This window comes from Crocodylus siamensis, chromosome 5 (genome assembly GCF_052110815.1).
Source record: "Crocodylus siamensis isolate JL-2025a chromosome 5, ASM5211081v1, whole genome shotgun sequence".
Lineage (NCBI taxonomy): Eukaryota > Metazoa > Chordata > Crocodylia > Crocodylidae > Crocodylus > Crocodylus siamensis.
In genome coordinates this window covers 149,990,589-151,092,896 of record NC_143399.1, presented here as the reverse complement: position 1 = coordinate 151,092,896, position 1,102,308 = coordinate 149,990,589, and the positions used below count along the sequence as shown (strand labels likewise).

At 43.3% G+C, this 1,102,308-nt stretch overlaps 16 protein-coding genes, 5 long non-coding RNA genes and 1 pseudogene across 42 annotated transcripts; 9 read left to right on the top strand and 13 right to left on the bottom strand.

Moving 5' to 3' along the window:
- Positions 1-131,584: 131,584 nt before the first annotated feature.
- Positions 131,585-134,250, bottom strand: HOXA1 (homeobox A1). Of its 2 annotated transcripts, XM_090046687.1 has the most exons (3): positions 133,593-134,250; positions 133,346-133,429; positions 131,585-133,132 (listed from the first exon to the last, which is right to left on the bottom strand). In XM_090046687.1, exons 1-3 carry the CDS (start codon positions 134,239-134,241, stop codon positions 132,777-132,779), a joined length of 1,089 nt encoding a protein of 362 aa, XP_089902813.1. In that variant the 5' UTR covers positions 134,242-134,250; the 3' UTR covers positions 131,585-132,776. The 2 variants fall into 2 exon arrangements, with proteins under 2 accessions (XP_089902813.1, XP_089902814.1); XM_090046688.1 differs by lacking the exon at positions 133,346-133,429.
- A 267-nt stretch (positions 134,251-134,517) lies between these two features.
- Positions 134,518-137,895, top strand: LOC149864758 (uncharacterized). The gene is made up of 2 exons (XR_016442269.1): positions 134,518-134,654; positions 137,441-137,895. It is a non-coding gene; the product is annotated as an uncharacterized LOC149864758 (long non-coding RNA).
- A 71-nt stretch (positions 137,896-137,966) lies between these two features.
- Positions 137,967-144,270, bottom strand: HOXA2 (homeobox A2). The gene is made up of 2 exons (XM_090046685.1): positions 139,698-144,270; positions 137,967-139,136 (listed from the first exon to the last, which is right to left on the bottom strand). The coding sequence occupies exons 1-2, from the start codon at positions 140,077-140,079 to the stop codon at positions 138,397-138,399; spliced, it is 1,122 nt and encodes a 373-aa protein (XP_089902811.1). The 5' UTR covers positions 140,080-144,270; the 3' UTR covers positions 137,967-138,396.
- A 123-nt stretch (positions 144,271-144,393) lies between these two features.
- Positions 144,394-188,186, bottom strand: HOXA3 (homeobox A3). Of its 5 annotated transcripts, XM_090046680.1 has the most exons (6): positions 188,047-188,186; positions 176,412-176,515; positions 162,782-162,961; positions 158,835-158,915; positions 147,578-148,160; positions 144,394-146,038 (listed from the first exon to the last, which is right to left on the bottom strand). In XM_090046680.1, exons 5-6 carry the CDS (start codon positions 148,041-148,043, stop codon positions 145,269-145,271), a joined length of 1,236 nt encoding a protein of 411 aa, XP_089902806.1. In that variant the 5' UTR covers positions 148,044-148,160; positions 158,835-158,915; positions 162,782-162,961; positions 176,412-176,515; positions 188,047-188,186; the 3' UTR covers positions 144,394-145,268. The 5 variants fall into 5 exon arrangements, with proteins under 5 accessions (XP_089902806.1, XP_089902808.1, XP_089902810.1 ...); XM_090046682.1 differs by lacking the exons at positions 158,835-158,915; positions 162,782-162,961; XM_090046684.1 differs by lacking the exons at positions 158,835-158,915; positions 162,782-162,961; positions 176,412-176,515 and having other exon boundaries at positions 188,047-188,183.
- On the top strand, positions 150,808-157,223 carry LOC149864756 (uncharacterized). 2 transcript variants are annotated; one of them, XR_016442268.1, is made up of 3 exons: positions 150,808-150,948; positions 155,233-155,400; positions 157,086-157,223. It is a non-coding gene; the product is annotated as an uncharacterized LOC149864756 (long non-coding RNA). The 2 variants fall into 2 exon arrangements; XR_016442267.1 differs by having other exon boundaries at positions 150,809-150,948; positions 152,141-155,400.
- On the bottom strand, positions 163,522-166,768 carry HOXA4 (homeobox A4). Its single transcript, XM_090046705.1, has 2 exons — positions 166,112-166,768; positions 163,522-165,729 (listed from the first exon to the last, which is right to left on the bottom strand). Exons 1-2 carry the CDS (start codon positions 166,680-166,682, stop codon positions 165,404-165,406), a joined length of 897 nt encoding a protein of 298 aa, XP_089902831.1. The 5' UTR covers positions 166,683-166,768; the 3' UTR covers positions 163,522-165,403.
- Positions 177,834-180,649, bottom strand: HOXA5 (homeobox A5). Its single transcript, XM_090046692.1, has 2 exons — positions 179,235-180,649; positions 177,834-178,403 (listed from the first exon to the last, which is right to left on the bottom strand). Exons 1-2 carry the CDS (start codon positions 179,794-179,796, stop codon positions 178,153-178,155), a joined length of 813 nt encoding a protein of 270 aa, XP_089902818.1. The 5' UTR covers positions 179,797-180,649; the 3' UTR covers positions 177,834-178,152.
- Positions 180,805-188,185, bottom strand: HOXA6 (homeobox A6). Its single transcript, XM_090046698.1, has 3 exons — positions 188,047-188,185; positions 183,602-185,730; positions 180,805-182,311 (listed from the first exon to the last, which is right to left on the bottom strand). Exons 2-3 carry the CDS (start codon positions 184,035-184,037, stop codon positions 182,052-182,054), a joined length of 696 nt encoding a protein of 231 aa, XP_089902824.1. The 5' UTR covers positions 184,038-185,730; positions 188,047-188,185; the 3' UTR covers positions 180,805-182,051.
- Positions 185,737-189,893, top strand: LOC149864751 (uncharacterized). The gene is made up of 2 exons (XR_016442266.1): positions 185,737-187,618; positions 188,053-189,893. It is a non-coding gene; the product is annotated as an uncharacterized LOC149864751 (long non-coding RNA).
- Positions 189,400-216,188, bottom strand: HOXA7 (homeobox A7). 5 transcript variants are annotated; one of them, XM_090046701.1, is made up of 4 exons: positions 216,053-216,184; positions 196,493-196,934; positions 192,061-192,645; positions 189,400-191,045 (listed from the first exon to the last, which is right to left on the bottom strand). In XM_090046701.1, exons 3-4 carry the CDS (start codon positions 192,434-192,436, stop codon positions 190,762-190,764), a joined length of 660 nt encoding a protein of 219 aa, XP_089902827.1. In that variant the 5' UTR covers positions 192,437-192,645; positions 196,493-196,934; positions 216,053-216,184; the 3' UTR covers positions 189,400-190,761. The 5 variants fall into 5 exon arrangements, with proteins under 5 accessions (XP_089902827.1, XP_089902828.1, XP_089902830.1 ...); XM_090046702.1 differs by lacking the exon at positions 196,493-196,934 and having other exon boundaries at positions 192,061-192,363; positions 216,053-216,188; XM_090046704.1 differs by lacking the exon at positions 216,053-216,184 and having other exon boundaries at positions 192,061-192,363; positions 196,493-196,916.
- HOXA9 (homeobox A9) lies at positions 198,457-216,192 on the bottom strand. 5 transcript variants are annotated; one of them, XM_090046697.1, is made up of 3 exons: positions 216,053-216,192; positions 200,618-200,707; positions 198,457-199,852 (listed from the first exon to the last, which is right to left on the bottom strand). In XM_090046697.1, exons 1-3 carry the CDS (start codon positions 216,060-216,062, stop codon positions 199,614-199,616), a joined length of 339 nt encoding a protein of 112 aa, XP_089902823.1. In that variant the 5' UTR covers positions 216,063-216,192; the 3' UTR covers positions 198,457-199,613. The 5 variants fall into 5 exon arrangements, with proteins under 5 accessions (XP_089902823.1, XP_089902821.1, XP_089902820.1 ...); XM_090046695.1 differs by lacking the exon at positions 216,053-216,192 and adding an exon at positions 206,178-206,459 and having other exon boundaries at positions 200,618-203,825; XM_090046694.1 differs by lacking the exon at positions 216,053-216,192 and adding an exon at positions 205,301-205,919 and having other exon boundaries at positions 200,618-203,825.
- HOXA10 (homeobox A10) lies at positions 206,621-210,229 on the bottom strand. Its single transcript, XM_090046686.1, has 2 exons — positions 209,274-210,229; positions 206,621-208,075 (listed from the first exon to the last, which is right to left on the bottom strand). Exons 1-2 carry the CDS (start codon positions 210,103-210,105, stop codon positions 207,801-207,803), a joined length of 1,107 nt encoding a protein of 368 aa, XP_089902812.1. The 5' UTR covers positions 210,106-210,229; the 3' UTR covers positions 206,621-207,800.
- A 1,408-nt stretch (positions 216,193-217,600) lies between the features above and the next one.
- HOXA11 (homeobox A11) lies at positions 217,601-223,356 on the bottom strand. 3 transcript variants are annotated; one of them, XM_090046691.1, is made up of 2 exons: positions 220,949-223,356; positions 217,601-219,531 (listed from the first exon to the last, which is right to left on the bottom strand). In XM_090046691.1, exons 1-2 carry the CDS (start codon positions 221,628-221,630, stop codon positions 219,299-219,301), a joined length of 915 nt encoding a protein of 304 aa, XP_089902817.1. In that variant the 5' UTR covers positions 221,631-223,356; the 3' UTR covers positions 217,601-219,298. The 3 variants fall into 3 exon arrangements, 1 of the variants encoding a protein (XP_089902817.1); XR_016442263.1 differs by lacking the exon at positions 220,949-223,356 and adding an exon at positions 219,673-220,006 and having other exon boundaries at positions 219,393-219,531; XR_016442264.1 differs by lacking the exon at positions 220,949-223,356 and adding an exon at positions 220,013-220,942 and having other exon boundaries at positions 219,395-219,531.
- A 4,444-nt stretch (positions 223,357-227,800) lies between these two features.
- Positions 227,801-230,833, top strand: LOC149864746 (uncharacterized). The gene is made up of 2 exons (XR_016442265.1): positions 227,801-229,014; positions 230,419-230,833. It is a non-coding gene; the product is annotated as an uncharacterized LOC149864746 (long non-coding RNA).
- Positions 230,834-234,679: 3,846 nt separating this feature from the next.
- On the bottom strand, positions 234,680-237,640 carry HOXA13 (homeobox A13). The gene is made up of 2 exons (XM_090046689.1): positions 236,819-237,640; positions 234,680-236,190 (listed from the first exon to the last, which is right to left on the bottom strand). Exons 1-2 carry the CDS (start codon positions 237,489-237,491, stop codon positions 235,946-235,948), a joined length of 918 nt encoding a protein of 305 aa, XP_089902815.1. The 5' UTR covers positions 237,492-237,640; the 3' UTR covers positions 234,680-235,945.
- Positions 237,641-273,303: 35,663 nt separating this feature from the next.
- EVX1 (even-skipped homeobox 1) lies at positions 273,304-277,025 on the top strand. Of its 4 annotated transcripts, none has more exons than XM_090046679.1 (3): positions 273,304-273,614; positions 275,460-275,710; positions 276,260-277,025. In XM_090046679.1, the coding sequence occupies exons 2-3, from the start codon at positions 275,573-275,575 to the stop codon at positions 276,788-276,790; spliced, it is 669 nt and encodes a 222-aa protein (XP_089902805.1). In that variant the 5' UTR covers positions 273,304-273,614; positions 275,460-275,572; the 3' UTR covers positions 276,791-277,025. The 4 variants fall into 4 exon arrangements, with proteins under 4 accessions (XP_089902805.1, XP_089902802.1, XP_089902804.1 ...); XM_090046676.1 differs by having other exon boundaries at positions 273,304-274,514; XM_090046678.1 differs by lacking the exon at positions 273,304-273,614 and adding an exon at positions 274,326-274,456.
- A 9,295-nt stretch (positions 277,026-286,320) lies between these two features.
- LOC149864743 (uncharacterized) lies at positions 286,321-289,455 on the top strand. Its single transcript, XR_016442517.1, has 3 exons — positions 286,321-286,438; positions 287,590-287,721; positions 289,245-289,455. It is a non-coding gene; the product is annotated as an uncharacterized LOC149864743 (long non-coding RNA).
- A 111,933-nt stretch (positions 289,456-401,388) lies between these two features.
- LOC149864742 (paraneoplastic antigen Ma1 homolog) lies at positions 401,389-402,153 on the top strand. Its single transcript, XM_090049801.1, has one exon. It carries the CDS (start codon positions 401,389-401,391, stop codon positions 402,151-402,153), a length of 765 nt encoding a protein of 254 aa, XP_089905927.1.
- Positions 402,154-463,707: 61,554 nt separating this feature from the next.
- HIBADH (3-hydroxyisobutyrate dehydrogenase) lies at positions 463,708-591,113 on the bottom strand. Of its 2 annotated transcripts, XR_016442262.1 has the most exons (9): positions 590,934-591,113; positions 583,763-583,923; positions 575,312-575,421; positions 570,339-570,460; positions 489,088-489,221; positions 488,449-488,525; positions 481,516-481,672; positions 466,251-466,315; positions 464,593-464,715 (listed from the first exon to the last, which is right to left on the bottom strand). XR_016442262.1 is itself a non-coding variant. In XM_090046674.1 (8 exons), exons 1-8 carry the CDS (start codon positions 591,013-591,015, stop codon positions 464,557-464,559), a joined length of 1,002 nt encoding a protein of 333 aa, XP_089902800.1. In that variant the 5' UTR covers positions 591,016-591,111; the 3' UTR covers positions 463,708-464,556. The 2 variants fall into 2 exon arrangements, 1 of the variants encoding a protein (XP_089902800.1); XM_090046674.1 differs by lacking the exon at positions 466,251-466,315 and having other exon boundaries at positions 463,708-464,715; positions 590,934-591,111.
- Positions 547,606-549,201, top strand: LOC149864741 (uncharacterized; annotated as a pseudogene).
- A 25,446-nt stretch (positions 591,114-616,559) lies between the features above and the next one.
- Positions 616,560-710,092, top strand: TAX1BP1 (Tax1 binding protein 1). 2 transcript variants are annotated; one of them, XM_090046667.1, is made up of 19 exons: positions 616,560-616,716; positions 618,651-618,766; positions 619,431-619,614; positions 640,458-640,560; positions 652,128-652,315; positions 654,131-654,289; positions 673,349-673,497; positions 673,618-673,708; positions 674,424-674,609; positions 678,300-678,527; positions 679,735-679,881; positions 681,889-681,982; positions 682,539-682,657; positions 683,722-683,847; positions 687,118-687,189; positions 694,122-694,293; positions 694,688-694,839; positions 708,229-708,314; positions 708,931-710,092. In XM_090046667.1, exons 3-19 carry the CDS (start codon positions 619,438-619,440, stop codon positions 709,130-709,132), a joined length of 2,451 nt encoding a protein of 816 aa, XP_089902793.1. In that variant the 5' UTR covers positions 616,560-616,716; positions 618,651-618,766; positions 619,431-619,437; the 3' UTR covers positions 709,133-710,092. The 2 variants fall into 2 exon arrangements, with proteins under 2 accessions (XP_089902793.1, XP_089902794.1); XM_090046668.1 differs by lacking the exon at positions 687,118-687,189.
- A 1,396-nt stretch (positions 710,093-711,488) lies between these two features.
- Positions 711,489-1,050,770, bottom strand: JAZF1 (JAZF zinc finger 1). The gene is made up of 5 exons (XM_090046666.1): positions 1,050,520-1,050,770; positions 873,234-873,306; positions 763,654-763,850; positions 727,783-727,952; positions 711,489-713,598 (listed from the first exon to the last, which is right to left on the bottom strand). The coding sequence occupies exons 1-5, from the start codon at positions 1,050,632-1,050,634 to the stop codon at positions 713,422-713,424; spliced, it is 732 nt and encodes a 243-aa protein (XP_089902792.1). The 5' UTR covers positions 1,050,635-1,050,770; the 3' UTR covers positions 711,489-713,421.
- Between the last annotated feature and the right edge of the window lie 51,538 nt (positions 1,050,771-1,102,308).

Below are 1,102,308 nucleotides of genomic sequence, written 5' to 3'. Positions count from 1 at the left end.
CAGCGGAGGTGGTTCAAGCACCTACATTGAACACCTTCAAGAGTAAATTGGATGCTTATCTTGCTGGGATCCTATGACCCCAGCTGACTTCCTGCCCTTTGGGCAGGGGGCTGGACTCGATGATCTCCCGAGGTCCCTTCCAGCCCTAATGTCTATGAAATCTATGAAGATTACTTCTGGAAAAAGCCTGGTGTTTACATGTTCTAAAATACTGTGTAGGAGGATTGTGTTCAGTAGATCAAAATGTTGTTCATTGAACACTATAGGTATTATATGGGAAACATTTTTCTTAGGATTTTTTTTTTACCAATCATGCATTTGTTTGAATAAGTTTATGCCTATGATTTTAAAATATATGTGTATTCACCACAAGCTTGACAGAGTTTAGGTAAAAAATATAGTGCATTTCATAAAGTTCAAGCACAGTCCATTTTAAAATAAATCTTATACAAAAAGGTTCATATCAGATGCACAATCCAGAGTTTCAGTTCTCCTGTTTTGAAATTTAATTAGCGTAACCCAGAAACTAAGATGAAGATGAAATCCCAGGATGTGTTCAGATGAGCGAGCATACGCTTGTTGTGGCATCTCAAAACAGTTTGAGACACTACAAGAGGCATGCTAGGAACAAAAAAAAGTTCCCTGTGGTGCATATTTTCAGTGCAGACTCTAATTTTGATACTGGGAAATCCCACTAAAAAAAAAACATTCCAGAAAAAAGTGGTGCAGAAAAAAGAGGACTCAAAGGCTGGGTCCTCCACAGAGATGCTTTAGCACCCGCCAGAGCGTCTCTATGGCTGCCACATGTCCCTGCTGCTCCAGCACACTGCCTCAGTATACTGGAGCAAATTAGAGTGGGTCAAGGCTGCAGCAGTGAATCAGACCCAGGCTCTGTCCCAAGTAAGTAGGAACGTAGGGGTGGGGAGACTGTGTAGGTGTGGGTGGGGGGACTGTAGGTGGAGGGACTGTGTGGGGGTGGGGAGTATTGTGTGTGTGTGGGTGGAGGGAGACTGTGGGGGCAGGGGGGACTGCTTGGGAGGGGTGAGTCCCCTGCCTGCCCCCAGCTCAGCCTCTGGGAGGGGTGAGGCCCCCCACCCCCCGACAGCAGCAGTGGCCGTCGGGGCGCTCATAACCCACTACTGGCAGAGCTCTGCAGCGGTGTTGCATGGTCCCGGCTGCCCGGGACTCAACACCGCCTGTGCCACATGCACCCTTGGGCAGAAGCAGTCTGCTCTTGCTGTTACGTGAGGCCCAGAACTGCACACAGAAGCTACATGTCCTCGGGCCGGGCCAGGTCCTGCCTCCGTGTGCCCCACACACCAGTGAGCCAGCCCTGCTCCATGGAGGCAGGACCCAGTCTGGGTCTTCTTCATGCAGTGCCAGGACCCCAGGTGACAGCACGAGTGGCCAGGTTTAGACTGAGGGTGCACGCTGGGCTGGGCCAGGCAGGTTCCATGTGGCACAGGTAGCTTCAGGTCTCAGGCAGCCAGGGCTCTGCCTGTAGTGGGCTGTGAGTGCCCCAATGGCCACTGCTGCTGCTGTGGGGGGCTGTGCACCATGCCAGGGGGACCCACCCCTTTGAACAGTCCCCCCTACTCCCACAGTCTCCCCCAAACCCACATAGTCCCTCCACACCGACAACCTCTCGCACTCCTTAACCAACCTCCAACAATCCCTCCACCCACATTCCCAGCCAAAGACCCCGCACTCACAAACCCCATACCCCCAAGCCCCCACACAAGCCCCATACCCCCACAAAATTCACCCCTAAAAACCCTACACACACCCACAAACCCCACCCCACACACTCCTCCTCCCCCACAAATCTCACACTCTGTACGTCCAGCTGCCAAACAGGATGGGATGGGACCAGCTGCCAGGAACTATGGCTGCAGGGGCAACTACCACACTGCAGCCCTGCCCTGTGCCCACACCAGTGCTGGGACATGGCTGCAGCCACTTGGGTGTGTGATGAGCTGGGGAGAGGGGTGGAGGTGGCAGCAGGGGTGTGTGTGTGTGTGTGTGAGAGAGAGAGAGAGAGAGAGAGATGGATGTAGGGAAGCGCTCCAGGTAGGAGAGGCCACCAGAGCCGGGCTTAGAGCCCCCCTGCCCCCCTAGAGCAGCCTGTACAGGGGGAGGCCAGCCTGGAAGGGAAGGGGCTTGTCCAGCCCAGTCCCTGAGCCCCAGTTGAGGGCTTCTCAGGAACAGCATAGGGAACACTGTGGCCTGGGCACAGGTGCAGGGAGCAGAACAGCAAGGGCTGGCACTGCTCAGAGCCACAAAGCAGCAGGTGAAAGAGCTGCAGCTGGACTCATGTCCTGGTGCTATGACAGAGCTGCTGGGAGGGAGCTAGTGGGGGCAGGCTGGAGCTGCAGGTCAGAAGTGAGAGACTCTGGGGGTCTGTGGGTTGGGAGTGAGGGGCAAGGGCAGGGGCAGGGCACCAGCATATCAGTGCTGCTTAGCACCCCACATCTTGGTGAAGGAAGGGGGCAGGGGCAGCGGCAGCTCTGATTTTTCTGTGACAAAAAACCAAAAGCAAATGTCAAAATGGATATTTAGAATTAATTTTATTATGATGATAAATTGTAAATATATCAATAAAACATTGCCCAACTGATCTGTCTATATATAGTGGCATTTCATTTTAATCATGGAAGAACACAGATTTTGGGTATTTTACTGAGAGAATTTAGGTTTCTTATCAGAGAATTTGCCATTTTTATAAACAGGGAACACCAGGATCTCTGCTGGTGAGGCAAGTGTCGAGACCTAGGCAGAGAAGCTTGCCTAGAGCCAGCATCAGGGACCCAGCTGGAGGGCAGATGAGGTGGCTGACCTGGCCATTTGGGGCCAAGAGGACACGCTTTGACCCTGCCAAAGTTCAAAGTGGGCCACCACAATGAGCACACCTTCTGGGCGATAGCTGCCCAGATGGCAGAACTGGGGTACCAGAAGACATGACGGCAATTCCACAAGAAGGCCAACTATGCAGACATGGCCCACTAGCAACTGGCCCAAAAGTGCAGGAGGCTCTGCTGAAGTGTACATACCACAGCTCAGGTGGCTGTGCGGTCTATATCTGGGTCTAAGGCATGCAGCCATGGGGCTGCAGGTCCAATGTGGCAGATGCTGTCACAGGTGGCAGCAGGTCACAGCCAGGCAGCAGCCCCCGCTGCCAGACTGCTGATAGAGGGTGCAGAGGCCACACTAAGTTAGGGCTGCTTCAGCAATCCAGCTGGCACAAGGGCCTAGTGTCCCCAAGATACCAACTGGCTGGACCTCAGAATCTCCTGAGGACAAGTAGTCCTGAGATACACTCTAGGGCAGTTTTCTATACTTCTGGGGCCAGCACATATGCTGGCCCCAGCTTCTAGCTCCCTGTCATGGAGTGGGGCCTAGGAGCAGCTGTGATTTCTCTAGTGCCCCCTGCCGTTCCAAGTAGATGGTCCAGCACCCTCTTACTCACCCGCCATGTCTTGTTGGTATATGGTTCTAGGAGGGAGGCTGCCTCTTGTCGCCCTGGACACTGTGCTATGCTTACACTGTCCCCTGTTCCGTATAGAGTGACCTGGTGCACCCCAGCCTTATGGGCTATGCGTGCCTCCGACCTCCCCTTTAGCATGCCCCAAGCCTCACAGATGTACCGGACATTATCTGGTCAGTTTCCTGTATGCGCCCTTCACTGGCACTCCTGGGATTGTCACGCAACCGGTGCCCCTGGGCTTGTCACGCAACCGGCACTCCTCTACCCACTAGCCCTCTTGGGCCTACTAATTATATCTGTCCCCCTCCTGGGGTCCGCTCAATATACTCGCCCCTCCTGGGGCCTCTCCATGCACAGATGGTGCCCCCGCACTGGGGCCTGTCCCTCCATGCCCTCGCCCTCTCCGGGCTCTCTATAATCGCGGACTCGCCCTCTCGCCCTCTCTGGGCTTGTCTCTATAGTAGCACCCTACCCTGGGGTTCTCTTCCCGTGTTCCCCCCTTTGGGCCTAACACGAGCCCCTCGGGCTTCTCCCTGGTGCTCTTTGCAGGTGGGACTCAGGTGGCCTTAGCTGTGCCTGTCCCCCAAGATCCTCTTTGTCCCTTCTCAGGGTTGGGGTATTACACCCCGAACTACAGTGCCCTCACCGGCACTGTGCACCTTGTCAGGGCTGGCAAGCACATGTGCCTACATATGTGGATGCGCCCCCACTCAGTTGCTAGATTTGGCACAGGTAAAAACACTTTGAGCATTTTATCTGGCTAAAGACTACACAATCAAGCCAAAAGTAACTTACCAAAAAGGCCTACCCTGCTCATGTTTTTCATTCAAGTAGTTCTATTAAAAGACAGAGTTAATCATATAATTAAGAGGTGCAAGATTTGGTTCTTAATAAGTCTAGCTGTTCCTACTTGTGTCTACTCTATAACCGCATTAAACGTGACCCACCAAAGAAAGTAAAAGTATGCCTATGTTCATTTTCTTTGTGGTGTATAAACATGGCCCAATGTGTTTATGTTTTTAGGGGGAGAATGGCTCAAAGTTCTCTTTGGCTTTTCCCACTTTGTTCAATAAGTCATTGTTCCATGGAAACTTTTTTTTCTTTTACCATCTCTACAACTTCAACATCCAATTAATATTTTGGAATTGGGAAGATATACACCATCTTCATGGTCTATGAACACAAAGCATTTCATTACATTCTCTGGATAAAAAGCATGGAAAATTAGCTTTGAAATAACAGATTCTTCAAAATACATAACAAAGAAAATCTAGGTAATCTCTAATACATGTTTTATGTTGTTTTAGTATGTATACCTTTATATGAAATACAACTTTTCAATTAAAAAATCAAGGTACCTCAAGATAATAAGATATAAATACCTATATTTATATAATGAATTATATACTTAATCATAAATGCCTGGATCACAAGCCTTGAGGCAGTTCTAACTTTACATATTTCTCTCTGCTAACTTCTTGTACTTTGCAAAGAAAGCAGAGCAATCTCCTTTTTTAAAGTTGCCTCACTACCAAATTGCACAAGAACCAGTTGCTGTACATACACAGGAGACAGTGTTTCCAGAATTGCAAAATGATTCTTGTCTAATGCTGTAAGTGTCTCATTTCAGGGAAGAGAGGACTGACACTTTGGATTTAAAGTGGAACACACCAGAATCAGGAGCAAAATTAAGTAATGGCCAAAAAAATAGAACTCTTGCAACCAACCTTCTTCCAGCCATATGGATGTATCTTATATCAGCTTAGTTTCCTCGGACCTACATTTCATCTGCCAGCATTCAAACTGCAGATGTTTCTTCCATGGTAGGGCAGCTTTAGGGCAGAATTTTGAGGAAGTTCTGGGAGGGAACCTAGCAAGGCTTTTCCCCAGTGACAGTATTTCTGCAGGAGACAACTGGACCCTACAGAGGGACGTTTTCAATTTCAACTCTTTTGATTGAAAGATAAACACTAACAGTTTCCTTTTTTCAATACATGGTGTCTTCGAGAATGCTTACACTGGATTCTGAAAACCAAATAAGTTGTTAATAAATTATCTGAGACCCTTTTACTAAATAATAGTAGAGTCAAGATTTCAGAATTCAAAATCTCACAAAGAGACTGGGTTGTCATTTTTGTTTAAGTACACCCTAAATAAGAATGTTTCCATCAGGAAGTAAAATAAAGACCTGACAGCTTATCATATTGATTCCACTGTCCTGGCTACCACACATACAAACTACATTTTCTTAGTATTTTGAATCCCACTCCTGATGAACTTTCATCTAAGTAATCTCCAAACCTGCATTTTTCAGTGCTTTATTATCCTTTTTTTTTTTTTTTTTGATTTGCTGTACTAGCTTGATCGCCATAAGGAGCAACAAATCAGGAAAACATCATAAAATTCAAATGAAGCATCCACTCTTGCTGAGTTCAACATTGTTACTGGGAAACATAAATGAAAGTCCACTTCAAACCCACATACAGAGAATTCTGATTGATGTGAGGCAAATGTATATGTTTGTTTCTTAAAGTGCAAACTCCCTTCCTGTACAATAGAAACATCATCAATTACTATGTTTTAAGTGATACATGGTTATATAAAATATCATGCTAAGTAAGAGGCATTTGTTGTTTCCTGCAGAAATTGTATCTGCTCCCATTTTATTAAAGTGCTATATAGATAAACTTCACCTCTGTGCATTCAGTTTAAGCTGTGAATTATTACTTTGTAAAAATAGGGAACCTTGGAAAACTCTTGATGCAAATACCGTTTATTTATAAAGTGTCTTCTGGGATGTCACGTGGTTTACAGTAAGACTACTCAATTAATAAAAAAGCTTTTCTCAGCAAGTATTTCTAGTTTAATGTCCATAAACTATATCATGCAAGGCTAACAGTATTCAAAGACATTCATGGCAATATACTAAGGGAGAGCAAACAGATGCCAAAATCAACATAGTGTCACTTTTTCGTAGCTTTAATTTAACAAAAAGCTCTGAGCACAGACTGACACATTTTCAAGTTACTATTCATGATCCTTATCTTGCCCCTTTACCAGCATCAGAATACCTCACTATATTTATTTAGTTTATTTTCACAATGCCTGTGTGAGATAGGGAAGGGCTATTACTCCTACTTTGCAGAGGAGGAACTGGGGCATAAGAGGTGAGATCAGGATACAGTTTGGTTCACTGGATATTAATATGGGACTGGGATGGAATCTAGATGCCCAAGTTCCAAAAAAGATTTGTGTTGGCTCTATGCCAACAGCCACAATACACATTTTGTGGCTGAATTCAGAGAATAATTCCATTTAAGACTGCAAATTTTTTCTAGGCATCAACATTGTTGCTGGCTCTACTTGGCCCCACCAATTCTTGTGCATCTTTCTGCATGGTGGTGCAGCTTCAGTAGAAGAGGTGGAAGCCCATTCTATACCCAGATTGTTAGGGTCCTATCCTAGGAAGTGGGAGACATGGGTTTAAATTTCCTGAAGGTGAGGGTGGATTTCTCAATTTGTGAGTGAGAAGTTTGTCCATTAGTCTATTGGGCAAAAGGTGTGCACAGCCATGTGACTATTTTCAGAAACCGCTGGGCAGCTATCCTCAGAAGTGAGACTATATTATGCACCTATGGCACTAAATGATCGCTAAAGCATAATGCACCCAGAGTGAACACGGAATATGCCTCACACTATTCAAATTAACTAAAATCTAACTTTATTAATACATTAAATTTTATCTTAGTAATTTAGAGAGAGAGAAAAAACATGTAGTCCAGTAGTTTCATCCAATCCCAGATGTTACTCCACTTACAAAAAAAAGATGGCAAATCAGTTACAGTAAATGAAGGGCGGTCATCTGTGGGAAGTCTTTTGACTATTGTTTTCAGTCCAGATATTATTGGATGACAACACACCTAACTTCCTTGTTGCCCCCCCATATGCTTTTTCTTTAACTTCAGTCCTCTGGTGATGCTTCATTTCTGGGTACCATTGATTGGCTTCCCTGTGATCATCATACTGTTCATGCTTTTATTCTGTCATCATATTCCTTTGTTCAAACAAACCCATCACATACACACATCTCAGTTTGATCTTTTACTGGTGCGAGATAGTGCTTATACTAAGCAAGGCCTAGCATTAACAACAATGCACTAAAACTCCCACAATGCTTCAAGGAGGTTGAGGGGTCAGCGATTGACATTCTGGTAATCACCTTCTGACCCTTAGATGAAAAGGGTCATCTGACAATGATAAAAATTGCAAGCAAGCAGCTTATATTGTTAAAACAGGAAACCACATGGCTAAACTGCAATGATGAAAAATAACCCTATATTATGTAAGCCTTGACCTTTTAACCCTGCTAAAGACAGCAAAACATATAGATGAATAATGTATTTAGATTATTAAGAATTAACATAAGAAACATAAAGGTCATTAAGAATTAACATAAGCAGCGTAAAAATTATAATACAGAGCATATCACCTGATATTATGATATAGATAAGTTAACTAATAACCAATAGAAGTAAAAATTAGAAATACATATGTATACGTGTTATCATATATAAGTAATAGTAAAGTTATATTAGATGCCTCACTGTCAGAGTGGGGACAGTTTTGTATCTTTTGCCTAAAAAAAGATAAGGGAGTCCTTTTAAATGAGCAGTTGACCAGTTCTGAGACTACTGAATCAGGCAGCCGCACCTAGCCTTTGGGTTAGAAAGCAAGGGCCTGATTTGGGAACCTCGTGAACCAACAGACCTCCTTAGTTTATGACTTTGTGAAACAACAGAAGTTTTAAATTAAACATCCAGGTCTGAGCCTGTGCTTAATTCAGTCCTTACATAATTCGGCACAAACTCACACAACCGGTGTCTTAATTTGGGCATGCTCCAGACTCCTAATTTGGTCTGTCCATCAAAACTAGAAATTCCAAGGGCTCTGCAGTTGGGCATTGTCCAGCTTGTCCCCTTTTATCACCTTTCATTAACATATCCAATCATTTCATCCCTCTGATTCAGTCAGTTAGTGTCAAGTTCAGTTAATTTGAGCTAAAGCAGGGCTCACATTCTACATGCCTATGTTGATAATGATAGAACACAAGCTGCCTTATTACATTAATAAAAAAGAAAAGAAAAACTAGGGGTACACCAATCAAGATTTTTTGGGCCAATAGCAATGGCCAATTATTAACTAGCCATATTGGCCAATACTTATCTGATTGCCAATATGCAGCCTGGCAGCTTGGAGAGCAGTGTCTGGTTGCTAAGTCTGTTGGGAGAAGGTGCATGGGAAAGGGAAGGGTAGTGGGGGGGGAAGATTGACACCCCCAAGGAGAGGGAGGGAGTGGAGCTGGGACAGGGGCAGGCACTGCACAGCTGGGGTGGGGTGGGACACAGGATGGAGCCATGGGCAGCTCATCTGGAGAGCATGGGGAGGAAGGGTGGCTCCCACCAATGTGTGCACCCCCAAGAGAGGAATGAGGGGCATGGGCCCCCTGGATCTGTGCATGGGGTGAGGGTGGGCCCCAACCCCAACCCCACTCCCTCACCACCAGGGCCTTGATCTGCACCCCCATGCCTCTCCCCTCCCTCAATGCCTCTTTCCCCCCACAGACTTACAGCCCAGACACTACCCTCCAAGCTGCACGCTACATTCCTGGCTGCATACATGCTATGGCTGAACATATACATGTGGCATTTATTGGTGACATTATTGGCCACATCAGCCCAAAAAAGCTGATTGCCAATAATGTAGATTTTCCTTTTATCAGTGCCAATACGATATGGACCAACATATCAGTGCACCTCTGGGAAAAACAAAAAGTGAAAGTAAACTCAAGGCTAATAGCTGACAGTGCAGATACAAAATACAAAAGAAAAGTTGAAATAATACTGTAATTCACCATTGAAGCAGATGCAAATAAAGCTAAATGTGACAAGATATCCTAACAACTAGGCATAGTGAGTCACAAGCCTTTTCTTGTGAATTGAGCACTAATTTTTGTCCCTGCATACCAGGAAAATGCATTGCTGCTAGATTGCCAGGACCAACTCCTTTGCTGCTAGAGGTGCAACTATAAAAATTTTCTTGGCCAATACCAATAGCCAATGATTAATCAACCATGTTAACCAATGCCAATCCAATAACTGATATTTAGTAATAGTGCAAGTAATTTTAAACTAATGACATAAATAAACCTTTTTTCGTTTTGCATTTATAACTTATACACACACCCCTCCTGCCTGCTCCAGCCCTCAATGAGAAGGGCAGTGACCACCTTATTCCCCCACATCACCATCTCACCTATGGCTCCTCCTCACTCCCTGAACAGCCTGTGCTGCTGTCCTGGGTGGGCAGGGCAGACTCTCATGCAGACAGTGGCACCTGGTGCATTTGGGCCCCCAGAGCATGCCACTGCCTCAGAACTGGTGGGCCCCATGCAGCCAAGCTCCCACAGCCACTAGGGAGAAGCCGCTTTTGCAAGGCTCCCAGTGCCTGGAAAAATGGAATGTCCCTTGGCAGTGCCTTATCCCACCTGCACACAGCCCAACATCCCTACAGCAGCCCCATCACTCAGGCCCATGCTGCACATATGACATTACCTTGGCAGTGGCAGCAGCAACAGGAGCCAGTAACAGTCCCTTTGTTGCTGAGCATGATGTCCTCTGACTGCTCCCTGGTGCCCCCTCCCACAGCTTGCTGGTACCTAGAGTCTGCTGTGGACTCAGGCCAGTGATGCTGAGTGATGGGGTGCAGGGATCGGACTATACTCACCAGGGTGCTCTGAGCACACAGCCGTAATTATCAGCTATAACATCTGAAAAAAAGCCGGTAGCTGATAATATCATTTATCCTTTTATCAGTGCTGATCTGATAGCCAACTGATATATCAGTGCACCCTTAATTGCTATTTCTGTCACGTGCATTTTAAAATATGAATTTCATTATAAGAAAATTCAGGGCATGACAGCCTGGATTCCTCTATCTAGCCACAAAGCAGGTTCAGTTTAAGCAACATCAGTACTCAGTTTCCCTATCAATGAACAACCTCCTCAAACCTTAAGTTTATCATCTCCTACAGCAGGATATCAAACTCATCAGGCCCCACAGGACAGATGAGGGGAGAAGTCTCAATCTGCAGGCCAGTTTGAGCCTACAAACCAGCCCTGTACATTGGATCCAGTGTGCAGGAGCAGTCCAGAGTAGGTACCACATGCAGCATGCACTCCAAACTGGCCCCACACACTATGTGCAGTGTGCACCCAAGACCAGACCTGTATGTTGTTGCATACAGGTCACCAGGCCAGGCCAGTGCACAAGGCATGCACGTCCGGCCCCAGGCCCACAGGCAGCATCAAGACCAGATGATAGGGCTCTGTGAGTTGGCCCATGGGCTGAATCTCTGACACCCCTGAACTACAGGGTTAAGAAGATAACTCAGTCTTCTTTCCTTTCAATCTTTGGCATTCCTGATGTGACTGCTAACAAGGAAGCCATCTGTAAAATATGTAGCTTCTACTGACATAAAAGCCTAACATAGGAATCTACTGTGTTTTCTGCTCTGCATCAGTAAGTTTTGATTCAACACAGGGTGGGCCAAAAAAGGGAAAGGGTCTGGGGCCTGGAATGCATAACAAACTTCATAACGAAGTTTTTGAAACCTTTATTTTGCCTAATCCACTGATTCATCTCATTCTTTGCTGCTTAAAAGTTGATCATTCCAATTATTCCTAATGCAAGTATTAAGTGTAGTGCCAAACCCATGAGCTAGAGGGCTGATTTTTTTTAATTACCTACAAAGTAAATTAATGCAAATGAAAATCTAGTGCCATAAAACCAGATTCTGTTCTAATTGAAGGCAACAACAAAACTGTCATTGACCTCTGTGGCAGCAGGTTCAGGCCCATAACTTTCATATATTGTTCATTAAGTGACATAATCAGAAATATCATCTTACTCTATTAAAATGATATATATGTGGTGTGACAGCTAGCAGCATGGGAACTAGTCTGATGGGCATTATTAGAGGTTTTTAATGGTAGTTTGGGTATTTTTAATATCCAATTCTCAATGTTTGTTATGCTATCAGATTCTATTCAGGATCTTTACCCATGGCATAGCTGAACTTGGAGGGAGACAAATATATACAATATTTCAAATTCCACAGCTTTGCTGACATAGCATCTTGTGAGGCATGCACCATGTGGGGAACCAACACACTATAAGCAAGATGTTTTCCTCTGAGATTTGTCAGTGATTTAAAACATTTAACACTTTCCTCTTCTGCTGGCTTATAGAAATAATGCAGATTTTTATTTTGATTTACAGAACTGTGCAATTATTATAATAGATAACCTTTAATTATTGCAGGGGAGTTTAGGCATTGAACCAATTCCATGTATTAGTTGAAAACAAATCCATTAACTGATTAACTGTGTTATCTGAAAAAAGTTTATTTTCCATATATTTATGCATTATGAAACCAAATCAAACTACATTTTACAAAATACTAATTTGAAGTTTAAAACATCTTACAGAAAATGGTTGAGTTAGGCAGTGATGAAATATCTTAAAGAATAATACATGCTTTAAAAATAGAAAATACTACAAAAGCATAAAAACAATATAAAAAATAACCCAAGGCACCACTAATTGAGTATGATTCAGTGCTTCCAGTAAATTCATGGCAGCTACAAGCAACAGAAAAACAGAGCTCTCTACCCTGAAGCACTGCCAATTTACTGTAGGAAATTGATCCAAAGGGTTTGAACATCTCATGGTTATAAGATTACCAACAATCACTCCCTCTTGGGGTTTCTTTCCTCTCCCAGAGTCATGGGCAGCTCCTTCAAAAAGTCATCACTTTGCCTGATATATTAAGATTTAGAAATTATTCTATGAGCTGATGCGTTTCTTTTCTTGACATTAGTCTTAGGAGTGCAGTTTGATCAGGAAGCCTGGGGCTAAATAACCCAGCATTCATAAACTATTCCAGCGTCTCTTGGAAACACCTGCACCTTGCAATTATTTCACTTGCTTCAAAATGTGTCAGAACGTTGTTTATTCGCACCATATTGATATCATGGCATATGACTTCATTGATACATTCGTTGCCTGATGGAACATGGCTCTGCATATAAAAACAGACCTATTTGAATCCTGTGTGACAAGTGAGCTACTTGATGCTTTTTCACTTTATTTCATAAGTCTCTGCTGACCTGTACTATTTCACACTGGGGCCTGGGCATGTCTACATGAGACATTTACTACAGAGCTGCCTAATAAGCTCCACAGCAATCTCAATGACTACACATGCAGCCCTATTGGACTGCGAGAAACTAATTAACTCCACCACAGGATAGTACTTGTAAATACAGGTACTATCCTGTAGCGAGGTTCTTTAGTACACAGAAACACACGTGTAGATACTGACGGGGCTGGCTGAGGCATGAGGTGCTTCAGTGCGGGGTCTGCCTGCTAGCCAGTCCTGCACTGGAGAACCCTTGTGCCCCAGCCAGCCCATCTGCAACACGTTGAGCCAGGTTGGAGCAGCTCTGGGCTGGCAGACTGATCCCTTGGGCTCCCTGCCAGCTGTGGCTGCTCTGACCCAACCCAGTGTGCTGTGGTCCTTGGCACATGTTTAAACTCAGCGCGTGGGAGCAATTAACTGCAGCATGATAAGCACAGGAGTTTATTGCTCTGTGCATATAGCATGCGTAGATGAGATAACATCTGTTATCCAAGGATCTGAGCACATTTACATGCATTACATAATTAATTCTAATGCACCTTTGTGAGATGTTATCCACAGATGGATAAAGTGTAGCACAGTGAGTTTATGTGTATTTTCAGGATAAAACAGCAAGTCAGTAGCAGAACTGAAAACAGAACTGCAAGGGAGAATTTAGCCCACTTTTTGGGACAGAACAAACTTCCTTCTGTATGCTTTCATGTAAAGGTCTAGACTCCAATAAAATAAAGATTGCAGCTAAATAATCTATTGCATTTAAATTAAGAGAGGAACCCATTAGGTGAGAAGGATAAACAATAGTATCAAAATGATACTTGGTAGCTTGGTAGTTCTTGGTTTCCTTAATCTAAAAAGAAAGTTAAAGAAGCAAAACAACAGTTAGCTTTCACAAGGAAGAAAACACAGATACAAGGCTGCTCTTATCTCTGAATGAGTACTCATTTACTGGGCAGAACTGATGATCCTGCTGGCTCAATGACCTGTTTCAGAGTGCCATGGAGTGGCTAACTGAAACACAAACCAACAACTGGGGAAAGGAAGGAAGGGGTTTATGGGTCTTCTTTTATCTTATTATTTTTATATAGTTCCATGTTACCTAAAAAAATGCAAGATCCCTGGAGAGACTCAAAGGCTCTTGCATGCAGGAAATAGTAATCCATTTGCTAGTTCTAGAAGTTGAATTTATTATCCCTAATTATAATAAAGTTGGTACCTGCTTTTTCTCAAATCTACTGTCTGTCCAGATTCGAATGTGCCCACGGCAAGGAAAATATTGTTTCCATTCCAATTGGTATAATGAGAAAATGTGTTTAACGTGTTGGCTGCAGCACAGTATTTATCAGAGGATTATCCTATGAAATTGTCAGTATATGGCATGATAATTAGATTTGTAACCTACAACCTGTCAAGTAAAAAGCAGCTTACTCCAACAAATGTATTTCTTTGCACTTCACAGGTGGAGCTTAATAAAGTGAACTACTTTAAAAAGTATTGAAGTAATAACCTGGTTGGCATTTCCATAAAGGGAAATGGAGATCTGATTTCTACAACTTGCTCAGCAATATTTTACTGTAGTTAAGGTTTTTTTCAGAAGTAGAGTTGACCACCTTCTCTTTCTCTTTTTTCTTTAAGAAAGAAAAAGCAGAGGGCCAAATTCAGTAGTGATGAAAACAGTGGTGTATGTGGTAGCATACCTTGCACCAACAGCAACCTTTCATTCCTAAGCACCTTCAGGCATCCCACACTGCAAAATCCACAGAGATTGTACCTGTTAAAGGATTTGCCCCAGATCAGCTGAGCAAATGCAATGCTGAGAGGCTGTGGTAAGCTACAGGATATGAGCCCGACTTGGGACCAGGTCAATATCTCACCAAAGATATGTTTAAGTATGTGGCAAAGTAACTCATTTTAAGAATATTAAACAAAGCAAAATAAATTAAGACACAAGGGGTGTGTCTACACAAAACACTTTACTGAGCAGTAAAGCTAATTACTGCTCAGTAAGCATCACTGTCTACGTGTGCTCACGCTTACTGCACATGAATTTGTTCTACTCGGCTGTTAGTTTGCTACCTGCAAATTAACTGCTGAGTAATTACTGTACAGTATGGCACACATAAACAGTCAATCAGGAGCAAATTTGCTGCCTGGCAGCTGGGCAGCAGGGGGTGGGAGATTGCTCCCTACCCCAGGGAGCTGCCTGCAATCATGGGGCTGGGAGCTTCTTGCATGGGGAGAGTTCCCTGCCCAGCCTAGAGCTAGCTGAGACCTGCACATGACCAGGCAGTCCCCTATCGCCTCCGTACTGCACAGGTCAGGGGTAGGTCCCAGCCCCACAGATTTTTCCCAGCACTGTACTCCGATCAGGTGATCGAGGCATGGGACTTGGAAAGAGCTGTGGAGGGAGAGCAGGCCCCATCCCCCTGTCCTGATTCGCCAGTGGGCAGCTAGCAGCAAGCGGGCGCTCACTGCTAGCTGCCTCACTGGCAATAGGGGCAGAGGGCTAGGACCTACCCCTCCCCTGCAGCTCTTTCCAAGCCTCCTGCCCCAAGCTGGGGAACCAGGGCCAGGAGCTCCCTGCTGCCAGGGCAGGAGGATACTGTCCCTACCTGGGCTCTGCCAACAGAGCCCACCCTGGCAGCAGGCTACTCCCGGGGGGAGGAAGCAATCTCCCAGCCCTAGCCAGGAAACATCTGTCTCCTGGCCCTGTGCTCCTTGCCAGCCCATGGATTTAGCACCCAGGGGAGGCCTAGAGTTTCTCCTGGCTGCTGCAGGGGGATGGTGCAGGACCAGAGAGGGCCAGGAGCAGCAAATCTCCTGAATCTCCACACATGTAGACGCATGTCCAGGGTGGGTTTACTCTAAAATAAATTACTGGGGGCAGGGGGCTGTAAATTACTCTAAAGTAAACACATCCCTAAGCATTTGCATGCAACCAAGGCTTAGCTAAATATCAAGTAAATACTGAACTTGATGGAAGTAGGTCTCACATACATTCAAGTGTTAAAGATGGTTTGTCTCAAAGTACCATCGGCCAATTCTGTTCTAATTCAGTTCCCAGGAGAGAACCAATCTGAACTGAAATTTAAACAGCAAGATAAACATTGGGTAATAATAGGGAAAACATTTTTTATTTACCACATTAAATATGGGTAAGAAGGTCAGGGTTCAAGTAACTAGCAACAGAAAGATGCGTATTGGACATGAGTTTGACTAATCCCTTCTATCAGTCCAAGGCATGGGAATGATGGTAAGGCTGGGGCATTGGAAAGGTTAATCTGAAGTATTTAGAGGAGGTTATAACCAGGGATCCTGGATTTCTCTGTTTAAAAATTATAAATTCTCTCATTAAAAATCCTGCAAATTCTCTGATTAAAAACCCCCAAATCCATGAACAAAATTAAATGCCACTATATATGGTACCAGTTGAACATAATGTTTTATTGATATATTTACAATTTTAAAGCTATTTGGAAGCCTACCAGTGCCTCAGTCACTATAGTAAAATACATTCTAAATTCATGGAAAATCAGAGCTCTCCCTGCCCGCTTCAGTCACCAGGACAAGGGTCCAGCTGTGGCTGTCTCCCTGCCTCCCTCCCACCCCGCCACCCCCACTGCTTTGTGGCACTGGGTAGCCCTTATATGCTGCTGCCTTGCCCCTACAATTGCCACTCAGTCTCCACCCACAGCCCCCTGGCCCTGCCAGTGCCCCTCATACCCCACCTACAGCCCCCACAGCCCTGCTGGCTCCCCTCACTCAAATGGGGAGCCAACCCTCCTGTAACAGGTTGTTACCCCCAGCAGCATTCTAGCAACCTGTGACAGGCACTCTTGAGGTCAATACATTGCTCCTGTATTTTGTCCTGTAGCCCACCTTTACTCACCTGCCATGTCTTAATGTAAATATTGTTCAGTTGTTCTTACAAGTGGGAGACTGCCTATTGTATGCCCTGACTAGGGCTGTCCTTGCATGCTCTGACCACTCCTATACATGCCTCATGCCTCGTAGATGTTTTTCGTATTTCTATGTTGGGGTTCTCAGCCATCACGGGCTTTTTGCCCCCATCTTTCTCTAGCTAGGCCTACCAGCCTAAATCCACCAGGTAATGTTTGACTCTGAGGATCTAGCTCCTTAATACTTTCTGGGCCCATGGCCCTCCCTTTGTGCTCACTACAACACCAGGCTTCTGGTCCCCTTTCACACCGCGCCCCTGGGCGCTGAGTTGTTGGGTTTTCTGCCTCCTCAGGCTTGACCCCTTCCTTATAGCCTGGGCTACTAACCTAGACCCACCCACTAGGACCCAGCTTCAAAGTCCTATTTTCCTGCAGCCAGCTCTGGGCCTCTGGCCCTGTACAGCTGTACCCACTAGTGCACTGGGCCCTTTGGCCTTTTATGACTAATGAGGCCTCCTCCCCTACAGCCTCAACCACAAAACACTGTAGTACCAATCAAACAAAAACAGTAAGCCCCTGGGCTATAACCAGGGGACTGCATGCTTAGGGGCAACCAACACGGGTTCATCAGTGGCTGGTCCTGTCAGATCAACCTGGTGGCCTTTAACAATCAGATCACCAGATCATTAGATGCAGGAGTAGCAGTGGATATAGTCTTCCTGGACTTCCGGAAGGCTTTCGACACTGTCTCTCACCCCGTTCTCATTAAGAAACTGGGGGGCTGTGGCGTAGACACCCACACAGTCAAATGGGTCACCAACTGGATGGAGGGCCGCACCCAGAGGGTGGTGGTGGATGGGTCCTTCTCAGCCTGGAAGGACGTGGGCAGTGGGGTTCCGCAGGGCTCGGTCCTTGGGCCCGCGCTGTTCAACTTCTTCATCAGTGATTTGGACGAGGGGGTAAAAAGCACCCTGTTCAAATTTGCTGATGACACTAAGATGTGGGGGGACGTGGGCACACTGGAAGGATGCAACAGGCTACAATCAGACCTAGACAGGTTACTAGGGTGGGCGGTCGAGTATAGGATGGGTTTCAACACAGACAAGTGCAAGGTGATGCACCTCGGGAAGAACAACCGGCACCATACCTACCGGTTGGGCAACTCCCCTCTTGTCAGCACGGAGGCGGAAAAGGATCTGGAGGTCATCATTGACTCCAAGATGAACATGGACCGGCAGTGTGGGGGGGCAGTTAGGAAGCCCAACCGCACCTTGTCATGCATCCACAGATGCATCTTGAGCAGGTCCAAAGAGGTGATCCTCCCCCTCTATGCGGCACTGGTCAGGGCGCAGTTGGAGTACTGCATCCAGTTCTGGGCACCACACTTCAAGAGGGATGTCGACAGCATGGAGAGGGTCCAGAGGAGGGCCACTCGTATGATCAGGGGACAACAAGGCAGGCCCTACGAGGAGAGGCTACGGGACCTGAACCTGTTCAGCCTCCAAAAGAGAAGGCTGAGGGGGGATCTTGTGGCCTGTTATAAACTAGTCAGGGGGGATCAGCAGGCATTGGGGGAGTCTGTTCCCCTGAGCACCACCAGGAGTGACCAGGAATAACGGTCACAAGCTGGCAGAGGGTAGGTTTAGGTTAGATACGAGGAGGCGCTACTTCACGGTCAGGGCGGCTAGGGTCTGGAACCAACTTCCAAGAGAAGTTGTGCAGGCTTCTACTCTGGGGGTGTTTAAGAGGAGGTTAGAGGAACATCTTGCTGGGGTCGTTTGACCCCACTTTCTTTCCTGCCATGGCAGGGGGTTGGCCTAGATGATCTGCTCAGGTCCCTTCCGACCCTAGAAACTATGAAACTATGAAAATAAAGTTAAGGAAGGCAGTCTGCCAGCTCGCGTTTTCCACAGCTCTGTGCTTCTGCTTCCCACTGTAGGCTGTGCTTCTTCTTGTGGGGCTGCTGCAGCATCTCTGGGAGTCGTCAGGAGTCCACCCTCTCTGTAGCCAAGCCCCCATATCCAGCTCAGCTCAGGGTTTTTATAGTTTTGGCCTACCCTCTTCTGGCCACCTAACTAGCTGGCAAGGCTCAGTTTTTAACCCCTACCTACCCTGCCAGCAGACTGTGCCCAGAAAGTTCTGGTCCCAAAGGGGCCAGCCTGCTTTCTGGTAACAGGGCTAGGGCTGTTATGACCCCCACCCCCCAGAAAAGCCACCTGCAGCCCCATTCAACTCTCTGCTTGGGTCCCAGGGCCACACATGGCCCTGGGCCCCAAGGCCCATGCACCTCCCAGGCTGGGCAGCAGCCCCAGCCCCAACCCTGCCCAACTCCCTCCCTCCCTCCCTCCCTACGAGGGCCTCAATTTCCCTGCCCCCCTCGCCCCTCAGCCCAGACTTACCTGCAGGAGCTGATCTCCAGAGCCAGGCTGACTGGCAGCCATGTGCATGGCACCTTCTGCCTCCTCCTGTTCCCCCCAACCCCTTGCAGCCTGGAACTCTGCCAGCCTGCAAGGGGAAACCCTCCTTAACCCACATTTTTCTCCTTTAAAGGAGTAAATCTGGGTTTTTCTCCTTACAATGAGAAAATCTGGGTTTTAAAATGTTTTTCTGTCACAAACAGAAAACCAGGACCCATGGTTTTAACATTCTACTGATATATTGGTGTTGTTATGCTGCAAATTAGTTACTTGTGCTTGATATCTATTTTCAAATGTGTCTCGTACAGACAGTACAAGAAGATTACACAGTAATGGAGCTTCTAAGGAAGAATATTTCCTGTTTCTCCTTTTGTCAAAGAAGAAATTAAATATATCTGAAACAAAACAGATATCAATTTGCATACATAATGCAAGGTCCTTGGCTCTGACTGAGATACCCTCAGAGCAGTTGAAGATGCTGTCCTTGGGCTCTTCTGATGCTGAAGCCAGCTACATGCTGGGACAGGACCAGGAATTAAAGAAACCTTGAAATTTCTCTAATTTATACCAGCTGCCTATGACCCTAAAAAAAAAAATCCATGAAGTTTAAGAGCATCAGACCATAAGGACACTACTGCAAATCCTTTTCTCCTGGGAATATCCCTCTAAAGAAGGAAGACAAGTGGGGCACAGACTGATCAAGGGGGCATAGCTTTACAAGAAGGATCCTGTTTTCTTGTACCATTAGTGTTGCAAGGCTGCTAGTGAAGACACACAAAGCAGGAAGAAAATTGTTTAAATAAAGAATTTCTATATTTTCAAATTCCAAAAATTGACAGCTCTCTTCCTTACATCCCCTCCCAGTGCCTGTCCTAGCACACATTAAAGTCTTTTCATTAAAATGATATGGCTCTTAGGTAGAAGTGTCCTCTTTTATCCTTCTAAAAACTAAAAAGAAAAGTACATTCTGATTATTATTTTCTGTTACACAAATCACTTCTTTAAGGCACTGCTCTATAATTGAGAGATGCATTCTATGCTCATTCCCATATCTGAGAGATACTATTTGGTGAAACAATAAGGCAGCTAAGGAACTGCAGACTACTGGAAAAAATCCACCTCAACCCTTTGGGCCTTGGCCCAGAGTTTGAAGATACCGGATCTTGGGCAAACAGAAATATTCTATCACAATATTCTATTTTGTTTTATCCGTTTCATTCTTGTCTAGATAATTATATCATCCTGTCAAAGAACACTAAATTTTTTAATATACCAAACTATTTAGAACTGTATTTGTAAGACATATTACAAAATATGCAGCAAACATTACTGATGGATAAATGTTGTTATATTTTCTTTCCTTTTCTTTTTGCTGACCAAAGGAAACACCACAAGCCAGTGTCATGGTGCTATCACTGTAGAATTACAAGGGCAGTAAATGGCCCTCCCTGGTAGATTTAAGAATGTATAGATTCCTACACCAGTGGTTCTCAATCTTTTTAAACTTAAGGCACCCCTACTTAGACTCAAGGTCTCCCATCAGAAAATGCAAGCTCTTAGTTAACCTTCACTTGTTCCTGGACTACGGAAAAATAATAGAGCAATTCTTCTGTTGCAAAAAATTCATAAAGACCACAAGTCAGAAATGTTTTTAATACTGAATTTCTGTTTGAAACATATGAATCACGTTTGCACAGCTAACAGTACTAACATTGGGAGAAGTGTGAAGACCTGGGAAACTATAGACCAATTAGCTTAACTTCTATTCCAGGGAAAATTCTAGAAACATTCATCAAAGAGGCTGTATGTGACAAACTTGCAGAAGGCATGATACTGAATGACAGCCAGCATGGGTTCATCATGGACAGGCCTTGTCTGACCAACCTCATTTCTTTCTATGATCAGGTGACTCATCACCTGGATAAGAGAAAAGCCGTTGACGTCATATAGCTCGACTTCCAGAAAGTCTTTAACCTAGTATCTCACAGGGTACTGATCATAAAAACTGGAAGATATCAGGCTCAACTGTGGGACCGTCAAGTGGGTGCGAAACTGGTTCCAGGGTAGGACACAGAGAGTCCAAATGAATGGATCAGTGTCATCCTGGTGAGATGTGGGCAGCCGTATACCCCAGGGGTTAGTACTTGGCCCAGTGCTGTTCAATATCTTCATCAGTGACCTGGATGAGGGAGTGAAAAGCCCATTGGCCAAGTTCATGGACAACACCAAGATATGGGGTTGCACAGACACACCTGTAAATAGGCTGCAGATACAAGGAGACCTAGACAGGCTGGCATGTTGGGCAGAATGGAACCAGATGAAGTTCAACATAGAGAAATGCAAAGTGCTGCATCTGGAAAGGAAGAACCCCCAGCACACCTACAGGCTGGGTATCATTAACCTAACCAGCACTACAGATGAAAGAGATCTGGGGGTAACAATAGACCCCAGCATGAATATGAGCCAGCAATGTGACACAGTAGCTGCTAGGGCCAATAAAACTCTGGCATGTATCAATCGATGCATCTCCAGTAAATCCAAAGAAGTGATTCTCCTGCTTTACATTGGTGCAGCCGCAGCTGGAGTATTGAGTCCAGTTCTGGGCATTGCACTTCAACAGGGACGTGCTAAAGCTAGAGAGGGTCCACCCATTTGATCAGGGACTTGCATGGCAAGCCATACAAGGAGAGTCTGAGGGATCTCGGACTCTTCAGCATAAAGAAGAGAAGGCTGAGAGGGGACCTGATTGTGGCTTACTGCTATATCAGAGGTGTACATCAGGGGCTCAGTGAACAACACCTTCACCAGGGTGCCCTGGGGGGAAACTAGAAACAACGGCTACAAACTCCTGGAAGATAGTTTTGGGATGAACATTAGGAAAAACTTCTTTACAACTAGCATGTCTAGACTATGAAACAAGCTCCCCACAGAGGTCGTACAATCATCTACCCTAGAGGTCTTCAAGAGAAGACTGGACAGTCACCTGGCTGGGTTCATCTGACCCCAGATGTCTTTCCTGCTCACGCAGGGGGCTGGACCCGATGATCATTCAGGGTCCTTTCCAGCCCTGTGATTCTATGCTTCTATGATTGGGTGGTACCCTGCAGCACCCTTGAAAGGGTCTCAAGGCACCCTGGTTCAAAATCACTGGCATAGACTCAAGGTAAATATTCTCTTCTAAATACGGTTCCATTGCTCAGGCTCAAATTACATTACTGTGTCATTTTTGTGGATTTCTGTGGCATCAATGTTCGGAAGGGAAAATGTTTGTAGAAAAGATGCTTTTAAAACGAGTATCAAACTCATTTGACTCCATGGGCCAGATGATGGGCACAGGGCCAGTCTGTCAGCCAGCCCCACGTGCCAGATCCAGCCCATAGGACTGGTCTGGTACAGGCACTGCATGCAGTGTATGCCCTTTCAGTGCACATACCAATTCCAGCCCTGCACATGGTATGCACATGGCGTGTGGACTGGTCCATGGCAGGTTACACACAGCACACAGGGCTCGTCTGGGGCGTGCACTGCATATGATCCCTGTGCTGGACTGATCTTGCGTGCTGGATCCAGTATGTGGGGCCAGTCAGTGGGCCTGATCTGGACCAGCCCACGATCCAGCATACAGGGCCAGTCCAGTGTAGGTACCACATATATTATGAGTCGCAAACTAGCCCCATGCCACATGCAACCAGCATCAGATGGACTCCATGCACTGCATGAAGTACAAAGGGCTAGGGGCAGTGTGTCCTGCATTCAGCTGGCAGCACCGCAGGCTGTATGATATGGCTCTGCAGGCTGCATTCAGCCTGCAGGCAGTATCTTTGATGCCCCTGCTCTAAAATATCAAACCAAGTATAAACCTTTATCTTTATGGTAAACCCTCATCCATCTACAAATACACTAAGGCCAACACATCTGAATCTTGGTGCTGTTTCTCTTGAAATTGAAGGGACCTAGAGGTGCTCTGCATCTGCAATTAAGCATATAATTTTGGAGGCAAAACATTGATCAAGATGCTCATGTTTCAAAAGTCTGTCTTGTATCAGAATTCAAAATGTTGCCCATGTTCACTTTTATTTTGGGATATTTTTTGTATTTCCTACTGGAATGATAAATTGCTATATAAAATGAACACCTAATGAGTTGTTCTAATGACAAAAACTAGATCATTATTTCCATATGTTTTTTCCTTTGTGAGTAATCAACAAACTTCTGCGGGAAGACAGGATTGGCTTCACTAGCTCAGACCACAATCACAAATCAAATCCAGAATCCTGTTTTCTCTAGCAGTACCAACTATTTTGTACATCAGAGAAAGAAGATAACTCTAACCTACCTAGCTGATTAAGTGAGACTGTACACTGGTCATCTTAGGCCTTATTTCACCGAACACAGTTACAAATTATAGTAAAATTATCTAGCCTAGCTTAAAATTCAATAGCATATTTAAAATAACCATAATAATCATGCAAGATGTAAATCAGTCTTTTTCCTTCTACTTTCTTTTGATAGATTAAAGATCAGATATCCAGATATAACTGATATTGAATATAATATCTTGATTTTTATGTAATGCCTTTTTACCTGGCTTTTTAACAGGTTTATTTGTTGCTCCTCAGCATTAAAAGGCCAAGATGATTCAAACAGATAAAACCAAGTTCCAGAAGTGACTTAGTCATGCTCAGTGACTTGTTGACTTTGTGTGGGGCATAGGCTCCAAAGTACTTGAAGGCATATATATGCTACTGTAGCAGCAGTGCATTCGGGATTGGGTATTTCCAAGCATATCCCACCCATCCATTCTTTTACATATGCTCTCCACACCCAGAAATATGTGGGTGACGCTGTTCCCCAGTAGTCACTCTGAAGCTTGTTGCAGACCAAAGTCTTGAGAGCTGTCACAGGAGGATGTCCCATGGCATTTTCACCAGTGTATTCCCAGGTTTGCTGCATGCACACACAAGCAGGTGACTGCATCATACTCAGGGACATCCCAGCTAGCAGAGTGCAGACATACTGTAAGTCGCATTTGAAAATGGAACTTAAACCTTGCAGCACTGAATTGACCAGGCCTGAAATGCCTTTAAAAATCTGGGCCAAAATCTCAAGTCACTGCCTGAGTGAACATCCCGGGATCTGGCTCGTAAACTAAATTATGAGAAATTTGTCCTGAAAAACTTCAAAGGTTTTGCCTAGCTAATATGCCCAAAGGTGTGTCTGGAGTCATTAGGGAACAAAGACCTGTCTGGGAAACATTATTAAGATTAATAACAGTGCATTCAAGATTGGAAGGAGGCAACCAGAGGGCATATTGCTTATTGCCCATATCTACTGGGGACTGAGATGAAAAATAAATCAAAGACAGACTGTTTTGGAAGAGGTTTTCAGGGAAATAAAGAACTGGTGTTTTTTTTCCTATTACAGATACACACACTCCTCCTTCCATCTGTGAGGATAGATTGAAAGGACACAGAGGTAGAAATAAGAGGTGGCCTTTGAACTGTGAGCTAAGTCAAGGAGTAACATTTTCATACATGCCTAAGTGACACTGGAGTTATTCTTAAACTCTTTCAAAAGTAATTTAGGAATTTAGGAGCCTGAATAAATAGAGTTTAGGTGACTAGGTCATAAGGAAATTTTACTTGAGGATTTAGGTACATAAGGAAATTTTAGTTAAGGATATTTCTGTAATCCCACATGCAAAATATTCATACTGGGGAACCTGAGCTTATTGCTTGTGTGGGAAGCAATAATAATATTATTTTAAGATTTGCCTGCATTTAACTGTTCTTTATTTTATGATTTTTCTCTTCATTTTTTATCTTGTGCCAAATAACCTTTGCTTTTGCATAAGGAAGTTGGATTTGCATTTGATGACTTGGAAAAAGCAATCCAAGCAGAGTATTTGATAAAGAATGAAATTACCCTCTGACTGTAATTAAGTATGCATAAATTTAGCATGGAAGAAGGATGTGAAGTAGCAGAGGCCCCGAGCAAAATCCTGTCAGAGGGCAAAGGAGTAGGGACAGGGACACAGGGGTGGGGGCATGGTATTACCTGTTCTGGGGACTCAAAGACCCTAACTGCAGGTGCAGCAGCTGCTACAGCAGCATGGTGTGCCAGCATGGCTGCTGAGGCACAGACTCCCCATTCTGGAGTCCCCTCTAAACTGGCTCTTGAGCCTGGTGCCCCACTCACCCACCCCTAGTTGTGCTACTATGCTAAGTCTGGCTAAATCAACCTAAACCAGTGGTGATGAACGCCATGGTGGATATGACAGGGGATGGAATACATAGACTAGACACACCCTGTACATATACTCTCCTTCTGAACTATCATCTACTAGCTACTGTCTGTGACAGGCCCCAGTATGGCACTTCTTATGTTTCATGTTCCAAAACATATTTCTTTTCACATATATAAGATGGCTAATTTATTTCCCTTGAAGGTTAGCCCCAGGGGAGGTGTATAACAGAAATTTTGGAATGGAAAAGAAACAGAGAGAAATGTATGACTATAACATCAGACTCATGGATTCCAATTACTCAGCTTGAATTCCTTAAAATTGCTAGTCAGAGGTAACAAGATAAAGGGAAATTGATTCAATCAGTTTTAAAGCAGTTTTCCTGAGCTACTGTAACTAGCATTTGACTGCTTTTATCCCTTTTGTTAGGAACAACTGAAAGAAAGAGATTTGCACTTGACTGGTCTTATTCTTTAGGCTAAAAGGTGCCTGTAGAAGTATATCCGGAGTGTATACTAATATAATTAGCAGAAAAGGAAAATGGCTCGTGCATGCGTGCATGCATGCATGCGTGTGTGTGACAGAGAGTTTTGAAATGTGTGAATTTAACCAATAAGGGCCACTTTTTGCCTACTGCAGGATTAATCAGGATAGCATACCTCTGCAGAATTAGGGTCTGGCTGAAAACAGCCAAGTAATTAGGCATTAGGTTTGTTGATAGACTGATTTTTTTCAAAAAATGTTTATTCACACGACTAAATTCACTTTGGCTAGTGGAGGGAAGTGGAAATAGCACCTGCATGCACTAATGAAGTCTGCTGTGCTCAGACAGTTTTCATCAGCTTTGCATGGAGGATTTGCCAGGAGTAAGAAGATTTACTACTCACCAAGGACTCTGTGGGACCCCCATATGCAGACACAGTAGTGAAGATGTGCTTTCTTCCTTGCCATGTCTTTGTTGTGAATCTGCAGAATTTGAAGCTTCATTGGAACCTGACAGAGCCACACAGTGTGCATGTCTACACATGCCACCACATCCCCATAGCAATGCACTATGGCGACGTAGCCCATTCCTACAATGAAGTAGCATCAAAAGGCGCAAACTGTAACGCCAACGCTACGTCACCATAGCAATGAGCTACCTCCCTACATCACATCATTACAGCAATGTATCTGTCAAAAATTACTGAAATGACAGCACAGTAACAACTGTGCTTCAGGGGGCATGTGTAGACATTCCCACTAAATACTTCTGCTGGGCTGTCAACCCTGCACCTTCATGCCCAGGTCACCCCAGTCCCCTAAAGATATGCTGAATTAAATGTATCCCTTGATATTGACATAATGCTCCCTTGCCATGATAGCCAATGGGATGGGTCTAGTTTTCCAGCAGTGAGACCGATTCATTTGAAAGGTTAGTGCCAGATGTTTTACAGAGCTAGGGCAAATGATGTTTCATGATGGTTAGATATTCTCAGAAGGAAAAAAAAAACAATTTTCCTGACTCCCCTCAAATTGTCCCTTATACAGTATTTTTCTATCTTCTTTCCTGTCAGAGCTAAGAACCTGGATCAAGGACCCAGTTTAAAACATTCAAACTGTTCAATCTAATCATGCTATTCAATCTTCAGGTATACGTGGCTCCTGGTCTTCTCAGAGTTTCACACTCTCCAAGATTTGAGCTACTGACAAGTTCTGCTACCCCTTCTTCACAGCTGTTCATTTTTCCTTCTATGTATTTTTATCATCCCCTCTCTCCAGGTGGTTTGTCCAAAATACGCAGGAATGGACACAGTGTTTAGCACAACAATATTCAAGTCATCCTACATGACCAGCAATAGAAATGTTATTACTGCTCAGCTTTCTTCCAAGTGATTGTGCTTTTACTGCCAAATGCAAATTGCAAGTACTTTTCCTCTTAATCACTCCCCATTCTGAAACACATTTGCAGCCACCTCATTTTAAAAGTCCAACAGTGATGACAAAAATAGTATAAATATAGGAAGTATGCTACATTCTAGGCTAGTCTTTTGAAATGCTTCTATGCTATTCTTGGACATGAAAAACTTTGTAATGCAGCATGCAATATGTCAAAGAGGATATATTCATAAATTTCCTTCAACAGAATGCTACAGTGAATTGTAGTATTATACAGAAGCACAGCTGCTGTGTAATACAGTCTTGCAGTTAAAAAACACTGTATAGTAGAAATCCTTTCAACATATAAACATTTCACTGGCACCATTCTCAAAATACTGGACATTTTCAGTGCACAGATTCCTAAAGTATAAACTGGTAAGCTGTATTAATGTGGCAGTAAAATGTACTAATCTGAAAACCACATTTGTAAAATATTTATGAATTCACATGGCTGTCACTAGAAAAAAACTGCACTGTCAGCTCAACCTCCCTTCTCAATCCCTTTTCCTTTCTGCCCTCTATCCACTGTTTGTATTCCATGAAATTCACAGCATGAGCATAAGAATATTATTTTGGAAATATAACAGTGGAAGATGGTTCATTTAAAAAAGAAAATACAGCTGCTGCTATCATATTTTGACACAGTCATTTGAATCATGGTACCCGTCACTCATTGATTTGGAAGTTGATTTGGTTTCCTTAATCGCTTCATTTGGGAAAAAAACCCCATATAAATACATGTCCTGTTTTTCTTTTCTTTCTTTTCAAATTATAAAGCAAACTGTCCAAATCTTACCCATGTAACTAGATAGCTAAGGCACGTGTCTCTCTGGCATAACTATGGGTAAAGTTTGGCCAGCTGTTAACATTGTTCCAAATCTGTGCTGTATAGAAATTATCTTTAATGAAATAGGTGTGAAATAAATGAACTGATATATAGGAGGGATATAGGTTGTAGCTGTGTTAGTCTAGAGGCAAAGGCATCCAAAACTGTTGAGGAAGAGGTGATATCTTTTATTAAACCAACTAGATTGGTCTAAAGATATCGCCTCTTCCTCAAGGGTTTTGGGTGCCTGATATATAGGAGGAATAGTGAACAACTTGCATTTCATGAGAAATATTTTTAAAAGTCAGATAGTCCCGTATAAACACATAGCATGTTAAGCCAGAGACAAGGAACAAACATGTTTGCATATGTCTGTGACACACAAACTTTTCAAATTAATGAGGGCATGGCTCACAAAAAATATTAAAGTAGTGCTTCTAAAGCATTTTCTTTAAAGGGACATCTGGGGTGAATTAGGCTGTTATTCAGACTGTAGCATTGCTACAGATGTTAAGGTGTAAATGTGTTTTGCAGGAACTGTAGATTATGTGCTCAGATGTATACTGCTTTTATTAGGAGCTCAAGCACCACATTTCGAGAAATATGAAGAATGACAGAAAAGAAAAGAAAATGCCTTTAGAGCTTAAATTACAACCACATCTAATGAACTCAGAGGTGTTTTCACTTACTTTGGTATTACTTTTCAACTCCTGCAGCTTAAATGAACCTAGTGATCATAACAGTAAATATGGGCTCAAAAGATATCCCAAGAGGTGTCATTAGTCACATATTACATACTTTTCTAATTTGTACACTTACCATGTTGCAGGATTTCACAGGACTGCTGAAACCTCCAGAATTTCATGTTTCCCTCAGCAGTCTACAATAACCCTTAGTCTGAATGACATGTATTATTTCCTCAATGAACATGTGATGTAGGGAGGTTTGTAAAAGATTTATCATAAGTAAAACTAGGTGTTTTATTTCCAATCTAATTGAATACATTATTATGCTGTGTTTAAAAATGCCGTGTTGATGTATTACACCTCGGTACTACTACACACACATGCCATCTGCAGCCAGAAAGTTTATTAGACTACAAATCAGAATACAGATGTTGGTAGGAAGGCTAGGTGCGTTAAGTTACATATATGTTACTGAACAGTTTTAATACATAAGTCCCAGTGAGAAAATAAATAAAAACGTGATGAAATTGTTAAACAATTTGGTCTTCTTACCTGATGAAAATGAAGGTACTGACAGAAGTGAAATTCACTTTGCTCTATGGGTGATAAAGGGACTATAATGTTATTTTCCTATAGACTAAATGGCAGTAGATGCCACTAGATCCAGTAAGAGTTAACCATAGGATATAACTTCAAAGATCACCCTAGGGTAAAAGGTCAGCACCAAGTCATATGCATTGCTTAAATTCCACAAGAAGGGTGAAATTCACTCCACCTGCCTAAAGCCTAAATATTTGGACCCTCTGCAGGTGAAGTGCAGAGCTGTTGGGGGATGAGAACTCAACCCTTTGCTCAACCCATGCCCAGCATATAGGACTACTGTGAAACTCAACTCTGCAGTTGCTTTTTCAGCCTCTACAATTACACAGGGTATTAGGTTCCTTAGATCCATGTAAATTAATATAAATCTGGACTCTGTTTTTTGACCTGTCCTCAGCTCAGACATCCAGTCATAGAATCAGAGAAAAGGAGAAACAAAAGAGGCCCCAGGAGATCACCTAATCTAGCCCCCTCCTCAAGGCAGGATTTCATAGATTTCATAGACATTAGGGCTGGAAGGGACCTCGGGAGATCATCGAGTCCAGCCCCCTGCCCAAAGGGCAGGAAGTCAGCTGGGGTCATAGGATCCCAGCAAGATAAGCATCCAATTTACTCTTGAAGGTGTTCAATGTAGGTGCTTGAACCACCTCCGCTGGCAGACTGTTCCAGACCTTGGGGGCTCGGACAGTAAAGAAATTCTTCCTTATGTCCAGCCTGAAACGGTCTTGCAGGAGTTTGTGACCGTTCGACCTCGTCATCCCTTGGGGCCCTCTGGTGAACAGACGTTCCCCCAGATCCTGGTGGTCACCCCTGATAAACTTATAGGTGGCCATCAGATCACCCCTGAGCCTGCGCTTTTCCAGGCTAAAGAGTCCCATGGCTCTCAGCCTGTCATCGTAAGATCTGTTTTCCTGACCTCTGATCATGCGCGTGGCTCTCCTCTGGACTCTCTCAAGCTTCGCCACATCCTTTTTGAATTGTGGAGCCCAAAACTGGACGCAGTACTCCAGCTGCGGCCTCACCAAGGCCGAGTACAAGGGGAGAATGACATCCCGGGATTTGCTCGAGAAGCATCTATGGATGCACGCCAGAATTTTGGTCACTTTACTAGCCGCAGCATCGCATTGCAGGCTCATGTTCATCTTGTGGTCAATGATGACCCCCAAGTCTTTTTCTTCTGTAGTGCTAACCAACGTAGCACTGCCGAGCCTATAAGGGTGCAGCAGGTTTTTCCTCCCAAGGTGGAGAACCTTGCATTTTTCGGTGTTAAACACCATGAGGTTCTCGTCTGCCCATTTGCTGAGCTTGTCCAGGTCAGCCTGGATCACCCGCCTATCTTCTGGCGTGGATGCTTTGCCCCAAAGTTTGGTGTCATCGGCGAACTTGGCCAGTCCACTCCTGACTCCAATGTCCACATCGTTAATGAAGATGTTGAACAGTATGGGTCCCAGGACAGAGCCTTGAGGGATCCCACTGGTCACAGGGCACCATGATGAGTGACTGCCATCAATCACAACCCTCTGGGTCCGACCACGAAGCCAATTTCCCAGCCAGCGGATCGTGGTGGAGCCAAGGCCACAACTGGCCGTTTGGCCAAGAGGTGATCATGGGATACCAGATCAAAAGCTTTTTTGAAGTCAAGATATATGACATCAATCTCTTCTCCCTTGTCCAGGTGATAGGTCACCTGGTCATAGAAGGAAATGAGATTGGTCAAACAAGACCTACCAGCAACAAACCCGTGCTGGCTGTCCCTTAGAATGTTAGCCTGGGCCAGTCCCTCAAGGATGGCCTCCTTAATAAACTTTTCTAAGATCTTCCCCAGGATAGAAGTCAGGCTAATGGGCCTGTAGTTAGCCGGATCCACTCTCCTCCCTTTCTTGAAGATCGGCACCACATTGGCCTTCTTCCAGTCTTCGGGCACTACACCAGAGCACCAGGAGTTTTCAAAGATCCGTGCCAGGGGCTGGGCTATGACGCTCGCCAGCTCCTTGAGTACCCTGGGGTGCAGACTGTCAGGGCCAGCTGACTTGAAGGTATCCAGCTTTTCAAGGTGTTCCTTCACGAGGTCAGCATTGATGGAGGGTAGGGGATCCCCCTCACCCAGATTTCCCTGTCCCATAGCAGGCATGGGCATCCCGTGTGACTGATGAAAGACTGACGCAAAGTACCTATTTAATAGGTTGGCTTTTTCCTGGGCGTCAGTTGCCCCATCTGGTTTAGCAGGGGTCCAGCATTGCCCTTGCTTTTCCTTCGGCTCCCCACATATCTGAAAAAGGACTTTTTGTTGTCCTTGATGCCTGAAGCTAGTTGGAGTTCAGTTGCAGCCTTGGCTTTCCTGGTTTGCTCCCTGCAGGACCGGACCAGCGCGGAGTAATCCTCCTTGGAGGTGAATCCCATCCTCCATCCTTTGTAGGCTTTCCTTTTTAGCCACAGTAGGTCCGCTAGGTCTCTGGAGAGCCAGGGGGGCTGCTGTGCCTTCTTGCTGCCTTTCCTCCATGTTGGAATAGATTTAGCTTGTGCACTGAGGATCGCTTCCTTGAGAAGCAACCACTCTTCTTGAACTCCCATCTCCCTGGGGTCATGGTCCCTGAGGGCCTGACCGATTAGCCTCTTGAGCTTGTCAAAGTCAGCTTTTCTGAAGTCAAGGACTTCTGTGTTGCTGACTGACTTGCCAGCTTTACGGCGGATGGTGAAGGTGATCAGCTCGTGGTCACTGTCACCCAACTTCCCATCAATCACTATGTCACCGATTAGGTCGTCCCCCGTAGCCAGTACCAGGTCAAGCAGCACTTTGCCTCTCGTTGGCCCATAGACTTCTTGAGTCAGGTAGAGGTCATCCACGCACGAGAGAAAGCTTTGCGCCCGCTCAGATTTAGCTGAGTGATCTTCCCACGAGATGTCCGGATAATTGAAGTCACCCATGACAACCAAGGTCCTGGAGCAAGTGGCCTCAGTCAGTTCCCGGGCGAACTCCTGGTCAAGCTCGGGACTTTGAGTGGGAGGTCTGTAGTAGACTCCCACCGTTGTGTCCCCTGTGCCGAATTCCCCACGAATTTTTACCCAGAGGGTCTCTAACTGTCCATGCCGGTCACCAACATCAGCTTGCAGGGACATGTAGCTTTCCTTCGCGTAGAGAGCTACACCCCCGCCCCTTTTGTCAACATGATCCCTCCTGTATAGGGTATAGCCCTCTATACCCGTGGTCCAGTCATGGGTGGAGTGCCACCAGGTCTCCGTTATCCCAATGACATCATATTTCTTTGCACTGAGCAGGAGGACGAGCTCGTCCTGCTTGTTGCCCAGGCTCCTGGCATTAGTGTACAGGCAGGCAAGTGTGCCCTTGGGGGCTCTTGCCTTGCCCACAGATTGTACCAGGGCTGGGGCAGGGGTGGGCTCCCTTAAGTGCCCCCTTAAGTGCCTTGGTCCGCTGGCTTTGCAAGGGCCATTCAGCGGGCCAGCAGGGGCAGTAGTCCCCCCATCCCGCAGTGGGCTTAGTTTAAAGCCTGGTGGAGCAGGTCAGCCAGCCTGGCTGAGAAGAGCCTCCTCCCCAGGGGAGAGAGGTGGAGGCCATCTCTTCCCAGCAGCTTGCTGCCTCTCTCTCCAAAGAGCAGGCTGTGGTCATGGAAGCCAAAGCCTTCCTGATAACACCAGTGCCGCAGTCTTTGGTTCACCGCGTGGATTCTCCTCTCCCTCCTCAGCCCATAGCCCGAGACTGGGAGGATCAATGAAAACACCACCTGAGCTCCCAGACCCCTAAGCCCCACTCCCAACTCCCTGTAGCGCCTCATGTCCTGGCTGGGGGTGCTCCGAGCCATGTCATTCGTGCCCACGTGAATAAGGAGCATGGGGTAGTGGTCTGTGGGCCGGAGGAGCTGTGGGATCCTCTCCGCAATGTCTCGGATGCGGGCCCCCGGGAAGCAGCAGACTTCCCGGGCTAAGGGGTCGGGGTGGCAGATTGCCCCCTCAGTGCCCCGCAGGATGGAGTCTCCCACAACAAACACCTTACGCTTTGTCTTGGGGAGAGCGGGGCCAGTAGCTGCGGTCGAGCCTGGGTTGCCTGCGGGTGCTGGCAACTGCGTGGGCTCTGCTGGGGCTGCAAGAGGTGTGAACCTGTTGCTAAGCTCCGGCGGGGCAGGGGCCTTGGTGCGGCGGGCCTTGGGTCCCTTGACCACCTTGGTCCATGCCCCTGACTGGGCAGAGCGGGAGGTCCCAGAGTCCTCCTTAGTCGCGGAGGGAGACGGAGAAGGATCATCCTTATCTAAACCATCCCAGCCAAGTGTTGTCTAAACTATTCTTAAAACTGCACAAACAAACATCTAGCACAGGGGTTTTCAACCTTTTTTAATAAGTATACCCCCAGCAACTCCCCTTTTAGTAAGTGTACTGCCTGGGGGGAAGGAGGGGGTGGTAAGCGGCTGGATGCCGAGTGGGGATGTTGCAAGTGGCAAAGCGGCGGCAGCACAGTATCTGTGCAGCCCTGCTCTTGCCCTGCCCCCAACCTGCTCCTGTGAGGCAGCAGCGTGGGGTGGTGGCACTCCATCCCTGCACACCCCCACGTGCCCCTTGGGACTTTTCAAAGTACCCCTAGGGGTACATGTACCCTTGGTTGACAACCCCTGATCTAGCACAATTTCCTAGTACACTGCCTGAAAACATCAAAAACACCTGAATTTCTTACAGGTAAAGCATCCAACGCCCTCACTGGAGACCAAGTATTCCCCTTTCTGTCTTTCTATCCCCTCCATCAGCTTGTCCCTAACTCTTTCACTATTTCATCTTGTTTCATAACCAAGCCAGGCTGAAGCTCTGCTTCATTCTTCTGCTGTTGGGCATGATCCTCTCCAATTACCACCTGCTCTGGACTGCAAAGCTTTTCTTTTGATCTCTAAGCAATGCATGTCTGGCTGAGCTTCCAACTGTTGCTCTTTATAGCTCACTTGAGCCATAGTTACTCCAGGCCTTCCCTGACCAATACTTACCAATCTCTTCTGGAAAACCTCCATTGAAAGACATGCTACAGCTTCTGTAAACAGTCTGTTCCACTGCCTCACTGTTCACACTGAAAGAGTTTTTCTTGTTATCCAGTCTAAACTGACTTTGGTGCAGTTTCAAGCTACTATCAGTCCTACTTTCTGCAACAAGAGAAGGTGCACCCCCTCTTCTTTGTGTCAGCCATTCAGATATTTGAAGACTAACACCATGCCCCTTCCTCTGCAAGCTTAACATACATATTTCTCTCAGTCTCTCTTTATATGGCTTGCCTTTCAACACCTTTAGTATTTTTGCTACCTGCCTTTCGACCCTCTCTAACTTCTCCATGTCTTTAAAACAGGGAGTGCAGGGCTACACACAATACTCTATGAAGCCTAACCATTTGAGTGATTTGAGTGGCACCTAATACTCCTGCTGATGCAGTCTGAAAACACATCTACATTTTTTAAGCTGGATCACTTTGCTGACTCACACTGAGTTCCACCAAGACCCCAAGATCTTTCTCCCCAGTGTTTCTGTCCAGCCAGTTGTCATCCATTTTGTATTTATGATTTGGACTGTTCTTCCCTAAGTGTAGCACCTTACATTTGTCAGCATTAGACTTCATCCTGATGTTGTTAACCTAGCTTTCCAATCTATCAAGGTACTTATTAATTTTACTCCTGTCCCCAAGTGTGTTTGCAGTCCTTCCCAGCTTTGTATCATCTGCAGATTTCCTTAGGAAGCTCTCTATTAATGATTTGGATACTGGAATACAGTTCTCTGTGGTTTTCTGAAGCTGAGTATGTGGGATTAGCAGTGACATCCCTTCCACAGCACATAAATTGCTCCACCAGCAGAATATCCATGCAGTTCCTTCTTGGGACTTACATATTGGGTAAGAATCTTGTGCTTGCCCTTCATATTACAGAAAAATTCATTAACATCTATAAAAATAAAATGAAGTGTATGTCTGTATGTTTGCTTATAACTCGAGAATGGCTCTACTCTAAACCTGCCAAAATCACTGAATACCACTCAAGAAAAATTATAGGCGGGTTATTTTTCACTTTACCCTTTTTGAGGCTTCCAGTGACTGGGTTTACTTCACTTCTCAGATAGCAAACTGGCACCACTCCATTTTTGGATGCAGCGAATTTAGTTTAACTGTCATTATTATAAAATGAAGTGTATGTCTGTCTGTCTGTATGCACACTTATAACTTGAGAATGGCTGGTCCTATTTACTCTAAACCTTTCAAAATCACTGAATACCACCTGAAGAAAATTATAGGTGGGTTATTTTTCACTTGATCATTTTCGGGACTTCCAGTGACTATTTAAGGGAACAACGCTTTTCACGTGGACAGTTATATGTGGCTTGCTCCAGAGTTGGTAATCAAAGAGGGTTGTATATACTGGCACCAACAAGAAACACTGCAAACATTATTTACAAAGAAGTTCTACAATAAAGATCATTCATTTGGATGTCATTTGAAATGTCAATCCACATTAAATATTAAATGTTAAATATGTTGTACTACATTCTTTAAAAATAAACAATAATTTTGATCTAAATATGTTGTACTGAGTTCTTTGAAAATAAAAAAACCCCCACTGTAATTACAAAAATAAGGACCAGGGTGAAGAATGGGTCCTTCTGCCAGTTTCTGTATAAGAAGCATAAGTGGTTCAGGCTTTATGCCCTTGATTTGTTTTTCTTCTACAGATACTTGCTTAGAAATAGCTATAAAAATCCATTATTTTGGAATAGGATTTAAAAATAATGTTGATAGTCATTATGTCATGCATTCTGAGGCAAGGACCATGTCTATAACATGTGCAGCAGGCTACACAGTTGTTACTGCCCAGTCATTTAGTACTTGCATACTGGCATTACTGCACAGTAGCATCCCTACAGTTTTTTTCAGACACTACTGCACAGTAGCAATGAACTTAAGAAGCATAAACTTGGGACCTACAACAGGACTTTTGCATAAATAGGACTTTCATCCAAAGGAAAGCCATAAATGGAGGGTATGAAAGGGTTAATCTAGCCTATCACTTTTACATTGTTACTAATACCAGAAATATATAGGGCCAAGTCCTAGTCTTGTGGTCAAAAGTCTGAGCTATATGAGCGACATTGCATTGCTTGATATACCTCTTTTTAACCTTGTTTCATATTTGTAGGTAATTCTTACAGAAGACTGTGATTTTTTGCCACACTTTTGAAGGTGCACAGATGGGCCAGTCTTGTAAAATTAACGTGTCTCATTAAAATAAGGGGAAATAAATTCTCAGTGGTCCCTACCCATCTAGCTCTACCAGAAAGCCCTAGTTCCTAACCTGTCACTAATTAGCCAACAGGAACGTTTCAGACTTATAGGCCTTCTGCTACTCACACCTCCTTGTCTTTCTGGGGCTAAGTACAGACAGTTAAAAAGCCCAAGGCTGAATCAATTCAGTCTTTGCAAGTTAGTCTAAGATGCACAGATTAATTTGAAAAAGAAATGATAGACATTTACATTTGATTCAGGAAATTCTGTCACATGCCTGCAGTGGCTTAGGCCAGAAGCCAGGGGGAGCTAGAGCATAGTTCTCTGGCTGTGTGTTCACTTCCTCTTCCTGCTGCCCCCCAGGTCTACATCAGTAGACCCAGATTTGCAGCCCAGAGTTACATTAGTAGGACTCTGCAGGGTTGCTCATCACTTTCTCTTCTGGCTACCTCTGGGATTTGTAGTCCACAGTCACAGCCAGCAGTAAGTTTGAGTGGGGTAAAGGATGTTTAACTCTCCTCCCTGGCGCAGACCCCAGCCAGGGTTTGTCTGGGTGGAAGGGGTAGTCCCTCCCTGTAGACTGGGCTGTATCTCCAGCTGGGCTCCCCACCCCCCACCAGCACCTTGTCAGCCAGCCCTTGCTGCTCCAGCTAGGGAGCAGAGGGGTGGGGCCAGCCCTGCTCTCTGAAGCAGTCAGCACAGTACAGCCTAGGGCTGGAAAGCATGTTGGGATGCTGGGGGACTATGATTCCACTTGAACCAGGAAGGGGTCTGGGACAGAAGTTTCATAAGCAGGTTTGACCCAAATCAGTTAAGTCTGATACTACATTCAACTGGCTTTATCATAAACCAGTTTCAGCCATCTTGAAATTGGTTTATGTACACGGAGCTTCCGTTCTGTTACAAGTTTAAGTCAGTTTCTGATCACTTAAACTGGTTTATGTGTAACTTCTGTCCCTAGCCCAGAAGGAGTTACATCATGGGTGACCAACCTGCGACTCACATGCCACAAGTGGCATGGGCAGCCTCTGTGTATGGCATATGGCAGACTGGGGAGGAGGCAGGCAGCACAGTGGCAGACAAGGCAACAAGCAGAAAACAGAGCAACAGATGGGGCAGGAAGCAGAAAGCAAGGCAGAAGATCAAACCAAAGGAGATTGGAGTGGTACTTGGGAAAGCTGTCTAGCTAATTTGTGGTGCCTGTGACAAAAGGGTTGGACCCCACTGAATTATATCATACTTCCCCTTAAACTAGAAGGTGTCTTATCATTCTACAGTCCACCCAGAAACCCTTTGCCTAAGAGGGATGTAGGTATCGGTCTGTTAGTATCATCTCTGTAGAACCAGTCCTGCTCTGTGTGCCTCCACACTATCATTATGGAAGCACAGTATGATCCCATCATAAATTGGAACACTTGGAATTTTGAAGTTTAACATTATTTAAACTCAATCATTGCCATAAGGTCTTTTTTCAGATCAGTTTTGAAGACTGTTTCATTGTTTTGTTTTTCTGCCCAACACCACAGTTTAATTTTCACAGATCAAAGACAAAGCCCAGTACCTTTTCCTCTTGAAGCACTGAGATTCTGAACTCTACTCAATGTGTTGTTTTGAAAAAATAATCCTTCGTCTAAAATGGAAAAACTAGATAATCCTTCTTTTAAATCATCAGTAGAATGAAATTACTATGAAAAAATATAGTGAGCCACCACTACAACCCTGAAAACTAAAGGGAGGAGTTTTACACCATTAAGCACTCCCAAGCAAGGTTTTGTAACTGGGATTGCCACCCATATGGATTTGGAATGCATTTGTAGACCCATGATTTAGCAATTCAATTTACAAGGTGTTGCTAAATAGCAATACCATTGTACGATCAGCAAATGTTTGCAATGCAGTTGCAAATCTAGAGATGTTTCATTGCTCCTCACATTTCAATAGGAAAAAAGTTATTAGCAGAATACTATAATTTTTACAGCTTACTCATTAGAAATGAGAATTGTTTTGACAAAAGAGATTTTCTGACTAGATACAGTCAGGGCTGGCAAAGGCAGGCTTTTCAATGAAGGAAAAAATTGGAACAAATCAACTACCTAAATCTAAATTAGGAAGTATTTGTCTGAAATTGTTTGTCAGTTAATTACTTTAATGTTTGTGTGTGTGCGTGTGCATGTGTACACACACACACACACACACGCACTATAGATCTCTGTGTGTGTGTGTGTGTTTTTCCCTTTAGAACAAAAACTCCCTTTTAAATTCTTCTCAGTCAAGTTTCACTGACAAACTTGTTTGATGGGCATCAGGGACCTGAAGCAAGCTTCAAGGGAAAAAGTAACCATCACTCATGCTTCATTGGATTTCTATGACAGAATGATCAAATTCTGTAGAACCTGGCATAAGCACATCATTATCAAGCCCTGCTTTAGCATTTCTTAACTGATCACGATGCTGAGGTCCTTGGTGACTCCTGTTTTCTGGCACTGTTTGTAGTTATTTGACCTTTTCTCAGTGGATAATCCACACAAAAAGCCCTAATTACTTCCCCAGCTTTGAGCGGTCCAGCAGTGTGAATAATCAATGACGCTGATTTAGGTATTGCACAATCAGATGCTTATGGTGTTTAAAGAACATTTTTCCATTGACCTGACACAGCTGTAGGACAATACCAAGCATTAAAGTTGCTGCTGTAATCACAAGTTGACCAAGTGACCTTGGGGGTCTGAAGTTGATTACTGGGGCCTTGATTAGACAGTGTCAGGATACACACCATATCTTTAGTAAGAGTTCATCAGGTGTTAACAAAGCAGATTAAGTGCACAAAACACAAGATCTTAGTATGCAAAGCAACATTTACAAATAATACTAGCTGGACACTTCCAATGTGTAATTATCTCGGTTTTTATTTTAGCTGTGCAGAGAATATAGGATAGCTTTCTACCAAATTTGAGGTTGAAAGGATCTAACTGCAACAATTTAAAGGACTCTTCACTTTATAGCTACTGCAGAGAATCATATTTGTTTGCGTCTCATATTCACACTACATGAAGATGCATTTCATCAATGTGGATTATTTGGCTTAATATTATTATCTGCCCAATTTTTCACTGTTTTTTTTAAGCTTGTGCAGTTTTCTGTAAGGAACTTTGCCATTTCCAGGAATGAGCACTCTAAAAGGACAACTGACATTTGACTTGTGGATGGCCTTAAAACAAAACAAATAGGATGATTTTTTGGAAAAAAATAGGGAAAAGTGACATGAAGATAGCCTGAGTGTCTACACGTTGCCATACAGCAACATTGCTATGGCACCATGCTTTAGTATTTCCTTTTGGTAGTAAGTACTAAAGCACAGTCCAGTAACCACCCATACTGCTCTGTGCACATGGCACATGGGTGGATTTCACCGCTACTTTGCTGTAGCGGCACACTAGAACAGGGGAGCGTGCCACTATGGCGAAGTAGCTGCTGATCACGTATAGACTCATGTGATCACTATACCACTGCAGTGCACCATGCAGTAACATAGCATGTCACTACAGCAACATAGGGTGACGTGTAGACACACCCTGTATATCAATATTAAAAATGCCTATTGCATAGGAGTGTGGTTGTGGCTGGGACCTCCTGAAAAGAAATGATTACCTCACTTGCTAATTACCTCACCCCACATGCTGTCCTAAAGCATTTTTAGAATTTCCCTCTGATGGCTTTTCTCTCGTGGTCAGCTCCCTTTCTTAAGTGTTGTCTATCAATCAGCTTGTCTTGACTAACTCACCTCTCCCCCTCCAGTGGGCAGGAGCATTTACTATAAGAGATTTGTTTTATTTCTGTTTTGTATACTTTGTTTCTCTCCTGGTAGTTGCTCAGCTTTGAAAAGGATACTCAATATAATCAATTCCCTGATGGGCTTCAGCTCCAATATTGTTCAAGATCCATCCCCAGCAGCCAAGACTTCCTAATAACAAAAGGTGGACGTTGATTAAGCAAGACCCAGGCAGCCGACACCTTCTTCTTTAGAAGTAAAGGACAGGAAGGTCTTTTGTGCCTGGACTTTAAATTTAATTTATCTAGTGATTAACAAAGAATGCCTTGAAGATGCTGGAGTTAGAGAGCAGGATGGCTAACAAGGTCGACTTCAAGAGGAAAGAAATCACTCAAAAATACAACAGCTGCAACTAAGCACCCAGCTGTTCTCAGGCTACAGATCGCGCCTTGGAGGAAGCTGTAAAAGTCTCTTTGCCTGTGGGGCGAGAGACAATTGTTTCCACAGCTAAAAGCCCCACTTCGGTTGGGGCTTTCTGGACTCTGGTGGCTAAGATCAAGTGCAAGAAACAAAGCTTGTCTGTCCTTATTGACTGTGCTGTTGTGTCAATCCTGAAGTGTAAGATCCCCTTCTTTTGGTAATAGGAGGGCCCACAAACTGGGTCTCACAATATCAGGTAAGTACCCTAAATGCTAGGCAGTCAGGCTATATAGGCAGGTATGCTCTGCTCCTCAGAGAGAGCTACGTAGTTCTCTGGATGGATTAAAATTAGTAAAAACTACCCATTCCCAGGAGAGTGGTATGTCTCCTGAGGTGAGATGTGTTTGTCATGCTAGCTGTGGGAAGACCAAGACATAAAATAGGATTTAGGGTATACAGTCTAAACAACAAATGCGATATGTAGTCCAGGCAAACAAGCAGGCAGATATGAAGGGGATTAGGTAACAAACGTAACAGGATCGTCGGTGGCTGTGACAAGAATGCTTCTTCTGCCAGGTTGTACTTTATGGTGCGATTCTGGAACAGATAATGTTTTGAGAAGGACTTGAAGGTTTGGTGAGGGGTTTATGAATTTTAACTGGGAAATTACCTCCTACTCAGAAACAGCAGTGCAGAAGGAAGTGTTTATCAAGAATCGCAGAATCATGAAACTGAGGCTGCTGTCATTGGAGTCAACTTTGCAATAAGCAAAGAGGTTGGATAGGCAGAATGAAGTAAAGCTATGGAAGTCTTTAAAGGTAGAAAGCTAGAATTCTACTGCATTATATCCTTTTGCATAGCTCACAGTGGCCTGCTTTGGGGTACACACCTTTTGGAAACCTATCTACTCTTGTTCCGATTTTCTTCCCTTTGCTATATTTTATCCACAAAAGAGGATGCAACACCCTTGGCCTTATGGCAATGAGACTTGCCATGACACATAGCAAAACTGTCAAGCTTCCCTCTACTTTGATCTTCTTTAACACCAGTCAGAAGTTCTTAAATTCCACCTCTGTTCATCATGTGGTAAATAAGTGACAATACCATCCCATGTGCAATTGAAACTGAACTAATACATGATAGTCAGAAAAGTTATTGCAGAATGAGGAAAAAGGGACAGAACAGTGCATATCAAGTGAAGAAGGCAGACCCTTGAAAGAAACATTTAGCAAGTATACTGAAAAACTCAGAATGCAAGGTATGGATGTCCCCAGGCACTTCTAGTTTGTATACCTAGAATGCAGGAGGCAAAAAATCCAACTTTCTATAAAATTTTACTGACATTATAATATAATATTTTTGGAAGGATGAACTTAGTAGGAACATTGGGCGTATCCCCATGAGCATCCACATGCATTTCCCAGTCGACAAACAGCAGTGACACATAGTTGTGCCATTGCTACTTGTCCCTGAGGAATGCCCCTGCACACATGCTATGACATGCAGCAAATTGCCCTGGGTAGGTATAATGGGTGCCACCAGTATGAGTTGTGTTGTATACTGTGGGTGCCTCCCCTCCAGGGAAACCATCCCTTGAGCCCAGACAACTTGGCACCCAGCATGGCTTACTTATATTCTAACTGAAGTATACTCTGCATGAAGGCAACATTTGGGGCTCTGCCTCCCCTTTTATTCCTTCCACACGCCAGCCAGTTCGCCATAGCAGCAATGTATTTCAGGCCTGTGAGCTGTATCCTCTGGCCACTGCAGGTAACACTCAGTCCTGAGTTGCAACTTTCAGTGCCTTCATACAAACAGCAGCACCATTCGGCAGCTTGGATGTTAGCTTTCTGTAAAATAAAGACTTTAAATCAAATTCCGCCCTGGCCCCCAGTATAACTAATGGCCAACCCAGTCCTTGGTCTTTAAGTGAACTTTTCTTTAGTTCTCTCTCCCCTCAACCTGGGTCACAGTTGCCCAGTTATGTGCATTCACTTGGCAATGTCCCTGCTACCACTCAGAGTTCATCCCTCCAAGAAAGGTAAGTCCAATAACTTCACTCATGTGTCCCAAAGCAAGGTTAGTTCTTTGTTTCTCTGTGTGTTGTAGGCATTGTGCAGAGAGACTCAGGGCTCCTTTCCCCTTCTGGATCCTGGAGTTCCTCCTAGGCTTTGCCACCTTCACTGCTGATCCAGGCATGCAGGCTTCCAGCGTCCTGGGCAGATCTGGCACCGGCACCAGCAGACATGGTAGAAACAGCCACGGCAGCAGTGGCTGTAACAGCCGCGGAGGCAGCAGGGAGCCCCTGACCCTGGGAAGCCAGACGGGGACCAAGGTTGCCAGCGGAGAGGCCAGCAGAGGCAGCGGCAGCAGCGTCCGGAGCAGTGGGAGCGGCAGGAGATCCCCGAGCTGAGGCTCAGTGAGGATTGGAGACGCCGGCAAGGAGGCCAGCAGGAAAACTGGCAGTGGTGACCGCAGCGACAGTGGCAGGAGCAGCGGGGAGCCCCAAGCCAGAGAAGCCTGGTGAGACCCAAAGGAGACAACGAAGGAGACTGTGGTAACCCTGGGGCAGAACAGGGGCCAAGCCTATCTGCAGGCATCGGGGATGTAAGCCCGAGTGGAAGCAAGACCCGGAGAGGGGAAGAGAGGGGTCACAGCTGGGGATATGGCACGGGTCCCAACCCTTGGAGTGCCCTAGACTTAGGGCACCAAGGGTGCTAAGGGATACGGAGCGTGATGGGTGCTTCTTGGGTCCTTCCATCTTTTCCTTTTGCTCTTTAATTCACTTTTCTTCCTTGGGCTACACCTCACCAGTAGACACAGTGGAGGGTTTGTTCAGTCGGGGTCACAACGGGTGTTTTAGGGAAGTGGGACGAAGCTCTCAGAGTTAGGCAAGGGTGGCCTGGACCTCAGGGAAGAGAGAGAGAGAGAGAGAAGACAGGCCTGAGGACCAAAGATCTCCAGGCCCACCCACTGGAGTCTGACCAGAGGTCCAGGGTGACCATCATCGTGAGGTGACGTGGAGGCCCAAGAAGACATCTGAGGGGCTGGCCACGAACAAAATCAAGAGGCCAAACTCAAAAGGGTGGCAACGTGGCTGGGGTGTAGAGGAGGTTGGAGCCCCATGAGTGCACGCCAAGTTGCGTGACAACCCTGGAGGCAACTCAAAAGGGGACCCTGTCCACTAAAAAGTCATCCAAAGTCGTGGCAGGCAAGTTAGGGGGTCTCCCAGAAAACGACCGGCGTATCCTCTGGGGTCTGCATGTGGGACCAAGGCAGACAAGATCGATTGCCTGGGCGAAGGCAGCGGTGGAATGGACTGTAGAGGAGAGGCAGGTACACTGGGATTTCCCAGTATCTAATTTTGGCTACAAGAACCTTTTCATATGTGCTACATGCATTTTGTGGTACCTGAAAAGCCTTTGAGGCACAGCAAAGTACACACTCCCACTTCATAGTTTCATAGTAGTTAGGGGTCAGAAGGGACCTGAATAGATAATCTAGTCTAACCCCCGCCACTGGCTGGAGCACACGCTGGGATCACATGACCCCAGACAGGTGCTCATCCAACTTCTTTTTGAATTTACCCAAGGTAGAAGCAAGGACCACTTCCCTAAGAAGCTGGTTCCAGATCCTAGCTACCCTAACAGTGAAATAGTGCCTCCTAATCTCTAATCTGAACATATTCTCCAGCAGCTTCTGGCCATTGTTCCTCATCACCCCAGGTGCTGCTGGGAGGAATAGGACCCTTCCTATTTGCTGCTGATCTCCCCTAATGAGTTTGTAGGCAGCCACCAAATCCTCCCCCAGCCTCCGCTTGCTGACGCTGAACGGGTTCAGGTCCCTCAGTCTCTCCTCATAGGCCCTGCCCTGTTGCCCTCCAACCAAGTGGGTGGCCCTCCTCTGAACCCTCTCCAGGCCGGCCACATCCTTCTTAAAGCGTGGTGCCCAGAACTGGATGCAGTACTCCAATTCAAGCCTGACCAAAGTCACGTAGAGGGGGAGTATCACCTCTCTGGACCAGCTTGAGATGCATCTTTGGATGCATGACAAGGTGTAGTTGGCTTTGCTGGCTGCGGTCTGGCATTGGCGTCTCATGTTCATCTTGGAGTCAATAATGACTCCAAGATTCCTTTCCACCTCTGTGCTCACAAGGGGGGGAGCTCCCCAGCTTGTATGTATGCTGTGGATTCCTTCTCCCAAGGTGCAGCACCCTGCATTTATCTACATTGAAGCCCATCCTATTCTCATCTACCCACTTCTGTAGTCTGTCTAAATCTAATTGCAGCCTCTCTCTTTCCCTTTGAGCGTACCTACCTCTCCCCACATCTTGGTGTCATCGGCAAATGTGGACAATGTGTTTTCTACCCCCTCGTCCAAGTCGCCAATGAAAATGTTGAACAGTGTAGGCCCCAGGACCGAGCCTTGGAGGACCCCACCATTCACATTCTGCCAGGTAGAGTATGACCCATCCACCACCACTCTCTGGGTGCGCCCCATCAGCCAATTTTTGACCCATCCAACTGTGTAGGCATCAATGCCACAGTCGCTCAATTTATTAATGAGAATGGGGTGAGAGAGAGTGTCAAAGGTCATCTTAAAGTCCAGAAAGACTCTACGTCCACAGCAACACCATCATCCAATGATTTAGTTACCTGGTCATAAAAGGCCATCAGGTTGGTCTGGCAGGACCTGTCTTTGATGAACCCATGTCGATTTTCCCTGGGCATGTTGGCCCCTCACAGGTGTGATCCTTGATAATTTTTTCAAGGATTTTCCCCAAGACCAATGTGAGGCTTATGGGCCTATAGTTTCCCACTTCCTCCCTTCTCCCTTTCTTATAAATGGGGACCACATTAGCTAGTTTCCAATCTCTCAGCACCTGGTCTATGGACCATGATTGCTCATACAGCCGGGCCAAGGGCACAGCAATGACCCCTGCCAGCTCCCTCAACACCCTTGGGTGGAGGGTATCAGGGCCTGCAGATTTAAAAACATCCAGCCCTTCCACAAGATCCCTAACTACCTCTGCACAGACCCAAGGCCTAGCAGTGTTATCCCCAAGATTGCCCCTTCCTGTGGTGGGAAAGCTGTCCTGGTCCCTGTCCAAGAAAACAGAGGCAAAGAACTTGTTAAAAATTTCGGCTTTCTCATCTGGTGTAGCCACAAGATTACCATTTGAGTCTAACAAGGGCCCTACATTACCCAGTGCCTTCTTCTTACTCCCAATGTATTTGAAGAAGGACTTTTTGTTGTCCTTAATCCTGGTCGCTAGCCTGAGCTCCACCCCTGCCTTGGCCTTCCTAATGGCCCTCCAACACTCATGGGCCAAGGAGGAATATTCCTCCTTGGTAAGTATTCCTCCTTGGTGATAGCCCGTCTCTTCCACCAGGTGTACACTTCCTTTTTGGCCCTCAAGCATTCTTGAATGCCTTTGCTGAGTCATGGGGGTTTCAGAGCACTTTTACCCGCCTCCTTTCTCTCGGGGGCTGTCACACTCTGAGCCTGGAAGATGGTCCCCTTAAGGTACGACCATCCCTCATGGATTCCTATATCCTCTACCTTTTGGGCCATCAGTGCCTCCCACACTAATCTCCTAAGTTCGTTGAAGTTGGCCCTTCTGAAGTCAGGGGCTTTAGTCTTGGTATAAGCCCTCAACACCCTGTGCTGGATGGTGAATTGTGGGGACAGAGCCATTGTCTCCAATATACTGGATATAAGTATGCTGTTCTTTAAATATATGTGACTGGGCTTTTCTACCCATGCATTTGATCTGGGCTTAGTTTACTCTGGTGTAAACTACTGTGGATTAAGTGCTGCTGGGCAGGTGTCTACACATGCTGGGACTAGGGAGTAGATTTACTGCTCTCAGACCCAAACTTCCTGCAGCCCTGCAGTGGGCTCCTGCTGCCACCAGGGGGAGCTCTAAGTTCCAGCTCCAGCTGGCAGCAGCTGACGGCCATCTTTAAAGGCACCCCCACCCTCTGCTCCCTGGCCAGCCACTTCCCTGCCCAGGCACAGTGTGCCCAGAGTGGGGGCAGCATGTGGCAGCTGTCTCCTTGTCCACCCTGCCTCCCATTGCTATGGCTGCTCCAGCCCCTACCCTGGCAGTGACAACCAGCACACTGTGCTCCTGCTGGCTGCTGTGATGACCCTGCTGGCCTACCAACACCAACTACCACATTGCCCATGGCTGTCTCACTCCTTCTGGCTCTGCCATGCCCAGCAAACACCTGCCTGCCCACAGTGCTTCATCCTAGGGCCACTACTGTACAGCTGCCACCTCCAAGGGCAGTGACAAGGGACTTCTGAATGCCACTGCCAGGGCCACCATCACCCTCCTGGTCTTCCAGCCCCACCACCTCTGGGCTCACCACGCCAGCCAGGATTGGTGGCTGTACATTGTCCAGCAGACCTGGGACAATGAGCAGTTGCTGGACACATTCCAACTGACCTGAGCCACCTTCCAGGACTTCCTCCAGCAGCTCCAGCCCTACCTGGAGTGGCAGCACATTGGTATGCTCCTGGCCCTCCCCACAGATACCCCGCTGGTCCTTGCCCTCCTAGCCAGCCACACCACCAGCCTCTGGTATGTCAGACACCTGTTTGGTGTGGGCAAGGCCACCACTGGGGAGGCCATTCTGGTGGTGTATGGGGCCCTTCAGGACATGCTGGGGCCCACCATATTCTGTGTCCATGAGCCCCAGTCAGCGGTGGCAGGGTTCTGTGCTCTGGGCTTCCCCCAGTGTATCCAGGCCATGGACAGGACCCATATCCCCATCACCTGCCCACCCCATGTAGACCAGCCCTACTACAGCCATAGGGGATTTCATTCCATGGTCTTGTCATGGACCACCATGGCACATTCACACACGTGAGGTCTGGTTGGGTGGGAAGCTGCCATGATGCCTGTGTGTTTTGAAACTCTGGCCTGCTGGGGATGGTGGAGAGTGGGCACTTTGCATCATGGGTGCTGGACCTGCAGATGGGCACTATTGTGGTCCCATACCTGCTTATCAGGGAGTCTGCCTACCTACTCCTGCCCTACCTCATACTGTTCTGCACCAGGCACCTGGACCCCCATGAGGCCCACTTGAACTGCTTCCTGTGCTGGACCTGCGGCCTTGTGGAATGTACCTTCAGCCATCTCAAGGGCCACTGGCTCACCCTCACTGCCCACCTTGGGTTCGCAAAGGAGAACCTCCTCCAAGTCATCATTACAGCCTGCATGCTACATCAAATCTGGGAGGCCTGGGGGAGCTGTTCTGGGAGGCCTAGACAGAGGAGCCATGGTAGACAGAGGATCCCTGGCAGTGAGAGCACCACCTGTCATGGTAGCAACAACAGCAGACCCCTCCACCAAGGCACCAGGAGAGCTGCGCACCCACCAGTAGGCCAGGGAACCAGGTGAAGGAGGCTCTAGCTGACCACCTCCTCCAGCACTCCCTGCTCTAGCCAGCCTGTGCTGCCGCCCATAGACCTCCCCCACCCCCACCCCCACCCCCAGTACCATGCTCACTACAGACATGTGTCAAAAGAACAAGTTTTTATTTCCCTCACATCAACTAGACCCCCCTAGCCCCTCCTTCCCCAACAAACAGATCCTCTCCACCACCTACCCCACTCACCACCAATAAAAAACCCTCTTCCCTGTGCAAACTATGTACAAAGTGCTTTTTGTGTTGCCCAGAAGTGGGGGATGTGGGATGGGGGCACACATGGGCAGAGCCTCTGGTCCTTCTCCCATAGGTGTGGATATCATAGCAAGTGTGGCAGGTGGGGGCCTCGCCCAGGGTTGATGGTGGCTGGTGGTCCCACAGTGGCTCACCCTCTGGCAGCTGGTGGCCAGGGCCAGCAGAACCAGCATGTGGTCCTGACCCCACTGCAGGCAGCTTTGGCTCTGTGCCCATGTGGAATCAGAGTGAGCAGTGGGCCTCAGCCCAGGTTGGGAGGCTGGGTACCAGGTCACCCAGGTCAGGGGCAGGCTTGGTGTTCCTGGCGGCTATAGGCAATGCAGGACATCCTCCCAGGCCCAGGTGCAGGCCTGCTGCCAGGTGGGGCTAAGGTGACGGACTGAGCAGTGGGTGGCACAGAGGTAACTGCCAGGGCCAGAATCGTATCCACCATCCAGTGGCCATTATCCATGGCCTGCACAGCCCTGCCCAAAATGGCGTTCTGCTCCCTGACCAAGTCCAGCTGTTCAGACTCCAGGGCCAATAGCTGTGAAAGAACTCCCTGTTGTCCCAGTCCCACACGTACTTGCCAGCAACATCCTCCACCCGCCAGGCCTAAGAGTCCTCCAGATGGTCCTCCAACACCACCACCTGCCACTGCGGAGGACAGTGTGTCTGCCTCTGATGGATGGGTACATCCACAGCACCCCGGCTGTGGGCGGGCGGCAGTGACCCTAAGGCCACATCCCCACTGCTAAGTGTGACTTCTCCCCTGTGTCCAGCTGCAGGACCTACAGAGCCATGAAACAGAAGCTTTTTGTGACCGTTTGCAACATTTCAGAGATATGATACTCTGTACCAGGGGCTGTATGCTGCCCGGCCTCAGATTGGGAGTTAGCCATTTATGGGTGCCAAGGGACCATAGTAAGTCAAGCAAGCAGGCCTGGGCCCAGGCAGCTGCTAGCTGAGCCCCTCATCCCCATGTGTTCCCTTGGGGCTAGCAGGGCGCTGGGTGCTGGCCACAGGCAGTCTGCCTCCCCCACCCCATTCCCAGGCCAGGACAGGCAGGGGTTTTGGCAGTACCTCTTGCCATGACTCCTGACTTCACTGCCCACCCTCTCCTCCTGCAGGCCAACCACTCTGCTGTACTGCCAACCAGCCCGCAACACCCAGGCTTGGGGGCACAGGGCTCCCAGATGACTGGGACAAGGAGCTACCTGTGCTCCCACCTCACCCACAGGGAGCTTCTCTGGGGATGCACCCCAGGGCCAGACTTCTGCCAAGCTGCCGCTGCACCCTGAGCATACCCCTGCTGTGCATGCCCCAGGAAGTGCACAATGAGCTATTTTCATGGATCAAAGGGTGCCCAACCCACTACACCCTGCTGCTGCTGATCCTCATGGTGCCCTGGCTGTGCACCTGGTATGGGACCATGAGCTACAACAGCACAGAAGGCAAGCCTGGGCTGCCCGGCAACCCTGCAACCTCCACCACTGCCTGGAGGGCTACACATCTCTGCCCCCCTGCTGAGGAGGACATTGCTGCTGGCATCAACACATTCCTTGGCACGTGAGAGGCCTATGCCTGCCTAAATGCAGAGGCATGGGCTGCTCAATAAGGTTTTTCACTGCCTCCCATATCCCTGCGTGCTGAGGGTGTATGGGTAGGCTGGGTGGGGAGGAGCTAGGCTAGGGGAGTATGAGTAGGCTGGGTGGGGAGGAGGGGCAGGGCTAGGGGCCAGGGTAGAGGCTGAGGTGGCGTGGACCCTCCCCCTAGTGCAAGAAAGGTAATTCCTCCCCCTAGTGCAAGAAAGGTAATTCCAGTAACCTTTCAGTTCTTTCCATGTTGCCAGGGCTGACATGGCTGGTGGCTCCACATGGTTCTACCTATCAGCGATGGCATGTACCTCCAGTCGGTATCCTTGGATGGGGGGTGTGGCATCCAGACACCTGGCCAAGGGCTCTCCCAGGGGAGGAGCTAGTACTGCCAGTGGCCAGGGGTGTCATGGCAGGCTGCGCCTCATGGCTGGCCCTGAAGCTGTGGAGCTGGCAAGGCAGGTGCTGGCCATGGTTCCCCAAGCTGCTGGTGGAGACTGAAGTTGGGGAGCTGGATGGGACAAGCTGCTGGATAGCTGAGGGGCTCCCCCAGTGATGTGTCACCGGGGATGCCAGGCCTGGATGGGGGCTCGGGCAGGCCACCTGTGCTGCTGTATACAGCATGGCTGTGCCTCAGGGCACAAGGATGGGTGCCAGCTGCCGCATAAAGGGCATGGACTTACAGACATTGCTGGACCAAAGATTGTGGTAGGTCACAGGGCTTTAACCTTTATGCAGAACTGCTGCACCAATCAGTTGTGCCCATGCTCCTGCATCTGGCCTGACAGGACCTCATAGATGTGCACATTGGAGAAGCCACCCTGGTCAAACTAGCACTTCTGCCTTGCCCCACAGTGCCATGACGTCACCGGTCTCTTCCTTGGTCCCATTGAGGCCCTAGGTGGCTGGCACAGGAGTGGGCATGTGACCATCATGGGTCCCGCACTGGCTCTTTGGGCCCCTGCATGGCTGTCCCTGAGCTGCCAGGCCTAGACAGCTGCCTGCTGTGTCCAGTTCAAAATCAAGGCAGAGGACAGGCAGCACACAGTACAGTCAATGCCTCACAGCACCTGCAGACTCCAGGCAGGCTGCTGGGGGTATGCTGCAGGCAGATGGAGCTGGCTCTGCTGACCAGGAGCTGCCTGCAGCAGGCCTTAGGGGCTGGCCTTGGGGACTTAGGCCTGGCTGGAGGGATGCAGAAGTCTGCTGCACCCTACAGCACCCTGAGACCTCAGGTGGGGTGGTCCTACCAGATGTGTAGCAGTGTGGAGGCAGTGGCTCTGGGGTACAGGCAGGCTGGTACAGATAAGCTGTGGCCTGCCCAGGGGACACAGGGCCTGGAGTGCCTTCAGGCTCCCTATATGTGTGCCCCAGGGTTCAAAATATCTGCAGGCTTTTAAAGCCAGATATAGGGGCTGCCACAGAGACAGCTCAGTCCTAGGGCAGGAGAGGCTCCCAGCCTGGAGCCCTGGGGCTAGCTTCAGGCCAGTCCCCTAATGATTGGGCTGACTGGGGAGAAACCTTGCTGGGTGGTGAACACCATTCTGGCCCTGGCAGTCACCTCCATGCTGCCCAGTGCTTGGCCCTTGACCTTAGCCCCATCTGTCCCCTAAACAGCCACCCACCACACAGCAGAAAGCCTGCATCTGGGCCTGGAAGGAGGTCCTGAGCTGCCTCTAGCCACCAGGAGCACCTGGCCAGGCCCCTGCCCCAGGTGATCCACCATGCAGCCCCTGCACCGGGGCCAAGGCCCACCCACCACTCACCCTGGCTCCACACGGGTGCAGAGCTGAAGCTGCCTGCAGTGGGGCCAGGACTGCATGCTGGCTCTGCTGGCCCTGGCCACCAGCTGCCGGAGGGCGAGCCTCCCAGGTCGTATGTGCATGTTCGTTACTGTGCAGTAACTAATTAAACTTAAATTTGCCACCTACATTTGTAGGTAGCAAATTTACATGTGATTAAGGGTTTTAACTGTGCAGTAACTGTGCAGACATGTAGATGCATGCGCTTACTGCACAGCAAACTAGGCTACTGTGCAGTAAAGCATCATGTGTAGACATGCCCACTATTTCACAACTATTTTCTAGATGAATTATATTTATTGTCAATGATATTTTGTTTTTGGGGTGTTACTTTCACTTTCACTGCATAAAATTATCAGTTAAAAAATGTAGAAGTGGGCAGTGGAGTATTCCAAGCAAGTTAGCTAAATAAAACCTTGCAGTTAATCAAAAGACAAAAATAGACTTTCTGCTCAGCTGGATTTTCTAGTATTAAATTGATTTAAATTGAAAATGGGTACAGTGAGGCAAACTCAAAGTTTCATTGTTTTTTCTGCCTTTCTATCAAGTGGATTATACAATACTGGATTTTTTTTCCCTAATAAAAGTACAATTTAAGCTCTTTTTAAACTCAGCTTCTTTGCACCATCTGGACATATCAACATTCTGAATTGAAAATGAGTTATCAGTATCATTTTTAGGTCCCAAAGTGTTCTTTCCTACCAACACACAAAACATTTACTAATAAAAAAAATCTGAATTTTTTAAGAAATGGCTTGTTTCTATTGTGTTACTGAGTGTGTGCAACAGTTAAAAAAAACCTACTTAAACTTTTGTGGTTAATGAACAGACAAGATTGCCTTTCATCTGGGCTGAGTTCACTAGTATTAATTGACCTGAGTTGAAATTAAGTTGAAGCAATCATTTCTTCCCTTTCCCAAGATTTTTACTGACTGCCCTGAACAGATTACAATAAGAATGAGGCAGTTAGCATTGTTTTCCTAAAAGTAAAAAATTCTCTAGTAGATTTCTAGTCTTTTAATGACATTGACTATCCCATACTTCCATATAACTTAAGATGCAACAAAAATCACTAACAGTTTTTAAGGGCGTTTTAAAGGTGTTGAATTGAAGCTCTACATACAAAAAATTCCAGCATATGGATGCAAAGCTGGTTTCTCTGGAAAGGATTTTCAAGAAAGGGTGTGGTTGTTATAAAAAAAGGAACAATCCATATCTTACTTATCCTATAGAAGGCAGGGTAGATTTGCACCTTATAGACTAAACAAAGTGTGCGTGCATGCATGCATGTGTAGCACGAGCTTTTGTGAGCTGAAGCTGAAGCTGATGTGATCTACTCGTGTGTAAGTATCTACTATTTACCTTGGTTAGTCTATTAGGTGCAAATCTACCCTGCCTTCTACTGGACTTCAGACTAACACTATGTCTCTTATTTTTCCTATATCAGTGCAGTGTGGCAAGAAGTGGATTGTCCTGTCATTGTACATCACAACTGAGAAAATGGTATCTAAATACCAGGCACTTCAGAATCACATACAGGGTAACTACTTAAGAGATAAAAAGGAAGGGTGTTTACATAATGTTGCAAACAGTGATAAGCCTGTTGATTCTTATATCAATGATCATGTTAAGCAGTACATCAAATGATTAACATGTTTGCAGTTCATTGATCCCAGTCAAATAAAGGATGTATGGCTCCTAATGGAAATATAAGCATAGCTGCACATCACTGACATTTAGCTTGGCCTTGATCCACCTCCTGTTCAAGTGTGTAGAAGTCTTAAATTTAGATTGGGCTTACTGGGAGCATCTATATGTGCTATTAATAAGAGAGAGACTTACTGTGCAGTAAAATACTGTGCAGTAAGCCTTCCCTGGGAGCACCCTGGCACAGGGCTGCTCCTGTCCTATTCTATCCCCCTGCAGCAGCCAGGGGGAGCTCCATGCTCCCCTGAGGTGCTAACCCTGGGGCTGGCAGGGAGCATGGGGGACCATCCTGATGTCCGTGGGTCCAGGAGAGCTCTACTGGCTGCAGCAGGGCCAAGAGAGCTTTGCTAGAAGCCGAGCAGTGCCAGGACTGAGGAGCTCTCTGCTTCTCTGCCCAGCCGGGGGCTCCCAGCAGCTATCCCACAAGTGGAACAGCTGCCTGAGCAGGGAAACAGTGCTGATTGGCTTCCAGCTCCTGTTGGGAGCCAGGAGCTTAGCAGCACCAGCATGGGGGACAGAGAACTCCCCTATCCTCTGTGGCCCCTCATGGTGGAGCAAATTTGCTCCTGGTCAGGGTTTACATGAGCGGTACTGCACAGTAACTAATATGCAATTAGTCTACTACCTGTATTTAAAGCTAGTAGAAAACCATGCATTTGCCTAATTTACTGTGCAGTAGCTGCTGCACACAGTCCCATGGCGACACCTTACTGTACAGTAATTTGTTTATTCTGCAGTAAAGGGCCTCATATAGATATGCCCACTGCTTAGCGTATGAATTAAACAAAGCCTTACACTGTATAAAATATGGTATAGCTTAAATACACTGAGGGCTTCTGTGCCTGGAGGCTTACACTTCTGTTCAGAAGAAACTTGTCAGAAGAAAAAGAATCAGTTATGTTACCAAGAGCATATAAAATCTTTCATACACCTCCAGGTCTCCAGGCATCTGGTGCTCAGCTTTACATGCCTGTGTGTCTCAGTGGGGAGCAGGACATGACTTATGTCTGATGACACAGATGCAGCAGTAATATTCCTTTAGCTTCTGAAAAATGCCTTAAAATTGCACTTCTCTGTTTTACATTTAGTTTACTTATCGATAAAATGCTTTTGTATTTCTTTAGGAAATAAATTCCTAGAAGTAGAAATACATATTTCCTAAATACAATATCATGCTTTTTTTCAAAGTATAAGGGTCATGGCTCATTCATATGACTGCAATGTATAAAATTACTTGTAAAGCTACTTCAGTATATAAAACTGTATGTTTTACTATATTAAAGAATAACATACTTGTTTACTCCTTTGGCCTATGGATATTTTGCATTAATTTGATTTTTCAATCAAGAAATCTTCTCTCTCATATTTTCTCCCCAAATATTTAATTTTTGCAAAAAATATTGTCCACAGATAATCCTCTCTTTACAAATTTGTCTACCTGCTACATACTCAGAAGGATTAATCCTGATATTGACTTCATAATAATCTTCAGGTTTATAATCCCATTAGTATATATTTAAGTACAGAAACAAAGAAGGTAAATGGCCGTCTTATGTTTTAAAAAGTAAGCTATAGTGAAATAATACATTGGCTTGATTTGTTTAGCATTATCTTCAAGTCTGAATTTTTGTTTTCAGGTTTTCTTAGGAAAAAGTCCAACATTGTAGAGGTGTCCATTTCTGTGTTTTTAATCATTAGGCAAAAGGCTATTTATAGAAGCATTTACCACATCCTATGGGAAGGAAAAACAGGATGGTGTGTGAATCACCTCAGTTAAATCCAGTGTATTGTAATCTCTGGTATCATGGAACTTCATGCTCAAAGTGGTCTACTGGGAGTATTTCCTGCCACCAGCAATGGGTATCAGTCAGAATGGATAGGAATGTCCAACTGAGATTTTAAATCAGGGTAGGACACTGCCTAGTAAGAACTCAGTAATAAAACAAGGTAAACATACAGAGAAAGAAACTACTGCGATTTGGGTCCTGATTGTGCCTCCTTTCCTCACACTGGGTGTGTCTACACATGCAATGAATGTGTAGAAAGTGTACCGTACAGTAAAATACAGCATGTCTACATGTGCACCCGTTGGGAGCAAATTTACTCCCAGTGGGAGCAGTTAAGGGTAGAGCTACTCCTGCCATGCTTAAGTAAAGGGAAGGGCTGCGGAAGACGGGCCCCAGTAGTACGGAACGACCTGGTGGGAAACGTGGGGGAAGACATGGTGAGAGGGACCACCAAGGGTCCAGTGAATTCATGGGCTGGGCGAAGACTGGAGGAGTGAACGTAGTAGCCAGCAGTCCAATATGGACCCAGTTCAGGGCCAGCTAGGGGCTTTAGGGGCCGGGGCCTGTTGGGGTAGAGCAGGCTGTGGGAGCAGGTGATAAGGGGGTAGAAGGCCTCTCCTAAGCAGCATATTTATTTCTCTGTTGTTGGTGTTTTTTTCTTTTGTTTTTCTTTTGGTTTCCCACTTTTGGAGGGGTTGCAAGGCATAGCATAGAGAGCCTGAGTGTTGGCTAAACCGAAAAGGGGTGAGCAGTCTCTAGGGAAGCTAGACAGTGGTGAGACCCGGTAGGGAGAGTGAGGGTTTGGTCCAGCCGACCCATAGCCCATCGCCGCAAGAGGACACAGGGCATCAATAGTCGGGGATCGGGCCAAAGGTCATCAGGAACCCGTCAAGGCAGGGTGCAAGGCGAGGTATAGGGGAGGTGGAGCCTCCCAGAAGATCGACGTCCAGCAGTCCCGTATGCACGAGAACCCTAGTAGTCAGAACTCCAACACTGAATTAAGATATGAAGTCGTGGCAAGTGAGACTGGGGGAGAGACTACCCAGGGGAGGGACATCTATGTGGCAGGACCCTAGAAACGGATAAGTGGCCAACTCTAAACATTCAGAGCCGCATGGCACATGACCAGATGTTTGAGGCCAGACAGGCGTAACATGAACTGGTTGAAGCAGGTTGTTGGGAACCCATAAATGACGTGTAAGGGGGTCACAGAGGGGCACATGTCCCCCCGAGATGGGCCGCTGCCAAAGCCACCACCAGCTTCTGTGGGCAGTCATTACCGTTCCCCCTTGCGGCTGATGTGGCCACTGGGAGCTGCAGGCAGTCCCTGCTCACCACTCACCACCACCAACAACATGGAGAGAGGCTGTGGATGGTCCCCACTCACCACCCACCACAGACAGTGTGGATGGCACTACAGGTGCTCCCCACTCGCTGCCATGGTGCCCCCCCTGGGTCACGGGAGGCGCCAGTTGTTCATGTGGGGACCTGTGCTGTTTAGTCAGGTGTCTGTACAGCACCACCTCCCTTGACATCAGCCTGACCCCTGTCACCTCTTCATGGAGCCATTTTACCTTTTTCTACACCCCCTGGGCTATGGAGGTGGTTGATGGTCTCTGTTGCTCCTTGGCAGATTTCCCTAGGACAGCTGAGTCAAGTCCCTTGCCCCTCTCTGCATCTTCACACCCTCACTGGGCGTGTGAAGTTCATCTATTAGCCAGTTCAAGTCTCTGTGGTCCTTTCATAGGTCCTTGTGAAAGGTCCACTCCAATACAGCCTGGCAGTCTTCATCAGGGAGCAGCTCCATGATTGATAGCATATCTCTAGCTCTGACCACCTTCTGTATCTTCCTGTGGTTGGACACAGTCACTGGGCTTTCATTCTGTAGCCCATACTCACTCTGGAACTCATTCAGGACCAGGGATGTTCCATGGTCCATGGTCTCCCATTGGTTGGTGTGTACACCCCACACCATCTCAGGAGATGCCCTGCAAAATACTTGGCAGGGTAGGCTGTTTTGGTCTCTGCATTGGTCACCAGCTTGCAGATCTGCCTTGTGTACCTTGCCTGCAGGAACAGGTAGATGTCTGGCATCACCCTGCCCCCAGTCTATTTCTTTTTGTATAAGGTCTTTCTTGCCACCTTCTCTCCTCTGGATCCCCAGAAGATGCACATGGCTCTCTGGATTCTGTGGCTGACATGCTTTGGAGGAAGGAAGACTAGTGCAATGTACATAAGCACTGATAGCAAAACCACCTTCATGAGCACCATGTGCCCCGCATGGAGAGGTGATATGCATGCCACAGCCCCAGCCTCTGTTTCACCTTGGCCTCCTTTTTCTCCCAGGCCAACCTTCAACTCAGCTTGGGGTTGAACTCCACTCTGAGGATCTTGACCCCCTTGCAGGGAACCAAGACCCCTAGGGACTCTGGGTCCCCAAGGTCTCCCACAGCCAGACAGGTGCTCTTGCTCACATTGAGCTTGGTCCCCACCGCTGGCTCATAGACCTGTGTGTGCCATAGAGCTCTTTCTACTGAACTCTTATTCTGGCACAAGATGTTCAGGTCATCCATGTAGGCCAGGACTCTGGTCTCTTCCCTGCTTTTGCAGGGGATCTGGACTCTGCTCATCATGGGGTCTTGCCTGGTGTGCTGGGCCAGGGGTTCAATGGCACAGATGAACAGGATCTGGGAGAACAAGCAGCCCTGGTGGACTCCTGACTCTGTTGCAGTCCATGTGCTCAAGAACCCATTGACCAGTCAGCTGCCTGCTGCTCAACCCCAGTTCTGAGATAGGAGTGGGGGCTGGGACTTGTCCTCTTCCACTGCAGCTGTCTGCTTCCAGGCCCCAGCTTCAAGATCAGAGCCAGGGTTGGGACACTGGAGCTGGCCCCAGGCAGGTGCCTGCTACTGGGGCTGGCTCCAATCTCAGAGATGGGGCTTGAGACAATTTTCCCTAACCCTGCAGCAGGCAGCTGCCAGCACTGGCTCTGAAACCTCTGAGTTACTGAGGGAAAGGCTCAAATCTTGTAGCCAGGGCTGGCATCTGCCTCCTGAGGAGACAATGAACATTATCCCAAGCCCCAGCTACAAGATTGGAGTTGGGGCCAGGCAGCTGCATGCTGTGGGGGTGGGGGACACTGTCCCAGCCCTACTCTGATCAGCCAATCAGCTTCCCAGAGGAGGGTATAGTTCTCCTGCCCCAACCTGTCTGAGTTAACTAGGAGCAATTTTCTCCTGGTCAGCTATGTAACTGTGCTACTGAACATTAGCTAATGGACAGTAAATCAAACAGTATTTACAGGTTTTAGAAAACTGTGCATTAGCCTATTTTAATGCACCATAGCTGCTGAGCACAGTTATATAGTGATGTTTTACTGTGCAGTAGATTAGTCTACTGCACAGTAAAGCACCTCATGTATACACACCCGGTAAGTGGTACTTTTGCCACAAACAGTTGCACTCAGATCAATAAGGCTAATTGCATAATACTATATAGGTGAAGTTCAGTCCTGTGTAGAGCTCTCAAACAGGCCTACCATAAGTCACTGAAGTCCTTGTGCCACCTTTCTGAACAGACACGCATTCCATCCAACAAAGGGTAGTAAACTGTGGTAAACTAGGCAAAGATTTCAAATAGGATCCTGTCTGAGAGACCTGGGGAGAAGAATTTTTCCATAAAGAAAGAGACAAAACATTACATTTTTATATCTACAACTCACTCCAACACTACCAAAATGTTTATCAGTAATTCCATTCCATAGTCACAGTCACAATTAAAAACCTAGCCTGCTTCCTCAGGTCAGGGACTGGTATAAGTGATCAGAAACTGATCTACACCTGTAACAGGACAGAAGTTCAGCACACAAAACCAGTCTATACCTGTAACACAATAGAAGTTTCACAGATTTCATAGACATTAGGGCTGGAAAGGACCTCGGAAGATTATTGAGTCCAGCCCCCTACCCCAGGGGCAGGAAGTCAGCTGGGGTCACAGGATCCCAGCAAGATAAACATCCAAATGTCTCTTGAAGGCATTCAAAGCTTGAACCACCTCCGGCGGCAGTCTAGTCCAGACCTTGGGGGCTCAGACAGTAAAGAAGTTCTTCCTTATGTCCAGCCTGAAATGATCATGAAGGAGTTTGTGACCGTCCGACCTTGTCATCCCTTGGGGCGCTGTGGTGAACAGACATTCCCCCAGATCCTGGTGAACACCCCGATAAACTTATAGGTGGCCATCAGGTCACCCCTGAACCTGCATTTTTCCAGGCTGAAGAGTCCCATGGTTCTCAGACTCTCGTCATAAGGTCTGTTTTCCTGACCTCTGATCATGCGCGTGGCTCTCCTCTGCACCCTCTCAAACTTCTCCACATCCTTTTTGAATTGTGGAGCCCAAAATTGGATGCAGTACTCCAACTGTGGCCTCACCAAGGCTGAGTACAACGGGAGAATGACATCTTGGGATTTGCTTGAGAAGCATTTATGGATGCAAGTCAGCGTTTTGCTTGCTTTAGTAGCTGCAGCATCACACTGAAGGTTCATGTTCATCTTGTGGTCACTCATGACCCCCAAGTCCCTTTTGCCCATAGTGCTAGTCAACGTAGCACTGCCAAGCCTATAAGCATGCTGCAGGTTTTTCTTCCCATGGTGGAGATCCTTGCATTTTTCGGTGTTAAGCACCATCAGGTTCTCATCCGCCTATTTCCTGAGCCTGTCAAGGTCAGCCCAGATCACCCTCCTGTCCTCAGGTGTGGATGCTTTACCCCAGAGTTTGGTGTCATCAGTGAACTTGGCCAGTCTGCTTCTGACACCAATGTCCACATCATTAATGAAGATGTTGAATAGTATAGGCCCAAGGACAGAGCCTTGTGGGACCCCACTGGTCACAGCGCATCATGACAATTGACTTCCATCAACCACCACCCTCTGGTTCCTACCATGGAGCCAATTCCCCAGCCAGTGGATCGTGAGGAGGCCGAGGCTGCAGTTAGCCAGTTTTGCTAAGAGATGATCATGGGATACCAGATAAAAGTCTTTTTTAAAGTCAAGATATATTACATCAATCTCTTCTCCCTTGTTTAGGTGATAGGTCACCTGGTTGTAAAAGGAAATAAGATTGGTCAAGCAAGACCTACCTGCAACAAACCCATGCTGGCTATCCCTCAGGATGTTGCCATTAGCCAGTCTGTTAAGAATGGCTTCTGTAATAATCTTTTCTAAGACCTTCCCTGGGATAGAGGTCAGGTTGATGGGCCTGTAGTTTGCCGGATCCACTTTCCTCTCTTTCTTGAAGATAGGCACCACATTGGCCTTCTTCCAATTTTTGGGCACTTCACCAGAGCACCAGGAGCTCTCGAAGATCTGTGTCAGGGGCTGAGCTATGATGCTAGCCAGCTCCTTGAGTATTCTGAGGTGTAAACTATCAGAACCGGCTGACTTGAAGGTATCCAGCCTCCCAAGGTGTTCCTTCACAAGGTCAGCATTGATGGAGGGTAAGGAATCTCCCTCACCCAGGCCTCCCTGTCCAATAATGGGCAGGGGTGTCCCATGGGACTGGTGAAAGACCGATGCAAAGTACCCATTTAGCAAGTTGGCTTTTCCTGGGCGTCAGTTGTCAGTTGTCCCATCTGGTTTAGTAGGGGTCCAGTGTTGCACTTGCTTTTCCTCTGGCTCCCCACATATGTAAAAAAGGACTTTTTATTGTCTTTGATACGTATAGCTAGTTGGAGTTCCATCATAGCCTTGGCTTTCCTGGTTTGCTCCCTGCAGGTCTGGACCAGTGCAGAATATTCCTCCTTGGAGGTGGATTCAGTCCTCCATGCTTTTTACATGCAGGAGGTCCATTAGTTCCCTGGAGAGCCAAGGGGGCTGCTGTTCCCTTTTGCTGCCTTTCCTCCGAGATGAAATAGACTTTGCTTGTGCATCCAGGATCACTCCTTTGAGGATCAACCACTCGTCCTGAACTCCCCTCCCCTTTGGGTTGTGACCCTTTAAGGCCTCACTGACAAGCCTCCTGAGCTTGCCAAAGTCAGCTTTCCTGAAGTCAAGGACTTCTGTATTGCTGCCTGACTTGCCAGCTTTACAGCAAATGGTGAAGGTGATCAGTTCGTGGTCACTGTCATCCAGCTTCCCTTCGATTGTTACGTCACTGATTAGGTCATCCCCTGTTGCCAGAACCAGGTTGAGCAGAGCTTTACCTTTTGTCGGCCGTAGACTTCTTGAATCAGATAGAGCTCATCCATGCACGAGAGAAAGCTTTGTGACCACTTGGATTTGGCTGAGCTCTCTTCCCACGTGATGTCTGGGTAGTTGAAGTCTCCCATGACAACCATGTACTGGGAGCATGCAGCCTCAGCCAATTCCCTGGTGAACTATCAGTGCCGGCTGACTTGAAGGTATCCAGCCTTTCAAGGTGTTCCCTCACAAGGTCAGCATTGATGGAGGGTAAGGAATCTCCCTCACCTGGGCCTCCCTGTCCCATAATGGGTGGGGGCGTCCCATGGGACTGGTGAAAGACCAATGCAAAGTACCCATTTAGCAAGTTGGCTTTTCCTGGTCAAGCTCTTGATCCTGGGTAGGAGGTCTATAGTAGACTCCCACCATTGTGTCCCCTGTGCCTTGTTCTCCACGGATTTTAACCCAGAGGGTCTCCAGTCGTCCACCCTGGGTGCCAATGTCAGGGACGCATAGCTTTCCTTGACATAGAGAGCTACACCCCTGCCCCTTTGTCCACTCGATCCCTCCTGTTCAGGGTATAGCCGTCTATACCTGTGGTCCAGTCATGGGTGGAGTCCCACCAGGTCTCTGTTATTCCTATGAAATCATAGTTATTTGCATTAAGCAGGAGGACAAGTTCCACCTGTTTATTCCCTAAGCTCCTGGAATTTGTGTACAAGCACACAAGTGTCCCTTTGGGGGCCCTTGCCTTGCCTACAGCTCGCTCCAGGGCTGGGGCAGGGGTGGGCTCCCTTAAGTGCCTTGGCCTGCTGGCTTTGCAAGCCAGCACACAGACTGGTTTGTGGCACACACAGACTGGTTTAAAAATAGCAGAACCCAGTCTAAGTTTTGCTTCTTCCCACCCCAACCAAAGGGCGAATGTATGCTCTGTTTGCTATGGATCTAAAGTACACCTCTTACAGAAAATCATGCAATTTAGATTGATCCCACCTCAGGCTTTTAGAATGTATGTACCTAGCCCTAGAGTCTATTTTTCATGACAAACACAAATGATCAGAGCTTTCAGCCTTGTTTAAAGGCATGTGTCTGGTGAAGCAGCCAGTTTGCAATATTATATCATCATAGGTTTCCTTTAAGTGCGTGAACAAGCACTTGGACAGCCCTGCTCAGATTTAAGCAGCTTAGTGTAAAGCCACCTAAACATGAGTCAAGACTGCTGCATGCAAGCTTTTGCCACTTGCTAGGTGGCAAAGGCAGTCAGAGGCAAAGAAGTTAGGGGGCAGGGGGCCATTGGCAGGTCCAGGGGGGCTGGCTGGTTCACAGGGAAGCCTAGTCAGATGGGGGGCATGTAGAAAGAGCCTGTCAGGGTTGGGGTGTGTGAGAACAGCCCAGCACTCCAGCTATAAAAAGTGGATGGGCTTTCGCAGCTGCAGGGCTGTGCTAGGAGTGTATGCAAGTGTTTGTTAGGTTGGGTTAATCCATGCCAATCTAAAAATGGTTCTCATTTGATAAGAACTAACCTTAGATCAGGTATGCCATTGTTAGGGTGACCTAAACCCTGTGAACACTTGCACACCCAGCCATTTAGATCACCCTAAGCTTGGTTAGTGCAATCTAAATGCAACACTTGTACATATCCTAAGAAAGCTAAGGGATAATTCTCCGATTCTACCTACTTAAGCTATTTATAATTATAATGTAATAGGCAGAGATCTCCGTGTTTTATTACAGTTTTCTATTGGGAGATTTTATTCCAAAATGTCTTATTTTATAAACACAAACTAATTAAAATATTTTTCAATGAGGATAGGGACAGCTTTACTCAAATCAACAAATCATCAGAAAATGTCTAGTTTGTAATCACTTTGGTATGCACCTGTATTCCCAGATCTTTGTTACACTGGCCAGACTTGATACCACAGGAAGCTCATTTAATTTGGAATATATTGCAGGGCATTTTTGTGATATCTTTAATTGGACCAAATATGGTGATATATAATTAGGTTTGAAATTTGGAGACAGATAAATTCTAGGATTTGTTCCTCTTTTTGCTTTTTTTTCCAATTCTGGTTTGTTATGTGGGTGTGGTTAAGTTAGGTTTAAAGTGTCTTGCCACAACTCTAGTTGAAGCCCTGTTCTGAATGCATGCCAAAAGTTCACTGCTGCTTGCTATAAATGGGCACCTGGTCATTTGTGCTGAGGAGTCAAAGGCATCTGGATGTGATGCTTGTGATATGACTCTCTTGTGTGCCACGGACTACAAAAACTGGTGGGCCAATGGGTCATTAAGCTTGGCGGGCCAATGAGTCATTAAGCTTAGAGGGATCTTTTGACCATGTTTTTTTCTTTTTATAGTAGCTGGGGGGAGAGAACAATAATGAATGCATAACAGAGGAGCAAAGGGAGGAGAGAACAGGAGCTTCACAGAAATAAGAGAGTTACTTAAAAATGAAGGGAGAAAAACAGCTTCAGGAAGTGATCTTCACTATATATGATGCTATCTGCTAAACATTATAGAGTTAGATACTCCCAGGTCCTTTTATACCATTCCAGCAGCATAAGGAAATCTAATCAAAGGAAGTGAAGATTTGCCTGTCTTGAGATCCATGCTGCTGTGGCTAGATTGTCACTGGCACCTAAACTAACTAGTTTTAAAACTAGTGTGAATATCATTACATTACACTGCACAGGCACTTCTGTGCTGCATACCCTACATTGAATTAGTAGGAGGTGTGAAGGGCCCTCAGACTGTTGTCTGATGGAGCATATCCTTCATATATTCTGTATTCATCAAGATAAAAGCTAATTCTAAGAGACTTAGGTCTGTGCCACTGCAGCCACAACATTTCAAAACAATTGTGATGGACAAAGTTACAGAGGAAAGCAGCAAAAATAGTGACATTAAAAAACACAGCATTTAGAACAGAACCCCAGTACAGTCCCTTTTATTCTTACTAGTTAAGAACATTGTCAGTCATACCCTTAGCTGCCTTCCCTGGAATTGCGTCAAACTACATCAAATGAAGATCTGGTCAGCATACATGCATACTCGTCATAGTACAGTTTCAAAAACAGTCCCTCTTTAAGTGTTTTCAGTCTAAGGGCCAGACTGTGAAGACTTGAAGAAGGAAGAGGTTATTGTGAGTTAATTCTCTTCCTCTCCCTTATGCATAGGCACAGTCTTTGCCCTGCACCAAACCCAATGTCTATTCAAGGTTAATGGTGCTACTGATGCTAAGGGGAAAACATGAAAGGCATGAAAAATATCCTGAAACTTCTAACTATATTTCTTGTAGTTTTTCAGAAGCAAATAAAAGCAAGTGCTATAAATGGTCTAGATATTCATTGTATGTATAATAGGGCACAAAAATAGTGGTGGGAAGTACATACTGTTTTTAACCATGCAACAGACTCACACTTGATGGTAAAATCAACGGGGAGGGAGTAAGTGGCTAAAGTTGATGCACCCTGGATATCTGTAGTGGCCAACCACAGTGAGGTTTCAGATAAACTTGTTATCTTGACAGCAAAAAGCAGCACTTGAAAGGCTTTGCACTCCAAGGGGCTTCTAATAGCTGATATGTAGGATATGGCCACCTTTTGAGAACTGGGAATGTACCACTTCCTGTGATTTCTCCATACTCAGCTTGAACATCTCTCCCCCTCATTAAATTAAGGATGGTCTACCACGATTTCTGTACTGGTTTATAGAGTTATATTGATTTAGTTTCATAGTGTTATATATAAAGATACACTGACATAATCACCATTTTATTTTTTCACTGAAACAATTATACTACTATCCGTAATGAGGATGCAGCTAAATTAGCTTAAGATGCCTGCCTTTATATCAGTATAATACCAGCACAGACATGTTTATACCATGATAACAGCATCAGTTCTTGGGGTTTGTACTACTTTTGCCATCTTGTTATCCCAGTATAGTTAAAGTGTACAGCTTTATGTTAAGATAAACCCTGCATGTATTTATACCGCTATATCAGTGTAACCACATTTACATTAGAGTTGCACTAGTTTAATTCTAACAACTAATCAGTACCAAATCTTTTTTCTATACAACCTCTCAGTTTATACCCTTGAAACTCCATCGCTAGGGGAGTTTCAACTATGACTAATAAAACACTTATATGCCAACACAGATGCTTAGTCCTGTTCACAAATGCCAGTGTAGTATAAATGACTATTTAGCAGTCACCTATTTTAATTTTACTTTAAACTTCCTAGGTAACTTAGTGTTATTTGTATGATTTTAACAGGGTCTCTATAATGAAAGATCACCTCAGCCTTTCTTTTTACATTTTAGAGAATTTTTATAATGAGACTGAAACACATTCTGGGTTTCCCATACAGAAACATTCTCAGTGGAGTGTTAAATTGGTTGGCAGTGTTTGAGAGAAGCTACTGAGTTAGCTTTTCAAGCTTTTTCTTGTGGAGTTCTTAATTACATCAGTTTCTGTATTTCAGTCCCTACCACAGCTCAGCCCACGTAGTTATTCATAGTTGCGGAATTTGAAAATTGTATATGGGACTCTTCTTCCACCCCAGCTGCCAAGAGTCACTGCCAGATGTAAATGTGATGATGTGTCTGTACATGTCACCGTTGCTAAACTGTAAGCAGAGGGAGAGAAAAGGCTGATTTAGAAAATAAACCTAAGGTACTTGATGAGTGAAATGTCAAGTAGATTCATGTCTGGCAAAGGATTCTTCCTTGTCCATCATCATCCAATCAATGACACTTGAACCTGGGTTGACCAGGTCATCACACCACACCTGCTCAAAGCTGAGGGAAATTAATAGGTCACTGTTTAGAATGACAATCAGTACACGAAGATATGCTAATCTAGTAGCCTTTCAAAGTGTTATTGTTTTACCCTGCAAAAGTCTCTGTGTATTACACACAGCAGAGTACCTGCTCTCTGTTCTTTACAAGAAGAGAAACAAAAGACCTTTAGGAAACTATCTCCCTGGTGGTTTCTGTCCGATTAGAAAGTCCTTGGGGGCTTAGTAGTATGAATTTCACAGCTTCCTCCCCAACACACACATGCATCAAGGTTAGAAGGATGTGCTTAGATCAAATCAGAAGGAGATTAAAGGAAAAGCGACCTCTGAGCAGTGTTCTTTTGCATATGAATGAATGTTTGTCATCAATGGTCCTTTACCATTTATTTTACATATCCTTCATTTTTGGGGAAACAAAGTTCAGATGTTGCCACAAGACAGTAATGTCTTATACTCCCATTTTAGATTAGTGATATCATTTACAGTTAATTTGTTATACTTGTACATATTTGTTGTTGCATGTAATCCTTCAATTTGCTCAAGAGATTTCAGCAAGTCCCCAAGAAGATCAAAAGCTTTAAAGGTTTTGTTTGCATTTCCATGTAGGACTTACTACTTTCTCACTGAAAAATGGCCTAGAGAGCATTCTTTAAACCAGTGTTAACTGCCAACCAACAAAGCCTGCAGGGGAAGTCTTTGAGGTGTGCATGATCAAACAGAAATAAATTTTGACTTTTTTTTTACAAGAAAACCCCCCTCTAACTTCCTATTGAACTCTGTCCTTATTGTCGGTTAAATATAAACTTTAAAAAAACTCTTCCTTAAAGGAGTAAATGGTACAGACTGTTTTCCCTAGCAGGGAGCTGTAAGAATCAGTGTGGTATTAAAAATAAAGATAGGAAAATTACCATTTTAAGGCACATTAATTTAAATCAGCATCTGATCCAGAATGCTTGTAATAACAGCTGTTCCTGTGCTTGGATCATCTTGCTCTGGCTGATGAATTAATTGAGGCAATCAATGAACTCGTTACAGGGGAAAAAAATCCTACTGAATTCTACAGTTTGTCAAGGCTGGGACTGAAGGATGGATCAGGATGCAAAAATGACTGTGGACCAAATTTTTCTTCCATTCACATGTGTATAATGCTTTGTCTCTGACTAGCTGCAACTGAAAGCAGAAATCAGTCCAGTATATTTTTAGCTAACATTAATAGTTGATAGAAAGGTAAAACAGAAATACAAACCTCAGTATCCAAGTTGGAGCTAGATTTTCAATAGGACTCAGCTCTCAACTGGACACTGAAATGCTGTGTACCAGGACTCTTATAGTGTCCATTTCACCATAGAATGAATCAAGTAACAAAGGAAATAATCTTGAAATATGATATGCAATCAATAATGCACTGGTTTACTACAAATTTTCGACTTTTGAAAACTTAAAGTGATGCATCTAATTGAATAAGTTGATTTTCAGAAGTGCTAAGCATTCAGTCCAGTAAAACAGTAAAGAGCTGAGTATGCAATATTTACAATGACAGAAGTAGTTAGCCATGTTAGTCTGAAGTCAGGCAGAAGGTAAAGTAGAGATGCACTTTATATACCAACTAAATGAGGGATGGAAAAGCTTTTGAGCAGGGCCAAATTAACCCTTTAGTGGGCCCTAGGCAAACAAACTTGTGGGCCCCCAGCTGAAAATGGAATTATTTTTATATTACTTTTTTCACTCAAAAAATATAGTATGTAAAATAAGCACAACTAGGCCCTTTCTTCACTTAGGGCCTTAGGCACATACCTAGTTTGCCTATGAGTTAATCTGGCCCTGCTTTTGTGAGCTCAAGTTCACTTCCCCAGACACTGAAAATGTCTTTTCACGGCATCTGATGAAGTGACCTCCGGTTCATGAAATCTTATGCATTTCTGATTTTCTTAGTCTATAAAGTACAACTCTACCCCACCTTCAGTATTTAAAGTACCAGCTTATGTGCCATTCCTGAAAACATTTAAGATTATGGAGCTACATATTCTATTATAACCACATCAATAACATGGCTTACAGCTGGCAGTCAGGGCAAATCAGAAATACTTCAGACTAAGTGCAGTCAATGCTGATTGGTACATTTTTTTAAGCTGTGTATCTCAGTATTTCAAAGATGCAGACAATGGCCAATTTTTCTTGCTTATATTTGTGCAAGGCACATTCATTTGGTTTATCTTATGATTGATTGATTTTTTTTGTACTATTTTTGTTTATTTGGGTTTTGTTAGGCTTATTTCCTTCTTGACACTGATTTCTTTCTGGAAATAATAGCAGTTTAATGCCAACCATTGATAGCAGCTTGAAACAACTTATGCTTCTAATTTCTGCACATAACACCTGGATATTGGTCAAACAGACACTATATAAATCTTGAAATTAAATAAATAATCACTGTACCAATGAACTATGTTAATGTAGTACTGAAAGAGTATCTAGAATAGATTCACCTTGGAAATCACTATATAGCATAAGGAGGCAAGGTTCTTTAAGTAGATGTGATATCTTTTATTAGACTAACTGAGTAGCTGGAAAAAAAGTTCTTGGCAAGCTATTGGGCTTCTTCAGGCATAGGGAGTCTCTGCTTGTTTGGGACTCCAAGTAATTTGATTCAGGCACTAATTTAACACAGACTTCAGTAGAAGCAAACCCTCTCACTTCCTTTGGCCCCACTTGGCTCTGCTGGATGCATGTTCCCAATGGTGCTCGATGCTAGGTGCCTGTGGGGGAATCTCTGCCAAGGAGAGGTCAGCTTGAAGTTCTGTGTGCAGAGTTTATATTAGGGATGAGGGAAATGGCAATGGGATGAGAGTGAACAGCAGGAGAATTAATTCCAGCAACGATTATTAAAGAGGATTTAGGCTATAAAGACATCACTAAATCTAGAAGAAAAGCACAAGAGCAGAATAATATCAAATGGAGATGTTAAATCCAGAGTACAGTTCATTTCCTCCCAGGAATATTATGACTTTAGTTGCCTCTTCTATTTTCTGTAGGTTTTCATTCCACACTCATGACTGCCATATCCAAGTACGTTCCAGTACTTCATTAAGCAATGAAACTAACATCTGTCACCTATTTGTTCTCTCTTCCTCTCCACACACAGTGGGACAAAGATAGGCAGTAGAGTACCTTCTTTTGGATGGTGCACATTTTTTAAGCATATGCATTTACTAAAGATTACATTACATAAGGTAAGATCTCTGGAGTGCACCTTGCTTTTGTAGCAGAAGATGGTGAGGACTCTTATTTCCAGAGTGAGTTCATTTCACTGGGTCAGATCAGGCCCCTCCCAAACCCTTGCTTCTTGCATGTTTCCCAGATTGTCACAGCTACAAGAACACTCCACTCCAGTATTTCGATCTCCCTTCCAGCCAAGCTTTCCCCTTATTACAGAGACTTCTATTATGCCTATAATTTGTATCTTCTTTACCATTTTACTACCAATAAGCTCTTACTGCCAATAAGCTCTAAAGCAGATAATAGGTCCTTACCACATCATCTGATGATCGAATTAATACACCATCAACTGTAATAAATGGTTTTTTTCTGGCTTAAGTGGTCATTAAATCAAGCCCTGTAAGTTCACAGGCCCTGTCTGCTCCTTTTTGTTTTTAAACTTTATGGCCAATATCACAGCAAGTTCTATGGGGTTTTTTTAATCCTTTATGCGTCCTTAGCTTTGTTACTTTATATTTCTTTACATTCAATTGCTTAATTCACTAACTGCTCACCACACTTTACTTAGGTTAAATGATTGTTATTCTAAATTTTATTGCCCCACTTCCTTACCCCAAGTTTATTTACCCTGTTTATTTCCTCACTTTACTAGTACATTCTTTCCCCTGATTTATGGCATGAATAAAATTTGATGTTTATGATTCTTTACTGCTACTCTTCCTTCACTTTGAACAGTTAGCAGTCAACAAGAACTGTCAGACTTTCATTAATCACACCACTACTTTACCTTCCTGATATAGTAATATTTACCCTCCTTTCAAATTAGTCGTTCTATCTTCCTATAGTAAAATAATTTCTAAAGTTTGGGCATTTTACATCCAGTGAAAGAAACAGTATATTCCTTACTCAGGCTTCCAAGGCTCAAATTTAAGAGAGTCATCAGCCTTTTGCAAATGCATGACAAAGATCCAAAGGAAACATTCAACAAAAATAGAAAATGACTCATGTAATGCTGTGAGGATTCCTTTCTTTAAGGGACTATTTTGTATATCCTTGGTTTCAAGATCTCACATTTCTGATGTTAATTTATTGTAACAAACAATAAGGGAACAGTGGGGTGTTTAATAGAACAGTAGGAAATTCAGATCTATGAGTGATGCCTTGTAATGGAGAACAGTTTAAAGGAGTTCTGAAACTGCCACTTTCTTAGCATTCACTCAAAACAGAAGTTGGCATTGGAAAGGTGGTGAAATATTCCTTGCATAAAATTCAGCCTCCATCTACATCTTTGAAATTAAACTTTTATGGCTGGTTCTGTGCTTAGTGGCAAGCTCAGTTTGCATTCCAAGGCAATCAGACCCTTGCTGATATCTTGACTAAGAGTTCAATCCCCACTGAAGGAATCTCACTAAACCATCAATGTGAGCTTTTACATGCATCCTTTTTCCTGTTGACCTCCTCTTTTGGGGTTAGCATTGAGTAGCTAGGCTTCAGCTGCTGAGTGGAGATGTGTTGAGTGTCTGATATGTCTTGTCATCATAAGCCCATGAGTTACAATTACACATGTTGTCCTTGGGTATTTCTATATGTTTTCTGATAAGTTGTTGAAGATGCAGATACTGCTCTAAACTCCTTTAGGAGTTACAAAATATGTGAGTATAGTATTTAAAAAAAGCAACAGGTAGCCTTTCCCTGTTTGTTTTTTACTTTAAGATATTTAACTTCTCAAAACTAGTTTTCCAGCTTTGTTATTTCAATTTTCTTAATAAAGCAGGGCTTAATGTTACCATTTACAAAATATGCTAAAGACTGCATAGTATTACTGAACTTGAAAATTGCATTATTTTGATGTCAGTGGTCAAGTAAAAAGTATTTTTTACTTTTTAAACTTGTTTTATACTTGTTGATACTGTAAAATGACCCAGAATCAGAAATGACCCAGAAATGACTTAAAAGTATTACTTAGTTGCACCCAAAGCCCTAGCTAGCATTATGCTATGTGGACAAAACTCAGTCCTTGCCTTGAAGCATTCACAGTTTATATTGACAAGTCAGAAAGTATGAAAGAGAAAGAGAGAGGACAAACAACAATGCCTGATGTAAAACTCGTATCATAGTGCAAGAGGACTGGTGTCACAGCTCTCAGGAAATATATTAAGAGACAACACAATGATAGTGATAAAATGGCAGGAGACTGGCTAAGGAGATATTAGTTTTATGCTTTCCCTGAGTTAGGGTCCTTTTAGAAACTTAAGTGCTTAGCAGGTTGAGTAAACAGCATTTATCGTACCCAAAAGTAATATGTGCTGCACAGTCTGAATACTAAATAAAGTTGTAACAGCTTTGTGGCATGTGCCTGAATCCTTCAAGCTAGCTATTTTAAAAAGATTTCTTGGTATATACAGAAAGGAAATTAACCACCCAGTTCCTATTTAAAAATCAGTAAGAATTTGGTGCCTAACCCCCTTGGGCCACTTAAAAAATCCTAGTCATTAAGAACATTTGTAAAATGTTAAAGTGCAGTCATTCAAAGAAGGAGGAATGCAAAGAGAAGGACATGAAGGTCATCAATGCTGTATTGTACTGCCATTTTCTTCATAGCTGAGATCTTTTTCACATTCTGTCTGCAGCTATGAAATTGCATTTAGACTTGGACCATCTCCTAGTTCAGATCCTGAAGAAACCTTGTGTCCTTGTTTTACTCAGATCAGGTCTTCTAGCTCTTTCTTAGCCTACCCAAATCTTGGCTACTGGTCAGAACTCATTCTCTATTTCTTTATCTCCCAATGAAAGTAAGCGAGGAGAAGATGGAGAGGAACAGAGAGTGAACAGGAAGACTGTATGAGATGCTGCAACTTACTTCCCAGCAAGGGAAGAAAGAAAGAATGATGGGGCAGACAGTTTTGACACCAAAGAACCATGTATCAAGAGCTATTCCTAAGGACAGAATCAAGCCACAAGCTTCAGGATACACATGACAATCTCCTAGTAATTACAAATAAAATTTCTAATTCTGGGATCTACTCCATCTGACATCTGTCTGGACTCAGGCATTATGATGCAAATTGGATCAGTTTTGGCTTTCCTCTAACTAGGATGATTTACAATATTTCTGAAATTGTATCACTAAAACCTGAGGCTCAAATGAAGAGTTGTTCCAATCCTTAATTATTTAACTGAAATAGCAAGTGTTCATATCCCATGATTAAGCTTAAAAAGTTATCATACTTTTTACCACGAGTGCCTGCAATTTCTTAGCTGCTTTAAGAGAAGTAAATTTCCTTAGCATCTAAACAAAGAGGTTTAGAGACAGAAAAAAAGGATTGTTAGTTTTTGTGATAATTTTCCTGTAACGGTATAAGAAGATGTGAGGGGAGAGGGAGAAAGACAAACTAAAAACAGAGATTACATCTCTAAGGAGAGGGCATATGCTCCTGGTTTGTGCACCAATGCAAGGCAAGGTGCAGAACTTTTGAGGGCCAAAGGCACTATTCCTGGTTGATGCTATATTTCATATGAAGCTCTTGAACAGATGAGGTAAAGAGAAGGGAGTTGAAAGCAGAGGTGCTGTGCATGGAGGGAAACTCATATTGCACCTCCTGGAGCCTCAGTGCATGCCTACAAAAATGTACTATATGTAGGAATGACAAAGGAGGGCTCACCACATCAAAAATAACTTTGGTGATTGGTGAAAACAATGAAGATGTGTTCAGTGCAGGTAATCCTGATGAACCCTCAACACAGATAAAAGCACAATCAAGAAAAAAATGGAGTGTGTCTGAGAAAGAACAGAAGACACTGCAGTGGTAAAAATCCACATCTGGAATTCAGATTTCTCTAACAGGTCCTGTATGAAGACATCACTTGTGTTAAACCATCTCCCCTTAAACAAAACGGGAATCAATATGTTGGGACTAAAAACTGGGAGAGCTTGTTAAACAGACTTTAAAGTGGCAAAGGTTGGTTGAACTAAGCTGGGTTAATCTTGTTTGCCCGGTTAACACACTGTCAAGAAGAAACTATTCTTAAGGGAGCACAGCATTTCCTGGGAGATGCCAAACAGCCTTGACTATCATTAGGCCCAGTTCTTTTCTTGTTTAGACTGGTTTTCCACTAGCGTAACCTCCCTGACACCAGGTGAGTAATGGTGGACATCTATAACATTGAATATGCCTCATTAATTTCAGTAGAAACTAAAGTTCAACCTTGCACTATCAAGTGCTTCATAAGGAACATCCTACAATTGGAACCTCTAGGGAAGCAGTGCTCCACTGACTTCACCCCCACACTTTGAAAGCCACAATTAAAAATTAACACTAAAAACTAATGGAGGTTAGTACTAGGTGCATCTATACTTGAAATTACCCTGACACAATAGTCATGTGCTCCCAGGCACAGTGTTTACACAGGAGCCCAAAACTGCAGTGATTTGAGCTGGGGTGGAGCAACCCAGTCTGGCAGGAGGTTCAAGGGAACATTTGAAAGAACTTTAAAATTCAATTTGAAAGAACTTTCTTCTTATAACTCCAAAGGAAAGTTCTACTCATCCCAGGGTGCATCTACACATGACACTACATTGCCATAGTGATGTGCTATGGTGATACAGAGTCCATGGATATCTACACATGATCAGTAGCTACTTGGCCGTAGTGGCATGCTCCCACATTATAGTGTGCTGCTACAGTGAAGTAGCTGCTAAAAATAACTGTGCACTGCACATACGGCACAGTTACGGGTGGTTATTGCATCGTGCTTTAGTACGTCCAAAAGGAAGTATTAAAGCACGGTTCAGTAACATCATCAATTTAGGGCAACATGTAGATGTGCCCCCAGAGTAGAAAAAAAGAGATGCACATATGAACACACATTGTTGTTTGCAGACATGTTAAATCTTCCTTCAGATCTAAACAGAAGTAGTTCAGTTTTCCTTTTTCCACTTGTCTTAACAACCTGTGATTGGTCTGTTGTACAAGTTAATCAGAAAAAAGAGTTCTAGCAGATATTTTATGAGGGTATCAACTGTAAATAGCAAAAATGGAAAGGGAATTTCTCCTTGGAGCTTGCCAGATAATTTTGATGGATGACAGATGAATCTCTCATTACTCCTCCAAGTTCTAAAATAGCCTTCTAATCTTTTAAATATGGAGCTACCTATATCTCTTTTGTAATTTTAATCATTAAGGACATCTGAGTATGAGTTTCCTTCTACCCTGGAACAAGAACACTTCCAGAAAGAAGCCTGAAGGTTTGGGATTTTAAGGAAAATCTAAGAGTATTCACAATTATGTATCAGCTTGTATGCCAAAACCAAACCTGGTATAAACAGTACAAATCCATTGAGGTCAGTACTGTGCATTTGTTTATATCATGGCTGAGTTGAGCCATTCACCTTCAATGATTTCTGGATGCACACCAGCAGGTTCACAAAATTATTATCTTTGGTACTCAAGAGCACAGCATAGCTGACCTGCTGTAACAGGATTTAACCTTTTAAAACTTGCCAATCAAAAAATGTTCTACCTATCCAACTTGGCTATGGTAATATAGATGGAATTCACATAATTTTTGTCCCATGTTTGCACAGACTCTAAAACAATGGGGTCCATAACTAGGGACTTGTCTATGTTACCTTCAATTCTGACCACAGGACCACTGCTGAGAAGCACACACCATGCTCTCATTCTCATTCCAGGTTCACCATGTCTTAGAAATGAGGCACTGAAACTGCTTCAAAGCCATCCAATAGAAGTAGGAGTTTCCCTTATCTGTCTATAGCTACTCACTCCAGAAAAGCATTTGTGTAGAATTTTCTAAGGCCAGCATAAATGTATTAGAGATGCTCATACTTTTAAGATATATCTTCATGGAGAGAGTGTATGTTTTTCTAAATATTCACCTGCAAGCTGAAGAGGATTAATATCTTTAAACTGGCATGTTTACTAGTCCTCTAATCTGTTACATTTTTTTCCAACAAACATGTTTAGAGTCTAATCCAGGGATGGGCAATTATTTTGGGTGGAGGGCTGCTTAATGAGTTTTGGGAAGCCTTCAAGGGCCGCATGACAGGCAGCCAGGGGCAGATAAATATTAATTTTCTACATTTTTTCAGGGCCCCGCGGGCTGGATAGAATGGCCTGGCAGGCCACATACGGCCCATGAACCACATTTTGCCCACCTCTGGTCTAATCTAAGATGCCTACTGCACATTATACTGGGGACTAAATTCAGTCTTGGTATACGTGGGTACAATTCCATCAACTTCTGTGAAGTTACCTTTTTTTGTGTCAGGACTAACTGTTGTCCTTTTATTGTATTGTTTGTGCATACACAGTATCTTTTAAAATGATGTGTGTTATTCCATTTAGAAGAACGTTTAGGTCTTACATGGGAACTAAAGGAGGGTTCGTCAAGTGCCTGCTACTGACTGGGTCATCTTTCAACAAAACACAAATCTAAAAATGTGTACCAAACTTCCTGATGTTATAACAGTTTCAAGGAGGAGTACAGAAAGGACAATTAAGTGGCAAAAGGACAATTAAATGGCAACTATGAATACTCATCAAATGTCCCCAAGTATTTCTTTCAGGCTATCAAATTATGGCAGAGATGTTTATTTATTTCTAAGTAACCCAACATTATATCAACTAGGTATCTGATCCAATAGGACATGAACATAAAAATTCTGCTGTTACCCAGTATTTGGGTACAATTAAGAGATAGAAAATAAGTTTCTGATGGGACAGAAGTTTCATAAGTTATAGGAAGGTTATTTCTTCCTTCTCAACACTCCTTTCAGAGTCATTGTTACATTTTTGTTAATTTATTCATTTTAACGTAAGTCCACACAACTCTAATATCTATCTATCTATCTATCTAATATTATTCAAAATGAATTTAGTTTTCATAATATAGTACTTTTAATTAATGTTAACTGTGATTTATGATCTGATTTTAATTAGCATGTATTTAGTCATTTTACAGTGTTTCTTGCTTAAAGTAATAGCAAGGGTTTTTTTTTATTGATTAACCTACTTGCAAATTCATCACACAGGGACAGACAGTACCGTTATGCCCTAAAGAAAAGCCTTGGAGTAGTAGGATTATATTATGCAAATGGTTTTAAAATATTTTTAAACAGGCATTAGTTCAGCATTTAGATATTGGCTAAAGCACTTTAATATGCAAGACAGGATGTTAGATGGTTAGCTGATCCAAATGCCAGTCTATAGATTTGAAAGACTAAAGATCACATCACTGGGAGGTTGACAGAAGTGACACTTTGCAAAGTGCCAATGATTTATGCCAATGTCTTGCTTGATGATACCGTTATAGACAGCACTGTCATTACAAAGTCCCTAACGACTTCAGTCTACATTTATGGTGCACAAATTATAGGTGAGCCCAAAGATCGAAACCTCCCTGACTTTTAGATTTCAATGACCAAGTAATTCTCACTAGGCTCGGTTGTTTCATGCACCCTTATTTCCATACAATTCTTTAGCCCAGTACTAGAATTAAAATGTATCAAACAAATATATATATATATATATATATATATATAATATACTATTTATCAAATGGTATTGAGTGTTGCTGCTTCTGCATACTTCTTACGGATTCAGAGAATAAAATACACTGTAAGCACATATTCTACCAACTATTTTTTCATTTCAAACAGTATTTATGGCCTAGGCTTGTTGTTATGCAGGGACAGACAAATACAGGAACCAATTCCGCAAGGTACAGAGTTAGCTTTCCATGAGACACTTAGCTACTTCAGCTCCCCTTCATGTCACTGCTGTGGGACATCCAAACATCACAAGTCAGCCCACTTTCTAAAGAGCACCTTTTGAAACAAGGCTCCAGCGTAAGCTGTCACTTTTATTATGGATCGACCTTCTCTGATGTGTATAATATTCTAATGTTGTGCAACACTTACTAATTCCTGAAGTGATTGGTAATACTGAAGCAAATTACATTTTTCTTCTCTTTAGTATATTCCCCAGTTCTTAAGGTTATGTTTTGAAATCAAGTAAGTAATTATATGAAAATACTATGAGAATGTTTCACTTCTTGGTACTTAATATATATTCTACTATGTAAAGAATTGAAAGGAAGGTCTATAAAAAGGGCTAATCACTGCAGTTTGACCTCTGGAAGGCTAAAAGAACTGCAACAATATTGCAGTTTTAGTGAATGTCCTTAGTTGAGTTCAGAATCAGTTGTAAAGGATGCAGAAGATAAGGTCTAACTAATATATAGTTGGTTAAATCCTAAAGATTCCTTTGTAGGTTTTACTATTTGTTCAGGCAAAACACCCATTGGGTGCATCCCGATGAGTGTGCATGTGCAGGGGTGCACATTTCCTGTGCCACTGCTATTTGTCCCCAGGCACACCCCTTCATACATGCTCTGGCACACAACATATTAACGTGGAGGTGGTAGCGAGGCTGGGGCCAGCACCCCTGCCGGCCCCAACAGTCTTACCTGGGGTCTTGGGGGCCTCCCAGGGCAACAGCAGTGCCAAGCTGGCCACTCAGAGCCTGGCCAGCAGGCAGAGAATGGCTCTGACCATGTAGGCCCTGTTTCTGGCAGCGCATGCTGCTGCCATGTGAGCTACGCCACTTTTTTTAATGGTGTGTTTTTCTAACAGTGGGATCTCCTGGTGTCAAAAAAACTGCTGCACTGCAAATTAGCAGCACAGCAAAACAATGCACATGTACTGTCTGAGGTTTGTGGTGCCTCAAATGGATCTGAAACGCTACAAACTTTACATGTCTGCTCTTCAGGGTGTGCTCAATTACTTCAAAGGAAGTTTCTCTTAAATCAGAACTCACTGAAAACTAAAAATGTACCTGGGCTTTGTGTGTATCTGCACTATTAAACAGTACTAAAAATCCACAAGTGAAACAAACTTTTCAGTTCTGGAACTTTTTAAATCCTGCATCCAGATTTATTCACCAACCTAAAAATTGCTTTTTTTATTTCCAGCTTTGTTCAGTGGAGAAGAAAGGTTGGATCTGTGTGATCTTGGTGCTAGAAGTATTACCAGGTTTCAGGACATGTGTCTACATATTCATTAATGCACTTTTGGCAATGCACATTAAATTTAGTATCTCCATTGTGAGTTACTAGAAAAAAGCACATTATCCTATTTTAATGCACATTACTGAAAGCACACTTTTTATGATGCTTTAACGAGCATTAAAATAAGCTAATGCACATTAAAGCACACATGTAGACACACCCAGTGGTTGGCACTCACTGGCACAATATAGTGAAGTTGTCTTTTTTAGGGTAATGTGTAGGAGAGTAGGTGATGTTAACCCTCAGTTTCACCTGGGGTGACTCGCCTGCCATGACTTTATGATGGGAGAAAAGAAGAATTAATACCCACCCACCCCTGACAAAATATATGACAAATAGTTAAGTTTTAGCCAATCACGTGGATTTAGTTTATTGGACAACTCCCTTGTCTGTTAACTGAAATAAGTGCCTGTCACTTTAAGTGGTGAACTGCCACTTTTCCTGAGCCCAGGAACCTGTCTCTGAACCCTGCTCTCTCACCTTCTAGGGGTTCTCGATCCAGTTTCCCTATCAGTGTCCCAGTGATTATCCTGACCCGGGAAATAGGAATTCTTTCTCACCTTCTTTGGTGTTGGGATCCAGCTGTGGTCTGCATACCTGGCTATAATCCATTCTGGGTTTCTCTGTCCAACCATCCTGTCTGGTCTCTTGTCCTCGTCATGCCCCCAGGGGCGGTTACTCATTCTGAGTAGCCACCTTTTATTCCCCCGCTTCAGGTTTGCCCATGAAAGCCAGGCATTTGCCCGCGAAAATCAAAGTAATTAACTACCGGTGTCAGCTTTCTTCTCAGCCACACCAGCATTTTTCCCATGCTTGCCCCATTCCTGACCCCGCAGGATTACTCCTGGTCACTTCAGTAACAGGGTTGCCATGTCATGCTGTTAAATAACGTATCCAGTATTTTTTTGTTTTATTTATGTCTTTGGACATTTTCAAAATTTAACCCAGAGTCATCTATTCATATATTCATCGATTCACAGATTATTAGGGGCTGGAAGGGACCTTGTAGATCATCAGGTCCTGTCCGCCTGCACTAGGCAGGAAAAGACAACTGCAAGGTGACTGACCAGTCTCCTTTTGAAGATTTCCAGGGTAGGTGACTTCACCACCACTAGAGGGAGTTTATTCCACAGTCTGGACACCCTAACTGTGAAGGAGTTTTTCCTGGAATTGAGCCTGAAGCAGCCTTCCAGAAGTTTTTATCCATTGCTCATGGTCTTCCCCAGGGATGCCCTGGTGAACAGCTGCTCATGGAGTTCTTGAGGTACTCCCCAATGTAACAGTAAGGCGCTACCAAGTCCCCTCTCAGCCTTCTCTTCTGTAGGCTGAAGCGGTCCAAGTCCCTCAGCTTCTCCTAGTATGGCTTGTCTTGTAAGTTCCTGATCATACGGGTGGCTCTTCTCTGGACACTCTCAAGTTTTTTCACATCCTTGTTGACGTGTGGTGCCCAGAACTAGACACAGTACTCCAGCTGAGGTTCCACCAGTGCGGAATACAGTGGGACTATCACTTCCTTAGTTTTGCATGAGATGTAACAGTTAATGCATGCCAGTGTGTTGTTTGCCCTGCTGGTCACAGCATTGCACTGCCAGCTCATGTTCATGCGATGGTCGATCACTCCCCCAGGTCGCTTTCAGCCGTGGTGCAAGTCAGATTAAAATTAATATCAATAGTAATATTACTATCACTTCAATATTAATATCACTTCCCCTACCCTGCCATGCTGCCACCTCAGGGTAGAACAGAATAGCTGTGGAACAGTTCACAGTAATGCAACTCAACAATTTAATATAGCTTTAACACTCAACAGTTTAATACTAAAGGCTGGGCACACAGTACCACAGATGTTGGTTTAAAAGTCACATTAATCATTGCATATAATCAGGGATGTGATATACCTCCTTTTTTGAAGCTAGTAAATATCACATACTAACTTTGAGCTTTTCTTTACATTGCAATGAAAATATCACTTGGGTTTCATTCTGGCCTTCCAGCAAAATTCAAAATTTTGAAAGCTGAAGTTTCTCAACCAGCTCTACTAGCTTCCTTTTCCTAAATAGCCAGCCATCTCATCCACACATTACCTACTATATAACAAGCTCCTCTCACATTTTATGCCCAATGCACTGCAGGATGCTTCCTTCCAGCAAGGAGCAGATCACGAGAGTATAGGAGGCAACTCAGCCACTTGGAATGATTGTAAGATTTGCCTTTCTGAACAAACCTGCTAATATCTGCAGATTACTAAACCTTTCCTAAAGATGCATTCGCCATCATATGGCAATTTTACCACAGGCTTCTGGTCCCCCTAGAGCAGGGGTGGGTAAAATACAGCCCACAGTGTGCCCCTCAGTCCTACCTGGCCCAGGTGCCTTCCAGCCCGTGGCACATCCTGCTGCCCCCTGGGCACACAGTGGAGCTGGGGTGGCTCCACAGCTGAACTGCCTTTCTAAGCAGCCCAGGCAGTGGTGACTCTTGGCTGCCACCACTCCTGGCCCCAGCCCCATGGTACAGGCGGGGACCCATGTGCACAGCCCCAACACTGACTTGTCCCATGCCCACTCCAGACTTGGCCTGGCAGAACAGATCAGCTCCAGATCAACCAGAACCCATGTGCACAGCCCCAACCCCGGCCCACCCCATGCCTGTTCCAGACTCACTCACCCACACTGAGCAGCAACAGCCAGGCAGAAGCTGCTGCTTGGCGCATGGGAAAAGCAGCCCCTCCCCTTCACCGCTGCCAGGCCCTTCTTGCTGTAGCTCCCCAGAGCCCACACCTGGGCTGTCCTGTGGCTCCTCTGCATTGCCACCACTGCCCTACTGGGTGGCCAGGAGGCAGCAGTAATAGTGGTGGAGAGGAGACACAGGGCAGCCAGGGCACGGGCTCCAGGTGGCTGGATCAAGAAGGGCCCAGCAGTGGCGAGGGGGAGGGGCTGCTTTTCCCCCATGCCCAGCAGCAGCTTCTGCCTAGCCAGTGCCAGTGCCAGTGCTCAGTGTGGGTGGACAGTCTGGAGTAGGCGTGGGGCAAGCTGGCTTTGGGCTCTGATCACAGGTTCTGGCTGGTCCGCTCTGGCTGGGATGAGTCAGAGCGGGTGTGGGGCAGGCCAGGGTTAGGGACGGGGCTACTCACTGTTGGAGATAGCAGGGAAGAGCCACAGGGCATGCAGAATCTGAGCTGTTGTGGGGGGTGGGGGGTGGGGGGAGTAGGTGCTGACTGGCCCACAGCAACTCTCCAGAACCACCTATGTGGCCACAGGACCAAATAATTGCTCACCCCTGCCCTAGAGAAACTGACACAGGAGGTGAAAACCTACAGAGAACAGGACTACTTGTCCTCTAGAATTCATTTATACATACCGTTAATGTAAGGGAAACCAGGAGTAATTGGGACCTAACAGTGGGACTGAAAAGGATAGAAAGCTAAGACCAAGAAGAGGATGGTTCAAGAATAGGAATTAGATTTCTTTTCCATTAGTGTTGGCTGTCTTTCTTCATGAGTGTCCACTTAGATTTATTAATTGTGATCATTTCTCCCCAAAAGATTCAGGAGCAAAGAAAAGGAATAGGCATGAAATTCCTTCTGCTCTGCCCCCTCCCAATAAACCTAAACCAATAATTTTAAAAAGGGGAAACCCTCAAAGATCTGAAGACTCCTCCATATTGAGTCCCTTCATTCAAAGTATTCGCATTTCAGCTGAGTATATGGCATGCCTTACACTTCACACATGCAAAATAAGTGGCTAAAAGAGAGAAGTCTTCCAGGACTTTCAGTAATTTAAAGTCCATAGTCTCTCAATGGCCAGGAGCTGTTAAGGGTCACATCCTTCAGGATCCTTCATTTTTTTAATTCATCTTCTTTGGTCCTAAATTTGCTGTCAGGCGGTTCTAAACATTCACATGAAAATTCCTTGAATTCTACCACAAAAATGAAGTTCTCTCTACTAGTCATCTTTTTAGAAACAAAATTTTCACCCAAGAATAAAAAAAAAAATTAATCTTTGAGGAGAAATTCTAGGGATTATTATAAAACAGGTGAGAAATGTCCCACTTTCCCCCCATGTTAGTCTTTTGAGTGTCTATGACCTGAGCAGGAGTCCACATGTTCCACTCTGCATAATTCAATAAAAACACAAACTATGGAAGGATCATTCACTTTTGTTTTGTGCTTTGGCGTCATTATGTCTCCTCAAGAAAAAAATACAGCCTTCTATTTTAGCAGGTATGCTTTATACCAGAACTAGTGCTTTCTGCATTTTTCCTTGTAATCACGGTTAATTCCCACTGGAAGTGAATCCATTAACACAACACACAAAGCCACTCAAGCAAACACACAGATTCTGTTCAGGGGATGAATGTCAGGATAGGAACAGTGTCCTTTTCTGTGAATTACTATACAGCAGTTGGCTGTGTTCTGGAAGTCATCCTCTCAAAGCACATTCTTCCCAAGGTCAGCTTTGTAATTTACCTCCAAGTCTACCTCTCAAAAAAGCTTTTCATTTTCAGTTCATGCCCACAGAACTTTCACTAATATCAGCAGAATGGTGAACAAGATTTTATCCCATTTTAGGGCTTTTCTAAGACATTTTATCCAGTCTCAGGAGAAGGATCAGTCCAGCAGATGGGATCCTCATGCAGTGTAAAAAATTATGGTGGTTCCCTTGGGGTCCAGTACAGGCACATAGCCAGAGACAGTGGCTGGTTACCAGGGAAAGGGAAAAATATGTCCTTAGGGCTATTAGCATTTGATACAAGAAGGCTACTCCAGTTTGTCCTGGGAGACAGGTAAATTTTTACAAATGCTCCTGTTGTGCAGTCATTCCCTATGCAGAGCTCCTGTTGACTTACGAGAAGAGTTTTATGTGATATATGCTTGTAGAATCTGTCACAATTGCAATTAATGTCATAATTTATATGAGAATAAGCATGTGAATTAAAAGTTATTTCTTGTTACCTATTTTTTGATATTATAGTTATGACTAGAAACATTTTAAGTCATCACCACTTTGTGATATGCGTACTACAGGCAATTAGAAAAATGCTGGGAAAACTGAATTTATCAGGAATTCCTAGTTCTCATATTCAGCTAACTTCATGAAAGGAAGTTCTAGGCAGTTAAGTTAATCTTTGCAAGACTAAAAGCTTAAAAGAAGGCTGAAAAGACCATTGAAGGTCAGAATTTACATATTGATCAAACTGTAAGTTTATACTCTTGCAAACATGTAATTAACTTTGCTGTTATTGAATTTTGGTTCACAACCAATTTTATTAGTCATAGTATCACCAGTAATTCCACTGGACTGAAGCATGAGTGACAGATGTTTGTAACAATATAGAGTGCATACTAATATGTTGTGATTACATGTAGATTGAAACCACTTGAAACATTTGTTGGTTTGAAGGAAATGTTTTTATAACACTGTCACTCCTGTCAGTAAAATGAAAAATGGAATCTGTATGATAATCAATTTTCAAAGTTCCAAACCATTGTATCCGTCACCCAGTAATAAATAAACCCACTTAAAAACAGCTCATAGGTTAATCAAATACGTAAGTACATTTGAAACAGCCTTTATTTGCACATCAGTTTTATGGCTCTGATTCCTCATCCCAAACATAATTCATGAATCCAAAGAAAATCTTCACATTTTATTGTGACCTGGAAAGAGTGGCAACTATGAGGAAGTATGTGCTGATGGGAAGAAATAAAAAAGCCAGCATGGGTCAAAACCTATTTCAAATTCACACACCTAAGTGGCCCTTGTGTGGCCACATAAGTACTATTTCAGACACTTTTGTGGCTTTAGATTGTATTTCTACCTGTGACAGACTAGGACTGCTCAGGTATGTGTATCACTGCCTGGAGGAGGACCCTCCTATCTGCTAATCCAGTAGTCACTTACTTACCCAAGGAATGGGAGACCCAGATGCTCACTCCACACCCTCACACTACAAGTTTTTGGAATGTGCACCTCCTATTCCCCAGAAAAGCAGCTCAATTGTCAGCCCATGGGCAAGTCCAGGGTCATCCAACCTCTATGTTCCTAGGGGACTACATGCCTTGGGGGCCATGGGCCACACCAAGCAAGGCACAGGCTACTGGGCTGCATGCTGTGCAGATATATTCTCCCCTGCACCCATCTGCTCCACACATCCATGCAGGCATCCTTGCCCACCACTGCACTGCATTCCACCCTCCCCCCACCCTCACCAATTGCTGCATTGCACAGGCACAAATCCCCCCATGTGTGCAGCCCCAGATTCATTCTCAGCTCTTTGCTCAGCACACTACAGTGCTCTGCCCTCTGGGGCAGAGGCAGAAAGTGGCAACTGGAAGAGGAAGGGGAAACCCAGAGGCTCCATTGCTGCTGGAGCAGTGGAGGGGGAAAGGCAGTCAGGTAAGAGTCCAGGGGCCATAAGTTAAACCCATGCAGGCTACATGCAGTCTGCAGGCCACCAGTTGGATATCCTTGAGCTACTCATTGTCCAGAGCACCCTCCAGAACTCCATTTGAGGCTGGCCAACTGGGCAACCAAGAAGGAAAGATATGTGGGGCCAGGAGGAAAAGAAACAAGTCAAAGGGAGGATGAGTCATATGCTGCTCTGGAAAGGAGGGGATACCAGATCCAGCCACTACCCCAAATGGCTTTTCCACATCTTACATCCCATACTCATCGGATAGAAAAGATAGACAACAGTGAAATGGTTTCTATGCCATTGGGGTATGGTCTACCCCCTTCTCCTTTGTTCTTCTGCAACTTAGATTTTTGGGCACTGACACAGTGTTAAATGCATACCCAGGTAGATCTATTCTGTCCCACAGCCTACACAAACAGCACAGATCCTTCTGAGCATGCTATGAATCCAAACTCTGTGCAAGTCCCAAGTATCTCTTTGGCACATAAAGGTGAAATAGAAGGTATTTCACCTTCTGCATTTCAGGATCCCAAGCCTTGAATAAAGTGAAGCAAAGAGTGTTAACCAGGGATCCGGATTTTCCATTTGTCATGGAAAAATGCGGAAAAACCCAGATTTTCTCACTTTCAAGAGAAAAACATGGATTTTCTCCTTGAAAGGAGAAAAACATGGGAAATGGTGGGTTTCCCCTTGCAGGCTGGCAGAATTCCAGCCTGCAAGGGGCTGTGGGGGTTGGGGAGCAGGAGGAGGGCAATCAGGCAGGGGGTGCCATGTGCATGTGAGCACATACACATTTACATGGCAGCCAGGCAGCTGGAGAGCAGGGTCGGAAGCTGAGGATCCCATGGTGAGTGAGGGAGTGAGTTGGGCAGGGCTGCTACCCAGCTGAGGTGTGGGGCTTGAGGCCCAATGCCATGTGTGGCTGCAGAGCCTGGGCAAGGAGCAGGATGGAGCCACAAGTAGCTTGTCTGGAGGGTGGAGGGGAGCTGGGTCCCCGCTGCTGTGCACACCCCTGGGGGAAATATGAGGGCATATGCCACCCAGATCTGTGCATGGCGTGGGAGCAATGCAGGCTGCCCGCTGTGGGCTTGGGGTTTGGGGCTCCCTGCCTTGCTGCCCTCCCCCTCAGGCCTCCATGGCCCTGCAAGCAAAACCCAGTACAGCTGGGCAGAGTGGGGCAGGGAAGCTTGGTGCTGCTACCAGGAGCCCCGCGCCACCATGGCAAGGCACCCCCTGCCCACCCAGCAGCACAGAGCTGTACCCCCTGCTGCTGCCAGGCGGGCATGAATGGCAGCATGGGCCTTGCAGCAGTAGCATCAGGATTCTCCACCCAGACCTGCTCTGGCCTGCTGTGCCGGGTCTCACCCACTGGGCCATGGAGGCCCTAAGGGGAAGGCAGCAGTGTGAAGAGCCTGAGCCTGCAGCAGGCAGCCCATGCCTTCCCCCCTCCCCCCAGGCTCTGTTTCAGCTGTGCCTATATGGAAGGGGAAACCAGGCTCCAGGCTCTGTTCTGCCACAGCAGTCAGTGCCACCAACATGGGGCAGCCAGGGCTTGGGTCCTACTGCAGGGGCAGGGGGCTGTGGACCCAGGTCCTTGGCTCCATAGCTGTGGCAGCTGGGGGCTCCCTCCAGCAAGCTGGGTGAGCTGGAGGGCTGTGGGTGAAAAGTAAGGGGTACCAGCAGGGGTGGGCAGGCTGTGGGTGGGGACTAAGGGGCACCATCAGGGCCAGTGGGTTGTGGCTGGGGGGTGAGAGGCAATGACATGGGCAGGGCTCCTCAGCACCACAAAGCCGTGGCAGGCAGGAGGACTGCTGCAGCTGGACCCATATCCTGGTGAGCTAAGGGGGCAGGGGGAGCTCTTATTTTCCAAGAAGAAAACCCTAATTCAAACGCAAACATTTATAGGTATTTAGAATTTATTTTATTATAGTGAGTAGGCTTCCAAACTGCTTTAAAATTGTAAATATATCAATAAAACATTGTGTTCAAATGATACCTATATGCATAGTGGCGTTTCATTTTAATCAAGTAAAAATGCAGATTTGGGGGGTATTAATCAGAGAATTTGAAATGTTTTATATAAGAGAGAACCAGGATCCCTGGCAATAACCAGTCAGGCAGCACTAAAGAGCCCAGGCTATAGTTTAAAGTGATGCAGGTATTCCCACTTTGCTAAATTACAGATCCACCCTCAAACAATAAAAAAAGTGAGCTGGATTCTGTGCTGGCTCATGCATCATCAAGAGTCTCATTGACAAGTTCCAATTATGTTATGAAGTTCACAACAACTCTCAGATGTTATATAAAAGATATACAAGAACTAGTCCATGTGCAGTCTTGGCCCAATACAAATAGAGAGCATAATACAAATGAAGGTAAATTCTTCACATCCTTAAAGCTAATACTAATGAATAGTAATAATAATAACTAAAACTCCTGATTCTCAGTAAATTTTTGCCTGGGTAAGGAATGAGAACAGAGAACAGAATTTGTTTTAAGGCACTGTGCTACATTGAGGACCACATGGGCTAAGGACAGAAGTTACACATAGACAGGTTTAAGACCACAAACTGGTTTAAACCTGAAACAGAACAGAATCTCAGTGCACATAAATCAGCTTCAAAATGACTGAAGCTAACTTAAGGTAAACCTGGTTGAATGTAGTATCAGACTTAACTGATCTGGGTCAAACCTGTTTATGAAACTTCTGTCCCAGACCCCTCCCTGATTCAAGTTAAATCACTGTCCTCCAGCATGCTTTGCAGCCCTGGGCTTGGCTGTACTGTCTGCTCCAGAAAGCAGGGCTGTCCCCGTCCCTCTGCTATCTAGCTGGAGCAATGAGGGCTGGCTGAAAAGGGGAAATGGGTGGCAAGCCTGGCTGAAGATGTAGCCTAGTCTGCAGGGAGGGGGGTGGAACTGCCCCCCTCCAGGAAAACCCCAGCTGAGGTCTGGGACCAGAGAGGGGAGTTAAATACCCTTTCCCCTGCTCAAACTTACTGCTGGCTGCAACTGTGGACTACAAACCCTGGAAGCATGTAGAAGCAGGAAGAGGAAGTGATGGGCAACCCTTTAGAGTCCTGCTGCTGTGAGTCTGGGCTGAAAATTGCAGGGACCTCAGGGGCAGCAGGAAGAGGAAGCAAACACACAGCCTGTGCTGGCTAGGTGCCAGAGAGATGTGGTCTAGCACCCACCCCCACAACATTTCTGGCTTGAGCCACTGCAGGCATGTGCCTGCATTTCCTAAATCAAAGGTAAATGTCTGTTCACTTATGTTTCATTTTAATCTCTGCAGTTTAGACTAGCCTACGAAGACTAAATCAATTCAGCCTTAGGCTTTCTGACTGTCTGTACTTAGCCATAGAGTAATGCTGCCTCATTAGAATGTGTATGGCATTATACCCCAGGCAGATACAATAATACAACCTAATGTTTTCTAGCATAATGCAGCAATTGCCCCAACCCTCAAGAAAGGAAGAAGCTGCTTTTCTCAGTGACCAGCTAGCCCCACCAAGGCCCTGCCTTCTCCCCTCCCCGTTTGGAAAGGCTAACACGCATAGTGGCACTACTCTCACATATCTCTTGCCCGAATGTATGGAATACCCTTGTGCATTCCCAACCTGTTCATCCTCACAAGGACTGATAGCAGCCAGATCTTGAGTTAGGGATCTAAACAATACATTTCTATTGTCAAAAGATATAAAAAGGTAAAATAGAGCAAACAGGAACTTGCTAATGAACTGAATGAAACACACTGACTGAAAGGGGGGTTGCAGTCTTTCCATGCTCACAAGCCACCATGTCCAATGACAGAACTCTCTACACAAGACTGATTAATAAGTGATCAGAATATAGCTCATTACAAAATGTTTGCTCTTTTTTTGCTCTGTTCAAAATGTGCTCCCCTTTCAGCAGAGAAGCCCCTTTTATTACTATAGGCAATTTCATAGATTTCATAGACATCAGGGCTGGAAGGGACCTCGGGAGATCATCGAGTCCAGCCCCCTGCCCAAAGGGCAGGAAGTCAGCTGGGGTCATAGGATCCCAACAAGATAAGCATCCAATGTACCCTTTGACCCAGAAGTGACCTTTTAAAACTATGTTACCTATTGCTCAAGGGTTTCATTGCTAGACAGACAGGACAGTGAAAACCAAAAGACTATCACAAAGGTATCCAAGATAGTTATCACCACCTCAGCAGACTGTCATGCCATCAGAACACAATGCTGTCAGCCATCATCTCCAGATCAATACGGCCATCAGTGACAGAAGCTCCCCATCCACTCAGGTCAATCCTAATTCACTAGGTATGATAGGACCTGAAAGCACTATATCATGCTGTGCTCTTTAGGAAGAGCAACATGACTATTAAAGGTGGAAGCAAAGTAATGTTATGTCAGGCCTCAGACTGTAGCCAGTTGAAATTTGCTTGGAAATATTAAAAACAGCATTGATTCTCCATATGTCATAATTAAGTTTCCATTCTAAGAGAATGTATCATGGAACAGGAAAGGGCTTTCTGAAAAAGATTTTCTTTTAAAGAATTGTCATATGCCATTTGTAGTGTAGCTAGTTGGAAATGGTACCATTGCTAGAAATTCATCTGGCCAAATATTTTAGAGATGGAGAAAGAAAATGGATTTGGTCACATTTCAATGCTGAAAAGTGAACTGTTCCATTTTGCATCTAATTTGAATAAATTACTATATCTGCAATCAACTACCAATGAGTCTCCTTAACAATTTGTTATTAAAAAAACAATACATCAACCACTATGTGTCTGAAATCACTAGATCCAAGCCTAAGCCCAGACAGGAACCTTTTATCTGGAATTTCCCCATCTCCTAAATTCAGGGGAAATGTCAGCAAAGGAAGGAGGCATGTCAGAGCTCCACCATCCTGCACAGCTGTTTAGGTTATGTAGGATTCCTTAGGGACCATGTTCCACTGAGCTGATTTAAGCAGCCTGGGGCTTTTCCATCTTATGCCGGAGCCTTATGCAAAGCATAAGAAAACTTCAGATACCTGGAGAATCTGACCCAAAGATCCTTCCTTAAGGAAAAGGATGAAAGAGCTACTTCTCATATCACCCTGGAGCTTGCAGGCTCTTTATCTACCTACCTCAGGCAATAACGATACCAGGGTGATAGGTTTTATATTCTCACATTGTAGTTGTAAGAGTTTTCCCGTAAACACCAGAACAGGACACCTGCTTTCTGATAATCTGTTTGAGTTAGGGGCAGAATCAGAGAAGGAGGGTACCCTCTCTTCTCCATGACTGAGCCCGTGTATTCTTTTTTTTGACGTTGTTCATTATCTGATTTTTCAGTAAGTGAGGGCCAAGTTACAGACCAGTCAAAACTGAAAATTAAGCAACTGCTAAGGGTTTCTAAATATTGTTTACAAGAATCTAATACCTCAAGGGAAAATTCAGACTTGTTTTAAAATGCAGAAAGTATACAAACACTATAGACAAGCTATCTTCAAACCTAATACTGGAATTGCTCCTTTTTCAAGTGGTTTTCTTAATTATGCGAGAGCAATAGACTTTTGCTCAGTTGCATTCTTCTTATTTTAAATAATTAGAATTCTACTTCGGTAGCTACATCAGATGAATGGAAACCTCTCTAGGATCCAAATTCAGAGGAGAATCTATACCTTACAGACTCCTTTACCAAGAAAGTTACATCACTTCAACATCTTGAATTTGGCCCGTAGAATTTTAAGGGATCCATGTCGACAATTGGTTATAAAAGAGAAAGAGATCTAGCAGCATGTCTGAAGTGAGCAACTAAAGGGCCAATATTAAGCTTGTACCTTCCTCCTTATCATGTACGTTATGGCTTAGACTCCTCCATATTCACCCTAGGTCAAACACAACTTGTCAGACACTGACTCACATTTGGGAGTTGTGTGGAGCTGCACAACAGCTGGGGTGCTCTAGCAGGCAAACTTCCCTCAGCAGCAACCTAGCCTACAGGGGGAAAGTACATGCTATAGCATTATTGAGATGGTAGGGCTTGCTTCCTCCATGCCCCCGCAGGCTAACAATGGGGGCCTGGCCTTGCCTTTTCACACCTGCAACTCTTGAAGTGAGCTGCACCCCTGAGGGTGCTAGAAAGAATCCTTCCCTTCACTTGCCTGAACAAAAAGATTGTGTCAGGGCCTTGCACAGGGTGTCTGAGCATGGGGGTAGGCTTCCTTAGCTTTTAACTCACCTTCATGAGCCTTTGCACTGTAACCATGCACAATCCACCCCTTTTTCTCCAGACATTTGTTATGATAAATTATGGGCAGCTTGGGACAAAGGATATGTTTTTATTTAAGAAGCCATGAACCTGAGAGATCCAGTATTTTATACTTTGCTTATACCAAACAGACTAACTTCTGACTTCAGTAACATTCACGTAACCACAATGAAGACAGCAAGTGTATCCGAGAACAAATCTGGCCCTCGGTCATTAAAATATGATTTCAATGAACATGAATAGAAACAAAGGCGAAAAAGAATCTCTACTTCCATATCAATGTTCCAGATATTTTGCATTCATACAGAACAGGGTTCATGAACTCTTTCTAACCATGTTAACAATCCACTGAGTTTCTAAAGAAGCAGCAGGGGTTGGAATTAGAAGTCTCCCCCATATACATCAATAACACCATTCTTGACACACTGATGGGATTTCCAGGGTGTTCTTTGCAGAAGGTTTAGCAGCCCCAGTAAGCAACACTCAGCAGTGGTATCTCAATATGCCTTGCAGGAAGAAAAAAAAATCCAGAGTTGGTAGTTCAAAATTGAACGTGAGACTATTTACATGTGATTTCTTGTGCAAAACAAGTCATAGCTCAGGACTATTTTAAAAGCATTCTTCTTACTGACCGCTGTAAATCTGATTGCATTAAATAGATATTACTACAGAAGCTGATAACTGTAGTTTTAATATGGCCATTTTTAATTCACAAGGTAGATGCGGAAAAAAAATGCAAATTAATCAATGATACTAGAAAAGTGCTGATGCCTCACTCACAAAGGAAGATTGCATGGCTAGCAAGGACATGCAGCCCATGTACTTTTAGTTCCAAGTCACTGGCAAGGAGGTGCAGAGAGGGCAGAACCTCAGCTGAAGGGAGCCAGTTGTATCTGATGGAGAACTGCCCCAAGAAAAGTGTAAAGAAATACATCAAAGTTATTTCTGTTTTGCAGGGTTTGAAAGCAGCCCACACTTCAATTTTTCAACATTTCTCAGAAGTTTAAAATTGAAAGAGTCTTTTCATTTACTGAAAACCAGGATTTTTTTTGTTGGGGGAAGTATTCAATAATGATTTTAGTAACTTCTTGAAAAAAAGAAGAATGAGTCTATTTTGTACCATGGGAAATGGAAACAATTTTGAAGCTTTGGGGTTTTAGAAAGTGTCAGCCAGCCCTAATGTTTTGTAAATGGTTATTTCACATATGTTAAATCAGTTTGATATAAAAGGAAGTATTTGAAAATACAAACTGTAGCTTGTACAGTATGCAAGTACAGTGTGCCTCAAAACTACATATGTAGAGCTTATCTCTCCTTACAACACTTTTCGAGACAGCACTGTACAGATTTCAGTTTGATTCAGGAGCACAAAACCTATTAATCCAGTGCAAGATTTTTATAACTAACTATATTCAATCAAGGTTTCTTTGTGGTATTTTTATAGCTCAAAAAACCTCCTATTAGACTGCATGGAAAACAATTTGGATAGTGTTAACCCATTTCTGATTGTTGCCAATCTCTTTCTGACTTAGCAAAAATACAAACCATATGTGTGGTAGTTGTGGAAATTTTCACAGGAGAGATACTTACGGTGTCCCACTTTCCTAAAAGGGAATCTATGGCATATTGCTGAACACGCTAGCCTTGGTACTCCACCCAGGTTAATAAAACCCCACTGAGGAACACTGAGCTGTTACATCTATGCTGCTTCCAATCCAGTGCTTAGTTTATTCAGACTGTAGCTTTGAGTATCTCTGCACAGAACTGCATTATGTGATGTAGGTAGACTTACCCTTTATCACTTAGCAGATTTCATGCATGTGGCAAAAATACATGAACATTACGGTCTGTGGAGAGGTGGAGAATGTTGAGGAAGTGGGAGATTCAGATTATAAAGAGGATTTAGATTAAGAGGGAGGAAAAAACCCTCTGCATTTCTCCTAGTTCTCCTGTTAATAGTTACTTCACAAGCCTTGAAGTCTAAAGTCTTGATCTTAGAAGAGATATTTTATTCCAATACAAAGACTCTTATGAGCACACAGAGGCCCAAGGGCTTGTGTGTGGTACTGTTCAGGTATGTGCCTTCTTGCCTGGAGCACTTTGTAATATCAGGGACAAATACTAGCCTGTTCTCATTACCAATAGTTTCACCCTTCCTCACTTCTAAAAATATGCACGTGACATATTCAGAGATTTTTCACAATATCTGGATTTCCATTTCCATTGTCCCAGCATTAGGGGAGATCTTAAATGTGATTCTCTGATCTAGAAAAGTCCAAAGTCTGAGGCTCAACATGCTGTTCGTCAAAGTCTAAGATTACCGCTGTTTTTATCTGGCAATGTGCCTGAGTAAAACCAAGTACAATCATTAACGTTTGGCTGATATCTTAAAAAGACTAGAATAGTAGTACCTAAGTATCAATTAATTTATCTAGCACAAAAAATGTGCTGTAGGGTAATTATTTGTTGTGCTGTTTAGCATGATACGTATCTGGCAAAATTCACCCGAAGTTTTCAAGGTACATGACAAATGTATTTACCTGTGATGCGCAAAATCCTTCAGTTCTGATAGCGTGACTGGAAGCAATAAGAGGCACTGGCACCTTGGGGAAGGTGTGATACGTGCACTTTAGTGTGCTGCACTGCATCATCAAGAAATGAGTATAGAAACCTGGTTAAAACCCATTTGTAATGACTGTACTATTTTGGTATACACACATCCTAACAAAGTTGTGTAAGGCATCCCTTCCGTTTTTAGTCTAAGTAGTTTCTGGAAAGCTCAGAGGAGGGTTTGGGGTGGGGGGAAAGAGTTGTTTTGTTTCTAAGGAATAATCTGAATGACAACAAGAAAGAACCCTTTTAAAACAAAAACAGAAAGGTCATTCCATACACACTGAAAGCACAAAGAAAAGAAAGGCAATAGGAACTGGATAAGAAAGTTGTCAGTGAATCAGAAAGGTGTCAAATGCAACAGGAGATAATGGGGTGAGGTATATGGTTTATGTATTCATGCTTTATTACATTTGATAAATAAAACATACACAAAAATACCTGAATATGCAATAATCATCCTCCCTAGATCAAGTAAATATTCCTTATTATTTGGAAGAAGGATAACTGAACAGAGTGCTCGTGACAGGCAGTATTTGCTGAAACTGCCCTGATGAAAAGTGAAATAGAATGGGTAAACTTTCAATTACCCTAACACAAGCTAGGTAGCACAGCCCAGAGGTAACCTTCACCAGCAGTGGCATAACTTTGACATGCTCAGAGGGCACTTAGCACAAGTTAATAAGCTTTAAATGTGTGGACACTTGCATTATAAGTGCTGTTAGTATGGCTTAAGTGTAATGTGTAGCATCACCCTAAATTAGCAGAAAGAAAGAATTAATTTCCCATCATGGAAGCTCAGCATGTCAGTCCTCAGGATGTGCCCAGGCCAGACTGGAATCCCCAAAATCACATCATTACTAGTAGATTCAATCAGTATTACACAAGTTGTTGAAACCTACGAAACAGACTGCTGGAATACTACTAAAATAGTTTTAGAAATGTTCCTGTGTGGGCTTGGAATGGTTTCCACAAGATAATGTTATATTATTCTGGCATGCAACAGGATTGGCAGTTCCCTGGAACTTTATGGGACCTCCGGCTCCACTTTTGAGCGGCATGTGCTGCCTATGAATGCACTACTCCGCTTTTTCTTCCCAGGATTTTTTTTACCCCTGGGGGCATAAAAAAAACCTGCAGGAAAAAATGTGGAGCAGTGCATGCACAGGCAACAACTCCCTTGCAGCGCGTAGAGCATCTGAATGTGCGGTGTGTGGCACCACAGACATGAGCCACACTCATCTGGATGCAACCATAATGAGTAACCATAAAAACAGGACATGTAAAATACGACAAAAAAGAGGCTATGGAGTTTAATTTCCACAGGAATGGAGGATAAAAATTAGCTGTAAAAGGTGACGTTAAAATAATTAAAAGTCAGCATTCCTCTGCTCCAGGAAAAAACATGAAGTTATAAAATCTACATTTAAGAAGGAACAACTCCCCCACACCGCCATCCTGCCTTAAGAATCAAAAGCTTGATTTGTGAACTGAAGGTCCTGTCTGTCTTTCTCCTCAGGCCCACATGCCTCTGAGGTATTATACAGATGTCTTTAAAAAGTACTTTGTAGTTTTGCTAATATTAAGAGCTGCAAATACTTGCAGTAATATGAGTATTTGCCTCATGTTTCCCCTAATTTTAAAGTACAATGAAGAATGCCAGAAGTTTTGAGATTTCTACTGAGACTTACTGGGTATAAAGCATATAGCAAGAGTTAACACATTTTAGATTAATGAAAGAGGTTTTGTATGCAATGTAATATGTTTTTCCTAAAAAAGAAAAAATGCAGTGAAAGGAAGGAAGGAATTCCACTATCCAGGACTTCCATGGTTTCCAGAGAACTGAAAGTAGCGTGTGTAAATTTCATAACCTGGATTATTTGGTTATATATACCACATGCACACCTTGTTTCAAGCATCTTAGGTGCATGGCTGGATTAAAACATAGGCAAACTAGGCACATGCCTAGAAGAAGGGGCCCAGTTGTGCTTATTTTACTTATTATAATTACTGAGTGAAAAGTCAGGGGCAGTGGCAATGCATAGGGGATGCACAGGGGTGCACGTGCACCCCCTGAAAGTGCTGGTGCACCCCCTGACCAGGTGTGCCCCCCACTTAGGCGATGGGCAGCGGAGGCAGGTGGGAGTGCCAGTGCTCCCTGCTGTGAGCACTGACTAGGGAGTGGGAGCTCCGGATGTAACGCCACAGCCGGCTCCGGGAGTGCCATGGCCACTTCCTGGTCTGTGAGTTTTGCCATGTGGGGGACCACCCCCAGTTGCTGACTGGTCACTGGGGGGGGAGGCACATGTCCCCCCCCAACTAAGTGGCACCAGTAGCTCATGATAGGGAGCCATGAGTTTGTTTGCCTAGGGCCCACTAAAGGATTAATCCAGCCCTGCTTAGGTGCTCTATGGCAGAAAGCCATTTTGTGATGTATTTGAATTGCAAGAGTGGAGCTCTTCTTACTTCTGGAAGGCAAGGTCCCAGTTCCAGAAACATGAGGTGTATAGATATTTCCCATATCTTTCTAAACTTCCTCCACAGCTGTCGGGAGACCACTGCTGAAAAATAAGCTCCACCAACTCATTTCCACTTCACATGCACCACTTGCTGGCCTCATGAGGTCCCCACTGGGATGGTGCTGTGCACACCTATAACCACACTCAGGACCATGCCTGAAACCACCATCCCTTGAATATCCTGGAACATATTCCAAAGCGAGACTGCACAATGTTTTGTTGCAGGCAGTGGGTGGGGATTGTTTCTCTGCAACCATGTTGGGATTGTTGCAGGAAAGGTACAGACATACCCATGAGGGACATAAGACAGGGAATCAGAATGGAAGCCACTATTCAGCCTTAGCTAAAACAAGGTGCAACTTCAGCCTGCAGTAATACATAGCCCTAGTTATGATAAACTAATTGTACCTGTGTCTGTCAAACAAATACTTGATAGTTTCTGTATCCCCAGAGTGAACAATAATTGTTTCTGAAAGGTGTTGCCTTTCCCACATGAAGAAATGTGAAATGTAATCCTCTGTGGGCCTCTAAAACTACTGTATATGCCAGCACCAGAGGTAAGGGTTTTCATAGATAAAAGAGACACCAAACTGTATCAGAGCTGAAGCAGTATTTTAGCCCTTCTTTTTTCAAAGGTATCTTTGAAAGTGTAACTAGATGTAATTAGATCCAAAGGCAGAAAATGTATATCATTGGTCTTTTTCCCCCACAAAAAATCACACTGTTCTTTTGTCTCCATCCAACATATAGAGCCTGTGAGAGAAATAAGGGTCAGAAGAATAGCTCTTCTGTCTCCAGCCTTCCCACTGATTTCTCTTGATGCCTCTTTTTCCCCATCTCCACTTTTGCCACTTTTGTCTATTTACACTACAAACTCTTTGGACAGGGACTGCCTTATTATCTTGTGGCCTCCCAGCATGAAAAACAATGGGCTCCTGATTTATCATGATAACTTGTGTAGGTGTTTGCTATTATTTGGGGATCTAAGAACAGACAGAAATATTCATACAGCAAGGGACTGGGGTGGTACCCAAAGACTTTCCACAAGCAGGACTAAAGAATCATCTCACCTGCCCTTCTCAAGATCATCAGGAACAGCGGTATGATGATTATAGAGTGGAGCTGGTTATGCCAGGCTGTGTATGAACAAAAACATTGATTTCTAGATCCATCAAGCACACTGGGGTCAGCTCAGATTTAGAAACTTTTGTATAAAGCTCTTTATATCCTGCAGGATTTCAAGCTACATGGTGTGCAATCAAGCCTAGTAATGAAACTGATTGTTGTAGAGTTGTCAAAAGTATCTATTTTTGGAATTGCCAGACATCACACGTTTATTAGTTCTATTTTTCTTTTACATTGAAGACTTTAATCTTTTGCTAGAGTTTCTTATTGGACACCTGCCCAGGGACAAAGAATGATATTTTTTTTGATAGTGTCAGAGCTTCTCTTAGAGATTTAGAAGAACTACTGCTGAACTACTGTTTCCTTCTCCCCTCACCACCTCCAAAAAAATGTATGGGAATTAGTGGAAGTATGTTGAAATAACTTTACCTTGGGATAACAGCCTTTTGCTTATCTCCTATCTATCTGTCACACTGTCTAACTTCTGTATTATTATCTACCTTTGGGCAGCTCACACGCTACAAAAGCTGTCAATCTGTCCTCACTCCTGGGTATTTAGTGTAAACCAAACAAAGGTATGTTGAAGGTATACCAAGAAAGAAAGTCATTTTCTACTTCCCTCCCTAACAAAGTCAGAGGTAACTAAACGAGTGGCCCTGCAGCACTCCAGATGTGAAATAGTAGCACAACACACAGAACAAACACTTTTTGCCTCGGGGATCTGTTAGTAATTTTGACAGCAGAAGCACTCTAAACCCATATTTTAAAAAATGATAGTGAGATAAGTTAGCATCCCATGCATTCACAAAGGTAAACCCTGGCAAGGAACTATGGACTACAGTTGTCTCATTTGTATTTTAAGTTTTCACACTACACCAGTGATAGCAGCACTACTGACTATCTCTCTCTGTAGGATACATGGGGTTGGAGAGAGAAACAGAGATGAGAGATGGAAATTAGCCAGAAGTGTCTGTTTTACTTTTCCCAAATTTAAAATGGTAGGGGTCCAAGAGCAACAATCAGTGCTGTGGGGGTTGCTGCACCCCCTGCACCCAGCCTTTCCAGAGGGGCAAACTGCACCTTAAAGGCACCAGCTGGAGACTTCTTTTTTAAGTCCCCAGAGCACATAAAAATCCCTCTCTCTTCTTCTCAGCAGCAGCTCCTCTCCTCTCCCACATGCTCCTCATCCTCTCTGCATATATCTTGGGACTCAAGAAGCCCCCTGCCCTTGGAGCAACCAGGGACAGCAGTAGCGAGGGGGAGAAGAGGGCCTACTGGGAGTGCGGGGAATTCTTACTTGCTTTACCGTAACCTAAAAAATAAGTCCCCATCTGCTGCTCCTGCAGTATGGTTGGAAAGGGGGGAGCAATCGTATCACTGTATTCCTTTTGGATCTGCCCCTCATAGCACCCAAACTACCTTGGTCTCACTGTACAAACCACTATAGAATTATAAGGAGAGCCCCTTCCTTGAAGAACCTACTATCCAAGAAGTAGATATAACCATAAAGGGGTGGGGGAGGGGGGAGAAGAGAGAGAGGGAGGCACAAAGTACAGTGAGACAGTTATGATCAATGTGATAAACAGAAGTCACAGCACCTCAGTTACTAATTGTCACCACATTTCTGTTGTCAGTGCTATTCTGAAATTTCGCATTATGCCAAAAGGTTAAATCCGGACCCTTGCTTCCTCTCTCCATCTATCCAAAATTACCACTACATTGACATATACTTTCTTTTCTCTGCCATTCCTGTTTTAAGTTTCCACTATTTTTCTTGTCACATTTTTCCCTTCCCTCCCCCATGTTTCTTCTTCTATTGTGCAGGAGCTCCTGTCTCTCCATTTTTTGTGTCCCAGCCTCTGTCCTCTTGACTCCCACTCTGCACTACTTCCAATTTTTTCCTCTCATCTTCACCTCTGATGCATATATTTTTCCCCCATCCTTCTCACACTTTCCTTCCCATCTCTTTGGCAGGTGTATTTATATCTAAATACAAGCTATAGAGAAAGATGGCTCCACATCTGCAAAAAACTAGGTTGGCATAGGAATACGTCACACATGCATATATGGTTTATTTCCTCAATGCCTCTCCTTCCACATCCTAGTCTTCTGCCTTTGTCCATTTTAAACTCTGCTAACATCATGATCCATTTTTTACTTTATTTTTTCACTCCGTTCCCTCCCCTTCTCTTTGTTCCCAATTTTTACAAGCTGCCTTAAGATGAACATGAACCTAGTAATATTTAAGACAGTTTCAAATTCTGATATATTTAACCATGTTGATAATCAGGAAACATTGATCCTTGATTGGGATGGGTAGATCAGAGGTGTGATTATGAGAAGTATAGTAGAATTTCCATGGAGGCTAACTAACAGAATCATAGAAAATTAGGGTTGAAGGGACCTCAGAAGGCCATCTAGTCCAGCTCCTGCTCAAAGCAGGACCATCCCCAACTAGATCATTCCAGCCAGGGCTGTGTTGAGCCAGGCCTTAAAAACCTTCAAGAGTGGAGATTCCACAACTTTTCTAGGTAACCCATTCCAATGCTTCACCATCCTCCTAGTGAGAAAGGTTTTCCTAATATCTAACCTAAACTTCCTTTGCTGCAACTTGAGACCACTGCTCCTTGTTCTGTCATCTGCCACCACTGAGAACAGTCTAGCTTCATCCTCTTTGGAACCACCCTTCAGGTAATTAAAGGCTGCTACCGAATCCCCCCCACCCCCATCTTCTCTTCTGCAGACTAAATAAGCCGAGTTCCCTCAGCCTCTCCTCAGATGTTGTGTGCCCCAGCCAGCTAGCCATTTTTGTTGCTTTCCATTGGACACTCTACAACTTGTCCACATCCTTGCTATAGTGGGGGCCCCAAAACTGGACCCGTTATTCCAGATGTGGCCTTACAGTGTAAAATACAGTGGAATAATTACTTCTCTTGATCTCCTGGCAAAGCTCCTACTAATGCAGCCCAGTATGCTGTTAGCCTTCTTGGCAACAAAGGCACACTGTTGACTCATATCCAGCTTATTGTCCATGGTAACCCCCAGGTCTTTTTCTGCAGAGCTGCTGCTTAGCCAGTTGGTCCACAGCCTGTACTCGTGCATGGGATTGTTGGTGGCAGTACTGGTGTACTGGTGCATGGGATTGCTGCTGGTTTAAGTTAAATCAGACTCCCCCAGCATCCTGGCATGCTCTCTGGGCTAGGCTGGACTTTCTGATCTACAGCAGGGCTGACCCTCTCCTCTGCTCCCTGGCTCCAGTAGAGATTGCTGATAATGTTCCTCTGTTGTTTTCTTAACTCAGCATTGAGTTAGGGGTGATGAACACTGTATTAGCAATTCCCTGCTGGGCTGGTCAGGAGTTGGGGGGAACCCCTCTCTAACCAGAGTGTCCCACCAGGGCAAGGCCATGCCCCCGCCTCAGCTCAGCACTGAGGAAGGGACAGGAGGGCTTCTCTGGTGTCCCCCAGCTTCTAGCCTGAGCTACTGCAGGCATGTGCCTGCATTTTTTCAGTCCAGAGAGGATGTCTTTACAGTTACAAACTTCATAGTTTCATAGTTGGTTTACCCTAGCTAGGTTAGACTAACCTGCAAAGATTGAATCAATTCAGGCTCAGGTTTTTTGAATGTCTGTCCCTACCCCTTGAGATTTCTCTTGGCCAGATCCAAAGAGGAGTTCCAGAGGAATATTCCAGAGGAGAATGGCTGGACTAATTTAGGATGTAGGATCCTTACAGCTTCCAGTCTCCCCAACCTCCACATATTTGATTTATTTGGAGACTTTTGAGGGCTATAATTACCCCCGGTGTAGCACTACTGCCCAGAATGGGAGCAAAGCTAGCTCTTCAGTCATAGGCGACATGAAGGAGGGAATGGGACAGGGAGGGTAAGGGATGTGCCCCCGAGACTGGCCACTGCCAAAGCCACTGCCGGCTTTTGCAGGCAGTTGCCACTCATACCGCCCAGCCACCCCCACTGCTAAAGTGGCCAGCAGCATTTGTGGGCAGTTGCCACTTGCTGCTTACCACCACCTCCTCCACCGACACCATGGGTGGTGGCTGCAGGTAGTCCCAACTCACTGACACCACGGGCAGTAGCTGTGGGCAGTCTCTGCTCACTACCATGATGCCCCCCCAGTCGTGGGAGGCACCAGTCATTCATGTCTTCAGTTCCCATTTACCACTTCCAGCAGAAGTTGGAAAGAACCTTTCTGAAAGATTCAGTGCAGCAGAGTACTGTGCAGTCCATTTGCTCCTGTTAGTGACATGAGATGATATGGATGTGCGCTAGGGCTTTATGAAGCTTTGGGTGCTGATTCAATTCAGAGAAGATTCGGCCTGATCTGGCGGCCGAATCTCCAAATCTGAATCAAATCAGGAGACCAATAAAAAGGTCTGAATCAATTCAAAGCTTTCCAAATCAATTCAGAAAAGATTCGGAGAGCTTCAGAGATTCAGGCACGGAGATTCAGGCAGTCCTGACTCGCCTCCACAGGGAGTTAGACTCAGACTCTGTGCCGCTAAATAGGAGGCGGGGGCGGGGGGGGGAGGCTGGAGAAGGCAGGGGAACATGGGGCAACCCCCGCCAGGCCACATCCCCTGTCTGCTCCCCCAGCCCCTCTGAGCACCTCCCAACCCCTGCCTGCTCTCCCAGCCCTGTCAATGGCTGCCCCACAGCACCAACATCCCAGCTCTTTAAAACAAAAGAAGCCCCACACACACCGGCTCCTGCCGCCCACTGTCCTACATTGCATGGGGGGCTCTGCCACAAGTCCCCTTCACTCACCAGCTCTCCCAGCCTTGTCAATAGCTGCCCCGCCTGGCCCCAGCTCCTGGTTCTTTAAGAAAAAAAAAAAAAAAACGAGCCCCCACTCACCGGGTGCTGCAGCAGCCATCAGGGCTTCTGGGGCCTTGTGGCACAGCCCCCCACACAGCAGGGGTCAGTGGGGGGCAGCGGAGATCACCCCCCGACCTGGCAGGAGCCGGTGAGTGTGGTGTCTTTTTTTTTTTTTTTTAAAGAACCAGTACTGGAGCCAAGCGGAGCAGCCATGGTGGACGGAGTATGGGGGCTCATGGCAGAGCCCCCCTATGCAGCATGGGGCAGTGGGGGAGCCACAGGGATTGCTCCTCCCACCTGACAGGAGCCAGTGAACACAAGGCTTTTTTGTTGTCTTTTTTTTAAAGAGCCAGGATGCTGGGGCTGGGCAGGGCAGCCATTGACGGGGTTGGGACAGCAGGCAGGGGATGGGGCCTGCTTGATTCAGAGATTCAGCTGATTCGGCAGCAACCACATCTCTGAATCAGATCCAGCCGAATTGATTCGGGACAGTGATTCAAATCACCAAATCAAATCACTGTCCCCCAAATCAGCCGAATCCAAAGTGAATCCTAGCCGCTTCGCACAGGTCTAACGTGCACAGAAAGGCAGGCTCAGCACCAAACAGATATCAGAGTGTTTTGCCTTAGAGTGTGAGAAAAAGTGAGAGAACCACAACCAACAGGGAACTACCCTGAGGCAGTTCAACTTATTAGCAGAGAGAATGGAGCAGCCCTGAAACAGATGTGGCCCACACCCTCAATCAGTAATCAGTGTTTAGTTCACATATGAGGATCTCAATTGCTGTCAACATTCAAACTATGAGAAAATAAAAAGAGTATGGCAAGCCTCCAAGCATAGCTTGGCTTGATTGTCTAGTGCATCAGTTTTACATGAGAGACTAAGTTTGATTCCAGGTATTGATCTCAGTTCCATGCTTGGCTAGACTGGGAGTTTTTGAGAGGCATTATATGCAGCCTCTGGGGAAGAAGAATTCTTGTATCATTTCATGGTAACCTGTAGATCAGGGGTAGCCACCCCTGGCATGGGTGCCAGACCATGGCATGCAAAGGCATTTTACTTGGCACATGCGCCTTGGGGTGGATAGCAGGGAAGGAGCTAGAGCTGCACTGCCACAACAAGGATCAGGCACCTCACAGCCCTCCTGTCATCTGCCCCGGCACACTAACTTACAAGTCGAGGTTGTGTGTTTATGGCACTTTGCCCAAAAATGTTGCTAACCCCTGCTGTAGGTATATTAAATAGTGAACAATGAAAGGCTTTCCAGGGATTTCGAGTTCATCTTTTCATCCACCAACTGCAGCACAGGCTTTTAGAAAAGAAGGATAAGCAGGACCTCCTCACTTGTGACTCCGGGGTGAGGAAGATGAGAGATGGAAAAAAAGTTTTTTAACTATCAATTGTTTGATTCTGCAAGGAGTAAGAGACCCAATTCCTATATGGAAGTGCTGACAATACTGGAGTGTACACTTACGGATAGTTTTCTTCGGAAGATTCTGTTCAAGATTACAATCTAAATTTACAGTCACGGAAACACAAAATCTAATGCCACTTGTGTGCTACTTAATTACAAAAGAGTTGAAGAGAGTTTTACAATGGAACTGCCAATAGTTTTGAAGGGAGAGGGGTTCTCATACCATTGACATTTTCCTTAATTGTTAAAATAAGTTATATTTACTCACCAGAAAATTAAGTACTAAATTCAAGCACTTAAAAGGTTTGCTAGTTCACCAGTTCTCAATAAGAAAAGTCTGTTAGAGGTCTGTGCACCATTTAGAAGTGTGACAGTTTTACACATGGCTGCTTTTATAAAATACTTTCCCACACTGAACCATTTCAGTTTAAAGGATTTAATATTTCAGATTTTTCTCCAGTGTTGTCAGAATGAAGCATTTTAGCATATGCTGTTACTCAATTTCTACAAGAACACTACTCCTTTCAAGACTCTGCAATATGTCCAATTAACATTCCAATTTCATTGTATATACCCGGGTCTGAAGAGAACTAGCTACCAGCTGCAGCATAAGTTATCTGCCTTCAGCAAAATGAACAGCTGAAAGGTATACAGTACCTGACCATGCTTGTTAGGTTATTTGCTTTTTTAGTCACATACTGTATTAGTGAAAGCCTGCTATTCAATTACCTGAAGAAACTTCAACATGTAGTTAGCCAATAAGACGTGACAAGGCAAACCTTATTGTGTAATGGTCATCTGATCCTAGAGGCGCCTAATTATGTCCCTCAGTGACTGGCTACAATTAAGTTAAACATTTTTGTCACCATCTCAAATATTTCTGTTAAATATTTTCCTTGTGGAGCTATCGTCCAACTCAAAGAGCAGCCATAGGAAAAAGAATCAATACGTCTCACTTAGAAAGGCCCTATGGGCCTGACCCCAACCCAAGTGGAGTGCTTGTACTTCTTTCTGGAATTTGTATGTGGGATTTGGATCAGACATAGTATTTTGTATTGCTGCATTAATGGATTCATCATGAGCTCAGTTAGGTTCTGGACATACATGGATTACAGCACCCAAAGAACAGACTGTGTGGGTTAGTGCACAAGGCTGAAATCAGTAACTTCCACATTACCTGACCTTTGCCAATCATTTAACCTATTGGCTTGAGTCTCTCTGACCTACTGGAGTTAAGAAGATGCACAAAATGGACAGATTCTGATCAGAAGTAGCAAATGGAGACTTCACCTTGCAGCAGGGAGCTCCCTTCCGGCAAACAGCCATTAGAGGTGGCCCACATGGCTTCTGGGTCAGCTGCTGCCTGTTCCATCCCCCACAATATGAGGGGGTATGAACTGATGGCTTCATTGTGCTCCATTGTGGCAGGTTACCAAAGAGGAAGGTCTATCAACTCCTCCAGCGTTCTAAACCAGGGTGAGACCACTGTTACCTTGCAATCTCCCAGCACTCTCTATACCAATTAAAACACTGATAAAGGAGGGAATAGACTTTGATCTTTATCTTTAAAGACTAAACTCCCATACCTCAATGCAGTGTTACAAGACTTTCAGACAAAGTTCACAAAGAGCAAATTAGTGTTAGCCAGAGTGAAGCAGCTGGCTCACTCTCATTTTCAGTATAGCAGTGCACTCTTAAGAGGCAATACAGAAATATAGAAACAAAAAACACGCTGTCAGTATACACCTTTTCCATTACGCGTGTTCAGAATGTGGCTCATCATTTTGAGTTGTGACAAGCTGACAATTTGAATCATTGCTAGAGGAAAAAAATGACTATTTTTTCTATTGTAGTAGAGTGAAACCTATTTCAATAAAACCCTGATTAAGACACAAAGCTGTTAACTTGATCCAGAACACGGAAATCTGAAAATTACTTACTACATGCTGGTAAATTACCGTTTTATTTAAAAAAGGCAATGCTTTTTCTCTGAACTAAGAACATGTAATATGTACACAAGGTCACTTTGTGTTAATTTAATGTAAAATGGCCCAAAGTAATTGTGCTGGACTCCATTTCTAATGAAAGTATGTTATTAGCCTCTGGTTATGTTAAGTCAATGAAGGTGCACCCTAAAAAAAACCCTAGTTGACCAGGTAAATATGACATGCAAAATAATTTTTGTGGGGTTCCCATATTATATGTTATCCACCCCTTAGGAAATGAGCAGTGCCACCTTAAAATGGCCTACCTCGCTCTGTTCTCTTCTTGGGCTGAATCAAAGAGGTTAAGAAAATGTAATGGTTGGCAGAATGAATTCAGAACCCAGTAAATCATTTCTATTTACATATCATTCTTTTCTTTCTGAATTACAAAGAGCCCATCATATAAATCTTGTATGTGGCTTACAAAAGCATATTAGATGCATTTGAAGAGAGCTTCCAATAATGAACAATTTCGTAGAGATGAGTGAACAGTCACTGCAGATAACTTGACAAATTTAGACCCATTTTCTGTTTGTAGAATATCTGTTAGATTAGTTCTCTCATATTTCTTACTTGCACTTTGAAAAAAGATTCATTGAGTGTTTGTTCTGTTCTGTTGCCAGATTGTGAATACTCTAAATTCAAACCATGTCACTTTGTTGTGATAGGGTAGATTGTTTCTGTTTCCTGCCTGCAAACGCCTGCAAGCAATTCTGGCACAAAAATTAAAGAGTACTTCTCACAGACTATGGTATCATGAATTTGGAGCACTAGTGCATCTATGGTACATGAATACATCCATGACTGAAGCAAATTCATTTAGCTGTTTGAATTATTTGTTCAGTCTGTTTGCATCATTTTCCCAGCCCTGTTTGAAAGAAATGTTTCATCTGGGATCCACCAGCATAGCTGTGGTTGAGTTAGAGACCTATGCTATTTGCATGAGTTGAAACTCTCACCCATATCAGCAAGTGTGTCTAACTATGGTAGACTGTCATGGGATAATTTTAAAACAATACTCTGTATATAATGTGATTGAAAATAGTAGTATATCGATCAACTATTATAGCTGTAACATCTATCTTCAGTATCCACATGAAATCTTAATGGAATTGATTTTAAGAGTGATCTATATTTTTCACAGGGATGGAGCAGACAACAGAAATAAATTCAATCTTTTTTAAAAAAAAGTAAGTCACTCATAGATAGTTTAGCCTTTTTGAGCTGCCACTTGTGAAACTGACCTCTGGCCTTCTTTGCCAATGGTCCCCAGGATTGCAGAGCGTACCAATATCAGCTACCTTCAAAGAGGGCCAGGTTTAAAGAACCCATGTGTTGCTCAGGTCCAATAGCCCTTTTCCCTCTGGTATCAGAGAGCTACCCTCACTTTAGCAATCCCTGTATACCTCAGCTCCACCCAGTGCTCTGCACTTAAGACTGAGATACAGAACAGAAATCAGGCTTGTTAGCAGAGACCAGGAAGAGCCTTCATACTTAGACTGCTGGACTTTTCAGCAGCTTTATATCCGACTGTTCAAACAGTGCCAATCCCATGCCTATGAAACCCAAAGAGGTAAGTCAGGCATTGAGTTTGTATCAAAAATCTTAACGGAATGAAAAACTGCATGTCCTCACTATCATGAGTAGCCTGCTCTTCATTAACATGTGTGTATGTGTGAGACTATGTGGAAAGAACGCAACATGCTATTAACTCAGTGCCCTCAGTACATAGACAACCTGCCCCAGCACCAAAATCTCCGTCTTCCCAGAAGAGATAAGCAGATAGACAAATAGCAGAAGGCTCACAGTTGATCCAGGAAAGAGATGAAATGTAGAAATACTTACTCACCATCAGCTGAAAATATCAATTCTGAGACATGGCATGGCAGTGAAAACTCCCAGATCCTGCAAGACTCCTGAACCCAGTAGTGAGGAACATCTTTTTAGACTGGCCAGACTGAGATCTTTATTCTTACAATAACTACTGGACTTTTGGTGGGGCAATGCAGCTGTATATCACTCCTGTAAAGGGCTCTGCATATGTGGCACACTTGAAGCCCATATTATAATAATAAAGCATTGCACATTACTGTTTTCCATTAGAGATTTTTTTTGTGGAATGTTTTTAAGATGTTGGTTAACCATGACATCTAAAATGAGTGTTAGTGCAAATATATTTTACTGAAAACTGTAACAACATACCAAAGATAATAGTGGGATTGACAGCTCTGATATCTCTTTAGTAATCTAGTGAGTTTTGGAAGAGAAAATAATACTTCACCAAACAATAATATTACATAGATACATAATACTATAATGATAGGGTAGACAACCACAGTATAGTGTACTACTAGTGACTTTACCATCTCATTTTCTGCATGAAATACACAGCATGTCTCCATTTTCAAAAGAAAGTTCAACTCCAACTTTATCACAGCTCTGGCACATTCATTAATATCAATGATAAATTCTTGCATGGGTTCTGCTTTTCATGAGTACAAGACAGTAATGATATAATAAAGATTAATTACAGTAAGTTATAGCATCTAAAATGTGTACCTTCAAGCTGTTAAATGTGTAGATGGAGATCCATTATGACAACAATGGGCATATTACTCTCAATAGAAATTATTGCTATTTGCCCGTATGAAATGTTCACACTCATTATTAAGACAAAACCACTGAAAAGGATTCTGTTTTAAACATAGCTAAAATAATTCCTTTGGCGTACCCAGCATGGTAGGCCATGATTTCGCAACAACTATTAGATATTAATTCCAGTATTATTTCACATCATCAGAGATTTTATGGGGCATTTTCCCTATAATATAACAAAAGAACAGCAGCATACATGTTGATATTTTTCAGATGAAAAACCCTGTGATTTACAAAGAAGGCTAGAATAAGCATTATGGCCCCAAGCTGTCCATCTATAGCATTTATCTGTTAAAAGTGCTTAAATTAAATTAAGTTTTAAAAAAACCTCACAGCTGACAATGCATTTAAAATCATAGAAACTGAAGTACAACAGTAAAATATTTGCTGTAGCCTTTTATTTAAAACAGTACAATATGTACTTCTATAATTGATTTTTTTTAAATGCAAAAATGAACACCATTTCAGTAGATAAATTCAGTTAAAAAAGCTGATCTTTTTTAACTGAAAAATCTGCTTTAGCTAATAATCAGAAGAACTAGGTACGTACAGTGTAGGCAAATTAATATTACTTTGAGATCTATGTATTTGTGTAAAATGTCCAAGATATCCTGGGGATTCGCAGGTCTTTAACCAGGACCCACGGTCACATCTATCACAGAAACCACAGTTTTTTCCAGCTTCTATATGAAAGGATGGGGCTTATTCAGCAATCTTTGCTGAATCCCTTCCAAGTGTTTTTTTTAATACGTTTAGAAATAGTTTCTCAGACACTTCTAATTCCATATATTTCCCAAGACATAGGATCTAACCCTGCAAAGCCGGTTTCATGGCACTCTTGATGAAGTCTGCAGGAGTCCAGCAGAGGGGCCTTGAGCTAACCAGCTAGTCTTCATGGAGGAAGATGTTAATGCAAAGTTCAGATAGCTTTTCTTTCAAGCATTTTTTATTTGTTATCTGGAAAGTGTTTGTTTTCTCACTCTTCCTTAACTGGAGTTTCTTCAAGTTTTCAGAAATAAAATGCATGACCTCTGAGAGGATAAACACAGAATCTTTCAGCCCCAAAAGAAGCTTTAGGGAAGTTTTTATTCCTCGACTGCAAGTGCTCATCACAGATATGTCAAAATGGCTTACCTCATGTAGGCAAAAAAGAATGGCTGCCTTATTCCCTGTGTAGTTTAACCTTCTGCTTTAATCAAACATCAACAAGAGTCCAGCAACAGCATCAGCCAAAGCCATATATTCCTCAGTTTCTGTCCTGCCTGCTGGCTTTTTGCTGTTGTCTTCATCCATCTCCCACCAGGGAAAGAAGTATGGGGACTTAGAATTCCCTAAAACGTAAGTGAATGCTTGTACTAGGCTTCAACCACACACTTCCCTCTTTATCCCCAGACCATTTATTTTGCATTATTCCAAGTCCCTTCCCCTGGGGTTCCATATAAAATCTGGTCAGTCTATGTTCTGCTAAAAAGTAAGTCCAAATCAGCCCTTCTATAGGACCCCCCAAAATTCTGCCCCTACATTTTTCTTGTTGTCTTAGTCTTACTGGCCTTCAGCAGAGACAAGGTACGTCAGATTTGCACCTGATAGACTAACTAAACCAGAGATGCATACGCGTTTGTAAACAAGAGCTTACTTCATCTTACGCTATCTACCCTTTCCACAGCTCTTCCTAGTCTGATGAAAGAGCTGCTGCTTATAGCTCTTATCCTCTTTCCCAGGATGCCTTGCTCTCTGTAGTGGAGTTCCCATCCTCCCACTAACTGAAGTAATCAAAATAGTCCTGTGCTGGTGAAAAGCCTTCCTTAAAGGGCCAGCACACAAACAATTATAGGATGCCTAAAAATAAGCATAATTATTAGTACATAATTACAAAAGCATCTGCCAGATTTAGAATAACATTAAGTCTGCATTAGTACACCAGCAAAAGCCAGGGAGTTTGATATTATGATCTGATCAACAAAGAGTTCAGTATGCTAGCAAGCAGAGCTCAGGCTTTTACATTATGTTACTTTACTTCAGATGCATGTATTTCAGAAAGCTTGGAAAGCATTCTGGGCACTGACAAGGGAATAATCAAATTATCAGTCTAAGGTACTTGTATGGTTCCTATTACAGTACCATCTGAGTACTGCACAGTCTTTAATTAACCTTTCTTTAATCACATGATACCTATGGGACTAAATATTTCTCCCCATTTTGCAGAAAGGGTACTGAGGCAGAGCGAAACTAGGCCCAGAAGCTTGTAGATAGCTAAGCCCCTAAATCCCATGGCTTTTAATGAAGCTAGGCATGTAAATACCTCTAACCGCACAATACTATGGATTTGCCCAAGATCATACAGTAAACCTGTGTCAGAGCTGGAAAATGAACCCAGGTCTTATGTGTCCCATGCTGCATCCCAACAGACCATGCTCCCTCTCTTACTGCAGGGCCTCTGAACTCCTTCCATAAGTTCCATGCGTAGCATTCTCCTAACAAGTAGGTTTGGAAAAGAGTAAGAGTGTGCCCAGATCACGTGCAAATGAATGTATATTACATCAAACACTTAAGTCATTGTGCTTTCTACCACCACTACAAATGATATAGAAAAGATTTCATTTACACGGGTTTTTTGTTTACTTTTCAATCATTTTCCTAGATGGTCTTTCCAAAAAAATATGGCAGCAAACAGGTTTTCTTCTTAACCAGTACATTTGCTTAAAACGTACATTATTTACCTAAAAACTCAACATGCTCCTCTAGACGCATCACAGTCCTTTTAGGGGTGGTATTTAATTTTTGTTGTTGTTGTTTGTTTGTTTTATATTTGTTTAAGCACCTATTCTCCTATAAATCATAGTGCCTCAAAGTTAAATAGCATGTTGATCTCTCTCAGAAACAGAGCCAAGAGCCAAACTCATCCCTAGGCAACTAAACTAACTACTGAGCCGTGGTGTCTGGAAGTGTACTGAGTAAGCAAACGATCTAAATATGAAAACTGAGCATAGCCCAAATCCTGGAATGACCATCAGATGGACGGAGTCCCCAGTTTCTTCATGTGGTGTCATATGGGCACAGAGGTCTACTTCTACAAAGCCTACTGAGGTTCTGACGTAAAAAAACCAGCTTACATTTTTCATTTAAGAGGCCTACACTGTTGCTGTAATGATGCATCTAGACTGGGGCAGGCGGAGGGCCGCTTACTCAGTTTTGGCAAACCATCGAGGGCCGCACAACAGGCAGCCAGGGCAGATAAATATTAATTTTCTAAATTTTTAGGGGCCCTGTGGGCCAGATAGAATGGCCTGGTGGGGCACAGCCGGCCCGCAAGCCGCATTTTTCCCACTCCTGATCTAGACTGAAAAACTGGGCTTCCTGCAGGGAACTACATAGTAGTGAAGGAGCAGAATCCATTCCCTAGCCCTTAAGCAGCCCTCAAAGGCTGCTATTCTAGCAGGGTGCCTTGGGTCTCTAGAAAAAGCATTCCTTGTCACTGGATCTATATAGTTATCAGTCTTGCCACCTCTAACTGCACTCTGATTTGTAGCCAGCAGGGATCTTTCATAAAACCCTTGGGATATCGAGATCTTCCCCCCACAATCCTTCCATATCTGGCCACTCGCCTGGCCCTCTGTCCTTCCTATTGATGGGCTCAGCTGCTACATCACGTCTTCAGGGCCCTGGAACAGTGGAATGAATGTTCATAGTTGGGCCCTGACCATGCACACACTGACTGAGGCATGTGCCCAGCCTTACATGCTTGGGTAGTCCCAAGTCTTTGCCTCTTTGGAAGCTAAATCATTAAATTATATGAGGTAGGGCGTAGAAAATTGCTTACCATAGCTACCCAATCCTCATGGAAGAAAGGAAATTAACTGTAAAAAAACTAAAGTTAATAGACTACTAAGTGAGATCAAATATGCAGTTTTAAGACATGAAAAAAATCTTAAGGTTTCTAATCAACATTGGATATAAGGCTATTCTCATCAAATAGTGTATCTGATGCACACTTTACATTTATCACAGAGAAGGCTATATATACTATATATAATATATCATATATAATAAATAAATATTTTTATGTATGTGTATATGTATCTATGCACACAGAGAGACAGATAGGTAGATAGATAGATAGACAGCCTTCTCTGTTGTAAATGTAAAGTTTGCGAGAACTGTACTCTTTGGTAAGACAAGCCTTTAGCCACTCTTCAAACAATTTAAGCCTTAGAGCAAGGCTCCAAAGTTTCCTCGTACTCCTGTGTGCCAGGGAAAAAGGCCTTGCTTAATCCTGCCCCATGGAAGTTACTGAGAACTTCAGTAGGTGTCAGATGAAAACCTAAGACAAGATAAGGCTTGTTTCAACAGCAGTGTCATGTAATATATGATTGTTTGGGCTGAATGGCCTAGAAGCCGCCACTGTTCCACCCTTGGAGCCCAACAGGCAGCTGTGTATGACACGTGGCACAATACAACAGACATTGCCTGGGTTTTAGAGGAATGAATTTCATTCCTGTCATCCTCTCCCCGACCCTGAGGCAGATCCTGCTGAAAGCCCAATTATTTAGGCTGCCTGTAAAGGTCTGAGGGGTCTTGTTTCACTAAAATACTATTAAGGAGTCAGCCCTGAAGTCTTCATGAGGGTAAAAATCACAGTGGAATCAAGACAATCCTGTCCTCAGTGACAACATGGAATCACAAAATATGCAGAATAAGTATTGTGGCCAAGGGAAGATTGCCTTACCATAATTATTTCCAGGCATTTGGATGAACTCAGTTATACCCCAGTTAGGAGGGCCATTGTGTGAAGAGGAGCACTGGGCTGCTCCCAGGTTCCAGAGCCCTGCTCTCAATGCTGACTATGTATTTTATTCATAGATTTATTTCATAGATTTCATAGACATTAGGGCTGGAAGGGACCTCGGGAGATCATCGAGTCCAGCCCCCTGCCCAAAGGGCAGGAAGTCAGCTGGGGTCATAGGATCCCAGCAAGATAAGCATCCAATTTACTCTTGAAGGTGTTCAATGTAGGTGCTTGAACCACCTCCGCTGGCAGACCGTTCCAGACCTTGGGGGCTCAGACAGTAAAGAAATTCTTCCTTATGTCCAGCCTGAAACGGTCTTGCAGGAGTTCGTGACCGTTCGACCTCGTCATCCCATGGGGCGCTCTGGTGAAAAGATGTTCCCCCAGATCCTGGTGGTCACCCCTGATAAACTTATAGGTGGCCATCAGATCACCCCTGAGCCTGCGCTTTTCCAGGCTAAAGAGTCCCATGGCTCTCAGCCTGTCATCGTAAGATCTGTTTTCCTGACCTCTGATTATGCGCGTGGCTCTCCTCTGGACTCTCTCAAGCTTCTCCACATCCTTTTTGAATTGTGGAGCCCAAAACTGGATGCAGTACTCCAGCTGCGGCCTCACTAAGGCCGAGTACAAGGGGAGAATGACGTCCCGGGATTTGCTCGAGAAGCATCTATGGATGCACGCCAGCATTTTGGTCGCTTTACTAGCCGCAGCATCGCATTGCAGGCTCATGTTCATCTTGTGGTCAATGATGACCCCCAAGTCTCTTTCTTCTGTAGTGCTAACCAACGTAGCACTGCCGAGCCTATAAGGGTGCTGCAGGTTTTTCCTCCCAAGGTGGAGAACCTTGCATTTATTGGTGTTAAACACCATGAGGTTCTCGTCTGCCCATTTGCTGAGCTTGTCCAGGTCAGCCTGGATCACCTGCCTATCTTCTGGCGTGGATGCTTTGCCCCAAAGTTTGGTGTCATCAGCGAACTTGGCCAGTCCACTCCTGACTCCAATGCCCACATCGTTAATGAAGATGTTGAACAGTATGGGTCCCAGGACAGAGCCTTGAGGGACCCCACTGGTCACAGGGCACCACGATGAGTGACTGCCATCAATCACAACCCTCTGGGTCCGACCACGAAGCCAATTTCCCAGCCAGCGGATCGTGGTGGAGCCAAAGCCACAACTGGCCATTTGGCCAAGAGGTGATCATGGGATACCAGATCAAAAGCTTTTTTTGAAGTCAAGATATATGACATCAATCTCTTCTCCCTTGTCCAGGTGATAGGTCACCTGGTCATAGAAGGAAATGAGATTGGTCAAACAAGACCTACCCGCAACAAACCCATGCTGGCTGTCCCTTAGGATGTTAGCCTGGGCCAGTCCCTCAAGTATGGCCTCCTTAATAAACTTTTCTAAGATCTTCCCCAGGATAGAAGTCAGGCTAATGGGCCTGTAGTTAGCCGGATCCACTCTCCTCCCTTTCTTGAAAATCGGCACTACATCGGCCTTCTTCCAGTCTTCAGGCACTACACCAGAGCGCCAAGAGTTTTCAAAGATCCGTGCCAGGGGCTGGGCTATGACGCTCGCCAACTCCTTGAGTACCCTGGGGTACAGGTTGTCAGGGCCAGCTGACTTGAAGGTATCCAGCTTCTCAAGGTGTTCCTTCACGAGGTCAGCATTGATGGAGGGTAGGGGATCCCCCTCACCCAGATTTCCCTGTCCCATAGCAGGCATGGGCATCCCATGTGACTGATGAAAGACTGACACAAAGTACCTATTTAATAGGTTGGCTTTTTCCTGGGCGTCAGTTGTCAGTTGCCCCATCTGGTTTAGCAGGGGTCCAACATTGCCCTTGCTTTTCCTCTGGCTCCCCACATATCTGAAAAAGGACTTTTTGTTGTCCTTGATGCCTGAAGCTAGTTGGAGTTCAGTTGCAGCCTTGGCTTTCCTGGTTTGCTCCCTGCAGGACCGGACCAGCGCAGAGTAATCCTCCTTGGAGGTGAATCCCGTCCTCCATCCTTTTTAGGCTTTCCTTTTTAGCCACAGTAGGTCTGCTAGGTCTCTGGAGAGCCAGGGGGGCTGCTGTGCCTTCTTGCTGCCTTTCCTCCGTGTTGGAATAGATGCAATCACTTCTTAAGGAAAAATGTGTAGGCAACCTTACGGCTCCTTTCCTCCCAGGGCAGTGTCACCTTCACGGAGCTACAGGGTGATGCACCTTCTTGTTTACTGTTCTTCTGGCTCATAAATCGGACACTTGCTGCTACCCAATAGACTTGCTTTAATGGAAGGGCTGGAGGGTACTCTTAACTTAAGCCAGTCCAACTTTCCTGGGTTAGGAGAGATGAATTCAAGCTCCTCGGACTGAGGAGGGCCTAGAACTCAAGTCTCTTTTTTGTGCAAGTACCCTAAGTACCAGGCTAGTGGGCAAAGGTGGTGACACCCAACTCCTTCTTTCTTTATTAAATATACCCTAGGTATATTGAACTGGACCTCCCAGGGTACAGACAGATATAACACTTATATAGGCCTAAATTGTTATGGTGTAACTGGTATATCCATGTGCTCTATAGCAGGAGTATCAAAGATACAGACCGTAAGCGAAATCTGACTTGTGGAGCCATGGCATCTGCCCTGCAGGGTTCCTGGAGGAGTCAGGAATTTCAAGATGGGGTGAGTTGGGGTGGAGCCCATTACTAAAGTATGGAGCCCCACTGGGGGTACATTTTAGCCGTAGCAGAGCAAGCAAAAGCTTCATTAATCCCCTGACCTCCCTGAGCTGGCACAGTGCTGTTCAGCCCACCATCTCTGCTTGCCCCACTGCCAGAGGTGGGTCCAGATCCAGCCCAAGAGGACAAACAAGTTTGGTATCTCTGCCCTATAGCTGTAAGTGGATCAAAATGGTTGTAACTTTAACCCTGTTTCACTTAGCATTTTGTTGTAACAGCTGATGCATGCTCCCCAGTAGCAGTTCCCTCTCCCCTTTTAAAAAGGTTGGAAGTTACATTTGTCCACAGCCTCAAGGGACTTAAGGCCAAGGATGCCTCACTGGTAAATCCCAAATAGTCTTAGACAGGATTCATATACTAATATGCAGATCTCATTCAAAGTGATGGACTTACCAAGCATTCACAATAATTATGTTTCCAAATGCCTAGGTCCTTTCTTACCAAAACACATAGATCCATGATGAAGAACTAAGGACTTGACATACACATAAACACTGAACCAGGGCTTTTCAAATTGTACATTAGAGAAAAGGAACATAAATTCTGACTAAAAGGTAATTAATGTGCATAAATCACTTTTTGGATCCAGGGCTACATGAAAAGTCAAGCCAACAACAAGTGCATGTGAAAAGCTTGCCATGCTATTATGTTCTCTCTGCCTTTTCTCCATCCTTCTCCTGTTCTTTTTCTTCACTCATGAGTTTCCAAAAAAAAAGTATCTGGTTGAATACTGACATACTCCATGTCCACGTAAAGTATAATAATCTACATATTTTTATAAAATATATTCATGTATGCATTGTATTGATTATATTTTTTAGAGGACTGGGGATATGATGAGATAATGTTCTGTCTTTTAATCCACTCATCACCTCAACTCTGTAATTCATTATTTATCATCTTAAACCTTTGAATCCTGAAAAATTGTGAATTCATCTTAGTGTCTAGTACCAGATGGGGGATGTGCTTTACTTCTCTGGCAAAGCAGTGAGTGCTATATTGGAGAAAAATATAACAGAAGTGAGTGTTTTGATAAATAGGATACTCTGCAGAATTATTTTGATAAGGAAAATCAACTGAATTAAAACCATTTGGATAATGTTATAGATAAATTATGAGACAAATTGTGACATACAAAAAAGATTTAGGATACTGAATCTGGCAATTTGTTTAAAATTTCATGCAAGTCAAGATGACAAACAGATGGCACAGTTAGGAAAATCTAGAAAGCAAAATATAACCCCCATGCCACCTTAATGATGCCCCTGCTTATCTTAAGCTATATTTTAGATCAACGTATAAAGTATTTTTCTAAATCATAAAACTCTCTTGAGCTCTATTTCCTAAAGACAAACTGGTCTGTAAAGATGCATCAGTCAAGCCGCAGATAAATTCCTGTTGTACAAAGTTGTTGTTTTTGGCACAGAAGTCAATATTTATAAGACAGAAAGCAGCTGTAGTACGCAAGTTAGCATAGTGCATAAATCTTTGCAGCAGGTTATAGCAAGATTATGATACTATCCACAGGTAATATGATAGAAGCATTGCCACAACAGAGCCTTCCTAATGGTGGTCATCCATTTAACAGTGTGAGCCAAGTTAATGAGGTCACACTGATTCACTTCTTGTCATTTTCCCTTTGGAAGCAATCAGACCAAATATAAAAAAGTAATATATTAAAAGAGGTCACAAAGCACAGTAGTTCTGTAAAGAGCTGTTTGTATAAGACTGTGAGCCAGATTCAAGCTTGCCTAAAGCTATACAATGCATGCCTACTTAGCATAGGCCCTGAAAAGCTGATTAAAACCCCATCACCTACTAAAGCAATTTTAGCAAAATAATCTTTGGCACTCTTGCAAAATTCCAAATAGGCTCACCAAGGCACAGTGGTTGCCATGAGGGAGAGGGTGGATTTATTTATTTAATTTAGCAGAGTTCTCGCATTCGCTTTAGCTAGACCTTTTGGCACCACTTGATATCATATCATCAAGGGTATCCAAAGGAATGAGGCAAAAAACTCCAGCAAAGGTTAATACTGCCACAGCCCTCACTAACTCACAGCAGGGCCTGCCTCCCTTAGAGCTAGTGACAGGCAGCCCTGCCTGCAAAAGAACACTTTATTCCAATTGCCATTCCACCCCACAACTCCTCTCTTTCACACCACACCACCTGCAACCCAACTAGTGGGGGAAGGGAAGCCCTTTACAGTATTATCAACTATGCTGTGCTTTTGACAGATGACAGGGCCCAAAGTCACTGGGAGTTTTTCCATTGATTTCAATGGGCTTTGCATTAGAGACTGAATTGTTGGGGCTTTTGAATATACATATTGCTTGATCACCGATCAGAGTCCTAGTTACATCAGCACCTCAGTCAGCAACAGCTGCCATGGGTCACCTTAGCTTTAAGCACACCCCCCCATGGGACTGTGGTATATATACTATTGGGATCAATGATAGAAGCATTCCACTTCCCTTTTTTCAAAAAGCTACTGTAGACAGCACTATCAGGGCTTAAGTTGCTAGAAGGCTACTGGACTAGAAGTCAGGAAACTAGAGTACTGTTCTTAGCTCTGACACTGATCTACTTTGTGACTGTGGGCACTTCAGTTTCCCCATTTGCAATATGAGGACAGTGAAAGTTACCTTCATCTATGTATGTAAGTGAAAAGAAATATACAGTCTAACTGGTATTCAAAATCATATGGACTACCATTCCTCCCATTCAAGATCAGGCTTTTCCCCATGTTGAAACTAAAATTATTGGTAGGGCTGACGGCAGAATCATCCTGGTGGTATATATTATCCCTGGAACTACAAGTAGCAGATCTGACATACCAAGCTGCAGTGATCATTTTTCCCCAGTTCCACACCTTCCTGTATAATTATTTCACAAAAAGTTCAATGTACTCAATTTCCTGACACTATTCATCTGAGTAAAATTACTCACATGATAAAGTGTAGGCAGGATCAGGTCCTTAGTTCTTACTTCAATCGCTATTGCCAGTGTCAAGATGTCACTTTTATTCTGACATTCACAGCTGTGCTTGACAAAATTATGTACATGGTTTTAGGCAACCACATTTGAAATCTGCTAGATGTGGATCAAGCTCACACAGGAAAAGGAAACAAAAGTAAAATAAGCTTTCTGATTTTATTAACCTATCACCATGCATTTCACTTGCTTTATAAATCCACTGGCATGTTCATTTGTTTGATTCCTAGAGCACGAAAAGCTAACAAATGTGAATTTCTTAAAATGGGGGGATAAAAGAGTGCCACTTGAAATAAACAAAAAAGTTAAAATGCAATTCTCTTGGCAAGATTTGCTTGTATTGTTCATCAAATAAATGTACATTTTGTCTTGCGCTGTTACTCAGCTGTGATCTTATAATGTGCTTTCTGCATCCTGCCAGACATATGATCCTTTGTCCCATAATAGACCCAACTATCTCACAACCAGCTGAGCTCAGGGTCATTCCAGGGTCATGCTGGTTAAAGATGGCTGTCAGTTCCCTGCCTGATGCACAAATGCACTTTAAATCACCTTCATCTTACTTAGGCAGATGCTTTCCTCTGTTCACTATAAACATAACTATAACATCCATATACAATTTAGGGAAATGCTTCCTAAAACTACTGAAAACTTATTCTCTGACATGTTTGTGTAAAGTCTTAGGCATATATTGAATTTAAAATGCAATGTGGTAAATTACATAAAATAAAAACCATTTCAAATAATCTTTCCATAAGGTAAATAAATTACTATGATTCTCATCTGTCTCACAAATATAAAAGCAAATTTAAAGGGTGGGATCTAGACTTTAAAATTGTCATGGTGATTATTATTCAGTCAAAAATATGCAATGAAAAGAGTAATTACATAAGAAGACATAATCTGCGAAATGTATCACCTGGTCTTTTTATTGTGACAAATACCTCCCTTCAGATTCATGTGCCTATACAACTTCTTAATGTTTGTCACAAGTCTCTGTGGTATGGTGGAAAGACAGGCCTTAATTGTAAATTTACACATGCTTTATTGCCAGTGCAATGGCATGAACACATTTAACAGGATTGTCATTCCAGTTAATTACGCTGATTTTGACATGTACCTATCGCACATAAAATTGATAGTGTCTTTAGACTAGTTAGTACCATTACAATATATTGCATCTTTCTTTCTCAGGCTAAGAATATCAAGGGGGTGGAGAATGTCAAGAGACAGAATGGCCTCAGACTGATTGAGCATTACTTTTAAATAGCAACGTCGCATTTTAGCAGAAACTTAGATAACTTAAAAGACAGTAAATTTACTCCATTTCTTCTTTGTGTTTTCCAGTCCTATGCCAACCCCTAAGCAAAGACAGGGATTTACAGTAGGCCTAACAGTGGATAAAACAGGCTTGGACTTTTTAAAAATCTTGAGCTGGTTTAGCACATGTACACCTAGGTATTGAGGCAAATGGTAGCACTTACTGAAGATAAGGAAAGGAAACAGAGTGAGGGAAGTATTAGAGGAATCCTTTCTGACAAGGTAAACTACTAGCTTTTAGGTCTTCCCTGGAGCAAAAATCTGAGTCTGTAAAATCTAGAGTGAATGATATGGGCAAAATGAATGAGCTGGAAAAAACAGCAACTCCATATTAAAAAAGTACAAGCTCACTCCTTGCTCTTCATGGCTATCAGTACTCAGATCAAAGCTGAAGTTAAAAACAATCCCATGCTGGAAAGGCAGATGGAAGTACATAGGAAACCGAATGCATTCTCCCAGTATAAATATTTGGGTGTTTCAGTGGGGAAGTGGAAAGATGTTCTGTATCTTCCCATCAGATGCATGCCTGATTCACAACCATGACAAGAAATTATTAGGCTGTTTGATTTGAGTTTTAAAAAAATCCCAATGTACTTGTATCCAAAAGAAAGAAACAAACAAGCCTCAAGCCTCCATTTCTGTCTCCTGGAGTGACCCAGATACCTTTTAAAGAAAAACAGCCTTTAATCATGTACGGTTACACACAAAAGGCAAAAGCATAGAGCAAAGTTTGGAAGAGATTTGAGCTAGTAGTAAGCAAAGAAGTATTTTAAAGTGACAGCACAAGAGGCTGGATGCATCAGAAAAGAAATGTTAATCAGAACTAGGGAAAATAGATTGATATAGAAATGGTTGGTGAAGAAGAGTTATTGCCATCACAATGATTTCAAATTTTAATTAATTGCTAGGAAAAAAAATCCTATTTTTTTTTCAATGGAAGTTTTCAAGTATGATGGTAGATTGGAGATCTTAAGTTGATATGGTCCCACAAAGAGAATACTGATTATTGCAACAAATAAGTCCTTAAGAGATTAACTCAAAGATGGGCATGAGGATTTATTAATTCTGGACAACATCTGAAGACTGTGTAAACGTGTTTATTTTATTAAAGAAGCATTATGGTTATAAAAAAGTTGTCTTCCCCCCCGCCGGCTTTCTCCTACAATGGAAATCACAATATTTTCAATTTTGAGCCCTTAGACCTATGGATACAATTCACCTTGGTAAAATTAAAGAAAAAAGTAATGTTTGCAATACCAGCATTATTTCAGAATACAAACATAATTGAATGACTAATTATAGTTATTCCTACTTACTTACATGGTTAAACTGAACCTCTTATTTGAAGTATAATAGGAATTGCCCCCCATCACATGGTACAGGCTTGTGGGCACACTGAGAGACGTTGCTTTCCTTTGGACATGAAGTATCTATTCAAATCAAGGAGGTGTATTCCAAGACATGGACAGAGGGACAGATTAACACATAGGCAAACTAGGCACATATTGTCTAGGGCCCTAGGCTGCAGGGGGGCCCTGTCCTTCCCCCTGCGATGGTGGCACAAATGATCCCATCGGCCTCCCTTCCCTTCCCTTCCCTTCCCCTCCAGTCCACCAGCCTTGCTGCCATGGCAGCTGCTTCCTAGCAGTGGCTCCCAGGCCCGCTCTCCACGGGCAGCAGCACCAGGGTGGGAAAGGGGTCTCGACTGGCCCAGGGCCCACTAGTTTGTGTGCATAAGGTCCACTAAAGAGTTAATCTGGCCCTGCATGGACATGGCTGAACTTCAGCCTTTTCTCCTTTTTTGTGTTTGAGCTCAGATTTTCTTTGTCTCCGTGACTTTGGACCTTTCATCTTATACCCTTTTTTTTTACTAACTTCCCAGTGAAATAAACAGGATGTTTATCTGAATATGCAAGATTTGACCTTTTGTGAGTAAAGGTTTTCTTTTAAAGTTACTGAAGTCCTTTATATTAGATATTAGACAATATGGGGAACCGTATGATACATTTAAGTTGAAAATTTAATACATTTTATCACTTACAGTAGTCTTCACAGATACTCAGTTCAAAGGGCTATATATTTTTATTTAATTCTGTAAAGTGAGACTATATGAATAAACAGTGTCTTTATTAATAGGGTTAAATGCCTACCACAAATAGCATTCACTATAACTCAGATCTCCTATTCTTTTATTAATGATTTTACAGGCAACATAAAAAAAAGAGTTTTGTGAAATAAAGGCCTATAGGCTAAAAAGTAGGGGAAGTTTTCAACCACCGTGACTTATGCAAAAGGTCTACACTACACTTACAAGTGCATGAAAATTCCTATCTAGAATGGGAAAGAGGCCTAATCCTGCTCCCATTCAAGTACCTAGCACATACAGAGATACCCTCCAGACAAAAAAAGAAAGAACAAAAAAACCCCAACAAACAAAACAAAAATCTGGAAACAGGTTGCAATGTTTGAACATGCCTGTGTATTTACTGAGGTTTTTTTCTATATGCAGTGCAAACCGACATTGTTGTTAAGAAAGCAAAAGCGCTTCTCCTTTTGCACTCTCTGAAAGCTTTCAACAGCTTCATTAAAACCCTCTTTTTTACTGAAAATTGTGGTCTGAAATATTGCTCAAAGCATTTCATTCTGTTATTAATCATATTAAATCTACTTTACTGCAACCAAACTGCTCTGTTATGTACGTTAGGCAAAGATCATTTTTGCCTTTTGGTTAGAACTCATTTTTAATATGACAACAGGGGGGATATAGCATCAGTGCTTTAAAATCAATACAACTATAAATTACATGTAAAAGGAAACATTGGGCTCTTAGCCTGAAACACTAGATTTATTATTGAAGTAGGTAGCTTCGTATCGATAGAGTACATTAGTTTTATAAAGAAAGAAAGAAGGAGACAGAGGGAGAGAAATCAATGATAACATGGGCTCACTGTTGCTTTTAATGCTGCATTTATAGTAACTACTTCTCACCTATTATTTTAACTTGTAAAATGTCACATTGAAAAATAGATAACAGCTACTGAATGCATACCTGCTGTTTTTCTCAGGCAAAATATCCACTGATTCATGTGTATAAACTGCAGCACAGAGATCCATATTCTTTTTTTTTAATGTATTCATTTTAATTAATGCAAAATTCCTCCTCTCCAGTTTGCAGTATGAATTTCTATCATCTATTCTTCATATTTGGTAGGCAGCACTCCACAGTAAATATGGTATAACAGACACCTTGGATCCAATTCTGTTCTCACTAAGGCCAGCAGCACAGCTCCCATTGCTTTCAATTAGAAATACCCTCCTTTCACTGCAGATCACAGTATATTGATCCAAAACCCACTGAGATCAATAGGGCTCGTTCTGCAGACTTCTGCTGGATCATGTCTTTCTGTGATTCTTTAAGAGACTAATTCCACTCCCAAATAAGTTTTGCCGTTGACCTCAACAGAAATAGGATCAAACCTTATGATCCTATTCCATGGATTAGATGCATAAGTGAACTTAGGCACCTATACCACCCTACTTGAGTCTGGAAAACAGTTAACATCAAAGGTGGATAGGTCCACCTTCTGGTCTCTGACTTTGTTTTAAGGCTAAGAGAGGTGTTAACATTTTTCAGGAACTAGAGCAGGATTGAATAGGATCACACTCAGGCACCTAAGTCTGTATGGACATCTAACAGGTGGACTAGGATCTGGCCGTCTGTTTCCACAAAAATTGGATGCCCTAACATATTGATCTCCAATCTTTAAATGCATCTGCATGTTCAAAGACACGTGACTCCTGCATAGATTGGAGTAGAACATTTTCCATCATTAATATTTTGTAAGATTTGATATCTTTGCTAGGTAAACATAGGATTCAGCAGAAGATACAGAGCAGATGAATGTTTTCATTCAGCTTTCTTCGTGAACAGTATTTCAACAAGCTTTACGTGGAAAGTCACACTAATGAGAAGAAAAAGGTGTGATTTAAAGCAAGGAAATTGCCCTCCTTGACAAGCTATTAGTCTTGGTGTCATCCTCTGATTTGCAGTTCCATAGTCCACAGGCAAGCCACCTGTAATAGGAGGTTGGCTGGCTTAGCTCCGATGGGAGCTAAGTCTGAGTTTGATCCAGAGTGGTTGGTGCCCTGGAACAAAGGTGTAGGCATCACTGGACTTTTTAAATCTGTGAGTTAAACTGATGTAAGCAAGGCTTATACTGCTTAAGGCACAAGTGCAATAGGGATGTCATTTATTTAGATTAAGATCTAGCTAAAATGATGCCTCCTTCTAGAACAGAAGTGGTCTTAGGTGCTGTGTTCACCACTCTAGTCCAGTCCTAAAGGCCGGGACTGTCAGCCCCTTTTAGCGCTGATGCTACTTCAGAATCATTGTGCTGACTGAAATACAAATATAAACTAGGAAAAATATATAAAAAATAAAATGCAAAACTACACGCGTTGCCCACAGGGGACACTATTTACCTGCAACATCCACTTCCGTGTTGGAGAATATTGTTCATGCTAATGTTGCTTTGCCAGAAGGAATTTCTCCAAGCTGACTTTTCTGCACAATGAAATATACATGCATATTTTATGACATGCAGTTTCATTTCCAGTCACTGTTATTTTTTACACTGTGCTATGACAGCCTGAGGAACTGCCTTAACCTACTTATTTTGTTTACAGCCCATCTTCCCCCTGATCTATTGGTGATACCTGAATTTGCTGGCAAGTCTGCAGGGTTGTTACTCATACACATTTTTATCAGGACCAACCAATGTGGCAAAAGAATTGGTTTGCTCCTGTAAGTGTAGTTGACAACTATTCTAAGAAACTAAAGTAGGTCTGGATCTTATTCCCATTAAAATCAATGGGAACTTTGAAGGCTTTGCTGGAAACAGGAGCAGGCTGTCGAACAAACAGCTCTGATTTGGGAGAATTTTTAGCTTTCATATTTCTGATTTCCAATTATAACTATTTAGGAATTCCTGCTTCTGAAACCCTCCACCATACTAAATGAAGGTAGCAAAAATCCCTTTGAGTCTTCTCAGAAGTAAGTGAGGAGCATTTGCAAATCTGTTTTTACTGATTCTTTCTATTTATTTAACCTGCTTTTTCTATATTTGTTGTGGATTTACATAAATGTACTTTCCAAACGGAAGCCTGCTGATGCCCAGTGGGAAATAAGCCCTCAACCTCTCAGTCTCTTTAAGAAGAACCTGGTCTCTTGTGTTTTCTCTGCTCTTTATTCCATGTCACCATAACTGAGTGACTACTGAAGATGAGAAAAGGTGAAGAGTCTGAAGAGGAAAGCTTCTTCCTTTGGTCTTGGCTTGACTGGGAATGATGAAAAACATATGGGCCATGAAAAAGTCCAGTCCAACTTTGTGTTTACTAAGCTCTCTGTAAGCTTCAACATCTGTCACCAAGTAAGCCCAAAAGGGGTGCCCATTGCAGGACCCTGATGGCACATCCAATCCCTCTTCTCCCGTGTACACTGCTGACTAGAATAGTGTTGACAGAGAGAAAGGGAGGGTTATCCGGTATTCAGTGATGGGTTTATTAATAGACAAAGGAGACCATAAGTAATAGCTCTTCACTAATCTACCTTGAGCTTTGTAGCTACCATTTGGGGAAAGCAGGGTTTCTAGGCAAATCATAATCCTGAACCAAATAGGAAAGGACCTAAGGACGTTGATGAGAATCCTGTCCCCGTCTCTGCCTGTCCCTCATGGTAGCGTCGCCAGTAAAGCATGGCTTTTCTTCAATCCCATTCTCTTTGAGCTCGGATCATTCAGTGAAATCTCAGCCAGGGAGCCCGAGCCCGATCAGGCTGAAATCTATAGCTAAATTCCCGGTGGTTTCAACAGCAGCAAGATCTGGCCGCCAGTGTTGAGACGAGTCCCACACCTCTTCTCATCGGTTCAAGAAAGTGCTGGAGCCTAGGAGGAAACAGCTAGTGAGAAGAGCCGTCTGAAGGCCGCCAGGAAGGGGGTTAAGGTCTAAAGGTAGAACCAGAGAGACTAGATCTTGAACCTTTGTGCACTGGGAGGGGGCGGGGGGAGACCCAGAGCCCATATCCCATGGACAACGGGCTTTGAAAGCTGGCTTGGAGACCCACTTTCGTGTACTGCTCACCCTGCATGCAGAGGAATTGTCCTTTGAGCAATGGATTGCGGGGCTGAGGACGGGATCCCATGGGCTCCCTGAGTAATGGCTCCAGGATCTGCGCCCGGAAAACAGGCTTGGACTTCTTCATTGTATCTGCAATAAGAATCTACCACGGCGTGAGCATAACCCCCGGTTGGCCAAGGCTTGTCCCAGGCAGCGACCCCGGCACAGCGCTGTCCGCCGCCGAGGGGACGGGGTCCTCAGCAGAGCGCTCTGGAGCAGCTGGGGTGCGGGGGGGAGGGGCAGCCCCGCCCCTCCCCCCAGAGAATGGCGGAGAAGTGCCACGGATGTCAGATGGAGCAGGATCGGCCCCTTTGGGCGGCTCTGCTTCTCCACTGACAACCGATGCGACTCCACATCGCCAGCGGGTCCGGGGAAGCGACCTCCGCCCGCGACCTGTTGGCTGCAGGCAATCCGCTTGTTAGATCCCCGGGGTCGTATTCCCAGGAAACAGGGCGCAGGTTTAGACCCCTAGCCCAGTCTTGCCTTTGCGGGCTGCTCTTAAACCTGCCTGGAGACAAGGGGCTGTAGTTCAATACACTTGAAAGGTGAAAAATAGCCCTGCGGAGGGAGATTGAGGCTTCTCGTTGTTTTCAGTCAAAATGTATCGTGTCCTGTATTTAAAAAAAAAAAATCCCATGTTGAAATCCCGACAGCACAAAAATAGCCACGCGGGAGACACAACACGGTCAAAAGAGGTCGTTACAAATATTTGAAATGTGCCCTATTTTCTGTTAATATACACGGTGTGACTAGTTGGGACTTCCAACGCTGCTGAATATTTATTGGTTTATTTACACAGAGAGAAGCGGCCTTAGAGCAGTACTTTACTCTGAGCTCTGCGGAAACATCTCGAGTTCACCCGCGATTCTGTTGCAAGGGAAATTCCTCTTGGCTGCAAAGCGCGGAGCCCGCTGTCCTCTCGCCCAGCCCTGCAGCACTTGTTGGTATTTATTATGACGATTCACAAAACGAAATTTCGTTAGTCTCCTCATTTTCGCCCGCTCCAAATCGAAGCCAGCGGTAAGGTTCATCGCTCTCTTCCAAATATTAACATATATCACGATTTTGCTTTGTGCTTTTAAATATATAGTTAGACTATCTTTAAATATCTTTCCCCCCCAAAAAAAAAATAATAGCTGTATTACTGTCCGGATTTTCTCTGAGTAGGCGATGCATTATGAATGGCCTAGCAAGCTGAAGTTCGGGTTATGACTTTAAAAAAAAATTAAATCAAGCCACAGCTAAAGAAAGAAATCACAGCCCAGACTGCTGAAGAAGCCCGAGCTGCTCGGAGCCCTAAAAACAGCGGGCACGGGGTCCCCCTCGCCTTCTGCGGACCTAGCACGTCTTTGCAAACACAAGGTTGCCTCCTCCTATGATTTTTCTAGCACCCAAACTGGACTGTAACTCTAATGATCCACAGGCAATAGGTAAACCAGTATGCTACAGGGATTTCCCTTAGGCTGATTGTTTGCTATTTGTCTCGGGGTGTTAGGGTTTGTTTGTTTTTAACTTTCTTGAATTGGGCAGCTTTACGCACTCTATCAATTTCATATCTTTTAATTGAACTGGAGCAAAGGAAATCTCCCCATATCCTGGCATCTGATCGCATTTGAGGTTGTTCGCCAGCCCTTTCTTTCTTTCTAATAATCAATAATTGTGATTCCCGCCACAGGATCAGATATGGCTCTGGAGACAACCCGAAACTGTTGTAAAATACGAGCTGAAACACACAGCATGTGGGTTTGCAGCAAATGGCTGGAAGGGATCAGTAACCTATAAAAATACCGCAGATGCTTTATCCGGACCAAACCCCGCTCAGATTACTCAGACCCTTTGAAGTTATCGGGCAGACTGGACTATTCACGTGATCAACATACACCCTGTTTGCCCCCAAATTCTCCAAGATGAGATGACACTTTTTTTTCGCACCCCCCCCCCAAGCTCCATTGATTTCAGCGGCCGTTCTGCGTTTGAAACCAGCGCAGCTCTGATCCGCAATATTTTATGGTACATCCGCTATAAAAGAAGATTCTTAGTGAAAGAGAGCCAAGAGCCATGGCTGGAGAGATGGGATGTTTGCTTTGGAAAGGGAGAAAGCAGGAAAACATATATCGTCGCAAAGATTTATCATCGCTTTAATTTTAACATGCTATGATATAGCTATTATTAATTTAATTATTTCCGTATGCTGTTTATGGATATATTATTTTATTTCCGGTCTAACTGAGCCAATCACTAAGTCAATGCAATAAAGTCCCCCCCCCCTCAAATTAATGTCCAAACTATTATGAATACGGTTGTTTTTCTTTAATCGAGTTAATGATGTGCTCCGATTCTCACCCGCAATCTCTGTCTGTCTGTTCGTCTGGCTGTCTCCGACCCCTACTGCTATCATTTCTTGTACCGCCTGCACCAAGTGTTACCTTTCGCTTCGTGCCCGCTCTCTCTAGTCTAAATATATTACTACTGTAACAGAAATATAGGACCTGCCGCAGATCTCCAAAGAAATCAAAATGCAAATGTCCAGAGTTTATGGGTGATAATTCCTGAGAACCAACATCAGAGGGAAACCGCTCCCAAGCCTATACCCAAAACGTGAGCTGCCATTAGAAAAGGGCTAATAAATTCCTAGTCAGTATGCATTTATGCAGTGATTACGTGAACTTTGACCCCTGGAGAGTTGCCGCAATTAGCTGCAACGTCCACTACTTTTCCAGATCTACATTGCTTGGACTCCTTATTTGTGCAAACGGTGGATCAGGAGGAAATCAAAACACACGCTACTGAGCTGCTTCCACCATTCCCTCCTGCTTGGTTTCCCATAGGTAGATTCAGAATTTAGGACTGTCACTGAAGCCTAAAGAGCTCTTCCATTAGCTCTTGTCCAGCACTGTCCTTGAAAGATATGCTGCAAAAGACCGCTTTAAAATTCATGATCTCTTCCTGAAGGGTTTATTTCGAGAATTCATGCCAATCTATGTTAATTGGTGTTTCATCCAACATTAATTGACAGCGTGAAAACCTGGGGTGGGAGGCGGGGAGCTCTGCCTCTGCAGAAGAGAAGAAAGTGTTTCAAGTTTTTAGTAAACATGGCTTAGCAGAAGAATAATAGGAAAGTTGGAGCTCGCGTAGGGAGGGATGAGGCTGTGATTGTTGCCTTTACCAGAGCCCTGAGATAAACCACTGAGACTCATTCTAAAGTGACCCATCACTGAATTCATTCCTGCTTGAACTTTCGGTGAACCTAAGATTAAACAGGGGTGAGCAGCTAAGCAGTTTGTTGTTAGCTGCCTTTTCAACAAGCCTTTCAGACTGAGTAAATATTGATCGGCTTCAATCTGATTGCCCCAGAGGAAAACACTAAAGCATCTCAATAGCCTCCAAAAGTAAACTTTAAAGGTGAACAGCAGAACCGGCTTAAGTAGGGGAGGAAGATGCTAAACTTCGTTTGCCATGTGGATGCATTGAAGCTCGGGAGCGACAACAGCGTAAAAACAAAGGCATAGGAAGAGATCAATTTAAAAGAGCCTTGTCAAATCATGTTTTGACCCTTCACGATTTTTTTTGGCTGGCTCTCCCTCGCAGAGCAATCGCGCCCGGAAAATCGGTAGAATTTTTTTTTATTCCTCATCCCCTTATTATTGGTTTATCGAACCCAAATTCTAAGTAAATGCGAGTGTTTGAATTTCCTTGGATTTCATCGATTAGGGCGACAACAAGATAAGCGAGGCTTTCCTTTTGGAAAAGCAGAGGGTTCTTCTCAAATAAATCGCTCGCCAACAGCTTGGCACCGTGACAGCGGGGGCTGAAACATTTAGGGGCTTACTCATTGCTCCTCTTTCTGATACATTAAACCATCAGCGAGAGGATCCAGGTTACACACTCAAATTCCAGCACGTTCAGATACGGTTTTCGATGTTGCAATCGCTTCCCTGGCATGCATGTACCACTTGAAGTCAGGCAGGGCTCTGGAAGAGAGCCATCTGTTCTGCTTTGTAGCCTTACACTAATAAACAAAAGGTACAGCATAAGCCAGGCGGGAAAATGAAAGAAATATCTGCCTCTGCTTTGAAGTGCCCCTGCATTCACAAGAACCCTTTGGTCAGCCCTGTGCTATTGCAAGGTCTCTCAGCTCTTGATATGGCCGACGCGGCTGCAAATCACCACTTGTTTCTTTTGACACTGAAGTGAAGAAAATGCCGTTGATGCTCCATAGAGCCCCCAAGAAGCATCGAGAGGTTTATCTGCAGCTCAGGCTTTGGAGGGGGAGGAAGGAGGGGGGATGCCCAGCAGATGTGCAAGATGTTATTTGTTCGGGCTGAAACTCAAATGACACCAGGAGTCTTACACGACATCACACGTGTCTTTCCTAACATGTCTCTACTTAGCTTGGTGACAGTGCAGGAAAGGGCGTGGGACATGTTTCATTGAGTTAAAAGCACTAACTTAAATCGAAAACTCTGAGAATTTCCTGAAATTACTTTCAGGGACTAGTTTTTTATTGTTATTGTTACTACTATTCTTCCTATTATTATTAGTGTTGTCGTTGTTTGGAAGAGGACGTGACCACTTGGGTCGGTGGAAGGTCCTGGGCTGTTTTGGCAAGAGCACACTACCAAGACACCTGGAGATGGGAGATCTCTGAAATAAGAGGGGGAAAGGAGTAAAAGGTAGCGCGAGGGTCACCTTTCAAGACACACCAATCACCCAACTTGCCAGGTCTTAATAAAGTGGTGTCCCTGGCAATTTCGAGGGAAGGAGAATGCAGTTCTTGAGTCACCTTTGTCCAAGGGCTAATGAAATGTGAATCTCTCGCATCTTGGCCTGGGATGTGAAGAAAGACTGGTTGAAGACGGTTTCTGCGTTTGAAGCGGGCTGTGTTTATATATGTCAACATGCAGTTGGAGGTGAAAAGGTTAGCACTTGACCCAGGAAGTTCTCGCATTTGTGTTTCAAAAATAGATCTGGTTCAGAAATGCCCTCCTGCTGTAAGAGAGGCGGTTTTCCTATATGTTGGAAGGAAACGTTGTTAATATTGTCATCATAGAGCGCGCGCACGCACGCGCGCGCGTACACACACACACACACACACACACACCAAACAGGCTGATGCGATACCGCATACTGGGCACTGTGGAAAGGACACACAGGAGTCCTGGCCTCCGCAAAACAATGGGTAGGAGAAAGGTCTTTTATTGAATAGCATCTCGAAGGCCACGCCAGGAGAATAAGGAAGCTAACTAAGTAGGTGATCAATGACGTCACACATGCACTAAAACAACGTGTACCTGAAACTTGAATATATTTATTACAGACATTTTAGGACCCGTAAATTCTGCTCTGGATTCCATCACTCACAGAACCGCAGAACCTTCAATGATTGTACAGGAAATCAGAAAGATAGTTAGCTCACAAATGACAACTGATAGAACTCAGTGCACCTTCAGTACAGCAAAGCATTGTGCATCATGCAAAGTTCCATACACGAATCACAAAAAATATACATTCATTTGGCCAGTCATCACATTTACGATTAGGCTGTAAAGACACCGAGTCGAAGGAAGGATTACTTTGAAAATAGGAATAGGTGAGGTATTTGGGGGGAGATAAAATACCGTTTTAGGTCCAATATAATCCAGCGCAGATTTCTGAAGGGGGGAGGAGAGGGGGAGCACACCAGTAAGGTTTACAAAACCTAGTGCAATTGAAGCCTTCTTCTGTCCCATAAAAAAAAATGGTGCTACAATTCGAGGTATCTGATTGCAAATTTAACTGATATCATCAGGTTTACCATTATAAAATTGGATCCAGTTTTGAGAATGTACCCACCCTGCTTAATCTAAACATCATTTCTAGAAAATCTGTAAAAAGATAAAGCTCTTGGACAAAGTATTTACAACCAACAAACGCATACACATGAAAAAAGAGAACGCATTAAATTAATGGATGAAAGTTCTATAACTCGTGTAAACACTTTCAATAGTGCATCTCATCATGAGGTCATGTACTCTGATAGCTTTGTGTTTCTGTAGGGGAAAAAATATAGAAACATCCTTGCAATTTGGCTCTCCTGAAACAGGGAGACCCTTATAAATGTGCTAAGGAGACAAAAAAGAAAGCACAACTCCTGCTGGAATGTAAGGAATGAATGTAGGACTAGTTAATTAAGTGGTCATCAAAAACTGACTTTAGAACCCGTGGTGTTTAGCTCTGCATAAAATAAACAGCCAAGGGAATTTCTAAACCCAAATGCTCACGGAACAAGTTATTTGAACGTCAGGATGACCCGAATATTTAAAAAAATATATTTACTTTAAATCAATGAGGGTATGCTAAAGATGTAGCTATAGGGTGGGGCCCAGGGATATCTCAGTTTGAGGTAGTAAGGACGTCTGAGGTAGAGGAGGCCGGTGAAGGGGTGCACGGGGATGAACTGGACTTTTCTGATGACTCTTCTGCTTTCTCCTCGCACCCCGTGGGGGTAGCAGGGGAAATGGGTAGCAAGCCCTCCTTCTCCCTTTTCTTCTGCTTCATCCTACGGTTCTGAAACCAGATCTTCACCTGCGTCTCGTTAAGTTGCAGCGAAGCAGCGATCTCCACCCTCCTGGCCCTGGTCAGGTACTTGTTGAAGTGGAACTCCTTCTCCAGCTCCGTGAGCTGCTTCGTGGTGAAATTGGTCCTCACCGTGTTGGGCTGCCCCACGTAGCCGTACTCTCCCGCCTTCCCTGTGAAAAGCATAGGGCAAGTTTAAGCAAGTGCGGTGATTTAGAGGTGACATAATCAATGTGTACACACGAGCAGAGCGATATGGAGCAGGAACTCCTCGGGATGCGGGGGAGCCCGGCAGTGAGTGATGGAGTGGGTCGTGCTAAGCCGGAGCCAGCCACTAGTGTCAAAGGAAGCCCGATGAGTGGGCTATGAGTCGCAAGACATATTACCACGGGGGCGGAAATAAGAGCCTGGACTGTCATGATGGCAGGGGGGTGAACCTGTCCGCGCTGCCTTGCCGGAGATCTCCTTACCTGTAAAAAAAAAAAAAAAAAAAAATCCAGATAAACAGGAGGCCAGGGGGAAGCACAGGTTGGGGGGGGGAGGGGCGCTCTGCCTTGTGTCGGCTGCTCCAAAACAGAGAGAAAGAGGAGAGAATCCCCCCCCCAAAAAAACCAAACTTTGATTGCGACTGACCTGTTTTAGGTGGGTTTCTTTTCACTTTCATCCAGTCAAAGGTCTGCGCTGGAGGCGAGGTCTCTGCGGAGGGGGAGCGCGCGGTGTCCGGGTGGGTGGCGTGCAGAGGGGACAGGGGGTGGCTGTACCCGGCCAGGGGCAGGCTCTGCTGCTCGGCTCCGTAGGAGGGGTGCATGTACGGGGCGGGCCCCGCCGAGCCCGCGGCGTAGCTGTGCTGGGCGGGGTGCTGCTGGCCCGCGGGAGGGGAGATGTTGCCCGAGTACAGCGCGGGCGCGCACTGGGGGTACCCGCCGCTGCCATCTGCGTCCTGGCCGAGGGAGTAGGGGCTGTACCCCGCGCTGAAGTTCTGGCTGCCATATCCCGGGCCGCAGCTAGGGTGCGAGTAGGACATGCCCAGGCTGCCGGGGTGCTGGTAGGCGCCCGCCTGGGGGTGGTGCGGGTGCGGGTGCGGGTGGGGGGGGCTGATCTGGACCCCCCTGCCCACCAGGAAGCGCTCGTCCCCCGGGCTGCAGCCATTGGCACTGACCGCGCAGGACTGGAAAGTTGTAATCCCGTGCTCGGGGTGGTGGTAGGCGCGGGCGGAGCAGGTCCCAGCCTCCCCGCTCAGGAGGGGATACTCGAGGAAGGAGCTCATCCTCGCCGTGTCCATCTGTCACGGAGTGACCGGGTCTTCCGCGCCCCGGGTGCCCGTGCCAACTTTCTCACCTCCTCCATGGGGCCAGGAGAAAAGCGAGATGGATGCACAGGGAGCTGGGGACACGTGAGGGCCGCAGCCAATGGCTGCGCCTCCTGCTAAACTTTCCCAGCTCCTGCTGGTGATGGATCACCGTTTCAGTGGCATTTAAATCCCGAGCGCTCCTCCATCAAGGTGACGCGCAGCCACCACCACCTCCCTCCCCCGCCCGCCCGCCGCCCGCCCCCCCACGCCGTGCATTGGGGCTTCCGAGCCGGGGCCGGAGAGACAGTGCGCGCCCAGGCGCTCAGCCCGCAGCAGCCTCCGGAGGGGGCACGGGGGGGCTGCTCCTGCCTGGATTTACAGGGCTGGAGGACGCCGCCTGCCAGGTAAGCCGGGGCCGCAGCCGGGCGCGGGGCGGTGCGGGGCTGCTATTGTTGGCGCTGTCAGTGCAGCCAGCCCTCTCCCCCCCCCCCCCCAATCCTGCGGCTGCCTCCGCGGGGCCCAGCTGGCTGGGGCAGGGGCTGCGCGCAGGGCAGGGCAGGGCGGCGGCGGGGGGGGGAGTGTCCCCGCGCTGCGCCGCCAAGAGTTAAAGGGGTTGCGCAGCCCGCGGACATTAGCATGGCAATGAGGCGCCTGGGTCATCGCCCGCCATTGTGCTGCGGGCGGTGCCTGGCAGCCCGCGGGGCTCCGTGTGCCCGGGCAGCCGCCAGCTCCCGCCGCGGCCGGGCCGGGCTGTGCCACGCTCAGCCCCGCGCGCGTGCACACGCACGCCCCAGCCGGCCGCCGGGGCAGCTCCGCGGCGCAGACAGACGCAAGCCCCGGATGACACGGCGGGGCGGAGGGGAAGGGGAAGGGGAGGGGGGAGCGGGGCCCCTGCCCGCCTGCGAGCCGCTTTGTCATGGGGCGGGAGCGGAGGGAGCCAGCAGATGGTCAGTGGCGGAGGCTCCCGGGGGACGCCCCCCAAGATGGGCTCAAACTTTCCCTCTGTCCAGCTAGGGAAAGCCGGGTCCGTGTGCGGGGGTGGGGATGGGGGTTGGTGTGTGCGCGCGCTACCACGGGCACATGCAGACAGGCAGGGCCCAGGTGCCGTGGGTCCACGCGTGGTGTGGATACCGCCCCTGCCTGTGCCTGCTCAGATGCACACGCGGGGAGAGGACCCCTCGCCCGGGCGCAGCCCCAGGGAGATGCATAGAGAGAGATGTGCCCTGGGGGATGCTGCAGCTGCCTTTCTGCCAAGTCTGCCTCGGGGGGGAGGTGCTGGGGGGAGGGGGGCATGCAGGTGCACTTCAGCCCTGCCTTATTTTGCCTTGGCCCCCTGCCCGATTGTTGGTTTCACTCTCAAAGGCTCCTGCCCCCTGGCTCTCCCCCGCACCCACTACCCCCCCACCGCCGGGATGGGCTTTCCACAGCCATCAGTGCCCCTGTGCGGCCACCCCCGCGCGCCCCCCGCACCCCCAGCCCCGCTCTTGCCACTGGGAAGCGGGGGGATGTCTCCCTTCCACCCGCCAGGCACAAAAGAGCCGCCCTCCTCCCCCCGGGCTGCTCTCCCGCACCGCCGTGAACGGGCCAGGGCGGCTTGGAGCCATTGAGTTACTCAGACCTTTGGCTTGGGGGGGGAAGGGGGGGATTCCCTGAGATGCACGAGGCGGCCTGCACTCCGCCTCTGTGGCTGCAGAAGGGGCTGGAGGGGCACGTCTTCCTTTGCCTGCCCCAGCTGGGTGGAGATCAGGGCAGAGGCAAGCCACTTGGGCCGCTTACGAGAGAGCTGGCTCCCCCTACCACCCCAGGCATTACCCCGCTTTTCATCACTTGCTCCCCCCAAGTCCCTCTCTCAGCCGGACACCCCCGCCGCAGCCCGGCTGCCTTGCACTCGCTTTCCTCGCCACGGTGGGGAAGAAATCCGGCCCTTTTGTTACATTGTCTCTGCTCCAGAGCCGCACAATGAGGTGGGGGAGGCAGAGCAGGGGCAAATGGAGACCAGCCTGCAGAGCAGGGCTCTATGCCAGCTCTCTTCCCCCTCCCGCCGCCCCCAGCCTCACCCTAGATCTCAGGAGGTCTCGAGGGGGGCATCTCCAAGGCACTGCTGCCCTCCCGGTGCCCTAGGCGCCACTCTGAGGCTCTCCCCATTTCAAGTCTCTCCCCCCAGTCTTTTGCCCCCAGCGCCCAGACAAGTTTCGGGGCTTCCCCGGGAGACAAGCGCTCCGCCGAGATGTATTGATTTGCAAAGCGATCGGGGAAGAGGGTTCAGGGCGGCCGATCTCTCCCTAGGACGTGGCCACCTCCGGGCCCGGGGTGCCTGCAGGGCAGCGCTCCAGCGGGATCTGAACGAGTCCAGCTAAACAGGAGTTAAAATCCCCCCCAGGCGGGGGAGCGAGCCCCTTTTCGGCCGAGAGAGCCGGAGCAGGGAGAGGGAGCAGGAGCAGGCCGGAGAGGTGTGCCGCACCCGCAGCCCAGCCAAGCTGTTGTTTTAAAAGAGCAATAAAAATGAATTATGACTAAACGCCTTCTAACTTAATGGTTTTAGACGGGGATCCCCAGCCCCGGCACATACGTAAGAGGGTTTTTATTTGTGCATGTGTTCCTGCAATTGATCTCTTTGATGACATTCTCATTCAGAGAGAGAGTTTGATTTATGAGGCTAGGAAGGATCGCGGCCAGCCCTTCTAGGCATTACCCACGCGGCCCAGCTCCACAACGTGTTGCAGAGCGGGGAAACCACCCTCCTCGCAGCGAGAGGACATCAAGTGCCCCGCGCAACTGGACGCCTCGCCGGCCAGCTCTCCCCGCGCACAGACGCAACACACGGGGATCCCCGCCATCGCCGGGCTCTGGGAACCGCGGCGCTCCCTGCCACCATCTGTTGCTTGATTTTTGGCCCTGGCACTCTCGGCTGGGTTAAAATAGCGACGGGTCTTCCAATGCAATCCTCCGTGGGGGTTTTATACCGCGCCACGAACGGGGCAGCGGGCCGCCGAGCGGGCTCCACTGAAATTTAAACGAATGAAGCAAGAGTTTGGCAACCGCGAAGAGGTTTAGGGAGAAAAAGCCTCCGCAGAGCCCCGGGAGGAATCGCGTTAGCACAGTCTGCAGCCTTCCGAAACTCAGCCCTATTCCTCCCCCCCCCCCAATAATAACACTTGTAATTTTTTTTATTTCTTTTTTTTTTTTGTAGGTTTGTTTTCTCGGACGCGTTGAGCACATGGGAGCTAAGCAATCGCGCACTGCGCTTGTATTTTTAAAGAAGTTTTCCTTAAAACGAATTGTTGGACGCACGGAGGTTTAGCTTGGCGATTTCTAACCAGCCTTTTCCTCCAGCAAGAGGCCAGTGTCTCTAGCCAAGCATTCCTGCCATTTCCTTTGGATTATATTTGGTCTGTAACGGAGAAAGCTGCACGTTTGTTTGGTTGGTTGGGGGTTTGGGGTTGGTTTTTTGTTTTTGGTTTTGGTTTTGGTTTTTGTTCTGTTACAGTTTAGAAAACCCGAAATTTGTATTCACACGCAGATAATAGAAGCTCTTCGATATATGCCCAGGTTAAAAGGAGGAAATCGTGTAAGCTTTGAGCGCAGGCTTTATACTAATAATTATTATTGCTTGTAAGAATCCTTTCAATAAAGAATTGGAATGTGCTTTTTTCTCTCTAATAAATATGTCACGTTACCAAAAGGAGAGAGGTTGTGAGCGGATTGTTTAATTTTATTTCCGAAGTTAAATTAGGAGAGGGAGGAGGAAAAAAAGCAGCAGCAGCAGACCCGTTAGATTACCAGTGGGGAGGGAGAGAGAGGGTGGAAGAAAAAGAGAAAGCTACTTGTAGCAAACAAGAATTTATTCTACCAAAAATACTTATGACAACGCATCCTAATGCAATACAAAAATAAAAAGAAAGTGACGATACAATTCTATATGATCACTTTCTTACAGGCCTCAGATATTGCTTTCATAGAAGGACCTAGGATGTGGCTAGGTTAAACTGAACACAACTAAAACTCCGTAAGAAACGGTAAAATGGCTCTCCGACACAGCAAAGGGAATTAAGAAACAGAAAATACTGACCAGGAAAAAGGAAAATAAAATTAAGTCATTTCAAAAAGGAAGGCAGAACCCTTGGCGAGAGGAGGTCTTGACTTTTCTCAGTAATTCAGGTGCTGCAAGTCAATTGTGGTGAGTGTGTCTGTAAAAAAGTCAAAACTGTCAGCAGAGATATCTACAGGACTGTCCAGAGATCCTGGCAAACTGGGGGAAACTGCATCTGAAAGCTGTAGGCAGGAATCTGTGGAGAAAACGTTAAAGTCCTGTAAAGAAGGGACATCCAGGGCCTCAGGACTGTCATTGTTCAGGCCAGCTGCACAGTTCTGGGCCATTGTTGATAGGCAGTTCTGAACAGTGGGTGACTGATGCTGAAAATGTTTCAGATTTTTCTCATTGCTTGTTAAAGGCGAAACTGGGAAACTTTGGGACTCTCCATTGTGTACATTCTGAGCCTGCTGTTGAGATAGTGCATTTTGCTGAAAAGTGTAACCTTCCCTTTCCAAAAGAGCCCCTGAGACATTATTGAGGGCTTGTTCAAAGAGGGATTTCTCCTCTTCCTCTTCTGCTTTCTCGGTGTCCTCTAAACTCTTAAATTTCCCCTCACTGTTTTGGTTCTCCTTACACTGGGTCTGTCTCTTGTGCTTCATCCTCCTGTTCTGGAACCAGACTTTGACTTGTCTCTCAGTCAAATCCAGCAAGGCTGCAATCTCGACTCTCCTCGGTCTGCAGAGATACTTGTTGAAATGAAATTCTTTTTCCAGCTCCAAGAGCTGGGTGTTGGTGTAAGCCGTTCTCAGCCTCCTGGAGCCACCGTTCCCACTATCGGGGATTTCAAGGGAGTCTGCAAAAAGCAAAGCACACAGGCAAACAAACAACGCCAGATAAATGCACGGGCTGGATCGCAACCCCCAGGCGCCCTCCACTCCGCGAGGGGGGAAATATATAGGTATATATAGCATAAAATATCAACTGCAACAAAATGGCCGCCCTTGGATGCAGTAAACCCATTGTGTTGCTCTCCTGTGCGCCCGGTGCTGTGGATCCCTTTCCCCTTCAATAAAATCATCGCACCTCGCTCCCAGACCTCCCCACACCAGAGCAAACTTTATATTAGCCATACTACAATTTATAATTAATGCATCAGCTGCTTAGCTGAGCAAGAGCAATCTATCACTCTTCATTACTGTCAAATATCCTAACTCTAGGACAGCAAGACAAGGGGAGGTCAGCTCCAACTCAAATAAATCATCCCGCATTACACAAGTTGGGGAAAGTTGGGGGGCTTCAGAGCACGGTGGAGCCCGCCAGCGCCTTCCCTCCTCCTCCGCCAACCCATTTCCAGTGCCTCCCAGTTCAGCTGGGGAAAATCCAGCAGATCCAGAGGGAAAGTCTTTGAACTGACCTTTGTGGCTCAGGCAGGCTGGTCCAGTGGCGGAGGCTGAGGCCGTGGCGAGCGGGAGGGCAGTTTTCTTGGAGGCTTTTTTCTCTTTCATCCAGGGGTACTCCGGAGGCTGCAGGGCGCCCGTTGGCACCGGGCTGCTGCTGCTGCCATTGGGGCTCTGCCTGGGGCGGCTGCTGCTGCCGTGGCGAGGGTGGCTGCCTGGGTTCAGGCTGGGGATGGTCTGCTCAAAAGGAGGAGGAATCAGTGTCGAGTGTGAAAGCGTCGAGTTCTTGATTGATGAACTTTGAAATGTATCACCGACAGGGGGAAAAGATGTCAGGCACTCAGCAAGCGATGGCTGACTATTGATAAAACCAATCTCTCGCTCAAATTCGAAATTCATGGCCTTCAACTCGCAGCCCCCTTGGAGAAAAAGTTCCCTCTGATTTCGGGGGCTGTTGGGGGGGAAGGCCCGGGCGAAAGGAGAGAGAGAAGAAAAAATAGATCATAGAAGATCGCTGGTGGGGTGTTTTTTTTCTAATTCACTGATTACAGCCGTATGGGGACCGTGCTACTATTAAACTATTGAATTCATGGAGACAAGGTTGAAATTGGACCGAATTGGCTGTCACATGATTGCCTCTGCCCAATGACAATTTGGGCTTTAATCAAAAGAAGCCACTGTCTGTTTGATTGATCCAAAAAAGTCGGGAAGGAACGCCTCATTGGGGGCCAGAAAGGCTTTATTTACACTTTTTTAGGGGGGAAATCCTAGACCTGGAGTGCTCCCCTTGGCGTCCCCGAGCGAAGGGCTCGGCGTGGGGTGCGCGGGTTGGTGTGTGCCGGTGGCTTGTCCTGCAGACTGCCGTGTGCCCCCCCCCCCCCGCCTCCTCCCGCACACTCCTTCTCATTGTTTGGGACTGTCAGGAAAACGCTTTGCACCTCACAAATCATTTAAGCACCTCAATCTGACGCCTTGAGTCATTAACAAAGTAATCCATTAATCTTCAAAGTTTTGACACCGCCGGGCCCCCACATAAGAAGTTGCACCCAGGCAGGACTCGCAGGCAGAGAGCCCTCCTTTTTTCCTGGGGAATAGCACTTCCTCGAAACTAGTGTCTTGCTCCCGAGTTGGCCTCTTTTCTCGTCTTTTTTTTTTTTTTTAATTGGCTGTACAGTATGGAGAACAATTGACCGCCGATCTCCGATCCCATTGTTTAGCTGGATTTTTCCTTTGCAGCCTCGCTCCTTATGGGAAGACTAAGCTAGAAAGGAGCTTTCTGGTTCCTGCCTTCCCACTGCAGTTGACTTCACAGGAGTGGACCGTAAAAAACAAAATACAGATTATATAAATACACAGAAGTATATGCGCTGTGAATTATTTTTTTTTTCCCACAAACTCCAGGGCATTAGCTAGATTCGCGACCGCTGACCTATTTTGCTTAATAACCGTAGTAAACTGGGTCTGGTGAGTATTTTCGATTCCAAGGAAATGTACTGGAGACGAGTGTCTGAATGTCTTTTTTTTTTTTTTTTTTTAATGTGGTAGGCAAGGAAAAAAAATGCTAGCAGGATTGTAATGTGAATAACTGTACACGCTCCGGGAGCATTGGCTCTGTTCGCAGTCGTTTCAATGTGCCACTTACTGGACTGATTACATGCTCTGGTCTGGCACAAGCTTTTTTTTCTCAAGCAAATCCAGAAGAGCGATGAAAATGATTACGAGAAGAGAGCGGATAATAATAATTAGGATGATGATGATGATGATGATGATGATAGCACTGCATTGGACACGTCTGAAGTTCTCCTTTGCTCAGAGCCCAAGCCAGGGACTGCGTTTCCTGTCGTTATTTGTATTCAAGATGAAAACTGGAAGATCTGTGCCTTGTAAAAAATATATGTATGTGTGTATGTGTGTGTGTGTGTGTGTGTGTGTGTGTATTCTTATGTAGCCCACAGAGCACGGCGGGGGCTTGGGCTTGCCTTTACTGTTCCAGCCATCACGAGAATCTTTGTAAGTGGCTAAAATAATAAACCGATCAGTAGAGCTCCAGTCTGTACAATGTTGATCCAAAATCCTAGGTTTTCGCTTAATAAACCCACAAGCTGGAAGGGACTGGGAGGGGGGAGGGGTTGGGATATTGTTAAGTCGTTCTTTTTTTTTCCCTGGGTTGCTTGTTTAAATAAAATATAGATCGAGACTTGTCATTTAATCCCTAAAAAGGGGCTGCCTTACAAATATAGATGCTGTTGGAAAATGCAAGGGGTTTAATTTTCTTGCTTTTACTCCAAACAAAGCTCTGGTGATGCCTGCGCGCGATCAATCTTGTCCGCCAAAAGGTTTGACAGCTACTGGCCCTTATGACCACATTTAAAGCTTCTTGCTCTTTCCAAGATCAAATGTGGCCGAGAAAAGCGGGAGAGCAAGAAACGCAAGTAAACAGGGAAAAGGGCTGCTTGTAAAATGTGCTTTCACAGGCTTCTCAGGGCTGTGCGACCAGTGCAACCCGGTTTTACCTTAATGGTGCCAACTTTGGATCTACTTTCACTTGAAAACGTTGCGATTCCCAGTAGGAGGATAATATTGGGATTAACAGTAGGCTGAAAGGGAGAGGCTTGGAGTGTAACAAGGCTTTGTGAGTAAAACCTGTGTGGGTGGACGTATTCTGCACATTTTTCCTGGTGGCCGATCTAATACAAAAACCACCTGGAAGAGACCTTTCTATGGACGGGAAACGCCGAAATCTTGTAAAAACCAACTGCTATGCTTGTAGCAATGGGTTTTAGCCGGCAGCAGTCTTTTAAACTCCAGAACGTTGTTTGCAATGGAGAGATTTAAAAATTGCATCCTATCTTTGCTGGAAAGCTGGGGAAAATCACTGAACTTCCGAAAGAGTGGAAGGGGAATGGGAAATCCTCTCTCTTTTTTTAGCATGAACTTAGTTTTCTGTGCTGAAGCAGCGACACGTTAAGATTTCTATCATTTCCTTTGATTTTATTTAACCGGTTTACAACAAGGGGTGGGGGAGGGCGCTGGTTTTAAACGAGGAAAATGTCGCCTATAATCTTTTATCAGTTGCCAAAAGATTCTTTTTTCCTGTGTCAAAATTAATAGTCAGTCGTTGGTCTGTATTAATCATTAATTGCAATTCAATCACCGATATCAGACGGTAGCCAGCCTCTTTCCGTTTGAAGTATCTCCGTGTACAAAATAAATCTGTATAATATACAAAATCCCTTTCTGTGGCTCCCAGTGTTATATGTATTTATGCAGAAGAGCTCTATGCAGATGCATGGCTGCATTAGAGTCGTTTCAGCATCAAGCAAGGATGGATCTCGGAACAAGATAAAGACTAAAGATTCATAATATTTCTGAGAGACCAAAATGGCGACATTTTTTTGCTGTGCACTAAAAGATACAGATGGTGAACAGCGTAGGTTACTATCTCTGCGGTATATGAGTATGTCTTTGTACACATACATATACCCATATTTCACCCTCGTCTATTAGGGTCCATTCTAGTTTCAGCTCTCAAACTTGAAATTAAAAACTGTGGACGTTTGGGAGGTTTGCAAAAAAAAATACCTGATTTGAATACGTGAAGTCTCTTCTCTGGGTTGTACTTTATAGAGATCCCCTTCGGATTGTCCTTGCAGTGGGAGCTATTTTTGGAAAGGCTGTTGTCCAAAGCCATTCGGAAAGCAAATATTCTGAAACATTGCTTTCTTTTCTTTTATTATTGGAAAGCTAGCGAGCTCCCTCATCCCCTCCCCCATCGGGTCCAGAAAGGGGAGGAGGTAGAGCGGAGAAGGAAGTCAGAATAGCAAAAATGGGGGAAAAAATACAAAAATCAGGTCATTTTAGTAAAGAAGGAGAGGGGACTATACGAGACGGATGTGTTCATTTTAAATATTCCCAGCCACATTTGGGATCTTGATGACGGGCCTGGGCTACCAGGGTTGCTCCCAAGTCAGTGTAAACAAGCCGCAGTAGCTCTTTGAGGGCTGCTTCTCCAGGGCTGGGGTGATTGATGGTGCTCCGCACCGTCCCCCTCTCCCTTCCGAATTCGTGCCAGCCAATTATAATGGCACATTATTTTATTCTCGGCTCTGTTTGTCTTCACTTGGTCCCCTCCCTCTTCCCCGCACAAAGTAACAGTCCCCGGCTTGTCTCTTTCCAGCGTGGGAGGAAAAAGTGTGGGAGTAGAAAGCTCCCTGCTTTGCCCAGGCCCCCAGTGCAGAGGCGGAAGGGGCCTTTCCATGGGAAGGCTGGGGAAGAGTGGGCTCCCTCGGGGGGAAGGAAAAACCGAGAGTCCAACATGGCGAGAGGCGAGAGAGCAGGGAGCAGGCTCCCGAGCCCAGCCGCAGCCCGGGCACCTGAGCGCTGTGCGGGGCATTGCTGCTGGCTTTGTTTCTGCCCGGCTCAGACACGAGTCACCCCGCCGCCGCCGCGCAGCTCAGCACCTACTGCTGCGGACACAAAAGGCGGATCGCTGCCATCCGTGATATTTTCAACGCCGGAGCTGTCACAGCTCATAAGACACATTGGGATTTACCGCTACACAGCAGGTTTTAAACCCTGATAAGCAAAATCGCAGAAGCTAGAGGGTCCTTGGGCTGGGCTATGGGAATCTCGTGTATGTAGAGACCCGGTGGCTTCCTCGTCACATGATGTGCGGCTTTTTTTTTTTTTAAGCAAATAATATTTTCTTAACTCTTTGTTATTCAGAATAAAAACTTTATTTTTTTCAGAACGTGAGCAGCAAGGAATGTATAACTTTCAAAACAAATCTAGTGTTTTCAGGTTTACACATTTGCCGTTTTGCTGGATGTTACAAAGCATTAATTATTCAAATTGTGATCTATGTCTCTTTTTTTTCCTCCCAGATCTTATTGCATCATTATATTTACTTTTTCATAAAGGACTTAGAGTTTCCTTCCAAACGATATTTCCTACGTGTGCCAATATGCCATCTAACATACGGCCTCCTGAATATTCAGGGTACAGAATTTTTTTAATATATATATAAATATGAACAGATGGGGATAAATAAAATTTTAAACACTTAGATTATTCAATGTTTGCAAAAAAAATATAAATAAATCTGAATGTTCACCAGCATACACACATTGAAAGACTTACACGTATTAATAATTGTCCAGGGAATCCCTGTTCAAGCGCCTTTGATGTCTTTCTCGCTATTTAAAAGAAGTGCAATAAAAAAAATTGCTTCCCCGCGGGATCAATCATGTACGAACAAATTCACATTTCAGAATCATTTGTATAGAAAATTTGTTCATATACCCTGTTTTGATAAAAGTGTAGAAGGTAAAGTATAAAGCCTATGTATACTCCCAAAGCGAGACACAAGGCTACAGTTCAAGAAGATAAATATTCACTATTGAAACTATAGAGCAATTCAAGCAACAAATATTGCTACGTCACAGAAACTAGAAAACGCTTTTACCAAAGGAAACAAAACAAACCCAAACAAAAAACCAAAACAAAACAAAAGGGGGAGGGCCTGGAGGGACGGAAAGTACTTTAAAAAAGTTGGGGGACTCCACGTTTCACTCAGTAACTCCTGTCTATTACAGATGCGTGAGTTTGGGCGCTTCCTGAATTCTTCCCTGAGAAGGATGGTGAGAAGTAAGGTCTGTGTATGTTGGGTGTGGATCACAAGGTCCATGGTGGTGATTGTTGGTCATTGGGCCAGCCCCACTGTAGTCCATGTTGGCAGAGGAAGGATGAGGGAGATGAGTTAGACCAAAGATGGAAGGGCCAGTATTTGTCATGGTCTCCACATAGTTGCCCCCCACATAGACGGGGCTTCCCTGTATATGTGGATTCCCATAACCGTTGCCTTGAAGAGGATGAGTATCATATTCAGGAGTAACCGCTGCTGTCCCCGTGTATCTCTTTTGAGGAGGCGGGCAATTATTGAGAGGAGTCGGATATGATGCAGGGATGCCATAGGTGTTTTGATGAGGCTTGTTAAATGATGGAGGCGACTGGGGCTCGTAGGGAACACTGTTTACTAAAGAATGCATAGAGTTTAGATACCCCCCAGCAGCGGGAGGTACAGGACTTCTGCTTGGGGACTGTCCTCCTGAAGAGGTCATCATGCCCTTTCCCTTTTGATCCTTTTTGTATTTCATTCTGCGGTTTTGAAACCATATTTTGATCTGTCTCTCTGTGAGATTGAGCAAATTAGCCATCTCTACCCTTCGTGGCCTGCACAGATATCTATTGAAGTGGAACTCCTTTTCCAGTTCTACCAGCTGGGCACTTGTGTAAGCTGTGCGTGCTCTTTTAGAGGAGGCTTGCCCTGGAGGGCTTTTATCACCAGCGCAACTCTCACCTATGTAAATCACACAAAGAATACAATAAGCATGGTGGAACCTGAACACAGCGACCAGAAACAATGCCTGTCCAGACACCATGGCTAGGAGTGGTGTCTGAAGATTCCGGCTAGCTGGCCTAAGAATATCCCGGTCGAATAAATCATTCTAGAGCTAAAACATACGGAAATACAAGCCTTAACTATCTCACGATGATTTCCCTTCACCATGGAAGTGGCACTCCATGACTATAGCTGCCTCCATTAACAACAACAGCAAATACCATAATTTCCCTGAAATAACATTTATACAAGACAAGAAGATGCAAAAAAAGCGAGTAGCAGGAATTCTTCATGCACACATCTGGCTGTTCTTTACATAAGGCACGTACTGGTTTCAAAACAGGCGAGGGGATTTAGATACTTTCCTTTCTTGGAAAATAGGGGCCCAAATCCCCTGGATTGCTTTGAGAACCTGAACATACAAACAGGGACCTTATACGTACGCATGCATATATCATGTATGCAATATATACAACAAGTATAAGATCAAAATGCTATAGCATATATGGTATATATATACACAGACCTTCATATATGTGAATATGTATGTATGCATATACATTAATATATGCACCTTATATACAAACTATGTACACATATATGTGTATATGTGTGCACATATGCACACACACATATCTACCTAGTTTGTATATACATACACACATAAACATATTGCTTTTTTAAATCATACATGATTTAAAACAGTAAAATGTAAGATTTTACATGTAAGTGCCAAATAGTAAAATGTAAGATTATCCAAGTTTAGGAAATACATTAAAGATTACATGCCAAAGTGTTTGGAATCCATTTCTAGGGGACACTAAAAAGGGAGGAAGCAGTTAATATAAATAGAATGCCTAGGGATTGCCCCTCACACTCCTATCATCTATTTGTCTTCCCTTACATAATAACAGTGTTGAGATACATGATTATCCCTCAAATAATATTTGATGGACCTGACTTTATTGTACTCGGAACTGATCTTTGTTTACCAGACTTGTAACTTTGCCAACCCATCTGCTAAAATAAGACTGGGTTCTGAATATAAGTAAAGCATTGATCCTGACTGGAGATGATTATGAGCTATTTTTTATTCGTATTACACTTCAGCAGGGATAGGTCAGTGTCTTATTAATATAATAACACTGTGCCAACAAAATACTCAGGACCTGCCTCTGGCTAAAGGCCTGGGCCTCTGTATATTGACATAATCTAATGGAAGGGAGGCACTACTGATGGAATATTATAGACTTCAGAAGTGTGTAGCTCCCTCAGACACCAGGAAGAAGGGCTTGGAAAAGAAGCTGGAATTCATTTGCAGGGCTGAGTTCACTGCTTTTCAAGCTCACTTTAAAGCAATTCAATACGTTTTCTAGAAGACACCCAGTTAGGAAGTTATATTGGAAATAAGATTATAAACAAAATGGAAAAAAAATGACGCTACAATTTACCTTGCCAGCATAAGCCAGTCACTCATAATGTAAGCGCATTTCATACCTGAACTGGAACTGCTGTTTTTCTGCTTTGTATTTTGCCGAGACTCTTTCATCCATGGGAATATCTGTTTGGACATGGTGGGCGAGTTAATGATCGGGCTCTTGGAAGTATTGGCTGGGGCAGAATTGCTGCTGGCATTTTGAGGTGGTGAGACAGAGGGCGGAGGTGGTGGCGGTGCTTGTTGGGCTGCAGGCTGCTGCTGCTGCTGCTCTGAAATAACTGGGGGCTGAATGGGCTGGCTGGTGATGGTCCTCATACAACTCTCATTGATTTCATTGGCCTTATGGTGGGACACAGTACTGCCAGGTGACTGCAAAGAGCAGGCAGGTCGATGGTATTCAGTTTCCACAAGTGATGAAGACGGAGGATATTGCTGCTGACTAGCATTATAAGTGAAACCATTTGCTCCTTGGTAGGGGTAGCCACCATAGATTGCAGAGCTGTCGTAGTAGGTCGCTTTTTGCATTTCGTTGTTTCCCAATATTTATTTCACAAACTGACAGGGTCTTGACACCCTTAAAGAATAACATTGGCACCCCTCTGTCACGTGACGTTCTTCCTCCAATGGCCTCTCCGGGTAGACCTAGGGTGTATGGAAAGCACACTAGAGTGAAGAAATAGTACAAATCCATCTTACTTTCAATAGCTAAGTGACATGAAAGCCATAAAAGAAAAAGTGGTCAGCAATATTTAGCAGCATGACTTGGCCTTAGGCGGAGAGAATTTCGATAGAAAGGCTGCCTAGATTTCTTGGCAGCTACAAATATGTGGTTTGCTGCACCAGGAGAGGGGCTTTCTAGGGTTTCTTCTTTTGTTATTTATTTATTTTAAACACCGCGGATTGTTTTATCGTTTTATCACCCGAGGAACCAGAGAGGTTATTTAAATACAGCGCTTCGAGATAAGGCGGATCAAGGGAAAGGTGCAGGTTACAACAGGGGGTGGGTTCCCTCCTTCCAGTTCACGGCTGTGGGAATCCTCTCCCCAGGACCCGGGGGGAGTGGGGGGAGTTATTTGTAGTATTTCTATTACGGTTCATCTGAGCAATGAGGCCCTTTTGCTTTCAGAGTGCAGTCCCCTTGGTCACAGAGGGAAAACAGTGATCCAAGCAGTGTCATTTGAGGAGCTTAACATAGCACACCGAGTCCGAGGGACACCCGGTGCGTGTGCACAGAACGCGTGGTACCAACAAAGCGAGCGGACACACGTTCGCTCGAAGCACATTGCGGGTTAAGCAGCTACCAATGAGATGTTGATATTCGGATGTTAACACCGGCCCACCTCACCCATATAAACCAGTTTTTAACTGTAGCGGATTTACTCTGGGATTAAAGCTGCTAAATTAGCACACGGCATAATTTGGAAACTGGGATCTGGCTGGTCCTAAAGGGGGATTATTCTCCAGCGAGGGGGTGCTCGCTCTTCTGGAATTTCTATCCCTATGTTACTTCCACCTCGAAACAGTCCAGACACGGTCTGTTTTTCTCTAGGAACCAAGAAATATAAGAAAGAGCTCATCAAATCCAGAAAGGGATCGAGAGACTCTTTCTGGTTGTTTTTAAGGTGTTACTTTTTCACAGAAACTACCAAATTCTACCAGTTAAAACAGGGCAGATTTGAGGGGGACGAGACGGGGACCCACTAGGAACCAGAAAAAAACAGTGTTCATCTCCATGACCACGGCTTGAACTTTCCTTCCAACTTAGCGATAATAGGTTCTGTCTTTGCAACTGCTATGTAATTTGATGTATGGGGGTCATTTGGCTGGGGAGAGAAGATGGACACACAAACCACAGAATGCTCCTACAGACCGGGCGAATCGGTTTTTCTTAACTCACACTGTTTACCTGTCTGAAAATAACCAGTTAAAGATGTGTCCTCAGTAAGAAGAGAGGAGAGCTGAATGTTATCTCCAATCTAGGACTTCGAGCACACATTGTTCTCCGAAATTACAGTCCCTTCCCCACCCTCTCTTGCCCCACTGCTGACAAACAGCTTCGTCTACCCAGGTCAAAACAGTTCCCCTTAATGTCTCTTACTCCTGTGCGGCCTGCTATTTTCTTTCTCAAGGCATCTAGCAATCTCAGACGCCTGTGGGAACGTTCCCCAGTACATCCCACAGAAATACACTACAAGTTTTACAAGTTTCTTAGAAAACAATGGCCCGGCCCTTCGTTACAGTTAAAGCAAATGAAAGAAATAACTTTCCAGGCAGAGCGGTTCCATTTCTATTGTTAGCAATCAAACCCTCTGGATCCGTTTGAACTAATAAACTAGTGGAGACCTGTAAAACATGCACAATTAATTCCCATAGCCTGCCTCCGCTCTTCTTAGGCCCTGGCGTATTTTTCATTGCGTTTCCTGGAGATCCAGAGGACTGGACATCGCAAGAGGAGAGAAAGAGCCCGGGGATGAAGAAGTAACAGGGACTGCACTTCCCACCCTCCCAGCAAGGGTCACCGCAGACGTCCCCCAGGCTCTTGGGCAAGTTAAAGTTTGTTGCAGTCACTTGGCTGCCACGGGCGGGTTCTGCTGAGGGGAAAACCAGGTTGCGGCCGAGGCAACCGCACCCCAGGAGCTAAAAGAAAAGACAACTTGAGTTGGGGGTACCCGCGGTGCAAAGCAAGGGAGGAGAGGCCAGGCCGTGCTGCGGCCGGGGGCGGCGTGGCCCGTGTTTTCAAGAAAAGCCCGGGGCAGGAGGGGGGAGAAGTTTGCAGCAGACCCGGTGCCCTGCCAGCGCTGCCCTCTTCCCCACGGAAGACAAAGGGCTGCCCCAACCTGGATGGGACGCACCTGGGGGTGCAAAATCCGCCCCCCAATTTGCGCAGGGCCAACATTGCTCCTTCCCCCGGAGCCGTGCGAACATCCCCGGAGGGACAGGGGGCAGGAAGGAGAGGCGCCTCCTCGGGCAGCCCCCCCTGCTCCCCATCGCCCCCCTCGCCCCAGGGAGCTGATCCCCCCCAGCCCCCGGCCCCTCGGCGGCAGGCAGAGGCAGGCGGCCCCCCTCGAGATGGCCCGCCAGATAAAGCAGAGCTGAGGGCAGGGGGAGCGGCTGCCTGGGCTCGCGGGGCGAGGGGATCCGTCACTGCCTGGGAGGAAGCTCGGGCGTGTGAACTCTTCTTGAACCGAGATTGAAGTCCGCGGTCATAAATCACCGGGACGCGCAGCCTGGCGGGCGGGGAGCGGCGCGGCGCGGCCGGGGCCTGCTAGCCTTACCTTAGCGGCCGGCGGCCGGGGCGGGCAGCATGCTCCGGTGCGGCGCGACCCCAGCCCGGTCCCTTCGGCTCCGCAGCGGCTCAAGGCATCCGCCCGGCTCCCCCGGCCGGGGCAGCGCTGGCAGGGCGTCCCTCGCGCAGTGCCGCGCAGCCCGGGTATGTTTCTTATGCCTACTGCACGCGGCTGGGGGGAGAAAGGCGGGCGGCGGGCGCGGGCAGCGGGGCAGGGCGGGGGGAGCGCAGGCAGTGCGGGAGGAGGGAGCGAGGGAGGGAGGGAGAGGGAGCGCCCCCCTCCCCCCAGCCCGCCCGGCACTGAAGTCCGGGGAAATTATGCTAATGAAGACAAACGGCGCTCACAAAGGGTCAGGGCGGCCTCCCCGCGCCGGGGGACGGGGTGCCCGGGGGAGAGCCGGCCCCGGCCCCGGCCCCGGCCCGCTGCCGGCAGCTCCCGGGCGCCGAAAAGTTGTGGGAGCGAGTCCGCCCCGAGCCCAGCCCAGCCTGGGGCCGCAGCCTCCGCCGGCCCCCCGCGCGCGGCTCCGGGGGGAAGGATGGGAATGATTACAGGGGCTAATGATTAACTGGTGCGCGCGTGAGTACACGCGCGCGGGGAGAGGTGCACACGCACGCATGGACACACACAGGCGGAGATGTAGAAAGAGACACACAGAGGTGTGCAACCTCCCCTCCACCATGCACACACACACACACACACACACACAGAGATGCACGCACCGAGCAAGGTACACACGTCCACACAGATGTGTCCCCACGCACACATGTGGACACACACACGGATGTACACGCAGAGAAATGCCCCCCCACACACAGTTGCACACCGTCCCGTGCCCGCGTACAGAGCAGCTCAGAGTCACCTCTCCCCTTCGCGTGTGTACACCCCCCCCTCGGAGATGCACCCTGCACGTGCGTGCGCGGGTGTGTACTCACATATGCAGCCTGCACGCAGCTTGTGCCTGAGTCAGTGGGTTTGGTTTTGTTTTGTCTTGTTTTTAATTACCCAAGTGTCCCAGCAGTAAAATGTGACCCCCGCCACACCGGCAAACCTTTCGCTTCCACCCCCCCGCGCTTCGAGTTGAAGCCTGTACCGCAGCCGGAGGTAGCCGGCGAGGGCGAAACACGTTAAATGGAGATTTAGAATAATTACCGGGCGTAAATTTGTCGTTACTTCGTTAATTAAGGCATAAAAAAAATATAGAACTAGTGCGTGGAAGCCGCCAGGGAGCAGGGTGTCACCTTAAAGCACGAACAAAGCCAGGGAGAAGTGAGAATAAGAAGCAGGCTAAGGCCAGGGTGGCCTCTTCTGCATACCAATGGTTTTTGTCATTTATAGCTATACAAGATTTATGACTTCATGCACCCGAGCTGTAAACAGAGCGCTGCTACAGAAAACACTTGCTCCGTGTGGCACAACCGATGGCACCACATGAAAGGGGAAGCCGGGCAGCGTAGGAGGGGAGAAGAGGCAGAAATTCCCTCGTAGGCATTTTGCTCCCAGCCGCCCCTCCGAGGGTGCGGGGGAAGAAAAGCCTCTCTAGTCAATAATCAACCCCGCACTTCCTTCGGAAACTGCTGATTTGACTTTCTCCCCGCGGCCGCCTAAAATAGCAAGAGGCAACCCCAGAGCCCCCCTGGAGCAAGCGGGGGGACTGGGGAGATGGCAGAGGTCTGCGGGCTCGGGCGTCGGTGCCGCTTTTGGATCACTAGACTCTCCGCTCAGCGTCTCTCGGCCGTTCAGATGGGGGCATGCCGAGCTCGGACTCGAGAGATACAGAGAGGCTGGAACTTTTTTTTTGGAGGGGAAAGGGAGAGGAAGAGGGGGCAGATACTGGCTTTAAGCCGCAGATTTTGCAAGGTATTTCAATTCGCACATTGGGTCCCTTGGAATTACTGAGCTATTTTCCTCGATGCCTTTGACCTCGCCAGAAAAGCCCTCGCTAATCGCCTCGCACGACGCCTCTTGTTCTCACTACCCAACTCTGTCATTTGAAAATACGGCGGCGATTTATTCTTATTTTGCCCCCCCGGCCGGGTGTCATTCGATGCATCCTATAAAGGCGCAGCTCCTTCCACCGCCGCGTCCACGCAAAGAGAAACTGATGCAGCTCTCCCGAGGAGAGGGCCGGCTCCTCTCTGCGGTAAGAGCCGAGCAAACTGCTCGGAGTCGGACCCGGGACGCATTTGCCCTGCGTCCTGCGACGAGGACGTGGCTGCTTTCTCCGGAGGGCTCGGGCTGGAGTGGGGCGCCCCGACCAGCGCGAACGTCGTCAGTCGGGGCGGAAGAGAGACCAGCTAGATCTTTATCGGGCTTGCTCTGAACCAGAAGCTCCCAGGATATCTAATGTATTAACACTTCGGGGCTAGTGGAGCACATTCTGCCTCCTCTAGAGGAGGAAGAAATTCCCAAAGAAGTGTACCCCAAAGTCCTGGCCGGGCTGACCGGGGGCGTTAGCCGCCCTCCACGGAGTGCCCCGGCAGATCTTGCGGACACACCTGTTTCAAATGTGTGCCGGGGTGTATATTATCGAGCGCCATAAAGTCACAGCTGACACTTCATTGTGTGTTTACTCGACATCTGGGGGGTTTACACAGGCATAAAGCGGCTCGGAATAGCCCTGCTCCACTCAGCTCTCCGCGCCCCCGCAGCCTTTGCGGCGGGACTGGTTTATTTATGAGTGTTTTAACTGGGTCAAAATGCGCCCGAACTGGGTCATAAATCATAAGAAACGATGACAAGTAATTGAGCTGCAATTAAAGCTTACATTTTATTTGCACGGCGCGTTTTGGCCCATTTAAAACACGGGAAGGCAGTTTTTAGCTTTTAAACACGCTGTGGGGAGCGAAAGAGCTCTCCTTTCAGCATCTCCCATAAAGAAGGCCGTGTTTCATGGTGGAAGGGGAGAGAAAAACGGCATTTCTTTGGGCCAGCTCTGAGCTAAGGATATACATTGGCAGCTAAACAGAAAAAAAAAACAGGGAAAAAAAAGGAAGAAAAAACCCCCTCCGTTTCCGTTTGCTCGGAGTGGATGGAAGTTTTAAACCGGCCTTTCTGGTTCAAGTAAAGAACGTTTTGTTTCTAAAGGGCTGATTTTTTTATTTTTTTATTTTTTGCCCCTGACCCGCTCATAAATTGAGTAATTACAAGTGCTCAGCAATCTGGGACAAAATGGGACAGCAACATCGAGACAATCCCGCTGCCCCAGCTCACTAGAAACATAAATCACAGCTCCGCACTCTGACCTTTCCCAAAGCTGGAACCCACTGGTGGGTGTAATTTCCTCCCAACACATGCACCCCTCTATAACACAAGTAGCCCTTTAATTTTTCGTAATTTAAGGCGCATTTCGACCCGATCTCTGTAGAGCAGGTTAGGACATGGTGGTGGGGAGAAGAATTTAGGGAGAGTGGTACTGCTCCTACAAGAGATACCCCCTTCCCTTCCCCCCCCCCCCCACTTCTGGCTTTCCAAGAGCCCCGCTCAGAGGGAAGCACATTTCCAGAAGCTGATTTATGGGCATAAAGCATTTGTTCCTAGGCAGATCATTGTCGGGTGCATCCGGGTTCGGTCAGACTAAGGGAATCGCCAAGCAGCGCGAGTCCCAGCCCGCCTGGCAGGATAAACAAAGTAGCACTAAGCATCATAAATAAAATGGCAGCACAATTGCATACTCATCGATTTCCAGCGCCGGCATCGGCAAAACAATCGCCCAGAAAACCAGATAGCCACAGCCCCGGCCCCAGGCGAGGAGGGTTTCTCAAAGCCGCTCCAATCATTACAGTATAAAAGAATAATCAAAATAAAGCCTCCTCCGTGCCGCTGTTTGATCATAAAGGACCAAGAGAATAGCAGCATACAGAGGCTTTAGCAGGGGCTCAGGCCAGCCAAGACACACGACATCTCTACGGGACAAAAACCAAACCCCAATAATCAGAAACTCTCTGCTGTGTTGGCTGCCATGAGATACTTCTGTATTTTCCGCTGCAAATTGAAACAAAGGGGGGAAGGCAGCTTGATTTCAGCGCGCGCGCGCGCACACACATACACACACACACACACACCCTTCAGCCTTTTCTCCTGACCTTTGCCTTGACCAGCAATAACTCACCACATAAATGAACAATCAACGGAAATACCTTAAAATAAAATCCATCCTTTCTAACGAAGCATCGCGTCCTATCAGCTCGCCAAGAATCTTTCCATAAGGACCCAAGGCTGCAAACCGAAATGGCAGGCTCTTGCAAGGGAGGAAGGGGGTGGTGGGAGGGGGGGGAATAATAGAAAGCAGTTCTTGCTCTGAACAGAAACTGGAAAAGCGTAATCACAGACGAAGCCAGCCCGGGTCTCCACTCCAAATGCCACAATAATGCGCTGTATTATGTGCTCACGTGGTCATACGTCAACTTAAATCCTTTTATTTGAAATAGGGAATCGGTGAAGGAACAACATTTCTAAGCGCAATCCTCTGATTTTGAAAGCCTCCACCAAACCCATTAAAGAAGAGTTTTAAGAGAAAAAATATGTATCAGGCGATGGAGCTGATTGCATTTGTTTTCTCCCACACTAATAGTTCTTTACACAAAATCACAGGCAAGGTAAGAGGAATTGTTTCCATATTATGGGGTTACATTGCACTTTTCTATTAACCCTAATTAACTGACTTTTCCTTAAATTGACCTGCAACACTGAACCACATCTAACAGCGGTGAGCTTTGCAGTCCAGTAAGAAAGTCAAATCTTCATACCATTCTTTCAATAAGGAACTCCTTAATGACTAACAGTCTTTCCCACCGCCTTCTCTATACTGCTATTGTATGGGTCTTGCTTAACACCCACACTTTACATCAGGGCATCTGTAGAAACTTAAAAGAGCTATAATTACCTGACAAAGGCAAAAAAGAGTCTCTTCTAATACTATAGTTGATTTTTGTGCTTGTAACACACTATGCAGAATGCGTCTTCTTTCACTGGGGTGGATCCGAATTTTGCAACATCTTTTGGGACTTTCCTGTTAAACCTGCGCTTACGCATTGCCTATACAACTGCTTGAGTGATGCACAAAATTATAGGTTTCTGAAGATGAAAACAAATTGGAAAGAAATGATCTGACTCTCCAGGAAAAAAGAATCACCCTCACACCTCCCCCAAGTCAACTTGCAAAATGAACTGCTAATGTGAACACATACACTTCCTCCTAAGGCTGATCAGTTTTTAATATTTACACAGTACTTTAGATAACAAAAGAGACCTGGATTTCACAGAACTTTGTTGAAGACAGTTAAGGAAAAAATATGTCACTGTTCCAGGTTGGTGAATGAAGATTGGGAAGTTCTTGTCATAATTTTGCATTACAATATATGGATTCATTTAAATATTTCCAAGCCCCGCTCTAGAATTTTGAAGAAACTTTCAGGCTCTCCTTCTGTTGCCATTTTGCATCTTCGCCTCTACTTTAATGGATAGAAAGATAATTTTTGTGCAATTAATTTTATCACCTACGGACCTCATGGACAAACTGTAGATAATCTGATTTTGATTGCAAAGTGGAACCTAAGAGGCAGATGGAAGTTAAAGCCATCAATAATATTAGTAGACTTTACAACAGAATCAGCGTGACATTAAAACAGAAGGAGAATTTGCAATTTTTCAAATGGAAGTGACTTCCATAGTTATAGGGGCCCGCCAAGAACCTGAATGAAGAAATATCTGAGAAAACACAGCACGTTAGCCACACACAACATCTACACCTCTATAGCTCTTAAAGCTATCTTTAACCCTACTAAATTTAAAGCAAGGGTGAAATATGCAAAGAAGAATTTTTAGCTGATTTCAATAAAGTGCTTTTAGGTCTCATAAAAGACACATGCACACACACATGCACAAAGGGTTGGGTTTTTTTTGTCAATAATGCAATTGAAATTAATGCATAATGAAGCAGAAGCTAAAAAAGCATAGTAAGTCTTCCGTGGGTCTCTTGTAAAAAGTTATCGACTGCTTTGACTCAAAAGCAGGAAGATAGCTTTAGAACTTGCAGTCCTGAGCAGATAGAAACTACAAAAGCAATAAATCACAATCATAAGTCAGGGGTTCAGCTTCAGCTTAAATGCCTTAACGCTAGCTCTGGCCATTGGTTTAAAAAAACTATTTCTATGAGCATCCTTATTTATATTAATGATCAAGTTAATGATAAAACTACTTTTTAACAATTAACTTAGTGTATGCAGTGGAAAAATTAATTCCTAGGAAAAGTAACTTCCTGATATATTAATTCCTTCTTTAGGGTGTGCGTTAGAAGAACGGAAAGAAAGTCTTTCAAACTTTACGGGGTCTTGGATCGCAGCTGAAAATGATTCCCTTTCATCGGTTCTGGAATTCATTTTCTTTGGTCAAGTATCAGGATTACGAGTTTTCAAAGATAAATTCAAAAGGACTTGAAAGCATCACCAGCCAATAGAATACAATGCTCCTGGAGATTCAGTATTATGTTTTACTAGCTCTACCAAATGCAGACCTGAAAACTTTCCTTTTTTATTTTTTAAAAGCTGAAAATATGCAGTTTCTCGGAAGGTTGATACTCTTTTTTTTTTCACGTGGCTTTGAGCTGAGACTCCAAGCAGCGATAACTGCAGAAGCGAAGTTTTAATCTGTGTGAATGAAGTGAGCCTCTTCGTGATAGATTTGATTTCAAATATTAGCATTGTAAGTAACCCTACACCTCTGATGTAAATAGATTCCAAAATACTTTTGCTCCCTCTCTTTCATGTTCATGCTTATTTCATTAGTTTAAAGGTAAGGCTAGCACTTCAGGGGAAGGTGGAGTTGGAAACACTAGTTCATAGAGATGTTTTAGTATTTCCTCTTTGCCTGGAACACTTGATAATTTGTACGGGCGTAAAGCTGTTTACTTGCATCCATGCACTGGATACGGATGAAGTTGGCTCCATTCGATTTTGTTAATTTTAAATCGGATTAAAAAAAAAACAAACCCTAAAAATCGAATGAAGCTATTTAAAGGCAACTTTACTGAGCCTCAGTGGACCTCGTGAATATTGGATTAATATTCAGAATCTGAAAATATTTCCGGACAAATGTTATAGGTATGTGAATCATGCTTGAAAATGCTTATTCTTCCCCCCCATAAAATGAGAATGAATAGACATTTTCAGTGTTTCCTTGTAAGAAAGGTTTCAGCAGCCTATTAAATCAACACAACAAGCCCTTGTAGCCCTGTAATTTATGGCTGCTTTTAAAAGGTAGTAATCCACAGTAATTGTACATCAGCATCCCAAAATAAGCAGGAATTTGAAATAACCGTATAACCCTCTCTCTCCTTTCATTGACAAAGAACACTAGCACTTTGAAAAGCATTACATTTCTATTACAGCCACGCATACACACACGTACACACATCCCCATACATACATTCATACATACACCTTCCAATAATGATTCTAACAACTGAATCATGAAACTAACTTAGACCCAACTGAATTCAGAAAAGGCCAGGATATATAAAATACCTGAAACTTATTTCGGATCCATTCTGGTGCACATATAGTCAAACAAAAGCCAGGTTTTCTAAAATAAGAGCAAATGAGTGACTCACACAGGAGTCACTACAAAACTACTCAAGTGAATCAAAAACAGCAAGCCACGGAAGCAACCCAGCATTATAATTGCTCCAACTACCCATCTCTTGCTCTGAGACTTTGATTTGGGAACCAAGAATGGCCAAAGAAATGATCAACCTCTTTCAATTACTTTTCACCCTTCCTGTCCCCAATGCCTTTAGAAGGCTGGCTATTACTAGGGGTTCCTATATTTCTTTGTCTGTCCGGACACACGCATTCACCAGCCCTAGAAGATGAATCGACTGAATCCAGAAAATTCCAACTAGGTTAAATATTTATCACAGCAGAGTCTCATTCTAACAGGTTATTTCTCTATGCAAGCACTAAGCAAATGACTTCTCGCCTATGGGTAAATTAAATCTTCCAGAAAGTATCCGCAAGTAGATTATCGTTCTTACCTCCCACAATTTCAGACCGTGGACTAAATTGTTCCCAGCTTCTATCATTCAGGGGATCGTCTTTTTCGGTGCCCAGGACTTCTGTAAACACGCAACAAGCAATACCTACATGAGAATGGTAAAGCAAGCTGTTTGTCCACTCAAAGACAGTGCTTGGTTTGCTTAAGACTTTTGAAAGGCTGCAATCGTGGAAGTGCAGAGAGTAACTAAAGGGACTCCATTGATCACTGTAACATGTAAAATGTTATTTGCTACAACAATAAAGAGCACTGAGAAATATCTGAGAAACAAAAGCATGCTCTTCTTCGCAGACAACTATGTTTTCTGTCTCCAAGTGTTTGGAAATCTTGTCATTTCAAACTCTCCTTACATGAATGTATGCTCTATTTTCCTCTGGGAAACTTTTGTTTAGGCTCATTTAATCATGAAGAGGCATTAAACACAACAAGTGGTATTCATTTTTGTTGAATAAAACAATTTTAATGTAGGACGTATTATATTAGCAATTTCTATTCAAATACTTAAGAATTCGGGCCCGAGTCTGTTCCCATTGAATTCAATGAAAAGTTTACAATGGATTTCAATGGGAGTGAACGGGCCCTCCAACTGTTTGCTGAGAACTATTTTGGGAGAAGAAAAAATCTAGAGCAGTGAGCACTTCCACGCTAGGGTTTTGGGGGGTTTTTTTAATTATTTTATTTTGTTTTATTTTATTTTTTAGTTAATAAGCTTATCCGCCCTGAAACCTCTCTGCTCAGATATTCCTTAAATATTTGTATTGCTTCGCATTTACATAGTATTTCTCGCATATTACCGTATACCTCCTGCACTCATTCTTCTTGATATGATCCCACCTAGTGCGACCTAAGAGTCTCAGTAAAAGTAAACGCTAATAATTAAATAACGCAGTTTCTTGGAAGGATGTCATCTGAGCCTTGGCAAACATTAAGCCTGCCTTGGGAGAGGTTTTCGAGAAAGGACGTTAGCAGTTCCATAATTACTATAATAATTTTAAATTTTGTGTTGAACTGCAGTCGACATAAAGTAATGCAATAATCGCTTACTAGGCTGTTTATTGCCTTCTCATAAATTTCCTGCGCTGACTGCTAAAATCCACTCCCGCACGATCAGGACGTGGGAAGTGCCATTCGCTGGAGAGTGATCTCCAGGGCTGGGCGCTGTTACTCTTAGCTCTGCTTTTCATCCCATTCCCCGAAATCCAGGGGCCAGAGAGGGAACCTCGTCCTACAGCTCACTCCTAACCAACTGCCCCGTGACAAACTGCAAGAAAGAATTGATCCTCCCGTCTCGACTGGATCCCCTTCTCCCCTTAAAAATGGAATGTGTATCTCAAAATGGTGCCAGCGACTTCTGGCTATTTATTTTGGAGCTATTAAGCCACGCCAGGTTATTTTATACTGCCCCAATCCACAACTATACTTCTTCTTGAAAGAGTTGCTAAGTAGCAATAAAGCACTTTACTAACGCTATGACTTTTTAAAAAAAAATTTTGCTGTTATCCCAAACTCTAATATTCATTGCGACACTTTAACTTCGTACATAAATCGTTCAGACTAATGAGTCAGAGAGAAATTTGCCCATGACTTTCCTTTTACAATGCTCGCTGCCTTTCCATTGCTTTTTTGGCCCTGCATTAGGAGCCAGTGATTTATTAGCGCCAGGAAAATTGAACAAAGCAGTGCTCCTTCACTGTGGTATCCAGCCTTCCACAGTGTGAATTAGAACATTATCGAATGTGTTTGCCTGGGCAACACTTAATCACAAACAGCCATAATGTGACCACAAGGCAGCTAAAACAAAGATTTAACATTTCTAAATATTAAACTTGCTAAGTAAATGCGCGGCAGCCCTCCACAAAGCAAGCACAAGCAATTAAAGCAATCAAGCTAGAAAGGCACACTAGATACTCACCAACACAGTCCCTACTGCTTTCTTAGGGAGTCTAGAATCTTTCAAGATAAATCAGTTTTTTAAACTCAAATAAAAGGAAGTTGAGTTTCACTTCTGAGAGAATCACTCCTAGTGAGAACTGACGGCCACAGATCCATTGCTGACTATCTGCATTAATTATTTAATGAGTCACGTGACCCAAAGGATTAAAATTTCAATATCTACACAAGAACAGACGCAACACCTTTATCTACTAGTGCAGGGTTTCTCTTTTGCTTATTTAGGTCCCATAATCTCGCTTGGTTTTGACAGCTTTCCAGTTTCTTGGGAGATCATTTGGACATTAATAGTGCTGTGCTTGTCCTGCTGTAGCAAGATCAGGCAGGTCCTCAGTCCTAGCTTTAAATTAGTCATTTGAACCTGGGTTTTTATTGTCTGCAGTAGACTGTGTTAACATGCGTAATTACAATCCATCCTTCTCGTAATTCTTAATATTACACACCGTAGTGTGATGGCAAGACTGGTAGTCTCTAATTTTGCCCCTATAATGCTCTTAAAAGTGACAAAAGAACCAGCTCCTCACAGTTGCTGAATACGGGTCTGGTATTATCCGCGTCTGGAAAGAATTTTTCTACATTGCCATTTACACCTCGTATGGGAGAGCATGAAAGAGCTTTCCTATCTGTATTTAGGAAGTGTGCTGAGAAGCACCCTCAGCCTACCTCCCCGGCCTTCAGCTTAGGGATGAATTTGAACCAGTGGGCCTCATTCCCATCTCTGACACCAGTGACTCCAGAGAGGTCAATAGGACCAGGACAGAGGTCAGACCCAGTCCCACTGTGTTTCCAAAAGCTCAGGGGAGAGTAAAACCAGTTCTGCCCATTCTGTGGGCCTTGGATGGGTTGTGATAGAGCAAGCAGGCATCAGGGTCCCCGTAGGACAGCCCTGGCTGCAAAAGGTAGAGATCCTATCAGGTGCTCATGGGGTTAGCAAACCCCGCAAACCCAGGACCAGGGGAGAATGTGTTTTTGAAAGGCCTTGCAGGCTGTGTGCTGCAAAAGTCGTGGAGAGGGCCCCCAGCTCGCCATGTTTATTGCTCTTCGTGGAGATTGCTGTCACGGCTGTCACAGGATGCAGCCGAGAGGAGAGAACAATCTCTCCTCGATATTTTCATCCTGGTGAAAGGGAGGTGCTGGCGCAGCCCGATCCCCTCCCGCTGGCCCAGCGATCCCCAGTAGCAGGAACCAGTTCTTCTGGCCCCGCCACAAGGCTGGCAGGGGCAGGAGAAGAGATCATGTGGGGCAAAAAAAAAAAGGGAGTTTGGTGCCAACCCTGTGGAAACCTCCATCCGCGGGGGTTTCGCCCCTATTTCCCATGCCCAAAAGCAGCTAGCTCTTGGGGGGCAGCGCCCCTGCACTGTCCCAGCAGTGGGCAAGGTCCCAGCGCAGAAAGGTGCTAGCTAGTCCACACTGCAAGGCTCTCACAGCTCAGCTCCTGGTGTAATAAAACACTGGGCAGATCTGGCAGGGAGGGCTTGAAAAAGACCATTTTTCTCCCTGGAGGGGCGGGGGTTAGCGGCTGGGCTCGACCGGTGACAATCCAAGTGACTCGGACCTGATTTTGCCTTTATGTGAAATATGGACAAGCTTCCACCTCCAGCATTTTGCGCCGCTCTCCTTTGTGGCGAAAGCAGCTTCAATGCGCGAGAGGGACCCGGGGAAAGCAAGCCAGCGAGACATTTAGGTCCAAGTGCTGGATTAAAAAGAATACTGTCTTTAAAGGTCAAGGGTTTGCAGGGTCAGTCTGCTCCTCTAAAAAAAACAATTAATGGGATAGAAAATTTGTCCTTTCTGTGAACTCTCGGGGTTGCCCTAGCAAAGGGAGGACAATGAGAGAGCTTAAATCCGACGATGTAATTTTCCAAGTTGTTGTAATAGAGCTTATATATCAAACCAGAATCAGAGTCACACTCGCAGATCAGCCACCGTGCAGCTTAAAAATAAAGGGAAGGGAGGAGGGTAAAAACGAAAATGTACCTTAAATGATGATAATCTGCCATGTGATATTTTGCTGTCCGGGACTGAAACTCCACCAAGAAAGTATAATTTTTTTTAGCAGACAGCCAGGATGCTGTGTCTTTACACATGGCCACATTTTTTCCAGGAAAATCCTTTGCGTCTTCACAGACTTTTCCAAGAGAATGCCTTTCAGAACCGCTGTTGAATTACAAAGAAGTATTTATTGTAGGAGGTGATTAATGGTTCTCAGTAAAATTGCTATTTTCAGCGTGATTTAATTTTGTTTTACAACGGGAAAAATAGGTTTTTAAGCACAATCCTCAGAAATAAAGCGTATCTTTTCTGGTCCCTTAAAAATGTTAGGACTGGGATTTTTCATCATTCTGTACTAATTCTGTTTAAAATACAGTGGAGAGGAAATTCTATGCCATAAAGCAAACAAAGAGCCAGGGGTGGAAGAGAGGGAGATAGCAGTAGTAACCTCACTTTCAAATCTGTTCTGTTTCCTATATAATGAGGCATCTGACATGGGTAAACATTTTAAGCTTTAGTAAACAGCAATATGTTAAGGGAAACATACTATTCAGGCCTGTTTGTTGTTCAGTTTAAAGGCAACACTGTTTGCTAAATGTATTTGCAACCGCCACAGCTTTGAATTGGACCATACTCTTCCAGTGACATGTTAAATTTTTCATTTAAATGATACCTATCCTTGGACAGGCAGCGATGCTTACAATATTGTGTTTTCTTACAGAGAGAACTGTGGCGTGTTGCAGTCCTGGAACCAATTCGTGCTGGCCTCACTCCCTTCAGCATCATTGATTCGAATTTAGTATATGCTGCTGTGAGCGTGGAGAAAAAACATTGGCCCTCAATTCTCCTCTAGGAGGAATACAGCGATGGACGACCCGCTGGCAAGTTTTCCTGCTTAGTTGCAATAGGCCTAGCCAGTTCTTGAGAAAGTTTTATGAATATCCTTATGAATTAAAACGTTAGACAAATCATTTCCTCTTACTGATTGCCTCTCTGATACCGTATTTCTTAACTATGCAGGACAGTGAAAAGGTTCATCTGTATGCGACACACCTGAATAACCTTTTCCATAAATATTTCGACCAGATTTATCAATTAAAACTCTGGCTTGGCCAGAATTTCATTAAGTTCTTACAGCGTTCTCCAGGCATTTCAAAATACGCATCTTCAACACAGGCAGGCAAGGAAACTAAGGAAACTTCTGTCATCACTCATATATTTTCCCTTACAACGTGCTGCTCAGTTGAAAAGGCACAATAAATGCCAAATGAACGAATAAGTAATGACTAGCTACTTATCATGGATGGCTTTGTTATCATGGCTAACTGTGTACCTTTACTACAGCAGAACAGCTCACATCAGTCCATTGGCTCATGTATGAGTTCCATTTCTCTGTACACAGAGGGGGAGATGGCTAAAGGTTTATACATGAATAGACAGACTCTGAGGTTGTTGCTGAAGGGTACAGCTCACCAACTCACCTAGGCAATACATAACACCTTTCCTTGTTTCATAGTGCCCTGGGATTCTTTTGTTGTTGTTGTTCCAACATGGCCGCAGGACTTAAGCATGTGCTTAGCTAAGCTTGAAACGCAACAGTATGAACAAGATCAATTCAGTTCAAACGTACTAAGCTCTTACTTTTTCAGTAATGGCGGCAATCTCAGTAAAGCAGAAAGTGTAGGAAACGGAACTACAGGAATTTGTGTTTGAAGCCTTTAATTATTTTGTACAGAACATTTTGTTTATTACCAGCATTGGGCACTATATACATTACACCAAAATCCACAAATTGTACACGGACCCAAACGATTTAGAGGGTGCCAGATATGAAGACAGCAACAGCCTTTATAGCAATATATATATATGTATATATATGTGTGTAAGTGTATATATATATATATATACATATATATATATATATGTATATATATATGTATATAAATAAATGCAATAAGGGATATGGGGGACACTAGTATATCACAACTACCGCAAGGGGCTATACTTAAAACAGTTAAATTACTCTGGATACATCAAACATTTCCCCTCAGACTGTAGGGGGACAGCTTTCATAAGAGCTTTTAAAACCTCCATGAAATAAGATCTGCTTTCTTGCGTGTGCGTGTGTGCGTGTGTGTACATGAGAATCCACGAACATTCCACGAAACAACACAATTCAAGTCACTGTCTTACACAAGTGTCTCACAAATTCGTAGTTTTGTTTGTTAACCGCATTTTATTTGGAAGTGGTATATACAAAAAGAGTCCTTCTTAGGTACAGAATCAATCCATTACTACTTCCAGCCCTCTGCAATACTGAGGCTACAGAGGATTTCCATAAATAGAAAAAAAATGAAGGTAATGGGATCATTAGCTGTATACAATGTAGACTTTTTTTTGTCCAGGTTTTGGTTTCAACACGTGCCCTTGTACAGAGCACGTTCCTTCTTCTGACTTTTTGTTCTGGATTTTTTGTTCCTTTTTTTGTTTCTTGTTTTTACACAGTTGTTTGGTCCGAATGGTCAACCACCAGCAACAAAAATAGGCAGCTGGGGAAAAAAAACACAAACAAACATATATTTCTCTCTCTCTCTGTATCAAAAATAATTATAGCGCTGAGGAGTTTGGTGTGGAGCCATCCAGCTGATGGTGGCCCGCTGTCTGTGCTTTGGATGGCTGACTAAGGGTGGAGGAGTTGGAGGAGCGCATCTTGGTGTTAGGCAGTTTGTGGTCTTTCTTCCACTTCATCCTCCTGTTCTGGAACCAGATCTTGACCTGGCGCTCGGACAGGCAGAGCGTGTGCGCGATCTCAATGCGTCGCCTCCGGGTCAGGTACCGGTTAAAATGGAACTCCTTCTCCAGCTCCAGGACCTGCTGCCTGGTGTAGGCAGTGCGAGACCTTTTGGGCTCCCCTCCGGTGTAATTGGGATTGACTGGGCGCAAGAAAGCAAGGGAACAGAATCATTACAGCATAACTCCACACCCGGCTCCAATCAGATCCAGAACTGCGAAAGGAGGGGAAGGGGGGGGGAGGGAAGGGAGCAAAACCCTTTTCACGGGCTGTTGACAATAGGAAACAATCGAGGAGCAATAAAAAATGCTGATGGGCATTTGGGCGAGAGAACAGCTTCAAAGTCGCGCGGCCCAGAGCCGCTGCCAGGGCGCCTCAATTTATGGGGGCTCTAATTGCTGCCCGAGCAGCCGGGCGGCTCGTAAATCTCTGCCTAAAGGGCCCCGGCTACAAAGGGCGTCTCGCCTGAGGCCGGCAAGTGGGGATCGGCCCTGCCCGGCCCGGCCGGCCTCCCCGGGACTCACCCGTGCTCACATGGATCTTCTTCATCCAGGGGTACACCACAGGCTCCTTGCCCTTGGCGCCACCCAGGCTCTTGTCGGGCAGCAGGGCGCAGCCGGGGCCGGCCGCGGCCGGGGCCGCTTCGCAGTGGCGCTGCAGGACGTGGCCGGGGAGCAGGGGCTGGGGCTGGCCGCGGGGGCCCTTGGCGGCGGGAGGAGGCGGAGGCGGAGGAGGAGGCGGAGGAGGAGGCGAGGCGCCCGGGGGCGGCTGCTCCTGGCCCGGGGTGCCGTAGCTGTAGGGCGCCTCGGGGTAGCTGCGGGGCTGCGCGAGGTAGAGCGCCTCGGGCGGAGGCGGAGGAGGCGGAGGCGGCGGAGGCGGAGGCGGCTGGTACGCGGGCTCCCGGCTCGGCCGCGGGTAGTAGTCGGGCAGCGGCGGGCCCGGGCTGGCGGGCGGCGGGCGCAGGTGCGGCTGGTGCGGGTGGTGCAGGCGGTAGCCGCCGCCGCCGCCGCCGCCGCCGTGCTGCGAGTACTCCTCGCAGGGCGGGAACTTGGGCTCGATGTAGTTGGAGTTTATCAAAAACGAACTCATGGTCATTAATTTGGGAAGTGCAAAAATACTAATTTTTCTCGCGTTGTCGTTTTTCTGGGCTCGGCGAGGCCCCTCCCCTGCCTCCCTCCCCCCCGCCGCCCGCCCCCGCCCGCCGCTGTCAAGTGCCCGCCGCCGCCAAAGTTTGGGCCTCCCACCCCCACCCCCCCGCGCCAGACACACACACACACACGCACACACACGTGCGCCCCCGCGCCCGCCACCACCTGACCGGCCGGGCCAATGGCTGCGCCGCCCGCGGACCCCGGATCAGGAAATGCAACGCGGAGCAGCGCTGGGGAGGAGGGGGGGCTGCACCTCCCCCCCCGCTGTGTGTGCGGGCTGGGGGGGACTCACGCGCAAGGAGCCCCAGACACCGCCCAGAGACCCTCCACCACCCCCCCAGCAACAACCCCGCCTGCAAGGGGTGCCCTGTGCCTCTTGGGGAGCCCCCAGACTCCGAGAAGTGCCACTGACTGCCCTTCATTTGCTCATTAGTCCCCCCTCCTTCCACCCCGGAGAGCCCAACTCCAGGATCAGCTGGAGGGGCACCCCAGATTTGACCCCTGCAGCATGTTAGGGTTGGAAGGCAGGAGACATACCCGAGAGCCCCCAGTGCTCTCCGCAGGAGGACAGACCCCTGGCACTGCCCAGGAGGTTTTAAAGCCTCCCCTTTCCAAACCACCCGGTGGGCGGTGGGGCAGCCCTTCCCTCCAGGTGGAAGTGAAAGCGATGAGGCTGCAAGAACCTCCGCCTTGTGCAGGCCAGGTCGCCTTGGTTTCTTCCCCGATCTGTCCCTAGAGCTTGCCAACGTTGCTATTTTATGGTAATTTAATTACTTAAAAATCTTGCGTCCCTTTGCACATTTGGAGCTGTGATAAGGTATAATTAGATTCAAATGTTAGTAAAGACGGAGGGAAGAGAGTCAAAGGGAGTCTTTAGCGGTGTTGTGTATTAATAGAAATATTCTTGGGGGGGAGGGACCAAACATGCTGAAATAAAATACTTCGTATAAAGGATAAGACCATCTAGGAATATTTCAGTCAGAGGAAGAGCCTTTCCCCACCTACGAATTTCCCCGTTGTTTGTTTGCTGTTTTTATTTTTTACCATAAGAGAAATCCCTGACAGCTCTCGAGAAGTAGCTCGCAATATCGAAGCTAGATGTGGAGACTACTCTCTGACTGGTAAATTGCTAAAATGAGTCTGTTAACAATATTTGCAGCTCAGGAAGGAAAAGAGGCAACCGCTTGACCTTAGATAATTGAAATTTGATAGTTAAACTAATTGCGCCATTATTTTAAAATAATAAATTACTTATTAATCCCATCTCCAGTTGTACGCTGGCGGTTAGGACTGAACTTTTCCGATTTTACTCCGCGCTGCTTCTCTTCTTCTCTTTTGCAGACAAGCACGCATACAAATATTTACAGACCTCTTCGGGCGCGGAGCTGCTGATTAGCTAGCCTCACCTTCTAACACAGCAACATGCACCTCACGCATCAAGGAAGAATTATGGTCCTTTTTAGATTGTTTCTAAAGATAGTTCTCATATCCTGCTTTATGTGCAGACTGTTGTTTCGCAGCCTCATAGATCATATATCATACGTAATAATGAAAGTATATTTAAATGAGTGTTATATCTAACCGGTAATACAGACAGTGTATCGATTTCTATTATGTATGTACATATTCAGATTGCAAACAATTTGTAAGATGGTCGAACATTTCCAACGCTTGGTAATACTGGGATACCTATCTAAACAAGCACTCATTTGCTGGTCGTAGCAAATGTCTAAGGCATAAACAAAAAGTTAAAGCACAGTGCCTGACTGATTTCCCACAAAATACCTAGGCAACCCGGAGTGGTGCAGTAGGTAAGTTACCCTGTTTGCAGAAGAAAGCAGGGTCACACACAATCACCCCTCGCGGGCACCACAACTACTCAACAAAACCAATTCTGACAGAGGAAGGACAAGGTTGTTTGCCTGTAGGGTGTGTATGTGTCCAGCACCTCAAGTCTATTTAAAGAGACCAACGCTAGGGACTTACACTGCAATGAGAAGAAAAGCTTGTCAGAGACCAACAGCAGAGAGGTTTTCGGCGCGCAGATAGGCATGCACACACAGCTACGTACGTCCAAACACAGGCTGGCGAGCGCGACCCCAATCTACTATGTTACCATAACTATTATCCTCCTCCTAAGGCAGCTCCTGGTATATTCTGGTTACAATACTACCGGAAACTGTCGTGCTTGCAACCCTCAGTACAATCCAACGAAAGCAGGTTTCCTTATTTTGTTTGCAAGACTAGTTATATTCGGAGATCTGGCCAGGTTTTGTGTTATTTACCAGGGTGAGATCTCCAAGTATACTTGTTTAACTGGGCTTCTTTCTTTTATCATGTATTTATGGTGCTCAGTTACACGAGAAGGCTACAATTGGGATCCGACTGTAAATCTACAAGGTGACCCGAGCTGCTCAGCTGAAGTCTGTTTTTCATGTGGTTCTAGCAGGCTGTGAAGACGTGCTTATGCAGGATCTCCAAAGGCCTGTTCCTTGTCTTTGTGGTTTTGTTATCATAAACAAGAACCCAGCCAAGACCACCAAGTGTTATCTCGCACACGGCCATTTCGACATTTTACTGCAAGATTTATGGCTGCAATAAACAATCTCCGAACCTTTTCCCCGATACTTCCTTTTAAGCAAGCTCGTAGCATCATCCCACGTACACATAATAATAAAGGAAGAACTTTATTTTTATAAGAAATAAGGTACCCTATTTCCCTGGTGAAGAACAATTATTCAATTAATAAATTACTGAAAGTTTACCAGCTGGATCTTGCCATGGAAGAGTTTGAGCATTCACTGAAATGAAGTTGATAGGGAGATAGCTAATCTTCATGCACCAAGAGGATCCAATCTCATGCATACCCAAACAGTTTTTGGGTGTGTGTGGTTTTTGGTTTTTTGTTTTTTAAATAAAGATTATCCCCGTTTCTTGTGAAATATGCAAGTCCCACGTGCGCGGCTAAAATATATTTACAGCAGCAAACGATTAAAAAGAAAAGAGGGAGGGGGGAAAAATCAATTCAGCCTTTCAGCTCGCCCAGTGCACCACGGAGGGTGGACGAGGAGAAAGAAACGCGCTCCAGCAGCCTGGTTTGAATCTGATTTGAACCATTTTGAATATATTTAGCCCCAGCTTTCCCTCTTGAATGCAAGCCTGTCCCAAGTTTCAAAGTGACCGAAAAGTGACACCGTGTGCATTTTGTTTCTTATTAATCTTACACATTGACAGTCTTTGTTAAATAACAAGGCGTGCCCTTCACCAGGCGACATTTTCATATTTGTTAGACGCGGTGACCTGAAGTTCACCTCGGCCTTGGACTTAGTTTTTCTAAAAGGTCTATAACAGTGTCTTTTAGATAGCAGGGTGCTTCGCTCAGGTCACTACTTCTAAGGGAAAATTAAGAAAAAAATCGCGGGAAAATGTAAACGTTATGGAATGTATCAACTGTATCTGTCCTTTGTTCTTTGGCAATCATAAAGCCCGCAAGACAGCTCCTCAGCTTAACGTTTGTTAGCTCTCGGGCGAACAGGCTAAAAGATTTGCTTTCAGTGGTCGAGATTGGGGCGAGGGCTGATTTTTTTTCTCTCCCCCCCTTCCATTTTTTCATAAAGCGATGACTTCACCGGCACTGTATATGTTCTAACAACTGCATGTTTGGCGTGATTTGCTTGTTCTATGTTGGCATGGTTAAATAAGCACACATAAAATGTGATTTGTGGTAGAATTGTAAATGAATGGTCTTTTGAGCAGTCCTTCTGCAGCAGAGACCAGTGGGCGCTGCAGTCAGGGAATGAAAGGGGAGAAGGAGTTGGTCTCAGATTCATAACTGTTCTGTTTTCTTTCTTTTTTTTCAGTCAAAAAAGGGAATCATTTAAACAACAATTGAGAAAAGTCAATATTTATTGAAGCTGGCACTTAAACCACTTCGGAAATATTCTTCTTGGTATTTTTATTCTGCACTGGACTGAAAATAGAGGATTTCAATAAATAATTGTTTTGGTAAGAAAGCCAACAGATTTCAGTACTTCACTTGAGGAACCTGATTGTAAAAACAGCTTTTCGGCCGGGGAGTGTCAGTGATGCAGCATGAATCTTGCAGTGTCCTTTCACAAACCAGATATTGGCTACAGATTTTAGGCTGCTGCCAGATTTTGTGCTTTACCAAACATGCAAGTTATCAGAACAAGCGTCTATAATCTCTCACTTGAGGAAAACCTTCTATTTAACCCCTTAAAAACGCATCATGGATCGCTTGCAGTATCATTCTTTTTGTGAACGAGTAATAAACGCATTTGCAAATACATTTATAACATTTCACCACTGTAGTCACATAGGAGGATTTGGGCATAATCGCCAACAGTTCCCCGCGTTGATTACAGGCTAAACAGGTCGTCTATGTATTTTCAAGAATTCCTGTTTTCCACAATGATCCACCAGTTCCACTGTCCACCAATTCAGCTGTATCTAAATCCCGTATGGCTTCTTGTCTTTTCGGTTCTAAAGGTGACTAACAGATAATGATGGAGTACATTTTTCCATCTGACTTCCTGTCCCCTCCTCCACACCTTTCACATCTGTCCATGAGTATTTTGGACTAAACTTTCCCTCCATACCGCAGCATTGTTCCAATATCATTTCAACTGGCGTTCGTGCATTACACAGTGGGTTTGGTGTATAATGACCACTCCAACGGGAATTCTCTGTGTAACACTTTGCGTGGCTTTGTTATTGCCCTACGTAACCTAAGAGCCAAATTCCTCACCGCTGCTCCAGTACTGGAAACAAGAAAAATTCTCAGCCACAGAGCCTAATTCTCAGGGAATTAGGCTCTAAACAAATAAAGTCCGCTATAAAAATGGTCTGAGACGCGGTTAGCTATGAATTGCTATCTCAGAGCAATTCCAGCAAGCTTTACCACCCCTCCAAAGGATGGGACGCTGCAATCCGGTCAGTTTTTCAGCTGGAATCTCCATTGGTAATACAAGATGGCCCCATCGCTTTGAATAGGAAACGAGCCCTCTCGGACTAAACATATAACTTGAAAGCATGATCTCCAATATGTCCTGTTTAAGCACAGTTTAGTGGTCACTGTAGAAATTAGAGTGAAAACAAAGACGCTACGAGGATCAATACCCATGTTAATAGGTTGGCTGCTATCTTATCTCCCTGCCATTTTGCACAGCGAGAAGACTTAACGTTAAAACTCGTGAGCAGGCACTTATAATAATAAACGAGCAGGAAAGCTTTTGTTACCTGCTTGCGGTATATAAGAGCATAGCTATCAACAGAAGCTTGGGGGGGGGAGGCATGCATGTTTACCTGGTGCAGCTGAGGCAGAGATCCTCAGACACAAAAGTGGCCGATAATTCAAGATGAAATACAACGTGTATTAGTCTTGAAAAGAGGAATTTTCTATCCTTTCCTCGGTAATTGAGGTCATTCAACCACTAGAGTTCACCTGGAGTCCATACTGTGATACACACGTAACTCAAAGCTACTTTATCTTTTGTGCTGATAGTCAAGATCTCGGCTATAACATTGACATCAAACTCTGTCTGGGCGGATGACTAAGAGCGGTGCAAAACGTAAACTTTTGACCCTCAACTTTTTGACCTGCAGTTGTAACGCCCTTAACCACAAAGATATACAAAAGCTATGCAGCTTCTTTTAGGAGTAAGAGGTTGCACAGTTTGTTCCAATGCTTCTGCCGGTTTCCCTAGCTTTCTAAGGGTCTTTTTATTTTAAGAAATCGGGATTTTTTTTTCTTTTTACTCTCTCATCTTTGTAAAGTGGTTTTAAATCAGTTTGCAAACTCCTTCGCCAGCGTTGGAGGGACTAGATTAACTCCAGGGCGCTATATGGTTACAATTGCAGGTGAAAAGCTGGTAAGTTGTGGACGTGAAGGTGGAAAAAATGTAATGTAGAGCGTCGGGGCGAAGGAAATATAGCTGTCTACTGCTCAGGACTTAGTCATTTCTCCTTTATTTAAAAATAAAGAATCAACTCTAATTGTTTGTGAAGCCTTGTCTAGGCAAACGAGTTGACTGTGAACTTGGTCTAAAGCGAGCTCTGCTGGTGATTCCTAGGGTGTGCAGATTTATCTTTTCTGCATTTACTTAACCTGGCAGTGAACTGCAAGGGCTGCCATTTGTTATCCAGAGACAGACTTCACCTCAAGCAAGGACTGTTTCACAAAATTGCAATAATTACCCAATAACCTTCATAACAAATATTATTATTGAAAAGTCATTTTTTTGGATATGGGACAGATTCCTTATGCGCACTATAAAGCGAAAGCCTTGCAAATCTTACCCGTGCTCTGTGGCAGATGGTATGGCTTGTATATGTGGCTACGTGTACATCTGAGTAAGACGGTCCAGGAGATTTTTGCCTTCCTCAGAGGCATTAGTGAGGGGGCTTTAGTTGATAAGGAAGAATATTTTCAAATATAAACTACCTGCTGGCGGAGTTACAGCTTTGTCCTATGAATAGTAACTCGAACAATGAAAGAGTAGCTAAAGCCTAGGAGTGAGAGGGACAAGGGGGGAAAGGGGATTCTTCACTTGCTCAGGAGGTTTATTAATGAACTATTTCATGTATGTAAACGGTATGCTCTGGGTGGGGGAAATACTTTGCTCCAATGCATATGGCTCCAGATCGAAACCTCATGATCTGCCCATATGAATCTACTCCCTTCAATTTCCCATGGAGCAAAGAGCAAACACTTGCCTTGTCACCCCTCTCCAGACACACACATTTGCTAAATGGAAGGAATTGGGAGAATAATACTCCCACCCCCACCCCCACCCCCGATTTGGCAATGAATATGTTTGCAGGGCACCCGACTTCCAGTTACGGGTAAAGCTCCATCGAATTGTTGTATATCTAGTTCAGGGAAAGGTCTGACTGGTAGAAGTCGCTGGTTATATACACAAAAGGGAGAGCTAACCTTTAATCGCCATTACGTTTAGCCATGCCACGCTACACTAAAGTATGTCTTTCAGAGGATTAAGCAAACTGCATTTGAGTGCGGAGAATGCCACTTGCGAGGGTTTGAGTAAAATAAACTCACGTGCACCAATTCGCAAAACACTGAACAAAATTAATGGGCACAGATAAACTAAGTTTGGCTTTCAAGCGATCCCTCTGTCTGACCGACACTTACTCATTTTTAATCAGGACACAACTAAGGCGTATGTAAGGGTGGCGAGTTTGGGAGTTGGACCTGTTCTAATCAGCAGGAATTATAGCATCTGAATGTACTTTTGGTCTTAAAGGATTCGAGCTGCCTGGACTTTGACAGGGGGAGGCAAGCCTAGAAATGCTTAAAAAGTTGTAGTAATTTCCAGTCGAGACGACCGTGTCTTGTGGTTGCGTGCAATATGTGCGTGTTTCTCTCCCTGTGGATTTTGTGCAACTTGCTCTTGTTCACAAGTCTCAAACGTTTGCATACTCTGTGTTATGTACAGTATGTTTGAGAAACAAAAATCCAAATATCTTAGGTCAGTTGCAAATTATTTTACAGCTGGCTCTGAAAATTCACAATCTCAGCTGACAGAAAGGTCACTTAAAATACAGGGCGAGTTCATGTTTTTTTTCCCTGACAATGGAATATCCTCTTATACAATGGGACTAGAAATTAAGATAATGTAAACTATTTTGCTTCAGGTTTACTCTGTGCAATAGGCGAGATAGGTGATTTACCTTCAGAAAACAACCGGTCTGTTAGACACCAAAACTTTTTTTTAAGGGTGTGTACAGTTTTTTTTGCCACACATACTACCTTAGTTTATGATACATAATTTAACGTACTACTATTAAATATACGTTTCCTGCTTTCCTGTTATTGAAGCGATGATACTATGTGTACCATGTACCAGCCAGCTGTTCCTAAGCTAATTGTATCGTGTACTTCTGGAGATCAAGTGCAATAAAAATGCACCTTTCAAATCTACTTCTTAACCCTGTTATCAAAGAAGTACATGCGATTTTTTTCCTTAATGCAGTGTTCACAGAAAGGCATGAAAAGACAGCATTTTCTAAAACGCTTAAACTTCTGCTGTGAATTAACTCAAAATATCAGAAGTTTGTAAAGCAAATACGTCCTCTAAATAAGCTAACAGTTTAAATATAAAATCGTGTTTTATCAATGCATACCCTCCATTAGCTGGAAAAAAAAATAAAACAAAGACACAATGAGTGTGCCATACCATTCTTGGACATTGAACAGGTACCACCTTTATAAAGTGGTAAACTATCCAGTTATTGTCCTTGAATTCTAACGCCTTTCTACCATACTGACATTTGCTTGAGCTGCCACTTCTAAGGCAAATTGCAATGCTGAAAGGAATCTAGAAAAATTAAGCCAGAAGCCTAACGATCAACATATCAAGAAAACATAATTGCACAGCACCATTTGAAAAACCGTGCCATACCCCAAACTGTCCAAACCTTAGTTCCGAAGCAGATAGATAGATAGATAGATAGATAGATAGATAGATAGATAGATAGATAGATAATCAATGTCTGCCTGTATTTCAGGACTGCAGGCCTAATCCAGAAAACCCATCCTCATCACCCGCATAGTCCTACAATGCTCAGTGTGACTATTGTCCTGAGCCAGGATCCTGGGAGTAAGGGTCTGCAGGATCAGGCCCAGATTCTACAGAGAAAAAAGACAAGAGTCCCTTTCACCTTTTTACTCAGCCCTAGAAATTCAAAGACTGAAGTTAAATCCGGCCATAAAGTTTATTGCTGAGTAATCACACTCTCGTGAGAACAGTCTACTTAAATAAAAAGAATGTTGAAGCAAACCTGCAGCTGGGCCTACCCGCAATCGCCAGCCAGCGAGAGAAAGAGAGAGAGAGAAAGAGAGAGAGAAATAGCCATGGGGCTATTTACAACCTTCGGGAAACTGAGTCTGTATTTCATAATTTGCAGCACTCTGATGACCTGGAATAGCTCGTAGGAGCATCATAAGTTACAATCAATTTTGTTCTCTTAGAAAAACAGTGAAAATAAAAACAAACAAACAAAAACCCTGGAAAAAGGTACCACCACGAAACTGCTACTGAGCCTATCTGCTGGCCACACCACACTACACATATGGCTATATCCAGAGAAATGAAGCTTCTTAGAGAACCTAGAACAGTAAAGAAGACTCCGAGCCAGTAAAATACAGTCTATGCCATTTTTATGCCAGCTGTGGCATGCAAAATATTTTTCTAATCCAAAAATGCACCAGCCCTCTTCCAACACTAGCATGTCTCCAGAAGACACTGCTCAGATAACATCAAGCCATATATATATGTTTCCTTTTTAAAAAATCGCCTGCAGTAACTGCTCCTTGCTAAACAAAATCTTTCCAAACTGGAAAGTCTATGGAGCAAAGGAAGTAATTATCTTCTGCGGTAGTCAGAGTAATTAAAGTTAGGCCTCAGAATCCATCTCTGCCAAAGACTTATTGTGGTTTTCTTGGATTTGATTGTTAAAATATAGAACTAGGGTTAGAATTAGAGAGGGAAAAGTTTTCAATGAAACCTGTAACATTAGTAGATTTTTCTACCCTTTCCAATTCAGGGTGACAGTCCTGAAAGGATGGAGCCGGAGAGAGAGTCGAGTTTCCAACTGTACAAATAAACTTTAAGGAACTTGTGCACAAACTTACCTTGCCTTGTAAGGAGCCATTTTTCATAGAGTACTGAGAACTTGTGGTTTGGATACTTCTGTATCTAAACCTGACAATTTGAATGACCAGGAGGCACACGTAGCCTGCAAAAGAGTCAAATGAAGTCCAGCGTCAGTGAGATTATATGTTATGTGGTATATAATGTTGGATGTCAACTCCCCAAAACCATAAAACTTACTTTAATGGCACCACGTGACTTTTTATAGCCAGTGAGCCTATCTGTCTGTGCTATGGATGATTTTACGATCTAATTCATACACAAAACCCTATTCATTTGGCACCCAAATGTCATATAGCCGGAACTGGGGCTTATAAAGTTTACTGTTTTATAACTTTTAAGGGAAGGCATCAATGTAACCAGTCAGTAAATGTGCAAATCTTTAGTTGCTCTTAGAAGCTCAGAAGAGTTAACCTTTCAAGCTGTGATGGGGTAAGTAACATTGCATTTCTAGAAAACTAATTGTAGCGAAAAAGCCAAAAATCTGGAAAGGGTGAAAAGTGGGAAGGTGGCTCTAGGATGTTGCTTATAGACGTCTCTGATATGGCTGTCCTGCAAATATACTTAATTAAACCACGGGAGTAATTCTATATGGCGAGGCAAACACGCCTTGGAGCTGGGAGTGGATTTTAACAAAGCACATGTTTTTCAACAATCAGCAAACAGATAACAGTTGATTCACCCTCCAAGGGTGTTGGTTGTGGGTCTGCAATGCAGCTTTCCACCTAACGAGAAACCACTAAGGAGGAACTTATGTTCAAAGTTGCAATTTAAAAGCTTGGTATCGGACAATTGCACTTGTATCAGATGCAACGTGTAGCATTAGGTCTTAGCCAGGTAAAATATTGCAAACTCTGCACTGATATGTTTCTTTCAGAAGCGAATTAGGAAGTACAACTCCTTGTTTTGCACAAATTAAATCACGAAAGCTTACAATAGAAAGTTTATTTTTTGTTGTTGTTTCCAGTCAGGGTATTTTTTTTGTAAAAACAAATACAAAAAAATTGGGGGGAAAAAAAAAAGAAAAAAAGCTGATCACAGTTTGCTCAAACAGCCAGACTTTGACTATATTTGTAACTTTGTTCACAAAAAACATACATCACTGAAGCTGCGCTTAATAAGAGCCACTTCTAGGAGGTCGTGCAAAAAGTCATACAAAGGCACAGCAAGGACATACTGTTTGGAATCACAGTTTTCGTCACAGATTCACTATTCACTACACGTAGGACAAGTTCAGTTGTATTTCATCATTTCACCTCTACAACAGCATTAATTACACAGGAATTATATAGGTAGTTTGAATAAAAATATTTTTAACAGCTTGGAGCTATACAGACATTAACACTTGAACACACATGCACAGTTAAGCAAATTGAGTGCAACACATAACATTGGTACTAAACGAGGGGGTTTCTTTCTCTCGTGTTTGTTTGTTTTTTTACAGTTACTTCAAGTAACACAGCTCGCTTCATATAAATAAGTTAAAACATCTATATTTCCAAGACAAAGCCATTCAAGACAAAGAAATGTACGGAAAGCAGATCTACTTATACACGCGATATCATGGGAATGAACAGGCTCATGATTAAAAGATGACTTAGGGCGACAAGAACAGGGTTTCTTCACAGAAGTAACACAAGGAAGTTTTAGAAAGTCAACTTAGTACTGACATTCTACGCAGGGTCAGCTAATACTGCTCAGTACTTTTAATGGATCAAATTCTTAAGGGCGGAATGCCCCTCCTGCAGCTGCCATGCTCATGCTTTTCAGCTTATTATCCTTTTTCCATTTCATTCTCCTGTTTTGGAACCAGATCTTTATTTGTCTCTCTGAGAGGCAAAGAGCATGTGCTATTTCAATCCTTCTTCTGCGGGTCAGGTATCTATTGAAGTGAAATTCTTTTTCCAGCTCCAGGGTCTGATACCGGGTGTAAGCAGTCCGAGCCCTTTTTCCTTCGGGTCCCCCTATATTGTCTGCAACAGAAAAGTGAATGATTTAGCCTCTCAGCAGCGACCAGCTCCTTTATTTCTAAAGCAGCCACGAGCATCCAAGGACCGTTATTCTCGGTCCTGGCTTTCTTTCGGGGAAATGCTCAACAAGTTCTTCCCCCCACCCCCCTCGTCCCCTTTTTTGTGTGTGTCTGTGGAGGGTTTTAGAGGAGCCAAGCGCCCGTCCCCCCACAGCTGAGCTGCTGGATGGGCTTACTGAGGCAGGCAGGCAAGCCGGGGCACTGGGTTCTTTCCCACGACTTCGCGGTGGAGGTTAGCTTTGTAACTCCCCAAACCAGCCCTGGCTCCGAAGGAGACCGCCAGGTAATCATTCCTCCAAGTTACAGGGCAGAGACACCCCGAGCCTTCCCATGCCCCCAGCCCTCGCCCTCCGCTCCTTTTTTTTTTAATCCTCCCTGACTTCCTCCCAGGGAAAACTCCCATCCTCACGATTTGCTAAACTCTCGCTTGTCCTTGCCCAGAATTAGTAACGCTGGTTTCACGGGGTACTTCTCCCCATAAATTACTGCACGGTGACAACCCCTATTCACAATTCCCCCCATTTAAAATGCACCCCTGCCCCTCCAGTTGGGGAGACTTGGTGGAGTTGGAGCGGGCTGGCGAACGTGCCCGATTGCTCCCTGCCTGGGAAAGGACATTTTCTCAGTGCAATCCCAGGGATTGGGGTCGTTTTTCGTCCCCTTTCCCCCACCCCCCAGCTCCAGCTCCACGCACCCCCACCGCCCAGCCGCCCCCCACGCTCCCGCCGGCTCAAGCAAATCCTCCTTTAAAAAAGAAAACAGGGTAGCGCTTTACCATGACTTATGTGCAGTTTTCGCATCCAGGGGTAGATCTGGGGCTGGGAAGGCTGAGCTGTGCTTTGGTCGGTCTGGGCACTTGCCTGCTCGCTGCTTGCTGGGGTGTCGTCCTCAGTCCCAGACGACGTGCCAACCCCCTCTCTGCTTATGTGAGTGCTGCTGCTGGAAGTGGACGAAGTGCTGCTAGAGTTAGCTATGGAGTTTTTCACCCCGTGATGACTCTCGCTGACAGGCGAAGTAGCCACGGCGGTGCAGGGCAGAGGGTCAGGTGGAGGCGAATGAGAAGACGTTGCAGGTTGGTTATACCTGGGCTCTGTCGAGGCAGAGGTGGAATTGGACGGGTAATTGCGAGATCTCTCATTGGCACCAAAGTGGCTGGAAGCTGAGCGCCCAACGCTGAGATCCATGCCATTGTAGCCGTACCCGTACCTGCTGGAATGCATGCTGGCGGAATCCCGGTATTGCTCACTCACGGCACTATGATCTCCATAATTATGTAACTGGTAGTCCGGGCCATTTGGATAGCGACCGCAAAATGAGTTTACAAAATAAGAGCTCATTTGTTTTTTGATATGTGTGCTTGATTTGTGGCTCTTGGTCGTTTTGTGCGTCTATAGCACCCTTGCACAATTTATGATGAATTATGGAAATGACTGGGACATGTACTTGGTTCCCTCCTACGTAGGCACCCAAATATGGGGTACGGCTTCAAATCACGTGCTTTTGTTGTCCAGTCGTAAATCCTGCCTGATGACCTCTAGAGGTAAACTCGTGCACTAATGGGGGAGCTGGGTGGATGCTGGAGGCTTGGCGGGCTCTCGCCGCCAGCGCCTGGCTGTCAGTCGGACTCGTGCGCCACCCTCTGGAGACAAGTCAGATCTTCCCGCTTCCAGCCAGGGGCCGCGGGGCTGGGGTCGACTCGAGGTTACAGCCCATTACGGCAAAATGATGGCATTTCTCGCACACTTCCATTAGTACGTCCCAATTGCACGGGGCTCTCGCAAGCCCGGCGGTCGTGCAGCAGGTCGGGGACAAGCTTGCTCTGCATGTGCAGTGGCTCCCTTTCATTCCCTGCCCGCCTTCCCTCGCTCTTATTCCTCTCCTTATTATTCTCCCTGTTCTGCTATAGCTCTCTCTCGCTCTCTCTTTCTTTTTTCTGCTTTTTTTTTTTTACCTGCAAAAAGAACCTGGCTTTTCTGTAGGGTGACTGATTTAAACCAAGTGCAAAACAAGCAGACCGAAATAAAATAAAATTAAATCAGCTAGAATAAAATCAACCCCTAGGATAAATCCTTGCATGCAAACAGCAATTACAACCCTGGGTGTCTGACTTTATTGTATGGATGTCTGTATGGATGTATGTAGGTAGTTATTTAGTTTTGCAAGCGCTTCACAAAATAACAAAATTAAAAGCTGTCGTGCCGATCTGAAATGGCAGGTACTTAATAAGGATAAATAGTGTGTGAGGTTTAAGTGTGTGTGTATACATACATATATATGTGTATATATATATACACACACATATATACATACATATATATATACACACATACATATATGTATGTATGTATTTTATTTCTTCTTCACAGCTGGGGTCAAAATCCATCCAGCTTTATGCTCGGCATCACTTTTTGCCCTTTTTCAGACAAATGCAAACGTCGTGGTAGCCATTTTACATCACGGTTTTCGCGATTTGGCTCTTCAACTATTCGGAGCGGTAGCCTAACATGCCTCGCCTTTCCGAACAAAAGGGGCTTTGACGCATTCACTTGTATATTTGGCCACCTTCTCCCACTACATCCGTATAGCGCAGGGAGCATTTCCCCCGCACGGATCGTCTTCAGTGCAAAAGAGCCCTCAAGAGGAATCATTTCCCAGCAGTGTTTCTATGTCTGGTGTAGTCCTTTTTCAGGGTGAGGGATCGAAAAGCTGGACATCACAGAAGGGGGCGAAACGCCCCCCGATTTACCAGGACAGACCCTTGAATTTTAATGCTTTTCAAAATAAATGACTAGGCATGGATCCCATCATTGCAATTCCCCTCCGTGTTGGCTGAGAGCTGCCTTCACCCTTTGCCCAACTGGCCCACAGAAATTTCCCCGCGTGGAAGACTCTTCTGCCCCCCGGACCAAAGTTTAAGGTGGAGTTTTTACTTCAATACAAGTGCTGGTTGGAGGCAGGTTCCCGGCATTTTAACACCCGCCGTCGGCTCGTCCTCGTTTTGAAGGGCAGAGGATGGCCAGGTTTAGTACATCGATTAGTTGTAAACCCCCGAAGTCTTTGTCCTCTTTGCGCTAGTGAATTATTTCCTACACGGGGAAGATTTCTGTTTGTAGAGACCATCAAATCCCAAGCCCTGCGGAACAAGCCGGCCCGACCTAGCGGGGATTAGGACACAAAAACAAGGTCTTCTAATATCTCGGCTCCACGATATCTAATATCCACGACCCGATCGCTTCCCGTGACAAACACCTACCCCCTTATCTGTTGCCTGCAGCCGGACAGTCAGATCAGAGACAGTTGCCCAGAGATGCTCACTTTCCAATATTTAAAAACCTGGGGCATTTCTGGACTACCCTAAAGCAACGCCACTTACGCTTTGCAGACGTGACTATATACACTACCTAGCTCTAAATCAAGCACTTCTATTTTTTTTTAAAGAAATTCACAGTTGATTGCAAATGTATATATTTTAATCAAGCCTTTGGAAATCAACAGCCTGTGAAAACCTATAGGATTTTTAGTAGCAGAAGGATCACAAGGGGAAATAAAACGCTAACAAGGAAAGGCCTGGAAACTTTTATTAAATATTATTCTACTCCCCTGACTTTTCCTCTGTTTCTTCGCTGCTGGGCTGTGTGGAATTTATGAGTTTGTTTTCCTTTTTCCATTTCATTCGCCTGTTTTGAAACCATATTTTAATCTGTCGTTCAGTAAGGCAGAGGGCGTTTGCAATCTCAATGCGTCGTCTTCTGGTTAAGTATCTGTTAAAATGAAATTCCTTTTCTAACTCTAGCGTTTGGTATCTGGTGTATGTTTGCCTCCCCCGTCTCCCATGTGTTCCATATACTGTACCTGCAGAAGTAAAGACAAAATGATCGCATTGGACAGGGCCCAGTGATTTCAGTTCAGAAATAGTGGTTAGTATACCCTGCCTCCTCTTGCAGACACGGCCCCAGAAGGGGTGGCTACCCTGGCTTTCAAAAGTTTCCCTGATTAAACCTTTCTAAGTGGAGAAGAACATCATTATCAGGTTCAGTGGCACAATTCTGATATACAAAGGCGGTGACTATACCCATTTAAAGTGAAATTTCCCCAACTTTGTACGTATGTATATATGTTCGTATAGACACACGTATACAGTTCAACAAATCTATGTGGGTGCGGGTGCATAGGCGTGGAGAGGCAGGCATACGTGTACGTGTGTGTAAGCATACAAACATCCACACACATACGAATGTGCGCGATTTATATACATATAAATCGCCCGCAAGGATGTGTGCACGTAGGTTTGTGTGTGCATGGGAGCGTGTATATACATAGCTGTTACAGTTAGAATAGCAGTGGAACAACTGTCATTTAAGCATAATCGTAAACGTCAGCAGAATTTCATAGAATAGCCCCTTCCCCTTGCTTCTCTATAATTGCCATCAGATGCCAAAGGATCCTCCAAAATACTAACTACCTTTGAAAGTGAAACTTTTACAAATAAGTCCAAGGTTTTATCATCTCTCTGCTCAAAAACCTGGGGGAGGGGAGAGGCTTTTTGATCACAGCTGGAGTGAATAAGTTTATGTGCTTATTAAAAACAAGTAACATCCCCCACCCCCACCCCCACCCCCGACCAGAGAGCCCTGGCACGTAAAATCCACTTTAAGGGGGAGACAATTCGAGGCGATTTGCGAGTGTGCACACGTTACCAGAAAACGTGCTTTCAATGACCAATACTCATATACTAATGAATGGGGCTGATGGGTGCGTGGGGGGAGGGGGGCTCTGTCTCACAAATGCATTGGCTAGTCAATACAGGGGGCATCTTCCTTGCATCACTCTTGGACACTGGAGGAGCGAAGAAGAGGGTTCTCTGTGGAGGGATCTTAAAAAATAATCAGTCCCTAAAGGCACCGTGTCCAGAGAGCTAGTCTTTCACCATCACTCAGCAACTTCTCCAAGGAACCCAGGCTGCTCCTAACTGCTCGAGGGTGGCCATGGTGCCAGGTCGAAAGCAACCTGGGGAGGTCTCAGGTTACAGCTTGCTGGTCGCAGCCATTCCTCTGGATGCGCTTTTTATAAAAGTCTTACTCAAAAAAAACTTCACCCCCCCACTCCTCCTTTGCCCCCCTTGATGGCATTCAAATGACTTACCAGCGCAGGAGTTCATCCGCTGCATCCAGGGATAAACAGGGCTCGAGTACTTCCGGTCGCTGCCTTCGTCATGTAGAATTTTGCCTTGCACGCTGTCGGATTTGTATTGTTGCTCGGGAGAGAAGTGCAGATAGTCCCCGTGGCCCCTCTGCTTGCCACTGCCGGAGGGAGAGGCGCTACTTAGGTCCTTGTCTGAATAGAAACAAGAGGCTCCATACTCATAGGATGCCCGATTGCAAGCAATGACCGTGTTGGACTGCTGGTAGAAACAAGGTGAGGTGTAAGCCTTGTCCTGGAGGTTTGCTGCCCCATAAGAAGCTGGGAAATGCCTCAGAGCATCATAGCCAGCTGGGTAGAGGGGGATCTGCCCGAGGAAAGACTCCTGCCCATTAGGCAAGCTCCCAGGGAAAGTGGGATTCACAAAATAGGAACTCATTTGCTCTCCCCTCTCCAGGACTGTGATTTGTTGTGTATTAGTACATCTGGCTATAACTATTAGTAGTCATCGAACTGGTTTGTTTCTGGATGGCCGAGCGCCAAAAGCGACAGCAGCAAATAGCACCAGCTGACGGCCGGGCGGCCAATGGGAGCGCGCCGTGGAGCCCGCTCCCCTGGGACCCGCAGCGACCGAGCCAGCAAAGTTCCCACCAAGCCCGAGCCCGGGCGGGCGGGCCGCGGCTCCCGGCAGGAGCGGGCACCGGCGGGCGCGGGGGCGGGCACGGATCGGGGGCAGGGGGAGCCTCCCCCCTCCCCGGCCAAGCATGAAGGAGAGCGGCGGCTGCGAGCGCCCCGGGGGCAGTGCCCGGGGCGACTGGGCTGGCAAAAGTTAGGATCTGCAGCGTGGGAGTCAGGGAAATGCCCAAAGTGCGGGGTGAAGAGGGCAGCAGCCCTTGGCATCAGTCCGTAGCACAGGTAGCCGGTGATCTTGGCCGGGACTGGAAACTTTGGAGCAATTAAAAGACGCGACAGGACGGGGATCCTCCAGTGGGGCAGAGCAGGCAGGGCCCGGTCTGCCCGGGGTGGCTCGCTTTCTCCTCTCTCACCCGGGGGCAGCTAGAGAGCCTGATCCCCTCCCCCTAAAGAAATCTTGCCCTTCAGATTTGGAGGAGCCCATCTCTCCGCCCCGGCTCGGAGTCCAGCCTTTGTATACGTGGCTCAACTGAGCCCCGTTGTCCGAGGCGAGCTGAGGAGCTCTCCCCTACCCCTGCCCTCTGCTCATCGAAGTGGAGACTGCGGGGCGGACAGGAAATGGGGGCCTGCAGGAGAGAGATTTTGCAGTGTTTCCAGCGGACTCATTAGCAAGGGCTTGGAGCAGGTTTCCGCGTCCAGATAAAGTTGCACGTGCTTCTTCCCCTAAAACCCCATCCTCCTGGAGGTACAAGCCCCCCGGTGCGAGAGCCCTGCCAAGCCGGAGAACCTGAAGCCTGGCCTCTTTCGTTGCTGCTTTACATCATTTAGTGAAGCCGGGGGTTAGCTCAGATATTTAAATAGATATATAGCTATATAGGTAGCTATAGATAGATCGGTATAGCTATAGATATGTTACGTTAAACACGGGTCTTGGGCTTAATTATTCCGCCTGGCAGCTACCCCACAGCGGAATTCTAATTCTTGGCCCAGCGCAGGAGCCGCAGCAAGGCTGCTGAAACTCGCTGAGCTGGCTGGTAATTCAGTCCAGGCTGCAGTTGCTGTGTTTACTCATCAGACGTGGCTCTTCCCCCGGCTCACAGAGCCTAATTTTAAGCCAGCTCCGCTTTGAAGTGCCATGGGCGCCCGCTCCTTTCCGAGAGAGCCCTCAATGCGGGAGTTTTGTTGTCGTGGGAAGATTGTTTGTCTCATTTCCGGAGGATGATTACGATACCTATAAAACCGGAGTAAGTTAAAACCTCCCTCCACAATAGTTGGTATTGTTACTGTCCTCAGTCGCACATTCCCATTGAGATGTTGATTGCACTCATGCGTTCCCTTTAAAAAAAAAACTTTCCCAATCGAGATTCATCTCTCCAAGCACACCTGGAAGAATAAAAATACCAGTGTACTGGCAATGCGAGGAAAAAATCCTGTTTATTTTCTGAAAGCCACTCTCCCCCAGCAAAGTTTTCGGGCTGTGCAAGATAAGCATAATCCATCTGGGGAACAAAAAGAGTCGTTTGGAGGTTTGTCTTTTTTTAAAAAAAAAAACAAATGGATATTTTTCAAGGCAGGTTAGAACGAAAATGTACCGGGGAAATTAAGATTCAGTGCACCCAAAACATGCAGCGTCCACACTACTTACGAAAAGTTATGCTCAGCCGGTCTTTTGTTTGAACAGACATTGCATTCGTCACAAAAACAGAGAGGGGTATCTCTGTTTACAGGACATGAGCCCGGGTGCCTGCTATTTGTATCTTTTTGAGGCGAGAAGAACTGGCCAGTGGGAATCTGAAGTTATTGTTCTCGACAAAGTCTAAATCTCGGATGTCTCCGCACAATAAATGGAAACATTTCGCAGTTGCTTCCGTAGAGAAATGAAAGTACAGGTTTGCCAGGGGGAAGCGTGTACTAGAGTTGTTATAGCGACAGCTGAACAATCTGCTTTGCAATCGTGTTTTATTTCCGCCAAAATAAATAAAAAAATACATAAATCTGCAAAAAGAAAGCTTTCCCAGTGAGGCTGCCCAGGCAGGGCTAGCAGCTCTGCTCCCACCCTTAGCGCTGGGAAGCTGAAAGCCACCCAACCTTCGGGCAGTGGAGCCAAGTGAGCTGCAGCCGTGCGAGTCCTATTTTTTCAACTTCCGAAAGATCAAGCCCCCGTGCAAGAAATCTGGGCAGCGCCGTGTAGCGCGGCGAGGGGGGTTTCTGGCGCCTGAGCCCATCGAGCCAATGAGTCAAAGCCCACCATCGGTGTACAGGTGCGGGGGCAGTTACCCTCTTAAGCTTAAAAGGCTCCTTCTCGGAGAGTATCAGGCCACTTACAAGCCCTTCTCATGTTCAGACGTGCGAGGGAAAGCAGTAATAGCCTCTAATCCAAACACTGTTTGCCGTCTAAAGCATTTGTTTAGACTGAAGTATTAGCAACCTCACTGGGCAGCCTCCAGCCCCTCCTGGCAGAGCAGATCCCAGGGTGAGATCCGACAGCCGACACCCAGCCGGGCACCGAGCCCCAGCCCCGGGGCGAGCGGGGGCGCGGGGCAGCGGGCACGGCGCCCCGAGGTAGGCCGGCTTTTCGGGTTTCTCCAGGAGGACTGCAGCCCTCCAGGCTTTGCACTTCGCAGCAGCCTGTGCGTCCTCTCCCCTCTCCTACCTACTTCCGCCACACCGTGGCAGCACTGAGACCCCCTCGCCCCGCAATAAATAATCCGGCGCTCACTGCAGTTGCAGTCAAGCAGATACTGCAATGCAATGCAATGCAAATGTAATTCTTTATCGGCCCTGAGAACACAAACAACACCGGTGCTAACATTTAAAGCACTCCCAGCAGCTCATTCTTAATGACTGTCAGGGTTGGCGAGATAGAGCAGGAGCAGACCCCGCCGCCGAAGCCGCGGTTTCCAGCCCACCGGCGCAGGCAGGCAGCCCAGATCCGTGCAACACACGCCAGTGCCCTGAGTGCTCACACACCCGGGGCCGGGGCTCTGCCCTCCCCCCTCCGGCAGCCGGTATTCACAATCCGGACTCAATTGGCACATGCCCCTCTCCAATCCTTCCAGCCCCACGCGAGAAGCAGCGGGGGGGGGGGGGGGGAAGAAAAGAAAAGAAAAGATAAAAAAGCTCCTTTCCCAGAGCTGACATCGCTGTAACACCGAGTCCGCTATACAAATAATCCATAAACCACCTCTGCAGAAACAAGTCAAGGATCCGGTTCAACACAGTTACGTGACACAGTTATTTTGCATGCAATGATTCATCTGATAAAAAAAACGAAGCCCCATCTTGCCTGCCTTTCCTCTATCCCTGTCCTTCCAGAAATAGCCTCTTCCTTTGAAAACATGCAATGGAATGAGGCGATGCTATGCTGGTTGGTCTCTTGCTGAAATTGTGAGTGTTTTCTTTTTTATTAATATTATTAGTTAAAGTCTTCAGGGTCAGCTAGCTCCATTGCACTTCATATTCTGTTGTTAAAGCTGTGGAATAAAAAAATGAACGTGTTTCGGGGTTTTTTTCCTCGTGCAAAAAAAAAAGTAATCTCCTTAATGTGATGTCATAAACCTGCATTCTGAAAAAAAAATCGCAATGTTCCAGCATATCTATAAGAATTAAAAATAACTTTTATTAAAATGACACGGCAGCCTCGCTAAAGAGCAAGCGTTTGTATTTTTGCATGCAAGCGGTTCAGTATAAACAAGCGCGGGTTTTGATTGATAATGCTTCAATTGAAATAAATTCACATGTCTGCTATGCATCTCTCTAAAAAAAAGGTATTGCACAGTTTCCCTGCTTACTGTAGTGTTATATACATTTCTCACCTTTAGGTTCTGGCTAGCAGGAGCCCCTGCTACTTTGACAGCTGTCGTTTTGGCTGCACAGGAGACGAATCGCCCTCCTTTTGGTGCCAGAAGAAGCAGGAAATTAGCCAGGTTGCAAGTTGAAAATCTGCCACTCCAGTGCTTTGAATCCAATATGCCACACCTTCCAGCGGAGGAATTGGAAATTGCCATCCAGGATCTGTGTTCTAGGCGGCTGCTTATGCTGAACCTCCATACACTTTGTTCACTATTGCCTTACAAAGAACAAATGAAATGGGGGATTGAAAGCCAGAGAGATCCGAAGCAGGACAGAGCTGAGCAAAAGAATGCAGCTCTATTCTCGCAAGGGAAATTATAAAAAAGTTCATGTTCACGGTTACTATCCACATGACCGACAACGACCAATGGAAAAACCGAACAACTCATAAAGTTGTATTGCAAAGTTGTAAATTTTCATAAACAACAACGGATTTATGGCCTTTTCCTCATCACTAAGAAGAGGCAGGTCTTAGAGAGGCGCCATCTTACCAGAGAGGCAGCCCTAGAGTTTTAAAGGACCTAGAGTTTGTACTAATTTTATTAAAATTGCAATTAACACATTGACCAGCCACTGCACACAGCCGAGCGAGGGAACTTCTCTGCAGATGCCAGTGTCATTCTCCCTCTGTTTGTCTTGCCCTCTATAGAGCTTCGCCTGCCTGATTTTTTACATTTCTTTTACAAAATACTGGATCTGCCGGACTTTTTTGCTATATTTTCCAGGGACAATTAATATTTTATTTATCTAAAAAAATACCTTCCCATCCCCTGTGGCTCGCTCTCACCCTAGGCACAGACCGCTCCCACTTGGAAGTTTCGCATTGCGCCTTGGGTTCATTACCAAATTTTATTTCTCTAATGCGGATTTCCGCGTGGCCATGTAGGCGCATTTCAGCTCTGTTGTGATTTAAAGAGTAGCGCACGCAGGAGCTCTTTTAAAGGATGGTTTGTGCTTAATTAATCAACTCAACTGAAAAATTATAAGCTCGAGATCGAGAAAGTGACTGATTCCTCTCAATCCATCACGTATGAATTCCCCCCCCCCCGCGTCTGATTGCGGATGAAAATGATTTATTTGATCTAATTTCTTTATTTGTGTAAATTATTTTTATTGTGCTTCCTTTGCGCTGTTCACTAATAAAGAAACGCCATTCGTTGTCAACAAGCATATTTATTTTCTGTGTAACATAAAACACATTTATCGTGGGAGATACTTGAACACGGAATCACTTCCAAAGAGAGTTCACACACATTTTTTCCACTTCCAATACTTACACGGCATATCCAAATGTTCACAATGAACACAGCGAAACACATTGTAACATACAATTTTATGAATAAACTTTAGCCAAACCTTCAAGACGGATTTATACAGAGTTCTTAACAATACGTCATGCTACAAAGTTTCCAAATTAATTACATACTTCTCAATTTATGACATGATCTTACACATGAGGTCTATGACAATAGAAATGATTTAAAAAAATGGTTCAAATATACAGCATTTGTAGGATTATAGGAAAATTCACGGTATTACATATTAACACATTCTAATAACCAGGATAAAAAGGACTGTTGAGAGGCGGTAACATGGTCATTTGAATTCACTTTTTAAGCAACATTTTCAGTTATATTAAGTGAGAGGAGCCTAGAAAAGAAAACGCCCTTTATCAGTGTAATTCAAAGGTAGACGCCAACGCAAGATATTAAACCGCTTTGTACAACATTGGCATGTGTTTGCTTCTTCTCTCAGAATAGTAAAGAATAGAGAAGAAATATATGGTGCAGCATATGGTTTCCGTTTATAATTGCTTTGGAATAAATATATTATTTTTAAATTTAAATATAGTCAGCATTTTCGGTACCAAATTATATACCAAAGCTATTGATGCGTGCTTTTCAAAGGACTACACGTAGGTTTCTAAAAGCATTCTGCGATTCACATTAGTATGTTATCTTCTCTTGATTATTAAAATACAGTATACTTTAGAAGATAGGTAGGCGGAGCAAGATATAGGTAGTCTGGTAAATAGGTAGTACAACTCATTGCATTAGGCTGTAGTGGTTTCTGCTTCATTATTGGTACAGGATTTTTCTTCCCTTGCTTTTTAAACCTTTTTTTGTTGGTGTTAGCTATGAGCTCTAAAAAGGGGGGGAGGAAGAAACCGGAAGTGCAGAGCTAGTTGCTCAAAATTAGGTAGTTTTTTGTTTGTTTGTTTGTTTGTTTTCTGGTGAGCCTAATGCACTTACCCTTTAACCACTGATTGGAACGAGTTGAGTCAGGTAGTTATTCTGGATCTTAACGCTTGTCTATATGTGCAAGTAGCAGTTCTCCCCCTCAAATGTACCCCCTTAAAAAAAAAAGAAGAAGAGAAAAGAAAAACAAAGCCACCAAGGCTTGGGCAAACGAAAACAACCCGATCGGGATGGTTTTAGGATGATCTGATGAGACATTTTGAATGGGTTAGACAGGAAATGGGGCTGGGCTGGGGCGGGGGGCTGGCGGGATCACTCGGGGAGCCCTTTCATGTCTGCAGACGCTCGCTTTCAAGATGCTCATTAAAAGGGGACTGATTTCTAAAATGAAAGAGTGAGTCTTTTTTTTTTTTTGAAGGGAGCTTTTACAACTGTCACGTGCGTGCAGAATACTTGGGATTGCTTCATGGGATGGGACTTTTATTCCTCCTCTTCTTCCTCCTCTTCCACTTTCTCCACAGACGCTGCCGCTGACGTGGTGTCGTTGGGCGCCGGGGTGCTGGAGCTCTCCTCCTTGTGCTCCTTCTTCCACTTCATGCGCCGGTTCTGGAACCAGATCTTGATCTGCCTCTCCGTCAGGCACAGGGCATGGGCGATCTCTATCCTCCGCCGGCGGGTCAGGTAGCGGTTGAAGTGGAATTCCTTCTCCAGCTCCAGGGTCTGGTAGCGGGTGTACGTCTGCCGACCCCGCTTCCTATCGGGACCTGAAAGCAGGCAGAGAAGTTAGCCGGGAGACCGAGGACGGGCGCGTAGATGGGAACTTCGGTATTTACAGCCAGGCAGCAGCCGCCAGGAGCGACCCCTCGTCCTTCCCCCCACACAAAGGCATTTCTGCTGGCCGACATGTCCAGCTCAGGCAGGACAAACCCAGGCGTCTGAAACAGACCCAAGCCGGGGGGCAAATCTGGGGGGGAGGAGGGAGAACTTGCTTTCTCCAGGATGCACTCCCCTCGCCTCGGGCTCCCCGCACTGCCCAGCCTTCCCCTTGCACACAGGCAGGCACGACCTCTGGAGCCCACCGCCTGCCGGGGTGGGTAGGACGCTCAGGAGCCCATTCCCCATCCCACAGCAACTTTGTCTCCGCTCAGAAACAAACCGTTGCAGAGAAGACCCCCCCCCGCACACACACACACACACACACACACACACAGACACACACACAGACACACACACACACGCGCGCGCGCACACACACGCGCGCACACGCACAGGCACCCCCCGGGCCCCGAAAGTGCAGACCCTGAGCTGCCTGGAAAAGGGGGAAAAAAAGACACATCTCACACTAGCCTGGGCTAGTACAGTCCTGTGCCCCCGAGCCAGGCGGTCCTCCGGTCCTGAGCGCCCCTCTCCTCTGCCTCTCCCACCAAAAGAGGATGATGATGATGATGATGGTTATTTTAGTCCAGCTTCTCTGGGGGGGACCCTCTCCCCTCGTGGGCTGGCAGGGTACACAACCAGCCCTCGGTATTTCTCTCTCCAACAGCACAAATACACTCAATGCTAACATTCCATAGCAAATGGAGTTAAATAAATTTACGAGGCTAGAACCCATTAATTGGGCAATAAAAAGTTTTATGATACTCATTTACATACAATGCCACGGGCTTTCTACGCAATGGCGCCTCTGCTATAATTAAAACCATAAAGGCTGTGCTGACAGTCATTTTGGCTACATATTCGCCTGGCTGCCGTCGCTCTTGCCCTCTCCGTTCCCCATACCTGAAGACCTCATCCAGGGGTATATCCGGAAATTAGCCTCTGCCTGGTTGTGCAGGTTGCTTTCCTCCGCTTTCTCACAGCTGGATTTGGTTAGATCATTGCAGAGGACGGGAATGTTCTGATCAAAAGAGGAACAATGCAGGTTGTAGGCGTCAGAGCCCAGGCTGTATCCGGAAGAGAACGGGTTTTGATATATGGTACTGTTCACATTGTACAAGCCAGGCATGGAGGAGGTGAAAGCACTAGCGCCTGGTCCATAGCCGCTTCTCTGAGAGTTGCTTGCAAAGGAGCAAGAAGTAGGCTCTGCATTTTGGAAAAGAGAAGCCCCCGTCGTATATTTGCTAAAAAGAGCATTCACATAATACGAAGAACTCATAATTTTGACCTGTGATTTGTTGTCCGGTAGGCTTCAGTGTCGGTTTTACGAGGTAGCGTGATATATGATAACATTACACCCCCAGATTTACACCAAACCCCATTTTCTTTTGGACTGAGCTGCCTCCAGCACGTGACCAGTCATATGACCCCGTCCTCCAATCTCCGCCTGCATCACAGGTGGTATAGATCAGCGTGTCTCACAGTATCCTATAATGGAAGGGGAAGAGGATCTAATATATGTCTAACAAATTAAAGACAAGGGGGCTTTTTTTGGTTAAGGCTGGCACATGGTAGACGGTATTTTGTAAGATCCCAATAAAGTACGGGAAGTAAATAAACAGAGATTTATTTGGGTCTACAGTGAAATTTAAGCCGAGTGTTGTGCTATGTAAATCTCCCTATTCCAGGGCTGTATTGATGTAGACAAGCTAGATATGGCTAGGCATATATTTCGCCTGCCTTTCAACTTATTTTTTATTTTCTATCCCCCCACACACACACTTTTTTTTTTCTCTGCTTAAAAAGCCACCGCCAAGTCGGACTTGCATAGTAGCCCCGTGCACCAGCTCTGACTTCCTAATGAACACAAGTCAGAGTCCTGGGCTGCTCCATATTCCGTATATTTTGGGGGAAGAAAGCACATCTTGCACATTAAAAAAAAAGTCTCTGCAGTAAACTGAAACCATGTGGCTAATATAAAAAAATGTTGAAATGATTCTGTTAATCATGCATGGATTTTTTTTTTTCCTCGAGGAAAGCAAGTTGTGAAATAATTATGTACTGGGCTTCCTAATTTGCGAATAGATTTATTAAGATATTGACACGCTAAGTTCTGCTAATCGCTTTCGGCTAGATGGATCAGGATGGGGTGGCTGAAGAAATGCTTTTCTGTCTTTTTTTCCTTCTTTTTTCCCCCCAAATCAGGATGTGTCAGAAGAAGCTAACAGTTCTGGAAGAATATCGATACCCTTTGGCTCTGCTAAGAGTACCCCGCACCCGCTGCCAAACCATGCCCGTCCAATACAGCCCACTCCCCGTATTTCAAAGGCGAATTAATAATCGATCGGGCTTTTTATTTATAATCACCCAGTCGCTGATTTTCTAAAGTTAAGGCTGCGGTTATGACGGGTTCACTGTGCTTAATAGGAGAATAATTCAACCCCCGTCCCCTTTCAGTAGCAAAAAAAAGGACATCTCTCTTTGAACACCTTTTTTAAAAACCGGGAAGTCCTGGAGCCACCACATCCGTAGGGCTTCAGACCTATTGCTTTACCTCTCTGCGGACCTACCTTCCCGTCCTAAGCTGGAGATGGCAAGGCTACACTGAGATCACCGATAAGGTTCCTGATTTTCTAAACCCCCAGCCTCCCAACAATAAGAATGACTTTCCATTGAGGATGTTGCACCGTACCCTTCCTTTAAACGGATCGTAAAAAGAGTTTCCTTCCCTCAGACAGGGAGTCCTGGTAAAGACAGCTTTTACTGCCCTGCTATATTGCACATCATAAACTGGAAGGAGCACAATGGAATTGCCCCGGAAATTCTCCTTTAAATTATAGAGTTTGGTGCCCTGTGTACAAAGACCTTCTCACCAGTTAAAACTGTTCTTGGCTATATTTCGCACGGACCCTAAAGTTCACGTTTTGAAAATAGAAAGGGGGGTGGGGGCTCGGAGGGACACTGTTTACGTGGGAGTATTGCAGCCCTCTGAATACAGGGCACGGAGAGAAGTGAAATTGCCTAAACCGAAATCATTTAGATATTTGCGGTAAAGACTATGCAAATGCTGCGGCTACCTCGAGGCATTTGCCAGGGACGAAACATGTATAGACACTGCTGTTGTTCGCAGTCCCGAACCGGCGGCTGAGTAAACAGCTTCCCCTTCATTTTTGGCTCGGGAATATCAGACATATCTACTGCAGTAGTCGCAAAAACAGAGAGACAAAATCCCAGAAGAAAAAGCATTCCTGAAAGAACTGAAGGCCCAAGAAGCTAAACGAATGCACGACGACTAAGAAGATCAAAGAGGCTGAATTCGATGGCATTAGACCAATAAATTGCTCCTCTGGTGACAACAGACCAAGATGCAAGAAGAAAGAAACAGCAAACATAACCAATGTCTAGACGGGGGTATTGATAATGCAATGTCCTAGCTGGGTCTCCAGTGCTCATTGCAGTGGTCGCCCACACTTCTATGCCGCGCTGAAAAATAGATATTTAAAAACAATAATAATCCGGGCAGTAATATCGAAGCCCCACTTTATGATTATTTCCCCTGCGCCTTTGGCTGTCATGCCTGGTAAATAATATTCATATTCCGCAGGAAGTTGCAGTGAATAAAACTCACTAGGGGCCCGAAGAAAGGTTAGCTTTCCTCCTTCCTCCCACCTCCCCCCGCCCCCAGAGATTCGGCTGAACACCATTAAACCAGCACCCCTGGACTGGACACCAGAGCGGGCCACTGGGCTGCATCCGTGCAAGCGCTTTCTGGAAAAGCAACTTTCCCATTGCAATGAAGTCCTGTCTTCCAGCACAACCGGGCCGCGCGCGTCGGAATGTCACTTTTCCGACGTCCCCCCTTGTTTACAAAGTGCCTTAGGAGGGATCCCTGGGTTTGTATACGAAGAAAGCGGGAGGATTTCTTATTGCATTGAGAGCTTTGCCAGGATGCAGAAGGTAGAGGCAAAACCGTCCTCAGAAGTTATAAGCAATCTGGGGGCACTGCTTATCGCTTGTGGTTGCAGTAATATCTTGATGTAACTGTGATACTGAAGGCAACTGATGTTTCCAAATCTGTTGTCGCTCTACTGGGATAGATCTAAACAAAGGAATCGGAGTAGTGTCATGCATATGCCGGGGCCAGGTATCGCTTGCTATGGGAGTGCATGGGCATATTTTCATTTCGACATAATGTTACTATCCGAGGAAGAAAAATAACAATTCTCGAGCCCTGGTCGCCACTGCTAAAGCAGACAGAGGTCCAGCAGGGCTGCCCCTAGTAGAGTGACTCCCAGAAAAAAATCCGATTGACTCCTAGAAAGAAAAATAGATTTAAAATGACTTGGGGGGGGGGAGGGAAATTACAAGGAGCTCTCCTTCCTCGTTGCTCCTGAAGTTTGGCTGGAAGAAATGGCATTCGGTTTAAAGAAATATAAATCAAAGATACACTAAGTGGTTAAATCCTATGGCGCGAATGATTTACTTGGTTTGCTTTAACTGGAGAGATGTAACATTAATATTTCAGACCGCGTTCTGTGTTTTCTTTTCCCTCCTTATTATTTTCTTTCCGATTGTAATTTCTCTCGCTTTGACCACCGGTTCCGAAAAGCATCACCCTCCTCCGCTCGGTCAGGGCGAAGCAGGAAAGCAACAAAAACACAACGGAAAAATAGGGGGAAAAAGCCAGGGGGGGATCGAAATAAGAGATAGGGGGGGATTTCAGAAGGATGTTTTAGAGCCATCTCAAGCTCGCGGTGTCTGCATGCAGATCAGCATTTCTGTAATATAATGACACCGTGTCCCACAGACCTGGAAACGGAGGGGGGGCACAAGCCGTGCTTTTCTTTTTGCATCTACTTTTGCAACAAAGGCTGCCATTGAAGAATCGCAGTTGTCGGTAAATACCGTCATTTTCAAATGAAGGTATGGACCACCGCCGCCTCCTGAAGGGACCTTCCCCGCGGCCGTGTCTGCTGGGAAAGCAAGCAGAGGCTCCCTGGGAATGATCTGACTCAGTGTCCTCTCCCCATACAAAGGCCACAGCAAATCGCAAAATGGACAGACCCTCCCTGTGAAACGGTAGATAATATTGTGGTAACTCCCGCTTCTCCAAATATCAGATAAAATCATCTAGCAAAGTCCCGACCGAGATCAAAACACTCGGTTTATAGGCTTAACTGTATGATGCTTAATATATGCAACAAAAAAAAAAAAATTAAAGGGGAAGGTGACATGCGAATGTAGTAGTGCATCAGGGCTTCACCAGCTTCTGCTAACTAAGCGGCTTTGGAAGTGAGAAATAAACAGCACATTAAACACTGAGAGTAAAGTTTACCTTTCCAGTGACTGTACTTAAGCTGGGTCACAAGGCCACTCTGATACTAGCTGTATTCTTTTTCACCGGGGCATCACTCATGCCGTGCCCTGCGCATAATCTATTGGCCCTTTTTAAGATCAAATTAGTTGTTTCAAATCCAGTTATGCTCCTATAAAGTCGACATTTTAGAAGCTTTCAGGGGTCTGGCAGGGCCCTTCATGGCGGGTCGGCGGCTGTTTTCATGGAATCATACTGCCATCTGCTGCTCCGCTCGGGACATTGCAAATCATGAACGATACGGGGCCAGTGAAGTTTGCAGCCGGCGCTGCTCGGCGAAGCAGCCGTAATTACACAAAACGTTCCCCTTGCAAATCCATTAAAGATAAACGTTCACCTTCGAGCCTAGATTTCAGAAGAGGAAGGCCAATAAAAGGTAGCTATTTCCGCTCACCCGCTTTATCTGAAACAGCCAGACAAAACAAATGAAAAGGCTTTTGTAGAAAATCTTAATTGTGGCTGGACAGTTGTAAACTCATTAAGAGTCGAATTCCAGACAGTTTGCAGACCCGTCATTTATTACACACTCTTAATGCTGATTCTTTGAAGTTTCCTCTGTCTGCAACAACAGAGGGCGTCCGAACATCCCCAACCCCTGGAACAGGGATCAATTAGGGGCTTTGGGGAGTGTGTGGGCACCAGAACTATTTCCCTTTTACTAATTCTAACACATCCAAACTTACCAGGGATTTCTTTAACAAGAAATAAAAAGGTGAAGCTGAAGGATGCCCCTTCCCTCCCCGCGCTTTTGCACATCCGTAAACTTCTTGCGAGCTCCCTAAGTTTTGTCTTGAGCCCTGTAGCGTTTTACACCCCATAAACGGTTATAGCGGTCATTTTCTTTTATTGCACTGTATGGCTCTGAATTTTCCTAACAACATCGTATGCCAAGACTTGTGACTATAAGTGTCCTGTCTTTTTTATTTTTTATTTTGTCTTTCTGAAATATATATCTATTCCCAAACAAGGCATTTCTTCTTCGTGTTTGCAGATATTGGTTTGGAGGAGAAGGGCATTGTATGCCTCGTATTTTGGAGGCTAGCCTCTAAGCGGCAAAATGTCCGCCCAAAACAGGGATAACCAAACGCAGCTCACAGACTTCGCTTTTTTCTTGGATTACTCAGCTCTGGGTTGGAAGGGGGGGAGGTCTTTCACCCAAAATAAATGTTCTCCCCTCTTTTTAAAAAATGAATTTCCTGGGGCACTCTGCTTAGCAGCCTATCTCCTCCACTGGACGAAACCGGCGACCAGCAGTGATCTAATAAATTATAATTATCCTTAAGCTTTTTTTCCCCTCTCAATCTTAGGAGACAATAAAAGGCAACGTGTTATTTTTACTTGGCATAAGGCATTTTAGAGAACAAAATTGCCAATCCAATATAGGACAAGGGATAAAAAAAATGCTTGAAAGGCTTTTTTTTTTTCAAAAGGACAGGTTTTGCATGTTATATTATTTCTGGAATTTAAAATGGATCTATTGGTGAAGGCAAAGTAATATGGTACATTTTATAGTGGGTTAATTAACAGGGCCGGCTAAAATTAGACTGTCTAATCCATTTACATTATTGTCCCTGGAAAATACCTTCAGGATTTTAGTCCTGCTCTTTTAAAATCTTCATTGAAACGTGTTAACTGCAGACCATGGCCCCTCACTATTGGAGATGGCTTATTTCCTATGTTTTCTAAGCACTGGGTTCCATAAAAATATCTGGGTGCTTTTTTTTGCCTGCGGTCTCTCGGTTAAGCAAAGAGAAGATCTTCCTTCGTTTGCATAGGTTTGGGTCTGCTATAGCTGTGCCTAATTTTACCCCAGAGCAGATAAAGAGCCTATCCCCCACTACAGCTCTCCTAACCGCCCCATTCAAACGGGGCTATATAGTCTGGCTACTAGCACCACCTCAATGATCTTAAAACATCACAAAATATAAAAGAATCAATATATTTTATTTGGCAAAAAGTTAAATATCATTTCAACACAACAATTTGGTCAGTAGGCCATGAGGTAACTATTGCAAAATATACAGTGTATGTTCTGCATAAACATAACTTCCCAAATTTTTTATCATCGATACAAATCTACAATAACCCAATGTAGGTTTTTATTGTGTATAATTTATTATCAATAAAATTAAACTCCATTACAATAAGCATCAAATTATTTGATTAAAATTAAAACGTAAACCATAGGTAGTTACCCTTTTCACATATATGTATAGCTCCGATATCTGATAACTGCTCACTGGTGCAAAAACAATATTTAAGCTAGTCCGTTTATTTACTTTTTTCTTTAATATATAGATTATATATACAACTGACAAAGACAGTACTATATATATATCAACTGTGCATACTAAAATGACTTGCTTGGAACGAGTTTGAGAACCGTAATTCCTAGACATCCCGGGCAGACTTTTTTTTCTTCTTTTTTGTGTTTAAATTGGGATATATATATATTTTGCTTACAATCAAAGGTTAACTGTCTAATTATACATAAAAGACTTATTACACTACAGAGCTATACTCTATGCAACTTTTTTTTTATCATAAACAACCTGAGTTCAAATTGAATTCTAGCTTACACAATCACATCTGGTACAGCACCCAAGCACATAAATTGAGTCACAAACATAATTACCACAATAAAACACAGTGTTCAAGTATCATAGCAGACCTCTCTCTGCCGCGCAAAGAGCAAATAAAATTAACTACGTAGACTAAACTATACAGTCCGTAAATAGTTGTGCATTATGAAAAGGTAGTTTTTTAGTTTTTTGATTTTTTTTCGTACGTGAAGAAACAGGTAGATTTATACAAGCCAACCAACAGCCTTCCGCAGTAATGCCCTTTTTTTTTTCTTTTTTTTTCCTTGTTTTTGCTTTCCTATTATAAAATGAAAAAGTGTTACAGTACCTCCTGAATAGCACTGGCAAAGCGACATCTCCATGCTACTGTTACAAGGTACACTAAGGATCAGAAATTGCCATAACAAACATGAGGCCCAAACAGTCGCATTGGGTAGTGGGGATCGAGGGGAGGATTCCCCCCCCACCCCGCCCTTCAGTGAACCTGGGTGTCATCCTCATCATTCATCCTTTGCTCGGTCTTTGTTGATTTTCTTCATTTTCATCCTCCTGTTCTGAAACCAGATTTTCACTTGTCTCTCAGTTAAATTGAGCAGCCTCGCCACTTCGTATCTGCGGTCCCTAGTGAGATACATATTGAACAAAAACTCCTTCTCCAGTTCCAGCGTTTGGTGCTTGGTGTAAGGACATCGCTTTTTTCGGGTGGATCTCGCGTGGAGCCAGTTCGCAGCGGGGTTATCTGCACAGAAACATAGCAGGCACAACTTTAGGGTGGGCAGGCTGGGGGGGAGGCTGACTTTACAAGCGGAGGTAGCCTGATATTAGAGTTTACGACATTCCTTTCCTTTCAGCAGACATACAGGACGCTTCGACACAATAGAATCAAAATCCAGACACAGGCAGAGGTCACCTAGCCCCGCACGCGCGGCGCTGCCCCCGCCTCCTCGCTCCTTCTTATTGTTTATTGAATGTAATTTTAAATCGGACCTTCCCTCCTACCCCACTCCTCCCACCCCCACCGCTCGCCACACGTCCCAGCCCAGCCCCGTCCCAGCCCGGGCAGCACCAAGCGCAGGAGCGTGACATGGGAAAAGCTTCCCGCGGGCTCCTGCCACCCCGGGTTTGGGAGCTGGGAGCCGGCTGCTGAGAGGTGAGCGCTGGGAGCCGCTCTTCCCAGCCTTGCTTTCAGCGCCGATGGCTCGAGGAGCCAGCGCTTCCCACCCCGCAGATCCAGGGCTCGGGGAGCTCTCTGCCTCCCTGCCCACCGCGAGCCCGGGGCACGGCAGAGCAGCTCAGCTCAGCTTCCCGGGGATTTGCCTCCGCTCTGTGCCCGGGGGGGATGACAGGAGTTTTACCTGGAAACCCCCTCCCCCAGCCCCTCCCAGCCCCAGCTCCTCAGCCAGGGGCTCAGCCGCGCACCAAGTGCAGCGCCGGCCAGAGGAGCAGCCCGGCTGGCCACCTCCCCGCGGCCAGCCCGGAGCCCTGCAGCCCAGGGCGCACTTACTAGGATCCAGCTGGGGTTTCTCTCCGCTGGGCTCGCTTTCTCCGTTGCTTTCCGAGAACGCACCTTCGTGGCTTTGCTTATCCCTATCAGCTGGAGGAGAACCACAAGCATAGTCAGACAGAGACAGAGTGTGAGTGTCAAACGTGGTACAGTCACCCCTTCTGGCCGCCAGCGGTTCAGGTTTAATGCCGTAATGCCTGCTGGAAGGTAACCCGGGGAAGGACAGCGAGGCCGGCATGGGCTCCAGCCACGACCGCATGTACCTGCCGTCAGGCGCTGCCATTGGTGCCTGGTGATGCACATACGGGTGGTACACAGTGGGCACGTTCCCGGCGCTCGGCGGGTGCACGGGGCTCCAGGACGTGCTAAAGACTGAAGTTTTGGATTGAAAACTGCAGGGGGCGAATTCGGGGTGCTCGCTCAGGGCGGGCTGTCGCGGTGGCTGGGCCAGTGGAGCAGAGGCATATCTGGACGGCACCAGGTCTTCGCTCTCGTGAATGAGGAACGAGTCCACGTAATAATTGCTGAGGGTCCCTGACGTCGACATGGCCATACGACACACACGGAGCGGCACCGGCCGAAATTATGAAACTGCAGATTTCATGTAACAACTTGGTCCTTGCGAAGAAGTACAGTCACCTAATAAGTTGTAGGCTGCCTGGCCGCCCATTGGCTGCCGCAGTCACGTGCCCGGGCAGCAGAACAATAAAGTATAAATCAGTCCGCAGGCTATTAATGGGTCAGTGTTTTCCAGTCATAATTTTTATAGCGCGGCCATATGTTTTTATGCAAAGGGGTATTGGAGAGGTACGATAAAGTTTGTTTTAATTGTGGCCAGCGGAGATTAAAAGATCGGATTCGGTAGGACTCCCCCTTTTTAAGCGGACTATTTTATATCACAATTAATCATCCCATCAGTGGGGCGCGTTCCCTGCGAAATCCCGGTGATCGGAGACCTTCACATAAAATTATACAATAATTGAAGCCATAAAGAAAGCAAAATAGCAGTGGCTGCGTACTGTATTTAAATCTATATTTATTATATTTCATAAGGAGTTATTGTTGCAGGAGCCACGGGGTTGTTATTAAGTCAGTAACTACGAGCGTGTTCATTTGCATCGCTGTGTTTCACAGCAGTAAAAATTTACGAGTGCTTCCAAAGGTTAAATTATACTATTGTGTTTAGTTTGGGAAGTGACTGTAAATAAGACGGTTCCGCTGAGTTCAGAGCTGAAGCCGGGCTGGCAGCGAGAAGTCACATCCAGCAGATCCCCTTCCCGAGACGGCTCTCCGTGGCGTGTCCTCCCCACGCGGGCCCGCGCCGCGCCGACACGCATTTTGAATCGGTATTGCCATTGCGTGCGTATAGACACCAGCGAGTCTCGCATCTCGGACTTTGCCCAGCCACCGCTTCTCCCCCAGCACCGCAGAGCGCCCTCCAGCCCCCGGGCCGCCCCGTGGAAAGCCCCGGCGAGAACCTCTCTGCCTCCAGAAAAAAATCAAATCAAGTCCTCCTCCTCATCTGAGCTGATCCACGGGTGAATGAATGGCTGGCTGCGTATGGCCGATGCTGGGAGCACTTGGGCGGGACGAGCAGCTCCGGGGACCGGAGCTGGGGAGAGAGGAAAGGAGCCACCGGACGCACTCCTGGAGCACTGTCAATGCCAGTGCTATTAAAACCCTCGGAGCACAAAAATATCCCGGACTGTGCATAATTAAAGGGAGAGAAGTCGCATTGACTTGGGCAGAGCCGCGCCAGTGCTGGCTTGGCTGGGCACATTGCTCGAAAGCTCTTTGGATCCGCGTCCAGGACTCCCGAGTCCACTCGCCTCCCGGTCCACCCAGGACGCGACAGCCAGGTGCTACCCGCGGCATTATGCGTGGCTAAAACGCGAGCAGAGCCGGAGCGGGAGAGGAGAAGGGAAGCGCGGGTCGGGGAGATCCGTTCTCGGACAGGCAGCCAAGCCGCTGTGCCCCTGGCTGCCGGAGGCGCCCGGCTGCCCTCGCACACGGGCCCACCTTTGCAAGAGTCCGAGCCGGAGGTGCAAATATAGTTATTTAGACGCCGGCAGGAGCCGTGGCTGGGCAAGCGCCGACCCGGAGCGGAGGGTTACAGCCCTCAAGCACAAAAGTGCTACGGCACGCCCAGATCAAGTCCAGTGCTAGGAATTAAACTTCTGGCCCAACATTGCGAGAGAGGGGGGAAAAAATGACAATTGGCTTCATCATTTGCTCCGCTGACTCGGCGGGCTCCGGGCAACGAAGGGGGAAGGGGTATTAAAAAAAAATCAACACCAAGGATCTCCGGAAACCTCTCAACTGCTCTGAAAACCCTTATTCCAACTACAGCCTAGCAAAGCGTGTAATAATTAAAATCACGTGCATGCAAAAGTGTGTTTCTCATTAGCTTTACGTTCCTATTTGCTCTCCCCCCATTCTGCCTCCCTCTCTTCTTTTTTCCTTTTCATGTCTTCCCAACAGCTTCCTCCGAAATCTCACAGAGCCTTTTTTTTTTTTTTTTTTTTGCAACATTGCCTCTCCCGATCGGAGATTACAAGAACCAGTCGCAACTCTGGTTCCAGACCCTGCAGTTAGGATTTGAAAAAAAAAAAATCCCAAATCAAACACCCACAGACATACCAGGCGAAGGGCGGTCCGTTATGCTCCATCCAGTTTATTTTATTTATTTAAAAAATACAAATAAAGCTGTGTGCCAGCTAGTCGGTGGCCTTCGCACTGACATGCAGTCACAGAAAAATATCATTGTATTTCTTTCCTGGAAAGACGGAACTCGACGTCACTCGTATGTATTAGTAAGAGTCAGCTGTGGCGAAGCGGGGCTCCCGGGCTGCGGGAGTCCTGGCTGTTTGCGTTAGGCTTTGGGTTCGCAACGCGCTTCATTTCCCATTTTTTGGGTCGCTTACCAAAACTAACAGTCCTCCTGTTCATAACTATAACGCTAGCATTTAAACGAAGGGAGCTGATTTCCATGCACCCCGAGCCCCCCACCCCAAATGCCAAGATTCAAGCGGCGTGGGGGGGTGTAAAGCCATCTGGAATTAAAAATAAGGCAAATAAATAGCATTATTGTCCAGCGATCAGGAATGCTCGTACTCAATATGTGCCTCTCGCTTGTTTTCCTTCCACGGCGAGTTTTTCCATAATCCGTTTGCAATTCGTCAAATTAGGCGATGGAGATTATTATTTACTGCAAGAGAGTTTGCAACATTTAAGAACCACGCTCGTTTACCGGCCTGGGCTCGAAACACCACAAATACGCATGTGTGTGTGTTATAAAAAAAAATTGGAGTATTTTATCGGGCTATCTAAGCAGGAAGATTTGTTTTTCTTTTTTATTTGCAGCCATGAAAAAGAAAATGGTTCCACCCACCAGGCCGGGACTATCACAACAGGCAAGTGCCAGGGAGCAATAAGATTGTGCACCCAGGAAGCGTGTTGCTATTTGTAATTGAAGGCAAAAGCAAAGGCAGCTGCCCTCCAAATACACTGCTGAGCAGGGGTGTGGGGCTGGGAGTCTGTAGGGGAGCAGGAGTCTCAGTGAGCTGGGACTCAGGATCGCGTGGGCCAGGACTCCTTGCAGACCCTGATTGTGAACTCAGCCGTTCCAGGTATTAAATAATAATAATTAGGACAAAGAAAAAAAAAGAGAGAGACTCCAGGAGAAGGCGGGATAAAGGGTCAACAATTGGAATGACACGCTCCGCACCGAAATACAGCACAGGCAGACCTGGAGAGCCGGATTCTCCATGCGTACACCCACGGGTACACACATACCCATCGCCAGACACACGGTGAAACAACCATGACCACACACACACACACACACACTCACTCACACTCACTCACACACACAGAGCAGCCTGCCGTGCCAGAGCAGGGTTTGACTCTGGTCCCCTCGGATAAGGAACCAGTTAGAGCACGTCCAGATTAGCAGTGAAAATGCAGTTCCCAAACGAGTTTTATTCACTGCCGCGCATGGGAGCTCGGAGAAGTGTCCCACAACGAGTGAGCCCAGCAGGACCAAGCTAATGAAAGGCTATTCCGTTCCCCAGCCCTCCCCGGGTCCTTCCAGCCAGGAGGGCTCTTGCTCACTTATGCTAGCGATAAGTATGGGGCACATGAGCTAGCCCGGGCTGCAGGCTCCCCTGCCTGTTGGGTCTGGGCACACAAAAGGCAGCTCTGGCTTCCCTGCTCAAGACCCAGAGAGGTCGCTGTTGCTCGTGCAGCCTCAAAGGAATGTCGGCACACTGCAATAATGATCGTAACCGAGGCCTTGTGAGCTGGAGGCGACCCGCGGGGGCTTCGCCTATTTTAAATCACCTCTGGGTCCCCCCCCACACCTCTGGCGAGCTCCGCGGGGGCCGGGGCGCGGGGGCCGGAGAAGCGGCCGGGGGTCTAGGGGGGACCCGGAGCGGGGCCGGAGCCGCAGAGCCCCGAAAGCAAGGCTCCGATTACCCACCCCCCCCGTCCCCCTCCCCGTCCAAAATCAGGTCCGAGCAAAGCCCGTGCCTGCGGCCGATCGCAGCCTCCGGGGGCTTCCGCGGGGCAAGGAGCCAGTTCAGGAGGGTTGCACGCATGTCACTAGCAGGCATTCAGCATCTCCCTCCAGCCCCATAGCGAGGTCCCCGGGCCCCCGGGGGCACCGGGCAGAGCGCACCTGACCTTGAATGGAGCCTCGGCGAGATAGGCGAGCCCCCTAGGCCGGCAGCCCGGCCTCCGAGCCGGCTAACCTTGACGAGCCGGCCACCACGTCCCCTGGTCTGCGCGGCGCGCTCGCGGGAGAGGCCCGGGCTCCTCCGCGGCAGAAGGACACACAATGGCTTTGGGACTTGACGCCTACCGAGCGCTCGAGCCTTAGGGTTTCTTCGGGAAGAAGCCACCCCGCACTAGCATACCTGGTGACGATTTCAACTGAAGTAATTAAGGCAGTTTCGTGCTGTAGAGAGAAAGGTGGAGCCCCAACAACATGAAACTACCTAAACCACACAGCAGTTCTCGGCGCTCTGAGCACGGCGCTCCCCGCAGCCGGCTCTGCAGGCAGGGATCCCGCTACAAAGATAAAACCAGAGACGTGACCGCAGCCCCCGCCGCCCCGCACCCGCCCGGCACTAGCACACAGCGCTGCTCCAGCCGGGGGGGGGGTGTCTCCTGTGAGTCTGGCTCCTTCTCTCCCCCCGGAGAAGGGCTCCATGCAAATGAAAAAGGGAAGAAAGGCCGTGCGCGGTAATGGTACCTCATAAAAAACTAAAGACTCGCCATAAGCCCGGGTTCAAAGTCTATTCCCCCCCCGGCCCCTTCCCCCCCGCCCTCCCCCAAGGAAGCGTTAGCCGGAGCCCTTATCCGAGCCCTAGATTTTGTGTCGCTTTTGTGCAAGAGTCCCTTAGCCGCGCATGCAGCAGGGAGGCAGAGAGCGGTTCGCAAACAAGCCCGTTCACATGCAGCCAGGTATCGAGGGGAGAGCGCCCGAGTGGGCAAACACGGCTAGAAGCTGTCGGAGAAGAAAAACAAGACCTCCAGCCCCTCATTTCCATGTGCTCACCTTTACGATTTCTTCCGAGCCCTTGGAAAGCTAGAGTTTTTTTCCCCCACAGTGTTCCGCAGTTAAAAGATCTCAGCCCGGTGAAAGGTGTTTGATTAAAAAAAAAAAATCAATCCCCTACTCTCAAGAAATAGTCATTTGCTTCCTCTGTCTGTGCAGCTCCTCACTCAACTGAAACCACTCGTCCAAGACAGCAACAATCCAGATATACTAGCAAGTCATAAAACTGAACAAAAGCCGACAAACCTTACAGCACCATTGCTATATGGCCCAGACAAATTACGACCGTCTAGGTAATATTTAAATAGATTCCTAAAGTAATTGCAGGGGGGTAAGGCAACTATGCCTGTTGTAAAAAGTTCTCGAAGACATAAAGTAGAACCTGAGGATAAACAGTCACAAAAAGAGGTAAAATTAAAAGGATTCATTCCACGTCTTTTATTCTTCTATGAGAACATAAACATCGTCTTTTCACGCACAGCAGCATTACAATATTAATTTATTCCGATTTAAGGTAAGAACTAGATATAGCTAGAACTAACATTTATAATAACGATAGAATGCATTTGCTTAAAACAGTTTCGGCATTTTAATAATAGACATTTATACATATCTGTATTTATAGTTTTTTCCCCTCCTTTTTTTCTTTGCACCTCCACGTTTGACCCTTTTAATGCATGTAGCTTCACAGTATAAAGGAAAGACGACATATTTTCCCTCCCTACCTTCAACTCTGGCTCAGAAAGTCCTTCTGATGTTCGCCTTAGACACTTCTCGATGAACTTAGTGAGAAAAAGTGACTATTTTTTCTCAAGACAGGGCAAATTGTTGTGTGCTTGTCACGCGTTACCAACGGTAACGTACCTCATAGACAAAAATTCATTAATCCCACAAATTTAAGCAAAACTACATTAAGTAAATATCTACAACCAGAAAGAGAGAGAGAAATTCAGAGGTAAGTGTAATAATTTAGTCCAGAAGTAACACGAGACCTTTTGTATCCTTAAAGAGAAGAGGTTTCATTTTCCTGGCCAATTTTAAAGCTGTAATATTGATTTTTTTTTTTAGAAAAGAAGAAGACAGAAAGGGAGGAAAAGGGAAAAGAAAAGAAAATCGCTTTTCATCCCAGTCCCCACGAAGCCCTCCGTTTTAAAACATGCCTGTGTTTCATTACTGCAAGCCCTGATTTTTTTTTTTTTTTGCAAGAAAAGCTAAGCTTCTCTTATGGAGAAGATTGCCAAGGCTTCAATTATGCATTATTCAGCTAAATACGACCGAGACATCCCTTCTATCATTGAACATTGTATTGTGCCTTTAACTGGGATTGTTTACATTTTGGGGAGAGAAGAGGGGGGAAAAAACTATTTGCAGCTCTCGAAATAATATTTCTGTCTTTCAAGAACTAAAGGAACAATAAGAGCGAGGAAGCTGTAGTGGACCGAGGGCGGTACATACATGGCATTTTGTGCACGGTTTTATGGCTCTTTCCCCCAGAAATACCTATAAAGAGGTTATGGACATATTGAGAATGTATAAAATCCTTAATCCATACAGGTGCGGATTACTAAAGCCTAGGAAAATGATACTGGCTCTTTAAACCGTAAAAACGTGTTTATGGGTTCATCAAGAAAAATTAAAGTTGGCTGTGAGCTCCCGAATCCTATTCTCTCTGTTCATTTTCTTCAGTTTCATTCTGCGGTTCTGAAACCAGATTTTAACTTGTCTGTCTGTGAGGTGGACTGTACGGCTGATCTCTAGGCGACGCTCACGAGTCAGGTACATATTGAACAGAAACTCCTTTTCCAGCTCGAGAGTTTGATGCTTGGTATAAGGGCACCGCTTCTTTCTGCCGCTTTTTGCGGTCAGCCAGTTTGCTGCATTTTCTCCTTTTGCATTGCCTAGTTTCAAGAGAGCAAAAGAGGGACGTTACGAGCTGAGGCGAGGCCAAGCAGCCGGGCTCCTCCGCCGGCGCCCCCGGGTCGCGGTGCAGGGTCGGGGCTGGGAGGGAGCCCCGCAGGGCACCCCGACCCCTGCGCTGGGGCGCCAGCCTCGGCCGCCCGGCGAGCTCGGCTCTCTCCTTCCACCTTCCTCCTGCGCACAATGGCAGCGGGGCCGCGCCCTGCTCAGCTAATCCAAGGAAAGTGCCTTCTCATCGGCCTCTCCGACGCTGCTCCTACCCTTTTAGCTGCTTTTTTCCTTGCGCATTTGCTTTTCCTTTTGCTTTTGCAAGCACCTGCTCCAGCCAGCTCACCGCGGGGCCACCCTTTGCCAGGGGACTTTGGAGAGCGGAGAAACAGGGCGACCTGCAGCTCTGGCCCCTGCCTTGCCTTCCTCCGCCTTCCCAGCACGCTTCTCCCCAGCTTCCTCTCATGACTATTTTCTAAGCGAGTTAAAATTTCCTGCAGGCGGCTTGCTGACAGGGCTGAGCCGGGCTGGCAATGAGGCAGCATTGATTTGGTAGTGGTATCTATCTAAAAAAATTTTTCAATGGGGCAACTTAATGGCTATATCTTTTTTAAAAAGCAAAGAAAAGGCAAGAGACGAGCCACTGGGAAAGTCTAACAGCCTGGCCCACCAGGGTTTTATTTTTGCCTCGGGGGTCAGAATCAAAAATAAATAACCAGCCTGTTATCTGCTGGAGACGTGGCGGGCTAGTGGTAGTGCATTCATCAGTCTAATTTGATAGCAGTTCATAGAAGGAACATTTCAACGCGCCTGTTATTTCGAAAAGCATTCTGGATCGTAAAATACAACTTACCGCGTTAATAGGTTTATTTATTGGCACTGCCTATTGCTTATTTTGGATGCTTTACAAACATCTCTGTTATCTGGTAGGCACCTTCGCATCACTAGGGCAGACTGAGCGGGGTTTTCTATAGGTTTAAGCCGCATGCAGGCTAGGGTTGCCCAGAGCGGAGCCATCAAGGATTTTAAACTATAGGATGGACATTAATTTTTACTACATCCCCACGCCCAAATATTACAGAGTTCACAAGGTCGGTCTAAGCGGCGCTTCTTGCCAGCTCTGCAGGCTGCTCGCATCCTCCTTTGCATTCGTGATGCAATGATCATCCTCATTGCTTTTTATTTGCTTACCTACGGTTTCTTTCTCAGGAGAGGCTTTGCTGCTGTCTGACGGAGCTGGGGAGAGCTCTTCTGCAGTCGAAGACGAAGCCTGCGCCTCTTCCTCCCTCTGGGAGACGCAAGCCAAGGTAGTGGGGGAAGCCTCTCCGCTCTCTTTCCTCCCCGCTTCTGCTGGGACTGAAGGCAAAGATGGAGGCGTATCAAAACGAACTTGGGGCTGCGGTGTGAACTGGGAAGCACCAACTTGCCCAGCATTGTAGCTCTTGGAAGTGCCATAGGCTTGAGACAAGCGGAAGTAGCCTGGGACAGGAACCCCACTCACGTTGTTCATGGAGCTAACCTCAGCGCTTAGCCTTGGGAAAGTAGATAGATCTGTGGCAGTTGCCCCCTTAGGACATTTGTCTGAGTCATAGAGGCAGTAGGAGTTCTCCTCCTTAATGTTTTGAGCAAAGGAGCAGGAGGTAGCCTGCTGGCTCTCAGGCTCTTCCATGCGACAAGACCTTGGGGGATCTAGCCAGACCTCCATCCCTGACATGTAGGGATGAGACGTGGGGACCATGCTTTGAGAAGTACCTTCATTGCGTTTGCTCAAAACTGGAAAAAGTCCGCAGCTTTGCAGCCCATAGGACAGATCGGGCGCTTGTGGCAGGTAGACACTACTGTTGGGATAGTAGCCGCCTCCGCCGCCGCCTCCTCCTCCTCCTCCTCCTCCTCCTCCTGTTTCCCCTCTGCCTGAGCTGATCAAGGAGTCTACCAAAAAAGAGTTTGCAGCCGGGCTCTCTGAGCATGACATTGTTGTGGAATAATTTGGCGAAGGGAGTAGATAGCCCTTTCTGGCTGACATTTCTTGTGCAAAACATGCTGAATATGATTAGAGATACCCCCGCACCACGGCAAATGCTTGCAGCCAATGGAAACCCAGGCCTTAACACCAACCCCTCCCAGTTTGGTTTCGTATGCACAGAGCTGGTCTCAGGTCGACCTCTGAATTTAGAATATATATGTATATTAATGTGTGATATATATTTCTACATAACACACCTACATAGGCTGTATGTGTGTGTGTGTAAAGGGGGGGGGAGAGAGTTTACACGCTGGGAGGGGAAAAAAAAGTCCCTGACTTCAGCCTTGCCATAACTTATGCTCTTCTATTATCACATGCACTACTATAAAATAGCCGAGCAATCTGATGTTTATTGTACCTAGGATGAAGCGGTTTATAAACGAACCTTTTATTGTCGCTTCTTTCCCCCCGGTTGGGCTTCCCGGAAGTAATGCGTGTTCCCTTCACTGCACGGTCTCTGTCTGTGATGAAATTAATAAAGCCCCGACCCCCGCCCCTGCTCTTCACGGTTCAGCTCCGTGCCATTGTACTCGGTTGCCTACTTGAACCAAAAATCAAATTTGTTATTGTTTATCGCGGGCCATTTGGAGCTGCCTACGGATCTGGCGTGGGTAGCGTTAAAGTATCCGGGAACGAGCTCTTTCCGGAGTACTATCGCAGCCAGAAAGCATCAGTTATTATTGTAAGCGAGTCTGCAATTTCCTCGAGATTGCTAGAGAGGGGTGGTGGTGGTGGTGGTGGGGCGGGAGGGGGGGCGTAATGCCACGATGGGAGACCTGGCGCTGTGATTACCTCTTCCCAGACTTTAGTTAATGCCGGGCCCTTCCTGATTAACATTTAAAAGATGTTCATTTAAAATAAATGGATGTCACAGAAAGAAGCCAAACCTGGGTTCAAATGGATTGTCTCCCGGTGCCAAAGCCCCCCCGCTTATGCCTCTGTTTATATTTGGGTAATTGTTTTTTTAATTTTCCCATTAGGGAAATAATTTTCCCTTTTAATCTGTTCAAGCGGACCGGCTCTTTCATCAGCGAGGCACCGACTGTACAGCGAGGCACAGACAGCGCGGTACAGTCAAGGCGGAACTGCGTCGGGCAGGGCAGACACACAGCAGACAGACAGCCAGGCACGCAGACAGAGGGAGAGATGGATTTTGTAATGAATGGCTGAAGGGTGGCTCACGTTGCCATCCTCTCTGGACTCTGCTACTTCGGAGCCATGGCGCTAGCCCGAAGAAAGGCTGGCCTTTTTTTTTTTTTATTTAATGCACAAAGTCTGGGGCTGCTTGGGATTTCTCCAGGTTTTTGCAAGGGAGATGGCTCCTCTGTTTATTGCAGAAGTCATCGCTTGGGATATACACCCGAAGCAGCTCCCCTCCCAAGACTAACACCCGGCTCCCCCAGGCAGCCCAGCCCTGTCCTGCTCTGCCCTGCCAGGCCAAGGAGCAGTGTGTCCAACCACCCGCCGCCTTCCCCTCTGCCTAAGGCGGATCGCTGAGCCTCCGCTCTGCAGCCGCTTACCCTTGGCTTTCAAAGCAGCCAGCAGCACAGGGCAAGAATAACAGCGTCAACAGAGCTCCGGCCATTTCCCCTCCAACCTATTGATCTGTCAGGCCTCACGTGGGTTAATCCCGGCGTGTTTGCCCACGCGGAGGGGACCCTCTTCCCTACTCTGACAAGTTATTTTGCAATGGACACGAGACAGCGGGACACCAGTGGTGCCTGCCATAGGCAGGCGAGGCAGACGGGGCCTCCCAAGGTTTCCCCTTGTCAGCTGGAGACGCCGTGTAGCCTGGTAGAGGTTGTTACAACTTCGCAGTGCCCATAAAACCTTTATGGAAAGGCTTCCTTTTCCCCCAATGTTATGGCAGGAGCTCCATCCCACCGCACACTCCTGCCTGCTAAGCGGGGCTTAATGCTAAGGGGGTAGATCCAGCAGCCCAGAGAGATTTCCCCCCACTGTTCCCCCTGGAATACTGTTTGCGCTCCCCCAGGTCGACAGAGCCCACAATGTGTTAATGTGTGATGGACAAACCCTTATCAGATTCCTAGGAGAGCCGTATCATGCTAACAAAATTAATACCATATAAGGAACCATTTTATTGGCCGGTATACAGGAAGGCTATTATCAATAGGCTTAACATTATAAATACAGATCTAAATAAAATGAAACGTGACTCCGCGCTCCACGTTCCAAATACATTTCTCTGCACAAATCAGGTATAAAAATTACTCCGGGGAAGTCCGCTCTTGCGGCGTGTTTGTTTTGCATTTGCCAAATTAAATAGAAAGTGCTTGCAAACCTAAAAGCCTTACGGAATAGAAGAGAAGCGGTGGAAACCTTTCCAAAACTGTTTTGTAAAATAACCACCGCCCTTCGAAAAAAATTGATTAAGGTGGGGGGGGGGAGAAAATAAAAAGGAGCATAAAAAGATGTGCAATCCTGGTCAGCCTTAATAATGCGAGCACAAACGCAGGGTTTCGTTTCTTTAATTACTACCGCCAAGAAATCAGGGCGAAAAAAAATAATGAGAGTGGGGACTAATGGGAGGAATAAAGCGTGTTTTAACCTTTGCCTTTTGTAGCAAAAGATCTCCCGAGCAGGGATTGGATTTTAGAGTTTGTCAGGCTGCCTGATTTCAGGCGAAGGCAAGTTTCTTAGTCTCGTATAACTTGCCATTGGAGCCCAGTTCTCTGCCCTTCCCTGTTTTGTTTATACGAATGAGCAGTGGTGCTTTGATGGTCAAAGCACTCAGTCTAGATCATGAACTCAGCTCGGCTGTGTATTATCTGTGCTTTCTTTAATCGCTAACAAGGCCAAGGCAAATAGTAACTAGCATCATCAAACCCAGTGGAGTAAAACTAATAATGTTCACTTGATTCTTAACTATAAAAGATAATGGTCAATTTTGGATAAACTGAACTAATTTGGCATGCATCGTGTGTCGCTACTACATTGCAAACCCTCAGCAACATCGCCTGAAGATTAACCCTGCCTTTTTTTGTTTTGTTAAGAAATGCTAAAAAATACTGTTTATGCCAGACGAGGAAAAATAGTATCTTCTTCTTTCTTCTCATATAAGCAAACCCCATCTGGGGGTATATAAAAACAAGCAAATAAAGTTTAATAAATATCAAAGCAAGTAAAAAGGTGATTTCGTGGGGAATCTAAATTCAGGGCATACACAGAGCACTATCAAAATAAAACTTTATTGATCTAAGAAAAATATAATGGATGCATTAATAGAGTCGTTAAGCTGGTTTATTGGTTAGGCTAAAAATTAAAAACTAAAAAGAAATAAATAAAAACGACAGCTCAGCCCCAGCAAACTCTGGCTTGAAAATTTTAAACACATCGTGTTAAATAATGATTTATCCCTTTTATTATTTCCTGGGTAAAGCGAAAGGTACAACATTGTTACTCAGCGGATGCTATTCTGTATGCTAATTAAAATGTGCTTTTTATTTCTGACATTGGCAAATTGCAATTTGCGAAAATGTAAATCGCGGCGCAGGCTGTCACGGGAGCGTGTGCGCCATCGGGGTGCACGCTTGGAGATTACCTTTTATACAGCTCAAAAAAAATGAATGCGATCGCTGCGGAGTTATTTAATATTAGAACTGTCAGTTGTCAAGCCCGGGTGTGTGTGTGCCAGGGTGCTTTTCTTCCTGGATTTGTTCCAAGGTAGACGGCTTTCAATCAGGAGGGGTAGGAGCAGCGTCTATGCCAAGGAAGGTGACGAATGACTAGCTCACTCATTTTATCTTTACTAGAAATTCTTTCGCGCCGGACGGGGAAAGAAGGATCTCGGTCTCTGACAGTGGATTATCCCTTATAACATTTTGGATGAGATTTAATTTTGATCCTAACCCTAAAGGCCTGATCCTCGGAATCTCCTTTGTGTCCTGGGCGCTGCTTTGCTAATTCGGATTAGAACCGTATTTTGCTGAGGGGTTCCGGAGCAGGAGATGCAGCAGGACAAAAGACACCCCAGCCGGTTCTCAAGGATTTACTCCATGCGGTCCAGAGGAAGAAGGCTGCTTTAGGATGCTCTGTAACCTTCCTACTGCGCTTAATCCAGGAGAGCAGCAACAACAATAGGGCGCTAAAGATATCAATACAATATTAAATATATCGATCTACCTTTTAGTGCACCCTTTTTACCAAGATATATAGGGTGGGCAGGAATATTAAACATTTAAACCGAGCTATGTATTGTCCTTAGTGCAGCAAGCTTTTCTTTAAGTACGGGTTTGATGCAAAATATAAATATCCTCTCTAGCCTGACACATCTATCTGTATGGATTGGCCTCCAGTTGCAGGTTTAGAGCATTTAATCAAAAGGATGTAACCAAAAACAAATAAATAAATAACGCCCAGGAGAGAAGCTGAGGAAAAGCCCTCCCTTGTACTGAGATGTGGGATCCGGTCTCGACCTGCCCCCAGGATCCAACAGCACGGTGTAAACACTGAGCTGCTTGGGGCTCGTCCCTCCCAAACACGCTCAGCCCGGGCATGTGAAATCATAAACAGTTACTGGAAGAAACCAGGTTGTTTTTGAGATGTCCTCTGAGCAAGGCCGCCAGTAAACAGTCTGTAACCAGAGGGCGCTTTAACGGCTGCTGGGGTCCCCTTGATTTATTCAGATGAGTATTGACTGGGGCAGGGGAACAACAAGGAAAAATAAATGTTGTATCCAATACGCCGAACCCCAGCTGAGTGGTGTGCGGAGGAAGGGGCCAAAGGGGCGCCGGGACAGGCGGTTTTGCAATGGCTGGGTCTCCGCGGGCAGGTTCATGGAGAGCAGGATTCTGGCCCTGGGACTGCAGCATCGGGGATGCAAACCCTGGGTCCCCAGGTCCGCTCTGGGAGGCTCCCTCCGGGCCTCTCCCCTAGTCTCTCCAGGCTGCTCTCAGCACACCCTCCCAAGCACTGCAGGAAACTCTAATCCTCCTCTTTCTAGGTTTCCCTGTACGGAGGAGAATGATATTTCAACAGAGCCTATTTGATTTCGAGATTTAAACTTCCTGTGCTCACCTTGCAGCAACGTGTGCGCTAAAGCATGCAGCTAAACCTAGTGCCACACTTTTTTATTTTCATATGGGGATTATAAAAACAAAAAGACCTGTGGAACGCCAAGAACAAGAGAAACAACCTGAAAAATCTCCTGAACTACCCCTGGGACATGCTTATAGCGAGGGGAGACTGGAATAGATAGATTTATGGCGAGGATAGAAGTGAGATGGTTTGACCAATTTTCAGCCAGAACACGTGCCCTGCACAGAGGGGAAGGGGCATACCGAGAGATGGAGAAGGAGGAGATCTGAGGAATATTTTAAAGTTAGCCTTACCCAAACACTGACTTAATATGCAATTAAATAACCAAACGATTACAAAATTAGTTCTTTGTACAAACGACTTAAACTCCGTTCACCACTCTGTACATCCAGCTGCAAATAAGAAAACCACCGCTGAAAGTTACCAAGCGCCTATAACTATACCACAGTTCAAGTCCAATAAGAACATCAAAATTATCTGTCATTTCCAGTGTAAGTTGCAGTAGATCTATTTGATTGAAGACACCTACTGTTTCCACACATAAATGTCAAGTTTCATAATATTTCCAGGGCTAGGATTTTTATAATGGGAAGAACTCTTCAGGATTCTCTGAAAAAATGTTTCCACATAACGTGGGTTTTTCCATACCGCTCGCCAAAACTTTATTGGGATTAAAAAAAAAATCAGCTGAAATCTAGCAAGCACCTTTAAATACTATGTCACGTATCAACTTTAATCACCAACTTGTTCAAACGCTTTCTCTCCCCTCTGGCCGCTTCCCAAATGCTTAATTGAAACACAATATAAGGTCACCCAAACTTTCCAAGAACTACTTTGATAGCAGCACATTCCGCTCATTTCCAAATGTAGGGCAGATAGAAGCGCTTACCTCCACGCATTTTCTCAACCAAAGCTAAGCAGGGTCCAACTTCTCAGGGAGGCGTTGGAAATGAGTCATTTGATTTCACAATAAGCTATCGGCTGGAGCTACTTTTGCAGACCTCAACCTAGAAAGTGAAATTATTTAACGTGCTGCTCCTAGAATGTAAAGTGAACAAAGGCCAAGATTTTTCCAGGGGTTCCCTTCTCCCACTGCGGCTTTGACATTGATCTGAAGAACGCCATCTTGTGGCAAAGGAGCTTCTAAGGAAGAGTGACTGACTCTCGGATTTAAATTCACTGTTATAATAAAAGGGATGCTAGAGACTGTGTCCAGACAATTGCTTTTCAGATCTAATTTCTACAGCTACGAAATTGCAGCAGAACCTCAGCTAAGTTTATAGCGGTGCATTCCATATATGCAAATGGACAAGTCATGGACACTTTTACGACCACATTGTCACAGCAGCACAGAGGATGTGCTTTTATTAGGTTAGAAAAGCAAACCCCAACCAGAGAAACTCCATGGCTGAACTGTCTCCAGGACTGGCCATGAATACCAGTTAATTTTTAACCAGGAAAGGAAGCTCCTTGCTTCACGCTCATTGCCATTCATCTGTTCCCCTTTCTCTTTCTCTCTGCCTTTCTGCATCCACCTCTCCTTCCATCTCTCTCTCTCTCTTTTCAAGCATCCATTGTAGCATGCTAGACAAACAAACAAACAAACAAACCCCCTTTTTCTCATTTCCCCCATTTCCTTTGACGACACGGTGTCTGCCTGGGTGGGGATTGTCAACAAAAGGTCCAGAGCCATTTAGCCCTTCACCTCAAGGTTATGTGTGATGTCCAAAGCAATACAGAAGTTCAAAGCCAGTAAACAATAGGAAAACAGTATGTACTTTCTTTTCCTTATTATGATTAGGAAAAACATGAGAGATGCAAAGGCCATTCCCTAGGCCACATTCTCAACTAAGGCAGCCTTCCCCTCCTCAACTTCCCCCCCCCCTTGGCGAAGCAGGAGACTTTCCCCCAGCCCTGTTCCACCAGACTCCTGTGCGGAATGTTTTTCAAAGCACACACTTTTCTTAAGGCTCTCACTCTTTCAACCGCCGGGACCTTCGCTGCTACTTAACCATCGGTTCAGTGCTGTGCTGAAAAACTCTGTCCCAACAGGAGGGATTCTAAAAATAATTCAGAACCAGTTTGTCCAGACCCCTGTGGTCTGAAATAAGTAAGAATATAATATTCATCTCCAGGAGATGAGAAGCACGTCAGTCTTGTACAGCTGAGAACAAAGGAGAAATCCTTGCAGTGAGTTACTAAAAAGTATCATTTTCCCTTCCCCCCTTGTAATCCAATGACATTTAGACCTAAATTAGCTTCGGTATGCATATTTTATTCAAAAGTACCCATCTTTTGCTTTGGATGAGAGTAAAGGGAGGTGGTGGTGAATGTAATGTACCTTGGCCAGCTGGACTAGAGAATTGGGGGTGTCTGCCTATTCCAACACTTAGATGAGACCAAAAAATATACAGTAACTAATGCCAGAATAAAAATATAAATTTTCCATTTTTTTTTATTTTCCTTGTGCGCTGTTCCATTGTATACATGCAACCAAGTACTTTCGCATATTAAAAGGAAACGGTATATACACATAATGATACATATTGAAAACAGTGATGGAATATAAAGATATTGCATTGTGTGAACCGTGTAAAAGAAATTACATCCATTTGGTACGCTGATTGTTCAGAAAACACTTTTATCACCAATTTGTTGCTCATTGAAAAAAAAAAAAACGACACCCTTTAACCCCCCAAAGGAAAAAAAAATGTTCAAAAAGTTTTCAAACAAAATAGGCCGTGGGTTCTTTTTTATTTACAAGTCTTGTAAAACACTGTTCCTGTATGAAATATACATTCAGATATTCTTAACAGCAAATTACCTTAAGATAAAACACCGTATCTTTTGTAAACTGTTATAGAATTTTAAATATTTTAATTGCATTTTTTTTCTCGCTTTGGTTCCTGCAGGGAAATATATCTATTTATATATATATTTAAAATAACTCCAGACAACTCTCCATTCTTTGCATACGCCAACTGAGCGACAGAATACAGCTCGTGACATTTAAAGTAGACAACAACAAAATTACCATATGTACATTGTTTGGCTTCTGAATACGTGTCTCGCTAGTAACCTTCTAAAGAAACACGACTTTCCCTCCTTTAATGACCCAATCTCAGTGCATTGCACAAATCCAAGTTTCAATTAAGTGTTGTGTGGTATTTGCCAAACTGTCGTTCTCCACAGGTATTTCCTGAGGAAAGTTTGTGAGCCAGAAGCCAGAAGGTTAGTTTCCTTTATTTATTTATTTTTCTTTTGAAAACTTTTAAATTCACTCTTTCTTGGTCATTTTATGCTGAACATTTAAATATGGGCATGGTGATTTGTCTCAAAAGGATGGCAGCCTCGCGATAGTTGGTCGATAAATAAAAACCAGCTAATTAAAATGGCTAACTATTTACCCTTTCAGTGATTGTTTCTTTAGCTATATGGCAAAAAACATATACCTGACTATTTTTAAAGGGAATAATCAAGTCTTTCAGATCCTCTCCCGCCCCCACCCCCCAAATCCAACACGATTATATCCATCACTACTGCTGTGTGACAACTGTCATGGTTGGCCTTGTGAAATGTGTCCCAATTTCTCTATATTGAAATCAGTCGGTGGTGGAGCTCTGCTCTAAGCCAAGGGATTCCCATCCGAAGAACAAAAGGTTGGTTTTCAAAGTTTTACTTCGCAGTGGTCCTCATCACTTAAGCTCGCCAAGTCCTCTCTCCACACGCATGTTCCACAGTGAGCCCAGGGAACAAGAGCAACACCGGTTAGAAAATGAACCGAGTCAGGGGTTTCTGTCCCCATTGCAACTAGGGGAAGCCGGATCAGAATGAACCGCAGTGTCCGGGAAGGTGAGAGGTCTGGATTCTGCGCTCAGAGCAAAGAGGAGGCTTGCACGTTGGAAATGGATGCCATGTGGGTCAAAATCAAACCGATTCCAGTTGACGTGTAAATAGAGCAAGAACCCTCCTCCCCCCCCCCCCCCCCAAGTCCGGAGTGGATTTACATGTATGTAAAATCTCAGGTCTCCCAGTCTCGTCAGCTACACACCTCTTCCTTCCACGTAACCCTGTGGCTTGACCTTGTCAAGGGCGAAATCTGAACGGAATCTCCTCTTGAAACCCGCGCCGAGTTTTAAAGTAGTGGATTAGCCGAGTAATATTGTAATCGGTCCCTGTTAATTTTTTTTTCTTTCATTCTCCTGTTCTGAAACCAAATCTTGACTTGCCGGTCGGTCAGGTTGAGCATTCGCGAGAGCTGCAGGCGCTTCTCTTTGTTGATGTAGACGCTGAAGAAGAATTCCCTTTCTAATTCCCGGATCTGGTATTTGGTGTAGGGGCATCTCTTTTTCCGGGTGCGTTGTCCACCTGTGGAGCGAAGCAAGGCAGAAGCCACTGAGACTTGCAGCGGATGGGAGCGAGAGAAACCCTCGGGCCGGGAGCAGTAATGAGCGACATCTGCCTGCTCCCTGGCTCCTGCGGGCGAGCCCCCTCCACGCGGCTCCTTACCTTGTGGCGGAGCCTCCGGAGCAGAGCCCGGGCAGCGGGCACGACCGCTGCGAGCACCGCGCCTCGGCGCAGGGACCCGGGCGGGACCCGCAGCCAAGCCCGGCCCCGGACTCCGGGCTCAGCCCGCAGCTCCCAGCCCACGGGAAGTGCTCGCTGCCCCGGCGGGACTGATCACTAAACAACAGCTGCGCAGAGACATTTCAGCCTTCCTCACCTGGATCCCTTCAGCCAGACCTTACGGGATCCAGAGCCGGGAGCACATTTGCAAGCCCAGTCTACTCCCATGGAGGTTTTATTCTGCGCACACAGCCCGGCTTCACACCCCCACCGCTGCATTTACCTCTTCTCTTTCAATCAGAGGCAAAGCCCCTGCGCCCAAGCCTGCTAGGAAATCACTGCATTCCTCCTGGCTCCGCTATTTCCAACCTCTCTGTCCACGCCAGCACGTTATTCCTTTCCCCCTTTCGCCCCTCTCGGTTTAAAGTTCATTAAGCAGAGTAGAAAGGTTTTCAAGGTTCAAAAGCTTTTTACATTACATATTGCTGCTATCCCTTTAAAAACTTCCTTTTCTGGTACAGTTCATTGTCGAGGTATATTTTCCCGAGCTGTACACTAGCTTTGCCTTTTAAAAAGAACACATAAAAAATCAGACTTTGACATATTGAATAACAATTGTAAGTAACAAACTGTTGGACAGAAGGCAACACGTAATTGCCACAGTGCCTTAGTAAAATGGCTTCCTTTAGACAAAAAGGCCAGCTTTAGGTTAATTTGTTTCTTTTAATATATTGCTACAGTTCAGGCGGCTACTTTATCTGTTAAACACTATTCTAGTGCAGTCGTTAAAATAGGGATGGCTTTGAATTCAGCCCCTAACTAGACTGCTGGTGCAACACATGGCTTTTATAAAATCACTGGATTACATTGATATCAAAGGAGGCAGGATCCCTTTTTGGTGAATTTACAGGCACCAAACGTACGTTATTATATTTTCGAGACTTGACCACAGAGCTCCTTTTTTATTATAATTTAGAAAAAAAAGGAAAGGAGAAAGATTTTTTTTTAAGGCATCCATTGGCCGGTGGGTATTTCACGGCCAATTTCAGCACTAAGCACGTGATCTTGCCTTTTATAACAAAGTTTTGTTGGGGGAAATCTAAAGGCCCTTCATAAACCTTATATGCTTATAAAACAGCATATAAAATTTTAACAGCGGTGGTGCGCTAGATTTCAAACTCCCTTTCATAAAGCGCTTGGGCGCTGGCTTTATACGTACTGGAGCTGCTGGATTTCTCCTCATTGTTGCCGGAAGATGACTCTGGGCTGCTGCTGCTCTCTGCCCTCCTCCGCCTCTCCTTCTCCTCTGCTGCTGGGGCTCCTGCCTCCCTGCTGCAGCCTCCCTCCGAACTTGAAGTTGCAGCAGCTGCCGGAGGCATTTTCTCGCCATTCTTGTCTACGGAATAGTCCGAGGAGGACAGGTTTTCCGTGGTGCCATAAGCCGTCTCGAAAAACTGGTCGAAAGCCTGGGGCAGGACCCCGTTCCGCCCCACCGTGCTATAGAAATTGGAGGAGACGTTGGTGGTGGGGTGGTAGACGTTTGCTGTGTTTTTGCCGAACATCTCGCCCATGCTAGCTGTGTTGGTGGCAGGCAGGCAGTCTCTGTGCATGATCTCCTCTGCTGAGTAGCAGTGGGGCAGATTGCTCCTGGCGTGCCACTTACTGGAGGGATCAATGGCATACTCTCGGAAGGTCACTTCTCTCACAGGTTGGACCTGGGGTAGGTTGGAAGAGTAGGAGTATGTCATAGGGCGAGAAGACGGGGTCTGGGGCAGAAAAGAAGGGAGGCTGGAGAAATCAGGAGCCGAGACGTAGTAAGTACAACTTGGCAAATACATGTTAGAGGAACAAGGAACACGCTCATCAAAATCCATCATTAGGCTACCTCGGGTTCTCCGCATTAGCTGAGCTTAACATGATTCTCTAATGCAGCTGCCTCTTTGAAGCAGATCCGTGAAGTAAGAAATTTGGAGACGTAAGCTGACGTGGAAATCTATCCCCATCCTTAGCAGGGAGGTGCTGGTCATGTGACCAAATGTTGAAATTGACAAGCTGCAAGTATGGGCCCTTTCTTCTTTGTAGCCATCTCAAGGGAAGCAACAGATCGTCACTTTGGTTTTCTCACTAAAAGCACGTAATCTCAAATGTAACTCAGGTTTGCCTTGTGTACCCTTAGAGGACAGAAAGGCGCATGACAGACACTTCCCCGTACTTATCAGCCTGGCCAATTGCACCCAGTGGCTGTGGAGTAGAAAGAATTAGAAATACCCACAGGGCTAGGTGAGACCTTCTTTGTTTGTTTGCGTGATTGTTTGTAAATCTGAAAAAAAAAATGTAAAAAGACAATTAAAAAAAAAAAGAAAAGAAAGAAAGAACGGCGCTGAAGTGCTCGTTTCTCTCCTCAGGCTGCTTTCTAGCAGGCGGTGCTCTTAAAGCAATCTCTCTGTTCCTGCAGAAGATACTCGCCCTGCAGGGTTTTTTGCTGGAGACATGGCTGGGAAGAATGTGCCAGGGTCAAGTCTGTACTGATTTTCATGGTGAATAGATTACATGCTTGCATTCATGTTCACTTCCGAAGCGCTTAGTGTCTTCCTTCCCTTTCTTACATATTAACCTCAAATACCCTGTGAGGCTTCAGCCGAGCTTTGCGAGAGGTATTTAACAATGTTTTACTCCCACAGTGCAGGTTCGCTCCGTGCCTCCCCTCCAAACCTTTCTCTATTTGCAATGCCAGAAACCCTTTAGCCTGCAGACCACTGAGTAAAGAGTGTTTGCTGATCTTTTTGCCTCAACAGTGCTGCTAAATACTTGGGAAACCAATGGACTCTGGGTTATCCGGGTTTGACAAATATTCCAAGTTTAATTGCCAGAAACTTAGTTAAAATTATTTGCCTTAGTATTAACCCGTGCTAACAAACTTGCAGTACCCAGGTCCTCTCCCTTTTGCTTCAAACCGTCGGTGCAGGTTGAGACCCAGGGAGACCTATTTGCAAAACGTGGTAAAGATTTTACTATTGTTGCATGAAAGGGATGATATAGAAAGCGGATTGTACAGGGCAGAGACTAAAAAGTAGTTCTCTGCCAATAAAAATGCACACCCCACCGAATAAGCAGTGCCAAAGAAAACAGAGAAATGCGCCAAAAACTACAGCACCTTTTGAGGCATGGACATCCTTAGGCTGTTGAAAAAAACATATTTTTTGCTATTCTGATGCTCGATTTCAGAAGAGAAATATTTAGGTTCCGGCTGGATTTATTCCAAACAGAAAAACAGAACTCTTCCACGGCCACAGACGACTCTGGGGATGGTGGTGTCACTGCGAAATGAGACAGAGTTCAAGATGTGTGTTCCTGTGGATTTGAGCGCGCGCTGGGAGGAAAAGTGCAAATTTCAAGAAAGCCCCATTGTGATTTTTTTTTGAACCTCCGCAATGTTGGAGACGTATTTATACATCCGGGGAAAGTTCTATTGTAAATTTCGGAGATCTTCGGTATTTAAATGTCAACATCGATTTGTTTATTTATTGCCTGGCTTATTGTAACTGACTCAATAACAAATCTAATCATGTTGTGCACTGAAAAAAATATTCTCATTATGTATTTTCGCTAAATTATAGTTAACTATTACAGTTGGATTCAAGCTGTAAATATCAATATTATCAAGTAATTACTTTGCAGTGGAGTAAACTAATTTATTAGCATTAGTGTTTATATGCCTTTTTTTATTATTTTACAAGGGTTACCAATCGCAAATCAAATGCTTCGGACATATCCCTTTAATGAACTCTTTCTTTGGGTTTGCTGCAAGAACTTTTATGCTTTCTCAGTGTTTGTGAGCTGAACTTGGAATTATTAATTAATCTTCCAGGGTGACATGTTTGCTAGAAAGTGGATGGAAAGAAGAGATATGCATGCCATCAAAGTGCTATCGGAAGATTGCATTGTCGTTTGGGGATTGTAAATTCCGCCACCCCCCCCTTTTTTTTTTTTAAAGACCGTGGTAGAAATTTTCAGCATCTCAGCCGGGCTTATTCTTTAATTCTACACTATTGCTCTTTACTTGTTTTTTCCTCCCTTTAAGACCCCCTTTAAAAAGGGAGGGGGGGTTTCTTCGTATCTGACTAGTGCTCATTTTCCCTTCCTTTCAATTCTTTACATGATAATGTATTTCTCCCCCCCCCCCATATCCCTTCCCGACAAAAAGGAATGTATAGAGGATTTCAGTGACTTTGAGATAACAAAGGCGCCACCATTGCAGAGACTTGCCCCGCCTCTGTGTGATGGCAAACAAATTCTTGCACTTGTATTAGGGCTTTTAAAGGCCATAATTGAACGCGGCGCGTCTAGGGGAACCGAAAACAGTTCTAGACTGACCTGCGGTTTTATTGCACTTTTGGCAGTCAACTTCAGCTTGTGTCAGAGCAGACATGACAGAGCTGACCAACGGTTAATCGGGAGACGCCACCTACTTGGAATCACTGCCGTCCCCTCCGCATTAAATAAATCCCAGAGCTGGGGGCTGAATTGGGGTGCAGTGCTGAGCAAGGTTTGTATGGGGCTCTTTCCTGCGCCTCTTTCCATTGCATTTCTGCCGGGGTAGGTCCAGACTCTGACTTAGGGTGCTTGGGGCGGGGGGTCTTTCTGAAACAAAGGAAAATCCAGGAAAACAGGCGAGAAGGCGAATCATAATGCCAGCCCAGTGCCTCTTCCATTAGAATAGCCTGCGCCAGTACAACCCTGTGGCTGGGTAGTAGGGCTGGACACACGTCTTTCTGGCTGGGCTGGGGAGGTGCTTGCCCAAACAAGCAGGAGACTTGGCTCACTAAAGCAGGGTGGAATGGGGGAGAAAATAAAATGCACCCTGACAGACGGTTGCATTGGGGGAACAGTTAGAGAAGATTATGGCAAAGGCTGCCGCGGGCAACTAGGCAGCAGAATTAGCAAGCACCCAGGACACCGTTCCTTCCCCGCTTAATCTGCTGTAAAGTGAAAACAGATAATGCTCGCTTGCAGCCCCGGACCGGTTTGGTAAATGCAGGGAGCCTGGTGGGATGTTGTTGCTTTCAACACAATCCAAAGGTAGATTATTTTGTCTCATTTGAAATCGGGGCTTCTGCGTTTGGGAAGCGAAAAATGGAAAGAAAAGAAAAATCCACCCCCATGCCTTTGGCTGCTAATCTCCGAGAAAACAACGTCAACGAAAGGAGGCATTTCACTGTGCAAAGCAGAAATGCAATCGTTCCTCCTTGGCGTTGTCTGGTCTGGCTGCGAGAGGCGGACGTGGGTAATACTACCGTTATGTATTTTGCAGGACAGTATAGGTGTACTTTTCCCCCCTGGCCAAATCAAGCTAAGAGTGGAGTAGATTTGGGGAGCAGGTTTGCTCAGAGCTACCTAGGCAAAGCGAGCAAAAAAAAAAATCCCTATGTATCTATTTATATACATTTAGCCTAGTAAGGGATCTGGCACCCCTCGGACGCCAGCGTTTGTCTGCTCGGCTCGCGGGGGAACTGTTTCAAATCTTATCGTGGTTCTTTAAAAGGTCAAGTTCTGTCTCATGCGAAGTGTTGACTTTTGTGTTGCATTTCCAGTTATTAATCCAGCAGAGATCAGGGTCGCTCTAGCCTTCAGATTTGGTTGAGTATTTTTTTTTTTAGTTTTATTTTTTGCATTACACAGGAACAGCAGGTAGTAAATGCGAATGACTGAAAATGACAGTGGCGTGAAAAAGAGCTGCTCCAAATATTGCATTTGAGCTGCTTTTGAAAAGCAAAAAAATAATGGATTTTCAGTAGGGCTGTCTTTTAGGTTGGCGGGAGCGCCGCAAAGGCAAACCGTGTCAGGCTCATCTAGCCAGTACCTCTACTTGCACTTCTTAGAAAAGGGGAAGATGGAGAAATATGCAACATTGCTTTGCCCCTGAAACCCTCCCTGTTTGCTAAATGAAAAAAGAGCATCTTTGAGGTTGCAACACAACGCAGCGTTTGATGGAAGCGTCTCAACCTCCCCGAATTTAAAAATCGTGCCCTGTGTTTGGATTAAAAATTATTCCAGATTTACAGGTTCTCTAATTAGCTCTGGTTCTCTTTTCTGGGTGCCTTTCTGACCGTCGTGCTAATGAGCTCTATAGAGTACTAATCAAAATAGTTTGCCACCTAAACACATCTCCTTAACACGTTCGTAAAAAGAATTGCTCCGATATTTTGAGAAAGGCTTACGAGTGGGGCTGCCCCTCGGGTTGGAACCCGCGGCAGATTTCTCCGCGCAGCAGAGCGCCTTGGCAGTGGTTGGATGGGGAGGCTCAGGGCTGGCTCCCAGCTTCTGCCCTGCTTCTGCCCAGAGGTGCCCATTTGTGTAGAGGAGCAGGAGCAAATGTAAACAGCGTTCATCTCTTTTGCCCTCTCGCAGCTCCGTATATCTGAATAGCTTCAGAGGATGGTGGAAATCGCTTTGCTTATAAGCATGAACTAAATACCCCCAGTAAAGGCAAGGAATCTGGGGGTTGTGTCTTGTTTTCAAAGTAACAGAGGATGGCATATACTGGGGTGGATTGTGTGTGCGGGTTGGATTATTTTCTTAATTTAATCCCGTTGCAGGGATTGCACCAGGGGTTTTCCTTCACCTGGATCAATTTTAGGGTTTGATCAAATCTCAGCACCCCTCCCACGATCGCGAGAGCTCAGCATTTAATTCTCATTATTTTAAAACTTCCTCTAGAAGAGCGGTATCATAGAGCTGCTGGGAAAGGGAGGGTGTATTCACCCCACCCCACCCAAGGTAAACACCGAGCTCCTTTCTTAAACAGGAAACTTATTCGAGTAAACAGAGTTTTCCTTTCAAATGTTTTTTTTCCCCTGTCCTTTGTAAGCAAAATGTCGGGTTTTCTCCGCCCCGCGCCGCAAGCACCTTTACACGCGATGCGTGTGCATGTGCGTGTGTCTCAAGGTCGTGTGCCTGGGACCCAGAGCCCACGCTTCTTGCCAACGCCTCAGGATTTTTGCCAACACTGAGGAAGAAAATGGAGGCAAAGTCAGGAATAAGGTGGACAGAAGGAGTCTGGGTTTGGATGTCCAAGGGTTTCTGCAATTGATTGACTGTCCATGACCGTCCCCCGCCCCCCTTGTCTGCTCAGCTCCACTTCCCCGACACTTGAAAACGCACATTAACCGGTTTCTTTCCACGGACGCAGATGCAGGTGCAAGAGCCTACTGGCAACTGTGGGGAGCAGGGAGCGGGTGTCTGGACCAGTTGGCCTGCTCTAAAACGTCTGCGAAAGCAACACCAGCCCCGCTTCTAATCCCTTGATATAGAAACCGCGTCTCTATTAACCAACGTCCACCCATATTCATATCCACAGATGCCTGGGTCGTTAACGTCAGTTGTAGTAAACAGGTTGCGAGCAAGTGTGAGCTGTGGAAATCCCCACAGCGGTTTAGCGGGGACCTCCAGCATTTATTTCCAGAAACCGCGATATAAAACAATGCGAGTAGCTATCCAGCGGAGCTCACCGCCCCGAGAAAAAGCCTCACGCCAAACCCCAAGAACAGAGATTTCAGCCACGACCATATTCGATCACAAATGTCTTCCTTGCCTGCAAGGAGCCACACACCCAACAGCCAAGACATCCCCAGCAAGGCATTCCAGCGCCGACAGATATTTAAAAGTATTGCTACAAGTGATGCCTTGAACTTGACCTTACATTTGTTAATCAAGGAAATAAATACGTCGAAAATCAGAAATCGCATTGCCTTGCCTCCCACAGACAACGATTGTGTTATAAACGAATGGAGGGTGCAAACAACGAGGACCAGTTGCTGCGACCTAGATAATCTGCTCTTAGCATTAAGGTTTTAAAGTTATGCCCAATAAAATAGCTCTATGGCGAGACCAACTCGTGGTGTTGCGATTATTCGTGGGGAGCGATGACGGCGCTTTGCTGGGCTCAGGGCAAAATTTCGGTCGTTGTAATCGATTTGGGTTCTCAGATAATTTGGTTTATAGTGTGAGATGGTTAACCCGGACGCGTGCTGAATTTTAACAGTGAACCTTACCAGTAGGGTTTTTAAATATATCTGTATACATCATACATATCCATCTATACATGGAAAATATGTATGTGTTTTGCCCAAGTCTCCTGGAAAACCCCTCGGATTTGCTCGGTAGCACATTGCTAACTTTATAGGAGAGCCCTGCTCATGGATCGTGAAACACACCGCGCGGTTCTTCATCAAGGATTGTTTCAGGGGGTGGATACAGGAAGTATCACTATACCGAGACTGTCAAAGCAACGACTTCAAAGCGCTAAGAACTGCATTGTAATACGGCTAGCTGAGCTCCTGCACCTTTACAACGATGTAGTTGTATAACACCAACTTAAACCCACTTTTCCAACGCTCTGGTCCTGCAACACACTTGTGATTCTGGGCTGGGAGGGTGACTTTCTCCTGCGCGTTTGCTGCTTCGCGTGTCATATAAGGATTCCCTTATAAGTCTCCTTCTTCCACAACTCCTCCTAGGGCTGCTCCTGGCTATCCTCAGTTCAAAATGCCCCTTGCAGTGTTATTCCACGACGGCTGGAATAGCCGTGAGGACACACAAGGAGCTAGGAAGGTGGCTAGGGCAGCGCAACAGAGAGCTGGGACCTCTTCACAAAACCCAGCCAATGCTGCGGGGCTGAGCGAGGGATGTCGAGCCCTTTCTTTTAATTTCGGGTTCAGTTTCCCTTCAATCAGGTACTTTGCATTTGGTTAGAGCTGCAGCTATTTAGAAAGCTGACAGCAACCCAAGGTGTCTCTGTGTTTAAACCCATTAATTTTGTGCCCCCCCGCTTCCCCCCACCAAGCTAAGCCTGGTCTAACATCCCAGATATTCCCAGCGCAGGCTGGGCAGGGGCTGACCTAGGTGGTGGAGATGAACTTCAGCTTCAGTTCAAGGGGCAGGTTACAAAACCCTGCGGTAATTTGTTTGCAGACAGGGCTGGAAGCAGACAGGTTAAAGAGCCGCTCTGAGGAAGTAGTCAGGAAATTCAGCCATATATGGTGGGTGCTGGGGAGGAGGGAGAAACCCCCTAACTCTCATCAGGAATGAAACAGCAACGCACGGGCCACTGGTTAGAGCACAATCCAGGGAGAAAATCAGCCGATTGGTTTTCAGTTTGATCTGACCCGGTTTGGAAGGGAAGCAGCCACCCCCACCCCCCATCAGCCTTTATAGAGGCTCCCTGGACCCCGGCTCTGCCTCTGCCCCTCTGAGCCTCCGGCGAGGCCACAGCATCTCGCTGGAAAGGTGGAGCCGGGGGGCGCGGGCAGGAGTCCCGCTCCCGTGGGCGTCACCACCACCACTGCCCCCTGCCAGCCCCAGAATCGGGTCCTCCCGCTGATGCCAGGGGCAGGATAAGGGCTGGGAAGGGGGCGCCGGGGGCAGTGAAGGAGGAAACAACACCCTGCAAAGGCCCAAATCGCAAGCCGTGCGCGGGGGTCAGAGCCACAGCAACACGGGGGAGGGAAACATGCAGCCCCGGGCAGTAAGAGCGAGAAAATCTTACCCCAGCCTCCGGGAGCCTCCCGCCTGGTGCAAAACATCCCGGCGCAGAGCGGCAGCGGGCAGCCCGCGCCTGGCCCAGCCTCGCCGCGGTCACGAGTGGTCCCCAGCCCCCGCCGGGCTGGACCCGCGCCGCTGGGGGCCGCGGCCTGGACCCGGCCGCCAGGGCCGGGGCTCCCTCCTGCCGCCCGGCCCCTCTGGGCCTGGCAGCGGGGCGGGGGGTGGTGCTCGGGCAGAGATGGTGAGTCCCCAGGTGACTGCCACGGCCCCCGCGCCCGGCCGGCGCAGTGCGAGCCGCGGAGCCTCCCTCCCCGGCACAGCCCGGGCCACCGCACAGCAATGACCGTGGATCCTGCGTTGTAGGACTTGACCTTTACTGCGGAGAGGAGGGCGCTTTCCTCCGCGCTGAAGGGGGAGCGGGGGGAAGGGAAGATGCTCTCGTGGGGGATCTCGGGGCAGAGGCAGCTCTGGGAGCTGCGGAAGGCTGCGCGCCTGGAGGAGCGGCGGGCGGCCGGGGAGGCGAGGGGCAATTCCCAGGGAAGGGAGAATAGGAGGCTCCTAAGAAAAGAAACAACTTGCCGGGCCAGCGCAGGTTGGGACCCGGCTCGCCAGCGGGCGGCTGTGCTGGCAGGCCCGGCCTCCGCGTTGTCCTAGCCGCAAAGGCATGAGGACATCTCCGCGACGCGCCCGCAAACCCGCTGCGGGCCCCGATCGCCCGCCTGCCTGCCCGGCCGCGCCGGCATCTGCGTCTCTGAAACGCTGTCGTGGTTTTATTGCTAGGGTGGCCCGCAGAGGGACTGACGGGGTGGGGGCAGACAGGGCAATATTTTTGAAACCTGAATTTATGGTGTGGAGGCCCCGTTCTCACTCGTCGGGCACACGGGGACATCTAAAGCCATTTCCTCACCAGCGTGACATCATTTTTGTATTGCAGTCACTACCATTGCAAGCACCTCGATTATTACTATTATTGCTATTATTACTATTATCACTACAATTACTCCTCCTCCTCCTCTTCTTCTTCTGTTTCCCACCAAAGCAAGCTAGTATTTTCAGCTGGAAGTCCCTCTCCCGCCCGCCCTCAGCCCTTTCTGAAATAGACCTGGCTTTGCAGGTATACTTATAATTCTTCTTCTTTTTTTTTTAAAGGAAATATGCTGCTGTCAAATTTTATTTCCCGTTGCAAACTGCCTCTGTTCCTGCCAAGAGTTCAAGGCGGAGATGGATTAAATATGGGATTATTTTCTTGCCGTGGAAAAAATACAGAACATTTGTTTCCTCCTTCCCTCGCATCAAGTGGCCTGAAACCTTTTTAGTCCGTGGGAATTGTACAACGCGAGCTTCTAAGGACACGAGGAATTAAGGCCATATAAATCAATGCATTCAGACGTTTGGAATTAAACTTTAGGCCGTTGAATTTTGCGCGAATTACAAAGAAGGAGGCTGGGCTAATCTTTTTATCTTTAATTATGTCTTGCATTGAGACAGAAATATTAGCCTGACATTAATGTTTCAATAAATACTCCGGCAGGAGAAAAAAAAAAGGACGATATTATTAACGCGCTTTCATGTCTTTCTCTTCTTTCTTTTGCTCTTAGGTTGCATTTTTTTAATAGGGTGCGGAGAGGAAAGTCAAGTTACAAGCTCCGTCTTATTTTTGTGCCTTTGTGCGTGATTAAACCCCCCCCCCAGCTATTGGTGCTTCTTTCGTCTGAAGAAATGATGTGTGCAAATAACATGGGGAATGTCTTAGACCTCCATCAAACATCAGGGGCACAGAAAGCCCTTCCACCGCCATTTTAACACGTTTGTAGTAAGATTGGGAATAAAACGGACATGTGTGTGTGTGTGTGTGTATATATGTATGTGTGTATATATATATGTGTATATATGTATATGTATGTATGTATATATATATTATATATATCTATGTATATATATGTGTGTATATATATATAGCGAGAGAGATACATATATATATATATATATATATATATATATATATATTCCTTTCTATTCCCAGCCTTACTACACACACACACAGGCACACGCACACGCGCGCGCGCACACACACACACACGCACACACACATATATATACATATATCAAAAACCAGGGGCATGGCAGAGCTTTGGGAAGTAATGGATCGCGTTGCCTAATTATTTTCGTTGGTGATATATTTACTTATAAAACACATATTAGGGATATATTTTAGACGGCTGGCGGCAGATTGGTGAGAGGGGACTATGTCATACAACAGCAATTTGTACTTGAAAATGTATGTGCCAACAGCTTTTGGAGGGTAAATGAAGGCAATAAATAACAGGCACACACACCTACACACGCGCGCACGCACATACGTGCCCTGCGCAGGGGGATGGGTGGAGGCACGGACTGGCAGAGGTAGATAGGGAGCCAGAGGGAGGCTCGAAAAGAAAGCAGGCGTTTATACTGTCACAGCTGCGGGGAAAGTGCGATCACTTGCGCGCCTTCGAGTCCCGGCGAGCAGCTCCCCCGGGCGTTCAGGATCTCCCTCTCCCGACTTGTCGGGTGAGGGGGCTGTCAAAGAAATCTCGCCCCCCGCCAGGCCTCAGCGCCCCCCGCCCCCGGGATGCAGCCGGCCGGCGCAGGGGGAGCACTGCCCAAGCGCTTGACTCAGTCCCTGCGGCGGGCCGGTGGCGGGCCCGATCCTGGCTGCACGTGCGTTGACAGCAATGGGAGCGAGCCCTTGGATCCACTCACCTGCCAGAGCACAACCACCTCGGAGAAGCCGCATGCAACGCTGGGGCCTAAAAGCAGGGAGGCAGCGATGGTGGGAAGAGGGCGGCTGTGGACCCGAGAAATAAAAAGTGCCCGGCGCGGGGCTGAACCCTGCCCCCCCCCCTCCGGGCCTGGAGGACTGGGCGGAGGAGCAGATGCCGGCTCCAACGAGCTTCAGACTCGTGTGACTCGGCCACGATCCTGCCCCGGATTAGCTCGGTGGGATTTTCCCATTGGCGTTAATGGGAGCAGGCCGGGGGCCCTTTGGTGAGGAAACACGACCCTCCCCTGCGTCCATGAAATCCGTGGGAAATCTGCTATCGGTCTCAGTTGTGACCGGGGCCGCTGCAAAAATGCAGTTATCCTGGAGCAACATCTAGCCTGGCACATTCCTGCCCGGCCCCGCGCCCGGCGGGGGGAAGCCCAGACAGCAGACAAGGGGCCAGAATCCAGCCAGAGACACGGAGCCGGCAGTGGAAAAGAAAAGTGGCCGGTCATTAGCCAGAAGAAACAGCTCCCAGCAGTCGTCTCACACGGCCTTTCATTGCAGTCTCCCTACGCGGTGCTGGGATGTTGGAAACCCAGGAATCGTGGAGCAGATTGCCCCGTCCTGCTTAGGCCCGCCCGGGTGAAGCAGGGCGGCAGAAGCGAAGTGCTAATTAGGCAGGACTTCCACTGTGCGGCCACTTAATTGGTGCAGGCGACCTGCAGCTCGCAGCGTGCGCGGGGCGCTGAGCACCTGGCGCGCGGCCCATCCCGCACAACACCCGTGTGCGCGCAGAGTCAATGGGCGGCCAACTGCGCCGGCATTAGTATTTCTCCAAACAAGTTAATGGGGCTCATGCAGGGGTAGGATGCCAGCCAGCCACCAGGTTGCGCAGACCCTCGCTGTGCCCTGGCGGTCTGTGCATCCAGCTTTGGCTAACCACAGGTTGAGCTTCCGGGGTGAATGGGCCAGATGTGTCGAGCTCCCTGCCAGGCCTGATGCCCCCAACAGCGGGTTTTGCATTCCCTTGTAACCTGCACCTTCAGAGCCTGCAGAAAGAAAGGGTGATGCCTGGCTTCAACATGTGGCTGATCTTGGCCCCCTCCTGCAGGCACGACCCAAGCTGACAGCCCCGGGGGCACCCCGCCAAGAGAGGCTCAGCTCATTGCCTGGTGGGCGCTGGGGCCACTGCCTCCCCCGCCAACAACCTTGGGGGCCCTTCCCTTCAGCCTGCTCCAGCCTCCCATGGCTTGGAGCAGGATACATTACAGAGCTCTAGTAAAATAACTCTCAACCCCTCAGGCTGGAGAAGACGTCCTCAGTGAAGTCTTGTATATTTTTCTCCCTATAACTTCGCTGTAGAAGAACACAGCTGCCCCCCCCCCAACAGCAGTTGACCTTTGCACAAATACAAGTGAGGGCAGCGCTTATTATTTTCCTTAGGGGTGGGGGTGTAACTTTGCTTGCTGCCACTTGAGACAGGCAAGCCTACGTTCCCCTGCACGCCCTGGGGACCCACAAACTCACCCCCTAACCTCCTGCCTGCTGCCCGACTACCACGCTGCATTCAGAGGGCATCGTCTGCTCTGCCAAAACATTACAGCTGCTCCCAGATAGTCAGGGCCTGCGGGGGTAGCTCAGGTACTTCCCCAAGGAAGGCATCAAAGTCAGATCTGTGGGCCTGAGCTCCAGACAGGCCTCTGTGCTGACCCACGAGGAGGTAGGTCCCTTTGAATTTCTGGAGTGTAATTCTAGAAGTCTAGAGTCAGCCGGGGTATCTGAGACACTTTATTTGCCGTAAAGATTTCCCAATAACTCTAATTAGGGGAGCAGACCACCTTGGGAGGCAGCAGGGGAAGTCGCCGAAGTCAAATTTTCTTTGACTGCTCGAGCTCGTCCTCTTAGAAACCAGTTACCAGAATCAAAAGCAGGTAAAGGGACTTTCTGAAACAAACGGAGGCTGAGCGCGGATTGCAAAGGCAGTCTCGAGAAATAGAGACATGAGATAATATGATATACACCATACCATGGTGTGCATTGTAATCATCACAGAGAGAGAGAGAGAGAGACTTGGCCTGTCTTGGGCAAAAGGGAATGAGACTCGAGATCCCAAGGCCAGGTAAGCAGCATGTTTCTTACAGCTCTCTAGCTACACACATAAAGTGGGACCGCGAGGTGGCGCACTTGATCTACTAATCCTGGAGATGACTATTCATGAGCTGTCAAAAGTCAAGGTCACAAATTGTCTTTTTTCGTCAAGGTCAAGGTTTAAGGCCTTCCTAGTCCTGTCATTTCAACAAATACCAAAACCTTCCCGCGTAGACATACCCGGTCCCAGCAGTAAACTTTAGATACTGCAATCTCGGCCTTTGCAAGTCTAACAACTGGTTTTCATTTTCCAGCAGGGGCTTGGGCACTCCATTTCTATCATCTCTTTCCTTCCCCCCTCCCCCCACACCTTTCAAAATACCTGACTCTTTAACCTTACTGAAACATTTATAGTTTAGGAAAGCTAGTTATCAAGCTGGCCCTCCCCCAGCTAAATATTTTACAGGAAAAATTATGGACCGCGTAAGTAATTGAAGACAACATTATTACGATTACAAGAGAGAGTCTGGTTTGTTTTGCTTTGCCTTGCTTTTTACAAAATTCATGTAAATGTGGAAAAATAAAGAATATTTCTTTCAGGTTGTATTACAGTGACTATTTTATTAACAGTATGAAGACTACTATACCTATCTACACGTCTTCGGGTTTTCAGTTTCAGTAGAAATATAAAAAAATGAGGGTGCACAAATACATTTTCACAGTGCGCTGATTTTTTTTTTTTATTTACAAGATAGCTTCTTATAGTGAATAAAAACAAAATAATGTGCTGGTTGAAATAACTGATTGGGTTAAAAGGTGCTGTAAAAAGAATCCCTAAACTTTCTAATGCGGCCTCATAACAGACGATAAACAAGGATAAACGACTAATTACTGATAGATCAAAATATAGATTATATAATTCGAAATATTTCTGGGAAAAATGTATTTTCAGTTCGACATTCTCTGAGATTTTTTTTTTCCAAGAAAGGGCTTTTATTATAACAAAAAAATGCCAATGTTCATGTGTTTGTATCCACTCAGAGGCAAACGTGTTCAACTTTCCTAGGATTTACAGTATTTAATAATTCTTGGATGAAGTTTAAAATATGGTGAATCCTTTTATAAAAAAATATCTATTGTACAGTCTGCAGAAAATACAGTTCGGATGCCAAGAAATAGCTATTGGAAAACAACTCAAAGAAAGATACTTCCAAGCAAATGTTTGCCTTTCAATCCCCAATACTTTGCGTTGCTTTAAAATTTGCTATCAAGATTAATCCTCCACAGAGCTTCCTTCATTACTGGTGTCTCTGCAATCCTTAGCCAGTACCTTCTTTTTTAGACATAAAATGCATTAAACAGACAGCTATTGTACATTTTTTTTACCACTATGGTTTACCTGAGCGGTCATTCAACATGCAGTTTGGATTGCAATGGAAGAAAAAGAGCTTATGTTTTTACATCGACCTTCTTATTTTAACCAGCTTTCAGTTTATAACCGTTAGAAATGTTCTACAAGCCTAAAGTCACCGAAGTACTTACAAGACTTTCAGAAAACTGTGGCTCTGAACTGAGAGTGAGAATCTCAAGGCTGGGCAGTTGGGTCCTACACAGTTTGTCACTTAGGAACTGTCTGGTCTGGATTTGAGGGAGAACTGTCACTTTTAACCATTTCCTACAGCAATATTTTCAAAAAAGGCTATAATTCCAAAGATACAGATCTCTTGTTCTGAACGAAGAAGTCCACTGTCTTTTCTTTTAATTATTATTAATATTTATTTTAATCTGGGCACCAAAAAGAGTTCTCAAACTTTTGAGTCGCTGCTTCTCCATGTTAATCCATTAACTGGTAGTCTTCAATTTGTTGATGACTTTTTTCTCTTTGACCCGTCTGTTTTGGAACCAAATTGTAACCTGTCTCTCTGACAGATTTGTGGTGGCCGATATCCTCCTCCGTTTGTCCTTGGTAATGAATTTATTTGTTGCATATTCCCTTTCGAGTTCTTTTAACTGAACCTTTGTGTAAGGCACTCGCTTCTTCCTCCCACGTCTGTACGAGTTTGCATCCGAGGGATGCGAAACCACGTCTGGAACAGAAGGAAAAAAACAACCCAACAACCCCATGGAAGCAGGCATTAGAAATCGGTTCCCACTGCTCAGGGCACCTACAGCCCTGCACCGAGGTTCAAGCACGCTCCCCCGCGCCCCTGCTCAGCAGACTTGCACGGGGCAGGACAGGACCCTTCGGAATATGGGATCCCTGTGCATATACTATGAATATGGGGGAGATGCATTTTTCCCCCCTACAGGAAGCAGCGTTTAGGGGCTTGATTCACTCAGGCACAAATGCCCTGACAGGCATCTCGGGAAAACCTCACACAGTTGCAGTAATTTATGGAGTGTGCAGGCTGGAGTATTTATGGAAAATTCTTGCTAAGAGCGAATACTTAATACCTTTCCGCAGCCTTTTTCAGCTGCCTCTCTCCCCCCCTCCGACTCACTCGCTCATGCGAGCGAGCTCATCTGCTCTCCTTGCCTGGAGTGCCCACTCCCGGGCGCCTGGGCACGGGCAGGACTGCCCTGAGAGCCTGCGTGTGCGGGTGGGAGGTGGGAAGCGGGGGCAGGTTGCAGGGGAGCTCCGAGGCGAGCCAGCCGAGCGGGCAGGGCAGAGGGGAGCGGGGCAAGGAGCACGGGGGGAGCATGCAGGTGCATTACCCGGCAGCGTGGACTTCCAGAGGTGGGGGGGCTGGGCTTGCTCCTTGGGGCAGTACACTTGCCCGTTCCAGCCATTGGGGATGGCCCAGGGCTGGTAGCTCTCCATGGGGAGCAGGGGCTCGTGCCGGGGCTCGCCGGGCCCGCCGATGGTGGGCACCACGGGCATATCCAGGTAGCCCGGCACGGGCTGGTAGGGGCCGGCGGCGTAGCCCTGGTAGAAGGCGAACTCCTTGGCCCGGGACGTGAAGTCCTCGCCGGAGACCGACGTGTCCATGTACTTGTCGGCGAAGGTGGAGGCGGGCTGGGCGCAGGACTTGATGGCGTTGTGGTGGGTCATGCGGCAGGGGTAGTAGCCGCTGCCAAAGTAGCCGTAGGGCAGCGCGGCCCCGGACGAGCTTTGCACGGCGGCCGAGCAGGGGCTGCACTGCTTGACAGCTGGCTCGGCCATGCCGGAGGCGGGCGCCTCGCTCGACGTGTAGGCGGCGGCGCTGGGGGCCGGCAGGGATGCGGGATGAGCCATCAGATTCCGGCACTGGTTGGCCGCCGCGGCCGCCGCGAAGTTGCTGCCTGCGTGAAACCCTTCCATGTTCTTATTGATCTCATCCAGGCTGTTGTCGTAGAGGAACATGACGGGCTCGATCCAGCGGGGATGGAGGAGCACGGAGGCTGTCATAGCCCGCTCCGCATTGAGACTAGTGGCTCTTTTTTAAAAGCCCCAAAGACTGAAAAAAGAGATACTAAATCTCCCAGACTTGACCAGGGCTGACGCGCCAGTGTCGCGCCAGGAGGAAGCCCATTGGCCCGCCCGGCCCCACGTGATATGCAAAGCAGCTGATAAACATCTGAGGAATAAAGTGCAGATAATTAAATAATGCAATAATCGCGCAGGGGCTGGAATTCCAGCAGCGGACAGCACAGACCCAGCCTGCCCCCACCACTCACACGCTTGCATGATCAGGGGGGAATAAAAGCTTGGCCCAAGCAAGAAACCAGGTATATATCTGTTTTGGCCCAGGGCCTGATCTGGGTATTTCCCCCCCCACCTTCTTGTGGGGCTTGCACGGAAGAGAATTTGCTGCGACAACTCCAACGTGCACGCCACGTTGCTTTCCAGCTCCCTGAAATCCAAGCCTCTCAGCTCTTATTTACCGATCAGCCTGGGGGAGGACGGGGAGAGGGGTCCTGAAAAAAGAGAGAGAGAGAGAGAGAGAGAGAGGAAACAATCTGCCAGTCCCTGGCTCTGAATGCGCCCCTAGGTGTGCTGGACGGTGGCGGTGACAGCAGACTGGTGCCTAAATCTTCCAGGGAATAGAAGGTGGAGGGTGCCACGCTCCCTTTGCAAAGGCATCAGGACAGCTGACATAGGGAGCTGGTGTCACACTTTTTTCCTGGACGTCGAAACTCGGCAGCACTTTTAAAAAGACATCGCTGTATATGCGTATGGTTTCAGGTCGGGTTTTCCTTTGCCATAAGCATCAGCAGTGGGATTAGCCGGAGAGATAGGGGAATACAGGGTCGCTATGATGGGTGCTGGGTGGTTGGCTGGATCGCGGTGTTAGCCGCACGGGGCGGTTTGTTGTTGCGGTGATGCAACCTGGGCCTGCACGTTAGCTCGCATCTCCTCTGACCGTGAAATACCCCGTCGGATCAGGATCCACGCTGCTTGTTCCGCGGGGGTGGGCAAGGCTGCCCTTGCCTAACACGGTTTTCCGCTGTACCGATGTGTTAAGCAAGCCACGCGTGGAAAGAAGAGGTGGCTCAGCTATTTTAATGAGAAATCTCTTTGATGGTTTTAAAAAAAAAGTCCTGCAACGGTGCATTTCCTTACACGTTGTTAATGCTGCCGCACACAGTTGTACTTTATTACAATAGGCACCTCGCTCTACGGTGAGCGTGGATGTGTGCCTCCCTTTACTCCAGTTCCTTCGTTCATGGAGGCACCGAGCTAGATATTAGCTGTTGCCTCAACCCCAGGGCGTTCATCTCCAAATATGATGCCTCCAGTTTTACGTGGGTGGACGAAAATCCCCCCCGATCCCCCCGGATTGAGCACAGAACGTGTAGCTGCGTGCTTTTTTATTGTGAGCCTGACAGCTCCATGTATTTATGAACCATTGTGCTAACCATTGACGTTGCAGCATTGTTTGCACCGCACTGCTACAAGCGCAGAGTTAGGAGCCTTACATTGTTTGGGAGCTGCCTTTTCATTGTATAAGGCGAAGAGCAGAGCTGCCAGCTATTTTAACCACCAGCATGGTGCTCGTGTGTTTTCAGAGGCAAGCACACGGGTCCGAAGGCGGTGTTTGCATGCGAAGGGATGCCGGGCTTGCCAATTTTTATTTCTTCTTCTTTTTTTTGTGGCTACTGAACAAAATTTTGGCGATTTCCTTCCACTACAGCCAAGGAGCAGTTCCCATTTTACGTTTGGTGTGTTCTTTTCCGCATTCCTCCTGATGACCAAATGTAAATATTTATTCCCAGCATATTTTCCTTTCTTTCAGGCTACAGTTTTATAACCTGTGGACTCCTCCAAGCCCATGCTCAGCTGGGATTATCTGGGGAGTTGGGATTCCCCTGATTTTCTCGACCTCTTTCTCAAAACGCATTGCGGGGCAGCAAAAAAAAAAAAAAGCCAGCTATATGGGCAGTGCTGTTTTATATACGGGTTGGACACGGCTAGAGGCCAAGGTCAAGTTGAAAGTTGCAGGCTAGCCAATGTGAGAACTGTCATTCAAGGCTTGAGGACCCGGTCTGATTTGTTAGAAAGAAGCCATGAAAACACTCATCTGCTTAACTGTCCTCTGCCTCTGCCCCTTCCCCTCCTCCTCCTGGCTTTGCTCAGCTGCGGCGCTTTGCCGCTGGCTGCTCTGGTTTTCAAGCCTTTCTACATTTAGGGTGAAGCCTTGTGAAATCGCAGCTTTGAGGCGCGGCGCAGAGTGTGCAGGGGCCCGTTTTCTTGGCCCACTTGGGCTTGTTCCAACTCAGTGCAAAAATGAGGGGAAGAGATGAGATTAAATTAAACTGTCCTTTTCCTCCCCCAGCCCGGAAAGATGTAAGGTGGGAAGGAGAGCGCATCTATCTGTGCTGATGAGATCAGGGGTCGAGCACCTCCCTCTGAATCGCTGCAGCTAGGTGAAAGGACCAGATTTCAAAGCAGCCCAAGTGGCACCCGAGCAGGGGAAGGCCAGGCTAGGAAAAAAAGACGCGCTTTTGGCAGATCAAAAGGCAATGGGTATGTTTGTTTTGGTTTCCTGGTTCTGCTCGGAGTCAGGTTTAACGAGTCCGTGACACTGAGCAAGGAGAAAAATATCAACAATTTTCAGTTAATTTCCCCCCGAACCATTCCCAGCCCCAGCGATAGGAATAGGGGTCCTCTTTGAAGACCTGCCATCAAATATTCACATGATCTAGAGAGCCTGAAGGAATCGAGCACAGCCATTATTGTTCCCAAATCCTGGAGTCTCTCATGAACCCCGGGGTGTAATGCAGGCTTGAGTTTGCCTCAGCCTTACCTATAAACTACTCGCCACATTGCTCGGGCTTTCCCACTACGATGTTCCGGAGATATAAACACGTTCAGGCAGTGAAGGAACTGAAGACTTGAATCAGTTGATTTAATTCAAGCTTTCCTACAACAAAACGTCTTGGAAAGTGAATTGGATCATTAATTCACTACTGTTTACGCAGGAGGGAAGTTTAGTCACAAGATGAATAAAGTTGTGTTCCTTTATCAGGACGCATGAAAGCCTAAGAAAATTACAACCGTATGATAAAGCATCAGCATTTTCCTGAGAAGTGATGGGAAGCCTCTGAAGCCTTTGTAATTATACAGTACGAAAATATACTTTGGAAAGCAATAAAGGTGTGAAACCGTTTCCTTGAAAAACGAGGATTAACTCCTTAGAAGGAAAGAGGAGGTGCATTGTACTCCCTGATAGGACTTTATAGTGGGCTCAGCTCTTTCAGTCCCATACAGTTCAGAAGTGATCACAAGTGGGGTTCAGCCCTAGAGGTCTGCCCTTCCAGTTCAGATGTGCAGCATGCCCCTGTTCTTCTCTCCCCTATACCAGTGTAAAGCGGATTAGTCTCACACAACTCCCAAGTGTCCACGAACGCAGAATCAGGCCCTTAGTTATAACCAGCCAGGGTCAAACCCTCCACACCCGCAGCAATCAAAACTTCTACTGAAGTCAACGGGATTTTGCCTGAGTAAGGGCTGCCAGGAATGTGGCCTCAAACCTGTAAATATTAATAATCTGTAAATCTCCCAATAGGACGGAAATATGGCCACCTTTTTTTTTTAAGAAGCTTTATAGCTTCTCTCTTTTTAAAGTACATTCAACTAAATATCTAGTTTTGCAAAGTCTGAGTCGGTAGAGGCAGAATTTCTAGCAATCTAACGGTAAAGGTTGGGGAAGCTGCTTAGAGGAGCTCTTTGTGTGATAACAACCTCCCCCCCAACACACACATGCACACAATGCACGCATACACACATACCAACAGCTCTTCAGATACGGTGATTTTCAACCACATTTATTTCTTCTAATACAATGTAAGCGGAAGAATCTCTTCACAAATAATACAAAGCTATAGATACTCACAGGTAATCCATAAATATTTCCTCTCTCCTCCTTTAATAGAATCAATTAATAATCCCTAAAAAGACATAAAAAGTCTTATGGGTCTTAACTCAAAATATATGTTAGTCATAGTCAAATCCTCCTAACCCCGCTAAAAGGACTTTGTGGGCGGAGGGTAATTTTCGTTACTAATAAGTCATCTCGTTCCTTAAAAGTCCATAAGATTTGGAAGACAGAGAGTAAAATGAGAGCAGGGAGAGTTCTTTAATCGAATTTGATTTTCATGAGCAAATGAAATTTACCTGCCATAACACTAATTTGGAGGGAGTCTGTCAACGCTGGTTTCTTCCATAATTTCTTCTCATCCAGTATTGAGATAAACATTCCTTGCTACGTTTTAAAGACACTTTGTATTTCAGGATATTCATGTGTTTCTAATGTAACTCAGCAGCTTTACGAGCCGAGTTTGCAGGACATCTTAACTCTCTCCCTCCCACTGCGTTCTGGGGCGCTCTAAGATAATTGCAAAATAAGAAGAATTTTTAAAAGCCAAGGCAGAGACGGGCGCACCCCGTGGAGATTCCTGGTGACAGTAATGCTCCCAAGTGAGCCTCTCCTAAACACGAAGACGACGAAAAAAATTTCGACGAATATATTAACATATATGCATATTTCAGTCTATACTTGCTTTAAAATCACCAGCTCATATAAATAAGATGCATTCAGAACTCCTTTCTTTTCTCTGCAACGTGTTTCATGGCTACTATATACCGGCAGGGTGATCCGAATGATCACTTCATTTTGGTTCATTTTTCAAGTTAAAAAGAAGGAAGTTTAGACACCCAGGCAGAAAATCGACAAATAATTAACGTGAGGATGGAGCTGGCCCAGTGGGTTTGTCTGGGTGAATGGCGTCCTCCTGATGGCCACTTTCTCATTTTACTGTAATATTCTCACGCACACAGCTCCAGAGAGATACGGATTATCCCCTCTTCCCATATTTGGCGGATTAAATCAACAGAAGTCTTTTGTTAGATGATGGCTGGTAGGAGAAATTCAGGGTAATGTAAATACACTGATAAACAGAAACATACGCTGGAAAGCTTTCTGCAAGCAGCGCTCAGGACTGCTGGAATGCAATGATAAAATCCCACCTCCAATTTTAATTAATTTTGCCCCGCCAAGCAAACTAAAACACTCCCCCCCCCGTTGAACCCGGGTTCACAAAGATAACGAAGTTATATGTTTTTAAGTAAATAATAATCAATAAATATCCCAGAACGTGTTTATGATAGCGGTTCATCTTCCTGTTCAAAAGTCCTAGTAGAACTTGTAGCTGGAAGACAATCTCTTCTGCTAATCTCTTTTGATATCCTATTACCTATTGGCCTTCTCGAGCTAACATTTCAGGTTTAAGTCACTTTTTACCTTTATCTGCTAGTTGGCCACAATTAAAAAAGAAAGAAAGAAACCCAGTGTACAGTGAGCTCCAGTTGCTTATTCTTTCCACTTCTGCTGGGAGCTGATATTAATTGCTACCACATGATCACAAGCTACATTGTTGCAATTAAACTTATCCCTCAGCCCTTTTCATTCCGAGTTCTTCCTGATCCGCAGGCCCTATCCTGCCGTCGATTTCGATTTTAAAAGGAGGCGGGACGCTGAAATCTAGGTTTGCAACAATTCAGGAGAAATAGTTTTCACAAAGCCTTTATCACCATAACATTCATTTAATAGTAGCATTTACATAGCGTCCCATTAGGATCGCTCAGTAACAGGAGGGGACTTTACTGCTGTCCTGACAGAAAAGGAGTTTCTTTACTTTTGGACGCTGATTCTGAAACCAAATCTTCACCTACGGAAACAATGAGACATTTAGTGCCGGGGGAGAGTGTGCTGTGTACAGGGTTTACAGGGGGGAAACGGGGGAAAAATCTTACAGGAAATATTGGACATGTTCGCCTTCCCAGCAAGACAGCTGTTTGAACACCCACGCCCCTCCATAAAAACAATAAAAAAACCCCAACCCCCCCCCACCCTATTTTGTTCTAGTTCAGAGGTGATTTAAATCTTCAGAGTATTTGGGTAGATGATTAGATTCTACCTAGCGGTTTGTATCTGTCCCACTGAGCTCCTTCCCTCTGCCTTTTCCAGTCCTATCCCTGTCCATACGCGGGGTGCACTGCGCTCTTTGAGAGCACGCTCAAAGAAATATGTATCGCTACCCTGTAAAGTGTCTTACCTTCCCTTCAAAATACTGATACGAGCTACCTAAGACAATGATGAGATCTAGGGGCTGTAGGGGGTTCCTGAAGCCCGCTCTCCCTAGCAGTCCAACTCAAGGGTTTGGGAAACTGGAACAAAAGTGACAGTCCTTTTCCTTCTTCGCTAGCAAGGGGCATCACCAAGCAATAATCTCAGCATATACTCTGTCCTCAAGCAGTCTGAGTTTATACATAACCTTTGATCTGGGGACTTCGAGAGCTGTGTACAATTCATTTCCCGGTCAGACCCGTGTCTTATTTACTGACGTGCCCTGTATGTTGCCACAGTTCCCAAACGCAGAGCGGAGATGGCTGAATCATGCTCATTCCCCTGAGCTGTGCGTGCCTGAGTAACCAGCAGCTGGTCTGGGGGCACGGATGTCTACGTGGAGTCCATCCTTCTCCTGTCTAAACCGATGGGCGTTTTACCTCTTACTTCACTGGCAGCGGCAGGCCACTGAATGAAAGCAGTGGGCTGGCAAATCCTCCACTGAAAGCCAGGTACCTGAGGGCAGAGCCGGGCCCGTTCTCTCTGTCCGCTGCGTGCCAGTAACCTTGGCTCGCCCCACCAAGGCTGGCAGTGGTACCCTGCTGCAGCGATGGGCATTGCCTGTGGTGACACCTGTAGCACCCGAGGGCGCGCCGGCCCATCCGATCGCCCCTGTCCCTCGGGGACTCCACCTTTAGCAGCGACATAGTCTCGGGGTCAGAAGGTGGCTCTTGTCAGAGGCTCCTGCCCGCTCCTCGCTGTGCGGCTTAGCGCGAAGAGCCTTCTTTCTTCACGACTGCTCTGCTCTGCAGCTTTTCCCGAGCAGCCCAAGCCGAGTGAAAACCTACGGGTGTCACTAAAGACAAAATAATCTCAGATTAGTTTTTACTGGCAGTTACTATGAAGCATCCGCATGTTCAATAGCAGCGCCACGAAGCCTGAACTCCATCGGGAAGTCCACACATACAGACACAATATGCATAACGGCCCCCCGCCCTCTCTCCCTCCCAGACAGGAGTATTCTCTGTGAAGGGGGCATCAAAACATGCTACTGATTTGAGCTGTTTCTTCCACCAGCACCTGATCTCTGACCCAGTAGATACAGTTATTTTCAACCATTAAGAGACGTTTGCTCCAAGAAGACGACTAATGGGCAGCTGCAAGAGGATCTGCAAGGGAAGGCTCTGCTCTCACGGAAATCCCATGGTTTATTTCTGATGCGTGAGCTGCTGGTAATCTTGTACCCCAGGATCCTGGGAGAACAGCGAGGCGCGATGGTTTGGAGAGTCCTGTTATCCGCCTCCCCAATCCTAGTGTCGGGATCAGGACGATAAATACATTGGGAGCTTCTCTGTAACTGGTCCAGACATTTATCTATCCTTCTTTATTCACCGTGGGCCTGTGGCTAGGACCACATACCAGCCACCTCCCGGTATACGATTGAGTTATGCCTCGATATTAAAATTCATACTTTATAATTTTATAGCTCACCATATGCACGTATATACAGACGTTAATATACTTAGTCGGCAGGGCAAGATCAGGCCCAAAATACATTTACTATAACCCGTTTCACACTTAAGGGAAACATGTTCTGCTGTCATTAAACACCGGAGACCTTTGCAATTTGCCAGGAGACGCAATAACTGAGTTCTTTATGGTCACGCTGATATACAGTGAATACATTTTCTAAAGTAAAATAATATGTTCTTGCAGCATAATATAACACAAACCGAATTCATAGTATTTTCCGACGGACATCTGTGTGGGAAAGTGTCGCTCCCTATTGTTTTGCGTGGACTCTCGTGTTTTTTCGGAATTGAGTGGTGTATTCTAAATATCTTTGAAGCGCTCAGTTCCGTATCTGGCGTTGTGGACATTAAATGATAACCCCTAACCCAAATACACCATAGCTCTATCCAGCAGCCTGTGCAAGAAGGTTTTTACCCATTTAGTTGGGGGCGTAAGTAGCTTCTTAAGCTACATCTGAGAGTGGTCAGTGTTTTTCAATGAATCCAATAGCACAGTCAGAACTTAATAATCAAGCTTGTGAAAGGATGCAGCGATTTCCATTGGGTCCCTTCAGTATTATTTTGTTGCCTTCCGTCCTTAGTTAGACAGTATGCACTCTGGGGTAGGGACCTGGTCACCTTAGGTTAGTGATTCTCACCCTGGACACCTGCAGTGCCTTGAGATCCTTTCAGGAGTGTCACGGGGGTGCCACACAACGTTAGCCCTGTTAAGTGTGCAAGCGGGATTCACAAAAGAAACCCAGAGGTTTCAAAAAGAACTCCATCCCCACGGTCTTTCTGAATTCTTTGCAACAGAAAAAAACTGCTTTATTATTTTTCTGTCGGCAATACATAAATAAATAAATAAATAAATAAATAAATAAATAAGGGCTGGTATTTTCCGAGGGCACCTCGGGTTTATCCAGACATGCCTCGACTCCAAGAAGGTTGAGAACCACTGCCTTAGGTGCTTGTACACATTGAGTCCCTTCTTCGCAGTGGTATCTGAGAACTGGCAGCACAGAAATAAACATCCCTGTGTCATCCCTCCATCCCTGGTAACCTAGAGGCTATTTGCCCTGAGTGCAGAGGCAGAACCTGCCCACCGGGTCGGGTCCTGCTCCCACTCCCCAAACATGCATGGACTTCAGCAGGAGGATGGTGAAGCACACGCTGAAATGGCTACAGACTAGCAAGCCTAACCTGTGCTCCTGCTCAGTTGGAGGACGACAAGCCGCCTGTGCACCAGGCTATGGGGCTGATTGAGGGTTGTGGCCGGTGCTGAGAAGGGAGAGGAAGGTACATGCTGCGGTCCCTATGCTAGGAAGGCAATTCGGAAGGTCCAGTTGTCCAAGATCCCATTTCTCGGGGGAGTGATGCAAAGAAAGGGTTTTTATGCCAATACTGAGGGCAGCTTTTCGTAGCAGTCTGTGCAAGATAAGAGTCCAAATAAATAGTCCACAGTTACACCCACTCAGGTGACTTAGTACACATACTGCAAGCAGAAAGTTCCCCGGTCACCATGTCCCGAGGGGAAAGCCTCTTCTTGTAGATTTAAGTGAGGCTGGGCTACTCGCTGAATATCCGCCACATTTCTAGCTCTGGAGTAGCCCCTGGGTGCCTGCTAGCAATGACCTGCTTTCATCCACTTTTCAAAAGCCACATTTCTTTAAAATCCCTGCGGGGTTACGTGAGGTCAGGTGTCATCGCCTGGTGCAAAGGTAATTGGATGTCCCTGAAGGCGACGATTCGCATGTCACCCTGCATAGGAAACCTGCGGTCCAAGCTCTTCGTCCTCCTCTCGGGTCAGACGCACACGGTCAACGGATCTTAGCCTGGCTCAGACGGCAAACCCGGATGGATATTTCGAGGGGAAAAAGTGCCGGTCAGGTGGTAGGCACACTCACACTCCTGCTTTTAGCAAATAAAAGAGGGGGGAGCCTCTCCTGGAGCGGCAGCACAGAGCAGGGGTAATGCGAAAGCCTGACCTGCTGCCCAGCGGGGCTCAAGGTCCCAGCTGCCGCGGGCGAGCGCGCGCTCTGCGCTGCATGCCATAAATCTCGGGGAAGCCTCAGCCAGGAGGGCTACTTCGTGCGCCAGGTGACGAAGGCATCAACTGCAATGATCGCTTTGGTGACAAGGACCGAAGTATGGCTGACGTTTGCCGACTAAATGAACGTGAACTTGGCTGTCTAGTCAGTTGCGGCTGGGTGCGGGGGAAGGATGTTTCCGGATCTGTAGCTACCCAAGGGTTTTTCTGAAAGACATGTCAGAGGTGTGTGCGGCTATCCAGCTAGTCCGCAGTCCTTGCTTCATTATCCCGTGGTCTATCTTCCCCGCCACCCCCTTCCCCCGTGGAGCAATCATGGAGGAGGGGAAAATGATGTTAGACGGGAAAGAGACAACGTTTGGGCGAATTTCCTGTCCACTGCATCGTGAGTGTGAGAGGGGTTTAAAAAAAAATCCCAGGAGGATTGGCTACAGTTTATATGACCGCCCATGCACCCGCACATGTGTGTGTACACACAGTCCCAGATAATCCAGCAGCTGGGACACATCTCAAAGTTGTTTAGCCAGTGGGGCTGTGGCATGGACACGACCTAGCTGTAACTCCCGCTCGGCAATCCCTGCTCCACACCTGCAGTATTAAGCAAGCAGGAAGGGCTCCCCCAGAAATGTGTGTGCCGGGCATAAGGGTGAGAGGAGCAGCGACGTGGCAGAGACAGGGAGGCCTAGAGAAAGGTCTCAAGGAACAAAAATATCAGACGTCTGCCCATTTTGCTTTCCCAGGAGGGTGTCTGCGGTAGGACTTGTCCCTGCGTCTATGGGCACCTCGATATAGCGGGTCTGCTTTCCGAGGTGATGAGCATCCATACGCCCCAGCGAAGCCACCGGGGCAGCAGGTGCCCGCAGCTAGAAAAAGCAGCTCGGTTTTACTCAGGTTCAACCCCCCTGGAGTTGGGGCCGTAATTGTCGGCCGCCGGGTTTGAAACCTTTGACCCCAAATTAAGCGATAGACCGAACAGGACTGGTCGGAGCAAGGTCAGTGGGAGAGGGGAGAGAAACTGCTGGTCAGAGGTGTGGGCGTGCAGAGAGACCCTTGGCAGGTGAAGCCAGGTCCCTAGAGGTCAGCCCGAGCTCAGCTTCGTTGTTAGAGGCAAAGACGAAGATGGAAGCGAGCTGAATGCGACAGGGAACGAAAAAAGAAACCCACCCACCCACAGAGGAGAACACGCTTCATCTAGGCACCAACCCTGGAAAAGAAACCACCCAGCAACCGCGAGCGGTTCCAGCCCCACCGGCTCTCGCTGGGAAATCCCCCGGTGTTTCTGAACAGACCACCTGTCAGATGTGTTGCTGCCACACATCACAAGATGGTCATTAGCTCCGGTGGCGATGCGTGCTCCCAGGCTCAGGGCCACAGCCCTCCCATCAGATGTCTCCAGCTCCCCATAAACACCAGGCTAATGAGACACTGAATTTGGTGCTCATGAGATGGAAAGAGACGAATGCCCCGAGAGGCAGCCAGCAGATCCTTGGAAGCGTCTCCCGCGTGATTCAGAGCGCTCCCCTTTGCCAAGCGAGTTAAAAGACAGAACTAGTATAAAACGAGCAGAGCGATTCAAGGCATCTGGGCTCCGGCCGCTTCCAGCTGGACAGGCGGGCTCCCCCTCGGCACCGCCTCGCCTTGCCTGGGGTCAGACAGACCATGGCTGCACACACAGAGCCAGAGGCCGGGGCGAGCCCTCCCCACTGAGCCAGAGCGCCCGGAGCGGGGTGCTTACAACCCCCCCCCCGGCCTGGGGGCTCCACTGTCCGGTTGATCTGGGCCAGGGGCGGGGGGGTGGGCCACTGGGATTTGGCACCTCCAAGAGGGCTGTGCTGGGCTCGACTGGCATCTTGGGCTGCCAATGGGGCAGAGCGGGATGCAGTCCCAGGGACAAGCTGGTGGTCTCCAGCCTGCAGCTGGCACTGCCGGGCACTGCAGGCGGCCGGCGGCTGCCGGGAGGCAGAGCTCCGTCCCGCGGCGTGGGGCGGGCGAGCCCGGACCTGGAGGCGGCGGGAGGCCGGGGTCGCACATGCGAAGTCGCGGGGCAAGATCGCTGCCGGCCGAGGAACCAGCCCGGGCTGCAGTTGCAAGAAATTCCCACTAGATGTCTTCGCAGCTAATGATAATGGCGAGGCTCTGTCTCGATCTCCAGAGAGTCCGATCCCGCCGAGCCTTTGAAGTCTGCCATCCCGGCTTGAAATGAAATACTTTTCTCTTCTCTTTGTTTCCCCAGTTTCTATAAAGAGAGCCCCGGAGCTTAGGCTAGAATAAAGCACGGATTTCTGCGCAGCCGGGCTCTGGGCTGCGCGGGGTCGGGCACTGAGGATCCTTGTATTACCTTTGATGTGTTTAAATAACGCAGGGAAGCGGTGCACGCACCTCGGATTAAACTGTAATCGTCCGAAGTCAAGGCCATCCAGGTGGTAAATTAGTTTACTTTGACATTTCTACTTTAGAGCAATATACGGTCCCGGGCTCGGGTTAGACAGACAGACACATCGTGTCTTGCAGCTAGAAAGGAGCAAATACATCTTTACCTACAGACAGTGGGAATGTGACAACCTCGACAGGGAAAAGAAGGTCTCGAGAATTATGTTATGTTATGTCATGTTATGTTGTAGCGTTATTATATTCTAGCATTATTATATCATACTATTATTATGCTATGTTATGTTATAGAAGTATTATGTTGTATTATAGTACATGATATTATATTATCAATTTCTTCCGGACTGATTGCGAATGTTTTTCCTACTGTTAAATCTCTCTCTCCTATTTATTTCAGTGCCTAGAGACTGAAGTGAGCATGTAAGGAGAAAGATTGATATATAGCTATATCTATAAACATTATATTGTTATATAAATCTATTCATAAACATTTAAAAAACCCCAAACGAACATACTCGGTGCGTCCCCTTTGAACTCAGCAAATGATTTAGGGATGTTTGAAAAGCTAATCTTTAATTATCTCCTTAATATTCCTTTCACTTTCAAAATATATTTGATTTAGGCATTGGGGACAACACTGGCCACTCTCAGGGCAGGGCTGTGAGTTCACAAACAGCCCTTTACAAACGCAGAACAAAACCTACCAAATAATAATGAAAGCACGTTAAAGAGAAAGCTGGGACTATTCACTTATTACAGTGCTAGCACCTGGTTTCAAATTAGACATTTTTTTGGTTAACACTTGCAAGGGACTGAGATCTGTGGGTCCTTTTACTGCCAATCAAGTCGTGACGCCTAATTTTTCCTTTCTTTTACCGACGGATACAGTAAAAGCTTGGCTCGCGTTTTTCTTATAGGTTTGGGAACCTAGGGAGCTAAAGCCATTAGTTTCGCATGGAGTTTTAGGCACTGGACTTAGGCAGAGAAAGGGCCTAACCATCTCCATTCCTGTCTCACGTTTTCTCTTGCCTTCTTCCCCGGTCCGACCCCACTTCGGCTTTCCAGAATAACTAACACAAGCGGCTGAAAAGGGCTCGGGCTCTGCCGGGTCCGGGCAGGGACTGGAGAGTGCCCTGCCAGCGCGGCGGGAGGGCGAATCCCAAGTCCCTCCATGTGCCTTCTCCTCTGTGCGGGGGAGAAGTGTAATACACTGGGAAACCCCTCCACACAGAGCAAGGAGCCTGTCTGGGACGAAAGATGGTGATCGTGAAGGTGGGAGCGCCAGTGAAGCAGGGCCATTTGTCCCTGAGGCTCGCAATCCGGGGCCTATGGAAGACAAGGGCACAACTCCCATTGATTTCAGAGGGGGAGATGCCAGGCCCTTCTGGAGCCTGGACTGTAGTATAATCACTCTGCACGTATCCCCTGTAAGCCGAGATAAAAATAAAACCTATGCAAAATGACCGACAGGCAGTTCAAAGTACATCGCCTTCTCCAATAGTGGGATAAAGGGCAGGTCCAGATGCCAAAGGGAAGACAAACACGTACCAAACAAAATATAAGAAAAATGTGATAGCATTAAAATTAAAGTTGTTTTTTCCTAATGTAAACATCTCCATGTTATGCCTGTTCGTGGATTAGACACGGTACTCATGATTTTATCATACTAAAATACTCGTTCGATTTATACATAATGTAATAGTTGCATACGCCTAACGTATGTAGCGCGTATATGTCTTCTGTACATGGAGTATGTGCATCCAGAAATCAATTATCTATGAAGTAATTACAACCATCCTGGAGATGGGCTGGGATTTCCACTGGGAGTCCTGATCAGAGCAACTGCATCCAGCGAGCTCTGGGCAGACAAAACGTGGTCATTTATTCCGTGCATCTTCCCCAAAAATCTGCCTCAAATCTCAAGCGCTGCGGTGTCACCATCCAAAGCTTTCTGCCGCTTGGCAGTAGGAAGTTTCCATTTTGAAAATACAAGAGCTGTTTTACACCGGGACAAAACCTTTACTTGTGAAACTCACTTCTAAAAAAAAATAAATCTGGAAATAATTAACTCATACAGTTGAGAACATTATGTCGCCTATACTGTAAACGTGTCCGTGCACCTTTACAAGACGTTACAGCGGACTGACTCAACAAATTGAAACGGTTATATAGCGGCGTTATGGATTCAACATACTCGTCACATTTCGTCTTTATAGACTTAGGCTTTTATTCCTTTAACAGTCTTGCGATTTTTCAGTAGTCAGTTAATGTGCAGGGAATGGGAGATACTTGAATGGCCGGGAAGCACGTGCAGAGGTGCCCCCCCCCCAGTTTTTTTATTCCTTCAATAACAGGGTCAGAGGGGAGCAAGTGGACGTGGGAAAGGGGGGGCTGAAAAGCAGCTGAGAAATCCCATAGGCAGCAGAGCCAAACTGCTGTGTGCGGAGAAGGCAGGGGGACAATCCCGAGCGCGGAAAGGTTAATTATTAATCAAGGTACCAAGGGAAATGAGGGACAGTTTATTTCGGGGAGGGGGGGAATTGGGAGGCTGCATCAACATGAGATGGGAAAAGGGAGCAAAAAAACCCCGAGGCTGGAAACAGAGCCTGGATCCTGCGGCGGAATGGCGACCGGCAGAACTGAGTGCAGGGCAGCCGCGGCTCAGGGAAAAGACTGCTGCTGTGTTGTAGTAATCACAAAGAAAGGATGGAAGGAGGCTGCCCCAGCCCCGGAGCTGTGGGATGATGCACAGCAGCTGCTCGGAGGGGGGGAGTCGCGGACTGCTCGCCCGTGGGTGACAGGCTGCGTGGGGCGTGGATGGCCGCGGTCCTCCGTGTGAAGGTACCTCTGAAAGGAGGGCTTCTTCTGAGGGATTTTTTCCCAGCTCAGCAGCCACCCTCCAGCGCAAGACTCTGCCAGTTCATCCTTCACACAGCCCCCCGCCCCCGCAATCTATCGTCATGACCCTCTCCTGCCATTCATTGCCAATCCCCCACCAAGGCAATATGAACTTTGGCTTCTCAGATAATTTGCTGCCTATGCTGAAATTAAAAAGACCACAATGAACTGGTTTAACTTCTCACCACAAACCGGTTTGCCTTCAGGACCTGCTGATGACTTTTGTTCATTTAGAAATGACTGGCATTCCCAGACTCGCACAAATGCCTAATTCACACTGAAGCGGGAACAAGTACCAGGCTGTGGGTTGCACTGTAGACTCGAATTTATGCTGAAGACACAATCGTGCAATTATTTTTTTTTTAAATATAGCTTTACGTGTGCAGGAGCAACTCCAGACGAGCAACATTATCCCCATTGGAGATCCCACGCAGTCACCGAGCATTTACCAAAATCTGACTGTGGCATTTAGATTCCAAAACCGAGCTGAAAGGCCAGGAGATAAACCCCACTTTATTCTCCAGCACAGTATTTTCTTGTAGGGATTTTATACCTCATTGTTTTAAATATGTACCTCATGCAGAGGTTATTTTGGTGAGCTGGGCAGGGATATGGGGGGATCAGTCAGGTGGTTTCATAGCTTAAATAGGATTTTATCGTTTAAACCTGAGAGAATATTTGAAGTTTGACTTTTCACCCCCGAAGGAATGTATACAAACTTTCTTGATGCATATTGTTACAGGAAATAACAGCTCCCGGCCTCAGGCTTCACCCTTCCTGGGCTCTGTGCAACTCCCTGGTACTGTTTATATACTTCCAAGGCCGGATTCACGTGAGAAATGCCCTGGTGCTATCTTGTGTTTAGCCTGCTGAAGTTAGTGTGGGATTAGGTAGGAGGTGATAGATAGTACAGCAGAGTAGTGGGGGGAGCAAGATCCTGGCACTTCAAATGAAACATGCTCAATGTGTATAACATAGCTTGTTGGCAAATGGATCAACTCCTCCAAGCAGCTGTAAGGAAATTCAAGAGGAAAGCTGGGGAAATTATGTGAAAACTAGATTCAACGCTAAGGGACTCCGGCCTGTGTCTCCTAGACAAAGCCTCCTGCTGGCATCGCAAAAATAAAATAAAATGAAATGAAAAGGTAAGATTGAGCCTAAAATGACATAAGGTCAAATGATGCCATGAGTGTCTCTCCTGTAAAACTAGCTTTGCCACTGAGGGCAGCTCCTGAGCCTGGGCTCTGAGCTTTGGGAGATGTGGGTGTGCCTGCTTGCCATAAGCAATGGGAGAAGGCAGTGTAGCCACGCACATTTATAGACTAACTAAATAAGATATATAGAGAGCATAAGTTTTCATGAACCCAAGTTCACTTCATTAGATGCTGAACTCGGGTTCAGGAAAGCTTATATTCTCTGTACAATATATTTTATTTAGTTAATCTATATGGGTTCATCTCTCCCCGCCCTTCTGACTGACTTGACTAGCAAGGCTCACTTCCTCTGCAGAAGGAACGGCACCCGGGTGCCTCTCTCTGTCTGTCCCGGCTTTCTAAACCTCCAGGGGCAAAAGAGTGCTGTCACCTACCTCGGTGCAAATCTGATTTCAGAGCACAGCAGCATTTGACTCCTCAGGTGAGCCGGGGAAAGGCTACATCAAACCAAAGTGATTTCCAACTGTGTGGCGCTCAACTTATTTCAAGAAAACAAGTTTAGCCCCCAGCACCCTGCCATGGCACACTGGCCCCTGCCCCGCGTTATGGACCCACCTGGTGGTTTATTAAAGAAATGAGATTAGCAAATCTCACTGACAGGGAGACTATTTCTGCGGGTCTTTCAGTGGTGTCCGTACAAGAAGGGAACTGGGCTGTCTCCCGTGGAAATCTGTAGCATTTGGGAGCGGTTAGAGCTGGGCCTGCTCCAGACTTCTCAGCTGAGCAGCTGATTTAAAAAACAAAGCAGTCAGGGCTCCCCAAATGTCTCCCCTGGCTCGGTGACATGAGGACTGGCATCCTTCTCAGAGGTGTGGCAGGGTGGCTCACACTGCTTGGAAACGTTACCCCAAATTCCCCCCCCGGGGGGTGGGACTCAGAGAAAAATGTGCCTCGCCAGATCTGGAGACTAGGGAGGGCTTTACTAAAGGGACTGAGTGGGGGCTGGAGGGGGGAGAGCCCTACTTGGGGCAGCGGGATCTTCTCGGTGCGCCAAGCCCCGCACGCGCTATCGCTCCAGTGCTCACAGCCCAGGGTCCCAACAGCGTGGGAAAGGGCCTAGTGGAAGGCCACCCTGCTCCGTCCCCAGGGTTAAGCTTTCTCAGCAGGGTGAAGGGAGCACACGGACTTTCCAGGCCTTCATGGAGAAATGACGCCAGAAATAAGCCTCCCAGCCCTAAAAACGCATTTCGGAAATTCAGTTTCTGGATGGATTCGCTGGACTTTGAGTTGATCACCAAATGGCAGCCCTGTGTGCAAGTCCAGCCTGAGAGGCACACGCAGAGGAGTCGTACTCAGGGAGGGCCGGCAGCAAAGTCCCTCTGAACACCGCAGTCCTTTGGAAAAGTGCGTGTTTTCTGCCGTTTCAGCTGGAAGCAGATTTCGTTTCTTGCCTCCGCAGCGTCGATGAAAAGTTTTGCAGGAGAGTCAGTGCCCAGGGCTAGGTCTCTTGGATACAGGCTTAGGGGACAGTCCGCGGGTTTCTGCTCCAGGATCCGAGCCTGTTTTCTCGAGTGAAATCCACGAAGGGTATTTGTGCACCCGAGGTTTAGGTTTAAGTTTAGGTGCCTGGGTTTTTGTTTGTTTGTTTTTATTTAATCTATACTAATGCTTAAAAAGAACAGGAGGGCATGTTAATTAGTGAAAAAATGACCAGTCCCAGGCTCTACTGTTAATGAACAGAAATCATTTCACTTTGATCTGGCTCCTAACAAATATTTTTACCTAAAAAACATTGGCTCCTAATTGGATTGTGCAGGGGCCTTTAATCTCCAACACAACATTTGCAACCTCACCAGACTGCATTAAAATACGGCCGATAAACAGGAGGTAAACATGGCTTCACAGTAAAACGGGTTTTATGATCACAGCTTGGGTGCCACCTCGGGGGAAACCATACGCATTTAGAGCATGAAGAATACAACTTTTCCAAATCCACTTCCACTCTTCTTGATCTGTTTTTAATCAGAAATATTAGACATATATTCAGGGGATGTAAATCTTGCGCTAACAAGCCGTAGATTTAATACAGAATGGAAATTTTATTTTATTTTATTTTTTATTTTGGACAGTGGCAATGGCTACACTTCAGGGTCAAATTTGTGTGCAGCTTTTTAGGAAACGGATTATGGAGATTATCATTCCGTCATCAGAAAGAGGCTCCTTTTTGAAGTGTAGAAAGCAGTAGAAAAATTAACTCCCCCCACCCCCTTTTCTATTTCCGTGCTAGTGAAGCACATGCAGCAGGGAATGTGTTTCTTCCTGCGCGTGTATGCACATGAGGTTTGCAACGCGGGGCTGCAGATTTTTCAAATGTATACAGACAATCGGGGCGGGGGGGGGAGAGGATTAGGAAAAAGAAAGCCTTGCTTTCATTGCAGTTCGGTGAATTCAAGGCAAGAAAAAGTGCCAGAACATGATAATGACTCCCATAAATCCGAATTTATACGGCTTATAGTGGAGAGCTAGACACTTGCATTGAACACCTAGGACTAAGGGACTCTGCGGATTGTGCCCCCGGTGACTTCATTTCAGGGAGGAGCTGGCTTGTTTGTTTGTTTGCTTGCTTTATTTATAGACATTTCTATGGAGCTTATAGCCAGAAGATCCGAGCACCTACTGGGGTGGGATTTGCTTTCCTAAACGCGTCTGGACGCGAGAATTTCTCCCTAATCCAGCAGCAGCAGCAGAGACTTGTGCAAACATTCACCGGAGGCAGATTTAAGCAGATCCTTCGCGTGAGCAGCATTCACAGGAGAGCAGAGTGGGTGGCGGGGGAGAGTGTACTTACAAGCAGGGACACAAAAGCAATGAAACCAGTCTGAAAGCCACCGCGAAGCGGCAAAGCAGCCAGCAGGACAGTGTTTGTCAAAGGCTTTGAGAAAACAGGTGAAGAATTAAGATAGTGCACGGCACTGTGGTTATCACATGCAAATGGAAGGTTTAATCTGCTCTTTTATCTCTCCCATGGACCCGAACACCTCCAAAAGTCCTTTGAACAAATATTTAGTTTCCAAGCAATAAACGTGTGTTATGCAAAGAGAGAGCTCTTAGCCGCTCCAGTTCCAACTCGTTCTTACCGCTCCTGGGACGCGCTGAGGATGATCAAAGCGGTCACTTTACCTTTCCCAGCAGTGCCCGTTCAGACTATGAATGGCATTCAACCCGGATTTGGGTTTGGGGATGCACTTCCAAACACCGAACTTGGCCGTGACATTCACTTGCAGTTTCTGAACCTATCCGAAAGCAGCTCTTGTCCAGCCCTGACTGTAGCATTGTAAAAGTTCATAATAATTAGCACAAAAAATACTCGTTGGAAGTTAAAGTATCTGGGGCCTTCCCAAGTTATAAAGAAGAGCTGTTTCTAGTGAGGAGGCAGTTGCTACCACATTCGCAGCTGAGACCCAGACTAGGGGAAGGTGGAAATGATGCCTTTGAAACACTGCAATAGGGAAGGGGTTTCCTCCACTTATAAGGAAGAGAAAGCCAGCTGCTGTGACACAGAGTTGCTGGATTTTGACAACCAGATGAAGGGGCCCCTTTCTCAGCCACAGCTTTAGGGAGGGGAGGGGAGGGGGAGCAGGAGGTTTTTCTGGCTGCCCTAGCAGCATGCCACCGTCAGCTGGTATGGATGGAATAAAGCAAAACACTGGGCAGGACTCCCTGAAGGAAAGAAACCTTTCAGTGGAGTCATCAACCTGTCACCACTGTAATAAAGGTGTGACACACAGGAGTGCTGCTAAGGGCTGATCTTTATTTCCTGGCATCTGTCACATAACATGGGTCAGGGTTAGCAAAGGTTAACCCCCCAATATGGAAAGGGGGCAGTATCTATCCCTGCCAGCAGCTATTTTTTACGCCTGAGCTTTTGTGGTGTGATTAGTTTAAATAATAATAATAATACAAAGCATATCAGCCAGACACAACCACAGGCAAATATAGCCACTGAATAGCAACAAGATTGATCTAGGCTGGAAGTCAAGCTGGAGGCCCTGAGCCCCTTCCTTCCCTGTGAAGGGACTGCTCTGTCCTTTATTGTCTAAAAGCTTCAGTGCCTTTTCAGTTGCAGGCCATTTGCCGTTTTCAGCACTATTTCTTCTGCAGGGGCCTATTTGTCTACTGACAAGAATCTGCCACCTGGAACAAATACTTGTTGCTCCTGATCTTTTCATTGGCATGTTTTTCATGAACAAGTGCAGAGATAATGTTTGAGACATTCAGGATGTCCCCAAGATACAGAGACCATGTCCCTGGTCATCCCTTTGCCCCAAGAAAAAAGCATCATCTAATGAGTCCAGTGAGATCTATTACAGCAAGTGCAAGTGGGCACAGTTGTGGCCATAAGAGAAAACGAATGGAGTAAAGGAAACAGAATGTAAGTAATCAGAGACTACAGGACTAAGGCAGAGCTGTTTTTGCTGTGGTTTGTTTCAGCCAAACATTTATCAGATAGGATCCTGTTCTATCCAAGATGTAGTCAGCCTTTGTGCAATGTAGGTTAATAGGTTTCTATGAATCCATGCAGCAAAATGGCAAAAGTTCTTGGATTTTGGAGTTTTAAGGTACTAAGGGGGTTCTTTTCAATGTTGTTAGTGCATATGTAACTAAATGGTGATAGACAGGCAGAATATATTTGCAGCTTCTACAGAGCAGAAATGCAGGACAAATTCTTGGCCCACCTGAGCTTTGCTCATTGGATAGGCAAAGAAGTCAAGGTGCACATGTAATCTTGGGGGTTTATCCTGATGCCCACAACAGATTGGAACAGTTTTAATGCTGTTTTAATCTAGGACAGTGGCTGAAGGCCTTTAGCTTTTGTCCCAGAGCCTAGGAATTGTTAAGGACTAAGGATGCCTCAACCATAGCTTCAATTCTTTATTTGTACTACTAATGAACCAGGGATTGTGCTAGGTACTGTACAAATGCATGGTGAGAAGATAGGTCTGTCCCAGAGCTCTTACAATCTAAATATAAGATGAGATGGTACAGGCAAATTGGGCAGCACAAAAAATGCAGTAAAAACTTAAGAAGTGCCATACTACGTCAGACCAATGGAGTCCACCAGGCTGCAGCCCCTTCACAACCTCTTCCAGAACCTGTTGGGGTGGTTCTGCCTGCACTATCCTCCTCACCTGTTTTTTATGCCTGTGCCTCCCAACTTCAGGTCCCAAATCAGGGTTGTGGGGGGTCCACCACTCACTCCATCCTTCCTGCCTGCAGGGCTCTCCCGCACACAGTCTGGATGGCTTTTGCTCCATTGCTCCCCATGATCCTGGCCCAGCCCAGGCTCTGCTGGCACCACCAGCCATGAGTGAGGCAGTGGTGGGGGCAGGGGTGGGGGTCACAATCTGGATTTAGGTTCTCAGCAAAAAAGGGTTGGGAGTCACTGATTTATGCATTCTCCATCTGCAGCCCCACTAAGTCCTGGGGCCTCCTGGTTAACTTCCTCCTGACCCTAGCCAAGCTAGCCATCTATCTCACCAGGAAGGAAGTTCTGACTGAAAGAACTTCCACAGACCTTGGGGACACTCTCCTGTCCCTGGTCCGATCCCTTCTCTGGGCAGAGTTTCACTGGACAGTGTTCACTGACTCCTTGGACTCATTCAAGGGCCAGTGGGCACTGTTTGGTGTGCTCTGCTCAGTATCTCCTCTTGGTGTACTCATTTTAAATATACAATGTCACTCCAGTCCCTGTTATATTTTTAGTTGTCCAAAGGACTCAGTTGTTGCTTACTCAGCAGTGGCCTCCCTTCTAAAGGAAACATTGCATTTCTTAGTGCGTATTGTCCCTAAAGCAACAAACAGGCCTATCTCTGACAGTGGTAAGACTACATGTTTTAGAAGAAGAGCGCTGAACTGGGTACACCTAGAGTAATTTATCCCTCGCTCATTCATTACCTTCCCTGGCAGCCACTATCATTGGTTTAAAGATGTCAGAGAAAACATCTCTGACTGGTCTGTTTAATAGCTATGAATAAATCTATTGTCCATGAATTTGTCTTATCTCTTTTTTAAACTTGGCTATCCTATTTGCTTCTACAATGAGACAGCATCAGGCAGCTTGACTGGCGGTGGTTTTACTTTTTTCATAAAGTTTGTAGGGCATGAAGACAAGAGTCCCTGATGAAGAATTTAAGAGAGGGCTCCTCAGGATGCTTTTCAGGGGGTCAGCAGGGAAGTTTAGGAGGCAAGGGCATGACATGACAGCTGATTAAAAAGTAATAGTTCTTTTTCATTTAAAATGTCAAACTAAAACAAATTTTACCATTTCTAACTCTATTTTTGGGATTTTCCCCTGCTCTTTATGAGCAAATGTGAAAAAAGAAAGAAGGGAATCAGAGGCAAAGTGGGAGGAAATGTGAATTTAGAAAGACATACAAAATTGTTGAACATCTATTTTTGGAAATTTTTCAATTTAAAATATTTTCTAATAAAAACCAGGGCAACTGCTTCTACGTCAGGACAATCTGTGGATGCTTTTTGGTAGATGGGAGAACATGTAGAGAAAGGATCTGATGCTTAATGGCAGGCTGTATGACCAGTATAAAATGGCCCTAACAGATCAGAGAATGGGACTATTATTTTTTATCTTACTACTCCTATAAATTTTAAGAATCCCTGTATATAAATAGAATTACATCTTCAAAATGTTTTAGAAATATTAATGCTAATGCTTAAGGCATAAATAGCACAAAATATTCACTAGTTGATGCTCCCAGCAGCAGTACCCCACCACCAATTATCCCTACTTTTAAAGAGAAGGAAATGGAATCAGAAAGGTTATGACACGCTCAAGGCCATACATTGAGTCAGCACTCAAACCAGGAATAGAAGTCAGGATTTCCTGACTCCCAGCCTTCTCCTAAAGCCACTAAGACCACACTTTGGCTACTTCCAAACTGTGCTTCTAAGATGAACAATTTCTTTCTATGTAGTTAGAATGTTTTATACACTTGTACAACATGCTTGAATCAAGGGCAGCTGGAAATTAACTTCACGATTTTGGTAGTTTATTTGCATTTCAACTAGCACAGTGGGACTGTAGTAGCTACTTACTTAAATTCCAATACTATGTCTGACCTGCATAAGAGAATGACTTACATCCTACACCTAGGAAAGAAACAGTTTAGCCAGGATAGCTAAAGAGGGTGAGAGTGTGAACAAGACACCAAGCAAGGAGGAGTGAGACTGCTAGAATTTGTCTACGCCCCCACAATTTTGAATCAGTTTAACTATATAATTTGAGGCCTAGAAAGAAAATTGTACCTGACTAAGTAAGGGCTTGTCCACACACAAAATTACCTTGATTTAACATAAAGTTTAGTTTAAACTTTAGTTGAGAACTGTCTTTTTTCAGTTTTAAAAAAGCTTTACTTCCTTTTAGATCAGGTCACTTCCTTGTAAATGACTGATAAGGACCTGCTTACTTGCAAAGTTTAAGGCATGATTTTAAGTTATTTGTCTGAACTGATGTATGGAAACAGTCTGTGTGGAGACTGTTACTTGGTTTTAATTAGGCTTAGTTATTTCAGTTTAGTTTATATTCACTGAGAACAGATTTAAGCAAAACCAAAATGTGACACTCACTATGCAGTATGAGACTGCACAAAGGGATTGTCACTTTCTTAATGTTTGCACTCCAACAATTCACTTTGGCATATACTTAAAAAGTTCATGGAGTTGGATATAAATTAAAGCAGGGTAACTGTTCCTTAATAATTTCATGTGTGGATACCTATGGTAAGCCTTGTTTGCAGTTTAACTCTTACTCTGGAATTGTGGTTTACTACAAGGAAATCCATGTGAGTAAAGGTAGGGTGTGGGTTTAAAGGGAAGAACCATTCCTCATAACACATTCCCTGCATGGAAATTCTTAAACATCTCTCCAAGTGTTTACATGGGGAAGAGTCAATGAGGAACATCTTATTGGCTGGGCAAACTAATCTGGTGCTATTTTTTTCTAGACAGACAGTCTGTGAGTTAGAGCCAACTTCTGTGGTGTGTTGTTAGCATTTGGATGTAAGTTGCATCCAACACACTGAATTAGACTTAATAGCCCCAAAACAGATGGTTTTCCACACCCCCACCATGAACAGGAGGCCCTAACCAGGAGACTGGACTGTTTGCTGTGAACTCAATAGAAAAAGGGTGCAAGGTCTTGCTGGAGAAAGGTGTGAGTTCTCCCAGAGCAGACTAAAATGAAGGAGATGAGCTGCAATTATTCACATCAAAAAATAAACCCCAGGGGAGCTTGCATATGTGTGATGAGCTCCAGAGATGGTAACTGGGTGATAGACCTTTCTCTTATAGTGTTCTGGTAGTTTATGCCTACTGGGATGAGGCATGCTGGAGCGAACAGGTCAGGTACCTGTATTTGTCTCTGACTTTCTCCTGTCTCCAGTAGAGATACTCTTTCAGTTCCATTGGCTGTTCATTGTTGAGCTGTTCTGGCCTTGCTCTGCATTGCCAACAATAACATCAGTAAAAGTGCCAGGGAGGAACTGACAAGTGGGTAGGATTCACATGAAGATATGGTACAAGGACAATGTTGTTAACCCCCATATATTCATCCCATCCATGCACTCTGGTCTCACAGCTCCATGGTATGGTTGTCACTGTTCTCATTATCTGACTCTGTACCAGAGAGCTCTTGAGTGGATATGAATAACCTTTTAGAGAAGCAGAGCATTGACTGCCCTAGTTATGGGTCTTCACTAGTGGCAGGTTATGTCTTGTCTTGTGTTGTGGCAGGGTTGAAGGTAGTGTTATGAAGAGTTTAAGATTCTGGATGGTTTGGCTGCCTCAGGCAGAGGGTTGGACTAGATGTGGCCTCCGCAGGCCCCTTCCAGCCCCACTTCTCTATGTCCCACTGCACTCCAGCTGATCCGGATCTGAGCCCATCGCTCCAGGTCTGTTGTGCACCCGGCTCCTCCGCATTTTGTGGTCTTAGGCGAATACATGAGAGACACGGCGCTGGTGTCAGGCAAGGCGGTGGAATTGTATCCCTGAATGGGAGATAAGCTGCTAGTTCCCCTCGGGAGGGGGCAGGACAGGGGTGGGGGAGTCTGTGGCCGCCTCCAGCTCAGACCTGAACCTTTGGCAACCCCAGCCTTTTACCGACCAAGCAGCTGCTCTTGCACTTCCCGATTTCCACGCCGATGCAGCCATTTGATTTCGCCCTAATCCGTACACAAGTTCGGATTTCCCGGGGCTGGGAGAGTTTCGTCCCAGCAGGCACCAGAGCGGGGATTACATGCACCTGCCACGCCGAGATGTGGTCCCGGCGATTGGGTTTTCACAGCGCGCCCCGTATCAGTTTCTAACCCCGGGCTGCCCGGGAGCCCCGCAGCCCGGGGGCAGGCGGGCACGGCCGCGGGAGCCAGGCCAGCCTTTCCTGGGCACGCCTGTGTCAGGGACCCGGAGCCCCAGAGCTGCTCAGGCCTGGGGGAGCTGTGAAACCCCCGCGGGTTGGAAGACCCCCAGCTCTGCGCGGTGCAGCGTACAGAAACGGCCCCGCTCCCTGCAGCCCCCTGGCCCCGGGCCCGTGCCACACAGGGGCAGAGAGGGCTGGGTGCTGACAGCCAGAGTGACCTGGCGTGTGCCTGTGCGTCACACACATCAATTCAGATTTCTTTTGTGTGCAAATATCTAGCTGGTCTAATTAAAGATATCACCTCTGCCACGAGTTGTGATTCCTGGGGTTTGCCACTCCCCCGCAGCCTCCAGCACTGAAGGTCTCCTTCCGAGGCTGTGCCCCAGATGCCCGTGCTCGAGTGATGCCCTGTTCCTCCAAGACTGTGGGCAGCGCCTTTCGGGAGCTGCCCTTTCCCTGCGCATGGCGCCGCACGGGGGAGTCGCTTCCGACGGTGTGACATTGCCAGTCCCTGCCCCCCCCAGTATAAACCTCCAACAAGGTGGCTTGCGAGGGCAGGAGTTTTTCCCGGGTCATGATGTCGTAAGACAAGCCCTTTCGGGGCAGTAGAAAGACAAGCAGGAGCGCACCGCATCCACCCAGGTGAGCCCCCTTCCTCTGAGCGCAGCCGGCGGCAGGAACTGAGCGGAGAACCGGGATCAGCATGGCCCGTGACGTAACAGTGCAAGCAGTGAGCTCACGCCACGAGACAGATCGCCCCTGCAGGGGGAGAAGCATGACGTCATGCGAGCTGCAGCCAGCCTGCCATAAAAAGAGAGAATGACGCTGTGTTGCGAAGACAACCTGTCACCTTTGTGTCACTGTTTGCTGCTGGGGCCGCTCCCGCCCGTTGCGGGGTAAGCCCAGAGCCCCTCTCACGCCCCCTGGGGACTGCAGCCCCCCGGGAGATGTCCCCGAGGGCGGGGAGCCGCAGGGTGACCCCGCGGCCGCCGCTCCTAGCCCCCGGCCCAAGAGTGAAATGGCGCTTTCCAGCTGCCAAGCGCCTTGCAAGCCGGAGAGGAAACCAGGTGCTGCGGGAGCCCGTCGGCTCAGCACGTCTCCCTCTTGCTCCAGACCCCGGCTCAGCCCTGCCGCCTGGGGCCGGCCGGCTGCGTGCAGCTGCCCCCCCGCGCCCGAAGGGACACATTCACAGCCTGAGCTTCTTCCGAGGAAAACAACCCTATTCTGTACGGCGCGGGCCCGTCTCCCACCCAGAAGCTGCTGCATTTCAGTCACCCTCAAATGTGCGGAGGCTTGGAGCCCTCTCCAGAGGCGAGGTGCTCAATGCACACACAGCTAAGCACCCAGACACAACGCTCGCTCGTGTCCACTGCTCCCAGCACAGCCGCAGCCTGCCTGTCTGCTCCCCCCCCGCACATCCATCCGGCATTTTTGGCCAAGATCAAGCGAGACTGGGGCCATCTGAACCCCAAGAGCCACGCAGCCTCGACGACTGAGTTCTGCTTGAACGTGACTAGTGAGCTTTGCCCGCTTCCATTTGGAACTGGTTTGCCCTTGAGAAAGAAAAAGGTTAAAGAACTGAATCCATGCAGCCGAATCCTAGTCTAAGGACCCGCGCGATTTCCTCCCCTCCTGGTGAACTAGCAGAAAGCATCCTCTTTCGCTTCGCACTAGCGAGGGCCTTTCCAATGTCCCTGTCACTAACACTGAGGTGCAGTGGGACAGGGCTGGACTCTGGCTCCTGTCCCATGGAGCTTCCCGCCCCTCTGTAAGAGACGTTTATAGCACAGACGTGCTTTCCCAGAGAGGATCCAGCCCGCCCGGAGGGACTGGGGGCGGGGGAGCGGCTTATTTGCAATGTGGGAGGAGAAGGGGGAGAGCATGACAAGGTCAGGGAGGCGAGCTCTGTTTTCCTTTCCAGTCAGGGTGGCGCTTGTTGAACCCGCAGAGGACCGGGTTTCAGGCCCCACCAGCCTGCTCCCGCACCCAAAGGAATTAGAAATGATGCCCAAACTTGTGCGAGGAGGCGGGGAACAGACCTTGGCCCCGGGCAGAGAAGGGGCCACACGTGTCCGGCGGCCCTGGGACGCCAGGGGCAAGGCGGGGTCTCCTGGAGCTTCCCCGCCCTGCCCTGCCCGCTGCCCCCGGGGGCCTCCCTCGGTTTAGGATCCAAATGCGGTCTAACGAGCTGAGGCCAGAATGGCGTCGCCCTGTGGGCGGGGGACGGGCCTGAGGAGCTTTAAGTCCGCGGAGAAATGGCAATGGAAAGCACTGGGAAGGATTATAGACTCCAGTGCCCCCCGCCTCTTGCTCCTGCTGATGTCGCATGAATCCTGTCTGCCAGGAGCAGGCCTGACTGCTCCCCAGAGGCCCGCAGGCCGGCTCGAGAGCCCAGGGCCGGCCAGGGATCCGCTCCAGCACGATCGGCATGTTTATCATCGCCGTGGACGACGAGAGGAACAACACGAGACAGAATGAGTCATCCTGCAATGAAAGCCCCTCTGCGCCTCGCACAGCCTGTGCTGCCTGTGTAGGCAGTGGGGGTGAATCTGCCCGCCTAGCCAAGCACTGGTGGGTCTGGGAGCAATTTTAAGACAGGGATTTTCAAACAACCTTGGCTTTGACATCACTCAAGATTATGCGTGCGTTTGTCACGCTAAACAGCCAGCCGACAAACAGATACCTACCCACCTACATTCTGACAGACCGACTACAACTACCCATACATACATACAAAGCCAAGCCCTTGACTCTAGGAAAGTGGGTACGTATGTATTTGTACTGACGGACTGACAGATACATACATACATACATACATACTTGCTTACATACATACATATTTTGGCATTATTAAGACAGGGATTTCGAAATGCCCTCGGTTTTGACATCGCTCAAGGGTGTGTGTGTGTGAGTGTGTGTTGTGTTTTTGTCACGCTAGATAGATAGGCCCAGAGAGGAACAGATGGATGGATAGATGGATGGGTAGGCTACAAACGTACAAACATACATTCACATTTTCAAGGGAGGGATTTCCAAATACCCTTGGTATCCCACAAGATAATGTTTGTGTGGAACTATCGCATCACATAGATAGACAACTAGATAGACAGACACGCATATATTTACCGTGTGCACATACATACACCTCATACATGACTGCGAATATATCACAGAAAGTTGCATGATCTCGCGCGCACACACGCACAGATTAGGGGTCAGAGGGCGGTGAATCAGGGGGGCTGAAATTAAATAAAATGTTGCTTTCTTTATTTCTATGTACTAAGGATGCGCCCCTGTCCCCCCGGGTGTGCGCAGGACAAGTGAATTGAAGCAGCCGCCCCGCCGGCGCCGGGGCCAGCACAGAGCCCGGGCCCCGCGCCCACGCGCCCCACGCGCCTGCGGTGCGGCAGGGAGGCCGGCGGGGTGGGATGGGGGGATGGTCCTTCTTTCTGCTCCTTCGTGCTCCGACTAGTTTGAATTCAGAGCCTTTCAAGTCTCCTGGGCTCCGAGCTCCCGGGAAGAAGAAGGAGCAGCGGCTGATCGCCGCTTGCGGCCAAACCGGAGCATCCTCGGGCACCCGGCGGCACCGGGCAGCCTCCGAGGCCAGCCGGGCTGTGCGGGAGCGGGGGCGCCCCTTGCCCAGGCCTGGGAAGGCGGCGCAGGCGAAGCCGCCCCTGGTCCCCTCCTCAAGGGCTGCCTGTGTGGCCGGCGGCTCCTGCAGCGCGCTCGCGGCCCGGAGCGGAGCGGAGCGGGCTCCGGGGCTCCTTTCATCTCTGCGGCCCATCAGCAGTGGGGGGCGCAAGAAGACAGCAGTTTGGGCCAGGCTCTGTGATGAGGGGAAGGGCCGGCTGGCCGGGAGCAGGGAAGGAGGCTCTGCCAGGAAGGCGAGGCTGGGGGTGGGGGACACAGAGCCGGCCATGCGCAATCCTGGCACGCAGGAAAATGGTGATCGGAGCCTGCCCAGCCCTCCCCCTGCTCCTGCCAGCTCCTGCCAGCTTCGCAGGGGCACTGAGCGGGGAGGCTTTCATCTGTCTCCCGGATCCTCCCTGCCTCCTTTGTTGGTGCCGGACCCGCACTGGGGCGTCTGCAGGGGCATCGCCTCCAAGGCGATTGCATTGAAACCCCTTCCAGTTCCTAGCTCTGCTACTGCTAGTCCCTACAGTGTGCGGGGGACAGACTCCGGGCAACGGGGAGAGAAAACCTAAATAAGCAGAACCTCACGATAGACAGATAGCTGGCTAGCTAGATAGCTAGAGAGAGAAAGAGAGAGATCATACATACATACATACATACATACATACATACGGAGATAGATGGGCAGACAGACAGACAGACAGCGGCTTGGACCAGGCGCTGAAACCCCCTCAGTGCTGCCTGAGCCCGGGCAGTCGGGTCTTTCTGTAAAGACTCAGACCTGCTTCAGGCTCCCTGGGAAGACAGACGCTTGTTCTGTGCTTTCCTTCCTGAAAAGCAACCTCTGCACTCCTCTTGCTGGCCATTTCCGGGAATAGGTTGCCTTAGCATTTCCTCTTTTATCAGTAGAAATTACTTGAGGAGCACACTTCGGTGCTGTTTTTTTGCCATTTTCTACCATCCATTGTGAGACCACAATTAAAAGAATTTACTCGGGCCTTTCTGAAACGAAGGTGTGAATTTCTGAATGAAGTAAATGCCATTTCCTACTTATATTTGTTCCGTTTATGGGTGTCTTTTCGTGACCTGGGAATCCACGCTGTGATCTCCACTGTTCTGTGCTGATCTCACACAAACTTATTAGAGCCGGTGTGTCAGCCCTGGTCTGGAGGGGAGCCAGTTCCTCAGCGACCAGAATAATGAGTCAGGAAAACAATACTTTGCTGAGCAGGGGGGGACAAGCAGAAACAGAGCTTGACTTTCTCTGGACGTCTATTTTGCTCCCATTTTATTTGCTCAATCTGGGAAACGTACACGTGGAAAAAAAGGCCCTGTATGAAATCTTTGCAAAGGCAAAATGCTCACGGTAGTAGGACTGGGACAGGCCTGGCTGTCTGAAGGCCCGGGGAGTTGCTAGAGAGCAACGTATGGCTCCTGGGAACTCCACGACCTGCTCGTGCTGCAGCTTCTCATTCTTTTTAACGAGATGCAAATCCTCTCCAATGTTTCTCTCCGCTCCGTTTCCTCTCCGCGCTGTGGACGTTGTGCCTAACGCGCAATACCGATTTTAAGCATTTATAGGGCTGCAGTAAAAATCAGAGCCTTACAAGAGACTCTCTCCTGCAGCCTCTGACCTGCTGTAACTTGCCGAAGAAGTGTGAACTGCAGGGTGGAAAGAAAGGCAGCCAGGTTGCAGCCTGACACCCGGCATCGCCATCACGTGTGGCCGAAGCTCTGAACTTCTGCTGAGCAACTATTGTTCCCACCCTAGCTACTTTGTCCCCTCGCTACTGACGGCCTAAGAAACCGAGTAATAATAAAATTAATCTAATTTTGCTCAGCAAATCAGTGTGAATTAACCGGCATCTAAAGGTCATGCCTTTTTGCCTGAAGCCCCCGGGAGGTCGTTGGGACGCTTTCCTTGGTAAAGACTAATTCACAGTGTCAGGAAACGATTTGCTCGGTCCGGGTCCCAGAGGGCAGCAGGATGCTTTCTCTTCCCTGCTCACCCGGAGCTACCTGCCTGCTGCGGGCGTGGCTGGTGACCCGCGCTTTGGGTACTAGGGCACCCCTTGTCTGCAGGGGAGGGTGGAAGGAGCTGTAGCTCTCCCTTCCGCTGCAGGCACCAGCTTCCCAGCTGAAGACCGGCTTCTTCCCAGTCCCGCCCCGCTCCGCCCCCCGCAGCCGCTTGCCCAGCCCCGCGCTGCTTTACAGAGACAGACAGGTAGCGTCGGAAATGTCAGACATGGGGAGGGTAGGAGGGCTTTCTTCCCTCCCCGCCCCACACTCTGCAGAGGGATAGGGTGGCAGGAACACCCCCAGCTCTGTATTAGGAAGAATCGGACTGCAGAAAAGCTACTCAGAGAAACTACGGTGTAAATGCAAACCGTGTCAGCACCGTGACTGGATACCCAGGACGTTCAAGGCGCCCTGGGCTCAGAACTGCCCGGAGTCCTCTCCGCAGGTTTAGGGATGGGGTCGCTCTGGGCCAGTTCTTTAGGAGCCATCACTTTTGGGGGATGGGCATCGCAATCCCTCTAATGGCTGGAGGGTTTTCTGGGGACAGGGTCACCGGGTGAAACGAGGCGTTGCACGCTCAAGCCATTCATTGCACTTCCCCGAGAGACACAAGCTGCCCCGTGTGGGGCACAAGCCGCTGGTAGGGGGCCACGGCCCTCCTGGAACGGGCAGGGACCAGTCAGCCTCAGGACGCGGGGCAGGGGGGGCTGTGGGTGAGTGTTAATGGAAATACGCGCCCACGGAAGCTAGAAGCAGCAAGTCAGCTGATGGGCGGCCAGGTGTTTTGTTTCCCGTCTTCCGCCTACAACGAGATCAGCTCGCTCTCCACACCGACCTCTTGATCCCACTCCCCACATTTCACCCGATGGGAAAATGCTCCCCTGGGGTCCTCCTCTTTCTGAGCAGTCCTTAGAGTTTCAGGACACGAGGGTAAAAATACAAGCGTAATTACTTTCCCTATCCGAAAGCATGGTCGTGACCTAGTTGTTCCCTTTCGGCAGGAGGTGGGAATTCAGAGGAAAGAGCAGGTTGACACTCGACGTAACTGAACCCATAAAATCCTCGCTGCAGCCTTTTAAGTGACCCCTCCCCAACCCCAGCAGAAGGCAGAGACTCCGGATTAACGAGTATCCTTCAAGTCCTGTGCTAGTTTGACTGAACTGTCCTAAGCAAAGCCATCTTCAGGCAGACGGACAGACGCAGTAAGTGTGTGTGTGTGGGAAGCCCCTCCCCTCCTCCTTATTCTCCGTTTGTTTCATGAAATACATGGCCCTTCTCTAGGTGAGCATGCCACCTGTAGAGAGTTAAAATGCATAGGTCCTTCGCCACAAGAGCTGTGAATCACAAGCTCCGGTGTCCCTGGTTGCCCTGATGGCAAGCCCATGCGAGAATAAAAAGAGATCGAGGAACTTGTCTTCTGCCGAGGCCCAAAGCCTGGTTTGTGTCCCTTTTCCGGAATCAATTCACCCTCCTTGAAAGGGGCTCCTCGGACATGTGCTGTTCTTACCACCCCTTTTAGTGTGCAAGGAAGAAGAGAAGCTGTGTGGATATCAGCGACTCTGCCCCCTGGCCCGATCCTGCACTCCACTGAGGAAAGGCCCCGATCCAGCCTGAATTTCATGGGCGCAAGATCGGGATCAGCTGTATGGTCTGGTCTCCGGTCCTTGACAGGTGCAGAGAAGGGCCAGGCGGATCCCGGCAATGCTGGCCGAGAGGTGGCCGGGCACACGGAGCTTGCACTGACACCCTCGCACCCTTCACCCCTGCCCTCTTCGCCACTTCCCTGGGCCACCTGTTCTCAAGGCACCAACTTGTCCTCCCCTCCCTCCGGAATAATGCGCCGAAGATTTCCTTCTCTCCGAAGCATTCATCTCTAACCATGTCGTAAAAGAAACAGTCTTAATAAACCAGAGAAAATCATGCCAGTAGCTTTAACATCACCCATCACAATTCCTGAACTAGATTCTCTTTGCCTGTGTCTCCTGTGTGCCCGCCTTTTCCGGGACTGCTGGTCTGGAAAGCAGTCCATTTTGTTTTAAGCAAGTGGGGAGAAGAGGACTTGGATCCCGGGCTTGGTAAGAGTCGTGGCAAGATCCCCCCCAAAATGAGTCTCTACCTTGCTGCCCGGGAACTAAGTGGCCATCTCCAGTTGCTGCTACATAGAAAGCGGGTTATTCAGGCACCCTGTCCCGGACTGACCGGTCTGAAGGGAGCGATCTGGTTTCCAGCTCCGCTGCGACAGTCTACGCTTCCCGCTTCCGCACGAGCACACAGGGACAGCGCCATACCCGCCCTGCGCAGCGCCGATGGCTCCACGAGCACACGGCCCTTGGAAGGGCATCCCTGTCTCTCCAGCCCCGTGGCAGCCAGGGGGCCGTGCGATAAAGCAGGGGGCAGTTTGGGGGCGCTCTGAGTTATGATGCGGTGGCGGTGAGCTCCGTCTTAAAGCCTGAAGGCTCCGTCGGTGCATGCACTTTCCAAACAGCCCGGAACAGCCTCCCCGGTGGTAAACTCAGCCCCGGCTTGCAGTCCTGGAGCATCGTTTCTGCGGGAGTCCGGGTGCTGCCAAGCACCGGGCATGGAGCACGGCCGGGGGGAGCTCACTTCAGGGAAGATCCCTGACAGCCCAGCCCAGAGCACACAGAGGAGAGGAGCCTGTAAGGAGGGCCTGATCCCATGTAAGGGACTAGACTAGAGGACGCCCTTTGCCTTCAGCAGATGCAAAGCTCTTACCTCGGGCATGCGGTGCGTGTCCCACTTCTGAGACAGGGGCCAGGCCCCTTTGACAGACCAGCGCACAGGAAGGAGACTGGATATTTTGGGGCGGTGAGGGTGTAGGGACAGAGGGAAGATGAGGAGGAAAGGCAACGCCCACCAGGTAAAGGCTTGGTTCTGAAACCATCCCAGCCTGAGGACCGCAGGGCACATCTACCCGGCACCGGTCCTTCCCAGATCCGACCTCTCCAGAAGGTTATCTTCCAAGCCGCCCAGGTGTGATTGTCTTCATAGGACCTGGAAACATTTCTCAACATCGTGGATTAAAGCTACTACTACTACTATTATTATTATTATTATTATTATTGTCTTTGCAAACGAAGGATCTGGTATCTCCTTAGCGATCTTACCCAGGAGGGACACTCGTCCCCCCCGGGCACAAACACGCACACACTCCAATGCGGTTACCTGTTTGAGTTAACTGTGTTGGACTTGAATCGCTGTCTAGCAAGTGGGGCAGCTTGGTCTCTCCCCGAGGAAGGCTAAGCAATCGGCTCGGGGGACTCAGAGCAACTCTCCATTGGCCAGTCAGTTTGCCAAGGAGCCATGACCTATTCCCCCCTCCCGCCCCCAGGTCCTGAGCTGCCTTGCTCAGAGTCGGTTTGTTCAAGCCGCTTGAACCCCGGCTGCACTCTCCCCCGGCCTCCGCTCTGCGAGAAGAGCCAGCGGTAACTCGCTTTCACCCGGTTTGCAAGGAGGCAGGCTGGAGCTGTGTCAGCCTCCGGTCTTTCTCCTTTCACAATTCATTGGTTGCTTTCTTAATCAACTAGGGGACTAGATCATTCATGGACTTCCGTCTCCACTGCTTCTGCGCCCCCCAGCTGAGATCCCCTGCCCTCACTTTCCAGATGGTCCCCTTCTGCAAACAGCTGAAAAAAAAGAGGCAAGAAAATCCCAACCACCAGAATGCTGTAGTGTGTAGGTCACATTGCTGGGGAAGAGAGGGTCCCACTTCCCACTGGGCTTGAACTGCGATTCCTTTGTCCAGGATGAGGAGGGGCTCGGGTCTAGGAGCTGAGGCTAAAATCTGAAGGAAGATAACAGAACATGACATTTTTAGTGACAAGGTCCCACAGGCTCAGAGAGTAGTCAGGCTACAGTGCTGTGACTCGGACGTGGCTGGTGAATTTCGCAAATGAGGATAATGCTTAGAAGCTCGGAGGGTGGCTGTGTCACTGTCGCCCCATCAAAGCAGCTATTTTATTTGCCATAAAATAATATGCCTCTGTTTGGAAGCATTCTAGTTTAATCGATTTCCTGACAAGACGGTAAATCCTGGTTTCTTTTTGCCCGTGATCATCTTTCGAAGTCTTCGTCACGTGGCTGTAAAGAAAACATGTAAAGTGCTCCTCTCCTTCTGTGTTTCGGAGGTTTGTGCCCTTCCAAAACAACGTCACCTCAAATATGCCAGTAAATTCCTTCCCAGATTGGAAACCTAATTGGTTGAACGTTTTCTGTAACCCGACTAGCCAATAACTCTCTTTGAGAGTATAGGACAATCTCGTTACAACAGATGGTGAAAATTACTTTCCTCTCCATGTGTGAGTAAACATTAAAAAAGAGATGAGATGCTTCCCATGCTCGTTATAAATATCAAAATACACTGAAGAGACTACATATGCTACTGGATTGATTGTATTTTTATAGGGCCCCTTATTTTAGATAAGCACGGTACAAATGGTTGTCCTTGTCACTTATTGTTTACGACATCTGCTGTTTTGCATAAGAAGTGGATTTCATAACTTCTGTTTTGCTGAGCCTGCCCGGCTCTCGGCGCTGGGTCTTCAGCGGGTTTTTCTTCCTGCAAAAGACAAGAGTGTTAGGCAGATGGGTCTGACGCCGAGGTGGGGGGTGGGAAGCCTTCGCAACCCAGCGCCGACCCCGCAAAACGAACCGAGATAAGCAGATTGGACCAGGACACGGTACAGCAGAAGCCCAGGAGGCTAGCTACGACTAGGAACAAAATGACCTGAAGTTTCAAAACGCGGCGGTTCTGGTACCGGCGGGGCTGGAAGGGAAAGCAAGCACTGCACGCGGGTGGCTCGGGAGCGATGACAAGGCGCTGCCCGGGAAGCGAGCGGCTGCCCGCGGCCAGCGCCGCGCAGGTACGAGCGTGCGCCCTTCTGCCGGAGGAGCGGATCCGCGCCTCCTCGCCCCGGCAGCGCCGCTGCGGATCTCCCGGGCACGGGTCTGCACCTTGCCCCGCTCGCCGGCTCCTCGGCTGCATTCCAGCTCCCACTCCCCAGCCCCAGCTCCTCACACCTGGTGCATCCCCGGGAGCCATTTAGCGCCGGCTCTTCCTTTCATCTTCCCCGTGGCAGCCGGGGCTATTTATCCCCCAGCAATCGCGGCGTGGCGTCACCAGTGGTACTGTAATGACGATTGCACCATTAAGGATGACAGCTTAGAAAGAAGAGGGCCATGGTGATCCCTCCCAGAGCTAGCGCTGCGCGGTGTAGTGTTCGCATCACAAGGTCACCCTAGCTCACCGCTGGCTCCTCGGCACCGGCGGAGGCTGCGGCGCTGCTCGGGGCCGGGGCAAAGGGCTGGCGGGGGGGCGCTGGATCTGCTTTCCCAGCCGCGCACCATGGAAGGCAGGAAGGACATGGTGATGTTCCTGGAAGGAGGGCAGCTGGGCACGCTGGTTGGCAAGAGGGTGCCCGGCTTGGCCGAAGCGGTGGGAAGCCCCGCTCCGGACCCGCAGGACAAGATGATGCACCGGAGCTGCCTGAGCCCCCGCGCCGGGCCGCCCCTGGCGCCCCGGGAAAGGGCCGCGGGAGAGGACGAGGAGGTAGAGGTGCTCCCGGGGGCAGGCACGGGCCCGGAGGGGCGCTCCGCGGCCGCGGCGCTGCTCTCGGCCGGCCAGCCAGCGGCCCCGGAGCCCCTGGCCGCCAAAGGGCAGCAGAGCAGCTCGGACACCGAGTCGGATTTCTATGAGGAAATCGAGGTGAGCTGCACCCCGGACTGCGCCGCGGGGAGCGCCGCCGAGTACCAGCACAGCAAAGGTACCGCCCGCCGGGCCCGGCGCCGGGGGAGGGGGGTCCGCGCCCCTTTCGGCCCCGCGACGGGGGGCGGCCGCACCCGGCGCGCAGGGCACCCCGCGATCGCAGCCCCTGCGCGCAGGGCACCCGTAGGGGGCACAGCTCCCTGCCCCGCCAGTCCTCGGCCCCCGCCCCGCCGCCCGGGGGCATTGTCTGTTGTGTTGCAAGGCGGCCTGGCCTGGCCGAGATCAAACGGGCCGAGCCGTGGCTGGGGGGCAGCCCCGGGGCCTGTTCGCACGGGGGCTGCAAAGGGCCGAATTGCCTTGTCACTTCCCTGGCTCGGTGGCGCCAGCTCGGAAATGGTCCCAATGGCTTAATTGCCTTTGGTCTCGGGCACAGTGAGGGGCTGGATGCATTTGAAAGCGGGCGGGCCTCCCCCCACCTCCCTGCCAGCCCGCCGGGAGAGAGAGCGGGGAGCGCGCCTCGCTTTTGCCCGGGCGCGGCGTGGGGACGGGGAAGAGCATAACTGCCCCCCCCACCGCACACACACACACACACACACCCCACCACCGCCACCACCGCCACCACCACCACTGCCAGAGGACCTCCTCGCACCCTTTGGGCTCTGCCCCTCGTGCCAGCCACTTGCCACTGCTGTGCTGCGGGAGGGCAGGGGAGCTCTGGCCATCGCTCGGGCTGGAGCCTGTGACCTGGGGGTGGGAGGGGGAAATGCCCCGGTGGGGGGATCTGCCGCAGACCCAGCTCCCCACCGAGCCCTGCGGAGCGGGCAGCCCTACGGGGCCGGGCCGGGGGGCACAGCTCTGCCCCGCGCGCAGGGAGAGCCAGGGCCGCCGGCGGCGCCCCCTCCCCGCGCCGGGGTCAGCCGGGCCGGGCCGGGCCGGGGGGCGGAGGAGAGCCCTGGCCGGCCCCGCGGGTGTGTCACGCCTGTGTCTCTGCTCCCCCGTGCAGGGCAGTGCTCCGAGGCGCTGGCGGGCAGCCCGAGCGGCGGGGCGGAGCACCCCAAGGGCAGCGGCGGCAGCGGCGGGGCGCAGGGCTCCCTGGCCTGCAGCGCCAGCGACCAGATGCGCCGCTACCGCACGGCCTTCACCCGCGAGCAGATCGCCCGGCTGGAGAAGGAGTTTTACCGCGAGAACTACGTGTCCCGGCCCCGGCGCTGCGAGCTGGCAGCTGCTTTAAATCTGCCAGAAACCACCATCAAGGTACAGGCAGCCCGGACATGGTTTCAATTAGCACAATATAAATCTCAATGGCCAAACTTCCCTGCAAAACGCTGGGACGCCTCTCCCCGCCCGGGCCCTGCAGCGAAGCACAAAGGCAGCGCCCGGCTGGAAGCGGGGAAGAGCCGGGGCTCCTCCTTTGCCCTGCGGGCTGGGGGTGCAAGACTGACCCCCCGCACCGTGCACGAAGCAGCCCCTCTCCCCTGGCGCCGGGCAGGCTCCTGCTGGGGGGCAGTAGGTCCACTAGCGGGGGGGGGGCAGGGGGCAACTGAGTGCCCCGAGAGGGGTGATCATGCGGAAAGAAACAAGTGGCTGCTGAAGCCACAACTCCCGGCAGGTTTGGAGCGGCTTTGCCATGGGCCCCTGCCCCGGGCAACTCCCAGGCGAGCGGGGCAGCTGGGCCCGGGCCGGTGCCCGGCAAAGCCGGGGCAGGGGTTGCAGCTCGGGACCTTCCCGGCCGAAGCAGCGGCCAGGCCCCGTGCACGGGCCGGGCCGGGCTCAGAGCCTGTCTGTCTGCTCTGTCTCCCCCAGGTGTGGTTCCAGAACCGCCGCATGAAGGACAAGAGGCAGCGCTTGGCTATGACCTGGCCTCACCCCGCAGACCCGGCGTTTTATACCTACATGATGAGTCACGCGGCGGCCACGGGCAACCTCCCCTACCCCTTCCCGTCCCACCTGCCCCTGCCCTACTACTCCCACATGGGCATCGGAGCCACCTCGGCCTCTGCTGCCGCCCCGTTCAGCACCCCGCTGAGACCGCTGGACACCTTCCGGGTCCTCTCCCACCCCTACCCCAGACCAGAACTGCTGTGCGCCTTCAGACACCCCTCCCTGTACCCTGCCCCGACCCATGGACTCGGCAGCGCGGGGGGCGGCCCCTGCTCATGCCTGGCTTGTCACAGCAGCCAGTCCAACGGACTGGCCCAGAGACCTTCCGGATCAGACTTTACCTGCTCAGCCACAACCAGGACTGACTCTTTCCTCACTTTCACGCCCTCCGTGCTGAGCAAAGCCACCTCCGTACCCATGGACCAGCGGGAAGAAGTACCTTTAACGAGATAGAGGGTCATCTCAGGTTTATAAATACGGTGCCCTGCGAGTTAACGTGCTTACAGCCAAGGTTTATTTAATCGCGTTGTCTCCCATAAGTGGACATCTTTGGGGGGGGGGGAAGACTAAAAATAGCTCAGTCTTTGAAGGATTTACATTTCAAGAGAAAACACAGAAGAGCAAAAAAACCAAAACAAACAAACCCCGAATGATTTCTGTGTAAAGGTTCAGGAGGCAAAAACAAACCCTGACATTCACTACGGTACCCCATAGACATGAGCTAGGACTGCATTTTCCATGGACAGATCCTTGCCAAGGGACAGGACTATCTCTAAACCGCCACCACCACCGGCCCACCTCCTTCTGCACAATCCTATCTGACTGAGAAGCAGAATTTGAAATACTTGAACGAAAAATGTCGTTTGCTAACAAGAGGTCTCCCGTGGGCAGAGGGAGGAAAGATTGTTCACCCACCACCGAGCAGGGTTTCCGGATTGCAGCCTAGCAGTATCAGCCAGCTCTTTCTGGAAGGGGTGGGAGATGCTTTCCCGTACCGAAATTACTTTCCGGGTTTAACTGCATTCTTTACCTCTCCTGCCCCTGTCTCAGCCTGGGTTTGGAAGCAGAAAGCCAGTATTTCGTCTCCCTGTTCTCCCAACTTTTATGTTTATGAGACAGACTAAAATTGGCAAGGAAAAAAATAAGCTGCCAGTTGGTGGGTCAGAGCTATTTGTCCTTTAGCTCGACAATGTCCTATTATCAGTTGCTGAAATGTGCACACACTGAGGAAATTAGCAAGTGATGTATATGGAAGGGGGCTTTTTGAATGTCGAATGTATAATATTCTCTGAACAGAGACCCTGTGCCAAACGTTAACAAGCCGCCAAGGGAAGAGATTAGGTGACAGGGAGAAGAACTCCTTCAGACAATCTGCAAATTAGAGCACGGGCGATTTGCCTTCCTTTGTACTTTCTTCTCCCTTTGGCTTCTTTTTTTCCCCTTTTCCTTTGCTGCATTTGGGGTTCAGATTCCAGCCTTGGGGTTGTGCTTCGTTTCCTCGCTCCCGACCCCGATCTTTGCATGTGTTCGTGTGTTTCACACACGCCATTCGTGTGCAAAGTCTGTTTTCTTTCCTTTCTGTCTCTCTCCTCTTCGCTCCTTGGATGTTGCGGTGGAAGGTAGCGGCCGTGGCTCTGTTTGGATTTTTGCCCGAGTGGAGTGGAGCTGTCAACCTCGAAATTGAAATCCCCCCTCTCTGGACTGGGCTAAGAGTTTCTTCCAAAATGAAATTGTCTATTTGAGTCTCTTTTTCAATAGCCCAAAGACTTCACTGTTCCGATTTGTTACCATGTCGCAATAATAAAAAAAAAAAAGACCCATTCTAACACTGCATCACAAATATTTTTAGCGTGCCTGTTTAAGACAAAAAGTGAGGCTATCGCTTAGGGCCATCTCACCTTCTCGCAGTTCCTAATAGCTGCAGCTGGACAGCCAGGAAAATAAACGTTGAAGCGAAACAAAAGGCGTTTAGACCTCCCCGCTCTCTCATTCAGGTGCAATTGCTGAGGAATGGCTGATATCTATATGCACAGCATTTCTCTCGGATGCTGGAGTGAGTCACATCGCTCCGTGTAGGGACTGCTCGGCGGAGGGCGAGGGAGCACACGGAGAGCTCCAAGTGTTGTGTACAACACGGGCTGTCTGATCTGTTCAGACGTGCGAAAGGGAGACAGGAAAGGCAAGGGTCTTCGCTGGGCACTAACTCCGATCCCCCTTTGGAAGACCAAAGATTACTTAGATTATTTCGCTCTGTACCAACGACCAGAATAATTGTGGAGGGACTTAAAAACCCAGAGCCAAATCTAGGGCTCAGGAGTAAGAAGTGTTTCTCTAGCCTTCCCTGAGCCTCTCGCCACAGAGCCCCGAAAAGGATCCCTCTAATAAGCACCAGCGGCTGGATGAGAGGCGGGCAGAACAAGGACGGAGGAGAGGGGTGTCGTGGCAGAGAGGTGTCCAGTGTGCACAGCGCCCGGGAGACGGGTCCGCTTTAGGGCATCCCCCAGCCGCGGGCGGTGGGAACTGGCCCGTGCCAAGTGCTGAGAGCGCGGTGCCCGCCGCCAGCGGGGCCAGCAGGCAGGCCGCCCAGGGACTCCGCTGGGGGGGCCGCCTGCGCGAGGACTGCAGGACCAGGAGGGCGGCAGTGGCACGCTCGGGCTGGCACCGGGCTCCTCCAGCGGCCACCTCTGTACATCTCTAGGCAAACCCATCCGTATGGGAGAAACGGGGAGGTGATGGCATTTGTGGGGGCAAGCAGCCGGGCTGCCCAAGCTACACGGGCTCTCACTCGCACCCCCCTCCAGCCCCACCCGCTCCAGGACCTCTCCCACAGGCGCTCTTGTCATCCACACGGGGCTTCTCGGCGGCTCCTGTCGCAAGGATGATTGCGAATTTCTCTGTTGCTCGGTCATAGGGCAGAGATTGCCTGCGACAGGTAAATAGGCTGCGGGTCGCGGTAATGCCAGGCGTATTTTCAGTTAATAGGGAGGCAAAATGAGGTGTCTGCAGCGATATTGGAAAGTACAAGATCGATGATCCGTCCTCGTGTCCAATCAGCAGCCTTTAATTGACTGTATTTTCTAGGTAATTGAGCCACTCTGCCTGTAAATTGAAGTTGAAGATATAACAATACATCTTGCTGGGAGGAATTACTCATTACTTCCTAATGAAATTTTCCTTTTGCTCTGTTGGGTGGTTTCTTTTAACACGTTCCCAGCCAATCCCGGCCGCGAGCTTGGGAACTTCTCCTTACAGCACGGGCTCCGAAATCGGGGGCTGAAACTTTGCTGGGAGGCGAAGTCTACCCAGGCTCCGAGCCAGAGCCCGGGGAACTGATCCGAGCCTCTGCCTTGGCCTCAGTGGGCTCTGCATCGGGCGCCTAGGTGCAATGGGAAAAGGTGGGCCCTGGCGCTAGAGCAGGCTCCCCTCGGGCTCGGAGCAGGGGCTTGGGGCACTGGCACTGGCACCGCCCGGGAGAAGCCGCTGGCTGCGGCGCTGTCAGCACCGAGCTGGGCTTGTCTTGGGCACCTCATGTGCCACGGAAGGTTCCAGTTTCCCTGCAGCCCAGGCGAGCTCCAGAGGCTGTCCCCGCCTTGTTAGCATTTGATTGATTGCCTTATTAAAGCGTGTTCTTGTAAGTGTGACCAAACTGATTGCATTGCATATGTTTGGAATAATGCTCATTTTAAACAAGTGAATAAAAGGAGATGAGCTCTGGAGGACGGCGTAGGACTAAACGATCCCAGTGAGCAGTTTCGTAACTCGGGCATTAAATTGCTCGGTTACTAGCAAATCACTCAGCCCTTTTCATCGCTCCTCTGGCCATCTTTGTTGTGCTGTGCGTCTGCCTCTCTTCGCCAGGAGCCAGATATCACTTTTCCCCAGCAGGACTCTCCGTTTTTATTAAGGTTGCATGATTAAACTGGATCGGATCTGCTTTCCCCAGCACTATTCCCTGCTCCAGTGTTCAGATCATTAAGGAAAGTCTCTCTCCATCTTTCATGCTTTCTGCTAGATTGTTAGCTTGCTCCCCAGCACCTGCAGAAAGACACGTGAGTCCATTAGCTCTTTGCTCGTGTTTGGATGCTTTTGTTTTCAATTATTCTCCTGCTCGGCTGGTTACATTATTTTACAACTGAGTTTAGCCCTTGGAAACACCCGCCACCATATGTCAACCCAGGCCCCATATCCTGCCAGCTACAACAGTGTCATCCTGGGGTAAAATTTATGTCAAGATGAGTTGGGTTCTCAGCAACCAAAATGGCTTAATCTGCTCTTACAGTTTCAGTTATTGGGTATTACTATGTGTAGGGAGCAATTTTTTCCACCTAATTTCGCCCTCCTCTCTTAAGTCATTTGCTGTCTCCATAACTCAGCACTTTTTTGCAGAATACTGTTTAAAAAAAAAAGCAGAAGTAGGCAGTGCGAGGGAGCAGAGCAAGTGCGCGAGGAAGATAAATTAATAAGCTAGACCTTCAATAAAAAATAAACCCTAGCTGCATATGAAGGCTGCTTTATACAAGAGAATGCTAACACATAGACAGATACTAATAAGTGACAGTGAGTTCAGGGTCCTTTAATAACAAAATGTATCTCAAATGGAAACAGTTACCATCTGATTCCAACACCTCTGTTTCCTGGAAAAGCCCTAATTTCACCTCCAGTCGCTGTGTCTATTGAAAGCCTTGGGGGAAAAAAATCTACTATGCCAGGGTTCAACTAACCGACACGTGGCCATCAGTATAGGAACAGCGCCAACATTTACACAACCCAGTGGAAATCGGTAGGGGTATATTTCTACCTACAAACCCAGGAAAAACAGTAAGCAGTTCTCCTCATCTGCCCTTCGAGTCAGAAAGTGCTTGTGACTTGAGAGGTTGCCCCTTAAAGAAGTAACATGAAAGTACTAAGTAATTGTTTAGAACAAGGCTGTTTAGAAAAATATTTGTATTTATTGCAGCTGCTCGACTGGCCTCGTAAAGTTGGAGAGCATTTAAATCGTGTTACGATCTCATTTAAATCCCGCTTTGTTCCAGCAGGCTGAAGAGCCTGAATAGACCAATCACTCCATAATGATGATGAATGAGAAATTAATTCAGATACAAGCAAGACAATTTAGGCCTTCATCTGTTTAAATAGCCTTCCAAGATTATTCGCAATTGCAGGTCACAGATTTAATCAATTGTCCAATCTTGTGAAAGTCATATCCTTGCATCTTCATCGAGATTATTTATAGCGCAGTGAAGACTAGGGAAAGGGATAGACTTTTAACAGGGACAATTACTTAAAGAGAAGCCTTTGCAAAATGAAAAACAAATGCATCTATGAACAAGCATTTTTCTGTATATCTTGCTTGGTAGCCTCTGGATTTCGGGGAAACAAAGCTATGGCTGCAGATCAAAAGGAAGCAACTGTCCAAGGCCAGTCTGACCACATCAGACTGTCAGACTCTTTTTTTTCTGATCATCAGGGGAAGTTCTTGCTCCTGTGCAGGTGACAGTGAGGAGCCCAACGCAGATTTTCTCCTCAACACAGACTCGACAGCGCTTCGCCATGCTGGCAAAGCCAAAAGAGTGATCTCGGGTAAACAGTGCCAGCAGAGATCAAACATCTAAGTACGGGTAATAATAATGAAACTACTGCAGCTTGGTTTCTCTTTGCAAAGCAGTGGCGGGGGTTATGAAGGGAGACAGGGGTAAGGAAGGGCTGGGCAAGTATTGGCAACTACTGCAGGCTCCCGGCATCCCGAAGGGAGCCGCAGAGAAGTGGCTTCTTGGCTGGTTGATGGGGGAGATCCAATCCATTCCTTCCCTCAAGCGGGCACCGTAGTGCCCTTAGCTAAGTGCCCTGAGCTGGGGAGAGGCCATAAGGAGGCGATACACCCATTAGACTTCAAGCTCCCAGCGAGCTGTTGTCCTCCAGTCCACGCACAAACGGATTCCCCCGCTGAACGGTGACAAACCGACATGGGGTAAATCTCGAGTACAGAGGAGTGTCGTCCGGGTCCTTCGCTGAGCCCTAGTTTGGCTTTTTACAAAGGCAGGAGCTGAGGGCAGTGCCCCAGGCACCTGCTGTCCCGGGAGCGTAGCAGAGACAGCCCTTAGCACCTTGCGGGCCATGTGCGGTGCGTGAGCCGCTTTCCTTGCAACTCGCTGCAGTGCCGGGGTAGAGCTACTGAGGACACGCACAATGACGTTTGTGGCTTGGCTGCATTACGCAGACACCAGCATTATGACGCAAACATTTTGGAACCTTGTTCCTTTCCGGGGCCGGAGGACACCAGTCCTTTAGCAGCACCGGCTCGGGCCCCTCTATCCAAGTCCTTTAAGGGTAGATCTGATTAGCTGGCAGAGAAAAGACGATCACTGACAGTGGCTTGCAGGTTTTCCTGCTACAGGGGTGATCCATGTTCACCTGCTCAGATAGAGTAGCTCCAAGTAGCAGTTCTATTTTTACAAAAAAGAGGAGACCAGGGGAAAGCCTCAGTGTTTCTGGTTGTCATCCAGCGCTCTTCTCCGAGTTACATTTGCAAGGTCCTCGCCTATCTCCTTGTAGACGTAGAAGGCATGTTAGCCTGCTGCCTTTCGGATGCAGGCTTGGTCCAGCTGTAACTGGAGCTAAGCGTTTCATCCCACGGGGCAGATTTTGAACGTGCACAAAAGATTTAAATCTCTGCTGCTGGGCAGGGGAATGAGAGCACCACGCTGACCTGGCTCCCGGTCTGCAGAGCTGCCTCCCCCCTAGTTCAGCAGCCTGTTTTGCATGGAAATACTGTGCAATAGTTAAAACAAAAGCCTAACTCAAGGATTCCTGAGGCTCCAAGGAGACATTCTCAGGAGCGGACTTTGATGTATTGCTGTCCAATTAGTGCCTTTAATTGGCGTCCTTCGGGACCCGCAGATCTGGAGCTGGGACAGGGAGCTTTCTACTGGCAAATTCTACAAGCTCGCAAGGTAAAAGAAACAAAACAAAACAAAACACCCACAGCCCTTAGTAGCACGCAGCGCGCCTCCTGCATGGAGACATGGGGTCCTTTGCAGACGAATTCACCGCTGCCATGGGCCAGCTGGACCTGCCCCGGCCCTACACCTCGGGGTGAGCACAGTGCGGTGCCTCTTCCTCCTGCCCCCGCACCCCGGACCAACTTTCCACCTCCTTTTTTAAGCTGTCTCTCTCAATACTGAGCCGTCTACAAGAAAGCGACCTTGTATTTAAGAAAGACCGCCTGTCCCTGTCCGTTTGACTAATGAAGGGCGTTTGTTAAGCACCATTTTAGAGGTTAAATGATGCTGACGAGACATTAAATGTGGGTGAGAAAATTGTGCTTAAGTGACACGGACTGTATAGAGAACAGGACACCTGCCTGAATTCACAGGGACCTTAGGAATGGGGGGGGGGGAGATCACAGTAATTTATTCCGACCTGAAAAGTGCTTGGTGGAAAGAGAAATCGATGGGCTCATCTATGAATTGTGTAAAATACCTTCCTGAGAACAGAAGTCATCCTCCAAAGTTTTGACTGAGCTTTCCGGAAAAGATCCCCAAAGGTGTGTGCTGGGGGGGGGGGTTGTCATTAAACGGGAAGTCTCACTTTAAAATCATCTTGCCGTATTTTTCTCCTCTCTCCAAATTGTTTCAAGACAAATGCATCGAGCAGGGAGACGAGGTTTCTTCTTTTTTTGATGAATTGGAAATTAAACTTGACAAAAACGGAAACGGATCTTGATTCTTCAGTAGCGATTTTAATGTAAAAAAATCTATGGGGAGCGTTAGCTGTAGTTACGTTTCTGAAGCGGGGGGGAGCAACGCCCGTACTTGCCGAGATACTTGGCTACTGGACTGAAAGCAAGAGGGACACGATCAATATTTGTAAGTCAAGCTGTTTAAATTCTGTCACTTAGTCGCAGGCGCGGCATCACCGGTCAAGATCTCACCAGATCCTTACCGACCACAAAAGCAAGCCAGCGGAGGTGACAGTCGTGCACACCTCCCCAAAGACGCCGGGATGCAGCTGTGTGGCCGCGTGTCATGCAGAGCATCGGGGCGGCTTTTGATCCCATTGCCTGTCCTTACGAGGCGATATTTGCATCCAGGTGAATACATTTATCCATTCCTGAAAGAGGAATGGCGCCGAGGCTTTGTTCGGTCGGCTCGATCGCTGGGCTACATCTGAATAAAGCGTCTCACGCTTGGGTGTTAAGGGACCGGACCCACCATGTCCTCCCTGGTGAAGGAACAAAACACAAAGCGAAACAACGCACCGCACAGCACAGACCGCCCCCCCCCCCCAGGAGCTATGCCGGCAGGATCACATCCAAGAGGAAGCGATAAAACCGGTACTATCCCGACATTGTACAAAGAAATACGCGGCCTGGGATGTCCGCGGCCCAGGAATCAGTCCTGGGACCCCTTTAGACTGACGCACGTGCAGGAGAGAAACCAGGTACTCCCAGCCTCGATCCGAAATCACAAGGTTCAAAATCCGCCCCCGACCCAGTGATGTGACCCGAAGCAAAATGTGAACCTGGATACGAGGTTGTCAGTGGCTCCCAAGACACAGACCTGGCTCCTAACATACTGAGCTTGATAAGAAACCTATACCGCACCCTCATCTGTCCTTTCCGAGCTCCCCTGCGGTCCAAAGAAGTTGCGCCAGTGCTGTAACCTACTCAATTACCTGCTTGATCCATGCATTTTCCTGTTCCTTTTTACCCTCATGGTACCACTAATAAATTCTCAACTCGGTGGAAATGTGCATTTCAGCGCCTCTAGCAGCCAAAAGATCTCAACACTTTAGGTAACTTATTCCCACTTCCAAGCAATGCTGGAGCCCATTGGTGTTTGCTCGCAAGATACAAGGGAATAGAGAGCTCCCATATAATTCTTCCCGATGTGGCATCCAGACTTTGTTACCTGAAGAGACAGCATGCCATTTGGGTCAGAAAGTCAGAGAACAACAGAAAAACTAAACAGCACAGAGAAAAAAGGATCATCACTAGCAGTAGGGGATTTGCACCAGTGATGAATTTAGCCCCCAGGTGTAATTTAACTTCAGGCCATTGGTATCATATCATCCAAGCAGGAAGATGATAACTTCACTAAGCACAATTTATTGCCATTGAGCCAGCAAGTCTGTAACTGCAATCAAAAGACTGAGCAGTTCTGATGGGCAAGTAGCCCCCAGAGGTGTCAATCAGGGTCCCTTGCTGTTTGTACACCAATCAGATCAAGAGAGGTCCCTGGTCCAAATAAGGTGGGAGCCAATCAGACAAGTTAAAAGGCAAAAAAAGAAAAGAAAGTCACCTCTGTTTTATAGGAGGTATTTACATTTAGGTATCAACAGAACGCATGCCTATTCTTGTAGGACCCTGGGTGCCTCGGTTTCTGTCTTTGGTACAGTGCAAACACCTACAGTCTGAGAAGCGGATTGACCAGGCACTTCTTTCTTATCTAAGCCCTGGACGGATTCACAAAGCAGACATTCCCTCCCTTCCCTTTCTGGGGAGAAGAGGGGGTGAGGCTGGTCTGGTTCACTAGCTGTTTCTAAGCCACATCTAATATGTACTCTTTCACACACATAAAAATCCCTGACACCAATAGTGCACTGGTTGGAGCAGTCCCCTTTGGTGAGGGGCTTAAGATACTCACTGGAGCTTCAACCCCAGTCCCTAAAACAGGAATCAAGCTAAGGGGTTGTTCTCACTAGGCCTGTTTTTCTGACTCAACTAATACTGAATGTTTTCCATGTAAGGAGAAAAGCTGCTTTAACAACAGAACTGAGAAAACATTTACCATATTTGGGGAGCTAGGAGAAGCTAGAGCTCTTATGAAGCTATGAAAACTCCCTCTGCAAGAACATTTATTTACCTGAGGGCTAAGGAATCAGTCCTTTGGTCCCAGTGCCCAAATGGCTCCTGCTGCATACATTAAGATTACCACATGGTTGCTTTTGCACCTATTGCCTCTTAGGCAGCTCTAAAAGTGAGCTCTGTCTTTCCAGACTTTTCTGCTGGTGGGTGGAAGAAGGAAGATGTGGCTACTGCAGCATGTGAGACTGCTTTCACTGTTTCCATGGTTTTGAAAAGGGATGGTCATCCTCTGAAAGGTAAGAGTGCTCAGAGGAGATTTAGCTTTCACTTGACTAATTGATATTTCTATCACATGGCGGCAGCATCACTGACTGCCAGCCCTTATTACTACATAGTCCCTTTAAAAAACGGGACATGAATGTAAAACAATACCAAATACTGAATTGTTGCACGTGTTGTGATACACTCTACCAGGATATATGGATGTCCTGAATCTACCACAACTCTAAAAAAAGTCAGTTCTTTGCTGTCCAGATGGACTTTTTTGCTAACCCCTTTGACTTCATAGAGGTTTAAGTGGGTTGCTTGAACTTAAAACATATCAAAGACATCATTGAAATGAGCCATTCATGAGTTGTATGCTTTTATTTGTTATTAGCTCATCAGGAATCCCATAACATATACTCTACAATTTCAATTGTTATTCAATGTACTGTAGAATAGTTTGATTTCACATGAGTAGTAAGCTCAGGAATCTGAGGTCATATTTCCCATGCAATTCAAATATCTCTGTGTTAACCTGAGGTCAAGGGTGATCAGGAACCATACAGTTTTATTGGGTCTTTGATGTGCTGTTTTCTGTTTAATGCAGTTTTCATACTTGCATATTTCAGCTTCAATACCAGAATTAATGTGATCACAAAAGACACCTTGAGCTCAAAAGTGTATCTCATTTCTGATTAAATATATCTGACTTCACCTTCCATCCCCTAGTTCATACTATTCCTTTCTCTGATGAATTAAAGACCCCTTCATTACCAGTATTTTCTCCCTCTGTAGATACTTGTATACTATAATTAACCAGCTTTCAGTCTTTTTAAGATAAGCAGACTTAACTAAGTTTCATGTTATAGTATAAGGGCTGTTGGTTGTAGCCATGTTGGTCTAAGGACATAGGCAGACAAAGTTCTTTGGGTAGCTGTGATACATTTTATTAGACCAACTAAATAGTTGGAAAAATGTTTTTTTACAAGCTTTTGAGCACAACTAAACCTTCTGGCCTGAAGAAGGGTGTTTGACTGAAAGCTTGCAAAGAACCACTTTCTTCAGCTATTTCATTGGGCTAATAAAAGATACTGCATCTACCCAAAGAACCTTCTCATGCTATAGTATAAGGCATTTTCTTAAGCTCTCAAATAATTGTTGTCTCTTTTCTGCATTCTTTCAGCATTCTTCATTGAAATGTCAACACCAGAAATGTATGCAGTAACCTCCATACATTCACTCACAATATCTCATTTATAATATGCAAAGACATTGCAAGAGCCCTTCTTGCCACAGCACCGCAGTGGGTGATCAGGTATTCCTGTTTAGTTGTTTGTTCACTATGACTCTTAAATCTTTCAGATGGCAGGGTAGATAAGCAACTTTATAGGCTAACTAAATAAGATCTATATATAGAGAGAATGCAAGCTTTCCTGAACCCAAGTTCATGTCACTTTAAGAAACCAGAGTATCTTTTCCAGTCACTGCTTAACTGAAAACAATTCCCCATTCTGTAATTATGGACAGCATTCCCTGTTCCTAAATACATAACTTTGCTTGCCAGCTTGTTCCCATTAAAATATATATAGTTTTTATTAAAGCTCAATGCAACCTAAATAACTCACTACCTTGCTTACATCATTTGATATATTGCCAGTTTCTCTGGCATCCACAATTTTTTAGTGGTTGTTTCATATTTACCCCTGGACCATTAATGAAAAGTGTGAATTGGGCCTTGTACAAATTATTGTGGAACCCTACTAGACACATTCTTATTTTATCATCTGGTTCCACTGACATTTTGCTTTATAAGAGCTGTCAATTTGCCAAGTCGTAATTCATTTTGTGTGTGCTTCACTGATATTGTACAGTTCTAATGGTTTAATCAGAATAACAAACAGTATTACTTTGCAAAGGTCTGGATTAGTTATGCAACAGTTTTATTTATGAAACAAACCTATGCTCACAACAAAATAAGGTTGGTTTAAAAATATTTTATATAAAACCAGTTTGTTTGCCACAAAATATTCTAATCCTTTAATTCATTATCACTTTTATTATTTATTATTATCTATTTTTCTACTGCTCTGTCCAGTATCTGTGTCAGGTTAACCAGTTTACAGCTAGTGCCAAAAGCCCTTTGTCAAAACTGGCATATTTGTACTCTTCCAGTCTTCTGGAATTTCCGCACGGTTCCAAGACTTACCTGCATTACAAATTCAGATTCCATTAGGATTCTCTGCAATGTCATACAGTTCGGTCCTGTAGAGACTGTTTAATATATTCCTTAGTTACTAATGAACTGGAAAATACTTTGCTTTCACTATGTGACATGAAAATAGCATCTTCTTTGCAAATACCAAATAAATACCTAAGTATACCCCCCAAAATACTAAATATACTTGTGCCTTTTTGACATCATCATTAACAATGTTCCTGTTTCCACCTAGAAGTGAACTTATTCTATTGTTTGCATTGTTTTCATTCTAATATGCTTAAAAAACTTATTCTTATTGAACTTAGGCCTGCCAACCCAGGAATCCCTTCCCCGAATTCTTTAGCTTCCCTTATCAGGTTTCTATAATGCATAACAGTTTATATGGATTACTACCCATTTTATGTTTTCCTAATTTATTATATGTAGCTTTTTACTTCTTATTGCTGTCTCCATTTTGCCACTAAACCAGGGTTGTTTTTTAGCCAAAACTGACCCTTTGTGTTTTGTTTCTTGCACTGTAACAACTCTTCCTAATGAACTCCCAGTTTTTGTTCCTATTTTTTTGGCCTGTTTTCCCCCCCAACTATATCTTTATTCATAATTTTTCTCATCAATTCTAGGAAATTAGTTGCCAAAAGAGGATTTCGACTGTCATCTCATTACCTGTGCTGGTTGGACTGTCATCTCTGCAATCAGGTCATAATTACTTGCCCCAAGCAAACCACCTACTTCCAGTACTACAATTAATTAATCTTTACCCATTGTATTTTGAGTTAGAAAATTGTCACCTACCATTTTTAGAAAGTACCAGGGCTGTTTGCAACCTCCAGCCTATTTCTTCCAAATAGAAGTATTAAATAACAATACGTTTTCCCTTTATATATTACAGATGAGTGTTTGAGGAGTAATTTATCCCATATTCTGGTTTTCACCCAGTAGTCTGTAACAGACTTCACCCCCCCACAACCAATATCCCATCTTGGGTTGTTAGCCTGTGCGTCAGTCCGAAGGCATTCAGTGATTCTGAGTTATTAATAATTCTAAAAATTGGTGTGGCTCTCTTTGACGGAGAGCAGTGGTCCCCAACCTCTTAAAAGTAAAGATCACTTTTTGAAGAAAAGGGCAACCCAGTATCTACAGCTCCCGCCCGCTCCCCCTCCCCCTCACCTAGCAGGTCAGTCCGGGGGGAGGGAGGGGCAGAGGTAGGTAAGGTATACTGGGGCTCTGGGCAAGCACAAAATTGGAGGCCCCCTCCCCCCATGGGAGCTGGGATGCAGGAGGGGGAGAGGGGCCCCTTCCCCTTCTAGTGCTGGTGGGGAGGCTGGGTGGATCCTGCCAGGCTGAGGGGCAGATGCCCACCTCTTCTCCCTGGTCCCTGCCCTGACCGCTGCTATGGCCCAATGTGCACACACATAGGCACGAACAGACACAGACGCACACGTTCTACTCTCACTCTCTGCACGTGGACAGAGACACACATAGACACACACACTCTCCTCACAGAGCCTCCCCCACTCTCAATTACATGGAGGTAACCCTCTGCCACCTCCCCCTCACCCCTACAAGCCACCTGTGGCTCAGCCTTGCTCCCAACCCAGCCCCCATTACATTTACCTGCAGGGTGCTGCTGCCCACCTGTCCTGTGCAGCCAGGCAGATGCAGAGGTCTGAGCTGGGCTGGGCCAGGAGCACCATGCTGTGTCTCTTCAGGCAGGCGGTGGCACTAGGAGGGTTGGCTGCAGGGGGGCTAAGATGAATTTGGGGGAGCTACAGCCCTCAAGACCCTCCCAGGGCCACTGCCAATGGTGGTCCTGGCCTGGCCGGCCCTGCCTGGCCCAGCCCCACCTGCCTGCCCACCGGGTGGGGCATGGCTCTCCCAGTCCCGCTCAGCCCCTTCCTTCCCAGGCAGAGCGCCACCCAGCCCGTCCCCCTCCCCCAGGCACAGTGTGGCTCTCCCAGCCCAACCCCAGTCCTGCCCCCCCTCCCCCATCCCCACTGGTGGAGTGGCCCCACTTTCAGCTACCAGGGAAGCAAATGTGAAAGCCACAGTTTTAAACCTGGCACCAAAAATGGGTGCCGAGTTTAAAACTGTGGCTTTTCACTTCCCTGCTGATGAGGATTCCAGGGCCTCAAATTGGTAGAGGCCCCTAGACTTGTGCCCAGCTTGCCCATTCATTAATTCACCTATTGTGGGGGGCAAAAATCAAGGCCCTTGGGGTGAGGAAGGGAGTGGGGCAGGGGTGAGTGGAGCCCCAGCCAGGCTGGGGGGAGAATCGGAGCCTGGGTGGCTTGTCCAGGCACGGAGGGGTTCCCACTGGTGCATGCACCCTGGTGGAGGCCCATAGGGAATGTGCTTTCCAAATTTGTGCACGGGGCAAGGCAGCTGTGGCTGCATGCTGGGCTTTGCGCCCAAAGCTCTGCTGCAGCCATGTGCAGCAGCAGCTACTTCACCTGGCACACAGATGGGGGGGACATGCTCCTTGGGCCTCTGCTGGGGTGCATGCAACAGTGGGATCCCACCCACACGCCTCACCCAGTGGCAGAGGGTAAGGAGGGGGATTGTCCCTCTCCCCCAGCCTGGCCCCAGGGGCAGGGGGTGCAGCTCAGCCCAGCCATGTGCATCCTGCTGCTCCCCATGTGTGTCCCACTGCTCCTGATTGTGGAGCCTCTGACAGTCGATTTCAGTTTGGGGGAGGGTCCATCAAATTCTGTGACTAAATTTAGTATCCTGTTCTGTATAGAAGTTATATACTGAGTTATATACTGAATTTGGTAGTGTTGAGATGATATTTTTACCATGACAGTCCAGAAGATTTCTCAGCCCAGACTAAGATTGACTGTCAGAAGCTCCTGGATTGACCAGTTGATCGTGATTGATCGGTTAATGACCACTGATGTACAGCATGCCTCTGCCTCTCTTGCCCTCATTGTCCTTTCCAAACAGGACTATAACCAAATATTAACATTCAAGTCACATGAATCATCCCACTAGGTGTCAATAATGACAATTACATTACCTTTCTTCTCATCAATGAGAATTTCCAATTTCTCTTGCTTATTACTCAGAACTGGCACAGAGACAATTGAAAAAAATCCTTTCCTTCCCGTTTTTTGTCACTTTGGTTCAATTTGTTCATGACACAATGTGTTTGAATTGTATTTGCCTCTTTACTATTGAGCCTCCTTACTATTATAATAGTCCCCTCCTAGCTGCACCAACAAAGAGACTTAGTAACGTATGCATACGTGAGAAGCAGGACAGAAATCTCTCACAGGCTCCCTAGTGCCAAGGAGGACACAAGGTAGAATTACACTTCCATTAACTTATACACCCAACAATTGAGCTAGCTCTTTTAGCCACCACATCATACTGAGTGTTTATGATCAGTTCAGTATGTGCCTTTAAAGTCCCACTCAGCATTCCTGCTTTGAGGATTAGATCCTGTCCCTACCCCCTATCTATACTTCAAGCATTATTGCAATCTTTGTTCTTAAATTACTGATCTCATATTTGGCTATATTATTACACACTAGTCAATGAGGCTTCTTACCATAGGCTCCAAATAACTTGGTAATAACCTCTCATTATTAACCAGTTCATCAATTTTAATGTCATCTGCACACTTTTCCAACAATTGGTCATTAATTGAGTTACTTAAGAAAACTGGCCCAAGAGGACATTCCTGTTTGATTTCACCTGTATCATTCCCCATGTAGAATTACTTTCTGAGATCAGTTAGCCCATTTGTGACAGTTAATATGTGCTACATTAACAATTAATACTAAATAGAACCAAGCCAAATGTCATAATGGAGTCAGTGAAATACCTTACAACATTGGTACATACCTTACCGCATGTACAGCTACCTTGTCAACGAAATACATAATTTCATTAAAAATCTACATCAAGTTTGTTTGAGAGAACCTATTTTTCACAAAACGACCTTAACTGACATTAATGGTGTTGACATCCTCCAATTCACTACTGGTTGTACCTCATATCAGCCTTCCTAGGATTTTGCCAAAGATCAATGTCAAGTTATCCAGAGAGTAGTTACTCAGATCATCCCATTTACCAATTTTAAGACTGGTACATTTTCTTTTTTCTAACCCTTTGAAACTTCCTCACTTCCCTAGGATTTCCAAAGTATTCTACACTTCTCCATCAAATTCTGAGACTAAATTTAGTATCCTGTTCTATATAGAAGTTATATACTGAGTTATATACTGAATTTGGTAGTGTTGAGATGATGTTTTTGCCATGACAGCCCAGAAGATTTGCGGACTCTTTGCAAGAATTCTGAGTACTGAATTTGATCATCTTAATTTTTGGACTAGATTTCCAATCCAGCATATGGGGACTTCCTATTCTATTATTTCAAACTCTTCCGTCCTTTTGCAGAGGTGCCAGCATAGCTGTGCCAAATGGCCTCATTTTGAGCTAGTGACATGAAACAAGTGAAATTACAGCTTTAATGCTAGATACAGTACTTGCTATTACTCTATTTCACTCAGCTCCAGTGTCTATTCTAACATTATTTTTTTTACTCATTTATTTCTGGTGTTGGTAAACAATCTATTATAGAATCTTTCTTTGTAACTTAACTGGGAGACCCAGCATAATTTTGTCTGTCTCATCATTGGAACTTTGTCCTTCAGCTATACATTCACAAGATCATTTTGCTAATTCACGTTTGGCCAAACACCTTTGAACTCTGTTGATTGTATCTATGTTTTATTGAAACTAATCTGATCTCTTCTATGTGATTATCATTATATTTTGTTTTTTGGGTCTTGGTATATATTTGTTATCAGATGCACTTCTGTTTTTCCCCTGTTTATTAACACTTTCATGGGGTAAGCATGCTAGCTTTTCAAATAGTGGCCTTGCAACATTAAATTCATTTCTTGCTTTAACATTACTGTGAGCTGGTCATGGGTAACAATACCTCAAATTCTTCAGGCTGTTTCCTCTGTTTATTAATCATATGTCAAAATTCACATGATTTAGCTTTACTAACTAGGTTAATACATTGATAGTTAATTGATTCTCTTAGCAAGTAGTTTATTCTCAAGGATTTACTTTCTCTATGCTTTTATTTTATATATTTCTATCATAACCCATCTTATTTCCTTCACTTTGAAAGGTTAAGTATCTCTTAAAAATTTGGATACAGACAAGCTAACACATAGTGATTTAGAAGGGGATGATGACATACTGTACATCAGCTGTTCCTCAGTAACCACCCATGTGCTTTTTCTTGGGCTTCGACAATAAAAGGGGGCATACCTACTCTTTCAAATCTTTACATCTCTCTAATGATTTTTCAACCATGCTTTGCATTTGCATTATTATGTAGCTGTATTCCTTCCTCTTGCCTTCCACATAACATTCTATCTCCTGCAAAGCTCTTCCCTTCACTAAACTTGTTTCCCCACTGTTCTTCTGGTTATCCTTATGGTATATACTTTTCTCAAGCCTTTCCTTGTTGGTACTTTATTTGTCATCCTTGTACCTTCTATTCACTTCCTTATGCCTGGAACACCATCTCATTATAATTCTTGCTTATAATTCCCTTCTTCCACAGATGTTTTCAGTGATGAATCACTGAAACGATACGCACAAAACGGCACCTAGTATTTTCCCTACATGTTAAATATAGTTTTTGGATTGTAAGCTCCTTGGAGTAGGAACTGTGAGCTACCAGAAATGGGATTTAAGGGAAATTTAGGCACTGAACATATCACAGTCCTGAAAATCCCAGCTCAGCATTTCATCCAATGCCATATCATGTGAAATCTGTAAGTAGTACTTGGATCAGGAGCTGGAACCCTCCCAGGGAAGTTCCCTAACCATTAGGTTAGAGTCACGTTCAGTTTGCTCTGTCTCTTTTCCCCCAAATAATCTTGACCTCTGTCCTGCACAGTGGCACAACTTCAGGGGACCAATGGAGAGGTCCTCCCTGTCAAAAAGCTTATACCTAGGGTTAAACGCATTGTTTAGAGATGAGGATTTGAATCATTGTAGTCTTAGGAAGATAATTGATTCCAGGTCTCCCACATCATGGCAAATGCTTTAAATGCTAGACAATCAAATAAATGATAGGTACTAGCTCTTCCTTTGACTATATTTTAAAAGAAAATGCCTAGCTTTGCCCAAGCACTGCATGGGGAGGGTGAGCATTTAATAGGGGTCCTGGATTCTGCTCTAGAAGTAAGGGTCCCAACACCTTTTAGGTCTAGTCCTATGTTTTTGTAAATATTTGAATGAACTGTCAGCAAATAATAAAGTATCAAATACTCAGGTGCTCTCACATATAGCAGTCTCCTTCCTATGTTTAGAGCAGGCTTCATCAGATATATTTGAGCCAGTGTTTAACAACATAGCAAGGTGGTATGTACTACCTCAACCAATCTTTGGTTGTTCTAGGTAAAGATCTACTTTATAACTTGGTCATGATTCTTTCATTCTACTTATATCCAATTTTTTTGCAATGTTCATTGATCTCCCCTGAAAAATATGTTAAGTTGGTAGACTGAATTGCTGGAAGAACTTTTAGCTCTGTTTAAACATTTGTGCATCAGAGAGCTTGCTTTCAATATCCTTTTTGTAACCCTAAGCAGTAAACATCAACAACAACCAACGTTTAAGTTGTATCAATGAACTAACTGTATTTTGGGTCACCCCTGATGCTTGTATGAGGAATGGCAACTACATGCAATTTGGAAACCAACTTCAGGTAAGCAACACATTGTTATAAATACCACAACTCCCTCTCCCTCTGAGAAGGGAAATTAATGAATATTGCAACCAGCAGGATCAAATTTATAAAAAAGGAACTTGCTTAGGACAATCAGGAGGAAATAAGATAAATAATCAACGGAAACAATAAATATCAGTTGTGACATAATTGAAGAACAAAAATCAAGGACTTGAGAAGTACAATACTACCCTCTCCATTAATCAAAGTTAATGCAATATTTCAGATGGTACTTACTCAGAGCTTTTTTTCTTCTGTGTACTGTGTCAGTAAGAGCAAATGCTAAATCGAGTATGCATATTTTTCTTGCTGCTTTTCCTTGGCATGTAGAATGTGCTTTTTTGCTTATTTACTGCAGCATTTATAGGATTTTTAAGTCTGTGAAAAAGTTACTATTAAAGTATTCAGTAGCTTCTGTTGAATACAATCTCTTTTAAGATTTGAAGTAGAAAGGTTAAAAATATGTACCCAGGACTTCCCAGAAAAGATAAACTAAGTTAGAAATGATTACATTTAGTATATTCATCTTGTGGTGCTCTCTCCAGAGAAGGTGAGGCAGCTTGCTGGGATGATATGTGCAAGTGCTACAATCCAGTTTAGAGATGCAAGTTCAGAGTAATGCTTCTGTCCATAGTATTAAGAGATTATAATCACAGGACACATCACCCTTTCCTGCATTCAATGTAGTTCTTCAGAGGTATTTGTTTAGCAAAGGCACATTTGGATTTTTACTGATAGTACTTGGTTTTAGGTCTGCACAGCTGCTTTCTAGTTTGCTACCACTGTCACTGATAGACTTTCCCAGCCCTACCCCAACCAGAAAAATGGTTGGCATAGAAAACTATCACCCTTTCTCTCATCTGTCCTGGATCCAGAAACTGGGTGCTGCTGTTTCTCCTTTTCTTCCCCCGGAGACAAAAGGGAGTAGGAGTCGCCATCCACCTCCAGAAGGAGCTTAGCATGCAATGAACAAAAGTGCATTAAGGTAGGTGATTGTTAAGGGCCTTGAGCTTGTCCTGCTTCTCCCCGGTTCTTTCTGCAGAGAAGCAGTCTCTTGGGTGGCCACATACTTCAACTCAAAAAACCTGTTACACTACTACCAGCTAGAACCAAGATATGGTGGTAGCAGAAAAGCTAGGTCCTGATTTTTTGCACATTGCACCATGTCCATACCAATGGAAAAGGCAAGCCTCTGTCACCAGACCAGTCAGAATTCCTATAAAGATGTTACGAAGCCCACATCCTCTAAAAGGCTGTTGTTAAGGTGCCAGTAAGATGGCCTTACTTGCTGAGGTGTTCACATATCCATCACAGACACTAGAGGGAGGTTCATGAAACAGGCCTACCTGATGTTCGAGAAGCAGACCTGCAAGGTGTTCGGCTGTGAGACATAAATGTGGTCCAGCCAGGAATGGTACAACTGAGCCCTTGTCCTGGGCATGAGTGAAGCAGGTGTCATGCTGGTGATAATCATTCCAGATGTACACTAGGGAAGAGATGGTCAACTGAGGATATCTGCAGTGGTCTCTGATATGAGTCTGCCCCTCCAGGGTGGTATTATAGTCTTTATCTGGGACTAGGCACTTGCCATGATCCAAGTTACTGGGGAAGGCAGATGTTAGCATATCAACATGCACTTGCATATCTCATTAATACAGATTAAATTCAGTACTACTCCTTCTTCATGATACAACTTCAACCACTCCCAGAGCCAAGACATAGGTGTGAGGAAAACAAGGTCACCCACCTGAAGACAAGATCCAAGTTCCCTCAGTAACTGAGAGCAAGTCCCAACAGTGGAGGGACAGGGGGTGGAGATAGGCAGACAAGAGCAAAAGTTCATGGCTTCAGGTAGCAGAGGTGCAATAACAAGGGAAGAAGAAGGATCTCCCCAAAATGGATCCTCTCTGTTCACCCACTGAGCATCCCACATCATCACTGTTGACAGCAAGGCTTCCCAGGTCAGTCCAGCCAGGAGGAGAGGCCCATCCCAACACCCAATGGGACCAGTAGGTGGCACAAGACAGAAGAGCCACCCCTGAGAAACAAGAGTAGGATACATGTGAGGACCCTTCATTTACCTAGGTACTTCAGATGCTCCCATTGCCAATATCCCCTGGGCCTTCAACACCTGAAAGTAAACAGCCTTCCTGCACACCTTTGAGGCTGTTGCTATACCCAAAAGCCCCAACACCTATGTAGAAACCTACATACTAGTCTTGGGGTTGAGTGAGGGGACCACCAGAGGAAAATTGATGTCTTGCTTGTAGGTCAGGATGGGGAAAGAGATCCTGATCACGGTAGGTAGGAAAGGGGGAGGCTGGACTGTGATTGGTGATAGCATGGCAGCAAATATGTTTATGGCCACTTGGCCATATTCTCTGGGAAGTGGAGGAGTGGGGGTCCCTGAGGTAATGGAAGGGGTGGCAGACAGATGAGGAATCAAAAGAGTCAGCATCCAAGAAGTTCAATTCCTCTGATCACTTTTGAAAGCTAATCCATTACGACATTTTCTGGTGCAGTCTGGATACAATAAGTATTTGAACTTTGTAAAAAGTTTTACAATCAGCTTGTCTCATCTAATGTTAAAGGTATGAACATATTTGTTGAGTGAGAGGGACTGAAAACCATTTTGAAAAACAGGTATACTCTAATCTTTATGTGCAGGAATTTCAATAAATACTTCCAGGAAAGGTACAAGTTCCCAGCATACCCCATTGCATATGAAAGCAAAAATGAACTGGGATATATCTTTGACTTAGGGAATGAAAAACTGAAGTTTTACTTCTAGGATGTAATAGGATAGGCATCTCTAAATTAATAAATATTGCAAAAGAGGATATAAAGAGAACCAGAGTCATGCAAGAAGGACAGTTTATAGTAGCTAGAACTAAATTAAAAACACAGTTCCAAACTTTTATTAGTTACTACTTGAGAGCCAAATCCTGAGGTCCTTCCAGTCTTCATTGGACAAGGGATAGGAGTAATGTTCCTGGCATATTTTTGACTTTCACTACTATGAAGTCTTTCATTTACTGTTGTAGTAAAGGAAAGTAAAAGGGATGATAAGGCTTATAACCATAAAAGATCATGACATAGTCTTATTACTTAATATGGCATATTAACATTCATATATAACATCTAAAATTAATACCAATGGATGAAGGAGCAAAAGGAGTTGAATTTGAAGAAGACAGAGGTTGAGAGAAAGACATATGTGATCTGAAAAAATGTGGGAGAAAACAAAATCCACTTTCATGAAGTGACAAAAGATCTGATCCAGCACCCATTGAACTTAGTGGGAAGTTCACTGTTGATTTCTAGGGGCAGTAGCCTAGGCCCAAAAGGCACCATCCTGTGACAGCACCATTTGCAAAAGAGGGAATAGAAGAAGACAGAAGGTGGGGGTACAGTTGTAATAAGCCTTGATATTTCAGGAAAGGTTTGATTGTTCATATGAGTATATGCAAGATAAGCATATTTTCCTAGAATGTTTTCAACTTATTTATGTACAGAGGTATGGGTGTATATCTTCTCTATTCACCTATGACAAGTGTTTGCTTTCAAATAGAAGCACACTGAATTTCTTTCTGGCTTTTGCAGATAATGGAGTTGACTAGGAGTATAACAGCAAGAATTAGACATATCTGTGCAGAAAGAGACAGGCATTTGACTACAAAGTGATGATGCAGATATTTTAGTGATGATTATTTAATTAAACAGAGGAGTTGAGGGTGTTAAAAGACTACCTGTAATTTATCAAGAGTCAGCATAGAAGGAAGTGTTTTCTGAATCACCCATGTGATAATTATCACTGACATTTCCCAAAGGGAACCACATTCAAAAATTTTAAAAAATATAATCACCCATTTACAAGGAAGTCTAAAAGTACATTTCTGGAGATAGAAATGGTGAATCTGCAACAACTTTGTGGTAAGAAGTTGTTGGGTACATTTGAACAACTATGTCATTGCAAAAGTTAACTGAAATATCAGCTACTGTAATCTAATTTCTGCAAATACATTTAATAAGGATTTATGAGCCAAATCCTGTACCTGATGTATTTGTAGTACAATGGCCAATCCCAGTTATGCAACCCAACCAGTTCCTTGCCACAGAGCATAGACTAATACATAACCTTTTCAACCTGGCTGCAACACACCCCTACCTGTCAACTCTACCTCATATAAAATTTAACCCCCATGCATCTTGTAGATGACCACATGGTGGGAGCCTCTTAGCCTGAAGTCTGTTGTCTTAGACTTCACTATTGGAGGAGTTTCCTTTTTTGCTGACTGACATTTAAGATAAGATACCATAAAAAGATGACCCCAGATGACAACTCCAAAATAATCAGTCACTCACAAATAATTTTAGAAGATTTACATAGGAGATCATCATAACAAACTGACACCATTTCACAACTCTCTTAGGGCAAAAAGCCTTGCTTTCAAATGCATGCCCTTTATTTCTCATGTAGCCAATAGACACTTGTTTGTGACAACCCTGCTAGAAGGACAACAGGTGATCTTTAGTGAGGATGTTAACTTTTCATATGTAAAGATGAGGTGTGACCAAGTGAAATAAGCTTAACAGATACTTCATCTTGTTAAGCAATATGGACATTATCTGAGACAGTGCTGGCTATCAGTTACAGACACCTAACTTGTCATATTCACAGTTAGTAGACAGGTCCAAGCCAGGCATAAGAAGCTCTTTTAGCCTTTAATATGGAGCATGAGTTATAGAATGTTGTACTATGCCTATTTAAAAGCTTTGATTTAGTTATTAAAAAAATGACCAGTAATCGAGAACAATTTCTTTATAAGCAATCTGTCTAGTTTAAGATTGCATTCTCTGCAATTACAGAACAATTACTTGGCTAAAAGCTATTTGATCTTACTATTTTCCATTAAAGACCTGTTTCTTCTCCAGTTGTGATTCAGTTCTGGGTGAGCAGACACAACTTAGTGACATCAACAGTTATGCCTACGTAGCTAGGCTGAAATTGTCTCAGTATCATAACATTTTATCCCATTTATGGATAAAAATCAACTGGGATATTTCAGTAGATAAGGAGCAAAGTAGGGGAGAGAAATTAAAATCATATCATCTTCTTTAATTAGTTAAGAGGGAATGTATATTTTAAAGAGCTGTATGGAGTTTAGAATACTGCAGTTAATCCTCTTGGCAGGGGGCCTGATTTGCTCTGGCTGCTCCCTTCAGCCCTGGGCCCACTCAGTCCAGCCTCAGTTCTCCAGTAACAGCAGCACAGCTGGGAATTAAGCACCACAGTAGAGATCAGCAAAACTCACGCCCCCTTCTGGAGTTACATACAGCATCCATTTGGGACTTCTCTCCCTCTGGCAGGGACTATGCTGTCCTCTCCATGATAGGGCTCCACTGCCCCTCTAGTCTAAGGGCAAGCCTATTTACCCCCTGAGACCTAACCTTTCCAGCCAGCTTGGTATATTAGCTGGCCTCAGCACATGGGATACCAGTTAATTCCAGACCTGCCAGTTGCCTTTGCCCAGGCCACAAAAACCCTTCCCTTAAAGTGCCCTCACCAGTTCTGTTGGCTTCATAGCTCTCTCCCATTAACAGGAAAAGTGTTTCCTGTTACACAGGCCATATTGTCATATTTTCATAAAAATGCATGTGAATTTATAAAGGCATAAATGTGGCCACAAGTGACAAGCTATCACAATAATTACACTGCAGATGACCCATTGGACATTTAATGGATTTTGCATATGCTTCCGTGTGTGTGCATCATCTTGGAAACTGCATACATGCTTCAGGAGTCAGATTCTATTCCATTTAAGTGGACTTGGGCATCTAATGTGATTCTATTCCATTATGCAAAAGATGGGTTGGTCCTCCTTGCTACTTTTATGTGAGTCAGTCTTATGGGGAAGGTAATGGTGAGTTACAGAAGTAGAAGTATTCCTTGATCAAGATCCTAAAGAAAGGAAGAAAAGAGAACAGCACAATAAAAACACTGCATTTGAGAAGTGTCCAGGGGACTGGCAGCCAGGATTCCAATGGAGGCAAGATAAAGGTGGGAAAAGTTGTCCAGGACAGCTGCTTCTAAAAAGGCCATATTATGGGCATAAGAGCAGGGTATCTTGATGCAAAGAAAGGATAGAAAATACAGCAAGAGACCTAGCCTGGCTAATCAACTCTTCAGTAAGTTACAACTCAAACTGGAATCTTACAAAAAGTGGAAACTTGTCCATGTTACTAGGATGAATATAGAAGTATCACATGGGCATGAAGGGAAAAAATCAGGAAGGCTAAGGCACCAATTTAGATACAAATAGCAAGAGATGTAAAAGATTCAAGGGCAATTCCTACTTCATCAGCCTGATTTCCTTCTGTGACAAGGTGACAGATGTGGGGGGAGAGCAACAGATGTGATATATTTCAACTTTAGCAAGGCTTTAAACACTGTCTGCCATGATATTTTCATTTGTAAGTTAAATAAATACAACCAAGATGTGGACTGAGGGATGAATCCAGCCTGTGGAGCTATCTAATCCAGCAGTGGCATAACACAGCAAGGCGACCAAGGCACCAGCCTGGGGTGCCGACCCCAGGAAGTGGGCAGGGACATGAAAAGATAGAAGCATCTGTGTTGTCATTTGCCCACCCCTGTAACCTGTCCAGGTTCAGCTGTATCCTGTCCCTCCCTTCTAGCATGCCCACCTCACCCCAAACCTTGGTGTTGTTCGCAAATTTAAACAGGGTGCTTTTCACCCCCTTGTCCAAGTTGCTAATAAAGAATTGAACAGTGCGGACCCAAGGACTGAGTCATGGGGGACTCCACTACTCACATCCCTCCAGGTCGAATATGACCCGTCCACCACCACTCTCTGAGTGCGGCCCCTCAGCCAATTTCCTATCCATCTGACTGTGTAGGCATCAATGCCACAGTCACCTAGCTTCTTAATGAGAATGGGGTGGGAGACAGTCTCAAAGGCTTTCTTGAAGTCCAGAAAGACTACTTCTACTGCGACACCCATGTCCAGTGATTTTGTGACCTGATTGTAGAAGGCAATCAAGTTGGTTTGACAGGACCTGCCCCTAATGAAACCATGCTGGTTGCCCCTGAGCATTATCCCTGCTGCTGGCCCATCACAGATGTGCTCCTTGATAATCTTCTCAAAGAGCTTCCCCAGAATCAAAGTAAAACCCCTCCTCCCTTTTTTGAAGATGGGGACCACATTCGCCCGCTTCCAGTTGTCTGCCACCACGAATACGCGTAAAGCTGTGCCAGGGGCCCCGCAATGATCCCTGCCAATTCCCTCAATACCCTGGGGTGGAGAGCATCTGGACCTGCTGATTTGAACACATCCAGTCCCTCCAGAAGTTCTCTAACTCGGTTCTCCATGACCCTAGGCCTGGTGAAGTCTCTCCTGAGTCCATCCTGAATCTCAGTGGGGGAATCTTGGTCCCTGCACAAAAAAATGGAAGCAAAGAAATTGTCCTGCAGGGGCCCCACATTACCCGATGCCTTTTTCATACTCCCTATGTATTTAAAGAAGGACTTTTTGTTGTCCTTGATGCTAGCCCTAGTTCCATATCTGCCTTAGCTTTCCTAACAGCACCCCTACAGACCCGAGTGATGGAGGCATACTCCTCTTTAGTGATAGCCCGTCCCTTCCACTGGGTGTATGCCTCCTTTTTGGTAATCAGGCATTCCTGCATGCCAGGATTGAGCCGGGGGGCTTTTGAGCACTCTTGCCCCCTTTGATTCTCGTTGGTATTGTCACCCCTTGGGCTCTGAGTATCGTCTTCTTAAGGAACAACCACTCATCTTGGGCACCCAGTTCCCCTACTCTCCAGAACCCCAGTGCCCCTCCTACCAATCTCCTCAACTCATTTAAGCTGTCCCTCTTGAAGTCAAGGGCTACTGCCTTGCTGCAGGCCCTTGGCACCCTGCGCTGGATGGTGAATTCCAGCAAGTGATTTCATAGATTTCATAGACATTAGGGCTGGAAGGGACCTCGGGAGATCATCAAGTCCAGCCCCCTGCCCAAAGGGCAGGAAGTCAGCTGGGGTCATAGGATCCCAGCAAGATAAGCATCCAATTTACTCTTGAAGGTGTTCAATGTAGGTGCTTGAATCTCCTCCGCTGGCAGACTGTTCCAGACCTTGGGGGCTCAGACAGTAAAGAAATTATTCCTTATGTCCAGCCTGAAACGGTCTTGCAGGAGTTTGTGACTGTTCGACCTAGTCATCCCTTGGGGTGCTCTGGTGAACAAACGTTCCCCCAGATCCTGGTGGTCACCCTTGATAAATTTATAGGTGGCCATCAGATCACCCCTGAGCCTACGCTTTTCCAGGCTAAAGAGTCCCATGGCTCTCAGCCTGTCATCGTAAGATCTGTTTTCCTGACCTCTGATCATGTGCGTGGCTCTCCTCTGGAATCTCTCAAGCTTCTCCGCATCCTTTTTGAATTGTGGAGCCCAAAACTGGACGCAGTACTCCAGCTGCGGCCTCACCAAGGCCGAGTACAAGGGGAGAATGACGTCCCGGGATTTGCTTGAGAAGCATCTATGGATGCAAGCCAGCGTTTTGGTCGCTTTACTAGCTGCAGCATCGCATTGCAGGCTCATGTTCATCTTGTGGTCAATGATGACCCCCAAGTCTCTTTCTTCTGTAGTGCTAACCAACGTAGCACTGACGAGCCTATAAGGGTGCTGCAGGTTTTTCCTCCCAAGGTGGAGAACCTTGCATTTTTCGGTGTTAAACACCATGAGGTTCTCATCTGCCCATTTGCTGAGCTTGTCCAGGTCAGCCTGGATCACCCGCCTGTCCTCTGGCGTGGATGCTTTACCCCAAAGTTTGGTGTCATCAGCGAACTTGGCCAGTCCACTCCTGACTCCAATGTCCACATCGTTAATGAAGATGTTGAACAGGATGGGTCCCAGGACAGAGCCTTGAGGGACCCCACTGGTCACAGGGCACCTCAATGAGTGACTGCCATCAATCACAACCCTCTGGGTCTGACCACGGAGCCAGTTTCCCAGCCAGCAGATCGTGGTGGAGCCAAGGCCACGAGGTGATCATGGGATACCAGATCAAAAGCTTTTTTGAAGTCAAGATATATGACATCAATCTCTTCTCCCTTGTCCAGGTGATAGGTCACCTGGTCATAGAAGGAAATGAGATTGGTGAAACAAGACCTACCCGCAACAAACCCGTGCTGGCTATCCCTTAGGATGTTAGCCTGGGCCAGTCCATCAAGGATGGCCTCCTTAATAAACTTTTCTAGGATCTTCCCCAGGATAGAAGTCAGGCTAATGGACCTGTAGTTAGCCAGATCCACTCTCCTCCCTTTCTTGAAGATCGGCACCACATTGGCCTTCTTCCAGTCTTCGGGCACTACACCAGAGCGCCAGGAGTTTTCAAAGATCCGTGCCAGGGGCTGGGCTATGACGCTCGCCAGCTCCTTGAGTACCCTGGGGTGCAGATTGTCAGGGCCAGCTGACTTGAAGGTATCCAGCTTCTCAAGGTGTTCCTTCATGAGGTCAGCATTGATGGAGGGTAGGGGATCCCCCTCACCCAGATTTCCCTGTCCCATAGCAGGCATGGGCATCCCATGTGACTGATGAAAGACTGCCGCAAAGTACCTATTTAATAGGTTGGCTTTTTCCTGGGCGTCAGTTGTCAGTTGCCCCATCTGGTTTAGCAGGGGTCCAACATTGCCCTTGCTTTTCCTCCGGCTCCCCACATATCTGAAAAAGGACTTTTTGTTGTCCTTGATGCCTGAAGCTAGTTGAAATTCAGTTGCAGCCTTGGCTTTCCTGGTTTGCTCCCTGCAGGACCGGACCAGCGCAGAGTAATCTTCCTTGGAGGTGAATCCCGTCCTCCATCCTTTGTAGGCTTTCCTTTTTAGCCACAGGAGGTCCGCTAGGTCCCTGGAGAGCCAGGGGGGCTGCTGTGCCTTCTTGCTGCCTTTCGTCCGTGTTGGATCACTGTCACCCGGTGGTCAAGAACCTGGAGTCCCCTCACCAGGTCATTGCCTGTGGCCAGGACCAGGTCCAGCAGGGCATTTCCCTGGTGTGACTGTGCACCTCCTGGGTTAAGAGGAGGTCCTGTATCTCAGCAAGGAACGTTTGTGAGCATTCTGACCTGGCTGACTGCTCTTCCCAGCAGATGTCTGGGAAATTTAGATCACCCATGACAACTATATCCCTTGCCTTATGTGCTTCACAAGCTGACCAGAGAATTCGCAGTCCAGCTCTTCCCCTTGCTTGGGAGGTCTGTAGTAGACCCCCACCATTAAGTCCCTTTCCCCACAACCCCCCTGTATTCTGTAGTGTCATGTTTCTCAGGTGTCATGTTACACCTCTGTTGTCCAGGCTGTGGGGCTTTCCATTTATTCAGTTGGTGGATGAATTAGAAAGAGGTCAGTGGAGGGAGAAAAAATGATTAGTGGGTTAAGAAACATGACATGACAAAATATTGGAAAAACTTGCCTTATTTATTTTGGAGAGGAGAAAACTGATGGTGGATTTGATAACTGCCTTCCAATACCTGAAGAAGAATTATAAAGAGGGTGGTTGTATACTATTCTTTGTGGCCTCAGGGAACAGGACAAGAAGGAATGGTCTTAAAATACAGAAAGAGAAATTTAGATTGGAATTTAGAAGAACTTTCTCATTATAAGGCTAGTTAAACATTGTAACAGATTACCTACAGAAGTTGTGGAATGTCCATTCTTGGACGTTTTAAAGAGTGAGTTAGACAAACTCTTGTTTGGAATGGTTTTGACAGGGAAGTTTTTGCACTGAACAGGCCATTGGACTAGATGACCTCCTAAGTCCCTTGCAACCCCATTTTTTATGATTCTATGGTTTTGTGATACTATCTGAGGCCAGGAAGCTCTCCTAATCATCCACTCACAGTAGTATCAGAGCTGAAAGATAGGTCGTCACTAGCTTCTTCCATTTAAATGAGCACTGGTCACACTTTGACCTTCTGCAAAACTGTACAGTATCTAATATGGAATAAAATATTATCTAGACATTTTCTTTTAAATTATTGCAGATAATTATTTTTATGGTGACAAGTAGCTGTTAATATAATTTTGAAAGAAATTACATGCTGAAATATTTGGCAGAAACTTACCTACATCAGACTTGAGATAGCTGCCAACTTTTAACATCCCCCGTACTGGATACCTAAGGTCTTGTTTCAAGTGGAAAAGTTTTAGAGCTGTGAGATCATGCTCTTAAGTGGGAAAAGAAAAAGACTTCACGCAGTCTTTATGATGTCAGCTGACCTGGTCATTGACACTCGACTTGATTTGACACATCAGAGTGGTGTGATATATAAGCTGAAAGATAGGAGAAACTTTTAGGACTTTGTCCCCATTTATGATATGACATCAGCTTCTTCAGAGCTAAACTAAGGTATATATCCCATTTTCTAAAGAACCATCACCTGTTGGTTATGCTGTTAATATTTCTTAGTAAGATTCTGGTTTGCTTAAAATTAAGATGTCTTTTTCTCTTAGAATTATAACATTTGTCTCTCATAAGAGAAGATAAGTTCCCCTTAGATGAGACATGAGAAAGATTTGTGCGATCTAAGAGATGTGAAGGGGATGCTCCAGTCCATCATCCAGCCTACCGATTATTACCCCATGGTCCTTGTCCATGTGGGTACTAACGATGCAGCCAGGAGAGCCCCTGATCGCCTGATGGAGGACTACCATGCTCTGGGAGGCGTGCTGAGGGAGATGGGCGCACAGGCGGTCTTCTCTTCCATCCTGCCAGTGAGCGGTCGAGGCAGACGCCACGAGATGTGCATAGCGGAGACCAACTGGAGGCTGCAGGAATGGTGCTTCGAGGAGGGCTTTGGCTTCCTCAGCCATGACCGGCACATCGTGATGAGAGACATGCTGGGATGGGATGGGCTCCACCTTTCCCCTAAAGGTAAGCGTGTGTTCTCTTCCAGGTTGGTGAACCTCCTTCGGCGGGCTTTAAACTAGGCTCGTCGGGGGGAGGGGGAAGATGAGGGTGGAGGAGACGATGAACTACCAGGCCCAGCAACAGCCAGCGAGCCCAGACCAATGGTCAAAAGGGAGAAACAGGTAAGTGATGGGGGACGGGGCATTGCTGAGACTAGGGGGTCAGTGGGCACAACCGTTGGAGGCCTCAAATGCCTCTACACGAATGCTCGAAGTATGGGGAAGAAGCAGGAGGAACTTGCCCTCCTCCTAGCTGTCACCAGCCCTGACATAATGGGGATCACAGAAACGTGGTGGGACTCATCGCATGACTGGGCGGTGAGTGTCAAGGGCTATAGGCTATACAGGAGGGACAGGATAGGAAGGAAAGGTGGAGGAGTAGCACTCTACATCAAGGAGGAATATACTTCCTCAGCAATTAGCAAGGGGGTAGAGGGGGGACACTCTGAGGTGCTCTGGGTTAGAGTAAAAGGCAGTCCAGGGGATAGAGACTTAACGGTGGGAGTCTACTATAGACCTCCCAACCAGGGAGAAGAGCTCGACCAGGAATTCTTAGGTCAGCTCACAGAGGTAGTGAGGGCTAAGGATGTGGTCATCATGGGGGACCTGAACTTCCCAGACATCTGCTGGGAAGAGCAGTCAGCTAAGTCTGATCGCTCACGTCGGTTCTTAGCCAGAGTGCAGGACCTCCATCTAACCCAGGAGGTGCACAGCCCCACCAGGGGAGACGCCTTGTTGGACCTGGTGCTGGCCACGGGTGATGACCTGGTGAGGGGGCTGCAGGTGATGGGCCACCTGGGAGACAGTGATCATCGCTTGCTGGAATTCACCATCCAGCGTAAGGTGGCAAAGGGCTGCAGCAAGGCAACAGCCCTAGACTTTAGGAGGGCTGACTTCAACAAGCTAAGGAGGATCGTTGGGGAAGCGCTGAGGACCCAGAGGGGAAGGGAGCCACATGTCCAAGGTGAGTGGTTGCTCCTTAAGGAGACGATCCTCCATGCCCAAAGGGAGGTAATCCCAACAAGGGTCAAAGGGAGCAGGAGGGCACATAAACCCCCATGGCTCACTAGGAGCATCCGGGAATGTCTCCTTGCTAAAAGGGAGGCATACACCCAATGGAGGGATGGGGTCATCACCAAGAAGGACTATGTTACAGTCGCCTGAGGATGTAGGGGGGCAGTCAGGAACGCAAAGGCAGAGATGGAGATAGGACTAGCTTCCCGGATTAAGGACAATAAGAAGTCCTTCTTCAAATACATAGGGGGTAAAAAGAGGGTCCCGGGTAATGTGGGGCCGCTGCAGGACACGATGGGCAACTTAGTCGTCATGCCAGATGACAAAGCTAACATATTTAACGATTTCTTTGCCTCTGTCTTCCTAAGTAGGGACCAGTTCAGCCACCTCCCTGCTGGGCCCCCCTCGGGCCCCGGGAGAGACACGCCTGGGCCAGGGGTTAGCGAGGAGTTAGTTAGGATACTTCTGGAGAGGCTGGACGTGTTCAAGTCCGCTGGTCCGGACGATCTTCACCCTAGGGTTCTACAGGAACTGGCCGAGGTCATTGCGGGACCCCTGGCGCGGCTCTATGAGCACTCGTGGTGCTCTGGTGAGGTGCCGGAGGACTGGAAGAGGGCCAATGTAGTCCCTATCTTCAAAAAGGGAAAAAAAGAGGACCCGGGAAATTACAGGCCAGTTAGTCTTACCTCAATCCCGGGTAAGCTCTTTGAAAAAATCATCCTGGCACACATCCAGGAGGGCCCTGCGGGGGAATGCATGCTCAGGGGCAACCAACATGGGTTCATCAGTGGCAGGTCTTGTCAGACCAACCTGGTGGCCTTTTACGATCAGGTCACCAAATCATTAGACGCAGGGGTTGCTGTGGATGTAGTCTTTCTGGACTTCCGGAAGGCTTTCGACACTGTCTCCCACCCTGTCCTCATCAAAAAGCTGGGAGACTGTGGTGTCGATGCCCACACGGTCAAATGGGTCGCCAACTGGTTAGAGGGCCGCACCCAGAGGGTGGTAGTGGATGGGTTCTTCTCGACCTGGAAGGACGTGGGCAGTGGGGTTCCGCAGGGCTCGGTCCTCGGGCCCGCACTGTTCAACATCTTCATCAGTGACTTGGATGAGGGGGTAGAAAGCACCCTGTTCAAGTTTGCTGATGACACTAAGATGTGGGGGGATGTGGGTGCACTAGAAGGGTGCAATAGGCTACAAGCTGACCTTGACAGGTTGCAACGGTGGGCAGATGAGAATAGGATGGGGTTTAACACTGATAAGTGCAAGGTGTTGCACATGGGGAGGAAGAACCGGCACCACACTTACAGGTTGGGGAACTCCCCTCTTGCCAGCACGGAGACGGAAAAGGATCTTGGAGTCGTCATTGACTCCACGATGAACATGGGCCAGCAGTGTGGGGAGGCGGTCAAGAAGGCCAACCGTACCCTGTCATGCATCCACAGATGCATCTCGAGCAGGTCCAGGGAGGTGATCCTCCCCCTCTATGCGGCACTGGTCAGGCCGCAGCTGGAGTACTGCGTCCAGTTCTGGGCGCCACGCTTCAAGAGGGACGTGGACGATATGGAAAGAGTCCAGAGGAGGGCCACTCGTATGATCAGGGGTCAGCAGGGCAAGCCTTATGAGGAGAGGCTACGGGACCTGAACCTGTTTAGCCTCCACAAGAGAAGGTTAAGGGGGGACCTTGTGGCCTGCTACAAACTGGTCAGGGGGGATCAGCAGGTATTGGGGGAGTCCCTGTTCCCCTGTGCGCTGCCAGGAGTGACCAGGAATAACGGTCACAAGCTGGCGGAGGGTAAGTTTAGATTAGATATTAGGAGGCGCTACTTCACAGTCAGGGCGGCTAGGGCCTGGAACCGGCTTCCAGGGGAAGTGGTGCAGGCTTCTAGCCTGGGGATTTTTAAAAGGAAGTTAGATGAGCACCTTGCCAGGGTCATCTGACCCCGGTGCTCTTTCCTGCCAAGGCAGGGGGTCGGACTAGATGATCTTCCTAGGTCCCTTCCGACTCTAGCTACTATGAAACTATGAAACTATGAAACTTGCATAGGAAAAACATGACAGATATTTCTTTCATAATAGAAAGATCCTGAGAAAGAGCATTCTTTAGAATACAGATGAGTTTGCTACATAGGCAGATGTTCAACTTTAAATAAAAATGTGCTTTTAAAAGCTCCTCTGAAGTGGCAAAATTAATGCTATTATTAAAAGGTATTTTGATATATGTTATTCCAGTTGTTAAAATTTCCCTCAGCAATAGGTTCTGAAAGAGCTGCTTTAGCTGCAACACATGAATTCAGGTTCTTCCTTTTAGACATTGCAATTAAAATATTTCTTGAATACCTTGTGGAATTTTAAACATTTTCAAGAAATGAATTCAATCCAAGACAGTTTGTGTGCAGTTCTGCAACCATGTCTCTCAGATGTGCAATAAATTGCTGGTGGAAACAATTAGTGTAGAGTAATTTGTTAGGAAGGAACCAAAAATGTAGCTAGAAATGCCAGTACTAAATGTGCTGACAATTAAGAGCAAATTACTTGGCAAAGATGCCATGTGTTCATATGTTGCTTCAGCTAATTTTCTATGATTCTATAGAAAAATGATGTCTAACACCACATTTTATTTAAAAAGTAATTGCCCATTTTGATCAAAGCAGTATCTTTCCTGAAATATGGTGTTACAATGCCATCAGTTTTTAGGCCAAACTCACTCAACAATTTCCATTATCACAATATCTCTTTTTCCAGGGAAAAATATATTTTGGAATTAAACATGATGTATGCAATAATTGTTCACTGGTTTTATTTCTCTTGTCCCTCAGAGAGTTCTAGAGGGACATCAGGAGAAACCAGTACAATTTCTTACAGGAGAAGTTTCTATTTCATACAATTGGTCAGGAATGTTCAAAGGATAAGGACCATACTTCAGGTATAGTCCTGCATTGATGTACAGCTATTTGGAGCATTAAAGGGAACGTGTTCAATGACTGAAAGAACAGACATTTAAGCAAGGCAATAATCCATGATGCATAGAATTTAGATCCAGAGCATTTTCAGACCAAATTTATTTTCCCAGAAAATATAAACGTTTTTGCTATATTCAGAAGAATATCTTTCAGTGATCTAAGGGATTTCTTTTAATGTTGATATTGTTTAGGAACAGATTTAAAGTTTTCAGAAATAACTAAGTGGCCACAAACTGGACGCCTATTCCCTGTTGGGGAATTCTTTAGCATAAACCAGATAAGGAGCATGAAGGGCTGGTATAACAGGATCCTAAACCACTCTTGCTGCCACTCCCTGAACAAGGCCAAGGGAGAGGTATGGGTTTAACAACATTGTTTACTGAGCTTTTGCCTGGTTTTGTATACATCAGGGCTGAATGATTTTTTTTAGGTGGAAATCAAGTGAAATGCAGTGTTTTGCTTGTTTTAGCTTGGAGATTTGGAATTTTTTGAAGCTGAAATTTGAAGTGAAATTCAGAAGCATACGGCAAGAAAAAAAATGTACAACCCCTTATCATAAAGCCAATCCAAAAGCCCAAAGCTACAACTTAGTTTTCCAAAGAGCTTTAAGTGCATCACAAATATGTGGTTTGAATCAAAGGAGCCATATTGTAACCAGAAAACCTCAAAATCTATTCCTATACTTACATTTCTATAGTTCTATTTCATTTGGTTTTAATTATCTCCTTCTAAGTATGTTTTTGATAAGTATAAATGAAAACAATTGTGCAGGCACAGCAGAATCAAAGAGCATCACACGTTAGTAGTGTATTCTACACAGCAAGCCCTAGTCAGGAGGGTATATGTGGAAACTCAGTAGCATAACTAGGATGGGGTGAGCAGGGTATAAGCGCTGGGTGCTGACTTAGAGGGGGTGCCAGTATGGCTCCTTCCAACCAGGAGCCTCCCCACAGTATGCACAGCCCTGTGCAGCCTGGCCACAGTGAGCTGGGCAAGGGCAGTGCCATGCCCAGCAGTGTACGTGGGGGAGGGAGGTATGGAAAGGGGATAGAATGATGCCCTTTCCCCACAAGGGGCTTTGTCATGGGAGGCTTATTCCTGTGCCATGGGATGGGGGGTAAAAAGTTTACTAGGAGCCTGTGGGGAGTCTGTTCTGCTGCCTGTTCCTTAGCAGCAGCAGCCCAGTCTACCATGTTAGAACAGCAGCAGGAACAGCTGCCACTTAAATAAGAACAGCCTGGGCAGGTATGACTCCTCTCCTTCTTCCCCTTCCACTCCACTCCAGTGGTCACTATACTTCCTTTCCTCATTCCAGGAACTGAAAAAGCCTCTGCCATACATGTGCAAGGAATAACATGCCTGATCTGCTCAGGCAAACTGTCTCTCCTCTTCCCGGCCATCAGCCTGTCAAACTGGTAACCTGTGTCTGGAAAGCTGCTACTTTTACAAATGTGAATCAGGCTAACGGACCTACAGTAGCTATTAGAAATGGGCTGAGTCACATTTGTATTGAGATCAAAGCTATTGTAAAGTTCTGAGCTGTTCAAACCTGAATGTTTACTTTTGACCTACTTCTCTATCCCTATCCACCATACTGGACACATTTACATGAGATGCTTAATGAGGAGTAGCCTAATAACACTGTGCAGTAGCATGCTGAGCAAAAAAACACACTAATCCGCTACTGCTATTAAGCTACTGCGCAGTAAGCATCACTAAAAAACTGTGCACCAGTGCTACTGCACAGTAATTATAGTTACTGTGCATTTAGTTACTGCTTCACTAGCAAGTACTTAAGTAAATGTGCAGTAACTACTGAACATTAATGAATGTGGAGTCGTGCCCATTGAGCCCTATACAGGAAGTATCTATATACTTGTATCTGTACATGCATGTTCAGTCCTTCTGACAAAGCTTTTATGCCCAAATATAACTCCACCTTAGATGGGTAGGTAGCACTTGCACAGCTAAAGTTACCTGCCTACATAGAATTTCAGTCCACTTACATAGCTACTCCCCCTAGGAAGACACTTAACTCAATGTTAGTCACAGGAAGAAAGAGAAAGGCACTTCTATATTTTAGCTCAATAGCTTAGTGGTTAGACTACTTGCATAAGGAATGGGACACCCGGGTTGTTGGTTTCTCTTAGCTAGAGGGCATATAAACCTGCATCATCTGTTCCCAGCAAAGTGCCCTAACCACCAGGCCAGGGGCTAAGCAGGGTTAAGAGCACCCTTTATACATCCTGTTCAAGCTGGCCTGCTGGTAGTCAAGAGGGGAAGAGCTATGAAGGTTTTTGGTTTTGGTTTTTTTTTTTACTTTTAAGAGACATTTATTCCGGGAAGGGTGACAAATGGTGGGCAGTAGAAATTATGTACAGTTTGGTCTGAGGATCTGGGCCTCGAGGACAAGGCCTGGGCTCATGACCTCATTAAGAAACTGGGGGGCTGTGGTGTAGACACCTACACAGTCAAATGGGTCGCCAACTGGCTGGAGGGCCGCACCCAGAGGGTGGTAGTGGATGGGTCCTTCTCAACCTGGAAGGACGTGGGCAGTGGGGTTCCGCAGGGCTTGGTCCTCGGGCCCGCACTGTTCAACATCTTCATCAGTGACTTGGACGAGGGGGTAAAAAGCATCCTGTTCAAATTTGCTGATGACACTAGGATGTGGGGGGATGTGGGCACACTACAAGGAAGCAACAGGCTACAATCAGACCTAGACAGGTTACAAGGGTGGGCTGATGAGAATAGGATGGGTTTCAACACAGACAAGTGCAAGGTGATGCACCTGGGGAGGAACAACCAGCACCATACCTACAGGTTGGGGAACTCCCCTCTTGTCAGCACGGAGGTGGAAAAGGATCTTGGAGTCATCATTGACTCCAAGATGAACATGGGCCGGCAGTGTGGGGAGGCAGTCAGGAAGGCTAACTATACCCTGTCAGGCATCCACAGATGCATCTTGAGCAGGTCCAAAGCGGTGATCCTCCCCCTCTATGCGGCACTGGTCAGGCCGCAGCTGGAGTACTGTGTCCATTCTGGGTGCTGCACTTCAGGAGGGATGTGGGCAGCATGGAGAGGGTCCAGAGGAGGGCCAGTCGTATGATCAGGGGACAGCAGGGCAGGCCCTATGAGGAGAGGCTATGGGACCTGAACCTGTTCAGCCTCTGAAAGAGAAGGGGGGATCTGGTGGCCTGTTATAAACTAGTCAGGGGGGATCAGCAGGCATTGGGGGAGTCACTGTTCCCCTGAGCACCACCAGGAATGACCAGGAATAATGGTCACAAGCTGGCAGAGGGTAGATTCAGACTAGACATCAGGAGGCGCTACTTCACGGTCAGGGCGGTTAGGATCTGGAACCAACTTCCAAGAGAAGTGGTGCAGGCTCCTACCCTGGGGATTTTTAAGAGGAGGTTAGATGAACACCTTTTTGGGGCTGTTTGACCCCAGTACTCTTTCCTGCCATGGCAGGGAGTCGGACTAGATGATCTGCTCAGGTCCCTTCTGACCCTAGAAACTATGAAACTATGACCTGCAAGGCCTGCCCGCACACTTTAGACAAAAAACCAAAAAACCCACAAAGAACAAAAGTAGTATTTACATATATACATGTATACAGTTCTTGCCAGTGTGGACAGAGCTATGAAGTTTGAGTGTTGGGCACTGCCATGGAAAAGACTGGGCCCTGGGTTTGGCCCTTGCTTTGCCCCAACTTCTGTCTATCCTTTTTATCCAGTGATTATTAAATGCAAAAATCAGAAATATTGTTAGGAGCAGGAGAGAGGGCAGGAACTAGATAGGTAATGTAATTTGTGTAGGGGCAATTAGGTTTGAATATCTAAGTAGCTCAAAATGTCACTTATGCAGCTAACCTCGGTTGCATAAATTTTATGGGCCCCTAAAAGAGAAATAATGCATTTAGATCCTAGTTTATGTCCTGGTTGTCTCCTAACTATCAAACTCCATTTTATATGGAATTCACAAATACCACGTATTTGTAGGGCTAACCATTATTTATATATTCCCTGAATTCTTATCATCCCATATAATATTTTCTGATTACATTTTATCAGAGACTAAATTATAGAAAAATTAAACCATTCTATACCTCAACAGATGAGTTGTGAACATCACTTGCATATAATAGTAATTTCAATTTTCATAGCAGCATCCACCTGAGGATTTCAAAGCTTATTTACATCCAAACTCTAAAACTCTGCTGGATAAAGATCTAACAGCATTATAGTTAGTGAAATTCTGTTTGTCCATTAATACATGGTTAAATAAACACAATTTATAATTCAATAAAAAATTACAATTCAGTAAAACTTTCTCCCTTCTCTCTCTTGCTTGAATCCTTCCAGTCCTGTTTTTAACCAGTTTCAAAGTCAGTTTGACCAACATTATTCCTTCAGCTAAAGTGTTGCTTCTCTATGCTTATGTCCTGATCTGAATGCTGCCTTTGTCCTGTTGTTCACTCTCTCCTTTTCCACCTCCTTAGCTTCCATTTTCTCTGCTCTTTCACAGTACTGACCGCTCCTCTGCACATCCTTGGTGGGTCTCTATTCTCCCATTCTGCTTGTTGGTGCCCTTTGGTATCTTGTCTAAACACTCCCATGGTTTCATCTACCATTTCTACGCAGACAATTCCCAAACTCCTATATCAGAACCCTACCCCCAGCAACCCAGAGCATTTCTCTCTCTCTCTCGTCTCTCCCTTCGATATCCTGTTTTTATTTTAAATTAAATCCCTCAAAAATATCTTTGACATCTCTCCCATTACCCTTTTTATCTCTATTTACAACTCCATTTTCTTTCCTAACTCCCAGACCTGCAACCATTTGTGTCATTTTAAAACCTTCTTACTCCTTTGTTGTTTATATCAACCCTTTCAGAGCCCTATTTTTTCATTCTTAATGTCACCTAGATACTTCTTGCTAACTTCTTGTCTACCTTATTTTTTACCTGGACTATAATCAGTCTTCTCCCCTCCTCTCTTCTTCTACCCTCCAGCTTTACCAGTTCTCATTGCTTCTGCAACCAGCCTTTGCAATACTCTGCTGTAAAAGTATTTACATACATTAAAATCTATCTGAAATGCCTCATTTATGTGTTTACTTACAACTCCATGACAATTCAGCTATGTAACTGTAACTGTGAACCATGTAATAATGGAGAGTAATAGTTAGCAAATAATTTGGAGAGTTTTAGACAGCTGTAACATTGGTAAGTGAATTTATTTCATAGATCTAGAGCAAAACTTGCATACGCTGGCCAATTAATTAATTGATAAACATGTGTTGATTGATGGAAGTGATCTAATAGAGGCAGAGACAATTGTATTCAGTATAATGGGGATACAGTACTTTGTAGCTGTCTTTCAGTATAGGATATTGTCAGATAAGAATAATTACTTGTAGGTTTCACCTTACTAAAAGCAACTTGATTAACCTAATCTTTCTGAAAATGTGTTAAGCCACTGCAGTTACAAGTTCAGTTGGCTGACTCTTTTAAAAAGAATTTTTCAACAACATATGGCCTTTAATTTTTTAAAATTTAATTTTCAGTTAATTTTGTTACATTTTAAAATGTCTTTCAGTTACTGGACTGGTTATTGAAATGTTTAATTTGTTGGAAGCTGTCTTAGCTCAATCTACTTAACGTAGCAAACAGAAAGTTAAGAGGTGGTTTGATGAAGTGTCTACATGGAAAGAGAATTTTCATAGAAGAAGGCTTCTTTATCTAGCAGAAAAATAGCATCGTACCATCCAGTAGTGGGAATCCAAAGATAAGCAAACTGAATGTGGAAATAAATCATGAATTTTTAACAGTGAGAGTAATTAATCACTGGAATAACTTATGCGTGATGGGATGAGTACTCCATCATTTGAAGTCTTTAGATCAAGCCAAGCTATCTTCCTAAAAGATAAGTTCTAGCTCAACCAGAAGTTAAAATCTTAACATATGACTTTTTTTTTTTAATGAAATTCTGATTTGTGTTCTGTAGGAAGTCAAGCACAATGATCAGACTGGTTCATCTTGAAGAAATCTTAGCTGGTTGATAAGGTCAGGAGTTTTTTTGTTGGTGGGCCAATAAAGGAGAGGGATCGAATTTTGTTTCTGATTATTTTAAATGTCGTTTGTAACTAATTTTTTCTAAGAAGAGGCTGCATATGAAAGATGTGCTTCAATTGTCTCATAATGTAAGCAGGATTTGAGCCAGTAATCTTCTCACGCAAAAGAGAAACACCACTAAAACTACCAGCCACCCACTAAAAGCATGAAGCCTGCCAGCTCTAGAGACTGAAGTTCTGTATTAAGTCATTATTCTGTGAATGCACCTCAGTCCTGACCTGAAGAAATCGCCTTAAGAGATCACTATTCAGCTGTTGGCCTCTTAAGTAATCCTGCCAGCCAGGTCCCCATATCAAGTGAAACTTATGATGGCTTGGAAGTTTTGCACACTAGCCACATCCAGATGGGTACAGCTGTGCAGTATGTGGTGCCGCAGACCCTGCACTCCTACTGTGCACCAGGGTGGCGGGGAGGGGTTCGGACCCCAGGAGATACTGGGGTCAAAAAAACCCACACAGCAATAATGCATGGAGGTGCACATGGCGACAGTGCACCCTGCCCAAAAATGGAGCCTGGCCTGCCAGAGCCATACTCTGTCTGCTGACCAGGCTCCAAGCTGCAGGAATGACACAGCTGCAGCTTCCCAAGGCCCCCAGTACCCCAGGTAAGGCTTCTCACCTTACCCATGGTAAACTGCCGTGTGCCAGAAGGTGCATGGCATGGGCATTCCCCAGGGACAAGAAGTGGCGGCACAAGGTGTGCCACTGCTTCTTGTCTCCAGGGAACCAAATGCCCATGCTTATGCGGATATGGCCTTATTATCTGGGAGAGGGTCTCAGGGTACCAAACAACTCATTTTACGTAGGTGCTTCTGAATAGTCATTAGATGGTAGCATTATGAATTGTCCTGTCATTAAAAATAAATACAGACAATGAAAGCTCTTCCAAAAATAAATTTGAATGATTTATAATAAATTATGCAGGTTTCTTTTTATGTAGATGCTCATCTGCCAGAGGTTAGACTGAGCCCATCACTCATTTCAATTGTGACCCGTCAGGCCATATTTCAATCCAAGTATCTAGTAGTAAAAGGATAATGCCTTAAACTACAGCAACCTTTTCACCTTCCAGCAACTCTGAATTTACCAAATGAAATACCAGTTTAATTCCAATTATGATCACACAATCAAACCACCAAGTATAATTAAAAAGAGAGATTCATCATTTGATTTTTGCCTGCATCTGCATTCTTGCTCAAATATTGTCCACATGCCACTATGCAATTAAGCACCTAACTGCCAAGTACTCTTTCTGAATCCAGCATCTCTCTCTCACCAGCCTGACTTGCATATTAACATCACATAGAAAAACTGCAGAGAATTAGAATATGCAAGAGCCTGTCACACTGGAGTCAATGGCTAAACTCACTCTGACTCCAGTGAAAGTGGTATCAGATATATAATCTGCCACTTTCTTTCCTGTGTTTAAACAGACTCATCTGTCATTTTAAGGAAAATATTTTCAGATTTCTAGTTAAGGTTAATATTGTTTTAGCTACAGCTTAATTATAGCTAATTAAAAAACCCCTGAATCAATTTTACTACACTGTTTCTTACATACTAATACACACGGTAATCTACACTATCCAGAAAATTAAATCCCATTAACCTAATGCTGTCAAGTCTCATCCAGAAAAACAGTGCCTAATGCTAAAAGCTGGCATATAAAGCATGGGTGGACAGATCAACTATTCTTTCCCCTGGGTTCTCTCTCTTTTTTTCCAACTACCCTTCCCAAATAATAGAACAGTGTTTTATGTTTCAAATGTACCATATGGCATGATGTGAGTGCAATTTAATTGCATATTAGCATATTCTTACAACAAGGGTTGGCTGGTTAAAGCAGCTTGACAAAATGTGAATTGAAAATATTTGAATTAACACTTCTGAAGTAAACCTGGCTTTGTTACTATGATCATTTTTTTCACTAGTGGATGGGTGATGCTTTCATTGAACTTTCACAGCCGGGTCTTGTGAAACAGATATAACATTAGTAACCTGTTTATCAAAATGATTTAAACTGTTGTGCTAAACCATCTTGGAGACATTTGAATGGACTCCAATCTATAGTTCTCTATAATTGCATGGTTTTCACCCTCCCTGAAATTTTGTAGGTTAAAAATACATTTTGTGTATAAATAAATTTGAATAAATAATAAATAAATTTTATGAATTTTATTTATTGAATACATTTTCCTTTAATTTATAAATGGGAACATCTTTTCTGGTTAAGATTGACACATCTTTTGGTCTCATTAAGAATATTTCTTGACTGATATATTTATCTATCGTTATGCTATTCTCAGCTTTTAGGAATGATCAGGCAGGCCATTTTTGAATTATGAGGCTTTGTTTCCCTCCTATTGTTTTCTCCCCATTTTTTTCTCCTGATTTGTTTCTATTTCAGTTTCCTTTTCCTTCTGCCACACAAGCACACAAGCAGATTGCCAGAACTCTTGCCTCCAATTCTTGATCCAATCAGTCAGCATATTCATCTCTATCTGCTTGCAAGGGGCCAAAGACAGTGAAATTGTCCCTCCTTGAGTCTTCTGCTCAGGTTCTTGTTCTCAGTTTTAGTAGCATCCTCAAAAGTGACACAGGAAGAAACCAATGCCATTCCCTCATTATATGAACAACTGCAATTTTCCAAATAAAATGGCTTCTTTTTTAGATGACTACTGAGAAGGTTTCCTGAAGCATTCCTGCGTTCTGAGAAGGCCGCTCCAGGCTGTGCCATTGTATACCACCTGGAGAAGAGAGTACAGATGTGCTCATCTTTTTTTCATCATGCATTTCCAGTCCCAAAGGAGAAAGTATCTATTTAACCTAGCCTACCTTACATATATACCAATCATATATACATGTGTGTATCAGTTGATCCAGTGCGACTGTTTTGTATGTCCATGTGGCAGGGCACTGTGTGTGCCTGCCACTTTAAGGTCCTGGAGCTGGCAGCCTCCAGGTGCCTAACGAGGGCAGCCATTTTAGGCTCAGGGCTGCCTATATAAACAAGGCGGTTTGGCTGCTGGGGGGGAGGCAACAACATTGCCTGTCCTGAAGGCTGCTGAGTTTCATCTGGAGGTAAGAGAGGAGGTGTAGGGGATGGTCAGAGGCTCCTAGTCCTGGATACAACTGGAAGCTACACCCTGCCGGGAATGTGTGGCCTGGTGGGTCTCCCAGTGGTGCAGGAGCCCCCAGGAAATGCCAGGCCAGTTACCACCCTGGTGAAAGGTGGGTTGGAGCTTCTTAACCCCTATCCCTCACCTTAGGGTGGGTCATGCACACCGGAGGTAGTTGTGGGGGTGTAAGCCCCGAGGAGGGGAGTTGGAGGCCAGGTGTGGCCAAGGGCACCTGAGCCCTGCGGGGGTTCGAGACCCCAAGGAGGAGAGTTGGGGCCAGGCACAGCTATAGCCACCTGAGCCCACCTGTGAAGGGAAGCCCCGAGACCCTGAGTAAAGGGGGCGTTATGAGCAGTGTGGAGCCCCCAGTGTGAGAGGGGCAGCATATGGAGCCCTGTAAAGGGAGAGGGGGCTCAGCCAGAGAGAGAGAGCTGAGTCCTGACCCTAGTAAGTCCTCCAATGTGGGGAGGCAGAATTTGGGTCGAATATAACACTGGTAGTAGCACCAAAACCTGCTGCCCAAGGAGGGGAGTGAGATTCCCCTGTGAGACCCTGGGATACCAGTCATGGTGTGCGGTAACCCCAGCTCCCCATGTCTGTGGATGAGGACCCAGAGAGGGGGACCCTGGGATAAGAGTATGGGTCATGCATCAAGGCCTGCCTCCTGACTGGCTGAGGTAGGGACCAGGACTAGGAAGGTCAGGCCCACTGAGAGGGACACCCAAGAGCTGGGGGCCTGGGGTCCCGACTGGCCTGGAGGTGGGCTGGGGCTAGTGTGAGCTGAAGGTCCCAGTGAGGGGACCAAGCCCAAAGGGAAACTGATGGCAGGGAGATATATGGCCCAGTATGATGGCGGCAGAGTCTGCCTGAAGGGAGGAACTCAGTTGGGGGTCCTACAGCAGGATTCTGGGCCTCATCATGGGGTAGTGGCACATATGAGAACATCATGATGTCATCTGCGAGGTTTGGGCTGCGGTGTGGGGGAGGAATGGAGCCGCAGGTAGTGCCCCCTAGCAGTGGGGCAGAAAATGGGTAGCTTCCAGCCTAATTACATCTATTAATTAATCAATTAAGAGCAAGGCATGGCAGGCGAGAAGGCGGGCGGTTAGCCCAAGAACAGGTGGGCAAGCCATGAGGAGATCGGCCCCGGTAGGCCCCTTTTACAGTCCACTTCTATCCCAAATAGAACCTAAATCAGGGAGGTTTACACCAGAGTGAAATAGTCCTATACTGCTGTTTAGCTTCCACTTCATGTGGAACACAGCAGACACATGAAACAGTTGTAACAGATCAGCTTAAAAGAGGATCATTTCCACCAGCCTCCTAAATTGGCATAAATGTTTCATTTTTCTATATCTTTAACTCTCAGCCAGGATATTGGGTGTTACCAGATCCTTTGAAAGGTGCCCTGAGCTGCCAGGTGTGAAGAGCTATACAGATAAAGTAAGTACATAAATTCAGGCTCAGGCTTGTTTCTGCCTGAATGATTGCTGCCCACTTCAATGCCCAGCCTCTCTGCAAGGAGGTAAGCACCAGAATATCTAAATTAGTTTTTTGAAACTGGGTATCACCCTGTCCCCGACGGGCCTTCTTGTGTCATTCCTGGGAGCTCTGCCTTCCTGGTCGTTGGCTACTCCCTGTCCGGACCTGCTTGACACCGTGGGTGATTGTTCTCCCTCGTCGCCAACCCCGCTCTTTCCTGCCACGACTTGCTGTTTTCCTAGTGGGCAGGGCTAGTTCAAAGGTCCCTTGGTGGCCCAGGATTTGGCCCGCCAGTTGCACACGGGGCTCCGCCACCCCTACACCCTGGCCTCACGCCACCTATAGGCTCCATATGCCCGTGCTTGCTCTGTGTTACTTCTGCGAGCTTCCTACACGTGGTTCGCACTTGATCCCACCTCACTGTTTGCCCCTTCACCCACACCTACACTGGTGCCCCAGTCGCCCTGTCTGAATACCCCGCACCACACGCCCTTCACCCTGTGGGACCCTCCACTCTCGGAGTCACCGATAGCCTCACAGCTTCTCCATCACTCTACCAGATCCCACTTAACCCAAATGGGACAGGGGAAGGGATGTCCCTTCAACTGTCCTGAGGCGGCTCCACTCCTATTCCTTTAACCAGTAGCAGCTGATCTTGGCGGCGGTCCCGCCCCGATCTCTCTCCAGCCAGGTGATCGGCGATCCTTCTCCCCTCTTCGAGGTGACTCGCGCCCAGTGTCCCAGCACTTACTTCAGGAACTTCCTGGGACGTCCCAATCTCCGGCAGCTCACTCGATCCACCGCTCCCGTGGCCCTCTGCCGACGTCCCTGTCGTCACGTGTCTCTCAGGGGCCGCTGCTCCCTCTGACCCTCTTGCTCGCTGATCCCCGCCCGCAGTTCCCTCGCCGTCGCTGGCTCCAGCTGCGCCCAGGCTCCTGTGCTTCCCTGATGCCACCGGAGCAGTGGCCGCCATTTTTAAATCCCCCAGCTGGCGTTCGCCGCAGCTGTACAAAGATGCGGCTGACAAGCCGCTTGGGTTTTCCCTCCAGCTCAGCATTTCTCCTGCCCTGGGCTTCAGGTAAGTGTCTTCTGTTACTTCATGCCCCGTGACACACTCAGTTCATAAAAAGTTATGGAGGGGTGCCTCAAGACTGAGGAGTGCCTCAAATCCAAAAAGGTTGAGAACTACTGCTCTATATCCGTATACATAGTAGAGACACTCTAGTACCCAGTATGTGAAGGCTTAGACACATGTAATGTTTGTAGCACTTCAGAGCTGCTTACAGAGATTAAAAAACTGAAAACACCAGTGCTTTATTTTAAACTCAGTGCATCCCTGTGCAAGCCCACCGCATGCCCAGAAGAAGCATCAAGTTAGTTGGACCTGGTTTGCCTAATGTCTATACAGATCAAGCACTTCAGCGGGGCTTTTTGACTCTTTTTATTTAATAGCTGATTAAGGCAGATATTGGATAAAGCACCAAAGAGTACCGCTGAAGCACGCAATTTATACAGACGCTGTTGAGCCAGGACAAATTAACAAATTGCATCTTTTGGTAAACACGGGGGGCGGGTTTCATGTCTGTCAGTGCTCCAGGTATCTTAGGATAAGTACAGACATTACACTTTTATCAGTATAAGTGATTGGAAACCAGTCTATACTTGTAACAAAACATAACTTTGGCATACATAGACAGGTTTAAAAATGGTAGAACCCTGTTTAAGATTTGTCCCTGCCCCCAACTAAACTGCAAAAGAGTGTCCTGTTTGCTATTGATCTATACTATGCTGCTTACTAAAAACCAAATAATTTAGATTGATTCTGCCTCAGGCTTTTTGAATGTCTGTATCTAGCCTTAAAAATTATATAAAAAGTGAAAGGAAAAATGACACATGACACTAAACTGCTACAAATCAGCCAAATTGTGGAAGACTATTGAGAAAATTATAACACCACAGCCAAAGCTGTCAGCATTCAGGAATCGAAGGCTTGGGACTGACGTTCAAAAAGCCTGAGCCTGAATTGATTCAATCTTTGCAGGTTGGTCTAACCTGGCTAGGCTAAACTGGTTTGTAACTGCCCTCTGGACTCTAAGTCCCCTCTGGACTGAAAAAATTCAGGCACATGCCTGCAGTGGCTCAGGCTAGAAGCCAGGGGGCGCTAGAGCATCCCTCCCTACTCTTCCACAGTGCTGAGCTGAGGGGGGGCTATTATTAGGGAAGGGTGCCCCTGCCCCAGCAGGGAATGTTTATCATCCCTAACTCTGTGTTTATCAACCCATTAAGAAAACAAAGCCTGTCTCCATTAGTTCAAGCTCTTCTTAAACAGTTTTTCCATGGAAGGACATTACCAGCTACCTGTTGATTAGCTCCAAAAAGCCTGTCTGCTTTTGTCTCCTACAGCACGGACTGTAGCCAGCATGTAGTCTTCTGGTTAATGCTGACAGGTGTCTGTGTAAAGCAGAAGGGCAGGGGGGAATAATCCCCGTGTCACAGGGAAGATACAGGGGACAGATCCCGCAGGGCCAAGGGTGAATCCTGGGGGCCAGAACATAACAGGGAAGGTGAGGAAAGAGAGAGAGAAATAAAGAATACCTTACCTGCAGCCTATGCCGTGGCAAGACCAGAAATGGCAGTGGGACCCGCGTGGCTGGTTAGCCGTGTCTTTTTGAAACTGCAGCCAGCTGTGGGGAGGAGCGAGTGGAGCTGGCGCGGGAACATAAAAGGCGGTTTGGGCGAAGAAGAGAGGGGGAGATCGGGAGAAGAGTCGCCAGGGAAGGTATCCCTGGAACCCCAATTAGGGGTAACAGGGGTCAGGACTGCCTTCCATGAGGCAGAAGGCTGCCTCAAAGACTGCCAAAAGAAGGACACCAGCATCAGCACAGCGGATGTACCTCTTCCAGATGAAGGAGTCGAGGGAGAGGATCCAAGTGTTCAGGACGAAGAAGCTGACAGCAAGAATGGTCCTGAAGAGAGAGTGAAGGAACTTGAGTCAGTAACCCAGGTGGGATCAGTACGGGCTTGGGAAGGCTCCAGGAGCAAACCCAGATGGGGAACGGAGAGCCTAAGCAGCGAGAGGGGCTGTGGAAAACAGGCTCCTACCGTATTGAGCTGCCTGACAGGGGACAGAGTGGGCAGAACTAGAGGGACCATCAACAGTCCAGTTGGCATGCAGGGGGCCTGCAGTGTGGAAAGGAGAGTGTGATAACTGCCAGGCATATGTGTGCCCAGGACAGGGTTAGTTAGGAATTCTCAGGGCTAGGGTAGCCCATTGTTGTGTGAGGTCAGGAATTTTACTGGCAGTGTTTTTTCTTTGATTTCGTTCTGTTTCCCACTTTTGGAGGGGTAGGAGGGCCGGTCACAGTGGGCCTTAGAGTTGGCTCAATCAGGGGTCAGGTAAGACCTTGCATATCTATCAGATATGTGGGGAGCCGGAGGAAAAGCAAGGGCAATGTTGGACCCCTGCTAAACCAGATGGGGCAACTGACAACTGACGCCCAGGAAAAAGCCAACCTATTAAATAGGTACTTTGCGGCAGTCTTTCATCAGTCACATGGGATGCCCATGCCTGCTATGGGACAGGGAAATCTGGGTGAGGGGGATCCCCTACCCTCCATCAATGCTGACCTCATGAAGGAACACCTTGAGAAGCTGGATACCTTCAAGTCAGCTGGCCCTGACAATCTGCACCCCAGGGTACTCAAGGAGCTGGTGAGCATCATAGCCCAGCCCCTGGCACGGATCTTTGAAAACTCCTGGCACTCTGGTGTAGTGCCCGAAGACTGGAAGAAGGCCAATGTGGTGCCGATCTTCAAGAAAGGGAGGAGAGTGGATCCGGCTAACTACAGGCCCATTAGCCTGACTTCTATCCTGGGGAAGATCTTGGAAAAGTTTATTAAGGAGGCCATCCTTGATGGACTGGCCCAGGCTAACATCCTAAGGGATAGCCAGCACGGGTTTGTTGCGGGTAGGTCTTGTTTCACCAATCTCATTTCCTTCTATGACCAGGTAACCTATCACCTGGACAAGGGAGAAGAGATTGATGTCATATATCTTGACTTCAAAAAAGCTTTTGATCTGGTATCCCATGATCACCTCTTGGCCAAACTGCCCAGTTGTGGCCTTGGCTCCACCATGATCCGCTGGCTGGGAAATTGGCTTCGTGGTCGGACCCAGAGGGTTGTGATTGATGGCAGTCACTCATCATGGTGCCCTGTGACCAGTGGGGTCCCTCAAGGCTCTGTCCTGGGACCCATCCTGTTCAACATCTTCATTAACGATGTGGACATTGGAGTCAGAAGTGGACTGGCCAAGTTTGCCGATGACACCAAACTTTGGGGCAAAGCATCCACGCCAGAAGACATGCGGGTGATCCAGGCTGACCTGGACAAGCTCAGCAAATGGGCAGACGAGAACCTCATTGTGTTTAACACCGAAAAATGCAAGGTTCTCCACCTTGGGAGGAAAAACCTGCAGCACCCTTATAGGCTCGGCAGTGCTACGTTGGTTAGCACTACAGAAGAAAGAGACTTGGGGGTCATCATTGACCATAAGATGAACATGAGCCTGCAATGCGATGCTGCGGCTAGTAAAGTGACCAAAACGCTGGCTTGCATCCATAGATGCTTCTCAAGCAAATCCCAGGACGTCATTCTCCCCTTGTACTCGGCCTTGGTGAGGCCGCAGCTGGAGTACTGCGTCCAGTTTTGGGCTCCACAATTCAAAAAAGATGTGGAGAAGCTTGAGAGAGTCCAGAGGAGAGCCACGCGCATGATCAGAGGTCAGGAAAACAGATCTTACGATGACAGGCTGAGAGCCATGGGACTCTTTAGCCTGGAAAAGCGCAGGCTCAGGGGTGATCTGATGGCCACCTATAAGTTTATCGGGGTGACCACCGGGATCTGGGGGAACGTTTGTTCACCAGAGCACCCCAAGGGATGACGAGGTCGAACGGTCACAAACTCCTGCAAGACCGTTTCAGGCTGGACATAAGGAATAATTTCTTTACTGTCTGAGCCCCCAAGGTCTGGAACAGTCTGCCAGCGGAGGTGGTTCAAGCACCTACACTGAACACCTTCAAGAGTAAATTGGATGCTTATCTTGCTGGGATCCTATGACCCCAGCTGACTTCCTGCCCTTTGGGCAGGGGGCTGGACCCGATGATCTCCCGAGGTCCCTTCCAGCCCTGATGTCTATGAAATCTACGAAATCTTTACCAAAGTGCCCATTACACCCAGAGGTGAGGGTTGGGCTGAGAGACTTTAGCAACTCATCAAGGCTGGGTATCAGGGCGAGGTGTAGGGGAGGTTGGAGCCTCGCAGAAGACTGCCATCCAGAGATTCCAGACACCGGATAAGCCCCAGTAGTCAGACCCCACCACTGAAGGAACAAGCAAAGTCGTGGCAGGCGAGATTGGGGTGGAGGCTACCCCGGGGCTGGACATCCATGCAGTACAACTACAGGGACGGAGCGATGAGCAGTCCTACACACCCAAAGCTGGGTGGCACGGGACCGGATGATTGAAGCCCGACGGGTGCACCCTGCTTAGCAGAGAGAAGCCAGCAGCTGGTTTGCAGTCTCTGCTGGAGCTCCAGCAAGACAGCAGAGGGGAGGGGCTAGCTCTGCTGTGGACCAGAGAGCCCTGCCAAGCCCAGAGAGCATGCCAGGATACTGGGGAAGTCTGTTTTATCTTGAACGAGCAAGGGATCTGGGACAGACATTTCATAAATGGGTTTGAGACAAATCAGTTAAGTCTGATATTATATTCAACCAGGTTTATTTCAAACTGGTTTCAGACATTTTTAAACTGGTTTACGTACACTGAACATCTGTTCTGTTACAGGTGAAACCAGTTGCTGATCACTTATACTGGTTTATGTATAAAGTCTGTCCCCAGCCCAGGAAGCAGGCTTTATATATAACTGATACAGGTATGTAAACCCTAAGTGGAAGTGTTAGGTTTACAACAACTACAAGAACAGAGTAAGCCTATTGTTGGAAGAACACATTTCCTTAATTTCTATTTATCAGTAATCTTTTAAAAATTATAACTATAGAGTGGAAATGCTCAGGATGTTATGGAATGGTTTCATTTTGGTACTTACAGTATAAAGAGGTTAAATTTATTCTTTATGAAAAATACAACACCAAGTGTCACCTCCTCCTGTGCAAGTTTTTAGTGTTCATTCTCTCTGGTCAAAATTGAAAAGTAAATTCTATTAATTTGTTTATAAATTACAATTAACTGATACTTAAGTTGTATATAACACCTGTGTAAGATTCCCTTTATCCTGTATGAACTCCATAAGAAAATTATATGGACATGTCAAACCTCCAGTATGGTTAAAATTAATTAAACTGTTGTGAGTATGCTATATTTGATTTTATTAATGTTCATTGCATTTAATTGTTTGGATTATCTTGCTATAAATTAATCAGGTCAATAGCTCTGATGACTCTTATGCTAAAACACAGTTACGCACTCAACCAATTTTAACTCTTCTCTACAATGAATCCAAAGGGGAAAATATAGAGAACAAAGCTTATTAACCATTCAAAGTATAATGCAAACTGAAACCACAACCATTTATTTAGTTTACTAAATTGTGCTTTAATCTGAATTGTATTTTTATTGCATGCTGTTACTAGTGTATGGGGCAAAATTGAAATTGTCTGGATGCCCTTGTTGTGCATTTCTATGAATGAATGTGTTTTGATTTCTCTTAAGTGTAATCCTGATTCTGAGTTGTAATGCTGGTTTCAGGGATAAGCACAATATTTCTATGGTAATTTTCACCCTTACCGATATGTACTCTCAATTTTAAGTACACTGTAATACGTTTTTGCATTGGGGAATTAGGAAAGGCAAAGGGAAAGGCTCTGTGTACATATATTAGCAAGAGGTTGTTGTCTTTCCTGTAATGCAGTGGTTCTCAACAGTTTTAGGCTCAAGGCACCTCTTGGAAAAAGCTTTTGCTCATTTTTAAATTATTGAAAAATAATAGAGAAATTCTTATATTCCAAAAAAACTCAGAAAGACCACAATGGGATAGAATAGTTTCAACACTATGGATTCCTATTTGAAATTTCTGGGTTTATCTTGTGAATCATGTGTTGGTGTTTGCAAACCTCACTGTTATAACATTGTGCCAACACCCTTAAAAGGATGCCATGGGACTCTGGTTGAGAATCACTGCTGCAATGTACTCACTGAACACATCTGAATGCTATTTGGCTCCATATATTGTTTTATGATATTAGATGATGTGTCAAGCTTTTGTCCCATGTGGGTGGGTGGGTGGGTGGGTGTGTAGTTGTGCGTAGATAGATGGGGTGTGGGTGTGTGTAGATAGATATGTGTGTGTGTGTGCATAGAGATGTGTGTATGTATGGATAGATAGGGTGTGTGTGTGTGTATATGTGTATAGAGATGTGTGTGTGTGTGTGTGTGTATAGAGATGTGCATGTATATCTATGTGTGTGTGATAGATATATATGTGTGTATATATATGTGTATGTGTGTGTGTATCTGTGTGTGTGTTTATATATATATATATATATATATTATGAGTTGTTTAGTGAGTGTATGTATATATAGTCCACTGCTAACCTTTATATTTGTGTAAATCAGATGAAATTCCTTTCAGGTCCATGCTCATCAACCGGATGAGACCTAAATGTGAGACACACACACACACACACACACACACACACACACACACACACACACACACACACACACAGCAGTGGAATCCGACTAATATGTGTCCTTAATGAAATAAGTTAAATACTTTTTTTAATGCTTTCTGATATTAAAAACAGTTGCCTCCCGGAAAATCAGATTCAGTGGTGAGTTCAGCTTTTCTAGGTAAATTAATTACCAAAACAGATACCTGATCCAAAACTAAAACAATTACATGGGATAAGCATATGAAAATGTTTGGTTAAGATTAGATGGATGAATAAACCCACATAAAATATTCAATAACAGACTATTTGTCTGGTGTTCTAAACTTGTATCATGTTTTTTGACTCATTGGGCCTTATAAACTCAACTAGCTACATGGTGAAGGAAAAATCTTGGTGCAGTACAAAGACCAAATATTTAAAACTTCTTCTACCCTTTTCACCAAATAGAGCTTGATAAGATTCATCTTCAAGGTTTATTTCTATTGAATTGTATGTAATTAGATTTCTGTGCTAGAATAGCTAGTGGAAAAATGACTACAGCTGGGATACAGCAGAAATGGAGGTATTCATTCTGATCCTGCAAAACATACAAGGTTTTTATTAATTCACATGACTAATTACATTATTCATGTAGCAAGGAGTTTGTCAAAAGTATCATTGCACTTCATAAATAGAAGACTCTTAATATAAAACTAAATTGTGTAGGCATTGTGTAACATGGCAGTACTTGATACAGTAGGATTTGGTGCGCTTTCCTTAAAAAGACCTCATTATCTGTTGGAGAATCATATTCATTAGTGAAATAAGGCCACTGAAATGATCAACTTGATTTATTGTGTCTTGTTTCACTTATTTCTTTTCTTTATTATTTATTTACTTTGATTTCTAGACAGAATATTTAGCTTCAATGCACGTTCTCATGCAAAGTTTAAAATCACAGATGGTGTATAGTATTATAGCAATGTTTGCTAGCTTTTTAAAAGTTCATATAGACACCCTGCTGGTGTAGTGAAAGTAAATTCAGGAGGAACTAAATTCAAACTTACATGCCTTTGTGAGTATTCTATAAAGTAATTTCCTTTACATCTTAAATGCTCCACAGCACTTCCTCTAATCATAGCTAATGCTTACTTTCTGTCTAATGGTGCAAATATCATATATGATGGCATTTTATCTTAAGAGGCATAAAAACAGTGCAAGATATCATTACAGAAAAAGTAAAGCAAATGTGAAAAATCAGCAAAGTTTAAAATGAAATGTTCTATCTTGATTTTTTTGTACATCCTGGCATACTAATACTGTAGCATATAATTAGCATTAGTTGTGCTACTTGAACTGCAGTTGTATCAGCTGGTGTGGCATAGCTTTGTGCTCTGAGACTCACTACACCTTCTGACCACCACAGTCGTCTTCGATGCATATTTATCAGATACACAGAGGCATAACGATGCGGTTGGGCGCCCAGAGCGGCTGCCACACACAGAGCAGCTTCATTTGCTGCTGTGCTGTGTGATTGTGATTGTATGGCTGCAGCAGCAGCATTTTTTTTTTCTGCCTACCCAACCTCCAACTTTGTGCCAGGGGCAACTTCTCCAGTCACCCAGCTCTAGTTATGACACTGATGAAACAATATGTCTAACCACAACTTTTATCCTTTTTCTATGTCAAATTTTGATTTGCTACAAAACAAACTGGGTTGGAAGCATTTCCAGGATCCTTCCATTGAGTCCCGGGTTCCCACTTTAAATAGATGAGGCTATATTTAGGTCATTCTTAAATCATGCTGAGATAAAGGGTTTTTCATGGCATGCACACAGCATGCAAAGCTGATTTCATAGGTATTTTGTGGTGGCCAATGCTGATTGACAGAGAGGCCTGCCCCATGGCACTGACTGGTAAGGAGGGGCAAAGAGGTCCTGGTGGGAAGGAAGGACAGGGGGAAGCCTTCATCTTGATTGCTGGCTGCCCCGTGGGCAGTACCTGCCTCTCAGTGCTGATTGGCAGAGACCCCAGTAGGGAGAGAAGGGATGAGGGGGCAGACACCATCTTGTCTGCTGCCTTTTGTGCCACCCCACCAGCTGGCACCTTCCCCTCCCAGCAGCAAGAACTGCTGGATCCCTCTGGGGAGCCAGCATTTTATTTTTACTTTGTTATGGTTGATTTAATAAATTTCTTGGTTTCCATGACATCTGCAAAACCACAAATTAAGTAGGACTAAAGCAATATATGAAGATAGATTTTGCGACATGAGGCAAGCAACAAGAGCAGTAATTTGGAAACTGCAGGTGGTCTTGCACATCCTGTTTTAGCCTCCTTGGGAAATTCTTTAATAATAATTTGCTGGTTATGTAACAAGGCCAGGCCAGAACCCTAGATACAGATGGTCCCAATCAAGAGATCAAGGCAAGCCATCTCCTGAACAAGCACCACCTGCAGCAAACCCAGAGTAGCACCCTGATCTGGACTAAGCTGAGGGAAGCAATTGGGGCAGCTAATTCCCAGAAACCAAAAGCAACAGGCCCTACCTGCTCCAGCTCCTAAAAGCCAGGCCCAGGCCACAGTCTCCTTGTCTGGGCAAAGTTGAAAGCTGCCCCTGACCTTCTATGCACTTCTTTGCTGGTTTCCTAGTTGTGATTCCTGGCTCTGATCCTTGTAAGACTCTCAGCATTCCCTGATTCTGGTTCTCTGCTCTTGATTCTGGCTCAAGCTTAAGCTTTTGGCTTCTGACACCAGTTAACCTCAGTTTACCCTGTCTCCAGCTTTGGCTTCGAAATCCAGTTCTGACGCCAGACCCCTCCCTGGCCCCCAGCTCCCTGGGAACCAGTCAGGATTGTACTTGTGCTTTGGGTGTCTAACCACTAGGCAACACTGCCCAGGCCTGGTGCATAACAGACTAGGACAAGGTTTATGTCAAACTTTAGTGATGATCAGCATCCACTTGTCTCCTCATTTTGAATAAGGGATAGCCAGCACGGGTTTATTGTGGGTAGGTCTTGCTTGACCAATCTCATTTCCTTCTACGACCAGGTGACCTATCACCTGGACAAGGGAGAAGAGATTGACGTCATATATCTTGACTTCAAAAAAGCCTTTGATCTGATATCCCATGATCACCTCTTGGTGAAACTAGCCAACTGTGGCCTTGGGTCCACCATGATCCGCTGGCTGGGAAATTGGCTCCATGGTTGGACCCAGAGGGTTGTAATTGATGGCAGTCACTCATCATAGTGTCCTGTGACCAGTGGGATTCCCCAAGGCTCTGTCCTTGGACCCATATTGTTCAACATTTTCATTAATGATGTGGACATTGGAGTCAGGAGTGAACTGGCCAAGTTCACCAATGACACCAAACTTTGGGGCAAAGAATCCACGCCAGAAGACAGGCGGGTGATCCAGGCTGACCTGGACAGGCTCAGCAAATGGGCAGACGAGAACCTGATGGTGTTTAACACCAAAAAATGCAAGGTTCTCCACCTTGGGAAGAAAAATCTGCAGCATCCTTATAGGCTTGGCAGTGCTACACTGGCTAGCACTACAGAAGAAAGAGACTTGGGGGTCATCATTGACCACAAGATGAACATGAGCCTGCAATGCGATGCTACTAAAGCAACCAAAACACTGGCTTGCATCCATAGATGCTTCTCAAGCAAATCCCGGGACGTCATTCTCCCCTTGTACTCGGCCTTGGTGAGGCCGCAGCTGGAGTACTGCGTCCAGTTTTGGGCTCCACAATTCAAAAAGGATGTGGAGAAGCTTGAGAGAGTCCAGAGAAGAGCCACTCGCATGATCAGAGGTCAGGAAAACAGACTTACGACGACAGGCTGAGAGCCATGAGGCTCTTTAGCCTGGAAAAGTGCAGGCTCAGGGGTGATCTGATGGCCACCTATAAGTTTATCAGGGGTGACCACCAGGATCTGGGGGAACATTTGTTCACCAGAGCGCCCCAAGGGATGACTAGGTCGAATGGTCATAAACTCCTGCAAGACCGGTTCAGGCTGGACAGAAGGAAGAATTTCTTTACTGTCCGAGCCCCCAAGGTCTGGAACAGTCTGCCAGTGGAGGAGATTCAAGCACCTACATTGTACACCTTCAAGAGCAAATTGGATGCTTGTCTTGCTGGGATCCTATGACCCCAGCTGACTTCCTGCCCTTTGGGCGGGGGGCTGGACTCGATGATCTTCTGAGGTCCCTTCCAGCCCTAATGTCTATGAAATCTATGGAAGATGCTCACAAGTTCAGCGAACTTTTTGCAAAAAACGTCTGAAATATATATTAGTGTAGTCCTATGTTCCAGAACTAGTTAACAGATTTATTACCACTTTCGTACAAATAATTCATGTACTTTCTTGAAAGAAGAACAAATAGATGCTAATAAGAAAGGCAAAAGCAAAAACAGGTGGATCCAATTTTCCAAAATAGCATGCATGCTTGTGTGTATTCCCAACATAGGGTATGCCAACTCCGGTGTGAGGCTGAATATTGATTTGTATGTAGATAAGAGCCTTTATATAAGCAAAGCAGGATATGCATATGAGCTCAGGCTCTTCCCCATACACTAACTGAGTGTATGCACAAAAAAATGCATGCTATTTTTCACACACACTTTAAATATGTAACTCAAGATATCCGGAATTTTTATTTAATGATTCCAGGAATATAATGCTTTAAAGCTGGAGTGTCAAAGATATGGAGTCCTGCTGCTGCTCGTGTATCTGAGCTAACCTACACACTGCCAAACTGGCCCCAGGTGCAGGGCTTGGGATATGCACAGAATGTGGTGCCCTCTCTGGCCGGTATGGTCGGATGAGATACCTGCCCCCGTTGGTCCAGGACTCTGCCACAGATAGTGCCAGCTCCAGAATCTGTGCTGCATGTGGCGCCTTCTTAACTGCCATAAATGGTACTGCTCCTGCAGCATGAGTCCTGGCTGACTGAAGTGGGCATCACATGCAGCTGAATCCCAGACCAGTGGGACATGGGGAAATCCCAGACTTGCTGAAAGTGCGCCATGTGTGGTAGAAATCTTGGAACAGACACTCTGTGGCTAGATGAGTTTCAATCCACAGGGCTCCGTGAGTTTAACACCCCAGTTTTAAAATAGCGAGTTTCATACTGTATATGTTGAAATAAACAATGAGACTCAGTCCGCGATCCTTCAGAATGAAATCATACCATAGAGGCATAACACTCACTAGGATAAACTGAAATATGGCACATAGTGTAAAGACACAAAACAGCATACGTGCAGGAAGTTTCAAATACTGTAGGATTTGTCATGCCAATACAAATACATCTGTCTCGATTGAAACCAAACTTCAGTGTCATTGATTCTTTATTTCCAATTATTTTTAACAATAAAAGTGAAGGGGACACTCTATGGCTAAGTAAGACTACAGGGTGATGAAGAGAAGTAAACATCATTAAAACTTCCTGTTTGCTTCACTAGAAATTCTCTTATCGGAAAAAATGAAAGTGTTTTATTTGTTTCAACAATATCCTTTAACAAGCTTTCAGATGTGGAAGTTGTGAAGAATAAGGAAACAACAACAGACAGACTACATAGGACTCCCAAATACATATCCTCAGAGTGCAGCATCAACTGAACTAAATTTTAATTGTATGTAAAGAAGACTTGTACCACATCTATATTCTGTTGTATTCCCAGGCACTGTCTCAAAAGGAAAGCCAACTACATAATGCAAATTTTTATGCACCTAAGTGATATGTGCTCAGAATAGTGATTGGCCCCCTGTGGTATAGGGAAAAATGAAAATCTTTGCTAATTAGGTATTTTTATAATAAGGAAATTTAATGATTTCTATTATGCAATCAAGTATGAGCATTTCTTTCATTACAGGGAGCTATTCTTCATTGATATGCCAGAGCGCCTACTAATTTTATTTTCAGATCAATAGTTTGTATGTTGAGTTAATAAATGTGAAATGTTAATGCAGTATCAAATAGCAATTTAGGCCTCTTGGTTCTTGTAACATCTTTCTAATCAGCATACTGGGCTGTGATATATATATGAACTATATATAGGGACAGATGAATCATAAAGCAGGGAGCTGCTTCTACTGGCTCGATAGCTCTTTGCTAGTTTGGACAGGTCTCATGAAAGAGATCACAATGGATATTTTTCAATAAATGCTTTTTTAATCTTGTTTGTCTAATAAAATCTGTGTAATTCTGAAATGTGTTTTCTCAAGAGGTATAATGCACATTTACTTTCTGCTAGTCAGGTTTAGCCAATAATGATTGCAATCAATAAGAAAGCCTTTCATCAGTATGACTTTATTATAGAGGCTTTAAGGGTCTCCAACTATCAGATGAACTCACTCTCATTGTATGGGCAATTTACCAGATGTACCTTGTGAGAGCTACTTACAGAAGTTTAAAATTTGTTTTCATTTGAGCTAGTGTCAATCCTGTCACATCAAGGAACAGCATAGAGCATTTTATTTCTAGACTAGATTGATAACAAGTAGGTTCAGTTTTCCAGGAGACCTCACCCCAAGTTCTAAAATTGTATATACAAGTAATATATGTAAGTTTTCACATGCAATTGAATTAATAAACATGAAATTTTGGTGTAGGCCAAAACATACATATAAAAAACAGGCATCTCAATCTGCAGCCCTGAGGTTAGAGATCAATTTTGAAAGTTTGGCCCTAATTGTCCAGTTTGCTATGCCTGCAGATAGAGTCACTACTAATGTATATTTATGGGACAGATGAAAACCACTGTTATTTTTTCTGCTCCTTTTGCCTAGTTCAGTCAGTAGTATTCATTGATGTTTTCCATACATAAGCAATGGAAGGTCTGAATGTGAGAAATTCTAAGCCTTGGAAGTTCAAATCAAAACCCACACTCTCCATGGATTTCATATGCGCAGTGATTCTCAGGATTAGACCCTCCAATTGTATGGAATTAATGTATGATAGGAAAGATGTATATTTGATAGAGTCACTAGACATAATGGATTCATGATACAAGAGTGCTGCCTACTTTTACATTTCTAAGTCTTACCAGGTTTGATATTTTATTTAAAGCACCAGGTCCTGGAAACAAGTGATTACATGATAATTCTTTTACATCATTTTCATAATAATGAGTTTATAGCTGTCATGGTAGTGGACAAAAGTTTGAAAATGTCACCCAGTGTATTCTGAAGTTTTTAAATCCAGAAGTTTGGACTCTAACACCACAACTATTGTTTTAAAAGATCATCATTTTTAAAGAGCTGATTTCATGATTTTTTAAAGGCCTTACTCTTGATTTTTTCATGTTTGGGCTCTTGGATAAGCGTGCATGTATTTTCCCAGGGACAAATAGCAGCAGCACATAGTTGTGCTACAGCTAGTTGTCTGTGGGGAATACCCATGCACACTCACTCTGGTTCACAGCAAGTTGCCACACATGGGGGTAGGGGCGGCTGGGGCCAGCATCTGGGCTGGCCTCAGCAGCCTTACCTAGGGTTTTGGGGGGGCCTCCAGCAGCAGTGATCTGGGGCTTGTGGCGCCTGGCCAGAAGCTGAAGTGTGGCTCCAGCCAGCCAGGCTCTGGTTTTGGGTGACTCACACTGCTGCCATGTGCACCATGCCATTTTTTTTTTGCCATGGGTTTCTTCAGGATCTCTGTTTCAGAAAAACCCACCACACTGCAATTTAGCAGCATGGCGAAAGCCGACATGTGCAGTTCACAGTGCTGCACATGGGGCTGCAGCGTTGTAAACCACATGTGCACTCTCATGTGGACACGCCCTATGAGTCACAACAGTGTTCTAACTTCTATATTAGTAGTAGTGGCAGTAGAAGTAGTAGGGGTACTATCATCACCATCTTGATATTTATGACCTACCAAACAAGAGCACCATTTTGCTAAGATTTGTGCAAAAAAAAAAAAAAAGTAAAAAACCAATCCAAAAAAAAAAAAGTCACTATACCAAAGATACAGAGAAGATGTTACTTTGAGTTTCAGACTTTAAAAACTATGTCATTTTTTAATCAAAAGTAATAGCTGAAATTCTTCCTAACATTTCTGGACTGCAGAATCACCATAATGCAATCCATATAAATACAAAACCTCCGGGTGCTTCCAAAACATAATTTTCTCACAATAACATTCCTTAATAAGGAAGACAATGAAACTAAATGGAATGCCTTCTATGAGCATTTGTAATACTAAGGCCATTTTAACCTCGTTTTGAGTCGGATGTAGCAGCCCATTCCTATTCAACAAACTGTACAAGCAAATTGAAGTAGGACTTAGGCATATGCTTAACTTTAATTGTGGTCTTATGTGCTGTGTAGTAGTATTCAAATGTAATTAAACATATGCTAATTCCCCCCCTCCCCCTCAAAATGGGACTTTATGGTACTTTATGGAGTTGTAAATATTTAAGACAAAGAAATATTATTTAAATATATATACTTATATCTTGTACCTAATAGGCAAATAACTACAATAATTAATTGACTTAAATACTGTATATACAATCCTAGCATAGGTATAAAACATGTACATAGCACCTTATGATATTTAATAATGGACTATTCTATCAAAGGGAACTTTTCTATTTGATTCTCTATATGAATGGCCAGAGACATCCAAAGTCAAATTCAAGATTTTATTAAGATTCTGAGAAAAATTACCTTTCAGTGGAAGAGCCTGGGCTGAATTTAGCCATTAGTAGAGTAAATTAAAATAACAATGCAATATACATGTTGACATATAGGCTGTTATTTCCATAATGTATAAACGCTCATAAAATTTAAAAAGACAAACAAAAGAAAAAGAAATAGGAAGTATAGCTTTAAAACAGCAAAAAAATCTAGTCAGGTATAAATGATCCTACTAGAGGTAAATGTTACCACTTAATACACTTGCATATCCACAGGAAATCTTCAAATTGAAACTTTATCTATGAAATGCTCCTTTTAATTATCCTTCTACCTTGTAATAATACTTACTTCCAGCAGAGCAGGATGGGGAAGCAATACAGCCCAATGGGCAGGTACTCTATGTGGTAATCATCAGATTCACAATCTGTGGCTGGCTCTTCAGTTTTTTAACCTTAGGCATGTCACTTAGGTTCAATTTTTAAAGGTATTTCAGTGCCTAACTTCTGTGTGTATAATTAGAAACATATTTCTCTGCCTTTGTAAAGGGATTTGAGATCTGGATACTGAAAGTACTAGATAAGTGATAAATAGTAGTAGGTTTCCACGAATAATTAGGTGCTTTTTGAAAAAATCCTTAAACTATTAAACTGCCTTCAACAGATGAAACATAAACATTTTGTACTTGATTGTTTCTGTCAAATATCCTTCTGTTCTGTCATACAGAATATTGGTAATTGTTGATTTTTAATGGCGAGTACCTTTTATATGTTATACCAGCTGAGTTCAGATGAAAATATTGTTTTGGCACTGTATGAATGAGTAATTCAAACTGCCAGGAACATGCTATGTGCTACAGGTTTTTTTTTTAATTTGAGTAATGTAAATCCCCAGGTTAGTAATCTTTAAAATCCATTAAGGTGTCCTTTTATAGAGAAAAACTCCTTTAAAGGCAAATTCAAGATAACAATGTGATCATTTATCTTTGATGGCTTATTGGATTTGGAGGACTAAGGTCACATGTATGTTCAGATACCATTTTGAAGAACAAGCTGTTTTACATATGTATCCTACAAAAATACATTATATTATTTTTATGAGCAATGAGTTGTAATCTGTTGACTAACTCTTTTGCAGCTATACCTTCTGAAAATGACCTTCAGACACATTTTGACAGACAACTTGTACTCCTCTAATTGCCCTAGCAGCCTTAATTGCTTAGGGCTAGAGTTTAGTATGCTTAGTTACATTCAATAATACCCTACCCCATAAATAGTTACACTGACTCTATTTTTTAAACAAAGCACTATTCTGTGTTTGGCTTTAGTTGTTATTCAGGTACAAGAAGTAGGGTTCAAATTATGGGGGGAACTTGGGGCAGGCGGGGGGGCTGAGCCCCCCCTGATAACAGACAAGAGCCACTTGTAAGATTTGCAAATCATAAGCTAGGGGGATCTCCAGTTTTATTAGGGCATCATGATGGGCTGCAGACCACCCCCAAAGTCAAAGTGTAATTCAAACCCTGGTAAAAAGGGCAGAGAGGAGGGAGCCTCCTGACATCCCTTCATGCTTAATACAGAAGTCAGGACTACATAGAGACTTTGTGCTCATGGGACTGTTACCTCTGTGTATCTCTAGAAATGAACATGACTGGTAAACAAATGAGAAGGAGTTAGCATAATGGCCTTGCCCCTCTTTGTATCTGAGGGAGCTAGCAATACTACAGTGCATGAGCAACTGGTGCCACCTTAGTCGGGGGGGGGGCACATGCCCCCCAGCAACCAGTCAGCAACTGGGAGGGGGTTCCCCCGTGATCAATCTCACCAACCAGGAGGGGATGGATTCCCCTGCAGCAAAATTCACTGACTGGGAAATGGCCGCAGTGCTACAACCAGCACTTCCATTCCCCGTCTGGTGCTTGCACCGGTGCTCCCGCCGGCCATCACCTAAGCGGGGAGTGTGGCCTGTCAGGGGGTGCACCAATGCTCTCAGGGGGTGCACATGCACCCCCGTGCACTCTCTACGCATCACCACTGCTACAGTGAACCTCTAGGACAGTTTAGCTTCAAACTACCCTTAACACACTAGTGCCTCATATGGTGCCTTATGAACACCAATAAGCCCCAAGGTATAAGATTGCTATTTGCAAGAAACCATTATTATTTTAGCCCTGATTAAACCAATTTTACATGTCTGGCAGTCTGGCTAGTATCTGTCTAGAAGTATCTGCCTGGCTGTATCCACTGATGTTAACCTTGAAAAAAATGTCGCCACCCCAAACCTTTGTTTGCAATGACCCCTAAGATTGACTTTCCCACTTTAAAAGTTTGGGTTACTACTTACACATGAATGTAAGAATGGTTCTGCTGATTTTGGGTATGTGAGGGGAAGCCCTTACACGAAGCACATCAAAACGTCATCACGCTGCTCCTTCCTGAACGTGAATGAGGGTAAGCACTAACTACCTTCTGAAAAGAACAGGAAGCTTTCAACGCTCTGTGCACTCAAGTCCTTTTCTAAAACAGTGTAAATAAAAAAAAAGTGTAGGTTCTGTGTAGAGACTGGATTGTTGTACTGAGACATAGCACTTAGCTATGGATTTCCCTTTAGATCTTACTTTTCAACGAAAGAGAAGTAACTTTTGCAACACTTCCACTAATACAGGATCAGACTCCCTGTGCTCTTTGGTGTACTCATTACATTTTACTTGGAATATCTATGGACAAGCTTTATATGGGCAGGTTCAATTCAACTCCCAAAGACTCTTTCTTCCTCATCCAGATTAATTTTAGGATGCCTTGCTTTGTAGCTATGTTTTCAAATCGTAACAAAACAAGTTCAATTTTAACAAGAAATGAAAGGAAGCTGTGGAGTCTTTGGATAGGAGAAGTACCTGCCAATTTTAATACTTTATCTTAAAATATGGCAGGTTTTGCAGAGCTCCACAAATTGGCAAATATTTATTGCATTAAATATCCAAAAGAAATACTTACAGAGAAAATACTGCCCCAAGCTGACCTCCTCAGTCAATAATAGTTTCACAAGTTAAGCAAAGTTACCACATTAATTTTTCTATCAAGTAGCTCTGTAGTTTTATACTCCTCATTTTGCAGGTGACCCTGTTGACCTTCAGCCACTGGATATTTCTGTGTTGTTGTGTGGATGTCATTAAAATATAACATTTACCTGCTGAGAACAACATTATACTATTTATGAAACCATATAATTTCAATAACCAGACTCAGCAAGATTTTATTGCTCTCTCTACCTGTAATTGAAGAAGAGCTGACTCATCAGTCCATAATCATGGCTCACCAATGAACTGCTTCACTAAAATTTGCAAAGTGACTTGTTTTCTCATCATTCTGCATAACCTTTTTTTTTGGCAGTAAAAGAGCCCTCTCCCAAAGGTTGTAATTAATTAAAAGCTTAGATTAACACCAGGGAAACATTCATGTGACAAACTCTTCACTGCTTTGCTGATCAGAAAGATCTATATTTTTAATAACGTAAAGATAAATTAAAATTCATGAATATCTTTAAAACATTTATAGGTATTTTAACAGTCAATTTACTTTTTACCTAAGCTGTAATAAAATAATCCATCCTTCAAGGATAGACACGATTTCCTCTGTACTTCCTTGTTCCCTACTACGGCACATTTGCTTCGTCACAAACTTTCTTCTGAGCAACAGATTGTTCCATCTGAAATCCTTTAACAATTGGCCTCATCATTTAATGATCTGGCATGTTTGTTAAGGAATAAAATAGCCAAGAATTTACAAATTCCTTTGTTGTTTCTCTTCCCATAAAATGGGTTTAAACTACAGCAAAACAGATTTACGCTAAATCTCAGGGAAAGTTCCTAGCTTTAAGAACTGTGGGCCAATGGGCCAATGTGACAATGCAAAAAGCTGCCCAGGGGACTTGAACAGTCTTCTTTGTTGTAGGTTTTCAACCTAGATAGCCATCTGTCTGGGGTGGTTAAGGCTGAATCCTGCATCTGTGTATCTGGACTAGATGACCCTCAAGCCCTTCCAACTTCATGATTCTATGAAATTCCCTGCCATTTCAGGGACACTGGATGTTAGTGACATCTCTAAGCCATGCTGTTTGCTGTTTGTAGCATACACAATTTAACTTCCCAAAGACCGAAGTGTTTCAGTCTAACACAAGTTATTGGACTCAGTATATGGATAAGTAGGCAAAGTTCAATTCCTTATGATTTACAGAAGATCAGACTTGATAGTTCAGTGGTTCCTCTGGTTTCAAACACTATGAAACAAGGAAACCTGCATAGTGTAGAATAGTAGTTTTTTTACAGGCTAGGAAAAAACAGTATTGAAACAAAGGGAAGATCACAGTGCATAGGTGACTCACCAAATTCAGGATCCACTTTCCAAAAGCGGCTCAACTAGATGCTCCAGAGGAAGGTATCCTTTTCTTCACTAGTGTCTCAGAAGAACTGTGAAAAACTAAACTGTTTGGGGTGGTGTATTTCTTCCTGATTCCAAACTAGTGATCTGTTTATAACCTAATGCATGAGAATTAGCCTTTCTAATTGTTGCCTTAGAATGTCAGTTTAGAATCATTCTCATTCATAAACCTTTTATATAGCATCACGGGTGTGCACATCTGAGATAACAGAAGAGATTATGGGCCAAAGAAAGGGTTGACATAAATGACACCACAATTCATTTTAGTGTTGGATAAGAAGTCAATAAGTCATGTTGAAGAAGGACAAGCAAATAGTAGGAGAGCATAAGAAAATGGGAGAGCAGCAAGGCAGGCACACCTATGATTTGTTTTTCTGGTGGCTGAGTCCCTCTCCACAGAGAAGGGGAGTGCACATGCCATACCACCCAATGGAATGACATAGGATACATCTACTGCATCAGGCTGTGCTAGAGAGCACTGCTGAGAAAATATGCCCTACCCACTCACTCCTATTCCACATGTAGGTCCTGTTCAAACCCAGCTCCATTCTCTGGAGCATGCTCAAGACTAAGATCCTGAAACCTGAGGCAGCACTGGGCACACCCTGGGCACACTTTTTCCATATGCAGTGGAGGTAGAGTGAGAACAAGTGGGTGGGACATGTATTCATGACAACACTTTTCACTGAGATGTAGGCTTTCCCTCAGTATATTCTTGCTCTGCAGCCAACCTACTAGATGGGATAATTGGAGAGGCTGGGTAACAGCCTATAGTTCCACTTCTTCTCTACTCCCCTTTGGATGTTGCATAGCTGGGAAAGCAGAAGAGAGCAAGCCCTGCACACTCCTGAACAAGGGACTGTCATAGTGTCTTATTTTCATATGGCTCTGAGGCATTTCAGTTACAGAAACAAACATAGATCTAACATAACCAGGAATAACGGTCACAAGCTGGCAGAGGGTAGGTTTAGGTTAGATATCAGGAGGCGCTACTTCACGGTCAGGGCGGCTAGGGTCTGGAACCAACTTCCAAGGGAAGTGGTGCTGGCCCCTACCCTGGGGGTCTTTAAGAGGAGGCTAGATGAACACCTTGCTAGGATTGTTTGACGCCAGTAATCTTTCCTGCCATGGCAGTGGGTCGGACTAGATGATCTGCTCAGGTCCTTTCTGACCCTAGAAACTATGAAACTATAAACCAGTTAGCTTCTTCAGCCAGACTGCAACACAGACTGTCCTTACTTCTAAATGCATGTACGCATCTAGGTTCATACTGGGTTCCTTTCATACCTATTTCTAGTATGAAATTTGTCTCATAAATGCAATTTCAAAATGCAGAGAAGGAACTAGGGGACCCATGTAATCAATCCCTTGTCCCATCCCCAGAGGTAGCAAAATCTGGCTGCAGCTGTCCAGCTCTGACCATGTGAGAGTTTTCAGCTAGTGTAAAATCTGTGGTACATGGCTCCTACACCAGTCTTTCGCTCTTAATAGCATAGGGGAGGTGTGAGCATAGGTGAAGAATGTGTTGTGGCTAGGAAAGGACAGACTGAAGTGGAGTCTTCTATGAAAATTCTCTGGCAGTATGTTCTCTCTTACCAGCTGTTATAAGCTAGAACAGTTGAATTTCACCCACTGAAGGGTCTACAATCATGACTGGCAGAAAACTGCTGAGTTATGGGATCTACCTGGATGCATACATGAAGAGAAACTGGAAAGTGGAGTCAGTGCATTTGGAGAACTCTGCTTTACATCGGAAGTACAAACAGGGCAGCTTGAAAATCAGGAAGCCATTACTGTATCTCTGATGTTCCCCTTAGCTGGAACCTCTGCTTTGAATGTATCTTGACAACACGGAAAATTTCTTTTATGTACTTTTGTGGAGAGTTATCGTTTTTCAGGAAACGTAATTTTTATTTCTGTAGTACAAAACTTGCATCCCAGTATTCAGCTATAGTAGGGAAATTGTATCAAATGAAAATTCTCATATCAATTTATAAAGCACTGGAAGATAAAGGAAAAAAGGCTGAGTTTATATATGTATGTATACACATATTATACAAATAGATCACATGTATATACACACGCACACACACAAATGTACATAGATTAGAACATCAGCTAGAAAAAATGGTGATATCACTACTGACTTCAGCAAAACAAGCACCATTTGAGGATCCACCGCATATATAAAAATGTTGGGAAAGCCAGTTTATTAGTCATCTCAGGTAAACTGAAACAATGTTCCAAAATGAAAGACAACACCCTTTATTTGACTTCTTCAAGATATTTTTTTAGGCATTATTGTTAATTACATTAAAAAGGAGATGAGTAATAAAGATATCGGAGCAGAGTTTATTATGAGAAAAAGTACACTTTAGGAAGAGTCCTCTCCCACCGCTTAGCTCAACACTTTGTGTACACAAACTTCCAATCAGATTTTTTTATGACTGTTTGCCTAAGGAAAAAGTCCCTGTTAAAAGAATGCAAGCAGGAGTGCACTGACTCCACTTTCCAGTTTTCTCTACATGTATGCACCCAGGTAGATCCCATAACTCAGCAGTTTTCTGCCAGTCATGATTGTAGACCCTTCAGTGGGTGAAATTCAATACTTCCCTTACAAATAAAGCAAGCTGTCTGACAAACTGTATTACCCGTACCTTTTGTGGGCCATTCAGTTACTTTATTTTACTGAGGGAACCAGGGGAAGTTTATAATAGGATCAGTTTTGTTTGCAATTTGTTTCTAATAGATGCCAATAAGCCAGTTAACTAGGCTCTAGTTAATGGAAATTTTATTGTTTTTCCCCCTGCAGTGCACATGACCTTTTCTTACAAGAGTTTGTGATTCTTGAAAACATGTATCTGCTGCCTTGCCTCAGGCTGTCCTATAGCAGGGATATGACCACAGGCTCTTCTGAACTTGCTCACCACCCCTCTGCTTTTGAATAGACCAAAATACTTTGATCATCCTGTCAGTGGCAAATTTACAGCAACATTCTGGCTTTTGTTCCATGTGTATTTCTCCAAATATAATATCTCCCTCAAGAAATCAATGATAAGCTGTTAAACTAAAGAGCATGGTAACATCCACAGAGCAGTAAATTAATGGTCTTTTGTGGATAGATGGTTACAGATTTCATCATAAAAAATGGATAAAAGATTACATATCACACAGAGCGAAACTTTTAATAACTCAACATGACTTTTCTTAATGGGTTTTATTCATTTTAATCATTATAGTGTCAATGATGATTATAGCCTTATTAGATTCTAGTGATTGAGGAGCCTGTTTATGAGATATTGAAAATCTTAGCCTGCTAAGAAGTGCAGTTGCAGTCTGTGTAGGTTTGATGTGTAACTTCATCTGTGGGAGTAAGGCTTGTCAGAGGAGTTTCAATTAATACTTTTACTAAATTGCTCCTGTCTTTAGTGACCTAGGTCACAGATGACTTAAGGATTCCACAACATCAGCTTCTCAAAACAGTACACTAGCAGCAGAGTAAATCAAAAAGAGCAGTGGAGGGTTTTTTTTGTTTTTTGTTTTAAAAGAACAAAGTACATGGTGCAAAAATGTGCTGGTCTCCTTTTCCTATACTGCCCTCTCATTCACTGCTAAACCTTCCTTCTGAAAAACAGAGATTGTCAGTGTGAAGGTAGAATTCAGTATATACACACATTCACCTTAAATTAAGTTTTTTATATCCTTTGACATGCCCTGGGATGTGAACAGAACAGATGCATAATTTCAAGAGTAATTAATAGTGTGTGATCACTGTTGTATTCTGGGAAGGAAAATTACATTCTGCAGAAGAGGCCTTACATTGGTTTTCTAACATAAATTCCTTTTCATCTGAATGGGAATTTATTACACTATCCGCTTGGTTTTGTATTGATCCTTCATGAGAGAACAATTCTCTTTTTAAAGACTTTGGTACAATCTAAATGCTGAACTTTTTTTTCAAATGTTTGATCATAATTATAGAAACAAAGTATGTTTTGTACTCACATACATGTCTAATAATGTCAGGTTAGTTAACATCCTGGTGTTTACAAAAGAACTTCAAACGGTTTACGGCTCTGATTCATATAAGAACCGAGAAACTTTTAAGTATGCTTATGTCTTTGAATTATTTAATCTTTTGGGACTTGAAAAATTGTTGAGGTTTTTGGAAGAGCGCTTTTTTCCCTCACATTTACTAAACATTTGTGTCCAGGAAGGCTGGAAATGTTGCTGATTGATTCATGTCTTCATCACAGCCTCTTTGCTCTGACTATACAAAAGGGTTGAATAGCAGTCACCTTGCCCTCTCTTGCCCCTCAGAATCCCCTAGCATAGATGAAAGCCTGTCACACTGGCTAGGGATAGACATTCAAAAAGCCTGAGCCTAAATTGATTCAATCTTTGCAGTTTAGTCTAACCTGGATAAGCTAAACTGGTTTGTAACCACACAGACACCTCATCTAAACTGAAGAAATGCAGGCACATGCCTGCAGTGGGTCAGGCTAGAAGCTGGGTGCTAAAGCAGCCCTCTGTTCCCTTCAACAGTGCTGAACTGAAGGGGAAGTGGCCAGGCCTTGGCAGGACACTGTGATTAGGGAGGTGTTCCTGCCTTTGGATAACAGAGCATTGGGTTACCCAGCAGGGAGTTACACAAGGTGTTGTCAGCATGCATCAATCAGCCCATCAGACAAAACAAAATACCCTCTCATTAGTTCAACTGGTTTGACTCAGATCAGTTAAGTCTGATACTACATTCAACCAGGTTTATCTCAAACTGGTTTCAGCCTTTTCCAAACTGATTTATGTGCACCAAATGTCTGTTCTGTTATAGGTTTAAACCAGTTTCTGATCACTTAAACCGGTTCATGTGTAATGTCTGTCCCTAGGCACTATGTTCAGCATTTGCTCCGCCACTACACAATGTAAGAAGGGCTTTGTCTAGGTAGTGAACTAATCCCAGCAGTTCCATAACTGAGATGAACAGAAGCCGTCCCATCTTAGTCCATGCATGGAGCAGTGCAATGGTGCAGGGATGCATTAAGGGCTATTGAGAACAACTGTATCTGGTAATGGAATTGCATCTGTGGCAGGTGCAGGAAGTCAGGGGGAGGGGCACAGTAGAATTTCTTATACAGATATGGGAGACCAGGCTTGCAAAAAAGACAATTGGATAAGCTGTTTCACTTGAAAGCAGCTTGTTCCCAAAATGAGCACTACACTCTAACTCAAATCTTCACTCTCCCTTACACAGAAGCAAGCAGGATGTCAGTCCATTTCAATGGATACAGGAACTTCAAATGAGCCCAGCTGATCAAACTTAGGATAACCAAACTGGTATAGAAGGGAGTCTGGCATTGTTATAGAGTGATGCCATGCATGAAGCATAACACAGCTACTGAACTGCTTGCTCTGTCAGGAAAAGTCAAGATTGCAGACCTCTGTAGTACCTTGTGTAAATTCCCTCTGTGCACAAGTCTGCAATACAAACAAAAGAATTATAGTGGAACAAAAGTGAATGTCTGGATCTGCAAAAACTTGTGCAGATTCCCACTTCACACTGCTCCTGCCCATTCCAGGAAAAGCAGTACCTGAAAATAATACAGAGGCGTGGAGGAATCCTGAACTGATGTAAAGCAAAGCAGAATCAATACTGGACCAGAGTAATAAGGTTAATGTCTTGGTTTGCATTTTAGTTAATCTTGAAAGTTTGGCATCTCCAAAAGTCAAGTCAAAGAGCACAGACGCCAAGCAGGGAGCAATGTATAGCTAGCCAATAGGAAACACTAAGCAGAAGCATGTTTCTGAACACCTGTCTCTCTCCAGATATTAGGCACCTACTCCAGGCTGGCCATTAAATGCCTCTGCCCATTCAGGATTCAGAGTCTCTTTTGGAGCGTAAGCATCTAACAAAGTTGGGGTGGCACTAGGCACCCTCTCATGGGGGGCATCAAATCAAATGGAAGTAATTATGTAGCAGGACATTGGGGGGTGGGGCGTGCTCTGCACATGACCTGCACCAGGCATCAAAATGCCTGGCTATGGCTCTAGCGCCACCACTGCTATCCATATCATACATACTACCATATTTTCTTGCATATCACACACTCCTAAATAAGATATGCCCTTTGTTTTGGGAAGGCAAAATGAAGAAAAAAAGATTTTTCCAGAGTCATGGCCAGATGCTGACTGTGAGGAACATGACCAAATCTACTGTTTAGCATTACTCACCCCCAAAAGCAAGGGTTTAAACCCTCTCACAGCTGAATTGGCAGCAGCTTTAGCTGTCATAGCATGTGATGAAGTAAGATGTACCTTATCAAAGCTTATGCATCTCTGATGTTGTGGAATCCTTATAGAACTGGGATTCTTTGCCCTGCCTTTTGCCTAACAGGGAATAGTAATAGGCAACTTGCCATTTGTCAACAGATAGGACACAAATGGATGCCAAAGGAAACAGACATGAAAAGAGTCTTTCAAAAATGTTTATACCAAATAATCATGGAGTTACTATCATATACAGTAGCTCCAATTATGTTTTATTGTTGATCCATTCTTATTTTGTATGCATAGCAGACAAAATGCTCTTGCTACCTATCACCCACTTTATTCTTACGGATAGAGAATGATGCTGAAAGAAAAAAGCCAATTGAGAGTCCTCCACTAATGCCTTTTTTCTGTGCTCCAGATTCTGTGAGCTGCTTCAGGTGGGCAATAGAATTCTCTGACTATACTGCTGTGCCAGACAAAACACTCTATAGCTTCAAACTATAATGATTACTGCAGCATGTGAAGCTGATGTTCACAGTCATTACTCACCTTTTTAAATATATCTAAAAACTAAATGAAGAGTGGAAGGGACAGAGCATGCTTATTTTAGTCTCTCTCTATAGATATTTTTTAAATTAATCCAACTATCTCCTAATAAACTCTAGGGCAGACTCACCAGCCAAGACCATTCAAATTAAAGCCCACATGCTCAAGTTTATGTCCACGTCCCTTTCCTCAGGGCAGATGTATTAGTCAACCAAGAGGATCTCAAGTTTCAAAATCATGCCAAACACTTAAAAGCTTTTCCTGTTTTTTAAAAGCTGGGAAGGGGGAGGGCACATCCTTCCTTCCCCTTCCTGGCCACTGGAGAGTCCCTCTTGCATCCTTTCCTGACATAGGGTCTCTCCTATATGCCCCTGGACAACAGGTAGCCTTGCTGTGATTTCATGTCATGCACATGCCTGTGAGCACACACATGCCTGTGAAGGACCCAAAGGCCATAACAATTACATACTGGTGTATGTGCATGTGACCCAAGACCCAGAGCTGTTACACAGCTTAATCTTAGTTCCTTTTATTCTATGGCCTAAACAGATAACTTGCTCCTAGAATATAGTACAAGACTGTTTAGAGCTCTACTGCCCCAGGAATCAAGGGGGAAAGTAATTTACTGCTCCTCTTTGCTCATAGCAGGAAGTAGAAGCAAAACGCCACTCATTCGCTTGCAGGAGAAGCCTTCTCTGCCTGTTAGGCACAGATTGGTGATGCAGGGGGGCCACCCAGGGACTATTATGCTCCTTTATTGCCTTGTGTGGATGCCTAGGCAAGTGAAGACCTGGCTATAAAACACATACAAGTAGAAAGCATTAAGGAAGAAACTCAGAAGCTATCTCTGCTTTATCTTTACCAGGAGGACCTATAGAATTTAATAACAATTAATAACTTTTAAAAGTATATTCTGAATGACCCAGTGGAATTTCATAGGGAATTGTAACCTTGCTATAACTCTAAAAAAGGTTGAAGAAAACTATACTGTTTTTAGACTAATTTTTCAAAAGCTCTATGGATTTTTTGGTCTCTAGTCAGTTTTACAGCACTCTCCAAACTGGTAAAAAAAAACCCCCACCTAACAATAAAAAATTTGGTTGGCCAAAATAAGGAGTCAGACCATATATTTCTGAATCACGTGTGTGTGAGGAAAATAGGATTTGGGCAAATACACTAAAACCCATGTAATTACATTCTAATTACTGTATAGGGAACTTAGTAGCATGTTCTATAAAATAGTTTCCCTTTCAGATGAAGTATTAAGGGACCTGTAATGTAAGCAAATAAACGGTGATTGTGCCGCACTGCCTGATCAAAGCCATTAAATTAATGTAGAATGTATTGGTAGTAAATTGTATGATAAAAGAAAATGGTTTAATGTGTCTATAGAGAGTCAGCCAAAAATATCTACTCCAAATATTTGGCTATTTTTATTAAGGTCAAACAGCCTATTCCATTTTCCAGAATTTGCTGATAGGTTCACGGTTTCATCCTTTTCCTTTTTACTATGGCAATAACTAATCGTTTCTGTTCTATACCTTTGTCATATGTAATTGCCATTTTATTGTTCCCAGTGGGCAGTTTTACTAAGACTTTTAAAAAGCTGAATTTAAAAAGCCTAATGCTGATTAAAAGAAGGAATTCAGGGTTGCAAAGCCTATGACAGCCTTGTGCCATTTCCTGTGGTTGTATTTTAAGGTAATTAAGAGCAGATCTCACCGTAGTGCATCTTTAGTCAAGTACCTCTGCAAGTATATTAAAACTCAGGCCTATATGCTAAATATTCACACTAGTTTGTGAGGTGGGGAGGCTTTTTCCTGACTTTTTCAAAATCCTCCTTAACTTTGTAACAAGTTTCAATAAAATCCTACTTGCTACCTGTCACCAGAATTATTTTTAACTGCTTCCCACTTAAAAGTCAGATGTATGGAGTGGGGCATGTCATGCAGCCACGGCTTGATTCTACATCCCTTTACTTATATGACCAAAGCTAATTGGACTACTCATGTGAATACAGATGATTCACACGGGTAAGGGATTTCTGAATTGGATTCCATATCCATAGTTTCTATTGCTTTATTGAGCTTGAAAAGATTAGCTTCAAAATACTACAGGGGACCTTCATATCTCGTAAGTAAATGCAAATAAAAGAGAAATTTTTATCTGTTTAAAGATATGTTCCTAAATGTGGCCTGATTTTTTCCAGAGGTGTTAAGCACATATAGTTCTCTTAGAAGGCAGTCAGATCTGTTGAAAATTTGAAAATTAAGTTAATGGTTCATAAAAATATAGCCTCGAATGCTGCAGCTGCAGAATTCTTTATTTGTGAAAAAATATAATGTCAGTTTGCTATTTTATATAGATATTGATAGTAAACTATTAGACCCAAACCTGTAATGTCTTTGAGTGTGGAACTCCCTTTGAAGTCAATGAGCTTTATATATCTGGAATACTTGCAGGATTCAGTTTGTTCATTTGTTGAAGAACTTGTTTTTGTTCTAAGGTTTCTTACCTGTCTAATCTGAATTTAGAAAAACAAAAACAGCATTTAAAAGTTATAGATATACACTGTTTTCTATCTGAAACAAAAATGATAAAAATATATTAGATGAGAACTATTTTAGGCTATAATAGTTATGGTATTTTTTTACAGTTTTATGATGCATTTTTCTAATGTAATGTAAGAATAATTTAAATCAGGCTCATATTAACTAAGGAAGGTTAAACTCTCACAAGTGGACTCACAAAGAAGCATTAGTCATTAGCAAACAAGGGTTTATAGAAAAACCATAAAGGATGGTGTCAGTCAAAGCACCTAAAGTGCGAGTGTGTGTAATTTATCTTGTATACTCAACACATTGAAGGGAGTCTAAGAGAGGAGAAAAATACAGTTGCTTGTTATAAAGTTTGCACTAGCTGAAAGAACTTGCCAGCAATATGAAATCTCAGCACATCTATATCATATGCATTCTTGCGGAATCTGCATGGCAGATTATTAATAAAAACTTACAGAACAAAACACAGCCAAATAGGATATAAGAGTTATCTGGCATGGACATTGCTAGATTCATATTACACTAACCACTGTACAAACAACTGCCAGGTTTCAGATTACAACATCTATACTGTACCACCAGTGAGACCTGAGTAATGCAGAAGGAATGGAGCATATCATTCATTTCTGTTGCATAGATCCCTTTCAAACAGAATAACTAAGAAAGCCAGTCACTGATGGCTGTTTGGCACTGCAGTGAACTGTTTTCCTGAGCAGTGATATTCCCACAACAATTATAGGTATCAAGTACCATACAAATTACCTGGAAGAAAGCATTTGGTTTGACACAGCATGATGGTTCCACATTTGGCACACTCCTTCCTAATTTATGATTAACAAAGATTAGATTGTTTTCACTTTTTGTGAGACCTACTTATAGTTGACAGGGTGTTTTACCCTATATCCACAAGGTATCGGTGGCATGATTTTAATTTTAAAATATAGCCACGCCTCTACATCATTTCAAGTGAATTAAAAAAGAGCTGACTATAAAAATACATGGAATAAGCAAAATGCAGTAACAATGCCTTGCATTTATACAGCACAGAAACTCAGAAGAACCAGAACCAGTAAGCCCTTCTATAGTGTACCTACCACTCAAATACAGCCCCTTTTAAGTGGCTGCCTGCTTTAAAACACTACAAAGTAGCATAAAACAGAAAGTTAAGAATAAGTATATACTTGAAATCACAGAAGAAATCAGTGACTCACTCTTGTTCCTCATTCAGTTCAATGGGAATTTTATGACTGCATTCGATGGGAGTAGGATCAAGCCCAGAAACTAGTTGTCTGGGCTGGGATTTGGCGGGGATATCAGGGTGAGAATGCATTTGTAAATTCATGAGCTAGATCGCTGTGTGACATAGGGCAGTGGCTACAACAAATATATTATCTGGGATGTGTGTTAGGTTACCAATATACAACCTTGATTTGGGATCTGATTTTTAAAAATGCTCTGTTTGCATAGTTCTACTCCCATTAATCCTAGGGCATAAAAATCTCTACATTTTTCTTTAAAGAAATAAGGCATGCATGTAGAAGATGTGGAAAAGATTCCCTTCCCTCCATTTTACCCCACCAAAAGAAGATGGCTGACAAGGCTGATCTGGGATTGACAGACTCTGCTGCAACTTGGGCATGTTTTCTATGCAGGATGAGTGGCTCTGGATTCTTGATTCAGTCCACAACACAGCATTTCTGCCATTACTGCTTTTCCGTCTCCTCTTATTGTCATAAGGTTTCAAAGTACTGAGATCCTTGCAGCAGACTCTTCCTCCATTTGGGTTGGTCCTCGGTGATAGTCTCCCACACGTTGATGTTGATGTTACTTCACAGATCTCTGCAACTTCACTGAGAGATGTCATTAGTTGCCTTGATAAGCCTTTAGTAGGGGGTGCTTTCAGTTTCTAACAAACAATTCTTCCTTGTTGAATGATCTCTGCAATTGCTGCTCATTAAAGGATAATTGGAGATTAAACAGCCAGGGGAGAGAACCCATAGTTGTCTGCTTGTACCCCATACTTGACTTACTTTCCCAAGGGGCTTCCTTTTTAACCTCTTCTCTTATTCCATATGGGTTACAACCCTGATAGAGCAGCTATGACGAGCTGTGTCCTGGGCTGCATTGCTGCTTTTGTCATTTCACCTTCCCTGGTTCTCTGTCCTTGCGTGCCCTGTTGTGCTTTGCCAAACTATGCTCTCAGCTTCTGGACACTCATTTTCTACTAGTTTCTTTGCTTTCTTCCAGAAGTTTCTCATGCACATTATGCCTGTACTACGCCTGCAGTCTTTTTCCCTTACTTCAACGGCACAAAGCAAACTTAACCCTAAGGCCAATAATTAGTTATTTAATTTGTTGCGTTTCAACAGTGTGCTCCAGATAAACCCTAGAGAATCGGAGCCCAAATATCTGGTGATCAGCTCTGATTGCAATTGCAATGTTCAGTTTGCAACCAGCCAGTCCCATTCCTTCACTTTCCTCAGCTCCACTGAAAGACTTGTCAGTACTCTCCACTCAGCCCTTCTCATCCACTCTTGATTCTTTCCATCCTTCTTGTAAAGGCTACCCCACAGTCATCAATTCTAGATCACTACATTCAATTCCTCTGTTCCTGTGCCACTTAATTCCCCTGGAGAAAATCCCTTGGTCACACAGACTTCCTCCATCAAACATTTGTTCTCTTCTGTTTCATTCTGACCATTTTTCTTGGTCAAACAGATTGATTATCCATCCTCAGTGGCTTACCATCCTTCTTACTTATTTGAAGTCTTGGATGGTTTCTATAAACAATACCTTGCTCCAACAGCTACCTCTTTCTTCATGCACAACCTTACAGACATTTTCAAAAAGACCAACAATATTGGTGCTAATCTGTTTCCTCTCCTATTTCTTTCCTTCGCCCTTCCTTTCCTAACACATATTTCCTTCCCTCCGTTTAATTGCCAATGAGATCTTTTTGTACACTGTCCACTCCTAATCCCACCTTCTGTCCCAATGACCCTTCCTTTTCTGTGTCCCTAGACTCCTTACTCCCTTCCTACCTTCATCCTTGCCTTCTTCATGAATTTCTCCATCATTCTAGTCTTTGACTCGATTTTCTCTTCAACCTGAGGCACCGATGCTCTTGTTCCCCTCACCTCTAAGCATATCCTCTCAGTTCTCTTCCTCCAGTCCATTACTAGATCCTACCCAATCTAACTTTTGCCAATTGCCTTGTTGTATCAGGACAGGGACAATAGCCAAATGCCAACTATATCTGCATGTTGCACCCTTCTCCCCTACTTTCTAGTTCTCTGTTCTGTCTGTTCGGAGGACGAGCCCTTTGGAGAAAAGCTGATGCCACACCTAGTATTTAGGCAAAAAACAAATAACATCAATACGAACAACTAACATCGATGTATTACAGTATTTAGTAATTTCCCCTAGAGAAATTCAAATCCAAACAGACGCTTGCTGATATTAGGAATACCATTTGTCTTTCTATTAACGTTCCAGGTGGTTGCTACATTTGGGCCAAAACCTGCTTTTGCTTGAACCAATGCAAGTGAGGAAAGAGTTTGCCTTAATGGTTTTATACTTATATTACAGGCACTGGTTTTTCCTTAGAAATTAATTTTCATGACGGTACTCTTATTTTCCCATGACTGATTAGTTTATCAGTTATGAGTTATTACTTTTTGCTGATAATTTAGCTACCTTTTTCTGTAAATATTTCTCAAAGTTTAACAACAATAAGGTATGTGAACTATAAAAAAATTAATCATACCCAAATTTAACACAATGTACTTTCAAAAATTACAAGATATATTAATTTATATTCTTTATTATTCATTTTCCTTAGAAAGCATCAGTAAGCATGTAAATTACTAATCAGGTTTATCATGTAAAAGTTCCAGTTATCCTGATTTAAGATTAAAATAATTCTTTTCACAGTTGCCCCCTCTTCCTAGAGGAGAACTCAGCTAGTGGAGAAACAAATTCAGTATAAATGGGTTCTGTTGGATCTCCAAGCCTTCCTCTTAGATTAGGCCAGGATTTTAACTCAGAAAATGACATATCTGAGCAGTGATCAGTTGTGCTATCCAGGCAAGTCTATTTAAAAGCACTTTCCATTTTAAATATGGCAATAAAATACCAGACTAGCAAACCTTCTTGATAAGGGTAAAAGCCATACATCCAAATCCAATCTAAATTTGACATTGCCTAGAACAAGAATTCACATTGATAAGCCAGGGCTCATTTACAGGGCCATAAATGGGTGGGTAGCTATAATTTGGGTATTAAACTTGTAAAATATATTGATGGCATGCAAGGGCTAAATAAATAATTTACTACAAGAAAATTGGAAATCTTTACACAGTACTTAATTGACCAGCCACTCTTCCATGTTCTTGATGGCTTCCTATTTTGCATTTTCTTATTTTTCATGTGCTGAAATTTTCCCCGTGTGTATTTTATTTCTAACTGCAGTGAATAATCGTAAGTTACTTTATTTCTGAAAACATATTCCATTTCCATCTTTGTTTCATCGGCCAATTGCATTCCTTCTGACATTTTCATTTGTTTGTTTAAAAGCATGAATGAATAAAATGCACTTTTCTTTGCTGTCTGGTATCCTTCTGGGAGCAGAGGTGAAGGGGAGAAAGAATGGTTAGATACTGACAAATACAATCAAATAGCTTTACTGGGCAAAGCGTGAGTAGTGGTTTATGAATGTGACTCTCACTTTTGTGTAGCCTCAAGTAATCACTGCCTCCCTTAATGTGAACTTAATATGAGACCTCTTCTCACTGACATCTTGTTTCAGAGTGCCAAACATGCAATCCGGCCCCCTCCCAGGCCCCAGAATTCACCCACCTGATCCTAGAGAAAAAGATTAATTCTTAATCTTTCACCTTGTCCCCGACACACATCTACTCCCAAGCAGTAGATCAAATTACTATTGAGAGGGAAGAGCAAGCACAACAATTGATAGCTCTGTAGCCAGAAGCAGGAAGAAGTGGGAAGTATAATACTCAAGGCCATATTTCATTCTGTACCTGTAGCCATCTTAAACCATCCCAGCTTTTTACATGGGTATCATCAGCACTCCCCCATCTTTTTTGTTCTTGCCATCTCTGCCATAAGTAGAGGGAAGGAGTGGGGAAATATTCCCTTCCCTTAACTGCTATCAGTTCTTTGGGCATACATAACAAAGTGTACCTGCTCATTGTCCCTTTGATACCATTGTGTGGGGAGTGGAATGGTTTATCTCCCAAAGCTACATAATTTTCTTCTGCTGGGTTGGTGGGAGAACACCTTTTTCCCTACATTTGTTTTAAAGAAATGTTGCAAGCCCTCAAGGCAATAGCTGTTGTAGCATCTTAGAGCTCTACCCCGGTAGAAGGTTTAGGTAAATGCCTGCAATCAAGGAAGAGGAGGAAGGAAAAAAAAGAGAGGATCAGTGAGAGTCCCTAAAAAGTTAATCATCAACAACAGCAATATTATGAGTAGTGATGCAGTCAAAAAGACAAGGACAGCTATTCATTTCCCTGGACCCTTACTTTTATAGAAAGGTAAAAACATATATATATATATATCTGTGTCCAGACACCCGTTAAAGACTTTTTTGGACAGAACAGCTGACTTCAGGGTCTTTCTGGCTTGGGTTTTAGTTCATTCACATTTCTAGTAGTTCTGAGAGAAGCTGGGCAGGAAAGGGATTTTCTATTCCACAATAATTTATGAGAACATGTTTCCATCCCAAATTAGGAGTAGAAGTTAAAATCTCAAAAATATTCAGGAACTGATAACCCTTTGTTTGATCTTCTGAATAAAAATATTTCATATTTATTTTTTTTTCTTTTTTAGTATCTATTAAATAGTATTTTAAACTTTTTAAATATCAAAACAGGAAATTTTGACATATCAGAAACTTTTCAAAATTTTCTAAATCAGAAGATTAGGTGAAACCAACCCTTTCCTAGAAATCACTTGGGTTTAAACAAATCATTATTTTCCAGCTAGAAAAAAGGTTGAATCAGAAAATCCCATCTAGCCCTAGTCATAGCAACCCAACCTGTAAGGCTAAGTACTATGGGACCCAGCTGAAAGAGGTGGCACTCCTACTGATCTCGGCCTTGTCTATACTAGAAAGGGTTTATCAGTGGTACACATACCCTAGTGGAAACCCTCCTAGTGGAGGTTATATCAGAGAGAAAGAGTTCCTTTGTTGGTATAGCTTACACCAGTGCCTGAACAGCTGTAAGTGATACTGGCAAAGGGTCTTTGCCAATGTTACTGTATTTACGTTAGTGCTTTTTGCTGGGAAGGTCACACCCCTTATCAACATAATTATACCAATGAAAGTTTCTAGCAGAGACCTAAGTCGAGATAAGCATTGTGAAAGCAATGAACAAATCAGAATGGTTTACAGACAATTCAAATTAACCAGAGTTGCTTTGTTCCAGCTGCTCTGGGCTGCAGCCACCACCCTCCCTGTTGTTACAAGAGCTCTGAGGCTCCCAGCTAATTCTTTTTTCCACCTGCCCTCCTCCATAAATTTCTTTTACAAAGACTGATAGTATTTTTTCTACAATTATTCCACTGTTTTCCCTGGCATGTAACCCTTTCTTCCCAGCTGAGTGCATGACCTTATTTCATCAGACTGACAAAACTTTCACTATCTGCTACACAAGACTTTATCACTTCACGTTCCACTCCTGCAGATCCAGAAATGTCTATACAGAAAAATATTCTTCCAGGAAAAAGTCCTTATCCAAGTTTCTTGGCAGATGGATAGGACAGAATATTGGCTGGGAGCTTTATATGGGAGCAGTAAAACCCAAATTCAAATCCTCAGATGTGTGAGGGGGAATGGATTAATCTGGTGTACAGTATATGCTGAGGAGCCAGAAGAAGGCATCACTAGATTGGTTTACTTTTTTGCAATGAGATTGTGACCTGCCTCAGGGAAATAAGAAGCCCTGCTACAACCCTAAATTGGCCACCCAGGTCTTGGAACCAGGTGCACAATGGTAAGCAAAACCAAACACCTGCTTATTTCCTCTCTGGGGTGAAGGTAGAAGAGAATGGGAAATAGACAGACCCCTCAGTACCCAGTTCAGCTGAGGCACTGTCTTGGGAGGGGGTGGAGGAAATCCATATTTTTACTTCACTCTAGTTCAGAAGTAAATTATTGCCCCCCTGGGTAAGGGAGGGAAGATGTCATTTTATTACAATGCTATGTAGACTTCCTTTCGTGATGGTGAAGTTTATACAATACCCTTTAATGAGGATTGTGCCCATGTCCCTCTAAATTTATTTAAGTTCACAGTTGAATTTGGCCTTCTGTCTCCAAAACTCCTTTAAAAAAAGTACCATATTTTTGATGCGAGGTGTCTTTCACAAAATGAATTAGATGTTGACTCTGAGCTGAATTCTTTTTGTATATTTGGCATAATAAAAGAACCTTTGCTAGTATTCATTTGAAAATATACAGTGAAAAAGTTAAATTGCATGGGAGGAAATACCATAAGGACCCTGACATGGGCTTTTCCACAAGTTGTTGCATTCAGATACAGGTTCTGAACAAGAAGAGACCCTTCAAATACCTCAAATATCCAATATCCTCCTAATATCCAGGACCTACCAACTACTTCCTATCAGTCAAAGCTGTCTGACATAGTTGCTGTGAATAACCACAAAATCTAGCTTGTTACTGAGTCCCATAACTTGGGTGTCATCTTTGTCTCAAACCTCCATAGATCCCCTGACATCCAGGCTATGTTGAAGTCTTGAAAATCTTTCTACATGAATTATCTATGATATGGCCTTTCCTGTCTATTAACATAGCCTTAATTTTTGTTCAGGCAACATCATCTTCTTTGACCTTAACAATTAAATCTTGTCCCACTTGCATCTATCCAAAACACTGTTGCTAAGCCATTTTCCTACCTCAGTGCTTTTAATTCATCACCCTTTTGTATGCATCTAAGGCTCCCTTTCCTTTATTGTACCAAACCTAAGATGCAGGTCTTTTCTTTTGAATGCCTTCCTAGTCTATTGGCAGGCAAAGTTCTTTGGATAAATGTGATACCTTTTATTAGAACAACTAAATAGTTGAAAAAATGTTCTTTGCAAGCTTTTGGGCACAAGTACCCTTCTTCAGGCACAGGGAGAGTCTGCTGGTGTTTTGTGAGCTCTCCTGGGTGGAATAGAAGTTAAAATGCAGGTCTGTGAAAATACAACTGCGTGGCAGTGAGAATCTTTCTTCCCAGTGTGTATGACGGAAGGTCACCTCTCACCCCTGATCCACCTGTGATGCCAGACTCCATTACCCATGTGTTAGATTTTCAGTGTACTTTCATGCAAGTTGCACCCACAAAATTATTACACATCTTCAAGTCCTCCAAACTCTCCACTGATTTATGTACACAAAAGTTAACAAAAGTTGGAATGCCAGTGGGCTGGGACCACTACCTATCAATATTATCTCATCATTTCCTTGTGCTTCCCTATCAGCTCATCTCCTGCCTCTTGGTTTGTATCTATATTTTAACCTGTCTGTGGCAAAGACCATCTTTATATTCCAGTTTGTATCCTGCCTAACACAACACAGTCCTGGAACATGACTGCAGCTCCTTGGCATTATGGCAATACAAATAATAAATGACAATAACAACATCCTGAAAGGCCAGGGCTACTGCACAATGTTCTATATTAAGTCTGAGATCCTGCGACTGCTTCTCCATCCAGGATGCCTAGGCTTCTTCCAGGATGCTCTGATGAAAGCAGGAAATCTGTGCATAGTGGTCATCTTCGCTGTACTGATCCATGGGCAGCAGGTATAGGAGAACTCCCCCTCGCCAATGTAATTAGCCACTGTTACTACTCTCCAATGTAGTTAGCAAACTTATTACTTCATGATGCAATTATTATATTTGTCACTCAGTATACTTTCTCATATGTACACTGAATATACAGGGGAGATGCATCTTATTTACTGAATACACAGGTGCATTGCAGTGTTTGACCTTGGGCTGTTTGTGAGAGAGAGAGAGCTGTGTAGCGAGCTCTGCACAAAATAAAGTTTAGCCATTCTGGTACTGGTACTGCAACAATGATACCAGTACCATAGCAAAGATATTTAAGTGCCTCTTCCAAAACTATTTATGAAGTGTGCACATAAGATGCACTGATCCACCCTTCTCTTCCTTCCAAGGAACAATTTTATATTTTACTCCAAGCAGCAGAGGTCAAATTTCCTTTGTCGGTTTTGAGGGAGGAAAATGCAGGTGAAGGCAATAGTGAATGATAAACCCAGATTTAAAAAAAAAAGAGGGTTTTTGATACTTCCTTTCATTCAGAGGTTTTGAAGTACTACTAATTCTGACAACACTATTGTGCAGTAAGTAAGTGTGATGTCCATTTACAGATGGGTTTAATGACTCACAGAAAAGAATAAGAAGGTGCTTACCCATGGCCACATGGACTCATTTGCAGGAGTAGGACTAGAATTTAAAAAAAGTCTTGATAACTTAATCCCCTTGAAGAGCCACTTGATTGTATTTACTTTCAGATGCATTAACAGGACAAAAAGGGGTTTAACCCAAGAGCCCAAACTCAGCATTGGTGCTGTAACTACTGCACTTAGGAAAGGACAGGTTGGTGTGAATCACATTTCAGCCCATGTTCCACTGGCAAAAAAGCTAGCCAGATAGTGGATCATATTTTAATCATCATTAACAGTAAGCTTTGAAAATGCCGTTCCTTTCCTACTGTGCTTTCTAAAAGATACACAGTGCAAGTGTGCTCTGAACACAACAGAACTAATTGAACAATTGCGGCAAAGGAGGTCAAAACCCAACAAACAGTATAGCATCTAAAATGACTCTAGAGAATTTTAACAGATGGACACTTGTAAATCTAACAGGATTTCCTACTGGTGAGAATGCCTTAGGTAAAATGCAGAATGTCTCATTAAATTGTCAACCCGCTAAGAGTTGTTGCTCATGTGAAAACAACAACTATGTAGCTCTACTGTAAATATATACATCCATATATTAAGATGGATTGGGGATGCAAAATACAGATCTGAATGCAGATTTAGAATACTTTCAAAGGTGAATGAGGTTGAGATGTGATGTGTTGATTCAGGACCAATAGGGGTGGAGGGGTAGGGAGAGAGAGATGAAAACAAAGATCCTGATCTTTTAGAAACTATTCCCCTCCTTCCTATTGTACAAGAGTGTTTGGTGGCAGCCTTTTACATAATTCCACACAGATTAGGAAAATATTCTGGGTTTAGTTTCAAAAAAGGCCTTTTTATTATTACTTTTTTGAGAAGTGCTTACACTTACACTTACGCTTACACTAACAGCCTCATAGATGCTGTTGCATCAGTGATTTGAATGTAAACCAAGGAAAGACATTTTATTTTAACAGTAATTTGGGTAAGAGCAATTCTCTTTTAACTCCTTGAACTATAGCAAAGGCCTCTTTACCTCAATCTCCTCACCTTTGCTTTTGAGACCGATAAGCCTTCTGTTCAAAGGCACATTCCTATTCGACCAACTTCCTTGGTACAAAATAGCCTCTGCTGGTTTTATTGGCATTTCTCACAGCATCTGAGTTCAAAGAAAATGATTACAAGTTAAGGCAGAGCTCTGTTCTTTAAAGAGCTATAGTGTATAGATCTGTAGAATGATATATAACATAAAAACCACTTCCAACTGAGGAAAGCTTACCACAGCTAGCTCAGGGATAGTTGCTCAGCTGCTAGAATTACTGCTTGCAAATAAAGATTCTGGTTTGAGTTTCAGCTATGGGGGGCATGTATGTTGTGCATACAAGACCAGCCATGGAGTGGGGTACCTGCCAATTAGCTAACCTCAGCTGAAGAACCTTGCAGCTAGCAGAAAGGTAGAATATGCACTTTCATGGCTTATCAGTGGATACAAAACAATGTAAGGCCAAAAAGAATTGTGTGAAACCACCAATTTTAGCCTTGTGATTATTTATACACCAAACTGACAGGCTTACTGCCTGTGAAAACTGCCCTTCATTTTTGTGATATTTTTGGCACAGGAGCAGCCTGTAAATATAAACAGATTATTTCCCTCTCACTGAAAGACCCACATCTCTTGGGTGGAATATACTACATGTTTAGCAGTGTCATAAACCCTATATAAGAGTTTAAAACAGGCACTGAGGGGAAAACCTTATTGCCTAATAAGTAAGAGTGTTGGGGAAGGACAGCATTAGTTCATACACCCAGTAAAATGCTGAATTGTACTTCTATGTGAGACTAGTTGTGCTACTCGGGTAAGCCAAATATGAGGGCAGGGCTGATGAATCTGACTATTGAAACACTGACCAAATCTCAAGCAGAGAGCAGATACACAGAGCTGTTCTAATGCTATAGTAATAATTGTACAGGATATTTGCCACTCTGCAGCCTAGGTACAAGATTCCATCTGCTATACTTCAGCCCTTGGCAGTCTCCCCGGTGAATAGCATTTTTTCTTCTGTGCACTTCGAAAAGGATTTGCCCCTAAACCCTTTTGGGGTGGGTGGGTGTGTGCACGTGAAAGAGAAAGAAAGAGAGAGAGAGAGAGAACACTTTTTATTATTTTCAGATATTACAGATGCGAGAATTGTTTGTAGTGTTATCGCAATTCATGTGTAAATGTTGCATAGTACATTGTATAAAGCAAAAGTTAGCCCACTATCAGATTTAACAGAGTGACACTACTCCCAAATGCCCTGAGAGAGACCTCCTGGTTATATTTACTAAAAGTGGTCAAAAAAGGCTAATTAATTTAATGAGAAGTATAGGTCAAATTTCTACATTTACCATAAAAAGTTCTGCTTTTCAAGCGAAAAACAAAAACCATAGGAAAAAAAATCAAACGTCTAAAATTATTTTTGGTAAAAAATGTAATAATATTATCTGATTTGGCTTCCCTTTTTTAACTTGTGTGACTCCATTTCTTCTTTCTCTGACACCAAGAATTTTACTACAGTCATCTTAGTACAAACTCCCCTGACTCTTATGATTCCACCCAGCAAATTCCAAGGCCAGAGAACTCAGGCAGAGACAAAGAAGTTTTCCTGACAGTTTCTTTTAAATTTTTATTTTTATCAATATTTATTTCTGCAGAGCCTGAAGGGAATTTCTCTGCTTGGGTTGTTTCACTATTTTCAGCTTCCTTCTGAACTGTCTTGACTGCCTGTGATAATCTACTTTTATTTGACCTCTTCCATCATCAATCAAGTTCTCAAGCACCTATTAGCATATTATTGTCTTGTCAGAGACTTGATGACTTCAATCGATCCCTCCTCCCGTGCCTTCCACCCCCACCCCCACAAGCACTCCTTGTGTTCACCATTCTTCCTGCTTTAAAAAAAATGTCTTTTTTCAGGTTCCTAAACTGGAAATATAACACTGAATAAGGTATGAATGGTTAAAATAGTGCTAAATTTTCAGAAAAAGGGTGCTAAGTAAAATTTTATCATGTAAACAGACATTCCTAAATGTATGCACAAATGTGGAGTTTTTACAAGCAATTACCTGTGCATGGTCTGTTAGAGTTCTGTCTTACATAAAACCTAGGGTCTCCACTATGGAGCTGATCTTTATAAGGCTGACTTGCATATCAGGCTGACTTGTGCTGAAGTAAATCAGGAAAAGTCCTGAGGTTAAATGAAATTACAGGGCATGTCTATAAGGTACAAGGCAATTCTGCACAGAAATACCCCATGCTAGCTCTGGATGTGCTAACTCTGGAACTGGCATACTGATGGCACTACAGTCTGGCAGTCTGGCACTACACCTGAGCTAATAAGTTCCATTTCTTATTCTGCCCCTGGGAAATCTCTCCACTGGGGAGAAACAAATGGAAATATTTCCACATTTGGTGTAAGTGCCCTATTGGATCTCTATGTCGGGTGAGTTTTATCCAACTTTGACAGACATCCTACAATTTGACACTTTGATTATGTATGACAAGTTCTACAAGTAGAAGACAAGATAGATAGGCACCTTTATAGACTAACTAAAGATATATATAGAGCATAAGCTTTTGTTTATCAGATGCTGTGAAAGGACAAATATAGAGTAGCATATAAAGTGGAGTGATCTGAGTATAAAAGATGGGAAGGGAAAGGAAGGGGGAGGGGTACAGCACTGGGAGAGGCAAACAAGAGCGCCCATAGGGACAAAGGAGTCACAAAAGCTAATACAGGTAATGGGACAAGAATCCATAGTCCCTATTTGAACCATACTCAACACAGTCCAGTCTGTTGATGATCTCTTGTTCCACAATTTCTGGTTGAAACTGTTTTTTAAAATTTTGCTGCCTGAGAACAGCAATCCTAAATTCAGCAATGAAATGTCGAGGGAAGTTAAATGATTCTGCCACAGGCCTTTATTTCTTTCTGCAGCTGATATTAGATCAGTATTCATTCACTCTCGCATGTAGAGATTGTCCTATCTGCGCAATGTGGACAGTAAAATGACACTGTAAACAGATGATGGCATATAGATGTTAGTACAGTTGCAGGGAAATGAACCTGAGATGTTATACTCATTGTTTGTTCCAGTGATGACAGTCTGTATTGATGTGGGTGCACAGAAAGCATTTGAGTCCTGGTGCCTTGATGAGGATGGGAGTTAGTTAATCTGCTGCTTGAGTTATGCTGTTTTAGATCAGGATACTGTTGGTAATCCAGGATAGGTGTTGTCCCTCCATGGCCACCTTGAGATAGTTATCCTTTTCCAGGAGGGGTTGGAGGTTATTACTGATGTGTGTAAGGTGCTCATGCTGAGAGCTGTAGGTAATGAACAGAGGGGATGGTGGGATTGCTACATTCACAAGTTGGAGCAAAGTCTGAGTTTGGTTTTGGTGATTTGACGGGCTGAAGTTTTGGAATTGTATTAAGATGCTCATCTTGGTTGATGAAATCAGAGTGAATCAGAAATGGCTGTAATGTACAGCTTGGCTGTACACGATGGATCTAGTGGCATGCCTAGGGTAAAAGCTGGTGTTGTAAAGGCAGCTGTCGTGGTCGATTGGTTTCTGATACAATGTGGTGGTGATGTGGCAGTGATCTGGCCACTGCAAACCTTAACCATGGTGTCTAAGAAATGAATCTGCTGGGTAGAGTATTTCAGAGTTAGTTTGATGGAGGGGTGGATGTTGTTGAAGTGGTGATGAAATTTTCTCTAGACAGTCCTTCTTGTGCATCCATATTATAAAGATATCAACAATGTACCCATGATATACCAAGAGAATGAGAGGGTAGCTGCAGAGGAAACAGACATCAAGATCTATCATATATATGTTGGCATACTGGGGGGTCATATATGTGCCTGTGGCATTACTTCCCATTTGTAGGAATAGCGAATCCCCAAATCTGAAATAGTTGTGTATAGACAAAACAAGAGAGTGCAATGGAAACAGAAGCAGTTTCCTCATTGGGAATAATGGGAATAATGGTCTTTATGGCTTGTAATCTGTTTTGTAGTCCAGGTGATGATCTCTGCCCAGGTGGGTAGAGATATTACATCCCTGGTAGCTAATATGGTGTTCGCTAGAAGTTTTTCAATGGAGTTCAGTTTCTTTAAGAAATCCATGGTGTCTTCCAAATAGATGGAACCTCCAGTGGCAGATGGGAATATGAGGGAATAGACTCAAGTCAATATAGCCAGAAACTCCTTCCATGATAGTGCCAATGCCAGACACAATGGGGTGTCCTTGGTTACCAGGTTTGTGGATCTTGGGTAATAACTAATAAGTAAAAGCTGCCTGGTCTAAATTCCTGGGAGATGAAAACAGTAATTATCTCCTGTATTTCCAGAAGAAATCCTTTAAGAGTTTATCTAGTTCCCCCTGGTTGTGCTGTGCAGTCCTGTCAGGAGTTTGTAAAATACTGTTGGAAAGTTCTTTCTTGGCTTCTTGTGTTGTAGGGTAGAAAAAAAGAAAACGGAATAGCAAAGACACTTCAGTTAATCTGAGAGCGTAGTTGGATAAGTTGATTATATTACAATGAATTGTAAGGTTGTTGGATCATGGAAGCAAAACTCTCTAACCTTGCTTCTTCCTGAAGAAGTGCAGGCTTCATGAATGAATGTAGAGCTCTCCTGGTAAATGGCTATTACATCTCTGTGTGGTTCTGTATCCTGTTGGTTAGTTCTGCAAGTCTGCCGTTGATTTGTTTCAGTGTTCAACCAATAAGGTGGTTCATCAATTGCTGCATGAGAGTGAAGCACAGCTTGCCAGAATGCACTGCATGGTATGTAGGATGGAAGGGATTAGTCACCTGGAATCCCTTGAGTATCATATTAATTTGCTTGCATCTGGTCAGAAATAAGATATCTGAGTATACTTGAGCAAGTTCCTTGTGTATATTGACTACAGTCCATTTCATTCAGCTAAGTGTGGTGCCATCCATGAGTCCATGAGCAGAGAAAGATAGTTAGTAGGGGTGTGTAAAATGGGCTGTATTTGATTTGGATTCGGCCTGAATCTGAGACAGTGATTTGATTTGTTGATTTGGATCACTGTCCCTAATTTGATTTGGCTGAATCCAAATTTGAAGATTTGATGCTGATTTGGAGAATCAACAATTTGGCAATAGGTGCAGCTTTAAATGTTTTTTCTACATACCTCGAGGTACCAGGCATGGCTTGTGAATGCTGCGATGCTGGGGTGGATGGAGTGTCCCACAGGAATGGGGGGGGCACACATGACCAGCTGTGAACCCAGAAGTGGATTGGAAGTAGTTTGCCGAGCCAGGGAGGCATGGGGGGCCCCCAGTGTGCTCCCTGGAATATCCAGAAGTGGACTGGAAGTGCTTCTGGTCCACTTCTGGGTCTCCTGCCAAGCGTGCTGGGGAGCCTCCTGCACTCCTGTGGGACGCTCCATCTGCCCCACCATTGCTGCATTCACAAGCCACCTGGTACCTTGAGGTATGGAGAAAAAACATTTAAAGCTGTGTCTATTCTGAATTGCTAAATCTCTCCGAATTGATTCAGAGGGTTCTGATTCAATTCAGAGAGATTAAAGGGTCTCCTGATTCAATTCAGATTTAGAGATTCGGCCACCAAATCAGGCTGAATCTCTGCCGAATCGAATCAGGGTCCAAAGCTTCGCACAGCCCTAGTAGTTAGCTCTGTTAGTCTGAAGTAAGGCAGAAGGCAGAATAGATATGCACTTTATAGAACAATTAAATAAGACATACATCGAGTATAAGATTTTGTGAACTTGAGTTTCCTTCAGCAGATGCTGTGAAAGGAAAAGCATAGAGCAGCATAGAAAGTGGAGTGAATCATTTGAATACTCTACAAGTGTCAACATGTAGGATGTCTGTCAAAGTTGGACATATATAATCAAAGCCTCATTGATCTTAATTGAATTGAAATCCAGGTTTGGATTTATTGAAACAGCATAGCATTCAGCTATATCATTATAAAAGCATACTCAAGATATGAAGCTTGAAGTCTGGCCTTGAGCCTGTAAAAAATGGCATGGCAGAAACCCATGTGAATTTTTCTCATTTATTCCACATCAATTCCTTCTACCTGGTAGTTTTGCAGATGCAACCTGTGACACAGTCAAGCTGTGTTCTTATCTGTCATGCATAATCACCACTGGGGTTGCACAAGCATAACAGGGTAAAGTGTGGCCTGTACAATTTTTGGTACTCAGGACACAAAAAGGAAAGAATCCAGCTGGGAGTCATAAAGAATCTATAGAAAATACAGAACCCAACATTGCTGTTTTCACAGAGTTATCAGTAGGAATAGAACAGCATTTTTAATCCCAACTTCGGAAAATTTGAGGCTTTCATATATAAATAAGATTACAGGTTATTTTGAGCCTATATGGTAGCCCATTTCTACATCATAGAATTCAGGGCTTGGCTTTGCAAAATCATTTTGTTAGTGATTTCATTTTGCAAAATTAGAATGAAACTAGATTCATTTTTTTTCAAATCAACCATTTTGGGCTTATCCTTTATAGGGATATAGTAATGTTGTCTTGTCATCTTCCAAGTCATCCCCATTATTTTCAACATAACTAATGAATAGGGATGAAAGAGCAGTCTAAAAAAGTGTGCCCATTTTATGAATGTCGTCATCTTTATAATGAAAGCATCCCAAACCTTTCACAAGCTGTTTATTCTCAGTGTTCTGGATATTGTTGCTTGTATTAGTGGCTGGGTGTTGGAAGTGGTGATTTTGGGGATTCCTTTTAACAACTGTCTGCAGACACAGAGACCTGAACTTAGTGGCTCAAAGGGCCCCTTTCAGACCTATACTTCTATCATTGATGTATAGCACATTCCAGCACTTTTGGAACAATGCAAGCAGTAATTTTTAGCAATGACGCTGTTTTTACTAGCTCTGCATTTTGCAGCTATGCCACTGCAGATGAATGGAGCAGATGAGAAAAGTGGGTTCAGAGGAAATGTCTGAGAGTTTTGCTTATAAAAAAAGAAAAGAAAAGGCGTTTCAAACCTTAATGAAATGTCGTTTCCTACCCAAATATACACTTTAATTGGTTAAGGAAAGTAAATAAAGTCAGCAGAAAAAAAATCTCATTTTGAGATTTTTTTTGTTTCTATTTTTGCTAATTAAAAATTGAAACCAAAACAAAGAAAAGAAGAGGAAGAACAAGAGAAACCAACCCAAGAGGTTGGTTATTATTTTGACAAAAACATGTTAATCTGCTTCTTTCTGCTGCTCTTCTCATTAACCTTTTCTTGCTGAAAACTCACAGCTTAACAATAAATACAGTACTAGAGAAGACCTAATTTAGTCCACATATCAAATAAGTAGCAAATACAGTAAAAATAGCAATCCCTACTTAGGGAATGGGAAGGAAGCATATAATCAAATGCTCTTGATTGATCCAAGTGGAGAAATATGAAAAGATACAAAACTTGATGCTATTAGCTTTACATGTCTAGAGTTAAAGATGATCAGGAAAGTTAAAACACTATGTACAGTATTTTCTTGGGATAAGAAAGTTACAAAAGTGCCATTCTCTTTTTATGAGATATATGTATATAGGGAGAGATAAAATGTTAAGAATAAAGGCTATCCTCTTCAGTAAGCTTATTTTGGATGAGCTGTTAAAAGAAACTGAAAGCTTTATATTCTAATGGAAAGCAGAATTTAGAACAAAAACAAATGGTTTGAAATAGCAAAACATCTTTTCTAGTCATATGGACCCAAACAGCACCTATAAGAAGAGGCATCGTTCCAACATGTAGTTTCCACTTTCCCTTTGACACGTACTAAATAGGGCTGTGTAAAGCTTCAGCAGCCATTTCATTTTGGAGGTGTTTCCGCCCGTTTCGGTGCCTGAAGCTCTGAATCAGAATGGGAGACCAAGAAAAAGCTCCCTAATGAAATGAAAGCATTCAAAACGTTTTGGAAAATGTCAGTGTTTTGGAGTTTCAGAGCTGGGCTTTCAAGGAAACAGAAACTAAGAGGGAGGCGGAAGAGGGGGAAAAAGACTGCTCTGATATTGACACCTGTAGCTGGCCGGTGTCTGCGATCTGTCCCTGAGGTCCCTTCCAATCCCAGTGCTCTGGGGGAGTCTCAGAGAAACAACATATAACACTGTGTGTGTGAAATCCTCTCTGCCATTTCTCAGCTGTGTCTGTGTTTGCAGCATAAGCAGCAGCAGAGAGCAGCATCTGCAAGCTTGCAGCTTGGTAGTCCCTTTTTACCAAGATGTAGCCAATCCTTTCCCACTTATCCTTGCCTACCATCCCTATTGTTATCCCTTCCAACTCTTTCTTCCCCCAAAATCCTGTTATTTGTTCTTGTTATTTTTTTCCCCCCTGAACAAAAAGAAAGCTGTTCTTTCCCTGGCAGTGCCTCAACACTGTGCAGGAAAGCACTATGCACATACACACACAGACGCACGGTTTCCAGCACACAAAACATGAAGCGTGCTGGAAAGGCAGGTGCCAGGTCTTTTGGCAGCAAAGTGAGAGGGGGCAGAGGGAGAGCTATAAGTTTCCCCCACCAAAACTTAGATGCACCTTCTTTTCTACCAGGCATGAGGCTTCTGCTGCTAGTGGCAGCAAAGAGGTGGGAGCAGTGTCTGCATCTGCACCACCTCCACTAACACCAGTTATAATGACCACGAGCTCCAGCATGACACTCTCCTCCACTCCAATTTCAGTTCCCAGCCTGAGCCTTCCACTGCCACAGGAGAAGCTGGGTCTAGAAGCAGAGGAGCTGAGTGCCATTGCCCGGGAAGTTCTGGGGAAGGAAGGGGAATCTGAGTTTGCGCTTCACATCCCTCAGAGTTCCCTTAGAGCCAGATCTCCTCCAGAAGGCATCTCCAAGGAGGTTGAGGCTAAGAGACACAAACCGCTTCTGAGTCCATGAGTTTCTGTATCTAGGAAATTGTTGAAATGAAGTTCATAGGCTTGTCTGTGAAATGTGGTTTGTAAATTCAAACAAGCACTGAACCTCACTAACCTCATCACCAGAAGCTGACTTCCTACAGCCCAGAACTCACCAAATGGATCCAGACCATGCCATGACAAGAAATGCAAAACCTGCCAACATATCTCCAGTATCCCCATGGTTACTACACCCCACAAAAGAACCATCACCATTCCTGGATCTTATACCTGCACCTCTAGAAACATTATATCTCTCATGCAGTGCACCAAAAGCCCTGCTAGAAAATACTAGGAGACACCTAACAGCAACTGTGCACCAGCCCCTTACTGGGGCTCCACACCACCCCCTCTCTGGGGCCTCCCCCTCACTGGGGCTCCACATCTCCACCCCCCTCACTGAGATTACCACCTCACTGGGCCTACAGGGCTTCCCACCCTGGTGGGGCTCAGGTGGCCGTAGCCATGCCTGACTCTTCTGGGTCTTACACCCTCCCTGGACTCAGGTGGCTACAGCCATGCCTGGCCCCCTTATACCCACCATTGTTAATGTCACCAGCCCCACACTGGGCCCCCAAATCCTTCCACTCAGACCCCAACTAGATCCCTCCAATGAGGTGGCCACTCCGCTTTCATTCAGGGAGCGAGGCAGCCCAGAACTCTCCCCCGTCTCGGGTATGGTCCCCCCAGAACTTTTGGCCACACAGGCCCTGGCCTCACTTTCAAGGCCAGTCAGAAACCCCAGGCCCTTTGCTCTGGGCATCCCTTGCAGTGGGCCCCTAGCCCTTTTGACTCTTCTGGTCCTGGCCTCAGCATTGACCAGTTGAGGGTGTTTTAAGTCAGGCCTCTGAGCTAGCCCATGCTCTCTCTCCTGGGTCTGCCTTCTTGGCCCTACTACGGGGTAACCCACCCAGTTGTGAGAGCTGGGGTTATTAAGGTGCCCTGACCTGCCTTTCACCAGGGTAGTAACTGGCCTGGCATTTCCTAGGGGCTTCCGCACCACGGAGCCCCACCAGGCCACCCACTCCTGGCATGGTGCAGTTTTAGGTCATGCCCAGGACCAGGAGCCTCCAAACCATCCCCCTTACCTCCAAGATATTGCATTCAGCCTTGCAGCCAGGCGATGTTTCTACCTGGCCTGCCAGCAGTGAACTGCTGTTTATATAGGTGGCCAGAGATCTTATATGGCCACTGCAATCAAGCACCTGCTGGCTACTTGGCTCAGCTCTTAAAGTGACAGGCACCAACAGTGCCCTGCCATAGTCTGCCTGTCTTTAGACCAACACAGTTATGACCTATACACACCCTTTAACACACACAAGTGTCACAAGTTTTGCTTTGAACAGTTTGAGGCATTGGGGATGTGTAGGGGGTGCACGCGGGTGCATGTGCACCCCCTGAGATTGGCGGTGCACCCCCTAAAATAAGCACCACCAATGCTGCCAGCAGCACCTGCGGGCAGTCACCGCTTACCCCTTTCCCTTGACACTGCCACTCACCACCCCCTGCCGCTGCCACCACTGAGGCCACCTGTGGGAGCTCACTGCTTGCCATCACCATGCCCCCACTGCCATCATCAACGCTGCTGCCTGCAGGCAGTCACTGTGCCCCCCCCAGCCTCTGGGGGCACATGTTGTTCATGGTTTGAGGTGCAGTTTCACAGAAATCCCTGCACCTATTGCCTTGAAACTTGGCAGGCTTCATGCCCCCATAAGGGGCTACCATCCCTGCTGTTTTATAGGTATTTTAGTTATAGGTATTTTAGTGATTCCCCATTATAGTCTATGGCTGAATCTCTGAATCAGCGTTGATATTCTGAAACAGATTTGGCTGAATTGAATCGGGACAGTGATCCAAAACACCGAATTGAATCACTGTCTCTCCAAAATGACCCAATCTGAATCTGAATCAGAACAGAGCAGTTTTGCACAACCCTAATACTATATACTTTATTAACTTCAACAAAAAAATACTTTTTATATAAACTTAGTGATAACAAATGCATGACAAATTTCTGCCATAACAAATTAATGACAAATAAACATTGCAAAGGGAATAAATATAATTTGTCCTCACTTGGTCAGTTGAAAACTGTCCTATTAAAGGCCAGTTCTCAACTAGTGAAAAGTAGACTTGAGACAGCTGCTGGACCAGCTTTCCACCAGGGGAGGCAGTATGCTGGAGGAATATTGGGGCATGGTGGAGTTATATTTCTGTACTGCAGTTGTTGCTGGCATATGTTTTCTTAGGACCACAGCAGATAATATAAGTAACCCTTAAGCTGCTGTAACTTGTGTCAGAGTTGGAAGAAACAGACTTGGAGCCATAACCAGTGCTCTGATAATTTCCTGTCCAAGTCCAAGTCCCACTTTAAGAGCATCTTGGCACAGAAAGAATCTCATGCCATATGTTAAACATATGTAAATACTCTGATGACTTACATCGTTTTCATTGTCATTTTACAACCCCCTGAGATTTTTCAAGAGAACAGGTTATGAACCATAAGCCATAAGAAATCCAAGTGGTGGTGATTGCAGCAATCTATCATGAGCCACCAACTATGCTGATAGCAGTATATATCCATACAGTCACAGGATAGAAAGCAGGTACAGCAGAACCTGGATAGTTAGAGGGTTATATTCCATCACCCTTGGGAAGATGAGTAATTATGAACCACCTGCAGGTTATATGCAGCTGCAGCAAGCAGCTGTGCAGGACTGCTGTGGTGGTCTAACTGATTGCTGAGGCTTTTATTTCAAAGAGCACCACTTCTCCAATCAGCATTACAGGCCTGTTGATAAGCTCCAGCTGAGTGGAGAAGTGGTGCCCTTTAGAGTAAAAATTACAGCAAGCAGCTATGTGGCTTATCCTCCACTTGACAATCCATTGTGAATTCAGTGAGTTGTGAACTATGTGGATGTGAATGATCTGGGATCTACTGTACTCTTAAAAGAGTGACACAATAAGGAAGAAAAGAACTTTGCATAGGTCCGCATTCAATTTTTATATTTAAAATTGTTTAACTGACAAAAAACTATAGGCTCCCAATGTCATCATTTTTCTAGATTAACGGACCTGAAGTTACCACGTTGGAGACAGTTGGAAACTGATGATACTTTAGCACAATGAGAATTTGTAGACTCTGTATGATATTTATGCTCTTTGAGACTGAGTCTTATCCTTCCCTACTTTATATTTGCCTTTTAGTCCTGTTTGCTTTAGCTTCTATTCTCTCTGGTTCTTACAATGTGAAGTTGTGCACAAATATAAAATCTTCAGGAATAATATGATGCCTACAGTTTTATATAGCACTTACCTTGTATTTTTTCTTGCTTCATGATATTTCAGCTTTCTGTTTTCATATATGCAGTAAAACATTTAAGCAATGATTCAAAACATTTTTATGTAAAATAGGTTAAGAATTTGACTTAAATGCACATAAGCCAGGGAACTGAGAATTAATATCTCTTTTTATACCTAAAACTGATTTTTTTAAATAATGGATTTCTTTCCTTTAATTCTTGATCGTTATTTTGGGCCAGATTCTAGTTCACTTATTAGGCACAAAAGTGCATTTAAGTACCTAAATCCAATTCTATTCTACCTTGCTTGAGTGCCTGAAAAACTGCTAGGATAAAAGCTGGTTGGGTCTTCCCTCTTCCTCATTGTAATTTTGTTTGTTTGTTTTTTGTGGGATATTTTTTGGTGACTCAGTATTAAGGATCAGATGATGGTATGCTTCAAAAGCAGCATTAATGGATTTTCAGGGACTTTAACACAATGGAAGAGAATTGAATGTAGGTGCCTAAGTCTACTCAAAAGCCTAATAAGTGGACTAGCATTTGGCCTAATGGCACCTATACATGTGTCTAACACCTGCTCCAATGCATTCTAATTTGGACACAACTGCTTGATTGAGCAGATTGAATAGACTCAATTAATTGAGTCTGCTGTAGCATTTTAATTAGAATGCTCCAGCAACCTCAGTGTCACTTGTATTTAGTGCTCCTGCATTTCAAAATGGTGGCAGGAGCACTTTAACTAAAGCTCAAATGAGCTTTAGTTAAAGTGCCCCTGCCACTATTTTGAAGTGTAGAATGCTGAATACATGAGACACTGCAGGCATTTTAATTAGTAGTACATTTATACATATGCTCTGGGAGTATGCAGAGTGGGGGGCGGGCAGTTAAATTATAGCAGCTCTAAAAGCTGATCTAATTAATATACCTGGAGTGTCTCATGAATCAGGTTCTCCACACTTCAAAATGGCAATGGGGATGCCTTAGCTAAAGTTTGTCAACGAGCTTCAGACAAACCACCCCCACAACTGTGGATGGTAATGGATGGGTCATTTTTGACCTGGAGGGATGTGGGCAGTGTGGTTCTGCAGGGCTTGGTCCTCAGGCCCGCACTGTTCAACATCTTCATCAGTGCCTTAGATGAGGGGGTAAAAAGCACCCTATTCAAATTTGCTGATGACACTAAGATATGGGGGGATGTGGGCATGCTAGAAGGAAGGAATAGGCTACAATTGGACTTAGGCAGGTTACAGGGGTGGGCAGATGAGAATAGGATGGGATTCAACACTGGCAAGTGCAAGGTGATGCACCTGGGGAGGAAGAACCAGCAGCATACCTACAGGCTGGGGAACTCCTTTCTCGTCAGTGCAGAGGCAGAAAAGGATCTTGGAGTCATCACTGATGCCAAGATGAACACGGGCCGGCAGTGTGGGGAGGCAGTCAGGAAGGCCAACTGCACCTTGTCTTGCATCCACAGATGCATCTCAAGCAGGTCCAAGGAGGTGATCCTCCCTCTCTATGTGGCACTGGTCAGGCCGCAGCTAGAGTACTGCATCCAGTTCTGGGCCCCACACTTCAAGAGGGATGTGGACAACATGGAGAGGGTCCAGAGGAGGGCCACTCACATGTTCAAGGGGCAGCAGGGCAGGCCCTACGAGGAGAGGCTACGGGACCTGAACCTGTTCAGCCTCCACATGAGAAGGCTGAGGGGGGATCTAGGGGCCTGTTACAAACTAATCAGAGGGGACCAGCAGGCATTGGGGGAGTCCCTGTTCCCCCGAGCACTACCAGGAATGACTAGAAATCACAGTCACAAGCTGGCAGAGGATAAATTCAGACTAGACATCAGGAGGTGCTACTTCATGGTCAGGGCGGCTAGGATCTGGAACCAACTTCCAAGAGGTGCTGGCTCCTACCCTGGGGGTCTTTAAGAGGAGGCTAGATGTACACCTTGCGGGGGTTGTTTGACCCCAGTATACTTTCTTGCCATGGCAGGGGGTCACACTTGATGCTCAGGTCCCTTCTGACCCTACCAACTATGAAACTGTTCTGAAGCACAGAGACACTGATACACAAGTTGTAGGAGGTTGCTGGAGCATGGTAATTGCCATACTCTTGCCAACTTGATTAATCAAGTCTGCTTCAGTGTCTCCCTGCTCGTGTATAGGCACGCATATAGTCTAATCCAAGACTTCTTTTTATTTCCATGGGCTTTGGATCAGGCTCATAGTTTTGAAAAAATGCAATGGATTTATATTCCTAGAGACCAAAATCTCAACTATTCATATAGATAATATGTGCTCTGGCAATATAAGTGTATAAAAGCAACCAACTCTTGGCCAGTCATCATACTGGCCACCCCTCTGTCTAGGGCAGTCTGCCCTGTCTCACCTGCCATGACTTGTTGGGATAAACCTTATATAATAAGTAGGAAGCTGCCCATTTAATGTCCTGATGCCAGGGGATTTACACATGGCTCTGACCTTCCCTTTACCATGTCCCATGCCTTGCAGATGGCATCCATATTGCACAGTGCCTCATATTGTGACCTGTGCTCCAGGGTCTTACCTCGCCCCTGGAGCTGGTTGTCACATTGTCACCATACTGTGTTCCAGACTACCCACCATGACTTCCCTGGCCCCCTACTGGCTGCCCTCAGCCTTTGGCTCTGTTTGCCCAGGTATCGTCAGCTGTGCACTGCATGCCTTCCCACTGAGGCCCAGCTCTGCCTTTGGCCCAACTCTCCTCCACCACCTTGCTGCAGCTACTCTTTCACCCTCTCACTGGGGCAAGGATTTACTACCCGCACTGGGGCTCTCTCACTAAACAACTCTTATGCAGCCCTCCAAGTTGCCCCTTGCAACCCTACTCTGTATCCACTGCCCCCTTACTGAGGCCAACACTCTGCCCCCATGCTGGGGCTCCGGGGTCTTACACTCCATGGACTCGGGTGCCTGTCCATAGGCGTACCTGGCCCTACTCTGCCCCTCTGCTGGGGCCTTGAGGTCTTACATCCCACAGACTCAGGTGCCTCTCACGAGGCATACCTGGCTCTACTACCTGCTCTACTTCCCAGTGGATAGTGGGAGCTGGGGTTATAAGGCACCCCTACCTGACTTTCACTGGGGAGGCAGCTGGCCTGGCATTTCTGGGGAACTGCTCTGCCACAGATAGTCCTACTAGGTCATCCTTCCCCAGGAGGGTCAGACCCAGCTCTCAGAGCCTCCTGACATCCCCATCACTCCTGCCCTTACCTCCAAGGTGTTCCTGAGCAGCTACTCAGCTGGGTAGTGTCTTTCCAGCTGCCAGCAGCAGACTGCTGCCTCAGCCCTGAGGATCTGGGTCTAAAATGTAGTCTTGCTCAGCCCCCTCCTCCAATCCCAGGGCCCTCCTGTGATCATGTAACCACCTCATTACTCTGGCACACATATGCCGGCTGCCCTGATGCCTGCTCTAGCCCTTAAAGTGGGAAGCACCAAAGGTGCTCTGCCACAATAAGCTTCACCCTCTTACCTCAATTCATTTTTAATTTTTTATTAAAAAAAGGGAACAGTTTTCACAGAAGATATTGAAAATATTCCTCCTCCCCCACTTGGGATACTTTATAATGTAGAGACCAGGGCATTTTCCTGAGAGATATAGGTTGGAGACCTTTCAGACTTAAGACTTAGACACCTGAAGCTGTCTTTAGGTACCTATTTCCTTTTGTAAATTCAGCCATAGCTCCCTGCTAGCTAGAAAACAAAAAGGTTCTGCATATCCAAGTGCAGCCATCATTATCCATAGTTTCCAGAAGCAAAACAAGTAATTAACTAAGGTAATCCATAAAAACATAAAGTGATTAGTCCACATTAGGGATTGCTTACTTGCCAAAAGGTATTTTCTGAAGTAATCTATTTCTCAGTAGTATGGAAGTTATAGATAACTATGTATATATGTTATTATGTAAATTTACCATAGCTTAGAAAATTGCTGAATTTTTTTAATTCAATACAAATCCTTTAAAATACTCATAATTTGCGTTTCTAATTAAGAATTAAAAGCTTCCTAAAACAATAGATTAGAACAGTGAAATTAAACAATATGGATTCTAACAAGTGTGTTTATAGTATATATTGCAAACAAAGATATGGAGGCTCTTATTTCAGTGCCTATTGAAATAGATGGAGGAAGACTCACATTGACCTGAGTGGGCCCTTAGGATTAAAGCCCTTAAGGAACGGAGTAGGAGACTATAACAGAAACAAGGCTTAGTTTAGTTGTGAATCACAATGCTGCCTTTGAGTTTATGCTCAGTTTAACCTATTACACAATGTAAGACTAGCAAAATTGCTAATTTCCATACTGCTGATTCTGCAGACTTTAAAATCCTGATTATGAAATAAATATCTTGTTCTTAATAACTGTCTAATTTAGGTATGGATAATATATTTAAATGTGAGAATATATAAATGATATATTTTTATTGCATTTCTGGTTACCTTTCTATATTGATTCAGATACATGCAAATTTTAAAAATTACAAGGAGCTATGTAAAAACATTTTCTTTGCATAATAAGTGATTCACTGAAAAAAAATGTTTTATGCAAAGTTTGAAGATTAAGTAGACTGTATCCGTGCAATCAACATTGTGTCTCCAGAGTGGCTGGAGTGGTTGAGTAGCTGTGAGTATATCACATAAATGTAGTGATAAAAATTGCATGGAGATTAAGACTGGAATTTACTGCACAGAAATCAAAGTAAGCTCCCTCTCAATTATTCTTCATTAGATGAATTGTCTGTGTCAATATACTGCATTCCTTTCTAGAGAGAGGGTTCAGAAAAGATGAGATAATTATAAAACATTCTTGGTTCTTTAAAACTGTATTGTTGCTGTTTTTAAATAAAACATTTACCATTTTTGAATCAGTATGTGGGGAGTTTTAAAGAGAAATTACTCATGATATAATATAAATAGGGATAGACTGGTATTTTGGGATATAGAAGAGAAAGTGGTGATTTCAGAATTCATATACAACCTCTTTATTTGGAGGACATGCTAGATAGTTAGGTTTAGACTTAGATTCTCTCAAAATGCTTCTTATCCTTTCTGTGAAATTCCATTGTCACTTCCCCTCCAGGTAGATATTCTTAGACTTTTGGGACCTACTGACCACAGTGTGATACTCTCAAATGTCTCTTACTCAGAAATGGAGCTGCTATATATATAACTTCTATCTGAACTTTATTAATTCCCCTCTGTCAGTTACACATTGATTTTTGACTTTCTGGATATTTATTTTCAGGGCTCTCTCACCATTGCTGACAGGTACAGTTGGACTGGAGTTGAACATATTTTGTCTGTAAACAAAAGCAAAGGCAAAGTGGATTTAGGACCATTCCAGTATCCACAAAATGCATCCACAAGGAACTGAACTCTACCAGCTTGTTACAGGTAGGTCAAAAAGCCATCACATGAGAATGGTTTTGAGGGTATGTTGCCACTGCCTCTATGCTGAGCCAGAGTGCTCATCAGTGAAATAAAACACACACACTATATGTGCTGAACTCTAGAGTGAATATAATATAGTCTCTTTTGATTAGTACTAAGCTTAAGATTGCTTTAGATGTGCTCCTTGCTGCATGACATTAATTTGGGGGTTTAGCTTTACAGAGCAGGTACGCCATGCTTAACAGTAACATTCCCTCACATAGTCTGCAGGTGGCATAAACATGCCCTCAGAGTTTCAAAAGTATTTTAGCGATTCTTAAGTTCAGTAAATACTGAGATGAATTTGGGGTTTGTTTCCATATGCAATACCCTGCTGCTCATAGTCTGGTAGCTGTCTATAAAAATCCACCCAGTAACATTAATTACTTCTTCATTTTTTTAAATATGTGAAGAGTAAAAATGAAAAATCATGATAAGCAACTAACCCCCCCATCTTTTCTGCCATGCCACAGGCCCCCCAAATAAGACATGTGCTTTCTTTTTGAGAAGGCAGAATGAAGGGGGAAAAAAGATTTTCCAGAGGTATGGCTGCACAGAGCAGGGACAGAGCTTAATCTTCAGCTCACTCACAGTCCCATTCCTGCTTAAGAAAAGGCTGCTTAAAAATCTCTGTAGGTGGATCTATGACTTTGCAAAGACATAGAAAATCTGCAAGGCTGTGAAATAAGAGGAGAGAGACCAGAAGTAATGTCAAGACCATTAAAAAGGAGGGCAAATAGCTAACACCACTGCAATGAAGGACAATGAACTATTAAATCAATTGACTCCTTTAGTTGCATCAATAGAAATGCCACTGTTGCTGCTAGCCAGTTGATTTTGTAGTAGGAAGCGAAGTAGGGTGCTTCTGTTCTGGGCAGAAAAATCAGCTTCTCCATTTAAAATAGACATTCCATTTTTAAAGGGCTGATTTTGGGGGAAAGGATGCATGTGGTCTGCAAGAACATATGGTACTCAGTACTTCAGGAGTTGTTATGAGCACTGGGGTGTGGGGCATTTATTAAAAGCTAGAGAGAGAGCAATCTCCCTTCTTTTTCTCAAGCTTGTGGTAATGTAGGTAGAATAAAGTCTCTTGATCTTCCAAACCCTTCAAAGTAAACCTTATTTACAACAGTACACAGTATGCACACAATAAACCTAATTAGCAAGAAAAAGGATACAACAAAAATATTGGATTATGACATATAGTTTCATAGTTTGTAGGGTCGGAAGGGATCTGAGCAGATCATCTAGTCCGACCCCCTGCCATGGCAGGAAAGACTACTGGGGTCAAATGACCCCAGCAAGATGTTCATCTAACCTCCTCTTAAACACCCCCAGGGTAGGAGCCTGCACCACTTCTCTTGGAAGCTGTACATATGTACCAGGTGAACATAATAAGCATAATGCATGTGCTTAAACCTACACTTAAACTGATAATCTGGATCAGTGCCAAAATGTATAATTTCATAGATATGAAATTATTTAGGCAACAGTTCTTTGTTTCCTTTTAAGAGTCAATTCCCAGAATTACCATTTTCCTGTTTGTGTATAGCAATAATTTAAAGTAAATTAAAAATAAAAAAGGGTGTGTGCCTTATTATCATCTTCCTCAACTGCAAATGCCATGGAATATATGCTTAATTTCTGATGTTTTATTAGGAGAGGTTGAAAAGTTCAATACGTAAAAAAAAATCTGTTTAATGGTTTAAAAATGGCTCATACATTAAACTCTGAATCACTGAGTGGCTACAGTATAGAATAGGTTTGGTAAACTTATAATTAAGCTGTAAGACAATGAAACTGCAAAATTCCTTCCCTGGGGACAAGCTGGCTCAGGAAGAATATAAACTGCACATGTTCTTCTTAATTGTGACCAGCCCTTTTTGGAGAGGAATAAGATCAGATCTGCAGCAATTAAACTCATAATAGGTATAACCTCATGAAACAAGTTTGTATACAAGCAAGATGCTGCTGCTTCAAAGATTTCTTTAATTCTTTTTTCCATCTACTTTTATCTGATCAGAGAACACATAACAGGAACATCTGTACTAAGGTTCCCCAAAACTATAGCAATGACTGTAGATTGGGTCAAACATAAAGGCTTTTCCAAGACTGTATTCTTTATGGGGGGTGGGGGAAGGGGGGGTTGTTGGTTTTCTGTTGCTTTCAGAAGATTTGGTTTCATGTTCTAATTGTCCCACCCTCTCCTTCTCAGTTGTGAGGGTGCACTGAAGTGCAGAATTTGGCTCCACATGATTTTGTTCTCTAAGAAAGTCTTAGGGGCCATGATACCCCTGATATACCAGCTTTTTAAACAAAAAAACTCATGAAAACTAACTTCTTCCCTTCAGAATTACTTAGGCCAAATCACATGCTAATCAGCAGAACGTTAAGAGTAAGACAAAACTAAACAAGATACGACTGAGAACTGCAGCCCTTTCCAAAGATTTTTCTGTTACATGAAAATGTACTGACCATAACAGGATACTGCATAACAGGCCAATATACATATTGTTCCTCCTCTGAGTAAGAGAAAAATGTATCTCTACCTACACCATATGCTGGCTAAGTTTGTGGGGGGGTTTTTTCACAAGATGTATGCTAGTTTCACTTTTAGTTAAATGTCCCCCCACACACCCCATACTTCATAGACCACTCATTTTGGTACCTTGGCTAGGTTGTTAGCTGGTGTTTTCTTTTACAGTACAGTTTAACTCCCACTGAAATCAACCAAAAGCTTTTGTTAATTTCACAGGTACTGAATCAGGTTTCTAACACTCATTTGAGCACTCTGGAAAGACTTGGTCCTGTCAGTTTTACAAGACAAAGAGGCTTTTTACAACATAGTCCATTCTCTTTTCTTGAATTCTGTCCTGTCCAGTGATTCCTTTTTGGCCCTTAGAGCAATGTCATCATGATCCACGAAGTCTTAAACCTGAAATCATCTACATCCTCATTGAGACAGCATGGAAAGGTGAGGCTAGACTAGGGGTTTTCAACCTTTTTAATACGTGTACCCCTTCTGTCTCAAAGTTTCAGCTCATGTACCCCTTTATATTAAAATTATTGGGAGTGCTGAGCATGTGTGCACATGCACAAACACCCCCTCTTCCATCCCCACAAGTAGGTAAGCCTGTGGGGGAGGGGAAAGGGCTGTGGGGGGCAGATCTAGGGCCCTCCAGTGAGGTAGGGAGTAGGGCACAGACAGTGGCAGGGGTCAATAGGGCCCTGGCTGCTCTGGGTTGTGGGACAATCGGAGCCCAGGAGGCTTGTCCAGCATCATGTGGGGGCGCCCACCACTGAACGCACCCCGGCAGAGGCTTGGGGGGGGCATATGTCTCTCCAAACTGTGCATGGGGCAGGGGCAGCTGCCGCTGTGCACTGGGCTTTGCATGCCACTGCAGCTGCCCCAGGAACAGTGAGACGCCATGTGCGTCCCACTCCTGGGTGGGCGGGAGGCACAGTGCAGCCTGGCAGCAGCAGGCACTAGGATTGGGCAAAGCTTCAGTCTCTGATTTGATTCAGTAGAGATTCAGCCTGATTCAGTGGCTGAATCTCCGAATCCGAATCAAATCAGGAGACCCTTTAATCAGAACCCTTTGAATTGATTCAGAGAGATTCAGAAAGATTCAACGATTTGGACATGGACACAGCTTTAAATGTTTTTTCTACATACCTGTAGGTACCAGCAGCCTTGTGAATGCTGAGATACTGGGGTAGATGGAGTGTCCCATGGGAGCATGTGGGGGGTCCCCAGTGTGCTCAGCAGCAGACTGGAAGTGGACCTAAAGCACTTGGGTCCCCAGGTGCCCCCTTGGCTTGGCGACTGGTGCCTCCTGGGTCTGGAGGGGCACCCGGGGTCCCCCCATGGCCAATTGCCAAGCAGGGGAGGTGCGGGGGGGGGGGGGAGGGCGTATGCTTGGTGGTAGACCTGGAAGTAGGCCAGAAGTACTTCTGATCCATTTCCGGGTTCACGGCTGAGTATGCAGGGGGCCCCCCTGCACGCATGTGGGATGCTCCATCTGCCCCACCATCGCAGCTTTCATGAGCCGCACCTGGTACCTCGAGGTACGTATAAAAAAATTTAAAGTTATGTCTATGGCTGAATTGCTGATTCTCCGAATCAGAGTCAAATCTTCAGATTTGGATTCAGCCAAATTGAATCAGGGACAGTGATCCAAATCAACAAATTGAATCACAGTCCCCGATTTAGGCTGAATCCAAATCAAATACGGTCTGTTTTGCACACCTCTAGTAGGCACCATTCCTGGGGCAGCTGCAGTGGTGTGCAAAGACCAGTGTCCAGTGGCAACCATCTCCACCCCATGCACAGATTGGGGGGGGGGGGCACGTGCCCCTGGGCCTCTACTGGGGTGCATGCAGCACTGGGAGCCCTCCCATACCTCCTACAACCTTTTTAAGTACTCCTACGTGTACACGTACCCCTTGTTGACAACCACTGGGCTAGACAATCAGAGTGCAGAGTCAAGACTGCTTTCCCTTAGTTGGTGGCATGCATTCAGATATGCAAAGGCTTATTCAGTTGCAGATTCAAGACTGATGATTGCCTAACCATTGTCACAAGCTGCTGAAAGAATGGGTATTGTTTTCCCACATTAACTCATGGGAAACTGCAAGCATTGGCTTTTGACTTAAGCATCACCAACAACTTGAAGAATGAAATGAAAAGGATAAAAATATCTAACAGAATGAAGATGCCTTATAGGAAGAAATTCAGTATGTTCCAGTGCCCTGAAATAATGATGCTTTTGACTGAATTCTAATCTCTCTTGGCTGCCTGTGTCCTTAGACTAACATGGCTACAACCAATACCCCTAATATCTCTTATAGCACAGTGAGTGATAGGGAATAAGAAAGAGACCAACTGGATTCTAGAGGGACACCAAATAAAACATGCTCCCACTTTAAAACATTAACTCATCAGTTGTTTTATTTCAGCTATTTTGAGATGTCTTTTAAAAAATAAAGCAGTTTTAATCACCAGATATGTTGAAATATGTTTATGTTACTAGTTATTTAATTTTCCAAGAAAATTAATTTGAAAAGAAAACAAATATTCAGTGATAGACATTATTGAGTCCTCTGGAGGAACAAACCATAATGATTTTTGCAGCTACCATCACCATAGTAACAGAAATGTCACTTAGGTTGGTTTCCCCTGTCTCTAATGAAATATTACTATTTCAGCAAATTTACAGACTTGTTACCCAAGACCTTGATTCTGCAAAGTGCTAAGTGCTTCCTGGGAGGTGATGAGGCCCCAATCTTCCATGGTGTTTGGAAGCCTGAATACCTTGGTTTGAGTACTTTTAACTCCCATTTAAAGAACTGAGAATTTGAGGCATAATGTTTGGGAATTTTGTCATCAGTTCTAAAGGGAACAGGATTGGGCCCCTAATAAATCTGTATGGGTATTAGGTAAGATTGCTAAAGATTACAGAGGGCAGCCATTGATACAGTACTGCCAGCTGGCAAGTCAGCCATGAGCACGATCATCTAACCTACATCATTCTTGCATCATTCTTTACTTCTATCTTATGTAACCGCGCTATGGCATACTCCATGTTTGAGCTAGAAGGTACCAGAAAAGTGGTTAAGATGTGTCTATGCATCTTTTATAAAATTTGGGATTTTGCAGGTCTGCAAAAAGAATCTTATTTATTGAGGAGAAAGGAGACTGGGGCAATAATCATCAAAGTAATATTTACCCCTTAAAAACTGCCTATTTTTATACTGGTGCTAGAGGTTAATAGCACTGTTATTTACTCCTCTGCCAAAAAGTACTGAAGGATGTGAAATGTAGCAGTCAATAAAGCTGAGCAGTCAGATAAATAACATTCATATTATTCCCTGACAAATCCTTTTGCAACACAGGGATATAAATAACACAAAGAAAGCAGTTCCTACATTACAAGTTTACTGATGTGTAAAATGTAATTTTAAAAAGAGCCCAAAGCACTAGTAGCATGACACTCTCTAACATGATATATAGAAAGATACATGGCAAATTTGACACCTGTATGTATAAGAAACCAGGAAAGTGAGACATCTTAGTAAAAATGTGCTACAGAAACAAAGTGCAAGGAGTGGAAAGAAAGCTACTCCTATTCCTATCAGTGAGCTGGTAAGCAGATGAAATGATTGTAGATGTATGAGCTAGAAGCAGTCTCAAAACAATAAGAATAAGAATCTGTCTTTTAGTCCGTGCTAGGATGGTGAGCCCTTGTGTAGTAAGAAGGAAGGTTCTACTCTGTCCATGCTGAGATTATGTTGAACATGTCTATTTCAAGATGGTCCTCAGCAACATGCTGAATCTGAGGATTTCTGATGTTTGAGAAAAAAATTGGTTAAAAAAAAAATGCCGGTTTTGGCATCTAGGGAGATCTAAATATGAAAAGTCTTCATATTTAAAGCTGAGGATGGACTCACCCATGCACTGTGTCTACCACTGACTAGCAGAGCTGGCTTCGCAATACGGTGCAACAGCACTGCCTTAGAGGAAGTTTCTTGTCTCAGAATAACTCTACATCTCCAGTCTGCCAGAAAGAATGAAGCTACTTTAAAAATATAAATAAAATCTCTAAGCAACCCACTTCTAAAACAAAAGCATTGGAAACGATGGTAATGAAAAACTGCAGAGTTGGCATGGAACAAGTTGCTGGATGTTAGAAAAGAATGAGACATGGCGCTTGCTGTCCCAGCTTCTGCAACTTCTTACTACCAGCCTACTTAAATCATTGTTGTGCATGCAGCAAAGCAAGAACTCTCATCCAGGTAAATGTTGTGCAGTATACAGGTGTACACAGCATGTGCATATATGTGTACACCATGTCCCTGGTGTTCCTGGCAAGGGTCATTCTTGAGCATGTGATGGGGAAACTATCTTAGGGTACCCTCCCATGATTACTCACAAACACACCAGAAACAGAAGGCCGGAACCCAGTCTACCTCTTTGGAATTTAAGTGGACTTCTGCACCTAGATACAATTCTGTGCCACTATATTCAAGTCCCTGAAAACTCATGAAGGCCTCTAGTTTTATAACATTTTACCCTTACTTGTAAGATGGAATCACAAAGAAGAAGTGAGGAGGAAAAGGACCCACCCATGTTTTGCATTAATTGTTCTTCGGGGACTCAGGCAGGGTAGAATAGGATCTGGCCCAGAGTTCAGGAGTGGGAGTATCGAAAGCAGCTTCACCACTGCATTCCTAGGTATGGTGGAAGCAAGTGGGTAGGGCATGTTTGCTAGTAGCCTCCCCACAGATGCTACCTATATAATCAGACCCACAGGGACTTCCAGGCATCGGGCAGTATTTTCTCCTCACTTCCAGTAGTAGAGCAGTTGTTGGAATTTTATAAAGGGTTGGATTTTCTGCCAGCTGATCTCTAGCCATTCCTAAGCAAGGGTCTGATTCAAAGTGATTTTAGTCAATGGAAATACTTCCACTGATTGTAATGGGCATTGACTCAGGTCCACAGAATAGAACTGTATACTGCTTTGATGTCAGGGGATTGAGGGTATCAATTTCTGACAGCAGTGCCATTCATTTGACAGTATTTCCTACCCCAGAGAAAGCACTGAGGTGTCTTCTACATTGCTTTTGCCTATCCTTCCACCCATCATACGGACTTCCTTTTGTTACAAAATGGTTATTAACAATCCTGAAATAGTTCTTAGAAAAATAATGGATTCTGGGTACCAAAATACAACATAATACAGCTTGAAAAATTCCATTAACATATTACTACCTCTTGTGGTTCAAGGGATTGTGTTGCTGTATCAAACTGGAAATATCTGTGCATAGTCTCATATATGATAGTCATACAAGGTTATGCCTTGGTAAGCAACAGCCTCTTCTATATGTATACTGAAGCGATATAGAACTATATAAGCTGCTACCCCATATGTATCTTTGCACAGGCAAGTAACATAAGTACAAGTCAGTAATAATAGTAACAATAGTAATGACAATGCCTGGCTTGTACACTGAACTCTTCACCTGCAGATCCTAAAGGAGTAGTATCATAAATACCATCACCTTCCTTTATACAAGGAAATTGAGGCTGCAGTGAGAGGAAGTATATTGTTACCCAAAAGCCTAATGGCAGAGCCATCAGTAAAATCTAGGTTCCTTCAGACACAGTCCAGTATGCTAACCAGCATCCTTCCTTCCACAAGAGAACCTTGCATTAGAAATAGGAATAGGAATGTAATGACAAAAATAACAGACATCCATTCTGTCGGTGTTAAAAATTCATAGTCAAATTTGAAAAAGTTCAGTCTCTTGTTACAAATAGCATTATCAACCTTCTGCTAGAGATAGTAGGAGCACCTTCACAATAAAAACAACTTTATTGTCCATCTTCATTCAAATGTAAAAAGATATTACTCAATACAAATTAAGGAAAGAAGGAAAAATGGTGCTTCAGCCCAAAGATAAGAACTAGTTTTTTAAAATGTGTTTCAGACACAGCAGTTGTCATAATCTAGAGGAGAAATCTTAAACATATCCATTTGGGAAGCGAAAACAAATATGAGGTAGACCTGGCTTTTGTCATAGATAAATAGTTCTTTTGAAGCAAGCCCAAGAGTATTTAAAGCATCCCCACAAAGTCCAATGAAATGTCAGCTCAAGCCAGAAGCATTAGCATTTATTGTCAGCTAGGACCATCATCACTTACCAACATCATAGGAAATATTACTGATGATTGATACTGATGGCAATGATGATTACTCTTGCAATAAGCTTAATTAAAATAATGAAGTACCGTTGCATGTAACTTGGTTGTTGCCCAGATAATGTATAAGCAGCACAAGGAAGTCACCAGCTCACTAAATGCTCAGATTAAGTGCAACATTGCTAGGGAGCCTATAAGGCACTGTGGGGTATTCTGCCACTACCACCAGCCCATTCCTGGCACACATACATATAAAAGAATCATTGATGAAGTATGTATGGCAACACTAACCTCTCAAATATTAATCTTGATTCTCTGTTGCACTGGAGTAAAGTATATGTTGTTGGGGGTTGGTGCTACCTATCTCTGAGAAAGTTCTGTGTCATTATTCTCTAAGGAGCTGTTTATCTGACTGTCTGTCTGTGACAGTTTAAGATATGTTCCTTTCCCACTATGTATCACCCATGCAATCAAAGGTTATAAAAGACCTGCAGGGAGAAGACTGACTTCTGGCTTCTCTCATTCCAGGTAGTCTATGCTACAAAACCCAGCCGCTAGGCTACAATGACAGCTCGTATTTCTTGTGTAGTCAACTCAAGCCATTAGCTTCCCACACAGAATCTCAAGAATAGGTGTATAAATTCTCAACCACCCAAAAAGCTGGTGTCAAGCCTCCACTGCTGTCAACTTAACACCATTCAGAGAAGCTTTAAAACAACCATAAGCAGCTCTGGTACCAAAATGGAAAGATCAAAGTACTATTTTTCAAATTATCTGAATTTATAACCAAAAGAATGCTACCCAAGACATGATAGTAGAAGGTGCCTCCCAAGCCATCAAGTCTAGCCCCCTGCATGTGCAGGAAACCATTTATCTGAAGTGTCCATAAGATCATTCACTCCAATTCCTCCCATATATCACAGCTATAAAGCATACTACAACAAGCTACAGGTAAAGTACAGGGAAGAAAGGGCTCTGCCAAAGTCTTAGCTACTGCATATACAGGGTATGTGTTACGTAGTTTATATGCCTAAAATGAAGACCTTGACCTGTGCTACAAAGGAAGACAACCTTCCCCCTTCCAAAAAACAAACAAACATAGTCCATGCCAATCTCTGACCTAGTAGAAAAATTCCTTCCTGATGCAAATTTGGTGATTGGTTTGACTTGAGTGTCTTCAACGCACATTTGTGTCATGCCTTTTTGACTCAACGTGATATGTGAAGCAGATTATGCAATTGCTTTCTTCCACTGCTTGCTTCCATGGGTGGATCCAAAATTTTGTGAGGGGTGTGCAGGAGCAAAAATTGGTATTACAGGAGTGACAGCCCCCCCACCTGGCTGCCTCAGTTTCTTCCCTCCCCCACTATGATTGGAAGACTATGCCATGGGAACAGAACCCGAAGGGGCAGGGTTTAGTCCCCAAATCAGGCAAGACTCTGCCCCCCCCACACCCCTTGCTTTCAGTCCTCCCTCCTTTCCTATCCATGCTTAGTGGCACCTTCCCTCCCTTCCCATGCCCATCTTCTCCCACCCATTGCTGCCCCTCAGTCTTCTCTTCTCCAGACTAAATAAGTCCCTCATCCTCTCCTCATAAGTGATGTGCCCCAGCCCCTACGCTGCTGGCTTGTATTCAGCTTATTGTCCACTGTAACCTTCAGGTCTTTTTCTACAGAGCTGCTGCTTAGTCAGCTGGTCCTCAGACTGTACTGGTGCATGGCATTGTTCTGTCCTAAGTGCAGGACTTTGTATTTGTCCTTATTGAACCTCATGAGATTTATTTTGGTCCAATTCTCCAATTTATCTAGGTCTCTGTGAATCTTAGCCCTCTCCTCCAGGGTGCATCTACACATGAAATTAATGCAGAGCAGTTTGAGCCAGAGTCAGTTGCTCCCAGGTGCGCCTTCTACATCCGAACCTGGAACTGCAGCAGTTTGAGCCAGGGCAGAGCAAACCTGAGATGGCAGGAGGTACAGTGGGGGCGCTAATCCCGGGCTCCAGGTGGCTGCGTTGGGTGGCAGAGGGGCTGGCAGGAGACTGGAGTATGGCCCCTGGATGGCTCAGCTGACCGGGTGCAATTTGTGCCTAGCAGTCACCATCTATATGTGCATTTAACTGCACTTTATGACTCCGCTGTAAAACAGTACTTCCCAGCAGTAATATCTTATGGTGGAGTTAATTTACCAAGCCCTAATACCAGTGCATGTGTAGACTGCTTTACTGAAGAGCTAGTCTACTCCACAGTAAAGCACACATGTAGATGCACTCCCAGTATATCTGCTACTCTGGCCAGCTTGGTGTCATCTGCAGAACTGCTGAGGGTGCACTCTATTCCACCTTCCATATCACTGATGAAGATATTAAACAAAACTGGCCCCAAGACTGACCCCTACAGCACTCCATTTGATGCTGACTGCCAACTAGACATCGAATTATTGATTACTACCCTTAGATCCCAACCATCCAGCCAATTTTCTATCCACCTCACAGTCCATTTATCCAATCCATATTTCCTCAGCTTGTTGCAAGAATGTTATGGGAGACAGTATTAAAAGCCCTGCTAAAGTCAAGGTGTATCATGTCCACTGCTTGCCCTGTACCCAAAGAGCTAGTCATCTCCTCATAGAAGACAATCAGGTTGGTCAGTCATGACTTGCCTTTGGTGAATCCATGCCGACCATTCCTAATCACCTTCTTCTCCTCCAAGTGCTTAGAAATGGATGCCTGGAGGACTTGATCCATGATTTTTCCATTACTTTTTCCTGAGTGCTAGCTCTGAAGCTTAGCTGGACCTATATATGAAATGTAAATTACCAAATTATACTAACAGCTGCATCTTGCACAAGAATGTAAAATCGTGACTGGGGCCATTTGAAATGAAGCAATCACAGCTGATCTCCCATGCTGGTTTCAGATGCATCCAATGTTTAACTATGATAACTTTCCCTTCATAAGTGATTGTCTCTTCAGGCACCTATACATGGAGCGTGGAGGCTGTTCCAATGTGCTGGAATTGCAGTGCATCGGAGTAGACTTGATTAATCAAGTCTGCTGCAGCATGGCAATTGCTGTGCCCCACCAGCCCCCTGCACCTCATGTGTCAGCATCCCTTCACTTAAAAATGGCGATGGGTTGGCTCATTTCATGAGCTTTAGTTCAAGCACTCCCACCGCCATTTTTAAGTGTAGGAATGCTGATGCGGGAGACGTGGTGGCAGTTTAATTAGAGCAACTCTAGTTTCATTAGAGCAATTTAATTTATTGTAATTTAATTAGAACACCCCCCCCCCAACTTGGAACATGTGTAAAAGTGCCCTTCCTTATTGACATGTCCTTCCCTGATCAATACATATTTCTTGAAGCAAACAGAGAATGTCTGTTTGGGGTTTTGATCTGTCTCTGGTCAAGGATATTTTGGGTTCTGCCCCACTGTTTAAACAACTCCCTAAACAGTGCCTTGTAATCAATGTCCCAGTGTGTTCAATTCAGTTAATCAAACACCATCTCAGTTGATTAAATTGCAAGGTCTGGCCCAATCAAGAGCTTGCAAAAGCAAGTTTCACAAACGGACTAACCAAACAGGATCCATGTGGCTAACAATTGTGACCTAATTAAAGTATGATGATCCCCCTCTCTACCTGCTTTGTTTGGGTTTTAATTGTCAAGCTATCAAGAAAAAAATGCTTTTAAGGCTTACACCTGAAGGATATAAGAAAGAAATAGAGCTGCTGGCAAGGTGTGCTCCAAGAGAAAGAAATCACTCACTGCAACACAGTAACCTATGTCCAGCTGATCACCCTCCATGACAGATCCATGCCTGGTAAAGGATGTAAAGACTGAGATCGCTTCCTGTTTGTATTAGTGAGATACACTACCACAGATAAAATATACTCAAACTTTGATAATAGCTTGTGAATATTGAGAAAGAGCCTTTCTATCATTTTGTTTAAAACTCATTTGATGGTGTAGTTAATAAAGCCTTTCTGCCATTCATTGAATGTGATGTCATGTTAATTCCTAAATGCACAAGGGTCAAAATCCCTTTTGTAAATGTGACATGAGTTTGAGAAAGAAAGACAGATGATACCAGAGAAAGGCCATGACTGAGGAAATCCTACTATTTGTAGGATTCTGTTAAAGGTCTCTGGCCCAGATGATCAGCTGGTGTAAATCAGTTTAGCTCTACTGAAGCTAGGGCCCTACACCGACTAAAATACCTTTGTGATTTATTCTGAAATCGTCTTTTTTGCCTCAGCTAAGAACAACCAACCAAAACAGACATACAGGGCACATCTAGACAAATGTGCCTCTTGCAGTGTCCTAAATCAGATTGAGATGCTGCAAGAGGCACGCTGTAAACAAAAAATGTTCCCCACACTGCAAATATGCAGTACAGGCTCAAAATTTGATACCTGGATATCCAGGTATCAAAGAAAACACATTCCAAAAACACAGGAGAAAAAGTGGGCAGGGTATTGTCCTGAGGTAACCCAGAAGCTGGTCCTCCAGAGAGATGCTCTGGTTTCTGGCTATGTGCTTCTGCTGCCCCAGCATGCAGTGCACACACCCTTAGCATGCTGGGGCAAGCAGAAGTGCAGCAAGGATCCAGTGCGACTGGGACCCTGGTGCTGTTGGGCTGTGCCTGTGTGGGGGAACTGTTGAGGGGGTTGTTTGGGGGGGGGGGGTCCCCCACAGGGGCCACAGCCTCCTCCCCCTGCAGCAGCAGCAGCCATGGGATGCTCATGGCCCATTGCTGCCAGCCCCCCGTGACACAGTGTGGCCCCAATTGCCTCAGAGCTGGCGCTGCCTGTTGCAGGTGCAGGCCAGAGCAGTGCAGCGTGGCACCATGTGCCTTTCTGCAGCCCCAGGCTGCTCAGGCTGTCACCTGGGGGCCAGCACCACTTGTGGGGACCATGTGTCATGCTGGGCTGCATCCTGCCTCCATGGATCTGGCCCAGTCCAATGCACGTGGGGCCCATGGAGGCAGGACCTGGCTTGGCACAACATGTGGCCCCTATGAGCAGCGCCAACCCCTGGGTGACAGCCCAAGCAGCCCAGTGGTGCAGAAAGGCGTGATGCCATGCCAGGCCAGGCCACACCCATGACAGGTGGCACAGGTGGTGCTGGCTCTGAGGCAGCCAGTGCAGTGCCACACCATGGGAGAGCTCCAGCAGCAGTGGGCCCTGAGCATTGCATGACTGCTTCTGCTGCAGGAGTCAGCTGTGGGCCCTGCAGGGAGTTTGGAGCCCTGCAGGGAGGCTGTGGCCCTGCGGGGGGGCTGTCCATGTGCTGTGTGGGGCGGGGGGCTGTGCCTTGTGGGGAGCAGGTGGCCCAGCCCTCCTGAGCAGTCCCCCAACACCCACAGTCCCCCCACAATCTCCCCACAAATTCTCCAACACCCTTCCCACGAGCACATGGCTTTGGCTAGGACTGGGAAAGACATGTGCTAGCATGCCAGGCTGGGCTGGGTCTGTTCAGCACTGAGCCTGTGTTGCACATTGCTGCATTGCCGTGGGCTGTGCCTGCAGCCCCTTTGAACAGACCCCGGGGCACAGCTCCAGGACTTGCGGCTCCTGTACAAAGGCATGTACTAGCTGGGCAGGCTGGATCACGTTTGGCCAACCCAATTATCCATGGGGGTAAGGCAGTGATGCACGGCCACAGCACTATGCCTAGAAGTGGGCCACCTCACCCTCATGGAGAACAGGCCTGGCCCAACCCGCCCTGTCCAGCTAGTGCATGCTTTTGGACAGGAGCCATGCATCCCAGAGCTGTGCCTCCCAGACCTGTCCAAAGCTGTGTCAGCGTGCCATGCCAGGCCAGGTTGTGTTGGGTCAAGCCAGGCCTGTTCTCACTGCAGAGACTGTGGGTGAGGCTGCAGCTGGCACTGCACAGCTGGCTGATGCTCCCAGTGCCGGGGGCTGTGCATCATCAGGGGCAGGCATGTGGTGACCCCCCCATCAAACTGCACCCCCCATTGCATCCCCCACACACCTCACACCCCTTCCCACCCCACTCCTGCAAACCCCCCATCTACCCATCCCACACCCATCATGCCCAGCTGCCAGACAGGCAGCTGTCTCAGAGATGAGACCTGCTGGCAGAAGCTGTGGTTGCAGGAGCAACTGTCCCCATATCCTAGTTAGTGAAGGGGTCAGGGCTATCTCTAATTGTTTTGATAAGAAAACCAAAAGCAAACATCAAAACATATAGATATTTAGAATTTATTTCATGATGATGATGATGATAGAGACACTGGTAGGCTTCCAAACTGCCTTAACATTGGGACCACAGTTGTTCAGCTTCTGAGAAAAGAGACTGAGGTTTGCAGCAACAGCAATTTGCACCCAAACATTTTAAAAATTGACAGAGCAGTTCTTTTGTTACTGTTAATGCAACCATATATATCTTTGGAAAAATGGGATATTCAAGAAGAGCAGGAGAAAGCCATTATTGTAGCAGTATGTGAAGCAGTAAAGAGAAGTCAAACATCTTAGTTTCACATCAGTGTAATATACAATAATGGAATGGGATTTGGTCAATAAAGAATTAAAGGATAGATGTTTAGATGGAAATTGGGCCTTATTAAATACATTCTATCTATTTAATTGATGAGATTATAAGTTTATTTGCTGAAGATAACAGTGTTCAAATATCGAAATAGACCTATGTAAAACTTTTAAACTTAGCCCTCCCAAGATATCTTTATTAAAATAGCACTATATAAAATCTGTGTGTCAAACTAAATGTTTAAAAGCTGACTGAGAGATAAATCTCAAAAATAAGTGTCAACAAGGAAGTATCAATGAGTAAAGTATTCTAGTGGAGTTCTGCAGGAACTGTTTATCAACTTAAAATTAGTCAAGATTTTATCACCAATTTCAAAGAAATATAAAGTTACTTTTAATAAAGATTTGTTAGATGGTAACTAGTAGGGCTGTGTGAAGCTTCAGTTCCTGATTTGATTCGACGGAGATTCAGCCCAATTCGGTGGCCGAATCTCTGAATCCAAATTTAATCAGAAGACCCTTTAATCTCTCCAAATTAAATTGGAACCCTCCAAAACAATTCAGAGAGATTCGGAAAGATTTGGCAATTTGGACATTGACACAGCTTTAAATGTTTCTTCTACATACCTCAAGGTACCAGGCAGCTTATGAATGCTGAGATGCTGGGGCAGATGGAGCATCCCACAGAAGCAAGCAGGGCTCCCCAGTGTGCTCAGCAGTAGACCCAAAAGTGGACCAGAAGTACTTCCAGTTCACTTCTGGGTCCACCGGGGAGTGTTCAGGGGGTACGCCCCCATGCCCCCTCAGCTTGGCAACTGGTGCCTCCTGGGTCTGGGGCTGCACCCAGGGCCCCCCCACAGATGATTGCTGAGCCAGGAGGGTATGGGGGAGGGCCTTCGCCTGCTCCCCGGTAGACCCAGAAGAGGACAGGACGTACTTCCAGTCCAGGTTCCCCCTGAGCGTGCAGGGGAACCCCCATGCTCCTGTGGGATGCTCCATCTGCCCCATGATCACAGTGTTCATGAGCCATCTCTGGTACCCCAAGTTATGTAGAAAAAACATTTCAAGCTGTGTCTATGGCCGAATCACTGATTCTCTGAATCAGCATCAACTCTTCAGGTTTGAATTTAGCTGAATCAAATCAAGACACTGATTCTAATCAACAAACTGAATCACTGTCCCTGATTCAGGATGAATCTGAATCCAACTCAAATATGGCCTGTTTCACACACCCCTAGTAACTAGTCATGAGAATAGGTTATTTATAGCAATTTGAATAATTCAGTAAAATTGAAATAGTCAAGAAATATGCATTTAATCCAGCCATTTGCAAGGTCAAGAACTAAAAGTGCAATTATTATGGGATGTAAGACGGATATCTAGAAAGGAATGACTGGAAAAAATTTAGGCGTCATGGTACATAAACATCTAGCCATGGGATCCTGATGCAATACTAAGGCTAAAAGGATCATGTGATAATTTGAGTGTACAAAAACAGTGAATATCATGTAGTAGAAAGGATTATCCCTACTGATAGTGAGGCTACTGCTAAAGAACTCTGCATTCTTTTGATATCCATCCTTTAAAATAAATGTCAAGGCACTGGAGAGCAATCAGAATTGCGCTCCAGAGTGACTTGAGACCTGAAAAAACTGCCTTACAGTAAAAGATTTAAGAAATACCATCCACTCCATTTACTGAAGAAACATTTAAGGGGTGATTTGATTATGGTTTAAAAGTATTCACAGAAACATAAGGTATCTATTACTACTAGGGGTAGATCCATGTGGAGTGCAACCATGTAGTTGCATTCCCCTCTTCTGCCACTGTCTCCAACAGACCTGGAAACAGGGGAAACCCCAGAACTGCTCCTGCCCTGCTCTAGCTGTGGGCTGTGGCTGTACAGGATGCCAGGTCAAGCAGGGGACAGTGGTAACAGCAGGTTGGTTTCCTCTTCCTACATTTGCTCCCTGCCGTTCCCTCCACCAAGTTCTCTGCTGGCTGGGAGCAGGCACTAGAAAGAAGAACCTGTGTGCTGCCACCACCACTATCGCAATCAAGTTTGGCTCGATGTACTACTGCTCCCTACAGCCCCTGGCTGGAACAGGGCAGGCTCTGGGGCCCCTTTCCATTCCTGGGTCAGCTAGGAAAATGGACAACAGCAGGTAGGTCCCTCCCTTCAGGCCAGCTCCTCAGTATCCCCTGCTGGCCTGGGGGCTCCAGCTATGCTTTGCCCATTCCTCCATGGTTTGTGGTGTGGATCTACCCATGATTACTATAGGGATTTTTAAATAATAGAGTCGTAAAGGACTCAATGGCCAGAAATTGAATATAGGAACACTTATGCTATAATAATGAACAAACTTTTAAAATGACAGTTATTTGCCACTGGAACAGTCAACAGCAGTAGAGATTCTCCATCATTTGATGTTTTTAAATCAGATTTCTCTCTAAAATACATGTATTAATACAACTAGAAGTTCTTAATCCTTATGCAGACATCACTGAATGGAATTCTATTTGCCTATATTATGCAAGAGGTCAGATGGCCCTTTCTGACCTTAAAAATCCATTAGTCTATCAATTAAGGGGTACTATAGAGTGAGCACACCTTAATCATGCAAAAGATGCTGAAGTAGAATGGAAAGCCAAACTCTCATAAATGAGGCCCGCCTTTCAAAGAGAATGAGTCATTCTTCAGAAGGGTGAATAGCAATGAAGGAAAATTTGTGGCTGAAATAAAATGATTTAGGTTGCTAAAGAATGGAAAAGACTGTAAGGAACTTCTGATAAGAGTCATAATTAAATTCAGTGAATAAGTAACATATGATAAATGTCTTGATAAATGCAAGGTAATGCATATTGGAAGGAATAGTCTGAACTACTCAAACATGCTGCTAGATTCTAAATCAACTATAACTACTCAGTAAAAAAACAAACCCTAAATATCATTTGTGCAGTGGCATTCAAAAAAAGTAAACAAAATGTGAGGATGAATAAGGAACAGGATAGAAAATAATATTGAAAATATTATAATACCATAATATAAATCAATGCGCTGTCCTCACTAGGAAGAGTGTCCAGTTTTAGTCCCCTATATCAACAAGAATATAATAGAAGAGATGAGGAGCAGGCAGCAGAAATTACAGGCAAGGAAAGACTTCCATATGAGGAAAGATTGAAAGGACTGTCAACATTTATTTTACAGAAAAAAGGAAGGAAGGAAGATAATGGAGGTATAGAGTAGACTAACTCTCTCATAGTACAAGAGTGGGGGGACATTCATTCATATAATTTAAATTAAATTGAATTTTAAAATGTAAATCCTGTTGAAATTAAAGGACAACAGGTTTTTTTACGCAGTGACTAACCTGCGTAACTCCACAAATTAGTGTGACCAAGATTTAGTAAGAGAATAAATGAATACGTGAATAAAGAGAAAAACCAGAGCTTCCTTCAGGCAGGAGTTCTAAAAGGTTTTTTTTTTTTTGGAGGACCCTTAAACTCTTATGTCAAAGGACAAGAGTCAACCCCTAAATGACAGGCAATTTCCCTAATGAATAATTATTACTGTATTTGCATGTTGGCAAAATTAGCAAAGCAGGGTTTAAATAAATTAATAAATAAAAAAAGTTTCATAGTTTCATAGATGCTAGGGTTGGAAGGGACCTATTAGATCATTGAGTCTGACCCCCTGCCCTGGGCAGGAATGAGTACTGGGGTCAGATGACCCCAGCCAGGTAGGTGTCTGTCCAATCTCCTTTTAAATACCTCCAAGGAAGGGGACAGCACCACCTCCCTTGGAAGTATATTCCATATTTTGGCAACCCGCACTGTAAAGAATTTTTTCCTGATGTCCAATCTGAATTTGCTGTCTTCCAGTTTGTGGCCATTATTTCAAGTTACCCCAATAGGTGCCCTGGTAAACATTGTATCCCCTATTTCTTGCTGGCCCCCCTGATGACTTTATAGGTGACCAGGAGATCCTGATGCAATAGTAAGGCTAAAAGGATAATGTGATAATTCGAGTGTACAAAAACAGTGAATATCATCTAGGAGAAAGGATTATCCCCACTGATAGTGAGTCTACTGCTAAATAACTCTGCATTCTTTTGATATCCATCCTTTAAAATAAATGTCTTGCGGAGGCTAAAGAGGTTCAGGTCTCCCAATTAGTCCACATAGGGTTTTTTCTGTAGGCCTTTAACCAGATAAGTGGTCCTCCTCTGAACCTTCTACAGGCCATACACATCCTTCCTGAAGTGCGGTGCCCAAAACTGGATGCAGTACTCCAGCTGCAGCCTAACCAATGCTGCATAGAGGGGAAGTATCACCTCCCTAGACCGATTTGTGATGCACCTACTTACTCAAGAAACGGTGTGGTTAGCTTTACTTATTACCTTATCACACTGGTGACTCATGTTCATTTTGGAGTCAACTATGACTCCGAGATCCCTTTCTGCAGTTGTGCTACTTAGAGTGGTACCTCCCAGGCTATAGGAGTGTTGATGATTCTTCCTCCCTAGGAGTAACACATGGCACTTATCTTTGTTAAACTGCATCCTATTTTGTTCAGCTCATTTCCCCAGCCTGTCCAAATCAGTCTGGATTTGATCCCGGCCATCTAGTTTGTGTACCTCCCCCCAAAGTTTTGTGTTGTCAGCAAACTTAGATAGGGTGCTTTCTACTCCCTCATCCAAGTCACTAATGAAGATATTGAATAGTATTGGTCCCAGGACAGAGCCTTGCCTACATTTCTCCAGGTAGAAACCGACCCGTCCACCACCAGTGTCTGGGTGCTCCCCATAAGCCAATTTTCTACCCTCTGGACTGTGTAATATTCTACATTGCAACTGTTTTGTTTATTTCTAGAATTGGGCATGACACTGTGTCAAAGGCCTTTTTAAAATTTAAGTAAATAACATCTACCTCTATTCCTTCATCCAAGCATTTTTTGACCTGGTCACAAATGAAACCAGGTTAGTCAGGCAGGATCTGCCTTCTATGAACCCATGCTGATTGCCCCTTAGCATTATTTTACCTGCTGGTCCCCCACAGATGTGAGCAGGGGCCTTTACTACCTTCCTAGAGAAAAGGAAGTGGTCCCATGCCAGTGACCTTACTTTCTGGGTGGGCTCCCTTTGGGACAGGGAGAAAAGGCTCCTTTCCAGTGCAGGAAGACTTTCTCCCTGTTAGCTCGCTCACCCCAGCTGGGACTTAAACTCATCTTTCACATGTGGTAGGCAGAAACTCTACCACACAGCCACCAGTGCTCCAGGCTGTAGGGGTCTTGACCTTTCCAGACCCCTATAGGGACTAGGCCCTATATTCCTTATCATCTGACATTTTGTATTTTGTGCCTTTTATACTTCACCAACCAGCATTGTTTGTTATGCTGTTTGTGTTTTACATTTTGGTTAACCCTGTCTTTTGTCAATTGGATGAATGTGTCTATGATTGTAAGTGTCTAACCTTTGTTGAATCCTGCCCTCTTGGAGCATTGTAGTGTCCCCTATAGCCCCTGGTTTATACTGGTTACGTTCCCAGTATTGTTCTCTCATTAAAAGGTATATGGTTAAGTCCCCATTGGTGGTCTGGCTCCACTTTATAGGAGGAAGAGAATCCCTACACCTCCCACAGCGCTTGTGCACCTGCTTTGATCCCTTCAGTTGGAGAGGGGGTACCTCTTGGAGTACTGCCTGGGTTACATTTTGGAGGCTTGTCCAGGATTCCTGCGTAGCAGGTGCTAGAATATTATTCAAATGCTATGTACCCCTGTAGAGAGAGAGAGCCACCAGGAGACATGTCCAATGCCGACTGGTCTACTGTGCCTTCTGGGAGTGATGGGACGGTGCAGGGGGGAGTGGGGCAACCTGCTGGTACTGAATGGGTGGAGGTTTTCCAGCAGATTCTGCGGGAGATGACCTGTTCCTCCAGTGACCAGGCTGCCTATAAGAGACTCCGGAGTTTCTCTGGAACCCTTCCAGTCCCTGCAGGGGAGGAAGGATTCGATTCTTGGCTCTCCCATATTCAAGACACTTTACTGACTTGGCAAATATCTGATGAGGATAAGCGACGCTGTCTGCTGGAGGTCCTGAGGGAGCCTGCCTTTGGGGTTGTGAGGACTGTCAAACTCCAGAACCTTGCTATCACCACCCAACAATGTGTGCAGGTCCTTCAGGATGCTTTTGGCCAACCCACAGGGAGTGGGGAAACATGCTATGAATTTCTGGGAACTTTCCAGTGCAAGGGCAAGACTCTTTCAGCGTATGTCCTGCGCTTAGAGCTGGTGTTACAACACCTGGTGACCCAAGGAGTGCTTAGTGTCACCGACACCACTCAGATACGGCTCTGGCAAATTCATATTGGGGCATGGTATAGCTCGGACTTACTCTGGAACCTCAACTTAGCGGGGAGCAGAAGCAGCCCACCTGACTTCAGTCACCTCCTCCGAGAGATTCGTGAAGAGGAAGAGCTATCTAGACTCAGAGAGACTATGTGGCTCCCAGAGGATTTTTCACCCCCGGAGAGGACCCATGGGTCAGATGCTAATGGTGGCTCCCCATGAGGACACTTTGTTGAGAGTGGAGGAGGAGCCTGTGGCTCCAGCACTAGCAGCTGCCGTGGCCAGAACCCTCCCCTGAGTCAGCCGTGCTGCCCCTTTTATCTCCCTAAAACCATGCTCCAAGCCGCTTCAAGGCTTTCCCGCAGTTGGATTAGGTATTGGATGATGTTCTGGTCTTTACTTTGCTGTTCTTCCCAATTCTCTTTAATCAGGTCCAGGATCCCGCTTGGTTGCCAGCCGTATAATAATTCAAACCCGGTGGAGGCCTGGGGTGCCTCTCTTACTGCAAACCACAAAGGGGGTATCATTTTGTCCCAATTTTGAGAGCTGTCAACCGCAAACTTTTTTAGTATCTGCTTCAATGTCTGATTAAAACGGTCCACAAGCCCGTCTGTTTGGGGATGACACATGGCTGTCTTCAGGTGGTTAATCCGCAAAACTTTACTCACTCCCTCGAACACGCATAATGTAAAGTTTGTTCCCTGATCGGTCAGTAGTTCTTTAGGAGTCCTACTCAGGAGAATATCTTCAGAAGTTCATTTGCCACCTTTGGTGCAGACACCCTCTGCATTGGCACAGCTTCTCGGTACCGCATAAACCAATAGAACTAATATATACTGGTTTCCAGTGCTGCTTTGGGGAAGTGGCCCAACAATGTCCACCACCACCCTTTCAAAAGGAACCTCTACCAGCGGCATTGGAATTAAAGGAGTCTTTGGGGGTGGTCTTGGGTTTACTTTTTGGCAGATGGGACACGAAGCGCAATAACTTGTGGCTTCCCGCATCAGACCTGGCCAATAAAACCTTTCATGAATGCATGCTTCTGTTTTGTCCCAGCCCAGATGCCCGCCCATTGGGAGCTCATGAGCCACCTTCAATAAGGCCCACTGATACTGCTGCGGGACCAACAGCTGAGCGACCTCTCCTCCTTCTGGTTTCCCTTGCTCAATCTGGTAGAGGAAGCCATTTCTTACTTCAAACCTCGGGGTTGTCCTCATCAGTTCTGGCCTCAGTACCTCATTGTCTCTTCGGGCAAGGTGTTCCTGCAGCACCCACCAAAAGCCCATCTATCAACTTTGCTATAGCTGAAAATGTTCATCTTCCCCCAAATGGCTGACATCCACCCTTTGTCCCGCTTCCTTTTGGGGGGGCGTGCTGCTTGGTTTCCCCCACAAAACTCTGTGGTCTCCCCATGCCAACTATCTCCAAGCAACTCAGGCCAGTTGCAGCCCAGTACTACTGGGTAGGGTAAATGTTCTGTGACCCCCACTAGCATCCGGTGGGTCTTGTTGCCTACTCATAGGTTGACCCTCACCCTGTCAAAAATCGAGGGGGTCCCCGCACCAACACTGCACCCTCACACGAACCACTCTTCCCCTCTCCCTTTCCGGTAGCACGTCGCTCCACACCAACGTCTGCATTGAGCCCAAGTCCAGCATAGCCATTACTCTTTTCCCCTCTATTGTTGCTTCTGTCAGCAGTGCAGGTGGTGCCTCTTCCGCCCTGGGGTCGACTGAGGCTTCATAGCTGCACAATCCTACCTGCATTGTCGGCTGGGGTCAGGTGCTTTCGATCATGGTGGCCAACTGGGTCTGTTGTCTTACAGCTTGGTCCAGTAGGCCTTGCACCATTTGATATAACTGATCCACAGCTTGTTCCTTTTTCCACATGGGCCCAAGGGCTCTCTTCTTTACACAGGTAAACCAGTGTCTTATGATGCATGCTGCTGTATAAAAGCTTCCCGGCCAATGCACCATTGTGACAGGAGTATCACTTTTGGAGCTTTACTAGGAGCAACTCCACCCTCTTGTTATGGGCCAACCGCCTGCTTACTCACCTGCCATGCCTTGATCTTAATTGATTAATGTAATTAGCAGGAGGCTGCCCACTTTTTGTGCCCTGGTGCTAGGGTGCGCTACCTGTGGCTCCTTTTCCTCCCCTACACCACAGCCCAAGCCTCGCAGATAGTACTGACTTGGTTTGACCTGGGCCCTGGGGGTTCTCATGGCCCCCCCCCTTTGCCCTGGGGCTTCTCACAGCTCCCCCCCTTTGCCCTGGGGCTTCTCACAGCTCCCCCCTTTGCCCTGGGGCTGGGGTCAATGCACCCCAAACGCTGTGCCCTCTCTGGAACCAGAGTCCCCATGCTACCGAGGAGCTCCTATGAGGCCTCCTCCAACCCCTAATAGCCTCACCCAGTCCTCCAGCCAAAACAGTAAGCACAAGAACACAAAGACCCTGGGCTACAACATAAAAAGCTAGACCATCCAGTCAAACAACTTTTGATCCCTACCAGAGAGGGCACTCCAACCACAGCAGCAACCAGGGGATGCTCTCACCATCAGAGTTCTCCCTTTCATCTGTACTAGCCGAGCTCCTCCTCCCTCGGTCGCCAGAGGGGAACTGCCCTCCTGGCCTCCTGCCTGGGCTTAAGAAGGGCTAAGCCCTCCCCTTCCTGTCAGTTGGTTTCACTGGTTGCCCTAGCAACCAGCACCTGTGCTGCCCTGGTGACTGGCAGCTGAGCCTCCCCCTTCTCGCCATTAGGGGTCTCTCCAGAGCCATTTCTGCTTTCAGGCGCAGGGCACCTAAGTGCTCTGTGACACTCCCCCTCTCCTTTTAATGAAAATATCTGTCTTTTCCTGACCAAGACAAATGGTCAAAGGGTATGTACATGCAGTGCAGTATGGGTGTTTATGAAAGTGCCAAACACCCATTGGAGCCCACAGCAGACATGTGCATCAAGGCCAAAAGGGGAGAAAAAAGGGAGGTCTGAGGAAAAGAGATAGATGCGGCCAGCGTAGATAAATGGAGGCAGGTAGAGGATGGCCATATTAGGGAAATAATGGGGAATATATGGCTTCTAGAGCAGATCCTGAAGAGCACTGTAAAGATCTAAGGATGCATCCCTCCAGAAAGAGGCCTCACCAGCAGAGTGGGATTTAAACAAGAGTCCTTCCCCTGCTGAAGACATAGACAAGGGAAAAAGATAAAGGTCACAAAGGAAGATTCAAGGGTACTGGTTCCATGATACAAATTAACTCAGTGAACAGTGCACATACATGAAAGCACAGGGAAATGTGTAAATATACATACAGGCAGACTCATCTGGCTGCACAGGGATCTACAACAGGACAGAGCAGTGGATTTGCTCCTACGGATTTCGCACTGTGGCTGTGACAGGATGGAAAAGTGAGATATGAGGTGTGTGAAATTTCGTATTCCAAAGAAACTCAATTCACTCCTCTCAAATTTCCAGGCATATTATTTTAAATTCACCTTAAGGATTTAATCCCATGAAACCTCTGCTAGCAAAATTCTTATTGAAGTCATCTGGAATTCCATGCACAAAGACTATGTAGGAGTTGGAATCAGATATTGTAAATATATCAGATTGTGTGTGTGTGTGTGTATCAATCAGCAGAGAAGAAAACATTTTCTGGAAAACACGGAGAAGAATAAAACTGCAAACAAAATATGGATCTAAGAAAAGGGTGGCTTTAATACAACAGCGTCATACTAAGCTCCTTCAACCCACACCCAGACCGGACTCTCTATTTTCAGTTCCCAGCAGTGACTTAGCAATAACCAACAAGAAAGTGAAAATATTTATTTTTTTGCTTATACCACAACAGATTCTAAAGATTGTGTCCCATGGAAGCTTTGCCTTTAAAAAAAATATAAATTATTTGACTATCATTTGATAAAAATAAAAATTATTTGACTATCATTTGACAGCATGAGAGGGGTTTTATGAAAGATTTTTAGAAACTGCACAATATTATGCAGCTATATATGCATAGAAAACACAGGCCCAGATTAGGCTGGCTTCAGTTCTAAAACGTTTCAAATACAAGGTTAAATTTATTTCTCTGAGCCAGGTCCTCAGCTAGTGTCAGAGCAGTCTCAATGCCAAGCATTCAAAGAAAAAAAAAAATCACGTCGGGTTCCCCAGTGTGAAAAATAAAATAAAATGAAATAAAATAAAATCACCCTCTAAAAATTGGACTTGGGGTTTTTTAGTTTGTCTTCTGTTTCTGTTCCTTTAGTGGTCAGATTTGTAAGATTTTGTACACACCTGTAAGAGCCATAAACATACATTTATAAAATAAAATGAAAATACTCACATAACTACAGGATTTCAGTAGCTGGAGGGTTAAGAACAAACATCAACTATCACAAAGACGTTAGACAGAATCTGGAGTTTGTCAACACTACAACTGGCATGGCTCCATTCAAGCTGAAGGAGCTATGCCAGTTTATATCAGGTGAGAAACTGCCTCTACATCACCTATCTATCATATCAATATAGATTTTAAATAAACTTACTGTTGATTTTGATCCAGAAGCCAAATTAACCACATTTGTTGCTGTCACCAGTTTACTAGCTTTTGCCTAAGTGTAGCATGTCTCATAGTAGAAAGGAGCTGAAAAATCAATGCATCATGTCCAGCTTTTAAGAGTTGCTTTTCACCTGCATAATTAACAAAATTACTTCAAAACTGAACAAGTACCAACCAGTTCTGACAAGTGTGAACTGGTTCCGACTGGTTCCAACCAGTTTCAGTTTGAACCAGTTGCAACCAGTTCCAACTACTTTTAACCAGGTAAGAAAGCTTTGAACCAGTTCTGAACAGTTATGACTGGCTTGAGTTTGAACCAGTTCTGACCTGTTTCAGTTTGAAATGGTTCCCACCAGTTTAAACCAGTTCTGACTGGTTCTGATCAATTTAAACCAGTTCTGACTAGTTTAAATTGGTTCCAACTGGTTTGAATGATCTCCAAAAGGTTTAGACCAATTCCGACCCGTTCCAACTGGTTTTGACCCGTTCCAACGATATGAACTGGATCTGACAGTTTCTGACCCATTCTAACCGGTATGAACTGGATCCGACCAATTCTGACCCATTCTGATTGGTAAGAAGTGGATCCAACTGGTGTGAACCAGATCCAATTGGTTCTGACCAGTTTGAATTCGTTCTGTCCAGGTTTAAACTAGTTCCGACCAGTTCCCTCCAGGTTTAAACTGGATCCAACTGGTTCCGTCCGGATTTAAACAAGATCCGACCGGTTTGAACTGGTTCCATCTGGGTTTGAATTGGTTACGACCTGAACTGGCCACGACCCAGCTCTGACCAGTCTGAACTGGCTGTGACCCGGCTCCAACCGGTCTGAAAATAAAAACAGTGAAATGTTTTTGACCAAGTCAATAGTGTTGAAGTCGGTGGTTTAGCCTGATAAAGAGGGACCTACTTAAATCACAGTGAGACAGAGTTTTTTTGTGGCTCACTCATGACACACAGAGCTAAATTTCATAGGCATTTTGTGTTGGCCCCAACCCTCACTACTGACTGGCGGAGCGGTCCCAGCAGCCCTGTCCCTTGCCACTGACTGGAGCCAAAACACTTTTACTTTCCTGGCTGGCACCTTCATTTAATCTACATCACTAGTTCAGCCTCACAGTAGCTCTCACTCAAATAACGTGCTCGCTGGCTGTGGTGATTGCCACACTTCCTTTGTATTCCAGTAAGCATTTTTGGGTGGGGGGCAGGGGTTGCTGATTTCATGGAAACCTACTACCTACACCATTTTTTAGGATTTTAAAATGGCAGATTGCAGGAATGCATAGATTTTAGATTCTAGTTGGACTTAGATGCCAGCTAGGCACCAGCATTATCAAGCCTAGAGCAGTTCTGGATGAGCACAAAGGTATCTCCAGAACCTTAAAGTAAAAACAGGAAGGCATTAATGGAAATGGGTAACATCCAGAGTTAGGTGGCAAATAAGCAGGAGTTTTCAGCACTATGGTTTTGGACTTGGATGCCTACATTCTGCCTAGGTCCCATTTGGGCCTAGACCCTTTTTTGGAGCTGCCCGATTTTGTTTTGAACCATTATTATAAAATACTTAATGGATATTTCCCATGAAACCATGCAGAAAAATGAAAACCCACATGCTGTGACTCGAAAGTAGAAAATATTCTATTCTCACAGTCACGGAGCTAAAATCTCAGTTGGGCTAAAGCAGATACCATCTCTACAGTTTTTTTTTTTAAATACCACTGCAAATTCTGTTGCATCTCTAATATTCCCTAATGGATTTTAACTTTATTACTGCTCAGTTTTATTGGAAGGCAGTGGGAGTGAGAAAGCTTCCACATTACTGAAACAGTTAATTTTTTCTGAAGCAGGCTGAAGTGCAGAAGTGCGGTTTAAAAGAGGGGAGCAGATCAAATCCATGTGCAGGTCTTTTAAGAGCTCAGCCACATTTTTGAAATATAGATTAGCCAGGATAGTATGAATTCAGCATTTCCATGTAATGTTTCATTGATTCTTTAGGCCAACTGGACTGGTTGGAGATAGATACCTACAAATGAGTTTTAAAACTTTACAGTTTTTTAATGTTTTATAGCCTGTCAGAAAATCGGTTAGGATCTGCTTTTCTCAATTCTTGGTATCAAAGCAGCAGATTTTTTAGCAAGAGTGAAGTTTTTTAAACATGACTGAAGAGTATTTGCCATAAAAGTACTCAGTGAGTCATGACACCACAGAAATTCTTGGATGAACAGTTTTAAAGGTGAAATGAACAGACATCACCTGCCAAAACCTGCATGTAGACTGCTGATGTCATCACTAGAGCTATCACTTCGTAGGCAAAGCTTCAGCTCAGGTCTTGACAGTTAAGGGTAGGAGGCTATGACCTTCAAATATTCTATTTTAAGATGCATTTTTGTGTGGTCCTTTTAAGTCTACACACTCATTCTGTAGGGGCTTGATCCTGCCAATTCTCGTGCTCCCTTAAGTCTCAGTGAAGCCTAATCAGGATCCAGCCACTATTAATCAGACCTTTATTTATGTTTATTTATAAGCTTTTTCATGGAGGTCATCACAGTAACATCTGAGCACTTCACGTATATTAAAGGACATGTCCTAATATTATACTGAGAGTTAAGAAAGTATTACTCTCATTTGGTAAGCAGGGAACTGAGGCAAAGAGGACTCGGGCAACTATAGGCCAATCAGCCTAAAATCCATCCCAGGGAAAATCCTGGAAAAATTGGAAGATTGTGGGCTTAACTGCTCAACATTTCAGTGGGTGCAAAACTGGCTGTATGGTAGGACCCAGAGAGTTCTCATGAATGGATCTGTGTCGTCCTGGTGAGAAGTGGCCAGTGGTGGCCGTCAGGGGTCCGTGCTTGGACTGGTGCTTTTCAACATCTTTATCAATGGTTTGGATTTGGCAGTGAAAAGCCCGCTGGCCAAGTTTGTGGATGACACCAAGTTTTGGGGGCGCATGGTCATGCCAGAAGACAGGTTGCAGATACAGGCAGACCTGGACAGGCTGGAGAGTTGGTCGAACCAGAACCAGATGAAGAACAACACTCATAAGTATAAAGTGATTCCTCTGGGGGCAAATGATCCCCAACATACCTACAGGCTTGGTGGTGACAATTTGACTTGCACCATGACTGAAAAGGACCTAGGGGCAGTGATCAACTCTTGCATGAACATAAGCCAGAAGTGCGATGCTGTGGCCATCAGGGCAAACAATATGCTGGCATGCATTAACCATTGCATCTCATGCAAAACTAAGGAAGTGATACTCCCACTGTACTCCACACTGGTGAGACTGCAGCTGGAGTACTGCATCCAGTTCTGGGCACCTCACTTCAACAAGGACGTGGAAAAACTTGAGAGGGTCCAGAGAAGAGCCACCCATATGATCAGGGACTTGCAAGACAAGCCAAACGAGGAGAGGCTGAGGAACTTGGGCCTCTTTTGCCTCTTTCCCAGTCAGGCTGTCCTGACTGTGGAATAAACTCCCTCCAGTGGTGGTGCAGTCACCTACCCTGGAAATCTTCCAAAGGAGACTGGACAGTCACCTTGCTGGGGTCACTTGACCCCAGTTGTCTTTTCCTGCCTAGTGCAGGGGGACTGGACCCAATGATCTACAAGTTCCCTTCCATCCCCTAACAACCTATGAATCAATCTATGAATCTATAAATCAGGGCAGGAGAAAAAAGCCTCCATCCACTCAGGATCCAAAAGCTGGAATCTGTTCCTGAGGATATAGGCAGACAAGGTTCCTTGAGTGAATCTGATATCTTTTATTAGACCAGGATAGGCAGCTACAAATGCCCTTTCAAGGAGCAGAGCAGGGCTCCCTATTTTCCTATTAAAATGTTCCTGGAGGAGGAAAAGGAGGAAATAGAGCCTACTATTTATGTAATAATCTAGTGACTAGAGCATTCAGTGAGAAAGTGGGAGAGTGAAGATGTAGAAAGCAGTCAGAGTGGCCCATGAAGGTAGAGCACCCACCAAGGACATGAAAGACTTGGGTTTTAGGCCTTCAGATACCAAACATAGGACTACAAGTCACACACAGCTCATTTATTTCTTAGCGGTAACAGTCATCTACTGTACAATGATGGGCAAATCACTTACCTTTGTTATCTCACTTTTTCCCCACTGTCTAATAGGGCTAATACAACCTTAGCCATCTTGGAAAGTGCTTTGAAATCATGGATAAAGTGTTATTTACATTCTAAGAACTCGAGTTCTGGATATATTTTATCATAATACTCCAACTAAAACAGCTGAATATAAAAACCCAGTTCCCTAGTATTACAATGGCCCTTAGACCCAGTCAAACATTGGGAACATCCAGTTAGCATTGCATCTGTGTTTCTTACAGTTAGCTAGAAGCAGTAACAAAAGAAAATGCAGTATTTGTTAATCTGCTCAGGGCACCACTGCAGAGTAACTGCACAAAAAACTAGTTAACTAATGTGGTAATAATTTTTTTTAGCATCTTACCATGTTGACATTGATGAGAATGTTGAGAAAGATGAGAAACACAAAGCAAATTATAACTTATGATGAAGTGAACCGAAAAGAGAAATTTCTCCATGTTTTAAAAGACTAGCAAATTGCACCACCAGACTCACTAGCCCAACCTGGCTGGCAGTGGATTCAAGACTTCAGGTCACAAAGCAGCTGAAGCTGGAAGTAATGTAAATGGAAGTCATATGTTTAGCTTCACGAAGGGTGGAACTGAACTGTCTGTTGCCAGGAGGAGGCAGAAGGGATGGGAGGGTGGCAGGGGAAGAAAGGACAGAAACAGCAGCAGCCTCTTATTTCAGCAGCAGCAACCCATGGAAAGTTAGGGAAAGAAGGGGAGGTGGGGGCAGCTGGAACATAGCAAGTTTTCCCTTCAGTGTACCTAGCAGGAGATTAACAAAGAATATTCTTAATTATTGCTTCCTGCCCACCTGCTTAGTTCCTTCAAGAGCCAGGACTCATTCAAACAACATGCACTCCCTTGGCAAATTTACTCATAATGTTAGTGACTACAAATTAACCAACTCTGTTCTCTATTCTTAAATTAAAAGAAACAATAATTATTTTCCTATCAATCTTTTTCAGATCTAATGAAAGCAGTGAAGGCTGGATTCTTCACTGCTAACCAGCCTTGTGTTTTTGTTCAAGTCATTTTTGCTACACCCAGTTACTCCAGCTGAAGGTCTAACCCCAAATGTTTATGTTCACTGTCTCTTTACAACCTCCAGTAACACTGTGCTACTCTAGCAGGCACTGGATTTTTTTTTTTTTTTTTTTTATAATTCATGCACTGTCTTCCACTTATGAGTCTCAATGCTACCCAAATTATATGGAATGATTAAATTTCCTTTAAAGCACCTTGAGTGCTGTTGGCAGAAACAACTGCAAGTATTTAAAAGAATATTTAATCCTGTACACTGCCAGCAGGCATGCTGGGAAACAAGCTCACATCCCAAAGCCTACCCTGGGCCAATCACTGGAGAATGGTTTAATTGGTTAATCATATAAATTACAGTCACTTAATCATTTTAATCACCATCAGCCAATTAGCACAGAGTTATGGGCTCTGAGGTAACAGTTATGCAAATGTTTGTTCCGCTGCAAGCTATTAACAGCCATATTTTTTAGATCAAGCTGACAATGACTGATGTGGAGTGGGAAGTAAAGGAAAGCAAGCATTTGTTTAAACTTTTTTCCTGCTAGATTATAATGAAGTAGATGACAGGAAGTGGCCTTAAAATGTAACAGTGGCCTTTCTCCATTCAAAGTAACCTTCACAGGTAAAAGGGAAGGTTACTTTGGTGCATTGTGGCCAAGGGGATCTCAAGAGCTACCTACACAGTATCATTTTGATCATTTCAAAGCCCTAGTGTCTCCATTACTTTTAATGCACTGTTTTGCTAGTAGCACAGAAATAAATACCTGTTAGCAGTCGATTACTAGGAATTTGCAATAATTGACAGAGGCATATTAGCTATAGTTCCGTTATGCTTTAATAATTTTCTGAAGTGGAGATGCCACCAGTCACAATTCTGTCAGAATTACTACACCTTACATGGGTCTGACAGCCAAACTCTGATCTTCATGTTACTGGAGCTACTCCATATGTGCATCTGTGTAATAAAAGATCACAGTTAAATATGATTATATGGATATATATTCCCCAAAAATATAGATGTTTATTCCCTAGTCTGCTATGGCCAATTTGAATTGGTTTGCCAACATAGCCAGGCAATAAACCCAGGAGATTTAGGACAGCTGAGCTATTGCCCTGTATGGTGGAATCTTCACATGTTTTCCACTCTGAGGATATTTTCCTCATCCTAAATATTTCTGACATCTACTCTGTTCAAAAAATGTATTATTCCTTACTCAGGACCTAGGTATGTATATTGATTTCATTTGTTATAAGCTTTTTATGCAAAAATCAAGCAAGGAGTACTAAGTAGAATACTGCATAACTCACTACTCAGAACTTTATGGGAGTCTTAGCCTTATTAATACTTAGCCTTATTAATTATCTAAATAGCACCAAAGGAATATTGTAAATAGGGAGAGAAGCAGCTGGGTCCTGTAAGATGTTCAGCACAATTCAATCTTGCTGTCACTAATACGAGTTAAAATTCCTTAGCACCTTCATTTAGGGCCCAATACTGCAGACTTCTGAGCACTCCTCTAAGGTCTTCAACACTCAGCTCCCAGCAATGATAGAAGAACCCTGCAGCATCTGTTCCTAAATAGAGAGCATACATGGGGATCACAAAGGCCCACATTTTCAAAAGGGTATGACTATCTAGCATATCTTCTGAGCACACCCAGTCCCCTGTTCCTGCTTGCATGGGCTGGTGAAGCCACTCCAATGGTGCCCTTCCCATGGCTGTTCTCAAGATTGCTGTCTCTGGCATGCTTGAAAGCAGCCACTGGAAAGGACCATAATGTTGCTCCACTGCCACCTTTACAACATGTGAATAGGAGTGGGTGGATGGAGACTGCTTGAGTGTTGAGAAGGACCCTTTCCAGGACATGCTGGGGACTCCTAGGCATACCCAAAGGCAACCAAGAATCTTTGGGGGTCTGAGCCAAAAAAGCCTGGTGGAAAGGTCAGCATACATCTTGTTATGCTCACCATTATTTGTTTGGATTTTTGTTTTAAATTTGAAGTATGGCTTCTAGAATAATTTCTTGTTGTTGCATATTACATTACAATTTGTTTTAAAGTGCCTTATAAACGGTTAACAAATTATATCTATTTTACAAACATACTACAGCTATCAGCTGTACATTATGGATTGTCATAAGCACATCAGTAGCAGGCATTACAGATCATTATAAATTATAGTCTATTATTAAAACTGATAGACATTTTGGACTATGTCAAAAGACTATGGTTGGATGCCATGGTAAAGAATGCCATGTCTGTTCTGGGCACTACGCCCCAAAATGGAGTTACTGTGGTGTGGTGCTGAGTGGGTGCATGACAATAAACACTTCCAAAAGAGTCCAGTTATTGGTGACATCCATTCTGTGGTATACCTTGCACAGAGCAAGAAACACAGGCTGTGTTTCACTGCCCCACCTTCTAGTGCAGTCCTTTCATAGTTTCATAGTTGGTAGGGTCAGAAGGGACCTCAGCAGATCATCAAGTCTGACCCCCTGCCATGGCAGGAAAACGTACTGGGGTCTAACGACCCCAGCAAGGTGTTCATCTAGCCTCCTCTTAAAAACCCCCAGGGTAGGAGCCTGCACCACTTCACTTGGAAGTTGGTTCCAGATCCTAGCCACCCTGACAGTGAAGTAGCGCCTCCTGATATCTAGTCTGAATCTACCCTGTGCCAGCTTGTGACCGTTATTCCTGGTCACTCCTGGTAGTGCTCGGGGGAACAGGGACTCCCACAGTGCCTGCTGGTCCCCTCTGACTAGTTTGTAACAGGCCACTAGATCCCCCCTCAGCCTTCTCTTTTGGAGGCTGAACAGGTTCAGGTCCTGTAGCCTCTCCTCATAGGGCCTGCCCTGCTGACCCCGAGTGGCCTTCCTCTGGACCCTCTCCATTTTGTCCACATCCCTCCTGAAGAGCGTCGCCCAGAGCTGGATGCAGTACTCCAACTGTGGCTTAACCAGTATTGCACAGAGGGGGAGGATCACCTCCTTGGACCCGCTCAAGATGCATCTGTGGATGCATGACAAGGTATGGTTGGCCTTCCTGACTACATCCCCAAGCTGCTGGCCCATGTTCATCTTGGCATCAATAGTGACTCCAAGATCCTTTTCTCCCTCTGCACTGATGAGAAGGGAGTTCCCCAGCCTGTAGGTCTGGTGCTGGTTCTTCCTCCTCAGGTGCATCACCTTGCACTTGTCAGTGTTGAATCCCATCCTATTCTCATCCACCCACCCCTGTAACCTGTCTAGGTCCGATTGCAGCCTATTTCTTCCTTCCAGCATGCCCACATCCCCCCACATCTTAGTGTCATCAGCAAATTAAAACATCTAACCTTTTAATGAGTACTGACATCTTGTGAAATGAAAATCACATAATAGTCTTTAGCCATGTTAGACTGAGCTTTCTGTGGCTTCTTCTACCGGCTTGATGAGGTTCTTACAAAATGGACTTTTCTTTTTTGCATATTTTTTCAGGAGTTGATGTCATCGTCACATTTCAGACCCGTACATGAGATTCTGATGAAAAGTTTACAGTAAACTAATTCAATTCACTTATAAATTTCTGTATTTACCTGTACGTTAGAAAAAAAATTAACGGGTGATCTTTTTTTATAAAGGGACTTCACAGTTATAAGTTGCATTATAACTTCACAATTGCTTTGCAGATTGATGAAATGGCCCTTTCCCTTCTTAAACTACAGTATTTACTTGAATCCAAGATGACTTCAAATTTAAGATGAATCCCCAACAATTAGATTCTAGACGTGGAACATTAATGAATTGAAATGGTAGACATGCTCTGTGACACTCTATTAAAAATTTCTGACAACAGCTGTTACCTGTTTATTAACACTTTATCAATTACTTAAAAATGGGACCTCAATATCAAGTGTGACCACTTTGACCAAATAAATTGAAAGTCACAATGTGGGAAGATGGAGTGTGATATTCACTGACTTGGGTCAAGAGTGAGGAGTGGATTCTGTAAGGTACAAAGAACAAAAGCAGAGCAATTAAGTATGTGCACTGACTGCTCTCTCCATGCTGGAGAGCACAGAAGCAACTAGCTGTTGAGCAAGGGCAGTAAAGTTATTTCCTCTTTGGAAAAAGGGAGGGGGAATGAGGAAGGAATTATGACTTTGAATGTAAGCTGGGTTTTTTTTCCTCCAGGCTGTTGCTGAGGTGGCACAGATGCAAAGTCAATCTAGCCTTTAATGAGCAGAATAGGCATGCCCAAGTTCAAGGACAGAAACGATATACATTTCAGAATAGTAAAAATAAAAATAATAATTCTCTGCACATATCTGATGCCTTTCATCCTACAATTTCAAAGCATTCTGAAAACATTAATGAATTAAGCCTCACAAAGCTTAAGCCAGGAAAATACTTTTATTCCAATTTTATGAGGGAAATGGAAGCAAAGAGAGATTGAAGTCTTGTAAACTGACTAGGGCAAGAAGACCTTTATGCCTGTGTGGAACCCCTCAGTGGCACTTCCATGGACAGAAGATCAGGTCTGAAAGTTCATACCCAAGGTCACACACTAAATCAGCACCAGAATTGGAAAGAAGGACAGAGATTAAACCTGGACATAATCAGGGCTCATGGTGATATGCGCTGGGTTGGGAATGATATGCAACCCCTGCAATAGGAATGGTATACCATATTCCACAATTATAATGCCTTGCTGCAGTGTACCATTTGGTACTGACAAAAAAGGAAATTCTGGGGAATAAAATGCACACAAAAGTACTTAACTCTCTGATTACATTTTTGCACTTTATATTAAAATGGAAACTCATTTTCTTGTCAGCTTTGTGATAGCCCATCCTAGTTTTTGCTCCACCCTCAGCAGGATTGCTTATGCATGGTAAGCCAGGATTTCTCTTTCAATGACATTCCACAGCCTCACAGTTAGTTTGACTGAAATAAAAAACAGAAAATGGTAAAACAGAACATAAAGTCAAGATCTAATCCTGCAGCACTGAGTCAGGCCAGTCTAGGAGTCTCAATATCCTGTGAACCACATCAAAGACTTCTTTTCGGTCAAAAATTGTGGTAGGTTTACAGCCTCCTGCTTGGAGAACCCTCTCTGGCAGAGGAAGGAAGAGGCAGCCAGTTAAGGAGTTTGTATGAAAAAGGATTCCCCTGCAGAGGGGAAGAAAAACATCTGTCAGTAATCACTCACTGGGATCTTTCCTAGTGCTACAAGGAAAGTTGCTGCTTGAGAGCATACATCCTCTCCATGAGAAAATCATTCACTATTCCAATTTTTACACTGTCAGGCTGAAATTATTCAAACTCCTTTCTGAGGCCAAAACCTAGCAGTGGTCTAATTAGGCCTAACAGCCTAATTTACTAGGAAATTAGCAATGGTCTCTACTACAAGAAATCTCTAAGATGTCATTTATACCATGCCAATCACTGATGTATTTAGGTACTGAGGCTGACCATCCTATTTCTCTGAAGAAGTGGGGGAAACGCTAAATTTTCAACAAAAACCTGCTTTAAAATATTTCTACAAAAACCTCCAGGTATTTTTATGGAATATATACCACATATATATGGAATATATATTTTATGGAATATATTGCATGTATACAATTTTTAGCTATTGACTGAAAACATTTTTTGTGAAATGTTTAACTTTTCTTTCTTGAAAGATTGCCCTCCATTCTCCATTCTCAACAAATTTGATTGGGTTTTTTTTCAAGGATAGTTTGTCCTTCATTCTCAGTAACAAACATCAGTTTGCACTGTGCACAGAATGCAAGATCTGGCCCTATAACATTAGGCTCCATTAAGCCTGGTGGCCTTTGATTGTTACCAATTGATTAGAACAATTTACAACAAATTAGTCAATAACTGAACATTTTTATTTGGTAAAAAGTATCTCCTTTCTGCCTGTATTTATTTTAGTTATTTCATTAGGGTGACATTATTTATGCTACCATACCTGGATTGCATGGTTTTTTTTAATTCTATTGACAAGCCTGTCACTTAGGAAGGAACATATTGTTGCTATTAGTTTTGCTGATTAGTAATACTGCTGACTATATTAAATTCAATAATGATCTTAATATATTGCCACTTAGGTGCAAAATGGTAATTGCACCCTGGATGCAGAGAGACTCCACTGTATAAGGAGATTTGTTTTGCATTATGATATTAAAACAGAAGAATCATTTCTGATTAATACAAGAGCAAGAATAATCACAAAAAAATAGAAATATTCCATGAATATTTCTTCCTCAGAGGAGAAATGTCTGTCTATTATTTGAAGTAGTAAAGGGATGCATAGCGTCAGTCTAGAGCAGAGGTTCTCAACCCATGGGCTGCATGCAGCCCGATCAGCACATTGCTGCAGCCCATGTGACATTCTGTTAAAAAAAAATAAAGACATTTGACAGTGTAGAAATGAGAGGTATTAAAGAATATTGATTTGTATTGCATTACTGTCAGATAACAGATACAAAATATATTTTTAATGGATTTGCAGGAAGTAAGTTGTGTGCATGCAGCCCACAATACATAGAGAGCTGCAAGCGTGGGTCACTATGGCAAACAGATTGAGAAGCACTGGCCTAGAGTGATAGGTTCTGGATGTGTTTAAAATGATTGTGGCTAAGGAGTGGTTTGTCTCATAAGCTAGATAGATATTTGTTTTGGATATTTTATTTTAGGCAGACACAAGGGGTCAGATTTTCAACAGTTATAGGCCCCCCAAAACACAGAAAGATGTTGAATCACTTTTTAGATTAGCTCTCATGTATCCAAGAGGTAAATAGTGCAGCATCTAATTTTTAGATGCCTAGCCTATGAGTGGAAACCAGAACCTTGTGTGAGAGCTTAGGCTTCCTTTACAATAAATGGGGAGATAGGAGACTCGGAGCAAGTTTTAGAACAATCAACTAGCCAAGCTGGTAACTAGTCAGAGGGCGCATCTACTTGAGATATTTACGGCAGTTGCCTAATTAGCTCTGCAGTAAACATCTCACATCTACACATGCAGTGGTATTAGAATGGAGGAAACCAACTAACTTCGCAGCAGATTAGTACATGTAAATACAAACACTATCCTGCTGTGGAATTTTTATTTTACTTCACAGCAGATGCTAACAGAGCTGGCTAGCCCCACACTGGAACACCCTCATGGTCCAGTCAGCCCCTCTGCAGCATGTTGAGCCAGGCTGGAGCAGCCCTGGGTGGGCAAGCTGACTCCCCCGGGCCCTCTCCCGGCCAGGGCTCCTCTGACCCAGTTCAACATGCTGCAGTCCTGAGTGATATGTGCTGGAGTTTATTGCTTTAAGTTAATTGCATGTATAGACATGCCCAGAGAAAGCTAATAAAAAATACTGGAGACAGAAAAGTGTCTTATATCTAGCCACACCTTATTCAACCCTGCCAGGAGGTCATGTGGGCTCCAAAGCCATATGACCTTTCCTGCAAAAATGGAACAGAGCTCACTCTTCCCTTTTAAAGCATGGCTAGAAATTTAGGGTGTGTGAAGTTTCGGTCGCTGATTTGATTTGGAGGAGATTTGGCCCGATTTGGCTGCCGAATACCTGAATCGAATCAGGAGACCCGTTAATCTCTCCAAATCGAATCGGAAGCCTCTGAATTGATTTGGAGAGATTCAACGATTCGGCATAGACATAGCTTTACATGTTTTTTCTACACACCTCGAGGTACCAGGCATGGCTCATGAATGCTGAGATGGCGGGGCAAATGGAGAGTCCCAAAGGAGTGCAGAGGAGTCCCCCATGCACTCGGCGGTGGACCTGGAAGTTGATCGGAAGTATTTCAGGTCCACTACCAGATCCACCACTGAGCATGAGGGGGACCCCCCCCTCCCCCGTGCTTCCATGGGATGCTTCATCTACCCCACCATATTGGCATTCAGGAGCTGCACCTGGTACTTTGAGGTATGTAGAAAAAAACATATAAAGCTGTGTCTATAGCTGAATTGCTGATTCTCTGAATCAGAATAAAATCTTCAGATTCAGCTGAATTGAATCAGGACAGTAATCCAAATCAGTAAATTGAATCACTGTCCCCCAAATTGGGCCAAATCCAAATCTGAATCAAATACTGCCTGCTTTGCACACCCCTACTAGAAATGTACAGAATAGCCTATAGCACTTGCACACAATGTGAGAGACATTGGATTAATTCCACTTTCAGGCTAAGGGGATTTAAACTCTCAGCATAGTGCCCTAACCACTTTTCTGGATTGGGAAGATTGCAATCAATTTCTTCTACTGAAGCTTTGACATGGTTTAGGAAAGAACTCAAGGGTCTTTAGACCAAAAGAAAATGTGAGAAGGAGCATGATACTGTAAGGTACTTACCCAGAAGAGGTGATCAGACTTGGGTAGGGTCCCCCTACAAAGACTGCTTATGCATATTATCAAATGACTTTTCCCTGCAAAATATACAAATCATCTTTAAAGCAGGGACTGGACCCCAGTACTCTCACTTCCTACGTGTGTTCTGGAATGTTTAAGCCTTGGGATATTTAGGAAGAAATACAACTTCTTTCTGGATCTTAATCAGACTTAGGCATGAGCTAGGCATACCAAGCCCTTAAGTGCTCCCAACAAATGATTACACTTCAGTGCAGAACACATTTTTCCTACCAACATTGGAATGGCAGTGCACAATTGCAAGTTTTCTGGAGGAGTAAGGAACAGGGAATTCACCTTTGGCATTCTTCCTTTACAGAGATTGCACTTATAGCTGCAAATGATGATTAAGAGCTAAAGTTAAATTAAGAGAAAATTACAGATGCACTGCCTAAGAAATGTAGGAATAGGGAGGACCTGGTTAAATTAATAGGGTGTTCTGTTGTTAAGATCCGGAGCACGGAATACAAGCCAGGTCTGGGCAGAGAATGTTAAATGCAGCAGTAAAACAAAAAGCATTAAAAGTATAAAAGGACTATTATAAACTTCTGATTTAGCTTTCTTAATAAAAACGGAAAGTGGGCATTGCTTCCAGTAAGGACTCCTGAGAGGGTGACGGTGTGGGGGAACAGAAGAGAAAGCAGATCATAAGAAGGGGTGTTTTGACAGTTTGATTCTAGTTTTTATTAGTAAAGCTTGTAATGGGAAAGAGGGAGATGGACTTCTCCTCTTACACAGAAGGGAATGAGGAAACAAGGGTCCTAACTCAGAGAGCAGGGCAAGGCGCTAGCCCAGGGGCATGGTTTTCCTTCTCGTTTGATATTATTTCTTTATGTAATGTATGTGCCACCTTTCCCTTACAGTGGCTTACATAAAGAGAAACAGACACTTAAAATGGGAACCACAGTAAATAAAACAAAATGACAGATTAAAACAAAATAAAGACAGTCCTTCCATGGTAGTCCTATGGGGCTGAGACAAGAGACACAGGTCAAGGTAAAAAGAAGCCCGAGGGGGTGCTGTCCCCCTCCTCTGCTTTCCTCTCTTCTCCCCTGAGCCCTCCTCAACTGCTAAGGATCCCTTTCTTGTTCTGATCTATTTTAATCACAGAGAACAGGTTGGTGAGTTGGAGGCTGGAAGGGGCTTATATGAGTTCAGAACACCTAGGGTGAAACCCTTTCCTCCACAAAAGTCAATGCCAAAACTTCCACTGAATTCAATAGGATCAGGATTGTATTTTGGTACTCAATCCCTTTTGAAATTGCAAGAAAAATGTTGATTTGAATTCCTCATCTCCCAAATATTTCTATTGGTACAATGTGATAAATGCATAGGACACAATGGAATCTACAGACACAGAGAAAAGATACCGTCTGATTAGTGAAGATTTTCAAATGTGTGAACAGTAGATAAAGTCCGATAGAAACATTCACTAAAACATACAATTGAAAATTCAAATAGCTTAGTTAACTGATTACCAAAATTTCATCACCAATGTTTCATCACCCTTTCATTACTAGATTGCAACAGTTACAGGTGAATGAACTTCATCATCATATTAAATGGGCCCAGAAACCAGACTTTTACACTTGTTAAAGAAAAGGCACACATATTAAAATCAGCCTGAAAAATGAGGTTTCACTTTGGAGTCTTGTGACTTGCTTTTATGTTTTAATCTATGGAATGACAGAAACTGAAGTACTTCGGCATTATCAACAGGCATATTGCAGCAGTTTAGTTAAGTCATACAAAAGTCTGTATAGCCAACATTACTTCAGTTAAAAAATGGCTTATTTTGATTTAGTTTAAACTCGATTCCAACTGACTTAAATTAACTAAATTGAAAATGCACATAGCCTTTTATTACCTGTTTAACTGAACAGGTTTCAGTCAATGCCTTGAATTGATCCAGTTTAAGTTTTCATTTGGAAATTTTTTTTAAAAAGTAAACCCCAATGGTCCCCTAGGCTCACCTCAATTAATTACATCTCTTTCCCATTATGTAAAATATAAATGCACCAGTCCTGCAGTGCCTCGAAGCATGAACCAGTTTCTTTTGACTCAGTGGGACTTTAGCCATAGATATAGTGGGAACAGCATCAGACTTGGCTTGAAACCTGCTGTCCAATATCATGGGAAATGTTGTTTTTCCTTGACCATTAGGGTTTGATACAGAGCCTACTGGAGACACTGAGAATGTTTCCAATCAGGTCGTCTCCCACTGATCTATCCATACTGGGCATGTTTACACAAGATGTTTACTGAGCAGAAGACTAATTAGCTCTGTAGTAAACCTCCTGGCATCTACATGTGCAGGACTATTAGGCTGGAGTAAACTAATAAACTCTGCCTCAGGGTAATATTTGTTAATACAAGTACTATCCTGCTGCGGAGTTTTTTACTCTACAGCAGCGCACATGTAGACGCTGACCCAGCTGTCTGTGGCACAAGGGTGCTTCAGAGTGGGGGCTGCCTGGTGCCTAGCCAGCCCCTCCGCAGCATGTTGAACTGGGGAAGTAGTGGCCCTGGGCTGGTAGGCTGACGCCCTGAGCTCCTTGCTAGCTAGGCCTGTTTCAACCCAGCTCAATGGCTGGGCATATATGTAAACACAGTACCTGGTAGCAATAAACTCTGGCATAATATGCTCATGTAGACACTCCCATTGTGTTCTAAACATAGTAATTTTCTAAAATGGGTCACCACACAGAATTCAATAGCAAATGTTAAGGGTCTTTTACCACCCCCATTACCTACCAAGCCCCACTTAAGTCAATAGTAATAACTTTATTGGTGCAGGGCCAGGCCCTTAATAAAGATAATAATTTTTCTTGCCTGTTCATTTCTGTATGCTGTATATTAAATTAATTAATCAATATTACCATGAACAATTCCATCTTCTTCCCACCATTCTCCCTCCTAGCATCCACAACAATTGATAACCAGACTGAAAAATATCTAATGATGAAACAGCTGTTAATCCTGATCTTCCAACCATTCTCTTCAATTTTAATGACCTTTCCCAAAGAAACTAACTAGGGATGCTAACAGACTGCTTTTACTGTCTTAGCTAAGGACAGCAATTTTTTCAATCGTGTCATGAAATATGTTAATAATGATTAAATTTACATAGGGAATTTTCCTCATATCTGACTAATAATGCCATTTGATTTATTCTTTCTACCCAGTCCACTACTAATTTGCACAAATGCTCAGCTTTCTGTGTGTAATTATTTTCTGCTTCTTTGGTGAATATTGCAAGCTATTTCACTGTATACATTCTTCCATTTACAGTTCAGGACTGCTTGCACTGACAATGAATGAATCTCCAATTGAGAATGACTCAGACACCTACAGCACAATGTAGGTGGACATAGGTGCCTATGTCCAAAACTGTGATGCAAAAAATTCTGCCCAGTGGTTGAGATTTCTGAAGTTGCTAGGTGTTCCTTTTTTACTTGAAACTTTGCTAAGGGTCTATGGTTCTACCTTATTTTCATGATCAGAACCATGTTGGTTTAAAAAGCAAGGTGTCTAGTACCCTCTAAACTCCCTTTGGGACACAGAATGAGGAAGACTGGACCCAATAAGTAAGCATGCTTGGAGAGTACCTACCACATGCTGACAGCAGCTATGGCAACTTCTATTTAAAAAACAGCCAGATGTGATAGGTAGGTGGGCCTGCTCTTATATTATAGCTTAAGGGTCAGAGAACCAGCTTGGGAAGTGGCAGACCTGAAATAAAAGTCCATTCTCACAGTGAGGGGATTCAAACCCTCCTACCTCCTAGAAAAGTGTTCCAGTTCCTACTTCCAGGATTATTTCACTTTTTCTTCCAACTATTCTTCGATATAAAATGCATAAACCAGTCCAGGGAGCTGGGACTGGAACTCTTTTTCTGTGTGTCCAACCCCTAGTCCAGTTCACGTTTGAACGTATGATACAAGTTTCCTGGACATGTATACACGTTAAGCAGTGCATTTCAGGTTCTCAGACCATGGTCTAAATTATCATGTTTGTCCCAGCTACTGAGGAAGAAGCCACTGAACTCAGAAGAAACTTGGTTATGTCTTTTCAGAGATGCCCCATCTGAATCTTTAAAATACAGGTAAGTAAGAATTACACAGAGGGCTAAAATCTCTTGTACAAGAACCTCTGTTGATGATCTATGTGGCTGTCAATATAATGCTATATAGTGGTGTTTCTTGAGGGAAGAGTGCCAGTTTTCTTTTTAAAAGCCTAGAAAATTGTACACACAAAACTACATTAAAAGAGTATTATTAAAGTTGCAAAGTCAAACACTTGGAAGTTTGGAAATGTCAAAATTAAGTCTTTTCTACAGGACCACCTACAGTCAGTACAGATAGACCTGTTTCATATATAATTGTGTAGTGAAGGCTGTTGTCTATAAGACCCTTGCTTCACTTCCAGCAGAAGCTTCAAGATCATATTGCACGAGACAGGGGGACTACAGGAAGAGAAAGGACAGTCTCATGGTTAAGGTAGATGAACACTGCCCTGGAAACTTAGATTTTATCCCTACATCAGCTACAGACTTGCCAGGTGATTCTGGACCAGCCATATGCACCATACTTCCCACATGTAGTCACTAATAACATTTTCCTCATTTTTCAGGGCCTAACTTGAGACACTGGGAATTCATTTATTGAGGCACTGAGGAATCCCAGAGTCAACTGAAGACACAGACACTGGGCTTTGAACATGCAAAGTGCTTTATAAGTCTAAGTATAATACAAAATCAGGTCCTAGGCATCTGAAACTCTATGTGTGTCATTCCCTGTCTGTAAAGTAGGGATAGCTCCACCACAACCTCTCAGGGGTTTCTGAAGACAGATTAATGCTTGCATGGGACTCTGGTACTATAATAATTAACTCCATAGATAAGTCCATGAGGAGTATAATAACTCTATCCTTATAGCACCTTCTAAATACTGTGCAATGAATAAGGCCCTCAGCAACACCTAGAACAATGAGAAAACAAAATACTGATTTAAGTTCTTGTTAAGTGAGCACCATCCACCCTGCATGCTGAATGAGACAGGGGTCAGGGTAATGATCATGAAATTAAAGACTGAGTACATCCACATGAAGGATTGCCTTAATTCTGGCATTACTAAATTCTGAGTGATTGACTTTACAATGTGGTTTAATTACATTTTTTAATAGTGTTTTTAGCCACATCCAGATGAGTGCAGTCGTGCGGTATGTGGTGCTGCAGACATGTCTGTGGCACCACATACTGCACATTCAGTTGTTCTCTTCACTGCAAGAGAACGAAAAGTGGAGTGATGCACATAGCAGCAGTGTGTGCTGCCCAAAGTCCGAGCCTGGCCAGCCAGGCTCCGCACAGCAGACGTGATGCAACTACAGTCCTGAGAGGCCCCCAGAACCCCAGGTAAGGCTGCCAGGATCAATCTAGTGCTGGCCCCAACCTCCCCTACCCCACCCAGGGTAACTTGCCACTTGCCAGAGTGTGCATGGTATAAGCATTCTCCAGGGAGAACTAGCAGCAGCACAAGGTGCACTGCCACTAGTCCCCAGGGAACCAAATGTCCATGCACATCTGGACCTGGCCTTTGTGTGCACTATAAATACAAAGGGTTAAATTCAGTTCTGGCAGTTTCTGGAATGACAGTCTTCTATAAGGACAGCCAAATGTGGAAAGCATATCTGGGGGAGAGCTTGTGGAATACATGGTTATGAAGTATACATAGCCAGGGTAGCAACACAGGCACCTGGTCTTAAAATAAGTCTGCCACACTATAGTGGAACCCCTAGGGAAAAACAGGAGTACAACCACCATTTACTGTCTAGAAAAAGGGAAACATCCTTGAAATAGAGGAGGTCCCTCAGGCCCAGGACTTCACTATTTGGTTTAATGAAATACAGCAACTGCAATTATAATCCAAAGGTAAATACTCTTTAGTGTCACACTGTTCGCTTCAAAAATGGCTGCACTGTAAAGCTCATGTTTCAGACTGCCCCAAACAGGCGCTGTATGCAGCACAGTCCCAGATCAGTAGGAGTTGGCAATGCAGGCGCTAGATCCATCATGCAGTGGGAGTCCCAGACTGGTCCTGTATGGGACCAGCACTGGGACCAGATGATGTAGCTCCATGGGCCAGATATGGTCTGTAGGGCCATATCTTTGACATCTCTGAGTTAGCAAAACAAAATTAAGCTAGCTGCAAATATTGTTCTTCTCTCTTATTCTCAAATGCAGAAGAATTCCTGGGGCATTATTTAAGATTGACATACATATGTGCATAATACAGCACAGAAATACCAAAACAAATCTGTTTTTCAGATCTATCTTGCAATTAAGAAAATGTTAATAGGTTAACAACTAATAAGGAAAATGTAAAAAAGGAGGGAAGGGTCAGTATTAACAATAGCTTTTTCCTTCAATAGGCTTTAAACATGTTCATTAACTTAAAGCATATATAGGTATTGTCCTGAACAAGGATGGATTTAGGTGATTAAGCATTTTCTTGCATCAGGACCATATCTGCATACCTTGCTATCACATCTCAGTGCTTTGATTTAAAGCTTCAGTAGGTAGCATGGACACAACAGATACAGAGTACCAATCAGGTTACTTGGCAACACAAAAAATGAAACCCAAGTAGCTACTGAGTTCCTTCTGTGGCACCTGTCATTATAGCATTAGAACATTTCACAATTAGATTTTGCCTGCACAACAATGAAGCACATTCTACCTTTAATGATGGGCAGCTGAGATAAAGTGTAGATTAAGTGATTTTCCCATGGTCTCAAGGGAACACTGACAGAGGAACAAAACCCAAGTGTCCTGGTTCTACCCTGGTGCTCTCTCCCACAAATAAGCTTTCCTACCCATATGCAGTTATAGGAGATCCTTGCAACCAATCTCCCAAACATTTTTAATGGAAAGTGTTTTAAAAACTGTATTTGCTCTGTAACCAGTCATGGAATGCAGAACAAAGTGGAGCCAAAGTGTTAATTGATTCAGACCTCATAATTAAATGCAGACATGCCATAGTCTGTTCTCTGGCTGTGATAAAGCTTGAAAGCTTTCTCCCTTTTGCTATAAAAATTACGATCAGACTTTTTGTTTAGGTCAACATAGTTGGTGATAGCATAAGTGACAATAAATTAATGTAATAATTATCATCAGAAATGTCTTCATGGATTAGCAGCATCTAGAATTTGCCATCGCAAATTATTCTGCATGGTTCAAGGTGTAACAAAAAACATGTACATTTCTGTGACAGTAGTTTCAGAAGGCACAACTGGAACCAGCAAAAGGACTTGTCATGATGAGGCATCTTGTGGCCCTCAGAGTGGACCTCAGAGTGGACCTCTTCCCAACATCTTTCAATTCCTCACTATCAGCTTTATCTCAAACCTAAATGCAATTATAATACAACAGAGAACCAACAAAATGATTCTAAGGACCAGAAATAACAATGCTGAAATAATTCCTCTACATGTACTGATTTTATTCACTCTGCACAGCCAGTTCTAACTGTGTAAAATTCATGAGCTGGGCCCTGAAGAATTATGAGACTGCCTTAATAAGCAAGTATTTAAAAAAATATGTTTGAGTTCTTTCAATTTTTCCTCTGGTGTCTAAAATTTTGGGTGCATCCTCGTCTCATTTTATTGACATTCTGCACATTGTTTCTGCAAGCATTTGAGTCAGCAAGGTAGACATGCCACAAACATCTATCATGCCACATCTTTGTGTACAGCTGTAAAGCACAGTTTTGCCAGTCACTACCGCTCCATGTGTGCTAAATCCTGGAAGTAAAGTAAAGGGATGCCCTGAGGAAGCTACAAAGTACACACTCAGCATGCCCAAGCCTCAGAGGGGCACAAGGAGTACATTCAGCACAAATCAGAAGCAGCTACATTGCCTCATGCTTTGAAATGAAGGGGTAAGTCTTTCTCCACAGCTGCCCAGCACAGCAGTGGTGTAGACTTTACTTAAAAAGGCTGAGATTCTCACATAATCATTTATCTCCTAGAACTGGGGCTTGAAATTAAAATACCAAATGTAGGGAGACTGGCAGTAAAATCATTGGAGTTGGCAAAATGTCCTCATGGGTTTTTTTTAGGGGGGAGGAGGAAGACAGCAGTATATACTTACTTGGAAAGCTGCACCTGATAGGCAGCTCCACTTACTTCTATGGGGAGGAGGGCTAGTAAGTTCAATGTCATTGCTCTCCCTTGGGGACTCCATAGGCAGAAGCTGTCTGGAAGATGCACTGAACTGGAAGACACATCTCAATCATCTTGACTCTAAACACTTGCCTAGTTGGCATCAGTCACTTTATGGATATATGTCATCTGTCTCCAGATTCCCCAGCAGAGTATGAGTTACAAGCAAGACTGTACCTGTATCCTATTCTAAGTGGACTTCGTACAAAAGAGAACCTGTGCTCCAGTGCAACATATTGGCTTGTGATTTGAAAAGTCCTTTAAGATCCCCTAGAGAGACTAAACTATATAAATATGAGAGGTAAAACGAAGGGTCTCCCTATGCCTGAAGAAGGGCATTTTTGTCTCCCTATGCCGAAGGAGGGTGTTTGTGCCCGAAAGCTTGCAAAGAACATTTTTTCCAACTATTTAGTTGGTCTAATAAAAGATCTCACCTCTACCCAAAGAACCTTGCCTGCAGTGCTATAACGTTGTTTTACTTTATCAATTAGATAATCCCCATGTAATACCCATTTTGGAATTAGCTAATTTTCTAAAGGGAGCAGAGGGAGAGGGTGAAGCTGTGGTGAGGAGGAGAAAGGCCTTTAGGTCCAGCCAGGACTGAAATAAACCTCAAAAATCTCTGCCTCAGATCCCCCTTTCATCATGCCCACTCCATCCTACAGGATGAAGTGCTATAAATGACACCCACAAGGAAACCCTCAGAGGTTGCTAGGCAATAGCATCCTGCCACCAGAATTATTGAACAGCCAGAGAAAGCTTTCCTCATAATGTAATTATTGTCTTAGCTAGACTCATTCATGTCCTGCCTAGATCTAACTGGAGAACATATGGACTGTAAAGCATGTCCTAAACTGGCTTGCCTCCATTTGTAACTGAATTCAACTCCCTTAGTAAAAGCAGTCATTTCCTAATTCTCCCTCCATGCTCATAACCTAACACAGTCTGTGTAGGCATATAAAAGATATTCTTCGTGACGAACAACAGGTTCAACAGGAACATGCAAGGCAGAGAAGCAGCTAACAACACAGATTAAAAAGTATCATCATTCAAAAACCTGGAACTCAGCAGAAGTAGACATGTGAAAGCATCATCCCGGAGCCCAGAGCAGTTCTGTCTCCAGTTGGCTAAAGAGAAGTGAAAGGGAGTGTAAAGCTGTCTAGCTCCCTCTGAACATGTGGCTTATCCTAGTATCATCAGAAAGCTGTTGGAGAGCGAAACAAGGCTTACTGTACACTTGACTGCAGAAGGGTAAGCGTACTTTTTCAGGAAGACATAAGGGTTAATCTGAAACACTAGCTTGAATCAATTGTAAATGTTCTAAGAACCCTTAAATATGAACTAATTCTTCTGCCTGGTTTGGCACACCTAGGTTTTTTTCTCTGAGCCCAAGGGCTACAGCTAGGGATACTAAAAAATGATCTAATGAATAGTTTTCTTTCTAAAACAAATTGGAAAATTTAAACTGTTGCAAAGTGGTTCTGATACAGCTTGAGAAGGTGCTGTGTTTCACCCTACAGGTAATAGCTCCAGTTTGAATGGGGGAAGTGTATTTATATGCAATTTGTCAAATGTCAAAAGATTCTTTTTGATTTGTGTAAATAATTCTGACTAGTTTTCTAACCAACTTGTTTTAGGCCTATGGGAATTCAGGGATAGCTCCTACTTCTTCAGCAAGAACTGCAGCCATTATTTTGGCAGCGCTGAATCTAGATTTATGGCATTCCATTAAGAAGGAATGCATTAACTCCACAACTGTCACCACTGCATTGATGTCAAAGGAAGTGCTCTGCATGGCTTTTGCTGACTTGATTGATGAAAAATAGTATATCAGTCTAGGCTCTCTCTTTCTCTCTGTGATGAGAAAGGCAAGTACCCTGGACCCCTGCAGCTAAAGCAGAGCTCTATTTTGCACTCTTGGATAATTTTCCTGCATTCTCTGGCGGTGGACATGACAGGGAGGAAAAAAGAAAGAAAGAAAACAACATATATTAGAACTTTTTCCTTTCCCCACATACATAAGACAAAACCAGAGCAACAGATCTGAAACCCTCTCCCCACTTAGCCTGAATTGGGTAGTTCACATTAGATTCCAGTTAGATTATATTCCTGAACTTGGTCAAGCAGGCCTATTTTTTAAGAGGCCAAACTGAAATAATCAGTAGCATAGTTAGTGGGGAGGTGAGAGTAGTGTGATTAGTGGGGGGTGGCACCCTGAGTGCCAAGTTAGGAGGGATGCTGGAATCACACCCAACTCTGCAGCGTCCATGCCATGGCAGCATTTCTATCTCGGAAACTCCAAAACAGTCCCTGGCTGCAGCTGCTGCTTTAAGAGCAATGGCTGGGGCAGGCAGAGCATGCATGGGATGTCAGCAGCAGCTCAGCCAGGGACTGTTTAGCAGTTCCTGCCATGGGTAAGACTGCTGTCTTCCCCCCATTACCACTCTTGGAAACGCCCTCCCTCCCCCTGCTCTTCCCCAGGATTTGCCCCAGATGCCAACTCTGCTTGTTATGCCACTAGGAACAATAAATCCACACCATCACACGCTTCAGGATTTCAGTTTAAATCTTAAATTTGCAATATCCCTAATTTCAGGAAACAGCTTGATCTCCGTGTAGTACAAACACATTGTAAAAATCAGTTGCAAATGGTCAAGCTGCGAAAATTAGACAGCTGGACCAAAGGTACTTAAAGGCAGTTCTTACTGTAGCATTTGAGCACCTGATAGTCCTTAATAGTTTCTTGTGAACTGGGGAAATAGTGTTATCCCTGTTTTACAGATGGAAAGCTGAGATAAGCTAAGATCTGAATCTGAAAAAGGCTGTGGCTGTCTGACGAGGGATTTCGAGACAACAGGGGCACTTACGTCCAAGAGTGCTGTCCTGAAAACTGCCATCACAGAAGTTCCCAAAGTTCTTGAGGCACCTTTTCTGCACGCCCAGAACTGCCTCTAGTCTTGTCTTGTCTAAGTAGTCAGACACTCAGCTTGCAGCTAAACCTGATGAGGGTCTTCAGGATAGGCATTCCCCTGCTTACATTCCCTCAGGAGCCCAATCCAGAACACACCTATGAATAGGGCCTGGTTTAAATCATGATTTCACATAAGTGATTTTCACGAAAAATATGATTTGCAATGAAATGCCACAATATGGCTGCTTGCTGGGGAGTTCCTCAGCAAATGGCCATACATCATGGTATTTTGTTGCAACAAGATGGCCGCTGCAGGCTGAGGAAAGCATTTCCTAGCCAGCAACAAAAGTCTAGCAATCCAAGGGTTGGGGGTTGCAAAAAGGACAGGGGGAGAAGAGAGCTTGGGGATGGGTAGGGGAGGTGCTGTTTGCTCCTCCAGGTGGGAAAATTGGGGTGCAGTGGAGTTGAAGGCACTTGGGGGCTGCCTTGGCAGATGGCCCTGGCACCATGTAGGGAAGGGGCTGTTTGCTCCTCCAGGGAGGAGAACTGAGGTGCTGGGGGCTGGAGGTGGGGGGAGAGAACACACACGTGGAGGAACAATTTGCCTCTCCCCTACCTGGTGTCAGGGCCATCTGCCAAGGCAGCCCCCAGGCACCCCCAACTAGGGTGGCCATCATAGAGGACAGTCCAGTTGTCCTTTGTCCTCTGTCGATACGAAACCAGATGCCTTTATGTCCTCTATTTTTCTCTTGAAGAGAAAAATAAAGGACATAAAGGCATCAGGTTTTTTTTATCAATAGAGGACAGAGGAGCAGAAAACCAGAATGTCCTCTATGATGGCCCCCCCTACCCCCAACCCCCACTCTGTGACCAAATTTTCCTGTCTGAAGAAGCAAACAGCCCTACCCAGCACCAGGGCTTTCTGCCTACAGCAGCCAGCAGCTTCCAACACCAGGAAAAAGCTTCTTACCTTGAATGGATGGCAGCAGCAGCCCAACCATGTAGATAGACTGAGCACATGGAGCCAGCACACACACATGGATAAGAGCAGCTAGTCAGGGAAGCAGGAGGCAAAAAAGGCAGCCCCTGCCATGATATTAGTGAGCTGGGCTTGTGATTTAAACCAGGCCCTACATATGATCAGCAAGACCCACACAAAGCAAACCCTGTTTTGGTAAATCTAGCTCTAAATACTTTCTCAAGATTATATCAGAGTTCTGTGGCAGAACAGCAACTTGAGCACATGTCACTCAGGTCCTAGGCTAGCATTTGAGCTGCCAGACTAACTGAAGGATGGTCAAGCCTTGTAAACAATCAGTCAGACACAGAAAAGAGAAACTTAGGGCAAACCAAAGAGGTGTCAGATAATAGGGTCTTGACAAATACATGCTGTAATACAAAAGAAAGAGCACACATGCCCCTGAACTCTTGTTTTCACTTTGGATCACTGAATAGATTTGATCAAAGGAGTCAACATATTATGGCATACACTGAGGTTTATAGATCACTGAGCCAAAAATGTGTGCTTAAAATTATATGTTGTGGCCCTTTGTCTCTCATCCTTGTCTAAGCCAGGGGTGGGCAACATATGGGGCCAGTGGAGTGATTTTGCCCAGCCTGTGGTGGGTCCCTTGGCCCTACCCAGCCCAGGCACAGGGGCAGCCCAGGCCGTGGCATGTGCCCGGGCATGCAGCGAGGCTGGGGTGATGTGGCTGCTAGACTCCATTTCCTAGCAGCTGCAGAGGCAGCAGCTCCTTCCTGCTGTCCCTGCCGCCAGCCCCAGTCCTGCTGCCCAGGCACCATGGAGACCCACCAGAAGCCATGGGGGCAGAGTGCTTCACTGGGTGGATGCATTTGAATCACCCTGAAACACGTGTGCCTGTGGCATGCAGGCAGCAGATCGCAGGTCCGCCCTGGGCCCTGGCATTGCATTGTCACACCCTGCAACCCTGATCTCTGATTCTGGTCTTACCACCCCTCCCACTCCTGCACACAGCTCCCAGCCTGCCCACAGCCCCATCCCACATAGGGAGTTTTGGCAAGTTGTTGCACAGGGGGTGGGGATGGGGCTGACCCAAGTCACCACACATCAATAGAACTCCGTACGTGGCCCATAGTCCCAAATAATTGCCCACCCTGGACTCTAAAACAAAGCAAAGGCATTTTTTTCAGATTAAAAGTTTTAGATTTTCTTTGAGCTAATGCAATAGTCTATGAATTGCATAAAAATATTAACCCTGTTCAGTGAAATATTTCACAAATGGTTTATGCAGATGATTTGGAAAACCAGCATTTCCGATTTCTTTACTTTCCAAAACTTACTTATTAGGCATCTTCATATTAGCCATGGAGTGAGAATTCTTAGACTAATGAGAGTCTTGGAATGGTGTCATCAAGCATCACATTGCCCATAGCCTGGGAAGATAATTTTTAATCTTTCCTACATTTTAAAATCTGGGGTGTCATATTGTACAGATTAGCTTGAATAACTTCTTTCTAGAACAGGAGGCAGAGCTTTCTCAGTCCTTGCTGCTTTTATTACATTTCTATCACCATGGAATTGGAGCAGTAGATAATGTGGTAAAGTATCAGTTCAGCTTCAGGACAATATATAAGGCACACCTGTTAAGTTTTTGGCTAGTTGATAACATATGAACTGACAATTAGAAAGGAATATGGCTACAGTTATTTTCCTATGCATAGAACAATGTATCGCTTCGAGGTTACTCTTTGGATAAGTAAAATCTTGATTTTTTATTTTTTTGTAAAGAACTCATATGAGAACTCAAATCATTTTCTTGAATAGCTGAGTATATGACCCTATTTTACAACCATCAACTACACTTGCAACAGATTGTTTTCATAGAATTGTAGAGATTATATAGAAAACTTAGGTTGTACCAGTATTTGGGGGGGGGCAAATGTTTGTATATACCTCTGTAGAAAAGAACTCTTTCCCTTCTGTCTGCTTATTGATACAATAAAATAGGTGCTAGCTGGAAAAGCAAGATGCCCTTGGGCAGCTCTGGTCCCAGCCCCCAGCATGAGGGTGGGAGCTCAGTGCAGGAGGTGCTGCCCCGAGAATACAGGAGCAGACTGAGCCCTGGTACTGCATGAGATGGCCCAGGTCTCCAACCCATAGCAAAAGATTGAGTCCAGGGAGCAAGATGGTGCTCAGGCTGCTAAGCCAGTGGGCAGGGCTGAGCCAGAGGCCCTGCATAGCAGAGCCCCATCCTGGGGGACAGCAACCCCCAAAGCCAATCACAGGCAGGAGAGCAGCATGGCGCAGAGGATAAGGGCCACCCTCCAGACCTTGGGAGCTGTGAATTGCAGGGAAAAAGGATTCCCACAGGGGAGGGTGAGTCCCCTTGGTTAGTTAAGGGCTCCTGAAAGTGGAGGTCCCACTGGGAGGCCCCCCCCTGAAGTTACCAGCTTCCTTGAAAGCTTTGGGAAAAGGCCCAAGGGGCATTGGGGTTTCCCCTTGGGATTAAGTTTATCTTTGAGGTTCTTACAACGTAAGTGGTGTAATGCTGTGCCTTATATTTTGTGAACTGTCATGTCTGTAAATTAGTGGATCAGTAGAGTCTTAAATTTATAACTCTGACTAGGGCTTGGCTGGGACCCCCTTTTGCTATCATTCACCTGTTGTTTATTTGTGGCTTATTGATTATTCACCTATAGTTTACCTGTTGGTTATCCATTTTTATTTTGGGGTTTATCTGTTTCAGTTCAGATACTTATCTGTATCTGGAACACTGGTATAAGGTTTTATAGCATTTACCCAGTGGGTAGTGTTTATGTTATTTGTGCGCGCGCACACACACACACACACACATATACTCATATACATACATATGTTTATATCCACATTTCTTTTCCTTGTGATAAGTTAATGTAAATAAATTTGTATACAGTTAAGTCCCCTGACTGTCCTGGCCTGGTTCTCTAGGGACAGAGGGAAATTGAGCGGTCTACAGTTCCCCCATAGCACACCTACCAGCTAACAATTCCCTTCAATTGGAGAAGGGGAGTATATACCTGAGTACACCTGGGTTACACACTGTTCATTTTAAACAAATATTATTGCTGTAGTGTTGGGTTTACATTTCTGAGAAAAGCTGAATCAGCTGCATTCTTCATGGAGATCAAAGTGATAATGTTCACTGCATCAGAAAACCCACTCTGGTCAAGCTACATGCAGTACTTCAGATATGGCAAAGCTTGCTTTGTTGGAATAACTTAGTGTACACACATATATTTTGATGTTCACAACCCAATCCTGTAATATTCTAGTGCAACAGTTTCCACTGATGCCAAATGAATGCAACACATTGCCAGATTAGTTCTTAAATCACTGTATTTTCTCACATATTCATGCACTTTCTTTTAAAAAAAAAATCAGATGCTGAAAATTGAAATGCACATTATATGCAAGGAAATATGGCAAGAGCAGTTTCTGGGAAAACAGCTCTTCCATTTTACTGGGAAAAATGGAAGTAAAATGTGCAAATGATCCACAGAGAGCAGAACAATGAGCAGGCTTGGTTCCCTAACTGCTACTAATGTTACTTTCTACAAGGACATTTCTTTTTCTCTTCGTTCTGTCTTTGAAAGACAAGGTATGTGTTTTATTCCAGGGCGCTGTGTGGAAGAAAATACAGTATATGAAGAACTAAGATAGGTGCAATGATGCAAGTTACTGAATGGCTTTAATTGGGAATTGAAGCTCCTTAGTAACTTACAGAGAGCCTATCAGCCTGTAAAGAAAGACAGTTAACTCCTATCGGTGTTGGATTCCAAAGCTGGTTACTTAATTCAACAGTTATTTTATTCTTAATTCATTACCCACTTCTATGACCATAAAATTTGGCCCATCAGGTCCCATTCATTCAGTCCCACTCACAAAGAATTTACATTTTGACTAAATATTTTTGGTGGAAAATACTCATTTATTGAAATAAAACAATCTTGTGAAAATATATCAAATTCAATTAAACAGAGTCAGGTACAAGGGGAAACTGGGATAACTGATAGGCTGGTGGTTAGGGCATTTAGCTCAGAGTGGGAGGCAGATCTAAGTCCTTCCTCTCTCGTATCCCAAAGAAATCCTCTAACAACTAGCCTATGGGCTATTCTGGGCTAGTCTTCCAAATTTAAAAGTAAAACACAAAGCTTTCAGCTTCACTCCAACGCAGAATGAAAGCAAATGGCAAAAACTCTACATTTGCCAAACAGAATTCTTATTATCTATGTAGCCTAAGTTGAACAAGTGCTACTGATTGTGCACAAATAATGTGGGATACATTTTGCTATTTGTTTAGCTATCATTTCTTCGAGAATACTTTTGTGCAAGATCCACCATGTAGTTAATTATTTACACTTCAGGTGCGTCTTCAAATAGCTAAATATTTCTGCCAGCATTACCAGTCTGTGTTAGTTATCTGAATTGCCCCCATATTAAGTTCTCCATCATATGATCTCTAGCCTCCTCGGTGGTATCATTCTACCATAAATATTGAAGTTTTTCATTTTTATAACTGCCAGTTACTGACCCCTCTCTTATTGCTCTTAGACATCAACCGTATCTGCTATAGGTTTTATATCAGGTTCAAGACATAGGACAGGAACAAAATTGCAGCATGCATACTACTGTCTTCTGCTAGAGGATCAGACAATGTAAACCCACTACTCTATGCCAGATCAGTACAGCTGGCATGTGTGACAGAATGTGCTGAGCTGTGCAAAGACGAGTTAAGCGCTCAGCAAAAATGGATTATTGCAGTATTAGAAAGTGATGTGGCCAAAGAATGCCTTTTTAATAGGTTCCTAGACTGCTAACAGTTAGGATTTTTTTCTTTGTTTTTTTTAAGTGATGTGCTTAACTACTTGCATATTTTTACTTACCAAGCAGCACTTTTTAAACTGTAAAGTAAGGACACACAGGCTGTCTCTACATGAGACACTGACTGCACAGTTGTTACTGAGCAGTCATTTAGTACTTCCATACGCAAGTACAAAATGACTGTGCAGTAACCAGTGTTACTGCACAGTAGTGTCCCCACACAGCTTCCTGGTGATGCCAGCTGCACAGTAACTCATTACTACTGTGCAGTAGTGTTGAATCATGGTCTGTGCTCTGTGGCACTACTGTACAGTAGTAACAAGCTACTGTGCAGTGAGTGTCTCGTGCAGACATGGCCACAAACTTACATTAGGTATGCAGCAATAAAGCTACATGATATTATTTTTTCTTCCTTCAATTAGATTTGTATTTCTGTATTTTTAATAAATACAGTTACAATAAGTCTCAGTTTTGAATCCCCATTTCTAGAGATTTGGAGCTTACCTCTATTCAGAGTTAAAGCCAACCACAGCCCTTGCTACATTGGTTCCAGATCTAATTCAAAACCAGCAGAGGTATGACAAATTTCACATGAACAGGTGATCTCATGAAATTTTCACCATGTAGAGATGAAAATCTTACAGGAACTTCTTATGGGATTTCCGTGTCATTAAATCAGAACCTGAACTCCAGCCAAAGCTTATCCTTGAACTTGAAATTCAACCCCCATTTTAAAGATGATCTGGATCCACATCTGGTCACCATCTACTGAGCTCATATGCTAGAAGAACAGCAGGCTAGTTTTGTTAATTTTAAGGTGAAGTGCTCTCTTTGGAAAGGTGAAGGAAAATGTTTTTCATTTTATTATGTAATAGAAGCTTACACGTATGTAGGGCCTTTCATCCTGAGAGATCCCTAAGTGCTTTAGCCTCTCTACAATGGGATCACTTAATCCACTACTGGAATGCAACACCTTATGCACTGACATTATGCAGGAGTTTAGGAAAGGATGTGCCAGGAATCTTTAATGACCACAAACAGACAGGACCTTGGTTTTAAGTTTCACCCAAAACATGGTAGCTCCATCAGCACAGTCCCCCCACACTAGCCTAGGTCAGCAGTTCAATTCTAACTCCACAGAAAGATTGCCACCTACTAAATTACTTGTACTATTAACAGCATTGCTACTTTCCTTGGGGACCTTCTAAATACCGATCAACTTTAAATCCTTCTTAATTTGTGAGATGGAATAAGGTTACATGTTAAAATAGGATTCACTGAAAGGTTTTTGAACCAATTAAAACCTTAAGAGATAATTAATCCACTGATTAAAGGATGGGAGGAGTGAAAGGAGTGGAATAGCAAGTACAATGACTGGAAAAACATTTGCCATCTAATCTACACATTACTCTTGCCAAAACATTAGTCAGTCTGTCAAATCTATTTTCAGTCATCACCTTGCTTTAAAATATACATAAGAAATTTGCTTAAAACACCTTGTCATTGAATCATCAAATCCAAACTATTAACTACTAAGGCTTAATCAATAAATTACATTAATAAATTTATTGCTCACTCCATTTAGTTATTTTTAAAAGTATAGAAGGTCCATAAGTGATGTAAAACACGAACTAAGAAAGTATAGATTTCAAACGATAACTGAATCATTACAGCACTATCCAGAAATGCATGACTCACTCAGTAAGGTGGGTAGTTCACTCAGGTTATATGCATTTCATGTACTATAACTAAACAAATAAATTACTCTATCAATGTACATGTTTTGCTGACCAATTTAAAAATAATAATCTTCTGCACTAGAGTGAAACTCAGGCTTCTGAGATTTTTAAAAATATTTGTTGTATCTTTAAAAATAGAGGGAGAGTCAAACCTCTAGGTTTCTTTATTTTTACATAGCATTCCTATCAGAAAAGGGTAGGGTGGAAAAAAAGTTGATGATTTGATGATGTGTAAAACAACACAGGCAGTAAAGGAAAAGGGCATTCAAACAGAAAGTACATTCAAAGGATAGAGACATGAATTAATGAAGATGAAGACCGAGTTTTTTTTTTCTTTTTTAAATTACTAGGGATTTCGGGTCCTTCTTGTTTTGGGAGTCCATTTTGAGCAGGGTGGATAAAAATCAGTGATTTAAAAAAAAAATCCCCCCTGCCCAATCCCCCAGCCCACCCATGGCTGCCCTGCCTGCCCCAGCTTCTGGCCCTTAAAGAAAAGCCCTGGTGCTCACCAGGTGCTGCTGGGCAGGGGGTCATCCCCACTGCCCCCCACTGCATGGGCCCCATGACACCCCCCCACTCCCCCAGCACCCCCATAGGTGCCCTTAAAAAACAACAACAACAAAAAAACACCCCAGAAAAGCCCCAGGACTTACCTCTCCTGCAGCCATCTTGGGGCTTGGTGGGAGGGACTCATGAAAGAGCCCCCCACATGGTGCAGGGCAGTGGGGATTGCCCCCTGCCAGCAGGAGCAGAGAGTGTGTGTGTGGGGGTTCTTCTCTTTTTTTTCTTAAAGGGCCAGAGCCATGGCAGGCAAGGCAGCTATGGGGGGCCTGGGGGAGGGTTGGGGGGCTTGTGCAGAACCCCCCACACAGCATGGGGCAGTGGGGAATCACCCTCCACCCAGCAGCACCTGCTGAGTCAGGGCTTTTTTTTAACAAGTGCCAGGAGCTGGGGTGGGTGGGGCAGCCATTCCCAAGCTGGGTGGGGGGGACAGGAGGATGGGCCTGGCTGATTCAGCTGACTTAGATTTGGCCAAATCAATTCAGGGCAGCGATTCGAATTAACAAATCGGATCACTGTCCCTGAAAATCGGCCAAATCTGAATCCAAAGCGAATCCTAGCCACTTCACATTGGGCTACTACTTTGTGTCCCCATGCCCCACACATGTAGCTCCCTCCATGCCCCATACACTGGGACTGGCCATCAAAGTTTACAAATGGGTCCTGGTACAAAAAAGGTTGAGAACTACTGGTCTAGAAGATCCCATTAAGTATCTCTGTGATACTTAGTTTCAGTTCTCAAACTGTGGATTTGTGTGTCCAGAGATCATAGGCAGACAAAATGTTTTGGGTAGATGTGATATGTTTTATTAGAACAACTAGATAGTTGGAAAAATTGTTCTTTGCAAGCTTTCGGGCACAAACACTCTTCTTCAGGTATAGGGAGAGTTTGCTGTCTCCAGAGATAACATCCACCAATTGTCTTGGTGTGCTGTGACCAGTGGGGTCCCACAAGGCTCTGTCTTAGGGCCTATACTGTTTAACATCTTCATCAATGATGTGGACACTGGTGTCAGAAGCGGACTGGCCAAGTTCCCTGATGACACCAAACTCTGGGATAAAGCATCCACACCTGAGGACAGGAGGGTGATCCAGGCGGATCTGGACAGACTCATGAAATGGGCAGACGAGAACCTGATGGTGTTCAACACCGAAAAATGCCAGGTTCTCCACTTGGGAGGAAAAACCTGCACCATGTGTATAGGCTCGGTAGTACTAAACCAGCGTTGTGAAGAAGTTCTTTCTTATGTCCAGCCTGAATCAGTCACAGTGGAGTTTGTGACCATTCGATCTTGTCATCCCTTGGGGCGCTCTGTTGAACAGACATTCCCCCAAATCCTGATGAGCATCCCTAATAAATTTATAGGTGGCCTCCAGATCACCCCTGAGCCTGCGTTTTCCCAGGCTGAATAGCCCCATTGCTCTCAGCCCTTCATCATAAGGTCTGTTTTCCTGACCTCTGATCATGTGCGTGGCTCTCCTCTGCATCCTCTCAAGCTTCTCCACATCCCTTTTGAATGGTGGAGCCCAAAACTGGATGCAATACTCCAGCTGCAGCCTCACCAAGGCCGAGTACATTGGGAGAATGACGTCCTGGGATCTGCTTGAGAAGCATCTATGGATGCAACCCAGCGTTTTGCTCACTTTACTAGCCACAGCATCACACTGAAGGCTCATGTTCATCTTGTGGTCAATCATGACCCCCAAATCTTATGGCAATGTAAAACTGGTGAGCTGCAAGAACTGTTTCAGGCACAGGCAACTAAAAGGTGCTGTCAGTCAATACAATTCCACTGAAATCAGTGGGAGCTACTTCCAATTACACCAACTGAGGATGTGCTCCAGTGTGTTCAAAAAACATTAAAATGTTAACACAGGTAGAAAAGTAATCTGAAGGGCTGATAGACAGGATGGAAGCAGAAAGTTACAGAAAATAAAAGATGAACATCATCTTTGCCCTGATTAAAGAACTTGAGGGGATGCTAGGCCCTCCCAAATTTTAGATTTAACTCTGGTCAACTATCCTCTGTCTCATTTGTGACCGAGTTTTGAATCTTTTTATATTCAGAGCTTAAATGTAGATCAAGTAACACTTCTCAAATGCCAGTAATTTCAGAGAAACATAGCTGGAAGCCTAGATAAAATTAGAATAAAGTGCTAAACTAGGATAAACAGTGCCAAGTCAGCATTTTGATCAGTAAACTATGCAAAAACATATTGTGCCATTAAGGTATGGCAATCCAATTACTAAAATATGCAAAAAATTTAAATAATAAACATGTACTTTGATTAGATGAGGATGTAAAATCCATGGCAATAAAGTCTACGCTTAAATCAATAAAGTTTATGACAATTAAACTAGCAGAGCATGGATATATATTACTTAAATCTGCACTTATTAGTAGTGTATTCAAAATTTACCAGAGAAATAATGTGAGTCTTGTTTTAGTCTAAAATTATGCCAAATACAAGTACCAGTTTTACCAACACTTCAATGCTAATTAACTAAGCAGTGTATGAAGCTGAACATCTGGTTTCATCTGTATTGATGAACTTTCAATAATTTCCTTGTGAGGAAAGCAGCAAAAGTTAAAACTTTTAAAGACCTGATTTTCAGTGGTGCTCCAGGTTACAGTGGGCCTGTCTACATGTGCACCTGACTGCACAGTTGTTACTTGCTAAAGTAAATACTAAATGACTGTGCAGTAACCACCTGTACTGCACAGGTCACTTCCAATCCTACTGTGTAGTAGCAATGAGCGGTAGCGGTGGCATCATGGTTCATGCCTGCCAACACTACATCACCATAGTGATGAGCTATGTTGCTGTAGCTCATCACTACAACAATGTAGCACCTCATGTAGATGTGCACACTAGGCACCATTTTGCGACCAGTGTGCATGGCACTATAAACAATAATAGGTAGATGTTTATATGCATGATCTGTGAATGAGGTGCATTATTTATTGAGGTGTTATTCATTTGCCTGCAGTATCTTTCAAGAGTTGGCAATTCCTGCTTTACCATTCACAAGAAGTATCAGTTATTTGCTCAAACTCCTCAAACGCCTTGGATTTCAAGAGATTTAATCTAGTCAGCTCTCCTGTTCAATGTTCACATGATGCCACAGAGTCATTGGGTGCATCTATACATTCATTAACATACCATAATTACAGCTCATTAAGTTTAGCCCCTGTAATTACAGGTACTGCCTTAATGCACCATAATTGGCGCTATTGCACATTAGCACTGGCCCATGCTTTTTTGGTGATACTGATATGCAGTCGACTAATTCCAATGTGCATTAGTGCATTAGCATGGGTTTTGCCCACTGCACTAATGTGCAGTAGAATTAGTCAACTGCACTTGAAGCGTCTTGTGTAGACACACCTATTGTCACCCAAACTGTTTTGCTCTGCCCTTTTCAAATTAACCCTTAGGCAGAAGACAGGGCAGAGTGGCACCTTTTAGACTGACTTGTTAATTTCATAATATCTGACAGAGATAGGAATCTGGATGGGAACTGCTTACGATTCAACCCAAATACAGGAAAGCTAGAAGTTAAGTTTCCTGACCAGAGACTCAACTATAGGAATAAATAGAGGCAGTGACTACATTAACTGGTAAAAGTATATTTATACCCCTTACTAGCAAGCTTCGGGATCCTATTCTTTCCATCACTGCTCTTGAATTTAGTCACGTATCTCCTATTTTTACTAGCTCTATTGCACTGCATTTGAAAATGAATTAGAAACATACATACGTGGGTGCGTGCGTGCGTGTGTATTTGGACAGATCCTCAGCTACCAGGGGTAAACTGAAAGCCTCTCATAGTTTTTATCAACTTTCAGTAGACACTCCTTTCCTCACTAACATACAACTGATGTAAATACAAACTCAGTTTCCATGTGCTGCTGGTTGCCATAAGCATTTAAGATGTAGCTACGAGTTGCTATACCGGATCCTATTAGCTTCTGTATAAAAGTCAATGGGTTTGGTTACTATTTTATTAAGCTCTGAATGGTTAAAGACCTATTTCTATGAGAGAATCTCACTGGCTGAGGCTGTTCCAAGACCAGCTAATCAAGCTCCTTCAAATTCAAACCTTCACCATTCATTCCCCTGGCAATCTACCAGACCCCTACTCGAAATGCAAAAAGCAAAACCCTTAATTACTCTAATTCTTTTTTGTTTCGACTGAACAGGAAAAAACAATGGTGCATCAAAATTCTGGTTTAGGGGGTTTATTATATTTTTTTATTTAACATCTACCTGCCACACCCATAGCTTTTATAAAACATCAGTTCAGAAAAAACACATTTAGAGTCTAGTAGCAATAAAACGGGCACTTTTCTTCCTTGTATTAACTTTTCTATCAAAGCATTGTTCCACATTGAGCAAATAGAAGGATTATACTGTTTAAGTGGAAATGAATGAAAATGCAGTGTCTGGTCTGAAAAGAGCTCTGTTGTATTCAACAAATTGTTACATCACATATTACAGCATCTTAAGGGCCACCGCCAATTACATAAAAAGGTGGCTGCTGCCCAAGAACACATACCTTGCTTTCTAATTTATGACCCTTCTGTTTCCTTTATTATCCCAAATTGACGCATTTTCCTTGATCTCTTTCTCTTGCTCCAGAGATCCATTCAAAGGTGACTTTCCCAAATGAGGAAGCAAGTCTTCAGGCAGATTTGTTTCTTTGTGTTTTAGAAACTATAAGGCTAATTTATCCCGCTGCTTGGAGGTGTGATGTCTGTTCGATTGCCTTAGCCTTTTTTTCAGACCCTTGTCTATGGCCCTTGGCAAGATTTGTGACTCTCCTCCTCCATGTGCTCTCTCTACACATCAGGCAAGTGAGGCCATCTCCTCTAAAGCCTGATCAGTGGTATCCGATTGCTCAAGGGCTTAACACAATTAAAAGGGATGTGTTGTTTCTTTCCTCTTAGTAGTTGCTGTTAGCTTTGTCCCCATGTTTCAGTGAGTTTTCTCCCAGCAGGAAAACTGCCTGCTGTGGAATGCTTTGCTGCTTTCATAAATCTCTAATTAGATTGCTGTCTGATTTAACAAGAAGTCAATCCTGTCCCTAGTCATCTTGAAAGCTTTACAAATCTTTGCCTTTTGAAGCCTCTCTCCCGTTACCCCAGAGAAAGAAGGAAGCTCCCCTTTTCTCCTGGGCTTGACAGTTTTTTCTAATATCTCTCCTTTTCTAAGAAGTATTTTAAACCCCTACTGCTATGTATTTTAATACTCCAAAGATACTTGCATGAAATCAGATCAGCAAGAATGTTAAGAGCGTTTTCTTGATTGGGGCTGGTTTCATAATTTTGGTATGGTTTGGAATTTAATTTAAAAAGAGCAGGCTATTTTTCAAATATGAGGATCTCCATTTCCTGATTTGTGTACGTATGTGCATAAACACATATATATGGCTAGTTTCTGCTAATAAAATCTGTCAATGAAAATTCATGATGTCGAAAAAAAAAAGTCAGTGGAACTAGCTAATACCTTTTCATTTCAGTTAGAGTTTGATCACCTGTTCTGCAATATAAAAGTGGGGTGAGGAAGGGACAGGGAGCATAAGGTCTCTGTAATCTGTTTGAAAGCTGGGGAAATGGCTTGGAAATTGAGGATAATGCAACATGAATGTTGGCTGGTTTTTCCCCACAGATTTTTAAAAGGAAATGTAAACATTTCCTGAAGTCTAAAAAGATCATTCCTTTATGTATAACACAAGTGGGATTAAAGGACAAGACACTTGCCTGATAACAACAGTTGAAGCAATATTAATACTCATGTCAAATCACCAAAACTACATTAAAGTAATGGTCAAAGGCTGACTTCTTTTGTGATTTATTTCCCCAGGGAAGCTCATCTCAATTACAACATATAGCTACCAGTGAGGTCCAACATTTTATCCAATTTTCAGTTCAAATGACTGGACAGCAGGAAGTTAACTTGACTTCCTTGAGGTCACATAGTGGTTTATCCTGCATGACACTGAGCACCTCTCATGGTGTGCTGAGTACTGTGAACTCAGTGGAGGTGCTTCACCCTCATAGGATTAAACCCACAGATAAAAGTTTAAAAGGCATGCTCTAAGTATTATCCAGGAGTATCCTTCCTTCAAAGAGTACTGTGGCTCTCTGTATCATGTCAACCTTTTAATGCTACTATAAGCATGATCACTCAGCTGTGAAATTACAGTTTTTATTTATATATAAAATAGCCACTTTCCCTTGGGACATGACTTCATAGTTTTTCATTTCTTTTTCAAACAAGAAGTGCTTGCTCTAAAATCACTGACATCTAATTTGAAAAGAAAACTAGAATAAAAGGAGCAAAAATATTAAATTCAAAAGTAAAAACTGGAAGAAAATCACTATGATTAATGTCATTTGACATTTAGTAGAATAGCCTAAAGCTTGATATAAAGTCTCAGTGAGGACCCACAGATACAATCAAAGAAAATTCAAGTAGTTAGCATGTTTGAAAAATCATGGCCCCTAATATTTGCCATTGCTAAAGCAGCCCCTCACATTCCATGCCAAAAGTCATTACGAAAAAATGTACTTTTTGGTGGGCATTAGTTTCACCAAATGCACTGGTACAAAAAGGAAATGAAACAACATATTAGAAGGAAAAGGGCAGTGAAGTTGGTGCACTGAAATCATGAGGCCCTTCAAATTTACAGGACACCATCTCAGTTTAATACTACACATAAAAACATATAGAAAGATCAAAGAGCATCCACAAATATATACCAAATCATTCAGGTTTTCGTAGCTTTACAGAATATAAATAATATAATTGTCCAATCTGACACTCCCATATAACAGTCTACAGTAATTCCACCAGCGTTCCATATTATTCAGGCAGGGTGATGATATAGGACCATGGGAACTCCAGCACGATGTCCCCACCCTGCTCTCCAAAGTCAGCAGCACTCCTGCAGGCAGAGGCAGAGGCAGAAGCAGAGGCGCATGGCTAGTGCACTATGCCACTCTGCCTCCCCACCAAACTGCCCTGTGCTCCGGTGATTTCCCTCCTCAGCCCAGTTCATGTACCTTCTCACCTGGCATGGGGCCATCTGGCACCCTCTTGGCTCTCAGCTGTAGTGCCTGAAAAGAATCATAGAAAATAGGGGTTGGAAGGGACCTCAGGAGATCATGTAGTCCAACCTCCTGCTCAAAGCGGGACCATCCCCTACTAGATCATCCTAGCCAAGACACAGATTGGTGTACAGGGGGCAGTGGGCTCTGTGCACACCCAGGCACACAGCACAGCCAGGCGCACAGTTCCGCTACCCCCCACACCCATCCTGCCCAGGCAGCACATGTAAGCAATGGCAGGCCTCTTGCTGCTGCTGCTGCCGCCACTGCCACAGATTAACTCAGCTTGGCCAGGGCTGCAGTCCCAGGGCAGAGCCTGGAGCTACTGCCCCAAACATAGGCAGCCAGAGGGTCGGAGGGGGGGAGGAGGAGGGAAGCAAGACCCCCGTTGTCCTCAGGGTAGGGATCTGAGCTCCCCCACCCTGTCTCAGGAAACCACATGTGCATGTGTGCGCATATACACATGCACATGTGTGAGCAGCCCACACTCACAGCATTGCTCTCAACCTGCCCTTGCCCCAGCCAATCCCTGACACTTCAGGATTTTTGCTTCAATTTTCACTAACTGGCCAGGATGCCAGGGAAGCCTAGGAAATGCAGGATTGTCCCAGCCAAAATGGGACATACCATCACCCTATATTTAAGCCCAAAAAGATAGTGGTTGAACTTGAACATGTTTGTTCAAAAGACACTCAAAAGCAATGATAACTACTTTCTTTAGTGAGATGGTTTAGTTGTTTGATTACCTCCACTGTTTAGGAATTGCATTGGATATCTTATATGAATTTTTCAAATGTTAGCTTCCAGCCACTGTATGTTGCTATGCCTTTGCTTGCTAGACTGACGGGCCCACTGATGTCTGCATAGGTTTCCTAGAACATTCAAATCTCCTCTGAACTGTCTCCTTGATAAACAAGATGAAGGGCTCAGGAAGCTCAGTCTATTTTAAAGGTATGCTTTCCAGATACTGAAGGTTATATCTGCACAACAGATTGCTGCTGGCATAGAAGTATGTGATCCAGATGTCTGACGATGTGTGAGCCCTGACCAACCTTAGTGGCGCTGAGAGATACAGTTACATGAGCAATGCTGGGCTTTTAACTTGTATAGCTTGTTTTGTTCATGGAGTGGATTTGATGTGGTAGTACGAAGCACAGCTTTAGCAGTACAGCTGCATCCACATAAGGTATGCTGCATTAATGCTATGCCCAGGACACTGCTGCAAAGCATATTCCAACCACTTATTTCCATTTCCCCTGCACCAAACTATGGAAGTAAAATAATGTACCCAACTTATAGCATTACCTTTTTTCTGAACCTCCCAAAGTATCTTTCTTTTCTTTTTTCTTTTTTTTAAAGTGGAGACATCAAAAGTAGATGCAGTTTTATAAAAATTGAAACAAAGATACTAACACTGTTAGAGCTGGAAGAGCATCTGTGCATTGATAAGAAAATAGGAAGATATACCCAATATCTCACTTTAACTCTATTTTGATTTGAAAGCTCAGAGCAGGAATTCTGAAACACAGCAGGACTCTTGACTTTTGGCTTGACTTTGCATGTCAATACACAGCATGCTATCCTACAGTTTGCATCATTGTTAATTTCTGAGAAAGAATGTAAAGTAGAAAGTAGTACTGTAACATTTCTCAGAGAACTAAACAGTTTCTTTCCTTTAAAATTTGTGAGCAAGGACTGTGGAAGGCTTTCCCAATTTTCATCCAAAAAATTATTAAATCACTTGCCTGGCATCCTTTTTACAACTCTTTCTTGTAAATAGGGAGACTCTAGGTGTAAGTCACCCTTTTGATCTAGATCAGCTGTAACATTCTGAAAGGCGAGTTAATCAACACATTAAAGACTAGAGTAGTATTCCACTTAAAAGCTAATAGTATTCAGATACATTCACAACACTGTAGAAGAACACCTAAGAGTGGGAAACAAGGGAGGTTTGACTGGAGTGAAGTGTAAAGTAGTCAAGCAAACAAACAAACTGTTGAAAAGTTGCCTTTTGCTGGCTGCAAAGATAAGCTCACAGCAATGAAACACATACTGCAGTAATATCAACGTCTTGTGTAACACCATCCAGCAGTAAAAATAATTAAGAGAACCTCCATGACTCCACATATTAGAGTTGTATGAATGCAGTGAGTAAACAAGGAATTTATTAAATTGCATCAGCCCTTTAAAATGGCTTGTGCTCTACACCAAGGTGATGGCAGAAAAAGCTGACATTTGTGCTGCACATATCTTACCTACTGTTAGGTACGTTGTACTATTTTCAAACAGTTGACAAATAAAATTGAATGTTTCTCCAAAGGTCACATCTATCACAGCTTTTTATTTTCTCATTGGATTCAGTATATTAGGGCGTTCTTATTTATTCCATTTTACCTTTTTGGTGAATCCATTTAGGACAATTGTTTTTTAATCTGGCTAGAATCTAAATTTTATTTGTTTATACAGGTGAATGAATACTTCACAGTGCACAACCATTCATCAGGCAGTTTTGACTCTCCTTCTGTTCATTATTTGTTCATGCTAAATTTGTGTTTTTCATAAATCTGTCATTTGAAATTTAAGATAGCAAGAACTATTCATTCATCCTAGACCACTGGTGGATTTTTGGCTACTGCCTGCAAAACCATAGCTTAACAATGAGAACCACATGGAATAAACAATAGAACTTGACCAGCATAAAATCTATTCTGAATTCAATTCAGTGCACAAAGAGCTTGGAAATAATAATGCTTTTGGAGAGGCAAAGTGAAGCTGGTTCACGTTTACCTTCATAGCTTCCTGAAAACCTAAAAATCTAGCTCCCTAAAACACATTCTGCAGTTACCTCACAAGATGTACAGCCTAACTAATCCATACTGTACAACATAAAAATCAAACAGAAGGAATCAATGTGAAGAGCTCTCCCCCTTTGTAGATTGGATAAATTTATATACAAAAGGAACTTGTTGAGTAATAAATCTATTTTTCTGTAATAAGCATGTGACAGTTAAATCAAATAGAGTTTATCTTCTGGTAACAGTACTTTATGTGGATCAGTGTTATACAACTATTACATGACCAGGGTAAAATCAGTGTCTGATCTTTTCCAAGTGGGGGGCACTGAGTGCAGTTCCGTGCCATAAGATCTGGGTAGTCAGATGCTTCTCCTCCCTCAAGTCCCATCTTGTATTTGGACTATAATTGGCTTTTGCTTGAGGTGGAAATGACCAGTCTTAATGTTTGCAGTGTTTTTTCATATCCTCACCATTTTTCAAAAATTAAATGCAACTAAAACCCACCCCTAAAAATTAGCCACCACAAAACAAACGGTTCATTATTATGGCACCAACAAAGAGCTGTAGAAACATATGATGAAGGTCATAGCTAGACAATTTGAACTTCTTGACAGAGAAGAGCATTATCTTATTTAGACATCTGTCAATTATTGTTATCTCTCAACCTTCCTGATGATACAACCATTTTTGGTTCTTATTGCAAAGGCTTGTTTGACTACTGATGTGGATCTTCTACCCAGAGTCTGTTTTTGGTGCTCCTATTGTAACGTGATGAGTTGAACTGAAGAAAAAAAGAGGATTTTGTTCCAAAAAGGACAGTTTGCCTTTGCACCAGGACTTCTTAGGCTACATACAAGTACCTCTTGGGAAGAACAAGTTCTACAATGAAAACTCCGGGTTCCTATCAGCCAACAGAGACAGTAGGGAAGAATAGGAAGCCACCCACTGCGAGTCTGTTGAGATGTCAAGCGTGCCAAAGAGTGTAACACCTAACATTAATCCTGATGCTAGCCCCTCAGGCTTGGAAAAAAAAAATCTTTGGAGCACTAGCTTGATAAATTTGCTAGAAATGGGTGACAAAGGGAGAAGTGTAGGCCAAGTGACATTTCCAAATGTAGCAACCTGTTTCTTTTTTCCAGTCCTGCAGAAAGCATGTCTAATGAAGTCTATGGAGAAAACATGGATTCTGCCAAGTAACTGCTTATAACCTCTGGTTTATAGGGATTTTATAGGATTAAAAGTAAACGGTTTGGGCAGAAAACTGAAAAGATGCAGTATGACACATGGAAGTAACAAAAAAAAAGATCATGTTTAAGGAAGGACAGAGTTTGGGGTGGCTCAGGAATGCAAGCCAAGACACAAACTGCTGCTGTCAGACTTGACAACCTCAGCATGTAGCACTGGCTACTCAACACGCTTTATCAAGACATCTTTTCTATAACTCTGCTTGTATCTTTTGCAATGTGTAGGTTTTCACTGCCAGTGTCTGGGTTGGAGCGCACACACATTACTTGCATTAGCACCATGAGAGTCAACATTCCACAGGTCTTCAAGTCACGATGCCAGGATCCTCCTTCATTTTTTTGTTTTTGGCAGGGGGGAGAGGGTGGATTTTGTTTTTGTTCCCTTTTGTAGGAGGTCTGATCCCTAAGTTACCTTGATGCATGCCTTTTTGTTCGTTAAAAAATTAGCTGTTAGAGTGGCAGGTTGCCAGCCACTTCCTTTTTGAAATCCAGCATTCTCTCCATTTTGTATTGGTGAAACTTTTTACTGCCACAAATGCCTTCTTGAGAGAAGTAAACCTGTGTATCTTTGGGGTCTAAAAACTAAAACTGACTTCCGACTATTACCCCATCTCCAGTTTCTCACTTCAACGCCAAACCTTTGTGAAACTGTGACAACCAAGCTCCAATAACAATGTGTGACTTATACCCACATTCTGGACACCTATACCCACACCTTTGTCACCCAATCAGATGAGGGTAAAATACTCAAATAGTCTTTGTGATGTGAAAGATTATTTTGATTTTCAGTGAAAGCTGGGCACATCTCACACTACTCAGTGAGAATTTGCAGTGAAATCTGCAAATTTGGATAGAGTTAACCAATGTGCTATTGAACCACTTAACATTAGTATAATTGGAGCTGGCAGATAACACTCCAGTTGATCATGTCCAATGGACACAAGAGTGGCTATATACAATGTTTTTTCTTACTTGTGGGTGGTCACCTGTGGAGTCTCAAAAGAAAAATCTGCTACCTGACACCAAAGGTGCTGTACAATATGGTATTGTCTGCAAATTTTAGTAATATGCTGTTAATCCACTTTACATCATTAAAAAAAATGTTAAATAAGACCAAACTTAACAGTGATTTCTGCAGCACTCTGTTACAGTTTCCTGCAGCTCAATACATAGCTATTCAACAATACAAGTGTTGTGGTCCTTCAGTCACTTTGCAATCTATGCAATTTCCATGGAAGTCAACTTTGAATACATTTTGAATGCAACACGATTACATTTTAATCAAATCCAGAAATCTACAGGATTCTTTCACATATTAATTTTCTAGCGAAATAATCTGGTTTACTGGCACACACTACTTTTTATAAGCTCTTGCTATTTATTGTTGTATAGGGAGCCTCATTCTGATATTATCTACAATAAACTAACTACATTGGGTGAAATCCTTTTCTCATTCAGGTACATGGGAAAACTCCCACCAACTTCCGAGCCAGGATTTCACTCACTGGCTTTAATCAGCTTACTGCTGAACTACACTGGCATAAGTCTGAGGAAAATCTGGCTCACAGGAACATGACTCAAATCAGATAAAATATGCATGCACATATTTAGTTAAAAATACAAATCACAATGGGTTTTTTTTTGTTGTATTTATAACCACAGAAGTAAAATATTTTTTCAGTTCTTGCTGTAAAGAAAATAGCACAATTAACTAATGAATAGGCTTAGTTTTACCATAATTTGCAGTGTATACATGAAGAAGTAAAAGGGAAATGAGGCTTCCTTCAATATTATATTGGTTTTTGGTAAACACTTAGGCAATATTCTTTTAGTACAGTACAATTTGCTAGCTTTTATTACATGCGATAAATTAATAGCACCCACACATTGATTTTTATTGCCTCAGGTAGGAAGATCACAGCTTTCTGAATGTAACTGAGTAACTGTAAATTACTGTTAACAACTACTTGGGAGAGAAGGGAACAGAAAAGTCTCTATATTGATAACCAGTTTTATTTTGCTATTGTGTTCTGACGGTGAGGCTTTCAAATTTTTTAAAAAGGATTTAGGCTGCTTTCATTTTGGTTTTGCTCCTGTTTAACCTGAAATACCTACTAAACACTACATTTAAAACCAATACCAAGAAGGCATTCTTTTTAAGTAACTTAATGACAAAAAGAAGAATATTAATTAGTCATTTATTTGTTAAAGCTAATTTATCAAGTATATACATGATAGATCATTTTGAAATCTTTTTTTTTAAACCCAGGATTGTAAAAATAACCCCAAATAGACAGATTTTTAAGTGTTGCCTCAGGTTCATTTACATGGTTTCCATAATAATAAATTGACTGTCTTCATAAATACAAACCTTGCCAATTGTTATAGTTCTTGCCTATAGTGATATAGAAAATCCGTGTCAGCTAGAACACCTCCAGTAAAAGAGGGTGTAGAGTGATACCACTGCTAATTTGATCAACATGAAAACAATTCTTGTAAGAAATAAGTTAATGAAAGGGTGAAAGGTAAGATCTATTAGCCAATAAGTAAGGACATTGGTTTTAAGCAATAGCAGCTGGTCTGATGCTCTCCTGGCCTTGTGGCTTGTATATAGAAGACAAAGGTTCTGAATTCTGCACTGCCTTCAATTTTCCTGAGTGAATGTAAAAATAACCGTATCATTTCTGCTATGGCGCCTGACTTGACTGGGAGTAAATAACTAAATGTACATGACCATAAGAATCTCGTTCAAAGGAGCAGTAAGGAGAAAAAGCATGGGGAACCAGGCAGATAGGGTAGAAGTAGGAAGGAAAAGGGAGCAGAGACATAGGCAGGAGGGAGATTATATAGGGCTTCTTTTGGGAGAATAATGGGTTTGAGTTTTATGCGATACAAAAGCCAGCAGAGTTAAGATGCTGCAGCTGATAGTGTTACGGCAGGATGGAACAGTGATACTGAGCAGCAATATTACAAACGCTTGCATGTGAAGACAGATAAAAGATGTTAATGGTAACAAGGTAGGAACAAGATTTTATTAGGGACGATAAGGTAAAAAGAGGAATCTTGGTAGTATTGTGAACAATGCAATGAGGAGTTTCTGTATAATAAGACTGACCCTGAGAGTCAAGGACTAGAGCAGAGGCAATAAGATGAGACATAGCAGAGATAAAAAGGAAATATGAACTCAGTTTTGGACAGATGGCATTTGCAGTGGTCACTGCTGAATATCCCCGACAGAGTTGAAACTGTCCCTAGATCATAGAAGAAAGAGAAGGGACTGAAGGCAAAACAAAACTCTGGGAGTCATGAAAGAGTTGGCTAATGCCCAGCACTTAGAAGGGCTGATGTTTGGACTTGCATGGCCTCTAAAAATTTTACTTCCCTTTGTTAGACCATGGACTTGGAATGAACAGTATTTATTTTACTGAACGCCTGGTCCATTAGATCAAGTTTCTTGACCCCAGCTGACCTCTATACTCTTCTGCTCCAGAAGATGACGAAAAATTATCCCTCCAATACACCCAGTTGATTGTCCAACGCTATAAATGTCCAGAGGGGCAAGAGAAAAAAATCACTATTTCATTTATATCTGAAAGCATTGGATTTTATTATCTTGTGCTCTCATAGGTACAAGTTTTATCCAGCCCTATTAAATAATTGAAAGCAACTGACTGTGACAGCCAAGACAGCAAAGAATTCCAAAAGATGGCCTACATGCTATGAAATTGCAGATCCTTTCCTTTGTCCTCAATGTATTAGCCATTAATTTCTTCTAGTGATCCCACCTAGTGTCATATGGCACTACAGAAAGAAGAGACTAAGTGCTAGTCTTTGAAGGTATACAACTAATGCACTAAGACACACAATGACCTAGATTTTGGCTTTTAAGAAAGGGTTCTAATTAATGTTTTCATAATTTTAATAATGTAGCTTAGGTCCAAAATAATGGCTGGCTATTTAGAAAATAAAAAGTCCAAACCCGTATTTTTTTCCAGGGCTACAAGTGGAAATACTTTTCCTGTCTATGAGAATAAGATGAATTTCTTCACTCAACTCCTCCTTCCCCCACAATTCTTTCAGTACTAGTTGCAAGCACAACCAAATGGTACTAGCATATGAGAAATGGAAAGCAAACCTAATACAGGGTTTTCCCCCCAAGCAGAGATAAAGAAAACAAACCTTGTAAGTAAAGAAAATCCAGGTATTAACATTTTTTTTCAGTTTTGCCATAATAAAGTAGAATTAGTGCCACAGGTGGTGGTATATTTTTAACTATCTGTTAGTCTGGCTGTGTTTAACATGTATGCTGTGTTTTAACACACACACACACACACGACAGTATTACCCTCATCTGCACAGCTGCCAACCTTTTTTTTCCAGGATAATAAACACGGGAAGAACTGACTCTGTAGTCTTTAGAGAATTACTCTGTTTTCTGACAAACATTCAAAATGAGCAACTCTTCCCATTTTCTCTAGCATTTTTTTCTCCCTAAAGGAATCGGCTACTATTTTGTACCTTTCTGTTATTGAAAGGAACAGCGTTTCACTAGCTAGCCTGAAACCAGAGAAGTGCTTTCTTTTACAATGCAGAAGCCACAGAAGTTCTGAATCTGTTCTGTACTCCCAACTAATTTGGTGAACTTCACCATCTGTTGTATTTGTTGCAAAGAAAGACTGACCTTTTCTGTCTTTGTATTAGATGCAAGTAATTACTTGAATCAAAAGACATGTAAGCAGAGAGAACATAACTTCAGTGTTTGCAGATCGGGTCTAATTTCCACAAGCAGAACAGTGAGCACTCCACACCACTTATTCTCTAAGTGGCAGGTATTTTACTATCTAACCAAACTCCCATCAATGAATATTTGAGTTCAGACATCCTGTCACAGACCAAAAGCATGGGCTTTTTTGCAGTCCTTTACCATTTACCTGGCCTGGAAGCAGCACTGAACACCATGAATCAAGATGATCAACAATAGGCTAAAGAGTACAGCTTTCTTTCCAGCTATGACCTATTATGCCCAATAACCATTATCTTCTATTATGGATCTAAGGTAAACACAACAAGCTGTCAATCACTAATTCCCTATTAACCCATGCAGTATAAAAACTTCCATTTTTATGTGCTTTCCTTTTCAGAGAATAATTATCAACTGAGATTTCTAGCTAACAAAAACCTTGTAGCTTCTCTGAAACTAGAAACTTCAGAGCTTGTTAATACTGGAAGTGAGGCTAGTGCAAAGTTTGTGCTATGTAAATCAGTGCTGATGAGCACTTAACTAATCTGTTTACAAAGCAGAGCTGCTGGGCAGGCCTCAGTGATTTTCTATCAAAGCAAAGTACCATTCTTTATGGGCATCTGGTTGTCCCTGAATAGGTAGTTTAAGTATATGCTCTTGCTTCAAAGAAAGATCAAAGGCTTTATTACTGCTAAATGAGTGCATTATTTCCACTTACTACTTTCTTGTTTGCAATGTGTTGTTAGCAGCACCATTGGAGGATATTCTCAAGATCTTCTTGTTTCTCTAAAGGCACTAGTTCCTTACTAAATTCTTGTATACATTTTTAGAAGTTATGTAGCCTAAAACATGTCATTGATCACATAAACAGATAGGATAGCAAGACATTCGTAAGTGAATCAACACACTTATTCGCCATACATGGAGAAAGAACAGAATAAATTGTGAGTCTACTCAAAAATCATTGCAAATTCTAAGATGTTTGGATGCAATCTAGTCACAAAAAGTCTGCTTCTCATTTTCCCTGCACATTTAAAAGTTGCAATCAAAAAAAACTGTTTCTAAATTATGGTGTAATTTTTTTTTTTTTAACATAGGCTTCATTTCACCTCTGTACGTGAAGAGGATTGTATGGGGACTTTTCCCCACCTGCTACAGAAAATAAAGTTGTGCTGTGGGCCTTTCCATGCATGATTTCTCACACCTTTCCATAAGAGGACTTTCCCTAAGTCTTTCTCCCTGAGCTGTTTGGCTCACTACTTACTCTACCTTGTTTCTCCTACACTGAATGCCATATTCAGTGAACAATGGCTGGCACTACTGGACTATTGGGAGCATGTGCAAAAACAAGTAAAATCTAACATTATTTATTTCCACACATGCTGGAGACCTACAGCTAGACCCATCTCAGAAACAAAGGCTGGCTTTTCAGGAGAAAGTCCATAAGCATGTTCCAGGCAGCCAGGGTCAAGTCAGATAATGCTACCAAAACTAGAGGCAGGGGGCTCCAAGGAGAATTTGGAAACAATGGTGTGAAATTTACTCCCTAAGTTGGAGTACCAGGTGGTACAGTATAGGGTAAAAACTACTCCATGCTGCCAGAGCCCAGCAGCAATATCTAAACATAACTATCGACAAAAAAGGGTCAGGCAAATTGCAAGTTCCTCTACCTTCCCTTGTAACAGCAAACCTCCCCAAGTTCCCTAGTACTCCTCCATACAGGGCTAGACAGTCTCAGTGTTTTCCCTCCCAGCCTCTGTGAACAGAAATGTTGTCAGATGGGGAAGGGAGGAGAGATGGAAGGGACTGAAGCTGGTCCATGAAGTGAGACAGATTGACACATAGGGTCCACATAGGGAGGTTGGCTGTCTCTATCCAAGACTGAATTTGCACCAGTGCAATCTAGTTTGGTATAAGACCCTGACATATGACAAGGATAACACACCACAGGCTGAACCACATCTCCTTCCTCCCACTCCCCTTTACCTCCCCCTACCAAGCACCTGATACTGAAAGACAATCAAATGGCTTTGCAGAGAGGACAATTTATTTGTATTAGCTCTTCAAGCAGCTGGAGAGCAGTTTTGCTTGTTTTATTTAGCAGTTTTTTGTGTATCCTGACAGGGAAAAATGATAATTATTATTGAGCACTGACAGCATATGCAGTACTGTACAAACTCAATATGATGTAATGATATAACACAATGTAATAACCTCATTTAGACACATACCACACAGGTAGACAGCAGCAGCTCACAGAAATGAAGGAGCCTTTGACCCAAAAAATTAGTCAAAAAACCCCACATCAACCAATTTCAAAGCCTTCTACCTATGGCCAGTCCAGGGTTATTGATGGTTGACTCAGAAACAGGCCCAAGACGCCACAAAAATTCAAGCCTGTCTTAAATCCACATATCTGGGACACAATTCTTGACTGGAAGTGAGAGACTGAGAAGGCTCTTCTTGGTACTCTCGCTTTTTGGGGACCTTTATGCTGGCTTTGCAAGTACCATAATAAGATGACATCAAGAGTTTAAAACGTCACTTACAGTAACATGTGGTCATCCTAAATCTCCAAGACAGTTATACATGGACATGGCCAAGGCACTGAAAAACCTCAGCCAAACAACATTCATTATATAACAGGAAAAAAAGGTACCTGGCCAAATATACACCAGTACACACCGAGGCATGAGAATAAAGAAACATGACATGGTGATAGCAGAACTAGAGGACGGTGGCTAAAGATAGGGTGATGTAGAAGTTAAGAGAACAGTATGTATAGAGCTAAGCTGCTTTCAATTAAACTGCATGACCTAGATTTGTGTTTTACTCTGTTTGTACAGTGTCTAGGACAGTAAAGCTCTGATTCTGAATGGAGCCTCTAAATGTTACCATTATACTCGGACAGTAATTCTGGGACATTAGCCTGCCCGGATTCATTACACAACAATTTTGCAAGCTAGATCATGGAAGCTCTAAGGGCATTTCAGTACTGTAGTCTGGTTAGGGAGGGCTAATGAGGGTACCAAAGATCTGAGGCAGCAAAGATCTTAATGCCAGTGGAAAAAAAAAATCTATGTCCAGCAGCTTGGCTAGGTTGCTGCTATGGTGGTTGAGCTACCTAATTACAAGCTAGTTTGGAAATGTCTATACAAGTAGTCCTCAACCTTTGGTCCCCCCCAGACCAGATGAGTGGCACGAGGCTGGCCTGCAGGTCGAATGAAGCCCCTACCTAGCCACACATGCCAGGTTTGGGCTGAGATCAAACCTGGTGCCAGGATTAGTCTCTGGCACTCCTGTGCAGCCTCACGTGCCAGGACTGGGTCCAGTGCACAGGGCCACTTGATCTGGCCAGTGGAGTTACCTACAGGGCAGGAAATTCGGCAGCAGGTGAGTGGCCACCGTTTCTCAGGTGCCAAATTTTTGGACCTGTGGGGAGCCCAGCGAGGCAAATGACAGCTCCAGGCTATGCCCCTGGTCTACTACACCGCCAATACAACCAGCAGCACACACAGCCTAAGCCCTTTGGAAAAATGCCAGAAAACTAAGCAGGTAGAACATGATATTCAACCCAAGAACTTGAAAGTACCACCCTCTGGGCTTCTCTATGCCATCAACGGGCCATTCGAGGACTGCCACGGTAAGGCACAGCACATGGACTCTATGTATGCTTCACCTGAAAATAGATGCAATACAGCTGCCTCAGTGCAGTGCTTGCTTGGGGCATGCCAATAAGCGTACCCAAAACAGAGCTGAGTGCACATATTCAGAGCTGACTTCAGGAAGCACACTCTTTTGTACTGCAACATGAACAGAGGAAGTCTTCTGTGTCTTGTTGCTGTGCTCCCTAGAGCAGTCCTTGACAATGTAGACATGCTCTCTGGATTACTTACTTAGTTCAGCTGCCTGCCAAGACATGTACCTTAATTAGCTGTCAGGCTTCTAAAGGCATCAACATTATAAATGCATGTAAGACCAACAAAAGGTGTTTCTGCTAGTACACAGAAAAAGTCTGTCTTTAAGGAAAATTTTGTCCCAGCACAAAGTCTGCTCAGGCCAAACTTCACATCTGATAATTATATTTTTCTTACCTAGCTTCTCCTCTGCAGTTACAACTAGGTAGAACATGTTTCACTTGTCAGGGTTGCTATGCACTGTACCAATTGCTGCATTATGCTCCCAAGACAGTTGCATTTCAGTTGTCAGTGAACTAATTCTGCATAACAGTTAGTGTATAAAGTGCTTTGAGATCTTTTGAAATCAATGCAGCATATAAAATGTGAGACAGCATGCTAATGTTTCCAGATCAAGGTAATAACTATTTTACCCTGTGGTAGCCTCCTTGAGGTACTTTGCCAGTGAGGTTTTATTTATTTATTTATTGGCAAGCTAGATACACTAAATCACAAAACTAAAACAAGCAAGAAGAAAGCATCTCTCCTAGATGAAATAGGCTGTAGCCTGTAACTGCTTATGCCTTTCTGAATGAGTTAGTCTTTACAGTGCCACCCTGCCCTGCCTTCTGCCTGACCCTTAAGAAGAATGAAGTCTCCAGGTCAGGATTAATGTTAATAGGGAAACAGTAGGGCTACAGGTGCAACCAGGAAAAGAGTCCAACTGCTTTTAACTATGCAGTAGCAGCTACATTAAGAAATATGGGTCCTGGTCCTGTTCTGTATATTACATACCTAAGTGGATGTAGGCAACAACATGCAATTCTATTCCACCCTGCTTGGGTCCCTGAAAAAAGTGAGCACAATCTTTCTCCAGCTCATTGCTTTTTCAGGATTTTCTTATAAGCCAGTGGGTTTCAACCTTTTTAGACTTGTAACACCCCTCGGAAAATGCCAGCTTTGTTTGTACTCATTTTTTGACTACAGAAACATAATAGACCAATTCACTTGCAAAGGACTCAGAATGATCAGAACAGGTGATATTGTTTTAGACATTATGGATTCCTATTTGAGATCCCTGGGTTTATTTTGTGAATCGTGCTTGTGCATCTAACAGTGCTAACACTGTGTGGCACCCCATGGTACCCTTGAAAAGATCTCAAGGTACCCCAGAGTGCCATGACACTTAGCTTAGAATAGTGTTTCTCAACCAAAGATAAGGCCATGTTACAAAAGTAGGTGCATTAACATTTTCTTTTTAAATCTGACTTTAACAAGGTGCAATAGGATTATACTTTGGCACCTAATAGGTGGAAATAGGATTAGGCTCCTATCCTTACGTTGAAGTTGTTTATAGGTTTCAATCCACCATGAATATGCACTGAATGAACCCCCTGGTGAATGTACATCTAGGTCAAGATTTAAAAATCTTAAATCTATTCAGTCTACTAGCTACATAAAATAATTCATTCTCCATCAGCCTGACAGTACCAGCAAAAATTACAGCGTTTCTTATTTAAAAACATTCACACATAACTGTACCAGTGAGACTGAAGACTTGGCAGGCTGTGACAAATAAACCATATGAAGCGACAAATCTTACCAAACTTCAGGATATCAGCAAAATTTGAGATTGGTTATACACGTGTTATGTTGTTACATTTAAAGGCAGGGAAAGTCTTAACTATTGTAGGTATAAGTCTATCAGAATAAGAATGTTTATTCTAATGTGTGGGTACTTAACTAAATGAATCCTCATGTTGTGTAACAGCTTTTTAGTTTCACATGGTTTATACTATCCACTGAAGCTTCTTGATGATTTTAAGAATCTGATCAGCCCCTCAAATCCTGGCTCTGTCCTTGAATTTTATCACACTATAAGACACCCATGCCCACTTCAGCAGAGGTGTTTAAATCTCCCCAGGAGGCAACTTTCTGTCTTAATACAACGTTACCAAGTTTCTCTAGTCAATCTTAAGTCTCCCTTCCCCCTTTTTAATGCAGGGATTCCTGCGTCAAACAAACTTGCTGTAGAGAAGTGAGGGAAAGTGTTAGTCAAAGCTCTGAGGCACAAAAAAAGGCAGGAGGAAATGGGTAGTAAGCCAAGTAATCAAGTTGTCCACCAGGGGGGCATTTCTGGGGAGTTGCAGAACCTTATTTCCTCAGCCTTGCACATCAAGCTGGTAAAGTAAAGTAAAGGAAACACTGGTAACATCTTGTGTACTAGTACAGTAAATAGAAGAGGAGCTTTCTTTCCTCCATGGCCAATGCCTGACATGAGAGGTCTTTAATTAAAAAAAAAAAAAAATCAGGATGAAATCCTGGCACTATTGGAATTAATGGGAAATTTTTTTGCCACCAACTCTGACAGACCCTAAATTTCACCCACAACACCTTTAAATATTTCCTTTTGTTCAGAATGCCTTTTCTTCCTCCAAGGGTGCGTAAAGATGCAAATAAAACTATGGAGTAGTACCCTGTTCAGTCTCTGAATAGAAAGCTTCTCCTGTTAAGCAACTGTTTTCTGATCATCATTTAAAGACATGTTGCACTGCATAATAAATAAGGGAAGGCTGCTTTGGATACATTTTTCTAAAGCAAAAAAAAGAGTCTTAGCTTTATTGGGTTCCAGTGTTCTGTTTATCAATAATGCATTCCCAGTCTGAGCGAGTATGATGGGAAGAACACTTTAATATTCAAACTAATTTAAAAAGAAGTTCCTTTAAATTTCCCTATGAGACATTTACAAAAATACGCAGCTAATTTATCGTACCTAATGTGTGTGTATGTTCTGAGAGGTCATTAGCACAGAAATTTGACAGTTTACCACTTTTCTGTTTTAAATTGACAAATTACAGGTTTTAATGCTTCCTATTTTGCAGACACTAATTTAGTGCTTTAACTTGAGTGCAGTAGGAATTTATCCCCCTGCTTGAGGCCTTACAATTTTACAGATAGTGTATGTAGTTCTAGTATGAATACCATTATATCCATCTTTTTAAAGAGCTATTTATCCATCTAATAATACAATATTGCCTTATAGAAATAGCAAAAATATGCATTCTAAAATAAACTGTTACTAGAGGTATAACTGGTAGTTCTTGCCATAATGAGACCCTTTTTAAAGTTGTTCATAACCTTGTCAAATTAACTGCTTGGACTAGGATTTTATCTGCTGGCTATCTGCCTCCAGCTGATTTTTTTGGAAAATTTCATCTAAATTGTTTCAGCCTTTTCTGAAAATAAGTCTTAGAGAAAAATTTGCAGAATGTAGGCAACCTTTCCTTTGAATAGCTGTAAGACCCCCACAGCTTTGCAGTAGAAACTCTGGACAAGTTTTGTGTTGCCTCTGTAAAAATCTGTCCACGTTTCCTTGTTAAAAGCCTGGGGGGGTATGGGGGGGGAGTCGTTTGCACATGCTCAGGGGTTGTCTTGGTCTTAGCAGCTTACAAACTCCAAAAAGATATTCAATAACCTTGCTTAGTGTGCTTCACCTCAAATGCTAAATACTGTGCAATGGTCTTTGCAAATGCCATCCTCACAGAGCAACTAAGAATGCTTTTACCAACCCAGGACTATGGGACATTCCAGATATTCTTTTGAAAGACTGCCCCTGAGCTAGGATAGTGTCTGGGGGTTTTTTGCTTCCTCATTAGCTCCCCTGCTGGGCATCAAGATAGCGTGAAGGAGAATCAGCCATGTGATTCATATGTAGCGGAGGCACAAACTAGACTACAGTCTTCCTATAATTCCTTGCTTCATTCAACACACACCTTTCACCTCTGGTAGCCAATGTGTTTTCAGTAATATTATGCCTATCTATACTAGTGATGAACTAAAGACCCTTAATAACCCAGAGCTCTATTTTGGTACTAAAGGATAGGAGCATATAAACAAGTTATTATGAGACAAGCTAGAGTGTAAATTTATATTATGACAGCTACTCCATGGTAACATGCATGCTCTTACAGCATAGTAAATGCAAGGTAACTTTCTCCTCAGTTAAAGTACAGTAAGAACATGCAGACAGGCCACTACTACTATGGAGCATCAGAAGCTATATAAGTTCATACCCAACCTTAGCTTGCAGTGACTTGTTCATGTGACCATACTCCAAAAATCATCTTTTAAAGGCAAGTAAGTCACCAGTATTATTTGAAGAGTTTTGTTTGAAGTTGTGAAAATGTACAAGTCAAGTGTCCACTATCAATTAGTTTTCAGAGAATTCTCCATACACGTATGATGCTAACCCATGCTCACAATTGTATTAATTGCATATGCATATTAAATGGACAACTGTATCCATAAAATGTGGAAAGTATGCTTATGAAATACATACCTGACCATTAAGTCCCCAATTCAGCAAATATTTATGCACCTGAGAAGTTCCACCGAGGTCCAAATGCACATACATAAAATATAGCACATATGAGCCCTTGTAAGTTCAGGGATCAGGGAATGCTTTGAGAAATGAATATCTAAATATGCCACTTTACACTTTTCATAAGAAGAGTTATGCAATGCTTATGCCAGATGCTTTGTGAAAAATCTAGTACAAGATTGCATTAAAAACCCACAAACAACTTTATAGCAGACATTTAGCAGAACAGATTTTTATTTGACTTCAAAATAATGGGATTTATTTAGATTTATAATATTGCAGTAATTACTTAAAGCAAATGTACATTTGTTAGAATTTTTAGTAGGTGCTATTTATCAACTTTGAAAATGTGCAACAGGGAATAAGAAAATATAAAATTGGGTTAGCAAAATATAATAATAGAGCTTTACAAGAGAGGCATACATACCATGTTATTTGAGCTAAGTCTATCAGTTAAACATTTTGTAACAGCTTTCCACTTACTTACACTCACCAAGAAGTTTAAATCAGGAACACTAATATGAAGGAGAACTCAACCCACTTTTAAGACTAAAAGCTGGTACATTTAAGAAAAAAAGTGGGAGGGAAATCCATCTCAGATGCATTTCTTCCTTGTTAGAGTTTTCCCTTTTTCCACGAAGAACTTCATTTTTATTAGGAACTAATGAAAACCAGTTTATCAGTAACACTGGCCACCAAATGTTATTCCTTTACTATTTAAGACTCAGTTTAACTACTTTGTACAATTAATAGCCATAATGTCAGGTGTTTTATATGCAGAGAATTAGGTACTTAATAAAAAGTATTTGCTTGTGAAAATCTTACCATGCTTCTTAAAAAACTGTTACTGTACAGCCAAAACAAACAACCCCTTTTCCCACCAATCAAATGATACAAAATCCTGGAGTTTGCTGTGACCTGGACAACCAAAAGCAGAGAGATCTGCATGCAATCGGAATCATGACTTGTGACCACTGACTAAACCCAACTATTTCTCAAATGAGTGACAAGAAGGTTCCAAAAAAAGCGTTTGGTTTGCAACAGTGTCCATTGCTTAAAAATAGCTCACAAGTTTTCCTCCTCACGTAAAAACTGGAACACGGCTGAGAAGTCTTTCAGGGCATAGCCCTTTGCACACATCATCCTGTAGATCTGATGTGCTAGCGATCCCAGGGGAACTGGTGTCTTAGTGTTGGTAGCAGAAATCTGTGCCAGGCCAAGATCCTGAAAATAAAAAGGGGGAAAACAAGGATGTAAACAGCATGCGAGTATGATCAGTTTACCCTCCACTGTACAGAGAAATCAACGGCCAACAAAATGCAGTACTAATGCCCTGGGAAAGAATGAATCAGCAACTCAGTGTTTTTCAATGGCACTAGAATTCATTGTGTAAAGCACGAAACCTTCTCCAGGAATGTTGTAAGATTCTAGGCCTCTGTGCACTCTGCTAAGATTCTAGGCTTTTATGCATGCTGAAAGCAAGACACAACATGGTGTATTATTTTTCCTCCTACAAATCTCTTTCGAGTACAAACCCTATCTAAGCCATTCACTTAAACATTTAACATTGGTTTCAGAACACAAACATAATTTCTATGCATGAGGTATAGGGAACGTATTGTTCCTAAAAGTAAAATTAAATGAAGATGTTTTAGCTGATGTGACTTCAGAAGAAACACAAATCAAATTAATCTTTTTGGATTCATAAAGAAAGACTTCTAGAAAGCATATTCCAAGGTTTGAAAGGTTACGTGTTCAGTCTGAAAAGTACTGCAGTCTAAACCAGTGGTTCTCAACATTTTTGGACTCAAGGCACCCATTGGAAAATGACAGCTCTTAGTTTTCACTCAATTTTTAAATACAGGAAATTAAGAGAGTGCTTGAAAGAACTCAGAAAGACTACATAGCGTCAGATTGTTTTTAACACTATCAATTCTTATTTGAAAACTCTGGGTTTTCTTGTGAATCATGTTTGCACACCTAACAGTGCTAACATTGTGTGGCACCTCATGGCATCCTTGATAAAAATCACAAGGCACCCCAGGCTGTCATGGCACCCCAGTTGAGCCTCACTGGTCTAAACATTTCCTAAAGATGTGTTCATAAAGAGGGGACTTCTTAAAAGCAGACACATTCATTTTAAGGATTCAAAAATCACCTTAAAGAAAGTAGGATTTTTGTGTGTGATATCATTTATTGTACAGCCTGCACGGTTGGGATAAGGTTGGATAAGCTTTTTAATGCAAGACATTCTGCATCAGGTCTTAAAAGTAACTAATTTTTTATAAAGTTGTATCATCATGTCGTGTTTAAGAACCATGAAGGATGACATAATGACTTTTCCCAGCAATAAAGATGAGTGGTGCATTTGTTTTTATACTAAGAGAAATAACACAAAATATAACCAAAAGTCTGGCTGAAACAAATTGGTATGGACACTCCAACCAGTAACAAGTTACAGAACCAATGGGCCCACCAGGTCCTAGCACCCTTCCTCCCATATAACTTTTATTTTAGTGAAATATTGCTAATAAGGTGCTAATAAAATTATACAGACACAGAAGGGGAAAGACTAAGAGTGTCAGAGTTTTTGATTAGTGTGAATGAATTTAAAAATCAGCAGGGCCTGATGAATTTCATCCAAGGTGCTGAAGGAATTGGCAGAAGAGATCTTGGAGCCCTTAGCAATAAAAATTTATAAAGTTGTGGGAGACAGGCAAGATTCCAAGTGATGGAAAAAGGACCAACATAGTGCTTACCTTTTAAAAAAGGCAAAAAGGAGGGGAATTATAGACTGCTCAGCCTGACTTCAGTATCCAGGAAGCTACTGGAGCAAATTAAAACAAAGACAGTTTGTAAACCCTGAGAGGAAGAAACGTTGATCGCTTGTAGCCTGCTTGGATTTGTTGAGAATAAATCATTCTAAACCAACTTGATCTCATTCTCTGACAAAGTAACTGGTGAGGTGGATAAGGGGAATGCAGTGGACAGGGGATACTTGAACTGTAGTAAGGCTTTTGATAAAGTCCCAAATGACATTCTCATAAACAAACTGGACAGGTGTGGGCTAGATAAAATTACTGCAGGGTGAACTGATAACTAGCTCAATAGGCACACATAAAGAGCAATTAAAAAAGGATCAATGTTGGAATGGCAAGGGTCTTCAACTGGGGTTCCACAGGGGTCTCGCCAAGGTCCAGTGCTATTTAACATGGTTATTAATTATTTAGTTGCTGGAACAGAGATCAAGCTTGCAGATTACACAAAACTGGAAAGCACTACAAAACTAGTTTAGAGGACAGGAGTAGAATTCATAAGGGCCTTGATAAACTGGAAAGATCAACAGGATCAAGTTCAATGCAGACAAACCTAACATGCTGTACCTAGGGAAAAATAATCAAAAGGACAAACAGAAAAGGGAATATGACTGCTGATTTATACTGAGACTGTAATCCACCAAACCCGTAGATCCTTCCCAGCAGTGCTACCACCAAGGCAATGTGACAATCTGAAAAAAACAAATGCAATTTTGGGCTGCCTCAATAGGGGTATTAGGTATAAGACACAAAAGGTGACAATACCAGTCTGTTTGGTGCTAACTAAGCCTACTCTAGAGCATTATGTGTAGTTCTGGATTCCATATTTTAAGCAGGATATAGAGAAGTTGGAGAGGGTTGGGAGGGGGGTGACAATGATAAAGGAGTCAGAAGGCACACCATATGAGAAAAGGTGGTGAGAACTTAACATATTTAGTTTGGAGAACAGGCAAGTATGAGGGGGGGATGATAGCAGTCTCCAAATATGTGAAAAGTTGCCATAAAGAAGAGGGAGAACAACTATTCTCTCTTGCCACAGAGCGCATCCGCCTGGTCTCGTATAGGCGCTCTCTAGCGACTTCAGAGCACAAACCCAGTTCTGGCCATGGGGTGTGTCCCTGGGACCTGTGCATTGGGTCATGTTCACCCCCGAGGGAGGCCCTAACCATCGCCTGCCACGACTTGATCTTCCTTTCTTCAGTGGTGGGGCTCCCCCTGGCAGATTCTCGTAGACCAGGTGCTGCCTTTTGTGGGTGTTCTTGGGGCTCCACCTCCCCTACACCCCAGCCATACGCCAGCCCTCAGGACAGCTGGATGATGGGTTGCTGGCCTGTCCCTTTGATGTTCTTGCCTGCTCTCTTCTCTCCTTGCACATCCCTCGAAGCCCCTTTACCCTGGATGACTGTGGGGTGTGGCACCATCCTTGTCTCTGTATCTGCACTCCCTCTGAGGCATTGTGATCCGTTTGCTGCGTCAGCTCTTCCTCTTAACCCAGGGTCACCTGGAGGATCCTTCCCTGGTCTGGGCTCTGTGTATCCTCCAAAAATAACAAATAAAAAAAAGGAGAAAAAAAAGAATAGTTGGGGTACGGGCCTCAGCCTACCCCACTCATGGATGTGGCATCTGTAGTCCTTGGGATCCCTCAATGCCGTCCTCTCTGGTCTGGGTGCTCTGCTGAGTCAGGCAGGTAATTCTTTTAATGGAGCCGGGAGCTGTGTGCCCCCATCTGGCCCCTGCCGAGCTGCCGACACTGCCAAGGTGCAGCCCAGGGAGCAGCTTCGCCTTCTAGCTCCAGCGCTGCTGCCCCCGCTTCCATTTCCCCACCGCCGGCTTTTAAATTAGCTGGGCGGTGGTTTTTGATGATATCATCTGCCGGCATCGTTCCCAGCCAGCAATAAAAGCGGCTGATGAACTGTGTCAGCAGCCCTTCTCAGTGTGACTCTGCTTCTCCTGTAAATGGTAAGTGTGCACTCTTCATTTCTTTCTTTGGGCAGGTCAGCCCTGCCTCGGCTCCCACCGTGGCAGGGTGCTCCGGGGCCTCCGCTTGTGTCTCCCGGGACACAGACAGCAGGACACAAAACAATGGCTTTATGTTGCAGTAAAACAGATTTAGCAAGAAAAGCTTCCTTACTGTTAGAACAGCAAGGCAGCAGAATAATCTGCCCAGGAAAGTTGTGGAATCTTTGCACTCATTCAGGGGGCTGGACCAGGTGACTCCTGAAAGCCCTGCCAACCCCATGACTCTATGATCATATGAAAAAAAAGACATCACACCTAGTAGCAGGAGCACAGGATTGGGAGTCAAAGTTCTCAATTCTATTCCTGCCTCTGCTACTGACTTAGTGACAGCTGCAAGCTTCCTTTTTTATATCTGATAACTCGAGTATAATGGCATTCATACTCTTCAAACCCTCAAAGCTAGTTTTTAAATCTCTTATGATCAATACAGAAGTTTACACTGAAGGGCACAAATGGGTTTCAACCACTGTCCTCACTTGGGGATTAATTATAATTTGCATTAAACCAGGTAGGACATCTTTAAATGCCATCAAAATCCCTGCCCACAGGGAAAGCTTTTTTGTTTGTTTGTTTGTATTTTGCTTCCTGGCATTTTGGGTGGAAGAGCTTGAAATTATGGACAGATTCTCTTAACTAATATCTTCAAGTTGAACAGTCTTTTTTACAGTATTTCCATGTTCTACAAAAAATATGATTTCCTTTGACAAGCTCCAGTTGCCTTGCACGCTTTGCAATCTCCTATGTCTTGTTTTGGTCAACCTGGCATTGTTAGTATCATGACTAACAACGTACTGAAAATGGCCCTAACTCAAAAAAGAAAATTGTAATGATACAGCCTTTTATCTGGATGGGCACTAATGTAGATGGGCTCCCAAATCCTTGAGAACACATTTACTAATTTCAATTATTCCAATCCTATGAATTCTAAGGAATCACTATTTTTCATAGGCAGAACATTCATAAAAACTCATCATGGCCACTTGCTTGAACAAGTACCTGCTTGAAAGTTGCCAGAAACACAAACTGCTAATTGTTGAAAAGGTATACATACTTAGGACAAAGTCAAACAAAAGGCTATATGACTCCAAAATAGATAGACACTTCTGACCCAGCTGTGTAAGAACTCAGAGGAACAGCTTTGCTGCTCTTTCCAACAATATGAGATTCCCTGAGCTCTGAAGTAGCATGAATGCTGTTAAAGAACAATGCAACTCTAAAAGTGTATGATAATCTTCAGCTCATAAGATTCACAGCATCTCTCCCGTAGCTGCTTGATATTCCCTGAACACCAGCACTCCCTTTCACTAAACAGCATGTAACAATGTGCAAGTCTTCTGAAAAAGTGTGTCTGCCAGCAAATACACTCTTTTCTTGTCCAGTCTTTGGCAAAAGCCATCCTAGCCATCAGACCTATAAGCACTATTTTCCCCCTAGCGGTTTAGTTCAGCAGCTCTCATAAAGGGTTACACCCAAATATGTCAGCTGGTATTATAGTCCTGTCCACTGAGTGTGTCTACACGTGCATTTGATGCGTCACCAATTTACTCACAGTGAGTAAATAGTTCCAGACATGTTCCTACATGTGCAGGGAAGTGGGAGCAGATTTGCTGCAATCTGCTCCTGCTTCCCAGGGCCCTGCAGTGGACCTCTGCTGCCACCGGGGGGAGCTCCAGCAGCTGGCAGCCCTCTTCAAAAGCTATCCCCGCTCGCTGCTGCTTAGCCAGCCGCTTCCCTGGCCAGGGGCAGCATTCACAAAGCAGGAACAGGGAAGGACAGGCCAGGCTCCTAGCAGCAAGTGCTGTCATGGCTGCAGACCCCGCTACCCCCTCCCCTTCTCCTGAAGGCCAACCTCTGCTGCTGCCCAGCCCACAGCGCCCGGGCTCTGAGGGTGCAGGGCTCTTGGCATAGTAGGATGAGGAGCTGCCTGCACCCCTGCCCTCCCTGCAGGGGTCTTTTCTGGGGAGGTGCCCTGGGGCCAGGCCCCTCCCCCCCATGCCACCACTGGATCTTGAGCCTGCCCCAGCTGCACATGTGCAAGAGCTGTTTGTGTGTACAGAGGGGTGCCCAACCCATTATGTCCAGCTACTGATGATGGCCATGGTACCCCTGGTGAGCCTGTGCACCTGGCATGGGACCTTGAGCTACAGTGGTGGGGGGGGGGGGCAAATCCAGGCTGGCCTGCAACCTTTGCCACTGCCTAGAGGGCTACCTGTGGCTGTGCTACATGTCCCTGCCCCCTGATAGGTCTGCATAGCTGGCAAAGCAGACACTGGCCTGGGCTCCCCGAGCTGCTGGTGGAGAGTACAGTCGGGGAGCTCAGTGGGACAGCCAGCTGCAGGCTCCAGGGGTCCTCCCCCAGTGACCTGTCGCTGAGGGTACCAGGCCAGGGTGGGGGCTCAGGCATGCCACCTATGCTACTGTACACAGCACAGTTGTGGCTTGGGTCCCAGGGTGCAAGGATGTCCATCAGTTGTTGCATAAGTGGCATGGACTTACAGACACTCCCCAACTGAAAATTATGGTTGGTGATGGCAGCCCACTGTGCATGGAAGACCTTAACTTTTATGTGACACTGCTGTGCCAACCAGTTCCGCCTATGCTCCCACATCCAGCTTGACAGCTCCTCATAGATATGGGCATTGGAGTGCCCACTCTGCTTGAGCTGGTGCTGCACCTCTGCCTCACCCCACAGTCCCACGAGGTTGCCAGTCTCTTCCTGCAACCAGCTGGGGTTCCGAGTGGCAGGCATGTCACCATAGGGGCTTCTGCACTAGCTCTCTGGGCCTCTGCACAGTGGTCCTTGCAGTCCCATGCCTGCACAACTGCCTGCAATGCCCAGTGCAGGGGCCTGGCATGGGACCAACAGCTGTGCAGCTGAAGCAATGCTCTGCAGCACCTGCAGGCTCAGGGCAGGCTGCTGGGGGTGGGCTGTGGGCAGCTGGAGCTGGCCCTGGCAGCCAGAAGCTGCCTGTAGCTGGGGCCGAGGGCCTGGACAGCGCAAGTCTGCCAGCTGTGCAGCACTGGGGTGCCAGGCAGCAGGGCCAGAGTGCAGGCAGGCTGGGGCAGCTGGCCTGTGGCCTGTCCAGGGGGACACAGGGGCCCGGCGTGCCCTCATGTTCCCTGCTGGTGTTCCCTAGGGCTCAAAATGCCTGCAGGCTTTTAAAGGCCTGAGGCAGAGGCTGCCACAGAGGCAACCCAGCCCTGGGGCAGGAGAAGCTCCCAGCCTGAAGCCCTGGGGCTAGCCTCCAGCTACCTCTACCCCCCACCACCTGCCCCAGAAGAAAATTTGCTTCTGGGTTGCATCTACATGTGCATTACTGCATAGCAACTAATCTTGAGTAACTAACTGCAAATGCAGGTATCAAATTTACTCGCAATTAGGGGTGTTTACTATGCAGGATGCACGTGCACATATAGACGCATGTGCTTACTGCGTAGTAAACTATGCTATTGTGCAGTTAACTATCTCATGCCCAGCGGGAACTGCTCCCAGTTTCAGGAGCCAATCTGCATGCCTCAAGTTGAGCCTTCAGGCAGTCTTCAAAGAACTGCATGAAGGATTTGCATAGTTTCATTTGCCAGAGGTGAACTCACCACAGAGGAGTTTCTTTGGTAAGTGGTGCTGGCAAGTAGCATAGAGATATTTTACACAAAGACTGCAAGGGCTGTATCAAGACGGAAGGAAAACGAATAATATTAATCTTAAATAGCTACATAGATCACGGAAAGCATATAAAACTGCAGGGTTTCAACTGGTATCAAAACTATGTCATTTCTGAACAATATTGTTGCAGGGATTTGTTTTCAGAATGTCTTTATATAAAGTTGTTCTGATGGGGATCTGGCCCTTCCTGACCTTTCTGTTAAGACAACTCAGGAGTACATTTTCTTGTTCCTCTTCCCTCTTTGGAATTGCACAGTGTCTTCCAGATGTCTCTATCAATGTCTAACATTTTTTCCTCAACTTAGAATGGGGGGGGGGAGGGGGAATGGGGAAAGAGGGGTGAAATCAGTCTTGCAGGGATTCAATACTTTTAAGATAACGCCAAAATGCAGTTTTCAGTTACTACTTTCCAGTTTGGTATGAATGAGATTCTGCTACCTAAGGACAGCCCGAAGGATTGCCCTGACCTAGTATCGGAAATACTTCAGTAAAAGGAAGAGAAATATTTGCCTCAAGTAAGTCTGGATGATCCATCTCAACCTTGACAAGGGTCAAGAAGAGCATAATATGAACATAGCTAATCCAAGGATCTTAAAAGGAAGACTATTATCAACACCTTGATTGTTAAGGAGAGAAGACGACTTGTGGTCTGCAATGTCTTCTCTTTGTAGTCCCTGACCTTTAAAAGGAACGGCAATTAATCTGAGTTTTGAAGCGACATCTCCAAACTAGGTCTCAAATTGAAAAAAACTTGTCTAGAGATTAGGTTACATTGCTAATTTCAAGAAACAAGAGTGATTTTCCATAAAGATGTTTTACAGAAAGTTTTCCGCCACCCCCACTTCCCTTCCAAAGCCAATAAAACAGTCCCTGTAACTTCATTTGTGGGATCCATGGTGGCATAATACTTTGGTAAATTGTTTACTTATCACTACATTCAACACCATGTTCATCTGAGAAGGTGAAATTTTATGTTGTGTTCAGACAACAGCTACTTTGTATTACGTTTTTTTTTGGATATACTGTTATCTTTTCCATTTCCAAGAATGTCCACTTTACCATAATTCATTCCAATTCTCTTTTACAGCAAATGTGTGCTGTGTATTTTACAGAAGAAACAGAAGCATAAGTCCTGACCCAAATAATCTGCAGCCTAATTTGAGAAATGACATGGCTAGATGAAACACAGAAAAAGATAACTTCTCATCTCAAAAAAGTCTTTGTACAGACTCGTAAATGGACAGCTCAGTACAAGGAAGAGGTCACCACTGCACCAATTTTTACTTTGACTATTTTGTATCTGTTCAGCAGTAGGCAATGCTATTTTCCTAGCTAAATGCTTACTCAGGTAATTATTTTATCTGCATCAAAGAATGTGTCCCTGGAGGATTGTTCAAGCAGCACTAGAGAATCTATTGCCCCTCCTTTCTTTCCATTTTGAGGTCTTGAGACAATAGAAAGTAGTCTGACATTTCTGTATTGCTGAAGGCAAAAAAGGCTCAACTAAAGAGGTAAACAAACGTGGCTATATCATTTTCATTAGGAACATGCTTGTGTTTTGGGAAATGTTCGCTTATCTACCCTTGATACATCTCAGATCAGAGATTGGCAGCCTGATCAGTTTTAATGACAGAAATTAAAATTTTGATGCTGGATAATTAAGTGCCAAATTAGTTAGCTAGCTCAGAACAAGTCAGCACGAACACAACCTTTTCTTTTTTGTTCTCCCTTTCCTCTACCTTATTTCCTCTATCCATTCTTCTTACCCCTGGTCCCCCTTCCATCAGGTTCTTTGGTAACTCCCCTTTTCTCCCTCAACGTATGTTCCCCGCCCTATTTTATTTTGTTACTCCTCTTGACATATACTGTACATAATACCAGAGTACCAAATACAAAAAAATTGCCTTGAAATTGCACCTGTGAGACTCTCCTGCCTTGACAGCCCACTCGCTGCTGTGGTATCTCTTCACCCTTGTCTTCTACGTTTACTTACGTATATAATGGAAAAGCAAGCACCAAAGTAGAACTGAAATAGACACAGTGTCACTTTGCAACTCTGCTCTTGTTTCTCCTTGTCTTGTTAAATATAGGGTAGGGAATAAAGGGAGGAAGAAGGTAGTAGGTTTGTTTTGTACTGCTCTGTAGCTGCTTCTTTCAGGGTCTTGAGCAGGCAGGGAAAGACTTAGTGTTCAATTTATCGTAAAACTGTTTCAGTCCTGCAAGATACTCTGTATAAACCCCATTTCAGTTAATCTTGAGATAGAGAAGCAAAAAATGCCAATAGGCATTGTGATATGCATCAAAATGGTTTAAACAAAAATACCATCAAAAACAAACAACCCTATTCCCAAGCCCTCTTTCCCCCTCTCCCCCTCACAGATATGTTCCCATATTGTATGGATGACAGGTCTCAGGCAGGCACAAGGGCCTATCTTTACAGATAAACTTATAACTTGAGTACGAGTACATGAGTGAGGGCACAGAGACATGAGCACAAATGATTTAAGGAAGAAAAAACTGGGAACCTAGAAAAAATCCATACGAGATTTCCATTCTGTAACTCTTGCTCCTCTAGGAAACAAAGCTGCTGTGAAGATACAGGACTCCAAAATGCATAAGCAAGCCCCAAAAGAATGTGCTCTGCACAGCCCAGCTCAGCCCAGCCCAGGCCAAACTCTTGCCACAAGGAGGCTACAGAAAAGAGAGATGAAGAACATGCAAAGGAAGCAGGTTTCATATGACAGTGGAATGAAAAGAGGCATGGAAAGACTAAAAGTCAGGGAAAATACATCCAAGGAGAAAATCAGTTGATGGACCAAGCAACAAACAAAGGAAGTTAGTTGTTGCGCAGAGAATGGTCTGGAGAGGAGCAAGATCGGTTTGGGAGAGAGACCAGAGAGAAAGGAAATTACAGTAGTTGGAATGGAAAAGTTTTCACGCACATCATACACAGAGTTGCTGCTGGTTCCTGGCAGCCAGAAGAGAAAACTACCTGGAAGTTGCATCAGTTTCATACTACTGCTCCTTTCCTAGCTGGGGCACTGGAGGATGCAAGATGCATAGTTTGCACACAACTGTCTGATGCATACACCAAGTTAAAACCAGTGATGGTCCTTGTTTATCTCTAACATTAGATCTGCACTCAAGCTGAAGGATGCATATTTACTAAATAGAAGACCTTACTCATTTGCTTCTGTCTGTTAGATGCAAACTAAGCTCACCAGGTTGCCAATGCTCTGAGGAAGAGAGAAGCCTTCACATGAAATGAAAGTCTCTTTCACAATCAGGACAAATAATCTCACTACTGGGGAAGAAGAATTTGATATGGGCACTCCTAACTTTGCTATTCTGAGCTCATGCTGAATAAGAGATAAAGTGCTGGGAACACAAAAGGAAGCAGACACACTGGCATATTAGGTCAGAATAGAGTTGAACCAAAGCAACCAGGAGATAGCACAACTTAAGCGGTGTCAAAATTCAGCACGTGAGTCTGTAGTAGGCAGAATTATTGGTTTGGTTTTTGGTTTTGTTTGATTTGGTTTTTGTTGAATCCCAAATGATATTCCAAAACAATTTTAAGTAGATTTGCAAGGAAACCTCTCATTACCTTCCAGTCCTACAGTGAGGTACATCAGGAAAAAAGCTCACAAAGTTGTGAAACACCAATGTTACTGTCCATTCTATAAAGATACAAAGAGCACAAAGTCCTGTGTAGGAATTAAGAATGTCACCTCTGAAAATATTTGATTAAAACAAACTGGGTGCATCTACATATGCGCCTTACCGTAGAGTAGACTAATTAGTTCTGCAGAAAAGAATCACCATCGACATGGGTGCCGCCAATATTAGGGAACCGTGCATTAATTAACTCTAGTTTAATTAGTAAACTAATTAACTCCATGATAGTACTACCTTACTGCGGAGTAAGTAACTGCACTGAAATGCATGTGTGGACGGTGACAAGGGCTGGCTTGGACATGTGGGTGCTGAAGTGCAAGGGGGGGGGTTACCTGGTGCCTAACCACACAGCTCCAGTCTCAGAATCCTTGTGCCCCAGCCAGCCTCTCTGCTGCCTGCTGCCACCACTTGGAGCCCAAGGCTAACCCCCCGCCCCCCCCCCACTCCCCCATGCACTCTGCTGCTCTGCCCTGGCTCAAAGTGCTGCTAGTCTGGGTGCACGTGTAGACACTACATCCAGGAGCAGTCTGGCTCAAAGCGCTCCAGAGTTTACTGAGTTGCATTACTTGCATGTAGATGCACCCACATTTTTTTATTTTTTTTTTTAGATAAAAGAACAATTTTTACAAAAAATGTCTTATCACAACATAGGACAGAGAGAAAAGACCAAGATTCTAAGCCAGTTTCTGCCACTGACTTAGGGCGTGAGTTTAGATGAATCAGCCTCTGTGACTCATTTTTTGCCACTTGTAATAAGACCTAGAACACTTGTTTGAGGTTAAGTCAATCAGTTTTTGCAATGCACTTTGAGATTGTCATATGGAAGATACCTTGGACCAGATAAAAAGTTGATGCAATTCAGACCAATCTGACTGGGCATGTCCACATGTGCAGGCATGTGCACTTGCAGCAGCTCCAACAGAAGTGGCACAAATCTGAGCCAGGGCTTTTTGCCTCAGCACACATGCCCAGACATGCACTTTGGTGTGGGGCAAATTGTCCCACTTGGGGCAAAATAACCCTGCTTGGTTCCTCCCAGATCTGCAGCCAGGGGGAACTAGACACTGAGGCCAGCACCTGTGCTGGCCCCAGCAGTACAAAAACCTGTCCTGTGCCAGCCTCAGCAGTACAAAAAGCTGCCCTGGCAAGTAGTTCACTCTCAGGAACTTCGGAAAGTGCATGGGTCTACCCACGACACGTGCAACCTGCTGTCTGGTCCAGGAGGTGAAATCTGGTTTACCTCCCTATGCCTTTGCCTTTGTTAACCAGGTCCTGCACAGTGTCAGTCCCCACCCCCTCCCCCACCCCACTGGAGTTTGTCGTGGGACTGGCACCTTGCCCAGCCTCACGGCGCTCCCTGCTCCACCACCTAAGCCAGCTGGAGGACACCAGACCAGTCTGCTTTTCCAGCGTCCATCACCGCCACCTCTACACACTTGTGTGCCACACGATCCACCATGCCACCCTCACATCCTGCTCAGACACCAAGTGAAGGGACCTGCTCGGCAAGGGCATGGCTAGGGCACCCTGGTGGCTGAGTATGTACTCCATCCTCATCCCACAAGCCACTGGGGACCTCAGCTGGGGGCTCCTCCATGGAGCTGTTCATAGTTTCATAGTTAGTAGGGTTGGAAGGGACCCGAGCAGATGATCAAATCCAACCCTCTGCCATGGGCAGGAAAGAATGCTGGGGTCAAACGATCCCGGCTAGGAGATTATCTAGCCTCCTTCTGAAGACCCCCAGGGTAGAAGTGAGCACCACTGCCCTTGGAAGTTGGTTCCAGATCATAGCCACCCTGACTGTGAAGTAGTGCCTTCTAATGTCTAGCCTGAATCTACTCTCAGTCAACTTATAGCCGTTATTCCTCGTTACTCCCGGTAGTGCTCAGGGGAACAGGGACTCTCCAATAGCCTGCTGGTCCCCCTTGGCCAGTTTGTAGATAGCTACCAGATCCCCCCTCAGCCTTCTCAGGTGGAGGCTGAACAGGTTCAGGTCCCATAGCCTCTGCTCATAGGGCCTGCCTTGCTGCCCCCTGCTCATGCAAGTGGCCATCCTCTGGACCCTCTCAATGCTGGCCACATCCCTCCTGAAGTGCAGCGCCAAGAACTCCTGAGCCACCTTTTTGTTTTTGGTCACCCCATCCATGGCCCCATTAAGTCCTGGGACCTCCTGGTCAACCTCCTCCTGGCGCTGGCCAAGCGGGCTCTGTATTTGACCAGGAAAGAGGCTTTGGCCAGGAAGGTGCCCGGAGATTGCGGGGCTGGTTTCTTCTCACTTGTCTGTGCACATTTCCAGGCAGAGCACCAGTGGGCGGTGTCCACTGGCTCCTTGGATGCCTTTGAAGACTGGCAGGTGTGGCCTGTATCCTCCTCCAGAGCACTTACTTTCATGTTTTGACCCTATGACCCCCGTGTCATTCCTATCTGTTTTTTTTCCCCCCTTAGTTGTCCCACAAAATCAGTTGCTCCATTCATTCATTAGCCACCATATAGTGGGGGCTACTAGTTTACTGGGTGGGCCTTAGAGCCCACAACAATTCTGAATGGACAAATAGACAGGAGCTTCTGAGGTCTGCATATCTGCAGGAAGAGCACCAATGGGCCATGTCCACTGGCTCCTTGGATGCCTTTGAGGACTGGTGGGTGTGGCCTGGGGCGGCTCTGCTCAGTGTCCCCATCTAGAGCCCTTTTTTCACATTTTGACTCTTTAAACCCCACATCACTCCTATCCTGCTTTTTCCTTAGTTGTCCCAAAATTAATAAAGAAGTTGTATCTTTCACCCTTTGGCCCCACACAGTGGAGGCTATTAGTTAGATGGGTGGGCCTTAAGGCCCATGTTAACTGGAAGATACAAATAGACAGGAGCTTCTGGGGCCTGGCTAATTGGTATCTGGGGACACTACCCCTCATGTCAGCTAGACTGCTGAAGCAGCCCTAAGAAGTCTCTGCACCCTCTAACCACTACAACAGTCTGGTAGTGGGTGCTGCTGCCTGGTTGTGACCTGCTGCCACCTGTAACAGCATTTAACCCCAAGGCTGCACACATGGCAGACTCAGATGGGGAGTGCATGGCTTTTAAAGGCACCTGCACCTCTGGGCCAGCTGCCAGTGGGCTGTGGCTACACAGTTGGCCTTTGTGTAGCACTACTGCACACTGCCTGGCCATCTTGGGCAGCTATTGCCCAGAAGATATTCTCAGTGTGGTGGTCTGCTCTGAATTGTCAAAGCATGCCCTCCTGGCCCCAAGTGGCCAGGAGTTCAGCCACCTAGAGCTGGGTCCCGGCTGCCAGCTCTAAGCAGTCTCCTCTGCCTGAGTCCTGCCACTTGCTTCACTAGCAGGAATTCTGGTGTTCCCTATTTAAAAACTGCAAAATCCCTGAAAAAAAAAATCCCGAGGTCACTCTTTAAAATACCCCCAAATCCATGTTCTTCCACAATTAAAACAAAAGACTACTAGATAGATATAGACAGAGAGATCAAATCAGTTGGGCAATGTTTTACTGATATATTTACAATTTTAAAGAAATTTTGAAGCCTACCAGTGCCTCTATCATTATAACAAAATACATTCTAAATATCTATACAGTTTGGCTTTATTTTTCGCTTTTCTGTCATAGAAAAAAGAAGTCAACAGATGTGCCTACTCCCTTTGCTCATCAGGATGTGCAGCACTGAGATGCCAGAGTCCTGCCTCTGCCCTTCACTCTCAACCCACAGCCTGCTCTCCACCCCAGTCCCATCACTCCTGACCCACAGGACAAGGTATGTGGGTGCAGGGTTTGTGGCTAGATTGTTGGGGGAACTGTGGATGTGGGGGTGCATATGCGGAGGCTGCTCAGGAGGGGTGGGTCCCAGCCCCCCCACAGGGGCCACAGCTTCCCCCAACAGGGCCCACAGCCGCCCACTTGCTCTTCCACCTGGTCCCAGCTCCCCACTCGTCCCCACTGTCGAGTCCCAGCCCCCACCCAGCCCCAGTATCTCTGCACTCACTGGCAGTAGCAGTGGCCACCGAAGCCACTCAGGGTCTCATGGCACAGCCTCCCCACAGGGATTAGCCCTGGCCACCTGGCACCTGTGCTGCTGCTGCCACATCACAGGTGTGGAGCTTGGCTCAGCAAGACACCGTGTGGCGTCATGTGTTGTCAGGCAGCTCGGGGTCGCTGTGGCCGTCACTCAGGGCTCAGCGCTTCTCAGCCCGAGTGACCCAGAGCTGCCTGACAGTGTGTGGTGCCCGTGCAGCTCCTTGCTGTGCCAGGCTGCACTCCCACAATGCTGCAAAGGCAGTGCAGATGCCAGGTGGCCAGGGCCGATCCCTACTGCCCCCCGTCGCACTGAAGGGCTGTGCCATGAGGCCCCAACAGCCACTGCTGCAGCTGGTGAGTGCGGGGAGGTTGGGGAAGTGATTGGGGAGCTCTGGGAATGATGGGGGGGGGTTGAGATGCTGTAAAAGGCACATGCAGCAAGAACAGCGTGTGCCCCCGGTGACTGGGGGTGGGGTGGCGGTGGCAGCAGCAGCAGCAGCAGCAGCAGCAAGTGGGGGAGCTCCTGCAGACTCTACCAGTATTGTTGGCGGTGGGGGGAAGGGAGTGGTGAGTGCCAATCAACCACCCGAAGGGAGTGGTGAGTGCCAATCAACCACCCGCAGCTGCCACTGGCAGCATTGGCGGCGGCCAGTGCGGATTGCGGACCACCTGCAGATGCCACTGGTGTCAACAGCAGGGTGGCAAGTGGCAACCACCCACAGGTGCCGCTGACAGTGTCGGTGGTGCACCACCACACTTAGGGGGGTGCATGTGCACCTGCATGCACCCCCTATGCATTGCCCCTGACGTGCGGGTTCATGTGGATGTGCCCATTGAAATCAATAGATATATGTGGATTTAAACAAGCTGACAATCTGATGTATATAAGAGCTAGATTTTTATTATATGTAGACTTTAGGGTTACATATAGACAGTCAAAAAGCCTGAGGCTGAATCTTTGTAGGTTAATCTAGGCTCCATAGATTGAACTGATAATCAAGTGAACAGACATTCACTTTGATTCTGGAAATTCAGCCAGGAGGTGGGGGGGGTACTCAAACATGCCTCCATGCTTGGCTACAGCAGACAGCTTGGGCCAAGACTAGCCTACCCACTCTGTGAGAGGCAGGGTTTGTAGGGAAGGTGCAAAACATCCTGGGATGTTGTGGGGACTGTGAGTTAACTTGAACCTGGAGGGGATTTGGGACAGACATTCAATAAACCAATTTAACCTAAATCAGTTAAGCCTGACAACTTCCATCCAGGTTTAACTTAAACTGGTATTGGCCATTATGAACGCAGTTTGTGTGCGCTGAGCTTCTGTTGTCTTACAGATTTGAACCAGTTTCAGATCACTTATACCGGTTTATGTGTAATGTCTGTCCCTAGCCTAGTTGACAAGGACCTTCTGCTCATAAGTAAGTTCAATCTCAAAGACCGCAAACGTAGCCTTGCACTGAGGCACTTTGAAGTATAGAGTGCTAACACTAATCCATTCTGTTGTAACATCCTATAGGAGACAGCTTCTTACAAGTATAGTCACGCTTATCAAAAACTCAGCTGATCATTTGGAGCTACAGTTATAGGTACAGCATGATCCACAGATGCACAAAATTCCCAACATTTTTCACAATTTCATCTTAGAGAAAAATATCCCAATCTATCCAGAAGTCTATTAGAAGGCATATGGATAAAAAGAACTAAGCTATGTAGGATATTTTGCTGGAATGCAGGTACAAGAGAGGAAAAAAAATGTTATTTTGTTTATTTTGACAAAGGAGACATTATTTTTTGTACTTGTATATAAGGTTTGTATGTACATACCTTAGCCATGAGTGTTGTTCCAAAGCCACCTTGGTAGTTATTAGCAGAAGGTACACCTTCCATTACTCCTGGAACAGGATTGTAAGTGTCACTTGACCAGCAACGACCTGAGCTCATATTTAGGATTTTGGCCAGCAGTTTTGGGTCAAGCCCTAACCTGTCAAAGGTCAAGGAAGAGAAGTGTTAATGTCAAAATGCACAAGATATGGGTGACTTGTTTTATATGTTAGGACCACACCATCATTTCTCTCCCTTTATTATAAGTCATGAAAAATGATAGAGTATTGATATTGGGGGTTGGGATGACCTACCTTAAATTAAAGAGCATCTATCTACCATTTAAGCAATAAGCTTTCAGCTCATGCTTTCTGCACTAGGCAAAGACCCTTCCACCTAGCAATTTTGAAAATGCAGGCAAAAATAAGAGATCCTCTGAGAATACCACTTCTCTTGCACATCAATTGCTAAAAGGACAGATGGTATTGGTACAACTGATCTTCATATGCCTTCCCTCAAAATGATATCTTTTAAGAATTTACCAACAACATCAAAACAAGGTTTTAGTAAATAAATAGTCATTACAGCAGTATCTATGCTACTGAATGGATGGGTATGTATGTATATGAAACAAAATATAAAGCAAGCAAAAAACGATACTGAAAAACATAAATGCTATTAAAAATGTAAAACGTTATGTTGTTCACATCTGCATCTTCTTTTAAATCTTCATTATACATTCTTGCTTATGAAGCAAGTCTGTATGGAACTGTGACATATGCTCTCTATCTATTCACAGACATGCATTATAGTTCTGGGTCAACTGCTGATAAGGTTACTGATCCTGATAAAACAAAGCTTGTCCAAGCAGAAACATCATTTGTTCTATCACTGAGCTGATGGCACAAGCTAGTGTTCAATGTGGACTTTAAAGAAATGCACTCATGACATTACTTTAAATACAGTAAGCTTTTAATCCTGTTACAATTTTGTGTTTTTATTAAAATCGAGTTGCAAATATAATTTTATGTGAACTGCATTTATATCAGTGATGGGTGCCAAAAGTTTTGAGAGATTTTACTTCTCTTGCTTTTTCCCTTTTTGGAGAATGAAATGGAAAAGAAGAGACAATTCTCTCTTAATACTAATGCAAACAGAACAACATTTTTTAAAAAAAGATTTCACAACTTACTGTAGTCACATACTTCCTGCTGGGGGGAAGGGGGAAGAGGGGGAGGAAGATAAGCTAAATGCAAAACATGTTTCATATCATAATTCCAAGTCAGTTTCAGCTTCGAGCAAGAGAAACTTCCTTCTCTTTGTACCAATTCTTATCTTTTCTGTGACAATAACCGATAACCAAGGCTTATGAAATAATGCTAGGAATTTCTGGTTACAGATGAAATATTTAAATATGATATTAAAGCTCAATATAAATGGAATACTAGCTACTTTAATAAGCAATATTTATTTCAGCAGTAATTCTCTGCATGTAAAACAGCACTTAATATGGTGGATCCTAAAGTCCATATACTGTTCTCTTGGCTATCTGTCTCCAAATATTTATTTTCTATTTTTCCCAATAAAAACCACTTTTTTATATTTCTAAGATGCCTTTTAGGAATTACCACTGTCATTTCTCTATTTATGGCCTAATGAAAACATTTCAGTGAAGTCAACAAAAAGCCTCCTGCCGACTTAGAACCTAGGCTGTACTGCCTTACCCAGTCTTTTCCCTTTCCCTTCTTTATCATTTTGATTCTCTCAATTATTTTAAGGGGTTTTTTTTAAAATGAAGAGGGCTCCCTGGCACCACTTCATTTTAATTTTCTGCTACAGGGCATCCAAGGTCTTAAAAGAAGTACTTTGTAACTAGAATTACTGTGACTGCTTCACTAAAATAGTTTGTACATTGGAGTACCAACTAAAAACAATGTTTGGAACATGTTACTTCTGATCTTTCACACATAGGTATTGCACTCTCATCCAAACTGTTACTTCTAATCTTTCACACATAGGTATTGCACTCTCATCCAAACAGAGCACTTAAGTGCACGTGGGGGTAGGTGTATGCATGTCTATGTGTGCACACTACACAAGATAGTACTTTCAGCAGTAAAGCACCTCCTCATATCTTAACTGGTAGCACCCAGTAAATTCTAACTATAGCTTTTAGTGGAGTTTATGCTGTACAACCAGGGGCTGGCAAAAGGCAGAGCAGGGTATTACAAAATATACAGAATCCTAGCCCTGAAAATGAATAGTCCCAAAAGCATTCCAATCAGTTCTGTGAACAAAATCGGTTTGAAAATAGATGTACTGTATATACTTAATATATTTTCAGCATTAAGTATAAAAGGAAAATGTAAAAATAAAATTTTGCTCAGCATGGGAGAAAGAAGACCGTGTCAGTTTAAATCTCTGCTTTTCAAACTTCAATGCTCTTACCCACCATTCTCTTCAGGAGACCTGAGCTACTTTTTTTCTCTTTCAGCAAGTGTATCATTAAAAAGAGCAAGTTAGAAGTGTTTTGCATTTCATCTTTCTGAGAATTCATCTACTGGTGCATATATAACTGACAGTTAAAATTAGACATGTATTAAAATCAGTTACTGAAGAAGTCCTCTGTCTTCCACTGTGCCCAAAGCTTGTAATGGCCTGAAACCAGCTAGAATATACAGTAATTGTCATTCAGCGAGAGTCTATCCTAGAAAGTCATGCTTCAGTGGAGAAGACTGAGTTTCCATTTGAAATCAACAAATTAATCCAAGACAGGTATCTGAAAGGGCAAGTTTAATAGGAAGCAGCTACTGGGCTCTCAACCATGATAAAATGTTATTGCTGTTTCCCTGTAAATTGGCTGGGAACATATGATATTTTCTGCATAAGAGCTCCATTGCTGTTCAAGAGATATACTGCTCAAGCTATCAAAATGATGACAGTCTGTCAGTCCCCATAATAACTTGCCACTGGATGTGGTAAGAGTATGGGTACGCGTGTGTGCATTTACAATTGCCAAAATGTTCTTCCGTATAAACAGAGAAAGAAGCCAGTCTCTTAACATTATTTATAACATAACAGAAAAACAATATCCGTGTCAAATTAATGCTTCTTCAACAAAAATCCTAAAAACCTCCAATAGATAAAAAGATCTGGATAAAACGAGAACAAAATCAGAACCAGTTCAAAACTAAAACCCATTCTTTTAAGGTTCAAAACAATTATTTAACTTTAATATTTTCACAAACTTCTCCCCACTTTCAGTCAAGAGCAGAAAGAAAAAAACACAAACAGTGACATTCCATGAGAAAGGTAATTCATATGCTACTGCCTGAATAAGGCCAAGGAATGAACATGAGAGATTTTCAGGCTGAAATGCCCTGGATGAGGCATATGGTAACTTTTAGATCATTATTCAGACAGAACCTTTTGAGACTCACTCATCACCAATAGAAATGTATTTTTCATTATGGATTTCATCATCCGAGTGCCTGGAGAGGACTATTAAGAATCTCACAGAGCTTGATCACGCATTTAGATATAGCACCTATGTTGAGGGTCGCAGAGTCACACAACTGCAGAAGACACTTTATAAGACAAGGAATTCTGCCATGACGCCTCTTTCAAAACTTCCCAGGATACGGTGTACGCCCACTGCTGCAGCCTTCTTGGTAGAAATATAAAGAAGCTAAACATATGAACTATATTATGATACTGTACTATTTTTATGGAAGTTAGTTACTGAGGAACTGTGGGTGCTACTTATACTGTATTATGAATATTTCTACCATTTTTTCAAATTGAGTAGCCCAAAATGAAAACAGCAGCAGACAGTTATTTTAGTGATTAGAGACAACTACAAAAAAAATCTGTATAAGAAAATGAAAGAGCTGCTGCACTGCTTGAAAATGCTGCAATGGTGCTATAGCTCATTAACATAACCAAAAAGGTGTTTACGGTTTCTATTAAGCTCAAGTAAAGTGCCTGTTTGTTTTTGCAATACACTATGTTGCACGAGACAGCTTGTCTACTTATGTAGTATGCATGAGTACATACTAGCAACAGTTTCATAAAATTAAAGAAGAGTCTACATTCATGTGGGAAGGATGTTTAAATAGTTGGAGAACCTGAGGTTGCTAGATCACCATATACACAAGTTTATGATAATGATCTGGCTTATTTCTCAACTGAATATTTTGAATGGAAAACTACAGATCTGATGTTGCAAAGTGCTAAGTACCTTTTCATGGCAGTCTACATTTCATGGAAACAGGTTCCAAACTTTTCCTTTTATTATATATAGTCCTTAGTTTTGACATGTTTAAAAATTGTTTTAAAATGTTCTTATTTATAAGTATTGAACATTCCAGCTATCTAGACATAAAGATAAAAATAAAAAAAAATAGAAGGCCACTTGCATCTCCCTCTTTCTCTTTTAAGTCTAAAAATAATCTTGATTAGTTTTAGGATGTTTTTGTTAGTGGCCAATTTCTCTTTTATTACTGGAATTGTATCCATATCTATCAGAAATATAGATGCAACAATCATTTTTTTGTTCAAAGAAACATACAAATTCCTAGCAGTTATAAACTGTTAAAACTTCCAGCAAACTTTCAGGACATTAACAAACCTATATTACCTTGATAAATCAGGTTACATTTTCTAACTTTTCTATCCTAGCCCCTACAATAATTGGTTGGGTTTATCTACCAAAACTTGCAAAATTTTACTGTGTTTGAGCATTTCTGTGAGCAACCGAGTTAGAATACATGATAACAACTACAATATAATGGCCAGATTAAAGTTGGATCAAATTATATTTGATATCATGTCAATTACATACACTTAAGCCTAGAGACAAGTAGTTAGTCATGTTAGTCTGAAGTCAGGGCACAGTGGCACTTTAAAGACCAACTCATTCAGGAAGCATAAGCTTTGCTAGGCAATAGCTTACATACTCAGATGCTATAAAACTTGGCTGTAAAAGTAGGCAAATGATTTTGGATGACAATAATATCATATTTAGTACCATCATATTTGAACTAGATGTCACACTGGGTTAATGCATACAAAAATTTCACCTGTGGAATTATAAATATATATGTACTCTCTTACAAGCTTGACCCAAAGCCCATTACAAAACAGTGGAAAGAGTCCCATTTACTTCAAAGGGTTTTGGATTAAGATCTATATAACAAAGCCCAATAGGGTTTATAGTATGAGGAGCAGTTTCTCCTAAAAGAATACTCAGAATAGGAATAATCAGAGGCTGCCAATCAGGAATGAGCTGCATGACCAGTGCTGTGGGGCAAGAAATCTGGCACTCTCAAATGCTATGAAAACATGAGTTTTATATAATCCAAACACAACCAAATGCTCCAAAAAACAAAAATAAGATGGAATTTGAAAGTCCAGACACAAGCTACAGTGGTTACAGACACCAATTAGTTTTGCCTAGGATTTTGGTGCCAGGCATTTAAAAAAAATCACCCCTAGAAATATGGAGAAAAGTATAACAAGAAATCAGTTGCACATGACTTTATTAAGTGAATGTTGACTAAAAACTGACTATGATACAAGCTTTACACCATAGTGAATTTCAATAGCTGCATACAACTGTACTGCTTTTATAATAGCTTGATGCAGATATGCTTCACTATCTTACAGACGCTCAATTTTAAAATGTAAATGGTACAGGATATTGATAAACCAATTAGCACTGATGCAAAGCAAATTCCTCTTTTATCTCAATTACAACATGACAACTTAATAGGTCAAGATAGTCTAACATCTGAGACAAGGGCAATTCAATAAAACAACCGCATCTTGATATGGTAATTAAGAGGAAATGTGAATCCATTACCCTGCCTTGTGAGTGTGCACATGCATGTGTATACTTGCTTCTCAAATTTAAATAATCTAATGCCCCGTTACAGTTTTTAAATTTTTTTGTCAACCTCAAAGTGACACAGTGACAACATCTGCAGTTTTTGATGCAGAGTCATAAGCGTGTGTCTATAGAGATCAATAAAAACTATGTATTTATAAATTTCTCTCAGAAGCAAGGACTTAATCATGGATAAATCTGCAAACTCTATTATGCAAGTCTGAGAAAGAAAAATATTGCTAAATTTAATTAAAAAAGTTGTAGAGGCTTGCACACAAATAAATATGAAATAAAATTTAGGAAGTGTAAATACACGCATGCAACCCAAATCCCTTAAAAATAGAAGGAAAACTGCTTCTTAGGTAAACTGTTTCATTGTTACTGTTTACAACTTAGATACATCATCTAATCAGTGCTCTTACAACAGGAAACTGTTTAAGCAAAGTAATAGAATCTACATTGGATTTTTCACAAGGAAGTATTGTGGTGAGCATGACAAACTACAGCAGTTAAGTTTGACAGGAGGGTAAATTGTCTTTTTATGATTGCATCCTAATTTCTATTGAGATATACACAAATGCTAGCAGTTTCTTTTTAGAATTTGTTCTGAACAATATTTAACATAGGCAAATAAAGCCAAATGGAGCTATGCGGAAACGTAACACTTAGAGATACTCTATCTTAGCTTTTGCTTCAAGTAAAACTACCTCCATATTATCTCAGTACATCTACATATAGTGAGCATATTGTGTATTGCATCGTAATAGAGGAAACCGACATTGTATAAAATACAGTACAAATTTAGAGGGGAAAATATAATAGTTTATAGCCACTGCAAAAAACACTCCTGTTCTCACGAGTCCTACTTTCGGTTAAATAAATGAGCTCTGTTACATTCTAATAACAGAACACTTCTAATTTTTTTTTTCTGGCAGAATCTCATTTATGCCATCTGATCGTTATTTTCTCACTACAGAAAAAGTCAACCAGCACAGAACAGACACTGCTATTATAAAAAACCAAAAAACCAAATATGAAATCTAACAAACCTGATTCCAAGATTCATAGCTTCAGCAGTTCCAATCATACTGATAGCTAAGAGCATGTTGTTGCAGATCTTGGCTGCCTGAAAATAAATTAAATAACCAGTGAGCTCAATTTTCATGTAGCTATCTTGTAGGAATTTTCTTCACCCAACTCCAGCAGAGAGCTGTGACTGAAGATATTCAGACAGCCTCTCCCTAAAGGTAACACCAGAAGAGAACCCTAGCATCAAGGCAATGGAGGCTGACCTATGGCTTCTTCACCCAGTGGGAAACTTTTTTTTTTTGTTGGCCCAGTAATTCAATTTGTAATGCTTCAAATGTAGTGGTTACTTTCAGATGACACCATAAATCTATTACTATGATACAAATTTAAAAAAATAAAAAAAAGTGACGGCCGAAATTCTTAACAAGCCAAACTGATAAAATGGTGTACTTGCTTTAGTTTAGATGTGTATTTTAATGTATTTTATTTTGGTAACAGAATCAGGAAACAAACAAAAAGATTCAGAAATGATAATGGCCTTAACTGTGGATTCTGAAACTAAATAACTTATTGTGAGGTATATTACTGGAAATGGGATTAGAATGGAAAAACAACATAAGGAAAAAGGCCAGACTGACTGTATACTTTGCAAGCATTACCTGTCCAGTTCCAACCTCTCCACAATAGACCACATTGGAACCCATGCATGTCAGCAACTCTTTGGCAGCATCAAACTCTTGTTCCACTCCACCAACCATGAAAGTAAGGTTTCCAGCTTGAGCGGCTCCAACTCCTAAATCAAGACAACATAAGATGCAGCACTTTTAAGGAAAAAAAAAACAACTTATTTATGTAGGCCCTGATCGGGTACAGCATGCATGTACTTACTGTTGCATGTGTGAACAGATCAAATTCATTTAATGGAGAAAGAAGGTTGAATAAAGTTATTATTCAACCTTATATTGAATAAGAACATAAGAGTGCTTATATCTTTACAGGATCAAGAATTTAAAATTCCTGAATATATACTGATGAAACATATGCAAGCCCAACTCTAAATTCATCTAAAAGGATTGGGAAGCTTTATTTTTTAAATACTTAAATTCTGAGAAAGAAAATAAGGTCATAAATAAAATGATGTGACATTCAGAATTTGAATTTTGCATCATTTTTATTTGATTAAAATAATCACCATATAATGAAATGTTGCATACCTCCAAATAGCTCTTTATGGAAAGCATCTAAAGAAATGGCTATTTTAGCATTTAAAAACCTATCAGTATCTTACTGTTATGAAGTTTTTGTTATTCAAAAATGAAACTACTTTTTATAAGAACTATTAGCACCTTAAGCACACCTTCTAAACTAGTTTGTTTTCAACCATGCTTAAATCCAAACACAGAGGAGCCAAAATAAAAGCTTGCTCTCTAGTTCGTCAGCAGAGCTTCACTACAAATATGTTGCATGCTGCTAATCTTAAAAGTTCCTTTTCCCTCTACTTGGGGAAATTAAGGCCAATATCTCTATACATAATTTACAACAAAAAGAGAACTTCAAAACCTTTTAACAGATAGAGAAAAAAAAATTAACATCCCTAACATTTGCAGTTTCCTTTCTGTAAGTATGTCCTATCTTTAACATCCAGGGACAGCATTATAGATCTAGAACCACTAAATGAAAAAAAATATCAAGATTTATCCTATGATACTTAGCATCAAGATTAAAAGCTTAGAAAATAATTCTAAGAAAAGAATTGGAAAAGAAATCTAATGTCATTTTGAATTACATCCTTAGTTGCCACCTCCACCCTCCCACCAACTTATTTTAATGGATGAAACTGCTATGTGAATTTGGCCCAACAATACCACTTGGAAAAAAGAGATTAATACCTTATCTTTCCTATTTATTAAGTAATACATCTACAAAGCTAGGCACCATAAATTTCTGTGTTATGCATCAAACCTTGGCCTATTAGGACAGTCAGCTGCAAGTAATGGCCTACTTCTGAATTTAATGTATTCAACCAGTCCAGTGTTTTTCCAAAAAGGACAAATGAGACAATTCATTTTTCTTCCACAGTGCAAATGACTTTGTTCTGCAATAACAACAACTCTCTCCCTCAGTTAAGGTTGGTACTATGATTAACCAATTAGCTAGGATGATAGCTATTATTAAATGATTATACTGAAGTGGTACCCTGAGATCTAAGTGGGATCAGGCTTCATTGTGCTACATGTTGTACAATTACATGTGACAATGCAGTTCAAATCTTAAACAAATGAGCAAAACCTTTGGGGAAAAAAAACCCAAAACCTGACAAAGCAATCAATTACATTAATTTATTAAAATTATACTCCATTTACATTTTCCCCACTAAATGAAAATATTTCATAAAAGGTAATCAAACTACTATCAACACAGTAGTTTGGATCATCCAACCATATGTCCAAATCACTGTAGTAACATAAAGGTGTTCATGGTCTAACATCAGTATATTAACAACAACAACATAATAATAATTCAAACAAGTTAAATAAATGTCCTTCCCCCTGTAGGTGCTAAGGATGCTTAGACAAGGAAGCTGGTATCTTTACATAATATAGTGGTCAGGGTAAAGCATTACAGGTTGGATTACCTTTGTTATGTGGAGCCCACCTCAACAGGAACTACCAACATCAGCACCAGAGAATTTGAAGTACAGGCTGCCGGGTTTTTATTTAAAAATAAAATACTGCAAAACTTTAAGGCATACACTCCACATTCCTCCACTGCAAAGAATTTTCCAGCAGAGGTGAGAGGTAAGGGACACAATATAGGCTGTCCATGTGCAGTGCTAGAGTCACTCCTCAGCCTTGAAGGAAGGATTCCTTTCTGGTTTCTTTCTCCAGGTAACTTCTTATGCCCAACCCTGAAACCTAGTATAGGCACAGAAGCTTAGATTTGGACCCCAAATAAACCAGACCACTGTCAGCTCTTGACCACTAACTTTTCATGCTCAATGACTGCACAGATCACTACATTAATAAAAATGCAGCGTTTTTAATTCTGTTCCCCAATGTTTTTATTCAAACCACATAACAGCCTTTACCACTAATCCTGTGATCTGACCTGCAGCAAATTAAGTAGACAATTTAAGTCAAAGCTTACAAACAAAATCCAGTACTATCCATCATAGGTCAATAGCCTTGTATCTAGATTACAAACTGCTAAATAGCTTCAGAGACTCATTTATTAGAGCAAAATTAATGCTGACAATAGTTTTCAGCTGGTTAATCTTTTGACAGCTGTACTCTCTCACTTGTTCAAACACTTACAATTCAAGTAAAAAAAATAAATTAGTTAAGCAAAAAGAAAAGAAAAGAGCAATTTGTTGTGCAATGTAGAAGTCTTAGAAACATTTCTAATTTAAAACACCACCCCCCCAAAAAAACAAAACAAAACCAGAAGCTAAAAAAAACCCACTTCCATCACAGTGGGTTTTTCCATCAAAATTTCCTACCAATTCTCAGCAGGTGGAAACAAAAAGTAATCCAACATACATCTAGTGCTGACAATTTAAGAGAGGAAATGCAGTCAATCTAACCTTGAAAAAAAAATTCAGCTGCAAACAGAAGACAGAAGTTTGCATCCTGCAAGTAGGACCACTCATTTTACTTCAATATTCTTGAATACAGTAGACCAGCACCACTATAGGCTAAGATGGAGCTGTCAAAAGCTCACACTACATGACTAAAGGAAAAGGAGGATGAACAATGGCACGAGTCACGATTTTATTTCCTGTCTACTGAGGTGCATCTTATACCTTTTAAAATAGTATTTATGTATCCCTATTAGAGAGCGAATTTCATGTGCATCTTCAGGATTATTCTGCTCCTGCAGAGACCTGCAAACTTTTTCTCTTCAATTTATAACTTATGGGACTGGCCTCTGAGATGGCATCTGTGATTAGCACAGGTTTGTGCTTGTGTCTCCTGTAGGAAGAAAAGATTGTTATCCCATTTTAGCTCCAGACCCACAACAGGCTAGTCTAGCATGGTGTCTTATGCCCCTGTGAACCCTTAATGAAGTCTTGATAGCAGACTGCAAGATACAAACCAGTGGCCACCATGCTAGTACAGCATCCCCCCCTGTATGTATATTGCTGTATGGCCATAGGATAGTTTGTGTGACCAGACCCTGGAATAGACTCCCAGCGGGAGTGCTGCAGGCACAGAAGGAGTCTGGACACGCACCTTGCTGGGATTACTTAATCCCAGCAGTCTTTCCTACCCAGAGCAAGAGGGCTAGATCCGATGATCACATGAGGTCCCTTCCAGCCCCAAACTTCTGTGAACCTGTGACTGTAAGAGCAGGAACAGAGCTAGAGCAATGAAAATACCATATTTACTTGAACAAAAGACAAGGTCTCTTTTCCCAGTCACCACTGGGGAAAAAAAAACTTTCGTTTTACATTCACATACAAAAGAAACCTCATTAAATACACAGTCTATCATTAAACTACTGCCAAAAGCAGCATGCGCTCAGTAATGGAAGCCATCTAGGAAGTTGATTAAATGAAGCCAATGCTGAGCATGACTATAAAACACATGGGCCATATTGAACAAACACAGGCCTTCAGGCCTGGGGCTTGTACATAGGATGTCTGCCTGGTTTTGGAAAGTATCTGAATCCCTAGACTGATGGGTCTGAGAAGGAGACTACTTGCCTGGTAGTAGAGCCACAAAGACTTATACGATTGTGCTCTGCTCAGTCAAATTTTGGAACTTTACTGTTGGACTATACCTAGTGAATTTGTAACCGATTTGCCCTTGAAAACAAAACTAAAAATAATATTATATAATTATACAATATAAAATGTTGTAATATATACATTATATGCTATATCTATAAATAGATAGATAGATCCTACCACAAGGATAGTTTAGGGAAGTCATCTGAAGAAGTGGTAGTGTCCATTGTGCATAGTCCCCCTCAGCACTGATTTTTCCAAGTCATGTTGAGCCACTAAACTGAATACAATTCAGCTCTCTCTTCACTCCCATACTGAGTGCACCTACCTTTCTCATTTCCAATGATTCCTGTTTCTTCATCAGCCTTAAATGTCTGGCAGACATCAGATGGAGCCCTTGGCAGTTCACCCAGAATCCCTGTTGTCCCCTCTCTCAGACTGTCACCTATGATTAATGTAGCCCTGCCCTCCTTGAGGTGGAGCCAGACCAGTTTGCCTTGCGCCTCATCTGCATATATGTGGGGGTTAATTAGCATATGGATCCTTTGTTGGGAGGGGGATCTGGAGTACATACAAGTACTGGGCACTGCTGAACTGCAGGATCACCATGGCTTGAAACACTGTTGACTCGGTGGGGGCCCAGAGCAATGACCTATCTGATAATGCAAGAGTAGAACCTCCCAACTTCATAGCAGAAGTGGACTGCATGGCAGCTCCTTAAATCTTGCCGGTTCCCCCATACACCCTCCCTTGCCGATTGGTAGAAGGACCCGGTCATGAACACCACATGCCCCTGGCAGCTGGGGGGGCACAGCCAGCTCTGGTAGGCAGCGGTGCTGCAGTCGGCAATATGAGCATGGTGGTGGCAAGTGGGGAGCTACCGCAGGCAGCTACAGTTCTGTTGGCGGGGGCGGGGGCGGGGGCGGGGGGGTAGCGACTGCCAACCAGTGATCGATGACTACCCGCAGGTGCTGCTAGCAGTGGCCAGTGGCAATTGCTGACACTGCCAGCAGTGTTGGCAGTGGGGCAGGGTGAGCACTGACCACCTGCAGTGACTGACACTCCCGGCGGCACCTTTTTGTATGCACCCGTATGCACCCCTACGCATTGTCAATGGGCCCCGTCACTCACTCCTGATTGGCAGGGAGGTGGAAACTGCAGTTTTAAATATGGAGCTATTTTTACCTCCTGGCCAGTCAGCAGCAAGCAGCAGGGCCACTAGGGTCCCTCAGGCAATCAGCAACTTGGGGGGGTGGGGGGAGGGACATGCAGCAGAACTTGCAAGATCAAAGGAGCTTCCGCAAATTTGGTAAGTCCCTAATCACGAGCCTTTTGGCTTATGACTAATATCATGCATAGTTTGTACTGTACATAAAGTAGGTAAAGTGCTGCTTAATAGTGTTTATAGAGTACCCATGCAAAAACTTGCAGCAATTAAAAAAAAAAGTTAATGCATCACTTCTAGATAAACTAAGTCTATGTGTACCTGTAATAATTTACCTGTGTATTAATTACTATAGGTATGTTTATTTAAAAATGTTAGTGTTTTCAAACTTGTCCCTTACTTCCATGTGCTCAGGAAGAGCAGGATCTAACAGGAAGGAGTGGGGGAAGGGACTGCAGGGGAAAGACATTGGAGAGGCAAGAGTAAGGGGGCTACGTGACCTCCCAGATTTAAATTTTCCCTGATGTACCAGTGGAAGATAAACCTCCAATAATTAGATTGTATACCTAGAACACATATAAATTTGTATAATTTTCCATATATAGAATCTAATTATTGGGGGGTCATCTTATATTTGAGTAAATATACTGTATGTCTCAATATATTGTGTACATGTACACACACACAGACACACACACACAGAGTGTTGTTATATAACAACAAAAATTACTTAACAAATTCAGACAATTCAGTGCTATTGGAAGATGCTGGCCCAGGTGAATTTTTAGAAGAATGGGCAGAGCCACCCAGGATAAAAAGCCAATCCTTCTCAAACAGGGAAAAGAGCTGAAGTCCTCTATTTATACACAAGAAGAGGTACACATAATATTACACATTGAGATGCTATGTATAGCTATCTATAGAAATAGCCCTTGCGATTAGAATTACTACAGTCTCTTTGATGCGCTCTGTGAGCTGGATGAGGGGTATGGGGCCAGCCTGCAGTCTGGATCAGGCTGATAGACTGGCCCCCCATTCCAGGTCCAGTCCCAGCGTATGTTGCTTGCAGTGCGCATGCCAGCTCCAGCCACAAGCACTGCATGCAACATATGCCAGCTTTGGCCCTGCATGTAGCACGCGGCATGTGCACCAGTCCAAGAACCGTGCTAAATATGGTGTGTGGGACCGGTCTGGGGCATGCACTGCATGGGGTGCCCACACCATACTGACCCAGCATGCTGGATCTGATCTGGGGGAGCGGTTTATCAGCCTGATATGGACCAGCCCCACACCCAGTGTGTACAGTCAGACTGATATGGGGACCACACGCTCTAGCCCTGACTTTTTCCCCTGTATGTGGCATGGCCAGCTGGTCTGTGGGCTCAACCTGGGCTGGCCCCAGATCCAGCATTCAGGGTCAGTCCAGCATGGATGCTGCATGCAGTGCACACCCTAGACTGCCCCTGCACTGTATACAGACCACAGCACGCAGGGCCAGGGTCAATGCATGTGGGACATAAGGCAGTCAGAAACACACAGGCAGCACTGTAGCTGGATGATAGGGCTCTATGGGCCACATTTTTGACACCCCTGCCCTACAGGGATTGTTAGTATTATAATCAACAATGTGAAATCTGGTAACATGGACACATCCACAAAAACCTGGACCCCAATCCACTGAGGATATAGAGCCTTCAGATGATCATGGCAATTAGTCATCACTAACCTGGAACAGATTTGATCCATTGATCTAGAAGGGAAAGACTCCCTAGCTCCAAACTCATATAGCTTAGTTTATTAAAAATCTTCAGAATCTTGATCCTGAAGAATCCTGAGGTATATATGTGAGCTCCTGGCAGTGTACTTTTTCCAGTTCTAATGTAAGACTTTTGCCATCAGGCTTGTAGTGATAACTGTATTTTGATTATAGCCAGTTTGTTTATTATTAAGAATGTAAATTTGAATGTGGTCATTATCAGTTCATATGCCCTTAGTTTCAAAGATCACTTGCCATTCTCCAAATTAGAAAATATATATGTTATGTTTAAAAAAAATGTATAATTTAGGACAATATCCCAAGTGTATGCATAAAAATATAGGAGCCACAGTTAGCTGTTGAAAAAGCCCCCAGCTTTCTGTTGCATCTATGTTTATGCACACACTAAGATAACTAAGACTGTGCTGTGCACTCATAAAATTGTTTATCAAGGATTTACTTTTGTTGTTAATTTGAAAAGGAGAAGTAAAAATAGCTTATCCATGAGCCTTAGATTGCACTGGAGACTTCAATGCCAACCTTTAAATCTGTCTTTCAAATCTTGAGATGTTTAGGCAGAATGTCTATTTTTTATTGTTCTTTTAAACATACAATGCATTGAACAAGGTAGTTTAAAAAAAATCATCATCTGAAACCGATTTAAAAACAGAACAAAAATGTATTAGACATTTAATCCTTTCCTGTTCTACAATGTCATATCTTATAGCACGAGAGCTTAAGTTTTGGCTTATTATGCCTTGGGAAGTGCAAAAGAACACTAGCTCCTTATTCTGATATTTTTGCAAAATTGCAGCTTAAGGGACTATAGTCACCTAAAACAAGTAGCTTCTTGTCATCTGTTTGCTTCCTTTCATATAGGCTGAACTTGAGAGCTGTCTGTATGTTTGCTTTAAGGGCTATGTGATTCTTATTAAATTCTTGCCAGCTCACACAAAATACTTTGTCTTTTGCAGTGCACAACAAGTTAAACCACAGATACTAAGATACAAGGGGCGGGGGGAGGCAGGGAATCTATAAAGGTTGCCACTCTTTTGCCACATAGAAAGCCCAAAGCACTTAAAAATATACTAAGAAAGCTCCAGCTATTAGCTTCAGCCAAAATTAAAAGCAAAGTATTTAAATTCTGATACTAAACTTTTCAAAGGAATAGTTAGTGAACTGTTTTCACTTCCTAAAAATAGGCAAAGTTGGGAATTAAGGCAAATGTTTTAAGAAACATCAATGAAAGAAACTATTTTAATATATAACCATCATCTTAAGGTAGACATGAGACTATTCTACAGCTTTATGACTGCAACACTGTAAATCACTTAATTTACTCAGAAGAACTTAAATGTTTTAACCAGTCTGCCATCAAAAGAGATAAAGAAGAGGGCCGATGGGACCTGGGCTGCAATGTGAGCCGTCTTTAAAATGCAATTGTTCTAATAATTTTCTACAGATGCAGCCTCACAAGGGGCTGCTGTCACAGGGACCATTTACGACTTGTTATGGTGTCTCTATTGTTTACCAGCGACATTCGCTAAAAAGGCGACAGCTGGGACAGAAAGCTGCTACTCAAGGAACAATATAATCCCGTGAAAGTAATCAACAAATTTAAGGGTGTTAATTAACTTTACACTTTATCATGTTCAATTAGTTGTCCTTTCTGGAAAAGATTGCCGTGCACAATCGGTTTAGAGCGTGCCATGTTTGATTTGTAAGTGATCACTGTTTCTGTTTCAGAGTCCATGTCAGATGTTCTCTTGGGTTTTAGTGACACAGATGAATGGCTCCACACATGTTAGGGGGTGATCTGGTTTAACATAAACCAGGAAAACATAACCTCTTGTTAACTTATTGTTGGCCTTATCCAGGACGGAAACAGTAATGTGTGTATATACATACGTACGTACGTACACACACACACACACACACACACACACACACACTCTCTCTCTCTCTCTCTCTCTTCAAGGTGGCTCTACAGACAACAATACAAAGTTCAGTTTTCTGCTGAAACAAAGATGCACACAAAATGGACAATTTTTCATCATTATTTCTCAAAGCAATACTTGTCTTTTAGGGGCACGTTTGGGATCATTTCCTCCCAGCAAGATCTCTAGTTCTGCTACATTATGCACTATGCACAAACATGTTCTTATATTTTACATAATGCACATAGCCTTTTTAATGGCAGCTGAACAAATGCTGGGTAGATGAAGTAAGTGCTGGTGTGTATAAAATTTTGCAGTGACTTTTAAATTTCTACTTTATTTCTATTGTATTTATAATGCTAGGAATGCAATGGGAAAGTTAGATTAATTTATTATTACAATTTGTTTTTCTCCCTTTAATGTACCTGTTTCTGCTTGCTAACGGGACAAGACAATGCTCATGATGAAGAGAGGATGTATTCAGAAGTACACCTTAATGAAAGTCACAGCAGTTTTTTTGTATTGATAAATAGAGTTCTGCATCAAGGTATTTCACAAGCTACTGATATTTAAACAAAAATGGAAACTGAGGTTTAGGTCACTACTTTCAAGATACATATAGGAGTGTTTGATATTATTTTTAACTAAAAGCAGGTTTGTCAAGGAACCTGAAACCTCAAAAATCCATGCATCTTCTTCCTTCTACATAATCTAGATACACAATTGTTTGAAATAAAATCTGTGCAAGTAAGATATAACCAGCAAATTCTTGGATAACATGCAAATTAAATACATTCCATCATAATTGTTCATCAAGTAATGTCGTGTTTTTAAAAACAAAACTTGTAAAACTTAAAGAAAAATCCCAGAAAAGTTGTTGACTCTGAAAGCTAATAATGGGCTAAATAAAATATTAAAAGAAGCAAATTATAAGCTATATCTGAAATAGCTGAAACCACAAAACAAAGCAAGAGAAAACATTAGTTTTCTGCAGATCTGCAGGGAAAAGGGAAGCGGTCGATACATCCTTAAATTGGAAGCAATTGCTGTTCTTCTATCCCAAGTTGGCAGCTGCTACATTTGCAGACCTGGTTCATTATTTACCCATAATGACCATCAAGCTCCAGTCAAAGTCAGATCACAACGACTGTCAGCAGCTCTTTTAATTAGCCTTGTTTGAATTCAGATAAATATCACAATGGCCCAGCTTCTGCTGAAAGAGCAACACAACACTGTAAGGGATGAGCTGCTTGGATTTCAGAAACCAGCACTCTAACAGATCCTAAACAACTGAAGTACAGAAGTCTATTTTAAAAAGCACAATGCATATGATCTTTTCCTATACCTGTCACAACCCATTGTTCCCATTTAGGGGGAAATTTCTGCACCTGAATTTTTCAACTCAAAAGCATTAAAATCTAAATGGTAAAAAATACAATGTTCTATTTTTTTCTTATTTATAATGGGTTAATAACATCCTTAAATAACTCCCTTCAGAATCATGCATGTTGCAAAGCCGAAATAAAATTAAAGGGATGTATATATTAAAAGGATCATCCTCTCTAATTTATCTCCTGGTTTGTTTTTTTTTATCCTCAGGGAACGTAATCTTCTGTTCCACTAAGCCACTCTCATTCTCCCCTTGTCAGCAGCATAATAATAATCTCCCCCCTAGCATGGACAAGAATGAAGAGGTAGAGTGGACTGGACCATGCGCTTCAATGCTTAGGCCCCCAAACACCAGATACTTGCATACTAATGGCACAGGTTGAAAAGGGGAATGGAAGCATGTGCAGAAGAGATTTGCAATTTGTTTGCATCACTCTTTCGGACGGTGTTCCATGAGCTGCAATACGCAGTTTGTACTTGTATAGTCCTCTTTCACACAGGTTTAGAAAAATATAGACGTGGCAGCTACATTTTTAATACCTACTAGCACTTATGTTTGGCTCCACAGTTAGGTCCCGATTGTGCTAGGCACTGTACAAATATAAACTATAGCATTTGTCCCTGCCTTTAAAACCCCAGTCATGACTGTAATTTGCAATTTCTGTGCCACTTAAGAAGCCCCACCGACTTCAAAAGAACATACTCAGTGACTACTAGGCTTTAATCTCGTGTCTTTTACCTGCGCACACAGCAAGGATATAAAGAAACGACATACTAAAAGCTGCAGTAAGAAAGGAGCAGGAGGTGGAAAATTCTGGACACGCCCCGTTCACCTTCCACTGAGAGACAGACTATTGGGCTGGATGAATGTATAGTCTGACACAGTAATAAGAGTTCTTATATTATGTTCCATAAGTCTATACAGATGTTGCAAGAGTATATAGCTCACACCTCTAGGAATTAAATACCACAAAGAATTGAAGTAAAAAATTAGTGCAGTTGGGAGGATAAGAAGGTGGTCAAACCAAAAGCAGAATGTTAACGAGAGGACTTATAATTTGAAAGGAAGTGTTGAAAGGAATGCCATTGGGATTAGTACTTGAACTTGGCCATGGACACTAAGACAAAAGCAATAAAAAGCTCAATTTGATTTCAATATATTATAGAAGGATGCCAAAAGACACACACAACATGCCACCTTAATAAATACTGGTTAAAGACTAAGCAGGAACTGTAGTCCAGGAAATTTAATATGAGGAGAATGGTGCCACAAAAAAAATTATGAGAAGCTTTTAAGTAGCAATTGACACTTGAAAAATGATTAGCCAAAGAAATAGGTCACCAAAGGCAAATACACGCAGAGAAGCTATTGTAGCTTCTACAACAAAATATAAGCCAAAGAAAGACATGATGAAATTGTTCCATCTGCTGTCATTTATATTCATTTCTGGTCACTGTAATGTCAAAGAGAGGTATTATAGCACTTGAAAACTTACTGCATTGGGTAAAGAGGCTAATGCTATTGCAGAAGGAGAGGAAGAACTTTACTTAGCTGTCATTATTTATTTTACTTTGGGGATTTTTTTGTACCTAAACACTGCACAAAAATCATTTAAAATCCACAGTTAATGCCAGTAAGCATTCCCCACCCATGCTCCCATTAGCCCTCACCTCCCTTCCACAAATCCTAACAAAAAATATAGGTGTTCATGTTTGAATCCTGGAATTTGTTGCCCTGCCAGCATTCCCTGGCATTTAGCACTAATGCACAAGTCCACAATGCACACCTATGGAGCTATACACAGGAATGACAACGGTAGCACAGCAATCTCAGCAAGTCAGAATCCCAAATTCATGGGATTTTTCAAGCTGTTGATCTATAAACTGTACATTAAGAGGAAGGCACCACAGTCAACGAATGGGTGCAATATGATTCCCTGCATCAAGTATACCAAGATTTAGATCAGCCTTCAAAGGATACCCCGATATAGACCATATGGCATTAAACCACTAAAAGGAAAGATGCCTGGATAACAAGCTAGGTTCCCAAAGACAGTATCAAATGGTGTATTAAATGTGGACAAAACAGTTCTCTTGATTAATATGATGCCTAAGATTCGAGTATTGTAATGGGAATCAAAATACAATCCCAAACTGTGACTATATAAACAAATGCTGGACAAGCCATCAACAGAGGCAGGAGTCATCTCCTCTGTACACTGAAGAGCTTTCCTCCCATCTACACATGCAACTTCCACGTGCTAACCTAATTTGCCATCTCAGCCATGCAACCTAAATATAACATTTCATTGCCTACATCCAAATTAAAAGACAACAACCAAAAAAGTGAAAAACCAGAACAACCCCTCCCCCACCCCCACCCCCACCCCCACGGGCTACATGTACTTTCTTTATCCAAAATCGAGAGGAAAAACAGTGGCACTACATCCCACTGTTACAAAGCCAATGTACACAATGAACATTAGCAGCTACAGAGAGCAACCTTATAGCACCCATTATTTATTTATTCAAAAAAAATATGCTGACCTTCCCAACAAGGCTCATGGAGGTTTACAGGAAGAGAAACAGACCACATACCACGAGAACAACAAAAGTCATTTAGATGAGAATTAGAATATCAATATAAAAGACAGAAACCTCCCCGCCCCCCACAAAAAACAAACCAACAATATAATGCATCTCAGATTCGCTTTGTTTGCTAAATGCCTACCCAAATAAGATGCTTCTGAAAGAGGTCTAGGGTCAGGCTCTGACAGGCCTCAAGAGGGAGAGGGATTCAAAGATGGGGGAGAGGGGCAGAGGAGGGGAAAGAGGGCAACTCCTGAGAACCATGCATTGTCACCAAGTGGACTTCACATACTCATGGTACTTATAGAAGGCTGCTCTTAGCTACCTTAGGGAGAGGGTGATACTTTAGGTACACAGGGCACAGACCACTTAGAGCCTTATGGGTCAAAAACAGCTCCTTGAATTGTATCAGAAAAAGCTACTGGGAGCCAGTGCAGACTCTGGGCACTAAAATGATGTGCCCCTGACTGTCATGTGTTATGGCTGTTATGAAATTGTGCACATCCTGAAGACAAGCTACCACATTCTGCACCAGCTGTAGCTTCCAGGTAGCCCTACATACAGTGCACTGCAGTAGTCTAGCCTGGAAGTTACAAAGGCATGGATAATGGTGGCCACATCTGAATCTGAAAGAAAGGGTTGCAGCCTTCTCAGCAGACAGAGCTGGTGAAAAGTACTGCTACCACCGGAATAACCAGATGCAGCAGAGGACCACCCCAACACTGCAAATCTGAGTGACAAGGAAGGTTAAGCCCCCTCTATGGTAGGTGTCCCAATTCCCTCCAGGTCTGCCCTGTGGCAGCCTACTTAGTTGGCGATGCTTTGTGTTCTGGAGAATGCAATGGCTGTTAAGTGCAATTTGGTGTTGGGTACCAAGGGTTAGTTATGATTTATTAAAACTTTTCATAGCTTGCATCCTCTGCTCCTCTCTTCCTGTTTTACTCTGATGGCTGGGATGATGCAGCAAGTGCCCAAAAATTAAGCTGCAGTTCTTAAAGATATCAATGATTACATAGTCTGTCAAGTATTCTACATTATACTTTGTCCCATTTAAAAATGCAAGATTGAAATTACAGAAAAGCTGTACCAAGTTCTAAAGACAAGTCAGAATTTCAGGGTTATTGGAATCATGGGACTAAGAATAAATGCAAGTAATCACAATTTTTGCTTTCCTACCCTCTTGACTGAGGGCTACAAATTGTGGTTCAAGTTCCCATGCACAACCCTGCCTCCCCCCGCACCTCTGTTCCCCAACTGCAAAAAGCAGAACAACAGATGTGCTCACACTTATCCCATTCTGTAATCAGTTAGCCATGATCCAGCACAGGTTGGGATTCTGTTAATTTATAATTTGGACTTCTGTATTCTTACAGTTATTAGTATACTTGCACCTAATACCCTTGCATCTTACTGCAACATTCACACATGTTCAGAAGTTAAGATTAATACTACACAGAAGTGATTTTTCTGGTATGTATGTATGCATGTAAAAGTTAAAATGTTTTCCGGTATCTGCCTCAGCACAACAGTGGTAACAAGAACAGGGAGAACAATATAGATTGTCTAATTTGCTTGAAACGGTTTTATAGGCTTCACAAATGTTGCCTTCTGCCTTCCCTTTCTTTCACAAGATAACCCTAAATTGGCCCCAATTCATGTATGAATATTTTCTGCTAACTGGGCTCTTAAGTATGTTGTTTAAATCCCATCAGGCAACGCATTTAAACTTGTACTTAAATGCATGTTTAGTCCATACTGTTGAAGTGCTTTGCTGAATCAAAGACTCATTTTTTAAAAGAAGCCAGCTGCACCACTCCATCCAATATTAGGAAATGTTCTGTTCATGGGTCTGCAGAGAGAGCTCACACTCTCCGTAGCTGGGAAGGGAACACAAATATTCTATAAAAACAGAAAAATGAAGAATGAGAAGTGTTCAAAAAACAAGCAACATAAACAATGGTAGGAAGGAGGCCTATTGCTTCCTTGCCTCTTGCTACACATCTCCTAGATTTAAAGCTCCTGCCTCAAAGAATAAAAAATGGGGGAGAGAGAAACCGTGACCTGAACCTGTACATACTTAAGACATTTTTAAAAATTAACAGAGTATCCAACAGTAGCAACACAAGTGAATTCTAAACAACATAAGCAAAAATATACAGCTAACATGGAACAGGAAAAGCAGTGACATTAAACACAACCAATTCTAATATTTGCAATTGGAGAAAAGTTTGGATTTTACTGCCGCTGAAGTCTATGCTTAGACAACTTAATCAGTCCAAAAAGGGAAATGCTTAAAGAGTCCACACACCATACACACAATTGCAGGTTGTCATGAACCAGTGGATACTCAGATATAAGATGCCCTGATTCTTACTCCCTTGTCCCCTTTACCTTCCCCCTCCTTACCTTTTGATTTTTGCTGAAGGGTACCAGTAAATAATCCACAGACTCCACTTCTTTTTTTTTAATCTGTATTTTCACCTACTTCTGTATACTTACTGCAGCAAACTGAAATTATATAGTCAAGAGACCTAAATCCGTAAGTTTTTATGTAGTACTGGAAAAAATTAGTGACAACTATACAAGATTATGAACAATTCCTACAAAACCAGCCTGGAGAGAAGCAATGTGGAACTTGCACATATGGAAAAATCACTTGGTTCTCTCAAACATTTACTTGGAATTCCTTTAATGACAGATCTCTTATTACTTGTTTCACAAGCTCCTTTCCTATTTCATAGAACGCTGTTCCATGATACTGCATGTCAGGGTAAATTTTAATGACCTGATCAACGCTCTCAAAAATTATTTGAATGCAGTTTATGCAACTGCAAGCAGTCATAATAAAACTAAAAGTACTGCAAGGGTTCAGTAGGATTGATCATTACAAATATTAAGGTGGCAATATAGAAAATACACTGAAAAATCTGACAAGAAAGATAAACAATAGCAACAGACTTCACACTTACATATAAGTACTGTATATGGTAAGTTTTTACATCCTTATATGCTCCAAAAGCAAAGAATGTGCTTTAATATACTGAATCAAAATTTAAAAAATCCCTATCACAAATTAATTTGTGTTTGCATATCCCAAATATGTACTAGCTTCCTGTTTTACTGAAAAACTGTCCCCCCGCAGTACTATAGGAACAATTTTGTAACTTAAAAAAAATATGATACTATCATCTTTTTTAAAACCTTTCTACAGCATACAATAAACTTGTCTATTTTTCCATTTAAAAAAAGGAAAATTGCCTTTTGCCCATGAATGGAATCAAGAGGGTAACAAAGTTAATTATTTCTCATAATCAGTAATTATGATTAGATAAGAGAGTCTTTGGTAATGAACTGCTCTAATGATGGAGGACCTGCATCCCAAGAAATATAATAATACATTAGCATAACTGTGTATGCAAAGTACATAGAACCATTGCCACAGTTAACTTGTCATTGAATGATTAAATAGGAATTCATAATTAGAAAAATCCACAGTATAATTTATTGGCCTTCTTGACAGTTCTGGTTCATTAGAAGTTGATTACCAAACAGTGACCTCTAGTGGCCCACAATTTTCTTATGTATCCTCTTTCTCTTAAAGGGACAGCTTTCAGTTGCATTAAAATTTAAAATTCCTATTCATTGGAGTAGTAAAAATGTGTCCCTAACATGACTGTTAATTTTTTCTCCTCTTCCTTTACTCTGAATTCGTTCAGTGAGGAAAATTACAGTTGTGACTATTTATAAGTGTACATATGTACCTTCTGGCTGAAAGAAAAGTCAGTCTGAAAGAATTTAAAACTAGTTAATATAGTTTTCCCCTATGGAATAGTTACATGCTGATTAACATATGGACAGAATGTCTTCTAACACCACTACAATTATCAGTTATCTAGTGTTGGATATAGAAATTTTACTAACTTGTATTTGAAGTAACCCTTGATATCAGGAATAGTGTCCCTGAGCACTAAAACGACTCTTTTAGATGGGGGGAAAGACCCTCAAACCAAGTAGTAGTTATTTGATACAAGTAAGCCGTTTAGCTGTAAACCCTACAATACCTATTACTTGAACTTTGTACTTGTCTTCTCAAGACAAAAAAGGGTCAAGTCAAATTTGCTTTACCTAGAGTTAATTAATTTTTGAAGCCTGTACAAGAAGAATTTTCCTCAGCTTTGATTTAATTCATTTTAAAAGCTATTTATAAAGGAACTTTTAATCATCCTATTATAGCATGCTTTCATTTTCTTGTCATATGAGTGATAAGTAATAATAATAAAAAAATCCAACAACTTTCTCTGACCATTTATTTTAACAGTGAACAGTAAATATGAAACTAATTTAGAAGCTACAGCAATTTTTAATGACACTCTACCTTCTACAAAAAGATGGAAAAGCAAGCAATTTAAATTTATCATATTAGTTTTATAACAAGTTGCTTTTTCCAGAGCTCAAATACAAAAATGTATTTCTTGTTCTGACTGTTTGTGAAGCCTTCCCCATGGAACAACAAAAATAATATCCCTTAACTAGGAAGAGCAAAAACGCATCAACTTCACTTCATTTCATGCAAAAACAATTTTTCCACCGAGGACTACTATTCCAAATCTCCCAAACAGAGGATCTCTCTATCACTGCAATTCTCTTTAACAATTTTTGCAGGTATGGGGAAAAGGGTTCAGGTACAGATAAGAAGAGACACCCCACCTTTTGGGATTTTCCATTTCCACTGCTTTTGCACTAGATTCTAACCAATTTAACACAGTAGCTGGATAATGAGTTGTGCTTCCCATAGCAAGTGAATCACCACTTAATGTTATTATCAACAGTTCAAGACCCACTGGCATAAAATGTCAGCCTGATTAATCTGAATGTTACTGACCTTGGAGAGGGAAAGCTACTCTATTCTCTGAATATTGTATAGAAAATATAAAGATCTGATTAAGCAAAATATCTAAAAAAGGAAATCCATTCTTTTGTCCTTTTCCCCTTAAATTCACCAAGATGCAAAATAACATTTTAATAAAATTCCACTACATCTTTTAAAGGGTTGTAATTTATTTCACTATACATTTAAATATTTAAAAAGTGGCAGTTCAAGAAAACAACTTATTTTCCCTTTTTTGTATCAGCAAATCAGGATATGAGAAGGTAGGTTAAGAGATGCTACTGTCCATTAATACTGAAATAATCAGACTGTTTCCTCTGAAGTTAATAAAGTTGGAAGGAATGGAAGCCAAAGCATAGCTCTGCCCTGAATGTTAGCTTTTTGCTTCACTTTTCTTTTAACGGTTGCATAAACACCATAGGAATATGCTTCCATGTCTTTATGAACAATGAAGCAGGGTTTAAAATGGCTGAGTTCAACATCCAGAGCACTTATTTTACAAAGAGAAATTATTCTCTTTAAGAAAAATGTAGTTATAACTAACTTCTCTTTAAGCAGACACCTATATTTTTTATGTGAAACAGTATGGCTCAGAAGAAAGTTAATCTCAGTCTAACTACAGTCAGCTGGACGTGAATCAGAAATTTCTGCAACTACCTATTGGTTGAAATAACAGAAATATTGTCCCATGCCTATTTCACAATGATCACTTTTATCTGTGCCATTCTGTAACACTGACTAGCCTAATTCAACACACTTCCCATAAATCAAATTTACTCCCTGCTGAGTTTATTTTTTAAGACCACAAACGTCAATAAAACAGATATTTTAGGTAACCTTTCCTATAAAATTTCCTTCTAAGAACTCTCTTAAATTAAAGTAGACAGGGTATGACCAAACCTCCACCCCCCACAACCCTCCCAAAAAATCTTATAACACATGACTATTAAATCAGCTTTTCAAAATTTCTATACACCACAGTCTGCAAATACCTTGAACTGAAGCTAATAGGGCTTGTTTTACAGTATAACTTCAAATTGTGCAAAACCCTGAAACTACATGGCTCCACTGCCAAGTTTTAAAAATATTTCTGGTAGGAAGCACTCAGTCTCATGGAGCTTCTTATGATGATGTGCTGTATAGTCTTTTGGAATCAAGCCAGTAGTTTTTAAAAGGATATATTGGAATTTAAGCCAAAATACTAGCGTAGAGAATGTGAACATTTCTGAATTCATTTTTTATGAACAGCATGCAACTGTTTCTGCACTTACTGTTTTTACTTATTCACTGGGATGGAATGGGGGTTTTTTTTCCCCTCCAGAAGGAGGAACTGGAAAAAAGTCTGTCTAGAGTGTACACGGCTCTGTGTTGGACACTCACTTTTAACAACTGACAGCCAAAGGAAGGAGAACATGTAGAATGCTGAACAAACCAGCTTGACTGTTGCTCTCTCATATGGATTCTCTTGGTTAAAAAAGTCAGCTGGCAATGTAGAAAGGGAATGAATGAATCCTGGACACTGCTGGGCAGGGAGGCCAGTAATACTGCCAACCCAGATGTGTCTAAGTTTTGCTTTTACAGTCTTATTCCAAATCCTCTGCCAATTGACTAATAAATGCTAGTTTGTTTTTAAAAAGTAATTTGCTGTATTGCTGCAAATACTCACCAGTGGCACTGCTTGCAGAAAGGGCAAACTCTCTCCATGAGGTGGCAAAACACATTAGGCTGCACTAGAAGAGTTGCATTGAAAAACAGAGGTGCCAGAGCCAGTTCCAAAGTAATGAAGCCATTGACCCTGCCCTTCCCCATACCCAAGGTCTAACCATGAAGGGACATACTATAAAGGTCAGAAACAAAGCATAACTTATAAATCCACGACAACTGGAAACATTAAGAACAATTACATATATAAACCCAATACTCTTTATTGGAAGATTATCCTGAGATGATCTAGAGGATACACTGAATCACATCATCTATTTGGCTCAGATGAAGAGAGACGAACTCGCCTATAACCTCTAAATACTGAGAAGTCTTGATTAGGTTGGCTGGCCTTTCTTAATGACCCACCTAGAATGCTATGGAATGAAATTTAGACAACAAATAAACAACGGCTGAGGTTAACAGTAGCCACAGAAATGCTTCCAAAACAAACAAACAAACAGCAGCAAATAAGCCCAGGACAACAATTTCAAATTTGTTAAACTTTAACATTGAAACTAGGATAAAAAAATCTTTACAGTAGGTTAGCCACCATTGTGCTAGTCACCGTACTAACATACAATAAATTACCTCATCTAAAGTGCTCACAATTGCAAAACAAAAGACAAAAAAAGTGGGCCAGACAGGGGTTTGAAGTGACAAACAGAAAAAGGATATCTGAACTCAGGTTGCACACAATTTTTAGTAAAAATAATGACAATTCACCACCTATCTAAATGTTATATTATTACCGCAAGAGAAGGTTGAGAGGCGACCTGGTGGCTGCCTATAAGTTCATCGGGGGGCACAGAAGGGAATTGGTGAGTATTTATTCACCAAGGCCCCCCCGGGGGTTACAAGAAATAATGGCCACAAGCTAGAAGAGAGCAGATTTAGATTGGATATTAGGAGGAACTTCTTCACAGTTCGAGTGGCCAAGGTCTGGAACGGGCTCCCAAGGGAGGTGGTGCTCTCCCCTACCCTGGGGGTCTTCAAGCGAAGGCTAGATGTGTATCTAGCTGGGGTAATGTAGGCCCAGCACTCTTTCCTGCTTATGCAGGGGGTCGGACTCGATGATCTATTGAGGTCCCTTCCGACCCTAACATCTATGAATCTATGAATCTATGGGGGGTTTTATTGTATGCATTACAGGGCAGGTAAGAAAGTTTCACAAATAGTTTTGGTAGAACTTTTGTTCTGGGTGGATAGTCCCATGATGTGGTATACAGGTAGGGTGACCATAAATCCCATTTCTGCTGGGATGCTTGCATTTTACAATACCTGTCCCCAGCATCCCACTTGTTTCTTCAAATGAAGATTTTTTTATCCCATTTTTAGAAACCTCTTCTTTGGACAAAAGTGTTCATTTGAAGAAACCAACAAAACGTCCGGGACAAGTGTCTGGCCACACCTGTGTGCCCTGCTCCAAAATCCCCTTCTTCCTGCACGAGTTGATCCACAAAATAACTGAGTGTGCCTAAGACTCAGAGGGCAAGGGGATCTTCCTGTTTTGAGATGCAAGAAATAAAGGACCTCACACACCTTTAGCCTTTATTTGAGAACAGCCTGGGTACTGCTCATGGTTTGGAATATCTAAGCACATTTAAACTGCAAATCCTCTGCCTAGCACCCCTTTCTGAAACAAACCGGTCAACTTCCTGGGTCCTGGGACTAGCACAGTCCTTCAGACTCCCCTATATCCTTCTTAGCACGCTCTCAGAACAACAACTAAGTGGGCTCTGTGGTCTACAGTTTAGACGAGAGGTGCTCACTTCATGGCCCACAGGCCAGATGTCATTCATCCTGCGGGGCTCTCCACAGGTCCATAAATATGGCAACATGATAGGGTAGTACTGCTCCCCCACTGGCAAATTCCTGAACTCATGTGGAGCCCTGGGCCCAGTGCATTGGATAGCTGCCTGATCTAGTGGCAGTGCCAGGCCCCAGAGTCCAAACCTGGTGTGGGGGGCTTGGAGGAGATGGTGCCAGGCCCTTCAGGGTACTAGCCCAGTGTGCTAGGGTGGGAGGGGGCAGTCCTGGGCCCTGGCAGACCAATCCAGGTGCATGGGAGCAGGAGGGGGTGACACCAAATCCCAAGGTCTGCTCAAGGCAGGGAGTGAGCGGTATTGGGCTCCAGGGCCCAGTACTGGCATGCAAGGTTCCATCCAGCCCACAGACTATCTCCACCCCACAAACAGGCTCTACCCTACTCATCTGGCCCCTGGGGCCAAAACGTTGAGTAGCACTGGTTTCGAGTAGCAGGAACCCACAACAATGAAAACAGAGAGAGAGAGATACACACACAGCATCTCATGCAAAATCTGACACCCCATTACTCCTTTACTTAACAGTAAGAAAAGCACAGGCTTGGACACAAATAAAACATCAAGGTGGGTGCAGGAGAATGAAGCAGTAGTCAGTTAAGGTTAGCATTCTTGGCAGCATGAAGATAGAAGACAACCTTGCTATGAGATAATAGCAATGATAAGCAAAGTAGAGCCAAACTGTGGAAGGCTTTGAAGATTAAAGCAGAAAGTTTGTTTAGCTTCTGCTCTTCTACTACAGCAATGAAGTGAGTGAAAGAAGGGAGTGATACATGTGATGATGTGCCAGGAAGATAATATTAGCACAGCAGCACTATAATTCTACTTTATAAATCTGCAAGCATCCAAGGAAGAGAAGAGTTTGCTGTGATCAAAGAGGAAAATAATTAGTGTTTGGTTGAGTTTTTTCAATATGAACAGAGAGGCAAGGATAGATCTCATTTATAAATGGTGCAATAAAAGATGCAATGAGATGTTATGCTTTCTAGATGCATGGTCAAATGAGGGAGCCAATAAAAAGAAGACAGAACAGAGGTGGCTGGTACTCAAGTTCAAGGAAGGGGTATCTTGAAGGATAGTGATTAATTTCCTTCATGGCAAAGAAAAGAGTAGAGCGGTGAGGCTGTATGGGTGATCAGGAGCTCAGTTTGGTGACACTAAGTTTCTGATGATGGCTGTACTTCCACAAAAAGATGTCCAAAAGAGGCTAAGATTTTTAGTCTGGAGTATAAACTTGAGTCATCAAGTAAAATAGAAGTCAAAACCACATTTTCAAAAGTGAGAGAAAATGAAGCAAAAAGGTAATGGTGAATGGGTGAAATGAGTGTAATAAGGGGGAAATGACCGATCATTTTAAGTTGTTTCAGACAAATGCAGGTAATTGGAAAAAATATCAAAACCTGAGCATATGAACAACAACTGTATACACAGCAAATCAGTTACATATCTGATAAACTGGACACAAAAAGCAAGTAAGGAAAGAATTAGTTGATCAGTCAGTCACATGGAGCAGTTTGTAAAGCCCTGGGCAATGGGAAAAAGGCAGCCAGTGTGAGTGAAGTGTATTATTAATTCAGTTAGGGCAGGTCTAAACTACGTCAGCAGAGGCACACATGTCTACAGCCCCTTGGTGACAAACAGAAGAACTAAATGACGATGTTTCCAGGCTTATAACCAATAAGGAACAAAATAGTCTTATGAAAATGAGGGTTTTTTTGGGGCTATCTACAGTTTTATAAGAATTAGACTGTGTTAAATACTGGGATACAAAATGGGTACCAAAAAAACAGAATTATTGCCTAAATTAAAAAGATGAGAAACTATATATCAGTTCAGACATTTCTTGTCTGTTCTCAAGAGTTCTCTTAAGTTAGTTACATGTATGCCAAAACTAGTTCAAATAGTTATACTTTCAGCTTCTCTCACTTTGAGTCTCAGAACAGCAGAGACTCTCTATGCCTGAAGAAGGGTGACTGAGGCCGAAAACTTGCTAAGAACTTTTTTCCAACTACTCAGTTGGTCTAATAAAAGATAAATCACATCTACTCAAAGAACCTTGCCCGCTAGTTCAAACAGACTCATTCAGCAGACTGATTTTTCTCCCTTCTCAGAAAAAGAAAAATCAGGGGAAGCAAGCACCAGGAATAAAATGGTAAGTAATGTGGCTAGGTAGGACCATGGGCCATATATACAAAATGGCTTTTGAGTGTTTTCTACTTGGTCTATAAACTTCCTATAAAAAAAATAGCTAAGATCTTCTTTGAAAAGGTAGAAAAAAAGAACAGCAGCTAGATTTTTTACAGGCCTTTAAAAGCCCTCAAGTCAAAAGGAAAAAAAAAAAATTACAGTTGCCTTCGGAGCAGGGAGGCATTGGGCTTCAAAACCTTAAATTATATTATTGAGTAACAAACATAAAAACACCTTAGAATAAAAGGTGGGTAAGTAAGTGTATTGGCTCAGTCTTCCTCTGGTTTACCATGATCTGAGAATAAACAAAATCTATCCTAAGAAGCTTCCTTTTGTTGTAGCAACAATCCCAATATTTAAAACTTAGAGACAGAGTGAGCCAGAGCACAAGCAAGTGAATGAGCACACAAAATTTAAAAAACTACTTACCCCACGATCAGTCTGCAGGGAACAGTCCATTAGAGTACAGGAACTCATTTAAGAATAAAGAATTACTCTGAGGAGTATCACAGGAGGGGCGGAGGGAGGTTTTACACTGTTTCACCATAGGAAAATATAGCCAACTAAAACTGATTTGGACACCATTTCATTCTGGGAATCTCAGTCCAATGAAAATTTTTGCAGACTTTCAACAAAATTATGTTAATTTTAAAATATAGAATGAAGGAATAGTACGCACAGGTAGTAGCAGTAGTAGTAATAATAATAATAATAATAATACTTACAGAAGCTAGTATAAAACTCTTATAGGTAAATAAATTCATACTCCTTCCAGATTACAGGTCATGAAATTACAGTTTCATAAGCAGTTTTGGCAAATGTGCAGAGAATTTAGCATATCTAATAAGATTCTGCCCCAAAAACATAAGATTTATTATTTTCTGTCAGTATATGAAACTAAAAATGACTGGAATGAAGTATTAAACTGCCCTGCAAGATTTAGTATTTGAGATAGGTAACAGATAGCAAATATAAAACACAAAAATCTTATAAAAATGTCCTTTTGGATAAGGGAACTTACTGTATGAACTTGAAATTCAGCTTCTCTATATTGTTAGACAGACAGACTAAACACTGTATGGCACATAGTACACACAGAGGGATGGACTCAAAATCAACACAAAGAAAGAAAATCTTTTTTTTATATATATATATTTAAATTCGTTCAGCAGACATTTATCTTTTTCTTTTTATATTGAAAGAAAAATTATATTCAGTGCTAAGGGTTGGACTGTCACCCCTTACATTAACAGCTGAGAAAAGAGATTTTTTGTAAGGAATTCTCCACGTTAGATGAATCAGGGAGAGAGACAGGGAGAGAGAGAGAGAGAAATGAGGTTTTGAGGTTTACTTCCCCACCCGCCTCTCAGGTCAGTGGATGAAAGGGACCCAATACAGGGCTACAGGGCTTTATACACAGCCAGGGTATACCTGTTGTGATTTTGGTTAACTGTTGCATTGGTTATCCTACTTCCCTGCAGTGCAAATTTAGTAGCAATCCAAGAAGATTAGCATCAGCTTTACTAGCAAATTTTTCTTGGGCCACAGACTAATGTGCATCTTCATTTAGCCCTGACTCCGGCCCGCTTACTTGTCCTGGGGCCAACCTTAAGTCACTTGACATCCCTCCTTAGACTCTAATAGACACCTAGGAAGGTCTAGGAAGAGTAGGAAGATTACAGGGACCTAATTTCTCCCAAAGGAAAAAAGGAGGGTGACTTGTGGAGGACACCACTCCACACACAGATTACAGCCAGCCTCATTTAGCCTTATATAGCTATTATTTTTCCTTAAGACAAATAATCTTATGGCTGTAATTTTGAGCGTGCATTAAAAAAGGTAGAGAATTTCTGTAGGGACTCCTATTAATAACAAACCTGCATTAGACATGCAGTGCTCTGTTCACATCAATTATTTAATATGTTTCAATTACTAAGCAAGTAACACTTACCCCTGTAAAGAACTGTGAAAACTAGCAAGCAAAATTTAACTGGACTGGCTAAACCCAGCCTAATACTATATTAGTATCAAGGAAGCTAAATACCGGTTACAACAAGTACAGTACCAAGATCTTTACTTTCACATGGATCAGGTCATTTCAACAATTGCTTCTTTCCTTCTGCATTACACAGTTGTGCAAACAATACTACTTGCATCTGAATACTTGATTCACTCCTGGCATGAGACACTGAAAAATCTGTATTCACTGCAAATAAAGAAGAAGCAGAAAAAAATGGATAAAAAAAAGAAATAGAAAAAAAACTCAGCAGATTGTGTTTTAAGCTCCATTTTCCAACTCCAACAAGATTTGCTCTAAAGCCGAAGAGGAATTATATTTTATATGCCAAACAATTTGCTGGTGGTTCTTTTCCAAATAAAATTATCCATGCAAAGAAAAATAAAAAGTTGATAAATATCTTAAATAGGCTATTACTATTTCCATTAAAACAAAGTCATCTTTGTATCAGAGTAAAGCAAGAAGTTGAAACATTACACCGAGGCTTCCAAATATTTAAATGCAGTTTCAGTAATATTTTATATACCATTTATGCAAAAAAAAAAAATATATATATAAAAGAGTGTTTGTGGCAGGTTAGCAGAAGTGAAGTGTATTGTTATCATGTAAATTTGAAAATACAGTTAAAATATTCTCATTAAATCTATGGTCTTGGTACAGTCAAACATTTTCCCTCAAAACAACATAACATGACACAGTATAAGGAAATAAAAGTTGACAATTTCTTCTAAGGTATCTCTCTCAAGCTATCTTTCTAAACTGTTGGGCAAAAACTAGTGACTTATTCTGCTTTGCTTGTTGCCATTAGTATTTGAAACAGAGTTTCTCTGAGGTTATTGTACTTTAAGCCAACCCTTGTAGGCACACAGTTTTATTTTATAGCATCACTGAACTCAAAGGTTTATAATTTGTTACTTGAGCTTGTTCTGGTGAACAGATTTTCAAAATACGAAGTCAGTATCTTTGTAAATATTGTTATAAACAATTTATTGTATATTAAATGTTCAGTCACCTCAAGACAAAAGAAAAAACAGCTACAATTTTTAAGACTGAAAAAGAAAAATGAAGCCACTCTTCACTGTGACACTTTTTCCTACTCTGCCTCTTTTTATATGGAAAAATTCTTGCTTGACAGCTTCTCAGATGGTATGAACTGCCCTTGCTGAGAAAGGGAGTTAATGTTTCGTGCTGTAGAACTTATTCTAAGAATGCTCCTCTTTGGACAAAAGAGAATGCATATGCTGTAAGAGATGAGACTGAATTCAGGCATAGACTTTATATAGGTCCATGCCTAGGCTGGCAATTTGGGCAGTTACATGAGATCAAAATCTAAGCTTTCATTTTTTGAAATTTCTTTCTAGCCCTCATGGTAGCAAAGTAAGATAGAAAATGTGAGTCAAGTGTAGCTGTTGCTGGCTTGAATATGTAGAGAGCCTGGAGCATAAGTTTCACAAAGCTACCCAGGAATATAGGTTGTAGCCTTGTTGGTCTATAGGTAAAAGCAGTCAGAACTCTTGTGCTAGAGGTGGTGTCTTTTAGTAGGCCAACTATATAGTTGCAAAAATATTTCTTTATTTGCAAGCTTTCGGGCTCACGCATCCTACCTCAGGCAAAGGAGAATGCATAGATTGTAAAATTTCTCCTAGGCAGAAATGAAATTTCATATTGCACCTGTCTAGTTAGTCTAATACAAGATACTGCCTCCATCACAAGAGTTCTGACTGCTTTTGCTTTTAGACTGGGGCAGGCAATTATTTTGGGCAGAGGGCCGCTTACCGAGTTTCAGCAAGCCATTGAGGGCTGCATGACAGGCAGCCCAGGACATATTAATATTAATTTTCTAAATTTTTTAGGGGCCCCATGGGCCTGATAAAATGACCTGGCAGGCCGCATCTGGCCCCTAGGCCGCATTTTGCCTACCCCTGCTTTAGACCAACATAGCTACCACATACATCTCTGAAACATGGAAGACACTGTAATTACCCATTTTTAAGTGAAAACTTCATAATTTTAAAAAGAAAGAAGCAAAATTCAACACCCTGGGACTTGGAAGCAAACTCCCCTTCTCCCGTCCTTTGTTCGAGTCAAATTTGCATGCTCGCACAGCAGCTTCACCGTAACAGATCTTCCTTACCCAGGAGAAACATTCCATCACCGATCCTCCTGTGCAAAATGAAACAACGTAACAAGAAAGAAGCAATACCCTGCTTGCCATCAGACAGCTCTGAGGTAAATACTCCTCCAACTTTTATCCAAACGTAATTTGCATAAAATGAACTTTTCCACCCAGGAAAAAAAACTCATAGCATCCTCCAGTTCTCCTGTGCAATGACGTTTCATTTCTATCTGGGAGAAATTTTACAATCTTTGCATTCTATTTGCTTGAGGAAGGATGCATGAGTCTGAAAGCTTGCAAATTTATTATTTTTTTTGAAAATATCTACGTGATTTAATCAAAAGATACTGCCTCTACCACAAAAATTCTGACTACAAAGTTTCCCATTCATTTTCATCAAATATGCTGCTCTGGCCAAGAGCACCACCCAGCAGAGGACGCAGTGGTTTCCAATTCTGCCATGGTAGTGTCAACAAAGTCTTCTGCTCCAATGTTCTGAGGACAGGGTGCGCTCCACCTCATACTGCTTTGGCAGCTCAGAGCTAACAGATATACCCTCTGCCACTGACTTCGCTGGCATCGGGGAAACTATAGCAAACCTTGGATTCTTCTGCACTACTACCTTCAGTAATCCCTGGGTAAAAAACAAGTGCTTCAGCTACCCCTAGCTCCCTTGGAGCCACAGTTAAGTAGCACAGTGTACTACATCATACAAGTCCTGCAAAGGATATGGATCTCTATTTGTGGTTTATACTTCAGCTGCTGAGAAAAATTATAAAACACAGCATATACAACATTGCTTTTGGCTGGTCAAACCAATCAAAGAGAAGTGCTGCAAGCCTGAACTGAGAAAGTGTCCAGGCTGGCTAAATTTGATTTTTTTGCTAGACAGGAAGTTCAAAACCCAAGAGACTTACAGCCATGGAAAAGGCTCATACGTAATCTAGTCATAATATCATTCAAATTTAGACAAATCTAAATAGTCTGGTAGTAATCTCTCTGCCATCCTCCAAGTAAAATCAGAAACTACTTCTCAGAAAAGCAAGAGGTAGCAATTCTGCCCCATCAGACCTGATGAAACAAGACAACCTTCTGATGGTGAGTAATACTGTCCATACATAATCAAATCTGGCCTTTTAGTACAATGGTATTGTTAACTTACAAGAATTTTTGAAAATCTTTAATCAGAGTTTAGTTTTTAGTACGGATAATTGATTCCCAAACAAGTCTTTGATTCAACCCCAAGGTTTTAAAAAACAAGTTTCACATGTTGACAAGTTAAAATGACTATGCTTGGCTTGCATCTTTCACTTTTTTTTTTAGAAAATTTAATGTTTTATCCCATGATCAGTTGCAGTATAATAGTAACTAATGAAGAGAAGATAGGGAGAAGATGAATCCCAAACAAACAGCCTATCCCGTAAAATAGGATTGATGCAGTCACAAAATAAAATACAAACAAAACCACAACAGCAACGTGGGAATCTCCAATATCAGGTGACAAAATGACAACATAGTTGATACTACTGCATTAAGCACTACAATCAGAATGACCAGCTCTGTGCTGTGAATGAGGTGGAAATTGGATCAAGATGGTCACAAAAATGCAAAAAAGACAAGAGATCCAATTGATCTAGACCCCACTGCTATACAGCAATATAGTAAAAAGACTCTTACACCTACTGCTCACATGTCTCCAGCCAACGCCACACAAACCAGGTATCTGAAGGCTGTAAACCCTTAGAGAAGGGGACCATTTTTCTCAATGTCTAAGTGTCATGCAATCTACAGCACTATATAAACTGTATTCATCTTTCTTATACACATTACTTCATTGTTGCAGGCCATTGTTAACTGGTGTTTTAAAAAATACTTGTTAAGTTTTTTGAAGCAATTTTAAGAAGGTATTATAGCTAAGTGACTTAGGATAATAAAATGTCAGCATCAATTTTAAAGAACATTTCTCAAATGCAACAAAAAAAGGCATTTTTTGGAGTTTCAGATTTTCATAATTGAAGACAGCTCACAACATAAGCATAATTTAAGCAAAAAAAAAATTCTCTCTCTCTCTACTCATGGAGATTATTTGTTCAAATATGTGAATAAAATGGTTGTTTAAAAGTAAATGGACTATCATCTAAGTTGCTACTTGTGTTATTCCTTTTCTTTTACAGTGCATTTCCATAAGCTTCTCTATTTAGATGGATCTGATGCCTGTGATATAAAATGTGTCAAGCCAAATGAGAGGGATAAAAGGATACAAGCTGAAGTGTTTAGTTTAAAAGGTAACAAAAGCATGAAATTACGTTCTCTTTTACAGAGTCTGCATGCTTAGTTCAAAGCACAAATATTAGTATGAAAGCTAAACATCCAAAGGCTAACATAAAATGATAGATTCCTAACAGAATGCACAAGAACAGATTTGCTTGTCCTTGTTCAAGAATGGAAAGGCTTTTGGAAGGTTCAGTCTCAGTGGTAAAGCAGCAGCTACTTAACAGAAGCAGATTTCTGAAACATCTTAACAACTCTCACTGGTGACTTGTTACATCTTACCACCGGTCCCTGCAGGTCCTGTACCCTGACAGGCAGTATGAAAAGATTTTCTAACGGGGCCACTGGCTGTCAGAAGCCACCAGCTGGCCTGCCAGGGCTTTGCACTTGCATGGGCCAGCTGACAGTCTGGGCGTTGCTGACCATGCTGAGCAACGTGCCACCCAGCTGCTGTGTGGTCACGTCCATCTGGAGATCTCCAGCCAGACAAATCTCTACGCCTGTCAGATCTCTTCAGCAAGCCTTGTTATGCAAATTCAATTACTCAAGTGTGCCCTATTACTGCTGGCTAACTGCTCCTAGAACCAATCTCACACTGACAGTCAGTTCACATTTTTACTCACCAAAAGTACCTCATTTATTCTCCTTCAACTATTCCCTTGTATCATTAAAGCAGAACAGCCAGAGTCCATAGTGCTGTAACCTCTCTGCAGTGGGCTACTATTCCTTGCAAAGAGCTTGGAGAGAAATTAATTTTAAAAAACCCTCTAATCAAACATGATCTTGCTAAAGCCACAGCATCTACACAATCACAAAGATGATTTTACTACCAGAAATGTGAATTATAGAACTTGAACAGAAGTCTGGGTAGTCTGACAAGGTTTTTAAAAATGCATGAAAGGAAATATTCAGGATGTTAAGTGAATTGAATTTTGGATACTTGCCTTACCTAGAGAAGTAAATCGGTAATGAGGAGAGGAAATTCATTCAGTCAGCATACAGAACAATTACACTTAGATTTGTTCAGTTAATGAGACTGTTTCACCATTAGCCTTTCACTTCCTTATCATATTTAAACATTGTAAATCCTGTTTACTAGCAGTCTTTTAAATGGACCCCATTTGGTTGGTGGGGTTATATGAAAAAAGGTTTACTGAAGAGTTATCAGCACACAAACACTATGATAAAATTTATTATCAACAAAATGTACCTGGCTGATGTACCCAAATGAGTTAACATGTAAAGATTCTGAGTTCAGCCCTCACAGTATATCAATACAAATTCCTGTTTAGTGTTACTGTGAAAGTACATTTATATTTTGAAAAAATAATGCAGGATTTGCCATCAAAATCTCTGAACAGATTAAGAGAGTATTGGGAGACTGAACAAACTACAGTACCTAACTATTTTGCAAACACTCTAGATTTAAAAAATCCTTGATGTCTGCAACTTAAAAGCCAGAACAGAATTAGCAGGTTTTTGGCAGGATACAAAAATGCAAACTAACTGAAGTATTAAAAATTACAGTCTGTTTAATTATTAATGCAAATGGATATAAATAGAAAACAAGAACTTCAATCCAATTCAGGTAATAGGATAAAGTAACAAATCAAGATAAGTTTTTTTTGGTTCATTTTTTGTCCTCTCAGAGGGTTGAAATTGCTCTTCTATATGTAAGTATTTGATCAAAAGTAGAGGCAAATGAAGACTAGATTTTGATCCTAAAAAAAAAAAGAAAGGATTCTAAGGAGGTTCACTTTGGAGACACTCATATTTGACTTGTTAAACACACATCTACCCTCTCCCACCTTTTTTGTTCGTTTGTTTTTCCCTTAATATTTATGACATTTAAGTAAGTGTAGGAAGACTAACAAAGAGGAGAAGATATGGAGGAGTCAGAAACAGAGAACTTGATGGATGCAGAGAATCAAAGAGGATACTGAAGATCAGAAGGGTAATATACAGAAAGGCGTGAGTCAAATCTGAAAAGGAGGCCAAGCAATGTCAAAGTGCACTGACATAGAAAAAATGCGTTGGCTTGAACAGCTAAGGTAGGTCAACAAAACTTTGCCTGGTAAAGCTGTTAAGGTGAGAATATTTGGATGCAATGCAGAGAGTGCAAGGAACAAAAGCCAGTAATATTAGACAGGAGAGAACAAAATAAATATCAAGGAAATCAGAAAGGAAAAAAGTTGCAATAATCAAACCAGAGATAAACACCAGAGACCACTGCCTCAGAAGTAGTATGGAATAATTTTAAATACTGACAGAGGAAAAAAAACAGGAGTATTTAACAAGCAGCAGATTGGGTAAGATAGAGAAAAGATCAGAGAAGCCAAAGAAAACAATGGGATTGCAAGGCAAAAAAACCAGAAGAATGGAAGAAAGCTCAGCAATCATAAAAATCAGCAGGCACTTATTTGTACTAAAACTACAGAATTGCAAAATAATTTATTGTTCTAAAAATATAAAATTGGAATGGAAACTTTAAATGAAATAAAACTAGAAATAGAAAATACATCCTACTGCTGGCAGGTATATCAGAAAAGGGAATTGATTACAGAGAAAAAGTAATAGAACAAGTGATTCTGGAAGTACCTCAGGTACAGGCCCTGATTTAATAAAGCACTTAAGTTTAAAAGTAGGGTTAGGGTGCTGCTATAGCCATACAGGCTCAGGAAATATATAAGCAGCAAGTTGTTTTGTTTTCATCTATTTTTTTGAGATCTTTTATTAGACCAACTGTGTACTTGGGAGAGATGTTAGACAGACAAGTTTTCAGGCACAAAGTGCCCTTCTTTAGGTCTGGGGAAAAATGTCAGACAACTTGAGCTAAATAACAGGCAGAACAATGACTTGTGTATAGCTCCATGTGTAAATGAAAACAGTCACTTGGAAGAATGGAGCATGGTTGTAAAGTAGCATCCAAGTTTAAAGCAAGGAGGACTTAAGCACAAGCTTAAATTACTTTAATGAATGAGGGCCTTAATTAGTGATGAAAACTCAAGAAAGAGATTATTACTGAAGTAGGAGTTTTGGACAGTGTGCAAGGGAAATGGACACCAGTACATCTGTTTTTAATTGACCAGCTCCACTGCTGAAGAAACTAAGAGCCTTGTTTCTATTACAGGTGGTGGCATTTACCACTAGTTTCTAATAGGAATGAGATACAGATGGAATTACCCTTACCCTCTCTAAGTTTGTCCATCTTACTGTCATCTCTAACAAAGACTGTCTAAAGAGGGCTGTAACACGCATTCAGTTTCTACTAGCAATGTCCACTGCTGAAAGTAAATAAAGACCGTGTCCATGAGATGTCTCAAAACACAATAACAACAAAAGATAATTTTGTACACAAAGGAACATTGCACAACAACCATCAGTGCTTATGAAAGAAAACCATCAGTTTTCTTCTTCTCTTAATTATTGGCATTTAGATTCATATTACTGTAGACTAAACCTCTGCAACTTGCTACATAATTATGCAGCAGAGTACATTACTATATTTTACAAATGAGTGGACACCAGCAAAGCAGCAGGCACTATCCTGCATCTCACTGACATATCCGAGACCTTGGGTCTGAAAATAGATTTTTTATAAATGTTATTGAAATGTTATACTATCATCTTGTCTACCTACCTGGGAAGTATTCTAAAGGGTATATTAATCTACCTGTTTTACAGTGGTAATGTAATAGTGGTAGTGTGGTAATCCAAGGTAATGTAATATATCAATTGCTAATTTGACTTTCTAATCCCTTAGTCAGAGTAGGCTCAATCGCGATTCATCCTCAAGGGAAAGCTAGTAGCTGTAAAAAGGTACTGTACCTCAGGGAAGCAAAATAAATGCCACAGCTTCATGGCAGGTGACTTAACTTTTTGGGAAACATGGAGCTATCTGGTCTGTCCTATTCTTTTGGCAGGTACCTAAAAGAAGCTACATCATAATTTCAACTCATCCAGCCCAGGGCCACATGAGGAAAAAATGAGGAAATTGCAAGCAATTGTGGGGTTTTTTTTTTAACTTTGATCATGGACTTTAACATGCTCTAGCTTTCCAAAAATAATCCTGGATTCATACATTAAAAAGCAGTTAGAGCTGGAACTTGCATGTAGACAGGAACAGGACATCTCAAATTAGGACTAATTTAGTTCACCTCTTTAGGACCACTGGGTATGTCTACACAAGATGCTACTGTGCAGTGGTTACAGCACATTTATTGTATAATCAAGTACTAAATAAATAAGTGTCCAGTAACCCCGTTAAAAATACTTGGGTCTTTTTTCAACTGCATAAATCAACAGCATTAAGTAGAAACACTTCCTTGCATCCATTATTGGTTCTCTTTTTACATTTGATAAACCATTCCATATAATTCAACATGGACTTATTCTTCAACTTTTTCCACCATCTATTACTGGAAATACTTTTTGGAGACGTGGGCCAGGTACAGACATTACACTTTTACTGGTAGTGTAAGTGATCAGAAACCAATGTAAACCCATAACAGAAGTTTAGGAAATACAGATGGGTTTAAAAAAAATAGTAGAACCCAGCCTAAGATAGGCAGCCTGTATGCCCCCTCCAGCAAAAAGCAAATGTGTGTTCTTTCGCTACCAAGCTAAAGTATGTTGCTTACAGAAAACCACATAACTTAGACTGATTCTGCCTCAGGCTTTTTGAATGTCTGTACCTAGCCATTATAAACTGGTGGATGAAGTCAGAGAGTGAGCGAGTGAGCGAGTGAGCGAGTGAGCGAGTGAGCGAGCGTGCGTGTGTGTGTGCACGCACACACATGAAAGAGAGAATAATTCTGTACCACCTAGAAGCCAGACATCATTTTTGGAGGGAACAAGAAACATGGGGAGGTTGGGGGTGACTGAAAAGGAGGTTGCAGTAGCAATAGCAAAAGGTTACAAGTTGTGGAGGTGGCATTAGGAAGATTTGCAATGTGAATGTTGGAGGAGGAGAGTGCAGAGGCAAGAACATGTCAGATGTGGCTGACAGGAGACTGGAGCAGTGCAAACCAAGAGTTTTATATCTGAGGATATTTCTCTTGCCCTAGGTAAGTACTTTTGCCTTACAACACTTAGAAGAAGGAAGTTAAGATGAAACCACATGTTTTACTTGCTCAAGAAAGGCAGGAGTGAATGGACAGAGGACTATCATTAAAGAGGTCATAAGACATACACAACTAACCATCAAAGCAGTAGTTCTAATACAGATAAGATAACCAAGCACAAAAAAGAGCAAAGGACTGGAGTATTTAATTTTAGTTCTCAATCAGCCCAGAGACGCTTCCTCATCATCCTCTGTAAGGTGCTTTTAATTACTTTCTGTATCATATGTTCCCAGCAACTCTACCAATCCTGTCTGATTCCCTGTCCTGTTTGTGCTTGGTTTATAGAAGGATTCCAAGTGAAATGAAGTACAAGTCCATCCTTGCTTAAAAGCAAACTTAAAATTAGTTACCATTTTGGAAATTTCTTTGAAGCACTGCGATTAAAAAAGGGATAATGGGCTATGGACAGAGTTGTAAGGAGAAACTACAGAGAGAAGCAGGAGAGACAACAAACCAACAGTCACTTGCCACCTTCCACAAATTTCCAGACAGCATTAACCAAATTTTTTTTACACAAACTTCCTTCAGCATGGTACTCAATCTCTCCCTTCGCTTCCATCACTCTAATCATCTGGTCTTTCTCCCCACCCAAGCACACATTTGAGAATATGCTCTTCCTTTATAAACTGAACAGTCTATTTAAAATTATAGCCTTAAAAATACTCAACATTCTTGTCAACAGGTTCCCTTGATATTAGAAGTGCACCAATACATTGGTCTGATTTTGGATCAGTACCGATATAAAGAAAAGCGGCTGTATGGGATATTGGCACAATGGGGCCAATAATTTGGCCAATAAATGCCAGTGCTGCTTGCAGCTGCAGTGCAGCACTCAGGCAGCAAGGAGCACAGCCAACAGCATGGAGAGTTGCCTCCAGTTGGTAAGTCTGGTGTGGTGGAATGGGAGAGAGAGAGAGAGAAGGGGCGTGGGGGGCCAGATCAACACGGGAGGGGGCAGGGGCAGGTGCTGCTGAGGCAGGGCCGGGGGGAGGCCAGAGCTGTGGCTTATGGTGGGGAGGGTTGGGAGGCAGCTCCCACTGTTGCTTGCACCACAGGAAGGCCTGGGGGGGACATGTGCCCCCCAGATCTGCATGGGGCAGGGTGGGCTGCAGCTGGGGCCGTGTGGGGCTTTTCTCAGTGGGGGCTGGGCTCAAAGCAGGTGCCAGAGGTGCTGGGAAGATGCTGCATCCACCCCAAATTTTGCCATCACTCTGCTCCCAGCAGTGGCACTGCCAATCACCCAGCACAACCCTGACTCTTCCCGGCACGTGACTGGAGGCAGGGCATTAAGCCATGGCTGTGCCAGATGGCTGGTGGCAGCAGCGCTGGGAGCAGAGCAGTGGCAAAATCTGGGGTGCATGCAGAATCCTCCCAGCACTGCCGGCACCCACTCCAAGTCTAGCCTCCACCAAGAGCCCTGTGCAGCCCTGGCTGCAGCCTGCCCTGCCTCATGCAGATCCAGGGGGCACATGCCCCCCCCATGCCCTCCCAGGGTGTAAACAGTGGCAGGATCTGCCCCCCACCATGAGCCATGGCTCCACCACCTCCACCAGGGCAGTGCCTGCCCCTGCTCCCTCCTTCACCACAGGGGGCGTTGATCTGCCCCCCACCCCCACACCCTTTCCTCTTCCACCACACCAGACTTACTAGCTGGAGGCAGCTGCATCAGAAACTGGATCAGTATCGGCTGATATGCCTCCTTAAATATCGGCTATTGGTATCCACCCCAAAAATCTCTATCGGTGCACCCCTACTTGATACACTAGCCCAGAACCACAAATAAAAAAAAAAATAAATCTGTACCATGCTCTCTTACAGCATTCTCCACTTTCATGCACACAAGCCAGACTTTTTCCAGGCCACATTCTACTCTAGCCCAATAGGACCTGAACATCTAATCTTTAGCAAAAATATGCTGCTACTGCTGGTAAGAATGTTAGCATAGACAGATGGATAGATACTGTAGATAGGTCTTTGTTATGACATTTCACCTGTTTCAAAAGGCCTACACTTCACCACTTGTCACATACTCATTCAGTCAGCAGCTACATATTACTGCTCATGTCCTTTTAAGCAGATTAAAATGCCCTCGGGAATTATTTTTAAAATAATAATCCAATTTGCATCTGTTTTTCAAACTGGTTGGTTCAAAATAGATGTGCTGCCTTGATGTATGCTTTGGATTCATTCATACAATACTAGTTTCAAGATGCAATTTTAGAACCTCGCCTGCATTCTGGTGAGGTGCCAGCATAGTGCTAATCAGTTTTTTTTTCCCTGTTTATACCTGTGAGTAACCAAAGAGTACTTCCATGGAGGTAACCTAGTTTGGAGAAGTCTGACCTTCTTATTCAGATAGCTGCGCTGGCCCTGGAATCTGTATTTTCACAGTAGCATCCCAGGATCACCATAGCTAAGTGCATCCAAGGTGCCTCCCAAACTGCATGTCCAGAAAGACCACAGACCACAGTTTATATTCTTTATCAATCCATAGAATATTTTTGTGACTGGAAACACCCACTTGAGCCCTACTTGTTTGTAAACTCTGAGGGTTTGAACTCTGCACTGTGCTTAATTCTGGGTCTCTGGAGGCATACTCCCAGGAGCCAAGTGCATGCTTGCCATTGTTTTTAGACTACAAGACCCCATATATCATTACATGTATTATATAAATAGTGTCACCTAGATCTTGGAAACGGTGACACCATTTATATAATCTATATCAATTAAAGGAAATTTTCGATCTCACATATGGTAAACATCCCAAACAGACCAACACTGTTCACACAGCAGTTCCAAATCTGTCACGCATCCTTCCTAGTCAGATCACAATGGGCACATACAAATATAGTAGTGTCCACATACTCCCATTAATCCCATACTTTTGGGCGTAAAGCTAGAATCTAAACCCAGTATTTCCTCCACGTCTTCAAATGCTATAGAGCAGTGTATGTGGTAAAATTTTCAGTTCTTAACATTGCAGCAACCAGGACTAAGCTGACATTTGTCTCACTGAGTCTGTGTACAAAGCCACACCACTTCAAAAATTTGGGTGGTAAAAACAACCTACCCCTTGCAAATGTAGACTCTAGCAAGCAGTGGCTAATCAGCTTTCAATATATGTGGGAAAGATATTTTAGTGTTGGGTGGGGAAATAACACTCCAGCTTTGGCATGCTCTCTCAGACCATCTGCATCACTTCCAGGGCTATGGGGTGGATACAAGAAAAACATTCCCCTCAACAGTAAGCTAATGAGCTCCTGCACTGACAAATAAGGGTTGATATTGCAACCAAGTCACTTTCAGACCATTCCCTTGGAACAGTTTATTAAATTCATTTAAAACAAAAAAGGTCAAAGTGACCTCATAAGCAAAGCCATTCCTTTGACAAGCACAAGCTGCAGTGGCCCAGAACCCTTCTTTTTTTGCCCCCCATTCCTCTCTCTCTGTGCCAGCACCTGCCCTTTATAGAAAATACCCATTCCCTGTACAACAGTACGGGGGAGGAGGGGTGGTCCTCATAATCCAACAGGTCTAGCTGGACTCTGTTCTCTATGCTTAAGGAGACAGACAACCCTGTTACACATCCCAAAGTACTATTTTCTCTCTCTGCACTAACTTCTTTTAGGACCCTCTGTGGCAACACTGTGGTTTCCATAGTAAGGAAGCAAGCACACATCTGTTTCTATGTCACCAAATCTGCCTTCTTGGGCCAGCTTGGCTCACATAACCTGAGCAGGAACCATCCCCCTCCAATTTGTTTGCTATTCACAGATACTGGGAAGGTGATCTGTGCTTACTAGCACTTCCTTGCCATAAGCAGGGGTAAAGATCCCTCCAACCAGCTACTTTGTTTGCATTCTCATAGACACCCGACTGCTACAATGAGGGATCATAGGCTCCTGTTAGTCCCTACAAGCAGAACCTGCTGAAGCAGCAAGGCAGAACACTTTGGCTCAAGCATGTGACATCACTCTCTAATATCGAAGTGAACATTCTCTAGTATTTCTGCCATGAGCATCCATGCTCTCCTGGGTCTTTAACAAGGATCTAGCTTAAAGATGAAACACATGATTTTGCTTTTGCGACTTTTAGCCACAACTGGCCATCTTCCAGCACCTGATGAGATTTCACTGCATGGGGCTTCCTAGCATATGGACCATGCCAGCATCCCTCCACCTGCGAAATGTCTTGCCATTAAACTTACGTCTTCTTCCCTTCCCCTTGGAGAGCTGTTTTTCCTCTGCTCCCATCAGACTACAACAGAACTTGTACAAGAGTGAGGGCTGAACTTAACTGCTTGTTTATTGCATGATGCAGGTGAGCTGGCTGTGGAATTCCCTCCCTCCAGAACCTGAGGCTAGAAACAGATGTCACCAAATGAAGTGGATCAGTTGTGACGTAATGTGGTCCAACACAGCCAATATGGTTCACTGCATGAAATATGTTGGCCTGTTGATGGGCGACGTGTTCCCTGCTTGTCTAGGAACACATGCTCTGGGCATCTCCAGGCTGTGTCTCTGTAAGTGGGGAAACCCCAGCTCTGGGACCACATCGGAATATCAGTGGGCACCCAGGAAATCCCAAACAGAGAAACATTTCCCAGTGCCTCAGAGGCCTGACCCTGTGTGCCTAGAAATGCTCAAAATCAGGCCTCTAAAGCAGTGGTCTCCAAACTTTTTTGACCATGCACCCCATCAGTAAACATTTTTTGAGCATGCACCCCCAATATATGTATATTTATATTAAAAAAAATAGAAGTTCTAATATTTTCTTTCCACACCCCAATGGATTGTCTTGCACACCCCCTGGTGTGCACACACCCCACTTTGGAGACCACTGCTCTAAAGCCCCAGGAGTGCCTGGCCAGGGCACCTGGAGAGCATGGGCAGCTCTGGGCTGGCTGCACTCTCCTGACATAAACCTAATAGATGTCTGCAGCAATACACAGCACAAATTGATACATCAAAGCTGCAAATTTTGGGCATTTGTGGTGTGACAAGAACTACAGACACTCGTTTGCTTGACATTTGTACCATGATAAAAATGTTTATGGTGGCACAAAGGCAATGTCTGTTTCCACCCTGGGTCTCACACTTAACCCACACGTTAGTTTAATGGATGGTCTGGCTGAAATACAAGTATGCAATCTTACTGTGAAGGCTTCCTCTTGATGCATGACCTGTCATCAGTTTGCCAACTTGTACCATGTTCCCTGACAATTAAAAAGCATCAGGTTATTGAGTCTCTCAGGGCCATTGCTTCTCTAAGCTTGGAACTACCAACTTCTTTTTGCAACACACAAGTAGATATTCTTCCTTCAAGGTCCTATCCTCAAGCTTTAGGTTCCTCTCAAAACAGACCTGCTGTTCTAGAATCACTGAAATCCAAATCTTAAAGAGAGTTCAGGAGAAACTACCTTCACAGAGGCAGGGTAAGTATCCTGTGACCAATCTCCAACAGATATTTGCCTAACATTGTTTAGAAACCTCCAGTGAAAAGAGATTCTATAAACATCACTAGATAGCCTTTTACAGTGTGACACCACCCTAACACTCCACCTTGTTCATGTGCAATATAGAGGTCTTCTAGCTTACCTCCTACCCACCAATCATAAATCTGTTCCAACCCAATTATTTCATGCTGCTCATTTAAAGTAGTGACTCAATCTTTGTTCCATTTGCTAAGAACACTCTGGCCATGTCATTAGGCAACCTAGTATTCTTTTGAAACCTGCAAAACTCTTTTCTAAAAGCATCTGGCTTCAAATACAGGGAACAAGTTAAAGTTGGACTCTGGAGAATAAGAACAAGACATTTCTCTTTCTCTTGTTTTCCCCTTCCACAGTTAAAGACTTGAACAAAATATAGAGCCAACATACTATGTAAATCCAGTTCAAGTCACAAGCATTTTTAAAAGCAAGGAAATAGGAATCAGTCCTCCTTCTCTCTCTTTCCCACTCCTCAGATTAAAAATTGAGCAACTCTTTAGTTTATGTTCTCCCTAGGCACATCTACATGTTCATTAATGCACAGTGGTTACTACGCATTTATTTAGTACTTGTATAATCAAGTACTAAATAAATACGCAGTAACCATATAGTTACTGTATAGTAGCACCAGCACACATTTTTGGTGATGTTATTGCACAGTAGCCTAATAATACTGTGCAGTAGTGTATTAGCACTGTTTGCACTGTGATGGACTACCGCACAGTATTATTAGGCTACTGCACAGTTAGCATCTTGTGTAGATGCACCCCCCTAAGTTTACATTCTACATTCTGTTCCTGCTTACTGAGTCAATAGGAGCCAGATTGTATTACCACCTATTACATGAATGCCACCCTATTCCATTCTGCCCTTAAGCACCATTAATACATTCACTTCTGTCCAGCTTTGCCTTAAACTAAGCATTGATACTGGCAAGGAGGGGGTGAAGGACAAGCATTAATGGCTTTTCAAGAAAATGACTGGGCTCAAGGTTTCTAAACGCACTTGTGGTCCCGTTTGCTCACTTCTGTCCCTGGCTAGCAAACAGTGTCTCCTAAAGACACAGACTCTCTTTCACAAAAAAGCAGCATCTCTCCCAGACTCGCTAATGCAGAGACCACTGCTCCTGTAGCTGCTACATATGCTGCTCTTGTAATTTTCCACAGCATCCTTTTGAAATAGCATTCTTAGACTCTCTACTCTGGCCTTTGTCTCTTAAGAGACGTGTATGCTCTTAGAAAACCAAGATCATCTTCTACATTCAAGTCAGGAGTTCATTCTTGCCTCTGGTCACCTTCACTTCAGCAAAGACAAACTGTGCCTTTTAAGCTCTTTAGAATTGAGATTACTTTGTTTGCAAAAACTTGATTAGCTCATCTTTTCTTTAGTAATTCTATAGTATTTTCCTCAACATGTTTTCCTCTTAGATTGTTCAGATTCACTAATTACTTTTCATTTAAGAGTGTTGGATCAATTCTTAGCATAGTCTCCTTTTTATAATGCTTCATCTTCTACCACGTCTATGCTATATACAGGTGCCCCCAAGGTATCTGAACTTTGTCCAGTCCTTCTTGCTTCCTTTCAGTGTTAGAACAGGATTCAAATCACAGAATCCCATGGGTTTAACTCCTTGGGTATGGGCAGCGACTCCTCACAGTTCTGGTCTTTCAGATACACTCCCCAGTACAGACCACACCCTTTCTGAGAGGTGAAAGCCCGCAGTCTAGCTTCCTTGACCTTCAAATCAGTGCTTAACAGTTCTCCTGAGCTTCTCTCAGCTACCTGGGCCACCCTTTAGCTGTAGGGTTTTATACTTGCATGCTTCAGAGACTACAAAGCAATAAGGCAAAAGCAGACCTAAAATGTCACACACACACACACACACTTTAGTCTTTAAAAAAAGTGAAAAAGACTTTAGAAAAAAAAAACTTCCTCGGTGGATGCAATTACATGAGACGCTTTACTGAAGTTCAGAGCAAATTACTGTGCAGTAAGCATCATCATCTACATGTGCAGACACTTACTGTGCAATAATTTGCTCTAAGCTTGTGTAGATTTGCTACCTGTAAATACTGCACAGTACAGCACTTGTTGACAGTCAACTGGGAGCATATGTGCTCCCAGGCAGCAGAGGGTGAGAGATTTCTCCCTGCCCATGGAAGCTGCCTGCTGCTAGGGTAGACTCCACCACCAAAGCCTGGGCAGGAAAATGTCCCCCTGCCCCAGCAGCAGGGAGCTCGAAGCCCCTGCTTCGAGATTCTGATTGCCGAATAGAGGCCGAGATAAGAATCTTCTTAGACAAAAATCTAATACTCTTCTTACGTAAGAATCTCCCAGGTTCAAGGTTGCACAGCCGCATGTCCCAGGCCCTGTTCTGTGACTGTGGAGTAGGGGCTGGGAGCTCCCTGCTACCTGGGCAGGGGGACATTGTCTCTGCCTGGGCTCCAGTGGTGGGCCTGCCTCAGCAGCAGGCAGCACCAACTGGCAGGGAGCAATGCCCCAGGCCCTGTGCTTCCTGCCAGCCCCTGGGCTAGCACCCCCGGGGCCTAGAGCTCCCCCTGGCTACTGCAGAGGTCTACTGCAGCACCAGAGGTAGAGGGAGCACACTGCTGCCACAAGCAGCAAATCTGTTCCCGCTTTCTCGCATACATAGACATCTGCTCGGGGTCGGTTTATGCTAAAGTAAGTTACACATGTTCTCACTGTCCATGTCTCCTGTGAGGCTTTGGTTGGAACAAGAGCTTTAGACCAGGCCTGGTGTTTGGCCTGGCCTATTTCCAGTACTGGAATAGCTTCCTATGCATAGAGGACGTTCCTTTTTTAAGAGTGGGGGGAGCCTCTACTAAAATTTCTTGTCCCGATTCTTCCTTTGGAAAATATCCAAGCTTTAAACTCTCCTACCCCATTCACTGTCTGCATCTCCGACAAACATTGTTCTAATGGTCTGTTGGTAATAAGCCCATGGTTTACTAGCATACAGCTATTCAGTGTTGATTGCTCTTGCTTACTGTTGTAGCTCTTTTCAGTTTGTCCATTAAATGTCAAGTTCCTATTATAAAAAAAATAAACCCCTCAAAAACCACTCTAAAGGCCTTCAGAAAACAAAAACTAAATTCATAACCTGACAGATATATTCCATTAAAACATGATTTTATCTTACATGACAACTTTGATAATGAACCAAAATGCTGCAGCATAGTATAACTTCTAGAAGACTTCAGTTACATGTGGGATAATATAGGTGTGCTGCATAGTACTTTGGTACTTTATAATTAGGAGGAGAGTAAGCAGGTAAAGCATTGTACTGAGTCCACTGTCTGTGCCATCTGGTAAGTATATTTTCTTTTAATTAAAAATATTGTCCAGTACAACTAGAGAAAGTAAATCCATGTGACAAACTGTACATTATTAATTATTGTAATATGTGGAAAAAATCCTCTACGATTATCTAAAAAAAACAAAATAAACACCAACAAACATCAATTTAATCAAACAAAGTTTAAAACCTGCTCAAACAATCACTACTTTGGAGTGGTTTGCAGAATTCATAACCAATGCAAGCTTCTGATTAACACAGATTTTGAAATCATGACAAAATGTATCTGTTTCAGACAACTTGAAAATCCATTGGATCCTTATAGTAAAGGTAATGCAGGCTGTAGTGCAAACAAACGATGACAGCAGCACTGGAAACAAAATTCATTCACTGGATAATTATTTCAATTATGTTAATAATTAAGCAATAAGATAAGACAAGGTGTGCATTACTGGATTTTACTGCCATTTTTATGGCTTCAGGACATAGTTAGGCTGAAGGTTGAGTGCTCTTAACATATGAGAACGCATTATTACCCAATAATATACACCATGAAGTGCCTTGCTGGTATTATAAAATAAGTATATTTTGTTGGTGCAAGGAAGTTTTTTTTGCTGTTGCTGTTGTTCATTTTATGGAACAGTTCCTGATAGGTGGTACAGGTCACTGCAGAAAAAAGGAGAGGTAGTTAACTATGTTAGTCTAAGTCAGGCAGAAGGCAGGGCAGAGTGGCACCTTAAAGACTAACTCATTCTTAAAGGCATAAGCTTTCATAGGTGACAGCCTGCTTTGTCAGATGTTATTATCTACGAATGCTTATTCCTTTCTGAAGAAGTCAGGTTTTTAAGGTGCCACCCTGCCCCGCTTTCTGCAGAATAAGAGGAGAGAACAAGACAGGATTTACAAACATACTCAAATTTACCATCTGTCCTCCATTACTGCAACAATTACCACAGAGCAGAAGACTATTATGGATAGAAAATTTAAAATATTATCCGGCCCTCAGGCTCAACATATTTGTTCTCAAACCAGCATACCAGGCTCGATGCACAGCTTTTCATATCTGTTATACAGTCTACTTAGCTCAGTTCACTTAGCTCAGTGATGCTCAACTTTCTGGCCCTGAGAGTCAGATAAGAAGCATGAGGATGGTTTGAGGGCTGGATCCCATGGGTGTGGTTGGACCACAGGCCCAATCCAGCATGAGAGTGATACGCCAGATGCAGCCACCGCATGACTTGCATGCTGGCCCAATCGAGCACCTCATCCAGCTGCAGAGCAAACCCATGCACCAGATCTGGCTGCAGAGAGAATCCGTGCACTGATCTGATCCTATATGCCAGAGCTGGCCACAGCCAAAACCCATATGCTCACCCGACTGGGTTCTGGAGTGACCCCGTGCACCACTGCAATCTGCCATGCAGAGCCATGTCATCTGGCATGTGGGGTTCCCCGTAGGTCCACAAATTTGGCTGCAGAGGAGTGGTGGCAGCATTGTCACAGCTCTGGAAGCCAAAAGAATTAACACTGCCACTGCTTCTCTACCACCAAATATCTGCACTGGCGGGACACCCTGTGGGCTGGATGACGTGGTCCATGTTTCTGATTCAGCCTGCAGGTTAGAGGTTGAACACTAGTGGTCTGGCTTTAGCTTATTAGTTGATTTTGTTATTTTTAACTAAACAGAACAAACAAACAACTCTCAATTAGCCACACTGATTATGAAACAGCAAAGGCCATAGCACTGTTTGAACTGAGATTCACAGAAGCACAGAAGGAAACTCTTTACTCAAATTCTAATAGCTCCCAGCAGAAACTCTAATAGCAAGTAATATTTGCTCTAGTAAGTAATTTTTAATCCCTTAACTGGAGTTGTACACCCAACAGCAAACAACAAAATGAATAACTCCCACAACAAGGATGTTTTATCAAATGTCCCCCTCCCCTTCTTGAACAGAACTACAGGGTAGTTAAGGAAGCTGAGGAATTTGAAAATAAACTTTTATATAAATGTCTTAATCTAATATTTATACATGGTTTCTCTGACTTTTTAATATTCCTATCCTGCTACTCCATTTTATAAGTCCTTCACCCAACTTCACACTTCAAGATTTTTAATTTTTTTTTAAGGAAAAAAAAAAAAAGCACATTCTTCTACATGCTTATTATATATTAATGGTCATTACCATATCTTTGTTTTATGTGTTTCATTTTGCTTTTTCTCCTAGACCCTATCCCTAACATTTTTTCAGAACAAGGAGAAGCAGTATATTCTAGAGAACAATCTGGAGAATGGAGATTTTACTAACACGGTTACTACGGTCTTAGAAGGTATAAAAACTAGGGGTAGCTCTGAACAAATAAAATATGAAAAGATACATTAAAACGAATTTGTCTTTTGACATACAGCATTTTTAAGAGGCATAGACTCTGTATCATAGTTTTCTGTTCTGTATTTCTTTAAGATGGATGGTATAACCTTCCTTCAATATTATTGTTTTCAACTGTTCTCACTTTCCTTCCATTACCCAATGAATCCCAGCTGTGAGCTCAGCTTCTACAGTATACAACTGAACTTTCTGCAGATTTTATAGGATAAAATTTATAAATATTTACTATTATATCTACTCTTTTCACCTATATATTTAAGATGCGTTTTACAAAGGGGTGATCCTGTAAATTAACTACAATTTTCTCCCCCCACCCTCCCAAAAAAAGTTAAATTAGTAAATAAATACATTTCATACTCATACTCATTTTAAATTTCAGAACATCTGAAAATCATGGAATTATGTTCAAGTGTCTAATTCAGAAGCACTGAGGTGTTTGTTTTTTTTTATGAAGAAGCATTAATTTGTCCTCTGTCTTTATGTACAAGTATAAACTGATCTCTGAAAGGTATTTTTAATAGTTAAAAATTATGTGCAACAACATCAGCCATTCTTAGTGTGGTATCCTTAATTTGCTTTAATAAGTTGGTTTTTTTTAATGAGCTGATAGGTACATTTGGCAAAGATCTGAAAGCATGATGATTAATGCTATCTATATTTTGTATATATAGTTTGCTTCATTTAAAAAAAAATCAAAATAAAAAAAAAAACAAGCATTTTTTTCCACTTAAGAAGGTTTAGAATTCCTAATAGGCAATATTTTTTTTAAATATTTTGCACTAACCAAATATTAAGCCAAAAAAATTACTGCATATGTACCCACGCTTTATTTTTCTTTTCTTTTCTTTTTTAATGTACATGCAGACTTTCAGAGTTTTTAGTACATATGGTAGAAATCTTAAGTTTTGATTAATACCACACTCTGTATAATTAATTATTTCCCATTGTGACCGACTCAAAACAACAGTTTAAGAACAGAGGAAAGAAAATGATAAGTCTAAATAGGAAATAAATCATATTCCTATGATACCTGAAGCAAGGATAAAATACACATTTTCCACAGATATTCTTTTATGCTGCCACATTAGTAACTGTAGCTTAGTATATCAAATGTTAGTTATTAATCAGTTATCTACATACAACTTTTTTTTTCCCCAGGAAGTTCAATTAAAAGAATATTTATGCAACTATTTAAAAATGAGCAAAGTCATCTGCAATACAGGTATGTGTTTGACAAAAATAACGATCCTACAAGTGTAAACAAAAATGCCAAAGAGTCTGCACTCCACAGGGAAAGAAAAAGAATATTTTAGTAAATTGCTTGCTTGCTTCTAATCTTCCCCACACATCCATACATCACGTCTTAAGCTGGTAACTATTATTCCATTTTTTTCTTTTCACCCAGCCCTTCTTGTTTTTCACCTCTGTGCAGTAGTTCCCATAGCAACATTCAGTAGCATTGGTGCCATTCTGATCCGAGCTGGTGGAGCCAGAATCAAAACTACAGTACGATTAAATAGTTCTATTAGCTAACACTTTAGCTTAAATCGGGATTCTTTACTCTGCAATCGTTATTTTTAATGAGGCTAGTTTACTTTTGGAATCTTGGCAAAAAACAGTCATTTACTCTAATCCCAAAGCAACAACTACAAAACAGGCAAATATAAAAGATTACATGGCATGTAAAATCTGCATGTGCATATCATTATGTCGCAAAATCATGATGTGTTGGCAAAGAAAGGCCCAAACTATTGTGTTTGCTATTGAAAAGAATGGTTATTCTAAACCAGTCTAATATATCAGGTTTGATAAAACAAGTGTTAACTAAATGTCTTGGTTAAAGGCTTTGATGAGAAAATCTAACACGTTAAACCAAGAAATAGTTCAAGGACAGCAGGAGGCAATTCCAGAACACAGGCACAATCTATAAAGGCAAACTAGCACAGCTTTTTGATGTTAAGTAAGTAGCAATATCAGCATACAACAAAGCTTAGAGGCAGACTGTTGTATCAAGTTTAAAAGTTTAATATCCCAGGTCAAAAGTCACAATTACCTTGTACTACCACAATTTTTTAATGGAATCTACGTTTGTTTTTTTTAAAATAGTACTTCAAAATTTATCTAATTTATAAACACTAATTTTATTCCCTTAATTAAAAATCTAAAAGAAAAGGTTACTTTGCATCTCATACTCAGACTACAGCAAAACATACACACTTGGACTTCAACAAGGTGGGAGGTCAGAGACACTTACTTTGAAAATGTATACATTTCTTAAAACAGATTATGCACATTAAATAGTCCAAGAGAAATGGCAGTGGTACAAGATGAGTGGCACTTAATAAAACTGTAGATAAATTACCGAAGTAGCGCATTAGCGGTACTCACTATATAGTGAAAGCATAAAAACAATTCTTATAGAAGAAAACTTAATGTACCATAGAAAAAATTGCCTTTTTATTCTAACCATAGATTTACTGACTTTGATTGCATTTTGTCAAATGCAATTAAACTTGTTAACAGACCATATGACATATGCTATTAGCTATGTAGTAAATTTGTTAAATAGTAGATTCTTTTCTTTTGTTTGTTTGGGAAAGAATTGTAAAGTATTAAGTTATAGATTAATGATACCCTACAAATTAATGTACTAAATATAGAAAGAACAAAAGGAAGATTCATAAATAGAGGATAGAAAAATATATTTTGATAATAATTTTCATGCATGAAAATAATATCAAGATTCACTAACACATGACAAAGGAAGTAATGTGCATTTCATTACACACACCCACACCCCTCTTCCCGAACAACACAGCTCTTAATAAATTAATATGAACACAACAGTGAATGAATAAATCCAATTTGATTTATGAAATTGAACTAGGACATTAAGTTATGCTGCTGTCAGTGCACCGAAACAAACACAATACCTTGCAAAAGTACTGACGTAGGAATTTTAATTTTATCTTTTGTTCCTAATAAAAGCAGAAGGCAAAATCTCCTACTATTTCTTAGATATGCTAAACAGCCAACAGCTATCTAATTAGTTAGCACTACCAGAGGTTTGTTTTTTTGTTTTTTTTAAAAGAAGGCCTTTAAAGTTACAGAAAATAAATTTAAAATACATACTTCCATCCAAATCTTTCTAAGTCTATCCATGGACTATTTTGAGCAGGTTTGGCTGTGATGCCACCTGGTGGCTTAGAAAATTAACATTCCATTTGAACTGTGCTTAATGGTTTGGAAAATTTGCAATGTTCTATAAATATTTTTTCCAGTTTGGTATTTTAAGTTAATTATTTGTATTTAGTAGCACAGTCTTTTTCATATGGATATTTTCAGTGTGCCGCATTCTAATGCAGTTTAAGTTTACATCCAGTACAAAGCAACCCAGTATTTTACAATTGTTTTAAGTCCTGCAAATTGAACTCTTAGAGCAAAATATATTTACACTTCAGGCTACTTAGAAACAGCCCAGAAAGTTAAATTTTTCCATCTGAGAAAAAATGAAATGCTACAGAAGTCTTAAAGAAGGGTTACTGAACTGCTTTGTAAAATTACACAGTATAATTAATTCCATAGTAAGAACGTTTTTACGGTGTGTTTTGGTGACCTTTTATTACCATCAAGTTCACAATGCTGGTGGGCTGCCTTTTAATCCCTCCGCAGACAAAGGCCCTAAATAAACACAGATCCCTTCCTGGGAAAAAGTCCACTCTGGTTAAATGGTAAGGAAATGAGTAAATCATTAGTAATCTTTAAAGCCAAAGCTATAAACTCAAGTTACCTTAAGTTAAAATGAAAGTGTCCTGCAAGAGTTTCAAAGTTCTGTCACAGATAGAAATCTCCAGCTCTTGACTCCAGACTAGGCGCCAGCTGATAAACAAACAATTTAAGTCAAGAGCTGGAGAATTCCCAGCTTTTTCATTTAATGGCTTTGGCCAAGAGTATTTATTGCCTTCAGTTTTATTCTCACTTAGCTCTAAGAGGAAATTTAAACTCATCATTATCTTAAAGCCCCATATGGGCAACAGTCAGCTCACCTGATACAGCTTCTTCTCCTCTGCATAAGTTTAAGTCTCCACTAGAAGTGATGTAATAGTGTAGACTAATTAACTGTAGTTTTAGGTTGACTTTTTAATAGGTTAAATAAATTTTGTTCAATATGGTTTATATTCCCACTTGGGGCAGTAATGATTCCAAAAAGTTTAACTTTACAATTTCCAGTCCAAACTACAAGTAGCGTACAGCCATAAAGAACAATTGGGGGGGAAATATATTATTAGATCCTTCTCTATGCACAACGGCACTACAATGCTACATGCAATGACTGGGAATTCTTTGCTACAAATAAGAGTCTTCATCTGTGAACATCTACATAGTCTGTCTTTCAGAACTATGTTAACATCTATTACTTTTGCAGACATATTTCACAGATATAACATCAATATCTACAAACAGACATGAAACAATTAAATTGTACTTTTGTTTTAAAAAGATAATTGTAAGAAAAATAAAGTATTTTTAGTTAAAGCACAAAAGCAGCAGAACCCACGTTAACAAATGCCACAAAATGGCAGGAAAAAAAAAAAAGTCTCATCATAAAGCAAGGAGGAAACCCCCCGCAAAAAACGCTCTGTGCTTCAGATGTCAATCTACTTTTCTTTCCGTCTACACTAAAGAAATCTAAAGTAGACGTATATCACACACAACTAAATGCTTACTTTCTCATGGTTTCTGTATGAAATTAAATAAACTGTTCTTAATTCAACAATTGTCATTCTGGTTCTTCCTATCCTAGTAATATCTATTAGCTTTGTGTTGTATAATATGGTTTAATTCCCTGCTGTAGAAGAACATTTTACACGTGGCATAAAGTCACTACAGTTGGCTTTAGCAAGGGGAAAACATTGAGTGTCATCCTAAAGGGTTAAATTAACATAACTCACAATTTAAAACCAGGAGGTTGCGTTCCTTCCCCTCCCACCTAAATTCTTTCCTAACCTGACTTGGCTAAAAAAGCCAATTAATTGTTCCAATGCCTGCCAAAACTTTCTTATTCCTTTAAAAATGTGGATAGCATTTGAGACAGCTGCTTATTCCTGAAACAGGTAACACCCTAAACATGGAAAAATGAACTATGATTAACATTAAAAAAGGATTTGTATTGCAGACAGGTGTCTTAAAACATTACACTTTCACTACAGGCTTAAAAAAATCCTACAGTTGAAAACCCACAGAGTTTATAAGAGACCTGAAACTTGCTACAGGTTTTTTTGCTAATGTGTAGAAATTTTTCTTTAACTTATTTGTAACTAGTTTTTCCCCCCATCTATGCTCCTACTAGGACAATAAATCAGATAATTAAAGCAACTGCTTTCTATTGTGTGAAGTTATCATTCTGAGTCCTTCAACAGAAAGTCTCAGACAATAATGATCTTACAACAACTTGCAGTTTTAGGTCAGGTTAAGGTCACTGAAAGGCAGAGTAAAAGAAACCCTTACTGCATTTGTCTTCCAAATACCTGATTCAGCAGCAAGAACTGAAATTAAATCATTTATATTTCTACAAGAATAGGAGGTCCAGAATTCTATGAAAAAATAATAGAAACGTAGTTATTAAAAGGAGAGAGAGACACATTTATGCACCTACTCTTTCTGAATTCACTAAAGTTATTTCTTTAGTTTACTGTCAAAGGCATTTAGAAAGGCCCCAGTAAGAAATCTTGGGATGATGTAAGTTACATGTTGGTCACATGTTTAAAGTGACAGATGCACTTTGAACAGATATCAGAGTAGTCAGATATAAAGTAAATATCTGAGAGGTGATAATGTCTGACAGGTACACTGTATTAGAACAATACACTGGAATCAACTACATAAATTCAATTATTGTACATGCTATTCAAGTCTTTTGACCTGAACCAATAGATCAGGGGTAGACAACCCCAACCACATGTGCCAGAGCATGACATGAGAAGGCATTTTGCTTGGCACATGCACTTTGGGGTGGACAGCAGGGGAGCCATGAGAAGCCTGATCCTTATGGTCACAGAACAGTCCCAGCCCCTTCCCCACCATCCGCCTTGAGGCATATGTGCACCTGTTGCAGGCAACAAGCTGGGCTGGGGCTCTGCAGACCATGGTGCAGCTCCCCACCGCCTGCTGAGAGCAGCCTGCGATTCCATAGCAGGTGGCAGGGGCCCATCCAGATTTTGGGCCGGCTGTGGGATGCAGCCGGGAGGCTGTATGTGGCTGCACTGAGAGACTACAGAGCCCCAGGCCAGCTCATTGCTGGTGGCAGGTACATGCACATCTCAGGGCAGATGGTGAGGCAGAGGCCAGGGCTGAACCGAACAATAAGGATCAGGCCCATCACAGCTGCTCCACTGTCCATGCCTGGAACACCAACATTTTACAAGTTGAGGTTGCAGGTGTTTTTGGCACTGCCCAAAAAACGTTGCTGACCCCTGCAATAGGTGAAGTTTTCAAAACTAAGCTCTTGATCGTGCATGCAAAAACTCTTGCAAACAATATATTTTGTATACTACTGCATGTGCTGACAGAGTGGACAGACATGCATGTTAAAATACTGGAGTCAGATGTGAAAGCAGAGGCAATTATCTCTGACTCTAGGCATTAAGTCATGATGGACCCCCTCCAAAAAAAGTCATGACAATTATATTGAAAAAACTCCAGTTTTTTAAAACCAAACAATGGGGATTTATACGCTTTCTGGTATCTAACACTTTACAGCATATTCTCTTAACATTTTTAAACTTGCCTCTGTAACTATGAACGCTGAACTTTTTTTTTTTTTTTTTAAAGTAAGTGATTACTCATGTTTTCTCAATTCTAGCAGTTGGGCCTTTAAAAAAAAAAAAAGGAAAAGACATCCCAAAACAACCCCCCTATTAAAACAAAAAATACGCTGCCAAATAAAGTCTCTTCCAGGTCCTAACAACTATAAAACTATGAGACTTGCAATATTCATAACATCAAGACCCTTATGCTTGCATAGTCCCACTATCACTGATAAGACTATATAGGCTCAGAGGTTCCTAAAGCTGAATCAAAATGTGCAATGCAGACTTAAAAAATCTGTGACTCGGCCTCTTCATGCAAACTATTTTTATTCCACTTGAGCATTTGATATTTGCCCACAAGGTCAGACCTCAAGTGAACACCCCAGAATAAACCAAGACCTCAATCCAAGACCTCACAAGAGTTTTCCCACTGCCCTCAAATTTTACAGGTGCCTGTGCCTAACAGCAAAAAAAAATAAAAATAAAATAAAATTGGAGACTCCATAAGACTCTCTCTAGATCAGTGGTTCCCAACCCCCAGTCATGACCCAAATGAGGGCCACAGGGGCAATGCCAGTGGTGCTGCAGACAAAAGACAAGCCAGGCTGTGTGCTGGGAGCTCCCCCACCCCCAAGCTGCTGCTGCCACTGCACTCCACTCCCAGCAGTGGGACACGGGGGGGGGGGGGGGGGGAAATGGTTGGGAACCACTGTTCTAGAGAGTAATCACTTACTTGTGTGGGTAAATCCATGAGCTTCAAATAGGAATTGTTTCAAGAAGTTCACAGATCAGATAAGTAACTGTTGCACAATGTAGATCCAAGGTTGTGAATTAAAACTCACTTTCAGCAGTTCAGGAAAACATGTAGAAAAGTCACTCCAAGAAACAGATGTGGTGAAAGGGATGGTGCGGGAGGCAAATGAGGAATAGAGAACTATCATCAAGTAATATCCAACTACAAGAATAGCTACATAAAAATCTCAGTACCATTCGGTAAATCAATTAAGGAAAAACACTCAAGTATTTTTTGTTAACTTACAAAAGCATCTGGAATAGCTGGAATTCTAGACTAAAGTAATAACGGAAATACATTTGGTAGCTTCCCTTGCTATTGCAATCTAGATCAAGTACTTGTGGACAAGTACCTTGCACCTGATAAACTGATCCCAAATCTCTCCCACACAGGATCCTGTACTTTTGGACTTATCTAGAAATCCAAGGCAACAACTGGAATTTAGGAACTCTGGTTTATGTTGTCAGCCAGTGTGGAAGGTATCCAAATTGTTAAAGATTAAAGAGATGAAGATTCAAGAATGCAGCTCCTTCCCAGCTGAAATTTTATTGGAAACAGTAAGTTAAGCTGTAACCTGTGGGGGAGGGGAAAACAGAATTTGCACAGTATTTTTGCTTCAGTCATTGGTTTGAGAAGTAAGGAACAGTATTTAAAAAGGAGTCATTCACTGTTGTACTGGAAAATCAAAATGGTGGTAATAAAATAAACATTACCACTTGTAAAGTGTAGATAGATTTAAGATCATTTTTGCAAGAGTGTTAATTCCATGACTATATTTCCAAGAATAGCAACAAGAAGCTAAAATCATTGTGTCGATTTATCACATTTCAGTGAAATAATGCATCAGAATGACAGAAATAAAAAATGCTTTATTGCTAATATTTAAATTTGTGCCACCTCCAAAATATCTGAATTAAACCTAAACTTCAAACACAACTTAATTTCAAAATGAAGCAATGAAAGAAAGTTCACCTGTACCAGGAAACCAAAGGCTCCTAGTTCTAGAAAGGGAAGGGAAGGGAACAGCTGGCTAATTGGCTTGTGAAGACAAGTAGGCGGCTGGAACCAGGCTAGCTGCACAATAGGCAAGGGAAATAGGGCAGATGCTCAGGCAGGCAGCAGAGCCAGGCTGCAGCCGAGAGGGGCAGAATGCCCATTGGACCTCAGGAGGAACAGCTGTGCTGGGGCTAGAGAGTCACTCTGTGCAGGTGGGGGCTAGAGAGTCACTCCAGGGCACACAAAAGCCAGTGCCTGGAAAAAGGCAAAGGGGTGGAAGGCCAGGGCTTTATAGGGGGCAGAGCTCTTAGAAATGGAACAGCTGTCTGAGAGACCCTGATGGACACCAAATGCCTTGAAGACAGAAAGGTGAGAGCCCTCCAGAAGGAGGGCTGACCATGTATTTATTTTACCCTGAGGGTAGGAGAAGGTGGGTTTTTTTTATTGCTTTCTAAAGCAGTTTCTTGCCTTTTTGTTCTAGTTTAGACTGGATGTAGCTGTAAAGGGTGAAGAGGAAGCCACAGGGGTGCCTAAGGGGCACATGACAGGCAGGCAGGAGCTAAGATGGCCAAAACTTGAGCCGGGAAAGACAGAGGTGGCCTGAGGCTGAGAGAGCCAGGGCCAGAGCCTGAGGAGGGCAATTAGGGCCAGGAGCCCAGAGCCCAGGAAGGGGAAGATGGGGACTGGCACCTAAGAGCCAAGGTATGGCGCAGCAGACTTGGGGTAAAGGGATGCACAGCCCAAAAAAGAGAGGCTAAAGCCAGGAAGACCAAAGGCTTTGAGGCCAGAGGGACCAAACACTGGATTAGGGGCAAGTTGTCCCACTGAAGTAATAACCTGTAACATCTGTAAGGCACGGATATGGTTTTGGGGGCAGATGGAAGCCATGAGCACAACCTTTAAAGGTGCCTGGTGTCATAGGACAGTAATAGGTCTGTGAGGGTCACAGTGGCAGAAGGCAGATCAGAAGTGCACTAGACTCATTTTGGACTCCCTGGGGCAGCCTCCCAATCCCAATTTGGGGATCGGGACATCAAGGCATGGCAGGAAAGCAATAGACAAGGGCACCCTAAAGGACTGGAGTGGGCAGGGGCTGTGTGCTCACCAGGGGGCATGATTTTTCTCTTTAATGCTTTGGGTTGGCTCTGCAGTTATGTTCTGTGAACCAAATCTTTGTGCCTCTAAGGGTCACTGCAGGCTAGAGCCTTTACAGAGGCATAACTGCTAAATCAGATCTAGACTGCCAGTTCTACCAACTGCTCTGGGTAAGTGGACTCCTAACCTCTGATGAATCCCACTAACTTTTATTGTAGGAAGGGAATCACTAGTGTTAACAGCTTGCAGCCTCAGAGATTTAGAACCCAACTCAGCACAGCTTATCAGTTCAAGATTAATTCCCAATTTACATCAATGGGACTCAGACATTTAAGTGGGTGCATGCATTACCTGTATACAACTACAACCCCAAGTCCTCAATGGCAGATCAGGTGGAAGATGTCACAGTCTCAATGGATGTAAAGATGGAAGAAGGCTTCAACAAGATGGAGGTCTCCTGTCATCCAGGGTTCTCCCTTGCCACTAGATCCAGATCTCCTTGTCAAGATCACATGGTTTTCATGTGATCAGCTTCCTCACATTAAACAAAATCATGAGCATGCTTCTACCACACGAAACAACATACTCTCCTATACCAACCTTCAACAGAGACAGGACTAGGGAACCTGGTCGTTTCCAGCCACAAATATGTATGCAGGCAGTGATAGCCTGATGGTCATCTGATGGTTGAACTTAATGGTTCAACCTGGGTTGAACAGAGGGGTAATTCAGCAGCTGCTATTGTGCTGAGCAGTCCAATTCAAGATTCTTCCTGCTCACTCTAGAAGGGGAAGGAGCTAGAAAATGTACCCTAAACTAGGCTGTCTTATCTGCTCCTGGCTGGATAGCTGCACCCAGCAGTATCACCATCTCCGTGGCCAGAAAAAAATAAATAAATAAATAAATAAAAAATCACAAGACAACAATGATTTTGGCAACATGGAGCATTCACACCTGAATGAACAACCAAGACAACAAATGACCAGAAAGAAGAACTGCCATTGTCTTCATGGAACTAGGAAAATGCAAAGGCCTGGTGGCCTTTTACGATCAGATCACCAGATCATTAGACGCAGGGGTAGCAGTGGATATAATCTTCCTGGACTTCCGGAAGGCTTTTGACACTGTTTCTCACCCTGTTCTCATCAAGAAACTGGGGGGCTGTGGTGTAGACACCCACACAGTCAAATGGGTCGCCAACTGGCTGGAGGGCCGCACCCAGAGGGTAGTGGTGGATGGGTCCTTCTCAACCTGGAAGGACGTGGGCAGTGGGATTCCGCAGGGCTCGGTCCTCGGGCCCGCACTGTTCAACATCTTCATCAGTGATTTGGACAACGGGGTAAAAAGCACCCTATTCAAATTTGCTGATGACACTAAGATGTGGGGGGACGTGGGAACATTGGAAGGATGCAACAGGCTACAATCAGACCTAGACAGGTTACAAGGGTGGGCGGATGAGAATAGGATGGGTTCCTATTCTCCCCGTCTATGTGGCACTGGTCAGGCCACAGGTGGAGTATTCTGGGTGCCGCACTTCAAGAGGGATGTCAACAGCATGGAGAGGGTCCAGAGGAGGGCCACTCGTATGATCAGGGGAGAACAGGGCAGGCCCTATGAGGACAGGCTGCGGGACCTGAACCTGTTCAGCCTCCAAAAGAGAAGGCTGAGGGGGGATCTTGTGGCCTGTTATAAACTAGTCAGGGGGGATCAACAGGCATTGGGGGAGTCACTGTTCCCCCGAGCACCGCCAGGAGTGACCAGGAATAACGGTCACAAGCTGGCAGAGGGTAGGTTTAGGTTAGATATCAGGAGGCGCTACTTCACAGTCAGGGCGGCTAGGGTCTGGAACCAGCTTCCAGGAGAAGTGGTGCAGGCTCCTACCCTTGGGGTGTTTAAGAGGAGGTTAGATGAACATCTTGCTGGGGTCGTTTGACCCCAGTACTCTTTCCTGCCATGGCAGGCGGTCTGACTAGACGATCTGCTCAGGTCCCTTCCAACCCTACAAACTATAAAACATTAACACTGAATCTGAAAGAGACAAAATGACTGGATGAGGGTAAGTTGAGGGTCTTTAATGTGAGGCAGACTACACCTTCTTCTGGAAGTGAAAACCAGCCTAAGACGGACAGGTTCAGAGCATTGGTTATGATACCCCATGGGTATCAATGAATGTTTTATGACCTTCAGTCTTAAACCCACTAGCAATGCCACTGTCAGTGACTACGCCCTGATGCCTGATCCTGCTAATGATTTTAAAGAACAATTCTACTCCACCCTTGACCGTGTTCTAATACTTTTGAGGACAAGATCATTCTCCTCAGTGATTTAACACCGGTTAGGCATGACCTGAAACTCTAGAGTGGCACCATTGGGAAGGACAGAGTACAGAAAACCAACTCCAGCAACATTCTCTCTCCTGACCAAATGCACAGAGCATGGTTTTGTCATCACAAACACCATCTTCAGACAGAGTGACAGACACAAGGTTACCCGGAGACACCCTCGCTTTAAGCACTAGCACATCCTCAACTATGTTATTGTTAGAGCCTGTGATGGAATTGAGGAACTTCAGAAGGGGTTTAAAACCACCACCCCTATGGCCTGTGCTGAAACCACTAACTATACTACCCACCAACACAAAGACTGGTTCAATGACAGCAATACCGATATCCAAGTCCTTCTTGATCAGAAGAGAATGGCTTATTCTTCTTGGCAAGATGACGACATCTCATCTCAGCAGGAGACATCTCAGCTCCTCAAAGCCATAGCTCAAAGAAGGATCCAAGAGTTCAAAAAAAAAAAAAAAAAAAAAAAAAAAAAAAAAAAATCAGTGGTAGCAAGATAAAGTTGGGGAGCAGGAGCAAAGGAAGCAGGGTGCACATGTGCCACACAAACACACGTGTACCCCTTTACCTCAGTGGCGGGGGGCAGCAGCTGCAGAGGAGACAGCAGTGGGGGCAGCAACAACTGATTCCCCCTAAGGTAAGTGGGGCAGAGGGTACAGCACAGCTGAGGGAGATCCAGAGTGGAAGCCCTTCGGAGCCCTCTTAGCTCACCCAACAGGGAGTCGCTGCGCGTGGGCAGTGCGCGCGAACAGTGCACGCAAACAAGTGCGCTCTGTAAGGGTGCGCTGGTGTTCACCTAAGGCGGGCACGAGGTAGCTGCCCAGAGCGGCACCTCCAGCAAGCAAAAGCAGTACACACAGCTCTGCAGACATGGTGCAGACACAGAGTGTGGCTGCCATGGGCTCTTCTGAGGCCTCCATCCAAACGGAGCTCATGGCAGGGTTGACAGCCCCTTGCCCCCCTGTCGGGGGGGGGAGGGGCTTGGTGGGGTCCTGGTCATCCCCTTGCCTGTCCCTCCTGTGCATGACTTAGGGCCCTGAGGGAGCTCCAGGCTGAGGGGGATCAGGGATGAAATTGATGCCCATCTCCATTCTCTGCAGGCCCAGTGGCCCACTGTACAGTCCCCACAGGAGACGCATCCAACGCAGGAGTGGCAGAAGGAGTCCAAATCCAGAGCTTCTAGGCCTAGAGTGGTGGAAGCTCCCCAGGTTCACCTGGGGAACAGGTTTGGTGCCTTGGCAGCTGTGACGGAGAAAGACAGAGAAATTGCCTTCGACAGGGACGATGCCACTCCCCACATAGCAAGGAATGGGCAGAGAGTTAACGCCAGCAGGAAGAAAGGCCAGGTCCTTGTCATCGGAGACTCCATCCCACAAGCAGAAGGTCTTATCTGCCAGCCTGACCCCATGGCGCGAGAGGTCTGCTTCATGCCTGGGGCTCGGGTTAGGGACATCACGGAGAGGATCCCAGCCTACATCCGACTTGCAGACCAGCACCCCATGGTGGTCATCCACGTGGGAACGAATGACACGGCCAGGGGCAACCCTGACTCCATTATGAAGGAATTCAAGGCTCTGGGGGACAAGCTTAAGGAGACGGGGTTGCAGGTGTTATTCTCCTCTCTTCTTCCGGTGAGTAGGCGGGGACGGCGAAATGAGGTCTGCATTGGTGAGGTCAACCAGCGCTTATGCAGTTGGTGCCACCAGGCAGGCCTTGGGTTCCTAGATAATGACCCATGCTTTCAGGCGGGGGACTTGCTGGGGTGGGATGGGCTTTACCCCTCTCCTAAAGGCAAGCGTGTCTTCTCTTCCAGGTTGGGTGATGTCGCACAGTGAGCTTTAAACTAGCCTCGCCGGGGGAGGGGGGGCTGCAGGAAGATAAGGAGACACCACCCGAGCAAGACAGGTGACAAATGCAAGGAGTGCCCAGGTAAGAAACAGGGGTCCAGACAGTCTCCCAAATCAGGGGGTGGCACACACAGCTATGCAAGGCCTTAAATGCCTATATACCAATGCTCGTAGTATGGAGAACAAACAGGAGGAACTCATCCTCAGAATAGCCAGTTCAAACCCAGACATAATAGCGCTTACAGAAACTTGGTGGGATTCATCCCATGAACAGGCAGTTAGGATTAGGGGATATAGGTTTTACAGGCGGGATAGAGAAGCAAGGAAAGGTGGGGGTGTGGCATCCTATGTCAAGGAGCAATACACATCCTCTGCCAGCAGAATGGGGTCAGAGGAGGGGCAAGCTGAAGTGCTCTAGGTCAAGATACAAGGGGGTCATGGGGAGAGCGATTTAACGGTGGGGGTCTCCTACAGACCCCCAATCAAAGGGAGGAGCTGGACCAGGAATTTTCGGGCCAGCTTGCAGAGACCCTTAAAGGCAAGGGATGTAGTTGTCATGGGCGATTTAAATTACCCGGATATCTGCTGGGAGGAACAGTCAGCCAGGTCAGACTGTTCTGGGAGGTTCCTGGCTGAGATACAGGACCTCCACTTAATTCAGGAGGTGCACAGTCCCACCAGAGGAAATGCCCTATTGGATCTGGTCCAGGCCACAGGCGACAACCTGATAAGGGGCCTCCAGGATTTTGACCACCTGGGTGATAGCAATCATCACTTGCTGGAATTCACCATCCAGCGCAGGGTGTCAAGGGCCTGCAGCAAGGTGGCAGCCCTAGACTTCAAGAGGACCAACTTCAACAAGTTGAGAAGATTAGTGGGAGAGGCGCTGGGGTTCTCAAGAGCAGGGGAACTCAGTGCCCAAGATGAGTGGTCATTCCTTAAGGAGACGAGACTCAGGGCCCAAGGGGTGACCATCCCAACAGGAAGCAAGGGGGGCAAGAGTCCCCAAAAGACCCCCTGGCTCACCAAGGGCGTCTGGGAATGTCTGATTGCCAAAAAGGCGGCGTACACCCGGTGGAAGGGGGGTGCTATCACCAAAGAGGAGTATACCTCCTCTGCTCAGGCCCGTAGGGGGGCTGTCAGGAAAGCTAAGGCAGACATAGAGCTAGGACTAGTGTCCAAGATCAAAGATAATAAAAAGTCCTTTTTCAAATATATAGGGAGGATGAAGAAAGCACCAGCAAACGTGGGGCCCTGCAAGATCCTCTGGGCAATCTGGTGGTTGTGCCAGAGGAGAAAGCAGACCTCTTTAACCAATTCTTCACCTCCATTTTCTTGTGCAGAGACCAGAACTTCTCCACCGTGATGTAAGATGGATTCGAGGGGAATGCCTCCAGACCTCAGGTTGGGGAGGACTGGGTTAGAGAGCTTTTGGAGGGGCTGGACGTGTTCAAATCAGCGGGTCCAGATGCTCTCTACCCCAGGGTGTTGAGGGAGCTAGCAGGGATTATTGCAGGGCCCTTGGCACGGTTTTACGAGCGCTCGTGGTGCTCAGGCCAAGTGCCAGATGATTGGAAGATAGCCAACCTGGTCCCCATCTTTAAAAAAGGGAGGAGGGAGGACCCAGACAACTATAGGCCCGTCACTCTTACCTCAATCCTAAGGAAACTCTTTGAGAAGATCATCAAGGAGCACATCTGCAATGGGCTGGCTTCAGGGATGTTATGATCAGGTCACAAAAGCATTGGATGCAGGTGTCACCATGGACATAGTCTTTCTAGACTTCAGCAAGGCCTTTGACACCATCTCCCACCCCATCCTCATTAAAAAACTAGGTGACTGCGGCATTGATGCCTACACAGTCAGATGGATTGCAGACTGGCTGAAGGGATGTACTCAGAGGGTGTTGGTGGACAGGTCATATTCAACCTGGGGGGAAGTGGGCAGCGGAGTTCTGTATAGCCTCATTGTTATGTGAACTTTTCATTTTGCTGGTGTTTGCAATATCAGCTAGCCTTGTTTCTTGCAAGCAGCTTATGGCCTCAAGTTTGCTTGCGTAACGTTTCTTTTCTTTTTCAATCACTGTGAGAAGATCTTCTAATACAACATAGTAATAGTAATTGTTACTTGCTCAGATTAACTGAACTTGGCACTAACCAGCTGAATCAGAGGGATGAAATGATAGGATATGTTAATAAAAGGTGATAAAGGAGACCAAAGTAAGACACCAGAAAAAGGCCAAATTAAGGTGTGTGCTTGTAATGGGTCTTTTGAACAAAGGAATATACTGACAAGATAAAATATGGACAATATGCTGACTGCCCTGAAAATTACATCAAGGCCCTGAGGCTGTTCCACAACCATATGACTGGAACTGTTCTTTGTGGTATATCAGAGACCAATCCGTTTGTCATCTAAACTAGGATCAAGCAAGGATACGTCATCACTAAATTACCTTCTCCATTTTTTCCCCAACTGTCATCTCGGTTTTCATTAAGGACTGCCTCCCTTCCAGAACTGACACTGAAAATCCCTTCACCCATTCAGTATTCAAGTCTGGGGATGCTTTTGCTCAAAAACCAAACTATTCAAAACAAGCATCCTTAACCTACAATATGCTGACAACCGTATCATCCTTGTGCACACTACAGAAAATCTCCATTGTGCTAGATCTCTTTGTAGAAGCCTATTGAACTTTGGGACTCTCTCTCAACATCAAGAAAGCTAAAGTACTCTATCAGCCTGCACCAGCCCTTGAATTCAACCCTCCCCCCCACTCAAATTACCATGAAGGTAAAGACCCTGGAGATAGCTGAGCACTTCCCTTACCTTGATAGCTACCTATGAGAGAGTGAACATTGATAAGAAGATCCAGCACAGGATGTGGCATGCAAGTGTCTCCATCAGAAAATTGCTTTGGCATATATATATTTTTTTAAATCAACTGCAAACTCCATAAGAGACACAAAGATCCAGTGCAGTCATCATCCTCACTCTCCTCTACGGATGTGAAGAATAGGTGAGCTACTGTCATCATCTCAAAAGCTTAGACAGGTATCACCAATGATTCCTTGAAAAATCCTCCACATAAAATAGGAGGATCATCACACAAATGCCAGCATCTGTGATGAAGCCAGTGTTACCAGCACTGAGTCAGTAATCCTCAAGCACCAACTGGATATTGTGTGTGGATGCCCAGCTCTCAACTCCCAAAACAAATGCTCTACTCCCAGCTTAGTTTCAGTCTGAGATTGAGATGGCCAGAGGAAATGCTGCAAAGACTCACTGAAGGTACACCTCAATAAAATGGATCCCAACATCAAGAGCTGGGAACAGTTGGCTGCTAACCATGTCCAATGGCACCAGAATCTCAACCAAGTGGTAGCCCACTTTGAGGTAAAGCACTTTGCTCCTGAAATGAGTAAGAGTGGAGAGGAAGGAAGAGGAAATCCTTGCCTATGGCCTATTTTTCCATGAGGAAAGACCTGCAACTTCTGCAGATGGATCTGCGGCTCAAAGATTGTACTCATAAGTCATCCTTTTCTTTCCAACCAGAAAAATAATACAATTTTTAACATACAACGACCTGCCATTTTACATGTTTTTTCCTACCATTAAATTAGTTCAAACAAATTTGGAGTCCAATTTGAAAACAAAAATCTTATCTGGATGCCATTATAGAAACAGCTTACAAACACCTCCTTCTTAGTTTTGTTTATTTTCAACTATTTATTTTGTATCCAGTAGTTTCCTTCTCTCTGCTCCTCTTAACTGAATCAAGTCATTAACCAGGGGTAGAGGGAAGGGCTGGAGCTATTTTACTATGATTTCCACTTATAATAAACTATTGCTGTTATCTTGTAATGCAATTGTTGATATGTAGTATTTATATATCATTAGTAAAATTATTTATAAATATATTTTTTATTTTGCTTAGCAATATAGCTACTACAGCTGCACTTAAAAATTAAAATTAGCCCGCGTGGCCTTATTTACTGGAACACTGGAAACTGCAGTTTATACCACCCTGAAGACTAGATGCAACCAAAAATTAACTTTATATCTAGCCCTTCCCTTCAGGATATTAGTTGGAAAAAGCATCTCTGATGCAACAATTCCTAGATAGTTTAATGATTTACAGATCCCTTACTCCCACACTCTTCTCAATGAAGACCACTTATTCTGTAGGCTACTGTGTGGACAGCTACAGAACTTCCAGGAGAACACAGAAGTTTGTGGCATTACCATGTGAGAAAAATCTCACTGCTGGGAGCTTCAGTCCAGGTTCTGTTCATTATAACTTGTGTCGGTAGACAGGGACAAGAAGGGAGAGAGATAGTAGCAACTTAAAAATAGAAAAAATGTTTTTAAATACATTTGACACATGCAAGGAAGGGTAAATTATCTACAAAATACATGCAATGTATCTCTTTCATTATCAACATTTCTGAAACCAAACTTAAACACCATTTCCCCTTCCATTCAATACACAGCCTACAGTTAAAAAATGACCAAACTGAGTTAAATGAAATTCCATGAAATCTTTTGTACTTGGACAGAAAGGGCATGTTTGAGCCTAAAAGCAAAGTAAAACCACTAGGTTATAAACTTCTCAAAGAGAAGGTTTGTAGTGCAAATACCAACAGACTATACCAACTATAATACCAACTATAGCAGCAGTACTGTTAGGTCCCTACATGTAAACAATTTTAGTTTTTGTGATCATCTCACCATAAATTAGATACAGTGCTAATAGAAACAGTACAGTTGCGATTCAGTACACAATGAAGACCAAGAGGGCATGTTCAGATTTTAAGACAAGCAAAGCATAGATTTGACATTGGATCGAAAAAATGAATGCTTACAGACATTTGAAAACCAATAAAAAACAAGACACCCCCCCTCCAAGTTTCTTAAACTCTATGCACCCTTATGCCAAGCCCAGCACATGGTCAGAAGAGGCAGAGAGTTAGTTGGACCCAGTTCTCCCAACATCTGTATAGATCAGGTGCTTTAGTGGGGTGTTTTGGCACTTTTATCTAATAGTTGGTTGAATCAGACTTGGTTAAAGCACCAAAAAGCCCTGATGAAGCACCCAATCTATACAGACACTGTGGAGCCAGGTTAAAGTAACATGCTTCTTCCTCTGGCAAAAGTGGTTTTGGTTTTTTTGTTTTGTTGTTAATGTGTGCAAGCAGCCAAAGTCTATATGGGGGCATTTGGATTTATAAATGAATGAACAAACACATAAATAAATAAATAACAAGCAAGTCAGCCAGCCATGTTCCAAATTCTTGAGAGCTTGTAAAATAAAAACTCCTTAACAGGCTTTGCTACCTACTGTTTCAATCTTCTAGGAATCTTGTAAGTAAGTTCCCCAAAACTGCTCCATTAAGAGCTTTGGAACAATTGTCTGTTAAGAAAATTCAGTATATATGCAAGCATGAATCAATATACACACATACAGCATAAAGAAGAGTTATTCAAAGTAGGTGCTAGCAGCTGCTGAAAAAAGAAAAAGAAGGGATACTGTTCTGCAAAAAGGGGGGGGTATTGTGTATTCATCACATGCATATTAGTTATTAGACTCTTTTTTAAAATTGGTATGAGCCAGTTTGCACTAATAATAGTTACATTATTAATAAAACACCTTAAAATACTCTAATTCTCAATGCAACAATGACATGCTGAAACATACCAAAGACAACCTAATACTTATTCTGGTATTAGCAGATGTCAGATCAACTGCATTTCTACTGTGCCCTAGCAAGAAGGGGTACCATCCACTTGAACCCTAAATTAGGGCCAAGGTTCAAGTGGAGCCTCTACTGCTTTTGACTACTGGCAATACTAGGCAGTCTTTGAACTATTTACTGAAAATTTTTGGAAATCATAAAACCCCAGAAAAAACTTATGAATTCACATAATTAACCCTTCAGACATCCAAATTAATCCAAACGTCAAATGAAATACCAGAAATGGCTAGAAATGTAACTATTTCATAACAGACATAAAATCATTGGCTAGGTATGGCCCAACTCCATTATACATTAAGTGAACTCGGTCCAACAATATTACCCAACTCAGAAAAAGTGAAAATATTTTCTTTAGTATCTATGGCTTTTGCAAACACCCTAATGCCTACGAACACTACATACCCATCAACTGTGATTTAATCATGAAACAGAAGCGTACTTATGGAGAACAGAAAACTAACATGTATTCTTGCTGTCTTTGACAGTACACAAGTCATCATTACACAGTTTGGGTTACCCAATAACCAACCTCTCACTATGAAGTACATACATGTAAGTCAGTCTCATTGATTTACCAGAGGTATAAGTGAACTTCCGGTAGCTTACTGGCAAGAGTACTTGAGTTTAAAAAATTAACAAAACAAAAAAAGGAAGAAAAAGTCTGCTGACAGTCTATTTAACCTAAAGGAACATCATCACGTAATTTAGGTCACTATTTTTTAAACACCTAAAGGGTTTCATAAAAATTTATACAATATTTTCACTTCTTTTCATTTCAGTGAAGATACTTATTTTAACATTTCCCTAGGGCACTAAAAAGCCAAACACAACTGCTCTGTTTCTGTAAGAACCAGACATTGAAACCAAACTAATCTAAGGGTGTGATTTCCAAGGGCACTCTGTATTGGCCTAGTTCTGCTCCATTGAAGCCTATGGTAAAAAATTTCCTGATTGCTTGGGAGCAGAATTAGGCCAAATGCTGACTGAATGTTAAAAAAAAAATTCCATGCTCAGGTGTCCAAACTAAGTGAATTTCAAGAATGAATAGCATATCTAGATTTTCTCCCCCATTTTAAGAGTTAAGGTTTTAGAGCAATCCTGGTACAGCACACTGTGTTGTTTCCACTTCAGTTTTATACTGTAATCAGTGTATTAGTGTAGAGGAATCTTCTATACTATCTTCTTTGTACCAAGGAATAGAGTTAAATTAAATTTCCTACCTTCCTCTGCTTCCCCTCTATCAGACAAGATTGCTAGAAAGACTTCATTGGTCTTAGATTCTCAGTTCAATTTTTAAATTTCACCATACAGAGATGCACCATTTCTTATTTAATGTAGTGGGTCTTGAATGGGATTGAAGGGGGAAGAAATTCAGTCAAGTTGATCCATAGATTCCACATGGCTTCAGATAATAAAAGATCTTTTTTTTTTCTTTTTTTTTTTTTTTTTTTTAGAAGAGAAAGGCTCAAGGAGTAGAATCAACTAATACTGACATTGTTAAGGTAGGTATTCTACAAACTGAATTAGTTTTTAAATACACAAAAATATTTCTTCTTTTACAACAATTTTTCTTCATGCCAGAACAACTTTAAAAAAAAAAGAGAGATTAAAACTAATATCCTACAGATGTCCTTCATTGCTGAAGGAATCTCAGAAAACAAATAAGCTCCTCTCACACGGTCACTTGTATGCTTTCAAATGTATAAATAATTTCCATCCTTATGCAATCTCTACTATCTTTGTTTTAAGAAATTAACGGTAAGAACCCCCAAATGCTAACATCATCCAAATGGAACTCAATAGGAGGTCACCACTCAGACATACTTCACCCATCAATAAGCAAAACATTTTTTAAAGATAGCCTCCAAGGCCCATACCCTGCAAGCTCTCTGTGCTGGTACGTTCTTGCACCTGCAAAGATATTATTTATTTACCACTTCTTCTTATAAACAGCCTAAGACGATCTTGTAGTGCTTCCTACAAGCAGAGGAGACCACCTCACAGAGAGCAGTTTGCAGGAATGGAGTTGAAACTCTGAGAGTTAGGGATACAGCCTCTGAATCCGGAGGACTGGAAAAGGGCCAATGTGGTTCCCATTTTCAAGAAGGGGAGGAAGGAGGACCCGGGCAACTATAGGCCAGTTAGTCTCACCTCCATCCTTGGCAAAGTCTTTGAAAAAATTATCAAGGCTCACATTTGTGAGAGCCCGGCAAGGCAAGTTATGCTGAGGGGAAACCAGCATGGGTTCGTGGCAGGCAGATCGTGCCTGACCAATCTAGTCTCCTTTTATGACCAGGTTACAAAACACCTCGACGCAGGAGGAGGGGTGGATGTCGTATACTTGGACTTCAGGAAGGCCTTTGATACAGTATCCCACCCCATACTGGTGAACAAGTTAAGGGGCTGTGACTTGGATGACTGCACAGTCCGGTGGGTGGAGAATTGGCTGGAGGGTCGCACCCAGAGAGTCGTGGTGGATGGGTCGGTTTCGACCTGGAGGGGTGTGGGCAGTGGGGTCCCGCAGGGCTCGGTCCTTGGACCGATACTCTTTAATGTCTTCATCAGCGACTTGGATGAGGGAGTGAAATGTACTCTGTCCAAGTTTGCAGATGACACTAAGCTATGGGGCGAAGTGGACACGCCGGAGGGCAGGGAGCAGCTGCAAGCAGACCTGGACAGGTTAGACAAGTGGGCAGAAAACAACAGAATGCAGTTCAACAAGGAGAAATGCAAAGTGCTGCATCTAGGGAGGAAAAATGTCCAGCACACCTACAGCCTAGGAAATGACCTGCTGGGTGGCACGGAAGTGGAAAGGGATCTTGGAGTCCTAGTGGACTCCAAGATGAACATGAGTCGGCAGTGTGACGAAACCATCAGAAAAGCCAATGGCACTTTATCGTGCATCAGCAGATGCATGACAAATAGGTCCAAGGAGGTGATACTTCCCCTCTATCGGGCGCTGGTCAGACCGCAGCTGGAGTACTGCGTGCAATTCTGGGCGCCGCACTTCAAGAAGGATGCGGATAATCTGGAGAGGGTCCAGAGAAGGGCCACTAGTATGGTTAAGGGCCTGCAGGCCAAGCCCTACGAGGAGAGACTAGAGAAACTGGACCTTTTCAGCCTCCGCAAGAGAAGGTTGAGAGGCGACTTGGTGGCTGCCTATAAGTTCATCAGGGGAGCACAGAAGGGAATTGGTGAGTATTTATTCACCAAGGCCCCCCCGGGGGTTACAAGAAATAATGGCCACAAGCTAGAAGAGAGCAGATTTAGATTGGATATTAGGAGGAACTTCTTCACAGTTCGAGTGGCCAAGGTCTGGAACGGGCTCCCAAGGGAGGTGGTGCTCTCCCCTACCCTGGGGGTCTTCAAGCGAAGGCTAGATGTGTATCTAGCTGGGGTAATGTAGGCCCAGCACTCTTTCCTGCTTATGCAGGGGGTCGGACTCGATGATCTATTGAGGTCCCTTCCGACCCTAGCATCTATGAATCTATGAAAACTTCCTAGGCCTTAAATGCTGGAGGCTGCAAGTGAGAGAAGTAGGAAAAAAACCCTGCTCATTTTCCCTTCAGTTACATGTTCCATTTAATGTAGTGAATTTGCTCTCCCTTTTAGCATCCACTCTGCCTCTGTGTGACACAGAAGACTGGACTAGACCTATGGTCGGACCCAGTGGGTACATCTACACAAGACACTAAATGTGCAGTAGGCAAAAACTGTGTTAATGCGCAGTATAATTAATGTACTGAGCATTAGTCATAAAAATTTTTTAAAAAGAAGTATGCACCAGTGCTGCTGTACAGTAGCGCCAATTATGGTGCATTAAAATCAACATGTAGACGTGTCCAGTTAATAGCAATTCTTATCTTCTTATTCAGTAAAGTACTAAGGGCGTTTATACATGTGCTCTAGAAGGTAGCAGGGGCGCTTTAATTAGAGCAGCTACAAAAGTCGCTCTGATTAAAAGGGCCCAAGTGTCACATGTACATAGTGTTCCATATTTTCAGGATTTTTTATGGGTTGTTTTTTTTTAAAGTAAAGTCTGGGAATTTTTCAGGGTTTATTTTCCAAACATTGAAATTGGGATAAAAGGAAGAAAAGAAAAGAAAAATAGGTTTAAATCAGGGAAAATAACAAATACTTCCTTCCTCCCTCACTGCCACGGGGACGTAAGGCTGGGACTAGGGAAAGGGCAGGGGGAAGGGTGCAGCACAGGGTGTGCCGCCTGGCTCTTGCTACTACATATACCCCAGGAGGGCTGCACCGAGCTATTCCCTTGGCAGTGCGTGTCCCCGCTACTGGGCTCAGGACCAAAGCAGACTGCCGCTACAGACTGGGGCCAGTGGCAGCACTGGGCTGTTCCTGGTACTCAGACTGGGCAGCAGCCTGCCCTCATGCTGCGTGCTGATATGGGGGCACATGCCCCCCGGTAAGAGCCCAGCACAATCCTCCAGCCTGCAGCCCTCCGAGGGTGCATGTAGCAGCAAGAGCCACTGCTCCCCACACCCACTGACTTACAGTTCCCTCCGCAGGTGGCATCAGCCACTCCCAGGGCCGCTGCAGCAGGGGCTGGGGTGAGTGGGAACAAGCGGAGCCCCAGGGGGCACAGAGTATGGTGCAGCTTACCCCTGCTCAACCCAGCCCCTGCTGCAGTGGCCCCCAGAGCAGCCAATGCCAGCTGCCTGCACCTGCTGGGCAGTGCTGCACCCTGAAGCCTCTGGGGCTTGGCGTGTCCCTACTCACTCCAACCCCTGCTGCAGCGGCCCTGGGAGCACCACCTGCTTGTGCCATGGCACAGTGCAGCCCAGGGGCTGGGGGAGTGGCGTGTAGCTGGACATGACGGGGCGGGGTGGGACCCCATCCTGACCCCAGCACTCATACTGGCACCAGGCACATCCTGCCCTACGTGATGTCAGAGCCGGAAGCCTTGTGCCCCCGGGTAGGGGCTCCAGCCCCCTGGGAGCAGCTGGGTGCAGCGCCCGTCGCAGGGAGTGGGACCGGGCTCTCCCACCTGCCCCCTGGTGGGGCTTGCAGCTCCCAGGGCCTGGGGCAGAGCCCCAGCCAGAGCCACTGGGGTGCAGCTGGGACCTGCCCACCCTGACAGCAATTCCCATAGCCCTTCCCGCCCTGCCTGGGGTCAGAGCCAGGGGTCCCATGCCCCCAGGCAGCAGCTCTAGCCACCCTCCCCTGGGCCCCATGCAGCCATCAGCCTACTCTCCTACGTCCAGCCAGAAACCTGCACCTCAGGTAACTGTCACTTTTAGCTTACCAGCACCCCACAGCCATTCTCCACTCATGCTGGTTAACGGGGATTTTACTGTACCCAGTAAAATTGAGTGAACTGAAAAACAAGGAAATGTCAGGCAGGAGGCAGTTTTCCTGAACTGCACCCCGGGAGAACTGCTCTTCTGGTGTGGTTCAGTACCCGCTGAAGTGTAGCACCTTTAAGTCCAGTTTATGAAAATGGGAGTCTCCTCTCTTGCTTGCTCCGAGGGCCTTATCGCTAAGGGCAAGCAAAACTCAGGGGCATCTGAACCCCAAGCATCTAGGCTTGGGCCTGCAACTAGGATGCCCACCAAAGGTTTTGGAAACATCTGAAGGATGTTTGCTGGTAGTAGGGCTGCTTATGGTTCTGGCCTCTTGGATTTGGAATTATTTTTGGCTAATTTGGCCTTGGATACCAATTAAAAAAAAAAAAAAAAAATCAGGAAATTTATCAGTGGGGGAAAAATAAAATAGATCAGTAAAAACTAAAAACATGAAACACTACATTTACAGTATCTGTGTCCCTGCACTGAAAAATGATGGCAGGGGTACTTTAACTAAAACCTGAACAAGCTTTAGTTAAAGCACCCCCAACACCATTTTTCAGAATGGGGACAGTGATACACGTGACACTGGAGTCTGCTGAAGTGTGGTAATTACCACACTTGAGCAGACGAGATTAATCTCGTCTGCTCCGAAGTGCTGTAATTACAGTGCATCACAGCAACCTCAATGCGCATCTTTAGGCACCCTCAGAGTCACTGATGGCAGCAGTAGTATTTTTCCTCCCTAAAGTCTGTTCATGGGCTTAGGCCCTAATTACCCAGGTGCATAACTTGCAAGTTGAGCTAGCCAGTTTATATAAGCAAAAGTGTGTGAACATGAAATTGCACCTGCAGAATTAAAGTCTGAACTGAAGCACCTTGAAAGAAAAACAACTTTTTAATTTGTTATAGCAATTGCTTCAGTCTAGAAACAAAAAAGATTCTGACTAAAACATGGTCACCTGATAGATAAAACAGAAAAAAAAAGAAGATCTGAAATACTCTTTTTTAAACCAAAGGCATAATTAAAAAGAAAGCTGCCAGGGCAGATACAGAAGGGGTACAGTGGCAAAGATGTACCCCACTTTGGGATTGGACCCCATCATGAAATCCTCTGGGGACTTTTAAAAAGACCCAAAAGCAGGTAAGAAAGCTCTAGCCCCTCCATGCTCAAAGGCACCTCCCTTTCCATCCCTTACTTGATGCTCCTTTCCCCAGTGTATTGAGCATGGGGGCAGCTTCAAAGCCACTCCTACCCACTGCAACCAGGCTGCATGGGAGTTGTGCTCAACTATGGAAGCAGTGATGGGCAAGATGGTGGGTTCTTCACTCTGCCCAGTCTCCTGGGAACAGGAACCCAGCCCATTGCCACTGTACCTGTCACTGTTCCCAGCTGAGCTCAGTCTCAACACAGCCCAGCTGGAGTGTCTTTGAAGCTTCCTTGCCTCCAAACAGGGGGAAAAGAGCAGCAACAGGCAAAGGAAGAGAGGTGCTTTTGCAGAGAGAGGAAGGGAAGGCTTTCTTACCTGATTCAGGGACTGTTTAAAAAGTCTCCGGAGGCTCCTCTGGTGCAGTCTGTCTTCACTGGTAGTTGTGGGGGGAGGCAGGGAGCAACTCACAGCCCGCTTTGCCAAATCCTGGATCTGCTGCTGACTGTTGCATATATCTTTAGAGCAGTCTTTGTATTCCAGAGACACTTAACAGAACCATTGGTATCCCATAACTCCAGGCACTTAAAGGGACACAAGTATTATTGTTAATAACAACAACATAAATAAATAAGTAGACTGGAATTTGAATTTCTAGAGCTTCTTTGCTTGTGCACCCCATACTACTTCATTACAGGATGAGTTAAGATACCCACAGCAAAGCAGCTTTAGGCAAACATAGGATCCATTAGGAATTTAGTAACAGCACACATACAGCCATGAATATCAGAACCAGTTTTATTGAGAAAAGGAATGTTGGCCATAATTCCAGAATTATCCCTTACTCTTTTTCAAAGAGTGCCATGGGGATCTTTAACTTCCATCTGGACAGTTTTTCGTTAACTGTTCTTGAACACCATGTGTGAAAACACAATAGAATTGGAGAAATTAGAGATGGAAAAGACCTGTTAGATCATGCAACCCATCCTCTTGCCAGTTATAGATTTTCCCCTACAGAATAGTTTCTAGAGCTTTGCCCAGCCTAATTTTAAGCACCTCAAGGTATTTGGCTTCTATCAGCCCCCTTGGGAAAGCACTTCATAATCTATTAAGAATACTGTTGGGAAGTTTTTTTGGTGTATTCAGCCTACATTTTTCTTAATAATTTCCAGCCATTATTACTAGTTGTATCCCATTGGACCACCCTAAATAACTCATCTTTCTTCTTGACATTTACTTTTCTAAATATATGAAGGCAGATATGTTCCTGTGCACATCAGTCACTGGTTGGACAGACTACACACAGTTTTATAGCCAAACTATATGTTATACCTGAATAAATCAATCCCTCCACCCCCTTAGTCATAGCATGAATACTTCTCTCCCCAACCCACTCAAAAAAAGAAAAAAAGAGAGAGACATTTTCAAATCTGTTACCCATGCTCAAGCTTATAGGTCACCAGCAATCCATGCTATGCAAAAAGCAAGAACTGCAAATCATATGCCCTGCTCCAGAGTCAGCAGGCTGATAAATTTTTATCCAGTTCTTATGCAGCAGCAGCATGCAAACCTGTTGATGTGTTACTAAATGTATTATTCCTTGTATTCAGTAATTTGCATTGCATCTGTGGCTACATTTTCAAGCAAAACCAAACACCATAACAAGGAAACTGAAATGATATTTTTCTCCATATGCTAAAATAAAGACATAGCGTCTCAGATTAGATTACAAATCCAAGTAATTATGAAATATAGATTAACCCTCTGTAAACATGTGCATATAGAAGGAAAAATTGGTTTAAACAAAAGAACCAAACAACAAACTTCATTATAATTTCACATCACTAGAATCAGAACATTTTTTCCAAACACAAATTGAACTATTTTTTTTTTATTGTATAAAAAGAATGCTTTTGTAACCCATACATAATTTCCTCTCCATGTTACGTGCATGCCATTAGCTGGATTTATGGCAATAGACTTTTTTCTAAACTACATTTAGAGGCATTAATCTGCACAGCTAACAAACTGGTACTAGCAAACTAGTTAGGTTAGCTTCACAATGGTACCATCTGTTCAAATTCTTTTGGGACAAAACACCCTACTGGACCTTTACCATATTTGACATTATAGTAAATGTATTTTCATCACCTAGTTTAGGATTTGGCCATGCTGATTTGCTTTGTCAACTGCTGAGATAGTGCCATTTGCTATATTAAGCTTCTCATGTCTTGCAAGAGGCCAACTGATTTTTATTGCTGGTAGAATACAACCCTTTCTCAAAGAACAACATATTACAGAGGAAACTCCACAATGTTTCTTAACACTCCCTGGCATTTCCCCACCCTAAGGACATGATCCAGCCACATTTTGGAATTCATCTGGGATTATTACTTTGTGAGCCAAAATAGAGCACTATGAAGTAAAAAGTAAATAAATAAATTGCAGGTGCTGCACTAAGATGCTTTCAATTGTTTAAAAGTTAATAAGGACTGGTGGAAAGGTTGTAAAAAAAAACAAAACCCAACCATTACTTTACGTGGAACAGTTTGGAATAGTTATTGGATAAGGAACTCTGCCCTCAAGTGACAGTTGCAGTGTAGAGGATACACAGTGAGTTGCTCCAGTATAAAAAATGTATTTTGCCCCATCCTTAATTAAGTTAGCATGATAATTTTTTTTTTTAAATACACCACAACTCTTGCCAGTCATTTTTAGACCACCATTTTGCACAGATTTTCAGAATGGTGTGTGTCACAGCTACAATATATGGTGAAGGAAAACACATTACAGCCTCATAATCAGATCTACAAAAGTTCAAAACATTCCTAGTGACAACGTTACAGCTCTGAGAAGTTAACAAAACCAAACAAACCAACAGACATTGATTTTATGTGCCCTTTTCAAAAGACACTAGTATTTTGACTGGAAGGAAAAATGGTATTTTGTTTTAAAGACTAAAGGAAAAAAAAACAAGGTGGTTAATGTTTGCCATGCAAGAATATAAATAAGATATTGCAGTGCAAATAACGAAGAGCTACACTGCATTTGTAACATAAAAGCAGTTCTTTAAATGAACATGCCAGCTGTAGTTTCAGGTACAACATTATATATGTAGCTTGCAAACACATTAAATTAAAAGGGGCAAAGTATCAAATCAGTTTTCTTATGAGGTAATAAGCTTAAAATATTCTTTGAACTGTGAAGTTAAATCTGGATGTGTGTTGCTGTCAGCAAAGTTAATGGGACATGATTTGCCCACCTAAGCAAGGGTATCAAAATCAACTCCTTAACAATGAGCCATAATTTACCTAGCAATTACACCCTTTGATTTCAAAATAAGTTAATATTAAATATGCCCATATACAAGCTTGGGTGTTGTTTATAATCAGCTGTTTATACATCCAACCTATGTAATTTAATGAACTGACCTTTTCCAAAAGGAGAAAATTAAAAAAAAAAAAAATCATTTCTCCATTTGTCACATTCGAAGAGCAAGCAGCAGAACTCATTTCCTGCATTTAACCACATCAACACAAAGCTGTTAACTGTTACACAGACTCTTACATGGACCTGCAAATGATCCTAATCCTCATATAAAGCTGTCTAATGCTGTAAGCAGTATTAAGAGTCTAATCTGTATGCAATAGTATGGATGAGAAGTCTTTTCCAAAGTTAGTTAATACAAGATGATACACAAAATCACTATGGGGTTAAAAGCAGATTAGAAAATCTGGAATGCAGGCTGCAAGTGAAAGCATTTGATATCCAAAGACAAATTTCACTTGTTCGGTTTAATCATCAGTGAAGTTGCAATATCATATATTAGAGGTCAGCTTTCTCCACTAGGTATGCACCCCAAATGATTCCAAAAGGATTATTTGGTTAGCAAACACATCTTTTCACAATACAGATAAACATTAACTTCTATTAGGAAACAGCTACAGCTTAGGAACACTTAGGAATACTTAATTACAATGCAGGCAGAGGATGATTACGTTTGTGTCTTTTGCCTCCTACCCACAGCTACCATGCATTTCAAAGCAGCAAAAACTTTATACTCCTCCATTTTAATATTTTGTATTATGGCCAAGAATACAATCAAGACATTGCAAAAATACCTCCAAACTGTGTGTTATGACTTGCTGCTTAAAGTTATGTTTTATTACTTAATGATGCTTTAGTTCCCCTCTAGTGGCACTTAAACATGCATTGCGTCTGCAATTGTTCGTTTTCATATCGTTAGAGCCAAGTTGCATCTTGTCCAGTTAGTATCTTTATATTTATCTACTAGGAAACTAAACATTTGTTTCCCAACCCCCATTATGGTAAGGCTTACATTATTTTATATTTTATTGCCATTAGGAACTGGGTGGAAGAATTTTATTCAGAACAAAGTCAGCTTCAGTTATTTATTATGGTTTAAAAAATGAAGATCCCTGTTATTTTCTCAAGCAACAAGTGACAGTATGGGCAATAGTCTGAACCAAATGTTTTTGCTTTTTTATAAAAGCCTCTTCTTTGTTAGTTGTAATAAAAATAAACAAACACTATAGCAACGAGTTCTGGCTAGAAATAAAGCATAGAATATTTTAATTGATTCTAGTAAGTAAGTGTTTTGAAATTACGATTGAGGTAGGGGTGAAGAGAACCACATAAAGACCTTGATGCTGCCGAACAAACAAACAGAAGATATGCTTCAAAAAACAACTATGCAAAAGCCACAAAAATTTGGGGGGGGGGGGGAGAGATGTTTCCTGTTTTTAAAATTAGAATCATTAGTCTGGGAATAAATATCTGTGTGGAAGAAAGGATTTTTTTTTTTTTTTTTTTGCAAAAAAACCATCTGCCAATATCCTCTGGGCTTTTCTACTTTCCGTTCATAGAACTAGAGCAGAGGTTTTGACCTTTTTGAATCAGTGTACACCTGATGTGGCCAGATGTGAAGCGGGGGGGTTGTGTGGCTGGATGCAGAGTGGCAGCAGCCTCCATAGATTTCATAGACATTTGGGCTGGAAGGGACGTTGAAGATCATCAAGTCCAACCCCCTGCCCCAAGGGCAGGAAGTCAGCTGGGGTCAAAGAATCTCAGCAAGATAAACATCCAATTTACTCCTGAAGGTGTTCAGTGTAGCTGTTTGAACCACCTCCGATAGCAAGCTGTTCGAGACCTTGGGGGCTCAGACAGTAAAGAAATTCTTCCTTATGTCCAGCCTGAAATGGTCTTGCAGTAGTTTATGACCGTTCAACCTCATCATCCCTGGGGGCGCTCTGGTGAACAAACATTCCCCCAGATACTGGTGGTCACCCCTGATAAACTTATAGGTGGCCATCAGATCACCCCTGAGCCTGCGCTTTTCCAGGCTAAAGAGTCCCATGGCTCTCAGCCTGACGTCGTAAGGTCTGTTTTCCTGACTTCTGATCATGCGCGTGGCTCTTCTCTGGACTCTCTCAAGCTTCTCCACATCCTTTTTGAATTGTGGAGCCCAAAACTGGATGCAGTACTCCAGCTGCGGCCTCACCAAGGCCGAGTACAAGGGGAGAATGACGTCCCGGGATTTGCTTGAGAAGCATCTATGGATGCAAGCTAGCGTTTTGGTCACTTTACTAGCTGCAGCATCACATTGAAGGCTCATGTTCATCTTGTGGTCAATGATGACCCCCAAGTCCCTTTCTTCCATAGTACTAGCCAGCATAGCACTGCCAAGTCTATAAGGATGCTGCAGGTTTTTCTTCCCAAGGTGGAGAACCTTGCATTTATTGGTGTTAAACACCATGAGGTTCTCATCTGCCCATTTGCTGAGCCTGTCCAGGTCAGCTTGGATCACCCGCCTGTCTTCAGGTATGGATGTTTTGCCCCAAAGTTTGGTGTCATCGGCAAACTTGGCCAGTCTGCTCCTGACTCCAATGTCCACATCATTAATGAAGATGGTGAACAATATGGGTCCAAGGACAGAGCTTTGGGGGACCCCACTGGACACAGGACACCATGATGAGTGACTGCCATCAATTACAACCCTCTGGGTCCGACCACGGAGCCAATTTCCCAGCCAGCAGATCACGGTGGAGCCAAGGCCACAACTGGCCAGTTTCGTCAAGAGGAGATCATGGGATACCAGATCAAAAGCTTTTTTGAAGTCAAGATATATGACATCAATCTCTTCTCCCTCGTCCAGGTGATAGGTCACCTGGTTGTAGAAGGAAGTGAGATTGGTCAAGCAAGACCTACCCACAACAAACCCGTGCTAGCTATCCCTTAGGATGTTGGCCTCGGCCAGTCCATTAAGGATGGCCTCTTTAATAAACTTTTCTAAGATCTTCCCCAGGATAGAAGTCAGGCTGATGGGCCTATAGTTAGCTGGAACCACTTTCCTCCCTTTCTTGAAGATAGGCACCATATTGGCTTTCTTCCAGTCTTCGGGCACTATACCAGAGCGCCAGGAGTTCTCAAAGATCTGTGCCGGAGGCTGGGCTATGATGCTCGCCAGCTCCTTGAGTACCCTGGGGTGTAGATTGTCAGGGCTGGCTGACTTGAAGGTCTCAAGATGTTCCTTCACGAGGGCAGGGGATCTCCCCCACCTGGACCACCCTGTCCCATAGCGGGCATGGGCGTCCCATGGGACTGATGAAAGACCAATGCAAAGTACTCATTTAATAGGCTGGCTTTTTCCTGGGCGTCAGCTGTCAGTTGCCCCATCTGGTTCAGCAGGGCAACAGATCCCAGGGAGAAGTTTTCAGGGTTGCTAACTTGGGCGGGGGGAGAAGGAGGGGAGGAGGAGGGAAGAATGGAACTGGTTCTATGAAACAGACATCTCTCCCCACCACAATGCTTTAGAAATTAGAACTGTGATTTAACACTGGAAAAAAGTCAAGAAGAAGCAAGTTTCCTTAGTATTTCATGAAAGTAAGATTTCTTTTTTTTTTTTAAAATTTCAAGGCTGCCCTCTACTGTATTCTAGGTTGTTAATTCCAGTCTGAATCTTTTACTTTTAAGAATAAATTATTATTAGCATTGTACTCAAAAAGTGTTAGACTTACATACTTAAAAAAGTGTGAATGGGGGTGCAATTAGAGGTCAGTTAGAGGGGTGCAAATAGGAGGATTAGCTTCCAATTCCAAGAACATAAAAATATGATGTAAACACTTTGCAATAGTTTCCAGAACAAAAAGACAGAAAAACATTTGATGCATTATATTGTTAATGATTATGGACTGGAACAAGTTGTAAGTTCTTAACAGGCATCACAAACTTAAATAATAATATCATTACAATGGCTTTAAAATTATCTGACATATGTCACAACTTTAAGCTACAGGTTAGAGATGCAAATAGTCTGCCTACTAGTATCAGTGTAAAGGGAAACCCGGAACAAGTGAAAAAAAAACCAAACTGAAGTGTCACTGTGCTAAAAGAAAGCCAAGTGACCCCAGATCCACTATACTGTCCCCAAAGCTAAGTGCCATTAGTAGCAACAGGCAGCTCCTTCAGGACCACTAGCCTTTCCTCCTTGCTCCTACAGGAGCCTCAAACAGCTGAAACAAACAGGCTACAAGAGTAGGCAGCAGCCTACCAAACAAACTACATTTCTACTGCTACAGCACTCTTAGCCAAGAAAGTACAGCCCTTAAAACGGATCAAGTTCCCAGCCTAAAAGCAAGAGTACATGTGCTAAGGGAGGCAGAGGGCCTAGAATTCATACAAAAAATGAAACACGGAAAGAAAAGTGATACACATACACACGGCAAGAAGACAGGACGGAAAGAGAAAGGTAGCAAGTGTGAAGATATGGTGTGGCAGGCCAAAAGAGGGTGCTCCTGCATTAAGCCACCCACCTCACTGTGCCCAACCACCTTCCAGGCTCCGAGTGCCGTCCTGGGGGCACTTTTCATCCAGCTGACCTCCTTCCTGGAGCACACCTGCAAGCCTGGGGGTAACGCCGCCACCACCCAGGGTCTGGATTATCCTCGGCCCTGTGCTCCCTGGGAAACACAGGCCTAGTAGCCCTTGAGAGGTACCTGACCCACTGCAAGAACCAAAAGTGGTCTCCTTTAGGCAGCTGAACCAAGGGGATCCCCCCAAGGCATAATCTAAATCCTCTCCCAGTAAGTCTCCCACACTAGGTACAGAGGAGAACTTTATTGGTTACAAGGACTAGGTTTGGAATAGGGTACAGGGTAGAGGAATATTAGAGAAATACCTTAGAGCAAATACTGACATGGTAACCTTCAATCATGCATCTGAGTTACTGCAAGCTATATATCTAGTTAGATCTCAACTAGCTTACTCACAAGTACCATCCAGAGGCAGGTGGAGATTCCATCTGGAGGCAAGCAGTTCACGGAACATGAGTTTCAAGACAGCAAGTTTCAGATGGTCCAGCTTCTCCAAAAGCTCTCATCACAGCTACTGCTCTGCCTCCTGGGCAGTCCTTAACCTATATAGGCCTTATGACCTCATTTACCCAACTGATCCAATGAAGGCCAGCAGCTGCTGGCTGCCAGCCAACCAATTTGAAATCCATCACTGGTTGCCAGGTAGACTGGCAGGGTCTCTAGCCCCTTCCCAGTCATGATGACATTGCTTAGAACAATAGAGAGTTTAAGACCCAACCCAGGTGTGAGAGTCCAGTCACTCAGGCAGAGGGAGCAGGTTTCCCCCTCCTTCTGAAATGTATCCAGCTCAGGTTACAACTTAGGGTTACCTGAAGCTGATAGGGCCAGGGGGGTCTGCCCTCTGCACTGACCATAGTAACCAAATTGTTAGATTAGGCATCTGCCTGATAGCAGAGTTTGGGAAGAAACAGAGATGGCATTCCACCACAATGGGATAGTGTTGCTTATCCATCAGGGACAAGAGACAGCTAGGTAAGTTGGTAGGACACACCAGTAGAGGTTTCATACAATATTATAGATTTAGCAGAGCTTTACCTCCAGAAACAGGGGCATCCATAAAAACAGCTCCCATTTTTTCAACTGCTTTAGCCAGTTCCTTTGAAACTGCAGGATCAATAGTACTGGAATCTATTAACAAGGAACCTTTCTTCACTTTCCTAAAAAGTAAGAAAAAAACCCCAAATTAGCCAAATAGCCACATGGCATCCTTAGCTATCACCATCAAGTGGACTGAATTAGCATTACCATGAATGAGAAATTAGCCACAGCTGCTGCTTAGTTTACTAACAATTTTATAACTTTAGTGAGTAAGATCTGCCAAGGTGTCACAATGTAACATTTTATTTGATATCACTATGCAGTTTACTTTTAGGTGATCCAGAAATAGTAATTCAAAATTAACTAAGAGCAGTTCTTATAAACCTGAACAGAAAAAATGATATTCTTTCTGCCTAAACCTTGCTAAGGCATAGTAGTAGACTATAAAATTTGTACTGTTTAAGTGAAGAGCTTATCAAATACAATGCTATATCTCAAATTTACAATACATTGTATGTCTATGCATTATATCAGAGTTGTCCAACTGATGGCCTGTGGGCTGCATGCAGCCCACAAGGGGCCAGCATTCAGACCAACAGGCCCTTGTGGCCACTCTTCCATTGCTGTGTAGTACAGGGGGCGGGGAAGAGGGAGGAAGACCTGCAGGGAGGTGTGCACTACTGCCGCTTGTGTAGCACTGAACCTGTGTGCTGGCATGGCAGTGTCAATCCCAGGAGGAATCCCAGAGGGTTGTGTGTTCCCACTGATGCTGCCCCCGCAGCACATACCTCTTGTAGTATGTGGCCCCTGGCCACAGACATGTCAGACAATTCTGCATTAATGCATGCAATGCTGTGCCTAGGTTTTTATACAGTTTCCTTTAAACCTTAAAAAAATATTACGGATATATTCTTTTCAAAAAGCACTTTCTTTCATATCAAAATCATATATTCATCTCAGTATAGCAGCCTCCTTTTATTTTATTTCTATAACTAGTCCTAAATAAGAACAGATTCATAGGCTGCAACAGACTCAAGGGTATAGGACAGCAAACAAAATATGGAAGCAACATGGGAAATAGTTGTAAACTTTCTTTGTGGCAAATGTATGCAAGAAGAAAAGGGTCATGCCTGCCCCCCCCATCCTTTGCACCTTTGAAGAGAAAAACAAAGAGGAGAGCAATTACAAAAGAATCTATAGCAAACTCAGCTTGCATCTTTCCCCTTCTCCCCAAGCTCTCTCAGCCCATTACCATACATGTAATAAAGCACAAACCCACGCAAAACAGCATTTTTTCCCAGCAAAAATGGCAAATAATTTAAAACTACAAATAGAAATGGCCTTTTGCCCATACTATACTCCACCCAACTGGTTCTGAGTAAAGTCAAAATACAGAAATTAAATTCATCATATCAGCATGTTTATATTATAAACATGACACACATACCTTCAACCTCTAGGCCATGGGTGTCAAACTCACCTTTGCACCCTAGGCCAGATATACACTACAAGGCTCCTTGTGGGCTGTATCCAACCCAGGCCATGTGGCAATGGCAGTGGCAGCAGCTGCTCTAGCTCTGACCTAGGACACATGGCGGCAGCAGTAGCAGCTCCAGCACAGGGCACACAGCACAGCTCTGGCTCCTGCTGCCAGAGCCAGAGCCACATGAACTGTGCTATGGTGGTAGTTTTGGCTCTCACATGGGGCATGCAGCAGTAGGTCCCATATAGGGTGGTGGCAGAGCCAGCAGCTGAAGAGGCAAGACCATGGCAGTGGTGATGGGCGAAGAGGCTGGAGGGCGACTAGGGCCATAAATCAACCCTCCTGTTACCAATCGCTAAGTCCACCAGGGCTCAAAAGGTCTGGATTCTGTAGCAGGGCACTTAACCTCAACAGCATAGTAGACCAGATACAGCAGCTCCATGGGTCAGATCCAGCCCATGTATCTGACACCCCTGTTTCAGACTTTACTTATGCCTCCCTCAAACATTGTCTAATACCAGGAGCTAGTCCTACTTCCCAGAAAATATTATACTGGACACACTAATACTGGTGTCACCTACTGACCCCGCATTTGTATCATCTTCCATTAAGTTCGGAACAAGTTATAAAACACGATGCCAAAAGTCTGTTCTACCAGATATAAACATAGATACATGCCTCCAAGCTAATGAAAATTTATGAAGTATGATTGGAATAACTTTTGAACATGAGATCAATGCTCTAAGTCTGGAGCCCAACCTTCTCGCCCATAGACTGGTTGGGCACTGCCAGGTCTCTCCTTGAGCTGGAAATCTGGCCAATGGGCCTGATCCAGCTACAAGGGGTTGCACAGCCCAACCCTGATTCATCCATTTGTGGTGGGAACAGGGCAGAGCTACCTCAGTCTAGACACACTGTGGGGGAAAGGGGAAGGAAGGGAAGCAGCCTGGTCCTGATACAGATGCATGGGGCAGGAGCAGATTGGGGTGGGGCATCCTCAATCTAGATGTGCAGTGGGGTGGGACATGGAACAGCCCTTATCTGGATGCAAGGGAAGGGACAGAGCAACTCCAGCAACTGGTCATGATCCAGGCACGTGGGAAGGGTGGGGGCAGAGTGCCCCTAGTTTGAATGCTCAAAGGAGGTGGGACAAAAAGACACAGGGAAAAGCAGCCCCACTCTGGATGCAAAAGAGGCCTGGCCCTGATTCCACTGTGTGGGCAGTGGCCTCGGTGAAGTTGAATCTGGCTTTGCAGAGCTTCCACCACTCCCTGCTGCTAAGTTTCCAACCTGTGGGGGAGCCCTGAGAACTGGAAGTTATGACTCCACAGGCTGGATCTGCCCTGTGGGCTGGAGGTCGAGCACCCCTGCTCGTAGACAGCTGCCTTCAAACAAGCTTTTGGAGGCATTAAAAGGAGCATTGGTTAGCTCCATTAGTAGGAGCGCTGTGAGCAGATAGAGGGAAGTGATTATTTCCTTCCATTTGGTACTGATGAGGCCGCATCTGGAGTACTATGTCCAGTTCTGGGCCCCCTACTACAGGAAGGATGTAGACAAACTGGACAGAGTCCAGTGGAGGATGACCAAAATGGTTAGGGGGATGAGGCACATAACTTCTGAGAAGCTGAGGGACCTGGGCTTATTTCATCTGAAAAAGAGAAGATAGAGAAGATTTAATAGCAACCTTCAACTACCTGAAGGGTGGTTACAAAAAGGATGAATACACTGTTCTTAGTGGCAGTAGATGATAGAATAAGGAGCAAAAGTTACAGCATTAAGATACAGCAAGGGAAGTTATGTTAGATATTAGGAAAAAACTCACTAGGTGGATAGTAAAGCACTGGAACAGGCTACCTAGGAAGGTTGTGGAATCTCCATCCTTGGAGGTGGTGTTTAAGACTAGGCTAAACAAACCCTTGACTAGGCTAAAATAGTTGGGGATGGTCCTGCTTTGAGCAGGATGTTGGGTTTTCTAGCCTCCTGAGGTCCCCTACAACCCCAATTTTCTATGATTCTAAGACTCACTGAATGTATTCTATAGGTAATATGAGCTTTAAAATACAACCAAAATTATAAAGGATAAGCTATATGGTAGTTTAAAATCCTAACTAGACCCTAGACACCATCCTAAAATACTATACCCATTTAGTCCTGATCCTCCTCTTTTTTTTTTTTAAGAGGTGAAATAGGAAGTTCATCACCCCCATGGCTGGCTTGAGCCTGGTATATCAACAGGTCAAGTATACTCGGTGACACATTGAATAACGGAGCCCCTGATTTGTCCATGCAAGAACTAAGCAAAGCATTTCTAGTTGAGTGTCCTCTGGCTATGAACTGGAGATTCAGCTGAGCCAGAGGACTAGACACAGGAGCTGTACTGATTTAAAGTAAAGTAAAGGTCTAGATCAAAATCTTCATGCCTTTTGGCTGGTTTTAAACAGATGCCCATTTATAAAGGTATTACCCAAGCAACATATGGAGGAGCACAGTAAATATCTTCACAATAAAACTATAGTATTTATTAAACCCAGGAGATAAGAGACATCACAGAGACAGACATCCTAAAATGTTATTAAATGATGATCTTATGAAAGCCTTTTAGACTGCCACATCCCTAGCACTCTCAGGGAAGGGTGCCTTCAAGCAAGCCCTACCCAGCAGCTTACACTTGCTGTGCCAAACCCAGTAATGCAACAGTGAAGCTACTGAGGGGGCACTACACAGCCATTCTCAAGCAGACTGAAGACAAAGATTGAGAGCTTCACTACCACATTTCCAGGTTTGACACATACAAGCAGAAGAGGGAGAGCAATGCATGCTCAAGAGTGATAGGGCAATAGTATGGATATACCTCCAAGGAGTACCAACAACAACAGCTTGGTCTCAAATTAAAAAAAAAAAAAAAAGGATTAAATTGCTAGATAACTGAAAAATGAGTCACTGATCCATTTATTTCTAGTGATAAATCCTAGAATTCCTTTATCAACATTGAGAATTTAAAAGAAAAAAGAAGAAAAAAAATCAATAAAAATCTATCCAGACACAGTAACATGCAGTACCATAGCATCATTTCAGACCTAATCAAAAAAAAAAAAAGATAAAAAAGTGGAATGTCTCAGAAAATGAACCACTGCCAGTGAGCATTAGCTGCTTACCGTTACTGTAAAACAACAACTATTACTGTAAAACAGTTTAGGATTATGTTAATTTTCTAAATATATGTATGTTTCCATTTGTCTTCTTTTAAATTCTTGCCTGTCCCTTCTTTTAGCTTTGGAGAAAAGCCTGCCTTTCTAAAACAGAGGGATTTTTGGGCAAAAGTATATTCAACAGTAAATGAACATTAAATGAAATCCACAGTTAGCAAATTACAGAGAAAAATATCCAGTTATGTACATGGCCCATGTACCATCTAGTAAAATGCAAATCAAAGTAATATAACCTTGATCACTAGTGGAAACCAGTCAGGGCAGAGAAAAATTCTTACTTTAAAATTCCATTTGCTCCCATGTAAACTTCTACTGCATTGGGGCTGGAAGGTAGCATAGTAATAATCCTGTCTGCTCTTTCTGCTACATCTGCTGGAGAATCCGTTACCTTTTTAAAAAAGGGGAAAGAGTTTCACGTAAGTTTCTGTTTCTTGAAAACTAGCTAGAGGCTACATGCTTAATGCTTTATAAAATGTTGGTCACAATTAACAGGTAGGCTAAAATGAATGGATTCAGACCATGGATCTGGCCACAGGACCAGATCCATGACACGGGTGAGACTGGATCTGGTGACAAAGAAAGAGAAGTTAGATGGGGGTCTTGTCACACAGATTCCTCCCAGTAGTGGGGGTATTAGACCATGCATGCATCTTTTAAGACTCGTAGCAGATAATTGGAATTAGCCACAAATCCATGGTCATCCATGCAAAACATGCTTCCTCGCTGCCTCTGAGCAAACCTAGCAATACTATGGAATCACTCCTATGTGGATGTCTGTTACATATGCCCTCCATGTAATGGGAATGGATGGCAGAGACTCCTTCCTATTAACAGACTGAGCTATTTATTACAAATAAAAGTACTGGTGCTATCACTAAGGCTACACTGGTAGATTTATGTGTACTCTCTGAGTTTGTTTGTTTGTTTGTTTTTTGGGGGGGTCCAAAGGCCAAAGACCTCTGCAAAGAGAAATAAATACCAAATAATGACTGAGAAAGGAAAAAAGGAACAGATTCACAAGACCAACCACAGAGAGGTAACAGAAAAGTAAGGTTTTTTGTTGACATAGTGATCTACAAAACAATTAGTACATTTTTGAAAACACAGTCACTAACAAAACCCAGTAACGGAAGTGAGAAATATAGTAACTATTCAGTTGACTAATCCCAGAGAGTATGATTTCTATAGAGTTCCACCAAGAACAAACAACACACTAAATAGGTTTCTGCCTATTAAAGACAGTGAAACAAAATAACTTGAGAAAATGAAAGTTAAAAAACAGGTAATTTATGGCATTAAATGCATATGAAGTTGGAACCAGTCATAAAATAATAATGCTACCTAATTTAAAAATATTATATAAATACAACTGTATGCAAAGAGTCATCCTTAAAATCTAAACTGATACATACTCCTAATAAAAAAATTTAAACATTGTGCTTTAAGAAGAGAAACAAAGTGTATTAACATTTGTACACTTTGCAACAAGAGAAGAATATAAAGATTTCACACTCAATTCTAATCAAAAAGAACAGAGTCAGATCTCACAAGGCTGAGGGGAAAAAGGTAAAAACTTGATTGCTTTAATTTTCACTACAGATGTAAGTCATGGAAGGTATGTAAACTGATGTATAACTGTATAGCATCCCCACCCCCCACATTTTGGTTTCCCTTAAGTCAGAACTGTCAAACATACAACCCATGGGGTGGATTTGGTTTGCAAGCTGTTTCATCCAACCCAACAGGCTCTAGCAAGCTAATGAAGTTCAGGGGAGGGGAGAAGGGAGGCAGGGGTGGGGTCATAGAATTCAGGGTCCTTGAACCCCACTGGACATGGCCCTCAGTGACAGGGAGGCAAGTGAGAAGTCACACAGACCTGCTCAACTGGCAGATGTCTGGCCCACCACTACTGGACCTCCTCTGCCAATACCAGACCTGTTGCAAGCCACTGTTGGACCTGTGGATCCATCCTAGAAGCCCTGTAGCCTGGATCTGGCCTGGGGCCTGGTATGTGTTTGACATCCCTTCCTTAAATAATTGTGAAGTAACTCCTTTCCCATGATTCCCATTTTTGTCTCCAGTGTGGCATGAAGCTCTCCACAATGCACTGAAAGAATACCTATATCAGCAGTTATCAACTTTTTAGATTCAAGGTTCTAAACCTTGGAAAATGCCAGCTCTTAAGTTCTCATTCATTTTTAACTAGAGGAAAAACAAAAACGAGCAACTCTTTTATTGCAACCCCCCCCCCCGCAAACAAATACCCACTCAGAAATAACACAAGAGGTCAGATTAATTTTTTTAAATCTCCAGTTTACCTTGTGAATAATGTCTGCACACATAACAGTGCTAACACTGCATAATACCCCGTGGCACCCTTCAAAGGATCTCAAGGCGCTCTGTTGGCCTCAGCTGCAGTGTCCCTATTATGTATAGTGAACTATGCAGGACCATGACTTACTTTTGAGTATATGGGCATGCACAGTCAGGCTATTTTATGTAACTTACTTGTGGTGGGAAAATGTTGCCAGTCTTGGGTGACATAGCATGTACTTACCTGAGGTTAACTAACCATTGGTTAGTGAGATGATTGGCATGTGACTGACATGCTTCCCATCTGAGTGATTGGTCAGTGGAAGATTAATAGACGTGGAGTAATCGAAAGAGTTAAAAAGGGGATGATTCTGTGTCTCTGTGCTGCTGTCTGTAGTGTGCATGTGTGTGGGTATGTGTTGTTGAGAGCTGCTGTTGTAGAGCTGTGGTGTGTTGTGTTGTGGTGTAGGTGAGAACACTGGTTGAGTGTGACAGTAGTAAACTGAGTTGGGCTTTGGTAGCTATTGATGGTAAAGTATTACCCGTTCCTGGAATTGAGGACTGATCCTCGGGGCTGAGGCAAGTCCTGGTGGGAGTGAAGTTTGGAGGTTTTACTACTGGTCATAAAGGGAATCTGAGCCTAGTTTCTGGTATTAAGCTGTACTGTGCCTATGACAGCTAGCAACACTGTGGCTATCCCAAGTCTGAGGGTAGAGCTTTGTTTTGCTCTCTAATCTGTGTTTATAGTCCTGTATAATCTATTGTATATAATTGTATTATTGGTCTTTATACTTTTCTGCTGTTTTGTACTCCCTCTTTGAGATTGCTTAACATAGTCTAGTCATTGAATCGTTCATCTGAGTCTGTTGTCTTTGGTATCTAATTAGTATTTAGTCTGGCTGTAAGCTTATGGCTGGTATTGTAATAGGGCCCCACAAATTAAAGAGAGCAGGTAAATTTGCATAAGTTTGCGTAATTGGAGTCTCATTCTCAGCAACCCCAGGATGCTGAAGTACCCCGATTGAGAATCACTGACCTTTACATAGTACCTCCCTTCCATTCATTTCTTCCCCTTTCCTCACCCCTCTTTGCCCTTCACTCTCACAGTTGATTGTTAATTAAACTACTGGTGTCTGTATTAAGCAACAGTAGCTGTCATTTCATAATTCATCATTAGCAGGCAAGTGGCTGCATCCCTTCCTTGCTTCAAGAGCTACTGCAGTAACTAAGGAATGAAGCTCTGAGCAGGCAAAGACAAAAACTATGTAGACTTGCAAGCAACTCGTCTCCTATCCTCAACGGACCTGGGCAGTAGGAGGAACCTGGCGCAGTATATGATGATGTTTGGCAGCCCTCACTACCTCCTAGGGAGTCATCTGCTCTCCCCTCTGGCACTCCTAATGTTTCCATCCAACCAGCCAGGCCAAAGGAAAGGCAGCCTGTGGAGCCCAATGTTCTTTCTGCAGCAACTTCTACAAGGCCCCCTGGACTCACAAGTTTCCAAGTCCTGCAAAAACCGTGGGGTAGGATTTACACTTATGGATCAAGAGGAAGTTATTTTCAAATATTTTTCTTTAAGTGGATTTTATTTGTATTTAAGCCTGCACGTGTATTCTGTTAGTGATTTATGGCCTTAAAGAGGCTTTTGGCTTTATTTTTTAAAAGCATTTAAACTCACCTTTAAAGTAACTTAATATCCCATGCAAGTCTGACAGCTGAAGCCAAGGATTTTATTACTAAGGCAACAACTGGTTTCCATTGAAGAAAGAGAATCAAAACGAATTAATTTTGTACAAAAATAATTATATTGGTCCAGTGCCTAGCATAGAGGCCCTGTTCCATAACTGTAGTTCTTAATTGCTACCACAAAACAAGATACTAGCAGACAGGAAAATAAGCTGTAAAATTCATTTCTGCACTTACAGAATTGTCTCATTCACTATTCAAAGCCAGGAACAATCAGATGTCTACTAAAGCAGCGTTTTTTACCTTTTTTGATTTGCAGACCTCTAAACAAATTTTGAATGAAGGTGTGGATCCTTTTGAATTGTAAGTGTGCATATTCACACATTTTTGATGGATCACAGTCAGCTTTTATGGACCCCTTAGACACAGTTTGCAAAATCCAAGGGGTCTGTGAACCACAGGTTGAAAACCACTGTACTAGAGCATTCCATCTTTCAGAAAATCTTACTCTTATCTTTATCACTATTTATAACTTCAAATCAGAGTGACCTCTGCCAATTAAGACACTTAGAATTGTATTCCCTCAACATATTTACATTTTCCTTATCACTGCCAAAGAATTTCCTTTCCATATTTTGTCACATCTCATGAAAAATATTATTTCTGCTATAGGTTTTAGCTACTGTAACATAGTTTCATAGTCACTAGAGTCAAGAGGGACCTGAACAAATCATCTAGCCTGACCCCCTGCCACAGGCAGGAATGAATGCTGGGTTCACAAGACCCCAGACAAGTGATCATCCAACCTCCTCCTGAATCTGCCCAAGGTAGAGGTGCGTACCACTTCCCCGGGAAGTTGGTTCCAGATTTTGGCCACCCTAACTGTAAAATATTGCTTTCTGATCTCTAACCTAAACCTATTCTCCATCAGCTTATTAACATTGTTCCTCATCACCCCAGGTGGTGCTGGGGAGAAAAGGGCTCTACCTATTTGCTGTTGATCTCCCCTGATGAGTTTGTAATCAGCCACCAGGTCCCCCCCCAGCCTCCTCTTGCTGAGGCTGAACAGGTTCAGGTCCCTCAGTCTCTCCCTGCAGGGCCTGTCCTGCTTCCCTCTCAAGGCTGGCCACATCCCTTTTGAAGTGTGGCGCCCAGTAATGGACGAAGTACTCCAACTGCGGCCTGACCAAAGTCGCATAGAGGGGGAGTATCACCTCTCTGGACCAGCTTGAGATGCACCTTTGGATGCATGACAAGGTATGGCTGGCCTTGCTGGCTGTGGTCTGGCATTGGCAGCTCATGTTCATCTTCGAGTCAATAATGACTCCAAGATGAAAGCACAGAGGCAGAAAGGCAAGGAGGGAACTCCCCAGCCTGTATGTATGCTGTGGATTCCTTCTCCCAAGGTGCAGCACCCTACATTTGTCTATGTTGAACCCCATCCTATTCTCATCTGCCCAATTTTGTAATCTGTCTAAATCTGTTTGCAGCCTCTCTCTCCCTTCAAGTGTGTCCACCTTGCCCCACATCTTACCGTCATCAAAAAACTTGGATAGTGTGCTTTCCACCCCTCATCCAAGTCGCTGATGAAGACATTAAACAGTTTGGGCCCAAGGACCGAGCCCTGGAGTACCCCAATGCTCACATCTCACCAGGTTGAATACAACCTGTCCACCACTACTCTCTGGGTGTGCCCCATCAGCCAATTTTTTACCCATCCAACTGCAGGCATCTTAATTCAGTCGCTTAATTTATTGATGAGGATGAGGTCAAAGGCCTTCTTAAAGTCTAGAAAGACTACGTCCACGGTGACACCATCATCCAAGGATTTAGTTACTTGGTCATAAAAGGCAATCAGGTTGGTCAGGCAGGACCTGCCTTTGATGAACCCATGCTGATTGCCCCGAGCATGATCTCCCCTGCAGGCCCCCCACAAATGTGCTCCTTGATGATTCTTTCCAAGATTTTCCCGAGTACCAAGGTGAGGCTTACAAGCCTATAGTTACTTGGGTCCACCTTCTTCCCTTTCTTGAAAATTGGGACCACATTAGCCAGTTTCCAATCCCCCAGCACCTGGCCAGATGACCACAAATGCTCATACAGCTGGGCCAAGGGCTCCATGATGACCCCTGCCAGCTGCCTCAACACCTTTGGGTGGAGGGCATCTGGATCTACAGATTTAAAAATGTCTAGCCCTTCCAGAAGATCCCTAACTACATCTGTACTGACTGAAGGCCTGATAGAGCTATCCCCAAGACTGTCCCTACCTCTGGTAGGTGGGATATCCCAGATCCTGTTCAAGAAAACGGAGACAAAGAAACTGTTAAAAATATCAGCTTTTTTGTCTGGCATAGCCACAAGATTACTGTTTGTGTCTTGCAGGGGCCCTACATTGCCTGGTGCCCTCTTCTTGCTCCCAATGTACTTGAAAAAGGACTTTTTGTTGTCCTTAATCCTGGACACTAGCCTGAGTTCCATCTCTGCCTTGGCCTTCCTAATAGCCCTCCTACACTCACGGGCTGAGGAAGAGTACTCCTCCTTGGTGATAGCTCCTCCCTTTCACTGGTTGTATGCCCCCCTTTTAGTCCTCAGGCATTGCTGAATGCTCTTGCTGAGCCAAGGGGGTTTCTGAGCAATCTTACCCACCTTGCTTCTCTCAGGAACTGTTACCCTTTGGGACTGGAGGATCATCCCCATAAGGTATGATCATCTCTCGTGGACTCCCATCTCCTCTACCTTCTGGGCCCCCCACTAGTCTCCTAAGCTCATTGAAATCGGCCCTCCTGAAGTCAGGGGCTTTAGCCTTGGTGTGAGCCCCTGATGGCCTGCGTTGGATAGCAAAATCCAGCAGGTGATGATCGCTATTGCCCAGGTGGTCAAGGACCTGCAGTCCCCTCACCAGGTCATCCGCCATGGCCAGGACCAGGTCCACCAAACATTCTTTTGTCAAATTTGTTTGGCCCCATTAGTCCATCAACAGAGGTGCAACGATAGAGATTTTTGGGGTGATAGCCGATTTTTAAAGGAGGCATATCAGCTGAAATTGATCCGATTTCTGACAGCAGCCCAGCAGCTGGTAAGCCTGGTGTGGTGAAAGGGGGTGGGGGGAGATCAAGGCCCCCATGGTGAGGGAGGAATAGGGCTGGGGCAAGAGCTGCCCAGCTGGGGCAGGGCAGGTGCATCTGGGGGGTGCAGGAGACGGCTCCCGCTGCTGCTTGTCCAGGATATGCTAATTTGGTGGTTCCTTCTGCTTGCCTGGAAGGGCATTGGGGGAGAGGGGGGAAAGGAAGAGCAGGCATGCGCCCCCAGATCTGTGAAGGGTGGGACAGGGCAGGCTGAGCTTGGGACGAGCGGCAGGATGAGGGGTAAGGTGGAGACTATGGCAAATTTTGGGGTGGCTGCAGTCCCCCCATCTTCCTGCCCACACCTTCCCAGAGCTACCACCTCTTGCTCAGAGTCCAGGCCCATCCTGCTGGGAAGAGCTTGGCACAGCCCCAGCCCCAGCCCCCCCTGCCCCACATAGATCCAGGAGCACACTCTCCCCCACCCCCAGTGTCCTCCCGAATGAGCAGCAGGAGCATGACAGGGGCTGCTGGACAAGTGGGTGAGCACTAGACAAGATGCCCCTGGATGAGTGGCGCACAGAGGCAGGAGTCACCCCCACTCCCCAGATGAGCCCAGGCTCCATCCCGCACCTGTCCCGCCCCAGCTGGCCAGCACTTGTCCCAGCCCCTGCCCCAGCCCCAGCCCCAACCCTGCCTTACCGTGGAGGCCTTGATCTGCCCCTGCCCCATGCCCCTTCCCTTCCCCCCCTCCACCACACCACTTACCAGCTGCACACAGCTCTCAAGCTGCTGGGCTGTGCTTCTTACCGCCTACGTGCTGCACGCATGCCTGCATGCATGGGCCATTTATCAGCCAAATTATTGGCCATATCAGGCCAATTTCTGATATGGACAGAATTTCTTTATATCAGTGCCGATCCAATATCGGACCGATGTATCGGTGCACCTCTATCCATCTACTAATGACAACTGTCTAACGGGCTCAAAAAAAAGTGGGGAAACACACTCAGAGAAACATCATACAAGAAAGTGAATGGATCCGGAATCCATTCATGTCAACAGAATTATTGTAATCATCTGGAACAGGGCTAACCTAACACAAAGTAGGGCTGGGGACAGTTAGAGGGACAAGGGAATACAAGAATATTCTATCCATTTCCTTTTCTCCCTTCCTACCTTTTTCTTCATCTCTTATTACAACTTTTTCCCTCTCCCCTCCAATATGAATAACTTACATCTGTGTTTTTCCTACATGCATCTCAATGTAGAGGGAAGGTTCGTGCATTTCAGTGATGTTCAAAATTGTCTCAGTAGGAGTTTTAAACTGTGGTATGGTCCCCAAGCAGAAGAAGCCAAAGGGGAGACCAGATGACAAGCTGCCTACTGGCCCTCAGTTGGGAGTTAAGCAAAAAGCACGTTGAGTTGAATGGAGCAAAGCAGCCATTCTGGCAGACAGCATGATTGATAGAGATGCTGAAGACTTACTTGTGCTTGATGGCATGGGAAGGATTAAGATTCTCAACATGTTTATTAAACTGTCTTTTAGCTTTTAATGACACATGCATGCCCACACACACACACTCAGTGTTAAGAAAACAAAGAACAAGAAGAATTGCAAAGTGTACAGTTACACTAAAAATGTGTAAATAAAGTTGAATACTATACCTGTGCACCCGAGTCTTGAAATTCTTTGCAAGCTTCTGGGAATACATCATATGCAATAACAGGATATCCTTGTTTTACCAGGTTTTTGGCCATTGGATTTCCCATGTTACCCAGCCCAATGAATCCAACGGGGGTTTTGGAGGCCATTGCCCTAGAACACACTGATTTCAACACAATTTCAATACATGAATATCTTGGAGAAATGCACCACAAACAAAAACAACAACAACATAGTTTTAAGTGTTATAATTTACACAATAAACTATCACCACATTTTCTGAGATTTACTTGTGGGCACATAGTTACATGCACCTAGCTTTTGGGAAGGTAGAATGATTGGGGGGGCGGGGAGAGATTTTTCCAGACTGTACAGTGCAGGAAGAGAGCCTAATCTTCAGCTCACTCACGCTCCCCTTCCTAATCAGGTATAAGCTGAGGACTGGACAACACAGGAAGATCTAGGATTTTTAAGAGCTAAAAAATAGACATAGGACTATGAAATAGGAGAAAGATCAGGACTAGCTAACAGACAGCAATAATGCTGAACAAAGGATGGCTCATCAGTGCAGCATCAAGATTATTAAAGAGGAAATGGGATCATTAACACCTGCAGAGTGAAGAGCAATTAGTAGGAATTAGGAAGGCTATAATGAGGCATGAAGTCAGTTGACTCCATCAGCACTGCAGGGATAGAAACGCCTCTGCTGCTGCACACAAATCATTTTAAACTTTGAGTAACGCAGAAATCAGATCTGCCCCAACTGCACCCCCCCTTCACTTCCATGCAGCTGCTGGAGGGTGGAGAAGGAAAAGGAGTAACAGTCATCTTATAGCATCTCCATGCTTCTATTCTGTATTCAGCACTATTTTAATTATTGTGGCCAGAAAGAAGTCAGCTTTCTGGTTAAGACAGGCACCCCAATTTGGAAAGGCTAATCTTTGGACAAAAGGTTAGTTTGGCATGCAAGTAAATATTGTACTTATCAAGAGCATCACAGTGTGATCATACTAAGAAACTGTACTGAATTTAGAACACTAGGGACAGTTTGTGACAAAATGAATATGCAAGTGAAATAATACCCAATTAACCAGGGCCTTGGGACTATGGGAGAATCAGTCAGGAAATATATAAAAGCACAGGCAACATCTGTGCAAGTTTCTTTCCATTTTGTTACAGTCTCCTCTGCACAAAATGACATGGACAAGAAGCAAGTTCAGATTCCTTGCATATTTCATTCTGTGGCTCCAGGCAGAGCCAGATGACTGTGGCTGTGGCTTTGGGATACAGCAACCAGCCTCAAGAATTCAAACTGAAGGTACAGATACATTTCATACAAGCCTAACCACTACCAAGTAATACCTAGTCACAAATAACCCTGACCAGATTTAAAATCAATAATCTAAAGGTGAAAATTTTCATGATAGTACCAATGTCAAGAGGCATTCAATCTTTTTTATTGCTGCTTGAAAGTTGCCCTTAAACATTATTTGAGCATTCATGTCACCAGAACAATGACTAACAATTACAAAATGATGCAGTCTTCAGAACGAAGCATACAGGAAAACATGACAGAACAGTACACCATGATGTCAGGAACTAATACAGTATTCTATGGTGATTTATGGTATATATGGGAGACACTGTAATTTTAGCATGTATTATTAGTCCTACCTACCTATCAGGTACAAATAAAGAGAAACAGGCAATATATAATCCATAAAAATCCCCTTCCTCATCATTCTGACCTGAAATAATCTTACATCAAGGCTAGGACAAATGCTATTTTTTGTTCTCACTACCAGTTACAGAAGATGTTTCTTCTTTGAAAGCAAAAGAAGCTGACCAGGATAAAGGGGCAACCAAGCAAACAGGGATGAAGATAAGAAAACGATAAATTAACCAGACTCTAGAGTAGATTTTAGAGTACTCCATGTTTAGGTTTTAAGAAATCTCAATACTTAGACAGACTCCCCAGTAGATGGGTAACGCCTGATTAATTATTTTAAAGTATTTCTGATTCTAAGATCCTTCTCAGCCAACAAAAGCGACACCAGATTGTAAATATCATGCTTACTAAAGTAGGTGTTTTGAGAGGACTTCAGTTTAATCCCCAATTTCCATAGCTGCCTATACAAAGAAAAGCTGCACTGTAATTAAAAATAAAATGTACCCCAATAGGTATATCTCCTATTATAATAAAGCAGCAAAATGCTATAAAAAGTGCTAACAGATAGACAACTGCATTTTTCTTTTTTAAAATCTTGTCATTCCTTGGCTTCCCATGAGGGCATCCTCCTCGCTCACCTCCTTCTTCAGTACCTCAGTGTCTCCTTTCCAACTTTCCATGGGATTCAGTTCTTGTTCCCATTCTCTTCACACCTATCTCTGAACAGTCTCATCTGCAAAACACAAATCTAACTACCATCATCTCTGTGTTGATAACCCATAAATCTATTCCAGCCTTGTCTTTGTTTATCCAAATTAAAATTTGGGCCCATCTCTGACATCTGCTAGTGATACCCATTAGCTCAAATTCAGCTCGATTAATACAGAAATCTTCCCATCACTCTGCTGCTCATATCCAGGCTAATTCTTGCCAATTCTTTCTGTATAATATATTAGATATGGCCTTTCCCATGAGGATACACTCACACTGTGTTTCTATCACTGCAACAGCCTTCTATCCTGCATTCCCAGGTGCAATTTTGCCTCATTCACATCTATTGACGAAGACCATTTTCCCCAATCTATCTCATTGGCCAGGTTGTCATCCTTGTCCTAGAATCCCTCTACTGCTTTCCCTTGCATTCTGCATTATATAAAAGCTACTTGTCTTCACATCCTCATCCCCCCTTCTAAGCTATTATATCTTCTAGTTTTAATTTAGTTACAAAAACATATTGAATTCAACTCAATTATATAATAGCCTTGAAATGAAGCTTTTGTCTATGCATCACTGACATGCTAGGTATATTAGGAAAGTCTGTGAACTTCTGACCTTGCTTTTGTAAAAAAAGGCACTGAAATATTCACTACTTTACAGTACCCATTATCAAAACTCCTGTGAAATTGTAAAAAATAGAATTTTTTTAAAAGCAGATTATTTTTACCACTTATTACTGGTATTTTATACTACTTTAAATAAAGTAGCCTTGCAATCCTTCAACTCAAAGGCCCTGATCCTGCATCTGGGTCTGCCTAGTTGGACCCTCAAATTCAGTGCATAGATATGATTGTAGGATCAAAGTTCTAGTTAAGAAGTAAAAAACTTAAAGGAATGTCCTGGCAAGAATCTCATCATGACAACAGAGGAGCTGGAATTATTTTAGTTGCTGGGCATGAAGATGTCACAGAATAAGCCAAATTAGTTCAAATTCTACCTAGGCACAAGTTCATTATTACAATCAGTACTATTGCATCTGAGCTCACAACAGGAATTTTGGACCTGTAAAATATAAATGCACTTCAAAACAGACCCTAAACACAATGTCTATGTACAGTGGCGACGCGCAGGGTGTGCACCCCCTGACTGTCTGCACTCACTGCTTAGGCAATGGGTGGGGGAGGTGGGCAGGTGGGAGTGCCAGTTTCCCACCTGCAAGTGCTGGCTGATTGCTGAAGCCGCTCCCAGAAGCGGCCGCAGCTACTCCTGGAAGCGGCCACAGTGATCAGCCGTTGCAGGATTGGTCATGGGGGTACCCCCCAGACAGCAAGATTGGCCATGGGGGACCCCCCGGTTGGCAGGACTTATCACTGGAGGGGACGGGGAGGGGAAAACATGCCCTCCCTTACTGAGATGGCACCAGTCACCCATGTATTCATGACTGGATGACTCCAAGGTGTCACAGCTGGCTCTATTAAATTTTGGAAAGGCTAGTTTTGAGTGTCTACCTAAAATGGACACCTGGGATATTGCTACAATGATACTTAAATTCCTTATAATTTCCAACAGACAAATGCACTGCATTAAATGAGCACTTTAAAACATGGCAAGGCTTCAAACATGTTTTGATTCACTTTTTACCTGGAGACAGTCTATGCCAGCAACTTTCAACCATTTAAAAGCAGGTTCTCTTGTATATTTTGATAATTTAATTATTAAAATAATACACCTTGATTTGTTTAACTGCTAGTGTAGTATCCCAAGATGATGAGGGCAAAAAGCTCCACTGCAATAATGTTGAATACATCCAATTCCTAATGCTTTCAAATGTGTTCTAATTAACAAATACCAGTAAAATGCTTTTGGTATTACTGCAGTAGCTAAGACCCCTTGGTGCTAGCTGCTGTACAAACAGAACAAAAAGACTGCCCTCTCTCAGAAAAACTTAAGACAAGAGGCTACAGATGGATACAGACAGGGAAACACAAAGATACAATGACACAATATTGATATTATTAGTCAGCTTGATATCAATGGTCTGAGGACTGAACTGTACTGAAGGTATCCTCTGTGGCTTTAGGCAAGTCATTCTGGGGTATATCCACAAAGGCACTGGGTTCCTGTACTAGAATCAACAGTCACCCAAACTTGTTTTAATTGGAAGGGTTGAATGCCTCAGAAATGTCCGCAGGGATCCCCTACTGGCCTGCTTCTACTTGTACATGCTAAACCTAGAAACATGTCAATGAAGCTCTTCTAGGGGCACATCCAGAACCATTATCAAGCATACCAAACACAATAAGGGGATGGATCCCAGAGCAGATTCACCAAAACATTTCCAGGTTTGTTATGGTATGGGTATCCAAGGGTTTCCCTTGAGCATGCCTGCCAGGGAATGAAAAACAGACATAACATGTCATTCTTTTAAAAAAAGCTGGATCAGGAGTCGCTTCAAAAATGCAAACACAAGTGGGGAAAAGGGGTGAAGCTGGGGCCATTTAAACATAAAAGACAAACAGTCCGTCACAGACCTGTGTGCACAGTACCCCCGGAGCCCCAGTGCTCTTTCTACAAAGCCACCCACTAGAATTTACTCAACTGACTGAATGAACAGACCCCAAAATAATCATACAAAGCAAGTGATATGGGCATAGTTTGCCAGTTGCATGTGGCAATTAAACAAGCCAGTAGGGAACTCTCTGCAAGTAGGCAAAGGAGGTTAACTGGTTGATGGAGCTGCCAGATCTCAAAAATTACTCCATCAGTTGTTTCACTAGCAGGTATTTCAGTCAAATGATGGACATTACAAGCAGTTGCCTAAATCTGAGTTAGAATTAAAGGCAAAGATGCCAAGACTAATATTTATATAAAGAGAAAGAGAATGTGCATGTATGACTTGTTTGTGCGCGCACATAAAGTATGTGCCTTTGACAGACAGCATAAATTCTGCTGGGTGTCAACCCTACAAACACTTCTCAAAGTCACTGGGACGTCGTATTAAGTACATGCATAAGCATTTGTGAGATTAGTGCTTAATCAAGTAGGGTGAAATCCTGGTCTCGTAAGAGAATAATGGAAAATGTTATCATTTACTTTAAGGGAATAAGGATTTGAACCTATAGTCACTGACTCTTAGGTATTAAAGCAAATAGATTTGTCAGCCTTAAAACCTGAAGTAGTGTTTGGCAGATCCTCCCCCTTTAGAAAACATATTTCGTTGAATTTATTATAGTAATAATTTCAAGTAATCTAATTTCTAGATCATCTCCTCCCCACATTCATTCACCACTTTCAAGCCGTCATGTTTAAAATAGTGAACAAAATAACACAGCTACTTCAAAGTTGTTTTTTACTGAAATATTTGTGAACCATCTGTGACAGTGATACTTACTGCACATGATACTGCAGTATCAGAACAGGTACTATATATACACATATCATTTTTAAATTTAACTTCATTAGTTTATGAAAAAGCTTATGCTGTTCTGTGTTCTACCTGAAAAACTAAACACTTCGTAAAAGTCACACTTAGTTCTTTAAAATATTTCATAGTTGTGTGTCAGTGGAAGAGAACAGGCTAATTAAAAATACTGCTAAAAATCATTTTAAAATGAAATAAAGGAGTCAAGACACATTTGTTTTCATTGTCTGGGAGATCAAGTTAAAAGGGTATGTTCAGCTCTTTAAAAAGAAGTCCGCTTATTTGAGGGTAAAATAAACTGAATTTACTCTACACTTTTCCAGAGTCTTCATGTCAAATTACACACACACACACACACACACACACACACACACCCCTACGCAGGAGAACAAAACAAGCAAACAGAAAAACCCTAATACTCAAAAGAAAGCTAATATATTTGTTCCAATCTATTTCTGTTGTAGAAGTCTTAAGCATTACTTATTACTATAGGCAAAAGCAACTTCAAAAGCCAGTAATATGTTTAAATGCCACATCCCTTTAAAGGGAAAGATAAGAGACAGGGGAAAGGCTGTAAACTTGGGTTCCAGGCCTGCAAACACATATGCCTAGCTAGAAACACATATTCCAACCAACTGCAGAAACAGGCCTATTTCCATGTGCAATGTGAAGCATGTGTGTGCGTGTCTGCATGAACAAGAGAAGGGGTTTTGTTTCAGCTCTGACTAATATATATACACACACACACACACAAAAGCAATATAAACATTGATTATGCTATGAATTATGGAGTGTTTTAAGCCACTAGCTCCACATAAACATCTGTGGCCTGCTTTAAACCTCTACATATACTATTTTAAGCAAACATGTTAAAGCATTTACTATGCTAAGCTACTTTCAGGCAGATATAAGTATTGATATGAGCCTTGTACAATTTTACAACCCGTATAGTTTTATTAGTGGGTGCAAGGGAAGTGATAATCCTTTCCTGGTCCGAAGCACATCTGTCAGGGTTTTAATAAGCCAACAACAGTTTCATCTGAAGAATTATGAACTTGTTAGGGGCGGGCAGGCAGCCCTTCAAGCAAGCTGATGCAGATCATACAGTCATGAAGTCAAGTAGGCAGGTCCTGTGGATGGGAGTCCCAGTGCGGGGAGGGGGGTGAGGGTGCTGTCACTGCTCTGACAAGCCACTGAGCCTGGGGGGAGGGGTTGCTGGAAGTGTTGGGGAGCAGCAGCACTTTTGGGGCTGGTTTAAGAGAGAGGCCTGGCTTTTGCAATGCGCTGTCACCGTGCACAGCTCAAATGTCATGCCCCCAAAATCCACCCCCCTCCCCCCCCGGCCTGGAGACAGCCGCGTCCTTACCCAGTGCGAGGCTGGCAGCGTGCACAGTCCTGGGCTTGCAGAGCAAGCTGGCGGATCCGCGGAGCATTAAGGCTGCTGCCATGCTCCTTCCCCCCGCTCCACTCGGGTGACCTCCACTTGCACACCACCGCTCCTCCTCTGCGCGAGCCCCTCGCGCCGCGCTCGCAGCGAGGCAGCAGCAGGAGTGAGGGAGAGTGGCAGCCGGCAAAGCCAACCACAGCCTAGCCCTGGCAGCTCCAGACCAATGAGAGGAGATATCCTCCAGCCCATGACCTGCCGGATCCGCCCCCAGCCCCGTGACACGCGGGGCTGTGCCTCTTTTCCTCCGGCCGCCGCGAAAGCAGGGGAAGTGCGGGAGACGTGTGGGATGAGACTGCGGCTTCAGCCCTGGGTGCTCAGCTGAAGCAGGATTTCCTCTACAACCCCTCGGCACCCTGCTCTCTCTGGGCCACCATTTCCCAGGGAAGCCACCCTGCCAGCTCATCGGGGATCTTCCTCAGCTCTCCTTTGCTCACCAGGCGCCCAGGTTCAAGCCTTTCCCGTAGCATCTGCTCTGCCTTTGGTACCTGGGGCTCCCACCAGAGGGGAACAGTCCCTGCTGCCCTTTTGCCTCTTAAGCGATGGGTTGTCTGCTCCAGCCAGCTATCTCCACTAGTCACTGTGTGCACCTAATAATTAATGACACAAAAAAGGGGGAAAGCTAGGGCTTCCAACTCTATTCCAGGAGGTTTCTGGAAAGCCAGCATGCCCGTGACACGATGTGGACGTGACCACATGCTTGAATATATCCATTACAGACTACAGTGTGTAGATACTACATCAGGAAGTAAATGCACTTGACTATTACATTTTAAAATCCCACTGGACTACTGTATAAATTGGATTAAACATTTAATAGTCATGGGGAGCTCCTTTATCAGTATAAGGTTTAATTTATGTGAATAAAGAAGAATCCCTTTACTCCTCCTGCACTCAGGATAGGAATAGAGAGCCATTTGGATTGCATCTGAGTTTCAGTTACAAACTAATCTTTGCACCATCTCTACCAAAGAGGGGGTTGAGGACTGGGGTATAGTTTGTGCCAAATGATTCAGATTAGGGATCTGTGACAGGGAACCCTAGCCCTGTTACTAAGATACAGGGTGGTCCCTTTAAATCCAAAACCTTCCAGTCACAGCTGGCTGGTCAAGTAGGGGTTAAGGCTCAAGCCCTGGAAGCCAGTCAGGTGACAGGAAGAGGAAGGCCCAGACCCTACAAATGGCAAGTGGAGAAGGCCAGAGGGGCAGTGGAGAGGGAGATTTTCAATGATCATGGTGTTGTGGCTGCAATCTCTTTTGGAAGACTATACCATTCTGTAAGCCATCTGCATGATTGTCTAAAGTAAGCAGGAATGTTGCCTCTCTTGTTTCTGTATTATCACTTTTCTGTTATATGGCTATAGAAGCCTATGTTTTGTGTTGGATGTTAAGACCAGTGGTTTGGGTGAGGCTATTTGGGGAAGGAAGAGGCCTTGTTGGGGGCCCACTGCAGTGTGGGGACCCCAGTGCTAGAGAGGGTGCAGTATTTGGGGGTGAGCAGACCCCAGTGCCACAGAGGGTGCAGGAGCCTGAGTGAGGTTTTTTTTTTGTTTTGATTTTTTTTGTTTGAGAGCTAGAGCCTGGGAGTCAAACCCTGATTAGCCTGTTTTTTGACTGACAGGCCTAGCTAGAGAGAGAAGGGGTAGGCCCACAGCAGCCAAGACTCCAACATAAAGAGGAATTTACAAATACCATCTGTGAGGCTTGGGCTGCAGTGCAGAGGATGAATGGAGCTTCAGATAGCACCCCCTGACATCAGGGCATACAATGGGCAACCTCCAGCTTAATTAACAACAAGGCATGGCAAGCGAGAAAGTGGGTGGTTGGCCCATAACAGGTGGGTGGAGCCACCAGTAGACGGACCCTGAGCAGGCCCCTGTTACAGGATCCTCTAGAACAGTGGTCACCAACCAGTCAATCTCAATGTACTGGTTGACTGATGGAGCCTCTGACTGTTGTTCTCAGTCTGACAGAGGCTCCAAGATCAGGAGTGACAAGATGCATATAACTGGGCTGAGCCACATCCCTGCCACCCGGGCTGGGCTGCGTCAGTGGGATCAGAGCCTGGGCAGCTTGTCCAGTAGGTGGGGGGAGTGAGGAAGAGGGCAGTAGCGGGGCAGGTGGGAGAGGTGGCACGGTAGATCCTGGGGTGCCAAAAAGTGATCTTCACCATAAAAAGGTTGGAGACCACTGCTCTAGAAAGAGAACTATGCAAACTGAGCAGGTTTCAGAGCTGCAAGTCTGCTCATACTTCCTTGCACTCATTGGTTAGGTACAGATGTTATGCTCAAAGCTTATAGAAAGTGCTTTACAGCTGTAACAGAACAGATGTTCATAGCACATAAAGTGCTTTAAAATGGTAGATCCCACTCTAAGTTAACCCTAATGGATGTGTATTAACCTAAAGTGCTTTCTGTTAGCATGTGTTATTGAATGTCTGTGCCAGATCCCACTGGGGGTTAATTTACAGAGCAATCACTGCCATCCCAGGCTTCATTGTGCAGGGCTGCTCTAGGCTTGGGTAGAGCTGGTTTGTTCTGTCTGAGGGCTGGGCTGGCCCTGCCCCCTTGGCTGCCACTTATCTGAGTCAGTGACAACCTCTGATCCTAGCCCCATGCACACCCTGGCTGGATGGGGGGGCAGGAGGGAGTTTGAGTTTCTGTCCTTGCAGCTGCCCTGGCGCCACAGCACACTGCAGTCTGACAACAGGCTCTTCTGGCAGCCACTGCCATAGCAGCCCAGCCCCCTCCCCTCCCCCCCCCCCAGCTGGCAACTGTCAGCAGCAGCTGGGGGAGAAGGGATCTCCCCCTGCCATGAAGGTCCCCCCACAGCTTCCTGGCTTGGGGGTAGAGGGGTGCCTAGCTGGGTCCCCATAACATGAGGGCTCCCTTTTCCCATCCCTGCTGCAGTTATCAGTGTAGTTTAAAGCTGGAGCAGCTCTGTGCTACATGCTTCTGGTTATAGCTGCCAGGTTGCATGGCAGGAGGGGGAAGCCTCCCTGCTATGAGGGGGGGGGCTCCCAAAACTTGCTGGCTTGGGGCATGGGGGAGGGCTGGCCTGGGAAGGTGGGGAACACATGCAGCAGGGGGTGGTTTCTGTTCAAGAGTGACCTGGCAGCTGCAGCCAGAAGCTAAAGAGTAGGGCTGTTTGGCTTTTTGCAACACCAGGAACTGCAAGGGGGGGAGGGGAGGAAAGGGAAGAGAGCCCCTCCTGTGCAAGGTCCCCTCCACAGCTTGCCTGCTCAGGGCTCGTGGGGGTCAGCTTGGGTTCACACAGCATGGGGGCTCCCTTCTACCCCACTCCCACCCCCAGTTCCCAACACAGCAGAACATGGGGCACAGCAGCTTTCCTCCAGCTGTTGGCTGTCACTGTCAAGATGGTGAAGCAGGGAAAAGGGAGTCCCCCATCACTAGCCTCCACCTTCCCCACACACCCCCAGCTTGCTAGTTGGGATCTTTGGTGGGGCCAGGCCAGGTATCCAGGTCTGCACAGCGGTGACGAGGGGGGTCCCTTCCCCCTGGCCCCAGGTCTTGCCACGGGGAAACATGGGGCTGAGCTGCCCCTCCTGCAGCTACTGGCTGCCACTGTCAGGAGGCTTGAGTTGGGGGGAAGGGAACTGAAGTTACTAGCATGAGCATTCTGGTAATATGAGAAGAAAACCAACAACAGCAGAACATATGCGTTTATAGACATTGGAAAAAATAGGTAAATTAAAGGAGGCATTTTTCCCCAAAATGCCCTCTAGTCATGTTTGAACTCTTAGCATTTTATAATAAAGTTAACTCATTTTGTTTAAAATAATATCGCCTTTTAGTACAGTTTGCCTTAATATAAATTAAGGCTTCCTACTTAATTTTATTTTGTATATGTTTCTCATTTCTTTGCCAAGCTAATCGCATTCTTTCCACACAAAGTAAAGAAAAAAAGCTTTGTTAGACTCCAAAATACTTTAAACAAAAGTAAATAACCATGAAAGCTTTCACTGGAGTTGCACCACAGGACAAACATGTTCTAATCTATTCAGCAATATATCTATATTCATACCTAATAAGATTTTTTTTTTTAATGAAAAATAAGAGGTTTTCATAACGATTTATATATGATGATTTCTGAAACTGTTCAAGAGTTATAGTACAAATGTATAAATTTAAATATTTATTATTTGTATAGATTAGTGCTACATATTGTAACATTTTGTTTTCCACATGTTAAATATTTGGGTGCGTCTACCATCTGTGTGTATGAAGTAGAAGTATTTTTAAAATAAAACACTTTTTAAAATTAGAGTAGAACTTAAGGGCGTCTCTATATAAAAATTCATTAGAGATTTCAAAATATCTGTAAGTGTTAAATAAGCTTTCCAGAAATCAGTGATTATGCTGTGAACATGTCACAAAGGGGAGCTGTTAACAAGTGTGACTGCCAGTGGTAGGAAGATTGCCAACATTTAATTGGCTTTAAAGTTTCTATTCCATCAATGGAGTATTGTAGCTTACAGGCAATAATACTAGCCTTATGATCTAGGCATAAAACACTTTCAAAATATCTGACAGGATGTAGCACGAAGTAACTATTTTCTTCAACAAAATTGTTAACATGTTTGTTAAGCTTAATGCTTAATAAATTTAATATTTGTTCTTATATTATTACCCAGATTTACACTCCAATTATAACAACAAACAATAAATACATAGTTTCTATACAGCAGTTTGTATTAGTAGATCTGCAAGTGCTTTAGTAATAGAAGAGAAGTAAATGCATCTTCAGCAAATTACTGGCAGATGAAGGAACAGAATGTAGGATTCCTGACCATCATCCCAGGACTGCTGTATTTACTAGGCCAGGAGTCTTAAATTCCCTAGGGCCCCTTGGCTGGAACTGGACCCATCTCCAGTAGTAGGGTGAGCAATGGCAGTAGGAGGAGCCATGGGGAGTAATACACCTGCTACTTATACCTCCATTGCCAACCCACATCTCCAATACAGCTCCCTATCCTGGAATTCAGCAGCGGGTCCTGCTCTATTTTCCAAGAGCCCCACAGACCATATCTTTGATACCCCTACAGTAAATGATATGGTCTCCCTATATCCAGTGAATAACTAGTAACCATGCCACTTTTTTTTTCTTTGTAAAATACTAATGGATCATTTCTACTGATCCCAAGTGATATATATTAGCTGTGAAGAGGTGCAGAAGCCTCTCTATTTTTCCACCCTCATAATTTATAATGTCATCAAAAACGCTTCAATTTCTAACAGAATAATTAATTCCAGCTCATGTTTATTGACTGTCAGCATCATAAACTAGATTTGTCTCACATTGGTATCTGACAATCTTCTATGTGACCCTTAAGACATCCCATAAGAGCATGGCATGGACGATCAGACATGAGACTAGCAAAGCTTTTAGATTTTATATATAAAATGTTCAAACACATGGAGATCATGAGGAGGCTCAGTTTTTTTTTTTTTCCAGTCTGATTGATGAGGCAGCAGATTTTAAAGCATTAGACAAGTTACTGCACTATAAGCTGATAACATTGCTAGAGTTCTCATAGTGCAGAAAGCATTTGTTTCTGATGAAAGCTATATTTGTCACTAAGTAATGAGTAAAGTCTCAAATATGTTTCATATGAGGTTCTTTTACATAGCCAAAAAAATGATTTTTATCCTTGTCCTTAATATGACATCTACCCTTTAATATGTGGTCAGGGATTTAAGTGTTGATCCGTAAAGATCAAATACGAATAATAGAACAAATACCATTTAATAATAAATAATACAAATATTTTATATTTGTATTTTATGTTCTTGACAACTTTAGTTGCATTAGAACTTAAGAGTTTTTTTCCTCAATGATTAATCTCAAAAACAAATGGAGGTGCATATACTATGCCAAATTATGCTAAGAAGACTTCGATACAATTCAACACCATGCCACTGACTCATTTTGTGACCTGGTCTACTTGAGATTGGTCAGATTTTTTTCAAAAGTTTGTACTAATTTTGGATGAGTCAGTTAGGGGACTTAAGAAATTATTTTCAGAGGTGACAACTATTTAGTTTCCAACAGTAAATAAATCTAATATATAACCTCCACTGCTCATGTTTATTTATTTACCTTGTTTAACCTCCTTATGGGGGAACACAGCAAGACAGTGTTTACATTGAAGACTGTGTCAGATTCCTTCTCCCTGCTACCCACCTATCTATCACTTCAATCAAAGCTACACCCAAAGCCATAATCAAAGCTATGCTAAGCCATTGACAATAGTGTCAACTGGGGATACAACACAACCAATGAAGAGGGGGAACAGACTGAAGCATGGGCAGAGGTGCATCATTTGAGCCTCATCCATAGCCCAAAGCTTTCCAATTCTGTTAATAGCAGCCATTGGCACAGGGGCTACAACCCCAACCTAGCTAGCACTTGCTAATAACAACATGTTTGGCTTTTATAACAAAGCCATTGTAGAACCTATTCCCCACTCATAGCATAGACCAATCATTTTATAAATCAAAGCACCTATAACACCAGTCTTAGTTCCCCTTTGATGCTGTTTCAGCTTCAGGAAAGCAAAGTGGGATGATTTCACTAAATGCCTTGGACCCATTACAATAAACATCGAACCAGTACCAGAAAACTATGAGCAATTTGTAAAAATGTTACATAGCATCTCAGACATAGCCCAGAGGCTGCAGAATGAACTATGTGCCCTATCTAAAACTAGAATCAGCTGATAGATATGCAAAATACAGCAGGCTGTATGAAGCACATCTGTATGCAGAGGAAACTACTGCTACAGGAGAACTGGTCGCTGAAGAAAGAAGGAAGTCATGGCAGAACCTTATTGAGAATGTGACAAAACACATATTAGTAAAAAAGCATGGCTATATCCAGAAACTTACTAACTACCCAAAAAAGAAAGAATACTATAACAATATTACTGTAACTCGGGTTGTATGTCAACTCACTGAAAATGGTAGGGCACCAAATAAACAACTAGGTTTGAATCCAGAGAAAAGAAGACCAGCAGGTTCTTCATTTGAGATACATTTTATAATGGCTGAATTAAGTAGTGCCATTTTTCAGAGTATTTATTGCAAAGTCACCATCCTTGATGATATTCACACACAACAAAACACTTTAGACCAACAACAATGGCCTGGCTACTCCAATTGTTCAATACGTATGTTACCATCATACACAATGTGTAAGTGTTGACAGTGGGGGGGGGCACAACTCCGTGGTGCTGCCACCACCACCCTGCCCCTGCTGTTGCCAGGCACTGGGTCTGGCTGGACTGTGTCTCCATGCCCCATGCCCTGCTGTCAGCACAGAAGTTGCTGCTGGGCCCTGGCTCCAGCCCCATGCCCCGCCATTGGCACAGAAATCTTGGGGGACACAGACTCCCTAATATCCCCCCACACACACATTACCTATGGTAACCATGTACAAAGTACCAAAGATATGGCATCAAACATGTATTGTAGTATCCTAAAAACAGAGAACAATCTCTCAGATCTAAAGAACATCAGACTTTATTCTTACTATGTCATCTTTTCAAAGTCTTCAAACCTCTTATCTTAAACCATTTGTCACTGAAAGAACACCTAGTCCATGAGCAAGCTGGCTTTCACACAGAGAAATCATGCACTGGTCAAGGGTTAAACATCACACAGCAATTGAAGATGGCTTTGAAAAAAGGAATGGTCATTGATGCCATATTTGTAGACGTGTCAGCAGCTTATGATACTGTAAACCACTGAAGGCTCCTTACAAAAATCATAAAATCATAGGGCTGGAAGGGATCCCTGCTGGACACAGCTTGTTCAGACCTACATGTGAAATTTAAATAACTAAATTATATCAGTGCCTTTTTGCACAAGAATATAAACTTGTGACTTAGACCACCTGAAGCATAACAGTACAGTTAATCTCATCTCTGGCTCTAGTATCAAATACAACCCATGACTGACTACTCTAATTTGGTTATGAACAAGCTCCCCTTTCAGAGTGATTACCTCTCCCTTGCTATTACATTCCTCGCCAATCTAGGTGTCTCTGGCAGTTGGAAAATATTTGGGGTTCCGCCCTGCTATCACAATAATGTATACAGTGTCTTACAATTTAGGATCTAAGGTGCTCAATTCAAGTAACCAAGTCCTACTGAAATTAAATCAAGTAGTGTGCCTCTGGTTTAGGGTGTTGGGTTTGAGCAATCAAACCATACTATAGTTAACCAAATGATAAACCTCTGGAGCCATCAAGGGTTTTTGTGCATGTCAGTCTCACCCACAACAACCAGAGATGGATCCAAAAGGCTAACATTCACATCACAACCAAAGAACAATAACCCTCCACCCTACCAGCTTTGTTTGGACCCTGATCTTCAACCCATTAAGCGAAATATGCTTTGGAGAAGGTGTATAAGAGAAGAAGGAAGCTGTCAACAAGGAGCACTCATTCTAGAAGGGAAACACTACGCTGACCCATCATAACCTGTGCCCAACTGACCACCCTCAGTGACGGGTCCACACCTGGTGAGAAGCTGCAAAGACCAGAACCACTTCCTTGCCCATGTTGGTGAGAAAACCACTATTAATAGTACTGGACTTGAACATGGTAACAGGACATGAGAAGAAGGCAACTTCCCTAATTCTTGAGATCCTGGAGGAAATATGCTGTATTTTAAAATTCAGAAATTTTGTTAGGATTCCCAGAGCAGTTTTCATTTTCCATATTGTGTGGAAAACAAAAACATATAAACAGTAAAGTTCTTGATTATTTGGCATCTACTATTATACACAGAGTGCAGTTCCTTTGCAAAGATGCATTTCTGGCTGAGTTGTATGACATGTTGCCCATGATATGCTCCGAAATGTAATGTATGGAAGTAATGCTAAGGCAGTTATGGGAACGTTACTTCCTCCTGATTGATGTAAGATTAAAATCTCAATGGGCCTGTTACATCCATATAAGTACCTATCAAAATCATGATTCCATGGATTTTGCAGAAATTATGAAATCCCACATTGCCCGTGAAAGTGGATTACGTCCATGAAATCTGCAAAAAAGAAAGAAAACTTACTGAACAGTATGGGAGGGGCCACCATGACAGGCTGTGAATATGGCAGCTGGCCCTGCAGTCTCCCTGCAAAATCAGCTGGCCACCTCCCCAAGTTAGGTAGACCCCTAGATAGTTTCCTAGTTATTAGGGGCTGAAAGGGACCTTACAGATCATTGGGTCCAGCCCCCCACCCCACATTTGGGCAGGAAAGACTACTGGGATCAGGTGACCCCAGCAAGATGGGTGTTGAGATACTTTTTGAAGATCACCAGTATGGATGACTCTATCACCTCTGGGGAATTAGTATTAAAGTTTACCCCAGTTCTATTTTGTATAGATTTTTTTATATACTTTTGTTGTCCAGCTGGATATTGAAGAGATGCCGGACGTGCAGTATGTGGAAAAGTATATTAGTGGGTTCACACCTGTGTTCATTTATATTAGGCTCAGTAAACCAATAGCTTTTACATCTTTTATGTCTGTGATAAATTACATTAGTGTGTTCATCCTAAATTCTGATGCTCTGTTTTTCAAAAAAAAAAGCTGTAATAAATTAAACATCCATCTCCCCAGTACAATTTAGTTGGTTTTCAGCATGTAAGTCCTTTAGGTTCCACTGAAAAATCCTATCCTGAAAAAAAAAAGAAAAAAAGGCATAAACCATGACAGACATTATTTAAGTAATGCTACAAAGTTGCCACAAGCTCTGCAGCCTGGGGGCATAGGGGACTAATCTTTAGCTCTGTTGGCCTCCGACAGAGTCTGTCAGTAAGCTGAACAGGCTCAATGATTACTTGTGATCAGCTGTTGCTGCTGTGGCAACAGCTGATCAAGACAAGAGACCACTGCAGAAGCAGCAGGATCCAGCGGTCTACATTTGGGGGCTGCCTGTCAACCAGGAAATTTCAAAAACTCCTACTCAATGTTTTAGAGTTCTAACTACATTGCACACTTGTTTAATTTCTGTATATCACCAAAATGTACCTGGTAGCATGCTCACCTGTGAATTATTTCTAATTCATTGTTTGCATCTGTATGCCAACATGGTGAAGTATCCTCTTGCAGAACACATCTATAGGCTACTACTGCGTAATGACATTTACTTAAAAATGTCTTCTGCAATGAAAAGTAATAATAAAGCCATGTAAGAGGCAACTGGGGAATAAAACATGCTGGGGACTCACTTTCATAGGTTTTGCAGCAGCTTCTGAGTTAATCATGCATGTTTCATTGCTGCCGTCTGTGGTGTGACTGCTATGCTTTTGGGATATTGACAATTACTTCTGAAAGGGTAGTGTGAGTATTACTGTAAAAATTATGTGCTGTTGAACAAGAACAATGATTTGCTTTTTGACAATCACTTGGAAAGGACAAAGGATTTATTTATAGCACCCCAATCTCACTGGAATAGTAGTTTTGACCTTTGTTTTCTGAGGTGCTGATAAGTTAAGAACTTGTATTACACAAACAGACGTGACTACACTTATTTATTTTGGATTTACACCAGTATATCACCAAAAACTTTGATGTAATTACTCTGGAATCACTAAGTACAACTAGTGAACCAAGCAAAACCTGAATTTGACCTGTTGCACGTACCTTTCAGTATCTATCCAACTCTAGTACCAGTCTTAGATGACATAGGAAAAAATAGATTAACATGTTTTGGATATCCAGAGTTTCTGACTATTTCTTATTTTGTAGGAGGATTGACTTTGTATGTGTCTTCACATATGGAAAATTGAAGACCTGATTCTCATAATAGATCAGAAAAAGAAAGATGAATTTGTTTGAAATGTATACACTTTTAGAACGTTTATTTTTGCCCCAGAACCATATTATTTACAGTGTACATTAAATCAAGGTTTGGTCTACTATTTCAAGAATGGACACACATTTATCATTATTACTAATGTAATACAAACTTATAATCATTTTACTAGATAAGCAGTGACGTTGTGTTTGTAACAGTCTACAGATGTATAATAAATCTAGGCAGAGAATGTCAGCCTTGTCCAAGACATTAAAAGTAGAGAATAAAAATATAGTTCCCGGTACACAAACACTTTGCGGTCAGGAGATCATAGTTGCTCAGCTGTTCTTCATAAGCTGTACTGGAAATAAACTTTCATACCAAATACATTTAATGCTACTTAATACTACTATGGACTTAGTACAGTGCTGATATAAATGATTGTTTATGTTACGTATTGCGTATTGGCTGATCAATAAAAATTATGTGCAAGTGGCAAAATGAAAAAAGACTAGGCATGGAATGGGTATAATAGAGATTGTAATGGGTGGCCACTGTTGTTACAGTTGTTGCAGGGCATTCTGAAATAAAATGACTCCAACCACAAGTGTGGGAAAGAATGCTGTCAAGCTGGCAGTCACTAAATATATTGCGAGCATAAAGTAATGCATGCGTTGCCATTAGCAGAATCAACAAAAAGTAACTTTACATTCTCCTGTGCATATTAAGCACATTCACATATCTTGTACCTATACTGTTTGAAATAATAGAACATAATTAAAATATGTAGTCTTAAGTCATGTATAGGTGTTATGTTTTTACTGGAAAAGTCACTGTTCTCTCAGTAGAAGCTAGGAGAGTTTTAGTTCCTTCAGTTCTCCTGGGGGAAACAAGCCCCCTCTTGGAGAACAGTCTACCATAGTGACACCTAGAGAAAATCTCTTGCAAGAAAAAACATGTGTACGCTTCCCTCCAGGTTTGGTCCAGAAGGGGAGTGGAGTAGCAAGGCAAAGCCCAATGGCTGTTCCCCAGAGAGGGGATTGTTGGTTTGGGGAGCAGGTAGGGAGCTTTGACGGCTGTTCCAGTCCCATCTTTGCCACTCCTTGCCCACCACACCTGCTTCCCAGACTAGACATCCCAGTCTGGGGAGTGCATGGGGGGTTTGCCCTGCTGCTTTAGTCCCCTCTTGGATTGGTCTGGGGTGGGGAGGGGTGAAGCCAGCCTGCTTCCTTCCTGCCTCTTTCCCAAACTAGTCACTGCCTCACTTGGGGAATGGGCTAGAGGTCCTGCTGCTTTACTCCTGGAAACCAAGAATGTATTTGAGGAAACCAGGAACTGTTCCATACTCACTCCCAAACCATGGTATGAAGAAGATATAGGGAACCTTTCCCCACCACTCCACTCTCCCTAAGGACTGGAAGGAGTGGAATGGCCACTGCTCCCCTTGCCTTCCCAAACCAGTCACCCTGCTCTGGTGAAGGTGTGGAGAGCAGGGAAGGGGAGTGGCTTTAGGCTGGACACTTGTACACTCCCTCTCCAGAAAGATTTCTATCAGTGGAAATTTCTAGAAATGAACACCTGTTTGTGGCCTTAACTTACACTTTCCTCTCAGTTATTTTTTGACTTTATACAACTTTACTGCCCATTCAGTTAAGCTTCTTTTTCATATCTGATGAATGCTAGATTAATTTTAGTTACATTGACTTAGCAGTTCTATCCATTTTCTGATCAATTTAATAATATTGTGTACCATAAAAATAAACTGCAATATTTTTTCACTGCTGAATGTTGCCAATGGAGTTCGTATGAAAGTCTTCATTCTTATAACTCCATTGACCAAGTGACACACACTTAGTCCAAATTGCATATGCCTGCATTTGGCCCTAGATGCTCATGCATGAATACAATTAGCATTAAATGATGACTTAAGAATAACTGAATTCAGAAAAGAAAAGAAAATATGTACCAATTAATTCTGTCTTGGAGGCCTTCAGTAATAGCTAGTCAACGGAGGTTGAGGAAGGAGATGGAACTGCTTATTGAGTCTGCCTTTGGCATTGCTTCTGAGAAAAAAAATCCTGGCCTCTGGGGATTCTAAAAAAATATATACCATGATATTGTTATGATGGGTAACATTTTCTAAAGCACTTACTGACATAAAATGCACTTAGAGACCCGTGTTATTTTTGAAGATTTTACTCTGTATCAGTGTTAGTCTTCTCATGACTATATTTCTGCAACCATTAGTTCTTCATCTGCTGCTGACAAACTCAAGTGGACTACACATGGTAGCAGATTTCAGGAAGGAAGTCCAAGCAGCCTTTACAACCATCTTTTAGCATAAATATTATGATGTATTATGTGCCAGATGATGGCATAATTTTCATCTATACAAGCCCATTGAAGACAATAGGGTCATACAACTGTAGAGAGCAGATTCTGACCTTCTGTGTATATATAAGCGTAACTATGACAGACCAAATAAATCCATTGCAATCTACTGAAATAAAGACATATTTAGTGTCTGTGATATCCCAACTGGCTGCTTGCAGACATTAAAAAAAACAAAACAGAAATGGTGCTTTACTTGAAACTCAGTGTGCCCCACAGAAGAGGCAGTGTGTTACTTCAACCTGGTTTTGCAACATCGGTAAAGACCGCACGCTTTAGTGGTACTTTTTTGGGCATTTTTATCTGATAGCTTATTGAATCAGGTTTGTGCTTTAAACCTGTAAGAGCCTCTGTACAAATTAAGTAATGTAAGCAATTTGATTGATTCAATTTCCAAACAACACTAATTTAAAATCAAACCTATGATTTAAAAAAAAAAAATCATGAAAAATATTCTACACACTGACAATTAAATCTGTAACAAATGTCTGATTGGATTAATCCCTTTATATTTAATAATGTAAAACATTATAAGAGGATATAAGGATACTAAGATCTGTTTCTCCTTGAATAAAGATGACCTATTCTCTAAGAAAAAAAAAGTAGTAGGAGTTGGCTTCTTTTGTATATCTAACTGAAACATTAAAAGTGTCAAAAAGTGAAAGACTGAGTACAATTTTATAGCTAAGTGTATGGAAAATTTCATGAGAAATTAGTTTATATTTCTATAAAAGCATTAATTAATAATATACAGTAATGTAAAAAATTATTATGTTAAGGCCTTGGCACAAGACAGAATCATTAAGACTGAGCTCTTAGTTTTAAATGTTGCATTTCTTAATATTTGGTTGTCTGATTTTTCAATCCTAATATTACACAAATACTATTTTTCATGCCATTTAAAATCTAATATCAACTTGTGCAGTAAGAAAATGGGAAAACCCTGAATTCACAGGTTGCATATAAAAAGCTTTTCAATATTAAGGAGAAGGTTTAGCAGGAAAGGAAATAAAGGAATTGCTACAACAGACCAGTGTGTCATCTAGCCTAGGGACAGATATTACACATAAACTGGTTTAAGTGATCAGAAACTAGTTTAAACCTGTAACAGAACAGGTATTCAGTGCACATAAACCAGTTTGAAAATGGCCAAAACTCGTTTGAGATAAACCTGGTTGAACGTAGTATCAGACTTAACTGATTTGGCTCAAACTGGTTTATGCAATGTCTGTCCCAGACCCCTTCCTGATTTAAGTTGAACCAGAGTCCTCCAGCAGCTCTTTGGGCTGGTCTCTCTGCTCCAGCCACGGGGCTGACCCCACCCCTCTGCTCTCTACCCCAAGCAGGGACCAACCCTAGCAGAGACACTGGCCGACATGGTCTCTTTAAGGCAAAGTGGGCAGGAAGGGGGTTAATTCTTCCCTCCTTCCCTTCCTCCCATACCACAGCCAGGGTCTGCTGGGGTGCAGAGGGGAGAGGGCTGCGGCCGTGGCCCCTGGGGCTGGCAGACCCTGGCTACAGGACAGAAGGAATGGAGGGAAGAATTAATCCTTCTCCCTGCCACCTTAACAGGGCCGTGCTGGGGCTCTGTTCTGTGCTGAGGGGGTAGCTCTTTCCCCTCCTCCCCCAGGGTGTGTGGGGGGGAGGCTCTGTGCAGCACTGGAGAGGGACTTCTGCTCCTCCTCCCTTTCCCCCTAACCTCCCTGGGATGGGGAGGGAGACGGCAAGTCTGCCCAGCCTCAGAAGGGTTTCTTCCCTCTCCTCCTCCCCACATCGCTGTGGGGTGGGGTGAGGGGCTCTGTTCAGTGCTGGGGGGTGGGGGACTGTTCCCCCTTCTTCCCCCACAGGGTGGGGAGGGGGACTCTTCCCTCTCCTCTTCCCCCCCGCCTCCATGGGGTGGGGGGCGGAGGCTCTGTGCAGTGCTCCTCGGGTCAGCTTGGCTCAGCCAGGGCATGGGGAACAGCTGTAACAGAGCCACAGCTGCTGGCTTGGCCCTGCCCCTATGGCCTAGACCGGCATTGCTCAGCCCATGCTGAGGCAGTCACACTGTCTGGCAGAGCTGGGCTGTGGGGGTGGTCCCAACCCCATGGCCCAGCCAGACCGTGTGGCTGCCTAAGCCAGACCAGGAAGCAGGGCCAGCAGCTGAGCCAGGCTGGGCCAGGGAGCAGCACGCAGAGCCCTGCTTTCTGTCCTGTGGGGACAGTGTGGATGATACTTACCTGGCAGGGGTGGGGAGACACCATGATCAATCAGGTGATTACCTGGCAGGAGAAGCAGCGTGCCCATGTAGGCGGGCTCCCCAGGGCAGGTGATTGTCTCTGATATGTCCTCCATTGGAGGTCTATATTGAGCAGATTCTTTTTGGTGTTGGGTGGTGGAACCAGAGCTTGCTCCATCCACTCCATGCATTGACCTGGTATTCCAGTTCTTCCAGGACTGGTGCAAAAAAAAAAGTCCCCCTCTGGGGCCAGACAGCCTTGCAGAGTCCCCCTCCCCACCCCAGGATGGCAGGGGGAGGAAGGAGGAGGGGAAATAACTCCCCCACCCCCAGCACCAAAAAGAGCCCCCCCCGCAGCAGCAGTGGGGAAGAGCCCCACTCTGAGGCTGTGCAGCCTGGCATAGAGTCCCCTTCCCCACCCCGCAGCAGTGGTGGAGGAGCAGGGGAAGAGTCCCCCTCTTATGCTGGGAGCCCCACAGAGCCTCCCTCCCCACCCGACAGCAGCGGGGGGAGGAGGGGAAAGAGTCCCCCAACTCCAAACAGGACCCACTCCCCTCCCTGTGGCAGTGGGGGAGAGGGAGGAGGAGGAACAGTTTCCCTCTGGGGCTGGCCAGTCCTGTGTGCTGAGATTGCTTCTGGCTGTCAGGGCACCACTGTGGCAGGCAGAGCTCTCCTCTTCTCCTCCTCTGCCACAGCAGTCTGGCCAGGCTCCCTCTTCTCCCACCCTTGATATCCTGCAGGGGAGGGTCTGACCACACCCCCAACCCCACTTCAGCTCAGCTTCACTGTGGAAGGGAAGGGAGGGCTGCTTTAGTGCCCCCAGGTTTCTGGATTAAGCCACTGCAGGCATGTACCCAGGCATCCACCCACTTGCAAACCAGTTCACTCTCTGCAGGTTAGACTAGCCTGCAAAGATTGAATCAATTCAGGCTCCAGTTTATTTAATGTCTGTTAATGCTCTAGTCCTGAATGTTATAAATGTTGGCAGCCAGTACCAGATACTGCAGAAGGGGGTACAAGAAGTCCTGTTGTAGATTGTTATGGAAAGTTTCTTTTTAATCTCCATCTGTTTTATGCCCTGAAGTTTGCATCCCTACCGAAGAGTTGGTTTTAATGCCACATGTATTTGAATATAAAATACTGGCCATTTGGGAATGTAGCTTCCTATTACTTTTAGATAGCGTACAGGAAGATAAAAGGCGAGTGAAAATCGTAAATCTGCCAAATCTTATAAAGCATACAGTAAAAAATCATTTACCTGCTTTATATTTGTGAAGATTTAAATAGCACCTAGTTCATGGTCATTTACATGCAGTTCTCTACATACCAGTAGGAGGTGTGCTAAAAGAAAAACAAATTAAAAACACTATAAATAAGAAATGAAACACTCACCCAGACCTGGCTCTCCAGTGTGCACACATTAATTATGCACCAGAGAGCAGAGTCTCAATATGTGCAAGCATTTAATTAATTGTTTGCATTTATTAAAAACATTCCTTTTCACTTTAACAATACAGTAATCCAACTGTGAAATACCAGTGATTCAAATGTGGTCATTTACAGAAACATGGTTTCTTGTGCCCATTGTAGAGTGCAAAGCTGCCAAGTCTCACACCTTAGAAGTAATACCCTCCCTCCCTCTCTCTGTCTCTCTCTCTCTCACACACACACACACACAAAATTAACATGTCTGCTCTCACCTACACCATTATTGTAAAAGTCACAAATTTCATCACGCTCACTCATTCAGATTTAAAAATCCTGACAGCTTTTGAATAGCTTTTCTCCATCAATCACAATAAAGTGTTGGAAAAGAAATCCAAAGTAGACATAGAGAAACTGGTCTCCTTAATAGGAAGTGTTAGCAGTATATGATTTCTAATATGTTCCAAAGGGGTACCTTTCCATATTTCTGGAACACAAAATCTGCATACACTGTGATTAACCATTTTTTTAATGTGCAGAAAGAAAACAGTGGTAGCTACAATACAATACTTCAAACACTATGGCTGATTCAAGCATTGTAATTATTTTTGTAATACGATATTAGGTTAAAAATTGATTATAAGGTACGATATACAACATGGCAAAAAGAACTCCTGTTTAGTAGTGATTTGTATCTTTTTCTATCATATTATCCCTGATTCTTTAAAGTTTGTTGAAACAGGGACTGGATTAAAACTACCAGTAAGTTGAATTTTGGAACTTACTTACAGCTACATCACTCTCCATCAGAACCACTAGATCGTGCCCTTATACTATCTATTTACAAAATCGAGTATGCTTTCTTGGGTACTAAAAATTAGAAGAGGATCATTTGTTTTTCATGTATAAGCAGATATGGCCCTGAGTGACGAAGTTCAGATCTAGATGCAAAATTCCTGTTTTGGTACAGTCCAATGATAGAGATATTAATCTGCCATGATACTTGAATTTTTTCTGACAAAAAGGAATGAGTCTTATAAATTTTAGACATTCTTATCACCATCATGGAATTTAAATTATTGTGGGAGCCCTAGTCATGAGCCAGGACTTCACTGTACTAGTTATTGTACAGACACCAAACCTTAAGATGGTCCCTGCCCCAAAGGGCTTACTCTCTTCTGAAGAATTTTGAAGCAAATCCTACAAAATTAAAAATATATGTCAAATTGTTGTTAAAGGACTCCTTCTCTTCCACTGTTTACGTCTTTTTCTTCATCTTCTTCATCAGTCCTCCCTACTGCTTCTAGTTTCTCCTTCTCATCATTATCTGCATGCAAAAATTGTTTCACTATAAAATAACTTGATTTTTCAGTGTTATTATGACAGAAGCCATGTTAGAGTGGTTGACCATAACAACTATCCTTTATCCAGGATAAATTTAAGAAGTAGTAAATCTTATTCTTCTTTTTGGTGTAAGATAGCTGAAACCATAGGAACAGTCACCCAAAAGAAAGACACTTGCAATGCTGGTAAAAAAAACTGGGCTCTGTGGACTTTACTGGGTACTGTTTAATTGAGATGTGTGTCTGGGAGTAGAAGCACCTGCGAAAAGCAAATAAAAGAACCACAAAATTCTTGTAATGTGGCCAGGAGAGAGAATTTTTTTCTAATAGGATCAGTATGTAGGTCAGATACTTTTGCCTGACTAGTGACTCATAAGTAAATTTTAAGTATTCAGAAAAGGGGAGGGAAGTAATAGCTTACATACTCAACAGTAAGCCATCCAAAAGATTGTCTCACAAATTAACTTCAGAGAGAATGCTGTCTCTCTTTACCCTGAAATATGTCAACCATCATAGAAATTTACTGATTTCATAATTGAATGGCCAGCCCCAATCTCCAAGCGCACAGTTTACTCAAGTGGCTTTTACCTGTGCTTGACAGCTCTATTGTCTACTGTATATCACAACTTTTTTCATCTACACGTCTCCTGCACCAATACAACCATACAAATGGTTAATCCTGCAATTAAAATTCACAGATTTTCAAGAAGAGGGACTAGGTATAGAGTGTCTCAAGTGAAAGTTGCAAAAAGAACAGAATATGTTCTGTCTGGGCCTTGACAGATACTCTCTTCATTGTGTGATGTGAACTGTGGAATTTTGTTGTGGTATGGAAATGTTACATGCTGAACTATGTTAGACATTCATGGGCTCACTTTCTTGGATGGAAAAAAAATGGCAGGGGAGCTTGCATTGCCAGTACTTGCCAGCTGGGGTAGCTGGCAACATCACCCATCTCTGGGAGTTCCCAGGGACAGCTGAGAACAAAACACAGTGGACTGAGCTGTCCAGCAAGGGGCTTTTTACCCTCCTGTCCTCTCCACTCCAACTTGTGATGTGACTGTAAAGCTCCAGTGTGGTTGGCCCTTTTTCTCCCAGGACTCTCTGTCTGTGTCCTGTGACCCCCATTACAGATTCAGCTGGTACTGCTATGCATGCTTTTATCTTCCAGACAGAGCAGTCAGGGTTAGGTGAGGACTGGCCATGCAGTCACATTCTGTATAACAGGCCAGGTATCAAAATTGTTGCTGGTTACTTCTGTGCCACAGAAGTGGCTGTTTCAGCCAGCCACTTCTTTGTGGTCAATGCCCATGTTATCTGGGATTAAGTTCCTTTAACATCTGGAAAGCTATGATTTGTTACACAATAGTCTTATATAGCCTGCAACAAACAACAACTGCCAAGGCCCTATGACTCCTAGAGCAATACTGGGTACTAAACTTGAAAAAGGTCACAAATATACAAGTAAAAACATATCTATACAAACAGAGCCAACCCTAGAGGCGTGCAGGGCTTGGGGCATATCAGCCTGTGTGGGGAGTGAGTGGGAGGCTGGTGGCAAGTGGCCAGAGTGCAGAGCCAGTGGTGCATGATGGCTGCGCAGCGTGGTGGCGCCCTCAGAATGTGCCTGTATGGCACTGTCCACTGGGCCCCCCAAAGCATAGGGCCCGGGGTGGTGACCCTGATTCCCTCCTGCTCCCAAGGGATGGCTCTGTATACAAATATACAAGTAAAAACAAATCCATATGTGCATGTATTGAGGTCAATTATGAATGCTCTTAACATAAATCATAGAAGATCTATGTCAAGATTTTCTACATGATTAAAGGAGAAGCAGCCAACTTGGGGGGGATGTTAGATTCATAATAGTTTCAACAAACACTCAAGATTACTAAAACTCAAATAAATTATCAAAAATATTTCTCCTTTACTTGTTTACGTTATCCTCTTTGTCATATTGAATGTAATAGTTTGAATATTTGCAATAAATACCCATTAGCCAGTTTAGAAAAAAGGCAAGGTTCATCTTCTTATCTAGGCCATTACTTGTTTTGCCTGGCCTTGCAACGAACGCGCTGAAAGTCTTGGTTCTTGGATTTTATTTTTAGAGGCCTTTAACAAAGTTAACCTAAAAATGACCCTTAAGGAAACATTCCAAGAGATCAAAACCTAGGGGTTTTCGAAAGGGCTTTGGGAAAAGAGGTCACTGTAGTGTTGTGGAAAATCTCCAAACTGCAAGAATACAAACTGACCACCCAGCAGAAAGATCCGAGCCCAAATTTGAGAGTAGTGACAGGTTTGGGTAGGAGGGGCCCAAGACAGCAACTCACCCAATAAAAAAACCTACAGTCCCAGTTTGGAGGTAACCTCACTTGCAGAACACCAAAGGAAGAATCGCAAGTGTAGGCCAGATCAGATTGATCACCTGAACCACTCTCTGTGAACAAGAACTCCCGTTCACGCTGAAGCCGCAGAGCGCCCAAGTGGGACTGAAGGGGACTTGTTCCTATCGCTGCTGAGACCAACCCTAAAGCCATAACTAAAGAATGAAAGTATATCTGGGGATTTGGTTTCTCGGAATTCTAGGATTGTAAGTATACCATGAGAAATAACCTTTACTTGTAATTGTAGTTGTTTTTGTAATACTAATTCTTATAGCATTGTTTGGGAAGGATTTCTTAAAGCTAAGCAGGGTTATATGTGTAGCAAGGAATTTTAAAATAAAATTGTGTTGTATGAATTAAGTGTGCAGTCATTGTGAAATCGTGCAATCAACCCAATACTCCCCCATCCAGGCGCATCAAACAAATCAGTAAATTGTGTGAGATCTTTCTCTATTCCATAACCCACTAGAGACACTCTTGACAGCACCATGGGTGTAACTGGTTTAATTTAGAGATAATTAAAAATAAGAAATTTACTGAAAATCTACTGCCAGTAGATGAAGAATTAAATGCAGAAAAATGTATAAAGAATTCTAAAAAATTCAGGACTAATATCTGTTAAAACAGGGGTGGCCAACCTGTGCTATATGTGCCACAAGTGGCATGGGCAGCCTCTGTGTGTGGTATGGGGTAGATTAGGGAAGAAACAAGTAGCACAGTAGCACATAGGGCAGGAAGCATAAAACAGAGCAGCAGATCAGGCATGGAGCAGGGAGCAAAAGGCAGGGCAGCTTATCGGGCAGGGGAAGGGAATCTGACACTGGCACTTTGGAATGGTGTGGGGCTAATTTCTGGTATGCCTACCAAAAAGTTTGGGCCTCCACTGCTTTAGAAAATGGGACTTTCAAATTAGTCATTAAAAAAAAAAAATACAATGCAGTCTTGACTGAGAACATCTCATTGCATTCCCATAAATTGGTTCTGAATACAACTATATAAAACGAAAGCAAAACTGATTGCTCTTCTCATCAGCATTTATATTTCCCAAAATGCTACTTTAAAACTTCCACTGAATCAGAGATCTCTGAACTACAAGAGAACAGTGACAGGAAAATGACTAGTGATTCTTAACAGGCCATTACATTACATGGCACAGAGATCAAAGAGCAGCGTAGGAGAGAAATGGAAGAAAAAGATAAAACATATATACACAAGCTAGCTTTATTTTCCATGATAACAAATTCACCACACTTAAGAGGAAGAGATTACTACATACTCAGTTCCTTTGCCTTTTAAACTAGTTAGCAAGTAAAACTAATGTTCATACTAAGTTAAGGAGCTTGTTTTATAACTTATTATCATTTATAAAATAAACACAAAAAAAATCAGTCATTTTGATAAGAGGCCAGAAATAAAGAAGTTTAAACAATATTTTAAAGTTGCTTCTGTGGAAAAAAACATAACAAACAGAAGAAATTACAGTGATTTGCTTTTTAATTGTTTGAAGTAAGGAATGTAAATGTAAAACACCAAGTCTGTGTGGGCTGTGTGTGGTAAAGTGTGTTTTGGTTTCATGTTCCTATACATCTTGTTTGTGCTGTATATTGTGCCTCCTCTAGGACTGAGAGAGAATCACCTCCCGTCCCCATCATTGTGTCCAGACCATTGCCTTAAAATTCCTTCCAAGGGACCTGTGGAACCAGTTTGGTGACTGGCCACTTCACCAGGAGTGCTGACCACCTTGGAATTGATTGGTCTGCATTAGCAGTGTTCAAAGGATGCTGCTTTTGATTGGGATGATGTCACTAAAGTTATTTAAAGTTCAGGTCACTTAGGCTGGGGTCTCTTTTTATTCTGCTTTCAGGTTTCAGCAACCCCAGGAGAACTGGGAGCCAGGAAACGTGCTCCCCATTGCGGGTGGTCTCAAAATGTTACACTTCTGCTGAGCACCTGTTGGCAGCAACAAGGGTTAGCTCAGTTTTGGAATTACTAAATACATTTCACCTTGGATTGAGCCCCCACCCAGACTACCTGGGAAACACTAAATGGAGTACTAGGGTGTCCAATAAAACCAACAACCCTTTCCTAGCAAGCAGTGTAGACACAAAATCAAAATTGATTACCAAAAAAAAAAGTAAACACCAACTATAGTTTATAGCATTTACAAAATATAAAACAAGGTCTACAGGTGGCACTCTTGGGAAAGCTTTACCATACCCAGGCAGCCTGGGATTTGAGGCTCCCCAATGGGTAGATATGGGGGCCTGAACCCCTATACCTGCCCTTCAGCAGTGGGCTGGAGGGGGGGGGGGGCACACTGGAGTCTCATGAGCAGCTCCATGGGTTTACTGTGCTGCAGGGAGCTGCTAGAGAGTGTAGATCCTTCTGCATTGCAAGGGCCCCTCATTGCTCCCTGGGAAGCTGTTGCACTGATCTCCACATCCATGTCATAGCTTTTGTCAGCATATTGCACGCTAAAGTTTCTAGTCCTAATCCCAGCTCTGCTGCAGCAGGAAACTGCAAGAGAACGCAAAGAAAAGCCAGCCAAACAGCAAAAAAGCTTGAACTCCAACCAGTGCCAACCATGCTGCTTGGTCAGGACACAGAGCTACAAAAGCAGCATGTGCTAGTATTTACCAAAATGTAAATCTGGTTCCAGGAGTAGTATGACCCCACTCTTTTATCATCTCATCATGCTTCCTTCAAAATAACCCACAAAGGAAAAGAACATATATGCACACATTTAAAGTAAAGAGCTAAAGTTCTGAGGAAAAGAGCTTTTCAGTAACAAATGTGCTGAACAAAATCAATGAGGCCAAATGCTTTTCAGTGTTCCTAGCCACTCAATCCCTCTGGCAGGGAGACCTAGTTGGAATTTATTACTGGTGTAGGGAAGACAGTATTTCCAGGGTCTACTTGGGTAAATAAATAGTAGATGCCTCTAGTTTTAAAAAATGATCTAGTGACAAATGGTAGACTAGGATTATGAATCAAAATCTACTGGGATTGACTAGATTTAGATGGATTACAAGCCATAAAGAACATAGCCCCCAACAATAACTCCGCTTCTGTTTCCATCACACTCTTACTTTGTCCTTATACATGACTTATCTCCAGTAACAGATTACCTAAATCCTTTTCTCACCAAGGCAACAGGCCCTGCAATGGACCCAGATGCCAGCTTTGCCTCCTCATCAACAGGAGCCACATCATTATTGGACCAAACAAGGGGGATTATAACATCTGGGATTCATGCACCTGTTCTTCTACCAATGTCATCATGTGGTTACAGTGCCCCTGTGCTGTCTGTATTAGACAAATGAGGCAAACTCTCTGTGAAACAATGAAAGAGTACCCATTTGACATCAGTCCAAAAAAGGACAAAGCCTTTAATCTTCCTGGACTTTCTATTGCTAACTTCAGAATACCTGTTCTTATACAGTGAAACTTTAAAAGTTGACTCGATCATAAACTTGCAGAACAAGAAATCATTCACAGATTGGATTGTGTTAAGTATGGTCTAAACAAGGACTATGGATTAACCCATTACCTACAGCGGATTGTATAACCCTATGGTTTTACTGCTTCATGTACACTTTTGCCTCTCAGCAGTGCTCCCTATTTTCTCCCTCCTCTTTGCATTTAAATGAGAGCTTTCTATTTAGAACCCTGCTTCCTTCTGGCATCTGAAAAAACTTCTTTACAAAACTTTGTGCCTCTGGGAATTGGTTAGTCTATAAGGTGCCACTCTGACCTGCCTTGTGGTTGACTAGATACAGTGGGACACCCTAGCTCAGGGGTGGCCAATGGGTTCCGTGAGTACCAAAATTTGACAGCCTGTGTGTGTGGCACACAGCAGATTGGGGAGGGGACAAGCAGAATGGTGACAGATGGGGCAAGGAACAAAAAACAGAGGAGCACATCAGGCAGGGAACACAGGGCAGGCAGCAGAAAGCAGCAGCAAGTTGGGAAGGGAAAGGGAATGGGGTGGGTCTTGGAGAGGAAGCATATCTAATTTGTGGCCCCCATGGATGATATGGAGATAAGTCAATGTTATGGAGTATCTGGGCAAATGCATAATTTCTGCTCTTCCCTCGCTACTGGGTAGGTTTGGAAGGATGTTTAGCAGAGAGGGTGGGATGACTATGGATGAAGTATTGGTTGCAAGGCTGTGAGCATGTGATGAAGTCTAGGGCTAAGTGAAGATCATGGGAACAAAGGTGCAGTGGTGTGGTCAGTGCCTTTCGTGGGCTATGCGTGTTTTACAGGGGTAGTGGAGAGGTCGACTTCTCATGCATGGTGAACTTCAGCAGTGTTTACAAACACGAGCTGTCCCTCACACTCAGGGAAGTGCTGAGTTAGGGGGTGATTCACCGAGGTTACTGTATTTGTTTGCACCTGGTTGGGGGCAAAGGGGTCTCAGGCATGCAGCAGAGGTTTAGCTCCCCATGGACTGCGTGTTTGTGTGTGTGTGTGGGGGGGATCCCTAGGGTCCCCCATCTGTGCTTTCAGGAAGGGGCACTAAGTCTGGCTCCCTGGGGCTAGAGGCCCTGCCAGAGGGGGACCCTTTATGTAAAGTTAAGATGACTGTTTGTATGGGATGGTTTGGATAGGAACGATCCATTGTCAGGCAGCGGGTTGCACTAGTTACTAGATAAGCTCTGGAGCCCCCTTCCAGCCTCACTTCCCTATGACTATGCCCACGCCCGGGCTCCACGCATGCGCGGTGCTCTAAGCCTGAGCACTCGCTCACAGGACGCCAGGCACATGGGAGCCGGGAGGGGGAAGCGGGGGGAAAACCAGGGCCCGCTTGCACGTACTCAGTGCTCTCTCTATCCCACCTCTTCACTTCCGCTTGAGGGACCGGAGGGGGGAAAGGGAAGTGACGAAATACGGGTGACGGTGAGCCCAAATTCCCTACGGCGGAGCGCGCATGCGCGCCGTTTGCCATCGAGGCCACGCAGCTGCTGTGGTGGCGGCGGCTGCCCCGGGCGAGGGGGGGTGGGGCACCTGCGCAGAGCTGACTCCGCCTCCGGGCTCCGCGGGGGCGGGGCTGGAAGTGACGCAGCGGGGTGGGGCGCGAGGCGCCGATGGCGGCGGTTCGGTGTTGACGTCCGCGCAGGTGAGGTTCCGCGCTGCCCTGGTCCTCGGCGGTTTCCCTTCTCCGCCCCCCCGTCAGCCCAGCGGGCCCGGGGGCGGGGGGACAGGTGGTAGCCACTGGGCGCGGGGGTTGGGGTCACCGCCTCACGGGCGTTGGGAGGGGGCGTCCTTAGGCGCTTCCTGCCTAACGGGGCGGGGGCGGGGAGCCGCCGCCGCTCCGGCTCGTGGTGGCGCCGGCCTGACCGGCTGCTTCGGTGACATTGACCGCGCCGTGACCGCCCCGCCCCCCTGGAGCCGCCGGCGGTGGCAGTGACGCTGCGGGCGCCGCAATGCCCGTGCCACCCCCCCCCCCCGACCCAGAAGCCACGAGCTCTGTGTCGCTATCATACAAAACCCTGTGGGAACCGATTTGTTGTTTCAGAGCTTCCTTGTCAGACCTTTTAGCAGGTCTGGCTTATCTCTAGCTGCCTGCTGCTAGGTACAGGGGTGTGGGGGGGCTGCACAGTTGAGTACTTCTGAAGCTGGCAGGAACCACACAAGTTCCTGCCAGTCTGGGTGCTGAGGTGGGGGGGGCTCAACCTAAGCTGTCTCTTCCTTCCCAGTGTCTTTAGCACTGTCCCAGAGCCTTCCTTTCTGTTCAGTTTGATGTTTGTGCAAGTCCCTATTCATTTGTGTCCAGTGAAGTTTTGGTTGCACCTTAGGCTGGGAGGATTATTGTAAGGCTATAAACAGACAGCTCTTAATGCTCTGCTGATTGGTCCAGGGTATCAGTGCTATCAAAACGATGCTGACAGGTGCAGCTTAAATGGTAATTTATTCTTTATTCTAAGTTAAAGTGGTAATTTAGGTACTTCAGAGGTACTTGATGTCCAACAGTGGGCTTGTCCCTCTGTAGGGCCTGTCGTTCCGTCTAAGATGCAACACTCACGTTGGAATCAAGCTGGTTATCTGTTTTAGCCTCTTCAGTTCCAGGTTTTATTTAATGCTTGTGTTGGTGAAAGCACAAAACTGCTGCTTGTTTCACGCCTAATCTACCAAAAGAACTTGCCCTTGTTTTTTAGCACTTACTTGTGTTAATACTAAATTAGATGGTAAGAAGCTTAAGATACTTGGGAGCTGAGGGCTAGAAATCCTTGCATGGCTTGACAAAACAATGTCTGTTAATCCACTTGTGCATGTTTGGGGAAAAACAAGCTATCTTTTTTTGCCTGGTTTTAAGAATGAATTCCAGCAAGCTGGCAGGAATGTTCTAGGAGGTGATTCTAAGTCTTTGTACTTTAGTGGGGATGAGACTGGGTCCTCTTGGATGGTATTTCCTTTGATTGTGGGGCTATAGATTTTGAAACTATGGATGAGTAATGTTTGTTTTTTTTTAAATTTTATTCTAGGCGTGTGCCAGGGTGGGTTTGATTTAAGTCACTGGTCAGAAAGCCTCAATTTAATCATAGTTTTCTACAAAATGTGCATTCTTGTTGCTGATATCCTTTATTTGTTTGACTTCTTGAAACTTTGCACATTTAGGGAGAGGTAAGGGCTTGACTCTGTGTACACATACTTGCAGAGACAAGAGGGCTGATGGGTAGATACTCAGGTCTGTTATCTCTCATCTCCTTATAGTGCTGTTAACAAGGATGTTATCTCTGGAGATAGGCAGGCCTGGTTCTTTGGGTAGATGCAATATCTTTTATTAGACCAATTGAGTAGTTGGAAAAAAGTTTGTAGCATTTGTATAATTTGGCAATTTGTGTAACAAGTTCTTTGCAAGCTTTCCGTTGCAATCACCCTTCTTCAGGCACAGGGAGATTCCAGAATCTCTTGTTTAGCTGAGATAAGGAGAGAGCTGTTTGATACACCCTGTTTAGATGCATGTTAGTAAGCACTGTTTGATGTTAATAATCTCTTAAATGAAACTAATACTTTTACCAGGGTAAATAAAATATAATTATACTGTTTCAGCTACACCAAGGACTACACCTTCCTGTCTGCTTTCTCTGCCATGACATAGTGAGGACATCAGCCCTACTAGTCTCCCTTCCAGATACAGAAGAGCAACAACCAGAAGGAGTTTTATGGTGAGAAGATTATGGGAATCTCTCATCTATTTTGCATTCTTTTCTTACATATCTAGCATAATCTAATGTCAAGTGTGTGTTTGAGCCCTCTTATTTTCTTCTTTTTTCCACATAGGGTGATGGTCTTTTCCTTTCTTACTGCCCAAATGACCATATTTTGTTGCCTGATGGTGTCTAAGTTCCAAAAATGCCACATGCAGGCTGGCATTCTATTTTGGGCATATGTGGCTATTCATATGTGTAGGGCTGCACATGCAGAACCAGAGTGCCAACCTCTGAGTAGGTGGCACTTGTGCCTGGCATTCAGAAATAGATGCTAAGGATGGCATTCCAATTCTTTTCTGGATTCAGAGGCGCCTGTCTGGAACACTTGTCCGAGTGGCTCTTTCTGTATGGGTCTCTCTCTTTCATTTGCGTTTCATTTGGTATGCAAGATTAAATTATAATTTCAGTTCCAGAAATGGTCACTCTGGGTGTAGGCTTGTTTTGAAGTGGTCTCTGTGCTATCTGTAGATGATGTTCTGTGATTGAAGGAATTCATTTTTAGGGTTTACCTTAAGAAATTAAGTTATACCTCTTTCCACTAAGCTAATGTTTAACTTCTTTTAGGAAAAGTATTCTTCTAATAAATCGCTTTTCAAATAATAACTTTGTTATGTTACAGATCAGTCATGTCATCCTTTCAAGAAGCCCCATCTTCAAATAATACTTTGCAGACTTCCAACTTTGCACATGTAATCTTTCAAAATGTGGCAAAGAGTTATCTTCCTAATGCACACCTTGAATGCCATTATACTCTGACACAATATATCCATCCTCACCAGAAAGATTGGGTTGGTATTTTCAAGGTAAGCAATTGGTACTCTTTCTCCCCTCTCTGCCCCCCTCCAATATGTTATGTTGTATATTTTTGATTACATGCAAGAGGTTTTCTAGCAGTTTTTAAAGTAACTGTTCGCTGGTCCTGGTCCAGATTGTGTATTGTAACTGATTTCTGCTGTGACTTATTTCATTAGCTCAATGGGTGGGTGTTTATGCAGTGGAACTAACCTGCTGATTCAGGGTTTCCAACCCTGCTGACTCAAGTGGGTGCCAGTATGAGGTTGTGTGATTTTTTTTTTTTTTTTTTTAAATTCCTGGTTTGTGTTATTAAAAACAATCCATAGGGAATTATGCACAAGCATAAAACTACACCAGCAAGTTGTTACTAATGTTGTAAAGTCCGGCACTCAAATTTAGGAAAATCCTGCTTAACAGCTCCAAGGTGTGTTTTGATACAGTTGTTAATTGATCACATACAGGTCTTCCTACAAGACTTCTGCCTTGTTCTGTGCACAGGATGGATGGGGATTACATAGTGGGCAGATGCTCAATATTTTGTTTAATTCTCATTGATCATGTGTAACACATGCTTTATTTATTTATTTATTACTGCATGCTATTCAAACCTTGCCCAGAATCCAGAATTAATTTTCTATGATGCCTATCTCTTGTTTTATCTAAGTGCTTCATAAACATGAGTGGTTTTATTTTTATAACCCCTCCCAGAGGTAAGGATGCTGATTATCCCTGGAGAGCTGAAGCAGAGAGAGATTCAAGTAAAAACTGTATTTTAAGTCTGTGCGCTGAAGTTGACAGTTTTCCAGCTTGCTAGCATAAATAGCACTTCATCTGTTCAAAGCATAGTTCCCATTGTCTTCAGTTGCAGCTGTGAGTGCACAGCAGTTCTACAGATCAGACCCTAGTTGGATATCCAGAAAATGAGGAATATAATTAGGGATGGGTTGTGGAGGACATTGGTTCAGTAATTTGCCTTTTATCATGTTGGACATCTTTATCAAGGGTAGAGATAAAATCCAGTTTTTTAGGGCAGCAGTCACTTACCGGAATTGCAAAGCCACCTTTTCTTTTATGTAAACTATTGCCTCTTTCGTTATGTAACTTTCATCTTCTGCATCAAAAGAAGCAGGGGTTCTACAGACAATAACCACCTTTGCTACTTAACCATGATTCATTTCCATAGCTTATCTGTTCTTTGTGTTGGATGAAGTTTGGGTGCTGTGGAAAAATATGTAATCATGTAACTAAAATGTCAATAAGTATGCCCAATGGGCTGAATTAAGTTTGCACAGAAAATGCAAATGAATATTGCAAATATCCATTTGCGTTTTTAGAGTTCTTTTAGCATTTTTGCATATCTTATTAGAAAACTAGGAGGGGTAGTTTATTTCATATTCCCCTTCAAAAATATATTGTCTCCTTTTGTTTTTTAAACGTAGCTAAAATTATGAATACACTTTTTATATTAGTATCTATCTTAGAAGAAATTTTCTGTGCACCTGCATAATTGATGACAGCGAGGACATAGGAGAGCGTTGGCTTTTGTATCTTTCCTTTTTGCCAATAGGTCCATATCAAAGGTAGCAGTAGAAGGAAATATGGAGCTTAGAGTTTGGAGTTAGTTTCCTTATAGCTGATTCACCTGCAGGGTTCCTTCTGTCTCTCTCAGACCTCTGGCAGATGTTCATTTAATGACGTGATGTCATTTCATTCCTGATCCCAACAGTCACGCTTTTTGCCTTACCAAACATTTATGGCAGGATGCATGGGATTGGGATCAGATCCCAGCTGCACCCTTTCTATTTGTCAGTGCAAGCGGAGCCCAGGATCATCGTTCTAGGCATTACCTGCACTGGTAAGTTCAAAGCTGGTGTTTCATGGCTCTGCAAGGGCCACGTGGGAAGCTGATCAGGTCCTCCTACATGTCAAGTTCAGAACTGATGAGCTTCCCCTGTGTGGCACTTCTCTGCATGTACAGTTGCAAGTGCATGGCTTTGAACTTGCTGTTTGGGGAAGTAGCTCACTGACTGATTGTTGGAATGGGTATAGGACAGCCTGGGTCTTCAACTGAGCCATTGTTGCACTCCTCCTGATGTTGATAGCTAATTGACAGTACGGTGTGTTGGGATGGTATTTGGGAGCATAGGTGCTTCACTTTCAGTTCAGGGCAATAGGCAAACCAGCCATGAAGATGTTCTATGTTATAGGTGGAACATCTTTGTGGCTTCTTTCTCATTTTATCACACCATTAATTGCTTAAATGTGTGTCAGGGTTACTACTTGTGGCACCATAAACACAGTAATAATACCACAAAGGTAACATCTGCCAGATCCCTTAGATGACTGTCTTTTGGGTGTCCTATTTTCTGTTCTGGTTGACAGTGTCTTTGTATCTGTGTGTTGGGGGAGAGAGAAGGAGAAATAGTTGTAAAATATTCCTTGTGTGCTTATACATGGGCAGGCACTCTTTCTCTCATATACATGTTTACATACATGTATGTCATACATATGTATATGGATTTTTCTACACTAGAAACCTTTTATTTAGCTGTCTTGTCCAAAATGACTTCCTCTTCACCCCTGCCATCCCAAGTATGAATGTAGTTACATTGCTGTGAATGTGCTCGTATCAGTATTGTTTATTTAGGAGGTGAAAAATCATACTAGTGTAATCTTTACCATATCTTTTATAAGAGTATAACTGCATCCACTCTAAGGCTTATACTGCTATGTCTGTAGTAATGAAAATATCATGATTATATCAGTAGTTAGAGGTACTGTGAGAATTTCTGTTGTAGAACGGGCATTAAGCTGGCAATTTAACAAAGTGGTGTAGCCTCTGTTGATCTTTATTCTTTTTAATATAGTTGGCTTTCTTTTTAGGAATGGAGGAGAAGTTGGGTGTTCCTTCACATTAGGATAATTATTCAAATGAGAAGTTTGCTTGTCCTTTTTAAAAGCTTCTGATTTCATGCTGGATTACTGTAATAATTAGGAAACTGACTGGAAGGAGGGAGACTAAGAATGAAATGTCTGCTTTGTGTGATTCAAGTCAGGGCTTGAACCTCTGTCTCATTGCTTGGGTGCCTATCCCAACCAGTGGGCTGTTGACTGTTCTCAAGCATATAATCTCTGTCTCCAACTAGAAATTTCAGTTTTTTTAAATTGATGTGCTCATTCTCATTAACAGTCCTGACTTCAGTGAATCAACCAAATGAGTCAAAATTTTCTAATATAGAGTTTTCTAGATATTTTCTGTCAGAGGTGCTCAATGCTAGGTATAAATAAGCCATTAAATCTTGACATTTTATCTCCAGATTAGTTAATAATTTAAGCTTTTAGGTCAGTCAAATTACTTTATTTTTCCTATAGATAGGTACAGTAGATTCCCAATATACCCACTGGATATATGGGAGTAATATTTCAGTGTTGTAGCCAATGGACCGTGCAGAAGTATTTTCTTTTTTGATAAAGCGGAGAGGACTGTCTTCTTACTGTCCAAGCTTATTAAATTACTTTAAAGCATCTATGTAGTTGGAAAAAGTACCTGAGTTTATTCAGTTGAGTGCAACTGAGTAAATCCAGTCCTTGAAGTAAAATACATATAAGTTTGAAGAATGGAGGTTCCAGTAGGAACCCTCAAAAGGATGCAATTTTTATAAATTTCAATTTTTTTTTAAATTTTAGTAAAAGTTGCAAGAAATTTTGCAGTAACGACCATTTGAATACACTTGAGAGAATACTTGATGTATATTATTTTAAAATGATAACAAGGGGCTAGTACACACAAAGCAACAAGAAGGCGAAGTAGTGGATAGTGGGTATATATTGTTAATTCAGTGAATTTTAATTCTGTAAAATTTATGCATTTTGAATATAAATAATGATGTTTTAAAAAACTTCTAACAAGTAACATAACATATTCCATATCTGAAGCAATTTAAATGCTAACTTCAACTGTTTGTATCTTGTATTTAGGAAGCTATTAGTATATACGTTCTGGTGTTTCTGTCAAAACACTGTTTTGTGTTTAAAAAAAAAAAAATCCCGGTTCCCCCTTACCCACCCTCCCCCAAGCATTGCATATTTCCCTTTTAAACATTTTGTGGCCATACAATGATACTGATACAGATCATGTTAAACAGGATGCCTAAAATATCTCGACTACAGCTCTAAATCAAACATTTAACTAGCTTTAAAAAGTCTTATTAGGATAGAACTAACACCTGAGTAGTTAATGATCTTGTTCTGTATTATGGAGTAGTTCATAAATCATAGTTCAAATATCTGTATATAGTTTATTTTGATAATAGTTACAGAAGAAAATAATAACTTGTATGTAAGATGGAAACATTCACATGAATAGAAATAGCAGATAAGTCTACTATTCTAGTATAATTTACATAATGAAGCCAGCTGACACTGTGTGTGTGTGTGTATGTATGTTAAAATATGATAATTGCTTAGAATGAATGCATCCGGGTATGTCTCCTTGCTAAAAAGGAGGCTTACACCCAGTGGAAGGAAGGGGTCATCACCAGGGATGTAGGGGGGTAGTTAGGAAGGCCAAGGCAGAGATGGAACTGGGGCTAGCTTCCCAGATTAAGGACAATAACAAGTCCTTTTTTAAATACGTAGGGGGTAAAAAGAAGGTCCTGGGTAATGTGGGGCCCTTGCAGGACGCGATGGGAAGCTTGGTCGTCACACCAGACGGCAAAGCTAACATGTTTAACGATTTCTTTGCCTCCGTCTTCCTAAGTAGGGACCAGAACAGCCACCTCCCTGCTGGGCCCCCCTCGGGCCCCGGGGGAGGCACACCTGGGCCACGGGTTAGCGAGGATTTAGTTAGGGAGCTTCTGGAGGGGTTGGACGTATTCAAGTCAGCCAGCCCAGATGATCTCCACCCTAGAGTTCTAAAGGAACTGGCCGAGGTCATTGCAAGTCCCCTGGCACAACTTTACGAGCACTCGTGGTGCTCTGGTGAGGTACCAGAGGACTGGAAGAGGGCCAATGTGGTCCCTATCTTCAAAAAAGGCAGGAAGGAGGACCTGGGAAACTATAGGCCGGTTAGTCTCACCTCGATTCTAGGCAAGCTGTTCGAGAAAATTATGCTGGCACACATCCATGAGGGGCCAGCAGGGGACTGCATGCTTAGGGGCAACCAACACGGGTTCATCAGTGGCAGGTCCTGTCAGACGAACCTGGTGGCCTTTTACGATCAGATCACCAGATCATTAGACGCAGGGGTAGCAGTGGATATAATCTTCCTGGACTTCCGGAAGGCTTTTGACACTGTCTCTCACCCTGTTCTCATTAAGAAACTGAGGGGCTGTGGTGTAGACACCCACACAGTCAAATGGATCGCCAACTGGCTGGAGGGCCGCACCCAGAGGGTGGTAGTGGATGGGTCCTTCTCAACCTGAAAGGACGTGGGCAGTGGGGTTCCGCAGTGGGGAACATCTTCATCAGCGATTTGGATGAGGGGGTAAAAAGCACCCTATTCAAATTTGCTGATGACACTAAAATGTGGGGGGACGTGGGCACATTGGAAGGATTCAACAGGCTACAATCAGACCTAGACAGGTTACAAGCAAGGGTGGGTGGACGAGAATAGGATGGGCTTCAACACAGACAAGTGCAAGGTGATGCACCTGGGGAGGAACAACCGGCACCATACCTACAGGGTGGGGAACCCCCTTGTCAGCACAGAGGCGGAAAGGGATCTGGGGGTCATCATTGACTCCAAGATGAACATGGGCAGGCAGTGTGGGGAGGCAGTCAGGAAGACCAACTGCACCTTGGCATGCATCCACAGATGCATCTCGAGCAGGTCCAAAGAGGTGATCCTCCCCCTCTATGCGGCACTGGTCAGGGCACAGCTGGAGTACTGCGTCCAGTTCTGGGCGCCACGCTTCAAGAGGGATGTGGACAGCATGGAGAGGGTCCAGAGGAGGGCCACTTGTATGATCAGGGGACAGCAGGGCAGTCTGCCTATGAGGACAGGCTGCGGGACCTGAACCTGTTCAGCCTCCAAAAGAGAAGGCTGAGGGGGAATCTTGTGGCCTGTTATAAACTAGTCAGGGGGGATCAGCAGGCATTGGGGAAGTCACTGTTTCCCCAAGCACTGCCAGGAGTGACCAGGAATAACAGTCACAAGCTGGTAGAGGGTAGGTTTAGGTTAGATATCAGGAGGCGCTACATCACAGTCAGGGCGGCTAGGGTCTGGAACCAACTTCCAGGAGAAGTGGTGCAGGCTCCTACCCTGGGGGTGTTTAAGAGGAGGTTAGAGGAACATCTTGCTGGCATCATTTGACCCCAGTATTCTTTCCTGCCATTGCAGGGGGTTGGACTAGATGATCTGCTCAGGTCCCTTCCGACCCTAGAAACTATGAAACTATGAAGCAGTATCTCTAGTCAAGAAACTCTGTCATCTTATTGACCTCAGTTGTTGAGTCAAGATGAAACTACTGTGGTCAAAGTATACTATTAAAGATTGCTTTAGGATTGTTTAGTAAATTGATTAAATGCTTTCCTGTTATGGACTTTATGTTGGTGAGTGATAAGAGTTTGAAGAGTATGACATGTGCCTAGTGAAGTTATGAATATCAAGCATTTTAACAACGGAATCATTAAATAACAAGAATGACTTATGCCCTTTGGTTGGGTTGTGATAATGTGGATAAGGAGAAGTAGGCTTGCTGTTTTTAAAGGTAGAAGCACTTTGTGCAGAATTAATTGCCCTCTTAGAGGACAGTTCTGTGTAAGCCAACATGTACTGTTGTATAAGCTTCTCTGGAACCTGAGAGGATGTCATTGCTATTGCAGCTCAGATAGTTGGGGTGGGGGTAACAAGTCTCTCCTTCTCTCTGTATCTGCAAGGATCTACAGAAATATTTTCTTTCCTCCACCCCCCTAACATGAATATAGGCGTCTATAGGGATAACAAGGAACTGATCCCTAGTACTTTATGGTACATCTTTTTTGCATCCAAATAAAATTAACATATATTGCATCTTGCTGTGTTTTAAATGCATTCACTTGTGCTTTGCTGCCTTAGTCATTTATAAAATATTTACTTAGCACAGTGAACATTTTCTTTACTACCTTTAGGTTGTCTTCATTTTAAGGCCTGCCTTTATTTATTATTTTTTACATTCTCTTTAGGTTACTCTCCCTAAAGGTAACTTTTATTCCATTTTTTCTAAAGTGATCCTAGAAACAACAGTGGCTTGTTTTTTCTGCTTTCAAGCCGCATGCTTGCTTACCCTGAAATTCAGTATGCTCCTTGTAAAGTTAGTGTACCAGGTAATGGGTTTCTTAGGTTGGATACCTCCTGTTGTATCCCATCCCCTCCCTCCTCTTCCAGAAGTGCAAGATTTTTCTTTGGCAGAAGCCACCAGCCACATCTTTCTCTGAACACTTGGCATTCCAATTACAGCTTTTGTGCCCAAAATGATCTCAGTTGTTCAGCGTTTACCCTGCAACTCTGCTCCCCAAATGCCTGGCACCCCATAACCTTTTAGGGGAGCAAAATTTAAAATGGTATTTGGGGAAGAATTAGACCCACTAGGCAGTTATAGGCATTAGATGCACATTTAAACTATAATACTGAACATGCAGTGAAGTTAGACAACATTTCAAACTTGTTGCTTTCATCATCAACTCTGGGACGTGAAGTACTTACTGAATATCTCTTTGCCCAGCTACTGTCTTTGTAAACTGGGGAGAGAGGATTACAAGAACAATGAAGTCATCCTGACACAGACTGCCTCTGTCAAAGTCTGTGTGTGTCCACAATACAAAACAAAAGATCATCTGAAACAAAGCAAAATATTCAGCAAGTGATCTGACTGCTCTCAAAGTGAAATAAACTACATGCAGATTCTTGAAAGAAGGGGAGGAGGAACTGAGAGAGTAGTGGGACAAAGCACTGGGGCAGGGATTTGGGACTGGTGAGAAGATTATGGTGGGGAATGGGATGAGTGGGAAGGAAGAGGGTGGGTTGGTTCAGGTCGGGGAAGAAAGTAGAGATTAAAGAGAGAGAGGTGACGGTGAGGCAGGATGAATGGGGGAAGTGGTATTATGGAGTAGTGCCACTTGTGCTGCTAGTGATATTGGCACAGCCAGTTGTCTGCTACAGCAGTGGCTATTTTTTGCATCTCCTTCTCCGCTGGTTATGTTGTTGGTGAAGGTATTAGGATGGGTGTGCAATTCAGCTTCCTATTTTACTTCCATGTGTGTCTGTATATGTGTGCTTGAGTTTAGTTGGGAGACTCCCTTGGGGAAGGCTGGCCTCTCCTGCTTCCTGTTCAGAGTTTGATCCCGCTTTGGGTATTTCAGAGCCCCCCCCCCCCCCCCGCCAGTTAAAGTAGGATAAGCGGGGGACCCTCTCTTTCCCTGCCCCTTTTCTGGGAGCTGCTTTCTGTGTGTCCATGTAGGTGTATATCATTCTCCCTGCTCCTTTAGGTGAGTTGGGCTAAGTATAGCTGTCAAAAAGCCCAAGGCTGAATTGATTCCATCTTCACAGGTTAGTTTAAGTTACATAGATTGAACCAGTAAGCAAGTGAACAGACATTCACTCTTAACTCTGGAAATGCAGCCACACGCCTGCAGTGGCTCAGTCCAGAAGCTAGGGGGCGCCAGAGGAGCTAAGCCTTGCTTAGCTGGAACAGACAGCTTGGGCCAAGGCTAGCCTACCCACCATGTGAGGGGGGGGATTGCAGGGGAGATGCAAAGCATCCTGGGATATTGTGGGACTGTGAGCTAACTCGAATCTGGAGGAGATCTGGGATAGAAGTTCAGTAAACCAATTTAACCTAATGCAGTTAAGTCTCGTACTACGTCCATCCATTTATCTTAACCCAGTTTCAGACATTTTGAAAGTGGTTTATGTACGCTAAGTTTCTGTTGTGTTACAGATTTGAACTATTTTTTGATCAACTTTACTGGTTACTGTGTAATTTCTGTCCCTCACCTTGGAGCGCGTAAGGCTTTCCTGATCAAGCTGATTTTTGCCCCTTTTCTGGTTCTGAGCTAGCAAGTGGTAGGGGCTTACTGTTGTGGGGAAGCAGGGAGACAATCGGAGACATCCTTTTGTGAATTGGGGCCAAGTAACTCTATGCTGTATGTGGGCTTTCTGTTCCTGTCATGTCTGAGATATGGCTTCTGGCCTTTTGTGGGTGTCCAAACTACTCTATGCTATCTGAATAAGCTAGTGTTTGGCAAAGCCCTGCCTCTCTCTGTGGGGACCTAAAAGGAGAAATGCTGGGAGCATGCACCAAATGCTTGATACTGAGGTTGGGGTAAAGACTTGAGAATAGGTGCTTGATGCATATCACAAACACTGGTTTTGAGAGAGGGGGGTCCTGAGAATATTCACTGAGTGAGAAGAGCAGTATATACCTTTCAGAGCTATTGTTGCACCTGGTATTCATCTACTTTAGGTATACTTACTCAGCTAGAATATCACACTGAAATGGGTGGGATGGTTTACATCTGTAGTTTATAAGAGCTGAATGTGGGTTATAGTCATGTATTTAAACATTTAGAATTTGCAGTCACTAACAAGGCCAGTCAAGAGAAATTGCATATGTGATCTTTTTATCACAAAGTCATAAAATAAACATTTATGTTTGTTGACTGCATATAGGTCAAAACCATATATAAAATCAGGTATCTTTTAGAAATATTAATGACTATGAGAATTGAGTACCTATAGCAGTACAATTCATTTAATCTATGATATGAGCCCTGTACAGATACTCAGTGTGTGCCAAGAGAAAATCCTTTTTCCTGGTACAAAAAGAGAGCTGTACAGATGTTCAGGAGGCATTTTGCAGAAGAGAACTGACTTTTGATCAAAAAGTTATACCAGTTACCTATGACGATGATTTTTTTCTCCTTTTCTCCTGATTCAACTCGAATACCTGTGTACTGTTTTTGTGGGAAGAGATGGAGCCAGTAGCTAAGGTTCTCTGTTCTCCCTCCCTCCCTCCCTCCGGGGACTCTGCCCCCTGTCCTGCTAATCAGCTGGTTGACAAGAGGAGGTAGGGCCCCAGTTTGGTGCACTCCTTCCATTCAACCAAGAGGAGTGCAGTGGAAATCAGGTGCAGGGTTGCAAGCCTCCCAGAGTCCTGGGATTGTTACAGCCTTAGGAGAATTTACCTCCAGACACATCCCCCCCCCCCGACTTGGGCAGCTTTGCCAGTTGTGGGAAAATTCTCCCACTCCTCACATGCCCTCCCACTCCTTTTATATCTCCTGATGGAACTAGTAGCAGCAAGTGGAAAGGATGGACTGTCAAGTAATGGGCTTCAGAGGGTAGTGGATGGCCAAGGGAGCAGCCCTCTACTTCCCTCTGGCTGGAAATGAATGTCTGTACCTGGCCATGGTTTCCCAAGTCATTCCTAAGTTATTAGCATTTTTCCCCTGGCATTCCATCACATCTTTATATCAGTCCTGCCAAGTGTCGTCCTGTATAGAGTTTCTTGTGCTTTTATCTGTTCTGTGATGCCCTCAGGATTGTCAGATGTTGCTATTTGGCATCAGTACAATAGATCAAGCTGTGTCTAAGTGGACCTATCCAAATAGATGCTTGACCACAATTTTTATTGTTACTTTACTAGCACAGAACTTCAAAGATATGTGAAGTTGTCAAATTCATGTCAGTGCCACAAGTCAACGTATCTATTTTTGTCTCACAGATCTGTATATTGCGTACAAAGGACTGTTGCTTTAACTCAAGGTCATATCACTGTTCAGAAAACTCTTTGCAGGATAACCAATCCAGTTGCCTTTTTCTTAAATGTTTATATTTTCTAATTTTTGTCAAAGAAGGGATATTACTCTGTTGTATAAAATGTTTAAAAAGCTTCTGTTTTTATTGTTTTTATTAGTGATGCTTCTGGTATGATGTCTGAAGCCTTGCCAGCTGTCTAACAGTTTTTCTGCTTTTGTTGGACTGTTCATGTGCTAAAGAGCTTTGTTAGAGTGTATTTACAATACAGTTATCCCCTTTAAAGAAAACTACCTATAATTCTTGTTCGTAAGGTTTTAAATCATTTCAACAACTCTAGTTAACTGCAGAAATGGGTCATGTAGAGGATTATAGAAGTTTCCCTCCTACTAACACTGGGTCAGTTAAACCAGTGTTTACACTGTATATATTGGTGGAGGGGAAGGGGAGCCTTTGCACTGTAGTTGAGGCCTCTTAAGGACATTGTGTTTAACATGGCAGCTGCAAAATTGTTGCCCTTCAAAATATCACTTCTCGGCTAAGCGGGGGGGTGGGGGGAGTGCAAGTCAGCTCTAAGTTATTTCTTGATTGAATGCTTTCATGAGATTTAGTGAATCAACTATAAATAAGCTTTTACAAAAGGCAAAGAACCTTAAAAATAGAAAAAATTTTTATTTAATCTTTGTTTTACTAGATGAAAATATTTAATGTGTTAGCTGCTCAGCTGAATTTTTTTTTTTTTTGAGTTACCTCAAGGCATACAGAAAACAGTTATGGAAGCACTTTCACCTGAAAGTTAAGAGGTCACACTTAAGTAAAACAGTATTATTTATTACTAGCAAATTGCCTGTCAAGCATGATGGGTTGGGGGGGTAGGTGGGGACAGAGGCCTGTATCACCCCCAGCTGCCTTGGTTTGGAGTCCAGCTCCTCCCCTGGATGGGCTGGGGAGGAACTTGCACACGGTGGCAGTGCCCTGCTGGCTGTTGTTAGTGGGGAGGGAGCCACTCTAGCTCCAAGGAGCAGGGCTGGGGGGAGGGGGTTGAGGCCAGCTGGCCTTGCCTCCCTGCTCCAGGCCCTTAGTTCCTGGTGTCATGATGGTGTTCCACTTTGTCAGGGGGCCAGGCCAGCACTGCACCACCAACACCACCACCGCCGCCTCCAAGGAGCAGGGCTGGTGGTGGGGGAGGGGCCGAGGTCAGCAGTGCTGGCCTCGCCCCCCCCGTTTCGTCCCCTCCATCATGGTGGCGCTCTGGTCCCTGCTGTCCCCCTCTGCCTCCAAGGAACAGGACTGGCAAGATTAGCACCACTGGCCTCACTCCCAGCTCTGGCCCCTCAGTCCCTGGCTGTCATGGCAGCGCTCCACTGTGTGTCTGTCTGTGCAGAGCACTCTGGCTGCTGAGACGATCAGAGTATTAATAAAGCATTATGGACAGTCGGGCAGACAGACAGACTAAGGCTTTTATATTAGAATTTGAGTCTGGTAGTATCTACAACATAGAAGCATGAACTCGGACTTATTTTTAAAGAGTTTATATTCTAAATACCACGCCCCCTAAATAGATTAACGATAAAGGAAGTAGCTATAACAGACATAAAGCAAACAAGGAAATGATTACCCATATAAAGCGGAATTCTGGTTCCCTTTTTGCATCTAAGTGGTAGTCTTCTAGCTGCATAAGTGGCATTTTTGTCACTTGCATTCTGATAACTAACAATTCATCATCTTCAATGTGGATGTGTAAATGTAGGCTAATCACTGACGAAGAAGTTACATGGATATTGTGAGCGCCTGTCTATGTCTAACTCAGAGAAACATAACTAGTCGAACCTCACTCGGAGTCATCGGACTCAGGAGGAGTAGAGCTGCCCTCTTTTATATTCTGGCCCCAGTGGCAAGTGCCCTAATGACTTAGCTTAGGAAGCCAGAGACCCAGGTTTTAGGCCCTCCTTGGCCAGCGGGGGCTTGGTTCTGCATGTGTCTGACTTGTCAGCACAGTGCTTATAACCTGGGTATGGTAGTTAGCAATATTCAGAAATCCTCCAGTCTCTCTCCAGCATTCCTTTGGCTAGCTTTGAAGCAGAAGATACTTGGGATCAGGCGGAAGAGAGCAAGGCAGAGTGTGTGAGACTCAGTGAAATGCATGCCGTTCTGGAAGAGAGGAGGCCTTCACTACTGGCCTTAGCCTTTGCTCCCAGTGGGGTAGAAACTTCCTCACTACAGTGGTCTCCACTTTATCCAGCAGCTATTAAATATAAGGCTCAGCATCAGTAGTTCAGCTTCAAAAGGAGTACTGGAGGGGACTGGATAATGCTTAACCTGCAATGTCATGAGTAGACCATTACTCTGGGAAGTCCAGAAAGATTCTCCCCTCTATACAAGGGGGGAGAGGCTAAACCCTGGTCTTTGGCTTTCTGGGTGAGCCCCAATAGCTGAGTGGTTTGTGTAGGAAAACATGGGAACTGTCCCCTGCCCACCTTCCTACTCTTCCCTCCTCTCCCATCTATCCAGGTATGCATGTAGCTACGTGTGTAGCCCAATTGAGCATGCTCACTTCATGCATACATACTTCTTTGTCCACAGTGTAAGCTTAAGGCCAAAAGCATCAGGTACATGGGTAGGAAACTGCCCTTTAGATGCACAAATAGAAATTTAAATTTACCTTGCTGCAATTCAAAACTGTTACTACTTGTCCTACCTTCTTTAAGCATAATAAATAGTCTGTGGCAGTGGTGCTAGGACCAGATGAGTGGGGTGGGGCTGGTTTGTGGGCCAGATTGAGCCCCATGCTCCAAGGCTGGACTCTGGAGCCTGGCACTGCCCAGTCCTTGTCCCTTACTCCAGGACTGGATTCTGGGGCCTAGCACTGCCCTCTCCTGCCGTCATGCTCTGAGACTGGATTCTGGGGCCTAGCATTACCCTCTTCCCATCCAGTGCGCTGGAATTGCCCCCACAGGCCCTGCACCACTCTCTGCAGCTCCCTGCATGTTGAGATTGGGCTCTGGGACCCAATGCTTCTCCAGTCCGGCCCTGCTTGCTGTAATTGGGTGGCCAATCCAGGGTGTGGGCTCAGCAGCTCCCCACTGGTCCGGCAATTTGGCAGTGGAGGAGAAGTGCCACTGTTGTCCCGCTGTCAGATTTCCACGTCCGTGGAAATCATGGGCCAGATAACATGCTCTCTGTAACTGTGCTTTGGGTATTCGAAGATTGTTATCAAATCTCCTCTTAGTCTTCTCCAGCCTAAATAATCCCTGCTCTTCCACCTTTTCTGATAAATCTTGTTTCCTAGACCTTTTTTGTTTTCTTCATCTGCTGCACTCCTTTTAAATTCCCAATTCTTGGAGCATGATGCCCAAACTGGACATAGTATTCCAAGTGAAGCCTCACTACTGCTGAATAGAGTAAAAGAACCACTTCCCTTTATTTGCAAGTGACAATCTTGTATACTCCCTAGTACGCTATTGGCCTTTTTTGCAACAAGAGCATACTTGTTAAGAATGCATGTGTCAGTGACTAATCTAGAAGTCAGGAGTTCCATGCACTAGATCATTTGTTGCCAGCCGTTCTGGTTATGCCACTAACTAAGACCTGTCCTTTCCCCTTATGCTGCTTTGATACATACCACCCCAAAGGTATGCCTGGAGTTTCATACCCAGATATGCCTGATGGAGTTTCATACCCACAAAGATATGCCTGATGGGGTTCCAGAATGGCAGCAGGTGGGCTTAAGAAAATCAGGGGCAGGATATACCTGGAAGAAAAGTGTCACCACCAAGAGCTGGATTTAACTCTGAAAAAAAATCAGTTGAGCCACCTGAAATTTCTTACAGATTTTGCCTGTAAAACTTGGAGTGTACACAGGTGATTTTGCTAACCAAGTTGTGTTGTTCACTGTTTTTCTTGTGTAACTGATGTGGCGCTGTCAGCGAAAAATTGAGTTTGTGTCAGACGAGGCGCAAGTAAAGGTTTCAGTATCATTTGATTTAATCCTGAAGTAAAAGTGTTTTTTTGGGTGGAAAGATGTCTTCAAAAACCAAAGCAATGTTGAAATGGAAAATCATGACAAAAATTGAGTGCAAGTAAACTTCTTAACTGGAATTTCTGCTGGTATGTAATGGTATAATACTTTTTCCCCCCCTGTTGCATACGATACTTCCAGTAAAGGAGTTCCAGTTAAGTTCTTACACAGGAATTAAATCTGTAATTTTATCAGACATGGGTGCCATCTGTTTCGTCTGTTACTGCTACAGAAACAAAAATCCAAAAACTATTCTCTAAATTTTTGCAGTAATCTTTTTCTTTTCTTTTTCTTTTACCTTTAAGTGAAATATTTCTGTATTACCTGACACGATTCAGAAATACTAAAAACAATTTACTACTAGTGGTAAACCTTGAAAAGCATTATTTCAGAAGTACTTTTATCCCTGTGTTGCTTCACATGCTGCCATTGTAAGGCATTATTCTTATAAAAGCTACCATATTTCATGGTGTGTAAGTTGAGTTTTGAAGCCAAATTTTTTAACTCTTAACATTCAGCCTTGACTTATACACCATCCCCTGTAAACTGGACCCTCCTCTGGGAACTCCCTGGAAACTCAGCTGGCCAGCTCTGGAAGGTTTTCACCACTGCAGAGGGAAGGACCTCTCACAACTCAGGGACTGTTCATCCTGCCGGCAGCTTGCCTCCCAGGAGGCAGGAAGGAAGAATCAGGCCCCTCGCTGCTTCTGCTTTAAAGCAGCATCCTGAGGCCAGCAGGATGTCTGGCGCTGCCAGGGAAGGGGCTGGCATGCCCCCATGGGCTGGGCAGGATGTTGACGGGTAAGGGGGGGAGGCTGATCCTGCTTTTGGTAAAGCCTGCCCTGTGGTCGGGGTCAAGTTGCTCGTGGACTGTGCAGCCCCCTAGCTTCAGGGGGGCCTCGGTGGCAGCACCCCCTGGAGCTAGCTGGCCGGGCTGCCAGCAGGCTGTGTGCTGCCTGAGCACCCAGTGGCCCGATCCAACTTCCTGGAAGCCTGCCAGCACACCACCTCTCCCATGAGCCTGCCTGTGGGGTTGACTTGTACAACAGATCTACAAAAATCCTAACTTTTTTGTACAGAAACATGCGGTTGACTTGTATGCTGTGTTGCCTTATACACTGTAAAATATGGTACTTAATCTTTTATCTTTTGATTTTAGAACTGATTATGTTAGGAATGAATAAAATATTGTAAAGAGAATTTTCATTGTATGTAGAACAAAACCAGGATACAACATTTTTTATCCCTGTTTTTTAGGGGATTTGTTGGGGCCCAGTTGTACAGGCAGCATAGGTGGTGGAAGGCTGGGGCTAAGGGGGCTTAGCGGGACAGTGGGTAGGACTGGACTGTAAGGCAGTCTGGCCGCAGGCTCTGGGCAGTTACAGCAGGGATGGGGAGGAGCAAACACACAGCCAGGATTTCTACCATGAACTTACCTGGTGGGTGGGGGGAAGGGACAGAGCCCCCAACAAATAATTTTTTTCTCCTTCCACCTATGACAGGCACATGAATGGTTTTTACACTTGTGAGGAGTCAAGACAATGAATAAGTTTTTTTTTGTACAATGAGGACATTAGTAAAACAAATGAAGGGGGAAAAAACCCAGTATGATGTAGCCCAGGGGTGGGCAAAGTCTGGCTCGTGGGCCCAGTCTGGCTGGCAGTGGACTCCGTTTCCCAGCAGCCCCTGCCCGTGTGGCTGGGGCCATTTTTCATGGAGTTGTCACAGCGCAGCTGCTTCTGGGGTCCTATGGAAACCAGCCCCAGCCACGTGGGCAGGGGCTGCTCGGAAATGGAGTCTCACCATCAGCCTGATCCTCCATTTTGTCCACCCCGATATAGCTGGAGAATTGTTCCTAAATAAGATCCTTTCATGAATATTGGGAAAACTGTGTTCAATCATTGACAGAAATAATTATTAAAATACAAATATAGAAACAAATGTGGGGGGTGTAAGTCCTCCAGCTTTTTTGTGCAGTGATTAGAACCTCTTCATATTGTGGCTAATTAGCACATAATTCTTACGGTTTTAAATTTATTTTTTATGTTAGCTTAGATAGTTTGGGTATGTATTGTATAGTCCCTCCAGATCCAGAGCAGTGGTGCTAGCCTCCATGGAGGGAGTGGAACATGAGTAGGTGCTATAAGGTGTACAGTTATGGTTGTTGTCAACTTCACTTATTATTGTAGGCTTCTGTTTGTCATGGGGGATGCCATTCTTGGTGTTGTGACCATTTTGTGATAAGTACTTATTGTACAGTGCTATTGTATTTGCATTTTTTTTCTTCTGCCTCCATTGAGAACAGTCTGCCAGATGCTAACTAGCTTTTAACTTTTGTTAAAGAAGCAGAGGTATAGACTTCTGAAGGATAGTTCTCCAGTTCTGTGTATAATTCTGTTCAGAGCCTTCATTAACTTTTTAACATATACCTCATCTTTTCCAGTGTAGCAGAATATGTGAAGGAGTACAGTTTCTGTTGACAGATGAGTAGATTCTTTTTCCTTCAGCACTCATGAAATGAGGGTCCTCAGTTACGATAGAACTACTGTTATTCCATTGGGTAAAATAACATGAACAGTGCATATGGCTATCGTTGCATCTCCTGTGTGCTCCTGGGACCTGTTGTACATGTACACAGTTTGACAACTGGGTGATTAGTTTTCTTAGCCACTACTTTTTCCACAGATGTTGTGCAGGAAATGTACAAGTTAGGATGTTCCAGGAAATGGAGCAATCAGCTACTTGGTAGACTGAGTATTGCCTTGTTGTATGGTACTTTAAGAAATAATTACAAGTAAGAGTGGCTATTTAAAGCAGGGAAATAGATTCGAATAGAATGCTGGTGTAAAGTGAGTTGAAGTAGAACAAGGATGATAGCTTCCGTTCTTTACAGTTTTTACTGGAAACTGGTTAAGAAGTTACAAGTGGCTTCATGTTTTATGAAAATGCTTATGTCATGGCAGGTGCTATATGCTCAGTGGCTGTTTAATTTCTAAATTCTAAAATTAGACCTTCTCCAGTTTGATATATTTGTTTTTTGTTTTTTAATCTAGTTCATTATTCTGTCTTCAAAAACCAAAGCAATGTTGAAATAGTATGTGTAAGAACAAAAAGAAGCTTCAGCAAAACAGTGCATTAAAAGAAGATAGGATTTGAAATCCCACAAAAGCAAAAATGTATTTTATAAATGGTCAGAATGTAGATCTTATACATTGCTAAGAAGTAAGGTTAAAAATAGATGCCTTCTTGGGAACTGGGAATGTCATAGTGAACCTGTTACTCCTAAAGCATATATATCATTGTGTTTTGTTACATAGAGTATTAACCCTAGGGCATTAGGTTTTAAACAAGCCTATGTAAGATTCCAGGCTGGAAATATCCTGCAAATCTTTCTTTACAGTTTTGATTAATATTAGGCCCAGAATGAAGTATTTGGTTCCATTTTGAAGCTTGGATTTTCTTCCAATTTCTTTTGCAGAAGTCAACTTTGTGTCACTTAACTTTTCTTTATAATTGTTCCTCTTCCTTGGGCACGTCTACACATAGCTGTATGGTGCCTTTTGTTACTATGCCATCATTTAGTACTTCCTTCCTTATGGAAGTATTAAATGATGGTCAGTTTACAGCCCATACTGCCTCATGTTGGCCTTGTATGATTATTTTTGGCAGCTTTGTCCCCGTAGCAATGTGCTATAATGATGGAGTGTGTTGCTATGGAACCATAGCAGCAGTGTCATGGTTTTTGCCAATGGATGCTACAGTGCCGTAGCGTCTTGTGTAGATATACCCTTGTGTTGTAGTGGAGATGGGAAATGCCATTTATGAGCAACCTTATCCAGTATCATGTCTTTAACGTCAGCAAATGCAGATGCTTCAGTAGTATAAAAAATATTGAAAGAATTCTGTAGTGGACAACTAGATGATAGCATATCTAGAAATCTCTTGCTAAATTTGTCAGCTGTCAGTTGTCACAATAGCTGAAGTATACTGATATGTATTTCTTAGTTTAATTTCTAAAATAATCTTGCTATTCTTTCTTTTTTATATCGGTTCCCATTTTTAAAAAGGGGTAACTTTTTAAAACTAATTCTTCCTTCCAAATTATTAAATGAATTTGATCATGTTTTCTTTATACGGTCGGTTTTGCTGTATGCTGAATGTAGTTAATACTCTCAATGTACAGAAACACAGAAGTCCGATTGTTAAATGTATCCAGTCCCTAGAAAAGCCCTTTTCACATGCATTTTGATTAAATAATATTTTTTTAAGTTCACAGCATGATAAAATGGAGCACGTGTTCTTTCTGATTTTTTTCATTATGCTCATTGCTTTGTGATAATGGCTTTGAATTTATCTGCTTTTAGATTAATATATTTTTTTAGTTCATTCAAGACCTGACTTCTTCCATATAGTTGTTATGATGTGATAATTATTTTTTCTCTTTTAAAGTGCAATAACAAATGAGTGTGTAATTGGGGGTTCTATTTAAATGAATGGCAAAACTCCACTGACTTAAGTGGGTTACAGTTTTCATCTAAAGTTTTTCTTTTTTCATATTCTTAGCATATAGCTAATAGAAAGATTAAGTAAAATGTTAGTCTTCCTTACTACCCTTTTTGTAGTCACTAGATGGAGGCTCCTTTAAAAATAAAAAATTGTCCCAAATCATACGAACTATAAGAAAGAAGCAGGTTGTAAATGAACCCAAAATATTTTGATTTTAAAAATGATAGTGCTAGGCTGATGTTAAGTAATGTTTATTCAGGAAATGCATATGAGCGAGGTATTTTTGTGGCTGATATCTTGTATTGGACTAACTGTATGGTTAGGGGAGAGGTTAATACAAGCTTTCGAATGCAATGTATTCTTCTCACACCTGAAAAAGAATGTACAACATTCAAAAGTTTGTCTGTCTTATACTAGTGATGTGAGAGGGTAAGTATATTTATACTGGTAATATATTACTGGCTAACATTTATCATGGGGCACAGTTTGGTGGGTAAGGGAAGTAGTGTAGTGCCTCAGGAAGAGGAAGGCAGCAGGGCAGGTAGGAGGGAGGCAGGCGGAGGGGAGGTGAATGTGTGGGGGAAGGGACCTAGTGCCCATAGCCCAAGGAGGAAACAGTGTGCAGCCTAATGACTCATCAGTTAAGAAATTAGCTGCTGGTTCACAGTTGATCCCTCCCAGCACACTAGTGGCTGCAGCAGGTTGAGAGCCCCTCACCTGCTGCTGCTGCTCCTTGTAACTTCATGTGGGCTGCATTGTCTGGTGGGGCTTGCCACCACTGCCTCCCGCCATTAAAGGCCCTGGGGAGTGCCTCCTTACAGCAGCTATCTGAGCTGCTGTGTTATTGGTTAACAGTTTAAACAATATCATTAGAGGAGGTTAAATGAATACTTTTTAAACAATATTTAAGTCCCTAGTCTATTACAGTGGGTCCAGTAAAATATATTACTCTCTAAGGTCCTCACCTCCATATTGGTTTGAAAACACAGATGTTCAAAGCTACTATTCTTCTGAAATGTATTGTGCTGCACTGATTGGCAGAAGGACTTGAGAGTATCTTTAATCTTATTTCTCTATTTATTTCTGCTTTTTCAGTGGAAAATATAGTGCCTCTTGCTCTGTGAAGTTCATTTCTTTTATTTTGGTTGGGAAGGAGAGAGGATGATTGTGGGAAAGATGCAGTTAATATTGGTGTAGGTTGTTTCCTGTCTAAAAAGATTTAAGGAAGTCTTAGTACAAACTTGAAATATCTTTCTAGTTTTTTGCATTTACTAATGTCTGGGCAGAAGAGTCTAAATATATGTTATCAAATTGCACTTTAATGTATAGTGGAAAGTGTTTGCTGTTTAATTTATATAGACCCCTTTACTGCATTAGACCTTTTTATTGCCTTGGGTAACAGCATAGTAAAATGTATACTAAATCTTTGGCATGCTTGTTAAAATATTTGTGATTTGTAAACATTGTTAAATATATTTTTATTGCATGTTGTTGATAAAATATGTATGTTTTATAGTTTATTGTAAAGATCAGATCATACTATCTAACTGCATTCAACAGATTAGTTTTCTTATGTTTTCTTGTTATTTTAGGTTGGTTGGAGTACTGCACGAGATTATTATACATTTCTGTGGTCACCAATGCCAGAAAATTATGTGCAAGGGTCAACTGTTAACTGTGTGCTGACTTTTCAAGGTGAGCAAGCATGTATTTGGTAACAGAGGGTCAACCTAGATGTGATATTACTATTACTTTTACTTTTTAACACCGGTGATCAGTTACACTGAAGTCCTGGGAGATGTGTTCTTTTTCTAGGTGTAACAGATAACTATATTAGATTAGATGAGACCATGTACCGATTAAGTTCTCATTTGTTCTTTCTTAGTCTTGTAAAGTTTTGCTAATTGTTGAAGATAAACATAATAGAGTGAAACTTGTTCTTTTCAGGCTAACATTTCTCTCCTTCAAACTTCAAAGAAATTATAATAATGGGTTTGTGACTTGGAATATTTTATGTAATGGCCCACTGCATTTATAAAAAACAGATCAGGGCAGAAGCTACATTGACTGAAAGCTTTATACAATAAGAGGAAAAGGAATTCAGATATTTGTTTGTTTAATTGTTTTTGCTTTATGCCAGTATTTTAAAAAATTGCTCTGATGATCCTTTTTAAATTGAGATGGATTCAAATCCTGACAAGGAATTATTGTCAGATTTTCAACCTTTTCTTGCATGCTCCCTGAAGCATCATCTTCTGCTTCAGTCTCTTCTTTGTAGTATAGTTTCATAGTTTCTAGGGTCAGAAGGGACCTGAGTAGATCATCTAGTCCGATCCCCCACCATGGCAGGAAAGATTACTGGGGTCAAACGACCCCAGCAAGATGTTCATCCAACCTCCTCTTAAAAACCCCCAGGGTAGGAGCCAGCACCACTTCTCTTGGAAGTTGGTTCCAGATCCTAGCTGCCCTGACCGTGAAGTAGCGCTTCCTGATATCTAACCTAAACCTACCCTCTGCCAGCTTGTGACCGTTATTCCTGGTCACTCCTGGCGGTGCTCGGGGGAATAGTGACTCCCCCAATGCCTGCTGATCCCCCTTGACTAGTTTATAACAGGCCACAAGATCCCCCCTCAGCCTTCTCTTTTGGAGGCTGAACAGGTTCAGGTCCCGTCGCCTCTCCTCATAGGGCCTGCCCTGCTGTCCCCTGATCATGCGAGTGACCTTCCTCTGGACCCTCTCCATGCTGTCCACATCCCTCTTGAAGTGCAGCGCCCAGAACTGGACACAGTACTCCAGCTGCGGCCTGACCAGTGCCACATAGAGGGGAAGGATCACCTCTTTGGACCTGCTTGAGATGCATCTGTGGATGCATGACAGGGTACGGTTGGCCTTCCTGACTGCCTCCCCACACTGCCGGCCCATGTTCATCTTGGAGTCAATGATGACTCCAAGATCCTTTTCCACCTCTGTGCTGACAAGAGGGGAGTTCCCCAACCTGTAGGTATGGTGCTGGTTGTTCCTCCCGAGGTGCATCACCTTGCACTTGTCTGTGTTGAATCCCATCCTATTCACATCCGCTACTCTTGTATCCTGTGTAGGTCTGATTGAAGCCTGATGCTTCCTTCTAGTGTGCCCACATGCCCCCACATCTTAGTGTCATCAGCAAATTTGAACAGGGTGCTTTTTACCCCCTCATCCAAATCGCTGATGAAGATGTTGAACAGTGCGGGCCCGAGGACCGAGCCCTGCGGAACCCCGCTGCCCGCGTCCTTCCAGGTTGAGAAGGACCCATCCACTACCCTCTGGGTGCGGCCCTCCAGCCAGTTGGCGACACAATTGACTGTGTGGGCGTCGACACCATAGTCCCCCAGTTTCTTAATGAGAACGGGGTGAGAGACAGTGTCGAATGCTTTCTGGAAGTCCAGGAAGACTATGTCCACTGCTACCCCTGCATCTAATGATCTGGTAATCTGATCATAGAAGGCTACCAGGTTGGTCTGACAGGACCTGCCACTGATGATCCCGTGTTGGTTGCCCCTAAGCATGCAGTCCCCTGCTGGCCCCTCATGGATGTGTGCCAGCATAATTTTCTCAAACAGCTTGCCTAGGATCGAGGTAAGACTAACTGGCCTGTAGTTTCCTGGGTCCTCCTTCCTTCCCTTTTTGAAGATGGGAACCACATTGGCCCTCTTCCAGTCCTCTGGGACCACACCAGAGCACCATGAGTGCTCATAAAGCCGTGCCAGGGGTCCTGCAATGACCTCGGCCAATTCCTTTAGAACTCTAGGGTGGAGATCGTCCGGGCCGGCTGACTTGAACACGTCCAACCCCTCCAGAAGCCCCCTAACTAGTTCCACGCTAACCTTTGGGCCAGGTGTGCCTCCCCTGGGGCCTGAGAAGGGCCCAGCAGGGAGGTGGCTGTTTTGGTCCCTACTTAGGAAGACAGAGGCAAAGAAATCATTAAACATGTTAGCTTTGTCGTCTAGAGTGACTACCAAATTTCCCAACGCATCCTGCAAGGGTCCCACATTACCCGGGACCACCTTCTTGCCCCCTGTGTATTTTAAAAAAGGACTTCTTATTGTCCTTAATCTGAGAAGCTAGTCCTAATTCCTTCTTTGCCTTGGCCTTCCTAACTGCCCCCCCCCCCCCCCCCCCCCCCCCCCCCCCCCCCCCCCCCCCCCCAAGCCTGAGCGACTGCAGAGTAGTCATCCCTGGTGATGACCCCTTCTTTCAATTGGGTATACGCCTCCCTTTTAGCAAGGAGACATTCCCGTATGCTTTTAGTGAGCCATGGAAGCTTGTGTGCTTTCCTGCTCCCTTTGATCCTCGTCAGGATTACCTTCCTTTGGGCTTGGAGGATCGCCTCCTTAAGGAGCAACCACTCTCCTTGGACATCTGGCTCTCCTGCTCTCTGGGACCTCAGCACATCCCCAACTATCCTCCTTAGCTTGTTGAAGTTTGCCCTCCTAAAGTCTAGGGCTGCTTATATACTTGTTTGTTATATTTTATGTTGGGGGAAACACATCTTCAAAATGCCAAAGTTCCATTTAAAATAATGGTGAGTAAAGTGTCATAGAAAATGAGATGTTTGCAGTAAATTGCCAGCTAGTTCAAAGAGGTTTGATTTCTAAATTTGAAAATTCATTGCTCTTTTGTGAAAAATGATTTTGGGTAATAAGATATTGTTAATATTATTCTTTGGCTGTGATTAGGTATAGTTTTTCCTTGGGCAAAACTCAAGACTTCACTACAGAATAGGAGATAAGGAATTCTTTGGTTACTTGTTGAAAGAGGACTGCATATACCTACCTTTTTTGAGTTAATGTCAGATATGATTCTATACTCATCATGGAGAAAGAACAATAAATTGATAATGTCATTGTATGCTTCTTTAAAGACAAATACCCATGGTTGTTATTGCAAAATCAAATTGCAAATCAAAATAGAAAAATGCTCTAGTGATTGCTAATCTTAAATTGCCTACATTTCCAAATCTTATATTATTTCAGTGTTTATAGTGTATATTCAGTACTTTTCTTCAAGAAGATTTTTGAAGCTAAAGATGACAAAACACCAGATAAACCAAATGGATTGATATTTGGAGGCATAATATCTTTAAGATTTTGCTTACTCAACATAAAGATCCAGATCAGATGCATTATCTTCTTTGTTGCTTTATATAGGTGATCACAAGGAAGATGATGAGCTGCCTTAATTTGGCTTGCTGTTGCTAAGATGTTGCCAACCCCTGGTTTAGACGGATTTTGTAATGTACAACCAGTGTTTAGCCACTTCCAGAGGATCTGACCGGTTGCTGAAGATATTGTTTGTTCTTGCACACCATTAGCTTTGTTTTAGTTTACTAAGAATCAAGTTATGTCTAATAGGGATGAAATCAGGGAGTTTGCAAATACTGTATTTACTTAAACACAAGACAAGGTTTTTTCCTCAATCAGCATGGGGGGAAAAGCCCCTCATTTTATATTTGCATACAAGGAAACCTCATTAAATACATTGTCTATCATTATACTGCTTCCATACTAGAGGATGGGGGTAAGGGTGGAAATGCAACTCAGTTACATATGAAACGTAGCCAACTAAGCCTGTAGGTGGGAAGGGGGAAAAGGAAAGAGGGAGCATGACACTTAAAAGGCAGATAATATACAGGAGACCCCAAACAGCAATACCTCATTGTAACAGGGAGATGGTTCGGGAAACATACAGTTACAAATAACATGCAGGATACAATTGTGGGGGTGGGAAAGAGTCCAGGATTAAAAGTCCTTGGAAGCGATTTGGTGGAGCAGGGGGGTGTAGTCAGGTGGATCCCTCTGTGTCATTTCCAGCCGGTGGTCTGGTGGGGGTCTACATACTGGCTGTCACGTGATGTGTTCTACGTAGAAGTCCCTTGACCATTGGATGGTGTTGGACACCATGAGGCACCATGTTAACTTGGTGTAGTGGCAGGTTATGCAGCAGGTGCTCAGGACACTGCTTGCTGGGGTCCCATCCTCTGAGCGCCCTGACGATCAGTGCCTCGACCATCGCGTCATATCCCCAGCTTCTCAAGGTGTCTGCCAGTGAATGGTACTTCTCTTGCTTCTGTTTTCAAGGCTTGATGAAAGCTTTCTGCTAGTTCTTGAACAAGATGGTGACATCTACTATCACAGCACACTTGCTGTGCTCTCTGGGCACCACAATGTCTGGGTGCAGCTATCTCTCACAGCCTGGGACGGTGCAGTTGATAGACACAGTCCCTGCTGAGGCCATGATGGCCTTGGCCAGTTGGTCCTGGATGGCATGTGTAAGGAAGAATCTCTGTCTCGTAGCCACAGTGTATTGGCACCTCCTATCATAGTTTCTGTACCAGATGGCACCATTGAGCAGCAGGCCATTGAGACAGGCATGGTGCATGAAGCACCAGTCTGCAAACTGTGAAGCTCCCACTAGGTTTAAAGTGGTTCCTTGCATCCCACTTTGAGGTGAGCATGAAGACTGTGCCCTGGTCAGGTTTTGCCCTCAGGATGCAGGTATACTTGGCTCAGAAAGCGTCCTTTAGGAACCTCTTCAGGAGGATCCTCATGTAGGGGGTCACAGTGACGCAGCTGGTGCCAGGGGCTGGGAGCAGTGAGACTCCCAGTTCCTGGTGCTTCTTGGTCCAAGTCCAGTTGCAGCCGATGTGCTTCCTGAGGCAGTGTGTGGTGAGCTTGGCTCCACAGAAAGGTGAAGTTTCGGCATCTCAGCCAAACCGTCCTTCCAGTGAGCTCTCAGGAAGGTGGCCAGGTGATGTCCAATGGGCTGCCTCATGTTTCTCTTCTGGGCAGTCTCCTTCAGGGTGGTGGTGACAATGCTGCTTACAGGCTCATCCAAGAAGGTCAAGAAGTGGACTGTGCAGGTGATCACTGTTATGTTGCAGAGGTCACCCATGCTGGGCACGTTGGCACTGCTCTGCAAATAGGGAACATACAGGATCTCATTCTTGGCCTGCAGCAGCAGGTGCTAGATCTCGTTGCTGGCCACTTCTTCAGCAGCTGCTGGATCTTAGTGTCCACTTTCTTGAGTGGGGTTTTGGAAATCAGTGAGCCCCTCAGGACAAATATGATGCAGGGAATGAGCAAAGTGTTCACTGCATCTGTCTTCTGCCAGTGGGCTAGCAGGGACAAGTCCAGTTTATGGCTGTCACTAGGTGGGTGAAGGTCTCACCATCTCGGGCACCTCATCTGCTTGTTCTGGATGGTGACAGCGGAGTCCAGGATGGTGTTCTTTTTGGAGTTGATGTCCAGGGGAACACACTTGGCAGCTTTGAAGTGGAGCCCCTCCTCTCAGCTGAATCAGAGCTGATGTCCAACACAGTGAGGAGGACCAGGTCGTCTGCGTAGGGCAGGATGTTCAACTTATACTTGTGGAGGTAGTGTGCGGTGGGGTCTCCCTCTGCTACTTGGAGGAGCAGCTCCATCACCAGGTTGAAGATGATGGGGCTGAGCAGGCAGCCCTGCTTCACTCCAAACCAGAAGGGGATGGGGGATGTCATGCGTCTCGCCCTCCAATGACTGGATGGTGGTGGTGCAGCTGTTGTAGAGCTCCTGCACGAGACTGATGGTCTTGTCCAGCATCCTGAGCTCCCAGAGGGTGTCAGAGATGTAGAGGTGGGGTATGGAGCTGAAGTCATTGGAAATGTCTAGCCATGCCACCTTGTACTGCCTTCTGCCCTCTGAGCATCATCCAGTGTCATCTAGAATGCAAAGTTATGTTCATTAGTAGGAGTGTTGCCAGAAGATTGAGGGAAGTAATTTTTCCCCTCTATTTTGCACCGGTGAGTTTTGCCCCTGCCCCCCAATTTTAGAAAGGACAGGTTGGAAAGAATCCAGCGAAGGGCATTGAAATTGGTGTGGAAACTAGGCTTATTTAGTTTAGAGAAGAGAAGACTGAGGGGGGATTTAATAGCAGCCTTCAACTACCTGAAGGGTGGTTAAACAGAACATGGAGCTAGACTGTTCTCAGTGGTGACAGATGACAGACCAAGGAGCAATGGTTTCAGGTTGCAGCAAGGGATTTTTAATTTGGATATTAGGAAAAACCTTCTCACTAGGGGGGTGGTGATGCACTAGAACAGGTTACCTAGAGAGGTGGTGGACTCTCTATCTTTGGAGGTTTTTAAGGCCTGGTCTGATAAAGCCCTGGCTGGAATGATCTAGTTGGGGATGGTCCTGCTTTGATCGGGTGGGGGTTGGACAAGATGATTTCCTGAGGTTCCTTCCAACCTTAATTTTCTATGATTCTGTGATTCATAGCAGCTCTCGTTTGACAGAAAATCCTTCTGGCTCAGGCTGATGGTCTTCCTGTTCATTGCCTAGTTGCTAACAGGCTGCCAAACAGCTGGCGTAGAGCTGGTAGCTTGTAGATTTTGAGCAACTGGGCCTCCAGTTGCTCAGCTTGTCCTTTTTTGTGTATAAGCAACCTGGTCTAACTGCACTTTATAGAAACTGTTCAGTTTGCCAGACATTTAAGGCTGGTGAAGAAACAGGAATCATTGGAAGTGAGAGAGAAAGAAAGGTTCAGTTCAGGCATGGGTGTGAAGAGGAAGTTGAAAAGTAGTCAGTGTAGTGGCTCATCATGACTTGAAAAAATTGGCGCTGAGGAGAATGCATGCAATGGACACTACCATGTATCTTATTCAGATGGATTGCGCTAACATATCCTTGTGGTAGATTCCCATCAGTATCTCAGCCTTTTTGGCCAAGATCAAATATACCAGGTTGCCCTGTACCTCATCTGCATGTAAATCTTTGGAGCATAATAGATCTTGTGACAAGAACACATAGTTCCAGTCATGGGTCAGGGATGTAATGAGCACATGGATCCCTTGTGAGGGTGTTATAGGATGTGTCTGGACCAGGTACCTTCTCACTCTCAGGTTCCAATTCCACCCCCCCCCGGGGCGCCACTGGATATCTTTCCTGCCATGCCTTGTTGTCTTTTTGGGAAGCTTGAGGGAAAACATGTGCCCAGGAGCAGTATTTTCTGGTGCAAACTGCAGTGGAGTTTATCATGTTGCCTTAATGGCATGTGTAGATGTACCCAGTGTCAAGTAGTGGTAGTCTGTGAGATGAACCCTTCACATGGCTGCATTATTTTTTCTATCTTAAAGTTAAGGATAATAAATAAATCAGAACTTTAATACAGCTGGAAATTGCAGAGTAGGGGCAAAGGTTCTTTCATACCTTAAAGAACTTTGTTAGCCTTGCTTTGAGATGACACACGCAGTTCAGTTCTGATCTCAATCTGTTCAGTCATTGGGTTGTCCATTGCTACTAACAGTGTAATTTTGTTTTAAATTTTTAGCCAGTTTCATGTTAGGATTTTGGGAAGTAAATGCCTGTCTACCAGTTCCTTTTACAGAGTTTACCAAATAGTCATGGGATGAAAGTGACTGGAGTTGGGTTGAATTCAAAACACTAGTGACCTAGAAGTGAAAGCTTTCTTATCCTATTACCAGACCTTAGAGTGATCCAATCCTCTAGTGTACGATGACGCTTGAAGTAAAATTCCATCTGATACTTCCCTTGTTCAAAGTCCATCACTTTTATAAAAATAGATTTAACTATTCTAGTATTCATGGAATTTCCCAGTTGCATTCTGAAAAATATTTAAAATCTGATAATGTAAGATCATTAGAGATTACAGAAGCTTAATTTGACAAATTAAGGGAAAGAATCTTGTGCAGCATGCCCTAAGAAATTTTTGATTTAGCAGTTGGGTATTGTGGAAGAAGCATGTTTTCAATGCTTGAAACATTTTCCAAAATATTCTAAGTGGTTTTAAAATTGCTGTTGTTGAACCAGCTTTAAAATGTGCTGGAGAGACTCTGCAGACTGTATTGTAACCTTTTTTACAGTGGCTTCAGCTGAAACTGGTTTCAAGCAACCTGTGTTTTTGGAAAAATGTACCTGAAATAGACCTGTACAAGGAGTCATTATTGACAGTAAGGTGTTAGTTCCCAAATCACAGTTAATTTCTGAATTTTTTTAATGTAAAAACACCTTTTTTCCACTCATTATTAGTAAGCAATATGGAGGATCTGATAAATATATTTAAATATAGTACATTGTTAATGTTGTCTATTAAGTAAATATGGTTAGCTTCCGCCCTGCTCCCACCCTGCCTGCCCCCCCACATTTAGTGAAACTTGAATGCTAGGGGAAATTTTCCAGACTGCAAACAGATGTTGCTCTTGTGCCACCATGAAGATTATGGCGGCACAAAATCCAAGCAAACGTGGTCACGCCTCTTATCATGCCCAAAAGAGTACCTGGGATTTTTTGTGGTAATAGTTTGCGCCCCCTTTTTGCAGCAGATGCCTATTTGTTCATGGCCAGTGAGTACAGGTAGACAGGGGCTGCCTGCACTCTCCAAGTGCTCCTGGTCCTGCAGGATAATAGGTCTGGGAGCCTGGTCCCGACCCAGGGCGCAAACATACGGATGTGGACTGGGAAATCCTCTGGGCTTATTTACTAGGATTGTGTGAAACAGGCCATATTTGGAATCGGATTCCTGAATTGGGGACAGTGATTCAATTAATTGGTTTGGATCACTATCCCCAATTTGATTCAGCCTATCCTGAAGATTTGATGGTGATGCTGGAGAATCGGTGATTTGGCCATAGACCCAGCTTTAAACATTTTTTCAACATACCTTGAGGTACCAGGTGCGGCTCGTGAATACTGCAATGGTGGGGTGGATCAAGCATCCCAAAGGAGCGTGGGGGGCACCTTGACCCACACCCAGGAGGCACTAGTTGCTGAGCTGGAGGTGCATGGGGAGGCCTGCCAGTGTACTCCCCAGCTGACCTGGAAGTGCTTGTGGTCCACTTCTGGGTCTGCTGCCGAGTGTGCTGAGGACCCCCCTGCTCTCTTGTGGGACACTCCATCCTCCCCAGCATCTCCAGTATCTAAATTGAATTAATTAAACTCTAGTACGTCTGACACAAGCTGTAGATATTATTAAAGTTTATTGGGTAAAAGACAGAAGATTTATTTCTCTTTTCAGAAAGTCCAGAAAAATCTTCTGGGCTTCTTTTTGTTCTCCATGACCAGCTGTTAGGCTAAAAGTAGGAGGTAGGGTTTTTTTTAATTCCTGATCTGAATCTTCCAGCAACTTTTGGATTATATCCTTACAGGTTCAGTTTTCCTTGTTGAATCTCACCCCCTAAAATAGCAAAATACAATTATGTCTATACTACAAAAAGCTTTCTGGCTAAAACTTGAGCTTTCTCCCAGCTCTGCTTTCGATTAGTCTCAAAAAGTGTAATTCAGGTAGGTGATTGTAAAATTTGAATATCGGTGGTCTTTCCGGGCATGTTTAAAAATCAAGTAATTGTGTACTTCTCTCACTTTTTATATGTAGTTTGTCACCTAACATTTCACGTCTCTGGGAGCAAGGGACCATAGGCTGGTGGTGCTCTGAAATGACTGTCCAAATAACCTCATTGTTTCCTTGTACTTCCCCTGGCCGTAGCTATCTGTTGCATCTTGTCTTATATGGAACAATAGGAAGATAGAGCTAGATGGAATTTCTTGAAGTCATATACTCAGGTCACATCTATTCAGGTCACAAAATCCTTTGACACAGGGCTAGCAGTGGACATAGTCTTTCTGGACTTTAGGAAGGCCTTCGACACTGTCTCTCACCCCATGCTCATTAGAAAACTGGGGGATTGTGGTGTCGACACCTACACAGTCAAATGGGTCGCCAACTGGCTGGAGGGCTGCACCCAGAGAGTGGTGGTGGATGGGTCACTTTCAACCTGGAGAGAGGTGGGCATTGCGTTCTGCAGGGCTCAGTCCTCGGGCCCACGCTGTTCAATATCTTCATCAGTGACTTGGATGAGGAGGTAAAAAGCACCCTGTTCAAATTTGCTGATGACACTAAGATATGGGGGGATGTGGGCACGCTAGATGGGAGGAATAGGCTGCAGTTGGACCTAGACAGGTTACAAGGGTGGACGGATGAGAACAGGATGGGTTTCAACACTGACAAGTGCAAGGTGATGCACCTGGGGAGGAAGAACCAGCAGCATATCTACAGTCTGGGGAACTCCCTTCTCGTCAATGCAGAGGCAGAAAAGGATCTTGGAGTCATTATTGATACCAGGATGAACATGGGCCAGCAGTGTGGGGATGCAGTCAAGAAGGCCAACCATACCTTGTCATGCATCCAGAGATGCATCTCAAGCAGGTCCAAGGAGGTGATCCTCCCCCTCTATGTGGCACTGGTCAGGCTGCAGCTGGAGTATTGTGTCCAGTTCTGGGCGCTGCACTTCAAGAGGGATGTGGGCAACATGGAGAGGGTCCAGAGGAAGGTCACTCGCATGATCAGGGGGCAGCAGGGGAAGCCCTATGAGGAGAGGCTACAGGACCTGAACCTGTTCAGCCTCCAAAAGAGAAGGCTGAGGGGGGATCTAATGGCCCGTTACAAACTAGTCAGAGGGGACCAGCAGGTACTGGGGGAGTCCCAGTTCCTCCGAGCACTACCAGGAGTGACTAGAAATAACGGTCACAAACTGGCAGAGAGTAGATTCAGACTAGACATCAGGAGGCGCTACTTCACTGTCAGGGTGCCTAGGATCTGGAACCAACTTCCAAGCAAAGTGGTGCTGGCTCCTACTCTGGGGGTCTTTAAGACAAGGCTAGATAAACACCTTGCTGGGGTCGTTTGACCCCAGTACTTTTTCCTGCCATGGCAGGGGGTCAGACTTGATGATCTGCTCAGGTCCCTTCCGACCTTACAAACTATGAAACCATTCCAGCTCTCTGCTTAGGCAGGATCATCCCTGACTAAAACCATCCCAGCTAAGGGGTTTCTAACATACACACAAACTTCCAGAGATGATGACTGTACTACCCAAGTAATATTTACATGTGTATTTTTAAGCCATTTGAGGCATCTTTTAATAATACAAATGTATAGATTATATTGTAAGTGTCACAGGATACAAAATGCTGTGTATAAATCAGTTTAAATCACTTCTTTAAATCACTTCTGGTATATTCAGAAACATGAACCTTCAGTCTTGTGCATAACAAAGGTATCAGACATGAATTAATAATTCAGTTGGTCTTACTGCAATTGAAACTAGCACATATACGTTGTAAAGATTATTGTACAACAGGAACATTCATAAGCGTATTCACATATTGTGTTTCTTTTAAATGTTTTTCCATGTTCTGCTTCTTAAATGTGTTTTTTTTTCTCCCTGTAAGGATATTATCTACCAAATGATGATGGAGAATTTTACCAGTTCTGTTATGTAACCCATAAGGGTGAGATCCGTGGAGCAAGCACTCCTTTTCAGTTTCGAACCTCTTCCCCTATTGAAGAATTGCTAACTATGGAAGATGAAGGAAATTCTGACATGTTGGTGGTGACCACTAAAGCTGGACTTCTTGAGGTTTGCTTCAACAAACATTCTAAAATACTATATATATCTTTGTTTTATGTTTATTTCTAACTTTTTCTGAAGAACCTGAATTACTCTTTATAAAATTATGAAGCTGAACAGGGAATGTTTAAAAACAAAACAAAAAAGGATGCTTAGCAGTCTTTAGTGCAGGACTCATTGCAGAAGATGCTTTTAAAGTAAATACAGAAAATTTCATATGCATCACAAGGTACAAATTATGCTCTTAAAGTCTCTCAGAAACATTGGACTTTCAGCCTTGTGCGTCATGGGGTCAGCATGGCAAAAAGCATGCTATTAAAAAGTACATAGATTGTTGCCCCCTTATTTCTTCTCCTTACATTCCAAAAGAATACATGATCTAAAGTCTCGTTGTCACTTTTTTTGAAAATATATGTCTATTCCATGTGCAAGTGCTCCAACTATAAAGCAGAAGAAATAAAAAGGATGTCAGTATTTGTGCAGAGTTGCATAGCCTGAAATTCAAATTTCAGATGCCTGGCAGATAAGTAGGAATCTTATTTTCTTCAAGTAGTGTTCTGTTATCCTCTGCTTTACAACCACTAAATAGATAGATTTGTTTGTTATAATGAAGTTATGCTGATGAATGTTTAACACATTTTACTTGTCCCTACTTTTATAGGTTGAAAAGTACTCTGTGTGTGTGTGTGTGTGTGTGTGTGTGTGTGTGTGTGTGTCTTAAAAACTATATGGCATCTTCCTGTGCTTTTGTTTGTGACTTCAGTCTAGTCCTTACTTACCATATTTCCTCGAATACAAGACAAAGCTCAAGGCTTCCCCCACTCCTCCTAGTCAGCATGGGGAAAAAGCCTTTCATTTTATATTCAGGGCCAGTGTGCTGGGGGACAGGGAAGGGGGACCCCATGCAGGATGCTTTGCCCTGCTCAGGCTGCTTTTCCCCAGGCCGTGGGCCAAAGAAGCGATGAAAAAGAACTCGGCTCACAGTGGTGAAACCGGAAGTACCTTTTGCCATGTCCCTTGGATGCTGGTTAGTGGAGCTTTCCAGCTGATAAAGTGCTGGATAACACAGCTTTTGCTGTATTTAGATTCTCTACCTGGAAAATTGTAACAAATTTATAAATTTTCCTTGTATAAAATTGAATTATTGGGTTGGGGTTTGTCTTGTATTCAGGTCATCTTATATTTTAGCACACTCACATGCAGACAAACATGCTTGGTAGCTTAGGGATTTCAAAGGCTGTGGGAAAAGGTACACAATGAAGAATCCCTGTCTAACCTTCTGTGCCTTGTTTGCTATTTGGTGGAGAAACTGCCATTCTGATCCAATATGCTTCCAAGATGGTAGAGAAAAAGAATATTTTTACTTGTAATTTTTTTCTGTGTTTCACCATCTCCTTCATTTTAGTTGTATATACTTTTAGGATTTTGTGGAATTTTCTTTTGGAGAAATTGTAAGAATGCTGCTAGATGTATTTTAATTGTATTTTGCTGCATTTACCCTTGAGTTTCTGTGAAATTTCCTCTACCTTTGATGAAGAACCATTACTTTTTATACAAAGTTAACAACAGTTAAAATCTAAGTTAAAAATGTGATTGAATATGAATTTGAATTAAGCTGATGCTTCTGAATTTCAAAAACTTAGGGAAGAGAAGATGCTGAGCTGAGGTAACAAAGAATGCTCGCATTTTTTTTTTTACTTGTGCTCATTATGCCCTTGTTTGCCTGACATAATGGAAAGGAATTCTAGTTGTTTGTAGTTGCTTGATAGGAATTATGGTGGGAAAACAACTGCTAGCTAGAACATGCTTCTTCTGTTTTTATAGTTCAAAATTGAAAAAACAATGAAAGAAAAAGAAGAGTTGTTAAAGATAACTGCTTCTCTGGAAAAAGAAACAACACAACTGAGAGATCAAGTTGAAAGACTGGAAAAAGAACTTACCCATGAAAAACAGAGATGTGACCAACTGCAGACAGAGCAAGAGGTAAGTTGTATAACTGATTAAAGCTGACGCATAATGCCTGTAATCCACTTTTTTTCAAGAACCATTTAAATTGGGTGAAAATCGACTATCAAAAAACTTCAGCAGTTGGATAGACATTTACACTAGAATAGGTCAGTTCCTATTAACCTTCTGCCACTATTCCTTTTATGTTGTAAAATGGTTAAAATACTTCAGGTTTTTGGTACCAGGCTTGGCAGGATAATCAATAACAATTGTTACCAGATGTTTAACATTTAATTGTAGAGTTCAGACTGGGAAAACTAGTTGATAATTTAAAGTTTACTTGTGTTACTATAATATATGAAGGAAATATTCTCAGGTAATTCATTCTGAAATAAATTCATAGGACATAGCAGTAGAAGGTTTGAGGAAATTAAATTTTGGGTCATTGAGAAACTTCAAGTCTCAGCAGGCAGTACTGTTGCAAAAAAAAATGAAGGAATGAAAAGTTGTTGAGGTGGTTTTCCTGAGGGACTTGTCAGATCTAAGAATAAAATACACTGATATTAAATTAGGAATAGCAGAGAAAACTTAAAAATTTAAAGTGTGTTTAGGCCAGCTTTACCAAGGAAATACGCAAGTAGCAGATGAGCGAATTAATTTAATGAGGAGTACAAGTACATCTTCACATGTATTTGGGAGGAAACAACATACTCTCAGGAGAGTCCTAACCAGTTATTAAAATATATTGCTTTTTATTATTTTGGGAAAATAAGCATAATATAGACGACTTTGAAGTAATGGTATAATGTAGTGGTGGAAAGAAGTAGTTCACAGTATTTCTGAAATGTTAATGCACAGATCGACAGTTCTGAATGGTATACATTCAGTAGTCAGGAGAGATTCTACTCATGACTTTGCTTAAAAATTGTAATTTACTTTAGAAAAGTCATGCTAAAATGGACAGGCACAAAAGGTTCAGAGGATAAAAATTTACCAGTTTTGAATTATGGAAAAAGCTGCAGTCCGTCAACTATTGTCCAGTGAAGCTAACTTAAGCTTTTGTTAAAAAATGTAACAGATAAATAACTCTTTAGAGGATGAGCTGGGAAGTGGAAAGTTGTGGTCATTTGAATGGTTACACATGTCCTGAGCTTCAAGCATGTATGTAGACCATTTAAATCCCACTGATTTCATGTTCTTAAAGGGCATGATTACATAGTTGCAGGATGAGAACTTAATGGATAAAATCATATGCACTAGGTTCTGTTTATATGTTGACTACTGTGGTATTGAGGTACCTCAGTAAAATATCTGAAAAGAATTTCTCATCCAAATTTGGTTTTGAATATAAATGTGGACTGAAAATATGGAAGACTATACAAAAAATGTAATGAAGACAATGCATTGAATTGGGGGTAGCTTTAAAAGGCAAGATAGATTTGCATTTTATAGACCTGCAGCCCAAATGCGTGGCCCAAATCTTATAGAGCAGATATGGCTCTGGGGCTCCCGGTGGGTCAGGAAATTTTGTGGTGGGGCAGCAGTCGCCGTTTAATACTGCCATCCTCTCCCGCAGCCAAATTCCTATGCTCCCTTCTCCCTGTGCAGTCAGATTGGGGCTAGGCTGCCTCCTGCCCCTCTTCACACTGCTGGATGGAGCCCCCCACCATGCTTGCCCTGGGTGCCAAATCAGAGCCACTAGCCGGATCTGGCCTGCAGATGGACCGGGCACTGACCATCTGGCCTTCCAGGGAAAAATATTGAGCACTGCTATTAAAGACCAACTAAATCACAGATATATAGTACAGGCTTTCATAAGCAGTGGGCTTGCTTCATCAGATGCTATGAAAGGACTGCAGGAAGCAGAGCTACTAAATAGAACGCAGTGATTAGAATACAAATGGCAGGGAAGGGGGAAGGAAAAAAAGGAGGAGGACCACTGAGAGAGGCAAGGTACGTAAAACAGAGAAAAACAAAGCAGTTGACATGCTGCGGGACCGTTGGCAATGCAGTGTGGGGCATGTCCTGCCGTCCCCATTCCCCCCGATTTCTGTGCTTATGGTGGGGTGTAGGCACGAGGCTGGGCCTGTTCCCGGCAGCTGCAGTGGTGGTGCAGAGTTGTGTCTCCCCACTGGCAGCACTTCTCCTATTTGAGGGGGTTATAAGAGTTAATCCAGGTAATAAGATAATAATCCATAATCTTGGTTTAGACCAGGACTGTCCAACTACTAAGCCAGTGGTTCTCAACCTTTTTAGACTCAAGTCACCCGTGGATAGTCTTGAGACACCCCTCAGAACTTGCCAGTTCTTAGTTTTGACCTGTTATGGTCTGTGTTCTTTGCAATTCTCTTGCAAAGAACGCAGACCACAACAGGTCAAAATGTTTTTACCACTATGGGTTCTTATTTGATATCTCTGGGTTTATCACGAGTCATGTTTGTATACCTAACAGTGCTAATATTGTGTGGCATTCCGCAAAATCCTTAAAAGACTCTCAGGGCACCCCAGGGTGCTGTGGCACCCTGGTTGAGAATCACTGTTCTAAGTGGTTAGAGATTGCATACCCTGTGGGTTCTATCAGCATAAGCCAGGGGCTCTCCGCACTGTGTGCTGTGTGGGTGCCCCTGCTACACTGTACTGCGTGAGAGCTGTGGGCTGCGCAGTGCCACCCTGCTTGCTGGGGCGGGAGCAGGAAGTGGAAGCCTGATGAGGGAGGGGGAACCTGGAGACCTTGGTTGGCTGCTGCTGCAGTCAGAGCAATAGGGGAAGCAGTGGCTGTGTGGAAACCCAGGGGCAGCAAATTTTAATCCCTTGTGGGCTGTATGTTGGCTCAGGGCCACCAGTTACTCTAAACCAGGGCCGTCCATCTGGATGATTTCTTGTTCCATAATTTCTCGTTCAAGTGTTAAGTGTGATGCCGCAGGGATGGTAATTAAAAAAATATATATATTCAGCACTTCTATTTATGATTAAAGGAAATAAAGGCATTGAATTTTCTGATTATGCAAATTCAGGTGGATTATGAACATTGAGGAGGGAATGCTGTTTGCCTGCAGGCCTAAGAAGTAGATGGGAAAGAGGGCAAGAAACACACACTCCAAAATCCATTTCCTTGTTTTATATGTATATTACTGGCATTATTTGAAGAACTTGAATTATGTGTTATAAAATTATGAAGCGGAACAGAGGCATTCAAAAAAAACTTGTGATGTCTAGCAGTCCCTTAATGCAGGGCTCATTGCAAAAGATGCTTTAAAAATAATATGGAGATTAGATTTATTGTCTTGTACTTATCCAGGCTAAGGGGAAGATGTATTGAAACAGAGATGGATTTAAAGAAATCCATGGGACATTTCTTTTTATGGGGCATAGACAGACTTAACAATTATATTGCTATCAAGGTAGGAGGTACAGATATAACAGCTATATTGTGGTTGCTTCATTTGGGGTCAAAGGTAGAATGATTTAACTAACTTTTATTGCTGGGGATCTTGCAGATGTACTGGATGCATCATAACAGCTGAGCAGTTCCCCCTCCCTTTTTTCAAAAGTTAAAAGGTACATTTGTCCATACCTGTGGTAAATAATACACCTGTGTGTGGCATATGAACTTGAGGGGATTTTTTGTTTTGTGTAATAAAAGCTACTAAGTGGGAAAGGCAGTATAACTTATACCTTGAATGAACTGGAGTTCTAAACTGATTTTTTTTTTTTTTGTACTGGTGTGATGTAGTAGATTTATGAAGTGGACTCCATTAAAAAAAAGACAAGAGCACATGTTCTTATGTTGCTCTGAAAAATGTACTGTGTGGAACAGTCTTCCACAAGGAGGTAAAAGAGGAGATGAGTATTAACTTTGCTTCCATTTGTTTTGAGTGGGAATTGCATGCAGGTTTTGTGTTTGTGCACACAAATTATATACACACAAACACATGCAAGTATATAGGAATGTGTGCTCATGCAAACTTTTAATTGTGTGCATAGTTGCATCTATAACTGCCTCTAAACTTTTTATTCTTCTAAATGTCTACTTCGTTAGAACTTACTAATTTCTTCTTTTTGTCTTCTGTTGTGCCAGTTGACCCCATAAAAATATCTAACTCTTGTATTTGAAGTATGTCAAGTAAATAATTGAGCCAGTATTGAAGAGTGCAATCCACACCAGTCCCATAAAGTTTTAAAAAAACACTTGTCAAACAGGATTTTACTGGAAACTTTAGTTGGGCAGAATGGATAGGGTTAAACTGTGAAAAAGTGTACAGAATAGGGTTTGCTTCAAAAGGGTTGGGCTTTTTTTGTTTCTTGAGGGGAGGGGTTTGGCTTTTTCTTCTCTTCTAACCTTTGCCCACCTGTCATTATTAAAACATGGGTAAAACCCTGTTCTAATTTAGTTCAGCGGCAAAACTTCCATTGTGTGTAATAATCGCATAACTATTCATTCCTTCTTCTCTCCAGGTTTTGGTTTATGGTTTAGTTTAGACAAGCTTTTTTTTTCCCAGCAGAAGAGGCCTTTGCTAAGTATTAGAAGTAGAAAAAGCTCATCTCCCTTGATTGGAGAGTGAGGCTGGGTCCCATCAGAAGTAGGATTAGATAAGAAATGTTTTTCTAATTTTTGTTTTCACTTCCGCTTTCCACACCTGTTCAGTTTCTAGTTCTACTGTGCTAGTGTTCTGTTCTGTGCATAGTGTTCTATTATGACCTTTTATTGTGTCTCCAATATCATTTGTTTCCTTCAGTATTACAGATGATATACACATCTGAGGAACTCGTGTATTCAGGTTTCAAATTAGTTAAAACAACACAATTTTCTTCTCAAGCAGAGAACTTAGTGAAATAGTAATGTGTTGTGCTTTCTGTCCAGTATTTTCAAACCCAAAGATGCTGTTTTTCTAAAGATTTAATTCAGTGCTGGGATATAATCATACTTATGAGTGGAATCTAATATGTGAGTTATCTTTGATTTAAGAACATTATGGAAGGAGTTAAAGGATGACTTTAAATTATTTTTGGACAACAGTTGCACTGTCCTCAGTTTAATAGCAATAACTGTCCTGTATTTTTTTTTCTGTGGTTTACAACAAGATTAGTTAAATAAGCAAGTCAGTGTGGCTGGACATTTTTTTGAAGGAAGCAGGTAATAAGCCTAAGCAATCCGTTAATTCACCTGTCTTTTATAAAACCGCATAAAACAATTTTGACATCCAAAATGTAGAATAAATGTGTTTATAGCTGTATTGCATGCAACAAAGTGATGTACATGTGAATGTGGTATGTGCTGGTAGTTTTACCCTAAAGTAGATGGATTGTTTGTAAAGAAATATGCAGGTTTGTCTGTCAGTGGTCAGATACACATTCATTTCTCTGCTTTGATAGGGCATTTATACACATACATGTGTCAACTGCATGTATAAGTGTGTCAAAACCTCTTTTTCCTTTCTTTTAAGAACGTTGTGGTTTTTCTGTGCTGTGCTTCTGTATACTGCTTTCACAAAGAGCAGGGAAATGTATGGGTCTCGATTAGGCACGGAGGAAAATACACAGGAGCCCTGATCTCTCGTGTCAGATGGTCAGAACTGGTGGACTGTACCTCACCACTTAAGTGGTTGCCTAAAGCTGTTTTTCCCCACACACCTAGTTGAGGGTTGTCTGGCATGTTGAGTTGATGCTGTTTTCTATGGTGGAAACAAAGTCGAAAGGGGATTGATCTTTCCCAGATTTATGAGGGTTTCCATTGTTAGCCAGACAAACCCCATTGTTTCTGAGCTCTTGCATACACTGAGTAGCTGAAGGAAATACTAGCTTTATTGTCGCTTTACCACATGGCATTTTGGAGGACTGAAGGAACAGGCCAAGCTTTCACACTTCCCTTGTGGAAACTTTGGTGCTTCTTAGCCCTAGAGAGAAGTTTGGGAATTGGAGAAGAGAAGCTGGTCCTTGCCAGTAGGTTGTCATGGTGTCTGGACCCATGAATAGGTGCTGGGGAAACTATGGTATCCAGCTGTGGCATCCATAAACTTCAGCTCCTTTTGCTTTAATCCTGCGGAGAGCATTTAATTCCTTATCTTGAATTATTTCTCATTTCACCTTCTAGAGCAGTGATTCTTAAGCACCTCTGGAATGCTTTGAGATCCTTTTGAGGGTGATGTGGGGTGCTATGCAGCCTATCATGTTTAGGGGCACAAAGGTAATTCACAAGACAAACTCTGAGGTTTCAAATAGGAAGTCACAATATTGAAAACATTTTAATCTGTTGAGATCTTTCTGAGTTCTTTGCAACAAAAGAATTGATGTATTTTTCTGTAGTCAAAAAACAAGTGAAAACTGAGAGCTGATGTTTTCCAGGGGGTGCCTTGTGTCTAAAAAGGTTTAGAGCTAGTGGTGTAGAGGGTCTTGGAAAAGACCTTCAGTGTTCACATTACTCCTTATATGCTTGCTTTCTTTCTTTCTCCAGAGGCAGAGTTGGAAGAGAGCCTGTGTTGATTCCTCTTCCAGCTTCCTCTCTTAGCTTCATAAAGAAGCCCTGGAAGCAGGAGATAATGTATTGTCCTTGCTCATTAGAGGGGTTCAGAGGAGTCCCTTTCTTCTTATGCTTCTAGGGAATAATCTTGGTAGTGGAGTATGCTTCAAACTGCTTTTCTCTGTGTGTCTTTTCCCTGCCTCTGTTCAGAATTCTTAATAGCACCCTTCTCTGACTTCTGGTTGTGATGAAGCCTCCCAACAGATACTGTTTTCCTTTTCTGGTGTTCCCTTCAACTCCTGCAGACTGTCACAATTTCTGTGTGTTTTTATTTTATACTTTTAGATGTGGTTTTCGAAAATTGGACCTTAAAGTTAAGTTGAATCCATAGTTAGCCATCTCAGTAAGAAGCATGACCTTCAAAAGTGCTGAGCACCAGCAACTTTCACTGACCTCTGGAAAGTCTTGATGTGAATACCTAAAAAGTCACATAATTACTTTTTATTAAATGAGTAGCACATAATATTCAACTAGTGCAGATAGGACTGTGCCTGAACTTGCAGCGTGTTGCAGGAATTTGTGTTGCTGGAACTGGACATGAAGCAGTGTCAGATTTAATTGTAAATATACTGATAAAACATTTAAATATTTTTCTCTAACATTACTGTCGAAATAATGAAGGCGGTTTACCTATAGAAGCCTAAATTTCAGACAGAAGTGACATAAAAAGGATTCACGTTTCCTTGAATTACTCCTCAAGAGTGGCTTTATGATGAGAAGATTTTCTCATTATTTCATTGTTTAAATGACATAAATCCCCTCTTTGTCTTTTACAAATGTATAAAATCTGTACCATCCTTCCTCACATGCCATGTCTGTTCCTTTTCCTTTTTCCTGTTTACTTCAGTCAAATACCGCCTTATATCTCTATTCAGTCTTATTGCAGTGGTTGAGCTTTCCTTTTCTAAAACCCTTACTCTCTTGATCAGCTATCTTGCATCTTTCCCTCATGAATTCTTTAACTTGAAATCCTCTTTTTTTCTATGCCCTATTAATTCCCTTCTCTGTCTCTTAGTAGGCTTGTAAGAAGCTGTTTATCTGGAAGATCCTATGCAAAACAAGTTAACCAGGCCTAAAGGAAGATTTATATATATTTTTTCCACTGACAAATAGACTATAAGGACATGTACATGTTTTGGTACTATGAAGGTTTAGATATCCCTAATTTTGAAAAGGGCTTGTTTGTGTGTATATCTCTTACTTCAGACAGCTATTCCTAATTGCTTTAGGAAACTCACACTTAGCAAACCAAAAGTCTGCATATTCTGTGCTACTGTTACTTTTAGAATTAATAATTAAAAAAGGCCTTTCCTATCCAGATTTTTAGGGGAAACAAATATTTGCCAGGCATGAAGCTGTAGAGTTGTTCTTAGAGTTGCTGAAACATTTTATTGCTCTTAGCCTCATGTGATACCTTAAAGATTAGGTGGTTTTCTTTTTGTTTCTCTAAAGCCAGATTTGAATCTTCTTTACATTTGTATAAAATTTATTTAACTTTAGTATTTCTAAGTAGTATTTTCACAGTGCTTTATAATTTAGTAGGTTTCAACATAAAATCTGCCATTTTTTCACTTGTATTGCTACAGAAAGAGAAAACAAAGTATATGCATTTTACATAAATTCAGTTATCAGAATGCTATGATGTATGCTTTGTGCTTGTAATATGTTATGCTAAGCTTAAGATTCTTGAGAAAAGGAAAGCTCACCCTATTAACATTTTCCCAGGTTACTCTTGCATGTTTCCAAATTCTATTTGTGTACATTGTGTAGTGAGACTCATTTTTCATACTACTTTGCATTATTGGAAATATTAGTGCAGTGTATTTCAGAAAGCTATTGTAATGTTCTATGCCACATCTTAACTTGTTACCTTCTGAGATGGCACAATTTGTCTGTGGAAGTATTTTCAATAGGTATTGCATGAGTAGTTCTTGAAATAATGTAACTAATGACTTGGTTCTTGCTATCTCTTGTTATTCATTAAGCATATGTCTTTCTGTTGTATCTCTGCGCTTATATTTATCTTTGGCATAATAAAAGACATTCTAGTGTACTTTTCGTAGTGTTTGTATAAATTTTAAAAAGTCATTAGTGCTCTGTTTTTATTAAGCATGCGTCTTGCATTAAAAAAGTAAGGGAGATGTAGTAGGAATCAGATGTTTTTCTTTTCTTTCTCACAAGTGGTTATCTTAATAGAAGCTCCAATACTGCAGTATTTTCCAAATTGTCAGCATAGGGAGAGATTTGGATTTTCAGAGGCCGCTTGAGTAAGAGCACAGTAGGAGGATTCCTGTGCGTGAGAATCTTGCCAGAAACGCTTGGTGTCCGTTGTGGAACAATGTGTAACCTCTGCATTCTCTCTTATGCCAGCATAGCTGTCCATGGGCTTAATCAGTGGCATGAAGTTGGCTGCATAGAAAGTAAAGGTTTGTGGTTACATCTGGTCTTCAGGGGTATGCCCTACCTTAGGGGCAGGCAATTATTTTGAGCGGAGGGCCACTTACCCAGTTTTGGCAGGCTGTCAAGGGCTGCATGGGTAGCCCTGCCCCTTGACAGGTGCCCGGGCCCCTGGTCACCATCTTGGGACCAATGTCCCAATGTCTTGGGACCAGTGTCCCAGGGCCAGCATCGGTGAGGCCCAAAGCGGGGTGAAGGCTGGCAGGGATCCGTGGAGGTGGACTGGGCTGTACCAGCAGGGACGGGGGAGCTGGTCTGGCTCCCTAGAGCACCTGCCAGCTGGGACCTCATGCTCCTGCCACCCTGCTCTGGGCCCTGCTGGCTCTGGCCCTGGGACACCGGTGCAGGCCCTGTGCTCCCACTGGCTCCCTGCCTGCTCACACCCAGTGCACCCCAGCCCCACGGTACAGGCAGGGGCAGCGCATAGGGAAGCTGGTGCTGAGCTTGGGGAAAAGTGTCCCCTCTCCTGCCCTATGGCCAGCGCCCTACATTGCAGGCACTCGCAGCCCACGTGGGGCTGTCCAGAGAAGGCACAGGCAGCCTCAGGCTGGCCGCGAGCAGCAGCAGCAGGAGGCGCCGGGCATGGGGCAGGTGAGGGACCACTTTTCCCCGTGCTCAGCACCAGTTTGTAACCTGCCCCACTGCCAGCATGGCACTGGGGCCGGGTTACAAGGTGGTACTGAGTGCGGGGGCAGGGGGAGAAAGCAGCCCCTCCCTGCCCCATGCCTGGCACCCGCGCTGCAGCCACTCGCAGCCTGCCTGGTGCTGCCTGTGCCTGCTCCAGACAGCCCTGCATGGCCTGTGAGCACCTGCTGCACCTGCAGCTGGCCATAGGGTGGGGGAGAGGCCACTTTTCTCCGTGCAGGGAAGGAACCCAGGGAGAAGCTGTGTGTGGGGAGGAAGCAGCCCCTCCCCTGCCCCACGGCTGGTGCCCTGCTCTGTAGGTGCTTGCAGCCCGTATAGAGCTGTCCGGAGCAGGCACAGGTAGCCCCACGTGGGCTGCAAGTAGCTGCAGTGTGGGGCACTGGGCTTGGGTGGGGAGGGGCTGCTTCCCCTGCCCCCATGCTCCTTCCCTGCCCAGGGTCCCACCCCTCAGGTACCTTAGCTTCCCGCGTTGGGGCAGCCACATGCTCTCAGCCCAGAAGCCCTGGAAGGGGCTTCTGGCTGGGAGGTGGGGTTGGGCAGGCCCTGCTGTTGTTGGAGCCTGCTGGGTTTCCTCTGGGTCCTACTGCCCTTGTTTCTTGTTATTTTTGGCAGGGACCGGGGCAGAGAAATACTAATTTTCCAAATTTTTTGCGGGGGGGACCTGCAGGCCACATCCAGCCCATGGGCCATATTTTGCCCACCCTTGCCCTACCCTATATCATTGGAAATATCTCCAAATTATACCAGGATCTTCCTACACAAATCCCTGTTTAAAAATTTGTAATTAATATCACCCATAGCACACTGGCTGACATAGCACAATTGTATTGCATTTTACTGTGTGCTGTTATACAGCAGTATGGATTTACATAGTGACTGGCTACTGTGTCCAAATGATTAGGTAAAATGGTATCTTCTCTACTTGGGAATTTTTCAACTATAATATTCATTGGAAGGGCTTTTAGAATTTTTAGATAACAAAGGCTTTCCTACCAGTTCCCCACTAAGTCCTCTTATTTCCTGTTGTATTTGCCCTCCTTTCATATGAAATTGCAAGTTCTAGTAGTTGAGGGCAGATCACTACTATTAGAACCCTTTTATTTTCTTAAAATTTAATTTTATCTGAACTAAAGGAAATTGGATGTAACCTGTTAATAAAACTAGAAAAGCTATTTCCTATTTTGGCTGTTTGCTTGCCTTCAACTTACTTTATTGACCCTGGCTCTGTGGCATTCTTACCCCAGCCTTTTATTACAACACTTAATATTTCTGTGCCTTGGCACAAGAAACATGCTGTGGTCAGTGTCTCAGCCTTAATAGCAGTTAGGCTGCCATTCAGTCTTAGAAACTGATTTTGCAGTTTTAACTAGCTATATACATCAAAGGTTAGATCTTGCAAGTCTGAGTCTTACGTGGTCATTTGTCTCCCTCTAGTGGTTAGATAGTGCTAATGAACTAGGTTCTGTATTGTTATGGTGGTGACAACTCTTACATATAGTCTGTTAGCTCTTTTAAATATGTAACTTTGGTGTACAGTAAATCTGTTCTTTTAACCTGTAAGCATTTAGAAAATGCTTCCATGTATACAATATTGATATAAATTGAATCACAGGTGGATTTATTGATTTAATAAATTTGTTCTTTAAACAGGTCTTAAAAAATTTATTTCACCGTTTTTTATATATATTTTTTTTATTCAACCTATTTATTTCTTTAACAGGTATTAATTTTTAACAAGGAAGAGGTATAGAGTTCTACAGAGTTGATCTGCACAATAACTTTATTCATTTAACAGTCAAATTCAAATATCACAGATTCATTTAAGTTGGCTTTCATTGCTGGTTTATTAGAAGAGTTCCTTTAGCTGGAAAGTGACAGGGAGAACCTTGTTAGTTGTGCTGTGTGATCAGTATGCAGTGCAAGCATGTCTTTCAGCTCCATAGGCATGAATAAAGTACAAGAATTAAGCAATATTTTATATTTTGTCTCGCATTACCATATTATATACTTTTTAAAAATGATCTGAATTTTTTTTTAAAATGGAACTTTTCTTGAGACTTTTGTTTAAAAGTTTTTAATAAAGCATTTAAATAAATGAAAAAAACCCCTCTAGAATTTACTTATCTTGGCATCAAGGATTTCTCCCATAGGTGCTATAAATCTCCTTATGAAGAGAGAATCCTGTATGACTGCCTATCAATGTTTTAATTGATATTGCCTGAGCATTTATTTGTCTAAACTGATTAGTTTTAGGCAAACAGTTTACTTTGCTTAGTAGAAGCACAGATTTTGCAGATATTCTTAAATCATACAAATAATTGAAGTTTGTGTACTTTACTTCATCTTTATCCACAAGGTGAGTTGCAGGCAAAAAGTTGCCATTTTCTGTGAAAATGATGTAAATTAATATATTATGAAATAAGCCAGTGCTGCAAAATCATAATTAATATTTTTTCTGTTAATATGTTTGGTGTCTCAACACCAGTCCACAAACACAAGAATAAGTAATCCCGTATCAAAACCAACTACTTGCAAAGAAAATTATTCATTAATATTTGCAGAATTGGTTCTTGAATCTATTTTTAAATAGTCAAGATTGAATTTTGCTATATATTTTACAGTTCTTTCCAAAAAGTATGTCTGTGTTGCCTTCATAGTTCACCATGTTTCATTCAATTGCTTATTTTCTTAGAATTTTGAATAATAGATACAGTAAGGATATGTCTTAGCTTTCATTATATTTTTTTTTTTAGATTTGGAGGTGCAAATATTGTCTTTGAGGTATCTTTTAAGTGTGTTAAGGAATCCTTTGATAAGAGATCATTTTGGGTGTTTTTCAGATTTGTATCTGCTTGCTTTACACACCAAAGTTTTTACTACTGTGACAGACAATTTAAGTCATGGGAAAGTGTAGCTGAATTCTCTGTAGTTTTGTTTTCAGCTGAGTCTCATTTTCAAAATCTTTGGTTAGTTTACTTTTACAAGCATTACCAGAAACAAATTATTTTCCTTTAATCTCAATTTGTTTGCAAGGCGTGATTTTTAAAACAAACAGAACCAACTATATATATGGTATAAATCTGATGTGTCCCCAAGATAGAGAACATATGGAATTTAGGGGACAGGTTGTTGTTGTTGTTGTTGTTTTTTTTTTTTAAAGCAGTATTTTGACCCTCCCCCCCCCCCCCAAAAGGCCTTTTACACATGCATTCAGTGCATATAATTATTTATGTATTTATTTAAATGACTTGGTACCATTTACTTGTTGTTAATGGTTAATTTTTTACTCTGAAACAAGCTTTTGCAGGCTTCTCTTCAAAGTCTTTTAAATGTTGACAGTGCCATGAGCACACACAAGTATACTTTGTGATGGCTGTGATGTTATATTTATACCTTACCCTGTAACGGCCTGTGGACAGTATATGATATCAGCCATGTTTCATCCACTTCCATGAAAGTAATTATGATGTCAGTGGGGTAGTCTGTAAACAGTTCAGTAGGTAAGACATTTGGACCTCTCCTTACATTTGTATATAGCAAAATGGTTCCCCTGACATTTCTTATATTCAGAGGAACACCTAAAAGATTCTCCTCATGGTTTTTATATTTACCTTGTAAATTTCTTGTGCTTTTAGATTAGCCTTTTAGCTGGAAGTTGCTTGATATAGGTTTTAATCTTCTCCCATACCACTTTAACATAAAGAAATGTGACTAGAATATTTAACATTTTCAAAGGTGCTTTCTATCCATGGATGGCGCACTGCTTTAGAAAGTGGATATGCTTTGTTACTCCAGTTCTAAAATACAGGAATCAAGAGTTGAAGCTGGCTTGCCTGATATCGAGATGCAAAACAGTGGCAGAGGTGGAATTTATAAAGCTTAATTGTTTAAAAACTGCTATATTGTACCCTGCATTCCCTTTACAGTGTAAAATGCATGTATGTAAAATAATACTATTTATTAAGGATGGTTTTGGGCCATGTATAGGCACATCAGTTAGCAAGGAAGGAAATTTCTGCTACTTTTCTCATTAGTTAGTCTTTCCACTGCAACTTGCATAACATAGTTATTTGCATTTTAAACCACAAATGTATTATCTCTGAAAATTATGAATTTGAATATTCTACAGCAACTCCATTTGCAAATGAAAGAGTAACCTGGGGGGGTGGGATATTATATTTGAAAAAGAAAAGAAATCATGGGTTATGCATTTTAATTATGGTTTTGGTGTGACCCAAACTTGGGATGAACCCAAATTTGCAATTAATGAGTATTTCAGGATTTGGCTACACCACAACATTGGTATATCCTGGTTTGAGCACTCCATGTTCCAGGGCATGACCTTGCCTTTATGTCTGGCCCCAGGTTGGTGAAGCCAGTGAACCTTCTCTTGAGGCACTGATCTCCAGATTGTTTGGAAGCAGCCACTGAGGATAATCTTGGAGCAGCCTCATTGTTGCATGTCCTGGCACACTTGTAGATGCTGGTGAATGGAGGTGCTCTAGAACAGGTGCAGGCAGGCTCTTGGTGGTTCATGTACCATCAGAGCCCAGCATGGCATGATTTTTTTTATGTACTGTTCAGGCAGACTTTGCACTAGATGCAGCAATAGTTTTGTGTCTGTAGGTTCAGGCTTCATTTGATTAAAGCAATAGTTCTCAACCTTTTGAGACTTGAGGCACCCCTAGAAAATTCCATCTCTGTTTTAACTTTTTTTTTTACTACAGAAATATAATAGAGCAGTTGCACAGAACTTGGGAAGACTGCAGTTATGGATTTCTATTTGAAATCAGTAGGTTTATCTTGTGACTCATGTTTATAAACCTAGTTATGTGTGGCACCTGTAGCACCCTTGAAAGGATTTCAGTGTACCATTGCACCCTGGTTGAAAATCACTGGCCTAAAGTTGCATTTGAGGTGATAGACATATGTATTCCTAACAGTGAGCAGTAACGCTGCCTTTCCAAAACTGAAATAACTCCCCCCCATTCTTCATAGTCACAGATGGAGAGAACAGTTAATATGTATACAAGGTGAGAGGCTTTAGTATTCTTGCTTTAAAAATACCATTGAATTAAAAAAAATAGCCAAAATCTTTATTCATTCATTCTTCCCACTATATTCCATTGTTGACTTCTTCCCTGTTCAGCTGCCCTTTTTTGCAGACACATGGGAACTTGACATGATTATGAGCAGAATTGGTACATCTCTCCACCATTTTAAAGCCAACAGTTCATGCACTCCTGAGATCATAGGGAAAATTAACTTGAGGGTGTGTGTTAGTCATCTTTAAATTTTTGTCGTCTTTGATTTTAGCTAGATTTTTGGTAGCTTTGTATCTGAGTTTTTTGTTATCCCTTCAGTTGAGTGTTTGAAAGTACTTTCTCATGTTGGATCTGCATTTATTGGATGCATGGTAACTACTGTGCTTAACTGGCTATTAATATGGAATGCTATAGAGAACAAATGTCTGTGCACTTATCTGTTGGTTTAAAAAGTTCTAATAATGTACTTTCTTATTTGTAATTGAAGTAATACATATTGCTCTTTAATTACAGATATATTTTCCTACATAGTATATTGGACTAGGTATGGTGTATCTAAATTGGGTTGCTAAAGATGCTGTAGAATAACAGATCCTTTTTAAAGTTAAATACTTCTTCCTCTCCCCAAACTGTAGACTTTCTATTTCTAAACAAGTTTATTGGGTGAGAGTCTGTTCAGTGTGGAACCTTTACATTTTAATACCTTGCCCCTTTTTAGAATGACTGGCTTAACAGCACCAGTTGTAATGCTTTTTCAGTTCAGCAAACTAACAGTAGATTGTTGAGCATTTTTTCTCCTTCCATCTCAGCCCTGATGGGCATTATTTAAGATGTTTTCTCTACAGACTTTTTTTGCACTTGATATCAGGCTATTAATTCTTTTAATTCTAACAACCCACTTTAGTTCTTTGTACACTTTGGTATACATAATGGTTAGTTTTAAGTTCTGGATGAAGGAAACAGAATTACAGCAGGGATGCAAAGTGTTATATTGGGGGCAGGGGGAGAAGAGGGGGAAAAACAAGCATGCATTGACATGGGCTCCACTGTACCAGACTTTCCAAATAGTTTTGGCAAATAGTTATGATCTCACTTAGTTTCCACTAACCAAGGGAAAGGCAAGCAGCTGTAATATGTGGTGTTGCTGCTAGGTATATAATAAGTTTACTCAACAAACTTATTTTTAATTAAAATATGCTACCTTCAAAATGACATACCCTTTGGTGTAATAGCCACAAGAAATTCATTGCTCTTCAAAAAACCCCCTCCCCCCAAAAAACCACATTTGAGAAAACGTGTGGAAGCTTCTGCATTATTCATTGTTTTTTTTTTTTCTCCAAAACTAGTTTTCACCTAATAATGCATTCCTAATTATTTAAAAAAATACTTAGTGCAGTGTGTTTTTTTTTTTAAACCACAAATACTGGAGATTGTTAAGAGTTTAAAGCATCTTAGAACTGTCCAATGGAGTTGTTCCATTTGTTTAAATTAAGCTCGACAGACCACGGAAATTTAAACAGTATTTGGTGAAATATTGTGGTCATCAGGAAACAACTTAGACATCAAATATATTTGCCACCCTTGCATCCCCCATGAAAAAAATCATAATGCTTAAAACTCTGCTAGTTGCTTGTAAAAGTAAAGTTTAATTGCATTTGCTCACAGCAGATTTTTGACAATTAATGAGTAAAAGCAGTCCTCATTATATTTTATTGTACTTAAAACGTAGTTAGTTAACTTGGAATTTAGCCAACACTGATTCTCCATGAACTCTGGCTAATATATTTCTCCTAACGCAACAATACACTTTTGTTGACTGAGGACATTAAGCCCAAAATTGAGTTGATGGACTCGTACTTTAATCTTCGTACTTTAAGGCAGGAGGAGGAGAATTATGCCCATGTGTACATAAATACTGCATGTAGGTCTTGCTGTAATGGTTAGTTTATCTCTGCCCTTTTAACACTTAGGTTCATGCTGCTTACAAAATTGTCTATGAAGCTGAGCGCAACTGAATTTTGAAAGGGAAGCAGTAACCATATAAAACTGTCTCACTTTACTTCATTTTCACTCTGGGGGAGTATGCAGAAGGTTTTTTACTCTGATTTCTCTTTTTTTTGCTACAGCCTTCTGAGTTTGATATGAGTGATGCAACTAGTGGGGAGACAAGGGTAACATCCGTGTTGCAGTTGAGGGGGAGGGCAAGGACACAGCTGCTCCTACAGCCTCACAGTTGCTGTGTGGCAGCTTCCCTGGGTGTCTGACTGCGTTGTTACAATTCTGGTTGATGCACTTGATAACAGTGCAGCTACACCTTGGCTAAGCTTATCTTTTAGAAGTCTTTGTCCTCTGTGTTCAGGACTGTCTTGATTGCTGCAGTCACTTCATTATCATCACCGAAACTCTTTCTACAAGTGTCTACTTTCCATTTTAGGACCAGATGAGTCTTGAAGGGATCCCATCTGGCAAATAGGCTTGATGAGGAAATGGCTTCCTGTTTTTACTGTGGTATAAAAGACATCATCCTTCAGTGTTGTTACCAAGTGCTCATGGATTTTCCTTGCTGTGAAGCTTTATGGCAGTGCCTGGGCACTACCCTGTTTTCATTCTTCATTTTTCAAATATTTGGTGATTGGCTCACTTTGAATGCACCATTGTACAAGATCTGTGCCGATGTAATACTGACTGCTGAAAAACAAATATATCAAAATATCCATACCTGATCTGTGAAATCTGTTGAGCTCTGGTGTATGATGTAATAGATATGGGGAGCTACTTTCTGATGCCTCTTGTGCTCTTAGACACTTCCATGTTTTTTCCCTGCTCTCAGTAGTGAGACCCACAGCAGGTATTGCTTCAGTCATTTAACGTCGTACTGTGCTCAGCACATTAATAGATGGATGACTTAGAACAGGGGTGGCCACTCTGCAGCATGTGTGCTACAAGCGTTGTATGCAGCATGCAAGCACTGGGTGCTCAGCAAAGGAAAGCGCCAGAATGGAAGCAGAGGGGCTTGAGACTTTAACTGTGTGGAGTGGAGTTGCAGCTGCTGCAAAAGGAGGTGTTGGGTATGTATATTGCCATCAAGATCCAAGATAATTCCCTGGCCCTGCAGCCACTGTCTCACTCCAGGCTTTGGATCCTTGCTTACTGTATAAAACTGCCACAGTTGCAGGACCAGAAAAGGGTTAAGATGGCTCTTGGGTAATACGTTTCTTGGAACAGCATCCTGGTCCTGCTTTGTTCTTCCTAGCTGGAGGCTTCAGCCCCCCTTGCCTCTGGTGTCTCAGGGTGCAAATTCTGTCAGATGCCTCTCTCAGGTGTGGGGATTAGAGTGACACTCAAGGATGGAGTGCAGCTTAACTTTTGGCACGTCAGCCTTCAAGGCTCACCACCACTAGTTTAAAGTGTATGTGTATCTGACTTTGTCTTTATAAATTGTGGTGAATAATCTTGTAGAAGGAATATGTCGAGATTATGAAAATTGGACATGCCTGGAAGGATTTTACGTAAAACTGCATGAATGTAACGAAATATGTATTGGAGAATATCAGGCATTAATATTGTGTGTTCTTTTTTTTTTAACTTTATTTCTATGACTATACTCCACTTGGCCTAGAAATAAATCTTTCTACCTAAAAACATTTTACTCTGATTTTTGCTCATTTTATGTTTAATCTGGGTAATCTTTCAAGCAGTGCAAGAATTAAATTTACCTTCTAATGTTAGATTATTAAAACAAAAACAATACCTTGAATTAAGGTGATCTAATAAGTTTGCTTTTTCTGTAACTAAATCTGTACTTAGTGTTATGGCTTTGTATATAAAAGTACATCTCTTAACCTCAGAGCTGTTAATATACATACAATTGTGTGCAGTTCTATAAGAAAAAAAAAAAGACATTGAAAAGACTAACTAGATGCATCTGTCCTATCTCTATACCAGTGCAGCTTATTCAGTGTGAGTACTGTTCTGTTTTATCCTCTTATATGTAACTATTTCCTCAGAACACTCCTAAGTAATTTTTCTCCCTAGTGAGATACTTAGTGATGTGAGAGATTCTCCTCCAGTTTACACAAGTCCTTAAAGCTGTTCTTGTTGTTATTTGTTTTTGTAAGTACCTTACCCTTTTAGAACTATACATACAGCTTTTAAAATATCAAGAGCTGGAGAAATGTAAAACAACAAAAAACATTCTGTTTATACCCTAATTATTTTTTTATTCGCAGGTATGCTAGAGTGTGAAAGTAAATCGAGCCTGCTCAGTTTAAACTGTTTAAAAATGCACTAAATAGTATTGTTTTATTATAAAGTATTCAGAACTGAAAACCTTAACTTTAAAATAAATTCATAAGTGCAATGAAGAAGATACTTTTTAAAAAGCATAGAAGAATTAAATCCCTATACAAATTATTATATACATTTTTAAAGGGTAATATTCAAGCATCAGAAACTTTGAAAACTGAAAATGAAGAGCTAAAGAAAAAAAATGATGAAACCACTTCAAAGGTTCTCCAACTGGAAGAAGATCTTGTGACTGTTACTCAAAAAGCAATTGAAAAAGAAACAGAGTTAGACAGGTATTTGACTTTCTGAATGTTATGTTTTGTTTTAATTTTATTTTTATATTTATCCATGTAAATTAGGAAGATATGTATGTTCTGTATTTATTAATATCTTCCAATTGATCCATTCCTTAGTTGGAAAGACAAGCTGAAGAAATTAGTCCTTGAGAAAGAACAACTTGAATGTCAGTTAAAGACAGAAAAAGATGAGAAGGAGCTTTATAAGGTAACATATGCTTCCCAACTGCATGTCTTGAAGCTAGGCAGGTAAAAATAAGTCCAATGCCAATTTAAAGAACTGTGATAAATTAAATGTGTCAGGAAACAGTCTCTTTTTGTGAACATCTTTTAACTGTCTTAAAAAATGTTCTAGATAAAGATGTGTGGAAAGCAATCAGAAAATGCCTGAAGTTTACTGAAAGGTCTGTAGGAGGAGGCCAATCACTAACTGTTCTATTTAAATATACTCCTGATGAATTAAAATTAAGTGATGCCAGACAGACACTTTTTTATTGTATAACACAGCACCTGATAAGGGACCATGATAAAGCAGTGATGAAAATGTCCCTTCCAGGCATTGAGATGTTTCACAGGGACATTGATCCCTTTGCAAGTAACCAGAGCATATACTAGCTACTACATGTTTACATCTTCAGGAACAGCTTTAGTATTTTTTTTGTAGACTCTGTTGTCTCTGGAACTGAGTACTGTTATTGCAGTGTTGTTACTTTTGGGCATGGTGTAATTTTTTGTTGTAGTTTTCTTTTGTTCATTTTTTTGTCCTATCCAGAAATCCTCAAGTGAGTGTTGAAATTATAAAAATGTTGATGTTTTGATCTTCTCTTAAAAGACTTAACTTTTCATAGTATAGCAAAACTTGTGCTAAGAATTCTTGTGTTTATAGTTGGAAGGAGAATTTACATTTTTGAGAATCATTACAGATACACTTGAAGAATACAGAAATAGAAAACACCAAGCTAGTAAAAGAGATCCAGGTATTAAAGAATTTGGATGCAAATAAAGAAAACTTGATATCCTATTACAAAGAAGAGGTTGGCAAACTACAGATGTGTGTGGCTGAAAAAGAAAATACGAAAAAAACATTCTTGCTTTCGTCAACGAGCAAGGTAGGTGCTGCTGGTATGATTGGCACAATTTAAAAGTATTCCTTGAAGCTGAAAGTATTATTAATGTAAAGTTGCATGCATTTGGCAAAGGTGAGGGTGGTGAAGAAGATGGTGGGGAGGAAGAAGGCCTGATAATGATATTCTTAATATAAATGAGAAACTGGAGAAAGTTTAGATAGCACGGCTAACACAAAACTAATTTTCTGAGTTTGAATAGGTAGAGAAATAGTTTGCAGGTGATCCTGGAGACAGGCAGAAATGTAGGGTGAAATGAAGGGATGTGGCATTGGGAGAAAATGTTTCAATTGTCAGGATAGCAAAAGAAGTTGTGGCTGTCTTAGTGAAGATCTATAAAGAAAGTGGAAGAGAAGGGAACCAAAGACATAATCCTGTTGGGACTTTATAGCGTATGGGGGAAGAAGAGGTGGGGGTGCATCAAAAGAGGTGCAGAAGGAACAATAAGAATGCACTGTTTGGAGTTTACAGTAGTGTAAAAGGTGAGGGAGTACAAAATTAGAAGAAAGGTCAGAGGGAATAAGAGTATTGTTCACAAGATTTATTTAAGAGAATGAACTTTGAGAGCAGTCAGCAGATTAACAATTTCCTCAAAGAGAAGAATGATGCAGTCTTGAGAAAATTCAGTACAGTCAATGAGGATTGTGTGCATGAAATTCAGTGAAAGTGGAGAAGTAATGATGTGTACAAAGAAAATAGCAAGATGGGAAAATGGGAAAGTATGTTGCCTTGTCTTTCCAGCCTAAATTAGATTTGGGTATTTCTAGTTACATTCCCCTAAATGCTATGCTGGTGAATCTGTTGTTAGACAACTAATGTGTATATTATCTTTAAAAAAAAAAAAAAAAAAAGTGTTTTCCAATGCAGGATCAAGTGTTAACCATAAGGGGCCCTATGACACATTCATTTGATGTGTTGGGATTTGTTCCCAACAAGTGCACCTCCTGCTGTGCCACATGTGCATGACAGGACATGCTGTTTTGGGATCAGGGATGAGATCCAGTCACACCATCATTAATTGCTAATGCAATGGGAACTTAAGATCATGATTCCCCTGCACTAGTAAGTTAAAAACTGGGTGCCTGCAGCCTGGCATGACCCAGTGTGGTCCCAGGGCTGGGACTGACAATCAGCTGATGGGCTCTCCTCCACCTGGCACCCTGAAAACACTGGGGTCCAGTCCCAATCAGGCCTGTAGCACAAGGCTATCAGTCTGCTGAGGCAGGGGGACCTGTCAGCTAAGCCCCCTGTGCAGCCAACATCAGGCTGAATGGTGAGATTACCCTGCTATACATTTTATTTAAGAAGTGATGGAAACCAGCCACAAAATTGTTACCTGTTTTGTGGAATATTACTGTTTGATTTTTCCATTTTGTCATGCCACTGATTCCCTGGATGTGTAGCAGGAGTACTATTTATGGTGCAATGAATAGGTTAATTGTGTTGTATTGTAACATCTGCCACTAATTTAACAAATAATGTCATATCCTGGAAGATCCCTAACACTTTGTCTGCTATGTTACTGTCTGCTGTAAATCACAGATATATACGGAGATTTATCTGATTTAATAATATCTTCTGTCACAGAGGTAAAGGGTCAGTAACCATGTATTCATTTGCATGTGCAGAAATCCAAGCACAGTCAGTCTAAAAGAAAGTCCATATAATCTCTTGGAGACTTCAGAAAAATGCATTTGAGAATAGCAGGCTACATGCACTTCAGTTTGTCTAGACTCAGTTAAGACAGTCCACTGCCATCTTACTTTGTGTCTTTAGGAAGAGAATCGCATCCGGATATGGAGCTTTTATGCCTCTCTTAAAAAAAACAAAAAACAAAAAAACCCCAACAACTTTCCACTCCTTTTTGTGATGTTTAAAGCTACAGCCAGAGTGAGGATTTCATCTATTTGCTATTTTATAAAATCTTTGATACACACACATTCCGTTTTAAAAATAAAGAGGCATCTCTACTTCTGACATTGTGGTGTTAATTGAGAGCAAAGATGTTGAAATTGAGTTATGTTAATTGGGTTTAAAATAGAATCAGCTGGAAATGCACCGAAATAGCAATGTGCAGAGTAGTAATAAGTTTCTGAAACTTAGATTTTGGAACAAAGATTATATTATACTGTTAACTCATTTGTTTACCATTTTCAATCAAAATTTATTGAGAGAATAAAGACAAGACAACTTACAAGACAGTTACCTTAGGCTTGGGACAGACGTTCAAAAAGCCGGAGCCTAAATTGATTCAGTCTTTGTAGGTTGGTCTAACCTGCCTGCAGTGGCTTGGGCTAGAAGCTGGGGAGGGGGTGGGTGTTAGAGCAGCCCTCCCTTCCCTTCCCTTCCCTTCCTCAGCAGCCGCAAGGCTGGAGGGAAGCTGACCTGGGGGGTGTGGCCATGCTCTGGCAGACTGCTAAGTATGATTGCAGAGGGGTTTAAACCCACTGCCCTGGCCTGTAGGGCTGCCAGCAAGGATGTGCCTGGAGGGGGAGGTGGGGAAGCAGCCCTGGCCAACTTGTCCCCAGTGCCAGACACTGGCATGAGCAGTGCCTAAAGTGAAGTGGGGAATAAATTCCCCTGTCTCAGGGAAGGAACAGCACCTGGTCTGTCCAGCTTTCCCCTCTGCTCCTGCAGCTCCCCCTGCCCTTCCTCACTTCTGCTGCCTGGAGCGATGCAGCATGGGCAGGAGTGGGAGGGGTAGGAGCTGCTGGAGAAGAGGGGAAGCTGGCAGGGTGGAGCTGTTCTGCTCCCCTCACCTCCAGCTGCGGCTTCTGGTCCTGCGCGTGGTGGGTGGTAGCTTCAGCTCAGCACATGTAGCTCTGGCTCCAGCTCTGGCTGCCTTCCACCTGCTCCACCCATGGATGGAACTGGTAGAAGGCATCCAGAAGCTGGAGCCAGAGCCTTATGAGCTGGGCAGAAGCTGTGGGGCTGAAGCTTCCCCCTGCCCACCCAGAGCAGCGCGGCAGGGGCAGGACAGCCCACCTGGGCCCAGCTAGCCCACAGTTTGGGTGCAGCTGCAGCCACAAAGTGCTGCAGAAAATAGGGGGCATGGTGGCAGCTGCAGTCTGGCTGCACAGCCCCCACGCCCTCAGCACAAGCCTCATCTTCCTGGGCAGGGCCCAGCCCAGGCTAGTCCCTCTACATCTGCCCTCAGCACTTATGTTCTGTTACAGGTTTAAACCAGTTTTTGATCACTTAAACAGGTTTACGTGGAACTTTCGTCCCTAGCCTTAGGGTGCTTATATACATGTTTTCGCTGTGGTGTCGGGTGCTTTTAGAAGTGCCAGGCGCTGTAGTGCATATTTATATAAATGGTCAAATGTGCATCAGTGCGTAGAAAATGGCAGCAGTGTGCTTTTTAACTAAAATGCATTGTAGGTGTTTTGGTGGAAAAGCACACCACAGCCACTTTCTCATGGCATTTCGCCATTTATACAAATGTGTATGCAACACAGTGCTGGGTGCATTAGCTCGCATGGAGAGCAGACTCGATTAATTGATCTCTGGCACATCAGAGCAGACAAATGCTCTTAATGTCTATAGGTACAAGGGAAAATTACTTCTTTCAAATCTTCAGATGTGAAGACACACTTCAGTCTTTATTTAAGTAATTAAACTCAGAGTTTGTTTTGGGTTTTTTTCTGTGGTTTTTTTTTCCCCCTCTTCCCCCAGGAGGATGTAAGCATTTTAAAGGAACAGCTCCGGAAAGCTGAAGATGAAATTCAAGGTAGCAGGCAGGAAGCTGCCTTAAAGTCAAAAGAGTTGAGTGATGCAGTAAATGTTCGCGACAAGACCATGGCTGATCTTCACTGTGCTCGCCTGGAAAGTGAAAAATTGAAGCAGCAGCTTGCTGATACTGCAGATGAACTTAAAAAAATCACTCTTTTGAAAAATGAGCAGGTATGATTTATTTATTTATTTATTTATTTTTTCCATCAAATTTGGCCAGTTTTGCATGGAACCCGCCTTTTTTTCCTTAGATAATCAGTAATAAGAATTTTGTCTTGCCATTAAATATATTATCTTTAATTCAAAACATATACATTGTTTTAGGGGGTTTATAATTGAGAAGAATGTTCTATATTACTTTTTATTTTGAGATTCAGTTTTTTTCCCAGAAATTATTCTTAACAAACGAGTAGAGTTGTGGGTTATGTAGATTACTTTGGATTGGATTACCTGTTTTCAACTAGTGTGAACAGTGGGGAAAATAGGTTATTCTAAATTACTGCAAACAAGATGGAGGCTACTGGATTTGTTTTCTTTAAGATTCACTCCTTACTGGATGAAAAGCATAAGCTTTTTCATGAATAATTCAGAATTTTGGGTACAAATACCTTTTTTGAGCTTTTTGCATGTGTGTATGCGTGTGTGTTTATTTAATATATGTTTGTATAATCAAGAGTTTCAAGGGTATGTTGTTTACATGAGGTTTGTTCTAAAACACACCAAAGAAAACAGAAGGACTTTCATTGACTTTGAGTTTTGGATCAGACTCCTTGTGACTACTCCTGTCTCAGATTACTTTACTCCGGAAAAGAGTATTACACTTATGTGCTAGTTTTGGGGGAAAAAATGAATTTTCAAAAGGTAGCAAAAACAGCATGCCTCAACTTCAGATGCTCAAAAATTCTTTAGTGGGAAAGCATATTAGTAAATGTTTTTGTTGTTCTAAAAATCTAACTTCAAAAAAGATTCTGAAGAAACATCATAGGCCAGACTTTCCCTGAATAGATCCAGTAAGTGACTCAGTCAGCAAAAGGGAGCCACAATTTGTCCATAGCTGACTAGTTAAGAAGTGCCGGTGCTGCTAAAGCTGGGTTAGCTACTTCCTGTATCAGTCATACATTTCTTCTGCAGCCTCCACAACCTCTCAGCTCTGGCTTCATCTTCTCTTGTGCAAACTGCATCTTTATGTACATCAATATATCCTTGCCATTTAAAAAAAAAAAAAAAAAAAAAAAAGGTTCTTATTCTTACCTCAGTCCAAAGCTCTTTGTCTTTGTTATAACAGTCTGAAAAGCATTTTACAATATTTATTTGAAAAATATATATACTTCTGAGGGTTTTTTTTTCCCTTTGCTTCCTTTTTTTTTTTTTTTTAAAGGAAACTTCAAACACAGTAGAGCAAGAACTGCGCAGAGAGGTTGAGGATCTGAAACTTCGCCTACAGATGGCTGCTGATCATTACAAGGAAAAATTCAAAGAATGTCAAAAGCTCCAGAAACAAGTGAATAAACTTACAGAGCAGATAGTAAGTAAAACTGAGGAGTCATTGCCATTTGTGAACTTTCAATGTTTATTTGGTTTGCTTGTTTGTAAAGAATAGTGCATTTAAAATAATTAGAACACTGTGATAATAGTATTCTAAATTCAGCATTTTCCTTGGTGTCCATTTACATCTATTATACTTGACGATGAGCATGGGGTCCTAGATTTTGTGTATGTATAATGCTACTAAAGGCAGAGATCCCTGTCTCAGTTCCCTTTTTCTTCTAGGCTGTAAAATAAATTAAAAACCCTTATAGTGTGTGTTTCTTCCTTGTATTCAACTCCTGGGAGGGGAGGCACGGGAGAGGAGAAGAACTTTCAGGGAATTATAAAGGGTGCAGAACAAGGTTTAAAATAAGGTATCTGCATCTATTTTTCCTACTGCTCCTTTTATTTAGCTTTGCAACTTCCTGTTGACCCTGCCTTGTCATGGATCCTGGTTTTCCTGATTAAAGATCACAGATTCTCTGATTCAAAAAGTGAATTCTCTGATAAGCCCCAAAATTTGTGATTAAAACTAAAGGCCACCCACAGCCCCACCTGGTGCTGCTGGTGCCCCTTGCTCTCCGCCACCCAGCCTCCTCAGCCTTGCTGGTGCGTCTTACTCCCCCCTCCACCCCTCACATGCAGGAACAGACATGCAGACACAGACACTGACACTCGCCCACCCCAGCAGGTAAGTGTGTGTATAGGGAACGGGTGGGGGAAAGGGATGGGGTGGGGAGGTGCAGATTGAGAAGCAGGGCAGGAAGCATCTCCCTGTGCCTGCTTCCAGGAACAGGGCTTGTGGGGCGAGGGCAGGGGTGTCCCTCTACAGGCTGCACATATGCTAGCCGGTTGGCTGGGGAAGTTTGCACACAGCGTTTGCCTCTGTGCCCCACACTACCTTCCCTCAGCTGGCCGCACGGCTCCATAGGCAAGTCGTGGCGCAGGGTGATGGTGGCCGTTGTCTGCAAGCCCCTTCCCCACCAGCTGGCAGGCACCCATCCGCCACCACCCTGCACTGCCACTTGCCTGTGGAGCCAGCGGGGGCTGGTGGCGGCTGCGTGCCAGCCAGCCAGTGGTGGGGGCTTGCACGTGGCGGCCACCACTACCCTGTGCCGCTACTTGCTTGTAGAGCTATGTGGCCAGTCACAGGGCAGCAGCGGCAGTGTGGTGGCAGCCATAGTGTGTGAGCTCCCCCTCCCTGCCAGCCAGCCAGATGGGAAACAGAAAGCTTGGATCCCTGCTTATCATCCAGAAGGTTAATGGTAAATGAGATGTTAACTCATGAGGTCTGTGGTTGTTGTCTAATCATATGCCTGTCATCAATTTGTGGTGACAGTATATGATCTATATCTTGCATGCTGCCAGCCCAACTGTCTTTTTTTAATGTGAATTATAGTTTCAGAGATCTTTCTTTTAGTGATGTTTCAATAGCTAGTAATGTAAATTTAAGTTTCAAGGGAACTATTACATTTAAATCTCCTTGTTTCAAGCATAACAAATCATTCTGATTTTCTAGAATGAAAGAGCGCTGTAATAGCTTTGAATATAGTTACAAGTTAACTTTTATAATTGCTGTGTTTTCAAGACTTTTTCTTTGAAATATGGCAGTGTTGTGTATAATGTCATAATCTAAACATATATCAGACTTCAGAGTGTTAATTGTAGCGTGACTAATTCAAGGTGTATTTTCTTAATTCTTGTATTTCTTTGTTGCCAGCAACTATATCAAGTCCATTCTTGGTAACAAAAATACTGCTAGAAATAAATTGCTTGCTTTCCTTCTTCCCCTTCTCTTCCTTTTTTCCCCTTCCTTTCACATCTCATCCCATCCCACAATGATTGCTAATATATAGTTTTCCACCCCCTAGAAAAACAGGAAACTAAGTTAAATTATAGCATATAGTGTTTTGAACAGTAGCATAATTATTAAAGCAGTTTGCAATATATTACTGATTTGAAAATTTCCTTTAATAAAATACCAAAAAAATTTCTTTTTATGAAGAAAATTGCAGGGAACCATCAGAAAGTGACAGATTCGTCAAACAGTGAGACAGCTACTGCCGTCATTAAAGATAAAAACTTGCCCACATCTCCAGGTATCAACAACTTAAACTTTTTTTGTCATTTCTATTCATATTGGCTTTAAAAAAAAGGTATTATTTGTAATGTAATCTCCTAAGAGATTTCTTGCAGGTATGAACTAGGTGTTAGTGTTTCTGTTAATTTAAAGAAAGCAGAAGACACTGATTAGACATATGAATGCTGGTTTATGAACCTGTAGTTGCAAATGCTTGCTCTCAAATAATCCCATTAAGTTGACTTAAATGAGTTCAGATACATATGTACCATTCACAGGATTGAGCAGTGAACTGGTGTTTAGTCATGTTAATTGTCAAGATGAATTTTGTTTAGCTATACACAGATTGCACAGTTTAGTTATGCACAGTATATAACTGGTCTGAGAGTGCTTTTGCTTGGATAAAAATGGGGTGATATGTCCAGCATGTGCAAATTTGTTTCTGGGCCGCATTGTCAAAATTGACCATTGATATAATTTTACCTGTTAGTCCTTTAGTCACCCTTGGATTGCAGCGTTAATTTATAAACCTAAGAATCAATATCCCTGTTTATTTTTTTCTTCAATATTTGCAGTTAGCCCCACTTCATCTGATATAGTTTCGGAGATCATTGTAAAGGAGCAGGTGCGTGAAATGAGCAAAGAAATTGCTGAGAAAGCAGAGAAGTATAAGAAATGCAAGCAAATGTTGACAGTAAGTGAAGGGCTACTTTGGAAAGTTAAACAAAAGTAACTACAGGGAATATATTTGAAAAACAAAAGTACTTGGCTTCCCATCTGTGTTCCTTTAATGTTCATTCATGCAACAGAACATGATTATAGTAGAAAGTGATCACTAAGCAGATATTCTTATGATAGAACCTCACTGCCGCAGTATCTTAACTATGCGTAATCCATTAAGTCTTTTAAAGTAAGGTATCAGAACAGCAAGAATAATAAAGTTATAAGCTGAATTTCTCCCGTGGTTGGGAGCTTTCAGTGCAGTCTTTAGAAGGAATAGTTGCCTATTGTCATTAACTCATTTAGCTTGTCATCATTTTTCTTGCTGTCAGAAGGGTATCATGCCAGCGTGCCATGAAGTGACACCTGCTCTACCACTGCATTTGTGACTTCCTTTGTGGGGAGGGCATTTGTTCTGGTATATTCCAAACTTTTGCTGATCTGAGTTGCATGGATGCTTTAAAGTAGTGGTAGCTAACCTTTTTGTGGATGGCTCTATGGAGCATTCTGCTCCATTTCCGTGCCTCCCTTTACTGAGCATCCAGGGCACACATGGAACATGCAGTAGCTGCCTGTGCTATTGTGCTATGTGTAGCATGGGTTGCCCGACCCCTGCTTTAAAGGAAGCTTTGCCTTTGTCCTTTTGGATGAAAACCACTTTTGAGTGACTGCAAAGTTTTCTGGAGTGAGATTTTTTTTTTTTTGTGGTGGTAAGACACCTGGCAGTGTAATTTGAAGAACAAGTGGGATTGTGTTTTAAATAGAGCAGCAGGAACAGATCAACAGAAGGAGGAAGAGCAGATTGTTGAAGACTCAAGGAAATAAAAATTGAACCTTATTTCTGAAATCTTCAATACCCTTATCCTTTTCAAATCTTACCAGTTAGGTAAAGGCTCACTAGGTTAGGTAAATCACTAAGAAGCCATTTGACAGTGTTCTTTTCCTAGAAAGCACTGAGCATGGTTTGGAAGTTTAAAAAAAAATCCCTGGGCTTGTAAAACTGAGCAATTTATCATGAACAACTTTATACTACTCCAGGATGAGAAGATGAAATGCAGTGTTTATGCTGATGAACTGGCTAAACTGGAACTGAAATGGAAGGATCAAGTGAAAATCAGCGAGAGTATGAAGCTACAACTAGCTGCAGTGGAGGACCAGTATAAAGTAAATTATTGGCTATTGTTTGTTATAATGATGAATGGTACCCTGTGCTCTAGTAGCTAGGTTATTTATAATTCTGATAACAAATACAATCTTAAATAGGGGAAAGCACAAAATATATTGTTGCTATAAAGTGAAAATCCTTTTTGCACTTTGGAAATAACAAACTTATTTAATACTTAAGTACAATATATGAGAAGACTAAGCAGACCTTGTAAATGTGTTGTTAAGAGATAGCTCTTGATAATATTGGGCATATAGACATCAAAATTATGACTTTGGGATGAAAAGTAGTTGTAGTTCTGCATCCTTCTTATTCACAGTAACAGTGATGGGCATAGAATATATGTTGAAAATTTTCATATAGCTTTGTAATGCTGTATTTCTAGTTCATGATGCATACTCAGTGCATTTTTTAACCAATTTAGGTGTGTCCCTCTCTAAGTTATGACATGCTCATAGCTGTTCTTGTATTAACAATGGATTTAATTTGGGGGATCTCAACTGTTATTTTCTTAGTCTCAGATCATCAGACAGTTGAGCATAACTGACAGATTAGGTTTGGCTAGGCCTCATAGCTTAATCTTGGCATTGTATGATTCATGTTGTTAATATTTATTTTGAAATGGCTGGTTGGATAAACATGTGGAAAGAATCAGAAATGAAGCATTTCTGAACAGCAAATTGTCATACCTTTTGTCAGCTAGCTAGTCTTAAATGTGCAGTTGGCTCGCATTGAATAGCAGTGCTACCTTTCTCTGTATTGCTGCTTCCGAAAATGGGCTAAATCTAAGTATTTCCTAAGAGCACGCTTTCCTAGTTGACACTTACTTAGCAGATTTTTCTTTTAAAAATATGGAATGGTGTTAAAGCAAGTTGTAGAATAACAAAGATTGCATGAGCGCTGCCTTGGAAGTCAAAGATGTTTGGTTTTCCCCATTTTAAGAGCTCTTATTTAAAAAAAAATACATGGAGGGGTGTGTGGTTATTTCTTGTTTCCTCTTGAAGGCTCAGATCGAGCGAAAACATTTATTTCTGTTAATTGGAAATGAATAACTTTTTTTTCAGGGAGACAATTGATTTTATTTGCTTTACTTTTTAAATTATACCAGTGGGGGCCAGCCTTTTTGGCATGTATGCCACAAATTAAGCCCCATACCCTCTTAGTGTCACTTGGATCCCTTTCCCTTTTCCGGTCCACAGCTTTGCTTTAAACTCCCCATCCTGTACTTCTTGCTTGGTCTGCTGCTCTGCTTTCTGCTCCGTGCCCTGTCTGCCATTGTGCTTTTCTGCTGTCCTGTGTGTCGCACACAGAGGTTGCCCATGTTGCGTGTGACAAGTGCACCACAGCTCGGCCACCCCTGAATTACATCATCTCAAATATCTTTAAGTATCACTGGTCATCCATAATAAGAAACATGTAATTTTGAACCTAAACAACAGAAATGAAAGAACGTTGCCCAAATAACACTGGACCTGGCCCCTACATCCAAACTCATTCTTCCCCTGGAAAATACATTGAGGAAAAAATGGCACTTGTATCAAGGTCAGTAGATCTTAATAGTTTCATAGTTACTAGAGTCAGAAGGGACCTGAGCAGATCATCAAGTCCGACCTCCTGCCATGGCAGGAAAGAGTACTGAGGTCAAACAACCCCAGCAAGATGACTGTCTAGCCTTGTCTTAAAGATCCCCACGTTAGGAGCCAGCATCACTTTGCTTGGAAGTTGGTTTTCTTTGTGTTGGACCAAGTGGAGGACAGAATTCAAGAAGTGAGGGCTTTTTCCAGGAATCACTTGACCACCAACGTTTAGATATTTTAAACTACATACTGTTAGCCCAGATGCCCAGGCTGTGTTCAGATGACAGGAGCGTGCAAGGTGAAGTCTCTCAGGTAGCTGGCATCCAAATCCTATGAGTCTTTCTAGATCAAAGTTAATGTTTTTAATTTTGTCTGAAACCAAGAAAGAAGCCTGAAAGAACTGACTAATGCTTTTCCTTTTCAGTTATTTTTTGTCAAACAGACAAAGGCAAAAAGTAGAGCCCTGTGGAACAGGGAATTTTAATAAGAATCTTTTAAGGGGAAAAAATAGGGGGTTTCTTTGTTTCTCCCAGTGAAGTTTATGTGGAACTGTTGAGTCTAAGGAAGAGTCTGAGTGTTATCACCAGTGCTTAACTCTTGACCCACACAAGCCTGACATCTGTTTGACTTCATTCTAAACAACATACCATTTTTGAACCCACGCAAGTGGGAAATTGGATGCAGGCTTACAAAGAACTACTGTATTCACCCAAATCCTAGACAACTTTGTATTTAAGATCACTCTTCAGTAGTTAATTCTACACATGGAAAATTATAAATTTGTTTCAATTTTTCTATGCATAGAATGTAATTGTTGGAGAGTTATCTTAAAATTTTCCATGCAAAGCAATGGCATGTGGGCAAGAGGCCAGACTGCTGCCCTGCTCTCCTACACTGCTTACCTTTTGAGTGGCGTGTCTGCCTCTAGGGCAGTCAGCAGAGGTAGTGGCCTTGGCTAGGGATAAGCCTGGCTCAGCTAGGGATAAGCAGTTACAGCATCTCTGGGAGTGTCTGGATTGGGTGTGGAGCTGAAGGTAAGCGGGGGGGGAGGAGGGCAGGCTGTGTGGTCTCCCCAGCACTACCCTCTCCCCCATTGCCACTTGCCTCCTCCCCTACCACATGAGCCACCCTGGTTCAGAGCAGGCAGTGGCATGGCTCTGGCATTGACCCTGAGCCTGGGCCCAGAGCCAGAGCTGAGCCACCATCTACCCCTTGAATCTCCTCGAAAGAGGAGCCGTCCTCCTCTTCCCCCCCGCCCATGGTGATTGGGAGTGTGGGGACGTCATCTTGTATTTGACTACATATTGCACATTGAGGGGTAAGACTTTTAAAGTCCTTCCAGGGAGTGATGTGCTTCATGCCATTATCTTCAGTGCACTGCTTTTCCTACTGTTTTCCTGAATGCTGCATTTTCCCTAGTCCTGTGTCTGAGGGACAACAATAAGTCTCTTTGGTCCACTCTCACTGATTTAAACTTAATGCAGCCAAATGAACATATTAGAGATGTAGCAAAATATTGCTATTTTTTAAGTATTTGTAATAATACTAGTAGTTTAAACGTTATCGTGTGAATAAAAAAAATCTGATACAAATATGGCTTAAAATTACTTAGTGGTGTGGGTGTGTAAATATAAAGTAATAGCTGGGGAAATTGTATCCAGTAATTGAGTGGTTCAAATTTTTTACATGTAGGCCCAATTGGCAGAACAAGAAAGAGAAATGAAAGAGCTGGCATCGCATTTGGAAGTCCTCGCTAGTGAGAAGGTACTGTGGGAATAATGTGTTACATCCAGTGGATTAGTGGTTATATTAATTTGCTTTAAAAAGACCCATTTGTTTATGTGGGGATTCCATGAAACGTGTAAAAGTAATTTTTAAAATTCACCAAAAATAAGTGAACTTTTTTTTGCAATATATGTAGAATTCTAGTTTGATATCTCAAAAGAATAGTGAGGCATTCAGGTATAGTTTCATAATTCATTATATCCATAAATATTTGTTTAAACTTTCTAGTTTTGTCCTATTTTGTTATATTCAGGTAAAGATAGACTCATTCTGTCACATCCGTATGGCTTTCCCCAATTACTACAAATAGCCAAGTAGGAAATAGACTTACAGATGTAACAAAGGTTACTTAATTGCAGCTAAAACAGTAAACAGTTCCTCATCCATGAGGGAATTAAGATGCACAAAACTGTAACAGATTTTCAAATACGTGCTTGAAAATTAATTTTCATTTGAGAGAGTTGGATTTCTAATCAAATGCAGAACTTGTCTGATTAAAGAGAGCTCTGCCAAAATATTAAAGATAATGTTCTGTTGCATTTTTTTGGCTGCTACCTGAAAGCTTTTCATGTATATATTTTTTTCATGCATTACAGTGTTTTATTCATGGAGATTGCGTGGCTTCGTGAAAAGCGAGAGTTAATATTTTTTTTAAAAAAAGGGAATAGTGTGTTGTATGAACAGTGCTGAAGAAGGCACGTATTCAACCTAGCTACATCCACAGTAGTTTCAGTATATACTAAAGTAGTTGGCAAATAAAAATAAATAATTGACTGATTAAAAAAAAAAAAAAGTCAGCCTAAGTGCTTTTGAGGTTTGCAGGCTCTGAAATATCAGAGATTAACTATTGTGTATTGCATTTTCCATAACAAAGGAATAACAGAATGCTTGGATGGAATTCTTTTTTTTTAAATGCATCTGTACCGTATTTTTCTGATTCTTAGGAAAGCTTAAGTAGAAGTCAGGATTTTGTAAAACTGTTTAGCTGGAGGGTATAATTTAAACAGCATACATAAGGAGAAGTGCAACTGTAATAATATTGTATGAAGCTTATAAAAGCTTGTAATGTAAATATCTATAAATTTGCTAGACACGATTCTATGGAAGAATCAAAGTGCTCTGCTAGACTGGAACCATGATTTAAAAGGTTAAGTACAGTACAATAAACAACTTTTCAATTTATATTCCATTATCAGTGTTTGTTTATAAATGTCACTAAACATAGCATGCTGAAAATGTTCATTTGCAATCTCTTCAAACCTATAAAATTACTTAGTTTCTATTTTATTTACATACTTGTATAGCCTTTGATATTTTTTCCCTCCTTTTTTTTTTAAATTGCTCCCTATCCTAACTGTCCAGTTTATGGCAAAGACTGTTTTACAGCACCTTTAAAAAGACTCTGATCTGCATTCTATTTTTAATCTTGGGTGATGCTGGAATTATAGTAGTATATACTGCCATATTTTCAGTACAGAAAAATTCGTATTGCAGAAGAAATCTGTAAGAATATGGGACACTGGTTTAAGCTTTTATTAGTAGCTCAGTATGCAACCAGGAACAATGATTAAGGGTTTACAAACACAAGCCATACACATTTCAAAACAGAAACTTTGCAGTTTCATTAAATTTTGGAGTACTTCATTATTCCAGTAATCCTTGCATTTTGTTATATGAAATTTAACTCAAAGTTAGTGGGCCCTGTATTACCACCACAACTCATTGGTAGGTCTTGAAGTGACTTAGGAGTCCAGTCCTTTAGCCACAGATCCTTCTGCAGAAGTTGCAAGTCTTTTCAGGGTAAAATAGGTGGTAGGCTGGGATTTCTCTCCTTTTCCCTCCTTCAGTGCACTCTCTTCTCTGTTTCGAGGGCAAGATGTGGGCAAAGACTGCAAGTCCCTGAAGTGGGCTGCCACTTGGTTGAGTTTGCAATACCTTTGGAGTTGGTTAGCAGCCAGATGTTCATGCTCTTATGGCATTCCACCAAAAGAAGCTAGGCTTCAGGCCATAGAATCAAAGGAGCTTGCCGTGGGAAGCTGCCTAGAAAAGAAGTTGATTTATGTTTTTTTTTTTTTTTTAAGTATTTTAATGCCTTTCGTGAATATTAAGCAAGAAATCCAAAGAAAATTTTAATACTGTCTTTATGCTTTTAAAGACTATACTCTTTTTAAAATCACTTTACGAATTACTTTTTAAAATTTACCATCCAGTTTGTTGTATATATCCTAAGTCTGAGGAATCTTGATGTATACACCATCTTCTACTTGACCCACTAGTGGAACACAATGTGAATGTAACTCAGTTTCTTCTCTCATATACTTCATTTCCCTCTCTATACATCATTTAGTATGGCAGAGCCATACAGCTGCTTTATTGTTGACACTTGCCAAGTCCTCATCCTGGATGCACAGATTTGTTGCATATGTGAGGAGGTGGTCAGCAGTCTGTGGGTGCATCACCACACTCACATATTGGACTGTCCTTTAAACTAATCTTATAGTGTAGCATTAAAGCATCCAGCTCCAGAGTGAATCCTGTTTAGTTGAGTCCATAAGTTGCAAGGGAGCTCATACCCGGGTAGATAGGGGTACTTATGAAGCATTTGAAATGAAAATCAGTCTCATCCCACTTCTTTAAGTGCTTATAGGCTGCTGTTCCCACTTCTACACTCTTGCAACAGTACCTGCCTCTCCTTGAATGAGGTCTTTGACTTTAGTCGTGTATGTACTGGTTACTCCAAGACTTCATGAAGCAGGTACTCCTGGCTTTGTTGGGCACACTGAGCCCAAGAGTTGCCTTCTGTCTTCTTAGTTGGGGAGATAGTGTCCCTGATGGTATTGGTAGCATGTCGACAGAAGTATGCTACATACTACAGTACTGTTCTCATTGCTTAGTTTCCTGGTGTGGCTACTGCATCGCCATGCTTGACAGTAATATTCAGCAGGTGCATATACTAGTGCAAGTGTTGATGCCCTTAGTGGTGAAATTGACTCCATAGGTTGTTCCTGCTTAGTTGTCTTATAGCACCAATACAGGAGCTGACCTTCTTAGAATTGTACCTACCTACCTGTAACTCAGCTGAAGAGGAATGTTGATTTGTTGAATTATACCTGGCACAGTGACTCCAGTTATGAATCATCTGAACTGTTGCCTTAGATTTATGTAGTAGTATTGTACTGCTCTGACTTACTGAGAACAAGCAATAATTCAGGTTAATTACACTGCAGTTTCTTCAGAGAGAGCCTATAAGCCAGATTTTAGTGAGTTGTAACTATATGAAAATTTTACAGAGCTCTTGCCCTCTTGGCAAAATCTTTAATACTTTAGTTAGTACCTCTATTACTAAATTCCCACAAAATTCATTTTGTGCTTAGAGTATGAACTGAAGCTTTAGGAAGTAATAACGGCCATATTGGATTAGATCAAAGATCTATCCAGCCCACTGTACTGTCTCTACGGAGGAAAAGAGTCCATTTCCTGTCATGACCTCTTAGCTGCCAGCAGTCAGAGGCTTTGGTATGTCCTGAGCTTGAAGCTATATCCTTAACTGTTGTGTTTAACAACTACTAATGGACTTGTGCATCAAGTAATCTTTATATATATCACTCCTGCAAGATAAGTGTATAAAACACATTCTTTAATACAACCTGGCACAAGTGAACATCTTTATAAATAACAAATCAGTAGAGCTGTAGGAAGCTTCAGTCACTGATTCGGCAGAGAATCAGCCCAATTCGGTGGCCAAATCTCCAAATCCGATTTGAATCAGGGAGACCCTTTAATCTCTCTCAATTGATTTGGAGAGATTTGGAAAAATTCGATGATTCAGACATAGACACAGCTTTAAAATGTTTTTTCTACATGCCTCAAGGTACTAGGCTGCTTGTGAATGCTGAGATGGTGGGGCGGATAGAGTGTCCTACAGGAGCGCGTGCTCTCAGCAGCAGACCTGAAAGTGGACTAGAAACAATTCTGAGTCTGCCAGGGAGCGTGTGGGGGAGCCCCCCCCCAGTCAGCGACTGGTGTCTCCTGGGGGGGGGGGGGGGGGCACCCAGGGTTCCCCCCATGGCCAATCGCTGGGGGGGGCAAGGCCCCCCCCCACCCCTATGGTCTTGGCGGTGGACCCAGAAGTGGACCGGAAGTACCTCTGGTCCACTTCCAGGTTGGCTGCCATGAGTACGCAGGGGGCCCCCCCATGCTCCTTTGGGACACTCCATGCAGCATTCATGAGCCATGCCTGGTACCTCAAGGTATGTAAAAATAAATAAATAAATAAATAAAAATAAAGCTTTGTCTATAGTCGAATTGGTGATTCTCTGAATTGGTATTGAATCTTCAGATTCAGCCAAATCGAATCGGAACAGTGATGCGAATCAGTGAATCGAATCACATCACTGTACTCAATTCGGGCCAAATCTGAATTGAATATGGTCTGTTTCGCATACCCGTACAAACCTATATATATGTGTGTGTGTGTGTGTGTGTGTGTGTGTGTGTGTATTTTTCCCCATTCAAGGTGAGAAATTCTGGAAGGAAATGTTTTAATTTCAGGTTTTATAAGGTGGTTATAAACAAAGAAAATTGAACTATTTTTTAAAATTACAAAAAAACTCAGCCTTTAAACCATATCAGTGCACTGATTTACAGTTGTGAAATGCATAATGATTTTATCGTTGTATTCACAAAGCTTTCCTGGACTGCAGGGGTCAAAATTTCTTTCCTGCCTATTTATGGAAGGGTGGGGAGGAGGGTGACTAGGATTATCATTTTCAACTCATCCCTCTTTTTAGGTCTGTACTTTTCCGGCCACATCTGAGTCTTGCATAGTCTTTCTGTGCGTTTTCTCTAAAATGTATCTTTTCTTGTCTGTCCATGCAAGTAAAATGCTTGCGTAGTTACTCATTTTTTATCTTGGTAACTTCTCTCCTTTTTCTGGCCATAGTACATGCAGTCTTACTTCATTTCTGTCTTCCCAAAATGTTGCTGAAAAGATCAGCTGCCTAACCTGTCGCTTTGATCGTGTTGCTCTTTTCTTTTTGCATTCCTCTGCTGACTCTCACTACTCTTATGTTATCTAACATAAATGACTTGTCTCGATTTTTTTCCCCCCCCCCCCAGCCTTTCCCCATTGTACATAATAGCTCATTCACAGTTGATGTCAGCTTCTCCCTCAGCTCAGCCTGTGATTCTAGACTTTTAAATGCTTGCTTGTTACATTTTCAAAAGAGCATTTTATACTTTCTTCCATGTCCCTTACAGTTTGGATGATCTTCCTTTAATCATTGGAAAACTAACTTCTTCTCTTTTTCTCATATTATCAACTAAAAGTTTAACAGTGGTTAGGCTGTTGGTGTGTTTACTATGCTGATCAATAATCTGTCATTGTTTGTAATGTTGTTTCGCTATCTGTCTGGGGTTTTGGGCGTTGTTTTTTTTTAGATTTAAGAGAACCTAGCACATGAGGATCTTAGCTTTTAGGCGCTACATTACAAATACTAATACTAACAACAGCTGGAAGTGTCAACATTATTAGACCATTAGTCATTGGGATAACAACTGAGGAACAATTTTGTGGTGTTAATCTGATTTATTTACAGTATAATATTTCAGTAAATAATTCTCAAAAGAACTTTGCCTTTAAGGGGGATGAGACTAAAGAAAAGAAAATCTCTGTTTAATTATGGGTTACCTACTTGGGTAGGGCATTTTTATCTGCTTTTTAAAACAGATTAGTTACTCTTTCTCTTCCTTTTTTAAATAGCTTAATCTGGCACACTTGCAAGTGATTACTGTAGTATATTATTTCATTCATAAATATGGAAGGGTATATTCAGTAGGGTTAGCTTTGTTGCAAAGGCAAAATGCAACTCTTACTCTTTGGCCTCTGGTAGACATTCAGTTAAAGGCATGGTGGGATCTGAACTGCAATCTGAAAAATCGTGCCTCCTGTCAAGCTATGCATGCATGGCATGTGTACTTGTGGGATTAGATCTCATGGTGTCCTCATGCCTTGGCTCAGATGCACTCCTACAGCTGGGAGCATGGGTCAGGATCATCTGATTGGGACTTCCAGCTGTGGGGGTGCTTGGAGGGCATGGCTGTGATGTGCTCCTGCGGCTGGAAGCCCAGTCAGCATATTGGACTTTTTAGCAGGGAGCGCATCCGAGCCCTTGGGGCTGGCCATATGTTCATCAGGGACCAGCCAGAAAGTTGGCATGGTGGGTACCAGCCACAAAGTTATTACACATTTTCTGTGTAATAACTTTGTGGCATATTCCCTGTTTTATCTTGTCACTAATTGAATGAATGGGTGGTCAGGTTACTACTTAAGATGTGATTCCCTGGTCAATCGTGTCTTAAGTATAAAGTCTTCCAGGGACCATTTTGTTTGCACTGTTTTCTTTCCTCTTCTGCATGGAATGGGTTGAGTAAAGGCTTATGCACCTTAAGTTATTTTATCTCTTAATGGAAGTGATAGAGCTTTTCATCCCAGTGGGATTAAACTTCAGCTAGGTGAAATCAGGGTAGGTCCATTCAAGTCAACCAAGGTACTCACATGTACAGGCAAAGAATACAGCTCATTATATATTTTGTAAAACTTTTTGCTTACTTGTGTTGCATGCAGAATGTATTACATCAAGCCTAAGAATGATTTCTGCGTTTTCTTTGGTGTGTTTCTCTTTGAGACAAATAGGAGATAAATAGGATTTTTTTAGATAAACAGGAGTTTTTCCCAGATATGTCAGCCTAGTCAAGTGATGTAAAGAGGATCAGAACATAGACAGATAGTACTTGAAATATTTTTAGAGAGAGCTTATGTTTCTAATACAGCTCAATATTTATTTCTAATAGATTTAGAACATTTGATATGGCTCTATAGATTGATTGCATAATTAAATTTATTGTTTTAGGAACTTGGAAGGAGACCAGATAATCAGGCTGGAAGAATCACAGGACAGATTTCTCAGCAGATGTTGCATTTTCGCAACCCATATTCAGAGGACGGTGGATCTGTTCCTGCAGTCCCAAGTAGACTACCAGTACTGCAGTATGGAAATCCTTATGTAACTCAGGAAACAAGAGGTCAGAAAAGATTTATTTTCTTCCCTGTTTTTTTTTTTAAACAGTTTCAAAAGAAATATGCCAATTTCTTAGACTAGAGAGAAGATTAGATAGTAGTTAACCTATACAGTGTTTATAAGATACAGTTGGATTAACAAATAGGCTGTAATAGGCTCAAATCACTTTGAGGTGGACTTTCAAAAATGGTGTGTGGAATATTGTATATTCACATCAGTGTTCTAGTTGTAGATTTTGGTTCTTATATTTTATTTTTTGGTCAAGATCTCCTGTTTTTACTAAATCAAAACTAAAAATATTTTAAAGTTTTTATTTAAATTGAATAGCTGTTCTAAGTCTATTGAACAGAATGCTCAGAAATGCATTCAGAGTTTTGTTCTTCTGTTTTCTATTTCAGTTGGAGCAGATGGTGCTTTTTACCCCGATGAGATCCAAAGGCCACCTGTAAGAACATCTTCCTCTTGGGAATTGGAAAACAATGTAGTCTGTAGTCAGCCTTCTCGCAACCTTAGTCGTCCTGATGGTTTGGAAGACCCCGAGGACAGCAATGTACGTTATCTTTTGCATTCTTTTATTTCCCAGTAGCTACCCTTACTAGTGAATAACCAAGAACAGAAAAGTGCTTAGATAGACCCATTTGCTAAAAATTCGAATGTACTTAAGTATTTCTAAAATATGAAACTTTTTTTTTTAATTGAAAAAATGAGTGCTCATTAGGTAAGAGGAAAAAAAGTACAGCAAGTGATAAAATATACTTCCCAATTCAGAGCAACCTCTTGAATATTATTACTTAATGTTATTTGACATCAGTTTCTTAATGCTTTTACTATATAAAGAGAGAGACTAATTGATGTTTCAGCCTATAGCTACATTTGTGAGGGTAAACATTGCACAAAGTTGTCTGCATATGCAGCGCTTTAAAAAAATGTTCACTAGTCTGAAGAATTCGTTGAAATTGAAGACAAAAGCTTGATGGATTTCTTTTTATACCAGTCATTTTTAATAAAATTTTAAAGTTAAATGTAACATACATTTATGAAGACAGCTTTCCAAAAGAGAGATCTAAAGAAATACTTAAATGTTTTGAGACAGTTTAAGCTATTAAAAAATACATAAAGCCATTTGTCTGTTGTCTTAAACAGGATAAAAGTAGTATTGCTGGCTAAGTTCCTTTTTTAGCATTTCATATCTTTTTATATATTCTAAGAATGTTTGATTTTTTTTTTTTTTTAAGCTCACATTTTTTGTGTAAAAAGAAAAATAGTATTAATGAATTGGTGCATGCAGTAAGCCATACCACATGATATCATTTGAACAGTCTTACTGTTCTCATATTTTTAGATAGTCTTGCTATTTCAAGTAATATTTAACAAGAAATACTTTTTTTTTTTGCAAAGTATTGTGCTCTTTGCAAGTACAGCAGTATCATGACCTGTTTCTCATTTAGTCTAGTTTGCCACATTTAATTGCTATTAACCTTTGCAGAAACTGATCAGTGTTCAGACAGGCATGATTTTAGCCCTAGTGCTCAGCACCTATAATGGAGAAAAATGTATTTCTTCCTCCTGCCTTTTGCCCCCTATGTCCATTACTGTGAATAATTAGGGAAACTGTCAGAACTTTTGCAACCTATTTAAGGTCTGGAATATGAGCTTGGTGCTGTTGCCCACCTTTACTTCACATTTTGCATATTTAATCTGATCATTCTTGGCACGGACATTACACATGACAAGCTCTTCACCACTTTAGTCATCTGCTGCAGTTTAATTAGCAGAGTGTTCTTTCTGATCTATGTGCTTTCCCCTCTTGCAAACCCAAGAGAAACAGTGCTAGAGTCTTGTGCTCGTTTGCTGACACAGCTTAGATTTTGTAATGAGATGGAAGGAACCTAATAGTCTCATAGGAACCAGGCTTTGGTAAGCGGAGTTCTGTTTCAAGAAGATAGTTCTTGTCTTCATAACACATACCATTTTAATATATAATAAGAAATGATCTTAATGTTCTGTGAAAGTCAAGTAAGAATAACTAGTTTTCAAACAAAAGAAGGGGGAGATTGTGTGTGTGTGTGTGTGTGTGTCTGTCAAAATTCTCTCTGTATAGAAATATGTTGCAAAACTTTCCAGGGAGACTTTAAGAAATAATTGAAACAGTACTAATATAAGATTTAACAAGGTTGAATGACATGGGAAGATTTCCACATAGGTAGTGGGGTAGCATAAAACCCTCTTTGTCACAACTTGAGCTACAAGCAGGAGGAGCTTTAGTAGCTGGACTTCCGTTAACAGGCGTTTAAAAAAAACAAACCAAAACAAAACTTATTTTAATGCCCAGGAAACAGTATGATGCAATTCCATAAGATGATATGAAACGCCCCAGGGCAAATTGTAAGTTTCATTTTGTAAAGAGAGTAGAAGAGAGTGGGTATTGTGGACTTCCATTTGATTGCAAGAAGTCGCACCACCACGTTTTGAACTTCTGTCTGGGTCCTCCAATCCTACTACAAAACTTCTTGAGAGAAGAAAGCAAAGAGCTTAGGAAGGGTTTGCAGTACTCCTTTATATTAAATGATGAATGTTCATCTTGGCAGTACTCCAAGTAAGGTACGCATAGACTTATAGACAAGTATAGGATCTAAGTTCATGGTTAAAGGTAACAGATTTTTGTGACATGGGTTCAAAGTTAATGTTTACTCTTCTACCCCTAGAAGAGGTGGAGTAAGTGACCAAAATAATTGAAATCCCACATGTCCTGCAAATGTGACTCCAGTAAGATTGTGTTTTAAATTCAAGGAGGTGTATATACTAGAGGTGCACCAATACATCAGTCCAATATCGGATAGGCACTGATATAAAGAAAATTGACTATATCAGAAATTGGCCTGATTTAGCTGATAATTTGGCTGATAAATGCCTGTGCGTGCAGCCACAGTGCAGCATGCAGGCAATGAGGAGCAGAGCCTGGCAGCATGCAGCTGGTAAGTCTGTTGTGGGGAAGAGGGAAGGGAAGGATCTTCAGGGGGACTGATCAATGCCCCCCACAGTGAGAGAGGGAGTGGTGCTGGGGCAGGTGCTGCCTAGCTGGGGCAGGGTGGGGGGGGAGGGAGACAGAGCCATGGCTTGTCCAGGTGGCATGGGGAGGGGTTGGGGAGTAGCTCCTGCTGCTTATTTGGTGGCTTATCCAGCAGCTACCGCCACTACTGCTGCCACTCATCCGGGAGTGCATGTAGCAGAGGGAGGGGGCGTGTGCCCTTGGATCTGTGTGGGCTGCAGATGGGGCCGGGAGCCGTCCTGCGCTGTTCTCAGGGCAGGCAGTGGCAGTGCTAGGAAGGGGCTACAGCAGAATTTGGGGTGGTATAACCCCCCCCAACGTCCCCCTCCCAGTGTTGCCGCTGTCCACCCTGAGTGCAGCTCTGCAGCCTGCCCAGTACAGATCCATTCCCCACCCCGCCCTGTGACCCCCAGACGAGCCATGGCTCTGTCCTGTCCCCACCCTGCCCTGGATGCAGCACTTACCCCAGTCCCACTCTCTCTCCTACTCTGCTCCTCCCTCCTCCCTCCCCCCTCCCCTTTCACCACAACAGACTTACCATCTGCACACAGCTGTATTGGAAATCGGATTGGTATTGGCCAATATGCCTCCTTAAAAACTGGCTATTGATATCTGCCCCCAAAATGTCTAGTGGTGCACCCCTAGTGTATACGCGTTTCTTTTACACATCACACACACAACATTAGCAGATTACTAAGATCGCAAAGTCAGATCTTCACAAGTTAAGAAATATCACATTTGAGACTGTGTGAAACTTGTTCAGCCTGCTTGTTGCATGTATTATGATACAGTCTTTAATTACTGTATACAAGGTGAGGTTTTTTTTCCCCAAATTGGCATGGAGCAGGGGAAAGCCCCTTGTCTTGTACTCGCATACAAGGAAATCTCACTAAATACATTTTCATATAATTAAACTGGTGCCAAAAGCAGCATATGCTCAGCAAAGGAAACCAACTGTGAAGTTGATTAAATGCAGCCAACACTGAGCATGACAATAAAACACATGGCCCACATAGGGCAAACAAGCTGATGGGAACCTAAGGCAAGGATTTTTTTTTTTTTCTTTTAAGGAAAATTTTTCATGTTCCAAGTCAAATCAGCCAAATCACTTCCAAATCCATGAGTCATTCAAGAACCAAATCCATCTCTACTACTGGCAAACATCTTCCACCTCTTCTTGGGGGTTCAGATTCTTCCAAATCCTTTGGCAGGCATCCTACATGCAGGCCCAAGCCTGGAAGCGTGGGGTTTGGATGCCTCTGAGTTTGGCTTGGCCGCAGGAGCAAGCTAGGGAGGGGTCTCCCATTTCCATAAAGTTGGCATGTAGCAAAGATCCTCCCACTGGAAGCTGGCCAGCAGGAAGCTAACCTATGAAGCTCTCTTAGGGAGTCCAGTCTACAAGTGGACAAGAGTGCAGCCCTCCGCTATACAGTGCCATTTTAATTGCATTACCTCAGAGTATTTCCCTTGCCAGGTAATAGGAACCTACAGTTACTGCAGCCTATTCATAGTTGTATAGTCTGTAGTGTCGGAAGGGACCTGAGCAGATCATCAAGTCTGACCCCCTGCCATGGCAGGAAAAAGTACTGGGGTCAAACGACCCCAGCAGGGTGTTCATCTAGCCTTGTCTTAAAGACCCCCAGGGTAGGAGCCAGCACCACTTCTCTTGGAAGGTGGTTCCAGATCCTAGCTGCCCTGACCGTGAAGTAGCGCCTCCTGATGTCTAGTCTGAATCTACCCTCTGCCAGCTTGTGACCGTTATTTCTAGTCACTCCTGGTAGCGCTCGGGGGAACTGGGACTCCCCCAATACCTGCTGGTCCCCTCTGACTAGTTTGTAACGGGCCACTAGATCCCCCCTCAGCCTTCTCTTTTGGAGGCTGAACAGGTTCAGGTCCTGTAGCCTCTCCTTGTAGGGCTTCCCATGCTGCCCCCTGATCATGCAAGTGGCCCTCCTCTGGACCCTCTCCATGTTGTCCACATCCCTCTTGAAGTGCGGCACCCAGAACTGGACGCAGTACTCCAGCTGCAGCCTGGCCAGTGCCGCATAGAGGGGGAAGATCACCTCCTTGGACCTGCTCGAGATGTATCTGTGGATGCATGACAAGGTGCGGTTGGCCTTCCTGACTTCCTCCCCACACTGCTGGCCCATGTTCATCTTGGCATCAATGATGACTCCAAGATCCTTGTCTGCCTCTGCACTGATGAGAAGGGAGTTCCCCAGCCTGTAGGTATGCTGCTGGTTCTTCCTCCCCAGGTGCATCACCTTGCATTTGTCAGTGTTGAAACCCATCCTGTTCTCATCCACCCACCCTTGTAACCTGTCTAGGTCCGATTGCAGCCTATTCCTCCCGTCTAGCGTGCCCACATCCCTCCCATATCTTAGTGTCATCAGCAAATTTGAACAGGGTGCTTTTTACCCCCTCACCCAAGTCGCTGATGAAGATATTGAACAGTACGGGCCCGAGGACCCAGCCCTGCAGAACCCCACCACCCACATCCCTCCAGGTCGAAAATGACCCATCCACCACCACTGTCTGGGTGCGGCCCTCAGCCAGTTAGTGACCCATTTGACTGTGTAAGTGTTGACACCGGAGTCTCCTAGTTTTTTATTTTTTTCCTATTGTATCTGAATAAGATATATTGTAGTGCCCAATGAGTTCAGTCTTCCTCAGCATTGACTCTTTCAGGTCATGGTAAGCCATGCGTTTTGACTTCCTCTTCACTCCCACAGCTGAGCTTCACCACTTCCCCTTTTCCAATGTTTCTTCACCAACCTTAAATGCCTGGTAAACATCACCAATGGGGCCCCAAACAGTTTACCCACAGTCGCTCTATCACTCCCTCTCTCAGCCTGTCACATATATGATTAATGTGGCCTTGCCCTCCATGAGATGAAGTTGGACCAGCTTGCCCTGTGCCTCATCTTTTATATACATTTTTGGAGTATCCCTAAGATGCATGACAAGAACACCTGGTTCCAGTAATGAATGGGGTGCTAATTAGCACATGAATTCTTTGTGGGGGGTATCTGGAGTACACACACACGTGCTGAGCTCTGAGGTCACCGTAGCTTGACACACTGTTGGTTTGGATGGGGCTCAGCCCAGTGAGCTATATGGTAAATCATGAGTCTTTGCATATTTTGCACTACAAATAAGTAGGTGCCAGTGCTGCTCAAAAGTATGTTAATGAAGTGTCTGTGCTAAAACTAACAACAGTTTCAAAAAAAGGTAACATGAATTCTGGATGAACTAAGTGCATAGGTACTATATGCAAATTGCTACAGCCAAGTCACATTTCAAGGTTATTATTTTCACATTTGCTCCTGATTTCCACGTGCTCAGGGAGAGCAGGGTTTGGCAGGAAGGAGAGGAAGAACGGGGTTGCCAGGAAAAAAAGTTGGGGGAGGCAGAGAACAAAAGAACTCCCTGACCCCCAAGATCTATTTTCCCTGCTGTAGCAGCAAAAGGGGGATGAATTCAAGGCGAGCCTTCAATTATTATAACCTATACCTAGAAAATTATAACAAATTAAAAAATCCATGTGTAGAATTGGGGTCATCTTACAATTTAGGTTGTCTTCTATTCAAGTAAATACAGTATATGTTCAGCAGCTATTTTATCCATAGGGTGCAACCGACCCTGTTCAGAGCAGTGACTGGACCTGCTCTGGAATAGGTCAGGGTTGCATAACAATGGAGGCTGGTATCTAAAGAATCTCAGCCTCATTTGAAGAAGAAGTTAGAAAGTGAATAGGGCAGGGAATTTGAAGAAGAACAGATTATATCCTGATTAGACAGTTGAATGCTGTTCCGGAGACCTGGGTTCTATCTCTGCCTAATGTACAGTTCCTGTGTAATGCCAGGCAAGTTGTAGAAACCAGCATTTTCAGTATGTGTGTGTGTGTGTGTTCCTTATTTTCTGAGCGACTGTGCTAAGGCCCTGAAATGCAGAACTGCTGGGCTCTCATAACTAGCTGAAGTTTCCCTCTCAAATATTCCTGATCTCTGAGCAGGGAAAGAGGAGACCAGAGGTTCCCATCCCTCTTCTTGTACTTGCTGTTTTAAGTTCCCATCAAATTCATTAGTCTGAATGTTAACTAAGGCTGTGACTCTCAAGATTAGAAGTCAAGATCCTTCTTCTCAGGTTGCCATTCTAGCTGAGGGCTGTTGCAAAGTCACTGGAAGTCTGTAATTCAGATCTGTATTATCTAAACCCTAAATTTTATCACTGTACCACACTGTTTCTCAATCACTAAAACTTCTTGTTTTCTTTCTGTCACCAGCATAAACTACAGGGTGAGAGTCCAGGATTTCTGATTATCCATATTGTACTCATGACAAGTAAATTGTCACCTCCACTTTTGGGGGGAGCCCTGTTTCCCAGACCCTGGGGCTTTGCAGTCCCAGTTCCTGCTCTATCCCAGCTGGGTGGCAAAGGGAAGCTAGAAAGGGCTGGAAACCAGACTTGGGGGCAGCTTCCCTGCCCCAATTCTTGGTTTTATGAGAGTTGCAGTTTCTGCCCCTGTCCCTACCACCCAGCTGGATGGCATTTAAAGCCAAGGGGCTGGGAACTGGGGCAGGGAGATGGTTGGGGGTGGGGGTGAGTCTTCTCCTGGGCTGGTGGACTCCGGCCCTGGGCACTCCCCCACTTCCCAGACCTAGCCTTTTCCCCTCCAATACTCTCTAGGTTGAACTGGAGGAGTACATCAGGCAAGGGCTGTTCTCTGGTGTCAGGAACCCTCCCGGGGCTCCAAGAAGATTCCAACCACAAGAGAATGCCCCCCCACCTGTCCTGCTGATTCATGGGATGGGGTGGGTCCCCATTGGGCTCCCTGAGAGGGGAAATGTAGAACCGATTGCAGATGGCAGTGCGCCTAGAATAACTGCCTAGCAACTCCTGAAGAACATTGTTAGCATAGTAAGTATGCATGTGGATGCTGTACTCAGGGGGAGAGAAGTAAAAATACCCTCTAATGGCTCACCTTGTTTTCCTTTTTGCTCTGAGGAAGTGGATAGGAACAAAAACAAAGAGTGGAAGCTGGTCTCTTTCAGTAGGAACTAGAAAAGAACCTCCTTGAAGCCCAGAGTGGTTGTTTAGCATGGACAAGTGATTTGAAAATGCACGTATTTAATTCCAGTCCATATGTGTAAAGCACCCAAGTAACAATTTTCTTTGTTGATTCTTTTATGGGCAACTTGGGTGGGGATCTTGTTATTAAGCACAGGACTAGTATTGTTTAGTTTGTTGTTACATATTAATGATCAGTAAAGCTCTTGGACTATGTTAAATTCCAGACAGGGTTCCCCTCCCCCCCTTCCCAGCTGGTTATCTAAAACCCACAAACCCATTACCTATTTTTTATACTAATAATAATAGTAAAAGGCAAAATGTAAATGTAATATTAAAAACAAATTTAAGTAAATTTATGCTCTGACTTGTGGAACTCATTATGACAGGATCTCTTAGAGATAACTAGTTCATTAAAAATAAAGGTGTGTTTGTAGTCCAATGAGGCAAAGTGGTTAATGTCCAGCTCCTTCTGTACTGTAACTTTTAGTCATACTCTACTCATTTGTGCTTTTGATCTGAGTTCTCATGTCAAGATTTATTTTCTGTGGGACAATGACCCATCTGAAAGGGCTAAATAGGCATTTTAGCTTTGATGTAAATTGTTATAACCTGTGTAGATGAAAGGGGGCATCTTCAGTTATACTAGGTAGGAGAAACTTGGAGCTGAAGACTTGAAGACACTGGAACTGTGAAGACACTGTGAAGTAACGTGGTGGGAGATGAGACCTTACTAAACTGGGAGTTTAATCCATCTCTAAAGTATCAGGAGTAGGCCACTGCTGAAATCAGGAAAATAGATGAAATACTTTTTTTAAAAATCGATTTCTCTGTAGTCCCAGTTATTGCAAAGTAGAAGAAAAGATAATGCTACTGCTGTTATTAGGTCTTAGTTACTTTATTGAGTCAGCATATAGTTCAATATTCAGGGCAGTCAGATGCTGTTGTGATTTGCACTGAAAATGATTGTGGAAATAGTCTCAGAATGAGTGCCAAAATCGTCAAGCAGCATGCCTTGATTTTTTTTAGAAGTGTGTTCATCTCCTTTTGTCTTCCGATTCAGTTTTCTATATCTAAATTTGAGCTGATCTTTGAGTCTAACACTCCTAGAGTGTGGGACAACCATGAACTTTTGGTAAGATTTATTATATAAGAGTGGTTTAACTAGCAAAGAGTTACTGTTTTATTATTATTATTATTATTTTTTTTATGGTATGTCTAGTTTAGGGGTTTCCTCGTGTCCTTTGTGTACTCAGACATGTCAATTCATATAGAAAATATTCAAGAATTAAGCAGAGTGGAATGAAATATATCACAAAGTACTGTTCCAGTGTCTTCAAGTAATAGTTTTGAACCTGTACAAAGGTCTCTAGTTAGACCAAAACCCAAGTCTCTTTTAATACCATCAAGAACAGTCCAATTCACCATTGTATGACCATCAAAACTAGTTTCTCATAAATATGAATATTTTTTATATATATAATTTAGCATGATACTCTAATTTTATTAAAGCAAAAAGATGTACTGCAAAAGGACTGAGAGGCCATTTGAACAGTAAATAGAAGCTGAATTTTGGTCTTTGTTCAAGTGCTACAAAAATCACTTTCAAACAAAGCTCAAGCAGACAAAGCTTGCAGTGTAACAATAATTTAGAATCATGTTTAAAATAAAGAGAATTTATTAGTAAAATTGCCATAAATAACTAGATAGAGAAATGAAAAATAAGCAAAGCAGCTCTGATGGCAAAATTTTATTTAGCCTGGAATGTAAATTGTGATAGTTTAAAATACTTATTTCAGGTAGCTCTCAACCCTTATTATGAAATAGATTGCATTTTTAAAAATTCTGATATTATCATCTTATCTTTAGTTTCTGTGCAGTGTGCTACTGGAGTAGAAAAGCACGTGCAGTGAAGCTGAATCTAAAGTACAATCCACTATTTGCTGACACAGCTAATAGAAATTGACAGGGTTTTGGCAGTTATTTGTTACTTGATCAGTGGTAGGTGATGCAAAGCATACAGAAGTACCATTCTATCTGTTTCAATCTTTGTTGGTCAAATATATGTACTAGTACAAAGGGTTTTTCTTCTACAGTGTAGTATAAAACTGTAGAATTGTTATGGTGCACTACAGTTTGTATGGAGAAAACAAATCATCTGAGCAGTAACTCAACACTTGTTTTCAGAGAAGTGTCTATTACTATTGAGGCAGTCTCATTAACCTTCTGTTCAGGTCATTGCAAGTGATCCTTAGTAGGTGGTGTTAACCAGAATTTAACTGGCAGGATGGACAGGCAGGGGAGAGAATGACACTTGCCATTCATACTTGTTATATTGTATAACTTGGTCATTAACTTTTTCATCTGTAGTTGTCCCTGTTAATATTTAGTACTAGTAATTGCTAATTGTTGACTCCAGAAAGTGCTATTAATTACCCTAGTAACATTATTACCCTTGTGCATGACTTCTAGTCTGCCATTCTGCATTAAAGGTGAATAGCAGGGGTATCATTCTTGTCTGGCTTTATAAGCCAGATCAGTGGTGTGGGGCTGATGTGTGGGCCTGATCAGGTCCATGGACCTTGTCCCCTCTCTTGTTCCCCTCCCCCAACATACTGACTCTAGAGCCTGCTCCAGCTTGTCCAGGACCTGCACTATGTGTAGCATGCGTCCTGAAGCCTCTGGAAGGAGTGCCATGTGTGGCACAGTTCAGCCAGGTTTGTGCGGTGCAGATCCCAGATTGGCCAGAGCGAGTATTGGCCAGAGCAAGTGCTGTGCTGCACTGCATGTGGTGCCCATCTCAGCTGAACTGCACCACCTGTGCACCTGCTCAGGTCCTGGACTGGCTGGAGCTGGCACTGTGTGGTGCAGTTTCAGACCAGGTGCCACATGTGGCTTAGTCCAGCTGTGGGTGTGTAGCATGGATCCCAGACCAGCTGACTTCACATGGTGTCTCTCCCCAGCCCCCATAGTAATATGTACAAGGATGGTGTGGCATGTGATGTGCCTCGTATGGATTTGCTCAGACCTGGGGCAGCACGGAGGACTGGATGGCAGGGCTTTGTAGGGCCATATATTTGATACCCCTGGTGTATAGGTATGGCATGAAAGGAATTTGGAGGAAAGTGACCAGTTGGTAAGCAAAGTGCCATCTGTCTTGCTTTTTGGACCCTTGTGCCATGTATCTAAGCAGTGGTCTAGCCATAGAAATGAAAGTCATAAGAAATCCTCTCTTATGGGACTTGTGTATTTGGAGTACCAGCACCCCTGGAGAAATGTGTTTTCTCATGGCACGTTTCTTTCAGATGTGAAATTAGTTTGGGGCCCTCACTGCTGCTGCTTTTCAAGCAGGTACCTCTGGCTGCCAAGACATCTGGTGCCACCCGGAAAGGGGCTGGCATGTCCTGTGGGCAGTGAGGGGTGACAGGCAGAGTTGTGGGGAAGACCAGCCCTGCCTGATACCGCTAGCTTTCCCTCTTGCCCCTGCCTGACACCCCACACTGCCCATGGGGCCCATTGGCCCCTTCCTGGGTGGCCCCAGGCACTCTGCTGGCCACAGGAGCCTGCTGAAGGCAGAACTGGCAAGGGGCCCAATTCTGTTTCAGCAGAGCCTCCCTGCCTGCCCGCCCCACAGCAGCGAGTAACTCTTGAGCTGTGGGGAGGCCCGATCCTTCCCTCTGCTGCAGCAGTGGCCCTATGGGGCTGGGCTACCAATGGGCCGTGTGCTGCCCGAGCTTCCAGGGATCCAGTCCAGCTTCCCAGGAGCCCTCCAGCACACCGCCTCTGCCACAAGTCTGCCTGGGCTTCCAGCACCTCACACACGGAGGTGGGGTCAACTTACACTATGGATCTACCTTTTTTGTGCAGAAATATGGGGTCAACTTGTACACTGTATCAATCTATAAACCGTAAAGTGTGGTACTCAGAATACGGTTTTCCATTTTTTTTGTGTCCATGTTTGTCTTGGGGTTTTCAGTTACAAGACAAAGTTGTTAGAACATAGTATTACTACATTTTAGATCTTTAGATCACAACCAGTAGTTTTCCCTCATTAGTATTGGCACTGTCCTCCAGGGTGAAGAAGAACAAATAGTGCCTTGAAAATCCACATGCCTCTTTCAGTGTAGGTGCTAGGCAAGCAAGTTAAACGAATGTGTGTTGCTAGCATCTGCTGCACCAAGGCCCACTAGCTGCTTAATGAAAATGTTAAGTGGCTGAAACTAAACATCTGTTGTTCAGGGGGAGAAATGTGGAAGGAATCTTCACATCCTGTCTCATCTCTGTCGGGTTTCATGAGGAAACAGTGTGCCCATTTAACAGAAAATGGGGAATAGAGGGGTAAGAGTTGTTTGAAAGCATTAAAAATGTTGACCATGCACACTAGACATGTAATTGCAGCCATCCTTTTGTATGTACACATTTGTTTTTTGGAGGGGCGGGGGGAAATTTGCAATATCGCTGTTCATGATTCATGTGTAAACTGCACCACTGGAATTGAGAGAAATAAATATAGAAAATGGAACATCTGGTGGGTCAGAGGTTTTGCCATATTCTACAGAGCGGCAGAGCTTACTTATGAGATGCATCCTACTTTCCTCTGTACGCAGAATGGAACCAAGATGTGTAGAACCCACCAGGCTTTTTGTAGCTTTGTACTTCATGCAAAGAATGTACGCGCAAGTCTAAATCTCTCCCCCCCCCCTTTTTTTCCTTCCTCCTATTCTTCGTGTCCTTCATTCAGCTGTGCTACACCACAGCAGCCATGCAGGCAAATTTTAACTGAGACATTATTATAAATGAAAACCAAAACACTGCATTGCTGTGGTTTTTCCCTTGCCAGAAAATAAGTAGCAGAGCTAAATTGAAGTACTACTGGTACAGGATATTTTGTAGCTATTCAGCTGCAGAATTTTACATCACAGATGGATTAGGGGAGCATGGAGGGAGGGAGGAGAGGGTATATTGTGCAGTGGTAGGCCTGCCTTGATAGAGGTTCTCAGGCAAACCTTGTTGTCCATCAGCATAGCGATCCTCATTAGTGGATGCTGAAGCTATTTATTTGCTGTTAGTGTTCATGAAATGAAAGTACGATTGACAGAGCTGATGAGAGGAAGCGGCCAAACAGGGCAATTTAGCTGATGTGCCTGACTGCTGTGTGAAATGTGACATGCTTGGCTGGTGATAGCAGCATATACAGATCACTCAAAACTGACTGGCGAGGACCAAGCATGTGAATCTAAATCAATGTTGTTTTCCCTCCACTGAAATTCAAATTGACATATTCTAAGAGTCTAATGTGACAGTCTGTTATCTAGAATTTTAGTTTTGAATTTTAGTCCTCCAGTAAAATGTTGTTATGGCTTGTAATCTGGGGCCCAGCATTGGGTTTAACACAGCTTTGTTGTTGCGGTCTGACCCCCAGGCATTTCAGGCATTTGTAGTAAGTTGACCTGTGTAGAAAATTCAGGCGCATTAAACTGAGCCGCCGCATACATCTGAAGATGTGCCCGTTGGGAGCGAATTTGCTTGATGCTTACCTGTGCATTAGATTAGACTAATGTGCAGTAAAGTTTCTTGCATAGATGCACTTGCATAGATTTAGCTGTTTGTGCATGGCCAATAAGCAGTTTATTTAGCTTTTTGTTAGTAGGTCTCTCTGTTGTCTTGGTTTTTATATATTTCAATCAAAATACTGGAGCACAAGTTCTTAAATAAGAGAGGGAAACCTAGTTCCTAAGCTTTCTCCTGATAGCAGAAGTAATTTCCCCCAAAACAGTTTCTTGTGGAGGCTGTATATTTTACTGTGCTCTTATTCTGCAGGAGGATGATAACACTGTACCTTCTGCTCCTGAGCCTCCAAGTCTGCTTTTGCATGAGCGGGGAACAAGTTTTTGTTTTGATTCCAGGTGAGTTTATATCTCTTTATTGTACTGTTGTGCAGTGGAATAGATAATTTTATATTCCTGGGTTTATTCACTCAAAGGAATGCTGCTAAGTTGCCCAGAATTTTCTGGCAGCATTTGTGTTATGTTTATTTATCAGGGAATTATTTATTAGGGAAGGCTGTTACCATTCTGGCTCATTTCACTGAATGTGACAATATTATGGGAACATTAATGAAAAACTGCTTTTTTATTTCTTTTCTTTCCAACCTAATTGACCCTGAGTTTACAGCTTTTAAAAAGTGTTGTTTGCTAAGAGCAAGTATTTTTGAGTAGGGGAAGTGGTTTTCCATGAAACCGCTTGGCCATTAAGATGTTCAGTAGCTTTGTAATCCAGCATGATGTCAAAATGATTCAAGTTTTGTGATTTTGAAATGTCAGTGCAGAGCTATTTTAATATACTGAACATTTTGCTAATGGCAGGTTTAATCAGTTTTAAATTACCTGGACTTTTTAAGGCCTGACACAACTCTCATATAAATCAATGGCAACACCCCATTGATTTCAGTAGTATCAGATCTTTTATTTTTGCTTCTGTCACTTATATTAATGGTTAATTTTCTTCCTCCCCCCACCCAAGTTTTGATCTGCACAAGAAGTGTCCGCTCTGTGATGTGATGTTTCCACCTAACTATGACCAGAGCAAGTTTGAACAACATGTTGAAAGTCACTGGAAAGTGTGCCCCATGTGCAGCGAGCAGTTTCCTCCGGACTACAATCAGCAAGGCTTTGAGAGGCACGTGCAAACTCACTTTGATTCAAATGTGTTAAATTTTGATTAGAGGAGGCATTTGTGTTTTTCTTTTCTCAACTTAATTGCAAAAAAGACCTAGAGTGGGCAGTCCACCTATAGAACAGGAACATGCAGCTTTCATATAACTTAATGCAGATTTCTGCTTAAGTGCTAGTAATGCTCTACTGTGTAATTGGATCCCAGGCATATCTTTGGCTATCAACTGTTACTGGTTTAGACTCTCGATGTAACTTTTTAGAAGGAAAAAAAGCCTTATGTATCTGTATTTATTCCTGTTCAGTGAAATTTGTAAGGAGACAGGAATAACTTGGTTGTGATTTATCCATAGAAAAAGTAGACCCAATTTCTTGTTGCTGTACTATTTTACAGCATGAACAGAGGTATCTCTTGACCATGGTAATTGGAGCATGATTAAACATTAAAGCATAGAGTATGTAATAAACAGATGTTTCACATAGTAATCTTGTGTATTATTTCTTTGGATATAGTTGATGCATAAAGTTATGTAACTTACCTAATGGAAATATAGTTTTCTAATCCATTTCTGAAATGTAGTTGCATGTCTTATGAGATTTACATGCTTGTAACAAAAAATAAATGGCAAATACTTTACTTTTACATATAAAAATATTTGTTTTAGGGGATAACCTTCAACTAAGTAATGTTATACTGTAAGACAGTATTTTTATTAATTGAAATAAATTGCTATGCTTACTTAGAAATAATTATATAAATATCACCACCAATCGGTTGCACTTGCATTCAGTAAAAAACCTTGTATTCTTTTTGTTTGGGTTTCTTACTTCTCCGTTTTAACTGTGCACATTATTTTACAGTAAGTACCAGCAGCACATATATCCAAACACTTCAATGAATTACTTAACAATGTATTATCTAAACCTAGAAAGTAATTTTTTTTTGGATAATAATTTGCTTTCTACCTGTTGTACAGTAGTCTTGTTGCATTAAAAGCGAAGTTGTTCCTGAAGTCTGGTTTTCCCTGTTTTATCATTCACTCAGGAAAACATGTGACTTGATTTAAAAAATGTTCTTGGTGTGAAAGATGACTTGACTGTTTGTCAAACACAAATGGTTGCTTATCTCCTTATCTTTTTGTCTGGATGAGATGCTTGAGGTATTAAGGTACTGAGTAATTTTTTCTGTAGTTCTTTTTTATTTACATAGATAATACAGTTTTTTCAAGGGTGACCAGCAACCACCATGTTATATATAAATAAAATAACCTTGGTTTAAATTTTAAGGCAACAGAATTTTAGGACCTAAAATTAACACCAGGAACAATGTGGTGGTTGCATACTCAGCCAAAGATTGCCCTAAAATTTAAACTAAGGTTTTATTTATATATATGTTGTCAATCATGTACTCTATCTATCTATACAGAGATGTACATGATTGACAACATTCAACTATTTTAGTGCCTATTCAGCAGTATTTTGTTTGGTTCATCTTTCATCCTTACTAGTATATAAGACATATGCACAGAACATGTTTGAAAAGAGAAAAATAAAGACTTAAGAAGTCCCACTATGATGGCTGTAGAGGGCACCAAAGACAGAAAACCTCAAAACCAGTTTGTTTGGAAGCACAGGTCGATACTTGTTTTGCCAGAGTATTCTAGGAAGATTTACAGAGTAAATTCCCTAGAGCATGGGTGACAGAGTGGTTTGTATGTATTTATAAATATAAAACATATATTTGGTGCTCAGCTGGGCATCAAAACCACTGGAGTATTTAGGAGTTAAAAATGTTTTTCAATTACCCTTCTGTCCCTGAAGAAAAGAAGAATATCCAAGGCCACTAAATAAGGGCTAAATTGGATCAAAGAAGAATATGAAGGGTTCAGTTTTTAACTGATGAATCTTGAATCTCATGTGGTATATGAACAGGTTGGACACCATCACAGCTTTCTTATATAAAGAAAGGAGGTTGGCCCCGGGGGGACCCACACTAAGATGCCACATATTGTAGTGTTCATTTTTGCTAAGAACATCTTGTTTCATTCTACCTAACTGATACTTAAATGGGTTGCTGAATGCTCTGCTGCTTTTACCATTACAGGGAACTGAATAATGCATAAAAATAGCATTAGTGTATGTAAACCAAACTGATCAGTCTTAAAACCAAAGGCAAGTCATATTTGTTTTTCAGTCAGAGGCAGTTTATTTTAAATGTGATTTGATTTACATTTATAAGCAGCTTTCTTGACAGGAATTCATTAAGTTGCCTTCAGTTCTAAAACAAACCTCTGTCACTTTCGAACTTAATGTACTTTGTCCCCAACAAAACATATGAAAATATAATTTAAAGCACACTTTTCACAGACACAATACAATACATTCACTATACACAGTATAACAAAATAGTCCCATCTTTACCTGTTTAATAATACTGTCACAATGAATAGGTAAATAGAAACTGGAATTTCATTTTGATAGTTGAAAGAAATTGACATGCAACAATGACATTTTATGACCGTTTAGCTGTTAAACTTGCTTATCCAACCTGTAGTTTCTTGCAGTAGGAGCTGAGACAATACTTGCTCTCCAGACTTATTGCCAAAACTATAGAAGAAATGGCCAAATGGGGCTTTTATGTACCAACCAACTGATTCTTATGTCTGCATCATCCTTTATACCTAATTGAAAGCATTGCATTGCACAACTGCTGTTGTCTGTTCAAGATTGAAATGGATAGAATATATGTAAAAGGGGAAACTGTTTACACTTTCAGAACTCCTACGTGAAGATTCAGCAGTTCTAAAAGGAAGTTCATTTATCTAGTTCAAAACATTTTGAAGGCCAGCAATCATCTTTTTTTTTAAATGGAGAGGCTGTTTCCCATTTGTCTGAAAATCCACACCAGGTCAAGGAAAAAGAGAAATACATTTTAAATACATATTTTTTTCATGGGATATAAGCCTCAATTTGGGGGGAAGGGGTTGCATAAATAGACTATTGGTAAGCTAAATTGGTAATCTGAGAGCAGCACTTGTGAGAGAATGCTCAAAGCAGGATGATAAGGTAAGCAATAAATATTCAGTTATGGTCCAGACACTAAGTTATTTTGTGATGACTTGTTTTATGTCAGTCTTTGTCCACCTCCTGCAAGAAGCATTTCATCATCATAAAGGCTCATATGTTAATTTTCAGCAAATCGATTTGTAAAGCTAAACAGACATTTCCAATCAGAATGCAGTGACCTACAATAAGAGGCAAAAATATACAAAAAAAAATCTTAAAATACAATGAATGTGAAGGAGGTTCAATAGAAATTCCCTTAACGCAAATCATGTACCTCCTTAAAACATGCTTAGTAGGTTTTTAAAAAACTTTTATTTGCAACCACAGGCACATGCTAGTACAGTAGTTGCAAGAACTGGCAACACATAAAACATAAAATCTGTTGGCAATAGAGAACTACAAAGTGCTTTAAAACTTCATCTGAGATGAAGATATAATTTTCTCACACACACACAAATTTGCACTTAAGTATTTCCAAGCGTCTTTCTAACAGCATAATTCAGGGGAAAATATTTAGTTGGACTTGGAATCTTGGTCCTCAAAAGTCTGATGGGCATGAACTTAATATGACATCTTGTACAAAAAAAAAAAAAAAAGGAAAAGTAGTAGTAATTCCTAACACTAAAGTGATTGTTTACTAGTTCAAATGGCAAGATTTTTCAGCATTTCAAGAAGAAAAAAATTGCAAGATAATATAAAATACAGCAAGCACACCTTTTATGTATGTTATTTAAGTATGAAAATATTTTTAGCATATTATGTTAAACATTCTTATTTATATTTCCAATACCTAAAGACTTGCTACCCCACTGATAACTTCATTACATAAGGCATGTTAACCAGGTTGACAATGTTGGTATTGTTTTGGTTTTGTACATACGTTAACTGATGTGTTTGAAAGTCTTCAATCACATTACAATCTTGAAATGATGTCAGTGCCAAGCTTCCCTCCTCATACTCATATTTAACACTGCAGTACAACTAAATATGCAACACCCCCTATTTTTTAATTTTTTTTTTGGAGAAAAATGTTCTGAAGAATCTATAGCTTTTTAGCACCTTATCTCAAAGTAATGAAAATGGGTATGATGATTACATGTGCAAATGTACAAAATCATTAACTCTACAAAGATACATCATTCCAAAATTACAGAAAAATTTAAAGCATGCATTTAATTTTTTAAAGGGTTGCTGAATGCTTCCCCTGAAAAAGGTGGCTGTTTTCAAAATCAGCAACTGCTGGTGAGAATTTCTTGGCACATTTGTGACCAGCATGTTATTGCTGCATCTTCCTGATAATCTCAGCAGACACTGGGGGATGGAAATTGATTGTGTGGTGCCGCAGGCCCTGAGCTGTCTTGTAACTCTTTCCACAACGACATTTGAATGGTTTGCGTACACGGATCTGTGTTCTGTGGCCATTCTTGGCATGGTACTTGATACCGTTCACGTTCTGTGAGAGAGAGTGAAATATTAGTTGTCAAATGGTCTAACAATGTTTTTGGCTTCCTGTTATAAAATAGAAATTGACTATTAAATTTTATGGGACAAAATTGAACAACTATTAGAAACTATCTTTAGGTGTTCACTGCAGTGCAAGTACTTCTCTCATTCATTCAAGATGTGAGTAAAGGCTGAGTCCTAGGAATAATTTTGTTCTATATACACAACAGCAGGTCCAACATAACCTTGGTAACTCTTTTCTATCATTAAATGTTGACATTTTCCAAAATACTATACAGTAGTATCAGAAATAATATTCTACATTTTCTGACAGTTTCAGTGTGATTTTTTTTTTTTCTTTTTTCAGTGCTCCTGAAAATCCTCTTAGATGCAACTCTCACATTAGCAAATGAAGGGCAGTAGGTTGACCACGAAGTGGCACTTGAGTATCCAACAACCTTCTTTCAGAAGGTTTAGGGTAGTTTCATAGATTTCATAGACATCAGGGCTGGAAGGGACCTCAGGAGATCATCGAGTCCAGCCCCCTGCCCAAAGGGCAGGAAGTCAGCTGGGGTCATAGGATCCCAGCAAGATAAGCATCTAATTTACTCTTGAAGGTGTTCAATGTAGGTGCTTGAACCACCTCCGCTGGCAGACTGTTCCAGACCTTGGGGGCTTGGACAGTAAAGAAATTCTTCCTTATGTCCAGCCTGAAATGGTCTTGCAGGAGTTCGTGACTGTTCGACCTAGTCATCCCTTGGGGAACTCTGGTGAACAAACGTTCCCCCAGATCCTGGTGGTCACCCCTGATAAACTTATAGGTGGCCATCAGATCACCCCTGAGCTTTTCCAGGCTAAAGAGTCCCATGGCTCTCAGCCTATTATCATAAGATCTGTTTTCCTGACCTCTGATTATGCGCGTGGCTCTCCTCTGGACTCTCTCAAGCTTCTCCACATCCTTTTTGGGCTCCACAATTCAAAACTGGACGTAGTACTCCAGCTGCGGCCTCACCAAGGCTGAGTACAAGGGGAGAATGACGTCCCGGGATTTGCTCGAGAAGCATCTATGGATGCAAGCCAGCATTTTGGTCGCTTTACTAGCCGCAGCATCGCACTGCAGGCTCATGTTCATTTTGTGGTCAATGATGACCCCCAAGTCTCTTTCTTCTGTAGTGTTATCCAACGTAGCACTGCCGAGCCTATAAGGATGCTGCAGGTTTTTCCTCCTAAGGTGGAGAACCTTGCATTTTTCGGTGTTAAACACCATCAGGTTCTCGTCCGCCCATTTGCTGAGCTTGTCCAGGTCAGCCTGGATCACCCGCCTATCTTCTGGTGTGGATGCTTTGCCCCAAAGTTTGGTGTCATCGGCGAACTTGGCCAGTCCACTCCTGACTCCAATGTCCACATCATTAATGAACATGTTGAACAGTATGGGTCCAAGGACAGAGCCTTGAGGGACCCCATTGGTCACAGGGCACCACGATGAGTGACTGCCATTGATTACAACCCTCTGGGTCCGACCACGAAGCCAATTTCCCAGCCAGCGGGTCGTGGTGGAGCCAAGGCCACAACTGGCCAGTTTGGCCAAGAGGTGATCATGGGATACCAGATCAAAAGCTTTATTGAAGTCAAGATATATGACATCAATCTCTTCTCCCTCGTCCAGGTGATAGGTCACCTGGTCATAGAAGGAAATGAGATTGGTCAAACAAGACCTACCTGCAACAAACCCGTGCTGGCTGTCCCTTAGGATGTTAGCCTGGGCCAGTCCATCAAGGATGGCCTCCTTAATAAACTTTTCTAGGATCTTCCCCAGGATAGAAGTCAGGCTAATGGGCCTGTAATTAGCCAGATCCACTCTCCTCCCTTTCTTGAAGATCGGCACCACATTGGCCTTCTTCCAGTCTTCGGGCACTACACCAGAGCGCCAGGAGTTTTCAAAGATTCATGCCAGGGGCTGGGCTATGACGCTCACCAGCTGCTTGAGTACCCTGGGGTGCAGATTGTCTGGGCCGGCTGACTTGAAGGTATCCAGCTTGTCAAGATGTTCCTTCACGAGGTCAGCATTTAGGGAGGGTAGGGGATTCCCACCACCCGGATCTCCCTGTCCCATAGCAGGCATGGGCGTGCCACGGGACTGATGAAAGACTGACGCAAAGTACCTATTTAATAGGTTGGCTTTTTCCTGGGCGTCAGTTGCCCCATCTGGTTTAGCAGGGGTCCAGCATTGCCCTTGCTTTTCCTCCGGCTCCCCACATATCAGAAAAAGGACTTTTTGTTGTCCTTGATGCCTGAAGCTAGTTGGAGTTCAGTTGCAGCCTTGGCTTTCCTGGTTTGCTCCCTGCAGGACCGGACCAGTGCAGAATAATCCTCCTTGGAGGTGAATCCTGTCCTCCATCCTTTGTAGTTGTCAGTGTTGCAGGGCAATATCTAGAGAAATGACTGTACAAGTAACAGTCACCTTCATGGAGAACTTTACAAACAGACAAAAGCTCCTATCATTCCCCAGTATCCACTTACAGATGCAAATAGTAGAAGAATAACCATGGTATTGTTGAGCAGGAGAGTGGTTTTCTATCGCCCAGCTTTGTTTTCCCTTTAAGGAAACAAAACACCAAAGGCGTCACTGACATCTAGAAGAATCCTCTCAAGTACTTAGTTTTGCCTGCAGGATCAGAGCACTGGCAGCTCTTTTGACAGACAGCTCAAGAGTTTTTTTGAAGACTGATTGAAAACTTACTTGTCTTCTCTGGTATTGCCTCAAGTTTTTCTGATAGATAATGTCATGTACAGAGCAGCTTCTGTGGGATGGAGCACTCATCCACTTTGATGTTCCTTTCCTGTATACTATCTGCTCCCTCTTCAAGAGGCCTTCATAATATCAATGCTGACCTCTCCACTTGGTAATATTTTCCTGAGGAAAGGCCCTTTGAATGTTTGGCCACAATTACAATAATAAGGCTACAGCATTGCAACTCAAACTATATCTTCTTTGAATTTCTAGATTTCAAGAGTCTCCAACACTGCTTGCTTACACTAACATAGACTTCAAGTAAGGGCACAGCTGGTAGGACAGGAATATCATCAGAGACTCCAGAACACTAGTGAACATTGCTTTTTACTATATTAAAGCAAAACAGGTTTTTCTTTGGTACACCTGAGCCTACTAGCACAAAAAACATGAGCTTAGTGCATGAAAACTAGGAGCATTCAGTCTGCTGATCAAGAGCCAGTGAGCAACTTGCTAGTAACACCCTTCATCAAAGGGGAATTATAGTGGCCTGACAGTATTTTGTTCCCTTACACAATAGAGCCACGGTGACAAAACTGCGGCTCCCAAGCCTTATGTGGCTTGCTGGTGTGGTACTCTTTGGGACTTCTCTGCCAAAGCCATGGCCACTTCTCCGTGAAGGGGTTCGGGGGCTGCCAGAGGTGCTTACTCCAGAGTGTGCTCCCTGTGGGGAAAGCCAGAGCAGGTCGACAGTGCAGGGGGTGATGGTCACCTCCAGTCCAGGTCGCTCAGCACTCCAGAGTGGAGCGGGGGATGGCTTCAGTGGAGGATCAGATGTGGCTCCCAGGGTGAGTAACTCTAGCTACCACTGCAACAGAGAGCAAGTTGGGCTTCTATGGATCAAAAGCTCACCTTAATTTAAATGGAGGTAGAAACTGGTGAAGTTCAGACAGAGCTGAGCGATTGGTCTAGCTAGAAATAAATGCTTCCCTTCATTTAGTATCCTTTGCTGTGAACCCTCACCTGCAGGTAGGTACTTAATTTTGGTTGCTTCAAAACTCTAGGGGTTAAAGCACTCATTACTGCAAAGGCAGATGAGCATTCAAACCCCTACTTTAAATCAGGCAAAGCAGAAATATAGTCTTGAATCTGGTATCCCAGCAGAGTATCAAGCTATTAAGTTCTGAGGTGCGTGGGTGAACAATCTCTCCTCCTGAAGCTACTTCAAGTTGTGTAAATAAATATGCAGTGGGCCAGGTCAAATGAAAGAAAAAGAGCAACTCCACAGACCAGTAGTCTTGGTACTTATATAGGATGTGGGAAATAGAAGCTCAAGCATCTTTTCCCGTCACTGCTTTCACAAACTGCAACAGCCCCTACAAGAGAGAGCTGAGCCTTCTCTGGAGCTGTGGAGGACCCAGGTTCAAATCTCTGCTCTGCTTGATCTAAAGCAGGGGTCAAATCTAGGCCTTACGCATCCTGAGGGAATGTCCTAGCCCACGTGTGGGCAAAATGGTGCATCCAGTGGGCAGCTGGACTCCATTTCCCAGCAGCCCTTGCCCATGTCGCTGTGGCCAGTTTCCACTGAAACCCGAGTAGTAGCAGTGCAGGGCCCAGCAGCATTGGCAGGGCATGTGGTTAGGCAGGGAGCTGCTCTGTCGTGGGGGCTGGGGTCTTGCAGTGGTGACAGCATGGTTTGGAGCTGGGGTAGAGCTGTCATCCGCTGCTTGCGTGCCCCTGCCCAAGGAGTGTGGGCAGCGGATCACAGCTCTGCCCTGGGTCCAGACCAGCTAGTCTCTGTGGAAACACTGGCCCTGTGCTGTCACTGTGCCACTGCTACTGGGGTCTCCGTGGAAACTGACTACAGCAACACAGGCAACAGCTGCTGGGAAATGGAGTCCACCATGGGCCCGATCCCACCAGTGGGCCAGACTTTTTCCACCCCTGCTCTAGCCAGTAGGTTACTGGCTTTTTCTGAAGAGAAGGACAAGTACATGACTCCTGGGCAGGTAACTTCTGGTTTAGGTGTGCTCAAAATGTACTGCAGGATTGAGCCAGGATTGTAAAACAGACATGGGAGTATCTAAGCCTTCAGGTTAAGCTAGAGCGCTGAATAGCATCAGTACTTAAACGGCTTTGCATATATCCATCTGTGGAAACTTATGTGCCTACACTATTCAGCAGTAGCCAAAAAATGATTTTAAGGATGTCAGTGGGCACGTCTATGCAAGACATTTACTGTGGAGCTGCCTAATTAGCTCTGCAGTAAAGTCTCAGTGTCTACGTGCGCTGCCCTATTAGGCTGCAGTAAACTAACAGATGCTGCTGTAGGTTATTACTTGTAAATACAAGTACTATTCTGAGGTGGCATTATTTACTGCACAGCAACACGTGTAGACGCTGACGGGGCTGGTGGGGGCATGAAGGTGCTTCATTTTGGGGGCTGCCTGCTGGCTAGCCCCACACTGAAGCATCCTTATGCACCAGCCAGCTCCTCCACAGCATGCTTAATGGGGTGGGAGCAGCCCTGGGCTGGCCGGCTGTCCCCCTGCCAGCTAGTGCTGCTCCAACCCAGCTCAATGTGTTGTGGTCTTGGGTGCACATGTAAACACAAGATCCAGAAGCAATAAACTCCAACACTATATGTGTCAGAGCTTATTGTGCCACATTCATTTCACATGTAGATGTGCCCAGTGATGCCTAAATTAGGGGCCACAGAAAAAATCAGAACAGATTTTAGCTATTGCAGGAAAGTAATCAACGGTAAACACGAACAAAGCAGCCAACCACAACTTAAACTCATTTTGGAAACTATAGTAAAGTCCAGAATAATAGGTAAAAAGGCTTTTCCCTTTTTTTAAAATTGAGAAAGTCTTTGATAATTATGTATACTAAACAGCAAAGTGTTTGGGTAAGGGTGGTATGGGGTTTAGTAAAATTTACAGATTATAAATACCCTCAGTTGGCATGGTAACATCATCATTTACTGAAACTTGTTTTTATTTGCTTGACTGTTTGTTATTGGATTCTTTAATGATGTAATTTGAAACACCATGAGTACATACACATTTGGTAAAAGAAAAGAAAGCAGAATAACCCACTCCAGGCAGATAAGTGCTAGGAAATTCCATCTTGAACTGAGCTATAGGGCTAACTGGGTTATAGAAGGTTTAAAATATAGTAAAAAGCTCAGATTTTGAGAAACCAGTGTAACATGAAACCTGATCTCCATCTCGGCCTAAAAGAAAACTGTTGTTAGAATTACAGTCAGCTCTTCAGCAGTTTTTCCACTCCACTAATGTAAACACTTTGTTGTGTGTCTGGGTTAAGTTTGTTGAGGTATGGAGGAAAACATTGCCAGATCCATATATCACTTTTACTGCTCTGGAAACTTGGGTTGCTGATTATATACTCTCACACATAGCTAAGAAAGAAGGCAGCAGCGTAGAGAGACATGTAGGAATTTTAGATTGGCTGAAAGAACAATCAAACTGGGACCAGAACAGGAAATACGAGCGATTCTACACGTCACTGGTGGTTTGTGCGAGCGCAGGGTCACTTTACACAGTAATACTGGTGAGGCTAAGGCATTAAAATTGTGACAAGGTAAAAGTAATTCAATAGTTGTGTAGAAACATCAAGATATTTGAGTTTGCTTTTTACTGTTTGGATATTTCAGGAAGTTCTCCTTAGGCAAATAGTGAAATTTTTAAGTTACTTCTACTTATATAATCATAGAAGTCGGGTCGGAAGGGACCTTGTAGATCTTCAAGTCCGATCCCCTGCCTGGGCGGGAGAAAAACTGGACTCAAATGAGTCCAGCCAGGTAGGCATCAAGCCTTTTCTTAAAGACCCCCAGGGTAGGAGCCAGCACCACTTCCCTTGGAAGTTGGTTCCAGCTCCTAGACGCCCTAACTGTGAAGTAGTTCTTGTCAGAAAACTGATTTACTACTATAGAAAACTGATTTGCTAAGATGCCATGTTTAACAGGGAGGGACAAGACTGGACAATTCAGAATATCTCCAAGTGTATAAACCTGGGCTGAGCTTGCTTCTACAGCAACATGCTAAGGCTTACTTGTAAGCCCACCTCCTCTCCTAAGCCCCAGGAGACACAGACCTGATTCCTCCTCCCTATCCACAGCCCTGGACTTGTTCTTCCTTCTTTCCCCTCCAGTCACTGTTTAGTGTTTCTTGCCCGTCTTACCTCTCCCATACTCCTTTGTTCAGAAATCAGTGTCTGTTAATGCCCCTGTCTGGGCTACTCCATGGCACACCCTCTTTGTTACCCTCAGGAAGGCCTAGAGCCATTCCTTAATCACCTCCCATCAGCTCTGGGTTAGCAGGTTGGCCAAGGCCCACTTTATGTTCTTCGAAAGTGCCTCAAACTTTCTCAAGCTAATCAGGCAGTCACTATCAGTTTCAAGAGAAGGTGATTGCCTTTCCCAACTTCAGGGAGTTCTGGCCAGCAGATGTGAGGTACTCTCTTTGCACTACACAGTTTTTACAACACAGGCAGGGATTACTCAAGAGCAAGAGAACTCTGCTTACTAGGAAGAAGGGGTTTATTATCTAGAGATATTAGGGGTATGCAAAATGGGCTGTATTCGATTTGGATCAGTGTCTGAAGATTGATGCTGATTTGGAGAATCAGAAATTCGGCCATAGACACAGCTTTAAATGTTTTTTCTACATACCTCAAGGTACCAGGCACGGCTCATGAATGCTGTGATGGTGGGGCGGATGGAGCATCCCACAGGAGTGCAGGGAGCAGGGCCCCCGCATGCTCAGTGGTGAACCCAGAAGTGGACTGGAAGTACTTCCGGTCCACTTATGGGTCTACCACCAAGCATGCAGGGACCCCCCCTTCACCCCCCCCCGCTCAATGATTTGCCGTGGGGGGAACCCAGGTGCCCCCTGAGACCCAGGAAGCACGGGGGGGGAGGGGTGCGCAGGGAGGCCACATGCGCACTCCCTGGCAGACCTGGAAAGGACCGGAAGTGCTTCTGGTCCACTGCCAGGTCTGCTGCTGAATGTGCTGGGAACCCCCCCATGCTCCTGTGGGATACTCCATCCACCCCAGCATCTCAGCATTCACAAGCCACCTGGTACCTAGAGGTATGTAGAAAAAACATTTAAAGCTGTGTCTATGTCTGAATCATCAAATCTTTCTGAATCTCTCTGAATTCATAGTTTCATAGTTTCTAGGGTTGGAAGGGACCTGAGTAGATCATCAAGTCCGACCCCCTGCCATGGCAGGAAATAATACTGGGGTCAAACAACCCCAGCAAGATGCTCATCCAACCTCCTCTTAAACCCCCCCCCCCCAGGGTAGGAGCCTGCACCACTTCTCTTGGAAGTTGGTTCCAGATCCTAGCCGCCCTGACCGTGAAGTAGTGCTTCCTGATATCCAGCTTAAACCTGCCCTCTGCCAGCTTGTGACCGTTATTTCTGGTCACTCCTGGCGATGCTCGGGGGAACAGTGACTCCCCCAATGCCTGCTGGTCCCCCCTGACTAGTTTATAACAGGCCACTAGATCCCCCTCAGCCTTCTCTTTTGGAGGCTGAACAGGTTCAGGTCTCATAGCCTCTCCTCATAGGGCCTGCCCTACTGTCCCCTGATAATGTGAGTGGCCCTCCTCTGGACCCTCTCCATGCTGTCCACATCCCTCTTGAACTGCAGCGCCCAGAACTGGACGCAGTACTCCAGCTGCAGCCTGACCAGTGCCGCATAGAAGGGGAGGATTGCCTCTTTGGACCTGCTTGAGATGCATCTGTGGATGCATGACAAGGTACGGTTGGCCTTCTTGACTGCCTCCCCACACTGCCGGCCCATGTTCATCTTGGAGTCAATTATGACTCCAAGATCCTTTCCCACCCCCATGCTGACAAGAGGGGAGTTCCCCAACCTGTAGGCATGGTGCCAGTAGTTCCTCCCCAGGTGTATCACCTCGCAGTTGCCTGTGTTGAATCCCATCTTATTCACATCCGCTACCTTTGTAGCCTGTGTAGGTCTGATTGTAGCCTGATGCTTCCTTCTAGTGTGCCATCATCCCCCCACATCTTAGTGTCATCAGCCAATTTGAACAGGGTGCTTTTTACCCCCTCATCCAAATCACTGATGAAGATGTTGAACCGAGCCCTGCAGAACCCCACTGCCCACGTCCTTCCAGGTTGAGAAGGACTCATCCACTACCACCCTCTGGGTACAGCCCTCCAGCCAGTTGACGACCCAATTGACTGTGTGGGCGTTGATACCATAGTCCCCCAGTTTCTTAATGAGAATGGGGTGAGAGACAGTGTTGAATGCCTTCCGTAAGTCCAGGAAGACTATGTCCACTGCTACCCCTGCATCTAATGAATTGAATCAGCGATCAAAGCTTCGCACAGCCCTATTAGAAATGGTCCCAAACAAATTCAATTACAGATTTCATTGGCACAGGGGACATAGCTAAACTATGGGTTTGATCTCCATCTGTCCTGGCCAGTCCACATCTCACCTCCGTGGCCCCTTGTTTCCCCTCAGTCTCATGCTACATGATGTCTCTGTGACCTTCAAGGTCTCCCATTCCACACAGCCACATTCTAACCACCCTGCTGCTCCAACCTTATTCTCTTTGCCCAAGGCCCCACATCACCCTTTGCACTGTGCTGACTTCTACTGCAAACTCATGCTGCTTTCTCTACCCTGATAGTCCCTGCAGCCACTACAGTTGCCATCCTGTCTGAAGCCTATTTACTGCAGGATCATAACACTTTACTTCCCTTCTCATGTTCCCTTCTGCTTCCCCCTTGCTGCTGTTCATTAATACATTTTTTTTTCATAGAGCATAAAAGTTATGTGTATAAAATTGAAACTTTCACTATAAGAAAATGTATCTAATAGTGCTGGGGTGCTGCTGTAGCCATGCTGGTCCAGGAAATATGTCAGAGGCAAGGATTTTTGTGGATGATACCTTTTATTGGCCTAACTGCATGGAAAAATTGGCAGACTGTTTTTCATCTTTGCTGAGCCTGCTTTTTCCTCAGACATGAAAAAGAATGCAGTGCATTCAAAAGCTTGTCTAAGGGCCTTGTTATATGTTAATATTAAGTGGCTCCTGGAGGTCTTTACACCTGGATTGTCCACACATTATCACCTGAAACTACTTTTAAGCACTCTAGGCAACTTAAAAGTTATACCACTCCAGACTTGGTTCATCTCTGATAGTGTTACTAACCTCGTGTTACACTAACATGTAGCCACTCTAGGCTACACATTAGTGTAAACACCCCCACTCACCCATCTCCCCCCACTGGCCTGGATTGGGCCCACTGCCTCTACCCCACCCTCCCCAGATCCCCACTCACTGCCCCCCTGCCCATTTGTGGCTGCCCATGCTGTCTGTCCCAGGCAAACAGGCATGGAAGGGCTAACCTGCCTACAACCACCAGAGCTGCTGCTCTCTTCCCTGCCTGCTCCCCTGAGACAGAGAGCATGGGCAGCCACAAGGCTGGGGGGTGGGGGGCAGGATGGGAGCTGGAGAGCAGAGGGAACCCTGGAGGGGAGGGGCGGGGAGCCTGAAATGGGAGGCAGGGAGGAGAATTCTTACCCTTTAGTCCTCCAGGCCCCTGCTGGCCTGAAAGTGTGACTTCTTCAAACTCAAGTTAGCACTAACACCAATAAACATTTAAGCAGTTCATGTGTAACAAGGCCCTAAGCCAATAAAAGATATCAACTACAAAAACTCTTGCCTCTTGAAATGTATTTGACCAACTTTAGCCATTAATAGGTCCCCAAAACTCATTTAAGCCAATGATTAAAATTTAGACCAACCCTCAATATGCAGGCTTTTCTACTGAAATAAAACAGGTACACTCACGGGTTCCTAACAATACACAGTGAATTCCCACTCTGGAATGATATGATCATGTCGTGTACACTGGTGAAACTGTTATTTTTAAGGAGACAAGTGAGAGATTGTTGAAAAGAACTCACTGTGTGCATGGAGAGGTTGTACGTTGGAAGTGAAAGGAGCCTGTTGTGCTCATAAGTCAGTGCATCTGCTTTACTATGACATTTGAATAGTAAAAAATTGAGGTTGGCCTGGACATGGATGTTCCTTTAACTGTTGAGTTACTGGATTTTTAGGGACTGTGTTACCAGGCAACACATAAGGAACTTTAATTGCCAGTTCTACATTGTCATTATGTAGACTGTGAATCAAAGAGCCTGAGACAGACGCATAGTTTTAGAATAACAGAATTTATCTATTACATATATAAAATATAGTTGAAATGTTTAATTTGCTTTTTAACAACTTTCCATATAAGTTCCTCTGCATAAAATATATTGTTACAATTTCCCTATCCAGAGGTAGCCACCATGTTACCAAAACATCAGTGTCTGAATTGAGATGGCTGCTAACAATCTAATAAAAAATTTCAAATACATATAAATACAGACGTTTCATCTATAGCTCACCAAAAATCTCTGTTGCATGTTCTCTGGCCCCTAGTACATATACCTAAAAATAATACTAATAATGGAGATGGATTTTAAATGCAGAATTATATCCAGAGTATCTAGCAATCAGTGTTCTTCTAAATATCTTAGCCATTTTAGAAATTACACTAACAACAGGCTTAAAATCCTGTTAATAAATGTAGGCTTCTATTTTAGAAAGCCTTTTGGATATTGTACTTAAAAAAAAAAAGGTTATGCCAGAGAATAGAAATCAGAGGCTTCAATAATACTTCAGTGTATTGGTAGACAATTTTACGTCTTCAAAAAAAAAAAAAAAAGAAAAACCGCAAAAGAGCAACATGTTTATGATTCACTTCTATTGGGGTGCGTTTAGGAAACTGCCAACTAATAACAGTAGCCTGAACTATATAATCTTTGGTAACAGGGAAAATTGGGCATTACTTCTGGGGAGGGAATTATATCTTGGGGATGTTTTAAGTGTGATTGAACAGACATACAGGCCAGTAAGGACTTGATAGTTATCTGGCCTGTGTAAAGATGTTTTCTTACTAGAGCTTCCATCTACCAACTTCTGAGTATTTGTTACATCTATTTTTGCACCTCTTCTACTTAATTGCTTAATGACATTAACTACCCTATGGCAGACACTGCGCCAGAGTCCTGTACAATGCCAAGCCAAAGGGAGTGTTTTCCCTGACTGGGTCCTGAGCATAACAAATAAAACTACTGCAATAATAATACTGCAGCAAATAATGTATTTTTATAAAACAAAGATCACATAAATGCTGGGCAAAAGAAAGATACACTGTCTTCCCTACCCCCTTCAGCTGTTATGTGGCCCTGGTAAGAACTGTATGTGAGTGTCAGTGTTCTTGTTTGTAGCTACTACTGTTTTATAGCCCTCTGTGTGATTACTCAGAGCCCACCAAAAAATCCCAGCGCATGCTCCTTTGACCACAGGATACTGTGGCAAGCTCAACAAATAATTCTTCTGAGTAGGAGTTAAACAGAGGAAGGAAGATGAAGGCAAAACTCAGGGAAGGAAACAAAGATAAAACATACACACACAAGACCAAGAGGAGAAAGAAGGAAACAAGCGACTAAGGGGAGAGATGAGGTGAGACAGAAATGCCTTTACGCATCTGAACTAAACAAGAAGTAAGTATTATTTTTCACAAAATACGGTACTTCTTATTTGCTGCTTTCTCTATTTGTCAGCCTCTCTATGGGTCATTAATTTGTTCCCTGTCTGCCTGTTCTAACATTAATTGTGTGCAAGACATCTTTTAGACAGTCCTCATGCATTTGAGATGAAGGTAGCGAGATAGCAGAAGCAGACAGGAACAGCTTGCTTATTTGGGCAATAAAAAGACAGAGGGGCTGGCAGTCAAACAGAGAACAGACAGGATATAGCAAATTACAGGGTTGTCCTCCTAGCTTTTTCCATTAAATAAACGTTTTCCTCAATGCATGGATGCCCTCTGGGAAAAGTGACTCCTAACAATCACTATGGCTTGTTTGCTTCCTGAGCTAAACATTGAGCTTTTATTCCTCACCCTTCCTCTTTATCTCAATCCTTCCTTAACAAAAACAGATTCATCTTGCATAATACAAACATGTCTGCTTGATCACACCAAAATATGTTTCCCTCCCTAGATTATTTGCTTTCCCTGTAACCAAAAATTACACAGTTCAGACTAATCTCCACAAACTAGATTTGTGCATTTAACTAGGAAATACACTAGTTTTTTTGCTTCTGCTTTGTAGTTAGTACTTCCACTAGTGTCTAATCCTTGCATAGCTTAATATGCAACATGTGCTATGGCTTTTCTGCCAGTTCAGAACAACTGAGGAATCAGTAAGATGCACATTTTCAGGCACCACTCCTGTTTATGCACAGTAGTTTTGCTATCATCAGGATTTATATGCTTCAGATGATTTCTGATCTCCCTTCATTTCTTTCATCTTTCAGCCTTTTGTTCCTTTAAAAGATATTCAACAGTTCTTAAAGAAATGAACTGTAGATGGGGGATCCTTTCAGCCTGTCAGATTTTAAAAGATTCTCCAGTTCTTCAAGCAAATGTTTGAAAAGCAGCTGACACAGAGAATCCTGCCCACATCCCATTTTCACTTCTTAGCATCATTCATATTACTAAGGGACTTTGCCTAAAATGAAAATGTCAAAATTCATCAGCTGCTGCAATAATTAGTGTGCAATGATATTCCTTTGTTTGTGACGTCAGAGAAATCTCCATATATGCCAACTGATGTTGCAAAAGGAGGTTAGGGCTTCAAGAGAGTTTACTTCTGCAAATATATATAAATATCCTTTGTGATATAAGGAGAGGGAAGAAAAGGAGGAAGTAGCAGTTTCATGGAGCATGTGCTATGCAAATCTTACAGTCAGTTCCTGTGGGCAGACTGCTATATAGACAAGTCATTGGGGGTCTGCATTGAGGTTTGGAAAATGCAGATTAATTTACAAAACCAGAGCCTGAATTTATTATACATAGAAGTTTCTATGAGGTAAGCTTAGCATTGCAAGAGGAGGTCTTTATCTTCTCAGAAGTTAAATATTGTCTTCTGCATATCACCTGTAGTAGTAAATGCATCACTGGCAAGCTTTCAGTTTAGTTTAAAAAATCTATAATAGTTCTTCTACAGAAGAGATCCATTCTAGCATTAGTATAAATAAGTTTTATATAGAATATGTGCAATTCCATTTTACAGATGATTCTTTTGGTATCACCTTGCAAGTTTTACAATAATTTCTACGAATATGTAGTTCTAAGATTATAAAATCAACAGTTTTTAATTGTATTTAGAACCTCTCTCAATTTAACTGGTAAGAACCAAAATATGCATTGGTTTTTTAGCTAATATGAAACAATGCTGAAATGCTGTAAAAATTAATATGAAAAAACTCTCAAAGGATACAGAATTGCTCTAACAGGTTTTATCCTCTGGTGTCCCCAAAAAAATCAAGTCAACACTCACCTTATATCTTTTTTTACATCCAGGAACAGGGCAGGCAAAAGGCTTCTCATCCCCTCCATTCATACACATTGAACTAAGGATAGCTTCAGAGCTGATGGCGCTTTCTGTAGTCCATGATTCATCACTGTCTGATTCTTCATAGTCTACTTCTTCCTCATCATATTCGCTACCTAAATAGGGTGGTGAGATAAAACAAGACTAAGGTAAAGTCACTGCAAAGCAATTCATATTTATTACATGGTTCCCAGTGACTTAAAAAGACAGGTATTTTTAATTCCATAAAGTTTCCTTTATTAATATAGCACCTTCAATGGCTAAAAAAGACACTAGTGATGTCTTCATAAACAATTAGCTGCAGAGGTCTAACTATGGATTGCTTAAAAACAAAATTTCACTACTTCACAAAGAGAAAGATCCCTCCCCTCTCCCTCCAAAGTCAACTTGGAAAACTTGCATTTTTCTCTGACGTAAAGCAGATTTTTAAGAGCTTCCCTTGATGCAATACAATTCTGAAGAGCGTAATTCTACAGATCATAAACAGTGTAAAATAATATGTTGACAAGTCCTAATGCATTTACTAGCCTGTTGGAATTAATAGGAATTATAGCACAACGTTAATAAGAATTATATTGTAGCAATTATAGTTGTGAAATTCATTCCCTCAGGTGTGGGAATAAATTGCATTGTGTGGCTGCCCTGACCAGACCAGACCACCATACATTCCAGATAGGCGACCGTGGCTGTTTGAGCAGCTGGTGCCGAGTTTATTTATTTTGTTAAGATTCCAATAACTATTAATAAAATTTGGTGAAGAAGTTAAATGTGAAACAAGAGAAATTGGGAAGGCAGGATTTCAGCTATAAAAAGTAAGTACAATAATAAAGGGAAAGCTCTGGCTGATAAATGCAGTAAATAAAAATAGAAACGGGGGGAAGTTTGTAGGGGCTTCTATGGTGTCAGCAGGAGGTAGTGCTGGGGAAACAGCATTTCCCCTCCTATATTGCTGCCTCTACCTAGCCCTCTTACAGTTTTGTCCTTTCTGCTTGCAGACAGGATGATTTGGCTCCAAGCACTGGAATAATTCCCATTGTTCAAGACAGAGCCTTTATAATTTTTATACCACTATTTTCAGTTGTTTCCTTCACTCTGTCTGTGTGTACAAAGTCTGTAAACAGCTTTGTAGTCCAAGGAGAAAACGCAGACAGAAAACTCACATTTCAGTGACTGAGTCTTCATTTTTTAATTGATGTGAAATTTAATACACATCTATAGATAGACATTTTTCCTGCTTGGATTTCTTTCACTTTTCCTTTTCTCACTCTCTCTTAATCTACTCTTTATTCATGAGTAAAAATGTGTGTCAGCCGGTAGCTGTAAGTACTTAGGGATACTGAGCTTTAATCAGATATTGTAAGTTAGCTCACAGATGTCAGGCTCTGCTAGTTTCTTTCCTGTGGTTTTCATTCATATAGGGTGGTGCACAGATGAGGGGAGATGGATTGTTTCCCACCATTAACACATATAGATGCATATATACACATTCACTCACTCTGCAAAAACATCTGGAAAACTCACCGCTATTGACTGCGATTTCTTATCCCATACAGAATAATTGAAAGTCAAAGCAAGCATTGTTGACTTCTAAAAAATATTTTTGAACTTTGGGAACAGATAATATAAAATAGGTTTGTTATACTTTGTTTAAATAGTTGAATTACTTAAAATCACAACTGGTTATATTTGGGTGGAAAAAAATCCTTAAGATGCTCCTTTATTTTTTTTTTAACTCATCCAATTTTTTTAATCAAACAGCTAAACATACAGTAAATAAATCTATGTGCCTTTAAAATTAGACAGCATGTAAAAGATTTTGACATTGACAGTTTTTCCACATTTAAACTTTTAATGATCCCTCACAAAAAAGATTGAAGCTAGTAAAATATAAAGTAAAAGAAACCTGTTCTACAAACAGATCTTTTAACCTCAAACAGAAGTTGTGCCAGAGTTTGTGAGGAACTTCAGTACTGCTACTGATTTCATATTAAATTTATTCATATACTGCAGTGGTAGACAGCACTGTAATACCCTAACACAGAATCCATTAATTAGAAGAAGGGTTAAAAAAAAAAAAAGGTTTTTGGCTTTTATCATTACAATTCTGCCTTTTCCACAAGACATTCTTTAATTCTTCAGGAACTAGGAATATTAAATTGCCAATCCTGCAAATTTATGCAAGTGCATAATTTTGCTATGTAATCCTGTTGAAGTTAATGGGACTACTTGTAGCAGCCAATTTAAGAAAGAACATAAACATTTGCAGGATCAAGTCCTAAAAGAAAATCTTGGTCATGTTCTTTTAATTAATTTGCCTGATGGAGAAATGTAGAATGTTATGTACACCAATGAAAGAGAATGAGAACAAAGCATAAGCAGATGTGGCAAGTTGTTAAAAATGTAAATTAATGGTGTGGTGATTTTTGTAAGTCTTAAGTACTATTTCAAATATGACCTGCTGGATAATATACAAATTCCAGAATGTTTCTAACAATATGAAATACTCTAAGGGTAAGATTATTTTACTCTAAATTGGTCCATTGTGATGCTCATCTCATGGAACCCTGGTGCACTAAATGATTAATTAAAAAAATATTTAGGTGGCTTCTGGTATAAATGAAATGTAAGAACTTATAGCTTAAAAAATACTGCCTGCAATTACGGTTTATCCTTTCCATAATTATGTTGTTTCAGTTGCCTTAAAAAAACAACATCAATGTAGTCAGTATTTTGACTGATTCCTCATCCCTCCAAATTTCATTTCCTCACTTGTCAATATCTAATTGCAGCAGCCCAAGAGGAGCCTTGCCAGTCTTGCTGATTGTATGAAAAACAGACTTTTTTTTAAACATATAGGTTGGCTTTGCCATAACAAACAGGCCTTAGATGAAGTATTTTAATTAAGTACTTTGAGTCTCAAGATCCTGGCTTTGGTTAGTCTTTCCCACGCCGGCCAGAATTCCATCGCACTCAGTTACCACGTCAGGTGTATAAACTGCAATCTGATCCACCGGCTGCTGCTTGCTCCTTCTGGGCGGCTTGCCAGCATACCGGCAGTGTGCTGAAGGGGAAGCACACCGCAGCACACTTTGATCAAGATACTGAGTTTGATCTTGGTTGGTGTTTTAGAATAACATACGCATATTACACACACACATATAAAAATGAAAACCGAGCATGTATTTATTTGCCCTGAGTCAGACCACAGGTTGCTACACTTCTTTGACTCAGACTTGAAAGGACTTTTTAAAAATTGCTCACAGACACTTAGCTGTGCTATAATTTTGCTTTGCACACAGCAAGTGAATGTTCAGGTGGGGCACGTTGTCCCTCAGAAGACTTGAGCCAAGCTGTTAGTGGAAGGTGTGTGTTAATGGGCTTACCATTTCTTATGCTGCTTAAATGGGAAAGCTGATTAACTGCTCCAGAGACCAGTACTCAAAGGAAAACGCCAGGAATAGATTTCAAAAGTCTGGACAGAAAAAAACCACAGAAGCATTTTCCAAAATTCCTCTAAATATACAAAGAAGGGTGGGGAAACACTGACTGAGAGATCGATGTGTGAGCAAAGTGAAAATACTGTCTTTTTATGTAACTTAGTGTTAATACCATAAGTAGCAAGAAAATGATCTTCCTTACCTGGCCACACTGCTCCCCTCCCCAGTCCTTCACTGGCCCCCTCCTTTAAACTGCATCAAGTTTAATCTTCATACTTTATTTCTGAGATACAGCTATGGTGAGCTCTAACATAGTTTACACTGGGTGCGTCTACAAGAGACGCTACTGTGCAATGGTTACTATGTATTTATTTAGTATTTGTATGATCAAATACTAAATAAATGCGCAATAACTGGAGTTACTGTGCAGAAGCACTGGTGCATGCCTTTTTAGTGACACTACTGCACAGTAGCCTAATAATAATATGCACTAGCGAATTAGCGCTGTTGGTATTGTGATGTGCTATTGCACAGTATTCAGCTACCGCGCAGTTAGTATCTCATGTAGCTGCACCCGCTGGCAACTTTGTTGATTGTTTCTCTCTCCCAGACTTGCCCATGAAGGCAGTGCACAATTACAATGACTGATAATAGGTAACAGCCTATTCATCTGCTTCTCTTCTAACTGAGCCTATATGGTCTCCTAGAACATGCCTTTTGCCTTACAACATTTTCCCAGTCCCAGGTCACAAAAGTATTTTCCCTTCTTTTCATTCCAGTTTCCCTCCCAAAACATTCACCTCTCCTGTGCTGCCCACAATACTCTGCTACAAGTACTCTCTGATTGGCAGCATGGTAAGTCAAAAAGTATATAAAAGAGCCCAGAAAAATGAGTAATTTCTCTTTCTTTTGTTGTGACTTCTCGGGGCTCCATTCCACTGCCTTAGGAAAAGAGGGGCAACCCTAACCCTACTTGGGGGACCATCCGAAGTAAGATGTGGCTCAAGGGCAAAGAGGGCTCCAAATTGCCTCAGTGCAGCCACATGTGTGAATGAATACAACACAGACAAATGGTCACTCTTTGCAGTCAGTATGTAGTCCACTCATCGATCCATTTTTCAGTGACAGTAGACATCCTTTTAGTGAAACTAATAATTATTGGCAGTTTATGTCCCAGTAAAATTTGAATTAATAGAAAAACACCTACTCTTATAAACAGAAACAGTATACTGGGTTATAGACTCATGGAGAAGTAGGACTGGAAGGGAGGGACCTCCAGAGGGCATCTAGTCTAACCCCCTGCCTGAAGCAGAATCATTTGAGTGAAGAATGCCAACCAATTATTTACATTTCTGACTCTTACAGTACATCTGGGTAAAACTAGGTAAAAGCAGCCTGCATCCTAAAAGTTTGTTTGCTGACAGCCTGGTAAAAAAAGAAAGCAACAATATCCTAATGGCCCATTCTTGCTCTTTTTAAATCCAAGCGGAGTTTTGCTATTAGCTTCAGTGGAAGTGGGGTTGGGCTCCAAACAACTGCTTGAATTCTTTATTCTCCAGTGGATATAATCAATAGCTTGCACTGCTTGCAAGGGAGATATTGATCGTTTTACAGACACTAAGTCAGCATGGATTCAACACATCAGATTCAGCTTTTCAGTCCCACTGCTGTAAATCTGAGGGAATTTAATTTACTTCTGTGAAGTTTATTTGGTAGTAATTAGGACCTTTTAGTGAAAATAATAATAATTGGCGCTTTATGCCCTAGTAAAACTGGCCTCCCTTTTGCATGTAAATTCATGTATGTGTGTGTGGGCCTGTGTATGTATGTGTGTCTGTATGACCACGTGAAAAAGCGAGTCACAAAGTTTCTCTTCTTAACTGTTTGCATGAAAGCTTAGTAAGAAGTTTCCAGCAGGTGCACATCATTTGTAGTTACCCAACTAGTACTGGTTCCCATTTATACCTAGACTACTGTATCATGTCTGGGAAGAGAAATCATGAACCTAAAAGGTGGTACTAACAAGAGAGAAACAATGTGTTGCTAAAAGTAAGAGCATTAATACTGCCACCCCAAACATTCTCCCATCTATATACAGTACATACTGTAGTTTAAGAATGATAACCTCCAGCAGTTCAGAACAACACCATTTGTGTCACTGATAGTTCATGCCAGTTCAATGGTCTCTCATAAAAGCTCAGTTTCACACACTGTCATGTGTGGGACTTGCAGTTTGTGCTTCATAAAAATGTTTTACGAGAATGCTTCTTATTTTAAGCAGCTCATTTTTCCGAATTCTGTGACAGCTTCTTTGAAATAGAACTTAGTGAACTATTTTTAATGGAATGTGAGTTTTGGTCTAACAATAATATGATATATGCTTATTGATTTGCTGAAGTTTTTATGCATCCTTCCTCTCTCTCACTATACCCCATCCCCCCACTCCCCCAAAAAACAAACTCAGCAGCAAGGAGAACACAATTCCATACACAATATTGATTACTTACTTAAGAATACATTGAAGGGCATTTCAGTTCATTCAAAGTACAAACACTCTCCCTCCTGTGTATAGTACAGGCAATCAATGTTGGATGCACTGGGGTGTTAAATATTCTCTGAATTTAGGGTGACAGCTTTTCTGTCAGAGGACTCTGGCAGAAGAGAACCAGTGATGCTAGCTCTAGACTGCCTTTTCTTGGCAGAGACCAGTATAGAAGACAGCAGAGCAGGAGAGAGCCATGGCCTTATCACTTGTGCTCTGGCAATCCCAGCTATAAACCAGCTCCTGCCTTCCCATGCCCCCATCAGCTCAACTGAGGAGTACAAAGCTACCTTTGTCTCGAACCCTGTCCTGCAGATTCTGATAGAGCAGAGCCCAGGTAGGCTTGTGAATAAGGGCCCAGGCTAACAAACCTGGCTCATACTTGGGATAATTTGTGCCACCGGTGGAACATGTGAGCTCCTTCTTTCTTTTAGCTTACATTTGTCAGCAGGTATGTGAAAATTATGGCTCCTACTGTGATAACAAAAGTAGAGAGCTGTATAATCAGGAAGAGATACCATTGGTATGTAGTCATATTTTGCAGAGCTTCAAGGGGTTTAAAGGGAACACTCATTTGCATCACAGCACATTTCAGATGGGGACTGGATTGTGAGGTGTCTTTCAGCATGTTAATATGTCAACTTAAATGCATTTGTCTGCTTTAAGTATTTTCACTAAGCATGTCCCATGAGGCATGCTGTAGGTGGGCTACATAAACCACAATATAAAAAAATAAAGCATACTTTATAAGACTGTTGCCAAGTGTTGTTTTATGACATATAAACACCCCCGGTTTTCTTCCTTTTGAGTGCAGGGAGGATTTGTCCGTGTGTATTAAACACTCACATAACAAACTTGATGGCTATGAAGGCTGAATCCTTTCTCCAGAGAACAGAAACAGCACGCACAGTGCAAACTCTGTCCCCCATCACTATGTCTCAGTCTCACCCTATAGGGATTAGAGATTAGTTCACTCATTGTGCTCACTGAATCACTGGAGCCTTTGCTGAGACTACATGTAAGGGTTGCTGGAATCACTGCTTGTCAGGTGGACCCTTGTTTTCTGAAAAAAGGAAATCACTCATTCAAGTTACTAAAGAGTTTTCAAAACGGTATCAAGTTGCAGTTACAGACTTGTATACAGGATACAGCACCAGGATGCACATGGCATTGTGCTACTCCCAGGGCAGCTGCATCAGGGCTCAGGGCTCAAAGCCCAGTGCACAGCGGCAGTCGCCTGTCCCACACGGATTGTGGGGGCATGCGCCTCTGCTGGGGTGCGCGCAGCAGCGGGAACGTCCCTACGCACCTGGATGAACGACCTGGCCTGGCTGAGGCCCCATTCACCTGGCGGTAGGGGGTGCAGAGGGGGATTGTCCCACTCACCCACACCGGCTCCAGTGGTAGGGGGCACAGATCAGCCCAGTAGCGGGATGCATGTGGCACTGTGCTGCTCCCAGAGCAGTGCTTCTGTATCTCAGTTTGGGGGGGCTGATTGCGTGCATGCTCCATGCCCCCCAGACTGAGATCAACTGTGAACTGGTTGATCGCCATCGACTGGTTGGTGACCACTGCTCTAAAATATTTAGAGTCCTGATGTAATCATTGATACAGGAATTCAAATATAAAATGTGTGTTTTCAATACACTTTTCATATTTAAGATATACAAAAGCAGTTGAGAAAAAATAAATTAGACAAAGATTTGCTAGTAAATTTGACACCTCTTTTTCACTTTGGCCATCAATCAGGGCCTATTTAACAGTCCACACAGACATCAGGGCTAGGGACAGAAATTACACATAAACCTCTGTAAGTGATTGGAAACCCGTTTAAATCTGTAACACAACAGAAGTTCAGTGTGCGTAAACCACTTTCAAAATGGCCAAAACCAGTTTAAGATTAAATTGGATATACAGGCATACCTCGTTTTATTGCGCTTCGCTTTATTGCGCTTCACAGATATTGCATTTTTTACAAATTGAAGGTTTGTGGCAACCCTGCGTCGAGCAAGTCTATCGGCGCCATTTTTCCAACAGCATTTGCTCACTTCGCATTTTTTAGCAATAAAATATTTTTTAATTAAGGTATGTACATTGTTTTTTTAGACATAATGCTATTGCACACTTAACAGACTACAGTATAGTGTAAACATAACTTTTATATGCACTGGGAAACCAAAAAATTTGTGTGACTCGCTTTATTGCAATATTCGCTTTATTGCGGTGATCTGGAACCGAACCCGCAATATCTCCAAAATATGCCTGTAGTATCAGACTTAAGTGCAATTGGTTTATTGAACTTCTGTCCCAGATCCCCTCCAGATTCAAGTTAACTAACAGTGCCCCAACACCCCAGGATGTTTTGCACCTTCCCTGCAAACCCCCACCCTTGCAGGGTAGGCAGGTTACCTTTGGCCCAAGCTATCTGCACCAGCTAAGCAGGGAGGTGTGCTCTAACATCCCCAGCTTCTGGCCTGGGTCACTGTGGGCTCATGGCTGAATTTCCAGAATCAGAAGTGAATGTCTGTTCACTTGCTGCAACAGGCGGGGCCTGCTTGGGGCCGCTTTCCCTGTGGCCTGCCCACCTGTTCCTGGGCTAACCACCCGCCTTCTCACCCACCATGCTTTGATGTTAAATTCATTAATAGATGTCAATTAAACCGGAGGCTGCCCATTTTCTGCCCCGATGCCAGGGGGCACTATTTGTAGCTCCTTTCCTCCTCTACACCACAGCCCAAGCCTCGCAGATGGCATCTCGATGTTCCTTTAATCACCGGCCCCCACAGTGGGCCCCAGAATCCTCCTATTGAACCCCACGTGGATTCCTCTTCCTCAGGCAACCTCTTCCACCATCATACCGGGCAGCATAGCTCCCCGAGCTGGTTCCTCTTTGGGTGTGGTCCCCCCACCGAGACCTTTGACTTATCTAGCCCTGGCCCACCTCCAGGCCAGTTGGGACCCCAGGCTGTCAGCTCTTGGGTGACCCTTGTGGTGAGCCCCTGGCCCTTCGACCCTTCCAGTCCTGGCCCCAGCATGGACCAGTTAGGGAAAACTCAGACAGGCCTGAGTCTATGGCCCTTTTCTCATTCTCTGAGGGTTCACCCTCTGGGCTCTCCAAAACAAGGGGTAACCCACCTGGTTGTGGGAGCTAGGGGTTAAGGCGGCCTAACCTGCCTTTCACCAAGGTGGTAACTGGCCTGGCATTTCCTGGGGGTTTCTGCACCACTGTGAGCCCCATCAGGCCACCCACTCCCGGCAGGGTGCAGTTTTAGGTCGTACCCAGGACCAAGAGCCTCCTTACCATCCCCTACAGCTCCTCCCTTACCTCCAGATGATACCAGCAACCCTCCAGCCAGGCAATGTTGTTGCCTGGCCTCCAGCAGCAGAACTGCCTTGTTCATATGGGCAGCCCTGAATCTAAAATGGCTGCCCTAATCAGGCACCTGGCAGCTGCCAGTTCCAGGCCCTTAAAGCGACAGGCACAACCAGTGCCCTGCCACACTGGCCTATCAGTTCAATTTATGCAGCCTAGACTAACCTGTGAAGATTGAATCAATTCAGCTTTGGGCTTTGTGACTGTCTGTACTTAGCCAAAACCTTTAACAATTGCTAACATTTCTCAGAGAAGTTTCAGAAATCTTTGGTTTTCACTGATTGACAGGACATTGTTTACATCTGTTCTGAAGGACAGTAAATCAAGTACTGCACTCAGCAGAACCGTCAGGTGAGTTTATGTCTTGGTCCTGTTATCTACTAAGTATTATTTATATATACTTGCAAACACCTGATGCTTTAGTAAATTAGGGACTTTGGTAATCTGGCCATGAGCACATTGTCAGTTCTGAGCACTGAATTAGCCTATGTTATATGTGACAAGGTAAAGTTCCGGTCTACCTTAACAGTAATGAACTGGCATATTTTACTGGGTCAGGGAGCTAGTAAGAGTTGTCACTGATCGGAGCATGGGGCAGTATCATACAGCATTACCAACTGAGCAAATTTACCATTAGTGTTTATTTAACATAATTGAGGCTTGGTGTTGATCTTTGTGAAAAAAGAAATGCAGCCTCTGTATGTGGTTTGTTTTTTTTTATTTGAAGTACAGTTGGTGTCTCATAAATGCCCTGCAAAATGGAGCCATATGTATTAAATGCAACACTCACACAAACTTGGATTGTATATGGCAGTGTGTGTGCTTTTGGTTGTTATGTATCGTGAGGGTATTTTATGTGGGCAAGATTGCCCCTGTTGTTCTGGCCATGTGCTCTGCACATGGAAAGCTGGGGCCTTGTATCTGTGCGAGATATGTAAAATCCTCTGTCCTGATTGGTTGGGGGAGTAAAGACGTTTTAGGCAGATTGGTTAAGAGAAAGACTGGAATATGGTACTCCCTGACTAGATAAAGCCCAAGGTGATGTTATGCTGAGGGATATAAACCCAGCTAGACTGATTTGGGGAGGTTTGCTAGGAGCTGCTGAAGAGTGAAGTTTCCTCCAAGGGGGGAAAGAATTAGCAGCTAGTGAAAGGGGAAACTCAGAGGAGAGAGAGAGAGGGAGAGGGGGAGAATTGTCCCAGTGTCTGGGAACTCCTCTCTCCTCCTTTTCCTTCCCGCTTTTCTGAGGTTTTAAGGGATTAATACTAGGGAGAAGGATATTCATTCCTTGCCTGGCAGTTTTAAACAGACTGAAACCTGGGTGTTTCTAATCCTGTTAGCTTTGGGCCAGGGTTGAGGTTTGCTGTGAGACCCAAACTACCTGCAGTCCAGGTCTAAAGGCTAGGCCTGGCTTTCCCCCTTTGTTTCTTTTGATGGTCATTTGCTCCAGCCACGCTGTGTGGATGGGCCAGCTTTAGCCAGCAATCAACTTGGCTCCCTTTTGAGTTTGTCCTGCAGTTTCTGTTCCAGTAGGCCATGTAATCCAGCCCAGAAGTTTTTGGAGTGTGTGCATGCTGGGTGCATCTACATGTGCCTCTTTTAAGCAGGCTTAGCCTAAAATTGCCATTTTTAAGGCACATTAAGGATGCATGTCTACACGTGTGCCTTTAACGTGCCTTAAAAATGACAATTTAAGGCTATGTGAACCTAAATTTGATACCGCCATAAAACATGAATAGCCAAGTCACATTAGCATGCGTGTAGATGTGCTTATGCGCATTAATGCTGCGTGCATCAACAGATAAGACACCATGTTAATACGCATTAGCGCATCCATGTGTAGACACGTGCCTATATCGCCTTAATGCACCTTAAGCAAAGCCTGTCTGTGTGAGCAAAGATCGGCACTCTTCCACTCCTCCAGGAGCAACGGAGCCTCTTGCAGTGCAGAAGGACTCACATGCTTGAGCAGGTCCCCACAGTGCAGTGAACCCAAGAAGCAGCCCATAGGACTCTCTGGTGTGGGTCCCCTTCCCCAGCCCACTGCTGAACAGCATGTTTAGGGGTGCAGGCCCCTGGAACTACTTTTTTGGAAGCCCCAAACTGCCTGACATGGGTGAAGTCTCCCTAAGAGGATGCCACCTATAGACTTTACAGTTAACAGCATTTTAGAATTATTAGTGTTTTCTTTTATTTTTTGTCTTTATTTTCTGTAATAAATGTGGGTTTTTTTGTGTTTACACTGCTTGTGAGGCAGTTTTGTTTACATGGGATACCCCAGCAAATTTAGTGTTCCCAGAGTTCTGGGTGGGGGCTGAAGCCACAGGTATAATTTATGGGGTACCCTGAAAAAAATATGAACCCAGAACTTCTTGCTGCCAACTGGTGCCTGGCAGAAAGTTTACATAAATGTGTTCATCATTTTGGGTCACTTAAACTTAACTGCCCGTCAAAAATACATATTTACATTTGTTAGCCCTGGAATGGCAACAGAGGCATAGCAAAATGACCTGAATTGTACCCTGCCTTGTGAGTCATTCATAAAATACAATTATTTACATTTTATTTGCCAAATCCTTATTAACAAATCTGAACAATGCAGTTAAAACTGAAATGCACCCAATTATATTCAGTTAACAAAATGCATACATCTACACAGTCAAGAGAATTCCAATTATTTTATGACCAGTATTTTTTGTTGTTAGTTGTTGAATCCAGGATGTGTATGCAACATGTTATTAAACATGCGATATTTCTTCAGTTGCAGCTAATTGTGCAATAGCAGCTAATCACAAAAACATGCATGTAAGGAATTGATTCTGGAAAAAGCAGTCAACTGATACCATGGCATGTGTTTCGTACAGCACAACTTGCTTTCTGAAAATGCAGTCAAAAAGCTGTAGAAGTGCTAAGGCAAATTGTTACATGTCCCTGCACAATGTGCTGTTGAAGTTTTATGGTCACAATGTGCCAATAGTTTGGGGAAGTTATTCTGCATTCTTATATAAACTCCCCCCCCCAGCTCTTTTCTACAGAAAAGGGCTTTCAATAACTTACAATCTTCTGTTTATTCAGGAAAAACATGATAAACCAAGTAACACAATCTCTACCTTAAACATATTCTTAAGCAAGATTTCTACAACTCCATGTAAACAAAAACAAGCTATTAACCACTTACAAAAATGGGAGCATGGGCCTCCTGCAATTAAACTGCAGCATTTTACAGTGCAATTTTTTTAATAATGACAAAGTAAATAAATAAATAAAACCAAACAGACCACTCCCGCCAAAGGCTTATCCTGCAAATTAATTTAACAGTAATAAAACCAGTGCCAGCTGGAATCCTTTCTTTTTCTTGCTGTGGAATGGGCAGCAAGAGCAGGTATATGAGGAAAAACAAAGTAGGACATTTTCCACCTTCAGTCATGGGATGTTAATTGAACTCTGGCAAATGTTTAAAGATCTTTCTCAAAACATTTAAGAAAATATTAAAAACAGTTGGGGCTCAGAAAAAAAAAAAAAGAACATCTGTTCCAGAGACTTACATTCAAAAAACCACAATGAAGAACATTCATAATTAATGCTATTTTGGCTCTTTACTTGTTGAGCCCACATACTTAGGTTAGAAATACAAGTTCACGGCACCATTACTGTACTTAAGGACTCTCCTGATGCACATAACAAGGAGGCAATTTATTCTTGTCATTTTTTTAAAGGAACAATAGCAGGAAACAGATTCCTGTTTAAGATAAAGGATTGCAAATAAAGGTACCTACACAAATAAGCTACAGTTTATGAAGCTATGAAAATACATTCGTGTTTTACAACATTGGGTTAAACATGCATTACAGCTGTACAAAAGCCATTCAATCACTACAGTACAGGCTATAAAACTTATAATGCTCACAGTACTTACCTATGCTGGTTGCTATGTGCTTTGCATTTATTAGAGGGGTCTAAAAACATGTACCAAGCTACATAAAGTGTCCACGTACCATTAGGCCCTAGAACAGCAAAGCACTTAAGTAAGTCCGTAATTTTAAGCACACAAATAGTCCTACTAATCATGCAGGTGCATTGAGTGCTTTATTAGGTGTTAGATTCTTAGGGCCAGGACTAACTTGGTTTAATCATGTCCCTGCATGCCAGGATCAGGCCCGCAGCTGATCCTAGCGCTGCCCATCCTGGGCCCTGCAAATCGGGATTGGCCCCACTAAAATTTGAGGTAGTGCCACCACTCCCCCACCACCAAATTTTCAGATCTGTGGGACCTTTCAGGTCACGTGGTGGGAATGCTTGCCACAAAGCAATTGACAGTTTATTAACATCTGAAGAAATGAGCTTTTAGAAAATGTATGAAGTACAATGGAGGATGTGTCTTTATTCATAGATTCATAGATTGTAGAGTCGGAAGGGACCACAGTGGATCATCATGTAAGACCCCCTGCCCCTGGCAGGAAAGAGGACTGAGGTCATATGACCCCAGCCAGGTGTCTATCAAGCTTCCTTTTGAAGACCTCCAAGTTAGGTGATACTACCACCTCTCTTGAAAGCCCATTCCAGATTCTCGCCACCCTTACTGTAAAAAACATTTCTTCCTAATGTCTAACCTGAATCTACTCTCCACTAGTTTGCACCCATTATTCCTAGTTACTTCTAGGTCTGTTCTGGTAAATAGCGCATCTCCAATTCCCTGTTGTCCTCCCTTGATAAACTTATAGGCAGCTATAAGGTCTCCCCTCAGACATCTCTTGTGAAGGCTGAATGTTGGTGAGTTCCTCACTTTCAGAGCACAGTATTAAAATGAATTAACATGCACACATCTTTTAATTTTACTTAAGTTTTTCTTCTTTGCTCCCATAAAAAAGTGTAATCTAGCTAGAATACTGTGATTTGCTTAGGATATTTTAAAACTCGAACAAACTAAGTATTGTATAGATATGTACATTTAAAAATACTCCTAGCCAAGATTCTGAAGTCCTACATAGAGAATAAAGAATATACAAAATAATACAATATATTACTTAAGCTAAACAATATGTTAATTAAAACATGAATGGAGTGAAACAAGTGATGCAGCTAATGCATAAAGAAGCAGAAGTCTTGTTGGAAATGGGAGGGAACCAAATATCACATACCTTCAAACACATTCATGAACACCATGGAAAAATATACTTTACTGTGGCATAAAGTAGGACCTGTGCAGCAGCCCATACATAGAGGAATCTAGTACATTAAAGTTTCTGCAGTTGAAAGGTACTTTAAAACTAAAGGCAGTATTTCTACTGCTGCTTTGTAGCTTGAAAATCACAACTAGTGATGACTTTATGAGCTTCTATAGTCTGGACAACAGGGCTACTCTTTGGTAAAACTGCTCCTTGGGGAGGTCACTGTGAAAATTCCCATACAGCTAATTACCATGCAACTGGTACTTGCTACAGAAACAGTCTGTCTTTGAGAAAGGCTGTTGTTGGAAACCATAGCATATCATAGCTACATTATTGTTGGAAGGGTTACTTCTCTACCAAAACAAGGATCCTATGAGTGAGAAACGGGGAAAGCACACCAAACAGGAAATAAATAAAAGGAAGCTGAAATACACAGCTTCCCCAGGGCAGAACAGATAAGAAGGGAAAATGACTATACTATACTACATATAGTACTGGTAATTGTTTGGTGTATGCTTCCACATTTTCCTTGCCCTGCAAAATAAGATAGACACAGTCTTTTGGCTCCCTATTTCCTGGTAGATGACTAATTCACAGGAAGAGAATAAGTATCTGCATGTCTATGAATGTATAACATAACATAACATAACATAAACCCATGCATAATCCATCAGTTAATTTAAAACAGATTTAGAGGAGAATTGTGTGCACAGAAAAGCAAAGATTAAAAAAGGGAAAAAAACCAAGGGAAAGGGGAAGGATGTGTTAAAAAAGACAATGCCAAAAATGACAATAGGTATTTTCTTCATTGAATTTCCCCTCATCAGCATTCTGCCTCTGCCATAACTTTCCTATTACACAAACCTTACTCTCCTACATGTACAGCTATCAAGTTTTAAGTCTGTTTTTAAGATAGCTATTTAACAATATGCATAACTTTATGCAGGAGATCAGTTTCACTGTAAAGTTTTTAAACTTGGGTCAAATGATTAAATATATTGTTGAATAGGAGATGGCTGGGGAACAGGCAGGGGATCCAAGAGAGAGGCAAGGGCCCAGGGACTGGCTGCTTTGGCTACCTGGGAAACTTCCCAGGTTGTATGAGTTTGCTTGTAACGGGTTAACCTGTCATGCAGTCAGATCAAAAGGGGTTGTTAAAGGCACCACATACAAAAAGGGGGAAAAAACGATCCAAATAAGAGACCCAAAGGGAACAAAAATATGCTATATGCTGGGGAATGCTACTCCCAGTTCTCCATCCATGCAAAATTAGACTGCTCTTCTCAAGACTGAAGAATGGAAGCAGAAGAGATCTCAAACCTTGAAGATGCTTTACAGAGTTTGGGATACAGGTGGCCCAGGAGAGAGGACCCAGATCATTCCAGTGAAAAGCTGAGGGACTAAGATGCACAGAGGGAAAAAGGCACGCTGCAAGCAAAGCTGTTTGTTCTCTTCCAGAGATAGAATTAGCTGGGGTCAGTGGAATGTAGGAGGGGTGGAAAGCCCATGCATTCAGGCCTAATAAATGTTTTGGTTTAAGGATACTATTTCTGCGTCAATGAAACCTCGTGGGGCACTTTTACACGTGCTTTGGGGGCAGCGCTTTAGTTAGAGTGGCGTAAAGGGGGTAGCGCTTTAGAGCAGCTTCAAGAGCCACTCTCATTAAAGTGCTTCTGCGTCTCATGTATCAGCATTCTCATGCTTAAAAATGGTGATGGGGGTACCTGAAATAAAGCTCATTTCACAAGCTTTAGTTCAAGCATTCCTGCCACCATTTTTAAGCGTGGGGCCGCTGATGTATGAGACACAGGAGATTGCTGGAGTATGGTAATTGCAACACTCCAGGAAACTCAATTAAACATGACCGAGGACCCAGGGCTGCTGATTGGAGATCCAGTCTTGTTATGGTTGGATTACATGGTTCCTCTTGGAATGAGGTTCAGGAAGTAAATGATTTTGAGAAGGATGAAGGGTTTGTCTATACTTCAGTTGTGGAGTGAAACTCCAGCAGATTTAAACACAGCTGAATTAGCTGTATTCTAGCAAAGCTGCAACCCTTCAGTCACGGAGTACCCAGTGTCATGATGAACTTTTACTGCTTGTGCTGAAACCCATGCTACTGAGGCTGCATTGCTATTGGCACTAGTTCAGACAAGTGTCTACCACATAAAATACTTTGAAGGTCGTGACAACTGTATAATCTTGAAACCAACATTGGGTACAGTAATGTCAACTAATGAAACTTACAGAAAACTACTGAGTGACACACTGTCCTGAAAAAGCATCAATTAGAGTTGTCTTACAGGGTAAGTGGGAAAATCTCTTTTCTAACATCAACCATGCTAACTGTATTGCTGGAGAATACAGAATACTAACTCTGCACATCTGTTGAGTGGACACATTCCTGTGACTCCATATCTCAGTAAGTTATTTGGGAGTGAAGGCCAGAATGACCTGTTCATCTGTCCTCCCAAAACCACCTTTTTGGCTTCTGACTCAAAACATCCTTTCATATTCTGACTGTAGAAGGCCACACCAAAGGTGATCAGTGACCAGACAGATTCTAGTGTTATTGAGAAAAATGGCTCAGATAAGAGTTCTTTTCTAGTCTCTTATAGAGTTGCCATATCAGATCTTTAGGTTTATATTCTCCTAAACAGTATGAACACAGCTTCCTGGAAAACAGGTTGCTTAAAAATGTTTTATTCAATTGAGAAAAATTGGGGCAGGAAGGGGAAATGACCTTGTATCAGGGAAGGCAGCAGAATAAAAGAAGGGAAAGACTAGAAGAGGAGCTAGATGGAGAAGAAATCAATACAGCAACTTAGTTTTGACAAAACTAAACTTCAGCCAACGTATTGTCTAAACACATATTTCTTGACTGAATGCAAGAAGAAAGCATGTAACCTGAAGATTATGGATGGCACCTAACCTGTCTAGGAAAAATGTTGACCAGTAGAACACATCAGAAAGTTTACAACCCTTCTGAACCCATGCCCCTAAATTACAGAACTCTTGAAGACTTGGAACTGAAATTGTGTTTCTGGCTTCATGCACTCAACATCTCAACCACTAAAAAAAATACAGGAACTCCTTCTCTTTGCCTACAGCAAAGGCTATTTGTTGCATTTCAGGGAGAAAGCAATATGGTAATGTGAAAAACAATTAAGGTACTCATTTACAAGCTGAAGATAAGGACAGCACATGACTAATGACAACATCCCATCTTGAAATTCTGGCTTTGTTTCTCATTTCTTAAACAAAGCCACCTTTTCACTTCCCCCACCCCATTACCACATACTTTCCTGCAGGAATAGTAACGTTTATTCCCTGTCTCTCTCCAATTTCAAGATGACAGTGAACAGAACTACTTTGGGAGGGGCAGCAGCATATTCAACACCATCCATTTAATGAAAATTCCAGGAGGATGATAAAGCGGTAGAAACAGCAATTCTGACATCTAGAGTGAAGTCTTTGAAAAGTCTAATTTTTTTTGGAATAAAGAGTACAGTATGGAGAAGGGATCTTGGTATTTAGCTTACTGGCATGTTAGACCTGCCTGTACTGACTTTCGTGCAGCTGACAGTACCGCCAATACTTTAGTAGAAATTGCAGGATGAGGATGGATTAAAGCAATTTGGCCCAAGTCTTGGAAATAACTGAATCAGCTTTCTGTTCAAAGGTAAAGGAATTACTATGAGGAACATTACTGTTTGGTCTCATGACATTTTCAAACCCTTTGCTTTTGGGTTCTTCTATTTTAGTTTTAATTGTACAGTGGTAGCTTCTATAGGTCTCAGATTCAGATTCTTTTGTGTATCATGAATCATGATTCAGATTCTTTTGTGTATAGGTGCTGTACCATCATGTGCATGGGTTTTTTTCAGTGCCACTGAAGTCATTTATAGTCTGAGTACTCAGAGACCAGCTCCTTTGAGACCTAAGGACAGAGGAGACCTGATCAAGGAAAGGGGAGCCATCAGTGCTCGTTGGAAGGAACATTTTGAAGACCTTTTCAATCGAGACTCTGTTATTGACAGTTTTCTCAACCCGCAACACCCAGTCAGAGATGATCTCAGAATCCCCCCAATTCTTGACAAGGTGAGGAAAGCCATCAAGCAGATGAAGAATGACAAGGCATCTGGAGCTGATGGAAGCCCCACTGAAATCTTCAAGCAGGAGGGAGGGGAGTTCACATCACAGCTCCACGCTCTCACCTTAAGGATTTGGAATGATGAGGAGATCCCAGATGACCTCAGGGACACAGGATGATCATGACAGGCTTCAAGAAAGGAGACATATCTGACAGTGACATTTACAAAGGGATTATCTTGCTGTTCACCACAGGAAAGATCATTACGAGAATCCTCTTGACCCATCTTCTCCCAGTTGCTGAAGAGCTTCTTCTGGAATCTCATTGTGGGTTTAGGGCATCAAGTGACACAACTGAGATGATCTTCACTGCTCACCAGCTGCAGAAACAACATAAACCTTTCACGAAAGCTTTCAACTCTGTCAGCCAAGAAGTATTGTGGATGACCCCTCTGAAGTATGGATGCCCACCAAAATTCGTCACCATTCTTTGCTTGCTTCATGACAATATGAGAGCAGTATTTCTCAATAACAGATCTACCACAGATTCCTTTGAGGTAAGGAAGAAAGTTAAACAAGGCTTCATCTGTGCTCCAACACTCTTCTCAGTATTCCTTACCATAATGCTACATCTGACGACCAACAAGCTTCCAGTTAGAATGGAGCTAAACTACTGAATTGATTTAATCTTTAATTAAATCCATTAATGTTTAATCGCAGCTGACTCCAAGCCAAAACCAAGACCACTACTACCTCAATCATCGAGCTCCAGTATGCTGATGAAGCTGTAGTATGTGCTTGCTTGAGGCAATGATCATGTAACATCAACTTTGCTGGGCCAGCAACTTCATTTGGATGTCTGACTCCAGACTTCCAGAGCAAGTTTTATTCTCTCAGCTTAGTCAAGTTGTACACTCAAGAGGAGGTCAGAGAAAGTGTTTCAAGGATGTCCTCAAGGCAACTTGAAAAAATACAACATTAATAACTTGTGGGAGAGTATCTCTCAGGGCCACCCCAAGTAGAGGAAGAATCCTTACAGCAGTAAGGAACTCAGTATTTTGAAACCTTATGACAACAGGAGATGGAAAAATGGGAGTTGCAGAAACAGCATATCACAGACCAAACAAAGAACCAGAGCAACCCACCCCACATGGAAACCTGAGTCCAAGCTGCAACAGAGTCTGCTGATTGCAAATCATCCTTGTCAGCCATATTTGGAACCACACATAAGATAATCATGGAAGACGATCATCTTCAACTGCGAATGATTGCCAATGATGTTGATGAGGTGCTGTACTAATATTTAAGGGGAGGCCATCCTTGCTTTAAAGATATTATAGGCTAGATTTTGTTTTCTCTTTCTTTTCTTTTCTTTTGGGGATGTACTCTTCTGGTTTGCTTGGGATTTGTTAGCAGAATATAATAAAGCGCAAACACTCCTGGCACATAAAGCCAGGATAGTAACCTATGGCAACAACTCAACCACTAAAAAGAACAAAAGTGTTTTAGAAATCTTTACTGACAGGATAAATAATTTTACTCCTGTTCTGGATTAAGAGAAATCTTAATGAAAAGAGTGAATTTATGGATTGAATCCTGACTCCTACACAAACCAAGGATGTGTGACATCTAGCCTTGAAAACTTCGATCTCGATTTACTTCAGGGAACAAAAACCACCTGTGTTAAAAAGACTTAGGAAATAATTGCCTTTTTATTATTTTTTTTTTATTGTTATTGGAAACTACACTGAAACTTTATTACTTAAGGTAGAAACTGGAAACTACCACATATTTTACTTACGATTCATACTTGGCCATAAATTCAGCCAACAATGATAGCTAAATTCAAATTCACTATCATAGTTAATTCATACAAATCTGAAGTTTTCCATAATTTTATAAGTGACCCTCAAAAATCCCATTCATTGTTTTTCTTATAAAAGTTCCTATAGGTGTCACTCAGAACAGAAGTATAAGGTGCTGTTCAAGCATGTAGGAACTATGCATTACTTAATATATGGTAGGTATCTAGACCCCAGTCTAGCAGTTAGGTCCACATCCACATGGAACTTCTTTTAAGCAAAACTGTCCTGTGTCATGTGCACAACAATGTAAAATCCTGGTCCCACTGAGATAAATGTATCTTGCCATTTAATAGGACCATGACTCACACCTCCAGATGTTGAACCTATCTTCCATAAACAAAGTATCTTATGCATGGCTAGGTCATATTGCTATATGCTTTCCCCCTGCACTGATTTTAAAGGTTAATCAAAATGTAGCCCAGCTCATAGGTTTTGCACCTCGATTAATTTGCTCTCAACAGAAACTTCTATCTGAATCGTTAGTAAAATGGTTAATTTATTTATGTACAGGAAACCCTTGCTGTTTGCAGGTTTGGCATTCGTGGTTTCAAATATTCGCGAATGCCAAATCCACATCTTAAATACGCTGACAGGAGCTCCTCAGAAGCTCCACGCTTGCTGTCACTGGGCTTCTGCCACCACTGCTGGGCTCCTGCCATTGCCAGCACTGCCATGGCCCTCCCACCCCCAGCTGCTGGGGACACTACATTCATGATGTTCATGAACACAGTGCCACATTTGCAGATTTCAGCATTTGCGGGGATCTCCAGAACAGATCCCCCGCGAATGGCGAGGGTTGCCTGTGTTTCATTGATTGATATGCCACCCTTCCCAAGAAAGGCACAGGACAGTTACAATAAGAGCAAAGAATATCTTATAAAACAGGAGAATGACAATAGAACAAAACATTTTACGAATGAACTAGAATATCAACATAAATCAGAGACCCCTCTCTACACTAAACAATATCACGGCCTAGCCTTGCTAAATGCCTGCCAAACGAAAAGGTCTTTCAATGCTCTTGAAAGATGTCTAAGCTTAGGCTCTGATGGGCCTCCAAAGAGAGAGTTCCAGAGCTGAGGAGTGATGGCTTAAAATTACCTCCCACATATTTCTGCTAAGCAGACTTGGTGCATTGATGCTACTTTCATGAGGTGGCTCTTGGCTGACCTTAGGGATAGTAACAAAGCATAAGGGAGAAGGTGGTCCCCTGGGTAAGTAGGGACCAAATCACTGAGCGCCTTACAGGTCAAAATTAGACTCTTAAGTTGTGCCTGGAAAGCTATTGGAAGCCAGCATAGACTCTAGCGCACTGGAGCTCCTGGTGACCCACTCCCTGTCAGAAGGTGGGCTGCAGCATTCTGTCCCAGTTATACCTTCTGGACATTCTTCAAGGGTATCTCTACAAAAAGTGCATTTTAGTAGTCTACCCTCAAGGTTATGAAAACATGGATGATGGTGGCTAGATCGTAAGGGACTGTAAAAGAAAGGGTCAGAGCTTTCCCACCAGCTGGAAAAAGGCATTCCTAGCCACTGCCACCACCTGAAGATTTAAGTATAGCAGAGGATCCCTTCCTTCTCTTTAGCATCCCTCATAGTCAAGAAGGATGACAGCCTTCCATGTCTGTTTTAATTATAAGCTGTTTTTTGTGGAAGATGCTGGTGCATGACTTCTTTTATCATAAAGAAGCTGCTGCACATCAGCTTCCACATGGCTCTTAACAGGATGGGACCTTGATCCAATGGCAAGGAGACCAAGACAACTGGGGATCTCATTCTGCTTGCAGCTTTCATCTGCCATTGCAGCCATTGAGACTGTAATATAGCAGTTCCCAAACTGTGGGTTGCAATCCAAAATGGGGTCGCAACATCAGCGGATGGGGTCATGGGAGTGGGAGGCTGTGGGTTGGGAATAGGGGACTATGCTGAGGAAATGGGGTCATGTGAGGAAAAGTTTGGGAAGCACTGTTCCCAAGAATATCTTCTTCTGCCTGCTCTGCCATTGAGGGCTTGCAGACCGATGGCTGGGGGCTGGGTAGTCTTATTATAGTGGTGACCTGTATTCTTCATGTCACAGTACTGTCAAATGATATATGCGGTTTTTTAGGAGGGAAACCATTGCCGTCTGCTGTCCTCATCGCATCCTGGTGGTGCTGCCACTGGTTGGTCCACAACTGCTTATTTATCAGAGTTACCCTTGCTTATTTCATGGCTAACCTTCCCTGAAGGTCATTCTATTATCTACCACCTGTGGATGCACTGGTTAGTAGTACAGCTCTGAAGGACCCAGGAACAGAGGATCCAGAAACTTTCCAAGGCTGTGACCCTGAGTGACAAGGAGAGGCTGAACCCCCATCTATGACAGGTATCTCAGTCTCCCCCAAATCAAGCAGTCTGCCCACCATCATCACCTGTCTTGCCTGGATTCAGTTTCAGTTGGTTCACCCACATCCAATCCACAACTGCAGCTAGGCATTGGGAAGGAACTGAGACGGTGAGGCCTGGGTCAGAAAAGAAGGTAGAGCTGGATGTCAGCAACATACTGTTGGCACCTCACTCCAAATCTCCAACAGTCTCACCCAATGGCCTTGTATAGTAAGGGAAATGTAAGAAACAAGGGTGATGTTGTGGTGGGTGTCTGCTATAGACCACCAGACCAGTAGGATGAGGTAGATGGGTTTTTCTTCAGACAACTAGACGAAGTTTCCAGATTACAGGCCCTAATTTTCACGAGGGACTTCAATCACTCTGACATCTGTTGGGAGGGCAAGACAGCAGTGCACAGGCAATCTAGGAAGTTTTTGGAGAGTGCTGGAGACAACTGCCTGGTGCAAGTGTTGGAGAGACCAACTAGGGGCACGCTCTTCTTGACCTGATGCTCACAGACAGGGAAGAATTGGTGGAGAATGCAGAAATGGATGGCAACTTGGGCAGCAGTGATCACAAGATGACTTTGGATTTTAACAAAAGGATAAAAGGAAAAGGAATATTGCCCCTGGACTTCAGAAAACCAAACTGTGACTCACTCAGGGAACTGATAGGCAGGATCCCCTGAGAGGCCAGTCTGAGGGGGAAAGCAGTCCAGGAAAACTGGTTATATTTTAAAGAAACCTTACTGAGGGCACAGGAACAAACCATCCTGGTGCGCAGGAAGAACAGCAAATATGGCAGGTGACTAGCTTGGTTTAGCAGAGAACTCTTTGGTGAACACAAAATGGAAGCGGAAACATGGACAAACAGCTAGGGAGTAGTATAAAAATATTGCTTGGTCCTGCAGGGATGAAATCAGGAAGACAAAAGTGCAGTTGTAGTTGTAGGTAGCAAGGGACATGAAACATAAGAAGAAGGGTTTTTACAAATATGTTAGTGACAAGAGGGAGGTCAGAGAAAACGTGGGTCCCTTACTGAATGGGGGAGGCAACCTAGTCACAGATGAGGAGGAAAAGGCTGAATATCTTTTTTACCTTGGTCTTCACAGGCAAGATCAGCTCCCAAACTACTGCACTGGGGAGCACAGTTTGGGGAGAAGGTGAGCAGTTCTCAGGGGTAAAAGAACAGGTTAGGGACTATTTTAAAACCTGGACATGTACAAGGTTTGTGGGGCTGAATACAATGCATCTGAGGGTGCTGACAGAGTTGGCTGATGACTCCAGAGCCGCTGGCTATTATCTTCGAAAACTCATGGCAATAGAGGGAGGTCCTAGTAAACTGGAAAAGGGCAAATATAGTACCTATATGGGAAGAATGAGGATCAGGTCCTCAAGGAATCAGTTTCTAAGCACTTGGAAGGGAAGAAAGTGATCAGGAACAGTCAGCATGGATTCACCAAAGGCAAGTCATGCCTGACCAACCTGACTGCCTTCCATGATGAGATGACTGGTTCTTTGGATATGGGGAAAGCAGTAAATGTAATATACCTTGACTTTAGCAAGGCTTTTGATACTGTCTCCCACAAGATTCTTGCAAGCAAGCTAAGGAAGTATGAGTTAGATGAATAGACTATAAGGTAGACAGAAAGCTGGCTGGATAATTGGGCACAGTGGGTAGTTATCAAAGATTTGAGGTCTAGTTAGTAGCTTGTATCATGTGAAATGTCCCAGGGTTGGTCCTGGTGCTGGTTTTGTTCATTATCTTTATTAACAATCTGGAAGATGGGATGGACTGCACCCTCAGCAAGTTCACAGATTACAACAAGCTGGGGGGGAGTAGTAGATGCACTGCAGGGAAGGGCTAGGATTCAGAGTGACATATACAAATTGGAGGATTAGGCCAAAAGAAATCTTATGAGGTTATAATGACAAGTGCAAAACCCTGATCTTAGGAGGGAAGAATCCTATGCACTGCTACAGGCTTGGGATCAACTGGCTAAGCAGCAGCTCTGCAGAAAAGACCCTGAGGGTTACAGTGGACAATAGCTTGAATATGAGCCAACCGTGTGCCCTTGTTGCCAAGAAGGTGAACAGCATACTGGGCTGCATTAGTAGGATACTTGCCAGCTGATCAAGGAAAGTGATTCTTCCCCTCTATTCCACACTGGTGAGGCACATAGGGAGTACTTTGTCCAGTTTTGCCCCCCTACAGAAAGGATGTGGATAAGTCGAAGAGAGTCCAGTGGAGGGCAATGAAAATGGTTAGGGTCCTGCGGCACATGACTTATGAGGAGAGGCTAAGGGAACCTGGCTTATTTAGCTTGCAGAAAAAAAGACTGAGGGGGAGGGGGGCGGATGTGAAGGATTTGATAACGGCTTTTAACTACCGAAAGGGGCGGGGGTGCCAAAGAGGATGGAGCTTGACTGTTCTCAGTGATGGCAGATGACAGGACATGGAACAATGGTCTGAAGTTGCAGCAAGGGAACTTTAGGTTAAATATTAAGAACTTTCTCACTAGGTGGGTGGTGAAGCACTAGAATGGATTTCCTAGAGAAGTGGTGGAATCTCCATCCTTGTACTAAAGAGCTGACCTTGGTCCCCCAAGACAATTAGTTGTGGTGTCTTCCAACACCATGTCTGAAAACAGCTTGACCAGCATGGCACCTAACTCATTCCAGGGACTTAGCTACGTATGCGGGGTGGTCACTACGCCAGCAGATTCCCCAGTCTATCCTCCATCTTAAGCAGGAGGAAGGGAAATGAAAAGGGGAAGGGACTATACAACTATACAGTTGGTCAAATATAAGATATCACTAAAAAGCCTTGCCTCTTGGACATTTTGTAGACTAACTTATGTACTACAACAACACTCCAAGCCCAGCTAAAGTTGGGCATCTTTACCTGTGCAGCTTGATCCTGAAAGGTTCTTAATACTTTGTCCCAATGCATTAAGACATAGGAGCTTAATCTGAAAATGTTAAAACCTTGGCTATCACTTCTTTTTAAAATTCTGTCACTCATTATTATTTAGCTGACTTAAAAAAAAATCTAACTAGCTGCAGGGTGGGTTGGGGAACCAACAGTTTACATTCTTCCCTCTGATTCAGTACTGAGCAAATCCAATTACCTTAGGTGGAGTTAGGAAGCTCTCTGTCATCAGAGCTGTCTGAGGGATGAGATCCAACAGACTTAGGTTTTGGTTATATAATTACCAAAACACAAAATATGTTCCTACTGAGAAGTAGTCCACACCTCAAAAGAGCCATGGGCTCATCTTTCCTCACTAAACCCTCAAATTTGCTTTAAAAGGAACCTATCATAATTTCACAATTCCACCATCTGCCTTAAACCCCAAACCAGTTTATTCATGACCCTAATTTTAAGCAGCATTTTCCCTGATGTACTGGTATGGTATTGTGCATGACAGATGGCTGAGCCATAAGATTACTTCATTGTTAAAAGTACAACATATGGAAAATACATTAAAATGTTAACTGCTGCAATTCTTATGAAGAAAGAGTTTGGAATAGTGTTGGAATCCTGTTGTAGCCATGATGGTCCAGGAAATGTGTAAGAGGCAAGGTTATTTTTTTTTTTGCAAGGGGGTATCTTTTACTGAACCAACTGCATGGTTGGGATAAACTTGGATAATATTTTAAATGCAGTGCATTTTTGCAAAGAAAAGACAAAACCAATGCATTTTTTTAATACAAAAGCTCAGCAAGACACAATTATAAGCTGAACTGTATCAATGGAGCATATTCCTCTGGTTTCCTTCAGCACTTTTATAATTCCATTTCTATGCAGGTTATTAAAGATAGATTATTGTTGCGTGTGTTGACCTAGCAACAGACAAGCTACCTGTAATTTTTTAAAAAGCAAAATAGGAAGTAAAAATGGTTTAGAGGAGCAGTTTGGCTTCCTAGGGATTCTCCCATGAACCAGAATGAGGGAAGTAGTATGAATGAATATAGCATGTACCTGCATTACCATGTACTACTTCACGTTGTACTATGTAATACTTGGGGATTCAGCAAGCAGCTATCCATGGGGGAACACTTGAAAGTAACATGCCTGAAGCAGCCAGATCCTTCAAGGACCAGCTGGTAGAACAGAGACAAGGGGAGTCCTTTGTAGGAGAACTCCTGACTTTTTCAGTGAAAGAAGGAATAAGAAATTCTGTAAGTTGAATTTAAACTTACATGGAGTTTAAATACATTATTCTCAAGCATGGGACATGAGGGGTTCTAAGTTAGTCTGGCTGTAGTAGGAACTTCTGGTGATGCAGAAGCAACTTGTGACTTTCAAAAGTTGAAGCACTGACAATAATTGCATGTCGAGCACTGGGGAAATCCATTTCAATAATTAAAATATTCCAGTTTATTAGTATGAATCCCAGGCTACATTAATTGTCCCAAACTTGATTAAACAAGATAGAAGTTTCCTAGCTATCATTTATACAAGGCATGATTTTTTTTCCTCTCTTTCCCTCTCTCTTTTTTTTTTTTTAAACTAAAGCTACAACAAACTATTCATCAAAGCATTGTTCTCACACTAGTTGGGAATCTCCTTCTAGCAATTCATATGTTTCCTCCAGAGATAATTAACAAACAATAAGTGTAAGATTTAATTAGAAAAAAATACTCCACTTTGCCTGAAAGTCTATAACTTCTTTAAGGTTTTAGTTGTCAATGCAACAAGCAGACATGGCTTCAACTTGAAAAAATACACTTCATTTACTCATTACTATGTATTAGATATATACATAGTAAATGCCAGATACTATATGCTATAGAGCTACTAAATCATTTTAAAATGGTTTGCTAAGACTATTTTCTGGACAAGGGTTTGAGTATATGCTTATGGAAACCACTGCTGCTGTTTTAAAAAGCTGGAGTGACTTTACCTCTCAAACGACAGTTTTATGCAAAGAACCAAGAACTCTTCATATGTTTTGGGAAACCAAGACAAATGCTATGACTTCTGTATCAAAGACAGCAAAAAACTAAGAATTTCAAAGCACAGCTTTGAAAATCTCAATCATAATTGTTTCATTCTTAAAATACTGATGTTGAAAAAGTCTTGAGCGTATTTCTTGTACCATCATATCTTGCTGCCTAGATATCTAGGGGCAATTAAGGGGAACTGCAGTTTAAACACTCATATTACAGTACATAGAAAACTGCTTAAAAATATTACTAGATGTTCACATCTTTACATTCTGCAGATTTTCAAACACTTGACTTCAAGTCCTTCATTTTAACTACCATGACAAATAAAAACATTTGTATACAACCAAACAGTACATTTGCAATACAACAACCCAAAAGTGTCACTGAGAAGGCAGCAGATAGTCTACTACAACTACATAACTGACAGGTGTGAGTCAAAATAAGACCTGTATTCTCTGACCTCAGATCATCTATGGCCACCCAGGAAGGTATGACCTTTCCAGCTCCCTTGCAAATGTAGTGCTTGACTGACATAAGAAGCATTGCAGCCAATCACAGCATCCCTACTACCTGCTGCCAAAGTTGGCCACCTCAGCAGAGCCATCAGGTGCTCAACAACATAAGGCAGCAAGTAGGTTTATAAACTTGTTAAACCCATATAAATATTGTAAATTATAATCTATTAAAATCAGAGCAAACAGGAAAGCATGTCTAAGAGTCACTGTTTCATAGAAAGTCAAGGGAAAGGCTAAGAGTTTTTCTAAGAAATGTTTCAAATTTTCTGTTAAAAAGAGAGAATTAGCTGTGTCATTAAAAAAGGGTTGGTAGCTTTAAACCCACACTTCAGGTTTTATAACTCTACCAGATTCACTCCAGGCTTTAGCCTGTAGTTATTCTTTTAAAAAAAATCTTTATTAAAAGTATGTAAGAAGCACCAAATTTATCACAAGCTTGCACTCAGACGATTTTCTGGCATCCCTGCAAAAGTGGCTTTATTATATTTTGGACAAAAAATAAGACTCATTACTATGTATTAGATTAACTATTAAAATAGGGACCATACTGTTTCATTTCAAAATGATTCACCAGTAAATTATCATCACTGTTAATTAAAAACAAATTAGTCTGAGTACTGTAAAGTCAAAGCAATGCCAGTATTTTGACTTACCCCTAAAAGTAGGGAAGTTAATGGTGGAAATTTCATCCTTAAGCCATACACACATATATAAAAATGCTTTAAAAAATAATTGTATAGGTTAAAGATATGTCAGTCCCATTTTTATCCACAACTCTTACTGTATTAGCTTTGTGTGTTTAAATCAGACTTAAAAATGAATGTAATGTAGGTTTTAGTGACTTAATAGTTGAGTGTTTTATATTCTGTGTAAGGAGATTCTTGGTATCTGTGCAACATTAAATTCTTTCCAACAACAGGCCACATATTGCTATCATTAATAAGTCATATCTACTACAGCTCCATGGATTCTCAATTACTAATGAAAGCAGAAATTTTCTGATAAATCCTGAGGGAATATTGAACAAGTGAATGTAAATCAATTATGCAAAAAATGCCAATAACAGAGTATGAAAATACTGTGACGGAAACAATGTAATAAGCAGAATGTTTTAAAAGTTTGAAAAGTATTCAAGTATTAACTTATTAATTAAAGAAATATCTCCTCAGCAAAAAACAAATTAGCTACAGAAGGCAGACTACAGGGAGAGAACGCAAGCAGCACTTAGGGAATAACAGGTAGGTATAGAAAATCTGTTGTGTCATACTACTTCCCACCAAATGAACAAGAAAACCATTTCAAAGACTTACTATGTATGCAGCATTTATATATGTTGTCCCATTCTGGGAACTGCCTATATGTACCTTTGGCAGGTATTCATGCTTCTGGCATAAATAATCTCATTTGCAAGGGTGGGAGGCATACAGATGAGAAAAAAAGAAAGAGAAAAACGCATTTCAGCTGCTTTTGTAGCACATGTATGTGTCTACTTAAAGACTGGCATTTTCAGAAAGTTTGGTCCATCATCTTTGGCAAAGATTTTTGTTATAAAACTTTACAAACATTCTCCACCCCCATGTTACTTTGGGCTATTTCTTATCATTTTCACAAGCTGAGTAGGATTAAGACTGATCGGTATTTGGTTAGGAGATCACCATTGGAAATGTATGCATTGCTGGAAATGATGACAGTAATTTAGAAACATCTGGGAACATGAGGATTTAATTGTCAGGATGTATATGGAAACATCTGGGATTGAGAAAGTAAGCAGCTAGCAAAGGCTGCAGCCACCAGAGGAAGAAAAAGAATTAGCTACTCTGCAATGAGGCCACCTCAACAGCAGAAAGTATTGAAGATAAATATCCAAGGGGACAAATGCATCCTGGAGCTGAATGCATGACTGCACATATGTTAACAAGGAGGGAGTTGTCATGGTATTTTGTCGAGAAGGCGGAGACAGGGTCCATCTGCCAAAGAAAGAAAAGCACATTCTGGGACACAGATGTGCCAACTACTGAGGAAAACTTCAAGCTCAAAGGAGGCAGATGACTAGGGATCTGGGTTTTCTGTTTTCCATGGAAAAATGCAGATTTTCTCCTTTAAAGGAGAAAGACACAGGATACCATAGGCTTCCCTTTGCAGACTGACAGAGTTCCAGTCTGTAAGGGGCTGCTTAGGGCTGGAAAGAGCGGGGTGCAGGAGGCGCCACATACATGTGTGCACACACATGCATGTGGCAGCCAGGCAGTGTGGTAGAGAGCAGCTCCTACAACTCTCTCCAAGTACATCTATGGAGGTAGGGAACGGGGGGGCACAAGCGACACAGGCCACATGTTGAGTGGCAGGAGGGAGCATGTGCCCCCCCCAGATTTCTGTGCCCACAGTGGGACCTGGGCAGACCAGCTCTAGGCAGGAGTCACCGGTGTGGTCCAGCAGGCAGGACTCAGCGTGGAAAGGAGTGCTGAGCTGCCGTGGCTGCCAAGGTGAGGTGCCTCCTGCCTCCTCAGCAACAGCAGGGGATACAACCCATGCCATAGTCACTGCGGCTTACCTTGGTGGCCACGGCAGGACACTGGCAGGTCCAGGGGGCAGTGGTTGGGAGTGATGGAGGCTTGGGGGGCTGCGGGTTGGGAGTGAGGGGCAAGGACATGGGCAGGGGCAGGGCACTGGCATATCAGGGCTGCTCAGTGCCACAAAGTGGCAGGGAGGACAGCCAACCCAGGTCCTGGTGAGCAAAAGGGGCAGAGGGAGCTCTGATTTTCCACGATTAAAAAAATCAAAAATCAAAACCAAGATATATAGGTATTTAGAATGTATTGTATTATAATAATTGAGGCACTGTTAGGCTTCCAAACTGTAATAAAGTTATAAATGTATCAATAAAACATTGTGTTCAACTGATACTTATATATATAGTGGCATTTCATTTTAATCATGGAAAAAACATGGATTTGGAGTTTATAATCTGAGAATTTTGGATTTTTTTTTTAAATCAGAGAACATCTTATCACCTTCAGACTAGACTGATGTAATGCATTGTACCTGGGGCCACCCTTGAAACCACTCAGAAATGAATGGTCTGTCTATGAAGCCAAGTGTCATACCAGAAGTATATTATGGATGCCCATAAATTCCTGGGTACAATGCAAGATCTTGATCTTTACACCTGAAAAGCCTTGAGGGGCTGCCACTCTCTGCTGTTCTCTACAACCTTAAGTTTGTAGTTCAGAGGAGGAGCAACCATCAGGCTACACTGAGTTTTTGATTTTGGAACTTGTTAATCTTTCTTGGCATGTTGCAATGCCTATTGTCATTCTGAAGCCCTGGAAGAGAGGGCAAAGAGGGGATCAGGGCATTTTATTATTATTTTTTTACTGAAGAGGTTTCAGTTACACTATTTTCTCTTCTGGAACAAATTTTCACTAGTGTGTTTAAGTGAGGGTTCCAGAGGGTGATTCAGGCACTCGGTTATTTTGTAGATCCAGATCAGTAAGTAAGGGAAATTATTTTTCAATTCTTCTGAAGTCCTGTTGCATAACAGTTCTTCATGGTTTTGAAACATTGTCCCATTATTCTTAAGCAATAAAAATGTAGCTAGAGAAGCATCAAGGATTCCCTAGCAAATGGTTGCTACAACATATGCAATCCCTACACCATGCTTACTAAGGAACACAAAGTTTCCTGTCTACCATTCCCCGCTTTATGAGACTCTACTTGCATAGCTTTCAGCAGATCTGGCTGCAGTAGGAAAACAGGTTCCTGGCCCAATCAGAAGATCTTAAAATAGAGGTAAGGATGACAGCAATCCATGGTAGTGTTCTTTGAAGGGAAAATATTATTTGAGCATTCATTCATCATCCCCCCCCCACCATCAACTGGAAGGGAGCAACAGGTATGAAAGAGGACACTTAACATCCCTTGACATTATGTATCCCTTCTAGAGACAGATTTTTGCATTTTCCATGACAGACTGACTAACTGACAGATTTCTGAGACTTTTGTATTTTCCCTAACTGCTCTTCTCAAAAAATATGTATACCCACCCACCCACCCTCTACATTATATACGTAAAACTCATGTGGCCTATATCAAAAGATGGAAAACTAGTTAAATAGTAATAAAAAAATCCTCAACATTTATTTTAGGTCCAGAAAAGTTTTTAGAGATGAGAACACTGAAATTTCTGGGGTAAGGCTGTTGTAACTCAGCCGAGAGTTCATATAGTAAAGTTCTTTAAGAAAGAATATCTGTTTTATATATGAATTTTGCTACCAGCCTATTACAAATTCTGACCTTGGAACGCAGTTTGGATGTGGAACTTGGAACAGAGAATTCAGAATGTGGAACCTGGTATTATTTATAACCTGGCAAGTAGAACTCCCAGAAACCAAGTTAGTTAGCCAAAACAAGCTGATCCCTCTAACTACAGGTAAAACAACATTCTAAATAACTTAAAGTGTTTGAAAAATATATAAAATCAAAATAGGAAAGTATTTTGGTCGACAGAAACTAGCTTCCTTTTTAATTTTTAATGTTTCATGGAATGTACTTCAAACAGTAGATAGTTAACCAGTGCTCTTGACAGACACACTAAGTTATACTGCCTGACCACATCATAAATTAGCCTTTTCTGTGGGGATCTGTTAAAAAAAAGAAGCAAGTTGTCAAAATGATTCCTTGACATCTGTAGCAAAGGAAATGATTCAGTTTCTTCCAACTATCCTTTACAAAATAATTATAAACAAACGCTTAATTCTGAAATATTCATTTTCTCATATTCTAAAAGAACATTTAGTTTGACCATACGTGTTTTATTTTTGCCTATCTGGGGACATTCACTAAACAATCTATTCATTTCACAGCTCCCCAGACATAAATGTCATAGACATTTACAACTTTTCCATTTAATCATTAATACCAAAACATTAAACACTTATGGAAAACACATTACATAGCAGTTTATCAAGTAAAGGGTGTTCATGTTATTTTTCTTTAGTAAGATTACTGTATTGGGTCTATATTTGTAAAATGGCATTAAATATACTCCTATATGAAGGCATTAAGGTCTTTGTGGAAGATTCCAACAGTTATGATTTCTCCTTTAGATTATTGGGCAAAATTCCTAAAATATTTCTCCTGCACTTATTCTGAAGCATTTCCACAATCAGTAGGCAGATTCCTACCCAGTAAAAATTACCTTAGCCTCAGTGATTTATATCAGCTAGGGATCTAGACCAGTGAGTCTTGCAATTTCCAGCTTTCAATCAGTGCAAAATAATCTATTGTATATAAATATGTATACATGACTAGGATTTGAAAAGCTATCTATAAGAATGTTTATTCCCTTTGGAGTGTGCTTTTGAAGGAAGTGGAAAAAACAAAAGAAAAATTAGCTCTAATATCACACTTATTTCCTTCCTTGTTTTATTGCTCATTTCTCCCCCTCCATATTTGGAAGGAAGTTGAACAACTTTGTTGGTCCCCATGCAAGAAAACCTTGCAACTTTGATCTGCTGAGGTTCTCAAGCAATTACAGGTCAAACCAACACAGCAAACTACAGCATGTTACATAGAGTCCAAACAAGCTAGCACATGTAGCATTTAGTCTTAGCAGCATGGAACACTACACCCAAAAATTTATGTTGCTGTACCTTTAAAACTGCTAGCTTTACACTACATGGCAGTCTCTGGCGTACACATGGATAGAGTCAGCTCCTTTCTGTCAGCTGTATCTTGAATTTGATATCCAACTTAATTTTCTCCTCATTTGCAGTTAGGGCCATATAATTCCACAAGGATTCAAAATGTGGGAGAGGGTAGCATTGGCTCATCTTTAGGTATCCTGGGCCACAATCCATCATCCCAGGTCGTGCTGTTCACATTTGCAGTCTAAACCGAACAGCTACAACCCCACAATTGGATGGGACTTCTAGGCTAGGGACAGACATTAAAAAAGCCTGAGACTGAATTGATTTAATCTTTGCAGATTAGTTTAACCTGCCTAGACATTCCCTCTGGACTGAAGAAATGCAGGCACATGCCTGCAGTGCCTCAGGCTACAAGCTGGGGGTGCTTCAGCACCCCCCCCTTCTCTTCTTCAGTGCTGAGATAACTGGGGGAGGAAGGAGGGTGTAGCAAGGTCCCAGCATGATACTCTGATTAGGGAAGGGTACACTCCCACCCTGGCCTCCACAGTTTTAGTCTTTTTCCCACTCGTTCAAGGGGTAGGAGATTGCCAGACCCCAGCCCCAGGCTAGCACTCTCAGGCAAGTGGTGTGTGCAATGCATGCATCTGTTGATGATACTGTACTTTTCAATCTCCCTCTCCCTGCTTCTTCATACTGTCTGCAAACCTGACAGGGCAGCAAACCAGCAGGGGGCTGATAATACAGTGTTTAGCAGTCCATCAACAAAAAAAGCCTCTCTCATTAATTTAAGCTCTTCTTAAACAGCTTTTTCCAAGGAAGGAATGGAGGGACATTACCAGCTGACCTGTTGATTAGCTCCCAAAAGCCCTAAGCAAACACTGTTCTGTCTTTGTCTTGTCTGCCTTTGTCCTGTCCCAGTGAAATTGGAGACACACAGACACCTTTCAGCATTAGCTGTCCATGGGGCTGGGGTCCATAATGTGGGAGGTGGGAAGGAGGGAGTGGGGAATCTATGCTTGAACAGTGAGGGAAACCAGGCAGACCCTGTTGTGCCTACAGTCTCCCCCTGGAGCTCTGGCTAAGGAGGAGAGGGACAGGGCCTGTTCTCTGGATCAGAGAGCCCAGCCCAGGGCTGCAATGCATCTGGGATGCTGGGGGACTCTGGTTTAACCTAAATTAGGAAGGGGTCTGGGACAGACATTGCATAAACCAGTTTCATCCAAATCAGTTAAGTCTGATATTACATTCAACCAAATTTATCTTACACCAGTTTCAGCCATTTTGAAACTGGTTTATGTGCACTGAACTTACATTCTGTTACACATTTAAACCAGTTTCTGATCACTTAAACTGGTTTATGTGTAATGTCTGTCCCTAGCCCTAATGTGTTTCATACATCCCCAAACTCCCATTTCTGCATGGGCTCTCTACCTGCATGTAACACTGCTAGAGACTTGAACATTCTTGGGTGAGTCAAGTCCACTCTAACTAGTCAGGAGATGATACTACATTTACAGTTTTCATTTACATCTTAAAAGAAATTTAAAATGATATAGTTGCAGGAGGTGAGCAAACTGGTGCAATAAATCTTGCCATATTTGCTGTTTCTGTAAATGTCAGTTTCTTTGGCCACATGAAAATCAAAGCTTTCATTTTAAGAGCACCTAAATTTTCCAGATGTGAAGAAGAGCTTGAAGATGTGACCTAGCACATCCTGAAACATCAAGAACTAGCAGGCAAAGAACCCCAAATGCCTTACATTAAAAATAAAAGTCCTGACTACTGATGACAGTATCTTGCCAATATTGTCAAGCAAAACCAGCATTTTGAGTTAAATGAAATTGAATCTCCTTACCTGTAGGTGTACTACTGCGAAATGAGGAGGAGGGTGTGATGGGAGGAGTGACTGGAGGAGTAAGGCTTCCACTGCTGTGGCGAGGTGGAGTAGACACGTTCCCACGAGACACAGAGCTTGACAAAGTCAAAGAGAGTTTAGGCTGAATCTTCTTCTTCAGAGATTCCTGCTCACGTCGAGCTGCATCAGTCATAAACCTAGAATAAAAGCAACAACAATGAGAAAAGCATTAGTTTTGAACCAGCCTTTGGCAACTATGACACAAGCATTTTTCACTGTAAGTGATCTAATGATGTTTCAAATTCAGCTTATGATATTTGTGTTCCATGGCAGAGGAGAGTGACAGCAAACAAGCGAACTTCACTGATGAGCTAATAATAGAGAATTTGTTCAGAAGTCAGTGAGAACATTTGGATTTTAATAGTATTTGTCTTACCTAACTGGTGTCCAACCTTATCACCCTGCAGGCTGGATGGGCAGTGCAAGGTCTGTCCGGGGGCCAGATCCAGCCACAGGGGGGATACACAACCTGACCTTGGTCTACCAGGGGATGGGGGGATGGAGTGGCCCCTATCCAGGAATGGGGGGAGGAGAAGATGTGGAGTAGCCCAGCCCTGATCCAGACAGTCAGGGGGGCAGGGAAGGGTGGAGTGGCCCCAAGTGAGACACATAGGGAGTGGAGGCAGAGTGCCTCAGCCCTGATCTAGACATGTGGGACAGCAGCAGAGGGCTTGGAGTGGGAGCAAGAGGAACAGCCTGGCCCAATCTGGATGTGTGGGGTGCAGGCCTGACCCTGATCCAACTGTGCTTCCACTGCTCCCCTACTGCCAAATTGTCTAACCCATGGGCTTCCCCACTGACTGGATGCCAAGGATTTGGCCCATGGGCCAGAGGTTGACCAGCCCTGTCTTAGCGGATTATATATATTTTTTAAAGCTGCATGGAAATTCATAGCTGGACAAGAGAAACTATTCTACAAAAGATATTTTCTTAACTACAACTCCTGCTCAGATGAGAAAAGCAGTCTCAGTAGCAGGAGTGAGGGAAATGTTTGCTTTGGGGTAAAAGTTTGGGAACTTAAAAAAATGTCAAATGTATTTAAATTTGTTTTCAGAAATACTTGAAACGAAGCTATTTAAAATACACCTTACATAAGGAGTGTGTAATCATGTGGGGGCAGTCAGTAAGCCAGACTGGGCCTGTAGATTGGTACCATATGCTAGATCCAGTGTGTAAGGCTGGCCTAGTACAGGCAATACGTTCAGTTTGCATCTCAGGCTGCCTGGAGTAGATACTGCATGCAGTGAGCATCTTGGAGCAGGCACTGCATGTAGCATGCATCCCAGAGTGGCTCCATATGCTGCACATGGGGCATGTCCACTCCAGCCCTGCATGCCATGCACAAGGCTCATCCAGGATGCACTATTTGTGCATGTGGGTCCACTCAAACACCAATGAGCAGCACTGCATGCCAGCTGATAGGGCTTCATGGGCCAGTTCTGGCTTGTATCTTTACTACCTATGCCTTGCAGAATAGAGTGCGTTTATATGCACTTATATACAATTAAAGTGCAATATCTTACACCAAGAATAATTATATCCATTTTTTTAAGCTGGGCACCACTAATGGAAAATTAAAATAACTGTGATCCTCTCCAACTGCTACCCACTGTTAAAGTCCTAGTCATCTTAGGGCTGGGGTATACTGGCATAAGGATTACAGTAATTATTCTGGTGTAACCTTTATTTCAATTATTCACTTGCAAAAAAGAAATAAAGCAAAAAAAAGCTATTGTATTCCATACCAGAGCATGCATGCTGAAGGACACACCAATATAAATATCAATTCATACTTATATGACATCAACATCACTTTCTGATAATAATCTAAACAGACAAGTCCCTCATATTTATCTTTGCTACGTAACTTTCTCCTTTGCTGTTCCTTCATCCCTCCACAGGGGACTATGTTTCATACCTTTAGAAATTCTGTATAGATCTTCATAATATGGTACTTCCTCTTTTTTCTTCCATGCACTGATAAGCAATGAAGACATTAACGTTGCTGACATTCAGAATAGCATCACTAGGGATGAGCTGGCATTTGAGATGAATACAGCAGTTGCAATCTCACACCCATTGTTTCAGGGTCTCTGCAAAACCAGGCAGACATTACAGCATTCATCTTCCCTCTCCTGTTTCCCTGCAGCCATCTTTGTCAGAGAAACACACTCCAACTCTCTCTCTTTTTTAAATTAAACCTGATATTGGAGTACAAATGAGAAGTTTGTGCATCTTCTTGTCCTTCATGCTGCGTCAAGTAGGTACGCCCATTTATTTGGCAATACTGCCTAGCATGATAATAAAATAGGCAATAAAATCAAAAAAAGTAAACCTTAAAACTTTACCCATGATTGCTTTGTTGGTCAACTGGCTTTATCTTAATTTTCAGCTATATTTTTTCAACTATATTGGGAGGTGTACAATTTTTGGATTATAAGCTTCTAAAACCATATTTCTGTGTTTGTGCCTTGAACAATAGAGGGCACACTCAAACTTTTCAAATAATAAATATTCATTAATGCTGTACAAGGTAATCACCTGGATTAGAACAGTCTTTACCATCATTTAGAATACAAAGGGAAAGGAAAAGTTACTGGCAATTCTTTTTATTGGACTAACTAAAAATAAAATGGGGTTTCATTCAACAGTCACACTTTCTTCATCAGAATAGTGGAAAGGAGTGAGACTCATGGAGATGGCAAAAAAAATATTTCATAACTCATTAAGTTCAGAAAGAAAGTACAAGGGTGTTTCAAAAACTAACAGCAAAATGGCTGCCCACACTGTATTTCTGTGGCAAAGTATGGAACTACACAGCAGCAGGGAACATGGTTGGCAATGTTGTCAAACAGCCCTATTATTTCATGCAGAACACACATGTGATGGTATTGAGCATGTAAATAACGTGGCTGCACAACTGTTAGTATGCACCAAAAAAGAACAGTGTTCTGTCATTCATTTTTTGTGGGTCAAGGATGTGTCGCCTAGTGAAATTCACTGTAGGATTGTGCCACAATATGGTGAGAACTGTAGGGCTCAATGAACGGTCTTTGAGGAGGTGAAGAAGATAAAGAACAGCTACACATCTATAGTAGATGAACCACAGGCAGGATGCCTCAACACAGTCATAATGGAGGACAACGTTGCCCATGCTGATGTGACTGTGTGTGTGAATAGGGATGTGAGCATTTCTGACCTAGTGGTGGAGCTAGGTGTGTAAGTGCTGGCAGTAGCTATCCTCTGATAACCCCAGGTAATTTCTCTACTTTTCACCAGCTACATTTTATCACCTGTTGACATTCCCTTCTTTTGTTTCCCCCCACCCTACCTGTCTCACACCCATTAACTCCTATCCACTCTGATTTTCCTTGCCGTGCATTTGCGTTTTTGCAGACCTGCATTTTGCATGTTGGCTTAAGCTTCTATTCAACCCACATTTATTGCATTTACTAAATAACCTTATATGGCAGTATCTATGCCATTTTGCACGATCACCTGAGTTACCAGAAAGTAAGCACCCATTGGGTGCCATAGCAACGGATGGATTTGCATAAACAATATGTGAAAGTGTGTACACAGCTTCTGCAATGTGCATGGGACAAAGATGAATTTTTCTTGTCCATCATCACCAGGGATGAGACCTGGGTCCACCATTATGATCCCAAGAGCAAATGGCAGAGCATGCAATGGAAACATACACCCAAAAAATTCCTTACTCAACCATCCTCTGGCAAAATATTACTTACTCTGTTTTTCAATTGCCTAGAATGACTCCTTGTTCACTTCATGGATCAGGGTCACAATCGATAGCAATACCTACTGCTACATTCTTCAAATTAGGGCTGTGCAAATCGGCTATGTTTCATTTCGGATTTGGCCATTTCAGAGGATAGCAATTCATTTTGGTGTTTCAGATCACTGTTCCATTTCAATTCAGCCAAATCTGTTTTGGAGTTTCGATGCTGATTCAGAGATTTGGACCGAACAGGGAGAGGCAGGAACAGTTGGGTGGCTGCAGGTTCTCCCATGGCTCCTCCAGCTGTGCCTGCCTCTCCCTGGGCAGGAGGAGCTGCGGGAGAAGCCCCCACGGCTCCCCTGCCCCATCCCCCACCCAGCCCTAGCCACCCAGCAATTAAAAAAAAAGCAAAAAAAAAGCCCTGCATTCACTGGCTGCAGCAGCAGTGATAAGGGGCCTCTGAGGGCTTGTGGCAGAGCCCCCCCATGCAGCACAGGCCAGCGGGAGACAGCAGGAATCACCTCTCGCTTCTCCGTGCTTCGAACCTGCATGGCAATCATCACATCGCATAGGTGCAGCACAGCTCGGCAGGATGCTGTGCACTAGCTGGGACCTGGTACTGCTCAACTCCAGCAGCACATAGCTCTCAGAAAGTGCGTAGTGCCCTGCCAAGCCATGCTGCACTTGCATCATGGGGCAGCTGCTACACAGGTACCAGACAGGGGGTGATCCCCACTGCCCCCTGCTACATGGGGGGGCTCTGCCATGAGCCCTTAGAGGCCCTAATCACTGCTGCTATAGCTGGGGAGTGTAGGGCTTTTTTTTTTTTTTTTTTTAAGTGCTGGGAGGCTGGGGCCAGGTGGGGGATGGGGCTGGGCAGGGCAGCCATGGAGGCTTCTCCTGTGGCTCCTCTGGCTGTGCCTGCCTCTGCCCCAGTGGAGGGAGCCATGGGAGAAGCCCCCATGGCTGCCCTGCCTGGCTCCATCCCCTGCCAGGCCCCAGCCTCCCGGCACTTTGAAAGGAGGACTTTGAGTGGGGTTGTGCCAGACTATTCCCAGACGGCACATTTGAAACATTCCAAAACGTTTCGGATGTTTTTGTTTTGTTCTGGAGATTTCACAGATTTCACAGACTTCATAGACATTAGGGCTGGAAGGGACCTCGTAAGATCATCAGGTCCAGGAGCAGGAAGTCAGCTAGGGTCAAAGGATCCCAGCAAGACAAACATCCAAATGTTTCTTGAAAGTGTACAGAGTAGGTGCTTGTACCACCTCTGGGGGGAGTCTTCCAGGTCTTGGGGGCTCAGACAGTAAAGAAGTTTTTCCTTATGTCCAAACTAAAATGGTCTTGCAGGAGTTTGTGACCATTGGACCTTGGGGTGCTTTTGTGAACAGGTATTCCCCCAGAACCTGATGCACACCCTTTATGTACTTACAGGCTGCTACCATGTCACCCCTTAATCTGCACTTCTCCAGGCTGAAGAGACCCATAGCTTGTAGCCTCTCTTCATACAGCCTGTTCTCTTGCCCTTTGATCATGTGCGTGGCTCTCCTCTGGACTCTTTCAAGCTTATCCATGTCCTTCCTAAATGGTGGAGGCCAGAATTGGATGCAGTATTGCAGCTGTGGCCTCACCAAAGCCGAGTACAGCAGGAGGATGGGTCTTGCTTGAGATGCATTGATAGATGCAAGCCAGAGTTTTGTTTGCTTTGCCAGATGCAGTATCACGTTGGTGGTTCATATTCATCTTGTGGTCATTCATGATCCCTAAGTCTCTTTTGATCATGGTGCCAGCGAGTGTAGCATTGGCGAACCTATAAGTGTGGTGTGAGTTTTTATTCCCGAGGTGGAGCACCTTGCATTTCTCCATATTGAATGCCATCGGGTTTTCATCTGCCCACCTTATAAACCTGTCAAGGTCAGCCTGGATCATGAGCCTATCCTCAAGTGTGGATGCTCTTTCCCAAAGTTTGGTGTCGCCAGTGAATTTAGCCAGTCTGTTTTTGACACCAGTGTCCAGATCATTTATGAAAACATTGAAGAGTATAGGTCCAAGAACAGAGCCTTGGGGGATGTCACTAGTCACTGAGTGCCAAGTTGATTCGGTTCTATCAACTACCACTCTCTGGGTCTGACCTCAGAGCCAGTTCACCAGCCATCAGACTGTGGAGTAGTTGAGACCACAGTTGCCCAATTTTTCCATGAGGACATCATGGGACACCATGTCAAAGGCTTTTTTAAAGTCCAAATATATGACATCATTCTCTTCCCTTTTGTCACCTAGTCATAGAAGGAAATGAGATTGGTCGAGCAAGACCTACCTGCAACAAACCCATGCTGGCTATCCCTCAGAATGTTGCCTTCTGTTAGCCTGTCAAGAATTGTTGCTTTGATATATTTTTCCCCAAAATCTTTGCAGGGACTGAGGTCAAACTTATTGGCATGTAGTTTCCCAGGTCTTCTTTTCTCTCTTTCTTGAAGATGGGCACCACTTTGGCCCTCTTCCAATCTCAGATACGTTGCCTGAGTGGCACGAATTCTCAAATATCTTCACCAGCAGCTGCACTATGATGTCTGCCAGTTCCTTTAGCACTCTTGGGTGCAACCTATCCAGACCAGCTGGTTTATGGGGGTCTAGCCTCTCAAGATGCTTCCTCATAATATCCATGCCAATGGTGAGCATATATTCATCTTCATCCTGGTCATCCCACATCATGTAAGGCAGCGTGGTCCCTTTGGGTTGGTGAAAACCTGATGCAAAGTAATCATTAAGCAAACTGACTTTTTCCTGGGTGTCAGTAGTCAGCTGCCCCAGCTAGTTTAGCAGGGGTCCAATGTTGTCCTTGTTTTTCTTTTGACTCCCCACATATCCAAAAAAGGATTTTGTATTGTTCTTGATGGAGTTCAGTTGCAGCCTTGGCTTTTCTAGTTTGCTCCCTGCAGGTGCAGGTCCAGTGCAGTATACTACTCCCAAGTGGTGTTTCCTGTCTTCCATCCTTTATACGCCTCTGTTTTTAGATGTAGGAGAGCCAAGGGGGTTGTTGAGCCCTTTTACCACCTTTTCTATGGGTTGGGATGGACTTCCCTTGTGCTTCTAGGATCACTTCCTGAAGGAGCAACCACTCATCATGAACACCCTTCCCTGTGAAATCATGGTTTCTCAGGGCCTCAAGAACAAGCCTCCTCAGCTTATGGAAGTCAGCTTTCCTAAAGTTGAGAACTACTGCATGGCTGCATTGCCAGCTTTGCAATGGACAGTGAAAGTGATCAACTCGTGGTCACCTAGGTTCCCTTCAATTCTTAGGTTGCTGATTAAATCATCCCCTTTTGGCCACTACCAGGTCCAGCAGTGCCTTGCCTCTTTTTGGCCCATAAACTTCTTGGGACAGGTAGAGCTCATCCACACACATAAGGAAGCTTTGTGAACAACTGGATTTGGTCAAGTGCTCATCCCATGAGATGTCCAGGTAGTTGAAGTCTCCCATGACGACTGTGCACCGAGAGCATGTAGCCTCAGCCAGTTGCCTGGTGAATTCCTGGTCAAGCACTTGTTCCTGGTTTGGAGGTTTGTAGTAGACTCCTACCATTGTATCCCCTTCACTATATTCCCCTTGTATTCTAACCAAAATGGTCTCCAGTTGTCCTCCTCAGGTGCCAATCTCAGCTTGTAGGGCCGTATAGCTCTCCACATAAACAGCTACACCCTCATACCATTTTTCAGCACGACCTCTCCTGTACAGGGTATAGCCATTTATACTGGTAGTCCAGTCATAGGAGGAGTCCCACCAGGTCTCCGTGATCCCTATGAGATCATAGTAATTTCTGTTTAGCAGAAGGACCAGTTCCTCCTGTTTATTCCCCAAGCTCCTAGCGTTAGTGTACAGGCAAGTAAGTGTGCCTTGGAGGCCCTAGGCTTCCTTGTATTCATGGAGAAGCTCTAGAAGTGGGTGGGTTCCCTTGAGCATCCTAACTTACTGGTTTTATGGTTGTTGCTTGGTGAGCTTGCTCTGGTGGTTGTCTGCCCATCCCCCAGCGAGCTAAGTTTATAGCTCACTCGAGCAAGTTAGCCATTCTGACTGAAAAGAGCTTCTTCCCCAGTGGAGTGAGGCAGAGGCTGTCTCTTACCAACACACTACTGCTTCTCTCTCCAAAAAGCAGACTATGGTCATAGAAACCAAAGCCTTCACAGTGGCACCAGCACCACAATCTTCTTTTCATGTTTTGGAGCCTTTGGATTCAGTGTTTCAGGCACCAAAACACCCCCAGAATGAAATGGCTGCCAAAATTTTGCACAGCCCTAAAAATCATGTGAAACCAGCTATTTGGACCAAACAGTGTGGAAAACTGAAGCAAGGTGTTCTCCAGCATGACAGTACAAGGCTGCTGAGTGTACAAGTGAGTGTCAAGACTTTGCGTGGACTGGACTTTGAAATCTTACCACACCTTCTCTACCGTCTCAATCTTGTGCCAAGTGACTATCACTTGGTTAGACCATTGAAAGAGGCTCTTTGGAAGGACAAATTTGCCAGTGATACAGAGGCGCAACTCATGGTACACAAAGAGTGGCTGTCAGAGTCATCAAAAAGCTTCTTTGAGGATGGTATCAAGACACTTGTGACCTGCTGGAATACCTGTGTGGCTAACATGGTGACTATGTAGAGAAGTGATGCGATCCAGTAAATGATCATTGCACACAAAGTGGTTTTATCTCAGAATTGCTGTTAGTTTCTTAAACATCCTTGTAATTATGGTGGTCAACCATCAGCCTATTTTATTTTGGTTTTCAATTGCTCACAGAAGGGATGCTATGTAACTGACTGGTGTTTATAATGGTCTGAAGTGTGTTATACTTAAAAAGTGTGCATTTCACTCTGAGGGCTATCTAAGAAGGAGGAACTGTGCCTCTCTATTTTTATTATAAGATTCCTAAACCTAAAGTAAATTCTTAATGTGAACCCTTATGCATAACAAATTCCAATAATGTCCAACAATTTCTCTGTACATGGATCACACTTTGAAGACAATACACACTACTATGGATTTTTACTTACATAATATCTTCCATTATTAGATCTAAAAGCACTCTAGCAAACGTTAAGAAACATACATCGAATGATGACACAAATGCACAGAAAAATGGCAAAAAGATTACAAGGAAAGGGTCCAGTTCTGTAAAGCACTACAGCACCCTAATACCTATTACGATCTATTGGCATAGCATGATAGTACACATCGGGGTGGGCAAAATATGGCCCGTGGGCCAGATGCAGCCTGCCAGGCCATTCTATGTGGCCTGCAGGACCCCTAAAAAATTTAGAAAATATTTATCTGCTCCTGGCTCCCTGTCAAAAGATGACAGGAGCCTGGAGCAGTAGGACCCAGGGGGAGCCATCAGCAGGACACAGCAGCCCAGCCCAGCTCAACCATTTCCCTGCCTTACTGCCCCTGCACTGCTCCAGCACCATGTGGCTTCTGGCTGCATCACCCCCCCACACATATAGCCCCCACAAACCCCACATCCCATACCCACCTACACCCAACATATCCACACACATACCCACATGGTCCCTCACCCCCCCCACATCTATCCACCCTCCCCACAGACACACCCACATCCTCCTCCACATCCCACATACCCCCCCCCACAACAATATACAAGACTGAGACTTCATTTTGAGCTATTATATATAATCACCTCTATGTACACTACACAAATGCATGTAAACCAGGTCAAAAATATTTTTTGAAATCAAATTAATGAATGTTTTTGCTTTTAGAATATAATTTGGTATTCTTCAGAGATAGCAAAACCCCTTGCTGAAAGGAGTACTTCTGGGGACAAGGGGAGGGACTTCTGGTGGCAAAGCTCAGGGGTTAGGGGGCTGGACTTCCAGTCACAGGATGGCGACCAGGGGTGGGGCACCTGTCAAGGGGCAGGGTTACCCATGCATCCCTCCACAGTGTGCCAAAACTTGGTAAGCAGCCCTCTGCCCAAAATAATTGTCCGCCCCTGGTATACATGGTAGTATACCATGGTAGCATGGTAGTATACAATGCACATAGTAGCAGTTACTCTATATTGACTTGAGACTATCTGGGTACTTCCATATTCCCCTAATACATATCTGCAGTGAATATGAATATTCTATATTGGTTGGGGAATATATTCTTTCATAGCAGTTTGGAGTGCACAGTCAACTTCATCTAAAAATGTGTGGACTCTGCTGGCGAATAGTGCAGAGCTGCTGTAACTTGCAAAGAAGTCTTTATAGAAAAATTGGCATTTCATATGGATAATGGCAGGGCAAGATGGAAATAGAATTTTACTGGCTAGAGACTGGTATGGAAGACTTAAACTTGGCTCTCAACAAGAAAAAACTGTTCCCTTTCTATAAGACTAGTATACTTTGACACATCCTCAAAATATCATGGCATGAAACTAAGTACCTGTAGAGTAATAAAGATGTATCCTGTCTATCTATAGTATGGATCTTTGCCATGAAACAATGTCAATTCATAGTATGAAGGCAGCAATAAACAGGGCTTTGACATGACTACTTATCTGCTTTGGAACAGATACAACACACCTTGTCAAGCACTGACATAGCAGTTTTATTAGGTTACTATGGGTATCTCATTTTCAAGTGTTAAAATATATAATATTTTAAAACATTTTAACTATACCTCCATCCCTAGTAAACCTTTTTCCTGAAAGGGTCTATATATTATTGACTGAACAGCTCACAAAAAGTCTGAATTTTAGTAAAGAAAAAGCAGCTTAACAAAATGAGCACATATATTTTCTTTTCTCTAACTAGGAAATGTCTAATTCACTTACATTTAGGATTTGGATTAATATATACATATGCTCTGGATCAGAAAGCTGTATTCCCTAAGAAAGAAAAACTTGGATACCTAAAGTATATTATATTAAGGGCAGAAGTCTGACTATTGTCATATAATAAACTCGGCCACAAATTTAAAAAAGTTAAAATAACGTTATGGTATAGCCACTCTAGGTTAAATCTATAATGTCATGGAAAATTAAAGTTACTGCTATAACTTCCTGCAGGAGCTGTTTCTGTATCTTATTCCCATTACCAAAGTGTTCTAATGCATACAATGTGTTCTAAAAACATCATGTGTTGTCCATATTCCACAGTACTGGGGCATACTTAGGACAGAATCTCTAGCTTTATATGTGAAATTCCTCAATCTCTTGCATATAACATATGTCAAACATGTATTTGTCAGAAGGTTAAATTTCAATATATAATAAAATTTGTAATATTTCTGAAATGAAAACTCTTTTATTCTCCTAAAAGGTTAGTCATTTATTTCTTCAAGATTTTATTTGTACGGTGATGCTGAGCTGTAATTATATTTGTGCCAAATTATTATGAGATTCTCTGAAGTCTGAAATAGAATTCTGAAAATTTTGGTTTAGAATGGAAAGCATTATTTATATGGAACACATCCCACAAAAGACATGAAAAATATACTATGGTCACTGATGTCACCAACATTTATTTAAAGGTGCAAAGGGATCTGGTCCCTAGTCCCAGTATTTTGCATCCTATGCCAAATATGCATGACAGGACACCTAATTTTGCAATTGGGAATCAGATCCCAATCATGCCATACTTGCCAGTGCAGAGGGGGAGTGCAGGATTTTGCAATGACACATTGAAAATCAAGTGCCCAAAAAATCAATGGAGTGTCAGCTCAGCCAGGGGACTAAAATGGGGTTTGGATACAGCCCTGGTATGGTCCTTGCGAGGCCAAGAATCAGTTGATTATTAGCCTGGCAGGGACCACATCAGCTCCGGTTCTAGATCTTGGTGCAGCAGTAGACCTAATTTAAAGTTCCTGGTTGTGGGAAGCCTGTGCAAGCTTTTGCTTCCCTGCATTGCACAGCCTGATCAGTGCTGTCTGGCACAGGGTTTAGAATACCTGGAGGGAGAAGCCTTTGGCTTCTCTTTAACCCAGACTCTAGCCAGCCAACAATCAGCTACCTGATTATCAGTCACTGGCTACATGTTAAATTTAAGGTACCATGCACACGCCACAAAAGTGATCTACATTATATGTGGAATACTTTTACAGCTTGTTTCTCTTTTATACCACTTTTAATCAGGTGCAGATGTAGCATCCTTCCTATTTATGCTGCAATTAACACATTAACCATGGCATAAATGTACATGCAAAGGTTGCTAAGCCAAACCCTTAAAAGTTAAGAAATAATATAAACAACATGCCTGTGTGTCTCTAATTACACGAACACACACTATTGTATTTAATCAAATTGAATACAAAGATGTTTTCCCAATTTAACCTAGGGACAATAGCCCCTCATCTTAGATTTAAGTACAAGTTAGGTGAGAGGAGGGGGAAGTGGATGCAGCTCCAACTGTGACCCTTGGCCCAGTGTCAGAGTTGGAACTGCAGCTGCTGCCCCAGCCTTTGCTCCCCACTGCCACCCCTGCAGCCACTTATCTTGCCTTTGCAGCTCTGGCTCTATCTGAGGCTCTGCACATGATGTCTCTGGCCTCATTCCAGCCATGCAGCAGTGGTGGCAGCTCTGGCCCCACCTCTGGGGCCAAGGCTGAAGCTGCTGCTGTCTGGCTGGGCTGGGACTGAAGGCAGTGCAGGCTCTGTGCTCCTGGCTTGAGTGGGCCCCTGCCAGACCCACAGCCTCAAAGGCAAGGTAAGCAGCTGCAGGGGTAGGGAGGGGAAGGCAGGGGGCCAGGAAGTGTGGCAGAGGCCAGAGAGGAATGTAGCAGAGGGGCAGGAGTGGGTTAGAAGTGAGGGGCACCAGCAGGACTAACAGGATTGGGGCACAGCCAGGGATGGGATCTGCAGATTGGGAGTGAGCTGGGGGGGGCTGTGGCTTGGGAGTGAGAGGCACTAGTATATCGGGGCTGCTTAGTGCCCCAAAGCAGTGGGGGGGACAGCTGCAGCCAAAGGTGTAGTGATCCGTGAGCATGCCACTTCAGTCCATGAGTGCGCCGTTTTGGTCTGTTCCTGTTAATAGCGTAACAGACATATGACAACTTGAATAGTAACTGAGTTTTGCTTAAGCATTTTTATGTATTGTTCCAATAAACCTGATAGGGCTCTGTAATGTGTCTCAAGGACAGGAGCAAAGTATTGTGTTCATGGGGTATTATACATTCATGAACAGATTTAAGAGTTAAAATTGTCAGCTGTCACAAACAGCTAGAGGGTTAGGGTCCGATTCCCTCACACAAAATCAGATACCAACATAACCTCAATACTTGAGCGTGTATTGATGAAGAAACTCATAGGTACTTACATATTAAATTAAATAGCTTTATCCAAACACTGTGCCAAAGAAAAGTAAAATAAAGTAAGCAGTAAAAGAGTTCTGTGCACCACTAGAAGTCATGTGAACTGCTTACATGCAATGGTTTCCTTCTATGGTGTTTATAGGCCCATATTTCCTTTTCATCTATGCCTTTGCAAATCAGCAGTGACTTAATCGAAGAACAGAAACTTACAGCGGTGTAAAACTTGTATGAGAGGGAAATCACATGCAGGGTCGGCCCACAATCTGTGAGAGCCCCCTGCAGAATGTAGTTCTGGGGAGTGAGGAGCTTACCTCTGGTAAACGTCCCGCACCAGCCCCGATGCCTCCACCGCGCTTTGCACCCAGTTCCTCTCCAGGCAGGTGCACAGCATTAAAAAGTTAGTGAGCAGCAAGATTTTAAATTGTGTGCAGCTGTGCATGCGTGCATCTTGGAGAGAACCTTGGCTGCAGCTAAACCTGTGCCCTGGTGAGCGAAGGGGGCAGGGGGAGCTCTGATTTTCCATGATAAAAAGACCAAAATCAAGCTCCAAAATATATAGGTATTTAGAATGTATTTTCTTATAATGATTGAGGCACTGGTAAGCTTCCAAATTGCTTTAGAATGGTATATATGATAATAAAACATTGTGTTCAACTGATACCTATATATATATAGTGGTGTTTCATTTTAATCATTTCATTTTAATCATGCAAAAACATGGATTTGGGGGTTTTCGATCAGAGAATTTGGGATTTTTAAACATAGAAAACCAGGATCCCTGATTATGAATTCAAATAGGCTGAGGACACTGGTATGTAGTGCAGCAGCATTAGCAGGCATTGCTACCAACTTATAGAAGTTGCACAAAATGTTACCTAGAGCTCAAGTTAAAAACTCCTCAAACAGGGCTTCTTACAACATTTTACATTATAAAAAATGTAAGAGTTAAGAACCAATAGAAGTAACAAACTAGAAAACTTCATGCTACTTAAGCTTTGGTTTACTGGATCCACTTCTCATGTCATGCCCCAATATAATTTATGCCATGATGTTACAGCTACTATACCATCGCCTCTTACAAGTGGCTCTATGAACAGCTTAAAGCTGCCTGGAGCACAATGGCCTCACACAGCCAGAGCCCTAGTATAGTAAGAAGGTTAAAAAATGAATTTCAAAGAAATTGAGAGGTTGTTTTTGGTAAGTAGCCTCCCCATTGTCACTTTGGGAGCTAGTTTTGTTTGTGATACCATGAATAATATCATCCAGGCCTACTTCCGTTCATTTTAGAACAAGAGTCCAATCCAAAGAGGATCAAATACATCTCCATGCCCTCAGATCCTTCTATATAAAGGGTCAAGGGTCTATAACAACCATCTTGCTACAGCTGAATATTGTAAGCATTGTACCTTTTTAATGTCCCAAATGTTATATCTCTGTCCTATATGGAGATATAGAAGATGTTGCTATTGCATCCCTATTCTACTATAGTTATCATCTTCTGCCATAAGAGAGCAGAGCTGTTTCACTCTTTGGTCTGCTCCAGAAACGCTGAAACCCAGTGTATTTCTGACCAATACAATACTAGGAGAGCATGCTGCTCAGTTGCCATGTTTAACATGCGGCTGGCTTTGAAGAACTCTACAATTATCTGACCTCCTTAATACCATGACAAAAGCCTTATTGTTTTGCATCAACTCTAGATATCACTGTCAGGAGCTGTCAGATGAACTACAAGGACAGAAAACAGTGGCACAAAGGTAATTCTAAATCTGACCAGAGAGCAGGAGTTCACAAGAACCTACAACAAAGCTATAAAAAGTGGTTCATAAACCTCACCTTCCTTTACAATTTCCATAAAACCTCATATGCTGCAAACATTCTAACTACAGACCAACCAATAAATATAACTTGCCCTTAACCCCAGCCTAAACCTGGATCTTTCTTACGGTTTTCAAATTATATGATGTATCGGATACAACATTTCAAGCCCTAAAATGTCGTCCCATTAGCAAACAAGACTTCTAAAAAGATGAGTTGCACCAATTTGGAAGCCAGCTTCACAATCCCCTATTTCTGTTTTCTCATACTGCACAAATGATAAAGGGATTATAGAAAAACTTTAGACCCAAGTGGAAGAAAGAATGAAGGCAAAGCAGACATAAGCAGTTCTTTGCTCTGCTATGTATGGGAAAGTGGCAGCAGAATTAATGGGTGCCTTTCATTATGCAGTTAAATTACTGCGTGGCCCACCTGTCAAATAAGTTTGGCCACCCCTGACCTAAACATAAAAATCTACAGTCAAAAAGTTACACAAATCTGCTATAAAACACCATGGTTTGTTTCTCCCTTTTTCCGCTGTGGTTAAATTAATCTTTAAGCTGAACTATTATTGGATTAAGGACAAATCTGATGAAACATAATCTCTAGGAACTAGGCAGAGCACTCTGTTATATTCTGGGAAGGATGAAAGCCTTTTTAAAGAAAACAACAAGAGACTCAAAAAAATCTTACTATTCTTAGTAATATTTTAACAAAGAGTAGTTTATGCAATACTAAGAGGATAAATATATATGAGTAACTAATACCAAATCATTTTTCTGTCATACATTAACTCATCAACTACTTTATTAACTATTTTTGAGTTCTCCCATGTCTTATTGTTTGTAGAGTGTGGGTGATTTTGCAACTTGTTAAAATTCCATGTTCCTTCGCATATGCTTTGAACCATCTTGCATTAAAATTTTAATGTAACATTGTAAATCTAAATCTAGCAGTTGTGAAAACATGCCCTGATTTAGACACTTGGGTTCATAACCACAAGAGTTTACGTGGCATTTTACACACCGGACTAGATAAATAGAGTAAGTGTATACCATTAGTATATTCAAATCATGGACATCTTTTGGTTTTGTGAAATCGTAAAAATCTGAAAGGAGAGAAAACAAAACAGAATACCCACCAAAACCAAAAAGGAACTCTCTCTCTGCAACAAATGTTCTCTATTGTAGGGGTCAGCCACCTGGGAGTCACAGGCTGTGATCCACAGGCTGGCTCCAGCTTATGGAGCCATTTGATCTTACCTTGTAGATATGGGCTTCAGCAGATGGATTGACCCAGTTTGGGTCAGAAGTGAGAGGGTGCATACAGGACAGACAGTAGGACCCAGCCACTGCCACCACAGCTTTTCCTAGCAGCTGCACAGGAAAAGCACTGACTGCAGATACAGGTTTCCCTTGCCAACCGCTGGGGTTAGGTTCCTGAAAGTTCCCGTGGTTGGCAAAACTGTGGTTGGCAAGATAAAAGGCTAATGGGAAAAATGGCAGGTGGAAGACTGATGTGTGGCCATGAAAAACCACGGTTACTCAAAACTGTATACTGTGGTAGCCAAAATGGTATATAGAATATTAAGCATGGATACTCAGAACCGTGGTTGGCAAAATCATAGTTGGCGAGGGAAACCTGTACTCCCCCTGTGCTATCATGGGGAAGGAAGAGCAATGGTGTGGGCACTTTCCCTGTGCAGCTGCTGGGAAAAGCAACTGTGGCAGGTGGGTCCTAGCTTTACCTACCATGTGCTGGACTGCCTCTGACCCACCTCAATAGCCTGAAAAGATTGCCAAGCCCTGCTATACTGTATATTCCTAAAACCCAGCCAATTTTCACAGTGGGCTTTTCTGGAATAAACTAACTGCTGGGGGCCTGTCTATGTTGGAAACTCTGCTGTGAAAAGTATGTTCTGCAAACCACTCCTCTTCTATGCTTGTTGAAAATGTTATGTAGCTGCTTTTTTTGTCATTGGACTTTGGTTGCTGAGAGGCTGTCAGTCTCAGACATTCTACTGAGGGCTCTACTAAGTGCGCCCATCACTGCTCCACCTGTGGCTACAGGACGTTTTTTGGTATGCAGTGTACACAGAGGAGGGATGAGTAGGTGGAGCATATTTTCACTGCGACTTTCCAGTGCTGTCCAAAGGCTCAATTCTGCAGCTGCCCTCATTCAGGATGATGCTCACCTCATTCGGTTCATGTGAAGTTATACTGTAGGAGCTATGTGCTCCAAGTTTGAACTAGAAGTGTAAATTAATTTGAAACCTGCCACATAAAAGGGCAGTGTTTATTCAGATCAATTTAATGACATCACCGTTTAAATGCTAAATAATAAATACCTGGTAGGGTTTTTAATGACAAATCATGGAGTATGTTATAGGAAGCCAGATCAATTTTTGACATTGCATTTGTTGATTTTAAGATGTCCTTAAATAAAAGGCCACCTCTTTCCATAAAAAAAAATGTTAACCTACACAAATTCTTAAAGGTGTCTTTATAGCAATATTTTCTCTTTTCTGGAATTCTTTTATTTTTAGCATTCATCCCATAAATAATTACAGTGAAATCAAACATAGCCTAACTCACCTTAACCCAGCATCCTGCACATTGTGCACACACTCTTTTGACAGTTGATTATTGGCAGACACGTTACAGACTTCTTATGGTGCCCATCAGTAGCTTTAGAAAACTATAAATGAATAAGTGAAAAAAGACACAACCTCATTTTAAGACTATGTACTTCCAGCACAGTAGTCTTGAATACAGTGCCCAAATTAACTGAAATAACACTTGCAGAATTCCAACCTAGAAAACTGATTCAGGTTTAGAGAGCTTGCTATGCTACTGTTAGCCTTTAGGCAATCACCAAATACTCAACACAGTATCAAAGTAGATGCTTGCAAATTGCCTGCTTCTAGCATCCAAATGTTTGAATTCATTCTTAAATACAAGTGGATTTATTTGAAGCGATGTTCCAAGTATATATGGATTCACTTACTTAAATTGAGTAACAACTAAAATAAATACAACAGCAAATAGCAATTTGATCACCCCCACACAGTAATAACCTGCATGTATCTATCTGAATGTGCAATGATTCTAATGATTGCAGGTGTGTATGTTTGGTTGTCTACAGATTCATATTAATAGTGACTGAATCTGTTGCCTTTTAATATGATTATTGAAAAACAAATTTATTTGGGAATTATTTTTCCTAAGGGCAATGTTAGTCAATGTAAACAGATTAAAAAACACTGAACAATATCAGTAAATAAAAAGCCACATATTTGAAGTCACACACTAAATCCTTGTCCTGCCTCCCCATCTTTAGTTTTCTGTTTGTTTTTTGTAAATACAGGTAGAAAAAAAAGATATGGACCAGATGGAAAACATTCATATAAAGATGGAGAATGTTGGTTTTATTCAGGAGCTTTTCATAGTATTCTCTTAAGGTAGTCAAACAACACTCTTTGTTTAAGAGCAAATATAATTAGCACACTAAAACCTAAGACATTTATGATAATTTCCAAATCCTTAGAACATTATTTTTAGTGCTATTTTAAAATTACATTTAAAAAATATGTCAGCATTCCATACTTCCAAACAGAAGTATATGCTATCACTTAAGACTGTGATTTCAGTTGACGAATTAGTTGGTGGCAGTTTAATGAGTGAATTTCTGTGAGTACACTATTAATCAGTAAATAGCCATTTTTCTGTACTACATTCAACTATTTCAGTTACAGAAAATTGTTACGAGTTTACAGTTATGACAACCCTTTCATGCATGTTTTACCAGAGAACAAACTGCCTTCTCTTTCCTCTTTAGCAGTTAGTTATTAAAGTAGCTATTAATTACTGGTAACAGCCATTTTCATATGGATTATTACATAATAAAGCAAAAGGAAATATTCTGGCGGTTGCAAAACTTCACAACAGAGTAGGGAAAATGCTGCATTAAATATGCTGTATAAACCACTGTATACAGTTTAATATAACAACCATCATCTCAGAATTCACCCTCCCTGCAGTAAGTAACTGGCTCATTAGGGTATTCATCAGTCTTGGCTTTGTTTTGGGTCATTAACTAACAAACCAGTCATAGCCTGCTGCTAACAACAGATACTTCTTGGACTATTGCTTAATTAATCTTAGAACATAGCTTTATGAATAGTTACATTTAATTTCAAACTCTTGCTATTACACAAGAATACTGTAATATTATACAGTATTACAAGGTCAAAAAAGTTTAAAGATGTATTCTTTATTGCAATGGATAATATGAAAAATACGGTTTTAATAAAAGTTTTTCAAGTGAAATGTTTGTTTGTGTGTAAAGCATTTTTGAGACACCATTACGTTTATAATTCACAACACAGACAAAAAATCATATTTTTATTTTTTTCAATAAAGAAATTGCTGTAATGTATATTGATCATCCCACATAGAAGGCAGTAATATTTTAGCTTTATCATTAATGCCTCACTTTGGTCAATTAATCATCTATTACATTTGTTGACTTCTTTAGTAACTGTTCCATGCTGTACTCTAACATATGTTTTATATAAAACTCAGTGGCAAAGCAAAATAAAAGTTTAATGTACGCTTAAACATTCTCCATCTTTCCTCTGCCAAATTGCATCTGCACTTTTTATTTGCAGAAATTAAGAACCATCTCTGAGAGGATGAAAATCATCTATGGACAGAGGATTAAAATAAAGGCTTTGCATCTCATAAGTTTAACCTTCAAAATAGGTTTTTGAAAGCACTGAAGTAGTGCATTGGCTTTGGTCTCACTCCTGCCACAGGATAAATTGTATTCCAACAGACTATTGTTGTGTTGTTTTCAAATTTGCTTCACCCTAAAGCTTATTATAGTTTTTTTCTTAGTGATTCCATTTCCCCACTTTTTTATCATGCCATTTGTTACAAATACTTTTTATACACTTTCTTTTCATTAGGTCCTACACATAGACAGATACGCATATATATGGTCTGCTTTTGTTGTTGCATTTGATTTGAATTAAATATGTACTTTAAAGATCTATTTAGTACAAAAAATAGGGAGCAAGATGTTTCAAATGTTTCATTACTGCAACAAGATACTTCTGTATCAGACCATACTAAGTTGTTTTTAGTATACTTCAAGTCTCAGCACATCCAGACAGATCCATCAGGCAAAAAAATTAAAAGGGTCTTAATATACATCGTTGATTAAATTTATAGTTCAAGAATGTGTGATATCCAACTGCAGAGCAGACACAAACAAACAAATCTTTTATCGGATACACAGTGTCGCACTACTGTATAGTCATATTAATTGGCAGATTTTTGATCATTACCACACAAAACTGCCAAGTGTTCAGCATGGAGATATAAAGCTAGCGACAGAGTTTAAATAATCCAAAACACCTCCATGAACAAATAAGATATGGCAAGCGCATGCAAAGTAGACATCAACAGTAGGCATTCACATAAAATATTTCAAGGACCTGGATTATTTTACTATCATTTAAAATGCATTAAAAATTTAATGTTTATTTTATTTTATTGATATTTATTTATTTTTACATGTTGTGTGGTAAAAACCTAAATTTACAGTTGTTTCCTGTTCCTTTCCATTTTAAAAAAAGCCTGTTACTTGAACCAATTATGATATTATTATTCAAAAGATGCTTTCCCAAGCTAAAAAACTGTGTTTGGATTTACATGGAAGTCCATTTTTGAAAACTAATCTATAACGTTACATTTAGAAACTGGGTGGTAGAAAACTCACAATGGAAAAGTTGCAGCAATCTTAATATGAGAAATATAAAAGGCGTAGTCTTAATGAACCACATTCTCAGACATAATGGTTTGCTTCTTCAGACAACAGTAACACTCTAATAACCCAGCCTCAGTGGAATGACGATTAATTGTGCTGACAGTTAGGGGGATTCTGCTGTAGTAAGTCTTCAGCAGTCAGGCACACACAAACACAGTGGCAATACACTTTTGATAAAAGGCCAGCAACATGCAGTGGGAACCATGGAATAAGGAGAAGGGTAAAGAAAAGGTTAAATAGTGTTATGGAAGTATTGCTTAGATGCTTAGTTTTTTCAATTACTGCGCTTTACAGAAAAAATTAAAGTAATCACATATCTGTACCGTTGTGCACTATTTAAAGTTCATTTGCCTCTTGAGGAACAAGTGACTAATATAATTAACAGTTCATTATGTGATAATTATATTAGTCGCTTAGACAAAACTAAGTACCCAAGAATAAAGAATAATTCCTGATGTCTCTTGGGAGGCATTATTCAGTGGTGATGTGTAAAATTAGGTCATTAATTGTTTGCGTTTTAAAATGTTGTCCCATTAGTCCAAATACAACACTGGATTAGATTAATATAGATAAGTTTTCATATTGCATTACATCTATATAGCTATATGTTTCTATACACAAACTTATTTATGTATGTTCTCTATGCATCTACTATACATATAATATATAATAAAATGCATGTGCATATATTACAAACGCACACACAAAGGTTGTAAAACCCCAGTTTCATGCAGTAAATTTCCAGTTTAATTTGTTCCAAGACAAACAATTCTATAGCTTCCTTCCCAGCCACCCTCCTTCCCCTCAGCAGGATTGCTCTGGTGAAAAAAAGTGAAACCCTGCTATGATGAGGAGGACATCTCAATAAGTTTGAATGTACTGCCTTTCAGGCAGACAGCAGGAAGTTCCTTGAGCACCGTTTGATCTGCTTCCCCAGCATTATTGCATGAGGCAAGCTTTTCATTAAGTAAAAAAACAGAACAAAACAAAACAAAAACAAAAGTAAGATGTAGCCTGCTATGTTAGATTACAAATGTACCATAACACATAATGACTGAAGGAAAAATATATGGTGTAATACAGAAAGGTCTAATACTCCTAAGTGGAAAAAAGTATAAGTGACTATTTTAATTAATTTCCTAATGTAAAACACAGCTGTAGTAATGTTGGCAAATATCACCTGCCTGTTTTAAGTTTGTTAAATGAAATCATGCTCTTTAATTGGGTCTTAATGTACAAAAGTATGCGTTATTTACTTTTTATTACAATATCAGTATTTTAACTTTGTTTGCTTGTGCAAAAGGTTTATAAATTACTTGAATCACTTAAATCTGAATACTATAATCTGCAGTTACAATGTACCAGTTTGAGTTTCAACAATTAAATGCCTTTTTTGTGGACTCCTGCTGCTATGTGAACTAGCTGTAGGCTATTAAAATAATGAGTCCGGACTGAGTCATCTGATCTCATGCTTGGTGCAAAGCCTGAGGAAAAGGACTTTGCCCACAATTCCTGGTCTGTTTACCAGACTAAGACCAGACCGTTGAAAGCATTATTTGTGAATTCCCTTCCCCCTTCCACCATCTACTGTATTTTTTCATACAAAATATGGTATAATAGAGCCCTCTACAGGTCAGCAACAGCACTATGCCCCGCATCAAAACTAACCTCCCTGCCTCCAGTAAGAGGTAGGTTATCAAAGATCCAGTGTTGGTACATACAATTTTAACAACAACTGGAAATTCTCTCTCTCCTATATACACGCCAATTATAAAGCTGAACCACTTTAAAGTAAAGAGGAGATTGGGACACATTATCTCTTGATTTGTTGGAATTGGGTTTTATATTCTAAACCCTATTGGTACACCTAAATAACACAGTGAAGGACTGTACACAGGACTGTACAAATACATTTAAAAGATACATTTAAAAGAAAATATGCCTTTGTCTTCAAAAGTGTCCTCTAACTGTGAGTGCCCAATGTAAGACATCTAGGCCTTGACTGGAGTGGTATATTCACTACTGCAGTTTATGAAGCCATCAGGTGGTTTGCCTGTAGACCCAAGAACTACCTTCCAGGGGTATGCATTTATGTTCCTTATTGAACAACTCTGGATGAAGGAGACATCAACGCTACATCTAAACCTTGTTGCTTCTTTCTTCACTATATTTCTTAGATTTGACTAATTCTGTGGATCCGAATAACTAAAAGTCGGGGGGAGAGGTAAGGGAGGGTTAAGTCCTTATCCCCACTATAGCTACTGCATCCCCAAATTCCACATTGCGACTCTTCTATTCCAATTAAAATGGAACTATAAAAGATCTTTTTCCTGGTCTCCTGTTATATGTATGGTTAAGTATTATATCCATTGTGATTTTTTTCTGGATTTTTAAACGGCGTCATAAAGTAATTACATTGCTGCCATTAGAAGTATTTTTATTCAATTTTTTTTTAAAGAATTTCTCAGATTTATATTTAATTTCTGTTTTCATGTAAGCATGTATTAAAAGTTTGTTTTCAAAATTTTACTGCTGCCAAAGTCGCATCACTAAGTTAGCAAATTAGACACATGTACGCTATGGTTTCCATCCATATATCACCTGCCTAATCATGCACACCAGATTAAGTATGTAAAAAATAGTACTATCAATTATGACTCATTTCTGGTCTCACACTGCTTGATGTTATTCATAAACTCCAAGATCCTGAATCATGCTAATTTGTGAGAACCTCAGGGTTTTTTTTTAAACAAGCTTAAGTTTAGAGTTCTGACAACTGCAGATAAAAGTTTGAAGTGCCCTGAGTGTGTCCTAAAACTTCAACATCCAGAAGACAAATAAAAAGAAACCCAAGATTTTTTTTAAAAACCTCCAGTTTTTAATTTTGCCTCATAAATTTTTTACCACTTGAGACTGACAATAGGTTTGGGATGGATGCACAATGTTCCCTGTCTCACTCAAAATGTTGGCAAGCATTCTAAAAATACACGGCAAATTTGGCATCAGCCCCAAGACTGAACCAAGTAATGCAATTCTCCAGTCACCCCCTAACCTTTTAATACCACAATGGCTTACAGTACATACGCTGACCCTCCTCAAGCTTTTGCTTGCTTAATTAAAGAATGAAGTTTATAATAGTGCTTTTTATATAATTTAGTAGTTTGTCACCTGCAGGTTAAAAGTACTTTGTCAATTTTTATTATACACATTTTGAAACCAGGCTAATCAACTACTGATATTTGCAACTGGTGGCATTATACTAATAGAAAAGACATGGGTCATTGGGCATTTTGAGACACACAAAGAAACATTAAACACACTGTAAAGCTTTAATAAAGGATCCATTAAAAATTAAACTCCAAAGCAATTTAATAAAAGATTTGAGAAATGTTTTAATTGTCAATAAGACTTCATCTTTCAAATTTAAAAAAAACAAAAAAACTGTCTTTGAACGAACCATGCTTATTGAAATCATGTTTAGATTATTATGATGTGTAAACATTTAGAACTACATCACATTTTTTCACTGTAGAGAGGATCTGAGATAGCATGGAGAAATCCAACATCAGTCTTCTACTAGGAATTTAATTTCAGCCTTGATGACATGGAAACTATAACCTCTCCATAATAATACATACAGCAGCAGGTTTCAGACCGAGGCTTTGTACAGAGATTACAGCTAGAAGTTTGGAGGTTAAATTGTGTTAAAAATGGCCCCTGATTTAACTTAATGGCACCTGATCTAAGGTAAATGGGGTAGTAGAAGGGGAGAGTGGGCTGGGGGCCAGCAGGGATGGACTCGGGGACAGTGAAGTCTGCAGGGGGGGAGGGGTTGGGAGATTGGGGAGGAGGGTTGATGGGTTCAGAGAGGCTCTCTGATCCCACTAAACCCCCATGACCCTCCCAGCCTTCCCCCTGGATGTCACAGAACTGTCCCAGGGCCAGTTTTACCCACATTCATCAGTCCTAGGAGCCCAACTGAGTAAGTAAATCAGAGTGGGGGTAGAGGCAGGTGGATTGAGGGGGCTGGCAGCTTCATGGGGAGGTGGGAGGATCAGGGGGCCCAACAGCTCCATGGGAAGGGTTTGGCAGGATTGGAGGATCTCTCTTCTCCCAGACCAAGGTCTATTTTTAACCCCCCACCCACCCCCTGATGAACAACCCTCCCGAGTGAACCAACCCTCCCAATCCTGCCCCCCCCACTTGTTTCCATTGGTTCCTGGCACCAGTGAATGCTGGTAAAACTGGTGCTGAGAGCGGCTTTCAGAATCAGGGGGTTTGGTGGGAGGCTAGCTCATTCGTGGGGTGGGAGGTTGTCCATCTGGGGGTGATGGGAGAGGCGATCGGGGCTAAAAATAGCGCAGGAGTAGGAAAAGTGTAGTCCTGGGGATGGGACTAGCATCTGGCCTTTCCTAGACCTATGGCTGCACTCCAAATATTTACAGAAGTATCGTTAGGTTGCTATACCCATACTCAATCTAACTTAGTGCATCTTTGAGGTACAGTTAAATTAGATTAGGTTGCTCATTTTTTGAAAAATGTAACCTTCCTAGAACTTCCGTACAGTCCACACATTGATTGACTTGACTAGGGATCTAAGCATAAAGCCCACATGGGGGGCAAGCTAAGTGAAATTGGGTGGCCGTTTTTAATGTGATCTAACTTCCCCCTAACCTCCCTGAACATATGTATGTACCCTGGGATACTTATTCTTCAGTTGAAAAGCCTCTACTACATAAGATAATGGAAAATCTCTATTAGGAGTCATCTTTTCACTTTTTTAAAGCTGCAAGGTAGTGACAAAGGGCAAAACAGTGATCCGGCTTCCACATAAGTCAATGACTGGACAATTTCATTGATGTTACTGGGAGCAGGGTTAGGCCTAAATCTATTCACAAAAAGGTTAATAAGTTTGTGCAATTAAAATATATTTTCCACAAGTATAGCCAATACACATGCTTTCCAAGAGATCTGACTTTTTGCAAAGTTTGAAATATTAGTTTTAAGCCATCTTTTAGTTAGGAGGGAGGCAAACAAATGCTAGACAACTACTTACTTACTTTTGCATCAGAGTAATTACAGCTTTTCCCTGCCATGTTAGCTGGCTGTTATCTGAACTGTGGAGAAACTGCTGACTCTATACAGACAATGCTTTACTAAACTATATAAGCCATGCTTTCCAACAAATTTTAAGAGTTTTTAGGGTTATCAGGGTTTTCTGGATTACTTAAGCAGGTTTACCTCTGCCACTTATGTCTTTCTATAAAATGAAGCTTTTTTTTAGACTTTCCTGTGTAATTTGTAAGTAAAAGTTTACAAATAATAGGTCATGAGATTTAAATAAACCCTGCTCTGTCTTCAAAAAAAAAAAAGTCTAGTGCTGTATGTAGTTTAGACAAGAAAATATGAATATATTAAGGGCCTATCTTTCCTTTTCAGGTAAGACTCATAAGCTGCGAAGATTTAAGGGACAAAATTCTTCCAGCAGCAGGTTTTTCTTACTTCTCTGAATGTCCTAAAAATCATGGAATCATAGAAAATTAGGGTTGAAATGAGGTCATGTAGTTGTTGAAGGCTGCTTTGAAGTCCCCTCTCAGTCTTCTCTTCTCCAAACTAAATAAACCCAGTTCCTCAGCCTCTTCTTGTAAGTCATGTGCCCCAACCCTTGAACCATTTTCATTGCTCTCTGTTGGACTCTCTCCAATTTGTCCACCTACTTTCTGTAGTGGGGGGCCCAAAACTGGACACAGTACTCCAGATGAGGCCTCATCAGTGCCAAATAGAGGGAAAGAATCACATCCCTTGAACTGCTGACAACACTCCTACTACTGCAGCCCAGTATGCTGTTAGCCTTTTTGGCAACAAGGGCACACTGCTGGCTCAAGTCCAGTCCCCTGCCATGGGCAGGAAGTTATTGGGCTCAGACGAGCTCAACAAGGTGCTTGTCCAGCCTCACCTTGAACAACTCCACAGATGGTGACTGCACCACTTCTGCTCAGAGTGTGTTTCAGATTCTGGTGACCCTTACAAAGAAAAAGTTTTTTCTTATGTCCAGCCTGAATTTACCCTCTTATCAGCTTATGCCCATTGGTCCTTATCCTCCTCTGAAGTGCCTTCCTGAAGAGCTGCTCCCTTAGATCTTGATGCTCACCCCTGATGTATTTGTAGGTGGCTATCAAGTTACCTCTCAGCCTTCTCTTACTTAGATTGAGCATGTGTAGGGCACTGGCTTGGCTGCATGCCGAGTGGTGCTGTGGTGCTGCTGTTGTTGTTGGCCGCCGCAAAATTAGTTTGTGGGGGCTAAGCCCCCCCAAGCCCCAGCCTTCTGTAACCAATGGTTGCCTCCCCCATTCAGTAAGGGACCCACAATTTCCCTGACCTTCCTCTAGTTGGTAACAGAAACATTTCTTGTTACCCTTCCTGTCCCTTGCTAGCTGCAACTCCCATTGCACATTAGCCTTACTGACTTCATCCCTGCATGACTGAGCAATATTCTTAGACTCCTCCCAAGTTATGCGTACAAGCTTCCATTTCTTGTAAGCTTCCTTTTGTGTTTAAGATCATCAAAGAGTTATCTGCTAAGCCTTTCTGGTCACTTGCCACATTTGCTATTTTTCCGGCACATTGTGATGGTTTGTTTCTGCACCCTCAATAAGGTTTCTTTAAAATACTTCATAACTTACCAGACTCTAACTGTAACTACTACAAAACTGTCATACCCTCACTCTGGTGCTGATAATATAGAAGATATTTTCAAACCGGAACTACAGAATGAAGATTCAAAAGACCAGAGATACTTCCACACAGTGGGTGCATCTACCTATATGCTCTACTGAGGAGTAGACTAATTAGCTCCTCAGTAGTCACTGTCTACATGTGCATTGGTATTAGGGCACAGTAAACTACTTAACTCCACTGTAAGATAGTACTGTTGAGGACAGTACTAACTTATGTCAGAGTAATTAACTGCAATCAAACACTTGTGCAGAGGGTGACTCTGGGTGGAAATTGCACCCAGTCAGCCCTGGCAGCAGGGGGCCAGACCCCTGTCTCCTGCCTATCCAGATGGCTACACATGTTCGGCACTTTAGTGCCCCATCCAATCCCTCCACCATCTGACACTACCATCCAGACCCCAGGGCTTACCAACCCAAGCCTATGCCAGCCTTGGTCTGCTCTGGCTCAAAGCGCTGCTGTCCCAAGCACATGTATAAATGTGGCACCCAGGAGCAGTGTATTTCAGCTTAAAGCGCTCCAGACTTTATCACTTTGCATTAAGTGGATGTGTAGATGCACCGGATGTGTACTTTTTACTTCAGTACAGTGTGTATTTTTATGTCAGTGTGCTGCATAAGTTAAACAGATGTGCTATTTCATGTCAGAGCATTTAACACAACCCCCCCAAAAAAACCCAATAGATTTTCAATACAAACAGGTCACACCTTCCAGTATTTAAATTGGTGTCCTCAGGAACAATACTAGAAAAAGAGAATCTTTAAATGCATATAAACTTTAATCACTGCCAGATAAGATAACTTGTTTCAGCAGCAGCCACACCTGACCTTGCAGCTCTTGTGAGATTCCTTGTGTCCTTGACTCCCACTAAAATCAGTGGAAACTGAGAGCACTTCAGATGGTGCCCATAAAGTCTTAGGATCAGACTCAAATATAATTAGTCTTCAGTGTCTTAAGTATTCTGAACACAAAGGAAAGCAGTAGGGTTACCACAGTACTTGGCTACAAGCCAAGGCAAGTAGAACAGAATGGGAGTGATACAAAAGGACTGATAATGTGGATGTTAGCAGTCCTATCAATACAATGTGAAACAATAAATGACACCTTTGGGTGACTAGACCTTTAAATGGTAAGTTAAAATGATCCCTGCTGCGTTAGATAAGAACAGGATCCAAGAGTTTACCTAGGGTTGCTGTAATGTTGAGAATGATTCTATAGCGACACAAAAGGATGTTCGACTAACGTTCAATTATGTATTTCAATGTGATCTTTAGTGTTAAAAAATGACAACTGGCTCCATGCGAACAACGTTAAGGCACTGAAGTTAGTTTTAACTGAATTGTCCAATTCTTTTTAAAATAGCAGCTGGTTGCTCCTATTCACCAAGGAAATCATCGGTAGATTAACATCAAAGTCTCCCCAATGGAAAACAGCTCCTAAAACTAGAGAAGCTATAACCTCATTTAGTGTGATCTTGCATCATGAGATCACAGAAGCATTGCAGTATACCACACACCTCAACATATCAGATTGCCAACAAAACAAGAGCTAAATAATTGCTGGTACAGCTAATGGGGTTAAAGTCCTACTGTTTCCCCACCCTCCCTATGGCACTGTAAACTCAATCTTTGTAGGCTGTAACATTATTCAAACAATGAACATTTACTCTTCTTATCCAGAACTTGGAAAGAGGACAGGTGTTGAGGATTAAGAGCAGAATAAAATTTGCATATTTTTAGCACTGCAATGGAAATTAATACCATAGTGACATAATTTAATGGAAGTAACATGAACACACACAAAAAAATACCAACCCTGCACAAACAGCAAAAAACTAATGTAGGGATGGAGGAGGGAGAACTACTCAGTGTAACTATTGGCAGTGATGAGCAGACAAGAGCTAATGGAAGAAACAGAACTAACAGTTAAATCAACTATGACATCAGGCTACCAAAAACAATCTGGTCATTATCACATCAAAAATCTATTAAAATAAACCAAACAAGAAAATAGAAGATGGCAAAAGAATCAATTAATAATCAATTAATGGTTATAATTAGTTTGTAAAGCACTCTGGCTATGAAAAACAAGCTATGTAAGAGGTAAATATTATTGTTTATATTAATTATTTTATTATTGAGACTGTTGTTTCTATGTCAAAATCATGTGCTAAGCCAGACTAATGTTCTACCGATTTCCCTTCCAAGAAGTGATGCAGCAGCTGACTTGCCTATGTAGAATTTTGGCTACGACAGCGAGTAAGGAATTGGAAAATAATATTCATAAGCATTCACCATAAGTTTCCTTCACAGCACACGGACATCACAGTAACTAGAGAGAAAAGTCTGGGAAACAGTCCTTATAATGAGAGGTTTAAAAAGTTCAGTCTATTTAGCTTATCAGTGAGAAAGATACAAATCCACTTATTATGGTCTATAAATATACACACAGATCCCTTTAATAGAGACAAGGCATAACAAATTTCAATAACTGAAGGTTGGAAACATTTTAACTGGAAATGAGATGGAATTTTATAACAGCAAGAAACACTGGAACAATTTACCCAGCAAAGTGTTTATGTTTGTCATCACTTGATGGTCTTAAATGAAAATTGGGTGTCTTTTAAAAATATGTATTCTAGTTCAAGTGCAAGTTATTGGATTTGATAGCACTCACTTATGTAGTATGCAAGAATAATTCCTTAAGCAGGAGGAAGTGGGAGAAATTAGATGGCCCGTTTTATGCATGAGCCAAGACTGGGTGATCAAAGTGCATCTTTCTGGTCTTTATGAAAACAAAAAGTAAAATCCTTTTTGTTATCAACAGTTTTGCAAACCCCACTATTAGTAGCTAGTTAGAGTATTCCGCTAGCATGATGATCAAGAATCTGCTGCACATCAGACCACCAATCTCCTTGTACAACAACCTAAAAAGTGTAAAAGCAAGAGACATGCACACATTTTTCTACCCCAGTTTATGTTAGACTTTCTCAGAATAACTGCACAATATGCCTTAGGCAGGATGGAGACATTTGAACCTCCTAACCCTTCTTCCAGACAAAGTATGCAGAAAATGTGCAACCACAGGAACAAGTCGTAAAACTGGAAACAGGATTGCCTCCAAATTCCTCTTCTTTAAATACAGGAGGTGAGAAGCAAATGAAGTAAATCTTCAAGTCAAAAAACAACTCCTCTGATCACATTATTAAATAACCTAGGCACATGGTTCAGCTTTCCCTGGGGTTTTTGTTTAAAAGTGCTAGTATCGCATTCTTACTATCCCTACATTTCAAATTTGTTTCTTCCCTCAGGTCTACAAACACTAATTTCAGGCTAGCATCCTCTTTTATTCTATAACGTTAGGTGCACAGAAGATGCAAGAGTAACGAGTACTGGCTTAAAACAAAACACATTAATGCTGTCCCTCTGGTCCTGAGGCATCTTGCCTTTATTGTATCTGTTTTTTGTAGCAGTGATTGTCTTTACTGGTCTCTGAACACTTCCCAGCATCCTGTTGTCCTTACCATGGGCGACTGGTGCCTCCTAAGTCTGGGGGGCCACCCGCAGAAGCAGCTGGTGGCATTGGTGGCAGGGACAGGGCTGGCAAGCACCCACAGAAGCCGGCAGTGGGGAGGGGGCTGGCGAGCACCCACAGAAGCTGCCAGCAGCGGGGGATGGCCCTGTCAGTGCGGCCCCCCCATACCTCTCCTACCAGTTGCCTACCTTCCTTACATCACTAATTCTCCCTCAGGACACCATGAGATCCTTTTAAGGGTAATACACAATATTAGCAATGTTAGGTGTGTAAACACCTACACATGATTCAAAAAATAAACCCACAGATTTCAAATAGGAATCCATAGTGTCAAAAAAAATTCTAACCTGTTATGGTCTTCCTGAGTTTTTTGCAACAAATGAATTACTGCATTATTTTTTCCATAATCAAAAAACAAGAGAAAGCTAAGAGCTGGAACTTTTCAAAGGGTGCCTGGAGTCTAAAAGTTTGAGAACCACTGCCTTACATAATGAATAACTATAAGAAAATAGGACACAAATGTTTTTCACTTTAAGAAGAACGTACAAAACTTTTGTTGGCACTGTGGCCATAGGTTGAGACTTTTCATTCCAAAATGTTACATTTTGAAGTACAAAAAAAGGTATAAAGACACTGTAGCTTCCTTCATATGATGGTTTCTATCTTGCATCATACAAACATATTAATATGTATGCATTTCCCTCAAATTTATTTGCAGTTCTGGACTTCAAAGTTTAATTCAGTGCATAAGAAAAAGTGCTGTCTGATACACAAACGTAGTTCCTTAAAATTTCCCTCTCCTGCAGAAAAACAGAGTTTTTATTTTACAAATTTTTTAGGGGGGCTTAATGTTATACAGTGGAATCTGTTCCACCGTACTGATAGACTTATAAGGATCTAGGACTGTATCCTTCTTGTACTTTTCAACCGAACAATAAAGCAGCTTTAAACGTTTCAGGGGTCTCACCACCACTTTTCTTGATTTTATGATTATATGAGACAGCCTGAAGAAAAAAGGCTGTCATCACTGAAGAGCTGGTAAACTGGGAGTGGGAGTGAACACTTGAGACAATGTTCCCTTACTACGGAAATCCATGTGCTCATGAAAAAGAGCCTAAATGGCTTATGGGAGAAGCTCCCAAATTCATGTCTAGTTAATATAATCTCACTTACCCCAAAAGCCATAAGACAAAGATTAAAAACATACACTTTTTTTTTTCTTAGGACACTGGAGAGGGAGTTTACAACTACTTGAAAATGCTGCTTGGAAAGTAAGGGGAAAACCAGGCAAGTTTTCTGCTTTCTTCTCATCCCTTACCAGTAAGCCTCAAATTTATTTAAATATAGATTTTTGCAGTGTGCTCAAGCTTCCTAATCTATTTATCCTACCACTTAACATTACTCCTGTATAGTTTGGTGACCGAGGAAAGGCAATTTGCTCACAATTCATCGGTATGGATACTCTGCACCAGGGTAAAAAGCAAATCTAAATAAAAGGGTGTATGCTAAATATTATCTGGTTTGGTTTCCTTTTTAAACTAAGTTGCATCAAGGTACAATAAGAATTACACATTAAATGAATGCTTACATACACAAATACTGTATTTTTCAGAGTATAAATTGTGGATTATCTGTCAAATCCCCCTCTCCCATAATTCAGCAGTAGTTTAGTTAATATGAAGGTATGTTTATTAAGCAGAGGCTTTTTTTCCCTCCACTGTATAGTCTGGACAGTACAAAGCCACCTGCAGAGAACAGTAACTGTGAAAACCAGAAGTGGAAGGCAGAGGAAAGAAGCTCTGCTATACTTAGGTACCTGAAAGCAGAATGATGAAAGCAATGCAAGTGTTGATGCTGGTCTGTGGTACAGCAATGACTGAGTTTTATGGGTTTGCATGCCATTTTAGGTGGTTCTGTCATTTTTTATTATGGTATTTGGCTTTACTTATTTGTTAGGTAATTATTATTAATTGTAATAAACATGCAAGTTATCTGAGGATAATTTGAGCTTTATTTTCAAGGAACAGAACTTGTAAAGGAGTTGTTTTTATTTGCCCATACAGAACATGGGTAAACATACTTCTGAAGGTCATCTTTACATAATGATCCTCAAAATGTGGCAACAAAAACATAGGCACAACAACAGTGCAACTTAGGACCACTTCACAAAGATACTGAAAGGCACAAACTCCCATTGACTTCAATGAGGAGGTGGCACCTAAATACATTTTAAAAGCCAGTGAATAAGGAACATTTACTGAATCTAGTCCCAGTGAAATCTTTGGTAAAACACTTGCTGACTTCAGTGGGCAAAAGAGTGGGCTCAAGTTGAAAAATTCCTTAGCTTTTGTATGTTCAAGTCATATCTCTTCAAGTTATTCTGATAGTTTACTCATACTTTTGTTAAATCACACATTTGTTGCAAGGTCATATTTTCTCTCAGTGTTGCCAGGATTATTTTTTAATAGTTAAGCAAGTTTTTGTCAGGTCTTTTATAAGTTTAAGTCTATCTGTTTTCACTTAGGCAGCAATTTTCTGCCAACATTTTCTGGTACATTTGAAACTGTTGAACAATGAAGGAAAAATATAATTGCTAATGTGTCTCAAGTCTGGTATAAAAATAAACACATGATTAATACTGTTTTATTTAGGTTTAGTTATATTTTTCTTAACTTTTATAGAAATCTTGAATCATGGCATATTAATGGATTTTATTAGGTTTCACAAGTTGTAGGAGATGCCTTTTATTAAACTAACTCAAACTTTATTGCTGGCAATCCTTTGAGATTTACGCTGTAATGAGAAATAAAATGTAATTCTTTAAAGGTTGCCTTCAGTAGATTTTAGCTTAATCCAATAGAGAACATTTCATTTGGCTCTTAAGCACAGTTCCCTATCTAGAACCATTAAATTATTTATAACCTAAACACCAAAACCCTCGATTTTTAATAAAGCAAACATCTTCTGTAATTTGCCTATTGAAGTGAAAAAATATGCGTTTGTTTTTAGGCTCTGGTGTCCTCCATAAATGCTCCAAGCTGTTCTCAAATCTACTAAATGACAAGGCAGCTTTACCTCAATTGTTTAGATGGTCATATTTTCAAAGACAAGAACAGGAAGGAACTTTTAATTGATTATCTAGTTCATAAACTAGTTTTACAATAGATGAGAGATTTCTGATAACAAGGGAGGGTGTATGTGCTAGGCACACAGCTCCTTTTTATGTGTTGGGTCAGAAAAGCACATCCTAGAGCTAAAGGAAAGCTGAATTTTGCCTGTATGCATTTGTCCTTTTATTAATTAGTCTTACTGAATTTTTATTCCTTGTATTTTGGCTGGTGGGAACCATTCCTCTTGAAGAGGGAGTGGTGAAAGGCATATAATTGTATTTTTTGAGATTCAGAGCACTGTTTAAGATATTTTGGCAGTATGTGCAGAGAGTGTAAGAGTAGATCTAGGTAATTTTGAAGAGGTCAGAGCTTGATATATGTTCCAGGGGGACACAAGCAGGGGGTCTGAAGCCCTCTCCCACAGAGGGACCCAAGACAGGCCTGACCTGCTCTCGGAAAAAATAGAAAAGCCCTGAGGGCAGGTCATACTTACCTTTTTTAGGAGAAGCAGAGCCAGATGAGCCACACCGGGATGGACCATCTGTGCAATTTGCCAGCCACTTTTATTGCCAACTGGGGATGGCGTGGGTGGATGATGTCATCAGAAAATGCCACCCAGCTGATTTAAAAGCTGGCAGCAGGGAAATGGCCAAGGGAACACTACCAGAATGAGACGGTAAGGCTGCTCCCTGAACTACACACAGGCTGCATTGGCAGCCCGGAGAGAATCCAGACAAGGACATGACAGAGGGGTCCAGAATCAACTGAAAGAGGCACCATGCTGGCCTGGCAGGACCACGGGGCCAGGGAGGATGGCATCAAGGACTGCAAGCACCAGACCCGCGAGTGGGGCTGAGGCCCCGTACCCCAACCTTTCCTTTTGTGTCTTAATTTGTTTTAAGTTATTCCAAGGCCCCGAAGCAGGGACAGGGGTCACGAGCAGCCTCCATAGGTCAGGGGGAGCTGGGACAGTGCAGTGGACAGCTACACAGTGAGGAAAGACTCAGCATTTTGTCAGGGACGGTCCAACATCCTGTGGCTATCCCACTTAGAATGAGGCTGGGAGACGAGGAGGGGGAAGAGAGGACGGGTGAAGACATCAGAGAGCAAGCTGGCAATCCATCATCTGGCCATCCTAAGGGCTGGTGCATGGCTGTGGTGTAGGGGAGGTGGAGCCCCAAGAGTGCTGTTAATGGCAGCGCCTGGTCCAAGAGGAGCTATAAGATGGAGCCCCACCACTGAAGAGAAAGAACAAGTCATCGCAGGAGAGTATCGAGGCCTCCTTCAGGGTGAATGTGACCCAACAGGAACACACCCTGTGGCCAGCACTGGGTGCACACTCCAAAGCAGCAAGAGACAGCCTTCACAAGGCCAGGCAGGTGCAATATAGTAAGCTCATTCTCAAAAACTATAGCATAATACACACCCCCAAAAATCACTATGGCTTGCACAAGATCATTGACAGTCATTCACTAACAAGTTTGTCATTGGCACTCCCTTCATATAAGGATGAAAGTCTTCCAGTAAACAGGGAAGTGATTGGTGAGTCCATAAATGTTCAAAGACCCTCATGTTCAACTGCAGACATGGCATATAGTTTTGGGAATGAGGAGTAGATCCTGGTGATGTTGGGTCACTGTTCGTTCTTTTGTATCTCTTGTTTATCCACCCCCACAGTGAGATGAGTTCGCTCAAGATGATCAATGCCTTGCATCATGGTACCACTGGAACAATTCAGTGCTTGAGTCTCTTTGGTATTGATGATAATATCACATTTCTTCAGCTTGGCCTTCAAGGTGTCTTTTAATCTTTTCTTTTTCTCACTCTAGAGTGGTAACCAGTACTGAGTTGGAAGTATAGGGCCTGCTTTGGCAGCCAGTTAACAAACATCCTTATGTCATGTCCTGTCTAAGCAGAGTTGGTATCATACAGACGTGGCTGGTGGTGCTTGCTCGAGCCAGAATGCTGGCAGTCAGTTCTTCTAATTGATATGGAGGATTTTCTGAAGACATCACTGATGTTAATGTCTCAAAGTTTTCAGGTATTTCTGATATATTGTTCAAGTTTCACACCCATATAACAGGGTAGAAATGACAATGGCCTCATAGACAAGAAATCTGGTTTGGATTCAGATATAATGATCACTAGCTAAGTCTACACAAGGGTGTTGAATATCACTATGTTTACTTTTTCAGAAAGGTGGCTGCCCAGATAGGGAAAATGCTAGTCATTCTCCGAGGATTGTCCTCTAATTATAATATCTGGAGGGGAAACTAGTTGGTTTGGGGTGGGTTTGTAAAGTATCTTTGTTTTTGTGAAGTTGACAGTGAGTTCAAGCATTTCATATGCTCCACAAAAGCAATCAACAGTAACCTGGAGCTCTTCAACTGAGTGGGCATACAGCACAAATTGTCAGCATATTAAAGATAAGTAATGGAGGTGTTGGTTTTCTTGGGTTTAGAACATAAATGGTTGATGTTAAAGAGATATCCAATACTGGATGCTGGCTCCAGATGGAAGTCTATTAGCAATGAGATGTGGAATCCCTGGGACAGATAGAAAAGAGTGTTGGTACAATCACACTTCTTTGCTTGACTCCAGTTCTAATAGTGAAAGGGTCTGTTTCCAAGCTATTACTTAGTTACTGTCACATCATTATGAAAAAGTCTGACAATGGTAATAAATTTTGGTGGGCATCCAAATCTCATCAGGACTTCCACAGGGCCTCTGTTAATTGAATCAAATGTCTTGGTTAGGTCAATGAAGGCCTTATAAACATCTGTGTTGCTCACAGCATTTCTCCTGCTAGCAGCAAAGATCATACTGACATATTGTACCTCTGAGTGGTCTGAAACCACACTAGGACTCAGGTCCCAATTACATTAAATACACTTAATCCTTTAAATGCCAATATACAAATCCACAGTGCACCCACATCTTGAATAATTTTTGAAGTACTGGTCTCCACACCTCAAAAAGGCTATAGTAGAATTAGAAAGGGTACAGAGAAGGGCAACCAGAATTATAAGGGTTATGGAATAGTTGCTATGCCAGGAGAGACCAAAAAGCTAGGGCTGAGGTGACATATGATAGAGCAGTGGTTCACAACCTTTTTTGTATCAGGACTCATTTGTAAACAGATGGCCAGTGCCAATCCAGTAAATACTTTAAGTAGAAAACAGCCCCCGGCCCTGCTGATGCCCCTCACTCACAGTCCTTTACCTCTTCCCCAGCCCTGCTACTGCCACTCACTCCAAATCCACTACCCTCTGCCTTGGATGGCAAAACTCATTGCTGCTGCTGCCACTGCTGGGACCCCATGCCAGCCGCACCACCAGTAGTGCAAGGAGTAACAGATCGGGGGGGGGTCCCACACTGCCCTCACCTTCTCCCTGCTGTTCCCAGCTGTCCTGCTCCCCCGCGACCTATCTTGCCTCCCTGCTGCACTGGCAATGCACCTCCTGTGTGTGGGTCTGCAGTGAGGGCAGTGGCATGGGGCTGCAACCCTCAAAGCAGCAGAGGTGCTGGAGGCACATTGCCAGGGCAGTGAAGGGAGGAGCTTGCACCAGCGAGGAATCCCCATATGTCCCTGCTGTCCCCAGCTGCAACAGGTCACTCCCACTGGCTCCAGAGGCCCTGGGGGAAGGAAGCAGGGTGGGAGCTTGAGCCCACAGCCTGCACTTGCCCCGGGTACAGATCTGCCTTGGGAGTGCATGCAGCAGTGGAGAACTGTCCTTCCTTCAGATAAGCAACCTGCAGCCTGTCCTGCTCCCGGCTGGGGCCCTGTATCCACGCATTGTGGCCCAAGGCCCCAAACCCCACCTGGTTGGGCAGCAGCCCCAGTTCCCTCCCTACAGAGGCCTCAATCCCCCTTTCCCCACCAACTTACCTCCTGGAGCTGCTCTGCAGGCTGCCTGGGGCCATGTGCATGTCTATGCATGTGGTGCCCCCGTCTTTCCGACTTCCTTGGCTCCCTCCCAGCTTCCTGCAGGCTAGGACTCTGCCAGCCTGCAGAAAGCTTCTTGCAAAATGGCAAAATCCATAGGTTTCTTTGGTAAACTGAGACATCTGTGTTTGCCTCTGGTAAAAGGCAAAATCTGCAGTTTACTCTGTTTCTCCATGGGAAACAGAAAACCCTGATCCCTGATTATGAGAGGGCTGGTCCTGAACAGTGGCTGGTATGAAATAAACATGTACATCACTTGATGGGACAAACAAAAGATGCACAAAACAGGGGCATAATATTGTTCTCAATGAACATCTGTAGTTATTCCAAACACACAAAATTTCACTGATGAAATAAAACAAATACAATAATTTTAAGATTTCTAAAAATTTCTCAGGAGATAGATTTTAAAACTAAGACCTTCTTAGCTAAGCTAGAATCTATTGTCTCTTTACCAATTACTGATTTTGCATTCTAATTCTCTAAAAGAGACCCAACTCTCCTTCAGACTTCTCTCCCACTACTCCTTTCAAAGGTTTTCACACTGGAGTTGCATCTCGCAGCAGATTTCAGATATATATTCTCCAAACAACTGGGGAGTGGACCCATTGACTTTCAAAATGAATAGTGATGATCGGTTTCCAACTTAGAAAATCTAAAAAGAGCTCATTTTTCAAAATATGCTGAGCATCCACTCTGTGCAAACGAGATTGCATTGAAGCAGACCAGATTTGGTTCAAATTACCATCAACATGGGGGAAAAAAGCCCCTTGTCCTATATTTGCATACAGGAAAACCTCATTAAATACACTGTCTATCATTAAACTGCTGCCAAAAGTGCTCAGTAATGGAAATCAACTATGAAGTTGATTAAGTATAGCCAACACGGAACATATGGCCCATAATGGGCCAACATGCTGATGGAAATCTTTCTTTTTTAAAAACAAATTTTATTAAAAACAGAACTATCACCCCACACTTACAAAACTTCACATATTAAGCATCCTTGTTTTATCAAAATATCATATTGCAAAAACAACTACATAGCCAAAAACACAGAACTACATATATTAAGCCATTAAACAACATACATCAACTTCCCACAACAGAACCCCTTACAGATTTTTTTCTTCATAGAGAAACCCATGAAAAACCCTCAGTAACTACACGAAACTCTCCACCCCTTCCATCAGTCCTCTCTGTTGGTTTAGTAAAACAAGCGTGTCCAGTCCTTTTTCTTCCATTTCTCTACCTCTTCTTCTCTGATCTCTTCCTCATCCCAGCTGATGTAGTATTTCAGTTCAGGCAGCCCTAGTTTCAGGCACTCTCTTTCAGTGAAAACCAACTGCTTAAAAAACTGGAGGTTTCTTACTTTCCAGAAACTAGCTTTAAAATATGCTAATAAAGTCCTTAATAACATTTCCTCTTGTACTTTTGGTGTAAGTCCATATAGTACCATCTCCCATGCTAGCAACAGATTATGCATATGTACATATGTATAGTCCCTAAACACATCCCAACATTTCTTCTTCCCTGAACCTCTATGTTGGGCACCTAGATGAGTTTGTCAAGCTCCATCTGTGTTGCATCTCCCTCACTGGCTAGAAACTTCTTACAACCATCCACGCTAGGCCAACACGTTCCTCTTAGTTGTTTACCCACCACTGCTTCCCAAACCTTCTTCACAAGCTCTTATGTGAAGTTATCCACCAGCACCATCCTGTCTCTCTCCCTTACTGCTTTCATCAATTACTCATAATCCTTCAAGACCTCCAACCCGACCTTCCCTATTTCATACCTCTACATAAAACCTTCCACCCTGATGCAATGAATCAGTGGTTGTCATGCCCATGGACTCTTTAAAGAGGTTTGATATACTCCCCATTTTCTCAATGTTACAGCTATGTGAAATCAGGTAATATGTCCTGTTTTTCCCTTTCCTTTCGTTACTGCCTTGCATACCATGCTTACATATTTTGCATATATGAACAATCCCAAATTCAGCAGCCTGCATCCCCCCCCACCCCATCTCTCTTGCTTTGTACAGTTCAGCTCTAGCCAACATTTCTCTTTTGGCATTCTGAAAGAACACACATTTCCCTCTGTCTGCTATCTGCTGCCATGTCAATGGGAATACAATTCCCGTATATACAATAATTGGCAGTTGTACAGCCTTAAATGCCACCTTTTTCTAGCAAAGGATAGCAGCCTTTTGGACCACAACCAAAGTATTGGCCATATCTTTGCTGTCACCTTTTCCCATGCTGTATTACTTTTCTCCTCAGTGCCCATCTGGATCCCTAGCACTCTAATTTCACTCCCTCTTATGTGAAGGCCCAATGTCTCCAAGCCCTCCAGTTCCCTACTTCCATTATGATGCTTTTCTATCTATTTAGTTAAGCCCCTGTCACTTCTCCATACTCTAATATATGCTTTAGCACCTTTTCCATTGAAAGCTTCTAACTACTACATTTATGTCCTCCAAGTATAATGAGCATTTTACCTCATCCCCTCCCAGTATCTTTACTCCGCTTATGACCTTGTCTTTTCTTATTCTTTGTGCTAAAAGTTTCATGCCATACACAAATAATAGTGGTGACATGTGGCACCCTTGCCTCCCTCCTGTTTAGATTTTAAAGGCTCTGCTTATATGCCTATTAATTTGGACTTGACTTTCTGCTTCTCTGTACAATAGCCTTACCCAACATATTAATTTATTTGGGAACCTCATTTTTCCATATGACAGAGTGGATCTTGAAGACATAATCATGATCCACTCTGTCATATGTTTTTTCCAAATCTAGGTTTGCTATAACTGTGTTTGTTTTCCTTTCTTGGCCATAGGACAGTGTATCTCTGATAACTCTGATCGCTTTGGAGATCCTTCTAACTAGTACTGCGCATACTTGGTCTTCATGTATTATCTTCTGGAGGTTTTTTTTCTCAAAGCCAGAGTCTTGGCCATTAAACTTATAGTCCATATTAAGGAGTATAATCCATTTTTCAGGAGTTCCTTCTCCCCTTTCTTGAAGAGTAAGATCACAAGGCCTCTTGTAAAATCTTTCCCTGCCTCCCCTGTTTCTGCTATTTCCTTGAAAACTTCCACCATATCCCTCCCTACCCATGTCCAAAATGTCTCATAAAATTCCAGAGGTAGTCCATCTGCTCCTGATGATTTTCCTCTTCTAAAGGTTTTTAAGCATTTCTCCACTTCCTTTAAGCTTATCTTTTCTTCCATCTTTTTTGCTTCCTCCTTCTCTACTTTCTCTTCAACATCTGCCTGCAAACCCTTCATCCTGTCTATTTCCTTTTTCTGATATAGCTCTTCTTAAGAACTACTTGTTGCCCCTAACACCTCTTCATGCACCCACTTCCTGCACTGCTTTTAATTCTCCTTTCACCATCTTCACTCTAGCCGAAAAATAATGGGACCAGCCTTTGTTTTCTCCCAACCATGTTGCTGTACTAAAAACATATTCTCTCTTGCCTTTCTTTTAAACTAGCTTTCCTCTTGCTTCATTTCTTCTAGTTCTTCTTGTACCCATCTTCCTTCTGCATCTTCTTTTTTGCAGCTCTTGCATCTTTCTTTGTAGCTCTGCCAGCTTTTTGTTCTTTCCCCATGGTTCTTTGAACTTCCCTTCTGAAGAATTCTCCTCTCTTCTCCATCATCATCTACCATTCTCACGTACTCTTAAAATATTTTTTCAGTGTTCTCTATCCCTCGTACTGTCTCATGTATGCTTGACATATCTCCTCATCTTGTAACAGGAGCACATTTAACTTCCACGCTCCTCTTCCCCTTACAGGGCTCTTACCAAGACTCAGTTCAGCCTTCATCATTTGGTGATAAAATGCTACACATATGGTTTCTTTCTTCCTTATCTCTATTTCTTTTGATACAAATACAAAATCATTCTTGATTGTTCCTTCCATTGAGGTCTGTTCTAGTGAAAAACTTCCCCCCTTCCCACGTATCTATTGGTGACTCTAATTATATTTGTTAACAATCTGGATGAACTGTCTAAAGTTCCATCTCCTCCTTCCCCTGTTCTGTCACCTGCTTTTATTATGCTATTGAAGTCTCTCAGTATTATCAGAGATCTCCCTCTGACCATGTAAACTGCTAGATCTTTAAGCAAAACCTTTCTCCACTTCCGTGCTGGTGGTGCATATATGTTGAAAACAGTGGCGACTCACAGGGGGTGCAATGGGCAGGGAGTGGGGCTGCCCTGCCACTTCTGGAAGTGGCCACGGGACTTTTTGGAGAGTGAGATTGTCCACAGAGAGACCTCCCCCCATCAGTGAGATCAGCTGCTGGGGGACCCCCCTCCTGGTCACTGATTTAAGAGGCACCAGCTACCCACGATTGAAAACTTCTAATTCTGCTCTCTCAACTGATATTATCTCTCAACTGAACCCATTATGTGTTTCACCTGCTTTGCTTTCACCTCTGGATTCTTGAATAGTATCACCACTCCAACTGCTTTGTTCGCATTTCTCCTTAACCACCATGACAGTTCCCATCTCCGCCTCTTCACAAAACATGTTATAATCCCTAATATACAACATTTCTGTGGGCAGATTAGATCTGTCTTTTCTTGATTTAACATTGGTTCCACATGTTCGCATTTTTCCTTGTTAAGGCATTCCTGGCATTAACTGAAGCTATAATCAGGGCAATTGTGCTTGTGCTAAACTAAGTGTGCCTGTCCCTTTAAGGATGAACTGTGCCACTGCTCATCATGGTCGACTGCCCCCTCCCTTTTGCATGCCTGTTGCTCTTGAAAGCTGTCTGATCACTTTTGCAGATAGGAAGGCTTCCATTTTTACATGTTCCTGCTGCTTCCTGCCCCCTGCTCTCCACTCACAGCCCAGGGGAGTTAATGGCAGGAAGCTGCTCTCTGGCTCTGGCTCCACCTTGCCTCCCTTTTTATCAGGTTTCTTTTTCCTGACTTTCTGCCTGTGCACTTTCTTCCTTTTTCCTGCCTCTCTGAATCTTTTCCTTACTCCATCTCCACTTCTGTTGTCTGTTGCATTTCTTCCTTCTTCCCCTATCCCACTTCTGTGTCTTTGGATCCTTTGTTTGCTGTTCCCTCCTCCCCTTCCATTTCATCTCTAGTTCTCTCTTGCGCAGCCGCTATTACAGGGATTCCACTTCCTTCCTCCTCTGCTTCTCCCCTCTGCGGAGTCTTCCTTACCTCTGTCGCCTCCTCTTTTTCACTATCCCTTTCTGATTCTTCTGGTTTCTCAGAAGGTCTGACCTTGGTTGCAAAAGCTATTGGGCACCTGTGGTACAAGTTTCCCTCCCCTCCCCCCCAAGTGTGTTTTATGAACTCCTGGCACTGTTGCCCTGTGCCCCAACCTTTCACACCTGTAACACACTGTGAGGGGACAGCGTACAGCTAGGTGCCCTTCCTTCCTGCATCTGCTACATTGCTTTGGTTGCCCGTGGTATATTATAAAACTCCAAAGTAGCTCTCTCTCTCAGGAGGGGCTGCACCATATCTGGACTCTACTCTTTTGGTTTTAACACTGTTCAAGCCCCTAAATACCATATCTGTTCCTCACTTTCTCTACCCACAAAACATTTTGCACATATTTTTCCAAGCACCTTTCTATGTTTTCTGCCTCTAATATATCTGTATACATTCAGACAATCACTCTTTCCCTTGACTCTTCTGCTGCTACAAACTTGAACCTTTTTAATTCCTTCCTCCTTCCCTCCTCTGCATATTCCCCCCCGCCCCAAGTATGTGATATCCTTCTTTGTTCCAGTAAATCAGTTGCCATGCCTTTTGGCTGGAGAAAGCAATCATGCCAGTGAGGTGTTCTGCCTGCACTTTGAACAGTACCTTCTCCATAAAATCATATCTATTCATTGTTGATCCCTTCTGCACTTCATTGCTGGTTAACATTGCCCTTATCCATAATTTCCACTCTGGACTGGTATCCTGTATCTTCTTGGCACGTGACTCCAGGTAGGCTGGAGCACTCCTAATGATCCTTCCCCAGCTGCTCCTGTAGTCTCCTGCTCTCCTCTACTCCTGTTGTCCCTCTGGCCTCATTTTGCTTACTACTGCCTTCTTTACCACTGCCTCTGCTGCTGTCTCTGCTGTTGCTCCTGCCTTCACTGTCTACTTTTCTCTCTGCTTTTCCACCTTTTTCCACTCTCCCTCTGTCTCCAGACCTTCTTTTCCATTCTCTATTTCTCTTTCTACCTCCTGGTTATCAGCCAACACTGCCATTATTTTGGGGCTTTGGGTTTCCCTCCTCCACTCCTGCCATCCTGATACTCCATCTATTTCTTTCTCTGCCCTTAAGGGATTAATCAGGCTCTCTGTTGATCACTTAATCTTACCCAAAAGGATACTGATGGAGCCCCCATAAACTGTGTGGCCCTTAACCCCCCCACAAAAAACCCCAAACAGGCGGGTGTTTCTTCCACAGGGAACTGGCACTTGGCCAGTGGAGGTACCACAATACCAGGCCAACACTGGCCCCTTGGTGCTATAAAGAACAGATTTAATTTATTAGAAAATGCTAAAGCTCAAGGGGTGCAGACAAAAGTGATGATTTTCACCCAATCTAGGCACAGAAAGCAGTTTATAGCTGTGAGCAAACACAAGTGCACAGCTTCAGACAGCTTCAAAAATGGTCAACTGGGTGAAAATCTGAACCCTGACTGCATGAAGGGTCAGATGAAGGTGTTTCAAAACAGAGTGTCTTCTGTAACTTCTGTCTGTGCTGCCTTCTAGCCTCAAGTTGTTTTCAGAATGGGGACAGGGGAGGAGAAAGCGAGTGGAGGGAATTCAGTCTGGCGGGTTTCAGCCCTTGCTGGTGGGTGGTATGGATGTATTTGAGCTCCCCCATGTGGGGGTGCTCCAGTTTACCCACTACACCCTGCAGTGTCAACTGGGGAACTCCTAGATCTAGCTCCCTCTCCTCCCTTCCCCTCCCTCCAATTCTGAAACAGGGACAGGCTGAGAGAGAGGAGGGGCCATGGAGAAACCAGCTGCATGCTGCAGCCAGCAGCTAGATTCCCTTCCCTGCCCCCCAGAATCAACAGTGAACTTCTGTTTGGTCTGGGTGATGGCTACAACTCAGAATGCTTCTTGCAAAGTGTTCTCAGTTACAGTAGGGAGCTGCACTTCTGTATGTACCCAGGATGACAAAGTTCAAAGCACAAGAATATACAGAAGACCTGAGCAAGGGGCGATGTAGTAGAGGATGGGGATAGGAGTGTGAACACAACTAAATTACGTATCAAACATGCAGCCAACTAAGCCTGGGGGTGAAAGGGAGAAGGCGGGGAGGGGGTGCAATGGTTATACAACAAGGAATATACAAGAGACCCCACACAACAATACTGCATTTGGGTAGGGTAATGGTTTGTAAAACACACACATGGTTACAAGTAATGACATGAGGGATGCGATTGTGGCAGTAGGGAAGAGCCCAGGATGTCAGAGGTCCTAAGAGTCCATTAGGTGTAGCACTGGGGGTGGCCAGGAGGTCCCCTCTGCATCACTTCTGGTCAGTAGGCTGGTGGAGTCCACATACTGGTGTTGTCCTGTGATGTGCTCCATGTAGGTGTCCCTGGACCAGCAGATGGTACCAAACATGAGGCAATGCATCAGCTTGATGTAGCAGCAGGATATGTGGCAGGCACAAAGGACAGTCTCATTGCTGGGGTCCTATGCAGTGAGTGCCCCAATGATTAGCACCTCGACCATCATGTCATATCCCTGGCTCCTCAGGACATCTGCCAGTAGCTAGTACTTCTCTTGCTTCTGTTTGCAAGCCTCAACAAGAGCTTGCTGCCGGTTCTTTAAGGAGATGGTGATATCTATTACCATGATGTGCTTGCTGTCTTCATCACAACAACATCTGGGCACAGCTGGCTCTTGCAGCCTGGGATGGTGTGGTTGACGGACACAGTCTCCACATTGAATCTTAGTCAAAGAAGCCAAGATATTGATAAGAACCTACCACAAGGATAGATTAGCGCAGCCCGTCTGAATAAGATATATGGTAGTACCTATTGTTTGCAGTCCCCATCAGTACTGACTCTTTAAGTCACCACACTTTATAATTTTGACTTTTCAAGGACTCAATTTCCAATGACTCCTGTTTCTTCACTAGCCTTAAATGGCTGGCAAACATCACCAAATGGGATTCCAAACAGTTCACCCAAAATCCCTCTGGTGCATATATACCTCAGCCTGTTGCATACAATTAGTGTGGCCCTGACTTCCATTGCAGGGAGCAAGGTGGAGGTGTGGGCAGGCAGCATACCTCGAAAGGTATAACACATTTATAAATTTTCCATATACAGAATCTAATTATTGGGGAATAGTCTTATATTTGAGTAAATACAGTACTAGTCACTTTGAAAATCTTAGACGAAGATATGTTCCCACTCTAAATCAATGGCAAAATGCCTTTTGCTCTCAACAAGGTCAGAATTCCTATTTTCCCCACAGGTTTTTTTTACTGGTCTGAAAAAAAAAACTTTGGGCTGTATCTTGACCACTCAATTTCTGCGCCTAGCAGCAGTTACTCCAAACACACATGCCATGTGGTTGTGTGCCTGCTATCCACTTCCAAACCAGAAGTATTGTACCTTTGTCTAAGCAATGATAAGTGTAGGCAAAGGATCCTGTAACTGACAGTTCCAGTTTGCTTACTCAGTACCATCTGGACATAGGTACAACTCTTCTAATTGACGAGGTGGGGTAGCACATGCAAAGTTGCATGTGTTCAAGCGCACTGCTGCCAAGCCTGGTAAGTGGCAGCCTACGCATAGCTTTTATTACTTTGGACGCTGTAAAAATAAATCACTGACTCCCCTTTAATGATTCAACAGCGTTGAGACTATTATCTGGATAATAAAATACTATTTCTTAAAACATGGATACATTGCCTTACTATTTTGTAGATGTTCATTTTAACTTGAAAATGCAGGTATTTTGTGCTATTCCTAGATTCAGGATTCAGGAAGGTGGAGGGGGGGGAATGTTGACCTGTAGCTGGAGTATTTGGGTAGACGTGATATCTTGTATTAGACCAACTAAATTATTGGAAAAGGTAGTTATTTGCAAGGTTTTAAAAATGTAAAAAACACAGAGCTCTAAAGTTAGGTTTTAAAGGCCTTGGGTATCTAGGTGAGTGGCCTGAAGATTTTTCAAGTATGCTAAGCACCCCATTTACTTAGGAGCCTAGCTTCAGATATAGAGCTTTTAAAATAAGTTGCCCAGCTGCTTGAATTAGTATTCTCTGGGGTCTCGACACTGTTGCCTTTGCCCTTGGGGCTCTACACCCTGCCTGGCAAGACAGGGAGGAGACCCAGGGCCCAGGCAAAGGCTGCAGCTGAGCGAACAGATGCATCCTGCCACTGCCCCATGCATAAATCTGGGGGGCATATGCCCCCCTCCCCATATATTTCCCCTAGCCCAGGGTGCACACAGCAACAGGGAGCTGTCCTTCCTCTTCCCCACACCTCTGGTCCCCTGGACAAGCTGCCTGCCCACACCTCTGGCCTTGCTCCTGGCCCCAGGCATGCACTGCCCTGGCTGGGGCTGGGCAGTGCCTAGGTCTCAGACCCTGATGCCCTGGCCCCAGCCCCCTCTCTCACTGTGGGGTTTCAATTTGCCTGCCACCCTCATGCCCCCTTTTCCCTTCCACAAACTTACCTCCATGCAGCAAATAGGCTTTGTGCTGTGCAGCTGCTGGGCTGATTTGCTCCGTGTTCTCTGCCACCTGGGCAGGTGGGCAGGCTCCTGGTCATGAGCAATTCGTGCGGGCTGCAGCCAGCCTTCATAAAGCACATATGCATGCCTCCCACACTGCCTGCCTTTCCCTCCCAGAGCCCCCATTTCCTGAAGGGCCCTGAGCTACTGCCCACCTGGCCCAGGCATTAATCTGCCTATGGGCAGAGGAGGCAAGTGGCAGGGGAGCAAAGTGTGAGGGTCAAGCTGCCTGCCCCCACTGTGGTTGGGAACAAATTTAAGACAACCCTCCAAACCCTCCACTAATTAGATCCACTACATGAAAAATTATAACAACTTTATAATTTTCCATGTACAGAATCTAAATATTGGGGGAGGGAAGTCATTTTAATTTCAAAGTTGTCTTGGATTCAGATAAATATGGTAGTTTTAGAATACCATGTCTGTATATAAATTTATAACACAACTAAGGACACATTTTCACAGCACGTGTCTTCATTAATGTACAAAAATGGTACATATGCATGACAAATACACTTGCAAGATCTAAATTTGAACAAATATCTATCTGATATATGTAAATAAGGACCAAAACAGCTAATATATATTTTCCAGGTAAAAATCAAAGCACATCTTTAAAATACTTTCAATTGGTTTTTCAGAAGTGCTGAACACCCACTGAGGTCAAAGGAAGCTGTGGGTGGTCTACATCTTGGAAAATCAGGACATTGGGCTATAATCGATTGGCGATTTGGGATTTTTTTCAAAAAAATCCAAAAAGAGCACTATAGGAAAATCACATCACATCTTTTATAAATAAATAATATTGATTCTGTGAAACACTGTTCTAGATGGGACTAGGAAATCATTCCTGAAGTCAAATAGTGCATACAAGTATTGTTGAAATAAAGTTACTTAAAACAAAAGAAGCAAACTAAAACTCAAATCCTCTTATTTTATTTTGAAAGGTGACCCAGAAGAGAGTCTGTGCCTCTCTCTTTCCTCCAAATGCATGGAAAAAAGGCCTAAAAATCTGTTTTGTGCTTATACCAGTAAGTTTATTCCCCTAAAATTTATATAACAGCAACCACACAATGGAATCTGATAATTTAACTACTGAATTTCCTCAAATCTAAGACAAGCCCCTCCCCCCGAACATGGGGGGGGTAAAGCCCCTTGTCTTGTATTTGACTGCAATCTGGGAAGGGAGTGGGGGAGAAGGAGTTGTGATTGTGGCTGCAGCTACGACTCTGAGCCCGAGGTGGGAATAGGGCAAAGGCAGGGATGGGCAAGGGGCATGCATGCTCTGTAGGGGGGCAGGCAACCAGGGGGACAGGTGGCAAAAGGAAGAGATTAGGCAGGTTGATTCCCCTGCTGCCTGCCTCACCACCACCTGGCCCCCTGCTGACACTTCAGCAGTGAGTAGAGGGGGGAGGAACAAATTCAAAATGACCCTCCAAAATTAGATTTTAGATATTTCATAGACATTAGGGCTGGAAGGGACCTCGGGAGATCATCGAGTCCAGCCCCCTGCCCAAAGGGCAGGAAGTCAGCTGGGGTCATAGGATCCCAGCAAGATAAGCATCCAATTTACTCTTGAAGGTGTTCAATGTAGGTGCTTGAACCACCTCCACTGGCAGACTGTTCCAGACCTTGGGGGTTCGGACAGTAAAGAAATTCTTCCTTATGTCCAGCCTGAAACGGTCTTGCAGGAGTTTGTGACCATTTGACCTAGTCATCCCTTGGGGTGCTTTGGTGAACAAACGTTCCCCCAGATCCTGGTGGTCACCCCTGATAAACTTATAGGTGGCCATCAAATCACCCCTGAGCCTACGCTTTTCCAGGCTAAAGAGTCCCATGGCTCTCAGCCTGTCATCGTAAGATCCGTTTTCCTGACCTCTGATCATGCGCGTGGCTCTCCTCTGGGCTCTCTCAAGCTTCTCCACATCCTTTTTGAATTGTGGAGCCCAAAACTGGACACAGTACTCCAGCTGCGGCCTCACCAAGGCTGAGTACAAGGGGAGAATGACGTCCCGGGATTTGCTCGAGAAGCATCTATGGATGTAAGCCAGCATTTTGGTCGCTTTACTAGCCGCAGCATTGCATTGGAGAAACATTATAATAAATTTATAAATTTTCCATGTCTAGAATCCAATTATTTGGGGAGTCATCTTAAATTCAGAATTATCTTGGAATCAGATAAATACAAAATTATTTAAATAACCCCATCAAAATAATTAAATTATACTCAAATTCCATATATCAGGACTGAGAGAAGGACTGACCTGGCTTTCACTGAAGTCAGTGAGAACAAGACTGGGTTAATGAGCATGTTATACTTAGTTACAAAGTTAACAGCATAGGTTTTCTTGTTTCCAATAAATAAAAACGAGAAATCAAAACTGAGAAATGAAGAGGATGACAGAAAGACAAATTGAGGCTTCAGTCACACTAGTTTTATTTTGACTCATAAAAGAACTTCACAATTAGATTTCTAGTAAATTTTGCATAATTCTATTTTTTTAAAATTCAGCCTATGTCAGAGTATCCTCTTGTGACCAATGATGGCTGACACTCAAATGTTTTGCAGGGCTGAGGAAGGATCGGAACTAAAAAGTATACAAATTACAGCAGTACAGAAATGTGACTGGGTGCCAAGGGCACAGGGCATTGGTGGCTTCTGGTTTTGAATGTGCCACTGGCACAATCACAATTACAATTGTGCAGCTGCTGGTGCCAGTAATGTCTTTTACCCCTCCCCAAGTCAACATTGGTGTGGTTGCCCCCATTGCCCCACCCTAGTTATGCTACTGAAATCTGGCTTGTGTTGGAGTGGTGTTATAAACATTGGACAGGTTTGCCCAACGCTTTTTGTACTAAAGTTGAAATTTTACAGAAATGTGGATTGACATGTTTTCAAGTGACAACTAAGGAACCTTGGTCATTTCAGACAGTCATGCTAAGCTTGGAAAAAATCATGTATATTCTTCATTAATGTTTTGGTGTATTCATATGAGAAACTCCACGTAAAACTCAAAAGAGCTTTGAAACAGCAAACTAGAATAAATGCATGTTTCTCAAATGCAAACCACTAAAGTGTTATGGTTTCTCTCATGGATTAGCATTTCTTTGGTTACTCCAACAATTGATTTTGCTTTAAATCGCTCTATGGAGGCCTTTGGAACTTATGCTGGTGTAAAAAGGACCTTTTCTAGTTACTGTTCCCTGCCCACAGTTCACTGTTTTCCCCCATTATGTGTCATCCTTCAAACTTGTGAAGCATAGATATAGGTTAAGGATGTTCACAGGGAGTGGAAATTTGAACTAAAGCAGGCTGACAGATTTGAGCCTAAAAGTTTTTTCACACACTTGCTTTGGGGCATGAAGTTTGTATTCTGCCCTACACAGGAGCTAATGCAGGAAAAGCTTACAAATATGTGGGTAACATAACATTAGAAGTTCATGTTGGAGATAAATAACTTGATGTTAATAAGAAAATTAAAAATACAGGTATCACTAGAAGAACTATAACTATAGAGGCAGTAAAAGTCATATTTCTCATATTTCATAGTTCTCATATTTATTAACTGGACGTGTTTGTTAAAGACAGCAGTTTTCCACTACTGAGAGAGCCCTCTGGGTACTCTTACTATATCATTATTTTTCTCTGGGTTTAAATGTTTTATTTTTTAAATCAGTGTATTCAATACATTCAGCCTTCAACACATGTCTGACCAGTATAATTCTTTATGTCTGCCCAGAATGAGGATATTTTCTTGCACACTTGTGGACAAGATGTTGGCTTCATTTTACAGCCAACATCTTGTCCACATCAGGGGAGCTTTCTCACACAGACATGCATACCATGTGGGCTACCTGCTGAGTTTTGGCAAGCTTGGCAGCCTGCAGCACATAATGGGTAGGCAGTTGTAGTGGAAAAAACCTTCATGGGAATTTTTTTAAGTCATGAAAAAAATAAAAAAGCAAACTGTTTCCTAATGTCCCACACTGTGAGCTGGCACAGAGAAGATAAGGGCAGGAAATTGGATGTAAAAGTTGTACATGGGTCCTTTCACAAGAAGGCACTCTGTAAGTTGCCAATGTGACATACACAATTCTTTTCTAAAATTCAGCCACTTTTTAATTAGCCACATGGAAGTTGAAAAAGTAGTGTATGAGCAGCATCAATTCCACATGTCAATCTGAATTTTTAAGGAGGTTTTATTCACTTTTATGTCTGATTTATTTTATACACAAATATATGCACCAGACAAAACAACACACTTAGAACAAGATATTCCTTATGCAGCAAACATAGTGCAGTGTTATTAGGTATTTATGAAGTGCTAAGGTGTTTCAAAATAGGAAATGAAATTCATACAGGAGAAGTTTTTACACTTTTTGTTTTCCACACAGGTAATTCTTAAAAAATTTGTTATAGTTAACTTATCCAGTGTAGAAAAGCCAAGCAGATTAAAAGTGACCAAAACTCCAAAAATAGCACCAGCAAAGAGAGAAAATACAACAGCACCACCTAAGGTTTATATGAAACATTACAAAAAGTTAGAGGTTACAAATTCCATATTCAGATGTTTACAATTTTACCTTGTATTAGATAAACAAAATATTCTTTATCAACTTTTTTTTTACTTAAATGTTTGTTAACCAAGTCCTAGGGGATTTCTGTTTAAACCAATAAACACAGAAATTATGAAAAATGCTGTATAAACATGGATTCTTCTACTAAAACACGTGTCTAATTTCTAGTTTGCCACTTTTTCCTAACTCCAATACAATTGAATAAACAGTACCAAAACAAAATTTAAAATGCATTTTTCAGGTTTTTGGACTCAATGGAACAAAAGATAAAGAAAGACCAGTAAAGTGATTGTGGATAAGATTTTCACATACACTGGAGTTAGAAACTCAGTCCCATTTTCAAATGTAATTTACGCACGTAGGACTTTAAATTACATTAACTTCTAATGAAATTTAGGTCCTTAAGTGTCTGAATCACTTTTGAAAACAAGAATTACTGCTTTAAAAAAAATGAAGTCACTTTCTTAATGCTTTCAAGATATGCTACATATTTCCATGTTTTTAGCCTCCAAAATGTGACCTATGTTCTGGCAAAATATATTTTTATGTAATTTTCATCCATCATTGAGCTTCTTTTCATTTCAGATACACTTGTCTGAGCCCAATAACTTCCTGCCCATGGCAAAGGACCAGACTCAGTGATCTTACAGGTCCCTTCCGGTCCTTCGATTCTATGATTATATGAAACCAGCTACTTAGTTTTCAATTAATGAAAATGTTTAAGTACATGCTTAAACTCATTTCTATTCTTGAGTATGTATGTTTCACAAGAGTTAAATATATTTACAATAATACCCTTCACAGGTTGACATCTGGCTCATCTATACATGCTTCAACAAGTCTAACAAGTTATGGCATCATAACCAAGACATCAATTAGTCAATGTGAGCTCACTATAGAAAATACGCTGAGAGGGAAATCACATTTGTCTGGGAAATATTTTTAATTAACAAAAATAACAAAACACTATCTTACTAAAATATTAAGAGAATGTTAAAGAAGTTTCCTTATGTGAAAATAACATTTTGAATAGGAAACTGATTGGACATGACCTTCAAGCATACCAATGGAGAAGTAACACTTATCACTTAGCTTGGTAGCAATGAAACTTCATGTTGTCAAAAGCAGCTCTTAGTGAGATGACAAGCTATAGGATGAGAGCATAATTACTACCACTTTTGTCAGAATCATTCCTATGCTGCATATACCCAACTTCACCTTTCCTTTGGGATGTAGCGCATTATGAGCATATTTCATCTTCATATATACAGGAGAATCTAAGGCCTCAATAAGGACTGGGACACTAATGTGCAAGAAATCATGTGAAGAGGTTGTCAAAACCAAATTCTTCCCTCAGAAGATTACAGTACAAAGTAGATTATTTTTAACTAAATGATCTTTAGCCTGTTTGCCTTCCAAGGTGCCTCAGCTAGCTTGTTATAGTTTCATCGCTATCTGTTGCTTTTCTCATCCTTACTCTATAGAGAAATATCTAAGGAGAGAACAGACTGAGGATTCTATGGAGGCTTAAATCCACTGAACTTCCTGGAGGTGGAAGCCTGTCTTCCCCTCTCTATTTATTTTAGGCATAACTCAAACCAATATCATTTGTGCCTGATGAATTAAAATAACTATACTATCCTCTGGGTAGGTGAGACTCCCAATCTGCTTGCATGACTCACTCCCTATGAAGCCTAAATCCACACTTTCTTAAGGTTAAATTATGTTAAAAACAATCCACAATAACATAAACAAGTTCATCTCAAATCTATGCCCTAGGTTTGTCTGCTTTTACTGTTTGTACTTTAAAAGTTCTCATTTTATCCCTAGATAATTTCCTTCCCCAATATTCAAGTGGGTAATGAGCCACTTTATTACATAGATTTTTTTTTTGCCCCACAAACATGTGATTTGGCACTCAAACACAGTACACCTAAGAGTGTAACAGTGAAAAATATCTCATTAAAGACTAAGCTTTATGTATGCATAATACACTATACTGTTCTGATTATAAATTAACACATCATACATGCTGAACCTAGTTCAATTTTAGGATTTTTCCTGCCCTGAATATAAGTCAGTAACTACATATAAAGACCTTGAACAGCTATTCCCTTTACAGAATCCCACAGGAGAATCAAATAACCAAGGAGAGGACACAAAGGGATAAATACTTTAAAATTCTAAAATAAAAACTCCACCAAAAATATTTTTTCATTACAAAAATATGGCAAATACAAAAGTCAAAACTGTAAGTGGGCTAAACCTGTATATAAGTTGAATGCAATTTTCATGAGGGTTTTTTGGAGGAAAAAGGGTAGATGTCATTAGAACAATAAAATAGCAAAGTAGTATCACAGAAATCTAATGTTTAAGTACCTTTTGAAAAGGATTTTTGAATGACTTGCAGAGGTTTTCTTTTGCTTTAAAAAGTGTGTTTAGTACACTTATATGAATACTTTGTTTCCTTGTATTTCTGTCTTCAGTTTACAGACTAGAAAGAGTTTATTACAGATGTCTGCAGCAAACATTATGATGCCTAGTATAATGGGAACCTGTTTTAAAACCTAGGTTCCTAGACACCACAGTAAAACACTTGTAATTGTAACAGTCCTTTCCTCCTCTGTAAATGAAAGCAGGGATTAACTCCAATAAGACAGTTTAATACATTAACTTGCTTGAAAAGAGTACCTAGTTGAAAAGTTATCAATTGCAATAAAGAATTGTTGTGGGTAATATCTTGTATTGGACTAACTACATGGTTGGAAGAGATTTAGACAATCCTTTGGTCATGTCTACACAAGATGCATTGCTGTGCATTAGCGTAGTTTACTGAGCAGTAAGTGCACATATCTACATGCGTGCATGCTTACTGCACAGTAAAAATCCTTAATCCTCAAATGCAGGTAGCAAATTTAAGTAGGACTAGTTACTGCGCAATAATACATGTATAAATGTGACTTGGGAGCAAGTTTGCTCCTGGGTCTTCCCAGCCACTAGGGAGCTGGCCTCAGGCCAGCCCCAGGGCTTCAGGCTAGGAGACTCTCCTCTTTAAAAGTCTGCAGACATTTTGAACCTTGAGGCATACTCAACAGGGAGCTGAGGGCACTCCAGGGCCTGTGTGTTCCCCTGGGCAGGCCACAGCTTAGCTGTGCCTGCCTGCCTGCACCTCAGCTGCTTGGCGCTGTACTGCCATGTGGCTACCAAGGCAGTGCCGTTGAGGCCAGCAGGATGCTGCAGGCTGTGGCAGCCTCTGGCTAGCCCTGTCTTCCCCCAGGGCCAGCTGCAGGCAGCTTCTGGCCAGCAGAGCCAGCACAACCTGCATGCAGCACACCCCCAGCAGCCTGCCCTTCTCCTGCAGGTGCTGCAGGGCATAGCCTCTGCCACACAGCTATCCCATGTCATGTCCCTGTGCCACTGCTGGCATCTGTCTAGGCCTGGCAGCTCAGGGACAGCTGCACAATGGCCCAAAGAGGTGGCACAGGACTCACCATTGCCCTCCTTCCCATCTGTGGATATGCCCATGCTTGTGCCCTGCATCTGGGGCCCCAACTAGACCAAAGAGGAAACTGGAGACCTCATGGCACCATGGGGCGAGGCAGAGGTACCAGTTTGAGCAGGGTCGCTACTCCAATGTGCATATTTATGAGACGCTGTCAAGCCAGATGAGGAAGTGCAGGCATAACTGGTCACTGCAGCAGTGCTGCATAAAGGCCAAGAGCTTGTGGGCACAGTGGGTTGCCATGACCAAGTACAATTGTTGGTCCAGCCATGCCCATAAGTCCATGCCCTTTATGCAGCAACTGAATGCCACTGGTGTGCCCTGATACCCAGGCCTCAGCCTTGCAGTATACACCATCATGGACAGCCTGCCCAAGGTCCTGCCTTGGCCTGGCACCCCTGGTGACACATCCCTCAGGTCCCAAGGGACCCATCCTGCCCAGCTCCTGCAGTTTCTATCAGCAGCTTGGGGAGTCCTGGCCTGCGCCTGCCTTGCTAGCTCCACAGCCCCAGGGCCAGCGATGAGGCACAACTGGCCATGACACTGCCGGCTGCCAGGCAACAGCTCCTTCCCAGGCAGAGGCCCTGACCAGTTGCCTGCATGCTGCACCCCATGAGCTGAGGACACTGACCGCAGGTGCATGCCATCACTGACAGGGAGGACCATGTTGAGCCACTAGCAACGCCAGCTTCAGCCATGTGGTAAACCCCACACTGGGGGCAGGGTCCTCCCTGCCCAAGGCCCCAGTTGATGTCCCTGCTTCCTCCTCACCTGGCCCACCCACATGCCTCTGGCCCTGGGTTTTCCTCCACAGCATGCAGAGAGGCAGGAAACAGTGCTAAACTTTACTAAGCAGCCTGTTCCCCCACTGCTAGGCAGCCACAGGCCTCACACACTGAGGAATATGTCAATGCTGGCAGCCATGTCTTCCTTGGCAGCAGGGTGAAATGATGCACAGGACAGCCCCAGATAGCCCTTCAGGCAGCAGTGGAGGTTGTGGGGCAGCTCAGGCTTTTCCCCCATGCTGTTGGAGCTTATGGCCTCATACCAGGAGCACAGGTATGCCTAGGGCACAGTGAGGACCAGCAACAATAGGGTGTAGTGGGTCAGGTACCCCTTGGTCCATGCAAACAGATCACACACCACCCGGGTCATGCGCAGCAGGGGCATACTCGGGGCACAGTGGTGGTGCAGCAGGGGGCTGGCCCCACAGGGCCTCCCTAGAGAGGCCCCCTGTAGGGAAGGCAGGGGCTCAGGCAGCAGCTCGTCCTAGTTATCTAGGAGCCCTGCATCCCCCAAGCCTGGGTGCTGTGGGCTGGGTGGCAGCGCAGAAGGGTATCTGGCCTACAGGAGGGAGGGGAGCAGTGGAGTCTGGAGCTGCAGAAGCAGGTCCTGCCAGGAGCCCGGCCTGTCCTGCCCATGGACCGGGCTAGGGGAGGCAGGCTGCCTGTGGCCAGCACCCAGAGGCCTGGCAGCCCCAATGGAGTGCACAGGGAAGTGGGGCTTGGCCAGTGGCCACCTGGGCCCAGGCCTGCCCACCCAACTTACCTTGGTCCTTGGGCACCCATGCATGGCCGATCCCCAATCTGAAGGCAGGCATCATGTGGCCCCTGGTACGGAGCATCTTATCTCTGAGATGTTGCAAACTCTCATGAAAAGCTTCTATCTCAGGCTCTGTAGGTCCTGCAGCTGGACACAAGGTAGAGGCCACACTTGGCACTGGGGATGCAGCCTCAGGGTTGCTGGCACCCACAGCTGGGGTCCAGCAGATGCGCCGGCTATGGCAGGGGCACAAAGGGGACTGCACCATCCTTCTCCAGCACAGAACCCCACCACCACTGCCAGGGGGTTGTAGATGCAGAACAAGTTATTCCCGCAGCATATTCTGAAGGGTACCGCACACCTCCAGAACAGCCTACCGAGTAGTGGCCTTGCCCACTCCAAAGAGATGGCTTACATGCTAAAGGCTGGCAGGCGTTGCCAGCTTGAGCAGGGTGAGGGCCCCCTGGATATCTGCGGAGAGGGCCAGGAGCATGCTGCTGCTCCAGGGCCATCTGGATATCTGCAGAGAGGGCCAGGAGCATGCTGCTGCTCCAGGGCCATCTGCGTAGCTTCAGGGAGGGCCAGGAGCATGCTGCTGCTCCAGGGCCATCTGGGTATCTGCAGGGAGGGCCAGGAGCATGCTGCTCCTCCAGGTAGGGCCGGAGGTGCTGGAGGAGGTCCTGGAAGGTGGCTTGGGTTATGTAGAAGCTATCCAGCCACTGATTGTTGTCCCAGGTGTGCTTGATGATGTGCAGCCACCAGTCCTGTCTGACTCAGTGGGCCCAGAGTGGGGCTGGAGGCCCAGGAGGGTGATGGTGGCCCCAGTGTCCAGAAGCCCCTCATCAGTGTCCCTGCTAGTGGGAGCTGTGTGGTGCGCAGAGCCCAGATATGGAGCTTGGGGAGGGGGATAAAGAAGAAATCAAACAAGCAGAAGAAATGGAGATGGAACAAATAAAAAGAGGCTGGGAGCCATGGAGGAAGAGGGAAGAAAACACAGAGGAAAGATATTGGGACCTCTCTTTGTTTTTCTCCCACCCAGGATGCTTGCGCTAGACACATTTTATCTCTCGTCTTTCTTTTAAACTAGCTTTCTCTCTCCTGCTTTGTTTCTTCTAGCTCTTCTCATATCTGTCTTACTTCAGCAGCTTCCTTTATCAACTCTTGCATCTTTAGCCACCTCATATGGCAGATATTTTACTCCCCTCTTTCTCCTTTCCTCCCTCCTGTGGGGACCCTGTCTACCATTCCTACTTCACTCTCATCCTCCTCTTCTTTCCCAATGTCCCTTTCTGATTCATGCTCTTCCTCACAGCATCTGACTTTGCTTACATAGACTTTGGGACACCTCCAGAATAGGTGTCCCTTCCCCCCACAGCTAGTGCATTTTAGAGACTCCTGGTGCTCTGCAGCTATCTATGCCCCTTCCCTTTACATCTGTAACACACCATGAGGGGGAAGTGTGTACACAAGTGTCCCTCCTTGCCACATTTGCTGCATTGCTTTGGTTGCCCATGGTATATTATACAAACCTGGTGAGGCCCCAACTGCACTCCACCTGGGTTCCTCATTTGTTCTCAATACAAATCATGCCCTTTATAACCCCATCCAAATACTATACTCGTCCCACACCTTCTCAACAAACATTACTCTTTGCACATGCAATTTCATCTACCTTTCTATGTCTTCTGCTTGTAATAAATCTGTATACATTCTTACTATAATCACTCATTTCACTGACTTTTCCTCAATGTAAACTTTATCCCTATTAATTCCTTACTTCCAGATTCCTCTGCACATTTCTTCTAAAAAATGTTCATACCCTTTACTGTTCCAGTAAGTAAACTCCCAAGTATTTCTGTTTTGGAAAGCAATCAGACTGGTGAGATGTTCCACCTGCACCTCCAATATCCGAAACAGTATCTTTTCTATGAATTCATATCTGGTCATCATCGATCCCCTCTATATCCCATCGCTGGTTGGTACTACTTTTATCCACATTCTGTGAGCCTCCCTGATGTCTCTCACTGTGTCTTTTGTGTCTTCCTTTTGGCTATTCCATTGTGATTCTGCCACTTTCTGCCTTTTGTCCAACATACCTTCTCCTGCTGTGCCTGCTCTATCTCCCATTCTCCTCTGCTCCTGTCTTCCCTCTGGCCTTATTTCTCTCTCCATCACTTTCTCTTTACTATTTCCTGTCATCATTGCTACTTCTACTGTTGCTCCCATCTTCTTTGTCATCTTTCTTCTCTGCTTCTCCATCTTTTTTCACTCTTCATCTGCCTCTTGTCTAGACTTCCCTTTCCACATCCTGGTTACTTGCCATCACAGCCATTGTTTTGAGTTTTTGGTTTTCCTCCTCCACTCCTTACACCCTGATGCTTTGTTGATCCCTACCTCTGCCCTTAAGGCTTTGATCAGGCTTTCAGCTGATCACTTGATCTTACCCCAACAGGCCAAGAACATACTGATGGGAACCTTTTCTTTTTTTTCTTCCTGTGTAAGGCACTTAAAAAAAGGTGGGCAGTTGTTCTCCTAGGAGAGAACAGGTGGGCAGTTGTTCTCCTAGGAGAGAACAAATAGTAGCCCTGAAGGTACTACAATATCAGGCTGGTACTCAGAGGGCCTGGAGCAAACTCTGACACCCTCACATGGTACCGCTGCCAAGGATAGGTCAGTGAAGCCCATCTGGACAAGATATGGCAGTGCCCCTGGACATATCATTGCACACAATCCCCTTCAGTGCTCTGCAGCATTCCAAGTCATGGTAAGCCCCTACACTATATACATTTTTACTTTCTCTTTCTTTTCCATTTTTACTCCCACAGCTTAACAGCACCTTTCTTTTCCATTCCAATGATACCTGTTTCTTCACCAGCCTTAAACGTCTGGCAAACATTATCAAACACCTGTGTGTTTGAGGCTCTGTCACTCCCCTTCTAGGCCTGTTGTATGTAATTAGTGTGGCCCCGCCCTCCATTAAGTGGAGCTGGATAAGGTAGCCCTGCACTTCATCTGCATATGTGTTTTTGGAGGATGCCAGGACTTGTGACAAGAACACCCAGATCCAGTCATGAGTGGGGTGCTAATTAGCACATAAAACCTTTGTGAAATGGTACACACACATACTGAACAGTGCTAGGCTGTGGAGTCACTATGGCTTGAAATGCTGTTGGCTCTAATGGGGCCCAGCTCAATGAACTACATGATAAATCATGAGTCTTTTGGCTTTGGACTAATATCATGCATAGTTGGTACTATAGATAAGTAGGTACAAAAGTGCTGCTTAACAGTTTGTTTATGGAATACCTGTACTAAAACTTGCAGCAGTTTGAAAGAAAAGGTAAAATGCATCAATTCTGGATAAGTCTATGGGTACCTGTAATAATTTGCCTGTATGCAAATTATTATAGATATGTTTATTTCAAAGACTCCATTTTCAAATTTGCTTCTTAGGGAAAGCAGGGTCTAACGATAAATGGTGGGGGGGGAATAGGCTGCCAGGAGAAGGATGGGGGCAAAGGGCAAGATTTATTTTTTCTGCTGTAGTAGTGGAAGGAGGACAAATTCAAGGGAAACCTCCCATAATTAGATTCTATACCTGGAAAATTATAACAACGTTATACATTTTCTTTACATAGAGTCTAATTATTGAAAGGTTCGTCTTCTATTCAGGGTTATTTTATATTCAAGTAAATATGGTATAAAAAATTCACTGGTCATTCAATAAAAATCAGTGCTTGAGTTCAACAGTATTTACATTATTAAATATCAGTGTTGGCATCTTAAACAATGTCACTGAAAAACTCATGGTAGTATTCAGCATTTGCCTTCCAGGACCCAGTTCTTGGAGTCCAGTATTCACATGGAAATTTTAGCTTTGTTAAAAAAAGGCCAAAATAACTATAAAGGCAGCCTTTATACAAGAAGAGCTTGAAACTGTGACCTATGTACACCCTAAGTGGCCAAAAGCCAGAAAGCAAATAAAAAGAATACAGGTTTGAAATTCATGACATACTTTTAAGTCAATGTTATGATTGGATGGTTTAAGTTGGCAATAATGAAATACAAATTAATGAAATATACATTTTGTGATGATAATGCAACACTTATTTCCCCCCAGAAAGAGCCAATGCTGTAGAACTGTTACATAGGTAATTAAAAATGTAGATCATTTAAAAATGACCCCCTCCCTCTTCCTTCTGCAGGACCAAATACTGACTGCTTTGTTTGACAAGTAAACATGCAAATGACTGGACAGGAGACCCTTGTGTAATATAGTTCTCAAAAACCAATTTTCCACTAAAATTTGGTCCAATAAGAAAACTACTTTACTGCAAATTTGAAACCTGACCTTTAAACTGTTTTAGCTAACAAAATTTACTGTATTTATAAATACTAATGTTTACATTTGATTTAAAATCTTTAGCATACTGTAAGTTATCAGCTACTTCAACATGTCCGTATTCTTTAATGTAGCAGTTCATAAATAGGTTCTCTTTTCATTTAATAAAGTGGCATATTTTAATAAGTGGGTGTTTTTAATTTAATGGAAGTGCCATAAACTGCCCATGTGTGAACGAATCAAAGACAAAAAAGTTACATTAAATTAAAAGTGCAGTATCTCACTAATGCTAACAAATTAGATCTGCCTTTAGGATGGAACATTTCTCTTTTTAAAGTGTCAACTTATTATGATCGTGATAGGGATGATGCTAGAACAGTCATGCTAAATCAGCTTTTCAAAATTAATATTTTTTTGCAATTAGGAATAAAATTTCAGACAAACAGCTACAAAGCAAAGACACTTCAGCACAGCATTATCTCCTCTTTCATAAATGAGCTCAATGTAGAGACCTGATCTTTTTGCCAATATCATACTGAATTAGTATGGTAAATATTGAAATAAAATGTTGCATAAGTACTACTTGGCCTAATTTTCTTTCAGGCTGCACTTAATCTTTATTCATCCTTAATGAGTATTTATTGTGTGACCCTGACAGCTTGCTACTGCTGTGATAAATTATCTGACTCAAGTCCGATTAAAAATGCAACCCTGAATCCTAATTATCTCAGCAGACCTGCTTAATAATAGCATTTCTTGTCAATTATGGAATCACAGCATGGGTGTCAATTGCAACAAATACACAAGCCTGTCTTGGAAGCAGACTTCCCATAATGCTTTCTTATCTGCCATATGTAAATCTGAGATTCTTTGTACCTGTAGTGACCTTTTATTAGTGAACTGACAAAATGATAAAGCTAGCCGCAGCAAAACTCCCACCACTAGACAATTACGCACTACAGTTCCAGTCAGTGGGAGATCAACGAGACATAGTTAATTGTGATGCATTTTATTGACAGCCCGTGCTAATGGACCCTACAGGTCATCCCAACAGCACGGGTTAGCTGTTCACCCCCTATGAGGACTGGATAGCAACATAAGCCTAGCCTGCAGGAGCTGAATTTGTCCACTGCTTTTCCTTTTGTTATAAAATTTGGCTATATTTTGCAATATCCTCAACAGAGAACCACAAAAGAGAACCAAGAAAACTAGTATTTGTTTCAAAGACTTAGTTAATTCATTTTTTCATCTTTTTGGAAGAGGTATCAGGCAGACTTCATAACTGATTTTTTTAAACATTTTCATAGAAGAACTATCTTGGCAGCCACAGCAGAAAACTTACCAGCATCGCCCCAACAAATCTAAAGCTTAATCATGAAAGACCTCTAAAAGGTGAGAGCACAATTCAGCCTCCATGATCATCTAATTAATCAGTACTTTAAAGAAGAGACACAAATAAGTGATGAAAACATGCAGAAGGAATTACCCTTTCACATCCTGAGAAATGTCATGGTCAAGGTACTATGCTAGTGTGGTGGGAGACAGCTAGAATCCTTATGTTTTATAATATGCTTTCTTTTTGTTAAACTAGAGTGCTAATGAATGGGAAGAGAGAAATAGGTCAAAACTATTCAGCATAACTCAATCATCCCTCCCCCACACATGTTTTCAGGGATCCCTACACAGTCCATCAGAATGTCATCCAAGGAGTTTGTAACACACGCCCAGATGTTGTGCTGGAAAAAAAAAAATCAGTCCAGTTTTTGGCATGAGTCACTCAGTTTCAGCTACCTTATGGCTGGCCACAGCTGCTAGAGGAGCAGCAGCAGCAGTGCCAAGCCCTGCAGGAGGCAATATCAATCAAAAAACTGTAATTTCAGAAGAGAAGTGCACATTTGCTCTTCTGCGTAGTTTTATTTCTAAACCACAATTTGGGCACAGAAAATCCTTGTGGCATTTTTTTTTCCAATTGCGTGAAATAAAGCAATTTTGGAGAGTACAAGCCAAGTTGTAACTCTTGCATTTGTTACCAAGGATATAACTGTTGAAACAGCACAAAAGAAAAACCGAACTAAGATGATGTCTTGTATTTTGGGAAGGTATCCCTACGTGGCTCTGACAACTGACGCTCCCCATGTCATCAGCTCCTGTATAAAGTCACGACTGTTGCCATAAAGAAGAAAATGGAATAGTGAAAAGCAGCTTTCAGTTTGGTTATATTTTCTGTAGCCAGTGCTAAATGTGAACTAGCGGTTCATAAGTGCACAAGATTCAAATCTTTCCTGAAAAAAAGTTCATTACTAATGTATTTTCCAGCATTACTACAGAAGGACTGGCAGCTAGGCTATATTCCTCTTTCTTATCTGCAACTGCTTCAATTTAAGGGGAGTGCAGGGTAGCTTTCAGGGCAGCTAGGAAACTCCTAAGCACTAGGCAAACTCCTCCACAATAAATGGAGGTTTAAAGTCTCTTGTGCAACCAAAACCTTTCTCTAAGAGCCCTGATTAAATAAGGGGTAGGATACAGATACATAATAGTGAGATAGAGATGCAGTCTTAAGTGAAATTTTTGGTACTTAGCCAATGTATTTGACTGATATACTTAATTATTGTATTCTCCTCTCTGGCCTTATTCCTGATAAAGGGTAGGAGTAACATGATATCACTATACCTACAATTGCTGTCATTAACACAAAAGTGGACTTCTCTGTATTCCTGTTCTGTTTTTTTCTTAATCTTGTACATCTAGCATGAACTGCAGCTACACAGTACAGGATCAAAGATCATAATGGATAGACTGCATATTCATAATATCCTAATGGACCAGAATTAAAATACAGAGCACTCTTATATGCTATATGTAGGATATTTATTTAGCCAAGCACGTCATTTCAAGGTTCCAAGTGCTGAAACACATTTGTAAAGATTATGTCAATTTATAAATCAAGAATATGGAATATTTTCAAATGTCTATATGGAGCTGCACAGTATCCTTCCAATAACATAAAATTGTCCCTTAGCAGAAAAAAATATTTGGTTTTCTGAAATGAGGTGGGAAGATTGCAATCCCATCTGTAAAAGGGAAAGAAATAATTTCAAACTTAAAAGAAAAAAGAAAACTTGGAAGCAGGCATTTCAGCACTGCATTATTTCTGCCTTCATGACTAAGTTCAACATAATGACCTGATCTTTGTGCCAATAGTACATCAAATTAGTCCTGCAAATACTGAAATCAAATGTTTCTCAAGTTCTACATGGCCTAATTTTCTTTCAGGCTGCATTTAACCTTTAGTTGTCATCCTGTCTGAGTTGTCACTGTTTCTTTATAAAGCACATGTTCCTGGCTGCTTTTTAGTAGTTGTCTAATTGTCCTCTTTATTGAACTATTCATTATCTGCCTCCAGTTTTAGATGTGAGCAAGCATATCCATCTCTTATTAAAAAACAATCACAAGCTGAATAGCAGCAAGAAGGTTCTTACTTTGCTGCTTTTTTTTCTTTGTTTTTAACATAAAAATTGAATTTCTCAATCTGTTCTCAATAGAGAGCTTCTGGAGGGGCCGGACGTGTTCAAATCAGCGGGCCAGATGCTCTCCACCCCAGGGTGTTGAGGGAGCTAGCAGGGGTTATTGCAGGGCCCTTGGCATGGCTTTATGAGCGCTTGTGGGGCTCAGGCCAGGTGCCAGATGATTGGAAGATAGCCAACGTGGTCCCCATCTTTAAAAAACGGAGGGAGGACCTGGGCAACTATAGGCCCGTCAGTCTTACCTCAATCCTAGGGAAACTCTTTGAGAAGATCATCAAGGAGCACATCTGCAATGGGCCAGCTTCAGGGATGATGCTCAACGGCAACCAGCACGGTTTCATTAGGGGCAGGTTATGTCAGACCAACCTGATTGCCTTTTATGATCACGTCACAAAAGCACTGGATGCAGGTGTCACCATGGACGCAGTCTTTTTGGACTTCAGCAAGGCCTTTGACACCGTCTCCCACCCCACTCTCATTAAAAAACCTACATAACTGTGGCATTGATGCCTACACAGTCAGACAGATTGCAGATTGGCTCAAGGGTTGAACTCAGAGGGTGGTGGTGGACGGGTCATATTCAACCTGGGGAGAACTGGGCAGTGGAGTCCCCCAGGGCTCGGTCCTTGGGCCCACACTGTTCAATTTCTTTATCAGCTATTTGGACGATGGGGTGAAAAGCAACCTGTTTAAATTTGCTGATGGTACCAAAATTTGGGGTGAGGTGAGCACGCTAGTAGGGAGGGAAAGACTGCAACAAGACCTGGATAGGTTACAGGGGTGGGCTAACAAAAACAGGATGCATTTCAACACTGACAAGTGCAGGGTGCTGTACTTGGGCAGTAGTAACCAGCAGCACACTTATAAGATGGGAAACTCCCTTCTTGAGAGCACAGAGGCAGAAAGGGATCTTGGAGTCATTACTGACTCCAAGATGAACATGGGCCAACAATGCGAGGTCATGGTTGGCAGGGCTAACCACACCTTGTCGTGCATCCACAGGTGCATCTCAAGCAGGGCCAAGGAGGTGATCCTCCCCCTCTATGCGACACTGGTCAGGCCAAGGCTGGAGTACTGTGTCCAGTTCTGTGCGCCCCACTTCAGGAAGGACGTGGACAACATTGAGAGCATCCAGAGGAGGGCCACCCGCATGATCCGGGGAAAACAGGGCAGACCCTACAATGAGAGACTATGGGACCTGAACCTGTTCAGCCTTCACAAGTGAAGGCTGAGGGGGGACCTGGTGACCATCTATAACCTCACTAGGGGGGACCAGAAAGGTTTGGGAGAGACCTTGTTTCCCCCAGCACCCCCTGGCATAACAAGGAATAACGGCCACAAGTTGTTGGAGAGTAGGTTTAGATTAGACATCCATAAGAACTACTTCATAGTTAGGGCGGCTAGGATCTGGAACCAACTTCCAAGAGAAGTGGTGCTGGCTCCTACCCTGGGGGTCTTTAAGAAGAGACTTGATGCCTACCTGGCTGGAGTTATTTGAGCCCAGTTTTTCTCCTGGCCAGGCAGGGGGTTGGACTTGAAGCTCTACAAGGTCCCTTGCCACCCTACTTCTATGATTTAATGAGGCTGAATAAATAGTTAAGATAGTAAAGTAGATGTTCTAGTGCTACTATACAATTTTTTGTTTCCTTTATTTTTATATATTCAACACATATCATTTAAACTAAAAATGTTAATCAATTAGAGAACCCAGTTACTATAAGAAACTATCTTTCTAAAAATATTTCTAACAAAGCATCTCTTATGCTCCCAATTAAGTTCAAAATATAGGAGCTTGGGCTCTTATAACAGCTGGATCAGATGCTGAAGATCCTAATTTGGGATGCACTGCCTTGATATAAATAAATAGTTTGTTCTCAGTTACAGCTGGGTCGTTCCACTAGTGACAACAGAATTACTCTGAATTCAGACTTCTGTCCACCTGAGAACAAAATTTGGCTTGGTTAGCTGTATTTGCGTAATTAAAAATGAGTTCCATTGTATTCCTCAATTCTGAGGTTACTCTTCCTAAAAGCATTTTTGTAATTTGTCAAATTAGAAAGGTGGATTTCTTCAAAAGCAGTACTGTGCTACTCATCCCAATGGGCTGGCTTTTTCACATGAGACAGATCTGTTCTGACAATGTTGTCAGTGTGCAGCTAGAAAGTTGTACTTAGGTCCTCATTTCATCTTTCTAAATCTTAATCACTAAAACATTCAGGAGAAGTCTACAGGACATTCATTTCCAGTAGACTGCAACCTTACCATACCTATTAATGAAGATCTTTAAACAGCTTTAAGTTTGCATCCCTACCCTCAAAAGGGACTGTAGGAAAAGCAGAATAAATGGGAAGTATTGCTCAGATGTGGACTAGAGGTCCAAAAGGAAACCAGGACACTTAGGCCAGGTATTGACATTACACTTTTACCAGTATAAAAGTGTTTGGAAACCAGTCTATACCCATAACAAAATGGAAGTTAAGCACATAAAAACAGTTTATACCCACAACAGAAGTTCAGCACAAACAGACTGGTTTAAAAATGGCAGAACCCGGTCTAAGATTTAAGCCACCGAGGCCCCCACACATAGGGAAAATGTGTGCTCCATTCTCTACCAATCTAAATTACACTGTTTACAGAAAAATGCTTAGATCAACTCCACCTCAGGCCTTTTGAATGTCTGTACCTAGCCTTGGTAATGCAGAAAGACAACCTACTTTGCTGGTTTACTGCTTCCTCTCACCTTACTAGCACAGAGAATAAATCCACTTTTGACTTGACTCTTCCCATGTCACTTTGGACCATACACTCCAGCCTGTAGATCAGCCATACAGAATCATACTTGCCCTGTGAGATGGTATGACTATAAACCAAGAAAAAGGTCTTGCAACAAATTACAACATTTATTCAGCTTGCAAGCTATGGGAACACAAAGACCTTGTCATCCTTTTTTACCTTAAACAGAGAGTGATATGCCTATTAAAATATTTAATGGTTTTATTTATAATTTAGAATATCTAATAAATCTATGAGTCTCTGGAATGTGTCTTGTTTAGTCCTCATGTTGGACTCTAGAAAACAGTAATGCAACACAAAGTGAAATTCTTCACACTACTCACGTTAGCTGGCAACTGGACGTCTGATGACTGATGGTCTGACATCTGGTTCAACAGCCAGCTGCGTAAGACAGACAACTGGACATCTACCCCTGTCCTTGGGTCTTTTATTTTGCAAAATTTCAGCAGTATCACCAAAAAAATCATAGCAGGTGGCTAAGAATCCCAGAAAACTCTAGCTCCTCAATTGCAAGATGATACACATTTAAACAAAAAGCAATAGGAAAATGGCCTTTATAGGTAATGAACAAGAAAAATGAACAAGGTTTTGAATGAAAACAGCACAGCTTTTGGATTTAGAGAGTTAGCATTAACATATTTGTAACACCAAAGGGATTTTAGGTTTGTATTTCATGGCCACATTATGTTAAAACCTTATTCATGCCTCTATTCCCCTCATACTAGCTCTTTGCTAGGGGCATTCTTTTGGAGCTGACTCAGACCCTGGCCTTCCTTCCAAAAAATGTGTTTTAAGTCCTCAGTTGTAAAAAACCTGGTTTTCTCCTGTACTGGGGAGAGGGTAGGTGATACATTCTTCTCAGGAACTCAGCCTCTCCTGTGAGGGCTCAGGGAAGGCAGTGAGAATGGACTGCTCCCAAAGTGGAGTGAGAATAAGATTTCTCTTCCCCTCCTCCTCTCTGAAGAATCAAGACAGTAGAGGGAGCCCCTGAGGCCTAGTGGATACATGGAGATGAAGAGGCATGGGCCCTACTGCCCATTCAACTTTGATACACTGCTATGCTAGAATTCCTAATTAGCGGAGGGAAGGCAACAATTCCCTGTCTATGCTTTAAAAATGCATAATTAAGGGGGTAAGATGAGCTGTGGAAACAGGGACATTTGAATACTCCAAACTGCCTATGGTTTACCTTGAAGAGTGTACGCATACAAAAATGTCTTAAGTAGCTGACTGAAAAATAAGACCTTGCAAACCCAACCAGGCACGATCCACTGGTAATATAGCACTTAGTACTGACAGAGTTAAAGGGAAACACTTTTGAAAAACAGGGCGAATTATTCAGGTCCTTAAATGGGGACTGAAGATTTTAATTGCCTGGACCCGTTTTTAATATCTAGCAGTATTAGGGGGTCAAGAGAACTGCTATTAGTTTTGAAGCCTTGGGTAAGTCATTTAACTCCCATGTGCCTCAGTTTCCTTTAGATATACAATAGGGATAATAAAAATATAATACAACTTGTCTTGTCCTCAAGTACTTTGAGACCTTCATATGAAAGGCAGTAAGGATCTGATATTCACATAAAAATAAGATCCTTGCAAAAATTATAAACATTTTCTTGTGTTCTTATGGCAAGCTTAATTATATAGCATTTCCATACATTCAGATATATAGTATTTTTCAGATGAGTTAAGGTTATGTGATGACTAATGTTTTCTACATGGTAACTTTATCATCCTTTCAAAGCAGAACAGTAAAAATACAGAAACTGTGATCTTTTATACTATCCTTTAATAAAGTTATTTAAAAAAATGCTATAAATGTTTTTTTTCCTCCAGACTTCATGTTAATGCAACTAACTCTTGTACATCCAAAACAGTAAAGTCTGAATAAGTAGTTTTAAGTGTCCCAGTGGACTTGTAATCTAGCAAGAGTGAAGAATTCTAACCACTAGGAGACAGAAATGAGAAAGATTCCTGAGTTTCAAGTTATATAACATGCCTGCCCTTTTGTCATTTTGATGAAGTACTGCCTTGGCAAAATTCTCTCTGCTCTATGATATATTTTAAAAATCCATTTCTGTGTATTCATATTTAGGGCAAGATTTGCAGAAGTGCTCAGTGTTGGCTTAATCCCATTTCCAATAAAATTAATAGGAATTTTATATAAGTTAACTGCATCTGACTTTTATATGCTTACATAACCTGTACTCAGAAGGCCTGTATTTCCCTCTGCAATGAGGAACCAGTACACAAGGGGGAGGACACCATTGCTTGAAAATGAACTTCAGGACCACAAAGCCTTATGCACATGGAGCCCTATGCCAATACTCTTCAAATGATGCAAGTTAGTGGTCCTCCCCACTGCAAAGAAGTTGCCTGAAAACAATTGTTTTTAAGTAGTAAATCACTTACCAAAGAATCCAAATAAAATGATTTTGGCAAAAAGCAATGATTTATCAGTGTTCTCAGAGCCTGATCTGTTCATTATACACAGTCATTTGCCCTAATCATCTCACTGGGTGGTAATATATGTCAACTAAAAAGATCTGTTTGGGTCTGGTAGGGTAGTCTCATACCAAGACTTTTGAAAATATTCTTAACACTGTACAGCCATTATTGGTGGCAACAATAACAGAAGTATTTATGTAATCTGGAAATAGTAATTTTAAACATTTTCTCCAACCAGAGATGACTTGGAATTAAGACTGGTGATTTACCATATACTTTCCATTCTAGCCACAGCACTGGCCAAAATGATTTTTTTCAGAAATGCTAACATAGAGAAAACTATTTGCTTCAGCACAAAGGCACTTCCTGAGCCTCCCTTCACAATGATTCAGAAGGACTGCATATCTCCATCAGTTATAGAGTAGGTTGTTTTCCTTAGCTCATGTAGTAGAGTACTCTGTAAGGGAAACTCTCACTAAACTTCCACTGGAAGTCATTATGCATCCTGGATGCAGGCCTATGACATTTTAGTTGCTGCCACTAGTGCTAGACAAGAAACATGACAATTTTAATTCCTTCAATTAGTTTCCTTTTCCAAATTAGAATGAAACTAGGACCTCTATTTTTTTTTAATGGAAAACTACACTTCTATATTCCAAGGGTGTTAAAGATATGGCCTGTGCACTGAATCTGGCCTGTGGTGCTGCCTGTAAGTCTCAGACAAGCCCAGGGCCATGACCAGCATGTGTTGCTTGTAGGGAGTGGGACTAGAGCCACTGCATTTGCCGCATGTTGCCACAGTGCTAGTCCAGAGCACATGCTGAATATGGCACCTGCACAATACCAGCTCTGTGTGCTGGCTCCAGTGTACAGGGCCAGTCCATGGGCCTGATCCAGCCCACAGAATGGCCTCAGGCCTCTCATCAGACCTGTGGGGCTAGATGAATTTGATACCCCTGCTCTACTCCAATGGTTCTCAAAGAATGTATAGTGAAGCACCCTAGAAGAGAACAAGGTAAACAGCCAACATAGATTCACCAAGAGCAAGTTATGCCTGATCAATCTGATTTCCTTCTATGATAAGGTGACAGACTTTGTGGGTACAGGGGGAGAGCAGTAGATGCGATACACCTTGGCTTTAATATGGCTTTTGACACCATCTCATCACAGTCTCTTTAAGAAACTAAGGAAATACAGACTAGAAGAAAGTACTGTAAGGTGGATACGTAACTGGTTGGATCATCATGTTCAACAAGTAGTTATCCATGTCTCACCATCTAGTTGGGAGGAAATATCAAATGAGGCTTCCTAAGGGTCTTGCCTAGATCTGGTGTTGCTCAACATCTTCATTAATGATTTGGATAAGGAGACTGAGTGTATGGCTATCAAATTTGCATACAATATCAAATTGGGTGGACTTTCAGACAATCTGGATCCAAAATAACTTGGATAGAGTGGACATGATGTGCAATCAGTCAGATGAAATTCAACACGGAAAAATGCAAAGTCCAACATTTAGGATGGTATAACCGCATGAAAAAATACAGACTGAAATGATTGGCTAGGCTGCAGTACTGCAAAGAAGGACCTGGGAGTTATAATATGCTCTTGTTAAAAAAAGGCAAGAGCATGCTGAGTTGTATTAACAGAAGTGTTTCTTGAAAAATCAAGGGAAGTGATTCTTCTGTTGCTTTTATCACTGGTGAGGCCTCACCTGGTTTTGGACACAGTTGGAAGTCCAGCAACAAAGATGATTAGGGGTCTGGGAGGGGTAATTTATAAGGAAAGGCTGAAAGAACAAGAATTACTTAGCTTTGAGAAGAGTAGACAGACAGTGATGACTGTGAAAGCTTGGCTGGACCTCCACATGAAATTTAAATGACCAAATTCAAATAACAGTGCAACATGCACAAGAATGCAAGATCGTGACTAGGACCATGTGAAATAAAGCAATCCCAGTTGGTTTCATCTCCTGTTTTAGTTGAAAATGTACCCAATGTTTTATTATGTTAAACTATTCATAAATAACTGCATATCCTTACATGACTATATCCTCCTGGTTGACACATCTTCCCTTGATTAAGGCATATTTCTCAGAACAGGCATTCAATGTCTAGAGTTTTGCAAATGTCTCCATAGACCGTCACCAGTGCAAACTATTATGGATTCTGCCCCACTGTTAAAACAACTACCCAAAACAGTGTCCTGTGATCAGTGCCCCCAGGTATTCTGTTCAGTGAATTAAGACCCATCTCATTTGATTGAAGTGTAACCTCCAGACTGACCAAAAACTTCCAAAACAAGTTTCACACCTGGAAGATGCAAAACAGGATCTGAGCAGTTAGCAATTGTAATGTGATGGTTCCTCCCTACCTGCTTTATTCAGACTTTAATTCACCAACTATTAAAGAGGAATGCTTTGAAGCTATACAATTGAACAGTATAAAAATGAAACAAGAGTTGCCAGGAGAAAGAGAGGAATAGCTGCAACTTTGTAACCAGCACCCAGCTGATTATGCCCCAGCCATGTATCCTCACCCAGTGAAAGCTGCAAAGGCGGAAATGGTTTCCTGCCTGCACTGGTGAGAAACAATTTTGCAGCTCACATATACCAGAACTTCTGTGATAGCTCATTTACTAAATATTGGGAAGGAGTCTTTTTCTGTCACTTAGTTTTATAGCTCATTTGTGGTATAGCTATTAAAGCCTTTCTGTTATTAATCAAACATGGTGTTGCATCAATTCTTAACTGCACTAGGTTTGAATCCTGCTTTTGACTGCAACAGACAGGGATTTAATAACAGTCTTTAAACACTTGAACGGCAATTATAGAGTGGCTGGACACGAGCTATATAGGATAGGACTAGGAGCAATGGTATCAAGCTGCAAATGTAGGATAGAGATTAGGAGAAACTTGCTGACTACGATGGTTAAGCATTGAAACAGGCTGCCTAGAGAAATTGTGGAATCTCCAATCTTAGAAATTTTCAAGAGCAGGTTTGACAGACAGGCTGGGATGGCCTCAACAGCAGGTGGTGGACTAGATGACCTTGCGAGGTGGTCCCTTTCGACCCTACTTTCCTATGATCCTATGATTAAAGAATTCACCTTGTATGTGAAGTCAGATGTTTGAGTGCCTGCTCTGCCCAAGTCAGAGTACAGAACTGAAGGTGGTAGGAATTGGATGCCTACAACCTGGATATATGCGCTTACCATAGGGAATATAAAATTGGTCAGTCCTTTTATCCAGAAACTCGATCTTGAATCCAAGAAACCTTTCTGATGAAAATGTCATAAAAATACACACACCTGCAGTTAAGTCTCAGGTTTGGTGAAGCAGCATTTTTCAGAGTAAAGCATTTAGTTGAAAAATTCTTAACCATATTAACCATTATCCTCCAAAGAAATACAGGACTAACTAAAAACCTACAAATGCCCCTTACCACATTAGCTGCCTGAAAGTGTTCTGAGACAGGTGTGGATAGCCTCCTCCCTGGTTTAAGATTAAATCTATCATCACATTGTAGTGAATTAAAGTGTGGTCAAATGGATAAAGTGGTCATGATTACCTGGTGTGAAAGACTGCCTTCTATTTCTCATGGTGCCCAAATGTAAAAAGATGCTAAGTGTTCCTCCCATAGCCTCCAGAAGGTCAAGGTATTCTGTACTTTAATGTTTTGAGAGAGCAGTTAATTTGTTTTTGAATGAAACATACTTTGGAGTTTTAAGAGTAAAATGAGTTAATCAAAACAAGCTAAGAACCAAATGTATTCTTTACTGAACTCTTTAATTGGAAAAGAACAGTTTTTTCCTCCTGTTTCTTATTTTTACATTTGGTAGAAAGCCTGGAATTCAGATCTTTTATGCCAATTTTCAAGTGGGAATGAGTTTTTACATCCAAGTAATAAATGACCAGGGAAACAGAAGTGGTTTAAATGCAAATATAGAGATATTATTCATCATTGTTATTATTAGGAAATTTACAAGAAGGGATGTGCCATTTTTGGACTAGCAATATCCAGTGTTTTCAAACTGCTGTAGCAAAAACAGAAGCAGAATAAAAATGACAGAGATATCAATTTGAGTGTTTTAGTTTATTTGATCATCATTTCTTCTGAGGACTGGTAATGCTCAAAACCTGTATTCAATATTTTATTTAATCTAATTTGTTCAACAAAAAGTGCAGAGATTTTAACAAGGTGAAACCATTTCCAAAATTAAAACACTGCTCATTTTCTAGTACTAGAGATCTCACTAAAAATAAATCTGATCTTAATAAGGCACAAACTCACAATTTAACAAATTAGAACATTGCTGCTGCTTTGTAATCACATGTAACATTAGCATCATCCAGAACGCATACTATTTTCCAGGCAAGTAACAAAAAGTCGATGGGTATGCAAGGTTTGCCCAAACCAAAGTTTCTCCAGCTGCCAAGTGGTACATTAAAGGTAAATTATATAAAACTGAGGCCATCTGGACTAAAATACTTTCAGGCAGTATGATTTCAAACCTGTTAATTCAATAAAAACCACAGTTAAATACTAAGTTTGGACAACAGTATTTTAAGGTGAGGGACTTTTATCAACTATAACATGAAAACCCATGAAAAATGTGAGGAGACCACAAACTAATTCTGATATTTACTTAAAATATAATTTTTGAAGTTTATATAGCCTAATTTTAGTTATATTTTATGGAGAACATATGTTCAAGCTCATAACTGCCTATTTTCTGATAAATGGCAAGTTCAGGGAGCCAACAAATCCAAATTTTTTATTACATGAATGCCAAGTATAAACAATTGTGCTAAAAATAGCAATGCTTTTAATCCCTAACTAAATTTTCCAAGAGAAATGGGTTAAACCTTAAAACATCATAGAGGCTTGATTCAAGTGAGGGAAGTGCCTAGAAGTTTGGGTATTTAACTTCATCAAGATGATATAAAACTGTTTGTTTATTTAAAAACATTTCTGGCAGAGTTGCCAGTACTGCTTGCTCCAGGACAGAGCATCATAAATTCCTGAAAAGAAGTCTGCTTCATGATATCTTAACATTTTTGCATCTAGTTCAGGCTACAAGCAAGTACACCATGGATAAGGACCTACTTAAATTGTGGTTTCACAATTTTTGCAGAAACCACAAAAAATGGCAATCTCTGCAAAAAAAAAGGCACTGGCCATGATTTTCCAGCAACTCAATCAAAAAAACCCTAAAACCCTTAAGAAAAATAAAATGCTGGCGTTCCAGCCAGCCTAGGAGGGGAAGGTGCTGGCTCTGGGGCAACAGCCAAGATGACAGCTGCCCTCTCATGCCTCTTCACCAATCAGTGCTGAGGAAGAGGGCCGCACAAGGGGAAGGCAACAGTCAAGATGGCGGCTTCCCCCTTGTCCCTCCTACCCCCGAGGCCTCTATACCAATAAGAGCCGAGGAGCAGGGCCATTGAAATATTGTCACAAAATCAGCTCTTAAGGTCATGATCAAGCCACAAAAATTACTCTTACCATGTTAGACAGGTCCCTAACTATGGATGTATCTGACGATGCAACGTTGAGAAAAGAAATATCAGCCAAACTTTTTATTTTAGCCAGTTTCTTGTTCAACTTTTAGGAGTAATTTGGATTTAATCCACACCAATTTGTTCTTCTTATTTGGGCTTCCAAAATAAAATATGAACTGAAAGAAATGCCAAAGGGGAAATGCTGAGGTCCAGGGAATTATTATTGTTTTTATCATCTGAAACTGCCTCAAATTGAAAGATTTTGGCATGTTAAAAAAATGATGCAAGATATTATTCCTCTATTTCCCATATTAGGGATGTAAGTAAATGTCACTTTTTAGTAAAATTAAATAAAGATGTTTAGACCCATTTAGCGTTTTTGTGGTTGAAGCTAACAAATTGTACTCCATCTACATGGTTGCAAAACCAAATAACTACTAAAGCACAGTTAAAAACAACAATATTTAACTGTGATACAGTACTTTCCATCCATAGCCAAAGACCTTATTAACTCCCCTGAATTACTGGCGCCATTGAAAAGATGAGGAAACCAAGGCAAATACTGGGAAGTCACCTTCCTAAATAAATTTGCATTGCCAGTTAGTGGTAGAGCTGGGAATAGAGCCAATGTGTCAAGACACATACCTAAGGCCAGTGCCATGGAAAACAGATCTCCTTTTATCCAAAGAACATAATAAGGCGGAGAAATGGAACAACTTATAAACAGTAGTATTTGAGGAATGATGAACAAACTGGGGCAAACTAACAAAAAGTATTAACGTAACATAATTAGGCTTGGCAGAATTTATTTTTTTACTTTTAAATAATGGCTAACATGGATGTTTATTTTTAAGCAGTTGAGTTTATCAATTTAAACTTTCGGGACTGAAAGGGGTGAGTTTCAATTTTTATCACTTTAAATTTTCAGGGTTTCATGATACAAGGGGCGTGGGGAGCAGACAATTTAGTAATGACAATATATTGTGAATAGCTTTATAAAAATCACATCTCAAAATATAAAAAGTAAATATCCATAAATCAATAAATCATACCTACTTTAAATCATTCTGTTCATTCACCAAAAATGAACTTGGGGGGCAGGGACCAGAAGCGGAGGACAACAACACTCCCAGATCTCTGGGAACATGGGGAGAGGTGGTAGTGCTTAGCAGGCCCAGCCTGGGCAGGATCCTGCTGCCACTGGGCTAGAGCCTCCAATACTGTTCTCTGGGCTTTGGGTTTGTTTAAGTAGCCTGTTATCTCCCCCTGGCCCACTTCTGCACCTGTGAACAAGCAGCTGATCGCTTAATGGACAAGTCATTAGATTGCCCATTGTTTTTCTCTTTTAACCCCTCAGCTCTCTGTCCCTCCTCTCTCTTTCTTCACTGTCCACTAACAGGGGTAAGGGTTCTCTGTTACAGTTCCTGATGTATTTTCTGTGAGTGTGAGCTGAAATCAATGTTTATCGATAAAAATCAAATCATGCCATGCCTAAACATAATACATCAATGTGTATATTTACTGTAATGTTCCCCTATCTTGTACAACAAATACCGTTTTCCTTCAATATTAATGTAAGGAAGTAACATGTACCAGCAGCTACTCTGGTTGTCTGTAATGAAAGGCTGCATGGTCAACTTTCACTGAGGACTTGCTGCAGGGTAAGAACATCTTCCTGGACTGTTACTGTGGAACAGCTGATGCAATTAATCCTCACCTCCTTTTAACCCATTATAATTTATTTGTTCATAGCTTATTTTCTTTTAACAATTAAAAGAACTTGTGTTTACCTGACAATGACAAACAAATTTAACACACTGTTTTCACAGTGTTTACTGCTGTGCTATAAAATTTCTAACATCCTATGTAATTTAACCAACAGAGCCCTCAGTCTCAGAATTCTAATGTACTAGTAGGACAGATTTCTCACTGCCTTCAGATCCTGTCCTTGTCCCCTCTCACTCTCTTACTTGTACCCCCAACAACCCTACAATCAACAGGAATGTGATTGCAGGAGCCCCATCTCAGACGTGAAGGTGTCATTCTTCTCCTTTTTCTTTCCTGGCTAGGTGCTCCTCTCAATTACATGGTCACTTTTAGAGTCCATCCTGATAATTCATCACTCCTGTCAGCCATGACTGTAATGATGTCTGTAACAGTATAAGCATAAGAAGCGAGTCCATATCTCATTAACTGGCCAAGAGAGTTGGGAAGGATAGGAACTGGGTCAGTTCAGACTGCAGTCCTTCCTTGGCATCCATGTCCCTCAAAAATTCATAATTAAGTAAATAAATGGCCAGTTCCTGCAGTGCAAAACACTTTAGGAATGGCAAGTGTCCAGAATAATGTAATGAAAATGTATTGAAAATACGTAATTGCAAATGTATTATAAATTCATATGGTGCCACAATACTATAGATAAACTACTATTTCAGTGCTACTGACTTTTCAGCTGCATATAATTCATTACCTACAGTTTTGTTTTATGCAGTCCAACCTATCATATGGCTTTCTGTATCTCTCTGTTATTTCCAGAACAATTTAATGAGGCATTTACAATATCACCCAACATTCAACTTTAAAAGTGAGTATTTCAGAAAAGAAAAATACTGGGGTTGTTCCATAGGAAACGCGTGCCTCTTGAGGCTGGTGGGGGGAGGCAGGGCACGATGACTGGCTGCAACTGGTGACACAAGCATCAGAAGTGAGGGTGGGCTGAGCAGGGACCATCCGCAGATGGCTGTGGCAGCGTCAGGGGCCAGGGGGGATTCCCCTGCTTCCAACTGCCAACTGTTGGGAGGGAGGGGTCCCCCGCATGGGTAGATGCCAAGCCTGAAAGTGCCGGCAGCACACCTGGAATTGGCACTTCTCGGGGGAGGCACCAGCATTCTGCCTGCCTCCCCTGCCTGTTGCCTAAGCTGAGAGTGCTCGCTCTCAGGGGGGCACCAGTGCTCTCAGGGGGTGCATGTGCACCCTATGCACTGCCTACGGGTTATTAGAATTGTAATGAGGTTCACAGTTGCTTGACTTTGTAGCTGTGAGCCATCTGGATTGGATAACTCTTCTTCTGGTTTTGTCTTTCTCCCAGGTATGGTTCCTCAAGGCTATTTCACTCACCAGACTATAAAATTCCCATTGATATCCTTCTAGGAATTACACATTTCAAATAAAAACCTCTGTTAATCTGTTTTCTATATACAGTTTAGAGGCTTGATCCCTGAGAGTAAGTTAACAGAATGAATCTCGTCAAGCAGGAGGAACTTGGCCTCCTGCTAGCTAACACAAACCCAGACATAGTAGGGCTCACTGAAACTTGGTGGGCTCCAATGCATGACTGGGTGGGTAAACATCAAGGGCTATAGGCTGTACAGGCGGGATAGAACAGGGAGGAAAGGTGGGGGTGTGGTGCTCTACATCAAAGAGCAATGCACATTCTCAACAAACAGCACTAGGTCAGAGGAGGGGCAAACTGAAGTGCTCTGGGTCAGAATACAAGGGGCTCAGGGTGAAAGGGACTTAACGGTGGGGATCTGCTACAGGCCACCCAACCAGGGGGAAGAGCTGGACCGGGAATTCTCAGGTCAGCTCATGAAGGGACGTGGTATCATGGGTGACCTATACTATCTGGACGTCTGCTGGGAAGAGCAGTCAGCCAGGTCTGACCACTCATGTAGATTCCTAGCTGAGTTATAGGACCTCCATCTAACCCATCTAACATAGTCCCACCAGGGGAAATGCCTTGTTGGACCTGGTCCTGGCCACAGACAACGACCTGGTGAGGAGACTGCAGGTTCGTGACTACCTGGACGATAGCAATCTTTGCCTACTGGAATTCACCATCCACCTCAGGGTGTCAAGGCCCTGCAGCAAGGCAGCAACCCTGGACTTCAGGAGGGCGGATTTCATGGAGGTAAGGAGACTAGTCAGGGAGGCACTGAGGTCCTGGAGGGGAGGGGACTTGGGAGTCCAAGAAGAGTGGTTGTTCCTTAAGGAAATGATCTTTCAAGCCCAAAAGGTGACAGTCCTAAAGCGAATCAAAGGGGGCAAGAGTGCTCAAAAGCCCCCATGGCTCACCAAAAGCATCCAGAAATGTCTCAAAGCTAAAAAGAAGGCATAAACCCAATAGAAGGGAGGGGCCATTACCAAGGAGGATTATACCTCCATTGCTTGAGATTGTAGGGGGGTTGTTAGGAAAGCTAAGGTGGAGACGGAACTGGGACTAGCGATCTGGATCAAAGATAACAAGAAGTCCTTTTTTTAAATACACAAGGGGTAAAAAGAAGGTACCAGGTAATGTGGGGCCTCTGCAGGACACGCTTGGAAAGCTAACCTCTTTAACAAATTCTTTCCCTCCATTTTCTGAGCAGGAATTGGGACATCCCCCCACCAGGATCCTGGACAGACCCAGGGGAGGTGCAGCCAGGCCCAAGATTAGTGAGGACCTAGTCAGGGAACTTCTGGTGGAACTAGATGTGTTCAAATTAGCAGGTCCTGATGTTCTCCACCCCAGAGTGCTGAGGGAATTGGCAGAGGTTATTGTGAGACCCCTGGCACAGCTTTACAAGCACTCATAGTGTTCTAGTGAGGTGCCAGAGGACTGGAAAAGGGCAAACGTGGTCCCCATTTTCAAAAAAGGGAGGAAGAAGACCCAGGAAACTATAGGCCCATTAAATGTCTTACCTCGGTCCTGGGAAAGCTCTTTGAGAAAATTATCCAGGAGCACATCTGCAAGGGACCAGCAGGGGAGATTATGCTTAGGGGCAATAAATATGGGTTCATTAGAGGCAGGTTCTGTCAGACCAACCTGGTGGCCTTCTACGACCAGGTCACAAAATCCTTGGATGCAGGTGTCGCAGTGGACATATTCTTCTGGACTTTAGGAAGGCCTTAGACACTGTCTCTCACCCCATTCTCATTAAAAAACTAGGAGACTGTGGCGTCGATACCTACACAGTCAGATGGGTCACAAACTGGCCGGAGGGCAACACCCAGAGAGTGGTGGTGGATGGGTCATTTTCGACCTGGAGGGACGTGGGCAGTGGGGTTCCCCAGAGCTCGGTCCTCACGCCCGCACCGTTCAACATCTTCATCAGCGATTTGGACGAGGGGGTGAAAAGCGCCTTGTTCAAATTCATGGATGACACTAAGATGTGGGGAGAAGTGGGCACACTAGAAGAGAGGGACAGGCTACAACTAGATCTGGATAGGTTATAGGGGTGGGTGGATGAAAACAGGATGGGTTTCAGTACTGACAAGTGCAAGGTACTGCACCTAGGAAGGAAGAATCAGCAGCACACCTACAGGCTGGGGAACTCCCGTCTCATCAGCACAGAGGCAGAAAAGGATCTTGGAGTCACTACTGATTCCAAGATGAACATGGGCCGCCAATGTGAGGACATGGTCAGGAAGGCTAACCGGACCTTTTCATGCATCCACAGATGCATCACAAGCAGGTCCAAGGAGGTGATCCCCCCCTCTATGCGACACTGGTCAGGCCACGGTTGGAATACTGCATCTAGTTCTGGGTGCTGCACTTCAGGAGGGATATGGACAGCAGTGAGACGGTCCAGAGGAGGGCCACTCGCATGATCAGGGGGCAGCAGGGCAGGCCCTATAAGAAGAGGCTATGGGACCTGAACCTGTTCAGCCTCCACAAGAGAAGGCTGAGAGGGGATCTGGTGGCCAGCTATAAACTGGCCAAGAAGGACCAGCAGGCAATGACAGAGTCCCTCTTTCCCTGAGGGACTCAAGTTGACTGATAGTAGATTCAGGCTAGACATCAGGAGGCACTACTTCACAGTCAGGGAGGCTAGTATTTGGAACCAACTTCCAAGGGAAGTGGTCCTGGCTCCTACCCTGGGGGCCTTCAAAAGGAGGCTAGATAATCACCTAGCCAGGGTCGTTTGACCCCAGCATTCTTTCCTGCCATGGCAGGGGGTCGGACTTGATGATCTGCTCAGGTCCCTTCTGACCTTACCAACTATGAAACTATGAAATCTTCATTGCTCATCAGTTGTTACTGCAATCATATTTCTAGTGCATCTATTGTGAACTATACATTGAAAAACAACACTATTTTTGGTCAAACATAAAATGAAGATATATATTATCTTTGGGTCACCAGTGCAAGATTGCCAACATTCCTGGTTTTAGATATATTTTTCCGTGGCTTCCATGAGATTCAGATGCCTATGGATCTTTTGATTTAAATTTATTTATGACCTGTACCATCTTTGTAATAAGAGATGCCTAGAACCATCATTTGCCAGATCTGGAATATTTCTGAGTACATCTGGTATACAGACATACAATTAGTGAGAACTGTACTGCTTTAACCTGAAATGTGGTATTATTTACATTGTCTTTGTTTTAAACCTTGTGTTAAACTATGGTGTTCTATTTCTCCATTAACATCCTTAAAATCAGTAGTAATTACAGCTGAACATTACATATCCTTTATATATATTGGGTTGTTGGTTGTAGCCATGCTGGTTTAAAGACGTATGCAGACAAGAAGGGCATTTGTGCCTGAAAGCTTGCTAAGAACAATTTTTCCAACTATTTAGTTTGTCTAAAAAAGATATCAAATCTACCCAAAAAACCTTGTCTGCGTGTGTGTGTGTGTGTGTGTGTGTGTGTGTGTTCATATTATGTATAAGGGAAATTGTAACATATCACTGCATTTAAAAACTGAAAAAAAAATCAGGCCATATTTACTAGGGGAAAACTTTTTAAAAAAATGTTCTTTATGTACCACTATCCAGTGGTCTAATAATAATCAACAGCTGATGTCACCACTGGTAACAGAAAAGTGACTATTTCCAAGCAGGACTGATACTGTAGGAAAGTCTTTCCAAGTTCCAGTTCCAGTGGTGGAAATAGCCTTATGAAGGACTGCAGAGGCGTATGCAAATATTTGAGTCTTGGGATCAGTAATATGGTAATAAGGAGCTGGAATTTTTACAAGAGACCTAAAGGAAGAGGGCTAAATATGCTGTTGAGAGGCTAAAATAGAAAACAGTAAGCTTCCTTTAACCTACTATCCATCGGGATCTATAAAAACATGCTGAAAAATCCTATGCCTCTGCACTCCAGTTGCTAGAAAAAGATAGCGGTCCTCACCAACTGCCAGAAAGAACTGTTCCTGGATTTCTCTGTTTTGAACTGTCCTTTACTTGTAGGTCAGCAATGAATTTCAGGCACCCTATATAATTAAGCTGGTGAGGAAAGTGTCCCCTACAATGTGCCCTCTCTCTCCACCTTTTTCATCTTTAACGTTTTTCCTCTTCCTCTCTATCTTCCAAGGGGAGACCCATATTTTTCAGTAAAGAAACATTTCACAAACACCTCAACAAGTCTCCCTCACTTTCATTTTGTTCATGTGAAACACTTCCACATTATATTCTCACTTCCATTAAAGAGTGGAAGCTTCCTCTCACATTAATAAGCCCGTCTTGTCTTCATCTGGGAAGAAGAGCCATCTTCCTTCCAATTTCCAATCTACTAATACCACAGCTCAACCTGTTAAACAATGGATAGTAACTACTTAATTAGTTACTCCAATCCAATTACAGCCTGTGCTTATTCTCCATTTTTGGTTCTGCTGGAAGAAAGCAAGCTTTTCACGTATGCACCTTCCTCTTTCCACCTACTGATGAAACTGTCAGTCACATCTGACATTTTTGCTATCAAGTTATATGCACCCAAACTACTTCAGTTTGACTCTATATTTGAACAAAACTAAAACTTTACTGAAAGCATGCTGGTTTGGGAAGAACCAAAATGAAAACCACAAAAACAACTACATTTCTTGTGGTTTTGCCTACAAACTGTGTTTAACAGGTTTGGTTGAAACGCAACCCACACTTACAAACCTCACTAAAGAGTCTGGTGATGCTGCTCCATGTTTCATGTTTCACTATGAAAGCTTTATGATGTATTACAAAAAAGCCTCTTCTGTTTCTTGCCCTTACCCCTGATTATTACCAGGGACTCAGGTTTTCCGTTTCCTATGGAAAAACAGAAAAAAAATGCAGATTTCTCCTTTTAACTGTAGAAAACACGGATTTTTTATTTTAACAGGGAAGTGTGGATTTTGCACTTTTGCAAAGAGCTCTCTGCAGGTTGGCAGAGTTCCAGCGTGTAAGGGGCAGGGGAGAACAGGGGCAGGGTGGTCAGGCAGGGGGCACAGGTAAGTCTCACGGGGAAGGGAGATTGAGGCCCCCATAGGGAGGAGAAATTGAGTGAGTTGGGCAGGGCTGGGGCTCCTGCCTAGCCAGGTAGTGTGGGGCTTGGGGTCTGGGGTGGCTTGGCAGGGAATGGGATGGGGCCATGGATGGCTTATCTGGGGAGAAGAGGGGTGAAGCTGGCTCCCCACTGCTGCATGCACTCCTGAGGGGCCAGATGGGTGCAGGGCAGGGGTGGGTGCAGGCTGCCTGTTGTGGTCTCTGGCTCCCTGCCCTGATGCCTTCCCTTGAGGCCTCTGCAGCTCAGTGGGTGGGACCTGGCACACCAGGGCAGAGCGGAGCTAGGGGGGAAGCTTCTTGCTGCTTCAAGCTTTGCGTTGCCCTGGCAAGGCATTCCCTGCCCGCCCTGCAGCAGCAAGGGGCACAACCCTGCACTGCCACACCTGTTTCTGCCAGGTGAGCAGGGGACTCCTCACCAGGGTGACGCGGGCCTTGCAGAGGTAAGGAGTTTCCCAGCCCTGCTCTGCCCTTTCACGTCCAGTCCCACCTGCTGAGCTGCGGAGGCCCTGGGAAGCGGGGGGAACAGGGTAAGGAGCCCAAGCCCACAGTGGGCAGCCTGCACCAGCAAGGTTAGGGGGCTGTGGGGGGGGCAGGAAATGAGGGGCACCAGCAGGGTCCAGGAGGCTCTGGGGGGGCGGTGGGGGGCACCAGCAGGACTGGGGGGCTATTATTTGGGAGTGAGGGGCCTGGACCTGTGTTCTGTAAGCTAAAAGGTCAGGGGGAGCTCTGATTTTCCACAATAAAAAACACAAAATCAAATACCAAAATTTATAGGTATTTAGAATTTACTTTATTACAGTGATTGAGGCACTGGTAGGCATCCAAAATGTTTTAAAATTATAAATATATGACTAAAACATTGTGTTAAATTGATACCTATATATGTATAGTGGCATTTCATTTTAATTGTGGATTTTGGGGTTTTAAATCAGAGAATTTACAAATTTTCATCAGAGAATTTGTGATTTTTTTTTTAATCAGGGAAAAACCAGGATCCCTGATGATTACAATGACAATTCAAACCGAACCTGTATACCAGCAACCAGACTACAACATGCAGTTTTATACTATACAAGAGGATGTGGCATTGACCAAATTGCAAGATTGGTAGATTTTTCTAGATTATATTTCTTTGAGAGGAAATCTTCTAAAAAATGTGGATGGTAAACATCTCTGATGTTAAAATAGCAATGAATGTTGACTATTAGTTTTAATTTACGTAGGTAATTATAAATCCAATCAGACCAGCAACCAGGAAAAACACATTGTTTTCTTTGACAACTGAGCTATAGAATAATTGAGTCAGTTAGCTAGTAAATATCTCGAACCTGACTAAATCTAGCAGTATTTTTATTAAAGAGAACATACTATCCATTTGCATATTAAGCTTGAATACTTTCAAGACAAGTGAATAAGTAGCAGAGGAAAAAATAATGGGGCTGTGTGAAGCTTCAGTCCCTGATTCAATTTGGTGGAGATTTGGCCCACTTCGATGGCTGAATCTCTGAATCTGAATTGAATCAGAAAACCCTTTAATCTCTCCAAATCAAATCGGAACCCTCTGAATCAATTCGGAAAGATTCTGAGTTTTGGACATAGACACAGCTTTAAATGTTTCTTCTACATAACTCTCGGTGGCAGATGGCTCATGAACACTGTGATGCTGGGGTGAATGGAGTGTCCCACAGAAGCACAGGGGGACTCCCCAGCATGCTTGGCAGCAGACCTGGAAGTGTCTTCTGGGTCTGCCAGGGAGAATGTGGGGGAGACCCCTGCACCCCCCTGCTCTGTGATTGGTGCCTCCTGCATCTGGGGGGCCACCCGGGGTCCTCCTGTGGCCAATGGCTGAGCCAGAGGGTGCAGGGGCCCCCCAGTGCACTCCCCGGCAGATCAGAAAGTGGACTGGAAGTACTTCTGTTCCACTTCTGGGTTCACCATCAAGCACGTGGAGGTCCCCCACCTGCACTCCTGTGGGATGCTCCATGCACCCCAGCATTGCAGCGATCACGAGCTGGACCTGCTACCTCAAGGTATGTAGAAAAAACATTTAAAGCTGTGTCTATGTCCGAATCGCTGATTCTTTGAATCGACATCGAAACTTCAGGTTGGGATTTGGCTGAATTGAATCAGGGACAGTGATCCAAATCAACAAATTGAATCACTGCCCTTGATTTGGGCTGAATCTGAATTGAATAGGGCCCGCTTCGCACACCCCTAAAAAAATAATGTGAGTATTGAACCCCCTTTTACAATCCATATGACAAAAATGACACATGGTATTCTATTGATACAGCTGATTTTTTTAAAGTCGTTTATAGCATTTCATTTAATATTTTAAGTTTATATTTAATACTTTGGATTATATTTGTCAAATCATATTACAATAATTTTTGGGATTCATTACAAATTGTGTAATCTTTGCACAAGAATGTTGTTAACAAGGACAAAAAAGGCAGTCTTACACAGTTCACCGCCAAAGCCATATACAGCTTCTGAGGAACTGGAAAAAAACAAAAAGTCAATTCTGCTCTTACTCAGAAACTATTAAAACTTCACTGAGATCGCTGGAGTTCTCTCGTTTTATACTTATGTAAATTCAGGATAAGATGCTCAGATAGGACTGACAATCATTTGTGAAAACCACCATTTCTTTGAACAAATTCCCTATATAATGAACAATTTGGTCCATGGATAACTTGAATGCCTAAGTTCTTTCCAGATGACTAGATTTGGAAACAAAGCTCAGCAGGTAAAAGTCCGGATTCTCTGAAATCAGTATGAGCTTTCTTCTTGATTTTACTGGGGCCAAGAGTTCACCTAATGTGCCTAATTTGTTAGTGATGATCAAAATATAGTGGCATTGAGTTGGCTGTAATGATTCTTTCTAGACAGAGGCCAATTTCACATTCTTCAGTTTAGTGATTACTTACGTGTTTTGGGCACACCATGGTTAGAGTTGAAAAGTGATGACTACTGGGACTGAATAGACAGACAAAAAATGCTAAAGATAATATTGGGCATAGCAGATAAAGGTGAAGGAAATGCAATATGCATAGATTAGAAGACATGAAAAGAATATGATGTGGCTATACATTCTTATGGTGGAACCATTACAAGGGGGTGAAGAAATAGTTAAGATGAAAAAACAACCAGCAACCAGTGAACGAACTAAGTGCTTGTCTACATAAGAACACTGAAATAAAATGAATCTATATTAATATTAAATGGGGATTAAAATCTTGTCTGGACACTCATTCAGAATTAAAGTAGCCTTAATTCAATTAAGCTTCATTGATGGTTTTGTTTATCTTAACTAAGTCTTCATCTTCTTTCTTGTGATTCCCATCAAAGAATGCAGATGAAAGGGTTTAATGAGGTTTAAACTAATCCACTTTAAAATAGCATAGTCAGTTAATTTGTATTAACTTTCTTATGTATTTCCATACAAATAAGACTCTACAAGGGGGAAAAACAAAGTTAAAAAAATTAGTAAATATTTTCATACCTTTGAGGCAATACCCCAACAAAATTCAATCACCAATACTGCAGACCTTATGTAACAGATTTAAAGGCTTTCCATTCTCATTAAGTACCATTGAAGTCAATGGGAATCTTTCCATTGGCCTGAATGGTTGTTGGATCAGAAACTGAAGTCTTTGGGGAAATCATTCCTTACTTATTGCAGAGGTAAGGATTTTTAGTTTTCTTCCAGTCCTAGTGGTGTCATGCATGATTCTAAGTTAACTCTGATGTAAAATCTGACTGTTTTAGCTAAATCAGACAGCCAAAATTAAACGACAGCATTCACGGAAGGAATAGCAAAACAATAGTCACTGACACCACATACGTAACACTTAACATACTAAAAATGTTGATAAAATTGTCAATAAGGAAATTAAATTATAGAAACATAATGCAGGTTTACAACATAACCTCATTTTTAGAAATCATATACTTTCTCTTGCTTTCAGAGTTTCAAACATGGAGTGGATATGAACTCAGATAAACAATACAGCATGATTTAAAACAGCGATTCTTAACCAGGGTTCCATGGCAACCTGTGGTATCTTGAAAACCTTTTCCACATGTTGTGAAATATTAGCACTGTTCTATGTACAAACACATGCACATGGTTCACAAGACACACCCGGAGATTTCACATAGGAATCCACAGTGTCAGAAACCATGGTCTTTCTCAGTTTTTTGCAACAGAAAAATTGCTCTATCATCTTTCCCGAGTCAAAAAATGAGTGAAAGCTGGCATTTTTGAGGGGTGCCTTGAGTCCAACAAAATTGAAGACCACTAGTTTAAGCATAAAAACTGTTAACCCCAAATTGTCTGGAAGCTTTATAAATTCTGTGGTATAAAGCTAACGTCTAAGTGAAAGGTTGGAAAGAGACTTTATTTATAGGCAGGACTTGTGAGAGGAAGTATTTGTACTCCCAAGCCCAGGAAGCCCCCCAAAATCATTTTCTGTTTCCCACCCCCATACAGGCCCCCACATTTCTCTCTCAGGCCCTGCCTGCAGACAGTTTTTCTACAGCTTTTTAGTGCAATGCTTCTTAAACCTTCATCTGGAGCATCTGGTACTGGTCATTGCTAAGGACAAACTAAATTAGAATTGTGATCCACTGTGACAATTCCATTAGTACACAGACGAATACCAATGAAGATTAAAAATTCAGGAAAAGATTGTATAGAAGCAAAGAATTCATGATGCGAACAAGGAGATTAGAACATGTTTTATTTCAAATATTTGGTTTTCCCTGGTAAATGGTGCTGCACAATTATGGCTTTCAAAAAATCCTGTCCAAATGGAAATGCACAGGGTTTTCTGGGACATTTAAACCCTTGACAGCTGCACAAGTAGTCTGTCCAAGATAAAGGTCAAACCCATTCCACAAGGTTGAAATAAAATAAAGACTGATACACTGTATTTTGTGCTGTACAAAGTCTGGGATACTAACTATGAGCAGGGACAAGCATACATAATAATGCTAGCACTACCAACCTAATTCATCTCCATCAATATTATAGAATAAACTCTAAGGATATGGAGTACATGCTCAAAGATTATTTTGAGTTGAATAGTGATATTGTTTTCTATCAGCCTTGTTCTCTCATTCACTATTTTTATATCTTCCTCCAATGCTTTGTCATTTTCATAAGCTATGTGATAAATTCTCTCAACAGAAAAAAAAATAAAAACACAAAAACCCCACAGTATCTTAGATCTTTAAAGTTTTAGGAAAAGTCAACTGTTCTTACCATGGGCTTGAATTCCAACTGCAAAATAATTGCTATGTCCCTGCTTCTTCAAATGCCACTTTGGAAACAGAGGTGCCTGACAATGGTACTTTCTAATTTCCCAGAAAACTGAGATCAAGAAGAAAGTGCCTGCAAATGAACCGCTGTGAAGAAGCCAAAGCTCAGAGCTTAAATCAGGCTAGCTGTCATATTTACCCAAATCCAAGAAGACTTTGAATTTAAGACGACTCCCTGATAATTGGATTTTATACAAGGGAAATTATACATTTGTTATCATTTTTCATGTATAGAATTTAACTAGTGGATGGTCATCTTAAATTAGTACCCCCCGCTGCTGTTGCAGGAAAGCAATGGTGTGGGAGCGAGAGGCTGGACCCCTGTCCTTTGCTCCCGTATCTATCCCCTTGCCTCTTGTCCTTCCATGCCTATGCCTGTCCCCATACCTCTCGCTCCACCATGTGGGACCTGCTCCACCTGCTGCCTGCCCCCTGCCATGCACCCCCTTGCCATATGCCCCTCTCCATATTTGCCTCTTACTGCCTGCCCCCTGTCCCCCAACCCTTCACTGCCCACTACAGCCTTCCCCCATGCCTCTAGCCCCCCTGTTTGTACATGACCCCTACTGCCTGTCTCCATCTTGTGCCTGCCTCCCCCCGCTTTACCTTTTGCTGCAGCTCTGCTCTGGCTCCAGAGCAGTCATCAGCAGCAGCTGGCCTAAACCTGGGCTAAGCCTGGGACCACAGCCAAAGCTGAGATGCTGCATGTCCCAGGCTGGTACTCAAATCTAAGACAAGGCTTTTCCCTCCAAACTGAAAAAAACCTGATCTTGGATTTGAGTAATTATACCAATTATGCTATAGTCAAACATAAATGAATACTGCTATTGTAAAGAGAAGTTAAACAGTTAACTGTATTTGTTAAGGCATTTCGGACCACTTGAATATAAAATTAGGTCACCCAAACAAGTGCAGTAATGAAACCCAATGCATAATTACAACATAAATAAAAATGGACATAAAATACTTCATTGTAGTTCTATAGTTTAGAATAAACATTGAAAATCAATAGGCCCAATTGTTCACATACACTTTGTGCAGATACGGCCAAGAACATACACAAGTACTAGTATTATGCATATTCAGTTTATTCATATCTAAACTAAAAAATCTGTCCCTTAATGTTTAAATGATGCTTAGTGTAGCATATAAACCCTCTGCTACTCATCAATCACAGCAACAGGTTGCAGAAAAATCCAAAGAAGGCATAGCAAACTCTTCTTTACCTTTAAGTTTATTTTAAAAAGTGACATTGAAAGTCAATGGGGTTGCCTAATCTGCCCCTGCATTGTATGGTATCTTGCAAATCAGAAAAGATTTTAATCTGAAAACTAACAGATTTAAAAGGAGCACCTTTCAGAGACCATCTCCACCTTTAAAAACATAAAGTAGGACTGATAACCTGATAGGGTGCTATCAGAGACATTCTTCAAAAAAGCTCATTCAGGAAGAGAGAGTAAATAATTACGACAAATTTACAAGAATAGACAGTGGTACAGTCAGGAAAAACACAAAACCCAAGATCCATACATGAACTCTTATCACTAGACATAACTTCCTACTCACAGAATTTGTATGTATTGTGACATATAAAACAAGGCACAGTATCCACCATAAAATTAAAGACTTAAGTTATTTTTCTATTCTAAGTCCCATTATTACTAGCTTTTCATGTGACTTTCATAAAAAACAACATGGAAATCCCTTGGGACCTTAGAACTTTAAAATGTTCACAAAAAAGAACTTAGAACTTTTAACTTAAACACAAAATGCATTGCCAAATACACATGTTCCTAAATACTGTTTAGCATGTAAAAACAGCTGAACTTTATGACACTTTCTCACACCGCTTCTACAGGTTATTACACTGTTCCCAGAAAGGCAAGACACTCATACTGTAGTGCTTGTATAGGTCTGGGAATAACTAGGTGTGGAAAGCAGTTACATGATTACTAGGATTTCCAGTATCCGGGTTTTAATTCCATTTCAGCAATGATTTGTTTGGGCATTTCATTTATAATGGAACGTTATGGAAGCGAGTTTTAAGACCCTGAAATTCTTTTAACTGTTTGGTTACTTTCTTAGTTGTTAGAACCCGTTTCGTTCTGGTGTCTCATGTCACAGATTAGGTACACATTAGTCTCAGATAAGTGATACATTGCTCATTAAAAAGGACACAAAAAGTATTTTTAAATAAAAACTTCAACATTATGATGTTTACTTTAGGTTCTCATACTAATGGACAGAGATGAAAAGCTGTCATTTGTTTCTGACAGCAACCAGTCAAAAACTAAACAGGTACATCTTAACTCACACAAGCCATTTTGTATAGTCATATTGTATAATGATAATTTTGTGCAGATCTTTAATATTTATACACCACAATGATTTTTTTAATGTGCGCAAACTAGAAGACATAGAAAATTAGTAAAAAACCATAGGATCATTTATTTTTATTACCAGCAAAACACAGAGACCTTAGCCAGGACTGTGGCCCCATTGTCTTATCTGCAGCACACAGAGTAAAGAATCGTTCATGCTTTCAACACTTAGCAATCTAGCTTAGGCAAGACTATTTAGATATATAATAAGTTAAATATGTTCATAACAAGACGTTTCTAATTTGGCTAATATTTTTCACAGTATGGGTTCAATAATTTGATATATAATTTTTCCTCTGAGACGTCAGAGGAAAAAGCATCATCTAGTGCACTTGATCAGTATAGCTGGGTACTATTCTTAGGGTATGGACTGACATTCATACGAAAGACTTTGAATCCCAGAGTACTTTACCCCCATGTAGGCCTCCTCCTACAAAACAATTGCGATGGCATGCAGTGGCAGTGCTCTCCAGCCATGGGAGCTAGAAAGCAGCAATCCCTGCATGATTCATGGCCCTGAGAGTTTCCCAAGGACAGACAGGCATGCAGAAGTGTGCTCACTGGCAGTCTGTCCCACTCTCTCCCCCCACCCCAACCCCTGTGTACATGTGCTTATTGGGGTAGGGAAAGAAGAGTACTGTGGGATGCCAGAGCACCATTGGAATGCGCAGATGTTTCACAAAATGCTTAAAAAATGAAGCACTTCAAAGATGGGTTTTTTTCTTAAACAAGAGAAACTTCTCTGCTGTGTATATAGCCTACTGTGGGATACAGCTTTGAAATGGAAGTCTTACCACAACATAGCAGCTTGCTGCTTCTCTCTCACATGTATTTTAAACCCATTCTCTTCTTTTCTTGTATTTAGTACCTTAAAAATACCTACATCAAAAGTTATATGCTGGTTGTTTAAGAAAGAAAAATAGCAATTTTACTGGAAGACCTTTTTTGCTTGACTGCTTTTGTTTTCTGCTGTTTGTTTGACACTTAAGAGTTCACATACTTCAAATTGATGCTACGTTTAGTCCTTTTTAAAGCAAAAAGTCTATAACTATGCAGGAAAGGAATATAAGACTTATTCCCCATGCCCCTTTCCAAGGTCCCAAATGGAGTCAGAATGGACACAGGTGTTTTCAACTACTTCTACTTTTAGGCCTAGAATCTATGCTGAAGCGCTGATCAGCTCATTCCAGCAAAGAGTATGGGCCATCCAAAAGCCTGTTATAGTTTCCCAATTAAGTCCCAGGCTCCACAACTACCTTGACAACTTGAGTTTTGCCTGGCTGATGCTTTATCCAGTATGTGGTTGCCGCAGGACACTCTCGTGCCCTGCTCCTAGTGAGGTATGAACTTAAGGGGGGAGGTCTGTCGCCATGCACTGAAGTGCCCTGCTCCTAGGAAACGGTACAGGTGCTGGTTGCTGGGGCAACCACAGTTCGGTCACCTGACCGGAAGGGGGCAGGGCCTGGCCTATATAAACAGCCTAGACTGGGGCCAAGCAGGCAGTTCCCCACTAACATCCCAGGGAGAAAGAGCTCTGCTAGAGTATGCAGCTTAGAGCAGCTTGGTGGCCTGAACAGCTTCAGTTCATGGAGACTGGGAGGAGAAACCCCTGGTAGGGATTTGAGTGAGGTTTAGCCAGAGGGCTAGAGTTTGCGTTTTAGCCAGGAGGCTTGGTTTTGAGTTGTGGCCAATTGGCTTATGGTTTTGCTTTGTTGTTACACCGGAGGACCGGGTGAGGCTAATAGGGGTTGGAGGAGGCCTCACAGGGGCTCCATGGCGGTGGGGACCCTGGTGCCAGAGAGGGCACAGCAGTCGGGGTGCATTGACCCCAGCCCTGAGAAGGGGCCCAGTGGATTGAGGGCCAGGTAAGGCCACCACCGCCTGAGCCGTATAGGAATCATAGACCCGACGAGGGGATTTAGGGGCCAGGCATGGCTACGGCCACCTGAGCCCCAACTGTGAGGAGCACCAGTGTGGGCACCAGCGAGAAGCCCAGAGGGTGCTTGCGTTAAGCCCCAGGGAGGGGATTTGGGGGACAGGCATGGCTATGGCCACCTGAGCCCTGTTCGTGAGGCAGGGCCCCAGTGCGGACGGGATCGTGAGAGTGCCCCAGTGGGGCACGGCCACAAGAGAGGCCAGACAGCATCCACGGGGAACGCGGGCATCAGTGAGAGGAGAGAGACCAGGGAGCGCTTGTGAGAGAGCGCAGGCTAAACAGCCACGAGAGAGAGGCCAGGGAACCCGTGAGAGTGCAGGCAACTAAGACAAGCCCAGAGGACGTCCATGAGGACGCGGGCTATAGCGAGGCAAGCAAGGGGCCGCTGTGAGGGCGCGGCAAGGGATTTGCCTAGACAACGGCCGGTACATCTGCGAGGCTTGGGGCGTGGTATCAGGGGTGGTAGGAGCCATGCGTTTTCCTTGAGGTTTTAGTGCACAGAGTCAGCCTAGATGGGGCACAACGGAGTCAGCCTAGATTGGATACGTCAGGGGTACCGTGTCAAGGAGGATAAAGGGCAGCCTCCTGTAATACTGTTAACATCGAAGACGTGGCGGGCGAGAACGAGGGTGCATTGACACCAACTTGGCACAGCAGGGGGCGCTAGGAGAGATCATGGCCGCTTCTAGGCCCCTGCCCTGTGACAGTGGTATAAAGACCATTTTCATAGCCACTCACTTTTCACCATGTTACCCATCTCTATGCATCCTTCCACTGGCTCCCCTTTTCCATGGCATCAAACACAAGCTTTTTCCTTCTTCACTTTCAAAGGCCTTCACAGTTAATCACCCAACCTGTCATCTCTCATTCAGTATTGAGAGGTCATCACTCACCCACAGTCATCTCATGACACCAGCCTCCGATGTCTACTTGTTAGAGTCTTTATAAAGTAACATCATGCTATTTCCCATGCTGCCCCTCATGCTTGGAAAAAGTTTGTTATAGATAGCTTTGCAGATATTTATCTCATTCTCCTTCAAATCCTTTATTAAAACTCTTTTGCTACAACACCTTCTGAATCCTTTATACTTCTGTATTTGCTATGATTTTCACTCATCTTACTGGCCAATGCTATCTCATCACTTCCTTGTACCTCTCCATCTATCTACTGGCTTTGAGAACAAGCCCTCTGGGTATGGATCAGCTTTTTTGCTTTGTGTTGGCATACCTCTGAGGCCACCAGAATTCAGATCCATGCGTAAGGATCCTCAGTGCTATGGTAATACAAGAAAAAAAATTAGATGCTTCAGATACATGGCACAGGTTAGACCAGCTACTAGATGGTGCGATAAATAATATATTATATTTGATATATATTCCATAACAACATGAATATATACTTGCATAAACATTAATATTTTATAAATCTGTATTGTTATATTATGTAGCAGATGATCTAACCTTTGCTATCTAACTACAGTGCCTAAGTGTCAAGCTGGAGGCACCTGGAGACTCACATACTCCCTCCTCAGTCCCAGTACATCCTTTTCCTTAGGCTAGAAAACAAGAGAGAGAGCCAGGTCTACCCCTTCTAGAAAGGCATGTATAATTTATGTTTTTGTGCCACATGAGCAGCCCAAAGACAGCAGCCTAGGCAGAGAATCTTCCCATAATCTGCCTCATATACAAAATATCTGAATAACAATATTAAAGGATATTCCCTACCCAATTATAAAAATTAACTCAACATTATGGTTGAAATGAATACTTTGTAACCCTTTTATGCGAATGGCAGATGGAAAAGAGAAGCAAACATAGATAGTTTACTCCTGCAAGCCCAGTTCACTAGCAGCCAACTATATTCTGAACTCAACGCATGTGCATAATCTCCTGTATCAGAGGTTCTCAATTTTTCAGACTCAAAGCACTCCTTATTAGACTCAAGGCATCCCTTAGAAAATGTCAGCTCTTGCCTTTCACTCATTTTTTGACTTTGGAAAAAATCATGTTTGCCAGCAACTCAGAAAGACCACATCAGGTCACAGTGTTTTTAGACATGACGGATTCCTATTTGAACTCTCTGCTTATCTTGTGAATCATGTTTGCACACATAAGAGACCACTGAAGTATCTCAAGGCACCAGAGATACTGCGGCATCCTACTTGAGAATCACTGTTGTATATTCCTAACTGGGAACTGTCAGCATGTGCAAATGGAAAAAAAAAAGATTTCTAGTAAAGCACAAGAAAAATGTGCTCACACTCAGGCAGATCACACCCAGGAACCATAAATTTTGCTAAATTTTAAGCTAATTGCACTAAATAGCACAAATGTGTTGACAGACAAACCAGGAAGAACTCCCTTCATGCAGACTGTTTAGTACCCACTGCTATCAAAAATATAAATTATATCATATTTCAGATTAAAAATAACAGCCATCTTCCATTGGATTGCCTGAGTCCCCAAGAGAGCTCAATCTTTAGCCCTGACTGTAGATTGTTCTAATACGCGGCTGGCAAAAGCAGCTTTACTAAAATGGGGAGCATTGGTTTCTTTAAAAAGGACTTGTTTACCCCTTTTCATTCCTACTAAATGTGAAAAACTGGTTTTGTGCAAACCCAGTACTCTCTGCTTTATATAATGCATACACTTTGAATTACTATGCAAAAGGAAAAGACAAATCAGGCCATAATCAATGAGTATTACATGTGCTAACCCGATTTGCCTCAATATTGAAAGGTTCGCAAACTCACAAATCTGCAAGTCATTAAAATTTAGCTACGTATCTTAAAAACAAAATAAAACCCCAAACCCAAAAAACTGAATAGAAAGGAGCATTCACAGAAAATTATCTTTACAGTTTGGAATTCTCCCTGATGCCTGCAGCCATTTTTTTTTAAACATTACCAGTATGTGAAGCAACTAGCTGTGCCCTTAGGTCATTTCAGTGGATGATACAGACAGCAAAAATAGTTGCAGCTTTTTATTTTCAGCAATTTTGTCTCAGATTGCACCTTAATGTATTGTAAAATACAAACAAATGTAAAAAATATATCACTTTTCACTCTGAAATCCAAGATATTCTGTCAGATCTCAACAACAAATTGTCATTTCTGCAAGTGATTTGAAGTTGGCGAGGCTCTTTCAGGCTATCTTTATATGACTTTATGAATATATTTATGTAATAAAGTCAGCTATCCAGGTTGGAGCCATATTGGTCTAGAGGCAAAAAGAATCAGAACTCATGGCAGAGGTGATATCTTTTATTAGAGCGATTAGATTTTTGCAAAAAAATTTCTTTAATTGCAAGCTTACGGGCACAAGCACCCATCTTTAGGCATTAGAGAAAAGATTGTAAAGTTCTTCCAGGTAGAAATTAAAGTTCATGTTTCATAGGCAAGTTAAAGGTGTGGTAAAAATCTCCTGTTTGACACAGTTCATTTTATGCAGGTCAGGCATTTTTTAAATGAAATCTTCATAATTTGCAAAAATCTAGTTGATCTAATAAAAGAGACCATCTTTACCATGAGTTCTGATTCCTTTATGTAATAAATAAGTTCTTATTATTCTGAGAGCCCAATCAGGGATAAAAGGCCTCAGAGCTAGATTGTCTAGACATGCCCCAGCCCCACAGAGCACGCAGTCTAAGGACCTCTTCATGAACAATTGTACATAATTAATTCTAATAATTACAGTAAAAGCTCTGTTATCTGGAATCCCCAGGGGAATGGGGGATGCCGGATGACAAAATATGCCAGTTAATTGAGCCACCCCTCCCGCGGCATCACTGCCCCGCTTGCAGCATCGCTGACCCTCCTGCAGGGCCCGTAGGACGGGGAGGCAGGCCTAGGGGCTCAGCAGCACAGACTGCTTTGCCCCGGGCTGTGGGGGCTTGAAGAAACTGGAAGTGCCGCGGTAGGCACTTCCAGTTTCACTTTACTTTGCAAGCCAGCATGCCGGTTAGTAGAGCATGCTGCCTTGTAAGGTGCTGGTTAACAGAGCTTGTACTGTACATTTAAACAATGAATTGGCCCTTTAGAAGCAACAACAGTACACTAAAGCTCAAATATAAAAATGTGTTTTTGGGACTGGAGGCAAAGATAGGACAAAAAATATATTTTCAACAAATGGGAAAGTAAGAGCAAAAATTAAGTGACCTACACAAGGTTTTATAGGAAGTATGTGAAGAAGAGCTGGGAACTGAAACTGAAACTCAATCTCCTGAGTCCTGAACCAGTGCCATAGACAATAGGCCTGTGCAAATAGGGAATTATTTGATTTGGAATAAGATTTGGCCGATTTGGAGGACAGTGATTTGAATGGATTCAGGACAGTGATTTGAATCGGCAAAATCAACTTTAGAAGATTCGGCGCTGATTCAGAGGGGTTCGATGATTCAAATCGGCTGGAAAGAGGCAGGCACAGCTGGGCAGCTGCAGGATCTCTCTTGGCTCCTCCTGCTGTGCCTGCTTCTCCCCAGATGTAGAAAGCCGTGGGAGAAGCACCCATAGCTGCCCTGCCTAGCCCCATCACCTGCCCGGCCCCAGCCTAATCCCAGCACTTAAAAAAAAGAAAAAAAAAAAAAGAAAAAGCCCCATACTCACCGGCTATAGAAGCAGCAACTGGGGCCTCTGGGCACTTATGGCAGAGGCCCTCCCCCCTCTCCCACGGGGCAGTGGGTAGCAGCGGGGATGGCTCCCCCCACTTGGTACCCACATGGCAGCTGCCCCATGGCACAGGTGCAGCTCGGCTCAGCTGGGCACCACGTGCTGCATGGAAGCTGGGGCTGCATGCTGCCAGGCTTTAGCTGATAGCTGGAGTTGCCCCAGCTCCCAAACTATGTGCAGCACCCTGCCATGCCATGCTGCAACCGCACCATGGGGAAGCTGCCACGTGGGTGCCAAGTGGGCGGAGGGCAATCCCTGCTGTACAGGGGGGCTCTGCCACCAGCCCTCAGAGGCTTCAGTCGCTGCTGCCAGAGGCGGTGAGTTGGGGCTTTGGTTTTTGTTTAAGTGCAGGGAGGCTGGGCTGGGCAGGGCAGCAATGGGGGCTTCTCCTGCAGCTCCTCCAGCTGTGCCTACCTCTGCCCCAGTGTGGGAGCCACAGAGGCTTGCCCAGCCAGCATGGGTGTGGGGGATGTGATGTGGGCGCGACTTGCTCCAGGTGGCAGCATGGCATAGCCCCTGCTCCCAGCACTGCTGTGCCCGCATCAGCATTGGGAGTGGGGGTTCTGCCCTGTCACCACTTGCCAGCTAGCACGGAGGAGTGCGGGATGCGGGTGCAGCGGTGCTGGGAGTGGGGGCTCTGCCCTGCTACCGCTTGCCCCATTCTGCTTGGAGCGAGCCGCACCTGCATCCCGCCCCGCCCCCCCCCGCACCAGCTGTGCAGCTTGTCCCAGCCCCAGCCCCAATCCCTCCCTCCCCCATGCTCCTTCCCTCCTTCCTTCCCCAACCCCAACATACTTGTCAGCTGCCTGTTTAGTCTATGGCCGAATCTCTGTATCTTTTCTGAATCAATTCAGAGGCTTTTAATCGATTCAGAGCTTTTACTCAGTCTCCTGTTTCGATTTGGATTCAAAGATTCGATTCCTGAATCAGGCTGAATCTCCTCTGAATCGAATCAGCGACCAAAGCTTTGCACAGCCCTAATACACACAAGACTGTGCATGTTGTATCCTATGGGCAAAGTTAAAGACAAAATGAAAATATTCATAATGATAAATATCACTGAGAGAGAGGATGGTGTCTGGAACAGATTTATTTTATGATCTAAATGTCTGTTAATTATAATGCATACATATATTTCTAAGAAGTAACATGAATAAATATTTTTCAATCAAGATCTTCACTTTAAAGGACTGAGACGTGGATATAGTCTGCCTTCTAATGTTCTATCCATTTAAAAAATACATGATGGAAACTAGTACACAGCCTCTCATTCTAAAATGAACTTCATATTGTACTAGTTGCACTTCACTATTATCTTATAATTTTGGTATAAGATTTGGTGATGTCCCTGAAAATACTTATTTACCTTTTTTGATCTTTACTCTAGACACGTAGTTTATAAATCTTGGGAACATTAAATTTTGCTTAGCTTAAAGACTGATTTTAAAAAGAGAGAGCGAGAAACAAAGCTAGCTGCATAAATCCTTCCAAACCAAAAGGCATTCCCCTTGCCCTAAATAAAATTAATTTCTGCACATCTTGTTTGAATTACCATCTGAAGTTTGTCTTGTTCCATCTCCAGAACAAGTCAGACGGCAGAGTGTAAGGATATGACTACATGAATAAAAACATATGATCAACTTGGTCACCACAAACATAAAAATACGATGAGACAGAAAAATATTGTCTGTCAAGTGACATGTTACTTTGATCCATCTGTTTCTGTATTCTGTCACTGATATTCAATCCAGAAGCTACTGGAAGCATCTGCATACATCATTTCTTCAATGCAATGTGATTAAATATTCTAAGAGAATCATTGTACCTTTACAGAAGCATGGTTTTTAGCATATGTTATAGAATGAAAAGTTAATATTAAGATAAAGGGCAAGGGCAATTTAAATTGAACTGAAATTTAACATCTAGGAGAGCAACTAAAAATACATCAAATTCTTCTATTGAGATTCTCTCACACACAAATAAAGGATCTGAATTGGATTCATGCAGAGAAAACGTCTTCCCATTCTTTCTCTTACGAAGCAGAACAATAGATGTATCATTGAAAGAAAGAGCACTTTTTGAAGGAAATAAGGCAGCGGAACATTTTAATGAATTTAAAAATCTCTGAAATACAAAAGCTAATCATCTTGCTTTTTCATTTGTAAAGACAAATTTGTAAGTTTAAACTGAAATTTCAAGTTGAACCAGTTTTAAAAAAGGATATACTTTTATATTTTATTATGACTGAAAAAAAACTAAAATGTATTTGCTGCTCTTTCACATCCTGCCCTGAATTAGGCAGCAGATGAATCTTCAGCCTATCATATATCAGGTGAGGTCTTAGCTATTAAACTATGGGATGTTCTAGCACAAGTTACTCACAACTACTCCTGTTGGGGTTGTTTTACTGCATATAAAATACCTGAATAATCACTGAGATCAAAAGTGAGAAAGAAAACTACCCTCCATGCCAGAGAGTAAGAGACTCACCTAAAAGATGACACCCATTCTAATAAATAATAATTAATACAAAGTAAAAGTCCCAACAAGAGAGACTGAAAGCATCCCACCTTAGAACTGCCCATACCTTAGTGGTTAAGACATAATCTGTGCATTGGGAATTGAGGGTTCATTTGCCGTCAAGGTTGCCAACATCTTGCATGAATGCTGTCCCCCAGACCTACTAGAGGAAAGACCCCATCACCTTTGTAAATTTACCTGAAATTTACCATGAAAATGAAGTGTAGGAAACCATGGTTAATGCAAATGATGGCAAATTATTTAGCAGTGACCAATTATCAGGAGTTGAAAATGGGGGAGGGTAAGGAGTCGAAGAGATACATTGGCAGGAAATTGGAAGAACAGAGAATTAAACAGTGGTAAATTATCCCATAGGTGAATTCAATATAGTTTACCGTATTTCATATCAAATGCAATGCTTCGTTTTGCAGAAAATGAATCAACTCTGATTTTTCATTTTGGTGACGAAAATATGATTTCAAACTTGGTTTAGCCCAAACTGATAATGATTTTTATTACTCCAGGCAGCCATATAATTGATCCTAAATCTAAAAGGATTAACTAGAACATCCACTGCAGTTCCTGCTTCATACACCAAAAGCCACAATACCCCCTATAAATAAACTAAGAATGACTCAAAGGGCCTCAAAAACTAGTGTGTCACAGGATGAGAACAGGACAAACCAAAGTTGCTACCAATGCCCCACTGCAGAGAATTCATTAGGTACATGTCTCAGATGATTCTAGGAAGTGGACCGTTCCCTAAGGCAGTGGTCTCCAAAGGGGGTGCACACACCCCAGGGGATGTGCAAGAGGATCCATTGGGGTGCAGGAAGAAAATATTAGAACTTCTATTTCTATAAATATCCATATATTGGGGGTGCGTGCTCAAAAATGTTTTACTGATAGGGGTGCACAATCAAAAAAGTTTGGAGACCACTGCCCTAAGGTATGGGGTTAAGGCAAAACAAAACAAAGAAAAAAACAAACAGCTAATGCCTTTCTGATCTGCAGGAAAATTTAATCCTGATCCCAAATCTGACCCTGCACCTGTCATCAGGGAAGTTTCTTAATACCATTAGGAGTACTTGCTTACTAAGCCCAATCTCTTCTATTATACTATACTTGTAATGAATTTATGCAGCTCCATTTTCAAACAATCTATTTAGGCTCCCTGACTCCATTACTTTGTTCAGAAGGCCAGGACTCAGAGGTGTAACTGGCCAGTACTGCATCCTGGGAATCTCCTGTCTCCATCCTTGTCTCCCTTCTCCCCACACTGTCCCTGAAGTGGCTGCAGCATTGGCTCCAGCAGCTGGGTCAGCAGAGCAGAAGCAGTGGTATGCAGTGCTGGAGTGGTGCAGGAGGCTTTCTATTGCTGGGGAAGATATTTTCTGCCACATACACTGGCGTTGAACAGCTAAAAAAACCCACTAGTTCTCAGGGTCAAAAAAAAGGTGACTTCCAGCATCAGAAACTACATTTCCTGGAATGCAGCTCACTCATACTTGTGTGCCACTGCTGCTGCTCTTTCGTCTTCAGTAGCATAACGTGGGGTGGACAAACAGGGCACCAGCCCTGGGTTCTGATTTAGTAAGTGTGCCAGAACAGCAGTCCCCTTCCCCCCACCGCCCAAATCTACAAGCAGCAGCAGCAGCAGCCTCACATCACCGCTGTCTCAGCAAACAGCTGGCTGCACAGATCCTGCTTTGCTGCTGTAGCAGCAGTAACCAGCGCAGGCAGACCATGCATGGGAATAGGTAAGACTCCTAGCTTACCCCGCACTCTGCCCCCTGCTCTCAGCATCCACTCCCCCTCTGGTGCTCTGTGGCACTTCTTCCCACTCTCTCCAGCAGGGTTTTCCCAGTGTGCAGACCCTGCTAGTTACACCGCTGGCTCTTCCTCCCTGATAGTTGAACTGGCTGTGGGAAGGTGCGGGGGAGGGGAGGAACAGGGAACAGGGACAGGTGGGTGAGTTACCCCCTCTCCCCCCTTTCTGTCACCCTTCCTTTAGGCAGTATTCAGGGCTTGTTCCCCATCCACCAACCCATTCTTATGCTACTACCAGGACTTTAGTGCTCTAATTGCTAGATATCACCTAATTTCCTGTTTAAATTTATGTATGACCAATCCATACTGATTTGATCTTGTACAAAAATCATCTTTTAACTTGAATAGTTCTCCATGCTCCATTAAGTATATTTATAAATAAGTTATAACATACTGTTTCCACTTTGGTTTTGCTAGGCTAAACAAGTCAAGCCCTTCATAGGGTATGGGCAGGTGAATAAGTTACTGTGAGGCAAAAGTAGACTGAGGTATTGGATCAGCTGCTCAGCAGCACGTCTGTGTGCACACTCTTACCCTGTGGTAAATGAATGTGAGCTCATGGGAACTTACCTCAGTGAAAAAAAGTGAAGTTGCCAGAAGCTGGCTTTCATTTACCACAGGATAAGAATGTGCACACAAGCAGTTAACCTGGGGAAGCAGATGCAGGATAAATCTCTGCTTCGGAGTAACTTGTTCACATGCTCCTATCCTTAATTTTCTTGCATAAAATAGATTTTTTATTCCCATAGTTACCCTAGTAGTGCTTCTCTACATCTTTTCAGTTGAAATTCATCTTCTTTTGAACACAGGTGATTAAAATTACACTCAATATTTTAAATGAGGAACCGATACCTGGGTGCAATGGTATTAATATCCTATCTAGTAAGTGTTTTATCTACGCACTCTAGAATTTTATTAGCCTTTTTTACACCTGTATTACATTGGTAGATCACAGGATAATCATGAGCCACCAATACACTTACTTACATCCCACTATCCCTCCATTGCCTCTAGTCTCCAGCTTCTGATAAAAGTCTTGGTATTAGCCCTTGAGTCCATGACTATGTGACTTGATACTATTAAATCTCATGCCATTTCTATTACTTTACTTAACATGAATATTGAATGATTCCTGTATGATAATCCAGTCCTCCTCAGCATCACTAATACCTATGCAATTTACAAATTTCATAACCATACATATGGTTCTTGCAACAAAATTGAAAATGAAAATCAAGCTATATCTGAGCACATGAACATATTAAATCAGGCTGTGCACATGGTCAGATACTGCTGAGCATATTTGATGAAGTAGGCTGTTGCCTACAAAAGCTGATGCCTATGAGACATTAGTATCTAAAGCAGATTTCTGACTCAGGGTATTGTAGAGCCCTAGCGTACCTTAAGATCCTTTCAAGGGATACCTGGGGTAGTACATAATGTTAGCACTGTCAGGTTTACAAACATGATTAATAAAATAAAGAGATTTCAAATACGAATCTATAGTGTTAAATACATTCTGAGCTGTTGTGGACTTTCTAAGTTCTTTGAAACAGAAAAATTACTCTATTATTTTTCTGTAGTCAAAAAACAAGTGAAAACTAAGAGCTGGCATTTTCCAAGGGGAGCCTTGAGTTTAACAAGGGGTGCCTTGAGTCTGATGAGGTTGAGAACCACTGCTCTAAAGTGTGACACTGCCCTGCCTTCTGCCTTACTACCGCACTCTGTGAAGAGATGAACTATTGTCCGCTTTGTAAATGGGCAGACATGTGGCCTACACTCAGCTTCCATGAAGACAGCAGAAGTCAAGACATTGTTTTTCAACAAGTGCATTTTCAAACGCCATACACAATCTTGGGTAGAAGCAATAATTGAACTCATATTCTTTATAAGTCCAGCAGTGGCTTAACAAGCAAAATTGGTGCCCAAGAGTGGTAGGGAAGGGGGCATGGTTCAGAGAGCAGGTGGGCAGGGGGACATGTAGGATCTGAGAGTGGAGGTGCAGGGGAACAGCAGTCTTAGCCATGCTGAAAACTCCAAAACAGCCCCCAAATAAGCTGCTGCTGCTACCACACACTCTGCTTGCTTCAGCTGTTGTTATAAAGCAGCACCAGCAGCAACTGCAGACTGTTCTGGAGTTCCTAGTGTGGCTGTATGGCCAGGGTACAGACTCGGCAGGGGTATTTGGTGCCCAGGACGGGTGCCCCTCTCGCTCTAGTAACATAGCTATTACACCAGTACTAAAACTCTTCCCTCTCATTTCAGCATTAACTTACTCTTCACAAAAACATCCTTTCATAGCTTTCATAGACATTAGGGCTAGAAGGGACCTTGTAAGATCATCGGGTCCAGGAAGTCAGTTGGGAATCAAAGGATCCCAGCAAGATAGTCATCCAAATGTTTCTTGAAAGTGTCTAGAGTAGGTGCTTGCACCACTTCTGGGGGCAGTCTATTCCAGGCCTCAGTGGCTTGGACAGTGAAGAAGTTTTTCCTTATGTCCAGTCTAAAATGGTTTTGCAGGAGTTTGTGACCATTGGTCTTTGTCTTTCCTTGGGATGCTCTGGTGAACAAGCGTCCCCCCAGATCCTGATGCATACCTTTTATGTACTTAGAGGCTGCCATCAAGTCACCCCTGAGCCTATGCTTTTCCAGGCTAAAGAGTCCTATGGCTCTCAGCCTCTCTTCATAAGGCCTTTAATAAAAAATGTTACATAAAAAAAAGCATTCAGTACATTCAGCACGTGAAAAGTATGGTAGCCACAGATTAGGCCACTGAAATCATCTTTTTTGCCCATAGAACAGTTACTGCAGTGGTTCTTATCCTTTTTACACTTGAATCTCTCCTCCATAACTTTGGTGAATTAAGCAACACTCCATTTAAAAAAACAACCCATTTATTATGGCACTTACCTGCTTGAACTGTGGCCAATCTGATTTAGAGGCAAAACTAGCAAACACATCTGAAAGGTATTAAAGTGACATAGCTTGGATAAGGGACAGAGGAAAAAACTTACAGTGCACAGACTGTACAGCAGCTGCAAATATATCTTCAGGTGAGGCCTCCTGTTTTAACTCCTGGGTTTAGTATGGTCAAAAGATATAGCCTACCGCTGAGAAAACAGAATTTACAGTTTCTTTGGAACTGGCGTACACTATCATGCATCGTCATTAAGACAGAGCATGAGAGGGTATAATCCTTGCTAAACTGCCAACAGTAGATTACACATACAAAAATTTTTACAATAGTTTTAAAGGAGGTTTCAGTGTGTTTGAATTGTTGAAGTCACAGTTTGGAAGCTCTAGTGTAAATACCTATGCTTACTGAGCTATTTGTTTACTGTTTAACCATTCTACACTGAGAATTGATTGTCAGAGAAAATGTCTTAACTCGTATCATGGAGAAAAAATCCCCAGTGATGAAGAACGGTCATGAGTGCAGGCAACCAAATATAAATGCATGGCCTGTTTAGACTAAAACAAGTAATTTTTTCAAGTTTCATCAGGAATGCAACATAGTAATTTTACAAGGAAGATAAAGGTCAATTGCCTAGAATTACAATGTCAGTAACATTGTGTGAGTTTAATACTTTGTTATGAAAATACATAAAAAAATCACAAGTAGTGATGTCTCTAAATACAAAGCAGTTAACATGCAAGTATCATATAAATATGGATCATATAACACTGATTTACTGTTCTTTAAAAAAAAGTTTCAAAACAGCACAAAATTTTGTGGTGTTGGCCATTATGTTTTTTAAACAAGTTATTAATAGTACTGGAACCAAAATCTGTGGACTAGAGAAAAAGACATGAACTTATCCCAAGTAATGCTTGCTGTCAAATATATTTCTCCATGAATAGACATTTCAGGGTTTTTCCCATTCAAAGGAATTGTTAAACAGACAATAATTTAGGTGCAGAAACCTTCACAACGTTTTTCAAGCCCAGTACATCATACTGTGCTATAAATATGGCAGGGTTAAGAACCATCTTTATTCAAGTCCCAGACCAAGTCTCAGGGACATAAATGAATGTCATATCATGTAGATTACTGCTACTAATCTTCACATCCAAATGAAATAAGACACAGAGCTGTCTTAAGCTTCTCTTATTAATGGGCACAAAGAAAGACCTCTAAGGAGTACCAGATGTTGTAGCTTAGCACCATAACCAACTATCCCTGAAGTATTATTTGGCATTAATGCTGCTGATGTACATTTCTGAGGACCTTGCAGTCTACTGCACTTCTACACTTAGAACATGGGTGAAGATTTAGCATGCATGCTTCAGCAGTACTGAATTTTGGCTTGTAAGAGGAAAGGGCAATGTAAACAGGAAACAACCACCAATCCCGTTAAATTACATTAAGAACAACATTAATTTAAGTCTGGTCTGCGTTGAGATGTGCTGCAATTCAGTCAGTCACTTGCGCAAATGCTTAATGTGGACAGCATAAGTCACTATCAAATGCAATTTATAGTGGAAAAGCTTATTCTAGTTTCAAGAAATGAGACGCTCTACCAGTCCTGACTGTAGCTTTGCCTGTCTCCATTAGGGTTATTCACCCAGGAAGCTACATCTGTATATGCTTACTGGTAGCTGAAACAGTATTACATCTCTAGCAAAGATCAAGGCCAGATCTTCATATGATTACAATTTGGAGGCTGTTTTAGAATTTAAGGGAGCATAAAATAACATATCATCAATATTCTTAAGAAGATATTCTCAGGGGTGAGGGATGGAGATGGCAAGAATCTGTTTCAAGGTGAAATATATTGAAACTTGTGGTCTCTCTCCCTTCCAGTCTTCACCTTTGCTGCCACTTCAGTGTTTCAGCAACAAAGGAAAACACCAAACAAGATAACCCAAATTTTCGCCACAGCACACATGCCCTAGTCACTATATAACTGAACAACCAGTACAGAAAATAACCTACATACCAATTACTTTGCCCTTATTTTTTCTTGCCAGCACAGATTCAAACATACTCATTTTACAATACAGTTTTGGCAATCCCATAGCATTAATAGTTCTTATTTTCCCAGGCTCCATAAGAACGTATGGCCCACACAGAACATATTAAATATACAAATCTGCAGAGGAAGATTGATTTAAAGTCTGGAGCTCGCAGCAAGAACCACCAGTCTAAGTTCTGTTCTACTTGGCAACCATAAAAAGCATGGGTTTTAAAAAATGCATTAGTATCTGTTGTTTTATATTTAACAGTATATAACATGTTTACTAGGCATACACAACCAAACTAAAAAGGGCACTGACATCTTTAAATCTAGCCATCTTTAAAATTTTAAAAGAAATTAAAAAGTAGTTTTCAATATTTCATCTGACCCTGAAAACCCACAGTATTTTCTGTGTTTTTATAGGAATCTGTATTTTTATTTGCTACGTAAGCTACCAACAGAAGGAAACTGATGAAGCATATCAAGAAAACAAGAAAACTGACTACAATCCAAGAATTCATTTTTTCAGCAAAAGGTTAAAAACAAACAAACAGACAGAAATTATTATTAAAGGGACACAACAAATGTCACATTATGCTTTAAAAGAAAAAGAAGTGGTACTTTCTCCAGGATGTACTTGTCACATGGGAAATCACATGAGTGTGAGCAGTTATTGACCACACGGGGCACGTATACACGGAGTATGCTGATTTTCCTGAAAAAGTTTTCTTTTTTTTAGGAAGAGGTATGCTTCATGCGTAATGTTTATCAAGGCTAAAAGATGGCTTTGCCAAAAGCCCTAAGAAAGCAGCTTGCTTGTGTATCATCATGTCTGTTCCTCACTCACAATATGGTCCATGATTCTTCCCTATTCCTAGGGCAGAAATAATCTTTTGTCCTAACTTTCTGCATTTGCTCAAATGAGTTGTCCGGTACTGACGAATGGGGAGAGATTGGCTTCATGTGCTCCACACTTATGTTCTGCCTACCTGAATGGGCTAGAAGAGATAGCAGCCTCACAGAGGGTGCTTTTCACTATACAGCAATCCAAGATTTAAAACAGCACTTCAACGCCTCTGCATTGGCACATAACTTTTTAGATAAATTTTACATATATATAAAATTATATACTTTTTATTTTAAAAAGCTTTGCCCATGTGAAACCTGTGTGTGTGTGTGTGTGTGCGCGCTTGCGCACGTGCATTGGTTTCATTTGGGCAAAGCTTTTAAAAACAAAACAAAACAAAACAAATGATTAATGTAAATTTCAAACTTTAAAACTTCACTGTATAAATGCCAAGAATGGAAAAAGATTTCACAAGTAAATGCACCCCTCATTCAGGTGGCAAAGTCAGAAGGTAAAAATGAGTGAAAAAATATTATGTTAAGACTAAACCTTAAACCAAACAAAAAAAGTCATATTCATATGCCCAGTGCCCAGATATGCATTAATGATGAACTGACATCCAGTAAAGCTATTATAGTCACAATTCACAAAATATTTGCGCAAAGTATCATTTATTGTGCTATATATTATTTTAAATATAGAATCATAGGTAGGTACCTTATTCTAGCATTATATAAAATGCATTTATGCTGATGACACATATATAAACTACAAAACATTGCCGGTCATATCTGGAAAAAATGCTTACCTGTTAATATAGCTTAGGGCGACGTAAGTTGGTTGCTGTAGTTCTTGTTTTTCTAAAACGCGTGGGTCTGTATCTGTTTAAAAAAAAATTTAATTAGTAGTTTGCAACATACCCTGAAATATATGAACTATATACTGCAAAATAACATGTCTGAAGAAGAGAAGAAATAAAATAAGCTTTTCAGAATTAATTCGGTGCAGGACAATAAACAAGAAGTATAAAAAAAGGTTTTTTTTTAACTTTTTCACTTTTTTTGCATCAACATAATTTCTAATTGTAACATGAACAATTCCCTTCAAAAGTACTGGTTTTCACTGCTTTCTGTTATATGTTGGGATCATTTTCATGGTTTACACTGTAAAAATGAAACCAAGTCAAGGTTATTAAAAAAGTATAGCTATTTCTGAATTTGATCAACAAAAAAGGCATTTAGAAAAGATCAGTTTTCAAGATTGCTATTACTCATCTCACCTGTTGTGGTTCACCACCTATTTTTTCTGCATACCCATTTTGATTTTTCCCCTCCCCTCCTCCAACGTTTTTTATTTTCTGAAATGCTCCATCGGAAATTCTCATAAAATTACACATGAAGTAAAATGCCCACCTGGCAGAGGATGCCCTTTTGAAGCACAAAAGCTACCATTAGCTGATTTTATCTAAAATCAGCTTTGCAGTTCAAATAAGAGGTCACTACTAAGCATTACTCTTAACATCCTTGTTCAGTTCACCACTCCTTCCCTCCCTTCTTTCCTTCTTCCCTCCCAGTCCAAGGAAGGCACTGTTGTGATGACAGGAGTCCTGCATGGGACCTGCTATCTTAGCTGCTCTGGTTCCGCTGCCAGGGCGACTCCTGAGGTGTGCACCTAAAGAGGCTGGCCAGTGGCACCCCAGTACTTTTCCCACTCCCCTCTGATCTGATCCCTGGGCAAAGTCCATGGGTGCCAGGTAACTGAGTCGCATGGCACAGGCAGTCACTGTACTGACCCCTCAAAGTAACCCCCACTCCTGTCATCAGAACCCCACTCTGGTCCTAGACCGCCCCCTCAACCCTGACTCCCAAAAGCAAAGCAACCCCCACCCACAGCCTTCTCAGAGTACTCAAAGTAGAATGGCGCTGGAAAGCTAAGGGTGGTACACAGCAGGACCCTTTCTAAGCAGCCAGGATCTGGGGAACCTCTCCTGAGGTCAGGTCATGGGTTCATCAGCACATCAATAGTAGTGCCAATTGTGAACTCATCTGGGGGTGTCAGATCATCATAGTGGAGCCACAGGTAGCACTCAAACCAGATTTTCATGTTGAATGGCAACCCAGGCTTCCCCAGAGCATGGCGCATCAAAGCAGAGAGCCCCCTGCAGCTCTTGAGCACCCCCTGGGGGACCATGTTCGGCAGCAGGAGCACGTCATCTTGGCTGGCATTCTCCTGGGAGTAGTGATAAAGCTCATCCCTCCAGGCCCAGCCAACTCTCTCCAGGGCAATGTTTGGAGCGAAGTACTCCTGATGGGGAACAGTGCTGAAATACCTCTCCTGTAAGGGAAGGACAGGAATGGGGGAAGCCTACGAGCTTCAGCATCCTGGCTGAGTCCCACCAGGGCAATGACAGGAACTAAGTGACGCTTCTGCAGGGACACAGCAGTGAAATGCCTCTCCTGAAGGATGGGGGAAGGAGGTTAAGACTTCTGCCAGCATTCCCTGGAGTGGCCAGTTCCTACCTGCTCCATGTCCAAGACACCTTCCCTTATACTTCATTTTTTCAGCAAAAATTGTAACTTTGCACAAAAGCTCTGTGTCTTCCCTGTTTAACTGCAGGGACACCACCTGTGTGAGGGAGGATGTAATGCCAGCTCAAGGCCAGGGGGCATAAGGGATGTCTGTAGAAAGCACTGACGAAGGAAAGAAGAGATGCTGCAGCTCTTAGTCACTGCCTCTGAGCTCTGGGCATGCACAGTTGACTCCTGGAGCTGCAGGACTGGCACAAGGAGATATCGGAGATGTGGAGGGAGGACATGGTCAGGCTGGGGGGATGCCTACACCCGGGCTGCTGAGGTGCAGGGACAGGGGGTTATGATGGCCACCCATGCCTCTGCAGAGCTGGCAGAGATACAGCAGAGATGGAATTTATGGATAGGGTCCTGGACCACTTTGCATCTACTTATGATAGCCCTGAGCGCCACAAGCGCTGCCTCCCACAGAGAGCCTGTAGCCCTCCCGGCCAAAGGTGGCAAGAGAGACTACAACCCAGCCCCCATGGCATGCTGTGCCCCATTGCAGGGACTCTCCTCTGGAGTGACAGGAATAGGGGTCCTACAGGAGGGATGCAGGACCCCTGGATAACAGCAGCGGGAGAATGCTCTCCACTGTGCACTGCCTGGGAGCTACCAGAGTGGGTGGGGGACTCAGGACAGGAGGAGTGGTGCAAGGGAGCTGGTGACTCATAGTCTGGGGAAGCAGAAAGGGCCCAAGCAGGACCCACTGTGGTGGGCGAGGGGAGTGGAACTGGGGTGCCTGGATGTGACAGGCTCCCGCCCAAATTACCTCAGCATCGCAATCCAGGTGGCCGGCACCAGGCAGCAGGAGAGAGCGCCAGCGGTTGGTCTGGGGCTCAGTGACCACATGCCTAAAACAGATCCTGAGGCCAAGGCAAGCAGATGATGCATCCAGGCACAGAAAATGGAGCTGGATGCTCTTTCCATTGCCAGAAGCTTCCTCTGGTGGCTCCTCTGAGGGCTGGTGTGCCCGGGGAAGCATTGCATTTTCTGCAGTGGAGGCAGCTGGGAAAAACCTGGACATACTCCTGGCAATTGGCAGGAGGCCAGCTGCACTCCATGGGACCAAAATACTGGGTGAATACAGAAGGGCTCCTTTGCCCATGGAGCCCAGAGGGCCAGATCAAATGTCAGCCCACCCAACATCACTAATAAGCAGTTCAGCACAGACACAAGCCCTCTTGACACCTCAGACTAAGGACCGCATGGAAACCTGCACGTCAGGTGGGGCTGGCAGAGGGCAGCCCAGGGGGCCCTGTGGGCACTAGATGAGGTTACATGCGACTCCCCCCATGCCTCCCCCCCAGTGACCCCGCATGCCCCACTTGGAGCATCTGCGAACTCAGAGCACGCTGATGGTGGACTGATGGAGCTGCAGGTCCCATACAAGCACAGCGGAGAGCACCATGAAGCAGTGGCATACTTGGCTCAGTGCCTGGATGGGAGAAACAGAAGAGAAAGCTGCTCACCAGGAAGAGAATTGAGCCTGAAGGTAGGTGAGCAAAGGGTGCACCAGGCACTCAATCAACCCATGCTCACAGGTGAACTGCTCAGCATGGGGGCAACACTGTTTTGCCCACCACCAGTCTGAGCTATTTAGGTTAAGTTTTTGGTTGTGCTGGTATTTATGGAATATATACAGTGGTGGGAACAGTGGTGGGAACCCTGTAGCATCCCTTCTTGCCAGGCCCCATCATACAAGAAGCTCCACCATCACAGAATCATAGAAAATTAGGATTGGAAGAGACTTTAGGAGGTGATCTAGTTCAACCCCTTGCTGAAAGCAGGACCATCCCTAACTAGATCATCCCAGCCAAAGCTCGTCCCAGGTCTTAAAAACTTTCAAGGAAGGAGAGTCCACAACCTCTCTGGGTTACCTGTTCCAGTGTTTTACTACCCTCCTAGTGAGAAAGTACTTGCTAATACCTAATCTAAACTTCCCTTGCTGGAAGGACCCTGGACAGCGGGAGGAGTTCCAGGCCCAGTTGCATAGTGCACTGGAGCAAGTCCCTACTGCTGATGACATCTTCATCCACTGGGACACTGGGAGCAATTCAAGTCCACTGTCCAAGATGCCTGCGCCCACATTCTTGGGTTCGCATCGTGAAGGAAACAGGACTGGTTTGACACCAGTGACGCTCAGATTTGTGATTTACTTGACTGGAAGTGTGCAGCCTTCATCGCCTGGCAAAGCCATCCACAAACTCGGTGAAAGACGGCAGTGTACCACGAGCTGAAGGCTGAGGTCCAGCAACGCATCTGTGACATGAAGAACAACTGGTGGGTGGAGAAGCCGCATGTGATCCAGGGCTGACCAGCATGACATGTGTAACTTTTTCTAGGATACCAAGACAATCCTCCTCTGATCACAGGATGGCTCTTGGCTCCTCAAGGACATCTGCATTGAAAGAAGCATTTTGAACTCCTCCATAAACAGGAGTCCACCATATCAGAAGAGACCCTCCAAGCCGTCCCACAATAACCCATGGTGGACTCACTTAGTGATCTTCCAACCATCGGCGAGCTGAAGCGGGCCATCCAACAGATAAAACCAACAAAGCCTGCAGGCCAGATGGTATACCCACAGGGGTCTACCATGCTGGTGGCTTCTGGCTCACATCATGACTCCACCAGCTTATCATCTGCCTTTGGGATGAAGAGGACATCCCCAGGGATCTCAAGAATGTGACCATTGTAAGCATCTACAAGAAGGGGGACAAATCTTACTGTGGGAACTATGGGGCCTTGGATGCCCGTTGAAGTTTGTCACCATGCTGAGACTTCTGCATGACAATATGACTGCCACTGTCCTGAGTGGAAGTTCTGCAACCAAAGCCTTCCACATCTGGACTGGGGTCAAACAAGGTTGCGCGATTGCCCCCACCCTGTTCACCATCTACCTGACTGTCATCTTCCACCTTATCCGAGATAATGTACCATCTGGCGTCATTATCCAGTATTGACTGGACAGGAAGCTTTTCAATCTTGGGTGCTTCTAGGCAAAAATGAAACTCACCACCTTGTCAAGATCAAGGTTCTCCACCAACTCTGCCCCCTTCCCTCAGGCCAGCTGAACATCCCTTGCACTAGCTACATAGACAGGGAGGCTCTGGAGTACGTGAAGCACTTACCATATCTGGGCAGCCACCTCCCTCAACGGACTGCCATCAATGAAGAAATCCAGCACCAGGTCAACTGCGCCAATGCTGCCTTCTTCAAGCTGCGACAATGTGTCTTTGAAAACAGAGACCTTCGGAAGTTGACGAAGGTTCTGGCTTATAAGGCTGTCATGCTGACCACTCTCCTCTACTGCAGTGAAGCCTAGACCATCTACCAATGCCACACTAAGACCCTTTAGAGCTTTCACCAGTGGTGTTTGCATCAGTTAGGCTCCGGAGCGGTGAGAGACGCGCGGGTGAAGCCCGCTGCGCCCCCGCTCCCCAGAAGCCCCCCAGACACCTCCTCAGCAGCCACAGAGCTCTCTGCCGACCCCCAGCAGAGCCGGAGGTAAGCGGGCTCGTGGTGGGAAGGGGTTAACTCCTCACTCCCTGGGAGGAGGTGGCTGCGTGGAGCTGGGCTGGGTCAAGCCCCCACCCAGGCCCCTACTTGGCCCAGCCCCCCAGGGAGCCACGCGACCGGAGCTGCGCGAACAGGCTGTGTAAACAGGCGCTCGAGTTAGCACGGAGTTAGTGTGGGGGAGCACGAGACCCTGACTGCGACCCCCCCAGAGTAGTCAGTCCCAGCCTTAGCCAGCCTATCAGAGGCATGGCACGGATGGGCATGCGAGGGTCCCCTTGGGCTCTGCGGTCCCCCCATTGGGCACCTCAGAGATGGCCACCCAGACGGAGCCCATGGTTCCGGGCTCCACGCAGACGGAGCCCCTGGCTCTTGGCTGCGGGGGCTGCCTTTCCCTTTCTCAGGCTCTGGGCCCCTTGCGGGGTCTGCTCCCTACTGGGGTCTCTGGCGCGCCAGCTGGAGCAGCTCCAGGCCACAGTCCAGAGACTGCGTGCCATCAGGGACTGCGAGCAGGAGATAGACTCCTACTGCCAGGCCCTTTTCCCCCGGGAGCCGCAGGGTAGAGCACTGTCTACCTCCAGGACTAAGGAGGACTCTGGGACCTCCCGCTCTGCCCAGTCAGGGGCATGGACCAAGGTGGTCAAGGGCCCTAAGGGCCGCCACACCAAGGCCCCTGCCCCGCCGGAGCTTAGCAACAGGTTCGCACCTCTTGCAGCCCCAGCAGAGCCTGCTCAGTTGCCGGCTCCCGCATGCAACCCAGGCTCAACCACAGCTACTGCCCCCGCTCTCCCCAAGACAAAATGAAAGGTGTTTGTTGTGGGAGACTCCATCCTGCGGGGGACTAAGGGGGCAATCTGCCACCCCAAACCCTTAGCCCAGGAAGTCTGCTGCTTCCCGGGGGCCCGCATCCGAGACATTGCGGAGAGGATCCCAGAGCTCCTCCGGTCCACAGACCACTATCCCATGCTCCTTATTCACGTGGGCACCAATGACATGGCTCAGAGCACCCCCAGCCAGGTCATGAGGTGCTACAGAGATTTGGGAGCGGGGCTTGGGGGTCTGGGAGCTCAGGTGGTGTTTTCGTCGATCCTCCCAGTCTTGGGCTATGGGCTGAGGAGGGAGAGGAGGATCCACGCGGTGAACCAAAGACTGCAGAGCTGGTGTCATCGGGAAGGCTTGGGCTTCCATGACCACAGCCCGCTCTTTGGCGAGAGAGGCAGCGAGCTGCTGGGAAGAGATGGCCTCCACCTCTCCCCCCTGAGGAGGAGGTTCTTCTCAGCCAGGCTGGCTGACCTGCTCCACCGGGCTTTCAACTAAGCCCACCGGGCGGTGGGGGGACTACTGCCACTGCTGGCCCGCTGAGCAACCCTTGCATAGCCAACAGACCAAGGCACTTAAGGGAGCCCACCCCTGTCCCAGCCCTGGCACAATCTGTGGGCAAGGCAAGAGCCCCCAAGGGGACACTTGCCTGCCTGTACACTAATGCCAGGAGCCTGGGCAACAAGCAGGAGGAGCTCATCCTCCTGCTCAGTGCAAAAAATTATGACGTCATTGGGATAACGGAGACCTGGTAGGACTCCACCCATGACTGGACCATGGGTATAGAGGGCTATACCCTGTACAGGAGGGATCGTGTTGACAAAAGGGGCGGGGGTGTAGCTCTCTATGTGAAGGAAAGCTACATGTCCCTGCAAGCTGATGTTGGCAGCCGGCATGCACAGCTAGAGACTCTCTGGGTAAAAATTCGTGGGGAATATGGCACAGGGGACATAACGGTGGGAGTCTACTACAGACCTCCCACTCAAAGTCCTGAGCTTGACCAGGAGTTCGTCCGGGAACTGACTGAGGCCGCTTGCTCCAGGACCTTGGTTGTCATGGGTGACTTCAATTACCTGGACATCTCGTGGGAAGATCACTCAGCAAAATCCGAGTGGTCGCAAAGCTTTCTCCCATGCGTGGATGACCTCTACCTGACTCAAGAAGTCTATGGGCCAACGAGAGGCAAAGCGCTGCTCGACATGGTACTGGCTACGGGGGACGACCTAATTGGTGACCTAGTGATCGATGGGAAGCTGGGTGACAGCGACCACGAGCTGATCACCTTCACCATCTGCCATAAAGCTGGCAAGTCAGTCAGCAACACAGAAGTCCTTGACTTCAGAAAAGCCGACTTTGACAAACTCAAGAGGCTTGTCGGTCAGGCCCTTAGGGACCATGACCCCAGGGAGACTGGAGTTCAAGAAAAGTGGTTGCTTCTCAAGGAAGCGATCCTCAATTCACGAGCTAAATCTATTCCAACACAGAGGAAAGGCAGCAAGAAGGCACAGCAGCCCTCCTGGCTCTCCAGGGACCTAGTGGACCTCCTGCGGCTAAAAAGGATTATTCTGCACTGGTCCGGTCCTGCAGAGAGCAAACCAGGAAAGCCAAAGCTGCAACTGAACTCCAACTAGCTTCAAGCATCAAGGACAACAAAAAGTCCTTTTTCAGATATGTGGGGAGCCGGAGGAAAAGCAAGGGCAACATTGGACCCCTGCTAAACCAGATGGGGCAACTGACAACTGACGCCCAGGAAAAAGCCAACCTATTAAATAGGTACTTTGCGGCAGTCTTTCATCAGTCCCATGCCTGCTACGGGACAGGGAGATCCGGGTGATGGGGATCCTCTACCCTCCATAAATACTGACCTCGTGAAGGAACAACTTGACAAGCTGGATACCTTCAAGTCAGCCGGCCCTGACAATCTGCACCCCAGGGTACTCAAGCAGCTGGCAAGCGTCATAGCCCAGCCCCTGGCATGGATCTTTGAAAACTCCTGGCGCTCTGGTGTAGTGCCCGAAGACTGGAAGAAGGCCAACGTGGTGCCGATCTTCAAGAAAGGGAGGAGAGTGGATCCGGCTAACTACAGGCCCATTAGCCTGACTTCTATCCTGGGGAAGATCTTAGAAAAGTTTATTAAGGAGGCCATCCTTGATGGACTGGCCCAGGCTAACATCCTAAGGGATAGCCAGCACGGGTTTGTTGTGGGTAGGTCTTGTTTGACCAATCTCATTTCCTTCTATGACCAGGTGACCTATCACCTGGACGAGGGAGAAGAGATTGATGTCATATATCTTGACTTCAAAAAAGCTTTTGATCTGGTATCCCATGATCACTTCTTGGCCAAACTGGCCAGTTGTGGCCTTGGCTCCACCACGACCCGCTGGCTGGGAAATTGGCTCCGTGGTCGGACCCAGAGGGTTGTAATTGATGGCAGTCACTCATCGTGGTGCCCTGTGACCAGTGGGGTCCCTCAAGGCTCTGTCCTTGGACCCAAACTGTTCAACATCTTCATTAATGATGTGGACATTGGAGTTAGGAGTGGACTGGCCAAGTTCGCCGATGACACCAAACTTTGGGGTAAAGCATCCACGCCAGAAGATAGGCGGGTGATCCAGGCTGACCTGGACAAGCTCAGCAAATGGGCAGACGAGAACCTGATTGTGTTTAACACCGAAAAATGCAAGGTTCTCCACCTTGGGAGGAAAAACCTGCAGCATCCTTATAGGCTCGGCAGTGCTACGTTGGATAGTACTACAGAAGAAAGAGACTTGGGGGTCATCATTGACCACAAGATGAACATGAGCCTGCAATGCGATGCTGCAGGTAATAAAGCAACCAAAACGCTGGCTTGCATCCATAGATGCTTCTCGAGCAAATCCTGGGACATCATTCTCCCCTTGTACTCGGCCTTGGTGAGGCCGCAGCTGGAATACTGCGTCCAGTTTTGGGCTCCACAATTCAAAAAGGATGTGGAAAAGCTTGAGAGAGTCCAGAGGAGAGCCACGCGCATGATCAGAGGTCAGGAAAACAGATCTTACAATGATAGGCTGAGAGACATGAGACTCTTTAGCCTGGAAAAGCGTAGGCTCAGGGGTGATCTGATGGCCACCTATAAGTTTATCAGGGGTGACCACCAGGATCTGGGGGAACGTTTGTTCACCAGAGCGCCCCAAGGGATGACTAGTTCTAACAGTCACAAACTCCTGCAAGACCGTTTCAGGCTGGACATAAGGAAGAATTTCTTTACTGTCCGAGCCCCCAAGGTCTGGAACAGTCTGCCAGCGGAGGTGGTTCAAGCACCTACATTGAACACCTTCAAGAATAAATTGGATGCTTATCTTGCTGGGATCCTATGACCCCAGCTGACTTCCTGCCCTTTGGGCAGGGGGCTGGAATCGATGATCTCCCGAGGTCCCTTCAAGCCCTGATGTCTATGAAATCTATGAAATCTATGAAAATCCTGGGGATCAAATGGGAGGACCGCCAGACCAGTGCGAGTGTTCTCCATGAAGCTGCATCGCCCAGCATCAAAGCTTTGCTCTTGAGAAATCAACTCTGATGAATGGGGCACTGCATCTGGATGTCTAAGAACTGCCTCCCTCACCAGATTCTCTTCTCCCACCTCTCCATTGGCCAATGCTCAAAAGGGCAGCCAAAGGAAATGGTACAAAGACATGCTCAAGGTCGCCCTCAAGCACAGAGGCATCGACATTAATGGCTGGGAGAAGCAAACTGCTGACCATTCAGCGTGGCACCACCTAGTCCACCAAGCTGAGGCTGCATGCTCCAGGACCACGGTTGTCATGGGTGACTTCAATTACCTGGACATCTCGTGGGAGGATCACTCAGCAAAATCCGAGCAGTTGCAATGCTTCCTCTCATGCGTGGATGACCTCTACGTGACTCAAGAAGTCTATGGGCCAATGAGAGGCAAAGCACTGCTCGACCTGGTACTGGCTACAGGGCATGACCTAATTGGTGACCTAGTGATCGATGGGAAGCTGGGTGACAATGACCACGAGCTGATCACCTTCACCATCCGCCATAAAGCTGGCAAGTCAGTCAGCAACACAGAAGTCTTTGACTTCAGAAAAGCCAACTTTGAGAAGCTCAGGAGGCTTGTTAGTCAGGCCTTAAGGGAGCATGACCCCAGGGAGATTGGAGTTCAAGAAGAGTGTTTGCTCCTCAAGGGAACAATTCTCAATGCACAAGCTAAGTCTATTCCATCTTGAAGGAAAGGCAGCAAGAGAGCACAGCAGCCCCCCACCTCTCCAGGGATCTAGCAGACCTCCTAAGGCTAAAAAGAAAAGCCTACAAAGGATGGAGGACAGGATTAATCTCCAAAAGAGGATTATTCTGCACTGGTTCGGTCCTGATGGGAGGAAACCAGGAAAGCCAAAGCTGCAACTGAACTCCAACTAGCTTTGAGTATCAAGGATAATAAAAAGTTCTTTTTCAGATATGTGGGGAGCCAGAGGAAAAGCAAGGGCAACATTGGACCCCTACTGAACCAGATGGGGCAACTGACAACTGACGCCCAGGAAAAAGCCAACCTATTAAAGGGGTACTTTGTGTCGGTCTTTCATCAGTCCCATGGGATGCCCATGCCCGCTAAGGGACAGGGAGGTCCGGGTGGGGGAGATCCCCTGCCCTCCATAAATGCTGATTTCATGAAGGAACATCTTGACAAGCTGGATACCTTCAAGTCAGCCGGCCCTGACAATCTGCACCCCAGGGTACTCAAGGAGCTGGTGAGCGTCATAGACTAGTCCCTGGCATGGATCTTTAAAAACTCCTGGCGCTCTGGTGTAGTGCCCAAAGACGGAAAGAAGGCCAATGTTGTGCCTATCTTCAAGAAAGGGAGGAGAGTGGATCCGGCTAACTATAGGCCTATTAGCCTGACTTCTATCCTGGGGAAGGTCTTAGAAAAGTTTATTAAAGAGGCCATTGTTAATGGACTGGCCGAGGCCAACATCCTAAGGGATAGCCAGCACGGGTTTGCTGTGGGTAGGTCTTGCTTGACCAATCTCATTTCCTTCTATGACCAGGTGACCTATCACCTGGATAAGGGAAAAGAGATTGATGTCATACATCTTGACTTCAAAAAAGCCTTCGATCTGGTATCCCATGATCACCTCTTGGCAAAACTAGCTAACTGTGGCCTTGGGTCCACCATGATCCACTGGCTGAGAAACTGGCTCCATGGTCGGACCCAGGGGGTTGTAATTGATGGCAGTCACTCATCATGGTGTCCTGTGACCATGGTCCCCCAAGGCTCTGTCCTTGGACCCATATTGTTCAACATCTTCATTAATGATGTGGACACTGGAGTCATGAGTGGACTGGCCAAGTTTGCCGCAAGTTTACCAAACTTTGGGGCAAAGCATCCATGCCAGAAGAAAGAAACTTGGGGGTCATCACTGACCACAAGATGAACGTGAGCCTGCAATGCAATGCTGCAGCTAGTAAAGCAACCAAAACGCTTCTCAAGCAAATCCCGGGATGTCATTCTCCCCTTGTACTCCGCCTTGGTGAGGCCGCAGCTGGAGTACTGTGTCCAGTTTTGGGCTCCACAATTCAAAAAGCATGTGGAAAAGCTTGAGAGAGTCCAGAGAAGAGCCATGCGCATGATCAGAGGTCAGGAAAACAGACTTGATGACAACAGGCTGAGAGCCATGGGGCTCTTTAGCTTGGAAAAGCACAGGCTCAGGGGTGATCTGATGGCCACCTATATGTTTACTGGGGTGACCACCAGGATCTGGGGGAACGTTTGTTCACCAGAGCATCCCAAGGGATGATGAGGCCGAACGGTCATAAACTACTGCAAGACCGTTTCAGGCTGGACATAAGGAACAATTTCATTAATGTCTGAGCCCCCAAGGTCTGGAACAGTCTGCCATCAGAGGTGGTTCAAGCACCTACACTGAACACTTTCAAGAGCAAATTGGATGCTTATCTTGCTGGGATCCTAGGACCCCAGCTGACTTCCTGCCCTTTGGGTGGGGGGCTGGACTCGATGATCTCCTGAGGTCCCTTCCAGCCCTAGTGTCTATGAAATCTATGAAGGTGCGCACCACTTCAAGACCCAATGATTTTATATTGAGGCAGAATAGTGTCAGTGGAGGAAGGAGAAGGAGACCAACCCAGGGCTGTCAATGCAACTCCCCCAGGCAAACAACTGCCCCCATTGCCAAAGAACGTGTGCATCCAGAATCAGGCTCCTCAGTGTTACCTGTCAGCTCCATGTTTTTGGGGAACCCTGACACAGGACACAGACTGTCTGACTCACAAAGAATCGCCCCCCCTCACCTAAACAGAAACTGATTAAGATGCAGTGATAGACACACCTAAAACCCTCCAGATAAGGGTGACAAAAGTGAAACAACTGCCCTAGGTCTCATTTGCATCTGAGATGGGAACAGATGACCATTCATTTACATGAGAGATGGAGAACAGAAAACCTGAAGCAGAGACTGCAGTGAATTCTGGGATCAGCGAAGCAGGGAAGCACTGCATGATGGGGAATCTGTGCTCCAAATGCTCATCAACCCACACACCCAGCTCAGCATTTATCAGAAAAGTTCTAATCTGGATTTACAAAGGGCTTTTCCTCCCCCCCCACCACACCTCTAAGCAAGAGTAAGTTTATTGGGCATCTCAGGCTGTACAGTCCCCGGTCCCACTATGGGAGGCCTATGTAAACTTAATTGGCTACAACTCAGTTGCCGGGTTAGGGAATGCTGAGGCAATAGACCGAGTCAGAGGGGGTATGGGCAACATTTGAACAATGGTACAGGGATCATCATAGCGTCCAGCCCGTTAGAGCCCTGTCCACAAGTGGTGTCATACTTTTCCCGAGACGACTAGTGGAAGTCCTCTCCACAACAGGTTATGAACACTCCAATAATTGCCTTAAGTCTGTTAAAAGACTATAGTAAGATCTGGAAAAGTCATGCTAAGCTGAGGTTTGTTCACAGCAAGTAAAAATCCAAAAACCCTGATGCTGCAATCTATTATTTCTGAAGACACCAGGAGATATCCCATCAAGTATATCTGCTATCCATAGGAATGTCAAGCTAGCTCCGAAGCAGATGTTTCCTGAGTATCAATCAAGTTCCTGAGATGTTCCACCCAGATAACCCCTTGTCAATAGAGAGGACAATTTGATTTACACTATTGAGAATGCCTGAAAGAAGCTGAACTGGGGGTATAAAAATCTGTAAAAGAAGCAGCAGTGTGTGTGCTGACACCACCTGCTTTCTTCTGGAGAGGCTGCAGGAGGAAGATCATCTCCCTTCAAGGATCGTACTGAGAACTTTGACCTGTCAGCTCTGCAACCTGAGTGCCTTGGACTGGTGAGATCCCAGCTCTCTCTCTCTCTCTTTTCTCTTCTCTCTCTCTAAGCATAGATTTCTGAACTTGAACTGTATTAGTTAAGCTTGAGCTAAGTTTCCCCAAATACTTATTGAAACCAGGGTATACTGTGACTGTTTGTGTTTGTTTTTCCTTTGCATGTCTATTACTACTAGTGTCAATATATATTTCATCTACTTAGCAATAAATAACTTTTATAGTCAAACTGGTGGTAACTGGGTATATTTTGCCTTCTTTACTTCTCTTTTCCCCACTTGCTCTACAGCAACACCCCTCTTACCTAAGCTAAAGATCCCTGTGAAGCCCAGAAATACTGTGGGGTCTCCTCATAAAGAGACTAAAAGATTGGGACGTGCTGAGTTCGAAATACATAAGGGGATCAGCTTGTACAGGCTGATTGACCCAGTTTGGCTCAGACGTGCCCTAATGAACTGAATGCTGGCCCATGAGGGTATCATCTGGACACCCAGCCAGATTCAGAGGTATTCTGTTTAATTGTGTGCTTGTGTCTGACTGTGGTTATTGTTGCTCTGATGAACTGATTCTTGGCATATGAGGGTGTCAGCCTGACCATGCTGATCAACCCGGCCAGGTCAGGCGTGTCACATTAATCTGCGTGTGTTTGTGTGTATGACTGATTTGGGGACCGGAGGAACCCAGCCCCACTGAACTGAGTCCTGCAAGATAGCTCCATTGGGGGGTGAGGGCTTGCAGAAGGGAGAGATACAGCTCCATATAGAAACACCAGTAACACAAGCAGCACATTGATAGAATTACCAAGACCCTAGCCCTAATAAATGAGCACACCCCAAAGTAGCGGGCAAATCTGGTAACATCAGTCACCTAAGGACTCATCAAGCCTGACAGATGTATCCTCGATTTGGAGGGACAACTGCCACCACCGACCCTCCTAGTGAGAAAGTTCTTCCTGATACCTAAGCAAACTTCCTTTGCTGCAACTCAAGACCATTGCTCCTTGTTCTGTCACCTGCTACCACTGACAAGTCTACCTTCATCCTCTTTGGAATCAGTCTTCAGGTAGTTGAAAGCTGCTATTAAATTCCTTCTCAGTCTTCTCTTCTCTAGACTAAAAAGCACAGTTCCCTCAACCTCTCCTCAGAAGTCATGTGCCCCAGCCCCTGAGTTATTTTCACTGCCCACCACTGGACTCTCTCCAAGTTGTCCACATTCTGTCTGTAGTGGGGGGCACAAAACTGGATACAGTAGTCCAGATGTTGCCACAACCAGTGCTGAAGAGTGGGGAATAATCACTTCCCTTGACCTGCAGCCCAGTATACCATTAGCCTTCTTGGCATGAAAGGCACACTGTTGGTCTTCACTGTAACACCCAAGTTCCTTTTTGCAGAGCTTCTGCCCAGTTAGTCAGCTCCCAGACTGTATCAGTGCATGGGATCATTTCATTCCAAGTGCAGAACTTTGCACTTATCCTTACTGAACCTCAGGAGATTTCTTTTGACCCAATCCTCCAATTTGTCTAGGTCACTCTGAATCCTAGCCCTACCCTCCAACATATCTACTACTTTCTCAGCCTCATGGCATCTGCTAACTTGCTGAAGGTGCACTCTGTGCCATCTTCCAGGTCATTGATGAAGATATTGAACAAAACCAGCCCCAGGACTGACCCCTGTGGCACTCCACTTGATACCGGCTGCCAAGTAGACATGGAGCCATTGATTACTACCCTCTGAGCCCGATGCTCCAGCCAGTTTCTTATCCACCTTACAGTCTATTCATCCAGTCCATACTTCCTTAGCTTGCCTGTAAGAATGTTGTGGGATATCAAAAGCCTTGCTAAAATCAAGGTATATCCCATCCACTGATCTCCGCACATCCATACAGCCAGACATCTCATCATAGAAGAAAATCAGGTTGGTCAGGCATGACTTGCCCTTGGTGAATTCATGCTGACTGTTCCTAACGACCTCCTTCTCCTCCAAGAGTTTAGAAATGGATTCCTTGAGGATCTGCTCCATTATTTTTCCAAGGATTGAGGTGAGGCTGAAAGTCTGTAATTCTCTGGATCCTCTTTTCCCCCTTGCTTAAATATGGGCACCATCTTTGCTCTTTCCCAATCATCCAGGACCTCTCCTGATCTCCATGAATTTTCAAAGGTGACGGCCAGCTGCTCTGCAATCACATCAGCCAATCAACCTCGGGTGCATCCTGTCCAGCCCCATAGACTTGTATATGTCTAGATTTTCTAAATAGCCCCTAACCTGTTATTTTGTCAGTGTTGGCTGCTCCCCTCTTCCCCTAAGTGTTCTGCCAGGTGCAGTAGTCTGGGAGCTGACCTAGCAAGTGAAGACTGAGGTGAAAAAGACATTGAGTACTTCAGCATTTTCTTCATCCTCTGTCACTAGGTTGCCTCCCCCATTCACTACGGGACACACACTTTCCATAATCTTCCACTTGTTACTGACATACTTGTAGAAACCTTTCTTGTTACCCGTCACATCTCTTGCTAGCTGCAACTCCAATTGCACTTTGGCCTTCCTGATTTCATCCCTGCATGCCCAAACAATACTCTTAGGTGTTTGTCCAAATTTCCACTTCTTATAAGCTTCCTTTTTCTGATTTGGTTTACTGAAGCCAAGCTGGTCTTCTGCCATACTTGCTAGTCTTCCTGCACATCAGGATGATTTGTTCCTCCACTCTCAGTAAGGCTTCTTTAAAGTACTGCCAGCTCTCCTGGATTCCTCTCCCCCTCCCAGGGGATCTTGCCCAGGAGCTCCCCAAGTGAGTCGAAGTCTGCTTTTCTGAGGTCCAGGGTCCTTAACCTGTGCTCTTTATTCTTCCACTCCTCAGGATCTTGAACTCAATCATCTCTTGATCACTGCTGCCCAAGTTGCCATCTACTAGTACGGTGGTGGGCAAAATACAGCCCACAGGCCAGATCTGGCTCAAAGGCCATTCTATCTGGCCCACAAGGTCCCTAAAACAATGTAGAAAATTAATATTTCTCTGCCCTTGGTTCCTGTAAAAAATGACAGAAACCAAGAGCAGTAGGACCCTGGGGAAACCTGGCAGTTTCTGGGCTGGGAACACATGGCTGCCCCTGCGCGGAAAGCTCAGGTAAGTGGGGAGGGCACCCCAAGCAGGGAAGGAGTGCGGGAGGGAAGGAAGCAGCCCCTCCCCGCCCCACACCCGGTGCGCTGCAGCTGCTTGCAGCCCGCATGGGGCTGCCTCTGCCCACTCCTGACAGTCCCATGCAGGCTGTGAGCACCTGCACTGTGGGGCACGGGCCGTGGAGTGGGGGAGGGGCCACTTCCCCCCCGTGCTCAGCTTTTCCCTGGGCTCCTTCCCTGCATGGAGAAAAAAGGCCCCTCGCCCACCCCATGGCTGGCACCCCATGCTGCAGGTGCTTGCAGCCCACGTAAGGCTGTCTGGAGCAGGCACAGGCAGCCTCAGGCAGGCTGTGAGTGGCTGCAATGCGGGGCGCTGGGCATGGGGCGGGGAGGGGCTGCTTTCCCCACCCCACTGCACTCAGCACCACCTTTTAACCTGGTCCCACTGCCAGGCTGGCAGTGGGGCAGGTTACAAGCTGGTGCTGACCATGGGGAAAAATGGCCCCTCGCCCACACCATGGCCAGTGCCCTGTGCTGCAGCCACTTGCAGTCTGCTGGGGCTGCCTGTGCCTGTCCAAAGACATTGGGACGTTGGTCCCAAGATGATGACCAGGGGGCAGGGCACCTGTCATGGGGCAGGGCTACCCATGCAGCCCTCGACAGCCTGCCAAAACTGGGTGAGTGGCCCTTAGCCCAAAATAATTGCCCGCCTCTGTACTAGTACATTCCCCAATTCTTCCTTGTTTGTGAGCAGCAGGTCAAGAAGATCATGACCCCTAGTTGGCTGCTCCTGCACTTGCACTAGGAAGTTGTTCCCAACACTCCTGAAAAACTTCCTGTGATGCCTGTGCACTGCTGTATTGTCCTCCCAGCAGGTGTCAGGCTGATTGAAGTCCCCCATGAGAATCAAGGCCTGTGATTGGGAAATGTCCTCTAGCTGTATGAAGAAAGCCTCATCCACCACTTCCTCCTGGTCTGGTGGTCTATAGCAGACCCCCACCATGACATCACCCTTTTTACTCTCACCTCTGACCCTAACCCAGAGACTTTCAGCAGATCTATCACCAGTTTCATACTGGAGCTCTGAGCAATCATATGGCTCTGTTACATAAAGTTCAACTCCTCTTCTCCCCTGCCTGTCCTTCCTTAACAGTTTGTACCCATCTATGCCAATGCTCCAGGCATGCAAACTATCCCACCAAGTCTCTGCTATTCCAATCATGTCATAGTTCTTTAACTGTGCAAGGACTTCCAGTTCTTCCTGCTCGTTTCCCAGGCCCCATGCATTTGTGCACAGGCACCTAAGGTAACTAGTCAATTGTCAGGGCCCTGTCAGGATCAACTGTAACACCCAAGAGGAAAGGGGTAGGATATAGGGAAGAAGCAGCCCCATAGAAGACACACTGATAGAGTTGCCCTGGGCCCCTAAAGGAACCACTGAGCACCACCTCCAGGAGCATATCAGTGAACTACAAGTCGTGCTGGGCAAATAGGCTCAGGTATGACATGGTTCAAGGAGGCAGGGCACATCCATCAGCCCATATAGTGGGTGTGAGCCTGTCACACTGGGCCCCAATGCCAGGGCCATTACGGACACTGCCCCCCCTTCCAGAGCTGATCCTCTCCCCTGCCCCCAGCCCTGACAGTTGCCCCATGTATGCAGGCCCCCCAAGTGGTTCCAAGCCAGTTCTGAAGGGGTGCAGGACCACTTGGCACTGGGGTGGGGCGGGAAATGACAGCCCATCAGCCCACCAGGCCAGGCTGTTGCTGGGACTGTGTCTTGGAACAGAGCCCACAGGTCCCAGCTAATCTATCCACTAGCCAGGTGCCCTGGGGGAGAGAGATAGAATTTTTTAGTAGATGTTTAGGATTGTGAATCCAAAAAGATGACAAAAGCCAATAAAGAAATATAAATTGCCCAAGCGAGGGACTAACATTAGAGAGATGGGGGTGAGGAGGGGAATGCAACTAGGTTACAGAGAATACAATGTTAGCCAACTAAGCCCCCTTGTGGCCCCCCCTGCTTGCCCAAGTCCTCTTGCAGAGAAGCGATGCAGCTTTGGCAGGAACAGGCAGTCCCTGGGCTCAGTCTTGCTGGGTGACATAAGCCCCAGGCATGGCTGAGGGTCCTCGAAGGGGGAGACCATGGCCAAGCAGTTGGAGGTCCCATGATGGAGAGCCAGAAGTCCATGGCTGCAGGGTAGGAGGTATCACCAGAGCATCATCTCTGGTGATACCTCCTACCCTGCAGCCTCCTCCTCTCATCCCCCAACGCTGCAGCTATCTCAGACACAACAGTGGGTCCAGAATCACCTAGCTGTCCAGCTCCTACATTAAGTCCCATGAGTTGAGGAATTAGTGTGCCAGGTTGAAAGCCCCCATACCCTGTGCCTCCCTTCCAAGCTTTTGTGTTTCCATTCCTCCTGACCCCAACCTCCTCCCCCTTCTGCATTCTAACCATCCCTTCTAGGTTATTTTGTCCCTTTCAGAAACCTCCTCTGCCCCCACCAAAGGTTTTCTGGTTTGTGTCAATGGGAAGAGGGACAAAACTGAGACACAGGCAATGTTCAACAGGTCTTCTTTTTTAAAAAAAAATAAAAGCTTGGCAGCTGCAACATTTTAAACTAAAGGCATGTCTATTCCTCGTGCCACATTCCCCTGCATCCCGGTGTGTGCACCTAGAAGGGAGGAAAGAGGGGAAGGGCAAAGTGTCCAGGCAGTCTGGGTTGTGGGTAGCACTGCCTAAAACGAAGTGCCAAAGGAGTTCAGGGCAGGAGATGCATGGCCCAGTGCTAGGGCACAGGGACTCAAAGTCCCTCTGGCCCTACTTATCCAGGTAGGACTCCTGGTCCTCAAGGGTGAGGTGGTAGTTGGCCAGGGCTTCACAGAGCTGAACTGCCTGCTGCTGTGCAGAGCCAGTGCCCCCAATATCAGCAGGTGGACTTGTACACTCCCATCCCTGTGCTGCTTATGCCTGACCTGCCATGCCCAGTCTGTGTGCCATATCTCCTCTGCCCAGGCTTCATAGAAGACCTCCTCCCTGGGTAGCCATGTCCTTGTCAGCCATGTGAAATTTGGCAGCCTAGTCTAGGATGCTTGGTGGGCAGCCCTGTGTCGTACATTCAGCTGCTGGCTCAGAGGCACAAAGCCATGTAACATGATGACCAGCTGCCAGGTGTTTGCACGTGATAGCCCACAGCCTCTGGTGCAGGTTGCTCAGGGCAACCAGCAGGACATACTGCAGCTCCTGGGTCTCCCTGCTTCAGCATGGGTGGGGCTCTGGGCAGTAGTCTGGGGCTCTTCTGGAAGCCAGGGGCTGGGCATGGGGGAGGGTCCACAGTGGGCAGAGGGTTCGAGGCATACTTGCCCATGCCCAGCAGCCAATCAGAAACGGCCTGAGCATCTGGCTATGCTTGGCAGTCTCTGGCAGCTCAGGGAGTCCATGGGCCATGCTGGAAGGATAGGCAGGAGCATCCCCACTGTGCTAGCCTTGGCTACTGCAGACAGCTTTCGTGCTCTCCCTGCCTCCCCCACCAAAGGGCAAATGTGCATATTGTTTTCTACCAATGCAACCTGGGCCAGAAAACAATGCAAGTTCAATCGATTCTTCCTCAAGCTTTTTGAATGTCTGTACTTAGCCATAGCATCAAGCAGACCAGCAGTCCATAGCCAATTAGTCTCAAAAGGAAACAGACCTTTCTGTATGTCTGAAAAGCAGCTGCAGACAGCATGTTGGTAATCATCAACATATAATGCTCTATACTGGGCTAACCAAAGACAGCAATTAATTATCTTGTGCATTATCTTTATACTCCACTTACCCAGAGATGCCAGGTGCAATCACCACAACAAGATCTTTTTCACTTGTCTTTGCTTTACAATGAAATCTCCATTCATTTAGCAAGCCATGCACAGAACTAGTGTCATGATGAATCCTGTCAGATTTACATCTTTGCGGTTCAAAGTCTGTCACAGAACTGTCTTCATAAAGAATGTCTGCAGAGCATTATCCCAGCTAGATTATCCTAGATCTGCTTCAACCCCAGTTAAAGCATTTGTGGTAATATGACTGTGGCTTCACTAATCCCATTCTTAACTTGGATTGACCTTCATCAATAAAGAACAGTTTCAGTGACTGAATAAAAACATATTGAGGCTGGTTTAACTCAAAATACCAACTGTATACATGGGAAAGAAAGACCAAGGGAAAACTTTAGAATGAAGTCTCCACAACACCTTTTCACCATGTGTTAGTAGCTCCCCCTAGCACTGACTAAAGATAAAAAGCTCACATGTTTTTCATCTGCATATATTATTGGAGTGTGGGAATCTGTCTAACTAGTGTCTTCACAAAGAACTGACCAAACTGAGCCCTCAGGCTCTTTGGGAAAGAACTGTTTGTTCAAAGAGGATACCATTTGCTCATGGCACACAGTTAACACAGAATAAAGATATAGAGAAATACATAAATATATAATTTCAAGAGCACTTACAACTTTTGATATTTCAGATTTTTTTTTGCTTGCCATTTTACCAAGGACAAAGTGACTGTGAAGAAGTTGTAACAATCTCATGTGAATTTAGTATTCAAAACATTTAATAAATTTCTTCAGCAAATCATTTTTAGATTGAAGTTCATTCAGAAATTACACTATATATTTAACGCTGTGTTGGGTAGCTACGTATGTCATGTGGTATCATTTCTCTTCCAAATTATGTATGGATGCCACCCAACTAAAAAAGGCACAAGTTCCATATTGTGAACCTTTTCATTCCTTAAAAATTGCTGTTGCATTTACCCTGCTAAAGCACAAGCCCTTGAATGTTTACAGAAAGCAAAAAAAAAAAAAAAAACCACACAAAAAAACTTCAAAAGGGCTGTAAATAAAACTCCCACTTCAATTTTATATGAAAGTTCCCCAAAATGTTTTCTACCCTTCACTAGGCCCTAATGGAAACCACATCTTTTTCTATAGTACCCGTCTTACTTAAGGCGTGCAGCAGTGGGAGCACCAGTAGCAGCTCCTGCCACCTTCTGAGCTTCTGGATATTTAATCTATTTCATTCCCAGACATCATAGCTTCCAGCCACATAGTACCTGACTCTGCAGGACTCTAATACTTCATTCATGCAGCTGCCTTTCTATCATAGCCTTGAACCAGTTATTTCTCCCTGTTTCAAACTCCCTAACTTCCTTTAGCTCCCTAATTCCCCAGGACCCTTTCCTATCTTCATTCCTTTCTCTCCTGTTCACTCCTTTCATACTTCTTCCTTTAATTTGCTTATTACTATTTTCCACTCTTCATGTCAGAGGTGAATCAACTTTAGACTGACCTGGGTTTACCCAGTCTAAATGGGTTAGCTCAGTCTAGTGAATGCCCACACACGTTCACAGCTCTAGTGCTGAGAAAGCCCAGCCACTTAGTACTGGAGCTGTGCTGTTCTGACTCCCTGATTGCAACTGGGGTATTTTTAGTGCTCCCCAACAAACCCACCCCCAGTTGGAAAGCCACCCCTGCCATGGACCTGCCAACCCTTCCCCACACCCCACCTCAAGTTATTTCTTTCAGGTTACTTGTGGCACTCCCAGCAGTAGAGAATGCTTGCAAGTGCTGCTCCCAGTTTAGGCTTAGGTAGCATAAAGTTAGGTGAAGCATGTAGAAATCCCAGAAAACTGAGACATCATCTGGGAAATCTGGAATGCCCCCCCCGGATCCTTGCACAAGTCAGCAGGGGCATGGCTGAGTGTTGGGTGCCTGCCTGCATGCCTGCAAAGCGCGCCATGCTGCTCTGACTCCCAGCCAGACTGTGCCCTACACTCCTATGTTTCTGGGGTGCTCCTTATAATTCCCAACAGCTGGCCAGGACCAGCCTCTGAAATCTGGGACTGTCTCGACTAAAATGGAACATATGGCCACCCTACTTAAAGTGTACTGCCTAAACCTAAACTAGTTCCCACAAACACGTTTGACCCCAAAGCTAGGGACACACATAAATCACTTATAAATAGGTATAAGTGATTGGAAACTGATTCAAATCTGTAACACAACACAAGTTCAGTGCAAGTAAACCACTTTTAAAATGGTTGAAACCAGTTTAAAATAAACCTGGATGGATGTAACATCAGACCTAACTGATTTAGGTTAAATCAGTTTATTGAACTTCTGTCTCAGATCCCTTCCAGATTCAAGTTAACTCATAGTCTCCTAGCATCCGATGATGCTTTGCACCTCCCCCACAAACCCTGGCTCACAGAGTGGGCAAGGTAGCCTTGGCCCATGCTCTCTGCTCCAGTTGAGCAGGGAAGCATGCTCTAATGCCCCGCAGCAGGAATGTACTTGCATTTCTGAAGTCAAAAGTGAATGTCTGTTCATTTGCTTATGGGTTCAATCTATGTTATGCTTAGACTAACCTGCAAAGATTGCACTGATTCAGCCTTGGGCTTTTTGAATATCTATGCTTAGCCTGAGAGAGCAAGACTGTCTGGAGCTCATTTTAAGATACATACTTCTTTGCCAATACAAACATTTTTGCTCAATACTTCTTTAAGCATTTGCAGACTGGTAAAAACAGTTGAAATTAGCCTAATTAATTTCCAAAATGACATTAATAATGGTTTAAACATATCTTCAGATGGTAAATCTTTCTTCAAAAATATTTAACACTACCAAGTAGATCAGGGCTTTGCTGGTCTTGAAACAAACCACACAATTTCTTAGTGCACATATAGACAAACCCCTCCCCCCCCCAAAACAATGTACACAAAAGCAAATACAGATGTCATTGTATTGCAGAAAGGATCAGTCAGTCATACACATGTATCTGCTTAATCGCTTGCTTCCTGAGTTGTTAGTATGTGGTACTAATGAGTCATTATATTCTTGCTTTTGTCACATAATGAAGCTCCCTCAATCCAGGAATGCAAAGCTTCAAAGCCCAACTACAAAGCATACTAGCTGCCTTTGTTACTACTTTTCATTCTCATAGTGCAATATGTCTCACTAATTTTTTTTTTACTTTAGGAGGAGTGAAAGCAATATGCAGTTTTTGCAACATTGCTTTTTGTGGTTACTTACTCACTCTGTTGCTCTCATTTTCCTACAGAACTGAATTTAGAAACAGATTTTTTCCATTTTCTAATGAAATCTTCTAAATAGGGAATGACATTGTTACTCTTCTCATTCTCTTGCTAAGACAGAACATAATAGTAACTGAAATAAATGAACCCAATAGCTACCCAGATACTATTATTTTTTTTCAGTTACTCCGTTCTTATAAGCTTAAAACTTAAATACTGACTAAAATAGTTAAAAGATACAATTCTTTCAGTCAATAGTTTAAATGATATAAACATCAATTTTTCACGGCCATGTGACATTTTATGTTGGCAACTAGACAAGAAGTATGAGCATTTAATTGGGACTTCTAAGACTATAAATAACTACAATATACCATCATTATACAGCTGTTGTAGGAAGTCAGGCTTTTACGGTGCAGCATGTTATAATAAAATGAATCATTGACCACTAAACTAAGTTGATATTAGCAACAATTCTTTCATATCCTGTATGCAATTCACAATTTTCTTTTAATGCTAAAGAGAGCAGCCTGCTTAAATAAATAACAACAAAATCCAAAAGCTAATCACAATCATGCTATCAAAGTACAATTTTTCATTAAAACATTTCTGAAATTTTCTTTTACACAAATATCTATTAAATAATAAAAAATAGTACAATTAATAATTGTATGTTCCTCTCATTAAATAAACAATAAGATTTTCTAGTGGATGTTCCTTAGCAAAAATGTTATATGGAGCAAAACCAACAGATCAACATATACAGCTTTATATGTGAAGATTTCATGAAGCTTAGAGAAAAAATATTCTGGAAATAAGTCAGCAACTACTGTTTTTCATCTATTACAGTAATTTGTATTCATGAAAGAGTAAGTGGAAAATACTGCCAAATTACAATGGTAGCATTTTACAGTGATAAAATATTCTACTCAAAAGTAGAAATGACTATTCAAGGTGGAAGGCAGTAAAGAATTAGGTGCAACAGCTGGTGAAAGAAACACTGGCAGTTCACTGAACCACAGACTCCAACCTCAAGCTCCCTTGTTGTTACCCTTGAATGGAGTTGAACTTAATTCCAGTTCTTCGTGATCAAGTATTGTCATTATGAAACTACCACCATAACTAGTTTCATTATGGCAATCTCCAAAGAAAAAAGGAAGGACCAAAGGGAACCAGAACGCATCCTTTTTCTGCAGGTAGTCCCTTATAGCGCTTACTTGAAGAAGCTTACACTATTGCTGCCTGCACAGTGCATGTGATGCCTAAGCAGAGGAATTCAGGTCAAGATATTAAAAGTTGGGTGTCTAAAGTTTGGCACCAAAATCTATAATCAAGGAAAAAATAAAAAGCCCAGTTTTCAAAAGCATGCAACTCTTACAGAACTCAATGATACTAAGCATCCCTAAAACAGCAGGTCACCTACTTTAGAGATTGAATTTGAAAAACATATCCATCTTCATGGATACCAATCATTCTATTACATGAGCTGGAAATTCATGAAAAAACCCCAACAACCCTAAACATTTTCCAGCTTTTAGAACTGAAAATTGCTTTATTTTTCTGTTAAATCTTAGGAATATGAAAACTACTGCAGTTACTTAGAAAATACAGTTTCTATATGGCATGTTTAAAAATTCTAAGCAATTCAGCTCAGGAGCAGTCACACCACTGGCTTTCTACACCACAGGATCTGTGCTCCTAAATCACTTACACCTTTATGAAAATCCTACCTCCTGATTTAGTCACTAAATCAATCATAACACAAAAACACAAGGTATTATTGTAGATCATTCTGAACAGAAAGTATATCCAAATTAACTATTGATTTTGTTTGATGAATATTCATACACATGTTTTCACTCAAGCACCACCCAGCATCAACTTTACTTAGAATGTCTGTGCTGTATTTCGCTTGGCCTTAAAGAACTGGCTGATACATAAAGTTAGCTCAGCTAATTAATTAAAATCTACCCTTCCTTCTCTAGAAGCTAGTTTGCTTTAACTAATGTATGCCAAAACAAATATTTTTGTTGGCTTTATCAGAAGTCCACCATTATTCTTAAATGGACATTGAATTTATCAGCTTTTCCTAACTTTTTAAAGCATGTTATTTGAAACTGTTCCCAAGACAAAATTTCCATTACAAGGAAGTCACTGCAGACTTTCCAATGTGAATTCCAGAGGCAGCATTATTCAGGTGTTGCTATAAACTGCAAGAGTAAGATCAAGGAAAGCTACAGTTTGCCAATATTAGCAAAATCTGAATCATTTTCAGTAGGCAAAAAAAACAGCTTATAGATTTTCAGTCTGTTTTCTGAAATTTGCTCACCTGAGAGTTTCATGGGCAATTTGGCAGGAACTGCTGCACCTAAAATTGCACTGCATGGAGGAAACTGCTATGCCTGCCCTCCTCTTTCAATATGCAATGATGGTCCCTGGCAGCAGTGCTCTACACAAAAACAGCCCAAACTGAGACAGAAGATTAGAGGGCAAAGGCCAGGAATCTGAAACAACTCTGGTTCCATGAGAAAAACTGCATGCTTAAAGGGTGTAATCTTGTGAATGTATCAGTCACCATTCGGATGGGTTACATTTGAAAATGTAAAATAGAAAGAATAGATACTAGACTGTTGCATCTAAAGGACAAGATTTCATATGATGGAAGACTGATAAAACTATGGATTTTACTGTGAACTGAGCTGTATTTCATTCAAGTCATACTTCAACATCAGCAGACCTATATGTGAAATAACAATTCATGAAATAGAGACATCATGACCTTAAGATATCCACAATGGTTGTGCGCACAAAATTCCTATGGATTCCTGTCAAAAACTGTGTTGACAGCAAACTCAGACAAAAGACGTTAAAATTTTTGTTTCTCAAATTCCAGTCCAAACCTTTACACTCCCAAGCATATTTCATCATGAAAGGTCTCCAACATGAATAAAAATTATCTCCCTTCAGATCACAGAATAGGTGAAAAACACTTCTACATTTACTACAAAAAAATACTTTCTTAACTACCAACCCTTCAATTAAAAAAAAATTGAAAAACAGACAGGTTTTGCATATATGCTGTTCAAATTAAGAAACTGGAACATTTTTGAACAATGGGGATGAAAATACCCATCTGCCAGTTTTCTGGGAAGATTTCCACCCACTCAAGTGCTTGAAATTGCCATATTACTATACAAGAACAAGACTTGTCTTCAAATGCAGTCAGGAAGTTAACCAGGTAGAGCTTTATAGGTCAAAGATAAAGATTTAAAAACTCTACCCAGAAAACAAGTGCAGCCTGCAGAACACAGCCACAGTATGTTTGTTGCACAAGTTACGTCTTAACAAAGGAGTAGCAACACTCTGCACTAGCCAAAGCTTCTGAAAAATCTACACATGGAATGGAAAATAGGACTGACTGATTTCAAGAACAAGGTAACAGAAAAAGTGGAAACAGTGTTATGATCCTTATTCAAAGGCTTTTCCAGCTGGAAAACTGTACATAAGCAAATAAAGATGAGTTAACAGTGCAGTAAATACCAGTAGTCCATGTGGACAATCTTAATATTCTCCTACAGTGGCGCTGTGAGCCACAGGTTATTCAAACTTCATAAACCACACAGAAGAGTCACTACCAGCATGAACTGAGAGTGTCCCCATAGGAAAACAGTATGTATTACTGAAAGCTAGTGCACTGTTAAATTCACATCCAACTGCATAACAACTTCTGTATATGGATATCCTCCAAAAGGAAGCTACATAATCCTCTTGAAATTTTATTCTGAAGTAAATGGGAGCTTTGTAGATGCAACAACTGCAAGGATTTCTCAGGAAAGGGGGAAGTTATAGGCAAAAAAGGAGGATACATCGTAAACATTTATAATCATTTATCTATATTAATGTAGCATCTAGAAGCCAGTCATAGACTAGGCTGTCATGTTATGAAAAGAACAGGAGTGACCATATAGGAGACTGAAGAACAGTTTGTTGTTGGTGGGGGAAAAAAAGAAAGAACAGCAGACATCAAGTCCTACAGTAGTTCACTTTTTGCATCACTTTTGACGTGGTTTCTAAGAACTAATCAGGATAGTCCCAGGTCTGGGACAAATGCCACACTTTTGTACACCAGCTACAAAAAGGTTGTACGTGGAACATCTTTGTGACTGGTTTGCCATTTTATGGTGCCATAAGTTGGCTGAACATGTGGCATGTTGCAATTTATGGTCAGTTAGCTTCTGCCAGGGCCCTAAAGTGCCACCCTGCCCTACCTTCTGCCTGACTTTAATCTAACAACCTCTCAATACATACTATAATTATACCCATCAAGAAGCTGGATATTTTTTCAGAAGATCAAGCTAAGCATTGGTATTGAGAGTGAGGCAGCCCTAGCGTCTGGAACATAGATGCCTGATCCACAGGATTGGGTTAGGGGAAGCCCCAAGTCCCAGTTCAGCCCTGGGAGTCCTGCAATTAGGATTTGAGGAATTTTATACCTGGCATGGCAGGACACAATGTTTGCAATGAGGCATAAAATTCCTCAGATCCAAATCACATCATTATCTTAACATCTGCCAGAGGCCTGAGAGTAATTAGTTCAGAGAGGCTTGAGCTTTTGTAGGGTACAGTCTATTTCATTAGATACTATGTGCCATTTCAGATTATTTTATATATGTATAAGCATATCTATATGCTTATAATAAATGGGAAGAACCTTATTTTGTTCACATATAGTACCATTAGTAAATAGGGCAATCACTCTCTCAGACCATAAGCTCTGTAAGGCAGTGGACTCTCTTTCAGTTTCTACAATGCCTATCATAACAGAGCTCTGAGTACACCTCAAAATGCTAATGTAATACAAAATAATTTTTACTGATTAACTGGTGGTTCAGCAACAGAATAGGGCAGTTCACTTAATATTTTTTAGAATATTTTGTATACAAGGTCACCAAAAATGTAAAAGAAGATACTGAAGATTCATGACTCTTTCATTAATTAATACCTATTTTGTTAGAATTGTTTGTGATAATACGTATTGAAACAGTACAAGCAGTATAGTAATTCTTCAGTTGCTGACAACACTGGTGCAGTATGGAAAAAAAGAATCAGGTCAAATCACGGATTATGATTGTTTAAAAGTTTCAAAATCATGCAATTAGCTTAATTATTGCTCACTAATAATTGACCATGCTGCTCCTTAGAACTGAACAATGTAACTAAAAGCAACCTTTGGAACTGTCATACTATCTTCAAACAGGCAATTAAAGTGAAAAATGAGAGTGTGCATAACTCTCCCGCACTGTCTATTAATATATAAACAACACTACGTACAAACAAGGGCAAGACAGTAGTATTCAACCTAAACATTTATCAACTCAGTCATGTCTTCATTTGTTTGCTTCAAATGCACTCTCCTATTATACTGTGGTCTCCTAACTGCGATGATCTTCTGTCTTGAAGAGAGTTCTTTCCTATGCAAAAATTACAGTTTCTCCCTCATCTGCCACGAAAATCCTTTTTGGGTTAATTGAAATTAGACGGTAACAAATATGTGTGTGTAATTATGAATTAATGGGTAGAGGATCATCCTACTGAAGTGTTTCTACATTCTGCAAGAAATCTGTGTAGTAAGAAATAGGGTCATCAGAATATGACAGTAGGTTGCCACTTTGATTTGGGATAGCAGGCCCCTCTTTGCATTATCCCTTAGAAACAATCACGATCAGTGACGTGTAAGCACATATATTTGTTTGCTTGCGCACACATGCGGAGAAATTAGACAAATGAAAAACAGACACAGAAAATGTGAAGAATAACCATGGCTAAAGATGTTCACAGGCAATGGATATATTAAATATTGTTCTATCCACCTTTTGTACCTATTTTATACTGGTGTACAGTAATTCCACTGACTTAAGACTGTTGATTTACAACAGCTTCAAGCTGAACAAAGGCAGCAAGTTTACAAAAAGAAAAAAAATGTTGATTTTAATTTAAAAAAGGAACATACTCAGAAAAATAAGTTTAATAAAACAGTGATGGCCTTTATATATCAGAATATTATATGCTATACACACCATAGTAATACCCTCAGCATCTCATGTCTGAGATTATTATAAATGATACTGTAAACTGGAACCTTAATTTCCATTCAAATGGAAAGTAATTGCTGGTAAATAGCTGCAGAGATACAAATGTCACATATTGACTTCTCATGATCTTCTAGATGTAGCTAACTGCAAGTGCACTTCATAAGCTATGATGCTTCTCCACTTATTATGTTAATTAGTTTTTATTTGAAACATATAATTATTGCTGCTACCCAAGGCAATAATTAATGGCTACTTTTACTGGGTAAAATATTCATTAATCAAGTCAACAGACAAGAGACACACTCACAGTTGGAAAGGTCCTTACAGAAAAAAAGAGAAATGAATCTTCTGGGACTTTATTTAAAAAAAAAAAAAAAAAAAGGTCAAGCCTATTCAACTTTATATAGTTCAGATACAACCAATTACTGCTGATACACTGGACTATGTTGAAGACTGGAACCAAAAGTTAGGGAGCCATTTTACTAAAATACCAAGTTTTTCATATCTATGTCAAATGCTAACTGAAATATCCATATTGGTATGTCAAAGGCTAACTGAAATATCCATATTGGGTGTGAAATATATGAAAATACAAGTTCTTATCAACTTACAAAAAGATAACCAAAATAAAATTTGTATGAAGCTGACACCCTCTAAAATTGCTGACAGATGAATATAATATTTTTGCTCCAGCTGCCTCATCACTTGCCCTTTCTTTTTTCTGATATACACGGTCTTCCAAATATATTTACGAAGGTAAATTAAAAAATCTGAAATTCCCAAATTATTTTTATTTAAAAGGGCAAATACAACATTTTAGGATATCGCATTATCCTATAATAATGCATCTATCAGTCTTTTAGCTCTGTCTCCAAACAAACAAAATAAAAGAGTGAATCAACAAGTGCCTCTTGTTCACAGAGACAAGAACAGTGGGCACTTGTCCCAAAAGGTGTTCAGGTTGTGGAATAAACTCCCTCCAGAGGTGGTGCAATCACCTGCTCTGGAAAACTTCAATAGGAGACTGAACGGTCACCTTGCTGAGGTCACCTGACCCCAGTTGTCTTTCCTGCTAGTGCCAAGGGGCTGGACCTTGCAAGGTCCCTTACAGCCCTTTACAATCTATGAATCTAGTTATGCACTGTATCACCATTATTGATCTCCACTAAACAGCCCCCGCCATAAGATCCAACTTAATGTCAAAACAACTTTCTAGCTTCTTGATGTAAAACGCAAGTTGATCAGACATCAGTTTTGAGGTTTGCTCTGCTACAAAGCTAGTCCTGCTGACAGTATTTTGTAGACAGATCCCCAAATCCTTGCAGAGCCCTACTGAATTCAGTGGGAAGGCAGGTTCTCTCAGAAGTTTGAACTTCTCTATCCATTATGTCCAGTCTTCTGCAATTTATTATTTCTTTGTTTTTTACATAAAATATGAATCATGCACTTCTGTGCAACTAAAAAATTGAATAATTGCTACTGAAAATGACTATCTATTCTCACTCTAGGATAAGCAGCAGGCAATTATTTCACAACAGTTGGGCATCCTATTAAAAATATAAAATTTATAGTCTTGTTGTTTTAACTTTTTTTGCGTAAATACTCAAGAGCTTGTTTGAGTATCGTTTTAATAATGGAAACCTGGCTTAAAAGTCTAGAATAAATCAAACAATATTAATTTAAATCATGTTTAAGATATACATCTTGACAGTTCTGATACTTACAGGATTTGTTCCCCAAAATAGTAATGATCTCCAGGAGTTAAAATAATTTAATTATATCTCAACTCTATGGTTAACTAAACTACAACTGAACCAAAGTGGTGCATATTTCATTTGTAATGTCAAAAGATCTTCATTTTAGACTATCAACATAGCACTAAATTTTGATCTGTCATTGAAAACAGGTCACTTCTAATTTTGGCTTGGAAAACTGAAAAGAACAGCTAAAGGCAAAGGTGGGTAATATTTCACATGGTAAGTCCCTCCAGTTTTTCCTGAATGCAAAGTGGAAATCTTATTGACCTAGAAATTATTTACTGTTTATTGACACACATGCTAATAAAAAGGCCTTCAATGCATCAGAAAGAAAGAGTTTGTATTTTGCTTTACAATGTAGGAAGCCAGTCTGTTGCCCTAGCATTAGTGCTCCACAACCGTATTTCCCAATGGCTAGCCAGAATGACCCAGCTTGGGTTTGGCCAGCTACAGCATGGCACAAGAAAGTAACCAGCCACCTGGGCACAGCACTCCCTTGCCCTGCCACCGAGCACTGCCAAAGGCCCAGCTCAGCAGGCTGGATTTGGCCTGTGGGACATAGATTGCCAACCTCACATGGTCTGTCCAGGAGATGGCAACTAGTAATACAGGGATGAGGGAAGGAAGAAGAAGAAGAAGAAAGAAAACAACGGTCACATCTACATGTGCATTGGAGTCTTTTCTAATGTGCATTAAATTTAGTACCTCCGATGTAAGGTACTAAATTAATGAGCATTAGGGTTGTGTTACTGCACAGTACAGCATCTGCACACTTTTTTAGTAACACAATGCACAGTAGACTATTTTAGTGCACATTATTGTAATGTCATGGTTTTTTATGTGATGTTTTAATACACAGTAGAATAGACTACTGCGCATTAAAGTGCATGGTGTAGATGCACTCATCGTGATGCAAATCAAGGCAGTTCTTTGGATGCCAAATACCTATACTGTCACAATCTTTGCACATGTAAGTCTGATCACTGCATTCCTATTCCTCTCATTCTCCATGAAAGAATGGAAATACATTTTACTGTAAATAACTCTTCCGAGGCCTGACCACAACCAGTGTCAGATCCAAAACTAAACACAAGTACCTGTTAACCACACAGATATCAGTGACTTTGTTCCAAATTTCTCTCCTTTTCTTCTTTTACAGAAAAAACATCATTACAAAATCTTGTGGAACCACTGTTTCATATTAAACAGATCTCTCTATCTGTTGGCAAATAAATCATCAACTATTTTGTTTAGGATGATGGGAAGATGTAGTGCCACCTTTATGAAAGTGCATTCACTGGGACAACAACTAACTCTTGCTGCAGAGCACAGCTTCAAGTTTGACAAACTGTCACAGCTCTGTTCAAATAATAGTATTAATGACACTGCTTTTCTAGCATTTGTACATCTTCCATAGTAGTTCTTGAAAAAAATATTCAAGGACAAATCTTCTCCATGTAGATAATGCGCTAAAGATCATTTAACTTTAAGATTACCAGTTTAAATCAAGCCCAGCAGCTGTTTGGTGCCTTATGTGAATTGATTTGGTGATTTCACTTCAGTTCCTAGTAAATCCAAATTTACAGGATGGGAAGAAACCACTCTCTATCAAAACTGACACCAGTAATTTGCAGCCTCAACAAAATGCCGAAGCTCCACTGTGTTTTTATCTGTACAGTTCTCCCACATCAGCTATGAAACCAAGAAAGAGGAAATAGGTTAAAAAAAAAAGGACTTAAATTGTCTCTGCTTATGCTATAGCTGGTTCTTTAAGTAGAGGACTTCGTGTTTATATAGTAGTCAGTCTCGTTCCTTTTATTAGCATGGAATCCATTTAAAGCTATGATATAAAAAACCCCAAGCTGTCTATGATTCAAGCTTGAAATAGAAGAAACAAAGTTGAAGCCATCATCACGGTTACTGTTACATCATCATCAGTTACTGACTTCTAGGCTAGGTACAGATGGTCAAAAAGCCTGAGGCTGAATCAGTTCAGTCTTTGTAGGTTAGTTAGACATTTATCTTTGACTCAAGAAATGCAGCCACGTGCCTGGAGTGGCTCAGGCCAGAAGCCAGGGACACTAGAGTACAGCTCTCTGACTGTGTTCACTTCCTCTTCCTGCTGGCCCCCAAGGTCTCTGGGATCTGCAGTCCAGAATCACAGTAGCAGGACTGTGCAGGGTTGCTTATTGCTTCCTCTTCCTGCTTTCAAGTGACTGGGATTTGTAGTCCACAGTTGCAGCCAGCAGTAAGTTTGAGCAGGGGAAGGGGTGTTTAACCCCCACTCCTTGGGCCCAGACCCCAGCTGGGGTTTGCTTGGGAGAGGGCAGTCTCCCTGTTACAGGCTGGGCTGCATCCCCAGCTGGGCATGCCTCCCTGCCCCCTGCCCCAGCACTTTGTCAGCCAGCCCTCAATGCTCCAGCTAGGGAGCCAGGCACGTCCAGGCATGCTGCGGCATTTTGGGCTGGAGCCACATCCCCCGCCTGCTGCTGCTGTGGGCAGACAGACCAACCGGGAGTGGGGGCTTGGCTCCAGCCACTGATTCAAATGCTGTGCCACTCGCTTCCCACCGCTTGGCGGTGTTCTGCCACTTGCTATCTCCCCCACGGTCTGTGGTGTTCAGCCACTCACTACCCCCACCTCCCCCCACTCAGCCAGTGTGCCACAGGGTGGGGGAGACCATATAAGTGTGCCATGAGGTGAAAAAGGTTGGGAAACACTTGTTTAATGGGTTAAAAATAAGGTCCTTACTAAAAGTCAAAAGGAAAGATGCCGGTGCTGTCTTAGCTTAAAAATATAGTTTTATGGATGGTTGATTTAAAAAAAAAAAAAAGTAAAAATACCTTGGATTTAAAATATTCACACAAACAGTGCATACTAAACAAAGCACTTAGGATATAATGTGAATAAAAAAAATCAAACGTTAGTGACTCAAAAGAAGAAGGTATTAACAAGTCTACTTCACTGCCCAAAATTAGTTCAATGCAATGCAGAAAATAATACAAATAATGATGATATCAGGTTTCAAAATGTATTAAATTTTGACAGTCTAATAAAGTATTTTCGGCACAAGGAAGAATATCAACTATTTAAATATATGGGTTTTCTAATTTTACAGTTTACTCTTAGAAATGTTTTAATTAATAATTACTTAATTTTATGTTAGAGGGTCCTCAGAATCAGACACAAAAATGGAAAAAACCCCAAACCAACAAAGTTTTATGCTCAGGAAAGTCACTGGGTTCAGCTTCATTTCCACTAGTGCTGATACCATAGTGGCACCTTGTGGTCAGCATTATTATAACACTCAAAGTATACCAAGCAAGAGAAGAGCAGTGAAAGAAAGAAGTAGGAAAATATTCTATAATTTTATATAAAGAAAACTCATTGCCTGAATAGCGGTAAGGAATATGTTATATATCCTTTGATATATGACCTAACTCCTTCAGGTTTGTTTGTAAATCCCATCTTTTCAAATTATGGAACTTATTAAAGGCAAGGGAGAGTTGGTTGCATAATTATTATAGGAAGACCAAAACTACTGGTAATTTCAGTACAGTAATAATAAGCTGCTCTAACTGAGGTTGTCCCAGCATCTCCAGTACAGGTCACTGTTTTCATCAGCTTTGCCTCAGAGTTAATATTTGAAACACAAACGAAAATATCTATTTTTTTTTAATTGACTGGATTCTCTTTTTAGTTTTCTGAGTGAAGGAAAAACAGAAGTTGTTCCTTATAGACATGGTTTTAGGCTCAAAGTCATTGCCAAAGGATTTGTTTGCATTTGAAAACTGGCAGATCATTAAACCTTTAGGTATTCTCGTTCATTTGAAAAAGAAAAACTAAAAATGTCTGAATATATAAAATAAATATAATTAAAATAATATATAGAGTATGCATATAATACTTTAATATTATATTAAAGTATGTGCCCTCTTTTACAGAAGTCAGGAATGCCAAGTGATCAGAGCACAGGACTGATAGCCATAAAACCTAGATTATACTTCTAATGCTACCAAGGTTTGGTTGTGTAATACTGTCAGTTACAGAGGGCTCATCCCAGATGCTGTCTGTACATACACCCTTGTACAGTATTTTTATATGTCATTTTAAACTTCCAGGTTGCTAGAATCAGTTTCTTATACCTGCAGAGAGAAAAAAGGAAGCTTATAGGAGCATTTCAGTCTTAAAATCATGAGCATGGAAATTTAGAGTGAAGTGAGAGTAGAATATTACTCACTTTAACGTGTACTTGAACTTGAACAATTTAGCACTCGTTTCTTCTGGGCTATTTTTCCTCAAGCTAATCTTTCATTTGGGGTGAGGGACAAGAAGACTTAACTATTCAATTTGTAATAGAAATATTGAGGCACAAGCCTTTTTAAAAAAAAACAGTTATCAAGTAAAAGCAGATTACTGAGCTCATCAAGATCCCTTAACATTACTACAGAGGTTTTTGAGGTCAGGCATATTCTTTATAGATAAATATTCATCTATAATCATGATATGAAGTCATAAAATACTACATTCAGAATAAATATGTATGAATCTCCAAATGTGAAGACAAAGAAATTGGAATAAATTGCTGCTCCTGTGAAATGATCACATTTTTCACAGGAATAAAGTTGGAACAAACAACAGTTGGCCAATTCAGCATTCACTGCAATACATATATATGATGACCAAAATGCATAAAAATACACATCATTGTTGCATGGCACAAACTAAACCAAAAGAAAGGCATTCACTGAGTCTGCCAGAATCAATTATATTCATTTCTTTACATTTCAAAGGATTTAATATCAAATGAGCAACAATTTAAGCATTTTATCACTTAAGAGAAGGTGCCCACAAATGCAATCTGGAATGTAAATACTGCATTAGAAATTTTTGTTATTTCACATATCTGATACAAGGTAGAGGTGTAGGAAGGTCTTTTGGCTTCTCTCATGGCCAGAAAACCTGAGCAGAAACTGGCCACTGAGATATTATTGATTTACATGTTCACATAAAAGGACTCCAGAAAGATCTTGTAACAGATCTCATCTGAAATAACAGGAGACCTTAAGCATGGTAAATTCACCATGAGCTCAACTCCACGTATGGAAGGATTATCTTGAGAATTAACTTGAAGAATTTGGGAAATTCTTTGGGAAAGCGCCAACAATCGTATTTTGCTTGGGCTGTGATAAAGGACATAAGCTATAAAAATGAATAGCTTGTGTCAAGCACACGATATCAATGCCAGTCTTTCCTAAGGGAATAAAACAAAGCCATGAATTGTGAGAGGTCAGTAAGAAGGTTTATTTATATATTTTTGCACGCATGGAGTGGTTATACTTTGTAATCTTGATGCCTGTTTCCTACCAGACAAGCAACTGCTTCATTGCCAAATCAGTACAACTTCAAAAGGTACTACTGTAAAACTTAAGAAACAGGGTTAAATTAACTATATTTACAGGGTCTGTAGAATTTTAATTATAGGCAATCCAGAAACACTAATGGATCTATTATTTCACTCAACTTTCATTTACTGCTTGTCAGCACCTAAAAGTGGACATCAGTAATTGTAAAAAAAATTTCAATTTATTGTATATTCTGTAGATATTTTGTGTGAATTTTGAGAAGAGCAGAGATAAAGAGTTTAATTCAACATTAAATATGAATGGAGTTTACTATGATGATCTTTAACTCTTTAAAATGCTGTCCAATATCTGAATCAATATATTACTACTATCAAACCACTAAAGAGATATTGTTTTTTATTGTCATAAAGCCTGGTAATTTTAAAGTCACTATCCTTTATAACAACTATTTGTAATCTTAAATCCCAAATTTGTTGCTAAAGTGATATTTTCCTTCACTTTCCCACATATGTATGAAAGGTATCTCACTAGGTTTTTATTGTATCAATGGAATTGTAAGGGCATCAGAGATTTTTAATTTAGAAAACTAATTACAGGTAAAACAGACATATAAAGCATATAGTGAAATATCTCTATGAACAGACACAAGAGTGACTTAGAGACATTAAAATGTTAACTCATTAGCTTTAAGAGTAATTGAAATTTTTATGAATGCATTTTATTCAGATGCCAACACTGCAGTTAGTTAGATGTATTGCAGACTAGCTTTGAAATATTACTCATTATGCGATTATCCAAGAGGATGACAAGCATTTTGAAAATAGCTTACTTTCAGCTTTAAAAATAACGACTTGCCAACAATTTACATATGCTTTAGGTATAAGAGTATAGATGAAAGAAATCCACACAAAAAACCTTCTCTCTTCCCAGTTAGATCATCAGTCCACTGAACATCACTTTTTAATTAGTCAATCTGTCTCTAAAAAACTTTTCAAACATGTTCTTTACTATGTAAATGATAATCTATCAGAAAAAATAAAAACCGATTAATTTAAAAGATTCAAACAGGCAATTCCTTTGACAAAGAATTTATTTTCAAAAATCGCCTGTACATCAGGTGCAAGAAAGTCAATTGCAATTATATGCAAATGACTGTTGTAATTGCAATCATTTTTGAACATTTTTTACATGCAGTCTAATTCAGAATAAATTTTACTTTTTGTGGGAGGAAATTAATATACATATTACGACTGTGTGAGAAGTTAAACAAACATGTTGCACCCAACTTTTCTTCAGCATTTTATTTCTTCTATCACCATAAAACCTCTATTAATTCAAATAACATATCTCTACTCAGTACAGTTTTGATTATTCTTTATAGCTGCTTACAGACATAAAAAAAACTCCCCCAAAACAGCGCTTTACTTTAAGTTTGGTGCATCCCTGAAGAAGCATTGTATTAGTTGGACCCGGCTCACCCAACATCTGTATAGATCAGGTGCTTTAGTGGGGCTTTTCTGTACTTTTATCTAATAGCTGATTCAATCAGCCATTAGAATAAAGCACCGAAACCCCTTGCTGAAGTACCCAATCTATACAAACGCTGCAGAGCTGAGTCAAACTAACAGGCTGGTTCTTCCAGTAAAGCACATTTCCCCCCCACATCTGTCAGCAGCAAATAGTCTTTTTTTTTTAATGCTATATGAATGAGATCATCTCTTACCTTGCAGATTGTTATTGATCTGCAGAGAAGAACACACAGATGCCTGCTAACACCTCTGTTATTTATCCTGACCGAAGTCAGTCATTAGATTATGTGTTAACTCTGATGAGAGAGAATCACTGATGGTGAAAAGTGATGTGATGAGGGCACTATGACTTGAGAGAGACTAAGAACTGAGCATCTTAAACCAGCGGTCGGCAATTATTTGGGCTGGAGGGCCACTTAGGGAGTTTTGGTGAGCTGTCAGGGGCTGTGGCTGTGGGTAGAGGAGGTGCTTTCCCACCCAGCGACACCTCATAAAAACTCTCTAAGTGGATATACCCTGGGGCCCGGGCCTGCACTATCACCGTCTGGCAATCCTGCAGTCTTTGTGGAGACTAACACAGGACCTGCGTGAGCAGGGCATACTCAGCTGGGCAGATGGGATGGGGATGCAGGTAGAGAGCAGCATCTGGGAACGTGACAGGTGGGTGGGGCCAGGACTGTAGGGCAGGACCGTGGGACAGTGACAGCGTAGGGGGCCCAGGCAAAGCCACGATCTGCTCCTGGCATACCGCTGCCTGCAGACCTGGCGCCTGTTGCAGGGACATGCGGACAGCAGATTATAGCTCTGCCTTGGGCCCCAGTCCTGCGCTGTCACCACCCCGTGATCCTGTCCTCAGCCCCAGCCCCACCCAGACATCCTGCTCCCAGATGTTGCTCCCCACCCACCTGTGGCCCCATCCCATCCACCTGGCTGAGCACGCCCTGCCTGTAGGGATCCCAGGCTAGTCTCCATGGAGACCCTGCCCGCCTGGTCCATCTGGCACCCCCGAGGGTGTGTGGGGTAGAAGGCCCAGGGTGCCTAGATAGTGGGGCCAGGTCTGGCAGTAGTGGCAGGCAGAAGAAGCCACCACAGCTGGGGCTGCAGGGAAGTGGAATCCAGCTGCTGTACTTCCCCAGCCCTACTGCTGGCCGGGGTAGTGGGACTGGCTACACGTGCCATGACCAGGGCTTCCCTCCACGCCAAGGCACTTGCCACAGACTGGATAAAAACCTTTGGTGGGCTAGATCTGGTCCACAGGCTGTATTTTGCCCACCTCTTCCTTAAACCATCTCAAGCAAAAGACTGGCAAAGTCTTTGGCTACAAGCTGAAAATGAGAAACTTAAAAGCCCCACAAGACAGTGAAAGCTGCCTGTTCTAGGATTTCCTTGCCCTCTCTAGTTCAGAAGCCGAAAACATAAATAGACTAATTTTAAAAAGTACTTGAGATAGATTTTTTTTTCAGGAGGAAAAAAAAGCCTACAGATAACCAAACAAGTTGGAATCTGTTGATGGCAACTACTGATGATGAATGCAATAGTACTTTTCTGTATGGGTAAGGCGCATGTTAATATGAAGCAGTTAAATCAAGGGCCTCAGTTTGGCTAAGTCATAAAAGCTTCAGGCACCACTTAGCACAGGTTTTCCACTGCATCAACTCAGAAGCTATGCCCACTGCTCTGCAGTAGAGCTATTGCCTTTGCTTCACACCTCCTGAGTATACTTGTATCTCCTTTTCCATGACATAATGTAAAAAAATCTTTTAAGTGAATTCAATGTTGTTGAAAGGTATAAGAGTGACAGCTGCAGAAACTGAAGCCCTACATTTTATTCATAGAACAAATATAAAATATTGGCAGTGACAATACAAACTCTCCTACAAGCACTGTACTGAGGGACTACTTTTCATGTGCGCTGAAAAGAGAACAGCTCATTCTCCATATCCATTCAGTCCATGACCTTTTTATTAGGATGATCAACAGGGCTTTTAACTGATTTATTTTGCCATGTGGATACATGGATTCTGGACATGAACCCAGAGTATAAATTCATCTCACAGAAACTCTCTGAATAAGCATCAGGCAGCAATGGGTTTTGGTCATTCTTGTTATGAACTAGATTTGAGCTAATTACCTGGTAGTAAAAGATCTGATGAACTGGAATGAGTTTGTATGAATACTTCTCATACAAATAAGGTTGCTGATATTCATTAAACCTGAGACCCGAATGAGAATTTTAGATCTTTAAAAATCTAGTTATTTTCCTTGAAAAGAATGCACTGAAAATTTAACTGTTATAAACCAATTGCTAGGGTTAAAATGAACGAGCCCTGTTTCTGTTCTTCATATCCACCACCTAGAGAAATTCACACCCCACTATGCTCACAGAAGTTAGAAGAGGTCAGTAACAATAGTTTACCTCCCTACTTCAAGAGCCAAAAGGAGACTCATTTCCCAACTGACCATTCATGACGAGAAAAGGAAAGATTTCTTATCTTACATTAACTGTGATACTTCAAGATGGGCTGTCCACACAGACAACACTATTTAGTGTCCATATTCCCATAAGATAAACTTCTCCAGTTAGCAGGGATGGAAGGTGGGTCATGGAATCTGCATGGACAGCACATGTTCCACATAATGGGATCTGACCTGTTACTGTTGATCCAACCTGCAAATGTGGGGCTTCAGTGGTGGTCAGCAGCAGGAGGTTTTGGCAATGGTTGCTTCTACCACACCTGCTGCAGAGAAAAGCAGAGGCTGAGTCCTAGGGCCCCACCTACCTGCCTCTCAGGCTAGATCATTCCAGCAAACAGCCTGAAAAGGTTGCTACCTGCAATCCTTAGATGCAGGGGTAGCAGTGGACATAGGCCTTCTGAAAGCCCAGAAAGACTTCGACACTGTCTCTCACCCCGTTCTCATTAAAAAATTGGGGGACTGTGGTGTCAACACCTACACAGTCAAATGGGTCACCAACTGCCTGGAGGACTGCACCCAGAGAGAGGTGGTGGATGGGTCGTTTTCAACCTGGAGGGATGTGGGCAGTGGGGTCCCCCAGGGCTCAGTCCTCGGGCCCGTGCTGTTCAACATCTTCATTAGTGCCTTAGATGAGGGGGTAAAAAGCACCCTGTTCAAATTTGCTGATGACACTAAGATGTGGGGGCATGTGGGCATGCTAGAAAGAAGGAATAGGCTACAGTTGGACCTAGACAGGTTACAGGGGTGGGCAGATGAGAATAGGATGGGATTCCACACTGACAAGTGCAAGGTGATGCACCTGGGGAGGAAGAACCAGCAGCATACCTACAGCCTGGGGAACTCCCTTCTCATCAGTGCAGAGGCAGAAAAGGATCTTGGAGTCATCATTGATGCCAAGACAAACATGGACCAGCAGTGTGGGGATGCAGTCATGAAGGCCAATTGCACCTTGTCATGCATCCACAGATGCATCTCAAGCAGGTCCAAGGAGGTGATCCTCCCCCTCTATGCGGCACTGGTCAGGCCACAGTTGGAGTATTGTGTCCAGTTCTGGGTGCTGCACTTCAGGAGGGATGTGGACAACATGGAGAGGGTCCAGAGGAGGGCCACTCACATGATCAGGGGAGAGCAGAGCAGGCCCTATGAGGAGAGGCTATGAGACCTGAACCTGTTCAGCCTCCACAAGAGAAGTGGCCTGTTATAAACTAATCAGAGGGGACCAGCAGGCATTGGGGGAGTCCCAGTTCCCCCGAGCACTACCAGGAGTGACTAGAAATAACAGTCACAAGCTGGCAGAGGGTAGATTTAGGCTAGACATCAGGAGGCGCTACTTCACTGTCAGGACAGCTAGGACCTGAACCAACTTCCAAGCAAAGTGATGCTGGCTCCTACCCTGGGGGTCTTTAAGACAAGGCTAGATGAACACCCTGCTGGGGTTGTTTGACCCCAGTACTTTTTCCTGCCAAGGCAGGGGGTCAGACTTGATGATCTGCTCAGGTCCCTTCCAACCCTACTATGAAACAGTAGCTTTGTATGTAAGGACTTAAACTGTGACAACCTGGTGAAAAGGTAGGCCTACAAAATAGAGCCATGTGGGATGATACCAGGAATAGTCACTCTTTGAAGAGGCTCACATCTTTCCCATGCTTGTCCTGTAACTCCTCTCCCTATTTCATGCCAACTACCACTGCACCATCCAGGGTGGAGAAGGGGGCCCAAGATGACAAAAATCCTTACATGCTTGCTGGATAAAACAAGAAATTACCTCCATTTGGAAATGCTCTATTAGTTTTTTCCAAGGTAGCAGGCCTGCATGGTACTGGCTCAGGTAGTGGGATAGTAGTGTCTTTTAAGCTCTCCAGGAGCAGACACTGGTATCATGTCTATGAACAGGTAGATTGGAGCACTAAAAAGAGATGATAGAGTTTATTTTTTTTAAACCTAGGAACCTGACAAAGTAACAATTGATAATGATACGTCAAGAACATGTCACTGGGGAACTGACGCTGAAACCAGTAATCTGGGGTTTCTGTTTGCCATGAAAAACACAAGATTTTCTCCTTTAAAGGAGAAACACATGGATTGTCTCCTTTAACGGAGAAATATGGAGGAAACAGCTGATTTCCTCTTTCTGACTGGCAGAGTTCCAGCTTGCAAGAGGTTGCTTGAGGGGGGTTGTTACCTGTCAGCTCCATGTTCTTGGGGAACCCTGACACAGGACACAGACTGACTCACAAAGAATCGCGCCCCCCCCCCAAACAGAAGCTGATTCAGATGCAGTGAGAGACACACCTAAAACCCTCCAGATAAGGGTGACAAAAGTGAAACAACTGCCCTAGGTCTCATTTGCATTGGAGATGGGAACAGATAACCATTCATTTGCATGAGAGATGGAGAACAGAAAGCCTGAGGCAGAGACTGCAGTGAATTCTGGGATCAGCGAAGCAGGGGAGCACTGCATGATGGGGAATCTGTGCTCCAAATGCTCATCAACCCACACACCCAGCTCAGCATTTATCAGAAAAGTTCTAATCTGGATTTACAAAGGACATTTCCTACCCTCCCCCCCCCCCAAGCAAGAGTAAGTTTCCTAGGCATCTTGGGCTGTACAGTCCCCGGTCCCACTATGGGAGGCCTATGTAAACTTAATTGGCTAAAACTCGATTGCCGGGTTAGGGAATGCTGAGGCAATAGACCGAGTCAGAGGGGGTATGAGCAACATTTGAACAATGGTACAGGGATCATCATAGCGTCCAGCCCGTTGGAGCCCTGTCCACAAGTGGTGTCATACTTTTCCCGAGACGACTGGTGGAAGTCCTCTCCACAACAGGTTATGAACACTCCAATAATTGCCTTAAGTCTGTTAAAAGACTATAGTAAGATCTGGAAAAGTCATGCTAAGCCGAGGCTTGTTCACAGCAAGTAAAAACCCAAAACCCTGATGCTGCAATCTATTGTTTCTGAAGACACCAAGAGATATCCCATCAAGTATATAATGTTAAGCTGGTTCCCAAGTAGGTGTTTCCTGAGTATTAATCAAGTTCCTGAGATGTTCCACCCAGATAACCCCTTGTCAATAGAGAGGACAATTTGATTTACACTACTGAGAATGCCTGAAAGAAGCTGAACTGGGGGTATAAAAATCTGTAAAAGAAGCAGCAGTGTGTGTGCTGACACCACCTGCTTTCTTCTGGAGAGGCTGCAGGAGGAAGATCATCTCCCTTCAAGGATCGTGCTGAGAACTTTGACCTGTCAGCTTTGCAACCCGAGTGCCTTGGACTGGTGAGATCCCAGCTCTCTCTCTCTCTCTTTTCTCTTCTCTTTCTCTAAGCATAGGTTTCTGAACTTAAACTGTATTAGTTAAGCTTGAGCTAAGTTTCCCCAAATACTTATTGAAACCAGGGTATACTGTGACTGTTTGTGTTTGTTTTTCCTTTGCATGTCTATTACTACTAGTGTCAATATATATATCATCTACTTAGTAATAAATAACTTTTATAGTCAAACTGGTGGTAATTGGGTATATTTTGCCTTCTTTACTTCTCTTTTCCCCACTTGCTCTGCAGCAATGCCCCTTTTACCTAAGCTAAAGATCCCTGTGAAGCCCAGAAATACTGTGGGGTCTGCTCATCAAGAGGCTAAAAGATTGGGACGTGCTGAGTTTGAAACACATAAGGGGATCAGCTTGTACAGGCTGATTGACCCAGTTTGGCTCAGACGTGCCCTAATGAACTGAATGCTGGCCCATGAGGTTATCATCTGGACACCCAGCCAGATTCAGAGGTATTCTGTTTAATTGTGTGCTTGTGTCTGACTGTGGTTATTGTTGCTCTGATGAACTGATTCTTGGCATATGAGGGTGTCAGCCTGTCCATGCTGATCAACCCGGCCAGGTCAGGCGTGTCACATTAATCTGTGTGTGCGTTTGTGTGTATGACTGATTTGGGGACTGGAGGAACCCAGCCCCACTGAACTGAGTCCTGCAAGATAGCTCCATTGGGGGTGAGGGCTTGCAGAAGGGAGAGATACAGCTCCATATAGAAACACCAGTAACACAAGCAGCACATTGATAGAATTACCAAGACCCTAGCCCTAATAAATGAGCACACCCCAAAGCAGCGGGCAAATCTGGTAACAGGGTGCAGGAGCCAGGGGGCACTATGCACATGTGTACATGCACACACATGCACGTGGCCAACAATACAGCCAGGCAGTGGACAGCTGCTCCCCCAGGTGCCTACAGGTAAGTCCATGGGGGGGATGGAACACATAGGCAACATGCGGGGGGGGAAAGGAGATTGAGGTCATCATGGTGAGGGAAGAAGTGGGGTAGAGCAACAGCTGGGGCTAGGGCTGCTGCCCAGGCAGGGCAGTGCCTAGGGCCCGGGGGACCCAGCCATGGCTCATTCAGGGTGCAGCAAAAAGGCTGGCTCCCCAACACTGTGCGCACTCCCAGGAAGGGGCAGAATTAGGGGGGTGAGGGGCATGTGTGAAGAAATCCTTCTCTCTGCTTCTCACCTGGGTCATTCCAGGTGAACCCCCCCCACCCCCCAGCTTACTTTCTTTTTTGTTCAGGCTGGCCAACCAGGTGACCTGGCTGGATAAATTCCTGAGGGGAGCAGGGAATTCACTCTCTTCCTGGCGGTGGGCATTTTGAAAAGTAACAAGCACCATGCCTCTAGGTGACTGCCTGGATGATTCTCTGTAAGTAAAAAACTGGAAATTAGCCAGGAGTTAGGATGTATATCTAGGCCAGATGCATTTTTAAAGTATTATCATGCCCAAGACTATGTAAGTACTGATTAATTATGTTTGCTCAAAGTCTATTCTGACTTCCTTGTTCTATCCTCCCAACTCTCCCTCTGATCAATAAAGGTATCAGGTTACAGTGTGCCTTTATGTGGTACTGTAGAGGGGGAGAGGCAAGCCTTTTTGCTCCCAATTTGGCCAGCGGAGCTTGTCTATGTTCCCTCAGTCTTACCTGAGGTTTATGCTTGGGATGCTTCAGGCTGAACGAGGCACCCAGAAATATTACCTGTGGGCAAAGTAACCCCAAGGTTCCCAGGGTCTGTGTGCCCCAGGCTGCACAGAGCCCTAACCGAGACCAGTGCCCGGTGCCCAGGTGGTGGCAGGTTGTTCTCCAGGAAGCGGGACAGTTTTCTGTAGGCTCTCCATAAGGGATTCCTGAAACAAGGTTGTTGTGCCTAGCAAAGTAAGGCAGGTGGCTCTGTGTAGTAGCACCCTCTACTGTGCCACCACAGCATGTGCCCCACAGATTTGTGCGCATGGTGGGGAGGATGCAGGATGCTTGCTGTGGGGCTCAGGGCTTCCCACCCTGGTGTCCCCTGTCCCCTGTTGTTTGCCTCCATAGCCTAGCAGATAGCATCCATCATGGGAGAGTGGAGCAGGGCAGTTCAGTACCATTGCTGCCGCCACCACCACTGGGAGTCCCACACCAGCCACGCTGCCATGGCAAGGTGTCCCCTGCCTGCCTTGCAGCAGTGCGTATTGCAGCACAAAGTTACACCCCACCACTGCTGTTGGGCAGGCAGGGGGTGCCTCACCACGGCAGTGGGTCTGGCATGGGGCTCCTGGTGGCAGTGGTGACAGCATTGAGACTCTCCACCCTCCTGTGCCAGATCCTACCTGCTCGGCTACAGAGGGCTCCAGGGAGAGGGCAGTAGGGCAGGCAGCCCCAAAGTGGGCAGCCTGCCTCTTCCTCCACCCCCCACCCCAGGCTTCACTCTGTCTGTGAGGGGGAGAGGGGACTGGGCTCCACACTCCGCTTTGGCCACAACAGCTGCCACCTCCCATGTGCAGCAGCCAGGGCTCGGGTGCTGCGGGGCCTAGCACTAGTCCTCCAGCTCTGGCAGCTGGGCACTCTCTTCAGCAGGTCAGTGGGCTGTGGGTTGGGAATGAGAGGTACCAGCAGTGATGGGGTCTTTAAGAGGAGGCTAGATGTACACCTTGCTGGGGTCTTCTGACCCCAGTACTCTTTCCTGCCATGGCAGGGGGTCGGACTCAATGATCTGCTCAGGTCCCTTCCAACCCTAGAAACTATGAAACTATGATGTGGGGTAGGGCTGTGGGATGCGAGTAAGGGACACTGGCAGGGCCAGGGGGCTGCTCGTTGGAAGTGAGGGGCAATGGCACAGGCAGGGACAGGGCTCTGGCATTATCAAGGCTGCTCAGCACCACAAAGCAGTGGGAAGAGGGGCAGCTACATCCACGTTCTGGTGAGCAAAGGGGGAACTCTGATTTTCTATGATAAAAAAACCCAAAATCAAATGCCAAAATTCATAGGTATTTAGAATTTATTTTATTAACATAATTGGGGCACAGGTATGCTTCCAAACTTTTTTAAAATTGTAAATATAGTAATAAAATATTGTGTCCAACTGATACACACACACACACACACACACACACACACTCTCTCTCTCTCTCTCTCTAATGGTATTTCATTTTAATCACAGAAAAACGTGGATTTGGGTTTTTTTTTTAATCAGAGTATTCTAGATTTTTTAAATAGAGAAAGCCAGGATCCCTGCTGATAACTAATCCACTCAGGTATTCTAGTCCAGGGGCTGGCAACCTTTTACTAATGGCAGGCTGCAGCTTATGACCTAGGAAGTACCATGGGCCACTGTTCCCCCTGGCTGCTCCAGCTGTCCTCGCTGTGTGGAGGGTCCCCTAATGCAACCTCAACCAAAAAGTCGTGCTGCCAGCAAGCATGGGAAAGGAGAATTTGGAGTGGCTTTTTTGGCACTGATGGTAACCAGACTGCAGACAGAGGGAGAGCAGATCTATACACAGAACAGAAACAATGGAGTGGCTGGAGGGGATCATTGTACCATTAGCAAAATACAGAACCCCAAACATGGGCTGAACTGGGCAGCTGGGAATCAGCATGCCATTAAATAAAACTGCCCTTTGGAGGCCAGATCCAATCATTTTGTGCGCCAGATCCAGCCCGCAATTCAAAGGTTGCCAACCATGCTCTATGCTTTCTTTTCCAATTCCTATTTAAAATAGCTACAAGAATACAGATTAGCATTTTTTAAAATTGTGTAAAAGATTCACCAAGAAACAAAGGTTATTATTTTGGTCCAAATCTTGAAAATGGGAAGCACAAAAGTCTGGAGAAGAAGAATGGTCTTGTAGAACAAACTGGCGTGAGGAGCTATGGGTTCAGTTTCCCAATTTGGCACAGAGTTCCCATGTAACTTAGAAGAAAGTTCACTCTCCATGCCCCAGCGGGTAAAATAAAATTAATAGTTCTGCCTCCTCTCATTTTTTGCCAGCCTTAGATATCAAGTTTGTCAGGGCAAGGACTTTTTCTTTTATTTATTTGCCTGGCAGAATAACAGAGAACTTCCCACTGGTCTACGTGAATCTTTACCCATACTTTTCAAATCTGAGCCCTGATAAAGGAAGCTGACATGCATCCTGTATTTACCTCTCAAGAATTTCATGCTGAGGAGTTTTTCTTTAATTCAAACCCACAACTCCACCCAAAGAAAACAGGCAAACAAAAACAAGCCAAGAAACTCAGTGAGATCCTATGAACATTTTTGTACATCTGCTGATGAAAGTCAGGATCCACAGGGAGTGTGAGGACAAGTCTACCAGTAGTACTTTGAGAGGTTTTGCTTTGAACATTGGAGTGTGAAGAAGAAAAGGGATAACACTGTTGATTTATATTACTGCCAGCAGCATTAAACCTTAGAAACTTTAAGGTGCAACACTGAAAATAGGATGCACGAGATTCTTTTTGGTACTTAAAATGTACCTGTCAGCATTGAATCCAAACACTACTTCAGTAGTGGTTCTCTGGTTCTCAGAGCTGGTGAGAAGAACAAAAAATTGTATTTATAACTAATCAAAAAGCTGCACTCCATTTGAATTTGCTGTCATGTTTCTGGCACAATATGTGGCTGAAGAAGTGCAAAGAATTTTATAGGCCTGGGGAAGGCACTGAAGAAATACAAACAAATCAATGAATGCCAGCAGTGAGAGATAAACAGTTTCAAATGCTTCATGTAACTAGAATCATTTTGCAGCCAGATTCATCGCCAAGATGAAGACTTGGAAAGCTTCTGTCAGACTATTTCCAATTACAGTGCTTTATGAAAACACAAGGGATACAGTATGCCTTGATGAGAAAAACCAGTGTATATATAAGCTCATCATCCTTGAGCAAAAAGAACTGAGGTAAGTACTAGTTGTTATGGATACTTCTGCATAAGTAATGGATGTTATTGCTTTCATGCTTCAGTTTTCATTTATTTTGTATTGGGGAAAAAGGAAAGATTTACATTTTATGTTATAAACTTTCCTATGAGACAATATGTTCTTGCACTGGCAGTTGGAAAAAATACCATACAATTTATGATCACTTGATCTTTTTTTTAAATATAAAACTGGGGTTGTTAAATGTACCAATATTAAAATTACTTTGCAAAATTCATCACTAATATCATTTTAATCAATTTGCTTCCTAATGAATTTTGAAGCTTTTTCACTTTGATCAGCAAATAGTTAATACATAGAATTTCCCACTCACACAAGTGTAATTTTATATGACAAAATGAAAGTCTTATGACTAATTCATTTTGTCCTAGAATTTTCTCTCTCATGTTTAAAAAGTCAAACTGTTTCCAGATAGTCCATGGTATACTGAGAGAGACTGCACACACATAAAAAAAGGTGACATGACCAACCTTGACAGAAAACTAGAAGTTGAACCTCAGGTATCACCATCTGTTAATTTCCATTGGAAGGATGGAAAAACTGAAGAAGTGAGAAAGAACTTAAATGGGTTTGATCCTACAGACCATAATCAGACAATACTATCATTGATTTTGCTACTGATACTAAAACATAAAATGTGAAGCCTGTGTAAATCTGTAATTGTTTCTCCACTACCTATCATTGGCTTCAATGGGATGTCTTTGTGTGCACTGGTAACCAGGCAAATTATCATCATCGTAATTGTGTGAAAAGTTTAAATTTCAAAAGTTACATGAACCAAAATAGAAGATAGGCATACATATAATTCCCATTGTTCCAGCTATAGAAATCAGCTTAATAAATCCAACCATGAGCCTTAAACACCCACATAATATGCTAATTAAATGAAGTATACTGTTTTTAAAACCAACCAACTAAATCATGGATTAAAACAACAATAATAAAAAATTCACATGGTAATTCATAATTTTATTATTTTGTTGCCTTGAATTAGAACGCTGTAAAGGACTAAGCCATCACTGCTGAAATTAAACCAAACAGGAAAAAAAAGCAGGTTATGTAATAATCATAAACAATTACCAATGAAAAGATTACATTAAAAAAAAAAAGACTGCAAAGTCAGTGAATGAGATAGGGTTCCTATAGAAAAAAATACTGCATAATCACATAAAAAGACTGAATTAAAATTAACATACACAAAGATGTGGTGCATAAAGATTGCCTCAGCAAGCTTATCACTGACACTTTCTAGCTTTTAGGTGCTCCATGATCCTTGCAAGCTTAATGTTCTTTTAACAGTTTTATTGTATTTAATTTTCTAAGCTTTTAAAAAAGGAAACTGAAACATGAACCACCCAAAATACACTTTCTAACATATGCAGCCACATTAATCATTGCATGGGTCATCAGCAGAGCTGTAACCATGAGAACTAATGCACGGACTTAATCCATTTAATTAACTGTAGGCATCATCCTTTTAAGAGACCAGAGATGAGACTGACTTTGCTAGTATATTTCACTATTATTTGCCAGATATTTGGAGGTATGTAAAAAGGGTATTATTTCTTAACCCCTTTTACATGAGGTTGATGTCATAATTTAGATTTCAAAAAAGCCTTTAACATGATCTCTCATGATGTCCTCATGATAAAATTGGGGAATTGTGGCCTCAACAACATTACTGTCCAATGGCTGGGGAACTGGCTCCATGATTGGACCCAGAGACTGATAGCCGATGGAACAGAGTCAACAACATGGTGACCAGTGGCGTTCCCCAGAGCTTAGTACTTGGACCAGTACTCTTTAATATTTTCATAAATTATCTGGATTCAGGTGTCAGAAGCGGACTGGCCAAGTTTACAGACGACACCAAATTAGGGGAAAATGCGGTCACACTAGAGGATAGGCTGGCAATTCACGCTGACCTGGACAGGCTTGCAAGGTGGTCAGATCAAAACGTTATGACATTCAATACAGAGAAATGCAAGATGCTCCACCTCAGGAGAAAAAAACCACATCATACTTACAGGCTTGGCAGTGCTACACGACCAAAAGAGACTTGGGTCCGGACTGACCACAGGATGAACATGAGCCACCAATGCAATGTAGCAGCCAGCAAAGCAAATAAAACTGGCTTGCATCTACCAATGCATCTCAAGTAAGACCTAAGAAGTCATCTTCCTGCTTTACTCAGCCTTGGTGAGGCTGCATCCAGTTCTGGTCTCCACACTTTAGAAAGGACGTAGAGAAGCTTGAGAGATTCCAGAGGAAAGCCATGTGTATTAGAGGTCAAGAGAACAAGCCTTATGAGGAGATGCTGAGAGGCATGGGACTCTTCAGCCTGGAGAAGCAAAGGCTCAGGGTTGACTTGGTGGCAGCCTATAAGTCTACAAAGGGTGTGCGTTAGGAACTGGGAGAACATCTGTTCACCAGGGCACCCAAGGGAAGACAAGGGCTAACGGTCACAAACTGCTGGAAGACTGTTTTAGACTGGACATAAGGAAAAACTTCTTTAGTGTCCGAGTCTCCAGAGTCTGGAATAGACTCCCTCCAGCAGTGGTGCAAGCACCTACTCTGGATACCTTTAAGAAATGCTTGGATACTTATCTTGCTGGGGTGATCTGACCCCAGCTGACTTCCTGACCCTTGGGCAGGGGGCTGGACCCAATGATATTGCGAGGTCCCTTCCAGCTCTAATGTCTATGAAATCTATATACCTCCAAACCTTCAACGAGACCCCTGCAGGTGTCCTTTTTCAGCCTTATTAACAGCCCCCGGGCTCCTTTTCTGTCTACTATCATCCTGCTTCTCCTTCCATCTTGAAAATTTCGCACAGAATCCATGTACACTGTAAACTACTGCTGAATTGCACTGTACTTCCTTCTACTAAACTTCCAGTTTGTACCTTGATCTTTGGTTTGGAGCTGGCACACATTAAGTTAATGGCATGACTGGGATCTAATCCCTAATCCAAACCTGTCATGCCATGCGTGCATGGCAGATGGCCCTATTTTGGGGATCTGATCACTATTCCCAGTCAGGCCACTGCCATCAGGAAGCCTGGGACTTGAGTTTGCACCAGTCAGACAGAGGGAGTCAACTGACTCCCTCAACCTACAGACTCCCCAGCTGGGACCTAGGGATTGGGGAGCCTCTCCCCACTCCTGGGGTCCCTGTGCCCCCAGGGTGTCTAAAAACTGAGTCTGTAACCCAGGCCCTAGGCAATCTGACAGAGCTCACAGAGCCCCAGGGCTCACAGTAACCTGGCATTTTAGAGTGTTTTTCCCACAAGCCACAAGTAAGGAAAGCTGCTGGGCAGGGGATATGCCAGAATCTTGGCAGGGAGAGCCCCACAGCTCCCCACACCAGGGAACCCACTCCATCAGCCTTTTGCAAAAACACACTCTTGTATATCAAATCCTTCATTTTGCAAACTACAAGTTGTTAAAAAGATCTTAAAATTTCTTGTGTGCATGGTAACTGCGTACAGATTTATGGAACAAAAATAAAAGATAAGATCTGAATAGGCCAAGAACGGTAAGGCCATGGACAGGCATTCATTAATTTCTAGTGAAATAGTAGTGAAATTCAAGACAAAATAGCTTGGCAGGACCTGGAGTGCACATGCTTTCCAGCCACGGAGTGCCATACAAGTGAGCTCCCCAGCCAGGAAGCACTAGAGGGCTGTTCTCTGGGCCACTCCCTCTCCTTATGGGAGCTCATTAAGTGACAGCCTGTACTCTCTTCTGCCTGGAAAAGGATGGGATGTCAACAGGTAGCCCCCTGGCTTTAAAAATTACTATGAGAACAGCCCAGATGGGTTGCATGCATGGTGATTTAAAGCTGGAAGTGCACGAAGGTGGGAATGAGGAGAACCTCCCTAATCTGGGCTTCTCAGATTTAAATTGCAGCCGAGCAGCATGCCAGTATGCTACTGCCTTCCCAAACCAGGCCAGGAGAGGAGTGGAGCATTACAGAAGTATTCATTCTTCCAAGACAACTTTTTCACAAGGGATATCTTCCATGTGTCAACTGGGAAGATCTCTGTCTCAGAGAAGGCATGTTTCCTCTGGGAAAAATTGAAGGGATGTTTGCGGGCTCTTGGTTTATATTGGGACAGCTGCAATTCTCGCAGTAGAAACGTTTAATGCCTGTATATGGCGTGAGATTTTTGAAACTACAAGCTTTGGATTTCACTCTGTTCCTGCTGAAACTAATAGCAAAACTCCTAAAAGCTTAAATCTTACAAGCTACTGAAACACTGGAACTAATATATTGTATTCTGATAAATTATTTGGAAAAATATAGAGAAATAGAACATTTATTTACTAGAGTAAAGAATTAAACTAAAAAACAATCCACTATAATGTATATTTCTAGAAATATTTTATTTTAGGATGCAGCAAGACCTATGTTTTTATGGAGAGAAATTTCAGGTAGAAATGACCAGTAGTGATACTTCCATAGCAACCAGTGAAGTCATAGCTGTTCTGCAGCTTTTAGAAGATTCTCAGTAGAACTGGATCATAAAGCACTTTTCAATCTACTGCAAAAGTTATGGCACTTTATTAAGATGGTTTTTAAAACTTCCATATTTAAACAGACTTTAGCTTCAAGTGTCTCTGGACAGATTCCCACTTTTAGAATACAGGAGTTATTTTGAATACATCTTTCCCTGACTATGAAAGAAACTCCAAGCACTAGGTAAGGGATTGGCATGGCACAGAGCTTCAACAGGAAATAAATGAAGCTGTGCATGCAAAAACTTTTTGTAAAATTCATTTTTGCTATCCATCCGTCTTTCTTTCACCTGCTTGCAAGTGCTGCCAAGTGATTTTCAGTTTTCCTCTGAATGAAACGATCAACAAAAATTGTCTCCATAAACAAAGTAAAGTTTGTGCACAGCCTGCCAGATGACGATATATTTTCACCACAAGGCCAGCAGACCATTTGAACTTTCAGCTCTTGCCAGGACAGAGAGCTCTTTTGTTGGATTAAGCAACTAGTCTTTTTCCAAAGCTGGGAAATAAAACAGACCAAATGCTGTTCTGGAACAAAAGGAACAGCAATAAAATTCAAGAGTAGAAGATTGGGAAGCTATGTTACAAGCAACTAAGCTTTCTAAAATGTTATGAATATTCTAAGTTGAATCAAACTCGCATATCTAAATACAATCCAAAGTCAAATCTTTAGTCTCTACCCAGACTTCCTTGCCATTTCTATACTAAGTTTGGAAAGCAAAGTGAAGGGATTTAATCAGGCTAGTTCAATTTACAACACATTTATGCAAGTTACAATGGCACAGCTCAATATTTTTGACAATTTTGCCACATTTTTCCCTTTTTATTGCTGTGCTCTGCCTACTTTGTTCTTAGTCTCACCTTCTGAAGGTGTTTTGTAAATTTCCCATGAGCACAAGGAGAGTGAGGTCCAAAAGGGAGTGGTTATTCTGTCTTGAAAAATGTCCTGAAAATCCTTCTTTATTATACAGGCGATAATGACTCTCTTATCTTTTGAAAGTTCTTGATCTCCACTAATCAAGCTGTTTTTTCTTTTGTTAATTGTTTGTAATCATTGCTGTGCCTGTTTCATTCCTCAGACCTGAAAAGGAATGTTTGCCTAAGTCTATACCAACCACAAAACTGGCTCATAAAAGATATCACCCACAAAAATCCTTACCTCTCACAACATTTCTGGACCATAACAGCTACAATATCCAAATGTTACCAAAACATAGTGGAAAAAACAGTGAGAGATTATAATTATCCCTCTGATAATTGATAAGTAGGGACATTGGCTTAGGCCAAAAGGATGTAAACATTTCCAAAATATAAATGGATCAGGAAAGACAGCTGGTCTAATAAACTGATGCACATCTGGGAGCAAAAGTTATAGGCCTAGTATATGCTTCCCAAGAATTCAGTGGAAGAAGCAAGCAAATGGCCAGGTAAGAGAACATATTTAAGTCAAGAAGCAGAGAGGGGTAGGAGTATATCAGGAGATACAAAAATATTCCAAAAAGGCACTCTATTTCCCCAAAAAGTTTTTAGCAAATAAATATCGTCAATCTGAGCCTTAAATGTTGTCCAACATAGTACTGCATTGACTGTATTGCTCCTAAACATTTCCAGATTATGCATTCCCTATACTATGTATTTAGTTTTCTATGGCACCTTTAAAATGTTAATGTTAATCTAAAGCCCTGTAGAAGTAGCTATATCTAATCTTATTAGATTCCTATACATTCTTTACCCGGCAGACTATCATTAATGAAAAATAAACCTAAGAGCCTACAAAATAAGCAAATATAAAACCATTAAATGTGTTACTTTTAAATACTAAAAATGTTCATTACACCTCAGCACATGTAATTTGTATAAAGTGTAAAGGTATTTAACTCTCTTAAACACTTTCATTAAACTCTACTCCTTAAATACTAATGTGGGAAAAGTTTCTACTTGGCAAAAACACCTGGGGTGTGTGTATGTGTATATGTCTACACACACACACACTTCCATGTAGAAAACCATCATCTGTTCTCTATCCTTTGGGAATAAACAGTCCAGGAAACATAGCAGACTTCGTTTTTAAAAACCACTACACGCATACAGTACATCATCTGTATGAAGCAATTCTTAGGAGCCAAAAAATGTGGGTATACAAAAAAGAATATTACAAGCCAGGTAGTTGCAATTTAATAGAGTAAGGAGCCATATTACAGACAATCTTAAAATGATAGTTCATACTACTCATCTAAAAGAACCACAGTTTTTCTTTTGATAAAAAAATATGGTTAGCTTAAACACATTAGTTAGTGCTCAAGGGAAAAACTATTCTCCATTTGCAAATATGTTGTACATTCTCAAACAAACACTTAAAGCTTTCTCAGTAGCCCATTCTTTCATATATATTTCTCTGTATGAGAGCTGGAGACTCTAAATTGTATCATTGCAGACTCTTATTAAAAAGAAATAAGGTAAAGTAGACACGAGGGGGAAAATATGTAGACATTTCTTAGTGCCACAAAAAAAACAAACCAGCGTAGAGTCCTTCTTCACCTTCTGCATCTATTCTCTTCCCCAACTTGGTTACAATTTGCCACCCCATGTTTTGGCTGGAGCTATAAGCCTTCTTTTGAGGACAAGCGCTAATGGCGTTTTTACATATGCTCTGAGGATGGCAAGGGGGTGCTTTGATAGCCATTGTAACTAAAGTGCTGCAGCATCTCATGCATCAGTGTCCCCATGCTTCAAAATGCCGCAGGGATACTTTCACGTCTGTCATTTTAACTGAAGCTCCCTCCCCGCTGTCATTTTGAAGCTTGGGATGCTGAATACATGGGTTGCTTTGGGTGCTTTAAAGTGACCCTTGGAGCTCTAATTAAAGCCTTCCTCCACCTCAAAGCATGCATAAAGATGCCCTAAATGCTGCCCTTGCTTCTCAGTTGGGTAGTGGGGGTGGCATTTAAACCCAAAGGGCTAGGAACTGGGGTGGGGGGAGTGGGGCAGGAAACTACTACTGCCCATTCCCCGAACTGAAGTCCCTGGTGTGAGGAGTGGCCAGAGCCCCATCTTCCAAAGACAGCAGACCCACACTGGGTCAGCTGTCTGACAACCTGACAGTTTGAGAGGTTCATAGGGAGAGGGTGTTGTTAGGAGAGAGGTGTGGTCTTTTTGGGCCACCAGCCTATCAGCCCTGACCTACCTATTCCTTCATTAAAATCATAGACTCATAGAAAATTAGGGCTGGAAGGGATGTCAGTAGGTCATCTAGTCCAACCCCCTGCTCAAAGCAGGACCATCCCCAACTAGATCATGTCAGCCAAATCTTTTTCTACCCAGGTCTTAAAAACCTCCAAGGATGGAGATTTGATCTGCTGGCAACATCCCTACTAATGCAGCCCAACATGCAGTTATCCTTCTGTGCAACAATGGGGCATAGTTGGCTCGTATTCAGCAGACTGTCCGCTGTAACCCCCAGGTCCTTTTCTGCAGAGCTGCTGTTTAGCCATTTGGTCCTTAGCCTGTACCAGTACATGGGACTGTTCCATCCTAAGGCCAGGACTTTGCACTTCTTTGAACTTCATGAAATTTCTTTTGGTATGATCCTCCAATTTGTCTAGATTCCCCAAAATCCTAGCCCTACCCTCCCGTATATCTATTTCTCCCCACAGGTTGGCGTCATCTGCAGATTTGCTGAAGGTGCACTCCACCCCATCTTCCAGATCATTGATGAAGATATTGAACAAAACCAGCCCTAGTACTGACCCCTAGGACACTCCACTTGATACAGGCTGCCAACTAGACATGGAGCCATTGATTACTACCCTCTGAGCCCAATGCTCCAGCCAGTTTCTTATCTACCTTACAGTCCATTCACCCAACCTGCACTTCCTTACCCGTTTGTGAGAATGCTGTGGGACACCATATTAAAAGCCTTGCTAAAGTCAAGGTATCTCATATCCATTGCTCCTCCCATATCCACAGAGTCATTCATCTCATCACAGAAGGCAATCAGGTTCATCAGACGTGACTTGCCCTTGGCAAATCCATGCCAATTGTTCTTGATCACTTCTCCTCCAAATGTTTAGAAATGGATTTTTTCAGAACCTGCTCCATAATTTTTCCACCAGGCACCAAATTGAGGCTGACTCATCTCCAGTTCCCTGGTCTATAGACTCATCTATAGTTCCATTTATAGTCCTCTTTCTTAAACATGCACACTGTATATGCCCTTTTACAATTACCTGGGACCTCCCCCAATCACTATGAGTTTTCAAAGATAATGGCCAGTGGCTCTGCAATCATATTAGTCAACTCCTTCAGCACCGTTGGGTGCACTACATCTGGCCCCATGGACTTATACATGTCCAGTTTTTCTAAATAGTCCCTAACCTGTTCTTTGCCACTGTTGGCTGCTCACCTCCTCCCCAAACTGTGCTGCCAGGAGCAGTAGTCTGGGAGCTGACCTTGCTTGTGAAGACGGAGGTAAAAATAGCATGGAGTCCTTTTTAATACTTTATTGGGATTAATTAAGCCTCTTAATGCCAAGATCTCTGAATTCATTGTATCAAAGGTACAGTACTGCAGGCAGACTAACAATACACAGTCCAGAATTATTGAGCTCTGTGTGACTTAATAGCCCCATATGCAGTTCTGTTCTCAAATTACAGGAATACATTAATGTCATATTTGTGCTTGTAACTAATCAAGAGAAATGATCATTTATGCTTTGAGACTTTAGCTTTAAAAGTGACTTGCAAATTAAAAGAGGGCATAAGCCCAGTATTTTTAAGGAATAAAGGAGGCTGTGGATGAGAGAATAGGGAGGGTAGAGATGGATGGGGGGGGCAGGGGAGTTAACCTGAGATATTCTGGTTGTGAAATTACTGAAATAATCCTAATTTCAAGATTCAATACTAACTGAGAAAGAAAATGTAAATCAAACTTTATTTTGGTGTTTAAACCAAAGCCTAAATCATTTGGGAGAACTAATCTCTTTGTTAATAATTCAACAACCTAGGCCAGGAGTTAAAGTACAAGAGCTCATAACAAATATCTGAATTCAAGAAAAAATAATCCAGAAAAATCAGGGACTCTACTATACTTCCTATGCAGGGGGGAAGAGGGGGGGGAACACCCCAATTTAAATAAATTACTGTTAATCACTCTAATAATATTGTACTAATCCAGTTACTATTACTTTGAATTTGTACACAGACAATTTATCACAATTAACTCAAAGTAGTTTACAGATTATCATCACACCAATCCTGTCACTGGTGTAAATGATACTGGCATTTAAGTGACTTCCCCATGGTAACACCATAAAAATTAGTGACAGAATTGCCTTATGCTTAACACTAAGCAATATCATCCCTATACTATGTGCTATAGTTCTATAATTTTTTAAATAAAAAATATAAACTGCAAATAATAAATGATTATACAAGTACTAAACAAATGCACAGTAACCACTGAGCAGTAATGTCTCCTGCAGATGCGTCCAGTGTGCACTAACATGGGTTAGAAATGAAGTTGACATAGGAGATCTTAAAAGAAAAAAGTTAAGAAATCCAGTGTTGCATAATAATAAACTAAAGCCTGAGGAACCTCCCGCCACATAGGCCAGCAATTCTCAACTAGGGTGCCAGGGCACCGGGGTATCCCAAGATCCTTTGAAGAGTGCCCCCAGGGGTGATGAGGTAAGCAAATAAAGTGCAGGCTCAGGCTCAGTCTTTTCCTGCCATTCCCCTGTACCTCCAGTGCCCCCAACTTCTGTTCAATAAGCACTGTAATAAACAAGTTCTTTTTTTTAACAGGATACTGCTCAATTAACAAGTTATGGAGGAGTGCCTGAAGTCTAAAATGGCTGAAAACCAGACAGAGGCAATTATGCATGCTTACAGATGTGAAAAAAAACAAAGAAACAAACACTGCTTTACTTTCAGCTCAGCATGCCCCTAAGAGGCATTATCTGTACAGATCAGGCGCTTCATTGGGGCTTTTTGGAGCTTTTATCTAAGATGGAATCAACTTTAGATAAAAGCACCAAAAAGCCTCGCTGAAGTGCCTGATCTACACAGACACTGTGGAGCCAGGTCAAACTACTGCACCTCTTCTGGTAAAGCGCTTTTTTGCACTTTTTTTTTTCATGTCTGTCAGCGCCTAGGGACACCTGAAACTGAAGAATTCAGCAGATATACTTCAATTCCCTGTTCTAGAAAATTTGACATTGCCCTTATGGAGTAAGCCTTTATCCTTCTGACTATTTAAGCCTTCAAATACATTTTATAACCCACAAGGAAATAGTTCCCATGGAAGCAGACAAAATATTCTTGTCAAATACAACTGAACCTTCTAATCTAGAGATAGTATGCTAAGCAGATTGTAACTGCCCTTGCCATGTCTGAAAATTTAAATCCTTTTTGCTTTTCCATTTTTGTACACAGGAAAGAGTAAGTATAGACAACAGAATCTGGTCTGAGATAAGACAACAAAACGACTTCCCATGCACCAGTACAGGCTGGGGGCTGACTGGCTGGGCAGCAGCTCTACTGAAAAGGAACTGGGGGTTACAGTGGACAATAAGCAGAATAGGAGCCAGCAGTGTGCCCTTGCTGCCAAGAAGGCTAATGGCATACTGGGCTGCATTGGTAGGAGTGTTGCTACTAGGTCAAGGGAAGTGATTCTTCCCCTCTATTCAGTACTGGCGAGGCCACACCTGGAGTACTGTGTTCAGTTTTGGGCCCCCCACTACAGAAAGGATGTGGACAAATTGGAGAGAGTCCAGCGGAGGGCAACAAAATGGCTTGGGGGCTGGTGCATATGACTTCTGAGGAGAGGCTGAGGGAACTGGGCTTATTTAGTCTAGAGAAGAGAAGACTGAGGGGGGATTTAATAACAGCCTTCAACTACCTGAAGGGGGGGAGGGTTCCAAAGAGGATGGAGCTAGACTGTTCTCAGTGGTGGCAGATGACAGAACAAGGTGCAATGGTCTCAAGTTGCAGCAAGGGAAGTGTAGGTTAGATATTAGCAAGAATTTTCTCACTAGGAGGGTAGTAAAACACTTGAACAGGTTACCCAGAGGTGGTGGAATCTCCATCCTTGGAGGTTTTCAAGACCTGGCTGGACAAAGCTTTGGCTGGGATGATCTAGTTGGGGGCTAGGGTGCTACTGTGGGATTAAGGAGACCGGTATTCGGTTCCATGCTAAGTAACAGGCCTCCTATATGACCTTTGGCAAGTCATTCAGTGCTTCATCTTCACCCAGGAGCTAGCTCAAGCTAGTACACTTGTACATATGCAAGCCCATCTTGTATGAGAACAGAGAGCACACGACCACAGTGCAAAACAGTACTTGGATTAGTAGCTGATGTACTGTCGTACCTCAAATTGCTGCATTCCTATTAAGTATTCTCAGCAGCAGTCAAGCTTCAGTCCTTCTCTCTTCCCAAACCCTATAGCTGGCTTAAGTTTAAAAGCACCACTGCAGTCAGATTAGGAGTAAAACTCAAGTTATATATAGCCCAAGTAAATAATCCAGCAAAAAACAAGGCTTTACTTTATCTGGGACTCAGCATTTACCTGGAAAAATAGGGTAGCAGTTCTCCCCTACTTCACAAAGATAATTCTGTTGGAGCATTGAGACTATTTATACGCCACAGAAACACAGTATGGATACACTTTGCTATATGGCTATCTGCTGAGCTCCTTAAAAGTGATATAGCACTAAAGAGCATGTTAATACAACCTCTAAACAGTCTTCTGAATCAGTATCATATCTTACTCTGCCTAGCATTTAACAAAGAAGCTATATCCATAAAGTACTAGTACAGAATCCCTTTTCTAAATGAAGAGAAGAGTCTGCTCCTGTCATTACACTATTCAGTATCCCTTACACTTGTACTGCACTTTAATTTCCTTGAAACACAGCAATAAGTACTAAATTTACTCAAATAGAAGACAACCCTGAATACAAGACAATCCCCTCCTAATAATTAAATTATATACAAGGAAAATTAATAAAATTATTATCATTTGAGGCATAGAATGTAATTATTGGAGGTTTGCTTTGAATGTTCCCCTCCCACTGCTACAGCAGGGAAAATAAATCTGTGGCGGGGGGGGTGAGGTAACCCCCTTGCCTTTTGCCCTCCCCAATTCTTCCCCCTGCCTCCCCTTCCTCCTTCCTTACTGTCAGACAGTGCTCTTCCTGAGCACATGGAAGGGGCAAATCTGAAAACACCGACTTTGAAATAAGCATGCAGTAACTTGCATAGAGGGATATTATTATAGGTATCCACAAACTTAAAGTACATCCATTCTGGATGAACTATGTCTTTTGAAACTGATGCAAGTTTTAGCACAGGTACTCCATGAACACACTTTTAAGCAGCATTTTTGTACCTACTTATCTACAGAACAAACTATGCATGATATTAGTCCAAAGCCAAAAGGTTTCTGATTTACCATATAGTTCATTGGGCTGGGTCCCAGCAGAGTCAAGAGAGTGGTGACCCCACAGCTGAGCATTTCTCAGTATGCGTACATATTCCAGATACCCCCCACAAAAGAGCCATGTTAATTAGCCCCCCACTCATGACCGAACTAGATGTTCTTGTCACAAGTCCTGGGATCCTCCAAAAATTATATGCAGATGAGGTACAGGGCTACATGGTCCAGCACCATGTCATGGAGAGTGGGGATACACTAACCATATATGACAGAGAGGGGGTGACAGAGCCTCTTACCTACACAGATGTTTGGTGATGTTTGCCAGCCACTTAAGGCTGGTGAAGAAACAGGAATAATTGGAAATGAGGTGGGGAAAGGTACTGCTCAGCTAAGAGGAAGATGAAATGTATTCAGTGCAGTGACTCACCATGACTTGGAAAAGAATCAGTGCTGAGGGAGGCTGCACACAATGGGTACTAGTATATATCTTATTTAGATTGGTTGCACTAACCTATCCATGTGGTAGGTTCCCATCAATATGTTTGCCTAGTATGGACCGTGTGTTTTGTAGTCATGTTCAGTATTGACTCCATTTAATCAGCTTCATAGTTGGTTTCTGTTACTGAGCACATGCTGCTTTTCCCAGCAGTTTAACAGATAAACAGTGTATTTAGTGAGGTTTCCTAGTATGCAAATGTAACATGAGGGGCTTTCCTCTCCTCCCACTCATGCTGATTGGGGAAACAAAACCCTTGTCTAGTATTTGAGTAAATACAGTGAAAGAATTACAGCATTCCTTATTGATTCTCAGACAGTACTCAAAGCAGCTTAAGCACAGCAGTGTGAAGAATCCTGCCCTCTATTTGGTGTCACCATCTTGTTCAACATATTTTGTACTGAGTTATAATATTGGCCAAAGTGGAAATGCAAGTTGGAACAGACACATTGCCAAAGGCAGGCAGTGAGGACTGTTATTATTGGAAAGTCTTCTTTTTGAAATAGCTGAACAGAGTTAAACCCCAAATGTTTTCCTGACTATTGGATCAGTCTGTTCTCCAAAGGGAAATTGCTATGTAAATATCCAACTCTAATAGCTAAAATTGGACATTTACCTTAAAGAAATCATAAGTCATATTTCAAAAGAATCTTCAATCTTGAAAAACTTAACTCTTTCACAGTAAAGTCAAAAAACTGGGAATCTGAGTGGGTAAATCTCTCACCTTGACTCAGATACTGAGCACAGAATGATGACAGATTTATACCAATGCTCAGTTACTAGTAAATACCATCCATTCCTTGGGAAAAGGATGGTGGATGTTATCATCAACATCAGACTAATACAATTATAGAGAAGTAGAGCTCAAAAGGGACCTCTGGAGGTCATCTAATCCAACCCTGTGCCTGAAGCAGGATCCAAAACATAATCTAAACTCTATATAAGACAACTTTCAACTCTGGTATAACATGGCAGTCAAAGTCCTGCTTCTGTTGTCAATATATGTTCAAGAGATCCCAAGAAGGGAGTCATTCCCCCCAACTACAGAGGAAGGCAAACATTCCCACAGTCTGCATCAATCTGACCATAGTGTAAAATTTCTTACTGACCCCAAATATGACAATAAGAAGGATAAAATTATCTTGTCCTACTAGCTTGCATTATTTGCACGTGCATCCCAAAGCTGGATTTCATGCCCTGTGCCCTTATCTGCCATTTTGGGTAGGAAAGTCAATACATGCTGATTATATGATAAAAATAATGGTACTCGACTCATGTTGCAGAGCTGGTGAGAACAATACAAGATGGACTACTGTGTTTCCTTCGCCTCAGGAACAGATCAGATGAGCTTCAACACAGGGTTAAGCAACAGAACAAATAGGAATCTGTGCATCTTTATAATTTTGACTGAAAACATGTTAATCCCCCAAAAAGAACATAACAAAACAGTAGCTCTGGGCTTTTTTCTCTAAAACTGAAACTGAAGAACAACCTGAATGAGAATCATAGAATCATAGAAGTAGGGTCGGAAGGGACCTTGTAGATCTTCAAGTCCGACCCCCCGCCTGGGTGGGAGAAAAGACTGGACTCAAATGAGTCCAGCCGGGTAGTCATCAAGCCTCTTCTTAAAGATCCCCAGGGTAGGAGCCAGCACCACTTCCCTAGGAAGTTGGTTCCAGCTCCTAGACGCCCTAACTGTGAAGTAGTTCTTGCGGATGTCTAATCTAAACCCACTCTCTAATAATTTGTGTCCGTTATTCCTTGTCATGCCAGGGGGCGCTAGGGGAAACAGTGTCTCTCCTAAACCGTTCTGGTCCCCCCTAGTGAGTTTATAGACAGTCACCAGGTCCCCCCTCAGCCTTCTTTTGTGAAGGCTGAACAGGTTTAGGTCCCGCAGTCTTTCAATGTAGGGCCTGCCCTGTAGTCCCCGGATCATGCGGGTGGCCCTCCTCTGGACGCTCTCAATGTTGTCCACATCCCTCCTGAAATGGGGTGCACAGAACTGGACACAGTACTCCAGCTGTGGCCTGACCAGCGTCGCATAGAGGGGGAGGATCACCTCCCTGGCTCTACTTGAGATGCACCTGTGGATGCACGACAAGTTCCAGTTAACCCTGCCAACCGTGACCTCACATTGCCAGCCCATGTTCATCCTGGAGTCAATAATGACTCCAAGATCCCTTTCTGCCTCTGTGCTCTCAAGAAGAGAGTTTCCCATTCTATAAGTGTGCTGCTGGTTTCTACTGCCTAAGTGCAGCACCCTGCACTTGTCAGTGTTGAAACGCATCCTGTTTTTGTTAGCCCACCCCTGTAACCTATCCAGGTCTTGTTGCATTCTTTCCCTCCCTACTAGTGTGCTCATCTCACCCCAAATTTTGGTATCATCAGTGAATTTAAACAGGTTGCATTTTACCCCATCGTCCAAATCGCTGATGAAGAAATTGAACAGCGCAGGCCCCAGGACCGAGCCCTGGGGGACTCCGCTGCCCACTTGCCCCCAGGTCGAATATGACCCGTCCACCACCACCCTCTGAGTACGACCCTTGAGCCAATCTGCAATCCATCTGACTGTTAGGCATCAATGCCACAGTTGCCTAGTTTTTTAATGAGGATGGGGTGGAAGATGGTGTCAAAGGCCTTGCTGAAGTCTAGAAAGACTACATCCATGGCAACACCTGCATCCATTACCTTTGTGACCTGATCATAAAAGGCAATCAGGTTGGTCTAACATGACCTGCCCCTAATGAAACCGTGCTGGTTGCCCTTGACCATCATCCCTGAAGCCGGCCATCACAGATGTGCTCCTTGAGGATCTTCTCAAAGAGTTTCCCAACGACAGAGGTAAGACTGATGGACCTATAGTTTCCCAGGTCCTCTCTCTTCCCTTTTTTGAAGATGGGGACCACGTTAGCTATCTTCCAGTCATGTGGCACCTGGCCCGAGCACCACGAGCGCTCATAAAGCCATGCCAAGGGCCCTGCAATAACCCCAGCTATCTCCCTCAACACCCTGGGGTGGAGAGCATCTGGACCCGCTGACTTGAAGATGTCCAGCCCCTCCAGAAGCTCTCTAACCCGGTCCTCCCCAACCTGAGGTCTGGAGGCGTTCCTCTCGAGTCCATTTGGCATCACAGCGGCAAAGTCCCGGTCCCTGCACAAGAAAACGGACCTGAAGAATTGGTTAAAGAGTTCCACTTTCTCCTCTGGCGCAACCACCAGATTGCCCAGCGTACTTTGCAGGGGCCCCACATTACCCGGTGCCTTCTTCATCCTCCCTATGTATTTGAAAAAGGACTTTTTATTATCCTTGATCTTGGACGCTAGTCCTAGCTCTATGTCCACCCTAGCTTTCCTGACAGCCCCCCTACAGGAGCAAAGGAGGTATACTCCTCTTTGGAGATAGCACCCCCCTTCCACTGGGCGTACGCCACTTTTTTGGTAAGCAGGCATTCCCGGATGCCCTTGGTAAGCCAGGGGTGCTTTCGGGCACTCTTGCCCCCCTCGCTTCTTGTTGGGATGGACTCCCCTTGGGCCCTGAGTATCATTTCCTTAAGGAACGACCACTCATCCTGGACACTGATTTCCCTGCCCTCAAGGACCCCAGCGCCTCACCCACTAGTCTCCTCAACTTGAGGATTTGCCTGTGATGCAGAGCAGTCACAGGTTATTAATCTTGCATCTTGAACCTTACAGCGAGTGCCATACTACCTAGTATTAGCTGATTCCTGAGGTAGCTAGCGTTAAACTAGCTTGGATGTTCTACATTGTGCTGCACTCACTAGCTGCATCTACAGGTGCTTAACTCCAAAGTAGACCAATTAGCTGTGGAGTAAATAAAGCATAATCATTTACATGTGGGATGATATTAGGCTTCAGTAAACTGATTAACACTGAAGTAAGATAGTAATATAGTCAGGGACAGTACTATCTTATGTTGGGGTAATTTACTGAGATTAAAACACACATGTAGATGCTGACCAGGTGCATAAATTGTGCCTGGTCAGTGTAGCCAGCCAGGGGGCAGACTCCTGCCTAGGCACACTTATCCGCACTTTTAGCACCCTTGTGCCCCAGCCAACCCATCTGTTGCTGCCACCCACAGCCTGGGGCTTAGCGGCTCTGGCATAAACTGCTCCACCCAGGCTCAAGTTGCTGCTGTCCCAGGCACACATGTAGATGCTGCACCCAGGAGAAGTTTACTCTAGCTCAAGCTGCTCTGGAGTTTATTGCTTCACATTAATTGCACGTGTAGCTGCACCCACTGTGACTACACCGTAAAAACAGACAATATTTTTGTGGGCTTTGTGGGCAAATCTAGCAAAGAGCTCTGAGCTGCTATCAAATAATCCAAACGTTATTCCATTGGATCAATCTAGAAAAGCAAATTGTTTGCCTCATTCATGAGCAAGAATCTGGGTTTTCCATTTTCCACAGAAAAGCAGAGAAAAACACAGATTTCCCTCGTTACCAGAGGAAAACGTGGATTTCTCATTTTAACGGAGAAACCTGCAGATTTTGCTGTTTTGCAAAGAGCTCTCTGCAGGCTGGCAGAGTTCTAGCCTGCAAGGGGCTTGGGAGGAGCAGCAGGAAGCCGGACAGGCAGGGATCACCCTGTGCAGCCTGGAGAGCAGCTCCCACAGGTAAGTTGAGGGAAGAGGGGACTGAGGCTCCCATAGGGAGGAGTGGCTTGGCAGGAGCGGGTTGGACATGGCAGGGGCTGGGGCTCCTGCCCAGCCAGGGGGTGCGTTTGGGGTTGGAGTGTGCAGCCACAGAGACATGGTAGGGAGAGGGAGGGGGCCATGGGTAGCTTGTCCAGGAGGCAGGTAGGTGGGGCTGGCTCCCTACTGTTGTGCATACTCCTGGGCAGGAGGCAGAGGGGGCCTATACCCCCAGACCCTTGCATGGGACTGGGGCAGGAGAAGGCTGGGGCTCCCTGCCCTGCTGCCTTCCTCTGGGGCATCTGCAGCCCAGCAGGTGTGACCCAGCACTGCAGGGCAGAGTGGAGCCAAGCTGCTTGCTGCTGCAAGTTCCATGCTGCCCTAGTGAGGCATCCCCTGCCCACGTGGCAGCAGTGTGGGGTTGTGCTCCTCACATGGGCAAGAGACACCTCACTAGGATAGTGTGGAGCTCACAGCAGCAGCAGCTTCCCCGCTCTGCCCTCCAGCACCAGGTTGCACCCATGGGCCTGTGGATGCCCCAGGGGAAGGCAACAGGATTGGGATTGGGATGGGGCTCTGTATGGACCCAATGCTCTAGAATTGGGCATGAGGGCTCAGTACCAACCCCATCTGGCCCCTTCACTTGGATCAAGCCCTGCCACCCCTACCTGGCCCTGTCTGCTAGGATCAAGCCCTGGGGTCACCCCCACATGCCAGGATGGGGTTCTACATGCCCAATCTAGCATGCAGGGTTTGGGGCTCCTCACAGGTCCAAAAATTTGGCTGTAGGGAAGCAGTGCCAATTTTTCAAACCCTTGGGAAACCCTGCAGACCACAAGACAGAACCAGGGTCCAGATCTAGCATCAGGGCCAGGGATTGAGCACCCCTGCCATATATTTCTACTGACAGCACAATAAAAGAGGATTGGGATACATGCATTATGTGTTGTGTGTATGCAATGAGCATGCAAAAAACCCCAAAACCAACAAAACACCTGGGTTACTTGACATTTGTCCAGAAGAAATAATAATGAACATTTTAAGGATTGCACAGTATACAGGACTTCACATACTTAGTGCATTACTTTCTCAGCAATCAGTATTAGAATTGCTATGCTATAGGTTTGCAGAATCATTTTAAGGTGAATGTTTTAACTACTGTGAAAACAGATGTTTTATTAGATCACTCTATTCAGAAAACTGTATTTCTGCATACCAATTTTATTGCCAATTTTTCTTACACATAAGACAAAAATCACAACCAAAGCCCAAGCATGTATTAAATTTCCCTGTGAAGGTCACTATACAATGACAATGTTCTATCAATGACAGTCCATCAACATTTAAAGCCTGCAGATAAGAACAATTAACATCAACTGCAAAAGGGAAGTAAAACCAAATCACAAGGAAGGACTTGCACCATCAGTTGATTTAGAAAGACATGTTGGCATGTGATTTACTGTCAGAAATTAAACACTCTGGTGTGGGCTAGTTGTATAGAAAAAGATATTTTTTTCCATTTGAGGATTCCATTTTAATCTTAGAAGCTAGTTTCACTCAAAGTGCACACTTCTTTTGATGTTCAGAAGGGAAAAAATTAACCTTCGGCACATCTCTTATATTACAGTCCATTAACGAAAGACTAAATGTTTAATGCAGTGAGATGTTTCTGCTTTTTGTCATTTTTGTATAGGTAACAAGATCATAATTCAAATAGGTCACACATTGTAAATATACTCACTATATTGTTTTCTCTTCCTCTGTAATTAGACCACCTTTTGCAACTAAGAATCCTATAAACTGCTTAACTGTGAGTGGTTGTAAACTGCTCATATTAAAAATTAGGTGTCTCCCTTTCCTAACTTCATGCATAAAGGGAAATATACGATGTCTAAAGTCAACATTACATCTACAACACTTTTTTGTATAATATGTTTAACCCACACGACATCATCCATAGCACTGTTATCCATGTAAGTAACTCTCACCAAAGTAGTTGTACCGAATGGGAGGTGTACGAGCTCACTGACAGGAGAACAGTTCACATTAAAAATGATAACTGAATCTTAAAAACATGTTACTGCCTAACAAGGATAATTAATCCAAACTCAGGTGAACCACACAGAAATTTGGCATAGGACTTAAGGGCCCAGACCTTCAAAACTACTCCATGCAGGCTAAGAGAGCACTGAAGACAGTTAAGAACCACAGGCCCAAGATGTTGCATAGTTTCATAGTTAGTAGGGTTGGAAGGGACCTGAGCAGATCATCAAGCCCAACCCCCTGCCGTGGCAGGAAAGAGTACTGGGGTCAAACGCCCTCAGCAAGGTGACTGTCTAGCCTTGTCTTAAAGACCCCCAGGGTAGGAGCCTGCTCCACTTCACCTGGAAGTTGGTTCCAGATCCTAGCCGCCCTGACTGTGAAGTAGAGCTTCCTGATATCTAGCCTAAATCTACCCTCTGCCAGCTTGTGACCATTATTTCTAGTCACTCCTGGTAGTGCTCGGGGGAACAGGGACTCCCCCAGTGCCTGCTGGTCCCCTCTGACTACTTTGTAACAGGCCACAAGATCCCCCCTCAGCCTTCTCTTTTGGAGGCTGAACAGGTTCAGGTCCTGTAGCCTCTCCTCATAGGGCCTGCCCTGCTGTCCCCTGATCATATGACTGGCCCTCCTCTGGACCCTCTCCATGCTGTCGACGTCCCTCTTGAAGTGTGGCACCCAGAACTGGATGCAATACTCCAGCTGCGGCCTGACTAGCGTCGCATAGAGGGGGAGGATCACCTCTTTGGACCTGCTTGAGATGCATCTGTGGATGCATGACAAGGTGCGGCTGGCCTTCCTGACTGCCTCTCCACACTGCCGGCCCATGTTCATCTTGGAGTCAATGATGACCCCCAGATCCCCTTCCGCCTCCGTGCTGACAAGAGGGGAGTTCCCTAACCTGTAGGTATGGTGCAGGTTGTTCCTCCCAAGGTGCATCACCTTGCACTTGTCTGTGTTGAATCCCATCCTATTCTCGTCCGCCCACCCTTGTAACCTGTCTAGGTCTGATTGTAGCCTGTTGCATCCTTCCAGTGTGCCCACGTCCCCCCACATCTTAGTGTCATCAGCAAATTTGAGCAGGGTGCTTTTTACCCCCTCGTCCAAATCACTGATGAAGATGTTGAACAGTCGGGCCCGAGGACTGAGCCCTGTGCAACCCCACTGCCCACATCCCTCCAGGTTGAGAAGGACCCATCCACTACCACCCTCTGGGTGCGGCCCTCCAGCCAGTTGGTGACCCATTTGACTATGTGGGTGTCTACACCACAGCCCCCCAGTTTCTTAATGAGAACGGGGTGAGAGACAGTGTCAAAAGCCTTCCAGAAGTCCAGGAAGACTATGTCCACTGCTACCCCTGCATCTAAGGATTTGGTGATCAGGTTATAGAAGGCCACCAGGTTGGTCTGACAGGACCTGCCGCTAATGAACCCATGTTGGTTGCCCCTAAGCATGCAGTCCCTTGCTGGCCCCTCCTGGATGTGTGCCAGCATAATTTTCTCGAACAGCACTCCTTTTTTTTTCCCCCCCACCAAAACTTTTCAAAGAAAAAAACAGGCAAGACAAATGCCAACCACAGCATTTCATGTACTTTTCTGACATTGCAGCATGCTTATTTTCAAAACAAAGTTTCAGGTATATAATAATATACTACAAGTCCTCTAAATTTGCATTCCAACTTTATGCTCAGAGCAATTTAGGAGATGCAATTAAAAACAAACAGTAAGTAAACATTTATACAGTTGGTTACAACTTTTTAAATTAAGGCCTTATTTCTTCAAGCAAACAGAACTACATGACTAATATTACGCTACAGCTTCTGCAAATTTTAGAATGAATGAGCAAAAAAAAAATAAAAAAAATAAAAAAATCAACATTATACATGTTATTTTATGGAAAGGATGGTTCAGGATTTTCCATCACAGACAGACAAAATAATCAGAACTGCTCTTTTAACTTAATTCACTGTACCTGAAAATCATTAACCTTTTCTCTCAAATTATTCTATATTACTGAAGCTAATAACCAAGGATCCTAGTTTTCTCTGTTTAAAAGTGTGGCAGAGCCTGGTGCCCCCCACTCACCCTCCCCGCATGGGCAGCACAGTCAGAGCTGAGCTGGGTGTGGGGAGGGGAGGGGAGGGAGCAGGGTACTGCCCTGCTGCCCTCCCCAGCTCAGCAGGTGGGACCCTGCATGGCAGGGCAGAGCAGGACCAGGTTGGGAAGTTTATTGCCACTGCTGGGAGCTTTGCATTGCCATGGCAAGGCACTGCCTACCTGCCCAGCAACAGTGGGAGACACAAATCCATGCTGGCACCCACACTGCTGTTGGACAGGTAGGGGGCGCCTTGCAAGGGTGGCATGGGATGTGGCAGTGGCACCGAGTTTCCCAACCCCACTCTGCCTTACTGTGCTGGGTCCCACCTGCTGGGCCGTGGAGGCCCTGAAGGGAGGGCAGTAGGGCAAGGAGCCTGACCTACAGTGGGCAGCTCATACCTGCTTTGAGCACAAATCTGGGGGGCATGTGCCCCCCATATACCCTCAGGAGTATGTGCGTCAGCGGGGAGCCAGCCTCCTCTCCTCGCCTCCCAGATAAGTTGCCCACAGCTCTGTACTGCTCCCTGCCTGGGCCCTGCTGCCACACATTCCATCCCTGGGCCCCATGCCTCATGCACCACCCAGGCTGGGAAGCAGCCCCAGCCTCAGGCCCAGTCTCAGCCAACTCTCCCCCTCCCTATGGGGGCCTTAATCTCCCCCCCCCCCGACTTACTTGCAGGAGTTGTTCTCCAGGCTGCCTGGTAGCCATGTGGTACATGTGCACATGCACATGGCACCCCCTGCTGATCACTCTTCTGCTGCTCTCCCTGCCCCCTGCAGGCTTGAACTCTGCCAGCCTGCAAGAGGAAACCCACCATTTTCCATGCTTTTCTCCTTAAAATGAGAACATACAGGTTTTACTGTGTTTTTCTATGGTGAATGGAAAATCAAGATCCCTGCACATTCTTTGAGAAAGTAATCAGAAATCACCACTGAAAATATGACAAACTGCATTTCAGTGCCATTCAAACGGCCCCAAAGTTCGTAGAATCACAGAAAAGTAAGGCTGAAAGAGACCCCAGGAAATCATCTAGCCCCCTGTTCTGTGTAGAATCAACCCTATCTAAACTCACTCATGTAAGTGTTTGTCTAGTCTGTTCTTAAAACTACACACATGGTCCTGGTGCATAACTACCAGGCACATTACTCCTAAACATCATGAACACTTTTACCCTGCTACACATAAAGCAGAAGAGCCAGCATACTGGCAGCATCATGATAAAAGTAGTTTGTTAAAATACAATCAAAGAGATGAGAGACCCATACCCTCTGGCTACAGAGAAAGAAAAAAAAGAAAGCAAGCCCATAGTCCATGTCAGTCAGATTGTGGGGTAAAACATCTTCCTGATCCCAAATGTGACAAATTGGTCTAAGCAAAACCTAACCAGGAATATCCAGGTTTTTCAGGTCCAAAAGCTGGAACAAGGAAGGTCTAATTCTATTTAACTTGCAAAGACTGACTACAAAATTCAACACTGCAGCAAATGCAGAGCTCAATAGAGATGAACAAAGGTTAGGGCTCAAATTCAGCACACGGGAAGACCATTATAAACTGGGTTAGTTTGAATTACAACAGTATCACTGTTTTGAGACTATTAACTATCACAAACCTCTCTCTTCAGGGTATACCCATGTTAGAAATATTATTAAAAATGCATTATCAATAGCTGTTAGCTCCCATCAATAGTGTTGTCCTCTGAATAAGCACGGCTGCCAGCCCTCCTTGTCTCCTTAATGAGAGAGGGAAGGGGGGGTTGGAAACTGAAGGAAAAACTCCAAGAGCTCTTTGTACTAAGGTATCACTCTCTCTTTGTTCTGCAAATTTACTATCTCTTTGTTACACTAAATCACACTTTCTTTCATGGCTCCCACATTCTTAGGCTAAGATAAGAATAATTGCAATCTTAGCCTTGAAGTTAAACCCTTCATAACCTCGAGTGCTTTCTGGGCAAGCGCAATAACCTAATACATATTAAGCCTATCCGCCCCGCATACTTAAGTAGTTAATTATAATACACATGGGATGCATGATCTGACGTATTCACATGCATGTTTGTATGAACCGGAAATGAATTGTAAGAGTTCCTGCTTCTGTACACGTGCCAGAAGAGAGGGGATAAAAGCCTGCTAATGATTGTGCCCGGGGGCAGAGGGTTTTGATCTTTTGTCTTCTCTCTCTGACCCTATTTGCAAATATATACCCTTTTGTATCACCAACAATGTGTGCCTGAAGGATCATTAATATTCATTGAGCCTCCAAAGAAACGAACCAAGAGAGAGTTTTTTTACCTCACCCAGTTTCCCAAATTTCACTTCTCTCAATGAACAGACGAAGGTTTACCCTGGGATAATTCCTTATCCCTGCAAACCTCAGTTCCATTGCCTTTACACCAGGCCTCACAGCTGCAGCAGGGGCATCTGCCAGCTCCACACGGTTCGCCTTTGGGTTAGGAAAGAAATTGTTGGTCCCCCTTTCCATAGAATAGGCTAGTCTGATCTCTGCCTGTGGTCAGGTGGAATATCACTTGCCCAATCTGTAACAACAAAATAATTTATTGTACAAGAGAAAAGAATCATATAAGATAGGGTTACCACGCATCCGGACGTGTCCTCTTTTTGAATCCTCCTACTCTGTCCAGGCGTTTTTTTAAATATCAGCAAATGTCTGGAATTTTGCTTTGCCTCTGCTTTCCCAACACTTCCTGGCTTGCCCCAGCAAGTTGATGCTTGGGGCAGTGGGGGAAGGTGATTGGATGCTGGGCCCTCACATGGTCCATTCACAGGCCTCGGCTGCAGCAGGGCAGGGTGATGGGGGAAGGGCATGGGGTTCTTTGGGGGCAGCAGGGAGCTGCATGGGCAGCAGGGCTGGGGTGGATAGGGGGCTGCAGGTGGGGACCGAGGGGTACGAGCATGGTCTGGGGGCCAGGGCATGGGCATATCACTGCTCTCCCCTCCCCGCACAAGCATATACCCCCTTCTTCCACAGGTGTCCTCTTTGAAACTGGAAATATGGTAACCTTAATACAAGATAAACTGATCTTGTTTGAAGATGCTGTAACAAAAAGACAAAGTTTCTTATCTGGCTGCCATCTAGGCCCTTGAGGATCCTGACTGTTTTGAGAGCTCTGTCTTCAGGCTGATCTTGGCAGCCCTGACTGCTGGGGACCTGGTCTCTTCCAAAGTCTAAGAAAATCTCAAGACCTTACAGATAGCCCTTAAAATACCTCCAAGCCAGCTCCCCTCATGAATCTCAGAATCTTCAAGAAGTTCTCCTCCCTGGGACATGAGATATTCCTCTGGCTAATAGGTCATTTTGCTTAGATGCCTTCACTATCATGTGGGTGATTTTCCACCAGTGGCCCCCTGAGTCAGTGACTAGGAGTGACAATTGCCCTTGCCTTAATGACGATAGCAAGAGATACTTAGCAGTTTTGCCTACTCACTTTTCCTCAAATATGGATACCCCAGTTTCCTTGATTAGTCCATGTTCAAAAATAATAAAAAGACACATACAGACAGCATACTACCATCTATACAATAAAAAATGCAACAAATGGATACAATATAACATTGGCCCTGCAACAAGGTCATACATACTATATCAGTGAAATCAATATAAGAAAATTTGCATGGAGCATTGATGAAGTATCAAGATTTGGTGAGGTTTGTGACATTAACTTTTGAAATACAATGCATTATCTCACTTGTGGTAATAGATTATAAGGATAAAAATATCGAAGACCTGTATTTCCTCATACTCTTTACAATTTTAAAATAGATTGCAGCAGAGTAGATTGTAACACATCTGCAAAAAGCATATTCAACTGAAAAATTCATTGCTATTATAGTAAAACGACCCCTAAGACAACATTGTCAAGACTAACAAACCCCAAATCTGCCTTTTCTTCCCCCCCAAATTTTATAAATGGATATTTATATAATTCTTCCAGGTACCATTTTTCTAAGAAAAGGAAAAAAGAGTAAAAGAAAAACCACCAAGCAAAGACTTAATATGATAGCTAGGGGACTGACTCAGGATTCATACTCAGTCATAATTATACAAAAACAAAGCAGTAACAGAGGAAGCAAGTGTTCTTAAAACGTATTTTAACTTTACCATCTTGGAATTTTGAACACTTGGACAGCTGGGGCGAAAATAATGTATTCTAAATATTAAAATATTCCAATTTTAAGTCTCTTCTGTATCTCAAATTCACCGTCATTCTAAACTAGGCAATTAGCAAACCAGTACTTCAAAAGACGATTACATAAACCAAATGATTAAAGTTGAATACATGGTTAATTCTTATAAATCAAATGATATTAATATTGTTTATATTTTAAGTACCCTATCCATTTTCAGAGCAGGGCCATAACAGCATACTACATACTATATTTCCTCATATTACCACACACCCTCAAATCAGACACATGTTTTGGTACTGCAAGGCAGAATATGGGGGGAAAAAAGCTTTTTTCTAGTCATGGCCAACTGTGTTACATAAAAGTCTTCCTGGAGGCACAGGTTAGGAACAGACATTTAAATCTTGAATTGATCCAACTTTTGACAGGTTAGTCTAATCTGCCTAGGTTGAACTGGTTTGTCACAGTACAGACGCGGGCACATGCCTGAAGTTGCTAAGGCCAAAAGCCGGCACGCTAGAGCACATCCTCAGCTGCAAAGAAGCTGTGTTGGGGGGCATGGCCAGTCTGGGATGAATTGGCAGAGAGGGGTTTAATTCTCCCCTCCCTGTCCCACCAACAGGGACCTGAGCTGCATCTGCCGGGTGCTCCCCCCTCGCTGCTGCAGTAGCAGGCCAACATGGCCCCTGAGGCAGGGATGTGGGTTATTCTACCCTCTACCCCCACTGCCCCTGAAGGACCACAGCCAGATCTGTCTGCTCTGAATAAGCTCCCCTCTTGTCCCCTCTCACAAAAAGTAATTATAAAAAGTTTGTCGCCTTCTATGAAGTGGTATGGGACTCCTCCAAATAAAAGAATGGAGGAAGCCCTGGAAAACTGCATTCTCGTTTCATTCCCTGTTCCCTGGCTCATTCCATTGCAGGGGTCAACGAGTCCATGTGACCTGCTAAGGCTCAGATATCAGACAACACATTCCACAGCCAAAAAATATGTTTTTAAAGGCGTCTAACTGCAGTTTGCCATGACATACAACAGCTCCAAATCTCATTTAATATCCAACATTTATTCTGACACTTTAAATATTTAATTTGCTAATATATTCTTAAATGAGTTCCCTTTTACAGTTGTATACAATAGTCACATAAATCCAAAACTTTATTAAAAATAAAACAAGGGTACGTGATACACTACCATCATTACAATAACCAAAGAAAACGAAACCTCTACTACAAACTACTTTCCACTTGTAATAAAACCCTGGTTTTCTCCTTTTAACCCCCATTAAAAGATCAGAGGGAATGCTGACATACAAGATTTGGCAGGCACTCAAGTCATAGTGGGTACCCCATCAGACATCCCTTGTTTTTAAAAACTAGACATCAAGTAAAAATGAATCTTGGCCTGAAATCAAACCTTTACAGTAATCCATGATAATTTAACTGTTCATTAAGGAAAATGTTTAACCTTTTTTAATTTTGCTTCAGGAGAAGTGGAATGAGAAGGGAGAGTCGTTTAATACTGAAATATAGTTCAGTTAAAGAGGTTATTTCATTAGTAGATTATTTTAACCTTATTCAGTACAACACCAAAGTTATAGACAAGAAGCACATCGGGTAATTTGTATCAATCTCTAAATTACCAATACTTCACTGGCATCTTGCTTTATATTCAAATCATTCACTTATATTATAGCTTTTTTCTTCAGTGATTTTCTTCTAGTTTCTCTCTCTTGTATCAGCAGCAAGTAGTATGTGCCTGCTAATGATTTGTTTTGTTATACTACAAAATTAAGATAGTATAAAAGCTATACAAAATAGCTATAGCATATGAGGTGAAGTCAGAAACCTGCAATCCATAACAATAGCTCTTTGGTACAATAAAGGGGCCTAATCCCAATGATATAACTTAACACAGCACTGGAAGAGTACCAACTTTCAAATACAGTTTCTAGTGGTAACTATTTAGGTCAGCTAAAGAAAAGCTTTTCATAATTTTCAACAGGATCACATTAATTTAACTCTGATGAAGTTTTGTTATAGAGCGAATGCTCTTAATTTATTCAATGAGCATCAGTCCCTATAAAACGGTTTCATCTTATAGCCCCTGTGCATTGCATCCAAATTTACATTATTTTCTTACATCCCCCAATGCAGCAAACACTCTGCATGTAGTTAACTTGGGATTCATAATTATGTAACTCCTTAACTGTATGGTGCTGAGGTTTTATAAGCAACAGAACCTATGATAATTTGTACTGCAGTAAAACCAACAGGAGTAGTATAGGGTAGTGTTTTTCAAACTCTGTTCTGTGGAAATCTAGGGTTCTGCAATACGTTATCAGGGATCTGCAAAGACACTGGGAATAATGGTGGAGGGGGCCAGGAAGTGGTAAGCACCATTGCTGGGCTGGGCTGCCTGGCTCCATGTCAGCTCATAGGAAAGGAGCAGAGATTACTTGTCTATACGGGAACCTAACAATAATGCTGTGCATGGGCTATAAGACTGTGGTAACTCAAGTAAGCTATTTTGCACTTATTGCATATTTACAGAAAGCACATACTTTGAACTAGTGAAGAACAGCTAGTATGATAAACTTGAACACTAACTTAATAACTTCTCCATTTAGACTTCCCCCGTTTCTCAAAAATAAATGCAAACACAGACATGGTGAAAAATAGAGCCTGTAATTTATTAACATTCTTCAGTGTTCATAAATGGTTCATTTGATGGTAGTCTTAGAAAGACTCATCCGATTTATCCAGTGATCTTCCTTCAGTTTTGTATTAATACATTTTAAATCCTTTTTGTTTTGTATTTTTAAAAACTTATTTCGCTTGATCAGTACATGGATGTTAAATTTAATTAAATTGATATTACACTGATATTAAATTGGTGCTATATTTGATCTTAAGTGTTCTACAGCGATTACTAAACTATATTTTATTTGATCATACTTTATTTTATTCACTTTTTTACTTTATGAATGGGGAAAGTTTACCACCACAAACTCTCTCATCAGGAGATATAACAATTTGGTGCCCATCTCCTGTTAAAAGTCATGGGATTTAAGCACTCAGATCCCATTTATGGTACCAAAAAAAAAAATCACTTTACACAACATTATTTGAAATGCAACATGCACAAGATTTATTTACTTACAAAATATCACTCCATTAAATAATTTAACATGAATTAGCCACTAAAAGTAGACTGTACTAATATAGTTTGGTTTGCAGGAAATTTTGGTTCAATATAGAAGAATATTTAAATGTTTTATATTTGAGTACAGTCTTCATGAAGTGGTTTGTATTAAAGCTTCCATAATAAAACAAAGTCACAAGGGGTTTGGTAGATACTTTTATTTTAAAAAATCTCAGAGGTTTACATATGCTATAGAGAGTCAGACAGCTGTTTAATTAGGAAGCGCAACTTATTAAAAAGCAACTTTATAAATAGGGGTCCACTTATATTGGAGAGAAACTAAACAATTTTGATACGTTAGTCATGGCATAAATAGGAAATTCCATGGATACTTCTTGGATGTGCTCTGGGGGCTCCACCCCTTAGTGCTGATTGGCAAAGAGGTCCCCAAGGGAGGAAGAGAGGTGAGGGGGTAATTGCCATCTTGTCTGCTGCCCTCATGTGGCCCCACTAACCAGAACCTTCCCTCTCCCAGGTAGGCTGGGAGGCTGGATTGCAGTGGCAAGGACCGCTGGCACCCACTGGAGAGTCAGCATTTTATTTTATTAAGTTTTTTTTTAAAAATTAGATCTTGCAGTTTCCGCAAAATACAAGGAACCACAATGTGTATAGACCCTTATTTATAAAACTAATTCTTTGAGCCAGCAGATGGTGCAAGCAAAAGATTCTGAAAGCTTTTGAGGAAATAAATCGTTATTTGGACATACAGACATTTTTCTAATTTTCTAATACAAACTTGGTGCAACATACAGGAGGTGATCAAATTTTTAAAATTAAAAAAAATGTGAATTATACTAGAGTTGGAAAGGAAATTGGAGATCGGCAGTAGATAAAAGAAAACTGTGGTCTCAAGCCACAGGCAACTCCTAAAGAGTTTAAATATGACTGTGAAGAAGTAGTAGTAGTTAAATAGAACCATTCTTTTTTTAAATCTTTCTCTGTTCATTTATTATTTTCTGTTTCTAAAATGTTCTTCAGCTCCTGTTATTATCTATTTTAAGATATAATTTAGGAACAAGTTGTTATCTGAGTAGGGATTTGTGCACAATCACTGACTCTGGGACATATGCATCTCAAAATCTTTGTGTCCCCCTCCATCCAGACAGTTTTTTGAAATACAAACAAAATGTTCAGGATTTCCTCCATTAGTCCTTTTTCAAGATGGATGCCAGTAAGTAGAAGAACTTTATTTCCTGGCTTGCCTAGCAGTGAGCATGGTGGGGATCCAAGTTTTCCATTTCCTGAGGAAAAATGCAGAAAAATGTAGTGCCGCTTGCAGCAAATGGAAGCGGCAGGCACCACGTGCATCTGCATGCACACATGGATGCACATAGCCAGCATACAGCCAGGCAGGGTAATGGAAGCAGCCCCAGTAGCTGGATACAGATAAGCCTATGCGGAGCAGGAGCTGGACTGTCTAGGGCCCCCAGACTGGGGGGCTCTGTTTTTGTGCGTGTGGCCAGATGCTGGGGCTGCAGCAGGGCAGAGGGAGCAAGGGGGAGGCACCTGCCAATCCAACAGAGGGAGGAGGCGGGGGGGCCTTTCAGAGGTAGTAGGAAGGTGTGTGGCCAGGCTGGCTAGAAGATGCTGCCCAGAGAGGCTGTGGCCAGCCCTCCTGGTTCAGTGTGGGAGCCCCAGCCCAGGGCAGGGGGTGTCACAGGCCTCCCTCCCTCCTTGTTCCAGCCTGCACCTAGATCGGACTCACTTTACCACTGCCCACATGAGCTGGAGCTGCTGCAGTTACAGTGCTCCAGTCTGGGTTGGACAGGGGCAGCTGGGGGGCCCATTCAGCAGGGCTGGAGAGAGCAGCACCAGCAAAGATGGGGGGGCGAAGGGTTGCGAGTGAGGGGCACTGCCAGGGCCAAGGGGCTGCAGGTCAGGAGCAAGGGGTACCAGCATGGCCCGGGGGGGGAGGGGGGAGTGGCAGGGAACTGTGGATTAGGAGCAAGAGGCACCAGCAGGGCCAGGGGTCCGTGGGTCAGAAGTAAGAGTCAGCAGCGGGTTGGGACTGAGGGGCACCATCATAGCCCAGATGGGTGAAGGAATGTGGGTCAGGCATGAGGGGCACCAGCAGGGCCAGGGGGCTTCAGGTTGGAAGCAAAGGGTACTGGCAGGGCCAGAGGCTTGGGACCCCCAGCAGGTGTCCTCTTTTTTGGAACTGAAAATGTGTTACCCTAAGCAGGGAAAACTTTGCCTACCCACCTCACCCCCATTCTCCTGTGCTCAGTGCACCCCCCTCTGCTGTGCCCGAGTCAGAAAAATCCCTACCTATGGTAGATGCCAGAATCAAAAAGCCTAATCTTAGATAGTACACCTAGGTAAAACCTTGGATCCAGGGAAAATCAGAGGCAAAAATACTATTGACCTTAATGGGCCTATAAATTCACCCCTCATATTGCATAGATTTACTCTGATTATGCTATAAATCTAGGGCATATTTATTGTCCTCCTGTGCAGGAAAGTAAACATTTTCAGCCAAATTCTAATCACCTTCCTTCACTTTGAATAGTATGCGATTCCGCAAATGGACCCTATCAATTTCAATGAAGTAATTTACTACTTAGCATATAAAGTCTGCATAATATGGCCATACAAATTACACAGTCTGCATATTAACCCAATTGGGAAATTTTTATAAGGAATAGAACAGGGTCACAATCTACTCTTTCCCTAAAACTATGGTACATCCTGCATAGTAAAAACAAACAACTGGATTATCAGTGCTATATACATTTAAGATGACAGGTCCATTTAATTACCAGCATGGACCCATTTTAATGACCAGTTCTAGGCATCCCATCAGTTTGGTCAAATGAATGCTATTCAGCAGTATGTCAGGGATGGCTTAAAACAGAACTGCTTCACTTCATCCACTCCCAAACTACCTCAAGTGAATTTAACTGAGACTGGAATTCAGAGACAGCTAAGTATGCCAGAGCGCTGACTGTCCTGTTTTGAAACTAGGAAAATATCGTCACTCTAATTTAATCTAAATATTAGTTGTTTGCAGTATGCGCGAAACCCTTTTGTAAGCATCCTGAGTGAAATGACCAGGGGTTCTGGTTTTCCCGGATAAAAAAACCCCAACAAATTCTCTGATAAAACCCCCAAAATCCATGATTAAAATGAAAGGCCCCACATAGATCCCCCCCGCCCCAGCTCTGCTGGTGCCCCTCACTCCCCCGCCACAAACTCTCCAGCTCTGCTAGTGCACTTCATCCACCCCTTGGTTCACAGACCCCTGTCCCCAGCAGGAGGCAGCGATTGCTGCAGCATATCAGAGCCTGGCTCCCCACCTGCCTGCTGCAGGCTCAGGGGTGGAGGGCAGCTCTGCATCACAACACACATACCCAAAGGAGCAGGAGGGACACGTGCCCCCCAGATCTGTGCATGGGGGAGGGGTAGGTGCACACTGCCCACTGTGGGCTCAGGCTGCCACCCTGCTGCCTTCCCGTGGAACCTCTACAGCTCAGTGGATGCCACCTGGCGCTGCAGGGCACAGCAGGGCTGAGCAGGAAAGCTGCTTGCTGCTGCAAGCTCTGAGCTGCTCTGGCAAGGCACCCGCTGCGCACACGGCAGCAGCAGGTGTAGCAGTACAGGGTTATGCCACTTACTGCTGCCCCGTGTGCAGGAGTCATGTCGCCAGGGCAGTGCAGAGCTTGCAGCAGCAAGCAGCTTTCCTGCACAGCCCCACTCTGCCCTGCAGTGCTAGGTTGCACCTGCCAGGGTGTGGAGGCCCCAGGGGAGGGCTACATAGTGGAAGCCCAAGCCTTAGATCTGGGGGGCACAGGTCCCCCCTACCCTCCCAGGAGTGCGTGCAGTGGTGGGGAACCAGGCCCACCCCCTGCTCCCCAATGAGCTGACTGCAACCCTATCCCACTCCCCACCAGAGCCATATGTTCATGCATTATGGCCCTATCCCTGCCCAACTCTCTCCCTCCCTCCCTATGGGGGCCTCAGTCCTGCCCCCCTGCCCACTTACCTGAGGGAGCTGCTCTCCAGACTCCCTGGTGGCCATATGCACATACATGCACATGACGCCCCCTGCCTGATCACCTTCCTCCCGCTCCTTCCAGCACCTTGCAGGCTGGTATTCTGCCAGCCTGGAGAGAGCTCTTTGCAAAACTGCAAAATCCATGGGTTTCTCTGCTAAAATGAGAAATTTGTGTTTACCTCTGGGTAAAGGGGGAAATCCACATTTTCCTCTTTTTCTGGAGGAAACGGAAACTCCGGATCCCTGGAAGTGACACATGTTGGTTTAACTTTCAGTTCTAGTTCTTCCTTCTATCCAGAATTAATGAATACTTCATAAAAAGAAAAGTACCTCAAAGATAAGCTTTCCTGGACCATGGGGAAAACAGTTTGAATTAATAAGGGAGATGGAGCAAAAAGGGGCAGGAGGACACGTGAATATCTTTAAAAGTTTTATGTATAATTCGTTATTTTTGCCCAGGGATTGCAGAATACTGTTCTCCAAATAAACAAGCTTTATCATTCTATAAGCTTAATTCCTTGGTCTTTTGAGAACAACACAGAGGAAAGAGGGGGAGTTAATCATTTAAATGCTAGTTTCCTACATTTAATCAAAAACATTATTAATTCTGGTATATACAAACTTTTAAAGTAAAAGACAAAATGGTCATGCTTATTTAATCCTGAGTTTTTCAAACTATACCCAAACTTGAGATTTAAATCCAGAAACATAGAAACTCAAATACCATTAATTAAATTGCTATATGAATGTCAACCAGAGTGTTATTTGCTAAATGTTGCAATAAAACATGCACTTTGCTGCTTGCTGCACTTTGCTGCTCTTATAATTATAAGGAGGTTAAAAGAGCATGTTCCTCCACTTTCAACCTCAGCTTTTCTTTACAATATGAAGAAAAAAAGTTCCAGAGTGAGCTATATGCTTCCCTTACGAACAAAGTTATTCAGCCTGTTTTGCCAAAAATTTGACTTCAACAATAACTGCCTAAAATCACAAGTGAGCATGTTTAATGCTCGCTCCCCCAATCCCCATTTGGGTACATCACAAAGCTAAACAAAATAAACTTAAAACAAGGTACTACTGTGATATGTTTTCACAATGCTAGGAACTTTGTGCTTGTCCTTCTCAAGTACCAGGGTGGATATGGTGTAGGCAAAATTATTCAGAGCTTCTTATAGAACATTTGCTGTATGCAAAGAGTTAATTGTTAGGGTCGGATCACTTACTGTGTTGAATTTGTCTTTCCCACTTCATGGGGACCAGATAAGGAAAGTGTCCTCCTGTTCTACTATCCATAAGGGCTGTGAAGGAGCAGTTGGGATTTCTTGCTCTAAGAAACTATTGTGCCATCATGATTCTCCTAACAAGTTCTGGTGAATTTATTCTGTCACAAATATGACAGTATCTGTCTACTGACGGTAGCCAGAGGAGGGCAGGAGGGGAGGGAAACTTCTCCCCACAGTACGGAAAGCTACAAACAGCTGTACCATTTTGAAAGACTGTCAAACTAAGAAGGAATTTGAAATATTTGGCAGTCTCTTCTCAAGACAGATCTAAATTAGAGGAGGAGGTTTCTGTTTTGCAACATTCAAAATGTAAGGTGCAATGGCTGGTATAAAAATGAAAGATTTCAGCACTCAAACTGTGCTATAATCAAATGTGTGCTACTATATGTTGCAGCTGCAATTCATTTAAATAAAATGTTTACAAATAATTTTGTCATGTTACAGAGAATTAATTAACGGTAGCACTATTTCTTAAAACTTCACACTGTATTACAGCCTTGGCTGAAATGCACCACACCACTCTTCCCACCACAAAGCATTTAGAAATCAAAATACAAACTGTACAATTTATAAAATACAATTTCATATTGTACTAAATTATTTTAAATAGAATTTTAATGGTATCACCCTATGCTGCCTCCTACTCCATTCATCATAGTTACTAGGAATAAAAATTTAGAGATGCTCTTTCAGAAACAAAAGCAATGGTTGCAGACTTCTGTCTGGTTGTGAACTGGATAAAGGGGGAAACAATTCCTTTTTGCTTAGTCTTGAGAGTAGTGTACTACTTGTGAAAAAATATATACATATTACTCTAAAATATTAAAAAAGGACAGGTTGTCTTCTGACAAGCTTAGTTGGTATATGAGATGACAGATACAGACTGAGCATAGAAAATGTGGAACTAACACCAAACCATGCCAAGAAAAACTTGGACAATTATTTATGTATTTTAGGGTCTTAAAGTACATTTATTTCTGTCTAACTGAGAGGCTATATATCAAAAATTTGTACTGTCTGCTGTTTTTATCAGCCAGCAGGAAACCAAAGTAAAATAAAATAAAAACCATCAAGGAAACCACATCTGGAATTTTGGATATGCAAACACTGTTTAAATATTTGGCAAAAATTCTTGAGTAATATTTTCTATAAAGGTCACGATCATCTTAGCAAGTAACCAAAGACAGGTCTAGCTAACCTCCCCCTCCCAACATAAGCTAGATACAAATATTCAAAAAGCCCAAGGCAATATTTTCTAAGTTAAACCATTTTCTGTATTAGCGTAGTTTAGATCAGTAATGAACCAAACACCTATTTGCCCCTTGGTCGGGGAAGGCAAATCTGAGACCAGGTTCTGCCTGTTTTTAAACCAGCGTATGTGTACTGACCTTCCATGCTGTTATGGGTACAGACCAGTTTCCAATCACTTATACAGGGGAAAAATGTAATATCTGTACTTGGCCAAAGTCTCCAACTTCCCTTCAATGGCACTTCCATATGCTAAACTCACCTTGATTTATTTCTGGCTTACAAGTATCTATTTTTTTAAGCTATTATATTGTTCCAATGATTACCACACAAAAACTATATTCAAATACAAAGTCCTGAATTCTAACTTGAGAAACAACAGTTATAGCAAAAAGAGTCTTGAAAATTTATCTACATATACTTGAAAACCAAGCATCTCTGTGATGGTTGTACTCTTTTTTGACAGCTATCAGGCAATTTGCTGCTTAATAAGCAAAGAGTGGCAAGAGTCAATTTTCATAAAACCCACAGAGTCAAATTAAAGTTGCCTGTTCTTCTATGTAGTTCACAAAAGCAGCATTGTATTGAGGTCAGCTCCATTTTTAAAGTTTACCCTGCGAATCTAATTGGAGTTTACTAGTGACTCTTGTCCATTCAGTTAATAGGTCACCTTCTGGCAATTATATAATACATTTTTATAATAGCTAATATACACAATTTACAATTAAAAGATAAATTATGATTGAGGTCACATACTTACAATTTCATAGACTTCATTCCAAAACATTTCCATTTAGCACCGTAATAGAGGGAGCTACTACAAAGCTATCAAAGAGTATATATTTCATATACCACTTAAAACTTGCTCTTAGATGTCAAGTAACATATTCATAAAATGAAGCCTGATTTCTAGAAGAGCTGAGTGCCAACAAATCCAACTGAAGTTTGTGGCTGACATGTGCATCACGTCAACAAGTCAGTCTCTGAATATACATGTTTATTGTTATTCCCATATTTTCTCTCTCAAGACTTAATATTCTAACATTGCCCAATTCTTTACTCCTAAAATCCCACTGCAATAGATACATGTTTCTAATTCATAGATTCATAGATGCTAGGGTCGGAAGGGACCTCAATAGATCATCGAGTCCGACCCCCTGCATAAGCAGGAAAGAGTGCTGGGCCTACATTACCCCAGCTAGATACACATCCAACCTTCTCCTGAATACCCCCAGGGTAGGGGAGAGCACCACCTCCCTTGGGAGCCCGTTCCAGACCTTGGCCACTCGAACTGTGAAGCAGTTCCTCCTAATATCCAATCTAAATCTGCTCTCCTCTAGCTTGTGGCCATTATTTCTTGTAACCCCCGGGGGCGCCTTGGTGAATAAATACTCACCAATTCCCTTCTGTGCCCCCCTGATGAACTTATAGGCAGCCACCAGGTCGCCTCTCAACCTTCTCTTGCGGAGGCTGAAAAGGTCCAGTTTCTCTAGTCTCTCCTCGTAGGGCTTGGCCTGCAGGCCCTTAACCATACGAGTGGCCCTTCTCTGGACCCTCTCCAGATTATCCGCATCCTTCTTGAAGTGCGGCGCCCAGAATTGCACGCAGTACTCCAGCTGCGGTCTGACCAGCGCCCGATAGAGGGGAAGTATCACCTCCTTGGACCTATTTGTCATGCATCTGCTGATGCACGATAAAGTGCCATTGGCTTTTCTGATGGTTTCGTCACACTGCCGACTCATGTTCATCTTGGAGTCCACTAGGACTCCAAGATCCCTTTCCACTTCCGTGCCACCCAGCAGGTCATTTCCTAGGCTGTAGGTGTGCTGGACATTTTTCCTCCCTAGATGCAGCACTTTGCATTTCTCCTTGTTGAACTGCATTCTGTTGTTTTCTGCCCACTTGTCTAACCTGTCCAGGTCTGCTTGCAGCTGTTCCCTGCCCTCCGGCGTGTCCACTTCGCCCCATAGCTTAGTGTCATCTGCAAACTTGGACAGAGTACATTTCACCCCCTCGTCCAAGTCGCTGATGAAGACATTAAAGAGTATCGGTCCAAGCACCGAGCCCTGCGGGACCCCACTGCCCACACTCTTCCAGGTCGAAACCGACCCATCCACCACAACTCTCTGGGTGCGACCCTCCAGCCAATTCTCCACCCACCGGACTGTGCAGTCATCCAAGTCACAGCCCCTTAACTTGTTCACCAGTATGGGGTGGGATACCGTATCAAAGGCCTTCCTGAAGTCCAAGTATATGACATCCACCCCTCCTCCTGCGTCGAGGCGTTTTGTGACCTGGTCATAAAAAGAGACTAGATTGGTCAGGCACGATCTACCTGCCACGAACCCGTGCTGGTTTCCCCTCAGCATAATTTGTCCTGCCGGGCTCTCACAAATGTGAGCCTTGATGATTTTCTCAAAGATTTTGCCAAGGATGGAGGTGAGACTGACTGGCCTATAGTTACCCGGGTCCTCCTTCCTCCCCTTCTTGAAAATGGGAACCACATTGGCCCTTTTCCAGTCCTCCGGGACTTGACCCGTGCGCCATGAGCGTTCAAATATTCCCGCCAGTGGCTCTGCAATGATGTCTGCCAGTGCCTTCAGTACCCTCGGATGGAGCTCATCCGGGCCTGCCGACTTAAAGGCATCCAGTTCCTCCAAGTGACCCTGCACCACCTCAGGGTCCACGCATGGAAGTCTGGTGCCTTGCTGCTGCCTCCCTACACTCCCAGTGAGAGACTTGTCATGCCTCTCGCTTAGGAACACTGAGGCGAAGAACTCGTTGAGGAGTTCAGCCTTGTCCCCTCTGTCCGTCACCAATTGTTTCTGCCCATTTAGCAGGGGTCCTATTCCTCCCTGGGCCTTCCTTTTACTCCCTATATATCTAAAAAACAATTTCTTATTGTCTTTTACTTGGGTTGCCATCCTCAGCTCCATGGTAGCTTTGGCCTGTCTAACTGCCTCCCTACAAGCACGAGCAGAAGAGGTATATTCCTCTTTGGTGATCTCTCCCTGTTTCCACTTTTTATGTGCTCCCCTTTTGGCCCTTAGTCTGCCCTGGATTTCTCTGGTCAGCCAGGGAAGCCTCCTGGCCCCTTTCCCTCTTTTACCTCGCACGGGGATCGTCTCGCTTTGTGCTCGAAGGATAGCTTCCTTAAGGCACAGCCACCCTTCTTGGGCTCCCATCATTTCAATTGTTTACAGGGACTTTGTATTTGTACATGTGTGCGTATATGCATCCATGCTTTACGTATAAATCTACAAATCTACGCAATATTGAGTTTGATGATGCTTTTCTTCAAGGGAGTTGAAGGGGTGGGAATTACTGCTAAATCCTTATCTACTTTCACACGTTTATTTATGAATCCTGCTACCTCAGAAATTGTGACTAATGCTTTCTCACCATTCCCACATGTGAGGGTTTGTCCAGGACATAGGTAGCTAGGCCTGTAGATAGGTCCCTGAAGGGCAACCAGGAGGTAAGCTAAGAAGGGGCACAGATTGCCAGAGTGTCAGGTCAGGATCAGAAAAGAAGAAATCCAAGAGACATAGTCCAGGGTGCAAGCTGAAGCCAAGGAAATCAGACCGTTGGGCATCAAGTTCCAGGGAAGATCGAAGAGCAGGATCAGGAAAAGCTGAAGCCAAGTCATGAGTCATGAGAACCAGAGACAGCATCGAATGTGAGGCTTGCTGGAGCAGACAGACTGTTGTCAAGGCATGCCTGCAGCCTGAGGTTGCAGGTGTGCTGAAATGGGCTGAGTGGCACTTTCAGCAGCCAATCCAATTACAGAAACCTGGGGCAGCCACATGAGGCCAGGAGCAGGGTCAGATGTGGAAGCTCAAGAGCTTGGCCCAGCCAGGCCTGACTGGCCAGAGGCCCTGACACCGTGAATCTCAACTGTAAAAATGTTAACAACCAAAAATAATAGTATCCAGGTAGCACTTTTTAACCCAGGTAATGTTATATTTGCAATGAATTTCTTTTAAATAAATTGCCAGCAATGAGTACAAATGAACTACAGGTGCAATACATTTCAAGTACAAAACTATGCCCAGAAACCCTTCACCTCCAAACACCCTGCCAAACAACAGCAGGGTTCCATTATCCATGGCATAGCTCTGAGTTGAGCCGTTATTTGGACTAGATTACCTGATGTCCCTTCTCACCCTAGGTTTATGTTTCTATGAAAAAGAATAAGGAGATAAAAAAAACTGCTTGGAGCATAACTTTGAGAGATGGTACCTTCAACAGTATTATTATACTGGATAGGAGCTTCTGGAAGATAAGTGCAATACCTAAAAAAACACTGAAACAGTGGCAATTGCATTTGTAAACCTCCCCCCCCACCAATAAACATCTCAGGTCATATTACTTCCAATATGTACAAAAGAAAATAGCTTTAAAAGATTTCAAAATGCTAAGGTTGCAGAACAAAAAATACAGAGAATTTTAGGAATTACAAGTACAGTGACACAGTTAGCCATGTTAGTCTATTCACAGCATCTGATGAAGTAGCCTGTTGCCTACAAAACCCCATGCATTTCTGAACAAGTTAGTCTCAAAAGTATCACCTGGCCTGCATTGGGCCCGAGTAATTACAAAATAAAGGATGCCTGTGAAACATAACATCATTCTTGGTGTATGTATACATTACAGCAATCTTAATTACTTGATCAGATAATACATATTTATACCTAACTTCCAATGACTTTAATTCTATTAAAGTATGTGATTAAAATTAGAAACATGAGTAAATATTGTTCTGAATAGAGACACTACCCTAAATCAGAATCTAAGCAAGCAGGTTGGATGATACACAGTGAATGCAGCTGCCATTCATTATTTGTTTAGGAAGTATTCACTGGCTCTCAAAACACTGCCATATAAATTTCAGACAGATTTATTATTATAACAGGGAGTTGACTTGTTTTTTAGTTAGAGAAATATTATATTCTAATCTAATAATCAAATCTCTTCATACAGAATGATATTGTTATACTACAGAATGAGCCTTTGGCACCATTCACAGTCTGCTATTCATTAGGGGTGTGTGAAGCGGGCAGTATTCATTTTGGATTCAAATTCGGCCCAATTCAGGGGACAGCGATTTGATTCGCTGATTTGGATCACTGTCCCAATTCTGAAGATTCAATTTTGATTCGGAGAATCAGCGATTTGGCAATAGACACAACTTTATATGTTCCCCCACCCATGTACCTTGAGGTACCAGGCACGGCTTGTAAACACTGAGACGGCGGGGCAGATGGAGTGTCCCATGGGAGCACAGGCAGGGGGGAGGGTGGGGTCAGCCACCAAGCATCCCCCTGACTCAGCAATTGATTGTGGGGGGAACCACAGGTGCCCCCTCCAGACCCAGGAAGCACCAGTTGCTGTGCTGGAGGTAGGGGGGTTCCCCACATGCTCCCTGACGGACCCAGAAATCAACCAGAAGTCGTTCTGGTCCACTTCCGGATCTGCCTCCAAGCATGCAGAGGACCCCCAGATGCTCCCATAGGATGCTCCATCCACTCCACCATCTCAGCGTTCACGAGCCACACCTGGTACCTCAAGGTATATAGAAGAAGCATATAAAAGCTATTCTATGGCTGAATCATCGAATCTCTCTGAATCAATTCAGAGGATTCTGATTAAATTCAGAGAGATTAAAGGGTCTCCTGATTTGATTTGGCAATTTGGTGGCTGTGTTGGCCTGAATCTCCTCCAAACTCCAGCAACCAAAGATTTGCACAGCCCTACTATTTCACACAAGTTAATAAAATTACCAGAAACTGCTTCAACCAAGCAGGTCTAACAATTATTCGTATCAACAGAAATGGCATTAACCTGACAAGTTTCTAATGTATTTTGACAATTAAACAAATAGTTACCAAATACCTATGTCTCTCTTGATAAGTACATAATTAAAACATTGATTTTTCCATAATATTTTTTAAAAGCATTCCTCTACTTCTCAAATACTTTTCTTTTTCCAGTGAGAAAGTACAAGTAGTCTAGCAGGTACTAATGGGTGGGAGATTCATTATTCATTTCTTTGAGTTCTTTGACCATTTCCCAGAAGGATTACTGTATGGTCATCTGGAAATAATATCCAATAATATCTGGTTATGAATTATATCTAATACTCTTAATGACAGGATATGTCCACTATACATATATAGTGTACATGTATAATTTATTTATAGCATATATGAAATCCCTTTTACCAACTTTTATCCTCATTTGATCTTCTTTTAGAGTTGTAATAGTTTTACTACTTTTTACAGCTCCAAAGATTTCTCTCTCCTGTCATTCCTTTAAAGTTACTTATTAATTTCATACAGTTTTGGCAAGCCTGTTACTTGCACTTATTTTTAATAACTTTAGAGCTTGTAGACTCATAAGCTTTAAGTCTTTTATAATAAGCAGAAAAAGTAGTATATTTCATTAGTGTGTATCTCTCTTACAAAGTGTTTTTAATTGGTAGAATAATGTGTTGTTCTTCAACCCCTTAAAGCTTTCAAATCAATAATTTAATCACTTTTATTTCCTTTAGTCATAAACCATTGACCCAGGGCTTTTTCAATGGCATCTGTCATCAACAGACTAATTTTCCCCTAACATAAATGAATTGTTATGCACTAATACACATGGGTACCTTTCCTACCTTTTCTCAGGTATCATACTCCATGTTGTTTGCATGTAAGAAGAAATAGACTCTTAACTGTGCTGTGCATAGCTGCCACTACAATTTACAAATACACTACAATTGCAGTTCCATTTGTAGTCATATCAACATTCATAGGGCTATATTTATATGAATCTCTCATACTTTTTTATCTATCATTCTACTTTTAATTTTTCTTGAGCTCTTTCCAATTCTCAAATAAAAGATTGTGCTCAAGAACTTCTAAATACTTTTTTATCATCCTTCCACTGAAAAACTCATTACAGTTAATTTGACAGCATTGCACAATTCTTTGATATTAACATTCTTTAACATCTGCATTGCAATCTTTGTCCAGGAAAAGAAAACAAGTCCTTACCAAAAAAAAGTGACCTCTGTGACAAGCCATATGACATATGCTGAACTTTTAAATACCATTTACAATGAAGCAATTTAATCATGTAAAGCAGGGTTGTTGAACTTACTTCAAGCCCTGGGTCAGAACTGGACATCATGGCTCGGGTGCCTTGCATAATGGCAGCTGCGACAGGTCCAGCAGCAGTCTAGTGAGGGCGAGGGCAAGCAGCAGTGGACCAGGTGGCCACTAGGTGACAGAGGGCTATCTTGTACAGCCTTTGCTCACCCTCCTACCACTGAAAGCCATGTTCAGAGGGACCCACAGGCCTTAAATGCTGCAGCAGGCCATGCCTCTCTATAGCCAAGCCCCCAACTTTTGGTAGCCTAGTGGTCCAGACAGAGTGGCTACAGGACTGAATCTGACCCATAGGCTATGTCTAGGGTACCTAAATAGGGGCAAGATGAAGGGTTTTCATGACAAGCAGAGCCACTTTTGTGGACATTTTGTGGTGGCCTTGCTCCTCACCGCTGATTGGCTGAGAGGGCTCCCCTTCATGTGGTCCTGCCTCACCATTGACTGGCAAGGAGGCCCCAGTAGGGTCAGAGGGATGAAAGGGTGGCTGCCATCTTGGCTGCTCCACCAACTAGTGCCTTCCCCTCCTCCCCACCCCAGTGGACTGTGAGGCCAGGCAGCAGCAGCCATGAGGACACCTGGTTCCCACTGAGAAGCCAACATTTTATTTTTGGTAAGCTTTTATTTTTTTTCCAGGCAATTCTGCAGGAAATCACAGTAAACACTACTTTTCAAAGTGATTACAGAAATTACTGTTTTGTTTTTTTTTACAGTTTCCATCCAAATTGTGAAAGTGCAATTTAAGTAGGTCCCTAGCTATGCACGACACCCCCATTATAACACATGCTAAAAGTTTCTGCAGATATTTCCTGTTTATCTCCTTTAGTATATACATTATAAGAAGTTGAATAAAAAGTATGATTTTGTTATCCTAACTGCAGTTCCCTAAAGCAATCCAACATATGGACTTGTTGGAATAAAAGTATTAATGGTACCTTTTTTCTCTCTCTCAACTCTGTCTCAGTACTGAATCAGCGTACAACTCTTCCAAGTATAATATCCTCTCAAGCAACAGATTTCCCAGATGGTCTTCTGAGACTATATAGTCTTAAGGGAAACTAAAATGTTAATTGGAGGTTGGCTGCAAAGGGTGATATTGTCCACAGCACATCACTGCCCATGGTTCAGCAAAGGCTGGGGAATACTTCCCTAAAGATTTTGCTTTCAACTAAGAGCATACAATCAGCCCACTGTTAACCCCATAGAAACTGTACCCTTTCATAAGCTAAACCATCTCTCCTTATTCTAAAAACTGTTCTTTCATCTGCAAATATATGTATTTAGCAAATACTATTACCCTGCAACTCTCTTTTTCTTTGGCTGAAAGCCTGCTGAAACAGATAACTTTTCGTGTCTATAGGCTGACTCACCTGAAAATAGGTAAAAATGTCTTGAAGTAAAATAAACGTGTGAGCTTTTATTTTCTTATTTCTGACAATTTTATGAATGCTTGGAGTGCTTCTTTTACAGTCCAAATGTCTCCACTTACAGGAATTAAACCTTTACCCTTAAACATATTTACTGTATTTACTCAACTATACGATGAGGCTATCCCCACAATTGGCATGGTTGGGAAAAGCTCCTTGTCTTACGTTTGCATACAAAGAAACTTAAGTAAATACACCTTCTATCATTAAAGTGCTGCCAAAAGGACCATGTGCTCAGTAATGGAAACCAACTAAGAAGTTGATTACATGCAGCCAACACTAAGCATGGCTATAGAACACATGGCCCATATTGGAAAAAAACATACTGATGGGCACCTACCACAAAATAGTTAGTGCACCCCATCTGAATAAGATATATAACTGTGACCATTAAGCAGAGTCCCCCTCAGTGTCAACTCTTTTTCCAAGTCATGGTGGGCTACTACAGTTAATATATTTCACCTTCTTCTTCACTCCCACATTTGAGCAGCACCTTTCTTTCCCATTTCCAAATTCCCATTTCCTCATCAGCCTTAAATGCCCAGCAAACTTAATCGAATGAGGCCCCAAGCAGTTCACCCAGGTAACTCTGTTTCCCCCCACTCAGCCTGGTGCACGTAAGTGCAGCCCTAACCTCTATGAGGTGGAGCTGGACTAGGTTGCCCTGCACCTCACCTGTATATATACATTTTTGGAGGATCCCAGGACTTGTGACAAGAACATTCAACTCCAGTCATGAGTTGGGGGGGCTAATTAACACATAGATTGCTTCGCAGGTTGGGGTGGCTATCTGGAATATGCACAAATGCTGAGCAGTGCTGAGCTGTGGGGTCACCATGGCTTGAAATACTGTTGACTACGCCCAATGAACTGTGTGGAAAATCACGAGCCTTTTGGTTCTGGACTACTATAATGCATAAACTAGAAGTAGATACAAAAGTGGTGCTTAAAAGTGCAGTTATGAAGTAGCTATGCTGAAACCTACAGCAGTTTGGAAAAAAAAAAAAGTGAAATGTGTCAATGCTGAATGAAGTCTATAGGTACCTACAGTAATTTGCCTATATGCCAATTACTACAGACATGTTAATTTCAAAGTCAGTGATTCCAAATTTGTCCCTTACTTCCATGTACTAAGGGATGGTAGGGTCTGAGAGTAAGGGGGGGGAGGAGGGGAAAGGGGCTGCAGGGGGGAAGAAGTTGGGGGGTAGAGGGCAAGGGGGCCACCAGACCCTTCTCCACCCCCGATTTATTTTTCCTGCTGTAGCAATGGGAAAGATGACAAATTCAAGATAAACCTCCAATAATTAGATTACATACCTAGAAAATTATAAACACATTTCCCATACACAGAAGTTTTATTCATGGTTATCTTATATTTCGGTAAAATATTCCCATTTCAGTGACATGGAAAAAGACCTTAAAAAAGCCTTCGATCTGATATCCCACGATCACCTCTTGGCTAAACTGGCTAGCTACGGCCTCAACCTCACCACAATTCGCTGGCTGGGGAATTGGCTCCGCGACAGGACCCAGAGGGTAGTGGTTGATGGGAGCGCATCATCTTGGTGCGCGGTCACCAGTGGGGGTCCCTCAAGGCTCTGTCCTAGGGCCTATACTATTTAACATCTTCATCAATGATGTGGACATTGGTGTCAGAAGTGGACTGGCCAAGTTTCCTGATGACACCAAACTCTGGGGTAAAGCATCCACACCTGAGGACAGAAGGGTGATCCAGACAGATCTTGACAGGCTCATGAAATGGGCGGACGAGAACCTGATCATGTTCAATACCGAAAAATGCAAGGTTCTCCACCTTGGGAGGAAAAACCTGCACCATGCTTATAGGCTTGGCAGTGCTACGGCAGTTAGCATTACAGATGAAAGGGACTTGGGGGTCATGGTTGACCACAAGATGAACATGAGCCTTCAATGTGATGCTGGAGCTAGTAAAGCGAGCAAAACACTGGCTTGCATCCATAGATGCTTCCCAAGCAAATCCCTGGACGTCACTCTCCCGTTGTATTTGGCCTTGGTGAGGCTGCAGCTGGAGTACTGCGTCCAATTCTGGGCTCCACAATTCAAAAAAGATGTGGAAAAGCTTGAGAGGCTGCAGAGGAGAGCCACAAGCATGGTCAGAGGTTAGGAAAAGCAGACCTTATGATGAAAGGCTGAGAGCCATGGGGCTCTTCAGCCTGGAAAAGCGCAGGCTCAGGGGTGATCTGGTGGCTACCTATAAGTTTATCAAGGTACTCATCAGGATCTTCGGGAACGTCTGTTCACCAGGGCACCCCAAGGGACGACAAGATCGAACGGTCACAAACTCCGCTGCAACTGAGTCAGGCTGGACATAAGGAATAACTTCTTCACTGTGCAAGCCCCGAAGGTTTGGAATAGACTGCTGCCAGAGGCGATTCAAGCACCCACTTTGAATGCCTTCAAGACATATTTGGATGCCTATCTTGCTGGGATCCTAAGATCCCTGCTGACTTCCTGCAGGGGCAGGGGGTTGGACTCGATAATCCTCTGGGGTCCCTTCCAAACCAAATTTCTATGAAATCTATTTGCACAGAACTTCTTAGTACCCCTGCCAATCAACTAGTTTCTCTAGTTTTCTCTCTCTCTCAGACACGCCATCTCTTTTCCACTCCCCTTCACTTTTTCTATTTTACTGAACCCAGGTACACAATGCAGAGTTGTGCCATACTCCAATTGAATCAAACTTCTTTACAACATTAACATAGTTCAGTTACTCATTCCTGACGACTTCAGTTTAATCTTTAAGTATTTCAGGTCCTTTTTTTCACCTTACTTCTACTGTTGTCTGTATACATCCTCTAGAGTCTTGTCTTTTCCTTTCCAACCATCCTTTTACCATCTGTTAGAAACTTTTTTCAGCAGCTTATTAGTTTCTAACCCCCAGAGATATCCTCTTTTCCAAAGGGATGTCCTTATGAACTAAACAAAGGAGTGATTTTACACCACACTACCTATACTATACTAACCAGCTGCATATACATTTCAGCCTGCACTCAAACTTTCTCTCCTCACCTCAAGCTGTGGAGCTGAAAGTTGCAAACTGGGAAGGATAGGAGGGAAGAAAGAGTGTGGCAGTGCATCTTTGGTGCCTGCCACTTTAAAGGCTGGAGTAGGCAGCCAGAAGGTGCTTGATTAAAGGCGGCCATTTTCAAACTTAGGCAAGCCAGGGAGAGGTAGCAGTTTGCTGCTTGCAGCCGAGGGAGCAACTTCACCTGGCTGAACTGCTGCTCACAACATCTTGGAGGTAAAGGACAGGAGCTATGAGGATTGCAGAAGGCTCCTGGTCCTGGGAATGACCTGAAACTGGACCCTAGAGCAGGGAGGCCTGGAGGGACTGCCCATGGCAGGGTAGTGTCATTCAAATGCCAGGACTGCTAACCTCCCCAATCAGCCTAACTTCCATCCTAGAGAAAATCCTAGACAAGTTCATTACAGAGTCTATCTACAATAAGCTTGCAGAAGGTAAGATTCAAATGACAGCCAAAATGGTTTCACCACAGGCAGGTCTTGCCTTACCAACCTCATCTCCTTCTATGAACAAGTAACTTGCCACCTGAACACGAGAGAGCAGGTTGACACTGTATTGCTGGAGTACTGCATCCAGTTCTGGGCATCACACTTTAACAAGGATGCGAAAAAGCTTGAGAAACTCCAAAGAAGAGCCACCCGTATGATTAGAGTCTTACACAGAAAGCCATACAAGGGAAAGCTGAAGGATCTGGGACTCTTCAAACGAAGGAAAAGAAGGTTGAAAGGGGACCTGGTAGCAGCTTACTGCTACACTAGGGGAGTATATCAAGAGCTTGGTGAACGAACACCCAAGGGGAAAACCAAGAGTTTTCCTGGAAGATAGATTCAGGATCAACTTTAGGAAAAGTTCTTCACAGTCAGGGTGTCCAGACTGTGGAATAAGTTCCCTCCAGAACTGGTGCAATCACCTACCCTGGAAATCTTCAAGAGGAGACTGGATGGTCACCTTGCTGGGGTCACCTGACCCCAGTTGTCTTTCATGCCTGGTGCAGGGGACTGGGCCTGATGATCTTCCAAAGTCCCTTCTGGCCTTACAATCTATGAATCACTGAAATGCAGGTAGGGGCACCTTAATAATCCCAGCCTGCACAACACTGTGGGTAAGAGGGCCAGGCACGTCTGTGGGCATTTGAGCTCAGGGGGATGGAAGATCAAGGACAGCCCCAGGGAGGGGGCAGTAATGTAGCCTGGAGATAAAGGACAGGAGAGTGGCCCCAGAGAAGGGTAGTATGAAGTTTGGTTGTCCCACACAGAGTAGGGAGCATCTTTATGGACTGAAGGACTGTGCGTAAGACAGGTGTTGAATAGGGCTGAAGGACTGTCTGAAGGGCAGCACCAGGTGAGTTCAGTAGGGCTGAAGGATGGCCAGAAGGGCAGCACATGGATCAACCCCCAGGAGTACATAAACATAGTGAGTCACCCCATGGAGGGCTAGGGGTCAAGGTAGGCCAATGTCTGGTGAATTGGCTGGTCAGTATCCAGATGAAGGTCGCAGGAGAGGCCCAAAAGGCTGTATGTGGGCCAGTCACGGACCGAAACCGATAAGCCTCATGGCCTACAGGAGCTGCTCAGAGAAGCAGGGTAGAGTAAGAGAGGCCCAACACAGAGGAGTGTGAAAGAGTCCTCAGTGAGAGGGGGGTGGTATGAGTGAAGCTCAGTATAGAGAGCATGTCCTGACAGAGGACTAAGTTTGGCTTGGCTTTAGACCAGAAGAGTAATAATATTCTGGATGCCATCTGCGAGACATGGGCCAGGGGGTACAAACAGTATGGACTCGTGGATAGTGCCCCCTGGAATCAGGGCATTGTAATGGACAGCCTCCCATTTAGAACACCAAATTATTAAACCAGCAAGTCATGGCAGGCAAGTTTGGGCAGGCTGCCCTACATAGACAGGTACGCAGGATGACATGAGATCTCAGCCCTGGGATAGCTCCCAGTCACAGGAGGACCTACTGGATCTGTTCACTTTCACTTTTATCTGACAGCTTAAAATTGAACAATTATGCAAGTATACTTTTACATACTAGATTGGTATCCTCCTTCAACATATTCAGGTAACCCCCCTAGATCTATATTTAGGTTTTTCTTTTTTCCCCCAGTATTAACTAATTGAAGTGGTATCTCTCCCTCCACCTGTTCTATGAGTTGCATGCAGTTTCGCAACTACCTCTCATTTATTTTTTCTAAGCCAGTTTTTAACACTGGCTCTTTCTTCCAAGTCATTAACTTCATTTACTGTTATAATCTTGGATTTCAGTTAATTTCTCATTGTCTTAAGCCTAGAGGTCAAGTCTTTTATATCTGCTTTGATGGGCACTGGATTTGTCTCAGCTATCTATTTAAGTTGGTATGCCTACATTTGGAGTAATTTAAACTAGTGCTGAGAAAGCTAAGCCATCTGCTTTGCCCACATGTTGCGTTTGTATGTGCTAGGAGCAAACATGAATGGGGAGAGTTTGATTACCACCTCCTTCCTGAGCATATTGGTGGTAGACATACCATCACACCTTTTTTCGTCCCGAGAGTGCTTCAAGACTCTCTTGATGGAAGCATATTTCTAGATTTTTAGATTTTGGAGGGCTTATTGTCAATACTCTGTTTTGCTTCTAAAGAAGAGGGGAATCATTACATTTATGGAGTCAGTAATTAGAGATTATCTTGCCCAGCCCTATAACTCAGCGTTCATCTTAATCCAACACCCTACAGTTAATTCAAACAATGCTTCGGTAGAAGACACCTTGAAAAATGTTGGAAGCCGTACATTGTATCTATGTAGCAGCATTAAAAATGGACCCCCCTGAAGCAATAGGAAGGGCTGCCTGAAGAGGGACAGAGTGTGAAGAAATAGTTTGTCCCAGTAGGGACACCATTTGCCCTGAGGGCAAATGAAGATGTTTTGGAGGTAGCCCTCTTGGAAGTGGGAGGGGTGATGTAACCCCAGCAGGGTTTGAATGAGACACATTAGGACAAGCCCGAGAAGAGTTCTGGCTTGGGATTGGCTGAGACTGAGAGTTTTCCCAGGAGGGAGAACAAAGGAGAGAGAGGAGGTGGGAGACAGGCTGGAGACCAAGGAAAGGATCTCCCCACGGCCATCTCTCCCGAGAGCCCCTGGCAGAGCCCTGCAGAAGTAGCAGCAAGGCTGCACCGAGAGTGCTGCACTGGATCTGTTCTCCCTCCCTTCCCCTCGGAGCCCTGTGGGGCAGGCACAAGAGAGGAGCTGCCTGTAAGGAGACTCTGAGCCTGGGAAGATCCTCCTGCAAGCCCCTGTGTGGCTGGGTAAGCACAGCAGGGGAGGGGGATCGCAGGACCGGGGGAGATTGCTGGAGACTGCCCTGGTTTTTCCCCTGTGAGTGAGAAGGCCCCAGGGAGAGGCAGGCTCAGGTACTGAACGGAGCCCTGGGCTAGAGGGGCAGGGACTGCTCCAGCCACCAGAAGCCCTGGGCCAGGCAGAGCCCAAGGAGGGGCTGCATTTGCTGGGTGCTGTGAGGCTGTGCTGGGCAGGGGAAACTGTTACAACCTGCAGCCCAGACACTGCTCCCTGCTGAGCCAGGGAAGGGGTTTGAGCAGGAATCAGCTGTCTTGCAGGGGAGGAGCCAGCACCTGCTGCACAGAGACCCCTGGAGCTTGTGCAAGGGACACCAGCAGTAGAGACCACCCACAGATCCTGTGCCGGGGCACAGACGCAGTCCTGCTCCCCGAGACACCCAGCCAGGGGCAGTGCACACAGGGTCCTCAGTACACAGCATACACATTACAGACTGTGTGATGTTCTTGATGGTTTATTAGTTGGAGTATCAATGTATTTATGTATTGGTTCCTTATTTATCATGGGTTATTTACATACCTTCCCCTAATGTAATGTGTATCCAAGAAGCATTAACCCTTAATCCACCATCACCAGGTCACGTGGTGTAACATTTGCTCTATTGCATTGATTACATGTTACCTTGCAAATAATTAAATCCTGTAAATAGTTTATAATGGTCTGCAAGGTTGTTTGATTTTAAGGGGAGGCTCTCCGCTTGGGGACCCTGCAGTAGTTACCCAGGGAGCTGGGTGGGGCCACTGGCTACCAGGTACCCCAGGATCCCACTATTCAGGTGAAGGTGCAGGTAGCGTCGCACCCAGGGTTACATCTACATAAATTTAAGTCACTGAATGGGTTAATGCAAATGGTTCCAACCTGAGTTTGAGTCTTGAGATCAGCACTGAATGATTCTACAAGATGAACCTATAAACAGCAACTTTAAACTTCCTGAGAAATTAACCATTTCTATTATAAATGATGAATATTATTAGCTTCAATATACTGGATAACAACACTACGTTGTAGATCATTATCAATGAAGTTACATGAAAGCAGTTTGAATGTTTGTAAGACAGCATATTATGCATGTTGGTGGCTAAATAAAAAAAAAAAAAAGGAAAAAATACAGAATGATTTTTGTTTCAATTTCCACTTTAAATTTCCAGTGTTTCACCAGCTTTCACTTTTTGTAATTAACATAATACTGAATTTTCAAATCAAATGATCTGTGTAACAGACATTCTCAGTGTTGGTTTTTCAATTCAGAAATATAACTCATGACAACATTAAGGAAGAGGCATGAATACTTCTGCAGACCAAATGCTGAAACCCAGCTATACAATAGCAACAGTGGAGAATTTCTTTAATGCTGTTCAACACACCAAGCCACGTGCACGAATGAAGCATTAAGTGAAATCTTCCCTCAGCAGTTCTCCATAAATAAAGCCCAGACTACAGCAATTCCTATCAAATACTGTACAGGGTGGGGATGAAGAATGTAATGGGTAAAAGAATGAGACACAGACACACTAGAACCCATTTCACATGGAGATGTAGGCCTCAAAGAAGCCTTCACAAGTATATGAAAGGAATTAATTTTTGCTGCTGTTCATCATCTCTGGATTGGAATAAGTCAAATACCTGCTCAAGACAACACGTGCCATTCTTTAGGAAAATATTTCCTTTGCTTTCTCAGCCCCACACTGCTTGAACATCACAAAAACCCTGCCTCCCCTAGCATCTGGATCCTTCCTGCTATGGAGAGAAACAGCTCAGACTCTCCTCCAACAGGCAATAGCATCTGGTAGCTATATAACAGCTTGGCAGTTGTCCCTGAAGAAGAATTTTGCCCTTAGGATCTGAGTAAGGGTCTGTGGCTATAGAGGTCTCAGAGATCAGATAAACTTTAATGTGAAGCCTGCTGAGACTGATAATGTAGTTATGTAAAGTTATCTTCACTTCTCTGTTGCATCCAAAGATTTTCCTTATAAATTCCCACTTCTTTTTTCAACCCAGGCATCACACCATTCAGCTCACACAAATTGACTTCTCAACCACAGTGACAGCACTTGTGGCTGATTAAAGGGTCTGCAGGTGATGACAAAAATATGTTCCATTTTAAAGAGCAGGCATCTTGCAAGGGCACATCTGTAGCTTAGGGGGAATAGAAATTTATGACAGAACCTGCTTTTCATTTGCAGTCAAATCATTACCTGCCCACCCCTAATATATCAGCAGATTAAACACTCATTGTAGATAGGATATAGTTTTAGCAGTTCTTACATATTTAGTAATTTCTAGAGTGAAAGAAGTTTGATGCAGTGAGTCATCCTTTTTATATTGCATAGAAAACTAATACAAATTAAACATTAGTTCTGAATACAATTCAGCCCATTATTTATTTATTTTTTTAAAAAACAGTATTTTCCTTACAGAAAATCAGTTTTCCCTGACTCCCAAACGTTAACAGTTGTTTTAAAGGAAATATAAACGTTAATGCATATTAAAAAAAGAGAGAGATTGATGGCATTGTTTAAACCTAGCCACAGTGCATGCAGGCAACTTGCTGGCTTCAAAAGTAACTACAGAATAACTAGGTGTCTTGACAAACATGGCCTGACCCTGACAAACTGGATCAGAGTATACCTTACTGATCTTAACTGTAGTATTACCCAAGACCTGCCAAATTGGGTCCAACATTTAATCTCACAATACGCTCTATGACGTGCTTAACTGCCCTGCACGGATTTAAGATTTGTGTGTTATGGTACTAGGCAGGTACTACTCCCTTCTTTCTCCAAAATACCCTAGAGTAAAAGACTTATCTGCACTTAAAAAAGGTTACATCCCTTTGCAGTCATAATTTTAGGACCATGTTATAGTAATCAAGAGTATGCTTCTCTAAATCCACTACAGTTCTTGAAGAGGATAAATTCTCCACAATAAATAAAACCACTCTCAGTTACCAGCCCAAATGTCTCGCAAAGCATATACTCTCCATCCAACGACACAAGCAGAATGTCATATACCCACCTGCAGCTTAGCTCAGTGGTTCTCAACTGGAGTGATGTAGAGTGCTCAGAGACCATTTCAAGAGTGTCCTGGCAGCCAGGCAGAGCTGCCCCAGGCACCTCAGCCACAGCCAGGTAAGCCTAAAGTAGGTAGGAGTGCCTGGGCTTGTCGCATCCCTTCCTGGTCTGATTTCCCATGCTTCTGGAAATGGAGGTACACAGGGTAGGTGGAAGTGCAGGTGATATAAACCCTGTTGAGAACCACTGAGGCTAGCCGAGGCAGCACAACAAGGGTTCTGGAGCGGAGCCCGGAGTCTAAAAAAGGTTGAAAAGCCCTGTTTTAGCTGATTGTCTGTACTTCCGGGGGCAGATATGCCAAAATAGTTAAAAAAGTGCAGCTCAAACTTTGTATCAATATGTGCATATGGAACATAAAACAGTCTGTCTTAAGATACTTGCCATTTAAATCAGGGGGGCTGGCAACCTTTTTGAGCTACGGGCCAGAACAACCTGGCTCCAGTCTGGCGCAGCCCTGGTAGCATGTCAGCAGTAGTGAGGCGGGGGCGGCAGAGGCAGAAGCGCAGCTCCTGTGCCAGTGCCAAAGCTGGGCTAGGGCCACGGCCACGGAGGTGAGAAATGCAACCATGTCACCACTTTTCCCAGCACCCACTTCCCAGCCCACATGCAAGTACAACTTCTAGCTAGTGAGAAGCTGTACCACAACTGGGCAGTTGAAACATGGATCTATACTGCTGCTGCTTCTCCTTTCCTCCTCCTTGTCATTGTCCTCCCATCCCCAACCCCCACAGCTACAGCGTGGGCACCACTAGAAGCTGACAAACCATGGTTCAGTTTCCCACAGGCTGGAAGCTGCTCCCACACTGGAGATAAGGAGAGAGGGAAATGCAGTGATAATGGAGGTGCAGCTTCTAGCTTCCCAGCCACAATGCACCCGTCACTGCCTAGCTCTAGGAGGCATAGGTGCACGCAGGGGCAAAACCTTCTGGATCTCCGGGCAAGATCCAATGGCTCTGCTGACCCCTGCTCTAAATAAATAAAGCATCAAAATACAATCATTCCCCATGGTCCTGAACCTTGTGCAGTCACTTACTGCTGTGCAAGTAAGTATGAAGCAATACAATACTTTTTACAATATTTACATTCTGACAGTATAATCTCAAAAAATCCTGTGGCATAGGTGCAATGATTAGATGGCTGCAAACAGATGTTATCCTAGTGTGGTCATAAAAACTGCTGTGGCAGCACAAAGCCCAAGCAAACATGTCCATGCCCCTTGTGCCACAAATGCCCAAACTTGGGGTTGCAACAATTTATAGTACTAGTTTGTGCTGCCTTTTTGCAGAGGACATCTACTTCCTAATGGCAGGAGACTGTGAGCATCCCAGGATTGCCTGCACTCTCCAGACACCATAGCAGTTCAGGGGCCCAATCCTGAGAGACAGTGGCCCAGGCATCTGGCCCCAGCCTGGGCCTGCATCTGCAGTCAAATCATTACCTGCATCTGCAGGCCCAGAACAGGGAACTCTATGGGCTGCACACCAGGAATTCCTCTGCAGGTATGGAGCAGGGAACTGCTCATGGTGTTTCTCCTGCTTGCAGACATGTCCCGGGTCAAGGTGCAGCTTCACAGGAGAGGAGCCCTGGGAAACAGCAAGGGCCTGATCTTGCAGGACAATGGCCCCAGCACAGCTGATTTTACTCCAAAGATGGTGTCTGCTTATACCCCATGAGATGCAGGGCAATGGAGAAATAAACCCTTGGTTTCTTACCTCCATTCCCTTATGCTTCAGACTAATATTTTAGTATTTTTGCAACAAATGGAAGGATGACTGACAACATATATTAGAATGCTTTTCTCAATGGAAAGGCAAAGTATTTGTTAACTGGCCGTACTGGTTTTAGGATGATAGGAAAACCCCCTTAATGTTGCTTGATTGTCCTGGAAGGACTAAGAGATGTCAAAGTGTTAAGTGGTTCTTCTCAATCAAGGTTTAGTTTCCAGCATGATTTAGAAGTTGACAGACCAGTCAAGGAATGTAGAAAATGGAATGGTAATGAACTGATAGGTAAGAAAAAGGAATAATGTCAAGCTATGTGCATTCACATGTTAGTCTCTGACTAGATAATTCAAAGAAGAATGTATGTATAAAGATGCATATCCTCAGGACAGCTTTGGATGTGTATGCATCCTGGCATACTTCCCTTCTGTCAGCTGGACTGACCAGCTAACTGACAGGGAATTAAAGCTATTTTGGTTTCTATTTGGTTTCTTTTACTCCCTGGCAAACCAGTAGCAGTGGGGTGGGAAAAATGGAACAGGTTACATAAAACTTCCAAGTCCTAGTAAACCTTTATCAGAGATTATTAGTATACTAAATATTTTACTACATACTTACAAGAAGGAATCAGTGCAAAAAGTTTATAGCAAGTAACTTCATTGATTCCACTGAAGTTACATCAGAAGAAAGTTTAGCCTATTACATGCAAACTAAGTTCACATTAGCCTTATCTTCCCTGGAAATAGTAAATAAGGAGGTTTTGGGATTTTGATGGGGAGCAATGAAGTTGGATGGAAAACCAAATATATATTATTTTACATTACTGTAGTGCTAAGAAGCCGCACTAGGCTAGAAGCTATATAAAAGAAGAAAAAAAATGACTGAAAAAGCGTCCAGTAATTTTTCATTCTTTCATCAGCATCACAGCATTGCCCAGGTATCCTGGCATATGCAGTGGTACCCACGTTTGTGGGGAAAAGTTTGTTAAGGGTCATTAATTTCCATTCTTTAAATTTAGTGTTATTTTTTCATGGAAGTTTTCACATACCAACATATCCATATTTTTTCCTTAAGAAAAATTATAAACATGATAAAATTCCAGGGCTCCACTTGGGTCCACTAGAAAGACTGTAAACTCAGCCTAGGAAAACACATAACATTATCTCACAATCAGAAACAGGGAGCAAAGGATGACTTAGTGGCAAAGGAAATAGCACAGGATTTGGGAAACCCATGGTTGAAACCCACGGACAACTTGTGTGACCACGGGCAAATCACTTAACCCTTCTCTGTGGTAACTACAGAGGAAGCATGGTCATTTTACATTCTACTTATAATCTGCAATTCCCAATGTGTGCTTGTATGATGGAGTAAATTAATTAATTTGAAGACCAGTCACTTATGCTAGTGATTCCTTTATGATATAATGCAGGTTTACATACATCTACTTTCGGTAACACTTGTAACATTTAAGCTAGTCACTAACAACTGCTGCAGATGTTAGAAGAGCCACCAGTTTGATGTTTAGCAGGTGGCACTTTATGGTGTGTGAGAGCAGTAGAATCTAAAAGCTGGAAGCACTCAACTTAAAGCAGTCAATGAATAAGAGATAAAAAGAAAAAAAAGTGGGAAAATAAACAGAAAGCTGAATTGAAGAAGTAACAAGTAGTGCAGACACTGGGGGGAAACAGCCATGATACTTTTTATGAATACCCTTAGTGCCTTGGTATACCTGCTCAACATTAGCCTGCCAGTATGTTAGTTAAGCCAAAGGAGACTACCGGGGAAAAACCACGAGACAAAATAAAGGGGAGAGACAGGGTGCTGTGGGAAACGGTACCAAGACTTCCTAAGGGAACAATGGGCAAAACTATTTATCAGGCAATCCTCTCTACCTGGCTCCAGTCAGGCTAGCAAGGTTTATTTTTTCCAGGTCTGACACTGGGATCAGAGAGACACTAACCTGTTCAAGATGCCTGTCAAGAGATGATGAGGTATGAGTAGGTTATCAGTGCTTTTCAGAGAATCAGCTCCTACAAACAGAGGAAACTGAAGGGATGGTCTGCCTATTTTAGCCAGAGATTGAGTAGCTGGGCTGAATAGAACATGCTGAAGTTTATATGGATAAAAATTAAGGTTCTAGTAAGAACCTTGCATTTAATATTTCAGGCCTTTCTTCTAAATGCAGCGTGCCTACGTGTCAAGAAATCAGGTTGAGAAAGATGGAGTTTGGAAAAAAAGTAAGCAAGAAAACAGGAAGAAAAAAATACAAATGAGATGATAGCTTTTATTGGAATACATTCAGAGAAGCATCACTCCCCGTAAAGCCATTTCAGATATCAGGAAGTGGAAGGAGCAGCAGGGAAGGAGTTTTTAAACTACCACCTAATTTTTAAAAAAAATCTATTAAAAATAGGAAAGAAAAAGGTGATCCTTACTATTGAAAAATGGAATCTCTCTTTCTTTTGATCCGTGATGATCATTTGAAGGTTCACTGCCGAAACTGGTACAAGTCTTCAGTAAACCCCCCTCCCCCACAATATATTTCACTGTATTCTACATTGAACAAATTCAAAATCTCTCTCCAGCCTTGGAAATAGTAAAGCATATGTAAAGCTTTACCCACAAGTTCAATGATTTAACAGCAAAATACTTGTTTGCCTTTAATTAAGCATATTCATATTTTTTGTACACATTTTCACAAGTTAATCAATTTAACACTTTATACTGCACTTAATAAGTTTATAACACTGGCAGAACAAAAATACTTACACAGCACTGTTTCATCTTTTTCACACAAAGCAGAAAGATTTACAGAAACCATGGAAAGTATTACCAGTATTTCACAATCTGAGTTGTCAAATTAATGATAATGATCCCTTTCCTTTTACAAGCCAGAGTTGAAGCACCCAGTGATGAACTGCTCATCAATTTACCTACAGCAGGTTTGTTAAAATGAATGGCCTTCACTAGGATTTTAATATTTGACGCTTTATGTTTTACGTCCAAATGCACACACTGGATCATAAATATTAGTAATGTCATGACGGTAATAGACAAAGTGCAATCTTTATTTACCAAGGGAGGGAAGCAATTTAACCCCCCCCCCCCCAAAAAAAAAGCCATACGTAACGTGGGGTTGACAGACCCACATTCCAACTAAAGAGACAAAGCTGACGCTTAAATGTACGTGTTTAGGATTCTAGACTTGGCTTAGTTCAAGCAGCTTTGATTGGATGGGGTCCCTTAGCAGTATTAAAACTGCTCTAATTGCATTCTTCAAGCCAGCTGAAGGCTGACAGCTTCCGCTCTCCAGCTCACTATCAGAGCACATCAAGGGGTTCTATTATGAGAGGAGCACCTGGTCCAAATTTATTTCAACAGCCCAGAGCAAAATGGGAAGGTGCTTAATGTTCAACCACAATGGTGACATTTTTACGAGATATCCAAAGTTCAGAAACAAACAAATGAAGGTTTGAAAGGAGCACGAACAGAAACTGTGACAATAAAAATTCAACATTAATATATCAATGTTAAAACATATACCACCCAAACACTTGGGGGCAAGGCTAAAAGTTCAATGCAGAGAAAAGGGGGAAAAATTCTTTACCAATTTGACTTTAAAACGTTCTAAGTATTTTTAAAAGAAATATTGCCTTTTAAGTGCAAGTGACAACTAAAATTTAGATAACTACTGAAACTGGTAGTATTATTCAGTCCACATGAAAAAAGTGAGTTGAGATACATTTCAGCTTTAACACTGAAATACTGGGGCATTTTCAACTAAAGCCTAACACTTTGAATTATTTTAACTTATATTTCCTTGATACCCGTATAGAGATATTCTGAAGTCATATAGCTGACAGAAATGCATCCAGAGATTTTTAAAACCCATACATAACGTAAACTGGGTAAATAAAGAGTGGGCTGAAAAACTATTTGTTTTAAAAGGTTGTTTCATTATTTGCATTTTTTAAACACAGGCACCGATTCTGTTTGTCTGGAGAACACTAGCCCTATTTTTATGGTAGCGTAACAATTATGTTGTACTTGTGATAGTCCAGAAATTATGTGAAGCAAGGATTTCTTAGAGTGATATCTTTTGTTGGACCAGCTGCATAGTTGGGATAGAGTTAGACAAGATTTTGAATTCAATACATTCTTCATCAGCCCTATTTTTAGTAAATCTCCATGTGGAGCATCAGCATCTGGCCAGGCCCAAGGACTGAAGCCATATTTCCAATTCAAGTCAATTATGTAAATGTATAGATTTCTTGTAAATAGTTGCTAATGCAGCTGCAGGAATACTAGACAATGCACTAACTTCTTTTTAAAAGCAGTTCAGTCAAATAAATTTTAGTGTTTTATTAAATAACGATGAAATAAAAAAAAAGGGAAAATTTCCTTAAAAACTTACACAAGAGCAGTCATTACACTGAAAAGGTCAGTGAATTGCTGGCAGTGCAGGTACTTACAAAAATATTTACATATATTCTTAAGAGAAAGAAAGGGGAAAATATACATATTCTTCATGGATAATATTATTTCATTATTTCATTTTTTTATTCAGGTTTTATTGTTATACAGTTTTCTTTATTATATATGTATACCTACATGAAATAAAACGTTAATTCACTTTATTATTTTAATCTAGGCAGTGCTTATTTTATCCTAATAGCTATGCTTAGCTTACTTTTAGATCTGCATGGATGCTGATAAACCCTGTGCTTTGTAAAAAAGCAATTATCTGCTCTGTGTGCGTGTGGCTTTTCTGGTCTGTCAAATAGATAAAAATAAAATTTAGTAGTTGATAGAACCTTCATTATAAGCTAAACAACTAGGAGATACAAAAAGCTTCATTCAAGATTGGACTACAAATATGTCGTCTGTACAGTTAAAAATATGTAAGCTGTAAAATGAATCAGTGCTAGTTTATTCAGTGTTTAATGCTCCAATATTTTAATCTTACTAACTTGCAGTCCTGCATTCTCAAAAGACCCTCTCCACTCTTTTGTATGATGGACAGATAAGGGGTAATATCCAGCTCTCAACAGTGCAGGGCTTCTCTTGAATACAGCCTACTGATATCAAATCATCATCATCACCACTTCTGCCTTCCATCTCAAAAATATTTCCTTTTGCTTTCCTAAAAGCTATGCTTAACAGCAGCATGGTTGCAAAGTAGCATTATCTTGGAGATAGTTCAGGGGTATGCGATTCATTATGTAATTTTTAAGACTAAGTTTCTTCCTCAAAAAAAGATTGTTTGATGGAACATTTATACAAAGAGGGCATGTCTACAAGTGCATTAAAGCACCATTGCTACAGCACATTAAGCTTAGTACCTTTAAGATGAGGTACTACATAAATGCAAAGCAGCTGGAGCTAATCATAGATAATTAGGGTTGGAAGGGACCTCAGAAGGTCATCTAGTTGAACCCCCTGCTCAAAGCAGGACTTTCCCCAGCTAGATCATCACACCCAAAGCTTTGTCCATCTGGGTCTTAAAAACCTCCAAGAATGGAGCTTCAACCACCTCTCTAGGTAACCTGTTCCAGTATTTTATATTTTACTACCCTCCTAGTGGGAAAGTTCTTCCTAATATCTAACCCAAACTTCCCTTGCTGCAACTTGAGACCATTGCTCATTGTTCTGTCATCTGCCACCACTGAGAACAGTCCAGCTCCATCCTCTTTGCTGCAGTGGCAGCAAACAGCAACTGCCCACAGATGCTGCTAGTTGTGTCGGAGGTGAGCAGGGATGGTGGCAAGTGGCAACTGCCCACAGGTGCCACTGGCAGCATTGGCAGCAGCCAGTAGGAGGGGGTACACCGCCAATCTCAGGGGGTACACGTGCACCTCCTACACATCACCCGTGTCTGCATTCCCCCTGGATTGGTCTCATCTGCAAACTTACTGAAAGTGCACTCCGACCCATCTTCCAGGTCACTGAAGAAGATATTGAACAAAACCAGCCCCAGGATCCACCCCTGGGGCACTCCACTTGATACTGGCTGCCAACTAGACATTGAGCCATTGATTACTACCTGCTGAACCTGATGCTCCAGCCAGTTTTCTATCCACCTTGCAGTCCATTCATCCATCCTGTATTTCCTTAGCTTGCCTGAAAGAATGTTGTGGGAAACCAAATCAAAAGCCTTCCTTAAAAAAAAATAAAAATATCAAGGTATACCACATCCACTCGTCTCCCTACATCCACAGAGCCAACAATCTCATCATAGAAGGGAATCAGGTTAGTCAGGCATGACTTGCCCTTAGCGAATCCATGCCAACTCTTCCTAATCCTAATTCCTCCAAGTGTTTAGATAATCGATTCCTTGAGGATCTTCTCCATGGTTTTTCCAGGGACTGAGGTGAGGCTGACTGATCCCTGGATCCTCCTTTTTCCCTTTCTTAAATATGGGCATTATGTTTGCCCTTTTCCAGTTAGCTGTGACCTCCCCAATCACCATGAGTTTTCAAAGATGATGTCCAGTGGCTCTGCAATCCTATCAGCCAACTCCCTCAGCACCCTTGGGAGCATCCTTTCTGGCCTGATGGACTTGTATATGTCCAACATTTCTAAATAGTCTCTAACCTGTTCTTTCATCACTGTTGGCTGCTCTCTTCGTCCCCAAAATGGTGCAGTAGTCTGGGAGGTGACCTTGCCCATGAAGACTGTGGTTAAAAAGGCAGAGTGCTTCAGCTGTTTCTGCACCCTCTGTCACTGGATTGTCTCCCCCATTCACTAATGGACCCACACTTTCCCTGATCTTCCTCTTGTAGAAACCCTTTTTGTTACCCTTCACATCCCTTGCTAGCTGTAACTGCAATTACATTTTGGCCTTGCCGACTTCATCCCTGTATGCCCAAGCAATACTCTTATATTCCTCCCTAGTTGTTTGTCCAAGTTTACACTACATATAAGCTTCCTTTTTGTGATTTAATTTACAAAAGAGTTCCCTGCTTAGTTAACCTGGTCTTCTGCCATACTTGCTAGTCTTCCTGAACATCAGGATGGTTTGTTTCTGCACTCTCAGTAAGACTTCTTTGAAGTGCAGACAGCTGTAATGCACCTTAGCAATGGCACGCAAGTCTTTCTGTGATGCTTAATGGACAGTAGACTAATTGTACTGTGCATTAGTACAGTTTTTGCAATGACATGCTAATGTACAGTAGAATTAGTATATTGCCCATTAAGCATCTTGTGTATATGTGCCCAGAATATATTAAATGAAGCTACACCTATATCTAATGTGTTTAGATTTTTAATAGACTGCTAAAATATGTTTTTCTTCTAGGTTTAAACCATATTTTTTTCTCTCAAGAAATGATAGATGTTTATGCCTCCCTTAAAAAGACAAAATAGGTGGCTTTAAAGGTACCTTAAACAAAATGTGTATGTTTGTTCGTTCATTTTCTTTTGCTAAGAATGAAGCAAGCAGCAAATTTCCAGTTTAGCTATAAAAGTTCCATAATGAAACTTCCACTCATGAACTAATCTCCTAAGGCCCTCCTATTATATTTCCTTATGCCACCACCTTTTCCTGCAAGTACAACAAGAAAGATAAAATGTAATTTCACATGTAGGTATATCACCTCAAATTAGTGACATAAAATTACTGACATTTATTCTAAAAAAAGCTCTGCTGGCTACAGGTAAAATGCTGAATTAGCATCTGTCAGTACTGCTAATTGAAGTAAGGCTGGGGACTATAAAGTACTATTAAAAGAGTAAAATAATACCAAATGGAAGTGCTGAGAATGTACACTAGCCTTCTGGCATTGTAAATTATCATGATGATTAAAGTATCTAGAATATTTGATTTTAAGAGTGCTATGAACCATAATACTATTTTTAGAATTTCAAGGAACAGTATTACAACCCACTGCTGAACACAGAGCTTGTCCAGACTTATGTGCAAAATTTGAATGACTAAATCATAATAACAGTGCTTTTTGCACAATAATGCTTGCGACTGGGACTACCTGAAATAAAACAATAACGTTAATCCCATCTCTTGCTTTTGGTATCAAGTATACCCCATGTCTAACAACCCTAGATCAATTATGAATAAATTCCCCTTTCAAAGTGATTGCCTCTCTCTTGTTGCCACATCCCTCACCAATCTAGGCACCTATTCCAGTTGGTAAATATATCAGCATCTGCCCTGCTGTAACAATGACCTATACAGTGCCTCACAATTCAGTCTAAGGTGTTTGATTCAATTAATTGCAACTAATTAAATAGTAAACCCCCAGAGCAATCAAGGGTGTTGTGCACATCAGTTTCACCAGCAACAACGAGGGATAAATCCAAAGGGCTAACATCTGCAAAACAATCCAAGGACAATGACCCTCCACCCTGTTGGCTTCATCTGGGCTCTGATCATTGATCCATCAAGAAAAAGTGCTTTGAAGAGCAAGTATAAGAGAAGAGTAAAGTTGACAACAAAGCTTGCTCATCCCTGGAGAGAAGAACCATGCTGACCCATCCTAACCACCCTTGGAAATGTATCCACACCCGATGAAAGCTGCAATGATCAGAACCACTGCCTTGCCAATGTTGGTGAGAAAACACTATTATGGCTAGAGTTATACTGGATTTGATTACAGCTTGCTTTGTTTACTGCAATAGTCTACCTGTCATTTTCCTATAAGCTCATTATCTAATTAATAAAGCCTTTCTGCTAAATATCATGTCAATCCTCTTAAAACACTAAGTATCCCATTTTAAATGCAATACCCACAGTACCTGAAACATACATTAAAATACTTGCAGTATAATACAAAGTATGGCTCCAGGTACTTTTTTGACAGTGCATTCATTTTTAATATTTTTATAAAGTTTTGTTCTTTTAAAGGCCACCACATTGCACCTCCATGTTACTTTACTGTAACTATGCCTGCTCCTGGATATCATAGCCAATGAAAAACAATAAGACAGCCTCTCTCTTAAGCAGCATAAGCCAAAGAAATCATATTAAACCACTCCATATCCCTACACAGATCCTCTTGGCCAATATGTCCACTTTAGTGTATTCATTTAAAAAGCCATAATGGGATAAACCTACATAATCTCATAATCCCCTTTCCTTCTGGAACCCACCATAACAGCTTTGAATGTTCAGCCTACTACTTTTAACAGGGCATAGACTGAAGATATCTGGAAGAACAGCCTTCTGAGAGACCATGTATGGATCTACCACCTCTTGACCACACCACCTGGTACCCATCTCCTTCACAATAGTCCCAAAGTAGAATCCAATTATGCATTCAAAAGCAAATTAAAAGGAGTAGGATGGAAAAAAAACAAAGGAAGTTTAGGACAATTCTCATTTGTGTGCCATATATGTCCCACTGCCTCAACAGTATTATAACAGAAAACAGATACAAAGATACAAGAAAACATGGTATAGCATATTGGGAATATGAAGAATTTTTGTGTGTGTGGGGGGGGGGAACCATTCCACTTCCATTTGGATGACTAAATGTGGCCAGTTAAATTATCAGAAACAATGCTGCTTTCTGGGAACTTGTAACCTGAAGGCCAAGCAGTCATAGGAATAATAAAAGTGTCTACTGAAATGATTCCCAACCAGGATGCCATGCAAAAATTACCACATGTGTAAGTGTTTGCACAACTACCAGATTCAAAAGATAAACCCAGATATTTCAAATACGAATTAAACCTGTTGTGGTAGTACCTGACCTGTTGTGGTCTTTGAGTTCTTTGCAACAGAAGAATTGCTCCAAAATTAAGAAAATCCCCACACAAGTGAAAGCTACGAGCTGACATTTTGAGGGGTGTTTTGAGTCTAACCAGGGTTGCCTTGTGTCTAGGAAATTGAGAATCACTGCTTTACTGGCATCCTTGAAAACATTGAACTGAATCACTGAAAATATTTATAGCCACATGCTACAGTTATTGAAGTATTGATTAAAAAATGGATAAACAAACAAAGCCTGCATTTGCATGCAACAAACATGTATAGTAGACATAGTAAAAAATGGGATATTTTTGTGAAAAATGTGAACCCCATTTTTTTTAAACAATTGAAGAATTTCAATTAACTCCAATGTTTAGGTTCCTTTCATGTGTTTGACTAAAGGTCTGTCCTTGTAAGGCTGAGAAATGATTTTATTTACATACTTGATATAAGTTCTCATCTACACCCTCAAAAACAATTTCTACTGCTAAATTTTCATGTGCCTTTTGTAGCCAGAGAGATATTTTGCATCATTCCATATGGAGCTCGACAAACTGATTTTGAGGTGAAACCGAAATAAAAAGAAAAGGAGCCATACTTTAAAAATAATATTTTTATTTTTCTTCCTCAAAAAAGCTGCCTTAATACCTTTAAATGCAGAAAAGTAGTTTATCTGGAAAAAAAACAAAAACAACTTAGAGCTCATGTACATGATCAGTTTTAAAATGGGGGAAGAAGGCATTTCCTGATGATTTAAGAATATCAGATTAGTCTGTCTTGCTTTTAGAGGATATAAAATTAGCTTCTGAGAAATTAGGTTTTCAATTAAAACATCTTTAAACATTTCTTTTATAAAAGAAAATTTTCAAAGATCTCAGGATGTTTCTCACGTGTTTAATCAAGTCTCAAATGCTTTATGTACCTTACAATATAGAGCTGCATATGCTGGTTATCTGGGACACCGTAGTGATTCAAGTAGAGTGGGACAATTTGTAAATCTCAGTTTCTTGATCGCTTTCCTAAGGATTGGTGGAGAATTTCATGATCCTCAGAAATTGTTTGATTATGACATATTATTCTTTTGTTCCTAATTAACCTTTCAAGCATGCTCTTCTCTGTCATACTTACTTCTTCATGTCAAGTGTTGCAAGGAATTTTCAAATAAGCATAACCTGAAGTCATTCTGACAAGCTGTTTTGCAGGTAGGATGAGCAACTATGGCAGTAAAACAAAAAACACTAAAGAAAAACTGCATCTTGTGCCTGATGTGCACTGGTGCCTCTAGCACCTGGCAGGCTTCTCAGTACATGCAGGACTTCAGAAAGTCAGGAGATACCAGGACCCATGCAAAACTACAGATACCCATCAGGGTTATAGGATCTCTACCAGAGAATCTACAGCATTTTTGAGAAGTGAAGTTTACTGGAAGCAGGCAGAAGAGGTATTAAAGCTTGAAGCTTGAGCCCCTGTCTGCTATCTAGGTGCCCAATCTGTGCCTGCTTCTACTTGATGGCAGATGGCAGATTTAGCTGAGTCCATTAGTGTGAAGTATACTAGTATGAGCCCCCCCCCCCCCGCTTCCCCAAGTATGCTTTGGCACAACACAATCTTCTGAGCAAAGAGTTTCTTCCAAGCAGCAATAGGTCAGAGTGACACCCTAATATATCAGTAAAATCAGGACATGCACCATACTCCAAGCTATCTGCATTTTTCTGTAATAATTATTGCAGCTTTCTCCATTGCCCAGCTGGAAGCCTATCAGTGTCTAAAAGTATTCGAAGCAGGGAAGCAAAAAGTTGCTAATACAAACCGAATGAGAAAGACTGTGTGCTTCACTGAGGTCTGAGTGCCCTGTATCTGACAGGAGAGGAAGAACTCAAATGGAGCAGGGAAGGTGTATCATCCTGAAGACCTCAGGAGGCCTGTAGGTCTCCTGAATCAAATCAAGTAAGAAATGGGAAAGGTCAGTAAATTAACCTGAATATGGAGGAGTATAAATCCTGAGGGAGAATGAGCTAGAAGAATTCCAAAGGGGAAGACAGCATGTAATACAAGGAAGTTAAGGCCCAAGTTAGGTTAATACTTGTCATTGAGAAATTCTTGTGGCTTTTTAAAATCTTGGCAAATTCTTAGAAAAAAAATAATGCTTCATTAAAATGAAGTTAGCTTTGCCAGTAGTTAGAGTTTCAAATGAATCACCATACAAGTTTATAGCATTAGAAGACAAACAAGGGCAGGGGGAGGGGAACAGAGGAAATGAGATAAAAGTGTGCAGACTCTAGCCTTCTTTACAGCTAGGTTGTTCCAGAGAAGATGCTTTTTACTTATTTCTGATTAGACAAGTAGCTCAGTGAGGTCAGTCATTAATCATTCTTCATTAAAATTCTATGAGCCAATTATGTAAGCATCAGAAGATCCAGAGCTAACATATCTATATATGCAAAACACCTCATCCTGACAATAACTTTATGAAAGTAATATGAAAAGATGTCACATGAAAAAAAAAAAAATCAAATGCTAGAAATGCATCACCCTTAGTAGCAGAAATGTATGCAAGTGAAATTAATGTTCCCTTGCCCAGACTTTCAGTACTACATGCACAGGTTGTACAACTGAATTGCCTGCAATGTGGATGTAGATGGTAGATTTATTAAGCACTCTTATGAAAAGAAGCTAGAAATGACAGAGGACACTGCAAAGATGGTACCCTGTAGTCAGTGATTTGTTCAAATTTAACCTCCCTATAGCCATAAACAGGTTTTCAGCACACAAATAATTGCTTATCAAGTACATATGGTGGTTTGTTAGCCTCTAAAGTGCCACCCTGCCATGCCTTCTACCTGACTTCAGACTAAGAGGGCTAACTCCTTCTCTCTATTTATAAGCAGAGATGTCAGGAACAAAAAGGAAAAAATAAAAGGAGGACCAGCATTTCTACAGAAGCAGTTAACGGTGCTTGGATTCAAATGTTCCCTTTAGCTTTCAGCTGAACTGCCTAGCTTTTTCAAAACTTGAATTTTGGTTATAAAAACTACACAGGTGTTTCTTATTCTTATAAAGACTTGAAGGTCTGTAATTCAATTTTAATAAAAACTTTTGTTTGGAAAATTCTAAAACAAGCTGATAAATTAGTTCCATTACAAACTGAAGTGTATCTTTTACTCCATCAATCTGCGCACACAAAAATTTTCCAGAAACAAGAACTGAACTTTGAAATTTGTTAGATGCTCTTTCCCAGGCCTATATAAACCAGGGGCAATAAAATCTGGAAGGGAAGTATTCTAATCTTAGACACCATGTACAGTACTTCTACAAACCACCCCATGCAAGTCTTGTTATTGCTACCTATTAAAAAAAACCTGAAAGCCAAAATGTTAAAAACTTTGCTGCTGTGGAATACAGGAATGGCCTTTTTATGGTGTGCTACTGCTGCCTTAAGGGGTAAATCCTGTTTAGAGCAACCCCAGTAACGAAAAATCTAGCATCATTGTTGCATTAAACAGATGCCTCTCTGCTGATTTTATGGCACATGGAGAGTCAAAAGCTTTCTTATCAGGCCAAATACTCAACTATTGACTTTGGAGGCAATTAAAAAGGATTGTAAGATGACTTTTAAATTAAGGCTTTCAAGCTATCCAATCAGCCAAGTAAACCGTGAGTGCCGGATACCCTGCCTCTGGAGTTTTAGAGCTAGCTTTTTAAATGCTTCCCCCCACCAACACACACATTTTATTTTTAAAAAGTACAGTTATTCAGATTTCCAGATTCTTGCTTAACTACATGAAACCTCAATAAACATTGCAAAAAATGAGTAAGGGGGAGTAAGCATATGGTTCTTAGCCCCTACAATTCTGATGAATTTTTAAACTCCAGAAAGTATCTTATATGCGACAAGCCTGCAAACGTTCATACGCCCCCATTCAGGAAACGGTGGCACAATCCTAGTCTGAGTCAGACAATTTCCAACTTCTGTTACTAAAATCCACCTACTAAAGAAAAGTGAAAATGAATGCTTTGTTCATAAAAGTACTCTCACTCTCCTGCTAAGATATACAATAGACTTTGAACAGAAAATACCCTTACATCCTAACACTTAAAACATACAAATTATCATTATTTCCTTATCAGAACCAGACATTCCATGATAGAAGTGAAAAGTTTTCCATAATTAATTAGAGTCAGTTATTCAAAGATACGCAGGTCCCTAGATATGCTGATAAATAATGCCCAATTACTCTTAAGCTACCATTCCATCTTTAATACAATAAAAAGAAAAGAGAGAGATACATGGTGAGAGAAAAGGGCAAACTCCTCTCTCCCCTATTTTTAATCAGTTTTAATAAACAAAAAAAGCTTTCTATTTAATCAGTTACTTAAATGTCACAGAGAAGAAAATCTAAATTATGTTTAAACAGGCATTTGATTAACTCTGCGGTCATCAACCTATGGGCCCAAACCATCTTCCAGAGCCTTTGGATCTAGCCTGCACAGCCCATCCATCAGAGATTTTCCCTATGCTAAGCTACAGTCAGTCACCTGAGGCTCCTGCAGAAGGGAGCTCTTCCTGTGCCATCCTGTAGTCAGCTGTCTGGGTTTCAGGAAGAGGGTAGAGATCTCCCTGAGGATAGATGCACCACAGCTGGTTGCCTGGAACCCCGAGAAGAGGAAAAACCCCTTGCCATGCCACAGTTGGTTAGCACAAGCTCTGGTAGAGGAGGAGCTTCTTTCTGCTCTACTGTCTACACTTGAACACCCAAGAGAAGCAGCAACATCTGGCAAGTCTTAATGCCCACCCGCCTCCAACCCAAGCTTGGTCACTGTGGCCCCACACTGGAAAACATTTCCAACCTCTGGACTGACTTAATAAATTAACTAATATGTTAACTTAATTACACTGGGCCCCAAAAGCTTGCTTATTAATAGATACATATTTTGGGAAACCACGTCACTGGAAAGAAAACACAAAGCACCTTAAGAAGCAACACCATGATCCTGATGTCCTGACAGAGATGCTCTCAAGCAGGTCCTGCCATCCACTCCTGCTCACCAAACCTGCCAGTGAAGCTGTACCAAAGGCATTTCTCTATGGGCCTCCTTAAGACCCGTCATATTTGACAGCAGGTGCTAGGCAATGCCCCCAAGTTGATTCACCAGTGCATTTCTACAGTTGTACAAGTAGATATGGATGGTGGGGTTTGCTCAGGAGTGTCCCTGCTGAAGCATGCCAGAGATGTAGTTCAGATATTCCCTTTGAACCCAGTGCTGTGCAACATAATCAGGAAAATCCTTCAAGAAAAATGCTTACTCAAGCAGTGGCATAAGAAAGCAAAACCCAACAGGTACATATTATTGCTTTATAGGGATGAAAAGAAATATAGTGTAAAAATGTGTGCATGCACACAAGAGAGAAACTAGAACAAATCGCTTAACCTTTGAACTTATAGCCTACAAGTTGTTGTCATTAAGAAAAAAGAAAAAGGAAAGAAAATCATCATCATGACTTTCTTAAAAAAAACCCAAAAACCAACCAACCCCCCCGCCCCAAAAAGAAGAAAACAGTATATCACAAATGATGTCTTAATATGTTATTGACCAACCTGATACAAACACGTGAACTAGGTGTGAGGGGACAATAGGGTTTAGTGCAGCATTTGTGTGTTAACTGTGTTTATGTACGGTGGAGCAAAAAAGGGTCCAACTTGGTGAGGGCACGAAAAAAAGTGGTTGTTGTCAGCAGCCGTGTGATCATGATCCTGATGGCAACCAGAAGTTGCCATCCCTGCAGAGGGCTAAGTACCAGCTACATGCACTACAGGACAAGGATCTTCAGCATCAACAAAATTATAATAACCTTGCTGATGGTTCAAGTAAGTGGGTTTGGTACACAGCCTCTGAAGCAGATGCCCCAGAGGCATCATAAGAGAGAAGATAAGCATAACAATGGGGAGACAACGAGTGTCCACTTGGGGGAGGCAGTTAGGGAAGGAGACTAACAGAGGCTCTTTGGGGTTCAGAAACCAGGGAGATTGAAGAAGAAACAGCAGACTGCCTCTGGGGGTGCTACGGGCTGTGCAGACAGAGGACCTGCTTGTTAATCTCCTTAACTTGGGAGGGCAGCAAAGAACCTCTGGCTGGGTGATCTGTACCTCAATGAATGCCTTTACTTAAACAGAGATGACTGTTTTATGCTGAGATCTTTGGTTTGCACTTGTTCACCCCAAAAAGAGAGGAGAGAAGAGGAATTCTCAGGAGAGGAACTGAATGCTCACTCCTTGAGTCAAGGCTGAAAGAACCAGGGAGGGTGAGGGGTCAGTACCCTCAAAGTTTGAAGGGGCCAGCCACCTTCATTCCCAGTCTAGAAGCCAGGACTGGCGTCAGGAAGTACTCTCAGAGACCAAACAGGGCCCCAGTGATCCTGAGAAAGCATCTGTAATGCTAGGATAAGTGGGTTGTTGTTTATTAATTTTTTGCCTACAAGAACCATGCCAGGATGTCAGGTATTGAGAAAACGCAAGAGAGAGAGAGTTTTTAAAAAGTACTTTTTTTTGTTTACTTTAAAGTCTGTTATAAAATGTGTTCAGGGCCCAAGTATCTTGCTGGTATAAATCAGCATAGCTCCAGTGAAATCAGCAGAGCAATGCCAATTTACACCAGTGGAGGATAGTGCTCAGATCCTTGTAGTGAATGACATATTTTAAATGCCCCTTCTCCTCTATCGTGGTCTTTATGGAGTTTTTTCCTGTAAATTGGTGTTTAGTGGTGGTTTATGTTCTGGATCAAAACATCATGACATGAACACTAAAAGGAGTTTTGGAAGAGTTACTGCTCATATGTACTATAATTTTAAAATATTTATGGCAGATTTTTTAGAAATATGCATTACGAGAAGCACTGGCCAGCATTATAGACTGAGGGCTAACAACCCTCATTTAAAGAGAACTAAGTAATCTTCAGTTCTAGGAATGCCAAAGGTCTAAGAGGAAATACTGGCATATCTGAATTATTTAGCACAACTATCATTCAATGGATTGTTTAGCAAATCTGTATTTGCTTCCAGTCTAAGAACCTATCCCAGACTGAATTTTTATGTTGGAGTTATAAACCCCTAAAAAAGGGGGTTTACAATGGAAGTGCTGACAAAACTAACTACAGCAGCGGGAACAGTGCCTCTGTAATCAAGGCACATTATATTTATGAGGTAGGTAAAAGTCTGTAACCATTAATCACTAGAATAATATTGACAGATTTTAAGTTTGAGGTCCAACAAAATTAATGTATTCAGTTTCTCACACCATTGATACGAAGGGGAGAATTTGCAGGCAGTTTTATAGTCTTGGGCTTTGACATCTTTACAGAAATCAGTGAAGGCTGTCTTGCTGAAACATTTCATTAATCTGCTGCCTCTGCATTTCTAGGTTTGGCAATCTTCTACAAAGTACTAGAAAAGTAGATTGTTCACAAACCAAACAAACATGACTTTATTTGCATGAACATGTTTCCACAGTGGATAATTACAAACTTTAATTCTATGTGCATCTAACAAACATTTAGATTATACCCAATAGTGATTAATCACCCAAGGAATATCTAACTCCTAAATTATAACTCAACATCCCTATATAAAACAATCTAAAATGTCAGCACCTCAGTCTTTATGATATCACACCATTCCAATAATTCTGTTTTACAAGTAAATTCCTATTATACATTAATAAGTGCTGTTGGTGGCTAAACTTCATGCCTTTGAGTAATGACTAGGTTGAAGGCAATTAGGACAGCCAGGTGCAGCTGGGTTAGGTACTAATAAAAAGTTTTTTAAATTTTACTATTTCCGTTTGGATTTTGGGGATGCATTCCAATCTGCCCAAATTAGGGAGGAAATTGTTTCCATGTTTTCAGCTGTTCCACATTCTACTACTGATAACCCCTCTAGGTTTTCTCTATTTTGTTTTTTGCTCACACACATGCGATTTGAGGGGACTTTAAGATCCAGTCCTCAGTATCCACATTTCACAGCCTGTCAAGAAGTTACTACAATCATTATGAAGTTAGAAACACACATGCGTGCATGCATGCACACACACACACTAGTAGACCCTTATTTTAAAAAGTTTATATTTAAAAAAAAATTAAGTAAAAAAAAATTTGAGAAAAGTTTATTCACTAGGTTAAAATATTTTTCATTGGCAACCTAATCCAAATAAGATAAATGCACGCAATGTCAAAAAACCTGCTTGGAGCTTAAATACTGGAAAGAATTTACCTATAATCTTTTGCTAATTCTTTTTAAAGAGAAAAGACTGTTAGTTGAAAAATAAAAAAGTCAGTTTGTAAAAGCAACCTAAAAAAAGCCATATGCAATTGTGCAATTAATAGTTTGGAGAACAGAGATGTCAAAGAAAGAAAACAAAACAAAAACCTCTTTGGGTTTTTCCACTTGTTTTTATTCCGTGTTTTTATGAAAAAATGCAAACTCTGTATCCCCCTCAAAATACCCAGTATGTTATAAACGTCTTAATGCTGACAAAAAAAAAAAAATGTAGGTCCTAATTTTTCCTCATGAACACAGCTGGCTGGATATTATTTACACTGAATTTAAAAACTGCATTTTAATAGACCTCCTAAATAGAGCGAAAAATGACGATGCATGTGGTATAAATCAAAGAATCACTTATCTTGGGGTTACACTAGTGCGATCACATTGAAATTATGTGCATACATGTACAAATTATTTAACTTATGCGCACAAAAATATCAAGCAGTGACCTTATGGCAAAGGATACAGAATGGAGCTCATAATGTACCTCTGTCCCTTTTTTCACCACAGATTTTATGGCCAAAGGGGTCAGGAAATACTGAATAATTCTCCCTACAGAGTTCCTTCTCTGTGGGTAGGAGCCAGACAGGGGCCTACAGAGGTCTAAAAACCAGGGCCCTCAACCTTCGTACTACTTCGTGAATGTCTTCCTGGCAGCCCACCTTTATGTAGACACTAACTCCTGCAGCTTTGAACAGATGCTGTGGAAGGTCTCTGCAAAAATTCACAAAAGTACTTGAAGCATTAACTCCTCCACAGAAGGTGGTTTCTTTGCAACTTGACCACACCACCACAAAGAGGCTGGGCACTAACACAAATGAGAATAATTATTCCTATAGCTGCATCGAGAGACAGGAGGAAAAAAAACAACAACAACAGGAGAATTACATTTGAGGGGTATACATTTTTCTTAATCCTCACCTGTGGTTGCAGCCAATACACCTAAGGGAGAATCCTAAGGGTCAGACCCAGAGGAGGTGAGGTGGTGAGGCTACACCCCCTTTTAGACTGGAGGGAACCACAGAAGCCACCAGGAACTTTAAATCCGAAAAGTAGATTGAACCCCCTTCTTCCCTTGGTGTTCAAAGACATTTTTCCTTCCCTTGCTCTCCCTGCCTCCTGCCTACCACTGCTGCTTTTCTTGCTGTTCCAGGGGCAGAAGTAGTTGCTGAGCCACTTCTGGCCAACCCAGTTGGGCTGCACAGCAGCTGGGCTCAACTGGGGACAGGGACAGAGACAACAGCATGGGAAGAGAGCAGTTTTGCCCTCCCTACCTGGTTCCCCTGAAGCAGTCATGGGGAAAGGGAACCCATGATATATATATATCTGTCTTTGCTGCTACTGTCCAGTCCCCATCCTCAGCTAAGCACAGCCCCCAGGACACAAGTGGCTTTGGAGCTTCCCAGTTCCCTGGGATAAATGGGAAGGCAGCAGCAGTAGGTGAAGGATGGGCAGAAAGTTTATAAATAGACTTTTTATTAAGGTCTGTCCCACTCATAAGAATTACAGAATAAAAAATAACCAATTTTCAGAACATTTTCTTATTATTTAACTAAGCATGTAACACAGTTATGGATCATGTATTTATACTTAAAAAAACCCAAAAAAACCAAAACCCAAAAAAACCCACAAGATGTTGAAAGGCAATTTTTATTTTTAAGGTTATTAAGAAAACCAGTGCAAGGATTCTAATATTTTATCTGTTTTTAATCTCTGTAACATTTTAAGAATAGTATAACAACATTATTTTGGTAATGGTAGCTAGGATCCAGCTGCCTGGCTGGAATACATGTATTAAGCAAATTGTTTTCCTAAATTTGTTAGTCATTTGAGAGTTTGACAGCTTGTTGTTTTTTTTTTGGGGGGGGGGGGGTTGGAGTTTTGGGAGGGGATAAATTTTGAGAATGAAATAGCTGTTAATGTTTTAAAAGCCATTTGAAAAACACTAACTAAAGAAGAAAGTAAGGACATTTTGAATAATACTTTTTTAATCTTATCCAGACACCTAAAAGACCAAGACAATACACTGACTTGTACTGCCCTCTGGTGCTAAAATTATGGAAATGCCATGTGCTTCTTCAAAATGTTAATAGTTCCCAAAGTTTGCCAATGCCAATATTTGTACCAGGAAAGTTAAATGTAATTTTAAAAAGCAAGTTGTAAAAAGTTAATTAGCAGGGAATCAAAGTGTCATCTTGCACCACATCATGCATATGAAAAAAACAGAAATGCAGAATGATGTTACATCAAACCCTAGCTGGTAACACAAGATTTTAAAACAACGTTCCCTTTAAATATGCACAGGCATGACAACTGCTCATTTAAAAATGTTTTAATTAGTTCTTTAAAAAATAAATACAGAAAGAATAAACGTTTGGCATCTATCCACTGCATTCCAGTCTGCTCAGAATTGACATTTGAGTCAGTTTTAAAAAGTCTTTACAAAGAATGCACTTCCTTCTTCTGACACCCACAATTAGTGCAAAGAAAAAAAAAACACAACAACAACTTTGTCTAGAAAGTCCCTTGTTCCTGTATTTTTTGGAGAATCTCAAAGCTCACTGACAATGAATTCATTCTCAAAACACCTTTGCCATGTGGTTAACATTACCATCCCTGTTTAGGCAAATAAGGATCAAATCGTAGAGTTTAAATTCCCACTAGTTTTGGCTATTCAGCCTGAGAACTTAATGCCTGATTTGTAGTGTGGAGCACAGGAGACTGGTAGGTGGGGCACTAAGCCACAGCACAAAAGTATAGGGGTGGATATGGGACTTTTGGCCCGCCCGCAGGCCCACTGACAAGTTGTGCCACCCCAACCCAGGAGGCACCAGTCACCCTTGGTGTGGAGTCACCTCAATTCATGTGAAATGAATGGGAGCTGCTTGTGCTAAACACCTCTGCAAATCAGGCCCAAAGTGCTAAGTTAACCACTTCTACAGAGATGCTTTAAATTAAGTCCATGATGACGCATGGCTCCATTAAAATCAAAGGCAAAATTTCCATTGACTACACTGAGGCCAGATTTCATTCCAGATTTCCAAGCTACTGTGCTTTACTCAGACAACAATATGTTCACAGGTGCTCAGGCCTCTTTAATGTCCAACTGATTTAAATTGGATACCATGAGGCACAGTGGTCTACCCACTTGGGCTCATTGGCAGAATCAGGGACTAGAGCATTATGTTTGTTTTTCCAAGACTTCCATTAAATTTTCCATGCGTCAATACTATTAATTCAAAGATACACTGAACATTTAGATTCCCTAACTATATAGGATTAGCATTTTACCAGAGCCTTAGTTTTGAAAGTTAGGCACTGATATGAAGCTTAAATAGCCCCTTATAGATGAGACGACTAGGTATATAATTTTATAATGGAGATGTTTCATTTCAGAACAAAGAATCAGGTCCTCCAGACAACTAGTGGAGATATGCCACTTAATCCGATTAAAGATCTGGCTGTATAGCACCACAATTCATGTAATTTTGTATTTGTGTTCAAAACTTTGACGCACCAATTTTAAGTTCCCAAATGGCTGCATGTACCTCTAAGAAATTTTGGGAATGACTTTTTATAAAAATATATTTGGCAAATCATATAATCCATGCATTGCAAAAATTTCAAAACAATGTAGAAATTGCCTCAGGCAGATAGCAAAAGGATTGTTGCATGGGTGGATCTAGGATTTTGAAAAGTGGAGTGCAGATGGTATGGCCTGTCATCCCAAACAACACAGTACTTCTTTTTCTCCAGGTAAAAAGAAACTAGAAGCTTTACTAATATACAAGGGGCCTAGAGCTGTATTATTAACACTGAAGCAAAAGTAAATATAACTCCATTGGAAAGAGTTAAAAACAGTCTTCATGGCTGTGAAATAGAAGCTAAACTACTAGGAGCAATGAACAGACAGCAACATTGCAGAAAAAGGCTAGCTTGATTAGAGGAACATCAAGACCATTAAAAAGGAGACAAGATGATTAATACTTGTGGAATAAAGAGCTTAGAAGGGATCGGGCAGATTTAACAAGCCAGAAATTCAATGGACAATATTTTCTTGCCATTATCCAGTTGGTCTAATAAAAGCTATCATTTTGTATCTTTTTGTCTCAGACCAACACAGCTACCAAGTACACCCTAGAAAAACGTGAAAGACTTATATACAAGGATGTTTCAGAAACTAATGTCAGAGTGGCCACCCACACTGTATATCAGCAACAAAATGGGAAACTACACAGCAGCAGGTAACACTAGTGGCAGCACTGTCAAACAAACCCATCATGTAGGACAGTGGTGCTCAGCCCTGGCACACAGGACAGATCTAGCCTGTGGACCCATATAAATCTGGCCTCAAGGTCTCCCCACTGATCTGGAAATTTGGCAGTGGAAGAGAAGTAGAAATTAACACTGCAACTGCTTCCCCACTGCCAAATTTCCAAACCCCACATGGCTGAATTAGGATCGGCCCTGTTGCCGTGTGGCTGGAGTGAGCCAGGACCCAATTCAATTGTATGGGGCCTGGTTAGGACCTAATGAAACCATCAGAAAAAAAAGTAAAATAACGCCACGTTCCACAGTTTCTGTTCAGGAAGTGTTTTTTCAATAAAAGAAAAAAATATTATTTTTATTTTTGTTTACTCTCGTGGTGAGCTAACACAATGATGGGAGAGTGTCAGGTAGATTCTTTCACCACTCAGGAAACTTAGGTACCTCCAAAGTTCAACTGCAGAACTTTCCATTGCTGAGGTGGTCTACAAGCTCAAAAACAATCTAATATGAATTTCAGATCCTAGGTTGACATTTAGGAGTAGCAAATTAAATTTACAAGAAAAAAGCTTTTTAAAAACAGAAAATTTGTTATGTGCATCACAAAGAAAAGCCCATGTACATTTTCTCCATGATTGTTCTTCAGCTATTTGAAGACTTATCAAATTCACCCTCAGTCTTCACTTCTCCAGATTAAATAATCCTAGTTCTTTCAGTCTTTCCTCATAAATAATCCATCCCAGGCCTCTAATCATTTCTGTCACTCTGTGCTGGACTCTTTCTAATCTGTCCATGTCCTTCTTGAAGTCTGGAGCCCCAAACTGGACATAATACTCAGAGTGAGGATTCATCAGAGCTGAATAGAGTAAAAAAATTACTTCCTTTAATTTACAAGTGACATTATTAATAACAACCCAGTATACTGTCGGGCTTTTTTTTTTTTTTTTTTTTTGGCAACAACGCACTATTGGCTCATATTCAACTTATGGTCTACTGTAACTCCCAGGTCCTTCTCTGCAGTACTTCAACCTAGCCAATCATTCCCTACTCGGTATTTGTGCATGAAATTATTCTGTCTCAAGTTCAGGACTTTGTGCTTGTCTTTGCTGAATTTCATCTGATTGATTTTAGAGCATTTCTCCCATGTATCCAGGTCACTCTGATTGGTGTCACCTGCAAATCTGTTAAGTGCATATTCAATCCCATCATTAATAAAACAGTGACCTTAGGGGACCTTCTTGAGCGTGTACTCATCCAAATCATTAAATAAACATATTAAACATTACCAGACCCAGGACAGACCTCTGGGGAACTCCAACTGATACTTTCTCCCAGATAGACATTCAGCCATGGATAATTACTTATTAAGCAGGATGATCCAACCAGTTACATATCCACCTATAGACTTGACAAAATTACTGTGTTTCCTTAGCTTAAGGAGGATGCAGAGTGAAAAAACTTGCTAAAAATCAAGTTACATAATTTCAAGCATGTCTTGTTCTTGGGAAATCCACTAGATCTAAAAGCCTCTTTAATTAAAACACCACTATGTCTTGTTTATCAGCGTCTCCCTGCTTAAAAAGGGTGGCGGGGGCACTTAACCTAAAGCTTGTTTGATGAGTTTTAGTTCAAGAGCCCCCGCTACCATTTTTAAGTGTGGGGACGCTGATAATGAGATGCAGGAAATTGCTGCAGTGCAGTAATTACCACACTTCATCAGACTCAATCAGAATTCCAGCATGTCAGAGCAGCCTCTGCACTTGTGTATATGCACCCAGAAGTACTAGATTTAATGCACATTAACTAAAGCATGTTAATGCACATGTGGACGGAGATGGACTAGAATCTGGCCCATTAACTATAAAGGCATCAGCATTCTGCTATAATTCCACTTTCTTCTGAAAGAGACTTAAAAGAAACAGACACATAAGATGCCCTTCATTTATGCAGCAGTCAGAAGCCAACCATAAACCATCTTTTGGATTGTTACAGTTTAACTAAATCTGGGCCAGGCCCAGTGAAACAGGAAAGTGACAGTTTCCATCACTGAATCAAACTGAACTGAAAAAGTTGCAACAGGCATTTAACCATATTTGATTTGTGCTGTTTCTGTATGGATAATTGTCAGAGGAAACTGTATAATATAGACATGACAGAGTCAGAAGAAAATTCACATCAAAGAATTGATAAGCTAAGCATATCTGTTCCCCCCAAAAAACCTTACCTTTTAACTTGTGCTCTTACTAACAATGAAGATGCTATCCTACTGGAGAAAGTTTAGTTATATTAGGCTTTACACAGGTCTGTTCTTGAATGCACGTGGAGAACTGTTTCTATCCACAATGGGAATTACACATACAACTAGATTAGACTACATCTTTTTGTTCACCAATTTTTGAAACCAACACTATAGCTCTTTTACAGATTAGATTTCTATGCAGTGGTAGGATGTTTGCTAGTAATAAGTTTAATTACAGATCTCTAAATGGTGAGAACTAGGTAAAGACAGAGCAAAAAATACTGTTGAAGAGTCAAACTTAATACATTAATTACTAAGGCTAAACAAATCTTTCAGGACAAAATTCAGTATATCCAAAAAATCACTTATGATGAAATTTTGAATTCAGTGTTGAAAAATTAAGAAACCAAGCTCATGTCCACCACCTTTTGTACCTATACCCAATAATATGGAATTTAATCCTAAGAAATCATTTGGACGCCTTCATATCTAGGAACATGCTAGTAGAATAATTTTTCAAATGTTAGTGTAAAGAAATACATTTATAGCTTCTGAAGGAATACAATGTACCACAGAAGACATTAAAATCCTATTTTCCCCAATACCTGCAACTGAAACACTTTTTAATACAGCCTCAAAGAAAGGTAAACCTCCTTGTAATTGGAAAGAATTGAGAAAATACTGGCTACACCTATGGAACATACAGGCCTACTGTGTGAGTTACATAAAGCAGTTTTAAGAACCATAGATGGAAACCCCCCTCCACACCCAATTGTTTGACAAAACGGGCTATTGATATTAGATCAGAAATGAGTGGTAAAGGATCTGGAACAATGGTTCTCACATCCATCCTCACAATCAAAGAAAATTATTTAAAAAAAAAATCTGTATCAATGGTATCTGACAACACTTAAAGTTTTTGGTACAGGAACAGGCAAATGTTGGAGGGAGTCTCATGGGATGTCTGTTGCATATGGTGGGCATGTTCCAGAATCAAACTATTCTGAAAAAAGTTTGGAGACATTGTAAGGGAAATAACAGGATGCCAGGTACCAGATAACCTCTTAGTGTTCCTACTGAACCTTCCTGAGGACAGTACAACATAAAAGTCATAGGGAACTGATCACTCATCTTCTTAGTGCCTGCAAGAATTACAGTTGCAAAAGCTCCACCCCACAAAAAAAAAAAAAAAAAAAAATTAGATTGGTTTCAAAAAGTTCGGGAAGTTTTAGCAAAGGAAAAAATTGTCCTATCAAGTCAGTTCTAAGTGGAACAAGAAAAAAAAAAATACCCTTACCTAAAAATCTGTTGGAAGTTCTTGAAGTTTGCTGAAAAAGAATATTCTCCTGTCTCCAAATGACAAAGTTTGAAAAACTTCTTTGAATATTGAAGGAAAGTGTATTTTATATAAAGCTAACAGTTAAGAACACATTTGGAATGAATTTGACATCTAAAAGTAGAGATGGGTAGAAGACAGTGAGCTCTTTATTATGCAGAGTTCTAAGGAAAAAGAAGGCATGAATTATTAAGCAGGTTACACATAGAAATAAAAAAACCCACAAAAGGTTAACACTGAAACAACAAAACTGTCAAGAGACTGAAAGAAAGCAAAGAAAAGCACACAACACATTGTCTTGGGTAAGGGAATATTGTCAATGAAAGACACATATCTGTATTTATGTGTACTTTAGGGGATTGGGTGCATCTTTAAAAGGTTAAAAATTTGTGATCTGAGAAGCTGAATTTGTTAATAGAAGGCTTAAAAAATCCAATTTAATTGGACTCACAAACCATCAGCAAGTATTTTTACATAGTTAAAACTACACCTAAACCTACAGAAGGCAATGTGGCTGGTCAACACTTATTTACAGGGCACGTCTACATATGATGTTTATCGCAGTTGCCTAATTAGCTCTGCAGTAAATGCTTTGGCATCTACATGGGCAGGACTATATTGGTTTACTCCAACCTAAAATTCTGCTGCTGTGAAGTTTTTTTGGGTTTTTTTACTCCACAAGTTTAGATGCTGATGCAGTTGGCTGGGGCAGGAGGGTGCTTCAGTGAGGGGGCTGTCTGCCAGCGAGCCCTACACTGAAGCACCCTCATGCCCTCTCCGTACAATATTGAGCTGGGTCAGAGTAACTCCAGGCTGGCATGCTAACCCCCAGACCCTCTGCCAGCTGGCGCTGCTTTGACCCAGCTCAACGTGCTGCAGTCCCAGGTGCATATGTAAACGTGGTGTCCAGGAGCAATATGCACTGGAGGTTATTGCCTTGAATAAATATGCACACATAGACATACCCACAGAGAACTATTTACCACAACATGTCAGAAAAATGCTCTTGTGGCTTGCCTACCTTTCATATTCCCTGTAAGGTTTTGTTGACTGGACACACTACTGGATATGGCATTGTATTTGAAAACAAGCCAGTTTTGAGACTGTGCCTTCAAATAAACCTTAAAAATAAATCTTTCTGAGCCAGAAGTTTGAAAGAGCTAACCCAGGACCAGTTTGGATCATTATATTTGTTTTTCCGTAATTGTGGAACTCTAAGAAAATTCTACAGCCCTAGAAAAAAGCCACAAAATTGTGCTAGTATTCTGAAAGTATAATCCGGATAATGCATACATCAGTCTGACATCACTCCAAAGCAAAATAATGCAATAATTGATGAGATTCACCAAATAAAAGATTTAATAGACAATAATACTTAATGCTAATAAGCATTGGTTTATGGAAAATGGGTTTTGTCAAACTATATTTTTATGAAATTATAATTGCAGTTTAATTAAAGTTGTAGGCTTGAGATGGACTCTTAAGACATTTATTCTGGTACTACGTGACCTTTGGATTAGGAAAATACAACCATACACATCAGTACTAAATAGGGGTGCACTGATAAGGATTTTCTTGGCTGATACTGATAGGCGATTATTAGCCAGCCATATCAGCCAATACCGATCCAATAACTGATTTACAGGAATGAAGCTGGGCAGTGTGGAGAATAGCACCCTGCAGGTAAGCCTGTGGAGAGAAAGGGACATGGGGGAGGGAAGGACTACGGGGGGGGGGGGTCAGATCAAGGCCTCCCATGATGAGGGAGGGAGTAGGGCAGGGGCTGCGGGACAGAGCCAGGGTGGCTCATTCACAGGATCAGTGTCCCAGCACTTAAAAATGGTGGCACTTGAACTAAAGCTCATCAAGTGAGCTGCCACCATTTAAGCATGAGGATGCTTTTACCTGAAGCAGAGCTGAGCAGGGCAAAGGCAGATGCGGGCTGCCTGCTGTGGGCTTGGAGCTCTCCGCTCTGCTGCCTTTTCTCTGAGGGCTCTGCATTGACCAGATTGACACATGCATGCAGTGTTTGGGGGCCCTGGCCAGAATATTTATCAGTGACATTATCAGCTACACCAGCCAAATAAAGCCAACAGCTGATAATGTTAATTTTCCTTTTATTGGTGCCAATCTGATATGGCACCAATATATTGATACACTTCTAGTATTAAAACTGGCTACAAAAGAGATCTCCAATTGTTAAATGATGATTCATCAGTTACATTTACAGGTGTATTTCTGGTAAATCCCACAAAAATTGGCTACCTAATATTTTTTATCAGTCAGGAAAAAGAAAAAAAAAAAATCGAAGATTATTATCAAAAGTCTGCAGATGGTTGATGTCTGAGATATGGTTTGGAAGAGTGGTAACTAAAGAAGAGAATTTGCAACTGATAAGGAATAAACCAGAATGTTTGCAGGTTGTAGGAAAAAATTACCATTTAGTAAAGTTATATGTAAAGTCATAACCAGGAACTAAGAATTCAGGCCATACCTCCAGGATGAGCTATTCTGCATGGGAAGTAATGATTGTGAGAAAAACTTGTGCTCGTGATGCATTATTAGCTAAGATGGGGTGTCAAACTCATTTGGTCACCCAGGCCAAATCCGGACCCACCTCTGGTGGCAGAATAAGTGGCATGGGTGACAGAGTGAACAGAATCTGAGAACCGTGGAAATTAATGCAGCCAGCAGTCACCCTGTTATGTTCCCAGTGGGGCTCTGTACCTCAGGATTCAGCAGTGGATCCCACCACTGCTCACCCTACCCTGCAAGTTTCCAGCCCCTGCAAGAGCCTCATGGGCCACATCCAGCTTGCAGGCCATTTATTTGACACCCCTGACCTAAGGGAATATTCAGTAGGAAGAGAGAGACTGTATCACTGCAACTGCTAGTGGAAAACTTCATCAAATTTTGGTGTCTCCAGTTCATGAAGGAGTTTGGTAAGTTAGAATTCAGACAACAGCTGCAAGAATGACTAAAGGATTAGAAAACATGCTTTGTAGTTAAATGCTTCAAGAACACAAGGACTAAAAACTTAAAACGAGAGCTCTTTAATCTTGTAGACAAAAGGTATAACATTCCAATGGTAGGAACTTGAAGCTAGACAGACCCAGACTAGAAATAAAGCATTAATTTTTAATAGGAGGGTAATTAAAACACAGGAACAACTTTCTTAGTGTTATAATGGCTTCTTCAGTACTGCTCTCCAATAAGTTTTAAACCTAGATTGAATACTGTAACTTCTAGAAGGAAACATCTAAACAGAAGGTCATTTGGGAAAGTCCTATGCTCTGTGCTAAACAGAAGACCCAGACTAGATGACAGCAATGTCATACTTCTGGGCTTAATATCTATAACATTTCAAATCAGGGCAAAAGTTGTAGAAGTAAATATTGCTCAAATCATTGACCAATGACCTTTCAATAAACAATATGCATTTACAGGCCCGACAGCAAAAACAGATATTTATTAAGCAACTCCAGTCAGCATATTAAGATATTTCTTTTCAGACATTAGTCATGAGAGAAATCATAGCCCTAAACATTTTAGCTGGGGTAGAATCCCACCAGTATTCCTTTCAAGTTATAAACACAAACAGCCAAATTTGTGGCACCTCAACAATAGCTTGATTTAGGGAAACCAGATTAGCCTGTTTTAAGCCTGTATTTAACAGTACTCCAGAAAACCACATTTAAACTCTTAACCATTCCAAATGTGATTAATCAAATAGTTTGGCAAATTCCAAGCACATATGTACAACATTTCACCACTAGTATCTTTTAAAGCACTCTGGTATTTATAGGAGAAAGAAAAAAAGAGAAAGACAATATACCAGTCACATGCAGAGTAGTAGAGTACAATACCAGGAATAACATTTCTCTGTGTCAAAAGAAGTGAAGTCGATGAACTCATAGGGAAAAAAAAGTGCTTCTTCCTACTCTATCACCCTCCCTAGTTCCCTCTTCCTACCCCCAACAAATTTTTACAAATCTAAGTAGTTATCTTAGGATCTCTAAAATAAAGATTCCATTATTAATGGAATCTTATAAAAACGATTTGCTGCTTAAAGAATTAAGGATTGGGGGAAAGCAAAACACAACAAGCTTTTAAGGGGAAGTAACACTGTAAATAAATAAATAAAAATCAGAGAGGGGGCATAAGGTATGCCTGAACTATTATTTATGTTTGTATGTACGCTGGATTTTTCTGTCAAGATGAGGCAGAGAAGAGAAACCACATTTCAGATTCCATAAAGACATTTGGTAGTTTCTAATTTTGTGACTGAGAAAGGACAGATGTTAAAAAGGATGAAAAATCTTTTAAGTTTTTAAACCAAACACCTGAAGGATCAAGAACAAGAACTTTAATTGACTCAAGTTTGCAGAGGACAAAGATACTATAAATATTAAATCTGCCTTGGAAAAAAACACCACCACCCTTCAAGGCAAAAAAATTCTTTCATTCTATGATCTCAGTTGCGCCATGCAATTCAGAAGACAGAGGCCTGCCCTATGGTTACATTAGAGCCCATGCTTTGTGGTTTACAATTTTGATATACCATTTCTGAGGTTTCCGGGACATCTTATAAAAGAGTTTTATGAAACACTTCCTTTCTTTCCCAGCATACAAGAAAGTTACAACAAAATTGAACATCATATCATAATTAAATTTTCTTTTTTAGGGTAGATAGCTCAAACAGACTCTTCACTTCAAATGAGGTTTTCAAAACTATGTTTTCTCTTTTAAGGAATTAAAATAGGGTTTACCATACTTGTTTATCAAGTAATACTGAGTGTAAGCTATATGGTAGATCACCAATTGGCAGTATCATTAAAGTTTTTCTTGAACTTCTCCTTTTTTGAGATTAGTAAACACTTGTTTGACCTAGAAATCTACCTGCCTGAATTACAAACTTAGGTCCGGATTTCTCTGGACATGTCCTTTTTTGGGTCCTCCCATCTCTGTCCAGGCAGGTTTTTGAATCTGAACAAGTGTCCATGATTTTGCTCTGCTCCACTAATGGGAGCAGGGGGAGGGCAATTCGAGGCAGAGGGCATCATGCACATCTGCGCACGCAGATGCACTAGGCCAGCATGCAGCCAGGCAGGGTGGTGGAAGCAGCCCCAGCAGCTGGATGCAAGTAAGTCTATGGGGAGTAGGGGATGGAGGGCCAGGGCTTGGGAACTGTCCAAGGGGAGGGAAGTATAGGGGATGGGTGTGTGAGGGGGGAAATAGGTTCCTGCTGGCACTGGGGAATGGTGTCTAGGTGCACGGGCTGTGTTCAGGCACAGAGGCAGGGGGGAGGTACCTGTCTTTCCAGCAGGGGAAGGGGGCAGAGAGGCCCTTTGGGAGCAGTGCGCAGCCAGGCTAGTGGCACTAGGGGCTGATATACATGCTTGTGGGGGCAGGGCACCCAGAAGACACTGTGGGGGTGGGAGGGTACTTAGCCAGGCTTCCTGGCATGGTGCAGAAGCCCCAGCCTGGGGCAGGGAATTTGCTACAGGCATCCCCTCCTCCTCCTCCCTCCAGCCCACACTGGGCCAGCCTTGCTTCACCACTGCCTGTACAGGCTGGAGCCACCGCAGCCACCATGTTCCAGCCCAGTTGAGACTGGGGCAGCTGAAGGCCCCCCTCCAGCAGGGATGGGGGGAGGCAGGAGGGTTGAGGGCTGAGAGCAAGGGGCACTGGCAGGGCTGGGGACGAGGGTGCTGTAGGCCAGGAGTGCAGGACACAGGCAGTGCCAGGGGACTGGATCAGGAGTGAAGGGCACTGGGAGGGCTAGGGGTCTGTAGGTCAGGAGTGAGGAGCAGAAGCAGGGATGGAGAGCTATATGTTGGGACTGAACGGCACCAGTATACCTGAGGGAGGGGTGAGGGACCCCAGCAGGGCCAGAGGTTGGGAGTGAGGAGCAGCATCAGGAATGCGGGGCTGCAGGTTGGGAATGAAGTGTCCCACTGACAGGTTCCTCCTTTTTGGAACTGGGAATATGGTTACCTTCTACAAACAATGAGTAGGCTATTACTAGATTGCAATTTACTTTAATGAGATCTGCAGCTGATGGGCAAGTGCATCAGACCCCATATACAGGGACGATACATTCTCGCAGGAAGAATGAGATGCTACTTAGTCGTTATTTGAATTCTTGCTCATTCCTTGAAAGAAATTAGAAGAATGAATCTTTCCATTAGTGGAAAATTTGAAATACTGGGCTAATGAAGAAAAAACAAATTTGGCTCTAACAACTTACCGCTTGTTCTATACTTCCTAGGTGTATTTTAATGACTTACAAAAAGAATGCCCCAAAAATCAAACAGAATTCCCCTGGTTTTATTCTTCTACTCTATTATAGTGTATTGCTTCACTGTTCTATTTTCTGTATCATCATTTACTATGTTTTGTTTCAATTTTGCTTAACCTGGTAGAATGCATAACTTTATTGTATGCTTTTACCAGTAACTATAAATTGGCATTTCATTATTACATTATATATTGTTTTAGTGCCAATTGTATCATATTGTTTTAGAAGATGTAAATAAACTATTACTAGTACTAAAACATTAAAGTTGAAGTCAGGTATTTTCTCCACTGTTGTAATACACAGTTGCAGTCACCCTTCTTGGCTGTCAGTATTGGGCCATGGACTTCTTCCTCATCTTACCTCCCAGCATCATAAAATCAGAGGATTATATTGTGTGCAATCACTTTGCAGTCAGCGGATAAAAAAAAATAACAGAACTGACAATTTCATGATAAAATGTGTCATCACTTCCACATCAGCTATGGAAAGACAAGCATCCTAGAATTACAGTGTTTCTTTGGAACTCCACAGAGGTTTAAAATACTGTAACAAAAATTGTAGATGTCATTCCACTCAACAGGAGACCGAAAAAGAACTGAAAAGTTTAAAGGAAAGTGAAGTTTTTTTTACATAAAACTTGGCTGTAGTTTATAAACTGCATTTAATAAAGTAACCAAAAAATCATTATTTAAACCAGATGCTGATTTCCTAACATTCATTTTATGATAAACTGCTTTAATATTTATACTTTGAGCAGGCACTTTTAATAAATCAGACAAAACCAAAATATAATGACTATACCAAGGCAGAAAAATGACAATCCCAGTTTGTAAAATCCATTTATTAGGAAGGGAAGAGAATAAATTTAACAGAAACCTAATGACTTTGTTTTTTCTTTTTTTCTAAGCTGCCATAGGGTAAGCTTTGGAAACATAAAAGGAGGACCCATGGCTAAATATAGACAACAATTAAATACTAACTTTATGATCTTGAGATAGAAAGAAGACAAGACTTCCTTGTGACAAACAAAGAAGATTATTTTATGTGGCTAGAGGACACAAACACCCCCTCCTCCTTCTCTCTCATTCCTAGACTAATACAGCTTCATTGCTTAGTGTCACAACACAAGAGTTTCTCCAAGTCCTTGACTGGCATAAAGTAGTCATGGAAAACATGGTAAGATCCACCCATGTAAATCAACTGTTTCATCTGCTATACCATGAGTGTCTGAAAAAAATCTCTTGATTGCTTTTATGTCATTTGGCCTATCAGAAGGAATATGGTTTGTTTTCTTTCACCTCACCTATATCAACTCAAATGAATTGAACAAAGAGGAGAAGGCAAAATGGTAATGAATGGTAATTTGGTTTGATTTTATGATGTGTGCTATTGTCCAGTAATGATTGCATGAGGAGTTCCTAAAACTAGAGTTCCAAACCAGCTTCAGCTTTCTTTATTAGCATGGTTAGTTCCCAAAATGCTGACTGTAAGAGTCCCTCACTTTAGTAGTGCTTAAGGTAAAAGAAAAAAAAAAAAAAGTACAGAAAGCCATGGACCCATGGCTGGGGTACTTGCAATTCCTTGAGCAATAATAAGACTCTCATGTTAAATCATTAAACCAGATTTAACTAGAAAGATGTTAATGTGACAGGCCAACATAAAAAAAAGTAAGTAGGGCTGTCAATGAATCACCATTAATGTGCACGATTAACGCATTAATTGGTTCTTGCATTATTTTTTTTTTCATGCATTAATAGTGCAGGTGGTTTCGGAGCCTGCACCCAGGCTCTGCTCTCTCACTGTCACCACCACCTTCAGGACTGCCCAGAGGGGCAGTGGTGGCACTGCAGAAGACTGCAGGGCAGCCTGGGCACAGACTCTAGGCTGCTGCAGCAGGAAGGCAGGAGGGAGGGGAGGATGTGCACACAGACAGGCATCCGCAGCATGCATGTGGCCAGGACTGCAGCCCAGCGGCAGCATGAGCGTAGCACCCAGCAAGTAAGTCTGTGGAGGGGAAGTGGTGGGGGGACAGTATATTGAGGCCTGTACAGTGAGGGGGGGAGGGAGGGAGGGAGTGGGGCAGGATCTGGGGAGAATGGGGTCCTGGGGCCTGGGCAGGTTATGGGATGGAGCTGTAGACAGCTCATCCAGAGACATGGGTGGGGGTGGCTTCCCACAGCTGCACGCACGCCTGGGAGAGGCATGAGGGGCATGTGACCTCTGGATCTGTACGCAGGGCAGAGCTGAGCTGCCCACTGCAGGCTGGGACTGGGGCTCTGCACCCTGCTGCCTTTGCCCTGGGAGCCATGCAATGCCATGTTGTGCCTACTGCTGCTGGGTAGGCAGGGGATGCATGACCAGTACATGAGTCTTGGGGCAAAGGCAGCAGGGCACAGAGCCCCGGCCTGCAGCAGGCAACCGGCCTCCACTCTGTGCACAAATTTATGGGGGCACATGTAAATATGGGTTACCATATTTCATTTCATTTCATTTAAAAAAAGAGAACACCTGTAGGGGAGTAATATGATTATGGTGGGCAGTGATATGCCCATGTCCTGTCCCTGGCCCACAGTCCCAAGCCACAGCCCCCCTACTCTTGCTGCTGCTCCTCACTCCTGACTCCCAGTACCTGCCAGGGCATGCGGGGACCCCTGCCTCCTCAGGCATCAAACCCTCCCCCCCACCACACACAGCCCCCCTAAACTCCCGCAGCCATACAGGTTAACTGGATAATTTTGAGTTTTTCTGCACATAATTTTGGGTTTTTATCTATACAATTAAAACTGTAAATTATTTGTGACTGTTTTTTTAAATAATGCAATTAATCATGATCACATTTTTTAATCGTTTGACAGCCCTATAAGTAAGGTTTAAATATTTATGCTGATGACTAAGTCTTTCCTCTGATAAATAAGGGACATAGAACAGAACAAAACCCAATGTAAGGAGCACACAGTTGCATGTGGCAAATGAGAACAGAACGCTTCAAGCAGATTTAACAGCATAGCTCAGAGGAAAATTAGAGTAAATCAAAGGTAGGATCTTGTCTAGCAGAAAGACTTGTTTGGCACAGTCTTGCTGTTGCTCAGAGCCACACAAGACAAAAGTCACTGCCTTCAGGCAGTTTAACTTGAACAGAGACAGTACAGTGATATAGCAGAGCAAGCTTTTCTTCAAAACCAGATGGTTTTGCAATTATCATCACTGAAAGACTTAAAAAAAACAACGACAACAACAAAAAAACCCCAAAGGTTCAAGGCTAAAAATTGAAAAGACACCTGAGCCTTGACTGAGTCTTCGTTCAGGTTTCATGGTCCTAGAAAAATTATACCTCCAAGAGATCTCATTCCTCTTTAAGCATCAAGTGCAGTTGAGAAGAGTATTTCTGCTTTTACCCTTCCAGCTATTGATTTGTCAGAAATGGAGGATGTGCAAAGAGGATCTCTAGTTTTATCCCACTAGCCTGTGCTGTGCAGTCCCTGCTTTCCTTCCACACACAGTAATGCAAGCCAGGCAGTCAAAATACAGCAGCTAAACAACAAATAAAGGGAAAACAGTTCACCTCTCTGCTCCCCTGCACAGCCGTATTATGAGGAAGAGCAGCAATTAGCATACAAGGAATGGGAAGGAGTTAAAAAAAAAAAAAAAAAGCAGATACTTGAAAATATTGCTCATACCACCTGATAACTTTGCTGACCCACTGAAAAATGAGTATGCTTCCTAAGCTTACAACATGCAGCAAGAGTTCCTCAGAAACAGTATTGTAGCAAGGGGGCACCCTCACACAGGGGCAGGGAGGGGACACCAAATCAAATGAAAACAATATTACAAAGTAGCGTGGGGGGGCACTCTGCACATTGCCTGCATTGGCCATCAAAATGCCTGGTTATTTTTTTTTCTCTAAGCAGAGCCATAAAGTACAAACAAAGAATTATTGTTAAATAATCACTTCAATCCCTGCTTTTAGCTTAATTGAAAAGATGATATCAGTTACTATTACCTTTTATATTTTTATTGGACTTTCTAAATGCTCATTGTCTTCTGTTTCCTGAATTATAATATCTAGAAATAATAAAACACAGTTTATTTTCATTCAAACTTCAAAAAATTATACAAAAGCAATATTTTCACCACTGCTGGACAAGTTATCAGCATTCCTCTTTCTGAATGTATAGTGTCAGCCTCTAGACACAAGAGTAACATCACTACTTTTCATAGACTGCCAAGTTATCTTGGCAGAGTGTGGTGAAATTACTGCATGCAAGTCCTGTACCAGCTTGAACTGATATCCAGCTATCAAGTCAATCTTTTCTTTTCAATTTAACAAGTTCACTCTTATATTACTTGAGCAATTAAACCCCCAAAATTATGTAATACACTTTTGCTTGCTTCAGTACAATTATTTCCTGATAGCGACAGAAAAAAACTGCAGATGACCAGACACTCTAGTGCAGTGGGAGCCAATCTTTTTGACAGGAATGTCACAAATTAGCTTTGCCCCCTCTCTTATTGCCACTCTGATTCTCTTCCCCTGCCCGATCTCCTGTTTTCTGCTTTCTGCCCTATCTGTTGCTGTGCTGCCTGCCCCCTCCCTGATCTGTCACATGCCACGCACAGGGGATGCCTGTGCCACTTGGGCATGCATGCCACTGGTTGGCTACCCCTGCTCTACCTCAAACAAAAAAAAGTCAACAAAATAATCTGTCTAATGTTGGGAAAAATGTAGATTGTGAACAATGATGTTTTATTGAGGCAGTAGGAAGCTTTTTGTTCTCAGTTGATGGCATTACATACTGAGAAGTATGTGATTTTTATGACATTAATTAGAATGACCATACTTTCTTGCATATACCACCCCCCTCATATATAATACTCACCATGTTTCTGAAGGGCAGCCTGAAGAAAAATAAATGTTACTGGATGAGTTTACATGAGACATTTACTGCAGAGTTGCCCAATTAGCTATTAAGTAAAGTCTCAGCATCTGCATGTGCAGGCCTATTAGGCCACAGTACACTGATAAATGCCATAAACACAAGAACTACCCTCCAGCAGCATTTACTGCGCCACAATGCTTGTATAGACACTGACAGGGCTGGCTTGGGCATGATGTTGCTGCAGTGTGAGGACTGCCCGCTGGCTAGCCCTGCACTAGAGCTCCCTTGTGCCCCAATCAGCCCTTGTGCAGCATGTTAAGCCAGGTTGGAGCAGCTCTGGGCTGGCAGGCTGACACTCCAGACCTCCAGCCAGCTGAGGCTGCTCTGACCCAGCTCCACGTGTAAACACTGAGTGCCTGGGAGCAATAAATTCTAGTGCAAGCTACGCCAGAGTTTATTTGTTCGCATTAATGGCACATGTAGACACGCCCACTGAGTAGTTGCAGCTAGAGGGCTAAGCTTGCTCCTCAATCTGCTGCCAGCCTCATGTGCCAAATGGGGTCTTCTGCTTAAGGTTCTTGCTGATTTGTAACATGATGGAAAATTGAAAACCTCTCTTTCTTTATATCACTTTTTGTATCTGTTTTCTCAGAATACTAAGCAGGACTCACTGCTTTCCCTTTAAAAACCAGAGCCACTGGAAAAGGTAATGGTGGTGGTAGTGCAGATGAAGGCCACATTCTATGTAAGAACCTAGCAGCTCAAGTACTGCATCATTCTGTTGTGGGCTCAACTCTCTCTCCCCTCCCTCCCAACCCATCCCTCCATCTCCATGAATCTAGCATTCCTTCCTGCACAATGGAACAGCTTCAAATAGTCTCCCACCTGGTTGTCAGGGCACTCTTCTAGGAAGAAGATATAACATTTGAATCCCTTCCCCGCCCCACAGGATTTGGAGTACAGTGAATCCTGATCTCCCTTTCCTGAGCTAGTGTTTTAACAGAAACATTGGGTATTACCCCCAGTAGCTCCATTTAAAAATAAGAAAGAAAGAGCAAGAAGCTATGGATTATTTGTGAAGGACGAACCATGTCTGCATCTATTAGACACACCTACCAGACAGATCAAGCCCATCAGAAGAGGCAGATGCTGCTCTGTCTAGCTTCTGGTGGGAGATACTGCAGTTCTTTTTGTTTTGGATCTGACCCATTAATCACTAAAGCCTCCAGAACAAAAAAAACACAAGTAAAGCAAAGCAGAACTTTAGTACCACCACCAAAGATGCTCCAAAAAACAATCATACAAGCAACAGAAAAAAAAAATCCAATAATAGCACTTTTATGGCTCAGACCTTGATACTGGTAAGTAAGCAGAAACAATCCTTAGTTAGAGAGACGGCTATAATAACCAAGATAAGAAAAAGCACCAGGGAGATGTTCTATGAAGCTAAAAAAAGATTAAGGCAAACAACCCTGAAGAGAAGAAATTAAAAAAGACAACTGTATAAAAATGTATGATTAAAAAAAAAAAAGTCAGTAACTATTAATTAAGGACAAAGATGGATTAGATTCATATTAGAATAGAATTTATATTAGATATAGGACTGAGAAGCTGGGATTCTCTACTAGAACTGAGGAGGCAGATCTGTAAGTTGTGACCAATCCTGGTATTGACTTAGAAAAAGGATAAGACAGAAAGCATAAGGCTGACAAAAAGCAATAAGGCCAGGGGAAAAAAACCTTAAAAACCAGAAAAAATTAACATGCAAATCTCAGCCATACAGAATTAGAAGGAGACTTTTACAAGCCTTCCTAAACAAGAGAATAAAGGGCACAAGCATGCACCCAGTCAAAGGTGCAGCCAAAAAAGGTGAAAAAGTCTAAGGATGTCTGAATACCTGCTCCAGGGTGTGGGACTTTTTAATTAGAGCAGCGCTCAGTGTCTTGTGTATTCTATGTCCAACATTTCAAAATGGTGGTGGAGGCACTTTTACTAAAGCTTGTTCAACAAGCTTTAATTAAAGCATCCATGCCACCATTTTGAAACACGGGTATGCTGTGAATACGTGAGATGCTGAGCATTGCTCCAATTACAATGCTCCCCACCCCAGAGCACATGTTCCGACACTTGGAGACTTTCTCCCTTTTTGGCTTCACCTTTGACTGGGTGCATACTTGTTCCCTTTATTCTCTAGTTTAAGAAGTCCTACTTTAGACCTGAGTCTGCTCTGACATCTTCTAATCAGAACACATGTACAAGTTCCCCAAGTTCCTAGATGACAAATCACTTTAAGAAAAGGCAACAAACAAAATCAAATCTTGATCCCACAGAAGGGCCTAAAAAGAGAATAGGTTTAGTTCTACATGACTGCACTCCATCAGAAAAAAAAAAAATCCTTTTTCATGTTCTAGCTGTTGTGCTTTCTGCTTCTTTCCATTAGGATTCCATGTTAAAAAACTCAACTGAAGCCATTTTCATCGGGAAAGCAATAATTATTAGGCCCTGCTTAAAAACTGCCAGTATCTGAAACAGTAAACATGTCCTCCAACATTTCAGTCTTATGAGCAAGAACTGTTTTACTTTTTATCAGTGCTCAGTGAGTTTCTGCAGTTTTTTCCATTTCTTCACCAGTTAACTGATACTGCCCATTCTAACCACCGACATCTAATTTGTTCTCAATGATCACAAAAAATACTTAAGTAATTTCTACTCCTCCACAGTGGGCTTAACCCAAATAACAAGCAACCAGTTTTTCACAAGTCTGAAGCCATGATCGTAAAGGTCTGTTGAAGTACTAGAGTGTGACAGGGGGCACTCTCCGGAGGCTGGGTCTTATGTTAACCTGCCCACCTGTCACTACGGGGCAATCTGCCTGGTCTTGCCTGCCATGACTTTGCTGTTCCTACAAACAGATGGTAAATAGGGGATACTACCCATTACATGCCCCGATGCCAACGGGTGTTATCTGTGGCTCCGACCTTCCCTGCACTGCAGCCCATGCCCTGCAGATGGCATCCAGGTAAACATTACTCCCGGTCTGAGACCGGAGCAAACTGAGTCCAAACTTGGGCTCCACACACACACGCACATTCACGTCACCTCCCCTCCCACAGGAGGCCTCTTCCACTCTGCCCCTCTCTCACTGGGGCCTCTGGCAAACTGCCCATTACCAGGCCACACTCCACTGCCCTGCCAGCTCTTCCTTGAACAGCCCCTCTTTGGCCATCAGGCTTCGCTATTCTCATATTGGCCTCACCACACAGAACCTTCAGTTCCCACAAGTTCCCCTACTCTATGTGGTCCAGTCTTGTGCCAAACCTTGGGCTAATTCTGCCCCAAGCCTCTCGCTGAACACAACTTCTCACAGGGCTGGCCCTTGCACTGTTCTTCAAGTTAACTCCTATTCAACCCTACTCAGCGTGCCCCTTGGGCTGTCCTTCAGGCCTACTCCAACTTCAGCCCTATTCAGCCCCCTCAAGTGTACAGCCCTTCAGGCCTATTTGCACTTCAACCCTACTCTGTGTGGGGCCTCCCAACGTTCTCCACGCTACCCCCTCTGGAGTCTCTGGGATCTCTCAACCCTGCTGGACTGCAGTGCCTACATATCAGCACTCCCCCAGCTGCCTCCAAAACCCACCTGAAGATGGGGGCTGGGATTAAGGCACCCCTCCTCACCTTTCACCAGGGAGGTAACTGGTCTGGCATTTCCTGGGGACTCCCGCACCACCAGAAGCCCCATGAGGCCACCTTTCCCTGGCAGGGTACAATTTTAGGTCATGCCCAGGACCAAGAGCCTCCAGCTCCTACCTGCAAGATGTTCCATGCAGCAGTTCAGCCAGGGGATGTTCCTGCCTGGCTTGCAAGTAGCAAACTGCCCTACTTATATAGGCAGCCAGTGTTTTAAAATGGCTGCTGCAATCAAGCACCTGCTGGCTGCTTGACTCAACCCTTAAAGTGGCAGGCACTACCAGTGCTCTGCCACATGGAGACAGCCCTGACACAACAGTATAATTGAGTTCACTAACAAAGGAGTATTAAGGCAATTCCTCTCGTTAAAGGACTGGTATAAGAAAAAACAATAAGGAGCACATGCTACCATTCTTATCTGGACAATAACGACCGAAGTATACAGCAGGTGTTAGGAAAAGAAGGGGAAAAAAACATATATGCTCACTTAAGATGCAAAGTCATGCCCATCCAGCTTTTATTTATATTATAAAAATATATTAAATATGTAAAGAAATACTGCACTTTGAATCTCAGGAATGCAGCAAATATCACTAACAGCTCATAAAATTATATGGAATCCGAGGACCTTCCTGTAGTACATATCTGGAATACACTTAATGTTTATTCAGAAGTTACAGTATTAGTAAACCATAAGCTGATGTTATTACACCTAAGATGAGTGGTACTTTTAAGGCTACTGGTTCATATTTCACAGCAAGACTTGAACTTGCACCCAGCATGTAGTTCAGTACCAGAAGGACTCATTTGCACACTTATTAATGAAGGCAATAGATACAGAATACAGATCCATTTTTAATATTTAAAGGATTTCCACTACATTCCCTAAAAAGAAAAGTTCTAACATTCAAACATGTTTTCGGGCCACTGCTGTGTAAATTATGGCTGCTAAATCTGCCTATAGAATCACAGTATTACCAGTCAGTCTCTGACTGATTGCTTTGTCAAAAGCTTCACATGAATGAAGTGAGTTAGCAAGTAGATATAAAAGAAAATTCCATTCCATTTTGTTCAATTGGACAGGAAAGGAAAGAGTCTCCTCTTTATAATATTACTATCCACATTCCTTCAATTACATTGTAGCAAGTTTGAGGAAATAGCCACATTTATATGCACCACAGATAATGCACTTGAAATGCTTTGAGACTAATATGAATAGGAACTATTCTTCTCTTTAATTAGCATTTTTGCCAGATGAACACTGCAAAGTGCCAAGCTGTAGAATTCTATTAAAAGTTCAAATAGACACATGACTGATTGCCAGAAGATATTTTGAAATCAAAAGATTTCATTTTTGGACATATGATGCATTTTTTCCCTACTAGAATAAAATAATACAATTACCAAAGTAATTATACTGTAAGAACAAAAATGGGTGTAGTATACAAACCACTGAAAGTCAATAACATAAAATTCAGTTGAATGCTTAAGCAGCTGCCTGATATCCTCTGAATGGTGACTAATACTCTAATCATTAGTCACCAAACATGGAATGTGTAATTATCCTGCCAAAAAATAGTTTATCATAAAAAAATCCATGATTTTTAAAGTCAAGCAGCAGATGTAGTCAAAGTTACTACAGAATCAAGTTCACTAGTCACAATTTATTAAATACTATTAATACAAATTAGAGTTTAGTTTTCAAACTTTTTCCAAAGCTTTACCTTAAATTCTGTATTGACACATAGGATAAAAACCGTACATACAAGAACTCTAGCAAAAGATTATTTACCTGCTACATTTCACTGTGAAAATTCTGTCATTGATAGATGAATTGCAAACTAATTAAAAAGAAAGGTGGTATACATTTTTAAAACAAAAATATGGAAATATTAGCTTGTTTCCTAGCGACAGCTCTGCTAAAATTACTTAACATTTCTACTCAATCAGATGTAAATTTGACTATGTTATCCTTTAAATGTTGATTATAGTAGCTCTTTTCAGATGCAAATTCAATGTATAAAGTGAATGTAAATGTTGACAAAGCTGATACGAAAATCTACTGATTAACATCATTTGCATGTACACAGCATTATTACAGACGTTCCACAGACAGAAGAAAATGGAAATTGGAAGAAGGGGAGCGGGAAGAGTCACCTCCATTGCCTCCTCATTCCTTCCCTTTGCTCTGCTTAGGGCCAAATAGTAGAAAATTTAAGACTAGCATGTGCTATTCTAAACTGGAGCCATCTTAAAAATGCAAGTTATGGTATTAGGTTTCCAAGTAAATCAAGGTATTACGAAGTAAAGTTGGATAACATTTGTATTTTACAGTGTTGTACTGTCACAGATTTAGAAGATTACAGGAGCTATATATTGTACTATAGGGATTGTAAAGCCTAGCACAATAGGGTGATTTTAAGGACTCATTAGCAGCATGTAAGTTTTCTTGCTTAGTTAGCTGCAGTTACAACCTCAAAGAGAGAAAAGAAGATGGGAAAGGAAATGGGGAAACTGCAAATGCTTTGCTAAGTCCAGAAATCTAAGTTTCAACTTTTCACTATGAATAAATTGTATCATTTAAGTCAACATGTCAGGTATGTAGTCATTCAACACAAATAGGAAGTAATATCATATATGTCAAATGTTGTAATATTTCCTGTTGTTGCAGCATTCTGTAAGAGATGAATAGTGTGAAACAATGTATTTTTGTACCAATTACATTACACTGATTTACTGCTAATTCACTACAAGCAAACAGGAAACAGCAGATGGATACACTGTCCCTTGGCACAAAGTCATACTAAAAACAAACCTGTTACCACATTTACTCAAATCCAAGATGAGTCCCCCCACCTCCCCATTCAAGATGGGAGGAAGTGCCCCTTCATTTTACATCTGAGTACTAAGCAGGCAGGGGCAGGTAGCTGCTAGCAATCTGACTCTGATCCTAAGGCCAGGGCAGGGCAGGAATTAATCACAAAAACTGCCTGTCCCTCCTCCACCTGGCCCCCACAGCCCTTTCCCTCTGTTGGCCATCTCCCCTCCACCACCCTCCCAGCAGCCACTTACTGTCACCTACCCAATTCTCCTCTGGGGCACAGAGCACCTGGTAGTTCCACACAGCAGCAGTGGCTATGGCAGAAGCTCCAGCTTCCTGTGGCCAGAGATGCTGCTGCTGCTGCTGCAACTGCTGGTGTGTAGCCCAGTTAGGACTAAAGCTACCCTGTGTTCTGTGCCTGGAGCTGGAACAGGGCCAGAGCCATGCTAACAGTAAATAGCAGAGGAGGGGTCAGGTGCTGGGAAGCACAGGCACTGAGGGGGCAGGGAGTTGTGGAGGGGGCAGGAGGCAAAGGGTGAGGGTTTTATAACTGGTGATTTTTCGCCCTGTGAAGGTACTTCTACACTGTAATCAAATTGCCCCTAAATCCTCTTTTTGATCATCTAAATCAATTCATTTCCTGAGATCTGTACGGCATTTTCTCCAACAAATCATTTTTATGGCTCTTTCCTGCAAATTGACATTTTTTAAGAGAAGTTGAAAAATCTGAATTCCAGAAATGTTCGCAGTATTCTTTTCATGATCTCACCTATGCCAAATAGAAAAGTAAAAGCCTCTCCACCTTCATTGTTTATTCATCCAAGGGCCTCCTTAATCCCATTTTTCCCCTACAGCAGGGGTTTTCAACCTTTTTTAGACCAAGTACCCCCAGCAGCCAGACACCAAGCTGGGGGGGTAGGGGGGGCGGGAAAGAGCATAGATGAATGCTGAGCGGGAGCACCACCGCCTACCAGGAGCAGGGCCAGGGCGGGGAGGCTCCCTGGGCTGGGGTGAGGCGAGTGCGTGGTGGCGGCAGCTGCTGCACACGAGCTTCCCCACCCCACAGAGGGGCACAACTGCCCTCACCTTACTCGGGCCCTGCTCCTGGGAGGCAGCAACACTCCATTCCCACTGCATGTACCCTCTAGGACTGGTTCAAGTACCCCCAGGGGTACACATACCCCCAACTGGCAACCCCTGCCCTACAGCATTGCACTGAGATATTTTCCAAGTCACTGCTCTTCTGCAGATAAACACTAATCTGTTATATTTGCCTGCATTAAAGTACAAGTCGATCGAACCAGATCACTATGCATGACTGCCCTGTAATTGTTATTCACTACCATATCAATCTGCATGCCATAAGCCAATTTTTTGGTAGTGATTTTATTCTTACATCCTGTAACAGGGAACCCTGGCCCTGTTACCAGAGAGCAGCACGGCCCCCTTTAAGAGAACTGTCTTCATAGCACGAGCAGCCACCAGAGCAGGGGTTCAAGGACAGCTCTGTAGTCACATCAGCTGACTGGGGCCTCATATGACTAAAAGAGGGCTCAGGCAAGGGATATATAAGCTCTGGGACTGAGCCAGTCAGGGGGGCCAGCCCTGAGAGTTGTGGAGTGCAGAGATCTTCTCACCCCCTTAAAGCCACTTGAATCTACAAGCAGGCTGGAAGCAAGCAGCTCAGCTGGCCTGGGAACGAGAGACTTGTTAAGCAGGCAAGTGGCTTTCATGCTTATGTTATAGCCTGGGAGCTTATGGCTTATGTTAGTTTATACTGGTGCCTTGGGTTTGGGACTACAGGGGTAGTTCAGAGGTCCCATTAGTGTCCTACAGGGATGTGCTTGTCTTGGGCCCTGCTGAAGGGCCAGGTTTGAGGCTGAGTGGGGCTGGGGATCAGAAGCCAGGCTTAGAACCAGCCAGAGTAGAGGGGCGGAAGCTGGAAAGACTAAAGCCCCAAAAGAAAAAGAGGGAAGGCTGGGAGTGGCCTAGAGATGAAGGGACAAGTGTCCCACCGGATTGGTGACTCAAAACCTGAGAGGCATGGGGCACAGTATAGGGAAGGTATGGAGCTGTGCAATTATGGAAAAGGAACACTATCAGGTGTTCCTTACAGCAAGACCAGGTCTGGGAAGCCCTGGGGCAGTCTCTCTTTTATAACCATAGAAGACATCAAAACATGGCAGGCAAATGAAGGGGAGACTGTTCCCAGAGTGAACAGGGTAAAAAAGGGGAATTTCAGTGGCCTCCACGGAGCTTGTGGTACTGGGGATAGTGCCTTGTTACACATCCACAAGTAGCTAAAAATATTGAATAGCATCCAAGTTAGCACTACTGAGTCTTCTGCTAGTACCTTTTTGGGTTGAGAAGACAACAAGAAATGTATTTCCACTGTTCCACAGTTAGGGAAAAAGAGGAGGGCTCCTCAGGGCTAGGGCACAAGGTCACAGGCTTGAATCTTGAATTTCCTTTCAGAACAGTACAGATGCCATTGTACTTCTCCAACAGGTGATAGCACATAGGTTAACATGGTATTTTGTCATACACAGGGGAAATAGGCTAAAGCAAGAACTATCAGTTTTACCACTCACTCAAAAGGTAAGGCAGGAAGCAAATGGCAGGCAATCCCAAATGTTCATATATTTTGTAACTATTATCATGAAACTACCTCCATAGATGTCATGCAAAGTAAGGGTACTTTCAGATTTACCATATAATACCATATGTGCACAAAATTAATAGATTCTCACACAGACCACAAGTAAAGAGCTCGGCTACCAGTAAAGTAATACATTATCTACTTTATGCCTCAGTTACACAGATTGACAAATGAAGTCATATTGACAAGATTTCTGAAGTACTACTTGCAGCTTTGAGAATGGAGCTTGTCGGTTAGACAATGCTACTCTGCTTCCACATGTGTCACTGAGGCATGAAGAAGAAACAGTAAAATATATATGGAAGAGGGGAAAGCAATACAAAAAACAGAACAAAACAAAAATGGGCAAGAAAGAGAATCTGGTAAATTTTAAGTGGGAAATTATAAATCAGATGAGTAAGTTCCTAGAACAGATTTCCAATAGGAGCAGGGAGAAGTGGAGTGCAGAAAAACCTAACTGGTACACTGGAGTGGTTAATGCATACCTAAAAAAGTTTATGAACAGGATTATATGTTGCCTGTGAAAGCAGAGAATTTGACTCAATGACTATGAGGTTGCTTCCAACCCTATGTTCCATGTTGATAGAGCAAATAAAAGGCACAAAGTAGGAAAGAAATCAAGTTTAAAGGCACAAGTAAAATCCCAAGAAAGAAGACTACAAGGAGGGAAAGTGCTATAGGTAAGCACTTGTATACCAGGAGACAAAAAGATAAAATGTTTGGTATGAACTTAACCACTGACTGTGTGACAGATATGACTTTCTATGCCAGCAGCCACAGCTAAGACAGAATAAAAACAAAGAACAATTTGTTATTCTAGCAACAGTTCATTATTCTGCCATGTCTAAGGGTACCTTGATTACATATAAAATCTTCTTCTTCTTATCTGCAGTCCCAGATAACTATGGCAATATTTACCTTATCCTATTCTACAGTCTTAGGAAAACATCTCCTCCAACCCAATACATGTCCACTCTAATGAAATTTAGCAAATAAGTAAGAGTTTGGGGAAGTTATAACAACTCAGAAGGAAAAACTGCATATTTCATATATGTATAATAATATATAAAGTTTTGGGGCCAATGCTGTTCAACATCCCCTCATCCAGAGCACTGATGAAGGTGGAAAGTACCCTGTCCAGATCTGTGGATGACACAAAAATATGAGGTGAAGCTAACACCCTGGAGAGGAGGAACCAGATCCAGGCTGACCTAGACAGGTTGGGGAAGTGGGCAGAGCGCAACAGGATGCAATTCAATAAGGACAACTGCAAGATGATGCATCTAGGGAGAAAGAACTGCCATCATACCTATAGGCTGGGGGGTGACCTTCTCGGCACCGAGGCACTTGGAGTGACTGTTGACCCCAGGATGAACATGAGTCATCAATGTGATGAAGTAGTCGGCAGAGCCAATGGTACCTTGTCATGCATCCATAGGTGCTTCACAAACAGATTCAGGGAGGCGATTCTCCCTCTCTGTGCAGCACTGGTCAGGCCACACCTGGAGTACTGTGTCCAGTTCTGGATGCTGAAGTTCAAGCGGGATGCAGACAACCTGGAGAGGGTCCAAAGAAGAGCCACTCATCTGATTAGGGGCCTGCAGGGAAGACCCTATGAGGAAAGGTTAAGGGACCTTAACCTCTTCAGTCTCTACAAGAGAAGGCTGAGAAAGGACCTTGTGGCAGCATACAAATTCATAAGGGGAGAGCAACATGAAGTAGGCGACGATCTGTTTACCATGGCACCCCCTCGAATAACAAGGAACAATGGCCATAGGCTACTGGAGAGAAGGTTTACACTGAACATTAGAAAAAAGTTCTTCACCGTCAGAGTTGCCGGGACCTCGAATGGGCTTCCAAGGGAGGTGCTCATCCCATCCTTGGGGGTCTTTAAGAGGAAACTGGACAGGTACCTGGCTGGGTTCACATGACTCCAGGTTTGGTGACCCTTTTCTTGCCCGTCAGGGGCAGCGAGTCAGACTAGATGGCCCATTGGAGGTCCCTTCCAACTCTATGAATCTAGTTACCCCAGGAACAGCCTTATGGTCCAGGGATACTGTTCTGTATGCAACACAGAAGACCAGAAGAAATGGTTATCTCCATAAGACAGCAGAACCATAAGTCAGATTAGAAAAAAAAATACACAAGTAGCCTACACAGCAATGTCTAGCTCAGGAGTGGGCAAAATATAGCCCACAGGCCAGATCTGGCCCACCAGGCAATTTTATCCAGCCCATGAGTGCCCACTAATTGTACACTGACCAACCCGCACACCTCGATCTCACCCTTGTGCACAGGAAGGCTCTGGCCTAGGCAGCAGGCACAGCTTCTGAGAAGGGCCACTGCTGCAGTCTCCAGGGGACTTGCTTAGTTTTCCCATCCCCCAGCAGCTCCTCCTGTTCCTTCTGCAGTGGTCACTCTGGGCACAAGATGGGGAAGCAGCAGCAGCAGGTGGGCCAGCCGGAGGAAGGGAGAGACTGAAGCTGAGCAGGAGCATGGTGCTGGGAGGAGCGTGAAACCCACACCTAGGTGGGCGGCAGGAGTATGGAGCTTGGGTGGGTAGGGCGTAGGTGCATGGGGTATGAAAGAGAGTTGGGGGTGTGGGCCCCACCTTCACAGTGTCCCCTAGGGCACACAGCCCCTGCCACTAATAGCAAAAGAAAAACGTGGGAGACTTCAGGATGCTCGTGGCCCATGCAGGCACTACTACCCAGCAACACATGGCTTCAGTCGGTTCTAGGAGTTGCACATGGTGGCAAGGAGCAGAGCCAGGCCAGCCCACCTCTATCACGTGGGGCTCCCCATGGATCACATGCAGCTTCCAGTATTCGCATGCCACCAGGTGGAAGCCCAATGTGATGGAGCTGGCTGCCTTCCGTATTGTATTCCCTGCCTTCACATGTAGGTTGCGCAGCTTAGAGGGAATGCTGGGACCAACCCAATGAACTGTATGGTAAAAATCACATGCCTTTTGGCTTTGGATTAATATAATTCATAGCTTGTACTATATATAAATAGGTGCCAAAGTGCTGCTTAAAAGTGTGTTTATGAAGTATTTGTGCTAAAACTTGCAGCAGTTTAAAAAAAAAAAAAAAAGCATGAGGTGCATCAATTCTAGATGAACTAAGTCTATGGGTACTATATGCAAAATACTATAGCTATATTTATTTCAAGGTCAGTATTTTCAAATTTGCTTCTCACTTCCAGGTGCTCAGGAGAGCAGGATATGACAGTAAAGGGGGAGGGGAAGGGAAAGGGGAGATTTATGGGGAGCCAGAGGGCAAGGGGGCTACACCTCAGATTTGTTTTCTCTACTGTATCAGTGGGAAGGGGACAAATTAAAAGGCAAACCTCCAATAGTTAGTTTCTCTACCTGGAAGATTATAACAAATTTATAAATTTTCCAAATCTAATTATTGGAGGGGGTTGTGTTATAATCAGGATCGTCCTCTATTCAAGTAAATATGGTATTATTTATTTCCTGCATTAGTTCCTCATGAAATCCCATTGTCTTTAATATAGCAAAGTGGCCAAGAGACTTTAATTAAAAGAACACCCTTTTACCACTTCCCCTTACCTTATCCTGACTCTTGCTTCATTTTGTTCATGAATTCCCTTTTCCTCATATACTATCTTGACTCTGCAAGACTAATCTGCAAGCCAACTTTTTTCCTGTCTGCTATAGTCTATAATAAAACAAGTCCATAGTAAAATAAAACAAATAAATGATCTCAGCACATCTCAAAGCTCCTCTGTACACTTTCTGAAGAGCTAAAACTCCCAGCAATGTATGCAGGAGCAGCATTATGTCACAGATCTGGATAGCAGGTGCGACAGGGGGCTTTCCAAGGGCCAGGTCTCATGTCAGCAGTCTGCCCCGTCTCACTTGGCACAACTTAAAGTGGCAGGCACCAAAGGTGCTCTGCCACAGCAGGGAAATCTATTGAACTAGATGGGTCAATTTTTTCTTTTTTAGAGATCTTCCAGCCAAGGCACATACAAATGGCTGCCTGGCTCAGTCTCAGTGCTTTACTATCTATAAGAAGGGTCTTCCAGCTATAAAAATGGACAATCTCTAAGTGCTAGCATTTGCTGTCCCGCACCTCTAATTTGATTTGTGCACCTACAAAAAGTCCCATCCCTCCCTTGCAGTGGTATTGTGGCCACTCTCTCTATGGCATCCCCCACCCTCCTCCGCACCAGTCATTTGACATTCACACATTAGCAGCTACTAATATTCACAGCACTAAATTTGTAATATTGTATTATTCTTCATTTTGACAGTACAAGAGGGTAATCTCAGGGATGAGCTGCTGTTTTTTAAAACAATATTACAACATTTTAATGCATTGTGCATATATCACATATATATCACATCTATAACTAGTCAGAATAAATAATAGTTTAATAAGAACAAGAATTGAGCTCTGCAAAACATTACATTGAGTGAAGAACTGTTTCAAAGAGAATGTATATATAAGCATATATATATTAAAAACTGACTAACTGTATAAATGAGCAGAACATAAGATATATGAGAGGGGAACAAAGGAGGAAAGGGAAATTAAAAAAAGAAATGATGATGAATTCATACTGAGAAGATAAAAAAATAAAACATTGAGAAGGCAATCAAATATAACACATTCAGAAAAATAAAAGCCCATAAGTTCTTAATAAACCTCAAAGAGTTTTGTAGCCATTGCTCACAGACACAATACAAAGCTTAGAAGCTTCAAGTACTAGGCTGCTGATGTAATATTTATGGTTCACCTCACCTGCCCACGTATTTTGACAATTTAAAGCTTTCTGCTTCCCAACCAATTGAACAGACAGCTGCCAAAGCCTCAATAGCAAGATTTATATAGAACAGACAAAAAAAACTGTGACAAAGCTAAAGAAGGAGGATCCCCAAAAGCAAAGCAGAAGTGACATGCTACTGATCATCAGTATTAGTAATTTTTTGTTGCCCTGGAAGAAAGACCATTCTGATGCCCACAATCACCCCTCCTCCAAAAGCTTAAGGAAATGAAGCTATGGCCAGGGAACAAAGCAAAAAAACAAAAATAAGAGAGTGTGGGGAACACCTATAAGTGTACAACATACAATCCTAATGACCACTATTCCAACATGGCCCTTAACAAGAGTTTTAATCTATGCCAAAAGCAAACCAAAACACTTCACCTACACCAACCTGTAAAAAACTTGAACCAATGCAAAATCTGCTCGGTTCCTATCAAGAGCCAATGCTTCCTACCATTCTGCCCATGTACCCTCAATCCCCCAAGAGACACCACAGTGTCTCAGTGGGCCTAGAAGTCCTACAGGTGTTCTGTAACTGGTTGACTTCCATTTCAGCTAATAATCCTCATTGGCGCTAAGATGAACTACATAATCTTTGTAATAACTTTTAATTATAAAAAGGTATTGCTGAGTATTAATGTTTATTTTCACAATCAGCTTCTTTGCATCCCAAAGTGCCCCCACTGCCATTTTTCAGCACAGAGATGCTGATACACATAATGCTCTGGGCACTTTAATTACAGCAGCTCCAAGAGCAAGAGCCACTCTAATTAAAGCGCCCTCCACCCCTCTCTCCCAGAGTACATTTATAAATACCTTCAGATACCAAGTCTGGTATTTGTGTGTGTGATAGATATACCTATATATATATGTATGTGTGTGTGTGTGTATAGATCTATATCGAGATATAGATACACACACACGCGCACACACACAGATATATGTAGATGTATCTATAGATAACTATATATCTATAAATATACACATACGTACACAAATGTGTGAGAAAAAAAAAGGAGGGGGCAATTCTGCTTAATCTAAATTGAAAGGTCAAGATTTTAATTATGCACCCAACTTGAGAGACCGTGGCTGGCATACAATTTTCAGAAAGCTGGTGTTAAACACTTCCTAAAAAGCATGTCCCTCCAAAATGTCTCCAGTTTGTTACCCATAAAAGGGTGAAAAACCAAATACCACTAATCTTTAAAAAAGAACACACACAGAGAGCAAATACACAGATGTGTGCTCTATACAGGTAACTACAAAATTAATAAATCCAAAGTTCCAGCTTATTTTGGGTTTACAGTATCTGACCATTTGATTACTCATTCAGAATATATTCTGTGACTGAATATATTCAGAATGTTCTGTGCCTTCGAGTAGTATTGCAGGTTAAATTTTGTCATCTTTGAGGTCATGAGGAGTTCTGCCTGACTAAAGATGACAAGATTTTTATGCCATACAACATTTCAATGAATAAAAATAAAGGGTGGATAAACTCATATATGAGGTAAGGCAGAAAAAACACACACTAAAAATCCAACTCCTATATCATAATAGATATATTTTTAAGTTAGCTATAGGAATCTACAATTCCATACTGAAAATGAAAAGAAAGAAAGAAAAAACACTCACTAACCATGCTGTAGTCCTCTCTTAACAGTCTACTACATATTCAGCTAGTGTTACAGTAACTACCAGGAAATAAGGAGATGCAAGAACTGACAGATCCCACTTCTATCTAACCAAGCTCCAAGGTCATACTGCCCTCCCTCCAGTCACAGACAAGAAAAAGAAACGTTGAGGAACAGAAAGGGATAAAACATTTAAAATTTAGGAGGCAAACAGAGAAGATCATGGGTAACAAATTATCAACAAGGAACTTTCCCCATCCTATAACAGATCAAGAAATAAGACAGCAAATACAGCAAGGATGCCCACAGAGAAAGCTGCTTTCTATTTCTATTGCATCCTACTGCAAGATCACTAAAATGGATGCGTGTGCAGCAGGTTTGTTTTGGGGGGTTTTGGCACTGAACTGGGAGGTAAAGAAACCAACCTCACCACCACCATCAAATTCAATTACTTCCATTTTGGAACAGACCTCCAAATGGGATGAATTTCTATTGCCTCTAGAATGCATTAGACTTAGAGGCATTAATGTTTTGGGCAGCCAGTAAAGAATGTGGATTCTCATGCTGGAAAGGAACTTATGAATACTGCATGTTTAGGCTGCTCTTCCAAGGGTTTCAACAACCAATGTGGCCACAGCGAACAGAAAGCCATACTGCAGGATGCAAAAGGTTCTCCATCAAAGGCAAACTACAGAAGAAACTGATCTACATTTTAATCAAATCTCCTTTAAATCAAACCCCACAGAAATAGAAAGGAATTGAAACAGGCAGGACACTTTAGGAGGCATCCAGAAGGGAAGATGTTAAAAGGGTCTGCACAGCGTAACAGATATTACAGCCTTTAGGGAGGATCTCAACTGGTCATTGATAAGAGAGCGCTAAAAAGGGGACAACAGAAGTTACACATAAACCAGTTTAAGTGATCAGAAACTGGTTTAAAACTGTAACAGGACAAAAGCTCAGTGCACATAAACCAGCTTCAAAATGGCTGAAACTGGTTTACAATAAACCTGGTCAAATGTCAAACCAGTTTATAAACCTTCTGTCCCAGACCCCTTCCTGGTTCAAGAGAAATCACAGTTCCCCAGCATGCTTTGCAGCCCTAAGCTGGGTTATGCAGTCTACTCCAGCAAAGTAGAACTGGCAAACTTGAGGCCCATCAGCCTGACCTCTATCCTGGGGAAGGTCTTTGAAAAGATTATCAAAGAGGCCATACTTAACAGACTATCTGACAGCAATATCCTGAGGGATACCCAGCACGGGTTTGTTGCGGGTTGGTCTTGCTTGACCACTCTCATTTCCTTTTATGACCAGGTGATTTATCACCTGGACAAGGGGGAAGAAATCAATGTTGTATATCTTGATTTTTAAAAAAAGCCTTTGATCTGGTATCCCATGATTACCTCTTGGCTAAACTGGCTAGCTGCAGCCTCGGCCTCACCACGATCTGTTGGCTGGGGAATTTGTTCCGCGGTAGGACCCAGAGGGTGGTAGTCAATGGGAGCCAATCATCTTGGTGCACTGTGACCAGTGGGGTCCCTCAGGGCTCTGTCCTAGGGCCTATACTATTTAACATCTTCATCAATGATGTGGACATTGGTGTCAGAAGTGAACTGGCCAGGTTTCCTGATGACACCAAACTCTGGGGTAAAGCATCCACACCTGAGGACAGGAGGGTGATCCACGCAGATCTTGACAGGCTCATGAAATGGGCGGATGAGAACCTGATGGTGTTCAACACTGAAAAATGCAAGGTTCTCCACCTTGGGAGGAAAAACCTGCACCATGCTTATAGGCTCGGCTCGGTAGTGCTACGCTGGTTAGCACTACAGATGAAAGGGACTTGGGGGTCATGGCTGACCACAAAATGAAAATGAGCCTTCATTGTGATGGTGCGGCTAGTTAAGCAAGCAAAACACAGGCTTGCATCCATAGATGCTTCTCAAGCAAATCCGGGGACGTCATTCACTCGTTGTATTTGGCCTTGGTGAGGCTGCAGCTGCAGTACTGCGTCCAGTTTTGGGCTTCGCAATTTAAAAAGGATGTGGCGAAGCTTGAGAGGCTGCAGAGGAGAGCCACGCACATAATCAGAATTCAGGAAAACAGACCTTATGATAAGCGGCTGAGAGCCACAGGGCTCTTCAGCCTGGAAAAGTGCAGGCTCAGGGGTGATCTGGTGGCCACCTACAAATGTAATCAGGGGTGCTTATCAGGATCTGGGGGAACATCTGTTCACCAGAGCATCCCAAGGGACGACAAGATCGAACAGTCACAAACTCTACTGCAATCGATTCAGGCTGGACATAAGAAAGAACTTCTTCACTGTCCGAGCCCCCAAGCTTTGGAATAGACTGCTGCCGGCGGCATATTTGGATGCTTATCTTCCTGGGATCCTATGATCCCTGCTGACTTCCTGCCCCTGGGGCAGGGGGCTGGAATCAGTGATCCTCTGGGGTCCCTTCCAGTCCAAATGTCTATGAAATCTATGAAATCCAGAAATCGGGGCTGGTCCTGCCCCTCTTCTCACTAGCAGTGAGGGCTGGCTGACCAGGTGGGGGAGTGGGGGTAAGCCCAGCCAGGAATGCAGTCCAGTCTATGGGGGTGGGGGGATTTCCCCCACCCCAGCAAACCCTGGCTGGGGTTTGGGGCCAAGAAGCGGGGTTAAATACCTCTTCCCCACTCTAACTTACTGCTGGCTGTAACTGTGGACTATGAATGCCAGAGACACCTGAAAGCTGGAAAAGGAAGTGATGAGCAACCCTGCAGAGTCCTGTTCTGATTCTGGACTGCAAATCCCAGAGACCTCAGGGGCAACAGGAAGAAGAAATGAACACACAGCCAGAGAGCTGTGCTCTAATGCCCCCTGGCTTCTGGCCTCAGCCACTGCAGGCATGTGGCTGCATTTCCTGAATCAAGAGGTAAATGTGTGTTCACTTCTGTTTCAATTTAATATCTGCATTTTAGACTAACCTGCAAAGACTGAATTGATTCAGTCTCTGGCTTTTTGACTGCCTGTACTTAGCCCAGAAGACCAGATGGAGAATTGGTATGCCCTATGTAAGGACAGCAAGCCTTGAACTCAACAACACAGAAGAAGAGTCAGGCAGCAAATGCAGATGTTCGTGAAACAAGGATTAATACTTGAAAACTGCTACAAAGAAATGTTGTGGCCACAGGAGGACCAGAGGGATCCAAGAGAGCCAAAGTAACAGGTTTCCAATCAGGCAAGGTAATTCTGGCTGGCTTCTGGGGCCAAATACCTCAACTAACACCTCCTGTTGAAGCAGTTTAACCATTTGAGCTTTGCCATCTTCCATACTCTCTCTCTCTCCCTGATCCTTTGCTCTAAATCTCAATTTCTTTGTCTTTACTGCTTCTGTGCATATATAAATTTAATTGATTTCTCTGGAAGGAAGAGTGTGAGACAAGAAAAAGAAGAGGGTTGGAGGGAAGAAAGAAGAAAGCAAAACTTAAAAGAACTAACATAGAACTGTGTTTATACAGGCAAGTTTGGGTCTTAATTCCTTCTTCTCTTTGCTCCCTAGAAGATGAGCAACTCTTCATACTATTTTTTAATAGAAATTTAGACACTTATTTCTGTCAATTATCACCTCATGTGCCCCCGTGATGTGCAAAAATAGTATACAGCCAAAATTCATGGGCGGTGGGGAAGGGAAAAAGAAAAACACACATTGAATCATAATTTTCACATCTGGACTTGCAGCAAAGAACTGAAACATAACACAACACAAGGGTCTAGTCTCCTTAGCAATAGCATAAATTACAAGGACAATGTAATGGGAACTGTACTGGGTACAATTTATGTTGTATCCTAAGGCTAAATCATAAGCTATGCAGAAAAGGCAGATTTTGAGATTTACTAGGAGGAACTTACTCAGGAGTTCCAGATGAGAGATACAGGAGTTAAAAAGTAAATAATTCTGTTTGATTGTGAAGCACAAGCCAGCCCCATCTGGAAACAAACAAGAAGGGGCAAAAGGAGGAGTAAACAGAAATGAAATGAGAAAGCAAAGGAGCTGGTGGTACTGAGTTCAAATAGATATATTAAAGATTTGAAGAAAATATAAACAAAAAACAGGTAGGCAATTTAAAATTGTATTCAAAGATTTACAGAATGCCATTGAAGGTTGCACTGAAAGACTTTGTCCAACCCAGAAGGGTACAGAGACCTTTTGCACATCAGAAAAACCACCAATGTGTGTGCTCCTCCAGCATGCAAAGCCATTCTTTCATACTGTACCAGAACCACTCTGTTTGATGAAATCAGATAACTCAGTTGCATGACATAGGTCATCTACTGTTAAGTGCTGATGGTTCATGTTGTGATCACTATGTTTGTTAAGTGGCCATGTTCGCCAATCAGAAAAAAGTTACACAGAGTTATGTAACAGTTACTAGGCAGACCGTAGTTGTTTTTCTGCCATCAATGTAAGAGATAAGCGGTAGCTAGAACTTTCCACAAGGCGGAGTCCAGCGTCAGTCAGTCAGTGCCATGGGCCTATCGAAAGGTGCCTCACGCAATCACACCACCGCACATAACCGAAGCTATAAAAGGAGCCTCCACCTGATTGTCAGGGTCCTTTCTGCGTCTAACCGACTCGGAACGATTTACGGCAAATTACTACAGGCAAATTATTACAGGCTCGGCCTTCAGAGTGGCCAACTGAAGGAGGATGCAGAGACCCACCTGATCCTGGCAACCTGTAACCCCAGAAACTACTCACCAGCCAGGTTCATTGGTCTCGCGCGCCATTAGGGCGTGTGAGGCATGGTGAGTTTTAGCCGCTGCGCGGCTACATTGATAGTCACTAATAAAAGCTACCAAGCCTATTCTGTTCTCCCGCCTATTTGTGATCTGTAGTAAGCCCAACCAGGGAAAGATCCTGCAACAGTTCAAAGCATAGGGGAATGTTGCTCTTCTTGTAGAGCTAAATATATCATGTATCTCTAGCATAGGAGGTTTTTTTAATCTATTAAACATTCATCTACAGGAAGGCAACCAGAAGAATCCCCCAGGGAAGCTAATAGTTGCAAATACATTCATCGCATCCTGGGGTTCTAATTATTACCTCATACTTTATTAAGCTACACCTTTTGGGTTCTTAAAGTTTCTCCTGAATCCATGACTCAGTCAGGCACTAAACCTCCTTGGCCTAAAACAAAGTGTTCCAAATCGTGAAATTCCACCAAACCTTTATTCCACATAACATCAGACCACAGGGAGAGCCTCTAGGCAATTGCCTAGAAATAAATGGCAGCACAAAGGGTGGTTTTCCTCTGGAGATCATATATTCAGATACAAGAAGAGAGCAATTTCATAGAAATGAATTTTGGTGAGGTATGCATTACAGTTAATTTAAGTGGAGGCAGGTAGAGGACTTTCTGAACAGCTGCCCAAAGAAAGAACATAAGACTTACTTAGAATGGGTTGCTGAAGATGGGCAAAAGTACTATGGTAAAGCATTAGGACTACCTGATAAAGCTACATGCTTATGCTTTCTCTACACGCTATTAGAATTAACTAGTACACTTACAAGATAAGCTGGTTGTCAGGAAATCTCATCTTTCACAAGCAACCCTGCTATTATTACCCATGCACAATAGTGCACCCACATCATTCAAATGTCTTTTAGGTACCTGAACAGACCTTGATAATCAAAAAACTTTCTGCAGCCATTAGTACTTCCTACTTGTACAGTACTATGCAATTAGGACCAAGGTCAGATACTCCTAGTAACTTCCTACCAAAAAAAGACTCACAAGGAGGTGAGAATACATTAAAAACTACATAAAACCTTCCTCTGTTTTCCCCTATCTGGAAAGCTCATGACAATACTCTCAGGCCTTAGGTCCTTCCCATGAAGGGAAGCTGAGCTGAGACCAGCTCTTCTCCTATATTGCCTAAAGCCACAGGCTATATATAATATTTCCTCCAAGTAGCAAAAAGAGTTCCTTGGAGCATTACCCTCCTAGACTCCAACCCTTCCACTGAGTCTCTTTCTCCTGCTGGCATTGTGAGTATGCGTGTGTATGCACCTAATTGATTTGTGTGTTTGTATACGTGCAATTGTGTCACACCCTGCTGTCTAACAGCGCAATATTGAGATCCTGAGAGTTGGCCTGACCCCACAGGGCAACACTGTAGTAGCCTTTCGGAAAAATTAGGTAGATGACAACAAAAGAGTAAACAACATTTTTAGTAAACTAATTAATTAGTGTATCCTTATGCAGTGCATTACTTTATCTACTTCTTAACACTCTTATGCACTTTCAAAATTTATCATTTTATACTTAGCATAAATTTATGTATGTTTGATTTTAATGTTTCAATTGTTTATGGAGACCATCAGTTAGAATTAAGAATGCCTTTTGCCATATTTACTCACATACCACATGCAATTTTTCCCTAGCTATCAGCCCCCCTAAACTGGGCTGCATGTCTTAAGCAGGCTTTGCTTCACTGGAACAGCAGCATGGAAGAATGCAAGCATGGAGACACTGCTGCAAGATGGCTGTGGTGCTTCTCTCTCTACCAGCCCCAGGGAAGGAATGAGTGGAATTAATCCTCTCACAGTCACTTCAGTCAGGGTCGCCTGCAATCAGGATCTAACCATAACTGAAAATTTCTCTCTCCTCAGTTTACCTTCCCAATACAAAGTGCATGTGGTATATGAAAAAAATATTGTTCAGGGTTGGTTTATCAACCGTATACCATTTGATCCATTGGCCAACTCTAGACCAGGATTGGAATATGACAAATTTTGTCCTAGGATTGCAATATGACACATTTTATCATGGATCCCAAAGAGCACATGACCTATCATGCTACATGTGCATTGTAGGGCTTGTAGTTTGTGGCAGCTGTGAAAAAATTTGTTAGATCTCAATTGTACATCTGCTCAGGTATGCAGCTCGCTGCACATACCTATTCAGGCTGTAGAAGCTGGTGATAAGGGCGTATGTGTGGCTCTGACAGCATGTGTGGTGGACAGCTGGGGGTGGGGGAGCAGCCTGTGGTGCTGAGCTGTCACTAGCACACATACTACTGGCTGCAAGCATACTGAGACATGGGCAGCTGGGAATTACTGTGTGTAGTGAGTCCCACCCCACTTCGGGGACATTTAAAACCTCACTGTGCAGCCCAGTATTGAGCTATATGGCACAGCTTTAAGTATCCCTGCACAGGGGGAACCAATGCCCCCACCATGCCAGGAAGCCCCACCATGCAGCCAGCATCAGGCTGCATGGTGGGGTTTTAACATGCCACATGTTCAAATTAAACTGTGATACAAGCCAGCCGCAAAAACGTTCCAAATTAAATAGAAAGAAACATCTTTGCCACCAGTTTGTCATTTTTATTGAAGAATACACTCATCTGAATGTCTGCCATGCTACAAAAGGGTTGCAGGATGCTTATCTTTAATCTGCAACAAACATAAGGACAGGAGGGTGCTTAGAAAGTTAAAACAAAACCAAAAAAAAAAAAAAAAAATCACAGATTTTATGTGGTATTCATCTAAAATGCCACTCACTCAGAATTTGATTACTCCTGCTCTGATTTATAGAGATTTTAGTCCAACAGGAATGCTCATAGAAATGTACTTTTGTAGTTAAAAGTATATGAGGGAAGGACAAACATTTTTCAGAACTTCTGAAAGTAGTAGCTCTTCAAATATAGGTATTTGTTTTGTATCAAAATTTGCTAGTTTCACACACAATGATTCTAATAACTTGTTTCATCTTTGTTAGCATGGACATGGCTGAAGGAATTGACTAGGGAAACTTATTAGGAGGTACCTCAGCTTGTATAGGATTTTTCCATCAGACCATACAGCTTCTCATCTTTCTAGAGCCAATTTTAATGCATGTATTCGGAAGATCCTCTTTTTATATTCCATGAAGCATAAAGAGATAAAATGAAAGAGATGAAATAATCTGACTAGGAGCCACCTGATCATTTTTCCATTATTTTCCCAAGTTAGAGGTAGGCTGTAACAGCATCATCATACACTACATTCTGATGCAGATAAAAATATAGAAACAATTCAGCTTACTATTTTTTCAGATAAGATAAATAGTGATGTAGAAATTTTGTACAAATTATCTATTACATATTTATGTATTCATTCTTTAGATTTATATTCCACCCTTCCCAAAAAAGGCTCAGAGCAGCTTATGGTAAGAGACAAAGTAACTTATAAAAACAGGGAGAAAAACAGAATAAATAAAATAAATTGTCCAAACAATACCCCAAAATGTAAAACATTCTACCCCACCCCACCCGAGTCATTCCTGCTCATCTGCCATTCATCTAGGAGCATCCTTCCCTGCTCCCCCAGCTAATCCAACCTGAAATGCGACTTATTAGAGTGCAATACAGCATATGAAAGCTATGAATTAACTGAAGGAAACATTAAGCACTTCCCTTCTCTAACCCAGATTTACCTGGTCACACTATTTTATAAACACACAATCATTATAGATTAAAGTAGTTCTTTTTAGCTCCATGACAGCCTAATTTAAAGCTCACTGAAACTGATGGAAAAACCTCAATAAATTTCACAGAGCTTTGCATTGGGCCCTAAATCCATGAAATCCTTAAAAAAAAAAAAAAAAAATTCAAGCATTTCCAATGTGTTAGAGAGGTATTTTCATCTGCTTCAGCCTGTAGCATAGAATAATCAAATCTTAAGCCATTAAAAACATTTTGTACCTTATCCACACAACATTTTATCAATGATGGACACAGAATGAGAGCACATTTCATTTTATATGAGTAAGACAAAACGTGTTTTATTTAAAGATGCAGTGACAGCTTCATTGACTGCTTATATGACTGAATGTATTATAAATTCTAGATAGTATTAAAAGCAATGTTTGGGACTATTTCAATTTAACTGAAAGAATAGAATAGAAGAATCAGAGGTGGACTTGGCAAACCATACTTTACTTGCAATTTAAAAAAAACCAGACAAAAATTAGAGTTTGTAATGAAATCTGGTAAATATTTTTATCTATTTAATAACGGAAACAACTTTTTTTAAACGCACATATTACTGTTTTTTCTCATTAATTAGCAAACTGCAAGTGAATTAAATTCTTTTCACCAAGCACAAATTTGTTCTATCGCTGCCCTTTATAAATACACAATATATTCAGAAAAGCCAGACATGTATTTTATGTGCCAAGAGTTTCACTTTATGTGTGTTGCCTTTTAAGAAAGGTTATATTCATAGTCATAAGCCACCATACATGTCCTCACTATATCAAGGACCCTTCCATTCTGTGGATATATCATGGAATCACAAAGAAGCAGGGCTGGAAGGGCATCCCTATCCAAATCATCCAATACAAACCAGAATCTAAACTAAAACTACCATCAACCCTGACACAACACAGATGTAACACCCTAATCTGCCACAGGTAAAGCAGGGAAACCAGGGCAGCTAACATCCTGCTTCTATGAAATGTTGCCGATATATGCTCAAGAGAACCTGGGTAGAGGGCCATGCTCCTCCACTTCCCCTCGGCCCCCCCAACACACACACCCCCCACACACACACACACACACACACACACACACACACACACACCCCCACAGTCTTTACCAATCTGACTATGAGGTAAAATCCTACAATCGCCACCAAAACATCCTGTGAAGAAGGCAAAACACAAATGTCAAGATTAGATTTGTCCTTCCTGATATTTGTTTTCCACCTTCACATATTATACTGACTGGAACAGAAGAACAAAAATGTAGGTCTAGTCCTCTTCTCACTTTCATCAGTGCAAAATCATTGCAACTCCACTATTATATATACAAAAGCAGAAATCGAGAAACATAACTAATGTGCATAGAGATCTATTAGTTTGAACAATGGGAGAGTAAGTCCTGTTTTACTATCATTTATTAATTGTGTTGTGGTTGCAGACAGAAGCTCACAGCAGGGTGGAGGCTCTTCTGTGCTAGACAACACTCATATACAATAAAACTTTCAAAACCATTCAAGTTCCCCGTCTACATCTCACCGAGTTTCATTGTATCATATACAGAACTGACGTTCTGTGAGACTCAGAGGTGTAGGTCACTTGCCTGGCTTTTGAAAAATGTTACCCATGATGAAAACTCTTTGACCCAAAAAAATTTACAAGCATTGTTTTCACCTTGCCCACCTAATCCGAACTGAAAAGATGGTGCACATGCACATCTGGTTTAAATCCAAGTTACGGTTGCAAAATAAACTAATTGTTCTAGTGAGAGGATAAGTCAAAAGAGCACTGACATCCTCCAGGTGACACACCTGTTGTTGCTGAGAGTGCTGAGGACAAGTTTCACAAAGCCTAAAATGCAGAACAGGTCCAATTAAAAACTCGTTTCTCCAACCACAAACTGACTGGAAGAAAAATGGCAGCTTCCAAAACACTACTTTGCATGGTGCAGGATGAGGGATTAATTTGACTTAATTTAAAATGGCTGTGGAATGTAGTCAAGGCACTAGACTTGTAAAAAGATTCATCCGTTCTCAAAATATTTTCATGACAAAAGGGAGATGGATGTCAGACTGAATCAAGATTGCCAAGTGCATGCAAATGAGACTAAAAATATATCTTCAGGGCACAAAACAATTGTTAATGCTCTTTTGAATAAACTACTGTGACATTATGGATATGCCCAATAGCAGGATAAAAATAAGTCATCTTCACGTATCAAGTGACAACCAAAGGTGGGGAAAAGGTTTTAAACACAGGGGTCAGCAACCTATGGCCCACAGAGCTTTTGGATTGAGCAGAATTCAGTGGCAGGGCACTCTGGCACTGTGCTCATCAGCTGCCCAAGCCTCTGGCAGAAGAGAAGCTTTGCCCCTGCTGCAGGGCAGCTGGGCAGGAAACTCCAGCAGAGTGGGGTTTTCACCACATCACAGCTGAGATGTGGGGAAATGCAGCAGTGGCAGCTGTGTTCTAATGTGCCTACCTCCAACCCAAGCTGGATCATTTCAACCCTCCCACTGGAAAATTTTGCCCACCTCTGGCTCAGTGTATTAGAGTATTTTTTTAAACACAGAAATTGACCAACCACACTTTTAATACCATCATTAAGTGGTGATGTTTGTTTCAATTCTCCCTAGAAACTAAAAAGCTTTGGGACAAAGTAACTATGACTGCAGATCAATTCCTCCAAACCTGCAAAGACTGCTGGAAAGCTGCTACACCCAGGATGACTAGAGGAAGCACAAGGACCTACTTAAAACTTTGCTGAATTACAAAGGCCTCCCCTCACTGCATGCACAGAAGTTTAGGGCTGGAAGGAACCTCATGAGATCACTGGAGCCACATTCGAACAAGGTTAAAAATTGGGTCCTTTAAATACACTTGGCTCCTTCCATACCACCATAAAACAAAGAATCTCTTGCAATAAGTATGACAAAGATTATAACTGGAGGTGGCGTAAATTTCATATAAATGAAATCATGACAGGTTTATTATTTATCCTCATTTGTTCATATTAGAAGTATGAGATACTGATTTGCCTTGTTTCTTTTATCAAGGGTAGCTATAATTACTAAGCTACGAAAAGGGCATGTACGTTTGTTTGTGCGTTTCCTCACTGTACACAGGGACATAAGGTACACACAGTTTCTACTCCTGCTGTACGATTTAACTACAAAACCAGTCACTAACTTCCAGATACTAGACAAAAATATGCCATATACTGTGCTACCTTACCATTTTTTGGAACAAAGAGCCTCACATTGAGGATACCCCACCTTGTATAGAACGTACAAGTAGTTTTGAGAAATAAGAAAGGGAACATGACAAGTCATATCCTAATTTGTACATTACCCTGGGGAGATCATGTGTCAAATTACACAGGATGAATAGCATATTAATGCATTCTGAACAGCATTATTTAGCTATTAGCAAAGTTCAGAATCAATAAAATGCTTTTTCACTGGGTGTCTAAATATACTAGGATGATTAACAAACAACAAAAGCAAGTGGCCTTGTCATCCTCTTGGAGGCTCCAAACCCACCTTTTTCATATACTATGGTCCCCGAAGCAGATGTTGCTATTTTTGCGTAGTTTGGTCTTTCCAACATTGTATCTGAGATCATTCTCTCTCTCTCTCTCTGCAGCCTACCTTTATTATTTTACCTTGCGAGAGACAGAGATAGCAGTTTTGAGCAAACTGTATGCATTCCCAGGTTATGGATATTTTCCCCACTGCAGCTGCCTAGTGCTAGATTATAAACTCCCTTTCCCCTGATTTTATACAAGGCCTTGAAGAGGCAGTAGGTCCCAACAATTACTACCACCACCACTGGCTGCACTTCAGGCATCTCTCTCTCCCTCTCTCCCCACTCTGTATTAAAATACTCAGATTTACCAGATGTATGACCCAATTTGTCTTTCGAAAACTTCTCTATCCTGGTAATTATCTTATTTGCTATAGCAATATAAGTCTGTTTTGGGGTCAATTCCAATATTTGTATACTGAGAAATATTTCCGTTAGAAAATAACACAGCTCCAAAGTTTTGATAGTAAAGACTACTGTTTAAACATTTCATTGGAGGGTATCCAGGAACACAGCAAGTTATGCAGAAGTGTTCAATAGTGAATAGATATTCTTATTTGGCGTGGTCTTTAGTACTTGTAAAGTTTTAAATCTAGGCTCTCTTCTGGTAGTTCAGAATCTGAACTGACTACTGCATCATACTATCATCATCAAAGATAAGATTTTTCTTTCCCTCCAGTCTCTTCCAGCCTTCCATCACAAACCTGTCTCTTGACACCAAATTACACACATTACATGGTAAGGGCCTCTGATCCACTTCTGGTACCTTAACACTTACTAGGTCTCAAGGCAAATGGAAAATCAAATGTAGAGAGGTAAATACATCCTATAGTCTTTATGAATCAATGCAGAACACTTTTTGCCAGTATCAAGAGCAACTCAATAGGCACCCAGGAGAAAACTTGAACTATAGCTACTAGAAACCTTAAAGATAAGAAAACCGAAGCAGTCAGTGATTTGGATAACAATTTAAAATGAATTCAGCACCACCAAGAACCATCATGCCTGCACTAATTTCCAGTCTTTAAGGAGCCTGCCCTACCTTTTTAGCTAGAATTCAACAGCTGACAAATGCTAGCAAGAAGTAGGATAGGTGAAAAAGCAAAAATCACAGAATAGCGCTACCAGCACCTTGCCCACTGGACTTTACCAGCTGATAAGAGAAAAACAGAAATAGATTCAATTTAAATATGAACCAGTAAGAACAGAGGGAAAGACTGAACATACCTCATACAATACCCCTGCTATGTATGCCTGCTTTCCACTAAACTAAACACAACTCAGCTGGACCATAAATTCTGCCGAGGAAGTTATCATGCTCCAGAGCCAAGCATCAAACATTCCATTTTTCTACCTCTCTACCATAACTGAAGGTCATCTTTAGCCAGGAAAATGGCAAGTCAAAATGTAGAAGGATGTATTAGGCTGCCAACAGGACAGGCTGAGGCCACTTGTCACAAAGCCCACTATATTTTGAGGTTTTTGTAAAACATCATGAATCTTTACTTGTTTTACTAATATGGCATGTGTAATTTCAATGGCTAGGTGCATTAAGTTGCATCATCTTTATATGCTTTGTGGTACTCAGGGCTGTCCCTAGGGGTGTGCAGGGCATGGAGCATTTCAGCCTGTATGGGACCTGGGGCGGGGGGAGTGGCGAGCAGCTGGATTCAGCAAAGCCAGTGGCACTTGGCAGCTGTGGCGCATGGCGGCCGCAGCAGGGTCTAGGTGGCACTGACCTGGGGTGCAGGGCCATCGCCCCTGGGGCCATCACCCCAATTCAATGCCCCCCCCGGGGGAACTGCCCTGGTGGTACTGGATATAAAATGTATTTCGTATGTTGTAACAGGGCCAGGATTGCATGATTGTCACTCCCTAGATAATGAATTTCTTTTGCACCTGGAGGATGCTCAGTCCCTAAATGGCTGAAGAGAAGTAATCATTGAAAATTAGCATCTGGCATGGGTATGGTAAATAGTCAGGTACATTGACACTTGAGGACTTGTGGCACAAGATCCAAGCCTTTCCAGACTGTGATAGATTTCCACTTTAAAAGGAGACACCATAACATGAGTATCATCTGGCAGCAAGCTATTCAAGGAAGGACATTTCTCACAGTGAAGAAATTGAGAGACTGTATGTTTTGGTATGTCTGAAAGGATGCAAACATTTTCCTACATAATTAGATCAGGAAAGACTTCTCATATGGTAAATGTACACTCTTGGGGGGCAGGAAATGATATGCAGAGTAAGGGCTCCTCAAGAATCTAATGGATAATGTATGTAAAAGTCCAGATAAAAAACTTAAAAGCTTTGCCCCGAGAGCAAGGTTTAGTCTTTTTCCCAGGGATAGGGAAAAGTTTAGGGCCTCAGCTAGTGGACTGAAGAGAAGCTGTATTCTTGGGTCTAAGATACAGGATAACATCAGATCATCTTTCTGATATTTTATTTTGCTTGTTTATTCTTCTACAGTAGCTTTGAATCTCAACATATGGTTACCAATTTATATTTGTTCTGTTCTAAAAATAAATCTTATCTTTTCTAACAAATATTGACAGTGATAACTGTGATTAAGAACAGTTGACCATACAGGCAGGCCTCTTCCAAGGCAGGGGGGAAGGGGTATCTTTTCTGAGCACGTGACCAGACAAGGTCATGATTCTTCTAACTGGCAAAATCCCCTCCAAGAGCTGACAAGACCCGGATAAGACAGGTAAGGCTGAGATGCCAAAAAAAACAAGGAGTTGGTTACTGGCACATCTCAGCTGGTTCAGTGGCCAGGCAGCAGATGACAGACATATTTGGGGCTGAAGCCCAGATGGTGTGGAAACACCCTTGGGACTCTCTCTCAAAGGTGCACCTGGTCACATCTAGGGCCAGGGTCTGTTACACCACCAAAGCTCAGAAGTCAGGGAGAGGATTCAATAAAGCAGACTCAAAATCATCCTTTCTGGCATACATGGGAGAAGACTGCAACAATATCATGGGACCAAAATCCTACAAAGAAACCAGGCCACAAGGAGAGCATTACAAAAAAAATCCCCTCAATCAATGACTGTTTTAACTGTGAATTATGGGTGCATGTTTTTTGTAGGAAAAAAGGATGCCAACAAGGGACATTTGATGACAGAACAGGTTAACACTGCTCTTGGAATTAAGGGGTTGTATCTAAAAAAAATCCTTGTTTCTGTGTAAGGTGGCATACCTAAAGATCTTTCTCTTAGGCCCAAAATCACTGGGCATTTATACATGTGCTCCAGGAGTTGGAGGGCAGAGGGCTGCTCTAATTAAAGTGTACATGTCGTATATCAGCATCCCCATGCTTCAAAATGGCAGTGGGGGCACTTTATCTAAAGCATGTCAAATGAGCTTTAGATAAAGTGCCCCCACTACCATTTTGAACTGTGGGGACGCTGATACATGAGATGTGAGAGGTATCTGGAGCATGGTAATTGCCACGTTCCAGCAGACTCGATTAACTGAGTCTGCTCTGACGTGCTGGAATTACAGGACGTCAGAGCAGCCTCCTTGCTTGTGTATTGGCACCCATTATTCCTGATTAAGCTAACCCAATTTAGAATGATTCACTATACAAGACAAAAACAGGCAACAGATACATCACATTAAAATGGGTCTGTGAGACTATACATGGATTTAATAAGCCATATATGGCAAGTACAGAAAAGATGGTAATACTCCTAAGTTTTTGCACAAATCATTTCACTTAATTTATATAACAGGTTTTCCTCCAGAGGTATTGAATCATATAAAATGAACATAAGATCTAGAAAAATCTAGTGAAAGACATCACATTTTCACTATTATATCATTATCATTGCCATTATTATTATTTGAGAAGAGGGAAAATGGTGACTACAGAATGCTTCAGAAATGTCATCCATTCATACTTAAAAATGGGAATTTCAATGCTAAAATGAAAGATCTATTCTTTCCTATTCTTACATGATTCAGTGCAAGTTATATTTCATGGATAAATATGACAAAAGCTGACCCTTAACTGGTATTGAGGAATTTAAAATAATTCATTCTTAACTTCTTATTTTTCCTTCCACATATAGCACAGTAAAGCAAAATGACTAGGTCTGCTGTGTTGGCTTTTTTCCTCACAAGATCTGAGGAAGGATACAGTGATACCCAGAGCTTGTCTATGTCTCTCCCAACTATACTGCTGGTCCAGTAAAAAAAAAAAAATCACCCACAAAAATCCTTGTCTTTTGCCTCAATTCAAATCAGGCATTCATCCATTAATTTAAGATAATTATTTTAATGTTCATTATGAAAGATATAAGTTTAGCAGAGTGTTGGATTTCACCTAGGCAATCAGATCCACGTAAACAGAGCAATGGAATCCATCTTGCTCACCTACAAAGATCAATCTGGAGCATCAAATCTAAAATTCACAACATCCATTTGGCTATTTGCATTGCTATTGCCCAGGCCACTTTAATAATATATACATCCCCCTCCCCCAAACCAGTCCAACTATTTTTATTATTTGAGTGCACAGGTAGCCTCCAAAGTAATTTGGTCATTTAAGAACTGCCAGCATTTACTCTATCCATAATTAAATTTCCTTTATTTAAGACTTATAGCAATTTATGAATGACAGTTACAACACCAAGAACATTAGAGCATCATGTTTGCATCACACTAATGGTGAAGACAATTCCAGTGCCCTGTTTCTCAAATATCCTCTTTTCATGTGCTTATGATCTTTCAAAATATTATCATTTTAATAACATATTTATGAATATTCACTATAATATAATGTTTCAGTCTTCAGGCTAAAATTTTTTACATCAAAGTTTAAGGTTTAGAAAGTTTGGTAACTTTTTTGCTAGTATTTTTGATCCTTTTAGCTATTCCACGAACCTACTAGGGTCTTGCTCACAGGAAGCAACTTGTAAGACCAGGGTCTTAATATGAAAGAGAAGAACTGTGACCCACATTTGGTATAACAGGTGCAACTCCAATGACTTCATTAGACGTTACATGTATGTAGCTTAAAGTAGGCCAAGCTTAGGCCTTCTGTAATTCTACTGACTTCAATTAAGTTGCATTGACTTACAGTATGTTTGAATTTGACTCAGCATTTTTTACCAGGTATGCATTTTTCCAGTTTATTTTACTTACTAAAATCAAGTAGGATATATTTTTAAAACATCAGATGGAAATCTACTTAAGCTACGATTCTATAATGAGCTCCACGTGGACAGTCCCCTGAGCTATTTCAGAAACAGGCTGACTTCTCTCTAGATACAAGCCATTGATGTATTTGTAGAAAACTGATTCTGATTAAGTGCTGTTTGAAGATCACAAGTATAACATGCTATTTGCAACAAAACTGTGTCATGATATTTCTGTGACATCATAGGAAGAACTTTCAACTAATTGTCTTTGTTTTTCTTTTTTAAAGACTGCTTCAGCCAAGCTTGAGTACCAATGTAATATTAATTTTAAATGTACAAATTACAGAAAATGAATAGCATTGTTTCCTATAGTCTGAGCCCCATTTCTCCTTGTACACTTTTGAAGAATTAATGTACATAAGCAGTTCTTCATCTGTGATACACAGGCCACACAAGTGATAGGTGGGTTGGTTGATAGCATTTCTTCTCTACCTGGAAGTTAGGATAGGCCCTTTAGAAGAGTCATGAACAAGTTCACAGATGGTAAGGGCTACCTTCCTTTTATCATTATTTGGGAGCAAAGCTTACAACAGAAAAAGGATGTTTGAATGTGGTTAATAATACGGGAAACACTGAGAAAGATTGGATCCATGCAACTTGTTGCTATAACCTCTTTTATTTTATATTAAAATTATATTATTTCTTGCACAAGTCACTCCACCAAACAGCTGTTGACTTAGATATGTACTGAAATCATAGCACTCCATACAATCAACCCCCCTAGTTATTTCCACCTTCCCCACAATGTTGTTTTCGCATATTAAAAACCACTGTCAAGCATCTGTTGGGTGGGGGGCAGGAAATACAGTACCTCTGATATACTTATGTCATAGCTCTTTTAATAAAAAACACCACCCAAACAGTTATACCACCAAGACAGCCTATCCCACAGTATTTGTGTAATTTTAACATTCACACACACATTATATATACACACACATATGTACACATACAAACCACCACATATATACACACACAGACACAAATATATGTATACATATATGCTTATCAATATATATACACACACAATCTATATAAACACAAATACATGCATACATATATCAGTCTTTACACACACATAGCCACATGCATACATATGCACAGTTTCTATATACACAACCGCACACAACACATGCATACATATATCAGTCTCTGTACAGTCACATGCATACATCCATATACATATGTATACACATATATATCAATATCCTCCATATACACCTATACATGTATGCATATATACCTACGTATACATTGATCAATATCTCTACATGGACCCACACCATCACATACACAAACACAAACATACCCATGCATATTTTAATACACAGACACATATACACTCCCACAGCCATACATATCAATCTCTAGGTATACATATATACAATATCTATCCATCTGCACCCATCTACCAAGGGCACACCCCTGTTAAAACGGGCCAGGGAAAGCAGGCAGGGGTCCCGCCCCGACTATCACGTTGCAAGCTGCTCTGCACTTGACTGGGAACTACCGCTAAAACGAACGTAACGCAAGGAGCCCCAAGAGCCGCCGCCGCCGCCGCCGCGCCCAGTGCAGGCGGGCGGGCGTGCAGCGCAGGCCCGGTGACATCACAGCGCTCGCTCCCTAGCTCGCTCGGGGGCGGGACGCGGGATCCCGGCCCGGCCGCTCCCGCAGAGGCTGGCGCGGCCGGGGGGAGCCCACGTGCGCGCCGCAGCCCGCCCGGGTCACCTCCCGCCTCGTCCCCGCCCCGCATCATGCGCCGGGCACCAGCCCGCCCTCCCCTCCTCTGCCTCCGCCGGGCGGGCCGGGGGCGGGGGCATCCGCGGCAAGGACCTGTTGATCCAAGCGGCGGCGGCGGCGGCGGCAGGCGAGGCGAGGCGAGGCGGGGGCTCTCGCCTACAGGTGACGGGCAGCAGCCGGGCGCCCCCTCCCCCCGGCCCCAGGACGAGGCCTGGCCCCGCCTCAGCAGCAAATGGCAGCGCCCGCCCCGGGGGCGCGTCCCGAGCGCGGGGACTGCGGCGGCCCGGCCCGGCCCGGCCTTGCGGCGGGGGCGCCCCGGCTCCGCCACACCTAGCAACGGCGCTGACAGGACGCAGCCGCGGGAGCGGGAGGAGGAGGAAGCGGAATGGCTGCCGCGGCGGCGGCGGCGGCCGCTCCCCCTCCCCGGAGCCCTGACAGCCGCGCCGGGGCGGAAGCAGCAGCCAGCGTGTGGCGCCCGGCCCCCGCCCCTGCCAACTCGCTCCCCCGCCGCAGCCCGGGGACGCCCGGCCCGGCCCGGCCCTGCCCCGGGCACATGCCGCCTCCCGCCCACGCCCCCTCCTCTCCCCTCCCCGCGGGGCGCTCACCGATGTGGTTGTCCTCAATGTGCTCGATGAGCTCCGCCAGGCTCGGGAAGTGCAGCCCGCAGCCCCCGAAGCGGCAGGTATTGGAGAAGAAGGAGGCGGCGGCGATGCCTGTCATGGTGTTACATTGAGATCCCCCTGCGGTGCCTGCTCTGCCAGCGCCGGCGGCGGCAGGGCGGGGAGAGGCGGGGGAAGGGGGGGAACGGGACAGAGAGAGAGATGGGGAGAGAGAGAGAGAGAGAGAGAGGGTGGGGGTGGGGAGAGGAGGAGGTGGCGGCGGCGGCGGCAGCGTCGGGAGCGGCGGAGGGGAGGGACGGGCTGGGTGGGGGGAGATGAGGCAGCCGCAGCTGGGAGGAGGGACCAGTGCTGCACTGTAACAGCTGTGCTACCCCGGCCGCCGCCGCCTGCAGCCGGATCAGGAGACCCAGGCCGAGCTCATCACCCTCCAGGCTGCTAGCAACAGTTCCTGCCCTGATACCTCAGCACGCCCCGATGCAATGCAGAGACGTGTCCCGAGATAAAGTTGGGGGGTCGCATAGAATAATAATAAAAAGTTGCCTGCAACTTAACTTTTTCTTTTCTCTCCCTCCAGTAACACAAGTTGGGGGAGAGTGAAACCAGCCCTCTTTTTTTTTTTTTCCTTTAGTCCTGCCTGGGCAGATGGGGGATAGCCTCATCTGACTCTTAGTTGCACATTACAGTATGAGCCACACAAATAGGCTGAGTGCTAGTTTGTAGGTGGGCAAGGTTCTCTGGGTAGATGGGATCTCTTTTATTAGACCAACTGAGTTGTTGGAGCCAAGTTCTTTGCAAGCTTTTGGGCACAAGCGCCCTTCTTCAAGCATAGGAAGGCTCTGCTGTTGCTCCAAGATCTCCAAGGAATTAAATGAAAGAAAGCTTGTAGTCACACCTTCAATTCAAGTGGCTGGATTATGCAGGACAGGAGCTGGGTTCTGCAGATCAAGAGAGAATCCTGCCCTAGAGTGGCCTAACTTTGAGCCACATAATGAGCCTTTAAGCTGCTTAACAGTGTTAAATGTGTGGACAATCCAGGGGTTGAGCGCTCCAGGAGCTGCCCAAAATTAAGGTGTAACAAGGCCCTTACATCCTCATGAAAAGTCAGTGGGACTGATTGTGGCATAAGGTGCATTCTGGGTTATATGAGGAAGTGTCATGATGTTAAGAGACTCCCGCCATGCAAGAATTAAAATGGAGTTCCCTGAGCAGTGCGCTGGCCCATTTTTCATCTTGCTCTGTTGGGTTTAGTGATGACAAGGCCTCTGCTACATGTTACATATATTACTCATGTCACTGGTGAATGGCACAATACATTTAGATGAGCCACACCTCCAAAGGAAGTGTGGCAACAAGTGCAAAGTAAGTATCACATAATTAATTGGACTAATGCAATAAATTTAGGCCAGCCACCCATGCCAAGTAATTAACATGCAATAAAAATGACTACCCAGCTATAAGAAGAGGCCACCAGCTATAAAGTTAGGGCTTGAAAATGTGTAACAACTCTGTAGCTGGTTTCCATCCAGCTTTAATTGTAGCAGGGCCCAGAGTGACAGAAGCCAAGGAATAAAGGCAAGGCATAAACCACAACCTCTGCCTACTGCAGTGAAGTCATTCAGCTGCAGCGTACACTTGCTAATCTGAACCTTGTGGGACAGTGCCCCATTCACTGAGACACTGGTAATATAAAAGTATCCAAAAGGAGGGGAGGGGGGCATAAAAATAATATGCAATCAGTTAGGAAACATTATAATAATATTACAAATTCTAATAAAAAACTCCAGCCATGCACAGATAGGTATTCAAATTAAAGCTGTATTTCCAGTCACTATGCTGGTAGTTTATATAATCCAAGTGTTCATATAAATAGGGTTCAGATAAGCAAGGGTCTCCTACATTTGCCAGATCAAGCCTTTGGCTCTGATCCTACAAATACTTACACAGGTATTTTACTACTGTAATCCCACTGACATTAAAGGGGCTACTGTAATTAGCAAAGTTAAGTGAATATAGTGAATGGTGTAAATAGTTGGAGGTTGAAATAGCACACAATTTAGCCCACTCTTTCTGCAGCATAAGAGCCTGATTCTCCTTGGTGAATACCATGTGCTGGTTGTATATGAGAGCAGGTTGGCCCATGGGGTTAAAATTCATAGGATGGAAGAAGGAAATTAGCATAAAGTCTCACACATTACTCTCAAAACCTATTTTGACTTCTTTGTCTCCAGAAAGCTATTCAGTGGAGAGTCTGGCTGATTAATTGATTTTAGTGAAGGTCTCCCTAGGCTCAAATTCATAGCTTTATTTAAAGTTGAAAGAGAGAGGAAAAAAAAGAGTAAAAGCCTGCTTGTCAAGAATTTTTCCCCCTTCCCCTTTTTCTTTAATATCATCCATCTTTGCTCTTATTTATATTATCCTAAAAAAACACTAATGGGTTTGAGCAAAACTAGTGCTGCAAGAAATAAAAATATCTGTGTAAGGCCCATTTGTGCATGTGCTTAACACTATATATACATGACTAGTTGCACTGAATTTAAAGACCTGTTATGTACATGAAGTATGTGTATAAGCATGCCCAGAACCCCAGTCTGATTTATTAACTATATTACCCTCTGGGCTCAATCTAACATTGCTGGAGGGTTGATTGCCAAAGGAGCAGAAAAGTTTTAAAGGCAGTAAAATGGTTGGGGAATGCAGGCATGGAAGTTGCCAGCTTGCTTAGAGCAGCAAAAATCTTGGAACCAATTCTGACTTCCCTATCCACTTGAGAACCTAAAGTTTCATGGTGACAGAGTAAACTTAAATCTTACTTTGCTGCTTAGTTTGCTAATTTTTATACATAGCAATATAAAAATATGCATGTTGCATTTCTTCCCAGAACAAATAGTCCCTCATATACTTCAAAAATCTATGCACAATACTTATTTTCCTGAACTATCACTATGCCTCACTTTTTTACTGTAAAGCATTCCATATAAAAGTTACAACTCACTTTTACAGATTCCCAGTACCTAACATCTGTCATTTGATCTGTTTATATCAAGTATATTTATTTTCAGGTGAATACTCTCCTCTTTCAAATTTCTCCTCATGTTCTCTTTCACCAAAAAACAAGCTGACTAATAACTAGCTCGGTAAAATAGCAGTTAGAAGACAGCTGGTTGTAACTAAGGCCTAAATCCTATAAATGTATGCAGGTGTTTATTTGTATTACTATTAGTAATCTCATGGATGTACATATAGTAGAACCATGTACCCTGTTGTGATAGGTTTGATACTTATCACACTTGAGAACAGGGAAAAACAACATCACAAAAGTATTTTATATAGTCATTAGTTCTAATCCCGCAACATGATCTGTGCTGTCAGATAGTCACATAAATCCATATGCGTCTGTGTAGGCACATGCATTCATGGCTCATTTAATAGCATGAGGACCTAAATGTTAAGTTTTTTAAAGTGGGCACTGGATCTTTGTTTGCATGTGATATTGGAAGTGCTACAGTAATACAAGTACTTAAAATCTTATAGAGAGACAGGTGACCAACATACAACAGAACACATGTTAAATACCAGAATTATATAGGGCCTGATCTTGTACTGTTCCTGTCCAAATTAAGCCTAGGCTTGGGGGCAGGAAAACCTCTGTAACAATCACTACTCCATTAGTGACATTTTCTTTAAAAAAAACCTGTTGGTCAGTAATGCTATTTGGTGTCACTGAAAAATAAAATTATTCTGTGGCTGATAGAATGTCTGTAGCAAAAGTGTTAATCAAATTATAATATCTACTGTGGTCTATGCGATGCTAACAGATTCATTTTTCCTTCAAAACTCCTCCTGTTTTCTGGATTGCTGAGCCCCTGTGTTCTTGTGAGAACATCTAGCTATTACAGAAGTCAATAGGAGCTGGAAATGCAGATCACTTGTTAGGACCCATTCAACATCACATAGAAAAAAGTATGTTTTATTTATTCATTCCTCCCCAGTCCTTTAGGCCCTGATTTTGTAGCTTCTGAACCAACTTCTAATGATTTCATCAGAAACTGAGGCAGCTTAGTAGCCCTTAATTAATAATAATGTTTTCAGTGGTGCAGAATCAGTAAAAGCCAAAACCGTTTCATGTGGTTTTCTGTTTGTGCTTGCCTGAATGTCCTTGAATTCGTTTTTGCTTTGTCCTTTCTAACTTTGGCTCTACATTACCTTCTTTCCAACACCCAGAAGAAATGCACTGTGATATCCCAAGGATAAACAGAACTAGCAGATTCCATTTTTTTGCACTCTGCCTGTGCTTGTTTCCTCATCTGCCTGGAAGATTCCTACTGAGTTGAGTTACCTGGGGTCACCCTGGTACAGGGGAAAACCATGGGAGGGTGCAGTTACATCCCCCTTTGGTTCCTGCTCCACCCAAATTTTAAAACCAACTGCTTGGGAGAGGCAGCTATGGCAGTGCTGAGAGTCAGTTGTCTTCATGGCTCCTGGTCATCTCCCTGATTTCTGTTGAGCTCTCTCCACTCTACAGGTGTTAACAATCCTCCTATCTTTTTTTTAATGGTCTTGATGGTTCACTATTTAAACTATCCTATCCTTTCTTCTGCAGTCTGCTATACCATTCTCAGAAACATTTCTTTTTTTATTTCACAGCCCTGCTGACTCTTCTTTAGCTTTAACTAAAAATACCTTAACTTGGGTGTAGTAATATTAACTCCGCTGTAGAAATGACTGATAGTGAAGTACTGGAGGCACTGTCAGGATGCTCAAGAAAGCTAGATTTTGTGTTATGAATCTAAATAAGAAGAATACATTTAACTACAGGACTAATGCCACATCTTTTGACTATTATGACTATTCTTGGCCTAGTTTGTTGTGGTCTTTTTTAAATGGTATATATAATCTAGCAAATTAGTGCACATTTCAACAATTGTATTTGTTTTTCCTTTTGAATTTAAACCAAATAATATAGTACCAGCCCCCTAGCATATTAGTAAAACATCTACTTGTTCCTTACCTGGAGAAAAGATGTATTATGTTATACGTGATAATGTACCACACCATCTGCATCTTTTCAAAATCCAAGTCCACACCCTTGTAATATCGTTCGTTTAAAAAATGTTAGTAAACTGAATAAAGCTTTATATCTTTTTACATTATTAATAAAAGTCAAGTTGATCACTAATCAAACTATCCTTTCTCTGTGATTTTTCTTGTCTGCTACCTCTGGGAATTTCTTCTCCATTTGCATAGCCCTGCAGACTTGTTTTAGTCTTTATGTTTGCTTTCTCCTCAAACCTGAAGAAGAATGTACTGCATTCAAGAATTCACCTAAGTCTTTCCCAACCATACAGTTGGTTCAATACAAGATATCACCTGAAAAATCCTTGCTTTTTGCTTATTATGAATAACAATTTTAGCTCAACACTCTTCTCATTCAAACTTTTCAAAATATTCTGCAAGTTAGGCAAGTACCATTTCCTTTTTTCAGGCAAGAAAATTATGACCGAGGACACTAAAGAGCTGAAATTCCTAATGAACTCAGTGAGCTAAGCAGACCTGAAAATGATTTCCTAGTAAGTTAGAGAGCTGGGAATACAACCCAAGTTTGCCTACATCCAATTTCTGTGCTAGCCACTAGATTACAATACTCCTTTTATTAGGGTTCTTCACTTACGGAAACTTTGTACCATCCCAACCCACTATTTTTCTCTCTGATTTGAAACAATTCTTGCTACTTGTTGGTAATATCTTTAAGTATATAACCATTTTGAACAATAATGATGAATGACAGTCTACAACTGAGACAAGCATTATGACATTTTCCGAGTTTTTCATAACTATTTACATCTTGTGAGTTTAAAAGTAAAAATGTATGTGAAATGTATGTTTGAGGAGTGTTGGAGGGTCAGTAATATGAATTTATACTCTTACTCATCTACCAAAAAGGTGCAGCAGTTGTTTATATAGGCCGCATATATACGTGCATGAATGTTTGGTTCCCTGAGGACAACTTCAGCGGCACACTTTGTGCTGCTGCTTGTTGTCCCTGGGGAAGGCTTGCGCCACATGCCCTCTGGCATGTGGCAAGTTACCCCAGGTAGGGTAGGGGAGGCTAGGGCCAGCAGTGGGCTGGCCCCAGCAGACTTACCTGGGATCCTGGGGGCCTCCTGGGACTTCAGCAGCAGCGATCCTGCCACACGGAGCCTGGCCATTAGCTGCAGTGCAGCTCTGGCCAGCCTGGCTCTGGTTTTGAGTGGTGCGTACTGCCCCTGCATGGTCTGGTCCGCTTATTTTTCCGCAAGTTTTTTTGCCCCCTAACTTTCCAGGGGTCAAAAAAAAGCCCAGCACGGAAAACAACTGAACGTGCAAAATGTGATATTGCAGCTATGCTTTCTGGACACAGCCATAATCCCTTAATGTGTCTCATTCTTATTTTAGAAGAAACGTTCCTAAGACCCTTCAAAGACTGCCTTGGAGAGCACTACTCAGGCACAGAGTACCTAGCTGTCAGCTACTGTGAGTTTCTCAATTTTAACATCTTGGCTGGTGCCATATCTACTTATGTGCTAGTGGTGTGCACCACCATGGGCCTTTGAGCCTAACTAAAGGGCTTTAAAGAAATAACAATCTAGCATTTGTATTGGTTAGTTTTGGTCCTAAAAACTTGACTAACAATTTTGTCAAGTATTTGGAGTAAAACTAAATTACATTGTATAATTTTGAGTAAGTTGTTGATTTGAATGTGTTCCTAAGGTGTCTTTTATACAAAGCTTTAAAGAAAAATGAGAGAGAGGCAGGCTTACTTAACTGATTATCATGGCTTTTACATGAGCAAAAAGCTTAAGTGAGGTGCAGGAGTTGAGGAGAGGAAAAGGACCTGATGTTTATGTATGGTAATATGGTAAAGAAGTTTTCCTACAGTTAATTACAGCAGCCTAAGAATGGAAAGATGAAGTATCACATGGGAAATAAAGTTTGAATAGGACTTTGTATAAATCCAAAATGAAGGAGACTGTGGCTCCCTCTACACATTACATGCATTAGATAATTAACTAGCTAATTTCACAGTTAATTTAGACCAGCTACACATGCAAAGATAATTATCACACCATAAAAAGTAGGGCTGTGCAAAATTTCAGTTCCTGATTTGATTTGGTGGAGATTTGTCCCAATTTGGTGGTTGAATCTCTGAATCTGAATCGAATCAGTGAACCCTTTAATCTCTCCAGATCAAATCGGAACCCTCTAAATCAATTTGGAGAGATTTGGAAAGCTTCGGAGATTCAGACATAGACACAGCTTTAAATGTTTTTTCTACCTGCCTCTAGGTAGCAGGGGCTTGTGAACGCTGCAGTGCTGGGGTATATGGAGCATCCCGCAGCAGTGCAGGAAGCTCCTCGGCACACTCAACAGCAGATCCGGAAATGGACCAGAAGCACTTCTGTTCCACTTCCAAGTCCACCGGGGAGCATGCTGCCCCCCTACCAGTTCAGCAACTCATTCCTCCTGGGTCTGGAGGCACTCCTGTGGGACCTTCCATCTGCCCTAGCATCACAGCATTCATGAGCCATGTCTGCTACCTCAGTGTATATAGAAACCACATTTAAAGCTGTGTCTGTGTCCAAATCACTGATTCTCTGAATCAGCATTGAATCTTCAGATTTGGATTCAGCTGAATTGAATCAGGGACAGCGATCTGAATCAATTAATAGAATCACCATCCCTGATTCGTGCCAAATCTGAATCGAATAGGGACCGCTTCATACACCCCTAATAAAAAGGTCCATCCAGCTACAAAGTTAGAGCTAGAAAACATGCAATAACTTTATAGCTAGTTTCTATCCATCTTTAATTTGAACATGTAACAGGGTCACCCCCTGAGGCTGGGAGCCCAGTCAGCTAATAAATCTCCCAGCCACAGGGGTGCACCATATACAGCTGGGGCTGGGAGTCCTGCAGCTGACAGGACTTTGTCCCAGCAGTGCCCTCAGCTGCAGAATTCTCTGTCTCTGCAGTGCCCTTTGGCTGTTGGGATGGAAAGTCCCACAGCTGCAGACACTCTATCCTGGCACATATACATAGCAGGTGATGTGATTGTGGGATCCAGCATTAGATCCTATCATGCCTTATTGCCAGTGCAAAGAGAGCCTGGCATTGTAGCTGACTGGACTCACAGCTGTGGCAGCACCCCACATCTGCTGGGACAGAGAGTCTGCTACTGTGGGAAGAAGCCCCAAATACTTATTCACATATTCACAGAAGTTTAGGGCTGGAAGGGACCTTGTGAAATCATTGGGTTCAGCCCCTTGCTCCACACAGGAAAGACTGCTGGGTCAAATAACCGCAGCAAGGTATGCGCCCAGTCTCCTTTGGAAGATTGCTAGGGTAGGTGCCACTGGGACTCTAGTCCAGAGTCTGGTCACACAAACTGTGAACAAGTTTTTCCTTAGCTGCTTGGAAGGGTTATATATGTTCATATATGAAGTTATATGTAGCATCCTCTGTTGTTGGCTAAGTAGCTCTGATTTCTATCTATAGTGTTAAAGGGCCATAAGATGTCTGGGTGCTTAATTTAGGTGCCTGTTCTACTGCAAACAGTTGCACATGTGCAAAGCAAAAGTAGTTTAGCAGCAATTTCAGAAATTGTTTTGCTGGGCTGGGAGGACAAGGGAAAACATGAAGCAGAATAAAAGGAAATAAAAAGGAAAAAGAAATCATAGGAGAGGGGAGAGCAAAGGCTAGAAAGATTCACTCACCCCTTGTGAACTTATTTTATTTGGACGAGATAAAACCTTGTAATCTAAGGCTTCCGTTTTGCAATCAGTTGCACATAGACAAAACGCTTGCCTAACCTACAGCAGGGCTTCTGTTTGAGAATAAGAATCTATCATCCATATTCTGTGGTGAACCAGACTTATTTGACCAGATATGAAAACACACATTAGTTCTGAATTTTCTCTTCACAAGCTTTGTACTTCATGTCTCATGACTAATCACGTTAAGTGCATTTTTATAAACTAACAAGCGTCAATTTTAAAATTATTTAAGAAAATAAAATGATGTTTCCCTTACTTGAGATATATTGTTTCATTTAGGTTTGGGTAAATTTCCTATTTGCTTACATTCTTGAATGGAAGAAGACTTTTGATGATAGTAATTGAACTTTACTAGTACTGTTGTGGTTATATTATAATAGTTGTCAATTACTTAAATGTAGGGCCTTATCTGAGACAACATTTCCAACCAGCACTCTTTCTCTTCTGGATTCTGAATCCTTATTATATTCCAGTGTTCCCTGAAAGTCTAAAGACCTGCATTTGTCCCTGATGCTTGGAAGGTGATAAAGCTATTGTTATTGATCCACCCCATTATGGGATGGAAATTCTACTATTATAGCTTACAACTTCTTTAAAATAAGGTTTACATACATATACTATTGCAGCACATATACAAATATACTATTGCAGCACATACAAATGCTGGAAGAACTCAGAGAAGATTACAATGACCCATTGCACAAGTCTGACTTGTAAATTTGCAAAGCAGCTTTTTAAAATAATTATGATGGGACCAGTTGTTCCAATACAATTATCCATAAAATATTACATAACATTTTAAAGACAAAAATAAAGGCAATGTAGGTAATTTCTCAGTATAAACAGACAATATTAATGCATTTTTTCATTAAAAATGCCGTTTCCTCACTGCTGTCTGCAGCTGAATATAGCCTATATAAGATGTCTCATGCATCAGGAAGCAGCATGTTACTGCTACATAGTCATTATATAAGTAAAACATTTATGCAGTTTGTGTCATGGGGATCCTATTTTAATTTATACTGCTGAATAAGTTTTCTCTTGGTACTTCACTGTATACCTTCAGGGTCCAATGACAAAATGTTAAGCTGGGCAAGCAGCATATTCTCCAACAGTTCCAGATGCCTCAAAACAATGGATCAAAACGCTTTAGATGAAGTTTAAGAGACTTGTGAATCTTCATAAAAATTAAACAGGCTCTTGGCCTCCTTACAGTGAAGGGGAGATAAAAGGTGTGTCTGTGCCTTTAATGCAGCAGGCACAGACTAGGCCCCTTCCCCTCTCCTGCTTATATAAAGACATCAACAGGGAGAGCTAGCTTTTGGGGAGTCATCAGTAGGAAGTCTAGTCTGTGGTCAGACTGGAGAGATGCTTGATTGAATGTAAAGATAATCCTGCTGGACAGGAGGCATTACAGGGGTGAGTTTGGACTACATGTTTGTGTAATGGGCTGGAAGCTCATAAAAATGGCCTGGGAGGACTCTTGTGATTGGAGAAGATGAGGCATCTGAAGGATGCTTTCTGATTCCAACTGAGGGCCTTTACTGATTGAACCATCAAGGTGTAGAAGGTGAGGAACTAACTATCTGGGAGGCAAACAGATGTTGGAGGCCTTAAGGGGCAGGACTGAACCCCAAGGTTATAACACAGGGACTGTCACAATTTCCAGTTATTTCTGGTTCTTGATAAAGAGGTCTGCAGTTTAGTTTTGATTCACTTCAACTAGAATAAACTTGGAGATAAGGCCATTATTAAGTTGCCTTTAACCCTGAATTATAATGTAAGCTTGTTTAGTGGTTTATCTAAAATTGCTTTATGCAACTATAACCTACTTTGCAGGGCCAATCCATAGGAGGTGCACATGGGTGCACTCCCTGAATGTGGCAGTGCACCCCCTACAACCACAGCCAGCAGCATCTGTGGATGGTCACCAACCCCTGGTCGGCACTCGCTACCCCCAGCTGCCCACCGCTGACAGTGCCAATGGGATCTGCAGGAGCTCCCTACTCACCGCCGCTGTGCTCCTACCGCTGCATCCCCATCACCACCAGCGTAGCTGTGCCCCCCACCAGCTGCCAGGGCACACGCCATTCGTGCTACTTTGAGTAGATTCCTAAGCCAACTGTTCACTGCCAACCACTTGTATTCTTAGCAGTATAAAGATATGCAGGGCTTATTGCAGGTTGAGCCAAATTTAACACTTAAAGATGCACTTAGACCAGGGGAAAGACACACCTACAGCTTCCTACCATGCCCCATGACCAACGTTCTTCAAGACTGTTGTGGCTGCATATAGCAACATGCTCAACTGTTAGGGGACACAATACTTGCTGTGCACCCCTGACTCACTGAGTGCTCTGTAGCTCCTATTCTGCAGTCGAGCAGACTGTCAGGAAACATTCTCCTGTGCACTCTGCCTCAGTTCTTCCAGTGCATATTCTTGCTTGAACTAGGAGACCTTTCTTTATTCTGGGCCTTTCTTTATTCTGTCACTGGCTCTCACTGGCAGTGAGCACTTTGCACTCCACGATCTCCCTGTGTGTGCGCATACACAAAGGGGAAGGGGGTTGGCAGCCAATGAGTGTTGTCTTATGTGCTTCGCTACCAGTCTCCCACTACATGTATGATAAGCACTTCTAAATAGTAATTTCCTATAGGGTTATTTTTATTGCATTTGTGCCTTTTTTGAGTACTTCAAAGACCATGTACATCTGTTCATTGGAATTTGAAGTACTTCAGGTGTTACATCTGTCCAGGGCAATGCACAGACAGTCCATGTGTTATAACCTGTGGACCACTTACCATGTCCTCACAGACCAGTTTGGGAACTGACTTGCTGGCAAGAATACACAGCCTGATGATGATGATGATGATAATGAAGATAATATCAAAGTTAAAGTTGATAAATGTCACCTTCCTTAGCAAATAATGAACTTTTAACAGACTACCAGGTCCTACAGCAACCATAAGGGAAGTTGATATTAGTCACTTAATATACCTTTCCTATATAGAAATAATTTCTCATTTTCTTGTCAATTGTTTGGTGCTGTGTTTTAAATATAATCTGGGGAACAGGAGATTGTGTATACACAAACATTCAACATAGGAAGAAGACAGGGCAGGGTGGCCTGCTGCCTGATTTCAGACTATGATGGCTAACTGCCTCTCTACAATATGGCTAGGGACAGAAATTACACATACACCAGTATAAGTGATCAGAAACCAGTTCAAATCTGTAACACAATAGAAGTTCAGTGCACATAAACCACATTCAAAATGGCAAAAACCAGTTTCAGATAAACCTGGATGGATGTAGTATCAGACTTAGCTGATTTAGGTCAAATTGGTTTAACCTGATTGGAAGTTCTGTCCCGGATTCCCTCCAGATTCAAGTTAACTCACAGTCCCCCAACATCCCAGGATGCTTTGCATCTCCCTCACATACCACTGCTCTTGCAGGGTGGGCAAGCTAATCTTGGCCCAAGCTGTCTGCTCCAGCCAAACAGAGAGGTGTGCTCTAGTGCTTCTTGGCTTCTGACCTGAGCCAGTGCAGGCACATGGCTGCATTTCCGAAATCAGAAGAGAACGTCTGTTCCTTTGCTTATCAATTCAATCTACACAGCTTAGATTAAACTGAGAAGTTTGAACTGATTTAGCCTTGGGCTTTTTGATTGTCTGTACTTACACTTCATCCCTTCATATAGGTTAACGTGCATCTACTAGGCATTTTCTTTATTACTTCATTTGCCCTTTGCCTCGTATATCTCCTTGGAGCACTGCAAACCCTTCTGAGGGCTTCAAATAGAAATTATTATTTAAAAATTGAAAAATATTTTCTTTGCCTTTTGAAATGTGCAATTTTCCCCTCTCATTTATACCTGCCTAAGGTCTATTACTGGCAAAATTCAGCTGTGGCCCACTAAATGGGACAGCCTCTATCAGGGCTGTGGCCATAAGCAACCTCTGGAATCAGAAGATGAGTTTAAGCAGTCCAGAGGCTGCTCTTACTTACACCAATGGAATGGATTGGCCTTTATATGACTAGAGCCACAAAGCAGTCGTAAAATCCTTACACACTATCACCTCCCTGCCCCAAATGCAGTAATCGTGTAGCTGAAAATCAGCCTGTTAGTGTCTATGTCTCCCAGTTACATAGAGAACTTTGTATTTTAGAGGCTGCAAACTCAGCACAGAGTCTCTTCTGTTTAGGCTGAGAATTTCCCAGTTAAAGAGAAAATTCTGGATTGAGCCAAGAATATCAGTTACATGGAGAATTCTGCATTGAGCCATAGATTCCAGAAAAAAATCTCTTCCGTTTCACAACTGAATAGCATATATGCTGTCAGAGTCCTCCAGCATTCACTGCTGGTAATTAAATAGAGAATCTTCCTTCTATTTAGAAATTCCAAAATTAGCTTGGGGTAAAACAAGAGACTTGCAAGAAGAAAGAATGTTCCATAAATACACTGCAGGTGGTTTCCCATCCATAAGAAAAAGAAAGTCATAAGAAGTCATTCTTGTATTACAGAATTTAGCAGTCTCTGTCTTTGTGCTGAACACCTAAAGATATCTGAAATACCTTGTACTCAAAAGCTTGTCAAATGCTGCCCCAAACACACAGTTGCTCCAGTCAAAGATATTACCAAACAAACCTTGCTTTTCACATTACTTGAGGAAACATTCCCAAGCCAGTGTTCAAAATAATTTCAGTTCCCAACCAAAAGAAAGTGCAAAACAACTATCTTAGTAAATGATCCTTAGCTTGTGATGAGAGTCTACGTGGCAAAGAGTGTCAGACACACAGCTACACAATGTTCAAATAGGTTGCAATCACCACCAACAGTAGTTCACAAGTAAACATCTATGTTTTGTGACAGCTTAAACTGGAGATCCAGCTAACATGCCACTTATAATCAAACTGATCCAGAGAACTGAATACTGCCACTACACTACTTAAAGAAAGAGCATAAGATTCAGCCTCTTATGGGTGAAAACTGATATTGCTCCCCAGCATAGGCCTCAGGTCTGTAACTCTGTGGAGATCTTCCCTTGTATTAAGCAGATTGTTGACATAAAGACACCAAAGGCTACTTTTTAAAGCAGTGGCTCTCTGTGTGCGGCTCACAGGGGGTCAGAATTGCCACTACAGAATGATCACACTGCAGCAGTAGAAACAGAGTTTATATATGCTGCATTTACTCAAATCCAAGACAAGCCCCCAGCTCCCACTCCTAGTCAGCAAGGGGGGAAAGATCTTCTGCCTTAGATTTGCATACAAAGCAGAGCAGGGGGAAGGCAGCTCCTGTAGCTCCAACTCTGGCCCTGAGTCTGGATCTGGGCCAGAGTCAGACCCACAGTAGCCGCTTGCCACCCGCCCCCAGCTTGTGCACTGCATCTTCTGTCCCCACCTCACCTCTCTCATAGAATCATAGAAAAAAAATTCTCAGCCTCACTGTCAGGTGCAGCTTGGCTCTAGTTCAGGTTGGATTCCCTGCCTGCTTCTGCCCCTCCAGGCAGGGAACCCATGGAAACCCTGTCCTCTTCCCAGCCAGTCAGCAGCACTCTCATTGCTGCATGGCCTGGTAAGGGCTGTGTTTCCATGTGCTGTGCTCCATGACCTGGTAGGGAACAAAGCCTGAGCAGCATCGGAAGGTAAGAGGAAGAAATGGAGAAGATGCAGAAACCATGGGGAGTGGGGTGGGGGAGGGGCAGACACTGTGGGGAACTGGGCAGGGGGGGTGTTCAGGAAGGCTGAGAGGGGAAGAAGTGTGGGGGGTACGGGCTGCCTGACTCCCCCTAGTTACCTGACTTTCCCACTCCCTGCAAATGCAGCGGGGGAGGAGGGGGGTTGACTTTAAGACAATCCTACAAATAATTAAATGTTATACCTGGAAAATGATAACAAATGTATACATTTTCCATATATAGAACCTAATTATTGTGGGGTCGTCTTTAATTCAGGGTCATCTTAGATTTGGATAAATACAGTATTAGCAACAATATCCTGCACGTAGCTGGAGTCAAGCCATGGACACATCAGATTGATAGCATATACCAGGTGCAAAATGAACGGGGAGCTGTAATATTTGTTGACTTGAGAGTTCAGTCCAATCTAAAACTGGGGAAAAACAACTGAAAGAAAAAGGGAGAAAACCCTCAGTAGAGATCTGAACAAAAGCATGATGAAGCAGAGCAAAGAATTAACACCACTGGCAAGAATTGTCATTATATCTATTTCTTTAGACAAGATACACAACTCTGTTACAGAAAAGATCAAGTTTAACGTAAGTCTGCTGAAAGACCCAAATGTCTTCTAGTACCATGAGCATTTGTTATACTGTGAATCCTAGATTAATTAACTAGCTCATAGCTCAGTGTAACATCTGGCTTTGCAGACCACAGACCACACCCATGTGCTTGATCCAGCAGAGGTAGCACCCACCCAGGCCAATCCAGGATGTCAGGCTGAGTAAGCACCACTGCAGTATAGCCTGGGACTGCCTCAAGATGGAGCCAAAGGTAGCACAGCCCAGGACCCAGCTTGAGTGGGAGCCACTGGAGGTGGAGCCTGGGACAGGCCTCAGCAAGTGCTGTGGGTGGTGCACTGTGCACAGGGTTGGTCTGGCACAGCAAAAGGGGCAGCACCAGGGGATGGATTATGAGGCTTCACAGGCTGGATCTGGCCCATGAGCTGTATCTTTGAAACCCCTGTCATAGCTAATCCATTAGATTTATCCTGTTCCTCATCTGCATGGTCATATATGCCTACAGAACTGGAACCTGAATTACTCTCAAATCCTACTGCAGTCAAGTGGGATTTTAGGATGCTCAGCACCTTGCAAAACTTGGGCTATAGGTTATAGGAGCTCCCACTTACCACTAAGTAATAACTGCACTCTTGTAGTCAGCCTTCCAGGAAACCAGTTTATTAATGATCAAAACTTGCTCCCATTTCTGATACAGTGTTTAGAGACAAAACCCCAATCCTTCACTCTCCAGAACATCTTCTGCCATTATTTGATCACTTTTCACAGAATTAAGTAAAAATGTAACTACAGTGCTAAATGGAGCCCTTAATTAATGATCTATAGAAATAGATATCTTAATATTGTATGAAGACAGGCTAACAGAACATGTTTTTCATATTCAAATACTGTAATGCACCTGTAAATCAAAATATGCAAAAATGTCTTGCATCTTCACTTTAATATTTACATCTGCATCCTGCACATTCCCCATATTTCAGCTAGCCAACTTTCAACCCTAGAAATCTATACAAACATTAAGGTTCCCATGGGCAGAGATGTCTGCTATGTTACTGGGGGAAAAAAGGTCACCGTAAGTCATAAATCCTAACAGTTGCAATGTTTTTCCATAAAAATATCTACAAATTAAATGTGTACATATGTTCTTAAATGTTGCTATAGATCCATGAAATCTCAGCCATGATGTCTTAATGGCTTTTTTTCCTCCTTCTTGTTTGTCCATAATGTCTTGTGTGTAAATAACTGCCTTGTAGTCAACCCCAAATGAACTTCAAATGGAGAGAGAATACAAAGATCTTTCTACCCTCAATGAACTCTTGAACATAATCAAACACAATGGCTTTCCTTGTGATGCAACTGAAGTTTCTAGAACCTTAATTTTTTGTTTCTACTATGCCTACTTCACATGAATGTTCGATTTATTCTCTACGCAATTCCATCCCTTAGCATAATATTTGCGTGACAAAGGAAAAACTCAAGAAGCTTAAAAGTTTTATTTTTAATGTACTTCCTAAAAAGTTTGCCAATTAATTATATTGTTGAGCATATGTGTTTTACCCTCCTTTTTTTCTATTTCCTTTTAATAACTGGTATACAGAGCCCTGACTATGTCCAAGACCACAAATAGAAATTTCTTACACATGCAAACAGAGGCAGAATTAGTTCTTGGGATGATACTGAACTAAAAACTATGAGCATTTTTCATTGCATTCTGTTCACTTGTTTTTATGGCATACAACTGTACTATTTTGGTTACATATTCAAATTTAGTTTGGAAGACTACAGGTTTACATTTTTTGCTTTGAAAATATAAAGTCCAAACAGAAGTAGTTGCCTCACAAACTTAATGTACTATGATTCTTTCATTCTCCAAACAAACAAAATGACAAAGCTGGGAAAAGAAAGACAGAAATAAACCCTCTCAGTCTGATAACCATATCCTGCTGCTTCTTCATTGGATTGAGGAAACTGCAGTGAGGAGGCAGCAGGATGTTGCGGTCATACATTGGCTTTGTTAAATTGTTTGGTCTCATTGGCATTACCAGCCTATTCTTAATATTTTGGATTAAGACAAGATCACCTAATTAAGTTGGTAAAGTGACTGTGTATATGGATATGCAAAAAGACCTTCAGCTAGCAAAAAACAATAACGAGTTAAAGTCAATTAAGCTATTGCAGTTTATAATAGCACTCAGGCCGTGGCCTCAGCCTGATCAGCATGGCTGCTCACCCTGGCTGTCACCTTAAAACTAACCACTCAGATGGGGCAAGGCTGGTATGAAGCCTTGATCAGGGCCTAGCCCTCCATACATGCCCTACCAGCTGGTTGGGGTTATCTCCACTTCCCCCATGTAAGCTCCTGAGCTGGAGCAGGAAGTGTCCATGCAACAAGGCTCAACCTGATCCCAGACAGTTTTGCTGTTCACTCTGGTTTGTCCTCTGACACTGCTCTCTATTTGATCTCCCAGCTTCTCAATCTGGCTTGCTCTGTGACTCCACTCTCTGCTGAGGCTTCTCAACTCCACTTGCTCTCTGACTTCATTTTCTGTCTGATCTCTTGGCTTCCTTACTCAGCTTGTTCCTAGACCTTGCTCTTGGAATGACCTCATGGTTTCCCCATCTGGCTCGCACCTGGATTCTGCTCGCTCCTCCTGACCCTGGTCAGTACCTTGATCCCCAGGTGGCTCCCTGGCCACCCATGACCTGGTGTGATAGCTTGCCCAAACTACCTCATTTGGTGAACAGAATATGGATGGAGCCCAATCCCTTGCTAGTGCCCTCAGACCCATGTGACCTGGTTGCCACAACTTGGGGAGGCATACAGGCTGGCCTAGGCCAGTAGAATCAGCTTGCCTCCTCCTGTCAAGTGTTGGAAGCCTGGGTGCGGCAGTTGCTGGCTGAAAACTAATCCCTCCAGTCCCAGGTGCCATGGCACCAGGAGGATAGCCAATACTGGTATGAGGAAGCATGCCAATAAGATTTCTGTGCTCCAGGCTTGTTTCATGGAGCACTGTGCACCCTTCCTCCTGAAAAGTACTATGGGGTATGGCAGGACTTCAGGGCATTCCTTATCCAATGTCACCTTTTATTCCTAGCCCAACCCAGAACCTACTCCAGGGATCAGTCAAAGGCAATCCTCCTGATGGATGAAGCCCTGAATTGGGTTGATGGAGCAAGATAGGCCTGTCCTCCAGGACTGGGAGGCATTCCTCTGAAAATTCTCTACTATATTCAGTGGCCCTCCACCAGCCCTGGACAGCAGAGGCTGTGTTAAGGAACCTTCACCAGGGGAAGGGTACCACTGCTACCTGTGCTTCCATTCTCCACCACTATGTGGTAGACATCCATGGAATAAAGTGTCCCATCTTTACCAATTCTGGTGCGAGCTACAGGAAGAGGTAAAGTACAAACTTGCACAGGTGGAACTGTACTCAGGGTTCAATGCCTTTGTTGACCCAGGAGTCTGTATTAACCACCGACTTCAGGAGTGGAGGGAAGAAAAGAGGTATTCCAAATCACCTTCTGGTCTTTATCCTGCTGCGGTCACTCCTGAACAAATGCAGCTTGATGGGGATGCACTGCCAGCTTTTGCTGAATGAATGGAAGTGACACTGCTGGCATGACCTATGTCCGTGTTGTGAGGCCCCAGGACGCAGACTTGCCAAATGCCCCAAAACACCCCAAGCCTGGTAAGTGGTGCCAGTTTGGGGTCATCACCAACTCCCTTCACCTACTCAGCTATGGAAGTCTGCAGCAAACCTGACCCTTGGAACTATCAGCTACTTCTGACCAGGTCCCAGGTCAGATTCACCCACTTCTACTCCTAATCACCTTACTGGACTCTGGGGCAGTGGGCAATTTCATCAATGATACTGTGGCTGGGCCTTATGAATCCCATTATTGACAGCTCACCTCTGGCATCTGGCCTCATGGAGTAGGAGACCACCACTCTGGAGATGAATATCTTTGGGCACTGTGAAATGTTACACTTTGAAGCAATCCATTTCCCCATATTACCCCTTCATTCTAGGGTTTCCCTGGCTCACCTGCTAGAACCCCTGGTTAAGTGGAAAGCCTGAGAGATTTGCTTAGATTCCAGCTATGGTCAGCAGCACACCTGAAAACCCAGAACTACAATTCAAGCATAGATCCTGAGCAGTCACTCCCCACGGGGCCCAGTCTCCAGAAGTTGGACCTGGCCTGCCTCAAAAATACCAGGATTATACCAACATATTTGAGAAGAAGAATATGGAAGCCCTCCCTCCATACTTTTAATTAAGATTGCCCTATTGACCTACAGCTGGGGACAAAAATCCTGGTAGGATGCAGCTATACTATGTCAGAGCCCAAACTTGCAGCCCTCTGAGAATATCTGCAAGAAAACCTGGCCTAGGGATTCATAGGAAAATCCACTTCACCCACCAGAGTTCCTGTCCTATTTGTCAAGAAGAAGGATGGGAGCCTCTGCTTCTGTATTGACTATCAGGGCCCGAACCAAGTCACCATCCAAGGTCACCATCCACAACCAGTACCCCTTGCCTCTCATCCTAAAGCTGTTTAATAAGCTAAAAACTGCCCATGTTCACCAAGCTCGGCCTCTGGGAAGCATATAACCTAGTACAAATCAGAGCTCAGGATGAATGCAAAACTACTTTCTGGACTTGATATGAGCATTTTGGGTATCTAGTTATGCCTTTTGGGCTTGCTAATGTCCCAGCCACATTCCAGCACTTTACCAGTGATGTGCTGAGGGACCTTCTAGAATCTAGATCCTGGGTGACATTCTGATTTTCTCAGAGGGCCCTGACTAATACTCATCACATGCTTGGGCAGTGCTAGAAAGGCAGTGCCAGCATGGCCTGTTCACAAAACTAGAGAAATGTATCTTTAACCAAATCACCACCAACATTTCTTGGCTTTATTTTATCTCCAGAAGGCTCGAAAATGGATCTCCAGAAGGTACAGGCTGAGAGTGGAATGAGCCCCAGAACATGAATGAACTCCAGAGATTCTGGGAGTTTGCCAGTTTCTGCCAGTAGTTCAAAACCAGCTTTGCCCAGGTGAGGGCCCCTACCACACTGTTACACAAGAACATCCAGTTTTACTGGTTTGTGGAAGCCCACTGAATCTTCAGATACCTGAAGCAGACTTTCACTTCTGCCCTTTGTTAGCCCACCCAGATCCAGTCTTGCTGTTTTTGGTGGAAATGGATGCTTCCAGCACTGCAGTAGGTGCAATGTGCTCACAACAGCATGACCTGAAGCTCTGTGCTTTCTTTTTCTGTATGCTCACTGCACCAGAACAGAATTCCAAGATCCTGGACTGTGAACTTTTGGCCCCATGAGAACAGCTTTTGGGAGTGGTGGTACTATCTTCAGGGGCAGTAGTACTCAACCATTTTGCCTGGTGAGCCAGATTGGTACAGGCCAGATGCAGCTGGTGTTCCCAATCCAGCACTCAGATGGCTACAACAAACACCATCTGGCCACATGGAGGAGAGTGGGGGCAAACCGGTTCCAATGCAGCCTCACAGGAAAAAGGAGTTTGACCCAGACTCATGCAGAAGGAATGGATGTGGCCAGGTTCCAACTTGGTCTCCCGGGGGGAAAGGGGCATGGTCCGTCCCCATAGGAAGGGAAGAGGGGGCATGACCAAGCCCTGCAGAGGGAAGAGGGCATAGCCAGGTCCCAACTTAGCCCAACAGAGGTAAGGGGGTATGCCCCACCCTAGTGAGAGGGAAGGGGGTATAGCCCAGCTCCGATCCAGAAGCCAGGGATGTGGCCCATGAGCATGGGGTCGCAGTCTGGCCCAGCCCATCATGCAGGGCTTGGGGTTTGGAAATTTGGCAGTGGGATTATGACCACTCCCATGCCAGCAAATTTCCTGACCTATTCAGAACCCTGCAATCAACAGCCCTGCAGGATGCATTTGGCCTGGGCTGGAGATTGAGTACCCCTATTCAAGGGGCATGTTGCATGATAGAGGTTCTCACTGGGTATAAGAACCTGGAGTACTTCCATAAAGCTAAAGAGTTTTGTCTGTCCATAAAGCTAAAGCACTCTACTAGAGGCTTCTATGGGCTCTTCTTTCCTGCTTCAACTTCCAAATAACTTACCACCTGGGCCTAGGAATGAGAAAGCTGACACTGTCTCCTGGAAGGTCAAATATAATGCAGATTCATCCCAGGAACCATGTGGACTCAGCCCCATTTTGAAGCCTTATAACTTCGCTGGTGCTGCATTGCTGGCAGATCTGTTCCCTTTGCTCCCTGCTGCCACCATAAAGGAGACCATTTTCAGGAAACAACTGTGTCAGGTCTAAGATGGGGTTACATGTATCTGGGTGCCCCCAGGTCTGGGTAGATTTGCCACAACTTCCTGTTAGCAGAACCCTGGAATTGAAAAGACCTACCAGTGAATCTCCTACTACTTTTGGTGGCCATAGCAGTACAAGACGGTGCAAGCATTTGTCTGGTCTTACAATGTATGTGCCCTCACCAAGAGACCACCCTTACTCAGAAGCCCTGCAGACTCTTCCTACTACTTCCCACCCCACCTTGGCTATGGGCTGCTATCTTCCTGGACTTCGTTGTAGAGATACCAGTCTCAAAGAGTTGCTGTATGATCTTGACAGTGACAGGTCAACTTGCTAAAATGGCCCACTTTATCCTGTGTATGGGCCTTCCTTCAGCAAAAGACACTGCCTGGCTTTTGTTAGACCATGTAGTTTGCTTCCATAACCTTCCAGATTGTATAATATCTGATCCTGGGTCCAAATTCATCTTCCAGTTCTGGCCTACTGGGAATCTATGTCCATCTCTCGTCAGCCTACCATACACAAACAAATGGCCAGGCTAAGAGAACAAACCAGGTGTTGGAGCAGTACCTTTTGTATTACCTCAGTTTCCAACAGGATAAACCTAATGTTCATGGAGTTTACCTACAGCAACTCTGAACATGCCTCAACAAAGCCTATTCTTTGCCTACTGTGGGCCTCACCCGCAGTTGCATTCTACCTTACCCACCAACCATAGGCGGCACATAGGAGGGTATGGGGGGGCACATGCCCCCCCGCAAAGCACTGGTGCCCCCCTGCCAGCGAGCACTCTGACTGATAGGGGAGCACGGAGAGTGTTACTGCCCCCCCTGAAATTGGGTCCATTGGCAGCATGTTGGTGGCAGAAGTGCCAGTGGTGGAAGAGCCAGCACTTCTGCCATCACCATGCTTCATATGGAAGTGCTGGCACTTCTACTGCTCATATGTTGCTCGTGTGCTCAGTGACCAGCCACTGGGGGACCCCTCCACCCCAGTTGCTAGCTGGCTGCTGGGGGACCCCTCCTGGTTGCTGGCCGGCTGCTGGGGGACCCCTTCCCTGGTCATGCCCTGCTGGTGCCCCCCCAGACTCGGGAGGCACCAGTCACCCATGTCACCAACTCCGATACCCACACAGCCACAGATTGGGTATACCATGTGTGTAAGGTTTAGGAAGAATTAAAGTACTACATAGAGAAAATCCAGACACAAACTCTTCCCTCTTCCTCTCCCATTACAGTCTAAGGACAGAAAGAGTAACTAGTTCAGGAAATTTTAGACTCAAAGTGGAGATGAAGGAAATTGTATTACTTAGTGGGTTGGGAGGGTTATGAGCCTGCAGATCACACATGGAAGTCAACAGAAAACATCCATGCTTCTGACTTGTTGAAAAAATTCCATGAAGCCCACCTGGAGAAACCCAGACCTGTGCCTACTGAGGGCCACCACTGGGTAGGAGGGAGGTGGTGTCAGGCTGCTGCCTCCAACCTAGGGCCTCAGTCTGACCAGCACAGCCACTTATCCCAACCTGCCAGTACAGCTGACTGCCCAGACTAGGCACATCTAGCCTTCAGGGCCTATTCCTCCACCCACACTGTCACCAGAGTGAGAATAGGAAATGTCTGGGCCTCAGCCTGATCCTATAGAACTTTGCTGTTCCCTTATGTTTGTCCTCTGATTTCCACTCTCTACTTGATCTTCTGGCTTATCAACCTGGTTTGCTCTCTGACGGCTCTCTGCCTGATCTCATAGCTTTCTGACTCAGCTTCTTGACTCAGCCCCCTCTTGGACTGACCTCCTGGGTTCCTGACCTGGCTTGGCTTTTAATTTTGATCTGGTTTTTAATTCTGAGGGAAGTGGAGAAATTATGCAACCTATATACATCTTGCAAATCAGAGCATATTGAACATAATTTTAAAAAATTCTGTAAGAGGCTTTATAAAGTCCAAGTGGTGTTCCACTGTTTTACCAAACTATGCATTCTTTGTGATATAGTAACTTGTATTTGACCCTTATACCTGCATTTATACTAGTAACACTGGAGTTGAGGGAGGAATTGTTTTTAATTTTTTAACTTTCCTTACTAGAGATGGATGGAGGTTTGAGTTTTTGTTTTTTTGAATTAGCAGTGCCTGATGCCACACTTCCAAACTAGGTAGGGTTATACGTAATGCCACATTTCAACAAGATGACTGCCAACAGCAAGTAAAGCCATTTCAATTGTAGTTTGAATTGTTTATGAATACTGTGCATTTAACTGTACTTTCATAGTGAAAAGTGCTTTCACTTTCATAGTGAAATGTGCTTTGGAATTTTCAGTGTGACAGCCTGAACAAAATGGATAGTCATCTTCAAAGGTGTTGGTCCTTTTAGAAGCTCTATACAGACAGATTCCTTAATAGCTATCAAATCTCAATAAGGGCTGTACACATGCAGAGGCCACAATGAGATGCTGTTCTGATTTAAATTGCTAGTTTCTAAACTGCTGGAAAAATATACAAAATAGGCAAATGTTTTTGTAATTGGAATGATTCACTTTTATTGCTTTCTGTTGAAAACTTAGGAGCATTATTACCCAGATTTTGATTTATTTTATAATACTGGTTTTAAAAGATTTTTAAACTACATGTGTGAGCTCACCTGCCCTTCTGTGGTTGGTTTAACCTAATTCTTGGGAATAATTTCTCCTGTGTCTTTTTAAAAAGAGGTCCAATGGTGCCCAGAATACCAGCTGTGTTCTCTCACATTAAAATTTATGGGGAAAAAATAACTGAAATTGGCAGAGGGAAAAAAAATGACTTAGCAAAGAAGTGTAAAATAGAGTAGTGGCTGCCAACTAGTAAAACCTTTTCATACACACTACATAAAAAACTGCCCCCTTGGTGCTTGCTAAAACAGTATTCTTGCTCTTCATTAAGGAAAGTTACTCAGGATTAGCTAACACTGATGAACTATTTTGATTAACATCCTGTGGATCCTCTTATTTGAAATTATCTTAATTAACTGTCAGAGTTAATCAGGAATAGCTATTTTATTTTAAATTCATACCTACTTTAACCCAAATTAACTTTCTTGTAACTGATGTTAGTCACCTTCATTTTTATTTGGAATATAAAATAGGTCCACGTACCAGTTAGGAACCCCCATAAGCCAATCCGTCCCAACATTTCTTGCATTTTTCCCCTTCTCTTCAATAATCTTTAATAAGATAGATAATGTTTATATATGAAGTCAGGGCATCTTCTATCTATAACTGAGTAATGGATGGTAGAATCTTGATTAATAAATCACAGGGTAAAATTCTGTTCTGTGCCTTGAACTATAACAAAGGATGTCCCCTACTAAACTATTGTTTATCTTCCTCTGGTAGGATAACTGCAGTCTGCAGAAATGAGTCCTTTGATACCTCACCTCATGTTACAACAGCAACCAAGTAAACCTAGTAAACAATGCTACAACATTGCCTCCACAAATATAAACAGGTTAAGGACTTTTAAAATGCTTAAACAGTTATACTTATAAATATACAAATATGTTCACATAAGACACTTCATACATATATATATATATATATATATATATATATATATATATTAGTAAATAGGCTTTATCTCTTTCCCCCAAATAGGAAAAAATATTATCTAAATATTTTTGTTCAGATTAGTTGGTGAGGAACTGTACACCTTTCTTTAAATGATTAAATGTTTTTCTCTGCTACCCTTTGTTTGAAGTTACACATTACACTTAGATCATACTAAGAGCACTTAAAACATGAGTATCCACATATTAAAGATTGTTAACTCATGCTAAATGCCAGTTATGCCACTTCAGGCAAGGGTTAAATTTGAATTTGGACTGTTCTATCTAGCTTGTGTTAAGGTAACTTCAGTCTGCTTTACAGAGATAAAAAGAGCAATCTGCAGTCCTCCACCTGCAGTCCCAGGATATCCTGCTCCCTTCTCCATATAGGGCACATGCATATACACAGGCACATGCGCTTGTACCAGCTCAAATAGAAGCAGTACAAATTTGAGCCGGGGCTTTTTGCCTCAGTGCATGTGTTTGGACATACACTTTGTTGTGGAGCAAATCGTACCACTTGGGGCACAATAACCCTGCCTGGCTCCTCCTAGATCTGCAGCCAGGGGGAGCTAGAGCCTGATAAAAACATGCCCTGGCCAGCAGCTCAGGGTTACTTGTTCTCAGGAGCTTCTGTGCTTGGTGTTCCCCTCTAGTGAACTTTTTTTCACATTTTGAACCTGTAAGCCCCACATCACTCCCACCCTTTTCTTCCTTAATTGTCCCCCCCCCCCCAAAAAAAGAATTAGTTGTATCTTTCAAACTTTGGCCCCACACACTAGTGGGGGCTATTCGGTAACTAGGTGGGCCTTAAAGCCCATGATCTCTGGAAGATACAAATAGATAGGAGCTTCTGGGGCCCAGACAATTGGTATCTGGGGACACTAGCTCCTTGTGTCAGCTAGACTGCTGAAGGACCATCCCAAGTTCACTTTTTAAAACACACCACAATCCACATTCTTACACAATTAGAAAAAAAGAGAGAGAGAAAGGGGGTTGATCAAATGGGCAATGTTTTATTGCTATAGTTACAATGTTAAAGAAATTTGGAAGCTTAACAGTGTATCTAGCATCATAATAAAATAAATCCTAAATATCTAAATGTTTTAATGTTTGCTTTGGGTTTCCTTATCACATGGTGGGTGTGTGATGGAGGGATGTGGGGTTTTCAGGAGAGGGTGGGAAGGCGGGTGGGGGAATGTACGTGGGTGGGTGTGGAGGGATGTGAGTCACTGTGTGGGTAAGTGTGGGGGGACTGTGGGTGTGGGGGCTGCTTAGGAGGGGTGGGTCTCCCCGGATGAATGCCACATGTCCCCAGCAGCTGGTGGGGCATGGCGGTGCTGGTGGCGGCAGGAGCATGGCAGCAGTGCTAACTGGGGAGCTCCTGTAGATGCTGCTGGTGCTGTTGACAGCGGGGGGAGGGGTGGTGAGTGGCAACCAACTGCTGACACCACCAGCAGTGACAGTTGTGGCCAGTGGCAATTGCTGACTGCTCGCAGATGCTGCTAGCAGCAGGGAGTGGTGGTGGCAAGCGGTGAACACCCACAGGCACCGCCGATAATGTTGATGGTGCCTTTTCTGAGGGGGTGCACTGCCACACTCAGGGGGTGCACCCCTTATGCATTGCCAATGGTCCCCTGCCTCCCACAACACAGAGCCCCTCCCCAAAGCACATGGATTACCCTGCCTGCAGGGTCCCAGGCCCCCCCAGGGGCTACTGCTGCCCCCCCAGCCCCCGTGCTGGTTTCCAGCCCCCTGCTCATTCCCTTGCTCTTCTCCACACTCTGGAGGCTGGAGATGAACAGGAGAACAAGCAGGAGGATGGAGAGAATAGGAGAATGAGCAGGAGGCTCGTTCCCCCCACCCCCACCCCATTGGTTCCCCCAGCTCCCTGTTCATTCCCCTGCCCCTGTTAACTCCCCCTTCCTCCCATTCACTCCCCCCACCCCTTGCTTGCTCTCCCAGCCCCCCCCCCACACACTCACTGGCAGTAGGAGAGACTGAGCAAGAGGCTGGAGAGAGATGTCTTCAGCTTATCTCCAGAGGCTTGTCGCTAGCCTCCTGCTGGTCTCCAGCCCCCTGCTCATTTCCAGCCTCAGGAGGCTGGAGACTGCAGGGAAACAAGCAGGGGGATGGAGACAAGCCCCTGGAAATGAGCTGGAGACATTCCCCTGCTCTCTCCAGCCTCCTGCTTGTTCTCTGCTACTGCTGGTGAGTGGGGTGGGGGGGCTGGCAGAGCCATGGGGGAGCTGGGGGGGAGCTAAGGGAACAAATGGGGAGTAGGGAGAGTGAGCCAAGAGCTAGAAGAACGAACAGGGGGTGGGGAGTTGGGGAAGGTCCCCTCCCCCCTCCTGCAGCCCCCCAACTGCGTACTCACCTGGCAGAATTTGGGTCTCAGTCCCTGCAACTTGCACTGCTGCCTGCCTGGCATGGGCAGGCAGCATGCTTCAGGACCAGGGAATAGGCCAATCACAGAGATGCTCTGGCAGCCTGTCAGATCATCTCTGTGGAGGACTGGGTCTCCAGTTTCCTCAGAGATCCTGCCCTGTTTTTTTCCTCTGGGGTTTTGTTTGACTGGTCTAATTTTGCTCCCCTGCTGCAAATTTGCAGCACGGGGAACCTTTTTTTTGTTCCCACATGTGCCTCTTGCAGCGTCTCAAAGAGGTTTGAGACACTGCAAGGGGCACGTGCAGGCTCATCTGGATGTGCCCATAGATTGCTGGTGTCCAGGCTCCTAGCCATGCCAGCTCTCTAGTGGCAAGTCAGAGCTGTACAGGCAAGAAATGATATTAACCCTTAATGCACAACTGTTCACGGCATGTTCCAACTTTAACATTACTTAACCTTCCACAGATTTAGTATCGTCTCAGTATAATGTGTAACTTCACCCTTTTGTTAACTCCTTTTATTCTGCCCAGGTACATGAGCCTCCGACAGGTGAATCCTTCCTCTGTAGCTCCACTTCATACAGTGAACAATGGTAGGAATAGAGTCTTTCTTCAAACAAAACCTTCAGTATCTTTGATACTAGTTATGTGTAACTGTCTGGCCCAATCTACACACAAACATCAATGAAAGTAATTAAAATACCATATTCACTTGAAGCCAAGATGAAGGCTTCCCCCGCCAGTCACCCCGGGGGTGGGGAGCAGGGGGAAAGTCTCATCTTATATTACGGTACTTGCCTGGAGCAGGCAGTGGCTCTGCTGTAGCTTCAGCCCTGGGGTCAAAGCAGAGTATGAGCCACTGTGTGTCCATGACTGGGTGGTTTATGCAGTAGGCATGAGTGGGTGTACAGTGGGAGGCGTTTGCAATACATAGGAAGTGCACGTGGGTGCACTTGCACCTTCTGAAATTGGCGGTGCACCCCCTGACAGAAGTGCTGCTGATGCTGCTGGCGGCACCTGCGGGCAAATGCTGCTTACCACCACCTCTTGCTGCCGCCACTGCCAATGGCATCTGCGGGTGGTTACCAATCGCCACTGGCCGCTGCCACTGCTGGTGGTGTCTGTGGGTGGTCACTGACTGCCAGTTGGTGCTCACCCCCTCTGCCACTGACATAGCCACCTATGGGAGCTCCCCACTTGTTGCCACCATGCCACCACCAACACTGTTGCTGCCGCCTGTGGGAGGTTGCTGTGCCCACCAGCCTCCGGGGGCATGCATCGTTTATGGGGTGGAGTGGGTGTGCAGTTGGAGGATGTAACAGGGAGCCACAGGGCTCTTGTTACTTTAAGATTATGTTGCAGCAGGCTAAGCTGGCTGCGGGGGGCAAGGATGGGGGACAGCAGCTAAGAAGCAGGCTAACTGCTAGAGGGCTAGCTGCCATAAAACAGACTTCCACACAGCACAGAAAGAGCTACAAGCAGCTCAGCTAAGCCACCATAGAGAGCGGCTGCCAGCCATCAGGCCTAAATGGAAGCCTCTGTGGGTGGTTGGAAAGCCACTTGACAGGAAGGGGTGGGACTTTAGAGACACATAACAACAGTGCCTGAGGACAGGCAGCCAGTCTGCCCATGCATCCTAAGCAAGATGGCTACAGAAAGGGACTGACCAGTACCCAGGCTATCCCCAAGATGCAGGTGTAGTGTTAAGGGGGACTCATAGCCCATGAGGAAATTTTTGAGGTGGCATGGGGAGAGTTTGTATTGTGGACTGGCATTTATGTTTCAGGAACTGGAGGACCAGGTACTCTCTTGAGAGGAGGACAAAAGGTTGCACACAGGGGTGCCTGGAAGGTACTCCAGATTTTCAGTCTTATCAGGGGCAGGTTCCATCTGAGAGGGCCATGGCCTTAGCCCCAGCAGGGAGAAAGGGGCAGGCACCAGCCAAGAGGGCCAAGGTTTGAACCCCAAGCAGAGCAAGATGGGCCAAGGGCTGAAGGCCCAAGAACAGTGAAATGGAAGAGTGAAATTTTCAGTTAGAATTTGCAAATCAGAGTCTGATTTGCAGTTAGAATTAGTTAATAGGGTGTTTATTACATGTGCTCCAGGAGTGGTGGGGGGATGCTGTAATTAGAGCAGCTCCAAGAGCCACTCTAACTAAATTGTCTTGTGCATCAGTGTCCCCAGACTTCAAAATGGTGGCAGGGGCACTTGAATGACCTTTAGATAAAGCGCCCCTACTGCCATTTTGAAACACAAGGATGCCAATACATGAGACACAGCAGGTGCTGGAGCACAGCCAGCAGACCCAATTAATCAAGTCTTCTCTGATGTGCTGGAATTCCAGTACGTTGGAGCAGCCTCCCTGCTCCTGTATAGATGCCCTAGATGTCTAAATGTATAAATTTCAAGTGGAATTAGCTGTATGTACAACATTGTAGACACAACGGATGTCTAACAAGGATAATCATCTCTCCTATTACAACAGTTTTAATGGACAACATTTTAATCAAAGTTGTTAGGCAATTCCTATTTCCCCTTTTTCTAAATATTTTTAAAATTGCAGAAGTTAAAAATAAGCTAGTGAATCTGCTCTCTCCAGTAAAACTGAGGTACTTTGATAATGAGGATCATATTTTGAAAACCCTAGTTATTACTATTCAGATCTTGTTGGTGAGGATACTTATAAAAGGGAAATGATCAAAAATAAGAACTGTTTTCAACTAAATGCATGGAACCATTTAAGAGGGATATGGACAAAATTATAGGTAGACTGGGGTAGCAATAAAGAACAGATCCCACCAGTTCAGAAAGCTTTCAGGAAAAGCAAAGAGAGTTCCCTAGCAAAATTGCTTGGATAGGCACATAGGCTTCTTTTCTATTCCATCCAGAAAGAGCACAAACCAACTCTACATGTTTTTTCACCTGACAAAGGGTTTTTTGTACCCAAAAGATTGCAAAGAAGAATTTTTACAGCTATTTTAGTTGGTCTATGGAACAGTGACCTGAGCCACATTTGTCAGTCCCAGCAAGGGAGGGAGCTTGGAGGCATGACAGGCCACTAGTGAAGAGCCACTGGAGGTCCTGGAAGGGCAGGAGACAGGCAGTGCTTACCATTCAGTTGAAGAGATGACAGTGATGGAGTAGCTAGTGGAGTTGCTGCAGAGATTTATGAACACCTGCTCCATGTGGGTTAGGCAGCATGCCGGGAGTGACATCACACCCTTGTGACTTGGTATGAGAAGAAAAGGAGGAGCAGAGCTGCACAGAGGGAGAAAGCAGAGCCCCATTAAGAAAAAACCCCGGGAGGCTCCAGAGCCAAAGGGGAGCAGTGTGGTTTCCACAGCCTGGAGACCTAGAGGGATCTCCAGCCAGCCTCCAACATCCAGTCATGCAGGGAGAGATGCCCCGTGGACTGACGCCCCAGGACAGCAGGAGTGGTGTATACAAGTCAGGCTGCCACAGGAGCCTGGGGACCCAGGTGCAGCAAAGACCCTGCTGTTTTGTTTTCTTTAAAAGTTAATTGTCATTTTGCTGAAGAGTCTGTGACACAATGAGGCATGGGCTTACAGACCCTGAATTAGAGGAAATGCTCGAGAACTGATTGAATAAGAGAAATTCATGGATATTTGCCTTTTTTCATTCTGTTAATTGATTATTGAAAGAGAGGACAAACCCCACACCTGAATTACAGCCAGGTTAGCTTGCAAGACTTCAGTGCCAACCCAGAGTGGGGGTATAAACTTTATTGAGTTGGGATAAAATACATGAATTGATTTAGTTTTCTTGGGAAGCAGAGCTGGGTGCCACAGTGTATGTAAGCCTAGTCCTGTGGGCCTATTGTTTAAATCCACTGAGGAACAGGCATCACTGAAGCCCAGTTTGCATCCTTGGAATTTGATACTGATAGCTCAAAAGCAGATCTACGGATACGCTCAAGATCTTGGCAGGCATGTGGATGTGGTATAGGGGAAGAGGAACCCCAGGAGTCCCCGCAACGCGAGTGTCCACATGAAGGTACCCATAACAGCAAAGGACCCTCCTTTTTTCTTCTTTAAAACCAAGGCATGGCAGGAAAGTTGAGGGTGATACCCCATGGGCAAACCACATTGACAGCTTCCTGTATGGGGTATGATATCACAGTCTAATAAAAGATATTGGATTTACCCAAAGAACCTTATCTGCCTATGTCCTTAGACTGGCATGGCTATAATCTATACCCCTTAATGCTTGAACGATCTTCAAGAAAGGGAGGAGAGTGGATCTGGCTAACTACAGGCCCATTAGCCTGACTTCTATCCTGGGGAAGATCTTAGAAAAGTTTATTAAGGAGGCCATCCTTGATGGACTGGCCCAGGCTAACATCCTAAGGGATAGCCAGCACGGGTTTGTTGTGGGTAGGTCTTGTTTGACCAATCTCATTTCCTTCTATGACCAGGTGACCTATCACCTGGACGAGGGAGAAGAGATTGATGTCATATATCTTGACTTCAAAAAAGCTTTTGATCTGGTATCCCATGATCACCTCTTGGCCAAACTGGCAAGTTGTGGCCTTGGCTCCACCACGATCCGCTGGCTGGGAAATTGGCTCCGTGGTCCAGAGGGTTGTAATTGATGGCAGTCACTCATCGTGGTGCCCTGTGACCAGTGGGGTCTCTCAAGGCTCTGTCCTAGGACCCATACTGTTCAACATCTTCATTAATGATGTGGACATTGGAGTCAGGAGTGGACTGGCCAAGTTCGCCGATGACACCAAACTTTGGGGCAAAGCATCCACACCAGAAGATAGGCGGGTGATCCAGGCTGACCTGGACATGCTCAGCAAATGGGCAGACAAGAACCTGATGGTGTTTAACACCAAAAAATGCAAGGTTCTCCACCTTGGGAGGAAAAACCTGCAGCATCCTTATAGGCTCGGCAGTGCTACATTGGATAGCACTACAGAAGAAAGAAACTTGGGGGTCATCATTGACCACAAGATGAACATGAGCCTGCAATGCGATGCTGCGACTAATAAAGCGACCAAAACGCTGGCTTGCATCCATAGATGCTTCTCGAGCAAATCCCGGGACGTCATTCTCCCCTTGTACTCGGCCTTGGTGAGGCCGCAGCTGGAGTACTGCATCCAGTTTTGGGCTTCACAATTCAAAAAGGATGTGGAGACGCTTGAGAGAGTCCAGAGGAGAGCCATGAGCATGATCAGAGGTCAGGAAAACAGATCTTACGATGATAGGCTGAGAGACATGGGACTCTTTAGCCTGGAAAAGCGCAGGCTTAGGGGTGATCTGATGGCCACCTATAAGTTTATCAGGGGTGACCACCAGGATCTGGGAGAACGTTTGTTCACCAGAGCGCCCCAAGGGATGACGAGGTCGAACGGTCACAAACTCCTGCAAGACCGCTTCAGGCTGGACATAAGGAAGAATTTCTTTACTGTCCGAGCCCCCAAGGTCTGGAACAGTCTGCCAGTGGAGGTGGTTCAAGCACCTACATTGAACACCTTCAAGAGTAAATTGGATGCTTATCTTGCTGGGATCCTATGACCCCAGCTGACTTCCTGCCCTTTGGGCAGGGGGCTGGACTCGATGATCTCTCGAGGTCCCTTCCAGCCCTGATGTCTATGAAATCTATGAAATCTATGAAATTGCATGCCACTCATCAGCAACCATGGAGCTGCATGTGCAAATGGCTGTGGGAAAGCAGCATGTGGTGGCAGTACAGGGCAGTTGGTGATGGCAGCGGTGTGGTGAGTAGCAGCCACTGAATAAGCCCCACTCCCCCTGCATCCGGTTGGCCAGCCAGCACCCGTGTAGCCTGCAGAGGAGCGCCAATGCCCTCACCCCTCCTGGCCCTGCTTCTGGGAGGTGGCAGTGTGGGGTGGTGATGTGGGGTGGTGTGTGGCAGCAGTGGCCACCATGTGGAGCCCCCGCCCAACATTTACTGCAGAGGGGCACCACTGCCCTTGCCCCCCCTTCTCTGGTTCTGGCAGTGGACACAGAAACACCTCCTGCTATTTAGACCCTTTGTGCCTTGCTGCTCTCACAGCTTTGCAGGCAGGGGGTGGCCACGGTACCTTCTTGCCATCGGCTAGTAGCCAAGGGTGGCAGCCCAGTGGCTAATCAGGAGAGCGAGCTAAGGTGGGGGCGAAGAGGCACTGCAGTATGCTGCATGGGGCTGGCAGCATCTGGCTTGCCCCTCCCCCTCCCCTGCATAAAAGGCAACGTGGGAACACACTGGGGGAGATGCTACCACTGTGCCACAGGGTGTGCTCCATCCTTGCCCACCTGTGCGTACCCCTTAAGACCTAAGTACTCCTGGAGGTATGCGTACCCCCCGTTGACAACCCCTGCTCTAGCACAAGCAGAGAAGGAATGGAATATATGAAAGGAGCTCAATCTTTCATGTATTGCTATGGGAATGTATTACAGCCCTTTCCTAGAAGGGTTCTCTCTAAAAGCCAGAGAGGAGGTCAGTCCTTCATGCCCATCTACACACTCTCTCAGCTGAAACTGCCAGAAGTCCTGTTATTGTGATATTTTTTAAAGATACAAACATGCATCCACTAGCAACTGAGCTAGCAGAAAACTCATTTTACAAATCTCACTCAATAGTACTATAATGAATGATCAATGTTTGATCACTACCTACATAATGCAGACTAGAACCAGAACTGAAATGTCCCAAGTCTCCTCACAAGGAAACCCTAGCCATCTATTCCATTCCCCAACTTAGTATAGTTTTTTTACAACATTTTGAATACAACATGCGATTATATCATTTTCCAATGAGTTCAGCTATACCAGATAACTGAAATTCTGAAGTATTCTGTTCGAGTTCTATTTTTAGTTATACTCCTGTAAATCCATTTGAGGAAACTACGTTTCTAGAATTACAACCGTATACAGACAAACAAGAACATAGTTATCTTTGTCAATAATTTCTGTACTCTCTTCCAACACTTATATAGTTGCTGCCACTAAACTATGCCCCACTGGAAAGATTTCCACTTTCCAGTGGTCACCAGTTTCACGTAATCAGATGTTTTGTAAGGCAAATTCATGTTAAAAACTTTAAAACCCATGTTTTGAGTCCTCTTATGCAGTACTTGCTTTTTAAGGGTCTGATACATTTATCCAAAGTCAGTTGAAAACCTCCAGTTAACTTCAACAGAAGTTCACCTGGACCACTACTTACTAGAACAGTTCAAGGGTTGGTAACCTACAGCCTACAGGCCAGATCTAGCCATTGGCATTTCCCCCTAGCTGTGGGCATGTCTCCCTGTACTACCCCCCTCCTTCCTTCTGACCTGAGGTAGGTCATTCTGCCAAAAAAAAGGCGCCTACAGCTGGTATAGTTGTATCTCTCTTTCTCTCTTGTCAGGTTATATATGCTTAAAATAATGGATAAACTGCATTTTTGAGGGAAATTGTAAGAGAGAATATAAGACAGAATATAAAAAACATGCATAGGAACCTCTGAAATGAGGAATTTCACATATAGTGTCAAGTGCACATGCAATAAAACACACCTAGCAGATGGAAAATGCGATTGTAATGTACATACTATTCCCATACCATTCCAAGTTGAACTTGGACATTGTACAGATTTGGCAGAAGTAGCAGCTGATGGGATAAAGGTGATTTAGGTTGGGGCCTTGAAAATATTTAAGCAAGCAAGTAAGGATCTGTATCTTTGGGAATATAGTTTCATCCTACTTTCTCTTTCTACACATCATAGAACTACATCATATGACAAAATAATAAGTCCCATTCCTAAAAGAGGTCAGGGATTGCCATGGCAGGGACCCTGCAGATCAGAATATTTAGCAGACCTGTGCTATAGCCCCAGCCCACAAATCTTCTGAACACTAAACAGACCAACAAAATGTTTTCCAGATAATGAAGTACAGAAAGTCTCTGTGAACCATATCAGAATGGAAAATCTCCCATTCTACTGCTATATGCTTAAAATAACACTTGGTTTTGCAATACATGCCATTGCAAAAGATAACATAGAGATAGGATGAAATTCTGGGTCCACTAAAGTCAACAGGAGTTTTGCTAAGGACTTCAACAGGATAGAAGTTTCACCTTTACCACTGATCCCTACCAACCTTAGAAGCCCCAATCTGCAGGTCTTGTTCCTGAAATTAATTGTTAGTCATCCCATACAGTTTTGGGATTTATGTGTGGACAAGGCTTATTTAAACCCTATGATTTTGTTGGAGGGGATCATCTGAATGTATATCAGAAGACTGCTCCAACAGGAATTAAAACACCCTACTTGAAAGTCTTGACAGGTAGGCCATGTGTGAAGCTAGTTCTCCTGCCCATGCCAGTTGTACCTGAGAATAAGCAGAGGGCTTCAGAGTCATCATGGCCCCTGCTATGACTGACATCTTTCAACTCTTCAAAAATGCCAGAATCATTTAAAGAAAAGTTGTACAATTCCCTACACATTCGTAACTTCTAGTCTTCTGCCAAAGGCATATTATTTCTTCAGACTAGGTTTGTCTTACTGGTTAGGACACCTTTCCTTTTTATTCTATACCTAATCATTTCATCCTCCATAATGTAGTCTATCTGCCCTCTTGTGGTCTTCTTTTTGATCTTTCCACTTTCACTTTACATTTCTCAGAGACTTCCTGACTACTTTATATTCCCTAGTCTCAGAATGCAAGATGAGCTCATGAATCAAGCTTCACCTCCCTACATAGTTTCCTACCCCGAGTAATTCTAAGGTCCATTTTTAGTATTAGATGTGGCTGAGAATTAGTTGCAGTCATGGAAAGAAATCCAGTTATAGAATTCACCATAACGAACACTATAGTTAAGTTTTAAAAAATGTTTCCATTTTAAATGAAACTCTTTTGTTATACTTCCCTTTGTTAACTGTCTGAAAAAAATCTTTTGAACTGACTTCATGATTCTATGTGACAGTGATTATCAGGGTTATCCAACCTCTAGTGGCTTCAATTTGAGCAGAGACACTATTATTATTCAGGGGGAAAGGTGCACATCAGAGAGGTAGGGTAATGGAGTTGGGAAGAGCACCACATTACAGCAAAGACTTGTTGAAATTTGAGCTCTCAATTAGAGAATGTCATTTAATTCTAGGATCAGGGGTTACTCTCTTGCTCACATGGGTTAATTCTCTGCTCTGAGTAGTAGTCTCACTGCTGCCAATAGAGCTATTTAAGAAGGACCATATTTTTTCAAACCTTCTTCAAATTGAGTAGTTCCTTACTGTCATGTTGGTTCATTAATTTCAGGTGCATTTTTAGATAAGCAAGGTCCTTCTTAATATGTAGATATGCTGCTGCTACCCAAGTATAATGCTTTGTATCAAATGAAAGGTGCAAGTATCTGACCCGCATTTGTTATGTGGTGCTTTAGTAAGTTTTTTAAAGGTAACATAAGGGGGGCTAGTAGCAAAAATGTTGTATAGTTTTTTTGGGAACTGATGGGTTCCTTAATTATTTATTTAAAAAAATATTACAATCCTTGGACTGTTTTTTTGGAGGAATAGGATTTTGTGAAAGATATTTTTCAGATTAATTGTAATCCATTAAATCATGCCTTTAAGTCTTAACGCTTTTTAAAATTATTGTTCACATTTCAGTTTTTATTAGTGTTTCATGAAACCCAGTTGTAGGCTGTCTGATCTATTAAAATACACATCATGCCAGATTTCTTTACTCAAATCTGGATCTTTTGAGTCAGTCAGGGGATGGAAAGTGGCCATGTAATGGCTGTATTTTGCCTTCTGAGAATTCCCCAGGTGATTTCTCAGCTGTCAAATACCAACATAGTTGCCACTGCTTCCACAACTCCAGAGCAGGGAACAGGATATGAAAGAAGGCAAGGCTGGAGCACTGCTATATTCTAGCATCTTTCAGCTGGTACCTTAAAAACCAGCTGCCTTAGACAAGAGAAATCTCTAGCTTTTTGTAATCTACAGGAGAGCTGTTGTTACAAAGGAAAAATTTTGAGATGCTCTAAACAGTTTTACCAGAAGCCTTGAGAAACCTCTCCCCTAAACTAAAAGGATCTTGGATTCAGAAAGATTCTAGCTCTTTCAAAGAGTACGTTTGGTCTGTTGTCTTCCCCTCCCACTCAGACTAAAATATCAGTTCCCACCATCAGTTATTTTAATCACAGGTTCAAAGTCTTTCATTTTTTTTCCTTGCAACCTCCAGCTTAAAATGTATGAGACAGGGCACATCTGCATGGGATGTTTACTGCTCAGGGGTGTTTGTAGATGACATGACATTTAGTCCTCATTAATTAATCATGCCTTTAAAATTTTAGCTTGGGTTAATATGGTGCAACGTGTTTGTGTTTGAACAACACACTCTTTCGAGCAACCTAAGTCCCATGTGTCATTAGTAGGCTAATTAGCTGTGCCGTAAATGTTGTTTGTCTACACATGCACCCCTATTAGGCTGGAGTAAACTAATTTACTCCACAGCAAGTATTTACAAGTGCTATTTTGCTGCAGAGCTGTTTACTCCATGGCAGTGCATGTGTAGATGCTGCCTCAGCTGGCTGTGGCATCCCAGCTAGCTCCACGCTAAAGCACTCTTATGCCCCAGCCAGCACCTCTGCAGTATATTGAGCCAGAGGGAGCAGCCCTGGGCTATCAGGCTGACCCCTGAGCCTCTCTACCAGCTGGAGCTGCTCTGACCTGGCTCAGCATGCTGCAGACATGGGGGCATGTGAAAACAGTGTAACCGAAGCAATAAGCTCTGGAGTTGGTTGCTCCACAGTAATATCCACATGTAGACATACCCACAAATAAGAATTTAGTCAAGGCAGGGATACAAAGTATAATTGCAGGGAATCAAACTATGAACATTCATACCATTCTGCCTCTCACTAACTTTACCTTGAAAGATGCAAATTAGATCTGTTTTCCATGGATGAGAAAGTTATTTATTGTAACATTTCTCAATTAACAGATTATTCAATATCATGAGATGGACTAACATGGAAGCAGGACTGGGAGAGAGGAAAAATGGATGGAAGGGGAGGCTTGCATAATTTTATTTATTTACACTTATCCACTTCTTTATCAATGTAGTATAATTCAAGATCAATCTTACCCAAACAAAATGTTTACAAAAGATGATGCACTGCTTTCCAGGGCAGGCATGAGTACAAATAGACATAAGTCACCACGCCTCACATTTAGTTTAACTTTAGTAAATCATAGGTGGCTGCTATCTGTGATTGTTTATTGTTTAGCACAAGGGCTCTTATATTCAGATCCAGAAAGAGAGCACATAATTGATACTCTCCTCCTCCTTCCACAAAACAAAAATAAAATTATGGCATTGGAAAGAGACATCCTTCTACATGAAGTTGATCAGGCTTGCACTGTAATATGCAGCAGATTCTGTGCCCAGACAGATACTAGAACTGTGTAGATGTAGAAAGAGAATCATGCTATCTGTGGAACAGGTGAACAAAAATAAAGTCCCAAACTCTCTTTTATAGTTTGTGAAAAATGATTTTTTGTTCTGTTTTACTCTTCAAGACTTCATTGTTTCTAACCCAAATCAGAGAAGATAGGGGAACAAGAAAAAATCATTTAACTGTGGAAAATTGTTTTTTGACCCATGGTAGCAAAATTTAGGCTGCTGCTGAAGCAGCCGAATCTCTGAATCACACAGGCCCTGTCCCCCACCTGCTCTCCCAGCCCTGTCCAGCCCCAGCTCCCTGCTCTTTGAAAAAAAAAGCTCCTACTCACCGGCTGCTGCTGGGTGGGAGGGGGCAATCCCTGCTGCCCCCCCCACTGCCCTGCACTGCATTGGGGGGCTCTGTCATGAGCCCCTTGACCCATTCTTCCAGCCCCACCATGGCTGCCTTGCCCACTCCAGCACCCAGCCCTTTTAAAAAAAAAAAAGTCCTGACTCACCGGCTCCCGCCAGGTAGGAGGCAATCCCTGCTACCTCCCACTGCCCTGTGCTGCGTGGGGGGCTCTGCCATGAGCCCCCCAGAAGGCCCAAGGCTGCTGCAGCAGCCAATGAGTTGGGGCTTTTTTTTTTTAAAGGGCTGGGAGGTGGGGTGGCAGGGCAGCCATGGTGGGGCTGGGAGAGCAGGTGGGGGGTGGGAGGGGGCTCACGGCAGAGACCCCCATGCAACATGGGAAAGTGGGGGGGCAGCATGGATTGCCCCCCAACCTGGCTGTAGCTGGTGAGTAGGGGCTTTTTTTGAAACAACCGGGAGCTGGGGCTGGGCAAGCTGGTAGGGGTCAGGGGGTGTTCAGGAGCGCTGGGGGAGCAGGCAGGGGATGGGCCCTGGCATGGGTCTTCCCATGGTCCCCTCCTCCCTCCTCCAGCCCCCCCTCCCTCCCTCCCCTACTTACCAGCATGGACTCTGGATCCAGCTCACTGCTGCAGCCAGCAAGGACTGCCAGAATCACCAAAACTTTCAGAATCTTTTCTGAATCGATTTGGAGAGCTCTGAATCAATTCAGGCCTTTTAATGGTCTCCTAATTTGATTTGGATTAGGAGATTCAACCGCCAAATCAGGCTGAATCTCATCCGAATCTAATCAGTACCTGAAGCTTTGTACAGCCCTAGTAGTTATTGCAACAACAGAAATTCTAGGCTAAATTCTTTCTTAATGTCACCCTTCTGTTTGGCCTTGGGCTATACTACCCTCTGTGCATCCAGTACATTTGTTGAACAGGCCTAGCTATGTTCAGACACATGCTGTTCTTCCCTTCAGATGTTTGTTACCAGAAGTAAATCCAGTGACTAGAGAATCTTTTTAAAGCCAAAGTATTGCTTAATAACTGAACAGCAGGAATAAAGATTAACATAAGAGAAAAAGTAGTTTAAACACAGCAGCCTAGATACCTGCCTTAGTCTTATCAGCATCCCAATAAAAGCTTACAGGGAGGTGTAATTTCTTTGGACTCCTTGGCAGAGCTTCCACTGCCCCAGCCCCTCTTTGGATGATGTCAGAAGAAGATCATTTAATGGACCTCAAAGCCAGAGACCTGGGAATATGGAGGCAAGTATGTGTATGTCCATCTGCCTTCCTAAATAACTCCTCCATAACTGTTTGCTATTAAACTAATTCAACCTGGTTTTATGGTAAATATTTACAGAGCATGCATTAAAATGTCATTTTAAATATTGCTTTGTTGTTAAAAAAGGCAGAAAATGTCAGATCCAAAAGAACAACCTAGAAATTATAAAATCAGACAAATATATATTAGTGAGGATTACAGTTTTATACCAATCATTTTAAAGGGGAACGGTAGCAGTTGTGTGCTACCTTCCCAACAAGACTTCTTAAGCTTTAAATCACTGCCACTGCTTGCTCAGGAGATATGTAAGCACTGCAGTTCCCAGCTGTTCCTTTGTTGCAGTTATTCAAATGCATGTTAGAATACAGAGGTAAAGCTTAAGGAGCTGAAATTCCAGACAAGAGAACTGTTGACTACCACAGGAAAACAATTACCAGAAAATGTTAGGTTTGTCTATGCCCTCACCTCACACATTTGCTGAGATGCATGTGTGTTTACATTGCAAAGAGCAATTTAAACACCTGACACCCCCTTAAATTGCAACACTTTCTTTCACATGGACTTTGTAAACAGCTGAAGGAATGCATGGCTGGATTATCCAAACTGAATGGAAATGTGACCTAAGAATCTCCACTGTATATTTAGTTTATGTTACTGTTCATTAAATCACTTCCAGTCTAACAATGTAGTTCTAGGGGAAAAAAAACAGATATTTTGGTTTGTTTTAATGGTGTTGAAAAATCAATAAGAAGCTCTTGAATCATATGCTTTTGCTATCATTCACTGAATCAGACTGTGCAATATGCCCAAAGGATAATGGGTTTCAAAACCAAACATATAAATCTCTAGTGGTATGGTGGCTATTTGTCATGTTTCCAGTTTCTGGAATTAATGCAGCTTCAATAAAAGCCATTAGGTGGTCATGCCTCAACTGTCAGATGGAATCATAATTTTTAAATCATCAAAACTCACCATCAATGTGAATCCAATTGGGCCTGGATTGCCTCACTTTCCAGCAGAAATACTTGTATCAAGAATTTTGTGGTACATAAAAACCTGGGAAGATTTTCAGAAAGGGTTTGCTCTTTGGCAGAATGAGCAGTGATTTACTCTCCCAAGCCCTAGGCTTCTGAGATAAGAGGTAGGGATCAAGGAAACACAGGGCTCCTGGGATTTCTTTCTGTGGGCAGACTTTGCCTCTACACTAGATGCCGAGCTGTCTGCCCTCTTCCCTGACTCCTGCACTTAATTCCTTACTACACTGTCAGGCTTTCTTCCTGTTGCTGTCAGGGCACTGTTCGTAGATATGAGCTATGATTTGCCTCTCACTGCAGAGGACAGGCAATAGTGAACTCTGTTGAACCGTGCTAACTACATGCTACAGCTTCATAGAGTTACTGACAACTATCATCTTCACTGAACCCAACCTGGCACATTGGTCATCACCTCCTGGAAAACTTTTTTTTGAACTGGAAGAGGTATGTGTTTGGAGACAACACTTTGAGCTGGAAACTGACCAAATGATCTGTTTCCTTTTGATTTAATATGACATGTCAGGGAAAGTTCTAACAAGAGGATAAAGCTTGTAGTGTGACTTCTCTGAAATTAGCAAGTGAGAAGAAGCTAAAGATTTATTAATACTTCCAAAAGGTAATCCTGTTTATTTTTGGGTAATCTAATCTAGGAAGCATGACAAATCTAGAACATTTTCTTCCAAGACAGGCAGAAAAAGGACAATTAAAAAATAAAACATTTGGACTTGGCAGCAAAAAAAAAAGACTTAAAAAAAGTAGTGTTAATTTTTCACCAAAACGTAAATCGTTATTTAAATCCTAGATCTGGCACTGCAAAGTGCCAGGCACTCCTATAGCATTAAGCAAATATCATCACCCACTCAGTGTAAGTCTTCAGGATGGTAATGTACAGAAGAAAAAATAGTTCAACTAGAAAGATGTGACTATAGCTGCCACTCAAAATCCTGAATTAGGATATTTGACCCAGAGTTTGTTGTTGTCATAGTCTATATGTTGTAACTAAATTACAATGCTATAAATAATTGAGGCAGATTATAGCTTTCTGCAAGTCTCCTCTCGGTCATGAGCTGCCTTATAACAACATTTCAGACAATGTACCATTTCCTGTTTGGGTCCCAAGCAGTGTCTGAAGCATAACAAAAGTAGATTACCACTGGGTGGCACACTTGGTAGTCTGTAAAGAAATGCTTGGGTTTACCATCACTCAAACGTGACAGAGCTTATTACCAAAGGCACTGCAATTGCTGCTCTTGCTTTCTTTAAAAAAAAAAAAAAATCTCTATTGTTTTGGAAAAAATGCTTCCATAGTTTTGGCAGGTGTTTTAGGGGTTTTAGATTTAATAAACAAGTTGCTAGAAGTTTAATTTTCTTTTAGAGGAAGTTTATTTTAAAAGGCATGCCTTTTTATGGAATACATAAATCAAAGTAAAACTATATATACAAGCAGCATTGAACCATTATGAGCACAAGTGCTAGAAACAAAATGTTGATAGTGGTCAGAAACAGCCTAAATGCTTTTCTATTATCTTTTTTCCCCCCTGTTTAAGGCAACATAAATCCAGAGCCTCTGGCTAGGGACAGATGTTATACATATCACTCTTTAAGGAGACAGAAAGAGCTCTGAAGCCATAACTGAACAGATGTTCATGACTCTTAGAGCACTTTAAAAATTGTGGATCATACTCTAATTTAACCCTTGATGGAGATGTACTAACCTAAAGCACTTTCTGTTAGGGCACTTTATCGAATGTCTGTGCCAGATCCCATTGAGGGTTAACTTAGAGCATGATTGCCACCATCACAGGCGGTGTTGTTCAGGGCTGTGCCTACAGGCTGTAGGTCAAGTAGAGCTCATCTGCTGTGCCTGAGCCTGGGTCAGCCCTACCCCCTCAGCTGTCACTGACCTTACCCTCCCTGGAGGGGGCAGGGCTGCGGGGAGGGAGGGCTCTGAGGTCTCTCCTCCCACAGCAGCATGCCACTGGTTGGTGGGGGCAAGAGCGCTGTAGAGAAAGGGCTCTGGGGTCTCTCTCCCCACACTTGCACCCGCCCGGGAGGTGGGGGGATGGGAACAGGGCGGGAGAAGGGTCCACGGTCTCTCTCCCCAGTCACTGCTGACAGTCATCAGCTAATGGGGGGGAGGGGCACTCTGGCAGCCTTCTGGGAGGTGTGTGGGAGTGTCCCCAGTAGTGCAGGCAGGCTCTGACCCTCTCCCACTGAGCAGTAAACTTCTCTTCAGTTCGCTCAAGCTCTAACTTATAGTGCCCTAAATAAAGCATGATAGAGCACTTCCACCAGGGGCTTTTTGAACTTCTGTACTTCGCCCTTGTTGCATTATTTAGGTTTATTGTGGCATATGGCATCATTCAAAATTCTGAAACACTCCACTCTTGTACCATGTGGTTTACAAACTTGCATTGAATCTATTTATTTCTCAAGTACTGAAGGGAAAGAGAAGAATGCTGTAGGTCACTGAAGTCGTGCCCTTCCTACATCCTGCCTGCCCATCCCTTCCACAGTCTGAAAGTCAATGATGTAAAAATTGAAATTTTGTACCTGGAAAGACAGGGAGTAAGGAAAATCGTGTTCTTAAGCATTAGATTTGGACTTGGGAGATCTGGGTTCAGTGTTTTGCTTTTATCACAGATTTCCAGTTTGTGTTCCTGGCTGGACAAGTCACTTATTGTAGGCTTACACTGCCCTCCCCATGTATAAATGCAGTTTGTATAGACATAAGCAAGTTAGCTGTGGTAGCTAGTTACTTTAAAACTATCTTTTACACCAGTAGTAGTATAAATCCAACCTGTGTCTGCATTGCAGCACAAAACTTTGGTTGCAAAGATAGGAGTGTGGATAGTTAGTGTCACCTTCTGCTTCTTTAGGCTGTGACTAAGGTGGGAAGTTAAGGGACTAATATACTGAACAAATATTTTTGTGAGCAAAGAGAATATTGAGGGCTTGGGACATTTACTGAGCACTGGGTGCTTCTAAGAGAGCATGGAAAGACATGATCTCAATGTAAATTAAAAAAAAATTGCAAAGGTGGGAGTGGCTATGGACAAGTATTTTCTCTTACACACCATGGAGCAATGCTTTTCCCTTCTACACAACTGTCCTCTTACTTCCCCTCCACCTGACCCTTCCTCCACCTCTCATATTATCCAATTCACACTGCACAAAGCTCACATTCAAGCCAGTGTCCTTAGGCCAGCTCTTCATGTGACACTCCTCACATTCCCCTCCCTGCCCGCAAAGTCTGGATCAGAGTCCCTTTGACTCCTCATCTCCCAGCCTCCTCTCATCATATTCCTTTCCTGGAAGTCCCACGCTGTTCCTCCCTCAAACTCCTTCACCTGGTTTGTGCTTTCTCCTCATTTTCCTGCTCTTCCATCTCCATCCCTTTCCTTTCTCTTTCCACAAAACATTCCACTATGTTTCCTCCCCACCTCAAGTTTGCTCTGTTTCTCTCCCCCTCAACTCCTGTACCAGTGTTAATGCATCTCAGCAGTTTCTTTCCCATTCTCCCCAGTGTTTTCCTCAGGATTCCTTGCCTCCCTCTCTCTCCAGTTCTCCTTGGGTGCATCCAGATGAGCGGGAACATTTGTTTCTCTGGGGACAAGTAGCAGCAGCACACATTGTGCTGCTGCTACTTATCCCCAGGGAACACCTGTGCCACACACTCTCTGGCATGCAGCATGTTGCCCTGGGTAGGGTAGGGGAGGCTGGAGCCAGCAACTGTGCTGGCCCCAGAAGCCTCACCTGGGGTCCTGGGGACCTCCAGGAACTGCAGCTGTGGCGGGAAGCCTGGCTGGCAGCTGGAGTGTGGCTCTGGCTGGTTAGGCTCTGATTTTGGGTAGCATGCACTGTGCACTGCACCCCTTTTTATTGGTGTGGTTTATTTTTGATCACGGGATCTCCAGATGGGGCTGTGACTAATATACTGCATGTCCATGCTCATCTAGATGTGCTCCTTGTCTCCAGTGTCCTCTTCCACTGCACATGTCACTTTCCCTTTTTCCACAAGCCCTTGTGTCTCTGCCCCTTTACAAAGCCCAGGGCCCAACCAGCCCCTTACTCTCACATCTGTCCATGTTTCTCTTCACAGAGCAATTCCCTCTGCTTCTCTTTGCTCTCTCCATGTGCCCTACTCCTTTGGGAGGCAGTAACTTCTGCTTGCAGGCTTCATAAACCACCTGGGGATAGCCCTGGGAATGCTGGGACCTGATGGCCTGGCTGTAGCCCATGGGGTGGACCAGCACCTACTGGCTGCAGGAGGAAGCTGAGCTTCATCAGCAGGGAAGTGAAAGCCACAGTTTTAAACTCAGCACCCATTTTTGGCACCAAGTTTAAAACCGTGGCTTTCACATTTGCTTCCCTGGGAGCTGGAAGTGGAGCCTCTCCCTCAATGGGGCTGGAAGGAGGGAGGGCAGGGCTGGAGTCAGGCTGGGAGAGCCATACCATGCCTGGGGGAGGGGGGCAGGCCAGGTAGCTCTGTGTCTGGAGGGGAGGGAGCCAAACTGGGCTGGAAGAGCATGGGGTAGAGGGACGGGCGGTTGGGTTGGGCCAGGAGTGCTGCGCCACGCCTTTGAAGGCAGTGGTGCTGGGAGGGCCTTGGGGGCTAGAGCCCCCCAAAATTCATCTTAGCCTCTCACAGCCACCTCTCCCAGTACCATCGCTTGCTCTCAGAGACATGGTGCAGTGCTCCTGGCCCAGCCCCAGAACAGCTCCCTGCAGGTAAGTGTAACAGGGGCTGGGTAGGGAGTGACACTGAGTCACAGGCAGCTTGCAGCAGCAAGGGGGAGGGAGAGAAGGGGAGGGCTGCCTCTGTGTGATCAAGAGTGGAGGAGGGGGGAGGTCTTGTGAGGGCAAAGTGTGTTTGTGTGTATGTTGGGTGTCTATGTGTGTGAGTCTGTGTGTGAGTCTGTGTGTGTGTCTGTGTAAGTGTGTGTGGCTATGTCCATGTGCAGAGAGTGTGAGGAGAGTGTGCGACCTATGTCTGTGCCCCCCAGCTCAGTGGGGCCCACCCAGCCTCCCCCACCAGCACTAAGAGGGGAAGGTGTCCCTCTCCCCATGCTGCAGCCCAGCTCCTATGCAGGGAGGAGGCCTCCAATTTTATGCTTTCCCAGGGCAACTGTCTGGTTTTCTGCAGAGGCAGAGTAAGGGTCCCGGTCCAGTTCTGCCCCTACCTTGGTGACTGCAGCTGTTTTGTTGGGGAAGAGCCTAAAAACCCACTTTGTATGGAAGTGTATGCATTATTGCATGTTGAGTGCCCCCTTTTCATATAGGTCTGTGGAGCATCTGGGCAATGATAGGACTAGAAACACCCTTACAAATATCTAGTTTGTAACCTTTACCTAGTAAGAATTATTTTATTATTACTTAAAGACTGTAAAATAGCTAGTTGGTAAGACCAGTATTTACAGTCTCTAGCAACTGTGATTCCAGTCTCTCTTGGTAGCTGTTTGTTTACTTGCTCTGGTTCTGTAATTTGTGTTGGCAGAAACTACATCTAATTGAGCCTATTAAATTAGTAAGTCTGCACAGACAAATAGGCATGCACCTGTATGGGTGAGATCACAAAACTGGACACCTTATTTATTTGCCAAGTATGTTTTATTTCTTTTTACCTTTGTTTGTTAAAGTGCTACAAAAAGGAGAATGAGATGATAAAGTTTGAAAAGGCTTATTGTTGCTGGAAAAGTGTAGCAAGTTATTCCAACCATGAATGCAAATGACAGACTTCTGCAGCAGATATATTTGAAGCCCCAACGTCTAGAAATAAATGGATTCTGTCCCCCACTCCATCTGTATTACATAACAAAATAATGTGTTAGCTGCTTATAAAAATGAATAATAAAATAATAGGAATTAAAATAGGTGTATTAATACGATTTCTGGAACAGCCACCATTTTGATTTTTCCCCTTGTTTTTCTACTCTAAAAACTTTTACATGAAGCTTTTAATGTAAGTCTAGACCATCATTCTGAGGTGATGATTTTGCACTAAGTCATCTTGTACATTAAAAAAAACCAACAACAAACAAATTGGCAATTCACTATTTTTTTAATGCATGGTATTTTTTGTTTCTGCTTGCATTTATAATGTCTGAAGCCACAAAGAGGTTTTTTCTTTGCATTTCTGACATTTGAGGGAGACAATTGAATCAAGTGTCTAAATGTCTTGAACTGTGAGAAAATGTTTTTTCCCCAAGGCTGAGTCAAAACATGTAGAATTTTAGCCCAAAGGAGACTTTTATTCCAAAGAGGATATTCTTCTAAACCAGTGTTTTTCAACCTTTTTAGACCCAAGGCATCCCTCATTTGACTTGAGGCACTCCTCCACAACCTTTGTGAATTGAGCAGCATCTATTTAAAAATCTAATTTATTTCTTACAGTGCGTATCTTCTTGCAGAGGTGGGTGGGCAGTGCACTTAGGGCAGGCCTACACTTACCTCTTAACACCTATTTATCTCCTCAAACCTTATGACACCATTTAAAAGATATTGTGGCATGCTGGTTGAGAATTACTGTTCCAAACAATCAACTGAATTATGGATTTATAACATGCTGCCGTATTAGTTTTAAATGTAGTGCTAGTATGATAATTTAAGGCCAGATTTTGCTATTTCTTAAACTAGGTGAAATTAATCTCTAGTACAATGTCTAGACAGGACTTGTGTAATATAATTGGGTACAGATCTCCATCCAAAGTTAGCTCTTCTCAAAATCATGGAGTACAATGAGACAACTTGTTTAGTAATTTAATACTTACCGTGAGGAAGGATAGTGGAACATGGTCCAAGAAGAATTTGTAAGTAGAGTTAGTAGAGTTATTTTGACAAATAGTACATTCACTGAAAATTTGGAGCTTTTCAGAGATTGAAAGAAACTATTTGAATTTGGATAGAATTCACTGAATAGGATTAGCTATAAAAAGAGAGTGCAGTAGAAGAGTATTTTGACTTTGCTTTAGGGAGGTCTCAGAATTTCAGGGAAAAGTGTTATGGTTTTCAGCTCAAATTATATTAATACAAGATAAAAGTTTTAGTGCTAAATTCTATCCTGCATTACACCCACTGAAGCTTGTTGAGGAAAATGGTGTTACCTGATTGTAAGCCAGTGAAGATTTGACCCTTACATGAAAAGCTTTTCAACAATTTTGAACAGTAATGAATATCTCCCAGAATTTAGACTTACTAAATCTTAATAATGCCAGTATAATATGAATAGAGTAACAGTTCATATTCCATCGTTCTGAGCTAGTTGTTTGAACAAACAAATCAGATTTTGACAAAAAATTAAAAAAGAAAAAATCCTTTGTTCCATAGTAAGATAGTATCATAATTAGTATCGCTGTGCATATATCTTTCAGCTAACTGTCTTGAAAATTTTATCACTTAGCTATATACAGTTTACATATCTAGGCTCTTTGCACAGTTTCTATTAGATACAAAGTCATATTCTGTATACTCCTTCAGTTGTGACTGATCCGATGCTGTTAGCTGGGGATTAACCTCTATCACTTGTATATATAGAGCTAATGTATTCAACTCCTCTTCCCTCCCCAAAGCACATCTACATCTAGGTAAGTAATGAGTGTGGCAAGCTTCAAGTGGTGTGTACCCTCTACTCTAACATAGGCAGGCCTGGACAACTAGGAACTGTAAATGGTTCCCTTGCAACTCCCTTTGAGCCAAAGCCTCTTTAGTAGAATATCTAGGTGAACAGACCTGCTGATATATAAATAAACATATTTAATTAGTAAACTACATACCCCCTATAGTGTCTTCTGCATTTCACTATCAGGAATCCAAAAAAAGGTAATTTTGAATGTCCATCATTAACTCAGGCCTATTGTGCATATGCATTAAGGTCTAATTATATGATTATACAATTTCACCTCTAATAAAACATCTGTTTTGCTTCAAGTGTCTTTAAGACTGAGTTGCAATTTATATGCACAGGAGGTTGCAGTGCAATCTCAGCACAATATAGCTTTTTTGCCTGTAACTTGCTGGTGGTTTATGTATTTTTAAAGAATATTTTAAGTCTCCACTTCTTCAACTAAGTGGTATTAGCAAGTCAAAAGCTGACCAGCATTCGGAGATGTTTAGAGCTAATACCCACGCAATATATTTAGAATCATTTATTTAATGCCAGTTTCTTCCACCAAACTTATACCATTTCAGTGTTTATGGGATGGACAAGTTCCATGAACATTTGTACCATGGATAGATGTTCTATCATGCAGCCAACCACCTTGCTGCAACTATGATTAACTTTGTCATGTTTCTACTGGAACTACTGGATCATGGAGTTTACCAGCAGGCAACTATCTGTGCACACATTGTGCTACATCCACCTTTAGGCAGTAGCAACCATCTTTCTGCTGAACAACTGAAAATATTTATAATTATTTTTGCAACCATATCGTTTCAAATTTATCAAAACATACACTTTTCAAGAAAATCTGCTGATTACCGGAGCCTGAAATTTCAGGGATTTTTTTTTGAGACATCCAGATTTTGGGGTGGGGGGTGGGGGGGTGGGATATGAATGGTATTCAGAATTGTTTTTTCATATATTAGGCTAAATTCATTTTGGTTTTAATTCATTTCACTTCAGTAAAGTAATGCCAAGAATGGATTTGGTCCAATGCTTGCATTTATTTTTCATATTTTATTCTAAATTTCAAAACATTAAGCTTTCCAAAACAAATATATGCAGTTGGATTAGGAAAGGGAAAAAGTTGGAAAAAAAGTTGCATATGTAATATAAATGCTCATCTTATGGTAGTGAGATTTTGATGAAGTGAGGGATCCTTCCATCATCATTCAGAGTAAAGATTTCCTATATGGGCAAGTCACAACTCACTTAAATATATCAACTACTACCATCTTCCTCAAAAAAGCCAAAAAAGTCCCAATACTACACTTGAAGAAAATTCTTGGGACTTGAATGGGCTATTATTGTACAAGCCTTAGGTCTGTTCACTTCTCTAAGATGGCCTCCAACTCTTAATTTACTGAAGGTAGGAGTGTAACTCAAGAGAGGGGACTTGGTAGTCTTGATACTCTGTAGATTCTGCCAATCCAGTCTCTCCATAATTAAGAGCAGCCTGAAAACTACTTTTAATTTATGCCAGCTGCCAATGGCCTGGAGGGGTGGTTTTAGCAAGTGGGGTTTCCAAAAGGTGGGGAAAAAAGAGGGAAGTTTCAACCAAGCCTCATTCCCTAACCACACCCCCTCACACTGGGGAGAAGGGCTGACTTTGGAACAGCTCTTCTTATTCACAAGGATCTTCTATGCTGAGGTGATCCTTTCATAGTATGGCACAAAGCCTAGTAGTGCTGGTGAGAATCTGGGACAATATATGTAAACTTGACTCACAATTCAAAGGTTAGTTAGGAGGCAAGTGCTCCAGTTTCCCAAAGGAGGGCTTAAAAAGCTGTAGGGTATATTTTCAAAGCACCGTGCAGGATTTCAGCCATGTGACTCATTAATGTCAATGGGAATCATGTTGTTAAAACCTTGTGCAATGCTTTGAAAATTTATCCCTATATGTCAGTTCTCTTTTCTGGGTAAAGTTATCAAAAACAGACTGTGTGGACCATTTTTTAGAAAAGAAAGTGCTCAGTGTTGTATGCTAATAAATCAACTGTTTAGCAGGCTTGATCTCCCTCATTCCACTCCTCCCTTTCCATTTTATCATTGACTTTGCTTTTATGCAGAATTATAGTAATGTACAGTTTCTCCAGACATTGCCTGCAGGGTGGTTGCTGGAGTCTGAGAGACTGGTTTGCAAACTGTGTAAAAAGGAAGAATTATGGCATAAGGGGTAACAATGTTTGTTCCACCATTTCAGCTAGAAAGCAGAACGAATAAGGACAAAAATGCTTTATAATATTGATGATTAGGTATGTTAAACTGTAACATTGGCTAGTTTAAAAATCCCTTTATATTGAGACTTATGCTTTTGGTGTTTGCATTTTATTTTTCTGAAATCCTTCATGTTGGGATATTCTGACAATGACATTTAAGTTGATTGTAGCACACATTTAACAGAGAGATCTGATCTCCCAGAAAGAGTTTTGCCTCCTGGGTTCTGTGGAGTACATATGGAACCATTGTGCAAAATCAGTACATTTTCATGTAGATTAGTAATGGCTTTGAAGCAGTGTAAGAGAATGAATTGTGTATTCCTGTTAGTCTCATTTCTGAAACTGCAGAATGGGCTGTGATGTTCTTGGTCTTCCAGAAGTTTAGCACATCTGTGGTACAGTAAAAGCTTTGTTATCTGGCATGAGTGGGGTAAAGAGGGTGCCAGTTAACTAAAAATTCCGGTTATA

Excerpts from the sequence above, each read along its gene's own strand:
- HOXA4 (XM_090046705.1), bottom strand. The coding sequence starts at position 166,682 with ATGACCATGAGTTCGTTTTTGATAAACTCCAACTACATCGAGCCCAAG. Across the intron at positions 165,730-166,111 it reads GAAGATCCATGTGAGCACGG|TCAATCCCAATTACACCGGA; the intron begins GTGAGTCCCGGG and ends TCTTGCGCCCAG.
- TAX1BP1 (XM_090046667.1), top strand. The coding sequence starts at position 619,438 with ATGTCATCCTTTCAAGAAGCCCCATCTTCAAATAATACTTTGCAGACT. Across the intron at positions 654,290-673,348 it reads AACTGCAGACAGAGCAAGAG|GGTAATATTCAAGCATCAGA; the intron begins GTAAGTTGTATA and ends ACATTTTTAAAG. Across the intron at positions 678,528-679,734 it reads CTCTTTTGAAAAATGAGCAG|GAAACTTCAAACACAGTAGA; the intron begins GTATGATTTATT and ends TTTTTTTTAAAG.
- HOXA5 (XM_090046692.1), bottom strand. The coding sequence starts at position 179,796 with ATGAGCTCTTATTTTGTAAACTCATTTTGCGGTCGCTATCCAAATGGC. Across the intron at positions 178,404-179,234 it reads AAAACTGCACATAAGTCATG|ACAATATAGGGGGACCCGAA; the intron begins GTAAAGCGCTAC and ends TTTCTGTTGCAG.
- HOXA1 (XM_090046687.1), bottom strand. The coding sequence starts at position 134,241 with ATGGACACGGCGAGGATGAGCTCCTTCCTCGAGTATCCCCTCCTGAGC. Across the intron at positions 133,430-133,592 it reads AAGAAACCCACCTAAAACAG|GTAAGGAGATCTCCGGCAAG; the intron begins GTCAGTCGCAAT and ends TTTTTTTTACAG. Across the intron at positions 133,133-133,345 it reads CTCTTATTTCCGCCCCCGTG|GGAAGGCGGGAGAGTACGGC; the intron begins GTAATATGTCTT and ends TGCTTTTCACAG.
- HIBADH (XM_090046674.1), bottom strand. The coding sequence starts at position 591,015 with ATGGCAGCAGCCTTAATGCTCCGCGGATCCGCCAGCTTGCTCTGCAAG. Across the intron at positions 570,461-575,311 it reads GGAGCAAATGGAATTTTAAA|GAAAGTGAAGAAAGGTTCCT; the intron begins GTAAGAATTTTT and ends CTTACTTTTTAG. Across the intron at positions 489,222-570,338 it reads GGATGCCCCTGTTTCTGGAG|GAGTTGGAGCCGCTCAAGCT; the intron begins GTAAAGCTCTGC and ends GTCTTGATTTAG.
- HOXA3 (XM_090046680.1), bottom strand. The coding sequence starts at position 148,043 with ATGCAAAAAGCGACCTACTACGACAGCTCTGCAATCTATGGTGGCTAC. Across the intron at positions 146,039-147,577 it reads AAACAGCAGTTCCAGTTCAG|GTGAGAGTTGCGCTGGTGAT; the intron begins GTATGAAATGCG and ends TGATTTACATAG.
- HOXA2 (XM_090046685.1), bottom strand. The coding sequence starts at position 140,079 with ATGAATTTCGAATTTGAGCGAGAGATTGGTTTTATCAATAGTCAGCCA. Across the intron at positions 139,137-139,697 it reads AGCCTGCCTGAGCCACAAAG|ACTCCCTTGAAATCCCCGAT; the intron begins GTCAGTTCAAAG and ends TGCTTTTTGCAG.
- HOXA9 (XM_090046695.1), bottom strand. The coding sequence starts at position 201,170 with ATGGCCATGTCGACGTCAGGGACCCTCAGCAATTATTACGTGGACTCG. Across the intron at positions 199,853-200,617 it reads GAAACCCCAGCTGGATCCTA|ATAACCCCGCTGCGAACTGG; the intron begins GTAAGTGCGCCC and ends GTTTCTGTGCAG.
- HOXA11 (XM_090046691.1), bottom strand. The coding sequence starts at position 221,630 with ATGCGGAGAACCCGAGGTAGCCTAATGATGGATTTTGATGAGCGTGTT. Across the intron at positions 219,532-220,948 it reads GGAGAAATCCAGCAGCTCCA|GTGGACAACGCACCCGGAAA; the intron begins GTACGTATAAAG and ends TTCGCTCCACAG.
- HOXA6 (XM_090046698.1), bottom strand. The coding sequence starts at position 184,037 with ATGAGTTCCTATTTTGTGAATCCCACTTTCCCTGGGAGCTTGCCTAAT. Across the intron at positions 182,312-183,601 it reads GCGGATGAACTCCTGCGCTG|GTACAGTATATGGAACACAT; the intron begins GTAAGTCATTTG and ends TTACTTCTGCAG.
- JAZF1 (XM_090046666.1), bottom strand. The coding sequence starts at position 1,050,634 with ATGACAGGCATCGCCGCCGCCTCCTTCTTCTCCAATACCTGCCGCTTC. Across the intron at positions 873,307-1,050,519 it reads CATTGAGGACAACCACATCG|ATACAGACCCACGCGTTTTA; the intron begins GTGAGCGCCCCG and ends TTTTTTAAACAG. Across the intron at positions 763,851-873,233 it reads GCCCTAAGCTATATTAACAG|GTTTATGACTGATGCAGCTC; the intron begins GTAAGCATTTTT and ends CTTTTATTCTAG.
- HOXA7 (XM_090046701.1), bottom strand. The coding sequence starts at position 192,436 with ATGAGTTCTTCGTATTATGTGAATGCTCTTTTTAGCAAATATACGACG. Across the intron at positions 191,046-192,060 it reads CCCCTGGATGAGGTCTTCAG|GTCCCGATAGGAAGCGGGGT; the intron begins GTATGGGGAACG and ends GCCTGCTTTCAG.
- LOC149864742 (XM_090049801.1), top strand. The coding sequence starts at position 401,389 with ATGTCCAATGCCGACTGGTCTACTGTGCCTTCTGGGAGTGATGGGACG.
- HOXA13 (XM_090046689.1), bottom strand. The coding sequence starts at position 237,491 with ATGACAGCCTCCGTGCTCCTCCATCCCCGCTGGATCGAGCCCGTCATG. Across the intron at positions 236,191-236,818 it reads CTGGAAGTCCACGCTGCCGG|ACGTGGTTTCGCATCCCTCG; the intron begins GTAATGCACCTG and ends CTTCTGTTCCAG.
- EVX1 (XM_090046675.1), top strand. The coding sequence starts at position 274,901 with ATGCATTTGAAAGCGGGCGGGCCTCCCCCCACCTCCCTGCCAGCCCGC. Across the intron at positions 275,711-276,259 it reads TGCCAGAAACCACCATCAAG|GTGTGGTTCCAGAACCGCCG; the intron begins GTACAGGCAGCC and ends TGTCTCCCCCAG.
- HOXA10 (XM_090046686.1), bottom strand. The coding sequence starts at position 210,105 with ATGTCAGCCAGAAAGGGCTATCTACTCCCTTCGCCAAATTATTCCACA. Across the intron at positions 208,076-209,273 it reads TCCTGAGAAAGAAACCGTAG|GCAATGCAAAAGGAGAAAAT; the intron begins GTAAGCAAATAA and ends TCTTGAAACTAG.